General features: G+C 40.3%; 2 protein-coding genes and 1 pseudogene across 4 annotated transcripts; all 3 read right to left on the bottom strand.

Moving 5' to 3' along the window:
- Window positions 1–77911: 77911 nt before the first annotated feature.
- LOC149181004 (two pore calcium channel protein 1-like) lies at window positions 77912–612513 on the bottom strand. Of its 3 annotated transcripts, XM_089416401.1 has the most exons (19): window positions 611935–612511; window positions 593475–593618; window positions 592988–593095; window positions 568848–568943; window positions 550143–550273; window positions 520842–520902; window positions 520355–520521; window positions 465892–465997; window positions 465512–465589; window positions 445046–445107; window positions 406757–406829; window positions 313884–313949; window positions 313604–313747; window positions 280031–280088; window positions 200990–201097; window positions 145729–145792; window positions 106841–107009; window positions 78187–78251; window positions 77912–78039 (listed from the first exon to the last, which is right to left on the bottom strand). In XM_089416401.1, exons 1-19 carry the CDS (start codon window positions 612064–612066, stop codon window positions 77937–77939), a joined length of 1935 nt encoding a protein of 644 aa, XP_089272527.1. In that variant the 5' UTR covers window positions 612067–612511; the 3' UTR covers window positions 77912–77936. The 3 variants fall into 3 exon arrangements, with proteins under 3 accessions (XP_089272527.1, XP_089272528.1, XP_089272529.1); XM_089416402.1 differs by lacking the exon at window positions 313604–313747 and having other exon boundaries at window positions 611935–612510; XM_089416403.1 differs by lacking the exons at window positions 77912–78039; window positions 78187–78251; window positions 106841–107009; window positions 145729–145792; window positions 200990–201097 and adding an exon at window positions 279506–279893 and having other exon boundaries at window positions 611935–612513.
- Window positions 387473–395046, bottom strand: LOC149181006 (polyprenal reductase 2 pseudogene; annotated as a pseudogene).
- On the bottom strand, window positions 396380–402277 carry LOC149181005 (prolycopene isomerase, chloroplastic-like). Its single transcript, XM_089417964.1, has 2 exons — window positions 401773–402277; window positions 396380–397464 (listed from the first exon to the last, which is right to left on the bottom strand). The coding sequence occupies exons 1-2, from the start codon at window positions 402275–402277 to the stop codon at window positions 396380–396382; spliced, it is 1590 nt and encodes a 529-aa protein (XP_089274090.1).
- Window positions 612514–1034165: the final 421652 nt, after the last annotated feature.

Below are 1034165 nucleotides of genomic sequence, written 5' to 3'. Positions count from 1 at the left end.
TTCTGAGGATAGACTCTTCCAATCTCCGGGTTAGTTTCGACCAACTCTCCTTCTCCTAATTTAAGCTTTGATCTAGTTAGCATTCAACAACAAATCCAGCACAAGCTTGTCTAACCTTAAACAACCTAAAGCTCTGATACCACTTGATCTGAAATCACTCATGAATGATCTCAGTTAATTAATGAAGGTATTACAGACCCATGTGTTAGGGTGTGCCTATGTTATTTTAAGCAACGGATTGATAAGATTGCGAAATACATAGGCACTTGAAACAGTAAGAGAAACACAGTAAGCAAATACAAAACACAACAAATTTAATAAGGAGTTCACCCAATCCTCCTGGGCTACATCTTCGGGTCCAACCTTTAGTGGTGGCCTTTTCTATTATGTCTTAAAGCAGAGATTTTACAATAAGGAGCTCAATTTGAGTCTCACTTAACAGAGAATGATCAGTAGGATTGTACTTGGATCCCCAAGTCTCTAGAGTACACAGACTCCCCTTACTAAATCTCGACCTCGACTGGTCTTAGTGGTATGAGTCCAATTTGGTACTCAATACCTGACAAGTCTACACAGAGGAGTTGCTTGAACCTCTCAAGCCTTCTCTGGAGTTCACAGACTCTCGGACTCTCTGTTCTGTCTGCTCGATGCTGCCTTTGCTCTGCAGGTCAGCTCGGCTTCTCTGTTCTCTGCAATTCACTTCTTTCTCTCTACTTCTGTCCCCTCTGCTCTTTGTCTGTTCGTGGCTTAAAGCCAATCTGCTCCCTGACTATTCGTTTCCGCTTCCCAGCTCTCTGGATCGCCTGCCTCTGTCCGCTAGAATTCCCTGCTCTGCATCATCATCGTTGTGTAACGCTTCACAGAGAGGTGGCCACCTGTTTCCTCGCGAACTGAGTGTCAGTTCTCTTTGAACGGTCGTTATTTCCGTTGCTCCAAGATTGCCCGCGAAACTGTTCCTCTGCCAACTCATCGGTCATGTCGGACCTCAAATCTCATGTACCTCAGTCTATTTCCCTGTCAAATCCGGTCTTCCATCGGGTTGATTCTCTGCCGTTGATCTGGAGCCTCCAGATCCTACGGTCTCCGTCTATATCGCGCGGGTAAGTTGCTCGACCGTTACTCACGCGATGTAAGCAATTTTCTCTCACATTCGCTGGACGCGTGTCACCCGGTGTGTGGCATCGCACTGAACTCGGCCAAACTTGCTTACCACTCGAAGTGCACGCGATATCCTGCCAGTTTTGGGTGTGGTACCCGCCTTCTGACGGTTTCCACACGGTTTCCTCGTGACCGAGCGCCTGGGGCTTTCCTTCACTGAGAGTTTTGCCCTGCTATATGCGATTATTGCTCTCGAAGTGCACACAATATCCTACCGTTTTGGGCGCGGGACCCGCCTTCTGACGGTTTTCGCACGGTTTCCTGTTTTCCTCGTGACCAAGCGCTCGGGGCTTTCCTTCACTTAGAGTTTTGCCCTGTGATATGCGATTAGCGCTAATCGCGTATCAGAAACTGCCTTTGTTTTTGGATCTGGGCTTCCGATTGCCAATTTGCATCCATGCGCGGTCTCCATGGGCCAATGGTCAGTGCGCTTTGACCGAGGGTCCTCGTTGTTCCATGCTGGCCACAAATTGCCATTGTCCAGAGGTCATTTCTGATAAGCTTGTCATTCATAAGATTTTGAGGCCTGACATAATTTGAAACAGTGATGGCAATGTTTAAGGATCCAATTCGGATCAAGCTCGGATGCTGGTCACTGCTTCCATTTGAAATGCTATGGTGCCTCTGCCTACTAGAGTACACTTCGTTCTATTTCCCATAATAACCTGGAAGCCCATTTTCTCTTCTTGATAACTCGAGAAATATTATTGTACTCCAGTCATATGGGTTGAAGCCCCGCTATCAATATACCAAACATCTGCTGACGTCGAACTTGACAAGCATGCAAATTCTTGTTCCAATCTGGAAGATAATTCAGAGACATCTTGATTTTCCATCCTTTTTTCTATTATGCTTAACCAACAGAATAGAAGAGGAATTTTTGTGAGAAATTTTATAGATGATATTCTCACGCTTCTCAGCAAGAGTCTAACTCTGGAGAGGACCTGCTGCCCCATTGCGTCAGCTTCTACGTAGGGATTGCGTAGTCCTAGCATCAATCCCAACGTCACAACCTCAACGCTGTCCCTCCTTTGTTCTGTGTCTTCTTTCTGCTCCCGCACCGCTGACTGATGCTGATGCCCTCTCTTCTTCTCACCTGCAACTCTCCCTCTAATTCGATTTCCTCTTGCCAAACTTCGACCAGTGAGAAAATCGATCTTACTTGGGTAACTGAGTATCTGCCCAGTGGGTTTTCCAAATGCCCATCGAAGTCCTTCATATAATCCTCTAGTTGGGTAATTAACGACCCAAATTAGATTCTAATCAATGGCTCAGATCATATTGACTTGATCCTCATCTTCTTATACAAGTTTCACCCTCAGTTTAATTAATACCCTTTAATTATTTTAATTTCCTAAGTTTAGACTTAGACAACTATTAAAAATAATTAATTATTTTAATAAAACTGTCTCCGAGTGAAATTTCCCAAAACGATTTTTGGGTATTGTGGAATACATGTGTCCAAGCCTCCCTACAAATTTGTAGGCTTAGATCACATCTGATGCTACCAAAAATCAACATTATTTATATAATAAGCCCAAGGGGCCTAGTCAGAGTCATAGTTAGTTAGGTCAGTCAATAAAGCTTGTAAGCGGTTATCTGCATTAATAAGAATTGTAAGTGGTTGATCCGCATTACAGAAAAGGGACCACAATTAGTTATAAATGGGTCATAGTTAATAAATAAGGTGGTTAACCCATATTATGCAAGGGACCACTAGTAGTTAGGTTTTTGGAGGTCATAAAGCTATAAATAGCCTTAGATAGCAAGGGAAGAATCATCAAGTCTTATTGTAATTGAGCTCTGCTCTGTGGGAGGTTGCCCCCTCAAAGAGACAAGTGAACATTGCATTCTGCTTCTAAATAACAAAATATCTTTGTAGGTTGTCTCAATTCATGTGATATTTCTGTTTCTGGCATTCTGTGATTCTCGCAGGTCAAGTGCATAACAGAAGCCTTTAGGACAATAATAAAGGCTCTTCCAATACCTTGAGGAGACTACAAAGATGATCAATACTTCTAAAACAATCACTCAAGTCACCAAAGGCCAAAGAGGAAGGCACAAACAAATAGATAACAAGCTTCAGTGAAAAATCGACTTACAACAGACCTCAAGAGACCACATGGCCTTGATGATCCGACTGGTAGAAATCTCGTGTTCCACGACAAGTCCAAGCACATCAAGATTAGAGATCACTATATCTGGGATATGGTGCAGAGAGGAGCCGTGAGACTCCATCACATTTCGACTGTTGAGCAGATAGTTTATATTCTTACCAAGGCTTTGTCGGAAGGGAATTCCTTGGTCTTCAGAGAGAAGCTTGGACTGATGGATGTGTTGAGAAATCCAAAGTGTAGCAGTTAAATGATTTCTCTTATTATGACATTATCTTGTGATGGTTTTCATTATTAATATTAGTTCTTACGAATTATCTTTTCTTATCATCAAAACTAATGTCGGGCAACAAATAGAAGAAGACACAAGATGTAGGCACGCAGCCAGGGAAAAACCCCACTCTAGGGGAAAACCCAATCAAAATTCTTCCTTCAGTAGATTAAAAAATGAGACGACCATGACCCTTACAACTTAGACTCAAGACTACCACCATCCATCAAGTCAACCTCATCATTGTGCTTGCATTGAATCCTTATCACTGTGATTGCACCGAGACTTCATCACTGTGTTTGCACTAGCACCGAAATCATTCACTGTGGTAGCATCGAAATCATCTGTTGTGGTAGCACCGAAACATCTCCACTTCACTTCATTGTAATCCACATTTGTGTCTTAGAAAGGTATGCCAAAATCCACATACCTTCACTGTAATGTACGCTGCCTTTGGTCCTGTGGTGACTGCCCCAAACTCTGATCTCAGTCCTGTAATGTTCTGAGTTTCCTTACTTTATTCCACTGAAACTTTCTCTAAAATATCTACACTATCTCACTGTGATTACACCGAACTTCATCTCTGAAATACCGAACCTTTCTTTTGTGATTTCCTCACTTGTCTCACGAGTTCATCTCTACAACTAATTCGAGTTTCTATGGTGTAATGATGTGAAGACCTTATGCTTGTATATATAATGGTTTGTTCATAAAATAGGCCGGCATGAGTCCATGAACCGTTGTGTCTTCATTTAAGGTTAGGCCGACATGAGTTTACTTATGGAAGCCGACTTAATGATGAATCCTTCGACAACAAGGAGACTTTGATGGATGGAGGAGTCTTCAAACAAAATTAACTTTGACAATAACCTAAAGCCTACAATGGAGGCTCGACCTAAGAAAATTGACCCAAGCATGAAACCCATGCTTTAACAAGTCAATTTAATAATAATAAAATTCTTTTTTCCTTTTTTTGACAAATATATTACATTTTAACTTCAAGTACAATTATGAAGACCGAACCTAGTTACATTCTTCAACACTCCCTCTTAACTAGGGGGTATTCATATTTACATATAGCCATAGAGGTACATGGAAGATCTCAAAAACCATTGCCTACAAAGAAGTTTAGGCACCGTAATGCCATGGACTAGATTCCTCACTAGGGCAATCTATCCATTGGTCTCTCAACAATTTAGGCACCGCAATGCCACGGACTAGATTTCTGACCAGGGCAATCTATCCGATGGGACTAAGATGGATTCAAGCCTTTAGCCTCTCTAGGTACCATCATGCTTACTTGCTAACTATCAACCCAGGGATCTAGGTGTGTATTCGAGGTCAGAGCTCTATGACCAACACCACCCTCCCAACTTCGGGACCTAGACATCAACACAAAGTGCCAGCCAGATGTCCTCCCAGGCAATGCTTCACTCACAAAGCCTCAACACTCCTTGATCCAATAGATCAAGGACAACAAATCTCTCTCGATCAAACTGATCGGTAACCAACATGCTATCAAAACCTTCGAGAGATTTACTTGTACAAACACAACCCCAATCAATAATATACTTTCACATGTTCATAAACAAACACAAACCTCTAGGGTCTTTCAAACAACTTGATGTTGCTTCTCAACATAGTAGGACTATCAACCGAATATTTGACAGAATATTCCTCAATCATACACTTTCCTTTCCTACTCACATGCAGTAACATATTCTTCAAGCAGATCCTACTTTCCTTCTTTCAGCAGCACCTCAAAATGCATTCTCCAATTTCCTTCTCTCACTCATGGCCTTCACTAAAAATTACGGTTGTTAGTCCTGGTCTAGTGCATGACACATGAAGTAGAGAACCATATCTGTCACTCCCTCTTAATCAAAGAGGATCTGATCATTCCTATACAAGGAATATTCTCAACCATCCTCTTAACCTAGGGAGATTTCATCCAGGCTCCCTCTTAACTTAGGGAGTTCTACTTCTTCTTTACGACATCGGAGAATCTTTCGTGGCTTCCACGCTTATCACATCAACTTTTCTTTCGATCATCTTCACCATCTTGAAGATGATGTACTTGCACAACTTTAGATAGCACGTACAACCAGATCTATAGAAGCATGAAGTTAGCCATAACAAAATCTTATAATAACGGAAGCATTAGATGCTACAAACTTAATCAACAAGAGATTATACTTCAATACTTCAACTTCTTGCCCAGGTTTTGTTACAAACCCTAAATCACATCCACAACTCATCAAGATATCAAACTCATTATGTCTAGGGTTTCAATATTCTTTCAATGACAAGTTCTTTCATATAGCAAACCCTAGAAACAATTCAGATCAATGCATCTAACAACTTTCAAAATTCATATGTTAGACTACCTACTAGGGTTTTATACAAACCCTAGATTTTATACATGAGCTTCAATAACCGTTCATAGCTTATTAACATGACTAGCTTCTACTAGGGTTAAATGTAAACCCTAGATTTCTTATTTTCAAATTCTCAACAATTACTATATAGATTCATAGATTCTAGATTGTTATACCTACTAGAGAATTTAACCACTACTAGGGTTTAACTACAAAACCCTTGATTTCCCAAACAACATCATCCTAGAACTTCAAACTTTGACTAGGGCTTGTTTCCAAACCCTAGGACTTATGACCATTAATAATTAGGTCAACACATATATCTAGGAATTCATCATCAATCATAAGCATAACATATGTTAGACAATATTAACATATTAGACATATACCGACCTAGACCAAGCTAGGGTTTCAACCAAATGAACACATACCTAGGGTTTCATTCCTAGGACTTTAAAGACATAACAAGGGTTTTGCTTATAGACCCAACCAAACCCTAAGGATCTAGGGTTTCAATTCATAACATAGCAAACCCTACTTTACTAGAACTTCAAAGGTTCAGGATTTCAGACAACACCATTTTAATCGTAACAAGTTAGGTTTGTCATGATCATACCAAAACCCCAAACATGACATCATCAATATATCAAACATAATAGCAATTTCTTTAGACTCCATCAATAACCCTAAGTAGATTAGGGTTTCATTCATTTTCAACATACCCTTAGGTTAGGGTTTTCTAGAGAACCTGTCTAGGGTTCTATAAGAACAATCAAGGATGTAGGGAGGGTAGATTTATCAAAAGATGAATCACCCTAAACAAGAATCTTTATGATTCAAGACAGCTAGACATAACGATGTTAGTAATGTAACGCAAATTTCAAAATAAGATGAATGTACTTTTTATATTAAGAGAATTTTATAAGATGTATAGTCTAAGACATACCTGGAGATGTTCAAACCTTGTAAGGATTCCCTGAAGTGTTCTCCTTATATTCAGCCATGATCTTTTATACTTGTAATACATACTCTTAAGCAAAACATGTGATAGCAGGAACATGACTTAATTTCTCAAGTTAGATCTTCTACATAATCAAGGAGGATGGAATCTTATGATATTGAAAGTCAAGCTATCCTTTCTTCTAATCAATATTAGGACTTTTGCTTGACATTCTAGATTACTTGTAAACCCTAGAAGATATGGGTTAAGGTTCTAATATGAGGTTTTCGTATGTTATCTAGGATTACAATTTTAACTTAGACTAGCTATAATCAAGGATTGTATGAACCATTTAAGATTAGATACATTGAAAATCTAAAAATATGTACCTTGTGTTTACGTACCTTTGATTTGATAGCTTGTTGCAAGAGCATCTTATTAGGTGACAATACTTGATTTCTTTTTCCATAGGTCAGACTTCGGATAGTTTTCAAATGAATGTTTTTTGCTTTTATCAAATCCTCCTTTCGTTGCATATATCAATGACCATGGCAATGCTTCAGCCCTTATACAAATCAGTGCTTCAACCATATATCACTGAGCCCGAATGAATATGATTGTGACGTCACCCAATCTGAAGATGGTCCGAATTTATCTTCCTCTGAACTTTCTCTTCACTATTATATCGAATTAACTACTGAGATTTTTCAGCGAACTTGATCAGCCAATCTTTGAAATGAACCAAAATGTATCACTGTACTTCCTTATGAGATTATACAAATTAGTCTCTCTAAAATTTATCGAGCTTCTTGACTGTGATTTTACCAACCCTCACTCTTTGAATTAGGTCCGAATTTGTCACCTTGAGGTATACTGAAATCTTCATTCTTAAGCTGACTTGATCTTCAATACACACAGAACCTTTCACTGAGAATACTTCAAAGATTGTATAAGTGGTCTTCAAACTACCTTTGACCACGACCATAGCTTTGATACCATGTTGAGAAATCCAAAGTGTGGCAGTTAAACAATTTCTCTTATTATGACATTATCTTGTGATGTTTTTCATTATTAATATTAGTTCTCACGAATTATCTTTTCTTATCATCAAGACTAATGCCAAGCAACAAATAGAAGAATACACAAGATGTAGGCACACATCTAGGGAAAAACGCCTCTAGGGCAAAACCCAGCCAAAATTCTTCCTTCAGTAGATTAAAAAATGAGATGACCATGACCCTTACAACCTAGACTCAAGACTACCTCCATCCAACAAGTCAACCTCATCACTGTGCTTGCACCGAATCCTTATCACTGTGATTGCAGCTAGAATTACCAATGGCACTGATAGGCAGTAATGGAGACAAAGATTTGAATGAACTATGGGACAGAAGGATGGGACACTTACACCATGGGGCTCTGAGAACTCTCAGGAAAACAGTATCAGGAGTTCCAGAACTAAGTACCGAACGAGATGATGTATGTAGGGGGTGCGCTCTGGGCAAGTATGCCAAAGCAGCGTTTTCTAGAAGTAACAATAGGGCTAAGAGTGTGCTAGGATTGATAAACTTAGATATCTGCAGACCGATGTCCACAAAAGCTCTTAGTGGTGCCGAACACTTCGTCACCTTCATTGATGACCATTCCAGAAAGACTTGGATCTACTTTCTAAAAACCAAGGATGAGGTTTTTGGTCGACTCAAAGAGTTCAAGGCTCTAGTGGAGAATTTGATAGGAAAGAAGATAAAAGTGTTGTGCTCGGACAATGGTGGAGAGTATGTTGACAAGGACTTCACCGATTTTTGCGCTAAGGAAGGCATCAGAAGAGAGTGGACAACTCCCTACAATCCGGAGGAGAATGGAGTAGCAGAAAGGAAAAATAGGGCTATTGTGGAAGCAGCTAGGGCAATGCTGTATGATCAGGATATGCCTAAATTTCTATGGGCAGAAGCATGCAGCACGACAGTTTATGTCCAGAACAGGCCTCCACATATGGCATTGGGTAAAATCACTTCGGAGAAGGTCTTCACAGGGAAGACACCTGAAGTCAGTCATTTCAGGATATTTGGGAGTTTAGCGTATTGCCATATACCTGAAGAAAAGAGAAAGAAATTAGATCAAACTGTTGAGAAATGATATCTTGTGGGATATAGCGAGAATGCTAAGGGATATATAGTCTATCTTCCAAGGAGTAGGAAGGTAGTAGTTCGACGAGACGTAAAATTCATGGAGGACAAAGCTTTCAAGAAATCCCGAGAAATGCCTTCCGAGGAATAGTCAAAAGACAAGCCGTTGGTCAAACCACTTCAACCAGCGGAAACTAGTACCAGAAATTCTCCTAAAGACAAAGCTTTAGAACAGGAGAAATCTCAGGAAGAGGAGGAGATGATAGATGTGCCTACTACCAGTGGAAGAACGAGCCGAGAACTCCGACAGATTCTATGGGATGTAGAGGACTTCATTGGTGCACCCAGGAATAATAAAAGGGAGCGAAGACAACTAGACAGATATTAGGCCTTAGTAGCTCAGGTTGGGGAACCTTCTAGTTTTCAAGAGGTCGTTCAGCATCAAGCATGGGTAGATGCTATGGTGGAGGAATACAACTATATAATGGTCAATGATGTCTGGGAAGTGGTACCTAGGCCTTAGGATAGATCAGTGGTAGGTTCAAGATGGATCTACAAGGTCAAATATGCTGCAGACGGCAGTGTGGAGAAATACAAAGCCAAGTTTGTGGCTAAGGGGTATGCTCAGAAGGAAGGGATAGACTACGAAGAAACCTTCGCCCCAGTAGCCAGGTATACTTCTATTAGAACCGTGATATCTCTTGCAGCACAAATGGGGTGGGAGATTCATCAGATGGATGTCAAGACGACATTCTTGAATGGGGTAATAGAAGAGGAAGTATACATTGAACAACCAGAAGGTTTTGAGACACATGAGAAGAAATCTCATGTATGCAGATTAAAGAAAGCCTTGTATGGGCTTAAATAGGCACCTAGAGCATGGTACGGTCGAATTGATGGCTACTTGCAAAAGATGGGATTCGTCAAGAGTGACGCAAACCCTAATCTCTACTATCTGGTCGTAGATAATGAGCCTCTAATCCTAGTGTTATATGTGGATGATCTCTTCCTGGCAGGATCATCCAGGCTCATCAAAGACTGCAAGAAGAACCTAGCCACAGAATTCAACATGAAGGATTCGGAATAGATGCATTATTTCCTGGGGTTGGAAGTTTGGCAGTAGAAGGGTGAGATCTTCCTTAGACAAGGGAGATATGCTACAGAAACCTTGAAGAGATTCAGGATGCAGGACTGTAGACCTATGGCTACTCCAATGATCACCAACTGGAAGAAGATTGATGCATCAGAAGATAAAGACATTGATCCCACCTTGTATAGGCAGCTTATAGGGTCCTTGATGTATTTGGTCAATACCAGGCCAGACATTTGTTACGCTGTCAACACCCTCAGTCAGTTCATGGTGGAACCTAAGAGGGCGCACTGGGCAACAACCAAACATGTTCTCAGGTATATACAAGGAACAATTGAGCATGGACTATTGTGCACCAGAGGCAATGACATCAGGCTGAGTGCATTCACTTACGCAGATTGGGTTGGAAGCTCAGTAGATTGAAAAAGTACAACTAGGTACTGTTTCAACATTGGATCAGGAATGACCTCCTGGTGTAGTAGGAAACAAAAATTTGTGGCTTTGAGCTCAGTTGAAGCAAAATATATGGCAGCTAGCACAACTTCGTGCGAAGCCATATGGCTTAGGAAATTGCTTGTGAATCTATTCAGGAGAAGGATGGAAGCGACCAGGATCATGTGTGATAATTAGAGTTGCATCAAGCTCTCTGAGAATCTAGTATTTCATGATTGGTCGAAGCACATTGATATCAAGCGTCACTTTGTCAGAGATTGTGTCCATTGAGGAGCAGTACAGTTGAGGTATACTCCTATAGGAGAACAGGTGGTAGACATCCTCACCAAATCTCTAGGAAGAACAAAGTTTGTTTATTTCAGGGAGAAGATGGGGATGGTAAAGAATCCAGTTCAGTAGCAGAAATGGATAAGTATCAGGAGTTGTAGTGCAACAGTTAGCAGTGGTAGTGGCAGTGTTAATTTTAGGTATGTTCTATGCTAGAGCAATTTATTTAATTTCTTTTCCATATTAGCAATCACATCAGCATAAAGTAAACTGCAGATAGAACTTAAATATAAATCGCAGAAGACAAGCCAAGACAAGGACACAAGATGTGGTGCAAGCCAGGGACAAACCCCACAATGTGTGGGGAAACCCTTGACCAATTCTTCTTTTATGTTCTTCAAAGTTCGACAGAGAGAGAGAGAGAGAGAGAGAGAGAGAGAGAGAGATAGTACATTTACAACATAAGTCAACACTTTGACTTATCTAGATCTAGCATAGATCATTTCGTATAACGATGAGATCAGTTGAAGACATTCTGCTTCAATTGATTCTCCAAGGTGACTCCTTCACCTATCATCATTCTGCATCTCGTCCATTTGCTGCACTTTATCGTGTAGCACCATCATGCTACATCATGCATCATCATGCTGCTCATGATCTCATATGCTGCCCATACATCTCATGATGTTGTCCATGTTCATCATATTGCCCATTATCATGTTTCCCTTTAGCATGCTTCCCTTTATTAATGTGCATCATTCTTTAGTTCATATACATATCAGCCTTAGCTGCTTGCTATGGCTTACAGCCTAGCAAAGCAGCTAGGCTATAGTTCCATGTCACTACTGTACAAGATGTTTGTACTGCCACTGAGATTTTACTGAGATATCTCAGGACTGCTGTGTATAACACAGTACCTTCATCTTCTAATCACTGTTATATTATGCTGTCCAACATGCTTAAATTGCTATAGAAGAACCACCGAGATCAGGTGTCAAGACTGTTATAGACAGCCTTGGATTTACCACGCTGTCATCTACAGCTACGTGCCATTAATGTGGGACCTTGTACCTGAGTTTATAACTTTGACTGCGGCTACCACACCTATCCTTTTTCAGCGTGAACAATTCTTCTTTTGGCTGTAAGTTACATGTCTCTTAGACTGCGTAGAAGTTTCCCTGATCTGCGTGTAATCTCCATTCATGACTGCATTTTGAATTCCTTTCCTTACTGCGGCTATATGACAACGGATCTGCGTGGCTGCCATCTATGCCTGTGGCTGTATCATGTCAACGGATCTATTGCGTGGCTGCCATCTATGCTAAGGCTGTATCATGTTTATCATGACAGCGTATTCATGACAGCATATCTCTTCATTGTGCGTGTAGTGGCTGCGTAAGTGTGTAAGTCTCCAGCGTGTAAGTCTTCCTGATCTTGCGTATATGCATGACAGTGTATAGAGTATTTGTTGTGCGTATATATGACAGCGTATCTTTTCATTTTGCGTATACAACCATGACTGCATTGCGTATATACCTGACTGCCCAGCGTTGACTGCCCAACGTATGTTGACTGCCTAGCGTATGACTGCCTAGGGTATAATGCCTCTTCATCACTGCGGCTCAGCTTCATGCACTTGCTATGTGTATAGTTGTTGCGTATATTATTGCCTGCGTATTATATCATTGCCTGCGTCTTGGACAACGTTGAGACTTCCTCCATTAGCTGTGTTTTATGTGTCTCCATGAATAGGTTTTCATGACTGCGTAGGTAGGGCATCATCTTTGGGCCAACGTGTGTTTCTCTTGGTGTCTCACTCCTTCTCCAAAAACCCAAGACGTGGAGAGGAGGAGATCACTCAAGAATTGTGTCCAAATGACATCAAATCCTCTTATATTTATACTAGAATGTATATGATGAATAGACATGACATTTGGGCTTCTTGAACCTACATAAGTTGCTGGTCGGCTAGATAATAAATCCATAATTAAAATAAATTCATATCTTCATAAATACTTATTGGAATCGGATGATCTTTAGATCAATCCTACACCTCTTGACGAAAGGGATCCAATAAAAATATCCGCTGCCATAAATAAGCTGACCCACATGGAGTTTGGCCCTAGTTTCCAATTTAACAGGCAGTGTCATGGGCAGCGATATAGGAAGCAACAGTGCAGGGGATGTGAGGCAACAGGCCAACCATCAACATAGGTACCGATGTGGAAGATTAGTGTGATGTTTCTATAGTGAAGCAATTCTAGAGCACATTCCTCGCTAAAAGGGAGTGTTGTGCTCTAGCCTTGAAATTTGGAGGAGAGGCTAAGGCACATGAGATCTCCAAGACCCAGAAATTGTTTTGTGAAATTCCACTCGGATGAGGAGTTATTAAAATAATTAATATTTTTAATGGGTTCCTAAGTCTAAACATAGGAAAATAAAAATATTAATGGGTATTAATAAAGATAAGGATGAGAAGCTTCTAAGAGATGAGGATCAAGTCTGTTTTAATCTTAACCGTTGATTAGGGACTTAATCTCGGCCGTTGATTCGTCAACAGGAAAAGTATAAGAGAAGACTTGAGGATCATTTGGAGACACACCAACAGATACTCAATATCTCTAGGAAAATCGATTCTCAAGTAAAGGAGATTGATTTCAGAGAGAGAGTTGCAGGGTGGAGGAAGAGGAGGGCATCAGCAGCAGGAAGTGACTGAGGAGGAGGTGACACAGGGACAGTGTGAGATAGCGCAGAGAGAGATGCAGTCCAGAGGAGAGACGCAACCCTCACGCAGGCTAACGCAGAGGGACGCAGAGCCACTTAGGGCCACACTGAGCCACGCAGAGTGACGTAGGGGTAACGCAGGGTCTCCAAAGTATCAGAAAGTCTCAAAGGTCAAGTCTCAAGTGTTTTTTTTAGTTCTCTATAAAATCATTCCTTGTAAAAGCAATTGCTGTTGAAGATTAATAAAGCCCTCATCTGCTGCACCTATTTTCCCACATTGGGTTTTTCCGGGGACAATTGTCCAAAAACAACTGTGTTGATGTGATTGGTTCTTGTGCATGTATTTTTCTCTGAGTAATTGTGCGATAACTACAGTAGAATTTATTTTAATATTTGTTGAAGGGATTTCGTAAATAACTTATTGTGAATAATAAGTGGGTGAAATAAATCAATTGCTACAGTAGAATTTCAGTTTAGAAATTTTCACAGTTGGTAAGCTACTGCTCCTCTGTTGCTCAGCAAGTGGGAAATATTGATTTCCTGGGCAAGGAATCACTGAGGAAGTATTCCCTCACTATGCAATCTGCTTCTTCCTTCTAACCCCTTTTCTGCCCAGCACTCAGCTTGCAGAAACTGCGTCCCTCTAGCTTTGCGTAGCTCCCTTTGCCTTGGCAAGTTTTCAATTTCGCAGTCCTACTTCTTTGTCGGCTCACTCAAAGAGAGACGCCCATGAAAATATAGCTCTCATGGCTAGAACTGCGCAATCCCTTAGGGGATTCAACTTCTTGCTTGCTGCAGCAAGTTGGCCCTTGTTTCAGTGCTAGATCTTCTCTTCCCTGTTTCACATCAACAACTCCGATACCATGTGAAAATTCCTAGAATCTAACAGTCTCAGGAATCCTATTGCAACCAACTGAATCTACTTCTCCTAGATTGTAAATTACATTACAAGCTTATTTCAGATTTCTTCATGAAACATTGAAGTAAATTACTGAAGCAACTTACACCAATTAAATATGATTCTTAAACATAGAAACTGTGCAAGGAAATACAAAGATATAGGAAACATTATTTTTGGACAATAGTCCCCAGAAAAACCCAATGCGGGAAAACCGGTGCAGCAACTCCGAGGGTTTATATTATGAAGCAGTAGTTCTAAATATAATCTCTAGATTCCCTTACGACAATCAAGTTACAGAGAAAAATTCACTGGCAGAAAACTTAGTGAGATTACCTCACTTCACCCGTCAAATCCCTCTGATCCGGCAACTGAACTGACTATCCCCGACTACAACTATGTTGCCCCTTTGCAGTAATTACGTGGGCCTGCATGGAGCTCTCTAAGGCTCTGCATCAGCATTGAGTTGGGTTTCACTACATCCTGGATCTCTGATGTCAACCTTCTTGGCTAATCTGGCTTCTCCTCGACAAGTTTCGGATTTCTGCAGGAGGACAACTCTTCCTCTGCGCTGGCCCTTCTGGCATTGCGTCAAGCACTGCGTGGGCCCTCCTGGCCCAACGTCAGTCCTCCCTAGGTCTGCGCTACCTCCACTGGTGTATCTTTGCCTCTCTGTTGAGTATTCGGGGTTCCGGAGAAGATCCTCCAACCCAACTATCCTTGCCCCTCTGCTGCAAGAGATCTCCTCAATCGATTTTTCCTCCTGAGAACTTCTCACTTCAGAAAATCGATTTCTTGATCTCTCTCGGTGTATTTTCCAAATGACCCTCAAGCCCCTTCTTATATCTTTCCGTTGGACAACCAATGACCTAGATTACAACTTAATCAAAGGCTCAAATCGTTTTGGCTTAATGTGTGTCTTTTTCTAGAAGTTTCACCCCTGATTAGATTAATACCCATTAATATTTTATTTTTCCTAAGTTTAGACTTAGGAACCCCATTAAAAATATTCATTATTTTAATAAAATCACTTCTAGGTGGAATTTCCCAAAACGCTTTCTAAGTTCTTTGGAATAACGATGCCCAAGCCTCCCTACAAAATTTGAGGCTTAGAGCACGTCCAATGCTACCCCAAATCAACACCTTCCTCCTCAGCTCATTCCAACTGCATGATCCCCCAAACCTGAGTAGCTCCTCCCTCGTCAATTGTCTCTTGAACAACCCAATGTTCTACTCAACCAACCTTTTGTCTAGCTCATAAGCAGCAGGTGAGACCAACTGTTCTCTCCTCCAAATAGACAACAATCAAGACTGCAACTCCCGACAAATGGCATTACGACCTCTCATACATGATGACAAGATGGATTGCATGTGTTCTATGATTGTGTTAGGATGATATTTCCTAATATTGAAGAAGCATTGGACCATTTGTAGGATCAACCCATCACACTCTAGATCAAACATGATTTCATAAGTCCTAGTCATAGCCATAACTTCTAAAACCTCAAGCTTCTTCCCAAAGGTAGAGCCTGCACTGTGGTCCAAGTCCTGGAAAGTTTCTACTACCAGTCTGAAGACTCTCCTCATAACATCATCATTGTAAGGAGCTATAGGTGCGGTCAACCTCATAATGTTACTGAGACATGATGCAACTGGAAGTTTGATCCCTTCACAAGGTTCCTCCAAGAACTTGGGATGTATTAAAGCTAGCATGGCTGGTTTCAAAGCCACATCAACTTCTTCCTCTATAACTGACTGACTTTGGAAAGGAGGGCATCTAGTTCATCAAGTTTGAAGAGAACTTTCCATGTGACCCTCATGTGCTTCAAATTTGTCCCAAGTGCAAATATTTTGTGTCCAATCTCTAGCTCTTTCTGTAGATCCCTTGGTTGCTCTTGTTGAAGAATGGCATGAACTCCCTTTGAGAAGGGTTTGTTGTTTTGTTTCTGCTGGTCCATATTGCAGCCCACTAAAGTGTTGTTGTGTTGGTTTAGGAGGCTTTTTAAATACTCCATAATAATGCAAAGGCTAAAACAATGTGTAAAAAGCTACAACAATACAAGATACAACCAATATCCCCACATACATCAACAATACACTTCCCAACACAACTATAATAATAACAATGGTAGTAGTAGTGACCCTCACCCATACTGACCATCATTGTCAACTCTCAAGCACTACTGCAAATCCTTACAGACCTCAGTGATTACTTTTACAGGGCTTGGGTATCAATATATAAGGGTTACTACCATACAATTGTTATGGCAACATCAGCTGAAACTAGACAACAATACTTATGGACTCGGCATTCACTGCCCAACAACTCAGCCCTTGAACAACAACTTGGACTTGTCTTGATAGCCCTCAAATAGTGCTAGGACAGTCCGCAAATCAACCCAACAAACTGTCCTCTTCTTGATCCTCTCTTGCTGCGGCTAGGGCATCTTCATACCACCCTTAGGTAGGGCAGCATAGGGCTTCCTCTAGCTGCAGATTAGGGCCTTCCCTTTGCTGCAGATTAGGGCTCCCTTTAGCTACGGATTAGGGCCTCTTAGATCTGCGGCCAGATCTCCTACAAGTTTGCGGCTAGGGCTCTCCTAGATGACCCTTCTTTGGGCTGCGTAGAAGGCATCTCCTCTAGACCTCCTCTTCCACCAAAAACCCAAAACAAGTGGAGAGTGAGATCACAAGAGATGAGTGTTAAATGACTTGAAGTCCTCCTTTATTTATACTAAAATGTTGAACACAAGTGGGGTTTATTTGGCTGCTGGCCGACCTTGACGAATTGTCCCATAACACTAATAAATCCATATCTCCATGAATACTTATCGGAATTGGATGATCTTTAGATCAATCCTACACCTCTCGATGAAAAGGATCCAAGAAAAATATCAGCTGCCATAAATAAGATGACCCACATGGAGTTTGGCCCTAGTTGCCAATTTTAACACTCCCTCTCAACTAGGGAGAACTCCATCTGCTGATCCATATGTCCCACTGTACTATCTCTGCCATCAGTAACCTGCACTGCTCTGCTCTACTGAACCATGAAGAAGAAGAATTGATCGAGAATGTCTCATACCATTCTCTACTGACTCGAAGTTAGTTTCATCTTACTGACCTGAAGTTAGTTTTAATGATCCTAGATCAATATCACAAGAGTGTCTCAAACCACTCATATTGATCCCAGATCAGTTTCGTTGATCCTAGATCAATGGAGGTCATCCTAGCATAGGGAGTACGGTAGATACAACGATGCATCCATCGATAGTACTATTATGGTCCCTAACCCCATTTCCCTGCTCATTGATCAGATGAGAGGTACTTCCCATGAGTCCCAGACTGCATGGGTAGGATGCCTCGACAGGAGAACTAATCATCCTGTCCACAGGAGAACGAATCATCCTGTCCATTGGTCGCCACAGGAGAACTAATCATCCTAGCCCACAGGAGAACTAATCATCTTGGCTCACAGTTGCCACAGGAGAACTAATCATCCCGACCCACAGGAGAACTAATCATCCTCTTCCTTAGTTGCCACAGGGGAACTAATCATCCCGGCCCAAAGGAGAACTAATCATCTTGTTCCATAGTCGCCACGAGGTATCACAAGGAAAGGTTGAACCTGTGACCCTGTACATAGCGCACCACCAGGGGAGGGTGAGTCACCTTGTGGTCGTATGTTGCTCCAGTAAGTACCCCAAGCCCCCTAGAGCTCCTAGAGCTTAGTGCATGCAACATGTAGGACCCTTATACGAAGGTCTCTCAACGACTCCAAGTCGTTCGGGAAAATCACATATTTGACCTTTTCCCGGGGCTTTGACAAAGTGTCTGCGACCTGTACATCAGTCTCAATGCGATGGAGCCTCCTCGCTCATTGACTTACCATATCCCAAATAAGGTAGTATCTCATGTATATCTGCTGGAGCAATCATAGAATACGGGATTCCTCAATAATCGAATCCCCCCCAGTTGTCACAAAGAATCACAATGATATTCATCATGTGTACAAACAGCTCACTGATGAGCTTCCACAACCAGGCAGCTTCACACAAGATCATACTCGTAGCTATGCATTCGGTCGCGGCGATGCTTATAGCAACCGACTTCTGCTTCCTGCTCATCCATGACATCGAAGCAGAATCCAGAGAGAACCAACACTAAGAAGTGCTCTAGCGGTCCTCCACACTGCCTGCCCAGTGAGCATTCGAATAATCATGCAGCTTCATATTTCCGGCAGTGTATCTCAATCCATGAGAGATTGTGCCCTGAAGATATCTCAGAAGATTCTTGGCACCAATCTAGTGAGGCTCAACCAAATATGAGCTCACCATGCTAACTGCAAAGCATATATACGAACGGAAGTTCACCAAGAACATCAATGTACATGAGTTTATGAAACTCAGAGGCATTTCCCAAATCTGGTTCCCAAATCTGGTCCGGCATCATCACCATATAACTTCTGAAAGTTAAGATCCTCGAGGTAGTCACGGGCTAGCAGCTTACATTCCATATCTGGAATCCAACTCCCTCTTACTTCTGCAAGTGAGAGGGTCTGCACCTGTTAGAAATAGGTCGTTTCTCAGAAGGTGCTGGTATGAGAGGTCTATCATCCACAACCTTCAAACAATGGTTTGGATCGACTTCACTTTTAGTGAATCTCAGCTTCATCAGATAGCTATCAATCCTCTCATATTAGGCCCGGGGTGTTTTACTTCAAGCCATAGAGGGCTTTCTTCCACTTGTATACATGAGATTCCCAATCATGAATCTCAAACCCCTCAGGTTGTTCCAAACCTGTGGACCTGCTACATGAGGGGAATGGTCCCCTTGTAAGATTTTCCTTCGGTACATCTCAGACATGTACCTTCATGCTCTTCTTGAATTCAGGTATCCGAGTCACCATCTGACTCACATCGGTTAGGGCCTCATAAAGTAGATCTCAGGTGTTATAGATGAGATATGTCATGATCCCCAATGGACCATCCTGCAACTTGACACAAATTGCCAACCCTGAACCCATGAGTAAAAGCATCTTTGAAAATTTCATTTTCAAACACGTACCTTTCCATCGATGAATGCCACCCTGTAACCTTTGACTTCCATTGCCGAAATGGACACCAGGTTCTTCTTGTGATCAGGTACATAAAAGAGATTCTGTAAATGAATCGAGTTACCCTCATTCAATTGAGGGGTAACATTCCCTACACCCTTTCCGGGATAGGTGGCATTAGCTCCAAGTATAATCCCATGATTGTTTCCATCTCTACCAAATTAGAGAGAGCACCCTTCTATCTGATGAAGTGCCTTGAAGCACTATAATCGATAAGCCAAATTCCCAAAGAATTTGAAGGAGAGGGCCAATACAAGATAACGCTTCTTTATCTTATTAGAAACAACATTTGATTCTTCATACCTGGGGTTCCTTGCTTTCTCTGAAGAGTCAGCCATTTCCTTGATGACCTGCATTACTTGTCATTCCTCTGACCATTGAAGATGTCCTTGGATAGATTATTATCATCATCAAGTGATGTGTCCCTGCCATTCGGACACTCCTTCACATAATGCCTGAACTAGTTATCTGCCTTTCCTTCCACCTTGAGATCCGGTCTTCCCAATGAAGTGATCTTTAGGTAGGCCGTATTCCGCTGCGCCATTCTGATAATATTCTCTGCTTCAATTTCACCCTCCGTGAATTTGAAGAGGGATGAGGAACCCATTGATCCTTTTGTCCTTTCCTAACTGTCTTCGGTGATTGCTATTTCACTCTTGCTTGGGCATTGTCTTCATCTCAGCTCTGATACCATGTTAAGTTTAAGTATGTTCTATGCTTAGAGCAATTTATTTCAATTTTCATAGTTAGCTCAATATCTTTTCTAGATTAGCAATCACATCAGCATTAAAGTAAACTGTAGATAGAAGATAAACATAAATCGCAGAAGACAAGACAAGACAAGAGGACACAAGATGTGGCACTAGCCAGGGACAAACCCCAATGTGGGGAAACCCTTGATCAATTCTTCTTATATGTTCTTCAATAGTTCAACAGAGAGAGAGAGAGAGAGTACATTTACAACAGAGGTCAACACTTTGACTTGTCTAGATAAGAGCATAGATCATCTCTAAGAAGATGATACATGAGATCAGTTGAAGACAAGTTGCTTCAACTGATTCTCCATCGTGCTGCATCTCGCCATCATGCTGCACCCATTCACTGAGTTGCTCTTGTCACGGAAATGCAACCAATCATGGTTGTACCAATCACGGTGCACTATACTGCACCACTCACAATTGTACCCATACATGCTGCTGTACATACTGCCTCCAGTATGTGTAATATTCCTAATTAGCCATGGCTAATTGGAATATTCAATTTTGCTCAATTTTGCCTTCTATAGTTATTTATAAATAAAAAGGTGGGGAAAGGGGGACATAACTCACTTTTTGAATAAAGTCACTCCCTAGTAGCACAACGTTGTAACTTAAAAGGGGAGCCAAGGGGGCCAAGGGACCACGTAGAGAAGGGGGCCCACATAGACACTTGGAGGGACTGCGCAGATGGAGAAGGAACACGTGGCAAGAGAGAGACTACGTTGGAGGAGGTGGGCCTTAGGGTTTTGAGAGAGGCCAACGCTATAAAGGAGAGAGAAGCCTCGTCATTTTGGGCATTGGATTATGTTGCATTTGAGCTAGTCACTTCGACTTAGAGCACGTTGGCTGTTTAGCCTGTCTGCAGCACTGTTTAGTGCATCGAGTGTCTCCGTTCGGAGATCTCACCCTTAGCCCCGGGGGACTTCGAGTGCCTGCTTAGGCAAGGTAGTTTCATCAGTATTTTGCAGGAGGAGCGATCTCTAGAGTTGAGGAGGAACTGAGCATTTTGATGACTGCGCAGTCTTGAGAGGGGAGGACGCAGTCTCTTTTGGTAGGAGCTTCGGATTGGGTTTATGTGGAGGATTTGAGCTTGGAGATTGAGCAAGGGATCAGCCCTTGCATATTGGAGGATTTTGTCAGAGTCTCAGGTAGAGTTTTGGAGGATTCTCTTCAGGGGTAGTGCAGAGCCTTAAGTGATAGCATAGATCCTCAAGGGGGTGATTTTCGGGGGTCAGCGATTTTAGAAAAGCTTTCTGGGCCTTTCTGGGTTTATTGAGCAGAGGTTGATTCCAGGGTTTTAGCATTTTCTGAGGAGGGGAACAGCCCCAAATCCTCACTTGATTCCAACAGTAGCAACAACACAGCAGTTCTTCGACAGCTTGGACGCAGTTCAGAGAGAGGCCATTTCCTTACCATTCTGAGTGTATTTCTTCACTTGCCTTGTGCAAGTCGAGGTGCTATCTTTCTGATCACCTCTTGTACTCTTTCCATTACTCAATATAATAAAATGGCTTAGCATTTCTCTCTGCATTTCTCGAGTATCTGCTTATATTCCATGTATACATTATTGCATGTTGCACTACTGTTATTTTTATCTTTTTGAGCTTCCCGGCTACTATACCACTTGTGTGTTTTTCTCCTATACTCTTAGACAGAGTCTGGAAAGGGCCAGGTAGCCTCTAGATCTCGTCCTCTTTTCAGAGGCGACATATCTGGTAAACGCCCTCCCAGTCCATCTCTGGTTGGAGTTTGCTTGTGTTTGAGGGATACCCCTGATAAGGGATATTACAGTGGTATCAGAGCATAGATCTAGCTTAGCCTGTGGAGCTAGCAGACTATGACACTGAGGGAGAAGCCCTACCTCTGTTACAGAGGTAGGAAATACAGAGATATTGAGCATAGGTTAGAGAACACCAAAGGAGAGGGAGACTGTGTTCGGGTGGTGGACATTGAACAAGAGGAGCCTATGGTGAACACAGAACAGGAGGAGCCTGTGGTGGACGCAGAGTAGGAGGATCCGATGGCAGATGAGGACGGGAAGAGATTTGCGGACACGCTCCTTAAATCAGTGCAGGATCTGTCGAGGCAGATCGAGGTGATGGGGCAGAGATTCACGGCGGTGGAGGCTAGACAGTGCGAGAACCCATAGGTTTTCTAGGTTGGTGAGGGATCAGATACATCCCACCATTTGCCAGAGCAGGGTGCCACTCAGCGTGACACTACTCAGCAGATGGCCTCACATGCCCCTACACGCTCTACCATGCCCACTTTCCTAGGAGCAAACACGAGGGCCGGAGCCCAGCAGGAGGTAGAGCCCGGTCATATGGGTGATTATTTTGCAGAATACCAGGCATATGGGCAGGAGTTCAGGGATGCTCTCTCATTCAGAGACTTTTTTCAGCTCCAGTGGGATAGACCCTGCGACCATCACAGAGGGTACCGACATTACGAAGTGAGAGTCCACGAGCAGAAGATCAGGGCCATTAGAGATTGGCCGAAGCCGAGGAACATGACAGAACTTCGGGGATTCATTGGCATTTGTACTTACTACCAGAAGTTCGTCAAGAGTTTCTCACAGCTTGCTGCACCCTTGACAGATCTAACGAGGAAGGGGGCATTCAATTGGTCGGATACAGCGCAGTGAGCCTTTGACAGGCTTAAGGAGGTGATGAGTAGCTGCCCAGTGCTTGTATTGCCAGATTTTTCGTAGCCATTTGTTTTGGAGTGTGATGCGTCGGGAGAGGGGATCAGCACAGTGTTGATGCAGGGAGGTCACCCTATAGCCTTTGAGAGCCGGAAGCTCCTTTCGCATGAGAGGTTGTATTCTATATACGACAAGGAGATGCTGGCCATTATGCATGCATTGGCCAAATTCTGGTAGTATTTAGTGGGTAACAGGTTCAGGGTGAGGACTGATCACAACAGCCTCAGGTTCTTTTTGGAGCAGAAACAGCTACAGGAGAGGCAGCAGAAGTGGATCAGTAAGATCCAAGCGTATGACTTTGACATTGAGTATGTCAAGGGTAAGAACAACGTGGTAGCAGATGCCCTTTCACGTAGACCAGCCACATTGTCTCTTATGAGCTTGGACACAGACTGGAGGGCTCGACTCTTAGTAGAGTACTCCAAGGACAGATTTGCATGTGAGGTTCTGGATGGGCAGGTGGCGGATGACAGGTACAGGGTAGTCGATGAGATCATCTACTATAGGGACCGGATCTTCTTGACTAAGGGATCTCAGCTCAAGAAGAAGATACTTCAGGCATCACATGATTCACCATTGGCCGGCCATCAGGGGTTTACCAAAACCTACAGGGCCATTAGAGACAGGTTCTCATGGAAGGGCTTCAAGGAGGACGTAGTCCAATATATTCGGGAGTGCGATATTTTCCAGAGGAACAAGGGGGAGATGAGCCATCCCGCAGGATTATTGCAGCCTCTTCCCATTCCGGAGGGGAAATGGGAGTGTATTTCGATGGACTTCATCACAGGGTTGCCCATGGTGCAGGGCAAGGATTGTATCTTTGTCGTCGTTGATCAATTGACAAAGTACGCACACTTCTTCGCCATATCCGCACACTACACAGCGGCGCAGGTGGCCGAGCTGTTCTTCATAGAGGTCTTTAGGCTACATGGTTTTCCTAAGACCATCATCAATGACAGGGATAGTTGTTTCATGGGCGGGTTTTGGCAGGAGCTTTTCCAGTTGGTGCGGACGGAGTTGACACCGAGTACCAGTTATCACCCACAGACGGACGGACAGACAGAGATAGTTAACAAGTGGCTAGAGGGCTACTTGCGTAACTATGTCAGTGGGCAGCAGCGAGCATGGTTGAAGTGGCTGCATCTGGGGGAGTACTGGTACAACACTACACATCACATGTCCATTGGTATGTCACCATTCTATGCTTTGTATGGATATCATCCTTTATCTTTTGCTGACGTGATGTTTGGTGCTAGCAAGGCTCCGAGAGCCAAGATTTGGATCCAAGAGAGTTAGGATATTCTCCGAGCTCTCAAGGATAATATGGCTACAGCGCAGAACTAGCAGACGCTGTATGCTGACAGGGGTCGGGGGGAGAGACAGTTTGAGGTAGGGGGCTTGGTCTACCTATGATTACAGCCATACCGACAGTCGTCACTAAAGCAGAAGGGCGCTGAGAAGCTCAAGCTCCGCTTTTATGGGCCATACAGGGTGATACGCAGGATTGGACAGGTTGCGTATGAATTAGAGCTGCCCCAAGGCAGCAAGATTCATAACGTTTTTCATGTATCATGCCTGAAGAAGGCATTGGGGCAACAGGTGATAGTGACAGATGAGCTACCACCCACGGATGATGAGGGGCATTTGGTGTTGCAGCCAGAGGCTATTATTGATACCAAGGAGAGGCAGCTGCGGAGCAGGACGGTCCGGGAATTCTTGGTGAGGTGGAAGAATTTACCGGATGAAGATGCCACTTGGGAGAGTGAGAAAATTTTGCAGCATCCATCACTTCAGTTGCTTGAGGACAAGCAACATTTTGCCGGGGGAGACTGTAATATTCCTAATTAGCCATGGCTAATTGGAATATTCAATTTTGCTCAATTTTTCCTTCTATAGTTATTTATAAATAAAAAGGTGAGGAAAGGGGGACATAACTCACTTTTTGAATAAAGTCACTCCCTAGTAGCACAACATTGTAACTTAAAAGGGGAGCCAAGGGGGCCAAAGGACCACGTAGAGAAGGGGGCCCACGTAGACACTTGGAGGGACTACGCAGATGGAGAAGGAGCACGTGGCAAGAGAGAGGCTACGTTGGAGGAGGTGGGCCTTAGGGTTTTGAGAGAGGCCAATGCTATAAAGGAGAGAGGAGCCTCGTCATTTTGGGCATTGGATTATGTTGCATTTGAAACTCGTCACTTCGACTTAGAGCACGCTAGCTGTTTAGCCTGTCTGCAACACTGTTTATTGCATCGAGTGTCTCCGTTCGGAGATCTCACCCTTAGTCCTGGGGGACTTTGAGTGCCTGCTAGGGCAAGGTAGTTTCATCAGTATTTTGCAGGAGGAGCGATCTCTGGAGTTGAGGAGGAACTGAGCATTTTGATGACTGCGCAGTCTTGAGAGGGGAGGACGTAGTCTCTTTTGGTAGGAGCTCCGGATTGGGTTTATGTGGAGGATTTGAGCTTGGAGATTGAGCAAGGGATCAGCCCTTGCATATTGGAGGATTTTGTCAGAGTCTTGGGTAGAGTTTTGGAGGATTCTCTTCAGGGGCAGCGCAGAGCCTTAAGGGATAGCGTAGATCCACAAGGGGGTGATTTTCGGGGGTCAGCTATTTTAGAAATGCTTTCTGGGTTTTTCTGGGTTTATTGAGCAGAGGTTGATTCCAGGGTTTCAGCATTTTCTGAGGAGGGGAACAACCCCAAATCCTCACTTGATTCCAGTAGTAGCAGCAGCACAGCAATTCTCCAGCGGCTTGGACGCAGTTCAGAGAGAGGCCATTTCCTTACCATTCTGAGTGTATTTCTTCACTTGCCTTGTGCAAGTCGAGGTGCTATCTTTCTGATCACCTCTTGTACTCTTTCCATTACTCAGTATAATAAAATGGCTTAGCATTCCTCTCTGCATTTCTCGAGAATCTGTTTATATTCCATGTATACATTATTGCATGTTGCACTACTGTTATTTTTATCTCTTTGAGCTTCCCAACTACTATGCCACTTGTGTGTTTTTCTCCTATACTCTTAGACAGAGTCTGGAAAGGGCTAGGTAGCCTCCAGATCTCGTCCTCTTTTCAGAGGAGACATATCTGGTAAACGCCCTCCCAGTCCATCTCTGGTTGGAGTTTGCTTGTGTTTGAGGGATACCCCTGATAAGGGATATTACAGTATGTTGCAATCATTACAGTTGTACCTATACATGTTGCTATACATACTGCCTCCACTATGCAACAATTGTACCTATACATGCTGCTGTACATACTACTTCCACTGCAACAGTTGTACCTATACATGCTGCTGTACATACTGCTTCCACTGCAACAGTTGTACCTATACATGCTGCTGTACATACTGCTTCTGTCCCATAATATGTCCAGCATATCATACCCAAACATGGCCCTACTGTCACCTATAGCAACAACAGCTAGGTGACCTTTCAGGACAGCAACCAACTATAGTATTGATCCTAAACTAGGATCCAACACCCCTGCAAAACACTTTTGAACTGATGTTTTCTTCTGTGTTTGTGACAGCCCTGGTTAGGGCACGTGCTGCAGCCCTAAACCCTTATGACAATCCACAAACTAACCCTCAAAGGTTCGCAATTCCTAGTGAAGCCTCCTCTTTGTCCACGCTGCCTTCTGAGGGGCTAGTCCACCTTAACAGCCCTCTATGCAGCTCTTTTTGTGTGCTAAGGCCTGTGGCCTAGCACTATCATGAGACAGTCCCTACGCATGCCCAAACACACCTTCTTCTTCAGCGTTTTGTCCCTCTAGCTCTTCGGCCTTCACTACCTAGCAACTCGGCCCTTGAACAACAACTTGGACTTGTCTTGATAGCCCTCAAACAGTCCTAGGACAGTCCACAAATCAACCCAACAAACTGTCCTCTTCTTGATCCTCTCTTGCTGCGGCTAGGGCATCTTCATACCACCCTTAGGTAGGGCAGCGTAGGGCTTCCTCTAGCTGCGGATTAGGGCCTTCCCTTTGCTGTGGATTAGCGCTCCCTTTAGCTGTGGATTAGGGCTTAGATCTGCGGCCAGATCTCCTACAAGTCTGAGGCTAGGGCTCTCCTAGATGACCCTTCTTTGGGCTACGTAGAAGGCATCTCCTCTAGACTTCCTCTTCCACCAAAAACCCAAAACAAGTGGAGAGTGAGATCACAAGAGATGAGTGTTAAATGACTTTAAGTCCTTTATTTATACTAAAACGTTGAGCACAAGTGGGGTTTATTTGGTTGCTGGCCGACCTTGACGAATTGTCACATAACACTAATAAATTCATATCTCCATGAATACTTATCGGAATCAGATGATATTTAGATCAATCCTACATCTCTCGATGAGAGGGATCCAAGAAAAATATCAGCTGCCATAAATAAGATGACCCACATGGAGTTTGGCCTTAGTTGCCAATTTTAACATCCTCTTTTTATAGATCTGATGGATAGATCTCCAAGCCTCTAGAAGCATCTTATTTTATTATTTTATTATTATTCTAGAAGCTCCTCCATTGACTTTATCTTAAGTGACCCATTTTATTTTATTTTATTTTACTTAAGTCACTTTTGGCCCATTTCCTCTAATTAATTATTTTTCCTTAATTAAATGACTAATTAAAGTCATTTTTAACTAAGGAAAATGGTAAATCACCCACCATACTCTCTTTGGCCACTGGAAGTCACTTCTTAGCATCCCATCCTATAGATCTTCTCATTCTGGTTCTAACGAGCTATTACACTGAGGTGTTCCATCCATTAATCTCCCCGGAATGCCACCTCGAGCATAATTAATTAAGTTATGCCAATAATAACCCTGTTTTACGGGAATTATCAAAAAGTCATGGAACCAAAAACAAGATGTGCAAAACTTCTCATGATGATGAATATGCCAAGCGAATGCCATTGGACCCCATGAAAACTCCTCAAAACTCCATGGGAACCCTTGATGTCATAAACCAGCTCCACTAACCTGGCCATCCCCTGCCCTATGAATCCATAATGGTTGTACTATGGAGAAAAATAAAAATGGGGATATTACAGTCCTCCCGCCCCAAGATTGCTTGCCCTAAAGCAATCCAAATCTGTGGACCAATTTGGTGGCCCAACGCAACTGAGACCCAATGCCCAGATCCCATATGAACCACTGGGTGATGCTCTGCCCCTGTGTCAACCCACCATGAACGGACCCCTCAATGCCCGGATCCCAGACCAATCTCCAACAGAACATGTCATCAACAAATCCTCCTGGATCCCAATGCCACCAAGAAGGAGCATCAATACTCCATGGATCCCGCTGTGCTATAACTCTGACTATGAATGTTGCTCCATCCACCGCATACCAACTCATCACCTCTCTCCAATCCAACCCTTGGCATAGACCAAGGTCAATCCCATCATGTTGATGCCGTGCTGAAATACTGATGAGTGGCCAGCCCACATCCTGATGCCAACTAAAGCATGTGATATCCCTCACCTTTGAGGGCTCTTGCAATACAAAGCTCCTGACTAAAATTGATACTCCATCAATAGGATACCAACTCATGATCTCTCGCCAATCCATCCTGTGGGAAGGATCGGATGCACGTGCACCTATACAAGGTATGAGTCCACTGAGCTGCACCATGCTCAATTCATGCAGCTCTGCCCAACCAATCAATCGAATATGTCTAGGAATGCATGCCTCCCTCCCTATAAGTGGGTAACCCATGCTACACGCTCTGTAAATGTACTCCTGCAAAGGGTTGCTGCCTGGAAATACTATAGCTTTGCCAGCTACCACTGCATTGACCTGCACCTCGTCAGTGGGTAGACCCAAGGATGGATGCATGACTACCTCTAAAAGAGCCTCGCTCATCTGATCGGAAACTCCCTGCCCCACCAGTCCACTCGTCATCTGCAAAATTGTCCTGTCAAGTGCCAATGCCTCCTGATGAACAATATCTACAAATACTACCTCCCTGGTAGCTGCCTGCTCCTCTCCAATGGTTGGCCCCAAGGGTGTGTGCTCATCCTGCATCCTAGGCTCAACATGAACCACTAGCTGACTCTCCCAAAATGGCTCATCTCGCACACTGTGCATATCGTCCTGCTCATGTCCTTGCATCGCTGAGTGATCTTCATGCCGGGCCACCACCAATGGATCATTTCTCAAATCCTCCTAAGTGTCTTCTCCTGGGCTTTCTTTATGCATGGAATCAAATTGTTGCTCACCATCTGCAATCATCAAACATAGAGGCATAGGTAGGTTGCTATCACACAATTGTTCATGCTCCTCAAAGGTGTTTTCATGCAAGTTAAAGCATTCTACATGCAGCTCCTGCTCAAACATGGGCCCTTCATTTCTTTGTTGACTTGAGTTTTTTGTCATTCCTCACTCTTCTTTAGTTTTTGCTTCTTTGTCAGTTTTACATGTGTGATCTGGTGTCCATGCTCCTTGACATGTGAAGCAGATATGCTCTCTCCTCATTTGATTTCGGCTCTTCTTTGGGAGCTCTTGAGATTGCTTCTACTTTGGTTCCTCATCCTTCCCAAATCTAAACCCTCCCAAAAATATTCTCATAAAATTTCTCCTGGCGATAGGGTCAACACTAAGGGCTGCAAGCTACCTCAGTGACTCATCCATGAGCCAATAAATTTTAAAATTTCAAGCTCCCCTTATTGCTGTTGCAAAGGCCCAACAAAATAACCCAAATAATTAATTTGCACTGCCTAGAAATTATGTTGTTGCTACTGAAGATGAACTGGTGTTTTTGCCCTCAATACTACTCCAAAAATTCTGAAAATTTAACCTAAGGCTCCTCACACCAAACCCAGAAATGGTTTGGCTTAAATCCAAGCCAATATCAAGCTCACCAAGTGGTGTGAATTACCCAGTTCACTGATAAAATGAAATGATGAAGGAACACTGATTTACAACCCGCATACTACCTGAAAAATTATGAAATTTCAACCAAGGGCTCCTCTCACAAAACCAAGAAAAACCCAGAAAAATATTGGGCAAATTCTAGCTGATCTATAAAATCCCCAATTTAGTGTGAGTTTCTCAGTCTGCCCAGCTCTACACACTGCTCCAAATAAGATAAATTAATATCACAATGCTCCAACTCTTCAATCCTTCAAATTCACTGCAAAATCACTGGCAACAACAATCTTGGCACAAAAATAAAAATTCTGCAACAACGGATGACTTTGGCACTTCCAAAATAAACCCTCGAATACTTAAAACTGAAAACCCAAACCCGCAGGCTGAGCCAAGTTCGATGCTCTGATACCACTGTAATGTCCCAAATGAGAAAAATTTGGAACAAGCTCTTCACATAAAATTTATCATACATTTAACAGAAGATTTCCATGTAAAAATAAGCAAATAAAGCACTGCAATCTCAGAACATAATGAACAAGAAATTCTCAGCTTTATTATATTAGAAGAACTGGGGTTTACATGCAAATACAACCCATATAGCTGAGATAAATGGCCTCAGACAAATCTACAATAATGCCGCAATCGGCCTCCAAAACAAATTGAAAAACCAATACACTGCAACCTGTGAACCCTGAATGGATTCACCAAGGGAAGAGATGGGTGCTCGCCCACTCTCACTGAATCACCCGAGGGTTTCTGTCCTGGGGCTACTGTTAGAGTAGAGAACTAGGTTCTCAACCTCACATACAAGAAACAATATCAAAACCAAGATGTCCCAAATGATCTTCTCCTCCTCTTTTTATAGATGTGATGGATAGATCTCCAAGCCTCTAGAAGCATCTTATTTTATTATTTTATTATTATTCTAGAAGCTCCTCCATTGACTTTATCTTAAGTGACCGTTTTATTTTATTTTATTTTACTTAAGTCACTTTTGGCCCATTTCCTCTAATTAATTATTTTTCCTTGATTAAATGATTAATTAAAGTCATTTTTAACTAAGAAAAATGGTAAATTGCCACCATACTCTCTTCGGCCCAATGTTGCACGAAGCGGGAGCGAAGCGGAAGCGTTTTTTGGAAGCGGAAGCGTCATTTTCCAAAAATCTAGGAAGCGAAGCGTCCGCGGAAGTGTCTACTATATATATATATATATTTTTATATTTTTTTGCATTTATACTCAAAACAAACATCCCAAATAGCAAATTAATTGTAGAAGACATGAAAACATGCATACTTTTGCATAAATCAAGATAGATATGGCATCCATTGTACATTAATGATTAATTATTCGAGCATCAACCATTTAGAATCTAGATTCTTCTCCTCTTGTCTAGCCTTTGCCTCTACCTCGATTGTCTAGGGATATTAGTCAACATTGCCCAATTTTGATCAAACTACCTAACTCAAGACTTAAAATATGGTAGAAAAAGCTTAAGATGCTTGATCGATGATTTTGACTTGATTGAAAGGTAATTTTTTGCTAAGGGCGTGCCACGTGACAAAGGAGTTCAACAATTAACACCACCAACACTAGGTACATATAGGGCTTGGTGCTCTTGATTAAATGCTAATCGCATACCTTCATACTTGATATAATCTAATGAAATGCCACAATCCCATTGATCTTGAATTCCTAAAAACTATTAAGTCTGTTGAATTTTGAATAGGATATGAAATTCTATTTTCTCCATATGAAGTCCAATGAGGCTGGAACCACTCTCAAACATCCTGAGTCATTTCATGGTAATGTTAAAAATTTAAGTAAAAGGATGAAAATGAAAAATAAAGGAGAATGTCACTTTTACTTTAAGAATTTAACATTACCATGAGGGAGCATCTGCTATATTTATATTTTTTTTTGCCTTCATTCGTCACCCTAACCCAAGGTGGATCCACCCCCAACAAGCAAACTCACCAAAAATAAAAATAAAAATTGAAAAAAAAACGATTTTCTAAACGCTTTTCCGGAAGCTTTTCCAGAAGCGTACGGAAAGTGTACGGAAGCGTACGCTTCCCCCTCCGAAGCGCCACGCTTCCGACGCCCGAAGTGCCGTATGAAGCGCGCTTTGGAAGCGCCACGCTTCCGACGCCCGAAGTGCCGTATGAAGCGCGCTTTGGAAGCGCCACGCTTCCGAAAAGTCCAGGAAGCGGCAAAAAATGCCGAAGCGGCGCTTCCGAATTTCCGGCCAAGCTTCCTAGGCGCTTCCGTACGGGACGCGCTTCGGGGCTTGGAACCGTGGGGGGGGGGGGGCGCTTCGTGCAACACTGCTTCGGCCACTGGAAGTCACTTCTCAGCATCCCATCCTGTAGATCTTCTCGTTCCGGTTCCAACGAGCTATTACACTGAGGTGTTCCATCCATTAATCTCCCTAGAATGCCACCTCGAGCATAATTAATTAAGTTATGCCAATAATAACCCCATTTTACGAGAATTATCAGAAAGTCATGGAACCAAAAATAAGATGTGCGGAATTGCTCATGATGATGAATATGCCAAGTGAATGCCATCGGACCCCATGAAAACTCCTCAAAAGTCCATCAAAACCCCTGATGACATAAACCTGCTCCATTGACCTGGCCATCTCCTGCCCTGGAAATCCACGTAGGTTGTAGTATGGAGACAAATAAAAATGAGGACATTACATGCAACCTCCAGAAGATGCAAACTCGTGTCAGAACGACTGGACCACATGAGATACGACCCAATGATGCTCCAATTGATTATTTCGATCTCCTTCAGAGACAACGACTCCTTGCAGTAACCGATCCTTCAACAATTCATTGGTTTCGGTCTCTAACATGGCAACCACTAGCAACACGATTGATAGTCTCAGTCACATTCTTACAACAATTTACCTGCACCATAGGCTCTACAGGTCAATCAACCTTCTACTACTTCACTCCATGTGCACTGAAATATTTATCGAACTCTGTTTCACGAGCTTTTGCCAGATCGCACCATTCTTGGACATCGAATCCTTATCATGCACATTATGCAGGAGATGTACGCAAAAACATAGCGCTGTCAATGAACGATGCGACGTCACATATTCTCGGCCCTTTGGTTAGTCAGGAACCTACCAATTTGTATGAGCACCATTATGTTATTTCCTGCCCCTTCGCCTCATGTGTAAAGGTCACATTATCGCACTCAGGAGCAAACAGGAATATCGACGCCCAGGTCAGTTAATGCACAGGTGGATCCACACTTTTAGATTGACTCAATTCTCTGTCAAAAAGAAATCACGTTGCATGGATGCCACGACTTCTTCACTTAGCCAACAAGCTTGATAAAGCGGTTCCCCTGTGGCCCGCACACCCCGTCCTTGATTGCTACGTCCTTGTGGTTAGTTCGATGAACTCCCCAAGCGCGTACAACCATCCAAATGGCCAGATCGACCCGTAAGTTGTCTGCACGGTCACCTTATTCTGACAAGATCGATCACGATTTTTTTTTCGGGTTCACAACAATAAGTGTTGATGTTGTCCGCATGCAACACAACATGGTCACATGCAATGACTCAGCTTCCTTTTTACGCAGCAAATCAACAAATCCGCCTCATAACTCCTAGTGATCACGATCTGATTCAACTGATGATTAAAGACAGTCTTCCACTATGTAATGTCCTAGAAAGGAAATAACAGTGCTAAATAAGCAAAATACACATATGACACAGAAAAATTCAGACAACAATTAAACACCCATAAAATTGCACCAGAACTGTGCCAAACTGGGCCATTTTATTATCAAAGGAGAGTACAATGAATGGAATGCGTGCACCTGGCTTGCCAAAGCAAACTAGACAATCCCATGCAAGGGAAATGTTGCCCGGATGCAAAGGAAAGACTTTTCCTCAATGTTTTGTGTTGGTCCTAGAAATTTTCAATTGCTGGCTGAAAGAAACCCCTGTTTGAGCCTCCAAAAGTGTTTAGAAAATTATGCCAAGTAAATCTTGAGCTCTCCCACCAAAAACCCAAAAAAACTCAGAAAGGGTTTGGGCTATCTCCAAGCAAAAGTCGAACCCACAAAATGGTGCAAATTCCCCAACTGACTAACAATTCGCCCTGTTAAAAGAATTAGGCTTTCAGGACAGAATATTGCCCAGAAAATTCTAAAACTTTAGCCACGAACTCTTCTCACAAAAATCCAGAAATGGTTTGGCCTGATTTTGAACTCCCAAAATTGACCCCCAGAGGTACTGTGCAATCCTCAACAATTCTACATTGTTTTCTGCAAAGATATGGCTGAAAACCCCACCTTCGGTGCTCAGAAAACGCTGTAAATTTATATTCGGGGTCCTTGGCAAAAACCCAGAATAACCCAAAAATGGTTTGGTTTGGTTTTGACCTTCAAAAATCGACCCCTAAAAGGCCCTACGCCCTCCAAATCCGCTGAAGCACAATGCATGCCAATACACCAGAAAAAGCCTCCTCAAACACTCTAGAAAGGTAGCAATCAACTCCACCAAAACTTCCCTTATTTCTCTCGGCAAGAAATAGTCCTCCGGTAGAATGCGGCAATGATCACGCTACATACACTACTGTGTCCTCCAGAAATACGCACTGCTCGAGTGAACTGAATACAAATGCTGGAAATTTCTCTACAAATCTCCTCCAAATGGTAATGGATGAACCTCTCTAGGGTGGCAGTCGAAGTACCCCGAAGAAAGGGTGAGTTCTCTGCTTGGAAAACTCTTTCTAAACAGCAAGTGACCCGGCTAAACAACTCGAGCGACAAAATCAAATTCAATAAGCCAAGAATAATGAAATGTGGAGTGCTGCTTTCCTTTTATAGATTTTGTTGAGCCTTTTTCCCTCCTTCGTGGGTCCCTCACTAAGCCTTCAATTTCCCTCTCATGCAATTCGACCCATTGGCTTAGGGAGTGCGTATTTCCTAGTGTGGTGGCCCCCACACGCTACTAACAAACCAAAATAACTTACTTCTAACTCCTAAGTCTTCTAAATAAAATTGAATGGGCCCCATCTCCTCCAAAATTGGCCCCAAAATGTAGAAATTAATCCTGTTCCAAAATAATTTAGGAAGGGACATTACAGTCCTCTCCTCCCAAATGTTGCTTGTCCCCAAGAACCTTCAATGCTGGATGCTCATGTATGTGTTCACCCTCCAAGTGGCATCCTCATCCGACGAGTTCCTCCAATGCACCAAAAATCACTTGTCCTCAAGCAATTGCTTGAACAAGCGCCCTCTCTGATTGTGGACCCCCACTGTCACTGCAAACTTCACCAGGGTCCCAAATGTGCCATTGGATCGTCCTTGATCATTGTACTATCCTATAGTGAAGGATTCCCTCGATACCAGGATCCCTAGGCAACCTGATCAACGTGAAGTCCCCCTTGCTCAGCTTACTATCCTGCAAGATATGGGCGTTAGAACCCCTCTGTCTACCGCCAATAAGTAGAGCATCCTGACGATGTAAAACTCTGTCCAAATCCTCTTGAAGCTACTCTACTGAATAGTCCACCCCATGCACTCTGATTGTGGGCCCCTGAAGATACAACTCAATCCCTATGCGAATGAAGCCTCTCCTGAAATCCTCTTGCTAGCCATCCTACAATGTTGATGAACTCTCCCAAGCCCTTAGCGAATCACTGAAACCCAATGGAGAATCTGGATGACCCTCCCCTATAGAAACCAACTCACCCCTATGGGTATCTGAATTGCTAAGTACTACAATTGTAATGTCCCTTTCGAAATTAAATTGTTACCGGTTTATTTATTCTACAATTTTGAGAATTTTGGAGGCCATGCGACCCATGTGATTTTTGGAAAAGACTTGGGAGGGAAAAAGGGGCCCAAATGTTTTGTTGGCATAGTATGGGGGCCACCCACATGGGGAAATACACACCACCTTAGAGGGAAGTTTGAATGACTAAGGAGGGAAAGTCGAATTGCCAGTTGGAGGGGGCTCACATGGGAAAAGAGGCCCACAAAGTATAAATAGAGGAGGCTCAGCCTCATTTTGTATCTTTTTGACATATTGAACTCAACCTTAGTTGCTCGAGCTGCTTAGCCAGGTTACTGTGTTGTTTAGCACATGAGTGTCTCCGAGTGGAGATCTCAACCCTTGCTTCGGTGGACTTCGAGTGCCACCCTAGGAAGGCAATTCGTACTACCTTGGAGGAGAGCCGGTGGAGTTTCACAGTCACATCATTCAGCATTTGTCTCAGCCAGTGCGTGTTTCTGGAGGACGTAGAAGGGGAACACGCAAGTGTTGCTTGTGGGTTCATCTGGCAGCAATTGCCGGGGTAGTTTGGGCATTGGAGCTACAATGGAGGATCAACCTTTCGGGAGAGTTTTGGAGCAGGAGGTTGCTGCATTGGAGCAGTTCGATTTACAGTCACCTGGGCCTGCGCAAAGAGCCATCACTGGGCTCACATGGGAGTTGGAGGAAGGAATTGTAGAGCTGGAGCTAGCCGGGAGAAGTAAGAGATCATTTGGAGGGCCATTTGATGAGGATTGCTAGAATTGGGAGAGTAGAGATTGACAAGATCAATCACAGCAACAAATTCGAAATTGGAGGAGGGCCAAGCTGTGAAGGGTCAGTTTTTGAAGGTTGGAAAGAAGGGAAACCCTTTCTGGGTTTTGGGCAAGGATCACACTCCTAATTTTATAGAATTTTCTAGGCAGATCTACAAGGTTAAACAGGGGTCCCAACTTAGCTAGCAACTAGAGGAACTATGGGGAATTTGGGCCAAAATTCCGAGGTCAACATTTGGCAAATCCCTTCGTGGGTTATTCTGGGTATTTGGTGGAGAGGCTGGGGTTAATTTCCCGTAATTTTTTGAGCACTGAAGGTGGGGTTTCCAGTGTCATCTTTGCAGCAGACAACACAATTTCACAAGGGCAACGCAGGGCATCATTACAACAGTTATTTGTGCCATCTGGGCTAGACATATTACCACCTGGACTTGATCAAGCTTGCCATTGAGGCAAGCCAAGGTGCACCACTTCCATATTATTGTACTTTTCTCGTAGATTATAACAAAATGGCTCAGCTGTTGGTTATTCCTAGACTTTTTATGGGTGTGCACTAAATGTTTCAATTTTATGGTGTTGTTTTCATTGTTTGCTTTGCATATTTTTCCTAGTTTGGTACATTACAATGACGCTAGGGTCCCATGCCCAACACAACAAGCAACTGTCTTGTTGACCCCGCAACACCCTGGTCATCACTAACTGTCAAGCATGCTCGTACTAGAGCCTCCTCTTGCATAGGTCTCGGCCACAATCTATGTGATGATCGAGGTGAGGCCCAACCTGCCAAAGCGACCCAATAGTGCCAGTGCTTATCCCTCCATGGCTAGCCCTAATCCTGAGCAATAATCTACCTTGCCCTATGGTGAGGGCTTCGGTCAGTGTTGCGGGGGAGCGTCCCCCCTCAATCCCGCTCCTAATCCGCGCTGCGGGCGGGAGCGACTCGGGAGTGATTTCGGGAGCGCACTCCCTAAAAAAAATTTCGCTCCCTACCTTTTCGGGAGCATTTTGCCTTTTTTGCAATTTTTTTTCGTAGTAATGTTTGAAATGCAATTTTTTTTGAAAGAAACAAATAATTTTTGAGTGGGATGATCAAGTCTAGGTCCTAGTATTGATATGCTATTCATGGTAATGTTAAATTCTTAAATTCTTAAAGTAAAAGTGACATTCTCCTTAATCTTCATTTTCATCCTTTTACTTAAATTTTTAACATTACCATGAAATGACTTAAGATGTTTGAGAGTGGTTCCGGCCTCATTGGATTTCATATGGAGAAAGTAGAATTTTAGATTTAATTCAAAATCCAGCAGACTTATCAGTTTTTCAGGATTTCAGGATTGGGGGATTGCAATGTTTCCATTGAATTTTGTCATGTATTAGGGTATGGAACTCGTATTTAATCAAGAGCACCAATCCCTCTATGTACCTTGATGTTAGTGACATTGGTTGTCGAACTCCTCTATCATGACCCTCCTAAAAATGTATGCATCACTCAAACAAAATCTTGACTTGACATGCTATGCTTTTTCTATCTTATGTTAATGCTTAGAGGGTGATATTAATGACAAAGATCCCTCTACAGATACAGAGGTAATGACAAAGATACCTCTGGATATTAATGCTTCGAGGGTGATAATAATGACAAAGATCCTGATTTTCCAACAAGACTAAAAAATCAGACATTTCTCGTGGTGGCAAGAGGCCCAAGCATAAGAAATAGATAATAGATTTACTTCTCTTTTCTAGTTTCTAGTAGCTTTTATAACTATTGACTCTTTCATATTTATTATGATATTTTTTTAAACAATATATGACAATTTAAGTTTGAAGTTGGCAATTATAACTCATTAGTAATGAATTATGAATATGATGCTTCATGAAAGTTGAAAGTTGTTTCATTTCATTTCATTTTATAACATTTCATTTCATGTTAGATATTATTTGTTGTAATGGTTACACTTAGCTTACAAGTACAACTTTGGTGATCAATGATGATAAATGTTATATATTGAATTTTCAAAGCTTGAAACTTTAAGATTGATAAATCATGAGACTCAATATGTTGTATGTTACTATGTTACTAACTTGTGGACGTGGTTGATGAAGATTATAACTTCTAGATGATTGTTGTTGTATGGTTCAATCTATGTTTTTTTTTATGTTTTTTTATATCTAATTCATTATTCTACATGTTTTTGTTGACATATGTATCAAAATATAAAAAATATATATATTATATAAAAAACGCTCCGGGATTCGCTCCCAAACCGGGAGCTTCTGAAAATGTCGCTCCCGCTCCACGCTTTCGCTCCCGCTCCCAAGTAACACTGGCTTCGGTGATTCCCCATGTGTCCACTTGTGAATGAATCAATTCGCTTGTTATCATGCCCATGCTCACTCAGGAGTGGAGTATCCCACCAAATCACTAGATCCCTAGATCCCATAACGATACCAGAGGTCCGCCGTGATATATTGCTAGCTGTTGGGACTCCTTTGTGCCCCGTCTCTGACTGCTGTAGGTATCCAATAGGTAGGCACTGAGCATCAAGAACCCGTGTTGCGAATAACCAATTTCTCTGTGCCTGCCAAATCACACAACAAGATCTACTATCCCAACTCCTGATGATGTGCTCTGGTCCTACCGGAAGCCTATGCATCATCCTACCAACAAGGGCTACCATCCCCTGCACTTCATGCTCACTTAATGTCTCGAGTTGTCACATTGGAAAAGCACCATACAACTCCCTCTTGGTCACCTCCCCAAGTGTGAGCCTAGGGGTGGAACATATGCTACCTTGACAAATAACCATGCTATCCCTAAGCCTGTATCTGTCAAGTCGTGCACCTACCAAGTGTCTCAACTGGAGAGTCTCCTCCAAGCCCATGACACGCGGTGTCTCATGCAACTGCTTAGGGTGAGCCTCCCATGCCCTGCTGCCTGAATGGAGAGTGTCAAGGGGCAACAACTAAACACTTTGTGACTGTAAGCAACACCGAAGGAGGATGGGTGGGAATGTCTCAAAGGGTATGATCAAGAGTTTGCTAGAATGCTCAAGAGTAATCCTATGGACATCCCTCTCTTTGCCTCGGATCTATTGACAACCCCCTCGAGGCCCTATCTCCGCTAAACACGGTGTCACCAAATGCTCAACTATGTCCTCATCGATCCTAGGAGAGCTGCATCCAATGGTACACCTACTGCCCCTGTCCATAAGTCTCCTTGGAGGTAATCCTCCAAGCGCCCACTACACCACATCATCTACCACTGCATACCACCCAGTATCACCGCACTCATCGACATGCCACTGTATACTGCAACCTGTCCCTGTACACCACTGGATACTCCCGGCTACAACTATACCATCCTGTATCGTCCTGTGTCCCACCTGTGTCACTACACCTGTCACTCCCCGCATGTACTCAATGGGATATGAGGCACTCCCACTCCATAGCGCAGTCCAACATACTACGACACACCCCCATGTGTCTAAATGCCCATCTGCAGACCACTGCTCCATGCTAGATGCTCTGACCCATCCCTAGATGTGATGGCTTAAAGTTGTGTCCATATGCATCAGCCCGCATCAAACTGTGAAAATTTCTGAATCTATACATTAGAAACCCCTACTGCAATTACTGGTTTAACATCTCCTACTTGTTCTTTGCATTAACAAGTTATTTAATTTCATAAACATCGATGAAAAACACTATTGCAACCTACACATACATACAGATCATGAACTGAAATACACTGAGACAATCACACAGGAGACACCATTATTTTTGGACAATTGTCCCCGGAAAAACCCAATTCAGGAAAACCGATGCAGCATATAGAGGGTTTGTATTATTAAGTAGATTCTTGAATACAACTAGGGTGCCAGATATGGCTCACTCAACAGATAAAATACCTGGCAGAATTACCTCTATCCGGAGATAGATATTCTGACAAATTCAACAACTGGATGATTAAACAACACAGATGACTCGACTGTTCCCAGTGCTGGGCAGTGATCGCTGCTCCAAGCTTTGTGATGGAACTACATCACCTGCTCTAGGAGTTGCGTCATCCCCACAGTGAGCCTCCCTTGCTCGGAAAGTCGATTTGCTGAACTTCTCCCTCTCGGCCCCACAGAATCTCCCCAACGCTGTCTCTAAGGTCCTACATAAGCCCCTACGGCTTCTGCATCACCTATGTTAGCCTCTACGGCCTCTGCGTCACCCCCTCTAGGACTGCGCTGTCTCTCCCGGCGCTGCTCTACCTCTCTACTATGTATTCATCGACCTCGGACAAAAGTTACCTTGCCGAATTGGCCCTCACTGCAACTCAGACCATTAGCTCGATTTTATCACAAACCACGCCCTAAAAAAATCGAACTCTTTGATCTCCTCCACGTCTCTCCAACTGACCCTCAAGCCTCCTCTTATACTTTTCCTGTTGATGAATCAATGATAGTGATCAAATCTCTCATCAATGGCTAAGATTAGAACTGGCTTGATCCTTGTTACTTAGAACCTTCTCACACATATTTTTATTAATACACATAAATATTTTTATTTTCCAAAGTTTAGACTTAGGAACTCATTAAAAATATTAATTATTTTAATAAGTCCTCATCCGGGTGGAATTTCTCCAAACCATTTCTGGGTTTTGGAGATCTTATGTGTTCTAGCCCCTCCACAAAATGTCGAAGCTAGAGCACATCCAATGCTACCCAAAATCAACACTCCCTCTTAGTGAGGAATGTGCTCAGCAATACTTCTCATCAAAAGTACTACACTGATCCACTACATCGGTCCTCTGTGCTGCTGATGCTTGGCCTGTTGCCCTTCATCCACTGCTGTTTCCTGTACTGCTGCCCATGACTCTGCCACTGCTGCATTTGTACTACAAATCCCTCTCAAAAATGCTGCATCTTGCTGCCCATAGCACTGCCATTGCTAACTGCTGCACTGCAACTTAGTTGTTGAGAAGTAAGCAATTGAAAAATCACCCAAAAACACAGACATCCTAGATAGTATGGATGCCTCGTGATGCTGAAGCTACCTTTGCTGCTAATCTACACTGACCCTCTGCTGCCACTGCGCTGCTACAAAGTGCTCCGTGCCTCTCGCACTGCTACAACATCCACTGCGCTGCCTCAGACTTTGGCACTCTAGCTCTGCCACTATCGCTCCATCACACCTTGCTCCAACCGACACCCGTCATTTTGCCACTGTCGTTAAGGGCTCCTGTAGCTGTATGTGATCCAAGAGTTTGGGCACCTCAAGGATCTTTCCCCTATGTAGTCCTCTCAACTACACCTCGATGTCGCCCCACCACTTCTCCAGAGGTTCTTGAGCAATCATGGCACAATCGTCATCCTCGCCTTCCTTGTCCGCTTTCGCTGCAACAACCTTTGATTCAAAAGCTTCCCCCTTGCCCTTCTTCCGAGGACACTGAGTGACATAATGTCCCAGCTCCCCATAGTTGAAGCATTTGACCTTGGTGATGTCTTTCTTCTTCCTCTTCTGCTACCCTGCTGTCCTGCTGCTGCGAGAGTTGCATCCTCCTCCTCCTTCTTGACCCGGGTTCGCTTGCTGCTACTCCCTGCCTTGGTCAATCCTCTGAGCTCTTCTTGTCGAAGAGTCGCCCACATCTCCTCCCAACAGGGAGAGTCACTCTGCCCAAAATACTTTGGACAAATGTCTCCTAGTCCTTGGTGACTGCATTCAGGGCAGTCCTGACCATGAACTCAAGATCTGGTGTAGACCCCACGGAACTCAACTGGTCGCGAATCCCTTGCAACCTAAGAAGGAAGGGATCTATCTCCTCTCCTTTCTGCATCTGGTACTGTCTCAACTGATTTTCTAATAGAATCTTCTGTTGCACGGAAGAGCCCTGATACAAGGTGGTCAGGGTCTCCCACATCTCCCTTATTGTGTTCTTCTCAGCAATGTGTGGTACTACATGATCTTTGATCTCGTCTAGGATCATGCACTTGGCCTTAGCTTGGGCCTCCTCGTACTTCTTCAATGGATCAACATCAAACCGTTCAGCAACAACCTTCAAGGCATAGTCCTTGATGCGATGTTTGTCTAGGATTGCCAGGATCCTGGCCTTCCATATGACAAAATTAGATGCTCCATCCAATCTGTCCTGATCCCTCAACCCATTCATTGCCATCTCTGCTCAAAAATAAGATTGGTTCTCTTCTCACTCTCTTGCTGTCAATATAGCAAGACTTGGATCTGGATTTCTTTGGCGCAAGAAACCCTCTAAGGAACAAGCTCCTCTCTAGACTCCCTCTGAGTCCTGATTTCCCTCTTGGAAATCCTCTAGCCAACTGTCGAATTGCTCCTCTCCAATCCTCCTTTGCTGTTGCAACCTGGATTTAGATTTCTTGGCTAGAAATCTGTCAAGGCAGTGATTCCCTATACCTTGGTTCGGTCTCCTTAGACACTGTTCTACGCCAACAGAAATAGCGTCCCACCAGCTCCTCAAACCGAAAATCTGCTCATCTTCCTTAGCCCTGGAAACTTGAAGAATTTGAGCCCTTCAGGCTCTGGGCAACCACTGTGTGGGCTTCATCAGCTCCTCCTGGCCAACTGCGTCAATCCTTCCTAGCTCAAAAAGATGGCATTGCTCTGCGTGAGCCTGATCTACCCCCCTCCGCCTTTGCGTTGGCCTTCACGGCTGATGCAGCTACTGTGTCACCTCCCCCTGGCTCAGAGTGCTGACGCAGGCATTGTGTGAGCCTCTGCTTCACTTTCTCTGCACTGCGTCACTCCTTTTGCGTCTTTGGCTCTAGAACAACGCTGTCACTTGGGACAACTATTTTGCTACTGTAAATTCCCCAGATTTCTTCGCTGCTGTCTTCAGTCACCTATGATTTGCAAATGCTCTGATACCATGTGAAAATTTCTGAATCTATTCATCAGAAACCCCTACTGCAATTACTGGTTTAACTTTTCCTACTTGTTTTTTACATTAACAAGTTCTTTAATTTCATAAACATCGATGAAAAACACTATTGCATCCTACACATACATACAAATCATGAACTGAAATACACTGAGACAATCACACAAGGGACACCGTTATTTTTGGAGAATCGTCCCCGAAAAAACCCAATTCGGGAAAATCAGTGCAACATAGAAAGGGTTTGTATTATTAAGCAGATTCTTGAATACAACTAGGGTGCCAGATATGTCTCACCCAATAGAGGAAAATCCTGGCAGAAGTACCTCTATCCGGAGACAGATGTTACGACAAATTCAGCAACTGGATGATCAAATCCCACAGATGACCCGGTTGTTCCTAGTGTTGAGCAGTGATGGCTACTCCAAGCTCAGTGTTGGAACTGCATCACCTCGTCTAGGAGTTGCGTCACCCCCATAGTGAGCTACCCTTGATCAGAAAGTCAATTTGCTAAACTGCTCCCTCTCTGCCCCACAGAATCTCCCCAACGTTGTCTCTAAGGGCCTGTGTCAGCCCCTACAGCTTTTGCATCACCTGTGTCAGCCTCTACAGCCTCTATGTCACACCCTCTAGGACTGCGCTGTCTCTCTCGGCGCTGCTATGCCTCTCTACTATGTATTCTTCGGCCTCAGACAGAAGTTCCCTTGCTGAACTGCCCCACTGCAACTTACACCACTAGCTCGATTTTCTCAACAAACCACGCCCCAAAAAAAACCAACTCTTTGATCTCCTCCATGTCTCTCCAACTGACCCTCAAGCCTCCTCTTATACTTTTCTTGTTGATGAATCAACAACTGTGATCTAATCTCTCATCAACAGCTAAGATTGGAACTAGCTTGATTCTCGTCACTTAGAACCTTCTTACCCATATTTTTATTAATACACATTAATATTTTTATTTTCCTAAGTTTAGACTTAGGAACTCATTAAAAATATTAATTATTTTAACAACTCTTCATCAGGGTGGAATTTCACCAAACCATTTCTTGGTTTTGGAGATCTCATGTGTTCTAGCCCCTCCACAAAATTTCGGAGTTAGAGCACATCCGATGCTACCCAAAAACAAAACCGACCTGTATCATCACCTCCACCATCGCATCACCATGCTCTCCGATGAGGGGATCTCCCCTCCAAATCCTCCCTGAGGGGCCCAAGAAGTGAATCTCTCTAGGCACTAGTAGTGATGCCACTACTGCTCTGCTCCTCGATGTCCTTTGTGCCCCACGCAAATGTGAGGAATCCACAACTCCATACAAGGCACTGTCTGTTGGCCTACCAATGCCACCTCCTCTCACAAACTTTTGCCATAGTATGCTGATCATCCTGTGATCCCATGCGAAAACAACATGCAAAAACAACTCATGAACTATGTCTGCTCCCCTGTTAATCCATCACGTCACTAGTGGTATTAGGAACTCTAAAGGGGATATGAGAAGGTGTGTGCACCCAACCACCGAGTCCATCGTGAAACTACTACCATCACCTACTGACTCCACGATGTGATGGAGAATCCCACCTGGATCCCAACATAAGTTTGGCCCTCGAGCCCCTTTAGTAATCCATAGCCTTTGCTGATCTGTGGCCACAGATGCATCTAACCTCCTAGCCAGCTGCACCGGATACCAACTCAATATCTCTCGCCATCCAACCCTGAGAGAGGGATCGAATGCACAAACAACCATACACGAAACAAGTCCTCCATCCTGCAAATGTTGCACCCTCTGCAACTCGTGTCACCCCATCTTGCTAGTATGGCCAAACCATGTAATCTACCTAGGTAACGCGGACTCTCTCTCACCAACATAGGGAGGCGATCTAATAATGCCGCAAGCCCCATCGATGTATGCCTGAAGGGGACTACCCACTGAAAGCATGACAACTCTACAAGTTGTCGATGCACCTAACTTCTCCTCATCGATGGTTGACTCCAATGATGGCTGCTCATCCTCCTCCACCATGGGATCAACATGAACCAATAATCGCCCTTCCATAGATATCTCATCATGCATAACATCCTCAACAATTAGCGATAGGTAGCTACCATCTAGAAAATATGTCACAGATCTGGATGCCTCTGTACCTATTGGCTTGTCGTCAAAGGTGGATATGTCTCCAGACACCTCACTGATCTGATGTGAGCTGCCATCACTTGAAAATCTGACACGGTCCTGGACACCTCATCAATGGATACCTCAACAACAAATGGCACCTCATCAACGACAGACACCACATCATCAAATGGCTCTATGGGTGTATGCTCCAGTTTCTCCATCAAGGTGTCAACTAGTGCGATCAAAGAGGTCTCCAATAATGGTGACTCCTGTGCTACACTGGGTATATCGATGTGCTCCTCATGACCCTGCGTACCCTCGACCTCCTCCTTAGGCCCCTGATGTCTAAAACCAGGTCTCCACCAGCAAAATCGTCTCCTTGACTCACCCTCTAACTGTCCTTGGCCTGCTTGCTCCTTTTCAGGAGATCTGGTGCCCTGATTATGTCGGCTTTCTCCACATGGCATAGATGGTTGTTTTCCCACGACTTGTGCACCTCTAGTGTCTCTATTGTAAGGACAAGGATGGATCTGGTCTGACACCTTCCTCAATTGAGCCAACCTCTCATCGTTCCAACAGATTCCGCCCCAGAATTCCTGCATACTGAATCTCCCTTGAGCCATGGGTGGTGTATGGTGTAACCCGTCACTGTGCATACATGCCCAAATCTCCCATGATCTTACTAGTTACCCACAGCTGGGCCAAGATCATGCTTTGATACCACTGTAATGTTCCAAAAAGGAAATAACAGTGCTAAACAAGCAAAATACACATATGACACAAAAAAATTCAGACAACAATTAAACACCCATAAAATTGCACTAGAATTGTGCCAAACTGAGCCATTTTATTATCAAAGGAGAGTACAATGCATGGAATGTGTGCACTTGGCTTGCCAAAGCAAGCTAGACAATCCCAGGTGAGAAAATTGTTGCCCAAATGCAAAGAAAAGACTTCTCCTCAATGCTCTGCGCTAGCCCTAGAATTTCTGCAACTGTTGGCTGGAAGAAACCTAGTTTGAGCCTCCAAAAGTGTTCAGAAAATTTCGTTGAAGTAATCTTGAGCTATCCACCAGAAACCCAGAAAAACCCAAAAAGGGTTTGGTCTATATCCAAGCCAAAGTCGAATCCACAAAATGGTGCAAATTCCCCAGTTAACTAGCAATTCACCCTGTAATAAGAATTAGGATTTCAGGCCTGAATATCGCTCGGAAAATTCTGAAATTTTAGCCACGAACTCCTCTCACAAAACTCACAAAACCCAGAAATGGTTTGGCTTGATTTGGACCTCCCAAAATCGACCCCCAAAGACACTGTGCAATCCTCAACAATTCTACACTATTTGCTGCGAAGATATGGCTGAAAACCACACCTTTGGTGCTTAGGAAAATTCTGCAAATTTATATTTGGGGTCCTTGTCAAAAACTCAGAAAAACCTAGAAATGGTTTGGTTTGGTTTTGACCTTCCAAAATCGATCCCCAAAAGGCCCTACGTCCTCCAAATCCGCTGAAGCACAATGCCTGCCAATACACCAGCAAAATCCTCCTCAAACACTCTAGAAAGGTAGCAATCAACTCCACCAATACTTCCCTTATTTCTTCCGACAAGAAATAGTCCTCTGGTAGAACGCTGCAATCGTCAGACTAGATACACTACTGCGCCCTCCAGAAATACGCACTGCTGGGGCAAACTAATAGAAACGCTGCATTTCTCTACAAACTTCCTCCGGATGATAATGGATGAACCTTTCTAGGGTGGCACTCAAAGTCAAACAAAGAAAGGGTGAGTTCTCTGCTTGGAAAACTCTTGCTAAACAATAAGTGACCCGGCTAAACAGCTCGAGCAACATAATCAAATTCAATAAGCCAAGAATGATGAAATGAGGAGTGCTGCCTTCCTTTTATAGATTTTGTAGAGCCTTTTTCCCTCCTTCGTGGGTCCCTCATTAAGCCTTCGATTTCCCTCTCATGCAATTCGACCCATTGGCTTAGGGAGTGCATATTTCCTAGTGTGGTGGCCCCCACACGCTACTAACAAACCAAAGTAACTTACTTCTAACTCCTAAGTCTTCTTAATAAAATCGAATGGGCCCCATCTCCTCCAAAATTGGCCCCAAAATGTAGAAATTAATCATGTTCCAAAATAATTTAGGAAGGGATATTACACACTATACAATGATTTCATGGCTTTTAACGTGTTTATCAAAGCCATTGACCAAATGCGTTCCACTCCAACGCATTAGCTTCTTCTGCTTGGTCTATGCACATTATCCAACCGATATCTGCTCACACTACAGGAATGTATTTAGTTGCAAAAATCACCGTGTGCTTGCTTTGAACCCTTGGTCCTGGAAAAATAAAAGAAATTTGTACTGGGGTTTTTTGGCCTTTGAGGAATTCAGCTAGATCCTTCGAATTACTAAGCTAGATTTCTGATTTTGGATTCCACCAATGAAGAATGCTCTCGGCTCTCTTGAGTCTGATGTAGAAATTGATCTCTGGAATAAGAAATTTTGACATTTTGTCTCAAAATGGAGACATCCTTTGGCCAAATTACCTTCAACCCTTTCAAAATTAATCCCACAAACTTAGCTCAAAATCCATTCTACAAATAAACCTAAAACCCTTGAACCATAATAGTGTGAAAATTCCTTAAACTCGGGAATCCCTACTGCAGCAACTGATGATATTTCTCCTACTTGTTAGATTTGCATGAACAAGTTATTTGCAGTTTCCTACGACAAACATCGAAATACATACACTGCACCTACAACATTAAAATAATTGCCGAAACAAGAAACTGAACAATAGAGAAAGATACAACACAAATGACACAGTTGTTTCTGGACAAACGTCCTCGGAAAATCCCAATACCGGAAAACCGGTGCAGCAGAGCTGAGGGTTTTTATTATTAAGAAGAAGTTATTTCTGAATACATCCTCTAGATGCCTTGCTGGCAATCCAATACAGAGAATATCACTCGATAGAAGAAATTAGTGAGATTACCTCACTCTACACTGCAAGTCCCGGTTGATTCGACACCTGAACCAACGAGTTCCCTGGCTACTTGTGCGCTGCCCTTGCATGGGCATACGTCAGCCTCTAAGGCCCTGCGTCACCTCTGTTGGGAACCGATTTGCCCTCTGAAGTTGGTTCTAGCCCTCTCGACTCAGAATATCCAACTCTCCAGCAAATTTCAGACTTCTGCATAGGAGGCTCTGCACTGCTCTGCGTGGGCCCTTTCTGGCTCTGCGTCACCCTCTCTGGCCTCTGCGCTACCTCCTCTGTGTGTCTCTCTGCCTCTCTGCTGAGTATTCCTGGCTCCAGAGAAGATCCTCCATCCAAAACTCCCTTTGTTCCTCTCTGCGTGATCACTACAAATCACTGTGTTGCCTCTAGCTTCAACAATTTGATTTGACTGATCAACTCTCTGTGTGTCTTCCAAATGACCCTCAAGCTTCCTTAAATAATCTTCTCGTTGACATTCAACGACCCAGATTAGAATCTAATTAATGGCTAAGATCATTTCTGCTTGATCCTCATCTTCTTCTAGAAGTTACACCCACAGTTAGATCAATACCCATTAATTATTTTAATTTCCTAAGTTTAGATTTAGGGTCCCATTAAAAATAATTAATTATTTTAATAAAACTGTCTCTGGGTTGAATTTCCCAAAACGGTTTCTGGGTTCTTAGGAATACATGTGCCTAAGCCTCCCTGCAAAAATTGAGACTTAGAGCACATCCGTGCTACCAGAAATCAAAACTCCCTCTTAGCGAGGAATGTGATTTAGCAATGTCTCCCATTGAAGCATCACCCTGACTTCATAACATCGTCCTCTGTGCTGCTGATGTTTGACATGCTGTCCTCCAACCACTGCATTGCTGCTGCAACTGTACTACTGCTGACACTGCCACTGTCAACACTACATCCGACTACAGCTTCCTCTGAAATTCTGCATCCGTGCTTCTGCTGGCACTGCCCCTGCACTGTAACCTGCTTCTGCTACTGCATCAGCAATGGAAAAACATCCCAAATTACTGAACAAGTGTTTAGCATAGATGCATCTCGATGCTGAAGATCTGACTGTTGCTAGTCCCATGCAATCCATCTGAAGCCACTACGCTACTGCTGCTACTACACTGTGCCGCCTTGCACTGATGCAACTTTGCACTACGCTGCTCAAACTTGGCGTTCTAGCCACTGCATCTGTCGCTCCAACACTCTGCACTATCTGACACTGGTCCATCCCGCTACTACTGATCTGGGATCCCATAGCAAGGAATTGATCCGAGAGGTGGGCTCCTTAAGGATCCTGCCCATATGTAGCTCTTTCGAACTATAGCTCCAAATCAGCCCACCTCCTTTCTGGAGGTATCTCAGCTGTCATGGCGAACTCCTCCTTCTCGATCTTCACGGGTGCAGCCTTCAGATCGCGCTTCTCATCTTTGTCCTTCTTCCTAAGAGGACATTGTGTTGTGTAGTGACCCATTTCACCACACTTGAAACATTTGATCTTTGAGACGTCCTGCTTCTGCCTCCGTTGCTCCTGCTACCCCTTGGATACAAGGGTTGCATTCTCTTCCTCCTCCTTGGGCTTCGACCCACTGTTGTTGCTTCCATCAAGTTTATACTTGACGAAGTCCCTCCCCAGCTCCTCTTGTTTAAGAGCTGTCCACATTTCATCCCAGCTTGGCAAAGTCACCCTGCCCTGGATACTCATCTGAGACTGAATTGAGGGCCAATCTAACGAAATCGGACCCTTGAGGTGTAGACCCCACAGTTGCTAACTCGTCTCGGGTCTCCTGAAGCTTCGTGAGGAACGGATCTATGCGTTGCCCCTTCTGCATCTGTGCAGATCTCAGTTTCTACTCTAAGTACATCTTCTGCTACTCCGAAGATCCTTGCAACATTGCCAAGGCATCCTACATCTCCTTAACACGCCCTCTGCTAGCAATGTGACAGACTACATGATCCTTTACTCCATCAAGGATCATCCTCTTGGCCTTTGCCATTTCTTCTCAGTACTTCTTCAGCGGATCTTGATCTGTAGGCACAACCACCATCCTGTCGACATAGGTCTTGAGAGAGTGCTCATCTAGAAGGAATGACATCCTTTCCTTCCAGATGACGTAGTTGGATGCTCCATCCAACTTGTCCTGATCTCTCAGCCCACAAGTTGCCATTTATGCCTCGAAAATGTCGAACTGCACCTCTCTGCTTCTTACTGTTGCTTCTCAGCCAATAAGAAAACAAACTTCTTTGGAGGAAATCTATTGAGGAAAAATTCCCTCACGGTGCTTCTCTTCTCTCTTCTGACGTTTTTCTGCCCAACAAAACGACCTGTAGAAAAATTGCGTTCCACTAGCTCTTCCTCACGCTGAGGCACAACACTGCTCCCTCTGCCATGACAAGATTTCGATCTGGAAGCCCTTCCTCTCTGTCGACTCACTCAGAGAGAGACTTCCTCGAAAATTCAGCCCTCCGGCTTGGACAACGCAATCCCTCTGGGCATTCGAACTGCTGCATCCTGCAGCTATTTCGATCTCCTTTTTTGCTCAGTGTTGAGTTCTCTGGCGCTATTCTTCTTGCTTCACCTGCATTGCTATGATACCATGTGAAAATTCCTCAAACCCATGAATCCCTCCTACAACAACTGATGATATTTCTTCTACTTGTTAGATTTACATGAACAAGTTATTTGCAGTTTCCTACGACAAACATCGAAATACATACACTGCAACCTACACCATTAAAATAATTGCTGAAAAAAGTAACAAAACAATAGAGAAAGATACAACACAAATGACAGTTGTTTTTGGACAAACGTCCCCGGAAAAACCCAATGCGGGAAAACCGGTGCAGCAGATCTAAGGGTTTTTATTATTAAGAAGAAGTTATTTTTGAATACATCCTCTGGATGCCTTGTTGGCAAATCCAGTACAGAGAATATCATTTGGCAGAAGAAATTAGTGAGATTACCTCACTCTACACTGCAAGTCCCAGTTGATCCGACAACTGAACCAATGAGTTCCCCGACTACTTTTGTGCTGCCCTTGCGTGGGCCTCTAAGGCCTTGCATCCCCTTTGCTAGGAATTGATTTGCCCTCTAGAGCTGGTTCCAACCCTCTCGGCTCAGAATATCCAGCGCTCCAGCAAATTTCGGACTTTTGCGTAGGAGGCTCTGCGTTTCTCTGCATGGGCCCTGCGTGAGCCCTTTCTGGCTCTGTGTCACCCTCTTTGGCCTTTGCGTTGCCTCTTTTGTGTGTCTCTCTACCTCTCTGCTGGGTATTCTTGGCTCCAGAGAAGATCCTCCAGCCAAAACTCCCTCTGCCCCTCTCTGCGTGATCACTACAAATCACTGCACTGCCTCTAGCTTCAGCAATTCAATCTGATTGATCAACTCTCTGTGTGTCTTCCAAATGACCCTCAAGCCTCCTTAAATAATCTTCTTGTTGACATTCAACGGCCCATATTAGAAGTTAATCAATGGCTAAGATCATTTTGGCTTGATCCTCGTCTTCTTCTAGAAGTTACACCCATAGTTAGATTAGTACTTGTTAATTATTTTAATTTCCTAAGTTTAGACTTAGGGTCCCATTAAAAATAATTAATTATTTTAATAAAACTGTCTTTGGGTGGAATTTCCCAAAACGCTTTCTAGGTTCTTTGGAATTCGTGTGCCTAAGCCTCCCTGCAAAATTTGAGACTTGGAGCACATTCGATGCTACCCGAAATCAACAAATAACGACAACTAAAGACTGGAAACCCGTTGGTTGGCCAAGATCAAGGCTCTGATACCACTGTAATGTCCTGAATGAAGGAAATTTGGAACAAACCCTTCACATAAAATTATCATTCACTTAACAAAAGATTTCCATGTAAAACCCAAACACCAGAAATTTGATTGAAACAATAAACCCATAAATTGCACGAAAATCTCATTAAAATATCACAACATGAGGAACAATGAGAAATGCAGCAACAATAACAAAATCTAGCTTTATTATATAGAAATATATGCCAATACAATAGCTAGGAACAACCCTCCAAGATATGTGATAATGTTGATGCTGACCTCCAAACTGAAACAGGAAATCAATCACTACACCTGTGGATTCTGAATGAATCCACCAAGGGGAGATGGGTGCTCGCCCAATCTCTCTAAATCACCCAAGGGTTTTCGTCTTGGGGCTACCAATGGAGTAGAGAACTGGGTTCTCAACCTCTCATACAAGAAACAATATCAAATCCAAGATGTCTCCAAATGACCTCCTCCTCCTCTTTTATAGATCTGATGGATAGATCTCCAAGCCTCTAGAAGCATCTTATTTTATTATTTTATTATTATTCTAGAAGCTCCTCCATTGAATTTATCTTAAGTGACCTTTTAATTTTATTTTATTTCACTTAAGTCACTTTTGGCCCATTTCCTCCAATTAATTATTTTTCCTTAATTAAATGACTAATTAAAGTCATTTTTAATCAAGGAAAATGGTAAATCGCCCACCATACTCTCTTCGGCCACTGGAAGTCACTTCTCAGCATCCCATCCTGTAGATCTTCTCATTTCGGTTCCAACGAGCTATTACACTGAGGTGTTCCATCAATTAATCTCCCCGGAATGCCACCTCGAGCATAATTAATTAAGTTAGGCCCCATAATAATGCTAATTTTTGAAAGTTGTCAGAATGCGACGGAACGAAAGGAAAACTGTGCGGATGATGAAATATGCCAAGCGAATGCCATCAGATCCCATAAAAACTCCTCAAAACTCCATTGGAACCCCTGATGACATAAACTTGCTCCACTGACCTGGCCATCCCCTGTCTTGGAAACCCAACCTGACTGTACTATGGAGAAGAATAAAAATGGGGACATTACAGTTTTGACCAAGTTTGACAAAGCTGAGGAGGTCGAGTTCTTTGCTGCCTTGATCGAATTTTTCTAGGCACTTTGACCATTGACCATTGATTGGTTAGGACAACATTGACTGTTGTTGACTTTGACTAGAAATTGCAGATTTGACTTTTGGGCTCATCTTTGACTGGGTATTGGATGGTTGATTGGACTAGTCAAGGATTTGACCTTTACTCATTGTTAATGTACTTGGATTATGTATCTATTTCTTGAACATTTGATGATAAACTAATAGAAGAAGAATTTGGAAAGGGTTTTCCCCCTTGTGGTGTTTTTCCCCGGTCTTTGACCAAATTGTTGTGTCTCTATTGTTCTTGGTTGTCTTCTATTGTGCATTTAGATTACTGTTCTATCTATAATTGTTTATTGTTGCTGGAAGACTGAAATTATATTGGATAATTGTTTGCTAATTGAAGAAGAATTGCAATAAGTGATTGTGTCAAGCATAGAACACTGGAAAATTAACAAATTCATCCTCCACTTATGCGAGCTGTTTTCTCTCCTTCTTCTTAGTCTATTACTCCTTCGTTAGGTGCAGAAGATATATATGATGAAGATGAGCGAGTGTGCTTCAAAGTGATCAAACTGCCTTCGATATATATCTGTCCAGGAGGTCGAATGGGTGGTTTTTGGAAGACTGGGCTGACTTGTTCAACTTGTGAACTTACGACTCAATAAAAATTCAATTTTTTTTCTTACAAATGTCCAAATGGGACATGACTCAAATAATTTTCTTTTGACTCTTTTTGACTCTATAAGCATGAAGAACATGTAATGGCCCACCTACAATTACAAACAAAATACAAATATTAGCATACATTCAGGGCATCCATATGATAGCTACGTATGCATGGGCCTGTATGTATCGCACTATATATATACTTGCTAATACAATGAAATTTCTAAATAGGGTAATGAATTGATTATCGGAATAAATTCCTATCTCACTAGAATATAATGAGTATATCTAGTTAGGTATTTGATACATATACTACCCTTATATAGATATATATATGATAATCCTTAATTAAAAGAAATTTTTTATTTTAATTTACAAATTATATTTAATTAGAATAAATAAAATAATAACATAATTTAATTAAAATTATAAATAAAATAAATTAATTTAATTGATAAAATAAACCATAACTAAACTAATTAAAGTAATCCTACATAGCATACCTTTTAAAAGGTGAACCTACTCAAAAAAATCTCATGAAAATCAAATAAGATTCGAAGGCATGTGAAGTTCCATGTAATAGAGAAAGAGACACGGAGACAGGAAAGGGAAGGAAGGCGGTGGTTTAGAGAAATATAGGGAGAAGGGGATGCTACTAGAGGGCAGTATGTTATTGTTTTGAGATTGTTTGGTCACATTTTGTGGAGGCAGAAGCTACAGGAAGGCTGTTGTGCTAGGCTGCAGGCCATAGCACACAGTTAGGGACTGCGTGAGGGCTGTCAAGGATGGACAATGCCCTAAGAAGGCAGCGTGGCATGGGAGGAAGCCTTCCAAGATGGGCCGCAGTCCTTATGGGGTTGGTTTGTTGACTGTGGGGTATGTTTAGGGTTGCGTAAGTGCCCTAACCAGGTTTGCAGCAAACAACAATATGCAAATATAAATGACAACAATACTGCTAATCTAGCGTGGGCAGATTTGAGGGTTGTCTTGAGCCCTTACATTTAGCGTGGAGGAGGAGCATCTCTCCTTGCCTAGTCCGCAATTTTTGGAGGGTTGTTCGAGGACTGTTGAGAGGAGTTTAGGGTTGCAGCAGTATGCCCAAGTGCCCTAACCAAAACAGTCAGGAACAACAAAGTGTCAAGCAGATTTGGAGCAGTGTTAGAGGTGCTTTGATATTGACCAGATTTGGATAAGATTCAGAGTAGCCTGTGGGAGCCATGTGTTGGGTTAACATGGAGTGCTGAATATCTCAAAAGGGATACAACATGATATGGTATATTGCAGCAGCATGGTGCTGTAAGGTGCATGGAGTAACATGTTTTAGAAGCAGCAGTTGGATGCTACATGGTGTTAGAGACAGCTGTGAGTAGTGCAGCATAGCGCACAATGATGAGGTACAACTCCGTGATGGTGTAGCACAGTGATGATGTACATGGTATGATGTGTGCAACATAGTAATGAGGTCCAACATGATAATTGGGTGCAGCACATATAGGTACAACTAGGTGATGGAATCACTTGTGTCCAGATCAGCTATCTCATGTGACATCTTCTTAGAGAAGATCTCTACTCTTATTTAGATAAGTCAAAATGTTGACTTCTGATGTATATGTACTATCTCTCTCTACTGAACTATTGAAGAACACATAAGAAGAATTGATCAAGGGTTTCCCCACATTGGGGTTTGTCCCTGGCTGGCGCCACATCTTGTGTCCTCTTGTCTTGGCTTGTCTTCTACGATTTATGTTTATGTTCTATTTGCATTTTACTATCATGCTAAATGTGATTGCTAATCTGGAATTGATATTGAGCTATTGTGGAAAATTGAAGTAAATTTGCTATCAGCATAGAACATACCTAAAATTAACATGGTATCAGAGGTGAGGCGAAGACAAAGCCCAAGCAAGAGTGAAAAAGGAATCACCGAAGACAGTTGGACAAGGTCAAAGGCTCAATGGGTTCCTCATCCCTCTTCCTGACTGAAGACAAGCTCTGGTCTTGAATGGAAGATGTCTTTGAATATGACATTGGAAGAGCAGGAAGTGTTGGATTACGTGAAGGGTAAAATCCTGGAGCCTTCACAAAATGCACCATCTACAAAGAAAAAGTACACTAAGGGTGGAAGGAAAGGAAGATGCCTTGCTTACAATAAGTTTGGCCATTATGCGAAGGAGTGTCCGAATAGAAGGGACACATCAATTATTCCAGGGGCATCTTCAATGATCGAAGGAATGACAAGTACAATGGCAAAGGACAAAGGAATGATGGTCATCAGGGAAAATGGCCAACTCTTCAAAGATCTCCAGGTATGAAGAATCAAATGTTGTTTTGGATAAGCAAGAGGAGTTCATATCGGCCCCTCTTCACTACCTCTCATTCGGACACTTTGGAAAAGTGGTATATTGATAATGGTGCTTCAAGGCACTGTTGATTTGGGGTAGCATTGGATGTGCTCTAGCCACGAAAATTGGTGGAGAGGCTAAAGTACATGAGATCTCCAAGACCCAGAAATGGTTTGGTTAGAATCTAACCGGTTTGGGAGATATTAAAATGATTAATATTTTTAATGGAGTTCCTAAGTCTAAACTTAGGAAAAATAAAATATTAATGGGTATTAATATAAAACAGGGTTAGAATGGTCCAAAAGTCATGGATCAAGCCAAATCTAATCTTAGTTGTTGATTAGAGATTTAATCTCAGCCATTGATGGGGCAACGAGAAAAGTATAAGAGGCTTGAGGGTCAGTTGGAGAACACACCAAGAGAGATCAAGAACTCAATTTTTTGGGGCAAAGTTTGTTGAGAAAATTGAGTGAGTGATTTGAGATGCAGCTGAGGGGCAGTGAATACATAGCAGAGAGGCAAAGTTAGTACCAGGAGGATTAGCGCATAGCCAGGAGAGGGACGCAGAGCTAGCTAGAGGCCACGCAGAGGCAACCAGGAGTTGCGCAGAGCCAGAGAGGGCCAACGTGTGAGACGCAGAGGGTCTAGGGGTTGATGCAAAGGCTCCAGAAGCTGACGCAGAGCCCAGAGAGGCTGACGCTGGGCCGGAGAGGCTGACGTAGGGCCTAGAGGCAGCGCTGGGAGCATTTCGTGGGACAGAGTGAGAGCTGAAGAGCCGGATAGGGTGACGCAGTTCCTATCAGAGTGACGCAGGAGCAACAGAAGCTGCATTGTTGCTGTGGGATCGTTCATCCAATTATTTAGTCAGAATATCTGTCTCCGACTGAGAGGTACTACTGCCGAGGGCATTCTCTGTTGGGTGACCCATTTCTGGCGCCCACATTGTATTCTGAAACTGCATAATAATAAAACCTTTTGAATACCTGCACTAGTTTTTCCGCATTGGGTGTTTCTAGGTACATTAGTCCAAAAACAACGGTGTCACTTGTGTGCTTGTTTACTTTCAGTTGATGATCTATGTGTTGATACTGTACTTGTATTTATTTTCAGTATTTACATGGTAAATAACTTGTTAAGTAATTGAGCAAGTAGGAAGAAATAAATCAGATAATACAGGAAGAATTTTTAACGGGTTAAAATTAGAAATTCCAACATGGTATTAGAACGTGGTTGCAGATCACAGGATAACTGACAGCATCAACTGAGCAGAGCAGTAGCAGCAGAAAACAACTGCCCCGAGTGACAAAAGTTGTTCCTAGCAGAAAGCAACAAGGAAGGGGTGACGCAGAGTGCCTGCGTCATTAGTTCGAGCCAGGAGGAGGATCAGCGCAGTGGCAGAGAGGAGCAGACCTGACCTACGCAATGCCTGGTCATCTTTCTTACCGCAGTGGCAAAGAGGAGCAGACCTGACCTATGTAGTGCCTAGTCATATTTCTCAGCCAAGAAGGGTTGACGCTGTGGCCAAGAGGTGCATATTTCGCCGGTGCTGGGATTGCGCAAAGCGTAGAGGCTTAGTTCTTCAAGTTGCTTAGGTATAGGGGTTGCGGATAATTTGCAGAGCAAAACTGGTGGGGTACTGTGGTCAAAACAATACCTAACAAGGCAAGACCAAGGAGGAGGAATTTCCAGAAAGGAAATCGAGACTCAGAGGGAGTCGAACAGAGGACTTCCAAGAGGGAAGTAAAGAGACGCAGAGGAGCCAGAAGAAGAGCAACAAGATAGCAGTGAATGGGCTGAGAGATCAGGATAGATTGGACGAAGCTTCCAACTTCGTAGTCTGGAAGGCTAGGATCTTGTCCATTCTAGACAGGTATTACATCAATCACTTCGCCTTGAAAACGATAGCGATCCTAGTTGACCCAGCTGAAAATGAGAAGTATGAGGAGGCAATGGCCAGGGCAAAGTGCATCATCCTTGATGGGGTCAAGGATCATGTGGTGTTGCATATTGCCGAGAAGGACACGACAAATGAGATGTGGGAGGCCCTAAAGAAATTGTACCAGCATACTTTCATGCAGAGGAAGATGTTACTTGAAAATCAGTTGCAGTCATACCATATGCAGAAGGGAGAGCAGATAGATGTCTTCCTCGGCGGATTGAAGGAGATCCAAGACCAGCTAACTTCCATAGGGGCATGCCGGATCAGGAACTGATGGTGAGGACCGCATTGAACGCAGTGTCAGAGGATTGGGAGGTATTTGTTGAGAGCATACTGGGTAGGTCGAGCCTTCCAGATTGGGAGGTGATTTGGGGTAGCATCGGATGTGCTCTAGCCACGAAAATTGGTGGAGAGGCTAAGGCACATGAGATCTCCAATACCCAGAAAGGGTTTGGGCAGATTCTAAACAGTTTGGGAGATATTAAAATAATTAATATTTTTAATGGAGTCCAAGTCTAAACTTAGGCAAAATAAAATATTAATGTGAACTAATATAAAACTGTGTTAGAATGATCCAAAAGGCATGGAGCAAGCCAGATCTAATCTTAGCCATTGATTAGGGCTTTAATCTCGGTCATTGATATGTCAATGAGAAAAGTATAAGAGGAGGCTTGAGGGTCACTTGGAGAGAACACCAGAGTGATTAGTCATTCTATTCTCTAGAGCGAGGTTTGCTAAGAGAGATAGAATTAGCGATCGGGAGTTGTAGCTGAGGGGCATTGAGTACAAAGAGATAGAGAGGCAGAGATAGTGCTGGGAGAGCAGCATAGCAGCTGGGGAGAGTGATGCAGAGCCACGCAGAGGAAGTCCGGAGCTGCGCAGAGCCTCAGAGAGGCCAGCGTTTCTGACGCAGAGGGCCAGAAGTGTTAAATTGGCAACTAGGGCCAAACTCCATGTGGGTCGGCTTATTTATGGCAGCTGATATTTTTATTGGATCCCTCTCGTCGAGAGGTGTAGGATTGATCCAAAGATCATCCGATTCCGATAAGTATTTATGGAGATATGAATTTATTTTGTTTATGTAATTATAGTCAAGCCGACCAGCTCTTATGTAGGCTCTAGAAGCCCAACCGACGTGTCTATTCATCATCCACGTTTTAGTATAAATTGATGAGGACTTGAAGTCATTTTACACATGTATTCTTGAGGTGATCTCCTCTCCACGTCTTGGGTTTTTGGAGAAGGAGAGAACAAGAGAATACACTGGCCTATATACAAATGATGCCCTGATCTAAAACGCAGAAGCATCGGTCATGAAGAAGTCTATACGCAGCAAGAAGAATAAGGGAGATCTTACTATACTCTATACGCTGTGATGAACTACAGCCCTATGCAGCCCTAAACGCAGGTACTAATACGTTGTTCAAATCATACAGGATAGTCACAGCAATATAAAGGGAGCCGCAGTCATCAAGGGTAGCTACAGTCAAATCCGCAGTAGGGTATTCACTGCACCATAGTTTTAGGTGCAGTCATGGCTTCATGAAGGACGCAACAAATTGTTGATACTCTCAGCATCCTGTATTGTATATGGATCAGGCGGCATAGATCAGGGCATAGAAACTCCAGTCACGCAGTTTCATGAAGACTCATATATATACACACACGCAGGCATACAATGCAGCAATATATAACGCAGCAAGATATATATATTTGCAGGCAGTGGCAAAATATATATACGCAGGTCATGGCATATATATATCATCATATACGCTGGCAAATTAACGCAGCTAAATTTATATGCTGTCTAAAAGTCTTATACGCAGGCCCTAGTCATGCGCTGTAATGGGAGACACGTTGTAATCATGGAAACACTTTACGACTTATACGCAGGCCCTAGTCATGCGCTGTAATGGGAGACACACTGTAATCATGGAAACACTTCATACGCAGCCATATATTAGCATGGAGATACGCTGTCATCTAAACGCAGTCCTGAAACACTCAATACGCAGCCATATAGATACGCTGTCAGGAAGACACTTTCCACGCAGTCATCTAATCGCAGCAGTGACTTAGTGGAAGAAGCCTCAGTCATAACCCGAGCTAGTCTCATGGCAAGGAATTCTGTGCTAGTATCATTCTCAGCATACCTGTAAATTAAAGGTGCAGTCAAGATAGATCTTGGATGGATGGAGCAGAAAAGACTTCGGATGAGGACGCTGTATTAATATGCATTCTGGGCTAGATTCATTCTCAGCATAGTCACAATTCTTGTGATGTCAATCTCAGCATTTCTGTGAATGGAGTCTTACTGTCTTGGCACAGTTAGTCTCACAGTATATGGATTTGCCTCCTTGCAATCTTGATATGTATATCAGTGATATCACAACAGCTCTGCTAATAGTCTCAGTATATATATATTTATATGTATTTGTGCTCCTTCCTGGTTACAATATTGGTAAAAGTAAAGCCACAGTCCTAATCTCATTGACCATCACAATCTCGATGCAATGAGAGGGAGCAGTATCACAGTCTGCTCCATAAATCAGTATTTATACACAGTTAGGATGATTGCAAGTGTTGTTGCGTTGGTTGCTGCATTGGTGATGTTTTGAAGACATTCTCTTCCGTGTTGCAATGTGCTAGGCCATAGGCCATAGCACCATAGCAATGGTTACCTTGGGGATGCTGTCTTAGGACTGTTTGGAGATTGTTCAAATCAGCCATTCATCACAGTCAAGGGAGTTTGGGGCTGCAACCAGAATTGTTGGAGCAGCTAGCAATTTGAGGAATGCTGCATCAGGATATGCTTCAGCATGATTGAAGACTGTCATAATGAAGTGCCTTCCACTGCTGTCATAAAATCTCAGTTTTATGTATTTGTATTATCTCTCTCTTTCTCTGCTGAACATTGAAGATAAAATAAGATTTGATCAAAGGGTTTCCCCACACATTGTGGGGTTTGTCCCTGGCTCGCGTCATATCTTGTGTCCTCTTGCCTTGGCTTGTCTTCTGCGTTTTATATTTATGTTCTATCTGTAGTTTATCATAATGCTGATGTGATTGCTAACTGTGAAAATTTAAATAAATTTCTCTAGCATAGAACATACCTAATCTTAACATGGTATCAAAGCTGAGGTGAAGACAATGCCCAAGCAAGAGTGAAAGAGCAATCACCGAAGACAGTTGGGACAAGACAGAAGGATCAATGGGTTCCTCATAATTCACCTAGGGTGAAGTCAAAGCAGAGAATGTTATCAGAATGGCGCAGCGGAAGATTCTGATGGTCCATCTTAAGATCACTTCATTGGGAAGTTCGGATCTAAGGGTGGAAGGAAAGGCAGATGCCTTGTTGAAATAAGTTTGGCCGTTATGCGAAGGAGTGTCTGAATGGCATAGACACATCTCTTGATGAAGATAACAATCATTCCTAAGACATCTTCAATGATCAAAAGAATGACTGGTAATGCAGGTCATCAAGGAAATGGTCGACTCTTCCGCGAAAGCAAGGAACCCCAAAATCTCTTTTATATACCTGATCGAACCTGATGTCCATCTCGTAAATGGAAGTCAAAGGTTGCAGGGTGGCACTTATCGATGGAAAGGTATGTGTTTGAAAATAGATCTTTTAAAGATGTTTTTGAGTTCAGGGTTGTATCAAGTTGCAGGAAGTCCACTAGGGACCATGTCCATTGACTCAGCTCCGGAGGTCTGTGAGTCAGATGATGACTAGGATGCCTGAATTCAAAAGGAAGCATGAAGGTACATGTCTGAAATGTACCAAAGGAAAATATTATAAGGGGACCCTTCCCCTCATGCAGCAGGTTCACAGGTTTGGAACAACCCGAGGAGTTTGAGAATCATGATCAAGGAATCTCATGTATACAGGTGGAAGAAAGCCCTCTATGGCTTGAAGAAAAACACCTCGGGCATAATATGAAAGGATTGATAGCTGTCTAATGCAGCTGAGATTCACTAGGAGTGAAACCGATCCAAACCATTACTTGAAGGTTGTGAATGATAAACCTCTCGTACCGGCACCTATGTCTGACAGGTGCAGACCCTCTCATTTATAGGAGACAGAGGGAGTTGGATTCTGAATGTGGGAAGATAAGCTGCAAGCTTGTGACTGCCTCGAGGATCTTAACTTTCAGAAGTTATATGGTAATGATGTCAGACCAGATTTGGGAAATGCCTCTGAGTTTCATAAACTCATTCGCATTGATGTTCTTGGAGAACCTCCGTCCGGACATCTGTGTTGCAGTTAGCATGGTGAGCTCATATTTGGTTTAGCCTCACTAGATTGGTGCCAAGAATCTTCTAAGATATCTTCAGGGCACAATCTCTCATGAATTGAGATACACTGCCGGAAATATGAAACCACATGATTATTTGAATGATGAGTGGGCAGGCAGTATGGAGGATCACTAGAGCACTTCTCAGTGTTGTTTCTCTTTGGAATCTGCCTCGATATCCTGGATGAGCAGGAAGCAGAAGTCGGTGACCCTGAGCACCACCAAGGCAGAATACATTGTTGATAGTATGGCCTCCTGTGAGGCAGTCTGGTTGCTGAAGCTCTTCAGTGAGCTGTTTGTACACATGATGAAAACCACTGTGATTCTCTGTGACAACCAGAGATGGGATTTGATTATTGAGGAATCCCGTATTTGACAATTGCTCCAGCAGATAGACATCAAATATTGCCTTATTTGGGATATGGTAAGTCGATGATTAAGGAGGCTCCATCGCACTGAGATGATGTACAGGACAGAGCCCTGAGGAAAGATCAAATTTGTGATTTTCCCGAACGACTTGGAGTCATCGAGAGACCTTTGTAAAAGGGTCCTGCATGTTGCATACATTGAGCTCTGGGAGCTTTGGGGGGCTTGCAGTTATATTGGAGCAACATACGACCACAGGGTGACTCACCCTCCCCTGGTGGTGTGCGCTGAAACAAGATGATTCGCTCTCTTGTGGGACAAGATGATTCGCTCTCTTGTGGGACAAGATGATTCACTCTCTTGTGTAGTAGGATGATTGGTTCTCCTGTGAGGCCTGGATTGATGTGTTCTCCATGGCGATTGTAGCAGGATTGATGTGTTCTCCTGTGAGGCCTGGATTTATGTGTTCTCCTGTGAGGCCTGGATTTATGTGTTCTCCATGGCGATTGTAGCAGGATTGATGTGTTCTCCTGTGAGGACAGGATTGATTAAGTTCTCCTGTCGAGGCATCCTACCCATGCAGTCTGGGACTCATGGGAAGTACCTCTCATCTGATCAACGAGCAGGGAAATGAAGTTAGGGACCATAGTAGTACCGATGGACGCATCGTTGTATCTACCGTACTCCCTACGCTAGGATGTCCTCCATTGATCTGGGATCAATGATACTGGTCTGGGACCAGTAGTAGGAGTTGTACATGCTATGACGCTGACTTCGGGTCGGCTGAGACTGGTCTAGGACCAGTGGTACATACTCCGAGACTGACTTCGTGTCAGTGCAGTACTGGTCTGGGACCAGTGAGAGTGGTACATACTATGACGCTGACTTCGGGTCGGTTGAGACTGGTCTGGGACCAGTGGTACACTCTCTAAGACTGCGATACTGGTCTGGGACCAGTGGTAGGAGTGGTACTTACTATGAAGCTGACTTCAGGTCAGTTGAGACTGGTCTGGGACTAGTGGTATGCACTCTGAGACTGACTTCAGGTCAGTGGAGAATGATATGACTCATTCTCGATCAATTCTTCTTCTTCATAGTTGAGCAGAGATGAGCAGAGCAGAGCAGAGCCAACAGAGCCAGCAGCGCTGAGCAGAGCAGAGCTAGCAGAGACAACAGCGCTGAGCAGAGCAGAGCTAGTAGAGCCAGCAGCGCTGAGCAGAGCAGAGCCGAGCCAGCAGAGCTGAGCAGAGCAGAGCAAAGCCAACAGAGCTGAGTAGAGCCAGCAGCGCTGAGCAGAGCAGAGTAGTGCAAGGCACTAATGGCAGAGATAGTACAGTCGTACATATGGATCAGCGGATGGAGTTCTCCCTAGTTGAGAGGGAGTGTTAAATTGGCAACTAGGGCCAAACTCCATGTGGGTCGGCTTATTTATGGCAGCTGATACTTTTATTGGATCCCTCTCATCGAGAGGTGTAGGATTGATCCAAAGATCATCCGATTCCGATAAGTATTTATGGAGATATGAATTTATTTTGTTTATGTAATTATAGTCAAGCTGACCAGCTCTTATGTAGGTTCTATAAGCCCAACCGACGTGTCTATTCATCATCCACGTTTTAGTATAAATTGATGAGGACTTGAAGTCATTTTAGACATGTATTCTTGAGGTGATCTCCTCTCCACGTCTTGGGTTTTTGGAGAAGGAGAGAACAAGAGAATACACTGGCCTATATACAAATGATGCCCTGATCTAAAACGCAGAAGCATCGGTCATGAAGAAGTCTATACGCAACAAGAAGAATAAGGGAGATCTTACTATACTCTATACGCTGTGATGAACTACAGCCCTATGCAGCCCTAAACGCAGGTACTAATACGTTGTTCAAATCATAAAGGATAGTCGCAGCAATATAAAGGGAGCCGCAGTCATCAAGGGTAGCTACAGTCAAATCCGCAGTAGGGTATTCACTGCACCATAGTTTTAGGTGCAGTCATGGCTTCATGAAGGACGCAGCAAATTGTTGATACTCTCAGCATCCTGTATTGTATATGGATCAGGCGGCATAGATCAGGGCATAGAAACTCCAGTCACGCAGTTTCATGAAGACTCATTTATATACACACACGCAAGCATACAATGCAGCAATATATAACGCAGCAAGATATATATATTTGCAGGCAATGGCAAAATATATATACGCAGGTCATGGCATATATATATCATCATATACGCTGGCAAATTAACGCAGCTAAATTTATATGCTGTCTAAAAGTCTTATACGCAGGCCTTAGTCATGTGCTGTAATGGGAGACACGTTGTAATCATGGAAACACTTTACGACTTATACGCAGGCCCTAGTCATGCGCTGTAATGGGAGACACACTGTAATCATGGAAACACTTCATACACAGCCATATATTAGCATGGAGATACGCTGTCATCTAAACGCAGTCCTAAAACACTCAATATGCAGCCATATAGATACGCTGTCAGGAAGACACTTTCCACGCAGTCATCTAATCGCAGCAGCGACTTAGTGGAAGAAGCCTCAGTCATAACCCGAGCTAGTCTCATGGCAATACGTATGATCTCAGATCTAAGGAACGCATGACAAGAGGACACAAGGAATTCTGTGCTATTATCATTCTCAGCATACCTGTAAATTAAAGGTGCAGTCAAGATAGATCTTGGATGGATGGAGCAGAAAAGACTTCGGATGAGGACGCTGTATTAATATGCATTCTGGGCTAGATTCATTCTCGGCATAGTCACAATTCTTGTGATGTCAATCTCAGCATTTCTGTGAATGGAGTCTTACCGTCTTGGCACAGTTAGTCTCACAGTATATGGATCTGCCTCCTTGCAATCTTGATATGTATATCAGTGATATCACAACAGCTCTGCTAATAGTCTCAGTATATATATATTTATATGTATCTGTGCTCCTTCCTGGTTACAATATTGGTGAAAGTAAAGCCACAGTCCTAATCTCATTGACCATCACAATCTCGATGCAATGAGAGGGAGCAGTATCACAGTCTGCTCCATAAATCAGTATTTATACACAGTTAGGATGATTGCAAGTGTTGTTGCGTTGGTTGCTGCATTGGTGATGTTTTGAAGACATTCTCTTCCGTGTTGCAATGTGCTAGGCCACAGGCCATAGCACCATAGCAATGGTTACCTTGGGGATGCTGTCTTAGGACTGTTTGGAGATTGTTCAGATCAGCCATTCATCACAGTCAAGGGAGTTTGGGGCTGCAACCAGAATTGTTGGAGCAGCTAGCAATTTGAGGAATGCTGCATCAGGATATGCTTCAGCATGATTGAAGACTGTCATAATGAAGTGCCTTCCACTGCTGTCATAAAATCTCAGTTTTATGTATTTGTATTATCTCTCTCTTTCTCTGTTGAACATTGAAGATAAAAGAAGATTTGATCAAAGGGTTTCCCCACACATTGTGGGGTTTGTCCCTGGCTCACGCCATATCTTGTGTCCTCTTGCCTTGGCTTGTCTTCTGCGTTTTATATCTATGTTCTATCTGCAGTTTATCATAATGCTGATGTGATTGCTAACTGTGAAAATTTAAATAAATTGCTCTAGCATAGAACATACCTAATCTTAACAAGAAGGCTGACGCAGGGCCTCCTAAGGCTAACGCAGACCCATATGGGGTGACGCAGGGCCAGTGCTAGGCAGAGAGGGGCTGACGCAGTCCAGAAAAGGCTGACGCTGGGGTTTCTGGGGCAGATTGGTGCTGAGTAGCTGTCAGAAGGATTATTCGGGGTTTTAGCCAAGAGATTTGTCTCAAATTGAGAGGTATTATTGCCAAGGAAATTCTCTGTTGGGTAGGCCAGTTTCGGCACCCAGATTGTACTCTGATATTGCTTAATAAGAAAACCCTCAGATAACTGCACCGGTTTTCCCACATTGGGTTTTTCCAGGGACATTGGTCCAAAAATAATGGTGTCATATGGTGTGATTGTTTCTGTTTCCTTTAGTTGTTGATCTGTAATATGTTGAGCATGCACTAGTGTTTATTTTCAGTATTTACATTGTAAATAACTTGTTAAGTAACATAACAAGTAGGTAGGAATCAGTGTTTTACAACCAGGCCGAGTTGACTCGGAAACGGCCTGGTCAAACCGAGCCGATAAAAAAAATTACGACTAGGCCAAGTAACCGGCTAGGTTGGCCGAGTCAGCTATGACTCGGCCTAGTCATCCAATGACCAGGCCGAGTCATAGCTGACTCGGTCAACCAGGCCGAGTCCGTATTGACCAGGCCGGGTCAATAAAAAGCGGCTGGGCAGCGTAAATCATGTTTTTTTTTCACTTTTTTGGTGTTTTTTGGTAAAGTTAATAGGGTTTGTGGATTCCAAAGGGTAATGGTAAATTGTTAAATGCTTTTGGGGTCCATTTCCCCCTCCCAAACTCTATTTAAGACAGCCAAATGCTCTCATTTCACTCACAGCAATCTTATGCATTTGAGTGAGAGTCTTCTTTGAGAGTTAGTGAGCAGTTCTTGAGCTTGTTTTGGAGCAGCAGTGAGGAGTCTTGGAGGAGCATTCTAGCTGGAGTGAGGAGCTTCTTGGAAAGCCATTTGGAGCAGCATTGAGGAGCTGATTCTTGGAGCAAGCTTGAGGAGGCAGTTTGTGCCTGGAGGTATTTTTTTCCACCCTTACAAATCTGTTTTTGCTTAGTAAATTTTAGGTGCATATCAAGAAAGCTTAGAGAGTGTTTTTTGTCAAATAAATGAACATTGAATCAATTTTTTTTTTTTTTTTCATTTTCAGATTGTTTTCCTAGTCAAAAAATGGCACCTAGAGCAAAAGATCCTGCTTGGGCATATGTTGAAATGGTTGATAGTCAAATGCAATGCAAATTTTGCCATAAGAAAATTAAGGCAGGTCCTGGGGGGATTCATAGGCTGAAACAACACTTGGCAGGGATTAAAGGCCAAATTACCGCATGTCCCTCTGATCAAATTGGGGAGATTAGAAAGAATTTGGTGGAAAGCTTTGAAAAATTTAAAGAAGATAAGGCTAGGCAAAAAGAGATACATGATGAAATTGGGAGGAAGAGCGAGATACAAAGAATGATGGCTACCAACCCCCACTATGATTTTGAGGGTTCTTCCTCTATCCCTCAAACTGAGGCATCCAACCCTTTCCGTTATGTTCCTCCCTCTTTTGGTTCAGTTCAAGATAAGGGAAAGGGTAGAATGAAGGGTAATGTGACTATCAAAAGTTATTTCACTCCCTCCTCTCCATTAGATGCACATGGTCCTGAAGTTAGTAAAGGTCAAATTCAGCCCACTTTAGATGACCATTGGAAGAAAGAATTGAGGGAGACTGCTTGTGACTACATAGCTAGATGGTGGTATGATGCTGATATCCCCTTTAATGCTGCTCGTTCACCATATTATGAGCCTATGTTTGATGCCATACATGCTGCTGGAAAAGGCTTCAAAGGCCCTACTATGCAAGAGCTAAGGGGGGTTCGTTTGCAGAAAGAAATTCAATCCATTAATGAGTATTTGCAAGAGTTCAAAGACTCATGGGCAAGAACAGGGTGTACCATCATGTCAGATGGATGGACTGATCAAAGAAACCGTACCATCATAAACTTTCTTGTCTTCTGCCCACAGGGAACCATGTTTTTAAAATCAGTTGATGCATCTGATAAGGTAAAAGATGGCCACTTGTTGTTTCAGCTATTGGATGAGGTTATTGAGGATGTGGGGGTGGCTAATGTTGTTCAAATCATCACTGACAATGCCTCTAACTATGTTCTTGCTGGTAAACTGTTAGAGGAAAAACACAAGACCATCTTTTGGACCCCATGCGCTGCACATTGCATAGACCTCATGCTTGAGGATATTGGAAAATTAGATTGGGTCAGAAACACTGTAGATAATGCCAAAAGCATAACAAAATTTATCTACAATCATACACTGGTTTTGAGTCTCATGAGGAAACACACTGGAGGCAAGGATATTATTAGGCCTGCCATCACTAGATTTGCTACACATTTTTTGACATTGCAATCTATGCTTTCCCAACATAGAAACTTGCAAAAGATGTTTTCCAGTGATGAATGGAATCAAACCAATTGGTCTAACAAACCAGAAGGCAGAGAATTGAAAAGGAAAGTCCATGATGAAACTTTTTGGAGAAAGGCAGCAGAGATTGTGAAGCTTGCTGAGCCACTGGTTAAGGTGTTGCGGTTGGTGGATGGGGAAAGGTTGGCTATGGGCTTCATTTATGAGGCTATGGATCAAGCAAAGGAGCAAATAAAGACAGCATACAAGGATAGAGTGGCAAAGTATGGGCCCATTTGGGCAATCATTGATGAAAGATGGAACAATCAACTCCATCGCCCTATACATGCTGCTGGGTATTTTTTGAACCCACGGTATCATTATAGAGCTAAGGAGTCAGGAGCTTTGAGCGGGGAGGTCAGAGATGGACTGGTTGATTGCATTGAACGCATGATCCCATAGGAGTCTGATCAGCTGCAGATACATCAACAGGTCACATCCTTCAGCAATGCAACAGGTACCTTTGGGAAGAACCTAGCAAAGATTGCAAGAGAAGCAGATGAGCCAGGTAAACAAAAATTTCAATTTTCAATTTCTTAACAGTTTTACAGTCTTACTTTTTTTATTAAAGACTAAAGTTTGTTAAATCATTTATAATTTGAAAGTTAGATATAATTTGTAATTTTGTTGAGCTTCAGCCTTCATCTAACTCATAATTCATTACACTCCTATGTTTTTTGCAGCACAATGGTGGGAGGCCTTTGGTGGCCAGTGCCCTCAATTGCAAAAGTTTGCAATTCGTATTTTGAGTCAAACTTGCAGTGCATCTGGGTGTGAGCGCAATTGGTCTGTCTTTGAGAGGATTCACACAAAGAAGAGAAACCGTTTGGAGCAAAAACGGTTGAATGATCTAGTTTTTGTCCAATACAACCTTCGGCTCAGACGGAACCAATTGCTGAACAAAAGACCTGATTCAGATCCCATTGTGTTGGAAGACATTGATCCAACATCAGATTGGGTAGTGGAGAGTCGTGCACCAGAGTTTGATCCTGATGAGGATCTTGATGAACTTGACCTAGGTCTGGAACATCAACTTCAGCCTGTTCAGTTGAATGCAGATCCCGATCCACCAGCCTTAGTCTCACAGCCAGCAAGGACTCCGAGGAGTAGGACTCCAGTTGTAGGTGCTTCCTCTGCTCAGCCACGACAGAAGCGCAACGCATATCTACTCTATCTCAGCTTGCATCTGCTAGTGGTACTGGCACCACTTCTACAGTTGCAGTTGGAGACGATGATGATGAGGAGGCATGGGGCCCCTTGTCTGACTCTGATGATGATGATGAGTCTGATCCAGAGATTGGTCGATATGATCTTGGCTCCTCTGGCAGTAGCCAGTAGTACTAGTATTGGAGTCTGGTCAGCATCACAGTTTACTTTTGTTGTAGAGGCCATTTCTAGCCTCCTTGGTTATTTGTATTTTGTTTTGAGTCTTTCACTTTGATCATGTATGACAGTTGACTATGTAGCCATTGGGTACCATTTTGATATAATGGATTGGTTCATGAGCCTACTTTGATCATATGTTGTCTTCCATCTATATTATAATGCTATGTGTTTGGAAACATGAATGAAAATCTTTAAAATTATGTTTAAAATATTTAAAATTATGTTTTTTTATAAAAAAAATAAATATTTAATGTATTTTTTACAACGACCGAGTCATTGAAATCGACTAGGCCGAGTCATTACCGATTCAGAGTCGGAGTCGGAGTCGGAGTCGATCCTTGGCTGAGTCGGAGTCCTGGTCGGAGTCGTAAAACACTGGTAGGAATAAATCAGATAAAGTGCATGGAGGGTTTCTAACTAAAAAGACTTAGAAACTTCAATAGGAGGAACTGTGGGCGGCTCTTCGTCAAGAAGAGATCAGACGGGTGACCAAGGTGAGGAGTAGCGGAAAAGGGGCCAGAATCAAGGAGGAGGAAGAAGAAGATGCGGCTCTCGCATCTGCAGGAAAGCAGGAGAAGAGAAAGAAGAAGGACCTCTCTAAGGTCAAACGCTTCCATTGTGGGGAACTAGGTCACTATGTGAACTAGTGTCCGAGGAAGAAGAGTAAGGGAGAGGCTTCTGAAACTAAGGCAGTGCCAGCGAGGGCGGAGAAAGAAGTGGAGACAGATGACGACTGTGCCATGAGTGCTCATGTGGCACTCGAAAAGAAGTGGGGAGACATCAAGTTGTAGTCATGAGGACTATAGGCAATGAGGGGCAGGATCCTTGAGGTACCCAACCTCTTGGATTATACCTTGCTACAGGAGCCCGGAAGAGGAGTAGCAAGATTGGCAGATGTCGATAGAGACGGATGCAGATGAAGCCGCAGAGAGTGCTACAGTGTAGGAGTCCTGGGACAACGCAGAGGCTAGTAGGATGCAACAGTGCGAGAAGCACGGGAGTATTGCACCAATGTAGGATGGCACGAAGAGGTGTGCAACGGTGTGAGATGCATGGAGTTGTTGCAACAGCGTAGAGGTCAGTAGAAGGAGCACTTGTTAGCGGCAGAGGGAGCTTTAGCAATGGGAGAGTTTCTAGCTTGAGAGAGATGTCAGAGTTGGGAGGATCAGTTACCTACTTCTCAATAACTGAGTTGTAGTGCAGCGGTTAGCAGTGGCAGTGCTATGGACAACACGATGCAGCATGATGAGAGGGGATGCAGTGCAGATGCAACAGTGGCAGTGGCAGGGCCATGGGTAGCAGTACATGATGCAGCATTGTAGAGAATGTTTGGCAGGGAGGCCTAGCATCAGCACATGGACCGATGCTGGATGATCAAGGTGATACTCAGTGAGGAGTATTACTAGAGGACAGTTCTCGCTAAGAGGGAGTGTTGGTTTGGGGTTGCATTGGATATGCTCTAGCCACGAAAATTGGTGGAGAGGCTAAAGCACATGAGATCTCCAAGACCCAGAAATGGTTTGGACAGAATCTAACCGGTTTGGGAGATATTAAAATAATTAATATTTTTAATGGAGTTCCTAAGTCTAAACATAGGAAAAATAAAATATTAATGGGTATTAAGATAAAACTGGGTTAGAATGGTCCAAAAGACATGGATCAAGCAAAATCTAATATTAGCCGTTGATTAGAGATTTAATCTTGGTTGTTGATGGACCAACGAGAAAAGTATAAGAGGAGACTTGAGGGTCAGTTGGAGAACACACCAAGAGAGATGAAGAACTCGATTTTCTGGGGCAAGGTTTGCTAAGGAAATTGAGTGAGTGACTTGAGTTGTAGATGAGGGGCAGTGAATACATAGCAGAGAGATAGAGTTAGTACCAGGAGGATCAACGCAAAGTCGGGAGAGGGATGCAGAGCTAGCTAGAGGCCACGCAGAGGCAGCCAGGAGTTGCGCAGAGGCAGAGAGGGCCAGCGTGTGAGACGCAAAGGCTCCAAAAGCTGACGTAGAATCCAGAGAGGCTGACGTAGGGCCTAGAGGCAGTGCTGGGAGCATTTCGTGGGACAGACTGAGAGCTGAAGAGCCAGATAGGATGACACAGTCCCTATCAGAGTGACGCAAAGCAACAGAAGTTGCATTGTTGTTGTGGGATCGTTCATTTGGTGATTTAGCCAGAATATCTATCTCTGAATGAGAGGTACTACTGCCAAGGGCATTCTCTGTTGGGTGAGCCATTTCTGGCACCCAGGTTGTATTCTAAAACTGCATAATAATAAAACCCTCTGAATAGCTGTGAATAGTTGCACCGACTTTCCTGCATTAGGTTTTTTCAGGGACATTAGTCCAAAAACAACGGTGTCACTTGTGTGCTTGTTTACTTTCAGTTGATGATCTGTATGTGTTGATACTATACTTGTATTTATTTTCAATATTTACATGGTAAATAACATGTTAAGTAATTGAACAAGTAGGAAGAAATAAATCAGATAGTACAGGAAGAATTTCTAACGGGTTAAAATTAGAAAAGCCAATAAGCACTTCAACAGACACAAGGAAGTTCTCTCTAATCTGAGAGAGGAGGAAACAACTCGGAAATTATTCTTGGACACGATGCCACCTATCCCACAAGGGGTGTAGGGAATGTTACTCTTCAATTGGATCAAGGTATATGTACCTGATCTCGAGAAGAACCTGGTGTCCATTTTGGAAATGGAAGATATTCATTGATGGAAAGGTACATATTTGAAAAAGTAACTTTAAATATGCTTTTGAATTCAGGGTTGGCAATTTGTATCAAGTTGCAGGAAGTCCAATGGGGACCATGTCGTGTGACACATCTCTTCTATAGCACCGGAGGTCTGCTCACTCCTGATGTGAGACAGATGGTGACAGAGATGCCTGAATTCAAGAAGAGCATGAAGGTACATGTCCGAGATGTACCGAAGGAAAACTCACAAGGGGACCATTCCCCTCATGTAGCAAGTACACAAATTTGGAACAACCCGAGGGGTTTGAGATTCATGATTTGGAATCTCATGTATACAAGTTGATGAAAGCTCTCTATGATTTAGAGCTAACACCCTGAGCTTGATATGAGAGGATTGATAGCTGTTTGATGAAGCTGAGATTCACTAGGAGTGAAGATGGTCCAAACCATTGCTTAAAGGTTGTGGATGATAGACCTCTCATACTGGCACCTTATGAGGAAAACCTCTTTCTGACAGGTGTAGGCCCTCTCATTTGCAAAAGTAAGAAGGAGTTGGATTCCAGTTTTGGAATGGTGAACTGCAAGCCCGTGACTACCTCGATGAAGCCTAACTTTAAGAAGTTATGCGGTAGTGATGTCGGACCTGATTTGAGAAATGCCTCTGAGTTTCTTAAACTCTTTCTAGCATTGATGTTCTTGGTGAAATCCCGTCCAGATATAGGTTTTGCAGTTAGCATGTTGAGCTCATATATGGTTGAGCGTCACTGGATTGGCGCTAAGAATCTTTTGAGATATCTTCAGGGCACAATCTCTCATGGATTGAGATACACTGTCGGAAATGTGAAGCTGCATGATTATTTTGATGTTGACTAGGCAAGCAATGTGGGGGATCGCAAGAGCACTTATGAGTGTTGGTTGTCTTTGGGTTTTGTGTCGGTATCTTGGATGAGAAGGAAGCAGAAGTCGGTTGTTTTGAGCATCGCTGAGGCCAAATACGTAACTGAGAATGGCCTCCTATGAAGCTGTCTGGTTGTGGAAGCTCTTCAGTGAACTGTTTGGACACGTGATGGATACCATCATGATCTTCTGTGACAACCAACGGGGGATTCGATTGTTGAGGAATCCCATGTTCTATGATTGTTCCCTGCATATAGACATTAGGTAACATTTTATCTAGGATATGGTACAACAAGGAGCATGGAGGCTCCTTTGTATCGGAACTGATGTGCAGGTCACCGATATTCAGATGAAGCCCCTGGGAAAGGTCAAATTTGTGACTTTCCAAGAATGACTAGGAGTCGTGGAGAGACTCTCTCCTGAAGGTCCTGTATGAGATGGACATTGAGCTCTGGGGGGCTTGGGGATACATCGTGGAGCGATGACCAACCATAGGGTGAGTGGTTCAACCTTCCCCTAGTGGTCTGCTATGTAGGTAGGATGAGTGGTTCATCTTTCTCCTGCCGAGACACAAAATCATAGGGTGAGTGGTTCAGCCTTCCCCTAGTGATTTGCTGTGTATAAGGTGAGTGGTTCAGCCTTCCCCTGGGATACCCATGGCGACATGTAGGCAGGATGAATGGTTCATCCTTCTCCTGCTGCTGAGACCTACCCATGCAGTCTGGGACTCACGGGAAGTACCTCTCATCTGGCCAATGAGTAGGGAAATGAGGATAGGGACCATAGTAGTATCAATGGATGCGTCATGTATCTACCGTACTCCCGCTGCTAGGATGATATTGATCTAGGATCAATGAAACTGACTTCGGGTCAGTATGAGTGGTTTGAGACACTCTTTTGGAACTGAATTCTAATCAGTGAGAGTGATATAAATCACTCTCTTTTGGAACTGATTTCGGATCAGTAAGAGTGGTATGATACACTCTTTATTTGGAATTGATTTCGGATCAATAAGAGAGGTATGATACACTCTCTTTATTTGGAACTAATTTCGGATTAGTAAGTGGTATGGGACACTCTCTTCATATGGGACTGACTTCGGGTCAGTAGAGAATGGTATGAGACATTCTCGATCAATTCTTCTTCTTCATGGTTTAGCAGAGCAGAGCAGAGCAGTGCAGGGCACTGATGGCAGAGATAGCACAGTCTGGCAGATGGATCAGCGGATGGAGTTCTCCCTAGTTGAGAGGGAGTGTTAAAATTGGAAACTAGGGCCAAACTCCATGTGGGTCATCTTATTTATGGCAGTTGATATTTTTCTTGGATTCCTCTCATCGAGAGGTGTAGGATTGATCTAAAGATCATCCAATTCCGATAAGTATTCATGGAGATATGAATTTATTTGTGTTATGGGACAATTCGTCAAGGTCGGCCAGCAACCAAATTGCCCCCACTTATGCTCAACGTTTTAGTATAAATAGAGGTGCCTTGAAAGTCATTTGGACACACACTCTTCTTGTGATCTCTTCCTCTCCACTTGTCTTTGGGTTTTGGTGGGAGGAGAGATCCTAAGAGTATACGCTTCCCTAAGAAGATGATGCCCTAACTACAATGCTGTCATGAAAAGAGAACCCTCTTTGCTGTCAAGGAAGGAGCTATATATACATTGTCCTAAAGGGTCTACCCTAGCCCTAGACGTTGTTGATCCAAGTGTGCAACGTTCTCAAAGGAATAGCTCTGAAACTAAGACAACCTAGCCGCAGGAAGAGAGGGGTCTTGGACAGCATGGAAGCAAGGGTTTGAAGTCTGCTACAGGAGGCTGAAGCTGAGGCAAGTGCAGATTGTTTGAGGGCTGGAATCTTGCTGTTTCAAGGGCTGAGAGAGCAGGCTACTAGGCCGAGTCTTAGTAGGGCAGTACGCTATTGTTCTGAGATTGTTTGGTCACATTTTGTGGAGGCAGAAGCTACAGGAAGGTTGTTGTGCTAGGCCACAGGCCATAGCACATAGTTAGGGACTGCGTGAGGGCTGTCAAGGATGGACAGTGCCCTAAGAAGGCAGCGTGGCATGGGAGGAAGCTTTCCAAGATGGGCCGCAGTCCTTATGGGGTTGGTTTGTTGACTATGGGGTATGTCTAGGGCTGTTTAAGTGCCCTAACCAGGTCTGCAGCAAACAACAGTATGCAAATATAAATGACAGCAGTACTGCTAATCTAGCATGGACAAATTTGAGGGCTGTCTTGAGCCCTTACATTCAGCGTGGAGGAGGAGAATCTATCCTTGCCTAGTCTGCAGTTTTTGGAGGGCTGTTTGAGGACTGTTGAGAGGAGTTTAGGGCTGCAGCAGTATGCCCAAGTGCCCTAACCAGAACAGTTAGGAACAACAAAGTGTCAAGCAGATTTGGAGCAGTGTTAGAGGTGCTTTGATATTGACCAGATTTGGATCAGATTCGGAGCAGCCTGTGGGAGCCACGTGTTGGGTTAACATGGAGTGTTGAATACCTCAAAAGGGGTGCAACATGATATGGTATATTGCAGCAGCATGGTGCTGTAAGGTGCATGGAGTAACATGTTTTAGAAGCAGCAGTTGGATGATGCATGGTGTTAGAGACAGCTATGAGTGGTGCATCATAGTGCACAATGATGAGGTACAGCTCTGTGATGGTGCAGCACAGTGATGATGTACATGGTATGATGTGTGCAACATAGTAATGAGGTCCAGCATGATGATTGGGTGCAGCACAATGAGGTGCAACACAGATAGGTATGGCTAGGTGATGGAATCACCTGTGTCTAGATCAGCGATCTCATGTGACATCTTCTTAGAGAAGATCTCTACTCTTATTTAGATAAGTCAAAATGTTGACTTTTGATGTATGTACTATCTCTCTCTCTGCTCAACTATCGAAGAACACATAAGAATAATTGATCAAGGGTTTCCCCACATTGGGGTTTGTCCCTCGCTGGAGCCACATCTTGTGTCCTCTTGTCTTGGCTTGTCTTCTGTGATTTATGTTTATGTTTTATTTGCATTTTACTATCATGCTAAATGTGATTGCTAATCTGGAATTGATATTGAGATAATGTGGAAAATTGAAGTAAATTTGCTATCAGCATAGAACATACCTAAAATTAACAAAAACCCATCTCATCCCTTGGTGAATTCAATCAAAATTCACAAGTTGTACTTATAAGTTCCAATTTATTTGATTTGAGGAGCTACTGTCAGCCATTGCTATTGTTGTAACAAGCTATTATATTAATATAATAAGGTTGGATCTAGCCGAGTTTGCATTTATCTATCTTGTGTATTTTGTGATTGAAGTATTTCCAGGTTATTTTGTGCTATTCTTGTTGAGAAAAAAATTATGGATTTTTTTCCCTAAAAGTCATAATTAAAATAATCCAGGATATTCCAAATCTTGATGCTTATGGATAACTTGATTCTTGGAGCCCTTAAGTTTTGTCTTCACTCTTCAGTCAAGGGTGAGAGAAGTTAACTCAAGTTTCTTAGTGTCATATTTGAGAGGGGTGATTTGAGTTATTGACTTATTCCTAAGTGCTTGTTCACAGGTCTTTCATCAACACCTAGGTTTTTAGAATTCTTAACATCCCATGAGGGATCCTTTCCCCAAGATACCCCAAAATAGGCAGGTTCTTTTTCCTATATAATTAGGTATCAAGAATGTGAACAATAAGTTCACCTAAACAATAAAAGTGTTATATTGCTAAAAAATTATGAAGTTCTATTGAATTCCAATTTCCTATAATATAAAGTTATAAATCTTCACTTTTGGCATAGTAAATTCGATAAATTTCCCAAAATAATTATTACATGAAGAATGCACAAGACAAAAAGTTAAAGAGAAAAATGATAGTTGTTAAGAACATACCTCCATCCAAATTTGCCAGTTTCCCATGACCAACAAGTTAAAAAGAGTGACCATACCACTCGGATAGTCATTAAAGTTGAAGACTACGTAGCTTGTAGTTGTTAAGAATCCAAAGCCATTTTACAAAACCATATTATCAATATGACCTCACTTTATTAATGAATCATTTCTCAAGAATATGTTATTCCACACATGTATAAATAAACACACGACCAAAAAACTCTAAGAAAAAGGATACTCATCATTTTTGAAACTTGTCCCTTCCAGTTTAGGATTGTTTGCATAGACAAGGCCACCAAATAACTGCACACCAAAGATGCATTAGCCACATACCTATCAACGAAAAGAACAGATTCACTTAACACTATACATTATATGATGATTTTACATTGAATATGTACATCTTAATAGACTTATACCTATCTCGCCATTCAAATTTCATTTTATTGTTAAGCATTTAAGGATGATTAATTCAACAGTCTACTTATCAATTACATACTAAATTAGTTATAAATAAAAGACAATACTCTCAAGATTCTCATGCATATAGAACATCATAAGATGAAAACCAAAAATGTTGTATAGTTAAGCAAAATAAGTATTCTAACAAGCTATATGTTAGAGTGGGAACACTCAATATATTGTTATGAGTGACATGAAAGTGTGGAAAAAATTCCAAATGTTTAGAAGGTTATCATTGATGTTAATGACCCATATTAACTATAGGCTAGTTATAAAAGTGGTCAAATAGATTATTACATGGTACATAAAAGAAACCCCTATTAATGTATTCAAGGACTCCCCTTTAATAAAATACGCATTCATCTTATCTCCCTCTCTCATGTTATGATTTATATGATCTAAATACCAACAACAACTGGAAATTGCTTGTTTTGTATGGAACTCGCATTTTTGGTTTAAATCAGCCCGTTATATAAAGGGGTTTATAAAGGTGCTTGGGCCCATAAAAACAACTTTAAAATGAAATAAAATTAATAAAATCTAAAATCCTAAACAACAAACCTAATAACTTTGTGCTATTTTGATTATATGTGATTTTCAAACATTTTCATGCAGAAAACAGACCAAAAAGAGGGTCCATTTTTTGTTTTATTTATTTATTTTTGTTCCGAGGGGGCAGTGGGGTGCTCATTCGTCATGGTCCCCTTAGCTAGGGGGATGATCCCCCTCCCACCTTGTTGAATTTTGTAGCTATGGTTGGTTTTCATAATATTTTTATTTGCATTTGTAAAAGAAATTTATTTGAGGCATGTTCTTCATGCTTGGAAGAAAACAAAAATCAATTATTTTGTATTCAAAAAGAAAAATATTATGAGGCTCATCAAGAGAGGAAAAATGAAAATTTTGAATTTGTATTTTGCCACCACAAGTGACCAAGTTGGCCCTCCAAGTGTCAAGTCAACCTGCCCATGAGACACCCTTTCGCATGGACGAAACACTATAAATTAAGCCTATTCGCTCTCCTCCAAAGGAAGATTTGGATCACACATTATATCTCTGTTTTGGTGCGAAGAAGACAAGGATCATAAGGACAAAAATCAGAGGAAGATACTTGCTCGCTCTAGTAATCAAGGAGGCCGAGATCTAGATGTCTAACTGTGGCATAATCTTTCTATGGTGTAGTGCGAAGGTTTTGTGGTTTTATGCGCATATATGAGGCTACAATTCTATGGCATCATTCAAGGTCTAAGACTGAGATAGAGGACAAGTTTCGGTCCTCTTGAGAACTTGTTCTGCGGTATATCTCTGTGGTACAGTGTGAACTCTGAGGCAGATTTGCTAGACGGTTTTTGGCTCTCTTGGAGACCTTATTGCAGAGAAATTTGTGGGCAGAAGTGTGGAGGGTTGACTTGGTCATTGGTGGTTGGTCATCTTGCTCGTTAGTTGAGTTTGATGTATCTCTTGTTGCATTCATTCTCTAAAAGGAAAAGGTTGGCTGAGTTTTTCCCCCAAGTGGGTTTTCCCAAGGTAAAATATTGTGTTCTTTGTGTGGCTGTCTCTTTACCAAGGTTGCACGAAACGGGGAAACGGGTACGAGTTTCCGAAACGGGAAGCTATACGAAACGCGACCTCCCCAAATTTTGGAAACGGGGAAACGCGTATATATATATATATATATATATATATATATATATATATATATTAGGAATTTAAGAAATATGTGCAATCATAAAGCATATATGATACATTCTAATTTATTACATTATGATAAAATTGTCAATTGTCAATGCATAGACTATAAGTATCTAAATTTACATCACATTTACTCATGCATAATCACATAATGAAAATAGAAATATCCAAAATCAGCCACGAGAAATTTCTAATTTTTTGTCTCGTGGTTGATTGGGAGTCTCCTCCTACATAGTCGAATGACCTTAGTGCTCTTGATTAAATACAAGTTTCATACCCTAGTACCCTACATTCTCTTGATTATTGGGAGTGTCTCCCCTGCATAGAGGGCTTTGTTCTCTCGATTAAATACAACTTCCATACCCTAGTACATGATAAAATCCAATGGAAACATTGAAATCCCCCCAATCCTGAAATCCTGAAAAACAGATAAGTCTGCTGGATTTTGAGTAAGATCTAAAATTCTACTTTTTCCATATGAAATCCAATGACGGCGAAACCACTCTCAAACATCCTGAGTCATTTCATGGTAATGTTAAAAATTTAAGTAAAAGGATGAAAATGAAAAATAAAGGAGAATATCACTTTTACTTTAAGAATTTAACATTACCATGAACTGCATATCAACACTAGGGCAAACAAATGTAAGAGATCTACATTAGAAAAAAAAAAAAAAAAAAAAAAAAAGTTTTTTTGGGGAAACGTGGCCCGTACGGCTTGGAAACGCGTTTCCGGCCGTACGGCCACGTTTCCGTTTCGGGAAACATGGTCGTACGGCCGGAAACGCGTTTCCAGGCCGTACGGTACGGGGAAAAGCGTTTCTTTTCGTTTCCCCTGGCGAAACGCCCCCTAGGGCCACGTTTCCTGCAACTTAGCTCTTTACGTTCCTACTGTCTTAATTGTCGATGTCTTCTGTGCAATTATTGAATGGTGGAAAAATGAATAAGAATATGAAAAGATTAAAAATCATCAAAGATAAGTATCAGTATAGAAGACCCTTCAAAATCAACACCCCCCAAACCCTGTCCTCAAAGTTTATTTACAAAGAATACAACAGATATACAACATTATGCACACTTACCTGCTATATACATAAGAAAATTTTGGATATTTGCATGTAATGATTTGGATGTACATGAATATGATTTTTTATTAAAATTTGAATATTTTGTGTATTGTCTAGTTGATTGGTACTTTAATGTTTTGATCCAATTTCAATCTGGTTCATATTTTGGGGTCAATTAGTTCCATCATCAATTTAATTTTGATAACATTTGATCAAATCAAATGCCATTTTCTTTGTGATTGGAGTTGCCAAATTATTCTAGGAGAATATGCCTTTATCAAACTGGTCTTGTCAAGAGAAGAAAGAGAGCAGACACATATATTAGGCATACACAAGTTTTAAGCTTTCTTAATTTGATAAGTGTTTCAAGCATAGAATTCAAAACATATTTGATAAATTCTCTTAGGTTTTTGAAGCAAAAACCTATGAAAAATCAAAAGCAATAAAAAGGAAAAGATGTGAAGAGGAGAGATGAAACATTAAGAGAAACAGGAAAAACATGAACATGAGAAGCCCAATTTAAACACATCAATAAAGTTGATGACATGACACAAATAGGAGATAAGTGAATTGGTGTAGCAATGAACAAAGAAATGATAAAAGCAAGTACCCATGTCAAATTTAAATTCCTAGATACCACAAAATAGCCAATGCATGTAAAATTGTGCACAAAAAAGACCCAATGCAAACTACATAAGGCATACACAATGTAGAGAAGAGTTAACAACCAAACCTAAAAATATACCCATGCAAAATTTGTTAGTTTTTGGTAGCTCGAATAGGTGTTCCAGTCTCTATTGGTGTCTATGAGGCTAAGGAACACAAGAGGATAATTAACTCCAAGGCCCAGGAAAAGATTTTAAGGGAAATGTCTTCATTAGATTAATTAGTCAATTATGAATTATTTTCCAACATCTAACTTAGAAAAAGAGGTTAATTAAATCATATTGATTGAGACAAAATCGATTTGCTCTAGTGACTTCTAGAAAAGTCATGAGAATGGGTCAAGATGATCTTACCCATCGATTGGAGTTAGATCGTGGCCATTGATTCGTTAATCAAAGATTATAAAGAGAAAGTTGATGGGACTTTGGAGATCACTCAGAGACAACGAATTGCAGTGATAGCGAAGCCGCAGTGGAGAACACCAACAACGGGGTTTCAGTAGAGAGATTGAGAAGAGAATTTTCGGAGAAATTCTCCACAGCGATTCCAGAATTCCAAGAGATGGAAGGAGGCCGAATTATTCTGCAAGATGGGGGCCAATTCAACTAGTGTGTATAGCCATTTTATTTAGTGTGAGTTGTCGAAGACTCATTTCAGTTGCTAGTTGCTAGAACGACCACTCGGAAGTACTGTGAGTTGTTCAATCGAGTTCCTGGAGGCAGATTCACTCACAAGATTGATTTTCCGGAGGCAATGCGAGTTGTCAAAAAGGAGAATTCGAATTTCTAGTCAGCCAATGTGTATTGCAGGAGGAGGTGCAAATTTCCCAAGAGAGGCCAAATTGTTTTGTAGAAAGAACCAGTTCCATTTTGCTACCAGCAGTGGAAAAAAAATATTTGTCGGAGCTTTTCCAGTGAGAGGCAAGCAATTGTTGTAATTCTCAATTTGCTGAAGATTTATTAATAACATAAACCCTCATCTACAGAACTGGTTTTCCCCACGCTGGGGTTTTTCCTGTGAAATTTTAAATATTGTTACAATCACTGGTTATTATTCTCCTATCTTTTCAAATTATTTGTCAACAACAAAATACTTGTAACAAATATTAAATAAAACACTATTGCAACTTCACAGAAAAATAATTAACCATAGGAATTGAGAAAATTATGCGCACACACAAATAATTGACACCAATATTTTTAGACAAACGTCCCTAGAAAAACAATGAAGAAAAAACTATGAAAATTCCTAGATCTAACAATCTCTGGAATCCTACTGCAACCACGTGAATCTACTTCACCTAGATTGTAAATTACATTACAAACTTATTTCAGATTTCTTCTTAAAACATTGAAGTAAATTACTAAAGCATCCTACACCAATTAAATATGATTTTGAAACATAGAAATTGAGCAAGGAAAATAGAAACACATAGGACACAGTTATTTTTGAACAAAAGTGTTGGAAATAATACTAAGAGGGGGGGTGAATCAGTATTAGCAAGTCAATAATTTTTCATTTCCATAATCAGATTCATATACGCTACTTTTTATAAAACTTGCGTGTATACGCAACTGTGGTTAAGGCAACTAGCGTATATCCTGCAGACTTAAGATTTAGTTAATTCTTCATATGTTGATCTCATAGTTGCGGGGGAGCGCCCCCCCCCCCCTCCTCGAACCCGCTCCCGAATCGCGCTCCAGGCCGGAGCGGCTCAGGAGCGCGCTCCCTAAAAAAAATTTACGCTCCCTGCCCTGTTCGGGAGCGTTTCGGGGAGCAATCGCTCCATCGCTCTCGGAGCGATTTTTAACGCCCGGGAGCGATCGGGGAGCCGGAGCGGCTCGGGAGCGCGCTCCCAAAATCGCTCTCGGATGGGAGCGATTTTCGGGAGCGCGCTTCCTAAAAAAAATTTACGCTCCCTGCCCTGTTCGGGAGCGTTTCGGGGAGCGATCGCTCCGTCGCTCCCGGAGCGATTTTTAACGCCCGGGAGCGATCGGGGAGCGATCACTCCCGGGCGTAAAAAATCGCTCCGGGAGCATTTCGACTCAGGCCGGGAGCGATTCGGCGAAAAAAATTTCCGCGGACGCGAAAAAAAATCAAATTAATTTTTTTTTTTTGGTTTTAAAAGCCCAATGGGCCTAAAAAAATTTCATTGTGACTTCATTGAGCAAGAGTTTGGAGCAAGAGCAAGAGCAAAGGAGCGAGGAGCAAGTGCTGAGGAGCGAGGAGCAAGCCTGCAGAGGTAAGTAACTTAGTAATTTAGTTAGTTTAGTTAGTTAGGTAGTGATTTAGTTAATTTAATTTAGTTTATTGAGTTTAAAAATCATAAATTTAAATTAAATTAATTAATCCCAATAAATTAAATTAATTTGCAGATTCAGGAATCAAAACCCTACAAACATCAAACACCATGGACCTGGCTATATTTCTTGGCATTTTCCTCTTCCTGGTCCCTTTTATGGTTATTATGGTGCTGGAGAGTAGGAAACGGAGGGGCCAACCTGAAGAGGGGGATGAAGAAGCTGGAGAAAGTCAAATTGGTGAAAACCCCGGTGAGGAGGAGCTGGAGGAGGGTGAACATGACCCTCAAAAAACTAAACAAGACCAAACTCCATTGTGGAAATATGTTAACAGGGCTGAAACAGGGAGAGGGGGTGGAACCACTAAATTTCATTGCCCCCATTGCAACACTGATTACACAGGTTCATACACCCGTGCTAGAAGACACCTCTGCGGGAAAAGGCCATGGGATGGAGACAAACAAATAGGAATCAAAACTTGTACAGCAGTGTCAGCGGCGGATAGAACCAAATACATAAGAGAAGAGGAGGAAGCCCAACACAGATAAAAAAAATCAAGGGGTTTCTTTGAACCAAGCTCACAATCACAAAGAACTCCTTCAGCATCCTCCCAAGGCAGTGGATATGGAGGCACAGGGTCATCAGCTTTAACGCGTAGAACCATATCAGATTTCCTTGATGAGGGGTGTAGGAATGATGTGGATTCAAAGGTTTACAGGTTTCTCTATGCATGTGGGATACCATTCAATGTTCTTCGCTCACCTTATTGGCACGAAATGGTTTCTGCCATAAATGATGCCCCTAAAGGATACAAGAGCCCTGGGTATGACAAGGCAAGAACCGTTGGCCTTGATCATGAAAAAGCAAAAATATCACATTCTTTGAATAGAATGACAAGTTCTTGGACTGACCATGGGGTGTCCATTGTATCTGATGGATGGACAAATGTAAAAGGCAAGCCATTGATAAGTGTTCTTGCTGTGTCTGTTAGTGGTCCCATCTTTCTAGCTGCACATGATTACTCAGACAAGTTCAAGACCGCCATCAACATTGCAGAAGCATTACTTGAAACAATTGAGCGTATTGGCCCATACAATGTCATCCAAGTCATTACTGATAATGCTCCTAATTGTAAGGCAGCGGGAGCAATTATTGAGGATAAATACCCGAACATATTTTGGTCTGGATGTTTGGTTCACACATTGAACCTTCTGTTGCATGATATTGTCAAGAACAAAAATGAACAATACCAATGGATTGGTAATTTGTACAAGAAAGGCAAACAAATGATAAAATTTATTACAAATCATAGCAATACCCATGGCCTTTTCCGCAGTCACTCGAGATTGGAGTTGTTGAAGATTGCGAAGACCAGATTTGGTAGCTATTACCTCACCTTTAGGCGCCTTTTGAAGGTAAGAGAGGCATTAGCTAGCATGGTATCAAGTCCACATTGGCAGGTATTAAAAGAAAGGGCTACAAATGTAGCTGACATGGCAGGTTTTGAAATGGTGGAGGAGGCCGCTCTTGATGGGCAGTTTTGGACAACTGTGAGGCAGGTATTGGATTTCACCAAGCCAACTTATCACATGATTCGGTTTGCAGATACAGACAAACCAGTGATTGGCGAGGTGTATGAGCAAATGGATACCATGTTGGGGGAAATAAAAGACATTGTTCATAATAAAGATCCCAACTTGTACAAACTGATTCATGATTGTGTGTGTGAACGGTGGAATAGGCTTAATCTTCCACTACATTGCTTGGCGTATATCCTTACGCCAAAATACTACTCTACATCTTGGTTGGGCCAACCTGCAGCAGGTGGTGGGTTTAGGACCAAACCCCATTTAGATCCAGAGGTAACTAAAGGATATTTGGAAGCATTAGAAAAGTTGGTACCTGACAGGGAGGAATGTGCCGCTGTGCGCGTTGAAATAGGCAGATACTTCAATGGCACTGGTTTGTATGGTAACTTCCATGCAATGGACGACAGAGATAGATTTGATACTCTCACATGGTGGGAAACATATGGCGGGCATGGACTTTTGCCAAAATTGGCAAAAAAAGTTCTTTCACAGGTTGTAAATACTTCTTCTGCAGAGAGGTGTTGGAGCACCTACAGCTACATACATAATGTGAAAAGAAACAGACTCAATGAAAACCGAGCAGAAAGCTTGGTTTATGTGCACTACAACTTGAGGTTGTTGAGTCATTACTGTGATCGAGCTTATGAGGATCCCACATATAAAATTTGGGACAATCACCCAGAGGATGACAATTTGGAGGATGGCATTGTACATATTGAAGAACTGGAAGAGGAACTTGTAAGGGATGAAGATGAAGCAGCTGCAGCAGCCATGCCACCTCCACCTCCATCTCCACCATCTAGTAGCAGTGCTCAAGGTTCGAGTCTTGTTCCTTTGCTGTCGCCACCTCCATCTACACCCTCACGTGGAGGTTCTAGTTCTGGTCGTCGGTCTGTGCGGGAGACTCCTAGAAGACCACCACGACCTGCTTATACTCCTGGAGACTCTTGTGGCAAGGGCCACATGTAGATTCTGATTTACAATTTACTTGTCTTTTTTAGTTTCTATTAGACTTTAGTTTTCATAACTATTGAGTTTTGAGTCCTTGACTCTTGACTCTTGACTCTTTCATATCATAATGATATTTTTTGTAAACAATATATCACTGTGACAATGAAAATTTGAAGTTTGAAGTTGGGCCTTGGCAATTATAACTCATTGGTAATGATGTGAATTATGAATATGATGCTTCGTGAAAGACTAAAGTTGTTTCATTTCATTTCATTATTCATGTTTCATTTTATAAATTTATAACATTTCATATCATGTTAACAGTTAGAAGTTAGGATTTAGAAATATCTTAGAATCTTAGATATTACTTCTTGTAATGGTTAAACTTAGCTTACAAGTACAACTTTGGTGATCAATGATGATAAATGTTATTGAATTTTCAATTTCGAAAGCTTGAAGTTGAAACTTTAAGATTGAATTTGATGAATCATGATTCATGAGACTCAATATGTTGCAGTTGTAATATGTATTTTACTAACTTGTGGACATGGTTGATGACGATTATAATTTCTAGATGATTGATGTGATATGGTTCAATGATCAATCTATGTTTTTTTATGTTTTTTATGTCTAATTCATCATTCCACATGTTTTTGTTGACATATATGTATCAAAAATTAAAAAATATATATATTTTTAAAAAATCGCTCCCGGATTCGCTCCCAAACCGGGAGCTTTTGAAAATGGTCGCTCCCGCTCCCGCTCCCGCTCCCAAGCAACATTGGTTGATCTTTAATTAGTGCATCAAAACCATATAAACAGTAACTAGGTGCAGTAAAACCAGAACAAACAATCACACACAAAGAGACTTCTCTTCAAGCCTTAAGATCTTGACCCATTTTTAGATCTTATCCTTCATCAAGCGCTAAGGTTCATCCTTGATTCAGATCTAGCAGTGCACCATAACCCAATAACCTGTATTTTAGATCTTGCTCTTCATTAGATATTCAATGCATGGGTACCTTTGCCTAATGATCTTCTCCTCCTTTTATAGTCTTAGGCCTTACTCAATACCATGGACCAAAACCACTTAGAACCAATACCTTGGACCAAATACCTAGGGTCAACACTTCTGACAGGATACCTTGGAACAATACCATGGATCAAAATACCATGGACCAAATACCACGGACCAAAATTAAGTTTTCCAACCTGTACGCTCCTTTCCTTCCGTGAAAGTGTGTGTGTACGCTATACATGCCTTTTGGTCTACGAACCTGCGTGTACACGCGGCTTGGTCAATGGAGAACCTGCGTATACCTATCTTTCTTCATTTTGTGAGTCTGAATTGTGATCTGTCATCTGAGTGAGTTGCCATCAAGGACAACACCTGTGTCATAGTGCCAAATCTGAGTCATAATGCCAACAATCTCCCCCTTTGGACTTGATGGCAACCCCAAATCACTCTCCCCCTTTGTCATCAAAGGCAAAGGGTTAGGCTCCCCCTGAGTACATGCTGAATTCTCTGATATGCTGAAGTGTGCCGATTGAGCTCCATGCTCGAGTCCATGCTCCCCCTGAATATAAGAAAGATCTGCAAAAAGATGACTCTATACATACATCGTAAATGACCTTCCTATCACCAATGACTCATACATACATCCATCTCCCAACCAAGTGGGGATATACCAAGTGTTTATACATGTCAAAACAAGAGCATTACATCATCCATCCCATGCATAGTGGGGAAACAAAATAGGTCGTTTCATGACCTTGACATTAAAAGATATACATGACATAGAGACCAAATATCTGAAACAAGACTATGATAGTTATCAACAACTATCATCAGCAGCATCTGTCAATCACCATCCAGACCAGCAACCATGATCTCCCCCTAAACTTGTTCCACCTGAATAAAAAACAACTGTGAATTTGTACCAAGATCTTCTAAGATAATGTCAACAATGCATTATTAGAAGTATATGCTCCCCCTAAACCTGTGCCAGATGATCACTGTCAGACCCATATCAGACTCCTTTCATCCTGAGTCTGGCCCACTGTTTCTCTTCAAACCAACATATACGCGACTGTATCCACAAAAACCTACGTATGTACGCAGATACGCTTCATGAAACTCGCATATAACCACTTTTCTCTGAAACAGATAAGTTTCAACAACAAGATGATGCATCAACTACTCCCAGCTTCTGTCTAAGATATTCAAATGTCTCTCTAGGCAGTGGTTTGGTGAATATATCAGCAACCTGTTCTTTGGAGGGAACATACTCCAATTTGACCTTTTGTTCAAGCACTTGTTCACATAGAAAATGATATTTGATGGGTATGTGCTTGGTCTTGGAATGCATGACTGGATTCTTTGAAATACTGATTGCACTTGTATTATCACATAGAATGGAGATGGGTGGAGTACATGTGATCTGAATGTCTTGCAATGTTTGCATCATCCAAAGGAGTTGTGTGCAGCAAGATGCAACAACCACATATTCTGCTTCAGCTGTAGATAATGCAATTGAACTTTGTTTCTTGCTAAACCAAGACACTAATCTGGAACCCATATAGAATGCACCACCACTAGTGCTTTTTCTATCATCAACGCTTCCTGCCCAATCTGCATCTGTATATGCATGAAGTGTAAGATCTGTATCTCTAGGATACCATAAACCAAAATTCTGTGTTCCTTGAAGATATTTGAAAATCCTTTTGACTGCCTGAAGGTGTGATTCCTTTGGATTGGCTTGGAATCTTCCAACTATTCCATTGCATGCATGATGTCTGGTCGGGTACCTGTTAGATAAAGCAGACTGCTAATCATGGATCTGTAGGTTGGTTGATGTATTGCTGCTGATTCATCATTTGCGCTGAGACTGCATCTTGTTACCATATGGGTGCATACTGGTTTAGAATCTTCCATGCCGTATTTTTTCAAGATCTGCTTGAGATACTTGGTTTGTGACAGAAAAATACCATCTTTCTTTTGTTGAACTTGTAGACCAAGAAAATATGTGAGCTCAAAAAGCAGGGACATTTCAAATTCTTACTGCATTACCAAAGCAAAGTTTTGACTCATGGCTTCTTCATTGCTACGAAAAATTATATCATCAACATACACAACAAGTATTAGAAATTTATTATTGCCAATCTTTGTATATAAATAGCTATCAACTGACCCTTTTGAAAAACCTTCTTGATGGAGATATTTGTCAAGTCGGTAATACCAGGCCCTTGGAGCTTGTTTTAGACCATAGAGAGCTTTTCTAAGTCTGCATACAAGTTTTGCATCATTTCCAAGAATGAACCCATCTGGTTGCTCAATATAGACTTCTTCTTCTAAGTCTCCATTAAGAAAGGCAGATTTTACATCCATTTGGTATACTTTGAATTTTTGAAAGCTAGAAAGAGCAAGGAACATTCTTATAGCTTCAAGTCTAGCAACAGGTGCAAAAGTTTCTTCAAAATCTATACCTTCTTATTGAGCATATCCTTTACAAACAAGTCTGGCCTTGTTTCTAATAACTTCTCCATTTTCATTTAGCTTGTTTTTGAATATCCATTTAGTTCCTATGATATTCTTATCATGAGGTCTAGGAACTAATTCCCAAGTATTATTCTTTTCAATTTGCTCAAGTTCTTCATTCATGGCTTTGACCCAACATTCATCTTTACATGCTTCACTTACATTTTGAGGTTCGGTGGAGGATAGTAATGCTAGATAGCTTGAAGCTTCTGAAATAGTTCTTCTTGTCTGCACACCTGCCTCTTTTTGTCCCAAAATTTGAGTCTCTGGATGATTTTTCTGAACATACCTGGACGGAGTCTTTTCTTCTACCGTTATCTCTTCTTCTGGTGCTTCATTGGTTTCTTCTTCAGAATTAGTCTGATTTGATGTGGAAGGATAATCCTCATCTTCTTCATGCTCTTCAGTTTTTATTTGCCTTGGATTTTTGCATGTTTCATCAACCACAACATCAATACTTTCAATAATTTTCCCAAGTCTTTTATTATAACATTTATATCCTTTACTTCGGGAAGAGTAACCAAGGAGAATACCTTCATCTGCTCTGGGTTCAAACTTACCAAGTTTTTCATCAGTCCTTTTGATGTAACATTTGCTTCCAAAAACTTTGAAGTATTTTACAGTAGGAGTCTTACCATACCAAAGTTCATGAGGAGTTTGAGTGCTGTTTACTCGAACGTTTGTTTTGTTGAGAATAGTGACGGCAGCGAATGTAGCTTCACCCTAGAAGGTTGCAGGAGTTCCAAACTCATCTAGCATAGCACGAGCCATTTGTTGAACAGTTCTGTTCATCCTTTCTACCACTCCATTTTGCTAAGGAGTCCTTGCAGTGGAGAATTCCCTTTTTATTCCATGTTCTTCACAAAAGTCAAAGAATTCATCCAAGGTAAATTCCCCTCCTCGATCAGATCTGAGGCATTTGATTTTACGATCTGATTCATTCTCAACCAAAGCTTTGAAGGCTTTGAATTTTTCAAATGCTTCATCTTTATTCTTTAGAAGTCCTATCCAACACATTCTGGAAAAATCATCAATGAACAATATAAAGTATTCTTCTCCACGAGGTGACTTTTTCCTTGATGGACCACATAAATCAGTATGAACAAGTTCAAGAGGCTTACTAGCTGATCCTTCCTTTTCAAGGAAATGCGACCTGGTTTGCTTACCAAATTGACATGATTTGCATATTGTATTTTCTGGAATGCTGATATCAGGAAGATCACGAACAACCTAGAATTTGCATGCTTTCCTTATTTGAGAGAAGCTTAGATGCCCCAATCTTCTGTGCCATAGCCAGTGTTCATCATTTTTGCTTAGATAGCACTGTTGTTGTCCTCCCTTGAGTATGTATAAGTTATTTGGGGTTCTTATACCTTTGATCACGGTTTCACCTGTATCAAGCTCACGAACAACACATCCATTTGATCGAAATACTACTTCATTTCCTTGATCACACATTTGACTGACACTCAACAGGTTATGCTTTAGACCATCAACATACATAACATTTCCAGCTTTAACCTTTTCTTTTAAGAGAACAGAGCCTTTACCTTTTATGAAAGCAGGAGTGTCATTTCCAAATGAGACCTTCTTTTCCTTTTTTAAGGCATTATATGACTGAAATTTTTCTTTGTCACCTGTCATGTGTTTTGAGCATCCACTGTCGATATACCACTAATTTTCTTGTCCTTCTGCATACAAGGCTATACCACATCTTTCTGGTTGCGGCTCTTTCTTTTTCCATATTTTGGGACTTAATGAAGTTTGCTCCTTCTGAGATGTTTGCTGAAATTTACTCCTGCATTCAGATTCTTCATGACTGAAGTTGTTGCAAATAGAGCATTCTATTTCATTTTTAAGAAGAGAAAAGTTATTGTAAGTCCGTTTTATGATCCTTGTCACATTCCTTTGATTTCGTGCTTCTCTAGTCATGATGGTCTTGTAAGCAACACATTGAGCAGCTTTGTGTCCAAATTTATGACATGAAAAACATTGGCCATTGAAGAAGTTCCTGTGATTATCGAATCTACTAACTTGGTGATTGTAGTTTCTATTGATATTCATTCTTGAAGTAGATTGAGTATGATTTACTTGAGGTTTGTTGTAGTTTCTGTTCATCCTTGAAGTAAGTTGAGCCTGATTTACCTGGTGATCTTCTTTATGCCTTTGTTGACGATTGTCAAACTGTTCACTGCTCTTTGCTGCATCAAGATAGCTTTTAGTGGAGGTTGACAGCTTCTGTGATTGAGATGCTTCTTCAGTATATCCAAGACCTGTCTTTATCAGAGGAGAACACTGCACTTTGATAATTTCATTTAATGTTTCTGATCCTTTAGCAAATCTAAGATTGAGAGCTTTTGTTTTCTCAATATCCTTTCTTAGACCCACAATTTCACATTCCAGATTTTCATTGTGTTTTTCTCTTTCAGCAAGTTGGAATGTCAAAGTATCTATAATCATATTCTTTTCTTCTAAACAAATTTTGAGTTTAGAGATTTCTTCGTAAAGATCATCTTCATCTAAAGCATCCAAGAAATTATCATCTTCAAAAGCCATCAAAAGTCTATAGTCATTACTATTTTCATCTTCATCACTATTAGATAGACCATCGCTATCTTCATGCGTATAGTAGCTTTTCTTACTTACACTTTGTTTTCTATTCCATTTTGCTGATTCTTTACCTTTATCAAGCTTATCTTTATGAGGACATTTGGTAGCATAATGACCGACTCTTCCACAAGCAAAACATTTGAAAGGTAGTTTACCTCTGAATCTTCCGAAACCCCATTGAAGGTTTTTGACAAAGTTTGCTTCTTCCTCTCCTTCTGAAATATGTCCTGATTCATTGAGTTCTTCTCTTCCTGAAGCTTTAAATGCAGCTTCTCTCATATCTGATGGACCTCCTTTTCTCATTTCGAAAGCAGTTAAGATTCCGTGCAGCTGTGTCATAGTAATAGTCTGAAGATCCTGCTTTTCTTCTATGGCAGATACTTTTGATTCAAACTTAGTAGACAAGGATCTTAAAACCTTTTCAACTAAAGTGACTTCTTTTATCTCTTCACCCAAATTCTTCATGCAATTAACAATCTCATCTATACGTAAGAAGTAACTAGCTATACTTTCATCATTGTGCATTTTGAGAGTTTCATATTGAATTATGAGAGTTTGCAGTTTTGCACGTTTTACCTGAGTGTCTCCTTCATAGCTTAGAACGATCTTGTCCCATATTTCTTTGGTGGATTTGAGCTGCATAACTTTGACAAATTCTGATTGTGACAGACTCGCCAATAATGTATTGACAACCTTGGCATTGGTTTCATATTGCTTTTTACCTGCCGCATCTGTAGGAATTGCTGATGGAAATGTATATCCTCCTTCCACGATTTCCCAGACATCTGTTCCAAGAGATTGAAGATAGGTTGTGGTTCTTACCTTCCAATAAACGAAGTTGCTCCCATCAAAGATTGGTGGTCTGATGGATCCCTCTTTTTCGTGGTTACTCATGATGATGGATCTTCCTTCAAGCGAACAAGCTTCTTTTGAAGGACCTGCTCTGATACCAATTGTTGGAAATAATACTAAGAGGGGGGGTGAATCAGTGTTAGCAAGTCAATAACTTTTCATTACCATAATCAGATTCATATACGCTACTTCAATTAATTAAACTTGTGTGTATACGCAACTGTGGTTAAGGCAACTAGCGTATATCCTGCAGACTTAAGATTCAGTTAATTCTTCATATGTTGATCTTTAATCAGTGCATCAGAACCATATAAACAGTAACCAGGTGCAGTAAAACCATAACAGACAATCACACACAAAGATACTTCTCTTCAAGCCTTAAGATCTTGACCCATTATTAGATCTTATCCTTCATCAAGCGCTAAGGTTCATCTTTGATTCAGATCTAGTTGTGCACCATAACCCAATAACCTGTATTTTAGATCTTGCTCTTCATTAGATATTCAATTCATGAGTACCTTTGCCTAATGATCTTCTCCTCCTTTTATAGTCTTAGGCCTTACTCAATACCATGGACCAAAACCACTTAGAACCAATAACTTGGACCAGATACCTGGGGTCAACACTTCGGACAGGATACCTTGGACCAATACTATGGATCAAAATACCATGGATCGAATACCACAGACCAAAACTAAGTTTTCCAACATGTATGCGCCTTTCCTTCCGTGAAAGTGCATGTGTACGCTATACGCGCCTTTTGGTCTGCGAACCCGCATGTACACGCGGCTTGGTCAATGGAGAACCTGCGTATACCTCTCTTTCTTCATTCTGTGAGTTTGAACTATGATCTGTCATTTGAGTGAGTTGCCCTCAAGGACAACACCTGTGTCATAGTGCCAAATCTGAGTCATAATGCCAACAAAAAGTCCTTGGAAAAATCCAATGCGGGAAAACCGGTGCAACAACTCTGAGGGTTTATTATTATTAAGTAGTAGCAAAATCTGAATACATCACTGAATACCTCACTTGGTTATTCAGTTACAAAGAGAAATACTGGCAGAAGCTTTATGAGTTTTACCTCACATAATCACTGAGAAATCCTGACTGATCCAACCCCAAACTGACTGCCCCCCGTCTTTTTTGGCCGCCTCTGTGCTGCCTCTATGTAGTGTCTGCGTCAACCCAGTGTCAAGCTCTCTGGGTGCTACGTCACTTCTCTAGCGTATTGATCTGCTGCCTAGGAGATTCGATTTCTGCCTCTCGGTATCACACCTCGGCGCCCGACTTTTGAAAATCAAATTCCTCTACAGATTTCGGTTTCCTCTCTCTCCCTATGCGCTAGTTCTGCGTGGCCCTTATGGTCCAGTGTCAGCCTCTACATCAAGGCTTCTGGATCACTCACTGCCTCTCTTTGCTGATGTATCTCTGGCTGAGAATCTCTTTCTCCGGAAGTTGTTATCCTTGCCCCTCAACTGCAAGAGATCTTCTCAATCGATTTTTCCTCCTAAGAACTTCTCACTTCAGAAAATTGATTTTCTCTATCTCTCTGTGTGTTTTCCAAATGACCCTCAAGCCCCTTCTTATATCTTCCTGTTGGACAACCAACAACTTAGATTACATCTTAATCAAAGGTTCATATTATTTTGGCTTGATCTGTGGCTTTTTCTAGAAGTTTCACCCTTGACTAGATTAATACCCATTAATATTTTAATTTTCCTAAGTTTAGACTTAGGAACCCCATTAAAAATATTAATTATTTTAATAAAATCACTTGTGGGTGGAATTTTCAAAAATGCTTTCCGGGTTCTTTGGAATACCTGTGCCCAAGCCTCCTTGCAAAATTTAAGGCTTAGAGCACATTTGATGCTACCCCAAATCAACACTCCCTCTTAGCAAGGAATGTGCTCTAGCAATACACTGCTACTACATACTGCATTGACTCTGAAGCATCGTATTTACGTTGCTGATATCTGACCTGTTTTCCACCAACTATTGCATTGTTGCTCCTACTGTATTGTTGCCTTTGACATTGCCACTGCCAATGCTACATCTGTACTGCAGCTCCCTCTCAAACGCTGCATCTGCTATGCTGCGAGCACTACCACTGCGTCAGCCTCTTTGGTCACTGCGCTGACCCTCATGCACTATCTCTGCCTCTCTGCTATGTACTCACTGCCCCTCGCTGCAACAGATCACTTGTTCGACTTTCTCAGCAAACCCCACTCCAGAAAATTGAACTAACTGATCAATCTTAGTGTATCTCCAACTGACCCTCAAGCCTTCTCTTATACTTTTCTTGTTGAGTCTTCAACGGCCGAGATTAAGTCCCTAATCAACGACTAAGATTAGATTTGGCTTGATCCATTTCATTTAGAAATTTTCACCCAGTTTTATATTAATACTCATTAATATTCTGATTTTCCTAAGTTTAGACTAAGGAACCCCATTAAAAATATTAATTATTTTAATATCTCTCCAACTGGGTGGAATTTCTCCAAACGATTTCTGGGTTTTGGAGATCTCATGCGCCTTAGCCTTTCCACTAATTTTCATGGTTAGAGCACATCTGATGCTACCAAAAATCAACAACCATCTCTGCTCTTCTTTTCGACTCCCTCTGAGTCTCTACTTCCCTCTTAGAAGTTCTCTTCTAGACTCCTTCTGAGTATCAATTTCCCTCTTGGAAATCCTCTCCTAGACTCCCTCTGAGTCTCGATTCCCTCCTGGAAATCCTTCTGCCAACAGTCGAATCGCGCCTCTCCGATCTCCTTTGCTCCTGCAACATTGATCTGGATTTCTTGGCTAGAAATCTGCCTAGGCGGCGACTCCCTTCTATCTTGGTTCTGTCTCGTTAGGTACTATTCTGCTTCGACAACAACAACACCCCACGAGCTTCATAACCCACAATCTGCCCACAGCTTTCTAGGCCCCAACAGCTGAAGAAATTGAGCCTTTTGGCTCTGCACAATCCTAGCAGTGGCTAAATAGCTCCACTAGCCAACTGCGTCACTCCTACTTGGTTGAGTAGGATGACGTGGCTCTTTGTGAGCCTCTTTTGCCTCTCATTGCTTCTGCGCTAACGCCTTCTTTGGCTCGAATTAATGATGCAGGCCCTCTGCATCACCCCTTCTTTGTTGCCTTCTGCTTAGGAACAATTTCCGTCACTCGGGATAGTTGTTTCTGTTGCAAATTCTTTGATTCAGCTGGTGCCTTCAACTCTCCTGTGATCTGCAACGCTCTGATACCATGTTGAAATTTCTAAGTCTAACCTATTATAAATTTTCTTGCACTATCTGGTTTATTTCACCTACTTGTTTAATTACTAAACAAGTTATTTAACCATATAAATATTGAAATAAACACAATGCAGTCTCAACCATCTATAGATCATCAACTGAAAGTAATAGACAAACACACAAGGGACACCGTTATTTTTGGACAATTGTCCTCGGAAAAACCCAACTTGGGAAAACCGATGCAGCAATTCTGAGGGTTTTATTATTAAGACTTTTCTTGAGTAAAACTGGGTGCCAAACTAGCTCACCTGACAGAGAAATCTATCTGGCAATAATACCTCACTTCGAAAGTAGATATTCAGCAAGTCTGCTCCACGAAAACTCTCCAACGCCTCTCTGAGGCACTGCGTCAGCCCTCTAATGCTCTACGTAGGCTCTCTGGCTCTCTGCATCACTTTTGCAGCCTCTGTGTCACTCACGCAGGCCCTCTGGCCCTCTGCATAGCTTCTGCTGGTTCTACGTCTGCCTCTCTGCCTTTGCGTTGGTCTTTCGGCACTATCTCTGCCTCTCTGCTATGCACTCACTGCCCCTCGCTGCAACTCTGATCACTGGTTCGATTTCTCTTAGCAAACCCCGCTCTAGAAAATCGAATTGACTGATCAATTTGGTGTATCTCCAACTGACCCTCAAGCCTTCTCTTATACTTTTTCTGTTGAGTCTTCAACGGCCAAGACTACATCTCTAATCAATGGCTAAGATTAGATTTGGCTTGATCCATGTCATTTAGAACCTTCTCACATAGTTTTATATTAATACTCATTAATATTTTTATTTTCCTAAGTTTAGACTTAGGAACCCATTAAAAATATTAATTATTTTAATATCTTCTTAACCGGGTGGAATTTCCCCAAACCATTTCTCGGTCTTGGAGATCTCATGTTGTTAAAATTGGCAACTAGGTCCAAACTCCATGTGGGTCAGCTTATTTATGGCAGCTGATATTTTTATTGGATCCCTCTTGTCGAGAGGTGTAGGATTGATCTAAAGATCATCCGATTCCGATAAGTATTCATGGAGTTATGGATTTATTTGTATTATAAGACATATTGTCAAGTTGGCCAGCGTCCTGTGTAGGCTTAGAAGCCCAATATTCGTGTCTATTCATCATCTATGTTTTAGTATAAATAAGAGGAGACTTGAAGTCATTTTGTACAAGACATACTCTTTATGTGTGGTCTCCTCCTCTCCACGTTTTGGGTTTTGGTAAAGGAGAGACACAATGAAGATACGCTGGCCTAAAGGTTATGCCCTAGCCGCAGTAAGCCGCAGGCTTATGAGAATGTTCTACGTAGCAAACAAAGACTTATTCATACGTAGTCAAATGAAGACTCTTACGTAGTTATGGAAACCTTATACGCTGAGACCCTATACGTTGTTCATATGCTGTTCATGATGACCTCTTATACGCAGTTCTTGGAGACACTATACACAGTCTTACGACTCATCTATACGGAGCCATGGAAACATCGAAATGCAGTCATGAACCAATGCAGTCATGAAGACTGATCCAACAACGAAGACTCTACATGCTGTTATGAAGACTCATATACGCAAGTCATACGTAGCAATGGAGACCCTATATGCAGTCACTCTATACACAAGTCATACGCAGCAATGGGGACCCTATATGTAGTGACTCTATACGCAGTCATACGCAGTTCATGGAGACTCTTATGCACAGGTTGTAGAGACACTTATACGCTGGTAATAAAGACACTAATACGCAGTCATGAAGACTCATGACCTTGAAGACAGATACGCTGTCAAATGATGTAATCCTAACGCAATTATAGAGAAACTTATACGCTGGTATGAGGGACACTAATATGCCGTCTTGGGAGATATGTTCACACAATCATTGTCATGAGAAACATGTTCACGCAGTTCGAAGAGACATGTTCATCCTCTACTCATGGATTGACATATAGCCGCTGCCATAATAATAGTGATCACATATATCATCTGCTGCTCAATATTATGACCTGTTCAAGTACTATGACTTGATGGGCAGTAATGTTGATGCATATAGCAGTCAATGGTATAATCTAGAATGGAATTGTGTTAGCATATTCATTGACATGGCATGGTATAGCATGGTGTGGAAGGCACACTATGTATAATGGCAGAGGGCAGCATGATGTAGATCATGAGCAACATGATGTAGATCATGGGCAGCATAGTGAGTAGATCATGGGCAGCATGATGTATGGGCAGCGTAGTGATGAAAGCATGAGCAGCATGATGATGCATGATGCAACATGATGGTACCTCATGGTAAGGTGCAGCAAATGGATGAGATGCAACACTATGATAGGTGAAGGAGTCACCTTAGAGAATCAATTGAAGCAATATGTCTTCAACTGATCTCTGCAGATAACAAAAGTCAAAGTGTTGACTTCTATTGTAAATGCACTATCTCTCTCACTTTCTTTGCTGAACTTTGAAGAACATAAAAGAAGAATTGATCAAAGGTTTCCCCACATTGTGGGGTTTGTCCCTGGCTAGTGCCACATCTTGTGTCCTCTTTGTCTTGGCTTATCTTCTGCGATTTATATTTATGTTCTATCTGCAGTTTACTTTAATGCTGATGTGATTGCTAACTGTGAAAATTTAAATAAGTTGCTCTAGCATAGAACATACCTAAAATTAACATGGTATCAGAGCTGAGGTGAAGACAATGCCCAAGCAAGAGTGAAAGAGCAATCACCAAAGACAGTTGGGACAGAAGGATCAATGGGATCATTATCCCTCTTCTCATTCACTAAGGGTGGAACAATGTTACTTGGGAGCGGGAGCGGAAGCGGGAGCGGGAGCGACCATTTTCAGAAGCTCCCGGTTTGGGAGCGAATCCCGGAGCGATTTTTTAAAAATATATATATATTTTATATTTTTTAATTTTTGATACATATATGTCAACAAAAACATGTAGAATGATGAATTAGATATAAAAAACATAAAAAAGCATAGATTGAACCATATAACAACAATCATCTAGAAGTTATAATCTTCATCAACCACGTCCGCAAGTTAGTAACATAGTAACATACAACATATTGAGTCTCATGATTCATCAATCTTAAAGTTTCAAGCTTTCATAATTCAATATATAACATTTATCATCATTGATCACCAAAGTTGTACTTGTAAGCTAAGTGTAACCATTACAACAAATAATATCTAACATGAAATGAAATGTTATAAAATGAAACGAAATGAAACAACTTTCAACTTTCATGAAGCATCATATTCATAATTCATTACTAATGAGTTATAATTGCCAACTTCAAACTTAAATTGTCATATATTGTTTAAAAAAATATCATAATAAATATGAAAGAGTCAATAGTTATAAAAGCTACTAGAAACTAGAGAAGAGAAGTAAATCTATTATCTATTTCTTATGCTTGGGCCTCTTGCCACCACGAGAAATGTCTAATTTTTTAGTCTTGTTGCAAAATCAGGATCTTTGTCATTAATATCACCCTCCAAGCATTAATATCCAGAGGTATCTTTGTCATTACCTTTGTATCTGTATAGGGATCTTTGTCATTAATATCACCCTCTAAGCATTAACATAAGATAGAAAAAGCATAGCATGTCAAGTCAAGATTTTGTTTGAGTGATGCGTACATTTTTAGAAGGGTCATGATAGAGGAGTTCGACAACCAATGTCACTAACATCAAGGTACATAGAGGGATTGGTACTCTTGATTAAATATGAGTTCCATACCCTAATACATGACAAAATTCAATGGAAACATTGCAATCCCCCAATCCTGAAATCCTGAAAAACTGATAAGTCTGCTGGATTTTGAATGAAATCTAAAATTCTACTTTCTCCATATGAAATCCAATGAGGACGAAACCACTCTCAAACATCCTGAGTCATTTCATGGTCATGTTAAAAATTTAAGTAAAAGGATGAAAATGAAAATTAAAGAAAATGTCACTTTTACTTTAAGAATTTAACATTACCATGAATAGCATATCAATACTAGGGCCTAGACTTGATCATTAAGTTGCCCCACTCAAAAACTATTTGTTTCTTTCAAAAAAAATTGCATTTCGAACATTACTACAAAAAAAAAAATGCAAAAAAGGCAAAACGCTCCCGAAAACGCTCCCGAAAAGGCAGGGAGCGAAATTTTTTTTAGGGAGCGTGCTCCCGAAATCGGGAGCGATTTCAGGAGCGCGCTCCCGACCCGCTCCCGCCCGGAGCGCGGATCGGGAGCGGGAGCGAGGGGGGGGGCGCTCCCCCGCAACACTGGGGTGGAAGGAAAGGCAGATGCCTTGGTTGCAATAAGTTCGGCCATCATGCAAAGGAGTGTCTGAATGGCAAAGACACATCTCTTGATGAAGATAACAATCATTCCAGGGACATCTTCAATGATCAAAGGAATGACTGATAATGCAGGTCATCAAAGAAATGGTTGACTCTTCAAAGAAAGCAAGGAACCCCAGAATCTCTTTTATGTCCTTGATCGCAAGAAGAACCTGGTGTCCATCTTGAAAATGGAAGTCAAGATGGCACTCATCGATGGAAAGGTATGTGTTTGAAAATAGATTTTTCAAAGATGTTTTTGAGTTCAAGGGTGTATCAAGTTGCAAGAAAATCACTGGGGACCATGTCCATTGACACAGCACTAGAGGCCTGTGAGTCAGATGGTGACAGGGATGCCTGGATTCAAAAAGAGCATGAAGGTACATGTCTGAGATGTACCGAAGGAAAATCTTATAAGGGGACCATTCCCCTCATACAGCTGGTCCACAGGTTTGGAACAACCCGAGCAGTTTGAGATTGATAATCAGGAATCTCACGTATGCAGGTGGAAGAAAGCCCTCTATGGGTTGAAACAAAACACCCCAGGCGTAGTATGAGAGGATCAATCGCTGTCTGATGAAGCTAAGATTCACTAGGAGTGAAGCCAATCCAAACCATCTGAAGGTTGTGGATGATAGACCTCTCATACCAGCACCTTATGAGGACGACCTATTTCTGACAGGTGCAGATCCTCTCATTTGCAGAAGTAAGAGGGAGTTGGATTCCGGATGTGGAATAATAAACTGCAAGCCTGTGACTACCTCGGGAATCTTAACTTTCAGAAGTTATATGGTAGTGATGTCAGACCAGATTTGGGAAATGCCTCTGAGTTTCATAAACTCATTCGTGTTGATGTTCTTGGTGAACTTCCGTCCAAACATATGTATTGCAGCTAGCATGATGAGCTCATATTTGGTTGAGCCTCACTAGATTGGTGCCAAGAATCTTCTGAGATATCTTCGGGGCACAATCTCTCATGGATTGAGATACACTGCTGAAAATATGAAACCACATGATTATTCGAATGCTAAGTGGGCAGGCAGTGTGGAGGATCACTAGAGCACTTCTCAGTGCTGGTTCTCCTTGGGATCTGCTTCGATATCCTGGATGAGCAGGAAGCAGAAGTCGGTGGCTTTGAGCACTGCCGAGGCAGAGTATATTGCTGCTAGCATGGCTACCTGAGAGGCAGTCTGGTTACGAAAGCTCTTCAGTGAGTTGTTTGGATACCACTATGTAGCAGGATGATTAGTTCTCCTGTGAGGTCTGGATGATGTGTTCTCCATGACGATTATGTAGCAGGATGATTAGTTCTCTTGTGAGGTCTGGATGATGTGTTCTCCATGACGACTATGTAGTAGGATGATTAGTTCTCCTGTGAGGTTTGGATGATGTGTTCTCCATGACAATTATGTAGCAGGATGATTAGTTCTCCTGTGAGGTCTGGATGATGTGTTCTCCATGACGATTATGTAGCAGGATGATTAGCTCTCCTGTGAGGCTTGGATGATGTGTTCTCCATGGCGATTGTGTAGCAGGATGATAAGTTCTCCTGTGAGGATAGGATTGATTAGTTCTCCTGTCGAGGCATCCTACCCATGTAGTCTGGGACTCATGGGAAGTACCTCTCATTTGATCAATGAACAAGGAAATGAGGATAGGGACCATAGTAGTACCGATAGACGCATCGCTATATCTACCGTACTCCCTATGCTAGGATGACCTTCATTGATCTGGGATCAATGATACTGGTTTGGGACCAGTTGTAGGAGTTGTACCTACTATGACGTTGACTTCGGGTCGGTTGAGACTGGTATAGGACCAGTGGTACATACTCTGAGACTGACTTCGGGTCAATGTAGGACTGGTCTGGGACCAGTGAGAGTGGTACATACTATGACGTTGACTTCGGGTCGGTTGAGACTGGTCTGGGACCAGTGGTACACACTCTAAGACTGATGATACTGGTCTGGGACCAGTGGTAGGAGTGGTACCCCCTATGATGCTGACTTTGGGTTGGTTGAGATTGGTCTGGGACCAGTGGTACGCACTCTGAGACTGACTTCGGGTCAATGGAGAATGGTATGAGACATTCTCAATCAATTCTTCTTCTTCATGGTTCAGCAGAGCCAAGCTGAGCAGAGCAAAGCAGAGCCAACAGAGCTGAGCAGAGCCAGCAGAGCTAGCAGAGCTGAGTAGAGTAATGCAGGGCACTGATGGCAGAGACAGTACAGTCGGACATATGGATCAGCGGATGGAGTTCTCCCTAGTTGAGAGGGAGTGTTAAAATTGACAACTAGGGCCAAACTCCATGTGGGTCACCATATTTATGGCAGTTGATATTTTTATTGGATCCCTCTCGTCGAGAGGTGTAGGATTGATCTAAAGATCATCCGATTCCGATAAGTATTCATGGAGTTATGAATTTATTTGTATTATAAGACATATTGTCAAGTCGGCCAGCATCCTATGTAGGCTCAGAAGCCCAATAGTCGTGTCTATTCATCATCTACGTTTTAGTATAAATAAGAGGAGACTTGAAGTCATTTTGTACAAGACATACTCTTTATGTGTGGTCTCCTCCTCTCCACGTTTTGGGTTTTGGTAAAGGAGAGACACAATGAAGATACGCTGGCCTAAAGGTTATGCCCTAGCCGCAGTAAGCCGCAGGCTTATGAGAATGTTCTACGCAGCAAACAGAGACTTATTCATATGCAGTCAAATGAAGACTCTTACGCAGTTATGGAAACCTTATACGCTGAGACCCTATACGCTGTTCATGATGACCTCTTATACGTAGTTCTTGGAGACTCTATACATAGTCTTAAGACTCATCTATACGCAGCCATGGAAACATCGAAACGCAGTCATGAACCAACGCAGTCATGAAGACTAATCCAACAACAAAGACTCTACACACTGTTATGAAGACTCATATACACAAGTCATACGTAGCAATGGAGACCCTATACGCAGTCACTCTATACGCAAGTCATACGCAGCAATGGGGACCCTATACACAGTCATACGCAGTTCATGGAGACTCTTATGCACAGGTTGTAGAGACACTTATATGCTGGTAATAAAGACACTAATATGCAGTCATGAAGACTCATGACCTTGAAGACAGATACACTGTCAAATGATGTAATCCTAACGCAGTTATGGAGAAACTTATACACCGGTATGAGGGACACTAATACGCAGTCTTGGGAGATATGTTCACACAATCATTGTCATGAGAAACATGTTCACGCAGTTAGAAGAGACACGTTCATCCTTTGCTCATGGATTGACATATCGCCACTGCCATAATAACAGTGATCACATATATCATCTGCGGCTCAATATTATGACCTGTTCAGGTACTATGACTTGATGGGCAGTAATGTTGATGCATATAGCAGTCAATGGTATAATCTAGAATGGAATTGTGTCAGTATATTCATTGACATGGAATGGCATAGCATGGCGTGGAAGGCACACTATGTATAATGGCAGAGAGCAGCATGATGTATGGACAACATGATGTAGATCATGGGCAGCATAGTGAGTAAATCATGGGCAGCATAGTGATGAAAGCATGAGCAGCATGATGATGCATGATGCAACATGATGGTACCTCATGGTAAGGTGTAGCAAATGGACGAGATGCAGCACTATGATAGGTGAAGGAATCACCTTAGAGAATCAGTTGAAGCAATATGTCTTCAACTGATCTCTGCAGATATCAAAAGTCAAAGTGTTGACTTCTATTATAAGTGTATTATCTCTCTCACTTTCTCTGCTGAACTTTGAAGAACATAAAATAAGAATTGATCAAGGGTTTCCCCACATTGTGGGGTTTGTCCCTAGCTAGCGCCACATCTTGTGTCCTGTTTGTCTTGGCTTGTCTTCTGTGATTTATATTTATGTTCTATCTGCAGTTTACTTTAATGCTGATGTGATTGCTAACAATGAAAATTTAAATAAATTGCTCTAGCATAGAACATATCTAAAATTAACACATGTGCTTTAGCCTCTCCACCAATTTTCATGGCTAGAGCACATCCGATGCTACCCCAAATCAACATTTTGTTGTGTCATTATGAATACCTCCCTAGTTAAGACGGAGTGTTGAGAAATATAACTAGTGTTGATCTTCATAATGTAATAAAATGTAATTTTTATCATTAATATATTCATTATATTTATTTTATTTCTTGGTCAATGCATGTTTTTAATGCTTATAGAGTCAAAGAAGAATTTATTATAAGTCAAAAGAAATGTATTTGAGTCAAGTCCCATTTGGACTTTTGAAAGAAAAAGAAAAAGAAAAATATTTTTGAGTCAAAGTGTCAACACAAGACCAAACCAACCTAAGAGACAGCTATTCAACCCTCCTGGACATGTATATATAGTCAGCTTGAGCTCTTGGTGATAGATACATTCATCATTACATCACATCAATTTCTTTGCAAGAACAAGAAGAAAAATCAGTCAAAGTCAAAGGAGAGAGAAAAATCATGTTTTCTGCCCTAATTTTGTTCACACGTGTCAAATTTCTGCGGTTTTCTGAGGCTACTACAGGGATGAAATTTGACCTCCACAGCAGGTCCAAGATTTTCTGTGATATGACCAGATTCCAGAAGGGTTTGACTGGTGTTGACTTTGACTTGTTGGAGGAAATTTGGAAGAGGGCTGATTTGGGTTCTTTGTGGCAGTCTTGGTCTTGGGTCTTGGATATCTCATTTTGATCTAATTCTATAAGAGAAGGATTGTTTGGGTTTTCACCTTCTAGGGTTTTGCCCTGACTTGGAGCCTAACTTCTTGTGTTCTTTGTCTCTTTGTGATCTTCATGTTTTGTACTTTTGTATAGTGACTTGATGAAGAAGATCATACAAGTAATAAGAAGCCAACAAACATTCACAAGTAATTATCAAGTTAAGAGAAATCAATTATTTTATTCTAGCACTTGCTTTCTCAACACATTTAAACTTCCACGACTAGACTTCTAATAGTTTCTAACAAAACCATTATGTCTAAAATGTAGAGTGGATGACTTCAAAAATATAGTAGATCCCTTCATACTTTCATTGAAGTTTCATCTAATGATTTGAGGATATCCAAGATTCACCAAGCTTTCCAGAATTACAAATAATATTTTATTCTTTAAAAGAAACCCATGACTTTCCTCTTCTTTCAATGTTTGCAAACTCCACTTTGGTTGAAAATTACATCTAGATTGTCAAAACAATTTAATTTGCAACATGGAATGAAATTTCCATCATTGTTAACATTCATCACTTTGATTGTTCCCCTGAAAACAATTGGAAATAAACATTTCTAAATATGGCCATTTCCTATAATGCTTCATACCTGTAGAAAAAACTAAGGATGATAAACTTCCACACACAAGTATTTCCATATGAATAAAAAAGAAACTTGTCAAGTAAGATACAAATCGCTCTTCATACATTTAAAGTATCATATTTGTACAACGCTGCTTCAAAATAACATTGACTATATATGGGAAGAAATTAGTGGAGTCGCAGTCCAAAGAAGCATACCTGTAAACCGAGGGAGCAATAGAGACACATTACGCAAAAGATGATGGCAAGATATGGTGTTAAACTGGGAATAAGTGTGAAGAAAGTTGCTATAATTTTTCTATAACGTGGAATGCGCATCAAAATTCTTGTTAGTCGTAGAAGTCTAGCAATTATCAAGTAACGGATCCTGCACAAAAGCAAATCCAACAATTATTTTCCTTTATAGTGAATGTAAAATTTAATTCATGCTAGAGAACATATAAGATTGATCATGCAAGTTGCCCATACTAGAAAAATATCATTAACAAGATTCCAGTTGCATATTTGGAAAAAGAACAATAAACAGCAGGATGTAACTTGAGCAAAAATTGCGACCACAACTATGTAGCACTTCTAACAACTTATTGACAATTCTTAAAAGATATTAGGCTTTGACATTATCATCCCTGTAGTTCATGGTCACTGATCAGAACTATCAACATGTATGTGAACAACTTTGATATTATCACACAATACATGAAACTCTTGTTTATATTATTCATGCACTTTGAATTGTACATTTTTAATCATGTAGCCAATAGTATCATCATAATTTATATTTTTTTCTTGTTTTAAGATTTTGTGGCATGTATATTCAAGAAAACAGCCTTGTGAATAGTGGTCAAGGAAGAAGGGCAAAGTTAATCCAAAGGAAACTCAAGGTTAGGGTTTGTTGCCACTAAAAGGGTAAGTATTTCCAAAGCGACCCTCACATGGTGTGTGGTATTGGAGCTTGCATGAGATCTCTTGCTTATCTCATCCAAACTCAATACTCTTTCTTCAAGTTTTTACTTAGAAATATGACGATCTTACCTCACATCAGTTCTCCTCATTCTTTCAAATGTGTTAAACATAGTATATCAGCTCTTATTTCTTACAAATCACATAATAAATGCACATACAAATGGTACACTAGCTTCCACACATATATGGTGCTATGTTCTCTTGGTTTAGCTTGTTCATTTCAATTGTTGCACTATGGTTTCACAAGTGATTTCTTTCTTCGAAATGGTGTTATAGCCTCTTATCTAGTTGTGAGTGTCGTCATGCCTTGGGTCAAGTTGTACTAATAGAGATTTGGTTGTTGTAGTGTGTCTCATATCCCTAACCATATTTATCACTTTACAATTTTCCCATTTATTTCTATTATTTTCATAAGTAGACATCCCTGCCTATGTCTAACTTGTCATATGTCATTCAACAAGATCTAAAGCAAAGTAATGAACATGCATGTGTAAGAACCTTCAAAGTCAAATGAGTGAAAATGCTTAAGGTAGTTGCAACATGGAAAAGTTAAAAGTAAAAAATAAGTAATGCTAGAGCTACATAACATCATTAAAAGACCCTTACCCATAAGTCCTGTTGCCCCAAAATCTAGTAGGTCCTATGAGAGACCTTAGAAGGTAAGAACTAGACCAAGGAACAACGAGGTAGAGGCCCGTGTTGAATTTGGGTAGCATTGGATGTGCTTTAGCCATGAAATTTGGTGGAGAGGCTAAGGCACATGAGATATCCAAGACCCAAAAATTGTTTGGAGAAATTCCACTCGGATGGAGAGATATTAAAATAATTAATATTTTTTATGGGTCCTAAGTCTAAACTTAAGAAAATAAAAATATTAATGTGTATTAATATAAAATGGGTGAGAAAGTTTTAAGTGACGAGGATCAAGCCAGTTTTAATCTCAGTCGTTGATTAGGGACTTAATCTCGGCCATTGAATCGTCAACAGGAAAAGTATAAGAGGAGGCTTGAGGGTCAGTTGGAGATACACCAAGAGAGATCAAGAATTCGATTTTCTGGGGTTGGGTTTGCTGAGGGAATCGAGTTAGTGATCAGTTGCAGTGACAGGCAGATAGTTCAGCAAGGGATTTCCATCCCAAGGCTGAAGAATACATAGCAGAGAGGCAGTGAAGTGCCGGGAGAGACAGCGCAAGCCCTAGAAAGGCTAACGCTGAGGCCGAAGGAGCCAGCGTAGAGGATGCAGAGGACCATAGAGGCTGATGCAGAAGCTGTAGAGGTTGACGCAGAGGGCTTGAGAGGAAACACTGGGAGATTTTATGGGGCAGACTAGGAGCTGATCAACAGATCCTGAGCCGGGAGAAGGTGACGCAGTTCCAGAGCAATGCTTCGAGCAGATTTCGTTGTCCAGCACAAGGAACAGTTAGAGTCACTGTGGGGTTGATCATCTGGTTGCTGATTTGCCGAAATATCTGTCTCCGGATAGAGGTACTACTGCCGAGGACATTCTCTGTTGGGTGAGCCATTTCTGGCACCCTAGTTGTATTCAGAAATTTTCTTAATAATACAAACCCTCTATATGCTGCACTGGTTTTCCCGAATTGGGTTTTTCCAGGGACGATTGTCCAAAAATAACGGTGTCCCTTGTGTTATTGTTTTTGTTTACTTCAGTGCATGATCTGTATATCTGTGAAGGTTGCATTTGTGTTTACTTCGATGTTTATGCAATTAAATAACTTGTTAATGTAAAGAACAAGTAGGAGATAGTAAACCAGAAATTGCAGTAGGGGTTTCTGATGTGTTAGATTCAGGAATTTTCACATGGTATTAGAGCAATTGCAGATCATAGGTGACTAAAGGCATCAGCCGAGAAATCTGAGAGTTTGCAACAGAGAAGTAGTTGTCCCAAGAGACAGCGTTGTTCCAGAGCCAGAGACACAGAAGGAGGAGTGACACAGTGCAGAGAAGGTGACGCAGAGGCTCACACAGTGCCTGCGTCAACATTCTGAGCCAGGAGAGGAAGACACAGTAGCTGGGAGGAGCCCACGCAGTAGCTGCGTCAGCTGTCTAGGCCAGCGCAGAGGCAGAGGGAGGTAGATCAGGCCTACGCAATGCTAAGTCATCTTTCTCAGCGAAGAAGGACTGACGCAGTGGCCAGGAGGAGTTGATCCAGTTCTCATTGTGATTGCGCAGAGCCAGAAGGGCTAAGATTCTTCAGTTGCCAAGGCTAAGGGAGCTGTGCAAATTTTGATTTGATGAGTTGGTGGGACATTGTGTCTGTTAGTGCAGAACAATGTCTAAGGAGACTAAACCAAGGTAGAGGGAAGCACTACCTCGACAGATTTCTAACCAAGAAATCTAGATCCAGGTTGCAACGGCAAAGGAGGATTGGAGAGGAGTGATTCGACAGTTGGCTGAAGGATTTTTGAGAGGAAAATTAGGACTCAGAGGGAGTCTAGAGAAGAGGAGCAGAGATGGCAGTGAACGAATTGATGGATAAAGATAGATTGGATGGGGCTTCCTATTTTTTCATCTGGAAGGCCAGGATCCTGGCAATCCTAGATAAACATTGCATCAAGGACTATGCCTTGAGAACAATAGTTGTTCCAGTTGACCCTGCTGCAAAGGAGAAGTATGAGGAGGCCCAGACGAAGGCAAAATGCATGATCCTAGACGGGCTCAAGGATCATGTAATACCCCATATTGCTGAGAAGAACATAGCAAAGGAGATGTGGTAGACCTTGACCACCTTATACCAGGACTCTTATGTGTAGCGGAAGATGTTATTGGAAAATCAACTGAGGTCATATCAGATGCAAAAAGGAGAGGAGATAGATCCATTCCTTCTCAAGTTGCAAAGGATTCACGACCAGCTTACTTTCGTGGGGTCTACACTGGATCCAGAATTCATGGTCAGTACTTCCCTAAATGCAGTCTCCCAGGAGTGGGAGACATTTGTCCAAAGTATCTTGGCCAGAGCGACTCTCCCCAGTTGGGAGGAGATTTGGGCAGCTCTTCGACAGGAAGAGCTCAGGAGAATGACCAAGGTGGGTTGTAGCAGTAAGGGAGTTCGAATTAAGGAGGAGGAGGAGGATGTAGCTCTCGCATCAACGGGACAACAGGGGGTTCAGAAGAGGGAGAAGAAAGTGCTTCAACTGTGGGGAGCTAGACATTATGCATCTCAGTGCCCCAAGAAGAAAGGCAAGGGAGAAGCTTCCGACTCAAACGCTGCTCCGGCAAAGGCGGAGAAGGATGTCGAGACTCGAGACTGATGACGATTGTGCCATGAGTTCTCATGCGCCTCTAGAGAAGAGGTAAGGAGACATAGAGCTGTAGTCGAGAGGACTACAAAAAGACGGGCAAGATCCTTGAGGTGCCCAAACTCTTGGATCACATTTAGCTACGGGAGCCCTTAAAGACAGTAGCATCATGACAGGTGTCGGGCGGAGCAAAGTGTGGTGGAGTAGCATATTGATTTGGTGCAACATCAGATGTGCTCTAGCCACGAAAATTGGTGGAGAGGCTAAAGCACATGAAATCTCCAATACCCAAAAATGGTTTGGGTAGATTCTAAACAGTTTGGGAGATATTAAAATAATTAATATTTTTAATGGAGTCCCCAAGTCTAAAATTAGGGAAGATAAAATATTAATGTGAACTGATATAAAATTGTGTTAGAAGGGTCCAAAAGTCATGGATCAAACCAGACTTAATCTTAACTGTTGATTAGGGACTTAATCTCGGTCGTTGAATTGTCAACAAGAAAAGTATAAGAGGAGGCTTGAGGGTCACTTGGAGAACACATCAAGTTGATCAAGATTTCGATTTTCTGGGGTAGGGTTTGTAGAGGAAGTCGAAAGAGTGATCAGAGTTGTAGCTGAGGGGCAGTGAATACAAAAACAGAGAGGTAGAGATAGTACCAAGAGGATCAACGCAGAAGCCGGGAGAGAGGGACGCAGAGCCAGCCAGAGGTTCACGCAGTGCCTCAAAGAGCCAGCGTGGGTGACACAGAGGCTCTAAGGGCTGACACAGTGCCTTCAAGGCTGACGCAGGGCGAGCTAGGGTGACACTAGGTAGACGCTGGGCTAGAAAGGGCTGACACAGTCCCTAGAGGCTAATGCTGGGGTTTTCGTGGGGCAGATTGGAGCTGGGAGCATTCAGAGTGTTTATCCGGGGTTTCAGCCGGAACATCTGTCTCCGACTGAGAGGTACTATTGCCAAGATTATTCTTTGTTGGCTGAGCCGGTTTTGGCACCTAGATTGTATTCAGAAACTGCTTAATAATTAAAACCCTCAGATAGCTGCACTGGTTTTCTCGCATTGGGTTTTTTCAGGGACATTGGTCCAAAAACAATGGTGTCACTTGTGTGCTTGTTTTTGTTTCCTTTAGTTGATGAGATGTAATGTGTCTAGCATGTACTTGTATTTATTTTTAGTATTTACATGGTAAACGACTTGTTAATTAATCAGAACAAGTAGGCAGAAATAAATTAGAAAAGTACATGAAGGGTTTCTAATAGTTAGACTTAGAAATTCCAACATGGCAAGACAAGGCTAGAGTGCAGAATCCTGTAGCAACGCAGTAGAGGTTGCAATAGTGCGAGAGGCACAAAGGTGTTTGCAGCAGCGCAATGGTAGGAGAGGGAGCACAAGATAGCAACAGAGGTAGCTTCAGCATCACGAGGCTTCCAGATTGACCAGGATGTTAGTATTTGGGTGAAGTCAGTTACTTACTTCTCAGTAACTGAGTTGTAGTGTAGCACTTAGCAGTGGCAGTGCTATGGGCAGCATGAGGCAACATTTGAGAGGGAGTTGCAGTAGATATGGAGCAGTGGCAGCGGCAGTGTCATGGGCAACAGTAGAGGAAGCAACAGTGCAATGGATGTAGGGAAGTAGGCCTAGCATCAACACAGAGGACCGATGCAGATGATCAGTGTGATGCTTCCATGGTGAAGTGTTGTTAGAGAACATTCCTCGCTAAGAAGGAGTGTTGATTTTGGGTAGCATTGAATGTGCTCTCGCCATGAGCTTTGGTGGAGAGGCTAAGGCACATGAGATCTCCAAGACCCAGAAATCGTTTGGAGAAATTCCACCCAGATGGAGAGATATTAAAATAATTAATATTCTGAATGGGTCCCTAAGTCTAAACTTAGGAAAAAAAATATTGATGTGTATTAATGGGTGAGAAAGTTCTAAGTGACGAGGATCAAGCCAATTCTAATCTCAGTTGTTGATTAGGGACTTAATCTTGACCGTTGAATCGTCAACAGGAAAAGTATGAGAGGAGGCTTGAGGGTCAGTTAGAGATACACCAAGAGAGATCAAGAATTTGATTTTTTGGGGCTGGGTTTGCTGAGGAAATCAAGTTAGTGATCAGTTGCAGTGAGGGGCAGTTCAACAAGGGATTTCCATCCAAGGCTGAAGATTACGTAGCTGCGAGGTAGTGAAGTGCCAGCAGAGACAACGCAAGCCCTAGAAGGGTTGATGTAGAGGTCGAAGGAGCTAACGCAGAGGATGCAGAGGGTTGTAGAGGCTGACGCAGAGGACACAAAGGGCCTCAGAGGCTGACGCAAAGGACGTAGAGGGCCTCAAAGGCAGCGCTGGGAGATTTTGTGGGGCAGACTGGGCGCCGATCAGCAAATCCTGAGCCGGGAGAAGGTGACGCAGTTCCATAGCAGTGCTTGGAGCAACTTTCGTTGTCCAGCACAAGGAACAATTAGAGTCACTGTGGGGTTGGCCATCTGGTCGCTGATTCGCAGGAATATCGATCTACGGATAGAGGTACTACTGTTGAGGACATTCTCTGTTGCGTGAGCCATTTCTGGCACCCTAGTTGTATTCAAAAATTTGCTTGATAATACAAACCCTATTTATGCTACAACGGTTTTCCTTGGGTTTTTCCGGGGACGATTTTCCAAAAATAACGATGTCCCTTGTGTTATTGTTTCTGTTTACTTCAGTGCATGATCTGTATATCTGTGAAGGCTGCATTTGTGTTTACTTCAATGTTTATGCAATTAAATAACTTGTTAATGTAAAGAACAAGTAGGAGATAGTAAACTAGAAATTGCAGTAGGGGTTTCTGATGTGTTAGATTCAGGGATTTTCACAACCCAATGTCAGCACAACACACCATCTCTTGCTCTTTAGTGGATTTCCACCACAAGGGAGGCTTCCCCATATTAGTCGTTGTTACCACAAAATCTAGTAGACCTTGGAGAGGGAAACCCTACAAGACAAATAGTTAGATCAAGTGCTAACAATGGGGTAGAGGCCCAATGCTACCTCAGTTAAAACCCCCTACTTTTTACGAACTTTCACCAATGGGAGGAGTCCCGGTAGGAAGGAGACAACTTAAAATAGATATGCTAGGTATAAGGCACAGAGTGATCAAGTAAGAGCTCATTCAAGAGAGAAACTCAATAAGGCTTCAAAGCTTCAAGGATTCAAAACACTCTCTAAGAAAAGTCGTAGAAATCAAATTTCAAGAGGTAGGGTTTTGAGGTTTTTCGATGGTGATAGGTATTCACAAGGTCAAGAACAAAGAGAAAGGGTTTCTTGCAAAGATAATCAACTATTCCAAGGCTCATGAAACCTTCAAGAAAGTTCTCAAGTTGAGGGAGAAGAAACTAGGATTTCCCTCTTAAAGCAACACCTAGGGCAAGAGATTTTATGGATGAAATTTGAGTGGATGCCCACCAAAATGATAGGTCATGTAGCCAAGACCTACCTCTTGATGTTTAGGCTCTCAAACTATTGATTTTGGGTAGCATAGGATGTGCTCTAGCTTCAAAATTTAGTGGAGGGGCTAGAACACATGAGATTTCCAAAACCCATAAATCGTTTGGAGAAATTCCACCCAGAGGAGGAATTATTAAAATAATTAATATTTTTAATGAGTTCCTAGGTCTAAACTTAGGAAAATAAAAATATTAAAGTGATGAGGATCAAGCCTGTTTTAATCTTAGCCATTGATTAGAGATTAGATCACGACCGTTGATTCATCAACATGAAAAGTATGAGAGGACGCTCGAGGGTCAATTGGAGATACACCAAGAGATCAAAGAGTTCGATCCAACCTTCGACCTAGCAGCAACAACGCTTCGACCCTAGCAACTTCAACTTGGCAGCTTCTGGCATCAGTGGCAATTTCAACCTTAATTAGGAGACTTTGATATTCTAAACTAGCCCACACGAGAGAGAGAGAGACACCAAAACTTTGATTTTCTTCTTCCCTTCATCCTTGACCAAACTCGCACTCCTTTTAGCCCCTTCCTTCAACTTCACACTTCTTCCCAACTTCCAGCTTCTAGCTTCAGATATCGAACTATGCTTGAGAGAGTGAGATGCTCAAATGAAGTCAAACTGCCTTGTATATAGCCTTCCAATGAGGTCGAATTGCCTCTCTTGAGGCTGACTTGATCTTCTTGAGACCGACTTGGTGTGGAGGTCACATAATTCATTTTTGAATAAAAAATAATTCTTTTTGCATCATTTGAAAGCCCAAGAAGGGTCTCATAAAATATACAATGACTCTTTATTAATCTTAGGTCTACAATGGGGACTTTGACTAATAAAATGATGACCCAAGCATGAAACCATGCTTTAATAAGTCATTGTAACAATAATAATTTTTTTTTTGACAAATACATTTTATGCAGACCGAACCTAGTTACATTTTTCAACACTCCCTCTTAAATAGGGAGGTATTCAAATTTCGTTTTCAACTTAGGGACTTAGGAGGCAATTCGACTTTATTTGGTTTCTAGTGGAATGTGGGGGCCACCCACATGGGAGTTCGAATTGGCCCATTCGAATAGCTTGGAGGGAAAGTTGAATAGGTGGATGGAGGGGCCCACATGAGGCTAGGGAGGCCCAAGGAGTTATAAGGAGGGAGAAACTCTAATTTTGGATGCATTCTTACACCTTGCAATCAAAATTACATGATTGTTCCCTCAGCTGTTTAGCTGAGTCAACTAGCTGTTTAGCCACAAATATCTCAAGCGGGAGATTCAACCTCTACTTCGGGGGACCATCCGTGCCCGCCCTAGAGAGGCAGTTCCATAAGTATTTCAAGAGTTTCAGGAATGTGTACAACACTACCATTTAGCCACAACAGGGAGTGCATATTTTTGGCTAGCTGGAGAAACACAGGGGGAGTTTGGAGCTATCAGTGATCAAGCATTTGCTGGGAGAGTTAGAGGATTGGGAGAGCAACAAAGGGTCAACCTTTCTTGTGAGTTTTGGAGCCAACAGAGCTAGGATCCCAGCAATTCGATTTACAGTTACCCGAGGCTTGTGCACAGAGCAACCACTAGGTTCACGTGGGAGTTGGAGGAAGGAATTTTAGAGTTGGAGCAGGCTGGGAGAAGTAGGAGATCACTTGGAGGGCCATTTGAGGAGGATTGCTGGAGTTGGGAGAGCAGAGATTGACAGGATCAGTCACAGCAATAGAATTCGAAATTGGAGGAGGGCCAAGCTATGAAAGGTCAATTTTTGAAGGTTGGAACTAAGGGAAACCCTTTCTGGGTTTTTCTGGGTTTTGGGAAAGGATCCCACTCTTGATTTTATAGAATTTTTTGGGCAGATCTAAGGGGTCAAACAGGGGTCCCAACTCAGCTAGCAACTAGAGGAGCTAAGGGAAATTTGGGCCAAAATTCCGAGGTCAACATTTGGCCAATTCCTTCATGGGTTTTTCTGGGTTTAGGCCAAGGAGCAAGGAGCTGAAATCTTATAATTTTCCAAGCATGGGAAGCAGTGATTCCAGCCCTTCGAAGTTAGCAGACAAAGAAATTTTTTGGGGCAACACAACGCAGTTTGGTGCAGCAGTTGTAGCAGCCTTCAGTTCAGCATTTTCTCACCTGGGTTTTGTCAAGCTTGTCCATTAAGACAAGCCCAAGTGCACCATTCTATTTTACTATTGTATTTTTCTCCTGAAGAAGTAATAAAATGGCTCAACAATTCTCTATTTCCAATGTTTCCATGGGTGCTTAATGTATATTTCGTTTTTCTGATTGCTAGATTGTTTGCATGCTTTGTATATCACTTACATTCCTGTTTAGGAACACTACATTAGGCACCACAATGCCATGGACTAGATTCCTGACGAAGGCAATCTATCCAAGTGGGACTAAGATGGACTAAAGTTTTCAGCTTCTCTAGGTACCATCAGGCTTACTTGCTAACCATGAACCCAAAGCTTTAGGTGCGTATCCGAAGTTAGAGCTCCATGACCAATGCCACCCTCCCTACTTCAGGAACTAGAGATCAACACATAGTGCCGGCCAGATGTCCTCCCAGGAATGTGTTTCACACACAAGGCCTCAACAAATCTCTTCCAAACTTTTATCATCATTAACAAAATCAGTAATATCAACTAAACTAAGCATGCTTCTAAGATACTCAAACTTCTTATTAGGAAGAGACTTTGTTAGTATATCAGCTACCTGATCGTTTGTCGGGACATACTGTAGCTTCACGATCCCATCTTGCACCAAGTTCCTAATATAGTGGAACTTACTGTTGATATGCTTCGTCCTGGCATGAAACACGAGATCTCCAAACATCTTGATCCAACTTTGATTATCACAATTAATTATAGTAGGATCTAGAAGCTTCTCGAACAAATCTGTCAGAAGCTTCCTCAACCATACAGCCTCCTTTCCTACTTCACATGCAACCACGTACTCTGCTTCAGCACTACTCAAAGCAACAAGATCTTGCTTTCTACTTATCCATGAGATCATGGTGTGAAAATTCCTGAATCTAACACATCAGAAACCCCTAATGCAATTACTAGTTTAGAATCTCCTACTTGTTCTTTACATTAACAAGTTATTTAATCGCATAAACATCGAAGTAAACACTATTGCAACCTTCACAATATACAGATCATGCATTGAAATAAACTGAGACAATCACACAAGAGACACCGTTATTTTTGGACAATCGTCTCCGAAAAAACCCAATTCGGGAAAACCAGTGTAGCATATAGAGGGTTTGTATTATTAAGTAGGTTTCGTGAATACAATTAGGGTGCCAGAAATGGCTCACCCAACAGATAATTTCCTCGACACTAGTACCTCTATCTAGAGACAGATATTCTGGCAAATCAACAACCGAATGATCAAACCCCACAGCGACTCTCACTGTTCCCTATGCGGGATAGCGAAAGCTGCTCCAAGCACTGCTCTGGAACTGCGTCACCCTTTCTCGTCTCAAAATTTGTTGATCTTCTCCCAGTTTGCCCCACAGAATCTCCCTAGTGTCAACCTTTGCAGCTTTTGCGTCTCACTGCTTCAGCCCTTCTAGGGCCTGTAATGTCTCTCTTGGCACTATGTTGTCTCTCTACTGTGTATTCTTCAACCTCGGATGAAAATCCCTTGCTGAAATGCCCCTCGCTGCAACTCTAATTACTAACTCTATTTCCTCAGCAAACCTCGCCCTAGAAAATCGAATTCTTTGATCACTTGGAAGTTGGTGTATCTCCAACTGACCCTCAAACCTCCTCTTATACTTTTCCCGTTGACATATCAACAACCGAGATTAAGTCCCTAATCAATGGCTAAGATTAGAACTGGCTTGATCCTCATCTCTTAGAACTTTCTCACCCATGTTTTATTAATACACATTAATATTTTTATTTTCCTAAGTTTAGACTTAGGAACTCATTAAAAATAATAATTATTTTAATAACTCCTCATCCGAGTGGAATTTCTCCAAATGATTTCTGGGTTTTGGAGATCTCATGTGCTCTAGCCTCTCCACCACATTTCATGGCTAGAGCACATCTGATGCTACCCAAAAATCAACACATGGCAAATCCGAAACTAAAGCATCCTTTGGTAATGCTTCTTCTGTCGGTCTCACTACCACCCCGATCTGAATCTGTGAAGCCAATCAACTTGACTTCCTTGCTATTGTACTGTAGGGAGTGATGTATAATACCACGAAGATATCTTAGTATATGCTTGGCAACTATCTAGTGATCATGACGAGGCTCCAATTGAAACTAACTAAGGATTTTCACAACAAAACATATATCTGACCTAGTATTTACTAGATACATTAGAGAACCCACCACTTGACGATTGGAGGTAGGATCCACGAGATTTGAGTCAGAGCTCCTCAACATCTTGAGATTGGTGTTCAGAGGAGTTGTCATGGGCTTGGAATTCATCATCCCAAATTTCTGCAACAATTTGATGATGTACTTTCCTTGCCCCAAATATATCTCCCAGGATTTTTCCATCCTTCCAGACCTAGGTAATAGTGCATCAGTCCTAGATCCTTCATCTCAAATTCAGCTGCCAGCATCTTCTTGCATTCTTCTCTCCACACCTGTGATGAATAGATCATCCACATACAATAGAATAATGACTGGCTCATTATTCACAACCTTGATGTAGAGATTAGGATCAACGAAACTCTTCACGAACCCAATTCTTAGAAGGTATGCATCCATTCTTGCATACCATGCCCTAGGAGCTTGCTTCAAACCATACAGGGCCTTCTTGAGTCTACAAACATTAGTGTCCCTACCATTTACCTCAAAGCCTTCGGGTTGCTCAATGTATACTTCCTCATTGATGGTCCCATTCAGAAATGTTGTCTTCACGTCCATTTGATGGATGTTCGATGCCATTGTAGCAACCAACAAAACCAAAGATCTAATGGTAGTATACCTTGCAATGGGTGCAAAGGTTTTTTCATAATCTATGCCTTCCTTTTGAGAGAAACCCCTTGCAACAAATTTGGCCTTGTATTTATCTATGCTTCCATCAACAACGTGTTTGATCTTATAGATCCATTTTGAGGTGAATACCGATTTGTCACTAGGTCTAAGAACGATTTCCCAAACCCCATTCTTCATGATGGATTGATATTCTTCTTGCATATATTTCTTCCATACTTCTTGATGAGTAGCTTCTTCAAATGTAGATGGTTTTGCTTCAATTAGTCTTGTCATATATGCAGCATATCCAGAATATCTCTTCAGCCTTTTGCTTTCCCTAAAGGTTCCTTTCGCAGCTCCATGCCCTTTAGCATCTTCAAGAGTGGATTTTAACCAATTTGGCCTCTTCCTTGTGCTTGGTATGACCACAGGTTGAATAGGCCCACTTGGTCCTTCTTCTTCCTCTTGAATTATAGAAGGGTTGTTGGGTTGTACTTCTTCTTCTTCAAATATGGGTAGATCTTTGTCATCGGAATCAATAGGAATATCCTTTGATCTTTTGTAGGCTTGATTCTTGTCAAATATAACATCCTTGCTTACCTCAATGTGTCTCCCTTCCTTGATGTAGATTCTATATGCATTTGAGGAGAGACTATAGCCAACAAAGGTCCCTTTGATGCTTATAGAATCCAACTTCTTTTGTTTGTCTTTTGGAACATGGATATATACAGAACTCCCAAAGATTCAGAGGTGTTCCACACTTGGCTTCTTTCTTGTGAATGCTTCCTCAGGTGTCATGTTATTGAGAATTCTATGAGGACTTCTATTTTGAATATATACGGCTGTCATTGCTGCTTCTCCCCATAGAAACTTTGGCAAGTCTTGATCAAGTAGCATTGTTTGTACACCTTCTTCAATTGTCCTATTCTTTTTTTTGACCACTCCATTTTGCTCGAGATAATAGGGAACAATAAGCTCCCTCCTAATCCCTGCTTCTTTACAATATTCAATCAATTCTTTAGAAGTGTATTCCCACCATTGTCAGATCTCAATATCTTTCTTTCGGTTAGGGTTTCCTCTTCACATCTAAATTCCTTGAATTTCACAAATACTTCATCCTTTTTCTTGAGAAGATAGAGCCATGTCTTTCTAGAGTGATCATCAATAAATGTTACATAGTAAAGATGACCTCCAAGTGATTTGTCAGACATGGGCCCACACACATTAGAATGTATGAGGTCTAATATTTCTTTAGACCTTGTTTCACTATTTGAAAATGGTTTTATTGTATGTTTTCCCAAAGAGCATCCCTTGCAAACTCCTTCATGATCTTCTTTGATATCGGGGATGCCATGAACTAGATGTTTAAGAGTAGGACTGGCCTTGTAGTGAAGATGACCATATCTTCTATGCCATAGCTCAATAGGAGATATTTTGTTAGGACACTGACTCACAAAAATATAGAAAAGATAGATCAACGCCTTAGAATTCAGCCTCTTCGAGGGGGCAACCTCCTTTACATTACACAAATGAACAATTCTTGGATGATTCAAAAGACTAAACCTCCCTTCTATATATAGGAGTCTAAGGGGTCACAATATAATCAAGCTGACATAACAGTAATAACATAAGGGCACAAAAATAACAATAGTGGGTTTCTATGGGGCATACTAATAACAATATGGGAACAATAGGGGCACAATAATAACAATAAGGGATGCAATGACAATAGTAATGGGGGAATCACTAGTATTATAGGGCCTAACATGCCCCTCTCCTTCCGAAAAGCATTGTCCTCAACGCTTGAGTAGTTTTGGATGCTTCTATATAAAATTCCCATCCTCCCATGTGGAATCTTCAGCGGATAAGTTCTTCCATTTGATGAGATACTCCGAAATTGATCGATTTCGTCGCTGTCGAGTTCTTGTTTCTATGACTGCTTCCGGTTCCAATATGATTTTTCCTTCCTCGTCAAGTTTTGGCAATATTGTTTGAACTGGGAGCTTGTCACCTATAACCTTCTTTAAACATGAAACATGGAAAACTGGGTGCACTCGGGAAGCTGCAGGAAGCTCCAATTTGTATGCCATAGTACCAATCTTTTGCAACACCTTGTACGGACCATAATACTTTGGTGATAATTTATTATCCTTCTTAGCTTGCTTGAGGGACATTTGTTTATATGGTTGTAGCCGTAGGAATATCCAGTCACCTACATCAAAACTTCTTTTGCTGCGATGTTGATCTGCCTGTTGTTTCATTCTATTCTGCGCCAACGTGAGGTTATCCTTTAAGAGTTGGAGAACTTGTTGTTGATGCTCGATGTGATGTTCCACTGCTTGAACCTTAGAATTTTCTCTTAAATATGATGTGATGGATGGTGGATGATATCCATAAAGTTCCATAAATGGGGTCATTTCTGATGCAGTATGGAAGGAAGTGTTATACCACCATTTAGCGAGAGGCAACCATTTGACCCATTGTGTTTGTTTATCAGATACAAAGCAACGATGTTATCCTTCCGAACATTTGTTTACTATCTTAGTTTGCCCATCAAATTGAGGATGATAAGATGAACTATGAGCTAACTGAGTACCGAGACAAGAAAATAATTTTGTCCAAAAATTTCCAGTGAAAATGGGATCTCTGTCGTATACTATAATCTTTGGGTTTCCATGTAGCTTTTGAGTTGTTTCCATAAATGCAGTAGAAACTGTATTGGCTTTAAATGGATGTGATAATGCACAAAAGTGTGCATACTCGGTAAGTCTGTCAACTACCACCACGATGACACTCTTTCCTTCAGACTTGGGTAAACCTGTGATAAAATCCATTGAAACCTTCACTCAACGTTGGCTTGGAATGGATAAAGGTCGTAATAGACTTGGGGTCTTAACTGTTTCAACTTCATTTTGTTGGCGAACCAAACATTCCGCCACAAATTTTTGAATATCCGATTTAAGGCCATCCTAAAAAAATTCCTTCTTAACCCTGTGGTAAGTTATTAAAAATCCTGAGTGCCCTCCTAAGGGAGAAGTGTGCAATTCCATAAGAATCTTTTGTTTGAGTTGGGAATTCTTACATAGATATAAGCAATCTTTTGTAATATTCCTAACCCAGAATATTCCTCAAACCCCAACAAAAACTCCAACCAAATATGTGCAAATGATATAATAACCCAGAAGTGATAAAATAACAGTGGAACAACAAATAATAATGTAAACCGGAAATATAAGCAGATACACAAGATATGCAGCGAGAAATGCTAAGCCATTTTATTATACTGAGTAATAAAATGAGTACAAGAGGTGATTAGACAGATGGCACCTCGACTTGCACAAGGCAAGTGAAGAAATACTCTTAGAATGACAAGAATGGCCTCTCTGCGTGGATGCTGTTGCTATTGCTGCTAGGAAACAAATGATGATTTGGGGCTGCTCCCCTCCTTGAAAAACGCTGAAACTCTGGATTCAGGCTCTACTCAAGAAACCCAGAAAAACCTAGGAAGCTTTCTTGGAATGGCCGACCCCCGAAAAACACCCTCTTGGGGTTCTGGACAGTTCCTCAATGCCCTGCGCTGCCATTGAAGAAAACCCCTCTAAACTCTGCCTGGAACACTGCATGAAACCCTGCCAAAATCCTCCAATGAGACAAGAGCTGGACCCCTGCTCAATCTCCCAGCATAACTCCACCTGCAAAACCCCGATCTAGCACTACAACCAAAAAGAACTGTGTCCCTCTCCAAGTGCTGCATAGTCCTCCAAAATGTTGATGAAACTACTGCTGAAACACTGATAAAACTGCTGCTGAAATACTGATGGAAATACCTTGCCCGAGCAGGCACTCGAAGTCCCCCGGGGCTAAGGGTGAGATCTCCGAACGAAGACACTCAATGCACTAAACAGTGCTGCAGACCAGCTAAACAGCCAGTGTGCTCAGAAGTCGAAATGACTAGCTCAAAATGCACATAATTGAATGATCCAAAATGAGGGGGCTCCTCTCTATTTTATAGCCTCTGCCTCTCGCAATCCCTAGGCTCACCTCCTCCTGCGTGCTTCTCCTCTTGCCACGTGTTCTTCCCTCCTGCGCAGTCTCTCCATGTGTCTGCGTGGGCTCCATTTCTGCGTCCCCCTTTGGCCCCCTTGGCTCCCCTTTAAGTCACAACGTTGTGCTACCTAGGAAGTGACTTTTTATTCTAAAGTGAGTTATGTCCCCCTTCCTCACTTTTTTATTTACAAATAACTATAGAAAGCAAAAATTGAACAAAATCGAATATTCCAATTAGCCATAGCTAATTAGGAATATTACAGTCTCCCCCGACAAAATGTTGCTTGTCCTCAAGCAACTGAAGTGATGGATGCTGCAAGATCCTCTCACTCTCCCAAGTGGCATCCTCATCCGGCAAATTCTTCCACCTCACCAAGAATTCCCGGACCGTCCTGCTCCACAGCTGCCTCTCCCTGGTATCAATGATAGCCTCCGGCTGCAATACCAAATGCCCCTCGTCATCCATGGGTGGTAGCTCATCTGTCATTGTCACCTGCTGCCCCAATGCCTTTTTCAGGCATGATACATGGAAAACGTTATGAATCTTGCTGTCTTGGGGCAGCTCCAACTCATATGCAACCTGTCCAACCCTACGTATCACCCTGTATGGCCCATAAAAGCGGGGCTTAAGCTTCTCAGCCCCCTTCTGTTTTAGTGAAGATTGTCGGTATGGTTGTAACCGTAGGTAGACCATGTCCCCTACTTCGAACTATCTCTCCACCCGACCCCTGTTGGCATACATCTTCTGCTGGTTCTGTGCTGTAGCCATGTTATCCTTGAGAGCTCGGAGAATATCCTGACTCTCTTGGATCCATATCTTGGCTCTGGGAGCCTTGCTATCACCAAACATCACGTTAGCAAAAGATAAAGGATGATACCCATATAAAGCATAGAATGGTGACATACCAATGGACATGTGATGTGAAGTATTGTAGCAGTACTCCCCTAGATGCAGCCACCTCAACCATGCTCGTTGCTGCCCACTGACATAGTTACGCAAGTAGCCCTCTAGCCACTTGTTAACTATTTGTGTATGCCCATCCGTCTGTGGGTGATAACTGGTACTCGGTGTCAACTCCGTCCCCACCAACCGAAAAAGCTCCTGCCAAAGCCCGCCCATAAAACGGCTATCCCTATCACTAACGATGGTCTTAGAAAGACCATGTAGCCTAAAGATCTCCCTGAATAACAGCTTGGCCACCTGTGCTGCAGTGTAGTGTGCGGATATGGCAAAGAAATGCGCGTACTTTGTCAGTCGGTCAACGACGACAAAGATACAATCCTTGCCCTGTACCGTGGGCAATCTTGTGATAAAGTCCATCGAAATGCTCTCCCATTTCCCCTCCAGAATGGGTAGCGGCTGCAATAAACTCGCGGGATGGCTCATCTCTCCCTTGTTCCGCTAGCAAACATCGCACTCCCTGATATGCCAGAGTACGTCCTCCTTGAGGCCCTTCCAGGAGAACCTCTCTCTAATGGCCCTGTAGGTTTTGGTAGACCCCTGGTGCCCTGCCAATGGTGAATCATGTGATGCCTGGAGTATCTTCTTCTTGAGCTGAGAACCCTCAGGCAAGAAGATCCGATCCCTGTAATAGATGATCTCATCGATTACCCTAAGCCTGTCATCTGCCACCTGTCCATCCAGAACCTCACATGCAAACTTGTCTTTGGAGTACTCTACTAAGAGTCGAGCCCTCCAGTCTGTATCCAAGCTCATAAGAGACAACGTGGCTAGTCTACGTGAAAGGGCATCTGTTACCACGTTGTTCTTACCCTTGACATACTCAATGTCAAAGTCATATGCTTGGATCTTACTGATCGACTTCTGCTGCCTCTCCTGCAACTGCTTCTGCTCCAAAAAGAACTTGAGGCTGTTGTGATCAGTCCTCACCCTGAACCTGTTCCCCACCAAATATTTTCAGTACTTAGCCAATGCATGCATGATGGCCAGCATCTCCTTGTCGTATATAGAATACAACCTCTCATGCGGAAGGAGCTTCTAGCTCTCAAAGGCTATAGGGTGACCTCCCTGCATCAATACTGCGTCGATCCCCTCTCCCAACGCATCACACTCCAAAACAAATGGCTGCGTAAAATCTGGCAATGCAAGCACTGGGCAGCTGCTCATAACCTCCTTGAGCCTGTCAAAGGCTCACTGCACTGTATCCGACCAATTGAATGCCCCCTTCCTCGTCAAATCTGTCAGGGGTGCAGCAAGCTGTGAGAAACCTTTGACGAACTTCCAGTAGTAAGTACAAATTCCAATGAATCCTCGAAGTTCCGTCATGTTTCTCGGCTCCGGCCAATCTCTGATGGCCCTAATCTTCTCCTCGTGGACCCTCACTCCGTTCACTCCAATGATGTGTCCCAAGTATAACATCTTCGTCAACCCGAACTCACATTTAGAGAGCTTGGCATAGAACTGCTACTCCTCCAAGATGTGTAATACAATCTCAATATGCTGGAGATGCTCCTCCCACACCCCGCTGTAAATGAGTATATCATCAAAGAACACCAACACAAACTTCCTTAGGTGACTACGAAAGATGTGATTCATGCAAGATTGGAATGTAGCTGGGGCGTTGGTTAGCCCGAAGGGCATCACCAAAAACTCAAAGTGCCCATAATGACATCTGAAGGCGGTCTTGGGAATGTCCTGCTCCCTCACGCAAATCTGATGGTACCCTAATCTCAAATCAATCTTTGAGAAGAACCGTGCTCCTCTCAACTCATCCATCAACTCATCGATCTTGGGTATGGGGTACCTGTTCTTCAGTGTCCTCTTGTTTAGGGCCCTGTAGTCAATGCACATCCTCAATGTACCGTCCTTCTTCTTCACCAACACCACAGAAGAAGCAAAAGGACTCGTGCTCGGTCGGATGTGCCCAAGAGCCAGCAACTCCTGAATGGCCCACTCTATCTCATCCCGATAGGCCTTGGGATGCCTATAGGGGGTGGTGATCACTGCCTGGATGCCCTGCTCAAGCTCGATAGTGTGCTCAAACCCCCGATCCGGTGGCTGTCCTGGTGGAATCTCTCCAAACACTATGGCATACCGATCAAGGATGGACTAGATCTTTGGATGTACCGTCTGCCCTGTAGTCCCTGCCTCTGATGCACGCAGCTCCACTGCCCACTCTATGTCTCCCTTCCAGAAGACTGCCTCCATCCGATGAGCCGACACAGTCTGAGGCAGATATGTGTGTTGTCCCCGTATCTTCTCATGCCTCCCTGTCTTCTCATCATCCCACTCCATCTCTAGGGTCTTCCAATCCGTCGTGACCTTCCCTAGAGTAATAAGCCACTGAACACCCAGTATCATGTTGGTGTCCGGAATATCGACCACGAAAAAGTGGTCAGTCAATGTGTAGGTGCCCATCGTCACTGAAAGCTCTGGGACATAATGAGCACACGTCATGGTCTGATCTCCTGGGACCAATACTGAAAACCCATCGAAGCTCTCTGTCTGAATACCTCTCCGCTCAACCATTTGTGCATCGATGAAGTTGTGGGTCGCCCCACTATCAACCAAAACTGATACGCGCTGGCCACGTACTGTCCCTCGTACGCGTAGCGTCAGATACTTGGGAACTCCTCGCAATGCTACAAGGGCCCCTCCGGTGGGTGCAAAAGATGCACCACCTGTTGCTGGTGGTGGAGGTGGCAAAGGTCCCTGTATGGCATGGCTATCTCCTGCCTCCACATCCTCCTCGTCATCCTCTTCTCCACTGCTCTCGGAGAAGACCTCAATGAAATGTGCCTTGCCAGCAGCACATCTATGCCCTAGTGCCCATGGCTCCTGACATGTGAAGCACAACCGCTTCTTCTTCAGCTCCCTCTTGACATCATCGTCAATCTGCACTCGTCCTGGATTCCCCTTTGGAGGTGGAATCCTCACATCCTTCCCCTTAGACTGGAAAGTCTGTCTCTGGGGGTAAGGTGTCCGGGTCCTGGGTAAGACATCCTGTAGGTCCCGGATCCCACTGATAGCATCCTAAAGGGTGGTCGGTCTAGCGGATCTGACTAGACCCCGAAGTGGCTCTGCTAACCCCTCAACATACATATAGATGCTTCGTACGTGGATAGGTCTGGCACCATCACAGAGACCCTCAAGAAATCTGCAATGTAGGTCTCTGGGATCCCTGTTTGTTTGAGACTCGTCAGCTCAACGAAATGCTGCTCTGGATCCCTCTGATCAAATCGCTCCATCAGTCTCCTGGCAAACTCGGCATGCGTCGTCACTGTGGAGTGCCCCAGTGTAACCATCCCAAGAAACCACCAATCCTGGGCCTCGCCATCCAAATGCAATGTTGCCACCTTGATGGCCTCCGCCTCCGACATCTGGTTAAGCTGGAAATAAATGTCCAGCTTCTCCACCCAAGACCTTGCTGAACTGTTTGATGAGCCATCAAACGTAGGCAAGTGGAATCTACTAGCTGCACGGTGGGTGTCGCCATCATGGTAATGCCGGTACCCTCTGTGATGGTCGCGGGGTTTGCTATCCCGCTGGAGCTGAACAAAATCTCTGAATGAGAGGGCTTCCCTGAACTCCTGCCCATAGGCCTGGTACTCTGCAAAATAATCGCCCATATGTCCGGGCTCTGCCTCCTGCTGGGCTACGGCCCCCGTGTCTGCTCCTAAGAAAGTGGGCATGGTAGAGCATGTAGGGGCATGTGAGGCCACCTGTTGCGCAGTATCACGCTGCTCTGGCAAGTGATGGGATGCACCTGATCCCTCACCAATCTGAAAAACTCGTGGGCTCTCACGCTGTTTGGCCTCTACTGCCGTGAATCTCTGCCCCATCACCTCAATCTGCCTCGACAAATCCTGCACTGATTTGAGGAGCATATCCGCAAATCTCTTCCCGTCCTCGTCGGCCATCTGTTCTGCGTCCACTACTGGCTCTCTCTGTTCTGCGTCTACCACAGGCTCCACCTGTTCTGCGTCCACCATAGGAACACAGTCTCCCTCCCTGTAGGTATTCTCCAACCTACGTCCAGTGTCTCTGTACCTCCTACCTCTGTAACAAATGTAGGGTTTTTCCCCTGGTGTCATAGATTGCTAGCTCCACAGGCTGAGCCAAATCTATGCTCTGATACCACTGTAATATTCCTAACCCAGAATATTCCTCAAACCTCAAAAAACTCCAACCAAATATGTGAAAATGATATAATAACCCAGAAGTGATAAAATAGCAGTGGAACAGCAAATAATAATGTAAACCGGAAATATAAGCAGATACACAAGATATGCAGCAAGAAATGCTAAGCCATTTTATTATACTGAGCAATAAAATGAGTACAAGAGATGATTAGACAGATGGCACCTCGACTTGCACAAGGCAAGTGAAGAAATACTCTCAGAATGACAAGAATGGCCTCTCTGCATGGATGTTGCTGCTGCTAGGAAACAAATGATGATTTGGGGCTGCTCCCCTCCTCGGAAAAAGCTGAAACTCTGGATTCGGGCTCTACTCAAGAAACCCAGAAAAACCCAGGAAGCTTTCTTGGAATGGCCGACCCCCGAAAAACACCCTCTTGGGGTTTTGCACAGTTCCTCAATGCCCTGCGTTGCCACTGAAGAAAACCCCTCTAAACTCTACCTGAAACCCTGCCAAAATCCTCCAATGAGACAAGAGCTGGACCCCTGCTCAATCTCCCAGCATAACTCCACCTGCAAAACCCTGATCCAACACTACAACCAAAAAAAACTGCGTCCCTCTCCAAGTGCTGCGCAATCCTCCAAAATGCTGATGAAACTGCTGCTGAAATGCTGATAGAACTACTGCTGAAATACCGATGGAAATGCCTTGCTCGAGTAGGCACTCGAAGTCCCCCGGGGCTAAGGGTGAGATCTCCGACACGGAGACACTCAATGCACTAAACAGCGCTGCAAACTAGCTAAACAGCCAACGTGCTCAGAAGTCGAAATGACTAGCTCAAAATGCACATAACTGAATGATCCAAAATGAGGGGGCTCCTCTCTATTTTATAGCCTCTGCCTCTCGCAATCCCTAGGCTCACCTCCTCCTGCGTGCTTCTCCTCTTGCCACATGTTCTTCCCTCCTGCGCAGTCTCTCCATGTGTCTGCATGGGCTCCATTTCTGCATCCCGCTTTGGCCCCCTTGGCTCCCCTTTAAGTCACAACGTTGTGCTACCTAGGAAGTGACTTTTTATTCTAAAGTTAGTTATGTCCCCCTTCCTCACTTTTTTATTAACAAATAACTATAGAAGGCAAAAATTGAACAAAATCGAATATTCCAATTAGCCATAGCTAATTAGGAATATTGCATCTTTGTACCATAACAAATCATTTTTCTCGCTAAGTGTATCAAATGTATTGGGATCTTGTTGTATCTTTCGAATGAGTGCCCACACTTCTTCGTCATTCTTCCATTCCTCCCTTGCTCCATTTATCCAATCTGGTTGGATAATAGAAATGGCGCACAACAATGCTTCCACATCCTCATCCTTTCTTGAGAGTGCATCTGCCACAACATTTTGCTTCCCTTTTTTGTAGATGATTTCAAAGTCATAACCCAACATCTTTGTATTTTTGTTGCACTTCAGAGGATAATCTTTGTTCTAAAAAGTATTTAAGACTATCATGATCCGTTTTCTTGAAGTTTCTTCCCATTAGGTAGGGTCGCCATTTCTTAAGTGCATGTAGTATTGCCAACATTTCCTTCTCATAAATAGCTTTGTGTAAATACTTTCCCTTGATTGAACAACTTTCGAAAGCAATGGATCTTTCATCTTGCATTAAAACAACACCAATTCCATTTCTTGAAGCATCACATTCCACAATAAAGGTTTTTGTGAAGTCCGACGTAGCTAAGACTGGTGCTTGGCACATTGTCTCTTTAAGATGTTCGAAGGCCTTTGTTGCTTCTGGAGTCCATGAAAATGCATCTTTCTTCCATAAGGTTGTTAGAGGTGCTACTATTCTCCCATAATTCTTAACAAACTTGTGATAATACCTTGTCAACCCGAGAAATCCTCGCAAATGCTTTATGGATGTGGGGATTTTCCATTCCTTAATGGCTTTAATTTTGCTAGGGTCTACCTTAACACCTTCATGAGATACAATATGACCCAGATATTCCACCTCTTGTACTCCAAAGAAACATTTGGAGCTTTTGGCATATAATTGTTTCTCCTCCAATAGTTTGAGCACCCTGTTAACATGTTCAACATGATCCTTCCAAGACTTGCTCTAGATTAGTATATCATCAAAAAATACTAACACAAATTTTCTAAGGAAGGGTTTGAAAATGGAATTCATCAAACCTTGAAATGCAGAAGGTGCATTGGTAAGGCCAAAAGGCATGACCAAAAATTCATAATGACCCTCATGAGTTCTAAATGCTGTTTTCGGAATGTCTTCAGTCTTCATTCTGATTTGATGATATTCTGAACGAAGATCCAACTTGGTGAAGTAGATTGATCCATGCAATTCATCCAATAATTCATCAATGACAGGAATGGGAAATTTATCTTTAATAGTGAGCTTGTTGAGTTCTCTATAATCCGGACACATGCGCTATGATCCATCCTTCTTGTGCACCAATAATACTGGAGCAGAGAAAGATGTTTGACTAGGTTGAATTATACCAGCCTCTAGCATTTCTGCAACCATACATTCATTTCACTCTTTTGGGCATAGGGATATCTGTGCGACCTGATGTTTAGAGGAACACTTCCTGGAATCAAATGAGTAGCATGATCATGATCACGAATAGGTGGGAGACCTTTGGGAGTCTCAAATACCTTGCAATGATTGTCCAATACTTTTTGGAGATCTAGAGAAATAGACAATTTCGATGTGGGAACCTCTAGCGAACATAATTGTGCAATTACACCTCGTTGTTCCTTCTTTAGAAGCTTTGTCATACCGTTAGAGTTGATTATCTTTCCCGGTTTCCCTGCAATACCCCTTAATTCAACTTCCTTTCCTTCCGCACAAAATTTCATGAAAAGTTCTTGAAAATTAAAAGCTATTGTACCCAAGGATTGTAGCCATTGGACTCCTAGTACAACATCAGCACCACCCATTGGAATCAATGTGGAAAAAGTCGAAGTCGGGATTAATTCAGCAAGGGTCCAAAGGTTGAAAAACTCCGCAAAGTCGGGAGTTTTTTGAAAAAGTCGGCAAAATTAAAAAAACACGAAATTATTCATTTTTTTTTTTTTTTTTTTAACATTTAGAGTATCCACGACATCAAATAAATGCATTTCCACATAAACATGTAAAGAAAGCTAATATATAATATGTATATAAAGTCTAGTGCTACATCACATATCAAAATAGTGAATCAACTCCTGAATTTTGAGTCTTGTCTGAGTCTCAACCCTCAAGAGTCAAAAGATCAACAAAAAATATAGTAAATGTATATCATGAGTCATCTAAAAGTCATCAGGTAATCAGTCATTGAGATCCTCTTCCCCTTTTATGGGAATAGGGAACGACTTTGCCTTTTCCTCTAGAGGAAGAAGGCCCTGCCCCTAGGGATACAAATGGACTCAATCATCCTCTAGAAGCCGATGAAAGAGGTGGCCTCTGTCCTACGCTGTTGCTGCCCATCCTAGATGGTGTCAACTCCTCCTCATCATCCTCATCCAGCTCTGCCAGTGCCTCCTGACCCTGATGTTGCTCCTCCTCCTCTACCTCTAGCTCTCCCTCCCCTACAACTACTACATCCTCTAGATCCACACCTAACCAATCCGGGATTGGGTCCATGATCGGCCTCTCAGTCTCGTCTCTCCATGAAGAGGTGGTATCAATATTGTCCAATGAGATGGCTTCCACATCAGTAGGTTTCTAAAGCTGTCTCACCCACAATTGAAAATTGTAGTAGACGTAGACCATGTCATTGAGGCGTTGGGACTCCAATCTGTATTAGGGTCATAGATTGTAAATTAGTACTTAGAAAATTTAAATATTAAAAATAATCAAATGAATTCAAAAAATTTAATTTGAAATTTTTTTACCTGTTGCGCTTTTTGCTGTGTATTTTGTCAAATACACTCCAGTTGCGCTCACACCTAGAGGAACTGCATGTTTGGCTGAGCACTCGAATGGTAAACTTTTGGAGATGGGGTACTCTGGCACCATAGCTTGTCCACCAAGCATCTACAAGTTAAAAGAAAAATGAGAAGCATAAAAAAAACATTGAAATTCTAAACTTGAAAGTTTGAAACAAACTGAAGCTTACCTGGCATTTTGGTTGTCCTATTCTTAATAGCCATGTTAAAACCAAATGTGCCACCTCCCATCCTATAGATTTCCATTTCTTTAGAAATATCTTCACGTTCTTGCTCAGATGACACCATCCTCTTGACACAAGTGAAGAATCCATCCATCACCTTGGCATCAAATCTGAAACCACAGGTGTAAGAAAATGCAGGGTTGAGGTAGATACCTGCAGCATGAATGGGGTGATGGAGGGTATTGTTCCATCGCTGATCAATCACTCTCCATATGACCTATTGTTTCTCTAACCCCTCGTCTCCCTTATCTTCATAATAAGCATGAATGGCTTCTTTGGCCCTATCCATGGCCTCATACAAGTAGCCCATTGCGGGTTTGTCTCCATCAACCAACCGAAGAACCCTTACCAAAGGTTCTGAAATGGCACACACCTCCTCTACTTCTGCCCAAAAGCTCTGATCATATGAAACTAGTCTGCATATGCCCTCTCCCTCTGGTTTGCGGCTAATAGATAAAGAACGCCAATCCGCTGAAAGAAACATGCTCTTCACATCCCACATAGAATTCAACATTAACTGAAGAGATATGTAAGTAGTGGCAAATCATGTAATGGAAGGACGCACCAACTCTTTGTTTTTGGTGTATTTTCTCATCAAGCTAAGCACAGATGCACGGTTATATATAAATTTTGTTATGCTCTTGGATGATTCAACAATATCCCTCACAATAGGAATCTTACCTATATCCTCCAACATCAAGTCAATGCAATGAGCAACACAAGGTGTCCAAAACAAGTTAGGATACCTCTCCATAAGCAACTTGCCAGCTGCAACATAATTTGCAGCGTTTTCTATTATGACTTGGACAACATTGCTTTGGCCTAACTCCTGAATGAAGATGTCCAACAACTCACATAATGTACGTGCATCTTTAATGTGTGCAGATGCATCAACAGATTTCACAAACACTGTCCCCTTGGGACAACTAACCAAGAAGTTAAAAAGGGTCCTACTCTTCTGGTCAGTCCAACCATCTGACATGACTGTGCATCTAGTTTGTTCCCATGATGCCTTAAACTCTGCCAATCTAGCAGTGCAATCAGTCTTTTCATCTTGAAGAAGAGGCCCTCTCAATTCTGCAAAGGTGGGGGCTTTGTACCCCGGGTCAATGACAACAACAGCATCAAACATAGGCTGGTAGAATGGGTTTGTCTTGGCAATGTTGAAAGGAACATCACTCCAAAGAAGACACTTACTGACCAACCTGTCAGCTTCTGCCTTTTCCTTTTTTTTCATCGCTAATTTGATCCCAGGCTCTGCACCCGCTGTGGTTCTAGGCACAAAAAAAAGATGAGATAGATGAGGGGTTGGGACCTATGGGTGAGGAAGGTGATGCTGAAGAAGCACTGCCACTCTCAATCCCCCCCCACTCTTAAGGCCCCTACAAGTTGGATTTTTAGTGCTGCCCTGGTGTCTTTTCCGTCCTCTTTATCCATCAATGATTGAATGGCCTGTTGGATGATTTCTAGAGTTGTATTTGGGCAAAGGTCAACATTTTGCCCCAAAATTTGCCCCAAATGGAATTTTAATCTGTTGATACCTCCTGACATATGCTTGCCACACAACTTGCAAGTCAAATACATTCTATTGATCCCCCCAATTTCGTGTGTAGTATCAGGTTCACCAAATTCCCACATAGCGTCCAAAATCCTTGGCATTTTGTTTTAAACTTTGAACTTGAATTTAAACCTGGGCACAAAAAAAAATTGAAACAAATTAAATTGCTTCAGCCTTCAACTCAGCAAAATATAATTTGTATTGCACTCAGAAACAAATTACAATACATAGTAGCTATTTTGAAGTTTATTGAATATTCAAGTAGAATTGGACATTCATAAGGATGAACTTGCAGTTGAAAATGACGAGCAGTCTGAAGTTGAGAAAGAAAGTGTGCACATTAATGTAATTCTATTATTCTAGTGCCAACAGGCATTGGAGTTGAAAAGATTGCCAACTCAAATTCCAGCATATTTCATATTGAGCAGCCTGAGGAAGCAAAAAAGGATATGCATGGCTACAACAAGTGAAGTGGATGGAACTCAAATAGTGCTTGGACCTGGTTTAAAGTTCCTCTTAATGAGTAAACTCAGCAACAGATTTTACAAGTGCAGCACCCTTATACACCTACTATTCACAGTCGCCAGGCAGAAAATTGTATTTACTATTTAGTTAGCAGTAGTAGATCTCATCTCATACCTCCATTCCCCATTGTTGACATGCTTAGTTGGACTGCTGTTGGCAATGACTGGGCCCTCACTTTTACTTTCAAATCCTGTGGACCTAGAGGGATATGTAAAGGATATTGTAGTGATGGGACCATCAGTTCTTGGGCAGACAAAGTAATTATAGGCACAACATTCCATGAGTTCTAAATTCTAATTCATTCACGATGATGCTCCTAAATTTGTATAATATTACGGTTTACCACTTAGCCTCTATGAGTCTATCCACAAAAAGTCATCATGTTAAAGCTTTGATAAGAAAAATATACTCGCAGATTTACCATGACAGCACTAAATAATAACAAGTATCTCGCATTATAGTAACATACCTTAATAGAGCGGGCTCCAGCAATAAAAAGAGAAATCTACAGCAGATTGTTGATCAATGTATATGGCAGCTGGCTGTAGGTGGTTGTTAGTTGTTACAATCCAAATCTCCACCTCAAAACTCAAATATTCTCCTCTAACGCAATGGCAAACCCTATGTATCTCCACAACACCGAATGGGAGAGAAAACAACGAAAATAATGACCATTTTCACCTTTGCGGGCTTTTTATTCGTGGCTTGGGAAGGGAGGCCGACTTTTTGGGTCGACTCTCGATTAAATCGGGAGTATAACGAAAAAATCGCGATTTTTTCGTTTGCCAAAAAGTCGCCAAAAAATCGTGCGATTTAATCGTTTTGGTCAAAAAATCGGGTTTTTAGGATTAAATCGTGACTTTTTCACAACTTTTTCCACACTGATTGGAATGGAAAGCATTGGGCTATTCAATACATATTCTCCCATGGATAGCTTGATATTATGGCACTTTCCAGACCAATTTATGGTTCCTCCACTTGCAACCATCACTTGACACTCTGGTGCTGGATATAGGAAGCAATTCAATTCCTTTGCTATCTTACAATGAATAAAATTATGGGTACTTCCTGAATCAATCAACACTATTACCTTTTTCTTCTTGATATGTCCTTCTATCTTAATAGTTTGAGGAGTGGTAATTCCAGCCAATGCATTACAAGATATGGTCAGATTCATTTCTTCTTTATCTAGGGTTTGTTCCTGGAGTATATCCTTTTCTTTTGACATTTCTTGTTCCTTTTCTTCCTCCTCTTCACAATCTATGTAGAATAATTTCTTCTCAGCACACTTATGACCTTTAGTGTATTTGCTATCACAACTGTAACAAAGCCCTTTTGCTCTTTTTTCTTCCAATTTTTGTGGTGTCAACCTTGTAGGTTGTGGAAGGCTAGGGGCAACAACACTTCCATCTTTATAGTTGTGAGTGGCAGACTTCCTGGTTGCCATAATTTTTCTTTCCATTTTTTTTGCTAACCTGAATGCCTTCTCCAATGAATTAGGTTTCCAAAGGCGAACCTCATGTTGGATATTATCCTTTAAGGTCCCTATGAACACATCAATCCTATGCTCCTCTGGAATATATTTTACCCTTATGTTCAATTTTTGGAAGTCCTCAATGTGCTCCATCATTGAACCCTTTTGTTTGAGATTTATCAATTGGCTAAAAAAGGTGTTTCTTTTTGTATCTTCATAATATGCTATTATTTCTTTCGTAAAAATTGCCCGAGTGACAATTTGTTTACGAGAGCAAAGCCATCGATACCATACAAATTGATTTGGTTCGAAATATAAAGTTGCAATACGTACCTTTTGTGTGTTTTGCACATTATGGAAATCAAAAAAATGCTCCATCTGTAGTATCCATGTTCTGGGATCCTTGCCATCAAACTCTGTCATATCGATTTTTGGAACATGGTGGGTCTTCAATCCAACATTAGAGTCTATGAAATCACGATTAACATTTCTTTTATTCTCATCATGAGTTTCCTTTACTACTCTTTCACCATTAGTGACCATTTCTTGTAGCAACTTATTCAAATTTATCTTCAATTCTTCCATCTTATCGTCCATGCCATCCATCTTAGCTTCCACGCCATCCATCTTAGCTTCCACGCCATCCATCTTAACTTGCATGCCATTCATATTAGCTTCCACGCCATTCATCTTGGCTTCATTTACCTTTAGTGAGAGTGAAATTTGTTGTACTTGGTCTTGTAATTTTGATATATCATGTTGCATTTCTTCCTCTTCTTCACGAGTCATCGTAGAGCTTTCAGGTTGCTTACTAGGTGTTTCCATTTTCTTTCTTCGGGGCATTAATTAATGCTAATAATTCTTCACTATTCCCTTTGAATTCCTTCAAACTAATTTTTCAAACCAATCTTATGCAAAATTTAAAAAAAACTACACACCTTTTTTTCACTTTGTAAGAGCTCGATATTGAATCTGTTGTATCTCTGTAACTGTGGATCTCGAATATCTAAAATCTCGTCCTGCGGTAGCCCTTTGAGTCCTCTTTCTAACCCCGCAAGTCTGATCAAGATTGGATTCTCCAAGGAAGAGTTATGCCAAATCTCCCATGGTGACCTGATTATAGACTAGTTCAGTAGAGCGAACTTGTATGACGTGCCACGTGTCACTGTTTCGACCTTAGTACCTAAAACTGATACACAGAAAACTACAGGCCGTCCTCTTTCTGAAACTTCTTACGAAATTTCAATCTGATGCTCAAAACAAAAGTTATGACAATTTTCCCCAGGTCACCTGTTTGGAATGTAATTCAGGAGTCTGCAAAAACCCTAACTTCCTCAGATCATATCTCCGCAAATATAGCGAGACAAGCTCTGAAATTCGGACCCGAAGTTTAGAACGATTTCAGCTCAAATGGGTTTTTTTTTGTAGCTTTTGAAACGTCGCAGAAAAAACATTATAGCGAAAATGCCACGATGACCTATTTGGAGCAGTGAAACCCTAGAATCCAAAGCTCTGATACCAAATGTTAGGAAAACAACTCACAAAAAGATAGAAAATATAGATCAACGCCTTAGAATTCAGCCTTTTCGAGGGGGCAACCTCATTTACATTACACAAATGAATAATTCTTGGATGATACAAATGACTAAACCTCCCTTCTATATATAAGAGTCTAAGGGGTCACAATATAATCAAGCAGACATATCAGTAATAACATAAGGGCACAAAAATAACAATAGTGGGTTTCTATGGGGCATACTAATAACAATATGGGGACAATAGGGGCACAATAATAACAATAAGGGATACAATGACAATAGTAATGGGGGAATCACTAGTATTATAGGGGCCTAACATATTTCCATATGAACTAGGGCTTGAGGAGGTGGTGTAATGACTCTATACAAACTTCCTTCATGAACTCCAATAACCTTAGCTTTATCAATACTTGAATCCTTCCCCAAACCAAGACCTTTCCATCAACAAAAGCAACTCTATCCCCTTTATCTTCTAAGTATGAAATTGAAAGCAAATTCTTTTTCAAACCTGGAACACATAGTATGTTGTTGAGATGTAGTTTTGCTCCATTCTCCAGCTTCAAAGATGTTGATCCCAGACCTCTAACAACATAGCTTTTGTTGTCTCCCAATTCCACTGCATGGGAAGATGGTTCCTTTGATAGAGTTTGTAGTTGTTTACTTTCCCATGTCATATGCCTTGATGCTCCACTATCAATGATCCATGCATTATCATCATTAAGTGATCTTGTAAGTGCAGCTAAGAACCCTTGACTCTTGATCTTGTTGAATAAGTAGTAGACAATCTTCAAGATCCATCTTCATGTAGAAGTGAATATCATTCTTATCATAGAGGGAGCAATCATTTCCTTCAACCCAATGAGGTGATATTCAATCTTCGTCGACCTTAGCTCTGATTCCCAGACAACAACTGCCCAGATGGATTAAGGATAAGCTGGTTTGAGCTGAGTGCAGAAGTGAATGCGCTAGGGTGACGTAGTATCTACGCAGAGCCAGTTTGGACAGCTCAATTTGAGCCGAGGTCAGAGCCCGAATTTGCTTGTGGAGTGAGGAAATTTCCTCACTAGATTTTCTTGCCAGTATTTCTCTATACAATTGTGTTGGAATTTCTAAGTCTCACACGTTAGAAACCGTTCATGCGTTTTACTGATTTATTCCTACCTACTTGTTCTGTTAATTAACAAGTTATTTACCATGTAAATACTGGAAATAAACACAAATGCATGCTCAACACATTACAGATCATCAACTGAAGGAAATAGAAACAAGCACACAAGTGACACCGTTGTTTTTGGACTAATGTCCCCAGAGAGCCAATGTGGCAAAACCGGTGCAGCTATCTGAGGGTTTGATTTATTAAGCAGTTTCAGAATACAATCTAGGTGCCAAATCCAGCTCACCCAACAGAGAAAAATCTCGGCAGTAGTACCTCTCTACTTGGAAGCAGATATTCAAGTTGAAACCCTGGATAAACACTCCGGCAGCTCCATAGCTCCAATCTGCTCCACGAAAACCCCAACATCAGCCTCTAGGGACTGTCAGCCTCTCTCTGGACTAGTGTTAGCCCAATGTCACTACGGCTTGGCCTAAGTCAGCCTCTGGAGGCACTCTGTCAACCCTCTAGCCCTCTGCGTCACCCACGCTGGCCCTCTGAGGCATTGTGCAACTCCTGGTTGGCTCTACGTGAACCCTTGGCTGCTTTTGCGTCTCTCTCTCCGGCTACTGCACTGATCCTCAAGCCTCCTCTTACACTTTTCTCGTTGACAATTCAACGACCGAGATTAAGTCCCTAATCAACGGCTAAGATTAGATCTAGTTTGATCCATGACTTTTGGACCATTCTAATTAATTCACATTAATATTTTAATTTCCCTAAGTTTAGACTTAGGGACTCCATTAAAAATATTAATTATTTTAATATCTCCCAAACTGTTTAGAATCTGCCCAAACCCGTTCTGGGTATTGGAGATCTCATGTGCCTTAGCCTCTCCACCAATTTTCGCGGCTAGAGCACATCCAATGCTCCCTGAAATCAACACTCCCTCTTAGTTAGGACTATGCTCTAGTAATAAAACTCACTAAGTATCACTCTGATCATCTGGCATCAGTCTGTGCTAATGCTAGGCATGTTGCCCAACATCCTCTGCACTGCTGCATCTTGTATTGCTACCCATGTCCTTGCCATTGCCACTGTTGCATCCGTATTGCAACTCCCTCTGCATCCGTGCTGCTGCCACTACCACTGTTGCCGATGGCCCTGCCACCGCCATTGCTGCATTTTCATTGCAACCCCTCTCATCATGCTGCATCGTGATGCCCATAGCACTACCACTGCTAACTGTTGCACTGCAACTTAGTTACTGAGAAGTAAGTAACTGATCTCCCAACTCTGACATCTTTGTCAGGCTAGAAACACTCCTGATGATGAAGCTCCCTTTGTCACTGACAAGTGCTCCCTCTCTGACCTCTGCGCTGCTGCAACAAATCTTTGCATCTCACACCATTGCACACCTATGTGTGCCATCCTGCACTGGTGCAACACTCCCGTGCCTCTCGCACTATTGCAACCTACTAGCCTTGCGTTGTCCTGGGAATCCTACACTGTAGCTCCCTCTGTCGCTCCATTCGCATCCGTCTCTACTGACATCGCCAGTACTACTACTCCTCTTTGGGGCTCCTATAGCAAGGTCTAATCCAAGAGGCTGGGTACCTCGAGGATCCTACCCCTCATCGCTTATAGTCCTCCTGACTACAGCTCGATGTCTCCCCACTTCTTCTGAAGTGGCACATGAGCACTCATGACACAATCATTGTCTGTCTCCACTTCCTTCTCTACCCTTGCTGACGTTGTCTTGGTCTCGGAGGCCTCTCTCTTACTCTTCTTCCTTGGACACTGGGTCGCATAATGACCCAACTCCCCACAGTGGAAGCATTTGACCTTGGAGAGGTCCTTCTTCTTCTATTTCTCCTGCTTTCGCTCAGATGCTAGGGCAACATCTTCCTCCTCCTTGATTTTGATCCCTTTGTCGTTGCTTCTTGCCTTGCTCTGCCTTTTGATCTCTTCTTGGCGAAGAGCAGCCCACATTTCCTCCCAATCTGGAAGGGTCGCCCTACCTATTATGCTTTGGACAAACACCTCCCAGTCTTCTGACACTGCGTTTAGGGCTGTTCTCACCATCAATTCTGGATCTGGCATTGCCCCTATGGAAGTTAGCTGATCCCGGATCTCCTTCAATCGACCGAGGAATGGGTTGATCTGTTCTCCCTTCTTCATCTGGTATGATCGTAGCCGATTTTCTAGTAGCATCTTCCTCTGCACGGAAGTATGCCGATACAACTTAGTCAGGGCCTCCCACATCTCTTGTGCCATGTTCTTCTCGGCAATATGTTGTACTATATGATCCTTGACCTCGTCAAGGATGATACTCTTAGCCCTCGCCATTGCATCCTCGTACTTGTCGTTATCAGCTGGGTCAACTGGGATATCTATCGTCCTCAAGGCGAAGTGCTTGACATGATTCCTATCTAGTACGAATAAGATTCTGGCCTTCCAGACTATGAAGTTTGAGGCTCCGTCTAGTCTGTCCTGGTCTCTTACTCCGTGTAGTGCCATTTCGCTGCTCCTCTACTTCCCTCCTGGAAGTTCTCGGTATGACGCCTCTAAGCCTCGATTCCCCTCCTAGAAACCCTTCTGCCAATGTCGAGATGCCCCTCTCCAGTCATCTGTGCAACTGCAACACTGATCTGGATTCCTTGGCTAGAAATCCACCTCAGCAGCAACTCCCTCTACCTTGGTCTTGCCCTGTTAGGTACTGTTCTAACTACAGTACCCCACCAGCTCCACTTTGCAACTTACCCACAGCCTCCTAAACCCCAACAACCTGAAGGTTAGCGCTGCTAGGCTCTACGCAATCCCGACACCGGCAAATTAGCCTCCTCAGCCAACTGCGTCAGCCCTCTTGGCCTCTGCGTGAGCCTGCCTTTGCCTCCCTCAGCCTCCGCGTTGCCTCTTCCCGGCTCAATCTTGATGACGCAGGCACTGCGTCACCCCTTCCTTGCTGCTACTCTGCTAGGAACAACTTCCGTCACTCAGGACCACTATTTTTTGTTGCTACTGCTCTGTTCAGCTGATGCCCTCAGTTCTCTTGTGATCTGCAACCATGCTCTGATACCATGTTGGAATTTCTAAGTCTGACACGTTAGAAACCCTTCATGCGTTTTACTTATTTATTCCTACCTACTTGTTCTGTTAATTAACAGGTTATTTACCATGTAAATACTGGAAATAAATACAAATGCATGCTCAACACAGTACAGATCATCAACTGAAGGAAATAGAAACAAGCACACAAGTGACATCGTTGTTTTTGGACTAATGTCCCCAGAAAAACCCAATGCGGGAAAACCAGTGGAGCTATCTTGAGGGTTTGATTTATTAAGCAGTTTCAGAATACAATCTGGGTGCCAAATCCGGCTCACCCAACAGAGAAAAATCTCGGCAGTAGTACCTCTCTACTCGGAAGCAGATATTCTAGCTGAAACCCCGAATAAGCACTTCGGCAGCTCCACAGCTCCAATCTGCCTCACGAAAACCCCAATGTCAGCCTCTAGGGACTGCGTCAGCCTCTCTTTGGCCCAGCGTTAGCCCCGTGTCAGCCTCTGGAGGCACTGCATCAACCCTCTGGCCCTTTGCATCACCCATGTTGGCCCTCTGAGGCACTGCGCAACTCCTAATTGGCTCTGCGTGAGCCCTGGCTAGCTCTGCGTGAACCCTTGGCTGCTTCTGCATCCCTCTCTCCGGCTACTGCGCTGATCCTCCCAGTGTTATCTCTGCCTCTCTGCTTCTGTATTCACTACCCCTCAGCTGCAACTCTGATCACTCTCTCAACTTTCTCAGCAAACCCAACCCCAGAAAGTCGAAATCTTGATCTCTTGGTGTGTTCTCCAAGTGACCCTCAAGCCTCCTCTTATACTTTTCTCGTTGACAATTCAACGACCGAGATTAAGTCCCTAATCAACGGCTAATATTAGATCTGGCTTGATCCATGACTTTTGGACCATTCTAACACAGTTTTATATTAATTCACATTAATATTTTAATTTCCCTAAGTTTAGACTTAGGGACTCCATTAAAAATATTAATTATTTTAATATCTCCCAAACTGTTTAGAATCTGCCCAAACCCTTTCTGGGTATTGGAGATCTCATGTGCCTTAGCCTCTCCACCAATTTTCGTGGCTAGAGCACATCTGATGCTACCCCAAATGAACAAATTGCCAGTCTCGACATCTAGTTGTACTCATATTATTTCACTGCTGCATAATAATAAAACCCTCAGTTGTTGCACCGATTTTCCCAAGTAGGGTTTTTTCGGGGACTTTGGTCCAAAAATAATTGAGTTATTTTTATGTGTGTGTGCTAAAATTTCTTCCAACATTTATTCTTCCGCAATTTTATTTGTGTAGATTGCAGTGTGAGTTATTCAATATTTGCAGTAGGAAACAATAAATAAATTGTTAAATTTAATTAACAATTAGGAGAATAATTTCCAGTTGCCGCAATAGGATTCTGATTGTGGCATTTTCACAACGAGTTGTTTTGAAGTCCTAAGGGGGTATTGTTAATGAGGCCTTAGCCTCCTCACTTAGCCTTCATGCAACAACCTCACTCCTTACCAAGTTGAAGGAGTTGAGGGGAAGTCAAACCTTAGATTAGGCATTAATTAAAATTAACCAAGACCACTTTGCCTCACACACTTCACATACACTTGTTTGCATCTTTCACACAATTAGTTATTATATAAGTTAAGTTGTGAACATTTCATCCAATTTGCAAGTGTTTCATTTATATCTATGCTGCGCGAAACTTCTAGGAACTCGGCATTTCGGGCCGTACCCGTACTTGAAACTACGAAACTTGGCCGAAACTCGACCGAAACTTGACCATCATGTAATCATCTAAGAGAATTAATATAGACTTGTTTTTCCTTCTAAATTGTCATCTATGGGTCTACTTCCCTTTTTTCTTGCAAGATAATTTGTTATTCACTTATATGTATATATATATATATCTATATATATATATATATATATATATATATATATATATGACTTTTCGGCCGACGTTTCTATTTTTGGGAGGTGACGTTTCTAAACATACCCATTTCGGAAACTCCGAAAGGTTTTGGCGTTTCATGCAACTTAGATTTATATTCTTGTACTTGTTCATTTACATGCTCTTGCCAATTGTCCTTTAATGTTATTTCATCATATTGAGCATATATCTCTTTAAAGTACAAGCTCTATTTCCTTGCAAGTTCTAAATCCATTTATTGCTCATATCTCAAAGTTATATATAATCTCTTGTGTGGTTCACTAACCTCTTGCCTTGCAGCTTCTCTAATTGTGCAACTTGTTGATCTTCTTGATATATCATATTTGCAAGTATTGTGGATTTATTTGTGAGCATATATTTCTTGCAAGTATATTTGGCACTATATTGGTCTAATTATATTTGTCTTGCATGATATCATGTTAAATATAACTGATTGATTGTTATATGCTCTTAATTATTCATACTTGCTAATTAATCTCATATAATTCGAGTTGTTAAATTGGTGAAGCCTTAACTAATCATATTAACATCATAATCTCCTAGAGCTTGTTATCCTTATCAAGTTTTCCTTTAGAGTTTTCTTTAGGGACCTCCCCACTTGACTTAGCTAGGAGAGAGTCTAAACGGAGCAAGTTAGGATCAGGTGACAACCTCTTCTTTGAGCGTTTCGCCTTAAGGCCACACCTAGAGGGATTAGGGACTTTTCCCACATTCATCTAGGTGTGCATCCTAGGTGACAACAGGCCTAACAGCCCAAACATCAACCCTAAGTTTTACATAACAAATAGTGTATTATGAAGGGTTTGCAAGGCCCAATATCTTGTCAATTACTTGAATAAGTACTAGTATGTGTAACTATATCATTACTTCCAGCCTCATCAATCCCAACTTTACTCAAAATACCAAAAAATACATGCATACATGTATGTATATCTGTATATGCGTATTTGTGCATGTATGTGTGTGTACGTACCTTGATGTATATATCAATATAAACATTTTAATTAATAAAAAACATTTGTAGAAATACATATTTTTTATGTGTATATTTCAATAAATGAAAGTTCGCTTTTTTGTTCTCTCGTGGCTTGACTGTGAACACTCCTGCAATAAATGGCAATGACAAGAAAAACTTCTAATTCTTGGAAATATTGGGAAGTGGTGAAAAATTATTGGCATAAGATTTTGGATCCTAAAAATATTCAAAAAGTTTCTTAGGGCTTCCTAGAAATTTGTATATAATTCAATTTTACAAAACAACTCTACAACAGGAAATAGAGGGAGTCATGTTCCAGTAGCATAGCTATGGTCAGATGTATACTCCTTTCACATGAATTTTAACGATGTCTAACAAGCAAAGCTAGCCCAACAGGTCTTGAAGCAGATGCATTTGAAGGATATGATATATAAATTAGTTGAACCTACATCCTCCATAGATCAGAAATGTTTGAGATTCTTCCTTTTATGGCCTTCATTGGGCTGTATCGTGTGTTGCTAGTACCTCTTAAAATTGTGTGACAGTTCAAGATTTGTTCTAGGAACATTTTCAGCTAGTACAATATAGCTCACAAGTTTTGCAGAAGTGCTTCAAGATTGATTTGACAATGGCCAAGGTGATCAGGGCCTAATTGTCTGTCTATAAAATTCCATTTACTATACACTTGATTTGGATAATTATGTTTCATCTCGCCAATAAATGCAACTATGTTCCTTCATATATGTTCCTAGTTGGATAAAAGGGAAACAATTGACACTAAAATAGTCCCTTGAGTTATAACAGTCTAAGAATCTACATATTTCATCATTGGATCTTTCATTTTGACAATTTATAATCAAATTTCAAAAGAAAACTCTTGCCGACTAGAGAATAAATAATCAATATGAAATAATAAGCGTCAACTTGTAGCTACTAAAAATAAAACCACTCACCACTCTGCATTGGAGAGGATCGGTAGACCATGTGGAAAAGCAAAAGTCAATGTTTCGCCAATGACTGAAAGCAAAATGAGAAGAAAAAGAGCCTTAGATGATTGAATAGAAAGAAAAGATACAACCGTCTAGACATCTAAGATTATAGTTTGTTCCTGCTTGTCATGTATGTCCATCTACATAATATATGAAACGCATGGTTATGTCAACAACAAATTTCAAAAGGATACTATACAGACATATAATCTCAAGCAAGGAATGGTAGATGCTTTTAGGTCATAAATGTTCCCAAACAATGGATGAAAAAGAAAAGGAGATAAGGACCTTCTTTAAAACACCATCCTCCCTTTCTCTGAGGGAAATTATTGAAAAGGCAAAAGAAGCCATTTGTAACCATGTGTACAACTTTTTTAAATGAGAGGATAGGTGAAACATGATCCATAACCATGTATGCACCTAAGTTGCACTGAAACAGATACACGAACGGATACAGATACGGGGTTTGAAACGAATACGACAAATTTTCAAAAAATCTGGATACGATATGGCAGGAAACGGCACACACACACACACATATATATATAGATAGATATAAACAAAATAAGAATTTCATATTACCATTCATATTTTAGAATCTAGATTATATCTAAAGAATAAAAATAGGCAGTGCAGTCTTATCGTTAGCAACTGATATAACATGCTCTAGAAGAATGGATTTTCAAATCTTCTCCTAAGCAAGCAAAGAAGATTCAGTTTAAAATGTCATTTTGAAGAGGACCCACCATTGCTTTGCCGAGGTTAAAATGTTGTGTTTATGCAGGATATACAATGAGTTATTTGGCAGGAAATGTGACTCTTTAGGTAGCCACTGCAGTCCCTTTTTTATTACAGAATTCCCATATTATTGGCAAATGATTTAACATGTTCCAAAAAGTGTGTGTTTTCATATTTTCCCCTAGGCCAAGAAGGCAAGGTTCAGGTTAAAATACAATCATGTAGAAGTCACACCATTGCTTGAAAGTTGAATCTCAACACTTCCATTTTGGTGACTCCAATGAGGGAATAATTATGTATTCTATGCAATTAGCCAACAAGACTGTTGAGAGCTCTCTCCTTCAGCTGAACCCTTACTCTACAATTTACTTAACAGTAAATGTCATATGGTCAAAATCAACATATTTGTAGGACGTGGATTGTAGGATAAATTTTCAGAAAATGGAAAGTCCCTTGTTCCAAGTCGATGTGGAGAATTTTATCTCAGGTTAGGGAAGGAATGCTTTAGTGGACCGAATCATTGATATAACTGATCAAGGGTTTGTTGTACGATTGTCAACTACAAATCTTTAGAGATTGGATGGCACATTGTTTTTGCTGAAAATGATTTCTAATGAAATATGTTATTATCTACATATAATGAACTTCAGTTTACCATAATGGTTGTCCAATAGAGGCCCGAGGGTTTAGAAATTAGCATTCAAAATGGACTTCCGATATTGCCATGCCAAAAATTAAAATGAGCCTTGAACAGTGAACACTTACACTATTCCGCTCGACTCTCAAGATCGGCTCAGGCTCCCACAATGACTGAGTGACACATTCGATTGAGGGCTCTAGAGTCCACACTACTTGCTCGCGGGTTGAGGGCTCGATGGCTCTCTCACAATGTCAAGACTCACAGTCGCTCACAGGCTGAGGGCTTGTTGGCTCGCTCACAGTGTCAAGACTGAAAATCGCTCGCGGGTTGGGTCCCTCCACAGTCAGTCCAAAATGATAAACGCAGATGAAAATGACGGCTCCAGGAAAATGACAAATGCCGACTAGGTAAAGGTTATAAAATGGGAAAACAACCTCATAAAAAGCACAACGAAAATCAAATATAAAATGTGAAAACCGTTCTCAGCGGCCATTGAAAAATCCCAATACATTCTTGTTTTGGTCGGATTAGTTTCGGTAAAATCTGAAACGTATTAAAAATTATCAGAAATAGATGCTTTTTACGAAAAATGCCCTAAAAATGTTTTCGGATTCCAACAAATTCTGAAACGCTAACAATATGTTTTTGTGCCGTTTTTTATGCGTTTCGTACCGGTTTCCGAATCTGAAACGCCGAACGACATTTTAGGGAGGTTAGCCCAACGTCTCTGGTAACTTAGGTATGCACCCTTTTGACAAGTAAAAGAAGAGGTGGCCAGAGTGGACAAAGGAAGCAAAGTCAAAGAAAAACAAATTATTATTTTATTGTTCATGAAGGCTCCAAAACTCAGGTCGGCCCACTAGTTGAAAGGGTTTGACCCTTGGTTAAAACCCACATGATTGGACACATATATATTAGCATTTTGTCATTTTGACCTCCTTACTTGGCATCAATTTGGATCTCACACAAGAGCAATTAGTCATCTGTTCACACGTGCGAAGGAGCAAAAGAAGTCTAAGGTTGACAACCGAATTCTGGACTAAAGTTTGACTCATTGACCAGCGTTGACTTTGGCATTTTCTGGGCTGCTTTGACTCGATATTGGACCAAATATTCTAGGCATATTTGATTGGACGTTGACACAATCTCTGGGAAAAAAATCTGGACATTGACCGAATTTGTTTGACCAGCGTTGACTGCGGGTCAACAATGACAGTTTGAACAAATTTTCTAAGTTGCAGGGTCGAAATTCGACCTCTTTGACCATAGTTGACCAGGAGTAGCAGAGGTCGAAATGCGGCCTGTTGACCAGATTTGACTAGCTGAATAGAAGTCTGACTTTTCTCTCTCCTTTGACCAAGTTTGACTTGGAAAGTGGTGTGGTCAATTTGACTATGTTTTGACTGGAAAATTCAGATGTACATTTGATTGAATTGGATAATTTCTCCTAAGAAAAGATTGTTGGGTTTTTCCCTGGTTTGGGTTTTCTCAAGATAATTTTTTGAGTCTCTTTGTCAATCTTTATTTTTACTGTGTCTCTACTGCCCTACTGCATTTATGGTTGAAATTTCCTGAAATTTAATTGTTTAATGATCTGGAATGTGCTAAAGAGATAAATTGTATTATTGGAAGTAATTGTTTGGCAGAAAATTGTGCTTGTCTTGATTGCACCTTAAAAATCAACATGGTTTCAGAGTTGTGGTGAAGGAAAAAGGGCATTGGGATCACTCTCGAAGATACCTACTTCTACAATCTGATTGTTTGACTAGATCTATAACCATGGGTTCCTATACTAAGATAGAAAAAAAGTTGGAAGGTGCTACAAACTTCAGGTATATAAGATCAATAACCCTATTAGGGAGTGTTGTTGAAAATATGGTAGCCATTGTCAGTATTTTCATTATGACAAAATTGAAAATTTAATATATATTTATGCCTCCTAAAAAGATGATAAGTCGGCTCCAATAAAATTCAGGTCGGCTAGAACTGTTAGAGGCACCCATTCGAACCCCACTTGAAGGCTATATAAAGGAGATCATTTCTTCTCATTTGGACGCAATTTTTTTTGTCTCATTCATCTCTAATCCAGTGAAATTACAGTGCGCTGAAATTATAGGAGGCCCCAATTTCAGGAGTTTGACTTTTGACATGGCACTTGATCATGATCTTGGTTACTAGTTTGGTTATTATTTTGCTATGATTATTTCTGATGTATTAATGAATCTGAAACTCTCTCTCTCGCATAAGGAAAGATTTATGGGTTTTCCCCTTGTGGGTTTTTCCCTAGTCTCAGGCCTAAATTTTTTGTGTCTCTTGTCTCATGATTATATTTACTGCTCTTTTCATGTTTTGATGGTAGAATGTATAGACTGCCTAAATAATATTGTTAAATGTTATATGAACACTAATAATGATCTGTTGAAGTTGTGATTGTGTTGTTCTATGATGCCCTAGCAAAAATTCAACATGGTATCAGAGTTGGGGGAACAATTTTTGGAAAATGTAAAGTGGCAGCTTATTGAATCTTATTTTCCTTAACTTTAATATTTGCTTGTGAATTTAGTTATCCTTCTTGTGTTCTTTAGTTAGATCTTTTCATCAAACAAATATCAAGAATGAAACAACAACAATAGAGGACACAAAATTTTGGCTCTTAGCCAGGGAAAAACCCTTTCAAGGGGAAAACCCAGTACACTCTTCTGTTCTTATAGAATTTGCTTCAAAATGAAAGACAAAGACCCAAACCCTCGACCAAGTCCTTCTCCAAGTACCAAGTCAGTCGTTCCACAAGTATTTCCTTGATTTTGCACCAACCAGCTTCAAACTGCAACTTCAACTTGTCAGCTTCAATACTACATCTCGTCTTGCAACTTTGACCTTGCAATTTTGGCCTTGCAGCTTTTCTGGAAACCCTAATTCTACCTCCCGCTGAGACCTTTCTAGAGAAAAACAACTCTTCCCAAGCTCAACGAGGTTAAGGTAGGGTTTTATCCTTCCAGCTACAAGATTCTGCACTTCATCCTACTGCAACTCGGACCTGCAACTTCGGCCTCCTTCTACAACACCAAAAACCCTAGAACTTCACACATGTGAGAGATAGAGCCCAAAAACAAGATATTTCGTCCTTCTTCCTTCTCCTAGACCTTTGCTCTTCTGTCTTGCTTCTCCCAGCTTCAGATCGAACTTCTTTCTTAATAAATCGAACTTGTGGATTACAAAAATTCCTTGAAATGCAGCAACTGGAAATAATTCTTCTACTTGATATACTAATTATGCAATTTATGTTGTTTATGACAAAATAACAAATTATTCACACTACAATTTCTTCACCATAAAAAATATTGCAGAAGCAAAAATAGGAACTAAGAAATTGATAACACAGACACATAAAAATGACACAATTATTTTTGGACAGTTGTCCCCAGAAAAACCCAATGTGGGAAAACCAGACTCCAGTGCAGCAATTGAAGATTTTATTGTTATTTAGCAGCAAAAATTGAGTACAATAAAATGACACCAAACTGGCATTTCTATCTGAGAGAAATACTGGCAAAACTATCTAAGCGAATTTACCCTCCTCGTCAAGCAATCCCGGCAACTGACTCCCTCTCAAAGGTTAGTTGTCCAACCTTTGCGTAGACCCTTATATGCTTCTCCCATGTAGGCCTCCACACATGTGGCTGAAATACCCTATCACAGTAAGTTGTCCTGCCTGTCTCTACTACTAGAAGTGACTCTCCAACACTCTGGAGGACTTTCCTAGCCTCTAGATGATGAATTGATCTTCCCCACAGCTAAATCAAACTACCTTCTTGAGGCATTGAGTAGCCCATGCGCAGCCTCCTGAAGAATAATTTCAGCCTCCTCTTTTGACTCTTTTGGAACTAGAAACTCCTCCAGAAAATCTCTGTGTTGCCCCTTTGCCGCTTGCTAGTCGATCACTAGCTCGATTTCATCTCTGAATCACCTACCACTGGGAAATCGAACTGTCTTGATCACTAAGTATCTGCAACTGGTGTGTTCTCCAACTACCCATCGACCTCCTCTTATAATCTCCAGTGGGGACTCCAATGACCAAGATTTAAACTTAATCAATGGCTGAGATCATCTGCAAGTCGATTTGTGTGAGTTTCTAGAGAATTCTCACCTTTCTCTATTAATTAACCAATTTTCCTAAGCTAGACTTAGAAAAAATTTAAATGATGGTCAATTAATTTAATTAAGTGGAATTTCCATAAACGATTTCTGGGTTTTAGAGAACTCTTGTGTTTTAGCCTCTCCACAAAGTTTCGAGACAAGAACACCATCTGATGCTACAAAAACTAACATGGATGAATGTGTCCAAATGAGGTCGAACTGCTTCTTTATATAGCCTTCTCAAAGCGTCGAATTCCATCCTTTAGGTCGACTTGTAACTGTTAGGGCCGACTTGTACTTGTGGCATTTCCTGGACTTTCTAGGCTCAAAATAATTCTTTTTACAATTACATTTTTCTCGAAAGGGTGTTATGTTGATAAGTGGTTGTCACTAATGTCAACCCAAGCAGCACCAGGAGGCACCAGGACCTACCCCAATCTTCGAAGGTTAACTTTGACATGGAAATTCGTGGTTTCTCATTTCCAAACCACCTTTGTTGGATTCTTCTCGAAAAACTCTTTCCGGTGGTATGTGGCACGCCACACAGTTCCTTACGGTTCAAGAGGTATTCACGCTTGAAAATGGGAAACCCAATTTGTGGGATAAAACCCCATAAAGGGGTGTCATTAACATCTTATTAAGTGACATTAACATTTTATTATAATTATTTATTATATTAAGATTTATTAAGGGTATGTCACTAAAGTTTTTTTTTAAGTCAATGAATATTAATAGGAATAATTTAAGTCAATGAATATTAATACAAATATTAGGAGGAATATTAAAGTGACCCACTTACCTAAGAATAAAAGGTACATATTTTCAAATATTTAATATTCTAAATTAGTCTCAAATGTATCGAAGATGAAAAGCCCTCTCTCTCTACATTTAACCTTAATGTTTGTGAAATTTTTATCTATTGTAGCAACTGGAAATTATTCTTCTAACTGAAAATTTAATTATGCAGTTTATTTGCTACGGCAAACAACGAATAAAAGAACAACTGCACTTTTCACCATAAAAACACTGTGGAAAATAAAATACTAGAAACTGAGAAATTCTATAGCACACACAAGAATTTCGACACAATTATTTTTGGACAATTTTCCCTGGAAAAACCCAATGAAGGAAAACCGGTATAGCAGATGAGGGTTTTATTATTATTGTTTAGTAGCAATTCTGAGTACAATAATTTAGATGCCCAACTGGCGATTTAATCTAAAGAAAATACTGGCAAAATCTAGTGAGGAATTTTCTCTCACCCTACAACTATTTTCTGCCTCCGAAATTACCTTCCCAGCCTCTGTGTTGAGCCTCTTGCGTCACCCTCTACGCAAAGCTTACACTGGCCCTATGAGGATTTCGGCCTTCCTTCCTTTGCCTCTTCCAAGGATTGGAAAATTTCCTCCCGAAATGTTGCTGCCCTCCTCTTCCACCTTCTACTCACCCTTTGGCTCTATCTTCTCTGTTGAGCTACTGTTACTGAGAAAATCGAACTGCCTGGGCAACTGCACTGGTGTATTCTCCATCACCACAACGACCTCGTCTTATAATCCTTTGTTGGAGCACCAACGACCAAGATTAAAACATAATCGATGGCTAGGATCATCTCTAGATCGATCATGTGAGTTTGTAGATGATTCTCGCCTTGATTTAATTAATACTGCGTAATTAACCATATTCCCTAAGTTTAGACTTAGGAAATATTTAAAAATTGGTTACTAATCTAATTAAGTCATTTCTAGGCGGAATTTTCAGAAACAATTTCCGGGTTTTGGAGATCTCATGTATTCGAGCCTCACCACAAAGTTTTAATACTAGAACACATTTGATGCTACAAAAGCTAACACTCCCTCTTAGCGAGGAATGTGTTCTAATCTTGCACACCCTACCACAACACCCTGTCTCTACACCATCTCCTGTCACGCTGCTGATGTCTAGCCATACTGCCCACCAACCACTGCGCAACTCTGATATACGCAACATCTATGTTGCTACTGACATTGCCATATTGCTGCCAACACTGCATCTGCACTGCAACTCCCTCTCATCTACTGTTGTTGCAACTGAGAATCATCCTTTTCTATTGAAACAACTTCTTTACCATACCCATCTGTCCTCTGAAGTAGACAAACTTAGCTCTTCCTAGAACATTCGTGAGTATGTCTGCAGCCTGCACTTTTGTGGGAACATATTGTAGCAGGACTACACATTGTACACAATCTCTAATGAAATGACATCGAATATCAATGTGCTTCGACCTGTCATGAAACACTGGATTCTCAAAGAGCTTTATGCAACTCAGATTATCACAGTAGGCACTAGTCGCCTCCATGCTTTGCCTAAACAAGCTTACTAGCAGCTTCCGAAGCCATATAGCTTTGCACGTAGTTGTGCTTGCTACTGTTGATTTGGAGTAGCATCGGATGTGCTCTAGCCACGAAATTTGGTGAAGAGGTTGGGGCACATGAGATCTCTAATACCTAGAAAGGGTTTGGGCAGATTCTAAATAGATCAGGAGATATTAAAATAATTAATATTTTTAATGGAGTCCCTAAGTCTAAACTTAGGGAAAATAAAATATTAATGCGTATTAATATGAATTTGTGTTAGAATGGTCCAAAAGACATGGATCAAGCCAGATCTAATCTTAGCTGTTGATTAGGGACTTAATCTCGGTCATTGAGATGTCAACAGAAAAAGTATAAGAGGAGGCTTGAGGGGCACTTGGAGAACACACTGAGGGAGACCAGTTAGTTCAATTTCTGGAGCAGGGTTTGCTGAGAAATTGAACCAGTGGTCTGGAGAGCAGTCAGGAGGTAGCAAGTACGGAATAGAGAGACGGGAGATCAGCGCAAAAGAGGCAGACACAGAGCTAGAGGAAGCCACGCAGAGGCAGCAGAGACTGCGCAGAGCCAGAAGGGCCTGCGTCATCCACGCAGAGGTTGCAGGAGTGACATAGAAGCCTAGAGAGGCTGTGCAGAGCCTCGGTAGGCTGACGCAGAGGGTTTCAGGCTGTAGCAGAGGTCAGTAGGGCCTATGCTGGGTTTAGGAAAGTGCTGGAAGTTTGTCTATCTATGGGTAAGCCAGTTTGGCACCTTGTTGTACAAGAAAATTGCTGAATAATAAAATCCTCCCTTGCTGCACCGATTTTCCCACATTGGGTTTTTCCGAGGACATTAGTCCAAAATAACTGTGTCAATGTGTGCATATTTTTGTTTCGGTATTATGATGTGATATTTGCAACAATATTTATTTTAATGTTTGTTGAAGTAATTTCATGAATAACTTATGATGAAATAAGTAGGAAAAGTAAATCAGTTGCTGCAGTGGTAGAATTTTCACATGGTATTAGAGCGAGTAATCAGAGACAGAAAGGGAAAATCAATTATGGGTCGAGACCACGATGCAGAGGCATCCACCTCAGGGGACTCACGCAGATTTTCAGAAGATTGCACAAGAGAGAGAGATTTCGATTTCTCTATGTTGGCTTCCAGGTTGGAAGAAGAAGTGGCGTGCATGACTAGTGCTGCATCATTAGAAGTATGGTATATAGACAGTGGAGCCTCGTGGCATATGACGAGAATCAGGGAGTGTTTCTCAGAATATCGAGAAGAGAAGATGAACTTTCAGATCACCATGGGGAACAAGGCAAAGTGTACTCCAGTAGGAAAGGGTACCATAGTTTTTCAAATAGAATCGGGAGAGCGAATCCGTGCCACAAATTTGCTGCATGTGCCAGGATTGGGGATGAACTTACTTTTCGTGTCACAACTACAAGGCAAGGGCTATGACGTCTACTTCATCAAGGAAAAGGTATACGTCAAACACCCGAGCTAGAAAAAGAAAGTGCAGATCGGGATCAAAAGTAATCGGTTGTATAGATTACAACTAGAATCTCCAATGGCACTAATAGGCAGTCATGGGGACAAAGACTTGAACGAACTATGGCACAGAAGGATGGGTCACTTGCACCATGGAGCTCTGAGAATTCTCAGGAGCACTGTAACAGGAGTTTCGGATCTGAGTACGGAATGAGATGATGTATGCAAGGGATGCACTCTAGGAAAGTATGCCAAGGCGGAATTTCCTAGGAGCAACCACATGGCCAAGAGTGTACTAGGATTGATACACTCAGATATCTGCAGACCTATGTCTGTCAAAGCTCTCGGCGGTGCCGAGTATTTCCTTACTTTCATTGATAACCACTCGAGGAAAACCTGGATCTATTTTTTGAAAACCAAGGATGAGGTTTTCTGTCAATTCGAGTTCAAGGCTCTAGTGGAGAATCTGACAGGTAAGAAAATAAAAGTCTTGCGCTCAGATAATGGTGGAGAATATGTCGATAAGGACTTCACTGATTTTTGCGCTAAGGAGGGCATTAGAAGAGAGTGGACAGATCCCTACAATCCAGAGCAGAATGGGGTGGCAGAAAGGAAAAACAAGACTATTGTAGAAGCAGCTAGGGCCATGTTGTATGATCAGGATATGCCAAAATTCCTGTGATCAGAAGCATGCAACACAACTGTCTACGTTTAGAACAGGACTCCTCATCAGGCATTGGGCAAGATTACTCTAGAGAAAGTCTTCACTGGGAAGACACCTGAAGTCAGTCATTTCAAGATATTTGGGAGTTTGGCATATTGTTGCATACCCAAAGAAAAGAGGAAGAAGCTGGATCAGACTGTAGAAAAGGGGTATCTAGCAAGATATAGCGAGAATGCTAAGGCATACATGATCTATCTTCTAGGGAGCAGGAAGGTAGTAGTATGACGAGATGTAAAGTTCATGGAGGACAGAGATTTCAGAAGATCTCGCGAAATGCCTTCCAAGGAGTAGTCAAAAGAGGATCCGTTGGTCATGCCTCTTCAACCAATGGAAGTGAAGAATCCTTCCTCAGATCAGGAAGATTTTTAGGATGAGGAAGAGGTGCAAACAAAAGCACCTGTTGGTAGAGGAAGAACCAGCAGGGAACTTCGTCAGATTCTGCGTGATGCAGAGAACTTCATCGGAGAGCCAAGGAATAATAAAAGGGAACGAAAATAGCCAGACAGGTATCAAGCGTTAGTAGCTCAGGATGGAGAGCCTGCCAGCTTCAAGGAGGCAGCTCAACATCAGGTCTGGATAGATGCGATGGTGGAGGAGTATAACTCCATAATGGTAAACGATGTCTGGGAGGTGGTGTCAAGGCCTCAAGACAGATCTATGGTAGGTTCAAGATGGATCTACAAGATCAAATATGCTATGGACGACAATATTGAAAAATACAAGGCCAGGTTTGTGGCTAAGGGGTATGCTCAAAAGGAAGGGATTGACTATGAGGAAACCATCGCCTCGGTAACCAGGTATACATCTATTAGGACAGTGATATCTCTTGCAGCCCAGATGGGATGGGAGATCCATCAGATGGATATCAAGATGACATTTCTAAACGGGGTAATAGAAGAAGAAGTATACATTGAACAACCAGAGGGCTTTGAAATTCATGAGAAGAAGTCTCATGTATGCAGACTGAAGAAAGCCTTGTATGGGCTGAAGCAGACACCAAGAGCGTGGTATGGTCAAATAGATGGCTACTTGCAGAAGATGGGGTTTGTCAAGAGTGATGCGGATCTGAATCTCTACTATCTGGTCGTAGAGAGCGAGCCACTTATCTTAGTATTATATGTGGATGATCTCTTCCTGACAGGATCATCCAGACTCATTGAAGACTGCAAGAAGAATCTAGCCACAGAGTTCGATATGAAGGATCTAAGATGAATGCACTATTTCCTAGGGTTGGAAGTTTGGCAGCAGAAAGGAGAAATCTTCCTTGGGCAAGGAAGGTATGCTACAGAAATTCTGAAAAGGTTTGGGATGGGAGACTGTAGACCTATGGCTACACCAATGATCACCAACTGGAAGAAGATTGATGCATCAGAAGACAAGGATGTCGATCCCACCCTATACCAACAGCTCATAGGGTCCTTGATGTATCTAGTCAATACCAAGCCAGATATTTGCTACGCTGTCAACACCCTCAGTCAGTTCATGGTGGAACCAAAGAGGGCTCACTGGGCAGCAACCAAGCACGTTCTCAGGTATTTACAGGGAACAGTTGATTATGGGCTCTTGTACAACAAGGGGAAGGATGTCAGGTTGAGTGGATTTACTAATGCAGATTGGGCAGGAAGTTCAGTGGATCGGAAAAGTACCTCTGGGAAATGTTTCAACATTGGATCAGGCATAACCCCCTGGTGCAGTAGGAAACAAAAGTCCGTGGCTCTGAGCTTGTAATATCCCTTATCAGAGATATCCCTCAAACACAAGCAAACTCTAACCAGAGAAATAATAGTAGTGCAACATACAATAATGTATACATGGAATATAAGCAGATACTCAAGAAATGCAGAGAGAAATGCTAAGCCATTTTATTATACTGAGTAATGGAAAGAGTACAAGAGGTGATAAAAAAGATAACACCTCGACTTGCACAAGACAAGTGAAGAAATACACTCAGAATGGTAAGGAAATGGCCTCTCTCTAAACTGCATCCAAACTGTCAAAGATCTGCTATGCTGTTGCTACTGCTGGAATCAAATGAGGATTTAGGGTTGTTCCCCTCCTCAGAAAATGTTGAAACTCTGGAATCAGCCTCTGCTCAATAAACCCAGAAAAGCCCAGAAAGCTTTTCTAAAATAGCTGACCCCCGAAAATCACCCCCTTGAGGATCTACACTATCCCTCAAGGCTCTGCGCTGCTCCTGAAGAGAATCCTCCAAAACTCTACCCGAAACTCTGCCAAAATCCTCCAATATGCAAGGGCTGATCCCTTGCTCAATCTCCAAGCTCAAATCCTCCACAAAAACCCAATCCGGAGCTCCTACCCAAAGAACTGCATCCTCCCCTCTCAAGACTACGCAGTCATCATAATACTCAGCTCCTCCTCAACTCCAGAAATCGCTCCTCTGGCAAAATACTGATGAAACTACCTTGCCTGAGCAGGCACTCGAAGTCCCCCGGGGCTAAGGGTGAGATCTCCGAATGGAGACACTCGATGCACTAAATAGTGCTGCAGACAGGCTAAACAGTCTGCGTGCTCTAAGTCGAAGCGACTAGCTCAAATGCCACATAATCGAATGATCAAAATGAGGAGGCTCCTCTCTCCTTTATAGCGTTGGCCTCTCTCAAAACCCTTAGGCCCACCTCCTCCAACGTAGCCTTTCTCTTGCCACGTGTTCCTTCTCCATCTGCGCAGTCCCTTGAAGTGTCTACGTGGGCCCCTTCTCTACGTGGTCCTTGGGCCCCCTTGGCTCCCCTTTTAAGTTACAACGTTGTGCTACTAGGGAGTGACTTTATTCATAAAGTGAGTTATGTCCCCCCTTTCCTCCCTTTTTATTTATAAATAACTATAGAAGGCAAAATTGAGCAAAATCGAATATTCCAATTAGCCATGGCTAATTAGGAATATTACAGAGCTCGTCTAAGGCAGAATATATGGCAGCAAGCACAACTTCGTGTGAGGCCATATCGCTTAGAAAACTACTGGTAAACCTATTCATAAGAAACATGGAGGCGACTAGGATCATGTGTGATAATCAGAGTCGCATCAAACTCTCTGAGAATCCAGTCTTTCATGATAGGTCAAAGCATATTGATATCCGGTGTCACTTTCTCAGAAATTGTGTCCAACGTGGATCTGTACAGTTGAGCTACACTCCTAAAGGGGAACAAGTGGTAGATATCCTCACCAAGACCCTTGGAAAGTCAAAATTTTACTACTTCAAAGAAAAGATGGGGATGGTAAAGAACCCCTTTCAGAAGTAGTGTGTTAGCAGCACGAATGAAGAGGAAGTTGCAGTGCAGATGCAGTGTTGGGAGAAAGGACCAACAATAGCACAGATGCAGAGGGAGTTGTAGTGCATATGCAGTGTTGGGAGAAAGGACCAACAACAGCACAGATGCAGAGGAAGGTGCAGTGCGGATGCAGTGTTGGGAGAAAGGACCAGCAATAACATGGAGACAAAGGGAGTTGTCGTACAGATACAACAATGGCAGTGGCAGAACCATGGGCAGCAGTACAGGATGCAACAGTGCAGAGGATGTTGGGCAGGGAGGCCTAGCATCAGCACAGGTACCAATGCCGGATGATCAGAGTAATACTCAGTGAGGAGTATTGCTAGAGCACAATCCTCGCTAAGAGGGAGTGTTGATTTGGGGTAGCATCGGATGTGCTAGCCATGAAATTTGGTGGAGAGGTTGGGACACATGAGATCTCCAATACCCAGAAAGGGTTTGGGCAGATTCTAAACAGATCAAGGGATATTAAAATAGTTAATATTTTTAATGGAGTCCCTAAGTCTAAACGTAAGGAAAATAAAATATTAATGTGTATTAATATGAATCTATGTTAAAATGGTCCAAAATACATGGATCAAGCCAAATCTAATCTTAGCCGTTGATTAGGGACTTAATCTCGGCCGTTGAGATGTCAATAGAAAAAGTATAAGAGGAGGCTTGAGGGGCACTTGGAGAACACACTGAGGGAGACCAGTCAATTCAATTTCTGGAGCGGGGTTTGCTGAGAAATTGAACCAGTGGTCTGGAGAGCAGTCAGGAGGCAGCAAGTACAGAACAAAGAGACGGGAGATCAGCGTAGAAGAGGCAGACGCAGAGCCAGAGGAAGCCACGCAGAGGCAGCAAAGACTGTGCAGAGCCAGAAGGGCCTGCGTCATCCATGCAGAGGCTGCAGGAGTGACGTATAAGCCCAAAGAGGATGTGCAAAGCCTCAGTAGGCTAATGCAGAGGGTTTTGGGTTGTAGCAAAGGTCAGTAGGGCCTACGCTGGGTTTAGGCAAGTGTTGGAAGTTTGTCTATCTGTGGGTAAGCCAGTTTGGCACTCTGTTGTACAAGAAAATTGCTGAATAATAAAATCCTCCCTTGCTGCAACAATTTTCCCACATTGGGTTTTTCCGAGGACATTAGACCAAAATAACTGTGTCAATGTGTGCATATTTTTGTTTCGGTATTACGATGTGATATCTGAAATAGTATTTATTTTAATGTTTGTTGAAGTAATTTCATGAATAACTTATGATGAAATAAGTAGGAAAAGTAAATCAGTTGCTGTAGTAGTAGAATTTTCATAGCTACAATATACTTTACTTCTGCAGAGCTTAGTGCTACAAACTTTTGCTTCCTACTACACCAAGAAACCATCCCTGATCCAACACTGAAGCAGTACCTAGAGGTACTTTTCCTTTCCACTGAACTGCCTGCCCAATTTGCATCTGTGAATCCACATAATCTAACATCTTCTCCTCAGGTATAGCTCAATCCATATTCAACTGTGCCACACACATACCTCAGAATGTGCCTCGCTATTGCCCAATGTACCCTCTTCGACTCTACCATGAACTTGCTAAGGGTGTTGACTTTGAAGCAAATATCTGGCCTCGTAATGACTAGATACATGAGAGATCCAATAAGTTGTCTATACAAGGTGGGCTAGACATCCTTGTCATCCGATGTATCTATCTTCTTCCAGTTGGTGATCATGGGCGTAGACATGGGTTTGCAATCCTACATTTTGAACCTCTTCAGAATATCTGTAGCTTATCTCCCTTGTCTGAGGAGGATCTCCCCATCCTTCTGCCAAACTTCCAATCCTAGGAAATAGTGCATCAACCCCAAATCCTTCATGTCGAACTTTGTTGTCAGGTTCCTCTTGCAGTCCTCTATAAGCGCTGATGATCCTGTCAAAAAGAGATCATCCACATACAAAACTAGAATGAGTGGCTCACCTTCTACCATCAAATTGTAAAGGTTGGGATTTGTGTCACTCTTGACGAATCCCATTTGTTGAAAGTAGTTGTCAATCCTACCATACCATGCTCTAGGAGCCTACTTGAGTCCATATAAAGCCTTCTTCAGTCTGCACACGAGTGCACCTCTCATGACTCTTGAAGCCCTCTGGTTGTTCTATGTAAATTTCTTCCCCTATTACCCCGTTCAAGAAGGTTGTCTTGATGTTCATCTGGTGAATCTGCCATCCCATGTGAGCTGTTAGGGATATAACTGCCCAGATAGAAGTGTATTTAGAAACTGGGGTGAAGGTATCCTCATAATCTATCCTTTCTTTCTGTGCATACCCCTTTGCCACGAACCTAGCCTTGTATTTCTCCACACTGCCATCTGTAGCATATTTGATCTTGTAGATCTATCTAGAACCTACAATTGATCTGTCTTTCGGCCTTGGTACTACTTCCCAAACATCATTCGTCATGATAGAGCTATAATCTTCTACCATGGCATCTACCCATACCTGATGTTGTGTGACCTCCTAAAAGCTTGAAGGTTCTGCAACCTGAGCTACCAATGCTTGATATCTGTCAGGCTGTTGTTTGTTCGTCCTAGTTGTTCCAATAAACTCCTTTGCATCTCTCAATGTCTGATGAACCTCTCTGTTGGCTCGACCACTAGTCGTGGGAGGTTTAGCCATCTCCTCATCCTGCCTCTGCTGCTCCACTTGCTGAGAACTCCCCGAATTTCCTACACCTCAGGAAATACTAGTACTGGTCACAGTACTTGATCCTTGTGACTATCCTCCTGCCTGTCCCACTAGCTAGCCCTGTGGCTACCCCTGCTGCTGGACCAAAGGAGCTTCTGCTGATTGATTCTAATCACCTATAGGCATCTCACGAGATCTCCTAAAAGCTCGGTCCTCCATGAACTTCAATCTCACCTTACTATGTAATGTTCCAAACTGAAATTGGCTTTGTTCACACAAGGAAAATAAGCACTTCCTAAGCCAATAGTTTGAATTGCATGAGAGGGAAAATCGATGGCTTAGTGACAGACCCATGAAGGAGGGAAAATGGAGGGAAAAAGACTCCATGAAATCTATAAAAGGAAGGCAACACTCCTCATCTCATCATTCTAACTTATTGAATTTGATTCTGTTGCTCGAGTTGTTTAGATGGGTCACTTGCTATTTAGCAAGAGTTTTCCAAGCGGAGAACTCACCCTTTCTTCGGGGGACTTCGAGTGCCACCCTAGAGAGGTTCATCCATTATCATCCGAAGGAGATTTGTAGAGAAATTTCCAGCATTTGTATACAGTTCGCCCCAACAATGCGTATTTCTGGAGGACGTAGAAATGTATCTAGTCTGACCATTGCAGCATTCTACCGGAGGACTATTTCTTGCCATGAGAAATAAGGGAAGTATTGGTGGAGTTGATTGCTACATTTATGGACTGTTTGAGGAGGACTTTTCTGGTGTATTGGCAGGCATTGTGCTTCAACGGATTTGGAGGGCATAGGGCCTTTTGGGGGTCGAATTTGGAAGGTCAAAACCAGGCCAAACCATTTCTGAGTTTTTCTGGGTTTTTGACAAGGACCCCAGATATAAATTTGCAGAATTTTTTGAGCACTAGAGGTGGGGTTTTCAGCCATATCTTTGCAGCAGACAGTGCAGAATTGCTGGGGATTGCACAATGCCTTTGGAGGCCGAATTTGGAAGGTCAAAATCCAGCCAAACCATTTCTGGGTTTTTCTAGGTTTTGGACAAGGATCCCAGATATAAAGTTTCAAAATTTTCTGAGCACCAAAAGTGGGGTTTCCAACCATATCTTTGCAGTAGACAGTGCATAATTGTTGGGGATTGCACAGTGCCTTTGGGGGTCGATTTTGGGAGGTCAAAATCAAGCCAAACCATTTCTGGGTTTTTGTGGGTTTTGGTCAAGGAGCTTGGGGCTGAATTTGTAGCATTTTCCAAGTAGCGGAAGTGGGGTTTCTTGTAGTTCCTTTCCAGCCAACAATGTAATTTTTTGGGCAGTGCAAAGCATTAGAGGAGCAGACATTTTCCAGTACTTGATATCATTGTCTCATCACCTGGATTCTGTCATGCTTGCCATTGAGGCAAGACCAGGTGCATTCATCATACGATTGTACTGCTCCATTAATTAATAAAATGGCTCAGCTAGTTCTTACCTCTAGAGTTTTAATAAGCATTTGCTTATTTTTTTTATTTCCTGTGTCACAAATCGATTTTTTTTTGCATATCACTATTTATTTAAGTTTGGAACATTACAGTGGTATCAGAGAATGATCTTGGCCCAGCTGTGGGTAACTAGTAATATCATGGGAGATTTGGGCATGTATGCACAGTGATGGGTTACACCATACACCACCCATGGCTCAAGGGAGATTCAATATGCAGGAATTTTGGGGTGGAATCCGCTGGAATGATGAGAGGTTGGCTCAGTTGAGGAAGGTGTCAGACCAGATCCATCCTTGTCCTTACAACAGAGACACTAGAGGTGCACAAGCCGTGGGAGTACAACCATCTACACTATGTGGGGAAAGCCGACAGAATCAGGGCACCAGATCTCCTGTAAAGGAGCAGGTAGGCCAGAGATAGTTAGAGGATGAGTCAAGGAGACAATTTTGCTGGTGGAGACCTAGTTTTAGACATCAGGGGCTTGAGGAGGAGATTGAGCATGAGGCAGAGGACACGCGGGAGTGTGAGGAGCACATTGGTATACCCAGTGTGGCACAGGAGTCACCATTGTTGGAGACCTCTTTGATAGCACCAGTTGACACCTTGGGGGAGAGAGAAGAGCATACACCCATAGGGTCATCCATTGATGAGGTGCCAGGAGACACAAACATGTCCACCATTGAGAAGGTGACATCCCTTGTTGAGGTATCCGGGGTCGTGACTGAGTTTTCAGGTGATAGCAGCGCATGACGGGATGATGAGGTGACAAGAGACATCACCACCCTTGATGAAGATCCGATAGGTACAAAGGCACCCAGATCTACAATAGAGTTGCGGGATGACAACCACCTACAACAACATGGAGAGAACATAGAGGGGCGTGAGCTAGTCATGGAGAGGCAGTTCGTGACTCATGTTGAGCCCATGGTGGAGGAGGACGAGCAGTCTTCTTTGGGGCCAACCACTGACTTAGAGTTGATAGATGCACAGACCGTCAACAGAGTTGCAGTACTTCCAGATAATAGCTCTCTCTGGGATTATATAGATGGGGCTTGCAACATTGCTAGACTACCTTTGCACCATGAAGAGAGAGATGTAGAGACTCCCCGACAAATTTTATGTGTTGACCAAGATGGTGAGTTGAGGCGACATGAGTTGCGCAGGGTGCAACACTAGCAGGATGGAGGGCTTATTCTATGTACTAGATTTTGTGCATTCGATCCCTCTCTTGGAGTTGGATGGCGAGAGATTCTAATTTGGTACCCGGTGGAGTGGGTTAGACTCATGGAGATGGTCATACTCCTGAGTAAAGCTCAGTGGGAGCTCTCAGACATCGAGGGTGCTAGAGGCACAAGTTGGCATTGGGATCCAGGCGGGGCTTCCTATCCGATATCAAATATGAGGGATGGCTATGGCATTGATGAGGTAGTCAACCTCGTGCCTGAGTGCATGCATTCCTTAAGGGAGTTCCAGTTGACGCTAGTGGCCAGGTGGTTTATGAGCAAACTCCATTGGTTGTTTTGGAATGTTGGTTACGCATGGGGCCGCAGAATGATTAGCACTCTCTGGTAGGAGTTGGTTGGAGGAGGTGGCATGGGTAGACCATCAGACCGGATATTGTATGGAGACAATGTTCTCCCACTGAAGTTTAAGACTCAAGGGTCACAGAGGATCGGCACAACGGAGATATCCCCTCTAGCAAGAGTGGAGTTAGGGTGCTCAGGTCTACCAGGATGGACGAGGGGATATGATGCATGTCATAGTGGGGTCACTATCGGGTGGCAAACACTTTGGCACATGTGGGATACCATATGTTACAGGTGGTATGATGTTAGGCAGTGGTACACAAGATTTCACAGAGTCAGGTCGTAGTGTTGAGTGCTATATAGAGGGATGTGGCCCGATGCATACAGACCCAATTCTAGGCCATAACACTTAGTGGTGTGTAGGGCTATGCAGCGAGGGGCAGTGGCTTGTAGAGGAGCATGGAGATATATGGTGGTATACCACATCATGCCGGTTTACACTGTGGCGTAGGAGGAGTGACTCACATTGCATTGAGGACATGCGAGGAGTGACAGGTGCAGTGACATAGGCATGACACAAGATGGTACAAGATGGTAGAGACATAGCTGGGGGTATCCAATGGTGTACAGGGATAGGTTGCAGCATACAGTGGCATGTCGAGGAGTGCGGTGGTATCCCTTGCTGAACTGCCCCTCATTGCAACTCTGATCACTAACTCGATTTCGTCATCAAACCTCGCCCCAGAAAATCGAATTCTTTCATCACTTGGTGTATGTCCAACTGACCCTCAAGCCTCCTCTTATACTTTTCTTGTTGACGAATCAAAGACTAAGATTAGAACTGACTTGATCCTCGTCACTTAGAACTTTCTCACCCATATTTTATTAATACACATTAATATTTTTATTTTCCTAGGTTTAGACTTAGGAACTCATTAAAAATATTAATTCTTTTAATAACTCCTCATCCGGGTCGAATTTCTCCACCACCAATTTTCAAGGCTAGAGCACATCCGATGCTACCCAAAATCAACAGAGGTATGCCTTAGCCAACATCAAATACGTAGTGAAGAATGGGATGATTCTTAGGGAGATCATGATCATCAAAAGAATGAAGAATCTATGAGTGATTTTTGGGCTGTTGATTGGGGACTTGGGTATAATTATAAAAATGAAGGCCCCATAGTATCTCAAATCCATAAGAATAAGCCCAAGGAAGAAGAAAATGCTCCATCCCTTCTGAATGACAATGTTGGCCCTTATGAAGCCCCTCCTAATGATAAGAAGGGTCTCTTCTTTATGTTCCAATATGATTCGATCAAAGAAAAGTCTTCCGAAATTGTGGGTGATTCTAGTGACTCTAATATAAAGGAGATTAAGGAAGATGCTTCGCTTAGCCATGCCACTAATAAAGGGTTTTTCTTCATGTTTGAGCAGTCCTCCCTTAGTTGTGTTCCTAGCCCAGATATAAATCTTTTGTGATGAGGTTCATTCCCCAAGTTTTGATGAAGATCTTACTTCCCCTATGAAAAGAAAAGAACCATGGTTTTTCCCAAGACACAATGATGGTTCCACTTCTTGTTTTCCCACTAGCCAAAACAATATTATCCTAAATGTGTCTGAGTCATTCACTCCTTACCCTGAGGATTGTAGGCCAGAGATAGTTCTTCATCAAAGGTTCATGTACTTGATCATTAACATTTCCATCTTCTAGTTAGAGGAACAAATTCAGTCTTCTCGATTGATGTCTTTCCCTTCTTCTAGGGTTCCTTTCTATGGTATATCGGTCTCTTATTTTAGCACCTCCTGCCCTTGAAAACCCTCATATTATTCCTCCCATTTCTGTTTTTGGATCTGTTGCATAAATAATCATAGAAGCACGTATTTTTTTACTAATAAATTGACCTGCTGGTTGCTTTGGATCTATGATTATACTTAGCACTTGCATAATGTTATATGCATGTTAGGGTAGGATGCATTATATATTGATTTTTCGCATTAGAATTAACATCATATGATATTCTCATGCTAGATAGTTGCATTTACGTTAGCCTTGCATTTATATTTAACATTTTATTTCTTGTTGATTTTATGGCCTAATATTAAGCATGGGTGATCATAAGACACCACAAAAACATGTTTCCCCGTGTGCTTGGTTTGTGATAATGTGCAAGTGGTTGGTCTCTGGTCCCAAGAGATTGTTGGTTTTCTCATGACCTCCCCGTTCGAGTACGTTCGTGCATGAGAGATCATGTCCCAATTGGAGCCAGATGTTACCCACCACTTTGTGGGTGATGTCCATAGGAGAAACAAATTATCCTAGATGCTCCTCAGCCAGCAACCAACAACCCCTTTGCAACCACCAGATAGCTCAATGTGCCATTGTCTCCGCCACCTGAGCCAATGATGTGATCCCTCACCCATCTGTTATGATCTTACATTTGAAGGTAGGCCTTCCGACCTCGAAGGTATGGTTTTTCATTATTTAGTTGGGTATTTTTGTTTACTTATCATGGACACTTTTGGGCATGGATTGGTCCGGGGATTCGGTGGAAAGAGTGGGCTAGGTTTGTAATCTTGTCTCCTCTGCCCAGTTTGATGGTTAACCTTGTATCTTATTCATGTGGGATCTCCTTTACTAACTACTACCTTTAGGGATGACACTACATGGGAAAACCCAATTTTGGTTCTGTGGTCCCGCTTCTCGACACCATATACATCACCCCCCGTTTGCTTATTATAACCCCATTCATCACTTTTCCTATCTGGGTCCACATTTGTCCATTGGGTCCACAAGGAGCTAGCTTCCCCCTCCCCTTGTCTACACCTTGGGTGGAGCCTGGAACAATGCCCCAAAGGTTGATGCAGAGAAAAAAAAAAAAGAAGCATATTTTGGCCACTCTCAACATGAAATGTACCATAAAATGCAAAAGATGGTCGGGACATACATATTTAGCATGTGGGCAAAAACCAAACATGAGCTCTATCCTTATCATTATGTCCATCACCCTGGTTCCTAGGGTCCCTCATATTGACCCCTATCATTATTAAGGAACCCATGATTGTCCCAACCCCTAGTAGGCGATGAACCGCCCCACCCCAACGGGGTAATCACTGTTATATACTACACATCATGCTCTCATCCACTGGAGCCTCAAGTAGTTAAGAAGAAAAATAAAATCAAAGGCAAAAGGCATATGAAGGGTGGAAAACCAAAGGTTGAGGTAACTCATGTACCTCGATTACTCCATCCTACACTCATATACCCAAGTGTGGGCTTCCCCTATTATAGCTACCCTTGTACTATGGCATGTGGCTTGGAGCTTTCCCTTTGATCCCCAATCCATTCCATCATTGTATCACATGCCACCTACCACTTGATGGATGCACCATGGAAATGTCACCCCCTGTAAAGGTTGAAACCACCTAATAGAGTCCTTGGTTACTGCTTTTATTGAGCTTGGAAACACCTGTACATACTAAATCCCACTATGGAAGGGCATGCCATTATGAAGTGTCCACTTGTCTTCCATGATTTGTAAGATCTTTTAGTCAATTACTCTAATGACTTATTGTATTAGAAGGCAAGGAGACACATTAGATCTTATACAGGACTGCAAGTGGGTCTCCATTTCGGGTTTGGTCTTCCTATACGGTGTCCAAGCCCTCTAGAGGGTATTTTTGGCACTTGTAGGGTGAGTATTGAGATCCATGGGCCTCCACCATAGCAGAGAGAAGATTGCTACTTCATTGATCCCTCAACGCCATTCATTGATTGCTCGTGTTCCACCTTTTTGGATGAGGATGATGCAGCTGAACCACCATGCCTAGTCGGCTTCACATTTGCACCACACACATGGCATTCATTCCAAGGCCCAGATGAGGATGTGTCTCACCATGGGAGACAATGGGAAGGCTTATATCATCATTTTATCCCTTACAGATGGTATACAAGCATTATTGATTCACTTGGAGACCCATGAGGATGACATTGTGCTCCCATGACCATTTGGGGACACCACATTGGATTTGCTTAGATATCAAGGGGTCACCCCCTTGATCACTATGTTTGGAGCCTATTCTCTCACATTGGCACACTTTAGACTTCACTAGGCCTCCTCAATGGCCCAACAACTCTTTGAGAAGCTTCATCTTTGTATTATTGAGCTCTCTTTGTGGGCTTGTCACCAATTCATGTTACTATTGAACATTATTTTATTATTTGGGGCTTAATTAGGCCATTTACACTATTCGAACCTGCTTAAGGATTGTATATATAGATGAGAGCATTCCTCTCATCATCACTTGGATTGGATGTTCTTCTCTTCTTAAGAATTTCACATTTCCTTTTGGAGGCCAAGTTTGGTTTCATGTACAAATTTTGATGTTTGGTTACTATCTCTTGGTCTTGGAGCTTCGAATTATGTCTTGAATTGATGATTGGATATATTCACCGTACATGTAAGTGCTCTTTTTCATGCTTACCTTTACATTTATCTTGTTGCATGAATAATGTATGGAATTTTCACTCTCTAGATCTAACATTGCCCTAAATTAATTCAAAATTGTGAAATTTTGGACTTTTGAGGTGTTGCGTATATTACATGTGTCTTGTCTGGTGAATAAATGTTGAGGTGAAAAAATGTTTGATCTTTCCTTGATAAGTCATCAAATCTTGCACATTGAAGTATAAATACTTTTTTCAACCAAGTTTAAGCCCTAGATGCCATGCGAAGTTGTTTAAGGTCTCCTTGATTAGGTAAAAGGTTCTCCAAACTTCAAAATTTCCTTGACTACATCTCTCCCTAAAGGCAAGGCACTGGTCTAGTCCTTGATGGTCACTTAAACGAATATCTTATTCACCTTTTTCTCCTCTTTTCTAAGCCCTAGGGCATCACCAAAAATCATTTCTGTCCAATGAAAATCCTTGAAAATTGGTGAACTTTTGCGTTGGGGTTTTCTTGAGGGGTCCTCCAATTTTTGAACTCAATCCGATGGTCGAATCCCAAGATATTGCAAGCCCTAGCTTGAAGACCATTCTTTTCCCTAGGTTCCCTTGGGTTGGAGTCTTCATTTGGATCAATGCACTTAAATTTCAACAGAAAATCTTTCCTTTCATCATATTCTTCTCCCTAACCTGGTTAAGTCCATCTATTGTTGATCAACTCCACACGCTTGACCTAGTTTGGGTCCACTTGGGTTCTTTGTGGTGCCACAACCTTGTGACTCAAATTTCACAAGGATTACATAGAATCCATTTCTCCTTTAAGATCCTTAAGTCTAGGATATCTCTTGTTAAGGGATACTCTCCAAAACTAGGTCTAAGTGTCTTTATAGCCCTTCTAAGAGAGCCATCTATCTTGCTTCAATAGCAATCAAGCCCATTATCTAAGCCTCTCTTGTGAATAGGCTTCAGGAATCACTCCGCATCCTATCATTGATCCATCCATTCTACTGATTCCTCTCATACCAGGACTCCTCCCATGGATGAAAGTCTGTAAAGAGCAGGGAACATTAGCTGAGGTGATAATGGGCTATCGTTCTATTGTTGCCACTTGACCTAGTAGTTTCTCTATAGGATCCCCACCTAGGCTCCCTGCTAGTTTGAGTTGTAATAGGACACACAACATTTTTTGTCGCATGCATCTCTGATGCAACAAAATTACAGGAGGAGGCCGAAATTTCAAGGAGTGCCAAAATTTTGGGAGTCTGATTTTTGACATGGCACTTGATCATGATCTTGGTCACTGGTTTGGTTATTATTTGGTTATGATTATTTCTGATGTACTAATGAATTTGGAACTCCCTCTCTCTTGCATAAGGAAAGATTTATGGGTTTTGCCCTGGCCTCAGGCCTAAATTTTCTGTGTCTCTTGTCTTAATGTCTCATGATTATATTTACTGCTCTTTTCATGTTTAGATGGTAGAATGTCTAAACTGCCTAAATGATATTGTTAAATGCTATATGAACACTAATAATGATCTGTTGAAGTTGTGATTGTGTTGTTCTGTTATGCCCTAGCAAAAATTCAACAAGTGTGCCTACTTATGCAAGCCCATAACTAGTCCAAGAAGGATGCCCTACTTGAGTTTTGTATAAATACAAAACCTAATCCTCATTTGTAAATCATATTTTTATCACTAAGGCAAGGCTCTCTAATAGAAGTGTTTTAGACCTATAGGTGCTACATATTTGGCATTCTCTTGTGGTTGGCATATTTTCTCTTTTAAGTGCATTTCTACATCTCATGTATAGCACACTCATGCTTGGGCATCTATCTCTCTCTAGAGCTCTATTGTTTCAATGCTACCACACTTCTTAGGTGTTATGTTTCTCCTTTTTTTGCAAGTGTAGGGGTCGGCATTTTGGATCCATTCAATATTCTCTTTATGTTTGTGATATCAACAATAAAAAGGCTTAGAGTTTCAATTGATTAGATAAGCACAACCAGTGTTGCGGGGGAGTGCTCCCCCCCCCCCCGATCCCGCTCCCAATCTGCGCTCCAGGTGGGAGCAACTCAGGAGGGGGTCGGGAGCACACTCCCTAAAAAAATTTCGCTCCCTGCCTTTTCGGGACCGTTTTCGGGAGTGTTTAGCCTTTTTTGCAAAAAAATTTTGCAATAATGTTCGAAATGCAATTTTTTTCAAAGAAACAAATAAGTTTTGAGTGGGGCAGTTTAATGATCAAACCTATGGCCCTAGTATTGATATGTTATTCATGGTAATGTTAAATTCTTAAAGTAAAAGGATGAAAATGAAGATTAAGGAGAATGTTCATCCTTTTACTTAAATTTTTAACATTACAATGAAATGACTCAGGATGTTTGAGAGTGGTTCCGACCTCATTGGATTTCATATGGAGAAAGTAGAATTTTAAATTTGACTCAAAATCCAGCAGACTTATCAGTTTTTCAGGATTTCAGGATTGCAATGTTTCCATTGAATTTTGTCATGTATTAGGGTATGGAACTCGTATTTAATCAAAAGCACCAATCCCTCTATGTACCTTGATGTTAGTGACATTTGTTGTCGAACTCCTCTATCATGACCCTCCTAAAAATGTACGCATCACTCAAACAAAATCTTGACTTGACATGCTATGCTTTTTCTATATTATGTTAATGTTTAGAGGGTGATATTAATGACAAAGATCCCTATACAGATACAGAGGTAATGACAAAGATACCTCTGGATATCAATGCTTAGAGGGTGATATTAATGACAAAGATCCTGATTTTCCAACAAGACTAAAAAATTAGACATTTCTCGTGGTGGCAAGAGGCCCAAGCATAAGAAATAGATAATAGATTTACTTGTCTTTTCTAGTTCCTAGTAGTTTTTATAACTATTTACTCTTTCTTATTTATTATGATATTTTTTTAAACAATATATGACAATTTAAGTTTGAAGTTGGCAATTATAACTCATTAGTAATGAATTATGAATATGATGCTTCATGAAAGTTGAAAGTTGTTTTATTTCATTTCATTTTATAACATTTCATTTCATGTTAGATATTATTTGTTGTAATGGTTACACTTAGCTTACAAGTACAACTTTGGTGATCAATGATGATAAATGTTATATATTGAATTTTGAAAGCTTGAAACTTTAAGATTGATGAATCATGAGACTCAATATGTTGTATGTTACTATGTTACTAACTTGTGGACGTGGTTGATGAAGATTATAACTTCTAGATGATTGTTGATATATGGTTCAATCTATGTTTTTTATATCTAATTCATCATTCTACATGTTTTTGTTGACATATATGTATCAAAATATAAAAAATATATATATTATATAAAAAATGCAACGGGATTTGCTCCTAAACCGGGAGCTTCTGAACATGTTGCTCCCGCACTGGTTTTTGCTCCCGCTCCCCACTTTTGCTCCCATTCCCAAATAACACTGAGCACAACATTTACCAAGATTAACAAGTTTTATTACTAGTCAATCAATAGTTACTAAAACGTACTAGCAATCAATGCATGTACAACATGCAACACATGTTGGGGTGTTATTAAGGACAATAACTATATAAATAAAGTGAAATGTATAATTTTGTATACTCATGCATGTATTTTATGTTGCTGGGGTCTATGTCTCGATATCTTTGTACCGTCATCAAATAAGAAAGGATTGAAAGGATAAGAGAAACCGACATTCCCATAGGGATCTAAACTCTTAGAGAATATCATTCCCTAGTATGCAATCTTGTCTTAAAGGAAACAACCTGAAATTGAAGGTTAGTTAGAAGGAGACAAGTCATGTTATTCATAGTGAGACTCTTTTTGATCGCACACATACTAACTATTATAACAATATTGCCCACTATTACATGTGGATCAATAATTAGTATAAGAATGTTTGTCATGTGAAAATTCTATTTGCAGTTAATCTGGTTATTATTCTCCTATCCTTAAACAGATTATTTTTCCCAACAAATTATTTACTGCAAATAATGAACAAAACATAACGGCAAATTTCACCAATTAAATAAACTATGGAAATTTTAATAAAAAACCAAATCACAAAATCGACACAATTATTTTGGACAAAATGTCCTTGGAGAAACGCAGAAGGGAAAACCAGTTCTTCAGATCTGAGGGTTTTATTATTATCTTCAGCAAATTTTGCAATTGATAAATATTACAACTGCTTGCCAAACCATGACAAAGCTTTGACAAAAATATTACTTTACATCCACAGGTCGATCTGACCACTGGAAGGCTTGCGACCTCCCTCTGCAACCTGACACAACCTTTCCTGCAATTCGCACTGTTATTCCTACAATCAGCCATTTGTTGCAATCACACTGATTTCTTGCAATTCGCACTGCTATTTCTGCAATCTGTAGCAAATTCCTGCGATCAGCTTTTTGTTGCAATCGCACTCGTTTCCTGCAAATTCGCACTGCAATTCCTGCAATCTATAGCAAATTCCCGCAATCAATCTTTTGTTGCAATCGCACTAATTTCCTGCAATTCGCTCCAACTAGAAATCTCAATTTGCTAAATTGGTAACTCGTATGACCTCTCCTATCAATCTCAACCACTTTGTTTGTAGAATAACTATGGGAGAATTCCTCCTCTAAATCTCGAAAACTAGAAGAATACTGATGAAAGAAAACTCCAAAAATATTTACTGCTTCAACTACTGTTGAAACCCCACTAGTGTCAACCCCACGCTATCACTGCGCTCTCTTCATTGCAATGAATTGATCTTCAAGACTGCCCATCGATTTCCTTTATAATATTTCACTGAGAAATCAATGGCTAAGATCTAGATCTGAGATGATCTAATCGATGGCTAAGATCACATAGAAACCTTAATAGAAGTCTCTTGAGTAAAATCAACCATGTCTCAATTATTACTAATTAATTAATCTATTTCCCTAAGTTAAAAATTAGGAAAATAATTAAAATGTAATGTCACCATCATTTTGAGAAGCAATGTATTCTATCCATTTTTGGCAATTTTGATCAATTTTGGCAAAAAGGTGGCAAAAACGTAATTCTGGTATTTTGAATTTTGGTAAAGAGGTGGCAAACAAGTCAACTCAATATTAAATTAAAAGAAACTCTCAATGGGAAATTATAAAAGGGGAAAGGAGCTCATTGTAATGTCCCAAATCAGAATTTTTTGGAACATCAACTTCATATAAAACTATCATGCATTTACTAGAAGATTACCATGTAAAACCCAAACCATAAATTTATAAATTGCATAAAAGCTCATTAAAAATCACAACACGAGGAACAATGAGAAATGCAGCAACCAAAATCCATCTTTATTATACATAGATAGATGCCAATACAATAGCTAGGAATGACCCTTTGGTCTCCAAACTTAAACAAAAAAAAATCACTACACCTATGGATTCTGAATGAATCCACCAAGGGGAGATGGGTGCTCGCCCAATCTCTCTAAATCACCCGAGGGTTTTCGTCCTGGGGCTACCAATGGAGTAGAGAACCAGGTCCTCAACCTCTCATACAAGAAACAATATCAAAACCAAGATGTCCTCCACTAGCCTCCTCCTCCTCTTTTATATATCTGATGGACCCCTCTAGAATCTTCTATTTTATTATTATTTTAATCATGGAGCACTTTTCCCTCTTTTATTTTAATTAAAATATTCTTTTTAATGCGGGAAAAGGGTAAATTGGCCACCATGTATCCTTAGGTCACTAAAACCCCCATCTAAAAGTCCCATCATGTAGATCTTCTTGTTCTGGTTCCAACGAGATATTACACTGAGGTGTTCCATGAATTAATCTCCTCGGAATGCCACCTCGAGCATAATTAATTAAGTTATGCCCAATAATAATGCTGATTTTTGAAAGTTGTCGGAATGCAACAGAACGAAAGACAAACTGTGTTGATGATGGAATATGCCAAGCGAATGCCATCAAATCCCATAAAAACTCCTCAAAACTCCATTGGGACCCCTGATGACATAAACCTGCTCCACTGACCTAGCCATCCCCTGTCCTGGAAATCCACCCTGGTTGTACTATGAAGAAGAATAAAAATGGGGACATGACAGTCCTTCAGCCCCAAGATTTCTTTCCCTCAAGCAATTCAAATCTATGGACCAATCTTGTGGTCCAATGCCACTGAAACCCAATGCCAAGATCCCATACGAACCACTGGTCCACGTCACGTCTCCAAGCTATCGAAACATGACTGGATCCTCCAATACCTGGATCCCATGTCCATCTCTGACTCAACCTGTTGCTAGTAGATCCACCTGGATCCCAATGCCACCAAGAAGGAGTGTTAATGCTACATGGCTCTTGCTGTGTTGTAGCTCTGGCTGTGAATGCTGCCCTACCAACTGTGTACCAACTCATCACCTCTCTCCAATCCAATCCCTGGCATACCCTAAGGTTAGTCTCAACATACTGATGTTGCGTTGAGATACTGATGAGTGGCCAACCCACATTCTGCTGCCAACTGGAGCATGTAATATCCCCCACCTCTAAGGGCTCCTACAGTACATTGCTCCTGACTAAGAATGATACTCCATCAATAGGATACCAACTCATGATCTCCCGCCAATCTAAGTCATGGACTCCTGTGTAAGGAACAAATCTACTATGTTGATGTTGGTCCATGCTCAACTCATGCTGCCCTATCTGGTTGGTCAACACTATCCATCGAAAAATCCCTGCCTCTCTCCCCGTAATGGGTACAAGTAGCCAAAATGTGTTGCAAGCCCTGTTTATGTACTCCTGGAGAGGGTTGTTGCCTGAAAACATTGCAGCTTGGCTAGCTTCCACTACACCTATTTGCACCTCATCTATGGGTAGAGTCGTAGACCCAAAGATGGGTGCACTACCATCTCCCTCGCCTGATATGAAACTCCACGCTCTTCCAATCCACCAATCTCCTGCCAAACTATCTTGTCAGACTCCAGCATCTCTTGAGGACAAGTGTTGGTGAACATCGTCACCTTGCCAGCCATCTATACATCTATCTGCTCCTCATCAACCACTGACCCCAAGGGTGGTTGCTCATCCTCCATCATCACCGGTTCAATATGAATCTCCTACTGGCTCTCCCAAAAAGGCTCGTCATGCATATTGTGCACCTCATCCTCCTCAGCTGATTCATCTCCATCATATGCTCCTCATGCTGACTCATCACTGGTGACCCATTATCCTGAATGTCTCTCCTAAGACCTACAGACTACTCATCATATGAATCTAGTCTGATGTCAATGACTCATGTTCCTCTATGTGCTCTCTATGTTGAATCATCAACCGCTCATCTGCTCCTTGATCTCTTTCCCACATGGGAACAATCAGCTGCTCCTCGTACTCCTCTACCACACATGGATGCATATCTGGGCTACTGTCATCAACTCCATATGACTGCTCGTGCTCCTCTAAGGTATCATCGTATGAACCCATGGACTCGTCCAACGAAGAGTCCTCATCCTAACAGACATAAAGAATATCTCCTTGCTCTACCATTGTCATCTCCTTAGTGTCACTCAAGCATGAGTGGTCAAGTCCCCAAGGTCCTTTGCAGATGAAGCAAAGTCCCTTCCTCCTCATCTCATTCTTGTTGCATGAGCCCCCAAACCTGAGCTGCTCCTCCCTAGTCAACTGTCTCTTGAACAACCCAATGTTCTGCTCAACCAACCTCTCAGCTAGACCATAAGCAACAGGTGAGACCAATTGCTCTCTCCTCCAAACAGACAACAATCGAGACTGCAACTCCTGACAGATGGCATCACGACCTCTCATACATGAGGATAAGATGGACTACATGTGTGCTATGACTCTGTTAGGATGATGTTTCCTAATGCTGAAGAGAGATTGGAACATCTGCAAGATCAAACCATCACACTCTAGATCAAACATGACTTCATAAGTCCTAGTTACAACCATAATTTCTAAAATCTCAAGCTTCTTCCCAAATGTAGGACCTGCACTGTCGTCCAAGTCCTGGAAAGTATCTATTATCAACTTGAAAACTCTTCTCATAACATCGTCATTGTAAGGACCTATAGGTGCGGTCAGTCTCATGATGTTACTGAGACAAGAAGCAACTGGAAGTCTAACCCCTTCACAAGGTTCCTCCAAGAACTCGCGTCGTATGAGAGCAAACATAGCTGGTTTTAGAGCCCAAATTAGTTTCTTCCCTTCTAACTAGCTCACTTTGGGAAAGAGGGCATCTAGTTCATCAAGTTTGGAAAGAACTTTCCATGTGATTCTCATGTGTTTTAAATCTGTCCCAAGAGCAAAAATCTTGTGTCCTATTTCAGATTTCTGCAAATCCTTTGATTGTTCTTGTTGAAGGATGGCATGGACCCTTCTTGAGAAAGGTCTGCTAGTTATATTGCAGCTCATGGAGGTATTGCTTTGCTGGTTCATGAGGCGTTTTAAAAACTCCATTTTTATTGTAGCAATACAAAGTTGTGATGAGCAATGCAAGGCACAATCAACCACTGTATGTACATCAGCAATACAGCGTCCAACAACCTATGGAAATAATAATAATGCTAGCAGCACATTAATGACAATTCTCACTCCACAAGACTCAATCACCTTGGCAATAATGACTCCCTCAATATCCCTTGACAGAAAGCTCTATATTATCAACAGTGCTACATATTACACCCAACTCAACCATTAGTTTGACCTCTCCCCTCAAAGATTGGCATTATGATTCAGACAACTTGAGACAACTATGACAATACTCGCTTACAGTCAGTAGTATAACCACTCACATCCGGTTTACAAGACTCGACTTGCAAATCACCACTGTACCTATCAATAATTTTATGGGTTTATATTTAAAATTTCAGAGATGCCTTCTGTCAAATGGTTTAGTTACAAACTGATGTATGTAAGTTTCCTCGGCTTACGTTCAACAAACAGGCTCATTGAACAATATTCACCTACTATTTAAAGAGCTCAGAAAATAATCAAGCTGGAAACAATCCCAAGACAACTCACTGTATATTCACTGTGCAAATCTTAACAAGAGATTCGTGGCCATTAGAGTAAGTGGACAAGCACTGAATCTATATGAAAGAACCTGATTTGGAAGTGCTGAATGTAGGAGAATGTAACATGGACCCTGAAATGATACTCCCGCATGTGAAGCAGGTGAGTACGCTGCCCATAAATATGTTCTGCGTTCAGATTCCTCCCTCTCCTACAGATTACTAGCTTGTCCAGTGATTAAATACCCACAAGATTGCTGCTCCAAACCCCTTTTAAAGCGCTGCCTTTGACTGATAATAATTGTTCCATGTGCTTATTCTATAGAGGTGTGGTATCTGATACTTGTCCAGCCCAGAATTCAGATAAATGCAAAGTCTGCTTCAATTGATAATGCCAATGCTCAGAAAGCCACCTAATTACTTAATAAACATGCCCACAGAGATTATATAAATTTATGCTTGACCTCAAAGTGTGGAGATAAACAAGAAATACCACCCACAAATCAACAGTCATACGTTCAGTAAGGATAAGGAGACTCGTGCCATATACATATACACAATGGACTCAATTACAAGGAGCTATACTGGAGCACACAACAGCACGCACAAGTATGTAGACGTGTTGCCCAGCAATTTTTACATCTTCTAAGCTTCCAATGGCGCTTCGATCAATCGATTCAACCTCTGTGATATGGCAAATTCACCTTACCGGAATTGTCTCCTTTCAAAATTAATTTGCAGCTTAGAATGAATTCGATTCCTAGGTAAAATGTTGCAGGAGCATGAGGCTTGAAGACAAAAGGCTTTGAATTTATTCCAAAAATACAAAAAAAGTTTACAAGCAAAGGAGTGGGATCCTTTAGCTGTCAATTTACAAAGTTCTCTAGATAGGATTTGAGCTAGGAGTTAGGGATTGAGTGATTTTATAATTAATTCAAGTTGTCTAGATTCAGTTGAGATTCTCGAGGAGAATATCAACCATATTAGATATTGTCTAAGATTAGGTAGATTCAATCCATGGATTAAGAATCTGATTGTTAGAATGAAATAGTATTTATGTAAGTTCTGAATGATTGAAAAGGGATTTTGACTGATTTGGCTTGATTAGGCCATATAAGATTAAGTTACGAAAACTGTATCTCAGTGTATTTGTGTATAATTGGTCAATCTCGGAGGCATTTTATTGCTTCGAAATATTTCTGAGTTCTGTTGATTTCCAGTTAGACTTTTGAATTTGAGTATGTAAAATCTGTATTGTATCGCCCAATTTTGCATTTTCCATGTTTTGAAATAATTTGGTTATGTTCTAAAACCATCAGAAAATATGGTTTGAGACAAGTTAAATGTAGCGGAGGTGTTAAGTTTGGCAGAACAAAGAAAATAAAACCTGACAAAATCGTGTTAACCAAAGGAGTCTAGAACCGTCCAATCTACAGATCCAATAGATCTAACGGTCACCTCGCGTCAATAAGCCCGTGCGTTAGTCAAGTAAGAAAAGCGGTTTTATCAGTGAAGCTATTTATCGAGTAAGGAAAAGTGGTAAGCTGTCTTTTGGAAATTCTAAGCGATTCCATTAATCGACCGACACGTAGCACTCAGGTGGAGAGAGAAAACCACTTCTTCGTCCGATATTGCTGTTAACTGTTGGATCAAGGGTGCTTTGATTAACGGTGGAGGATCACTAATTAGTTTTGTTGACCGGGTGAACCAACAACTGTCGGATTGAAAGGTAAGATCAACGGCGGAGAGTTAGCGCGATAATGTTCGTGGGAAAAGCGGACGCGATAAGGAATTAACCAAAAGTTTGAATTCCTTTTGATTCCATGGCAATTGAAAGGTTGTCATATTGTGGCTAAAATTAAGCAGTTCTGCTAATTTTAGCAGAATAGCCAAGTTTGGAGGTAGATGATTGATACTCCAAAGGAAATCCAAGAAGAAGTTCCACCTGAACTTGCAGAAATCGTTTCTGGATTTGAACGATTATCTATTACACTTGCACCCAGACCACCATTAGTGGTATCAGAGCAGCCTACTGACACTGAACAGGATCTCAAGGATTAGAAAAAGAAATCCAACATGGCTTTCAGAGTTGGAGGAAGAGGTGGTGGTCGAAGAAGAGGAAGACCCGTTGCAAATGCTGAAGTGTTGGAAGCTATGCAACAGATGCAAGCTAGATTGGAAGCAATGGAAATGGGAAGAGATGCAGATGCTGGAGATGTCAGTGAACCTGAAGCTGAAGCTGCAGAAGAAGAAGAACCTGCAGATGTAACTCTTGAAATGAGATTCTTTAAGTCAGTATTGAGATCCACATCCAAGCCTAGACTTGAAGTTTCAATCTACACAGGAATCTTAAGCCCTAAGGAATTGATAGACTGGATAAATGATATGGAAAAATTCTTTGATTATGAGGAGACAGAAGAAGGAAAGAAGGTGAAGTTTGCTGTCACAAAACTGAAAGGACATGCAACACTTTGGTGGGATGGAGTGCAGGCAGAAAGAAGAAGACAGGGCAAACAACCAATAAAGAATTGGAACAGGATGGTAGCAAAACCAAAATGTAAGTTTTTGCCAAGTGATTATCAGCAAACATTATTTAGACAGATGCAGAATCTTAGATAGAGGTCTATGACAGTAAAGGAATACACAGAGGAATTCTACAAAGTGAGTATAAGAGCAAGACAAATCCAAGATACAGATGAGAAGGTTGCAAGATATGTGAATGGTCTCAAAATGGAGATCCAAGATGAGATAAGTGTATTGTCTCCTAAAATAGTAGAAGAGGCTTATCAGATGGTATTGAAGGCTGAAGAAAAACTCATGAGGAAGCAGTCTGCCAGAAATAGGGGTACTTTCCAAGGAAGGGGAAGTCAAGGTGGTAGAGGAAGATCTACAACACCTAGAGATGGAGCTAGCAGTAGCTCAAGTCAGCATGCACCCACAGGAGGTGATGCAAGTGGCAGAGGGAGTTTTTCCAGAGGAAGAGGAGGCAGAGGTAGAGGAAGAGAAATCAGATGTTATAGATGTAACAAGTTGGGACACAGAGCTTATGAGTGCCCAAAAAATATAGGAATGAATCAGAGGAATGCAATTGTTGCAAAAACTAAAGAGGAAGCAACAAAGGTAATAGAAGAAGAAAATGTACCAGAGAAAGGGGAATCTTTGGTAGTCAGCAAAATTTTGTTAAATCCAGCTAAGGAAATTGTTGAACCAACACAGAGAAAAACCTTGTTCAAGACTGTGTAAGGTTTAAGGGAAGTGTTGTCAGATGATAATAGACAGTGGTAGTACAGATAATTTGGTCTCCACAGAAGTGGTGGAGAAGTTGAAGTTGAAAACAAAGAAACATCCAACACCTTACAAGGTGTCATGGCTTCAAAAGGGATATCAGTTGGTAGTGAATGAGCAATGTGAAGTGGAGTTGCAGTTGGGTAAATACAGAGACAAAATTCTGTGCGATGTGATGCCTATGGATGTGTGTCATATATTGTTGGGTAGACCTTGGCAGTATGACAGAGGAGCTATGCATGATGGAAAGAAGAACACATACAAATTTAGCAAAGATGGTGTCAATCATACATTGTTGCCAATGGAAGAAGAGGATACATCAAAGAAACCTGATCCAAAGACCCTTTTGCTGAGTGGAAAGGAGTACTTGTAGCAGATGGAAGAAGATGAGGTAAGTTTTGCATTGGTTTGCAAACCCAAGGTAATAATTACTTCCACAAAAGTTTCTGATTTACCAATTGAAATTCAAGAGATGTTGGACAGTTATTGTGATATCATTGTAGATGATTTGCTTGATGAGTTACCACCCATTAGAAAAATCAATCATCACATAGATTTGATTCTAGGAGCAAATCTACCTAATAAAGCAGCTTACAGGATGACTCCCACAGAGAATGAAGAGATCAGGAAACAGGTTCAGGAACTGTTAGACAAGGGACTGATTAGAGAGAGTTTGAGTCCTTGTGCAGTGCCAACAATGTTGAGCCCAAAGAAAGATGGAGGCTGGAGAATGTGCACTGATTCAAGAGCAATCAATAAGATAACAATCGGGTACAGATTTCCTTTACCTAGAATTGAAGATTTGATGGATTGTTTGAGTGGAGCTAGATATTTTACAAAGTTAGATTTAAAAAGTGGTTATCATCAAATCAGAATTAGAGAGGGAGATGAGTGGAAAACTGCTTTTAAGACCAATGAAGGATTGTATGAATGGATGGTAATGCCTTTTGGATTGTCGAATGCCCCTAATACATTTATGAGGCTCATGAATGAAGTTTTGAGAGAATTTATTGGTAAATTTGTAATAGTATATCTTGATGATGTATTAGTTTACAACAGATCTACGGAGGAGCATATGAGACATCTGAATTATGTCTTATAGAGACTACAACAAGAAAAGTTACTGATAAATTTAAAGAAATGTTCATTCATGAAGGAAGAATTCGTATATTCGTTTCTGCTGATGGGTTAAAGATGGATCTAGAGAAGATCAAGGCTATCATGGAGTGGCCTTCACCAAGAAATGTCTTTGAGGTAAGAAGTTTTCACGGTCTTGCTAGTTTTTACAGGAAATTCATAAAGAAATTTAGTAAGATTAATGCTTCAATTATTGACACAATAAAGAAGGACAGACAACCATTTAAATGGACTGCTGAAGCAGAAAAGAACTTCCAGCTGTTGAAGAGAAAGATTACTAAAAAACCTATTTTGATTTTCCCTGATTTTAACAAACCTTTCCAAGTGAAATGTGATGCCAGTGGAGAAGCCATTGGAGCTATTTTAAGTCAGGAGGACAGACCGGTAGCTTATTTTAGTGAAAAGCTGAATGAGTCAAAGAAGAAATATTCTTCTTATGACAAGGAGTTTTATGCAGTGGTGCAGTCTTTGAAGAAGTGGAGACATTACTTGATGTCCAAGGAGTTCATACTGTATTCAGATAACCATGCATTATAGTACATTATGCAACAGCCAAAGCTTAACCAGAAGCATGCAAAATGGGTAGAATACCTTCAAAGTTTTAATTTTGTGTTAAAACATATAACTGGTCAATCAAACAAAGTAGCAGATGCATTAAGTAGAAAAAGCATTTTAGTTCAAGAAAGTCAAATTCAAGTATTGGGTTTTGATTTTCTTAAAGAGTTATATGAGAAAGATCTAGATTTTAAAGAGGCATTTGAAGCTTGTAGAAATCCTGTTTTGTTAGACAAAAGCAAGTGGCTAGATTATTTCCTGCAAGAGGGACTATAAAAGAAATCAGCTGTGCATACCAAATTGTTCTATGAGAGCAAATTTGATTAAGGAGAAACATAGTGGTGGACTGGGAGGACATTTTGGTGCAAACAAGACTTATGAGCAGTTGAACCGGTTTTATTTTTGGCCAAAGATGAGAGCTGAAGTGGAAAAGTATGTGAAAAATTGTAAAGTCTGTCAGTATGCAAAGGGAAGGAGCCAAAACACAGGTTTGTATGTTCCATTACCTATTCCAGATAGGCTTTTGGATATGGTAAGTATGGACTTTGTTTTGGGTTTACCGAAAACTCAAAGGGGACATGATTCAATTTATGTAGTAGTTGACAGATTTTCAAAAATGGCACATTTTATTCCATGTTATAAAACCAGTGATGCTACTCACATTGCTAATCTGTTTTTTAAGGAGATTGTAAGATTACATGGGTTACCTAAGAGCATTGTTTCAGACAGAGACACCAGATTTGTTGGACATTTCTGGAGGACATTGTGGAAGAAGCTTAGAACTAAATTGAGTTTCAGTTCTGCTTATCATCCTCAAACTGATGGACAGACTGAAGTTGTAAACAAAAGCTTGGGTAATCTTCTGAGAAGTCTTGCAGGTGAACATCCAAAATAGTGGGATCAAGTATTGGCACAGGCAGAATCATAGTTTTAAAAACCGGCGGAAAAAACCGGTAACCGGCCTAACCGGCCGGTTGGAGGCCTGGCCGGTCCGAACCGGCCCTTCTAACCCGGTTTCCTCCCTCACTCGCCCAAAATACAGCCCTAACCGGTAAAAACCGGCCGGTTTAGGGCGGAACCGGCCGGTTTATAGCTAACCGGCCGGTTCCGTCCTAAACCGGCCGGTTTATGGACAGGCCGCCGGTAAAAGGAAAAAGCGCTGCGGTTTTGGCTGTTAGTGGTGGTTTAGGGGTTTTGGGGGGCAGGGAAAGGTGTTTTCCCTCCAAAAACACCCTCACACTTGCTATAAGACACCCCTCTCACTCTCATTTGTCTCACACAACTGATTTGGAGTGTTTGTGAGTGTTTGTGAGTTTGTTTGTGAGCTTGGAGAGTGTGGAGTTTTTGCTGAAGTAGTCATCTTGGAGTTGGAGTTGGAGCTATTTTGGAGATAGTGTGTAGCTGTCAGTGGAGTTGCCATCTTCAAGAGGAGGCTAAGGGAGCTAGTTTGCATTTCCAGGTAAGGATTTGCACTTGATAATTCCTCATTTGAGTCTGCTGTCCATGAATTTTTTTTTGTGTTATAAACTTCTCACTTCTATGATCTACCATCCAGGGAGTCATCATGCCTCCAAAAGCCGAAGATACTGCATGGGCTCATTGTGATATGATTGATGGAAAAATGATCTGCAAATATTGCCAAAAATCCATTCAAGGAGGGGGTATTAACAGGTTCAAGCAACACTTGGCTGGGATAGGAGGCCATGTAAAGCCATGTGGAGCACCAAATGAAATAATAGGGCATATTAGGGCAGAATACCTTCAGAAGTTTGAGACTCAAGTCACTGAACCAATAGAGAAGTTTGTGGCTACACAGTTTGGGAGTCGAGACTCAACCAACTGAGTTTGATCATGATGACTGAGACTCATGAGAAGTTTCAACTTCAAGTGATAATGTTGATCACTATTATAGTATTGCTATTATCATATATGTAGAGTCTAGAGTCTAGACTGAAGTCTTGTAGTAGGCCACTGGCCCCATAGTTTGTAGGCTTTATTTTTGCACTCTAGTGGCCATTTAGAGCCTCATTGCTTATGTATTTTGTTGATGATATGTATTGCACTCGGTGCCATTTTGATATATTCACCTTTAAGGCTTTACATGGTATATCAATGAGCAATCTTTCCATATTTTGTCTCTATTGGCTTGGAATCATGGTTTTAAATCTTAAAAATAGTTTTTTTCATTAAAAAATAATTATTTAATGTATTTTTCTAAAACCGGTTCGTTTAGACCAAACCAGTCCCGGTTAGACCGGTTCCGGTCGGTAAACCGGTTCATTAGGTGGACCGGTCCGGTCACCGGTTCCGGTTTTAAAAATACTGGGCAAAATATGCTTATAATGATTCTCCTAATAGGGGTACAGGGAAAAGTCCATTCCGTATAGTTTACGGAATGCACCCAAGGGGAGTGTCTGAATTAAGAGACTTGGGAAAAGCTGAAATGAGAAGTGCTAAAGGAGAAGATTTTGCTACAGAAGCTCAAGCAATACATGAACAGGTAAAACAACAATTACAGGACAGCAACATAAAATACAAGAGCAGAGCAAATTTGAAGAAGAGAGAAGTTAATTTTGAAGTTGGAGATTTGGTTTTAGCACACCTGAGGAAGGAAATATTTCCAAAAAGGGAGTATAACAAGCTAAAGTTTAAGAAAATTGGACCATGTAGTGTTGAGGAAATTTTCTGCAAATGCATATGAAATTGAATTACCCCCTGATACTGGAATATTTCCAATTTTCAATGTTGTTGATTTGTATAGGTATGAAAGTGGAAATGCATATGACACAACAAAGGATCAAGAAGAACAAGAGATTGATTGGGTAAAACAGTTACCTATAGCAAAGGAATTGAAGCTAGAGAGGATTTTGGACAAGAAATTGTTGAAGAAGACAAGAGGACAGGAGTATTTTCAGTATTTGGTCAAATGGAAGGATCAACCAATTGCTGAAGCTACTTGGATGACAGATGCCATGCTACAGAAGTTGGGCAGTTCTGTAGAAGAGCTCATGGATAGGAGCCCATGAAGAGTTTTGTCCTTAGGAGTCTGATGCAAGAGCATGAGGCTTGAAGACAAAAGGCTTCGAATTTATTCCAAAATACAAAAAATGTTTACAAGCAAGGGAGAGGGATCCTTTAGCTGTTAATTTACAAAGTTCTCTAGATAGGATTTGAGCTAGGATTTAGGGATTGAATGATTTTATAATTAATTCAAGCTGTTTAGATTCAGTTGAGATTCTTGAGGAGAATATCAACCAGATTAGATATTGTCTAAGATTAGGCATATTCGATCCATGGATTAAGAATCTGATTGTTAGAATGAAATAGTATTTATGTAATTCTAAATGATTGAAAAGGGATTTTGACTGATTTGGCTTTATTAGGCCATATAAGATTAAGTTACAAAAACTGTATCTCGGTGTATTTGTGTATAATTGGTCAATCCCGGAGGCATTTTATTCCTTCGAAATATCTCTGAGTTCTGTTGATTTCCAGTTTGACTTTTGAATTTGAGTATGTAAAATCTGTATTGTATCGCCCAATCTTGCGTTTTCCATGTTTTGAAATAATTTGGTTATGTTCTAAAAACATCAGAGAATATGGTTTGAGACAAGTTAAATGTAGCGGAGGTGTTAAGTTTGGCAGAACAGAGAAAAGAAAACCTGACAAAATCGTGTTAACCAAAGGAGTCTAGAACCATCCGATCTACAGATCCAATAGATCTAACGGTCATTGCGCGTCAATAAGCTTGTGCGTTAGTCAAGTAAGAAAAGCGGTTTTATCAGTGAAGCTATTTATTGGGTAAGGAAAAGTGGTAAACTGTCTTTTGGAAATTCTAAGCGATTCCATTAATCGACCAACACGTAGCACTCGAGTGGAGAGAGAAAACCACTTTATCGGATGGGTAAACATTGTGCAAGATCTCCGTCCGATATTGTTGTTAACCATTGGATCAAGGGTGCTTTGATTAACGGTGGAGGATCGCCGATTAGTTTTGTTGATCGAGTGAACCAACAACTGTCGGATTGAAAGGTAAGATCAACGGCGGAGAGTTAGCGCGATAATGTTCATGGGAAAAGCGGACGCGATAAGGAATTAACCAAAAGTTTGAATTCCTTTTGATTCTGTGGCAATTGAAAGGTTGTCATATTGCGGCTAAAATTAAGCAGTTCTGTTAATTTTAGCAGAATAGCCAAGTTCGGAGGTAGATGACTGATACTCTAAAGGAAATCCAAGAAGAAGTTCCACCTGAACTTGCAAAAATCGTTTCTGGATTTGAACGATCATCTATTACACTTGCACCCAAACCACCACAAAACCACGACGACTGCATACAGTTAGTACCAGTGCCTTATGGAGTTAATGATTAAATAATTGTTTATCAACTGTTGCAAAAAATATAAATTTGTAATTCCAAGATTAACAATCATTTACCATCAAATTACCCAAGCAATGCAAGATATTCAATAAATGCACAATGCTTTAACAATGTTCCAGCAATTAAACTTCAAAAAAATCAAATGCTTTAAATGATCATAAAATTTAAATGCTGACTAGTTCACAAAATGATTCACCTCTTTTCAATAGTTAATCTTTAAATAAACATTTCCACTATAGAGAAGTGGAACATAAATACCACAAAAAACACACAAATGAATTTTCAATTTTTCAAATTTTTTTAATTTTTTATAAAAATTCTAAGTTTAAAATAAAACAAAACTAAAGTCTAAAAATCTAAACTATAAAACAAAATTCTAAATAAAAGCCTAAGGACTTAACTTTTTATGTTTTTGGGATTTTTTTTTATTTTTTATAATTTTTTATCAAAATTTAAACAAAATTAAACTAAAAATAAATCTAAAAAAAATGAAACCAAAACATTAAAACTTAAACCTTTTTATGATTTTTTAATTTTTTTTATTGATTTTTGAAGGAAAATGAAAATTGAATATATCTAATTTAAAACTAAACCTAAGTTAAAAAAAAAAAATCAAAATCTAATCAAAATCTAATCTAAATCAAATCTAAAACTTTTTTTTTTCAACCCCAAAGTCTTTCTTTATTGCACATGAAAAATGACTACAAGAGAGCTTTCTTTAGCACAAGACTCACAGATCAAATGATCTCAAATGACCCCTGACACCTTATTTAAAGGAAAATTTCCCAACGGCTAATTCGAGTAATCCATGTCAAAGTGATCTCAACCGTCGATGAGAATCAAAATCTCCTTTAATCTCATCCGTCAAAATGCATTTTAATATATTAAAAAATTAAAATTTTGCATTTATTTCCTCAAAACTTTGAATTATTATTATTTTATTTTATTTTTATTTTTTGATTTGTATTTTTTATTATTTTTTGTTATTTATTATTTATTATTATTATTATTTTTTAATTAATCAATTTTTTAATTTAATTTTTTTAATTTTTTATTATTATTTATTATTTATTTTTATTTTTTATTTTTGGACCCTCGAACTTAGCCTTTGGAAAAAGCACCTAGGACCTAGGACTTACGAGGGGATAAAACATTTTCTAACCCTCAAGACACTTTACATCATGACTTTTACAATTTTACATCTCAAGGGGGAAAACCCATTTGACAAAGACCCTCATGGACTACCCAGTTCTGCGACACAAACATAATCTAGCAGATCAAGCAATTTGTAATAACCTAACCAAATAGTTAGAATTATTTCCAAATTACTTTTACATAGACTCGACCTAGCACACTAGGATTCCCCTAAGATTCTAGTGACAAAATCCATTCCGACTTTGGGGTTAGGTTGAAGGAAAACTCTGCCGACCATGGGTCAGTGAGACAAAAAACCTTCCGGAACATAGATCATCACTAGAAGATTAGGTTTACCTAGGCAAATACATACATGACACAGATCTGCTAAGATTATTTACAATTTATACATATGCAGACTGGGTTTACAACATAACATGATGGGGCTAATGATGATAGTCGAATGGCATGGACACGTCGATCAAGCGCTACCCCTTTTGCGAAAAAAGGGGGTGTACTGCTATGGGTAGTTGACACGTAGTGGTCAACATCTGGCTCTACTTGGGGACACGTTGCTGCATTGTAGGAATGTGAGAATCCAGAATCTGCATCCATGCAACACACAACAAAATATAAGTAGCGTCCATCCAAAAAATCATCATATAACATTAAGCACATGAAAGATATAAGCTCTTCATTTATTATCTATCTAGTAACATGAAAAGTAAATCTAATCCTAAAACATAAATAAAATGCTGAAATCACAAGCAGTAAGGTTAGAAATACAATACAAAGGATGCCCCATGGCATCAAATGTCATCTTTGAAGAACAGCTTGAGCATTTGGCCATTTGCAGGTAAATCAAGTGGTTCGCCATCCAATATGCTCAAGTGGAATGAGTTTGGTCCAGCTATATCTCGAATGATGTATGGTCCCAGCCACAAACTGTCAAACTTCTTATGTTTTCCTGGTTTTTCATTCTTGCGATCCCAAAAAAGTACCATATCTCCAACCTGCAAAGATCTAGATCGAGATGATTTATCAAAGCTTTTCTTACTATTAGATTGATTTTTACATATATTATCAAAATCGGTCCTACGAGCTTCATCTAACTCCACAATCTGATCTATTCTATTTTGAACAACATCTTTGTTAGTAGAAAAATGCTTAAGGATCTGATAGGCTGGCAATTTCAGGTGCACAGGTAAGGTTACATCCAAGCTATAAACCAATTCAAAGGGAGATTTACCAGTAGCTTTATTTTTAGTGATCCTATCTGCCCATAAAGCATACTTGATTTTGCTATCCCGTGATCTCTTATTATCTCCTACTATCTTCTTGATAATGGTTATGAGATTCTTGTTACTCGATTCAGCGAGACCATTACCCTGAAGATAGTAATTTGATGAATGAGATAAGACAATTCCATACTTGAAACAGAAAGACGAAAACTCCGAGGAACTAAAAGCCTTGGCATTATCAGTAGTGATCTTAGCAGGGACACCAAATCTAGTAATGATATTATTTTCAATGAAATCCATAATAACCTTTTCAGTGGCATTCTTAGCAGGAATGGCTTCAACCCATTTAGTGAAATAATCAGTAGCAGTCAAAATCCATGAGTAGCCATTGCTAGAATTTTCATGGAACTTCCCGAAGTCCAGACCCCAATGCTGAAAAGGTGTCTCCACAATGACAAGTTGTAGGGGTAGGGCAGCAAGCTTCTGTTTCCCAGTGAACAGTTGACAAGCTTGACAACTTCTAACAAACTTATGCACATCAGAAAAAATAGAAGGCCAATAATAACCAGCTCTCAGAATTTTGTGGGCAGTAGTTCTAGTAGCATAATGACCACCACAAAATCCTGAATGGAACTCAGAAACTAACCTTTTGGACTCAATTTCATCAACACACCTAAGTACTATGCCCTCAGGATTTCTCCATCCAAGGCCATCCTTCATGAGGCAATACTTAGTGGCTTTTAATCTAAGAGCCCTTCTCTTATGAGCGACTAAATGGTTAGGACATGTAAGATTTAACAAGTAATAAATAATGTCCTTGTACCACTCATGCTCTCCCAATCTTTGCAACTCAGGCGAAGATAGATCGTTAAGACAAAACAAACCAAGAACCTTTTCATTACCTTCAGTCAACATTTGAGCCAAGCCTTGGCCTTTGACTAGCTTGGTGGGTCTAATTTCTAAATCATATTCTTGTATTTTAGTAACCCACCTAGCGCGAGTCCCTAAGCAATCGGTTTGAGTTAATATATCTTTAACAGCAGAATGTGGGACAAAAGCAATGATTTTAGAATAACCCACATAAGTTTTGAAATGCTTAAGGGATTTGACTAAGGCATAGGCTTGCTTTTCCATGGTATTGTACTTTAATTTGGAATTTTGAAGCGCCCTACTCATGAAAGCAATAGGCTGCTTGTGACCATCTTTATTTTTCTGTAACAGGACAGCAACAATGGTGTCTTCAGAAGCGAAAGATAAAATCATGAAATCCTTGGAGTAATCAGGACTAACTAAGACAGGAGCTCTTGCAATAGCGCATTTGATTTCCTGAAAAGCCTTTTTACCATCTTCTTGCCAAATAAATTTTACATCTTTCTTCAGAAGACTCTGAATAGGCTTAGCTACCTCTGCGTAATTTGGAATAAACCTTCTAAGAAAATTTGTTTTTCCAAGGAAAGACCGAAGGGATTTAAGATTGTGGGGAAGAGGAATCTTTTGGATTGCTTCAATTCTTTCAGGATCAATATTGATTCCATCTTTAGAAATGATGTGACCAAGTAATTTCCCTTCGATTACTCCAAAAACGGACTTAGTCGGATTCAAAGAAATCCCATACTCTCTACACCTATCGAAAACCTGCCTAAGATGATTTATATGACTGATACCATCTTTAGAAAATACAGTAAGATCATCTTGGTAAATTTTGATAAATTTCCCAATTAAACCTTTGAAGGCATAATCCATAGCCCTTTGAAATGTAGCCCCAGTGTTGGTTAACCCAAACGGTATTCTAATGTATTCGAAAGTACCCCATGGTGTGGTGAATGTGGTTTTGTGACGATCTTCTTTTTTCACTCATACCTGATTATACCCAGAAAAGCCATCTAGTAATGACATTATTCCAGAACTAGTTACTCTTTGCAACAGAGTTTCCATGTTTGGCAAAGGGTAATTATCTTTCTTACACGCTAGATTAAGATTTTGAAAATCAACACAAAGCCTTATTGTACCGTTCTTTTTTCTAACAATCACCAGGTTGGAACACCATGTTGAATGCCTTGTTTGAGTGATAATTCCTATTGCAAGCATCTTTGAAAGCTCTTTTTGAACCAAAGGGGCTAACTTAGGATTAATCTGCCTAAGCTTTTGGCGAAAGGGTTTAGCATTTTCATCTTTTAAGGGGATAGTATGTTCCATGACATCTTCCCTATAGCCTTTTAATTCATCACAAGAAAATGCTAAAACATCTCGATATTCGTGAAGTAAATTGGTTAACTTCTTTCTTTCCTCAACACTAGTACCTTTACCAATTTTAACAATCTTTGGGTTCGCAGGAGTACCAATGTTTATCTCGAGGTATTCGCCTGGGTCCATTTTATTTTCCTCTCTCAACTTCGTGGCATCATGACGATCAAAGTGCTGCTCTAATGCAACCACATTCCTAGGAGTGGGATTTATGATATGCTCATGATTACCAGATCCATCCTCCTTAGAATCTATCTGAAAATCTTCAAACTCATCCAGACTATCAAGAAAATGGATCACTTGCTTTTCATCATTAAAGACTTGCCAATGCTCTGAGTTATCTGGAACAGACGGTCTAAATATAACTTCCATTTTGATCTTATCCTTAATTAGCTCATCAGATAACTGGAAGGTAGTAGCAGCTACGGCAAGTTCATCTGCCAAACTATTATGCTCTCTTGGGATAGCTTCAAGGTCAAGGGCATCAAAGTGTTCCATAGTATCCCACACAGCATTTCGATAATTCCTTAATCTTTGATTTTTACATGTAAATTTATTTTTAAGCTGCATGATAATTAAATCAGAATCCCCCTTAATGCTAAGCAACTTAATCCTCAAAGATTTAGCCAATTCAAGACCCAACAGTAAAGCCTCATATTCAGCGACATTGTTGGTTGCTTCAAACTCCAATCGATAGGCAAACTTGAAAATATGACCAAGGGGAGATTTTAATACTATTCCTGCACCTTTACCATGCCTAGACGATGCACCATCAAAATACATGTACCAAACTTTATCATTGAGATCCTTAATCTTATCATCAGGAGGAATTATGAAATTAGACATGATAGCGTAATTCCCAATGTCAGATTGTTCTTTAATTATCTCATTGTGAGGTCTCTTAGGATCTTCAACATGGAATTTTCTTTCGGGCTCTCTATTAAGTCTCACAAAACCATCACCTCTAGGAGAAGGAATCATAGCATATGACCAATTCATTTGAATACTTCCTCCTAGATTAAAGGCCCATTTTCTAGATAAAAGCACACCCCAAGTATTAGGCACATCAACAACAACAATGTCCATAACAATCATGATGTCCGGGTAAACTGATAAATGAACTTGTAAATCTTTGATCAAACCATGAACTTCAATCTTCTTAGAATCCATGGCACATATATTGTAGTAGGGTCTAGAAACTCTTAAATTAAGTTGTTCCATGACCCTCTTTGTCATGACACAAGCTGATGCACCAGAATCCAACATGCAATTATTCAATTTATATCCATTAACCAACAAGGTGATAAAGAAAGGCTGGTGATCTTTGTTATCCGAATCTAAACTTTGCAAATATATGGGAGCATCGTGATAATCAACTTCCGAGGTTTTCTGTTGAGAAATATTTACTTGAGGACCTTGAATAGCTTTTAGTAACTTATCTCTTTGGGAAGGGATTTTAGCAATCTCGGAGACAAGAACCCAGATTTTCGCATTGTTAAACCAACTTCCCAAATCGACATCTAATCCAGAGTTTAAACCAGGGTTAAAAGTTCGAGGGGGAATTTGATTCCCGCTCTGATCTTTATCCCTTCTCTGATAGGTTAAACCTTTATCTCTAGCAATTTCCATGATTTGCTCTAGAGAGGGTTTTTCGCCATATAACTTAGCCAAAATGTCATCTTCATTTTCAAATTTATTTATACTAAAAGCTAATGAAGGATTCATAATGTCACAACTATTTTCCTTAACCTCCATCCAATCGTCCATAGACAAAGGAAACTCATTACCCACTACATTTATTTGATCACCCGCCCCAAACATTCCATTATCTAAAATTCTTCTAACGATGGGACAAGTAGCCTCTTCATGAAGAGCATCACAAACCCGACAGTAAGGTGGAGCATTATCGACCAAATTAGTAAGCGGATTAGGAGGTCTCTGCTCACTAGATTGACCCTTCTTTTGCCAATTGTTATTTCTATTATTATTATTTCTAGGTTGGAAATTTTGCGTTTGCGCTCTTTCCATTTGGACCAACCTATTCTGCAAAGTAGCTATCTCCTTAGTATGATTAATTTCCATGCTTTCGATCTTTTGGAGCAATTTCTGAACAAGCTCGCTATTAGGGTTTTGAACTGCTTTTCCTTTAGGTTCTTTTAGTTTTGTAGCAGCCCTATCAAAACCTGGGATTTCAGATTTCCCAAATGTTGCCTTATCCTTTTCAAGCTCTATGGCTAAGGCTTGGCAATCCCTATAATCAAGAAGTTTAGCACATCTCAACTCATAAGAGGGCTCAGGGCCAAAGGCATCAATATAAAAATCTTGAAGAGATTTGTCGGTAGGCTTATAATCTTGAGGTAATTCTTTAACAATATCATTAAACCTTTTGTTAAATTCTTCAACGGTTTCATTCTCTCTCTTTTTGATTATGCTAATAGCTTTCATGAGGTGTCTTCCTTCTCTCTTATCTCCATACGTTTCCTTAAAGGCATTAATGATCGATTGTAAGGAATCAAATGAATTGCGAGGCTAATCTGAAAACCAGTCGTGAGCATCGCCCTCCAAGGTTAGAATAAAAAAAGTCATTCTAACATCTTCATGATTAAAATCAGCAGACCTTGCGTACTTAGCCATCCATAAACTAAAAGCTTTCAAATGTGAATTAGCACTAATTGCATTATTTCCCTGAAAGCTAGGCAATTTATCTATCCCATGTGTTGGAAGATCATTGGGATAACCTTGAATGTTAGAAAAATCGCAAGGGGCATATATATCCATGATGTCGTGCTCAACCGGGCTAGTAAAAAGCAAGCGGATATCAGAGAGGGCTTCTTGTCCGAGGTTAACAAGAAGTGTACGAGAAGAGAGTTTGTGTAATCGTACCCTGAGAGCCCTTTCAGGATCAGGAGCAGGATTGCACAAACTGCTTGGATGTCTTCTAGTATACACTCTTGCAGATGATATATGAAGTGGAGTCGCCACCCGAATAGGAAGTGAAACACGGAAAAGCTCGAAAGGAAGGAGCTAAGGACAAGAGGAAAGAAACAAGACAAATGTCGAAGGAACCAAGGACAGAAAAAACTCTATCCCCGGCAACGGCGCCAAAAAATGTTGTCGCATAGAATTTCTAAGCACCGCGACGACGCTCAGACTGGGGGCTGTCGCTCTGATCCCCGATCTCTCCGTTTAAGCCGTCTCCCTAGGCTAAGGGGGGTAGACCCTTTGGGATAAAAGAAGACCAACTGGCAGTCAGTTGGCTTGGGAGACACAGTGAGGGAAACAAGCACTTGATTGATTAAAACTTGATTAGATCTTTTTATGCTTAGTACCAGTGCCTTATGGAGTTAATGATTAAATAATTGTTTATTGACTGCTGCAAAAAATATGAAATTTGTAATTCCAATATTAACAATCATTTACCATCAAATAACCCAAGCAATGCAAGATATTCAATAAATGCACAATGCTTTAACAATATTCCAGCAATTAAACTTCAAAAAAATCAAATGCTTTAGATGACTATAAAATTTAAATGCTGACCAGTTCACAAAATGATTAACCTCTTTTCAATAGTTAATCTTTAAATAAACATTTAAGCGTATTCTACTATAGAGGAGTGGAACATAAATACCACAAAAGACACAGAAATGAATTTTCAATTTTTCAAATTTTTTTATTTCTTATAAAAATTCTAAGTTTAAAATAAAACAAAACTAAAGTCTAAAAATCTAAACTATAAAACAAAATTCTAAATAAAAGCCTAAGGACTAACTTTTTATGTTTTTGGGATTATTTTAATTTTTTATCAAAATTTAAACAAAATTAAACTAAAAATAAATCTAAAAAAAAATGAAACCAAAACATTAAAACTTAAACCTTTTTATGATTTTTTTATTTTTTTTATTGATTTTTGAAGGAAAATGAAAATTGAATATATCTAATTTAAAACTAAACCTAAGTTAAAAAAAAAAATCAAAATCTAATCTAAATCAAATCTAAAACTCTTTTTTTCTTTTTCAACCCCAGAGTCTTTCTTTATTGCACATGAAAAATGACTACAAGAGAGCTTTCTTTAGCACAAGACTCACAAATCGAATGATCTCAAATGACCCCTTATACCCTATTTAAAGAAAAATTTCCCAACGGCTAGTTCGAGTGATCCATGTCAAAGTGATCTCGACCATCGATGAGAATCAAAATCTCTTTTAATCTCATCCGTCGAAATGCATTTTAATATATTAAAAAATTAAAATTTTGCATTTATTTCCTCAAAACTTTGACTTATTATTATTTTATTTTATTTTTATTTTTTGATTTTTATTTTTTATTATTTATTATTTATTATTATTATTATTATTATTTTAATTAATCAATTTTTTAATTTTTTATTATTATTTATTATTTATTATTATATTTATTTTTGGACCCTCGAACTTAACCTTTGGAAAAAGCACCTAGGACTTAGGACTTATGAGGGGATAAAACATTTTCTAACCCTCAAGACACTTTACATCATGACTTTTACAATTTTACATCTCAAGGGGGAAAACCCATTTGATAAAGACCCTCATGGACTACCCAATTCTGCGACACAAACATAATCTAGCAGATCAAGCAATTTGTAATAACCTAACCAAATAGTTAGAATTATCTCCGAAGTACTTTTACATAGACTTGACCTAGCACACTAGGATTCCCCTAAGATTCTAGTGACAAAATCCATTCCAGCTTTGGGGTTAGGCTGAAGGAAAACTCTGCGACCATGGGTCGGTGAGACAAAAAACCTTCCAGAACATATATCATCACTAGAAGATTAGGTTTACCTAGGCAAATACATACATGACACAGATCTGCTAAGATTATTTACAATTTATACATATGCAGATTGGGTTTACAACATAACATGACAGCACTGATGATGATAGTCGAATGGCACGGACACGTCGATCAAGCGCTACCCCTTTTGCGAAAAAAGGGGGTGCACTGCTATGGGTAGTTGACACGTAGTGGTCAACACCTCCTATTTTATTATTATTTTAATCATGGAGCACTTTTCCCTCTTTTATTTCAATTAAAATATTCTTTTTAATGCTGGAAAAGGGTAAATTGACCACCATGTCTCCTTAGTTCACTGAAACTCACCTCTAACCATCCCATCATGTAGATCTTCTCGTTCCAGTTCCAACGAGCTATTACACTAAGGTGTTCTATCAAGTATTCCTCCTAGAATGCCATCGTAAGCGTAATTAATTGAGTCAGGCCCAATAATAACTTTGTTTTTTGAAAGTCACAGGAATGCACCGGAACAATAGGCAAATTGTGTGGATGATGGAAGATACCAATCGAATGCCATTAGACCTCATAGAAACTCCTCAAAACCCCTCCAAAAACCCTGGGCCTGCTAATGACACCAACTTGCAACTGTGACCTGTCTGCCCCCAACTCTAAAAGTCCATCCTAACCATGTGATAAGGAACACCAAAAAAAGGAACATTACACAAAATATGTAATCTAAACGATACCCTATACATAAACTCCAACCGTGGAATTATTGCACCGAAAGGAACTTTCTACAACCTAGTATGAGGGAGATGTGTATTTCCTTCAGTCAACATGAAGTGTTCACATGTAACATTTTTTTAAAATTTAATTAATTTTTTTTATAATAACCATATATATAAACTATAAAGCTGTGTTGCACGGGTACCCGCACCCGGAGGTGGGGTTCTCGAACCCGTCCCGGGTTCCCGCACCCAAGTATCGGATTCGGGTACGGGTTCTTCCCAGACGAACCCAGAAGAACCGGGTTCTTCAAAAAAAAAAATTGGGTTCTTTTCCTTCAACGGGTTCTTGGGTTTTTCGGGTGCTTGGGTTCTTGGGTTCTTCGGGTTCTTCGGGTTGGGTTCTTTAGGTTCTTCGGGTTCTTCATAAAAAAACTATATTAAAAATTTAATTTTCAAATAATTTTTTTTTTATTGAAATTTAATAAATAACTTATAACAAAGGTAAACTTAAGAAACCCTAAATCTTTAAGACTTTAACTCTTGAGTCTTTACACAAGCAAATACATTGATACCGTGATACGTGATTATTCTTGGAACAAACACCGTGATCACTGATTTGAGGCTTGAGCCGTCCCCGTTTGCCATTTCTGGCGGCAGTGGACAACTTCAGCGGCAGTGGGCAGTAGGCAGCTTCAGCGGCAGTGGACAGAGCAGCTTCAACGGCAGTGGACCGTGGTATTTACAAGTTTTCCTTTGCAATTTTATTATTTCAATTTTCCTTAAAAGTTTAAAACCAAAAACCCAGGCCTGTAGACCCGTGTTCTCATTTCCAAAGATTACAGTTTCCAAAGACTGTCTTTGTTCACATGCCTTAGCATTGCTCTGTGGGCATGACGTGCTGCTCAAGGGTAATGAATCATTGTAAAAATTTATCAACAGTGATAAGTTTTTCAAAACTTATGAGCGACACAATATTCTGAAATCATATATGATTATGATATCTCAATATTATAAAAGGAACATTATGGGTGTACAATCCCACAAGCAGAATATCATATCATATTGCCTATAGCTTTGTGGAAATATTTAATAAGGTGATGACCATAGTTGGAAAAAAAAGGGTAGCTGTTTGCACATTCATGAGTCCCTTCCTACCGCAGGAGACTCTTATGATCAGTCTCTCCATTAGTCTTATGCTATAAAAACAATTTCAAAACTTATGCCCAAGGTTTGTTAGAGTCTCAATGTAAATTATGAATCTCCTGTATTTGTGGATCTTCAATGCCTTTAATATTATATGGCATCGAAACCAGAACTGGAAAAGAGACCTCTTACTCTGTAATTTGAGCCTGTAGATTCTTGTAAATCAATTTGGAATGAATTTAATAATTTATGAAACATTCATTCCCGAGCCAAATAAGTTAATAAGTTAATAACCATCAAATTATAAATTGTAAATGCACACATACAGGTTCAGACATTTTCGGTCAAATAGAAAGTAGGATTGAGACCAGCCATAAGCTGTAATCAGCTGATGTTGTTAAATGGCGAAGGGCTATTTTGGAAAATGGCTAAATTAAGTATCAAAATCTGCCAATTTCTCACAGCATTCTGAAAACATCATGTTAAGATTAAAACTAGGAAAATATGCCTAAATGAATAAGCGTGTTTTGTGGAAGGGTAAGGCTGCCACTGTTTTAACTTTTAACTTTTTGGGATTGCTTTACCACAGAGCACACCATGCATGGGGCAGGTGGATGATTAGACATCAAGAAAATTCTAGACCACTATCAGGTTGAGAAGAATCTCCTATGAAAAAATTGTGTTTTTATATGGGAGAGACTAAACATTCAAAGCAAAGTTACAAGCTCAAGCTCCAGCCAGAATGAGCAATTTCAATAAGGAGAGAAGCTGTCTTGAAATTAGAGCAGGAGGCAGAAATGCTAACAGCCTAACACTCCTTAGCTATGTAGGAGGAAGGGTCTGTACGACCACAGCCTGATTCATTGATAGGCATCCTTGCAAATGAACCTAAGCTGCATAGTTATTTTTAATTTTAAAGCCTGTGTGTGACAAAATCTGTCCCAAGTTTCAACTTTCACCCAAATAGCTGAGTCTAGCATTTATCCTAGTATGTATTTTGAATTTTCAGTTTTAGTAGTAGCCTTGAGCTCTCTCATATAGCTGTCACAGTGTCATGGTTACACGGAAAAGATTCAAAAGAATGTCATGCTGTCATAAAATATAGCTTAGTCTCTCATTAATATTTATTATTAACATCTATTAAGTTTTAACATAACTTTTACTTTGAATTTTGTTAAATATAATTATTAAAATTTAATATTATTATATTACCCGACGAACCCACGCACCCTGTTTCCAAAAATGCCGTCCCCGTCCCCGTCCCCGTCCCCGCACCCACGTTTCCTGGCAACATAGCTATAAAGCAATTGAAACTAAAAAAAAAAATTATAGTTAATACATTTTCATGGTGTGTGTATTGAAGGGAAGATTTATAATTCTATCCATGCTCAATAGGGAATTGACACATGGCATGTTCAAGCATGCACATGCACAAATATATAAAAAAGAACTAGCTTACATCCATCTTAATCTGCATCTATCATGCACTAAGAGGCATAAAATCCTTTAAGGTGCAAACCATTTTTAAAATACGAAACTTGAGAAACAGGTTAAGCACTAAATTTTGCACATCAAAAAGGATTTCAACCATGAAGGATTTGATCCCTCTCAGCACATGCTAGATCCAGAGTGAAGATGGATCTAAGCTGGTATAAATTTACAAAGAAGGAAGTGCTATAAAAATTGTAACAATAATGACAGAATGCTACTTCTAAAATAACCCATATCCTTGAAATGTTGAATAAGACAAATTTTGGTTAAAGAAAGAGTACATTGATCTCAAGAATCCAATTATGCAATTAATCTATGCATAGAAAAAAGAAATTTACAAAAATGTTATTCACTATATGTAGTATTGAACCTCTTGACCAGAAATTTAAATTAATGTAGCGAAGGAGCATAATTAATCTTGTGAACTTGTATTAACCTTGAAACATGGAATACAACAAATTTAGCGTTAAAGAAAGAGTACATTGACTGCTGAAAAGTCCAAATAAGTAAATAATCTTTGCATTGAAAATAGAAATTTAGGGAAACGTTATTCTCCAAAATATATCACATGTAGTTTGAACTTGACCAGAAACGAAATCAATGTAGTGAAGGAGCATAGCATTACCAATTATCCATGTAATTGCAAAATCCAAACGGTTTTGTCCTTCACGCCAATAAGCATCAAAACCATGTGAAAATATCTTAAGTGCCATCTCCACCACATAAAGCCAACCTGAAAATTGTAGTCCTTGTTAGAGTATAACAAAAAAAAAATATGTGGGTCTAATACGGTCACATTATTATTGAGATGTGACCAATGTAGTATTATAATGTTGAGGGCCAAATCCTACAGACAGTGAGGAAGAATGCTGTGACAACGGCCTAACTCTAGTTGAATCGGCGAGGCAGGAAATGCCTGCCATCAAGGCTATAATCAAAAGCTCACAAATTACAACATGATGGATTTTGAGAACAATGAGAAATTTCAAAACCTCGTTAATATGAAATTTATCAAAATACAAGTATGGTCACTCTACATTTGGTCTCATTAGCAATATAAATCATTTTTCTTTAAAAAATATTATAATGTTCAGGTTAGGGGTTAGGTGGTTAAACCACCATGTCTAACTTAGGGTGCTATATAACGATGTATCGACAGAATATTAAATGAGAAAGTGGTGAATGTAATCGTGGGTAGCCTACCTTTCTCCCATGGATAGCTATGGTGACACTTGTAACCCTCTAGTGGTCATTTAGTGGTCCCATTGAGATACGATGGTGCCGCCATGGTGTCAGAGTCAGGATTTTAAATATGTGGTTAACATTTATAACAGACTAACATATTTCCATCAACCACTATAGACACCTATATATATGAGGTGCCTCAATTGATCATGTAAAAGTCATATACTTTTATTCATTGGATATTTGGGTCCAAGGTACCCATTCATATGACTCTTGGGTTCTCTCTTTGATCTGTAATTGCTCAGCCTATGAGCCACTTGATTCAGTTGCATGAACATTAATTAATTTTGAAGAATTAAATCGGTTATCTTTGCTCATTATTTCACTATGATTTGATTTTGATTGTGTAATTCACTGGCAGAATGCAGAAAACAGTGTTGAAAAAATTGTTCACATACACACCAATAACATGCATAATTTTTACCCTAGAAACCCATTTGGGAAAACCAGCAAATAATGGCTGCTTCAGCAATTCATTAATAAAGGAATTTAATACAAGGAGGGCACACTCTAGGTGTTCCTACTCTCCTGTATTCTTGGAGACAGTCTGCTAGCACTCTGGGACAGTCTTCGTTCCACCTAAGACAAGCTTATATTTGGCCTTTTGTCCTCTTTACCTTTAGAACAATCGTCTACTACTGCAATGTCATCCTGTTCAGAATCAAAAACAATTATTTTTATGCTCTAGGTAACAATCTTGGTCTGGGATGGTTGCATGCTTATTTAGAGATCACAGATACTCTTTCTCCAAACATGGACAAACTCAGCATTTAAGTCCTTTTCTCACCATATCTGAAACAGTCTTAAATCTTTTACCCATGCAAATGGGTCTTGTTATCCACAATTTTGTCAACAGCCCGAGGAAGCAATGTTTCCAAAAAATTTCAAGAATTAAAGTCATCAACCAGCATGATTATATCATTGTAAACCCAATTTCTGCAAATTTTATTGTAAATGATGCTAGTATGACCATTTAATTATGTAACAACACCTAGGTAAGCCTTTGATTTTGGCAAAAGATTTCATTCTAGAAAGTTTTTTAACCTCCCTAAATTATGTGTATTTGTAAGCACGCCTAATCGGCAGAGTTTTTCTTCTAGCTATAACCTGAAAGCTAGGGTGGAATTCGTTGACAAGATCTTAGGTGAGTCCTAGTATTCTATCCAGTCTATTGTAAAAGTGTGTTTGGGAATAATTCTAGTGCATGGCCTCTCATAGTCGGACACCACGGCTAAATTGTTTTATTACAAGCACACTTGATTTCATCTTAGATCATATTGTGTCACAAAATTGCGTAAATTATTGAGGGTCTATGTGCAAAGGTGCTTTCCCCTTTCAAGGGTTGAATTTGTAATTATTTGATGTAAAAAATATTTTAGTGCATGGTCCTTCATAGTTAGTCACCATGGATGAAATATTTGAAGGTGGAAAAATCATTAAATCCCCTCTAGTGTCAATTACTTAATTTTTCTGGCTAAATTAAATTAAACTCCTAAGCCAACAAATTAATTAATTTTGAGTCAAAAATAATTATAGAGAAATTAATGTCTCTCCAAGTGGAAAATAATAAAAATTCGTGGGTCAAAGAAAACTCAAATTTTGGAGGTCCACCAAGGGAAAAATTGATATTTTAAGAAAATTTGAGCCCTTGGACCTCGGTAGATAACTCAAAGTCAAAATTTTGAGGAAATTAATCCAAAATATTAATTTCTGAATTAATAAAAGTGGTTTTATGAAAAATTCGAATTTTTCATCAAAAATTAAAATTCAATGGTGGAGATTAAAAGATGATCAAGTTATTCTCGACGGTCGAGATTCTTTTGACAAGGATCAAACCATGTTAAAATTGGCAACTAGGGCCAAACTCCATGTGGGTCATCTTATTTATGGAAGCTCATATTTTTCTTGGGTTCCTCTCATCGAGAGGTGTAGGATTGATCTAAAAATCATCTGATTCCAACATGTATTAATGGAGATATGAATTTATTTGTGTTATGGGACAATTCATCAAGGTCGGCCAGCAACCAAATTGCCCCCACCTGTGCTCAATGTTTTAGCATAAAAAGAGGTGGCTTGCTAGTCATTTGCACACACTCTTCTTGTGATCTCTTCCTCTCCACTTGTCTTTGCATTTTGGTGGGAGGAGAGATCCTAAAGAGACAACGCTGCCCTAATGGAGAAGGCTCTACGCTATCATGGAGAAGGCTAAACGCTGGTATGAAGCAAGCCCTAACTGCTGGCCTAATGATGCCCTAAACACAGTCATGAAGGAAGAATGCCCTAGCCGCAGGTCTAAAGGGAGTTTATGCTGCTAAGGAGATGCCCTAGACCTAGTTGTTGTCATGGGTAAGAAGGAGCTACGCTGCCTAATGAAGATGCCACCTAAATGCAATCATGATGAAGAACGCAGGCCCTAAATGCAGCAATGGTTAAGCCCTAAACGCAACAATGGTTAAGCCCTAAAACGCAGCAATGGTTAAGGCCTAAACGCAGTCAAAAGGAAGACGGTTCACGCTGCCCTAACCACAGTCTTATGAGTCACAAAATGGTGCCCTAGACGCTGTCAATACACAGGTTAAGGAGGACAATTAGAAGGAATGTTAGAGGATTGTTAGAGACAGTTAAGTAGACCTTAATGTTGTCTCTATATACCCTAACGCTACCCTAAATGCAGTCATGGTAAAGACCTTAATGCTCTCCATAAGGAGATCCCTAACTCGCTGTAACAAGGGGTTCATCTACAGTAAAAGGAAGACAACGCTGTCATGATGTTGTAGATGATAAGCATGTTAAGGATTGATTGATGAATACAATGATTGTTGTGGGCAGCAAGGTGCAGTATGGTGCAACACAATGAATGCAACATGGTGCAACACTATGGTACAGCATGATGATGGGCATGGATGTATAGCAGCGGCTCGATATTGCAGCAGCTTGTTGGTGATGGGTACAGCAGTGATGGAATGGTGCAGCATAGTGCACAGTGATGGGTACAGTCGTGATTGGGTGGAGCTCAGTGATAAGATCAACTCAGTGAATGGGTGCAACATAGTGATGGGTGCAGCATGATGATGAGGTGCAGCACAGTGAGGTGTAGCATGGTGATGGAGTCACCTTGGAGGATCAGCATGCTTCACCTGAGTCCAGATCAGCTACCTCATGTGACATCTTCTTTGAGAAGATCTCTGCTCTTATTTTGATAAGTCAAAATGTTGACTTCTGATGTATATGTACTATCTCTCTCTCTATTGAACTATTGAAGAACATATAAGAAGAATTGATCAAGGGTTTCCCCACATTGGGTTTTGTCCCTGGCTGGCACCACATCTTGTGTCCTCTTGTCTTGGCTTGTCTTCTGCGATTTATGTTTATGTTCTATCTGCATTTTACTATCATGCTAAATGTGATTGCTAATCTGGAATTGATATTGAGCTAATATAGAAAATTGAAGTAAATTTATCAGCATAGAACATACCTAAAATTAACATGGTATCAACGCTAAGGTGAAGACAAAGCCCAAGAAAGAGTGAGAGCAATCACTGAAGACAGTTGGAAAGAACAAAAAGGCTAAATGGGTTCTTCATCCTCTTCAAATTCACCAAGGGTGAAGTCGAAGCAGAGAATATTATCCGAGTGGCGTAGCGGAAGCATCTGATGGCCTACCTAAAGATCACTTCAATGGGAAGTCTGGATCTAAGGGTGGAAGGAAAGACAGATGCCTTGCTTGCAATAAGTTCAGCCATTATGGCCTACCTAAAGATCACTTCAATGGGAAGTCCGGATCTAAGGGTGGAAGGATAGGCAGATGCCTTGCTTGCAATAAGTTCGACCGTTATGCGAAGGAGTGTCCGAATGGTAGGGACGAACATCTTCAATGATCGGGAGAATGACAGGTAATGCACATCAAGGAAATGGCCGACTCTTCAAAGAAAGCAAGGAACTCCAGGTATGAAGAATCAAATGTTGTTTCTGATAAGCTAAAGAAGTATTATCTTATATTGGCCCTCTCCACTACTTCTCCTCCAGACTCTTTGGGAATCTGGCTTATTGATAGTAGTGCTTCAAGGCACTTCATCAGATAGAAGGAAGCTCTCTCTAATTTGATAGAGAAGGAAACAATCATGGAGATTATACTTGGAGTCAATGCCACCTATCTCGGAAAGGGTGTAGGGAATGCTACCCTTCAATTGAATAAGGGTAGGATGATTCATTAACAAGAAGTTCTTTATGTACTGATCTCAAGAAGAACCTGGTGTCCATTTCGGCAATGGAAGTCAAAGGTTTCAAGGTGGCATTCGTTGATGGAAAGGTATGTGTTTGAAAATAGAATTTTCAAAGATGCTTTTATCCTTGGTTTCAAGGTTGGCAATTTGTATCAAGCCGCAGCAAGTCCATTGGGGACCATGTCAGTTGACACATCTCTTCTATAGCACCGAAGGTCTGCTTATTATGGGGCCCTACCCGATGTGAGTGAGATGGTGACAAGGATGCTTGAATTCAAGAAGAGGATGAAGGTACATGTCCGAGATGTACTGAAGGAAAATATTACAAGGGGACCATTCCCCTCATGTAGCAAGTCCACAGGTTTGGAACAACCCGAGGGGTTTGAGATTCATGATCAAGAATCTCATGTATGCAGGATGAAGAAAGCTCTCTATGATTTAGAGCTAATACCTCGGGCTTGATATGAGAGGATTGATAGATGTCAGAGGAAGCTGAGATTCACTAGGAGTGAAGCTGATCCAAACCATTGCTTAAAGTTTGTGGATGATAGACGTCTCATACTGGCACCTTCTAAGGATGACCTCTTTCTGATAGGTGCAGACCCTCTCATTTGCAAAAGTAAGAGGGAGTTGGATTCCAGATTTGGAATGGTAAACTGCAAGCCCGTGACTACCTCGATGGAGCTTATCTTGCAGAGGTTATGTGGTAGTGATGCCAAACCTGATTTGGGAAATGCCTTTGAGTTTCATAAACTCATTCTAGCATTGATGTTCTTGGTGAACTACCGTCTGGATATATGTTTTGCAGTTAGCATGTCGAGCTCATATATGGTTGAGCCTCACTAGATTGGTGCCAAAAATCTTTTGAGATATCTTCGGGGCACAATCTCTCATGGATTGAGATACAATGCCGGAAATGTGAAGCTGCATGATTATTCGAATGCTGACTGGGCAGGAAGTGTGGAGGATCGCAAGAGCACTTCTAGGTGCTAGTTCTCTTTGGGTTTTGCTACGATATCCTGGATGAGCAGGAAGAAGAATTCAGTTGCTTTAAGCACCATTAAGACTGAATATATAGCCACGAGTATGACCTCGTGTGAAGCTGCCTGGTTGAGGAAGCTCTTCAGTGAGCTGTTTGGACACATGTTGGATACCACCGTGATCTTCTGTGACAACCAAAGGGGGATTCGATTGTTGAGGAATCCCGTATTCTATGATCGCTCCAAGCATATAGACATCAGGTACCACTTTATCTGGGATATGGTACATCGAGGAGCAAGAAGGCTCCATCGCATTGGGACTGATGTGCAGGTCGTCGACATTCTGTTGAAGCCCCTGGGAAAGGTCAAATTTGTGACTTTCCGAGAACGACTAGGAGTTGTGGAGAGACTCTCTCCTAAGGGTCCTGTATGATATGGACATTGAGCTCTGGGAGCTCCAGGGGCTTGGGGGTACATCGTGGAGTGATGAGCAACCATAGGGTGAGTGGTTCAGCCTTCCCCTGGGATACCCCTGGCGACATGTAGGCAGGGTGAGTGGTTCATCCTTCTCCTACCAAGACATCCTACCCATGTAGTCTGGAACTCATGGGAAGTACCTCTCATTTGGCCAGTGAGCAGGGAAATGAGGATAGGGACCATAGTAGTACTGATGGACGCATCGTGTATCTACCGTACTACCTATGCTAGGATGATATTGATCCGGGATCAATTCAAACTGACTTCGGGTCAGTAAGAGTGATATAACTCACTCTCTTTTGGAATTGATTTCGGATCAGTAAGAGTGGTATGATACACTCTTTATTTGGAACTGATTTCGGATCAGTAAGAGTGGTATGAGACACTCTCTTTTATATGGGACTGACTTCGGGTCAGTAGAGGATGGTATGATACATTCTCAATCAATTCTTCTTCTTCATAGCTCAGCAGAGCAAAACAGAGCAGTGCAAGGCACTGATGGCAGAGATGGTATAGTCTAGCAGATGGATCAGCAGATGGAGTTCTCCCTAGTTGAGAGGGAGTGTTAAAACTGGCAACTAGGGCCAAACTCCATGCGGGTCATCTTATTTATGGCAGTTGATATTTTTCTTGGATTCCTCTCGTCAAGAGGTGTAGGATTGATCTAAAGATCATCCGATTTCGACATGTATTCATGGAGATATGAATTTATTTGTGTTATGGGACAATTCGTCAAGGTCGGCCAGCAACCAAATTGCCCCCACTTGTGCTCAATGTTTTAGTATAAAAAGAGGTGGCTTGCTAGTCATTTACACACACTCTTCTTGTGATCTCTTCCTCTCCACTTGTCTTTGGGTTTTGGTGGGAGGAGAGATCCTAAGAGACAATGTTGCCCTAATGGAGAAGGCTCTACGCTATCATGGAGAAGGCTAAACGCTGGTATGAAGCAAGCCCTAACCGTTGGCCTAATGATGCCCTAAACACAGTCATGAAGGAAGAATGCCCTAGCCGCAGGTCTAAAGGGAGTTTATGCTGCTAAGGAGATGCCCTAGACCTAGTTGTTGTCATGGGTAAGAAGGAGCTACGCTGCCTAATGAAGATGCCACCTAAACACAGTCATGATGAAGAACGCAGACCCTAAAACGCAGCAATGGTTAAGCCCTGTTGACCTCTACTGGTCAACCACCCATGCAGTGCACCCCGTTTTTCTTGACAGAAAGAAGCAGCACCTGATCAACATGTCCGTGCCATCCTGCCATCATCAGCAGCTTGATCTTTTTGATTGTAAACCCAGTCTGCATGTATTAATTGTAAATAATCTTAGCAGACATGAGTCATGTATGTATTTTGCCTAGGTGGACCTAACTTTCTGATGATAATCTTCGTCCCGGAAGGTTTTTCGTCTCACCGATCCACGGATCGGCAGAGTTTTCCTTCAAACCTGACCCCAAAGCCGGGATTGATTTTGTCATCAGAACTTTAGGAGAATCCTAGTGTGTTGATCTGCTAGATTATCGTGGTGTCGCAGAGCTGGGTGATTTATGAGGGTCTGTATTAAGTGGGCTTGTCCCCTTGAGATGTAAATTGTACAAGTCATGATGTAATGTGTCCTGAGGGTCGAGAAATGTTTTAAATCCCCTCATGAGTCCTAAGTCCTAGGTCCTAGGTGATGTTTCCGAAAGCTTAGTTCAGTGATCCATGTTAAATGAATTAAAAAATTAAAAAATGAATAAAAATAATAAAATAATAAAAAATTAAAAAATGAAGCAAAAACCCTAACTAATAAAATAATAATATTTTAAGTTAATAAATCGACGGATGAGATCAAGAGATGTCTTGATCCTCATCAACGGTCGAGATCATTTCTACATGGATCACTCGAACTAGCCGTTAGGATCATTTCCTTTATATAGGGTCTTAGGGGGTCATTTCAATCATCTGATCTGTGAGTCTGTACTGAAAGCTCTCTTGTAATCTGATTTCTGATTAATAAAGAAGACTTTGGGGTTCAAACTGGCTGGTGTTACTCTCTGGAATTGCTGTGAGATGTTTGCTTTTCTGCATATTTCAGTTTTCAGCAGTTAAAATAGCTGGTTTTTTTTTTTTCAGAGCATTGTGAGTACAGGTATCTTGCTCACGTGTTAGGGTTTGAATGTTGTAGGGTTTCTGGAATAATGGCAGGTATCTCCATTATTTCTTGAAATCTAGCAGCATTTCTTGCCCTCTTTGCTGATGTTTGCTTGAGGTGTGCAGGAAACCTTTAGGTGAAGGGTATTTGTGGGCGTTTGGGGAAGTTCTGGGCTGAACCAGCCGACTCCCACAGGCTTTTCTGTGCAGAGCCTAGCTGATTTTGGCCCTGGGTTAATTATTAAGAGTTTATTTCCTGTTTTACATGAGAGATTTTTCTTTATTTTCACAGTAAAGTTCAAATTTCTGATATATTGAAAATGTTACTGCAATCATGGTTAAATCTGGCTGTTCTAGAGCTGTAAAATTTTGATTTTAGGTAATTTTGAAGGGTTTTACTCCAAAATTTTGTATATCTGCCAAATTTCCTTTTTCTGCAGGATATCTGTCATCAGGGTTACAGACTTTTCCTGATTTTGGCATTCTACAAATTATAAATCTGTGAACTGGCTTACGTTTCCATCCACCGCTGCCGTCTTTCACTGTGCCTGCGTTACCAGTCATCAAGGTGATTTCAAGCTGCAACAAGAGCGTATCCAGCATTGATATATACAGCCTGGACAAATTCGATCGTCAAACTTGCAAGCATTGAAAATCAAAAGGCATTGTCTAGAAAAATCGATTTCAAAGCCTATCCTGTCCACCCGCAGCAAAAAACACTCTCCTTTCATCACGCAGACATTCCAAATCGACGCATGGTAAGTCGGAATTCTGAAGCAACGCTCAGGTAATTTCCAGAACAATTCGCATTTCAGCTAATCATTGATAAGGTACTGTTTCAGATTTGCAAATTTTTTTTTTCTTTATGCACACACAGTCGCATCTCACGCTGTAGAATTAGGGTGCTTCTAATATCGATTCACCATTATCGTGTATGCACTCACGAAACCATTGATAAGGAAAATCTGTATGAAGTGGCGTTGAACCGATTTATTGTTGTCGCCGTCTGAAAAAACCGGAAGCCGCAAGGAAAAAATCGTTTCATCAATCCGCAGTGACAGCGTGGGCATCGTTCCAGCAAACGACACGATTTTCATTTGTCCGCAGTCAAAGTTTCTGCAAGCGTCGTGAGGAAAGTAGCACGAGGTCATCCGCCGGGCCAGGTATTTCGATTTTCTTTTGTTTACGCAGTCTCAGGTTACGTATGCTGGTTTACGCCTTCAACCCTCAAGCAAAGCCCTCTTTCCCTCTGCGTATCTCTGCCAGCGTGCTCTATAGGCTCCGACATTTCTCGTTTGGGTTAGTATCAGCGTCCTTTTCTTTGGCTGTCTCTACATATTACTGCGCAAATGGTAGTCGGCATCAGGTTTTGACTTAATCGTATTTCAGCCAGCATTGCTTAACGCTTTCACGTTTACCCTTTGGAAATGTCGTAGGGTCTCATTTTGATGAGCGTATGTAATTTTTTTTTATTTATTAGAATTTCTCTCATAAGTTTTGGTCCATTAAATTTAGATGTAGGTTTACTTTTTTATTACGTAGTTAAATTTTCATGTTTTCTTGTTTAGGATTTGCATAAATACAAGAAAAGAAATATAAAAAGATTTTATTTCAGTTTAATTTTTAGGTCTTTGTTTTATTTTAGCATTTAAATAGTTTTAATAAAGTTTCATTTTATTTTCTTTTAATTTTTTTTAGAATTTAGATTTAGCTTTGTAAAATTTAAATTTTTCTCTTTTTAGGGTTTGTTTAAAAAAAAAAAAAAAAAATTTGAAAAATAAAATAAAAATTTTTGTGGAAAATTATTTTTTGCAAGTCTCAGGAGCTTTCGCGTTATATGTTTTATGCTGAGATGCTAAATTTTCAAGTTTGAGATACGAAATATGATATCTGGTTAATAATTTACAATTCTCGTGGCGGTTTTAAGCATTTATCTTTTCGAAGTTTTCAATTGCTGGATATCATTTTGGTCATGTGATTTAGCTGATGATAGATGGTTACTGTTCATGGTCCATGTTTCTATATCATTTAAAAGGTAATCATTTAAACATTAACTCCACAAGGCACTGGTCTATTAAATCTCTAAATCCATCTATTGCTTATCATATCGTGTCTCCCACCCAACTGTTTGGCAGTTGGCCTTCATCTTTCCTCAGGGTCTACCCCCCTTAGCCGTGGGAGACAGGCTTAAACGGAGGGATCGGGGATCAGAGTGACAGCCCCCGGTCTGAGCGTTGTCGTGTCAATCTGCGCGACAACATTTTTGGCGCCGTTGCCGGGGACAGAGTTTTTCTGTTCTTGGGGTTTCATCGACATTCAGCTTCTCATCTTCTCATCTCTCATTTGAGCTGGCAAATTCAAATATTTTGGCATCTTTTCATCACATATCAGCAGCATCCCTTCGGTTTTGTTTCTTGTTTGGGTGGCGACTCCATTTTTCTCATTTTTCCCAGACAAGAAGCTTTCCTCATATCTGCTTGTGTTTACTTTTTGGATCCTAGAATCAGATTCGTTGTTCAAGTGGCGACTCCACTTCTCTCATCTCTTAATTTTCTTGAGCAGAAATCTCTTTCTATCATCCATTTCATCCCCTGTTGTTCATCATGGATTATTCATGTAAACCATGTCATTTTACTAATAATCTCCATGATCTTCCGAAAGAGGCCATTTCTAAATTATTTAAGTTCTCGGGTGATGATCCGGTCGCTGTTAAACATCATTTAAACATGTTTACTTGTGTAAAGATCTTATATTGTAGATTTCCTCAATATAATCATGAAGATTTCAAGATGCGTCTATTTGTCCATTCTTTAGAGGGTGATGCCTTGAATTGGTTTAATAATTTTCCTAATGATTTTTTCACTTCTTTACAAGACATTCTCGATGCTTTTAAAGATAGATATAATAGTCCAAACAGCTTGCCTTCTACCTCTAAAATTGTGCAAAAAGAAGAAAGTAATCATATTAAAGGTCAAGCTGTTGAAGAAAGAGTTCAAGATCAGAATATGTCATCAGCCGGAACTATTGCAGATCAAGTTCATGATAGTGAAAAATCGGGGATAAATGACAATGAAAAGGAGGAGCAAAAGCAAATTATACAAGATCTAATGATGCTGGTAAGAAACATGGAAAGCAATCAAACTAGTCTTATCAATGATGTTAAAACTTTAGGCACCCACCTGGAAAAACGTAATAGGGAGTTGGAGGTCACTCAAAATCAGCATGCTAAGGAAATTGAGGCCATGAAAATTAAATATGAAACAGAAATTAGAAGCATGCAAAGCAAGATGTCAGTCTTAGAGGAAAATATGGTGACCATGAAAGCTGATCATGATAGGGAAATTGACTCTATGACATTCAATCATAACAATCAGTTGGCTGACATGCAAGCGAATCATAAAGAAGAGATAAATTTCATGCAACATTGCTTGATGGACATAGAGGAAAAGAATGATAAGGTAATAAAACACATGCAAGAAAACCATGCCATGCAAATCAGCGCTATAAGGGATGAATGCTCTAGTCAGATGGATGCCATTAGAATACAAGTTCAAAAAATTCAACAATGGTCAGATGATAAGAGAAACCAGGAGCCTTCTCATTTGCCGCAACAAGTTCCATCTTACTATGAGGAGGTCATTAAGTGGATAATTGAAGGTGATCCAGATAAGCTTAAAAACGATAAAAATCAGATGCAAGACACAAAAAGACTTAGCATGCATAACTTACACACTTCATCTGATAGTTTCGAAACAGAAAGTTCCAGATCATCAGTAATTCATCCTGCCAGAAAGAAGAAGCGCAAGAGGAAGAAGATTAAACGAAGATTTGATGCATCAGACGGCCGTGAGCAGCTTGATTTTCGGATAGGAAAGAGTCCTACCATATGCAAAATTGGACATGGCACATCCGACAAGCAGCCGACAGATTTGCCTGAAAGCTATCAACATAGAACATACCTAGAATTAACAAGCCAACTAACCGTTATTTCTGGGCATTGGAGAATACAATACATATATTCTAGCCTCTCCACCAAATCTCGTGGCTAGAACACATCCGATGCTACAAAAACTAACACTCCCTCTTTACGAGGAAAGTGTTCTAGTGTTGCAACTGTTGCCACAACACATTGTCCCTGCACCATCTCCTGTCTCGCTGCTGATGTCTGGCTACTGCTGCCCATCAACTATTGCGCGACTCTGATCTGTGTTGCATCTATGTTGTTGTTGACCATGCTGTACTGTTGCCAACTACTACAACTCCCTCCCATCTGTTGCCGCTGCAATTGAGAATCCAAATGTTTCTTGTACTAAAACAGGTTCTCTACCATACCCATTTGTTACTTGAACTAGATGAACTTAGCTCTCCCTAGAGCTTTCGTGAGTATGTTTGCTACCTGATCTCCTGTGGGAACATACTGCAGCTGGACTGCCCCACGCTGAACGCAGTCTCTGATGAAATGACATATGATATCAATGTTCTTCGACCTATCATGAAATACTAGATTCTCAGAGAGTTTTATGCAACTTTGATTATCACAGTAAACACTGGTCGCTCCCATCTTCTTCCTGAACAAACTCACGAGCAACTTCCTAAGCCATATAGCTTCGCACGTAGTTGTGCTGGCTACCATATATTCAACTTCTGCCGAGGTCAGTGCTACTGAATTCTACTTCCTACTACACCAAGAGACCATCCCTGATCCAACACTGAAACAATACCCAAAGGTACTTTTCCTATCGAATGAACTACATGCCTAATCTGCATCTGTGAATTCGCATAATTTGATGTCATCTCCCCGAGTATATTTCAACCCATATCCGACTGTCCCATGCACATATCTAGGAATGTGCCTAGCTACTACCCAATGTACCCTTTTCGGTTCTACAATGAACTGACTAGGGTTATTGACAACGAAACAAATGTCTAACCTAGTGTTAATCAGATACATGAGGGACCCAATGAGCTGTCTGTACAAGGTGGGGTCGAATTCCTTGTCCTCTGATACATCTATATTCTTCCAATTGGTGATCATGGGCATCGTCATGGGTCAGCAATCCTGCATTTTGAATCTCTTCGAAATATCTGTAGCATATCTCCCTTGCCCAAATAAGATATCCCCATTCTTCTGCCATACTTCCAATCCTAGAAAATAGTGCATCAACTGTTGATTTGGGGTAGCATCGGATGTGCTCTAGCCATGAAAATTGGCGGAGAGCTAAAGCATAGGAGATCTCCAAGACCCAGAAATGGTTTGGGGAAATTCTACCCAGTGAAGGAGATATTATAATAATTAATATTTTTAATGGGTTCCTAAGTCTAAACTTAGGAAAATAAAGATATTAATGGGTATTAATATAAAACTGGGTTAGAAGGTTCTAAATGACATGGATCAAGCCAAATCTAATCTTAGCCATTGATTAGAGATATAATCTCGATCGTTGAAGACTCAACATAAAAAGTATGAGAGGAGGCCTGAGGGTCAGTTGGAGGAACACCAAGATTGATCAGTCAATTCGATTTTCTGGAGCGGGCTTTGCTGAGAGAAATTGAACAAGTGATCTGAGTTGCAGCGAGGGGCAGTGAGTGCATAGCAAAGAGGCAGAGATAGTGTCGAAGGACTAACGCAGAGGCAAAAGAGGCTACACAGAGCTAGCGGGAGCCACACAGAGGGCCAGAGTGACCGCGCAGAGGCTAGCAGGGCCTGCGTGGGTGACACAGAAGGCCAGAGATCCATCGCAGAGCAGCAGAAGGCTGACGCAAGGGGCTTCTAAGTGACGCAGAGGCCAGGCGGGCTAACACAAAGCTTCAGAGAAGTGTCAGAGAGATTTTCGGGGAGCAGACTTGCCGAATATCTGCTTCCAAAGAGAGGTACTACTGCTAGATAGATTTCTCTGTAGGGTGAGCTAGTTTGGCACCCAATTGTACTCAAGAAAATTTGCTTAATAATAAAACCCTCAGAACTGCTACACCGGTTTTCCCAAGTTGGGTTTTTCTGAGGATGAATTTCCAAAAATAACAATGTCCCTTGTGTGTTTGTTTGTTTCTTTCAGCGATTGATCTGTAGATGGTTGAGACTGCATTGTGTTTATTTCAGTGTTTATATGGTTAAATAACTTGTTCAGTAATTAAACAAGTAGGCGAAATAAACCAGTGAGTGCAAGAAAATTTCTAACGGGTTAGACTTAGAAATTCCAACATCGACCCCATATCCTTCATGTCGAATTCTGCTTCAAGGTTCCTTTTGCAGTCCTTTATGAGCCCTGATGATCCTGTCAAAAATAGGTCATCTACATACAAAACTAGAACGAGAAGCTCATTCTCCACCATCAAATAGTAGAGATTGGGATCTACATCACTCTTGATGAATCACAACTGCTACAAATAACTGTCAATCTAACGATACCACGCCCTGGGTGCCTGTTTGAGCTCGTATAGGGCTTTCCTCAACCTACATACATGAGTGTACTTCTCATGACTTTCGAAGCCTTCAGGATGCTCTATATACACCTCTTCTTCTATCACCCCGTTCAAGAATGTTGTCTTGGCATCCATTTGGTGAATCTCCCATCCCATCTACGCTGCTAGGGATATAAGGGATCTGATAGAGGTATATCTAGCAACTAGGGGAAAGGTCTCCTCATAATCTATCCCTTCATTCTATGCATATCCCTTCGCCAAGAATCTAGACTAGTACTTCTCTACACTGCCATCTGCAACCTACAACTGATCTGCCTTCTGGTCTAAGCACTACCTCCCACACATTATTTGTTAGTATAGAATTGTATTCTTCTACCATGGAATCCACCCACACCTAATGTTGTGCGGCTTCATGAACGCTGGAGGGTTCTGTAACTTGCGCTAGAAAAGCTTGATATTTGTCAGGTTGCTTGCGTTGTCTCTTGTCTGCCATAGGAGCTCCAACAAACTCTTTTGCATCCCTCAAGGTCTAATGCACTTCACTACTAGCTCTACCACTGGTGGTGGGAGGTTCAATCAGTTCCTCCTCTTGTTCCTGTTGCTCCATTTGCTAAGAACTGCCTAGATCTCATACCCTTGAGGAGATACTGGTACTGGTCACCATACTCAATCCCTGTGGATGTCCTCCTGCTTGTCCAATTTTCTATTCCTATTGTTGGACTAACTGAACTTCTGCTAATTGATCACCTGTAGACATTTCTTGAGATCTTCTAAAAGCTTTGTCCTCCATGAAATTTACATCTTGCTTCACTACAATCCTCCTGTTGCTAGGAATGTAGATCCTGTATGCCTTTGAGGTCTCGTTATACCCTACGAGGAACCCCTTCTCAGCAGTTTGATCCAATTTACTGCATTTTTCATCTGGTATGTGGCAGTAAGCCACACTCTCGAATATCCTCAAATGACTTACTTCAAGCTTATTTCTTGTGAAGACCCCCTTTGGCGTTTTCTTCCCCAATGCTTTATGAGGTGTATGGTTTTGAATGTACACCGCTGTGTTGCATGCCTCTACCCATAAAAATCTAGGCAAATCTTGGTCATATAGCATAGCCTTTGCAACCACAACTATTGTTCTGTTCTTTTGCTCCGCTACTCCATTCTGCTGAGGATTATATGGACTTGTCCATTCTCTTTTGATGCCTTCCTTCACCAAGAAGTCTGTGTAGTCTTTACCTGTGTATCCTCCACCATTATCTGAACGTAGCACCTTGATCTTTTTCCCTGTCGCGTTCTCTACGAGAGCCTTGAACTCTCTGAACACAATACATATATTCTAGCCTCTCCACCAAATCTCGTGGCTAGAACACATTTGATGCTACAAAAACTAACATTATCCCAATACTACGTTGAATATTTTTAAATTGGTATTTCATTTGTGGGCGATAAGAGCATTCTATTGATATGAGCTATCTTAGGTGATTTGATTCACCATATGATCTAACAATTTTATCTTGATAAAATTAAAGAGATTTATAGGCACGCTAACCCTTGGCCTGTGTTGACCACTCTGCGTCAACTATCCTGTAGCAGTGTACATTTTCGCAAGAAGATTCCACCATGCTCGGGCAATGAAGCTTATTCAGATTTCATCATCATCTTCAGTCATCATTTTGTTAAAGTTGTATACCCATTTTGCATGTTTATAATGTAAATGATTCTAGTAAGACCATCTATGTATATAACCAGTGTTGATAATATCGCCGAGATATCGGTGATATTCGGAAATATCGCCGACCAAATATCGCGATATTTTAAGGTTTTGAAAATATCGCGAGATTTCCGATATAACGCCGATATCTCGAAAAATATCGCGCGACGACGGAAAATATCGCCGGTGACACTGAAATCATTCCGCGCGGCCTATAAAATCCGATTTTTGGTTTTTTTCATGTCATTTTGTTTTTCTGAGCGCTGGAGAAGAAATGTGGTTGCTGCCAAGGAGGGTTTGAACGTTCCATAGCCATTATTGCCAATTTGCCACCAACAACGAAGATTTCTCTAAGCTGCAAGTGCCAAGAACAGTAAGACAATCTCATTCTTCCGGTTCCCTACAATCATTTTGCTTGGTTTTTGTTTTCCATTTCAAAATGCAAGGGTTTGCAAAACATAGTGATTCTCAGAACAAACATATATTCCAAGAATCCAAACATTAATTGCTACATCTGTTTCAAAAGATTGCACAAGTCATCAAGGTTTGTGACTTGTCACTATGTTTTCATTGCTGCCATCATAGATCACTGTTAGTGTCAAATTAATAAATTATTACCACTGCTAAGAAACTCTCCATGCCACTATTATGGCCATACATCATCATCGAGTTACTTAGAGGATCATTGTTGTCAGGACTCAGGAGAGTCAAGCTCACTGTGATGTGTCACATCTATATCAGCGTTCAGGCCTGTATCATTGTCAAGTCATCATCAGGTTCATAATAAGTTAATAACTAACCATCTAAATGGGGGCCGTTTGGAATTATCCAAAACATCAAACAGGTCTTCTTGAAACAAATGTGGCACGTTATAATCTTTCAATAAATCTGGTGCAACTTCACCGAACTCAGAACTGCACAAGAGAAATGGTGTATTAGCATTGAGCAATACCACACATATTTATAGAAAATAACTTCATATTGATATCACTGTCAAGGTAATACAAATACAAAAGTGGTCATTGCTAGGAGGTCACTGCTAGGAGGTTGAATACCGAGGTCTAATAATGCATTATGCACCTACAGCAGTGGTATAACAGTTATATATTTTTCCCATGCTTGGCATAATTCTGAAAGAAATTGTTCTCATTCCGTGCCAATTTGCTATGTGTTTCATTTGCCATTTGGATACCTCACGTTACAACATGTTCATACTCTTTTGTTCAAGAGTATTCAACTTGTATTACACTTCTATGACTAGGCCTGGTTATACTATAACTATAATTATTAATTAATAATTAATTATTATTAATTACGTAACAGTGATATACAGTCACCTCATTTCCTTGGCATATCATTTGCATTGTTAGAACTTAGGCTCTTTCATTGCTTGGAAGTTGGCATCTTTGGTTAAAGTGGCAATTATTGCATGATACAAGCTCACTGCCCTCTTAACTTTTAAGTCTGCTCTTTTTTCATGCCCATTGCAAAATTGCGAATTTGCAAATAATGTAGAAAAAAAAGTTAAAACTATTTTGCAAAATGATGTGGTTATTTGTAATTTCGTATTACTTATTAAGTTACTAATTCCAAATTTTTTTTGGTGCTCTAGGTTTCCTTTTGAGTTAGCCCACTACAAAATACAAATATGCCAAAAGCCTTGGACCCATTTTGGCAGTATGGGAGCCCTGATGGTGGGACAAATCGTGCATATCTTACATGCAAATTGTGTGGGACCAAGATGACAGGTGGGATTACACGACTGAAATACCATCTTGCTAGACTCAGTGGACATGATGTTGGCATTTGTACAGTTTCTAGTCCAGAGCTTATACAAAAAGCTCTTGAGGCAATTAAAGAAAAGGACAAAAAGAAGGAAGAGGCGGAAAGAAACAAAGCTGAACGTGCAGGTAGATCTTTCGGGATATCTTCTCCTGATTTTGGTGTTGAGGGTAGTGGGCCTAGTGGCCCTAGTGTGAGGGGCTCCACAACTGGCACACCATCACATGCTACTGCTAGTGTGAGTGCGAGGTCATCATTTTTTGTTCCATGAACAGGAGCTGGAGCACAACCTGGCATAAAATCGCTTGTTAAAAAGAAGGAGAAGCAAGAAGTAGATAGAGTCATGGGGAGGTGTATTTTTTGGAGTGACTTACCTCTCAACATCACAAAAACCAATCCATTTTGGCAGCCAATGTGTGATGCTATTGCTGTTGTGGGCCCAGGGTACAAAAGTGCCACATATGAAGAGTTGTGGGGGCCAATTCTTCAAGCAGAAAAATAGGACATCAACTCTAGATTGGCGGAGTTGAAAAAGACATGGGAAGTCATTGGATGCACAGTGATGTCTGATGGTTGGACAGATAGGAAGGGTAGGACCCTTCTAAATTTCTTGGTACATTGTCCTAAAGGTACCATGTTTATTAAATCGTTGGATGCATCAGAACATATCAAAGATGCAGCAACGATATGTGAGTTGTTAGATGGGTTCATTCGGGAGATTGGTGTGAAGAATGTGGTACAAGTCATAACAGACAATGCAGCTAATTATGTGTCTGCCGGCAGAATGCTTATGGAGAGGCATCCCACATTGTTTTGGACTCCATGTGCAGCGCATTGTCTCGATTCGTTGCTTGAGGATATGGGGAAACTCTCCTTCATCAAGGAGGCAGTCGATATGGCTAGGAGCATCCCCAAGTTTATTTATAACCATGCTTTTGTTCTTAGCCTTATGAGGAGGTTCACTAGAAACAAGGAGTTGCGGCGTCCTGCCATCACACGTTTTGCCACAACCTTTATTACTCTTCAGTCTTTGCTTCGATGTCAGTTCGAGTTGAAGCAAATGTTTGTGTCTGATGATTGGCGTAATTGTAGATACACAGGAGACCTGATGGGAAAGCCATTGCAAAAATGGTGTACTCTGAGACATTTTGGCATGGAGTAGAAGAAGCATGTGCAATTAGCGAACCTATAGTAAAGGTTTTTAGATTGGTGGATGGAGAGAAGCCTGCAATGCCTTATTTGTATGAGGGCATGGATAGGGCCAAGGAGGCCATTCGTTCCTATTATGCAAACAAGGGTTCTGCTGGCCTTGATAGGCAGATGATGTTATGGGATGTGATCGATAGTCGGTGGACAGGGATGCTTCATCGACCCATTCATGTAGCAGCACTCTTCCTCAACCCCGCATTTTCATACAAATGCAACTTTGATTTTGATGGCAAGGTGATGGAAGGGCTCCATTCCTGTATTCAAAGGATGGTACCTGATCCTGAGCTTCGTAGCAAAATCAATCGCGAGATATAGTCTTATCGGGATTGTGTTGGCCTATTTGGCTTTGATGATGCTATTAGGGAAAGGACCCTCTTCATGCCACGTAAGTGACAAGTCATCACTCATTAGAAATTAGAAATTTGAATTTAATTATGTTTTAACTTTTAAGTTTTTGAATTTTTTATTTCATTATTTTGTTGTAGATATTTGGTGGCGAAGCTATGGTGCAAGGTCACCAAATTTGCAAAAATTGGCTATACGAATCTTGAGTCAAACATGTAGCTCTTCAGGGTGTGAGCGCAATTGGAGTGTATTTGAGAAAATACACGCCAAAAAGCGCAACAGGTATAACTTTGAACTCAAGCCTTCAGTTGAGCAATTACACTTATTGTAATTTTTAATTTTTAATTTATGACCTTCAAGTGTCAAGAGTCAAGAGTCAAGACTCATTACTTTTTTTGACACTCTTATAGGTTGGAGTTCACACGCCTCAACGATTTGGTGTATGTGCATTACAACATCCGACTTCGAGTGAGGCAAATAGAATCACCAATGGATCCAGATGCCATTTCCTTAGACAATATTGATGTATTGTCTCCGTGGAGGGTGGAGTCTGAGGAGCCCATATTGGAGGAGTCACCTTCATGGTTAGAGCCAGTGGCAGATGATCCATTAGAGCAGGGGCAGCAAGAGGAGGACTCGGAGTCAGAGGAGCAGCAACACTTAGAGGAGGAGCAGGAGGAACAGGAGGAGGAGGACACTGCGGGAGCATCAGCATCAACACCATCTGCTATAGATATAGGAGAGCATAGCTCCATGCCTAGCGCTCATTATTTGACATTAGGTGTAGAGGCAGGGTCAGGGCATTCTACTACTAGGGGCAGGCCTGGCAAACAGCCCATCATGTTTTCCCGTAAAAGGGGGAGAGGGCAGTAGATAGAATCTAGATAGCTGCTAGTTTTATTTGTTATGCTACATATAACTCATGATAATGAGATACTTTTATACATGTGATGTTATTTTGTATTGGTTCTCCACATTTGAGTCCTTGAATGGACAATTATTAGGGATCAGCAGGATTTGGTATCGCCTTTGATATATCATTTCTATTTGACATCATATATATCAATGTTTTCTTCATAATTATGTGCCAATGTGTTTATTTCATGTTGTTATTGCTTTATATGTTAAAAAATCTGAAAAAAATGAATATATTATGCATTTTTTATGCTTGCCGATATTTACCGATATTTTCGCTGATATTGCCGATAAGATATTTTCTGGACCCTTGCCGATATTTTTCCGATACCGATATTATCAACACTGTATATAACAACCTAGGTAATCCTACTTTTTTGGTGACAATTTCTATCCTAGGACGTTTTCATCTCACTGATTCATACGTGTTTTTAAACACAGATGATCGACAAAGTTTTTCCCTCCAACCTCACCCCGAAGCTAAGGTGGATTTTTTCGTCAAGATCTTAAGTAAGTCCTAGTGTTCTAGTCGAGTCTCTATAAAAGTAATTTGGGAGTAATTTAAGCTAATTGGCTAAATTGCTTTATTACAAAATACTTGGTCTACTAGATCATATTTGAGTCATGGAATTGAGTAAATAATTGAGGGTCTATAATGAATGGGTATCCTCCTTTCACATATTAAATTGTAATATCTTGATGTAAAAAATATTTTAATGCATGGTCCTATTGACCACTGGAGTGGCACCTGATGATTATATGAAGACTCCATGCCAAGGATGATCCAGAGGACATTTGTACCATTAGATATCATTAGTCAACAGAGTTTTTTAACTCTATTTCTATCTTTTCATCATCTTTCTTGTACTTAGATTCCACACCCTATGGAGAATTGTAATAAGTGATACTAGTAATGATGATTTTTGAGTCTATAACAGGCCTAGGATGTTGGGACTCGATCAACAAACGAGTACACCTTGGAGTGTTTTTTTTAATCTGGTTAATTATCCCTTCTTTTTGAGAGGCGGATAATTTTCTGGGTTTTTTCACTCACATTTTACCCCAAAGCCGGGGTGATGGTTTGAAGGTTGATCGCCTGACACATCTTAGTGTCTAGAGTCGATGTATATTACCATACTATATCACACAAAATTTCGTGGAATTTGGTTAAGTCTAGCTAGTCATTTTTTAATTTTTTAGATTTCCCACAGGTCAAAAATTGCAAATAAAATTGTATTTAAATTGTAATAAGTGTAGTCTAGAAAAGTTGTATGGGGTATGAGTAATCAAAATTACACTTCTCACCCTCAACTTTCTACTATGACACACTTTGAGGGGTTAATAATGTGTTTTGGACCTTCAAAATCCACTTTTCTTAAGTTTAGTGGAAAATCTAGCAATTAATTAAGCCATAAATTAAATAGATAGAGAAAAATAAATATCCACACATGCTAAATGTTGTGGAAATGGGGTGGAAAATTATGGGGGAGTTAAAGTGAAGTCTCAAGGTGATGTGGACTGCTAAAATCAAGGAAAGGACATGTGCTCAAATAAAATCGAATTTCTGGCATTAAATGAAAAAGCTGCTTGGAAATTCGAATTTGTGAAGTTAATGGACATTTGAGAGGATTTGGTAGGATATTTGGTGGAGATTTTTGTGGGAAATTGTCCCCACATGGGTTACCACCCATACACACTTGTCATTACACCATAAAATTCGAATTTGGCACATAAGGGAAGAAGAAAATGATGTCCACTTGCCAGAATTCGATTTTTACACTTGGCATTGGAGCTCCATTCAACAAATTCGAATTTCTCTTTGGGATTGTCACCTCATGCCATTTGTCATTGTCATTCTTCATTGGGATTTGCTCCCAACTCTCTATATAATAGAGCCATGGGCTCTCACATTGTAATAAGATTGTTACTAGCTATTGTGCTTGCGGAAGCGCTGCTGCCTTGTACACTTTCAGAAATATCAATAAAGACTTTGGGGTTTCATTCATGAGGTGTTCCTCCTTTTCGAGTGTGATGAATTGTTGAGCATTGATATAATTCCTTTTACTTATGCTTTGATCTAATTTGCTTCCATATGCTCTTGTAGATTTGTCAATGTAGAGCTATCTTGCATTGACGTTTGATTTAGAAGTATGCTCTAGGTATAGAATGCTCTAGTTGGTTTTAAATAAATCTCTAGAGTTTTTGATCATTGTTTATTGCTAAATCTATATGGAACTAATTCTTTATTGAAGTTTTGTAGAGGGAACATCTTGTTGGGATTATAGAATCAAGCGTAAGGTGAAGTCTTCGGAGAGACCAACCCACTTTTGATACATTCTTAAAGGAGCTCTCATTTGTTCTTTGAACCTTCATAGTCTTATCTTACAAAGTGGTTTTGCAGGGATTTCGGCACATAGCTTGTACACAAGCCGAGAACTTCTAAATTTAAATCTCTTTTAAAAAAAACATTGTACTTCATTTCTTTTATTTGCTATCTAAGAGCTTGAAAATGGCTAAGCAAAAACAAGAGTTTACTCTCACTCTTTAGCTTAGCCTTTTGTAAATTATAATTGTACATATACATTTTATTTCGCTGATTTTTCCATTAATACTCAACTTATTTTGCAGCCATTGTTTGGATTGTTTGCTAACTCTTATGTGGCAGATTTTGAAGAGCAACTTCCCGCAACATCTAACAAGTGTTTGCAGGACCTTTGGCAAGTGTTGGGGGTTCGATTTCCAAGGATGTCGTGAGCCCTTTTGACGTTTATTTTGGCCAAGTCGAGTTCACTAGAGGGTTGCCCATTTTCCTCTTTTAGCCGTGGGCATTTGGAGGAAACTCACACCTTGTTTCCCTTGCATAAGTTTTGTGAGTCTTGTCACTACTTTCTCAAGAAAGGAGGTCTAGTGTCCAAGTTTAAAGAAATTATTGTGAGGACTCTCCTTGAAGTATAGTTGAGGACTTTAAAGGACCCTCTTCTCTCTGTAGTATTAATAAAAGATCTAATTTTCTTGTGGGAGCTTGGGATTTCTCCCATGGTATCCTATCTCCCCATTTAGAGGGAGACTTCTCTTGGGTGGATTGACATTTGCATGGTTTAAGCTTTCATACTTCATTCACTTACATGCATGCTTTAATTGGGAATTAACACGACCTCACTATCACATTTCATTAAGTTAAAGTTTGTTACAATTTCATTTGAGCTTTGCATTTTCTTTCTCATTGTTGCTTGGAGCTACAAGCTTACACTTTACTTTAGGCAATTCATCCTTTACATGCAAGCATTTTATATTCGTAACAAACTTTGATTCATTTCCATTTACCTTGGTAAATTGTTTCATGAGCATTTGAATACATGCTTCAATTTTATGCTATATTGTTATCTTGAATATTGGAGCAATTTATTGTCATTGTCTATTTGAAACAAATTTTACTTTCAATCAAATTACTTGTATCATTTTAATTCATTGATGAAACACATACAACACTTGTAAGCTAATTTTATTCCTCCAATTGAAGTTATAATTGCAACTTATGTTGAACACTATTTCATTTTCAAGCATTGCAAATCAATATCTTTGAAGCATTTGCATGTACCATTATTTTAATTTGGGGAATTAACACAATTTGCATTTGATCCAGGCATTTTAGTGTAGGAAGGCTCCAAGCCTCATTAAAATTTTACCTCCAACATAAGTTGGTTGAAGTAGACATCTTAGGGATCTTCTACACCTCTATTGATTCCTCATTGTGAGATCCATATCATTGGGCAAGGGTGGGGTCTGAGGATTGAAGAGTTAAATTGTAATCTTGTTGTAGAGCTAATTAATAAAATTAATCAAGAGAACTTTCCATTACATTTACTTTACTTGTGTCTTGATGGTTTGAGTTTTAATATGCAAAGTCCATTCCAAAAGCAAGTATTGTAATAATTTCAAACAAGTGTTTTCTTTTCATGTTTCAAGTCTAATTGCATATTCATGTTTTGGTTTGACACTTCCTTTCTGTTACATTTCCAAGTTAATTACTAATTTTTTGGTTTTGGCAAGATATGTTTCACATGTTTTGATTTATAAAGTTGATTATCTCAAAAAAAATTTGTATCTTACATATCTTGTGCTAACAATTCTTATTTACATTTCAAGGTTACTTTGTTTTTTCTTTTGAGAGCGTTGCATTTTACTTTGAGCAAATATATCTTTAAATTGTTGAGCAAATTCCTTATAAGGCACTGGTTTTATTGTTTTTAATCATATTAATGATTGGCATTGTTATTTCAAGTTGCTCACTTCATATTTGCTCATAAATCCTTAAAAGTAATGCATTTTCACTATAACACTCTCGTAGAAACTCACATATTTTAACTTAACTTTTCATTAGGGACCACCCCCCTTAGCTAACCTAGGAGATAGCTCAAACAGAGAAAGTCGGGATTGGTGTGACAGCCCCTTCTCTGAGTTCCCTGCCACCAACCACACCTTGTGGGGTTGAAGGCTTTTCTCACTAACTTGTAGGTAGGTGTAGGCGGCAGGGTCAACAGTTCCCTCACATTTAGACACCATGGCTAAATTATTTGAGGGTTGGAAAAATTATTAATCCCCTCATGAGTCAATTAATTAAATTTTCTCGCAAAAATAAATTAAAATCCTAAGCCATAAATTTAATTAATTTTAAGTTCTAGGAAAAATTAATTCTCCAAATTAAAAATTTGTGGGTTCTAGAAGAATTAATTTTTTAGGGTCCCCGACCAAGGAAGTATTGAAAATTTCAAGAGATTTTGGACCCTTGGACCTTGGTAGTTAAGTCAAAGTCATTTTTTTGAGGAAATCAACTCAAAATAATTAATTTTGAATTGATTAAAATTCAATTAAATGAAAAATTCAAATTTCCTCAAAAATAAAATAATTTCAACGGAGAAGATTAAAATATAGTTATATCTTTTTCAACGGTTGAGATTATTTTGACGGGGATCAAGCCCACTAGCCGTTGCAAAATTAATCTATAAATTAGAGGTCATTTGCCATTCGAAAGGATTCAATCATTGATTCATGTACTAGCTCTCTTGTAATATTTTTCTGGAATAATACAACACAACGTCTTTGGTGTTTTATTTGATGGCAGTGTTCCTCTCCGGTGTTTTATGGTAATATTGTTCTTAATATTCTGCTGATCTTATTTGATAAGTTGGTTAATAGCTTTCATAGAGTAATCTATTGCACAGGTATCTTGCTTAGATTATTGGGTTTAAGGTAGCATTATAATTTGATTTGATTAGCAGGTATCTCTAATCTTTGAAAATTTAATCGCTATTTTATATCTCTATTGATTTAACAACTTAAATTCTAAGTGTGCAGAAATCATTCGTATTCAGAAATTGAGCATTTGGGGAAGTCCTCAGTTGGACTAGCAGACTCCCAAGACATAAGATTTGGAGAACCTTCCTGATTAAAATCCTAGGATTATCTGATGAATTTCTTCTTGCAGGGATTTTTTTCGGCTAGTACCTAAACTAAAAATTGATTTATCTTTAATAATTTGTGCTAAATAGTTAGATCTAGCTAAAAAGAGCATAAATCTTCAGATATGGGAGTGGAGTTGGACTCATACTCCTCAGATCCGATAGATCTGTAAATTTAATTGTTTTGAGCAGGTTCATATCTGAAAATTGTCAAAGAAAATTTGGGGTTTTGAGACAGATCTACGTCGTGGAGGGCAAGCTCTAGCCTCAAACTTTTGTGTGCAGGGATTGAGTGACGAAAACATTCATTTGAAGGTTCAGATCTGAGGTTTTCATAGCAAATTTTGAGAACAATTCAAAGCAAAAATACATCAGTTTGAGATATAAATTTCTGGGCAATTTTTTTAGGGCCCTTGAGCTACCACTTTTTTCTCCTATCCTGTTCCTTGAGGCTCATCATTGCTACGTGATCCTCCTTCCCTACTAAGATCCCTAAACCGCAACTCCATTTCTCTGCTCCCTTACATTTTGAAACCCTCCTTTCCTCTTTTCGTGAGCCCCTCATATCCCTATCTTCCCTCTTCAGCTTCCATTCCTCTGCGTTTTTCTCTCATCACACAGCCCTTTCTCTTCTCTGCCTGCGTTAACATCCCTACTCTTGTTTCTCTACTCATTCCCATAGCCTAAACGTTGCTCCCTCTCCTAGCCCACGTCCTCTCCCTTTCGCGGCCCTAACTCTTCTTCATCCTTTCTCTTCCTCTACACACTGCTTCCTCGCCTCCCTCTCAGCTCGTGGCTCCCTCCTCGCTGCTCGCAGCTCCCTCAACTTGCATCCATCATTTCCCGAAGTCAGCTCCTTCCCTGCTCGAATTTACCTCTTTGGCTCGAGCTCCTCGTCGTTTTTTTCCTCATGGTGGCATAAAGTTGACATCCCAACATTACATATTTCAATTTTATTTTATTTTAAATGACCCTTGCTCCTTTAAAAACTTAAATTTATTTTTTTTCATAAACATTTACTACATTAAAATCTTTTTGATTTATTGGCCCTTTGAGAAAATTAAATTTTTATAACCATTATCACACTAAAATTTAAAAAAAAATTAAGTGGCAAGTTTTAAACTAAAGTTCTTTTTAAGTGTTTATGATAAGGGTTTTTTTGGGGGCCTTTAATCCTTTGAAATATTTTTGTGGGGAAAAAATTTAAAATTTTCATATAATCAAGGCACATATACTTTTTTTTTTAATTTCTCTAAACTCCGACTATAGGAGAAAAAAAATTTCTGGATTTGAGACATTCAAAAAATTAATCATTTTCCATAATTATTTGAAGAGGTGTTTACTAAACTGGCATTAATTAGCATCTAAATTTCATTGTTATCTTAAATATTAAATCATTGAAATTTAAGTGGTTAGGCTTTCATTATCTGCATCCGTCAGCGAAGTTTTGAGATCCATTTCTTGATATTTATTGAGATCGCTCATCTAAAAGGGAAATTAATTCTAAGTTTGGATTTATTTACTTGAATTGTTGGATACTTCTTGAATTAGTTTTGAGAATTTTTCAAGTAATTGTGATCAGAATTTTTTATTGAATACTTTATCGTGGACTTGTGGAAAATTGTATATCTTTTGGTTCTTGAAATTGAGTATCTTGAGCATCTGCATAATTGAGATTTTTCATTAAATTTTTGCTTAAATACTTACCATTTAACTCAAAATAAATCATAATCTAAGTGCTTTGAGTATTTAGCATCTCATTTCACTAAAACATCTTCTAAATCCTCCTTGCATTCTACATTCTAAGTTAATTTTGCATTTAATAATTGACCTCCAAGCATAAGCTTGGTTGAAAGAAAGATAGGAACACCTTTGTGTCTTCTCTTGAGAAGTCTAGTCTTTTTAGTGTCTAAAACGGTGACCTTGCAGTCGTCAGAGCCACAACCTTTGCAGCGCCGGAGGCACCAAGTACATTAGATTTCAAGGAGAGGGATCATTAATCACACCCTCGTGTGCTTCACCTTGTCTTCTCTCTGCCATTCGCTATCAAGTTTAGGCTCAATACAGACAAAGATCAAAGGACATACTTAGAATAGGCATATAATTAAAATTAACCAAGATCCTGCATTTCACATTAGTTTTAGGAACTGCATGTCATATAGGTTAGTTATTCATCCAAGCAGTAGTTATCCATCCAGTACTTGTCCTAAATTTACTTAGCAAGATAGTTGACTCCATAAGGCACTGGTATCAATCATCTAAATCTAATCTAATCTTTTAAAATCTTGCTTAATCTAAAACGAGTATTTGGTCACTTAACTGTGTCTCCCAAATTGGTTGGTTCCCGAATCCCAACTAATCCTTCCTCCATCCATTTCTATAGGGTCTACCCCCCTTAGTCTGTTGTTGGGAGACAACTTAAACGGAGAGATTGGGGATGAGGGTGACAGCCCCCAATCTGAGTTGTTGTCGCAGTGCCTAGACATTTTATGTGACAACATTTTTTGGCCCCGTTGCTGGGGACCAATTTTTTGGACCTTGGCTTTGCGACATTCATCTTAATCATTTTCATCTCCTCTTTTCTCATCCTTTCATCTCTCACCAGGATAAGTTCCTTGTCCTTGGTTCCTTCACTAACTTTCTTCCTTGCATCTTGGTTATCTGAAGTTAGATTTTTGTCCCAGTGGCAACTCCACTTTCTTCATCTTCTACAAGGGTGTGTACTAGATGGAATCCAAGTAGCTTGGTTAATCCTACTCTGGATCCTGAAAAGGTTGTCAGAGTACAATTACACAAGCTATCTTACCGTACACTTCCTGTTAATCTTAGGAAGGAAGCTCTCTCTGATATCTATTCACTTTTTCTTGATCCTATTGAGCAAGACTTCATGGATGATTTATATCTTCCTTGTGATTTTGCTAATATTCAAGGTTATCCTCATGATCTTCCCGATAAAGGTTTGGATAAATTGTCTTATTTCTAAGGCAATAATGTGATCACTTTTAAAGCTCATCTTCATAATTTTAGGAATTTCATTAATAAATGGGGTTGTGCAGCTGTGCTAACACTGTTCATGAGGATGTAAAGATGAATATTTTTGTGCTATCCTTGGAAGAAGATGCTTTGGAGTGGTTTACTGAGAAAGATGATCATTCTTTTGACTCATTACAGTCAATCATTAATGCCTTTAAGCAAAAGCTTGGAAATAAGAAAGAACACAGGCATCTGGTTAAGGCTATCAGTGTCATAAAGAAGAAGGAAAATGAAACCGTAGAAGAATTTAATAAGAGATTTAATGGTATTATTAAGGAATTACCTCAAGATTATAAGCCTCCTAATAAATCTATTTTGTATTTATACATTGATGCTTTTAATCCTGATACTTCTTATGACTTAAGACGGGCTAAGAATCGTGATTATAAAGTTGCTTAGACTTTAGCTGGAGAGCTTGAAAAGGATAAGAAGGCATCTGCAAAGTCTAAAATCCCAAGTTTTGATAGGGCTTCAACCAAATTGAAAGAACCTAAAGGAAAAGAGGTCAAAGAATTTGATGATGATCCTATGCAAAAATTGTGAAAATTTGGAAACCCAAATTCTATTGCCACAACTGGAAATAATTCTCCTAATTGTTAAATTAATTCTTAACAATTTATTTACTATTTGCTACAGCAGATACTGAATCAATCAGACTGCAACCTACACAAATAAACTGCGGAAGAGATAAACATTGGAAGAAAATACTAGCACACACAGCAGCACCCAGATTTGCCAGGGCAGTGCAGAAGCTAAATTGGGGGTCGAGTTCTTAGTGGTTGGGCAGCAAGTTTGAGACCTGGGAATGGCCTAGCTTGCTGTAGCAAGCCCAGGTTCCACTTTCCCACCTATTGTACTCTCTTTTCATATAATATAAATGAAAATTGTTTTTCCTGGTAATTTTCTGGTAATTTGGCATTAAGATGTAAATGTGCAACAAATTTTTGTGTTTTTCCATTTGTGTTTTTCCATTGTGCATGTTGTTACTACTCTGTAAATTTTCTATATAGAATATTACATTCTTGTGCATGAGTTTGTGATTGAGCAAATAAATAATCACACTTATGATCAATATGATGATATTACATGCAATTCTGCATGCATCATAGTACTCAGTAGTTTTCTTCCAAGATATTGCACAATATTTCTGTTTAGTAATGTGACATATGTTGCATTTACCAAAAAAGAAGAATAAATGCTATATCATACAAGTAATGTTTACCTTCACTTTTCTTTAAACATTGTGTACAACTTTTTTTAACTAGAATATGTACTAGAGTCCTTTTGGGCTATATACTTATCATGTATTGTTAACTAAATTGGAACTTTTTCGGGTCGTATTATTGGTATTTTTGGTGGCAGACTTAATTGTTGATGCCCTCTAAGTTACTTCTGGGCCTATTCATGATTTGCCTTTCAGAATTGACCCATACATTCGAGTGATGATTCTAATTGTGAACATTAGGTATGCTGGTGTTTTTACTTGCTTTTACTATATTCTGTTGGATTGGGATGCAACACTTTGCTTCAATCAATAGAACATTAGATATGCTGGGGTTTTTGCTTGCTTTTACATTTTTATTTTGGATTGGGATGCCACACTTTGCTTCAATCAACTGTCATGGGAGGTGGAATTAAAAAGTTCCTAAAATTAAAAGCATGTAGTAAATGATTCATTTTTATTAAGCATGTAATAAATGATTCATTTTTATTAAGCATGTAGTAAATGACTCATTTAATTAATAAAATCACAAATATCATACAAGGATTTAGTTACCAAAAGCAGTGTTGCTGGATTCTTCTCAGTCCTAGTCGAGTCCATTCTTTGAGGAAATGAAGGCAAGTCAACTCCATTCCAAGTTTGACTTGGCCCTAACTCAGGCTTGCAAATTTGACATTTTTTTTGAAATGCTGCATAAGTTACTTTGCAGGTCAAATAAATACATCATGGAATAAAGAGAATTACATCACTTGAACAGGGGTACTGAGGAAATCCCATCCTAAGACAGCCAAGAAGTTCATGCACCAAGAGGAGGGGACTCAATGTATTAATGGAAAACACTGAGTTTGACTTTGAAAAGCAAAGCCAACTCCTTCTTAAGGTTCCTCAATCCGGATCACTTTTGCTAGCAAACCTAGATGAAACACTGATCCGAAATGGATTCGAACCAATGGATGGGTAATACTCAACACTTGCAAGCCAATTCAACAATCAATGAAGGTTAAACAAGCTATGTAAAGTAATGCAATTTTAAAGTTGAATAAGACAAAAATGAGAATGTGAGAGGAAAATAGAGAATAATTTTGTTTGTTTGTTAGTTTGCCTACAAACTAGTAGGACTAACCTGTAGCTTGAGAAATTGTGACTTAGGGGCATCTAAGCTGTCAAAATCACCTACGGATTGGACCCGGCCCAGGCCGCACCAACCCATACTCATGGCTTGATTTGTGCCCATGCGGTTTCGAATCAGTGACTCTTTCACCTTCGAGTTCCCTAATAGAACTCCTTGTTGGCCTTCCCCCCTACCTCCCAACTGTCCCTATTTTCTCCTTCACTCTCATTCTCAAGGGGTGGGAAAAGGAAAGAAGAATGAATGGCATTGTAACTAGAGATAGTTCAACATAGTATTGATCCCCATTCGAAGTTGGTTTTTCCATTTGGATTTCTAGGGTAAATATTTGTGTTATGGTGTGTTCAAATGGCTATATGAGTTCTTGGATATTCCTCTATGTTTGCAAAGAACACTGTGTGTATGAATTCACTATGTTGTGCATAATTTTGTTGCTTGTTTCACTTTTGAGATATCATGTGGATTCCCATGTGTTTTAATCTAGCTTGTAGTCAAATTCCTAATTGAAATGATGCTTTATCTATTGTACTTCTGTTAGCAACATTCAAGAATTCCCCTCCCATTTTTTTTTTGTGGAAGCCAAGAACTCTTTGACAATGTTCATCCAGTTAATACAGCCCTTGCAATTGATGGATATTAAAATAGAGTTCTTGCTAATTTAGGATTTTGGTTGTTGGACATTTTTCTCTCCTATAGGTTGTAACTTTTCTTTTGAGTCAATTCACATTACTTGAGCCATTCCACCTTGCTTGAGGCCAAACAAGGAGAAGTGGGGCTGAATTTGTGGAGGTGAGACCAAAATCATCATTGTATAGGCCATACACATCTATACGGGCCATACATGCTTGTAAAGCACTACTCCTTGTTCCCTAGACAGTCAATTGCCTATCCATTTAAGTTATTTGTTGGGTCAAATTTTCAGTTGCTGAGTCGAATTTCATGTTGGGCGAATTATTATTGAAGGGAAAAAAGTGCAGAGCTGATAGGAGTTCATACATGACCATACAGTGGTTGTACGTGACATTTTTATTCTTCTTCATAGTACAACCAAGGTGGATTTCCAGGGTAGGAGATGGCCAGGTCAGTGGAGCAGGTTTATGTCATCATGGGTCCCGATAGAGTTTTGAGGAGTTTTTATGGGATTTGATGGCATTCGCTTGGCATATTCCATCATCCGCACAGTTTGTCTTTTGTTCCATCGCATTCTGACAACTTTCAAAAATCAATGTCATTATTGGGCATAACTTAATTAATTATGCTCGAGGTGGCATTCCGAGGAGATTAATTGATGGAACAGCTCAGCATAATAGCTCGTTGGAACCAGAATGATAAGATCTACAAGATGGGATGCTGAGAAGAGACTTCCAGTGGTCGAAGAGAGTATGGTGAGCGATTTTCCATTTTCCTTAGTTAAAAAATGACTTTAATTAGTCATTTAATTAAGGAAAAATAATTAATTGGAGAAAAATGGCCAAAAGTGACTTAAGTGAAATAAAATTAAATTAAAGGTCACTTAAGATAAAGTCAATGGAGGAGCTTCTAGAATAATAATAAAATAATAAAATAAGATGCTTCTAGAGGCTTGGAGATCTATCCATCAGATCTATAAAAGGGGAGGAGGAGATCATTTGGAGACATCTTGGATTTGAGATTTCTTCTTGTGGAGAGGTTTGAGAACGTGGTTCTCTACTTCAGCAGTAGCTCCAGGATGGAAACCCTCGGGTGATTCAATGAGAGTGGGCGAGCACCCATACTTCCCTTGGTGGATCCATTATGGGTTCACAGGTTGCAGTGTATTGTTTTTCAGTTTGTTTTGGAGCCCGATTTGCGGTAGTATTGTAGATCTATTTGAGGCCAGCTTTTCATCTCAGCTATATGGGTTGTATGTGCATGTAAAACCCCAACTTATCTAATATAATAAAGGTGAGAATTTTCTTGTTCAGTGTGTTATGGATTGCTGCGCTCTGTTTGTCTTTAATTTTACATGGCAATCTTCTGTTAAATGCATGATAAGTTTTATATGAAGAGCTTGTTCCAAATTTACTTCATTTGGGAGATTACAGTGGTATCATAGCATTGGTCGCGGCTCAGCCTACGGGTTTTCAATTTTTAGTTGCAACTATTATTGTTAGAGGATTTGTCAGAGATGTCAAAAACCCAGTTTCCTGTAGCAAAATGAGAAATTGTTAAAAGGAGTTTGAAATTTTTTCTCATTAAAAATGCTACAAATTCTTAGTGAAATTGTTGTTTGAATATTAGTTCTTGGACAAATTTTATTATATGATGGCTAGAAATTATGTTTTTTTCCAAAAGACCTATTGGTGGGTGCAGTCAAATATTTTGAAGAGGGCCATATTGAAATTTTCAAATGTCGTATTTGATCAAATATTAAAGGGGCCAACTCTTTAGTTTCGAAGGCCGAAATTAATCGAGCATAGCATAGGGGATACGTAGTCAACCCAACTGTCCAAAGGTCAGAGCCAAATTGTATGCGAAGAAGCCACGCATATGAATTTCGAAGGGTCAAATAGTTTTGGGCAGAAGAAATTGTAATCCAATATTTATTTGTGAAGATCGTTAGTGTTGGATGTTGGAAAATTAACCCTTCCCAGATTGAAATTGTCCATCGGCGGTAGACTATTTTGAAGTGAGGCCGTAAAGTATTAAAGGGCCGACTTTCAATTTTATTTTTGAGAAGTCTAAGGTATTGATAGAGCTGAGAAAGATCTTTTAGTTGGTGGGAGCCACATCATTTATTTTTTCTTCTACACCGTGGAGTTGAATTATTCCAACCTTCGATTTATTTGAAGGTTGCACAAAGGGATCAATTGTTGAGCGCTAAACTCCTGGCCAATTTCCATTGTGTATCTAGCCTCAATTCCTTGGGCGAGTTCATGGAGAATTTCCCGGTTTTGGCATGCCAAATTCCTTGTCCGCGCCGCAACGTTTTCTCTAGGCCGAGAGCCTTTCTGTGTTTGTTGAGCGTATATTGCTGCTCGAGGTTGCTAATTGTCATCATAGGTCATGGCCATCCTGTGCTGGACGTCAGATGGGGTTAGATAAATTATTTGCCACAAAAATTAGAGGTCGAGTTCCTGTTGATGGTGCTTGACCCACCAACATTCAGGGGATCTCCCCAGTGTGAGGTCCTAACTAGACCTTACACTGTTTGCTGTAGGAGTCCCATCCGGTATGATGGCACGGTTGCCATTATCTTAAAGATTTGTCTTAGCTCTTGCTTTTCAGCATGTGAGAGTGGTCTGCTTTGTCTTTGAACAACAAGGTTCGCGTGCCTGGTGAGTGCTTAATGCTGCTTGTGTCAAAGTTCTTTCACTGCAGAGGGAGAGGGTGGAAGTGAATCTTAGGTTGAAAGGGAATAGTCCCAACTTTGCTAGAGACACAAATCACAACAGGACATCCGCAGCTTCAGGCGGAGTAGTCCACACAAATGCGGCAGTCACAAATACAAGGTGAACAGATAGCAAGTACAACACCCAACGGAATAGTCCACACGAGTGCGACGGGCATTATAACAAGTATACAAGAATGAATCTGTTGAGTGTCCGACGGGATAGCCTACATGGGGGAGACAACGTTAGCAACTGATACAACATATTTCCCATAGCATATGTACTAAAACAACCAAAATAGTTCCACTGTTTTAATACAGGTTAAAGCAACATGCATTACAAGCGTCCAAAGAATAGTCTTACAAACGAATACAATACATGTGTGGAAACATGCTGGCCTATTAAAAGGCTTTTGAATTAAGCGAAAGTTCCAAGACACATCTGTACACCATTACATCACTAACCCCGATAGCGGTGCGTTGGAGCCACTACTCACTCCTCAAAGAAAAGATTACAGACTCTCAAGGCTATGTGGGAGGAGCCAAGGTGAAAAGTCCTTTGCATGTACAAATGAGGGATATTTATAGCCAAGGGTAAATTCAGCCCTTGTGACTATTCGACTTCCCTCGTGACTGTTTGACTTACATGACTCTTCAACTTTACATGACTCTTCAGATTTACATGTGGGTCTCTTGGACTTCCACGTTACATTACATTGATTACAACAGTGTGGCCCATAGTAGTGATGTGGCCAAGATGACTCATGACATGACTCGACACGACAGCGCTGGTATGTTCAAGCTACTGGTAGTGTGCATGTCAAGTTGCAGTGCTGTTGAGTGATGGATGTGCTTTGGGTGTATCATAGATTCGTCTCTGCGTGACTAGGTGTGCGGAGTCTTCGATGGTCTTGGTGTTCGCTTGATGTTGCATGTGCACGTCGCTCCTTCGCTTGTACTTTGGCATGCTTCGTGTGTTCGTCCGTTCACGAACAACTCTCCTTGCATGCATTCCTTATTCATCCATTCGCGAAACAATCTCCTCACATGCGCTCCTTGTTCATCTGTTCGCGAAACAATCTCCTCGCATGCGCTCCTTGTTCATCCCGTTCGTCGTCGCGTCATGTCTCATCCATGTACTTGTATCTGCAATTACTCATGACGAGACGACATCAAATCCAGAAATCTCCTAGTCTACCATGATGCATTGTCGTTTGCTTTCGGATGCTGGTGACCACGAGAGAGGACAAGGCTCTGCAATTGTGCTAGGTAGATTTCAAGCCGGGATGCGAGCTCCGGGCATTGTTCGTGAAAATTGCACAGAGGTCACTGGGTGACTGAGATGGGCAATCCGGATTGGCAGTGACTGTCCGCTGGATCTGATTTCGCTGGAGGGCAGATTTGCGCAATTTTTTTAGGGAGACAGTGCAGGTAGCAAGGGGAGACTGGCAGCAAAAATTGCGCAATTTCTCCGGGGAGCTGGCAATAGGCTACGGGAGGCTGCTCACAAAAATTGCTCAATTTTTCTAGGGAGATGGTAGCGGGCTGCTGGAGGCTGTTGGGAAAAACTGCGCATAGCTAGGAGGCTGGCCTGCTTGACATCCCTGCGCAGTTTCTGAGCTGAGAGGGATGTTGGGCAGCTGGGAGGTTGCTGATGAAAACTGCGTAGTTTTTGGGGTGAGTAACAGGGCGGCTGATTGGCTGGAAAAACTATGCAATTTTTGAGCGCAGTGCAGTGACAAACATAGGGTGTCTGTTTGACATGTCTGCGCAGTTTCTTCAGTTAGCGGAAGTGGGCATGCTTGGCAGCTTCTGCGCATTTTTTTGGAGTGAGGCTCGGGGTCACTGCTCGGTCAAACTCTCTGGTTGACTAGCTGGAGGCTCGGTTGATGTGCTTGCGGGCAACGCAGATTGAGATGGCTTGCTGAGAAATTTCTGCGCTATTTTGGGTGACAGTGAGTTGGGTCGACTCCAGGATTGCGCAATGCAGACTGCCTGGGAAACAGCCTGAAGCTATGCGCAATTCTGGGCAACAGTAGATGTTCACTAAGAGCTGAGACTGCTCAATGTAGCTTAGCGAAGGTCTGACTGTTGGAGGAAGGTCCAGTCGACAAAGTTTCAACAAAATGACTAACTGTGTGAGTGAGTGAACTTGTGCATGCATGACCTCGCGAACACACACTCAAGATTATTCGACGACAAGACACTGCGAACCATCAAGACAACATACATACTATGACTGACCAATGGGTGTGAGCGACAAGCGCGACACTTGAGATAGACATTCGGACGACCGTGATGACACTTGCACGACAGTGCTTATAACATCATGTGTGAGTGCGATAGATGTTTATATAGTGAACACAACTCAAACACAACCTTCAACATTACCAGAACAAGGTCATGAGCATGACGTAGCAATCAACATGCCGAAGACGACAGTTGGTCGAACCACTGAAAAGGAAGCAAGACATGTAGAAGAAACACATACAATGACCTTTCGTGTTTGCGCACATGCATGTTATTGAGGACAAGATGATATGACAATGACAAACAGTCCTGCAAACTCAACTAAGAGATGTACTTCGAAAGGTGTTCTTTACTTACCATACTTACCCTCAAGATGATCATGCATCCGACGGGGTTTGCATGCAGTCCTAATCTTTTCCATTACTTGGTCCCTTGGTCCTTCTCCTCAACTCCTTGGAAGTAATTTCAGCATGTCACCTTTTCCTGTAGTCAGTGAGAGGTAGATATGCGTGATTTCAGCGGACAACGACTGCTGTTGGAATGAGGCCCTGGTAGGCTCGTCTGCGCAGTTTCTGCATGCAAGACAGCCAGGGTAGCTTGGACAACACTGCAAAGTTTTGAGGCACATGACACTAGTGCGGGACGGGGGTCCTGGGAGGACGCCTCTGTGCAATTTCTGAGTGCAGTGCAGCTGGATTGCTTTGCGCATTTCTAGAGAGCAGTGTTGGCTGGGGTCTCTGCGGGCTGCAGGGTTTCAACAGACAAGGGAGGTTGGTGTCTCTGCGCACTGTGGGGTTTCAGCAGGCAAGGGAGGAAGCTTGATGGTTGCAGAAGCAAATCGCACAGTTCCGGGAAGTTGGATGAGGCTAGGTTGCTCGGGAAAATGGCTAAGTGTGAGATCAGTGAAACATATGTAAACATTGCTGGGACTTGATTGTGATCACACATGGACACTTAGTGACACAATGTAGACCATCCAGAATGCATAAGACATACTTTGCTTGATGCAACAACCTTCGTGACAAGAGCGCGTGAAGTGAGTATGAAACATGTCTATGTGATGACAACCACTCATGCACACATGCTTTCCCTTGAAGCAAAACAACATTCCCTTTGCATGACAAACAACAACCCCTATGACCGAAAGTGACACATGCCGCATAAAGATGAGAATGTGGACAACTCTTAGGATCAAGGAGGGGAGCTTGAAATCATCATCTTACCAATAAGCGACCAAGGATAATTGATCATAGGATCCAAAATTTGCATGCGAGCCAAAATTTTGGAGGGTGGTTGTAGCCGCTACAACACTTGGCGACACACTGGTAGAACTCCAGCTCTCTAAATGGATCTTGTTTCGTGAAAAGCGAGCCTAACCCTTCTGGAAGTATTGTTTGATTCATTGATCGTGATAGCTTTCGCACTAGCTTGTGTGACAGATGTAGTCCCTACCATTCTCTTGATTGGTGAGCACACATTCCAAGCCAAGTCAACTTAGTTGTTTTGATTGGAGATGAGGGGTATATTGGTGCACAAGTAATATGACTATCAAAGTTCAAGTTTCATCTCTGGTGTTGCTTCGCTGCCAATAGGCCTGGACAGTACCCCCACAGAGTCACATAGGAACACAAGCATCGCTCCGTAGCCAGTGAGCCTGGTCAATACCCTGGCGGAGTTACTTGTATCACCTCTCTACGCAGGAAGCCTTTCTCTTCTTTCGCCTTATTCATTTTTTTATTTTTTATTTTTTATTTTTTTCAAAGAATTGTGCATAGGCACTTATGTATTTCGGAGGCGGAAGAGGGATTCCGACTTATTGAGAGCAGAAGAGGTTGTTCCTTTAGAGAAGTATGTTATGTATACCTTTGACATACTTGTTAAGGTTTTCCCCCTCACCTTACTTTACTTGATTGAGCTGACAAGGGTTAACCCAAAACAATCGACTAAAATAGGTGGTACTTGTTAGAGCGCAAGCGTTGTGTTTTCACCAAGACTCACTCTAAACAGAACATATTTTCCATTAAGGCATCATCAACTGAAGACAACAAGTTCTTCATAAAGAGAGAGGACAACGTTTAAACAAATGTTGATAGTTGTACAAGTCCTCTTAGATTTGCCCAGCTTGTCTCTAGAGGCAGACACGGTTTCACGAGAGGCTAACCTACGGGTACAAGCAAGCAAAGAAAGCAAAAATGCAAAAAGCAGAACTAAAGCGAAAACAAAACAAGTAATCAATGCGAGCAAGCAAGCAAACCAAACCAAGTAAGCAAGCAAACAAACATGCAAACCAGAAAGCAAAGCAAAGCAAGAAGCAAATACTATTCCTACTCCTATGCTAAACAATGCATGGGCCTACTCACACGAAGTGATATTTCCAATGCAGCCACCGGTGCATTGGTTGGTCCATGTTGGTGAAGGCATGGTTCGTGAAAATCACAGTCGAGCGAACCAGCAAACATTAAAGATATAACAATGAAGACCAACATACTTAGAGTTTAAACACGTCCACAGAAAAGAAAAGAGTGAAAGCACAAGACAAACACTCTGTGGACTTACCATGGTGTTGTGACATGCTGCGTATAGATGATAAGCATATGCACTCTCTTGACTGTGACAGACAAACAAACATGAGAAAAAGAGACAACTTACGCCTTGCAAGTGTGCTTGCTGTGAATGATTCCTCCAGTGCATAAGCGATGGGATCATGTGATTTGAGTGTAGGAAGCGAAATCTGTGTGTTTAGTTGATCTTCAATGCAAAGCAGAGAGTGATGAGGAGACTTGGGTGTTTCAAAAATTTTATGATCAGAGGACAGCGAGGGCCTAACATAACCATCAACCCAGGCTGAAGTGCCTGGACAGCCTGCGGGGTTTCCACTTCATCAATAGGTAGATCATCAGAGACTAGTGTCTTAGACAAATTAACAGTGAGCGAATCAACATCGTGATCAAATGAAGAAGTACAGATATCATGACAACCATGATCAGAAAATTCGGGATGTTTGTCGGCATCCTCATGATCTGATTAATCATGCAGAGGGGTAGATGAAAAACAAGGATGTTCACCCTCTGTGTTTTCAGAAATGGCAGATGACAGATGGGACGGATTTTCAGAGGAAGATGTGTCCTTTCCGCAATGTAATGATAGGCTAACATCCTGTGTGTCTTGTGAATGATCGGAAGTAGAAGCATCTGGAAATGAGTTTTCACAGGGAGAATCAAAAGTGGCAGAATCACAAGGGATGTCAGGATAGAGCAGATGAGGCGCAGATGGAAGGGAGTCATCCTTCATTGCGGGTTCTTCTTTAGATTCTCACACACACTCATCATGAATGATAGCGCAGGTTGGCTACACAACACCAACTACGTCAACAACTTGATCCTTGTTCACAAAAAGTGTTGAGTCCGGAACGAAAGAACATAAGCCAGTACAATCCAGAGGATTAGCAGAACGCGAGGACAGAGGTTGAGGTAACAAGTCCACCTGACAACTAGCAGGCTTGCAAGCCAAATCTGCGCAGATATCAAGAACAAGTGGGGTAGGACGATGTGACAGTTCAACAAATGTGCATGCACCTTCTCCCACCTCGCACTGTGGAGCTAGAGCCTTTTGATGAGAAGAGGACAGACAGTCACTTGTGACAGCGACCTTGTCCGTCTTAGATTTAGTAGCTCTAACACCGAGTTATGTTGGGAGGGGTTCGAATGATTCTAAGAATTGCGGATTTTCATAAATGTAAAGAAGATACTCAAATCTTCCATCGAGAAATTCCCAATCAATTTCATCTTCACGAAATCAACCTGCAAGATTACAAAAGCGTTTGTAAAATTTCTCAACGGATTCATCAGGTGCTTTCCATAATTTCAGAATTTCTTTATTGAGTGCTTTACAGTCAAAATGATTGAAAGCACGGTCTATCTCTGCGACCAGATGAGGGAGAGAGTGAATAGATTTTTCGGGCAATGTGGCACACCAATGCAGTGGATTCCCTCGAAACGTGTATGCGAACAACACGTAGGTCATGTAATCTTCATAGATTTTTTGTCTTTCATAGGAGCCTACAACGCCAATTGCATGTCTAACCAAGGCTACTTGGCCTCCAACATCGTATGTTTTACGTGACAAGTTATTCTAGAGCTCTTCCGGGATTTCAAAGTCGTTTCCATAAAACATACACTGCGGAAGAGAAATTTTGTGTTTAGTCATGATAAGTATGCGGAGCTTCAAAACAGATTGTGACGACTCAGCTTGTTATCTGGCCCTCTTTCTAGCGCTAGAAATGTTGACGGTGCTGGACCTGCCAACATTCAGGGGATCTCCCCTGTATGAAGTCCCAACTAGACCTCACACCGATTGGTGTAGGAGTCCCATCCGGTATGATGGCCCGATTGCCATTATCTTAAAGATTTGCCTTAGCTCTTGCTTGTCAGCACGTGAGAGTGGTCTGCTTTGTCTTCAAACAACGAGGTTCGCGTGCCTAGTGAGTGCTTAGTGCCGCTTGTGTCAAAGTTCTTTCACTGCAGAGGGAGAGGGTGGAAGTGAGTCTCAGGTTGAAAGGGAATAGTCCCAACTCTGCTAGAGACACACAACACAACAGGACATGTGCAACTTCCGGCGGAGTAGTCCACACGGATGCGGCAGTCACAAACACAAGGTGAATAGATAGCACGTACAACACCCAACAGAATAGTCCATGTGAGTGCGATGGGCGTTATAACAAGTTTACAAGAATGAATCTGTCGAGTGTTCGACGGGATAGCCCACACGGGCAAGACAACATTAGCAACTGATACAACACATTTCCAATATCATATGTACTAAAACAACCAAAATAGTTCAACTGTCTTAATACAGGTTAAAGCAACATGCATTACAAGCGTCCAAAGCAAAGAAAGCAAAAAGCAGAAGTAAAGCGAAAGAAAAACAAGTAAGCAAAGTGAGCAAACAAGCAAACCAAACCAAGTAAGCAAGCAAACAAACATGCAAACTAGAAAGCAAAGCAAAGCAAGAAGCAAAGACTACTACTACACTAAACAGTGCATGGGCCTACTCACGTGAAGTGATATTTCCAATGCAGCCACTGGTGCTTTGGCTGGCCCATGTTGGTGAAGGCATGGTTCGCGAAAAGCACAGTCGAGGGAACGAGAAAACATGAAAGATATAACAATGAAGACCAACATACTTCGAGTTTAAACGCGTCCACAAAAAGAAAAGAGTGAAAGCAAAAGACAAGCACTCTGTGGATTTACCATGGTTTTGTGACACACTACGTACAGATGATAAGCATATGCACTCTCTTGACTGTGACAGACAAGCAAACATGAGAAAAAGAGACAACTTATGCCTTGCAAGTGTGCTTGTTGTGAATGATTCCTCCAGTGCATAAGCGATGGGATCATGTGATTCGAGTGGAGGAAGCGAAATCTGTGTGTTTGGTCGATCTTTAATGCAAAGCAAAGAGTGATGAGGAGCCTTGGGTGTTTCGAAATTTTTTTGATCGGAAGTGGAACCAACCTAAGGACAGTGAGGGCCTGACATAACCATCAGCCCAGGTGGAAGTGCCTGGACAACTTGCGGGGTTTCCACTTCGTCAATAGGTAGATCATCGTAGACCTGTGGCTTAGACAAATTAACACCGAGCGAATCAACATTGTGATCAAATGAAGAAGTATAGAGATCACAACAACCCTGATCATAAAATTCGGGATGTTTGTCGGCATCCTCATGATTTGATGAATCGTGCAGAGGGGTAGATGAGAAACAAGGATGTTCACCCTCTGTGTTTTCAGAAATGGCAGATGACAGATGGGACCGATTTTTAGAGGAAGATGTGTCCTCTCTGTGATGTAATGACAAGTTGACATCTTGTGTGTCCTGTGAATGATCAGAAGTAGAAGCATCCGGAAATGAGTTTTCACAAGGAGAATCAAAAGTGGTAGAATCACAAGGGATGTCAGGATAGAGCGGATGAGGCACGGATGGAAGGGAGTCATCCTTCACTGCGGGTTCTTTAGATTCCCGCACACACTCATCATGAATGATAGCGCAGGTTGGTTGCACAACACCAACTCTATCAACAACTTGATCCTCATTCACAACAAGTGTGGAGTCTGGAACGGAAGAACATAAGACAGTACAATCTGGAGGATCAGCAGAACGCGGGGACAGAGGTTGAGGTAACAAGTCCACATGACAACCAGCAGGCTTGCAAGCCAAATCTGCGCAGATATCAAGAGCAGGTGGGCTAGGAGAATGTGACAGTTCAACAGATGTGCGCGCACCTTCTCCCGCCTCGCACTGCAGAGCTAGAGCTTTTTGATGTGAAGAGGATAAACATTCACTTGTGATAGGAGACATATTGTTGGGCTAGATGCAAGGAAGATGCAGCGTGTCTCTGCATTTGATATCAGTCCATTGCCTTCAAATTTCTTGAGCAGCGTGGAGATTAAAAGGGGTGGTATTCTGTTGCTATAGAAGACAGAATGTTGAAGCCTTCATCACTAGAAGAACTCAGTGGTTTGAACTTGTCTAGGGAACTGTCCAGTGCTTCCATTCATTCTAGATTACAATTATTCTCTTGTTGGAGTTAGCTACACCAAGTTCCTTCTTTTCTTTCCTATTTGTCCCTATGTAGATAAAAGTCTGTCCAATGGGTGTCGCTAATAATTATCAATCGTGTGTAAAATTTTTGGTTTTAGCATTATGTCATGTCCCTTCTCCCAAACATTAGTCACAGGGTGCAGCTACACATTTTTGGCACAATTTTGACTTAGGAGGAGGACCCCACACTTAGACTTAGGAACTTTGGGGCAAATTCGACTTTATTTAGCAGCTAGTGGGATGTGGGGGTCACCCACATGGGGAATTCGACCTTGGCCATTCGATATGCTTGGAGGGAAATCGAATGGGTGGATGGAGGGGCCCACATGAGGCTAAGGAGGCCCAAGGGAATATAAGGAGGGATCAACTCTCATTTTGGAATATCTTCTACATTTGTAAACAAACACTCAGTTGTACGCTTTGCTGCTTAGCATGTCTACCGACTGTTTAGCCACGAATCTCTCAAGCGGGAGATTCAACCTCTACTTCAGGGGACCATCCATGCCTGCCTTAGGGAGGCTGTTCTATAGGAGTTTCAGGGAGTTAGGGAAACAATACACTTCAGTCATCAACGCAGAGAAGGAATTGCGTATTCTTGGGTAGCCAGAAAAAACGCAGGGGTTGGAGGCCAACAAGTGGATTCATTACTTGTTGGGAGATTCAGGAACTGAGGAGGCAACATAGTGTAGGCATTTTCGCTGGAGTTTGCAGCTAGCTGGACCAACACATCAGTCAGTCGCATTTCTGAGCAGAGGGATAGCGCAGAGGCCATCCAACAGCAATTCGTGGGGACTTGGGGAGTAGCTGATCTTGGCCAAGAGCCATCCAAGTAGTTAGGAGTTGGATATCATAGGTAAATCCAACATTTTGGAGGAGTTTGCAGAGGGATTTGCAGGCAGTTTCTTGCAGGTCGAATTTGGCAGCCATAGCTGGGGAGAGGCTCCAAGGGGGTCGAAAATCAGAAGTCAAAACTAGCTAAATTCCCTTCTGGGTTTTTTGGGTTTTGTCCAAGGAGTTCGAGGTTAAAGGAACACAATTTTCTGGGCAGTTTTGAGCACTTTCCAGCTAGTCAAAGTGCAACAGTTTTCTGGGGCAACACAGTGCAGAGTGGTGCAGCAGTTGGGCAGCCTTCAACTCAACCATTTTCCCACCTGGGGTTGGTCTTGCTTGTTCATTGGGACAAGCCCAGATGCACCATTCCAATATATATTGTATTTTGCTTGCAGATTTCTTATAATATGGCTCAACAGTTCCTTATTTGCAGCGTTTCCATGGATGTTTGATGTGTATTTCATTTTTATATTCTGCCGCATAGTTTATTTGCTTAATATCACTTGTATTCCTATTTAGGAACATTACAGTGGTATCAGAGCCTAGTTCTTGGCTCAGTTGTGGGGATTGTCTCCTATGAGAGAAGGGGACCAGCAGAACATCACCTATCGTAGGCAGAGGTACAGGAGCAGAGAAAGGGAGTTAGAGATTACTCCAGACATGAGGACAGGGGGAAAGCAGTGGCTGGAGAGGAGGAAATGACAGAGCCTAAGAACAGGAGGAGATGGCTTTCGACAGCCTCCTAAGGGCCTTGAGTGACTTGGCCAAGGGGTAGAAAGACATGCTAGAGGAGATCAAGTCACAGAAGAGAGAAAGGATCACGCCCAGAGGGTCTCTATGCGGGGAAGCTTCCGGGGCCTCTCAGCCATTCGATCACCCCTCACTAGCAGCGTAGCGCCCTTTAGTCAGTGTGCCGACTTGAGCTACACTACCTTCTTTCGTGCCAATGGCACAAATCGAGCTTGCATGGGAGGAAGACCCTCCTCAGATGGGGGATTACTTCAGAGAGTGGCAGTCTATGGATGAAGACTTCAAAGAAGCCCTCTCCTTCAGAGATTATTGCAAGCTCAAGCAGAGTGAGAAGAACAAGGGGTACAGAGGACAAGGGACCCAAAACTATGAGCTGCAGAGAACCATAGGGAGGATGTATTTCCCTACTTTTGATGGCACTGCCAAGTGCACGACCAGGGCTTGGGTTGAAAAGATGGACACATACTTTCAACTCAACCGGATGATAGAGCAGGAAGCCATTAAGATGGCCATGCTGCACATGGAGGGGGAAGCCCATGATTGGTGGTTCCATGGCTTGACCACCTTAGGGCATGCCCAAATAGTTTTTTATGAGGACTTCACCCGGAGGGTCGTGGGGCGATTTGATCAGAGGGATACGGAGGCTTATTTCAGAGAGCTGATACAATTGCGCCAAACAGGCAACCCAAAGCAGTGCTTTTCAGATTTTCTGAGTGTGTCAGTGATGGTCCCGAATCTATCTGAGGCAAGGAGGGTGTATACCTTCATTGAGGGCTTGCTTGAGCCCCTGCGTGGACTGTTGAAGTCACGCAGACCCTCCACACTGCAGGAAGCAGTCTTGTGTGCGAGAGATCTACAAGGGGACATCCCCAAGACTAGATCACCATTTCCTGCACGGATCGCCGAGGACCACATAAGGGAGGGGGCAATTAGATGATGAGACACAGAAGGACCTCTGGAGGAGGACGTTGTGCTTCACATGCAGAGAGCCCTGGGCACCTGGCCATAGGTGCATTGCAGGTAGAGCACACTACAATGAGGTCTTTTCCGACAGTGATCAGGAGGATGAGGTGGAGCAGGATTGCGATGGGACAGATGGAGAGAGTCTGGCAGACAGAGGGCCACCACCACCACCTCCACAGGGAGGGGCATCTCTTGCCCCAGCAGGAGGAGTCCTTGCTTCTTTATGCGGGATTCCGAAGTTTTTGACACTGAGGATCAAAGGCACTCTATAGGGACAGAGGGTGTCAGTGTTGGTGGATAGTGGGGCTACCCACAATTTCATAGATGCCCAGCTGGTCCAGAGGAGGGACCTCACCACAACAGAGTTTGAGGGTTTCTCAGTCCTAGTGCTAGGTGACTGTACCATCCAGTGCACTAGATATGTGCCCTCCTTGATAGTAGTTATGGGGAACTACTCGATGACAAACCACTTCTTTGTGGTCGATGTGCCAGACACCAACGTGGTGATGGGTGTCCAGTGGCTGTATTCCCTTGGGCGAGTCACGACGGACTGGAGGAAACCAAAGATGGAGTTCATTGGGCCAGATGGAAAACTGGTAGTCTTGAGAGGCATGCAGTCTTACCCACCTCAGACAGTTTCAGCCCATAGGATGGAGGCAGATCTACGACATGGGGACATTGCATGGGCAGTTGAGCTGAGGATCTCAGAGGTTGGGGGACAGGTGCAGTCACCACCAGCAGACATACAGGCTTTGTTGGACAAGTATGCAGTAGTGTTTAGGGACATTCCACTACGACAACCACCAGATAGAGGATTTGAGCACACCATTGAGCTGGAGCCGGGAGTACAAGAAGTGATCACTACTCCTTACAGGCATCCCAAAGCCTATAAGGACGAGATAGAGAAGGCCATCCAGGAGCTGCTTGCATTGGGCCATATCAGGCCAAGTTCCAGTCCTTTCGCTTCTTCAGTGGTGCTGGTGAAGAAGAAGGATGGAACCCTTCGGATGTGCATTGACTACCGGGCCCTCAACCGGAAGACTCTAAAGAACCGGTACCCTATTCCCCACATTGACGAGCTGATGGATGAGCTTAGAGGAGCCAAGTACTTCTCTAAGATTGATCTGCGTTCAGGGTACCACCAGATCAGGGTGAGGGATCAGGATATCCCTAAGACAGCTTTTCGGTGCCACTATGGGCACTTTGAGTTTCTGGTCATGCCATTTGGGTTGACCAATGCTCCGGCCACATTCTAGTCATGCATGAACCATGTCTTCCGGGGACAGTTGAGGAGGTTCGTGCTAGTGTTCTTCGATGACATTCTGATCTACAGCCGAACATGGGAGGAGAACCTCCAACACTTGGAGGAGGTATTGCGCATTCTAGAAGAGCAACAGTTTATGCCAAGCTCTCCAAATGCGAGTTTGGGTTGACATAGATGATCTACCTAGGGCATATCATTGGAGCAAAAAGGGTGAAATTTCACGAGGAGTAGATTCGGGCCATCCGGGATTGGCCAGTACCCCGAGACGTGACTATGCTGAGGGGCTTCTTGGGCATTTGCACCTACTACAGTAAGTTTGTCAAAGGGTTCTTGCAGCTGGCAACACCTTTGAATGACTTGACCAAGAAGGGGGCCTTTGCATGGATTGATGGAGCACAAGTCGCCTTTGATCACCTCAAGGAGGTGATGAGCAGTTGCCCTGTTTTGGCACTTCCAGACTTTTCCCAGCCATTCACGGTGGAGTGTGATGCATCTTGGGTAGGAGTTGGAGGAGTATTGTCACAGGAGGGGCATCCCATAGCTTTCGAGAGTCGGAATCTCCTACTGCATGAGCTATCATATTCCATATATGACAAGGAGATGCTGGCTATTATGCATGCATTGGCCAAGTTTTGCCGATACTTGGTGGGCAATCGGTTTCGAGTGAAGACTGATCACAACAGTCTTCAACATTTCATGGGGTAGCAGGGCCTCAATGATAGGCAACAGAGATGGGTCAGCAAGGTGTAGGCCTATGATTTCGACATAGAGTATGTGCGGGGGAAGCACAATGTGGTGGTCGATGCTCTATCTCGGAGACCAGCTGGGTTATCTCTCATGAGCATCTGCTAGGATTGGAAGGCTTAGTTGTTGGTGGAGTACTCCAAGGACAGGAGGGCATGCGAGGTATTGGAGGGGACACATGCAGATGAGTGTTATCGTGTGATTGATGAGGTCATCTATTACAAGGGGCGCATTTACTTAGTGCCCAACTCGCAGTTGAGGGAGAGGATACTCCAGGCAGCTCATGATTCATCACTATCCAGACACCAGGGGTTCCGGAAAACTTATATGGCTGTTCGGGAGAGATTCATGTGGAAGGGCCTCAAGGAGGACGTGCAGCAGCACGTACAGGAGTATGAGGCCTGTCAGTGGAACAAGGGGGAGCTGACCCACCCTACAGGATTACTACAACTACTTCCCATCTCAGACGGGAAATGGGAAAGTATTTATATGGATTTCATCACTGGGCTCCCCACAGTAGAGGGGAAGGATTGCATATACGTAGTGGTCGACAGGTCGACCAAATTTGCCCACTTCTTCATGATCTCCACTAGGTACACGGATGCACAGGTTGCCGAGCTGTCCTTCCGGGAGGTTTTTAGACTGCATGGGCTCCCCAAGAACATAGCGAGCTACAGAGACCAGTGTTGTGAAAAGCGTGATTAAATCGTGATTTAATGAAAAAATCGCGCATTTTTCCCTGCGCCGATTTAATCGCGATTTTTATACGAAAAAATCGCCTAAATTTTTTTTTGCCGATTTTTTCCGAAAAATCGCGTTTTTTTTCAAAAAATCGCGCTTTTTTCGATAAAAATCGCGGGGTTGCCGGGCAGCGCGATTTATAATGCGTTTTTGGGTTTTTTGTTTGTCATTTGGACAGTGGGCGCGCGCGGAAGGAGGAGGAGGTGTTGGAGAGCAGCTGAAGAGGGTTTGTGACCAAATCTAAGTGCTTAGAGGACAAATTCAAGAGGAGACCACCAATTTCTCCATAGAAACGGTATGTGGATTAATATTTTTTTGTTTTCCTTGTTTAAAAACATTGTTTTCCTATGTTTTTCATTGTTTTTGGTTGGGAAACTTCATATGGGCACCATTTTTCTTTTGTTTTCATTGTTTTTAAAGAATTTTTAGTATTTTTTCATTGATTTGGGATGGGTAACTTGGTATGACTATGGGAACCAGTTTTTTTTTTTTTTCATTTTTTTTAAACATTGTTTATGTTTTTTCATTGTTTTTGGCATTTGCCATTTGGTTGGGTAACTTGGGTTTGGAACTTTGGATTCTGGAAATTTGTAACTTGTAATTTTGTAAATGATAATTGTAATCCTAAATTCCTATTTCCTAATCCTTATTTTCCCATAGGTTTGCAAATTCAAAGTTCAAAAACAAACATGCCAAGGAAATTGGATCCTTTCTGAGAATATGGTGAACCTAAAGCTTCGAATGATAGACAAAACTTGAATTGCAAGTTGTGTGGAAAGGACATATACGGGGGGGTGTACAGGTTGAAGTTTCACCTTGCACAAATCCCTGGACATGATGTGGGGCCCTGTACAAATACAAATCCTGAACTTATCCAAAGAGCCATGAGAGCATTGGAAGAATTAGAGCACACTAGAGAGGCCAAAGAAGAACTCAAAAGGCAACTAAAAAGGTCAGCTGAAGGAAGTGGGCCAAGTGGCACTGGTTCTACTGCAGCATCAGTCAATCCGGTAGTTGCATCATCATTTTTTGTTCCTCGAACCACACCTGGTTCACAACCATCTATTAGTTCAATGCTAAAAAGAACTGATAAAGAACAAGCTGACAGGTTGATGGCAAAATTTCTCCTCTGGAGTGATATTCCTTTCAGCATTGTAAGGAATAATCCATTTTTCCAACCTACTGTTGATGCTATTGCCAGTGTTGGCCCGGGCTACAAAATCCCTTCTTATCATGATTTCAGAGGCCGGATTCTTCAAAATGAAAAGCGTGACTGCACCCAAAGATTGGAGGATTTTAGGGCATCATGGGCACAAACAGGATGCACTGTTATGTCAGATGGTTGCACTGACCAAAAGGGGAGAACCCTTATAAACTTCTTGGTTAGTTGTCCCAAGGGGACTATGTTTATCAAATCTGTTGATGCATCTCATCAAATCAAAGATGCAAGAACTTTATGTGATTTGCTGGATGTGTTTATTTTGGAGGTGGGTGAACAACATGTTGTCCAAGTCATAACGGACAATGCTGCAAATTATGTTGTTGTTGGTAGAATGCTTATGGACAGGCATCCTACTTTATTTTGGACACCTTGTGCTGCCCATTGTATTGATTTGATGTTAGAGGACATAGCGAAAATTCCCTTTGTCAAAGATATTGTTGACTCATCAAAAAGCATCACAAAATTTATATATAATCATACATCTGTGCTTAGCTTGATGAGAAGATTCACCAACAACAAAGAGTTGGTGCGCCTCGCCATTACACGGTTTGCCACGAGTTTCATATCTCTTCAATCCCTCTTGAATTCTATGTGGGATGTGAAGAGAATGTTTCTTTCAGAGGAGTGGCGTGCTTTGTCAATGAGCCGCAAACCAGAAGGAGAGGCCGTATACAGACTAGTTTCATACCAGAAAGACTTCTGGGCAGGAGTGCAGGAGGTGTGCGCCGTTACTGAACCTTTGGTAAAGGTTCTTCGGTTGGTTGATGGTGAGAAGCCCGCAATGGGCTATTTGTATGAAGCCATGGACAGGGCCAAAGAAGCCATTCGGGCCTACTATGATGATAAGGGAGATGATGGGTTTCAGAAACAACTCCTTCTATGGGGAGTGATTGATGAGCGATGGAACAACACACTCCATCGTCCCATTCATGCTGCTGGGCTTTTCCTGAACCCTGCATTTTCTTATGCATGTGGGTTTGATTTTGATGTTGAGATCATGGATGGATTCTTATCCTGTGTCCAGAAGATGGCGCGATCTCCAGAACAACGTATAGAGATCTCTAAACAAATTGAGACATATAAGATAGCAGGTGGCACATTTGGCTTTGAGATGGCTATCACTGATAGGACGATTAAAATGCCAGGTATTTTTTAGTTTGTAACTTTGTTTCAAATTTCATTGTCTCTTCAAAGTTCAAATTCCATTTTTTTCTTATGTTTATTTAAAATTTTATTTGTAATTTTGTTGTAGATGCATGGTGGAAAATGTATGGTGGCAGGGTACCCATTTTGCAAAAGCTTGCAGGTGGCACGGTATCCTCCATGCAACAGGTTAACACTTAAACATTTAAAATATTGCAAATTTCCAAATAAATTTTTGAATTCATTAAACAATATTTTTTTTATAATATTAATTATTAATTATTATTTCATGATCTTTGTATAGGTTGGAGGCCCAGCGACTTAATGACATGGTCTACGTCTACTACAATCTTCGATTGTGGGTGAGGCAACTTGAGAGGACACCTGATGTGGATGCCATCTCATTGGATGGGATTGACACCACTGTTGCATGGAGGGTTGAGGCCGAGAGGCCTCTCATGGATTCTACTGATGATTGGTTAGCGCAGGATGTAGTGGAGGGGGAGGAGGAGCAGGAGCAGGAGGAGGAGGAGGAGGAGCAGGAGGAGGAATAGGAGGAGGAGGTGACACCGCCTACCCTGGCTACCATTGCCACCAGTAGAGGATGTGGTCTACCTCCTGTAGCTCCTACTTCTAGTTCTTCAACTTCTAGAGCACATCAGACTCCACAGCCATTTCCACCAGCACGGGCACCAGCATCTACATCTAGAGGGAAAGGGAAAGCTGTGGCATTTTCTCGCAAGAGGGGCAGAGGAAATCAATAGGATTAGACTTTCATTTTATTGTATATGACATTATGACATGATTAGATACATTATCATATTTTTTGTTGATATTTTGAGGCTGAGTTGGGACTCAGGAGTCAGGACTTACTATTCAGGACATGATTCAATGTTATGTGTGATTTTAGCACTAGAGCCTAGAAATGATATTAAACATCTTACATATTAGTTTTTTTATCATATTTATGTATCAATGTATTTATTTTATGTTGTAGATGGTTTAGATATTAAAAAAAATTGAAAAAAATGGAAAAAAATGAATATTTTTGTACCAAACGATTTTTTCCCGCTTTTTTCCCGATTTTTCTGATTTTTTCCGATTCGTTCCCCGCGCCGATTTAATCCGCTCGCGCTTTTCACAACATTGGTTGTGCTAACACTGCTCATGAGGATGTAAACATGAAGATTTTTGTGCTATCCTTGGAAGAAGATGCTTTGGAGTGGTTTACTGAGAAAGATGATCATTCTTTTGACTCATTACAGTCAATCATTAATGCCTTTAAGCAAAAGCTTGGAAATAAGAAAGAACACAAGCATCTGGTTAAGGCTATCAGTGTCATAAAGAAGAAGGAAAATGAAACCGTAGAAGAATTTAATAAGAGATTTAATGGTATTATTAAGGAATTACCTCAAGATTATAAGCCTCCTAATAAATCTATTTCGTATTTATACATTGATGCTTTTAATCCTGATACTTCTTATGACTTAAGACGGGCTAAGAATCGTGATTATAAAGTTGCTTAGACTTTAGCTGGAGAGCTTGAAAAGGATAAGAAGGCATCTGCAAAGTCTAAAATCCCAAGTTTTGATAGGGCTTCAACCAAATTGAAAGAACCTAAAGGAAAAGAGGTTAAAGAATTTGATGATGACCCTATGCAAAAATTGTGAAAATTTGGAAACCCGAATTCTATTGCCACAACTGGAAATAATTCTCCTAATTGTTAAATTAATTCTTAACAATTTATTTACTATTTGCTACAGCAGATACTGAATCAATCAAACTGCAACCTACACAAATAAACTGCGGAAGAGATAAACATTGGAGGAAAATACTAGCACACACACATAAATAACAAAAGTTATTTTTGGACCAATGTCCCCGGAAAAACCAAACTTGAGAAAACCGGTGCAACAACTGAGGGTTTTATTATTATGCAGCAGTGAAATAAACTAAGTACAACTAGATTCCGAAACTGGAAATCCTACAGAGAAATACTGGCAAGAAAATCTAGGGAGGAGAAATTCCTCACTCCACAGGCAAAACCCGGCACTAACCTCAGCTAAAATTGAGTTGTCCAAACTACCTTTGCGTAGTCACCGCGTCACCCTTATGCAATTGTTGTTGCTTTCAACCTAGAACAACTTCTCCTCAAGCCGTCTAACCAGCGACTGTCTGAAGAAACGTCTCCCCTAGCCTCTGGAACTTCTGCCCAACTTTTGGCACTAAAATTTTGCTTCTCCTCATCAATTCGACTTTGCCTCTAGAGGCTACTATGTTGTTCTGCGTCATCCTCACAATGGCTTCTTTGCCTCTCTGCAAATGCACTCACCGGAACTGGAATCGTTCCTTCAGCTTCACTGTCCTTGCCCCTCTCTCACTACTTCGATTTCTCTGGCGCTCTCTCCCGACCACTGAATGCTGCTACTCAGGAAATCAATTTTCTCATGAAATCGAACTGCACAAGGGATTTCTCCAAGCCCCATCGACTTCTTATAATCCTTTGTTGACATTTCAACGGCCAAGATTAGATCTTAATCGATGGCTAGGATTAACTTGAAGCCAATCCGTGTGAGTTTCTAGAACCACAACTTAATTAATTTTGATTAATTAGTCATATTCTTTGAGTTTAGACTTAGGAAATATTTAAAATTGACTAATAATCTAATTAAGTCATTTCTAGGCGGAAATTCTAGAAATGATTTATGGGTTTCGGAGATCTTGTATATTCTAGCCTTTCCACAAAATTTCAAGGCTAGAACACATCTGATGCTACAAAATAACACCCCCTCTTAGCGAGGAATGTGTTTTAGTGTTGTTGCCTCCTATAGCAACACCCTATCTCTGCATCATATCATGTTATGCTGTTGATGTCTGGCTGCTGCTGCCCACCAACCACTGCGCAACTCTGATATGTTCTGCATCTGTGTTGTTGCTGACTCTATTGAACCACTGCCAACATTGCATCTACACTACAACTCCTTCTCCATCTGTTGTTGCTACAACTGCAACATCTGCAACTGAAAAGCATCCTAAAAACTGAATCAACTGTGATCAATATGATACATTTGTCATCCTCGTCTCTGACTGCTGCAAGTATTTGCGTTGTCACTGAGGCATCTGCACTGCTACTGACTTTGCACTGCTTCCAACTCTGCACTACGCTCCCCACAATCTGACTACAACTAGACTCTTTTGATTTTGGGTAGCATCGGATGCGCTCTAGCCTTGAAATTTGGTGGAAAGGCTAAGGCACATGAGATCTCCAAGACCCAGAAATCGTTTGGAGAAATTCCACCCGAATGGGGAGTTATTAAAATAATTAATATTTTTAATGGGTTCCTAAGTCTAAACATAGAAAAATATAAATATTAATGGGTATTAATAAAAATAAGGGTGACAAGCTTCTAAGAGACGAGGATCAAGTCTGTTTTAATCTTAGTCGTTGATTAGGGAATTAATCTCGGCTGTTGATTCGTCAACAGGAAAAGTATAAGAGAAGACTTGAGGATCATTTGGAGACACACCAGCAGATACTCAATATCTCAAGGAAAATCGATTCTCAAAGAGAAGGAGATCGATTTCAAAGGGAGAGATGCAGGGTGGAGGAAGAGGAGGGCATCAGTAGCAGTCAGTGACTGAGGAGTAGGTGACACAGGGACATTAAGAGATAGCACAGAGGGAGACGCAGTCCTCACAAAGGCTGATGCAGAGGGACAGAGAGCCACGCAAAGTGATGCAGAAGTGACACAGAAGTGGAAGAAGGGTCTCCAAGGTGTTAGAAAGTTTCCAGGGGAAAGTCTCAGGTGTTTTCTCTCAATTTCTCTGTAGAATCATTCCTCGTAAAAGCGATTGTTGCTGAAGATTAATAAAACCCTCATCTGCTGCACCAGTTTTCCCACATTGGGTTTTTCCGGGGACAATTTTCCAAAAAGTCTTAATGTGATTAGTTCTTGTGTATGTATTTTCTCTGTGTAATTATGTGATAACTGCAGTAGAATTTATTTTAATATTTGCTAAAAGGATTTCGTAAATAACTTATTGTGAAGAATAAGTAGGTGAAATAAATCAGTTGCTGCAGTAGAATTTCAGGTTAGGAATTTCACATGGTATTAGAGTAGAGATCCAACAACAAGAGAGAAGAGTCAGCTATGGGTCACTCAAACGGACTCACGCAGATTTCCAGAAGAAAGCACAAGGGACATGGATCACGATTATTCTATGTTAGCTTCCAGACTGGAAGAAGAAGTCGCTTGCCTAGCAAGCTCTCCCTCCTCTAAGGTTTGGTATATAGATAGTGAAGCTTCCTGGCATATGACAGGAATTTGAGAATGCTTTTCAGATTATCAGGAAGAAAGGATGAATTTTCAGATCACCATGAGAAATAAGGCAAAGTGTACCCCCGTAGGAAAAGGTATTGTAGTCTTTCAAACCGAAGCAAGAGAGTGGCTTCAAGCAACCAATGTGCTGCATTAGCAAGGATTGGGGATGAGCTTACTCTCCATATCTCAACTTCAGAACAAGGGCTATGACATTTTCTTCATTAAGGAGAAAGTATATGTCAAACACCTGAGTTGGAAAAAGAAGGCGTAGATTGGAATCAAAAGTAACAGGTTGTACAGATTACAGCGAGAATCTCCAATGGCACTAATAGGCAGCAATGGAGATAAAGATTTGAATGAACTATGGCACAGGAGGATGGGGCACTTACACCATGGGGCTCTGCGAATTCTCAAGAAAACAGTATCAAGAGTTCCAAAACTAAGTACCAAACGAGATGATGTATGCAGAGGGTGCGCTCTAGGCAAGTATGCCAAAGCAATGTTTTCCAGAAGTAACAATAGAGCTAATAGTGTTCTAGGATTGATACACTCAGACATCTGCAGACCGATGTCCACAAAAGCTCTTAGTGGTGCTGAATACTTTGTCACCTTCATCGATGACCATTCCAGGAAGACTTGGATCTATTTTCTGAAAACCAAGGATGAGGTTTTTGGTCGAGTCAAAGAGTTCAAGGCTCTAGTGGAGAATTTGACAAGAAAAAAGATAAAAGTGTTGCACTCAGACAATGGTGGAGAGTATGTTGACAAGGACTTCATCGATTTTTGCACTAGGGAAGGCATCATAAGGGAGTGGACAACTCCCTACAATCCGAAGCAGAATGGAATAGCAGAAAGGAAAGACAGGACTATTGTGGAAGCAGCTAGGGCAATGTTGTATGATCAGGATATGCCCAAATCCCTGTGGGCAAAAGCATGCAACACGACAATTTATGTCCAGAACATGACTCCACACATGGCATTGGGAAAAATCACTCAAAAAGGGTCTTCACCGGGAAGACACCTGAGGTCAGTCATTTCAGGATATTTGGGAGTTTAGTGTATTGTCATATACCCGAAAAAAAGAGAAAGAAATCAAAACAAATTGCTGAGAAAGGATATCTTGTGGGATATAGCGAGAATGCTAAGGCATATAGAGCCTATCTTCCAGGGAGTAGGAAAGTAGTAGTTCGGCGGGATGTAAAGTTCATGGAAGAAAAAGCTTTTAGGAAATCTCGAGAAATGCCTTTCAAGGAGCAGTCAAAAGATGATCCGTTGGTCCAACCACTTCGACCAACGAAAACTAGTACCAACAATTCTCCTAAAGGCAAAGCTTCAGAATAGGATGAATCTGAGGAAGAGGAAGAGATAATAGATGTACCCACTACCAGTGGAAGAACGAGCCGGGAACTCCGACAGATTCTACGAGATGCAAAGGACTTCATTGGTGCACCCAGGAATGATAAAAGGGAGCGAAGACAGATAGACAGATACCAGGCCCTAGTAGCTAAGGTTGGGGAACCTTCTAGTTTTCAGGAGGTCATTCAGCATCAAGTATGGGTAGATGCTATGGTGGAGGAATACAATTCTATAATGGTCAATGATGTCTAAGAAGTGGTACCCTAAGGACAATGTATATATTAGGGCATAATAGGACTATGTTAGGGTCTGCTGTTAGGCCTCCTTCACCATGCTAGATCTCCCTTCCTTCCTGCGTCTAGGGCTTCTTCATTAGGGCAGCGTAGATCTCCATTAGGGTAGCGTTATCCCTTAGGATCTCTCCTCCTACTAAAACCCAAAGACAAGTAGAGAGGAAGAGATCCCAAGTGAGTGTGTCCAAATGACTTTCAAGGCACCTCTATTTATACTAAAAGGTTGAGCACATGTGGGGTTTATTTGGTTGCTCGCCAACCTTGACGATTTGTCCCATAACACAAATAAATTCATATCTCCATGAATACTTATCGGAATCGGATGATCTTTAGATCAATCCTACACCTCTCGATGAGAGGGATCCAAGAAAAATATTAGTTGCCATTAATAAGATGACCCACATGGAGTTTGGCCCTAGTGGCCAATTTTAACAGACGCAGAGGGAGCAGGACTGTGCAGTCACTGGAGGGCCTACGTGAGTGACACAAAGAGGCCCAGTGCTGACGCAGAGAGGTGGGAGCTGATGCAGAGGGTCTGGGAGATGCGCAAAGGACAACAAATTTGACACTGAGTCTGGGTGAGGGTGCTCGAGAATTTATCTCTATTGGCTAAGCTAGTTTGGCACCCAGTTGTACTCAAGAATAGCTAAATAATAAAATCCTCCTCTGCTACACCGGTTTTCCCGCATTAGGTTTTTTCGGGGACAACTGTCCGAAAATATCCATGTTGATGTGTTTGATTCTTGTGCATATATTTGTTTCTGTATTATGGTGTGATGTCTGCAACAAAATTTATTTTAATGTTTACCGAAGGGTTTTTCGTAGCAAGCTCTCCTCTTTGACTAGCCATGACTTAGCTCTTTGTAATAGCCAAATATTGATAAATGAAGTACAATACGTAAAAAATAAATTTTCCCAAGTTTGATATTTTGAAGCAAGAAATAAAAGCTTTAAGAAACTTGAAAGAATCTCTGCACGACACAAATAAGATATAGATGAGACTTTGGAATTCAAAACATGCGAGTTCTCCTTGAATATTTTTCAAGAATAGGTTGATTCCTCCGAGAGTTTCCCCTCACGCTTGAAAAGCTTGACTAAATAATTATTCATCTACAAAACTTCACCACAAATCATTAAATCGACATGAAATTAAATAAGTGTAATGGAAAGAATTCCTAGAGATATATCTATTATCCACTAGAAGATTTCTTTTCCTAAAGCAAATAATTAATTCTTATGCTAATATGAGATAGTTGCATACTAACATAACTTGAAACAAACATGAAAAAAATAATGACACGAGAAAATAAATTGAAGCATAAAAACAAGTCAAGAATTTACCACACATGCAAGGAGAAGAACACTATCACGCTTTACCCCAAAGACTATTGTATTATATTGCAAGTAGTGAATACAATCCCGCAGAGTCTCCTCAAGCACAATAGCTCGTCATGATACAATATGAGAGCATATAGCCCCTTATATAGAGAGTTGGGAGGAAATCCCAAAGAAGAATGCATGTGAGAATTGAACTTGGAGCAAATCCCAAAGAAAGATAAGTCAAGTTCGATGTGGAGAAAATAGAGACATCAGAGAAAAATCGAATTCCATATGTGTACATCAAGGGAAATCAAATTCCATATATGGCATAGTAAACTCATCCATGAGTGAATCCAAATACCATGATAACTCCAGTCAACAAATGCAAACTCGAACTAAGTGATGCCACATATGTAGATGATCCCCAGATAGCTCTGCATGATTCCTCCATGAACTACGTGATTCCTCCATGTGCAACTCGTAGTCCTCAAGAGTGGAGTGCTAAGAGTAGAAGAACCTGAGATAACTGTGAGATGAGGCCCCACCTAATATTCAATCCAAATATACCATGGAATATTCCTTCAGTGCATGAGCTCCTCTAATAAATTTGATTTTCCACATGTGCAACTACTGTTTTATCTCTAGGAAATTCGATTTTATGAAATAATAGTGTATTTATGATGCAGTGTGCTCAGTCATCTTCCACATGTCCATTGACTCAAGTTTTTGACTTAAGATAATTTCCAAATCATTTCCATGTCATTCTGTCACATGGAATAATTTATTTCTCTCTATTTTATTTAATTCTAGCCTAATTAAATGCCACAGTTTCCACTAAACTTAGGAAATGTGGGTTTTGAGGGTCCAAAACACATTATTAACCCCTGAAAGTGTGTCATAGAAGAAAGTTGAGAGTGAGAGGTGTAATTTTGATTACTCATACCCCATACAACTTCTCTACACTACACTTATTACAATTTAAATACAATTTTATTTGCAATTTTTTACCTGTGGGAAATCTAAAAAATTAAAAAATGACTACCTAGACCTAACCAAATTCCACGATATTTTTTGTGTGATCTAGTATGGTAATATACATCGACTCTAGACACTAATATGTGTTAGGGGCTCAACCTTCAAACCGTCACCCCAGCTTTGGGGTAGAACGTGAGTGAAAACGACCAGAAAATTATCTGCCTCTAAAAAGGAAGGGATAATTAACTAGATTAAAAAAAACAATCCAAGATGTACTCGTTTGTTGATCGAGTCCCAACATCCTAGGCCTGTTACAGAATCAAAACTCATCATTACTAGTATCACTTATTACAATTCCTCGTAGGGTGTGGAATCTGGGTACAAAAAAGATGATGAAAAGATAGAAGTAGAGTTAAAAAACTTTGATGACTGATGATATATGGTGATACAACTGTCCTCTCGATCATCCTGGGGATGGAGTCTTCATATAATCATCAGGTGCCACTCCAGTGGTCAACAAGCCCAACTGGGAAACATCTACCCTCTAGAGCAATTTCCAGCCCTCTCGGCTCAGAAACCTCAGCTCCCTGCAGATTTCGGATTTCTGCACTGGAAGACTACACTGCTTCTGCGTGAGGCCTTCTGGCTTTGCGTGGGCCCTTCTGGCCCAACATCAACCCCTTCTGGGTATGTGCTGCCTCCTCCTAGTGTCTCTCTGCCTCTCTGCTATTGATCCTAGGTCCTGGATAAGATACTCCAACCCAACTATCCCTGCCCCTCACTGCAAAAACTGACCATCGAAAATCTCTCAGCAGCTGCTCTACATCAGAAAATTGATTCTCTGAACTCCCTTTGTGTGTGTTTCCAAGTGACCCTCAAGCCTCCTTAAATAATCTCCTTGTTGATATTCAACGGCCCAGATTAGAAGCTAATCAATGGCTAAGATCATTTCTGCTTGATCCTCGTCTTCTTCTAGAAGTTACACCCACAGTTAGATTAATACCCATCAATTATTTTATTTTCCTAAGTTTAGACTTAAGGTCCCATTAAAAATAAAGAATTATTTTAATAAAACCATCTTTGGGTGGAATTTCCCAAAACGCTTTCTGGGTTCTTTGGAATACATGTGCCTAAGCCTCCCTGCAAAATTTGAGACTTAGAGCACATCCGTTGCTCCTTGAAATCAACACCAAGTTGATCAAAGGTCAAGGATTTGCTGAAATGTTGACTGAGGGTAATGAAAAAGCTCTTGGTTTGATTTTTCTTAACTATTCATCTTCACTTGAGCTGCAAAGGTTGGGAGAGCATGATTGGTACAAGGACACCATTCATTATTTGTTAAATCTTACATGTCCTGACCATTTAGTTGCTCATAAAAGAAGGGCTCTTAGATTAAAAGCAACTAAGTATTGTCTTATGAAGGATAGCTTCGAATGGAGAAATCCTGAGGGTATTATACTTAGATGTGTTGATGAAATTGAGTCCAAGAAGTTGATTTCTGAGTTTCACTCAGGATTTTGTGGGGGTCATTATGCTACTAGAACTAGAGCTAGTTATTATTGTTCTTCGATTTTTTCCGATGTGTGTAAGTTTGTTAGAAGTTGTCAAGCTTGTCAACTATTCATTGGGAAACAGACACTTGTTGTCCTTGCCTTACAACCTGTGGTTGTAGAGGCACCTTTTCAGCATTGGGGTCTAGACTTCATTGGGAAGTTTCATGAAAATTGTAGCAATGGTTACTCATGGACTTTGACTGCTACTGATTATTTCACTAAATGAGTAGAAGTCATTCTAGCTAAGAATGCCACTAAAAAGATTATTATGGATTTTATTGAAAATCACTTCATTAATAGATTTGGTGTCCCAACTAAAATCACCACTAATAATGCCAAGGCTTTTAGTTCTTCAGACTTTTCATCATTTTGCTTCAAGTATGGCATTGTTTTATTTCATTCGTCTAATTACTATCCTCGGGGTAATGTCCTTGCTTAATCAAGTAATAAAAATCTTATAACCATTATCAAGAAGATAGTAGGAGATAATAAGCGGTCCTAGGATAGCAAAATCAAGTATGCATTATGGGAAGATAGAATTACTAAGAAAAAAGCTACTGGTAAAAGTCCCTTTGAATTAGTTTATGGCTCAGATGTAACTCTACCTGTGCACCTTAAATTGCCAGCTTATCAACTCCTTCAACATTTCTCTACTGATAAAGATGTTGTCCAAAACAGAGTTGATCAAATTGTGGAGTTGGATGAAGCTCGTAGGAAAGCTTTTAATAATATGTGTAAAAGTCAATCTAACATTAAGAAAAGCTTTGAAAAATCTTCTCGATCTAGATCTTGTAGGTTGGATATATTGTACTTCTTTGGGATCGTAACAATGAAAAACCAAGAAAACATAAGAAGTTTGACAGTTTGTGGCTAGGACCGTACATTATCTGAGACATCATTGGGCCGAATTAATTCCACTTGAGCAGACTAGATGGTGAACCACTTGACTTACCTGCAAATGGCCGAATGCTCAAGTTGTTCTTCAAAGATAACATATGATGCCATAGGGCATCCTTTGTATTGTATTTCTAACCCTACACCTTGTCATTTCAGCATTTCATTCATGTTTTTAGATTATATTTACTTTTCATGTTAGTAGAATTGTTTTTTTTTTCTCGGCAAAGACTAAAATCTATTAACTGAAAAGTAAAATAATATTACAAGGAGTTGAGGCCTCAGATAACAGTACCCGAGAGCACTCAACGCAGCAAAACTGCCCTAGTATAGAAGGAACCTGGGAAGACCAGTTACAAAAAGCTAGAAGACATATATAGAACCCAGAGATAGACCAGTAGAACATAAGAAGAAACATGAAAGCAAGATAGCCAATTTCCTTGGCAAACCAGACGGTAATTAAACTGCCACTGCCCTGGAGGGAAACAAAATCATCAGGTTGAAGATGCTGAACCATGACTGTAAACAGAATGGCCTGGAAGTAGTCATCTGAGCGTCAGCAAAACCAAAAAGAGAGAAAAAACAGACCCAGGTGGCCTTAAACTTCCACGTCCTCACCAGGAGTCTTCTCCGCTACCGGACACGCGCTGCCAATCCACAAATCTTCACTGCCAGCCTTCTCGCCTACTGGGTTCGCCAAGGGATGATTAGTGGCTCCAAAAATCCCTTCCCCGGCCACTGGGATATTGTCTTCAAGAGGCGGAATAACTCTGGGAACTTCATCCTAGCCAAGCTTATCACCCATACGTTTCTCCTGGCTTCCCCCATCCGTTAATTGCTCACTGCTTTGAGAAGGCTCAGGAGCCATGCACGACAAAGGATAAAGTTGGTTTTCTTCTTCCGAGAGGATAATAGTGATATGAGCAGTGATCAAAGGCCTGTTAAGATTGCTTTGGAACTTGAAATGAGTGGTTTGGAACGCACTATTCGGAGTTGGCTTGCGAACAGGGCTCGGAGGTGGCACATTCACCTGAGAGGAGGGGAGATTGACAGGAGACTGTTCAGGGTCCACAGAACAGCTAGCCATCGAACGTTTGCCGCTACCACGTCGCCCCCCGGAACGATTCCTCCCACTCTGGCGAACCATATTGAGGAGCGTAGGGGAAGGCACTGAATAACCAGAAACAACGACAGGAGGGCAAAAGGACTGAACCAGAGACCGATACAAGCACACAGAGTAGGCCTGAGAAGGAGATGAGAATCGCCCAATTCTAAATTCTAGAGCATTAGAAAGCTTACCCCTTAATGCAGCGTTTATCCTGCCGTAGGGACCCTTAGCATAGTAATACCACCTCCAGGATAACAGAGAACAGGCACGGAGCTTGCCTCTGTTAGCAGAGACCTGCTCGCCACCAAAAACCGCAACAAACCAAGGCCCGGAGCAAGAGGACTGAACGTTAATTGTGAAGGGAATAAACAAGATCACCATGATTATAACTACCACAGCTTTGCTTCGAACAAAGCAAACCATAAATGCTAAAATCCTACCATATCCACCCTTATTAAGACTATCCTTCTTGCGCGAGGTGAGATCCTGGGAAGCCACGCTGCCCTGCAGCTGGCAGTACCTGCTCTTACGATCTGTCATGAATAACATTAAATTCATTTGTGTCACCCGCATCCGGGGGCATGTTAGTAGAATTGTTAATAGTTACAAGAGATTCTATTTTATGTACTTAATGTTATATGATGCTCTTTGGATTATATTTGGATGGATGCTACTTATGTAATTTTGTGTGTTGCTTGGGTGCAGATTCTGGATTCTCACATTCTTTCAATGAAGCAAAGTGTCCCCAAGTAAAGGCAGATGTTGACCACTCCGCGTCAACTACCATATAGCAGTGTACATTTTCGCAAGAAGATTCCGAAGTGCTCGAGCAGTGAAGCTTATTCAAATTTCATCATCATCTTCAGTCATCATTTTGTTAAAGTTTTATACCCATTGTGCATGTTTAGAATGTAAATGATCCTAGTAAGACCATCTATGTATATAACAACCTAGGTAATCCTACTTTTTTGGAGATGATTTCTATCATAGGAAGTTTTTCGTCTCACCTATTCATGCATGTTTCTAAACACAGATGATCGGCAGAGTTTTTCTCTCCAACGTCACCCCGTAGCTAGGGTCGATTTTGTCGTCAAGATCTTAGGTGAGTCCTAGTGTTCTAGTCAAGTCTTTGTAAAAGTAATTTGGAGTAATTTAAGCTAATTGGCTAAATTGTTTTATTACAAATTACTTGGTCTACTAGATCATATTTGAGTCGCAGAATTGAGTAAATAATTGAGGGTCTATAACGAACGGGTGTTCCCCCTTCATGTATTAAATTGTAATATCTTGATGTAAAAAATATTTTAATACATGGTTCCTCATATTTAGACATCATGGCTAAATTATTTGAAGGTTGGAAAATTTATTAATCCCCTCATGAGGGAATTAATTAAATTTTATGGCAAAAATAAATTAAAATCCAAGGCCAAAAATTTAATTAATTTTAAGTCCTAGGAAAAATTAATTCTCCCAATTAAAAATTCGTGTGTTCTAGAAGAATTAATTTTTGAAGGTCCCCGACGAAGGAAATATTGAAAATTTCAAGAGATTTTGAACCCTTAGACCTTGGTAATTAAGTCAAAGTCAATTTTTTGAGGAAATCAACTCAAAATAGTTAATTTTGAATTGATTAAAATTCAATTAAATAAAAAATTCGAATTTCCTTACAAGTAAAATAATTTCAATAGAGGAGATTAAAAAATAATTAAATCTTTTTCAACGATCAAGATTATTTTGACAGAGATCAAGCCAACTAGTCGTTGGAGAATTAATCTATAAATTAGAGGTCATTTGTCATTCGAAAGGATCTAATCATTGACCCGTGTACTAGCTTTTGAAGCTCTCTTGTAAACGTTTTTCTAGAATAATACAACGCAAAGTCTTTGGAGTTTTATTTTATGGCAGTGTTCCTCTTTTGTGCTTTATTGTAATATTGTTCTTAATATTCTGTTGATCTTATTTGATAAGTTGTTGGTTAATAGCTTTCATAGAGTAATCCATTGCACAAATATCTTGCATAGATTATTGGGTTTAAGCTAGCATTATAATTTGATTTGATTAGCAAGTGTCTCTAATCTTTGAAAATTTAATCGCTATTTTATATCTCTATTGATTTAACAACTTAAATTCCAAGTGTGCAAAAATCATTTGTATTCAGAAATTGGGCGTTTGGGGAAGTCTTCGGTTGGACAAGCTGATGTCCGAAACATAAGATCTAGAGAGCCTTCTTGATTAAAATCCTAGGATTATCTGACGAAAGAGAATAAATCTCCAGATCTGGGAGCAGAGTCAGACTCATACTCCTCAGATCTAATAGATCCATAAATTTAATTGTATAAATCTTTAGAAATTTTAAATTTTATTTTCTAACTTGGGACTTGGGTTTAAATTTCGAGTTTTTGTATATGTGGGATCTGGGGTTTTATTTTTGTTTTGTGCAGATTCAGATCTGAAAATTGTCAAACAAAATTTGGGGTTTTGAGGCAGATCTAGGCCCTAGAGGGCAAGATCTAGCCTCAAACTTTTGTGTGTAAGGATTAAATGATGAAATCATTCATTTGAAGGTTCAGATCTAAGGTTTTCATACAAAATCTGAGAACAATTCGAAGCAGAAATACATCAGTTTGAGATATAAATTTATGGGCAATTTTTTTAGGGCCCTTGAGCTACCATTTTTTTCTCCTATCTACTACCTTGAGGCTCCTCATTGTTGCATGATCATCCTTCCCTGCTCAGCTCCCTAAATCGCAACTCCATTTCTTTGCTCCCTTACATTTCGAAACCATCCTTTCCTCTCCGCACGAGCCCCTGATATCCCTATCTTCCCTTCTCAGCTCCCATTCCTCTGCATTTTTCTCTCCTCACACAACCCTTCCTCTTCTTTGCCTACGTTAACATCCTTGCTCTCATTTCCCTACTTGGGTAGTCCTTTTGAAAGTTCACCCTACAGTGTCGATTTGTGGTAGCATCAGATGTGCTCTAGCCATGAAAATTGGTGGAGAGGCTAAAGCACATAAGATCTCCAAGACCCAGAAATGGCTTGGAGAAATTCCACCCGGTTGGAGAGATTTTAAAATAATTAATATTTTTAGTGGGGTTCCTAAGTCTAAACTTAGGAAAATTAAAATATTAATGGGTATTAATATAAAACTGAGTGAGAACGTTCTAAATGACATGGATCAAACCAAATCTAATCATAGCAGTTGATTAGAGACTTAATCTCGGCTGTTGAAGACTCAACAGGAAAAGTATAAGAGGAGGCTTGAGGGTCAGTTGGAGATACACCAAGATTGATCAATCAGTTCGATTTTCTAGAGTGGGGCTTGCTGAGAAAATTCGAACAAGTGATCTATTGCAGTGAGGGGCAGTGAGTGCATAGCAAAGAGGCAGGGATAGTGCTAGAGGGTCATCCAGTGACCGAAGAGGCTGACGCAGAGGCAGCTAGAGCTACACAGAGGCAGCAGGAGCTACGCAGAGGCAGCTGGGGACTGCGCAGAGGCTGAGGGGCCTGCGTGGGTGATGCAGAGGGCCAGAGAGCTGACGCAGAGGGTCTGAAGGTTGACGCAGAGGCTTCAGGAGCTGAGCTGAAGCTAGCAGGGCTGACACAGGGCCAAGAGGAAGCACTGGAAGGATTTTCGTGGGGCAGACTAGAGCTGAGAGGCTGAATATCTATCTCCGAAAAGAGGTATTACTGTCGTGTAACAATCTCTGTTGGGTGAGCCATTTCTAGCACCCTAGTTGTACTCAAGAATTTGCATAATAATAAAACCCTCAGAACTGCTACACTGGTTTTCCCGCATTGGGTTTTTCCAGGGACGATTATCCAAAAATAATGGTGTCCCTTGTGTGTTTGTCTCAGTATTTCAGTTGCTGATTTGTATATGAGTTAAGGCTGCATTTGTGTCTATTTCAGTATTTATATTTATAAACAACTTGTTAGTGGAATAAAAAAGTAGGAGAAATTAAACCAAATAATGTAGTAGGGATTTCTAACGTGTTAGACTTAGAAATTTCAACATGGTATCAGAGGATTGTAGATCACAGGAGGATTGAAGGCATCAACGATATCAAAAATTTGCAATAGTAGCAGCTGTCCCGAGAGATAGAGTTGCTCCTAAGCAGAAGGCAACAGAGAAGAAGTGACGCAAAGGGCCTGCATCATCATTTCGAGCCAAGGAGAGGGCCAACACAGAGGCAAAGAGAGCCAGAAAAGGCTCACGAAGTGCCACATCATCCTACTCAGCCAAGTAGGATTGACGCAGTTGGCCAAAGCAGCAATTTAGCCTTTACCGCGATTGCGCAGATCTGGAAGACTCAGTATCTTCAGTTGTCAGGGCCTAGGGCGCTGTAGGCATATTGTGGTTGGGAAGCTGGTGGGGTGTTGTTTCTATCGAAGCAAAACAATACCTAATGGGACAAAACCAAGGTAGAGGGAGTTGCTACCTTGACGAATTTCTAGCCAAGAAATCTAGATCCGAGTTGTAGTTGCAAGAAGGATTGGAGAGGAGTGGTTCGACATTTGGTGGGAAGATTTCTAGCAAGGAAATCAGGACTTAGGGGGAGATTTCCAGGAGGGAAGTCGAACTCAGAGGGAGTCCATAAGAGGAGTGGAAATGGAAGTGAACGGACTGAGGGATCAAGACAGGTTGGACGGGGCTTCCAACTTTGTCATCTGGAAGTCCAAGATTCTGGCAGTCTTGGATCGACATCGCATCAAGGGCTTTGCCTTGAGAACCGTGGCTATCCTAGTCAACCAAGCTAATAATAAGAAGTATGAGATGCAATGGCAAGGGAAAAGTGCATAATCCTTGACGGGGTCAAGGATCATGTCATACCACATATTGCTGAAAAGAACACAGCAAAGGAGATGTGGGATACTTTGACGACCTTGTATCAGGGCACTTCTGTGTAGCGGAAGATGCTATTGGAGAATCAACGACGGTCGTATCAGATGCAGAAGGGGGAACAGATAGATCTATTCCTCCTCAGATTGCAGGAGATTCGTGACCAACTTACTTCCATAGGGTCTACACCGGATCCATAGTTCATGGTGAGGATCGCCCTAAATGCAGTCTTCGAGGAGTGGGAGACATTTGTCCAAGGCATTTTGGGCAGAGCTATTCTTCCAGGATGGGAAGAGATGTGGGAAGCTCTTCGCCAAGAAGAGATCAGACAGTTGACCAAGGCGAGGAGTAGTCGCAAAGGAGGTCGAATCAAGAAAGAGGAGGAGGAGAATGCGGCTCTGATATCTGCGGGACAACAAGGGAAGAGGAAGAAGAAGGATATCTCCAAGGTGAAGTGCTTCCATTGTGGGGAGCTGGGACATTATGCATCCCAATGTCCCAGGAAGAAGAAGAAGGGAGAGGCTTCCGACTCCAAGGCAGCTCCAGCTAAGGTGGAGAAAGAAGTCGAGACTGATGACGACTGTGCCATGAGTGCTCATGCACCTCTAGAGAAGAGGTGGGGAGACATCGAGTTGTAGTCAAGAGGACTACATACTAGGGGCAGGATCCTTGAGGTGCCCAAACTCTTGGATCATATACGACTATAGGAGCCCTTAACAATAGTAGCAGGATGATAGAGGTCGGGTGGAGTAAAGTGTAGTGGAGCAGCAAGGCAGTGCTTGGGTGCAGGAATCTAAGGCAGCGTAGTGGAGGTTGCAGCAGTGCGAGAGGCACAAAGGTGTATGCAGCAGTGCAGTGGCAGCAAAGGGAGCACAGGATAGTAGCAAAGGCAGCTTCATTTTCATGAGGCTTCCAGACTGACCGAGATGTCAGTAATTGGGTAGATTAATTACTTACTTCTCGGTAACAGAGTTGCAGTGCAAGAGTTAGCAGTGGCAGTGCTAGGGCCAGCATTGGCAACATATTGAGAGGGAGTTGCAGTATAGATGTAGCAGTGGCAGTGGCAATGTCATGGGCAGCAGTACAGGAAGTACCAGTGCAGATGATGTAAGGCAGCAAGCCAAGCATCAACACAAGTACCGGTGTGGAAGGATCAGTGTGATGTTCAGTGGTGGAGCATTACTAGAGCACATTCCTCGCTAAGAGTGTTGATTTGTGGTAGCATCGCATGTGCTCTAGCCATGAAAAATGGTGGAGAGGCTAAGGCACAGAAGACCTCTAAGGCTCAGAAATGGTTTGGGAAAATTCCACCCGGTTGGAGAGATATTAAAATAATTAATATTTTTTATGGGGTTCCTAAGTCTAAACTTAGGAAAATTAAAATATTAATGGGTATTAATATAAAACTGGGTGAGAATGTTCTAAATGACATGGATCAAGCCAAATCTAATTTTAGCCGTTGACTAGAGACATAATCTCGGTCGTTGAAGACTCAACAGGAAAGGTATAAGAGGAGGCTTGAGGGTCAGTTAGAGATACACCAAGATTGATCAGTCAGTTCGATTTTTTGGAAGGGGGCTTGCTAAGAAAATTCAAACAAGTGATCTGTTGTAGCGAGGGGCAAGAGTGCATAGCTGAGAGGCAGGGATAGTGCTAGAGGGATAGTGCCAGAGGGTCAGCGCATTGACTAAACAGGTTGATGCAGAGGCAGCTAGAGCTACGCAGAGGCAACAAGAGCTACGTAGAGGCAGTTGGGAACTGCGCAGAGGCTGAAGGGCCTGCGTGGGTGATGCGGAGGGCCAAAGAGCTGACACAGAGGGTCTGAAGGCTGATGTAGAGGCTTCAGGAGCTAAGCTGAAAGCAGGAATGACACAGGGCCAAGAGGAAGCGCCAAAAGGATTTTCGTGGGGCAGACTAGCACTGAGAGGCTGAATATCTGTCTCCGAGAAGAGGTATTACTTTCGTGTAACAATCTCTATTGGGTGAGCCATTTCTAGTACCCTAGTTGTACTCAAGAATCTGCATAATAATAAAACCCTCTGAACTGCTGCACCGGTTTTCCCGCATTGGGTTTTTTCGAGGACGATTGTCCAAAAATAACGGTGTCCCTTGTGTGTTTGTCTCAGTATTTCAATTGCTAATCTGTATATGAGTTAAGGCTGAATTTGTGTTTATTTCAGTATTTATATTTATAAACAACTTTTTAATGGAATGAACAAGTAGGAGAAATTAAACCAGATAATGCAGTAGGGCTTTCTTACATGTCAGACTTAGAAATTTCAACATGCAGCTCACTCACGGTCACTTCCCTAAGCGTGAACTCATGGGTGGAACATATCCTACCTCTGTAGCAAACCATGCACTCCCCAAGGTTGTACCTATCAGTTCGTGCCCTAACCAAATGCCCCTGCTGAGAATTCCCTCTCTGGATACTCTATGTCATATTTAGTCGTCTTGAGCGAGCCTCCTACGTCCTGTTGCTTGCGATGAAGGCATCAAGGGGCAACACCCAACTCCTCTGATCCTACAAGTAATGTGGAGGAGAGACAAGCATGTGAATCTCTATGGATATCATCAAATGATGCTCATCTACATCCTCATTGATCCTGGATGAGCTACATCCCTCGTATGTCCATCGTCCCTATCAGGCGATCTCCCTGGAGGTGACCCTCTAAAATCCCACGGGCCAGTGCCACACACCACTGCATATGACCAAGTATCCTTGCGCTCCTCGGCATACAAACATGCACCTTCGTGCCCCTTGGCACACGACTACACCCATTGGACACCTTTGTGCACTGATGGTCACCACTACTTGTTGCCATATCATCTTGAATCACCTAGCATCCCTCCTATGATGAAGTAGTTGTCACTCCACACAGAAACTCGAGGTGGTATGAATCGCTCCCCCTACTCCACAACACAAGCCCGCACATCATGACACTCCACCATACACCTCTGTGCTCCTCTGTCGGCCACTGCTCATTATCGCATACTCCTACACACCACTAGATCCCCTACTCTAAGGCTGAGGCAGTATGCATCAACCCACACCCTGTTGGTATCACCACCTCCATTGTCGCATCACCATACCCTCTGATGCATGGGCCTCGCCTCGAAATCCTTCCTAAGAGACACGAGAGGTGAACCCCCTTATGTACCAGTGGTGATGCCACCACTATGTTGCTCCTCCATGACCACTGTGCCCCACATAACTAGGGAGAACCCTCGGCCCCATATAAGCCATTGTCTAGTGGCCTACCAATGCCACCTCCTCTGACAAACTCTTGCCAAATTATGTTGATCATCCTGAGGTCCCATGTATAACTATCATACCAAGACAACTTGGAGAGTTTATTTGCTCCCTTGCCAATTCAACTCGTCACTAATGTTGCTGGAGATCTGAAAGTGTGTAGACTCTTGGTCAAGGGATCCATCACATTGTTAATACCCTCACTAAGCAAGCCAATGTTGTGGCGAGGAATCCCACCTGGGTCCCAACAATAGTTTGGTCCCCAGACTCCTCTGGTAACCCACAACTCCTGCTGGACTATGCACTTGGCCATGGGTATACCCAAGCACCTAGTTGACTCCACTGGATACCAACTCAATATCTCCCGCCATCCAATCCCCCAAAGAGGGATCGAATGCATGAATTCTCGTACATGGAACAAGCCCTCCATCCTACAGAGGTTGCACCCTGCGTAGTTCATGTTGTCTCATCTCCTGGTCTAGCTAACACCTATAATCTGTCTAGGTGACATGGCCTATCTGTCACCAATGTGCGGAGGCAACCCCACCATACTGCAAGCCCCATCAATGGATTCCTGAAGAGGGTTGCTATTGCACTCCAACGTACACTACTCTAGCTGCATCGTTAGGGACATCAACTGTTCCCCAACGCATGTCAGCTTTGCCACTGAGTTGTCACAAACTGCTCTCATATCCTCCAACTCCCCATTCCGTTGTAGAATGGTCTCCCTGACTGTCCTGGCCTTCTTTCCCAACGATAGAAGGTTGGCCTTAAGCTGCTAAATCTATTGTGCACGTCTATCATCTGGGAAATTAGTCACAACTTTGGGTACCTTTGTGCCTATCGACACCTCATCAATGGATCTGCCTCTTGGCACCTCACCAATCAGCTCTGGTCTGCTATCACTTGACAACTCAGACACGGCCCTGGATACCTCATCAAGGGATACCACATCAATGGATGGCCCTACTGGTGTATGCTCTACGCTCTTCTCCAAGGTGTCAATCGGAGCTATCGAAGGAATCTCCAACAATGGTGATTCCTGCGTCACACTAGGTGGATCTACATGCTCCTCATAATCCTGTGTGCCCTCTTCTTCATGCTCAACCTCATTTTCTTCACCTGGAGGTCTGCAACTGCTTTTTCTTTTTGCTGCCCTTGTTGATGCCCATTCTTCGAACAACTCCACTAGTCTTATGAAATTCCTAGTATAATTTTCAAATTTCTCAAGGAATTTCTCCTGCTAAGACATTTTTGAGCACAAGTTCAATTGGAAGAATAACGCTGGACTAGAGTTTCAGCCTTTGGAATTTTAGCCCAACAATAGCAACTTTGGCATTACCATGACTTAGACCCATAGCTTGCCAAAATCACACTCTGATACCACTGTAATGTTCCACCTTGGAAAATCCCAAAATTATCACTGAATTCTTCAGAGCTTGTATGGTTTTCCAATGAAGTCTTTGGTCATAAAATGTGGAGAAGGTATTGTTGTAGATGTAATTCCTTTTTGGTGTAATAATGTAGGTGTAATTTTGTCAAACAGTTTGTGGGTAACTGTTGTAGGTACGTTTTCTTGTTTAATCATCAAAAAGTAATTGCACAAGTTTCAATGAATGCTCATATAAACAATCCAGCACATAGGACGATAACCATATGACATCCACACATTATCCCTCACCCAAAGTGAATGCTACAGCAATTTAAATATTAATTTCTCCTTTAGAATAACACAAAATTATGTAGACCACCAAAAATGCAAGTTAACAGTCATCTATTCAAAGGTACAGTGCAGAGAAATCATAGGAACCTGGTCATAAGTAGTGGCAGTATACTTCAGCATCACAACATTAGAATTTCCCACTCAGCCAGCAATAGAAACACACTGAAAGTGATGTAAAAGAGGGCTGATATACCCAGCAAACAAACATGTGACCCAAACCTCATCTCTGTGGGTAATGCATCCATTAAAGGATCCCAAACTTGGCCTCACTAATGATGAAACTCTGATATAATATGCCCAACAAGCAGAGGTAACATCCCTGATTTAATATGCTCAACAAGGTGTCCCTGATTTATCCTTTGAACAACACAGCCCTCCTGAAGATCAGAAATTCGGCTTTCTATTTGGATTGAAAAGAACCATTGGAAATCCTTATAAATCAGTCACTAAAGTCTGAGTGTAAATGCATATCAATTCATCCTCTTGAAAACAATTAATACGTCATGTTGACCACTATGTGTCAACGACCCATAGCAGTACACCGCATTTTTTCGCAAAAGGGATAGCACCTGATCGACGTGTCTATGCCGTTCAACTATCGTCATCAGCTTGATCATCATGTTACATTGTAAACCCTTTCTGCATGTGTAAATTGTAAATAATCTCAGTAGATCCGTGTCATGTATGTAATTGCCTAGCTAAGCCTATTTTTCTGGTGACAATCTACATTCCAGGAGGTTTTTTGTCTCACCGATCCATTTTCAGATGGTCGGCAGAGTTTTCCTTCAGCCTTACCCCAAAGCTGGAATGGATTTTGTCATTGGGATCTTAGGGGAGTCCTAGTGTTCTAGATTGAATCTATGTAAGAGTGATTTGGGAATAACCCTACCTATTTGGTTAGGTTATTTTATTACAAATTATTTGATCTGTTAGATTATATTTGTGTCAAGGAACTGGTTAGTCTGTGAGGGTCCTTTTCAGATGGGTTTCCCTCTTGTGATGTAAAAAATGTGAAAATCATGATGTAAAGTGTCTTGAGAGTTGGAAAAATAATTTATCCCCTCATAGGTTAATTAATTAAATTTTTTGGCCAAAATTAATTAAAATCCTAAGCCAGAAATTTAATTAATTCTAAGTCCTAAATAAATTTAAATTCTCCGAAGGCAAAATTCGTTGGTCCTTAAAAAATTAAATTTTAAGAGGTCAGGGACTACGGTAAATTAATTATTTTGCTAAATTTTAAGCCCTTGGTCCCTGGGATTAAGTCAAAGTCAAAATTTTGAGGAAATTAATTCAAAAATTTAATTTTTGGATTAATTAAAATACATTTAATTGAAAATTTCGAACTTCTTCAATAATTTAAAATTTCAATAGATGAGATTAAAAGAAATTTTGATCCTCATCAACAGTCGAGATTGCTTTGATGTAGATCACTCAAACTAGTTGTTGGAGGATTTATCTTTAAATAGGAGGTCATTTTGTCAGTCTAGATGATCCGATCTTTTGATCGTGTACTAAGCTCTCAAGCTCTCTTGTAGACTTTTTTGAATTAATGCAAAAGTCTTTGGGGTTTCAATGTGCTGTGGTGTTCCTCTTCATGAATTTATGGTAACATTGTTTTAATTTCTGCTTAATATTATGTGAAAACTATCAATCAATAGCTCTCTTAGAATAATCTAAATACATGTATCTTATTCAGTTTGTTGGATCTAAGGTAACATTTTTAATTTTGATTGAAGTAGCAGGTATCTCTATTTCTTCAAAATTTTATTGTTGTTCTATTTCCCTACTTTATTTGATAGTTGATCTAGTGTTTGTAGAAGATCTCTCAGGTTCTCATTGAGCGTTTGGGGATAGTACTCGGTTGGATCAGCCAACTCTCAACACATATTTTCTAAAGAGCCTACTTCATATAAGCTTCAAGATTTATCTAACAATAATCTTTTTTTTGCAGAGTGTTTTTGGGCTAGTACCTCTCTAAAATTTCAAAATATTTTAAATATTTTGTGGAAATTTTGATAGATCTGGCTATTAAGAGCCTTAGATTATCAGATCTAGGAGCGGAGTTGGACTCATACTCCTCAGATCTGATAGATCTGTAAATTATTTGTATAGATCTGTTGTTTACTTATGTAGATCTGAAATTTTGTAACATAATTTTGAATTTTAACACTTGGGTTTTTTGGATTTTCTCTATTTTTGTACATATTGGGTATTGGGTTTTTCTCTTTTCACTTGTGCAGAAATAGATCTGAGAAATTAGCCAAGAAAATCTTCAAATCTAAGCTAGATCTAAATCTTGAAGGGCAAAATCTGGGCTCAAAGATTGTTTGCAGGAATAGATTTGAGAAATTAGCCAAGTAAATCTTCATATCTGAGTTAGGTCTAGACCCTGGAGGGCAAGATCTTGGCTCAAAGATTGTTTGCAGGAATAGATTTGAGAAATCAGCCAAGTAAATCTTCAGATCTGAAATAGATCTAGACCCTAGAGGGCAAGATCTAGGCTCAAAGATTGTTTGTAGGAATGATCTGAGAAATTAGCCAAGTAAATCTTTAGATCTGATATTTTTCAAGCAGATTTGGGGGTTTTGAGACAGACCTAGGCCCTAGAGGGAAATATCTTATCCCAAATCTTTTTACAAGGCCAGCTATTAAAGATTTTGCCATAAATCTAAAGATCTGAAGCAAAATAATATTTTTCAGAACAAGGGTTTCAAGTTTTGGGGCTCCCAAGCCCAGATCTGCCTTCTCTTAGCCCAATGCTAGTTCTACTGGGCCTAGTGCTAGCTCTCATTGGCCCTAGATTCCCTTGCTCCATTTCTGATTTGAATATTTGATTTTCTGAAGCTAATCATTGGTGGGTTTTTGCAGAAAATTTGATAAAAATTTGTGTTTCAGATATTGAAATTTTTTTAGCAACTTGGACAAGTGATCTTCAAGGCCTAGGGCCTAAGGGTTTGATTTCTAAACCGTCTTTTTCCTCACTGTTTGCTACAATAGTCATATACATTTTTAATAGTGGTGAAAAACACATCTATATGGTTTGAAATTAACTAAAAAATTGCTAAATACATTAATAAGTCATTTATGTTTGATGTGTATCAAGAATTTGGCCTAGATCTACATTTTGGGTCACTGTTATCTCTGAATAATTCTGTTTCTGATGTCTGAAATATAACAGTGGAAAAATTTCATGTGGGTTAGCCTAAAATCAGTTCCTAAATTGTCTAATACATTAAGGAATTAATTTCTTGAGTTGGGCATTCATCATTAGACTTATTTCATGTTTTAATTGTTCGCTGTAATAAGTATATCAGATCTGACATAATTCCGGAAATCGTATCACAACAGGCTGAAAACTTTTGATAATTCATGTGGGCAAGTTTGGAAAAATTTCGGTAAATTTTTGGCATAAATATATCATTGATAGCTCACTGTTTTCATTGTCATATTGTTGCTATCATAAAGTTTTTCTTACTGCTGTCCTAAAAAATTAATTTCTAAAAATTAAGTACTTTGTCATGGAATTGTAATAAAATGCATATCCTTTGTTTCATAAACTAACTATTTTTTTTGAGCATCTGTTGACATTGATATCGAATTGCAAAGTTGTTTTTGTTCTCTTTGAGCTAAATTGTATCAAGAAGATTTGAAATAAGCTAGTGTTTTAACTATAGTATCTTCAAGAGTTTATTTTCTAAGTTTTCATCTAAAAAAAAGCGAGCATTTCATTTGGGTAATTGAGAGCTTTTGCAGCATAAGTATTTTCCCATTCTCGAGTCTAACTTCATCTCATCTTCCGGTGCATTTGCATATAAGTTAACTTTGCATAGATAAAATTTACTTCCAAGCATAAGCTTGGTTGATAGATAGATAGATCTCCATCCGTCTTTCCTTGAGAAGCCTATTTTAATAGTACTTAAAACGGTGACCTAGCAATCGTCAGAGCCACAGTTCTCTGCAGCGCTGGAGGCACCGGGTATGTTAGAATTTCAGGAGAGGTATCATTAATCACACCTTAGTGTGCTTCTCATGATCTTCTCTCTGCCAATTACTACGAAATTAGGCTCAACACAAAAATGATTGAAGGGTTCACATTTAAATAGACATTTAACTAAAATTAACCTAGATTCTTGCATCTCACATTAGTTTTAGGATCTGCATTTCATATAAAATAGTCATTCATCTAAGCAGCAGTTGCTAATCGATTACTTGGTCTTAATTTCCCTAGCAAGATCGTTGACTCCATAAGGCACTGGTATCAATTGTTTAAAATCTAATTAAATCCTATAAGTCTTGCTAAATCTTAATCAAGTACTTGATCACTTCACTGTGTCTCCCGAATTGGTTGGTTCCCAACTAGTTCTTCTTCATTCCACTTTTCCATAGGGTCTACCCCCGTTAGCATGCTGTAGGGAGAGAGCTTAAACAAAGAGATTGGGGATCAGGGTGACATCCCCTGATCTGAGTCGTTGTCACGGTACCTAGACATTCTATGCGACAACACGTCCTTCTTCTAGCAGAGATTTGACACACCCACAATTCGATTCTGCCCTCCAGAGACTGATTGGTAACTTTGGTTACAGGCTGCTACAATACCCTAAATTCAGATCACTGATAACCCAATAGGATGGCAGATAGAAAGAAAATGCCGCCTCTCCTTTTTTATGAGAAATTTGACCCCTTGGATCTACTATTTTGCTTATACTAATCAGGTTCTAGAATAATTATTGATAAATTTAAATCAATGTACATTCTAAAATGATGAATGATGAATTTAAATCAATGCATACAATGTTTTACTATTTCTATTTCATTGAATCATTTATGATGTATGAATCAACGTATTTCAACATATTAAATTTGGGGGTGCTCTCACATAGCCCCCAGGTGTGTCTCCCCATTCCAGCATCCCCTCATCTTGGAAACTTGGTGCAACATTGCTATAAAGGCCACAACATAAGCATAAATTGTGTTTGCAAAAACATGAAACAATGCAACCTTGTAGTGATTGCCATATCAATTCCAGGAAGGCATTCAACATGCTTTCACCACCTGCAATGTGAATTTTATCTTGTTCAAGAACTGTGGCCCTTCCTCAATTCTTTAACATATTCAAGCACTATTTCCCTGCATAACTAGTCCATAAATTTATATTGCTTCCTTAAACAATAATGTGAGAAAAGTTAGGATATAAACAAATATAGTTTGTTCTTGTTAATCTTATTTGAGAATGAGTGTACAATAAGTCACCCTAAACAAAAACATGGCACTTTCTCTGATTTTACACACCCATTCTATATGAGCTGGATGAATAATCCCCTTCTTTTTCTCCTTCTATTGTGTCTCTTAGGATTACAAAACCATTTCATCGTCATTTAACCACCCAAACTACTTTACAACGATTTTCTTATCATTTTAATTTTCCATTTCTCATCCAAAACATGTACTCTATATTTTTCCCCGTCCACAAACCAGATTCTTTTCCTTTCATAAAGTTTTTGTTACACATGGAAATGGGTAACAATATGTTCCACTAAACTATAAAAGGTGATTGTATGTTTTTTCTTGGTATTGGAGCACTCACACACTCATAATGAATAATAAAATTAATTTGTCTTCTTGGGGTTAATATAGCAAAAGCAGAAGCTGCATTCTATAGCAGGAGAGAGATCAGTTATTCTCTTAATGTGGTTCAAGTATGGAGACGTATCTTTGAAAACTCCAAATAGACCCCCAATAAATATCATCACCAATCTGCAACTAACACAAATAATCCAACTAACTAGTTATCATTGAGATTACTGTGACTGGCATGTTAAAAAGAGTGTCTCAAGCATCTGATGAAATTGATATGTGGAAGGAACAAAAAAAACAATCACAAAAGAGCTTACCAAACCAGAACTCAAATTGTTGCCAAATGTACTGGTCAGAATTGTTTTCAACATCTAACTGCATTAAGATAACGAGTCAAAAATTAATAATTTTACAATCAGCATACAAATAATGTCACAAAAACTCTAGACTAGTGTAACAAACCAAGGATACAACATAGTGAAGAGAAATACTTGTGTAATACCTACGAACAAATAATCACCAAAGTCTACAAAGAATTTTATTATAAAATAGATCTCCCCTTTATTGATATCTCTTGATATATTTATAATCTTATATAATAGGTGTCCTCCTTATAACTAATGCCACATTCTCAATCTTGATTTAAGTCATTGAAAAGATTAAGTAATGCTTATGATAACAGCGGCTATGGATTATTTGAATAGAACATATGGGCCTCCTTATTGTCAGTGACATAATGTATACCACAAGTTTATGCTACTTAATGCCATTGGTGTTTATTAGAACATAGCATTGCATGGTGTATTTCATTTCCGAAAAAATAAAATAGAATTAGAAGAGAACAAGCAACATACCAACCAATGGAAAAGATAAGCAGCCACATATTTTCACTTTTGAGTGTCCTGACTCCTGAGTACTACTAAAACTTCAGAAAGCTCAAGCAACAGGAAGGAGTGGAAGAGAAAATGCATATGTGATTTTCATCACATGATTCATGGTGGCATGATGATTTTAGCCTTCTAGAGGCTAGATAGAAGCTGCTTCGGTTATGCATCATGAGATTCTTGCTACCTCACATGAGCAGGTTTCAACATGTCGTTTCACCATTTTGTAGTGCCCACTCTCGTTGACTTACCCTGATATGACATTATCCTTGATACACTATTCTTTGACCTATTACCCACCAAAAATGGGTGACCCCATAGGAGAAATTTTTCCCCTAGTTATCTCATCAGCCGACAGCTAGCAACCCCAAACAGCCACCAATGTAGCCGATATATTGTGCCATTTGACCTCTGCTCCCTACATCAGTCATATGTCCCATTTCCCATCTATCAGGAGCATATGTTAGAAGTTGGGCAATCCAACCCAAAGGGTATGTTTTTCATTGTGCAATCAGGTGTTTATGCTTGTTTTTCTTGGGCATTTTGGGCATGGATTATTGGATGACTTGGAAGAAGGAAGGGATTTGACCGTGGATTTGTTCCTTCACCTTAAATGGGGGGTTAATCCTCGATCCTAGTCCCGTGGGATATCCCCTATGGACCTATGGTTTCAAGAAAGGCACTACTTGGCAAACAATGATTTTGGTAGTGTGGTCCCATTTTACCGTTCCACATTTTTTCACTCCCCTTTGAACATTACAAGCCCCTTTTAATCATTTTCCTTCTCTAGGTCCTGTTACCCACCACTTTGTGGGTGATATCCCCAGGATAAAAAAAATCTCCAAGATGGTCCTCAACTTGCAGCCAGCAGCCCCTTACAACCACCAAATAGCTCGATATGCCATTTTCTCCGCCACCCAAGCCATCCTCGTGGTCCCTCGCCCATCTGTCATGATCACATGTTTGAAGGTGGGCCTCCTAACCCCAAAAGTATGACGTTTCATTGGTTTAGTTGAGTAATTTTGTTTACTTATCATGGACACTTTTGGGCATGGATTGGTGGGGAGATTCGGTGAAAAGAGTGGGCTACATTTGTACTCTTGTCTCCTCTGCCCAATTCGGTAGTTAGCCTTGTATCTTAGACCCATGGGATCTCTTTTACTAGCCATTAGCTTAGGGCTAGCACTACATGGAAAATTTCGATTTTGGTTGTGTCGTCCCGCTTCTCGACACCATATACATCACTCCCCTCCACTCATTTTAACCCCATTCATCACTTTTCCCATCTAGGTCCACATAGGGTTAGCCTCCCCCTTCCCTTGTCCACACTTTGGGTCGAGCCTGGAACGATGCCCAGAGATTGATGCAACTAAAAAGAAAAGAAAAAGCATAACTTGGCCACTTACAACAAGAAATATACCACAAAATGTAAAAGATTATCGAGACATACAAATTTAGCACATGGGCAAAAGCCAAACATGAGCTCCACTCCTCATTCATGACCATTACCCTGGTTCCTATGGGCTCTAGATTATGCCCCTCTAAGTCAAGAAACCCATGGTTGTACCAACTCCTGGTGGGCAATGAGTCGCCTCACCTAAAAAGGGGTATCTACTGCTATATTCTACACATCTTGCTCTCATCCCCTGGAGCCCCTAGAGAAAAATCAATCAAAGGCAAAAGGAATATGAAGAAAGGTGGGAAAACAAAGGTCGGTGTAACTCATATACCACGATTTGCTCCCTCCTACACTCATGTACCCAAGTGTGGGCTTCCCTCATCATAGCTACCCTTGTACCATGACATGTGGCTTGGTGCCTTCCCCTGATCCCCACTCCGTCTCATCACTATATCACATGCCACCTACCCATTGATGGATGTACCATGGACATGTCACCCCTTTTAAAGGTTGAAACCACTTAATAGGGTCCTTGGTTAACCCCCTTATTGAGCTTGGAGACACTTGTACATGCCAAAGCCTACTATGGAAGGGCATGCCACCATGAATTGCCCACTTGATTCCATGATTTTTAAACTCTTTTACTTGATTACTCTAATGATTTTTTGTATTGGAAGGCAAGGGGATGCATTGGATCTTATGCAGGATTGCAGGAGGGTCTCCATTTTGGCGTTTGGTCTCCTTATACGAGGTCCAAACCCTCCAAAGGGCCACATTGGCACTTGTAGGGTAAGCGTTGAAAGCCAGGGACCTCCACCATACCAGAGAGTACTTCATGGATCCCCAACACCATTCAGGGATTGCTCGTGTTCCACCTTTTGGATGAGGATGATGCACTTGGATCACCATGCCCAGTCGACTCCACACATGTACCACACACTTGGTAGATGTTCCAAGGTCCAAATGAGGATGTGTCTCACTACAGGAGACAAAGGGAGGGCTTATGTCATCATCCTAGCCCTTACAAATGGTTTACAGGCATTATCAATCCACTTGGAGACCCATGAGGATGTCATTGTGCCCCCACACACACTTGGAAGCACCACATGTGACTTGCTTGGAAAACAAGGGGCCAACCCCTTGTCCACTATGTTTGGAAACTTTTCACTCAACTTGGCACATTTGGACTCCAATAGGCATCCTCAATGACCCAACGACTCATAATATTCATTAGTTTCCCTCTTGAGAGGTTATTCTTTATATTATTGAGATATCTTGGTGGGCTTATCACCAAGTCATGTCATTATTGAGCATTATTTTATTATTTGGGGCTAAATAAGACAAATTAGGCTATTCAAATCCCCTATTGGATTGTAAAAATAGATGAGAGGATGATTCATTTCTCTGATCATCACTTGGATTGGATTGATATCTCTTGAGAGATTTCCACACTTTTTGCTGGGATAAACGTTTTGGAGTTTCCTGATGCAGTATGATGTTTGGATTTTTGCTATTGTCTTTGGAGCTTCTTTCTAATGCAAAGTGGATGAATGGATATACTCTTTCTCTCATGTAAGTCGAATTTTTGATGCTATTCTTGTTACCTTACTTGCCAAATACATGCATATTGTTATCATTATTCTTGTATGGACTAATGTAATGCAAAATTCTTGTGGAATCTTAAATAAGTTTAATGCATGCGTTGCTCTTTGAGGGATTGGGTGAATGTTCCTAGAGGCACATCTTAGGTTGAAAGACCTTGAAACATCATCTCTTTGGCAAATTTGAAGTATAAATCCCTATTGACCTTGTTGTTGCTCTTACAGAGGCTAGCAAAGATCAATTAGGGCTCCTTAGCTCACAAAAACTCTCGATCTATGTGTATCTTGACTCCCTTAAGCCCAAGCAAGAAGGCAGTGATTCTCATATCCCTTTGGTGGTCAAATTTACCTCTCTTTTCTTCACTTTTGCAAATTCTACACCTAACCCTAGAGGGTCACCTAGGGCATCAAGCGAAATCTTGTGTACCTATCCAAACACCTTGAAAATTGGTCCACAACTGCGTTGGGCTCTTCTCAAGGGGTCCTCCAAACTTGAGTGCAATCCGATGGTGGAATCCCAAGATCTAGCAAGCCCTAGCTTGAGGGTCATTTCTCTCCCTATGCTGATTTGGGTTTGTGTCCTCATTTGGATCATTGCATTCAAATTTCAAAAGAAAATTAGTCCATTGATCCTATTCTCTTTCCTAATTAGGTCAAGCCCCTCTTTCGTCGATCACCTCCATACCCTTGACCTAATTTGGGTCCACTTGGGTTCTTTGTGGTCCCACAACTTTATAACTAAAATTCCACAAGGATTACATAGAATCCATTTCTCCATAAGTATCCTTAAGTCTAGGAAGCGCCTTGTTAAGACATATCCTCTAAACCTAGGCTCAAGTGTCCTCTCAACCCTTCCTAGAGAGCCTATCTCCTTGCTTTTCAAGCAAGTAAGCTATTTAATATAGTATTTCTTGTGAATAGGCTTTAGGAATCACTCCTTATCTAATTATTGATCTATTCATCATTGTGAATCCTCTTCTACCAAGTCTCCTTCCATTGATGAAAGTCTGTAAAGAGCAGGGAGCCTTAGTTGAGGTGACAGTGAGCTATCGCTCCATTGTTGTCGCTTGACCTAGTAGTTGCCCTATAGGATCCCCTGCTAGTTTGAGCAGTGACAAGTCCACAAGGCACTAGCACAAACCCCCTCCCCTTGTCCACATATCTGGGTTGGGCCTGCAAATGTTACCCCAAAAGTTGATGCAACTAAAAGAAAGTTAAAAGCATATTGTGGCCACAAGTAAGAAACAAAAGAAGAGAATATTATAAAATGCCAAAGATGGTCAGGACATTAATTAGCATGTGGGAAAAATCCAAACATAAGCTCTACCCCTTATCTTGGCCATCACCCTGGTTCCTGAGTGCCCCCACATCATTAAGGAACCCATGCATGTCCCAACCCCTAGTGGGCGATGAACAACCCCACATTAAGAGGGTAACAACTACTTTATATCATTCACAACATGCTCTAATTTCCTGGAGCCCCGAGCAGTAACACAAAGAAAAAAAATCAAGAAAAGGAAAAAGGAAAATAAGGAGTGCTGGAAAAACAAAGGTTGGGGTAACTCATGAATCCATGATGGCTCCCTCCTACCTTTATATACCCAATATGTGGACATCCCTCATTATTGTTATCCTTGTACCCATGGCATTTGGCCTTGATACCCCTGTGATCTCATTCGTTTCATCATCATTCATATGCCACCTATCAATTGAAGGATGTACCAAGGACCTGTATTTCCCCTTAGGGACTAAGAACACCTAATAGGGTTGTTTATTAACCATTCCTGCCTAGGGAGGTAACACTACTTCAAGATCAGAGCCCCATATTTGGAAGGGTAGCCCCATATGAAGTCTTAATTTACCCTTGATTGACAAGCTTGGTTCACTTAGATGCATTAATGAATTATTGTACCTGATGGTGAGGATGCAGCAATGGACATTATATGTGATTGGCAGGTGGTTTCATTATGGACTGGATAACTTAATTTGGGCCCAAGTCCACCAGACAATCATATTGACACCCCCAAGTGAAGTGTTGAGAGCCATGGGACTCCCAACATATGCAGAGCATCATTTCACGCCATGGGCACCTTCAGCATCCTCAACAGTCTGCTCATTGCCCCACATTATTCATGAAATGATGCAATTGGACCAGTGTGCCCTAGTCGGCTTAGCATTTACCACATGGCGAGGCACCTGATCCAAGGCCCGGAGGAGGTTTGGCTCACCCCTTGAGACATGGGAGGGCAAGCACCATCGTCAAAGCCCTCAACATTGAAGCATTACAAGCTATTCTTCCATCTGGAGACCCATTAGACCAGTTTTTCTAGCCCAAATACAAAATTCGAGCCCACATGATGACTTACATGGAGAGTTAGGGGGCATCCCCTAGTTCGAGATTTATGGAGCCCTATCACACATTTTGGCACAAAGATGACTGACAGTTTCCTTCCAACAACCCTACATCAGCATGACGTCATCATTTCGGCTAGTATTTGGATGGCTAATTCATATTTTGTAAAGCTACATGGACAGCTTGTGACCAAGGGATGTATTTTGCCCGTTTTTATAATGTTAAGGGGCTTTAGGCTAAAATTAGACTTGATTAGACATGTATAAATATGAGAGACCTCATTTAATCTCTCATCATCATCACACTTGAGATTAGCTTGAAATTGTCTAATGTGTGGAATTGTTGCTTCTAGGTTATGTTATTTTGTGCCCTAATTGTTGAAAATTAATTTTGAAGTGCTATTCAGTTGAGTATTGCATATGTTACTCATTATACAACATGTAATGAATGTTCCTAGTGGAGGAAATCTCAAATCTCTCTATCAAACTCCATTTTTTTTTGAAGTGGGCAAATGTTAAAAGTTAATACCTAGGGCATCAATTTTCAGCCTCCTTAGAAAGGATCTAGATTTATCTATTTCATCCTTGACACCATATGCCTAAAGGACAAGGCATTAGTCCAAGTCATTGGTGATCAATCCTAAAATTTTTCCATAATTTTCTCCCCTAAAATCGGTCCTTTTAAGGCTAGGGCGAAAATCTAGGGCTTGGAGCGAAATTTTAGAGAGAAGGTCTTTTGGTGATTTGAAAAACTAAACATTAAGCTTAGGGTCTAGGTTACCTACTCTCCAAGTTTGGTGGGAATCCACTCAAGTTTCATCCATAAAATCTCTTTCCCTAGGTGTTGCTCTAAGAGGGAAAGTTGGAAACCCTAGTTCTTTTCTCCTCAACTTAAGGGCTTCCTTGAAGGTTGTATGAGCATAATACTTGTTGAAGTATATCATAAGAAGCCTTTTCTCCCGGGCCTTGACCTTGTGAATACCTATCACCACTGAAAAATCTCAAAACCCTAGGTCTTGAGCCTCATTTTCTAGGGCTTTTCTTTGAGAGCATTTCACTTCTTTGAAGCCTTGAACCATTTTTGAGTCTCTCCCTGGAATGAGTTCTAGCTTGATCACTATTACCTACCACTTTGTGGGTGATATCCATAAGGGAAAAAATTTCTCCTAGATGGTCCTCAGCCGACAACAAGCAGCCCCTTGCAACCACCAGATAGCTCGATGTGCCATATTCTTTGCCACCCAATCTAGCCATGTGGTCCCTCGCCCATCTGTTATGATCATATGTTTGAAGCTGGGACTTCCAACCCCAAACATATGGTTTTTCCATTGTGTAGTTGGGTATTTTGTTTACTTATCATGGACACTTTTGGGCATGGATTAGTAGGGGGATTCAACAAAAACAATGGACTAGGTCTGTACTCTTCTCTCCTTTGCCCAATTTGATGAGTAACCTTGTATCCTAGTCCCGTGGGATCTCCTTTACTGGCTACTAGCTTTAGGGATGGCACTACATGGGAAACCTCGATTTTGGTTGTGTGGTCCCATATACATCACCTCCCCTCCGCTTATTATAACCCTGTTCATCACTTTTCCAATCAAGGTCCACATTTGTCCATTGGGTCCACAAGGAGTTAGCTTCCCCCTCCCCTTGTCCACACCTTGGGTCGGGCTAGCTTGGAAAGATGCCCCGGAGGTTGATGCAGCTAAAAGAAAAGAAAAAGCATATCATCCTAGCCCTTACAGATGGTTTACAAGCGTTATCGATTCACTTGGAGACCCATGAGGATGTCCTTCTGCCCCCACACCCACTTGGGAGTTGTATTGTCCCTTCCTAAATTAATTTGTCCCAAGTTTATTTTTCCAAAATTTTGTCATTTTTGGTAACAATGGCACCCACGAAATTTTGGGAGGAAGACTTAGGAGAAAAAGCAAGGCCAAAATACTTGGTTAGTGGAGTGTGGGGGCCACACACACAAGGAAAAACGCACTTGCCTAAGGAGAAATTAGATAGCCAAGCAAGGGAGGTTAAAAATCGAGATGGAGGGTCCCATGTGGGAAAAGGAAACTCACTCATTATAAATAGGAGAAGCTCAGCGTCATTTGGGGTCTTTTGTCAATTGAACTCACTCTTGTTGCTCGAGCTGCTTAGCCAGGTCACTTATTGTTTAGCACCGAGTTTTCCAAGCAGAGAACTCACCCTTTCTTCGGGGGACTTCAAGTACCACCCTAGGAAGGTCAAAGCATACCACTTTGGAGAAGAGCTCGAGGGATTTCAGCACCTATCCTTCAATCATTCGCTCAGCTAGTGCGTGTCCCAGGAGGACACAGGAAGGGAATACATAAGTGTCATTTTAGGGGTCTTCCGGGTACCAACTGCCAGGAGAATTTTGGTATTAAAGCATAAGTGAGATATCAGCATTTTGGAGGAGTTTCAGAGCAAGAGATTTCTGCTTGAAGGTAGCACAAATTGCAGCTTCTAGGGCCAGTGCAGAAGCCTCTCACTGGGCACACGTGGGAACTTGAGGAATGAGTTGGGAAGCTGCAAATTACCAGAGGAAATAAGGAGAACCTTGGGGAAGTGTAACTCAGGTTTTTGGTTTGATTTGGAGGGCTTTCTCTGTGAGTTACAGACAGGCCGTATTTTCCAATAGCTGGAGCCTGGAGGAGGACGTGGTATTTGGGGGCTGAATTTCAGGGGTCAAAACCAGACCAAATCCTTTCTAGGTTTTTGGTGAGGAGCTTGAGGTTAATTTTGCAGAATTTTTTGAGCACGGGAGGTGGGGTTTTCAGCATTTTCTTTCCAGCAGACAATGTAGATTTCTGGGGCAACACAAGGCATCATTGGAGCAACTAATTCTATCATCTGGGCTTGTTGTTTTATCACTTGGGTTTTGTCACGCTTGCCATTGAGGCAAGCCCAAGTGCACTCCTTCCACACTATTGTACTATTGCCCCAATTGCTTAATAAAATGGCTCAGCTGGTTCTTATTTCTAGAGTTTACATGGGTGTTTACTAAGTGTTTGAAATTTCTGGTGTTGTATTTGTTATTTGCTTTGCATATCACTGTTTTTCCTAATTAGGAACATTACAGTGGTATCAAAGCTCAGATCTTGGCTCAGCCGTGGGGGAAATTTCCTATGAACGAGGAGGATAGGCAGAACGTGACTTACCAGAGACAGAGGTACAGGAGCAGGGAAAGGGAGTTGGAGATTACACTTGATACAAAGACGCATGGGAAGGCAGTAGTTGTAGCAGAGATGGGAGAGCCAAAGAGTAAGGAAGAAGCAGCATTCGATAGCCTCTTGAAGGCCCTCAATGATTTGGCTAAGGGACAGAAGGAGATGTTGGAGGAGATCAAACAACAAAATAGGGACAAGAGCCTTCATCGTGAGTTCCTATTTGGAGAGACTTCAGGGGCCTCACAATAGTATGACCACCCTTCACCTGCCACTCACCCACCAGCTTTCAGTGGGCCATCCAGAACCACGCTACCTACTTTTCTACCATCAACACCTAGTGAGCATGGAGGACTGGATGACCAGATGCCCATGGGAGATTTCTTCAGGGAGTGGCAATCCATGGGGGAAGATTTCAAAGCAGCCCTGTCATTCAGAGACTATTGCCAACTCAAACAGAATGAGAAGGGCAGGTACAGTGGGGGACCGAGTACACAGAACTCAGAGTTGCAGCGTACCATTGGGAGGATGTATTTCCCCACATATGATGGCTTTGCCAAGTGTATAGCTCAAGCTTGGGTGGAGAAGTTGGATACTTATTTCCAGCTTAATCGGATGATGGAGGTGGAGGCCATCAAAATGGCTACCTTACACTTGGAGGGGGAAGCACATGAGTGGTGGTTTCACAACTTGTCTACATTAGGGCATGCCAGCGTGACCTCTTATGAGGATTTCACACGGAGAGTGGTGGAGCGTTTTGATAGGAGGGACCCGGAGGCTCACTTCAGGGAGTTGACCCAACTTAGACAGACTGGTCACCCTGAGCACTATATATCAGAGTTTTTTAGAGTTTCAGTTATGGTGCTAGACCTATCTGATGCTAGGAGGGTGTACACATTTATAGAGGGGTTACTTGAGCCATTGCGTGGACTGGTGAAGTCATGCAGACCCTCTACCTTGCAGGAGGTGGTGACTTGTGCTAGAGATTTGTAGGGGGCAATCCCCAAGACCAGAGCACCCATTCCATCACGAACTCCCTACCCACAGAAGGGAGGTGACACTAGACCCCCACCACAGCAAGCAACCTAAGGGCATGGGAAGTTAGATGAGGAGACTAGGAGAGACCTCTGGAGGAGGAAACTATGTTTTACTTGTCGGGAGCCATGGGCACCAGGCCACCGGTGCACAGCAGGCAAGGCCCACTACATTGAGGTCTTCTCGGATAGTGACCAGGAGGATGATGTGGAGTTGGAGTTTGGCGGGGGAGATAGCGAGGGTGTTAAATTTAGGTAACAATGGTATTTTCTATGCCTAAGAGAAATTTACTTCAATTTCTTCATTAGCCCAATATCAATATCCAGTTTAGTAATCACATCACCATGATAGTAAAATGCAGATAGAACATAAACATAAACAGTAGAAGACAAGCCAACACAAGAGGACATAAGATGTGGCACCAGCCAGGGACAAACCCTAATGTGGGGCAACCCTTGATCAATTCTTCTTATATTCTTCAATAGTTTAGTAGAGAGAGAGATAGTACAAATTACAAATCTGATAATTTATGACAGCAGCAGAAAAGCCCTAACCAGAAAAGTCAACGCTGTCAAACGGGGCAGAATTCTTCCTCTAAGCAGCTTGGTCAAACCCAGTCAACTTCAGCCTCCAACAGCAAGCCCAATCAACCCAAAACACTGCTCATAATTTTGTTTGCATTTCGCTGTTGGTTGTTGTTCTGGTTAGGGCACTTGCTGCAGCCCTAAACTCCCTTGACAGTCTCCAAACAGTCCCTTAGAGAGTTGCGACACACCCTTGAGAAGCTCCTCCCTTGCTACGATGTTGCCTTAGGGCATATGCCAGCCCTTGACTGCCCTATGTAGCCCTTGTTGTGGTGCTATGGCCTACGGCCTAGCACACAACAACCCTTGTAGCAAACAATCCCCAAAACAGAGCCCAAACACCATCAAATCAGCAGCATTTTAGCCTTCAAGAACTCGACCTAGCTGTATGCACCTTTAAGCACCCAACTACATATACATCAAGCCCTACATTGATCTGTCCATAGCCTAAAACGGATCTGAGAGTTACGCTGTACCTACAGCACACTCCACGCTGTTTAGGAAAAACCTCTTCAATGCATAACTTCTCCTTATAGCCGTGACTTCCCTGCCTTGCAAACACACCTAAAACAACCCTTAACTCATGCCCTAAAACATCCTCGTGCACCACGTTATCACCTACAGCAAACAAAAACTCCCACGTTGTTCTTCCAGGCTCCTTTGTTGTGGCTAGGGCTTGAGATCCTCCTTTTCACCAAGTCCTTCTCTAGAGGAGACAATGCCCTCATGGATTTGCATACCCAATCACAAGAGGAGAGAGAGAGAGATGATGAGATGAGATGATCATGAAATGACTTGAGGTCTCCTCCTTTTATATGCAACGTTGAGGATGAGCTAGGGGTTTGAATGCCTGTTTTTCTTGCTAGCCGACCTTGACAATTTGTCCATAATACAAATAAATTCATATCTTTATTTTTACATGTCAGAATCGGATGATCTTTAGATCAATCCTACACCTCTCGGAGAGAGGAATCCAAGAAAAATATCAGTTGTCATAAATAAGATGACCCATGTGTTGTTTGGCCCTAGTTGCCAATTTTAACACACCCTCTCAACTAGGGAGAACTCCATCTGCTAATCCATTTGCCAGTCTGTACTATCTTTGCCATCAATGCACTGCTTTGCACTTCTCTGCTCTGCTCTGCTGAACTATGAAGAAGAAGAAGTGATCGAGAATGTATCATACCATTCTCTACAGACCTGAAGTCAGTCTTAGATAAAAAGAGAGTGTCTCATACCACTCTCACTGATCCAAAGTAAGTCTTAGATAAAAGAGAGTGTCTCATACCACTCTTACTGACTCGAAGTCAATTCCAATTGATCCCAGATCAATATCGGTCATCCTAGCATAGGGAGTATGGTAGTACATGATGCGCCCATCGGTAATACTATGGTTCCTATCCTCATTTCCCTACTCATTGGCCAGATGAGAGGTACTTTGCATGAGTCGCAGACTGCATGGGTAGGATGTCTCAACAGGAGAAGGAGAAGATATCTCAGAAGATTCTTGGCACCAATCCAATGTATATGGTGAAGCTCAACCATATATTGGCTCAACGTATTAACTGCAAAACATATGTCCAGACAAGAGTTCACCAAGAACATTAGCACTCCTAGGAGTTGATGATACTCAGAATCATTTCCCAATTCAGCTCTGACATCACTACCACATAACTTCTTGAAGTTAAGTTCCATCGGGGTAGTCACAGGCTTGCAATCCACCATCCCAAATCTTTCCAATATCTTCACAACATATTTTCCTTGAGATACGAAAATTTCTCCTAGATTTTGCCAGACCTCCAACCCTAAGAAGTAGTGCATTAGTCCTAGGTCCTTCATCTCAAATTCAAAAGCCAACTCCCTCTTACATTTGTGAATGAGAGGGTTTGCACCTGTCAGAAAGAGGTCATCCACATAAAGTACTAGTATGAGAGGTTTATCATTTTCAACCTTAAAGTAAAGATTCAGATTGGCTTCACTTCTAGTAAGTATCAGCTTCATCATATAGCTATCAATCCTCTCATACCAAGCCCGGGGTGCTTGCTTCAAGCCATAGAGAGCTTTCTTCAACCTGCATACATGAGATTCCCGGTCATGAACCTGAAACCCCTCAGGTTGTTCCGCATAGACTTCCTCTTTGATCAAACCATCCAAGAAAGCAGTCTTGACATCCATCTGATATAGATTCCATCCTTATGAGACAGCAAGGGCTATGATCGAGCGAATGGTGGTGTATCGGGAAACATGTGCAAATATCTCATCGTAATTGACACCTTCCCTTTGAGAGAAGCCTCGAGCAACAAAGCGAGCCTTGAACTTTTTTGCACTTCTTTTCTTCTCGGATTGGTTTTCGATCATGGTTTTGAAGTGACGGAACTAGGTGAACACTTTATCCTTCTTTTTCAAGAACTTCTTTTTTAAGAAGTAGATCCAGGTCTTGCGAGAATAGTCATCCGTAAAGGTGAGATAATATAAGTATCCTCCCAAAGAGTTTACGGGCATCATACTAGATATGTTAGAGTGGATCAACTGCAATATATTTGTGGTCTTGCTATTACTAGAGGGGAATGGTCCCCTTGTAATTTTTCCTTCGGCACATCTCGGACATACACCTTCATGCTCTACTTTGAACTTGGGCATACCTGTCACCATCTGACTCACAACGGGAAGAGCCTTATAATGAAGATGGGAAAACCTTTGGTGCCATAGTTCAGATTCTAGAGATGTATCGCAAGACATGGCTCCCAATGGACTTCCTCCAACTTGATACAAAGTGTCAACCCTGAACCCAAGAGTAAAAGCATCTTTAAATTCCTTCCCCAAACACGTACCTTTCTGTCAATGAATGCCACCTTGTATCCTTTGTCTTCCATTGCCGAAATGGACACCAGGTTCTTCTTGAGATCAGGTACATATAGAACTTCTTGTAAATGAATCATGTTACCTTGATTCAATTGAAGGGTAACATTCCCTACTCCCTTCACGAGATAGGTGGCATCATCTCCAAGAATAATCTCCAAGTTTGTCTCCTTCTCTATCAGATTAGAGAGAGCTTCCTTGTATCCGATGAAGTGCCTTGAGGCACCACTATCAATTAGCCAATTCCCCAAAGTGTCCGGTGGAGAGGTAGTGGAGAGGGCCGATATAAGATAGTATTCCTTTTGCTTATTGTTAACAACATTTGATTCTTCATACCTGGAGTTCCTTGCTTTCTTGGAGGGTTGACCATTTCCTTGATGTTCTACATTCCTTTTTCCTTTCCCATTGTACCTGCCATTCCTTTAATTGTTGTTGTTGAAGTTACCCCTGAAATGATTGTGATCATCACCATGTAGTGTGTCCCTTCTATTTGGACACTCCCTTACATAGTGGCCAAACTTATTGCAAACAAAGCACCTACCCTTCCTTCCACACTTAGATTCAGGCTTTCCATTGAAATGACCTTTAGACCTTGCATTATTTCTCCTTTTGGCATGAGCGGAGAAAGCAATGGGGTTGCTTCTATTAAAAGGCATTTCTTGCTCCACCATCCTTGTTTCTTCTTGAATGCATCTTGACATCAATTCTTCAAACCCTGGAATTCGATCATTATTGAGAATAGTGGTTCTAAATATATACCACTCGAGTGGGAGTCCTCCAAGGGTAGTGATAGTAAGTTCCCTGTCAGGAATGACCTCTCCAATCGAAAGTAGATCATTCTTGATCTCAGTGATCCTTAAGAAGTAAGATTTGAATATACTTGTCCTTCCCCTTCTTAATATCCTTCAACTTATTTTTGAGAAATAAAATTTGATTTGCATCACTAACCTTGAACATGCTGACCAACCTATCATAGATCTCCTTGGAGGTGTTCAAATCAGAGATGTAGGCCACCAAATGCTTGTCAATGGAATCTCTGATAATCTTCTTCGCTTTGACTTCAGCATTATTGTACTTGTTCTTCGTAGTAGGCGGTGCATTTGAAGGAGGCTCAGGGATTTTACCCCTCACATAATCCAACACTTCTTGTTCTTCCAAGGTTAGATCAAGAGACATCTTCCATCCATCATAGTCAGACTTTTCATGGAGCTTGTCTACAGCCGGGAAGTGGGATGAGGAACCCATTGAGCCTTTTGTCCTTGTCCAACTGTCTTTGATGATTGCTCTTTCACTCTTGCTTGGACTTTGTCTTCACCTCACCTCTGATACCATGTTAAATTTAGTTAACAATGGTATGTTCTATGCTTAAGAGCAATTTACTTCAATTTCTTTATTAGCCCAATATCAATATCTAGTTTAGCAATCACATCAGCATGATAGTAAAATGCAGATAAAACATAAACATATACAGTAGAAGACAAGCCAAGGCAAGAGGACACAAGATGTTGCACCAACCAGGGACAAACCCCAATGTGGGGAAACCCTTGATCAATTCTTCTTATATTCTTCAATAGTTCAACAGAGAGAGATATAGTACAAATTACAAATCTGATAATTTATGACAGCAGTAGAAAAGTCCTGACCAAAACAATCAACGCTGGTCAAACAAGGCAGAATTATTCCTCTAAGCAGCTCGGTCAAACCCAGTCAACTTCGGCCTCCAACAGCAAGCTCAATCAACCCAAAACACTGCTCATAATTCTGTTTGCATTTCGTTGTTGGTTGTTGTTCTAGTTAGGGCACTTGTTGCAGCCCTAAACTCCCTTGACAGTCTCCAAACAGTGCCTTAGAGAGCTGCAACACACCCTTGAGAAGCTCCTCCCTTGCTACGATGTTGCCTTAGGGCATATGCCAGCCCTTGACTGCCCTACGCAGCCCTTGTTGTGGTGCTATGGCCTGCGGCCTAGCACATAGCAATCCCTGTAGCAAATGGTCCCCAAAACAGTGCCCAAACACCACCAAATCAGCAACATTTTAGGCTTCAAGAACTCGACCTAGCTGTCTACACCTTTAAGCAACCAACCACATACACATCAAGCCCTACGTTGATCTGTCCTTAGCCTAAAATGGATCTAAGAGTTACGTTGTACCTACAACACACTCCACGTTGTTTAGGGCAAACCTATTCAACGCATAACTTCTTAGAGTTGCGGCTTCCCTACCTTGCAAACACACCTAACATAGCCCTTAACTCATGCCCTAAAATAGCCTCATTCACCACACTGTCACCTACAGCAAATAGAAACTCCCAAGCTGTTCTTCCAGGCTCCTTCACGTTGTCTTTAGGCTCCTTTGTTGCAGCTAGGGATTGAGATCCTCCTTTCCACCAAGTCCTTCTCTAGAGGAGACAATGCACTCATGGATTTGCATACCGAATCACAAGAGGAAAGAGAGAGATGATGAGATGAGATGATGATGAAATGACTTGAGGTCTCCTCCTTTTATATGCAACGTTGAGGATGAGCTGGGGGTTTGAATGCATGTTTTGCTTGCTGGCCAACCTTGACAATTTGTCCATAATACAAATAAATTCATATCTTTATTTTTACCTGTTGGAATCAGATGATCTTTAGATCAATCCTACACCTCTTAGAGAGAGGAATCTAAGAAAAATATCAGTTGTCATAAATAAGATGACCCATGTGGAGTTTGGCCCTAGTTTCCAATTTTAACAGAGGGTCAGGCAAAGAGGGGACCACCACCACCACCACCACCTGGGGGAGCATCTTTCGCACCATCTGGGGGAGTCCTCGCTTCTTTGCGTGGAATTCCCAAATTCTTGACTTTGAGGATCCGAGGCACAGTGCAGGGACAACATGTCTCAGTTTTGGTAGACAGTGGGGCCACCCACAATTTCATTGATGCCCAAATGGTTTAGAGGCAGGGCATCACTATAGAGGAGTTCAAGGGGTTCTCAGTTCTAGTGCCAGGGGACAGGACTATGCAGTGCACCCGATATGTTCCCGCTTTGACAATGACCATGGGGAACTACTCAGTGACAGATCATTTCTTTGTTGTGGATGTGTCGAACACCAACGTGGTGATGGGTGTCTAGTGGCTCTACTCCCTTGGCCGGGTCACCACTGATTGGAGGAAACTGGAGATGGAGTTCACAGGGCTGGATGGCAAGTTGGTAGTTCTTCGGGGCATGCATTCATATCCTCCACAGATAGTTTCAACACACAAGATGGAGGCTGACTTGAGGCATGGGGACATAGCATGGGCAGTGGAGCTGAGGATTTCAGAGGTTGGGGGACAGCCCAAGCCACCTCACCCAGACATACAGGCCATCTTGGACAGATACCCAGTAGTGTTTGGGGATATACCACCAGGGCAGCCACCTGATAGGGGATTTGAGCACACCATTGAGTTGGAGCCTAGGGTGCAGGAAGTTATCACCACTTATTATAGGCATCCAAAGGTGTACAAGGACCTAGGTTGCACGAAACGAGGAAACGGGTACGAGTTTCTGAAACGGGAAGCGATATGAAACGCGACCTCCCCAAATTTTGGAAATGGGGAAACGCGAATATATATATATATATATATATATATATATATTGAAAATATTTATATATATATATATATATATGTGCAATCATAAAGCATAAATGATACATTATAATTTATTACACTTAAACATTAAGATTTAATTTACATCACATTTACTCATGAATGATCACATAATGAAAATAAAAATATCGGAATATCCAAAAGCAACCTTTATTATATATCCAAATCTCAAAATCAGCCTTTATTTATATTAATATATGAGGCTGCAAGTACAATAAAGACTATAAGGCTGCAAGAGAGAGATCCAAATTAGGATTTTCTGCATCCACATCCCATTCTTTAGAAGGACCACTGTTGTATTGGGAGTCTCCTCCTACATAGTCGAACGACCTTAGTGCTCTTGATTAAATACAAGTTTCATACCCTAGTACCCTACATGATCTTGATTATTGGGAGTTTCCCCTGCATAGAGGGCTTGGTTCTCTTGATTAAATACAAGTTCCATACCCTAGTACATGATAAAATCCAATGGAAACATTGCAATCCCCCTAATCTTGAAATCCTGAAAAACAGATAAGTCTGCTGGATTTTGAGTGAGATCTAAAATTCTACTTTCTCCATATGAAATCCAATGAGGGCGAAACCACTCTCAAACATCCTAAGTCATTTCATGGTAATGTTAAAAATTTAAGTAAAAGGATGAAAATGAAAAATAAAGGAGAATATCACTTTTACTTTAAGAATTTAACATTACCATGAACTGCATATGCCTCAAACTTCCTGATGAACTGCATATCAACACTAGGGCAAAAATTCACTTTTATAACTTTAGACACGCATCTAGAAGCAACTAGAAGTCACTAACATACCCTAAAAATAAATTAAAAAACAAATTAAAAAAAACACAAGTTAATGAGGAAACATGGGTCGTACGGCCGTGAAACGCGTTTCCGGCCGTACTGGCCACGTTTCCGTTTCGGGAAACGTGGCAGTATGGCCGGAAACGTGTTTCACGGCCGTACCAAACGCGTTTCCGCGTTTCGTACCAGTTTCCGTATGGAAACGGACCTCTGTACCACGTTTCCTACAACATAGACAAGGACGAGATTAAGTGTGCCATCAAGGATTTGTTGGCATTGGTACACATTAAGCTAAGTTCTAGCCCCTTCGCTTCATCAGTTGTTCTGGAAAAGAAGGATGGGACTTTGTGCATGTGCATTGATTACAGGGCGCTCAACAAGAAGACCTTGAAGAATCGTTACCCCATTCTGCGCATTAATGAGTTGATGGATGAGCTTAGAGGAGCCAAGTACTTCTCTAAGATAGGTTTGCGCTCGACGTACCATCAGATCAAAATGAGGGATCAGGACATCCCCAAGATGGATTTCAGGTGCCACTATGGGAATTTTGAGTTCTTGGTCATGCCCTTTGGGTTGACCAATGCACCTACCACCTTTCAGTCATGCATGAATCATGTATTTTGTGGGTAGTTGCGGAAGTTTGTGTTGGTATTCTTCGATGATATCTTGATTTACAATCGGACGTGGGAGGAGCATTTGTAGCACGTGGAGATGGTGTTGCGTATCTTAGAGGAGCAACAATTCTACGCCAAGTTGTCCAAGTGTGAGTTTGGGCTAACAGAGATGCTCTACTTGGGACATATCATTGGCACAGATGGAGTGAGGGTGCATGAGGAGAAGATCAGAGCCATCCGAGATTGGCCTAAGCCCTGGAATGTGACCGAGTTGAGGGGATTCATAGGCATATGCACCTACTACAAGAAGTTCATAAAGGGCTTCTCATAGCTAGCGGCTCCCCTCACAGATCTGACAAAGAAGGGGGCTTTTACATGGATAGACAAGGCATAATCGACATTCGATCGCCTCAAGGAGGTGATGAGTAGTTGCCTAGTTTTGGCACTCTCGGACTTCACACAGCCATTCACATTAGAGTGCGATGCATCAGAAGAGGGGGTTGGCGCAGTATTGTCTCAGGATGGACACCCCATTGATTTTGAAAGTCGGAAACTCCTTTCCCCATGAGAGGTTGTATTCTATTTATGACAAGGAGATGTTGCCCATCATGCATGCATTGGCCAAATTTTGATAGTACCTAGTGGGCAACAGATTTCGGGTGAAGACTGACCACAATAGTCTTCGCCACTTTATGGGGCAGCAATGCCTCAACGACAAGCAACAGAGGTGCGTCAACAAAGTGCAGTGCTATGACTTCGATATTGAGTATGTTAAGGGCAAGCACAATATAGTAACAGATGCATTATCCAGGAGACCCACGACACTTTCACTCATGAGCATTTGCCATGATTGGAAGGCACAGTTGTTGGTAGAGTACTCCAAGAACTAGTGGGCATCTGAGATTTTGGAGGGTATTCACGTTGATGAACGCTACAGAGTGATGGCCGAGGTCATTTACTCCTCAACGACAAGCAACAGAGGTGCGTCAACAAAGTGCAGTGCTATGACTTCGATATTGAGTATGTTAAGGGCAAGCACAATATAGTAACAGATGCATTATCCAGGAGACCCACGACACTTTCACTCATGAGCATTTGCCATGATTGGAAGGCACAGTTGTTGGTAGAGTACTCCAAGAACTAGTGGGCATCTGAGATTTTGGAGGGTATTCACGTTGATGAACGCTACAGAGTGATGGCCGAGGTCATTTACTATAAGGGGAACATATTCTTGGTGTCATATTCACAATTGAAGGACACAGGGTTGAAAGGCACTTTGAGGTGGGAGACTTGGTGATCTTGCGCCTCCAGCCATACAGATAGTCCACGCTAAAGCAAAAGGAGGCCGAGAAGTTGTAGCCATGTTTTTATGGGCCCTACAGGGTGGTCAGGCGGATTGGAGAGGTGGCATATGAGCTTGAGCTTCCACTTGGGAGCAAGGTTCATAATGCTTTTCATGTCTCATGCCTCAAGAAGGTATTTGGACAACATTTGACAACAGCCACTAAACTACCCTTATTGGATGATGAGGGGCATTTATTACTTGAAGCCGGAGGCCATTTTGGAAACGAGGGAGAGAAGGATAAGGAGAAGGATTATCAAAGAGTATTTGGTTTCGTGGAAGAATTTGCCAGAGGAGGATTCCACATGGGAGCGTGAGCACATCTTACAGCATCCGACATTGCAGTTGCTTGGGGACAAGCAACATTTGGGAGGGGAGGACTATGATATTCCCACTTATTGCTAGGTGAGAATACAATTTTGTTCAATTTTGATAATTTTGGATTTCCAACTTAGGAGAAGTGGGTTGGAGGACCCCACTTTCAATTTTTGGCTAAGGAAGGCACTCACATAAGGAGAAAGAGGCAAATCGAATACTTAGTGGGTTGTGGGGGCCACCCAAGAGGGAAATACACACCCCTTGGGCAATTTGTGCTTTTGGATGGAGGAGTTCGATGTATGGGTCCCACATGAGGAGGAGGCAACCCAAGGATAAATAGAGGAAGCACACATCATTTTGGGACCTTTTGACACTTAGACAAACTCACTCACCTAGCACACTTGAGCTGTTGAGCCAAGTCTGCAAGTGTTGTTCAGCACAAGAGGTTTCTAGGGAGAAATCTCAACTCTTCTTCGGTGGACTCTGAGTGCCATCCTAGGAGAGCCATTGTTGTGTGGTGGAGTTGTTCCAGAGGTGATTTTCCAGGCATATTCATGGCTATCTAGAGCAGTGAGGGCGTAGAAAAGGGAACTACGCTTTCCTGGGGAAAGCAAGGGACATTGCAACTACCTTTCCGGGCTTTGAGGGGTCATTATTAAGGTGAATTAGCAACAATTTTGCAGGGTTTTGTTGGGTCTTTGGAGGGGCCACACTTCACGCCAAATTTCTTTCTTCTGCGCAGCACAAAGGTGTTTTGTCTAGGGCTTGCGCAGTCCTTGGTGGAGGCTACTCATTGTGGAGGTTGGGCTGGTGATTTGGGTGTTGAATTGGTTGGGGAATTTGAGGAGAAATTTAAGGGGAAATATTCAACATTTTTGGGACACAGAATTAGCAGCGTTTCTAGGTGGGTCAAATTACCTAGCAGTTGGAGGAGGACGCTGAAATTGGGGGTAATTTCGAGGGTCTGAACTAGACCAAACCCTTTCTAGGTTTTGGTGGGTTATTTGAGAGGAGTCTGGGGTTAATTTCCTGGAATTTTTTGAGCACCAGAAGGGGGTCAAACAACAGTTCTACTTCAGCCAACAGTGTAGTTTTACTAGGGCCAGCGCAGAACTCAGAGGGGATTGAAGCTACAGCATCCAGGCACTCATCTTTTCCACTTGGGACTTGTTTAGCTTGCCTTGGGCAAGCCCAAGTGCACTCATTTCATGCTTATATGTACCCCTATTGATTTATAATAAAATGGCTCAATTGGTGCAATTTTCTGGTGCATTTCTGGACATTTAATTTTGTGTGGGTTTGTGTATTGCATGTACCATTGTATGCTTTGTTTATCACTATTGATTTTCCGTTAGGAATATTACACTAAGTTATTTCAAGTCTGATATGCATCATTTTGGGGTTTGATCTATAGCTTTTAAGTAATCTCATAATCATTGGTAAATCATTGGATATCATTTGGAAGTTGAATGCATTGATTTTCTAGCTTATTTTGGATATATAGCTTTTTGACTGTTGATATAAATTGCAAACCTCTGAAAGCAAGGTTCCAGCATGATAAAACACATATAAGTCTCTATAATTGGCTAAGGGAATTCTACAATTCATCATTATTGATGGTTGATGTGATTTAAGCTTAATTTTTGTCATTGGCATCTAGTTTCACTCTTACATTTTAACACACAAGTGCTCTAATCAAGTTAATAAGTGTTTAATTGGCTAATTGCTCTAAGTGACATTGTGGATTAATGCTCTCGTTATCATTATTGTCAAAGGATAATTGGATTCACTGCTCATTGGTGAATTGGATATCTCTTGTGGATCTCATAATCAAGTGTACTCATAATTGTCACAAGAGATCTAAATTTTCTTGTGTATCTAATTGGCATAAGTGGTGATTTATTGATTATTATCTTGCTATTTGTCTTGAGAAGAATTGATCACTTAAGCGATTTTCTATTGGTTGTATTGGCCACATTTTCTGGCACCATTGAGTTTAAGAAATTTTCTCTTGTGGTTGAGGTTGTTATTCATCTAATTGTCTAAGTATTTCATTCGTTAGTAATTGAGTACTTATGTAAACAAATAAATCTCACTTTAAGAGCACTAATCTCTTGCACTTGTATTCTAGGATTAGCTTCTTGCATTAATAAAATTCACTTCCAAGCATAACCTTGGTTGATAGAAATATAGGTCCACCTTTCTCACTTTAGCTTGAGGAGCCTAGCATCTCTTTAGCGGTTAACACAGAGACCTTGTAGTCGACAGAGCCATAATCTCTGCAGCGCCGGGAGCATTGGTTGGTTAGAACCTCAAGGGAGGTATCATAAACCAAGGCTCAACTTGGTTCCCCCAAATTTCTCTCTCACAACCTTCTCTAGAGACTAGCTTCAAATCAATTAAGAGAGAGGACACACTAAGAATAGGCATACAAATCTAAAATTTACCAAGATTCTACATCTCCACTAGTTTGTAGGATTTACATTTCATATAGGATAGTGGAGCATCCTCAAGCAACCACTGTTCATCCAGTAACATGGTAAACAATCTAAAGCAAGTAATTGAATCCATTTAAGGCACTGGTCTTTCAAGATAAATCTAATCTTTAAAAAACTTGCTAATTCAACCAAGTGGTTAGAACATTCAATTGTGTCTCCCGGACTTGTTGGTTTCAAACAGATCTCTCATCTTCACATTTGATAAAGACTACCCCCCATAGCTTACTGTAGGGAGACAGCTAGAACGAAGAGTGCACAAATCAGAGTGACAACCCCCACCATGAGCTTTGTTGCAACTTGACCTATAAAGTTTGGAAGAAAACAAGTGTTGGAATTTCTAAGTGTATCCGTTAGAAATCCTTCATGTACTTTCCGATTTATTTCTTCCTACTTGTTCTGTTAATTAACAAGTTATTTACCATGTAAATACTAAAAATAAATACAAGTACATGCTCAACACATACAAATCATCAACTAAAGGAAAAACAAGCACACAAGTGACACCGTTCTTTTTAAACTAATGTCCCCGGAAAAATCCAATGTGGGAAAACCGGTGCAGTTATCTGAGGGTTTTATTATTAAGCGGTTTCAGAGTACAATCTGGGTGCCAGAAATGGCTCACCCAACAGAGAATGCCCTCAGCAATAGTACCTCTCAGTCGGAGACAGATATCAGCCCCAATCTGCCCCATGAAATCTCCCAGCGTCACCCCAACTCGCCCTACGTCAGCCTCTGGAGGCACTGCATCAGCCTCTAGAGCCTCCGCGTCACCCACGTTGGCTCTCTCTGGCATTCCACAGCTCCTGGCTGCCTCTGCGTGGGCCCTGACTGGCTCTGCATGGCCTCTAGCTGGCTCTGCATCCCTCTCTCCCGGCTTCTCTGTTGATGCACCAGGTACCCTCTCTGCCTCTCTGATTCTGTATTCAATACCCCTCAGCTGCAACTCTGATCACTCCTTCGATTTCCTCAACAAACCCTGCCCCAGAAAATCGAATTCTTGATCAACTCGATGTGTTCTCCAAGTGACTCTCAAGCCTCCTCTTATACCTTTCTCGTTGACAATTCAACGACCGAGATTAAGTCCCTAATCAATGGCTAAGATTAGATTTGGCTTGATCCATGACTTTTGGACCATTCTAACTCAGTTTTATATTAATTCACATTAATATTTTATTTTCCCTAAGTTTAGACTTAGGGATTCCATTAAAAATATTAATTATTTTAATATCTCCCAAACTAGTTAGATTCTGCCCAAACCATTTCTGGGTATTGGAGATCTCATGTGCTTTAGCGTCTCCACCAATTTTCGTGGCTAGACCACATCCGATGCTACCCCAAATCAACACTCCCTCTTAAGGAGGACTGCGCTCTAGTAATACTCCTCACTGAGCATCACCCTGATCATCCGGCATCAGTCCCTGTGCTGATGCTAGGCCGGCTGTCCAACATCCTCTGCACTGCTGCATCATGTACTGCTACCCATGGCCCTGCCAGTGTCACTGCTGCATCTATTCGACAGCTCCTTCTGCATCCGTGTTACTGCCCATGGCCCTGCCACCACCATTGCAGCCCCTCTCATCATGTTGCATCGTGTTGCCCATAGCATTGCCACTGCTAACAGCTGCACTGCAACTCAGTTGCTGAGAAGTATGTAACTGATCTCCCAACTCTGACATCTCTGTAAGGCTAGAAACACTCCAATGTTGAAGCTCCCTCTGTCACTAACAAGTGCTCCCTCTCTGACCTTTGCGCTACTGCAACAACTCTATGCATCTCGCATTGCTGCCTCACGTTGTCTTGGGACTCCTGCACTGTAGCTCCCTCTGTTGCTCCATTCACATCCATCTCTACTGACATCCACCAGTCCTGCTACTCCTCTTCAAGGCTCCCGTAGCAAGGTATAATACAAGAGGTTGGGTACCTTGAGGATCTTGCCCCCCTCATCGCATGTAATCCGTCTGACTATAGCACCATGTCTCCCCACTTCCTCTTAAGTGGCGTATGAGCACTCATTGCATAGTCATCATCTGTCTCCACTTCTTTCTCCGCCCTTGCTAGCGCAACCTTGGTCTCAGAAGCCTATCCCTTGCTCTTCTTCCTCGGACACTGGCTCGCATAGTGACCCAGTTCACCACAGTGGAAGCATTTGACTTGGAGAGGTCCTTCTTCTTCCGTTTCTCTTGCTTTCCCTCAGATGCTAGGGCAGCATCCTCCTCTTCCTCCATCTTGATTCTAACCCCGTTGTCGTTGCTTCCCGCCTTGGTTAGCCTTTTGATCTCTTCTTGACGAAGAGCCACCCACAGTTCCTCCCAATCTGGAAGGGTCGACCTGCCCAATATGCTCTGAACAAATACCTCCCAATCCTCTGAGACTGCGTTCAATGCAGTCCTCACCATCATCTCCTCATTCGGCGTGGCCCCTATGGAAGTCAGCTGATCCCGAATCTCCTGATCTCGAATCTCCTTCAATCGACCGAGGAAGGTGTCTATCTATTCTCCCTTCTGCATCTGGTATGACCGCAGCTGATTTTCCAGTAGCATCTTCCTCTGCACAGAAGTATGCTGATACAATTTCGTCAGGGCCTCCCACATCGCATTTGCCGTGTCCTTTTCGGAAATATGTGGTACTACATGGTCCTTGACCCTATCAAGGATGATGCTCTTGGCCCTTGCCATTGCCTCCTCGTACTTTTTGTTCTCATCCGGGTCAACTGGGATCACTATCGTGTTCAAGGCAAAGTGCTTGAGACAATTCCTGTCTAGAATGGACAAGATCTTGGCCTTCCAGACTACGAAGTTTGAGGCTCCATCTAGTCTGTCCTGATCTCTTACCCCGTTCACTGCCATTTTGTTGCTCCTCTTTCGACTCTTCCGAGTCTCTCTACTTCCCTCTTGGAAGTTCTCAGTGTGACTCCCTCTGAGCCTCGATTTCCCTCCTGGAAACCCCTCTGCCAATGTCGAGATGCCCCCACTTCGATCGTTAGTGCAGCTGCACCACTAATCTGGATTTCTTGGCTAGAAATCCTTGGCAGCAACTCCCTCCTCCTTGGTCTTGCCCTGTTAGGTACTGTTCTGACCACAGTACCCCACCAGCTTCACTCCGCAACTTACCCACAACCTCCTATGCCCCAGCAAACTGAAGGTTAGAGCCTCTAAGCTCTGCGCAATCCCAACACCAGCAAAATCCATACCTCCTAGCCACGAGTGTCAATCCTTCCTCACTGAGAAAGATGACCGGGCACTACGTAGGTCAACTCTGCTCCTCTCTGCCACTGTGTTGATCCTCTTCCCGGCTCAAACTGATGACAACGAAGCTATCTTGGAGATTCTTATACATCATTTGGTTAAAGCATTTGTTACAAGTGGCACCTTTGCAAAAATTGTTTGGAACCCCTCCTTCTGCGAACCTGTGAAAATATTCAAAGCATCAAGTCATTTGCTTATCTTTTGATCTGGTTGAGTTTCCTTTTGCAAAAGGCTGAAAGCAAAACCCAAAAGTTCCAGGCATCAGTGACATAAAATAATTAATCAATGTTATGGTGTTTAGTTTGCATGAGTTTCCACTAAGGCAAGGGCTATATATGTGGTAATTAAAATGCTATAAGTTAGATCTCTTGAGGTAGGATGTTATAGATGGGCTCCATTTATAATCATAGGAGTCACACTTGAATGAGAGATTGTATAGGACTAACTTCACAAATGTTTCATGTCAGCATTGTCGTGGGGTGCAAATCATTCAACATAGTTTCTGGACATGCAAATGCCCAGGGATGTTGGGATTTTCTCTGGGACTTGGCATCACATTTTGCAGAGTGGAATCTCTTGGAAAGCTTCCTTTCCAGCAAATGTTAACTCCATTGGTTCTTTGCATTTCAAAGGATCATGGTATAATATTAGAGTTACTTCCTTGTATCTTATTTGGAATCTTAGATGTACAACTACCTTTCTTAGCTCCTTATTCTCTATTTCTTCTTTTAGAGAAGGTCTCCTTGTCAATCTAGCCATTCAATTTTATGATAAAGGCACTCTAACCTGGAGAGATGCAAGAGATTGTGAAATTTGGGTGTAGCAAAATTTAAACACCTCTCCTATGTCCTTTAGATAGACTGGATGCCATTTGTATATTATTCTTTTATCTCGTTTCTTTGTAATATTAGAACTAGAGAAATACAGTGAAATATCAAAACATGAACTAGTTACAGTAAACAAATAAACATGCAATCTGAAAACTCTAGAAGAACAAAAAATTTAGAACATTATTGAGCAGAAATAATAGAGTTGAGCCATTTTATTAAATATCCAATGAGAATCTAAGTACAAAATATAGTGGAATGTGTGCACCTGGGCTTGCTAAAAAAAGCACGCAAAACCCAGGTGAGAATGAAGAAAACTCCATGTTGAAATGGCTAACTGGTTGTACACCCTATCCAGAAATTTACTGCTACTATTGGAGGTAAACTGATATTTGAGGCCTCAAATTTCCTCCAAAAATTCTAAAAAAATAGAAGAGGCTCCTCACACCCCAACCAACAAAACCTAGAAATCTTTTGAGTTAATTTCAGCTGACCCAAAAAGACCAAAATAGTGCAAAAATCTCAGTTAAACCATCAATTTCCCTACTATAAGAATGAGGATTTCAGGCCCAAATATTGCCCGAAAAATTCTAAAAAATTAGGACAATGCTCCCCAACCTCGGACCAACAAAACCCAGAAAGATTTTGGGCTAATTCCAACCTCCCAGAATTACCCAAAATTATGTGAATTTACCCATTGTCCAGCTCTGCGTCCCACCAGAAAAACTACAGTTGCTCCACCCAAAATCCTCCACCAAATAACTAAGAAATCACTGAGAAAATATCTTGTGAAATAGTAGAGTGAGGTTCTAGCTATTTCCAGCACAAAATTGCTTGACAGCTTCTCAACAAAATGGTTTAGAAAAACCCTAGCGCGGGCCCTAAGAAGAATTCGGCCCACACAAATGCAACAATCTCAAGCTCTGAAACTCCACAAGGAATTTTGTCTTCCTCCAAGCGAAATTCATGGAAATTCTTTAGGCAAATTTCCTCGACAATTTCCTCCTCCAAGCAACTCTATTTCTGCTACTATGTCCTCCTGAAAAATTCATCCCACCTGTTGCAAAGATAAAATGACTTACAAAATTTAGAAAAAGAAATATGATATATCCAATTAGCTCCAAATTTCCCTCCTAGGGTGACACTCTCTGTTCACCGAAAGAGAGTTGGGATTTTCTGCTTGGAAATCCTTGTGCTAAACGGAAATGGTTGACATGACTCAACAACTCAAGCAAACACTCCAAATTAAAAATGAAATGTCAAAATAGAATGACCAAAATGAGGCTTTGGTCTTCCTTTTATGGTTACTTTCTCTTCCTCATACCATGGTTCTATTTCTCTCACACTATGCTTTGATACCATGGTTTCATTCTTCCCATGGTTCAATTTCCATTTAGCTAATCTCCACAACTTATCTTCACTTTAATTTTTCTTCTTTTCCCAAGTCCCAACCATTTCCTTTTCTCCAGAATTTATTTAATATCTCCTAATTTTATTTATCTAAATATATATTAATCACCAAAATTGCAAAATTGGGAATTTCCTTGTCAAAATTTTTAATTGGCAACATGACAGTCCTCCCCACCAAAAATTGTTTGTCCTCAAGCAATGTCCGAACAAGTACACACTTAGACTGGTGATCACCATTGTAATCCACCAATAATACAAGGGTCCCAAATGTACCACTTAGTCATCCCCAATCTCAACACTATCCCGACCAGTGTTGCACGAAGCGCCCCCCCCCAGTTCCAAGCCCCGAAGCATGTCCCATACGGAAGCGCCTAGGAAGCTTGGCCGGAAGCGGCGCTTCCGAATTCGGAAGCGCCGCTTCAGCTTTTTTAGCCGCTTCCTGGAAATTTGGAAGCGCTGTACGGAAGCACCGAAGCGCGCTTCGTACGACGCTTCGGGCATCGGAAGCGTGGCGCTTCGAAGGAGGAAGCGTACGCTTCCGTACGCTTCCAGAAAAGCTTCCGGAAAAGCGTTTAGAAAATCGTTTTTTTTCAAAAAAAAAAATAATTTTAGATGAGTTTGCTTGTTGGGGGTGGGTCCACCTTAGGTTAGGGTGACGAATGAAGGCACAAAAAAATATAAATATAGCAGATGCTCCCTCATGGTAATGTTAAATTCTTAAAGTAAAAGTGACATTCTCCTTTATTTTTCATTTTCATCCTTTTACTTAAATTTTTAACATTACCATGAAATGACTCAGGATGTTTGAGAGTGGTTCCAGCCTCAGTGGACTTCATATGGAGAAAATAGAATTTCATATCCTATTCAAAATTGAGCAGACTTAACAGTTTTCAGGAATTCAGGATCAATGGGATTGTGGCATTTCATTAGATTATATCAAGTATGAAGGTATGCGATTAGCATTTAATCAAGAGCACCAAGCCCTATATGTACCCTAGTGTTGGTGGTGTTAATTATTGAACTCCTTTGTCACGCGGCACGCCCTTAGCAAAAAATTACCTTTCAATCAAGTCAAAATCATCGATCAAACATGTTAAGCTTTTTCTACCATATTTTAAGTCTTGAATTAGGTAGTTTGATCAAAATTGGGCAATGTTGACTAATATCCCTAGACAATCGAGGTAGAGGCAAAGGCTAGACAAGAGGAGAAGAATCTAGATTCTAGATCATTAATGTACAATGGATGTTATATCTATCTTGATTTATGCAAAAATATGCATGTTTTCATGTCTTCTACAATTAATTTGGTATTTGGGATGTTTGTTTTGAGTATAAATGCAAAAAAATATAAAATATATATATATATAGCAGACGCTTCCGCGGACGCTTCGCTTCCTAGATTTTTGGAAAATGACGCTTCGGCATCCCGCTTTCGCTTCGCTTCCGCTTCGTGCAACATTGATCCCGACATGAAGGAATCCCTCGATATTAGGATCCCAAGCCATCCTAATCAATGTGAAGCACAATGTGCTCCACTCAATGTCCAGCCAAATACAGGTACTAGAAGCCCACTGCATACTATCAATAAGTAGAGCATCACAATAATAAATAATCCTAAGCAACTCATCGCGAAGCTGCCCTGTTGGGTAGACAATCTCATGTACATCAGGAGTAGGCACCTAAAGATACAATTCAACCCCTGTGGAGATGAATTCTCGTCTGCATGAGCTCCCCCTGATCTCCTCCTATTGATCATCCTGCCATGCTAGTGAAGTCCCCCATGCCAACAACAAACCACTAAAACCCAATGGAAGATCTGAATGATCTCCCCCTGAGGGTAGCTGAACCACAAAATCTTGTGATGCCTGAATCCCACGCCAGTCTCCAAAGGGTGCCACCATGCTAACGCTGCGCCAATCTAACTATGACAAACTTCCATCGTGCATAGATTGTATCCTCCTCGCTTGGAATCTGATGGCGAAAAATTTGTGAAGGCCAAGCTCATCTTGCCCTAGCATCTCCATGATATCAATGTCTACCCATCTACTGCCAATCTCGGTCCAGAGCAGTAACAAGGAAAATTGCCTTGCCATGTGACTAAGGCCTTGGCACTCCCCCATATGTCAAACCAAGAGTGAGTTGGGTCACTCTACCTTGATCTTGCTCGTCACAAAATAGAGTAACCAATCATCCAACAAAATCCCTGGATCGCATAGCCATAATGGTTGTGGCATAGTCCCGACAATTGTTGGCACCAACTCGTGCCACGTCTCGGGACCCTGCATGCAATCAGTATATGTACTCGATACTTCTTGAATCATTCTACTGCGTGTAAGACTGCCATGCCATGCTGTGAGATTTGTTATCCTGCCTCCCGTAGGTGCTGCCCAAAACTTCCTAGAATCTAAACATCTGCCTACAAGATGGGTCCACCAACCGCTATATATGCTCCTGAGACATCTCAAAATGTCTTGCCTAACAGGTGTCATGCATCTCCCTAAATGTGGGCTCAAGGGTGGAGCACATGCTACCCCTGCAGCAGATCGAACATCCCTAAGCCTGCACCTGCCAACTCGCACCCTGACCATATGCCACAGCTGGAAAGCCTCTCTCCTGATGCACCATGTCCTGTCCAACTGTCTTAGATGAACTTCCTGGTTCTCATTGCTCGTGATGAGAGCATCAAGAGACAATAGCCAAGTCCCTTGTGTCAGTGTGCAATGTTGGAGAGTGATAAATGGAAGCTCATGATCAACCCTGTGATCAACTCGCTCTCCAAATCTGGGTGTGCCAAACCCAATGGTGTGCCTGACGTCCCCGTTAGGAGATCTCTCTGGTGGCAACACTCCAATAACCTGTTGTGCATCATCATGCTTTGTTGTACATAAATACACACCCCTACACTCCTTTGCATAACATTGAACTCCGAGGCACAACTCCATGCACCACTGGATACCAACACTCACTATCATACCACCCTATACCATATGGCATCCCATATGTGTCAATGCATCTGTCACTCCACTAGCAAACTCGATGTGGTGTAAGTCACTCCTCCCACTCCATGGTGCAAATCCACGCACCACAACACACCGCCATGCATCTACGTGCTCACCTGCAAACCACTTCTCGACATTGCATGCTCCTACATGCCACTGGATGCCATGATCTAAAGCTGAGATAGTACGCGTCGGCCCGCACCTTACCAGTATCACCACCTCCACTGTCGCATCACCATACCCTCTGATGTATGGACCTTGCCTCCAAAACCTCCCTAAGAGACACGAGAGGTGAATCCCCCTATGTACCAGTGGCGATGCCACCACTGTGTTGCTCCTCCGTGACCATTGTGCCCCACATAACTGGGGAGAACCCTCGACCCTATACAAGGCACTATCTGGTGGCCTACCAATGCCACCTCCTCCTACAAACTCCTGCTAGAGTATGTTGATCATCCTGTGACTCCATGCACAACCAACATGCTCAAAAAACTCGCGGAGTCTACCTGCTCCCCTGTCAACCCAACCTGTCACTAATGCTGATGGAGATCCAAAAGTGTGGATGCTTAGTCACTGGATCTGTCACACTGCCAATGCCCTCACCATCTACATCCATGATGTGGTGGGGAATCAGAGGATACCACTGTAATATTCTAGCTAGAGAAATACAGTGAAATATCAAAACATGAACTAGCTACAACAAACAAATAAACATGCAATCTAAAAACTCCAAAAGACAAATTTAGAACATTGTTGAGCAGAAATAATAGAGTTGAGCCATTTTATTAAATATCCAATGAGAAGCCGAGTACAAAATATAGTGGAATGTGTGCACCTGGGCTTGCTAAAGAAAGCATGCAAAACCCAGGTGAGAATGAAGAAAACTCCACGCTGAAATGGCTCACTAGTTATACGCTCTGCCCATAAATTTATTGTTGCTGCTACTGGAGGCAAACTGATATTTGAGGCCTCAAATCTGCTCCAAAAATTCTAAAAAATTAGAGAGAGGTTCCTCACACCCCAACCAATAAAACCCAAAAATATTTTGATCTAATTCCAGCTAACTCGGAATGTCCAAAATAGTGCAAAAATCCCAGCTAAACAAGCAATTAGCGCCGGTATAAGAATGAGGATTTCAAGCCCGAATATTGCTTGGAAAATTCTAAAAAATTAGGACAATGCTCCCCAACCTTGGACCAACAAAACCCAGAAATATTTTGGGCTAATTCCAACCTCCCAAAATTACCCAATGTCTAGCTCTGCGTCTCACCAGAAAAACTACAACTGCTCCACCCAAAATCCTCCACCAAATAACTGAGAAATCACTGAGAAAATAGCTTGTGAAATAGTAGAGTGAGGTTCTAGCTATTTCTGGCACAAAGCTGCTTGACAACTTCTCAAAAAATGGTCTAGAAAAACCCTAGCACAGGCCCTAAGAAGAATTCGGCCCACACAAATGCAACAGTCTCAGGCTCTGAAACTCCACAAGGAAATTCGTCCTCCTCCAAGCGAAATTCCTGCAAATTCTTTAGGCAAATTTCCCCGACAATTTCCTCCTCCAAGCAACTCTATTTCTGCTACTACGTCCTCTTGAAAAATTCATCCCACCTATTGTAGAGATGAAATGACTCACAAAATTTAGGAAAATAAATATCCAATCAGCTCCAAATTTCTCTCCTAGGGTGACACTCTAGGTTCATCGAAAGAGAGTTGGGATTTTCCACTTGGAAATCCCTGTGCTAAACAACATTGGTTGACTTGGCTCAACAGCTCAAGCAAACACTCCAAATTAGAAATGAAATGCCAAAATAGAATGATCAAAATGAGGCTCTAGTCTTCCTTTTATGGTTGCTTTCCCTTCCTCATACCATGGTTCGATTTCTCTCACACTATGCTTTGATACCATGGTTTGATTTTTCCCATGGTTTGATTTCCATTTTGGTAATCTCCACAACTTATCTTCACTTTAATTTTCTTCTTTTCCTAAGTCCCAACCATTTCCTTTTCTCCAAAATTTATTTAATATCTCCACAACTTATTTCTCCTAATTTTATTTATCTAAATATATATTAATCGCCAAAATTGCAAAATTGGGAATTTCCTTGTCAAAATTTTTAATTGGGGACATGACATTCTTTCCTGCTAATATAAGCTGAATTTTTCATATATATATATATATATATATACACATAGAGAGAGAGAGAGAGAGAGAGAGAGATTATGCTTAAATTTGGTCATTAATACAATCAAGGGATGAACAATAATGAAAATGAATAATAAATTAGAAGAGTTAGAAGAATTAGAGACATACCGTTGATTCAATGATAACTGTTATCAAATTTAGCAAAAGCATGAAAATAACAATGTAATCAAAAGCCTTGCTCTTCACAAAGTTCTTAATGCAAGTACACGGTGCTGAATGGTAAAAGTTTGGACATCTCTCAAGCCACGAAGGCTGCAAAAGAATATCATTTTGAGCTGTCATGAGTAATGCAGATCAATGCTATAAGAAAGAAATGTTCAGTGAGCAGATCTAAACCACAACAAAACATTTCCATAATCAGCCATCATGAGGGAAAAGAGAATATTACCTCAACCTCTTTCTCAAACCTGAAGGAGATGGCATCACAAAGATCTGTAAATTCTACCTTATTTATCTGCATTCAGAAAACAAAGAAGAAGAAACTTCAGGATTAGAGTACTCCTAAAATGAACATAAGGGTTTCTATTACTTCACTGAACACTATTTCTGTTTCAAATTTTGGGGAAGCTATAACATGACAGACTAAAATGTCCAAACTGCATGACATACTCAAAAGAGTCTATGTTGAAAACACTTGGCAATCAGATTTTCAACTTGAAAATAATAAAAACCACATTATTATACAATATGCAACAGGCTTATGAGAACCTTTAACCATAAAATTGCCTCTGATTAAAGAAGTTACACACACTTCACAACTCAGACAACTAAGCGATGCAAAAAGAGACACTAAACACCTTAGAATGACAGATATACTGAGTAAGACATTCAGTAAAAGTTGAACATTAAGTCCACATAATAGAAAACCTCAAAGCTTGCAAATTTATTTGAAAGAAATAGTAATAATTGTTTCAATGTTGAGCACAAAATGTTGTAATTGTGGAAAAGGTTGATATAAATCAACAAAAAGATTGTGTCACTGAAATAATTAACCATAATGGAGTTTAAATGAAATTGTCATAGACAGCCGTAACGTGGTGTAATGGGAAAGTCTACGGCTGGCCATAATAGAGTACAATGGAAATTGCCTATTTACATATGAGAATAAAGCCAAGCCAAGGAAAAAATAGGTTAATTAAAAATAGTTTAAATCAAAATACTAACAGCTAAATTTTATATCATAACTAGTATAATAAGAAATCATGCATTATTCCCTATTACATATCGATGGAAATTAAAATATAACATAATTACTTTTTGATTTCATACAAAACATATGTAAATGGCCTTATCAATAACATTATATGGTTTTTGGTCCTTGTTACCACTCAATTTGTCACTCTGGATGTGCAAGGTCTTCACTGACAACAAATTGGTGAAACCAGAAAGATCCACCACTGTCACATAGGTTTTCACTTTCCACACTTCATGGTGAAAACAGATCACCTCTAGGGGAGCCACCCTATGAAAGAAATCCTTAACTAAAGCTTACGGATAGCCAACTTCAAGAAGGATTGCCACTTATATGTTTGTATTGAATTAAAAGAAAGGGTGCTCTGTTTTAATGAAGCTGGAAATTGCTCACAAAGTGTAGTCACTAGCCACTAAAGGTTGTCTTTGCTTTAACACTTAACTGTTTGAGGGTGTAATATCCCCAATTAATTGATTTTTGTTGAGGAGCATTTCAATTTTGCAGTTTGACAATTGGGGGATATCTTGGCCAGTGTTGTAGGAAACGCCCCCCTCCCCCCCAAGATCAAAACCCCGATCCGCGATCCGTACAGATGCGTGGGGGAAGCGCCGTCTGAAACGCGTTTCGGGCTGATAAACACGCTTCTTGGAAATTTCAAGAAGCGTGTGCCCGAAATGCGTTTCGGACGGCACTTCGGCCATACGAAGCGTCAAGCTTCCGCAAAAAAAATATAAAAAAAATGCAAAAAAAAAAAATATATATATATATATATATATAAAATATAAATATAGCAGACGGAAGTTTTGAATATAAATGCAAAAAAAAATTAATATCTATATATATATATATAACAGATGCTTCGCTTCCTAGATTTTTGGAAAATGACGTGGAATCGCTTCCAAAAAACGTCCCTGTTTTGTCCCCACTTCGTGCAACATTGATCTTGGCGTTTAAACTTAGGAAAGAAGGGTTAGGAGAACTCCACTTAACCTTTTCAAGGAAAGATGGCTCCCAAACATTAGAAGAGGAAATAAACCAAAATGCAAGTGGAAAGTGGGGCCAACCCAAAAGGGAATTCGTACCCCTTGCCAGAGTTGAATTGGTGGGAAGAGAGAGTGGAATGGACTGACTTGTGGGGACCCACATGGAGGAAGAAAAGGGGCAGCAAGATAAATAGAGGTAAAGGGCCTCATTTTGGGGACTTTTGCTCATTTGACAACCAAACCATTGTTTGCTCAAGCTTCTTAGCTGATTCAACAGAGTATTGTTCAGCAATGAGAATTCCAAGCAGAGATCTCACCCTACCTTTGGTGGACTTCAAGTGCCATTCCTAGGAGGTGTTCCAGTTCACATTGCGGAGCTGTTCCAGAGGTTATACAGGCAAATTTGTGGGTCTTTCTTAGCAGACTTGGCGCAGAAAGGGAGTACACACTTCCTGAGTGAGACATTAGTGGGGCAGTGCTTTTGTTGGGCTTTGGAGAGAGGGTTGGACACTAAATTTGCGGGAGTTTTGAGGGCTGATTGGGCATATTTCTGGAAGGGTTTTGCTGTAACCTCATCACCATTTTCCAGTGACTTTGTGGGCCTGCGTAGAGCCTTTCACTGAGCCACACATGGGAGCTGAGGGGTCGAGTATTTGGGGCTGATTGGAGCTGCATTTGGTGGAGACTTCCAGGGGTAAATTTGGCTAGCATTTGGCACCATTTTTGGGAGGGCAGAGCAGTGATTTCTTCAGGTGGGCCGAAATTCCCAGTGATTGGTGGAGCAGGAGAAATTGGGGTCAATTTTGGGGGTCAGAACTAGGCCAAACCCTTTCTGGGTTTTGGTGGGTTATTTGAGAGGAGTTCAGGGTTAATTTCCCGAAATTTTCTGAGCACTGGAAGTGGGTCAAACAGCAAGCCTTTTGCAGCAGACAGTGCAGTTCCTCCAGGGCAGCGCAGGGCACAGCTGAAGCTACACATTCCAGCATTTGGGCATTGCACTTTTCCACCTGGGGCTTGTCTAGCTTGCCTTTTTGGCAAGCCTAGGTGCACTCATACCAAACCCCCATTGTATTACAGTTGTATTTAATAAAATGGCTCAGTTGAGTGTTATTTCTGGTGGTATTCCAGATGTTCGCTTATATATTTGAATTTCTGTGTGTGTATGTTCTTATTCTCTTTGCTTATCACTGCATTTTCCTAGTAGGAATATTACAGAGGGCACTCTCATAAGTGCATTACTTTCAAGTTTAAATGGCAAACTCCAGTGGTATTTCCAGTTAAAGCTTTTATATGAAGAAACAAGGCTGGTTTGGGTGAATAACAAGTATGAATTTCCAAGAATGATAAGCAGAGCTTTTGACATGCAATTATGACTTTACAATCAGCATACAAACTAAGTGAAAGAAGGCTTCCATAAAGATATGAAATTATGCACCAGTATATCTTTAGTGAACTATTATAGTACAGACCTGTGTACATCTGATTATGACTCAGAAATTTATGATTCCCTTTATTGTTACAGCCTTATTGCTGATGTCTGATATAGTGAATTTAAAAATATTTCCAGCAATGACAAATAAAGTAGAGACAGTACTCTGTTTCCTATAAATTTGAGCATCAAAAATTCATTCTAACAGAATCTTGACAATAATTATAAGCCCATAGTTACAACTATTGCTTCTCTTTCAGCATACGAAGAGTTTTTCAGCGCAACTATGGGATTGTGAAATAGGACCTTTTCAAATGCTATTAAGTCACCCTTTTGTGAGTTCTGGTTAGGCTACAGACTCCAGAGTCAATATCACAATTCTAAGCATAGCCACACTCTCATACTATTAGTATTATTTTTATATCAGGTGTAAGTGTGCAAGAATTTCCAGCAATGAAGTATACTGGTAAGAGAAAAGTCTGCTATATGTGTGTTATATTTCACTCACCTGTTCAACACTCTTGAGGTCTATACCCTTTCCATTTTAGTTTTTAAAATTTCCATAATGAGGATGAAGGGTAGACTTAATATTTGTCAAGTCTGGTTGAGCTGAGGATGACATATAAATCTCATTAATAAGGGCAGTCCCAACAACCAGCACTACTTTGGGTATTAAAGCTGATAAACTAAGTAATCGGATTCGCCCCACCCCCCCCCCCCCCCCCCAACATGTTATGAATCGAGTGAATCGGACACGATTCTCAAGGGTCACGCCCGATTCGAGGCTACTGCATCTCCAGAAATTGGGATTTGTGTCTAACGAGAATCCGATTTGCTACCACAGAAAATCCCAAATTTCGGACACATGTTCTGCAAAAAGGGACCTGCATGCTTGACAACAGCCCAATTTCGGCCATTTTTCCTCACTTGCATTTGTGGTTTTGGAGCTGTGTGACTGTGGGAGAAACCAGCAAAGGAGATAGGTGTATTTTGGAGGTGATTCAAGCAACAGGTATGTGGATTTCTCTTCCATTTTTTCCTAGTTTTGCTACAGAAATGTGTCATTTTTCTCAATGTTGTGAAAAGCGCGAGCGGGATTAAATCGGCGTGGGGAACAAATCGGAAAAAATCGGAAAAATCGGGAAAAAAACGGAAAAAAAATCGTTTGGTACAAAAATATTCATTTTTTTCCATTTTTTTTCAATTTTTTTAATATCTAAACCATCTACAACATAAAATAAATACATTGACACATAAATATGATAAAAAAACTAATATATAAGATGTTTAATATCATTTCTAGGCTCTAGCGCTAAAATCACACATAACATTGAATCATGTCCTGAATAGTAAGTCCTGACTCCTGAGTCCCAACTCAGCCTCAAAATATCAACAAAAAATATGATAATGTATCTCATCATGTCATAATGTCATATACAATAAAATGAAAGTCTAATCCTATTGATTTCCTCTGCCCCTCTTGCGATAAAATGCCACAGCTTTCCCTTTCCCTCTAGATGTAGATGCTGGTGCCCGTGCTGGTGGAAATGGCAGTGGAGTCTGATGTGCTCTAGAAGCTGAAGAACTAGAAGTAGGAGCTACAGGAGGTAGACCACGTCCTCTACTAGTGGCAGTGGTAGCCCGGGTAGGCGGTGTCACCTCCTCCTCTTGTTCTTCCTCCTGCTCCTCCTCCTCCTCCTCCTCCACCTACTCCTCCTCCTGCTCCTCCTCCTCCTCCCCCTCCACTACATCCTGCACTAACCAATCATCAGTAGAATCCATGAGAGGCCTCTCGGCCTCAACCCTCCATGCAGCAGTGGTGTCAATCCCATCCAATGAGATGGCATCCACATCAGGTGTCCTCTCAAGTTGCCTCACCCACAATCGAAGATTGTAGTAGACGTAGACCATGTCATTAAGTCGCTGGGACTCCAACATGTACAAAGATCATGAAATAATAATTAATAATTAATATTATAAAAAAAATATTGTTTAATGAATTCAAAATTTTATTTGGAAATTTGCAATATTTTAAATGTTTAAGTGTTAACTTGTTGCGCTTCTTGTTGTGTATTTTTTCAAATACACTCCAGTTGCGCTCACATCCTGAGGAGCTGCATGTTTGGCTGAGGATGCGAATGGTAGGCTTTTGCAAAATGGGTACCCTGCCACCATACATTTTCCACCATGCATCTACAACAAAATTACAAATAAAATTTTAAATAAATATAAGAAAAAATGGAATTTGAACTTTGAAAAGACAATGAAATTTGAAACAAAGTTACAAACTAAAAAATACCTGGCATTTTAATCGTCCTATCAGTGATAGCCATCTCAAAGCCAAATGTGCCACCTGCCATCTTATATGTCTCAATTTGTTTAGAGATCTCTATACGTTGTTCTGGAGATCGCACCATCTTCTGGACACAGGATAAGAATCCATCCATGATCTCAGCATCAAAATCAAACCCACATGCATAGGAAAATGCAGGGTTCAGGAAAAACCCAGCAGCATGAATGGGACGATGGAGTGTGTTGTTCCATCGCTCATCAATCACTCCCCATAGAAGGAGTTGTTTCTGAAACCCATCATCTCCCTTATCATCATAGTAGGCCCGAATGGCTTCTTTGGCCCTGTCCATGGCTTCATACAAATAGCCCATTGTGGGCTTCTCACCATCAACCAACCGAAGAACCTTTACCAAAGGTTCAGTAACAGCGCACACCTCCTGCACTCCTGCCCAGAAGTCTTCCTGGTATGAAACTAGTCTGCATACGGCCTCTCCTTTTGGTTTGCAGCTCATTGACAAAGCACGCCACTCCTTTGAAAGAAACATTCTCTTCACATCCCACATCGAATTCAAGAGGGATTGAAGAGATATGAAACTCGTGGCAAACCATGTAATGGCGGGGCGCACCAACTCTTTGTTGTTGGTGAATCTTCTCATCAAGCTAAGCACAGATGTATGATTATATATAAATTTTGTGATGCTTTTTGATGAGTCAACAATATCTTTGACAAAGGGAATTTTCCCTATGTCCTCTAACATCAAATCAATACAATGGGCAGCACAAGGTGTCCAAAATAAAGTAGGATGCCTGTCCATAAGCATTCTACCAGCAGCAACATAATTTGCAGCATTGTCCGTTATGACTTGGACAACATGTTGTTCACCCACCTCCAAAATAAACACATCCAGCAAATCACATAAAGTTCTTGCATCTTTGATTTGATGAGATGCATCAACAAATTTGATAAGCATAGTCCCCTTGGGACAACTAACCAAGAAGTTTATAAGGGTTCTCCCCTTTTGGTCAGTCCAACCATCTGACATAACACTGCATCTTGTTTGTGCCCATGATGCCCTAAAATCCTCCAATCTTTGGGTGCAGTCACGCTTTTCATTTTGAAGAATCCAACCTCTGAAATCATGATAAGAAGGGATTTTGTACCTCAGGCCAACACTGGCAATAGCATCAACAGTAGGTTGGAAAAATGGATTATTCCTTACAATGCTGAAAGGAATATCACTCCAGAGGAGAAATTTTGCCATCAACCTGTCAGCTTGTTCTTTATCAGTGCTTTTTAGCATTGAACCGATAGATGGTTGTGAACCAGGTGTGGTTCGAGGAACAAAAAATGATGATGCTGCAGTAGAACCAGTGCCACTTGGCCCACTTCCTTCAGCTGACCTTTTTAGTTGCCTTTTGAGTTCTTCTTTGGCCTCTCTAGTGTGCTCTAATTCTTCCAATGCTCTCATGGCTCTTTGGATAAGTTCAAGATTTGTATTTGTACAGGGCCACACATCATGTCCAGGGATTTGTGCAAGGTGAACTTCAACCTGTACACCCCCCCGTATATGTCCTTTCCACACAACTTGCAATTCAAGTTTTGTCTATCATTCGGAGCTTTAGGTTCACCGTATTCCCAGAAAGGATCCAATTTCCTTGGCATGTTTGTTTTTGAACTTTGAATTTGCAAACCTATGGGAAAATAAGGATTAGGAAATAGGAATTTAGGATTACAATTATCATTTACAAAATTACAAGTTACAAATTTCCAGAATCCAAAGTTCCAAACCCAAGTTACCCAACCAAATGGCAAATGCCAAAAACAATGAAAAAACATAAACAATGTTTAAACAAAATGAAAAAAAAAAAAAAATTGGTTCCCATAGTCATACCAAGTTACCCATCCCAAATCAATGAAAAAATACAAAAAATTCTTTAAAACCAATGAAAACAAAAGAAAAATGGTGCCCATATGAAGTTTCCCAACCAAAAACAATGAAAAACATAGAAAAACAATGTTTTTAAACAAGGAAAACAAAAAAAAATTAATCCACATACCGTTTCTATGGAGAAATCGGTGGTCTCCTCTTGAATTTGTCCTCTAAGCACTTAGATTTGGTCACAAACCCTCTTCAGGGGCTCTCCAACACCTCCTCCTCCTTCCGCGCGCGCCCACTGTCCAAATGACAAACAAAAAACCCAAAAACACATTATAAATCGCGCTACCCGGCAACCCCGCGATTTTTATCGAAAAAAGCGCGATTTTTTGAAAAAAAACGCGATTTTTTCAGAAAAAATCGGCAAAAAAAAATTTAGGTGATTTTTTCGTATAAAAATCGCGATTAAATCGGCGCAGGGAAAAAAGCGCGATTTTTTCATTAAATCGTGATTTAATCGTGCTTTTCACAACACTGATTTTTCTTACATTTTTTACTTATTATTACAATAGTCATTGCTCAATAAACGGCAGCAGGGAAGGGGCAAAAAAAGGGGAGGAATGTCCCCATTAGTAAAGCCCCCCTCTTTCAATTTCATCAGAGTCTGCTAGTGTTCCATCTATTGATAGTGGGGCTGAAACAACAACTTCAAATGTTGAGAGAAACATCCATTTAGCAAGACAACAAACTCAAGAAACTAAATATCCCTTGTGGAAGTACGTTACAAGAGATCAAGGGCGTATTTTGAAGTTGATGACTTTGACCTATAGGCAGCACTGCAGCAGTCAGCAGCCTATGAGATTCTTCCATCCTATTCTACGACTCCAGGTTCTAGTGTCTATTGTTAAAATTTCTGAATCTATACATCAGAAACCCCTACTGCAATTACTGGTTTAACATCTCCTACTTGTTCTTTGCATTAACAAGTTATTTAATTTCATAAACATCGATGAAAAACACTATCGCAGCCTACACATACATACAGATTAAAAACTGAAATAAAATGAGACAATCACACAAGGGGCACCGTTATTTTTGGACAATCGTCCCCGGAAAAACCCAATTTGGGAAAACCGATGTAGCATATAGAGGGTTTGTATTATTAAGAAGATTCTTGAATACAACTAGGGTGCTAGATATGGCTCACCCAACAGAGAAAAATCATGGCAGAAGTACCTCTATCCGAAGACAGATATTCCAGCAAATCCAGCCACTGGATGATCAAACTCCACAGATGACCCGATTGTTCCTAGTGCTAGGCAGCAATGGCTGCTCCAAGATCTACGCTGGAACTGCTCCACCTCCTCTAGGAGTTGCGTCACACCCACAATGAGCCTCCCTTGCTCAAAAACTTGATTTGTTGAACTGCTCCCTCTCTGCCCCACAAAATCTCCCCAGTGCTACCTCTAAGGCCCTGCGTCAACCCCTACGGCTTCTGCGTCAGCCTCTACGGCCTCTGCGTCACCCCCTCTAGGACTGCGTTGTCTCTCTCGGCGCTGCTCTGCCTCTCTACTATGTATTCTTCGGCCTCGGACAGAAGTTCCCTTGTTGAACTGCCCCTCACTACAACTCAGACCACTAGCTTGATTTTCTCAGCAAGCCACGCCCCAGAAAAATCAAACTCTTTGATCTCCTCCGTGTCTCTCCAACTGACCCTCAAGCCTCCTCTTATACTTTTCCTGTTGGTGAATCAACAGTCGTGATCTTATCTCTCATCAACGGCTAACATTAGAACTGGCTTGATCCTCATCACTTAAAACCTTCTCACCCATATTTTTATTAATACACATTAAGATTTTTATTTTCCTAAGTTTAGACTTAGGAACTCATTAAAAATATTAATTATTTTAATAACTCCTCATCCGGGTGGAATTTCTCCAAACGATTTCTGGGTTCTGCAGATCTCATGTGTTCTAGCCCCTCCACAAAATTTTGGAGCTAGAGCACATCTGATGCTACCTAAAATCAACACTCATGCCTTCGAGCATGTCATTGATGAAAGAGATTCTTTCCTACTTGATCATGTTATAGAACTATTCCCATGACTCAATAATATAAAAATGATAGCATGACTAAACTTTGATGCATGCATACCTCATCTTGATTCTCCTTTGATCATTTTAGCTTCATTTGGTTGTCCTTGGTGTGGCCCTTCTTGCTTCATCTTAGTTGGCCTGCATATCATCCTTTTCTTGAATCCCATGAATGGGATTCCCAATGAGACATTTGCTTGTTTATGAATCTTCTTTTTAAGATTCTATCATAGGATCTTGAAGACCCTTACCCTGCAAATGTTTCTTTCCTTTTGATGATGGAGGTCTTCTAAGATTCTTAATCATGATCAATTTTCTTTCATTGTGGATGAGGTCCTATTCTAGGTATGCTCCTTCTACATGAATATCTTGAGCTATATCTACCATGCTCCTATATTCTAGAAGATATTTCTAACCATGCATTTTGTTCTCATTTATAAATGCTCTTTCTACATGAGTATCTAGAACTCTATGTACTTCATGTTTCTAGATTCTAGAAGATGTTTCTAGCCATGCAATTTTATTCTATTCCTACATGCTCCTATCCTACTCAAAACTTTGAAAGAAGACTTTAAGTAAAGAGTTTGACTTAGTCATAGTAGAGATCTGGAGGATCTTCTTTCTTTTGCTTCTTTTCTTCTTCTTTCACCTCTTGAGTCATGTGAGCTTCTTCCCTCTTTCTTTTGTTGTTGTTGTCCTTCTTTAGTTTAGGACAATTCCTTTTGTAGTGTCCATATTCTTGGCATCCATAGCATTGGATTTTGGACATATCTTTGTTATTTGTTCTTCGTGGACCAAATTTGCCAAATTTTCCCTTTCTCTTGGCTATGTTAGCAAATGCTTGCTCCTTTGATCCCACATCTTCCTTTGCTTTAAGTCTTGTTTCCTCTATCTTGCACAAAGACCACATTTCACTTAGTGGGGTGGCTTCCTTCTTGGAATATATGCTTGATGTGAAGTTGCCCCAATCCTCAGGTAGAGCATTGAGTACTATGGTTGTCATTTCTCTATCAGACATGACTTCCCCTAGCTCTTGAAGTTGATCCCTCATCTCAGAGATCTTCATGAAGTAGGGAGCTATTCCTTCCTTTGATATCTTCATCTTGTACAACTCATTTCGAAGAGATATCACTTCTCCAACTGTGCTTACTGAGAATAGCTCTACTACTTTATCATAGATTTCTTTTGATGTTTCAAGTTTGGAGACATAAGGAATGAGAGTGTCCTTGATGGATTCTATTAGAATCCTTTGAACTCTTGTCTTATCCTTATTGTATTTGGCTAACGCTTAAGTTTGTTCCTTAGCAGGGATAGTGATATTCCCTTTGATGTGTTCTAGAAGTTTATTCTCCTTGAGAAGTAAATCAATCCTCTTCTTCCATGTAAGAAAGTTAATGGTACCTACCAATTTATTGCTTTCCTTGCAAAAAGACATTGATGTATATTCAGAAAGGGGACATATACTTACTTGATAGATTTTGAGATGTAGTAGGCTTGCTTTCTCCTTGAAGACTTGATGGCTTGCCTTCCTTAGATCTTGATGTTCTCCAAGTGGACTTGCTTGATGATGAGAGTTGCTTGATGACTTGTAGCTTGATGTAGGTCCTGCTTTGATTTGCTCTTCTTGTAGGTGCCTTTATGTAAGGCTCTTCTTCTTGCTTTGTAGTCTTCCTTGATGAATGATAGATGGTAGACCTTCTTGTCCTTGAAGTGATTGAGACTTCTTGGTTAGATGCTTCAACTTTTGTAGATGTCCTTCCTTGATTAGTGTTCTTGAGATGCCCTTTCCTTGATGTGTCACCTTAGCTCTAATACCATGTTGAAGAATCAAGGGCAATGATGTATATTAGGATTCTTCTCTGCTTGATAACAATTTGTGATGCACTTATACAATTATCTTAGCTTGATCTTCTTCTTATTATTATAGTGTGTGTTTCATCAAATTGCTATCAAAATCAAAAAGACAAGAACACAAATGTTGGCTCTCTGCCAAGGCCAAAACCTCTCTATTAGAGAGGAAAACCCTTCGGTAAGTTTCTCTTATTGAAGCTTCTTATTGATCAATTACAAACCCTAAACGCTTGACTAGGATGTCCTCCAAGTACAAGTCAAGTCCTTCCTCTTTTCTGCACTATGTTCCCTAGCACATGGACTTCCTCCTTCCAGCACTTTGCTCCCCAACACTTCGTCCTTTTCTTCACTGCTTTGTCTAGAGATAGACCTTGGCTATGTTAGCTTCTTGATGAGATATTCTTCTTCCTTTCTTCAAGATGTTCTTCACTTAAGGAGACACCCTTCTCTTGATCCAACAAGATTCTTCTTGAGGTAGGTTTGCAAACTTTATGTGACTGAATAACAGCCCTAGTTTTGCCACGTATGGTAGGAACCCTAGAGAATTAGGGTCCTTTTCCTTTGCTAGAGAGATAGGCTTCTTCACTTGACTTGGGAGGCCTTGTAGGCCTAGTTTCAAGCCCAAACAACACTAGTTCATGGACTGTTTTTTCCTTGCTGTCATACCTGCAGACTTGACCTCCTTTTCTTCGCACGTGTGACTGTTTCTAGCCCTAGAAACAGTCCTCTTCACTTCGGTTTTCCTCCTTCCTTCGCTGCACTAGGAGACCCTTTAGACAAGGTTTTCCCTTCTCTTTTTCAGCTACTTCACTTCGCTGAATTCAGAGATGTTTTTCGTTATCTTTTGTGGGAGTGGACAGCCTCTATTTATAGAGGATTGTCCCTCCTTTAGGCCGACTTTCTCATTGTAGGCTGACATACATTTTCTTCATCAATTTTCATCGTTTAGCCTCTTTGAAGGACGTATCTACATGGAGAGACTTGTACTTGGCTTGGAGGTATTTGAAATTTCTTTGACCTTATACAATATTCTACATAGTGTAACATGCCCTCTAAGGGTCTTACATAAATACATTGACACTTTGACTTCCTAGAAGCACTTAAACATGTGCTTGACCTACTTCAATGAGCAAGAAACTCATAAAAATAATTTCTCTTTCTTGAAAAAATACAAATGTCAAATTTACATTTATGAAGACCAAACCTAGTTACACTTTCTTCAACACATACTAGCTGCAATATATTCGGCCTCAGCAGTGCTTAGAGCAACCGATTTCTACTTCCTAATATCCAAGAAATTGAACCAAAACCCAAAGAGAAGCAACATCCTGACATACCCTTTCTATCCACTACACTGCTAGCCCAGTCAGCATCAGAATATCTATGTAGCCTCAAATTCCCGTAGTGTATCTCAGACCATAGTTGATAGTGCCATGAAGATATCTTAAGAGATTCTTAGCAGCAACCCAATGTATGTGATGAGGCTCAGCCATAAATTGACTCAAAGTATTTACAGCAAAGAATATGTCCAGTCAAAAGTTTACCAAGAATGTCAAGCCCCCCACATGTTGTCTATATTCAGAAGGATTTACCAATTCTGGACCGGCAACACTTTCACATAGCTTCTTGAAGTTTAGTTCCATCGGATAGACATAGACTTGCATTCCACCATCCCACATCTTTCTAGCAGCTTCACAATGCATTTCCCATAAGAAAGGAAAATCTTGCTTGGCTTTTGCCAGACATCCAGGCCTAGGAAGTAATGCATAAGTCCTAGGTCATTCATCTCGAATTCGAAAGTCAACTCCCTCTTGCATTGATAAATGAGAGGGTCTACACCAATCAGAAATAGATCATCGACATATAAAACCAAAATAAGTGGCATATCTTTTTCAACCTTGAAGTATAGGTTTGGATCAGCATAGCTCCTTGTAAATCCCAGCTTCATAAGATAGTTATCAATCATCTCATACCAAGCCCTAGGGGCTTGCTTCAACCCATAGAGGGTTTTCTTCAACCTGCATACATGTGTCCTTTGATCTTGTACTTGAAACCCCTGAGGTTGTTCCAAGTAGACTTCCTCCTTAAATGAGCCATGCAAGAAAGCAATCTTGACGTCCATTTGATGTAGGCTCCATCCTTGATTGGTAGCAAAAGCAATTATGGATAAGATAGTGGTATATCGAGAGACTAGTGCAAATATTTCATCATAGTCCACTCCTTCCTTTTGAGAGAAACCACGAGCCACAAACCTTGCCTTATATTTTTCAGCACTTCCATCAGCTCCATGTTTAATTTTGTAAATCCATTTTAAAGTGACCATGAACATGTCCTTGGGTCTAGGCACCACTTCCTAGACATCATTCTTCATGATCAACCCATATTCCTTAGACATAGCATCTTTCCATACTTGGTGCTTCAAAACCTCTTTAAAGGTGCAAGGTTTAGTGTCAAAAATAGTACTCATGGTAGCCACATACCCTTGATACATGTTGGGCTTCTTACTTTCATGATATGTTCCTCTTCGAGCGGCATGCTTTTCAGCATCTTCAAGTATATCCTTGAGCCATAGTGGTCTTTTCCTTGAGGTTGAGGGATCACAAGTAGGTGGATCAAAAGGATCTATTTGGCCATCAACATCGGGCACAGGCTCATCCATCAGAGGTTCTTCTTTTCTTTAGTAGCATCATCATCCTTTCTTGCAATGCAAAGATCTTTGCTTTCTTGAGCGCAGTGTGTTCATCAAAGGTAACATCTCTACTTACTTCTACTTCTTTTTTACCAAGTACATAGATTCTAAATGCCTTTGAATTTTCACTGTATCCAACGAATACACCTTTCTTTCTAGAAGCTTCCAACTTGTTCCTTTTCTATTTAGGCACATGAAAATACATAGGATAGCCAAATATTCTAAAATGAGAAACATCAGGTTTCTTACCAATGAAAACGTCTTCGGCTATCTCGAAATCCAAAGCTTGATGAGGGCTTCTATTTTGAACATATACAACCATGTTAGCAGCATTTCCCCACAAGAATTTCAATAGAACTTGATCATATATCATGGCACGGTGGCTTCCCTAATAGATTGATTCTTTCTTTCAGAAAAACCATTTTGCTCTGCAGTGTATGGAACAGTGGTCTCCCTCTTAATCCCTACCTATCTACAAAAGTCATTAAATTCATTGGATTCATATTTGGTTCCATTGTCAGTCCTCATCGTCTTGATCTTCTTTCTTGTTTGATTCTCCACCAACGCTTTGAAAGAACGAAACCACTTGAACACTTCATCCTTCCACTTCAAGAAATAAATGTGAAAATTCGAGAATCCCACCAGAATCTACTACTGCAACAACTGATTAAACTTCTCCTATTTGTTAATTACTGAAACAAATTATCCACTGCTTCCTATAGCAAATATTGAAGCTAATACAACTGTAGCCTTCACTTAATTAATTAATTTTCCCAAAACAAGAACAAAACAATAGAGAAAGATACACAAGTGACACAATATTTTTTGGACAAATGTCCTCGAAAAAACCCAATGCGGGAAAACTAGTGCAACAGATCTAAGGGTTTTTATTATTATGCAGAAGTATTGTGAATACAACTTTGGATGCCCTTCTGGCAATCCAACTACAGAGAAATAAACTGGAAAAAAAACTTAGTGAGTTTACCTCACTCTACCCAGCAACTCCCGGATAATCCAACAGTTGAACCAACTGTCCTCGGCCATCTCTGTGTTGGCCCTGTGTAGGCCCTACGTCGGCCTCAAAGGCTTTGCATCAACTCTGCGCTAGGTCTACTTGCCTCCTGGAGCTCTGACGTCAACCCTCTCGGCTCAAGCGTCAATTCCCCGGCGAATCTCGGACTTCAACTGAAAGACTACGCTGCTTCTGCATGAGCCCTTCTCGCTCTACGTCAAGCACTGCATGGGCCCTTCTGGCCTAGTGTCAACCCCTCTTGGGTTTGCGCTACCTCCTCCTAGTGTCTCTTTGCCTCTCTGTTGCATATCCTGGGCTCTGGAGAAGATACTCCAACCCAACTATCCCTGCCCCTCACTGCAAAAGCTCACTATCGAAATTCTCCCAGCAGCTCCTCTGCTCTACTTCAGAAAATTGAACTTCTGAACTCTCTGTGTGTGCTTCCAAGTGACCCTCAAGCCTCCTTAAATAATCTCCGCGTTGACATTTAATGGCCCATATTAGAAGTTAATCAATGGCTAAGATCATTTTTGCTTGTAGGGTCCCTTTAAAAATAATTAATTATTTTAATAAAACTGTTTTTAGTTGGAATTTCCCAAAGCGCTTTCTGGGTTCTTTGGAATACATGTGCCTAAGCCTCCTCGGAAAATTTGAGACTTAGAGCACATCCGATGCTACCAGAAATCAACACTCCCTCTTAGCGAGGAATGTGCTCTAACAATGCACCCCGCTGGAGCATCACTCTGTTCTATAACATCTCCTTCTGTGTTGTTGATGTTTGACATACTGTACACTAACCACTACACAAATGTTGCATTTGTACTGCTGCTGACCCTACCACTGTCAACACTGCAACCCCCTCTACAATTTTGCATTTGTGCTACTGCTGGCACTACCACTGCACTGCACACTGTTTTTGCAACTCTATCAGAAATGGAAAAACATCCCAAATTACTGAACTAACTGTGTTCAGTATAATACCATGTGAATGTTGGAACCTGACAGCTGCTAGTCTCTGCGTTGACCCTTTGAATCTACTGCGCTACTGCTAACCTCTGCTTTGTGCCATCTGCACTGCTACCAACTCTATTGTGTGTTGTTTGGTCTCTGGCGCTCCTAGCCACTACAACTGTCTCTTTGAAACTCCTCGACACCATCCGACACTAGTCCATCCTTCTACTTTTGATCTGGGCTCCCATAGCAAGGAATTGATCCAAGAGGTGGGCTCCTCAAGGATCCTGCCCATTTGTATCTCTTTCAAACTACAGCTCCAAATCAGCCCACCTCCCTCATGGAGGTATCTTGGTTGTCATGGCGAACTCCTCTTCCTCGATCTTCATGGGCACAGCCTTCGGATCGTGCTTCTCATCTTTGTCCTTCTTCTTGAGAGGACACTATGTAGCTTAGTGACCCATCTCACCACACCTAAAGCATTGTATCTTCGAGATGTCCTTACATCTTTGTTGCTCCTGTTGCCCCTTAGATGCGAGGGTTGCATTATCCTCCTCCTCCTTGGGCTTCGACCCGCTGTTGCTGCTTCTGTCAAGCTTACACTTGACCACATCTCTCCTCAGCTCCTCTTGCTTGAGAGTTGCCCACATCTCATCCCAATTCAGCAAAGTTGCCCTACCCAAGATACTCTGGACAAAGACTTGTCACTCATCTGAGATAGAATTGAGGACCAGTCTCACCAACTCTGAGTCTTGAGGTGTAGACCCTGTTAGCTCTCCTATATAACGTGGATTTTCAAGGGTCAAAGGTGAGCTTGATTTGCTTGGTTATACTCAAAAGGAAGCTCATAATGGTCATCTTCCCTTTCTCCTTCTACTCCGTTTTCTCTCCGCCACCTCTATTTTTTTATTTTCCCTTCTAAACCCGAAATAGCCCCTTTACCTTTAAGCCCCAGGCGCAAAGCCCAAACCCTCATAAAACCATCCCATACACCCTCACACGCTCACTAAAGGCCTTTCATCGTTTCCCCGCCGTCGATTTCCTCCCACCGATCCAACGGCTCCCATCGCACCCGATAAAGCAACTTGCGTGATCGTCCCTCCACCGTCCGATCATCTCCGCCGAGATCGGACGGCCTATGCACTTATCACGCCCAGAAAGTAACGGAATGTTAGTGCGCGATGAGAGCAGTTTTTCTCTCTCATCCGCCGTTACATGTCACGCGCCGAGTGGAATCACGCGGTCCCGTCCTTTTACCGCCTAGGGCCCGAAAGCGGTGCAATCAATACCGTTACCACCCAACTAAACCACTCCCGCTCGGTAACGACCGCGTATCTTCGCCTCCCAATCACCGTTCGATCTGCCCGCCTAAGATCTAATGACCCAAATTCATCCTGCTCCCACCTCGGCCGATATTCTTCGTCGAGCCATCTCCGCCATCCATTTCTTCGATCCGACGGCCAACCTTCCCCCTCATCCAACTCGTCCACTCGCCCATGCAGTCCACGTCCTCTGACCACTCTGTTTGCCCGAAAGAGGAAGGTGACCAGCTTACCAGTACCAGTCGCAGTTGCTCCCCAACAACCATATTTAACAACAGCATGGCCAAGGGTGAAAAGGACAGAGCACAACCCTGTAGCTTCATTTATCAGCTATGGAATTTCACTAGTACGAGCACTCCAACTGCCTAAGAGGATAGCACAGCACTTGAAAAAATCAGATTTATCCATTGAAGCAAGCAAACACACTCAGAGACTCCATCAGGCAGTTAAATGCAGTTGGTGGTCAATTATGACCTCTCCATACCTAAATGGCCTAAGGGCCCTGAAATGTAAAATCTATAAATACCCAGAACCAAGATGTAATCAAGGTTGATGGTTGATATTTTGATGTAAGGTTCAACTTCTGGAGACTGTAGATATTTTGTCACTTGCAGTGTCTCGTCTTCATTTTCAGCTAATACAAGCTTCTTTTGCTGTTAACTGCTCACTTTCCATTTTTCTTTGTTCTAAGTTGTGCCTGATATGTTGTGTTCTTGATCTTTAAAGTTTAGCACTAGAAAGCTGTCATCCTATCTATGTGTTAGATTGTTGAATGTATCATTGAATAGGTTATTCAGGTTTCTTTCTACCTAGTGCCAGAAAGTTGTCATCCTGTCTGTGCATTAGTAGAATAGATTTACAGACTTCTTTACTGGTTGCAGCCGACCATCACATGGTCTTGTGCATCTGCTGGTGTGGTCAGTATTCTCCATATTCACCCAGTACCTAAACTGTGAGTAGTTGGTGGTCTAAAGCCTTGTAGTCTGGGGGTGTTCACGCATGTTTGGAGTGAAATAAAGTAGAAGTGGTTATCTGGCTTGGACAAACATCATTCCTTCCATTCATCCATTGCAACAACAGTTGAATTTATATGTTACCAAGCATCTTCGAGCTACAACCTAGGAGAGTTTCTTGGAATCCTAATAGACCCCACAAAAGATAACTCATCACGGGTCTCCTGAAGCTTCGTGAGGAATGGATCCACACGCTCCCTCTTCTGCATCTGAGCAGATCTCAGCTTCTGCTCCAAGTACATCTCCCACTGCTCGAAAGATCCCTGATATAGCATAGACAACGCATCCCACATCTCCTTAGTAATCCCTCTGCTAGCGATGTGACAGACAACATGATCCTTCACTGCGTCAAGGATCATTCTTTTTGCCTTTTCCATTTCAGCTCGGTACTTCTGCAACAGCTCTGCATCCGCAAGCACAGCCACCACACAATCGACATATGTCTTGAGGGCATGCTCATTTAGAAGGAATGGCATCCTTGCCTTCCAGATGACATAGTTGGATGCTCCATCCAACCTATCTTGATCCCTTAATCCGCTAGTTGCCATCTTTGCCACAAATGTCGAAAATCTCCTCTTTGGTTCTTACTACTGCTGCTCAGCCAATAAGAAAACAAACTTCTCGATAGGAAGTCTACGAAGGAAAAGTTACCTCATTGTGCTTCTCTTCTCTTCTGATGTCTCTCTTCCAACCAAAACAGCCTGTACAAAGGACTGTGTCCCACCAGCTTCTCCTCATGCTAAGGCTTAAATGCTGCTCCCTCTACCACATCAAACTTTCGAACTGGGAGTCCTTCCAATTTGTCGACTCACTCAAAGAGAGATGGCCTTGAAAATCAGCCCTCCTGCCAAGACTATGCAAACCCTCTAGGGTTTCGAACTGCTGCATCCTGCAGCTTTTTTGATCTCCCTCTTCTTCTCAGCGTTGGGTTCTCTGGCACTGTTCTTCTTGCTTTACCTGCACTTGCTCTGATACCATGTGAAAATTCGAGAATCCCACCCGAATCTACTACTGCAACAACTGATTAAACTTCTCCTATTTTTTAATTACTGAAACAAATTATCTACTGCTTCCTATAGCAAATATCGAAGCTAATACAACTGCAGCCTTCACTTAATTAATTTTCCCAAAACAAGAACAGAACAATAGAGAAAGATACATAAGTGACACAATATTTTTTGGACAAATGTCCCCGGAAAAACCCAATGCGGGAAAACCGGTGCAGCAGATCTGAGGGTTTTTATTATTATGCAGAAGTATTCTGAATACAACTCTGGATGCCCTTCTGGCAATCCAGTTACAAAGAAATAAACTAGCAGAAAAACTTAGTGAGATTACCTCACTCTACTCGGCAAGTCCCGGCTGATCCGGCAGCTGAACCAACTGTCCCCGGCTATCTCTGCGCTGGCCCTGCGTAGGCCCTACGTCAGCCTCAAAGGCTCTGTGTCAGCTTTGTGCTAGGTCTACTTGCCTCCTGGAGCTCTGACGTCAACCCTCCCGGCTCAGACGTCAATTCCCCAACAAATCTCGAACTTCTGCTGGAAGACTGCACTGCTTCTGCGTGAGCCCTTCTGGCTCTACGTCAAGCACTGCATGGGCCCTTCTGGCCCAACATCAACCCCTCCTGGGTCTACGCTACCTCCTCCTGGTGTCTCTCTACCTCTCTGTTGCGTATCCTGGGCTCTAGAGAAGATACTCCAACCCAACTATCCCTGCCCCTCACTACAAAAGCTCACTATCGAAATTCTCCTGGCAACTCCTCTACTCTGCTTCAGAAAATCAAACTTCTGAACTCTCTATGTGTGCTTCCAAGTGACCCTCAAGCCTCCTTAAATAATCTCCTCGTTGACATTCAACGACCCAGATTAGAAGCTAATCAATGGCTAAGATCATCCTTCTTGATCCTCATGTTCTTCTAGAAGTTACAACCACGGTTTATATTAATACCCTTTAATTATTTTATTTTCCTAAGTTTAGACTTAGGGTCCCTTTAAAAATAATTAATTATTTTAATAAAATTGTTTCTAGGTGGAATTTCCCAAAACGCTTTCTGGGTTCTTTGGAATACATGTTCCTAAGCCTCCCTACAAAATTGAGACTTAGAGCACATCCGATGCTACCAGAAATCAACAATAAATCCATGGTTTTTGTGAGAAGTCATCCACAAAAATTGCATAGTATATGTATCCTCCTAACAAAGTTACGGGCAAGGCACCAAACAAATCAAAATGGATCAATTGAAGAATATCAGTTGTCTTGCTTTTACTAGAAGGGAATGGTCCCTTTGTATGTTTCCTAGCTACACAACCTGGACAGACTCGTTCATAGTTCATATGAAACTCGAGAATCCCTGTGACCATCTTCCTTACCCGAGTTAGGGATTTGTAATGTAAGTGAGCGAATCTCCAGTGCCATAGCTCACATTGAATAGAGGTATAACTTGCCAATGCTCCCAAAGGACTACCACAAACTTGATAAACATCATCAACCCTAAATCCAAGAATAAAAGCATCTTTGAAGTTTCTATTCCATGCACATAAATTTCCATCAATGAATGCTACTTTCAAGCCTTTGTCTTTAATCGTAGAAATAGACACCAAATTCTTCTTCAAATCGGGCACATACAAGACTTCCTGAAGAAGTATGGTCTGACCATAGTTCAAGTGAAGAGTGATAGTTCCTATCCCTTTTACGGGGTAGGTGGCATTATCTCCAAGTATATTCTTTAGATTACATTTCTTCTCAACTAAATTTGAGAGGGCCTCCTTATATACAATGAAATGCCTTGAGGCTTCACTATCAATTAACCAATGATCCAAAGTATCCAAAGGAGAGGCAGTAGATAGAGCAAAAATAAGATAGAATGTATAAAGAATTTTTCGAAAGAAATCACATTGAAGATTTTGGTCTACGTGTTTCGAACCAACGAGTGTGGTTCATCTTCAGGTCACGATGAAGAAACAAATCTAGGAAGAGGGTTAAATAGGGAGACAGGTCAACCTAACAGCTAGAAGATAACATCTATATTTGACTGGGGGAGGGAAAGAGGGGGAATGTAAATTTATTTATTTATTTATGTATTTTTTTAATAAAAATATATTTTTATTTTTATTAATTTAATAATTGTTTATTTTAATAAAAAATATATATATAAATATATTTATTCTTATTATCTTACTAATGGCTATATTTGATGATAATTGACACATTTATATTATAACTGAATATAATAATCAAAGATTAAAAATAATAACTAATCCTTTTTTATTATGTTATATTCAATTAAATTATAATATATTAATAAATAATATTTATATTATATATATTTAAATATATAAATATTATATAGTAACTAATATCGATATATATATATGAATGGTTATTTATATTGATATAAGTAATATTTAATAATAGGTTAATATAAAGAATCAAAATTAATTATTTATAACGATCTAAATATACAATGAAACTAAAGATTAGGGTTTTAGAACTATTTGATTCATTTTATTTTATTTATATATATAACGGTATAATCAAAGATTAAACTACCAATAAAGATTAAATGTATAATATATCTATATTATATTAAAGATTAAAAATTAATAAAAAGTGATTAATATCTATATTATATTATTAAACAATAGTATAAATAATAATAATAATAATAATGCCCACGGGGCTTTGGATTGACGGTGAATGGGTGCGCTGTTAAGACACTCCTTGCGATAGGTCACTGGTTCAATTCCCCGTGGGTACTTAGTTTAGTCTTAGCCTAGAAAAAAAAATAATAATAATAATAATAATGCTCATCAAAATATTGTTCATAATAATAATAATCCAAAAGAAAACAAAATAAACAAACAAACAAACAACTAAGGGGCCTAGACAAAGACAGAGAAAACTAAGAAGAGAGGGCGGGAATCCAACAGCGACTAATTTTCCAGCCATCGTCCCTATTAATATTACTAGAAGACCTCTCAATTTCAATGGCTTCCCTAAACTTGCGATGGTGGAAATGAGGAATCTTAGTGATAACCCTAGCCTCTTCAATGCATATATGATGCTTGGTCTTCTCCGCATGTTCGGCTAAAGTTGAAGATTTGGTCCTCCCATGCTTGATATCAGCAGCGTGTTCCTTAATCCTCTGGTTAATAGAACGACCAGTTTCACCGATATATGAGGTTCCACAGGAACAAGGGATGATATAAATGCCTTTCATATCCATAGGGTTTACGCGGTCTTTAACAGACTTAAGGGAACTTCTAATGGTGCTGAGGGGTCTAAAGGTCGAAGGAATATTATGCTTCTTCAGGATTCTAGCAATCTTGTCTGTCGTCCCTTGGATGAAGGGGAGGTGGACTCCTGAACTGCGATCAATGGGTTCTTTCTTGACCTTGGGACCCTTGCTCGCTTTGAGGAAAGCTTTGACACCCTACTACCTACTATAGCCATTTTGGACAAAAACATTAAGGAGATGGGATTTTTCCTTAGAAAAGTGGTCTTCATTAGAAATTCTAAGAGCTCGAGTGGCTAACGTGCTGAGAACACCTATCTTCTGAGCAGGAAAATGGTGAGAATTAGCATGAAGATACTGCTCAGTATGAGTCTTTTTTCGATATACCTCATGGGAAAAAGATCCATCAACTTTCCTAGAAATGAGGACATCAAGAAAAGGAAGGCAACCATTGACCTCATGCTCCATCATAAACTAGATGGAGTTAGACTGATTATTGAGATGTTGGAAAAAGAGGTCTAATTTCTCAGGTCCGTGCTGCCATATGGTACAGGTGTCATCAACAAATATTTTCCAAAGTTTGACTTTAAATAACGTTGAGGATAAAGCCTTGGATTCAAAATCTTCCATGAACAGATTAGCAACAATAGGGACAGGGGGGAACCCATGGCAACCCCATAGGTTTGTTCATAGAACTCACCTTCAAAACAAAAAAAAGTAGAAGTGAGGCATATCTCAACTAATTTGGCCATGTCGGGATCAGTGAGGCGAAAGATGACATCAAGGGGGATGCTAGTGTACAGGGAAACTACATCAAAACTAATGAGATTGTCACCTAGTTCAAATCTCACATCTTTTAATTCTTTAACAAAAGAAGAAGAGTCTTTGACAAGGGACTTCGTCCGCCCTACCAGGGGTTTCAACTTCAAGGCTAGATATTTAGCTAACAGGTAGGTTGGCCCACCAATGGTGTTGGGGGGACTCCCTCTTTATGGATTTTGGGAAGCCCATAAATCCTAGGAGTGATAAGGCTACTTTCAATTAGCTTATCAATGAAGGAGCCAACCGAGCTGCTGGATTTAATAGCAAGAGCGACAGTCTTAGAAATATTTTTCAAGGGATTCTTGCCAAGCTTTCTGTAGCTTCCACTGTTGATAAGATAATCCAGCATCTTTTTTCAATAATCTTCCTTATCAAGGATAACAGCAGCCCCCCCTTTGTCAGCTTTTAAGACCACGATGTCAAGGTTCCTGTTCAAGGATTTTAGGGCTTCGAACTCACCTTTGCTGATTGTTAATTTTAGGTATGTTCTATGCTTAGAGCAATTTATTTCAATTTTCACAGTTAGCTCAATGTCTTTTCCAGATTAGCAATTACATAAGCATTAAAGTAAACTGCAGATAGAACATAAACATAAATCGCAGAAGACAAACCAAGACAAGAGGACACAAGATGTGGCCCTAGCCAGGGACAAAGCCCAATGTGGGGAAACCCTTGATCAATTCTTCTTATATGTTCTTCAAAAGTTCAGAAGAGAGAGAGAGAGAGAGATAGTACATTTACAACAGAAGTCAACACTTCGACTTTCTAGATAAGAGAATCGATCATCTCTACATGAGATCAGTTGAAGACACACTGCTTCAACTAATTCTCCAAGGTGACTCCTTCACGTATCATTGTGCTGCATCGCGTCCATACGCTGCACCTCACCGTGCTGCACCATGCTGCACTCATCATCACAGTGCTAGACCTAGTAACCATGCTATGCACTTCATGTTGTTGTTCCTGTCACTATGCTACTCTCATCATGAATCTGCACCTCATCATCAGTTGCACCTGTCACTGTGTTTCACCCAATCATACAATCAAGGCATACTCAATACATCATCATCATCATGCTGCAATACCTTGTTGCTACATCATGCTGCTGCAATACTTTTGTTGCTCTTATCAAACAATGTCCACTTTGCTGCAAATGTATATCAGCCTTAGCTGCTTGCTATGGCTTGCAACCTAGCAGAGCAGCTAGGCTATAGTTATAGATTTCTTCAAGCAGACCCAAACTAGACCCTAGATAGCAGCTTAGCCCTCTGACTTCTAATCTAATGACAGCTGCTCCCAAACGTACCTCATTCATGCTTTTGACCAGCAGTGAGATAGTTGTAGTTATGGCAAGATGTGACAGCGGATGAGGACATCTTCACGTCTGAGATTAGGGCCTCTTTAGGCCTCCTTACTGTGGCTTGAGGAACTCTTCACCATGTCATTCAAGTTACTTCTAGACCTTCCTTTGACGTTGTCCCTGTGCATCATAAGGCTATGGTATGACTGCAGCTAGGGCACTCTTTAATACACTTCCTTTTGACTGTGTCTAGAGCTATTTAAGACCTCCTCTTTCCAGCGTGTATGAGTCCTTCTCTTGCTGCATAGAACCCTTAATGACTGTGGATTATATCTCCTAGGAGGACTGCAGTTAGGGCAGCATAGAGCCCTTCTTTTGCTACAGAATAAGGCCAGCATTTAGAGTGCATCCGAATTGTGACTAGGGCTACACAGAACTGCAGCTAGGTCTCTTTTAGACTAGCGTGTAGACCTCTCCTCAGGACAGCAGATAGGGGACTGCTTCTAGGGCCAGGACAACGGTCAGATTGTGGCTAAGACACTTCCTTAAGTGGTGCGACTAGGAGACTGCGTTAAGGTCATCTCCATAGGGTCATCCATGACAACGTTAGGCTGTAGCCAATATTTCTCTAGGACAGGGTGTAGGTCTCTATGTGTTTAAGGCATAACAACGTTAGAACCCTTGTTCCATGACTGTGATAGGAGGCTTCTTTATTAAGCAGCGTTAGGGCTTTGTTTCCATGCCAGCGTAGGTGTTTCTTCATGATAACAGTAGGGCTTCTTCCATGGCTGCATTAGGCTTCTCCATTAGAGCAACGTAGAGCCTATTCTCCCATGACTGCATTTAGATCTAGGGCATGTTATCTTAGGACAGTGTATATCCTAGGGTACTCCCTCTAGATCTCATCTTCATCAAACCCAAAACAGGATGAAAAGAGATCACAAGAGTGAGTGAGTGTCAAATGACTTAAAGTCCTCTTCTATTTATACTAAAACGTAGAGCACAAGAGGGGGTTATTTGGTTGCTGGCCGACCTTGACGAATTGTCCCATAACACAAATAAATTCATATCTCCATGAATACTTATTGGAATCGGATGATCTTTAGATCAATCCTACACCTCTCGATGAGAGGGATACAAGAAAAATATCAGCTTCTATTAATAAGATGACCCACATGGAGTTCGGCCCTAGTTGCCAATTTTAACACTGATGTTATTCTTAGGGGGTTTAGTTTTCCTAAGAATAACAGCGCAGTCTTGTCAAATAATATCTTTAATATTATCCGGTAAGCCCTTTATCCCAAATTCGACGTCACACATAATATCAGCTACCATAATCTTTTTGGCAGTGAGGGAAAAATTCAATCCCCTCTCTAAAAGATTGAAGACCAGAGGAAAAGAAAAACTGGATAAATTAATAACTTTATTATTAGTATGGTTAGTAATATAATTGGAACCAGTATCTTTATTATAATTGATATTATTATTGTCATTATTACTAATAAACTTATTAATATCATTATCGGCATCTATATTATCATTAATATATTTAAGTGTTCTTTCATTATTATACTTATCACTGAATCTAGTAATTTTATTTTTATTATTTAAGTTGTTAGATTCAAAATAATTTTTATCACTTCCTTTATTATTATTATTATTATATATGTTGAAATTAGAGATACTAATATTATTGTTATAACCTATACCAGAATTATCACTTCCTTCTTTATTTTTATTATTATTATTATTATTATTAAATAAGTTAATATTATTGTTATAACATATACCAGAATTAAAACTATCATGAAAAACAAAATGAGAAGGGAGGGATGAACCACACTCATTGGTTCGAAACGCGTAGACCAAAATCTTCAATGTGATTTCTTTCGAAAAATTCTTTATACATTATGATATGGATCACAGAAGCTTGAATTCGAATAAGATAGAACTCATCTTGTTTTTCTACAACATTATTTTCATCATACCTAGCATTTCTTTTCCTCTTGGGAGGTCGATTATTTCCTTCTCGTGCAACAGGAGCATTCCTTTTTCCTTTATTGTTCTACCTGTTGTTTCTTTGATTGTTGTTTCCTTTGTAATTGTTGTTGTTGTTATTGTCATCCCATGGAGGACTTTTCTTGTGAGGACACTCTCTAGCATAGTGGCCAAACCTGTTTCAATTGTAGCATCTTCCTTTGCCTCTTCCTTTGAATCCCTTCTTAGATCCTTGACACGGACTCTTTGTATCATTCCTCCTTTTAGCATGTGCAGAGAAAGCAATAGGTTCATTTCCATTGGAAGACTTATCTCTCTCCATCATCCTTGTTTCCTATAGAGTGCATCTAGCCAATAGCTCATCAAAACCAAGTTTCTTGTCATTATTGAGAATGGTGGTGACAAATGTATCCCATGATCTTGAAAGACCTCTAAGTGCAATGAGAGTGAATTCTCTATTTAATTTGTTGCTATGATTTGGTTCTTCATCTTGTCGTGACAATGAACCACACCTGTTGGTTCGAAACGCGTCGACAAATGACTTTGGATGTGATTATCCCCGAAAGCTTTTCTATAAACTTGTTATGGATCACAGAAGTCTCAATTCAATAAGTAAATTCCTTATCAGCAGTGATTTCTCCAATAGATAGCATGTCATTCTTGATTTCAGTTATTCTCATAAAATAGGATAGGATAGACTCTCCTTTGTCCATCTTGATATCATTTAGCTTGTTCTTAAGAAAAAAGATTTGATTTTCATTGTTCACTTTGAACATCCCAACCAACTTATCATACAATTCGTTAGAAGTTCCCAAATCATAAATATAGGCAACCAAATGCTTTTAAATGGAGTCAATCAAAATTTTCTCAGCTTTGACCTCACCTTTTCTATACTTGGTCCTAGCAATGGCAGATGCATTTGAAGGAGGCTACACTACTTTCCCTTGCACATAGTCCAATACTTCATGCTCCTCCAAGGTCAGGTCCAAAGTCATCTTCCATGCATGATAGTCAGACTTGTCATTGAGCTTATCCTCAGTGTTGAAATATGAAGTAGAAGCCATGGAGACTAGTCCTTGTCAACAAATATCTCAGTAATTGCTTGATCTCCTGCTTGGGCTTGTCCTCGCTCGAGCTCTAGTACCATGTTAATTTTAGATAACAATGGTATGTTATATACTTGCAACATAGAAGAAGAAGTCTTCCCAAAGGGTGCAAATGACTCTCTAGCTGGCTATACACCCTAGTGGTTTTCTGCCCTGTATATTGCTCGAAAAATTCTGAAAATTTAACCCTTGGCTCTACACGCCAATCCCAACAAAACCCAGAAAGGGTTTGGCCCAATTCTGGCTGACCCGAATGACCCCAAAAAGTGGGAATGGCTCTACCAAGTAGACTCTACACACTGTTCAAAATGCTCTGCTCAAATCTACTCCAATGTAATGTCCCTTTTCGGGGATTTTGAGATATTTTCTGATAATTTTCTTTATAAAATTTCATGCCGACATTTATGCCAAAAACCCATGAGATTACACCAAAATGCACCGGTAAATAACAACCCAGAAATTATACAAGCAGAGTACACCGATAAACTCAAATAACATCAAAAAATGCAGCACAAGGAATGACTCAGTTTCATTTATTATAATATATCATGTAGAGTACAACTAATAATATCTGACACAAAATAGGAAAGATGATAGTTGAATGGAGCTCCAAATATTTCGCTACTATGCTGATCTTGATCCCTCAAAACTCCACAATGGTTGCACTCTTCCTCCAACAACAACTGCCACTTAATCAACTGAAAGAGGATGAAGCACCAATTAAGGACCTAAATGATCCTCACTCCAATATCCCTGAAGCTCTATGAAACTCCTGGATGAAATCTCCTCAAAGAGTTGGGTTTTCATCCAACACTCAACAACATACCCAAGGGCTTCCGTCCTGGGGCTAGAGAAGTTAGGAACTAGGTTCTCCAAACCTCACCAATAGAAAATATCAATAATCCAAGATGTCCTCCAATGGTCTCCTTCTCTTTATAGATTTGATGGACTACTCTAGAACCTTCTATTTTATTATTATTTTAATCATGGAGCACTTTTCCCTCCTTTATTTCAATTAAAATATTATTTTTAATGCGAGAAAGCGGTATATTGGCCACCACGTCTCCTCAGGTCATTGAACCTCATATCTAACCATCCCAACATGTAGATCTTCTTGTTCTGGTTCCAACGAGCTATTACACTGAGGTGTTCCATCAATTAATCTCCCCGGAATGCTACCTCGAGCATAATTAATTAAGTTATGCCCAATAATAACGCTAATTTTTTAAAGTTGTCGGAATGCGATGGAACAAAAGGCAAACTGTGTGTGATGGAATATGCCAAGCAAATTCCATGGAATCCCATAAAAAATCCATCGGGACCCTTGATGACATAAACCTACTCCACTGACCTGGCCATCCCCTGCCCTGGAAATCCATCCTGCCTGTACTATGAAGAAGAATAAAAATGGGAACATGACAGTCCTCCCGCCCCAAGATTGCTTGCCCTCAATCAATCCAAATCTTTGAACCAATCTAGTGGCTCAACGCAACTGAGACCCAATGCTCAGATCCCATACAAACCACTGGTCCACGTCATGCCTCCAAGCTATCGAAACATGACCGCATCCTCCAAGACTTGGATCCCAATGCCAACAAAAAGGAGCATCAATGCTCCATCGCTCATGCTGAACTATAGCTCCGGCTGTGAATGTTGCCCTACCAACTGTGTACCAACTCATCACCTCTCTCCAGTCCAACCCTTGGCTTGGGCCAAGGTCAGTTCCATTATGTATATGCATGCCTGAAACACTGAAAAGTTGTTGGCCTACCTCCCACCACCAACTGGAACATGTAGTACTCCTCATGTCTAAGGGTCCTTGCTGCATTATGCCCCTGACTGAGAATATCATGCCACCAATAGGATACCAACTCATGATCTCCCGCCAATCCATCCCGTGGGAAGGATCGGATGTATGTGCACCTGTATATGGCATGAGTCCACTGTGTTGCACCATGCTCAACTCATGTAGCTCTGCCCAACCAATCAACCAAATATGCCTAGGAATCCCTACCTCTCTCCCTATAGTTGGGCAACTCGTGCTGCACGCCCTGTCTATGTACTCCTAGAGAGGGTTGCTGCCTGGAAATACTGCATCTACTTGTACCTCATCAAAGGGTAGACCCAAAGATGGATGCACCACTATCTCCAAAAGAGCCTCCCTCCTTTGACTGGAAACTCCATGTTGCATCACTCCACTCGTCGCCTATAAAACAGTACTGTCAAGTCCCAACGCCTCCTGATGAACCATGTCTGCAAGTACTACCTCCCTAGTCGATGTCTGTACATCTACTTGCCCCTCATCAATGGTTGGCCCCAAGGATGTCTGCTCATCCTCCATCATGGGCTCAACATGAGCCACTAGCTGACTCTCCAAAGATGGCCCATCATGTGTATTGTGCTCCACTATGTGTTGCTCATGCTGAATGATCACGAGTGACCCATCTCCCTGAATGTCTCCCATGGGGTCTACTGACTGCTCACAAGAATATGTATCTAGGTTGTTGTCAACGACTCCATACAACTGCTCATGCTCCTCAGAGGTATCCTCGTAAGAACCCATGGACTCAACTAAAGAAGAATCCTCATCTGGAAAGTCAGAGGGATCCCCCTCCTGATCTACCTCAGTCATCTCTGTTGTATCACCCAAGCATGAGTGATCAAGTCCCCAAGGCTTCTTGCAGGTGAAGCAAAGACCTTTTCTCCACAGCTCATTCCTGCTACATGGCTGGTCACCACAAATCCTCTGCAACTCCTCTTGGTTCAACCATCTCCTAAACAACCCAATATTTTGCGTAACCAAGCTTTCGGCTAGTTCTTGAGAAGAAGGTGGGACCAATTGTTCTCGCCTCCAAATGGCCAACAATCTACATTGCAACTATTTGTAAATGATGTTGTTGAATTTTCTAAGTCTATTCGTTAGAAAATTAATCTGTATTCTGCTGGTTTATTTCTTCTACTTATAAATTTTGAACAAGTTATTTAAAACATTTAAATACTGAAATAAACACAATATAGTCACAACATCTACAAATCAACAACTGAAAGAAAACAAGCACACAAGTGACAACGTTATTTTTGGACAAATGTCCCCGGAAAAACCCAATGCGGGAAAACTGATACAGCTATTATGAGGGTTATATTATCATGCAGTCTTTCTGAGTACAACTGGGTGCCTAACCGGTTCACCCAACAAAGAAAAATACACGACATCAATACCTCTATATTCGGAAACATGTATTCAGAAAGCCTATCCCACGAAACCCTCTCCGGCACAACTGAAGCTAAGCGATGGCCCTTCTAGCCTCTATGTCATCCTCTTGCTGACCTGTGTCAGCCCCAGGACCCTCTGCGTCAGCCCTCTAAGGCACTACGCAGCCTCTGGGACCCTCTGCATCACTCCAACAGCCTCTGCGTGGATGACGCAGTCCCTCTGGCCCTCTGCATTAACTCTACTGGGCTTTGTGTAGCCTAGACTGGCTACTGCTCTCGCTCTCTCTGCTTCTGCGGTAGTCTCCCAGTATTGTCTCTGCCCCTCTGCCTCGTACTCACTGCCCCTCGCTGCTGATCACTGATTCAACTTTTCTTAGCAACCCCGCTCTAGCAAAATGAATGACGGATCACTCTGGTGTGTTCTCCAACTGACCCTCAAGCCTCCTCTTATACTTTTCTCGTTGATCCTTCAACGACCGAGATTAAATCTCTAATCAACAACTAAAATTAGATTTGGCTTTATCCATGACTTTCGGAACCTTCTAACCTAGTTTTATATTAATACCCATTAATATTTTATTTTTCCTAAGTTTAGACTTGGGAACTCCATTAAAAATATTAATTATTTTAATATCTCCCAAAGCGGGTACAATCTGTCCAAACCATTTCTAGGCCTTGGAGATCTCATGTGCTTTAGCCTCTCCACCAATTTTCATGGCTAGAGCACATCCGATGCTACCCCAAATCAACACTCCTTCTTAGCGAGGACTGTGGCCTAGTAATACTCCTCACTGAGAATTACACTAATCATCCAGCACTGGTACCTGTGCTGAATCTAGGCCTCCCCGCCCAACATCCTCTGCACTATTGCATCATGTACTGTTGCCCACGGCCCTGCCACTTCCACTGCTGCATCCGTACAACAACTCTCTCTGCATCTGTGATGCTGTTGGTCCATCCTCCCAACACTACATTTGCACTGCATCTTCCCTCATCATGCTACATCATGCTACCTCATACTGCTACTACACTACAACTCACTACAACTCAGTTACTGAGAAGTAAGTAATTGATCCACCCAACTTCTGACATCCCTGTCAGGCTAGACACACTCCCGATGTTGAAGCTCCCTCTGCCACTAACAAGTGCTCCCACTACTGACCTCTGCGCTGCTGCAACAACTCCTTGCATCTCGCACCGTTGCAACCCTCTCTGTGCCATCCTGCACCGTTGCAACATTCTTGTGCCTCTCGCATTGTTGCAGCCTGCTAGCCTCGCGGTGCCTGTAGACCCCTGCACTGTAGCACTCTCTGTTGCTTCATCCGGATCCGTCTCTACTGACACCCACCAGTACTGCTACTCCTCTTCAGGGCTCCCATAGCGAGGTATAATCCAAGAGGTTGGGTACCTCAAGGATCCTTCCCCTCATCGCCTGTAGTCCTCCTAACTACAGCTCGATGTCTCCCCACTTCTTCTCAAGTGGCACATGAGCACGCATGGCACAATCATCATCCTCCTTGCCTTCTTTCTCTGCCCTCGCTGGTGCTGCCTTCGAGTCAGAAGCCTCTCCCTTACTCTTCTTCCTTGGACACTGGTTCACATAGTGACCCAGTTCCCCACAATGGAAGCACTTGACCTCAGAGAGGTCCTCCTTCCTCCCCTTCTCCCGCTTTCCCGCAGATGCCAGAGCCACATCCTCTTCCTCTTCCTTCTTGATCTGTACTCCTCTGCTGTGACTTCCCTTCTTGCTAAGCCTTATGATCTCTTCTTGGCGAAGAGTCGCCCACAATTCTTCCCAATCTGGAAGATCCGCCCTGCCCAGTATGCTCTGGACAAATGTCTCCCACTCCTCGGAGACTGCGTTAGGTGTGGTCCTAACCCTCAACTCTTCATCCGTCATAGCTCCTATAGAAGTCAGTTGGTCCCTAATCTCCTTCAATCGACCGAGGAAGTGATCTATCTGCTACCCCTTCTGCATCTGGTATGACCTTCGCTGATTCTCGAGGAGCATCTTCCTCTGCACGGAAGTATGCTGGTACAATGTCTTCAAAGTGTCCCACATCTCCTTTGTCGTTTCCTTCTTGGCAATATGTTGGACCACATGATCCATGACCCCGTCAAGGATGATGCACTTTGCCTTAGCCATTGCCTCCTCATACCTATCATTTGCTACCAGGTCAACTAGGATAGCCATAGTTCTCAAGGTGAAGCCCTTGATGCGATGTCTGTCTAGAATGGACAAGACCCTAGCCTTCTAGACCACAAAGTTGGACGCTCCGTCCAGCCTATCCTAATCTCTCAGCCCATTCACGGCCATCTCTATGCTCTTCTCTGTCGACTCCTCTGAGTCTCTCTACTTCCCGCTTGGAAGTTCTCGTATCGACTCCTGCTAAGTCTCTCTACTTCCCATCTAGAAGTTCTCGATTCGACTCCGAGTCTCTCTACTTCCCGTCTGGAAATTCTCTTCTAGACTCCCTCTGAATCCCGCTTTCCCTCCTAGAAATCCTTCTGCCAACATAAGTTGCCCCACTTCGATCGTCTGTGCAACTGCAACACTGATCCAAATTCCTTGGCTAGAAATCTGCCTCCGCAGCAACTCCCTCCACCTTGGTCCTGCCCTATTAGGTATTGTTCTGACCACGGTACCCCACCAACTTTGCTCCACAAACTACCCACAGCCTTCTATGCCCTAGCAACTGAAGGATTGAGCCTCTGCGCAACCCCGACACCAGTAAATTAGCTCCCTCAGCCAATTGCGCTAACCCTCCTGGCCTCTGCATGGCTCTGTGTGAGCCTGATTCTATCTTCCTCAGCCTCTGCGCTGGCCTCTCTGTGGCCTAAACTGATGACGCAGTCTCTCTGTCTCACTCCTTCCTTTGTCAATGACGCAGTCTCTCTGTGTCACTCCTTCCTTTGTCGCTTTTTGCAAGGATCAGCTCTATCACTCGGGACATCCGAATCTGCTGCAAATGCTCTGCTTAGCCGATGCCTTCAGTTTTCCTGTGATCTGCAACCACGCTTTGATACCATGTTGAATTTTCTAAGTCTATTCGTTAGAAAATTAATCTGTATTCTGCTGGTTTATTTCTTCTACTTGTAAATTCTGAACAAGTTATTTAAAATATTTAAATACCGAAATAAACACAATACAGTCACAACATCTACAAATCAACCACTGAAAGAAAACAAGCACACAAGTGACACTGTTATTTTTGGACAAATGTCCCCGGAAAAACCCAATGCGAGAAAACCGGTGCAACTATTCTGAGGGTTATATTATTATGCAGCCTTTCTGAATACAACTGGGTGCCTAACTGGCCACCCGATAGTGAAAAATACACGGCAGCAATACCTGTATATTTAGAAACAGGTATTCAGAAAACCTATCCCACGAAACCCTCTCTAGCACAACTGAAGCTCAGCGCTGGCCCTTTTGGCCTCTACGTCAGCCTCTTGCTGACCTGCGTCAGCCCCAAGACCCTCTGCGTCAGCCCTCTGAGGCACTACGCAGCCTCTGGGACCCTCTGCATCACTCCAGCAGCCTCTGCATGGATGACGCAGTCCCTCTGGCCCTCTGCGCTGTCTCTATTGGGCTCTACGTAGCCTAGACTGGCTACTGCTCTCGCTCTCTTTGCTTCTGCATTGGTCTCCCAGTATTGTCTCTGCCTCTCTGCCTCGTACTCACTGCCCCTCGTTGTTGATCACTGATTCAACTTTGCTTAGCAACCCCGCTCTAGCAAAATGAATGACTGATCACTCTGGTGTGTTCTCCAACTGACCCTCAAGCCTCCTCTTATACTTTTCTCGTTGGTCCTTCAACAGCCGAGATTAAATCTCTAATCAACAGCTAAGATTAAATTTGGCTTGATCCATGACTTTTGGAACCTTCTAACCCAGTTTTATATTAATACCCATTAATATTTTATTTTTCCTAAGTTTAGACTTAGGAACTCCATTAAAAATATTAATTATTTTAATATCTCCCAAACTGGGTACAATCTGTCCAAACCATTTCTGGGTCTTGGAGATCTCATGTGCTTTAGCCTCTCCACCAATTTTCATGGCTAGAGCACATCCGATGCTACCCCAAATCAGCAGATGTCATCTTGAACTAGTAATGAAGATAAGATATCTTCCATGTTGGCTTTTACTTCCTTAGGGTGATGCTCTCTGATGTTGGTGAAGAAAAATTAGCACATCTAAAGGATCAAGTCATCCTACTCTAGATCAAGCATGACTACGTAGGATTTGATTTTGGCCATAGTGTCTAGGATCACACACCTTCTATGAAAGTCTGAGCTTTGAGTGTCATGCAGCCCTGAATAAGATTCTACAATCAATTGAAAGACCCTCTTCATGATGTCATCATTATAGGGAGTGTTGTCGCACAGATTGTCACGACAACGCTCAGACCGGGGGCTGTCTCCCTGATCCCCGATCTCTCTGTTTAAGCCTGCCTCCCGCGGCTAAGGGGGGTAGACCCTATGGGAAAATGGATGACCAACTGAGGACCAGTTGGGTTGGGAGACACGAGGGGAAACGAGCACTTAATTGATTTAGAAGTTAATGGACCAGTGCCTTATGGAGTTAACGATTAAATGTTGCAGAAATATGAACCATGTAAAACAAACATTTATCATCTAATAACCCAAGCAATGCAAGATATCCAGTAAATTCCCAATGCTTTAACGATGATCCAGCAATTAAACTTCAAGAAAAATTAAATGCTTTAAACGATCATTAAAATTTAGATGCTGACCAGCGACCACTTTCATATAGCCAACTTATAAATAAACATTTTAAGTGTGTTTAACTATAGGAAAATACCACAAAAGATGAATTTTCAATTTTCTTTTTTTTTTTTAATCAAGCTTTTTCAAAATATTTTTTAATTTTTATATTTTTAAATATTTTTGTTTTATATTTTTTTATTTTTTTAAGAATAAAACAAACTAAAATCTTAATAAAAATAAAACTCAAAACTATTCTAAACTAAACTAAATAAAACTTAAAATAGAACAAAGCTAGAAACTTAAGTATCTAAAATTAAAGAAACTGATCTAAACTAAGAACTCAAATTAACTTTTTTATTTTTATGAATTTTTTATAACTAAAACATAAAACAAAACAAAACTGAATAAAAAATAAATAAATAAAGATTAAACTACAATAAACGTAAACCAAAAATATATCAAAAACCAAGTAAAAAGGGAAAATCTTTTTTTTTTTTTTAAACAAAATTAAATCTAACTTATAGTCAAAATCTAAAACTGAAGCAGAAACCGTTTTTTATGATTTTATTTTTTTATTTATTTAATTTTTATGGTTTTAAAATTTTAAATGAAAGAGCTGAAGTCTAAGACTGTGCTAAATTAAAAAATAAATCTTAAAAAAAAAAACTAAAACTGAAGCAGAAACCCTTTTTTATGATTTTATTTTTTTATTTATTTAATTTTTATGGTTTTAAAATTTTAAATGAAAGAGCTGAATTCTAAGACTGTGCTAAATTAAAAAATAAATCTTAAAAAAAAACTAATCTAAACTAAACTGACATCAAACAAAAAAAAAAATGCTAATTTATATTAAAACTAAATAGAACGATCAAAAAGAAAGTTTATATTATTATTGTTTTTTTTTTGTTTTTTTTTTTGTTTTTTTTTTTTTTTTTTTAAATTTTATACAAAGATCAAAAAAATAAAAATTAAACTAAAATCCAAACCTAATAGTAATATAGTTCTGAAAAATAAAATTTAAGCAAAAGAACTTACCAACGCATACACAGGAAAAAACTTACGCATATCAAAAATTTTGTTTTGTTTGCGTTGTTTGCATGTGCAGGACAGCGGAGAAGGGAATCGCGTGGAAGAGGACAGCAGCAAGGGAAAGCACGCAAGTTATGGAGCTGGCTGCAATGATGTCTGCACAGGTTTGAGGCAGCGTAGAGTTGCCAGAGAGCTGCCAGAGGAGCTTGCAGGTTGGACGGCGGCAGCGTGAGGAGCAGCGGTGGGAAGCTGTGTTTGAAGGCAGTGTAGGGAGATAAATGCGTGGAGCAGAGGAAAAGACTGCGTGGTGGGCAAGAGGGAAAACGCAGGAAAAGGCCACGATTTTTTTTATGAATGGATTCGTTTGCAGGTACGCGTGAGGGATGCCTGGACGTGGCAGAAGGGTGGGTCGGATAAAGGAGTAGCAATGGCAGCGTGGAGAAGAATGAAATGCGTGGGGCAATGTACAGGCAGAATGTTGATGGCGGAGCTTAAGGAGAATACTGCGGATGGGAGATTTGAGAGCACCACGTGAGGAAGGGAAGGGAGTACGCAGGTGGAAGTGGTAGCATAAAGGGAGAAGGAGCTTGCGTATGGAGTGAGAAAAAATGTGTGGTAAAAACAACACGCTGGCAGAGGAGGATGAGAGGAGCTGATGAGGGCTGCACAGTTTGCCCTTTTAAAAAAAAATTCAAAATCCTCCTGTAATACAATAAATCCTTGAGCAACACTAGATACCTGATCAAACCCTCGGAACTTTTCAGAAAAAAACCTGCAAATTTCCAGCAAACTTTAAATTGCCCTATATTCAGATTTGTATTTTGAAAACCCCGAAAAAAAATTTTTAAGATCTGCACCTGCAACCTGCAATGGCAAAAACAGAACACCGGGAAGTGAAATGTGCAAGAAAGAAAACTGAAAACCCTAAAACCCAGCTAAAAAATTTACAGTATTTACAGATTTTCGACTCTTTATCAACTAGATTTGTCAATAATCCACAGTAATATTTTTAGAATATAATTTTAAAGTGAGATGCTTCAGAAAACCCTGCATGCATTCATAAAAAAATTCAGATGATAAGCCCGGAATTAAAACTAGCGGGCTCTTTCAGGAACAATCCGGGAGTTGGCTGGTTCAGCCGAGAACTTCCCCTAACGCCCGATAAACTCCAAACTAAGATTTCCTGCACAGCTTAGAATCAACCATTAACATAGAGGGAAAAAATGATTGTGAAATCCAGATCAAATGGAGATACCTGCCATTATATTTCAGGATCTAAACTATCATTCAAACCCTAGAGATCAGACAAGATACCTGTGCCTGAATCAATCTTCATCAAGCTAAAATCAATAGCTGAAAATAAAATTATGCAGAAACATAAAACATCTTACAGCATTTCGAGAAGAGTAACACCAGCCAGATTTCAACCCCAAAGTCTTTCTTTATTTCCATAAAAAATTACTACAAGAGAGCTTTCTTTAGCACCAGACTCTCAGATCTAATCTAATCTCAAATGACCCCTAGCACCCTATTTAAAGGAAAAATTCCCAACAGCTAGTTCGAGTGATCCATGTCAAAATGATCTCGACCGTCGATGAGGATCAAGATATCTCTTAATCTCATCCATCGAATTTTTAATGCATTAAAAAATTGAAATTCTGCATTTATTTACTCAAAAATATTATTATTTTATTATTTTTAAGTTTTTTTTTATCGTTATTTTTTTTATTTTTTTTATCTTTTCAATTTTTTTAATTTTTTAATTTTTAATTTATTTTTAAATGGATCCTCGAACTTAGCATTTGGAAAAAATTCCCTAGGACCTAGGACTTAGGACTTATGAGGGGATTAAAACATTTCCTAACCCTCAAGACACTTTACATCATGACTTTTACAATTTTACATCTCAAGGGGGAAAACCCATTTGACATAGACCACCCAGTTCTGCGACCAAATATAATCTAGCAGATCAACACGCTAGGATTCCTCTAAGATACTAATGACAAAATTCATTCCGGCTTTGGGGTTAAGCTAAAGGAAAACTCTGCCGATCATGGATCGGTGAGACAAAAAACCTTCCGAAACGTAAATTATCACTAGAAAATTAGGTCCACCTAGGCAATTTACATACATGACTCAACTCTGCTAAGATTATTTACAATTCACACATGCAGACTGAGTTTACAGCATAAATTGATCAAGTCGACGATGACTATCGAATGGCACAGACACGTCGATTAAGCGCTACCTCTTTTGCGAAAAAAGGGGGTGTACTGCTATGGGTAGTTGACACATAGTGGTCAACATCTGGCTCTACTTGGGGACACATTGCTGCACTGTAGGAACGTGAGAATCCAGAATCTGCATCCACGCAACACACAACAAAACATAAGTAGCATCCATCCAAAAATCATCATATAACGTTAAGCACAGGAAAGATATAAGCTCTTCATTTATTAACTATCTAGTAACATGAAAAGTAAATCTAATCCTAAAACAGAAATGAAAACGCTGAAAAAACAAGGAGTAAGGTTAGAAATACAGGGGATGCCCCATGGCATCAGATGTGTTCAATATAGTGTATACTGAGCATTTGCCTGCTTTCAGGCAAATCTGTCGGCTGCTTGTCGGATGTGCCATGTCCAATTCTACATATGGTAGGACTTTTTCCTATCCGAAAATCAAGTTGCTCGCGGCCGTCTGATGCATCAAATCTTCTTCTCATTTTCTTCCTCTTGCGCTTTTTCTTCCTGGTAGGCTGTATTATTGATGACGTGGAACTTTTTGCTTCAAAGCTATCAGATGAAGTATGTAAGATATGCGTGACATGTCTTTCTTCATCCTGCATCTAATCTTTATCGTTTTTAATTTTATCTGGATCATCTTCAATTAACCACCTTTCAATTGAACCAATGACCTCCTCATAATAAGATGGAGCTTGTTGCAGCAAATGAGAAGGCTCCGGATCTATTGATGTTTCCTGGTTTCTTTCATCCGTAATCCGCTGTTGAAATTTATGTACCTGTATTGTAATGGCATTTATCTAGCTAGAATGTTCAACTTTCATAGCACTGATTTCCCTAGCATGATCTTCTTCCATGGTCAATAACTTTTTCTGAAGACATATCTGATTAGCTTCCATATCTTTTATTACTTTATCGTCTTTTTCCTTTATGGTCATCAAGCAATGCTGCATAGAGTTTATCTCTTCGTTATGATTTGCTTGCATGGTAGCTAACTGATTATTATGATCGAATGTTATGATAGTCATTTCTTCATCCATAGTTAATAACTTGTTTTGCATAGAATTAATTTCTCTATCATGATCAGCGTTCATGGTCATCATATTTTCCTCTAAGCCTGATAACTTGCTTTGCATAAAATTAACTTCCGTGTCATGATTAGTTTTCATGGCCTCAATTTCCTTAGCACGCTGATTTTGCATGATCTCCATCTCCCTATTACGTTTTTCCAGGTGGGTGCATAAAGTTCTCACATCATTGGCATAATTAGTTTGATTTATCTCCATATTTTTTACCAACAGCATTAGTTCTTGTATAATTTGCTTTTGATCTTCCTTTTCGTTGTCATTTGTCCCTGCTTTTCCACTATCATGGATTTGATCTGCAATAGTACAGGTGGATGGCACATTCTGATATGAAGAATTGTCTTGAAATCTTTCACCGACAGCTGAACCTTTCATAAGATTGCTTTCATTCTGTTGCACAATTTTAGGGGCACAAGACGAGCTATCTAGATCACCATATCGATCTTTAAAAGCATTGACAATGTTTGTAAAGAAGTGAAAGAATCTTCAAGACAATTATTAAACCAATTCAAAGCATCACCCTCTAAAGAAAAGACAAAAAGACGCATTTTGACATCTTCATGATTATACTGAGGGGGTCTACAATATATGATCATTATACGAGGAAACAACCCTAGATGCCTTTTAACAGCAACTGAATCACCACTTGAGAACAAAGGTAATTTAGAAATGGCCACTTCCGGAATATCATGGAAATCATCAATAAAATGACATGGTTTAAACGAATAATCCATGATAAATAACGAAGGACCGAATGGATGATAGAAAGAGATCTCTGCTCAAAAAAATCAATAGATGAAAGAAGTGGAGCCGCCACTTGAACAAAGAATCTAATTCTAGGATCCAAAAATCAACCAACAAGCAGATATGAGGAAGGCTTTTTGTCTGGGAAAAAATAAAAGAAATGGAATGGAGTCGCCACCCAAACAAGAAATGAATCGAAGAGTAGTTGCTGATATGATGAAAGATAAGGCGATAAAAGATCCAAATGATAACCAAAAATGTTGAATCTGCCAGCTCAAATGAGAAATGAGAAAGATGAAAGAATGATGAGAGATGAGAAGATGAATGTCGTTGAAACGCCAGGGACAGAAAAACTGTCCCCGGGAACGGTGCCAAAAAATGTTGTCGCACAGATTGTCACGACAACGCTTAGACCGGGGGCTGTCACCCTGATCCCCAATCTCTCCGTTTAAGCCTGCCTCCCGCCGCTAAGGGGGGTAGACCCTATGGGAAAATGGATGACCAACTAAGGACCAGTTGGGTTGGGAGACACGAGGGGAAACAAGCACTTAATTGATTTAGAAGTTAATGGACCAGTGCCTTATGGAGTTAACAATTAAATGATTAAATGTTGCAGAAATATGAACCATGTAAAACAAACATTTATCATCTAATAACCCAAGCAATGCAAGATATCCAGTAAATTCCCAATGCTTTAACGATGATCCAGCAATTAAACTTCAAGAAAAATTAAATGCTTTAAATGATCATTAAAATTTAGATGTTGACCAGCGACCACTTTCATATAGCCAACTTATAAATAAACATTTTAAGTGTGTTTAGCTATAGGAAAATACCACAAAAGATGAATTTTTTATTTTTTATTTTTTTTATCAAGCTTTTTCAAAATATTTTTTAATATATATATATATATATATTAAGAATAAAACAAACTAAAATCTTAATAAAAAGAAAACTCAAAACTATTCTAACTAAACTAAATAAAACTTAAAATAGAACAAAGCTAGAAACTTAAGTATCTAAAATTAAAGAAACTGATCTAAACTAAGAACTAAAATTAACTTTTTTATTTTTATGAATTTTTTATAACTAAAACATAAAGCGAAACTAAACTGAATAAATAAATAAATAAATAAAGATTAAACTACAATAAACGTAAACCAAAAATATATCAGAAACTAAGTAAAAAGGGAAAATCAAATTTATTTTTTTTCTTTTTTTAAACAAAATTAAATCTAACTTAGTCAAAATCTAAAACTGAAGCAGAAACACTTTTTTATGATTTTTTTATTTTATTTAATTTTTATGGTTTTAAAATTTTAAATGAAAGAGCTAAAGTCTAAGACTATGTGCTAAATTAAAAAATAAATCTTAAACAAAAAACTAATCTAAACTAAACTGACATCTAACAAAAAAAATTAAAAAAATGCTAATTTAAATTAAAACTAAATAGAACGATCAAAAAGAAAGTTAATATTATTATTGTTTTTTTTTTTTTTTTTTTATTTTATAAAAGATCAAAAAAATAAAAAATAAACTAAAATCCAAACCTAATAGTAATATAGTTCTGAAAAATAAAATTTAAGCAAAAGAACTTACCAACGCATACACAGGAAAAAACTTACGCATATCAAAATTTTTGTTTTGTTTGCGCTGTTTGCGTGTGCAGGGCAGCAGAGAAGGGAATCGCGTGGAAGAGGACGGCAACAAGGGAAAGCACGCAGGTTATGGAGCTGGCTGCAATGATGTCTGCACAGGTTTGAGGCAGCGTAGAGCTGCTAGAGGAGCTTGCAGGTTGGACGGCGGCAGCGTGAGGAGCAGCGGTGGGAAGCTGCGTTTGAAGGCAGTGTAGGGAGATAAATGCGTGGAGCAGAGGAAAAGACTGCGTGGTGGGCAAGAGGGAAAACGCAGGAAAAGGCCACGATTTTTTTTTATGAATGGATTCGTTTGCAAGTATGCGTGAGGGATGCCTGGACGACAGCAGAAGGGTGGGTCGGATAAAGGAGTAGCAATAGCAGCATGGAGAATAATGAAATGCGTGGGGCAATGTACAGGCAGAATGCTGATGGCGGAGCTTAAGGAGAATACTGTGGATGGGAGATTTGAGAGCACCACGTGAGGAAGGGAAGGGAGTACGTAGGTGGAAGTGGTAGCATAAAGGGAGAAGGAGCTTGCGTATGGAGTGAGAAAAAATGTGTGGAAAAAACAACACGCTGGCAGAGGAGGATGTGAGGAGCTGATGAGGGCTGCACAGTTTGCCCTTTTAAAAAAAAATTCAAAATCCTCCTGTAATACAATAAATCCCTGAGCAACACTAGATAGCTGATCAAACCCTCGAAACTTTTCAGAAAAAAACCTGCAAATTTCCAGCAAACTTTAAATTGCCCTATATTCAGATTTGTCTTTTGAAAACCCCGAAAAAAAATTTTAAGATCTGCACCTGCAACCTGCAATGGCAAAAACAGAACACCGGGAAGTGAAATGTGCAAGAAAGAAAACTGAAAACCCTAAAACCCAGCTAAAAAATTTACAGTATTTACAGATTTTCGACTCTTTATCAGCCAGATTTGTCAATAATCCACAGTAATATTTTCAGAATATAAGTTTAATGTGAGATACTTCAGAAAACCCTGCATGCATTCATAAAAAATTTCAGATGATAAGCCCAGAATTAAAACTAGCTGGGCTCTTTCAGGAAATGCAATCCGGGAGTTGGCTGGTTCAGCCGAGAACTTCCCCTAACGCCCGGTAAACTCAAAACTAAGATTTCTTGCACAGCTTAGAATCAACCATTAACATAGAGGGAAAAAACGATTGTGAAATCCAGATCAAATGGAGATACCTGCCATTATATTTCAGGATCTAAACTATCATTCAAACCCTAGAGATCAGACAAGATACCTGTGCCTGAATCAATCTTCATCAAGCTAAAATCAATAGCTGAAAATAAAATTATGCAGAAACATAAAACATCTTACAGCATTTCGAGAAGAGTAACACCAGCAAGATTTCAACCCCAAAGTCTTTCTTTATTGCACAAAAAATGACTACAAGAGAGCTTTCTTTAGCACCAGACTCTCAGATCTAATCTAATCTCAAATGACCCCTAGCACCCTATTTAAAGGAAAAATTCCCAACAGCTAGTTCGAGCGATCCATGTCAAAATGATCTCGACCGTCGATGAGGATCAAGATATCTCTTAATCTCATCCGTCGAATTTTTAATGCATTAAAAAATTGAAATTCTGCATTTATTTACTCAAAAATATTATTATTTTATTATTTTTAAGTTTTTTTTTATTGTTATTTATTTTTATTTTTATTTTTATTTTTTATTTTATTTTATTTTTTTTTATCTTTTCAATTTTTTTAATTTTTTAATTTTTAATTTATTTTTAAATGGATCCTCGAACTTAGCCTTTGGAAAAAATTCCCTAGGACCTAGGACTTAGGACTTATGAGGGGATTAAAACATTTCCTAACCCTCAAGACACTTTACATCATGACTTTTACAATTTTACATCTCAAGGGGGAAAGCCCATTTGACATAGACCCTCATAGACCACCCAGTTCTGCGACCAAATATAATCTAGCAGATCAACACACTAGGATTCCTCTAAGATTCTAATGACAAAATTCATTCCGGCTTTGGGGTTAGGCTGAAGGAAAACTCTGCCGATCATGGATCGGTGAAACAAAAAACCTTCCAGAACGTAGATTATCACTAGAAAATTAAGTCCACCTAGGCAATTTACATACATGACTCAACTCTGCTAAGATTATTTACAATTCACACATGCAGACTGAGTTTACAGCATAAATTGATCAAGTCGACGATCACTGTCGAATGGCACGGACACGTCGATTAAGCACTACCTCTTTTGCGAAAAAAGGGGGTGTACAGCTATGGGTAGTTGACACATAGTGGTCAACAGGGAGGAAAGGGTGCTACTATTCTCAAAATATCGTTGAAACAGAATGTAATGATAAGCTTGGCTTTTTCTCCCAGATGCTCCAAGACTCTGGCTTGTATCAATGCAAGCACCGCTAGTTCCAAAGCCCAATTTAAACTCCAACCAGATTGGCCCACCTTGGAAAGCCAAGATTCCAACGCTTCAAATGTGAGGTCATCCCCTAATCTTCCAGCCCTTAAATCTGACCCAAGTACAAAAAGCCAATTCCCTACTTCTTTTTCTTTTTGTATGTCTCTCAGATGCCTTTGCTGGAGCATATTATGGACCTTCCTGGAGAAAGGTATGTTTAACTGTTTGGGTGTTGTTGACCACTAGAGTGGCACCTGATGATTATATGAAGACTCCATGCCCAAGGTTGATCCAGAAGACACTTGTACCATCAGATATCGTCAGTAAATAGAGTTTTTTTATCTCTACTTCTATCTTCTCATCATCTTTCTTGTACCCAGATTCCACACCCTATGGGAAATTGTGTAATAAGTTATACTAGTAATGATGAGATTTGAGTCTGTAACAGGCCTAAGATGTTGGGACTTGATCAGCAAACGAGTATAGCTTGGAGTGTTTTTTTTATCCGGTTAATTATCCGTTCTTTTTCAGAGGCGGATAATTTTCTGGGTTTTTTCACTCATTTTTTACCCCAAAGCCAAGGTGACGGTTTGAAGGTTGAGCCACTAATACATATCAGTGTCTAGAGTCGATGTATATTACCATACTAGATCACACAAAAAATTTCGTGGAATTTGGTTAGGTCTAATTAGTCATTTTTTTACTTTTTAGATTTCCCACAGGTCGAAAATTGCAAATAAAACTGTATTTAAATTGTAATAAGTGTAGTCTAGAGAAGTTGTATGAGGTATTGTAGGAATTTACAGGGTAAGTTCCTCAGAAAGAACACCAAAAGGACACCGCTCACAACCAGATCACAGATCAATACACCAGTATTTTTGACGTGGTTAAAACCCTCAAAGAGGGAAACAGTCCACGGCCTGAGCCAACGCGGCCACTTCAGGCAATTTATTAATCAAAGAATGAAAATTTACATAAGCTTCTCTCATGCACGGATTACCCTACAAATGACCCTCCATGCGCTTTAAATAGAATTCATGGACCAATCGGGTGTCAAGCCACGGATCAAGTGTCGGTAATACCGAGGAGAGAATGAACCGTCGGATCACTACATATCGTGACCGTCGGATTGTAAGTTACAAAATGTACAACGGTAAAGAAACACACTTTACCTAACTCTATACCTAACTATACACTAAACCAAGTTGTACTTAACTATTTCCTATGTGTCGGAATATCCTAACATCCCCCCCTTAAGAACAACTTGGGATAGGATTGAAGGATTTACAAATATGACACAATAGGAGAAGGAAGGAGGCACTAGAGCCTATCCCCCCTTAGTAACAACTTCCTGAACTCCAACCATAAATCGAAGTTTAGTGAACTTCGCCTCTGTGAGAGCCTTTGTGAAGATGTCTGCAACTTGATCATCTGTTGAACAATATTGCACTTCAAGAACATGGTCGTGAATGAGCTTTCTGATGAAGTGCATGTGCAGTTCAATGTGTTTGCTGCGCTGATGTTGGACTGGATCTTTGCATAGCTGAATGGCACTTTGATTATCACACCAAAGTGTAGTCGGATGCTGCTGCTGAAAGCCAAACTCTGACAGGATCTGACGAAGCCGCAAGGCTTCCTTACTAGCTTCTACGGCACCACGATACTCTGCTTCTGCTGATGAAAGAGGAATGGCAGTTTGTTTCTTACAAGCCCATGTAATAGGTCCTGAACCAAGAGTGAACACATAACCGGCAGTAGACTTCCGATCATCAAGGTCACCAGCCCAATCGGAATCAGTGAAACCAACCAATAGAGGAGATGCTTTGGCACTGTAATGAAGCCCAAACTGAACTATACCTCGAACATAACGAAGTATTCTTTTAGCTGCTTTCCAATGACTTTCACGGGGGTTTTGCATGAACCGAGCAACAAGGCCAACGGCAAAGGAAAGGTCAGGACGAGTATGGGTTAGATACAAAAGTTTTCCTACAAGTTGACGGTATAAGGTAGCATCAACTTCAGGAGAAGTACAAGTGACTGAGAGTTTGACTCCAGACTGAAAGGGAGAAGGGGCTGGCTTACAGTCTTCCATGTGAAAATGACGTAGAATATCACAAGCATACTTGGACTGGGAAAGGGAAATACCCTCCTTGGATTGCAAGACTTGAAGACCGAGAAAATAGTGTAAGTGTCCTAAGTCTGTCATTTCAAATTTCCTTTTGAGGCTAGACTTCACATGGTTTATAAGGTTGGGATCACTACCAGTAAGGATAAGATCATCAACATAAAGAACAAGGATGATAAGAGAGTTTCCCACTTTCTTGGTGTAGACAGTATTGTCAGAATGACACCTAGAAAAGCCAGATTCTAAAAGAAAGCTATCCATTTTGGCATACCAAGCCCGAGGAGCTTGCTTGAGACCATAAAGGGATTTCTTAAGTCGACAAACAAGGCTGGAGTCTGTTTGTATGAAGCCAATGGTTTGTTCCATATAGATTTCTTCATGCAAGTCCCCATGCAAGAAGGCAGATTTAACATCCATCTGATGGACTTCCCATTTGAAAGAGGCAGCAAGGGAAAGAACAAGGCGGATAGAGTTCATTTTGGCAACAGGGGAGAAGGTTTCAGTGTAGTCAATGCCTTCAACCTGTGAAAAACCCTTAGCAACAAGACGAGCTTTATGTTTATCAACTTTCCCATCTGGTCCATACTTGGTTCTGTAAACCCATTTGCATCTAACAAGTTTTCGTCCCTTTGGTAAAGGAACAAGATCCCATGTATCATTTGCCAATAATGAATGATATTCTTCATTCATAGCTGCTTCCCAATCTGGATGGCCTGAAGCTTCTGCAAAGGTGTCAGGATCATAATTTACTGGAGCTTGAGCCAGTAAAGAAGAGGCTCTCTCGAACTGAGAACGTGTGCGTCGCTGATCTGTAGGATCACCGGCAAGATCACCTGCTGCATCTCGAGTAGCACGAACCCATTTTGGAAGCTCAGGAGCTGAAGAAGGATCCTGAGATGGTGGGGGAGGATTGTCATCCTCACTTTCATCATCTGAAGAAGAAATGTTTTCAAAGGTAGAAGAGATAGGGAGAGGTGGCACATCCGCCGGACTAGGCTCGCAGGCCGATATATTTTCATCAAATTTTACATCTCTTCTAATGATAACATTTTTGGACTTAAATGGAATAAGTCTATAGCCTTTGACATCTTCAGAATATCCAACAAAAGTACATTTTTCACTCTTAGGTTCTAAAGCTTTATGCTTTTCATCTGGAATATGGGCCCACGCTTCACTTCCAAAAACACGAAAGTGACTTACATCTGGTTTGATTGAGCTCCATGCTTCTTCTGGAGTGATATTCTTTAAAGCCTTAGTAGGAGTGCGATTTATTATGTAATTTGCACAGTTAATTGCTTCTGCCCAAAAACTAAGACCAAGTCCTTTAGATTGTAGCATACAGTTAGCCATTTCCTTTAAGGTGCGATTCTTCCTTTCAGCTACACCATTTTGTTGTGGAGTATATGGAACAGTATGTTGCATTTGAATTCCATTCTCAGTGCAATAGTTGATGAATGTGTTTTTAACATATTCTCCGCCATTATCAAATCTTAACTTAAGAATTTAATGTCCAGATTGTTTTTCAACAAAGGCCTTGAAGGCCAAAAAAGTGTTAAATACTTCACTCTTGAGTTTTAAGAAGTATACCCAAGTGCGTCTGGAGAAATCATCAATGAAAGTTAAGAAATACTTGCAACCAGAGAATGACACAACTAGAAGTGGACCACATAAATCACTATGCACAAGCTGTAAAGGGGCGGAGGCGTGCCAAGAGGCACGTTTTTCAAAACTGTCCCGATGATGTTTTCCGAGTACACATTCGGAACAAACACCATCTCTGCAAGATACCATAGGAAGACCTGTCACCATATTTTCTTTACATAGATGCTGAAGGGAGCGATAGTTTAAGTGACCAAATCACTGATGCCAAAGTTTGCTCACTTCATCGTTATGAGCAACAAATACTGAGGGAAGATTTGATGACCCAAAGTTGTGAAACTTATACAACCTTGTAGAATCATCAGCAATGCCAGTAGCCAAAATCTGTTTAGGATCTTTTAAGTCCTTGATTACAACATCATGAGGTGAAAACTCAACGATTTTACCTTCACCTGAATGAGTTATCTGATATACAGATAGAAGGTTGCAGGATAAGGTTGGAACACATAATACATCATTAAACTAACCATTGTCTAGATGAACAGTTCCAGTCCCTACAACATTAAGAGATCTATCATCACCAACATATATATTTTTTGGTGTTACAATCATTTAAAGAAGAGAACATGGCTTTGTTTTTGGCCATGTGATAAGAAGCTCCAGAATCAATGAGCCACTCATGAGAATGAGAAGAAGAAGATACATTTAACGCATAGCCAGACCGAGATGCTTGACAACCACATGCAGGAAGTGCCATTCCTGAAGATGAAGGTGAAGTTGAAGATTGCCCCAAATGGATGTTATGCTTCTTCATTGCTGCTTCCAAGGCTTCCATCTTTTTAAAGCATTTTGATTCAAAGTGGCCATCTCGATTACAAAAGTTGCAATGTCTGTCAGTCTTCTTCCATTTGTTTTTATTGGTGTTATCATTTTGCTGAAATGATCTTTCATTTTGAGGTTGAGTTTGCTTAGGACCCTTGTTTGGTTTAGGACCATTCTTTTTAGGATATGACTTCTTAGGATTCTTGGGATTTGGTTGCTGCTGGGCGGCTAACGCTTTCTTGGAAGAGTTTCCAAGATTAAGAAGACCAAGGTGTAAGAATTTTTCTTGTTCTCTTATTAAAGAATCACAAAAAGAGTCAAAGGAAGGGGGCTTGTAGTCTTTTCCTTGAGAAATGAAGGCTTCTCTTGTAGAATGGAAGGTGGAAACAAATACAGAGTAAGCTGGTCCCAACTTAGTAAGGATTGAATAAATAAGGTTACTATCTTTTTTCTTAACCTTAACACCTTCCAAAAGATATCTAAGGGTCTTGAACTTAGACAAGAAATCTTCAATGCAAGAAAAATTATTAGGGTCCAATGTAAGCAATTCATTTTCAAGTTGATGGGCTCTAATTTCATTTTTAATCCCAAAAACTTTATTGATTTGTTCCATTGCTTCATGAGGAGTTTCAAGTTCTGCAATATGGAATCTAAGATCTGGAGAAATAGACATCCCTATCAAACCACGTGCTTGATCTTGTCTATTTTCCCATTTAGCAGCCTTGTCTTCATCTTTCGGTTTCTTTTCTTGGCCTGTGGCTATTCGGTAGAGACCTTTACTTCTAAGTAAATCCTCCATGTAGGACAACCATTGGAAGTAGTTGGTGCTGTCAAGGGTAACTTGGTATTGACTTTCCATTTCAACAGAAACTGAAGCTGAAGATGCTAAAGGTAAGTGTTCCAATTGATAGATCTCGAAAAATTAGGCTGGTTTAAAAAAACGGCGCTGAAAAAGGCTTCCGGATGAAGAAGTTATGGCTTTTTGAAAAAAAGTTGTTGAAGTTGTCGACGAAGTGCGGGAATGTGCAGAAATGAAAAAGTCCGCCCCCACAAAATGGAGACTTGAACCCAAGACCTCTACTCTCTTAAAATAGCTTTGAACCAATTGATCTATACAAAAAATTTGAGAGAGAGAGAGAGAGGGGGGGGTGCTTTGGGTTGCGTGCTTGCTTTGAGAAAGCTCTTTTTCCCTACAAAACAAAAAACACAAAACCCAACACGGACATGCAAAGAAAACGAACCTTACGGCTCGAAGTTAGCTTTACCCAAAAAACTAAATATTTTCAAAAATGAACCTTGCGGCTCAAAGTTAGCTTTAGCCGAAAAACTAAATATTTTTCTCAATGTTTCTGATTTTCCGAGATCACACTAAGGTGCAGGGAAAAGAGCATACGCATGAGAAAAATCTTTCCTTTCTGTTTCTGATTTGCCCAGATCGCACAGAGTCGCAGGGCAAAGAGCATATGCAGAAATGAAAGGTATAGATCCGGTTAAAAAAAAGCTAAATAAACCGAAACTGAAATAAGCAGAGAGAAAATAACAGTAAACTGCAAATAAACACTGTATACCTCCAGATCTTAAAAATGACGCAGCTAGGGCTACCGGAAACCTTTTTGTGTGAAACGAAAGGGGTTCTTCACTGGAACAGATACTCCGAACACAACAGAGCAGTCCTCTCGGCCCGAAAGCAGTCAGAAACAGCAGATCTAGGAAACAGCAGTCGGATGCAGTTCTACCGGCTTCAGATTTGGATCGCCAACGGATGCGGCCCTCAAATAGCTCTGATACCATGTAGGAATTTACAGGGTAAGTTCCTCAGAAAGAACACCAAAAGGACACCGCTCACAACCAGATCACAGATCAATACATCAGTATTTTTGACGTGGTTAAAACCCTCAAAGAGGGAAACAGTCCACGGCCTGAGCCAACGCCGCCACTTCAGGCAATTTATTAATCAAAGAATGAAAATTTACATAAGCTTCTCTCATGCACGGATTACCCTACAAATGACCCTCCATGCGCTTTAAATAGAATTCGTGGACCAATCGGGTGTCAAGCCACGGATCAAGTGTCGGTAATACCGAGGAGAGAATGAACCGTCGGATCACTACATATCGTGACCGTCGGATTGTAAGTTACAAAATGTACAACGGTAAAGAAACACACTTTACCTAACTATACACTAGACCAAGTTGTACTTAACTATTTCCTATGTGTCGGAATATCCTAACAGGTATGAGTAATCAAAATTACACCTCACCTTCAACTTTCTACTATGACACACTTTGAGGGGTTAATAATGTGTTTTGGACCCTCAAAACCCACTTTTTCTAAGTTTAATGGGAAATTTGGAAATTAAATAAATGGAGAAAAATAAATATCCACACATGCTAAATGTTGTGGAAATGAAATGGAAAATTATGGGGGAGTTAAAGTGAAGTCCCAAGGTGATGTGGACTCCTAAAATCAAGGAAATGACATGTGCTCAAATAAAGCCGAATTTCTGGCATTAAAAGAGAACACTGCTTACCTGGAAATTCGAATTTGTGAAGTTAATGCACATTTGGGAGGATTTGGGAGAATATTTGGTGGAGATCTTTGTGGGAAATTGTCCCCACATGGGTTATCACCTATATACACTAGTCATTCTATCATAAAATTCGAATTTGGCACATAAAAGAAGAAGAAAATAATGTCCACTTGCCAAAATTTGATTTTTACACTTGTCATTGGAGCTCCATTCAACAAATTCGAATTTCTCTTTGGGATTGTCACCTCATGCCACTTGCTTAATCACTTCTACATTGGGATTGGCTCCCATAGTTCTATATAATAGAGCCTTGATCTCTGAATTGTATAATATTGTTACTAGCTATTGTGCTTGCAGAAGCGCTACTGCCTTGTACACTTTCAGAAATACCAATAAAGACATTAGGGTTTCATTCATGAGGTGTTTCTCCTTTTTGAGTGTGATGAATTGTTGAGCATTGGTATAATACCTTTTACTCATGCTTTGATCTAATTTGCTTCCATATGCTCTTGTAGATTTGTTAATGTAGAGCTATCTTGTATTGACATTTGATTTAGAAGTGTGCTCTAGGTATAGAATGCTCTAGTTGGTTTTAAATGAATCTCTAGAGTTTCTTATCATTGTTTATTGCTAAATCTATATGGAACTAATTCTTGATTGAAGTTTTGTAGAGGGAACATCTTGTTGGGATTACAAAATGAAGCGCGAGGGGAAGTCTTTGGAGAGACCAATCCACTCTTGATACATTCTTAAAGGAGCTTTCATTTGTTCTTTGAACCTTCATAGTCTTATCTTACAAAGTGGTTTTGTAGGGATTTCGGCACATAGTTGGTACACAAGCTGAGAACTTCTAAATTTAAATCTCTTTTAAAAAACATTGTTCTTCATTTCTTTCATTTGCTATCTAAGAGCTTGAAGATGGTTAAGCAAAGACGAGAGTTTACTCTCACTCTTTAGCTTAGCCTTTTGTAAATTATAATTGTACATATACATTTTATCTTGCTGAATTTTCCATTAATACTTAACTTATTTTGCAGCCATTGTTTGGATTGTTTGCTAACTCTTGTGTGGCAGGTTTTGAAAAGCAACTTCCCGCAACATCTAACAAGTGTTTGCAAGACCTTTGGCAAATGTTGGGGGTTCAATTTCCAAGCATGTCACGAGCCCTTTTGAGGCTTATTTTGGCCAAGTCGAGTTCACTAGAGGGCTGCCCATTTTCCTCTCTAAGCCATGGGCATTTGGAGGAAACTCACACCTTGTATCCCTTGCATAAGTTTTGTGAGATCTTGTCACTACTTTCTCAATAAAAGAGGTCTAGTGTCCAAGTTTCAAGCAATTATTGTGAAGACTCTCCTAGAAGTATAGTTAAGAACTTTGAAGGGCCCTCTTCTCATTGTAATATTAATAAAAGATCTAACTTGCTTGTGGGAGCTTGGGATCTCTCCCATGGTATCCTATCCCCCCATTTAGAGGGAGGTTTCTCTTGGGTGGATTGACATTTGCATGGTTTAAGCTTTCATACTTCATTCACTTACATGCATGCTTTAATTGGGAATTAACACAACCTCACTATCACATTTCATTAAGTTAAAGCTTGTTACAATTTCATTTGAGCTTTGCATTTTATTTCTCATTGTTGCTTGGAGATACAAGCTTACACTTTACTTTGGGCAATTCATCCTTTACATGCAAGCATTTTATATTCTTAACAAACTTTGATTCGTTTCCATTTACCTTGGTAAATTGTTTCATGAACACTTGAATACATGCTTCAATTTTACGCTACATTGTTATCTTGAATATTGGAGCAATTTATTGTCATTGTCTATTTGAAACAAATTTTACTTTCAAGCAAATTACTTGTATCATTTTAATTCATTGAAGAAACACATGCAACACTTGTAAGCTAATTTTATTCCTCCAATTGAAGTTATAATTGCAACTTATGTTGAACACTATTTCGTTTTCAAGCATTGCAAATCAATCTCTTTGAAGCATTTGCATGTATCATTATTTTAATTTGGGGAATTAACACAATTTGCATTTCATCTAGGCATTTTAGTGTAGGAAGACCCCAAGCCTCATTAAAATTTGACCTCCAACATAAGTTGGTTGAAGTAGACATCTTAGGGATCCTTTACTCCTCTATTGACTCCTCACTGTGAGATCCATATCATTAGGTAAGGGTGAGGTCTGAGGATTGAAGAGTTAAATTGCAATCTTGTTGTAGAGATAATTAATAAAATTAACTGAGAGCACTTACCATTACATTTACTTTACTTGTCTCTTGATGGTTTGAGTTTTCATACGCGAAGTCTATTCCAAAGCAAGTATTGTAATCCTTTCAAACAAGTGCTTTCTTTTCATGTTTCAGGTCTAATTGCATATTGATGTCTTGGTTTGACACTTCCTTTCTTTTACATTTCCAAGTTAATTACTAATTTTTGGGTTTTGGCAAGATATGTTTCACATGTTTTGATTTATAAAGTTGATTATCTCAAAAGCATTTTATATCTTACATATCTTGTGCTAACAATTCTTATTTACATTTCAGGGTTACTTTGTTTTCTCTTTTGAGAGCATTGCATTTTACTATGAGCAAATATATCTTTAAATTTTTGAGCAAATTCCTTATAAGGAATTGGTTTAATGGTTTTTTTAATCATATTAATGATTGGCACTGTAATTTCAAGTTGCTCACTTCATATTTGTCCATAAATCCTTAAAAGTTATTCATTTTCACTATAACACTCTCCTAGAAACCCACATCTTTTAACTTAACTTTTCATTAGGGACCACCCCCCTTAGCTAACCTAGGAGATAGCTCAAACAGAGAGAGTCGAGATTAGTGTGACAGCCCCTTCTCTGAGTTCCCTGCCACCAACCACACCTTGTGGGGTTGAAGGCTTTTCTCACTGACTTGTAGGTAGGTGAAGGCAACGGGGTCAACAGGTGCATGGTGTTTCACAGAACTAACTTCTGCATTGTTCAATATTTTTAATTTTTTTAGGAGTTCCTCCATGGTTTAGCAGAAGAATGACTGATACATCAAGTTGTCTTAGCCAAAATACAACTATAAGAGTCTACCTTGTCAAACTTTTGATTTTTCTTTAAAATTTCCAAGTTTTTAGTTTTAGTTTCAAACTTGACTGGGGGAGGGTTTCTTCAAGAAGTTGGTCTACACTCCATTGTAGGTGTTCACTGTAAATTAATAATTTCTGGGTAATACTAACATGAACCAATAGACTCCTCGAAACACACATATCCCATTTATGACAACTCAAATTATTACACTATTGATACAACCCACAAATAGTCCCCCTCACATTAAAATCTGAACATACAGTAAACAAAACAGAAGTGATGAACCTGGTATTTATCGGCAGCCACTAGTAACAGATGCATATGGAAATATCCATTTCTCTGTAGCACGCCCAGTATTTGATGAAGTCTTTCATTGCCCAGTGGTGAAGTGATGGCTCAGATTTCGAAGTATGATCATCCATCAGTTGTATTTTCCTTCAACACGTACTAATCACTCGTACTAATCACTCGGAAAATAACGCCAGCAGCTCCTATGCTCAGCCAACTGGAGAATGGTATTTGTATTAATGCGTTCCAACACTAAAACTTCAATCTTTGACAATGTGATTGCCCAAGAGATAGACACATGCCTTCTTTGATTGTACGTTGCCCCTGTTGGAAATACTGAGAGGGGGGGTGAATCAATATTTCTTTTACATTGTTAATTTTACCAGTTAGATCATTTATATTTAGAACACAAAATGAACAATAAGAATAAATGCTTTTACTAATTTCTTTTTCACAATAAATCAAGTACAATGTATATAGGGCTCCAACCCTAGATGAAGACACCAATCTTCAATCTCCCAGGCTCACACCTGTTTTTAAGCACCAACTTAGACTTTTGTGAGGCTCCGACCTCTAGGGCACTAACCCTATCTTCTCAAGGCACCAACCTTGCGTTTAGAGGCTCCAACCCCTAGGGCACCAACCCTTCTCTGGTACAGGCTCCGACCTGGTTTCTTGAGGACTTCGATCCTCTAGGGCTCCAACCCTATCCTCCAAGGCACCAACCTTGTCTTTTCGAGGCTCCAACCCTTTACTTCGTCAAGATATATTTGGTTATACTTCACGACTCCCAATGTCTTCTTCAACGAGCCCTGTCAATCTTCTGCAATGCCTCCTCCAAATCACTTCATCAATGACAACCTTGTCAATTAGAAGGTATCACCACTACACTTCATCGTACCCAAGAAATTTCTTCAAGTCACCTCATGATGTCTCATGCATCATGGTCTTCAATGAGGTCTTCAATCAAATCTTCGAAAGGTTGCTTCAACAAAGAGGCTTATACTTCAATAATGCTCTTATCAAACTGCCTTCAAACCAGTGCTGCTCCAAGAAATGGCTCCCCTATGTTACTCAGAAATGAGCTCCAAATCCTTCATTGTATCCTGAAAGTTACCTTGAATGTATGCTTGCCAATGGAGCTTGACACACATATACCTTACCGCAGCAATCTCAACCTATTGTCCAAAAAGGAGATGGCAACTTGTCACACAGTCCGAAATATTTTGTATGCATGCCTTCAGGGATTATGCCAACAAGAGATAGAAGTGTCACTACTCCATAGTCTAAGTGTTCCTCTACTGTTCAGCTAGTCCAGAATTCCTCAATTTCTTAATGCCAATTCTAAGCCTCTGATCACAGATCCAAGGTCTGAAACGTTTAACCCATAAATTCAAGTCTTTACAGTTTCAAGATGTAGTGATAATTGTCCTTGAAGGATATTGCACCACAGAGCTTATAATATATTTAAATCACTGTTCAGCAAAGGTATTGTTCCATTGTTTGCTGCTCACTTTCCAGGCAAAGGGATTAGCTCACTGTTCACAATGTTTACACAGTGAACAACAAGTTAGATAACCACTGCACTAGATGTCACTGCACTGTTTGAGAGGCACTGGAGTCAAGGTATAAGGTCTGCTTCAGAGAGGCCAAATAGAAGCCTCAGGACCAGGTCTGTTCCAGCAATTAAATGTTTCAGGTCTGCAGTCAATACAGTCATATTTTCACACTTGACTACTCATGAAATTCACTTAGATGGGCTTTAGATAGAGTGCGAATTGTCTTTAGATGGAGGCCACAAGAAGGCCGAATTAGGCCTCTGTCAGATTTGGATAGGGCCTCAAAACAGACCCTTGTTTCTCCACAAATTTGACTCTAGATATCACAAAAAATATGCCCAGAAGACTTCCTTAATCAGAGATCTCGTTCTGCTTACAAACATTAGAAAAATACTCCTCCTTTTACCCTTGATCTCTCCCTTTTATTCTCCTTTGTCCTCTTTACAACTTCTATACCTTTTCTGTCCTCCTCGGCTTTTTATCTCCTTCTGTGGTTCTTCTCTGAATTGATCACCGAAATCTGATGGTTAAAATGAGGAGTACGGACTTCTATTTATAGTGATTTTGTCTTCCAAATGAAGGGACACGTCTTCTGGGAGCAGGCCGACTTGAGAGGCCTAGCACAGGTCAGCTCAAGGACCAGATTAATATTCCTAACTTAAAAAATTAATATCTCCCAAACTATTTGGAGTTTCGGGCCAAGTAAGAGCTCATTGGAAAGCTAAAAATATGCTCTAAAGGATGGTGAAGGTCTCATAGAGAAATTATGCAGAAATATATTTTAATGTGACTGGTCATTTATTGAGTGCAGAAATGGAGGCAGGGCAGAATGCCTTTGTTAATAATCATGTCCTTGTCTTCATAGGGTCATCATTATTATGTCCTTGCCTTCTTCGATGTAGAGTCATCATCATGCTTGCCTTCTTCGATGTAGAGTCATCATCATGTCCTTGATCGCCTTCTTCATCACCTTGCCTCCTTCAACATTATTGGAGGTTTGTCATCATGTGGTGTCATCATGAAGATCATTGGAGGTAGGGCATGTCATCATGTTTATGTCATATAGGCAGTCTTCCAAGTGCAATCCACCAGAGTCATCATCATGGTCCACATAAGTCATCATGTAGTCTTTTATCATAGACATGTCATCAAGAAGCATGATTGACACTTCATCAACTTTAACGAGAGTTGCAGTCATCTTCTGGCATCTTCAAGAATATTTTCCATCCAGTCACTGCTATATCAACGATCAACTATTGACATCAATGACAACCTAGATTAACAATCTCCCCCTTTGTCATTGATGGCAATATTCTTGCCCTTTCTAATATTCTCTCCCCCTTTGACATCAATTACAAAAGGGATGCCCAAATACTCCCCCTGCCAAGCTACTTCTTTTCTTCACGAATAGTAGTTCTTCATAGGTATGTTACTCCCCTGGTCACGGTGCTCTTCTTTCTGGCAATGTGGTTCATGATAGATGTGCTTACATTCCTTTATGTGATGAACCAACTCCCCCTGTCTGAACAACCTCCTCTAGCTCATGAAAGATTACCTACTTAGTGATCAAGTGGAAGAGATCTTCAATAGTAGTTCATGGATGTATAAGGGATCATGTTCTTCAATGGAAATGCTCCCAAGAGACGATCTATCAAAGGATGATTGTCCATGTGACTCATCAAGGATTTCATACGGCCCATTCACGGATAGCTTTTGTAAGAATGCTTAATCATCATAAGCTCCCCCTAACTATATCCATGGTCTTTCTTTTGGTAGAGTCTCCCCATCAAATACTTGGAATATCAAGCATAACTTCGTCAGATCAACAACATGTGTTGTTGGCTAGAGTGTTCAAGGGACTTCCGAATTCAATTTGCTTCCTCCTCCATACTTGTATAACTTTCTTCTCTGGCATGGTTCTTCCTTGTGTAAGGGCCCAATCCAAGTTACAATCACGTGACATATGTCCAATGTTATGACACTTGAAGCACTCTATGTTGTCCATGAATAAGAATTCATGACTTCTTCTTGCAAAATTGCTTCTCGAAGATTGACGAGGACCATTATATTTATCTTTGTGATATGCCCTACAATCTTTTGTCATGTGCACAACGTTTTTGCAAGAATAGCAATAACCAAGAAATATACTTTGGTACCTGGGAGAAGAAGGTCTCCTTGATGTACTTCTGAAGTCTTTTTGCCTTGGGATCCTTTGATGATAACCATTTCTTCTTGCATCCTTGACACCATCTACATTTCTTCTTGGAGGAGGGTTTCTTCCATAGTTGTCTTGACTCTTCTCCTTGCCTTTGCTGGAACTAGGAGCATCAACATTTCTTCCAGGCTTCCTCACATCCTTGTTGTTTGAAACATTAGGGTTTTCATCATTATTGCTTGAGGATTCACCTACATAGCCAAGACCTGATTTATCGAGGGGAGACCTTTGATGACTTAGGATGTCATCTAGGGTTTGAGAACTTTTCAAGTTCTTATTCAACAAGTCAACTTCCTTTTTAAGAAAGACAATTTCTTCCTTCATTTTCTTGCATTTTTCATCCTTCTTTGATAGAATGATCTCCATTTCTTCCTTCATCTTGGTTGCTTCACACGATTGGGCCTTAAGAGAAGTGATTTCTGATTTTAACTTGGTGACGTCATCATCCTTTTCTTCCAGTTGGGATATCATGGTGTTTCTCTCCTTTTTTGCTTCATCAACTTGTCCTTCTATGAATGTCAAAGCTTCCATCACCTTCTCAGCTCCTTGTGCTTGTTTGCTTGCTTCTTCTAGTTGAGATCTAAGGGAGGAGACCTCTTCCTTGTATTGACCAATCTCTACTTCAAATTTGTTCAAGCTCTTGTGCCTTTGTTCAAGGTGGCTTGACAAGGTATCTTCCCATTTCTTTGCCTTATCCAATTGATTTTTCATGGATATGACTTCTTCGTCTTGGCGAGCTCCTCCTCTCTTTCTTGTACTTGAAGCTTGACAAGGTCAACTTCCTTCCTTGTCTTGTCCTGGTCACCAACTTGCGCTTTCTTCTTAAGTTCCTCATTTTCCTTTTTCAAATTGTTAATCTCTTCCATGGCAGTGATAAGTTTAGTGAGGAGATCTTCTTCATTCTCTTCATCTTCTAGGTCTTCTTTAGCCTTGATGTTATCACTCTTATCTTCAACGTCCTTGATGGGCTCTGGATTTCCTTCTTGTTTTCCATCATTTTCTTGACTAAAGATCATAGTCAATGCTCCTTTTGAGTGAAGATCATGAAGTCTATCCCATATGCCTTTTGTTGATGAACATTTTTCAAAATTGGCCTTCATAGAATCACGTAGCCCATTAAAGATTGTTGTCATTGCTCTTGTATTATGTTCCTTGGATTCTCCATCCATCATGCTATCAGTGATCATCGATTTCCAGACTTCAATGACTTGAGTCTTTAATAAATTCCTCATTCTTGCCTCCCATATATCAAAGTTCTCGTTGTACAATGAAGCCTTCACAAATTGATTGACTTCAATTTTGGTGGTTGAAAGAGACACATCTTTAGGAGGATTGGAGACTTTCTTCCTTGGCTTCGCCATTTTTGTTCTAATGATCAACCTTCAAGCTGTTAGGCTATGAGTGAAGGTATTGGCTCTGATACCAATTGTTGGAAACACTGGGGGGGGTGAATCAATATTTCTTTTCAATTGTTACTTTTACCAATTACATCAATTATATTTAGAACACAAAATAAACAATAAGAATAAATGCTTTTATTAATTTCTTTTTCACAATGAATCAAGTACAATGTATATAGGGCTTCAACCCTAGATGAAGACACCAATCTTCAATCTCCCAAGCTCCCAACTATTTTCAAGAACCAACTTGGACTTTGTGAGGCTCCGACCTCTAGGGCACCGACCCTATCTTCTCAAGGCACCAACATTGCATTTAGAGGCTCCAACCCCCAGGGCACCAACCCTTCTCTGGTACAGTATCTAACCTGGTTTCTTGAGGACTTCAATCCTCTAGGGATCCAACCCTATCCTCCAAGGCACCAACCTTGTCTTTTCGAGCTCCAAACCTTAACTTCGTCAAGATATATTTGGTTATACTTCACGACTCCCAATGCCTTCTTCAACAAGCCTTGTCAATCTTCTACAATGCCTCCTCCAAATCACTTCATCAATGACAACCTTGTCAATTAGAAGGTATTGCCACTGCACTTCATCGTACCCAAACAATTTCTTCAAGTCACCTCATGATGTCTCATGCATCATGGTCTTCAATGAGGCCTTCAATCAAATCTTCGAAAGATTGCTTCAACAAGGAGGCTTATACTAGCTCAACAAGAACTGCTCTTATCAAACTGTCTTCAAACCAGTGCTGCTCCAAGAAATGGCTCCAATATGTTACTCAGAAATGAGCTCCAAATCCTTCACTGTGTCCTGAAAGTTACCTTGAATGTATGGTTGCCAATGAAGCTTGACACACCCTGAAGCATATACCTTACTGCAACAATCTCAACCTATTGTCCAAAAAGGAGATGGCAACTTGTCACACAGTCCAGAATCTTTTGTATGCATGCCTTCAGGGATTATGCCATCAAGAGATAGAAGTGTCACTGCTCCATAGTCTAAGTGTTCCTCTACTGTTCAGCTAGTCCACAATTCCTCAATTTCTTAATGCCAATTCTAAGCCTCCTATCACAGATCCAAGGTCTGAAACGTTTAACCCACAAATTCAAGTCTTTACAGTTTCAAGATGTAGTGATAACTGTCCTTGAAGGATATTGCAGCACCGAGCTTATAAGATATTTAAATCACTGTTCAGCAAAGGTATTGTTCCATTGTTTTCTGTTCACTTTCCAGGCAAAGGGATTAGCTCACTGTTCACAATGTTTACACAGTGAACAGCATGTTAGATAACCACTGCACTAGATGTCACTGCACTGATTGAGAGGCACCGGAGTCAAGGTATAAGGTCTGCTTCAGAGAGGCCAAATAGAAGCCTCAATACCAGGTTTGTTCCAGCAATTAAATGTTTCAGGTCTGCAGTCAATACAGTCATATTTTCACACTTGACTACTCATGAAATTCATTTAGATGGGCTTCAGATAGATTGCGAATTGTCTTTAGATGGAGGCCACAAGAAGGCCGAATTAGGTTTCTGTCAGATTTGGATAGGGCCTCAAAACAGACCCTTGTTTCTCCACAAATTTGACTATAGATATCACAAAAAAATATGCCCAGAAGACTTCCTTAATCAGAGATCTCATTCTGCTTACAAACATTAGAAAAATACTACTTTTACCCTTGATCTCTCCCTTTTATTCTCCTTTGTCCTCTTTAGTATTTACAACTTCTATTCCTTTTCTGTCCTCCTCGGCTTTTTATCTCCTTCTGTGGTTCTTCTCTGAATTGATCACCAAAATCTGATGGTGAAAATGATGAGTACGGACTTCTATTTATAGTGATTTTGTCTTCCAAATGAAGGGACTCTGGGAGCAGGCCGACTTGAGAGGCCTAGCTCAGGTCGGCTCAAGGACCAGATTAATATTCCTAACTTGAAAAATTAATATCTCCCAAACTATTTGGAGTTTCGGGACAAGAGCTCATTGGAAAGCTAAAAATATGCTCTAAAGGATGGTGAAGATCTCATAGAGAAATTCTGCCTCTAAGGTAGTAAAATATATTTTTTAATGTGACTGGTCATTTCTTGAGTGCAGAAATGGAAGCAGGGAAGAATGCCTTTGTTAATAATCGTGTCCTTGTCTTCATAGGGTCATCATTATTATGTCCTTACCTTCTTCAATGTAGAGTCATCATCATGCTTGCCTTCTTCAATGTAGGGACACCATCATGTCCTTGATTGCCTTCTTCATCACCTTGTCTCCTTCAACATTATTGGAGGTTTGTCATCATGTGGTGTCATCATGAAGATCATTGGAGGTAGGGCATGTCATCATGTTTATGTCATATAGGCAGTCTTCCAAGTGTAGTCAACCTAAGTCATCATCATGGTCCACATAAGTCATCATGTAGTCTTTTATCATAGACATGTCATCAAGAAGCATGATTGACACTTCATCAACTTAAACAAGAGTTGTAGTCATCTTCTGGCATCTTCAAGAATATTTGCCATCCAGTCACTGCTATATCAACGATCAACTATTGACATCAATGACAACCTAGATTAACAGCCCCAAGTCCTCAAACAATGAGCACTGTAATATTGGCGTTGGGATTGTATTTCAAGAGCTGCTTCTTGATATCAGTCAAAAGACGGAATGAGTCCAGCTCCACAAATCGAGCCTCCTTCCAGCTATGAATTGGCGTTCGTACCTTCTATTGATTTCGGGTAGCATCAGATGTGCTTTAGCCACGAAAATTGGTGGAGAGGCTAAGGCACATGAGATCTCCAATACCCAGAAAGGGTTTGGGCAGATTCTAAACAGTTTGGGAGATATTAAAATAATTAATATTTTTAATGGAGTCCCTATGTCTAAACTTAGGGAAAATAAAATATTAATGTAAATTAATATAAAACTGTGTTAGAATGGTCCAAAAGGCATGGATCAAGCCAGATCTTATCTTAGTCGTTGATTAGGGACTTAATCTCGATCGTTGATTTGTCAACGAGAAAAGTATAAGTGGAGGTTTGAGGGTCACTTGGAGAACACACCAAGAGATCAAGATTTCGACTTTCTGGGGCTGGGTTTGCTGAGAAAGTGATCAGGAGTTGCAGCTGAGAGGCAGTGAATACAGAAGCAGAGAGGCAGAGATAGTGCCGGGAGGATCAGTGCAGCAGCCGAGAAAGTTGACACAGAGGGTAGAAGCCGGAACTGTCAGGAACAACTGGAACTACCGGAAAAGCTGACGCAAAGGGAAGAAGTCGGAACTGTCGGGAACAGCCGGAACTGCCGGGAACTGTCAAAACAACCAGGAAAGCTGAGGCAGAGGGCAGAAGCCAGAACTGCCAAGAACAGTCGGAACTGGCGGGAAATGCCAAATAGCCGAGAAAGCTGACGCAGAGGGCAGAAGCCGGAACTACCAAGATTTTTCTCTGTTGGGTGAGCTGGATTTGGCACCCAGATTGTATTCTGAAACTGCTTAATAAATCAAACCCTCAGATAGTTGCACCAGTGTTCCCGCATTGGGTTTTTCCGGAGACATTAGTCCAAAAATAACGGTGTCATTTGTGTGCTTGTTTATGTTTCCTTCAATTGATGATCTGTAATGTGTTCAACATGTACTTGTGTTTATTTTCAATATTGACATGGTAAATAACTTGTTAATTAATCAGAAAAAGTAGGAATGAATAAATCAGAAAGTACATGGAGGGTTTCTAACTATTAGACTTAGAAACTTCAACATGGTATCAAAGCGTGGTTGCAGATCATAGAAGAACTGAGGACATCAGCAGAGCAGATCAGCAACAACAGCAAACAGTTGTCCCGAGTGACAAAAGTTGTTCCTAACAGCAAAGCAGCAACTAAGGGGTGATGCAGTCCCTGCGTCATCAAGTTCGAGCCAAGAAGAGGTTACACAGAGGCTGAGGGAGGCAAAGGCAGGCTCATGCAGAGTCACGTAGAGGCCAGGAGAGCTGACGCAGTTGGCTGAGGAGGTTGATTTGCCGGTGTCGGGATTGTGCAAAGCCTAGGAGCTCTAAGCTTCAGTTTGCGGGGTTAGGACGCTGTGGGTAAGTTGCAGAGTGGAGCTGGTGGGGTACTATAGTCAGAACAGTACGTAATAGGGCAAGACCAAGGTAGAGGGAGTTGTTGCCGAGGTAGATTCCTAGCCAAGGAATCCAGATCAGTGTTGCAGTTGCATAGACGATTGGAGAGGGGCATCTCGACATTGGCAGAAGGGTTTCCAAGAGGGAAATCAAGGCTTAGAGGAGTCATACCAAGAACTTCCAAGAGGGAAGTAGAGGAGCAGCGAAATGGCACTACACGGAGTAAGAGACCAGGATAGACTGGACGGAGCCTCAAACTTCATAGTCTAGAAGGCCAAAATCTTATCCGTGCTAGATAGGAATTGTGTCAAACACTTCACCTTGAGGACGATAGCTATCCCAGTTGACACGACTGATAACGACAGGTACGAGGATGCAATGGTGAGGGCTAAGAGTATCATCCTTGACGGGGTCAAGGATCATATAGTACCACATACTGCCAAGAAGAAAATGGTGCAGGAGATGTGGGAGGCCCTAACCAAGTTGTATCAGCATACTTCCGTGCAGAGGAAGATGTTACTAGAAAATCAGTTGCAATCATACCAGATGAAGAAGGGATAATAAATCGACCCACTCCTTGGTCAATTGAAGGAGATCTGAGATCAATTGACTTTCATAGGAGCAACATCGGATCCAGAATTGATGGTGAGAACAACCCTAAACGCAGTCTCAGAAGATTGGGAGGTGTTTGTCCAAAGCATACTAGGCAGGGCAACCCTTCCAGATTGGGAGGAAATGTGCTCTGCTCCTCGCCAAGAAGAGATTAGAAGACTGAGCAAGGCAGGAAGCAACGACAAGGGGATCAGAATCAAGAAGGAGGAGGAGGAAGATGTTGACTTAGTATCTGAGGGAAAGCAGGAGAAACTGAAGAAGAAGGACCTCTCCAAGCTCAAATGCTTCCACTATGGGGAGCTGGGTCATTATGCGACCCAGTGTCCAAGGAAGAAGAGTAAAGGAGAGGCCTCTGAGACCAAGGCAGTGCCAACAAGGGCAGAGAAGGAAGTGGAGACAGACGATGATTGTGCCATGAGTGCTCATGTGCCACTTTAGAAGAAGTGGGGAGACATCGAGTTGTAGTTAGGCGGACTACAGGCGATGAGGGGCAGGATCCTCGAGGTACCTAGCCTCTTGGATTAGACCTCGCTACGGCAGCCACGAAGAGTAGTAGCAGGACTGGCGGATGTCAATAGAGATGGATGCGGTTGGAGCGACAGAGGGAGCTACAGTGCATGATTCCCAAGACAGTGCGAGGCTAGTAGGTTGCAACAGTGCGAGAGGCACGGGAGTGTTGCACCAGTGCAGGATGGCATAGAGAGGTGTGCAACGGTGCGAGATGCATGGAGCTGTTGCAACAGCGCAAAGGTTAGAGAGGGAGCACTTGTAAGTGACAGAGGGAGCTTCAACATCAGGAGTGTTTCTAGCCTTACGGAGATGTCAGAGTTGGGAGATCAGTTACTTACTTCTCAGTAACTGAGTTGCAGTGCAGCAGTTAGCAGTGGTAGTGTTATGAGCAGCATGATGAAATCGGTTGCAGTGCAGATGCAGCAGTGGCAGTGGCAGGGCCATGAGCAACAACACAGATGCAGAGGGAGTTGCAATACAGATGCAGCAGTGGCATTGGCAGGGCCATGGGTACTAGTACAGGATGTAGCAATGCAGAGGATGTTGGTCAGCAGGCCTAGCATCAGCACAGGGACCGATGTCGGATGATCAGGGTGATACTCAGTGAGGAGTATTACTAGAGCACAGTCTTCACTAAGAGGGAGTGTTGATTTGGGGTAGCATCAGATGTGCTCTAGCCACGAAAATTGGTGGAGAGGCTAAGGCACATGAGATCTCCAATACCCAGAAAGGGTTTGGGTAGATTCTAAACAATTTGGGAGATATTAAAATAATTGATATTTTTAATGGAGTCCCTAAAATATTAATGTGAATTAATATAAAACTGTGTTAGAATGGTCCAAAAGGCATGGATCAAGCCAAATCTAATCTTAGCCATTGATTAGGGACTTAATCTCGGCCGTTGATTTGTCAACGAGAAAAGTATAAGAGGAGGCTTGAGGGTCACTTGGAGAACACACCAAGAGATCAAGATTTCGACCTTCTGGGGCTGGCTTTGTTGAGAAAGTTGAGAGAGTGATCAGGAGTTGCAACTGAAGGGCAGTGAATACAGAAGTAGAGAGGCAGAGATAGTGTTGGGAGGATCAGCGCAGCAACCAGGAAAGCTGAAGTAGAGGGCAGAAGACGGAACAGCCGAAAACGCTGACGCAGAGGGTAGAAGCCGGAACTACCGGGAATAGTCGAAACTGCTGGAACAGTCGGGAAAGCTGATGTAGAGGGCAGAAACCAGAACTACCGGGAACAGTCGGAACTGTCGGGAATTGCCAGAACAGCGGGGAAAGTTAAGGCGGAGGGCAAAAGCCATAACTGCCAGGAATTATCAGAACAGCGGGGAAAGCTGACGCAGAGGGCAGAAGTCAGAACTGCCGAGATTTTTCTCTGTTAGCTGAGCCGGATTTGCCACCTAGATTGTATTCTGAAACTGCTTAATAAATCAAATCCTCAGATAGTTGCACCAGTTTTCCCGCATTGGGTTTTTCCGGGGACATTAGTCCAAAAATAACGGTGTCATTTGGGTGCTTGTTTCTGTTTCCTTCAGTTGATGATCTGTAATGTGTTGAGCATGTACTTGTGTTTATTTTCAGTATTTACATGGTAAATAACTTGTTAATTAATCAAAACAAGTAGGAATGAATAAATCAGAAAGTACATGGAGGGTTTCTAACTGTTAGACTTAGAAACTTCAACACCTTCAAGTGATACTACTTAGTTTTCAAGAATGGTCCTTTGTCCACGTTTTTTTTTGCCCACACCAGCGATGTATAGGAGGAATGGGACTTTCCTGAAGTAATAGGTCAGCCCTTTTATTAGTCTAGACTCGGCCCAAAAGGAAGAAAGGGTCTTAACCCTCTGATGGAACGAGACTCGTCGTTGCTCTGTTCTGGCAGGAACCACCACTTTAGTTTGCTTAGATAATTATTTCCTTCAACAATGGCTAGTGCTATGGACCAATGTTGCAAAAATCGCAATAACATCAAAAAATCGCGATTTGTCATTTTCTCAATAATATCGCGCGATTAATTCAATGATTTTTTCGAAAAATTGCGATGTTTTGGGATTTTTTCTTTTTTCCGAATTTTTGCCTATTTTTACTGATTTTTACGATTTTTTCCCCTCGTCGATTTACTCCCAATAACGATTTTGGCAACATTGCTATGGACAGCATACGCAGACGTAGACCCAAGCAATTTGCTTCCCAATCTGTCACTTTTTCATATCTGCACTGGCAATAATCTAACCCTGAAAATGCAATTAATTTGCCTTAGATTAATCCAGGATTTCATTGATTTTCGGCTGCCATTAGAGGAGATGTCACACACAGGATCAAGGGCAATTTCAAATTTCACAAAGCGCACTAATTCCATAGATGCCTCCATCTCGAAAAGAACACAAACCTTCTAGCTACTCTTTCAATTCTGCTAGCAATTCCCTGCTACTACAATTTAGCCACATTTTTCTTTCATATGCACAACAACTGTACTAATGTGCATAGAAATTCCAATCAAATCGACCATCAGAAATTTACTTCCATGGCTTCAAAAATAAATACGAAATCAATCTCTTTAGATCATTCCGCCATTCACACACGAAATCGGTTTGCCATTTGTTTGCAATTTAATGAGGCTCGGTTGGGCGAGATGAATAGTCAGTCATTCAATTGATTTATCAACTGGACCCCTGTCAATAATTTTTTGATGATCTCAAATAGTTCTTATTTTTGGGTTTCGAACCCAAATAAAATTAATCAATGCAACTCAAGCCCCACTTTAAAATAATAAACATTGGAAAGAAATGAATCATATGCCCGTAGGAAATTTCTTACGTTCGGCTTCCTGCAATTAATCATCGACGCTTCTTCATTTCTTTTTCGGCCTGTGTCCACACAACTAAGGATATCAAAATCCCATGCCGTCAGAAGAATCTGCGTTCAAAACTTCAATAGTACTCTAACTTAGATTTGGCAATTGAAGCTTTGAAAATTTTAAGGTGGCCCAACAATTTCGACTCTGTCAAAATAATGGCCACATATGGAAAACTCAACACGGCTTTTCCAAAAACTACAATCCTCCAACTTCAGCCACGTAATAAACTATGGCTCAAATCATTTTTTTTACCAAACATCCTTATCACTGTGGGCTCAGCTGCTTTCAAAATGAATAGTTTGGCCAACAATTATAATTGCCCTTAATAAAAATTCATTTGGTATATGCGGCTTTTAATAATTTGATGATGGACGCCTCCTTTAAAAGTAATGGCCGAATTTGTCTATTGTTTGGAAATAAAAAAAATTGTAGAATGGACAAGACAATTTTCTCCCAAAACTGTCAAAATGAGTAAGCAACTTGCATTTCTTCAAAATAAAACCCTTGAAGTTCCTTTCAAGCTGATCCACAATAAAACCCTCACGCTGGCAACAACACCAGCTCTGATACCACTGTAATGTCCCTTTTCGGGAATTTTGAGATATTTTTTGATAACTTTCTTTATAAAATTTTATGCCAACATTTGTGCCAAAAACCCACGAGATTACACCAAAATGCACAAGTAAATAACAACCCAGAAATTACACAAGCACAGTGCACCCATAAACTCAAATAACATCAAAAATTGCAGCACAAGGAATGACTGAGCTTCATTTATTATAATATATCATGTAAAGTACAACTGAAAATATCTGAGACAAAATAGGAAAGATGATAGCTGAGTGGACCTCCAAATATTTTGTTGCTATGTTGATCCTGATCCCTCAAAACTCCACAATGGCTGCACTCTCCCTCCAACAACAGTTGCCACTGAATCAACTGAAAGACGATGAAGCACCAATTGAGGACCTGAATGATCCTCACTCCAATATCCCTGAAGCTCTATGAAACTCCTAGATGAAGTCTCCTCAAAGAGAGTTGGGTTTTCATCCAACACTCAACAACATACCCAAGGGTTTCCGTCCTGGGGCTAGAGAAGTTGGGAACTAGGTTCTCCAAACCTCACCAATAGAAAATATCAATAATCCAAGATGTCCTCTAATGGTCTCCTCCTCTTTTATAGATTTGAAGGAATCCTCTAGAACCTTCTATTTTATTATTATTTTAATCATGGAGCACTTTTCCCTCTTTTATTTCAATTTAAATATTCTTTTTAATGCGAGAAAGAGGTAAATTGGCCACCGCGTCTCCTCAGGTCACTAAAACTCATATCTAACTATCCCAACATGTAGATCTTCTCGTTCCGGTTCCAACGAGATGAAAAGCTAAGGTGTTCCATCAATTCATCCCCCTGGAATGCCACCTCGAGCATAATTAATTAAGTTATGCCCAATAATACGGCTGATTTTTTAAAGTTGTCGGAATGCGATAGAACGAAAGGCAAACTGTGCGGATGATGGAATATGCCAAGCAAATGCCATTGAATCCCATAAAAACTCCTCAAAACTCCATTGGGACCCTTGATGACATAAACCTACTCCACTGACCTGGCCATCCCCTGCCTTGGAAATCCATCATGGCTGTACTATGAAGAAGAATAAAAATGGGGACATGTAATGTTCCTATGTAGGAATATGAGTGATAATTTAAACAAAAAAAAAGTGCAGCAGCATAAAATTAAAAACATGCATTATACATCCATAAAACACTGTAAATCTGGAACTGCTGAGCCATATATTATAAAATCTGAGAGCATAGATACAATATAAATGAGATGGTGCACCTAGGCTGTTGATTTGGGGTAGCATCGGATGTGCTCTAGCCACGAAATTTGGTGGAGAGGTTGGGGCACATGAAATCTCCAATACCTAGAAAGGGTTTGGGTAGATTCTAAACAGTTCAAGAGATATTAAAATAATTAATATTTCTAATGGAGTCCCTAAGTCTAAACTTGGGGAAAACAAAATATTAATGTGTATTAATATGAAACTGTGTTAGAATGGTCCAAAATACATGGATCAAGCCATATCTAATATTAGCCGTTGATTAGGGACTTAATCTTGGTCGTTGATATGTCAACAGGAAAAGTATAAGAGGAGGCTTGAGGGTCACTTGGAGAACATGCCAGAGTGATCAATCATTCTATTCTCTAGAGTGGGGTTTGCTAAAAGAGATAGAATTAGTGATCAGGAGATGCAGCTGAGGGGTATTTGAGTACAGAGAGACAGAGAGGCAGAGATAGTGCCGGGAGAGCAGCACAGTAGCCAAGGAGAGTGATGCAGAGCCAGCCAGGGCTTATGCAGGGCCACGCAGAGGTAGTCGGGAGCTACGCAAAGCCTCAAAGAGGCCAGTGTTGCTGACGCAGAGGGTCAAAGGGCTGACGCAAGGTATCCCAGGGCTGATGCAGACCCATCCGAGATGACGGAGGGCCAGTGTGAGACAGAGAGGGGCTGACACAGTCCAGAGAGAGGCTAACGCTAGGGTTTCTGGGGCAGATTTGTGCAGAGTAACTGCCGGAAGGATTATCTAGGGTTTCAGCCATAAGATTTGTCAGAAACTGAGAGGTATTACTACCAAGGAAATTCACTATTGGGTAGGTCAGTTTTAGGCCTCGGCACCCAGATTGTACTCTGATATTGTTTAATAAGAAAACCCTCAGATAGTTGCACCAGTTTTCCCACATTGGGTTTTTCCGGGGACATTAGTCCAAAAATAATGGTGTCATATGGTGTGTTTGTTTCTATTTCTTTTAGTTGTTGATCTGTAATATGTTGAGCATGCACTAGTGTTTATTTTCAGTATTTACATTGGAAATAACTTGTTAAGAAAAATAACAAGTAGGTAGGAATAAATCAGATAAAGTGCATGAAGGGTTTCTAACTAAGTAAACTTAAAAACTTCAACATGGTATCAAAGCGTGATTGCAGATCACAGGAAGACTAAGGACATCAGCCAAGCGGAGCAATAGCAACAGAAAACAGTTACCCTAGGTGACAGAAGTTGTTTCTAGTAGAGCAGCAACAAGGGAAGGGTGACGCAGTGCCTGCGTCATCAAGGGTGAGACGAGAAGAGGCAGCACAAAAGCTAAAGAGGCAAAGGGAGCCTCACCCAGAGCCACACAATAGCTGAGAAGGCTAACGCAGTTGGCTGAGCAGGACGGATTGCTGGTGTCGGGATTGCGCAGAGCCTAGGAGCTCTCACCTTCAGGTTGCTGGGGTTTAGAAGGTTGTGGGAATATTGCAGAGTGGAGCTAGTGAGGTATTGTAGTCAAAACAGTACCTGACAGAGCAAGGCCAGAGGAGTTGTTACCGAGGGTTTCTAGCCAAGGAACCCGAATCAGTGGTGCGGTTGCATAAGACAATCAGAGTAGGGAGCATCTCGACAGTGGCAGAAGGATTTCCAGGAGGGAAATCTGTTGGGCACCTAATCCTCAATGGGTTAGTGTGGAAGCCGAATAGACAAAAGGAGTCCAAGAGACCTTGGGATGTGAAACCCAACGGTCAAACCATGTACTATAAATGTATATCTCTTGTTAATAAAAATGTATTCTCATGTTTTATCTTTCATATTCCTTTGTTGCCCATGTGTGTTTAACATGGTATCAGAGTAGACGTATTCCTGCCCTGCATAATTAATTTGAGCCATTTGCTTTATGTCCTTTATGTGCAGATCATTTCTGCCATCAATTCTGCATTTCATGAATATCTTCTTAGCGAAATTTTAGCTGCAACTTGTCATTTCTCCAGCACCATTTTTATTCACCTGCATATAAATGCACTGCTCCTCCTTTGCTCTGACATATAATACACTGCTGGTACGCTACCCATAACGCTGTTGGTATCTGCTCTTCTCTAACCGTTTTTTATAATCACCTGCATGTAACGCTGCGCTGCCCTGACACTGTTTCATATAATCCGCTGTTCATTACTATTCTTGTATTGTCCTCTGCGTTGCTCACCTCTGCCATATGACTGTGTTTAATACGTTTTTATACTGGTTTCAAAGCATTTGTCAGAATAGAGGTAACGTCTCTGTGGGAAGTTTTAATCTTCAAGGTATCCATACAGAGAAATCCCACACAACTCAGGTTTGGTAATATGAAGCGTTTCTTTGAGCAGAACATTACGTTTTCTCTGGTTCCTACGTTGTCCATGACCTCACTGTAGCAAAGCAGAATCAACAAGTTGTCTCTACACCCTCCTATGGTTGCTCCTTCCTTTGTGTTCCTTATGGCTTCTAGTTGCATCTCCTGAAGAATAGCTCCTCTTCTCATCTGTTCTTTCTTGATCTGCTCCTCGCAAAATTGTTGTTTCGACCCCACCTTTCAAGGACAAATAAAATATCCGTGGGTGCCTCGTAAATGTTTTTGGAAATGCATTTGGGAATCTGAAGTCTTCAAAGAATTTCCCCAAGATTGGAACTGCCATCCTCTTAAGCACACAAAGTAAAAGGATTTCATGTATAACCGCCACAGTACGCTTCTCCATTTCCGCCGAAGCTGGATCTAGATGTCTGGCATCTAAATAAGGTGATATGTGTTTGATTTGTATTACCGCCGAAAGGAAATATCCAAGGAGCTGTATGAATTCTGTCTAGACCAAGGCTATGCAGATCGCAATCTAATTGCAAAATGGAGAAAGTCGGGTTTGTGGTTTGAACCCGCGACCTCCCAAGTTGTAAATTTAATTCTTTAAATCGTTTGTGGCTATGATGAGCGTGGAGTAAAAGAGAATTGAACTAGCCGGCATTACATTCGAATGAAGGCACTACAAGCTACCAGAGATCGAATTTCGTGGTGGAGGTTAATCTGAGAAATGGAGGGTTGGCTCCCAGTGCTGTTCAGAGTAATTAATATAGTACATTGCAGGGTCGCAATGGACAAAGCTTTACTTCCTTCTTTATGAAATACAGTCATAATTGATTTATCGTCTATTTTAATTGTATTTCCAGGAATGATGGCTTAATTCTCTTTGCATGGAGGACGAGGGTAGGTATCAAATTTATGAAGACACCGAGAACGAGGGTAGCTATCAAATTTATGAAGATACCATTTGTGCATCTCAGAAGTGAGGTTGGCAACCACATATCCAAAAAGAAGCCACACTGTGAGATCAGAAGCTCCAGTAGCAATTAAAATCCCTGTGTAGATGACAATCTCAGCCAAATAGTGGGGGCAAGATACAATCTTGAACCAATCGCCATATGGAATAGCATATTCATTTGTCTCTTCTTGATTTCCAGTTCGTAAAGATCCCAGTATCTTATGGCACCAGAGTTGATGAATCCATCCCCACATGAAGACAAATGCACCAGTCCATTGCCACCATCCCAGTTTCAAAAGAGAATTTCCATACTCTAAAAATTTCAACTCTATGTCAGCTATACGAGCTCTTTGTCTTAATACAGAAAGAACTACTTGGGTGATAATATAAGAGGACACCTCTGGGACACGCAAACTGCACATTGATAAGGGTGCTGCTAGGTAGAAAAAGAATCCACAGAGATACCCTAAAACGTGCATCTGGGCAGAAGAACTATAATTGAACACATACACGGTCTCATACAGGCATCTCAGAACTTGTGCCTCCATCAACAACAGCACGAACACGGTCTTCCATGCTTGCTGACTGTGCTTTACCAGAGTGTAAAAGGGTTTTGCAAACGATAGTGAGTCTGAAGTTCCTGCCAACTGACTGGTATCAGAAGTTTGTGGTTGCTACACTTGTTATTAGTATTATTTATGCTTGCTTGGTCTAAGTTGATATTAAATTAATATTTTGAACTTCTTCCACAAGTATTTGTCCCAGCATATTATGTATTTACATGAGCCAACAACAAGGAATGCACCTACAGCATTTGATACACAAACTGTTTGTTAAAATACTACAGTGGACCAAACCATACAAACTCAGGACTCTTTGTGGTTTTCTCTTAGTTATTCCGGTTGGGTTTCTTACAATGGACTATTGTTTTCTTTGAAGAAAGTGGCAAGATCAGAGAATATTGATTTGTACCCTAGTCAAAGTATTTATATATGAGCATTCAAGCACTGTCCATGACATGGTGCTATAGTTGTTGAAGTTTTGATAGCCATCATTTCTGCTTTGAAAGTGAAGGAGTATTTGAAGGATCCAAGCAAGTTTGCAGTTGTTGCTGCTCCAGTTGTGGCATTGTATTTAAAACTCATTATAGTTTCTGTCTACATATATATGCATTGATTCCTTCAGATTCTCTTGATTCGACTGTTGCATAAGAGTTTGGGCTGTATAAAGGCTGTGATTGTTTCGACAAATAAAAGTAATCTTTTGTAGAGAAAAGTTTAGCTGCTAGTCATGAGTAAACTCTTATTCTTATATGGATTGTAATTGGTGCTTGTTCGTTGCACACTGATCATTTGCTGCACATTTATAAAGGATATTGCTATGTACTATGAGTGGGTATTACTTTTCTGCATTGAGTAGTAGTTGTGATCAATTTTAAGGTGTAATTCTGACATTGAAAAAAAAATGGCCAGAACCAATGAAGTATTAGAGTTCCTAAAAACTCTCATATTGTCTACTACTCATGATACATTAAAGTTAGCAAAGTTTCTCTCACAGACATTTAGGTCTGTCTACAAAATGCACAATAGAAAATTGATTTTTTGCAGCTCAAAACTCAGCTACAGCAAGAAGAATTAAAACAGAGGAGTCATTTTGAACCTGTTTCTGTTCAGAAGATTGAAATAGACTCCCATAAAGCAGCGGTTGTACATGCAGATGCAAAAACTCAGTCTGCACTTCCCAAGCCCATCATCAGACCTTGGGAACAACTTGTCCACAACAAGCACAGAACTGGTCTTGGATATGACAAGGACTTGTCCTTTCATATTCCAGACTACTCAAAGCCTATTCAGTTTCAGAGTGTTGGATTCCTTCATGACAGTTCACCTCCAGTTGTTCCAGATTCTGCCCCTCTTCCACAACAACAACAACAACAACAACAGATTGTGAAATGCCAACACTGTGACCGAGTTGGCCATCTGAAAGATCATTGTTTTGATCTTCATCCATGTAAGCACTGTCATAAAACCAATCATTCTTCAAACAGATGCTTCAGAAACAAGTCTCTTGCAAGAACAAAGATTCATCTAGGATGGATCGCTTCTTGGCAATGGGCATCAACAGCCAAGAAGATATTTCAGTCACATGTCAGAACTTGTTCAAGAGTATTGAACAATCTTGCAGTTGAGTTTTCTCCATCATCTCACCTTGTATCTGACAGGGGGGGAAATGATGGTCATCTACAAGCTTCAAAGCCACATCAAGCAAGCCTGAGCCACAACCTGTCACACTAGTTTCAGAGTTGTAGCTAGAGACAAAGATGCCCCTGAGCATGCCTTCACTTGGTAATCTAGGACACTTCCTCTAGTAGAAGACTTCAGCTTCTTGCCAGTTTCGGAAGAATTCCAGGAATAGAGTTGGGGACACTTCCTCTAGCAGAAGACTTCATCTTCTTGCCAGATTTGGAAGAGTTCCAAGAATTGCATTAAGCATTCCAGAGTTGTTGGTCATCCTTAAACCATCACAGGTTGAGACTTCCCTTTTCAGGTTGAAGTTCTCCCTTTTATGTGGGGTGAGACCTCCCTTTATTGGTTGAAGGTTTCCCTCTTCAAAACATCAGGAGCACTTCCTCTAGCAGAAGACCTGAGCTTCATGCCAGACTTGGAAGAGTTATGGGAACTGCACTAAGCGTTCCAGTGTTGGTGGTCATCCTTAAACCACCGCCCTTTATACCAACATTTCAGAGAGCACATTCAACCTAGTGCTGCCATGCATTTTTGCACATTTTGTATTACAGCTCTCTTCTTGGACTCATACATAACCCTTCGGATTAAGGGGGGAATGTTGGACACCTAATCCTCAATGGGTTAGTGTGGAAGATGAATAGACAAAAGGAGTCCAAGAGACCTTAGGATGTGAAACCAACGATCAAACCATGTACTATAAATGTATATCTCTTGTTAATAAAAATGTATTCTCATGTTTTATCTTTCATATTCCTTTGTTGCCCATGTGTGTTTAACAAAATCAGGACTCAGAGAGAGTCCAGAAGAGAACTTCCAGACGGGAAGTAGAGACTCAGAAGAGTCGAATAGAGAACTTCCAGGAGGGAAGTAGAGGAGCATCATGGCACTACACGAAGTAAGAGACAAAGATAGACTAGATGGAGTATCGAACTTCGCAGTCTGGAAGACCAGGATCTTGTCCGTACTTGACAGGAATCGTGTCAAGAACTTGGCCTTGAAGGTAATAGCTATCCCAGTCGAAACCAATGATAATGACAAGTATGAGCATTATCCTTGACGGGGTCAAGGATCATGTAGTACCACACATAGCCGAGAAGGAAACAACATTTGAGATGTGGGAGACTCTCAAGAAGCTGTACCATCATACTTCTGTGCAGAGAAGAATGCTGCTTGAGAATCAATTGAGGTCATGTCAGATGAAGAAGGGAGAATCGATTGACACCTTCCTCGGAGGACTGAATGAGATCCAAGATCAGTGGACTGCTATAGAGGCGACATCGGATTAGGAGCTGATGGTGAGGACAACCCTGAATGTTGTTTCAGAAGACTGGGAGGTATTTGTCCAAAGTGTACTAGGCAGAGGGACTCTCCCACCTTGGGACGAGATGTGGGCAGCTCTTCGCCAAGAAGAGATCAGACGGAAGTCGAAGACGGGTAGCAGCAACAAGGGGATCAAAGTCAAGAAGGAGGAGGAAGATGTGGCCCTAGCATCTAAGGGAAAGCAGGAGAAGCAGAAGAAGAAAGATCTCTCCAAGATCAAGTGCTTCCACTATGGGGAGCTGGGTCATTATGCGACCCAGTTTCCGAGGAAGAAGAGCACGGGAGAGTCTTTTGAGACTAAGGCAATGCCAGCACGAGCAAAGAAGGAAGTTTTGACAGACGATGACTGTGCCATGAGTGCACACGGACCACTTCAGAAGAAGAGGGGAGACATCGAGCTGTAGTCAGGTGGACTACAGGCAATGAGGGGCAGGATCCTCGAGGTACCCAGCCTCTTGGATTAGACCTTGCTACGGGAGCCCCAAAGAGGAGTAGCAGGACTGGCTGAGTCGGGTAGAGATGGATGCAGATGAAGCGGCAGAGAGAGCTACAGTGCAGGAGTCCCGAGACAACGCGAGGCTAGCAGGCTACAGCAATGCAAGAGACACAAGAGTGTTGCACCAGTGCAGGATGGCACAGAGAGGTGTGCAATGGCGTGAGATGCAGGGAGTTGTTGCAGCAGCGCAGAGGTCAGAGAGGGAGCACTTGTCAGCGGCAGAGGGAGCTTCAACATCAGTGGGAGTCTCTAGCCCAACAAAGAGGTCAAAGTTGGGAGATCAGTTACTTCTCAGTAATTGAGTTGCAGTGCAGCAGTGGGCAACACGATGTAACATGATGAGAGGAGGTGCAGTGCGGATGTAGTGCTGGGAGAAAGGACCAGCAGCAGCACAGATGCAGAGGGAGCTGTCGTACAGATGCAGCAGTGGCAGTGGCAGAACCATGGGTAGTAGTACAGGATACAGCAGTGTAGAGGATGGTGGGCAGCAGGCCTAGCATCAACACAGGGACTGATGTCGGATGATCAGAGTAATACTCAATGAGGAGTATTGCTAGAGCACAGTCCTTGCTAAGAGGGAGTGTTGATTTGGGGTAGCATCGAATGTGCTCTAGCCATGAAATTTGGTGGAGAGGTTGGGGCACATGAGATCTCCAATACCCAGAAAGGGTTTGGGCAGATTCTAAACAGTTCAGGAGATATTAAAATAATTAATATTTTTAATGGAGTCCCTAAGTCTAAACTTAAGGAAAATAAAAAATTAATGTGTATTAATATGAAACTGTGTTAGAATGGTCCAAAATACATGGATCAAGCCAGATCTAATATTAGTTGTTGATTAGGGACTTAATCTCGGTCGTTGATATGTCAACGGGAAAAGTATAAGAGGAGGCTTGAGGGTCACTTGGAGAACACACCAGAGTGATCAGTCATTCTATTCTCTAGAGTGGGGTTTGCTAAGAGAGATAGAATTAGTGATCAGGAAATGCAACTGAGGGGCATTTGAGTACAGAGAGACAGAGAGGCAGAGATAGTGCCGGGAGAGCAGCGCAGTAGCCAAGGAGAGTGATGTAAAGCCAGCCAGGGCTCACGCAATGATACGCAGAGGCAGCCAGGAGCTACGCAGAGCCTCAGAGAGGCCAGTGTTGTTGACACAGAGGGCCAGAGGGCTGACGCAGGGCATCCCAGGGCTGACACAAACCCATCCGAGGTGACGCAGGGCCAACATGAGACAGAGAGGGGCTAACACAGTCCAGAGAGAGGCTAACGCTAGGATTTCTAGGGCAGATTTGTGCTGAGTAACTGCCCGAAGGATTATCTGGGGTTTCAGCCAGAAGATTTGTCAAAAACTGAGAGGTATTACTACCAAGGAAATTCTCTATTGGGTAGGTCAGTTTCGGCACCCAGATTGTACTTTGATATTGCTTAATAAGAAAACCCTCAGATAGCTGCACCGGTTTTCCCACATTGGGTTTTTCCGAGGACATTGGTCCAAAGATAATGGTGTCATATGGTGTGTTTGTTTCTGTTTCTTTTAGTTGCTGATCTGTAATATATTGAGCATGCACTAGTGTTTATTTTCAGTATTTACATTGTAAACTTGTTAAGAAAAATAACAAGTAGGTAGGAATAAATCAGATAAAGTGCATGAAGGGTTTCTAACTAAGTAAACTTAGAAACTTCAACATGGGCTTGTCCCAAGGACAAGCTAGACCAAACCCAGGTGATGGAATAGCTAAGTTGAAGGCTGCCTAGTTGTTGCACCACTCTGCACTGCGTTGTCCCAGTAAAACTGTTGTCCTGCTGAACTTCGATCTGCTGGAACGTGCCCAAAAGCCGCCCAAAAAATTATATCCTTTCAGCATCGAACTCCTTGGATAAAACCCAGAAAAACCCAGAAGGGAATTTCTCTAATTTTGAATTTGGATTTTCGGCCTCCTTGGAGCCTCTCCCCAACTGCTACCGCCAAATTCAACTTGCAGGAAACCGCATGTAAATCCCTCTGAAAACACCCCTAGAACGTTGGGTCCACCTGTGATAACTAACTCCTTGCTCCCCGGATACTGCTCTCCCAAGCACCATGAGTTTGCTGCCAGAGGCCTCTGCGCAATCCCTAGAAGATCGTACTGTTGTAACCCCTAACTGGCTGGCTACAAAACTCAGCTAAATTGTCCTCAACCAACAACATTTCCAGCTCCCGGAACTCCCAACAAGCTATGGACCTCTTGGCTGGCTCAATCTCCTTCTGCATGTTTCTGGCTACCCAGAAAGTACGCAGTCTCCTCCTCTGCGTGGCTGGATGAAGTGTATGGCTATTCTGGAAACCTTTGAAATCTCTGTGGAACATCCTCCCTAGGGCGGGCACAGATAGTCCGCCGAAGTAGAGGTTGAATCTCCCTTGTGGAAGATCCATGGCTAAACAACCGGTAGACTCACTAAGCAGCAGAGCATACAAAGATGAGTTTGTTTGTAAAATGATCAAGATGACAACAAAATGAGAGCTGATCCCTCTTTATAACTCCTTGGGCCCCCTTAGCCTCATGTGGGCCCCTCCATCCACCCATTTGATTTTTCCTCCAAGCATATCGAATGGCTAATTTGGACTCCTATGTGGGTGGCCCGCACATTCCGCTAGCGGCTAAATAAAGTCGATTTGGCCCCTAAGTCCCTAAGTCGAAAGTGTGGGGCCCTCTTCCTTAGTAAAAAATGTGCAAAATTGTGTAGCAACACCCTGTTACTAATGTGTTCGAGAAGGGACATGACAGTCATCCCCTCCCAAATGTTGCTTGCCCTCATGCAACCTCAACATTGGGTGCTCCAAAATATGCTCACCCTCCCAGGTGGCATCCTCATCTGGTAAGTTCTTCCAATGCACCAAACATCGCTTGCCCTCAAGCAATGCCTAAACAAAAACCCTCTCTGACTGTGGACCCCCACTATCAATGCAAACTTCACCAAGGTCCCAAATTTGCTTGCAGAATGTTTTCAAACATAAGTAGTGTATTGCCCTGGTCCCATTAAATTATGCCCAATTGTAGCTCCCTGCTATGCTACAAAACAATTCACCATAATTGAGACCTTTCACACAGGTTCCTGAATCCCAAGGCCATATTTGGAAACTGGCCATCCCATATGCATTGCTCATTGGATCTTCAAGGCAGGCCCCCAATATAGCAATGCAATTTTGTGTTTTTATATCTATACCCTCAAATGTTACAGGCTGACCTGAGATTCCAATTGCCTTCTCTTGTATTGGTGGAATGTCAGTGACCCCACTGTTGTAATGTACCCTTGTCGGAAGATAGACAATAGTAATTGGCTCGGGGGGCTTGGCTTTTGCATCAAACTCATTGATCTCTGATTTCCAAGTGTTCTCATCATACAACAAACATATTAGATAACCATCATCCTCTTCATCGTGATATTTCATTACTTGAATTGGTGGTGGTAGTCGCCATACCAAGTATGTATATGTTCAACAAAAACCTGAGAATAGACTGCCAAGGATACACTCATGGTAACCCCATCAACATGTAAATTAGAGTTGTTTTCCCCAACAGCTGTAATGCCTCTAGTTATCATTCCAGAGTAACTGCTATCTTCAATCTCAAGACAGTACATGTCCTTCCCATGTGTGACAACAATTCCAACTGGTATGGAGTCCTTGTTAATTCTTCCATTTTCCTGTTTATGGTTAATTTGGAAAGTTGGAGCAGCATAACATAGTGAAGCCAATCTCCCTTTGGAGAGACCTTTGTCTTCTAGTTGTTCACACACACGAATACACACAGCATTCAAAGCTGCACCAAATCTAGCATCCTTAAACTCACAATTTGCTAACTTTTCATTGTAGTTAGGAAATAGATTGCTTGTGAGGTGCCCAATGAAATTTGTTTCAACTTGGCCATTTAAAAAGGTACATTGACCAGCAAGGCCTTGGAGGGATTTAACATTAGCTGGTACACCAACAATCTGAAACTTTGACAGGCGGTCCTCCAATTTAACCCATGCTGCTGCTCGGTTTCCTTCCCAGGCTGATAGTTTAGTTATCATTGGATCATAAGGTACACTGACTGTATCCCTTTCTTTAATTCCTGTCTCAATTCTAACCTTGGTCGATAAGGGTGAAGGGCAGTATTGATTTAGAGATCTAGCTTCTAGTAGGAAGCTTTTAGGAACATTCTCATCATAAATGCATGCCACCAAGGTATGGCCTGATTAAGGAATTGGAGACTGATTCAATGGCAAGGTTTCTTCATTTGCAACTTGGATTTTCCGGCCTACAAGATATGCATTATAATGGCCTACCGCCATAGGCTCAAGATCACAACATGGCCTAAGTAACTGAGTATGCTTGACAACTTCTTTCAAGAAACTAGACTTGGTAATGCTTTCTTCCTTCAAGTAATCATGCAGAAATGTATTTGATAGTAGCCTAGCTGTAACATTCTTGATAGATTTATCAGGCTCTTCATTGCTATGTTTTATATGGATTCTAATGGCACCTTCACCCAAGCACCATATATCAGAAATAGTTTTTAATAGGGATGTTTCTCCATTTCCACTTAGACCTATCATCAACAAACGATCTCCTCTAGGGACCACCAATGACAGGCCTTCAAATAGAGTCATAGTGGACCGTAGTGTTTGCATTGTCACTTGTTTAATTCTCAATTTTGTTTGATAAACAGTATCAACCCCATTGCATTTTGAAGCAGCCCCGTAACATTGTTTAATCTTTAAAAAAATGATCTTTGGCCATTTTAGAGGCTGAAATTCAGTTGCACATGTCCAACCTCCTGACTGAGCCTTTCCATCATCGTCATTGCTTTTATCTTCGATTGCAGTCTCATTATCCCCAAGTTAGAAACTCCCATGCTAGGAATTACTTCTCCTGTGCGAATTGTAGGCCTATATGTACCTCCATTCTGCTGAAGGAACTGTTGGTGTGTCAATGGTGTACCCACCAACTTCACCTCACATTCTTCTTGAGAAAAACCAGCTCTGAGTACACTTTCAACAGCTCTCCTCATGACCTCAAAGCGCTTAGCCTTGAGCTTCTTGTATTCTGCACTTCTACAATCCAATCCATACCACACATCATATGGCTCTGTTCTAGAGGTGTATGTATGAAGTACATGCTTTCCCTTAGGTGCTAAATTTGGACTTACCATACTCGCTATTGAAATGAGCACAACGTTTGGCTGAGCATCCACCCCTGGTTTCCAGTGGTTTATAATAATGTGATATAGTTCTAGGTCCTTTAGGATATCCATTGCGTCAAAACCAAGATGGAGATGCTTGAAAGAGTCACATTGGGGTGATTTTTGCACTTTTTCCCAATGGGTATCTGGCAATGTAGCTGTAGATAGCAATGCCTTACTGAAGTCAGCCTCCTTTGCATTTATGGAAATCCTACTTGTCAGCTTGACACCAACATCTCGACCACCTGTTTTATACCATTCTGCAAACATATATACAATTTCTTCTGCTAGTGTACCATCGACTTTTAATCCTGAAGGCAGAAAACAAAGTAGATCCAAACAGCTACGTATAAATGGATCTTTCAAATCCAAGGAGTCATAAGAAACACATGGAAAAGACTCGCCCAAAGTATCCAAAACCTGAGAAAGAAGATTGGCGTGAGGTCCAGTAGATGGGAAGCCAGAAAACAGAGATGGCCCTGAGTCGAATTTATAGCCATTGATTGCACGTGAATTTACTACTCCTCTAGATAAGTCATGACTTTCTGAAACCCAAACATCCTTCCCATATCTAGCATTGAGGCTCACAGCACAAGGTCCTCCAATTCCTCTTCCAAGTACCACAAACTCTGCCTTGGTATTCCCTTCGTCAAACAAGCAATTCTAGCACTTTAGGTTCATTTTCCCAGGCAGGGATATTCTCAGGTAGGTATGCATTGAGTCAATAAGCATATCTGATACAATTGCTCTTTTCCCTGGTGATTCCATGACAGACTTTGCAGCAAAGGTTGCCAATGACCTTTTGTCTAGCACTGGCCTCACTCCTTTCATAAATGGATATGAGAAGGAATATTCCTTAGAATTGGCAGGGACTGAACAGGATCATAATGATTGCATCTTGTCATCATTACAAACTTTTGGTGGCCTTATGCAGGATCCAGTGAACTAAACAATATTTTTATGTCTAAATTTATTTATATTGAACACTTCTTGAGTGAAGTCTCGTCCCCTGCAAATAGGAATTGTTGGAATTTCTAAGTCTAACTGTTAGAAACTCTTCATGTACTTTACCAATTTATTCCTGCCTACTTGTTCTGTTAATTAACAAGTTATTTACCATGTAAATATTGAAAATAAATACAAGTACATGCTCAACACATTACAAATCATCAACTGAAGGAAACAAAACAAGAACACAAGTGACACCGTTGTTTTTGGACCAATGTCCCTGGAAAAACCCAATGTGGGAAAACCGGTGTAGCTATCTGAGGGTTTTATTATTATGCAGTTTCTGAATACAATCTGGGTGCCAAAACCGACTCACCCAACAAAGAAAAATCTCGGCAATAGTAACTCTCCTTCGGAGACAGATATTTCGGCTGAAACCCAGGATAAACACTCCGACAGCTACTCAGCTCCAATCTGCCCCACGAAAAACCCAACGTCGGCCTCTAGGGACTGCGTCAGCCCTTTCTGGCCCAGCGTCTGCTTTCTTGGCTGTTCCGGCTTCTACCCTCTGCGTCAGCTTTCCCGGCAGTTCCAGCAGTTCCCAACAATTCTGACTGTTCTCGGCAGTTCTGACTTTTGCCCTCCAGGTCAGCTTTCCTGGCTGTTCCCTGTAGTTCCGGTTGCTCCCGGCAATTCTGACTTCTACCCTCTACATCAACGTTCCCGGCGGTTCCGGCAATTCCCGACAATTCCAGCGGTTCCGGCAGTTCCCGACAGTTCCGGTTGTTCACAGTAGTTCTGGCTTCTGCCCTCTGTGTCATCTTTCCCGACTGTTCCAGTAGTTCTCGGCAGTTCTGGTTGTTCCTCCTGGTACTATCTCTGCCTCTCTACTTCTGTATTCACTACCCCTCAGCTGCAACTCTGATCACTCTCTTGGCTTCCTCAACAAACCCTGCCCTAGAAAGTCGAAATCTTGATCAACTCGGTGTGTTCTCCAAGTGACCCTCAAGCCTCCTCTTATACTTTTCTCGTTGACAAATCAACGACCGAGATTAAGTCCCTAATCAACGGCTAAGATTAGATCTAGCTTGATACATGACTTTTGGACCATTCTAACACAGTTTTATATTAATTCACATTAACATTTTATTTTCCCTAAGTTTAGACTTAAGGACTCCATTAAAAATATTAATTATTTTAATATTTCCCAAATAGTTTAGAATCTGCCCAAACCCTTTCTGGGTATTGGAGATCTCATGCGCCTTAGCCTCTCCACCAATTTTCGTGGCTAGAGCACATCCGATGCTACCCCAAATCAACACTCCCTCTTAGCAAGGACTGTGCTCTAGCAATACTCATTGAGTATCATCCTGATCATCTGGCATCAGTCCCTGTGTTGATGCTAGGCCTGATGCCCATCATCTACACTACTGCATCTCGTACTGCTACCCATGGCCCTGCCACTGCCACTGTTGCATCCGTACGGCAGATCCCTCTCATCCTATTGCATCGTGTTGCCCATAGCACTGCCACCTGCTAACTGCTGCACTGCAACTCAGTGATTGAGAAGTAAGTAACTGACCTCCCAACTCCGACATCTCTGTCAGGCTAGAGACGCCCACGATGCTGAAACTCCCTCTGTCACTGACAAGTGCTCCTTCTCTGACCTCTGTGCCACTCCAACTACTCCATGCATCTCACACCGTTACACACCTCTCTATGCCATCCTACACTAGTGCAGCACTCTCGTGCTTCTCGCACTGCTGCCTCACACTGTCCTGGGAATCCCGCACTGTGGCACTCTCTGTTGCTTCATCTGCATCTGTCTCTACCTACATCCGCCAATCCTGCTACTCCTCTTCGGGGCTCCCATAGCAAAGTATAATCCAAGAGGCTGGGTACCTCAAGGATCCTACCCTCATCGCCTATAGTCCTCCTGACTATAACTCGATGTCTCCCTACTTCTTCGAAGTGGCACATGAGCACTCATGGCACACAGAACAGACAGGATCCTGGCCTTCCAGATGACAAAGTTGGATGCTCCATCCAACCTGTCTTGATCCCTCAGTCCATTCATGGCCATCTCGCTACTCTTCTATGTCGAATCCTCTGAGTCTCTCTACTTCCCGTCTGGAAGTTCTTGATTCGACTCCTGTTGAGTCTCTCTACTTCCCATCTAGAAGTTCTTGGTTCGACTCCTCCGAGTCTCTCTACTTCCCGTCTGGAAGTTCCTAGTTCGACTCCTATTGAGTCCCTCTACTTCTCTCTGTAAGTTCACTTCTGGACTCCCTCTGAGTCCCGATTTCCCTCCTGGAAATCCTTCTGCCAACCGTCAAGTTGCCCCTCTCCGATCGTATGTGCAACTGCAACACTAATCCGGATTCCTTTGCTAGAAATCCGCCTTGGCAACAGCTCCCTCTACCTTAGCCTTGCCCTGTTAGGTACTGTTCTGACTATAGTACCCCACCAGCCTCACTCTGCAACTTACCCACAGCCTCCTATACCCCAGCAACTGAAGGATTGAGCCACTTGGCTCTGCGCAATCCCGGCACCAACAAATCAGCTCCCCCAGCCAACTGCGTCGGCCCTCCTGGCCTCTATGTGAGCCTGATTATGCCTCCCTTAGCCTCTGCGTTGTCTTTCTCTGGCCCAGAATGATGACGCAGTCCCTCTACTTCACTCCTTCCTCTATCGCCTTCTGCAAGGATCAGCTCTGTCACTTGGGACAGCTGATTTCTGCTGCTGCTGCTCTGCTCGGCTAATGTCCTCAGTTCTCTTGTGATCTGCAACCACCCTCTGATACCATGTTGGAATTTCTAAGTCTAACTGTTAGAAACCCTTCATGTGCTTTACTAATTTATTCCTGCCTACTTGTTTTGTTAATTAACAAGTTATTTACCATGTAAATACTGAAAATAAATACAAGTACATGCTCAACACATTACAGATCATCAACTGAAGGAAACAAAACAAGCACACTAGTGACACCATTGTTTTTGGACCAATGTCCCCGAAAAAACCCAATGTGGGAAAACCGGTGCAGCTATCTGAGTGTTTTATTATTATGTATTTTCTGAATACAATCTGGGTGCCAAAACCAGCTCACCCAACGGAGAAAAATATCAGCAGTAGTACCTCTCCTTCAGAGATAGATATTCCGACTGAAACCTCGGATAAACACTCCGACAGCTCCTCAGCTCCAATCTGCCCCACGAAAATCCCAACGTCAGCCTCTAGGGACTGCGTCAGCCCTTTCTGGCCCAGCGTCTACTTTCCCGGCAGTTCCGGCTATTCCCAACAATTCCGGCTTCTGCCCTCTGCGTCAACGTTCTCGACAGTTCTGGTAGTTCCGGCTTCTGCCCTCTGCGTTAGCTTTCCCGGCTGTTCCGGCAGTTCCCGGTAGTTCTGACTGGTCCTGGCAATTCTAGCTTCTGCCCTCTGCATCAGCTTTCTCGGTTGTTCCGGCAGTTCCCAACAGTTCTGATTGTTCCCAGCAGTTTCGGCTTCTACCCTCTGCGTCAGCTTTCCCGGCTGTTCCTCCTGGTACTATCTTTGCCTCTCTGCTTCTGTATTCACTGGCTCTCAGCTGCAACTCTAATCACTCTCTCAACTTCCTCAGCAAACCCTGCCCCAGAAAGTCGAAATCTTGATCAACTCGGTGTGTTCTCCAAGTGACCCTCAAGCCTCCTCTTATACTTTTCTCGTTGACAAATCAACGACCGAGATTAAGTCCCTAATCAACTGCTAAGATTAGATCTGGCTTGATCCATGACTTTTGGATCATTCCAACATAGTTTTATATTAATTCACATTAATAATTTATTTTCCTTAAGTTTAGACTTAGGGACTCCATTAAAAATATTAATTATTTTAATATTTCCCAAACTGTTTAGAATCTGCCCAAACCCTTTCTGGGTATTGGAGATTTCATGCGCCTTAGCCTCTCCACCAATTTTTGTGGCTAGAGCACATCCGATGCTACCCCAAATCAACAGGAATGATACCATCAAGACGCTTCTGGCCATCTTCACAAGTTTTGTGTCCATATTTTGCTGAACCTTGGACATCGAAAGCACCTCCTATCATGACATCGCTAGACTTAGTGGCCAGCTGACCCTTTGTATGAGGCAAACTTCTCACAACCTTGCCAACTAGGACTTCATTTGAGAAAGGTCCATATGTTTCTCCTAAGCCCGGTTTCGAAAACTCTGCACTTGCAACATAAATTGATACCTTTTTCCTACCACCATCTGAATTATCACTTACCCTTTGGCTCCCTTCAGATGTATTTCTCAAAGAATCCATTGTATCTGGTTCCTCTACTAATGTTGTTTCAATTGCTTCCAAGTCTTCAGATTTGTAATTGTTTTCCTTTTTCTTTGCCATCTTCAATGATACCCACATTTCCAATTGTTTTAACATGTTTGCGAAATATTCATTGTAATCTTCAAATTTCTGACTTGAAAGCATTTTACCTTCAGCCTTCAGTTCTGGCCCCCGAATTTTCATCTTTGATACCACCCACAGCTGAGCCAAGATGTGGGCTCTGATACCACTGTAATGTTCCTATGTAGGAATATGAGTGATATTTTAAACAAATAAATAGTGCGACAGCATAAAATTAAAATCATGCATTATACATCCATAAAACACTACAAGTCTGGAATTGTTGAGCCATATATTATAAAATCTGAGAACATAGGTACAATATAAATGAGATGGTGCACCTGGGCTTGTCCCAAGTACAAATTGGACCAAACCCATGTGATGGAATAGCTGAGCTAAAGGCTGCCTAGCTGTTGCACCACTCTGCACTGCACTGTCTCAGTAACGTTGTTGTCCTACTAAACTTCGACCTACTGAATGCCCCCAAAAACTGCCCAGAAAATTATATCCTTTCAGCCTCGGACTCCTAGGAAAAAACCCAGAAAAACCCATAAGGGAATTTATTTGGTTTTGACTTTGGATTTTTGGCCTCCTTAGCCTCTCCCCGGCTGTTACTGCCAAATTCGACTTGCAGGAAACCGCCTGTAAGTCCCTCTAAAAACACCCCTAAAACGTTGGGTCCACCTATGCTAACTGACTCCTTGCTCCCCGGATGATCCTTGGCCCGGATCTGCTCTCCCAAGCACCATGAGTTTGCTACCAGAGGCCTCTGCGCAATCTATCTGCCCATAAATTCGTAACATTGTAACCCTTGACTGGCTTGCTGCAAAACTCAGCGAATTGTCCTCAACTAACAACCTTTCCAGCTCCCGGAACTCCCAACAAGCTATGGACCTCCTGGCTAGCTCAATCTCCTTTTGCGTGTTTCTAGCTGCCCAGAAAATATGCAGTCTCCTCCTCTGTGTGGCTAGATGAAGTGTATGGCTATGCTGAAAACCTTTGAAATCTCTGTGGAACAGCCTCCCTAGGGCGGGCACGGATAGTGTCCCAAAGTAGAGGTTGAATCTCCCTTGTGGAAGATCCGTGGCTAAACAGCCGATAGACTCGCTAAGCAGCAGAGCGTACAAAGATGAGTTTGTTTGTAAAATGATCAAGATGAAAACAAAATGAGAGCTGATCTCTCTTTATAACTCCTTGGGCCCCCTTAGCCTCATGTGGGCCCCTCCATCCACCCATTCGATTTTCCCTCCAAGCATATCAAATGGTTAATTCGAACTCCTATATAGGTGGCCCCCACATTCCACTAGCAGCTAAATAAAGTCGATTTGGCCCCTAAGTCCCTAAGTCGAAAGTGTGGGGCCCTCTTCCTTAGTAAAAAATGTGCAAAATTGTGTAGTAGCACCCTGTTACTAATGTGTTTGAGAAGGGACATGACAGGACATGACATCTAAACAGCAGTTGAATAGCCACCCAAACTCCACACAAATTCTCCTCTAAAAATAGGCTTTTTCTCCTACCGCAATCTCTTCAAAATCTGTTGTTCCTCTCTCTTGCACAAGCTTTAGCCAATGAGTTCTGCGCACAACAAAAATAGATAAACTCGGCCCAAATATCTCCTCAAACTCTGCCATGCAAAAATGCCACCAAACTTCAGCTCCAATGAGGGAAAATCTCTCTGCAAAAACCTGAATCCTCTAACCCATTGTTGTTGCTACAAATAATGCTCCACAAAATCCTTTTGCGCCCAGGAAATGTGCATAGCTGGCCAAACTCCTGCAATAAAGCTCAAGGGAAGCCCTGAATTGGACTCCCAAATTACCTCACTAGGGAGACACTCGAAGTTCTCCGAAATGAGGGTGGAATTCCTCTTGGAATTCCTAGTGCTAAACATCAGCCCTTGTGCTAAACAACTCCAAGAGAAGATGAAATAAGAAGTGTAATAGCCAAAAGATGATTAGCAAATGAGTCCATCCTCTTTTTATAATTTCTCCCCATGCTTCTAGACCCCCTTTTTAATTATTATTTTATTGGTGGGGGCCATTTTCCACTAAGTGACTTTTGCCTCCATTTTAATAAAATAATAATTTGCTGCCAATCTCCAATAAAATAATACTTGCCATCTTTCTCCAAAATACTATTGCCCCTTTCACTTAATATTACCAAAATTGGGCGAAATTCCTTTGCTCATAAAATTGGGGATATTACACCCTAGGATAGCAAAACAAAATTTTTAATATGTGTATTTTAATCATTTACATTTGTGGTGCTGTAAAAACCACTTCATCCACTAACCCATTGGAAAGGAGATCTACAAGAGAGGGATGCATTTGGAGGAGGAAGCAAATGAAGGACAAATAGCTTATCGACTAGTAATCAAATACTTCAAGGTAAGCCATCAAAGTCATGAGTTAAATCTTTCCTTGTCGAAATTTGTGTAATGAAGTAACAACGTAAAATATTTGCTATAAATTCATCAAACTACCACAATTTTTCTAAAGATTATATTTAAGATCTATAAAATGGGTATTAGAAATTTTTGGGGGTATGGACTTATTTCCCACCAGCATGTGGGTTACCCCCAGGGAAAAAAAAAAATCTCATTTGATCCATCCAGCAGCCCCAAATTGATCCACATACAACCACTCTCAATTGCTTCTGAGCCACTCTCCGATCAATATTTTTTTTCATCTAGCTAGGCCATTGAATTAAGGTGGGCCTTCAAATACGAGGTATACTAACCATTCCATCATGGGTTTTCATATCATGACTTAAGGCATTCTATTATGGATCAATAGCTGAATTGGATAATTTATGCCTTTTGGTTGTATCCTTGTTCCTACTTTACCTTGGTGGTTATCTCCTGCCCCTAACCTTGTGTAACCATCCTTGAGGCCTTTCCTTCCACTGTTTAGGAGAAGCACGAATAGGAGGCCTTGTTTGATGTTGCATGTCCATGATAACCCATAATTACCATTTTCCACGCCTTCCTTGATTTCCCCTAAGTTCCATGTCTTTGAGTACGGGCTTGGGAACATGGTCCTAAGAGGTTGATGCAGCTGAAAGAATGATAAAATCCTATGTAGCCACACCAAAAGAAAAATGTTAAAAGGAAAAGATGGTTGGGACAAAATAAAAGTGCATTGACAAAAGCCTAAACTAAGCTCTATCCCCCTCATTAGCCATCACCCAATTCCTAGCATATCATGATCTATCTAAATAAAAGAAACTTTTGAATATCCCAACCCTGATGAGCAATGAACCACTACATCTTAAGGGGGTATTTCATGCATCTATTGAAGCTTGTAACCCAAGATATCCATGCAAAGAAAAGAATATTATTGAAGAAAAAGGTGCACTCGAGGGGTGGTAAAAATAGGCAGAGGGCTCAGGTCCCCCAATTGCTCCCTCTTCACATCATATTACTCAAGGACATTGGTTGCATAGATGGTACACCAAATAAAGTCCAATTCAACTATCAAAGTGGGCTTGCCAAGTCAGTGAAAGAGGGGCACTGTTAATGCCCCTACATGGTTCAAGTCTCTACAGCAACATGTTTTCCCCTTGCAGACTGCTTCTGCCTGTGCTAGTGCTAGTGCTTGTTCTTTTGTTTGCTGATGAAACCAGATGCAAGTCCTGGGGCACTCTGGCAGAATAGATAGTTGCCAGTCATAGCTACTTAGCTGAAGGGATGCTCTTGTAGCTCAGAGACACTACTAACACATTGTAATATCTCATGTTGAGTAGTTGATGCTTGCCTGTGTTCATCGGAACTTAGAAGCATATCAACCAAAAAAATAAATAAATAAAAATCCAAATGTACAATTTCTGCCTTACCATGCAAAATTTTTCACCTCAAACACCCCTAGATTTTGCGAATGTTTTCACTAAAATCAGAAAATAAGGGAAATGTCTTTGATCTAGTAAGAAAAGTAGGTCATTTATTTCCTGATAGGCCAGGAAACTTGAATTGCATCATGATATCCTTTGGCACAGTGAAGGGTAAGAATGGTGGAATCAATACAATAAAAAGGTAAACAGCAAAATAGCCCTCAAGGATACCTGAAATAGTATTACTCAGAAAATTGGAATCCTGTACTGACAAAATGAAAAAGAATTGGAAATACATGCAACCAACTACAGTGGGTTGACCAATCCTGTTGAAGAATGTTTGAGTTGAACCTCAAATATCGGATTTTAATAAAGTAGTGCCCTGATGTACAGCCTTCAAATGACTTGGATTCCTATAACTCTTTTTATGTCCATTGTCAAGAGTGGAGTACCTAAGACAACTTTCAATTTTAGTCTTTTCATAACATCTTATTCTTAAACAAAGTTCAAACAAGATATCTTCAAATTAAAAAGATTTTCTGCCAGAATTATACCTTTTATTCTATTCCATTGATTATTCCCCTTTATTACCGATCATAAAAAAGGACGATGATGAAATTGGAAAAAAGGAAGCATGTGATTCACAATCTCTTCCAACTGTCAACTCATGGTATGCACTTTTTAATTTTATCCCATATTTCATTTATATTGGACTTGAAAAAATTAAGAGATCAAGGAAATAGCAGGATACAAATTGAGTATATGGAAAAAAACCTTGAAATCATGACTATCATCAAGCTCATAAAATATGCAGTCGTAGTCTTCTTTTGAGATCTTTGGTAGGGACCTGCATGGGGAAAAAGTAACGCAAATCAATACTGAATACTCGAAGGAAGCTAAAAGTGACTTTTTATAAATTTCTTGTTAAAGATATATGGTTGTTTGGAGTATCATGACAATGTTTGCACATAATAAGATTAAATGCAATAAAGATTCAACACTAGGAGGACAAAAGGACTAACTGTGCTAAGTATTAACAAAGTAGTATGTGTGTTACCCCATTTATTGTATAATGTCACATCCCACGATTCTTATTACAATCAGTTGCACAAAATATGCTTTGATGATATTGATTGATCAAATACAGCAGATATTTTATGGATGGCACAAATTTTCCCTGGAATTACCCTTATGGTTCTATTAACTAGCTACCTCAACAATTAGATGTGTAATGTCTAGACGAAAGTGGATAGTGGAAAGTGATTTATTTATGCCCCTAGAGCTTTTCCCTGGGAGTTTGATGCAGTTAAAAGAACAAGAAAAAGCACACCTTTTGAAAATTTGACATTTACTTGCACCAAGCACGCTTGAGCTGTTTAGCCGAGTTTGCACCCAAGATTCTCAAGTGAGTTTCTCACTCCTTGCTTCAATGGATTTTGAGTGCCAGCACAAGGAAGTCAGTCAATTTCCTTGTGAGCTTCTTCAGCAGCAACTTCAAGCAATTCGTGGGGGTTTCATTCCAATTTCCAGAGTGTAGTAGAGGAGTACGATTTGCTTGGAGGGGCCAGCATAGAGTAGAAGTATTGCTGAGGTTTCCGGGGGAGTTTTGCATCACCATTTGCTGGATTTTTTGAGGGAGAGATCAGCCAAATCTGGGAGGAGTTTTACTGTAGCAAAGAAACCATCTGGGTGACTGCATGGGCCTGTGCAAGAGGCTTTTCTAGGCACACGTGGGAGCTAGGGAGGTGACCATTGGGGGCAGATTTGAGCTGGGGATTTGGGGAGATTTCCGGAGGGGTAAATCCTTAGCATTTTGCAGCATTTTGGAGGGCTGAAGCAGTGATTCATCAGGTGGGCCGAAATTCCCAGCCAATTGAGGAGCACACTGAGATTGGGGTCAATTTCAAGGGTCAAACGTAGGCCAAATGCTAAATTTTAGGTATGTTCTATGCTTAGAGCAATTTATTTCAATTTTCACAGTTAGCTCAATATCTTTTCCAGATTAGCAATCACATCAGCGTTAAAGTAAACTGCAGATAGAACATAAACATAAATCGCAAAAGACAAGCCAAGACAAGAGGACACAAGATGTGGCGCTAGCCAGCAACAAACCCCAATGTGGGGAAACCCTTGATCAATTCTTCTTATATGTTCTTCAATAGTTCAACAGAGAGAGAGAGAGATAGTACATTTACAACAGAAGTCAACACTTTGACTTATCTTGATAAGAGCATAGATCATCTCTAAGAAGATGATACATGAGATCAGTTGAAGACATGCTGCTTCAACTAATTCTCCAAGGTGACTCCTTCACCTATCGTTGTGCTGCATTTCGTCATCATGCTGCACCTCACCGTGATGCACTATGCTGCACCCATCATCACCATGCTGCATCTCATCATGCTTCATTAATCATGACTGTACCCATCACTGTACTGCATTACGTGCCATTGCTGCACCATGTTGCCATATTGACCTATGTGCTGGCTGCATTTTGCTTGCTTGTTGTCCCTAGCATGCTTGTTGTCCTTGCATGCTTGCTGTTGCACGCTAGCTGTCCCTTGCATGCTAGCTGTAACATTGCATGCTTGGTGTATTTGCCGCTAAGTACCATACAACTGTCCCAATGTTAGTTAGTTGTCCCTTGCACGTTGCTCTCCTTTGGAGACAAATGCTCTGTCTGTTCCGGTAGTTCCCGGCAGTTCTGGCAGTTCCGGCTGTTCTCGGCAGTTCCGGCAGTTCGGCTGTTCCTGGCAGTTCCGACTTCTGCCCTCTGCATCAGCTTTCCTGCCTATTTCGGCAATTCCCGACAGTTCCGGCAATTTCGGCAATTCTGGCAATTCCCGGCAGTTTCGGCAATTCTGGCTATTCTCGGCAGTTCCGACAATTCCAGCTTCTGCCCTCTACATCAGCTTTCCCAGTTGTTCCGGTAGTTCCGGCTTCTACCCTCTGCGTCAGCTTTCCCGGCTATTCTAGCTGTTCCTGGCAGTTCCGGCTATTCCCGACAGTTCCGGCAATTCTAGTTATTCCCCGCAGTTTCGGCAGTTCCAGCAATTCCGGCTATTCCCGGCAGTTCCGGCTTTTCCCGGCATTTCCGGCTTCTGCCCTCTGGATTAGAGCAACGTTATCCCTTATGATCTCTCCTCCTACTAAAACCCAAAGACAAGTAGAGAGGAAGAGATCCCAAGTTTGTTGAAATGACTTGAAAACCACCTCTATTTATACTAAAATGTTGAGCACAAGTGGGGTTTATTTGGTTGCTGGCTGACCTTGACGAATTGTCCCATAACACAAATAAATTCATATCTCCATGAATACTTATCGGAATTGGATGATCTTTAGATCAATCCTACACCTCTCGATGAGAGGGATCCAAGAAAAATATCAGCTTCCATTAATAAGATGACCCACATGGAGTTTGGCCCTAATTGCCAATTTTAACACTCCCTCTCAACTAGGGAGAACTCCATCTGTTGATCAATATGTCCGACTGTACTATCTTTGCCACTAGTGCCCTACACTTCTCTGCTTTGCTTTGCTCTGCTCTACTGAACCATGAAGAAGAAGAATTGATCGAGAATGTCTCATAGCATTCTCTACTGACCCGAAGTCAGTTTCATCTGAAGAGAGTGTGTCACATCACTCTTACTGGTGCGAAGTCAGTTTTATTGATCCCATATCAATATCACAAGAGAGTGTCTCAAACCACTCATACTGATCCCAGATCAGTTTCATTGATCCCAGATCAATGGAGGTCATCCTAGCATAGGGAGTACGGTAGATACATCGATGCGTCCATCGATAGTACTACTATGGTCCCTAACCCCATTTCCCTGCTCATTCATCAGATGAGAGGTACTTCCCATGAGTCCCAGACTGCATGGGTAAGATGTCTCGACAGGAGAACTAATCATCCTGTCCACAGGAGAACGAATCATCCTGCCCCACAGTCGCCACGAGAGAACTAATCATCCTGGCGCACAGGAAAACTAATCACCCTGTTTCACAATTGCCACGGGAAAACTAATCATCCCGACCCACAGGAGAACTAATCATCCTGTTCCACAGTTTCCACGAGAGAACTAATCATCCCGACCCACAGGAGAACTAATCATCATGTTCCATAGTTTCCACGGGAGAACTAATCATCCCGGCCCACAAGAGAACTAATCATCCTGTTCCACAGTTGCCACGGGGCATCACAGATTCACAAGGGAAGGTTGAACATGTCATCTTGTACATAGCACACCACCAGTGGAGGTTGAGTCGCCCTGTGGTCGTATGTTGCTCCAATAAGTACCCCAAGCCCCCTAGAGCTCCCAAAACTCAATGCATGCAACATGCAGGACCCTTATGAGAAGGTCTCTCAACGACTCCAAATCGTTCGGGAAAGTCACAGATTTGACCTTTCCCTGGGGCTTTGACAAAATGTCTACAACCTATACATCAGTCTCAATGTGATGGAGCCTCCTCACTCATCGACTTACCATATCCCAAATAAGGCAGTATATGATGTCTATTTGTTGGAGCAATCATCGAATATGGGATTCCTCAATAATCGAATCCCCCCTCTGGTTGTCACTGAGAATCACAGTGGTATTCATGATGTGTACAAATAGCTCACTTAAGAGCTTCTGCAACCATGCAGCTTCACACGAGATCATACTCATAGCTATGTATTCGGTCTCGGCGGTGCTTATAGCAACCGACTTCTGCTTCCTTCTCATCCATGATATCGAAGCAGAATCCAAAGAGAACTAGCACTGAGAAGTGCTCTAGTGATCCTCCACACTGCCTGCCCAATCAGCGTTCGAATAATCATGCAGTTTCATATTTCCGGCAGTGTATCTCAATCCATGAGAGATTGTGCCCTGAAGATATCTCAAAAGATTCTTGGCACCAATCCAGTGAGGCTAAACCAAATATGAGCTCACCATGCTAACTGCAAAACATATATCTGGACAGAAGTTCACCAAGAACATCAATGCGAATGGGTTTATGAAACTAAGAGGCATTTCCCAAATCTGGTCCAACATTACTACCATATAACTTCTAAAAGTTAAGATCCTCAAGGTAGTCACAGGCTTGCAGTTTATCATTCCACATCCGGAATCCAACTCCCTCTTACTTCTGCAAATGAGAGGGTCTGCACCTGTCAGAAATAGGTCGTCCTCATAAGGTGCTAGTATGAGAGGTCTATCATCCACAACCTTCAAACAATGGTTTGGATCGGCTTCACTCTTAGTGAATCTCAGCTTCATCTGACAACTATCAATCCTCTCATACTATGCCCGGGGAGTTTTGCTTCAAGCCATAGAGGGCTTTCTTCCACCTGCATACGTGAGATTCTTGATCATCAATCTCAAACCCCTCAGGTTGTTCCAAACCTGTGGACCTGCTACATGAGGGGAATGGTCCCCTTGTAAGATTTTCCTTCGATACATCTCAGACATGTACTTTCATGCTCTTTTTGAATTCAGGCATCCCTGTCACCATCTGACTCACAGACCTCCGGTGCTATGTGTCAATGGACATGGTCCCCAGTGGACTTCCTGCAACTTGATACAACCCTAAACTCAAAAACATCTTTGAAAATTCTATTTTCAAACATGTACCTTTCCATCGATGAGTGCCACCCTGTAACCTTTGACTTCCATTGCTGAAATGGACACCAGGTTCTTCTTGCGATCAAGTACATAAAAGAGATTCTGTAAATGAATCGAGTTACCCTCATTCAATTGAGGGGTAACATTCCCTACACCCTTTCCGGGATAGGTGGCATCGGCTCCAAGTATAATCCCACGATTGTTTCCATCTCTACCAAATTAGAGAGTGCACCCTTCTATCCGATGAAGTGCCTTGAAGCACTACAATCAATAAGCCAGATTCCCAAATAATCTAAAGGAGAGGGCCAATACAAGATAACGCTTCTTTATCTTATCAAAAACAACATTTGATTCTTCATTCCTGGGGTTCCTTGCTTTCTTTGAAGAGTCGGCCATTTCCTTGATGACCTGCATTACCTGTCATTCCTTTGATCATTGAAGATGTCCCTGGAATGATTGTTATCTTCATCAAGAGATGTGTCTCTGCCATTCGGACACTCCTTCGCATGATGGCCGAACTTATTGCAACCAAGGCATCTGCCTTTCCTTCCACCCTTAGATCCGAACTTCCCAATGAAGTGATCTTTAGGTATGCCATCAAAAACTTCCACTGCGCTATTCTGATAATATTCTCTGCTTCGACTTCACTCTTAGTGAATTAGAAGAGGGATGAGGAATCCATTGATCCTTTTGTCCTTTCCCAACTGTATTCAGTGATTGCTCTTTCACTCTTGCTTGGGAATTTCCTTCACCTTAGCTTTGATACCATGTTAAATTTTAGGTATGTTCGATACTTAGAGCAATTTATTTCAATTTTCACAGTTAGCTCAATATTTTTTCCAGATTAGCAATCACATCAGCATTAAAGTAAACTGTAGATAGCACATAAACATAAATCGCAGAAGACAAGCCAAGACAAGAGGACACAAGATGTGGCGCTAGCCAGCGACAAACCCCAATGTGGGGAAACCCTTGATCAATTCTTCAATAGTTCAGCAAAGAGAGAGAGAGATAATACATTTACAATAGAAGTCAACACTTTGACTTATCTAGATAAGAGCATAGATCATCTCTAAGAAGATGATACATGAGATCAGTTGAAGACATGCTGCTTCAACTGATTCTCCAAGGCGACTCCTTCACCTATCGTTTTGCCGCATTTCGTCATCATGCTACACCATGTTGCACCCATCATCACTATGCTGCATCTCATCATGCTTCATTAATCATGATTGTACCCATCATTGTACTGCATTATGTGCCATTGCTGCACCATGTTGCCATACTGACCTATGTGTTGGCTGCATCTTGCTTGCTTGTTGTCCCTAGCATGCTTGTTGTCCTTTGCATGCTAGCTGTCCCTTGCATGCTAGCTGTAACATTGCATGCTTGGTGTATTTGCTGCTAAGTACCATACAACTGTCCCAACATTAGTTAGTTGTCCCTCGCATGCTACTCTCCTTCGGAGATAGATGCTCTGGTTGTTCCGGTAGTTCCGGCTGTTCTTGGTAGTTCCGGAAGTTCCAGCAATTCCGGCAGTTCTGACAGTTCCGGCAATTCCGGCTGTTCCCGACAGTTCCGGCAATTCCAGCTGTTCTCGGCAGTTCCGATTTCTGCCCTCTTCGTCATCTTTCCCGCTTGTTTCGGCAGTTCTAGCAGTTTCGGCAATTCCGGCTGTTCCCGACAGTTATGGCAGTTCCAGCTATTTCCGGCAGTTCTGGCTTTTCCCGGCAGTTCTCGGCAGTTCCGGCAGTTGCAATAACTGGAAGATCAAACCCCACAGATGACCCGGCTGTTCCCAGTGCTGGGTAGCGATGGCTGCTCCAAGCAATACATTGAAACTGCGTCACCTCCTCTAGGAGTTGCATCACCCCCACAGTGAGCCTCCCTTGCTCAGAAAGTCGATTTGCTGAACTACTCCCTCTCTGCCCCACAGAATCTCCCCAGCGCTGCCTCTAAGGGCCTGCGTCAACCCCTACGGCTTCTGCATCACCTGCATCAGCCCCTATGGCCTCTGCGTCACCCTCTCTGGGACTGCGCTGTCTCTCCCGGTGCTGCTCTGCCTCTCTACTATGTATTCTTCGGCCTCGGACTGAAGTTCCCTTGCCGAACTGCCCCTCACTGCAACTCAGATCACTAGCTCGATTTTCTCAGCAAACCTCGCCCTAGAAAAATCGAACTCTTTGATCAATTCGGTGTGTCTCCAACTGACCCTCAAGCCTCCTCTTATACTTTTCCTATTGATGAATCAACGGCCGAGATTAAGTCCCTAATCAACGGCTAAGATTAAAATAGGCTTGATCAGTGTTGCAGGAAGCGCCCCCCCCCCGGATCCTAGGCCGGAATCGCGTCCCGTACGGAAGCGTTCCGGAAGCGCGATTCCATTTTTTCCGAAGCGCGATTCCAAAATTTTAATGCGCTTCCTGGTTTTTGAGAATGCGGATTGCAATGGAGACAGTTCTGTTATGTATTACAGTGACTCAATGTTATTCCTATCACAGTTTCGATGCTACCTTGTTATTCCTATCACAGTTTCGATGCTATTACAGTGATCACACTTCGGTGATATTACAGTGATCACACTTCAGTGCAGTGATGCAGTCACAGAAACTCGAATTATCTCTGAAATAAAATTTGGGTACCACAGTAAGGTAATGCAGATTAAAGGTTTTGTGCTACCACAGTCTTGGTGCCTCAAGAGTCAACAGTAAGAACAGTCATCAATAGATTTTGGTATAACTACAGTGATACAAATTTGGTATCACAACAGTGAGAAAGTTTTCATCACAATAAGAAGATCTTGGTACCTAACACAGTCTCAATGATAAGGGTTCGGTGAGAAGGTTTCACTGTCAAAGTCTTGACGCATAACAATGATATTACAAGGATAAGGACTTTGCATCACATACATAGAAATTCGATCAAGGCACTTCAGAGTTTCGATGATATTATGTAATGCTTAAATCAAAATTTTCCCATTTAATTTTACAATTGAATTGCTAAATTCATGTAATGCCCAAAACAGAATATAATATCCAAATTAAATTTCGAATTTGTTCTAAAATTTACTAACTACAATTTAAGCAAGAAATTTATCAATTTTAATGCACAGACGCCTACAGTTGCTCACTTGCTAGATAAATCATAATATGCTCTATGTTTTATGTTTTATAATATGCTTAAATGTTTTATGTTTTATAATATGCTTAAAAATTTGATGTATGTTTGTAATAGCTAGAATATAGATGATTGTTGTACATACTAGTAACTACAATGGAATCATGGATGCCATATCTATCTTGATTTATGCAAAAATATGCATGTTTTCATGTCTTCTACAATTAATTTGGTATTTGGGATGTTTGTTTTGAGTATAAATGCAAAAAAATATAAAAAAATATATATATATATAGCAGACGCTTCCGCGGACGCTTCGCTTCCTAGATTTTTGGAAAATGACGCTTCCGCGCTCCGCGCTTCCGCTTCGCTCCCGCTTCGTGCAACATTGGGCTTGATCCTTGTCACTTAGAACCTTCTCACCCATATTCTTATTAATACACATTAATATTTGTATTTTCCTAAGTTTAGACTTAGGAACTCATTAAAAATATTAATTATTTTAATAACTCATCTGGGTGGAATTTATCCAAACGATTTCTGGGTTCTCGAGATCTCATGTGTTCTAGCCCCTCCACCAAATTTCGGAGCTATAGCACATCCGATGCTACCCAAAATCAACACTCCCTCTTAGCGAGGAATGTGCTCTAGTAACACTTCTCAAAGAAGTATTACATTGACCCACTGCATCGGTCCTCTGTGTTGTTGATGCTTGGCCTGCTGCCCTTCATCCACTGCACCGCTCCTTCCTGTACTGCCGTTCATGACTCTGCCGCTGCCGCTGCCACATCTGTACTACAACTCCCTCTCAAAATGCCGCATCATGTTGCCCATAACACTTCCACTGCTAACTATTGAAATGCAACTCAGTTACTGAGACGTAAGTAACTGAAACTTCACCCAAAAACTGACACCCTAGTTAGTATGGATGCCTTGTGACCCTGAAGCTACCTCTACTGCTAATCTTTGCTGACCCTCTCCTGCTACTGCGTTGTTGCATACTGCTTTATGCCTCTCGCACTGCTACAACATGCACTGTGCTGCCTCAGACTTTGGCACTCTAGCTCTGCCACTGTTGCTCCATCACACCTCGCTCCTACTGACACTTGCCATTTTGCTACTGTCGTTAAGGGCTCAGTCGATTTTGCTGTCAACTTTATGCACTCTAGGCATGAGCAGCGGGGGACGAGGAGCTCACTCGAGATATATGGGTGACACTCGGCGCACTAGGGGAGAAACTTTTCAATAGTGGCATTGGATTGGTGCGTCAGCTGACAGCGACAGTTTAGGGAATGAGGTGATCATCTACAGGGGTGGCATATCATTCATCACCAAGCCTATGTCTAGGGAGCTAGTCCCGAGGGAGACGTGTCACTCTTTTCTCAGGACATGTCGAGATCAAGCATGAGCAGAGGACAGCATGTACGACTAAGGTAGTTTCCCAATATGTGTTTGGGCTCCAGAGCTTATATTGGCACATTATCGAGAGGGCGAATGGAAAACCCAGGGGAGATGGTTGGTAGGGATAGGAGGGATCCACATACCCTGAGTCGATTACGAGTATCGGATACCCATATTTGGTTGCATTCAGGAGGTAGCTGTTTGGCACATATGGCTTCCAGCGATCATCGGTTGGCAGGCACAGGGAAGATTAGCATGCATCAGATTAGCCCACAATATATGGAGCCTATATAGTGATCACATGCAGGGACTAGAGATGAGGGCTAGAGGGATTCCATCGGTTGACAAGGCTATGCCGTAGCAGGTCTGGCTATGGGATGCAGGGATTCAGTTGATCGATAAATCACTCGTGATGAGCAGAGTCGTGGTAGAGAGTGATATAGTTCGCCCTTGGGATGACACATGGGGGTTCACAGAGGGTTTCATCATATGGGAAGGCAAACATTCTCTGTTGCTACACAGGTTTGGAGTTAGATTTGGATGGGTAGGCCTTGGTGCCATGGAGATGCCCTGCCAGGATGTGTTTCGCCTCTTTCAGTATTCCACCATCGAGTTCCAGGAGAGGGGAATACTGACTGCACACGATGGGGAGTATGACATAGTCAGAGTAACGCAGCGTCAGCACGGTGGCACCACTTGTTGATTTGTGGTAGCAACGGATGTGCTCTAGCCATGAAAATTGGTGGAGAGGCTAAAGCACATGAGATCTCCAAGACCCAGAGATGGTTTGGGTAAATTCCACCTGGTTAGAGAGATATTAAAATAATTAATATTTTTAATGGGGTTCCTAAGTCTAAACTTAAGAAAATAAAAATATTAATGGGTATTAATATAAGAAGCGGTGAGAATGTTCTAAATGACATGGATCAAGCCAAATCTAATCTTAGCCATTGATTAGAGACTTAATCTCGATCGTTGAAGACTCAACAGAAAAAGTATAAGAGGAGGCTTGAGAATTAGTTGGAGATACACCAAGATTGATCAGTCATTTCGATTTTCTGGAGCAGGGTTTGCTGAGAAAATTCGAACAAGTGATCTGAGTTACAGTGAGGGGCAGTGAGTGCATAGCAGAGAGGCAGAGATAGTGCCGGAGGGCCAGCGCAGTGATTGAGGAGGCAATGCAGAGCCAGCAGAAGCCACGTAGAGGGCCAGAGAGACTGTGCAGAGGCTAGCAAGCCTGCATGGGTGACACAGAAGGCCAAAGAGCTAGCGCAAAGCAACAGAGGGCTGACGCAGAGGGTTCCAAAGCTACGCAAAGGCCAGGAGGGCTAACGCAGAGCCTCAAAGAAGCGTTGGAAGGATTTTCATGGAGCAAACTTGCTGAATATCTACTTCCGAAGAGGTGTTACTGCCAGATAGATATCTCTGTTGGGTGAGACAGTTTGGCACCCTAGTTGTACTCAAGAAAGTTGCTTAATAATACAACCCTCAGAACTATTGCAACGGTTTTCCCAAGTTGGGTTTTTCCGGAGACAATTGTCCAAAAACAACGGTGTCCCTTATGTGTTTGTCTGTTATTTCAGTTGATGATTTGTACATGAGTTGAGACTGCATTTGTGCTTATTTTCAGTATTTATATGGTTAAATAACTTGTTAAGGAATAAACAAGTAGGTGAAATAAACCAGGTAATGCAGGGATAATTTCGTGTTAGACTTAGAAATCTCAACATGGTATCAGAGCCTTGCAGATCACAGGAGAGTTGAAGGCACCAGCTAAATTAGAAAATTTGCAGCAGAAACAGCTATCTTGAGAGACAAAATTGTTCCTAAGCAGAAAGCAACAATGAAGGAGTGACGCAGAGGGCCTGCGTCATCATTTTGAGCTAGAGAGAGGGTCAGCGCAGAGGCAGAGAGAGGCAGAAGAGGCTCACGAAGAGCCACGTCATCCTACTCAGTCAGGTAGGCTTGATGCAGTTGGCCAGAGGAGCGATTCAACCTTGCTGGGATTGCGCAGAGCTAAGAGGCTTAGTTTCTTTAGTTGCTGGGGCCTAAGGAGCTGTGAGCAGATTGTGGATTGGGAAGGTGGTGGGGTGTTGTTGTTGTCGAAGCAGAACAGTACCTAATGGGATAGAACCAAGGTAGAGGGAGTCGCTGCCTTGAGGGATTTCTAGCCAAGAAATCCAGATCCATGTTGCAGGTGCATAGAGGATCGGAGAGGAGCAGTTCGACAGTTGGCAGGAGGATTTCCAGGAGGGAAATCAAGGCTCAGAGGGAGTATAAGAGAGAACTTCTAGGAGGGAAGTCGAGACTCAGAGGGAGTTGAGAAGAAGAGTGGAGATGGCAATGAACAGACCGAGGGATCAAGACAGGTTCGACGAGGCCTCCAACTTTGTCATCTAGAAGGCCAAGATCCTATCTGTTCTAGATAGACATCGCATCAAGGGCTTCGCCTTGAGAAGTGTGGCTATCCCAGTCAACCCAGCTGATAATGAAAGTTATGAGGGTGTAATGGCTAAGGCAAAGTGCATAATCCTTGATGGGGTCAAAGATCATGTAGTACAACATATTGCCGAGAAGAACACAACAAAGGAGATGTGAGATACCTTCACGACATTGTATCAGGGCACTTCCATGCAGAGGAAGATGCTACTGGAGAATCAGTTGTGGTTGTATCAGATGCAGAAGAGGGAGCAGATAGATCTATACCTCAGCAGGTTGCAGGAGATTTGGGACCGACTTACTTCCATGGGGGCCACGCCGAATCAGGAGTTCATGGTGAGGACCGCCTTGAATATAGTCACCGAGGATTGGAAGACATTTGTCCAAAGCAGTTTGGGTAAAGCGACTCTTCCAAGATGGGAAGAGATGTGGGCAGCTCTTCACCAACAAGAGATCAAATGGTTGACCAAGGCAGGGAGTAGTAGTAAAGGAGGTCGAATCAAGAAAGAGGAGGAGGAGGATGCAGCTCTGGCATCTGCGAGATAGCAGGGGAAGAGAAAGAAGAAGGACATCTCCAAGATAAAGTGCTTCCATTGTGGGGAACTGGATCATTATGCAACCCAGTGTCCCAGGAAGAAGAATAAAGGAGAGGATTTTGACTCCAAGGCAGCTCCGGCTAAGGCGAAGAAAGAAGTTGAGACGGATGACAACTGTGCCATGAGTGCTCATGCAACTCTAGAGAAGAGGTGGGGTGACATCAAGCTGTAGTTAGGAGGACTACAGAAGATGAAGGGCAAGATCCTTGAGGTACCCAAACTCTTGGATCATATCCGGCTACGGGAGCCCCGAGAGACAGTAGCAAGATGACGGATGTCGGTAGAAGCAAGATGCGGATGGAGCGACAAGGCAGTGCTACAGTGCAGTGGTCTCTGGCAGCGCAGTGAGGGTTGCAGCAGTGTGAGAAGCACAGAGGTGGTTGCAGCAGTGCAGAAAGGCACAGAGGTGGTTGCATCACGATGCATCATGATGAGAGAGGGCTGTAGTACAAATGCAGTGTTGGGAGGAAGGACCACCAGCAGCACGGAGGCAGAGAGAGCTGCAGTACAAATGTAGCAGTGGCAGTGGCAGAGCCATGGGCAGAAGTACAAGAGGCAACAGTGCAGTGGATGTTGGGCAACATGCAAACATCAACACGGGTACCGGTGCTGGAGGATCAATGTAATGTTCAGAGTTGGAGCATTACTAGAGCACATTTCTCGCTAAGAGGGAGTGTTGATTTGTGGTAGCATCGGATGTGCTCTAGCCATGAAAACTGGTGGAGAGGCTAAAGCACATGAGATCTCCAAGACCCAGAAATGGTTTGGGGAAATTCCACCCGGTTAGAGAGATATTAAAATAATTAATATTTTTAATGGGGTTTGTTGACCACTGGAGTGACACCTGATGATTATATGAAGACTCCATGCCCAAGGATGATCCAAAGGACACTTGTACCATCAAATATTGTCAGTCAACAGAGTTTTTTAACTCTACTTCTATCTTTTCATCATCTTTCTTGTACCCAGATTCCACACCCTACGGGGAATTGTAATAAGTTGTAATATTCCTAATTAGCCATGGCTAATTGGAATATTCGGTTTTTGTTCAATTTTTGCCTTCTATAGTTATTTGTAAATAAAAAAGTGAGGAAGGGGGACATAACTCACTTTTAGAATAAAAGTCACCTCCTAGTAGCACAACATTGTGACTTAAAGGGGAGCCAAGGGGGCCAAAGGGGGACGCAGAAATGGAGCCCACGCAGACACATGGAGGGACTGTGCAGGAGGGAAGAAACACGTGGCAAGAGGGAAATCACGCAGGAGGAGGTGAGCCTTGGCAATGAGAGAGGCAAAGGATATAAAAGAAAGGGGAGGTCGCTCATTTTGATCATTCCTGTTATGAGCATTTGTGATAGTCATTTCGACTTAGAGCACGCTGGCTGTTTAGCTAGTCTGCAACACTATTTAGTGCATTGAGTGTCTCCGTTTGGAGATCTCACCCTTAGCCCCGGGGGACTTCGAGTGCCTGCTCGGGCAAGGTATTTCCATTGGAATTCCAGTAGTAGTTTCATCAGCATTTCAGCAGCAGTTTCATCAGCGTTTTGGAGGACTGCGCAACACTGAGAGGAGGACGCAGTTCTTTCTGACAAGAGTCTGGGTTGAGGGTTTGCAGGAGGATTTGTGCTGAGAGGTAGAGCAGGGGATCAGCTCTTGCATACTGGAGAGTTTTGGCATGGGTTTCAGGCAATTTTCTGGAGGGTTTCATTCAGTGGTAGTGCAGGCCATTGAGGGACTACGCAGAACCCCAAGGAGGTGATTTTCGGGGGTCGGCCATTTCAAAAAAGCTTTCTGGGCTTTTCTGGGTTTCTTGAGTAGAGTCTGATTCCAGAGTTTCAGCCTTTTCTAAGGAGGGGAGCAGCCCCAAATCCTCATTTGATTTCTAGCAGTAGCAGTAGCACGGCAGTTCTCCAGCAGCTTGGACACAGTTCAGAGAGGGGCCATTCCTTTGCTATTCTGAGTGTATTTCTTCACTTGCCTGGTGCAAGTCGAGGTGCCATCTTCCTGATCACCTCCTGTACTCATTCTATTACTCAGTATAATAAAATGGCTCAGCATTCTCTCTGCATTTCTTGAGTATCTGCTTATGGTTATATTGTTATATGTTGCATCATTGTTATTTGTATCTCTTTGAGCATTCTCGGCTATTATACCACTTGTGTGTTTCTCATATACTCTTAGACAGAGTCTGGAAAGGGCCAGGTAGCCTCCAGATCTCGTCCTCTTTTCAGAGGCGACATATCTGGTAAATGCCCTCCCAGTCCATCTCTGGTTGGAGTTTTGCTTGTGTTTGAGGAATATTCCTGGTAAGGGATATTACAGTGGTATCAGAGCATAGATCTGGCTCAGCCTGTGGAGCTAGCAATCTATGACACCAGGGGAAAAACCCTATATCTGTTACAGAGGTCGGAGGTACAAAGACACTGGGCGTAGGTTGGAGAACACTTACGGAGAGGGAGACTGTGTTCCGGTGGTGGACGCAGAACAGGAGGAGCCTGTGGTAGACGCAGAACAGAGGGAGCCTGTGGTGGACGCAAAGCGGGAGGCTCCAATGGCAGATGATGACGGGAAGAGATTTGCGGATATGCTCCTCAAATCAGTACAGAATCTGTCGAGGCAGATTGAGGTGATGGGGCAGAGATTCACGGCAGCAGAGGCCAGACAGCGTGAGAACCCATGGGTTTTCCAGGTTGGTGAGGGATCAAGTGCATCCCACCATTTGCTAGAGCAGCGTGATACTGCGCAACAAGTGGCCTCACATGCCCCTACACACTCTTACCATGCCCACTTTTTTAGGAGCAGACATGGGGGCCGTAGCCCAGCAGGAGGTAGAGCCAGGACATATGGGCGATTATTTTGCAGAGTACCAGACCTATGGACAGGAGTTCAGGGAAGCCCTCTCATTTAGAGATTTTGTTCAGCTCCAGCGGGATAGTAGACCCCGCGACCATCATAGAGGGTATCGGCATTACCATGATGGTGACACCCACCGTGCAGCTAGTAGATTCCACTTGCCTACGTTTGATGATTCATCAAACACTTCAGCAAAGCCTTGGGTGGAGAAGCTGGACATTTATTTTCAGCTTAACCAGATGTCGGAGACAGAGGCCATCAAGGTGGCAACATTGCACTTGGATGGTGAGGCCCAGAATTGGTGGTTTCATGGGATGGTTACACTCGGGCACTCCATAGTGACAACATATGTTGAGTTTACCAGGAGATTGATGGAACGATTTGATCAGAGGGATCCAGAGCAGCATTTTGTTGAGTTGACGAGGCTCAAATAGACAGGGAGCAGACTTCTTGAGGGTCTTCGTGATGGTGCCAGACCTATCCACGGCATGGAGGGTCTATATGTATGTTGAGGAGTTAGCAGAGCCACTTCGAGGCCTAGTTCGATCCACTAGACCAGCCACACTTTAGGACGCTAGCAGCAGGACCCAGGACTTACAGGATGTCTTACCCAGGACCCAGACACCTTACCTCCAGAGACAGACTTTTCAGTCTAAGGGGAAGGATGTGAGGATTCCACCTCCAAAGGGGAATCCAAGACGAGTACAGATTGATGACGATGTCAGGAGGGAGTTGAAGAAGAAGCAGTTGTGCTTCACATGTCAGGAGCCGTGGGCACCGGGACATAGATGTGCTGCTGGCAAGGCACATTTTATTGAGATCTTCTCCGAGAGCAGTGCAGAAGAGGATGACGAGGATGATGTGGAGGCAGGAGATAGCCATGTCGTACAGGGACTTTTGCCACCTCCACCGCCAACAGCAGGTGGTGCATCTTTTCCACCAACCGGAGGGGCCCTTGCAGCATTGCGAGGAGTTCCCAAGTATCTGACTCTACGCGTACGAGGGACAGTACGTGGTTAGTGAGTATCAGTTTTGGTTGACAGTGGGGCTACCCTCAACTTCATCGATGCACAAATGGTTGAGCAGAGAGGTATACATACAGAGAGCTTCGATGGGTTTTCAGTCTTGGTCCCAGGAGATCAGACCATGACGTGTGCTCATTATGTTCCAGAGCTTTCAGTGACGATGGGCACCTACACATTGACTGACCACTTTTTCGTGGTCGATATTCCGGACACCAACATGATACTGGGTGTTCAGTGGCTTATCACTCTAGGGAAGGTCACGACGGATTGGAAGACCCTAGAGATGGAGTGGGATGATGAGAAGATACGGGTACAGCACACATATGTGCCTCAGACTGTTTCAGCTCATCGGATGGAGGCAGTCTTCTGGAAGGGAGACAAAGAGTGGGCAGTGGAGCTGCGTGCATCAGAGGCAGGGACTACAGGGCAGACAGTACATCCAGAGATACAATCTATCCTTGATCGGTATGCCATAGTATTTGGGGAGATTCCACCAGGACAGCCACCGAATCGGGGGTTTGAGCACACCATCGAGCTTGAACAGGGCATAGAGGCCGTGATTACCACCCCCTATGGGCACCCCAAGGCCTATCGGGATGAGATTGAGTGGGCTATCCAGGAGTTGCTGGCTCTTGGGCACATCCGACCAAGCACGAGTCCTTTTGCTTCTTCTGTGGTGTTGGTGAAGAAGAAGAACGGTACATTGAGGATGTGCATTGACTACAGGGCCCTAAACAAGAAAACCCTGAAGAACAGGTACCCCATACCCAAAATCAATGAGTTGATGGACGAGTTGAGAGGGGCACGTTTCTTCTCAAAGATTGATTTGAGATCTGGGTACCATCAGATTCGCATGAGGGAGCAGGACATTCCCAAGACCGCCTTCAGGTGTCACTATGGGCACTTTGAGTTCTTGGTGATGCCTTTTGGGCTAACCAACGCCCCAGCTACATTTTAGTCCTGCATGAACCACATCTTCTGTAGTCACTTGAGGAAGTTTGTGTTGGTATTCTTCGATGATATTCTCATTTACAGCAGGACTTGGGAGGAGCATCTCCAGCACATTGAGACAATATTGCGTATCTTACAGGAGCAGCAGTTCTATGCCAAACTCTCCAAGTGTGAGTTTGGGTTGACGGAGATGTTGTATCTGGGACACATCATAGGGGTGGACGGAGTGAGAGTCCACAAGGAAAAGATCAGGGCCATTCGAGAATGGCCGGAGCCAAGAAACGTGACGGAACTTTGAAGATTCATTGGCATTTGTACTTACTACGGGAAGTTCGTCAAAGGTTTCTCACAGCTTGTTGCACCCCTGACAGATTTAACGAGGAAGGGGGCATTTAGTTGGTCGGATACAGCGCAGCGAACCTTTGACAGGCTCAAGGAGGTCATGCGCAGCTGCCCAGTGCTTGCGTTGCTAGATTTTACGCAGCCATTTGTTTTGGAGTGTGATGCGTCGGGAGAGGGGATCGACACAGTATTGATGCAGGGAGGTCACCCTATAGCCTTTGAGAGCCGGAAGCTCCTTCCACATGAGAGGTTGTATTCTATATACGACAAGGAGATGTTGGCCATCATGCATGCATTGGCTAAGTACCAACAGTATTTGGTGGGTAACAGATTCACAGTGAGGACTGATCACAATAGCCTTAAGTTCTTTTTGGAGGAAAAGCAACTACAGGAGAGGCAGCAGAAGTGGATTAGTAAGATCCAAGCATATGACTTTAACATTGAGTATGTCAAAGGTAAGAACAACGTGGTAGCAGATGCCCTTTCATGTAGACCAGCCATGTTGTCTCTTATGAGCTTGGATACAAACTAGAGGGCTTGACTCTTAGTAGAGTACTCCAAGGACAGGTTTGCATGTGAGGTTCTGGATGGGCAGGTGGCAGATGACAGGTACAGGGTGGTCGATGAGATCATCTATTACAGGGACCGGATCTTCTTGACTGAGGGGTCTCAACTCAAGAAGAAGATACTCCAGGCATCACATGATTCACCTTTGGCAGGACATCAGGGGTTTACCAAAACCTACAGGGCCATTAGAGAGAGGTTCTCATGGAAGGGCCTCAAGGAGGACATACTCCAGCACATCCGGGAGTGCGATGTTTGCCAGAGGAACAAGGGAGAGATGAGCCATCCCGCGGGTTTATTGCAGCCTCTTCCCATTCCGGAGGGGAAATGGAAGAGTATTTTGATGGACTTCATCACAGGGTTCCCCATGGTACAGGGCAAGGATTGTATCTTTGTCGTCGTTGATCGACTGATGAAGTATGCACATTTTTTTGCCATATCCGCACACTATACAGCAACACAGGTGGCCGAGCTGTTCTTCAGGGAGATCTTCAGGCTACATGGTCTTCCTAAGACCATCGTCAGTGATAGGGACAGCCGTTTCATGGGTGGGTTTTGGCAGGAGCTTTTCCGGTTGGTGGGGACGGAGTTGACACCGAGTACCAGTTATCACCCACAGACAGATGGGCAGACAGAGATAGTTAACAAGTGGCTGGAGGGCTACTTGCGTAACTATGTCAGTGGGCAACAACAAGCATGGCTGAAGTGGCTGCATCTGGGGGAGTACTGCTACAATACTTCACATCACATGTCCATTAGTATGTCACCATTCTATGCCTTATATGGGTATCATCCTTTATCTTTTGTTGATGTGATGTTTGGTGATAGCAGGGCTCCTAGAGCCAAGATTTGGATCCAAGAGAGTCAGGATATCCTCCGAGCTCTCAAGGATAACATGGCTACAGCGCAGAACCAGCAGACGCTGTATGCCAACAGGGATTGAGTGGAGAGGCAATTCGAGGTAGGGGACATGGTCTACCTACGATTACAACCATACCAACAGTCGTCACTAAAGCAGAAGGGTGTTGAGAAGCTCAAGCCCCGTTTTATGGGCCATACAAGGTAATATGCAGGATTGGACAGGTTGCATATGAGTTGGAGTTGCCCCAAGGCAGCAAGATTCATAACATTTTTCATGTATCATGCCTGAAGAAGGCATTGGGGCAGCAGGTGACAGTGACAGTGAGCTACCACCCATGGATGATGAGGGGCATTTGGTATTGCAACCGGAGGCTATCATTGATACCAGGTAGAGGCAGTTGCGGAGCAGGACGGACCGAGAAATCTTGGTGAGGTGGAAGAATTTGTCGGATGAGGATGCCACTTGGGAGAGTGAGAAGATCTTACAGCATCCATCACTTCAGTTGCTTGAGGACAAGCAACATTTTGCCAGAAGAGACTGTAATATTCCTAATTAGCCATGGCTAATTGGAATATTCGATTTTTGTTCAATTTTTGCCTTCTATAGTTATTTGTAAATAAAAAAGTGAGGAAGGGACTCACTTTTAGAATAGAAGTCACCTCCTAGTAGCACAACATTGTGACTTAAAGGGGAGCCAAGGGGGCCAAAGGGGGACGCAGAAATGGAGCCCACGCAGACACATGAAGGGAATGCACAGGAGGGAAGAAACACGTGGCAAGAGGGGAATCACGCAGGAGGAGGTGAGCCTTGGGATTGAGAGAGACAAAGGCTATAAAAGAAAGGGGAGCCCCCTCATTTTGATCATTCCTGTTATGAGCATTTGTGATAGTCATTTCGACTAAGAGCACGCTGGCTATTTAGCTAGTCTGCAGCACTGTTTAGTGCATTGAGTGTCTCCGTTTGGAGATCTCACCCTTAGCCCCGGGGGACTTCGAGTGCCTGCTCGGGCAAGGTATTTCCATTGGCATTCCAGCAGTAGTTTCATCAGCATTTCAGCAGTAGTTTCATCAGCGTTTTGGAGGACTGCGCAACACTGAGAGGAGGACGCAGTTCTTTCTGGCAGGAGTCTGGGTTGAGGGTTTGCAGGAGGATTTGTGCTGAGAGGTAGAGCAGGGGATCAGCTCTTGCATATTGGAGAGTTTTGGCAGGGGTTTCAGGCAGATTTCTAGAGGGTTTCATTCAGTGGCAGCGCAGAGCATTGAGGGATTGCGCAGAACCCCAAGGGGGTGATTTTCGGGGGTCAGCCATTTCAGAAAAGCTTTCTGGGCTTTTTTGGGTTTCTTGAGTAGAGTCTGATTCCAAAGTTTCAACCTTTTCTGAGGAGGGGAGCAGCCCCAAATCCTCATTTGATTTCTAGCAGTAGCAGCAGCACGACAATTCTCCAGCAGCTTGGACGCAGTTCAGAGAGGGGCCATTCCTTTGCTATTCTGAGTGTATTTCTTCACTTGCCTGGTGCAAGTCGAGGTGCCATCTTCCTGATCACCTCTTGTACTCACTCTATTACTCAATATAATAAAATGGTTTAGCATTCTCTCTACATTTCTTGAGTATCTGCTTATGGTTATATTGTTATATGTTGCATCATTGTTATTTGTATCTCTTTGAGCATTCTCAGCTATTATACCACTTGAGTGTTTCTCGTATACTCTTAGACAGAGTGTGGAAAGGGTCAGGTAGCCTCCGGATCCCGTCCTCTTTTCAGAGGCGACATATCTGGTAAATGCCCTCCCAGTCCATCTCTGGTAGGAGTTTTGCTTGTGTTTGAGGAATATTCCTGATAAGGGATATTACATAAGTGATACTAGTAATGATGAGTTTTGAGTCTGTAACAGAGCTAGGATGTTGGGACTCGATCAGCAAATGAGTACACCTTGGAGTGTTTTTTTATCTAGTTAATTATCCCTTCTCTTTTAGAGGCGGATAATTTTTTAGGTTTTTTCACTCACGTTTTACCCCAAAGCCAGAGTGACGGTTTGAAGGTTGAGCCCCTCACACATCTTAGTGTCTAGAGTCGATGTATATTACCATACTATATCACACAAAAAATTTCTTGGAATTTGGTTAGGTCTAGGTAGTCAATTTTTAAGTTTTTAGATTTCCCACAGGTCAAAATTTGCAAATAAAATTGTATTTAAATTGTAATAAGTGTAGTCTAGAAAAGTTGTATGGGGTATGAGAAATCAAAATTACACCTCTCACCCTCAACTTTCTACTATAACACACTTTGAGGGGTTAATAATGTGTTTTGTACCCTCAAAACTCACTTTTCTTAAGTTTAGTGGGAAATCTGGCAATTAATTAAGCTAGAAATTAAATAAATAGAGAAAAATAAATATCCACACATGCCAAATGAGGTGGAAAATTATGGGGGAGTTAAAGTGAAGTCCCAAGGTGATGTAGACTCCTAAAATCAAGGAAATAATATGTGCTCAAATAAAATCGAATTTCTGGCATTAAATGAAAAAGCTGCTTGGAAATTCGAATTTGTGAAGTTAATGCACATTTGGGAGGATTTGGGAGAATATTTGGTGGAGATTTTTGTGAGAAATTGTCCCCACATGGGTTACCACCCATATACACTTGTCATTCCACCATAAAATTCGAATTTGGCACATAAGGGAAGAAGAAAATGATGTCCACTTGCCAGAATTCGATTTTTACACTTGGCATTGGAGCTCCATTCAACAAATTCGAATTTCTCTTTGGGATTGTCACCTCATGCCACTTGTTTAATCACTTCTACATTGGGATTGGCTCCAATGCCATTTGTCATTGTCATTCTTCATTGGGATTTGCTCCCAACTCTCTATATAATAGAGCCATGGGCTCTCACATTGATAATATTGTTACTAGCTATTGTGCTTGCGGAAGCGCTGCTGCCTTGTACACTTTTAGAAATATCAATAAAGACTTTGGGGTTTCATTTATGAGGTGTTGCTCCTTTTCGAGTGTGATGAATTGTTGAGCATTGGTATAATTCCTTTTACTCATGCTTTGATCTAATTTGCTTCCATATGCTCTTATAGATTTGTTAATGTAGAGCTATCTTGCATTGACATTTGATTTAGAAGTATGCTCTAGGTATAGAATGCTCTAGTTGGTTTTAAATAAATCTCTAGAGTTTCTTATCATTGTTTATTGCTAAATCTATATGCAACTAATTCTTGATTGAAGTTTTGTAGAAAGAATATCTTGTTGGGATTACAAAATCAAGCGTAAGGGGAGTTTTTAGAGAAACCAACCCACTCTTGATACATTCTTAAAGGAGCTCTCATTTGTTCTTTGAACCTTCATAATCTTACCTTACAAAGCGGTTTTGCAGGGATTTCGGCACATAGCTTGTACACAAGCCGAAAACTTCTAAATTTAAATCTCTTTTAAAAAAACATTGTACTTCATTTCTTTCATTTGCTATCTAAGAGCTTGAAGATGGCTAAGCAAAGACGAGAGTTTACTCTCACTCTTTAGCTTAGCCTTTTGTAAATTATAATTGTACATATACATTTTATCTTGTTGATTTTTCCATTAATACTTAACTTATTTTGCAGCCATTGTTTGGATTGTTTGCTAACTCTTGTGTGGCAGATTTTGAAGAGCAACTTCCCGCAACATCTAACAAGTGTTTGCAGGACCTTTGGCAAGTGTTGGGGGTTCGATTTCCAAGGATGTCATGAGCCCTTTTGAGGCTTATTTTGGCCAAGTCGAGTTCACTAGAGGGCTGCCCATTTTCCTCTTTAAGCCGTGGGCATTTGGAGGAAACTCACACCTTGTTTCCCTTGCATAAGTTTTGTGAGATCTTGTCACTACTTTCTCAAAAAAAGAGGTCTAGTGTCCAAGTTTCAAGCAATTATTGTAAGGACTCTCCTTGAAGTATAGTTGAGAACTTTGAAGGGCCCTCTTCTCATTTTAATATTAATAAAAAATCTAACTTGCTTGTGGGAGCTTGGGATTTCTCCCATGGTATCCTATCCCCCCATTTAGAGGGAGACTTCTCTTGGGTGGATTAACATTTGCATGGTTTAAGCTTTCATACTTCATTCATTTACATGCATGCTTTAATTGGGAATTAACACAACTTCACTATCACATTTCATTAAGTTAAAGTTTGTTACAATTTCATTTGAGCTTTGCATTTTATTTCTCATTGTTGCTTGGAGCTACAAGCTTACACTTTACTTTCGGCAATTCATCATTTACATGCAAGCATTTTATATTCTTAACAAACTTTGATTCATTTCCATTTACCTTGGTAAATTGTTTCATGAGCACTTGAATACATGCTTCAATTTTACACTACATTGTTATCTTTAATATTGGAGCAATTTATTGTCATTGTTTATTTGAAACAAATTTTACTTTCAAGCAAATTACTTGTATCATTTTAATTCATTGATGAAACACATGCAACACTTGTAAGCTAATTTTATTCCTCCAATTGAAGTTATAATTGCAACTTATGTTGAACACTATTTCATTTTCAAGCATTGCAAATCAATCTCTTTGAAGCATTTGCATGTATCATTATTTTAATTTGGGGAATTAACACAATTTGCATTTCATCTAGGCATTTTAGTGTAGGAAGGCCCCAAGCCTCATTAAAATTTTACCTCCAACATAAGTTGGTTGAAGTAGACATCTTAGGGATCCTCTACTCCTCTATTGACTCCTCACTGTGAGATCCATATCATTGGGCAAGGGTGAGGTCTGAGGATTGAAGAGTTAAATTGTAATCTTGTTGTAGAGCTAATTAATAAAATTAACCAAGAGCACTTTCCATTACATTTACTTTACTTGTCTCTTGATGGTTTGAGTTTTCATATGCAAAGTCTATTCCAAAAGCAAGTATTGTAATCATTTCAAACAAGTGTTTTCTTTTCATGTTTAAAGTCTAATGGCATATTGATGTCTTGGTTTAGCACTTCTTTTCTTTTACATTTCCAAGTTAATTACTAATTTTTGGGTTTTGGCAAGATATGTTTCACATGTTTTGATTTATAAAGTTGATTATCTCAAAAGCATTTTGTATCTTACATATCTTGTGCTAACAATTCTTATTTACATTTCAGAGTTACTTTGTTTTCTCTTTTGAGAGCATTGCATTTTACTTTAAGCAAATATATTTTTAAATTGTAGAACAAATTCCTTATAAGGCACTGGTTTTATGGTTTTTAATCATATTAGATTGGCATTGTTATTTCAGGTTGCTCACTTCATATTTGCCCATAAATCCTTAAAAGTAATCAATTTTCACTATAACACTCTCCTAGAAACTCACATCTTTTAATTTAACTTTTCATTAGGGACCACCCCCCTTAGCTAACCTAGGAGATAGCACAAACGGAGAGAGTCGAGATTAGTGTGACAGCCCCTTCTCTGAGTTCCCTGCCACCAACCACACCTTGTGGGGTTGAAGGCTTTTCTCACTGACTTGTAAGTAGGTGTAGGCGACAGGGTTCAACAGGGTTCCTAAGTCTAAACTTAGGAAAATTAAAATATTAATGGGTATTAATATAAAACTAGGTGAAAATGTTCTAAATGAGATGGATCAAGCCAAACCTAATCTTAGTCGTTGATTAGAGACTTAATCTCTATCATTGAAGACTCAACAGGAAAAGTATAAGAGGAGGTTGGGTCAGTTGGAGATACACCAAGATGGATCCGTGAATTTGATTTTTTGGAGCAGGGTTTGCTGAGAAAATTCGAACAAGTGATCTAAGTTGCAGCAAGGGGCAGTGAGTGCATAACAGAGAGGCAGAGATAGTGCCGGAGGGCCAACATAGTGATTAAGGAGGCAATGCAAAGCCAGCAGGAGCCACGCAGAGGGCCAGAGACACTGCACAGAGGCTAGCAGGGCCTGCATGGGTGACGCAGAAGGCTAGAGAGCCAGCGCAGAACAGTAGAGCGCTAACACAGGGGGTTCCAGAGCTATGCAGAGGCCAGGAGGGCTGACGCAGAGCCTTAGAGAAGCATTGGAAGGATTTTCGTGGAGCAGACTTGTTGAATATCTGCTTCCGAAGAGAGGTATTACTGCCAGATAGATATCTCTGTTGGGTGAGTCAGTTTGGCAACCTAGTTGTACTCAAGAACACTGGTTAATAATAAAACCCTCAGAACTGTTGCATCGGTTTTCCCAAGTTGGGTTTTTCCAGGGACGATTGTCCAAAAATAACGATGTCCCTTATGTGTTTGTCTATTATTTCAGTTGATCATCTATAGATGAGTTGAGACTGCATTTGTGTTTATTTTCAGTATTTATATGGTTAAATAACTTAAGGAATGAACAGGTGGGTGAAATAAACCAGATAATGCAGGAATAATTTCTAACGTGTTAGACTTAGAAATTTCAACACCACTCTGGGACTAGCAGGGCACTGGGGCATCACAACTCTTCACAGCTCAATAACCTTTAGGGATGCGCCGACTACTGCAGGGGGAGATCATACAGATCTTCCATTGGCCTTTAGCGAGTCACTGATGGAGCAAGGGACTTCTAGTACTTTCATCGGGCAAGATAGTGAGTGGAGCGAGGGGAGCTTCATGTTGGACAAGGTTGCCTGGGATCCTAGTATTGAAGAATTCTTTCATATCAGGACAGTGTAGAGGTTAGCCACGATCCAGAGGCACATCTAGGACCCTGGCACATTTTGCAGTGACAGTGGGGAGCAACAGTTAAAGAGGATGCTTGCTCCGGCATTGCTTGAGGGCAAGAGATTTTTGGTGCATTGGAGGAGCTTGCCGGATCAAGATGCTACTTGGGAGGGCGAGCGCATACTTGAGCATCCAGCATTGAACTTGCTTGGGACAAGCAACATTTGGGAGGGGAAGGACTGTAATGTCCCTTCCTAAATTATTTTGGAACAAGATTAATTTCTACATTTTAGGGCCGATATTGGAGGTGATGGGGCCCATTTGATTTTATTAGGAGGCTAGACTTAGTAGAAGTTATTTCGACATGGTTAATTTGTATGTGGGGGCCAATCACACTAGGAGAATACGCATTCCCTAGTTCGATTTGCATGGAGGGGAAATCAATGGTTAAGTGAGGGACCCACGATAGAGGGAAAATGGAGGGAAAAGTGCTCCACGAAATCTATATAAGGAAGGCAACTCTCCTCATTTCAGCGTGTTATCTTTTGACATATTGAGCTCAACCTTAATTGCTCGAGTTGCTTAGCCGGGTTACTCTGTTGTTTAGCACACGAGTGTCTCTGAGCGGAGCCTCAACCGTTGCTTTGGTGGACTTAGAGTGCCACCCTAGGAAGGCAATTCATACTACCTTGGAGGAGAGTCAATGGAGTTTCATAGTCATATCATTCAGCATTTGTCTCAGCCAATGTGTGTTTCTAGAGGACGCAAAAGGGGAACACGCAGGTGTTGCTTGTAGATTCATCCGGGCAGCCACTACCGGGGGACATTGAGCATTGAAGCTACAGTGGAGGATCAACCTTCCAGGGGAGTTTTGGAGCAGGAGGTTGCTGCATTGGAGCAGTTCGATTTACAGTCACCTGGGCCTGCACAAAAAGCCATCATTGGGCTCACGTGGGAGTCGGAGGAATGAATTGTAGAGTTGGAGCTGGCCGGGAGAAGTAGGAGATCACTTGGAGGGCCATTTGAGGAGGATTATTGGAGTTGGGAGAGCAGCGATTGACAAGATCAGCCACAGCAACATAATTCGAAATTGGAGGAGGGCCAAGCTGTGAAGGGTCAATTTTAGAAGGTTGGAACCAATGGAAACCCTTTCTAGGTTTTTCTGGGTTTTGGGCAAGGATCACACTCCTAATTTGATAGAATTTTCTGGGCAGATCTAAAGGGACAAACAGAGGTCCCAACTCAACCAACAGCTAAAGGAGCTAAGGGGAATTTTGGCCAAAATTTTGAGTTCAACATTTGGCCAATTCCTTCGTGGGTTATTCTAGGTATTTTGTGGAGAGGTTAGGGTTAATTTTTCGTAATTTTCTGAGCGCCAAAGGTGGGGTTTCCATCAGCGTCCTTGCAGCAAACAACAGAGTTTCACAGGGGCAGCACAAGGCATCATTGCAGCAGTTATTGTGCCATCTGGGCTTGACATATTACCACCTGGGTTTGATCACGCTTGCCATTGAGGCAAGCCCAAGTGCACCACTTCCACATTATTGTACTTTTCTCCTAGATTATAATAAAATGGCTCAGTTGTTGGATATTCCTGGACTTTTTATGGGTGTGCGTTGAATGTTTCAATTTTATGGTGTTGTTTTTATTATTTGCTTTGCATAGCACTATTTTCCTTAGTTTGGAACATTACATACCAGGTGACCATACCATGAATTGCACTCGATATGTGCCCACTTTGACAGTAGTTATGGGGAACTACTCTATGACGGACCATTTCTTTGTGGTCGATGTGCCAGACACCAATGTGGTGATGGGTGTCCAGTGGCTATACTCCCTTGGGCGAGTCACTACTGATTGGAAGAAACTAGAGATGGAGTTCATCGGGCCGGATGGCAAATCGGTGGTCCTTAGAGGCATGCATTCATATCCACCCCAGACAGTCTCAGCGCATAGGATGGAGGCAGATCTGCGACATGGGGACATAGCATGGGCAGTGGAGCTGAGGGTTTCAGAGGTTGGAGGACAAGCCCAACCACCACCTCCAGACATACAAGCCTTGTTGGACAGGTACAGTGGTGTTTGGGGATATTCCACCAGGGCAGCCACCAGATAGGGGATTCGAGCACACCATTGAGCTGGAGCCGAGTGTGCAGGCGGTGATCACTACCCCTTATAGGCATCCTAAGGCCTATAAGGATGAGATTGAGAGGGCCATCAAAGAGTTGTTGGCATTGGGCCATATCAGGCCAAGTTCCAGTCCTTTTGCTTCTTTAGTAGTGTTGGTGAAGAAGAAGGATGGAACCTTGCGCATGTGCATTGACTATCGGGCCCTCAACAGGAAGACACTGAAGAACCGGTACCCCATCCCCTACATCGATGAGTTGATGGATGAGCTTAGAGGAGCCAAGTACTTCTCTAAGATAGATCTATGTTCGAGGTACCACCAGATCAGGGTGAGGGATCAAGACATCCCCAAGACAGCTTTTCGGTGCCATTATGGAGTTCTTGGTCATGCCATTTGGGTTGACCAACGCTGCAGCTACTTTTCAGTCATGTATGAACCATGTGTTCCGGAGGCAGTTGAGGAGATTTGTGTTGGTTTTCTTCGACAATATCTTGATTTACAGCAGGACTTGGGAGGAGCATCTCTAGCACTTGGAGGAGGTACTGCATATTTTGGAGGAGGTGCTATGTATTTTGGAGGAGGTGTTGCGTATTTTGGAGGAGCAGCAGTTCTATGCCAAGTTGTCCAAGTGTGAGTTTGGCCTGACAGAGATGCTCTACTTGGGGCATATCATTGGTGCAAATGGGGTGAAGGTCCATGAGGAGAAGATGCAAGCTATCTGTGATTGGCCAGTAGCCAAAGATGTGACAGCGTTTAGGGCTTCTTGGGTATCTACACATATTACCGGAAATTCATCAAGGGATTTTCGTAGTTGGGAGCTCCCCTGACAGATTTGACCAAGAGAGGGGCTTTCGCATGGACAGATGGGGCATCGGAAGCTTTTCATCGCCTCAAGGAGATGATGAGTAGTTGTCCAGTTTTAACACTTCCGGACTTCTCCCAACCCTTCACCGTGGAGTGTGATGCATCCGGGGAGGGAGTCGGAGCAATACTATCTCAGGATGGGCACCCCATTGCTTTCGAGAGTCGGAAGCTCTTACCCCATGAGCAGTCATATTCTATATATGACAAGGAGATGTTGGCCATCATGCATGCATTGGCCAAGTTCCGACAGTATTTGGTGGGTAACAAGTTTCGGGTGAAGACTGATCACAACAGTCTTCATCACTTCATGGGGCAGCAAGGCCTCAACGACAGATAGCAGAGATGGGTCAGCAAGGTGCAGGCCTATGACTTTGACATAGAGTATGTGCGGGGAAAGCACAATGTGGTGGCTAATGCTCTATCCCGGAGACCCGCAGGCCTATCACTCATGAACATCTGCCATGATTGGAAGGCCTAGTTATTGTTGGCGTATTCCAAGGACAAGAGGGCATGCGAGATTCTGGAGGGTATGCACGCAGATGAGCGCTACCAGGTGATGGGTGAGGTCATCTACTACAAGAGGCGCATATTTATGGTGCCCAACTCGTAGTTGAGGGAGAGAGTGCTCCACGCAGCACATGACTCGCCATTGTCAGGGCACCAAGGGTTCAAGAAAGCATACATGGCAGTCAGGGAGCACTTCACATGGAAAGGCCTCAAGGGGGACGTACTGAAGCACATATAGGACTGTAAGGCATGTTAGAGGAACAAAGGGGAGCTGATTCATCCTGTAGGATTATTATAGCCGCTTCCCATCCCCGAGGGGAAATGGGAAAGTATCTCCATGGATTTCATCATGGGGCTCCCCATAGTACAGGGCAAGGACTGCATTTATGTAGTGGTCGACCGGTTGACCAAGTATGCCCACTTTTTCGCCATCCCTACCAGATATTCGGCTTCACAAGTTGCAGAGTTGTTCTTTAGGGAGATCTTCCGGTTACACGGGCTTCCTAAGAACATCATGAGTGACAAGGATAGCAGGTTCATGGGAGGCTTCTAGTAGGAGCTTTTCAGGTTGGTTGGTACCGAGCTCACCCCTAGCACGAGTTACCACCCCCAGACAGATGGCCAAACCGAGCGAGTTAATCAGTGGCTGGAGGGGTACCTGAGGAACTACGTGACTGGGTAGCAGAGGGCTTGGATCCGGTGGCTACATTTGGGCGAGTATTGCTACAACACCACCCACCACATGTCCATCGGTATGACTCCTTTCCGTGCCTTGTATTGTTATGAAGCATTATCTTTCGCTAATGTTGTTTTTGGAGACAGTCGGGCCCCAAAGGCCAAAGCTTAGATCCAAGAGAGCCAAGACATCCTCAAGGCTCTCAAGGATAACTTAATGACCGTGCAGGACCAGCAGAAGGTGTACGCAGATCGACATCGGACCGAGACACATTTCGAGGAGGAGATTTGGTGTACCTTCGGATACAGTTGTACAGGCAATCCACGTTGAAGCAAAAGGTGGTCGAGAAGCTACAACCCCGTTTTATGGGCCATACAAGGTGGGTAGGTGAGTTGGGGAGGTGGCCTACGAGCTAGAGCTGCCTCCGGGGAGCAGGATTCACAATATATTCCATGTCTCATGCCTTAAAAAGGTGTTGGGACAACAGGTGACAGCAGCAGTAGAGTTACCCCCATTGGATGATGAGGGCCACTTGGTTTTGGAGCCTGAGGCCATTTTGGAGAGGAGGGAGAGGAAGTTGAGGAGCAGGACCATCAGGGAGTTCTTGGTACACTGGAAGAACTTGTCGGATGAGGATGCCACCTGGGAGGGTGAGCACATTTTGGAGCACCCAGCTCTAAAGTTGCTTGAGGGCAAGCAACATTTGGGAGGGGAGGATTGTCATGTCCCTTCCCAAAATCATTTGTAACAGGCTTTGTTTCTACACAATTTTGCACAATTTTTCCACAGAAAAGGACCCTAGCAATTTCAACTTAGGGACTTAGGAGAAAATACGGCCAAGATTAGTTTGCTAGTGGAAGGTGGGGGCCACCCATGTGGGAATGCATACTAGGCAATTCGAATTGCTGGGAGAGAATTCGTATAGTTGTTGGAGGGGATCACATGAGGGAAAGGAAGGCCCATGAAGTCATAAGGAGGAGGAGCCTCTTAGTTGGTCATTCATTCACTCTTGCATATCGAAATTTACTTGATTGTTTGCTCGAGCTGCTTAGCTGAGTCAACTAGTTGTTTAGCCACGAATCTCTCAAGCGGGAGATTCAACCTTACCTTCGGGGGACTATAAGAGCCACCCTAGGAAGGCAGTTCCATAGCATCTTGAGGAGCTTCGGGAAGGATTCACAACACATCCATTTAGCCATCACCAGGAAGTGTGTATTTCTGGCCAGCAGGTAGAGAACACGCAATAGAGGGAGGAGCTTCATTGGGCCAACCATTAGCCGGGGAAACCAAGGAATTTGAAGGACATCATTGGGTATGTTGACCACTACATGTCAACAACCCATAACAGTACACCCCCTTTTTTTCGCAAAAGGGATAGTGCCTGATCGATGTGTTCATGCCATCCAACTATCATCATCAGCTTGATCGTCATCTTATAATGTAAACCCAATCTGCATGTGTATAACGTAAATAATCTCAGCAGATCCATGTTGTGTATGTAATCACTTAGGTAAATCTACTTTTCTGGTGACGATCTACATTCCGAGAGGTTTTTTGTCTCACCGATCCATTCTCGGATGGTCGGCAGAGTTTTCCTTCAGCCTTACCCCAAAGTCGGAATGGATTTTATCACTAGATCTTAGGGGAGTCCTAGTGTTCTAGATCAAGTCCATGTAAGAGTGATTTGGGAATAATCCTAACTATTTGGTTAGATTATTTTATTACAAATTGTTTGATCTACTAGATTATATTTTGTGTCGCAGAACTGGGTACTCTGTGAGGGTCTATCACAAATGGGTTTTCCCCCTTGAAATGTAAAAAATGTAAAAATCATGATGTAAAGTGTCTTGAGGGTTAGAAAAATAATTTATCCCCTCATAGGTTAAATAATTAAATTTTCTGGCCAAAAGTAATTACAATCCTAAGCCAGAAATTTGATTAATTCTAGGTCCTAGGTATATTTAAATTCTCCAAAAGCAGTCTACATGGGGTAGCTCAAGCGGAAGTGGCTGTGGAAATGAAGTCTCACAGAACCGGAAGTCTTGGGTTCAAATCTTGGGCTACCCTTCCCCCGTAGTGGGGTATGTAATGGACATGAAAATCAGAGAGTCCTACCAAAGCTTACAAAAAGAAAAAAATTCTCCAAAAGAAAAATTCGTTGGTCCTTAAAAATTAAAGTTTAAGAGGTCCAGGGACTAAGGTAAATTAATTATTTTGCTAAATTTTAAGCCTTTGGTCCCTGGGGTTAAGTCAAAGTCAAAATTTTGAGGAAATTAATTCAAAATTTTAATTTTTGAATTAATTAAAATGCATTTAATTGAAAATTTCGAATTTCCTCAATAATTTAAAATTTCGACGAATGAGATTAAAAGAAATTTTAATCCTCATCAACGGTCGAGATTGCTTTGACGAGGATCACTCGAACTAGCCATTGGAGGATTTATCTTTAAATAGGAGGTCATTTGTCAATCAGTTGATCCGATCTCTGGATCGTGTACTAAGCGAAAAGCTCTCTTGTAATCTTTTTATGAGCAATAAAGAAAGACTTTGGGGTTAATTTCTGCTGGTGTTACTCTTTGTGGAAATACTGTAAGATGTGTCATTTTCATGCATAGATTTCTTTTTAGCCATTGATGATAGCTTTTTGAAGAGTGATTTGAGTACAGGTATCTTGCTCAGTCGTTGGGGTTTGAATGATAATTTAAGTTTTGAATATAATAGCAGGTATCTCTATTTATCTGAATTTTATTATCATTTTCTCGCTCTATGTTGATGGTTGAATTGAGTTTTGCAGGAAAGTCTTGATTTTTTTAGATCATCGAGCGTTCAGGGAAGTTCTCGGTTGAACCAGCCAACTCCCAATCCGTGTTTTCTGAAGAGCCCAACTTAATTTGATCCCAGGCTTATCATAAGATATTTTTTATGGGTGATGCATGAAGGGTTTTGAGCTCAGTAACTCCTCTAAAATTCAAAAAAATTAATTTTTCTGTGTTAAATCGATAGATCTAGCTGTTGAGAGCCTCAAATTATCAAATCTGGGAGCGGAGTTCGACTCACACTCCTTAGATCTGATAGATCTGCCATTTATGTACATAGATCTATAATTATTTTCAGTTTTCTAACTTGGGTTTTCTAGGTTTTAGTTTTTTGGGTCATTGTATATATTGTTTGGGTGTTTCTTGTTGTCCTGCAGCTGCAGATCTGAAGCAAAAAACTGTGCAGAGTCCAGATCTAGGCCCTAGAGGGTAAGATCTGGATCTCTGGGTTTCATCAACAATCATTTTCCAGAGATATTATTCAGACATTTTGCAGTCCAGGGTTCAAAATAAATATTCAGATCTGAAAATTTTTAAGGGTTTTACCGGTAAATCTTAAGCAGATGTATAGAATCTTAATCTGGTAAATTTATCTTCAGTTCTTGGGCTACAGTTTCTCTGCTGCCTGGGGTGTCCTGAGCAGAAAATTTCGAATTCGTTTTTACTATCATTTTCTAGAAAATTTCGAAATTATTTTTCTTGTCTGTGTTTGGGTTTTAAAAAAAAAATTATCTGAAAAATTTATAAGGGTTTCTGGCCATCTATTTGTTGTTTGGGGTTTCTGGGTTTGCTGTAAATTTTTTATTTTTTTTTATAGAAAACCCTCTCTTTTCAACTGCTCTCAAATCCCCTCCACGTCTTCTTCCCTTACTGCTCCTTCCCTATTTCACGTTGCCATACCCCTCATTCTGTCAGCTTTTCCCTCCACGCATTTTTACAGTTTTCCTTTCGCAGCTCACTCCTTCAAAACCTGCGTATTGCTCCCATAAACCCTCGCTGCTACATCGAACTATTCCTCCTCCCGTGCAGTCTGCCAACTTGACTTCTCCATGTTGCCAGAGGGTCAAAGTCTCCTCCATAATCCGCGTCCTTCTCATTGCATTTCCCCGCTGCCATCCCTGCGGCTCTCCCATAGAACCCTCATCCGCTGCCTTCTTCGAGCTCCGCGAACAGTCCACCTCGTTCAGATCCCTTTCCCTCAACGCCATCAAGCTGCCATCGAACCTGTCTGTGTCCCTAGCTCCATCCTCCATGCACATTCACGTTGCTCCCTAACCTGCATCTGCATTCCATCCTCGCATTTTTTCCTCCCCTCCGTCGAGTTGCTCTTCCCTCCCGCCATCAAACCTGCACATACAAAGCAGAAAAAGTTTTCGATCCTTTTTTATTTCGATTTGTTTATATTTCACTTTGTATATTAGATTAGGGTTAGTTTTATTTTTCGACCTTCTTTTTTAATGTATGCTTAGTCTAGAGTTTGTATAATATTTTTAGTTTCGACTTTGTTTTGGTTTTCATTTTAAATTTGATTTCATTTGACACTTTTTCATTTTTGATTTTGGGGTTTAAAAAATCATAGAAATCTAAAAATTTAAAGACTTTTAAAATCCTAAACATTTAAAAATCTTTAAAAAATTTAAAATTTTCAAAATATAAAAATTCTAAAAACATTAAAAAAGTCCTAAAAATCTAAAAAACTTTTCAAATTTAAAATTCTTAATATCTTAAAAAAATCTAATATATTTAAAAGTCTAAAAATAAAAAATTCAAAAAATCTAAAACATTTACAAAGTTTCAAAAAACCTAAAAATCCTAGACATTAAAAAATTCCAAAAATTTTAAATTTGTGACTTGAGAATTAAAAATGAAATAAATTAAGGGGTTTTCGCTTAAACATTAAAAATTTTAATGTGGCCTGTGGCCCATTAAAAATTTCAATTTTTTTAACCTGTTGATTTTGTTTTACTTCTTTAGTTATCGCCTAAGCAATAATTAAGATTTGAATTTGAAGTTCCTTAGTGTTATTAAAAGCATATTTCTCTATGGTCAAGATGCGATAAATGTTTTAAATATATTCGCTGTTCGAAAAGGTTAATTGAATCTAGATCTGGGCAGTTAATGAAAATCATTTTTAATCTGGAATATCTTGCATGTTATAGTTTTGGGCGTTTACATTAATTGTTCATGATTGTCGCTTTGCCACATAAATAAGTCTTCTCTGGATAACTTGTTTCATTTGGTCTATGGTTAATTCGAATATAAAAGGCACTGGTCTATAGTTATTTATATCTTGTAATCGTGTCTTATCTTGTCCATCTATCGTAATTCACCGAGGCTTGTTTTAAATTCATCAAGTTATTCATCATTAAAATCTCCTAGAGCCAGTGTTTCACAAGCTTTCTCATCCATTTACGTCAGGGACTACCCCGCTTGACTTGCCTAGGAGAGAGTCTAAACGGAATCAGTAAGGATCAAGAGGGACAACCCTTACTCTGAGCGTTGTCGCGGTGCCTAGACACTCTGTGCGACAACAGGGTCAACATTTAGGAGGATTTTTGGAGCAAGGTAGTGCAAACATTTTTTCATTTTTGATTTTGGGGTTTAAAAAATCATAAAAATCTAAAAATTTAAAGACTTTTAAAATCCTAAACATTTAAAAATCTTTTAAAAATTTAAAATTTTCAAAATATAAAAATTGTAAAAACATTAAAAAAGTCCTAAAAATCTAAAAAACTTTTCAAATTTAAAATTCTTAATATCTTAAAAAAATCTAATATATTTAAAAGTCTAAAAATAAAAAATTCAAAAAATCTAAAACATTTACAAAGTTTCAAAAAACCTAAAAATCCTAAACATTAAAAAATTCCAAAAATTTTAAATTTGTGACTTGAGAATTAAAAATGAAATAAATTAAGGGGTTTTCGCTTAAACATTAAAAATTTTAATGTGGCCTGTGGCCCATTAAAAATTTCGATTTTTTTAACCTGTTGATTTTGTTTTACTTCTTTAGTTATCGCCTAAGCAATAATTAAGATTTGAATTTGAAGTTCCTTAGTGTTATTAAAAGCATATTTCTCTATGGTCAAGATGCGATAAATGTTTTAAATATATTCGTTGTTCGAAAAGGTTAATTGAATCTAGATCTGGGCAGTTAATGAAAATCATTTTTAATCTGGAATATCTTGCATGTTATAGTTTTGGGCGTTTACATTAATTGTTCATGATTGTCGCTTTGCCACATAAATAAGTCTTCTCTGGATAACTTGTTTCATTTGGTCTATGGTTAATTCGAATATAAAAGGCACTGGTCTGTAGTTATTTATATCTTGTAATCGTGTCTTATCTTGTCCATCTATCGTAATTCACCGAGGCTTGTTTTAAATTCATCAAGTTATTCATCATTAAAATCTCCTAGAGCCAGTGTTTCACAGGCTTTCTCATCCATTTACGTCAGGGACTACCCACCTTGACTTGCAAGGTAGTGCAGCAAACAGGGAGTTCAAATTCCAACCTTGGAGGACAACGCAGAGGGCCAATCCAGGCAACACATGGGTCTTGATGGAAAGAGCTACAGCCCGAAATCACAGTTGGGAAGGAAGAAGATTCATAGGAGAGTTCAGCTCAGTGATTTGGTGCAGTTTTTGGGAGGTTTTCCAGCTTCATTCCAGTAGGCCGAGTTTTGCAGTTGCAACTGAGGTTGGGCTCCTTGGGGGTTGAATTTCAGAAGTCTGAACCAGGCCAAACCCTTCCTAGGTTTTGGTGGGTTTTGGCTAAGGAGCAAGGAGCTGAAATCTTATAATTTTCTGAGCACGGGAAGCAGTGATTCCAACCCTTCGATTCCAACAGACAGTGCAGTTTCTAGGCAGCGCAGATCAGTTTTGGTGCAACAGTTGGGTAGCCTTCAGATCAGCATTTGCTCACCTGGGTTTTGTCACGCTTGTCCTTAGAGACAAGCCCAAGTGCACCATTCTATTTTATCATTGTATTTTCCCTTGAAGAATTAATAAAATGGCTTAGCAGTTCTCTATTTCCAGCGTTTTCATGGGTGCTTGATGTGTATTTCGTTTCTCTGATTGTTGGACTGTTTGTTTGCTTTGTTTATCACTTAATTTCCTATTTAGGAACATTACAAAGAGCAGGGAGCTTTAGTTGAGGTGACAGTGGGATTTTGCTCCATTGTTGCCACTTGACCTAGTAGTCGCTTTATAGGATCCCCTCCTAGGACCCCTACTAGTTTGTGTGGTAACAAGCATCCAGTTTGATCTCGTCCATAAATTCCTTTGCCCTAGTTGTTTGTCCTAGGGTAAACCCTAGTCTAGTTTTACTTCAACTTAGGGGCTTGTTTGAGGCTTTCATGTGCCTTGATCTTGTTCACATACATTATTGGAAACCCCTTCTCCTTGCCTTGACCTTTGGCCATCCCAACACTCAACTTACCAATCAAGCCCTAGGTCTTGTGCCTCATTTTCTAGGTCTCTATAAAGAAAGTGAATTGCCTCCTATTGGATCCTTGAACCTAAATTGTGATTTTCTTATAGAAGCCCTCATTGTGTCACCTTGTACTCTAACTTTAGAATACCCATTAGGTGACCTTCTCGCATACTGGGACTCCTTCCATCGATGAAAATACATAAAGAGCAAGGGGTTTTGGCTGTGGCGATAGTGGATTATTACCCCATTGTTATCACTTGGTCTAGCATTAACCTTGTAGGGTGCCCCTCTCCAAGACCTGCTAAATTTTGCGGCAACAAGCACAAAATGATGATCACTAAATACATTTTTGTCTAATTTAGTAGTAATTTTAGGGTTTAGCAGTAAGTGATTTTTAGTGCTCCTCGAGGGAGAAAAAGAAAATTAACATAGAATTGGTTGACTATGAAACTCTCTTTGAGCACTTTTGCCATCTTTAGTAGAAATTGTGGGAAATATTCTCTAAATAAGCACAAAATGATGATCACTAAATACATTTTTGTCTAATTTGGCTATATTTTTCACATTTTTAGTGCTCCTCGAAGGAGAAAAACTACTCGCATTTTTAGTGTTCCTTGAGGGAGAAAAACTATGTATGACAATATATTTTATTTTGTGTAGTTTAATAAGGTAGAGAATCCCTTTTGTCTTTAGTCTTCAACTTTGTCATAATTTTGTACAATAAATATGCAGTTTTTGAGTAATAAAATATTACAAAGACAATGGATTCGAGAAGGTCACCTCATCAAATTCTTTGCTTCTGCAATGTACATGTATCATATACCTATGAAGTACAATAATTATCCTTGTAATACTTTCAGATTTTTATATTCCAAAACATAATTGTTTCTACATTTCTAGCTCTGAATTACAAAATAATAAACATCACATTTATTTATTAATGATGATTCTTGATATTATTTTATAGCTATGCTCAAACTCTTAACCTCAGTTTCAAAAATAAATCATGAGGTAAAACAAAAGGAAAGATAAACATCTCGTACAAATTAAGTTGATGAGAGACTTTCTTAGATTATTGTTAAATGCTCTAAACATATTTCAGAGTCATCATTAATTTATTTCTTGCAAGATGTCCTTTATCTTCAGATAAATAATAATGTAAACAGACATTTACACAAAACAAGCGCATTGTAAAATGAGATGAGAATAAGATGGAACCAAATTTTGGTTACATTACCGATATTTATTCAACTCTTCAAAGAGTTGAGCACATTGATCTTTGTCTAGAAAGCCACAACCCTAACAACAAAACAACAGATACAAGTAAGAATTACTGATATAATATATTTTATTTTTTCCATCCAACCTTTACTTAGAAAGATCATTTTGGCTAGATGTGGAACACAAAATCCAATACTACAATTTCTTTCTTTTTGCTTATGTTCTTCTTTGGTTGTTTCTCAACTACTTCAAGAAATCATTCTGTATGGAGTGAAAAATGAGGTTATTTATATAGGTAAGTATAAACCTTAAACATGAGATGTATGACACTTTTACTATATGGAATAATGGTACACAAAATTATTATCATCATCATTGCCATCATTATTACTGCTGGGGTTTTCCCTGTGTTGAGGGGGAGGGACTAAATTTTATATCACTACAAAATTATATTAAGGTATAGAATTAGATGTGGGGAAAAGATTTACTTTCCCTATATAATTAACATAGAAAATGAGAGTAATAGATGCAAAATATAATTTGTTGTTCATGCATATTAATATATATCAGGTACCAACTCCATTCAACATAGTGGGTTGTTGGATAGTGTTATGAATATAATTCATAACAAATAAAATAAATATAAATAATGTAAATAATAATAAATAAAAATAATGATTATGTTAAATAGTCATTCAAAGACATGTTTGGTCATGAAATGACACCTGCCTAGGTATATAAGCAGGGCCTCATTGTAACATTCAACATCCTTGTACATTTTATATATATTAATAAATTATTATTACAAATACCTTTTGTGCATTTTATATTTTAAGTCAACAAGCTACAGTTTGTTGCTTCAGTGGTATCAAAGCCATGCGAGTCTTTGAACGTTATCCGCCGCACAATATGCCGTTAAGTTTTCGCCACGAATTTATTGAGCAGTTAAGTAAAATTCAAGAAAAGCTTCAGCAATTAGAAAAATCATGTGCAGAAGTTACAGCACGTCTAAAGGAAATCGATAATAAGGAAAATGATAGCGATGGTGAAACGAAACAAGGTGAAGCAGTAGATGATTATAATGATGAACATGAAGATGTGATAGACACTGATGAATATGAAAATAATATCGATCAAGATGACGATCCAGATGAAGCTGATCTTAATGAGGATGAAGTTGTTGGTGTAGTGGACAGTCTTGACCATAATGAAATTGACAATGGTTTCAATTTGTTGCAAGGATGGTTCCTCAGAGAACGGTCTGGCAAGCATTCAGGAGGTTGTTGGTTCTTATAAGCAAGGGGAGAGGGTAGGATATGCAGAACCTGCTCCGGGAGTTGAGCTGTATCTATGCCCCACTGATGTTATTACAATGAAAGTTCTCAATAAATATGTTACACACGAAGATTTTGAGAATATAAATGAGCAGAATGGTTTGATTGGATGTGTTGTGTGGCGAAGAAATAATGTAACCTCTAATATTATGCATAAGATGTCAGAACAACAATATATAAATGCAAAAAAGCTTGCACTATCTGGTCATTTGCTGGATTCTCCAACGCGCCCTGGTGTCTTAGATTCGGTTCCATATGGAACTGACAACCCAAATTATGTGATTAATTCTAGCCTTGAAAACCATTTTGTTCAAAGTAGATCACCGACTATGAAATCTGCACTAACTACTACATTACTTGAAAATATTACATCTGAAGATAAAGATGCTTCAGAAACTGATATTCCACCTGGATTTGGTTCCTGGCCACCTTGTGATCAACAAATAAATGTACCCAAGATTATTGAATCGTCTGATTTTAATGATGATGATTTGATTGATGATGTGCCCCCAGGATTTGGGCCCACAATAGCAGTTAGTATAAATGGTGGCTATACTAAAAATTTGGATGACGACGATCTTCCGAAATTTGATGATGGAGTGTTTGTACCTTATCAACGCCAAATACCCCCATCAAATCAGTTGCCTCCAGAAAATTGTAGCCTGCAGTCCAGTTCAGGTTCTTATCCACCTATTTCTTCGGTTAAGCCAGTCTCAATATTTTCTACTTGAAGAGGCCCATTAAGTCGAATAATGACAGGGGGGCAACCATTGCCACTACAACCGGTAAATTATCAGAGTATCCATAGCAGCAATGCGGGATCTGTTATTAGCCTCAAAGGTGATATACGAAAGGGGAAGTAGGGAATGAGCCACTCAGAGGCATCTCATATGTTGTGCATGCTTCAGAACAGGCTGTTACAGTGGCGCTTTGTTAATACAAAAGTTGAAGCTGCTAGGAATGCACAAACTGCTACAGCTGAGAAATTGCTCTACAATGCGTGGGCTAAAATTTCAGAACTACAACATTCTATTAGCATGAAGCAAGTCTAATCGCAGCTGAGCGTGCCAGCGGAACGTAGAGTTATCCCAGACCGGAATGCGTTGACAGATGCGAGTATTGGACGTGGAGACAGATGCGTGGATATTGGTCGAGTTCCGGTCCGACCTCGATTAAAACCCATTTGTCGTCCTTTTCCAAGCCATGTTCAAACGACGATAACTTTTCCGTCAGCTCGCTTCCTATATACATAACGCACAAATATTTCATGTTAATTGTATAGTCATATCACTATATAGTTACATAATAAATAATTTAATTATTTAAAAATAAATAAAAATAAAAATAAATAACAATAATAATATTATTATTATTATTATTTAATTTTAAAAAAATCATTATTATATATAAGAAAAAAGGGCGAGAGCAAAATGGATTAAGCTCAACAATATCGCTTACACATGTTGGAAGGAGTAGGCAACGTGAAAGAAATTATCATCAATTAAGCTTTGAGGACAAAGCTAAGTTGCACGAAACGGGGAAACGCGGAAGCGAAACGAAACGGGGAAGCGAAACGAAACGCGACCTCCCCAAATTTTGGAAACGGGGAAACGCGAATATATATAATAATATATATATATATTAAAAATATTTAAAAATTATTATTATATATATGTGCAATCATAAAGCATGAATGATACATTTACTTACATAAACATTTAAACATTAAGATTAAATTTACATCACATTTACTACCTGGAAACCCTACCTGGAAACCCTAAAAAAAATAAAAAACAAATTTAAAAAAATAAAAATAAAAAACAAGTGTTTTTTTTGGGGAAACGTGGCACGTACGGCCTGGAAACGCGTTTCCGACCGTACGGCCAAGTTTCCGTTTCGGGAAACGTGGACGTACGGCCGGAAACGCGTTTCCAGGCCGTACGGTACGGGGAAACGAGTTTCGTTTCGTTTCCCCTGGGGAAACGGACCCCCTGCCCACGTTTCCTGCAACTTAGGGACAAAGCTTTTCGAAGAAAGAGACAGTGTTAATAAAATAAATATAAATAATCTAAATAATAAAAAATCAAAATAATGATTATGTTAAATAGTCATTAAGTTAAATGAAAAGGTATGTCTAAAAGACATGTTCGGTCGTGAAAGGACACCTGCCTGTTGATTTGGGGTAGCATCGGATGTGCACTAGCCATGAAAATTGGTGGAGAGACTAAAGCACATGAGATCCCCAAGACCCAGAAATAGTTTGGATAGATTGTACCCGGTTTGAGAGATATTAAAATAATTAATATTTTTAATGGACTTCCTAAGTTTAAACTTAGGAAAAATAAAATATTAATGGGTATTAATATAAAACTGGGTTAGAAGGTTCCAAAAGTCATGGATCAAGCCAATTCTAATCTTAGCCATTGATTAGAGATTTAATCTCAGTTGTTCAAGGACCAATGAGAAAAGTATAAGAGGAGGCTTGAGGGTCAGTTGGAGAATACACCAGAGTGATCAGTGATTCATTTTGCTAGAGCGGGGTTGCTAAGCAAAGTTGAACCAGTGATCAGCAACAAGGGACAGAGAGACAATATTGAGAGAACAGCGCAGAAGCAGAGAGAGCGAGAGCAGCAGCCAGTCCAGGCTACGCAGAGCCCAACAGAGACAGCACAGAGGCTAGAGGGACTGTGTCATCCACGCAGAGGCTGCTTGAGAGACACAAAGGGTCCCAGAGGCTGCGCAGTGCCTCAAAGGGTTGATGCACAGGGTCCTGGGGTTGACGCAAGTCAGCAGGAGGCTAACGCAGAGGCCAGAAGGGCCAACGCTGAGCTTCAGTTGTGCCAGAGAGGCTTTCATGGGACAGGTTTTCTGGATACCTGTTTCCGAATATAGAGGTATTGTTGCCGTCTAGGTTGCACAAAACGGAGAAACGGGTACGAGTTTCCGAAACGGGAACCGATACGAAACGCGACCTCCCAAAATTTTGGAAACGGGGAAACGCGAATATATATATATATATATATATATATATATATTAGGACATTTAAGAAATATGTGCAATCATAAAGCATATATGATACATTCTAATTTATTACATTATGATAAAATTGTCAATTGTCAATGCATAAACTATAGGTCTCTAAATTTACATCACATTTACTTATGAATGATCACATAATGAAAATAGAAATATCCAAAATCAGCCATGAGAAATTTCTAATTTCTTGTCTCGTGCTTGATTGGGAGTCTCCTCCTACATAGTCAAACGACCTTAGTGCCCTTGATTAAATACAAGTTTCATACCCTAGTACCCTACATGCTCTTCATTATTGGGAGTCTCCCCTACATAGAGGGCTTGGTTCTCTTGATTAAATACAAGTTCCATACCCTAGAACATGATAAAATCCAATGGAAACATTGCAATCCCCCAATCCTGAAATCTTGAAAAACAGATAAGTCTGCTGGATTTTGAGTGAGATCTAAAATTCTACTTTCTCCATATGAAATCCAATGAGGGCAAAACCACTCTCAAACATCCTGAGTCATTTCATGGTAATGTTAAAAATTTAAGTAAAAGGATGAAAATGAAAAATAAAGGAGAATATCACTTTTACTTTAAGAATTTAATATTACCATGAATTGCATATCAACACTAGGGCAAAAGTTCACTTTTATAACTTTAGAAAAGCATCTAGAAGCAACTAGCAGTCACTAGGATAACCTAAAAATAATTTAGAAAACAAATTTCAATAATAAAAAAAAATAAAAATAAAAAAGATGAGTAAAAAGCTAAAACGTGAGTCATACGGCCCTAAAACGCATTTCAGGCCGTACTGCCACGTTTCACGAGTGAAACGTGGCAGTACGGCCTGAAACGTGTTTCAGGTCCGTACCATACATGTTTCAGCGTTTCGTACCCATTTCCGTATGGAAACGCCCCCTTGCCCTATGTTTCCTGCAACATAGGCTGCCGTGTCTTTTTCTCTGTCGGGTGAGCCGGTTAGGCACCCAGTTGTACTCAAGGAAATACTGCATAAGAATAAACCCTCAGAATAGTTGCACTGGTTTTCCCGCAATGGGTTTTTCCGGGGACATTTGTCCAAAAATAACGGTGTCACTTGTGTGCTTGTTTTCTTTCAGTTGATGATCTGTAGATGTTGTCACTGTATTGTGATTATTTCGGTATTTAAATGTATTAAATAACTTATTCGAATTTAAACAAGTATAAGAAATAAACCAGCAAAATACAGATTAATTTTCTAATAGATAGACTTAAATAATTCAACATGGTATCAAAGTGTGGTTGTAGATCACAGGAAAACTGAAGGCATCAACTAAGCAGAGCATTTGCAGCAGATTCAGTTGTCCCGAGTGATAGAGCTGATCCTTGCAGAAAGCGACAGACGAAGGAGTGATGCAGAGAGACTGCGTTATCAGTCTAGGCCAGAGAGAGGCCAGCGTAGAGGCTGAGGAAGGCAGAATCAGGCTCACATAGAGCCACGCAGAGGCCAGGAGAGCTGAGGGAGTTGATTTACCGGTGCCGGGATTGCGCAGAGCCAAGAGGCTCAATCCTTCAGTTGTTGGGGCATAGGATGCTTTAGGTAGTTTACGAAGCGAAGCTGGTGGGGTATTGTGGTCAGAACAACACCTAACAGGGCAATACCAAATTGGAGGGAGTTGCTGCCGAGGTAGATTTCTAGCCAAGGAATCCAGATCAGTGTTGCAGTTGCACAGACAATCAAACTGGGGCAACTTGACGTTGGCAGAAGGATTTCCAGGAGAGAAATCAGGACTCAGAGGGAGTCCAGAAGAGAACTTCCAGACGGGAAGTAGAGAGACCCAGAGGAGTCGAACCAAGAACTTCTAGGCGGGAAGTAGAGAGACTCAACAGGAGTCGAACTGAGAACTTCTAGGCGGGAAGTAGAGAGACTCGGAGGAGTCGACAGAGAAGAGCAGAGAGATGGTCGTGAATGGGCTAAGAGATCAGGATAGGCTGGACGGAGCGTCCAACTTTGTGGTCTAGAAGGCCAGGATCTTGTCCATTCTAGACAGACATCGCATCAAGGGCTTCGCCTTGAGAACTATGGCTATCCTAGTTGACCCGGTAGCAAATGATAGGTACGAGGAGGCAATGGCTAAGGCAAAGTGCATCATCCTTGATGGGGTCAAGGATCATGTGGTCCAACATATTGCCGAGAAGGAAACGACAAAGGAGATGTGGGACACTTTGAAGACATTGTACCAACATACTTTTGTGCAGAGGAAGATGCTCCTCGAGAATTAGCTAAAGTCATACCAGATGCAGAAAGGGGAGCAGATAGATCACTTCCTTGGTCGATTGAAGGAGATCAGGGACCAGCTGACTTCCATAGGAGCTATGCCGGATGAAGAGTTGATGGTTAGGACCGCATTTAACGTGGTCTCTGCAGAGTGGGAGACATTTGTCCAGAGCACACTGGGCAGGGCGGATCTTCCAGATTGGGAAGAATTGTGGGCAACTCTTCACCAAGAAGAGATCAAAAGGCTTAGCAAGAAGGGAAGTAGCAGCAGAGGAGTCCAGATCAAGAAGGAAGAGGAAGAGGATGTGGCTCTAGCATCTGCGGGAAAGCAGGAGAAGAGAAAGAAGAAGGACCTCTCCAAGGTCAAGTGCTTACATTATGGGGAATTGGGTCACTATGCGAACCAGTCTCCGAAGAACAATGGAGAGGCTTCTAAGTCTAGGGCAGTGCCAGCGAAGGTGGAGAAGGAGATCGAGGAGGATTACGATTGTGCCATGAGTGCTCATGTGCCTCTAGAGAAGAGGTGGGGAGACATCGAGCTGTAGTCAGGAACACTATAGACGATGAGGGCAGGATCCTTGAGGTACCCAACCTCTTGGATTATACCTTGCTATGGGAGCCCCAGTAGAGACGGATGCGGATGAAGCAACAAAGAGTGCTACAATGCAGGAGTCCCCGAGCAGCGCGAGGCTAGCAGGCTGCAACAGTGCGAGAGGCACGGGAGTGTTGCAATGGTGTAGGATGGCACAGACAGGATTGCAACGGTGCGAGATGCAGGGAGTTGTTGCAACAGGGTAGAGGTCAGTAGAGGGAGCATTTGTTAGCGGCAGAGGGAGCTTCAAAATCGGGAGTGTTTCTAGCCTGGCAGGGATGTCAGAAGTTGGGTGGATCAATTACTTACTTCTCAGTAACTGAGTTGCAGTGCAGTAGCACGATGCAGCATGATGAGAGGGGGATGCAATGCAGATGCAGTGTTGGGAGGACGGACCAGTAGCAGCACAGAAGCAGAGGGAGCTGCCGTACAAATGCAGCAGTGGAAGTGGCAGGGCCATGAGCAGCAGTGCAGAGGATGTTGGGTGGGGAGGCCTAACATCAGCATAGGTATCGGTGTCGAATAATTAGTGTAATGCTCAGTGAGGAGTATTACTAGAGCACAATCCTCACTAAGAGGGAGTGTTGATTTGGGGTAGCATCGGATGTGATCTAGCCATGAAAATTGGTGGAGAGGCTAAAGCACATGATATCTCCAAGACCCAGAAATGGTTTGGACAGATTGTACCTGGTTTGGGAGATATTAAAATAATTAATATTTTTAATGGAGTTCATAAGTCTAAACTTAGGAAAAATAAAATATTAACAGGTATTAATATAAAATTGGGTTAGAAGGTTCCAAAAGTCATGGATTAAGCCAAATCTAATCTTAGGTGTTGATTAGAGATTTAATCTCGGTCGTTGAAGGACCAACGAGAAAAGTATAAGAGGAGGATTGAGAATTAGTTGGAGAATACACCAGTGTGATCAATCATTCATTTTGCTAGAGCGGGGTTGCTAAGAAAAGTTGAATCAGTGATCAATAGCGAGGGGCAATGAGTACGAGGCAAAGAGGCAGAAACAATACTGAGAGACCAGCACAGAAGCAGAGAGAGCGAGAGCAGTAGCCAATCCAGGCTACGCAGAGCCTAGCAGAGACAACGCAAAGGCCAGAGGGACTGCGTCATCCACGCAAAGGCTGTTGGAGTGACACAGAGGGTCCCAGAGGCTGCGCAGTGCCTCAGAGGGCTGACGCAGAGGGTCCTAGGTTGACATAGGTCAGTAGGAGGTTGACGCAAAGGCCAGAAGGGCCAGCATTGAGCTTCAGTTGTGCCGGAGAGGGTTTCGTGGGACAAGTTTTCTGAATACCTGTTTCCGAATATAGAGGTATTGCTGTCGTGTATTTTTCTTTGTCAGGTGAGCTAGTTAGGCACCCAGTTGTACTCAAGGAAATACTGCATAATAATAAACCCTCAAAATAGCTGCACCGGTTTTCCCACATTGGGTTTTTCCAGGGACATTTGTCCAAAAATTATGGTGTCACTTGTGTGCTTGTTCTCTTTCAGTTGATGATCTGTAAATGTTGTGACTGTATTGTGTTTATTTTGGTATTTAAATTTATTAAATATGATCCGGATTTAAACAGAAATGCAACAAATTACAGATATAACCATAAATAAAAAGATGCAGTAGAAATAACACGTCATTTCATTAATATCAAACACTGAAATATGCTTACAGACAAAATGGAAATAAGACTAGCTCGGGCGATGGTAGCTTATCTCTGAGAAGAGATGTGGCGGCTACATGCCTCTGAACTGCGTTACAATGGGGCTCAAGGGCCTTTTTTTATTGTTGAACAATAAGAGCAAACCCTAAACAACCAAAACCCTAACCCGAGGAGATGTAACACCAAGAGTTTATGGGCCCCGTTGGGGTGAGTTGGACAACCAACTTCCTGGGGTCGCGACTTGGTCATATTATCTCCGTTTGACATGCATGATAACCCGTTGGAAAGATCTCTCCAGGACTACGACGGAAAAGATGATTTTAGATAGAAAATCGTTGGTGGTAGATTGCCAAAAAACGTCATTTAGGGCCTCAAAATGGCTCCGGAAGTTTAGGACCCGAAAAATTGCTAAAAATAGTAAATTGTGCTACAATTAAGGAAATTGAAAAACTGAAAGAAACAATGGTGGGGGTCCAAGTGGAATTCACGGGTGGCCACCAATATCCACCTAGATCATTCCTCCCCCCTTAGGAAGCAATGGTCCCCATTGCGTTGAGTTTTTCCATAAGATGAGGAAACTTCTACTGAACTCGGTCCCTGGTGAGCCACTTGCCCTGGTGAAGGAGTTGCCTAGCTTTGACAACTCGATACAGTTGGATCTTCTGCTGGTGAGTGTTCTTGATCTGCGTGTCCATGATCCGATCAGTTGTGGCTTGCTCCATGCAATCTGGATTTAACTTTGTAGGTGTGAGTTGTTCTACAATGTCTGATGTGTCCAACAATGGTGGGAAATATGGTCAAAGGCAGTCCACATTGAACACTGGGTGCAGGCCAAGGAATGGGGGAATGTTGAGCTCAAATGCATTGTCGCCCACAGCCTTGGTAATGGTGTAAGAACCATATCGGAGTGGTCTAAGTTTACGATAGGCTTTGGTAAGGCGTTCCTTTTGCAAATGCAACCAGACTTTGTTGCCCACCGGAAACTCGTGTGGCACCCGATGTTGATCATGTCGCTGCTTGTACTTGGCATTTGATTTCTCCAGAAGGTCATGGACCTGCTAGCGGATATGTTGGATGTGCTCAATGAAGTTGTTTGCCTAAACGGCTTCTGATTGGACATGAGCCGAATCTGCTTGAGTAGCTGCAAATGGTATGGCCACATCAATGGGACATAGTGAATGGAATCCCAAGCCCACCCGAAAAGGGTTGTGGCCAGTGGAGCTGTGGAGAGCCCGGTTCTCGCTGTGCTGGACATAGGGAAGGCTCTCATCCCATGTGCGTGGATGCTTTGAGTTGTACGTGCGCAGAATGTGTACGATCATCCTGTTGACGATCTTTGTCTGGCCATTAGTTTGGGGATGGAAAGTTGTGGACTTAGTGAGCTTGGTGTCTAGCATCGACCAGAGACTGGACCAAAATGTACTGAGGAACCTGCTGTCCCGATCTGACATGATAAACTGTCGGATCCCAAAGTGTACCCAGACTCGTTCAAAGAAGAGTTTTGCAATGGCTTCTTGTTGTGATATTCTTCTTGCAGGCTGCCAGAATGGCCATCTTCGAGAATCTGTCGATGACCACAAAAACACAGTCATTGCCATGCTTAGTAGAATGAAGGCCTGACATGTAATCCATGGAGATGGATTCCCAAGGTCGACTAGGGGTAGGCAGCAAAGTATAGAGGCCTTGCTTCTTGATGGTCGGTTTGGCAATGGCGCAGGCAGTGCAAGGATCTGATGTACTTCCCGACATCCTGTCGAAGATTCGGCCAGTAGAAATACTTTTGCAATACTACCACTGTTTTCTCGACCCCGAAATGCCCAGCGGCCCGACTGTAGTGCGCTTCCCAAATCATCTTGGCTCGCTCGCTTGAAGGAACACAAAGGTGTCCCAGGTGGCATAGCAAGGCATCCTGGAGGTGAAAATCTGGAACTTGCTGACCCTCCAAGAGCATCTGGTATGTGTGGCCGAACTCTGGGTCGCTTTTGTAGAGAAGTGGCCAATCAGAAGTCTCGTGCCCACAAGAGTTGAGCATGGTGGTTAACACCATGATCGATGGTCGACTGAGGCAGTCTGCAACATTATTGGTGCTACCCTTCTTATACTTGATATTCAAATGGAACTGCTATAGGTATGTGGACCACTTTTGATGGCGATCATTCTGCAACTTCCCTTGCATCTGTATGAACTGTAGGGGTCGGTGGTTTGTGTGGATGATCGTTTCCTTCCCTAAAATGTAATGCTTCCATTGTCGGCAAGCCTGCACAATGGAATACATCTCTTTGTCATAAGTGGATACTTCCGGACTGTGTCTGAAAGTGTCTCACTGTGATATGCCACTAGATGCCCCTGTTGAGTAAGGACTGCCCCAATAGCATAGTGAGAGGCATTTGTCTCAATCTCAAATGATTATTGCAAGTCTGGTAAAGTGAGCACTAGTGCAGAGCAGAGGTGATGTTTCAACTCTGCGAATGCCTTCTGTTGAGATTCAGACCAAAAGAATTTTTCTTTCGCTCCTCCCTTGGTGACTTGACTCAAGGGCCAAGTGATATGAGAGAATCCCAACACGAACCTGCAGTAGAAATTAGCAAGACCCAGAAAGCTACAGAGCTCTATTAGAGTGGTTGGGGCTAGCCAATCCCGAATGACTTGGATCTTGGCTGGATCCACATGCACCCCTCGTTCATCAATAATGTATCCCAGATACTGAACCTGGGTCATGCCAAAAGTGCATTTCTCCAAATTGGCACACAGCTTGTGTTGTCGCAGTGTTTGGAGAACCTGTCGGATGTGGTGGAGGTGCTCTTCCCAACTCTGGCTGAAGATCAAGATGTCATCCAAGTATACCACTACAAATGAGTTGGTGAATGGCCGTAAGATGTCATCCATCAACCTCATGAAGGTTGCAGGAGCATTCGTCAACCCAAAAGGTATAACCAACCATTCAAAAAGGCCCTCCTTGGATTTAAAGGCATTCTTTCACACATCGGAGGGTTCGATTGGTACCTGGTGATAGTCGGACTTCAATTCAATCTTGCTGAAATATTTTGCCCCCTTCAGTTGTTCCAGAAGGTCATCAATTCGTGGGATCGAGTACCTATTCTGGACAGTGATCTTGTTCAGCACCTAATAGTCAATACATGTCTCCAAGTCCCATCCTTATTCTATACCAACATGATCAAGCTCCCACAGGGCAATGAACTCGGACGGATGTGACCTTTCTATAGCAGCTCTTGAATCTGCCTCTTGATTTCATCGTTCTCCAGAACGGAGCGCCGATAGATTGGTCCATTGGGCAGCAGCGCACCTGGGGTCAGATCGATGGAGTGCTTGACCTGACAGTGCAGAGGCACCCCTGTGGGGGAGGTGAAGATATCCTCGTACTCCTCCATGACCTTGTCCATCTGTTGTTGCTGTGCGGAGGGGCCCTGTCTGGAGGTCGTGGCCACCGTCTTTTTCTTTCCCTAAGGGTGTATCATCAGGAAAACAAATTTCCTGGTTTTGGAAATGAACTTACTACATTGTTTTGCAGTAACCAAAGAGATGGCGATAGGCGGTGCTACCTCCAGTATCCTGTACAACTTATTTCCCAAAGTAACAATAACAGCACGAGGCCTTGACTCATACACAGCATGTCACTTCCATAAGTATGGTTGGCCTAATAATACATCACAAACATCAAGGGGAGCAACGTCACATAATACCTCATCCGTGAAGGGCTTGATGTTGTATGGAAGACGGCACTGCTGGCTCACGCGAAGATCCTTTCCTTGGTAAAGCCACCCGATGGTGTACAGTTGTGGATGTATTGTGGTCAGTAAGCCAAGCCGCTTCACGACCTCTGCCGAAATGAGGTTCTTTTGGCTCCCGCTGTCGACAATGAACTGTAGCGAGGAACCATTTACCCACATCTCGGAGTGGACGAGGCACTCCTCCTCCTCTAGATCTTCAAGTTCCTCCTTCTGGATCTTCGTGGTGGCAACGTTGGCGTTGGGCTCCGCATCGATAATCTGCTTCCCTTTGTCATTCCCCTTGTCGGGTTCTGACTCAGAGTCGTAACATGCATCTAATTCTGAAGCCTTTAGCTCGGCTTGCAGTGACCGCTTGGCCCGACACTCACTTGTGTTGTGAGTGGAGCTCGTATGGAACTCACACCACTTTCTTGTGTCTTTCGCTTCACGACGTTGTTCTTTGCTTGCGGCTTTGGCGGGTTGTCTTGGGCCGCCACACCTTGGCTTTGTCCTTTGTTCTGCGGTTTGGGGGCACCTTTCCCTTGCTTCGAATTCGCAGATCCAAAGTCTCGTTTCTTCTATTTAAACTTTTGCTCGATCTTGACCGCATATCGGTATGTCGTGCCGAGTGAGGAGATGTCCAGGAATTCCATCTCGTCCTAGATGTACCTGTGCAGGCAGCCGAGGTACTTGAGAACCAAATGCTTCTCAGAATCCTTGATACCCAACTTCGTGCGAAGGGTATGAAAAACATTAGTAAAATCCGGCACATCTTGGTCCCTTCCCTGTCGTAGCGTTGTCCACTTTATGTATTTATCCTCATAGCTCCTGACAAGGTAGTACTGCTCCTTGATGGCATCCCGGAACGAGTTCCAAGTGGGTGCGGTTGAAAACAGTGAGTTCGTACTTTCATCCTTCTACTCACAGTAGGTTTCCCACCAGTCCTTGACGTGGGGGTCTGCTTTGAGAAGTGCAAAGATGATGTTTCCCGGCTGGAAAAATCATGAACAGAAAAATATCCTTCTAGCAGATTTAACCATTTATCTACAGCGTCTACATCTATCTGACCCTCAAATATGGGAATGTCAAAGCTAACTTGTACCTGCCGGAAGTAGATGCGTCGCCCTTGGGTAGCCGCCGAAGGATCTAGGCAAAGTTGTCCATCATTGCGTTCCTTTGTCGCTCAAGGAATAGGATCTCCTACCCCCTCGTCTTTCTTTTCATCCGCCATGGGAGGCCGTCGGGATTTGCGAGGCTGGTCTTGCAAAGGTTTGACCAGTTCAAGCCCTAACTCCTTATATCCCGACCTCATTGGGGACATGCAAAGAAAAACAGAGAAAGAGCAGACCCCTCTGATACCACTGATCCGGATTTAAACAGGAACGCAACAAATTACAGATATAACCATAAATACAAAGATGCAGTAGAAATAACACTTCATTTCATTAATATCAAATACTGAAATATGCTTACAAACAGAATGGAAATAAGACTAGCTCAGGCGATGGTAGCTTATCTCTGAGAAGAGATGTGGTGGCTACATGCCTCTGAAATGCGTTACAATGAGGCTCAAGGGCCTTTTTTATTATTGAACAATAAGAGCAAACCCTAAACAACCAAAAGCCTAACCCGAGGAGATGTAACACCAAGAGTTTATGGGCCCCGTTGGAGTGAGTTGGACAGCCAACTTCCTGGGGTCACGACTTGTTCATATTATCTCCGTTTGACGCACATGATAACCCGATGGAAAGATCTCTCCGAGAACTATGACGGAAAGGACAATTTTAGACGGAAAAGACGATTTTAGGTAGAAAATCGTTGGCGGTAGATTGCCAAAAAAAAGTCATATAGGGCCTCAAAACGGCTCCGAAAGTTTAGGACCCAAAAAACTGCTAAAAATAGTAAACTGTGCTACAATTAAGGAAACTGAAAAACTGAAAGAAACAATGGTGGGGGTCCAAGTGGAATTGGCGGGTGGCCACCAATATCCACCTCGATCAAAATAACTTGTTCGAATTTAAACAAGTAGAAGAAATAAACCAACAGAATATAGATTAATTTTCTAACGGTTAGACTTAGAAAATTCAACACTGCATAGGTATATAAGCAGGGCTTCATTGTAACATTCGGAATCTTCGTACATTTTATATATATTAATAAATTGTTATTACAAATACCTTTTGTGTATTTTACATTTTAAGTCAACCAGTTACAATTTTGTTGCTTCAGATAGATTCTGTGATAAGACCAAGTAAGGTTCCTAGGACTACTAATCTTTAGAGTCCTCATAGGCTCTAAATCCAAATTATAATTACAGAATTATAGAAGGTATAGAATTAGATGTGGGGAAGAGATTTACTTTCCGTATAAAAATAATGTTGTAAACAAGATTAATAGATGCAAAATATAATTTGTTGTTCATGCATGTTAATATGTATTATATGCCGACTCCTTTCAACATAGTGGGTTGTTGGTTGGACTCTATAATAAGACCAAAGGCTCATAGTACTACTAATATTTACCGTCCTCATAAGTCGTACATGTCACATCTAAAATGGGAAGGACCTTCGCAGAACTGTAGGGTAGATCAGTGACTTTACTGGAGCTGCCCCTCTTATTCTAACAACTGAATGAAAATTGTTAAATGCAGCAAGCCCATTTTAAATGTCCTTATTTTTTAATTATACATTGCACATGGTTGATAGACAATGGAGACACGGGACACATGACAGGAGCATGGGAACAGTTTGACAGCTTAACCAAGTGGGATGCAAAACTGCACATAGAGTTTGGTGATGATGTCAAACATGCAATAAAAGGGGTTGGGACAATGATATTCCAACTTGATTCAGTAGGCAAGATGGAAGTGAAAAACATGCAATGGGTGCCAGAACTCAAGTGGAGTCTGCTCTCAATCTCTATGATGGAGAGAAAGGGGTTATGTGTAGCATTCCAGGATGGGAAAGTACTAATCCGACCCAGGGGATCTCGCTCTGATGAAGGACGTCATTAGAGTTAGAGAGAGAAACCTATATAGGCTAAAGGGTCAGGCCATCCTATTAGAGCGATGGCACGAAGCAAAGCAGAGCCAGAGGACAAGGAGTGAGAAGCTTTGAAGGTTGAACATCTCAGAGGGAGTCAACCTTTAGGTTCAAGAGGGGAGGCGCAGTCGACAAATTCTTCCAAATTTATCAAGAAGGTCTCCTTGTATGAGATAACCTTATAGGATGTTCAGTAGAAGAAAGCTTTTAGGAACCAGGCCAAGAAGAGCAAGACTTCGAGGATGTTTCCAAACTAGGTGGCAGGAAGGATTCTGTTCAAAGGCAATAGCCATGGCAACGGATACAGTTCTAGGATCGAAGTTAGTTCCAGGGCATAAAAGCACTTCCTTCGCTATGAGGGAATCTTGATGTTTGTAACTCGTGTAGGTACTTTTTCAGAGGCCTAGGTGTCTAGGAGTGCAAAAGTCACCCAAGATCTCCTTAGACACTTTCTCTGGTGTGAGCAATTTGCATTCGTAACCTAGCTTAAGTTTTATCTTAGGAAAAGCACATAATTGCTATGTCGGCTTATTGAGCTAAAGAAACATTAGAAAAGGTATTTAATTTACTCATTATGTTTTAATCTTAGCCCTTGACCTCAAGTGAGGCGAGATTTAATCTCGACCATCAATCACTTTGGAGATTAGGGTCAAGGATTTAGCTCAACAAAATGTTGTAAACGCAAGGCTAAGGAGAGAGAGAAGGCACGCCATACAACAACACCAAATTGAGAGAGGCATCTCAATGAAGAGTGTAGTACTCTAGTGTGTTGGGTCTGACGAAGGGGGAAGCAAGGAGATCCGGATCAGATCCAGTGTTGTACATGTATTTCCTCAGTTGGGCCATTATCCTAGGACGGAAGCCCAAGTAGGTTTTGAATCAATTTAATGATGAACTGATTTGATTAGGCAGAATTTTTTGTGACATTTTATGAGATTGGTTATGTTTTTTCTTCTACTCATTTAAGTTAAGAATCTAGTTGTGCATCCATTCAGTAGTTTGGTAATCTGCTATGTTAATGGTTTGACGTGTGCTAGGTTCGCAAGAAAACTAACACATCATTGCCAAGGATAGTCCAATTCCCAAGATTCATCATATTGACTACAGTGATTGGATGAACATATTTCTTTGAAGATCTTATTCTCATCTAGCAACTTCATAAAGGAATGAAGAAAAAACATTGCAAAATAGTGTGAAGTATTGTCGTGAAACACTATCTATCTCGTGTTGTGTTTAATTAAACATCCCCAAGTCCTTCCTATAATGGTAATTCAAAGCTCGTTATCGCTCAAACTAGCAGGGGACCTAAGGGGAATCCCTAAAGGGAAAATGCTAGGCCAAGGGCAACAAATGGACTCTTAGCTCATAGTCACCTCAGCGAAGGCTCCCTTCTATTTACGAACTTTCACTGATGGGAGGAGACCAAGTATGTGTGGGGTCACTAATGAAGGATAAGTCAATGGATATGAGTGACCTCCCTTTCCCAAAATTTGAAGGATAAAGATTGCTTGCTTTGTAAGCAAGGTACTAGGTAATCAAAGGAAAGGAAGCAAGGATTTGAGGGTTAGATTTATGGGAAAAGACTTGTGAAGGAGTTTCCCAATCCCTAAAATCCTTGTTAGAATTGGTATCCCAAATGGTTCTTGAAGAATGGTCTTTCAAAGGAGTGGGACCACACGAGGCCAAGTGGACCCAGTCTAGGGTATGAGGAAGGAATGTAGCAACCAATGATATTCTTACCCTAGACAAGGTCAAGAGAGGATCAAAGAAAATATAATTTCTCAAAGATGTTGATTTGACCTTGGGAAGTGCTAGCCTTGGGGATGGCAGGCCAAGTTTTGGTCCCAGAGCTAGGGTTTGGCTTTTCTCCAAACTACCGTCGAAATGTCTTCAAACTTGGAGGAGGGCTAGAGGAAAGGCCAGTGCAGCAGACCCTAGGAGATTGAAATTTTTTAGTGGCTAACTTGTCGGTAAATTGATGCCCTAGGCACCCCAATGTCGCTAGACTTAGGAGAAGGTGAAAGAATAAGAGTTTGGTGACCACCCTTGGTAGATCAGTTCCTTAATCATTGGGAGAATGGAGTCTATGTTGATTATATGTAAGATTTATTGGTTCCCAATCAAGGAGGCCTCAAAATTACTTCACAAACCCTCTAGGTCAAGTGAAAGCAATCTTGCATCTTTTATACTTCAAATGCACAAGAGGAATGGCTTATCAAGGTCAAATTTTACCTCTAGTAGATTTTGCTCACACTACATGGCCCATACATGGAGAGGACATTATAATAGAGACAATTCCACAATATTAAGCAATAATTGCATGCAACAATTAGCCCTAAAACAACAAAAATCCCAATCCAACATATATGACAAAAAGTAACAAGAATAACATCAAAATTTTGTACTTATATGCAGTAGGGTATATCCAACCATTCACAAATGACAATAAAGAAGCTCCAAGAGAAGATAGACCAACAACCATACATCAAAATTCATCCATAAAAGCTCTAAATCATCCTCCAGAAAAAAAGTGCGAAATTCTCTAAGGAAGAGAGAGATCTAATCCAAAGTGATGATGAGAAATGAACTCATATGACTCCTATTTATACACAACTTAGGAGTTCGAATTAGCGTCCTTGGCCTACATAAGCCCCGAAAATAAAATAATGTGCTAATAATACAACTTTTGGCGACAAGCCCACCAAACTAGCTCATCAATGAAAATGTAAGTCTCTCAAGAGGTCAAATAATAATCTATGCATGTTGTAGGGCCCTCTAAGAGGCCTATTGAGATTCATGGGTGCCACAATGAAGAATTTGACCCTCAAAAGTAGTGGAAAAGGGGTTGGCCCTTTGTAATAACCTATGGTGCTCCAAATGACATGTGGGGGCACACAAGTGTCCTCATGGGTCTCCAAACAAATCGAAGATGCCTGTGGGTCACCTGCAAGGGCTAGGATGATAGTGTAGGTGATGCCACATCATCGTACAAGTCTTAGATCATCTGCCAAGTGTATGGTGTAGATCTGGGGCCAACTGGGCATGATAGATTAAGTGCATCCTCCTCATCCAATAAGTGAACCACAAGCAATCTCTAAATCGCTTTGGGGATCCATGGAGTGCAATCTGCGGCTGTGGAGGCTCATTGCTCTCAACACTCACCCTACATGTGCCAATGTAGCCCTTTAGAGGATTAGGACCCCGTATAGGGAGACCAAACCCAAATGGAAACCATCTGCAATCCTGCATAAGATCCAATGCATCCCCTAGCCTTCCAGTACAACAAGTCATTAGAGAAATCGAGTAAATGAGCTTACCTAATCATGGACCACAGGTGAGGATTTCATAATGGCCTACGCTTCCATAATAGGTTTCGAGGTGTGCCAATGTCTCCTAAACTCCAAATGGGGTTAACCAAGTGCCCTATTAGGTGGTTTCTATCTCTAAAGGGGATAATATAGTCAAGGTACATCCGTCAAAAGGTGGTGGCATGTGACAGATAGGTGAATGAAGTAGGGGATGAGAAGGGGCAACCCTGGGTCACATGCTGGGGTACAAGGGTAGCTAATAAGAGGAAAGCCCACACTTGGGTTTATAATGACTAGGAGGGAGCAATCGTGGTACATGAGGTGCCTCAGCCTTGGTTTTTCCACCATTCTTTATATGTCTTTTGCCTTTTTATGATTTTCTTTGATTAACTGCTTGGGGCTCAAGGGGTTAGAGCATGATGTATAAGATATAGTAGTGAATTCCCCCTTTTAAGGTGGGGTAGTTCATTGCCCACCAGGGGTTGGGACAATCATGGGTTCCTATATGATGAAGAAAGCTCATAGAACCTGTAGGAACCAGGGTGATGGCCACGATGATAGGGTAGAGCTCATGTATTGGCTTTTGCCCACGTGCTAAATGTTTTTGTCCCGACCATCTTTTGCATTTTGTGGTACTTTTCCTATTGAATGTGGCCATATATGCTTTTAACTTTCTTTTTAGCTGCATCAACCTCTGGGCTTCATTCCAGACCATGACCCAAGGTGTGGGCAAGGGGAAGGGGCGAGCTAACCCTATGTGGACCTAATGGAGGGATGTGGACCCAGGTGGGAGAAATGATGGATGGGGTAATAATGAATGGAAAGAGGGCAATATAAGCGGATAAGGGAGTGGGACCACGCAACCAAAATTGGGGTTTCCCGTGAAATACCATCCCTGGAACCAAATGGTCAGTAAAAGAGATCCCACGGGACTAGAATCCAAGACGAATTCCTAAAAGTAGTCTAGGGGACAAAAGCACAGACCTAGCCCATCCTTTCTACCGAAGCCCCCATTAATCCATGCCCAAAAGTGTCCATAATAAGCACACTACAATACTCAATTTCAAAATGACAAGGCATACTTTTAGATTCGAGAGGCCCAACTTCAAACATATGAACATGATAGATGGGCGAGGGACCACATGGTTGGCTCAGGGGGCGGAGAAATGGCACAATGAGCTAGCTGATGGCTGCAAGGGGCTTTTGGCTTCCGGCTGAGGACCATCTCGGAGAAAACTTTTCTCCTACGGATATTACCCACAAAATGGTGGGTAACAAAGCTCACTAGAAGAAGCCTACAATGTCCATTACTTGCATGGGCCTTTCAAGACAAGGCCAAAGGACTGCCTTATGGGCATGCAGGAATGTACCTATTTGAAAAATAATAGATCTAGAAAAGGTTTTAAAAGAAGATGAGCAGAAGAAAACAACAAAGTTACAAACTGACATTGAGTGGAAATGCATAAAACCAATGGTGAAATATATTATGTTTGAACAGTTTGTGACATGCAAAATTTACTAGAACAACTCACATGTACATCCAGTAGATCAAAAGCTAATTGCAGTGTATCTTCTCGCAAAGTGTCCATCTCAGCCACTTGTTTTGCAAGCTGTTACAAAACACAAATTGTAATCCCTTTATCATTAGGACTCTAAGCACAATCGTAAAATTAGCCTAGAGCATCCATTTGAAGGGACTATGGATCTACCGATAAGAAATATAATACCAATTACTCTTTTTTCCCTGTTTTAATTTTGTCTCTAAATGTAGTAGTAGTGTTAACTGTTTCTTACCTATTAATGCACAAAGAAAAGCAACTTTAAAACAGAAACCTATGCTATACTAATATCAACATTAACGCATTTAATTGTAAAGGAAATATTCTGCATCAGATTCTCTACAGTTTAATACCTGAGATTTAAAACTGTCATAAACAACAGCAAGAATAAGATTTGTCACAAAATATACGCCAAATAGTATGTATATTATGAAAAAGAGGCAAGACATACGCGATGACCTGCATCACACAGACACAAAGGCATGAACATTGAGACAACAAAAAAGTCACTTTATTGGACAAGACACAATACTCAATAAACAATTAAAGTTCATAATTGATATTTTATATCATCCCACGCTGACAGGGAACATCAAAATTATATCTTTATAAGAAGCTATGGGCCTAGTCCTAACTGGAATCAACGATATAAATAGGAAAGCACATAAGCTCTTATATGAAAATTGCTAAAAGTGCAGGGTATTGGTCAGGAATCAGTCCTATTAGTGGACAAACACCCGGATAATCAAGAGTTACACTACAATAATAAACAAATCTAATCGATCAGTAGTAATTAGAAAAGGTAAGTCAATGAAATCACCAATCTTGGAGCTAGAAAGATGCAAAAAAATATGAACGTTTACAGGTATCAAACTCCCTTCTTGAAGCCTTCTACCAGCAAAATATTTAAAATGTCTCTTCATAATCTAAGCTTCATAGTGAATGGCAAACTCTTTTGTCAATAGACACAATTTTTGTTCTAATCAATCTATGCTAGTTCATTCTTGTTCAAATTGATTTTAGCTCCTAGTTTTCCCTGCTAGAAGAGACAGTTCTTACATATTTGGTCATGATTGGTGTAGAGAAGCGTAAATTATTTTACTCTGATAAAACGCCACTTCAGATGATGATTTTCTCTTCTTTTATCAGTTTTACTGTTGATTTCAGATCCTTTTCAGATCTGTTCTTTTTGCTTTAGCCATTAACATGTAGATGATGTTGATTTGGGGTAGCATCGGATGTGCTCTAGCCATAAAAATTGGTGGAGAGCCTAAAGCACAAGAGATCTCCAAGACCCAGAAATGGTTTAAGAAAATTCTACCCGGTGAAGGAGATATTAAAATAGTTAATATTTTTAATGGGTTCCTAAGTCTAAACTTAGGCTAATAAAAATATTAATGAGTATTAATATAAAATTGGGTTAGAAGGTTCTAAATGATATGAATCAAGCCAAATATAATCTTAGCCATTGATTAGAGATGTAATCTCGGCCGTTGAAGACTCAACAGAAAAAGTGTAAGAGGAGGCTTGAGGGTCAGTTGGAGATACACCAAAGTGATCAATCAGTTTGATTTTCTAGAGCGGGGTTTGCTAAGAGAAATCGAACCAGTGATTAGAGTTGCAGCGAGGGGCGGTGAGTGCATAGCAAAGAGGTAGAGATAGTGTCGAAAGACCAGTGCAGAGGCAGAGAGGCAGACACAGAACCAGAAGGAGCCACGCAGAGGCCAGCAATCACTGCGCAAAGGGCCAGAGGGCCTGCGTGAGTGACGCAAAGGGCCAGACAAGCTGCGTAGAGCCTCAGAGGGCTTACGCAGAGGGTTTCAGGCTTACGCAGAGGCCATGAGGGTTGACACTGAGCCTCGGAGAGGTGCTGGAGAGAGTTTCGTGGAGTAGACTTTCAGAATATCTGCTTCCGAAGAGAGGTATTACTGCCAAATTGATTTCTATGTCGGGTGAGCCAGTTTCACATCTAGTTGTACTCAAGAAAATCTGCTTAACAATAAAACCCTCAGAACTGCTGCACCAGTTTTCCCAAGTAGGGTTTTTCCGGGGACGATTGTCCAAAAATAACATTGTCTCTTGTGTGTTTATCTATTTCTTTCAGTTGATGATTGTAGATGGTTGAGACTGCATTGTGTTTATTTCAGTATTTATATGGTTGAATAACTTGTTCAGTAATTAAACAAGTAGGAGAAATAAACCAGATAGTGCAGGGAAATTTCTAACGAGTTAGACTTAGAAATTTCAACATGGTATCAGAGCATTGCAAATCACAGGAGAGCTGAAGGCACCAACGGAATCAAAGAATTTGCAGCAGAAACAACTATCCCAAGTGACAGAAGTTGTTCCTAAGCAGAAAGCAGCAGAGAAGGGTTGACGCAGAGGGCCTGCATCATCAGTTCGAGCCAGAGAAGGGGCCAGCGCAGAAGCAGTGAGAGGCAGAAGAGGCTCACAAAGAGCCACGTCATCCTGCTCAGCCAAGTAGGAGTGACACAGTTGGCTAGTGGACCGATTCAGCCAATACTTGGATTGCACAGAGCCTAGAGGCTGAGTTCTTCAGTTGTTGGGGCATAGGAAGCTGTGGGCAGATTGTGGAGTGTGAAGCTAGTGGGGTGGTGTTGTTGTTGTGACAAAAAAGTACCTAACGGGACAGAACCTGTTATGAAACCAGCTCAAGAAAAGATAGAAAAGATAGATCAACGCCTTAGAATTCAGCCTCTTCGAGGGGGCAACCTCCTTTACATTACATAAATGAACAATTCTTGGATGATTCAAATGACAAAACCTCCTTTCTATATATAGGAGTCTAAGGAGTCACAATATAATCCAGCCGACCTAACAATAATAATATAAAGCCACAAAAATAACAATAGAGGGATTCTATGGGGCACAAAAATAACAATATGGGGGTAATAGGGGCACAACAATATAAATAAGGGGTATAACTACAATAGTAATGGGGTAATCACTAGTATTATAGGGACCCAACATGCCCCTCTCCTTCAAAAAAGTGTTGTCCTCAACGCTTGAGTAGTTCTGGATACTTCTGCATAAAATTCTCATCCTCCCATGTGGAATCTTCAGCGGATAAGTTCTTCCACTTGATAAGATACTCTGAAATTGATCGATTTCGTAGCTGTCGAGTTCTTGTTTCTGTGACTGCTTCCGGTTCCAATATAATTTTTCCTTCCTCGTCAAGTTCTGGCAATATTGTTTGAATTGGGAGCTTGTCGCCTATAACCTTCTTTAAACATGAAACATGGAAAACTGGGTGCAATCGAGAAGCTGCAGGAAGCTCCAATTTGTATGCCATAGTACCAATCTTTTGCAACACCTTGTACGGACCATAATACTTTGGTGATAATTTATTATCCTTCTTAGCTTGCTTTAGGGACATTTGCTTATATGGTTGTAGCCGTAGGAATACCCAATCACCTACATCAAAACTTCTTTCACTGCGATGTTGATCTGCCTGTTGTTTCATTCTATTTTGTGCCAACACGAGGTTATCCTTTAAGAGTTGGAGGACTTGTTGTTGATGTTCGATGTGATGTTCCACTGCCTGAACCTTAGAATTTTCTCTTAAATATGATGTGATGGATGGTGGTTGATACCCATAAAGTGCCATAAATGGGGTCATTTTTGTTGCTGTATGGAAGGAAGTGTTATACCACCATTCAGCCAGAGGCAACCATTTGACCCATTGTGTCTGTTTATCAGATACAAAGCAACGAAGATATCCTTCCAAACATTTGTTTACTATCTCAGTTTGCCCATCAGATTGAGGATGATAAGATGAGCTATGAGCTAACTGAGTACCAAGACAAGAAAATAATTCTGTCCAAAAATTTCCAGTGAAAATGGGATCTCTGTCACTTACAATAATCTTTGGGTTTCCATGTAGCTTTTGAACTGTTTCCATAAATGCAGTAGAAACTGTACTGGCTTTAAATGGATGTGATAATGCACAAAAGTGTGCATACTTGGTAAGTCTGTCAACTACCACCATGATGACACTCTTTCCCTCAGACTTGGGTAAACCTGTGATAAAATCCATTGAAACCTCCTCCCAACGTTGGCTTGGAATGGATAAAGGTTGTAATAGACCCGGTGTCTTAATTGTTTCAACTTTATTTTGTTGGCAAACCAAACATTCCGCCACAAACTTTTGAATATCTGATTTAAGGCCATCCCAAAAAAATTCCTTCTTAACCCTGTGGTAAGTTTTTAAAAATCCTGAGTGCCCTCCTAAGGGAGAAGTGTGCAATTCCATAAGAATCTTTTGTTTTAGCTGGGAATTCTTACAGAGGTATAAGCGATCTTTGTACCATAACGAATCATTTTGCCAGCTAAATGTATCAGAAGTACTGGAATCTTGTTGTAGCTTTCGAATAAGTGCCCACACTTCTTCGTCATTCTTCCATTCCTCCCTTGCTTCGTTTATCCAATCTGGTTGGATAATAGAAATGGCACACAACAATGCTTCCACATCCTCATCCTTTCTTGAGAGTGCATCTGCCACCACATTTTGCTTCCCTTTTTTGTAGATGATTTCAAAGTCATAACCCAACATCTTTGTGACCCACTTTTGTTGCTCTTCAGAGGATAATCTTTGTTCTAAAAAGTATTTAAGGCTATCATGATCCGTTTTTACCTTGAAGTGTCTTCCCATTAGGTAGGGTCGCCATTTCTTAAGTGCATGGAGTATTGCCAACATTTCCTTCTCATAAATAGCTTTGCTTAAAAACTTTCCCTTGATTGGACGACTTTCAAAAGCAATGGGTCTTTCATCTTGCATTAGAACAGCACCAATTCCATTTCCTGAAGCATCACATTCCACAATAAAGGTTTTTGTGAAGTCCGGTGTAGCTAAGACCGGTGCTTGGCACATTGCCTCTTTAAGATGTTCAAAGGCCTTTGTTGCTTCCGGAGTCCATGAAAATGAATCTTTCTTCAATAATGTTGTTAGAGGTGCTGCTATTCTCCCATAATTCTTAACAAACTTGCGATAATACCCTGTCAACCCAAGAAATCCTCGCAGATGCTTTATGGATGTGGGGATTTTCCATTCCTTAATGGCTTTAATTTTGCTAGGGTCTACCTTAACTCCTTCATGAGATACAATATGACCCAAATATTCCACCTCCTGGACTCCAAAGAAACATTTGGATCTTTTTGCATATAATTGTTTCTCCTCCAATAGTTGTAGCACCCTGTCAACATGTTCAACATGATCCTTCCAAGACTTGCTGTAGATTAGTATATCATCAAAAAATACTAACACAAATTTTCTAAGGAATGGTTTGAAAATTGAATTCATCAAACCTTGAAATGTTGAAGGTGCATTGGTAAGGCCAAAAGGCATGACCAAAAATTCATAATGACCCTCATGAGTTCTAAATGCCGTTTTCGGAATGTCTTCAATCTTCATTCTGATTTGATGATATCCCGAACGAAGATCCAACTTGGTGAAGTAAATTGATCCATGCAATTCATCCAGTAATTCATCAATGACAGGAATGGGGAACTTATCTTTAATAGTGAGCTTGTTGAGCTCCCTATAATCCGGACACATGCGCCATGATCCATCCTTCTTGTGCACCAATACTACTGGAGCTGAGAAAGAACTTTGACTCGGTTGAATTATACCAGCCTCTAGCATTTCTGCAACCATACGTTCAATTTCACTTTTTTGGACATAGGGATATCTGTACGGCCTGATGTTTGGAGGAACACTTCCTGGAATCAGATGAATAGCATGATCATGATCACGCATAGGTGGGAGACCTTTGGGAGTCTCAAATACCTTGGAATGATTGTCCAGGACTTTTTGGAGATCTGGAGAAATAGATGATTCCAATGTGGAAACATCTAGCGAACATAATTGTGCAATTACACCTCTTTGCTCCTTTTTTAGAAGCTTTGTCATGCCATTAGAGCTGATTATCTTTCCTGGTTTCCCTGCAATACCCCTTAATTCAACTTCCTTTCCTTCCGTAGAAAATTTGATGAAAAGTTCTTGAAAATTAAAAGCTATTGTACCCAAGGATTGTAGCCATTGGACTCCTAGTACAACATCAGCACCTCCCATTGGAATGGAAAGCATTGGGCTAGTCAATACATATTCTCCCATGGATAGCTTGATATTATGGCACTTTCCAGAGCAATTTATTGTTCCTCCATTTGCAATCATCACTTGACACTCTGGTGCTGGATATAGGAAGCAATTCAATTCTTTTGCTACCCTACAATGAATAAAATTGTGGGTGCTTCCTGAATCAATCAACACTATTACCTTTTTCTTCTTGATTTGTCCTTCTATCTTGATGGTTTGAGGAGTGGTAATTCCCGCCAATGCATTACAAGATATGGTCGGATTTATTTGTTCTTCATCTAGGCTTTGTTCCTGGAGTATATCCTCTTCTTTTGACCTTTCTTGCTCCTTTTCTTCTTCCTCTTCACAATCTATGTAGAATAATTTCTTCTCAGCACACTTATGACCTTTAGTGTATTTGCTATCACAACTGTAACAAAGCCCTTTTGCTCTTTTTTCTTCCAATTGTTGTGGTGTCAACCTTGTAGGTTGTGGAAGACTAGGGGCAACAACACTTCCGTCTTTATAGTTGTGAGTGGTATGCTTCCTAGTTGCCATAATTTTGCTTTCCATTTTTCTTGCTAACCTGAATGCCTTCTCTAATGAATCAGGTTCCCAAAGGCGAACATCATGTTGGATATTATCCTTTAAAGACCCTATGAACACATCAATCCTATGCTCCTCTGGAATATCTTTTACCCTTATGTTCAATTTTTGGAACTCCTCAATGTGCTCCATTATTGAACCCTTTTGTTTGAGACTTATCAATTGGCTAAAAAAAGTGTTGCTTTTTGTATCCTCATAATGTGCTATCAATTCTTCCGTAAAAATTGCCCAAGTGATAAATTGTTTACGAGAACAAAGCCATTGATACCATACAAACTGATTTGGTTCCAAATATACAGTTGCCATACGTACCTTTTGTGTGTTTTGCACATTATTGAGATCGAAGAATTGCTCCATCTGTAATATCCATGTGGCGGGATCCTTGCCATCAAACTTCCTCATATCGATTTTTGGAATATGGTGATTCTTCGATCCAACATTAGCGTCTATGGAATCATGATTAACATTTCTTTTGTTCTCATCATGAGTTTCCTTTACTACCTTTTCACCATTAGTAAGTATTTCTTGTAGAAAATTTGTCAAATCTGTCTTCAAATCTGCCATGCCTGTCTTCAAATTTGTGTTCAAATCTATCTTCAAATTGTCCATCTTAGCTTCCATGCCATTCATCTTAGCTTCCACGCCATTTATCTTAGCTTCTGTTAACTTTTGTGAGCGTGACATTTGTTGCACTTGTTCTTGTAATTTTGATATATCATGTAGCATTTCTTCCTCTTCTTCATGAGTCATGCTAGAGCTTTCAGGTTCCTTACTAGGTGTTTGCATTTTCTTTCCTCGGGGCATCAGTTACCGATAATAATGCTATACTATGCCCTTTGAATTCCTTCAAAATAAATTTTCAAACCAAGCTTAAGCAAAAATTTTAAAAAATCTACACACCTTTTTTCACTTTGTAGGAGCTCGATATTGCCTCTGATGTATCTCTGTACTTTCCAATCATCTAATTCTGAATTTGTGACTTGTAGTAGCTCTCTGTGTCCTCTTTCCAATGCCACCAGTCTGATCCAAATTGGATTCTCCAAGAAAGAGTTATGCACAATCTCCCAAGATGACCTGATTATAGACCTTTCCAGAAGAGCGAAGTTGTATGAAGTGCCACGTGTACAATTTTCGATATTTGATTCTGAAAAAGATACACAAGAAACTACAGTCCGTCCTCTTTCTGTACCTTCTTACGAAATTTCAATCTGATTCCCAGAGAGAAAGTTATGACAATTTTCCCCAGGTCACCTGTTTTGAATGTAATTCAGGAGTCTGCAAAAAGACCAACTTCCTCAGATCATATCTCTGCAAATATCACGCGAAAAGCTCTGAAATTCGGACCCAAGGTTCAACGCGATTTCTTCTCAAATGGATTTTTTTTGCGACTTCTGAAACGTCACAGAAAAAAAGTTATAGCGAAAATGCCACGATGACCTGTTTGGAGCAGCAAAACCCTAGAATCCAAAGCTCTGATACCAAATGTTATGAAACCAGCTCAAGAAAAGATAGAAAAGATAGAACAACGCCTTAGAATTCAGCCTCTTCGAGGGGGCAACCTCCTTTACATTACATAAATGAACAATTCTTGGATGATTCAAATGACAAAACCTCCTTTCTATATATAGGAGTCTAAGGAGTCACAATATAATCCAACCGACCTAACAATAATAATATAAAGTCACAAAAATAACAATAGAGGGATTCTATGGGGCACAGAAATAACAATATGGGGGTAATAGGGGCACAACAATATAAATAAGGGGTATAACTACAATAGTAATGGGGTAATCACTAGTATTATAGGGACCCAACAGAACCAAGGTAGTAGGGAGTCGCTACTTAGGCGGATTTCTAGCCAAGAAATCCAGATCAGTGCTGCAGAAGCAAAGGAGATCAAAGAGATGCGATTCGACTGTTGGTAGAAAGATTTCCAGAAGGGAAATTGAGACTCAGAGGGATTGTAGGAGAGGACTTCTAGGAGGGAAGTAGATGCTCAAAGGAGTCGAAAAGAAGAGCAGAGAGATGGCCACGAATGGACTGAGGGATCAGGACAGGCTGGACGAGGCGTCCAACTTTGTCATCTGGAAGGCCAGGATCCTATCCGTTCTGGATAGACATAGCATTAAAAAGGCCTTCGCCTTGAGAACCGTGGCTATCCCAATTGACCCAGCTGATAACGAAAGGTATGAGGATGTGATGGCCAAGGCTAAGTGCATAATCCTTGATGGGGTCAAGGAATCATGTAGTCCAGCATATTGGCGAGAAGAATACGACAAAGGAGATGTGGGACACCTTGATGACATTGTATCAGGGCACTTCTGTGCAGAGGAAGATGCTACTAGAGAATCAACCACTGTTGGAATTTCTAAGTTTAACCTATTAGAAATTCTTCCTGTACTATCTGGTTTATTTCCTCCTACTTGTTTAATTTCTTAACAAGTTATTTACCATGTAAATATTGAAAATAAACACAAGTACAATATCAACATCTATAGATCATTAACTGAAAGAAAACAAGCACACAAGTGACACCATTATTTTTGGACCAATGTCCCCGGAAAAACCCAATGCGGTAAAACCGGTGCAGCTATTTGAGGGTTATATTATTATGCAGTTTACAGAATACAACTAGGGTGCCAGAAATGGCTCACCCAACTGAGAATGCCCTCGGCAGTAGTACCTCTCCTCGGAGACAGATATTCCGGCTAATTAATCACCAGATGAACAATCCCACAGCAACAATTGCAGCTCCCACTGCTCTGTGTCACTCTGATAGGGACTGCGTCACCCTACCCGGCTCACCAGCACCTAGTCTATCCCACGAAATCCTTCCAGCACTGCATTAGCTTCTAGAGCTTCTGTGTCAGCCCCTAGACCCTCTATGTCTCACACGTTAGCCTCTCCTGGCTGCCTCTGTGTAGCACCCAGCTGCCTCTACGTCAACCTCTTTGGGCTCTGCGTTATCTCTTTGGTACCAACTCTGCCTCTCTACTATGTATTCACTACCCCTCGCTGTTAATCATTGATTCTATCTCTCTTAGCAAACCCCGCTCTAGAGAATAGAATGACTGATCACTTTGGTGTGTTCTCCAACTGATCCTCAGGCTTCAAGAGAATAGAATGACCGATCACTTTGGTGTGTTCTCCAACTGGCCCTCAGGTCTTATCTTATACTTTTCTCATTGGCCCATCAATGGCCGAAATTAAATCTCTAATCAAGGGCTAAGATTAGATTTGGCTTGATCCATGACTTTTGGAACCTTCTAACCCAGTTTTATATTAATACCCATTGATATTTTATTTTTCCTAAGTTTAGACTTAGGAACTCCATTAAAAATATTAATTATTTTAATCAATGTGGAAAAAGTAGAAGTCGGGATTAAATCAGCAAGGGTCCAAAAGTTGAAAAACTCATTAAAGTCGGGAGTTTTTTGAAAAAGTCGGCAAAATTAAAAAACACAAAAATATTCATTTATTTTTATTTTTTTTAGCATCTAGAGTATCCACAACATCAAATAAATGCATTTCCACATAAACATGTAAAGAAAGCTAATATATAATATGTATATGAAGTCTAGTGCTACATCACATATCAAAATAGTGAATCAACTCCTGAATCTTGAGTCTTGTCTGAGTCTCAACTCTCAAGAGTCAAAATATCAACAAAAAATATAATAAATGTATATCATGAGTCATCTACATGTCATAAAGTAATCAATCACTGAGATCCTCTGCCTCTTTTACGGGAATAGGGAATGGCTTTGTCTTTTCCTCTAGAGAAAGAAGGCCCAGCCCCTGGAAATACAAATGGAGTCAATCGTCCTCTAAAAGCCGATAAAAGAGGTGGCCTTTGTCCTATGCTGCTGTGGCCCATCATAGATGGTGTCACCTCCTCCTCATCATCCTCATCCAGCTCTGCCTCCTGACCCTAATGTTGCTCCTCCTCCTCTACCTCTAGCTCTCCCTCCCCTGAAAAAACAACCTCCTCTGGATCCACATCTAACCAATCTAGGATCGAGTCCATGATCGACCACTCAGTCTCGACCCTCCATGCAGCAGTGGTATCAATGTTGTCCAATGAGAAGGCTTCCACATCAAGAGGTTTTTGAAGTTGTCTCACCCACAATTAAAGATTGTAGAGTAGACCATGTCATTGAGGCGTTGGGACTCCAATCTATATTAGGGTCATAGATTTTAAACTAGTACTTAGAAAATTTAAACACTGAAAATAATCAAATGAATTCAACAAATTTAATTCGAAATTTTTTTCCCTGTTGCGCTTTTTGTTGTGTATTTTGTCACATACACTCCAGTTGCGCTCACACCCAGAGGAACCGCATGTTTGGTTGAGCACTCGAATGGCAAGCTTTTGGAGATGGGGTACTCTACCACCATAACTTGTCCACCAAGCATCTACAAGTTAAAATAAAAATGAGAAACATAAAAAAAAAACATTGAAATTTTAAACTTGAAAGTTTGAAACAAACTGAAGCTTACTTGGCATTTTGGTTGTCCTATTCTTAATAGCCATGGTAAAACCAAATGTGCCACCTCCCATCCTATATACCTCCATTTCTTTAGAAATATCTTCACGTTCTTGCTCAGATGCCACCATCCTCTCAACACAAGTGAAGAATCCATCCATCACCTCGGCATCAAATCTAAAACCACAGGCGTAAGAAAATGCGGGGTTGAGGTAGATACTTGCAACATGAATGGGGTGATGGAGGGTATTGTTCCATCGCTCATCAATCACTCTCCATATGACCTATTGTTTCTCTAACCCCTCGTCTCCCTTATCTTCATAATAAGCACGAATGGCTTCTTTGGCCCTATCCATGGCCTCATACAAGTAGCCCATTGCGGGCTTGTCTCCATCAACCAACCGAAGAACCCTTACCAAAGGTTCTGAAATGGTACATGCCTACTCTATTCCTGCCCAAAAGCTCTGATCATATGAAACTAGTCTACATATGCCCTCTCCCTTTGGTTTGCGGCTAATAGATAAAGCACGCCAATCCGGTGAAAGAAACATGCTCTTCACATCCCACATATAATTCAACAAAAACTGAAGAGATATGAAAGTAGTGACAAATCATGTAATGGCAGGATGCACCAACTCTTTGTTTTTGGTGATTTTTCTCATCAAGCTAAGCACAGATGCATGATTATATATAAATTTTGTTATGCTCCTAAATGATTCAACAATATCCCTCACAATAGGAATCTTACCTATATCCTCCAACATCAAGTCAATGCAATGAGCAGCACAAGGTGTCCAAAACAAGTTAGGATACCTCTCCATAAGCAACTTGCCAGCTGCAACATAATTTGCAGCGTTGTCCGTTATGACTTGGACAACATTGCTTGGGCCTACTTCCTGAATGAAAAGGTCCAACAACTCACATAATAAACGTGCGTCTTTAATGTGTGCAGATGCATCAACTCATAAACATTGTCCCCTTGGGACAACCAACCAAGAAGTTAAGAAGGGTCCTACCCTTCTAGTCAGTCCAACCATCTGACATGACTGTGCATCCAGTGTGTTCCCATGATGCCCTAAACTCCTCCAATCTAGAAGTGCAATTAGTCTTTTCATCTTGAAGAAGAGGCCCTCTCAATTCTGTAAAGGTGGGGACTTTGTACCCTGGGCCAACGACAGCAATAGCATCAAACATAGGTTGGTAGAATGGGTTTGTCTTGGCAATGTTGAAAGGAACATCACTCCATAGAAGACACTTACTGCCAAACCTGTCAGCTTCTGCCTTTTCCTTTTTCTTAAGTGTCGATTTGATGCCAGGTTGTGCACTAAGTGTGGTCCTAGGAACAAAAAAGGATGCGAAAGTGGAGGGGTTGGGGCAAATGGGTGTGGAAGGTGATGTTGAAGAAGCACTCTCACTTCCCCCCACTCTTAAGGCCCCTAAAAGTTGGATTTTTAATGTTTCCATGGTGTCTTTTCTCTCCTCTTTATCCATCAACGATTGAATGACCCATCGGATGATTTCTGGACATGTATTTGGGCAAAGGTCAACATTTTGCCCTGGAATTTGCCCCAAATGGAATTTTAATCTGTTGATACCTTCTGACATATGCTTGCCACACAACTTGCAAGTCAAATACATTCTATTGATCCCCCCAGATTCGAGTCTAGTGACAGGTTCACCATATTCCCACATAGTGTCCAAATGTCTTGGCATTTTGTATTAAACTTTGAACTTGAATATGAACCTGGGCACAAAAAAAAATTGAAACAAATAAAAATTTCCCATCACATAAGAAGCAAACACAAATACAATTGTTGATTTTAGATTTTAAATGCCTCTTCTCAGTCACTTGAAAACACTCAGATTCAGTAAACAAGGGTTTGAATTTTTGTCTTTATTTTGAAAGTTGAAGTTTTGCTTCAATTTAGATTCTAAACAATGTTTTGATTCAAAATTCTAGGCAAAAATAAGATATAAACAAACTAATAGAATTATAGAAAGATTTAAGAAGCCATTTGTGTAAAAAAGACTACGAGAGAAATTAAAATGCATACCTAAGAGCAGCAATTCAGCACTTTGAGTCTCTCACGTTGAGCAGTAGACAAATCTCCAAATCCTCACCACAAAACTAGCAAATCTCCTCCTCTTGGGCAATGGCAAATTACTACTCTCTCCATAGGGACGAATGGGAGCAAAAACAACAAGCAAATATGTTTTTTTCGCCCTTTTCGGCCTCTTATCCGCGGCCTGGGAGAGATGGCCGACTTTTTCGGTCGACTCCCATAAAATCGGGATTATTTCGATTAAATCGCGATTTTTTCGGCAGTGAAAAAGTCTGCAAAAAGTCGGCTGATTTAATCGTTTTGCTGAAAAAATCAGGTTTTTGGGATTTAATCCTGACTTTTTGCTGACTTTTTCCACACTGATTTTAATATCTCCCAAACTGGGTACAATCTGTCCAAACCATTTCTAGGTCTTGGAGATCTCATGTGCTTTAGCCTCTCCACCAATTTTCATGGCTAGAGCACATCCGATGCTACCCCATATCAACACTCCCTCTTAGCGAGGACTGTCTCTAGTAATACTCCACATTGAATATCACACTGATTATCCGGCGCTGGTCCCTATGCTGATGCTAGGCCTCCCCGCCCAACATCCTCTGCACTATTGCATCTTGTACTGCTGCCCATGGCCCTGCCACTGCAACTGCTACATCCGTACAGCAGCTCCCTCTGCATTTGTGCTGCTACTGGTCCTTCTTCCTAACACTCATCTGCACTACATCCTCTCTCATGCTACTGCATACTGCTACTGCACTGTTGCTCAGTTACTGAGAAGTAAGTAATTGATCCACTCAACTTCTGACATCCCTATCAAGCTAGAGACACTCCCGATGCTGAAGCTCCCTCTGCCGCTAACAAGTGCTCCCTTTATTGACCTTTGCGTTGCTGCAACAACTCCCAGTATCTCGCACCATTGCACACCTCTTTGTGCCATCCTGCACTGGTGCAACACTCCCGTGCCTCTCGCATTGTTGCAGCCTGCTAGCCTCGCGCTGTCCTGGGACTCCTACACTGTAGTACTCTCTGTCGATCAATCCGCATCCGTCTCTACCTACATCTGCCAGTCCTGCTACTCCTCTTCGAGGCTCCCATAGCAAGGTATAATCCAAAAGATTGGGTACCTCAAGGATCCTACCCCTCATCCCCTGTAGTCCTCCTAACTAAAGCTCAATGTCTCCCCACTTCTTCTCAAGTGGCACATGAGCACTCATGGCACAATCGTAATCTTCCTCGACTTCTTTCTCTGCCCTTGCTGGCGCTGCCTTGGTCTCAGAAGCCTCTCCATTACTCTTCTTCCTAGGACACTGGTTCGCAAAATGACCTAGTTCCCCACAATGGAAGCACATGACCTTGGAGAGGTCCTTCTTTCTCTTCTCCTGCTTCCCTGCAGATGCTAGAGTCGCATTCTCTTCTTCCTCCTTCTTGATCCTGACCCCTTTGCCACTATTCCCTGCCTTGGTCACCCGTCTGATCTCTTCTTGACAAAGAGCGGCCCACAGTTCCTCCCAATCTGGAAAGCTCGTCCTACCCAGTATGCTCTAGACGAATACCTATCAATTCTCTGAGACTGCATTCAATGCGGTCCTCACCATCAATTCCTAATCCGACGTGGGCCCTATGGAAGTTAGCTGGTCATGGATCTCCTTCAATTGACTGAGGAAGACATCTATCTGCTCTCCCTTCTGCATCTAGTATGTCCGCAACTGATTTTCAACTAACATTTTCCTTTGCACAGAAGTATGCTGGTACAATTTCTTCAGGACATCCCACATCTCATTTGCCATATCCTTTTCAGCACTATGCGGCACCACATGATCCTTCACCCCATCAAGGATGATGCACTTCGCCCTGGCCATTGCCTCCTCGTACTTCACATTTTCAACAAGTTCAACTGGGATCGCTATTGTTTTCAAGGCGAAGTCCTTGACGCGATATCTGTCTAAAATGGACAAGATCCTGGCCTTCCAAACCACGAAGTTGGATGCTCTGTCCAACCTATCCTGATCTCTCAGTCCATTCATGGCCATTATGCTACTCTTCTTTCAACTCCTCCAAGTCTCTCTACTTCCCTCCTGGAAGTCCTCTATTCGACTCCCTCTGAGTCTCGATTTCCCTTCGGAAATCCCTCCTCCTTGGTCTTGTCCTGTTAGGTATTGTTCTGACCACAGTACCCTACCAGCTTCACTCTGCAAATTACCCGCAGTCTCCTATACCCCAGCAAACTAAAAGATTGAGCCACTTGGCTCTGCGCAATCCCAGCCATAGCAAATCAGCTCCCCTAGCCAACTGCGTCATCCCTCCTGGCCTCTGCGTGAGCCTGATTCTGCCTCTCTTAAGCCTCTGTACTGCCTTTCTCTGGCCCAGAATGATGATGCAGTCTCTCTCGGTCACTCCTTCCTCTGTCGCCTTCTGCACAGATCAGCTCTGTCACTCGAGACCACTGAATCTGCTACTACTGCTTTGCTAGCTGATGCCTTCAGTTATCCTGTGATTTGTAACCACGCTTTGATACCATGTTGAAATTTCTAAGTTTAACCCGTTAGAAATTCTTCCTGTACTATCTCGTTTATTTCTTCCTACTTGTTTAATTTCTTAACAAGTTATTTACCATGTAAATACTGAAAATAAACACAAGTACAGTATCACCATCTACAGATTATCAACTAAAAGAAAACAAGCACACAAGTGACACCATTATTTTTGGACCAATGCCCCGAGAAAAACCCAATGCGGGAAAACCTATGCAGCTATTCAAAGGGTTATATTATTATGCAGTTTACATAATACAACTAGGGTGCAAGAAATGGCTCACCCAACTGAGAATGCCCTCGACAGTAGTACCTCTCCTCGGAGACAGATATTCCGGCTAATTAATCATCGTATGAACAATCCAAAGCAACAATTGCAGCTCCCACTGCTCTGCGTCACTCTAATAGGGATTGCATCACCCTACTCGGCTCACTAGCACCCAGTCTGTCCCACGGAATCCTTCTAGCGTTGCCTCTTGGCCCTACGTCAACTCTGCTAGCCTCTGGGTCAGCTTTTGGAGCTTCTGTGTCAGCCCCTAAACCCTCTGCGTCTCACACGCTGGCCTCTCCTAGCTCTGCGCAGCTCCTCGCTGCCTCTGCGTAGCACCTAGCTGCCTCTGCATCAACCTCTCCGTGTTATGTGTTGTCTCTTTGGTACCAACTCTGCCTCTCTGCTATGTATTCACTGCCCCTCGCCACTAATCACTGATTCTATCTCTCTTAGCAAACCCCGCTCTAGAGAATAGAATGACTAATCACTCTAGTGTGTTCTCCAATTGACCCTCAAGCCTCCTCTTATACTTTTCTCATTTCAAACACCGAGATTAAATCTCTAATCAACAACAAAGATTAGATTTGGCTTGATTCATGACTTTAGGAACCTTATAACCCAGTTTTGTATTAATACCCATTAATATTTTATTTTTCTAAGTTTAGACTTAAGAACTCCATTAAAAATATTAATTATTTTAATATCTCCCAAACCAAGTACAATCTGTCCAAACCATTTCTGGGTCTTGGATATCTCATGTGCTTTAGCCTCTCCGCTAATTTTCATGGCTAGATCACATCCGATGCTACCCGAAATCAACAACTGCGGTCGTATCAAATGCAGAAGGGTGAGCAAATAAATCACTTCCTCAGTGTAACAGCCCCGAAATAAAGACATGTAATTAATTAGATTAATCATGTGATTTATAATCAACACACAATTTATCAACTAATTAACATTAAATTTCATTATACTTACCTGTGAAATGCTAGTTGAATTCTGCTAACTGCAACAAAGTCTTGGAGACGACTCTCCACCCAACCGTAGGCTCAGTTGCACAAAAACTTGCTACAACTGCCCACCCCCGAGCCCTCAATCAACATACTACTACCAGGGAATCCTTTGTCTCACAACACTATTCTCCCAAGAGAATGGATGGTGGAATCATGGAATGACGAAATGCCTCTCATCCTCCTCACCATCTATTAAATAGAGCAAACATTGGAAGGGGAACCACATGCACACACTCCATGTGTCAACATGCAACTTTACTACTTTCTTGTTTTATTCTTTTGTTTTTACTTTTTGATAGCTTTACTAATTTTTACTGCTTTCTTGTTTTATTTCTTATTTATATTTATTTATAGCATGTAATTAAATTATTTTATTATTATTTATTATTTATTTACTATTACTATTTTTTTATTTATTGTTTATTATTTATTTAATATTATATTATATTATTTATTATTATTTATTATTAAGGGACATTACATACTCCCCCGCTTTAAAGAACTTTGTCCCGAAGTTAAGTTGAATTATTTATTATTTTTATTATTTATTATTTTTATTATTTATTATTTATTATTAAGAGACATTACATTTATTTTGTTATTTATTACTTCATGTTCGCCGACACCTTCTGCTGAACTAGTATAACTAGCAGGCATCGAAAGTTTCACAACACCCGGGAAATCCCAAAGAATCTCTATCCTTTTTCCCACTTTCGGAACCAGGCATAAGCCTCCTCGGTCTGTATCCTAGTCCAAGGCTGGCTCCAAGGCTCGCCCCTGACTCAAACCTCATCTGCCACAAGGCAGGCATCCGGTACAGTGCTCAATGTCACCGAGCATCTCACAAGGTTGGCCCACTCCCTCCACAACTCACTAAGGCGCACAACCCCAGGCATTGAAGTCCTTACACCCCCACCAGACTTCGGCGTCCCAATACAATACTAGGCACCTAGCCTTCAATATCGGGCACTTGTCCTCCTCAAGATGGTCCCATAGCCCTCACAAGCTATCCATCAAGAGCTACACAAGACAAAGGAACCATTGGCATATGTAGTGTTGACTGAGTTTGTCCCCAGCCCATATGGTGTTACATATTCTCCCTTGCAGGTATGGGCTCGCACGAGATCATCAAATAAACCGGCCTTCTCGGCCCATTTGTGGAGTCCTGTCAATCACCACATCTCAATATGCAACCAATGCATTAGCTATACCATCATAGTATCATAAAAAATAATCCACATGCCAAGTCTTGCATGAGCATGTAGTTTGTTATTATTCATAATGTTGCAATTAACAATGATGAATGTCTGGTACAATTTCTCCAGGGCCTCCCACATCTCATTTGTCGTATCCTTCTTGGCAATATGCGGCACCACATGATCCTTGACCCCATCAGGGATGATGCACTTCGCCCCTAACCATTGTCTCCTCGTACTTCTCATTTACAACTGGGTCAAATGGGATCACTATTGTTTTCAAGGCGAAGTCCTTGATGCGATATCTATTTACAATGGACAAGATCCTGGCCTTCCAGACCACAAAGTTGAACGCTCCGTCCAGCCTATCCTGATCTCTCAGCCCATTCACGACCATTTCGCTGCTCTTCTTTCAACTCTTCCAAGTCTCTTTATTTCCCTCCTGGAAGTCCTCTATTCGACTCCTGCTGAGTCTCTCAACTTCCCGTCTGGAAGTTCACGGTTCGACTCCCTCTGAGTCTCGATTTCCCTTCTGGAAATCCTTTTGCCAACGTCAAGTTGCCCCACTATGATCGTCTAACACTGATCCAGATTCCTTGGCTAGAAATCTGCCTCGGCAACAACTCCCTCTACCTTGGTCTTGCCCTGTTAGGTATTGTTCTGACCACAGTACCCCACCAGCTTCGCTCCGCAAATTACCCATAGCCTCCTATACCCCAGCAACTGAAGGATTGAGCCACTTGGCTCTGCGCAATCCCGGCACCGGAAAATCAGCTCCCCTAGCCAACTGTGTCAGCCCTCCTGGCCTCTGCGTGGCTCTGCGTGAGCCTGATTCTGCCTCCCTTAGCCTCTACGTTGCCTTTCTCTAGCCCAGAATGATGACACAGTCCCTCTGCGTCACTCCTTCCTCTATCGCCTTCTGCAAGGATCAGCTCTGTCACTTGGGACAGTTGAATCTGCTGCAAATTCTCTGCTCGGCTGATGTATTTAGTTTTCCTATGATCTGCAACCACACTCTGATACCATATGTAACAACCCCGAAATAAAAATATGTAATTAATTAGATTAATCATGCGATTTATAATCAACACACAATTTATCAACTAATTAACATTAAATTTCATTATACTTACCTGTGGAACGCTAGTTGAACGCTAGTTGAATTCTGCTAACTGCAACAAAGTCTTGGGGACGACTCTCCACCCAACCGTAGGCTCAGTTGCACAAAAACTTGCTACAACTGGCCACCCCCGAGCCCTCAATCAACGTACTACTACCAGGGAATCCTTTGTCTCACAACACTATTCTCCCAAGAGAATGGATGGTGGAATCATGGAATGATGGAATGCCTCTCATCTTCCTCACCATTTATTAAATAGAGCAAACATTGGAAGGGGAACCACATGCACACACTCCATGTGTCAACATGCAACTTTACTGCTTTCATGTTTTCTTCTTTTGTTTTTACTTTTTGATAGCTTTACTGATTTTCACTGCTTTCTTGTTTTATTTCTTATTTATATTTATTTAGAGCATGTAATTAAATTATTTTATTATTATTTATTATTTATTTACTATTACTATTTTTTATTTATTGTTTATTATTTATTTAATATTATATTATATTATTTATTATTATTTATTATTTATTATTAAGGGACATTACACTCAGCAGGTTGCAGGAGATTCGAGACCAACTGACTTCCATAGGGGCCACGCCGAATCAAGAGTTAATGGTAAGGACCGCCCTGAATGCAGTCTCCGAGGAGTGGAAGACATTCATCCAAAGCATTTTGGGCAAAGCGAATCTTCCAAATTGGGAAGAACTGTGGGCATCTCTTCGCCAAGAAGAGATCAGACAGTTGACCAAGACGGGAAGTAGTGGCAAAGGAGCCCGGGTCAAGAAAGACGAGGAAGAGAATGCGACTCTAGCATCTACGGGGGCAGCAAGGGAAGAGGAAGAAAAAGGACCTCTCTAAGATTAAGTGCTTCAACTGTGGGGACATGGGCCATTATTCAACCTGGTGTCCTAGGAAGAAGAATAAGGGAGAGGCGTCTAACTCCAAGGCAGAAAAGGAGGTAGATGATGATGATAATTGTGCCATGAGTGCTCATGTACCTCTAGACAAGAGGTGGGGTGACATCGAGCTGCAGCCAGGAGGACTACAGGAGATGTGGGGCAGGATCCTTGAGGTACCCAAACTCTTGGATCATATCCGGCTACAGGAGCCCCGAAGTGACAGTAGCAGGATGGCAGATGTCAGTAGAAGCGGATGCGGATGGAGCGACAAAAGAGTGCTAGAGTGCAGTAGTCCTTGGCAGTGCAGAGAGGGTTGCAACAGTGCAAGAGGCACAGAGGAGGTTGCAGTAGTGCAGGAAGGCACAAAGGTGTTTGCAGCAGTGCGAGAGGCACAGAGTTGTTGCAGCAGCGCAGAGGTAGCAGAGGGAGCACAGGATAGCAGTAGAGAGAGCTTCAACATCAGGAGGGTTTCTAGCCTAACAAGGATGTCAATCGTTGGGTAGATCAATTACCATCGTCTTAGTAACTGAGTTGCAGTGCAACAGTAGCAGTGGTAGTGCTATGGGCAACACGATGCAGCATGATGAGAGAGGGTTGCAGTGCAGATGCAGTGTTGGGAGGAAGGACCAACAGTAGCACAAATGCAGAGGAGCTGTCATACAGATGTAGCAGTGGCAGTGGTAGAGCCATGGGAAACAGTACAGGATGCAACAGTGCAGAGGATGTTGGGCAGCAAGGCCAAACATCAACACAAGTACCGATGCCAAATGATCAAGGTGATGCTCAGTGGTGGAGCATTACTAGAGCACATTCCTCGCTAATAGGGAGTGTTGATTTGGAGAAGCATCTGATGTGCTCTAGCCATGAAAATTGGTGGAGAGGCTAAAGCACATGAGATCTCCAAGACCCAGAAATGGTTTGAGGAAATTCTACCCAGTGAAGGAAATATTAAAATAATATTTTTAATGAGTTCCTAAGTCTAAACTTAGGAAAATAAAAATATTAATGAGTATTAATATAAAACTAGGTTAGAAGGTTCTAAATGACATGGATCAAGCCAACACTGATCTTAGTCGTTGATTAGAGATGTGTTCTCGGCCATTGAAGACTCAACAGAAAAAGTATAAGAGGCTTGAGGGTCAGTTGGAGATACACTAGAGTGATCAGTGAGTTCGATTTTCTAGAGCGGGGTTTGCTAAGAGAAATTGAACCAGTAATTAGAGTTGCAGCAAGGGGCAGTGAGTGCATAGCAGAGAGGCAGAGATAGTGCCGAAAGACCAGCGCAAAGGAAGAGAAGCAGACGCAGAACCAGAAGGAGCCACAGAGAGGCCAACAATCACTGCACAGAGGGCCAGAGGGCCTATGTGAGTGATGCAAAAGCTGCAGAAGTGACGTAGAGGGTCAGACATGATGTGCAGAGCCTCAGAGCGCTGACATAGAGCCTCAAAGGGCTGACACAGAGGCCATGAGGGTTGACGCTGAGCCTCAGAGAGGTGCTGGAGAGAGTTTCGTGGAGCATACTTTCAGAATATCTGCTTCCGAAGAGACGTATTACTGCCAAATTGATTGTATTTTTAAGGTGAAAACCCATATGTGCACAAAAGTACAGGTTGGCTTTAAAGAGAAATTGGGAAACCCATGGAAGCATATAAATACAAGACAAGTCATCCTCATTTGGACATCACTCACACATTCATTCTTCTTCTTTTGGAGGTTCAATCTCTCTCTTCTTCAGATTGGTTCGTACAGGTCTGAAATTACAGGGTCCAAGCTCACACGTGAGAGGAAAAGAAATTATGCTGGAGCCGCAGGGTTGGATCAAGGAAAATTCAACTACAGCCGCTAGGTTGATAGTGTGCTCCCTGTAGTTGGAGGGCTACGGCTGCACCGATTGACACTAGGTCCCTGCGGCTATGACCTAGAATAACGTTGATCGTTGACCACAGACCTGGATCAGTTTTGAAGATTTTGTCTTTGATCAGATTTGTCTATTAGGCTCGTCTCTTGGATATTGTCTGGTTGGTTTTGTTGGATAGTCAATGGATTTACCTTGACTCTTGATTGGTGAATTAGATCACTATACTCTCTTTCCTAAACATTTTATGACAAGCTAATAAGAAGAAGAATTTGAAAGGGTTTTCCCCTTTGTGGGGTTTTCCCCTTTGTGTGTAGAATTTTGTAAGCAAATGTAATAGTAATTGTATTATTGAATAGAATTTGAATGGCAGTTTACATCCCCTTAGATGGTGTGCCTAAATAGGCATTGACTGGTCACAAGGGTTGATTGGTCATGCCTTTTGACCTTTCATTTACATAATTATTTTTTATTAATGTTAATTAACTAATTAATTATTATATTATTATTATATTATTTTTTTATGAATTATTTATTCATAACATTGCCACCCCCTTTAGAGATGCTTTGTCCTCAAAGCATAACCAGAAGGGGTTCCTCTAGTTGAACATGTTGCTATGGAGTGGCATCTTTGCGTTGATTGGCGAAGTCTTCATGAGTATTTGTACTTTTTCTAAAGTTGGGAGTATTAACACCATATAATTTATAATATCGTCCTTGCCAGTTAAACTCCATGAATTGTTCTTCAAGGTTTGTAGCATAGCTTCCTCGTTGTATTAACCATTATGCGCCTAAAACTACATCCATTTCTTTGAGTGGTAGGGCAAATAGATCTGTTTGTAGCTCTAGTTCTTGTATCTGGATTGAAACCTTATGGCATTCTTCTATTTCTTTGAACTTTTCCCAGTAGAGACAGTAATGATGAGGTCCTTGATTGGGCATATACAAAGATCAAGTTGTTCAGCAAGATCAAAGTTTATACTAATGTGAGTATGTCATGTCCCTTCATAAATTAATTTGGAACAAGACTAATTATTGCATTTTGGGGCCAATTTTGGAGATAGTGGGGCCTATTTGATTTTTATTAGGAGATTAGACTTAGGAGAAGTTATTTTGTTGTGGTTAAATTACACATGGGGGCCACCCACACTAGGGAAATATGCACTCCCTAGTTCGGTTTGCATGAAGGTGGTTAAGTTTTGCATGTAGGTGGTTAAGTGAGGGCCCACGATGGAGGTAAAATTGGAGGGAAAAGTGCTCCACGAAATCTATATAAGGAAGGTAGCTCTCCTCATTTCATTCATCTTATTGGAGTATATTGATTTCTCTTTGGTTGCTTGAGCTGCTTAACCGAGTCACTGGCTGTTTAGCACGAGTTCTTCAGGCGAAGAGCTCATCCTTTCTTCAGGGGACTTCAAGTGCCACCCTAGGAAGGTTTTCTTCATTTCTTCAGGAGGAGGATCACATTGTGATTCCCAGCAGTAGCATTCCCTTCCAGGTTGTGCATATTACTGGGGGACACAGTGGAGAGGAGGCCGAGTTCATTGGTGGTGCTTAGCAATGGAGATTTGATGTGAGATTTTCCAAAGAGGAGGCTAGGGAGGATTGTCAGCATTTAGGAGAGTTTGGGAGCTGATTGAGCTTCTGGCTTGGCAGTGTGACTTTCGCACTACTTGGGCCAATGCAGAGGCAGTGTATGGGAGCTCATTTGGTGGGAAGAGTACCAATGCTTGAGTTTGAGATTTGTCGTGGAGGTTAGAGGATATATTTGGAATGGTGTTTGCTTCCATTTCAGAGCTTGGAGGAGGACTTTGTGGTCATTCCTTGCAGGCTGTATTTCTGGAGTTGTTTGGAGGGCGTGGGCCATAGAAGAGGTCGAATTTGGGAGGTCAAAATCCAGCCAAACCATTTATGGGTTTTTATGGGTTTTTGACAAGGATCCCAAATATAAAGTTTCAGAATTTTCTTAGCACCGGAGGTGGGGTTTTCAGCCGTATCTTTGCAGTAGACAGTGTAGAATTGCTGGGGATTGCATAATGCCTTTGGGAGTCGACTTTGGCAAGTCCAAATCGGGCCAAACCATTTCTGTGTTTTTGTGCATTTTGGCCAAGGAGTTTGTGGCTAAATTTTCATCACTTTCTGAGCACCGGAGGCAGGGTTTCTTGTAGCTCCTTTCTAGCCAGCAGTTGTAGTTATTGGGAGACAGCGCAGAGCATTAGAGCAGTGATTTCCAGCATTGAAATTATTGTTTGACACCTGGGTTCTGTCAAGCTTTCCCTTGAGGCAAGCCCAAGTACATTTTCCGCACTATTGTACTTGCTCCACTCCATTAATAAAATGGCTCAGTCGGTTCTCATTTTTGTTGTGTATTGAGCATTTGTTGTTCGTTTAATTTTTCTGTGAATGAATCACATTTGCTTTTGTATATCACTATTTGTTTAAGTTTGGAACATTACAGTGGTATCAGAGCATGATCTTGGCCTAGCTGTGGGAAACTAGCCAGAAGATCATTGAAGCTTTGGGTATGAGTGCACAGTGACGGGTGAAACCGGAGACAAACCCATGGCTCAAGGGAAATCCAGTATGCAAAAATTTTGGGGTAGAATTCATTGGAACGATGAGCGGCTGGCCCAGTTGAGGAGGGTGACAGACCAAACCCATCCTCACCCTTACAACAGAGACGTTAGAGGTGAGCAGGCCATGGGGGTGTAGCCATCTACATCATGTGGGGAAAGTCGACCAAATCAAGGCACCAAATCTTTTGAAAAGGAGCAGGCAAGACAAAGACAGTTAGAGGGTGAGACCAGGGGGTGCTTTTACTGGTGGAGACCTGGCTTTAGATATCAAGAGCCTAAGGAGGAGGTTGAGCATGATGCTGAGAGCCTACAGGATGGTAAGGAGAGCATCGATATACCCAGTGTGGCACAGGAGTCACCTTTATTAGTGACCTCTTTGATAGCCTTAGTTGACACCTTGGTGGGGAAGACAGCGCCTACACACATAGAGCCATTTGTTGAGGAGGATCCACCCATGGACGAGAGGCCAACAGTTGTTGAGGTACCTAGAGCTGTGACCAAGTTTACAGGCGATAGATGCCCATGACAGTTCCACCAGTTCCAGGACGACCTTATAGCATTAAAATGGAAGGTCACATTAGTGCGTGAGGCTATTTTGCAGCCGAACAAGGCGTTGGAGGGCATGAGAGTAGTTTGTGCTGAGCCCACGGCCAAATTGACTCACGTTGGGGAGTGGTTGGATTCCCTACTGGTGCAGTTAGAGTGCACGTTGGGGCGTGAGAGCAACCCTCTTCGAGCATACATAGACAAGGTTGGCAGCACTGTTAGGTTACCTTGGCCCATTGGACAGAGAGAGACAGAGCTACCTAGTCAGATTTCATGTATTGACCAGGATAGCGAGATGAGACAACCTGAGTTGCACAGGGTGCAGCACCCGCATGCTAGGGTTGTTCTATGTGTAGGAGTTCGTGCATTCGATCCCTCTCTTGGGGTTGGATGGTGAGAGATTCTGAGTTGGTACCCTGTGGAGTGGGCTATGGAGATGGTGGTGGACCTGGGTGTAGCTCAATAGGAGCTTCCAGGCACTGGGGATACCGGTAGCGCAAACTGGCATTGGGTTCCCAATGGGACTACCTATCATTTTTCAGGTATGCCAGTTGACCACAACCTGGATGATACAGCTAACCTAGCAATTGAGCGTGCACATTCGCTATGGGAGTCTCAATTGGCACTAGAGGCCAACCAGTTTATGGGCAGACTCTTTTGGCTTTCTTGATACGACATTTGTACACGGGATCACTGTGTGATTACGTTAAAATTGTCAACTAGGGCCAAACTCCATGTGGGTCACCTCATTTATGGCAGCTGATATTTTTCTTGGATTCCTCTCATCGAGAGGTGTAGGATTGATCTAACAATCATTCGATTCCGACATGTATTCATGGAGATATGAATTTATTTGTATTTCTTGACAATTTGTCAAGGTCGACCAGCAAGCAAAACAGTGATTTTCGCCCCCAACTTATCCTCCACGATTCATATAAAAGGAAGAGACCTTGTGGCATTATTCCACTCATCTCACCACACATCTTCTCTCTCTCCTACGCATTAGAAGAGCATCTCTCTCTGACACGTGTGGCTGAAAGGAGGATGAAGATTTCTGGTTAGGGCAACGTTGACTTGGGTTGACCTAGCTACAGGTGAGCAAATTGGACAACGTTGACTAGCATGGAAGCTTTCTTGACTACGGTTTGGGTTGGGCAGCCTCTCCTAGGCTAGCCACATTTTTGTTCGGCCTTTTTGACCAGGTTTGACCACTCTTTGACCTGCGTTGACTATCAAAGAGCTGCCGCAGGTTTAACCAGATGTTGACTGCAGTTTAACTGGGTATTGTGGACTGTTTTGTGCTGCTGCCTATGCCTGCTGTTGGAGACCGAGTTCTCCTAGGTTGACTTGAGGACATTTGGGAGTTGTTTGACCAGCCTTGTCACTGTTGGTTAGGGTGTTATTGCTACTGTTGTAAAATCACAGATTTGTGATATTGTACTATCTCTCTCTCTTTGCTGAATTATTGAAGAATATAGAAGAATTGATCAAAGGGTTTCCCCGCATTGGGGTTTGTCCCTGGCTGGTGCCACATCTTGTGTCTCTTGTCTTGGCTTGTCTTTTGTTGTTTACATTTATGTTCTATCTACATTTTACTATCATGTTGATGTGATTGCAATACTGGAAATTAATATTGGGCTAATAAGAAGATTTGAAGTAAATTGCTCTTAAGCATAGAACATACCATAATTTAACATGGTATCAGAGTTGAGGTGAAGACAAAGCCCAAGCAAGAGTGGAAGAGCAATCACCGAAGACAGTTGACAAGGTCAAAAAGGCTTCATGGGTTCCTCATCACACTTCCCGGCTGAAGACAAGCTCCGTGAGAAGTCCGACTATCACGGATGGAAGATGTCTCTTGATCTGACATTGGAAGAGCAAGAAGTGTTGGACTATGTGAAGGGCAGAATTACAGAGCCTCCATCAAATGTACGGCTGCTACAAAGAACAAGTACACTAAGGGTGAAGTCAAAGCAAAGAAGATCATCCAGGACTCAATTGACAAGCGTCTGGTGGCCTACGTTTCCGAGTTGAACACCTCCAAGGAAATCTACGATAAACTGGTAAGCTTGTTTAAAGTTAATGATGCAAATCAAGTTTTGTTCTTCAAAAAGAAGTTGAAGGATATTAAGAATGGCAAGGACGAAGATATTCAATCCTACTTCTTAAGGATCATTGAGATCAAAAATGATATCCTATCGATTGGAGAAGTCATTCCTGACAGGAAATAACTATCACTACCCTTGGAGGACTCCCATCCGAATGGTATATATTTAAAACCACTCTTCTCAACAATGATCGAATTCTGGGATTTGAAGAATTGATGGCGAGATGCATTCAAGAAGAGACAAGGATGGTGGAGCAAGAAATGCCTTCAAGCAAAGGCAACCCCACTGCTTTCTCCTCTCATGCCAAAAGGAGAAATATTTCTAGGTCTAAAGGCTATTTCTAAGGAAAGCCCGGATCGAAGGGTAGAAGGAAGGGAAGATGCTTCGCTTGCAATAAATTTGGCCACTATGCGAGGGAGTGTCCAAATAGAAAGGACACATCACATGATGATGATCAAAATCACTCCAGGGGCAACTCCAACCACAATCAAAGGAATGGCAGGTTCAATGGCAAAGGAAAGAGGAATGCAGGAAATCAAGGAAGTGGTCAACCCTCCAAGAAAGCAAGGAACTCCAGGTATGAATCAAATGTTGTTGACAATAAGCAAGATAAATATTATATGATATCAGCCCTCTCCACTACCTCTCCTCCGGACTCGTTGGACTGGTTACAAGGAAGCTCTCTCTAATCTGATAGAGAAGGAGACAAACTTGGAGATTATTTTTGGAGACAATTCCACCTATCCCGTAAAGGGTGTAGGGAATGTTACTCTTCAATTAAATCAGGGTAACACAATTCATTTGCAAGAAGTCTTATATGTACCTGATCTCAAGAAGAACCTGGTGTCCATTTCGGCAATGGAAGACAAAGGCTACAAGGTGGCCTTCATCAATGGCAAGGTACGTGTATGGAAAAAGAATTTTAAAGATGCTTTTACTCTTGGGTTTCGGGTTGACTCTTTATATCAAGTTGGAGGAAGTCCGTTGGGAGTCATGTCTTGCAACACATCTCTTCAGTCTGAACTATGGCACCGGAGGTTTGCCCACCTTCATTATAAGGCTCTACTCGATGTAAGACAGATGGTGACAGGGATGCCCGAGTTCAAAGTAGAGCATGAAGGTGTATGTCTGGGATGTGCCGAAGGAAAGCTCAAAATGGAACCATTCCCCTCAAGCCATAGCAAGACCTCTGACATTTTGCAATTGGTTCACTTCGACATATCTGATATGATGCCCCTGAACTCGTTGGGAGGATATCTATATTATCTCACTTTTACAGATGATTATTCTCGCAAGACTTGGATATACTTCTTGAAAAAGAAGGATGAAGTGTTCTCCTAGTTCCGTCACTTCAAAGCCTTGATCAAGAATCAAACTGAGAAGAGAATCAAGATTTTAAGGACTGATAATGGGACCGAGTATGAATCCAATGAGTTTCTTGACTTTTACAAAGAAGTTGGCATTAAGAGGGAGACCACAACACCATACACTCCTGAGCAGAATGGTGTGGCTGAGAGGAAGAACCGTACGATTATGGAAGTTGTTTGTTCCATGCTCCATGATCAAAGGCTTCCGAAGTTTCTATGGGCCGAAGCTGCGAATACCGCCGTATATGTTCAAAACCGATGCCCTCATCAAGCATTGGATTCCAAGACTCCTGAAGAAATGTTCACTGGTAAGAAACCTGATGTCTCTCATTTTAGAATTTTTGGAAGTCCCGTATATTTTCATGTGCCGAAAGAGAAAAGAAGCAAATTGGGTGCATCTGGAAAGAAGGGAATCTTTGTGGGCTATAGCGAAAATTCTAAGGGCTATAGAATCTATGTGGCTAGTCAAAGGGAAGTCGAGATAAGTCATGATGTCACCTTTGACGAAGATATGGCTCTTAGCAAGGTTGACAATCTTCCTATTCTTAGGAAAGATAAAGAAGCTGACACCAGGAAGCCGGATGAGAAGGAAGATGAGACGATGCCCGATGTGGAAGAACCTATGGATCCTATTGATCCCCCTCCGCAAGAGCCTTCCTCTTCTAGGAAGAGGCCCTCATGGCTTAGGGGGACTCTTGAAGATGCCAAGAGACATATTGCACCCAGAGGGACTTTCCGTGAAAGTAAGAAGCTGACCAGGTATCAGGGATACTTGACCATTATGAGCACCATCATTCAAAACGACCCTACATCGTTCGAAGAAGCCGTAAAGCATCAAGTATGGAAGGATGCTATGAATGAAGAATATGAGTCCATCATGAAGAATGATGTATGGGATGTGGTCCCTAGACCCCAAGACAAATCATTTGTCACCTCGAAGTGGATTTACAAAATAAAGCATGGAGTTGATGTGAGTGCTGAAAAGTATAAGGCTCTCTTTGCTGCTCGAGGCTTCTCTCAAAAGGAAGGTTTGGACTATGATGAGATATTTGCACCTGTTGCCCGATACACCACCATCCGCTTGATCATAGCCCTTGCTGCTTTGCAAGGATGGAACCTACATCAGATGGATGTCAAGACCACGTTCTTGCATGGTTCGATTAAAGAGGAAGTCTATGTGGAACAACCCGAGGGGTTTGAGATTCATAATCAGGAATCTCACGTATGCAGGTTGAAGAAAGCTCTCTATGGGCTGAAGCAAGCACCCCAAGCTTGGTATGAGAGGATCGATAGCTATTTGATGAAGTTGGGATTCACTAGGAGTGAAGCCAATCCGAACCTTTACTTTAAGGTTGAAGATGATAAGCCTCTCATACTGGTGTTGTACGTTGACGACCTCTTTCTGGCAGGTGCAGAACCTCTCATTCACAAATGTAATAGGGAGTTGGCTTCCGAATTTGAGGTGAAGGACCTAGGACTGATGCACTATTTCCTAGGGCTGGAGGTCTGGCAAAATCCAGGAGAAATTTTCCTATCTCTTGGAAAATACGTGGTGAATATATTGGAGAGATTTGGTATGGTGGACTACAAGCCTGTGACTACCCCGATGGAGCTTAACTTCAAGAAGTTATGCAGTAGTGCTGCTAGACCTGTATTGGGTAATGCTTTTGAGTATCGTCAACTTATAGGAGCACTGATGTTTTTGGTGAACTCACGTCCGGATATATGTTTTGCAATCAACACGTTGAGCCAATATATGGTTGAAACTCATCACTCACATTGGATTAGTGCCAAGAATCTTCTGAGATATCTTCAGGGCACAATCACTCATTGGTTGAGATACACTGCCGGAGATGTGAGGCTACATGGATATTCCGATGCTGATTGGGCAGGCAGTGTGGTGGACTGAAAGAGCACTTCCGGGTGCTGTTTCTCTTTGGGTTCTGCTTCGATATCCTAGATGAGCAAGAAGCAGAAGTCAGTGGCTTTAAGCATCGCTGAGACAGAGTACATTGCTGCGAGTATGGCTTCCTGTGAGACTGTCTGGTTGAGGAAGCTCTTCAGTGAGATGTTTGGACATACGCTGGATACTACCGTGATCCTCTGCGACAACCAGACTGGGATTCGTTTATCAGAGAATCGCTCCAAGCACATCAATATCAGGTACCTCTTTATCTGGGATATGGTACAGCGAGGAGCAATAAGGCTCCATCATATTGGGACTAATGAGCAGGTCGTCGACATTCTGACGAAGCCCTTGGGTGTTGGAATTTCTAAGTCTAACTGTTAGAAACCCTTCATGTACTTTTCTTATTTATTTCTGCCAAAAATTGTTCTAATTAATTAACATGTTATTTACCATGTAAATACTGAAAATAAATACAAGTAAATGCTCAACACATTACAGATCATCAACTGAAGGAAACAAAACAAGCACACAAGTGACACCATTGTTTTTGGACCAATGTCCCCAGAAAAACCCAATGCGTGAAAACCAGTGCAGCTATCTGAGGGTTTTATTATTATGCAGTTTATGAATACAATCTGGGTGCCAAAACCGGCTCACTCAACAGAGAATAATCTCGACAGTAGTACCTCTCTACTCGGAAGCAGATATTCCGGCTGAAACCCTAGATAAACACTCCAACAACTCCCAGCTCCAATCTTCCCCACGAAAACCCCAGTGTCAACCTCTAGGGATTGCGTCAGCCCTTTCTGGCCTAGCGTCTGCCTAGCGTCACCCTAGCTCGCCCCGCGTCAGCCTATAGAGGTACTACGTCAGCCCTTAGAGCCTCTGCATCACCCATGTTGGCTCTCTGAGGCACTGCGCAGCTCCTGGCGGCCTCTACGTGAGCCCTAGTTGGGTCTGTGTGAACCTCTGGCTGGCTCTGCATCCCTCTCTCCCGGCTTCAGCGCTGATCCTCCCAATACTATCTCTGCCTCTCTGCTTCTGTATTCACTGCCCCTCGGCTGCAACTCTGATCACTCCTTCGATTTCCTCAGCAAGCCCAGCCCCAAAAAATCGAAATCTTGATCAACTCAGTGTGTTCTCCAAGTGACCCTCAAGCCTCCTCTTATACTTTTCTCATTGACAAATCAAGGGCCGAGATTACGTCCCTAATCAACGGCTAAGATTAACTTTGGCTTGATCCATAACTTTTCGACCCTTCTAACACAATTTTATATTAATTCACATTAATATTTTATTTTCCCTAAGTTTAGACTGAGGGACTCCATTAAAAATATTAATTATTTTAATATCTCCAAAACTGTTTAGAATCTGCCCAAACCATTTCTGGGTATTGGAGATCTCATGTGCTTTAGCCTCTCCACTAATTTTTGTGGCTAGAGCACATCCGATGCTACCCCAAATCAACACTGGGAAAGGTCATATTCCTGACTTTTCGAGAACGACTAGGAGTCGTTAAGAGGCCCCCTTATGAGGGTCATGTATGATGCATACATTGAGCTCTAGGAGCTCCAGGGGGCTTGGGGTACTTCTTGGAGCGACGAGCGACCATAGGGTGACTCGCCCTCCCCTAGTGGTGCGCTATGTACAGGGTGAATGGTTCAACCTTCCTCTGTGATACCCCGTGGCAACATGTAGGCAGGATGAGTGGTTCATCCTTCTCCTACCGAGACATCCTACCCATGCAGTCTAGGACTCATGGGAAAAACCTCTCATCTGGCCAATGAGTAGGGAAATGAGTATAGGGACCATAGTAGTACCAATGGATGCATCGTGTATCTACCGTACTCCCTATGCTAGGATGACATTGATCTGGGATCAATTGGAACTGACTTCGAGTCAGTAAGAGTGATATAACTCACTCTCTTTTATCTGGGATGACTTCGGGTCAATAGAGGATGGCATGATATATTCTCGATCATTTCTTCTTCTTCATAGTTCAACGGAGTAGAGTCCAGCAATGTAGGGCAGTGCATTTGATATCAGAGATAGTACCAATAGACAGATGGACTAGCAAATGGAGTTCTTCCTATGTTAGGTCCCATCCTAGTTGAGAGGGAGTGTTAAAATTGGCAACTAGGGCCAAACTCCATGTGGGTCACCTCATTTATGGCAGCTGATATTTTTTTTGGATTCCTCTCATCGAGAGATGTAGGATTGATCTAACGATCATTCGATTCCGACATGTATTCACGGAAATATGAATTTATTTGTATTTCTTGACAATTTGTCAAGGTCGGCCAGCAAGTAAAACAGTGATTTTCGCCCCCAACTTATCCTCCACAATTCATATAAAAGGAAGAGACCTTGTGGCATTATTCCACTCATCTCACCACATGTATTCTCTCTCTCCTATGCATTAGAAGAGCATCTCTCTCTCACACGTGTGGCTGAAAGGAGGACGCAGATTTCTGGTTAGGGAAGCGTTGACTTGGGTTGACCTAGCTGCAGGTGGGTAGATTGGACAGCGTTGACCAGCGTGGAGGCTTTCTTGACTGCGGTTTGGGTTGGGCAGCCTCTCCTAGGCTAGCTACATTTCTGTTCAGCGTTTTTGACCAGGTTTGACCACTCTTTGACCTGCGTTGACTATCAAAGAACTGCCGCAGGTTTGACCAGATGTTGACTATAGTTTGACTAAGTATTGTGGACTGTTTTGGGCTGCCTATGCTTATTGTTGGAGACCGAGTTCTCCTAGGTTGACTTGAACACATTTGGGAGTTGTTTGACCAACCTTGTCATTGTTAGTTAAGGTGTTATTGTTGCTGTTGTAAAATCACAAATTTGTGATATTGTACTATCTCTCTCTCTCTGCTGAATTATTGAAGAATATAGAAGAATTGATCAAAGGGTTTCCCCGCATTGGGGTTTGTCCCTGGCTGGTGCCACATCTTGTGTCTCTTGTCTTGGCTTGTCTTCTGTTGTTTACATTTATGTTCTATCTGCATTTTATTATCATATTGATGTGATTGCAATTCTGGAATTTAATATTGGGCTAATAAGAAGATTTGAAGTAAATTGCTCTTAAGCATAGAACATACCATAATTTAAGATATTAGCATACTTTGGCAGGGGTTTGTCGAGGGAGGTGGCATTGGCAGGCCACTAGATGGTGCCTTGTATGGAGTCGGGGACTCTTCACTTTTGTGTGGGGCCCAAAAGACGCAGAGGAGCAGAGTAGTGGTGGCATCACTGCTGACATATAGGGAGAATCATTTCTCGAATCCCTCAAGGAGGATTTGGAGGGAAGATCCATTCATCGGCGAGGATAGTGATGCGATGGTGGAGGTGATGATACTGATCGGGTGTGGCCTGACACCTAGAGACATAACTCTAGGCCATCACATCCAGGGATGTGTGGGAGCATCTAGAGTTGAGCAGTGGTCTACAGGTGGGCATGGAGATGCATGGTGGTGTGTTGTAGTGTGTTGGACTGTGTTGTGGAGTGGGAGTGCCTCACATCGCATTGAGTACATGCAGGGAGTGACAGGTGCAGTGACACAAGCAGGAAGCAGGACGGTAAGGGATGGCATAGTTGTAGCCGAGGGTATCCAGCAGTGTACAGGGGTAGGTCGCGGTGTACAGTGGCATGTCCAGGAGTACTGGGATGATCAGTAGTATGCAGTGGCGTATGGTGTTGCACATAAAGGTCTTGGAGTGTTTCCTCCAGCAACACCCATGGACGAATATACTGGGCATACCTTTGGGTGTAGTTCACCCATGATCAAGGGGGGCACAGATGAGCGATACTTGATGGTATCCGCGGGGACTCACATGCCTGACCCTCTTCTACATCACTTACAAGAATGGGCGATCTAGTTTTTGTCCTTTGACACTCTGGGCACGAAGTTCGAACAGCAGGGGACAGAGAGCTCACCCAAGATATTTGGATGACACTTGGTGCAATAGAGGGGGGACTTCTCAGTGGGGGCGTCGATTCGGTGCGCAAGTTGACAGCCATAGGTCGAGGGATGAGGTGATCACTGATAGGGATGGCATATCATTCATCATTGATCCTATGCTTGAGGAGCTGGTCATAGGGGAGGCATGTGTCACTCTCTCCACAGGGCATGTTTGGACCATGCATAAGCAGAGGATACCGTGTACGGCTAAGACAGTTGTCCAGTATATATCCGAGTTCCCGACATTGTATCAGCACATTCTCCACGGGGTAGGTAGTCGAACCAGTGGCGATGGTTGGCAGGAGCACGATGGATCCACATACACTGAGTCGATTGCACGTATCAGATACCCATCTATTGGTCACATTCAGGGGGTAGCTATTTGGCACACGTGGTTTCCAATGGTTGTCAGTACTACACAGTGGCAGGCACAGGACAGTTTAGCATGTCTTAGATTAGTTCATGACGTATGAAGCCTATATATGGGTGGCATGCAGGGACTAGAGATAAGGGCCAGAGGGATTCCATCGATTGTCAGGGCTATGCCACAGCAAGTATGGCTATGGGATGAAGGGATTCAGTTGATCGATAGATCACTCGTGATGAGCGGAGTCGTGGCAGAGAGTGATATAGTTCACTATTGGGATGACGCATGGGGGTTCACAAAGGGTTTCATCATATGGGGAAGCAGACATTCTTTGTTGCTGCACAAATTCAGAGTTAGATTTGGATGGGTAGGCCTTGGCGCCATGGAGATGCCCAGGCAGGATGTGTCTTGCCTCTTTCAGTGTTCCACCATCGAGTTCCAAGAGAGGAGGATACTATCTGTCCACGATGGGGAGTATGACATAGTCAGAGTAGCGCAATGTCAGCATGGTGGCACCACTCTGGGACTAGCAGGGAATCGAGGCCTCACAGATCTTCACAGCTCAAAAATCTTTAGGGATGCACCAGCTACTGCAGGGGGAGATCATACAAATCTTCCATTGGGCTTTAGCGAGTCACTGATGGAGCAAGGGACTTCTGATACTACCACCGGGCATGATAGGGAGTGGAGCGAGGGGAGCTTCATGTTGGACAGGATAGCCTGGGATCCTGGTATTGAAGGATTCTTTCATATCATCATAGTGCTGAGGTCAGGGGCGATTCGGTGGCACATCTAGGACCCTGGCACATGTAGTGACAGTGGGGAGCACCAGTTAGAGAGAATGCTCGTTCAGGCATTGCTTGAGGACAAGCGATTTTTGGTGCATTGGAGTAGCTTGCCGAATGAGGATGCTACTTGGGAGGGCAGCACATACTTGAGCTTCCAGCACTAAAGTTTCTTGGGGACAGGGAACATTTGGGAGGGGAGGATTGTCATGTCCCTTCCTAAATTAATTTGGAACAAGACTAATTATTGCATTTTGGGGCCAATTTTGGAGATAGTGGGGCCTATTCGATTTTTATTAGGAGATTAGACTTGGGAAAAGTTATTTCGTTGTGGTTAAATTACACATGGGGGCCACCCACACTAGGGAAATATGCACTATGTAGTTCAGGTTGCATGAAGGTGGTTAAGTTTTGCATGTAGGTGGTTAAGTGAGGGCCCACGATGGAGGTAAAATTGGAGGGAAAAGTGCTCCACGAAATCTATATAAGGAAGGTAGCTCTCCTCATTTCATTCATCTTATTGGAGTATATCAATTTCTCTTTGGTTGCTCGAGTTGCTTAGCCGAGTCACTAGCTATTTAGCACGAGTTCTTCAGGCGAAGAGCTCACCCTTTCTTCGGGGGACTTCAAGTGCCACCCTAGGAAGGTTTTCTTCATTTCTTCAGGAGGAGGATCACATTGTGATTCCCAGCAATAGCATTCCCTTCCAGGTTGTGCATATTACTGGGGGGACACAGTGGAGAGGAGGTTGAGTTCATTGGTGGTGCTTAGCAGTGGAGATTTGATGTGAGATTTTCCGAAGAGGAGGCTAGGGAGTATTGTCAACATCTAGGAGAGTTTGGGAGCTAATTGAGCTTTTGGCTTGGCAATGTGACTTTCGCACTACCTGGGCCAACGCAGAGGCAGTGTGTGGGAGTTCATTTGGTGGGAAGAGTATTAGTGCTTGAGGCTGAGATTTGCTGTGGAGGTTAGAGGATATATTTGGATTGGTGTTTGCTTCCATTTCAGAGCTTGGAGGAGGACTATGTGGTCATTCCTTGGAAGCCATATTTCTGGAGTTGTTTGGAGGGCGTGGGCCACAGAAGAGGTCGAATTTTGGAAGTCAAAATCCAGCCAAACCATTTCCGGGTTTTGCTAGGTTTTTGACAAAGATCCCAAATATAAAGTTTCAAAATTTTTTGAGCACCAGAGGTGGGGTTTTCAACCGTATATTTGCAGTAGACAGTGTAGAATTGTTGGGGATTACACAGTGCCTTTGGGGGTCGATTTTGGCAAGTCCAAAGCAGGCCAAATTGTTTCTGGGTTTTTGTGGGTTTTGGCCAAGGAGTTTGTGGCTGAATTTTCATCACTTTCTGAGCACCGGAGGCAGGGTTTCTTGCAGCTCCTTTCCAGCCAGCAGTTGTAGTTACTAGGAGACAGCGCAGAGCATTAGAGGAGCAATTATTTCCAGCATTGAGATTATTGTTTGACACCTGGGTTCTATCAAGCTTGCCCTTGAGGCAAGCCCAGGTGCATTTTCCGCACTATTGTAATTGCTCCACTCCATTAATAAAATGGCTCAGCTGATTTTCATTTTTGTTGTGTATTGAGCATTTGTTGTTCGTTTAATTTTTTTGTGTATGAATCACATTTTGTTTTGTATATCACTATTTGTTTAAGTTTGGAACATTACAGAGTACTGCCAAAATCTACAAGTATATTGACATTTTTGCCTCTTATGAGTCCTTTGAGATTTAGGGTTTTAGGGCATAATCTCCTCATCATGTTTGTTGGTGGTGTAATAAGATTAATGCTCCTTCTTGGAGACTGGTTTCTCTTCTTTCGAAGATGTGGTGGAACATATTTTGCAGTTGCTTGTTGTTCTTGATCTTTTGGACAGTTGTTATTTTCATCATGGTTTTTCTAGTCACATGAAATTGCGGCTAATGACAGTTCCTCAAAATCTGAATCTTCACTATGTGACAATGATTTCTTCATCACGTTCTTGTACTTCAACTTGCTTCGTAGTGTAGGGATGTGTCTTCACATTTATATCCTAGAGTAATGTTCCTAAGTAGGAATATGAATGATATTTAAACAAATAAATAGTTTAACAGCATAAAATTAAAAACAGGCATTACACATCCATGGAAACACTGTAAATCTGGAACTGCTGAGCCATATATTATAAAATCTGAGAGAAATGGGTACAATATAGATGTAGTGGTGCACTTGGGCTTGTCTCAGGGACAAGCTGGACTAAACCTAGGTAATGGAATAGCTGAGATGATGGTCATTCAGTTGTTGTACCACTTGCAATGTGTTGTCCCTGCAACACTGTTGATATGCTAACTTCAACCTGCTAGAATGTGCCCAAAAACCGCCCAGAAAATTATATCCTTTCATCCTTAGACTCCTTGGGCAAAACCTAGAAAAACCCAGAAGGAAATTTCTCTAATTTTGTCTTTTGATTTTCAGCCTCCTTGGAGCCTCTCTCTAGCTGCTTTAGCGAAATTCGACTTGCCGAAAACATCTTGCAAATCCCTCTGAAAATACCCCTAGAACGTTGGGTTCACCTGTACTGACTAACTCCTTGCTCCCCGAATGACCCTTGGTCCGGATGACTGCTCTCCCAGCACCACGAGTTTGCTGCTATAGTGGCCTCTGTGCAACACCTCTGTCCAGAATTTCGACTGACTGTTGCGTTGGTCTAGCTAGCTGCTACTCCAACAGAGTTGCCTTTTCTATGCTGCCTCCTCAACTCTCGGCTCTCCCAGCAAGTTGTGAATCCCTTTGCTGGTCTATTCTCGGCTCTCCCAACAAGCTGTGAATCCCCCTTGCTGATTTCCAACTCCTACATGTTCTCTGGCTGCCCAGGAATACACAGTTTCCTCCCTGCGCTGATGGCTGAAGTGTGTGACTGTACCGGACTCCCTTAAAACCCCTATGTAACAGCCTCCCTAGGGCGGGCACGGATGGTCCCCCGAAGTAGAGGTTGAATCTTCCCTGCAAAAGACTCATGGCTAAACAGCTGGTAGACTCGCTAAGCAGCAAAGCGTACAAAGGTAAGTTTGTTTGTCAAAATGATCAGAATGCCCTCCAAAATGAGAGTTGATCTCTCTTTATAACTCCTTGGGCCCCCTTAGCCTCATGTGGGCCCCTCCATCCACTAGCTCGAATTCCCTCCAACGTAATCCTTGGCCAAGTTTGAATTATGCATGTGGTGGCCCCCACATTCCACTAGTTGCCAAAAATAAATCGAATTGCCTTAGTGTAATATTCCTAACCCGGAATATTCCTCAAACCCCAACAAAAACTCCAACCAAATATGTGCAAATGATATAATAATCCAGAAGTGATAAAATAACAGTAGAACAGCATATAATAATGTAAACCGGAAATATAAGCAGATACACAAGAAATGCAGTGAGAAATGCTAAGCCATTTTATTATACTGAGCAATAAATGAGTACAAGAGGTGATTAGACAGATGGCACCTCGACTTGCACAAGGCAAGTGAAGAAATACTCTCAGAATGACAAGAATGGCCTCTCTGTGTGGATGTTGCTGCTAGAAAACAAATGATGATTTGGGGCTGCTCCCCTCCTCGGAAAAAGCTGAAACTCTGGATTCGGGCTCTACTCAAGAAACCCAGAAAAACCCAGAAAGCTTTCCTGGAATGGCCTCACACTGATCTGCGTCCCAGCTGCTGGAAAACTGTCATGCTGCTGCTGCTACTGGAAATCGAATGAGGATTTGGGGCTGCTCCCCTCCTCAGAAAAGGTTGAAACTCTGGAATCGGACTCTACTCAAAAAAACCCAGAAAAACCCAGAAAGCTTTTCTGAAATGGCCGACCCCTGAAAATCACCCCCTTGGGGTTCTGCGCAGTTCCTCAAAGACGCTGATGAAACTGCTGCTGAAATGCTAATGAATCTACTGCTGGAATGCCAATGGAAATACCTTGCCCAAGCAGGCACTCGAAGTCCCTCGGGGCTAAGGGTGAGATCTCCGAACGGAGACACTCAATGCACTAAACAGTGCTGCAGACTAGCTAAACAGCCAGCGTGCTCTAAGTCGAAATAACTATCACAAATGCTCATAACCAGAATGATCCCTAATGAGGGGGTTTCTCTCTATTTTATAGCCTCTGTCTCTCACAATCCCTAGGCTCACTTTCTCCTGCGTGATCCCCTTCTTGCCATGTGTCCTTCCCTCCTGCGCAGTCCCTCCATGGGTTTGCGTGGGCCCCATTTCTGCATCCCCCTTTGGCCCCCTTGGTTCCCCCTTCCTCACTTTTTATTTACAAATAACTATAGAAGGCAAAAATCTAACAAAATCGAATATTTCAATTAACCATAGCTAATTAGGAATATTACAGTCTCCCCCGGCAAAATGTTGCTTGTCCTCAAGCAACTGAAGTGATGGATGTTGTAAGATCTCCTCACTCTCCCAAGTGGCATCCTCATCCGGCAAATTCTTCCACCTCACCAAGAATTCTCGGACCGTCCTGCTCCGCAACCGTCTCTCCCTAGAGTCAATGATAGCCTCCGACTACAATACCAAATGCCCCTCATCATCCATGGGTGGTAGCTCATCCGTCACGGTCACCTGCTGCCCCAATGCCTTCTTCAGGCATGATACATGAAAAATGTTATGAATCTTGCTGCCTTGGGGCAGCTCCAACTCATATGCAACCTGTCCAATCCTGCGTATCACCCTGTATGGCCCATAAAAGCGGGGCTTGAGCTTCTCAGCCCCCTTCTGCTTCAGCGATGACTGTCGGTATGGCTGTAATCGTAGGTAGACCATGTCCCCTACCTCGAACTGCCTCTCCACCCGACCCCTGTCGGCATACAGCTTCTGCTGGTTCTGCGCTGTAGCCATGTTATCCTTGAGAGCTCGGAGGATATCCTGACTCTCTTGGATCCAAATCTTGGCTCTAGGAGCCCTGCTATCACCAAACATCACGTCGACAAAAGATAAAGGATGATACCCATATAAGGCATAGAATGGTGACATACCAATGGACATGTGATGCGAAGTATTGTAGCAGTACTCCCCCAGATGCAGCCACTTCAGCCATGCTCGCTGCTGCCCACTGACATAGTTACGCAAGTAGCCCTCTAGCCACTTGTTAACTATCTTCGTCTGTCCGTTTGTCTGTGGGTGATAGCTGGTACTCAGTGACAACTCCGTCCCCACCAATCGAAAAAGCTCCTACCAAAACCCGCCCTTGAAACGGCTGTCCCTGTCACTAGCGATGGTCTTAGGAAGACCATATACCCTGAAGATCTCCCTAAAGAACAGCTCGGCCACTTGTGTTGCTGTATAATGTGCGGATATGGCAAAGAAATGTGCATACTTTGTCAGTCGATCAACGACGACAAAGATACAATCCTTGCCCTGTACCATGGGCAACCCTGTGATGAAATCCATCGAAATACTCTCCCATTTCCCCTCTGGAATGGGAAGAGGCTGCAATAATCCTGCGGGATGGCTCATCTCTCCCTTGTTCCTCTGGGAAACATCGCACTCCCGGATGTGTTGGAGTACGTCCTCCTTGAGGCCCTTCCATGAGAACCTCTCCCTAATGGCCATGTAGGTTTTGGTAAAACCCTGATGTCCTGCCAATGGAGAATCATGTGATGCCTGAAGTATCTTCTTCTTGAGCTGAGACCCCTCAATCAAGAAGATCCGGTCCCTGTAGTAGATGATCTCATCGACCACCCTATACCTGTCATCTGCCACCTGCCCATCTAGAACCTCACATGCAAATCTGTCCTTGGAGTACTCTACTAAGAGTCGAGCCCTCCAATCTGTATCCAAGCTCATAAGAGACAACGTGGTTGGTCTACGTGAAAGGGCATCTGCTACCACGTTGTTCTTACCTTTGACATACTCAATGTCAAAGTCATATGCTTGGATCTTACTGATCCACTTCTGCTACCTCTCTTGTAGCTGCTTCTGCTCCAAAAAGAACTTAAGGCTGTTGTGATCAGTCCTCACCCTGAACCTATTGCCTACCAAATACTGTCGGTACTTAGCCAATGCATGCATGATGACTAGCATCTCCTTGTCGTATATGGAATACAACCTCTCGTGCGGAAGGAGCTTCCGGCTCTCAAATGCTATAGGGTGACCTCCCTGCATCAATACTGCGCCGATCCCCTCTCCCGACGCATCACACTCCAAAACAAATGGCTGCGTGAAATCTGGCAATGCAAGCAACTCCTGGATAGCCCGCTCTATGTCTCCCTTTCGGAAGACTGCCTCCATCCGATGAGCCAAGACAGTCTGAGGCGGATATGTGTGCTGTCCCCATATCTTCTCATGCCTCCCTGTCTTCTCATCATCCCACTCCATCTCCAGGGTCTTCCAATCTGTCGTGGCCTTCCCTAGAGTGATAAGCCACTGAACACCCAGTATCATGTTGGTGTCCAAAATATCGACCACGAAAAAGTGGTTAGTTAATGTGTAGGTGCCCATTGTCACTGAAAGCTCTGGAACATAACGAGCACACGTCATGGTCTGATCTCCTGGGACCAAGACTGAAAACCCATCGAAGCTCTCTGTCTATATACCTCTCTGCTCAACCATCTGGGCATCGATGAAGTTGTGGGTTGCCCCACTATCAACCAAAACTGATACGCGTTGGCCACGTACTGTCCCTCGTACGCGTAGCGTCAGATACTTGGGAACTCCCCGCAATGCTGCAAGGGCCCCTCCGGTGGGTGCAAAAGATGCACCACCTACTGCTGGTGGTGGAGGTGGCAAAGGTCCCTGTATGGCATGGCTATCTCCTGCCTCCACATCCTCCTCGTCATCCTCTTCTCCACTGCTCTCAGAGAAGACCTCAATAAAATGTGCTTTACCAGCAGCACATCTATGTCCTAGTGCCCATGGCTCCTGACAAGTGAAGCACAACCGCTTCTTCTTTAGCTCCCTCCTGGCATCATCGTCAAGTTGTACTCGTCTTGGATTCCCCTTTGGAGGTGGAATCCTCACATCCTTCCCCTTAGACTAGAAAGTTTGTCTCTGGGGGTAAAGTGTCCGGGTCCTGGGTAAGACATCCTGTAAGTCCCAGGTCCTGCTGATAGCGTCTTGGAGCGTAGCTAGTCTAGTGGATCAGACAAGACCCCAAAGTGGCTCTGCTAACCCGTCAACATACATATAGACCCTCCATGCCATGGAGAGGTCTTGCACCATCACGGAGACCCTCAAGAAATCTGCAATGTAGGTCTCTGGGCTCCCTGTCTGTTTGAGCCTCGTCAGCTCAACAAAATGCTGCTCTAGATCCCTCCAATCAAATCGCTCCATCAGTCTCCTGGTAAACTCGGCATATGACGTCACTGTGGAGTGCCCCAATGTAACCATCCCATGAAACTACCAATCCTGGGCCTCGCCATCCAAATGCAACATTGCCACCTTGATGGCCTCTACCTCTGACATCTGGTTAAGCTAGAAATAAATGTCCAGCTTCTCCACCCAAGACTTTTCCGAACTATTTGATGAGCCATCAAACGTAGGCAAGTGGAATCTGCTCGTTGCACGGTGGGTGTCGCCATCATGGTAATGCCGGTACCCTCTGTGATGATCGCGGGGTCTGCTATCCCGCTGGAGCTGAACAAAATCTCTGAATGAGAGGGCTTCCCTGAACTCCTGCCCATAGGCCTGGTACTCTGCAAAATAATCGCCCATATGTCCGGGCTCTACCTCCTGCTAGGCTGCGGCCCCCGTGTCTACTCCTAAGAAGGTGGGCATGGTAGAGCGTGTAGGGGCATGTGAGGCCCCCTGCTGCGTAGTATCACGTTGCTCTGGCAAGTGATGGGATGCACCTGATCCCTCACCGATCTGAAAAACTCGTGGGCTCTCCCGCTGTCTAGCCTCTACTGCCGTGAATCTCTGCCCCATCACCTCAATTTTCCTTGACAGATCCTGCACTGATTTGAGCATATCCGCAAATCTCTTCCCGACCTCATCTGCCATCTGCTCTGCGTCCACTACTGGCCCTCTCTGTTCTGCGTCTACCACAGGAACACAATCTCCCTCTCCGTAGGTATTTTCCAACCTACGCCTAGTGTCTCTGTATCTCTGACCTCAGTAACAGATATAGGGTTTTTCCCCCGGTGTCATAGATTGCTAGCTCCACAGGCTAAGCCAGATCTATGCTCTGATACCACTGTAATATTCCTAACCCGGAATATTCCTCAAACCCCAGCAAAAACTCCAACCAAATATGTGCAAATGATATAATAACCCAGAAGTGATAAAATAACAGTAGAACAGCATATAATAATGTAAACCGGAAATATAAGCAGATACACAAGAAATGCAACGAGAAATGCTAAGCCATTTTATTATACTGAGCAATAAATGAGTACAAGAGGTGATTAGACAGATGGCACCTCGACTTGCACAAGGCAAGTGAAGAAATACTCTCAGAATGACAAGAATGGCCTCTCTGCGTGGATGCTGCTGCTAGAAAACAAATGATGATTTGGGGCTGCTCCCCTCCTCGGAAAAAGCTGAAACTCTGGATTCAGGCTCTACTCAAGAAACCCAGAAAGCTTTCCTGGAATGGCCTCACACTGATCTGCGTCCCAGCTGCTGGAAAACTGTCGTGCTGCTGCTACTACTGGAAATCGAATGAGGATTTGGGGCTGCTCCCCTCCTCAAAAAAGGCTGAAACTTTGGAATCGGACTCTACTCAAAAAACCCAGAAAAACCCAGAAAGCTTTTCTGAAATGGCCGACCCCTGAAAATCACCCCCTTGAGGTTCTGCGCAGTTCCTCAAAGACACTGATGAAACTGCTGCTGAAACGCTGATGAATCTACTGCTGGAATTCCAATGGAGATACATTGCCCGAGCAGGCACTCAAAGTCCCCCGGGGCTAAGGGTGAGATCTCCGAACGGAGACACTCAATGCACTAAACAGTGTTGCAGACTAGCTAAACAGCCAGCGTGCTCTAAGTCGAAATGACTATCACAAATGCTCATAACCAGAATGATCCCAAATGAGGGGGTTCCTCTCTATTTTATAGCCTCTGCCTCTCACAATCCCTAGGCTCACTTTCTCCTGCGTGATCCCCTTCTTGCCATGTGTTCCTTCCCTCCTGCGCAGTCCCTCCATGTGTCTGCGTGGGCCCCATTTCTGCGTCCCCCTTTGGCCCCCTTGGTTCCCCCTTAAGTCACAACGTTGTGCTACCTAGGAAGTGACTTTTTATTCTAAAGTGAGTTATGTTTCCCCTTCCTCACTTTTTATTTACAAATAACTATAGAAGGCAAAAATCGAACAAAATCGAATATTCCAATTAGCCATAGCTAATTAGGAATATTACATATAGTTCCTAAGTTTTTGCGTGTGGGGTCCTGCTCCTAAACCGAAAATGCTGCCAAAATTGTGTTGCTGCATCCTGTGACTAATTCATTTGAGAAGGGACATGACACTTGGCGTCCATTTTTCTCCACATTTGCGACAATTATTTTTCTTTTTTATTATTCATTACTTGAGGTGTTTGATTCCTTCTCGACTTCATAAGTATATAACTTCTTGTTAAGGTATTTGTGTCCTAAAGTCCAATTGTCCCCACAATACCTACATTTGTTTGTTTCCTTTTTTCCCGAGTATTGTTGTTGGTCTTCATTTTCCTTGAATGATGACATTCTGAACTTATGTTTTTGCTCAGTAATTTTTGCAGCATGTCTAGCTTCTTCGATAGTTTTAGGTTTGTATAATTTTAATTCTACACGGATATATTCCTTAAATCCACATCTATACATTTTTAGCAATTCTTCATCAGAAAATCCTCTATCTTACAGCTAATACTTCCCATTTATGGGTGTATTCCCTTACAAACTTTTTTTGCTTGAGATGAATGAATTTTTTGTAAATATCATCTTCTTCTTTGTCATGAAACCTTTTTAGCAGGGCATCCACAAAAAATTTCCAAAGGAATGAGCGAGCTTCACATTTGTTGGACCACTATAGAAACCAATCATATGCTTCAACTTCCAAGTTGTTGGATGCCCTCAGAAATGGCCTCCATTTTATTAACCCACAGAATATCGCCTCTATTATCTTTACCATCGTACTTAGGTAATTCTCTTTACATTCGTTGGCAGTCTTTTTTGGAAATTTTGTATAGTACTAACTTCCTTGGAAGTGTATTTGTGGCATTTGCGAAATTTCATGATTTGAAAAATCTTCTCCTTCTGGAGTCTGGGAACTTTGTGTTGGTTCTTGAGCAATTAAGCAGTTAAACACTGAGTTAAATCCTCCCATTAATTGGATCTGTATGCCTAGCAACATTCTCTCAATGTTATTTGCTTTTTTAATATCACTTGTCATTCCTTCTTGAGTCGCAATTAGCCTATTTTGGCCCTCTCCAAATTCTTCCTACTTCTTTTCAACATTGTCAAGGCGACGTCATACTTTATCAAGTTCCTTCTGAAATTTTTTTGAATTGGCATTGTCATTATTACTCCTCATTTTGTTCCTTTTTCTTGGTGAAACCATTTTTTTTAAATAGTAGTATTTTTTCTTTGAATTATATATATATATATATATAGTAATAGGATTATTAACCTTGTATATACAATTATATAGTCAAATATATAATTAAATTATATAGTGATTATATAAATATTAATTAATTATATAATTACAAAATTATATAAGAAATTAATAAAATTATATAATGACTATATAACAATATAACATTGTAACTATATATATATATATATATATATATATATATATATATATATATATTATGATTAATTTATCAATGTTTAATTTTCCAAACAGCGGCTTCTCCCGATGGCGACTCCAGTTCAAACGCGGTGACAGTTCGAGGCATTTAATGGTGGCAGGGTTGTCGGAGTGGGAAGTAAGAGACAACGGAATGTGGTCAGAACGGGGCGATAGAGATATAGGGATAAGGACGCAAGCGTGTAATGTCCCTTCCTAAATATTTTCTAAGGCAAAGAAACCAATTTTGTAAATTTTGTCAATTTTGGTCTAAAGGCAAATTTTGGAGGCAAAACTTAGGAAAAGTGAGTCGAAGAGCTTTCAGTGGAATGTGGGGGCCACCCACCCACAAATGATACACAACACTTAGTAGGTAATTTGAATTTCCTAAGGGAGGTCGAAAATCAAAGGAGGGACCCACATGAGACCAAGGGCCAGCAAGTATAAATACATGGAGAGAAGCATCATTTGGGGCTTTTGACATTTTGATATCTGATTGTCACTCTAGTTGTTTAGCTGAGTTACAAGTGTTGCTTAGCACAAGAGCTTCCCAAGGAGTAAAGCTCAACCTTTCTTCAGTGGACCTTGAGTGCCACCCTAGGAAGGATTTACCTTGCTTTGGAGGCTAGGAGAGAGACATCAAGCAGGTACACGCTGTTCTAGTTCAGCTGGGACACAGAAGGAGAAGCCACGCAGTCAGTGGGGAGGATTGGTGTGGGAATTGGGGTCTCTATTGCTGCAGGGGTGTTTCTTGGTTAGATTCTAGCCAAAGCTAGAAGATTTCAAGAGGAAAAGGGAGACCCTCACTACTGTACGAATTGCTGGAATGTGGTACTGCGTCATCCTCTACAGGTCTGCGCAGTCCTTCTTGGGTGTTGGTTGTCTGGAGTGTCGGTTGGAGGATTTAGGAGTTGAGTTGCTGGGATTTCATTTGGAGGATGATTGTGGGGAGATTGCTAGCATTTTGGGGCAACAAACATCAGTTTCTGCTATAGGTGGAGTTTTCTGGTTTTGGAGGGGGACTAAGCTATTTGGGGCCAAATTTGGAGGGTCAGAACTAGAGCAAACCTTTTTTAGGTTTTTTGGGTTTTTGGCAAGGATCACAACCCCAAATTTACAGAATTTTTTGGGCAGTTTTAAGGGCCAAGTCAACCAGCAGTGTAGAAAAACTAGGTCAATGCAGCTTTCTGGAGGGACAAACTATTGCAGCAGTTGGGCATTGAGACATTGATCACCTAGGACTTTTAGCTTTCCTTGAGCAAGCCCAGGTGCACTCCTTCCAATTTTTATTGTACTCCAGCATTTTACATTAATAAAATTGGCCATTTTGGTGTTCTAGAGCATTTTTTGTTTATGGGTCTTTGCTGAAATTTGTTTGTGTTGTTATTTTTGTGCATGTCTTTGATTATCATTGTAAAATTTCTATTTGGAACATTACAAAGCGGCGGCAATGAGAGCTGACAGTGATGAGTCAATGTGGTGGTGGTTGTTAGAGATGCTATGACACAAATAGGGAGCAATGAAGTTGTGTGGTTGCAGGTGCAGACAATTGACTAACAGATAGAACGATAGGAACAGGGTAGCGGAGAGAATCACAGACAGGTGAGGGTCTTCGACAGGCAGTAGGCGGTAGGGAAAAAAGGCAGCAAGGGAGACAGCGGTTGTAATATCCCCAATTTTGTGAGCATGGGAATTTTGCCCAATTTTGGTAATATTAATTAAAAGGGGCAACTAGTATTTTGGAGAAAGGTGGCAAGTATTATTTTATTGCAGATTGGCGAAAAATTATTATTTTATTAAAATGGTGGAAAAAGTAACTAAGTGGAAAATGGCCCCCACCAATAAAATAATATTAAAAGGAGTCTAGAAGGTTGGAGAGAAAATATAGGAGGAGGGACTCATTTTGTGGATCATCCTTTGACTATTACACTTAACACTTCATCTTCTCTTGGAGTTGTTTAGCGCAAGGGTAGTGTTGTTTAGCACAAAAATTCTAGGCAGGATTCCACCCCATCTTCGGAGGACTTCGAGTGCCTCCCTAGTTGGGAATTCGGGGAGTCCATTGTTGGGCATTCATAGAGCTTCATTGACAGCAATATTTCCAGCTCTGTGTATTTTCCGAGCATGGAGGCAATTTTCATTATTCATTGTGGTCCAACAAACAACGAGTTGGAATCTAGGTTATTTGCAGGAGGATTTTCCTAGTTGGAGTTGGAATTTTGTGGTGATTTTGCAAAAACAAAGAGCAACAAATCTGTAGGACGAAATTATCTTCACTTGGGGTTTCTGACTTAGCCTGCGCAAGGGAAGAAGGGAGAAGAATTGTGGAGAGATAAGTGTCAGAGATTGGAGGTAAACCTCAAGAGAGAATTTAGCCAGTAGTATATTTGGGCATAATTCCATAATATCAAACTGTGGGGCGTTTTCTAGCCAGATGTGGCGATTTGCACTTGTTGGGGGCTCATCGAGGGTCGGTGGATTCATCCCAAACTCTTTTTGGGTTTTTGTAGGTTTGATGAGAGGAGTTTGGGGTTAATTTCATAGAATTTTTTGGGTAGTATTTCTGGCAGAAATCAGTGTTCTAGTTAGCAACCAGCCACAGGAATTATTAGAGAAGGGCGTCTGGGACCATTTCCACCACTTGGGTCCGTGAGATTTTTCTGGGTTATTCTGGGTTCCTTGTGAGGAGGCTCTAGTTAATTTCCTAGAATTTTCTAAGTAGTTTAGAGGGTCGAAACACCAATTCCATTTCAGCCAACGGCAGCAGAATTTACTGGGCCAACACAGAGACTTGGGGAGAGCAGTTTCCAGCACTTGGGCAACTCCATTTTCACTTGGGACTTGACTAGCTTGTTGTAGCAAGCCTAGGTTCCTCTTCTTCATTTATATGGACCTTCTTTTCTCAGTTAATAAAATGGCTCAGCTCTTGGTACAATTTCTAGTGTAATTTGTCATTTTGTTGTGTGTTAGTTTTATGATTACATGTTTATGTTTTATTTGTTGTTATCACTTAATATTTCTCACTTGGAATATTACACCGGTGTTCACAGCGGAAGGAAACAGTGGGAACAATTATGAAAACTGAGACATAATAACAAGCATAGGCGGGAGGATCGGTGCTCTAATACCACTGTAAGAGACAAAACACCAATATGTGAAGTAATTGTGTGTAGAATTTTGTAAGTGTTACAATTATTGAATAGAATTTGAATGGTAGTTTACATCCCCTCGGATGGTGTGCCTAAATAGGCATTGATTGGTCACGAGGGTTGATTGGTCATGCCTTTTCACCTTTCATTGACATAATTAATTTTTATTAATGTTAATTAATTAATTATATTATTATTTTTTTATGAATTATTTATTCATAACAAGAGACACACAGAATGACTTTATCAGAGGTTGTTCCAGGCTTGATGTCAAAGGATCTGCGTAAGCACTGCACAGAGGGTCCAAGATGACAAGTTTTCTGAGGCAGAGTTGTGTCGAGGTTTGTTGTTGAGGAAGGGAAATTCCCTTAGATAATTTTGGCCAGATTTTCTTACTGTTTGGATTGCCAGTTGGGCATCCATAGATTATTATAAAAACCCTCAATCGCTGCACCTATTTTCCAAAGTTGGATTTTTCCAAGGAAAATTGTGCAAAAAATAACTATGTTAATTATTGCATGTGTCCTAATATTTTCTCAGTTTCCAGTGCTATTTTTCTTCTGCGGTTTATTTGTGAAGAAAACAGTGTGAATTATTTGATATTTGTCGTAGCAAATAAATTGTTAAATAATTTCTAGTTGTTGTGATAGATGAAATTTTCACATGGTATCAGAGCATGAGTGATAAATCGGGAAGCTCAGAAGCAGAGAAGGGAATTCCATTGTTCAGAGGAGTAGCAGGCCAAAATTCTCACAGGTTGCGCAGTACCTTGACTGTTAGTTTTTGTAGCATCGAATGTGTTATAGCCACGAAATTTGGGGAGGCTAGAATACATGAGATCTCCAAAACCCAAAAAGTGTTCGTGGAAATTTCGCCCAAAAGTGTAGATTATTAACCATTTTTTAAATATTTAGTCTAAACTTAGGGAATCTGGTTAATTAATTAGTATTAATTGAGATAAGGTGAGAATCATCTAGAAACTCACAGATTGATCCAGAGATGATCTTAGCCATTGATTAATTTTAATCTTGGTCGTTGGTGCTCCAACAGTGGATTATAAGAGGAGATCGATGTGGTGATGGAGAACACACCAGTGCAGATACTCAGTTGCCCAGGAAGTTCGATTTTCTCAGTAGCAGTAGCTCAGCAGAGAAGATAGGGTCAGAGGGTGAGTAGCAGGTGGAAGAGGAGGGTAGCAACATTCTGGAAGGAAGGTTTCCAATTCCCAGAAGAGGCAAAGGAAGGAAAGTCGAAATTCTCATAGGGTCAACGTAAGCTCTACACGGAGGGTGATGTAGGAGGCTCAGCGCAGAGGCTAGAGAGGTCATTTCAGAGGAAGAAATTAGCTATGGGGTGAGAAAATTCTCACGATAATTTTGCCAGTATTGTTCTTAGATTAGATTGTCAGTTGGGCATCTAAATTATTGTACTCATAATTGTTGTTGAAGAATAATAATAAAACCCTCATCTGCTGCACCGGTTTTCCCACATTGGGTTTTTCCGGGGACAATTTTCCAAAAATAATTGTCAAAATTCTTGTGTGTGTGCTAGAATTTCTCAGTTTTCAGTATTTTATTTTCCGCAGTACTTTTATGGTGAAAATTACAGTTGTGATTTTATTCGTTGTTTGCCGTAGCAAATAAACTACATAATTAAATTTTCAGTTAGAAGAATAATTTCAGTTGTAGCAATAGATAAAAATTTCACATGGTATCAGAGCGCAGTGGATCAGCGAGAGAGCTCAGAAGCGAAGAGAAGGAATTTTCGTTGCTCAGTAAGGGCAGTAGGCCAAAATTCCCAAAGGCAGCACAATTTTTTTGCCAGAAGGTCAAATTGCTTGAGGAAATTCGATTTTTCTGAGAAGGGCAGAAAAATTCGATCCTTCCAGATCGAGTAATTCCAAAGGCAGAGGGAGCAACTCATATTTTCATTGGGCAGATCTCTAGTTGGGCACAAAGGGGTTTTGCAGCAGCTCACTAGTGCAAAATCAATGTCGTGTGAAAGAGCAATAGCACACATATAAATTCTTCAACGTAACCATGGATAGAAGTAACTTTCAGGGGATTTCAGATTTGTCTTCCAGATTGGAGGACGAATTTTCTCATTTATCAGGATCAGCTTCATAGGGTGTCTGGTATATAGATAGTGGAGCATCAACTCACATGACAAGGGTTAGAGAATATTTTTCTAGCAGAGGGTCAGAAGGTTGAGTTTCTAAAGGCAAGTTGTGTCAAGGTTTGCCTGTGGGGTGTGGAAAATTCCTCACTAGATTTTTGCCAATATTTTTCTCTATAGGATTGCCAAATTTCGGCATCTAGTTGTACTCAGAATTTCTCACCACTGCTTAATAATAAAACCCTCAGCTACTGCACTGGTTTTCCCAAGTTGGGTTTTTCCAAGGGCTTTTGTCCAAAAATAATTGTTTTATTTTTATGTATGTCTGCTAGCATTCCTCAACTTCCAGCGATTTATTTTCTTCCACGGTATTTTTATTTTTGAAGGTTGTAGTGTGATTTATTCAATATTTTCCGTAGCAAACAACAAATAAATTATTAAATAAAATTAACAATTAGGAGAATAATTTCCAATTGCTGCAATAGGGTTCCAGTTTGGAATTTTCACACTTTGGTGGTTAACATGGTGACCTTGCAATCGTCAAAGCCACAGTGTCTGCAGTGCCGGAGGCATCAGGTGGTTGGAACACGGGGGGGTATCGTTAATCAAGCCTTTGCTTGCTTCCCATTGGCTTCCATCCCACAACCTACTCTAGAGACTAAGTTCTAAAATAGTTAATAGGGAGGTTACACTTAGAATAGGCATTTAACTTAAAATCAACCAAGATTATGCATTTCACCTAGCTTGTAGGACCTGCACTTCACATAGGATAGTCATTCATCCAAGCAGCGATTATCCATTTCGTTACTTGGCATTTAATTGGTAATAAGCATGAAGTTGACTCCATAAAACACTGGTCTCACAATTCAATCTAATATAATCTTTAAGTCTTGATAAAATTAACCAAGTAGCTAGGCCACTCAGTCATGTCTCCCAGACTCGTTGGTTGCCAACTTGTCCTTCGTCTTCACATTTCCATTGGGACTATCCCCCATAACTTGTTGTTGGGAGACAGCTAGAACGGAGAGGTCAGGGATCAGAGTGACAACCCCCGGCCTGAGTCATTGTCGTAGTGCCTGTACAATGCGAGCGACATGTCTAAAAGCTACCTATGGGTACCCTGCATCATCTCCATGGGTACCATCCAGACAATGTAGTGTACTCCCTCTCCAGCATTGGGACTCCATCAGGTGCTACAAGCCCTCTCTAATCATCCTGAGGATGATCACCCTCATATGGTGTGATGTTCCTTTTTCTGGTATTCCTTATGGCATAGTTAGGATGGACTTTCAGGGATGGAGGCAAACAGGTCACAGGGGCAAGTTTACGTCATCAGTGGGCCTAGGGGCTTTTGGAGACGTTTTATGAGGTCTAGAGGAATTCACTTGCCATATTCCATCATTAGGATTGATTCCGCACAGCTTGCTTCTAGTTCCATTGCATTCTGATAATTCTCGTAAAACGGGGTTATTATTGTACCTAATTCAATTAATTACACCTAAGGTGGCATTCTGAGAGGAATACTTCACTGAACACATTAGTGTAATATTTCATTGGAACCGAAACGAGAATATCTATAGGATGGGATGGTCAGAAGTGATTTTCAATGGCTTGAGGAGGCATGGTGGCCAATTTACCATTTTCCCACATTAAAAATATATTTTAATTGAAATAAAAAGACGGAAATGTGCTCATTGATTAAAATAATAAAATAGGAGGTTCTAGAGGGGCCCGTCAGATCTATAAAAAGAGGAGGAGGCCATTACAGGACATCTTGAATTTGTGCATGTTGTCTTGATAAAAGTTGGAGAACCTAGTTCCCAGCTACTACAGCCCTAGGACAGAAACCCTCGGGTACGTTGTTGAGTGTTGGACGAAAACCTAACGCTTCTTGAGGAGACTTCATCCAAGAGTTTCATAGAGCTTCAGTGATATTGGAGTGAGGACCATTTCAGGTCCTCAATTGTTGCTTCATCATTTTCCAGTTCATTCAGTGCCAGTTGTTGTTAGAGGGAGATTGGAGCCGTTGTGGAGATTTGAGAGATTGGGATCGGCATAGCAGCAGAATATTTGTAGGTCCCCTCAACTATCATCTCTTCTATTTTTTCTCATATATTTCCAGTTTTGCTCTGCATGCTATATTATAATAAATGAAGGTGAGTCATTCCTTGTGCTGCATTCTGATGTTATTTGAGTTTCTGGGTTTACTTCTACAAATTATCAATCTATTTTCCATATTTTATTGATGTTGCCCCTTTGAAGAGGCAAGTAAACATAGTGCCCTATTTTTTATTATCAAAGAGATTTTTTTAGGGTTTCTCTCTCTTTTCTTTTATGTTCCTAGTTTTTGCACTATATTTTATGTGATCACTCTGAAATTTTGGGGTTAAGTATATTACAATATGTGTTGGGAGGAGAGGTATGAATAGTCATTGCATAGATCACTGATTTGTATTCCTTATTATGTATCATTTGATGTATCCTTATGTGAGATAATGTAATATAAATGCCAGTTTTCAAAACAAACAAAAATAACTAAATGAAAACCTTAAGATATGGGAGATAAAGTGGTAAAATATATAACAGTGTTGGAAGAAATCCACAGCTAAGGAATCTGGAAGATCTAAAGCCCAAATGTGAAGTATCTCTGCACTCTGAATTGTTTATAAAGTGTTTGCATCAGTGTTGAAAATATGGTTTCAGGGAATATATCGACAAGGTTCCAGAGAGAAACTCAAACGGAAATATCAGGGAAAATACTGGAAAATATCAGAAAGCATAAAATTGCACCTAAAAAGCTCAGAAACATCAGCAACCTAAAAAACTGGGGAAAATCAGAAATAGCAGGAGAAATCAGAGATATTTGCAACACTGGATTGTATTACATTCTAAGAGAAGTATAAACTTTTAAACTTTATCATGTCAGTGATAGAAACACAAGTCACAGCAACATCAATTATCTGATTAGCTTGAGCACTTACCATAATAGCTTCAGCAAATTTACATGATTTGATAAATACATAATAACAACATAGTTTGCAAATTCAAATAGATTAAGAAAAGAATTATACTTATATGCAGGTATCCAGACATCTGGATTATTTGATGTTGTAAAAAGCACAAACATCTGATACAATGTCTGTCCATAAGATGTGAAGATTTCTTTGCCTTGATTGGTGTCTTCAAACATTATATATGCAACCCAGCTTGAAAATAAAAGAAATAAGAGCAACAGGGCCTGCATGAGAAGGAAATATTGAGTCATATCAAAGCAAACTAGTGGTGCAAAATGGTGCCACAATGTAGTACTTAATTGTTCTCTGTATTTTTTCTAATATGAGTTGCAACATATCTCCCCTCACAGATATAATCTCGGGCAAGTCAAGTAAAGCATTTCCAACTAACAAAATGAGGAAAATATGAGCACAATCATGCCAATAATGAAGCCATCATCTTCACACTATAAATTTACATCTTAAAACACATCAAAATACCAAAAAGAGGGGATTGAATTAGGCAAATAAGAATTTAATGACTTCCTTGAGTAAATAAACTCACCAAAACATCAAGGTAGACTTTCACCATACCAAGTAGTGTCCGAATGCAGTCCCGTAATTCTCTACATTCAACATGTTCATATTCATCAATTGCTATTTGAATATTGCAGGGCATTGTAAAATAAATTTTTAAAAATAATAATGAAAAAAATAATCAGAAGCAACACTTTCATCTCATTAGGAATTATCCAAATAAACAAAATCCTCAATCTGTGTCACGCATCATTTTTAGCAGATTCGAAAGTTAAAATAGATTCTAAAGATATATCACTAAGATCACATACCATATAATAATGACATTTTTGCAAGAAAGAACAGGACCAACATAAGGGAAAAGCCACCCAAACTACAATGTAATACGTTTTTTAAATCTAAGAAGCCTCAATATACATGTATGCTAAGAAAAACATACATTCCTTATACTTTGGAGAATTGCTTTCATTGAATATTCCAGGCTTTAATAACCCCCAGATTGCATTGGGCAATTGAAGGCTTATATTCCAGTTTGATTTCATCAGACTGGTGATTTGATGATTATATTCAGGGTTTTCCATGGTTCAGCAGCTGTACTTTTACACTCTGGTTTATTATCACAAACAGAATTGTATTATCGACTTGTGATGTCTTTTGGAATGGTGTCCAAATCATAAAATTGATGCTCTTGATTTATGGTGAATGAATGATCCTTGAATTTCGTTTGAAATATAACTTTAGGTCATCTTCCAAGCGTTCTTTTTATTTTTTTTGCCACTGGATATATAGGTTTGAGCGGGGTTGCAGGGGAGAGCCACCCCCCCTTGAATCCGCTCCCGAATCGCACTCCGCTCGGGAGCAGATGGGGAGCGACCTCAGGAGCACACTCCCGAATTCACTCCCTGCGGAAGGGAATTTCGGGAGCAGTTGCTCCATGACCACTCCCTTTCACTCCGAGAGCGAAAAATTAAAGGAGGGAGCAGACGGGGAGTGATAGCTCCCGACCGCTCCCTCTAATTTTTCGTTCCCGCCGGCAAAAGGCCGCGAGGCGGACGGGGAGGGAAGGGGAGGGGGAAAAAAGTTAAAAGGCCCTCCTCTCCTCCCATTATTCATCATTTGCCTTTGTGAGAGAGCAAGAGAGAGCTTGGAGCTTGAGGAGCTTGCAAGGGAGATTGGAGATTGGGATTGAAGACCAAAGAGGTAGGATCTACACTATAATCTAGCATTTGTGTTTTTTATATGTTCATTAATAAATGAAAATGTTCTCCTCTCTTTCCCATTCCCATTCCTCCATTTTATTGCAGGCATAAAAATTCAAACATCATGGCTATATGGCTTGGCATTCTCTTGTTGTTGGTTCCTTTTTTGGTTATTATGGTGTTGGAGATTAGGAGGGTTGATCATGATGAAGAGGATGAAGAAGTGGGTTTTAGTGGATTTGATGAAAACCCTGGAGAGGAGAAGTACCTTGGTGAGGAGGAAGAGGAGAGTGGAGATGAGGGCACAAAAACCAAACCAGACCAAACCCCATTGTGGAAATATATTTCTAGGCGTGAAGGAGGGAAAGGGGGTGGAAACACTAAATTTACATGCCTCCATTGCAAAAATACCTACACAAGTTCATACACCTGTGCCAGAAGGCACGTCTGTGGGAAAAGGCTATGGGATGGAGATAAACAAATAGGAATCTGAGCTTCTGTAAGTGTGTCAGCAACACAAAAAGCCAAATACATAAGGGAAGAGGAGGAAGCCCAATACAGATTTAAAAGATCAAAGGGTGTCTTTGAACATAGCCCACAATCACATGCACAAAAAACTCCATCAGCATCCTCCCATGGCAGTGAATATGGAGGCACAGGAACAAACATCTCTTTAATGCGTAGAACCATATCAGATTTCCTTGACGAAGGGTGTAGGAATGATGTGGATTCAAAAATTTACCAATTTCGCTATGCATGTGGGATACCATTCAATGTTCTTCGCTCACCTTATTGGCATGAAATGGTTTCTGCCATTAATGATGCCCCCAAAGGATACAAGATCCCTAGGTACGACAAGGCTAGAACCGTGGGACTTGATCATGAAAAAGAAAAAATAACACATTCTTTGAGTAAAATGACAAATTCTTGGAATGAGCATGGGGTGTCTATTGTATTTGATGGATGGACAAATGTAAAAGGCAAACCATTGATAAGTGTTATTGTTGTGTCTGTTAATGGTGCAATCTTCCTTTCAACATATGATTACTCAAAAAAGTTCAAGACTGCCATCAACATTCTCGAACCATTACCTGAAACAATTGAACATATTGGGCCATACAATGTCATCCAAGTCATCACTGATAATGTTGTTAATTGTAAGGCAACGGGAGCAATTATTGAGGATAGAAACCCCAACATATTTTGGTCTCGGTCTTTAGTTCACACAATGAACCTTTTGATGCATGATATTACTAAGAACAAAAACCATCGATACAAATGGATTGGTGATTTGTACAAGAGAAGCAAAAAAATGATAAAATTTATTACAAATCATAGCAATACACATGGGCTTTTCTGCAGTCACTCAAGATTCGAGTTGTTGAAGATTGCGAAGACTAGATTTGCTAGCTATTACCTCACCTTTAGGCACCTTTTGAAGGTAAGAAATTCATTGGCTAGCATGGTATCAAGTCAACACTGGCAGGTATTAAAGGATAGGGCTCCAACCGCAGTTGACAAGAAAGGTTTTGAATAGGTGGAGGAGACAGCTCTTGATGGTCTGCTTTGGCCACGTGTGAGGGAAGTTTTACAATTCACCAAACCCATTTATAGCATGATTCGTTTTGCAGATATAGATAAACCAGTGATTGGGGAGGTGTCTGAACAAATGGATAGCATGTTGGGGCAAATAAAAGATATTTTTCAGGAAAATGATCCCAACTTGTATACAATGATTCACAATTGTGTGTGCATAGTGGAATAAACTTAATGTTCCACTACATGCCTTGGCGTATATCCTTATGCCAAAATACTACTCTCCATCTTGGTTGGGCCAACCTGCACCTAGGGGTGGGGTTAGGATCAAACCCCATACCGACCCAGAGGTATCTAAAGGATATACTAAAGCATTAGACAAGTTGGTCCCTAACAAGGAGGAGTGTGTTAATCTGCATCTTGAATTAGCCAAATACTTCAGTTGCACTGGTTCCTTTGGTTCTTTGCATGCAATGGAAGATGGCAATAGATTTGATGCTCTCACATGGTGGAAAGCATATGGTGACATGGGACTTTTTCCAAAATTAGCAAAAATAATTCTCTCACAGGTTGTAAATACTTCTTCTGCAGAGAGGTGTTGGAGCACCTACAGCTTCATCCATAATGTGAGAAGAAATAGACTCAATGAAAACTGGGTAGAAAGCTTGGTTTATGTGCACTATAACTTGAGGTTGTTGAGTCATTATTGTGATCAGGCTTATGAGGATACATCATATAAAATTTGGGACAACAACCTAGAGGACGATAATTTGGAGGATGGCACTATACGTCTAGAAGAATTGGAAGAAGAACTTTTGAAAGATGATGATGAAGCAACAACAACCATGCCACCCCCACCATCCAGTAGTAATGCTTGAGTTCCAACAATTGTTCCTTTGTTGTCGCCGCCTCCATCTACATCCTCACGTGGAGGGCATGTGCCTTCCGTTTTTGGTCGTGCGACTATGCGGGAGGAGACTCTTAGAAGACCACCACGACCTACTCAGAAATTAGACATTTCTCGTGCCAAGGGCCACAGGAAATAATAGATAATAAATTTAATTGTCTTTTCTAGTTTCTAGTAGTTTTTAACTTTTTATAACTCTTGACTCTTTCATATTTATTACGATATTTTTTGTAAACAATATATGACAATTTAAGTTTGAAGTTTGAAGTTGGCAATCATAATTCATTGGTAATGAATTATGAATATGATGCTTTATGAAAGTTGAAAGTTGTTTCATTTCATTTCATTTTATAACCTTTCATTTCATGTTAGAATTTTTATATAATTTTGGTGATCAATGATGATAAATGTTATGTATTGAATTTTGAAAGCTTGAAACTTTAAGATTGATGAATCATGAGACTCAATATGTTGTATGTTACTAACTTGTGGACGCAGTTGATGAAGATTATAACTTCTAGATGATTGATGTTATATGGTTCAGTCTATGTTTTTATGCTTTTTATATCTAATTCATCATTCTACATGCTTTTGTTAACATATATGCATCAAAATATATATTATATAAAATTCGCTCCCGAACCGGGAGATTTTGAAAATGTCGCTCCCCGCTCCCTCTCCCAAGTAACCTTGGGTTTGAGGTTTCAAGGAGCAAATTAAAACTGTAAGATTTATCTTGTGAATGGCTCAATGATTTTCTTCAAATTTCCAAGCATGTATGAATAAGCATTGTTGGTCTCAATTAAGCTCTTTCCCTGCTTATTCTCATTAGAAAATTTGATTAGCATTTTACTTTACGAGTGTGTTATCAAGTTGCGTTAGTCAAAACCTAGATAGAAGAGCCTCCCCTCTTACTACATGACCAAGCTTAGTTTGACCCTTAGGAAAACTTTCCTTAGCTTAGGAAGCCCCTTCCTTAGCCTTAAAGTGAAAGGAAAGGCCACCAAGGTGACAGTGGGTGGCTTGCCTAATAGTTGCTACTTGGCCCTCCTATTGGGGTTTTGGACTTTTCCCCTTATGAGAGTTTGAGTTGCAAGATAACATATGTTGGGCTTTGTAGAACAACACTCACCTTACTCCATATTGACTTGTATCATGGAAACAACACATTTTTCTCCTTTATAGATCGCAATGAAGCAAACAAGGGGAATTAGTAAAGAAACTTTGTTGACAGTGGAAATACTTCCAAATGCCAATTTCATAGTTTTCTTAATTTGATTCATTTTTACTAAAACAAAAATGTTATTATAGGTAAAGCACAATTCTTGGTCAAAGTTACCAGACTTGACTTGATGAATGGTTTGAACTAGGAAAAAATTCATGCATCGGCTCAAGTAATAAAAATAAATAAATACACCAAGATATAGCAAAAAAGATATTTTATGTCGTTACTAAACATTAGAATGTCCATGTAATGAAATTTCTCAATAATAACTCATTGCAAAGTACATAGATGATAGTAGATACCATAAAACTCCATCGCTTCTAGATAGTTGACAAGTCCAATAGTTGTCTGATGTGAAATTTGTGTTAGCAAGGAAACCAAAAATAATACTTTTCTCTTTTTGAGAGACACAATGAAGTCAATGTAATTCACACTTAACTTAAGAGGATGTCTAAGATTTGGGATCACAAGCAATCTTCACATTCCCATCCCCCAATGGTCAAGTGGGGCTTTAATTCATAATCAAGGGACTTATTGAACATTCACTTCACCAACATGGATTCTTTGTAGAAGTCTCTTCTAATATCCATTTGTAGGCTTGGACAAAGTGATGTATCTATGGAAAGGCCACTAGGCCTCTATTTTCTCTTACCTATACAAGGGTCTCAATCTTCTGTGAAAATTCCTAATCCTCAAGAAACCCCTACTGCAACAAATCTAAATTTACTTCACCTACTTGATTTTTAAATTACATTCGTCAATTTATTCTTCTGAATACTGAAGCAAATTACTTTTGATGCCTACACTAATTAAATATTTGATCTCATGAAGCAAAAAACAAAGCAAAGAACAAGATACATAGGACACACTTACTTTTGGACACAATAGTCCGCGGAAAAACCCAATGCGGGGAAACCAGTGCAGCAGTTCTGAGGGTTTATTATTATACAGGAGAAATATCTGAATAAAAATCTAGGATGCTCATCTAGCAATCCTTTATAGAGAAAATATTGGCGGAAAATCTGAGTTTTACCTCACTTCACCCGACAGAATTCCTGCTGATCCGGCACAGGTCTGGTTAAGCCCCGGCTATTTCTGCACTGGCCCTGCGTCAACCTTTCATGCTCTACGTCAGCCCTGCGTCAACTTCTCTGCACTCTACGTCAGCTCTCCCGGCTATTCCAGCAGTTCTGGATTCTGCGTGACAGACAGCTTTCTGGCTCTATGTTAGGACTGCGTGGGCCCAAACTGGCCCAGCGTCAGCCTTTCCAGACTACTGCGCTGCTTCTCTGCAAGCTCTCTCCGCCTCTCTGTCAGTATTCTCCGGAAAATCCTTTTCCCATATTCTCTCTACCCTTCTGCTACTGAATGATTACTTAGTTCGAATTTCTCAGCTTCCTAGCCCTAGAAATCGAACTCCAGATCAATTCTCTCTCTCTCTCTCTCTCTCTCTGTGTTTCCAAATGAACCCCAAGCCTCCATTTTATAGTTTTCCTATTGAGTCTTCAATGGCCAAGATTAAGTCTCTAATCAACGGCTAAGATTAAAACATGGCTTGATCCGCCTTCTAGATCATTCTCACCCATATTTTGATTAATACCCATTAATATTTTGATTTCCCTAAGTTTAGACTTTGGAACCCCATTTAAAATATTAATTATTTTAATAAAATACAATCCGGGTGGAATTTCACCAAACGGTTTCTAGATTCTTTAGAACTCATGTGCCTTACCCTCTCCACCAATTTTCAAGGCTAGAGCACTTCCGATGCTACCAAAAAATAACACGCCCTCTTAGCAAGGAAAGGGCTCTAGCAACAATGTCCACCTGCACGCTGCTCTGTTTCTGAAGCACCTCCTTTCTGCACTGCTACTGCCACCAACACTGTGTTGTTGCCTCTATTGTACTGCTACCCATGACACTGTCACTGCCACTACTACATCTGCACTACAGCTCCCTCTCAAACGTTGCATCTGCTATGCTGCTAGCACTGCCACTGGTAACACTGCATCCATACTGCAACTCAGTTTCTAAGAGAAGCCACTGCAAAACATCCAAAATTAGTTGAACTTAACTGTGTTCAACATAATACAATGAATGTTGGAATCTGACTGCTGTTGATTCTAATCCTCTGAATCTTCTACGCTGTTGCTGACTCCTGCACTGTGCCAACTGCACTGTTGCCAACCTTGCTCTGCGCTTAACAGTTTCGGGTCCCAAGCCACTACATCTGTCCTCCAAACACTCCACTGCATCATCTGACACTAAGTCCATCTCGCTACTGCTGAATTTTGGGCTCCCATAGCAAGGAATTGATCCAAGGGGTGGACTCCTCAAGGAACATGCCCACATGTAGTCCTCCCGACTATAGCTCAATATCGCCCCATCTCCCTCTTGGAGATGCGTGGGCACTCATGGCAAACTCATCCTCGTCAATCTTTGTTGAAGTATCCTTAGGATCATGTTTCTCATCCTTGTCCTTTTTCTTCAAAGGACACTAGGATGCATAGTGGCCCAACTCGCCACAACTGATGTGAAAATTCCTTAATCTAACACATCAAAAACCCCTACTACAATTACTGGTTTACAATCTCCTACTTGTTCTTTGCATTAACAAGTTATTTAATTGCATAAACATCGAAGTAAACACTACTGCAGCCTTCACAAATATACAGATCATGCACTGAAATAAACTGAGACAATAACACAAGGGACACCGTTATTTTTGGACAATCGTCCTCGGAAAAACCCGATGTGGGAAAACCGGTGCAGCAGGTATGAGGGTTTTATTATTAAGCAGATTTCGTGAATACAACTATGGTGCTAGAAATGGATCACCCAATCCTTGGCAGTAGTACCTCTATCCGGAGACAAATATTCCACCAAATCAGCAACCGAATGATCAAACCCCATAGTGACTCCGGTTGTTCCCTATGCTGGACAGCGAAAGCTACTCCAAGCATTGCTCAGGAACTACGTCACTCTTCCACGCACTGCGTCACCCTCTCCCACCTCAGAATCTGTTGATTTGCTCCCAGTCTGCCCCACAGAATCTCCCCAGCGCTGCCTCTGAGGTCCAGCATCAGCCTCTACGACCTCTGTGTCACCTACGTCAGCCTTCTACGTCCTCTGCATCAGCTTTAAGGCCTTTGTGTCAGCCCTATGAGATCTGCGTCAGCCCTTCTAGGGCTTGCGTTGTCTCTCCGGGCACTGCGCTGCCTCTCTGATATGTATTCTTCAACCTCAGATGAAAATCCCTTGCTGAACTGCCCTTCGCTACAACTCTGATCACTAACTCGATTTCCTCAGCAAACCCTGCCCCAGAAAATCGAATTCTTGATCTCTCTTGGTGTATCTCTAACTGACCCTCAAGCCTCCTCTTATACTTTTCCTATTGACAATTCAATGGCCGAGGTTAAGTCCCTAGTCAACGGCTAAGATTAGAACCAGCTTGATCCTCGTCACTTAGAACTTTCTTACCCATTTTATATTAATACACATTAATATTTTGATTTTCCTAATTTTAGACTTAGGAACTCATTAAAAATATTGATTATTTTAATATCTCTTCATCTGGGTGGAATTTATCCAAACAATTTCTAGATCTTGGAGATCTCATGTGCCTTAGCCTCTCCACCAAATTTCATGGCTAGAGCACATCCGATGCTACCCAAAATCGACAACTGAAACATTTCACCTTCGAAATGTCCTTCTTTTGTTCCGACTTTTGTTGTCCCTTCGATGCCAGAGCCATGTTTTCCTCCTCCTTCGTCTTTGAGCCACTCCACAGTTGCCACTGAGGTTGACCTTCACTAGGTCCCTCCTTAACTCCTCCTATTGAAGAGTCGCCCACATCTTCTCCAATGAAGATAGTTTTTCTCTGCCCAATATGCTTCGGACGAAAATTTGCCATTCATCCGAGACTCCATTCAGGGTTATCCTCACCATCGCGGTTGGCTGAGGAGTGGACCCCATTGCAGCAAGCTAGTCTCTAGTGTCTTGAAGATGCTGAAGATAGAGGTTCACCCCTTCACCTTTATGCATCAAAGTCCGCTGCAACTTCTGCTCCAGATACATCTTCCGCTGTTCAGAAGAGCCTTCATATAGAGAAGACAAGGCTTCCCACATCTCTCGAGCTATATCCTTGCCCTGCAAGTGTGAGACCACATGATCTCGAACTCCATCGAGAATGAGCCTCTTTTCCTTCCCCTGCTCGGCCTTGTATTTCTTCTTTTGATCGTTGTTAGCAGGAACAACTACAACACTATTGATGTAGGTCTCGAGATCATGTTCCTCCAAAACAGCTATGATTATGGTCTTCCATATGACATAGTTGGAAGCTCCTTCCAACCTGTCCTGATCTCTGAGCCCATGTGATGCCATCTCACCCAATTGTCGAACTGACTCCTCTAGTCACTGCTTAGCACTGCTTAGCTACTCAGCAAGTGAGAAATTCGAACTTTCTAGCAGAAAGTTCTCTGAGGAGAAAATTTCCCTACTATGTGTCTTCGTTCTTTTCTAGCGGATTTCTGCCATGGTCGAAACTACATCCTTAAAGCACTGCGCTGAGGCTCTGCGTCACTCCCTCTGCCTCTGCAAACTCCTGAACTGGAAATCGTACCTCTCTGTCGTCTCACTCAGAGAGAGATTTCCTCGGGTCTGTTTTCCTGCAAGGACTGCGCAATCCCTTCAAGGGGATTCGAATTGTTGCCAAGTGCAGCTTTCGGCCTCACTGCTCAGCACTGGATCTGCTCTTCTTGTTCCAAAATCAATGCTCTGATACCATGTGAAAATTCCTAATCCTCAAGGAACCCCTATTGCAGCAAATATGAATTTACTTCACCTACTTGATTTTTAAATTAAATTCATCAAGTTATTCTTCTGAATACTGAAGCAAATTACTTTTGTAGCCTACATTAATTAAATATTTGATCTCATGAAATAGAAAACAGCGCAAAGAACAAGATACATAGGACACACTTATTTTTGGACACAATAGTCCCCAGAAAAACCCAATGTGGGAAAACCAGTGCAACAGTTCTGAGGGTTTATTATTATACAAGAGAAATATTTGAATACAATCTAAGATGCTCATCTAGCAATCCTTTACAAAGAAAATAATGGCGGAAAATCTAAGTGAGTTTTACCTCACTTCACTCGGCAGAATTCCGGTTGATCCAACACAAGACTGGTTAAGCCTCAGCTATTTCTGCGCTGGACCTACGTCAGCCCTGCGTCAACTTCTCTACCCTCTGCGTCAACTCTCTCGGCTGTTCCGGCAATTCCGGATTTTGCTTGACAGGCAGTTTTCTAGCTCTGTGCTGGCCCTTCTGGCTCTGCATCAAGACTGCGCCTAGACTGGCCCAGCGTCAATCTTTCCTGGCTACTGCGCTGCCTCTCTGCTAGCTCTCTCCGCCTCTGTCAGTATTCTCCAGAAAGTCCTTCTCCCGGATTCTCTCTGCCCCTCTGCTGCTCATTGATCACTTAGTTCGAATTTCTCAACTTCCTAGCCCCAGAAATCTAACTCCAGATCAATTCTCTCTCTCTGTTTCCAAATGAACCCGAGCCTCCATTTTATACTTTTCCTGTTGAGTCTTCAACGGCCGAGATTAAGTCTCTAATCAACGGCTACGATTAAAATATGACTTGCATCGCCTTCTAGATCATTCTCACCCATATTTTGATTAATACCCATTAATATTTTAATTTCCCTAAGTTTAGACTTAGGAACCCCATTAAAAATATTAATTATTTTAATAAAATACAATCCGGGTGGAATTTCACCAAACGGTTTCTGGGTTCTTTAGAACTCATGTGCCTTAGCCTCACCACCAATTTTCAAGGCTAGAGCACTTTTGATGCTACCAAAAACTAACATCTTCTTTGTTCTTCTTTCCTTCCAAACTTGCTTTGAATAACTTGTTGTCCTATATGCCACTCTATTGAAATTTCTAAGTCTACACGTTAGAAATTTAATTTGTATTCTTCTAGTTTATTTCATCTACTTGTTTAAATTCGAACAAGTTATTTAAAACATATAAATAATGAAATAAACACAATACAGTCTCAACATCTACAGATCATCAGCTGAAAGAAAACAAACACACAAGTGACACCATTATTTTTGGACAAATGTCCCCAGAAAAACCCAATGCGGGAAAACTGGTGCAGCTATTCTGAGGGTTTATTATGCAGTATTTCCTTGAGTACAACTGGGTGCCAAACTGGCTCACCCGACAGAGAAAAATAACTGGCAGCAATACCTCTCTATTTGGAAACGGGTATTCAGAAAACTTGTCCCACGAAACCCTCTCTGGCGACTCTGAAGCTCTGCGTTGGCCCTTCTGGCCTCTGCGTCAACCCCAAACCCCTCTGCATCAACTCTTTGAGGCACTGCGCAACCTCTGGGACCCTCTGTGTCACTCCAGCTGCTCTCTGTGTGGATGACGCAGTCCCTCTAGCCTCGGCGATGTCTCTGCTGGGCTCTGCGTGGCCTGCTCTGGCTGTTGTTTCTCGCTCTCTACATCTGCGCTAGTCTCTTGGCACTGTCTCTACCTCTCTCTCCAGTACTCACTGCCCCTCGCTATTGATCACTGATTCGACTTTGCTAGCAACCCCGCTCTAACAAATCGAATGACTGATCACTCTAGTGTGTCCTCCAACTGACCCTCAAGCCTCCTCTTATACTTTTCTTGTTGGTCCTTCAACGGCCGTGATTAAATCTCTAATCAACGACTAAGATTAGATTTGGCTTGATCCATAACTATTGGAACCTTCTAACCCAGTTTTATATTAATACCCATTAATATTTTATTTTTCCTAAGTTTAGACTTAGGAACTCCATTAAAAATATTAATTATTTTAATATCTCCCAAGTCGGGTACAATCTGTCCAAACCATTTTTGGGTCTTAGAGATCTCATGTGCTTTAGCCTCTCCACCAATTTTCATGGCTAGAGCAAATCCGATGTTACCCCAAATCAACACACTCAACTCTCTGTGTTGAAGTTATGAGTTGCATTTTGTCTTCTTTAAATCTTAGTTCTAAGTCTTCAATCCTGAAATGGCTACAAGGTTTGTTGTCTAGATGTAGTTTTGAGTGCAAGCTGAACTCTATCTCAGCTACATAAAGTGCAACTTCGTTGCACATTATTTTGTAGTAAGCATGGAAGGGTGCTCCCTATCTTCTACTCTCTGAATCAACAATACAAGACTCTAAGAATCAAACCCTCAAAATCCCCATTTTGGGCTCTCTAAAGAAAGAATTAATGACCTCTTCTTTGCAGAAATCCAACTCTTGTAGAAATCTTTGTCAATGGATACAATCAATTTAATAGTAAGATAAACCTCCATAGTGTGAATTTTATTTTGGCTTCAATTTTCTACCAAAGCAATTTACTTATGTTCATGGCAACCCCATTCCATTTTTTTTAAGGAATGCCCATTCTTCCTATTCCTATTCATTGCCATTAAAGAATGTGACTAAACAAGGCACTCTCAAGGACCAATTCAGTCCTCATTTCTCCAAGGATGATTGGCCTCCTTTTCTTCCACCATCGACCTTCTACAGTTTGGACAACACATCTTGGTCTCCTAGCCAAAGATGCTTACTCTAACAATGAGAAGTCAATGTGGCTTATGTGGAAGTTGATTTAGCCTAAGAAGTCAACCAGACAATGAGTAAGTCAACATGAGGGAAGAAAAGAAATAGACTCAAGTATGAGAATCGAGCATCTTGACAAAGTAATCAACCACACTCAGTGAAACTTGACCAACAAGGAATATGTTAATCAATGAGTTGACTAGCTAGTGAATCAACCAAGTAATCAATCAACCAAGAAGAACTTCAATCATTCCATAAGACTCGTACTATAATGTCCCAAATGAAATAAATTTGGAACAAGCTCTTCACATAAAATTTATCATGCATTTAACAGAAGATTGCCATGTAAAATTAAAGAAAAAAAGAGCACTGCAATCCATAACACACTGAAAAAGAAAATTCTCACCTTTATTATATTAGATAAGTTGGGGTTTTACATACACATACAACCCATATAGTTGAGATAAAAAGTTGGCCTCAAATAGATCTACAATAATGCCGCAAATCGGCCTCCAAAACAAACTGAAAAAAATAAATAAAAAATAAAAATACACTGCAACCTGTGAACCCTTAATGGATCCACCAAGGAAAGAGATGGGTGCTCTCCCACTCTCGGTAAATCACCCGAGGGTTTCCGTCCTGAGACTACTGCTTTAGTAGAGAACCACGTTCTCAAACCTCACCACAAGAACAAATCTCAAATCCAAGATGTCTCCAAAATTCAAATGTTCTCCTCCCCTTTTATAGATCTGATGGATAGATCTCCAAGCCGCTAAAAGCATCTTATTTTATTATTTTATTATTATTCTAGAAGCTCCTCCATTGACTTTATCCTAAGTGACCTTTAATTTAATTTATTTCATTTAAGTCACTTTTGGCCCTTTTTCTCCAATTAATTATTTTTCCTTAATTAAATGACTAATTAAAGTCATTTTTTAACTAAAGAAAATGGAAAATCGCCCACCGTACTCTCTTCGGCCACTGGAAGTCTCTTCTTAGCATCCCATCCTGTAGATATTCTTGTTCTGGTTCCAACGAGCTATTACACTAAGGTGTTCCATCAATTAATCTCCACGGAATGCCACTTCGAGCATAATTAATTAAGTTATGTGTAATATTCCTAATTAGCCCCAGCGAATTGAATATTCGATTTTGCCAAATTTTGCCTTCTATAGTTATTTTGTAAATAAAAAAGTGAGAAAGGGAGACATAACTCACTTTTAAAATAAAATTCACTTCCTAGTAGCACAACGTTATGACTTAAAGGGAGAGCCAAGGGGGCCAAAATGGGGACGCAGAAACGGAGCCCATGCAGACACATGGAGGGACTGCGCAGGAGGGGAGGAACACGTGGCAAAAGGGGAATCACGCAGGAGAAGGTGAGCATTGGGATTGAGAGAGGCAAAAGCTATAAAAGAGAGAGGAGCCCCCTCATTTTGATCATTCAATTATGAGCATTTGTGATAGTCATTTCGACTTAGAGCACGCTGGCTGTTTAGCTAGTCTGCAGCACTGTTTAGTGCATTGAGTGTCTCTGTTCGGAGATCTCACCCTTAGCCCCGGGGGACTTCAAGTGCCTGCTCGGGCAAGGTATTTCCATTGGCATTTCAGCAGTAGATACATCAGCATTTCAACAACAGTTTTATCAGCATTTTGGAGGACTGCACAGCACTGGGAGAGGGACGCAGTTCTGGAGGACTGCGCAGTACTGTGAGAGGGACGCAGTTCTGGCTTGAGGATTTGCAAGAGGTTTTGTGTTGAGTGGTAGAGCAGGGGATCAGCTCCTGCATCTGGAGCATTTTTGGTAGGGGTTTCAGGCAGGATTCTGGAGTATCTCATTCAGTGGCAGTGCAGAGTAGTGAGGAACTGCGTAGAACCCCAAGGGGGCGATTTCCAGGGGTCGGTCATTCCACGAGAGTTTTTTGGGTTTCTCTGGGTTTCTCGAATAGAGTCCAATTCCAGAATTTCAGCTTTTTCTGAGGAGGGGAGCAACCCCAAATCCTCGTTTGATTCCTAGCAGCAGCAGCAGCACAGCGGTTTCCTAGCAGCTTGGACGCAAATCAGAGAAGAGCCATTCCTTTGCTATTCTGAGTGTATTACTTCACTTGCCTTGTGCAAATAGAGGTGCCATCTTCCTAATCACCTCCTATACTCATTTTATTACTCAGTATAATAAAATGGCTTAGCATTCTCTCTGCATTTCTTGTGTATCTGCTTATGGTTTATTTGATATATATCGTATCACTGTTATTTGTATCTCTTTGAGCATTCTCGGCTATAATACCACTTGTGTGTTTTTATTATACTCTTAGACAGAGCCTGGAAAGGGCCAGGTAGCCTCTGGATCTCATCCTCTTTTTAGAGGCGACATATCTGGTAAATGCCCTCCCAGTCCATCTCTGGTTGGAGTTTGCTTATGTTTGGGGTATATTCCTGATAAGGGATATTACAGTGGTATCAGAGCATAGATTTGGCTCAGCCTGTGGAGCTAGCAATCTATGACACCGGGGGAGAAACCCTATATCTGTTACAAAGGTCGGAGATACAGAGACGTTGGGCGTAGGTTGGAGAATACCTACGAAGAGGGAGACTGTGTTCCGGTGGTGGACGCAGAACAGGAGGAGCCGGTGGTGGACGCAGAGCAGGAGGCTCCAATGGCAGATGATGACGGGAAGAGATTTGCGGATATGCTCCTCAAATCAGTGCAGGATCTGTCGAGGCAGATTGAGGTGATGGGGTAGAGATTCACGGCAATAGAGGCCAGAGAGCGTGAGAGCCCACGGGTTTTCCACGTTGGTGAGGGATCGGGTGCATCCCACCATTTGCCAGAGCAGCGTGATACTGCGCAACAGGTGGCCTCACATGCCCCTACACGCTCTACCATGCCCACTTTCTTAGGAGAAGACACGGGGGTCGTAGCCCAACAGGAGGCAGAGCCTGGACACATGGGTGATTATTTTGCAGAGTACCAGGCCTATGGGCAGGAGTTCATGGAAGCCCTCTCATTCCGTGATTTTGTTCAGCTCCAGCGGGATAGTAGACCCCACGACCATCACAGAGGGTACCGACATTATCATGATGGTGACACCCACCGTGCAGCGAGTAGATTCCACTTGCCTACGTTTGATGGCTCATCAAACAGTTCGGCAAGGTCTTGGGTGGAGAAGCTGGACATTTATTTCCAGCTTAACCAGATGTCGGAGACAGAGGCCATCAAGATGGCGACATTACATTTGGATGGTGAGGCCCAGGATTGGTGGTTTCATGGGATGGTTACACTAGGACACTCCATGGTGATGACATATGCCGTTCACTAGGAGATTGATGGAGCGATTTGATCGGAGGGATCCAAAGCAACATTTTGTTGAGCTAGCAAGGCTCAAACAGACAAGGAGCCCAGAGACCTACATTGCAAATTTCTTGAGGGTCTTAGTGATGGTGCCAGATCTATCCACGGCATGGAGGATCTATATGTATGTTGAGGGGTTAGCAAAGCCACTTCGGGGTCTAGTCAGATCCGCTAGACCGACCACCCTTCAGGATGCTATTAGTAGGACCCGAGACCTACAAGATGTCTTACCCAGGACCCGGAGACCTTACCTCCAGAGACAGACTTTACAATCTAAGGGGAAGGATGTGAGGATTCCACCTCCAAAGGGGAATCCAGAACGAGTGTAGATTGACGATGATGTCAAGAGGGAGCTGAAGAAGAAGCGGTTGTGCTTCACATGTCAGGAGCCATGGGCACCAGGACATAGATGTGCTGCTGGCAAGGCACATTTCATTGAGGTTTTCTCCGAGAGCAGTGGAGAAGAGGATGACGAGGATGGTGTGGAGGCAGGAGATAGCCATGATGGACAGGGACCTTTGCCACCTCCATCGCCATCAGCAGGTGGTGCATCTTTTGCACCCACCGGAGGGGCCCTTACCGCATTGCGAGGAGTTCCCAAGTATCTGATGCTACGCATACGAGGGACGGTACATGGCCAGCGAGTGTCAGTTTTGGTTGACAGTGGGGTGACCCACAACTTCATCGATGCACAGATGGTTGAGCGGAGAGGCATACAAACAGAGAGCTTCGATGGGTTTTCAGTCTTGGTCCCAGGAGATCAGACCATGATGTGTGCTCAATATGTTCCAGAGCTTTTAGTGACGATGGGCACCTACACATTGACTGACCACTTTTCCGTGGTCGATATTCCGGACACCAACATGATACTGGGTGTTCAATGGCTCATCACTCTAGGGAAGGTCACGACGGATTGGAAGACCCTAGAGATGGAGTGGGATGATGAGAAGACAGGGAGGCATGAGAAGATACGGGGACAGCATACGTATCCGCCTCAGACTATTTCGACTCATTGGATGGAGGCAGTCTTCCGAAAGGGAGGCATAGAGTGGGCAGTAGAGCTGCGTGCATCGGAGGCAGGGACTACAGGGCAGACAATGCACCAGGAGATATAGTCCATCCTTGACCGGTATGCCATAGTATTTGGGGAGATTCCACCGGGTCAAACACCGAACCGGGGGTTTGAGCACACTATTGAGCTTGAGCAGGGTATACAGGCAGTGATTACTACCCCCTATAGGCATCCCAAGGCCTATCAGGACGAGATAGAGCGGGCCATTCAGGAGTTGTTGGCTCTTGGGCACATCCGACCGAGCACGAGTCCTTTTGCTTCTTCTGTGGTGTTGGTGAAGAAGAAGGACGGTACATTGAGGATGTGCATTGACTACAGGGCCCTGAACAAGAGGACACTGAAGAACAGGTACCCCATACCCAGGATCGATAAGTTGATGGATGAGTTGAGAGGAGCACGGTTCTTCTCAAAGATTGATTTGAGATCAGGGTACCATCAAATTCGCGTGAGGGAGCAGGACATTCCCAAGACCGCCTTCAGATGTCACTATGGGCACTTTGAGTTTTTGGTGATGCCCTTCGGGCTAACCAACACCCCAGCTACATTCTAGTCTTGCATGAATCACATCTTCCGTAGTCACTTGAGGAAGTTTGTGTTGGTGTTCTTTGATGATATACTCATTTACAGCAGGACGTGGGAGGAGCATCTCCAGCATATTGAGACAGTATTACGCATCTTGGAGGAGCAGCAGTTCTATGCCAAGCTCTCCAAATGTGAGTTCGGGTTGACGGAGATGTTATACTTGGGACACATCATTGGAGTGGACGGAGTGAGGGTCCACGAGGAGAAGATTAGGGCCATCAGAGATTGGTCGGAGCCAAGAAACGTGACGGAACTTCGAGGATTCATTGGCATTTGTACTTACTACAGGAAGTTTGTCAAAGGTTTCTCACAGCTTGTTGCACCCCTGACAGATTTGACGAGGAAGGGGGCATTCAGTTGGTCGGATACAGTGCAGCGAGCCTTTGACAGGCTCAAGGAGGTTATGAGCAGCTGCCCAATGCTTGCATTGCCAGATTTTACGCAGCCATTTGTTTTGGAGTGTGATGCGTCGGGAGAGGGGATCGGCGCAGTATTGATGCAAGGAGGTCACCCTATAGCCTTTGAGAGCCAGAAGCTCCTTCCGCACGAGAGGTTGTATTCTATATACGACAAGGAGATGCTGGCCATCATGCATGCATTGGCTAAGTACCAGCAGTATTTGGTGGGGAACAGGTTCAAGGTGAGGACTGATCACAACAACCTCAAGTTCTTTTTGGAGCAGAAGCAGTTGCAGGAGAGGCAACAAAAGTGGATCAGTAAGATCCAAGCATATGACTTTGACATTGAGTATGTCAAGGGTAAGAACAACGTGGTAGCAGATGCCCTTTCACGTAGACCAGCCATGTTGTCTCTTATGAGCTTGGATACAGACTGGAGGGCTTGACTCTTAGTAGAGTACTCCAAGGACAGGTTTGCATGTGAGATTCTGGACGGGCAGGTGGCAGATGACAGGTTCAGGGTGATCGATGAGATCATCTATTACAGGGATCGGATCTTCTTGACTGAGGGGTCTCAACTCAAGAAGAAGATACTCCAAGCATCACATGATTCACCATTGGCAGGCCATCAGGGGTTTACCAAAACCTACAGGGCCATTAGAGAGAGGTTCTCCTGGAAGGGCCTCAAGGAGGACGTACTCCAGCATATCAGGGAGTGCGATGTTTGCCAGCGGAACAAGGGAGAGATGAGCCATCCCGCGGGTTTATTGCAGCCGCTACCCATTCCGGAGGGGAAATGGGAGAGCATTTCGATGGACTTCATCACAGGATTGCCCACGGTACAGGGCAAGGATTGTATCTTTGTCGTCGTTGACCGACTGACAAAGTACGCGCATTTCTTTGTCATATCCGCACACTACACAGCAGCACAGGTGGCCAAGCTGTTCTTTAGGGAGATCTTCAGGCTACATGGTCTTCCTAAGACCATCGTCAGTGACAGGGACAGTCGTTTCATGGGCGGGTTTTGGGGTCAGAGTTGACTCCCAGTACCATTTATCACCACAGACGGATGGGCAGACAGAGATAGTTAACAAGTGGCTGGAGGGCTACTTGCGTAACTATGTCAGTGGGCAGCAACGAGCATGGTTGAAGTGGCTGCATCTGGGGGAGTATTGCTACAATATTGCACATCACATATCCATTGGTATGTCACCATTGTATGCCTTATATGGGTATCATCCTTTATCTTTTGTTGACGTGATGTTTGGTGACAACAGGGCTCCTAGAGCCAAGATTTGGATCCAAGAGAGTCAGGATATCCTCCGAGCTCTCAAGGATAACATGGCTACAGCGCAGAACTAGCAGAAGTTGTATGCCGACAAGGGTCGGGTAGAGAGGCAGTTCGAGGTGGGGGACATGGTCTACCTACGATTACAGCCATACCGACAGTCGTCACTGAAGTAGAAGGGGGCTGAAAAGCTCAAGCCCCACTTTTATGGGCCATACAGGGTGATACGCAGGATTGGACAGGTTGCATATGAGTTGGAGCTGCCCCAAGGCAACAAGATTCATAACATTTTTCATGTATCATGCCTGAAAAAGGCATTGGGGCAGCAGGTAACAGTGACAGATGAGCTACCACCTATGGATGATGAGGGGCATTTGGTATTGCAGCCAGAGGCTATCATTGATACTAGGGAGAGGCAGTTGCGGAGCAAAACGGTCCGGGAATTCTTGGTGAGGTGGAAGAATTTGCCGGATGAGGATGCCACTTGGGAGAATGAGAAGATCTTACAGCATCCATCACTTCAGTTGCTTGAGGACAAGCAACATTTCGCCGGGGTAGACTGTAATATTCCTAATTAGCCCCGACTAATTGGAATATTCGATTTTGCCAAATTTTGCCTTCTATAGTTATTTTGTAAATAAAAAAGTGAGAAAGGGGGACATAACTCACTTTTAAAATAAAAGTCACTTCCTAGTCGCACAACGTTGTTACTTAAAGGGAGAGCCAAGGGAGCCAAAAGGGGGACGCAGAAATGGAGCCCACACAGACACATGGAGGGACTGCGCAGGAGGGGAGGAACACGTGGCAAAAGGGGAATCACGCAGGAGAAGGTGAACATTGGGATTGAGAGAGGCAGAAGCTATAAAAGAGAGAGGAGCCCCCTCATTTTGATCATTCAGTTATGAGCATTTGTGATAGTCATTTCGACTTAGAGCACGCTGGCTATTTAGCTAGTCTGCAGCACTGTTTAGTGCATTGAGTGTCTCCGTTCAGAGATCTCACCCTTAGCCCCGAGGGACTTCGAGTGTCTGCTCGGGCAAGGTATTTCCATTGGCATTTCAGCAGTAGATACATCAGCATTTCAGCAGTAGTTTTATCAGCATTTTGGAGGATTGCGCAGCACTGGGAGAGGAACGCAGTTCTGGAGGACTGTGCAGTACTGTGAGAGGGACGCAGTTCTGGTTTGAGGATTTGCAGGAGGTTTTGTGCTGAGTGGTAGAGCAGGGGATCAGCGCCTGCATCTGGAGCATTTTTGGCAGGGGTTTCAGGCAGGATTCTGGAGTATCTCATTCAGTGGCAGCGCAGAGCAGTGAGGAACTACGCAGAACCCCAAGGGGGCGATTTTCGGGGGTCGGTCATTCCACGAGAGTTTTCTGGGTTTTTTTGGATTTCTCGAGTAGAGTCCAATTCCAGAATTTCAACTTTTTCTGAGGAGGGGAGCAGCCCCAAATCCTCGTTTGATTCCTAGCAGCAACAGCAGCACAGCAGTTTCCCAGCAGCTTGGACGCAGATCAGAGAAGGGCCATTCCTTTGCTATTCTGAGTGTATTTCTTCACTTGCCTTGTGCAAGTAGAGGTGCCATCTTCCTGATCACCTCCTGTACTCATTTTATTACTCAGTATAATAAAATGGCTTAGCATTCTCTCTGCATTTCTTGTGTATCTGCTTATGGTTTATTTGATATATATCGTATCACTGTTATTTGTATCTCTTTGAGCATTCTCGGCTATTATACCACTTGTGTGTTTTTATTATATTCTTAGACAGAGCCTGGAAAGGACCAGGTAACCTCCGGATCTCATCCTCTTTTTAGAGGCGACATATCTAGTAAATGCCCTCCCAGTCCATCTCTGGTTGGAGTTTGCTTGTGTTTGGGGTATATTCCTGATAAGGGTTATTACATTATGCCCAATAATAACGTTGATTTTTGAAAGTTGTTGGAATGCGACAGAACGAAAGGCAAACTGTGCGAATGATGGAATATGCCAAGCGAATGCCATCAAATCCCATAAAAACTCCTCAAAACTCCATCGGGACCCTTGATGACATAAACCTGCTCCATTGACCTGGCCATCTCCTGCCCTGGAAATCCACCATGGTTGTACTATGAAGAAGAATAAAAATGGGGACATGACAGTCCTCTCGCCCCAAGATTGCTTGCCTCAAGCAATTCAAATCTATGGACCAATCTGGTGGCCCGATGCAACTGAGACCCAATGCCCGGATCCCATACGAACCATTGGGTGATGCTCTGCTCCTGTGTCATCCCACCATGAACGGACCCCCCAATGCTCGGATCCCAGAGCAATCTCTAATGACCCTGCCATCCACAAATCCTCCTAGATCCCAATGCCACCAAGAACAAGTATCAAGGCTCCAAGGCTCCTGTTGTGCTAAAACTCCAACCATGATTGCTATTCCATCCATTGCGTACCAACTCATCACCTCTCTCCAATCCAACCCTTGGCATAAACCAAGGTCAATCTCATCATACTGATGTTGCGCTAAAATATTGATGAGTGACCAGCCTACATCCTGCTGCCAACTGAAGCATGTAATATCCCTCACCTCTAAGGGCTCCTGCAATACACTGCTCCTAACTAAAAATGATGCTCCATAAAAGGGTACCAGCTCATGATCTCTTGCCAATCCAATGCATAGACACATGTGCAAGGAACAAGTCTACTGGGTTGATATGGGTCCCTTCTCAACTAATGATGCTCTGTCCATAATATCCATTGAGAAGGCTCTGCCTCTCTCCTTGTAATGGGTACAAGTGGCCAAACTGTGGTGCAAGCCCCATCTATGTACTCCTAGAGAGGGCTGCTACCTATGCATCTACCCACTCCTCATCAATGGATCGGCCCAAAGATGGATGTACTGTTGATTTGGGGTAGCATCGGATCTGCTCTAGCCAGCGTGTTTGACGCAGAGGCCCTAAAAGCAAACGCAAGGCCCCTTGGGGCTGACGCAGGCCAAGGAAGGCTGACAAAAGGCCAGCGTGAGACAGAGAGGGGCTGACGCAGTCCAGATTGGGCAGACGCTAGGGTTGCAAAGTAGTGTTGTGCTGAAGAGCTGCCGGAAGGATTTTCTTCGGTTTCAGCCAGGAGAATTCTCTCAAACTCTGAGGTATAGCTACTAAGGAAATTCTCTGTTAGGTAAGCCAGTTTCAGCACCTAGATTGTACTCTGATATTGCTTAATAAGAAAACCCTCAGATAACTGCACCGGTTTTCCCGCATTGGGTTTTTCCGGGGACATTGGTCCAAAAATAATGGTGTCATGTGGTGTGTTTGTTCTTGTTTCTTTTAGTTGTTGATCTGTAATATGTTGAGCATGCACTGGTGTTTATTTTCAGTATTTACTTTGTAAATAACTTGTTAAAGAAAAATAACAAGTAGGTAGGAATAAATCAGAAAAAGTGCATGAAGGGTTTCTAAACTAAGTAAACTTAGAAACTTCAACATGGTATCGGAGCGTGATTGCAGATCACAGGAGGACTAAAAGACATCAGCCAAGCAGAGCAATAGCAGCAGAAAACAGCTATCCCGAGGTGACAGAAGTTGTTTCTAGCAGCGCAGAAGCCAAGAAGTGTGACGCGGGCCCAGCCAGAGCCATGCAAAAGAAGTCGGGAACTGCGCAGAGGGTCAGAGGGCTGACGCAGACCCATTTGGGGTGACACAGAGCCAGCGTGAAGAAGAGGGGCTGATGCAGTTCACAGAGAGGCAGTTGCTAGAGTCTAGAAGGCTGTAGAAATATTGCAGAGTGGAGCTTGTGAGGTACTATAGTCAGAACTGTACCTGACAGAGCAGGGCCAGAGGAGTTGTTACCAAGAGTTTCTAGCCGAGGAACCTGGATCAACAGTGCAGTTGCACAAGACGATCAGAGTAGGGGGAATCTCAACAAGCGGAAGAAGGATTTCCAGGAGGGAAATCAGGACTCAGAAGGAGTCCAGAAGAAAACTTCCAGACGGGAAGTAGAGACTCAGAGGAGTCGAACAGAGAACTTCCAGGAGGGAATTAGAGGAGCGTTATGGCACTACACGGGGTAAGAGACCAGGATAGACTAGATGGAGCATTGAACTTCGCAGTCTGGAAGGCCAAAATCTTATCAGTGCTTGACAAGAACTTCGCGTTGAAGGTTATAGCTGTCCCAATCAACCCCAATGAAAATGAAAGGTACGAAGAGGCAATGGCGAGGGCCAAGTGCATTATCCTTGACGGGGTCAAGAATCATGTGGTACCACATATAGCCGAGAAGGAAACGACAATTGAGACGTGGGAGGCTCTCAAGAACCTGTACCAGCATACTTTTGTGCAGAGAAGAATGTTGCTCGAGAACCAGATGAGGTCATATCAGATGAAGAAGGGTCAATCGATTGACAACTTCCTCGGAGGACTGAATGTGATCCGAGACCAGTTGACTGCTATAGGAGCGACATCGCATCAGGAGCTTATGGTGAGGACAACCCTGAATGTTGTCTCAAAAGATTGGGAAGTGTTTGTCTAGAGTATCCTGGGCAGAGGGACTCTCCTACCTTGGGACGAGATGTGGGCAGCTCTTCGCCAGGAAGAGATCAGACGACAGTCAAAGACAGGTAGCAGCAGCAAAGGGATCAAGGTCAAGCAGGAGGAGGAGGATGTGGCCCTAGCATCTGAAGGAAAGCAAGAGAAGCAGGAGAAGAAAGATCTCTCCAAGATCAAGTGCTTCCACAGTGGGGAGGTGGGTCATTATGCAACCCAGTGCCCAAGGAAGAAGAGTAAGGGAGAGTCTTCCGAGACTAAGGCAATGCCAGCACGGGCAGAGAAGGAAGTTTTGACAGACGATGACTGTGCCATGAGTGCACACACACCACTTGAGTGGAAGTGGGGAGACATCGAGCTGTAGTCAGGCGAACTACAGGCGATGAGGGGCAGGATCCTTGAGGCACCCAGCCTCTTGGATTAGACCTTGCTACGAGAGCCCCAACAAGGAGTAGCAAGACTGGCTGAGTGGGTAGAGACGGATGCGGATGGAGTGGCAGAGAGAGCTACAGTGAAGGAGTCCCGAGACAGCGCAGAGCTAGTAGGGTTCAACAGTGTGAGAGGCACAAGAGTGTTGCACCAGTGTAGGAAGGCACAAAGAGGTGTGCAACGGTGCGAGATGCAGGGAGTTGTTGCAGCAGGGCAGAGGTCAGAGAGGGAGCACTTGTCAGCGACAAAGGGAGCTTCAAAATCAATGGGTGTCTCTAGCCCAACAGGGAGATCACTTGGGAGATCAGTTACTTCTCAGTAAATGAGTTGCAGTGCAGCAGTGGGTAGCACGATGCAACATGATGAGAGGAGGTGCAATGCGGATGCAGTGCTGGGAGAAAGGACCAGCAGCAACATGGATGCGGAGGGAGCTGTCGTACAGATGCAACAGTGGTAGTGGCAAAACCATGGGCAGCAGTACAGGAGGCAGCAGTGCAGAGGATGGTGGGCAGGAAGGCCTAGCATCAGCACAGGTACCAATGCCGGATGATCAGAGTAATACTCAGTGAGGGGTATTGCTAGAGCACAATCCTCGCTAAGAGGGAGTGTTGATTTGGGGTAGCATCGGATGTGCTCTAGGCCAGGAAAATTGGTGGAGAGGCTAAAGCACATGAGATCTCCAATACCCAGAAAGAGTTTGGGCAGATTCTAAACAGATCAAGAGATATTAAAATAATTAATATTTTTAATGGAGTCCCTAAATCTAAACTTAGGGAAAATAAAATATTAATGTGTATTAATATGAATCTGTGTTAGAATGGTCCAAAAGACATGGATCAAGCCAGATCTAATCTTAGCCATTGATTAGGGACTTAATCTTGGCTGTTGAGATGTCAATAGGAAAAGTATAAGAGGAGGCTTGAGGGTCACTTGGAGAATACACCAGAGTGATCAGTCATTCTATTCTCTAGAGCGAAGTTTGTTAAGAGAGATAGAATCAGTGATCGGGGGAGCAGCTAAGGGGCATTGAGTACAGAGAAATAGAGAAGGCAGAGATTGTGCCGGGAGAGCAGTGTAGCAGCCAAGGAGGGTGACACAGAGCCAGCAAGTGCTCATGCAGGGCCACGCAGAGGCAGCCAAGTGTTGCGCAGAGCACTAGAGGGGCCAGCACAGCTAACGTAGAGGCTCCAAGAGCTGACGCAGGGCCAAGGAAGGTTGACACAGGGCCAGCCCTCTGCACAGTCACTCTGGCCCTCTACGTGGCTCCTGTTGGCTCTGCGTAGCCTTCTCTGCCTCTCTGCTGGTCTTCTGGCACTATCTCTGCCTTTCTGCTGTGCACTCACTGCCCCTCGCTGCAACCCTGATCACTGGTTTGATTTCTCTCAACAAACACCGCTCCAGAAAATCGAACTGATTGATCAACTCGGTGTATCTCCAACTGACCCTCAAGCCCCCTCTTATAATTTTCCTATTGAGTCTTCAACAACCGAGATTAAATCTCTAATCAACGGCTAAGATTAGATTGGGCTTGATCCATGTCATTTAGAACCTTCTAACCCAAGGTTATATTAATACCCATTAATATTTTTATTTTCCTAAGTTTAGACTTAGGAACCCATTAAAAATATTAATTATTTTAATATCTCTCTCACCGGGTAGAATTTCCTCAAACCATTTCTGGGTCTTGGAGATCTCATGTGCTTTAGCCTCTCCTTGTACGAACCCATGAACTCGTCCAAAGAAAAATCCTCACCCTGATGGTCGGAAGAAATCTCAATCTGCTCTACCTCTGTCACCTCCTCAGTGTCACTCGAGCATGAGTGGTCATGTCCCCAAGGTTCCTTGCAGATGAAGCAAAGTCCCTTCCTCCTCAACTCATTCCTACTGCATGATTCCCCAAACCTGAGTAGCTCCTCCTTGGTCAACTCTCCTGAATAGCCCAATGTTCTGCTCAACCAATCTTTCGGCTAGCTCATAAGCAGCAAGTGAGACCAGCTGCTCTCTCCTCCAGACAGACAACAATCGAGATTGCGACTCCTGACAAATGGCATCACAACCTCTCATGCATGATGATAAGATGGACTGCATGAGTGCTATGACTGTGTCAAGATGATGTTTCCTAATGTTGAAAAAGCATTGGAACATCTGCAAGATCAAACCATCACACTCTAGATCAAACATGATTTCACAAGTCCTAGTCATAACCATAACTCCTAAAATATCTAGCTTCTTCCCAAAGGTAGAGCTTGCAATGTTGTCCAAGTCTTGAAAAGTTTATATCATCAATCTGAAAACTCTCCTCATAACATCATCATTGTAAGGAGCTATAGGGGCTGTTAGTTTCATGATGTGACTAAGACAAGATACGACTAGAAGTCTAACCCCTTCAAAAGGTTCCTCCAAGAACTTTTGTTGTATGAGAGCAAGCATAGCTGGTTTTAGAGCCCAGGTCAACTTCTTCCCATCTAACTAATTCACTTTGGAAAGGAGGGTATCTAGTTCATCAAATTTGAAGAGAACTTTCCATGTGACCCTCATGTGCTTCAAATCTGTCCCAAGAGCAAAAACCTTGTATCCTATTTCCTATCCTTTCTGCACATCCTTTGGTTGTTCTCTCTGAATAATGGCATAAATCCCCATTGAGAAGGGTTTGTTGTTTGTTGTTGTTGGTTTATTAAGGGAGTTTATAAAGGTTTGATCCATGTTTTGGGCTCAATAAGAATATCAAGTTGTTTTATACATGTCTAGGACTGTCAGTATAATAGAAGTTCAATGCATAGAACTCTCAACAGTGTGCCCAAAAGAAAAATGACTCAACATATGGACAATCAAGCTGCCAAGCCCTATAATCTGATTCTTAAATCAAACCACTAACAATACAGACAAATCGTAGTTTTAGCAATAGCTTAACGACTTATACAGGGCAATGATTGGCTCATTGTAGTATACAATCAACAAAAACATATACTAACATCTTATACCCATCCAAGACTTATGACAATGTAAGGTTGTAAGGCTTATGGCAGAGGACAATACAGGGCTCATAACAACAATGTTCTCAGCGACAATATTGCTCTACAATGCTTTCAATATCATTGATAGCAACATACTTTGTCCACGGCTTCTGCAATAAAGACACCTTCTGGATTTATATTTTAAAATTGCCACTGGTGCCTTTTGTCAAACACCTTGATTGTATACTCTTGTAGGTGTTTTTCCGATAATTTTAACTTCACAGTGAGCAATATGTATCCAAAATAAACCTTCAAAGGGTCCAAACTGATATGTTGTTTAATGCTTCAACAGGTGCCCACATATCTGTATGGTCATGTATGAGCTCCTATCAGCTCTGCACTTTTTTCCCTGCAAATAATAATTCGCCCAACATGAAATTCGACTCAGCAACTGAAAATTTGACCCAACAAATAACTTAAATGGATAGGCAATTAAGTGACTGTCTAGGGAACAAGGAGTAGTGCTTTACAAGCATGTATGGCCCGTATAGATGTGTATGGCCTATACAATGATGATTGTGGTCTCACCTCCACAAATTCAGCCCCACTTCTCCTTGTTTGGCCTCAAGCAAGGTGGAATGGCTCAAGTAATGTGAATTGACTCAAAAGAAAAGTTACAACCTATAGGAGAGAAAAATGTCCAACAACCAAAATCCTAAATTAGCAAGAACTCTATTTTAATATCCATCAATTGCAAGGGCTGTATTAACTGGATGAACATTGTCAAAGAGTTCTTGGCTTCCACAAAAAAAAAATGGGAGGGGAATTCTTGAATGTTGCTAACAGAAGTACAATAGATAAAGCATCATTTCAATTAGGAATTTGACTACAAGCTAGATTAAAACACATGGGAATCCACATGATATCTCAAAAGTGAAACAAGCAACAAAATTATGCACAACATAGTGAATTCATACACACAGTGTTCTTTGCAAACATAGAGGAATATCCAAGAACTCATATAGCCATTTGAACACACCATAACACAAATATTTACCCTAGAAATCCAAATGGAAAAACCAACTTCGAATGGGGATCAATACTATGTTGAACTATCTCTAGTTACAACGCTATTCATTCTTCTTTCCTTTTCCCACCCCTTGAGAATGAGAGTGAAGGAGAAAATAGGGACAGTTGGGAGGTAGGGGGGAAGGCCAACAAGGAGTTCTATTAAGGAACTCGAAGGTGAAAGAGTCACTGATTCGAAACCACATGGGCACAAATCAAGCCATGAGTATGGGTTGGTGCGGCCTGGGCCGGGTCCAATCCGTAGGTGATTTTGACAGCTTAGATGCCCCTAAGTCACAATTTCTCAAGCTACAGGTTAGTCCTACTAGTTTGTAGGCAAACTAACAAACAAACAAAAATATTCTCTATTTTCCTCTCACATTCTCATTTTTGTCTTATTCAACTTTAAAATTGCATTACTTTACATAGCTTGTTTAACCTTCATTGATTGTTGAATTGGCTTGCAAGTGTTGAGTATTACCCATCCATTGGTTCGAATCCATTTCAGATCAGTGTTTCATCTAGGTTTGCTAGCAAAAGTGATCCGGATTGAGGAACCTTAAGAAGGAGTTGGCTTTGCTTTTCAAAGTCAAACTCAGTGTTTTCCATTAATACATTGAGTCCCCTCCTCTTGGTGCACGAACTTCTTGGCTGTCTTAGGATGGGATTTCCTCAGTACCCCTGTTGTTCAAGTGATGTAATTCTCTTTATTCCATGATGTATTTATTTGACCTGCAAAGTAACTTATGCAGCATTTCAAAAGAAATGTCAAATTTGCAAGCCTGAGTTAGGGCCAAGTCAAACTTGGAATGGAGTTGACTTGCCTTCATTTCCTCAAAGAATGGACTCGACTAGGACTGAGAAGAATCCAGCAACACTGCTTTTGGTAACTAAATCCTTGTATGATATTTGTGATTTTATTAATTAAATGAATCATTTACTACATGCTTAATAAAAATGAATCATTTATTACATGCTTAATAAAAATGAATCATTTACTACATGCTTTTAATTTTAGGAACTTTTTAATTCCACCTCCCATGACAGTTGATTGAAGCAAAGTGTGGCATCCCAATCCAAAATAAAAATGTAAAAGCAAGCAAAAACCCCAGCATATCTAATGTTCTATTGATTGAAGCAAAGTGTTGCATCCCAATCCAACAGAATATAGTAAAAGCAAGTAAAAACACCAGCATACCTAATGTTCACGATTAGAATCATCACTCGAATGTATGGGTCAATTCTGAAAGGCAAATCATGAATAGGCCCAGAAGTAACATAGAGGGCATCAACAATTAAGTCTGCCACCAAAAATACCAATAATACGACCTGAAAAAGTTCCAATTTAGTTAACAATACATGATAAGTATATAGCCCAAAAGGACTCTAGTACATATTCTAGTTAAAAAAAGTTGTACACAATGTTTAAGGAAAAGTGAAGGTAAACATTACTTGTATGATATAGCATTTATTCTTCTTTTTTGGTAAATGCAACATATGTCACATTACTAAACAGAAATATTGTGCAATATCTTGGAAGAAAACTACTGAGTACTATGATGCATGCAGAATTGCATGTAATATCATCATATTGATCATAAGTGTGATTATTTATTTGCTCAATCACAAACTCATGCACAAGAATGTAATATTCTATATAGAAAATTTACAGAGTAGTAACAACATGCACAATGGAAAAACACAAATGGAAAAACACAAAAATTTGTTGCACATTTACATCTTAATGCCAAAATACCAGAAAATTACCAGGAAAAACAATTTTCATTTATATTATATGAAAAGAGAGTACAATAGGTGGGAAAGTGGAACCTGGGCTTGCTACAGCAAGCTAGGCCATTCCCAGGTCTCAAACTTGCTGCCCAACCACTAAGAACTTGACCCCCAATTTAGCTTCTGCGCTGCCCTGGCAAATCTGGGTGCTGCTGCTGGGAAGAATTTGTTCTACAGGCCTCAATACTGCTCCAAAGGGGATGAAACTTTAGCTGGTGCCTTTTCTCATGCTGCTCCACCAAACTCAGAAAGGATTTGACCACCCAACTAGCCACCAGAAAACCCGCTAAGAAGTGCTAGTTGCCTAGGGACACCAATTGTGCGCACTGTTGCATAATAGCTGTATATGGCCCTTAATCCAAAGGAAAATTCCAGCAAAAACTCCCTCTGATTTACCCTGGAAATTCCAGCCCTTTTCCAGCTCAAATCCACTAGCCCCAAACTCCCACGAATTTGCCCAAATTGCCCCTGCACAGGCCCTAGGTAGCAAGTGGTGTCTCTGTTGATTACCCACAAACTATGCCCTGCTATCACTCCAATCTACCTTCAAAATGTGAGGAGCATCTTCCTTCAAAAGCCCGGCAAGAGATCTGACTTATGACAGCTGCTCCAAGAAGTGCGAGTTCTGCTACTGCGCCCAGTCTGCTCCAGAATTTCATTAGAAACACTAGCAATGTCTCCCGGAACAGCCCTCCAAAGTTGCAAGAAAATCCTCCTAGGGGTGGCACTCATGGTCCACCAAAGGTAGGTTGAGATTTCCACTTGGAGATCTTATGTGTTGAACAGCACTCTGTTGACCCAGCTAAACAGCGTGAGCAAACAATGGTTTAGATGTCAAATGAGCAAAACTCCCAAAATGAGTGCTCTTCCTCCTATTTATAATTTCAGCCCCTTTTTCCTTCCTTGTGGGCTTTGTTACCACTCAAACCAGCAGGGGGCCTAAATGGGTTCCTAAGAGGGAAACTGCTAGGTTAAGGGCAACGGTGGAGGCTTAGCCCACTGTCACCATAGCTAAGTCTCCCTGCTCTTTATGGACTTTCACCAATGGGAGAAGTCCCTGTAGTGTAGGGATTCACTTGTAAAGTATATGTCAATGGATAGGTGAGAAGTGACCCTGAAAACCATTTCCCAAGGATGGACTAAAGAATGGAACTTGCTTGCTCTTTAAGCAAGGGACTTGGTCCACTAAGGGTAAGGGGTGAGGATTGGAGGGTTGAGGGCAATGTTGCACGAAGCGGGGACGCGGAAGCATCATTTTCCAAAAATCTAGGAAGCGAAGCGTCTGCGGAAGCGTCTGCTATATATATATATATATATATATATATATATATATATATATATTATATTTTTTTGCATTTATACTCAAAACAAACATCCCAAACAGGCGGAAGCGTCCAAAACAGGCGGAAGCGTCCCAAACAGGCGGAAGCGCGCTTCCGAATTTTGGAAGCGCCCTTCCGAGGACGCTTCCTGGACGCATCCACACAGGACGCGCTTCGGGCCTTGGAATCAGGGGGGGACGCTTCCTGCAACATTGGTTGAGGGAGAAAGGATAGGCTTATAAACAAGGTTCTCAATCCCTATAATCCTTGGGAAACTTGGATTCCCAAATGGTCTTTGACAAATAATCTTTATTGAGAAGCAAGACCACACGGGGCCAAGTGGACCCAGCCCAAGTTCGGGGATGGACTGCAGTAACCAATGATGTTCCTATCTTGGATGAGGTGAGGGGAAAGGACCAGACAAGAATATTTACTTCAAAAGGTTGAGTTGATCTTACTGAGGTCTAACCTTGGGGATGCCTAAGCAAAATTCAATCCTAGAGCTAGGGCTTAGGATTCCCAGAGATTCCACTGTTAGAATTGCCTCAAATTTGGAGGAGAGGGAGGGGACCCACCAGCGCAGTAGCCTATAGGAGATCAAACTTTTTCCTTGGGTCAATTCCCGAGAATTGATGCCCTAGGTGACCTAATGGGGCTAGACTTGGTGAAAAGGGAAAAAAGAGGGTTAAAATGATCACCCTTTTTGAGGGATCAATGTCTATTTCACTTGGGGATATGGAGTCGAGGATAATGATGAGTAAGAACTTGGTTCTTGATCAAGGAGGCCGGGAAAGTCAACTTCACCCAATGTTGAGAAAGAAAAGAAAAGTGACCTTAAAGCATTTATTCTTCAAAGAAAATGATGCAAGCTGCTGAAATTTCTAAGTCTATCCGTTAGAAATTTAATCTGTATTCTTCTGGTTTATTTCTTCTACTTGTTAAATTCAAACAAATTATTTAAAACATATAAATAATGAAATAGACACAATACAGTCTCAACATCTACAGATCATCAGCTGAAAGAAAACAAACACACAAGTGACACCATTATTTTTGGACAAATGTCCCTGGAAAACCGGTGTAGCTATTATGACGGTTTATTATTATGTAGTACTTCCTTGAGTGCAACTGGGTGCCAAACTGGCTCACCCGACAGAGAAAAATAACTGGCAGCAATACCTCTCTATTCGGAAATAGGTATTCAGAAAACCTGTCCCATGAAACCCTCTCCAGCGACTCTAAAGCACTACGCTGGCCCTTCTGGCCTCTGCGTCAGCCCTCTGAGGCACTACGTAGCCTCTAGGACCCTTTGCGTCACTCCAGCTGCTCTTTGTGTGGATGACGCAGTCCCTCTAGCCTCTGTGTTGTCTCCGTTGGGCTCTACGTGGCTTGCTTTGGCTGTTGCTTCTCGCTCTCTGCCTCTGCACTGGTCTCTTGGCACTGTCTCTGCCTCTCTGTCCAGTACTCACTGCCCCTCACTGCTGATCACTTATTTGACTTTGCTTAGCAACCTTGCTCTAGCAAATCGAATGACTGATCACTCTGGTGTGTTCTCCAACTAACCCTCAAGCCTCTTCTTATACTTTTTCCTGTTGGTCCTTCAACAATCGAGATTAAATCTCTAATCAACGACTAAAAGATTAGATTTGGCTTGATCCATAACTTTTGGAACCTTCTAACCCAGTTTTATATTAATACCCATTAACATTTTATTTTTCCTAAATTTAGACTTAGGAACTCCATTAAAAATATTAATTATTTTAATATCTCCCAAACCGGTTAAAATCTGCCCAAACCATTTCTGGGTCTTGGAGATCTCATGTGCTTTAGCCTTTCCACCAATTTTCATGGCTAGAGCATATCCGATGCTACCCCAAATCAACACTCCCTCTTAGCAAGGATTGTGCTCTAATAATACTCCTCACTAAGCATTACTCTTATTATATGGCACCGGTACCTGTGCTAATGCTAGGCCTCCCTGCCCAACATCCTCTGCACTGTTGCATCTTGTACTATTGCCCATGGCTCTGCCACTGCCACTGCTACATCCGTACAGCAGCTCCCTCTGCATCCGTGTTGTTGCTGGTCCTTTCTCCCAACACTGCATCTGCACTGCAACCCCCTCTCATCATGTTGCATCATGCTACTGCTAACCACTACTGCACTGCAACTCAGTTACTGAGAAGTAAGTAACTGATCCACCCAACTTCTGACATCCCTGTCAGGCTAGAAACGCTCCCGATGCTGAAGCTCCCTCTGCCGCTAACAAGTGCTCCCTCTACTAACCTCTGCGTTGCTACAACAACTCCTTGCATCTCGCACGCTGCAAACCTCTCTGTGCCATCCTGCACTGTTGCAACACTCTCCGTGCCTCTCGCACTGTTGCAGCCTGCTAGCCTCGCGCTACCCGGGGACTCCTGCACTGTAGCACTCTTTGTCGCTTCATCCGCATCCGTCTCTACCTACATCTGCCAATCCTGCTACTCTCTCTTCGAGGCTCCCATAGCAAGGTATAATCCAAGAGTTTGGGTACCTCAAGGATTCTTCCCCTCATCGCCTGTAATCCTCCTGACTACAGCTCGATGTCTCCCCACCTCTTCTCTAGAGGTACATGAGCACTCATGGCACAATCGTCATCCTCCTCGACCTCCTTCTCCGCCTTCGCTGTCACTGCCTTATAGTCAGATGCCTCTCCCTTGTTCTTCTTCCTCGGACACTAATTCACATAATGACCCAGTTCCCCACAGTGGAAACACTTGACCTTGGAGAGGTCCTTCTTCTTCCTCTTCTCCTGCTTTCCCGCAGATGTCAGAGCTGCATCCTCTTCCTCTTCCCTCTTGATCTGGACTCCTTTGCTACTACTTCTCGTCTTGCTCTGCCTTCTGATTTCCTCTTGGCGAAGAGCCACCCACAATTCTTCCCAATCTGGAAGATCTACCCTGCTTGTTGATTTGGGGTAGCATCGGATGTGCTCTAACCATGAAAATTGGTGGAGAGGCTAAAGCGCATGAGATCTCCAAGAACCAGAAATGGTTTGGACAGATTGTACCCAGTTTGGGAGATATTAAAATAATTAATATTTTTAATGGAGTTCCTAAGTCTAAACTTAAGAAAAATAAAATATTAAAGGGTATTAATATAAAATTGGATTAGAAGGTTCCAAAAGTCATGGATCAAGCCAAATCTAATCTTAGTTGTTGATTAGAGATTTAATCTCGGTCGTTGAAGGACCAACAAGAAAAGTATAAGAGGAGGCTTGAGGGTCCATTGGAGAATACACCAGAGTGATCAGTCATTCATTTTGCTAGAGCGGGGTTGCTAAGCAAAGTTGAATCAGTGATCAGCAATGAGGGACAGTGAGTACGAGGCAAAGAGGCAGAGACAGTACTGATAGACTAGCACAGAAGCAGAGAGAGCGACAGCAGCAGCTAGTCCAAGCTACGCAAAGCCCAACAGAGACAACACAGAGGCCAGAGGGACTGCATCATTCACGCAGAGGCTGTTGGAGTGACGCAGAGGGTCCCAAAGGCTGCGCAGTGCCTTAGAGGGCTGACGTAGGTCAGCAAGAGGCTGATGCAGAGGCCAGAAGGGCCAGTGCTGAGCTTCAGTTGTGCCGGAGAGGGTTTCGTGGGACAGGTTTTCTAAATACCTGTTTCCGAATATAGAGGTATTGTTGTCGTGTATTTTTCTCTATCGGGTGAGCCGGTTAGGCACCCTATTGTACTCGGAAAGACTGCATAATAATATAACCCTCAGAATAGATGCACCAGTTTTCCCGCATTGGGTTTTTCCATGGACATTTGTCCAAAAATAACGATGTCACTTGTGTATTTGTTTTCTTTCAACTACTAATCTGTAGATGTTGAGACTGTATTGTGTTTATTTCGTTATTTATATATTTTAAATAACTTGTTCGAATTTAACAAGTAGAAGAAATAAACCAAAAGAATACAAATTAAATTTCTAACGGATAGACTTAGAAATTTCAACATGGTATCAAAGCATGGTTGCAAATCACAGGGGAGCTGAAGGCATCAGCTGAGCAGAGCATTTTCAGTAGAATCAACTCTCCCGAGTGACAGTAGCTAATCCTTGCAGAAGCAACAGAGGAAGGGTTGACGCAGAGGGACTGCGTCATCAGCCTAGGCCAGAGAGAGGCTCACGCAGAGGCCAGGAGGGCTAATGCAATTGGCTGAGGGAGTTGTTTTTTCTGGTGCCGGAATTGCGCAGAGCCAAGAGGCTCAATCCTTCAGTTGATGGGGCAAAGGAAGCTATGGGAAGTTTGTGGGAGCGAAGATGGTGGGGTACTGTGGTTAGAACAGTACCTAATAGGGCAAGACCAAGGTAGAGGAAGTTGTTGCTGAGGCGTATTTCTAGCCAAAGAATCCGGATCAATGTTGCAGTTGCACAGACGATTGGAGAGGGGCAACTTAACAGTTGGCAGAAGGATTTCCAAGAGGGAAATCGGGACTCAGAGGGAATCCAGAAGAGAACTTCCAGACAGGAAGTTGAGAGACTCGGAGGAGTCGAACCGAGAACTTCCATAAGGGAAGTAGAGAGACTCGGAGGAGTCAACAGAGAAAGAGCAGCGAGATGGCCGTGAATGGGCTGAGAGATCAGGAGAGGCTGGACGAAGCATCCAGCTTTGTGGTCTGGAAGGCCAGGATCTTGTCCATTCTAGACAGACATCGTATCAAGGGCTTCGCCTTGAGAGTGATGGCTATCCCAGTTGACCCGGTAACTAATGAAAGGTACGAGAAGGTAATGGCTAAGGCAAAGTGTATCATCCTTGATGGGGTCAAGGATCATGTGGTCCCACACATTGTCGAGAAGGAAACGGCAAAGGAGATGTGGTACACTTTGAAGACATTGTACCAGCGCACTTTCGTTCGAAAGGACTACAGGGGGGAGGATCCTTGAGGTGCCCAAACTCTTGGATCACATACGGCTACAGAAGCCCTTAATGACAGTAGCAGAATGACGGGAATCAGTTGGTGTGAGGGATGATGGAGCAACAATGGCAGAGCTAGAGTGCCAAAGTCTGAAGCAGCGCAGTGGAGTGTTGCAGCAGTGCGGAAGGCACAAAGCAGATACAACAGTAGCACAGTAGCATTAGAGGATCAGCACAGATTAGCAGCAGAGGTAGCTTCAGTGTCAAGGGACATCTAGATTGACCAGCATGTCAACTTTTGGGTGGATCTTTGTGAAAAATTCTGAATCTACACATTAGAAACCCCTACTGCAATTACTAGTTTAACATCTCCTACTTGCTCTTTGCATTAAAAAGTTATTTAATTACATAAATATCGATGTAAAACACTATTGCAGCCTACACATACATACAGATCATGAACTAAAATACACTGAGACAATCACACAAGGGACATCGTTATTTTTGGGCAATCGTCCCCAGAAAAACCCAATTTGGGAAAACCGGTGCAGCACAGAGGGTTTGTATTATTAAGCAGATTCTTGAATACAACTAGGGTGCCAGATATGGCTCACCCAATAGAGAAAAATCTTGGCAGAAGTACCTCTATCCGGAGACAGATATTCCGGCAAATTCAACAACTGGATGATCAAACCCCATAGATGACCCAGTTGTTCCCAGTGCTGGGCAGCGATGGCTGCTCCAAGCTCTGCGTTGGAACTGTGTCACCTCCTCTAGGAGCTATGTCACCCCCACAGTGAGCCTCCCTTGCTCAGAAAGTCGATTTGTTGAATTGCTCCCTCTCTACCCCACAAAATCTCCCCAGCGCTACCTCTAAGGGCCTGCGTCAGCCCCTACGGCTTCTGCATCACCTGTTAGCCCCTATGGCCTCTGCGTCACCCTCTCTAGGACTGCGTTGTCTCTCCCGGTGCTACTCTGCCTCTCTGCGATGTATTCTTCGGCCTTGAACTGAAGTTCCCTTGCTGAACTGCCCCTCACTGCAACTTAGATCACTAACTCAATTTTCTAAGCAAACCTCACCCCAGAAAAATCGAACTCTTTGATGAATTCAGTGTCTCCAACTGAACCTCAAGCCTCCTTTCATACTTTTCCTGTTGATGAATCAATGACCGAGATTAAGTCCCTAATCAACGGCTAAGATTAAAACAGGCTTGATCCTCGTCACTTAGAACCTTCTCACCCATATTCTCTTTAATACACATTAATATTTTTATTTTCCTAAGTTTAGACTTAGGAACTCATTAAAAATATTAATTATTTTTAATACTCCTCATCCGGTGGAATTTCTCCAAATGATTTCTGGGTTCTCGAGATCGCATGTGTTCTAGCCCCTCCACCAAATTTCGGAGCTAGAGCACATTCGATGCTACCCAAAATCAACACTCCCTCTTAGCAAGGAATGTGCTCTAATAACACTTCTCAACAAAAGTATTACACTGATCCACTGCATCAGTCCTCCGTGTTGTTGATGCTTGGCCTGTTGCCCTTCATCCACTGCACTATTGCTTCTTGTACTACTGCCCATGACTCTGCCTCTGCCATTGCCACATCTGTACTACAGCTCCCTCTCAAAATGTTGCATCATGCTACCCATAGCACTGCCACTGCTAACTGCTGCACTGCAACTCAGTTACAAAGTAAGTAACTGAAACTTCACCCAAAAACGGACACCCTGGTCAGTATGGATGCCTTGTGATCCTGAAGCTACCTCTACTGCTAATATGTGCTGACTCTCTATTGTTACTGCGCTGCTGCAAACTGCTTTGTGCCTCTCGCACTGCTACAACATCCACTGCGTTGCCTCAAACTTTGGCACTCTAGCTCAACCACTGTTGCTCCATCACACCTCGCTCCAACCAACACCTTTCATTTTGCTACTGTCGTTAAGGGATCCCGTAGCTGTATGTGATCCAAGAATTTGGGCACCTCAAGGATCTTGCCCTGGCATGTAGTCCTCTCGACTATAACTCCATGTCACCCCACCTCTTCTCTAGAGGCACATGAGCACTCATGGCACAATTGTCATCCTCGCCTTCCTAGTCCACTTTCGCTGCAGCGGCCTTCTATTTAGAAGCTTCCCCCTTGCCCTTCTTCTAGGGACACTGAGTGGCATAATGTCCCAGGTCCCCACAGTTGAAGCATCTAACCTTGCAGATGTCCTTCTTCTTTCTCTTCTGTTGCCCCTGCTGTCCCGCTAATGCGAGAGTTGCATCCTCCTCCTTCTCCTTCTTGACCCGGGTTCCCTTGTCGCTACTCCCTGCCTTGGCCAATCTCCTGAGGTCTTCTTGTCGAAGAGCTTCCCACATCTCCTCCCAACTGGGGAGAGTCGCTCTACCCAAAATACTTTGGACAAATGTTTCCCAGTCCTCGGTGACTGCATTTAGGGCAATCCTGAACATGAACTCAGGATTTTATGTAGACCCCACAGAAGTCAACTGGTCGCAAATCCCTTGCAACCTGAGAAGGAAGGGATCTATCTCCTCTCCTTTTTGCATCTAGTAATGTCTCAGCCATCATTGGGGCGAACCATTGATGAGGAGCAGGCAGATGTACAGACATCCACCAGGGAGGTAGTAATTGCAAACATGGTTCATCAGGAGGCGTTGGGACTTGACAGTACAGTTTTGCAGGTGATGAGTAGACCAGAGGAGTATGGAGCTTCCGGACAGATGAGAGAGGATCTTCTAGAGATGGTGGTGGACCCATCTTTGGGCCTACCCACTGATGAGGTGCCGATAGGTGTAGTGGCAGCCAACAGAGCTACAGTGTTTCCACACATAGCCCTCTCCAAGAGTACATAGACAGGGCGTGCAACACAGTTTGGCCACTCGTACCCATTATAGGGAGAGAGGTAAGGTTCTCTCAATGGATATTGTCGATGGACCATGTAGAGCAGCATGAGTTGAGCGTGGACCAACATCAACATAGTAGACTTGTTCCTTACACTGGAGTCCATACCTTAGATTGGCAGGAGATCATGAGTTGGTATCCTTTTGAGGGAGTATCAACCTTAGTCCGGGGCACAGTACAACAGGGACGCTTAGATGAGGAGGTCACTACATGTTTCAATGGGTAGTGGGATGTGGACCGACAATTCATCAGTATTTCAGTAGCACTAACCCAACATCAACAAAGTAAACTTGACCTCGGCCTATGCCAGAGGAGGGACTGGGGAGAGTTGATGCGTCTATATTCGCTTTATGGAGCAGCAGCTATAGCCGGAGAAAGAGCACAGTCTGAACCATGGGACTTGGGCGATGATTGGCCATGGTAGCATTGGGATCCAGGAGGATTGGTTCATGACAGGCACATTCAAAGATCAGTTTGGGACCCGGGCATTGAGGGGTCCATTCATGATGGGTTGACACAAACGCAGAGCATCACCCAGTGGTTTGTATGGGATCCGGGCATTGGGTCTCAGTTATGTTGGGGCACTAGAATGGTCCACATGATGGATTGCTTGAGGGCAAGCAAACTTGGGGCGGGAGTATTTGTAATGTTCCTTTTTCTGGCGTTGCTTATGACATGGTTAGAATGGACTTTCAGATTTGGGGGCAAATAGGTCACAGGCGCAGGTTGGTGTCATCAGCGGGTCCAGGGGCTTCTGGAGGGGTTTTGAGGAGTTTCTATGAGGTCCGATGGCATTCGCTTGGTACATTCCATCATCCGCATAGTTTTCCTTTCATTTCGGCACATTCCGACAACTTTCAGAAAACAGAGTTATTATTGGGCCCGACTCAATTAATTACACTTAAGGTGGCATTCCAAGAGAAATACTTGATAGAACACCTTAGTGTAATAGCTCATTGGAACCAGAACAAGAAGATCTACATGATGGGATGGTTAGATATGAGTTTCAGTGACCTGAGGAGACATGGTGGCCAATTTACCCTTTTCCCGCATTAAAAAGAATATTTTAATTAAAATAAAAGAGGGAAAAGTGCTCCATGATTAAAATAATAATAAATAAGGAGGTTCTAGAAGGGCCCATCAAATCTATAAAAGAGGAGGAGGAGGCCTTTGGAGGACATCTTGGATTATTGCTATTTTCTATTGATGAGGTTTGGAGAACCTAGTTCCCAACTTCTAAGCCGTAGGACGGAAACCCCGGGTGTGCTAGTGGGTGTTGGATGAAAACCCAATACTCTTGAGGAGATTTCACTCAGAAATCTCACAGTGCTTCAGTCGAGTTTGGAGAGAGCAATTTTGTCATAGCCGGTTTGCAGCAGTCTTCTCACCGAGCCATCTACATCATTTCCAGAACCATTCATCAGTTGGGTCAAAGATATTTTTCTGGGTTTTGCTCTGCTTGCTTAGCAAGCCCAGGTTCCACTATTCCTTCATGTTGATGTACTATTTTCAGTGGATTAATAAAATGGCTCAGTGATTTTATTGACATCCATTTGTGTATTATTTACTGGTTGTGTGTCTATTTATGTTTATTTTGCTGTTCAAGTTTATTTCTGGTATCTATTGTTCAAATCCTCATTTAGGACATTACAAATCCCTCCCAGATTATTATAATATTCAATGGTGGTTTCCAGTACATGCTTCAAATGACTCACTGAAGAGCCTTCTCATGCTTGCTGCTTTATACATTCAGCCTCAATGGAGCAACAAACTTCAATCTTTGATTTGTTCACGAAATAAAGGTGGTCCCAAGAAATACAACACTGGGATGTGCTTTTTGATTCATCAACAGCCCAGCTAATATTAACGATCCATGGAATCTTAAATCAGATCGTAAATAAATAAGAAACTATTCAATATGAGAGGCTTAACCATACATTGTCCCAGTGATATTGTAGCAAGGTGTATATTTGATCAGGTGTTTATCAAGAACACCAGGATCTCCACAAGTTATCTATATCTGGTTCAGCAGCTTCTCCATTTCATCAGACCTGTCTTTCATGTTGACTTTAAAAGTCAACTCCCTCTTGAGAGGATCATCTCCTGTATCTTAGATTATGGCTCCCTCTAAATATCGGGGAAAATGATCTGGCTTAAAGCATAGTCATCGAGTTTGTCTGCAATTCTGCTACTTTTCCTATATATTGGACCATGTTCCAAAGTCATATATTCTGCCAGGGATTCTATAGCTCCCTCTGAAGTCTTACCTCAGTTGATCATTAATATGTTGTATTGATAGAGATATTAATATGTTGTATTGATAGAACCTCAATATTATAGGTACTCCTGACTGCATGGAGATTCCAGGAGACTTGCTCTAAGTTTTGCCTTGGAATGATCTGCTCCAAATCTGATTAAGTCAAGGTGACTAGCCCTTATTAGTACTGTTTCAAACATCTCCTGTCATATTCTAGATGGACCAAAGAGGACCCAACCAATGCATATCATAGATTGAATCAAGTTATGTTAAGTTACAGATTCCTTCAAAGATTCAGTGTTGTAGCAGAAGATTGTGGCAAGTAAACAATGTTAATAAAAAGTTGACTTCTGTCCTCAAGGGGTTGGTACTGTCATTGGAAAAGACCCTTACAACTATGCTTATTACCAGACTGAATCAAGTCGTCCTTCCACTAGACTTGCAACAATGGAGCAACTCTGAAAATGATGGGACTACTGCTAGATAAAGCCCAGACTTGATGAAGATCTTCTTACTGTTGTACAAAAATATTGTAACCCTTCAAAACCTTTACTTGCTGAAAGTTTGCTTCAATAAAAACCCTCATTGTAGAAGATTTGTTTGATTTTGTCAAAATGCCAATAGTATTGCCTGAGGATATCAGCTGAAGTGCTGACTGCCAGACCAATCTTGCTGACTGCCCATATATCTGCTACACCTCTTGTTCGACCAAACCCGCCATTGTTTATCTGAGATACAATGTACAATGAGATACACCAACAGACCTTCTTGGGTAAACACAAGTCAGTTCACAATTACATTTGTGAACCGAAACAAATACAAGAGAGTTGGTATCTTTATATCACACCTACCATCAACGCTGTCAACACTATTATCATGGTTCTTGTCATGCATAAGACGCCTTACAGCCATGAGATTTCAACATGTATCTCAAAAATGCTATAGGATAGTGTGGATATCATTGACGTTGCAATATATATATTCATGAAGCCATATGATCATGTCCAAAATACCATAGTAGGTACAGCAAGCATATGCAGTGCCATGCCTATTACTATTTTGCAATTCATTAACACTATGCCAATACATATTCTGCAATACATAAACAATGTCATGCCAATACAACTATCTACATAGTTGAATGTTGTTGTGCCAACGTGAAGCTGTCATATTGCTATACCAATCTTGCGATACCATCCATACTTACGTTGCATATCATACAAACGGAGTCTAACAAGCATACTGTGTATTGAGGACATACCAGAGACTGTCATACAAATGTCTGAACCGTGTTATACAGAAAATTGCCTCCAATTCGGATCAATCTTCAAGATATACAGTCAGCTACAATGAATCACCTTTGAAGAACTTTTCAATGACAGTAGCAAGTTGTAGATATTGTCTATAATGATACGTCTTCACAGTAGCCTTAATGCAAGACTTGGATCTACTGCAAAAATTTGAGGCTAGAACAATAGCCTATCAGATTTCGCTGCTTTGAAGGAAGAACAAAACAATTTCGCTTGTCTCGAAGATAATAAGATAAGGGCCGAACCTCAGAGATATCAGCAACCCAAGATTCAAAAGAAGTTAGTCAAGACCCACCTGCCCAACGGATCTCCAAACAAAATACAACAAAACTCTGAACACTGATCCTTCTCAAACCCTCACAATTGACCTTTGCCACATTTTACTGACTTCACCTTTTGTAGCCTTTCATACTGTTCTGTGAGACAGACAATGCCCTAATACAAGGCCGACTAATGTTATAGAGATGAGCTTAAGGATTAGATTCACTGTCACAGATGCTAGGAACTTCATGTCACATACATAGCTTCAGATGTGTCTTCACATAAACCTGCAACAAGGAAGGAATTCTGGGCAAGACACCATCTCCCAAAACAAATTCAATTCAAGGATGTTGATCCTAAAGCAAGCGAAGTAAAGAACCAAAACTTCCTGGCTGCAGTCATGCACATAAAGCCTTAGATACAGTTCATTTGACCAGCAATTTGACAGGGAGCTTTGTCCTAGAGCTGCTTGATTGATGAAGCCTTGATCTCATTTTCTTGCTGGGATCTGCAACCTAGAATTTTGCAATAGGAGTTTGCAAGCGAGCCTTCTTGGTTCAATGCTTCAAGATGACTGATCTTTGGAGAGGAAGGAGGTCATAAAGAATTGTCAATGAACTTCTTTGTGATTGCTTTCTCCCTTGGTTGGGCTTGTCCTCACCTTAGCTCTGATACCATGTTAATTTTAATTAACATGTTCTTTGCTTGGGACAGTTACTTCAGTGATCTATATTAGCCCATTTATCTTTCCATTTCATTTCTATTAGCAATCACATAACTCAATATCACATAGGCAGTAAATGAAGAAAGAACATAAACGATAGATGCAGAAGACAAACCAAGACAAGAGTACACAAGGATATGGCTCAAGCCAGGGAAAAACCCCAAGATAAAGAAAACCCTTGATCAAATCTTCTTATTATTAATATCAAATGTTCAGCAGGGAGAGAGTACAAGAGATCAAAGTCAAAATTGACTTGCCAATTTGGAGATCCAAAATCACTGCCCTTAGACAAATAGATGGTCCAAAATTGCAATTCAGGGGCAGACAAATTGTGCCCTCTTAAACTGATGACATACTGCTGTAGAAGCTTGATCTGGTTAGATTTACATTCCCTCCATCATTGTCTCACCTAACAGTTCCAAAACACCTCCATTCAACTGTGGCTCTTATAGGCAAACAAGATGCTGCCCTTCGCTGGCCCTTAGGGCTTGTCTGTACCCAAATCAAGTCTCTCGTCCCCCTCATTTAGGCCTGTACAGACCTGAGGCTTATCCTGAAGTGAGGCCTCTCAAGGAAAGACTTTCAGCCCAAACACAAACTCAGTCTGCCTTCCAGCTCGCAAGAACGAATTTACTTATTCAAACTGTACAAAATTTACCTTAATTCATGTGGTTATCTTTCTGAAGAATCTTGGCCACCTGATCAGCAAGATTAGGCCTGCCGCCTGCTTAAGAAGAACACCTTGAAGTTGCGGCCCAACTAGGAGAGAGTCCCCATATCATAAAGATTTGATGAGAAGCAATATTAAGTGCCATAAGTGCGAGTTCTGGACCAACAAAGATTGCAGAGACACAGTGTCATCGAACCACAAAGAAACAAGAGCCATCCTGAGGAAACCATAGAGAAAACCATCGAAATTCCTGAGGTAGCCGTCTGAAATTGCAGAACCAACTTTGCACTTCTTGAGGAGCACCTCAATGGGGTATATATAGTGCTTTGACATAGTTGAAAGGTCGCATCTCTTGGGTGAGCCGACCTTGAAGACGACCATTAAATTTGAATAAAAGATTTCCCTCCAATTACATATTGAAGCCAACTTTGAATGTCTTAGGCCGGAAGCATTAATAATCCAAATAGACACTTTCTTAATTATTTTCAAAGTACAATTTTTGCCAATCAATTTGAACTTTCACTTTGGAAATTCTTCCCCAAAGCTGCCTCATAAATTTAACAACCTTGCATGAGTGAAAAGGTTGAAAAAGATAGAAATGTGGCATTACATTCATCTAGAAGCTTTTATTTAGCATTTTGTATGGGCATCTTAGTCCTAATTTGTCCATTTGGGCTTTTATTGTAGTATTTTTAGTATTTTCTAGTAATTTTCCTTGGAAATAAAATAAGAAAAATATTATTTTATTATAGAAGAGAGTTAAGCTCAAAACTATATAAGGGTTTGCTCTCTCTTTCATTCTATACATTGGATTTGGGAGAAATCCCTTGGAGCTTAATGCAATATCTTTTGGATGTGCTTGGAGGATCTACAAAACTAGCTTGTGGGTGAGGATATCTTTCATATGTTTAATGTTATTTTCCTTATTGTTGAAGTATCTAGACATATGTTTTAGGAGTAAGAAATCGGTATACATCTTCCATTTTCCTTTTACGTTAAAATTGGAGTTTTTTTCATGATTGTATTTCCTTCTCTACTTATGGATAGATACCATTAGCATAATCCTGATAACTATAATATCCTTCAACATTGGACGTTATCTACATATATAATTACTTTAAAGCATATTTCTGTAATCTGGAACAGCAAGGAGAGGATGCACTTAGCTTGTACTTTTCATCTATATTATCTCATTTCCATCACTAGGATAGCCTTGCTTTGACCCCATTCACCCAATGGATGAGACACTAATTTTCATTCCACCATCCACTTTATTTTCTTAACTTTTTCTAAATCTATTTTACTTGAATTTATTCTTCATTTCACCTTTGCAGTCATTGCCTAAAATTCCAGCAATCCTATCCTAGTGAAGCCCCCCTTGAGCCAAAGGAATGTTGATTTTTCTAGTGCAATTAGGGTTAGCACAATATTTCTGAAATTCTGATAATTACTTTTGATGTAGATCTTCTTTTAACTTATTCCAATATATCATTTAGAGATTATACTTCAGGAATTCAATGATAAAGAACAATCAAACAGTAGAGATCACAATGCACAAAAGAAAGGCAAGATTTAACTTGGGAAAACCCACTACAGAGAAAAACTGAGCAACCTTTTCTGTAGAAATTGCTTGTAAATTCAAACTGCTAATTGTAATTTACTAAAACAATAGACTTGAATCTACTCTACTCATCAACAGAAACAATTAAACGATCGCGAAATCACGAAGCATACAAGAGAAAGAATTCAATCAACACATTACACAATGATTTCCTAGGGAAAGCCACAGCTAAAAACCCATGCTATCTGTATATTGCATTAGTCAGAAAATATGAGAAGATTACAATGCTTTGCTCAAGCCCGAGCAACCTCTGCATTATCTCTATCTATCTCACAGCTTCCTAGACAAGCCTAGGCCAATACTTAACCAATTTCTCGCTTGCCCAAGTCCCTATTTCCTTGCGTTGTTTCCTTGGGAATTAGCCCCTATTAATTAGGGAAATTCCTCAATTGGAATTGCGCAATCCTCATAGGCCTTCCTCTGACTGCATGCACCACCTGTACAATTCGGATGATTATACAACTAATAGTACATTGTCCCTGAACTCCAATCTCAACTGGGTAACTCTCAGATCTGACATGCATGAGTTATTTATGAGTGAATCATCAGTTATCTGGTTGATCACTACAAGCAGCACCACACTACTAGACCTCCCACTAGTTCCTCCAACAGTTTGAACTAGTTTAACTGACTTTAACTCAGTTTGAACTAGTTTAACTGACTTTAACTCAGTTAAACTGAATTAATTAATTACAACTCAATATAAACTCAACTGGAGCTCCTATAATGTAGGAGACACTCTACATGGCTCAAGTTAGACCCTCAACTCGAATTAACTGAGCCAACTAAGTCAATTTAACGTAGTTAACTAATACAAGTTGTCATGAGATGTGGAATTACAATTTTATTCCTAATTTAATTCAAGAACAAAATTAAATTAGGATTTTCTTGTTGCATTTTCAATAGAGAAATTCTTCATGTTCAATAGAGACATACACCTAGACCTATGGTCAAACCTGGTATTCTCCTCCAAGTCAAATCACCCAAAATCCGATCCTGCACTTCGCTCTTGAACCTGCACTTCCAAAATTTTGGCCCTTCTACAATACCAGTTGCCCCAGAATTTCGACCCTGCATCAGTTGCCCCAATAACCAAGAAAATTGCGCCCCCCTACAACAGTTACCCCAGAAACTGTGAATCACACAAAGAGAGACTAGACCACACGTGTGAGATGCTAGAGAGAGAGAGAGAGAGAGAAGATTTTGTCCTCTTTTTTCGTCCTTCTTTGTCCTTGTCCTTCACTGCCTTTCCCCAGAAATTGTCTTGAGTGAGAGATGTGAATTGCCCAAATGAGGAACTCGAACTGCCTTTATATAGTAGTCTTTCTAGGGTGAATGGACGTGTCTCTTGTCCAGGGCCGACTTGACTTGGAGGTAAACCGACTTGTCACTTCTGGAGCCAAAAAATCCATTTTAAAAATTCGAATTTACATCTTTTAAAAGTCGCAATGGACTTTGACTCAAAATAAATTTTCCTTTGGTTCAAGCATTTATAAATATGCTTTACAATGATAAATATCATTACATCAAGTGACCACAAGTACATTATGAAGACTGAACATAGTTACAAATTCAACAAGGAAGCTCAGCCTAAATTACAAAATAAGGTTGGTGAGGTGATAGTGGCCTTTCTTCTTAGTTCCTCCAAAGACTGACTTGAGCTTTAGGACTTTATCTCTATAAGTGATGGATTATGGGGTAATAATTCCTATACAAATTGCGTTTGTTCCTATACAGAATATATTATGTACTCTGCCTACCCACTTGTGAATGCCCACCTTTTATAACCCCGTCACGAGTTTCTCCGATTGCATGTACCTTCAAGAATGCAGACTGGAACAATCTCGTTATGCACAGTGATATTTTATCAATGAACTTTACATCATATTTTACTATAGAGTTATCACCATTTATTATTATTCTATTTACATTATATTGTACTTTATTTTATAACTTCTATTCGTTACACACTTATATTTCACTTTAGATTAAACACAAGCTTTTATTAGGCACTTGCAACATGCTTGGTGACTTGAGTTCATCTCATAAGCCAGAACAGAATCTAGAGCTAACATTCCAAGTAAATTGGGCATATAATTTTTAACCATATTTAAAAGAGAAAAACAGTTCTAACAGAAATAATTACTTTAAAGATATTGAGCGAATTCTTCCAAAAGAGTCGATATCCTGTGTAGCTGATAGGAAAAAAGGTCTGTACAGCCAGTATACATAAAGTTATTACCTGCAATGACAATTTCAAAATATCAAAGGGGAGCTATTAACCATGAAAATAATACATTTTCGTGAAGTAATTGATAAAATGAACAGATCTGTATGCAACTATTTAGCTCCAATCAACTAGACAAAGTTGGATATAATACTCAAATAAATGAATATCTCAATTCCTGCCCACTGAATGAGCCTTGTAATAACTAAGAAAAGGTGCAAAGAGTAAAGTGCTTGAGAAATTACGACAAACAAAATAGCAAAGATCAGAATTTTAACTTGAGAAATAATAAAGAGAGCAGCTAGATGAGAATAAAGTTATAAACGAAGGAAAAACATAGGAAGTCAAAGCATCAAACTACCATATTGCTTAAGAAAAATATTACAGTCAATAATTAAAGAGAGCTTTCTTGAACTATGCTAAGGACTGCAAGGAAAGCAAGCTATCATCTGCCAAGCATAAAATGCTTTTCTAGAAAGTAAACCTTGAGAGAAAGGTCTCCAAAATTAAAGAAACCAAGGGCCATTGAAATGCAAGGATTAACGACTATCAATCCTGTTACCCACCATTTTGTGGGTGATATCCCCAAGAGAAAAATATTCTCCAAGATGGTCCTCAGCCGACAGCCAGCAGCCCCTTGGAGCCACCAACTAGCTCGTTGTGCCATTTCTCTGCCACCTGAGCCAGCCATATGGTCCCTCACCCATCTGTCATGACCATATGTTTGAAAGTGGGCCTCCCAAAGCTAAAGGTATGCCTTGTCAATTGGTAATTGAGTATTGAAGTTTGTTTATCATGGACTTTTGGGCATGGATTAATGGGGGGATTCGGCGAAAAGAGTGGGCTAGGTTTGTGCTCTTGTCCCCTAGACCTCTTTTGGATGTTAACCTTGGACCCTAGTCCCGTGGAATCTCTTTTATTGACCTTTGGGCTTTAGGGATGGTACTACATGGGAAACCTTGATTTTGGTTGCGTGGTCCCGCTCCCTCATCCACATATATTACTCCCCTTCCACTCATTATAATTCCATTCATCATTTCTCCCACCTGGGTCCACATTCCTCCACTGGGTCCACATAAGGTTAGCCTTCCCCTTCCCCTTCCCCTTACCCACACCTTGGGTTAGGCTTGGAATGATGCCCCGGAGGTTGATGCAGCTAAAAATAAAGATAAAAGCATAATTGGCCACATTCAACAGGAAGATGTACCACAAAATGCAAAAGATGGCCGGGACAAACACATTTAGCACGTGGGCAAAAGCCAATACATAAGCTCTACCCCATCATCATGGCCATCACCCTGGTTCCTACAGGCCCTAGATGAACCTCCTTTATCATTCAGGAACCCATGATTGTCCCAATCCCTGGTGGGCAATGAACCGCCCTACCTTAAAGGGGGTATCAAGTGATATATCACACACATCACACTCTTATCCCTTGAGCCCCAAGCAATCAATTAAAGAAAAATCATAAAAGGCATATAAAGAAGGGTGGAAAAATCAATGTCGGGGCACCTCATGTACCACGATTGCTCCCTCTTATACTTTATATACCCAAGTGTGGGCTTCCCTTTTATTAGCTACCCTTGTACCCCAGCATGTGGCCCAGGGCTACCCCTTTTCATCCCCTACTCCATTCATCTCTTTATCACATGCCACCACCCTTTAAAGGATGTACCTTGGACATACTATCCCCTTTAGAAGTAGAAACCACCTAATAGGATACTTGGTTAACCCCATTTGGAGTTTGGAAAAATTAGCACATGCCAAAGCCCACTATGGAAGGGCATGCCATTATGAAGTCCCCACCTGTTTTCCATGGTTTGTAAGCTCTTTTACTCGATTTCCTTGATGACTTGTTGTACTGGAAGGCTAGGGGACGCATTGGATCTTATGCAGGATTGCAGGTGGTCTCCATTTTGGGTTTGGTCTCCCTATACGGGGTCCTAACCCTCCAAAGGGCTACATTGGCACATGTAGGGTGTGTGTTGAGAGCCATGGGCCTCCACAGCAGTAGAAATCACTCCATGGATCCATAGAGATGCTCAAAGATTGCTCGAGATTCACCTTTTGGGCAAGGAAAATGCACCTAGTTCACCTCTGCCCAGCTAGCCCCAAAGTTGTACCATGCACTTAGCAGATGACCCAAGACTTGTACGCTGATGTGGCAACACTTACACCGTCATTTGATCTCTTATAGATGATCTATAGGCACCTTCGACTTACTTGGAGACCCATGAGGTCACTTGTGTGCCCTCACACCCATTGGGAGCACCACAGGTTTATTATGTGGAGAACAAGGGGCCAACCCCTTGTCCATTACTTTTGGAAGTCATATTCATCATTATGGCACTTATGGACTTCATCAGGCTTCTTAGAGAGCCCAACAATATGTATTATTGATCATTCGACCTCTTGAGAGGCTTGTTATTTTGTTTATGAGCTAGTTTGGTGGGCTTGTCACCAAAAGTTAGTTATTTGCACATTATTTTTATTTTAGGGGCTAATGTAGGCTCAAATAGCTAAATCGAATTCATTAGGAGTGTATAAATACAAATTATGAGAGTTCATTTCTCATCATCACTTGGTTTGGACTTGTATCTCTCTTGAGATTTTCGCAATTCCTTCTTGGTGGACGAAATTTTGGACCATGGATGAATTTTGATGTATGGATTGTCTTTTCTTATCTTAGAGCTTCATGATTGGCAAGTTTATTGGTGGTTGGATATATTCTCTTACATGTAAGTACAAATTTAATGCTATTTATCCTTTTACTTTGTCACATGCATCGATGATGAGATTTTCACTATAATAGGGCTAGTTGGTGCATGCATTTACTGCGAAACTGTGGAATTATGTTTCTATATAGCATATCTCTATGTATGGGTCATGTATATTGAACGAATTCTCCTAGGTATAATTCTATGGTTGAATTTATCTTGACAAGCCATCTTACCTTGCAAAACGAAGTGTAAAAGCTTTAAGGTCACTCTCCTTTACCCTAATGACAAGCAAAGTTGTCCTTGAAGCCTCCTTGACCTAGAAACGAAGTCCATCCTCATATTCTTCTTGACTCCAATCTCCCCAAAGGATTAGGCACTGGTCTACCATAAGGTGATCACTTAAAGAAACATTTTTCTTCACCTCTCCTTCTTTATTCTAGGTCTAGCCACATTAGGGCTCCCAGGGCATCATTTTCCCGACAATCCACCCATAGAAAAGCTTCTATATCTTAGCCTCTATTGCGTTGGAGTATCTCCTAGGCCACCTCCAAATTTGAGGGAATTCCAACAGTGGGGTTGTGAGATATCCTAAGCCCTATCCTCGAGATTGGTTTTTTCCCTAAGTTTCCCTAGGCTAGTTCCTCATAGGGATCATTTTGCACCTTCAAGTGAAAATCAATTCTTTGATCCCCTTCTCCTCCTTGTTTAGGTCAAGTCTATCATTGGTTGCTAAACTCCTTCCTCTTGACCTAACTTGGGTCCACTTGGTCCCGTGTGGTCCCATATATTGTCAAAGTCAATTCTTCAAAAACCACTTGGGAAACCAAGTTCCATAACGATTTTAGAGATTGGGAAGCTCCTTTACAATTCATACTCCTTGAACCTAGCCCTTAAATCCTCATCCTCTTTTCCTAGAAAGCTTTGTACCTTGCTTAAAAAGCAAGGAGGTCCCATTCTTGAGTCTCCCTTAGGAAAGGGTCCCCGAGATCACTTCACATCTATCTTAGTTGATCTATCCTTCATAAGTGATTCTCTACATATTGGGTCTCCTCCCATCGGTGAAAATCCGTAAAGAGTAGGAAGCTTTAGCTGTGGTGACAGTGGGCTTTAGCTTCATTGTTTCTCTTGACCTAGCAAGTGCCCTCTAGGACCCCCTACTAGTTTGAGCGGTAACATTTTGGCGTTGTTGTCGGGGACACAAGACGTGTGTTTTGTTCCCCATACGACATATTGACATATCATTATTGGCAACTCCATTGGAAGAACGAAGCCCTAGTTCTTCATTGAACTTTAAGGTCAATGCTTGTAGGGTGAAGCAAGCATTTTTTTAGGCATCTTTACAAAATCAAGACTCTTCTAGAAAATGCAACGATGCATGCTTACTCCTTTTAATCATCAATGAACTTGTTAGCATCAATTCCTTCAGGGTTCTTACAGTTCCCTCTTTCCATCATGCTCATCATTTTTAAGAAGTCATTAACAAGCGTAAGAATTGCTTTGCATTGCCATCCTTCTTGTCTTGCTTCCTTTATTACGCACCTGCAATGTTCACTAACAAGTACAACCAAGCACAACATACAAATACAAGAGCATGATGTCACTTTTTTCAATCTAGGGTTTCCATGGTGTCTTAGAGGGTGAATTCCAAGGGTTCGTAAGTACAAACCCTAAATTCCTTGACCTTACCCTTGATAAGGTTTTTACTTTTGGCGGAAACATCAACCCTAGGGTTTTTGACCTAGCTTTCTTTTCACTATAACCCTTGAGAGGGTTTTACCACAAACCCTAGATTTTTCTTGCAAGCCCTAGATATCAAGAGTTGGGGTTTTTAAAGAGGGAACAATTATATAGGGTTAGGGTTTTTTCATCTTTCTAGGGTTTGCTAATTTAATTCCATCTAGGTTTTATGAACCCTAGATACCAAAATCCTTCAAGAATGTAAGATTTATAAACCCTAGATTTTATCATACAAAGTATGCTTGCAAAAACCCTAAAGAATATTCAGACCCTTTATTGTAATCTTAACTTTCAACATAAAATAAAATGTACATACCTCATGCCTTCTTCTTTGCAGAGATCCGGTCCCTTTTTACGTGACAACACTTCTACAACAAGTTTTAATCTTCAGTATAGGTGCCACATTATTTGTCAAGTCAAAACTACTTCTCATTTCCATGGCACGGGGATTAGCTTTACTAGTCTACATAGCTTACATAGTCTCGATTCTTTCATTGTAAGCTATGACGGATTAATATTCTAGGCTTTAGGTCAGCTTATTCCATCACATCTCAATTTTTTCCATGATCAATATTTGTTGATTTGGGGTAGCATCGGATGTGCTCTAGCCATGAAAATTGGTGGAGAGGCTAACGCACATGAGATCTCCAAGGCCCAGAAATGGTTTGGGCAGATTCTACCCAGTTTAGGAGACATTAAAATAATTAATATTTTTAATGGAGTTCCTAAGTCTAAACTTAGGAAAAATAAAATATTGATGGGTATTAATATAAAACTGGGTTAGAAGGTTCCAAAAGACATGGATCAAGCCAAATCTAATCTTAGTCATTGATTAGAGATGTAATCTCGGCTGTTGAAGGACCAACAAGAAAAGTATAAGAAGAGGCTTGAAGGTCAGTTGGAGAACACACCAGAGTGATCAGTCATTCATTTTGCTAGAGTGGGGTTGCTACGCAAAGGTGAATCAGTGATCAACAGTGAGAGGCAGCAAGTCCTGGACAGAGCGGCAGAGACAGTACTGAGAGACCAACGTAGAAGCAGGGAGAGCGAGAGCAGCAACCAGTTCAGGCCACACAGAGCCCAGCAGAGACAGTGCAAAGGCCAAAGGGACTGCATCATCCACACAGAGGTTGTTGGAGTGACGCAGAGGGTCCCAGAGGTTGCACAGTGCCTCAGAGGGCTAACGTAGAGGGTCCCAAAGGCTGCGCAGTGCCTCAAAGGGCTGACGCAGAGGGTCCTAGAGCTGACGCAGGTCAGCAGGAGGCTGACGCAAAGGCCAGAAGGGCTAGCGGCCTAGCGCTGAGCTTCAATTATGTCGGAGAGGGTTTCGTGGGACAGGTTTTCTGAATACCTGTTTCCGAATATAGAGGTATTGTTGCCGTGTATTTTTTCTCTGTCGGGTGAGCCAGTTAGGCACCCAGTTGTACTCAAGGAAATGTTGCATAATAATAAACCCTCAGAATAACTGCACCGGTTTTCCCACATTGGGTTTTTCCAGGGACATTTTTCCAAAAATAAAGGTGTCACTTGTGTGCTTGTTTTCTTTCAGTTGATGATCTGTAGATGTTGTGACTGTATTGTGTTTATTTCGGTATTTAAATATTTTAAATAACTTGTTCAGAATTTACAAGTAGAAGAAATAAACCAGCAGAATACAGATTAATTTTCTAACGGATAGACTTAGAAAATTCAACATGGTATCAGAGCGTGGTTGCAGATCACAGGAGAGTTGAAGGCATCAGCTAAGCAAAGCATTTGCAGCAGAATCAGTTGTCCCGAGTGTCAGCAGTTGATCCTTGTAGAAGCAATAGAGGAAGGGTTGACGCAGAGGGATTGCGTCATCAGTCTGGGCCAGAGAGAGGCCAACGCAGAGGCTGAGGAGGGCAAAGAGAGGCTCACGCAAAGCCACGCAGAGACCAAGAGGGTTGATGCAGTGGCTGAGGGAGCTATTTTTGCTCTAGTCGGGATTGCACAGAGCCTAGAGGCTCAGTCCTTCAGTGGTTGGGGCGAAGGAAGCTGTGGGCAATTGCGGGAGCGAAGCTGGTGGGGTACTGTGGTTAGAACAATACCTAACAGGGCAAGACCAAGGTAGAGGAAGTTTCTACCGAGGCGGATTTCTAGCCAAGGAATCCGGATCAATGTTGCAGTTGCACATACGATTGGAGAGGGGAAACTTGACGGTTGGCAGAAGGATTTCTAGGAGGGAAATCGGGACTCAAAGGGAGTACAGAAGAGAACTTCCAGATGGAAAGTAGAAAAACTCGGAGGAGTCAAACCGAGAACTTCCAGACGGGAAGTAGAGAGACTCAGCAGGAGTCGAACCGAGAACTTCTAGGCAGGAAGTAGAGAGACTCAGAGGAGTCGACAGAGAAGAGCATAGAGATGGTTGTGAATGGGCTGAGGGATCAGGATACGCTGGACGAAGCATCCAATTTTGTGGTCTAGAAGGCCAAGATCATGTCCATTCTAGACAGACATCGTATCAAGGGCTTCGCCTTGAGAGTAATGGCTATCCCAGTTGACCCGGTAGCTAATGAAAGGTACGAGGAGGCAATGGCTAAGGCAAAGTGCATCATCCTTGATGGGGTCAAAGATCATGTGGTCCCACATATTGCTGAGAAAGAAACGGCAAAGGAGTTGTGGGACACTTTGAAGACATTGTACCAGCATACTTCCATGCAGAGGAAGATGCGCCTGGAGAATCAGCTAAGGTCATACCAGATGCAGAAGGGACAGCAGATAGATGTCTTCCTTGGTCAGTTGAAGGAGATTCGTGACCAACTCACTTCCATAGGGGCCACGCTGGATCAGGAGTTGATGGTGAGGATTGCACTTAACACATTCTCCAAGGAGTGGGAGACATTTGTCCAAAGCATACTGGGCAGGGCAGTCTTCCAGATTGGGAAGAACTGTGGGCGGCTCTTTGTCAAGAAGAGATCAAACGGCTGACCAAGACGGGGAATAGCAGCAAAGGGTCAGGATGAAGAAGGAAGAGGAAGAGGATGTGCTCTAGCATCTGTGAGAGAGCAGGAGAAGAGGAATAAGAAGGACTTCTCCAAGGTCAAGTGCTTCCATTGTGGGGAACCGGGTCACTATGCGCACCAGTGTCCGAGGAAGAAGAGTAAGGGAGAGGCTTCTAACTCGAAGGCAGCGCCAACGAAGGTGGAGAAAGAAGTTGAAGATGACGATTGTGCAATGAGTGCTCAGTGCCACTTGAGAAGAAGTGGGGAGACATCGAGTTGTAGTCAGGAGGACTACAGGCGATAAGGGACAGGATCCTTAAGGTACCCAACCTCTTGGATTTTACCTTGCTACGAGAGCCCCGAAGAGCAGTAGCAGGACTAGTGGATTTCGATAGAGACGGATGCGGATGAAGCGGCAGAGAGTGATATAGAGCATGAGTCCCCGAGCAGCGTGAGGGTAGCAGGCTACAACAATGCAAGAGGCACGGGAGTGTTGCAATAGTGCAGGATGGCACAGAGAGGTGTGCAACGGTGTGAGATGCATGGAGGTGTTGCAGTAGCGCAGAGGTCAGTAGAAGGAGCACTTGTTAGCGGCAGAGGGAGCTTTAGCACCGGGAGTGTTTCTAGCCTGACAGGGATGTCAGAAGTTGGGTGGATCAATTACTTACTTCTCAGTGACTGAGTTGCAGTGAAGTAGCAGTTTGCAATAGCACGATGCAGCATGATGAGAGGGGGACGCAATGCAGATGCAGTGTTGGGAGAAAGGACCAACAGCAGCACGGATGCAGAGGGAGCTGTCGTATAGATGTAGCAGTGGCAGTGGCAGAGCCATGGGTAGCAGTACAGGATGCAGAAGTGCAGAGGATGTTGGGTGGGGAGGCCTAGCATCAGCACAAGTACCAGTGTCATATAATCAGAGTGATACTCAGTGTGGAGTATTACTAGAGCACAGTCCTCGCTAAGAGGGAGTGTTGATTTGGGGTAGCATCGGATGTGCTCTAGCCATGAAAATTGGTTGAAAGGCTAAAGCACATGAGATCTCCAAGACCCAGAAATGGTTTGGGTAGATTCTACCCGGTTTAGGAGATATTAAAATAATTAATATTTTTAATGGAGTTCCTAAGTCTAAACTTAGGAAAAATAAAATATTAATGGGTATTAATATAAAACTGGGTTAGAAGGTTCCAAAAGACATGGATCAAGCGAAATCTAATCTTAGTCATTGATTAGAGATGTAATCTCGAACGTTGAAGGACCAACGAGAAAAGTATAAGAAGAGGCTTGAGGGTTAGTTGGAGAACACACCAGAGTGGTCAGTCATTCATTTTGCTAGAGCGGGATTGCTAAGAAAAAGTGAATCAGTGATCAGCAGCGAGGGGCAGTGCGTACTGGACAGAGAGGCAGAGACAGTACTGAAAGACCAGCGCAGAAGCAGGGAGAGTGAGAGCAGCAACCAGTGCAGGCCACACAGAGCCCAGCAGAGACAGTGCAGAGGTTAGAGGGATTGCGTCATCACGCAAAGGCTGCTGGAGTGATGCAGAGGATCCCAAAGGCTGCGCAATGCCTCAAAGGGCTAACGCAGAGGGTCTTGGGGCTAATGCAGGTCAACAGGAGGCTGATGCAAAGGCCAGAAGGGCCAGCGCTGAGCTTCAGTTGTGTCGGAGAGAGTTTCGTGGGACAGGTTTTCTGAATACCTGTTTCCGAATATAGAGGTATTGTTGTCGTGTATTTTTTCTTTGTTGAGTGAGTCGGTTAGGCACTCAGTTGTACTCAAGGAAATGCTGCATAATAATAAACCCTCATAATAGCTGCACCGTTTTCCCACATTGGATTTTTCTAGGGACATTTGTCCAAAAATAACAGTGTCACTTGTGTGCTTGTTTTCTTTTAGTTGATGATTTGTAGATGTTGTGACTGTATTGTGTTTATTTCGGTATTTAAATGTTTTAAATAACTTGTTTAGAATTTACAAGTAGAAGAAATAAACCAGCAGAATACAGATTAATTTTCTAACGGATAGACTTAGAAAATTCAACAATATTCGCTATGATAGAACCTATGTCTATATTCATAGAGTATGTGAGTCATTATCAAGCCAGTGTCTGACCACAAGTCCTCTTCATCATTTTAATCAAGGTTGACCTCAACATTGTTGCCCAATATTTTCTCATCACGTAGTTAGAGTCACCGTCTCAATTACAGTGTCACTATCTCACTGTAGCGAGCTTCATAAGGGTATGCGCTACAAGTATGATGACTCTAGCTAAATATGCAAGGTCCAAAGATCCAAAATTTTGATTCATATTGTGAATGAGATCACTTATGGTGATTGAGTTACTGAGACATTGTGAACCAAATTTCGGGCCAGTATATAAATAGAGACACTGTGTGTTATCTAGAGTCGAGACGCCATTGTGACTATTCATCGTAAGAATATCATATATAGCTAATCTCATTGTTATTTACTATGCGATGCAAGCGACTTGAGTATATTATCGAGCCATAAACCATGTGTCATGATCCGACTGCAATCCATAAGAATATTGAGCCCTAGATCAGATTCGAGCGATGGGTATATTAATCTTATGGATCATGCGAACCTATAATTAGACCAAGCCTCAGATTTATCCCAGATATAGATGCGAGTGACATATCATAGAATTACAAGTACGTTGTTATGGTCCATATGCGAGCCACAGGAAAGAGCTAATATAAGCCACCGTCATAGAGATTACACAACCTTTACCGTAGAGATTTGTCAAATAGAAGCAATTTTCATTCTGAGCCACAGAGATATCGCAGAGTATGTAATCTTCTTACTTGAGACATAAAACTATCTTGTTACCATGGTACAAAGCTAAAATATACGTTACTGTAGCAATTGTGATGTCTCTGGAATATATCTTGAGTCATAAAAAAAGAGCGATATCATTGAATCGCAGCCTTTTGTGATGCCCTTACTGAGATTTGCAAGTCATCAAAACTGAGCCATTAAATCACAACCATCAAAATATATGCTACCAAAAGATTTAGTCCAAAAAGTGCGAGCTTCTAAAGCCATTGAGAGATCCGAGACAAGCCAATTGAGTGATCTTCAAAACCTCATACTTCAATCCTTAGCTCTGATACCATGTTGGAAATCGGGAGGTTTTCAACTTTATTATCAAATTTCCATAACATGATAATTACTTGTGAGATTATTAGCATTTCATTATTATGTTTTCTTACTTCATCAAGCAATTATCATAAAAACATGAAGATCACAGAAGACGATAAAACAATAGATATAGGCTCCAAGTCAGGGCAAAACCCCTCCAAGGGGAAAACCCAAAAAATTTCTTCTTATAGAATCAGATCAAATGAGATATCCAAGACCGAAAACCACAAAAATTTCCACCTCTAGATGCCAAGTCAAATCATTCTTCCTTCCAGTAGATTCACCAGCAAGGAACCAGCAAGAAAAGATGTACCAACGTAGATCTTCTTCCAGACTTTAGCCTCCCTCATCCTCTCTATCTTTTCTGTGATATTTCAGACCAAAACCATCCAAGTGTGTGTACCAAAATGAGCTCCATCTATCCTCTATTTATATAGTTTAAAGGGGGTGTGAACAGACATGTCCACCGGGGCAAGGTCGACTTGGCATCTAGAGGGGTTTCTATCCCAAATTTTACATTTAAAAATTCTTTTCCATTTTCTTTTACAATAGGTCCAAAATAGGACTTTGACTCTTTGAATCAAAAACCTAGAAGCACAAAGAACATGCTTATCTAGAAAATAATAATAATTTTATTTTTCTTTTCTTTCAATTTAATATTTTATACATTAAATACATAATGGTACAAATTATGAAGACCGAAACTAGTTACATTCTCCAACAGCTCCTAGTTTCAATCAAGGAATCTTGGTATAGCTTCCTTGATTTTTATTCTCCAATTAATTGAAAGTCACTAGGGTTTTGATGAAGAGAAACCTCTTTGTAACATTTCCTCTCTCACAACTCATTCCAATCAACCTTGTTCCATAGACCTAGCCGTTTGACTCCATTAGCCATGGATTGGCAGAAGACACTAGTCCATTAGTGTGTCAATCCTATAAAATTTAAAACCCTAAATTTTTTACTTTTTTTAATGTTTTCTAAGGTAAATTAGGGATAGGTTACAACAAAATTTGCATTTAATAGCATAAAATAACCTGGACCTCATAGTCCTTGGATTAGGCTTTGCATATACTAAATTGGAAAAAACAAAAATATAATTTTTATGCATTTTTTAGCCACTTTTTTAGGGTTGACGTGTAGGGTTTCATAGTTGTTTTATGCATTTTTAGCCATTGAAAATTTGGTGCAATCTATTTCCTTGTTTGCTCATTTAATAGCTTTTGTTTATTTATCGTTTATCATCATTTATAAGCTATTTTGTTATGGTTGTCATAAATTTTGCATGTTATAAATTGTGCTTCTTAAAAACCCTAATTTATAACAGCAATTGGTATTTTGAAGGTAGCTTGTGTTTGAGATCTATTGAGCCTTTTTAGGAGATTCAAGCCCTCTAGATTTAGCCATAAGTATTTTGAACTTGTTACCTTGAACTATCGCTCATCTCATCTAGAGCCCTGTTTTATTGAACATTATCCTTGGGTGTTTTATTTAGTAGAATCCTTGGAGGATATCTAGCCTAGGAGTTCTTAGGTTATCTAATCTCCAAGATCTGTTGAGGAAGCCTCCCTTGTGGGGATAATATCCGTCCATAGAATAGCAGGGGAACAATTTCTAAGGTAATAGTGGTGGCTAATCCCATTGTTTCCCTTAATCTAGAATGCTTGTTGAGGCTTTGCACTAAGGTGTTAAATTTTGCAATAACAATTCCCACCTAAATATGTATAATTTAATTGTAAGCCTAGTAGACTTGGCCGAATATGATCCCCCTCCACCTATTTTGTGCTTATATATTTATAGATATATAACTAAATAAAATGAATACTAAGCAATGTCCTTTCCAATTGCAAGCTCTCTCTCTCTCTCTCTCTCGGGTTCTCTAATCGTGTATGTGAGTATTTTCATTGTTATTTTGTGCTCATATCAATCTCCTACAAGAATGAACTTTTAGTTATTGATTATATTAGTTACATAAAAACATATGTATATGGATTTATTTAAGGAATCTAAGATTATCAAGAAGCTTCTAAGAGGAGATATTGGTGACCAAATACTCTCATGACTTGTACTCAAAATATGTTGAAAACAATAGAAGGTAAGGTCTTCTTTGACTTGTGCCTTAGTCAAAGAGACCACAAGCGGTCTTTCTTTAGCATGCACAAGTTCCTATAAGTTAGGACGAATTCCTAAAAGTTAGGACGAGTTCATGAAGCAGTTTAACTCATGCGTATAGTTGGAGGCGAAGTTGTTTGTCTCCTAGTAGAGTTAGAGTTGGAAAGGGGCAAGTGACAAAGTCTCAAAGGTTATTTGTGGCTAGGACGAGTTGCAAGAGTCAATCAGACTCAATTAACTAGTCAATCAAAAGTTTGAGTTCTAAACATAAATTTGCCAGGTATAGATGGGTCGAATTGCTTATAAGGAAGACGGAGGCACATCTTTGATCATTATCATTTGCACAAGGTTGTGTGAGCAGGGACTTCTAGCAAGGAGAGTGTGTGAGGAGAAGCCCATACGCAGGATTGAAGGGAGGAATTCTTGCCAGATTTGCGCTAGGAAATAGGGAGAATTCCATATAAGATAGGAGCCACTATTGCGTTAGGAAATAGGGCTCAAGTTGCGCAAGGATTCAGGGAGCAGATCAAGGCTACAAGAAGGGTGTTTCAAGCTTAGGTAAAGCAGGGAGAACAAGTGTGTTGACTATTGAAACAAGATTGTTTTGTAAGAGATCTATTGCTTAGACTCCTTTAATAAAATTCTCAAGAAAAGAAGTGGGTTTTCCCAATTGGGTTCCTAGGAAAAATTGTATTGTGTTCTTGTGTGATTGTGTTCTTTATCTCTGCATATTCTTTTATTTCCGCTGCTTATCTATGGTAGAGAAATTTTGTGTCTTGATGAAAAGAAACTAGTGCTCAAATTGTTCATTATAGAAAAGCAAAATTTCAAGGATTTTCTACACGGTATCAAAGCAAGGAACATAATAAAGACCAACACAAGTTGATTGGTACGTCGAAGTGCAACATCATAAGGAGAATATCTTTGAAATAGCCACAGCCTAAAGGAGCCTAGCGAAGTGGAGAAGAGGATTGGTTTTGGTTCATTTTTCTTGTGACTAATTAGGCCGAATTAGGCAGGGGCAGGCAGCATGGAAGAGGAGCATTCTGGGTAGTGTTCTTGTGCACTATTTGTGGTGCAAACACCTTGCAAATCAGGTCGAGTTTTTCCTGTTTTGTTACAAGAGGAACCGAGCCCTAGTTTAGGGTTGGTTTGTGGTCTTAAGGAGTTGGAAGAATAGTATATAAGAGGACAAGTGATATCACAAAAAGGAGGAATTTGTGGAGAAGGGTTTGCGAAGTTTTGAGGCAACAGATTGTGTGTTGATGTGGGTGCAAGATGCCCTAATATGAGGGCCAGAAGAAGAACCAAAAAATAAAAAATCAGATAATTGCACAAGGTCGTGACCTAGAGAAGCAGAAGAAGTCTGTTGGTTAAGGTATGTTGAATGTTATTCTCAAGTTGATGTTTTGCTAAGTGGATGAGGTCCTATTGGATAGTTTGTGTGGTCAACTTAAGTACAGGTTGGAGGGTTGTTAGAGGTTGCCCTATTGTGCCCTAAGTACAGCCTCTTGTGAAGGAGAACTTTTCCCTGGCAAGCAAGAGTAGTAAGGCCAAGGGCAAGGAGGGCCAAGGAGTGGTCGATTCCAGTCAGAAGGGCAAGAAGAAGGATCTAATAAAGATCAAGTGCTTCCATTGCCATGAGTTTGGACACTATGCCACTAAGTGTCCCAAGTGGAAGAAGGAGTCCAATAAGGATCATGTAGTTGCATCAGCGAAGGTAGATGCATTTTCTGCCCAGTTCGAGAAATATTTCTCATTGATTGCTTGCATGGCAAGCTCAATAGACAACAATGTATGGTATATTGATTCAAGAGCATCCTTCCACATGACCGGGAACAAGAAGAATTTCAACCACCTAAAGGGGAAGGACATGCAGTTTCAGATTGAGCTGAGAGATGATGGTATGTATGCAGCTAGAGGAGTTGGCTTTGTCAGTTTTCAAAGGGAGTTAGGTAATCCTCTTCATCTCAAAGATGTCCTCTATGTTCTAGGATTAAAGCAAAATCTTGTTTCGCCAGCTACCCTTGAGGACAAGGGTTATGATGTCATCTTCAGTAGAGGTAAGGCTTACCTCCAGCACTTAGCTTCTAGATGTAAGAAGCAGATAGGTGTGAGGATGAAGAATCTATACAATTTCCAGGTAGAGACAAGTGCATCCTTTAGCAGCAAGGCAAGGAGAGCAAAGAGTAGAGTTGTGATGGTGTCATGTCCCTTCTCAAACACATTAGTAATAGGGAGCTGCTACACAATTTTGCACATTTTTGACTAAGGAAGAGGGCCCCACACTTTCGACTTAGGGACTTAGGGGCCAAATCGACGTTAATTTGTTGCTAGTGGAATGTGGGGGCCACCCACATAGGAGTCTGAATTAGCCATTTGATATCCTTGGAGGGAAAATCGAATGGGTGGATGGAGGGGCCCACATGAGGCTAAGGGGGCCCAAGGAGTTATAAAGAGAGATCAACTCTCATTTTGTTGTCATCTTGATCATTTTACAAACAAACTCATCTTTGTACGCTTTGCTCCTTAGCGAGTCTACCAGTTGTTTAGCCACGGATCTTCCACAGGGGAGATTCAACCTCTCTACTTCAGGGGACTATCCGTGCCCACCCTAGGGAGGCTGTTCCACAGAGATTTTAGAGGGTTCCAGCATAGCCATACACTTCATCCAACCACGCAGAGGAAGAGACTACGTATTTTTTGGGCAGCCAGAAACACGCAAAAGGAGATTGAGCCAACCAAGAGATCCATAGCTCACTGGGAGTTCCGAGAGCTAGAAAGGTTGTTGGTTGAGGACAATTTCGCTGAGTTTTGCAGCCAGCTAGTCAAGGGTTACAGCAGTACGAATTTCTGGGCAGAGGGATTGCACAGAGGCCTCTGGCAGCAAACTCGTGGTGCTTGGGAGAGTAGTCATCCGGGCCAAGGATCATCCGAGGAGCAAGGAGTTAGTTAGCACAGGTGGACCCAGCGTTCTAGGGGTGTTTTCAGAGGGATTTACAGGCAGTTTCCTGCAAGTCGACTTTGGCAACAGCCGCTGGGGAGAGGCTCCAAGGAGGCCGAAAATCCAAAGTCAAATCCAGAGAAATTCCCTTGGGTTTTTCTGGGTTTTGTCCAAGGAGTCCGACACTGAAAGGATATAATTTTCTAGGCAGTTTTTGGGCGCATTCCAGCAGATCGAAGTTCAAAAGGACAACAGTTTACTGTTTTGCTGGGACAGCGCAGTCCAGAGTGGTGCAGCAACTAGGCAGCCTTCAGCTCAGCTATTCCATCACTTGGGTTTGGTCCAGATTGTCCTTGGGGCAAACCCAAGTGCACCATCTCATTTATATTGTACTTATGCTCTCAGATTTTATAATATATGGCTCAGTAGTTCCAGATTTATAGTGTTTTACGGATGTATAATGCATGTTTTTTATTTTATGTCGCTGCATTGTTTATTTGTTTAAAATATCACTCATATTCCTACATTGGAACATTACAGTGGTATCAGAGCCCACATCTTGGCTCAGCTGTGGGCAGTATCAAAGATGGAAATTCGGGGGCCAGAACTGAAGACTAAAGGTAAAATGCTTTCAAGTCAGAAATTTGAAGATTACAACGACTATTTCGCAAACATGTTAAAACAATTGGAAATGTGGGTATCATTGAAGATGGCAAAGAAAAAGGAAAACAGTTACAAATCTGAAGACTTGGAAGCAGCTGAAACAACACTAGTAGAGGAACCAGATACAGTGGATTCTTTGAGAAATACATCTGAAGGGAGCCAAAGGGTAAGTGATAATTCAGATGGTGGTAGGAAAAAGGTATCAATTTATGTTGCAAGTGCAGAGGTTTCCAAACTGGGCTTAGGAGAAACGTATGGACCTTTTTCAAATGAAGTCCTAGTTGGCAAGGCCGTGAGAAGTTTGCCTCACAAAAAGGGTCAGCTGGCCACTAAGTCTGGCGATGTCATGATAGGAGGTGCTTTCCATGTCAAAGGTTCAGCAAAATATGGACACAAAACTTGTGAAGATGGCCAGAAGCGCCTTGATGGTATCATTCCTATTTGCAGGGGACGAGACTCCACTCAAGAAGTGTTCAATATAAGTAAATTTCGACATAAAAATATGGTTCAGTTCACTGGATCCTGCATAAGGCCACCAGAAGTTTGTAATGATGACGAGATGCAATCATTATGCTCATATTCAATACCTACCAATTCTATGGAATATTCCTTCTCATATCCATTTCTGAAAGGAGTGAGGCCAGTGCTAGACAAAAGGTCATTGGCAACCTTTGCTGCAAAGTCTGTCACGGAATCACCAGGGAAAAGAGCAACTGTATCAAATATGCTTATTGACTCAATGCATACCTACCTGAGAATATCCCTGCCTGGGCAAATGAACCTAAGGTGCCAGAATTGCATGTTTGATGAAGGGAAGACCAAGGCAGATTCTGTGGTACTTGGAAGAGGAATTGGAGGACCTTGTGCTGCGAGCCTCAAGGCTAGATATGGGCAAGATGTTTGGGTTTCAGAAAGTCATGACTTATCTGGAGGAGCAGTACATTCATGTGTAATCAATGGCTATAAATTCGACTCAGGGCCATCTCTGTCCTTTAGCTTCCCATCTACTGGACCTCATGCCAATTTTCTTTCTCAGGTTTTGGATACTTTGGGCGAGTCTTTTCCATGTGTTTCTTATGACTCCTTGGATTTGAAAGATCCATTTATACGTAGCTGTTTGGATCTACTTTGTTTTCTGCTTTCAGGATTAAAAGCCAATGGTACACTAGCAAAAGAAATTGTATATATGTTTGCAGAATGGTATAAAACAGGTGGTCGAGCTGTTGGTGTCAAGCTGACACGTAGGATTTCCATAAATGCAAAGGGAGCTGACTTCAGTAAGGCATCGCTATCTACAGCTGCATTGCCAGATACCCATTGGGAAAAAGTGCAAAAATTGCCCCAATGTGACTCTTTTAAGCATCTCCATCTTGGTTTTGACACAATGGATATCCTAAAGGACCTAGAACTATATCACATTATTATAAACCACTGGAAGCCAGGGGTGGATGCTCAGCCAAACGTTGTGCTCATTTCAATAACGAGTATGGTAAGTCCAAATTTAGCACCTAAGGGAAAGGTTGTACTTCATACATACACCTCTAGAACAGAGCCATATGATGTGTTGTATGGATTGGATTGTAGAAGTGCGGAATACAAGAAGCTCAAGGCTAAACGCTTTGAGGTCATGAGGAGAGCTGTTGAAAGTGTACTCAGAGCTGGTTTTTCTCAAGAAGAATGTAAGGTGAAGTTGGTGGGTACACCACTGGCACACCAACAGTTCCTTCAGCAGAATGGAGGTACATATAGGCCTACAATTCGCACAAGAGAAGTAATTCCTAGCATGGGAGTTTCTGACTTGGGGAATAATGAGACTGCAATCGAAGATAAAAGCAATGATGGTGATGACAAGGCTCAGTTAGAAGGTTGGACATGTGCAACCGAATTTCAGCCTCTAAAATGGCCAAAGATCATTTTCTTAAAGATTAAACAGTATTACGGGGCTGTTTCAGAATGCAATGGGGCTGATACTGTTTATCAAACAAAATTGAGAATTAAACAAGTGACAATGCAAACACTACAGTCCACTATGACTCTATTTGAAGGCCTGTCATTGGTGGTCCCTAGAGGAGATCGTTTGTTGATGATAGGTCTAAGTGGAAATGGAGAAACATCCCTATTAAAAACTATTTCTGATATATGGTGCTTGTGTGAAGGTGCCATTAGAATCCATACAAAACATACAAATGAAGAGCCTGATAAATCTATCAAGAATGTTACAGCTAGGCTACTATCAAATACATTTTTGCATGATTACTTGAAAGAAGAAAGCATTACCAAGTCTAGTTTCTTGCAAGAAGTTGTCAAGCATACTCAGTTACTTAGGCCATGTTGTGATCTTGAGCCTATGGCGGTAGGCCATTATAATGCAGATCTTGTAGGGCGGCAAATCCAAGTTGCAAATGAAGAAACCTTGCCATTGAATCAGTCTCCAATTCCTCAATCAGGCCATACCTTTGTGGCACGCATTTATGATGAGAATGTTCCTAAAAGCTTCCTACCAGCAGCTAGATCTCTAAATCAATACTGCCCCTCACCCTTATTGACCAAGGTTAGAATTGAGACAGGAATTAAAGAAAGGGATACAGTCAATGTACCTTATGATCCAATGATAGCTAAACTATCCGCCTGGGAAGGAAACCGAGCAGGAGCATGGGTTAAATTGGAGGATCACCTGTCAAGGTTTCAGACTGCTGGTGTACCAGCTAATGTTAAATCCCTCCAAGGCCTTGCTGGTCAATGTACCTTTTTAAATGGCCAAGTTGAAACAAATTTCATTGGGCACCTCACGAGCAATCTATTTCCTAACTACAACGAAAAGTTAGCAAATTGTGAGTTTAAGGATGTTAGATTTGGTGCAGCTTTGAATGTTGTGTGTATTCGTGAGTGTGAACAACTAGAAGACAAAGGTCTCTCCAAAGGGAGATTGGCTTCACTATGTTATGCTGCTCCAAATTTCCAAATTAACCCGAAACGGGAAAATGGAAGAATTAACAAGGATTCCATACTAGTTGGAATTGTTGACACACATGGGAAGGACATGTACTGTCTTGAGAGTGAAGATAGCAGTTACTCTGGAATGATAACTAGAGGAATTACAGCTGTTGGGGAAAACAACTCTAATTTACATGTTGATGGGGTTACCATGAGTGTATCCTTGGCAGTCTATTCTCAGGTTTTTATTGAACATATACATACTTGGTATGGCGACTACCACCACCAATTCAAGCAGAATACAATGAAATATCACGTTGAAGAGAATGATGGTTGTCTAATATGTTTGTTGTATGATGAGAACACTTGGAAATCAGAGATCAATGAGTTTGATGCAAAAACCAAGCCCCCTGAGCCAGTTACTATTGTCTATCTTCCGACAAGGGTACATTACAGCAGTGGGGTCACTGACATTCCACCAATACAAGAGAAGGCAATTGGAATCTCAGGTCAGCCTGTAACATTTGAGGGTATAGATATAAAAACACAAAATTGCATTGCTATATTGGGGGGTTGCCTTGAAGATCCAGTGAGCAATGCATATGGGATGGCCAGTTTCCAGATATGGCCTTGGGATTCAAGAACCTGTGTGAAAGAAGGTCTCCACTATGGTGAATTGTTTTGTAGCATAGCAGGGAGCTACAACTGGGCAGAATTTAATGGGACCGGGGCAATACACTACTTATATTTGAAAACATTCTGCAGGCACATTTGGGACCCTGGTGAAGTTTGCAGTGATAGTGGGGGTCCACAGTCAAAGAGGGTGTTTGTTCAAGCATTGCTTGAGGACAAGCGATGTTTGGTGCATTGGAAGAACTTTCCAGATGAGGATGCCACCTAGGAGGGTGAGCATATTTTGGAGCACCCAACTTTGAGGTTGCTTGAGGGCAAGCAACATTTGGGAGGGGAGAACTGTCATGTCACTTCTCAAACACATTAGTAACAGGGTGCCGCTACACAATTTTGCACATTTTTGACTAAGGAAGACAGCCCCACACTTTCGACTTAGGGACTTAGGGGCCAAATCGACTTTATCTAGCTACTAGTGGAGTGTGGGGACCACCCACATAGGTGTCCAAATTAGCCATTCGATATGCTTGGAGGGAAAATCGAATCGGTGGATGGAGGGACCCACATGGGGCTAAAGGGGCCCAAGGAGTTATAAAGAGAGATCAGCTCTCATTTTGTTTTCATCTTGATCATTTTATAAACAAACTCATCTTTGTACGCTTTGTTGCTTAGCGAGTCTACCAGTTGTTTAGCCACGAATCTTCCACAGGGGAGATTCAACCTCTACTTTGGGGGACTATCCGTGCCCGCCCTAGGGACGCTGTTCCACAAAGATTTCAGAGGTTTCCAACATAGCCATACACTTCATCCAGCGACGCAGAGGAGGAGACTACGTATTTTCTGGGCAACCAGAAACACGCAGAAGAAGATTAAGCCAGCGAGAAGGTCCATAGCTTGTTGGGAGTTCGGGAGTTGGAAAGGTTGTTGGTTGAGGACAATTTCGCTGAGTTTTGCAGCCAGCCAGTCAGGGGTTACAGCAATACGAATTTCTGGGCAGAGGGATTGCGTAGAGGCCTCTGGCAGCAAACTCGTGGTGCTTGGGAGAGCAGTCATCCGGGCCAAGGATCATTGGGGAGCAAGAAGTCCATTAGCACAGGTGGACCTAGCATTCTAGGGGTGTTTTCATAGGGATTTGCAGGCTGTTTCCTGCAAGTCGAATTTGGCAGCAGCAGCTGGGGAGAGGCTCCAAGGAGGCCGAAAATCCAAAGTCAAAACCAAAGAAATTCCCTTCTGAGTTTTTCTGGGTTTTGTCCAAGGAGTCCGAGGTTGAAAGGATATAATTTTCTGGGCAGTTTTTGGGCACATTCTAGCAAGTCGAAGTTCAGCAAGACAACAGTTTTACTGGGACAGCGCAGTGCAGAGTGGTGCAGCAACTGGGCAGCCTTCAGCTTAGTTATTCCATCACCTAGGTTTGGTCCAGCCTGTCCTTGGGACAAGCCCAGGTGCACCATCTCATTTATATTGTACCTATGCTCTCATATTTATAACATATGGCTCAGCAGTTCCAGATTTACAGTGTTCTATGGATGTATAATGCATGTTTTTAATTTTATGTTGTTGCACAGTTTATTTGTTTAAAATATCACTCATATTCCTACATAGGAACATTACAGATGGTTGAGGAGAGTAGAACTCAGAGGGAGTCCTTAGAGCAAAAGAAAATTAGACTACTTGAGAAGCATCTACTCAAGATGGAGCCTTAGATGGTATCTCAGTTTTGGTCTAAGCTAATTGGCAGTTGGGTCGACCATCAAGATGATAAGGAGCATAGCCCAAGGTGAGTGGAGGTAGCCACTCAATCAATGACTCCAGTATAGGGAGAGTTCAAGCCAAGTGGGCAAAGGATTTGTTTAAGGAAGACCAAGAGAGAGTTGGATCTTCCAGTATCACATTTAGCCAGAGGAAGCAATCACAGAGGTACACGACTACGTGGCAATGTTGACTAAAGTGATGGACTCGCAGAGCATGGTTGGAAAGAACAAGTCTTCAGATCAAGTTCCGCAAAAGAAAGAAAGCAAGTCTTCTAGTTGAGAGGGAGCAGTTGCAGTAGTGGAGAACGTGGTAGTGTTGGAGATAGATCCAAGTGGACGAGGTTCTTCCAGAAGCACCTTCCTCGCTAAGAGGGAGTGTTGAAAATAGTAGCGAGTAAGGTCTTCTTTGACTTGTGCCTTAGTCAAAGAGACCACAAGCAGTCTTTCTTTAGCATGCACAAGTTCCTATAAGTTAGGATGAGTTCCTAAAAGTTAGGACGAGTTCATGAAGCAGTTTAACTCATGCATATAGTTGGAGGCTCAGTTGTTTGTCTCCTAGTGCGAGTTAGAGTTGGAAAAGGACAAGTGACAAAGTCTCAAAGGTTATTTGTGGCTAGGACGAGTTGCAAGAGTCAGTTAGACTCAATTAACTAGTCAATCACAAGTCTGAGTTCTAAAGATAAATTTGCCAAATATAGATGGGTCGAATTGCTTATAAGGAGGACGAAGGCACATCTTTGATCATTATTGTTTGCACAAGGTTGTGTGAGCAGAGACTTCTAGCAAGGAGAGTGTGTGAGGAGAAGCCCATACACAGGATTGAAGGGAGGAATTCTTGCTAGATTTGCACTAGGAAATAGGGAGAATTCCCTATAAGATAGGAGCCACTATTGCACTAGGAAATAGGGATTCCTGTGCTAGGAAATAGGGCTCAAGCTGCGCAAGGATTCAGGGAGCAGATCAAGGCTACAAGCAGGGCGTTTCAAGCTTAGGTAAAGCAGGGAGAACAAGTGTGTTGTCTATTGAAACAAGATTGTTTTGTAAGAGATCTATTGCTCAAACTCCTTCAATAAAATTCTCAAGAAAAGAAGTGGGTTTTCCCAGTTGGGTTCCCAGGAAAAATTGTATTGTGTTCTTGTGTGATTGTGTTCTTTATCTCTGCATTTTATTTTATTTCCGCTGCTTATCTATGGTAGAGAAATTTTGTGTCTTAATGAAAAGAAACTAGGGTTCAGAACTTCAGATTGCTCATTATAGCAGAGCAGAATTTCAAGGATTTTCTACAAAATATAAGCATATCCATAGCATCTCATGGGAATATAGCACTTCAGTTTTTCTGTGTATCCATTATAGTAATTGTAGAGGATAAGCTATACTCCACGGACCACAACCCTCTATTAGTGCAGAGGTATTTTTCATCTTCAAGAAAAAAAGAGTGGAGAAGAGGTCCATTGGTGAACCCCTAACAAAGAAGTGTATTTTTTAGGCAACCTCTCTAATAATATTGCTAATTAATAACCTTGGATTTACAAACGTTTAACGGAAAAAAAAATCTACTAACTATTTATGTAATTCAGAAAACATTTCAATGGTTTTACATTTGCTTTTATATGAAGGTATATTTCTCTGCCTTGTAATACGTCTCATAAATGGATATAGCACCTGTGGAACTTTAAAGGAATGATGAGCATATAAACAATTGAATAATCGAATGAAAAGGAAGAGTAAAAGAAACTAATATTCCTTCCACTAATGGCCCAATTATAGTCACCTTCAACCATAGATATTCTTGGCTTGGAATGGCAGCCATGAAAAATTCTAGTTACAACATATTTTTTCCAGAAAGGCAAGAAGGGAGAAAAACATGTTCTCGCTCCCAAACCGAAACTCTATTATTTTGAGAGCAGAAACTTTATTCTCCTGAGACCAAGTTTCCTTTAAAGAATTATGGAAATAGTATCAAAATTTCAAAGGCATGTTGAAGCATCTGGGAACATTTTAAGATCAAGAGGGAACATTCTTAGTAAAAGAACAACTAGGAACACACAGAGCGAGAATTTGGCACGCTGGAAACTATGATTTCAATGGGCATCAAACACCAAAAGGTAGAAATAAGTATGAAAACCACAGAAGAGATCTACCCTTTTAGTTGTTTACCTTTAACTTCATCTTTTTCCATAAATGGACACTAGATTACAAATGTCATATAAATACTAGCATCAATGCCCTCAACACAAAATTTATTGATTTGCAATGTAAGTAATGAACTTTGAATTGTAGCTTTGGACATTCCCTCAAGGCTGTTTTATCGAACACTTCAAATGCTTTATTCTCAATAAAGAATCTCTACTTAAAATCTAGAAATAGGCAATCAAAACAGAGGCATTAGTCTCGACCCCACATTCATCTTCTCAATCAACCATCAAACAAAGAGTTAAGTGAACTAACTTCATATATTAGAGACTGCTCACTGTTCAGGTATGGCAAATCGCCGAGATAATAATATTTTCTGTCACTGCAAGGATTTGAAGATGTTCCACTGCACCATAAAGGCACCTAAAAGCAACAACAGAAAAGACAAATAACATCATATATAGAATTTATACCTTTTCGAATATTACATACTTCGTGTACAAGGGAAGAAAATTACCATGTAGAAAAGAAAAACACGGCTAATTCCACCCAAGAAGCATGAACAAAAAATTTGATTAATTCCCTTCCCATAAAAATAATTTTGTTTTTTTCAGTTTTTGAAAACATCGCAGAAGCATAATTTCACATTTTGTTTTTCTCATGGATGAATCTCATTTCTATGTTTAAACCCTATATTACTTTCTTCAAAAAGGAAGGAGCTTGTACACCGACAAAGTTTATCCTCACCTTTCACTGAATACAAAAAGCTAATTACTAAAATTGCAAGTTCATATTTGCTAACCTCAAAAAAGTTTAATAGAACCAATGCTACAATATTAAGGGACCAAAGCATATCAAATTGTATAAAGATGAAATAGAACTTGGCTGCTTGTTTAAATCTTGGCGCATCAAGGACTTCTTTAGGCAATCCTACACCATCTTCAGCCTGCAGCCAAAAACAGGCAACTATTTCAATGCAGTAACATGGCAATTCCCTTTAAACCAACTTAAAAAGGAAATAGCATACTTGAAAATTTTCCATGAAACAAAGAAACCCTTACATCAAAGACCTACACACACTAAACAGTACTATCACTGTTGTCGGGAACCTAGGAATGTACCTATTTTTCAGCTTCAGACAAATTTTAGAAACAAGTTCCTACAACATAAAAGTAGTGCCAATGGAAAAGCTTTTTAAACTTACCAAAAACAAAAATTCATTTCCTTTCATTTAGGAAAAACGGCTACATCTATATCATTAAGTGACATTAAACATGACAATTAATATCATGAATAGAAGATGATGTTGAATAAAAGCATCTATAGAAACATGCCTCAAGTAAAATGATGGGAACATCTAAGAAGTATGCTCCAAATAAAGAGAAACAATTTTGAATGGCATAAAACAATTAGATATATGTTTCTATTACCACTAAAACCCTCACTTATTGAGATAAAGTTCTAAATTTCAAGGAAGAGTAGAGGGAGGCCACTGTCACCACACCAACCTTCTTTACACTTTAGGCTGGCTCTCTTCCAGCCAAAGGGTGGCTTCCTTAGAATAGGATTTCTAGAACTTATGCAAGAAGATCCAAGGTGAAACTAGGAGATGATCCTAGCAAAACAGTTTTAAGTATTAACTTTTAAGTAAATAAAGTTGATGGATAGATTGGAGACTAGTATCTTTCCATTGGAGATATGGGATCAAATCAAGGTTCATGGGAGTTTATCTTATTGAGGAAAAAATGGAAATTGGGGCTGAAACATACAAGCTACAAAGGCCCTTTCCTTGCTGTCCCAAATTGCAGAAATGTAACTAGAGAGATTATGTCATGTCCCTTCTCAAACACATTTGTAACAGGGTGCTACTACACAATTTTGCACAATTTTGGCTAAGGAAGAGAACCCATAATTTTTGACTTAGGGACTTAAAGGCAATTCGACTTTATTTGGTTGTTAGTGGAATGTGGGGGCCACCCACATGGGAGTTCGAATTGGCCAATTCAAATAGCTTGGAGGGAAAGTCAAACAAGTGGATGGAGGGGCCCACATGAGGCTAGGGAGGCCCAAGGAGTTATAAGGAGGGAGAAACTCTCATTTTGGGGGCATTCTTACACCTTGCAATCAAAACTACTTGATTGTTCGCTCTGCTGTTTAGCTGAGTCAACCGGCGGTTTAGCCACGAATCTCTCAAACGGGAGATTCAACCTCTACTTCGAGGGACCATCCGTGCCCGCCCTAGAGACGCAGTTCCATAAGTATTCAAGAGTTCCGGGAGTGTGTTACAGCACTACCATTCAACCACAACAGGGAGTGCGTATTTCTAGCTAGCTGGAGAATACGCAAGCGGAGTTTGGAGCTATCAGTGATAAAGCATTTGCCGAGAGAGTTAGAGGATTGGGAGAGCAACCTTTTTTGCGAGTTTGGAGCCAGCAGAGCCAACATCCCAGCAGTCCGATTTACAGTTACCTGGGCTTGCGCAAAGAGCCATCACTAGGCTCATGTGGGAGTTGGAGGAAGGAATTGTAGAGCTGGAGTTGGCCGAGAGAAGTAGGAGATCACTTGGAGGGCCATTTGAGGAGGATTGCTAGAGTTGGGAGAACAGAGATTGACAGGATCAGTCACAGCAACAGAATTCGAATTTGGAGGACAATTTTTGAAGGTTGGAACCAACGAAAACCCTTTTTGGGTTATTCTGGGTTTTGGCAAGGATCACACTCCTAAATTTATAGAATTTTCTGGGCAGATCTAAGGGGTCAAACAGGGGTCCCAACTCAGCCAACAGCTAGAGGAGCTAAGGGGAATTTGGGCCAAAATTCCGAGGTCAACATTTGGCCAATTCCTTTGTGGGTTTTTCTAGGTTTAGGCCAAGGAGCAAGGAGCTGAAATCTCATAATTTTCTAAGCACGGGAAGCAGTGATTCCAACCCTTCGAAGTCAGTAGACATAACAGTTTTCTGGGGCAGCGCAGTTCAGTTTGGTGCAGCAATTGTAGCAGCGTTCAGTTCAACATTTTCTGATCCAGGTGGATATTGGTGGCCACCTGCCAAGTCCACCTGGACCGCCACCATTGTTTCTCTTAGCATTTTCAGTTTCCTTAATTGTAGCACAACTTACTATTTCTAGCAGTGTTTCGGGTCCTGAACTTTCGGAGCCGTTTTGAGGCCGTAAACGACGTTTTTTGGGAAATCTGGGGTAGTGCTCGGATAGATCTTTCTAACGAGCTATTGTACGTGTCAAACGGAAATCGTATGCCAAAGTTATGACCCCAGGAAGTTGATGTACCAATTTACCCAAACAGGGCCCACAGTTTGGCGTTTCATCTTCTAGGGTTAGGTTTTGGAATGTTAAGGGTTTTCCATTGTTTCTCAACAACAAATAGGCCTTCGAGCCTCATTGTCACACAGTTCAGAGGCATGTAGCCACCACATCTCTTCTCATAGATAAGCTACCATCGCCCTAGCTGGTTTATTTTCATTACTGTTTGTAAGCATATTTCAGTATTTTACATTAATGAAATGAAGTATTATTTCCGCTGCATATCTGTGTTTATGGTTATCTCTGTAATTTGTTGCATTCCTGTTTAAGTCCGGATCAGTGGTATCAGAGCGGTCTGCTTTTTCTCTTTTTTTTCTTTGCATGTCCCCAATGAGGTCGGGATATAAGGAGTTAGGGCTTGAACTGGTCGAACCTTTGCAAAACCAGCCTCACAAATCCCGACGGCCTCCCATGGCAGATGAGAAGAAAGACGAGGGGGCAGGAGATCCTATCAAAATCTTGCTCGAAGAATCCCTCGAGCGACAACAGAACGTGATGATGGACAGCTTTGCCCAGATCCTTCAGCGGCTACCCAGAAGCGACGCATCGGCTTCCAGCAGCTACTCTGGAAACGCCACGCCCTTCAAGGTACAAGTTAATTTTGAAATCCCCATATTCGAGGGTCAGATAGACGCAGATGCCGTAGATAAATGGTTAAATCTGCTAGAGGGTTATTTTTCTGTTCATGAATTTTCGAGTCGGGAAAATATTGTTTTCGCTCTTCTCAAAGCACCCCCCCACGTCAAGGACTGGTGGGAAACCTACTGCGAGCAAAAGGATGAAAATACCGGCTCACTATTTTCAACGACACCCACCTGGAATTCATTCCGGAATGCCATCAAGGAGCAGTACTACCCTGTCGGAAGCTATGAGGATGAATACATAAAGTGGACCACCCTGCGGCAGGGAAGGGACCAAGACGTGCCGAAGTTCACCAATCTTTTCCATACCCTTCGCACAAAGTTGGGTATCAAGGATTCGGAGCAGCATTTGATACTCGAATACCGTGGCTGCGTACAGAAGTACATCCAGGAAGAAATAGAATTCCTGAACATCTCCTCGCTCGGCACAGCATATCGATATGTCGTCAAGGTCAAGCAGAAGTTTAAACAAAAGAAGCGAGACTTTGGATCTGCGAATCTGAAGCAAGGGAAAGGTGCCCCTAAACCACAGAACAAAGGACAAAGCCAAGGCGGGGCAGCCCAAGACAACCCGCCAAAGCTGCAAGCAAAGAACAGCGCCGCGAAGCCGAAAAAGGACACGAGAAAATGGTGTGAGTTTCATAAGAGCTCCACTCACAACACAAGTGAGTGTTGGGCCAAGCAGTCACTGGTGGCTGAGCTAAAGGTTTCAGAATCAGATGCATGTTCCGACTCTGAGTCAGAACCCGACAAGGGGAATGACAAAGGGAAGCAGATCATTGATGCGGATCCCAATGCCACTGTTGCTACCGCCAAGATCCAGAAAAATGAACCCGAAGATCCAGAGGAGGAGGAGCGTCTCTTCCACTCCCAGATGTGGGTAAAGGGCTCCCCGCTACAGTTCATTGTCGATAGCGGGAGCCAAAAGAACCTCATTTCGGCAGAGGTCGTGAAGCGGTTGGGCTTACCGACCACAGCGCATCCACAACCGTACACCATCGGGTGGCTTCACCAAGGACGGGATCTTCGTGTGAGCCAGCAGTGTCGCCTTTCATACAACATCAAACCCTTCATGGATGAGGTATTGTGTGACATTGCTCCCCTTGAAGTTTGTGATGTATTATTAGGACAACCATACTTGTGGAAGCGACATGTTGTGTATGAATCAAGGCCCCATGCTGTTATTATTACATTGGGATAAGTTGTACAGGATACCAAAGGTAGCACCGCCTACCGCCATCTCTTTGATCATTGCAAAACAATGCAGTAAGCTCATTTCCAAAACCGGGAAATTTGTTTTCCTGATGATACGCCCTCAAGGAAAGAAGAAGACGGTAGCCACGGCCTCTAGACAGGGCCCCTCCGCACGACAACTACAGATGAACAAGGTCGTGAAGGAGTACGAGGACATCTTCACCTCCCCCACAGGGGTTCCTCTGCACTGTCAGGTCAAGCACTCCATCGATCTGACCCCAGGTGCACCGCTACCCAATGGACCAATTTATCGGCACTCCGTTCTGGAGAATGATGAAATCAAGAGGCAGATTCAGGTGCTGCTGCAGAAAGGTCACATCCGTCCGAGTTCATCGCCTTGTGGGAGCCCGATCGTGTTGGTACAGAAGAAGGATGGGACTTGGAGACTCTGTATTGCCTATCGGGCGCTGAATAAGATCACTGTCTGTAATAGGCACCCGATCCCGCGAATTGATGACCTCCTGGACCAACTAAAGGGGGCAAAATATTTCAGCAAGATCGATCTGAAGTCAGGATATCACCAGGTACCAATCGAACCCTCTAATGTGTGGAAGACTGCCTTCAAAGCCAAGGAGGGCCTTTTCGAATGGTTGGTTATGCCTTTCGGGTTGACGAATGCTCCTGCAACCTTCATGAGGCTAATGGATGACATCTTGCGGCCATTCGCCAACTCATTTGTAGCGGTATACTTGGATGATATTCTGATCTTCAACCAGAGTTGGGAAGAGCACCTCCACCACATCCGACAGGTTCTCCAAACACTGTGGCAACACAAGCTATGTGCCAATTTGGAGAAATGCACTTTTGACATGACCCAGGTTCAGTATCTGGGATACATTATTGATGAACAAGGGGTGCATGTGGATCCAGCCAAGATCCAAGTCATTCGGGATTGGCCATCTCTAACCACTCTGACAGAGCTCCGCAGCTTTCTAGGTCTTGCCAGCTTCTACCGCAGGTTCGTGTTGGGGTTTTCTCATATCACTTGGCCCTTGAGTCAAGTCACCAAGGGAGGAGCGAAAGCAAAATTCTTTTGGTCTGAATCTCAACAGAAGGCATTCATAGAGTTGAAAGATCGCCTCTGCACAGCACCAGTGCTCGCATTACCAGATTTACAACAACCATTTGAGGTCGAGACAAATGCCTCTGACTATGCTATTGGGGCAGTCCTGACTCCTTACTCAACGCGGGCATCCAGTGGCATATCACAGTGAAACACTTTCAGACACAGTCCGGAAGTATCCCACTTATGATAAAGAGATGTATTCCATTGTGCAGGCCTGTCGACAATGGAAGCATTACATTTTGGGGAAGGAAACGGTCATCCACACAGACCACCAACCCCTGCAGTTCAAACTTCATACAGACCCAAGGGAAATTGCAGAATGATCGCCATCAGAAGTGGTCTACATACCTGCAACAGTTCCATTTGAATATCAAGTATAAGAAGGGCAGCACCAATAATGTTGCAGATTGCCTCAGTCGACCACTGATCATGGCGTTAACCACCATGCTCAACTCTTGTGGGCACGAGACTTCTGATTGGCCACTTCTCTACAAAAGCGACCCAGAATTCGGCCACACATACCAGACACTCTTGGAGGGTTGGCATGTTCCAGATTTTCACCTTTAGGATGCCTTGTTATGCCACCTGGGTCACCTTTGTGTTCCTTCAAGCGAGCGTACCAAGATGATTTAAGAAGCACACTACAGTCGGGCTGCTAGGCATTTCGGGGTCGAGAAAACGGTGGCAGTACTGCAAAAGTATTTCTATTGGCCGAATCTTCGACAGGATGTCAGGAAGTACATCAGATCATGTACTGCCTGTGCCATTGCCAAACCGACCATCAAGAAGCAAGGCCTCTATACCCCGCTGCCTACCCCTAGTCGACCTTGGGAATCCATCTCCATGGATTACATGTCAGGCCTTCCTTCCACTAAGCATGGGAATCACTGTGTTTTTGTGGTCGTCGACAAGTTCTCGAAGATGGCCATTATAGCGGCCTACAAGAAGAATATCACAGCAAAAGCCACTGCTAAACTGTTCTTTGAACAAGTGTGGGTGCACTTTGGGATCCCACAGTCTATCATCTCAGATCGGGACAATCGGTTCCTCAGTACATTTTGGTCCAGTCTCTGGTCAATGCTGGACACCAAACTCACTAAGTCCACAGCCTTCCATCCTCAAACTGATGGCCAGACAGAGGTTGTCAATAGGATGATTGTACACATTTTGCGCATGTACAACTCAAAGCATCCATGCACATGGGACGAGAGCCTCCCCTATGTTTAGCACAGCTACAACCGAGCTCTTCACAACTCGACTGGCCACAGCCCTTTTCAGGTGGGCTTGGGATTCTAGCCACTATGCCCCATTGATGTGGCCATGCCACTTCTAGCTACTCACACAAATTCGGCTCATGTCCAATCCGAAACAAACAAGGCAACCAGCTTCATTGAGCACATCCAACATATTCACCAGCAGGTCCATGACATTCTGGAGAAATCAAATGCCAAGTACAAGCAGCGACATGATCAACATCGGGTGCCACACAAGTTTCAGGTGGGCGACAAAGTCTGGTTGCATTTGCAAAAGGAACGCCTTACGGGAGCCTATCGGAAACTGAGACCACTCCGATATGGTCCTTACACCATTACTAAGGCGGTAGGAGACAATGCATTTGAGCTCAGCATTCCCCCATTCCTTGGCCTACACCCAGTGTTCAATGTGGACCGCCTTCGGCCATACTTTCCTAGACACATCCGACATTGCAGAACAGCTCACACCCACAGAATTAAATCCAAATTGCATGGAACAAGCTGCTACTGATCGGATCATGGACACACAGATCAAAAACACTCGCCAACAGAATATCCAACTGTATCGAGTTGTCAAAGCAGGCCAACTCCTTCACCAGGGCAAGTGGCTCACCAAGGACCAAGTTCAGCAAAAGTTTCCTCATCTCATGGAGGAACTCAACGCAATGGGACCATTGCCTCCTAAGGAGGGAGGAATGATCCAGGTGGATATTGGTGGCCACCTGCCAAGTCCACCTAAACCCCCACAATTGTTTCTCTTAGCATTTTTAGTTTCCTTAATTGTAGCACAACTTACTATTTTTAGCAATTTTTCGGGTCCTGAAATTCCGGAGCCGTTTTGAGGCCCTAAACAACGTTTTTTGGGAAATCTGGGGGCAACATCGGTCTAGGGTCCATGGATCGATGTTGCCCTTCCCAAAGTGGTAGTGCTCGGATAGATCTTTCTAACAAGCTATTGTACGCGTCAAATGGAGATCGTATGCCAAAGTTACGACCCCGGAAGTTGATGTACCAATTTACCCAAACGGGGCCCACAATTTGGCGTTTCATCTTCTAGGGTTAGGTTTTGGAATGTTAAGGGTCTTCCATTGTTTCTCAACAATAAATAGGCCTTCGAGCCTCATTGTAACACAGTTCAGAGGCATGTAGCCACCACATCTCTTCTCAGAGATAAGCTACCATCGCCCTAGCTGGTTTATTTCCATTACTGTTTGTAAGCATATTTCAGTATTTTACATTAATGAAATGAAGTATTATTTCTGCTACATATATGTGTTTATGGTTATCTCTGTAATTTGTTGCATTCCTGTTTAAATCCGGATCATTTTCTCACCTGGGTTTTGTCATGCTTGTCCATTGAGACAAGCCCAGGTGCACCATTCTATTTTACTATTGTATTTGCTCCTGAAGAAGTAATAAAATGGCTCAGCAGTTCTCTATTTCCAGTGTTTCCATGGGTGCTTAATGTATATTTCGTTTTTCTGATTGCTGGATTGTTTGCATGCTTTGTATATCACTTACATTCTTGTTTAGGAACATTACAATGGTATCAGAGCCATAATCTTGGCTCAGCCTGTGGGAAAGATTAGAATCAAACAACATGGCGGTCACCTGGAATGAGGTGGTGAGGATACAACAAATGATGATTGATGTGGGGAAGAAGTTGATTCATTCCTCAATTGGGAATCCGGACATGATTGCAACTGATGTGGAGTTATTGGGGGAAAACTGGAGGGCATACCAATCATTGGGTCATGGCATTCAAACGTCCCTCTCTTTTTGGGAATTCTGTGAACTAAGGGGTATGCACAAACCAATTGAGATTCCGTGGGATTTTGTAGGGATGGTGAGAAATATTAAGAAAAAATATGAAAGAGTAGTTGAAGGGGCCATGGTTGGCAAAGAGATAGTTGAGCATACACCCACTGATGAGGCGTCATCCATTGATGGGGTAATCGGGGTTGTGACCAAGTTCTCAAGTGACAACAATGCACCACAGGTTGATGAGGTGTTGGAAGACAGCTCCACTGTTGTTGAGGAGTCGATAAGTACAGAGGCGTCTAGATCTATGATGGAGTTGCCAGACGACGATCACCTACAGCTGACTGGTGAGCATATCGTGCATATTGGGTTGTCTATGGAGGAGTTGTCGAAGGCTCATGTCGAGCCCGTGATGGAGGAGGATGTGCAGCCATCCCTTGGGCTAACCATTGATGAGGGGCAGCATAGAGGTCACGCATTGGGTTTTCAGTACAGTTCACGTCAGAGGCCCACTGGTGAGGTCTATAGCGTTATCAACCCACCCTTATGCGTTGGATTGAGAGAGGCCGATTTGTTTAGACATACCCGAGGGGGTGGACAGGTTAGCAAGATTGAGCTGAGCATGATACCACATCAACTTGGATACATCCATGGCCACATGTCAGCAGAGGCCATGGATTACCAGAGGGACTCGAGGGCAGGACTATTTTTGGGATCCAGGTGGGATTTTCCATCACATCATAGAGTTGGTAGGTGATGGTAGTAGCTACGAGATGGGTTTGACGCTTGAGCGCACCCACATTTTCAGATCTCCATCAGAGCCCCAGTCAACACTAGTGACAGGATGGTTTGACAGGCGAGCAAACAGATTTCATGAGTTGTCTTGGCATATTGACGGTGCGTGGAGTCACAGAGTGACTAGCTTACTCTGGCAGGAGCTGGTAGGAGGAGGTGGCATTGACAGGCTATCAGACAGGGCATTGTATGGAGAGAGTGCTCTCTTACTAGCAAATGGGATGCAGGGACTATTGAGGATAGGCGCAGTAGTGTCATTTCCGTTAGCATGTGGGGAGTCGGGCTGCTCAGGTCTTTTAGAGAAGATGGGGGGATGTAGCCCACATCATGGAGGGCGTACTAGCAGAGAGGTTGATATTTTGGCCCATGCAGGATATTGTATGTTACAGGGTGGTACGACAGTGGGCAGTGGTACACAGGACTACACAGAGTTATGTCATAGCGTCCAGTGTTATGTAGAGGGATGCAATCTGATGCATACAGACCCAACGTTAGGCCATAGCATCTAGTGGTGTGCGGGGCTATGGAGCGAGGAGCAAGGGCCTGCAGAGGAGCATGGAGATGCAGGGTGGTGTGTCATAGTATGTTGGACTACATTGTGGAGTGGGAGTGCCTCACATCGCATTGAGTACATGCAGGGAGTGACAGGTACAGTGACACATGCAGGACCCAGGCCAGTACAGGATGGCATAGTCGTAGCCGAGGGTATCCAACGATGTACAAGGGTAGGCCATGGTGTACAGTGGCATGTCCATGAGCACTGGGATGATCGGTGGCATGCAAGGGTGTATAGTGTGGTCATGGAGTGTTGCCTCCAAGGAGACCCTTGGATGGAAACACCGGGCATACCTTTGGGCGTAGTTCACCGAGGATCAACGAGGACACAGATGAGCGATACTTGATGGTATCCGCGGGGACTCACACGCCTGACCCTCTTCTACATCCCTCATGGGCACAGTCAATTTTGTTGTCGACTTTCTGCACTTTGGGCATGAGCCACAGGGGACGAGGAGCTCACCCAAGATATTTGGGTGAGACTCAACGCACTAGGGGGGAGACTTTTCAACAGTGGCGTTGGGTTGGTGCGTCAGTTGACAACCACAGGTTGGGGATGAGGTGATCATCTGCAGGGGTGGTATATCGTTCATCGTCGAGCCTACGTCTAGGGATCTAGTCCCGAGGGAGACATGTGTCACTCTTTTCTTAGGGCATGTCGAGACCGAGCATGAGTAGAGGATAGCGGTTACGACTAAGGTAGTTTCCCAATATGCGTCCGAGCTCCAGACCTTATATTGGCACATTATCGAGAGGGCGGATGGCAAACCCAGGGGAGATGGTTGGCAGGGACAGGACAGATCCACATACCCTGAGTCGATTACGAGTATCGAATACCCATCTTTTCGTTGCATTCAGGGGGTAGCTCTTTGGCACACGTGGCTTCCAGCGATCATCGGTACTACATAGTGGCAGGCACAGGGAAGATTAGCATGCATCAAATTAGCCCACGATATATGGAGCCTATATAGTGATCACATGCAGGGACTAGAGACGAGGGCCAGAGGGATTCCATCGGTTGACAAGGCTATGCCGCAGCAGGTCTGGCTATGGGATGCAGGGATTCAGTTGATCGATAGATCACTCGTGATGAGTGGAGTCGTGGCAGAGAGTGATATAGTTTGCTCTTTGGATAACACATGGGGGTTCATAGAGGGTTTCATCATATGGGGAGGCAGACATTCTCTATTGCTGCACAGGTTCGGAGTTAGATTTGGATGGTTAGGCCTGGGTGCCATGGAGATGCCCAGGCAGGATGTGTCTCGCCTCTTTCAATATTCCACCATCGAATTCCAGGAGAGGAGGAAACTGACTGCGCATGATGGGGAGTATGACATAGTCAAAGTAGCGCAACATCAGCATGGTAGCACCACTATGGGACTAGCAGGGAACTGCGGCATCATAGCTCTTCACAGCTCAATAACCTTTAGGGATGCGTCGACTATTGCAGGGGGAGATCATACAAATCTTCCATTGGGCTTTAGCGAGTCACTGATGGAGCAGTGGGCTACTAGTACTTTCACTGGGTAGGATAGTGACTGGAGCGAGGGGAGCTTCATGTTGGACAGGATTGCCTGGGATCCTAGTATTGAAGGATTCTTCCATATCAAGACAGTGCAGAGGTCAGGCACGATCCAGTGGCACATCTGGGACCCTAGCACATTTTGCAGTGACAGTGGGGAGCAACAGTTAGAGAGGTTGCTTGCTCAGGCATTGCTTGAGGACAAGCGATTTTTGGTGCATTGGAAGAGCTTGCCGAATGAGGATGCCACCTGGGAGGGTGAGCACATTTTGGAGCACCCAGCTGTGAGGTTGCTTGAGGGCAAGCAACATTTGGGAGGGGAGGACTGTCATGTCCCTTCTCAAACACATTTGTAACAGAGTGCTACTACACAATTTTGCACAATTTTGGCTAAGGAAGAGAACCCATAATTTTCGACTTAGGGACTTAAGACGCAATTCGACTTTATTTGGTTGCTAGTGGAATGTGGGGGCCACCCACATGGGAGTTCGAATTGGTCCATTCGAATAGCTTGGAGGGAAAGTCGAATAGGTGGATGGAGGGGCCCACATGAGGCTAGGGAGGCCCAAGGAGTTATAAGGAGGGAGCAACTCTCATTTTGGGGGCATTCTTACACCTTGCAATCAAAATTACTTGATTGTTCGCTCTGCTGTTTAGCTGAGTCAACCGGCTGTTTAGCCACGAATCTCTCAAGTGGGAGATTCAACCTCTACTTCGGGGGACCATCCGTGCCTGCCCTAGAGAGGCAGTTCCATAAGTATTTCAGGAGTTCCGGGAGTGTGTTACAGCACTACCATTCAACCACAACAGGGAGTGCGTATTTCTGGCTAGCTGGAGAATACGCAAGGGGAGTTTGGAGCTATTAGTGATCAAGCATTTGCCGGGAGAGTTAGAGGATTGGGAGAGCAGCAAAGGGCCAGCCTTTCTTGCGAGTTTGGAGCCAGCAGAGCCAACATCCCAGCAGTCTGATTTACAGTTACCTGGGCCTGCGCAGAGAGCCATCACTAGGCTCACGTGGGAGTTGGAGGAAGGAATTGTAGAGCTGGAGCTAGTCGGGAGAAGTAGATCACTTGGAGGGCCATTTGAGGAGGATTGATAGAGTTGGGAGAGCAAATATTGACAGGATCAGTCACAACAATAGAATTCGAAATTGGAGGAGGGGCCAAGCTGTGAAGGGTCAATTTTTGAAGGTTGGAACCAAAGGAAACCCTTTCTGGGTTATTCTGGGTTTTGGGCAAGGATCACATTCTTAAATTTATAGAATTTTCTAGGTAGATCTAAAGGGTCAAACGGGGGTCCCAACTCAGCCAACAGCTAGAAGAGATAGGGGGAATTTGGGCCAAAATTCCAAGGTCAACATTTGGCCAATTCCTTTGTGGGTTTTTATGGGTTTAGACCAAGGAGCAAGGAGGTGAAATCTCATAATTTTCCAAGCACAGGAAGCAGTGATTCCAACCCTTCGAAGTCAGCAAATAGAGCAGTTTTTTGGGGCAACGCAGTTCAGTTTGGTGCAGCAGTTCAGCATTTTCTCACATGGGTTTTGTCATCCTTGTCCATTGAGACGAGCCCAGGTACACCATTCTATTTTACTATTGTATTTGCTCATGAAGAAGTAATAAAATGGCTCAGCAATTCTCTATTTCCAGTGTTTTCATGGGTGCTTAATGTATATTTCGTTTTTCTGATTGTTGCATTGTTTGCATGCCTTGTATATCACTTACATTCTTGTTTAGGAACATTACAGATTACAAAAGTAGATGAACTTCAACACTTAATGAAGATTATGACTACCGGGATGAAATGTATGCATATTTAACCAAGCTTAGAGGAATAATGCATACATAAACAACATCCTAAGGATAACATAAAGGAAATTGGAAAGAGTATACCAAGTTCTTACTCCATGAGCAGATGTCAAGATGATTCCAACAATAAGAGACAACATTAAGATCTACAAAACATCCTCATCCACAAAGCATTTCATTAAGCATCCAATAAATATTCAACTAAGATCCAAAGGATTTCTACACAATTCCAACCATAAATGAAGGAGAGAGAAAACCCTTGTATAGGTTTGAACTCAACTCCTCTTATGATAAAAAAGCATTTGTTTTCCTACCTCCATTAGTCATCCAAGGAATAACAATAAAATAGCCTTCTCAACAACTTCTCTACTAAAAGTAGCAATGAGTTATTGAGATCCACATTCTTCTCTAAGAAGAAACAATAATATATCCAAGGAAAACCATACAATAAAGCTCTCATGTAACCAACTCCATGAGACAAGTCAACAATAAATAATTAATGGAGTGGTTAGTTATGCAACTCCTCCAAGGTAGTAGACAATGTCAAAAGAATACAGCATATCACTAGAAGCTTCCATCAAGGTGTCATTCCATTAAAAATCCTCATTAGATGTGTAACAACTACCTCAAAATAGAATATGTGAGCCTTCCAAGGTGCACACATCCTCAAAATAGGTAGAAGACCAAGTAGAAGTTTTGACGTCTCCCTCAAAACCTCCAATACAAGTTATTCCCCTAGAAAAGCATCAAAATACGCGCAAGATCCAACTCAACATGGCAGATGTGGACCAAGTAGGTGGCATATCCCTCTAAAAATAGCATGCAATAGTTATAAGTGCAGTCACTAGTGTAACAACCATCGAATCTTGTGCTAATGGTTAGATCCCTTAATGTGAAGGGTCAAACCACCAACTCCTCAATCCATGTGCAAGATGCTAACAAACACCTTGGAAAAGAGAACAGCATGTGTGCCAAGGTATGTGGGCCGTTGATCATCGAACTCCTCAAATACACATTGAAACCCCAAAGTGATGTGCAACTTCTCAAAGCACTGAGGGAGCTCACTTAGCAAGCTTATGCAAATGTAAAGTAAATATGAGTTCAAGGTCTCATGTTCAAATCCCTTGAATGTATAACACGTGGCCTCATGTTGGGGTAGTGAGGACCCACCTAGGGGTTATAGTAGTAGTGGTCAAAATCAACGTCATGTCACGCAAGTATGAAACCAGCCCAATTATTCATTCCCCTAGAACAAAAAAAAACTCCTCAAAAGCTGCATCCATAGCATAAAAAGGTCTACAAGATAACCTCCAAAATAGGACATCTCCTCAAAGGAAGACACGGAATCATGTACACCTCCTCAAACTAGCAAGCCCAGCATTTCCAAATGGAACATCTCAACTAAGAGCATAAAAATGTGTGTAATGTGGCCTCCAAAGATAGCAGATGCGGCTCCAAACAAGGCATCTCATCCATCAAATCATAAAGAGAAAGACAGTTCTCAACTAAAAAGATAGGGATTGACCATGTAAAGATGCTCCAAGGTCCATATAACATCCCTCCAAAGGGTGTGCTCTTCCATAAGTAGGAAAAAAATAGTGTAAAGTGAAACCGCATGCTAAGAACCAGCCAAGGAACAAGCCGAGCTCCTCGAACAACTCCCTAAGTTCAATCTCCAGGAATAACCACCATCAAAATGTGTGTCAAGCAAGGGATAAGTGGAGCGCTCCTCAAAGATCATGAATAAATTATACATAAGTGCTTGAACCATGCCAAACCAACCTTAAAACCCTAGGGAACTACATCACAAGCTCAAGAAGTGCACATGAAATACATGTAACAAGAAAGTGAGCACTCCACGTGAAACCCTAATCCACATCATTGTAAACCACTCTAAGAGACAAACCAAACCACATACGAAAGGGAACTCATATCATAAGCCTCCAATTGGGTCAAAACGGGTCAACTAACTGTTGTGGGTTTAAGATTACATAGAAATATGTGAAATTGACCTCTTTCTTAAAGTGCAAGTTCTAATACAATATTAATTTTACTAACCCCAGCTACTGGTTTATTACCTAGAAAATCACTTGTTGTAAATTTATTAACTACAAATTTACTAAATAAAAGCATTGTTGAAACCTTCAACAAGTGAATAAAAGATAAAAATGCAGTATTCCACGGGGTTGCGTCCCCCCACCAAGGGGTCGAGTTTCCTAGCTCCCTCATGCTCCGGGGACTAGGGGACGAGAGGAGGTTGTTTCCCCACGCTCCCAAAAAACAGGGTACGCAAGGAAGCTTGAAAGGGGTCGTTTCCTCCATTTTTGGGGTCGTTTCCTAGGCGAATGGGGTCTTAAGGGGTCTTGAGGGGTCATTTCCCTAGAAAAGATTCGCAAATTTATTTTATGAAGCAAAAAAATCGTAATTTTTAATATTTGTTGACCGACCGGGAAGGGTTTACATTATGTTCATTTCACGGTTCATTTTTTGTTTGTTCCTTCGTTGAATTGAACATTGCTGCCATCGCCAAGCAACCTTCTGTCTACTCCTTCGTTGAATAGAACGTTGCCGTTGATGTATCAAACTTGAATTTTATATTATTCAATATTCAATGTTCATAGTTGGAAGTGGAACATCAATATGGTTTAAAGTTTAAACTTTAAAAATTTATAATTTTATAATTTATTTTCATTGTGCATTGTTAGTAAGTTAGTAGACTAGTAGTTACACTGTACAATGACAAAATTACATGTATGATGTATGATTATAATTTATATGATAATGATATCAATGATCATGTTTTTTGTTTTAAATTTGTTTCAGTTATATGACTCCTTGATTTATATTTTATATTTATAAGTTTTTAAGACCTTGACATCCCCCACATTTCCTAAAAATTGGTGGGGAGCTTTTGCATAGGCCCTTCCTGTGTATCCTCGCTCCCTCACCTCCTCGTCCCTGAAACTTGGTGGAACATTGTAAAAATGGCGGAAGCAAAGTAACACCAATCTCATACACATGCACACATGAAACTATACCCTTCAAATCTGCTGTCCATTAACATTAGTTTTACAGCATAAAAGGGCTTCCCTTCCTAGGAAATTAAATGCCCACTAAGGAAAATTGCAAACAGCAAAACCTGGAATTTTTCCAATTGATAAAACCCTCAAAACTTGCCCTTCGATTTTGTCATCTATTTGATCCTTCTCCCTTGTTGCCCCTTGTTCTCTTTCTCTAGAATCTACACACTTCAATGAATATCCTTCTTCGCCCAACCACTGAGATCTCACTATCTCACTATGTGTGCTCACTTGATGTGTCTTCTCCCTTAGCCTAGCTTTCCTTTTATAAGTTTGAGTTATTGACTGAATCCACAACCCTAATCTCCAAAGTGATTGATAGTTGAGATTAGATCTCAACTTCACTTGAGATCAACGGTTGAGATTTATCTAATTCACTAATGCAAATAACCTTTGCATTTCATTAGATTAACTCATTTTTCTTATAAAAAGAAATTAATTAAATAATTTATTTAATTAATTAAAGTAATTTGCTAAAGTTAAAGGTATGTTGGACAACTTCCACGTGCCTAGACACTTAGCCCTATTTGGAAGTATCTATTTGATGCTACTATCATCAACAACACGCTACCTGCCTCATAGTCTTTTTGCTCCAACAATGCAAGGGGAGATGAGGCAAGCGAACCCAAATAGGGATGGTTGAAGGAACATTGTGCTTTGGGTTGAAGTCCAAAGTCCCCTTGTTGAGATACAGTGCTCCGGTGCCCAAAAAATATGGACCACTCCTAAAGATCAAATCTTTGTCTTCTTTGTTTTTAAAGAGAAAGGCGTAAAACCTTCATCCACAAAAGAAATGGGTCAAATCCCCTTTGATTAAGACATTCCAATTTCTTTGAACCCAAGTCACCACAGGCCCTAAAGAAGGCTGGATCCCAATGAATTGGCCTATCAAACCTCAGTCGGCTAGAACCAAAGCCATATGTCATGAAGATGAAATGGGGGAGAGGAGCACCAGGAATTGACTCTAGCTTCTTAAGAAAATAAGAGAGTTGGGGCTTAACAAATCTACCAAGAGTGGCCACCAAACTGCAAAAAACAGCCACTTCAAGATCTGGGAAGGGGTCAACCCCCCTCCAAAGGCAGGATCCATGCTAGCAATCAGAAACTAGGATCAAACACATGCCCAGGAGAAGCGAGAACCCTAGTTCAGAGGCCAAAATATAGGTGTCAATATATAACACACTTTCCTATTTATGCAAACTTCATCGTGAAAAGCATTACTCTGTTTAATTTACACATGCACAAAAATGCGAAAGTGAACGGTCAACCAAATAAAATCTTTTCTAACTAGTTAAACTACCATTTTTACCTTAAAAAACACCAACGAAGTAAGTACTTGCCCCGAGGAGGTAAGGAAGTACTTGCCCCCGAGGAGGTATGGGTCGAGTTAAAAGGAATCCCTTATACTCTTAAGCTTAACACAACTGCCCACAAGTCACACTAAACAGGTTTAACCAAGTTTCGAACCTGGCTGTGACTGCAATATTAATTAACAAATGATTTCCAGTGCAACTATTCAACCTAACCCAATGGGCCAAATAAATTAGTTATTTATATGTAAAACACCAGTGTCACAGAAGACACTCTGACCAACCAATGTTCACATATGGATTATCTTTCTGGTAAGTCCCTAAATAGGACACTCTGGCCAACCAATGTTCACGTGTAGATTATCTTTCTGGTAAGTCCCTAATAGTATTGGTTCCGGACACTATTTTACGGCATTGGTGATTCAGAAAATTACCCATGCCATGAACAAGAAATGCCGAACAAAAGTTCTCGGGCATTCGTTGGTGAAGGGAATGTCAATTGCAAAACAAAACAAAGAAAACAGACAACACTATATCCGCTGAAAATGCATGCACCGGAGTTACAATAAAACAAAGGCCACTTTAGGACCATTGCTTAAAAATTTCTGAGAATGGTCGAAAATTGATTTACTATGCGAAGTGACGAACATTTTGTGAACGAAGATACTCGAGGAATTCAGTGAAATCAAATAGAAATAGGTTGTTGCCGTAACGGTACAGAAATAAGATATCATGAGGAAATTTCAATTGGCAATTCCGTGTCAGGGGACATTTTAATTGACTATTTCCGGTTATAAAGTATTATCGTGAAATTTAATGTTAAAATATAGGTCAAGCCAACCAGAAAAATTGGTGTGAAAACTAAATGCAATGGAGATGAAATAAGTAAATGTGAAGATTAACCAAGTCAACAAGGGCTGCAGCCTTCTGATATCGATCTCCATGGGCAAAGGCGTCGGCTCTCCCGCGAATCACTTTGCGGCCGTCAATTCCGCTGCTACTACCCCCCATCTGAATTATCAGCGGATCTTCCATTGTCGTTCTTCGTATTGGTTGTGCTGAACTGAAGGACGTAAATTCAAGATTTCAGCTACTGACATTCACAGCTAATTTAGCAGACCTTTCTCGGCTAGTTGACAAGGCTTCGAGCCCATGCAATGTGAACTGAAGCTGTTACTAGATATTTCTGTTATGCTTCAGTACAGATTCAGCCACTTGTCGTATAGCGCTTGGAGACATGCTCAGGCCAGTGAATTACAGACAGAACAGCATAAAGAGCCGTCTGAAGTCCGTGCAAGCTCTACGAATCTAAATGAAAAACTGGAGACCGACAGTTGTAATGTTGCCGACTAAGTTGTTCGGGTTTGCGTCATGTTCACAATTGGTCATCGATCCAAGGCGGTGGGTAATTATTTCAGATCACCCGGGCACATTGAATGGGTTTGAAACTCTACTGAGGATAGCTGTAGCCTTCAGTTAACAATCCGAAACTCTCGTCACTCAGGATAGCTATCCGTCATTTGACCTTTTGTAAAGCACACTGTAAATACAATATTCGTAGATGGCTACGTATTGTAAGTACACTGTGAATACAATTGCAGATGGTCGTAAAGACAATATTCGTAGATGGCTACGCACTGTAAACCCATCGTGAATACATTGGTTGTACACTGTGAATACAACCTCAAGGTCGTGTAAATTGGGTTAGATGGGTGACAGGGTTAAAGGGTTGTTTTTTTTTATCCAATTTCAAATTTTTATTAGTGATATGGTGAGTTATATTAATGTAATGTGAAATATTGTTCCGATGATTTTGGGTTTATGAATATTATAATATTGTTGTGATGATTTTGGGTTTATGAATATTATAATATTGTTGTAATGATTTAGTGTTTATTAATATTGTTCTATTAGTTACTAGTGACATAATGAGATATAATAATGCTATGATAAATTGTTGTGATAGCTTTGGCTTATGAATATTGTTGTATTGGTTTATAGTGTTGTCACTTTAAAAAAAGAGTGTTTTAACTAGGTCACAATTTCCGAATAAAATAATGGAAATTCCAATAAGATTTTGACAAAATTTTGTTTCTGATTATAACTGTCAAACTTCAGGATTTTAAGTGTTTTCTTGATAGTGCTGAATGTATTTCCACCATAAAAAAATCATATGAAACACTTCAACAATACTTTGATAATAAAATTTTTATTTTAATTTTCTTACTATATTTGACAAAAAAATTACCATTTAAATAAATTACAAATTATAGCTTCTATATAATAAAATAAAAATAAAAATAAATAAATACACTAGTCAACTAACCTGTACCACAACTTTACTGACCTAATACAGCAACCTTACTCTAGAGGTCGAGTTTGAAAACCAGCTAATTTCTTTCAAAAAAAAATTCTCACAAATGATCTTCACATGATATTGCTGTCTCTCTTGTAGACATCAAGATCCCTCAAATCCGCTCAAATCTACCATTTATCCCTTTAATCCTATCAAATTTATTTAATATATTATTTATGTCAAATCGAACTTTTTGCAACGCAATAAAACGAATGCAATGTTGAAAATCAATTATTCGTAATGTAAAATGCAGATATTTCGTGGTTTTTCAATGCAATATGTACAATTAACGAGGCAATCTGTATAATTTATGTCAAATCGAACCTTCTCAACCCAATAAGAATAGTACAAAGTTGAAATCAAGTATTCATAATGCAGTATGTACATATTTAATTATCTTCAACAGATAATATCATAACTTTACTTTCGAGTTTTAAGCGCGGATCTATGGTTTTAGTTTTTCTGCTTTTTAAAAAAGGTTTGTCTTATGGTGGAGGATGTCCCTCGGCATGTATTGCGTATGATAGCGACTAGTTGAAGTTATGATTGTATTTAATAAATTAATTATTATGAATGGAGTTGTTTTTAGTGTGATTTTTTGGATTTTTGAGTATCGGAATTTGGTATAAAAAATTGAAGTAAAATTCTGATTTGTGTTATTTAAATTTGTTTTTTTATTGAATATATGGATTCAACACCCTAAAAAACTCCTAGGGCACTTGGATTGTGCAGGGGTTATCCTTCAAACTTGTGATGTCAATAAATTCTTGCCAAATTTTAGAGAATTTAGCCTTGAAAAACCCATTGGAAAGCTTCCAAAAAGTGGCACTATCCATCAAACTTGTGATTTCAATAAATTCTTGCTAGATTGTAGAGAAATTAGACCCGAAAAACCCATTGGAAAGCTTCCAAAAAGTCGCACTAAAGACAACTCGATTATGAACTAACTCTTATATTTGAATAAGGACTATAAAATAAGGGCTATAGAGTAGCTACTCTAGTTTAGTTTAAATATAGTTAAATTTAAGTCAAAAACAATAAAGACATACAACGTTATATTAATAAAAAATACAATTAAAATAGTAAACATATTTGTGATTACATTATCAATGGCTAGGCAAAAATAATAACTCAATATGTGGATGGTTTTTTTTATAAACTTTAATATCATATTTATTCATTTTATATTGTGATGAAAGTTTCCTACTAAATTATTGTAGGGGAGAATTGAAGGGCGAGCTAAGGAGGTTGAGGCACGACAAGATGATGCAGAGGCGGAGTTATAGCGGTACCGTGACTCCTGGAGACAAGCAAAGACCTTGATCGAAGGTGTGCCCTTTGAGGGATGGGCTCACCTTCCAGAGGTTGTGGTTGAGACAATGATGTCCCAGGAGCAGGAGCATCGGACGACTTTGTGCCGTATTGCTATGGCGGCGGCTACTGCAGGTCCCATCTTGGCTCCTAATGCGCAAATGGTGCCACCAGGGCCCTAGGGAGATTGGTTATGTATTTTTATTTTTATTTTGTTGAGATGATGTATGCACCAGGGCAAGCACCCATTTATGAGGATGCTCCCCTGTATTTTTGGTGACTTATCCTTCCTGGTCGTGGACCAATGATTTTTGTACTCATATATATTTTTTGATGTATATACGAGGCTATTTTTGGCGGCTCTCATGATGTGATATATGTGTCCATACTTCTTGGTGTATTTTTGTGTTTGTGTTTCTAGATGTATCTTGTGTTGATGTTTTTATATATCATGATGGTTATATATATGTGATGCATGTCAGTCTAAGATTTGATTAGCGATGAGATCAACTATATGATTTTGATCTCTGGGTATATGTGTAAATGTGTTTTGATCAAAACGTCTAGCTAACCTTTGTGCATGCAGATATTTGCAAAAAAGGCATAGATCATGGACTTGAAAAGTCCTATTTAACTGGGATACTACGAGTTGGGAATCAAGGAATACATGCAAGTGACGGATACCTAGGTGGTGGGCATCGACCAAGAGGCCTATGACGACATCATATTTTTCTTGATTGTTGGTGGCTAACCGAATACAAAGTCCATTGAAGAGACAAGGTGTTCTATCAAGAGAGTATATGGCCCACGCTGCAACAGCGCAATTTTGCAACCATCGAGATGCGCCGTCAGCGAACCTGTGGTGATAAGTTGGCAAAAGATCCATCTTTTGACATGAGATAAGAGAGTGATTTTTAGAATACATCTATAATGAGGTGATCATCATAAAAAATAAGTCATTGTACATACATGCTCACTGTAACATTTTAAGGATGAAATTTTTTGAAGTAGAGACCATTGATGAGATTTTTTAAGCAAGTCCCGTCGGGCTCTGATAGTATGTATTCCCCCTTGTGGGATGATGTATGGGCCCTTCCAAAGGGTTTCAAACTTTAGTTGTGCTATGGGCAAGGTTTATTTGTGGTCGCCATTCCTGTTGTAGTGTTTTTGGAGCACAAGTGTACCAAAAAACACCCCCTTAGCAGTGGATTGTTACCTGCAAAGAATCACAATCAAATTTGGTGTGGATAGTGGACAAATTTAAATAAACACAACATTGTAAATAGTGTAAATAATGCATACATAAACATAAACTTAATCAAAGTGGTGCATGAACAAAACAATGCTTAAATGGTGCAAACACATCAATAATATATGGGAAAATCTCCCTTTATTGATTGTGTGTGGTAGAGGTTGAATACAATTAGAATCCCAGACACTTGAAGAGAATTATTTGAGCTAGGGAGCTCAAAAATCCTTAGCAAGGGGGTTTCCTTTCCTCAATATCTTTGCAAGTTTCTCCTCTCTCACAAAGAAGTGTGAAGACTGTCCAAAGGTTGGATTCCTCTTCACTCACTAAGATGTTAGGTTACTTAGAAGCAATTTGGCCTACATGCTAGTGCTCTTCACTTCCTTGGTTTCAACATTGTAATGGTGGTTTGCTCAAACAACAATTTGGCCAACATAACAATGTCTCTTCTTTTTTTCTCTCACATGGCTTGTTTATATAGAGTTTTTGAATCCCTCTTCCAGCTCTTGGTACATGTGTGATAAAGACACTTGAGTAAGACCCGAGGATTCCATTGAGGGTTGCACTTCTCCAAGGCGACTCGAATTTGGTTGTACTAGGCCGATCTCGTATCAAGAAATCGGCTCCAAGTGTGTAGAGTGGTCCCAAACTGCTGAGTCATCTTTTCTGCAACCATGCGGCTTTTTGAGGATATGTCGTGCACACGTTTATCAAAGAAATCTACGCGTGGCCTTAATTGATTTCCTTTATAAAATTTGGACCTTAGGAGAAATTTTGATTTTTGAATCTTCATAATGTATTCGACTGGAAAAATGTCCACCTGTGCATTATGCTGGACACTTTTAATGTCTTCTGGATTGTACTAGCAGGTGTACGATTTTTTGGTGTTAACAAAGCCCTTACATGATAAAGTAATGAGATGAAGAATAAGTTTACTCAATTCCTTTACTGACTCCAAATGGCGATGGAAGCACCTTCAACATGTGGTCACTTCAAAGGAATGATTGCCCTCAAGGTACAAGTTAACTTTGACATTCCTTTGTTTGAAGGTAAGATAAAAGTAGATACCTTGGAGAAATGGTTTAATTCTACCAAAGGGTTATTACTCAATTGAAACTTTTTCCAACATTGAGAAGATTGACTTCACTCTTATTAAGTCCCTTCCTCGTGTCAGGTGTCAGTGGCACACTTTATATGTGCAGCATGAAGAAGATGAATTTGAAGCATTTGGGATAAAACCCACTTGGGTGACTTTCAATGATGCTCTTAGGAAGGAATTTTACCTTGTTCAGAACTATGATGATCAATGCATGAGATGGACATCTTTGCATCAAGGGAAAGACTTAGTTATGCCACAATACATCAATACCTTGTCTACCTCACATTCAAAGTCAAGTATTAGGGACTCTAAGAAGCACTTGGTTCTAATATACAACAATGACCTACATATGTACATCTAAACAATAATGGATTTTTCAAACATCCCATGACTAGAAGATACTTACCTATATGTTATCAAGATCAAGCCAAAGTTTAAACATAAGAGTCAGAGAGATTTTGGCTCTACAAATAATCCAAAACAAAAGAATGGTAAAAGTGGCTCTATTCAACCAAATAAAGGATATAACAAGGATAATTGACCTCAAGACAACAAATCCAAACTACATGTAATGAAGAGTAGTGGGAAGTTGAAGAAAAACACTAGAAAGTGGTGTGAGATTCAGAAAATCCCTTTTCATAACTCTAATAAATATCATGCTGAACATCCATAGTTTCCTAGAATTAAAGCCTTACAATATTTTTATGGATTTATCTTTGATTATGAGCCATATAAGGGAAAATTGATGACCATGTAGAAATTATGGTGTAGAATTGTAATTGCTCATGAAATTTTAATCAAAATCACAAGACACAAACCTACTCTACTACTCTACAGAATTCAATTCACAATTTAGAACATCAATAAAAAACATGCAATGAAAAATAACACACATGCACACAATATTTTTCCAAGGGAAAGCAATTTTCTAAAAACCCATTTGCCTGCTTGCATTAATCTGATGAATAGAGATGTATTACAATTGCTAGCTCAATTTGAGCTCAACCTACAAGTGAATAACTTATCTCTCTGCCCACTGAGAAGCACTGACCTGGACTTAGTCAATTTCTCTCTCTTCTTGAGCTCCTATTTCCTTACGCAATTCCTGAGGAAATTAGGCCCCTAATATTTAGGAATGTCCTCTAAAATGCTTGCACAATTCCCAAGGTTGATCATCTGACTGCATGCAACACTTGTACACTCAAGACTATTCTACAACTGATGTTGAACTAGCTTGGAATCTCCACCACAGTTGAGGAACTTGAATTCTCTGCATGCACTAGCCATTTTGGCCTAATTGATTATTTAACTGGATGATCACTGAGTTAGACTAAAGTCTCACTGCACAACTAAACTTCCACTAGTTCCTCCAACAGTTATAACTAGTTTAACTGAAAACAACTTGAAATATTTGACCTTGATTGCTACAAATTAGAAATAACACATGCGTAACTAAACTCCAACTTCTCTAACTTTAATTTACTGAGCTAACTGAGTGACAAGGGCCATGTCACACAAGTTAATTGCATCCAAGTTGTCTATTGATGTGGAAATTCGAATTTTCTCAATTTGACCAAGGAAAAATCAAATTGAGACTTTCTTGCCGCATTTTTCAACACTCCCTTTCAGCAAGAAAGGGATTATCAACCACTCCTATCCTGCACCTGTGGAACTCGAACTTCCCTCTTGACAAAGCCTTTTTCAAAATGTCAGCATCTTGTTCCTCTGTCAGAATGTATTGTAGAAACATTATTCGCCTTTGCACACAGTCCCGTAAATGGTGATACCAAATATCTATATGCTTGGATCGATTGTGAAATACATGATTCTCAGAGAGCTTGATGCAACTCTGATTATCACAATAGATGATAATTGGATCCATCATCTAACTAAACAGTCCCACAAGTATTTTTTTCATCCAGATTGCCTCACATGTTGCTTGACTTGCAACCATGTATTCTGCTTCTGCGAGCTTAGCACCACAAATATTTGCTTCCTATTGTACCAGGAAAATGTTGGGCATACAACACTGAAAATTCCACCTGATGTACTCTTTCAATCTAATGGAATCTCTGCCCAATCTGCATTTGTGAAGCCACATAACTTCACTCCCTCTATCCGTCTGTACCATAGTCCAAACTGGGTAGCGCCTCTGAGGTACTGTAAAACATGCTTAGCTGCCTTCCAATACAATTTGAGTGCCCTAACGATAGCTTGGCTTAGTTTGTTAACCGCATAGAACATATTTAGTCATGTGTTCACAAGATACATCAGTGAACCCACTAGCTACCGATAAATGGTAGCATCCACTTCCTCACCTAAAGTGGCATTCTCCTTCCTCCAGTTGGTCACTAGAGGTGTCTCCGTGGATTTACAACTCTCCATGCGGAATCTCTATAGTATCTCGTTGTCATACTTGCCTTGAGACACAAACAATTACCCATCGCCTTGCCATATGTCTAGCTCGAGAAAGTAGTGCATGAGACCCATGTCCTTCATTTCAAATTCCCTTGCAAGGTCCTCCTTGCAAGATCTGGTCAATTTCTCATTAGCAGTTAAAATTAAACCATCAACATATAAGATAATAATAATAAATTTAGCTTCTATCAAGATGTGATAGAGGTTTGCATCCGCTTCACTTTTGGTGAAGCCCAAATCAGTGAGATAGTTGTCGATCCTGGTGTACCAAGAACGAGGTGCTTGTTTGAGACTGTACCATTTGTACACATGAGACTCTCGATAAAATGTCTCAAATCCTTTTGGTTTCTCGATGTATGCCTCCTCCTCAATAACCCATTGAGAAATGTTGTTTTTACATCTGTCTGGTGAATCTTCCACCCCATATGTGTAACCAGAGAAAGAATTGATCTAATGGATGAATACCTTGCTACAGGAGAAAAGATATCCTCATATCCAATTACCTCAACTTGAGAGTATCCCTTGGCCACAAATATGGCCTTATACTTCTTTATGCTTCCATCTGCTGCATGCTTTACCTTGAAGATCCATCTCAAACCCACAATTGATTTATCTGTTGTTCTTGGGACCACTTCCCAAACACTGTTCTTTACAATGGATTCATACTCTTCCATCATTACATCAACCCATATAGGTAGCTCTACTATTTCCTCAAAATAGGATGGCCCAGTCCCTACAAGCTCAATCATTAGAGCCATGTAGCCAACGTACCGCTTAGGTGACCTCCTCTGCATGTGCACGTTTGAAGGAGCTCCCACATTCTCCCTCGCATCATGCACAAGTATATCAACTTCCCTAGTTCTTTTCATGCCTTCTCTTGATGGTTTTTCTTGAGTGGCTATCTCCACTCTCTGCTCCTCAATTGTGACTGCTCCACAACTTCCTGAGGCTCCTCCTTTGGAGATAAAATCCCTGGTGGGATCTGAAGCTCCCTCTCAAGAGAGCACCACATCACTTTCTCCTCATCAAACTTTACATCCCTTCACACAATCTTCATTCTGAGGGAAGGTAAGTATACACGGTAGTTGTGAGGAGCTTTTGTGTAACCCATAAATACCTCCAACTCTGTATTTGGCTCAAGATTTTTAACAAAGGCTCCAAAATTCCTGAAGTGCGACACATCCAACATTCTCCCTGAGAAAGCCTCCTCCCGTGTAATCATACCAAGGATCTGATGACTCTGATTCTTCAAATAGACTGTTATGTTGCATGCCTCTTCCCACAAATGAAATGGTAGGCCTTGGTCATGCAGCATAGCCCTCGTAGCTCCCACAATGCTATGGTTCTTTCTCTCAGCTACCCTATTCTACTATGGGTAGTGGGGTGTTGTTAGTTCTCTTTGAATGCTTCTTTCACACAAAAAGTCTTGAATTCATTCGAAATGTACTCACCTCCATTATCACTTATGAGAGCCTTCACCTTCTTGTCAGTTTCTTTCTCAACTAGTGCCTTGAAATCTACGAACTTTGAGAATGTCTCATCCTTCTTCCGCATGAAGAAGATCCAACATTCCTTGAGAATTCATCAATAAAAATAACAAAATATCTGTGTCTAGCAGTGGAGGTTGTCGCTAAAGGTCCACAAACATTAGAGTTGATCCTTTCCAAGACTACATGTGCTTTGTTGTCCCGATCATGGAATATTGATTTTACATACTTCCCCGAAGTACAACCTTTGCAAACATCATGTTGCTCAAGTGCTCCTTTAGGGAGGACAGTGGTTATTTGCTGCATAATCTTTAAGGTGCCATGATTTAAATGGGCAAGTCTTTTGTGCCAAATTTCACCGACATCATGGCTCTGCACTTTCTCGGCCTTACTACTTAATGCAACACAATCTTCCACTTCTAGCTTATACAGGTTCTTCACATGAACCCTGATCTGCTTCACTTATCCCGTGGCTATGTGTCTCAGGAATTCTTTCACTTTACTAAAGATCACATCATAACCACAGTGTTCCAAAACTACAGCAAAGATGATATTTTTCTTTAGGCCTGGAACAAACATGAAATCCTTGAGTTTGAGAGGGGATCATGACTTCCTTTGAAAGGTGACTGTACCAACTTCGGTTGCACTGTACCTTCCATCGTCCCCCAGCTCGATGTGCATCTGGAGGTATTTCTCCTCCAGGTCACTGAAAAACTCTCTACACCCTGTCATGTGGAACGATGCACCTGAGTCCAAGTACCACATGCTCCCCATCACTATGTTGGCCATGCATGCAATAAGAGTGAAGTCAAGCTTGAACTGTGAAGCCAAAGATTCACCTGCTACTCCTCCTGAGGTCTTCTTCTTGACTTTTTGTGTGGAAACTTCGTGGCAGAGTGCCCAAATTCATGACAATTGAAGCATTTAATTTTGGACAAGTTTTTCTTGTTGCCCCCTTGGCTGGATTCTAGTTTGGTTTAAGAATTCTTCCCTTTTCCATTCCTTCCCTTTCCAACCAATGAAAATTTTTCTTCATCCTCGCCCTTGGATAAAGTCCCATGTCTGGTATTCCGCCTTATTTCCTCTTATACCAAATCATACCATAGGCATTCCCATTCGGTAATTTCTCCCTCTTGTTCACTGAGTCTTAGTAGTTATGCCAGCTTTTGGGAAGGCCTAGAAGATCTAGGCTTATCGAGTCATCTTCTGTAACAACCCCACCAAGTTCATCACGAACTTGTGTAAATATGCTCAGGTACTGTGAGATAGTGTCATTCTTCTACATCTTAATATTTCAAAGTTTATCCTTGAACATCGATTTCCTGTGTTCACTGTTATTCTCTAATTATTCTTCCAGTGCTTTCCATATTGTGAAAGGATTTTCTTTCCCATGGATATTTGAGACAATGTGGTCTTTCACTCTTTCCAAGACTATTCTCCTTTCCTTGGCTACATCTTTCATCCATCGGGCTAGGTTATGTGCATCAGACGCCTGTGGTTTTTCAATGTTTGTCTTGATATATTCTAGTAATCCATTGTCATCAAGCACTGCCTCCATGTGATCCTTCCATGCAATGAAATTTGAGTTGCCTTCTAAGGCATACTCTAGTCTCAGCCCATTTACGGTCATCTTCCCAACTCTGTAGAGATCCTGTTACACTAAACTGCAAATTTGAACCTCCTGAAAAACAACTCTGAAATTCCTATTCTGATGTGAATCCTTCTCTAATACCATGTAGAAATTATGGTGTAGAACTATAACTTCTCATAAAATTTTAATCAAAATCACAATAAAAACCTACTCTACGACTCTGCGGAATTCAATTCACAATTTAGAACATCAATCACAAACATGCAATGAGAAATAACACACATGCACACAATATTTTTCTAGGGGAAAGCAATTTGCTAAAAACCCCTTTTCCTGCTTGCATTAATTTGATGAATATAGATGTATTACAATTTCTAGCTCAATCTGAGCTCAACTTGCAAGTGAATAACCTATCTCTCTTCTCATTGAGAAGCTCTGACCCAGACTTAGTGAATGTCTTCCTCTTCTTGAGCCCTATTTCCTTACACAGTTCTTAAGGAAATTAGACCCCTATTATTTAGGAATTTCCTCCAAAACGCTTGCGAAATTCCCAAGGTTGATCATCTGATTGCATGTAGCACCTATACACTCAAGACTATTCTACAACTAATGTTACACTACCTTGGAATCTCCACCACAACTGGGGAACTCGAATTCTCTGCATGCACTAGATATTTTAGGCTGATTGGTTAGTTAACTTGATGATCACTAAGTTAGATTGAAGTCTCACTGCACAATTGACCTTCCACTAGTTCCTCCAACAATTAGAACTATTTTAACTGAAAACAACTTGAAATAACTGACCTTGATTGCTAGAAATTAGCAATCACACATGCTTAACTGAACTCTAACTCTTCTAACTCGAATTTAGTGAGCTAACTGAGTGACAAGAGCCATGTCACACAAGTTAACTGCATCCAAGTTGTCTGCTGTTGTGGAAATTCAAATTTTCTCAATTTGACTAAGGTAAAATCAAATGGAGACTTTCTTGCTGCATTTTTCAACAGACTAATGAAAACCCCAAAGTTACCATCACTACCACAAAGGTCTAGCTAGATGAATTAGATGAGCCTATGGATGGTAAGCACTTACTCCACTCATGGGAGTGGGTGAAGGGGACTTTGCTACATTTCATTATTGATACTAGAAGCTATAATAACTTGATTTGTTAGCTTAGTTGAATTTATTGACAATGTCACACCCCTAGCCATACACCATTAACTGGCTAATCCAAGGACGTGACATCCATGTCAATGAACAATGTCACATATGCTACAATATCAAGCCCTTCAAAGATGAGGCATTGCATGATGTTCCCCTATTTGAAGTTATCAATGTTCTTTTAGGACAACCATACATATGGAATCATCATGTTTTCACAATTCTAGGCCACATAGTATCATTATTACTTTGGGAGATTAATTCTACATGGTACTAGAGGTAGCCCCAATTGACATGATCTCTTTAATAATGGCTAGGTAGTGCAAGAAGGTAATTTCCAAAATTGGGATATTTTTCCCTTCGTGGTTTATTTGGAAAGTGAATGAAATATCACCACAACCATCAAGGCCTTTGCAAGGGTTCTTTCTACACAATCGAAGTAAATGAACAAGTTGGTGGATGAATACAAATATATGATGCCCCTATAGGGATGTCTTTGCAATTTCAGGTAAAGCATGCAATTGATTTGACACTTGTCACTCCTCTACGTAACAACTTGGTATACATACACTCTTTTAGAGAATAAGAAGGCCAAATGCTAGATTTAAGAGCTCATACAAAAGGGCCATATTCAACCAAACTCCTTACATTACAAGAGCCTAATTGTGATGATTCAAAAGAAGGATAAGACATGAAAATTATATATTGATTAAAGAACCTTGCACAAAATCACAATCATGAATTAATATCCAACCTATTGAATTGATGATCTTCTTCATCAACTCAAGGCTGCCATGTTTTTCAATAATACCGATCCAAATATAATCTTGTGACCATTCACTAATTCCTTTGTGGCCATATATTTGGGTGATAGCTCATGTTTAGTATAACCTAGGAAGAAAATATGAAGCATATTCTATAAGTGTTAAGCATCCCATGTTACACAAATTATATTCCAATATGGAGAAGTACCCATTTGACATATAGAGAATTGAATATATGGGATATATCATGGATGGGCATGGTTTTAATGTGGATCCAACCAATATCCAACTCATTTGCAATTTCCAACCTAGAAGACCCTAACATAGCTCCATAACTTCTTGGTCATCACCAACTTCCACGACGGGTTCATGTTAGTGTTCTCTCATAATACTTGGACCTTGGAACAAATGATCAAAGGTGGATTCAAATTGAATTTTGTTTGGGCCACATCAAAAATCTTTCAATTATATATGAAACTTTTCATTATGCCAAGCCTACAATATCCTTTCAAGAATGAGAAAGATGCTTCATATTATTCTATCAATACAATCCTCACTCATTATGGACATCTAGTGTCCTATCACATTAAGGCACTCGTTGATAGGGTTCACGCATACCCCACCTATGACAAGGAGATATACCCCATTATGCAAGTATGTTAGATTAATGCAAACCCCAAAGTTACCATCACTGCCACAAAGGTCTAGATAGATGAACTAGATGAGCCTAAGGAAGGTGAGCACTTCTTTCACTCATAGGTGTGGGTGTAGGGGACTTTACTACATTTCATTATTAATAGTGGGAGCTATAATAACTTGTTTTTTTAATAAGTTGAAGCTATTGAAAATGTATCACCCATAGCCATATACCATTGGTTGGCTAAGCCATGGATGCAACATCCATGTTAATCAACAATGTCACATATGCTACAACATCAAGCCCTTTAAAGACGAGGCGTTGCATGATGTTCCCCTATTTAAATTTATTGATGTTCTTTTAGGACAACCACACATGTGGAAGCATCATGTTGTTTACAAGTCTAGGCCACATAACGTAATTATTACTTTGGGAGATTAATTCTACAGGGTACTAGAGGTAGCCCCAATTGACATGAATTCTTTAATCATGGTTAGGTAGTGCAAGAAGGTATTCTCCCAAATTGGGAGGTTTTTTCCCTTCGTGGTTTATTTGGAAACTGAATGAAAAATAACCACAACCATCAAGGCCTTTGCAAGGGATCTCTCTACACAATCGAAGTATGTGAACAAGTTGGTGGAAGAATATAAATATATGATGCCCCTATAGGGATGCCTTTGCATTTTCAGGTAAAACATGAAATTTATTTGACACTTGGCATTTCTCTACCGAGCAACTTGGTATACATACACCCTTTTAGAGAACAAGAAGGTCAAATTCTAGATTGAAGAGCTCATACAAGAGGGCCATATTCAACCAAGCTCCTTACCTTACAAGAGCCTAATTATGATGGTTCAAAACAAGGATAGGACATGACGATTCTATGTTGATTTAAGAGCTCTTGCACAAAATCACAATTAGGAATTAATATAAAATCTTTTGAATTGATGATCTTCTTAATCAACTCAAGGGTGTCATGTTTTTCAATAATATTTATTTGAATTTAGGCTACCACTAGGTGCCAATTAAGCAAAATTATGTGTGGAAGATAATATTTAATTCTAAATAAGGTCTCTTTGAGTGATTGGTCATGCCTTTTATCTTAACTGATGCCCTAACAATTTTCACAAGGATGGTAGGTAGTATCTCGCGACCATTCACCCATTCCCTTGTGGTCATATATTTGAATGATACCTCATGTTCAGTAGAACCTATGAGGAGCATATGAAGCAGATTCAACAAGTGTTGAGCATCCCATGCTACAAAGGTTATGTACTAATATGGAGAAGTGCCCATTTTACATATAAAGAATTCAATATATGGGACGCATCATGAATGGTCATGGTGTATATGCAAATCCAACCAAGATCAAAGTCATTCACAATTTCCAACCTAGAATACACTAACATAGCTCCATAACTTCTTAGTCATCACCAAATTCTACCACAGGTTCATGTTATGGTTCTCTCATAACACTTGGGCCTTGGAACAAGTGATCATGGGTGGAGCCAAATTAAAGTTTGTTTGTGTCGCATTAGAAAGCATTCAATGATGCAAGAATTTGTTTATTATGCCAAGCCTACAATGACGTTTCAAGACTAAGACAAATGCTTCATATTATGTTATAAATACAATCCTCACTAATCATGGAAATCTGGTGGCCTATCACAATTAGACACTAATTCACACAAACCCCACCGATGACAAGGAGATATACCCTATTATGCAAACATTTTAGGAGTGGAAATATTATATTATAAAGAAATAATCATCTACATCGATAACGAGCCCTTATGATTCATGTAAACATTAAGAAAGATACAAAATAATTTCCATCAGAAATAGTACATGTAACTCCAATTATTCCAATTGAACATCAAGTACAAGAAAGATAGCACAAACTAACTTATATACTACCTTAACTGACCTCTAGTTGTGGAAAAAACCTTAGTGCTTCATTATCATGGACATGAGATTTTTGAGTGGCCCCAATTGTATGTTAGGAAACTTTTGGCTTTGTTACTACATATAAAACTTTGGACACACATAAATAAGCTTCAAACTTTAACATCTAAGATAAAATTCTATTCCATCTAAGCCATCTCTATGTTCCTTCAAGTGAGCATAACAAGTTGATTTGGGAGGCACATTATAGTTGGATGGTAAACCACTTTAGTGTGAAAAAGTAATGGAATACTATACAAATACTTCTATTGGCCAAATATCTAACAAGATATTAGTAGAGTATATCATCTCATATATTACCTATGCCATCATAAACCTACCATCAAGAAGTAGGGGTTGTAGATGTACACTTTTCTACTTACTCCAATAACAAATTAGGAATTAGTCTCCATGGATTATATGGCATGCCCACCCTAAAAAAAGCATGACAATGATTGTGTGTTTTTGGTTGGGTTGATAGGAAAAAATGAACCGACAACAATCACAAGGGTTATCTCTAGTGTGATGTCCCAATTAGACCTCACATCGTTTGGGGTAAGAGACCCATTCAAATTTTGGCCTAGTAACCATGCTTGGATTCTTGAATGTTGTGAGATATTGAAAAATCACCACAACAACGAGTTGTAAACCCTAAGCTAACAAATATATATTTGTTAAAAATGAAACTAATCTAAATTAACTAAAAACTTAAATATAGACAAGAACAAAAAGTAATGAGCGAATAAACACCACAAATGCAAATTCCAGGAAATAGTTGGATAGGATCCTAGACAACACCATATGCTTAATTATTAGGACAAAATATAGAAAAGTCAGTTTATAATATAATAAGTTATCAACAAGAAAACTATAGTATGAAAACAATAACCATGCAATAAAACACTATCTATCCCACATATTAGTCTATGATATAGCAATAACACATTTCACAAAATACATATATAAATGAACATGCCAAAGAATAGTCTGAAACAAACACACAATGCATGTCAAACTATGGCTTCAACTGTGACCTTCAAGGCTTCTCAATATTATATATATCATAGAATATAAGATACACTAGCTTCCTAGTTATGGTCTACAAGGATTTCCAAAAAAATCAAAGTTGTTCTCTCTTAGATTTTTACAATATTTATAGGTAGGATTAGTAACTACCTCTTGGGATTGTTGGGATTCTTTGAAGCAGTTACAACTCTTTAAATTCTCATGATTTTCAAATACAAAAAAGGAGAATAATTTGTAAAACTCTTGGAAAACTAGTTGACGACTGCTAAAATGGGATTAGATCCCCAACTGAGACCCCAAGGACTTATTGAAGATATATTAGGTAGATTTCATAGTATGATGAAATCATTTTAATTTTGTTAGGTAATAAACTCTCCATGATGACATGGTACTCTAAAGTGTTATGCGAGAGATTCAATACTTCTTTCTTCAAGGATACTAAAAAATAATTTGGTATTGTATACTACTTGGTGGGTTCCACTAGGGTTTTCTTGAGGTTATCTTTAATATGTTTGTCAGTCAATGAACTAAAGGATAATTCATTGGCATTTATAAACTCATCCATTTCTCTATTTACTTCTTCTTTTGGCCGAGCCTCTCCTTGGGTACCAATGGATGGTAGCTTAACTTTTATCTTGATTATTATTTTAGTGAAGGAGTAATGTTGTTGGTACTATGATATAGATTTGGAGATGTCTTTCTCAAGTTTCGCATATATCTTCAAAGCCCAGTTGATAATGATGGAATTATATGTAAGTTCTTGTACACTAATTCCAAGGATTTCTGTTGGGGCCTAAGGGTATTCCTTGGGAATTTTCTCTAGCTAGTTTACAACATTCAATAACCCTTGAAGATGAGTACCTCATTCCTTGGGTAGTTCCCAAAGTGGTAAAAAATCAACAACATTATTATGCAATATCTGGAGGCATGGGTACACTTATTTAACCAAAGACTTGTAAGATTTGTGTAGGTTGAAAGCACACGCTTGAGAATCTTCCATCCTAGTGTTTGCCAAATTAATGGTGTTTGTCTCATCCTTTCAACAACTTAACCTGCTACTCTAGCTCAACTATATTACGCACATCTTACCTTTTTATATGCTCTAGGAGGTCCCACACATTTCTCTCAATGGCTCTAGAGTTGTTCCCACTAAGACTATAGCAAGCATGTCTTTTCTGGTATTGGGGAAAATGGGTCTCTTAGTAATGATATTTTCTCATGGTAGATGTGGAGTGGTGTGTGTCTTATGTGTATGATCCACAATCCTATTTAGGTTGTAATCAAATCTAAATCTACCTAGATCTACCACTTCCTTCCCTTTTTCGAATGTGATGCCAATTTATGTCTTTGGAAAGTGACCTCTGTTTATCATGGGATCTACTAGTTGAATTGAGCCAACATCCATGGCATATGAACCTAGCTATTCAGTTGGTTCTTGTTCCTCTTGCTGAACCTAGAGAGCCTCTCCTTTGGCTTTAGCCTCTATTTCATCCTATCATTTCTTCTCTTCTTCTTCTTGTTCTATTCTTTCTTATTTAGCTCTTCTATTCCATTCCCTTTCTCTCCTTGTCATTTCCTCCTCTTTTTCATTGAATTTAATTTCTTGGGCTATCCTAGCATCCTCCAGGGATATCTTGACAACTTCTTGGTCTTACCTCGACTTTTCTTCTTGTTCTATTAGAGTTTCTTCTTGTTGGAATGCTAGCTTCTAGGTCAATTCTTCTATTTTTTCTTGAGCTTTTTCCTTTTTAATTTGGATAGGAATGTAACCTACTTTTGAAATAATGCATGAGAAATCTAAGGGATTTCTTAATTTCTCCTTTTCTTCCCAAGTTTAACTAGTAATCCCAAATGTATTTGCATGAATTGAAATGATTTGTGACTGTAGATCTTGGATCACACCTGTGGAATGTTAAATCCCTAAAATGGAAAATCATTAAGGCATCGAAATATTCTTTGGATTTCTTGATATCCTTTAACTGATATTTCCCTAGGTGTAAAGGCATGTGTGGCCAGGGAGCCTTCTTAATCCATGAAAGTGATCCACTACGTCAATTAAAAATTTAGGTAGTAGGTGGGGAGGTTTATTTGCTCCAAATATTCTAGATATGTGTCATCTAGTACAAACTAGTGACAAACCAAGGACACTACCTGTATGGCTTTATTAGACATACATAGGGAAATCTCATTGAATAAGACTTCATATAGTGGAACCATAAAGTCCTGAAAATTTTGATCCTAATCTTGGGGGCTGAGATCTGAGAGACTCAAATGCTGAGATGCCTTCCATGAGACTAAGCATGAGAACAATGATAAAAGATTATGTGAATTGAATACATCCCCAATAAAACATTGAAGAACATTGAAAAGAATGAGAGTGAACAAGACAATATGGAAAAAACTCAATCCTTTATTAACTAAGAAGAAGAACCTTTTACTACTACATCGTGAAGAAGAATATGTCCTTTTGAAAGGTGAGGTCCATTATTCATAGTATTTTCGATGCCTCCTTGAGTTACATAATTCAATACCATTGGTTGATATCACTTTCTATTCAAATCAATCCTCTCCCCTTAGGAAGCAATGGTTCCCATTGCATCAAGTTCCCTCCTTAGAAGCTTCTATTGAATATGAAATAACAAAGAGAAATTTTTTGTCTGGGTAACCCATAACCATGCATTTGTGGATGACCCAAAACCAAGTGTTATTGAAGACAAGGGTTTTGTGTGTTTAACCCATAAATGTGGGTTTGTGGATGAGCCATAACCAAATGTGCCAAGAGTTAAATAAGACAAGGGTTTTGTGTGGTTAAACCATAATCGTGGGTTTGTAGATGACCCAATACTAAGTTGGTGATGGAAAGGGTTTTGTGTGGTTGACCCATAACTGTGGGTTTGCGAGTGACCCATAACCATGATGAACGAAGGTCTAAAATAGAATTACCCTATAATTCTTGTGGGCCAAATGTGATACTTAAAGTGTATGGCCTAGAAAATGGACTTCGAGATAGTTTGCTTACCGGTATGCTAAGGTATGGTAGAAATTTGGTGGCTTATATTTATAAATTTTCCTTATCCAATTAGATGTTGTAAAGGCTTCCTCCAAATACTAAAGTTTTACACTTTTTTGTCTTATTTCAATTCCTTTGGCTCAATCCCACCCAATAGGCCAAATACACTTAATACCAGGCTCCCCAACTCTATAGTAGCATAATTTATACATAATACAATTAAATATTTTAGGAGCTACCCCTTTGTCAACACAGTACTCTCCATTAACAAGATAATCAGACTGCTTGATAACAAGAAACACTCCACCTCCAATGCAAAAATCCATATAAAATTGTTAATATCATCAATACAAAAATCAATAACACTTCTGTTGATGCCAACCTTTGCCATCAATTTCTGAATTTTGTATTAAGCTACAATTACTCTCCCTCGTTGCTTGTCAAACCTACAAAGTTGACCCCCCCCCAAAAAATGACTTATCCTAAGACCAAAAGGAAGGGAGGACTGTTACAGGTCTATTTGGGCACATCACTCCCAACATTCAGATCAATATAATTAGGGCTCAAACCCTAATTCAGTTGCTACATGCCCTAGACAAGTCATCACATTGAATGCCATCATTCCTGAGAGTTTCCTGGCCTGAAGACATCCTGAAATGACTCCTTGAGGGACCAGCGCAACCTTGGTCAGGGGTAAATGCACTACAGAACACTTAGGCCCATTCAAGCCTGCTCTGCAGAGCACCTAGGCCCACTTTGACCTGCGCTGGGCAAGATTGAGTGAAATATTCATAGGGTTCTGGGAATATTCCTACATTCTAGACCATTCTAGAAGATTCCCACCTCTTATCCTCTCCTATGAGATCGAAATTGGATAGGGAATGAATCAAATAACCTCCTATCCTCTCATCCCTTCCTCCATGGAAACTAACTCCCAAATTGGAAAGCCATTCAATGCCCAATTTATGACAAAACCACCTCCATTTCCCTATAAATTGAGCACTCATCATAGTGATTAGGGGCTGGAATTTGAAGAATTGTAAGGAGATACTGTTAGTTTGAGGTTTGAGATCATAAGCAAGTATTGTTATGTTGCTGGAGTGTTGTGCTTTTGATGTGATGAAGGATGGAACTCAAGCTGGATGAGTGACATGAGATCAGACTTCTTTGGTTTTAACTTTTCCTTCTACTTAATAAAGTTGTTTACACCTTTTGCCCATATTCTTATCTTTATGTATGATGATTATATGTGTAAATTCTTTCGATTCCTTTTGCTTATAGTAGATAGATCTCTTGATTTGATTGGTTTTTGTCCTCTGCTTATGATTACAGGTATTGATCGAGCGGATTCAGTTCGAGAAGGAGCGACCGGAGCTATTCAAAGGAGACAAAGGGATGCAAAAGATAACAAGTAGGTACCTTGTCTTATTTATCTTCTATAGGAAAAGGTTAAATTCTTTAATTTTGTTGTTCTAATTATAGCTACCCACTTAGGGAAGTTGTTTTTATCCATAGATGCAAAATTCCACATAAAAAATTGGCGACTCCGTTGGGGAACGATCATCGTTCCAGGTAGTTTATCTTCATCCTAGTACACCCGAGTAGACTTTACTTGCCTCCATTGATCTTATTTCAACCTTTTTGAAGTGTTTTTTGGTAAAAAATGTGCTTGAATGTCCCTTGAATGGCCTCTCTAACACCAGCGCAAGCTTGGTCTGGACACAGTGCGCTGCAGAGAACCCTTGGCTTGACGACAGTTCTCTGAAGTGCATTGTCTCTGATTCAGGGATGTGCTAATCCTCCTTAGGTCAAAAATCCTACCTTTGGTTTGGTTTTTTCCAAATTTCCTTCTGTTTTTTCTTGCTGAAAGATCAATGATTGTTGTGTCTCTGAAATCAATTTGTATTTCTCTTCCTAGCCCTACTTTGGCCTTGATTGTTTAGTGTTTCTTAAATGATTTCTTTATCATTATCAATTCATTGTCAAAGTTAGCTTATAGTTGATTAATCTTTGTTGAAAATAAAGTGTCGTAAAAGTCTTCATTTCTTTCGAAAAGGAACTATCGTAAAGTCTTCGTTCTTGCAAAAAGATTGATTGATTGTATGTGCATTAGTTTCCTTTTGTTCATCTCAACATTAAGGGAATTGAAAAGAAAAACTTGCATCATGCATTGAAAAGTTTTTGTGTGCTTGTAGGAATAGTTTAGGGAAATTGCATTAGATGTGCTCTATGCTCTTTAATTAAAAGAATATGATTGCTCTATCCCTATTAGCTAAGGTTTTCATTATTCAAATTGAATGAAAAGAACGTTTATCGTATTAGTTGCATTCTAGGAATTTCAGGAAACATCACGTGGTGAACTTGAAAGGCAAATTCTTAAGCAAGATCAACTTAAAATTAATCTCAATTAACCTAATGGAGCATTGTCACCTAATGCAAAACATTTAGAGGTTATAGGCTAGAGATGTGTTCCGGCGTTGTAAAACATAGCAGCTGTTGCTAACTTGTCTGCGATACATTTCGAGTGTGATACCTCATTCCACGTACATGAGTATATCGTAGCTCATCCACGTACCTTTGGGTATATAGGGCGGTGTTACAGTACATAAAGTATAAAGGAATTCTCTCACTATGCGGTTTCGCATTAGACAGTGCTAACACGGATTGGGCCTCCACATAATTTCGGGTATATATGGGAGTACTACATTAGGTTGTTATCCATCCTTAGGTAATCGAGTCGGACGCCTTGTACACTGTGATCCATCGAACATAGCATTTAGGGAGATTGCCTGCACGTATGTTAAGTCCTTGGTTTACTAAGGTAGTATATTGCAGTTCACAGTTGCTTGGTAATCCTTTTGCCTAGATTATCCCTCTTTTGTTTTGTTATGTTATTTTGATTAAAATAAAATTAATTGACCGCGGATAACATCCTCCACACTCACTCCTTAGTTGATCTTAGGTTGAGACATATGGCAACAACTTCAGAGTCCACCGATCAAGGAATTCCTTTTGATGGGAATCCTAGTCCTTTTCCTCCTTTCGGAAATATTGGTGCTCCTTATATGGCTACATTTTCCCTTTCGAGACTTACCATCGACTTTCCAGTATGGTTGTTCTCGACCTCCTTGGCCCTACAACCGAATATTCCTACAACTGGAAAAAATCAACCTCCAGTTGATAAAGTTGACCCTTTGCCTTCTTCGTCGGTTGTTTCTTCCTCCCCTTCTTCCTCTTCACCTAGTGAACATATTGACACTAGTAACCAAGTGACTAAGAAGAAGAAGAAAGGGAAGAAGAAGAAGAAGAAGCAAATTTAGTAGGGGGGAAACCAAGCAACCATTGCTTTGAATGCAACTTCTGATGAGAAACCGTCCGATTAGCCTCACAAAGTTCGATATCCTTGTGAACTTTGTACATGAGACCATGTTCTTCGAAATTGTCCTGATATTCCTTAGATCTTAGAAGAATGGTCTTCTCGTTCACATCGTTCTGTGTCATCAACTTCTGGAGATCATGCTAGTGACACACCATCAACTAGTGGTAGTAAAGTTCATGGAAAGAAGGGTAAAGTTAAGTTTCCCTATAGGTTATGTGAAGGGAATCACCCCATTCACCTTTGTCCCTATCTGGATGAAGCTAAAAAAGTGTTGGATAACCGTCCCGCTTCACCGCAGCGACTTCCATCTGGTTACAGGAGACTCTCCCTTAATCCTTCACTAGTTGATAAAGTGACTGAACTAAATCAACCGTTGGTCAAACCCACTCTCTCTGAATGTGAATCCCATGAGTCTATACCTAACCAATCACAAGTCGAGGAAACAGTTGACCCGATTTCACCTTCAGTTAATCGTACCTTTCTCGAAGAGAGTGAATATGATACCACTCAGGTTCTTTTCATTTCTTCAGATTCCAATGAGCTTGGAGGCAACTTTCCTGTTCCATCAAGACAAGAGGAAAATCCTCTCATTCTTGTAATTGAAGGGGGTAATTCTCCCGTTCTTACGATACCCCCTCCAAGTAGTCTGGTCACTTCCTTTGATTGGAATCGACTAGAAAGATGTCGTCTTCCTTCTTATGTGCCTTTCCAGATCATAGTACAGGTTTGTAATATGGTTGTACCTGGCACTATTATAGATGAAGGTGCATCAATGAGTATCCTTTCCTCCACTTCTTGGCAAGCGCTCGGTTCGCCGCCACTTGTGCCTGTTACCTAGAATCTATTGGCTTTTAATAGAGGAACCAGTCAACCATTAGGGATCCTTCCTCAGTTGCCTATTACTTTGGAAGGGAAAATTGTTTATCTCAATGTGATGGTAGTCCCAGGCCCTTTAGATTACAATTTACTTCTTGGGTGCAACTATGTTTATGACATGGGAGCTATTGTTTCAACACCCTTTCAAGTGATATGTTTCCCGCATTAAGGCAGAATTATCACCGTTGACCAGCTTTCATTTCCCAGTCCAAATATGGCTTCTAGTCAACCATCTTCCCTAAATGGTCCTTTTGTCCCAATGGTATCTTCCCCACCACGAGTCAATTATGTGGCAACCCGTTCCATGCCTACATCAACTGATGATCAATTCTGTGATGTTGTGCATTATGTATTGGGGGAATTGGAACCAAATCTCTCTAATGGATTCCTTGCTACGTATCCCTTCCAGAGCATTATTCTCCCATCTGATGAGAACCTCTTAGAAGTCATGACCTCTTATGGGTCGTGATCAAGGAATATGAGGATATTTCCTTGTCTTGTGTCAACCTCGTTAAAAAATGAAACAAGGAATATGAGGATAGTTCCTGGTCTTGTGTCAACCTCGTTAAAAAATGAAACAAAGGGTATGAGCATAGTTCCTTGTATTGTGTCAAGCACGTTAAAAAATGAAACAAAGAATATGAGGATGCTTCCTTGTCTTGTGTCAACCTCGTTAAAAATGAAACAAAGGGTATGAGGACAGTTCCTTGTCTTGTGTCAACCTCGTTAAAAAATGAAACAAGGAATATGAGCATAGTTCCTTGTCTTGTGTCAAGCTCGTTAAAAAATGAAACAAGGAATATGAGGATAGTTCTTTTACTGTGTCAATCTCATTAAAAAATGAAACAGGTCCTAGAGCATAGTTCCTTGTCTTGTGTCAAGCTTGTTAAAAAAATGAAACAAGGAATCTGAGCAAAGTTCCTTGTCTTGTGTCAATCTCATTAAAAAATGAAACAAGGTCCCCTGGAGCAACGTTCCAATTCGAGTCTTTGATTAGATCTCGTAAAATCCCAGTCGAGTCTTTCATTTGATCTCGTAGATGAACCTTCATTCCATCCACCTGATAGCCATGAGTAGTATACTTAGGTGAATGCAATGAAGCTTAGAGGGCATGCACCTAGAATCGAGTCATCATGCTGGGGGCATGTAAACCAATTTCAAGCATAGTTTTTCATTTCAAGCTTGTGTAAACATGAAATTGAATCCAAGCATAGTTTTTCATTTTCAAGCTTGTGTAAACGTGAAACTGAATCCAACCATAGTTCCCTATGGTTCAAACTTGTGTAAAAATGAGCCCATCTCCATTTTAACCTTCGTGAATTCCATTCGATCAGCCTCTTCCGTCAGATGAGCCTTGGTTTTTCTCCTTCCATCGTCACTATCTGCTTGGCCGATCATACACTTTCACTTGGTTATTTTACCCTTTTTGAGGAACAGTTGTAATGAGTGGTCTTATTAGCCAGCCTCTTCACATAAATCAACATGTTTTGAGAAGTTCCAACATCATCGGAACCAGTTGCTATCCTAGACACCACTCATTCCTCTAAGTGGAGTCCTCTTTAAGCTCTTTTCAGACTCTCAAAATATGAAAAGATTGTCGGGTGCTTGTCCTTTTCAGCTCATAAATGGATTGGAAACGACATCTACTCAGTATAAGTTTAACCCTTTTCCAGACTGAGATAGATTATTTATGAAAAAGGAATACGTTGATCGAACATGGTCAATAGGTTCTCTCTTGTATTATTTTACGCTTTTTCGGACTTGAGAGACAAATCTACAAAAAAGAACTTGTGGAGTTTTCTTTTTGTCCCTTTTCAAACTATTTAAACATGAAAAGGACCGAGTTATCATTGTTGTTAAACTCGTTAAAACATCAAATAGCGACAAACTTGTCCATCATGACAAGATTGGGTTTCACCTTCGCTAGACTCGTTAAAACATCACATAGCGATGGATTCACCCGAAGGGTGGAATTATACAACAAGCATATGTTATCCTCCTTAAGCTTGATAAAAAATAAAGAGGTATTGGTCAGCAATGATCGGGGAAAATGGGAAAAGGGGTAAACCACTTTATGGTAGCAGGTCACTCTTGAACATGACACTTTCACTTCATCTCTGTGACTACTTGGGTTGGGTTATCTGCTTGATGGTTATCATACCTATGGTCTATCATACCATCCATTACTTTGGTTTGGGTCAATGTTTCCAATTCATTCAGTGTCGCCAACATGTTCAAGAGAAGTCACTCAGTAAAACTCATCCTTTGCAATACTCATAAACCTTCATTTTCATGACTGCCATTCCTGAACCTTGTGTCGTCAGTCACATTCTGTCTCCAAAAATCATTACACTCGTTTCGTGTCGTTGATGTGGGATACATCAAGGCCCTCCTGCGACGAGTCGCTTCTTGTCGACATCAGCACATTATCCAAGAAGTTGACTTAGAAACACCCTTCCAGTACCTTGAGGCTTGCATACATCAATGGCAAGTTTCTCACTTTCGGCGATAGGTTGACATCACTGGCCTTCGACCGAAAGACTTTGTATGGTGTTCGACATCAAAACATCTATTCACACCATGAAAAATGTATTGCAGTACCTTGAGAATCATTATCATTATCAGTGATCTCTCTCCCATTTGTTAATGTCTTACATCATTGGATGGTAATCAGATAGTGTCTTCTCATGTTCGACTCTAGATCATATATTCACATGGTTAGACTCATACTCGAGTGAACGATTGAACGACATAGAAGACCCCGGATCTAGTTTCATCAATCCGGGCCGTGATTGCAGGAGAGTACTAAATCATCTGTATGATGGCTTTACACAGATGGTCATCCTATCATGGGTCTATATCTGTAGACGAATATCTATGTACATGTAATGAAAAGTTTATATGTTGAGTATGGGTATGCCTTCCCTCAGCAATTCATGAAAAATCCAAAATATCATGATATTATGTATTGTAATTGATGTAGGTCACCATCTGCTTTAGAACCTCCTCATCACATCGTAAATCATATCACTCGACGTTATCATTTTTGACTTCATGCTTTAGGGGTAGCTGTTACAGGTCTGTTTGGGCACATCACTCCCAACATTTAGATCAGTACAATTAGGGGTCATCAAACCCTAATTCAGTTGCTACATGCCCTAGACAAGTCATCACATTGAATGCCATCATTCCTGAGAGTTTCCTGGCCTGAAGACATCCTAAAATGACTCCTTGAGGGACCAATGTAGCCTTGGTCAGGGGTAAATGTGCTGCAGAGCACTTAGGCCCATTCAAGCCTACTCTGCAGAGCACCTAGGCCCACTTTGACCTGCGTTGGGCGAGATTGAGCAAAATCTTCATAGGGTTTTGGGAATATTCCTACATTCTAGACCATTCTAGAAGATTCCCACCTCTTATCCTCTCCTATGAGCTTGAAATTGGATAGGGAATGAATCAAATAACCTCCTATCCTCTCATCCCTTCCTCCATGGAAACTAACTCCCAAATTGGAAAGTAATTCAATGCCCAATTTATGACAAAACCACCTCCATTTCCCTATAAATTGAGCACTCGTCATAGTGATCAGGGGCTAGATTTTGAGGAATTGTAAGGAGATACTGTTGGTTTAAGGTTTGAGATCATAAGCAAGTATTGTTATGCTGCCAAAGTGTTGTGCTTTTAATGTGATGAAGGATGGAACTCAAGCTAGATGAGTGACATGGGATCGAACTTCTTTGGTTGTAACTCTTCCTTCTACTTAATAAAGTTGTTTACACCTTTTCCCATATTCTTGTCTTTATGTATGATGATTATATGTGTAAATGCTTTCGATTCCATTTGCTTATAGTAGATAGATCTCTTGCTTTGATTGGTTTTTGTCCTTTGTTTATGATTGCAGGTACTGATTGAGCAGATTCAGTTCGAGAAGGAGCGACAAGAGCTATTCAAAGGAGACAAAGGGAAGCGAAAGATAACAAGTAGGTCCCTTGTCTTATTTATCTTCTATAGGAAAAGGTTAAACTCTTTAATTCTGTTGTTCTAAGTGTAGCTACCCACTTAGGGAAGTTGTGTTTATCCGTAGACGTAAAATTCCACATAACTAGGACACCACATGAGAATTAACGAGGATATGGTTTTATGGTCGAATTCATGTTTCAATTAAACAGTGAAACATATGGAAACTAGGTGCCATGCATGTTTGTTTTGTTTCAAAATGTATTCTATGCACAGGTGCAATGCAAATGGTTTACAAAGGAAAGTACATGTGCCAATAAAACATATGTGTGTGAGAAAATGGAAATATAAAAAGTAATATATTAAATCATGAATCTTATGGCACATATTCAAACGATTTTGTTTATTAATTGATAAAATTTGTCATAACACCAAAGCATACAAAGTTTATATCATATGAACTCTTGGTTATGGCTATATGTGTTGTGGCATAATGAAACATATGGAAACATTTCTATTAAAAGGTGAACCATGATATGAGTTACTATTTTTATATTTCTTGGATGAAATATGTTATATGTATATGGTTTTATTTGACAATATAATGCATATGTGGTATATGGTGGAAAGGGTGCAATGTGGTAGGTTATGTATTGGTCTTATCATGATTATAGCGGACCCGTTGTGAAAAATATGCTTGGAATATATGATAACTTGTCATATACATTAAAATGGAAATTTAAGGTCATAGTGGAAGTTGCATTGGAAACAGAATTATGAAGAAATTAAATGTGAAGTATGGATAATTGAATTCAGGCAACAACTACTCCTCAGATTAACAATGTCTATCCTTAGGGGTTTTGTGACCAATGATCCCAATTATACTTACCATATGACAAGGTTTATAGGGAAACATAATGCATGCACTATTGGGAGTCCCCACACTTGGTGAGTTTTTGTTGCATGTCGAGAACATTCCTCCCCAAAAAAACTAGAGTCCTTATTTCTGCATGCTCTTGGCTTTTTAAGAAACTTGCGCACCCATGAATTTCACCCTTATTCTTTTTAAACAAATGATGAAAAAGGGGAAATTTTTAGTCTCTCTTGCTATACTCGTCTTTCTTGGTTGGCTAACACCTGAACTTTTGAAGGTTTGCATGGCGCACAAAATAGGTAATTCAAATATTCATCATGGTTAATTATGCAACGTGGTTATGTTTGAATATATATTAATGGACTTTGTTTCCCCCTCACTTAACCCTCATAACTCACATTTCCATTTTGTCATTGTTACTTAGCTTAATGTTGACAATAGGGATTTTCTTAACACTATAATTCTTTTATGCTCCAATTTCAATGCTAGCCCCATTTTTGTTGAAGATTTCTACTCAACATTTTCGTTGAGAAAGTCTATCTATGTCTGTGAAGCATTTGCAGTTTAAAATAAAGGGCCAACTTCAAGATTTTGTATAATAAGAACCTTGGCATATGATAGGGTGTCTTTTTCATAGTCTTTTAAATTTGACATTTAAAACCTTTTGTCCTGACCCAAATTTGTAGAGAATTCATCTGAGTGAAGACTTATTCATTTGTTTGAGCATATGAATAATGCTACCAGCATTAAGCGATTCACTTCCTCGCTTCACATTTTACTATTTCCTAACCTTTATAAACACTTCCTCCGTCGCTCTATTTCACAAACCCAAAACCTCAAATTTTTTTCTTTATCTTTGATATGAGTCGTCATTAACCTCAAACTGACTCTGCTTCTTGATTGTAAAAAAATGTATTATTCAACATGAATGGGTTACAGGGAACATAAAAGGAATTGTCAAAATGGTTATTTTGGGCATGAATTTAAAGAGGATGTTTGAAAACCATGGTTTTTTAATGGCCTATCATACCTTATGTGACAGGGAATGAAACTTTGTTTTCATTAATAAAAAAAAACCCTCATCGGGAATGTTTAAAGCCCATTGTTCATCCATTATATTATTTTTTCATAGTTATTCCATTTCGTGTTTTGAAAAAAATCCAAGCCCTCCATACTCCATATAATGATTTCCCCCTTTGTCATTGATTTTCAAAAACATAATGGTCACCACTAGCACAACTTTCGTCTTCTAGTCATGGGAGTTTCCACATTGGAAGTCAAAATGATTTTGTCTTCTAAAGCTGAATCTCAGTTCCCTTGTTCATAGATTCATGGGTCGTTCCACCTCTACATATTTTGTCGCAAAATTCCATCTCCCTCAAATTGATATATTCATGCAAACATCTAAATGACTTGATATTGAGAAAATCAAATGGAAATTATTATCCTCTTTTTCTACTATAGTGAATAATGGACCTCTGAAAAATATAATGAGCATTAAAAAAATACTCAAAAGTTGTTTTTAAAAGGATGATGAAGGCTTCAATGTAAACATGCTGAAAATGTTTTATATCTGACAGAGTAAGTAGAGAGATTGTATAATTCTATTTTGTGTCCTATTTCATACCCCTCTCCATACACCCTCTCCATAACCATTGTTTGTTTATTTGCTATACATAGTTCATTTGATTTATGTTTTAAATGCAATATATTGTAATGATTGAAAAGGGAAAAGAGGTTATACATACAGTGTTCATTCTGCACTCATATTGGCATAAAATTTCTTTTCTCGTGGATCAGTCAAAAGGAGTCGTGCCAAAGGTAATAGGCCTCATGTTATATGGAAACATGGAAGAAAAGGAAAGGAAAATGAAGTTGTTTCAAATGAAAAACATTTAGAGATTTATGCAGGTCGTCTAATGCTTATATATGAATACCTTTTTCCTAACATAACTTCTCATTCTGTTTAGTTTGCACATTTATTTTTTAAAATAACAGGGCAGTTGTTAAAATTTTGGAACTTCATTTTAGTTTATGCTACAGTAGATGTTTTTGATACTATAATGAAAATGTATAAATGGTTATTTTGGGTAGTAGAAAAAACATATGTGAACAAGTATTTTTGCATACACACACACGCGCACGCATATTATGTTCTCATTTTTAAATGATGATCAATCATTTAAATAAATGATGATGCTGCAATGCATGATTTGGAAGCCACAAGGATTTTATCATGCATAATGATTGGTTTTGAAAATTGTTATGACATGTTGATGTGGAAAGTGGGTACTCCTCCCTTTAGAGTCATGTTGCCACCTATTCTAGTCCACCCTTTTATTTCATTATTTTCCTTCCTTTATTTGAAAGCTAAGTGGATAGCTATGAATAGAAAAAACTAGTTCCCATCTATAACTTTAGACAATAGCTAAAAGGATGTAATGATTTTGTAAACATTCCAAGAGAAGCTATCCAACTATATAATGCAACTTTCAGAAGGAGAATGGAGCTTGAAATTTTCACACAAGAGTATGGTTTTCTTTTAAAAAATAGCAACAAATGGAGGTTTGAAAGTCTAGTCTTGCTGGGAAGTAGTTATACCAATGTCCAAGAAGTTGAATTTGAGCCAGTTGTAGAGGGTCTTGGGCTATATTTTGTTTCTATCTATTTTCATTTGACTCACACAGTCATAAACATTGTCATTTGTAAAGAATTACTTGATTACATATTGTTATAATATGTTAAGTTTAGACTCATTATATCTGAACAATTTCTTCAAATATATTCAATGAAGGATATTTATCTTATTTTGCCATCTTGTGTATTATTTCTTATATTTGTTTTCTTCACTTTTCTGATTTTAGTTTCTTTTATTTTGTATATTATCGCTCTACTGGTATTTAATTCCTAATATAGATATAGGTTGTAATTGTATTGTATATTGTGATATTATAGCTCTCTGAATGTTATATTGTGAATATGTATAACCTTCATGATGCTAGTAACGATGTTTATTATTACTACTTCTTTTATGTTTTACTTTTTGATAATCATTACTTCTTAGATGTCTTTTAGTTTTGTTTAATTAAGAAGGCTATAATCCCAATCTATGTTCACATCTTTCTTGGTATAGCCCACCAAGGATAAGAAAGATGTTGAAGGAATAACTTGTTTTATTTCTAAACATCAACAACTTCCAAATACAACCAACACATAATCCACATCGACTGATTTCATGATCTCGTAGGTTTCATGCTCATATGATGACATCACCTGCACAACAATGGCAATGTGTAAATTTTTCCATATATTGTTTTCAAAAATAATAATTATGTTTCCAATTGTTGTGATTTGATGGTCCCACCATGAAATTATCTTGGCTCCAGGAGGGGTATTTTGTTGCAACTAGAAGTATGCTTCATGATAGTCATCAAAGGTAACCCTGTCACTATGGGCACCTCTAGTAACAAGAATGATAGAGGGAGATAAATATGCCTCTGATGTCACCTAAGTGTCATGGGTGACATATCTTGTAAGTATATAAAGTACACCTCAGAGTATGATGCCTGCAAAGAATAGGAAAATCTCATACTTGAATGTACATACATGATATAGGAAAGCTTGTGTAATTGCAAATGTGAAAAGAAGGTTCACAAAGAAATTGATGGCCTGTCCAACAAAGCGGGTTTCCAATTGGAAAATTTCACTCAGCACAATCCATCCGAGACGACCCCATGACCACCAAAATGCAACTACAAATAAATGGATGGATGTTGCCAATAACGTCGAGAAGCCTTTGGACAATTATTTGTCTCCCCCAAATTCAGACCCAAGACTATGCCAACAACAACTTGACATACTACTGTCTTAATTCCACCACCAAGTATTAACGGTTTGTGCCCCCACTTGTTGATAATTGTAATTGATACGAGGATGGAGAGTACAAGAACAACTCTTTGTAATGATCCTTAATAGGAATACAAGTGATAACAAGCAAATAATACATGCAACAAATTACAAAAACGAAATATTCAACAAACACCCATATAAAAGCTGCAAATGGAGAACTTCTGAGCCATTTTATTATATTTATGCAAGTCAAATACAATAGATGATGGAATGGTGCACCTGGGCTTGTCTGAAAGGACAAGCAGGACCAAACCCAGGTAGGAAAATGGCTAAGCTGAAGGTTGCCCAGCTGCTGCACCAATTTGCACTGCGCTGCCTAGAAACTACTGCTTTGCTGAAGTTCGAATGGCTAGAAGGTGCACTGAAACTACCTAGAAATTTATATGCTTTTAACCTCGGACTCCTTGGCCAAAACCCACAAAAATCCATAAATGGTTTGGCATGATTTGGACTTCCCAAAATCGACCCCCAAAGGCACTATTCAATCCCCAACAATTCTACAATGTCTGCTGCAAATATATGGCTTAAAACCCCACCTTCGGTGCTCATAAAATTATGAAACTTTATATTTTGGATCCTTGTCAAAAACCCAGAAAAAACTAGAAAGGAATTTTTTTGGTTTAGACTTTTGATTTTCGACCCCCTTGGAGCCTTACCTCAGCTCTAGCTACCAATTTCGACTTGCTGGAAACTGCTTATAAATCCACCTGAAAAATTCTCCAAAATGCTGAGTTCACCCATGCTATCTAATCCCTGACTCCCTAGATGATCTCTTGGTGCAACTTAGCTGCTCCCAAGTAACAAGAAAATCTGTTGTGTGTCCTCTGCATTGTCCCCCAGCGCAGCAGTTTGAATTGATGGAATGATGGCTCAACTGGCTGTAAAACCCAGCAAGAACATTGATCTAATGCTGCTACCTCAGCTCCCCAAATCCCAGACAATCAATCATATCTATGCTTGCCTCAATCTCCCTCTGCGTGTTTCCTGGCTACACAGAAATATGCACTCCTTGCTCTACGCTAGTTAGTGGTGCTATGTCACTGCCTCGAAACGCCTGAAATCCTTGTAGAACTGCCTCTCTGGGGCGGGCATGGATGGTCCCCCAAAGTAGAGGTTGAATCTCTAGCTTAAGAGATTCGTGTCTAAACAGCCAGTTGACTCAGATAAATGACAGAGTGAACAGTCAAGTGATTTTGTTTGCAAGATGTATGAATGAATCCCAAAATGAGAGTTGTTCCCTCCTTATAACTCCTTGGGCCTCCCTTGCCTCATGTGAGCCCCTCCATCCACCTATTTGACTTTCCCTCCAAGCTATTCGAATGGGCCAATTTGAATTCCCATGTGGGTGGCCCCCACATTCCACAAGCAACCAAATTAAGTCGAATTGCCTCCTGGGTCCCTAAGTTGAAAATGATGGGTTCTCTTCCTTAGCCAAAATTGTGCAAAATTGTGTAGCAGTGCCTTGTTACAAATGTGGTTGAGAAAGGATATGATAGTCCTCCCCTCCAAAATGTTCTTTGCCCTCAAGCAACCTCAAAGATGGGTGCTCCAATCTGTGCTCACCCTCCTAGGTGGCATCCTCATCCGACAAGTTCTTCTAAGGCTCCAGAAATTGCTTGTCCTCAAGCAATCCCTGAATGAGCATCCTCTCTAACCGTTGCTCCCCACTGTCACTGTAACATGTTCCAAGGTCCCAGATGTGCCACTGAATCGTCCCTGACCTCAGAACTATCCTGATATGAAAGAATCCTTCAATACCAGGATCCTAGGCCATCCTGTCCAACATGAATCTCCCCTCTCTCCACTCACTACCGTGCCCAGTGCAAGTACCAGAAGTCCCTTGCTCCATCAGTGACTCGCTAAATTCCAAGATATGTATGATCTCCCCTTGCAGTAGTCAGTGCATCCCTAAAGGTTATTGAGTTGTGAAGAGTTGTGACACCCCAGTTCCCTGCTAGTCCAAGAGTGGTGCCACCATGCTGATGTTGTGCTACTCTGACTATGTCATACTCCCCATCATGCGCAAACAGTATCCTGCTCTCCTGGAACTCGATGGTGGAATACTGAAAGAGGCGAGACACATCCTGCCTGGGCATCTCCATGGCACCAAGGCCTACCCATCCAAATCTAACTTTGAACCTGTGCAACAATAGAGAATGTCTACCTCCCCATATGATGAAACCCTCTGTGAACCCCCATGTGTCATCCCAAGAGCGAACTATGTCACTCTCTGCCACGACTTCACTCATCACGAGTGATTTATCGATCAACTAAATCCCTGCATTCCATAGGCTAACTTGATGTGGCATATCCCTAACAATCGATGAAATCCTTTTGGCCCTCATCTCTAGTCCCTGCATGCCACCCATATATAGGCTCCATACATCATGAACTAATCTGAGGCATGCTAAACTGTTCGGTGCCTACCACTTCGTAGTACTAATGACCATTGGAAAGCACGTGTGCCAAATAGCTACCCCATGAATGCAAACAATAGATGGGTATCTGATACGCGTAATCGACTTAGTGTATGTGGATCCATCCTACTCCTGCCAACCATCGCCATTGGTTCGGCTACCCGCCCCCTCGAGAATGTGTCGATACAATGTGAGGAACCCAGATACATACTAGACAACTATCTCAGCTGCACACGGTATCCTCTGCTCATGCATGGTCAAGACATGCCCTGTGGCAAGAGTGAAACACGTCACCCTTGTGATCAACTCCCTAGGCATAGGATCAGTGATGAATGATATGCCATCCCTGTCGGTGATCACCTCATCCCTTCCTGTGGCTGTCAACTCGCGCAGCGACTCGATGCCCCCACTAAGAAGTCTCCCCTCTGTTGCACCAAGTGTCATCCAAATATCTTGGGTGAGCTTCCCATCCCTTGCTGCTCGTGCCCAGAGTGTCAAAGGAAAACAACCAGATCGATCGTTCTTGTAGGTGATGTAGAAGAGGGTCAGGAGTGTGAGTCCTCATGGATACCATCAAGTATCGCTCATTTGTGTCCCCATCAATCCTTAGTGAACTACACGCAAAGGTATGCCTGGTATCTCCGTCCATGGGTGTCCCTAGAGGCAACATTCCAAGACCTCGTTGTGAAACACCATACGCCTCTACATACCACCAATCATCCCAGTACTCCTAGACATGCCACTGTACACCGCAGCCTGCCCTTGTAAACTGTTGGATACCCTCAGCTACAACTATGCCATCCTATACCCTCCTGCTTCCTACCTGTGTCATTGCACCTGTCACCCCCCACATGTACTCACTGCGATGTGAGGCACTCCCACTCCGAAACGTAGTGCAACACACTACATCACACCACCATGCATCTCCATGCCCACCTGTAGACCACTACTCAATGTTATATGCTCCCACACATCCCTGGACATGATGGCCTAGAGCTATGTATGTACGTGTCAGGCCACACCCGATCAATATGATCACCTCCACCATCGCATCATTATCCCCGCCGATGAATGGATCTTCCCTCCAACTCCCCCCCTAAGGGATTCGAGAAGTGACTCTCCCTATGTGTCAGCAGTGATGCCACCACTGCTTCGCTCCTTTGCGTCCTTTGTGCCCCGTACAAAAGTGAAGATCCCCCAGCTCCATGCAAGGCACCTTATGTTGGCCTGCCAATGCCACCTCCTCCGACAAACTCCTTCCACAGTATGTTGATCACCTAGTGATCTCGTGTACAAATGCCATACCAAGAAAACCAAAAGAGTATGTCCTTAAGCTGGTCGACCATTGGTGATGACTGAGACTTCCTTAGCGAATGTGCATGCTCAACTGCACCATCCCGTTTGTAGTCAACTGACATACATGGGAAATGATAGGTAGTCCCTCCTAGATGCCAATGCAAGTCGGGGATTCCAGCATCCCTAGTGCCTGGAAACTCTTGTTGAGCTCCACCTGGGTCCACTACCATCTCCATAGGCCACTACACCGGGTACCAACTCAGAATCTTTCACCACCCAACCCTAAGAGAGGGATCGAATGCACGAACTCTCACACATAAAACAACCCCACCATGTAGGTGTTGCACCCTATGCAACTCAGGTCGTCTCATCTCAGTATCCTAGTCAATATATACAATCTAACTAGGTAGCTCTGTCTCCCTCTGTCCAATGGGCCATGGTAACCTAACAGTGCTGCTAGCCCCGTCTATGTATGTCTGAAGAGGGATTCTCTCACGCTCCAATGTGCACTTTAGCTGCACCAGTAGGGAATCTAACTGCTCCCCAATGTGAGTCAATTTGGTCGTGGACTCGACACAAACTACTCTCATGCCCTCCAACTCCTTGTTCTGCTGCAAAATCACTTCTCGCACTAACACGACCTTCCTTTTTAATGCTATAAGGTCGGCCTAAAACTGATGGAACTGTCGTGGGCATCTATCACCTGTAAGCTCGGTCACGACTCTAGATACCTCAGCAACTTTTGGAATCTCATCGAGGGATGGCACCCCCTCAACAAATGGCTCTATGTGAGTAGGCTCTATCCTCTCCACCAGGGTGTCAACTGGGGCTATCAAACAAGTCTCTAATAAAGGTGACTCTTGCGCCACACCAAGTATATCGATGTGCACCCCACCATCTTGTGGGCTCTCAGCATCATGCTTAACCTCCCCCTCAGGCTCCTGATATCTAAAGCCAAGTCTCCACCAGCAAAAGCACCCCTTGGTCTCACCCTCTAACCATCTTTGTCCTGTCTACTCCTTTTCAGGAGATCTGGTCCCCTGATCTGGTCGGCTTTACCCACACGATGTAGATGGTTGTAGCCCCATGGCATGCTCACCTCTAACATCTTTGTTGTAAGGGTGAGGATGGATTTGGTATGTCACCCTCCTCAAGTGGGCCAACCTCTCATCGTCCCAATGAATTCTACCCCAGAATTTCTGCATACTGGATTTCCCTTGAGCCATGGGTTTGTCTTTGGTTTCACCCATCACTATGCACTCATACCCAAAGCTTCCATGATCTTCTGGCTAATTTCCCACAGCTAGGCAAAGATCATGCTCTGATACCACTATAATGATCCTTAATAGGAATACAAGTGATAACAAGAAAATAATACATGTAGCGAATTACAAAAATGAAATATTCAGCAAACACCCATATAAAAGTTGCAAATGGAGAACTTCTGAGCCATTTTATTATATTTATGCAAGTAAAAAACAATATATGATGGAACGGTGCACCTGGGCTTGTCTAAAAGGACAAGTAGGACCAAACCTAGGTAGGAGAATTGTTGAGCTGAAGGCTGCCCAACTGCTGCACCAATCTGCACTGCGCTGCCTAGAAACCACTGTTTTACTGAAGTTCGAATGGCTGGAAGGTGCACTGAAACTACCCAGAAATTTATATGCTTTTAACCCCATACTCCTTGGCCAAAACACACAAAAACCCAAAAAATGGTTTGGCCTGATTTGGACTTCCCAAAATCGACCCCCAAAGGCATTATTCAATCCCCAATAATTCTACAATGTCTGATGCAAATATATGGCTTAAAGCGCCACCTCTAGTGCTCATAAAATTATAAAACTTTATATTTGGGATCTTTGTCAAAAACCCAAGAGAACCCAGAAAGGATTTTGTCTGGTTTAGACTTCTGATTTTCGACCCCTTGGAGCCTTACCTCAGCTCTAGCTGCCAATTTCAACTTGCTGGAAACTGCCTGTAAATCCACCTGAAAACTTCTCCAAAATGATGAGTTCACCCATGCTATCCAATCCCTAACTCGCCGGATGATCTCTTGGCCCACTCAGTGACTCCCAAGTACCACGAAAATCTGTTGTGTGGCCTCTACGCTGTCCCCTAACCCAGCAGTTTGAATTGCTGGAACGTTGGCTCAACTGGCTGTAAAACCTAGCAAGAACGTTGGTGTAATGTTGCTACCTTAGATTCCGAACTCCCAGACAAGCAATCATATATCTTCTTGCCTCAATCTCCCTCTGCATGTTTCTTGGCTGCCCAGAAATATGCACTCCTTGCTCTGTGCTGGTTGGTGGTGCTATGTCACTGCCCCGGAACTCCTGAAATCCTTGTAGAACTACCTCTCTAGGGCGGGCACGGATGGTCCCCCGAAGTAGAGGTTGAATCTCCCGCTTGAGAGATTCGTGGCTAAACAACCAGTTGACTCAGCTAAACAACAGAGTGAACAGTCAAGTGATTTTGTTTGCAAGATGTATGAATGAATCCCAAAATGAGAGTTGCTCCCTCCTTATAACTCCTTGGGCCTCCCTTGCCTCATGTGGGCCCCTCCATCCACCTATTCGACTTTCCCTCCAAGCTATTCAAATGGGCCAATTCGAATTCCCATGTGGGTGGCCCCCACATTCCACTAGCAACCAAATTAAGTCGAATTGCCTCCTAAGTCCCTAAGTCGAAAATGATGGGTTCTCTTCCTTAGCCAAAATTGTGAAAAATTGTGTAGCAGCACCTTGTTACAAATGTGTTTGAGAAGGGACATGACACTCTTGTCAAAACGAATGAATATAGGGAAACATTTGCACCAAAGCCCAAAATACATAAAGGAATAGGGCACAAAACAATATGGAAATGTGTTGAAAATAGCAACAAGAAATGTTAAAAATAGAATCCAGAAATTCTAGTTTAATTTATCCTTGAATTAAACTAAGAATTAAAATCAAATTCTATTCTCATAGCAATTTGTAAGTAGTTAATTAAGTTTAATTAACTTAATTAGCTTAGGAATTTCAAGTTGGAAGTCTTCTGAAGTCATGTATACGTTCTCCCTATATTTTAGGGGTCCAGTATGAGTTAATTGTGAGTTGTAATTAGATAACTCAGTTTACTAATTTATGTTGAATTAAATTAGTTCCAAATTGTTTGTGGAACTAATAGAGAGTTAACAGTCAGTTGGTGTACTAATGCACTCACTAGTGCTACTCTAGTTAACTGAAGATTCCCTCATCAGAAACTCATGCATGTCAGTTCAGAGAAAGACCCAGTTGAGACTAGAGTGCAGGGATAATGTACTATTAGCTGTATGATTTACTGAGTTTTAAATGTCATGCATGCAATTAGAGAAGGACCTAATTTTGGATTGCGCAATTATGGATGCAGAATTTCCCTTTAAATACAGGCTATTTCTCTTAGGAATTGTGCAAAGAATTAGAAGCTTGGAGGCTTGGAAATTTGTCTAAGTATTGGCCAAAGGAAGTCATCAAGCGAAGGATAGGAAATACTTGTGCAGATTAAGCTCAAGGTTGAGCAGAGTATATTGTATTCATCCAAATTATTTGACCAAGGGCACATGGTATCAGAGCTAGATTTGTAGAAATTTTCTACATGGTATCGGAGTAAGGATTTTTTTTTTGGGCCGCAAGTTTCTAGAGAAGATATAAAAAAATTTGTGCAAAATTTTCAGAAACAAATAGCATATCTAGATTCTTTGCAAAACAATATCCAAATTCAAAAAAAAATTAAGTCGAATCAAAGTTTGGATGAAGGATATATCGCTGATTTAAAATCAACTCTTTTTCCAGAAAATTTCGTGATGGCGGGACAGATGAAACGGATTGGTGTGCTAGCCAAGAACCTGTATGCACTTGAGGTACAAGATGCATGCAAAACCTTGAGGAGAAAGGCAAAGGTTAGAGACTTGGTGGTTGAGAGGGAGAGTAAATTACCTCTCAACATGCAGCCCCAGAAGAAGCATTCTTAGAAGTAGTCTCAAACAATTGTGAAGCAGCCACAATTGGAGAAGCTAAAATGAGACAAAGTGGAGAGATCCACTCAAGCAGAGAAGAAGCAATCTGAGATAATTGTGGAGTAGTCACAATTGGAGAAGCTGAGAGGAGACCGAGTGGAGAAATCCACTCATGCAAAGACCTCTAGTAGGGGGGAATTTCGAGCCAAGTGGGCAGAGGGATCACATGCAGCCATACCTCCAGGTGTGAGGTGGAGTGATGTGAAGTGATAGTCCCAAGAGGGCTGAAATTGGGCAGGGTCTATTGAGAGGTTTTATCTCATGGATTGTACCTTTCTACGGGAGCCCAAAGTACATGGTAGCGAGAGGAATCAGTGGGATTGATGCAGTTAGAGATCAAAGTGACAGAGGCTAGAGCAGTCAGACACTGAAGAGTGCAGAGAAGGGTTGACAATAGTTCAGAAAGGTAGAGTCAGTAGAGGTGCAAAGTTTTCAGTCGACAGAGGCAATATCAGTCAGAGACTTTGATGACAGATGCATCATACTGATTCAGGTTGGATGTTTTTTTTGTTTCTGGAGTTGCTGGAGCAACATCACTAGAGAGAAGTGTTGCATGCAGAACATTCCAAAGGTTCGGGATTGGGATCGAGTTGTATTCCTTTCTTGTTGAGAGGGAGTGTTGAAAATAGCAACAATAAATGTTAAAAGTATAATCCAGAAATTCCAGTTTAATTTGTCCTTGAATTAAACTGAAAATTAAAATTGAATTTTATTCTCATAGCAACTTGTAAATAGTTAATTAAGTTTAATTAGCTTAATTAGCTTAGGAATTTAAAGTTGGAAGTCTTTCTGAAGTCATGTATATGTTCTCCCTATATTTTAGGGGTCCAGTATGAGTTAATTGTGAGTTGTAATTAGATAACTCAATTTACTGAGTTATGTTCAGTTAAATTAGTTCCAAACTATTTGTGGAACTAATAGAGAGTTAACAGTCAGTTGGTGCACTAATGCATTCACTAGTGCTACTCTAGTTAACTGAAGATTCCCTCATCAGAAACTCATGCATGTCAGTTCAGAGAAAGACCCAGTTGAGACTAGAGTGCAGGGACAATTTACTAATAGTTGTATGATTCACTCAGTTGTAAATATCATGCATGGAATTAGAGAAGGACCTAATTTTGGATTGCGGAATTATGGATGAGGAATTTCCCTTTAAATACGAGCTAATTCTCTTAGGAATTGTGTAAATAATTAGAATCTTGGAGGCTTGGAGATTTGTCGAAGTATTATCCAAAGGAAGTCATCAAGCGGAGGATAGGAAATACTTGTGCAGATTAAGCGCAAGGTTGAGCAGAGAATATTGTATTCATCCAAATTCTTTGACCAAGGGTGCAAGGAAATAGGCGCGTGGAGAGCAACAGAAGAGGCTAAGGTTTGGCTTGAGCTTGATTGTGAGTTGGGGGATTGATTATACTGAGTGTTGGGATTGTTCTTGTGTGAACAAGAATTGTATTATCATCTTGGATTTCTTATTTAATGCAATACATATAGTGGGGTTTTGAGCTGTGGCTTTCCTTGGATAGTTATTGTGTTACGTGCCATTGATTTGTCTTCCTCTTTCTAGGATTAAGGATCTCCTAAAAGAATGACCTCATGAACAGTCAATGGGAAATCCCACCATGGAATCAAGGGGCATCTGTGACCATCCATAACATATCAAGGACGAAAGGAGATCTCTACGTGGTGGTGAAGTCCATCTACCCATTTCAAGTGAGGCTATTAAGGGATCTAGGGTGAGTCTTGATTCCATACAAGGGGCTTTCGCTTAATGTGATTTAGGGTTGAAAAGGCTGGACGCTAAGGCTTGACATGAGTATTCAGTGTAGTCATTCTTGGATTTTCTTCTCGAGCAAGTCAATAATCTTCTTTGGTCCATCCTCTCCCTTAGCACTAATCTCTATTTTCTCTGAAACCAAAATATTGGAAATCGAAAGAAAGTAGCCTGTGAATAGTCTTCTTTGATGCCAGATCAACCATACTAAACATTACCTCACCGTCCCTTTGCCCTGTACTCTATTTTTCATTTATTATTTTTCATATCCATTCACATCTCATCTTACCTGGCCCTAATTGAGCATTGATTTGTTTCCATGCATGAAATTCAAGTGAGCTCTTCCCATAGTCATGGACTTATGGTCCCTGTTAGCCAAACAATTAAGCCTACTTTGCTTGACCTTCCTAATAAATCAATCTAATGGGTTCAATTTACACTCCTTACCTTTTAGTTTTCCATCCTGCCTCCCTTGTGATCAGTCAGAACACGCTTCCATAGAAGCTGTTAATTCATAGATCTACTATGGAACCAGGTGTTACCATTGGAACCAAGAGTCAGTCTTTCCAATCCTTACCGCCCAATGGATAGAAGCATTACCACAGGAACCAGACACTAGAATTCCTTCCTTTAATTCTAGACATCACCCAGTAGAAGATGTAGAGTTGGAACCAAGCTACTATAGTGGAAAGTGTTAGCGTCACTAGATTTATTCTAGTGGTGTGAGAGAGTAAGGTGATTCCTCTCCCATACGTCGAGCCAACTTACGCTTCCAAAGCTGGATAAGTGTGCGACAACTCCAATGGGGAGACTCTGACAAATAGGAGGGAAAGTGAATCTTAAGTACGAAATCTAAGTGTGTTGAATTCCGAGAGGAGAGTGGAAATGAACTTCGAGAGTGAAGTGGGTATGGGATATGCCTTTACTACTATATGATACCATTAACAACTAGTACCTTACTTATAGGTCAAAATTGTTTGGTCACATGCTATTCCGGTGAATAAAACATACTAGCTATGGAGCTAGAGAATATGAAATTGGGTGATCAACTGTGGGTGCTTGCTTTTCCACTGACGTTGATGGACCAATAACTAGTTTGGAGCCACTACGTAAACCACTACCTCTTCCTATTGGTCAACTAAAACCACTGCTTAGTCAATGATGTCAAATGAGTAAATTGGATCCACTACTATAATTAATACTTTTAAATCTAACTGTTGCTTATCTCACCTTAGTTGCTCGCTCTATTTCTAGTGGTGGTGAAGCTTAGTCAACCCCACCTAAAATTGGCTCTCGATCTGGGATTAGTGTAGGTTATGGCATTGACAAGGATGTTGGGTGATCAATTGGTTTTGACATAGGTGCATCGTCTAACAAGAGCAAGTGTGTCTTTCTTTGCTTTATGTTTGATGGTAGCAACAAAAACTACATTGATGTAGTTCGGGTAATACACAAAGCTCATAGCGATTATCCTTCTCATTTCTAATTTGATATTGAAGCTCAATTATACCATTCAATCATAGGCCGTGTTGTAATTTTCTGATTCTTGGTCAAATTCTTAGATTATCCAAAATGTCCCAACAACATTGTATCTATAGAAAGTGTACTGAAAGGCCGATTATTTTGGACAGAGATACTCACAACATTAACAACTCCTAGTATGTTAGGTATGCGAAGTAATAAAAAAAGGTTTTTGTTGTTGTTAGGGAGTGCATGAAATGGGTTAAAAGGGACAAGTGGAGCTAATAAAGATATATGTATAGATTGAAAATATCCCTCAAAGGGAAGTGGGCACTATCAACTTGTTTCCTCGAGTTTAGGTATTATTTATGTCATTCTCATTCATTGATGAATGCTTATAATATTCATATTTCATAGCTTAGGAGAGCGATAAGGGTAAAATTTGTTAAAGTAGCTCCCAAAGCTGAGAAAAATGCTAGGGGTTCTAGAGAAAATTTGATATCCTCCTCCATAAGGTAAAGGCAAAAAGTTCTGATGTTTCTAAAAGTTGCACTTTTCGTGAAGGGCGGAGTTCAATTTTGTAGCACAATGGAGTTATGTGTCAAAGTAAAGTAAATGCTTATCAAGATGTATGGGGGTACTAAGGATTGGTTTAATGAGGTGTTCGTTTTTTGTAAAGAGGAATCACCAAATGAATGCATATATGGAGTTCAGGCCCTGGATGTTTTGTTTCCTGCCAGGAAAACCTTTCCTCTCCTGATGGTCAGGCAATAAATTCCTCTCCTTTTAGCCAAGCCATGCTTATGCATCCTCTCTCTGGTGGTCGAGTTATGCTTACACATCCTTTCTTTTAGTTTCATGCTTATTAAACTATGTTTCTGTTGCCTTCTTGGATAACCAAGAGTCAAGTGGATTTCTAGAGGGGTGATTTTTAAGTGTAAAATGGATAATTTCCCTTAGTAAATGCAAGCACGTAAAGGTAGTGAATGACTACATGTAAAGGTAGTAAATGCAACGAGGGTAAAGGGTTGTTGTTGGTGCATATCATTTCTAACAACAAAGGATTAGGATCCAAAATGAATGAAGGGTTCGGGTACATTATCTTCAGTCATCATGTTCTGTCAATACCATATCTAAAAAGAGATGGGCATTTTACTTGTTATTAATTGTGTTATTTGATGATTCAATACTGTATAAATGAATGGGGTTAAGCGAGTAAGGAGTAACAACAACATCATAGGTTTTGGTGGTGCCTATGTACATGTATCCTTTTCTTCATCAATGGGTACAACTTTACTTCGATTAGGGAAATGCTTAGGTAAATAAGAATGTGTTCCCATGTGGCCACTAAATAGAAATTATATCTATTTTTTTTAGAGGAATAGATGAGACTCCAAAGTTTGGTTTACTTAGGGCTAATGGTCAAGATGATTATACATGGTTTGAATGACAGTTCAATGATATAAGTGCATATGTGGGATTAATGGAGATTATAAAGCGCCACTTAGACTTGTTGTCCCTAAAGTGTAGGTTGTACCCAAATCATACCATAATAGTAAGTGCTTATATTTGCACATGCATAGTAGGGGGATAAAATCTACATTTTCTTGGTGAGATCGTGAAATGTATTATAGGGTGTCAATGGAAAATGTTGTTGATTTTTCTGTCCATGAGATGTTGTATGTATGATGAACTAAATTAATCACATGTTGTTATGTGCCTTGGTAGCAAGTATGATAGAGAAGGGGTTACACCAAGAGATATGAATAATGATTCATCAAGGTACAATGTTCGGGACAAGATTGTATAGGACTTATGGTAACCATAGTTTCTTAGTTGTAGTGTTCCTACTGGGAATTACTATTATTGACCGATGCTAATCTATATTGTATTTTGGTCCTAAAGCTAAGGGGTATTTTAATAGCCTAGAGAAGACTAATATTCTCTACATGGAGGAAATGAGCTTCATGATTAAGCAAACATTGTTTAGATGGATGTATCTCAAAAAAGTAGGGTAAAGCATCAAATTCAAAGGCACTAATGGTTGTTTCATCATTGGACCAATAATCAATTATAGTTGAGTAAGAAGCTATTTCACATAGATAAGTTCCAATACCTTTCATGTAGTTATAGTTTGACAAGGCAATTCGATAGTGGACTTTTTTGGGGGTAAACATAGTTGTTTCTTCTCGTGAATTTTCACATATAAAAAATAACCTTTCAGAATGGGCAACCTTTTCGACCCATCATTTCTTAGACAACTCTTTCCTCTATTTTTCATGATCTGTTTCACGCTTTATTTAACAATAATATTTGAGGATAACCTCGTGCTTATTTGCTCACTCATTGGATTACTCTGGCTTGCCAACAAAGAATGGGATTATATGCAGCTTTCAAACAACACCTAGTTGTGTTACCTTCATTAGTGCCAACACTTGTTTCCTACTTATGATTGGGGAATTGAACCCTCACCTCCATATGCTATACAATGCTTAGTTTCCAACCTTGTCGACTCAGTTATCATTGGGTATTGAGAAAAACCTTACCTAGCTATGTCACTTTCATTAGTGCCTAACCTTATATGAGTATTAATATCAACTAAGTCAAGGATATATAGTAGTAGTTATTGGGATAATAGTTCTTTTGTGATTATTAGTTCTTCTAAGGCAGATATCCCCATTGACCTTGGATGAGTCTGAGCACCTAAGGCTACTCTATGAAACTTGATCTTGTATGATAAATAGATAGGTGCTAACTCCTTTAGAAAGAGCTCATAATTGCGATATTGGGTCCAGTTCAAGTAGATCTTGTACTTTTTTTGCATCTTTGAGTTACATGTACTACAATAATTAGGTTTACTTACACTTGCTTTGTGAAACAATCATGGATAGTGGTTGATGAATGAAGAAGTAAGAGAAACCTTGATTAATAGTCCTTGGGTTGATGTCAACCAGAACTCATCCTACTATTAGGCTTGATCCTGCTAGTCAGTTCTTGCGCTTGAATCTGTGAACCATACTTTGGGCTACTCTCTAAACCGATAAGCATCCTACCCTCATGCTTCAAGTGTGTTGTGGTTATCCCCCCTATGCTTGGTGTCCTTGGCCTTAGAAGTTGTGAACTGTACCTTGTCCTGCTATTGGGATTGGGTCTCATTCTAGAGTAACTAGCTTGGGGGAATGGTCTTTGGAAGGAGAGTGTTAATGTTAAGAATAAGGTTAGTGACTAATAATGAGATCCCAACTATTACAGTTAGCTACATAGTAAGGAAAACCCTAACCTTCAAGAAAGAAAGAGTAAGGATAACCATAACTGTTAGGAAAGAAGTCTCTATCTATTCATGAGGAAGAAAGATCAAAGAATCTATCCATTAATAAGTGATTTTCTCCCTTTTGTTGCTTAACATAGTCATTCCCATAAGATGTTCTTACTCAATTATTTCCTCTCCTATCCTTTGCCCGATTGTTTTTTTAGGTCACTAGGAATAAGTGGACGGTCCGTTGTTATTTTGAATGATACAACCCAGCAGCAGTAGCAGCTACAGTATCTCTCGTTGACCTATCTGACCCATATGACCCCCACTTAAGTACCTCCGTATTCACCAAAGGTAAAGTCTATTGCGAAAGGATGAGATCCTATTGAGAAAGGGTTTGCAACGACTTCTACGGAGAAAGATGTAGATGTAGTAGCTGATCCATGTTTTTTAGAACATAAATATTACCCATTATATACATATCGATCATTGCGGCTTAAGGAGGTGAATGAGATAATAGCGACTAAGATATCCTACAATTCAGGGTAAGGTTTTGGTAAGCATTGAGATTCATATGATGTAGAACGATATGTGATCTGAATATGAAACTACTTGAAATTTGTTTGCAAGGTATTCAATTCAGAATTAAACATGTTTAAAAGATTTCCATGTCTTGTAGAAAGAAAACACATGAAAATTTCAGCTGTTCATGACCCATTTAAGCATAGCAGAGTTATTTCCTTTTACTGTTTAACACATTAAAACGAATTTGATCTGCAAAATAAATCAACCACAAATGCAAAAGAAGTTGATAAAGCAGTTCACCCCCTCTAGGGCTACGTCTGCTGGGTCCAAAGCTCCCAACCGAGCTTGTCCTTGTTTTTATTAAATGCTCAAATTGAAAATACAGCTGAATAGGAGAATCTATAGGAGAAATAGATGGTAAAAATGGATTCATAACACTTGAATCCTTCAGGATTGACTATTGGATCACCTCCAATGGATACCTGCAACCCTATACAGTCTTCACAAAACTGGGCCCTGGTGGCTCCTAGAACTTTCACGGCTCCAAAACCTCTACAAATTACCTCTGATGGCTGTAATACCTACACCAATGGCTTCAGAAGGTCGAAAATACCCAAAATCAAAAAAAAATTCGTCCAAAACCGACTTTCCTAGCCAAAGTTATGGCCATTTAAAGTTTCTCCAGTTTTTCCCTAGAAAAACTCCAGCTAACTTTAGTTAACTCCAGTTAGCTCCGCCAATTATGGCGGGTCTGCCAAATTTGGCGCTCCTACCAAAATTCCGCCAACTTAACTGCAGTTACATTTAACGTTTGGTGGTTGCCTCGGATTTCGTGCCAGGCGGAATATTCATTTTTTATTTTTTTTTTGAAAAATTAAAATTTCTAATGTTATGGACAAATTCTTCTTTTTGTCATAACTTCCTCATACGGCGACCGTTTTTCGAACCGTTTGCGGCGCCGGAATCGGGAAGACGAGCACTTTCCAGTCATTCAACTTTGAACCAGTTCTAAGCACTTTAAATTTTGAGCATTTTATGACACTTAGGACATGAGCACCTGATCACGCCTCCCCATTGGGAAGCTTTTGGACCCCAAAAGCCTTCAACTACCTGTTAAAGAGGTGAGGGTACAGCTCCCTCACTCTTTCCACCTCCATCCACTTTGCCTTGTTCGGTTTGCTGCCTTTGAAACCAACCCGAACATAATCTACACTGCCCCTTCTTGAAGTGCGTGTCCTTCTGTCAAGGATTGTATCTTCTTTCAGCTCATCTAAGAATTCTGGCGAGAAATCTTCTATAGATGGCAGCTGAACAACACTTTCATGATTAGCAATCAAAGGAGGTTCATACAAACGTAAGTTCTCCACATTGACAACAGAATACATTTTCATGTAGGAAGGCAAATCTAATTGAAAATCATTATTTCCAACCTTCTTGAGGATTTTGAATGGACCATAACGAATAGGCTTCAACTTTTTACCTTCTCCTTGCATCCTTTCCTTACTAATGTACAGCCATACCTCATCTCCTTCTTGAAACTTGTGATCGACTCTATGCTTGTCGTGTCTTTCCTTGTACTTGCCTTGACTCTTCTCAAGCTGTTCTTGAATTTGCTGATGTATTTGCTGAATTCTTTCAATGAATGAACGAGCTTTGTCAATGTCACTATGTCCCTCAATGGCAACATCTTTCTCAAGAATGAAATCAAGAGGTGATTTTGACAAGTAACCAAAACAAGCTTCAAACGGTGAGGTGTTTGTGGAAGAGTGCTTGGCACGATTGTAAGCATGTTGTATGTAGTGCAAATGTTCATCCCAAAGCTTGGGATGGTTGCTGCAATAACCTCTCAAGAGGTGCACAATGGTTCTGTTCACAACTTCGGTTTGTCCATCTGTTTGCGGATGGAAAGCAATACTTTTCTTCAACTTTGTGTCCATCATCTCCCATAGGTTGGACTAAAAATTCCCCACAAATCTGGAATCCCTGTCACTAATAATGGAAGTAGGCAAACCAAAGTGAATCCATACATGATGAAAAAATAATTCAGCAGTTTGTTTAGCAGTTATAGTTTTCTTACAAGGTATAAGTATACACATTTTGCTGAAACGATCAACTACTACATATAAATAATCATGCTGCTTTCGAGATTTTGGCAAACCTCCTACAAAATCCATAGAGATGCTCTCCCATGGTCTAGAAGGTACCGGCAAAGGAGTATACAAACCAAGCTTCCTATTGCTAGGCTTGCTTGTAGCACATAATGAACAACCTCTTATGAACCTTGAAACAGAATCTACCATGCGAGGCCAATAGCAATACCTCTGTAGATGTGCAACTATTTTGCTCACACCAAAATGGCCAGCAATAAGAGAAGAATGAGCTTCTCTTATGACATTTATCCTCTCCCCCTGTGGTATACACAACTTGCCCAAATGAAACAGCAAATTGTTATGCATGTGATAGTCATTTTCCTCTACATGATTTCCTTTACTCAAGTTAGCATACACATCTTTAAAGTCATCATCAGATGCATATTGTTCTATGTAACTATCATGTATAATGGAATCATTCTTAAGTAAAGTAACAGCACCAATAATAGGCCTTGAAAGCATATTAGCAACCTTATTCAAAGTACCTTTCTTATACCTTATTACCAAATGGAACTGTTGCAAGAAGCCCATCCATCTGAAGTGTCGTGACTGTTGTAACTTGCTTTGTGATTGCAAGTACTGTAAGGGCTGATGGTCGGTATGTATAACAGTTTCTTTGCCCATCAAGTAGTGTTTCCACTTTTTGACGCTTTGTACCAATGCATACAACTCCTTATCATATGTAGGATAATTTACAACAACACCATTAAAAGTTTCAGAATGAAAAGCAATAGGCTTACCATGCTGTAGAAGAACTGCACCCATAGCATAATCACTAGCATCAGTTTGTATCTCAAATGGCTGTCTCAATCCGGTAATGCAAGGACTGGAGCTGAACTAATCTTCTCTTTCAAAGATTCGAAAGCTTTTTGTTGCTTCCCTCCCCATTGGAAAGCATGCTTCACACTTGTCACTGCATGCATAGGAGCTGCTATAGAAGAGACATTAGAGATAAACTTCCTCCAATATTGAGCTGCTCCCAAAAAACTTCTTACCTCTGTTATGGATTTAGGAGTAGGCCACTTCACAATAGCCTCAATCTTAGCAGGATCAATTCTCAAAGCACCTCCTCCTACTATGTGTCCCAAATAAACCAAAGAAGTCTTTCCAAATTCACACTTTGACATTTTAAGAAATAACTGATTCTTCTTCAAAACATCAAGTATTTTTCTAACATGCATGACATGATCTTCTCTAGACTTGCTGAAAATTGAGATGTCATCTAAGTAGACAATAACGAAATCATCAAGAAAAGGACGCAAGACATCATCCATTACCCGCATGAAAGTTGCAGGTGCATTGCACAACCCAAACGGCATCACAAGCCACTCAAAGAGTCCTTGTTTGGTTTTAAAGGCTGTCTTCCAAATCTCACTTTCTTCAATTCTTACTTGATGATATCCACTGCGCAAGTCTAGCTTAGTGAAATATCGAGCATCTTTCAGCTGGTCTAGCAAATCATCTATCCTTGGGAGTGGGTAACGATTCTTTACCGTTATCTTGTTCAAGGCCCTGAAATCAACACACATACGCCAAGTGTCATCTTTCTTTGGAATCAATACAATCGGTGACCCACATGGCGAAGTACTTGGCCTTATGAAACCCTTGTCCAACAAGTCCTTGATTTGCTTCTTTATTTCAACATTCTCCATAATAGACATGCGGTACATGCCTATGTTTGGAAGAGGACAATCTTGATGCAAATGGATTTCATGCTGAATCTCCCTCTTAGGAGGCAAACCTGTTGGCTCCTGAAACATCTCATGATATGCGTCAACTACATCATACAGATCTGATTTAAGTTCTGGATCACAATTGTCAAATGACTCATGATTCACATCAACCTTGGGCTTAATCATAAGAAGAACAAAATTCTTACTTGAATTGACCAGCCTTTTTACCTGTCCTGCATTCACCATCGCTATATTTGTCTTCTTGCGATGAGCTCTAACAATGAACTCCTTGACATCTTTGAACAGATGATATTTGTTTTCATGGCGATGAAAGATAGCTTTCCTGTCAAACAAGTAAGGACTTCCCAAAACAATTCCTGCTATATCAAAAGGTACCACATCAAGTTCAACTGTGTCAATAAAATGTGCAGTAATTGCAAAGCGCAATGTGCACTTTCTTGAAACTTGTAAATTTGCATCCTTGCAAATCCATCCAAGTGGATATGGCTTCGGATGTGGAACGGTCTCAAGTTTAAGCTGCTTGACCAAGTCCTCTGATATAAGGTTTGCTTGTGACCCACTATCAAAAAGTGTGTCAATTTTAGTATGTTTTGAAACCACCCTCACATGAAACAGTTCAATTCTTTCTTCCTCGTTAGGAGCTTGTACATGGCAGTTTGAGGTACTAGTGCTGGCTTGAGTTTCAATTTCTTTTCCCTTCAAGTTTTTCAAACCCATGGCTGCAATTTTGGTTTCAACACTTGAATCTTCCCCTAAATCTTGTGGTGTAGATGTAGTAGCAGCAGTTTTCTGTTTCCCTTTGGATTTGTTAAATTGAGGTCTTTTTTCAGGATATAATTTCCAACAGTTTTTCTCCTCATGGCCTGGTTTAGAACAGTGTTTACAGATCACTTTCTCACTCTCCTGTTTGACAGATGCATTCTTTTTTCTCTTTCCCTTGGAGGTTTTCTCTTTGTTTTTCCCCTTGGGGGGCTTGTTTCTACCCTCTTCAAATGTGTTTTTTCCCCTTGCCTCTAAATGGGTAGCTTGGACACAAACCTCGTCCAGGCTAGTAGGGTTAAACATCAAGATGGTGTGTCTAAGGTAGCTATGCAAGCCACCTGTTAGTGTTAGTCTTTCCAGCCTTCCTCCAGTGATCAAACGTGCTCTTACAAAGTGATTTTGAAGTGTCAAGGTCAAATTTTGTCATTTCAGTGAGTTTTCAAGCAAAATTTGGTCACTAGGCATTAGGTCTAGGGTTTGCTTTCACTCCTTCTAAAGTTGTCCAAATTTCGGTCCATGTCATCATTCAGCTGAGTTTATCATCATTCAAAGGGTTTTCATTATCATGTCAGTGTCTAATGAGTCATTTTACACCTTGTTCATGCTTCAGTTGCACCTAGGCAAGGTCATTTCCCTCTCCTAGGGTTTTGAAAGCTAATTTCTCTTGGGTGGTCAAATCATCGGCAAAACTTGTATCCAGATGTTCATACACCTTCCCCTATCCTTAAAGTACCTTATTAAATGCTTCCCATCCCTTAGATCCGTCAAATTCCTCATTTTTGCACAAACCCTAGTTTCTTGCTACAACTTGGCAATTTTCTAGGTTGGGCCTGTGTTTTGCCCTTTTGGACCCCTTCCCCTCACTCAATCTCCACGATTCCACTTTCCCTTGCTTCCTAACATCCCTACCTACTTCCAAAAATTTCCCCAAGAATTTAGAAGCCTCTTATCCCCTTCATTTCGCTTCATTTCGACAAAATCCCTTGTTCCACACATCGGGATAAGTTTCACTCAAAAGATGCTTTAGAGAAATCAAAGATGAATTTTGCAAAACGGAGAGAGGTTTTTGTCCAAAACATGCCAAAGAAGAAAAGCCTCCTTCAATTTTTGTACAGGTGTCATGGTTTGAGAGAAATGTCAAGAATACCGTTGCCCCAGGAGAATCAAAGGCACCTCTGAAGTGACCTTGGGAAAATCAAGTTTTCTCCTAGCTTGGTTGGCCAAATGATTTGCTTGATGGGTAAAATGACAACTAGACACAAAGATATTTCTAATGAGCTATCATGAGCTCAATTTGGGGTTGAGGAAGGCATTCAAAAATTGACTGCAACAACACTCTTCCTTGAGGCAGCCTCATTTGGCACTTTTTGACCAGTCTTGGGAGATTTGATTTTTGACAGGGAAAATGAACTCCAAATTGAAAAATTCCAGTTGGGTTGGAAAGTAGACTCAAATACCTTTCCAACGAGCTATCCTGCACCCGATTCCAACACTGGGAAGGCCTCCAAAAGCCTCCTGCAAAAGCGCGCGACCTGTTGGGTGCGCGCGACCTGTCAGGGGGGTCTTACCAGTTGAGAAAATACACTGGCGCGACCTGTTGGGCGCGCGCGACCTGTTGGGAATTCATCCACAAAAAATTGCCTGTAAACTGAAAATTGACCCCAAATCTCTTCAAGGTTGCTGGTAGGCCTCTAATCATCAAGGTTTATTGCTTGCTAAAGCTTGCATGAGCATGAAAATGTGTTTTAATGCCATCAATTTGAAAGGAGAAGTTCATGTGTATTTTGTTTAAAAATGTCAAAGTGCAAGTAAAGCTAGGGTTTTGTTTTGCTGCTCTCAAGGCCATCCCTTTCACTCCCATTTTTTCCCCCACATCCCAACCATCTCCCTTATCATTTTTAGCTATTCTTCTTACCAAAAATATCAAAGTCCCTAAACCCTACCTCCTATGAAACCCCTACAAAATATGATTATGTGATGGTATATGTTTCATAATTGCTTCCCTAAATTCCCCTTTCATATGTATTTTCCCTAAATCCCTTCAAAAGTCCCCCTCCCTAACATCTCCCTTGTGTTTTTCTCCCCTTGGAGCAGCATTTAAACAGTCAAAATAGCAGGGTATCCCATGGGAGGATTTTATCTCTCGAGAGGCTATGCTTCTCCAGGTCAATGCTCATTTGGAGAGGTTGCTGGCCAAAGCACTAAAACGAAGGAAAAGGCCCGATCCCCTCCACATCTTGGCTGAGGCTTCCTTGAAGGAGCATGATACTAAATGACTTATCTCCAGCACAAATTTCAAAGAATTTTGAGCATTTTTGGTCACTTGTGAATTTTTGGGCAAAAAACAGGTTTTCTCCACCAACAGGTCGCGTGCCGCGCGCGACCTATTCGATGGGCAACTCCATTTCGGGAAAACTCAGCATTTTTGGATTTGTCATGCAAAGATACACCTGCTCAGCAATTACCAAGAGATTTCATCAATTTTTGAGCCTCAAGAAGGTCAAAAAAACATGCAAAAAATGACTTTCTGCCACCTTTTTGACACACAGGAAGCAGTTTTGGGAGATTGCAATTTTGGAGGGGCAAATGGCCACCAAATTCAGAAATTCCACTTGGGTTGGAAAGTAGACATCCAGACCTTTCCAACAAGCCCACTTTTGCCTCATTTGGACACCTGGAAGTGCCTCAAAAGCAGCTCCAAAGAAGCGCAACCTATCAGGATTAGGGCGCGACCTGTTGGGCAATTTTCACAATTTTTCACCTACAGCTCAGGAATTCGCCCAGCTTTGACCAGTTTTGACTTGTGATGGGATTTTTCACCCTCTTTGATGTAATTAATGTATTTTCATGTTAACATGACACTCATTTATCTTTTCTAGAAGATTCATTCATGAAATGGCAAACATTTAATGAATGAATTGGTTTCCTAGCTTATAGAGGCAAGTTGTTTTGACTGCCTAGATTGTAGTGCTCAGTTTGGAATTGGTTGAAACAGCTCCTAGGATAGTGAGCTCGACCCCTAGAGGCAAGGAAAGATGTTAGATTGCCTATATTATGTACTTTCTTGGTCATTTTCATGGTTGGACTCTTGAGGGAGAAGCTCTTATTGTATTACTCATTGTATCTCTGCAATTTTGGCAAAGGAAGAAAGACCAGGGTTTTGCAGTCCTTTTTGGGATTCCTGTGGTTACATGTATTGATGGTGTGTTTCTCTTTGTACTTGTAAGTTTGTTATGTGAATCATCTCTTTACTTTTCCTTCTGCAAATTAGGCAAATGAAGTGTTAAAGTAGAATTCATGATTGCCATGCTCTGCTTTTAAGTTTGCTTAATATTTATGTTTTCATCTGTCTAAAGAGAACTCTTGAAGGTTTCTTGCTCTCTTTAGCCCCTCACCGGTCATTCCTATCCATTCAATTAATTCAAAGGCATCAATACCGTCTCCTACCTTGCCCCAAAGAACCCCCTGCAAAAACTGTGTCCAATCCCCGCACCCAAAATTGCATTTCCCCGATTTTCCACCAAAATTCTAAAAATTCCCAAATCAAAACCTGTTATCAGTTTACTAGCCTAAAATCAGTGTTTCCGTATTGGTTATCTCACCCGTTGAAGATCTTTATCGAGATAGACCGGAGAGAGCCCTCTCCTGCCCCGTAGGGCTAGCTACGAGGCTAAGTGGTTTGATGTTGCCTTGGAGTTTACCTTTTTCAGCCTGAGGTGAAATTTCAAGCGCTAACATATTGGCGACCATACTGGGGAAGAACAAATGGTTTGCTTGTTAGTGTCATTTGTTTTGTAAGCTACAGACGGAGCCTGAAGTTATGCCAGGTAGCCTTCGAAACACTTTTGCTTTGCATAAGCGTAAGTAGATAAACGCTGCTTTAGTCAATCTCCGGTCTAGCTTGTAACCGTGACATTTAACTTGTTAATTACCCCAGTACATGTATCAAGTTCAGATCTGATTGTTGATGGTGGACAACGATCAGACACTTGAAAGGCTGAAATCATTCACTGGGCGACTCTAAATCAGTTTCGAGATCAGATCCAAAGGCTCCACTGGAGGATGATCCCGACCAGCAAAAACATGAAAGGACAACATGGACAAATCAGGTATTCAAGTTGGAATTTCATCCAGGACATTTTGTTCTTTGTCATAAATTATTTCTTCTCTTTTCCCAAGAATGTCAAGAAGGCTTTGCAAAGTATACTATGCTTGAGAAAATATCCTCGGCCTGCAGTTGATTCTTTCCCTCTGAAGATTGTGAATACCAAAGATTTGCATGCCTTTGAGCTTGATCAAGATCCTTTTTCCGAATTTTGTGATGGCTATCTTCAAATTGATGAATTTCAAAAGACCAAGACCGATTCTATACCTGCTGTACATACCCATACACCTTGTAAAATTCCAGATCGGTATAAACCTCTTGTTTTACCTTCTGTTCTTCATGCCTTCCCCATAAATTATGATCTATACTTGCCGAGGTTTGATGGTGAAAGTAGGAATGTCAACGCTGAGCAACATGTGCAGAATTTTGAGTCCTTTCTTGACCTTTTTGAAGTTGATGAAGAAGATGTCAGTATTAGGCTTTTTGCTCTTTCTTTGCAAGCTAAAGTGAAGAGTTGGTTCAAAGCCCTGCCTGATGCAAGCATTTCAGATTTCCAGCAGTTTGTCAAAGTTTTTCTCGACAGGTGGATGATCGGGCAGAACCTTTTCTTGATTGTAGAAGAGTATAACCAGCTGAAAAGATTGCCAGGGGAGACAGTACAACAATTTTCAGCCAGATTTAACCAAGTTTATTATTCAATCCCAATTGATATAAGGCCTACTCCTAGATCTGCTCTCTTGCACTACCTGGGTGCCTTTGATCCGGAGATGGAGTTTCAGCTGAGAGAAAGGGATATTGCAACACTTCACAAGATGCAAAACTGTGCAGTAAATGTAGAGGCTCATCTGTTGATCCGACGGGCAAGGTTGAAAGAAGAAGAGATGAAAAACATAGATCCGGAAAAATCGACATCTCTAGAGGTAAAGCTTGAAATTTTGGCAAGTGCAGTGGAAAAGATGATGGAGAAGGTCACCGCAAGAAATTCTTATGATGTTCAAGCTCATGGCTCGCTGATTGAAGAAGAACAAGTTGCTGATCCAAAACATTTTGTTTCTTATCCTAGTTGTCATAGATCTGATAATGATTGTTTTGTAGATCACCTTGGCGAAGAGAGATCTGTTGATATGACATGTATGCTTGATGATGTCTTTTATACTGATGATTTACCTCAGTTTGATCAGTATGATGATGATTATGTTCTCCAAACAGAAGCTAATCTTGCAATCAAACAAGTAGCTAGTTTGTGGGAGGAAGAAGTTCATTTTCAGCAGCTTGAATACAATGTTCAGCCATCACATATCAGCTATGACATTGATGAGGAAAGTGCAGCAAAGTTTGAAGTAAGTGGAGGATCTTTGCCTTTTTGTTTTGATTCGTTTCAGTTCATCAGAGATAACTACCATGCAATCAGAAATCAAATGTCAACAAGTCTTGATCTAGACCATCTTGAAGGCAATAAAAACCTTGTTCCAGACTTCTCATATTCAAATTTGCAACCCCCAAAAGCCATTGATTGTCAAGTGGCAGCTGAAAACTTGGAAGTGGACACACATGATTTAATGATTCAATGTGACTCCGTACCATTCTGTTTCGAATCATTTCAGTTTTTGAAGGGTAGATTGCATAGTAAATCTTCAAATGAACAACCTATAACAAATCAGCAATCTGTCAGTGTTAATGTTGAGGATGAGACAGATAACAAAATTCTTGAGCAGCCTGTAGCATCAGATTTGCAGCCCCCAAATGCCATTGGTTGTCAAGTTGCAGATGAAGGCATGGAAGTTGACATATTTGATCAAATGATACAAGAAGGTTCCCTACCTTTCTGTTTTGAATCATTTCAGTTTTTGAAGGGAAATTTGCATAGTCCATCTTCAGTGAAGAATGAGCAGATGTAGGCAATCATGTAATCACAATGGAACCAATAGAAATGGGATTGCAGCAGTCTTTTCAAGTTTTTCATGATCCAATAGCTGATGTTTTGCAAGAGGATTGCAGTCAAAGTTTTTCTCCATTGACTACATGTGAGCTTGCAACATGTGCTGATATGAATTTGATCCGGCAGCCAGTTTCTTTGTCATTTTCAGTAGAGGTCTCGTCACAAGGCTCAGATCAAAATTTGCATTCATGGTATGAGGAGAAGAGAAGTAATCCATTGGATGAGCTAAGCCCCAGTGTGCATGAACTTCAAGATCCTTATGCAATGTTTTTAGAAGCGGATAAAGAATTCATATCATTCAACGGATCTGTTTCTAAGTTATCATGGGAGTTGCCGTTCATTAGTTCTCTCTTGTTGTTCATAAGTGAGAACTTGTGGAGAATTCGAACAGCAAACAGGATACTTACTTGGTTGCATTGATTGTTTCCTTTCACTTGATCAGGTGATGAATGAAACTGTTAGAGTAGGTTGTGATGAATAAGCTCCCCTTTGAGCATCATTTCCAGTTGTCAGTTGTGTTTAAGTATCGAGTCAGTTTTTAGTTGAGTCATGAGTCCTTTGTGAGTCAATTTTCAGTCTTGTTGTTAAGTTAGTTTGTGTCTGTTTTCAGTCATGCATTTTGGTTTGAGTTTTTGACTCCATTGCCCAATGGTTGAAAGCATTGGTCTGCTCTCCCAGAGGTCTACGGTTCTTGGCACCTCCAAGGAGCTACCATCCCCATTGGAGCCAATGTTAGTGTCAGTCTTTCCAGCCTTCCTCCAGTGATCAAACGTGCTCTTACAAAGTGATTTTGAAGTGTCAAGGTCAAATTTTGTCATTTCAGTGAGTTTTCAAGCAAAATTTGGTCACTAGGCATTAGGTCTAGGGTTTGCTTTCACTCCTTCTAAAGTTGTCCAAATGTCGGTCCATGTCATCATTCAGCTGAGTTTATCATAATTCATAGGGTTGTCATTATCATGTCAGTGTCTAATGAGTCATTTTACACCTTGTTCATGCTTCAGTTGCACCTAGGCAAGGTCATTTCCCTCTCCTAGGGTTTTGAAAGCTAATTTCTCTTGGGTGGTCAAATCATCGGAAAAACTTGTATCCAGATGTTCATACACCTTCCCCTATCCTTAAAGTACCTTATTAAATGCTTCCCATCTCTTAGATCCGTCAAATTCCTCATTTTTGCACAAACCCTAGTTTCTTGCTACAACCTGGCAATTTTCTAGGTTGGGCCTGTGTTTTGCCCTTTTGGACCCCTTCCCCTCACTCAATCTCCACGATTACACTTTCCCTTGCTTCCTAACATCCCTACCTACTTCCAAAAATTTCCCCAAGAATTTAGAAGCCTCTTATCCCCTTCATTTCGCTTCATTTCGACAAAATCCCTTGTTCCACACATCGGGATAAGTTTCACTCAAAAGATTCTTTAGAGAAATCAAAGATGAATTTTGCAAAACTGAGAGAGGTTTTTGTCCAAAACATGCCAAAGAAGAAAAGCCTCCTTCACTTTTTGCACAAGTGTCATGGTTTGAGAGAAATGTCAAGAATATCGTTGCCTCAGGAGAATCAAAGGCCCCTCTGTAGTGACCTTGGGAAAATCAAGTTTTCTCATAGCTTGGTTGGCCAAATGATTTTCTTGATGGGTAAAATGACAACTAGACACAAATATATTTCTAATGAGCTATCATGAGCTCAATTTGGGGTTGAGGAAGGCATTCAAAAATTGACTGCAACAACACTCTTCCTTGAGGCAGCCTCATTTGACACTTTTTGACCAGTCTTGGGAGATTTGATTTTTGATAGGGAAAATAAACTCCAAATTGAAAAATTCCAGTTGGGTTGGAAAGTAGACTCAAAGACCTTTCCAACGAGCTATCCTGCACCCGATTCCAACACTGGGAAGGCCTCCAAAAGCCTCCTGCAAAAGCGCGCGACCTGTCAGGGGGGTCTTACCAGTTGAGAAAATACACTGGCGCGACCTGTTGGGCGCGCGCGACCTGTTGGGAATTCATCCACAAAAAATTGCCTGTAAACTGCAAATTGACCCCAAATCTCTTCAAGGTTGCTGGTAGGCCTCTAATCATCAAGGTTTATTGCTTGCTAAAGCTTGCATGAGCATGAAAATGTGTTTTAATGCCATCAATTTGAAAGGAGAAGTTCATGTGTATTTTGTTTAAAAATGTCAAAGTGCAAGTAAAGCTAGGGTTTTGTTTTGCTGCTCTCAAGGTCATCCCTTTCACTCCCATTTTTTCCCCCACATCCCAACCATCTCCCTTATCATTTTTACCTATTCTTCTTACCAAAAATATCAAAGTCCCTAAACCCTACCTCCTATGAAACCCCTACAAAATATGATTATGTGATGGTATATGTTTCATAATTGCTTCCCTAAATTCCCCTTTCATATGTATTTTCCCTAAATCCCTTCAAAAGTCCCCCTCCCTAACATCTCCCTTGTGTTTTTGTCCCCTTGGAGCAGCATTTAAACAGTCAAAACAGCAGGGTATCCCATGGGAGGATTTTATCTCTCGAGAGGCTATGCTTCTCCAGGTCAATGCTCATTTGGAGAGGTTGCTGGCCAAAGCACTAAAACGAAGGAAAAGGCCCGATCCCCTCCACATCTTGGCTGAGGCTTCCTTGAAGGAGCATGATACTAAATGACTTATCTCCAGCACAAATTTCAAAAAATTTTGAGCATTTTTGGTCACTTGTGAATTTTTGGGCAAAAAACAGGTTTTCTCCACCAACAGGTCGCGTGCCGCGCGCGACCTATTCGATGGGCAACTCCATTTCGGGAAAACTCAGCATTTTTGGATTTGTCATGCAAAGATACACCTGCTCAGCAATTACCAAGAGATTTCATCAATTTTTGAGCCTCAAGAAGGTCAAAAAAACATGCAAAAAATGACTTTCTGCCACCTTTTTGACACACAGGAAGCAGTCTTGGGAGATTGCAATTTTGGAGGGGCAAATGGCCACCAAATTCAGAAATTCCACTTGGGTTGGAAAGTAGACATCCAGACCTTTCCAACAAGCCCACTTTTGCCTCATTTGGACACCTGGAAGTGCCTCAAAAGCAGCTCCAAAGAAGCGCGACCTATCAGGATTAGGGCGCGACCTGTTGGGCAATTTTCACAATTTTTCATCTACAGCTCAGGAATTCGCCCAGCTTTGACCAGTTTTGACTTGTGATGGGATTTTTCACCCTCTTTGATGTAATTAATGTATTTTCATGTTAACATGACACTCATTTATCTTTTCTAGAAGATTCATTCATGAAATGGCAAACATTTAATGAATGAATTGGTTTCCTAGCTTATAGAGGCAAGTTGTTTTGACTGCCTAGATTGTAGTGCTCAGTTTGGAATTGGTTGAAACAGCTCCTAGGATAGTGAGCTCGACCCCTAGAGGCAAGGAAAGATGTTAGATTGCCTATATTATGTACTTTCTTGGTCATTTTCATGGTTGGACTCTTGAGGGAGAAGCTCTTATTGTATTACTCATTGTATCTCTGCAATTTTGGCAAAGGAAGAAAGACCAGGGTTTTGCAGTCCTTTTTGGGATTCCTGTGGTTACATGTATTGATGGTGTGTTTCTCTTTGTACTTGTAAGTGTGTTATGTGAATCATCTCTTTACTTTTCCTTCTGCAAATTAGGCAAATGAAGTGTTAAAGTAGAATTCATGATTGCCATGCTCTGCTTTTAAGTTTGCTTAATATTTATGTTTTCATCTGTCTAAAGAGAACTCTTGAAGGTTTCTTGCTCTCTTTAGCCCCTCACCGGTCATTCCTATCCATTCACTTAATTCAAAGGCATCAATACAGTCTCCTACCTTGCCCCAAAGAACCCCCTGCAAAAACTGTGTCCAATCCCCGCACCCAAAATTGCCTTTCCCCAATTTTCCACCAAAATTCTAAAAATTCCCAAATCAAAACCTGTTATCAGTTTACTAGCCTAAAATCAGTGTTTCCGTATTGGTTATCTCACCCGTTGAAGATCTTTATCGAGATAGACCAAAGAGATCCCTCTCCTGCCCCGTAGGGCTAGCTACGAGGCTAAGTGGTTTGATGTTGCCTTGGAGTTTACCTTTTTCAGCCTGAGGTGAAATTTCAAGCGCTAACACCACCAATGTATTTCAGCAAGGTTTCCTGGGTCTGCAAATCTACCCCTAACAAGAGAGCTCTTCTCCTGAATTCTTGGGTGTAGTCTTGGACACTCTGACCCTTAAGTTGTCTAAAATTTTGCCAATTCATAATGGCCTTCTGCATGTGAGCAAGAGGATAACACTGTTTTTTAATGGCTAACAGAAATTCAGGCCATGTTAAGGTAACCTTACCAAATTTCTTGATCTCCTCTTTAGTCTTGGCCTCCCACCAGACCAATGCTGCTCCATCCATTCTCAAAGAAGCCAACTAAATCTTTGGGGCATCATCATGCATATTCTGGATCCTCAAGTAAACTTCCAACTGCCTAATCCAGTTGTCAAGCTTTTCTGCATTCACTTCACCATTCAACATAGGTAATTCGAATTTTACATCAAGCTTCAAAAAATGACTTTTTCCAGGGGATCTATGCTTATGAACAGAAGAAGACGAGGATGAAGAGGAAGAAGGTGAAGATGGGGGTGGTGGATCACCATTTCCTCCATGTCCTTTCTTGGAATGATCATCATCCTTCTTACCTCTTGAAGAGCCCTCTCCTTCATGTGGATGTTTGGACACTTCTCCAGCCAATTTCTCATTTCTTTCTTGGTACAATATCCTCACCATTTCAGTGAGGTCCAAGAAAGCCTTTCTGAAGACTCCTTCTTCTTCTCTTGGATCTGTCTCTATAGGAATTTCTCCTTCATGTTCAGACATCCTTGAAGCTTCTGCTGAGACTCTTGAGGGTGAAATTGAAGGTGGAGGTGATGGCTCTCTGGCCTTCCTTGACTGAGGATTCTCTCGTTCTCTAGTCAACTATCCTTCCCCTCTTTTAAGTTTCAATCTGGTAAGCATCAATACTTTGCAAGACAGTTAGAAGATCTTTGCACAAAACCCTGAGCTCTGATACCAACTTGATTTGAATTTGAAACTACTTGAAATTTGTTTGCAAGGTATTCAATTCAGAATTAAACATGTTTAAAAGATTTCCATGTCTTGCAGAAAGAAAACACATGAAATTTTCAGCTGTTCATGACCCATTTAAGCATAGCAGAGTTATTTCCTTTTACTGTTTAACACATTAAAACGAATTTGATCTGCAAAATAAATCAACCACAAATGCAAAAGAAGTTGATAAAGCAGTTCACCCCCTCTAGGGCTACGTCTGCTGGGTCCAAAGCTCCCAATCGGGCTTGTCCTTGTTTTTATTAAATGCTAAAATTGAAAATACAACTGAATAGAAGCATCTACAGGAGAAATAGATGGTAAAAATGGATTCAGAACACTTGAATCCTTCAGGATTGACTATTGGATCACCTCCAATGGATACCTGCAACCTTATACAGTCTTCACAAAACTGGGCCCTGGTGGCTCCTAGAACTTTCACGGCTCCAAAACCTATGCAAATGACCTCAGATGGCTATAATACCTGCACCAATGGCTTCAGAAGGTCGAAAATACCCAAAATAGAAAAAAAATTCGTCCAAAACCGACTTTCCTAGCCAAATTTATGGCCATTTAAAGTTTCTCTAGTTTTTCCCTAGAAAAACTCCAGCTAACTTTAGTTAACTCCAGTTAGCTCCGCCAATTATGGCGGGTCCGCCAAATTTGGCGCTCCTGCCAAAATTCCGCCAACTTAACTGCAGTTACATTTAATGCTTGGTGGTTTCCTCGGATTTCATGCCAGGCGGAATATTCCTTTTTTTATTTTTTTTTGAAAAATTAAAATTTCTAATGTTATGGACAAATTCTTCTTTTTGCCATAACTTCCTCATACGGCAACCGTTTTTCGAACCATTTGCGGCGCCGGAATCGGGAGGACGAGCACTTTCCAGTCATTCAACTTTGAACTAGTTCTAAGCACTTTAAATTTTGAGCATTTTATGACACTTAGGACATGAGCACCTGATCAATATGGTTCAGTCAGGTGGTTCATCTGGGTCGGTGGCATAATCAAGAGCATTTCCCGTTTAAGATCTCTCCATGGCGGATGATGCTTCACCACAAAGCCTAGCTTCAACAAACCGATTTATTTCCCCACAATTTCTTCTTAGTGGTTAGATGGAAGGAATCTCTTTTTGGTTGTTAGGGAAGTAGTACATATTCTTAGTTATCCAAAAGTTAATTGAAAATCCTTCCTGATGGAATGCATGATTAAATTTTGTACCGCCATTATATATATATATATGTATGTATGTATGTATATACATATATACATACCTATATATATATATAGATATATATATATATATATATACCTATATAGATATATAGATATATATATGTATATATGTATATATATGTATGTATATGTATGTATATATGTATATATATATATATATATATATATATATATACATATACATACATATATACATACATATATATATACATACATATATACATACATACATCTATATATATATATATATATATATATATATATATATATATCTATATATATATATATATATATATGTGTGTGTGTATATATCTATATGTATATATATATATATAATGGGAAATCTAGGTGGATTACCATATGAAGGGGTTTTTTCAATCCTTACTTCCTTCGACCATAATGGGAGGGGGTAGCGTTAGCCGACCCCACCATCTACTATGTCCAATCCCTAAAGAAACAAATTGATTGACTTGCATTCATTAGCACTATGAAATGAGATACTTGATGAACCTGGTGATTGTGGCACATTACTAGCTACTCGATACATCGGACCAAGATGAGATATGGAACTTTAATTACTAGCTATTTGATCCATTTGACCATAATGAGGTATTATCCAATGGCCAAGCGATCTAACTTTGGATATCATTTATTTATTAATCAGATAGGCCAAGCTCATAACTACCAATATGAATTATTGAACCCCCTACAAGCTTAAACTACCAACTAAAAAGACTTTATTCACTACTAATACTGATGCCGAACCACCACCTGGAATGTAAGGTCAGATTGAATCGCCCCATGTTGATACTTCACCAACTTGCAGTTTCTTTTTATTTGATATAATTGAATTGATTATTACTACTTCATCCATCGTATATGAAGGAATCAATGACATAATCCTTTGATTAGCTGATTTTGGTGCTGGTTGTGCGTGCAAAAGAACCAAACATGATATTGTTTACTTTTGAGGCAGAAGGTAAAAACCAAAAAAATTATGCACAGTAACAACACACACAGTAACAATAGAGTAAAATAGAGTAACATCATGTTGTAAGACAAAGTACAACAGTGGATGCAAAATAAAACTAGAAGTATAACTCTCTGAGCATGCAACCAAAATACTTTGTATTAAAATTCTATGGGAGACAAAAACAATTACAAAGATAAAACCTGAGACTTCAGCTCATTCACTGTAGTGAAAAACACAAATTTTACACACTTTAACAATTCTCTGGTTATGTGTTGTAACACACTGTAACAACCAGTAAAAATGCTCTCTATTGTAACACATTGTATCAACCAGCCAAAATTGCTTTGTAATTTTATACTCTTGTTTGCAGACCTTCGACCCCTCTCTTAGCTACAAAGAAACTCAAAAGACTCATGTCATTATATTAATTCAAAACTCTAGAAACTCCATATGACTTGTGCGGCCAACTCATCTTTTCATGACAAGACAAAAAATAAAATTTTGTTATGGGTGGACAATCACATAAACTAATTCTTTGTTATTTCATGTACTATGTAGTAACAACCTGGGCTTAATAATCACCAAATCTACGTCCTTGGGCTTGTAAAACATTAACTTGACATTCCTTCAGTTGAAAAACAAAATTTTCTCCCTACTACAAAGGACCACTTGCTTGACTTGTTTGTGTACTTTCTGAAAATGGTGTTGTCAGTTGTTTAATGTGGTGGTTGGGAGTAATTTTCCAACACTCCCCCTTTAATCACAACCATCGATATTCACCATGCCCAGACTGTTGAAATATGTAACTAGGTTCAATCTTCATAATGAGATATGTAATCATGATTTATGTATTTAATGAAAAATGAAAAATAAATTTATTATTTTTTTCTTGAGGCATGTGTTTCATGCTAAAGGAAAATTTATTTTTAGGTCAACCACCAATTGAGTGCTTCTAGGTCAATTGAGTCATTGTCATGTATTGAATTCCCTTGTGGGCATGTTACATATTGTAAAGAAAATTTATTTGAGTCAAATCTAGAGTCAAAGGACCCTCCAAGGCCTTGCCATGATGCAAATATCAAGTCAGCCTTAACAAGTGGACAAGTTAGTCTAAAAGAAGCAAATCAACCTAGTAGGAGACCTATATATAAAGGATACTTCTACCTCACTTGGGGGACTCACACTCACACACACAAGTTCGATTCAGGAAGAAAAAAAGGTGTGAAGAAAATAAGGACAAGAAGAATAAAAGAAGAGCAAGATTTTGGATTTTTTCGGGCTAAATTCCTCCATGTGTGTGAAGGTTAGGGCATCATCTTGCAGCAAAAAATATCGAATTCAGTCACTCCAAGAGAAATGAGTTTTGGGTTAAAGTAAGTCTCTTTTATGTTGATTTGATAAAAAGGACTCATATCAATCGAAGGAGAAATAAGGACTGAAACATCATTTCTTCTACACGTGCAAGGGCTAGGGAGGATGAAGTTGTAGAAGAAACTGTTGGAGGACGAATTTACAGAAGAATTTGTTGGGAGGTCAAAGTTGCAGAATAATTTGTTGCTATCAAAATTGCGAAAGTTGTTGAGGTCAAAGTTGCTATAAGGAAAGTTTTTGAAGGAGGATTTGACTTGGTCTTGGAGGGGTCTTAGGTCTTGGAATTTGTCATTTGATTATTCTATAAGAAGAGAAGAATTATTGTGGGTTTTCCTCTCAATAGGGGAGGTTTTGGCCCTGGCTGATCGCCTACATCTTGTGTCCCCTTGTCTCATTATTCTTTATGATTTGGTAGTTGTTTTATGATAATAACACTAAATATAACCAAAATAAAGAAGAATATAATTAAGATAATAAAAAATAAATCAAAATCAATTATCAAAGTAAGAGAAATCACCTAATCTTGTTGTCCTATATTTCTCAACATGGCATCAGAGCTAAGGTGACTACATCAAGGAAAGGAAGCTTGAAGAAGGATACTCAAGGTCCAAAGCACAAGGAGATCATCTAGAAAACATCAAGAGCATAAATCATCAAGAAGGACTAACCCTCTCATCACCTTGAAGAAAGTAATTAAGAAGCATCAAGGAAGATCTCAAAACCCTAGCTCAATCAAAGAAGGGTTCTTCTTTTGAAGCATTCTTGGGAAGCTTACACATTGAACCATCTTCAACACAAAGAAAAGAATACCTCAAAGACTTGACATCCTTTGAATCAAAGAAATACTCTACATTTGAAGCACCTTGGTAAATCCACCATATTCTACATTATCATCCAAGGAAGCAAGAAGAGGTGTTGTCATCATCATTAAGTAATCAAGGTGATCTCTCTCTCTCTTTGAGTCAAGGATCACTTTGGAAGGAATACATATTCATCAAGAAGACATATTTTACATCATCAAGAAAGGAATCAAGTTGACGATTTCACCATCTAGGAGTATCTTCACTTGACAAGTAAGTATCTTTATATCTATGTCTGAATCTATCAAAATGACTTCATTTTGCAAGGAGAGAAACAATTTGGTTTGGTCATCAAACATTATTGCATGGAAAAAGAGGACAAATTTGATCCTCATAGAAAATGAATTCGTTGGACATGTTAAGGGTTCAATCACTAAACCTCGAAAGGAAGAAGCTCAAGCTCTAGCTAAGTATATGAAAGGGGAAATAAGGGTTAAAACGATCCTTATAGAATCCATCAAGGATTCCCTCATACCTTATGTATCAAAGGTTGAGACATCAAATGAAATATATGAGAAGTTGGTATAATTGTTTTCTATAGGCACCATTGAAGAAGTCATATATTTGAGAACCGAGCTATATAAGATGAAGGTATCAAAGGAAGAAGGAATAGCCCCGTATCTTATGAGGGCATCAGAAATAAGAGACCAACTGCAAGAATCAGGGGAAATCATTTGCGATAAAGAAATTACCACCGCGATACTCAATGCACTACCTGATGAATGGGGCAACTTCGTATAAAGCATCTATGGAAAGAAAGAATCCACTCCATTCAGTGAACTTTGGTCATTATGTAAGATTGAATAAACCATGTTGAAGGAAAAAAATGATGTGGGATAAAATGAACAAGTTCAATCATTTGTTGCCATGGCTAAGAGAAAAGGAAAGTTTGGGAAAAAGAAGAAGGTTGATATGGCAAATATCGAATGCTATGGCTGTCAGGAATATGGGAACTATAAGAAAAATTGTCCTAAACTCAAGAAGGAAAACAAGAAAATAAAATAAAGGAATGAATCCCATATCACCAAAGAAATGGAAGAACATGAAAGAGGAAATCAAAGAAGGAGGAAGTGAAAGATCTCTACTATGATTGAGATAATCTCCTTCACTTAGTTCTTTTCTAGTTTTGTAAATAATAGCTATCATAAGTATGATAAGATGCATCATATTGGAAACATACAGATGAAGCAAGACCTCATGACAAAAGTATACTCTACATGAATGTAGAAGTCATCAAAGAAATGAAGTAGCTCTTGGTAACAGTACTAAAAGCATGAGTAGAATACATGGTTGGGAGAAAGTCATCTAGCATGGTAAAAATAAATCATCATACATCATCATCATTAGGAAGGAGAATTTGAAAAATGAGGATAATTAAGATCCTCTATTACAATATTCATTAGAAGGTTGTCCTCTTTTAGAAGCAAGTTTCTCACTAATCATTCCACCTTGTGTGGGATCCATTGTTTAGAAGGATGATGGTGTGGTGAAAAAGGAGTGAAGCATTTCAAAATGGTTGAATTACTTTCAATCAAAGAAAGGAAGTTGTCAATGGAAGTCTAGATGACCTAAAAGAGAAAAGAGGTATGTGTGTATTTGAGAAGATTAAGTCATGTCATCATATAGTTGCAGACAACATGGAAAATGCTCTACCTCATAGGCATGATTGAAGAAATGCAATCTCTTCCTTTGGAAATATGCATGAAGGCATGGTTCACATATTGGCAAGATGAAATAAAAATAATATGTCCTCATATGGAATATGAGGTAGTTGAAAAACATGAAGGAACCATGGATGAATCTTGGAGAGAAATATGTGAAGAAAGAGAGAAGATATTATGAAAGATGCAACTATGGTCACCAACATCCAATGACTAGAAGAATTGGCCATGACATATCCATAGAGAAGGTATGAAGACACTGATAAAGTCTGAAAAGAAAGGATACCATTGACATATAAAGTATTGGAGATGTGTTTATAAATGTGCAGGATGTTGATGCTGCAAGAAAATGTCATGATGAAAGGCCATCACAAAAAGTAACTTTGATTTGATGATTCATTTTTTTAGTTTTGAACAACATCTGAATGGGTTGATACAGGGCTACCAAAAGAGAGTTGTAGATGTCACTTACAACTATCACTCATGTGATTGGATGGAAGATACTAAAGGAAATGTGACTTAGAATAGGTAGCGATATGAAGAAAAGTCTGATGTGGACTAGAATATCACTTTCCGATGAAGAAAAAGATGACACGACTCATATGGTTCATGAAGGAAAGTGATGGATGGTCGATGCCCTACGAAAGATGAAGGCTCCATAATGAAGAGGATGTAATTAATGACATCAAAAGGAGGAGATATATAAGTAGTTGATAATACCATGATCTTCACCAAAGAGTTGGGAGATACTGTTGGTAACAAGTCCTTAGTTAAGAGGGAGCTTGGATAAGTCCCTGTACAAGAGGGAGTTTGGGTACATTCCTTTTATAGGAATGGGTATATCATCCCTAGTAAAGAGGGAGAAATAGGCACATCATTCTTGTCTTCATATTGTGAAGAAAGAATAGAGGATTGGGTAAGCATCTGAGACTGATTCCGCTACTCTTTGAGGATGAGGTAGGGCATCCAAGACAAGAGTAGTTGAAGAGGAAATTCCTTGAGGATGTGTTATTCTAAGATAGGAATTGTCCTAAAAGTACATACCCTATGAACACCGAGGTGGGGTATGTGCCTTTAGAGACAATGATGATGATGTCTATCAGTCATTGGTCTCGCCAACATTGTGCTATGATCTTTTGGAGAGATAGAGTCCTTAGTCAAGGCCTTTCTATGTAAAAATTCTGATTGATATGATGACATGCTCTAAGATGGCTTACCAATCCAACTGTTCTCATGAAAATTCTTCAGATTGAGAATGTCCAAGTACCTTGTATGGAGTATGAATACCTCCCTAGTTAAGAGGGAGTGTTGAAATATGTAACTAGGTTTGGTATTCATATTGACATATGTAATCATGATTTTATGTATTTATTTAAAAAAGAAAAATACATTTATTATTTTTTTCTTGATGCATGGGTTTCATGCTCAAGGAAAGTTTATTGTTAGGTCAAACACCCATTGAGTGTTTCTAGGTCAATTGATTCATTGTAATATATTGAAGACCCATTTGGGCATGCTACATATTGTAAAGAAATATATTTGAGTCAAATATAGAGTCAGAAGATCCTCCAAGACCTCGCCATGATGCAAAGATCAAGTTGACCTTCACAAGTGGACAAGTTAGCCTAAAAGAAGCAATTTGACCTAGTAGGAGACCTATATATAAAGGAGACTTTGACCTCACTTGGGGGACTCACACTGACACACAAAAGTTCGATTAAGGAAGAACAAAAGGTGCGAATAAAAGAAGGACAAGAAGAAGAAAATAAGAGCAATATTTTGAATTTTTTTTGGTTATATTGCTCACAAGTGTGAAGGTTAGGGCATCATCTTGTAGCAGTAGATACCCAATTGAAGTCACTCTAAGAGAGCCAAGTTTTGGGTCAAAGGAAGTCTCTCTCGCTTGCCAAGTTGATAAAAAGAAGGACTCATCTCAAGCGAAGGAGAAAGAAGGACTGAAACATCATTCCTTCCACACACTCAAAGGCCAGGGTTTCTGTAGAAGAAACTGCTAGAGGAAGAAGTAGCAGAAGAATCTACTGGTGTCAAAATTACAGAAGTTGTTGAGGTCAAAGTTGCTAGAAGGAAATATTGTAGTGTGGGATTTGACTTGGATTTGGAGGGGTCTTAGTCAAGGGTCTTATGTCTTAGAATTTGTCATTTGAAGATTCTATAAGAAGAGAAGAATTCTTGTGGGTTTTCCTCGCTAGAGGAGAGGTTTTGGCCTTGGATGATCACCTACATCTTGTGTCCTCTTTTATCATTTTTCTTTATGATTTGGTAGTTGTTTGATGATAAGAACACTAAATATAATAAAAAGAAATAAGAATACCATTAAGTTAAGAAAAAATACATCATAAGCAGTTATCAAATTAAGGGAAAGCACCTAATCTTGCTGCCCTAGATTTCCCAAAACAAACAATCTCTTAGATGGACAAAATTATCTCTTGCCAATGGCTTTGTGAAGATGTTTGTGAACTACTCTTATGACCTACAATGCTACAAAACAATTTCTCCTTTATTAATCAAATCTCTAATGAAATGATACTTAGTATATATTTGTTTTCTCCTTTCGTGAAAAACATAATTCTTGGATGACACAATTGAAAAATTGTTGTCATAGGAAATTGTTGTCGTTCCTTCTATAAGTACTTCAACATTCTTCTCATCCAAACTGATTGACATGCTGCTGCTATTGCAGTGACATATTCAAATTTTGCTTTTGATAGTGACACTAATGGTTGCTTCTTGGAAGCCCATGAAATGGATCCCAAACCCATTTGAAATATAGAGTCGGATGTGCTTTTTCTATCATCAACAATTCCTACCCAATCATTATTAGTGTAACCAACCAACTTGAAATCACTTGCAGTGTACAAAATACCATATTCCTTTGTCCCTTTGACATAACTTATTATTATCTTGGCTGCTTTCCAATGTCTCTCCTTTGGTGTCTCCATAAATCTTGACACCAAGCTCACTGCATACATTATATCAGACCTAGTTGCTATTAAATACATCAAGTTGCCAACCATACTTTTGTATAATGTTGGATTGACATTGTTGTTACATTCTACTTTGCTGTTATAGTCATTTTTTCTTAATTTCAACCCCATGACAGTTGGAGTTGGCACAAGCTTGCTATCCTACATATTTAACCTCTTAAAAATAACTGTGGCATACATTTCTTGACAAATGAAGATGTCATTTTCTATTTGCTTCACTTCTATGCCCAAAAAGTACCTTAACAACCCCAAATCTGTCATTTTAAACTCACTTTCATGACTTCTTTAAAGTTGGCAATGAGGAGGTCATTAATCCCAGTGAAAATCAAATCATCTACATACAAAACAACAACAAGAAGCTTACTTCCACTCTCTTTGATGTAAAGAGTAGGCTCACCATCACATTTATCAAATCCATTGTCCAACAAGTATGCATCTATCCTAATGTAGCATGCGTGTGGTGATTGCTTCAACCCATAAAGAGAATTTTTTTCCAGTTTATACACTTTGTCTTCTTGGCCTTGAACCTCATAACCCGGTGGATGCTCCACTTATACTTCCTCTTTCAACATTCCATTCAATAATGTCGACGTTGTATCCATTTGGTACACCTTCCATCTGTGCTATGCAACTATTGACAACAATGTGCACATTGTCTCGATTCTTGAGATTGGTGCATATGTCTTTGCATAATCTCTTCTGTGTTGTTACTTGTATCCTTTAACAACTAGCCTTGATTTATGTCGTTTTATCTTTCCTTCAACATTGTTTTTGGTCTTATAGACCCACTTGACACCTATGACTTCTTTTCCTTCCGGAAGGTCCACTAACTCCCATGTGTCATTCCTTTCTATTGCTTCCATTTCTTCATTCATTGCTGCAACCCATTTTTCTTCTGTAACAACATCTTCAAAATAAATTGGATCATCTACATGAAAAAATAGTGCAAATAAAGAATTCAGACCTTCACTACTGTCAGCTTCATTTTGCTCATAAATTTCTGAATTTTTGTCGTCTCATGATTGCAGAAGATGGACTTGACATGTCACTTGATGTTGTGCTTGGATAAGATAATGTCCCGTGTCTTTGCAGTTCACTTTTAGTAGTATTTGTGTAACTGTGTGACACTATCCTATTGCTTGCTGACGATGTCACTTCACGACTTCTTTGTTGAGATTGAATAGGTGTAGGAGGAGGCACCGATGAGGAATTTATTGTTGTTGTTAATTCCCCTTTATCTTGTTGTAGTATGCTTGTTGTTACATTGATTGTCTTCTCCAATCTTCCATCCCATGCTTCCTCTTCTATGAACTACACATCTCCACTAATTTTAACCTTCTTCATTAATGGATTGTAGATCTTGTAAGCCTTGGATTCATATTTATATCCAAAAAATATGCATTTTACCCCCTTGCTGTCCAAATTCTTCCTTAATTCATCTAGGACATGTGCATATGCCACCCATCGAAAAACTATCATGTGAGTGACACTATGCTTCCTTCCCCTCCACGCTTCTTTAGGAATCATATTCTTGACACTTTTGATTGAACACCTATTTATAATGTATGTTGCACAAGTGACAATTTCATCCCAATAGTAACTGGAAAATGATTTTCCTTCAACATACTCCTTTCCATTTCCATAATGGTCCTATTTTTGCTCTTTGCAACACCATTTTGCTGAGGTGTATACCTTGTTGTAATTTTTTTTTGAATACCATGCTCCCTGTAGAACCAAAGGAAGTCATTTGAGATGTATTCTCCACCTATGTTAGTCCTTAAAAGTTTGATGTAGTGTCCTCTTTGCTTCTCAACAAGTGCTTTATAATGATGGAAGTACTCAAATACTTCACTTTTCTATTTTAAGAAGTAGACCCATGTCTTCCTTGTGTAGTCATCTATGAATGTCAAGAAATAAAATATACTACCAATTGATGGTGTCTGCATTGGTCCACATAAATATGAATGGAAAATCTCCAAGGGTGCCTTTTCCCTTATTGAATTTCCTACTGGAAATGATTCTCTATGTTGTTTTCCCAAGATGCATCCTTCACATAAGCTTTCTGGTTTTTCTATGAGTGGCAATCCCTTCACCATGTGTTACACATCATTTTGTCACTGTCCCTGTACTCCCCGTTCCTTGATCCTAAAGGACCTCTACAGTGAACCCTACATGCTTTCCATTCATGAAGAAACTCCCATTGTGTCCCTCTTCATGAGAAAAACAATTCCTTTTGCACCATTTCCCCAAAATATTCTGTTTTTCCCAGTTTACAAGACCGGCGTTAATGGCCTTTGTCCTCCTCGCGCCGATATGCAAGGATTAACATTGTCCCTAACGCCGACCGGAGCGACTAAGCTTTGTTCCAATTGCGCCAGTCCTCTTATGGAAAGTTTTTAAATAAGGAGCCAAAGCTTCCAGCTCTAGAAGCTTCATAATGCAAGTCTGGTAAATGGTTTGGCTGGATGGGGTCGAGGATGTCAGTTTCGGCTCCTTTCCCCTATAAGGATGGAACTACCTCAAGAGATAAGACCTTCTCCCATGAGAAGAGGATCCATCTCCCATCCATTCATGCTATATAAACCTCCCTTTTTCCCAAGCACAAGTTAGTGTTAATGTTGGTGTGCTAGTGCTAATTAAGTTTGGAGTAAACAACAAGCTATTCATAGTTGTAGCTCTCTAGTTGTGTGAGGGAGAAGTGTGAATTTGGTTTAGTGTGAAGCCTAAAGGGAAGAGACTTAAAACTATCATTGTTGAGGCCATCATGGAATGCTAGCAGAAGTGTGTGGGAACCTGGTTTTGTCGGAGGAGAACGACAACGTCAAGACAATGGTTGTAATCTCTTCTTGATTCAATATATATGCAACTATCGATTGATTTCCTACACGATGTGTTATCTTACATGTTCATGGCTTAATGTTGACTTGTTAAGTAGGTTGAATTACAATTTGTCTATTATCATGGTTGTTGTTTGCTATTGTTTACTTGTTTCAGGTGTTTGAAGAAGGAAACGAGAGATAGTTGGAGCAAGCAAGCAAGGACATCATCAAATGAGATAAGCGTACTAAGAGGTAGGCCCTCTTAATTGGTTATAACCTAAGGAAATATTCCATAGATTGTATGGGTTGTGGCTAGACCCGTTTGAGGGCTACAAGAATTGTTTGTGTCTGCACTCATAATTTTACTTCACCACAAAGTGGCGACCATACTGGGGAGCCAATCCTTCTGTTTGTCTTGTTTGAGATTTCATGGTTTTGTGTGAACTTTTTTAGTTCCACTTTTTCCCTTTGGTTCTGTTTGTTTTCCTTTGCTTACTAGTCTGAGTTTAAAATTCATAGTAACAAATATGGTCCCAGTTTTTTTTTTTTTGTTTTTATATATATATATATATATATATATATATTTCTTGGCTCCCTTGCTCAGCGCGCTTAATTCACTAACAGTCATACTGATCAGCGCGATATGTTGAGAAACAGTCACGCCGACCTCCCTCTGGCACTTGTTGTCAGTTAGGCAGTTGCGCCGATGCCTATAAGTGAAGATTAGGGTTTGTCCCTAATCTTGGCTAGTGTGTTTTTCTCTCATGATTTCAACCCCGTAAGCCTTTTAGACCATTTTCTCCCTGACTAGAAAGCTTCTTTTCATTTGGTTTTGTTTGCTTGTTGGTTTGTCATCTTTCCGCTTGATTTCTTGGGTCATTGGGTGGTTAGTGGCACTAGGTCATCTAGATTGTCATCCATTCAGCTGATTGTGAACTCAGTGAGTCGAGTTGTTGGTGCATTTACTCGCATTTCATTTGCGGTCCTGTTATGGCTTTGACCTCCATTACACAAGTTTGAAAAGTTTTTGTTTGCTTGTCTAAACGTTTCTTTTCTAGCATGGATCACATTTCTTGTCTTGTTTTTGGTAAAGTCGGTGTTTCATTAGTTTGAACGAGTCTCTCTTTTCGTGTTTTCATTTGCTTGAAGAGCTAATTGTCTTGAAAAAAATTTCATTGAAGTGTTGTATGCGAAAAATTCATTTTGTCGTTTCATGAAAAAGTATGAAATTCTAGTATGCTACAGTAGTAAGCATCGTTAAAGACTAGGATTGCATTGGCATTTGAAACAAAAAAGAATTTTTTTTTCTTTTAGAAGAACTGTTAGAAATGTACTTGTCAGGAAATTAGGAATTGGAATGCATTTTTCATTAGTTTATTTTCTCAAAAAGTGAAGTAGTGAAAAATCATTTTGCTTTCAGTTGCTTGGTTGTTTGCATTTGATTGTGTGTTTCCTACCCTCTCTAGTGTAGACAATTCATCGAATTGAAAGGGTCTTGTCTCATTTAGTTGCATTTAGGGTTTTTCGAGTCACATCGCTAAGGCCTGAAAATTGAGACATAACTCAAGATAAAATTTAAAATGAACTCAATTAACCTAAGGCGCATTTGAAATCTAATGATCATATCTAGAAGGTCTAGGCTAGAGACGTGTTCCGACGTCTTTAAACCTAGCAGCTGTTGTTAGCTTCAACATTAGACAACGCTAGTACGAATTTGTGCTCCTCGTACCGTCGAGTATATAACGGGAGACCCCTCTAGGCTGCAATCCTTTATCCATAGGAAGCCGAGTCGGCTACCTTGCAAACGTGATACACCAAAGACAACATTCTGGGAGATTTCCATCCCATACTTCTCGGTTCGCTAGGAGGTATTCTGTAGTTCACGGTTGCCTAGTAATCCTTTTTACCTAGATCATCCAGAGAAGTCATTTGATCGTTTTGACTCATTAAACTTAAAAGATCATTCGAGCACTTGTCCTTTCGAGCTCGTTTCCAATCGAAAGCGATAGAGTCATCTTTGTTTCTTTCTCGACTCTTAAAAAATGAAAGAGCACCAGTCTATTTATGCGTCTTAATAAATTGATTGCTCACGATCTTATAACAGCCTGTTAGTTTTTTCTAGACCAAATCGTGAGTTTCCCTTAAAAATAACTTTTAAAGCCTTGAAGTTTATTTCTCTCTTTTCTTGTTAACTAAGACAAGGTCATCGTGGCTGAACCATCTGGTTCACCTAGTTCCTCTTCCTCTCCTCCGTCTAAAAGATTGCCTGAGGAGCTGTTTCCTAAATTACCAGAGTCACTCGAGGACCAAGGTGTTGAACTTGGAATTGTTCTAAGCATTCAACCTTTGTCATCACGTCCTCTGCCTACTTCAGATACTGGGTCACCTACTGATTTTGGCCCGGAATCTCTGGACAATCCTGTTCAAACTCCTGAGAGTTCACCGACCACTGACGATCAGCTTGGACTGGTTATCTATCCTCTGAATCCTTTGTTTGACCCTATTGTGATATCATGCAGTGTCCGTATAGTTCGTACGATTAGCCGGGTGTTCCTTTGGAATTATCCCCTCGTACTTCTTCAGTCGTTCGTCGTCGTTTGTTCCTAGATATGGAACCCGAAGGTGATGCTCCAGTCACCTCTTCGGATGAGTCAGAAGTTTCTACTCCACACACTGTCGAGGAGGAAGAACATCCTTTTCCTCCTGAAGGTTTCCCCTATATAGGGAGCATTCCCATCAGTGTGTATCAGGAATTGTCACCTAATTATGTATCCTTGGCACAGTTGGTTTCAGGTACACCTAGTGCCTCATCACTTTACCATAACCCTGTTTGGGCATCCGGTGTCATGCCTACTACAGGTCACTCATTGCGAACTCGACCTCCCAATAGGCCGTCACCTTATTCATGGTGCAACCCATCGTTCTGAACCCTCTTGTATCGTCTGTCCCAGTCACCTGTCCGGTTCAATCGATGGTCTCGAGGAATGTCTTTGTCAGTTCCTCCATCCCTCCGGTTAGTGGCCAAGTTGTGCCACCGCATGGGGGGAAGAATCTGAATGTTTCTATGGTGTCAGGTGCCACCAATGTGAGTGGCTCATAGGCTCACATGCTTGGTATGAACCAACCTTCTTCTGGTGTTATTCAAAACCCTGCTGATCCTACTGGATCGAGCAATGTCCAGTACCAACAGGTTCAAAATCCTGTTGGTCCGTCTGGGTCAAGCAATGTCCAGTATCAACAGCCTTATGAGGCTCAGGTCCAATACCAAACTCCTTACATTCCATATGGTTCTCAAGGAATGGTTAATCAACCTTACACCCTTCAGTCTGGGCAGTACGTTCAGCCTAGCTCATCCACTTTCCAGGGTGGCTATGGCCAAATTCAGTTCGGGAATTTTTCGGGCACTCTTCAAGTACCCTTGCAACAACAACGACAACCTCTAAAACAACAAGGGCAACCTTTGTTCCAACAAGGGATATCCGTGCAACAGCAAGGGAAAATGATTCTGTAGCAAGGTCAACTGCAACAACCGCAAGGGCAACCCTTGCAACCATTGCAGCAAACCGTGCAGCAACAGATGCACTATGCTCCACAAACCTCCCAACCCATGTCCTTGCAGGGCCAACCTCTGTAGCCTTAGGGACAAATTTTGCAGTTGCAAGGCCAACCCTTGTCGCAACAAAACCAACCCAGGCAACAACAACCCTTGTACACATATCAGTAGGGTCAACCCTTGCAAGGGCAAGGCCAGGGTCAAGTCGAGCAGCAGGACCAAAATCCTAATGTCCTAGGTCAATAGGTCCAGAATCCTTTTGGCCAAGGGCAGTGGGTACAAAATCCTAATGTCCTAGGTCAACAGGTACATAATCCTTTTGGTCAAGGGTAGCAGGTACATAGTCCCTATGTCCAAGGGCAACAAGTGTATAATTCCTATACCCAAGGGCACCGTGTCAAAAATCCTCTTGTTCAAGGGCAACATGTTCACCACCCGTATGTTCAGGGACAAGAAATACAATACCCATATGTTCAAGGTCAACAGGCTCAATAGCCTCTTAACCCGTACGTTGCTTATCAGCAGCCTATGACTGGATAGTTCCAAGGTATTCAAGGTCAAAATCCTCCCTATGACATAGGTAACCTACAATGGGGGCAACATCAAATGCCATATGTCCAAAATCCCCCACTGTGGGGCCAAAATCCTTACCAACAGGGATGGGCTCCTTCGCTTGGACCCACTTACCGACCTTCAATGCCTTTCAATACCATTCTTGGCCAAACTAGAGTTGCCAGATGTGTCTCGCCTTACGAATAATCCAATTCTTCATTCGCCATACTGGCCTTCGGTTCTGTCCCAGATCCCGAGAAATTGTCCAAAACTTGATCGGAAAGCAAAAGAAGATCCTCAAGACCACATGATGACATATCACCTCTGGCGCTCTTCGAATTCTTACGTTGATGATTCCATTCGTCTCCATCTTTTCTAGTGAACCCTCACAGGTGTTGCAGCCAAGTGGTACATTGAGCTTCCTCGAAGTACTTACCATGAATTTAACTCTTTAGCCATGGCTTTCCTCACACATTTCCAACTGTCGGTTCACTATGAAATTGGCACCTACTTTCTCACATTGCTTAAGCAAGATACTGCGACACACATCTCCTATCACAATCATGAATGAAGACATAGACGTCGCCTGATCAAATTTGAGATTGCTGATCAGTTGCTCACATAATGGTTCACTAAGTCATTCGTGGCCCCAATTGCTCGCGATATAGCTATGGGTGGGTGTGTTACTGAAGAACAAGCCATTTCTCATGCCCAGTACTTAGATCTAGTTTACTCTTAGTCTGGCACTTTGTATGAGTTATTACCCGATGCTCTGCAGCCATCATCTGATCCCATGGCATCAAAGTCACAGGCTACACCCCTTGTGGATGGAGTTATTGGTTCAGTGTCCCAAACCCCTGCTAAATCTTCTTCCAAACAAAATTCGGTCTCAAACACTGTTTCCAATAGTTCTTTGCAGAATCCACATGGCCCTGGTAAAACCTCAGAGGTTCATGCTCTCCAGTCTACCGCAGTGAACAAATCCTCGAAAGGTAAGAAGAAAGGCAAAGGAAAGGGTAAAGCTGATGCCCCAAAACAGGTTCCTCCTAAATCGTCTGCTGGTGACTCTTCATAACGGAAACCTAAGTATCCATGCCTCATTTACGAGGAGAATCACTATACCAAGGATTGTCCCTGACTATCCGAAGTTAGTCGTTTGCTCAAAGGGACCCCAGTTGTCCTAAAAGAGCCATTTCCATCTCAGCAGACCCAAATGGTAGACCAACCTCAATCATTTGCTTCCTCAGGATCTCAAGTGTTCATGATGAGTACGCCTATTAATGTGGCTACTAGATCAAAAGATTACCAAACTCCTACTCTGACAGCTGGGAAAGAGAAAGAAGCCACCCCTTCTTCTTCTGCCCTGAGTTCTGGCCCTCTTCATATCGAGTGCCCTAACCCTGATTCTGCTATATGGCCACCCTCTTGAGGTGTGCTAAGGAAATCCTCGTACAATCCCAACACCCGAGCCACTCAGCACTACAATATTGTTGAGGACTTGGCTCAGGCGCCATCAGCTATGTCGTCTCTCAAGGTGCTCCAAAGCTGCCCATCACAGCAGAAATATTTGTTGTCGGCTATCAGGGGTATTGATCCCACTGATTCCAATTTGATATGTTTTGATCTAGAGAACCATGTTCCACGTCTCCCTCACCAGATTGCCTTTCTCATTCAGGTAATCATCAATGAGAAGATCATCCACATGACTGTCATCGATGAAGGTGCTTCCACCTACATCATGTCAATCACATGCTGGAAGGCCATTGGTTCTCTTGCTTTGAACCAATCCCTGAACACTTTGGAAGCTTTCGATGGGCACAATTTGCGACCCTTCGGTGTCTTACCTAACCTTTCCATTACTCTAGAAGGAAAGATAGTACAAGTCGAGGTAGAGATTGTTGACGCTAATCTCAATTACAATCTTCTACTCGGCCAGAGCTGGACCCATGCTATGCATGTTGTAGCCTCCTCCCTATTCCACATGATTCGTTTTCCCCATCAAGGAAAGATTGTCACTGTCAACTAGCTGTCCTTCTTTGCCTCTTCCTCCTTGAATGGCAATGTTCCGTACGTCAAGTACACTGGTGCTCCCTATGAGAGTGTGGGGGCAAGTCTTTTTAAAGATTATGCCTTAATGGGAATTTTTCCACTCCCACATCCTCATGTTGCCTCTGTCAACATGATCTCAGTCAAATCTGCACCTGATCTTGTTGATACATGGGGCAAGGTTATGCCACTTAGTCCTGTCGAAATCAATTACGTGGAAATTGTTTCAGCCTCAAGTTCCGCATCCTCTGATTCTTCTGTTTCGAATACCTCTCTCGATACGTATTCTCAATCCCCGTGGCTTGGCGCTTTGGAATCTCTTGATCCCTTAGCCGAGAATTTCCCTGCTGACAAAGGTATCATGGAAGTAATGTCTCTCGAGGAACCACCTTGGACCAATACTCATCATCGTTCCTTGTTCTTGCCTCGCCCGATAGTCACGTCTACCAATTTCGAAGAGTTCTCTTCTCCATTTCCTTCCCTCCTGCTTCCACCACCGATCATGACTCATGAAGTATGGTCGGAAGGAAATTTGGGTAATATTACCCAAATGATGTTGATTGATATTTCTATCAAGCTTGGTATCATTGAACATGTCCATATCGGGGTAACTTGTTCTCCGAATGAGATCAATACCTATACTCGTCTGTTTCAAGAATTCTATGATGTGTTTGCATGGTCTTATGAAGAAATGCTTGGCATTGATCCTAGCATTGTTGTGCACGAAATACCAACTTATCCTCATGCGAAGCCCGTTCGACAACGGCTCCGCCCAGTGCACCCTAGGAAGGCCACCGCTATCAAGGGTGAAGTTGAAAAACTTCTCAAAGTTGGATTCATCTATCCCATCCCTCTTACAGATTGGGTGTCAAATATTGTCTCGGTGACGAAAAAACAAGGCATGATCCACATTTGCATTGATTATCATGATCTCAATCGTGCCTGTCCTAAGGATAACTACCCTACTCCCTTCATTGATCAGATCATTGATGAATGTGCTGGGAGTGAAATTTTTTCCTTTATGGACGGTTTTTCTGGTTACAACCAGATTAACATTGCACCGGCTGATCAAGAAAATACAGCTTTTATCTATCCATGGGGTACGTTCACATACAAAAAGCTCCCTTTCGGCCTCAAAAATGCTGGGGATACATTTCAACGGGAAATGTCCTATGCGTTTCACGATATTCACAACATCGTCCAGCCTTACTTGGATGACCTTCCCGCTCATTCTCGTAAGCGCCAAGATCACCCTGACCATCTTCAGCAGATTTTTCTGCGTTGTAGACACTACAACATTCGGTTAAACCCGCATAAATGTGTTTTCTGCGTAGAATCCAGACGACTCCTTGGCTTTATCATTTCCAAGGATGGTATTCACCTTGATCTACTTAAAGTTGAGGCTATTGTAAATTTACCCCTCCATCTTCATTGCACTAACTCCAGAGCCTGCAAGGAAAGGCAAATTTTCTCTATCGTTTATACCTAATTATGCTGGGCTAGCTGCAGGATTTACCCAGTGCTCAAACAAGGAATACCCTTTGCATGGGATGAGGTTGCCCAGAAATATTTTGATGATCTCAAGGCTGTCCTCGTAAATTCTCCTTTGTTGCATCCCCCAAATTATTATCGAGATTACTTCCTTTACCTAGCTGCAGCCCCTAGCACCATTGCTATGGTATTGGTCCAAGACGATGACGAAGGCAACGAACATGTTATCTACTACCTTAGTCGTAATCTCCTCGACACTGAAACGCGTTATGCCCATGTCGAGAAGTTGGCTTTGGCTGCCGTCCAGGCTGTTCAATGCTTTCGGCACTACATCCTCTTACGCACGACTACTGTGATTTTTGAATGCAACCCCATGACCTACATATTGACTCGTCAGTTGCTGGGGGAAGTATTCTAAATGGATTGTCATCATGCTAGAATTTGATTTGGTATTTACTACTGCCAAATCTAAGAAGTCACTATTTTGGCCGAGTTGATTTGTTCCCTTCCTCATAAGTCTCTCACTATTGGTGTAGATGAACAGCTCCCGGACGAGACTCTCTTCCTGATCAGCACCCTCGATCCATGGTATGGTGATATCATCGTGTATCTCCAGACGTCCACGTTTTGGTCCATGTTGACTAAGGATGATTGCCGACGGATTCAGCATCACTCCCAACCCTACCATATTATTGGTGATACTTTATACCGTGTCGGTGTCGATTTAGTTCTTCGCTAATGCCTTACTCTCGAGGAGGCTAAAAGAGTTCTCAATGACTGCCACTCTGAGGCATGTGGTGGTCATATGTTTGGCTATGCTACCACTCAAAAAATCCTTCGCACTGGTTATTTCTAGCCATCCATTTTTAAGGACTGCATCCTTGCTATTCGCAAGTGCCATGAATGCCAAATTTACCAACGCAAGATGCGCGCCCCACCCGCTCACCTACACCCCGTCATTACCATTGGTCCTTTTTCCAAATGGGGCATTGATTATATGACATGTAACCCTCGTTCGACTGGGGGCATGGCTATATTATCGTTGCTGTGGATTATTTCACCAAATGGGCCGAAGCGATGCCTACATACTCTGTAGACGGTAAAACAACGACTCAATTCCTTTTCAATCATGTTATTTCTAGGTTCGGCGTACCTCAAGCCATTGTCATAGACCATGGCTCCCATTTCAGAGATTACATGATGGCTGAGCTGACATCCGCGTTGGGTTTGCACCACGATGGTTCAACCCCGTATTACCCTCAGGCCAATGGCCAAGTTGAAGCTGTGAACAAGGTTTTGGTTACAATGCTTCAACATACTATTGGGATGCACAAGTCAAATTGGCATCTCATGCTCTTTTCAGCTCTGTGGGCTTACCAAACCTCGACCAAAGACGCAACTGGTTTCACACCATTCCAGCTAGTCTATGGTTTGGAAGCAACATTGCCAATTGAATGTGAGATTCCTTCACTCAAGCTAGTTGTCGAACTTCTCCCCAAAACATCACCTCAAGAAGAATGCCTCTTATATTTAGAACGATTGGATGAGACACGCCGTCTCACTGCTTTGGTTATCAAGGAACAAAAGAAACGAGTCAAGTCCCATTTTGATCAGTCGATTTCCCCTCGTGCATTGTCTGAGGGTGATTTGGTTTTACTATATGACCAAGCTAATGATAAGCTGGGGGCAGGCAAGTTCGAACCCATGTGGCATGGGCCCTACATTGTGAAACATGTTTTGCAAAAAGGGGCCTATGAGCTTATTGATTATGAAGGCAATCCTCTGGACAAGCCTCGAAACAGGCTTTACCTTAAGAAGTACTATGCTTAGGTCATCTTGCATGGTTACTTGTGTACATTAGTGTATCATTCATTTTTGTGCAGTGTGGCTTGGTGTGTTAGTTTTCAAACAACTTTCCCGTTTACTATGTTTTCCTTTCTTTACAGATGTCTGTGACTCCCCACATCGTTTTTGCTGATGGTTCTTGTTGTAGTACCCAAGACCTATCATCCACGGCACCCGTTCGAAGAAAAAGGCTTCAAGGTATCTGTTTAGGTCGCACAACTAACAACATTGCTGAATACAGTGTGGTCATCGAACTGTTGTCAGAAGCCATTTCTCTTGACATTCGAGAGTTGGTTGTCAACCTGGATTCACAGCTTGTCGTCCTTCAACTTAACGGGCAATATTCCATCAGAAACCCTCAAATATTGAGAATGTATCTCCATATTCATCTACTGGAAAGGAATTTTGATTATATTACATATCATCATATTCCTAGACACATGAATACATTGACAGATGCATTAGCTAATTATGTGTTGGATAGACATTTACGAAACATGTGAAAAGATAAAACAAATCATTTGTACCATAGTAAGCAGGAAATACATCATATATATATATATGGTGATAATGTTTGATACATCAAAACCCCAAAAAATAATATGTGTCTCCAAAATAACATTGGTGGCTCGCAGGGTTAAAAAATGTAAACGCTGGACCTAGGATCTGATTAGCATGGTGATCGTGGTAGCATGACATGGCTCGTGCAACACGAGTCAGTAATCGGTGGATCCAATATGATTCTCCCACCATGTGTCTCTCGTATTGGCGAGGAATATCTCCCACCCGAGCATACTCTGAGATACCACGATTCAACCCCTTGAGGTTCCTCGTGATCTCCTCCTCATTGTCACTCCGCTCCTGATAAAGAGCGACAACATCAACCGGGCGGGCAACGCGCCTGGCTATTGGGGACATCCCAGCAGGATGCTCTAGTCCAACATCTGCATTAACAAAGCGAAATGTTATAAACACATATATATAAAAAACAATTAAAAAATCATAACCTCTCCATCTGGTAATAGCATGTCCAGATCTCCATGGAAGTTGGTGCCACTGTATGGCCAGTCCTCCACGATGATCTTCTGTCATCGTAGCCATGAAAAGAAGGCAGGCCTGTACGACATGTGCTGGCCCCCAGTGATCCTGGGCATCAAACGACTCTAGTGGGCCATCCGCGGGTCGCGTGGCATGGGAGGATCTACCTCAATCAACTAGTACTGGAACAACGACACCCGTTCCAAGAAAAAGGTCACTAGTACGGATCCGAAGCAAAATTGCTTCAAATTCCCCGCCTTAGCTTTGGTCAGCTGGCATTTTATGTTGATCTTCATGGCCTCCACCCAATTGAAGATCGTCGGTGCTGTGCAATCGATGGAATACAGGAATTTCGACTTATTAGTCTCATGCACTACCTGGGACCCCACCACTCTATTGATAGTCAATAGTAACACTCTCAGTGTCAGATCTTGAACGGTGGAAATCTCAATCTTGCCACTCTTGGATTTGAGGGCTTCAGGGAAATGTTCAGCGAGCAACATGGATATGCTTGCCCCAATCGGTCGTGACCCATATAAGTTGACTGGTTCCCCTCTTCGGGATAGTCCTGTGATGAAATATATGTCTGAAGTTTCTAACTCCAACTCCTGGTCACCAATGACGAATATTTCTCGATTTATGTCCTAGAGACTAATCAGGTACCAAAGAAACTCAGGTTAGCCCGCATCCCTGGTGTGGGAAAGAATTTGAGGAGCCCACAGGCCCTCAAAGCTTCTAGGAAATTTGGATCATTTAGTGCTTGGGTGTCCACATCCTCGTGTTCTCATTCTTTCCAGTCTACCATTTTCGACGATTCTTTCCTGCAAAAACCATAGATTTAAGTCAATAATCATTTTTGACCCATAAATTTCAAATTTCAACAGTGGTTTTAAGGGGAAATAGGGTTTTTCCCTATTCACAGTGCCGACGCGCCTATTTTAAAAACTGTTGCGCCTATGGCATGATAGTCCGTGTTAATTACCCTCGGCCAGCGTGATTTCGTGCCCGAAAGTTGCGCTGATCGAGGGCGAAAAACTTTTAATAAATCCTCCCTCAAAAATCATTAAAAACATGAATAAATGGAACGAAAGTGGAGCTTAGGGCTTTGGCTCTTACCTGTAAATAGCGGCTCGACAAATGACCTCTCGGATCTCTTGCAATCTGCTTCGGAACAATTAGGGAAAAAGTGAGTAAAAAGTCTTTCACAACAAGGTAAAATAGTAAATGGTAAAAAATATTTACTTTTCCTCCTTTTTATTCAGTTTTTCATGAAATATTAGGTTTTTGTAAATATTTTGACCTATTTTTCCTCAAGAATTGGATAATACTCTTTACCTTTTTGCGCAGCAATATGTGATGGATGTTTGACGATGATGCCAAGTCACGTTTCATCTCTTTTTTTGACTCGTAAAACTTATATGGAAAGATTGCCGAGTATTTTTCCCTTTTGACTCGTAGAAGAGAATAAAATGGGGAGTCTGCTTTCAAGCTCTTTTCCGACCCCTTAAAAACGAAAAGATAGCCAAGCCCTTGTTGTTTCGAACTCGTAAGCGGATGTGAAACATTGTGCGCCCAGTGTAAGTTTACCCCTTTTTCGAGCTGGGATGCACTATTTACGAAAAAGGTACTCCTTGACTAAAATGGTCAAGCGATTCTCTCAAGTATTGTTTTCTACCTTATTGGGTTCGAGAGACACAAATTTACAAAAAGGGACCATGCGGAGTTTTCTTTTCCCTGTCTTTTTCAAACTCTCTAAACATGAAAAAGATACCAAGTTACACCATCGTCAGGCATGTTAAAATATTAAATGACATCAGATTCATCACCATGACGAACATGAGCTTCTCCTTCCTAGGGCTCGTTAAAATTACTATGTTGGATTTGTTCAAAGGATGAACTTACAGTGCAAGAATATGTTATCCCCTTCAAGCTTGTGATTAAAAATAATTGGGGTACCTGCCAGAAACGGCGGGGGGAAATTTTGGAAATCTGATCAGTTGTGTCGGCAGCTCACTCTTGAACATGACACTTTCTGCTTTGTGTCGGGTTGGGATATCCTCCTTTGTATCGTTGACCTTCTTGGGTTGGGCTGTTCATTTTTTCCTTCCATTTGATCTTTGCCACATCATCATGACCACCGATCCTATGGATCCAAAAGATTCCAAAATTCCAGTCCTGTCGTTGATATGTTCAAGAGTTGTCCTTCTGCACTTACACTTACCTCTAATTCTCTATATCATCCAAAATCATTTTCCATCCCTTTGTCTCGTGTCGATGATGAGGGATACATTATGGCCCTCCTTCGACATGGTCGCTTCCTGTCGAATTCAACTCATTATCCAAGAAGTTGACCGAGAGACTCCCTTCCAGTACCTTAGAGATTGCATGCCCTAATGGCAAGTTCTTTGCACTCGATGGCAAGTTCTCTTCATTGGCTTTCGATCGAGTGATTTCACGGGTGGTCAGCTTCAGTTCCTCTATTCACATGTCGTGGATTGTGCTGATAGTACCTTGAGGACCATTGTCATTATTGGTGGTTTCTATTGTGCTTGTTAACAATTTACATCATTGACTGGTAATCAAGTGACTTTCTAGCATGTTCGATGTCAACACATCTATTCAAATGTTAGAATTTGTACTTTAATCGGGTCGTGTTGGACCACAAGACCTTGGACTCAGATCACAAAAGTCCAGGTTGTGAAGTGATGTGCCATGGTTATGTTGATATACATGTCTCTTTCAGATGGATGGCTGCGACCATACTATGAGTTATCATATGTGATCCTTCTGATTATTGGATGGTTGCGACCATACCTTAGTTTCATTATGATACTCTTTAACGGATGGTTGCGCCCATGCCTTGATCCATTTACATGATCATTCTCTGGGTGGCTGTGTCCATACCACGATTCATATATCATTTTGATAGAGTTTTTCAGCTATGTATATGTATTTTTACTTGCTTGCATGTTTTCCAAAGACAGACTTCGGTTCCTCGCACTGATTCATAAAACGTTTCATCGCATCTGTTACACAAAAATTTTTCACTATCAATGTACTCCCCGTTCCTTGATCCTGGAGGACCTCTATAGTGAACCCTACATGCTTTCCCTTCACGAAGAAACTCCCATTGTGTCCCTATTCATGAGCAGAACAATTCCCTTTTGTACAATTTCCCCAAAATCTTTTGTTTTTCCTAGTTTGCAAGACTGGCGCTAATGGCCTTTGTCCTCCTCGTGCCAATATGCAGGGTTAACACTATCCCTAGCACCGACCGGAGCGACTGAGATTTTTTCCAGTTGTGCCGGATGGGATCGACGATGTCAATTTTGGTTCCTTTCCCCTATAAGCATGGAAATACCTCAAGAGATAAGACCTTCTCCCATGAAAATAGGATCCATCTCCCATCCATTCATGCTATATAAACCTCCCTTTTTCCCAAGCACAAGCTAGTGTTAATGTTGGTGTGCTAGTGCTAATTAAGTTTGGAGTAAACAACAAGCTATTCATAGTTGTAGCTCTCTAGTTGTGTGAGGGAGAAGTGTGAATTTGGTTTAGTGTGAAGCTTAAAGGGAAGAGCCTTAAAAATATCATTGTTGAGGCCATCATGGAATGCTAGCAGAAGTGTGTGGGAACCTGGTTTTATCATAGGAGAACAGAAACGTCAAGACAATGGTTGTAATCTCTTCTTGATTCAATATATATGCAACTATCGATTGATTTCCTACATGATGTGTCATCTTACATGTTCATGGCTTAATGTTTCTTGACTTGTTAAGTAGGTTGAATTACAATTTGTCTATTATCACGGTTGTTGTTTGCTGTTGTTTACTTGTTTTAGGTGTTTGAAGAAGGAAACGAGAGATAGATGGAGCGAGCAAGCAAGGACATCATCAAACAAGATAAGTGTACTAAGAGGTAGGCCCTCTTAATTGGTTCTAACCTAAGGAAATCTTCCATAGAATGTATCGGTTGTGGCTAGACCCATTATCGGGCTAGAGGAATTGTTTGTGTCCGCACTCATAATTTTACTTCACCACACCATGCCTTTCTTATGCAGTAAATTTAAACCTCCAAGTTTGAGATGCCCAAATCTTAGATGCCATAATTAGTTTCCATCATTAACCTCTACTTGAAAATTTGTTTGTGTAACAACAATTACCTTTCTTTCATCTTCTTGTGAATTCATTGACAGTTGTGCTTGCACACCTTCTTCCTTCAAATTTGGTTTTATCTTGAGGGGAAACATCTTGTTGCTTGTCATTTGCACTTTTGAAATCAACTAATTGCTTGGAAATTTATCCAATATTGTGCATTCACCATTTTTGAAAAATACATTGTAGCCCTTTTGCATGAGTTGTCCAATGCTTATCAAATTGTGCTTCAAACCAACAACAAAATATATATCTGAAATATATTTCTTCTCCCCCTTATTTGTTAGAATGGAAACTCTTCTTTTGCCCAATAATGACACTTTATTATTAGTCCCTAATGTCACTTCAAATTTCACACTTTCATCTAGATTGGAAAACATTTCTATGTTCCCTGTCATGTGGTTGTTGCACCCTGAATCTAAAAACCATACATATTTTTGCTTCTCTTGTGCTACATTACATGCTAAAAACATGTTGTCTTGGTTTTGATTTTCTTTTGTGAAATTTTCATTTGGTTTGTTACTAAGATCATGTTGTTTCTTCTTACATTCATTTGCATAATGGCCATACTTCTTATAATAATGACATTGAACTTGAGATTTATCATACCTCTAACCTTGTGCTTGATTTTGGCTTGGACCTTGACTTGGATTTTGATTTTTGCCTCTTCCACTTGAGCTTGAAGGGCTGCCTCTTCCACCTCTGTGTGGACTTCTTCCTCTTCCTCTAACATTTGATCTTCCTCTGCCTCTACCTTGACCAATGGAAACTTGTGTCTTGAAGGCATGCTCCAATGAAGTATTTGATGTTTTATTCAACCTATGTTCATGAGAAATCAGTGATGCATGAAGCTCATCCATTGAAAATTGTGAAAGATCCTTTGTCTCTTCTATGGTCACAACAATAGGGTCAAATCTTGATGGCAAAATTCTTAAAATTTTCTCAACTATCCTCCTTTCTTCAAGTGTCTCACCATGAGATCTAATTTGAGTAACCAATCCAATTACTTGTGTGAAAAATGAGTCTATATTCTCAGACTCTTTCATACAAATTGTCTCAAAGTCTCTCCTTAGCATTTTGTAGCTTGGTTGTCTTCACTTTTTCCATGCCTTGATAGGCTTTTTGGAGAATATCCCATGCTTGTTTGGACTTTGTTGCTGCTACAATCCTTGGAAATATGCTCTCATGCACAAATTGAAATATGTGTAAGAGGGATTTTGAATCCTTCTTCCTATTTTTTCTTAGCAAATCCTTTTATGCTTGTGTCAAAGCATTGTATGTTGCTGCATTTGCTGGTTCTGGGAACCCATTCTCCACCAAATCCAAAATGTCTTGAGAAGAAAAAAGGCCTTCATTGTAATATCCCAATAATCATAATCTTTGTCCTTGAATTGAGGTATTTGTGGGTTGGTCAAGCTTGTGCTTGATGTTGTTGCCATATTTGACTATAAAGAACCTACTTTGGTACCACTATTTGTTTTGTGGTAGAAGGTAAAAACCATAAAATTTATGCATAATAACAACACAAAGTAACAATGCACACAATAAAAACAAAGTAAAATAGAGTAACAACACATTGTAAATAGTGTAGAACAGGGGATGCAATGTAAAACTAGAAATAGAACTCTCTAAGCATGCAATCAAAATTCTTTGTATTAAAATTGTATGGGAGACAAAAACAATTACAAAGATAAAAAATGAGATTTCATCTCATTCACTGCAGTGAATAAAAAAAAAATCACACACTTTAATATCACTTTGGTTATGTGTTGTAACACACTATAACAACTAGTAAAACCACTCTCTGTTATAACAGACTATATCAACCAGCCAAAACTACTCTGTAATTTTCTCCTCTTGCCTGCAGATCTTCGATGCATGTCTTAGCTACAAAGAAACTCAAAAGAATCATGTCATTATATTAATTCAAAACTTTAGAAACTTCTTATGACTTGTGCGGTCAAGTCATCTTTATGTGACAAGACAAAAAATAAAAGCGAGCTATGGGCGGACAATCACATAAATCAATTTTCTGTAATTTCATGTATTGTGCAATAACAACCTGGGATTAATAATCACCAACTCTACATCTTTGGGCCTGAAAAATATTAACTTGACATTCCTTTAGCTGAAAAACAAAATCTTCTCCCTTTTGCAAAGGACGACTTGCTTGATCTACTTGCGTACGTTTTGAAAATGGTTGTTGTGAGTTGTTTAATGTAGTGGTTAGTATTTTCCACATAGATATAGTGCCACTTGGGTCTTGTACCACTTGATCTTGAAGATTGGGAATAACTCCTTAGCATATGATGATATGGAATAAATATCCGTTAGAAGTTGTTCCATGCACATCTTATTGGATGGTTTCTTTTGTTATTTTATACCGCTCGATTTCTTGTGTCAACCAATCAAATAAGCTTGCTAACTAGCCTCATTAGTGAATTAACAAATCTACGGTATGTTGGTTGTTGCTTTTGATCAACATTTAGACCAAGGATTCTTTCAACCTTCCCAGGCCACCCCCGACCCACTGTTTTTTTGTCAATTCGATCAAAGGATCCATTGAGTGACATTAAGCCAAATTAGGGATCAATCCATGAGAACTATTCTATTATTATCTTCATTGATTTCCTATATTATATTATATATGGGAAATCAAGAAATCCATCCGCAAAAGTTTCCTGCCATATCCAAAATGAATGAGGACAGATCCCATGCTTGGTAAACTAGTTCCCCACGTCCATGTAAAATTGAATTGGTCACCCGTTGCAATGCGGGAAATCCCATATCTGTTAGTGAGTGGTTGTAGGTGGTGGAGGCCAACAAAATTAATATGCCTTTCATGAACTCAGTAACCTCCCCCATAAAAGGTGAGACCTACCCATATATATGTATGTTAATGTTAGTTGAATCATCGTCGAATTTCTCCTTATGCACGTTTCGCAATAAAGGAATAAGGATTTGTCATGTCTAAACATGCACGTCTGGACACTCACTCGACAGGATATAACACACACACACATGCATGAAAAATACCATACCAAACATGAACCCCCTCTACATTAGCAGTTTCTCCCATAAGAATGAAGTTGGGGAAACTCCAAATCAACGGGTGAAAAAATAAATACTGATATAATCTAGACATGGTTGGACAATATTTATTTTTAGAATGGCATGCAACACACCGCTACGTACTACTACAAGCTCAAAGGACATGAAGTATCAGTTGGGTGTTCAACATCATGCCTAACGATCACCCATTACTCCCCCCACAACGATGAGGGAGCATGAGGGAGAAATTGAACATTCATAATACAATTTCAATACATTAGTTTGGTAATAATACAATTGGTAGAATCAACAAATAAAAAAATGTGATGGGGGGGGTGCACCTTTGATTAAAAACATTGGGCGGCATACCTATTCTTGATTCATACTCAACGAAGATTGAAATTATAGTGAAAGGAGTATGTTTCAGTCACCACTCCACCTTACAATAGAGCCAACTAAGCCAATCATTATGCTTGGCCCAACATACTTAATATGGGTGGGTTTGGTTTTCAAGGCATAAACAGATCAAAAGTAGTGGTGAAAAGGATGGGGTGGGCCAAACAACATATCTATGGTCCTAGGCCTATATTTATCTTGCTTTTGCTTAGATTTGAATCAAATAGCGGGATATTGATAGAGAGCTCAAGCGATTTAGTTTGGAAAGCACATAGGCTTTAGGCTAGTGGAAGGTTGGGTAGGAGAATCAATCTCTAGTCTGCTCTAGGCCTGAGGGAGAAAGATTGCGAAGGCCAGGAGAGTCAAGGGCATATGTAGGAACATAATAAACATCCCTCCCAGTTCAAAATTCATCACCTCATGCAGATAGAGTTCTCTTTCTTGATCCGCAAGAATAAAAAGCCAGGAACAATAGCAAAGCAAACAACTCAGGTGGTAACAATGTCTGAGCGCACATTCCTGCCATGTATAGTAGTTTTTTAACCAAATTGATACCTAGTAGGAGATGTGGTTTACTAAAGTTTCCTCAACATTCGAAAAATAAAATCACGTGATTTGTCATCATTCACCTATCATTTTGCCCCAGTCATCAATGTAATTGTCTGAATCAAGAGTGGCCCTCAAATAAAATTTATGCCAACTACACTACCCACCCATCCAAAGGAAATCTATGCCTCAAGACACTTCATTGTTCTAATTTTCAAATTGAAATCTGATAGTAGAAGAAACATCTGTTTATACTTACCTGCTTTTGGGGGATGGATCACCTTGGGCCTAATCAACATAAACATCTACTGCTCCTGCTTCATATACTGATACTGGTGGTGTTGGATATGGGTATGGATTTGTTATTATGTTTATATTACACCTCATATTTTATGTGGTTTTACATTGTGGTTTTCATCACATTTTATGGTGCTTGCAACTAGTACTCTTGGAGAATTTGAATGGACTTAGGGGGTTACAACTTCATGGAACATCTTCTCTTCTTTCCACTGGATTATTTGGTCGAGGAGATTCACTTCTCAGCTATGGATGGTCATGTTTGATAACAATATAGTGGCTTGATGCTACTTTCATGCCTTTTCTTGCCATTTTTTTCATGGATCACTCTTTTGACATATGGATTCTTGCTACTTCACGGGTTTCAATTTTCTTTGTGCGTTCTAGTAATCTTGCATGGTGATGTTACATTATTCATGTCACTAGAAGGAGGGGAATCTAAAAGGTACTTTTTTCCTATGTGTTGTAAGGAGATACTGGTGTTATCACTTTTCATATGTATCTTTCCATTGGTGTTGGATGTGTTGTGGTGATGCATTTTTTCCTTGGCGGAGTTGTCTTAAGTGATATATTGTAATATAGATATCAACTAGGGGGCATGGGTATTTGATAATGTTCATACCCTTTTTTTATGTGTTACTTCCTAAGTTTAAGTTAGAGTGAGGTACTACATATGTTTCCTTCATTTCCTAGCCTTTTTTCTAAGGTTTAATGATGTAATTTTGTTGGAAATACTGAGAGTGGGGGGGGGGGGGGGTGGATAAATATTTATTTCAATTGCTATATTATGCCAGTTAAGATTTTTCACAATAGGAAGAAAAATATATAGCAGAACACAAGAAACAACATAAAAATAGTTTTTATTAAAATATTTCAAATGATGAGGATACTAATCCTCAAATTTTGGCTCCAACCATTACAAAAACTTCTATTCTCTAAAAAATTGAACCTTTACAAATTCTTTAATTCTTTAAGGTTCGAACCTTGAATGAGGGCACCAATCCTCTTAATCAAATCCAGGAACCAACCTGGTCTATATTAGGAAACCAATCCTCTTAGTCTCCAACAAATACAAACACTTCAAATATACTTCAAGAAATTTACCAAAACACTACTTCAGGATGTCATCCAAGTTGCTTCAATCCTACTTCAAAAGATTCTTCAAAATATTCTCCAAAGATGCTTCAAAAGTGCTTCAAGGATTTTTCAAAGTTAGATCCCAAAAAGTCTACTTCAAAACTCTACAAGTCTACTCAAAATAAGTTTTACAAATTTGCTTCAAGTCTACTACAAAGATGGCCCCAAGAAGGCTTCAACAAGTGCTTTAAAAGGATTCTTTAAGTTTGCTCCAAAGTCTCCTTTGAATCTACTGCTAGGTCTCTTTTGAGTTTTCTCCAAATCCCACCTTAAGGTCTACTCAAAAGTATACCTCAAGGTTTGCTCATAATGACTTCATAGGCTACTCAGAGGTAGTTCCAAAATATCCCATGATAAGCTCCAAACTGATCTAGTACAAGGAAAAAGAACCACAAGTCCAAACTAAGGTTGTAGGACACTTTTCAAAGGGTTGAACTATCACAGTAGGGGGGAAATTTTGTAGACCATAGAGGGACGAATCCTAATAGGTACAAAATCTATTCTTAGGCCTAATCACCGACTCAAAATATCATGGTTGAGGTCTGCTATAGGCCAAAACTTTTGTTCCTCCGATAGGCCAAGATCCGTGCAAGAAATAGTGCTACAAGGTGACCAAGTTCTGGTCTAATGATTATCCAAAAGCTAATAACAAAGTTACCAATAACCCAAGAACCAAAGAAACTAGAAAACCAAGAATTCTTTCCTTCAATTTTCCATGAGGTTCATCATGTATGAAGTACTAATATTATTCTATAAACTCATACTTGTCTCTATTCCTTGGATGAGTTGGAAGTTAAATGGATGGGAGAGGTCGCTTATTTATACATGTTTAGTCACACGAACTTGACCGCAAGAGGGTTGACCTAACCAAAAGGGGGCCTACTTGATAGGGGGTATAATATATGGTTTTCTCACTTAGAAAATTGAATTCTCCTCAATGGAGAGGAGTTAGGAGGCATGTTATAACTCATTGGAAAGGGATTAAAATTCTCTTTAAACCTATGGAATTCTTATCTTCAACAAGACATCCTTTGACATGAATACATTTTTTTCTCAACAATAGCCCCCTTTGTTATTGATGGCAACACTCCTCATATGCTACTTTTCTTGACATCATGCTACTCCTACTGTCATCATGTTACTCCCCTTGTCTTCATGTTATCCCCCTTTGACATCAATAGCAAATGGATTATTTACTAGGATGTAAGAGAGATGAACCCCATCTTTTTAAGAAGATACTAAAATGGTTCTTGAGGTGGGGTTTTTGTGAATATATCTACAATATATTCTTTAGTGTTGACATGCTCCATTTTGATATCCTGCTCTACAACCTATTCTCATAGAAAGTCATATTTGATTGGAAAATATTTTTTCTTTGAATGCATGTCTAGATTTTCCAGGGACTGATTTCACTAGTATTGTCATAGTAGATGGTGATAGGCTGATTTGTTTCTATTTTGACATCCTTCAATGCTTCCTTCATCGATAGGATTTGTTTACAACAATATGTTGCGGCTATATACTTGTCTTCAATTGTGGAGAGAGATATAGATGATTGTTTTTTGCTTAGCCAAGACATAAGGCAATTTCCTAAGAATAATGCATTCCCATTAGTTCTCTTTCGATCATCAATGTTTCTTGGTCATTCTGCATCAGTGTATGTTGTCAATGTAATATTTGTGCTCTTAGGGTACCATAGTCCAAAATTAAGGGCCCCCTTTAGATATTCGACTATCCCTTTTTACTACTTTCATGGGATATGCCTTAGGGGTTTACTGGAATCTTGCCACCATACCTATTGCCTACATGATGTCTCGTTGTGAAGCTATCCAATATAAAATACCTCCAATCTTTGATCCGTAAAGAGTTGCATCCACAATAGGAGATTCATCATTCCTTCTCAACTTACAACATATAGTCATAAGTGTGCTTACCACAACACATTCTTCATTTTAAGCATTTTCTTGAGGTATTTTTCTTGTGATATGAACATTCTAACATTGGTTTGAGTTACTTGGATTCTAGGAAAGAAAGATAACTCTCCAATCATTAAAATTTCAAATTATTTTGACATCTCTTGAACAAATTTGTTACTCATGTCATCATTGTTGCTGTAAGAAAAAAAGTCATCCACATATACTAGTGTGATTAGTAGATTGTCTTTGTCCATATTCATGTAAAGGATACTTTAGACAACTCCTTTTTTGAACCCTTATTATTGAAGATACTGATTAAGTCTATCATACCAAGTGGTGAGCCCTAGTATTGCACCAAGAGTGCTACAACTCCGAAGGGCTCCTAAACTCTTTTTATCAACCTAGGGTTCATACAAACTTCGGGGTGACAATGCTATACACAGAGTAGATGGGATTATACTCATGCCACCCTCAACTAGGAAATTTGATCAATAGTGCTCCAATACCATTCTTCCTACTAAATTAGAAGGAAAAATAACTAATGAAGGTGCAATTTAGAAGCTACCTCTAATGATAAAAAGGAAAATTCTTTTTGAACTTCAACTTGTAAATTCTATTGAATCAATTCATGAAAAGATAAGAGCTACACTACTTGCAGAAAGGGAACTACATTATCTTGCAATCAACCAGACAAAAAACTAACCTACCAAGTCATAACTCAAGATTCCATGCATCAACTATCTAGCTCACACTTGCATATAAACCAATGTTCTATTTTTTTCCAAATCCGTGATAAAGAAACTAAGGCTATTCTATTTCGTAGTGAAGGAAAAGGATGGTTGGAGTGGCCTAGGTGCTTACCTTGATAATGGAGTCACAGATGGGGGTCCACCTACTTCTAAACTAAGTCCAATTTGGATCAAATATCAAAACAGGTGGAGAAAAAAGCTGTTATAGGTATGCTACAGGAGGCTGCTATAGGTGCGTTGTATTGTTATAGGAAGGCCTGTAATGCTACAGGAAGGTTTCCGAGAAGGTTTAGGAGGTAGGAATGAAGGGTTTAAGGGATGACAAGGTGGATGGAGGTTGAGTTAAGTGGATGAAAGGTGGAAAACACCCCTAGCCAAGCTCAGAGCCTTTGGAAGGCTTGTTTTTCACTAGGAGAGCTACTCACAGTGATCTAAGAGGATGATCTCAAGAACAAAACTTTGAAGACAGAATTTGGGATTCATAAAAGAGGGTGAGGAAGTCCAAGATGGAGGTGGTGAAAGGCCCCTTTCTTGTAGATCCAAACAACCCTACAACATCACATGCATATACCCTTTTATCATTGACAAAATGAAACAACTAATAGTGGAAAAGATGAGTTGAATTTAAATGCCATCTAATCTATGCCAAAAACTCTGATCTAGTCAATGAATCAACTCCTAAGCTACATTAAGCACATGAAAAACAATATGACTAACATAGACCTTCTTCCAAGAAATCATAAACATAGTATTTTTGGACTGTGATTGTAGATCCTTCCATTCATGCTCCCATGGGAGAGATGAGATAGAGGTTGCAATCACAAGATTTTTGAAGGGTTATTTTCTAATGAAATGCAAAAAACTAATAAGAACTCTAAACTTAAGAATTACCAATACATAAGAGGGACCTAAGCCACTGGGGTTGGGCCCAAACCCAAGAGCCTCAACCCTCTGGATCTAAGTCAATGATTAACCAATAAGCAACTTCTCATTATCATTGCATCAATGCGAAATACATCACATAACCAATAAAAAAAAACAATGCCAAGTGCTTGAGCTCGATAGCTACCTAGCTAAAAACAAAGTTTAAATCCGAATGATCTCTTTTACATGTTTATTTATACAAGAGGGTAGATACTAGCAGCTCCCTATAAAATAGGAACGTTTGTCTCCCATAACTCGAGATTGGTGGATCTTGATCTTCATTAACTGCACTTTCTTGGATGCCAATGACCTCATCTTTGCTTGGCTTCCAATTACCTCGCGCCGATGAGAGAGAGAGTGTGGTGATCTTGGTCTGACTGAAGGAGTTAAGGAGGTGGACAACCTTCTAGAATCTATCCCTGCTATCTACTCTGAGCCCCTACATGTAAATTACCTCAAAAATGCTCAATTTCCTGCAATTAAACGATATTAGGCCACATCACATAGAAAAACATCTTTCACCTGTATCACTAAGCATAATATAAAAAAAATTGTAAATAAATGTGAGAAAGTGATAGTTCTAAAGTTGAAGGATGGCATTATGACCCTTATGATGTACCTATTGATGAGCCTCATCATCACCCCCCTACTGAAATTTTTTCTCATCCTCTGAGCAACTCAGTCATCTATGTCCATTTATTTCATGGCCCTAGTGGCCTCCCTGACATCCTAAGGTTCCTCAGATGGTGTGCCTTCTTGGGGATAGAAACCTGCATTATTTTCTATCTCTGTCCACTCCTTTTGCTCTTCTGCTTCATTTCTTCCTTCCTGTAGGCCTAGCAACAAGGGTGGATTGAGCTTGAGTCCTATCCACTTAACTTTTAATCTTTGCATGATCCTCTTGTACAGGGGTGTCCTCTCCAATGCATTCCTCAACCTTTTAGAGGAGTGATATTCTTTGATTTGGAGGTTGTGGGGTAAGGAATTCCATCTCCTCTGGTAGGCTTGTTGGCTTTTTGTTCCCAACAACCTGAGTGTGTCTTCAAAATGTGAGATGGATTGTTCCTAGGTGGAAAGGTATTTGGGTTCTAGGTCAACATCATTGGAGATGATGTTATGATTGCTAATGAAAACCATTGGGCTCATTAGCACTACCCTGATATATAATGGCTCCTTTTCTTCCTTTTCCATGACTCTCTTAAGTTCCTCAGCTCTTGCCTCCTCATGCGTTATGCAGGACGCTGAGGCCATCAACTATGTATCCCCCAATCTTGCATTGGGATCCCAAATATTCATATCAGTCAAAGTGAGGTTATGAATGTAAAACTCAACCAATTTCACTCTGTCCTCCATGCTAGCTTGGTTGCAAAATTCAATGAACTGTTTGTAATATTGAAATGGCATAGACCCATGTTGTGCTAAGGTTTTGATTTGGAATTGTAGCCACTACTCTTTGAGAAAGAGTGCATAAGACTTGGATGGTTGTCTGCACTGTAATGCCTCCATGGAGAGGCTTGCCATTGTGGAAAGTTGGGTTTCCTTCTCCTGCAACTTCTCCCTCAACCACATATTTTCTGCCTGTAGCTGCTCCTTCATTGTGGACTCCCTCATTCTCAACTCACTTAATTATTTTCCCATTTCAAGGACTTTTTCTTCCATGAGGCCCACATCCTCCACCTTCTTAGACTTAGCAATTTGCATCCACCTATGGGTTCTTCCTCTTTCTGCTTCTAGCTCATAGAAAAGTGGGACTGCAAATTTTTGGGGAATAATTCTCCCTCCTTCAATGAATTTATAATAAGATCTTACGCTGGGTTGTGGATTAGGCTCCTAGAGATTTGGGAATTCCTTCTCAAATGTTTTTGGGGAGGCTACTACCTCCTGTAGCTGTTGTGTCACATTCTGCCCCTCCTGTTGCTCATTCTTCTCCTCTTGTAGCATCCTCTGCCCCTCCTGTAGCACACTCTGTTTTTCCTATAGCATACTTTGCCCCTCCTGTAGCTTCCCATTTTCTTCTTGTTGGAGGGTGGTTGGTGTCTTGGGTTGTTTGAAGGAGGTTGATCTGGTGGTGGGCCTCCTTACATATGTTATAGGAGTCTTTGTTATGGGTTTTGGAGAGGTGAACTCTTCGATTTTTCTTTCAGTGGGTCCCACCTCCTCTTTCTTGCTTGGGGACTCTTCAATTGTGATAGGGGCCTTTATGGGAGTTTTTGGCCTCCCTTTCTTGATCTTGGTGCTTTTCTTGGTCTTAAAATATAGGGGGGCTTGCCTTTGTATCTTCCTTTTAGGTTTGATTGGGGTGCTCAAGGTAGATAAATTTGCAACTACCTCTTGTTTAGTGGGTCCTGGAGACAAAATTGCTTGCTTTGGGGGTACCCCTATTTCTCTGGGCTCAATATTCTTCTTAGGAATTGATTTTTCTTGTTTCTCCCCCTCTTCCTCTTAATCTTGTTATTTTCCCACCTCTGCCTCTGGTTCGTCCATTATCCTTTCTTCTTCTATTTCTCTTTCCTCTTCTTATAACCCTACTGCTTCTTCCTCTTCTGTCCCTGGTCCTTCTTCTCCTTTCTCTATTTTTCCCTATCTTCCTCCAACACTAGAGGCTAGGGTCTCACCTGGTGTGAGGGTCTATGTGTCAATGAGGGATTCTCTATCCATGTCTATGAATTTGGAATAAAGGACATGGATTCTCAAATTGCTTAAGGCACCCACCACTATTAGTTTAATGAGGCCATGGTGGCCTAGGTGTTGGTGTTTTCCCTCTATCACTTTTTGACTCATGTCCCAGATGGACTGTAGGATTAAGTATGGCACACTAAGCCTTTGAAAAGGAGGAAATAATACCTAGAACTTGAGTTCATGAAGCAACCTAAAGTGGTAGGCATAGACCACACTCAATCTTCCCTCACAAGAGATGTATTTCAGAATATGGTAGGCCACATCATCCCAAGGATAAGGTAGGATTTCCATCCTAAATCCATTCTTTTCCTCGATAGGCTTTTCATTGGCAGTGCAGAATTTTGTTTTAGCAGTGGCACAGGTGGATTTGTCTTCTCTGCTCCATTTGATCCCTAGAGGTAGGGTTGTCACTCTGCTAATTATTTCAGTTCTGAGTGAGATAGCTAAGCCCCTCACCACAATGGTGACACTGTCCTCTATTTGTGAGTTTAGGACCATGGAAATTTCAAAGGCAATATCATCATCATACCCTTTCAACAGCTCGAAGAATCCTAGCCACCGATGTCTTCTAAAAATGTCTACCATAGGAGGGTGTAGGTGGATTCTTTTGGTATCTGAGGATTCCCTTCTGTTAAATCCTCCCCCCATCTCTTCTCTATGTTTTTATCTAAGTGAGGGAGAGATAATTCTTTAATATCTTTAGTGTATAATTCAATGGTAGAAGTGAGTTAAAATTCCTTATTGATGACAATTGCCTACATTACCCTTACTCTACTGCCCGAAAAGACCTTTCAATTTCATAATTAGACTGTTACTGCCTGTAGAATTTGAAGTGAAATTTGCATACAATCTTATGGATGGATGAAGGAGATGGTGGCACTTAATTTTTATCAAGTCGTATGGAACAAAGGTGATAATTTGGAGATGAATTCGAATCTTTGTGGCTTTCATCCACCCTTTTAGTCTTCATGTAGTAGTTTCTAGGCCCTCCTGTAGTAGTTGCAGGCTTGCTATATCTCCTTCCTGTAGCAATTGTAGAGTAGGGTTCAAAACTCCTCGATGGAACTCCAAGCTCATGCTATCGTTCTATTTTTGAAATGAGTTATTATGCCAAAGAATTAGAGCCTCAATACATAATATGCCATTTTTGTCTTAGGCTTGGAGTGCTGTGGTGACCTGGCTGTCACACGGGGTTTCCTCTTTTGGATCGTTGTCCCCACTTGGAGTGATTATTTCCTCTTTCCTCGTAATCACCGCCCACTATCTGTGATCCCAACTCGAATTATTTGACATCTCCACATTGTATGAGTGTTGACCATCACTTTTAGTTTACTAACTGAGTGTGGCCAAGTTAACTGGGCACCTCCAACTTATTAAAATACATCCTCTCGACATTTACACATTTTCTTTATTCGCACATAGGGAGGAGGTGAGATTTTTCCATAACTGTTCCTACCTCATGATCAAACTAATGTAGGGATTTGCATGATGGAGATGGACCACATTATTGGCATCAAGGGATATGATTTTCTGGCTTCTTTCCTGTGTATTTCTTCATTGCTCCTCATGATATTTTATTGATGTGTTTGTTGTGTGTGTAGGTACCTTGTTGATGTCCAAGCTGTTAATGTTGGTGGAGAGTCCTTATGGGAGTGATATGACTACTTTAGAGTGGCCTCATAAGTTTCCATCACCCCCCCTACTGATGAGGAAAAACAAGATTATTTATTTTTGTGATGTGTGCATAGGCTGCTACAGGAGGAGGTTTTCTTCTTGTAGAAATCCTCTCCTTTTCCTCTGGGGTCTTCAAGCTGCATGGGGGTGATGAGAGAAGTTGTAATAGGTCTTGAGGACAATGCTAGGATCTTGAGGGAGTAGTGTAGACTTGTAGAAATGAATATGATGGCCTCTATGTGTTTTTCCAAATTTTTAACAGGGGTAAGATAGAGTGGAGGAATTTTAGTGGATATATATATATATATATATATAGTAAATGGGATGGATGATTGATAAATGGATGGTGGACCATGGTGGGGGAACCTTATTCATCATTTTCAAGGTCATGTTGGGATTTCCTTTCCCTCGAATCTCCCTCCTTTGGCTTTTTAGAACCTTCCTGTAGCATTTACAGGTCCTTCCTGTAGCAGTCCAGAGAGGGGGTGAAACTTGAATTTTGGGCTAATGGGATAGTGGAGAGGGGTGATCATTTTGGGTTATGTATAAGAAGTGGATGGATGGATGAGTGAAGGGAATCTTGAGAATTTTGGCTCTGTAGCCATGGAATCTACCACAGTCTTTAATCCTGCAAAATAACAAAAAAATTAACAGACATGGTGTAGATCCATTTCTTGTGTGTTTTTTTTTCTCTGTTGTTGAGACACACAGGCTTCCTCAGAGGAGGTTTTCACCTAGGGATATTTATTATTTTTCTCTCTCTTTTTTGGTCCTGGGATGCCTTAGAGAGGTTTTCAACCCAGGAGTTAACCTCAGATGCCTCATAAAGGTTTTCATCGGGCCTGTTTTTTTAACAAAAATATCTAGAAATGTTGTAGAATAGAAGCTATGACACTTCCAATCACATTGAATTATCTACTGATTTCACTTATGAATTATTCCTTAAACATATGTTTTTTGTAGCCATTGACAAGCAAGGGAATCCCTTCCTCATTAATGGTCCTGATTTGAACAACTCCATTGTCATGACATTTTTCTATAAGGTATGGGCCTAACCATCTTGTCATCAGTTTTCTTTTGAAATATTTGAACTAGAATCATATAATAATGCCCAATCCCCTTCTTGAAAAACCTTTTCCTTGATATGCCTATCATGCTAGACCTTCCTTTGTAATTGTATAACTTCAGTGTGTAGGAGGGTCTGCATTCTGAACTCATCCAAGCCATTCAATTGGAGCAACCTATATTGTTGTTCTCTAAGTCCAATTGGGTTGCCATTCTCAAAGTATTATACTCAAACTTAATAGAAAGCAGAGATTTATTTCCATAAACTAGGCCACTTGGAGTGAATCCTGTAGTTGTCTTCCAAGTGGTGTTATAGGCCCAAGTGGCCTCCACTAATCTGTCTACCCAATATCTCCTGCTACTGCTCACAAACTTGGGGAGGATGCTCTCCATTGCCCTATTTGTAACCTCTATTTGCCCATTTTCCTGAGGGTGATAGGAAATATATGCTCTATGTTTGATATTATGTTGCCTTAGGAGATTCTAAACCAAATGTGATGTGAATTGAGCCCCCTGATCAGTGACTATCTCCCCGGGGTACCCAAATTTGCATAAGATAGTTTCCCTTAATAACTTAGCCACTTTCTCCTCTGTTGTTGCTTTCACAAGCTTTGTCTTGGCCCACTTTGTCAAGTAATTAGCGCACAAAATGATGTAATTTTTTTTCCCGGATGGTGGGTCAATTGGCCCAATGAAATCCATGCCCCACTTTTCAAATGGCTCTAAGCCCACCTCAGGTTGTAGAGGAATTTCATCCCTAGGTATGGGTTTTACCATCCTCTGGCATTGATCACATCTACTAGTTGTAACACCCTTCAGGGTAAATGTGCATATAAATAACATAATAGGAGCATAAATACAATAAACATATCAGCCATCAAAATCATATATATATATATATATATATATATATATATATATATATATCAGTACATTTGCACATGAAAATCAAGGGAATGAATTTTTCATTAATAAATGAAATGAACCAATCAGTGACGGGACTACCACGTTCTGCCCGACCATAGATTGGCTTAGCCAAGTCTCTCTTCAACCAATCACCCTTGTGCCATATTCCAAGCATGAATGTGGGATCTCATAGAACACATCAATCAAAACTCATCTAGGGCTTCCAGAGGCCACCCACCTCAACACATCAAACAATGATTCCACCTCACGGTCGGACATCACCAAAAACCATCATCAGATTGGTCTCCATCCAAGCCTTCCAGGGCTTGCAGAGCATTTGTCTAACCAAGTCTTCTAGAACTAGTAACTCAACCTACAACTTATACAGGGCTTCCAGAGCGTTTGTCCAACCAAGGCTTCCAGGAATAGTAACTCAACCCGTCAAGGGCTTCCAAAGAATTTGTCCAACCAAGGCTTCCAGGACTAGTAACTCAACCCAAGTTGTTACAGGGCTTCCAAAGCATTTGTTCAACCAGGGCTTCCAAGACAAGTAACTCAACCCAAGCTATGGAAAAATGAGAACCAACCAAAACAAAGCAATGAAAGTAAACCCAAAATCACCATGGCTATCCAGGAAATGGAAAGCCTAGGCAATTTACTGTCAATCCTGACCATCCTCCATGCCAATGATAGATCATAACCAAGAAACCACATGCATGTGCTATGCATGCCAAAACTAGTGAAGAAATCATACATGCAACTCGGTACCTGCAAGAAAATCTGATGTAACTGCTGATGTCGATGCCTTCTTGCGATTTCTTGCTCTTCCTTTGCCTTCTTACTCCAAGAATACAAGTATGCCACACCCTCCAAGAGTGTTCCAAGAAAACTCTAAGTCTCTAAGAGTATGAGAGAGAGAGAGAGAATAATGAGAGAGCTCTAAAGCTAAACTGACCAAGTCATGCCCACTGATCCTCAGAAGCCTTTTTATTAATGAGGCCTCTATTTTCTTCATTTTCCATTATTTTCCTTCAATTTCATCCTCCCATAAAACTAATGACCTTTCACCTACTAATTCTCCTAATTTCCATTATTTTCCTTCATTTTCCTCCTCACATGCAACTTGTGACCTTTCAACTACTTTTTCTCCTAATTTCCATTATTTTCATAAATAAATGTGCCAAAATACCTTTTTGCCTCTTTAATGCCTTAGCCATTGCCTTTGCCAATTTCCTTAGCCATAAACAACCAAATGAACACCCCCTAGGATGTCCTGCCCACCATTCAGCTTGGAATACGTGTCCCATCATCTGTGGTATTTATATATTTTTACATGGAATTTTCACTAGGGCTGTTACAGAACCCTCCCCCTTGGGGGAACACTGTCATCGGTGTTCAATGACACCTATAATGAACATGAATAATTGAAACAAAACATACTTCCTATGGAGCTTTATAACACAGCTCGTTGTAGTATTTACAATGAATGACCCGCTCAAAAGAAAAACATCCCGATAACATGATCAGATAAAAACCATACCGCATATTGGAGTTTTATAGCATAGCTCATTATGGTATTTACAATGATATACACATATACACATTTGCTTAACCATAAAATAAAGGATATGATACCTGTATCAATCAACAAGGGAATCTAGAGGCTCACACCTCCACCCTCAAAGTAATACCAGGATTCACCTCCTTTCTAGGAAGTCCAGAATTCACTGCAAAGTCAAATATGCATCCAATGTCTAGCAAAAAGTTACTGGCTCATTGTTCCAAGGGGCACTCCCCATGTGCATCTGATTCCATCTAGCAATGCTAATGACCAAAACAAATCCATTTGTGACCTTCCCTTCTGTTCTACATAGTTCCTCGGGAATCCAGTCACCCCTTCCATGCAGTCACCCACCTTCCAAGTTCTGCTAGCACCCTCATCCCAAGCAGTCCATCCCTTGGCAAGGCTTCCTCGCATCGGAAGATACAACAACCAAGGCATATACTTGCCTCAAAACCATCATACCGGTCATAGCATGCTCATGGAAATCAATGGACACTATTGGGTACCAGTGTCCCACAATGGCCTTGCTCCTGAATACTTTACCAGCATGTTGATGCATGTTCCAATTCCTTTACTGCTGCTGTTAATTCTTGTAGTTGATTTCGACCACTCAACTGGGCATGTTCATGCATTCCTATACCAAGCACATAACTTCCATTAGATTTAAAATAAATTGAAATAAATTCACATGATACCTCATTGGTAGATCATCAATAAGGTACATTTGCAATCATGTTCACTCCCGGTCACAACAAGTCAAACTAGCATACTTTACCAAATCAAGATATATAAGATATCACATCAGGTTAGCTCAAACACAACCATCATAGACCAAAATCATGTGTAACCATCATAACCAAAATCATAGATCGCATGTAATCATCATATACTAGAATCATAAATCACATGCATAATAAAAATGAAATACAATATCGATACTTGTCCTTCATTGATCCTTACTTCTGCCTTTTTCTTTATCCCATACACACTCTGGATCAGTTGCCACACCTGACAATCTCCCAGTGCCTTCTCCTCAACCATGTGCATAGACACATAGTGTGCATCAAACACATACAACCACACGACATACCACACCATGAAATACATGCATCTACACTTGACATATAGCACATACACCTACACCCAGTCTATAAAATACAATGCATCCTTTTATACCCGATGTGAAATATCACCCAATACATGTACCTACACAGAGTACCACACAACAAGTACACATGCTGCAATACCATGACTACATGATGTACATACATAATACCACATGCCCTTAACACAACATGTATGACATGCACACAATACCACATGTGCACCAGTACCATATGTACAACATGTACATAGTACCACCTATACACTGCACCACCCGCACAACGTGTGCACAAAATCACATGTACATGACGCCACCTGCATAACACGTACACAATGCCACATGTACACTACACCACTGTAGAATGTCTACAGGATACCACATGTACACAGTACCACACACACGATGTGTACGCGACACCATATGTACATAGCGTCACATGCACGACATGTACACAACACCGCATGCTCATAGCACCCTATGTACAACATGTACACGACACCACGTGCTCACAACACCACGTGCTCACAACACCACTTGTACAATCATGCACACAACACCATATGTACATAGCACCATATGTACAACACACACACAACACCAAGTGTACATAACACCATATGTACAACATGCACGCAACACCAAGTGTACATAGCACTGCATATCCAACATGTACATAGCATCATCCATACACAAAACTGCATATCCAACATGCACAGAGCACCATATGCACACACGTTGCATATACATCATGAAGACAATACAATATGTATACAACACCCCATATGCAATATTCTCACAACCCTATTTTTACCATCTTGTACATAACATTGCATAAATAACATGTACACATGCTATCTATACAAAACACCACGGGTGCTCACATCATAGATGCAACATGTACAACATATACAACGTATGCACAACAATAGTACCACACATACAAAACCACATTGTCCTTCCAAGAAACCTTGCTTCCGGTATCTCATCCATGCTTATCCTAGCATGCCATGGACAACACTGCTTTCACTTTGTTGATGTATCCTTCAACATTACCTATTATAACGTAGACATAGGCATAATACAAGTATGCAATATCAAATCATATCCACATGATACTGACCTCGTATATTTGTCGTGACTATTCTTCCCAATTGATTCCTCGTAAGACCAGGAACCTCTTCATGTCATTCTCCTGCATAAGTAATCATTCCTCCACAAGAATGATCCCTGGCAACCCTGTTAGAGAGTAACATAGATACATGGATACATAAATACATATAAAAACGTTAGCATAAAACAATCATGATCCTGTTAGACAACAACATACATACATACATGTATACATATATAAACTTCAACGTAATCATGATCATAAATAATTACCAGATAACATAAGGTCTAGGTTAAGAGAACTTACTTATTTATGCACAAGCATTGAGGGCAATAGTTCCCAACATATCCAAAGCATATGACACTGTTGATCCATTTACTTTACCTTTTAGTTACATTTCTTGTGTCTGCGCTGCTACTGTCCATTTAGCACAATGGACCCAACCAGTCCAACCAATTGTCATAGTCTTACCTTCCGCTGTGCTTACTCATGCATAGAGCTTCACCTGGGTCTTATATGATCGGTTGGGTACCAAAAATCTCTCCCGATTTCCATCAACTTTCCTCTTTCCCAACCAATTCCCGAGACTCAAAACATAAAAAAGGCAAGACAAGAAACAAACAAGAAGAAGACCATAAAAACTAGTAACAACATGACTCCGCAAACAAAGTGGTATGGCCATACACTAGACATAAAAAAAGCCACAAATCAAGCTCAATGATTCATAAAAGACCAAAAGCACAAGACTAAAAACAAACACCATGACTCAATCTCCATGGTCCCCAAGGAAAGCTCAACCCAAGCCTTCTTCAAGATTTCACAACAACCTCTCTTGCCATGAAACTCCCTACATCATGCTCACACATGTCAACCAAATGTTCCAAATATCAAGACAATCATATCTATCAATTTGAAATCAACCTTTACCAAGACTAAAAATCATGTCATAATCCATAGTAAACTCACGGTCATTAGGAATAATACTAAAACAATAACTTACTACACTCAAGTACCTATCAACTGTCTTAACACATATGTATTAGTACCACCATCTTAAAACAAGATCATTGGATCACATACTCATATTATGCAATTCATCCAATATTCAACCAAATCGCAAACATAACATGTTAAATAAATCAATTAGACGACATAATAGGCACCGAACACTCAAATACCAAATAGACGACATAATCAACTATGAAACACCAAGTATAATACATAAGCAAACTCATACCTTAGTGTACCTTAGGGGAGGCTATCTTTTCTGCATTATCAATCTAGTTAGCAAGATATAATTTTACAACATGTCAACTCAAGCACTCATAAGATCATGATATCCATAACAATATCTAACTAACATGTTCACATCGTAAACTCATACACAATTATCATTCACACATATGAAAATTAAATATAGATTAGTATGACACCATCTCACAAATATGTCAGTTCATACCTGAATATCACAACCATAACCATCTGCATAGGTCAAACCAGGTTAACACAATACATATAACATCAATATCTTTAAGGCAATGAACATAACCATCACTCATATGACCAATCCAAGTTATAACATCAATATCTCAATGAAATAACCCTAATCATCAAGTTAATAGCATATAACAACAATAAGCTATATATCATGCTCATCAACAACATAAAACCGAATCATCAAGCTAACTGTCATATAACAATCAACAAGTTAACCTATAACATACTCATCAACAACATATAACATAATCATCATGTTATCTAATATAAAACAACAATAGCAATGCATACAACTACAAGTTACTATCATTCTTGACTATCTGACACGTGCATATAACTACACTAATCAACCAACATCTATCATGAATGTAACCATAACATCAAAAGACATGTACATAAACCTAATGCATATAAAAATCCTTAACTTACATACGTGCATGTCAAACATACAATACATGTATGACGATCTGATCTTACCCCAAAGTCCAATGTTGCAACCTCATTATGATAATTTGTATCTCCTGCTCTATCTCAGCCAACAAATTAGCATCATAGCAACCAATAGCATCATGATGACCTAAATTGCATACCACAACTTCACAAGGCGTGTTTGACCTACTATTCATGCATACTATAGACCATACAGGCATAACAACTGTATATAGACATATAACAAATGAGTACCAAACCATACACACATCATTCTAGCTAGAGTCCAGTCATCAATGCATGACCATATCAACACCACAAACCATGACCTTATGCATGACAACAACCATTACTTCATTGTACACATTTCCACATGCAACCAACAGTATGCATAAGCAATGTCAAATCAACTAGACCTACGCATAAACACATATAGTCGAACATAAGCAATCAAATCTTGTAATCAACCTACAAGACTGATATATCTAATCCAAAATATTCAAAAACGTAACCTAACATAAAGGATGTAAGTAGGTATCATGAAATTAACATGTAAGCGACATATAATCCATACACAGTCAGTCAAATCTTCCAAAAATCAAGACATCGTGTCTATTAGTTTGAAATCAATGTTCAACAATACTAACAACCATGTCATAGTCAGCAATCAACTCACAATCATAGTCATAATACTAAAACTAGCACCCACTTGCACGCAAGTGCATATCAGTTGCCTCAACGCATATCACACATTTAATCAAGCATTCAAACAACCTATAAGCATACCCCCTTACTATCCATGGTCCACACTAAGGTAGAAGGAGGAAGCTACTATAATGGTCCGATCTCCAATGTCCAATTATGGAAATGGGATCTCCAAAGCTCTACTAAATTTAACCACACTTGAAAAGAAATTGATTTTTATTTCTCATACATTTGTATGAGACTAAGTCAAAAACATTGCACTTATTCCACTTGTAACATAATAACTAAAAACATGCCACTTTTCCATTTCCTTACATGCAACTTTTCAAATTCCTTGCATGCAACCTTTCAAATTCCCTACATGCAACTCTTCAAATTATTTGCATGCAAATAGGCATAGATCAGCTACATCCATATTATCATACTACAATACTATCCCATCCAAGAAAAAATAACATTTTCTTCAAACAATTACCATACTTTTACATTTTCCACAAACAACTACTATACTATTACATTTGCATGTAAGCATTTATTCAAACACTTTACATGCAAACTAATATAGAAAACTATTTGCATACAAGTAAGAATATATCAACTATAGAAATACTATTACACATCAATACTATCCCCAACCACAAACAACATACTCATTGGGGCATTTTATCAAACAATTTGTATGCAAATAGTCATTGAACCATTTAAGCATTTCATCAAACACTTTGCATGCAAACTAATATAGTGAATGATTAAATGCATATATCCTAAACTGTAGTAGTAAAAGTTATGGAAATTGAACCATATGATCAGTGGTATTTTCCTTCACTATGGTTCAAGTTTCAAATTCTGAGATTTCATAGGTGAAAAGTTATAACAAAAATAACAACACGATCATATTTGGTGCACAATTCTAGAAGTATCCAGAAAACTCGATTTACACTGGTCATATCTCTTAAAATATAGCGAATAAATGTCTGAAATTTTTATCACAATATAAGTGGGATTTCCTTTCATTTTGTAAACAATTCCAGCTCATGAGATTGCCCAGAATAAAAGTTATAACAAAAATGTCAGCATGACCTGTTTGAGTCCTGATTTTAGGAGCATTCAAAAGGCTCGACTCCCTTTGCTTATATCTCCTAAAATATTGCGACCCAATATCTATGATAGAGCCCATCCAGTCCAAGTATTTAAACCATGCTCTGATACCACTCTGTAACAACCTCAGGGGTAAATGTGCATATGAAAAAAACATAATAGGAACATAAATACAATAAACATATCAGCCATCAAAATCCATATATACATTAGTACATTTACACATGAAAATCAAGGGAATGAATTTTTGATTAATAAATGCAATGAACCAACCAGTGATGGGACTACCACATTCCACCCGACCATAGATTGGCTGAGCCAAGTCTCTCTTCAGCCAATCACCCCTGTGCCATATTCCAAGCATGAATGTGGGATCTCATATACCACATCAATCAAAACTCATCTAGGGATTCCAGAGGCCACCCACCTCAACCCATCAAACAGTGATTCCACCTCATGGTCAGACATCACCAAAAACCATCATCAAATTGGTCTTCATCCAAACCTTCTAGAGCGTTTATCCAACCAAGGCTTGTAGAACTAGTAACTCAACCCACAACTTATATAGGTCTTCCAGAGCGTTTGTCCAACCAAGGCTTCCAGGACCAGTAACTCAACCTGCCAAGGGATTCTAGAGCGTTTGTCCAACCAGGGCTTCCAGGACTAGTAACTCAACCCAAGTTGTTACAGGGCTTCCAGAGCGTTTGTTCAACCAAGGCTTCCAGGACTAGTAACTCAACCCAAGCTATGGAAAAATGAGAACCAACCAAAACAAAGCAATGAAAGTAAACCCACAATCACCATGGCTATCCAGGAAATGGCAAGGCTAGGCAATCCACTGTCAATCTCGGCCATCCTCCATGCCAATGATAGATCATAACCAAGAAACCACATGCATGTGCCATGCATGCCAAAACTAGTGAAGAAATCATACATGCAACTCGGTACCTGCAAGAAAATCTGATGTAGCTGCTGATGCTGATGCCTTCTTGCGCTTTCCTGCTCTTCCTTTGCCTTCTTGCTCCAAGAATCCAAGTATGCCACACCCTCCAAGAGTGTTCCAAGAAAACTATAAGTCTCTAAGAGTATGAGAGAAAGTTAATAATGAGAGAGCTCCAAAGCTAAACTGACCAAGTCTTGCCCACTAATCCTTAGAAGCCTTTTTATTAATGAGGCCTATGTTTTCTTCATTTTCCATTATTTTTCTTCAATTTCCTCCTCACATGCAACCTATGACCTTTCACCTATTAATTCTCCTAATTTCCGTTATTTTCCTTCATTTTCCTCCTCACATGAAACCTGTGACCTTTCACCTACTTTTTCTCCTAATTTCCATTATTTTCATAAATAAATGTGCCAAAATACCTTTTTGCCTCTTTAATGCCTTAGCCATTGCCTTTGCCAATTTCCTCGGCCATAAACAACCAAATGAGCACCCCCTAGGATGTCCTACTCACCATTCAGCTTGGAATACGTGTCCCATCATCCATGGTATTTATATATTTTTACATGGAATTTTCACTAGGGCTGTTACACTAGTATACCTTCTTGCATCTTGGTGGAGAGGGCCAATAATAGTCTTGTTGTAGAGATTTGAAAGATGTTCTCTTTGTAGCAAAGTGACCTCCATAGGGCCCATCATGGTAGGCCTATAGGATGTCAAAGAATTCCTCTTCCCTAACACATATCCTTAAGATCTGATCTGGTCCCAGGTTGAAGAGATTGCCCCCAATCCAAGTGAAAGGGGAACTTTTCCTTAAAATTATGCTCTTCTCCCTAGATGATAGATTTGGGGGAAATCTTGCAGCAACTAGGTAGTTGGCTATGTAAGAAAACCATGGGGAGAGCATTGATATAAAAAATAGGTGCTCATTTGGAAGCTGATCATTGACCATCCCTTCATCACCTGTATGCAAAGCAAGTCTAGACAAAAAATCTGCAACTACATTTTCTTTTCTTGGCTTGTCAATGATAGTTAAATCAAACTGTTGTAACAATAACAACCATCTAATGGTTCTAGCATTCACATCAAGATTATTCATCAAATATCTAATAGCTGCATGGTCAGTATGCACAAAATTTTTGTATCCAGTGATGTAGTTTATAAATTTGTTTAAGGAGTGTACAACAACTAATAGTTCTTTGTCAGTTACAGTGTAGTTCAATTCAGCCTTAGACAGATTTTTAATAATGAAATAAATGGAATAGGGTAACTTATCATCTATTTGTCCCAAGGCTACCCCCACAACTTTTTCAGATGCATCAACATGGATATGGAAAGGAAGAGCCCAATTGGGACCCCTAAGTATGGGTGTAGTGGTTAATTTTTCTTTCAAATCTCAAGGGTCTCTTAGGAGCTATTTGTCCAACAAAATTCTGAGTCCTTGGCTAGCAATCCAAACAATTGTGAAGCCAATTTACTGAAGTCCTTGATAAAACTCCTATAATATCCAACTAAGCCCAATAAACTCCTAACATCCCTTTTATTCTGAGGATTAGGGACCATTTTGATGATGGCAATCTTGTTTAGGTCCACTTGTAATCCCTCCTGAGATATTGAATGTCCAAGGACAATCCCTGCGTTCATTAAGAATTCACATTTCTCAGGATTAAGTTAGAGGTTCATTTCAATGCATTTCCTCATGACTTTTCCCAGATTAGAGAGAGTCTCTAGGAAGTTACACCCATAAGGAGTGAAATCATCCATGTAGATCTCCACAGAGTCATGGACAATCTCAACAAATATGCTCAGAACTTCCCTTTGAAAAGTGGCAAGGGCATTGCATAGACCAAAAGGGAGGACCCTATAAGCAAAGGTACCCCAAGGACATGTGAATGTATTTTTTTCTTAATCCCCAGGGATGATCTGGATCTTATTGTAACCACTGAATCCATCCAGGAAAGAGAAGAACTTCTTCCCTGCAAGACCATCTAAAACTTTATCAATGAAAGGTAAAGGGAAATGGTATTTCTTGGTGGCTTTGTTCAATTCTTTGTAATCCACATAGATCCTCCACTTCCCATTCTTATTTGGGACCAAGACTAGAGGCGACACCCACTCAATATCTGAGATGGTGTATATGAACCCTGCATCCAACAACTTTTTCTATTCTTCCTTTACTATGTCCTTGAGGGCTTTGTTCATCATCCTCTAAGGTTGGCACATAGGTTTTCATCCGTCCATGATGTAGATGTCACAAGTATAAAATGGGGGATGCACCCCCTTCATTTCTTTATAGTTCCAACCTAAAGCATCTAAGTGTTCTCTCAACATCTTGCACTATTTATCTTCTTTTTTGGCTGAGAGAGAGGGGTTAATATTCAAGGTTCTAGATCAAATTATACAACTTTGACATGAGCAGGACTTGGGTCAACTAAGCATAATTTAGTCCAAGGACTACTCTTAGACTCTTTCACAAACTCATCAAGAGGCATGGTATTGGGGGATTGGTTCTGGAGGATCTGGTCAATAAGGTCATCTTCATTAGGTTTCCCCCCTCTTATAACAACATCTAGGGTACATATTGGATGGGATGTTGTATGATACACTTCATCTTCCTCCTCCTCTTCTAGTCACAAGGGTAAGTCATGCTCAATGGATGGATGAGCAGGATGATACAATACCAATTATTTGGACAAATTCCCATTTTTAATGGTCATGTTCCCAACCTTGGAACTAATGTAAGCATCAACAGTGGCTAACTTTTTCCTTTCCAAGATGAGAGGATAATCATTGAATTTGGTTTTGGGCTAGAGAACCAAGAAGTCAGTAGGATACTCCTAGGAGTCAATAGAGACCATTACATCCTGAAAAACTCCCTCAGGAGCTATTGTGGATCTATCTCCAGGTTGCAACATTGTAGTGGCATTTCTCAAGGCTCCTTGGAGGTTTTGTTTTAGCATGGTTTCTTTAGTCATCAAATTAATGACAGCCCCAAGATCAATCAAGGTATGAGGGACAATGATGCCATCAATGTGCACATCTACTACTGGACTTCTAGGGTCTAAATATTTTGGAAAAATCACTCTCCCCAACATCAAATCAGATAATTGACCAATAACATTGATGGTGGGGGTGTCTCTTTTTATCCTCCCAGGGTGTTTGAAACATTTCTCTTTGATAAGCTTATTATATATGGGAACATCCTTAATATATTGGAGGAGGGGTATTTTAACACACAAATTCTTCAATTCTCCTAGAAGTTCAATCTCTTCTGGGGTGTGTTGGCTAGGATGGATCAATCTCTCAGGAAAAGGAGGTGGATTTACTTTAGGGGTACTCTCTTCCTTTTCCTCTTCAAGTTCTTTAGGTGGAGATGGAGGTTGGTTATCTGGAAGCACTCTTCCATACCTAAGGTTGATTTCTTGGATCTCCATAGCATAGGAAGGGTAAGATGTCTCTCCAATGTAGACTTGTTGTGCTTGCTCATTATTCGGGTTCAGATTAGGTTGAGCATGCATCTGAGGTTGCTTGGTTGGAGCGGGATGAGTGATTTGTGGTTGAGGTGGAGGTGAAGCAGTAAAGTAGGAGGTTGGTTAAGTTGAGGCCTCCACCCATGTGATGGGTTATTCCATTTAGGAGGTTGGGAAACATATGGCTGAAATGGTTAATTGACATGTTGGGGAGGATATTGAGGGGCATCAAGCCAAGGAGGAGGTGTGGACCATGATGGATGAGTGGAAGAGTACTAGGGTGGCAAGGGTGCATTCTGGTTGGGATGGTAATAAGAGTAAGATGCACCTTGCATGCCCTGCTAGTATGGTCGAGGTCCTTGAGGCCTCCTTTGATTTATAAAGCAGAGTTGCTCAGCCCCACCTTCTACCCCTTGTTGTATAAAATTTAAACCAGGTAAATAAGGGAATTTATCTGTGGCATGGTTTTCCTCACAAACTGAGTAGACCTCTACGACATTTAATGGGCATTCATTTCTGGGGTGCCTTCTAGTGCATTTAGGGAATAAAATAGCTAGGGCTCTCTCTGCTTCCTCTTGTTTCCTCTTGATCTACATGGTATCCATTCGAGAAGAAAAGGTTGCAACATTTCAATTTTAACAAACATATTCCCAATATCATTCTTGATGGATGCTGTGGAAGGAGAGGAACTGACCAAGCCTTGACTAGTCCTACCCTTCTTTCTAACAACGCTAAAGTGATTTTTGAACACTATTTTAATGTCATCATAGGATAACTAATAGATATCTCCCCCAGACAGCATGTTGAGGGTTTCCAGCATGTCCTCCCTGATCCCTCAAAGAAGAACTAGCTTGAGTGATTCAAGATCAAGGGTGCATCTGGCCCTCCTATAACTAAGTTGAAATCTCTTCTCATAGTCCTCTAGGGATTCATTAGGTCCAAGAGTCATTCTAAATATTTATTCCTTGGTTTCTTTGGACCTACAGTAGTCCCTATACTTGTTATTAAAGGCTTGTTGCATTTCAACCCAGGTAGTGATGCTATCCCTAGGAAAACCCATAAACTAGCGCCAAGCCACATCCTTAAGGGTATATGGGAATAACTTCAACTTTTGGTCATCATAGGCATAGTCATAGGTCCTACAGATAACAACAAATTCAAACATAAAGGTATCAGGATCCTCAGAGGTTAATCCATGGAAGTGTGGAAGGGAATTAGGGCTGATATTCTTCATTCTAGCCTCTCCATTAGTCTCTATGATAGGGAAAACCTCATTGTTCCTGTTTTCAGCCATGGTTTGGGTAGGTGAAGTGGGTTCTTCTTCTTCCCCAATAGGTTCTTCAAATATCTCAGGTTTCTCACCTAGAGGGTCTTCTAACACCCCTAGAGTCAGAGAGGGAAGCTCGCAGTCACCGGAGAAGAGTGAAGGTTGACTACTTGAGGGGGTGGGGGTGTTCGGTAAGAATTTTCCTTGGGTATCTCTATTCCTACGAGGTATGAAAGGAATTTTTCTCTTTTGTTTTTATGTTGCTTTTTCAAAACTGTATGTAAAACATAAAACAATGTTGAAGCATATATAACATCTACCTAGACACCTCCCCGACAATGACGCAAGAAAGTGGTGAGACCTGGTATTGCACCAAGAGTTCTGCAACTCCCAAGGGCTCCTCAACTCTATTTATCAACCGAAGGTTCGTACACACTTCGAGGTGAGAATGCTATATACACAGTAGATGGGATTCTACTCATGCCACCCTCAATTAGGAAATTTGATCAATAGTTCTCCAAGACCATTCTTCCTACTGAATTAGAAGGAAAAATAACTAATGAAGGTGCAACTTAGAACCTACCTTTAATGATCAAAAGGAAAATTCTTTTTGAACTTCAACTTGTAAATGTTATTGAATCAATTCATGAAAATATAAGAGCTACACTACTTGTAGATAAGGAACTACATTATCTTGCAATCAACCATCTAGCTACCAAATACACTTGCAGACAAGAAGCTAACCCACCAAATTATAACTCAAGATTCCATTTATCATCTATATAGCTCACACTTGCATATATACCAATGTTTTATTTGTGCCAAATCTGTAATAAAGAAAGTCATGCTATCTTATTTTGCAGTAAAGGAAAATGATGGTTGGAGTGGCTTAGGTGCTTCCCTTGATCATTGAGTCACAGCTGGGGGTCAACCTACTTCTAAACTAAGTCCAAATTGCATAAAAGGTCAAAATAAGTGGAGAAAGAGGACGCTACATGTATGCTATAGAAGGCTGCGACAGGTACCCTATATTGCTACTTGAAGGCCTGTAATTCTATAGGAAGGTTGCCGAGAAGATTTAGGAGGTAGGAATGATGGGTTCAAGGGATGGAAAGGTGGATGGAGGTTGAGGTAAATGGATGAAAGGTGTCCAACACCCCTAGCCAAGCTCAGAGCCTTTGGAAGGCCTGTTTTGCACTAGGAGAGCTGCTCACGGTGATCTAAGAGGATGATCTCAAGAAAAAAACTTTGAAGACAAGATTTGGGATTCATAAAAGAGGGTGAAGAAGTCCAAGATGGAGGTGGTGAAAGGGCCCTTGCCTGCAGATCCAAACAACCTTGCAACATCACATGCATATACCCTTTTATCATTGACAAAATGAAACAACTAATAATGGAAAAGGTGAGTTGAATTTAAATGCCATCTAATCTATGCCAAAATCTTTGATCTAGTTAATAAATCAACTCCTAAGCTACAATAAGCACATGCAAAACAAGATGACTAACATAGAATTTCTTCCAAGAAATCATAAACATAGTATTTTTGAACTGTGATTGTAGATCCTTCCGTTCATGCTCCCATGGAAGAGATGAGATAGAGGTTGCAATCACAAGATTTTGAGGGGTTATTTTCTAATGAAATGCAGAAAACTAATAAGCACTATGAACTAAAAATAAATACTAATACATAAGAGGGACCTCAGTCACTGGGGTTGGGCCCAAACCCAAGAGCCTCAGCCCTCTGGAACTAACTCAACGATTAACCAATAAGCAACTTCTCATTATCATTGGATCAATGTCAAATACATCACATAAACAATAAAAAATAACAGTGCCAAGTGCTTGAGCTCGATAGCTACCTAGCCTAAAACAAAGTTCGAATCCTAATGAGATATTTTACATGTTCATTTATACAAGAGGGTAGTTACTAGCAACTCCCTAGAAAATAGGAATGTTTGTCTCCCATATCTCGAGATTGGTGGATCTTGATCTTCATTAACTGCACCTGCTTGGCTGCCGATGACCTCGTCTTTGCTTGGCTGCCAATTACCTCGCGCTGATGAGAGAGAGTGAGGCAATATTGGGTCGATTGAAGGAGTTAAGGAGGTGGAAAACCTCCTAGAATCTCTCCTTACTGTCTACTCTGAGCCCCTACATGTAAATTACCTAAAACATGCACCATTTCCTGTAATTAAACCATGTTAGGCCACATGACATAACAAAACATCTTTTACCCCTCTCACTAAGCATAATATAACAAAAATTGTAAATAAATGTGAGAAAGAGATAGATCTAAAGTTGGAGGATGGAATTATGACCCTTATGATGTACCTGTTGATGAGCCTCATTACCAAGCTCTTGGAGCTTGTTTTAATCCATACAAGGATTTCTTTAATTTGCATACAATGTCTTTATTTTTAATAGTTTAAACCCTTCTGGTTGTTCCACGTATACCTCTTCTTTCATATCTCCATTTATAAAGGCTAATTACACATCCATCTGATAGACTTTGAAGCCTTTTAAATAAGAAAATGCTAAGAACATCCTTATGGCCTCTAGTCTGGAAATTGGAGAGAAGATATCATCAAAGTTATTTCCTTCAATTTGACTGTATCCCTTACACACCAATATTGCTTTTTTTTTTCTAATGAATTTTCCATCTTCATTCATTTTCTTCTTGAAAACCCACTTCATTTATACGACGTTTTATCCTTTGGAAGAGGTACAATTTATGACATTTCATTCTTTTATGTTTGGTACATCTCCTCTTCCATTTATTTTATCCAATGTGGATCCTCACTTTATTGAGTAAATATATTTGGTTCTATTTGAGACTACAAAGAAATTTCATTCTTATTTGGTGTGTTTGTCATCTTCTTTAAGTTCATGTATTCCTCCATACACATCTTCGATAATATAGTATTTTCCATGATGTTTTTGTACAAACTTTAAGGATGTTTTTGATGGTGTTTGAGATGGTTCCTCTGTTTTATTCTCCAACTCCTACTCTTATTTTGCAGCACCTTCCTTTGGATTTACAAATATAGGGTCTTCTTCAGTTTTTTGAAAAACTTATTTCTCAGGAAGAGCCTCATCTATCTTTACAATAGAAACAATTCCAAGAAAAATAGTTTGATACCTATTAGTATAAGTTTTCCCTGATGAGATATTCCTTTTGGGTAGGACCAATTCTCATTCCTTGGTTGAACATTGTTTCCTGCAACCTTATTATGATGAGACCCTTTAAGGACATCAATAAAACTTCTAGGTTTTTCTTCATGGTGAGCACTGCTATATTCCTTTGAATTTGAAAATTCACCTATATAGCGAAGTCTAGATTTGTCATGTGGAAGTCTTTGGGAATTGAGAATAATATCCAAGGTTTGAGAAATCCTCAAATATTTGTTTTCTTTTTCCAACTCCCTTTTTAAAGATACTACTTTAACTTCCAAATTTTTAGAATTTTCTTCAAGTTTATTGTTCAAGTATTCTTCTATTCTCTTATCTTCTTATTTCTCAATTTTGAGAGAGATGATTTCCTGAGATAACCTTCCATTCTTTTCCCTAAGTCTCTCATTTTATTCTATGGAACTCACCAATATTTCATCCATATTTCATTCTGCTTCTTCTGTACTTTCATCATCTTCTTTTGGATTATCTGTTTCATTTGTGAAGAATATGAACAATGTTGCTCTAGTTCTGAGATATTCTTCTTCTTATTAAATGTAATCACTATCTTGCTTGGAGAGGAAATTATTTTTGCTTGAGGCTCTCCTCTTTAAAGTTCTTTTCCCGGGTTCATCTTCATTATCACTATCATATTTGAAGGGACAGTTGGCTACATAATATCCAATTTTACCACATCTAAAACAAATGAGAGGTAACTTACCTTTGAGTTTGATTCTTTCTTCAACTTCCTGGCAAATTGTGCCATTTCAGTATCATAACCATGATTGCTACAATCACAGTTCTTCCCCTTTCTTAATGACTTTGATGCCTTGAATGCACCCTCCTTGTGAGTTGAATTTCCTGACCTCTTCTCATATGCTGTGAGGATTCCATGAAGTTCATCCATTAATAAGTTATCCAATTTTTTTAGTTCTTCAATGGCACAAATTTTAGCATCAAAACAATTTGGAAGAGATCTTAAAACATTTTGGACAATTATCTTTTCCTTAAAATATTCACCTAACCCTCTAAGATATTTAACCACTTCATCTAATTTAAGAAAGTAAGCAACCTTATCTTCTTCATTATTCATCTTGCGAATTTTAAATTGAATTCTAAAGGTTTGGGGTTTTGCCTTTTTGACCTTATCAACTCCTTCATAAATGTAGATAAGTTTGTCCCACATTTCTTTATCTGATTCACAATTCATAACCTTGGTGAACGCTGAATCTAACAAACCACTTTTTATAGAGTTAAAGGCCTTAGAATTTGCAGCATATGATTTCTTTCCATCTGTGTCTATTGGTAAAGGAGATGAGATTTTATATCCATTTGTAATTTATTTCCATACTGTCGCTCATTACGAATAAAAAATCCTTCTTCCAACTATTAAGTTGATCTTAAAAAAGATGGCTCTGATACGAGTTGTTGGAATTACTTGGGGGGTTGAATCAATGTTTCTTTAAATTGTTATGATATGCTAGTTGAGATTTTTCAAAATAGGAAGCACAATATATACTAGAACACAAGAACCAAAATAAAAATAATTTATATTAAAATAATTTAAATGACGAGGACACCAATCCTCAAATTATGGCTCCAACCATTAAAAAAATGTGACGTCCCCCGGTTAATATTCCCTCATTGCAAACAATTGTAATTATTTAAAAGGTTGATATAAAGGGACACATTCCAATTGCTTGGGGAAGGATATTGCTTGAGGAAATGGTTAATTTAATCACATTAGCCATGGTTGGATGAGAAGTTAAAGGTATGACTAGGTTATAAATTTAACTTGAAAGAAGAAGGACATGCCCATGTGTTGGTGACTCTAACAACAAGCAAATAGGACAAAAAATTAAAGAGCAGGAATGGGATACACTGTCAAAGGAGGTTGATTGCATGGAGTCTTGGGAAAAGACAGGAATTTGGTCTGTTAGGCAGCATGAAACCAAGTCAATGGGGGAGAACACACTCTAATTCTCTCACACATGGGAAATAGAGAAAAATGGATATGAATGCATACAAAGTGAGAGAAAAAAATGAGAAGAGAACTAGAAGAAAAACTCCTACAAGGGAAAAGGTGAAAAAATAGAGAGAGAAATGCTTAGAGCTATAGTAATCAAGATATAGAGAAATTAAAATAGTTGAAGGACCCTCACAAAGGTTTGCTAGGTTAAAAAATTATAAAGAGCAGTGGCTTGCCTGTAAGGCTGAATAACCCACTTGAAGCTTGTGGATTGATGAACCTACTAGTTTGGGAAGAGACACTCAGGTTCTTGTTAGGGCTGATTAACCACCAGGAGATGGCTTAGGGTTGAGGCTTTAGTGCTTCAATCACTAATTAAATACTTGGATAGGTGATATATTTACACATCAGTAGGTTATCCATTGATGAACCTTCCCTTAATGTGGACTCTCTTCTCCTAAAAGTGAGTTGAGACTCTCCGTACTGTGGTATCCTGGCATGGATGTTAAACATGTTTGTAAGGATTAAGTAGAAGCTTTTGTGGTTGGTGGACAAACAAAGAGTGGCCTTATGACGTCCTGTTTCAACTATCCATATTGGTTAAGTTTCCTCTCAAAATCACTCCACTTCAAGCATTGGAATCTGGCTCGAGGGTGACAACTACAAGTAACTGTGGTTGTAGCTTGTCTATGGTCGTGTGGAGAGTTAGATTCCAAGTCTTAGTTGTCGAATCTATTATAAGATAAGTATTCTCATAAGATTTTTGCTTGTGCTTATTATGTTTCTATTTATTGTGCTGAATTACTGCCATGATAATGTTAAGGAGTGATGTTTCCCGCATGAACGAGGAATGCCAATACCTTGAGCAAACATTTTAAGCAATGATTCTATTTGTGTGGATATTTCTAACCCTGAAATTCTTCTAGAATTGCCTGAACATGAAGAGATGGGAATCTTGGTTAATGATTGGTTAATGGCATTATCATGTTTGGATATCTTGCTATTGTGTTGATGAGTTGTTCATGTTTACAATTAAGAATGTGATTTCCTCTATAAAAGTGTTCCTTGATTATTTTAATAGGTATTGTTTAATTCCTGCATATATCCGATCCTACAAATTAGTCTAATTGGTATGTGTATGAAGAGATAGATCAATATCTACTAGTCAAATATGTCATGGGTACTGGGGCAATTTTACCCATAAATTTAGGAGGGATAGTGTTGGTTTATATATATGTGCGTGTGTCTATGTGTGTTGGTTTATATATATATAGATATTTCGAGGGAAACCCTAAGGGAAAATGTAGTATTTTATTCTCAGGGTGACTCAACATTGTGGGGCCGATTGGACACTGCAACCCAAGGTGACGAATGGGAAACCTAAATTATCATGTAGCGTGACATATGTGTTTAACTGTGTTATAGAGGTTCTGGTGAGACCCATGGATAGCCTGGAAGGTATTATGGATAGAAGTGACATGGCTATTTTTATTAAGACAATGAAGGTTAATATTGGTGCAAGGTGGGGACTAGGGTAGGACACATCACCCCAACATTTTTTTCTTAATAGTATTTTGCCTTGCTAGGTACCAAAGTCCCTAGATTTTATTTCCATGTAGATGTGGCATACTAGTCCATCGTACTTACCATCAGGTGGAAGGCTAGAGTCATGCGAAGGTACGAGGACATGTTCATAGCAGGGTCCAGAAGCATCCACGCAATCCTCGACCTTTCATCTTTAAATAATTTCCAGGGAACTACGTAAGGGGTTCTTACAGTTTAATCCCTGGGATGAGGTGGAAAGGAGAGGGCCTTCACTGCATATTGTGCATATAGTATATGATTATTATACCATGGGACTTGATATAGGGTTGTAACCTAGTATGAGAATGTTGATAGCAACTACATGGCATGACTTTGCATATGACTTATGCAACTACATGGGCGCCATGTGGGCACCACATGGGTGTCACATGGTAGATTAAATGATGTGGCACTATCTGATAGGTTAATTTCAAATGGTCATATCTCTTGATCTAGGATTTAGATGGAGACAAATTTTATATCTTTGGAAATGTATTGATTAGACAAACACATTGATGTCATCCATTCCTTGTTTCGAGGAAGTAAAAAAAGGTTGAAAAATTTAGACCTCATTTCCATCACATGACAATGGGAGTCAAGTCATCATAGTAACTTCTTCCTTCTACCCTGAGCTGGGGACTAGGGATAGTAGGGCATGTGTTATAGAGTGGTATCATAGCTTCCAGGTTCAACACTGGATATTTGAGGATCCAGTGAGGCCTTAACGCCTCGTGATAAGCATTAGAAACCTAACCGTTGTATGTCTTGATCATGTGTATTGTTTGGTGTGTCCTCATTATGATGAACATATGAATGTAGCATGGTGCTAATTATTTATATGATTTTATTGATACTAATGTACAAATTGAGGTGTAATGTTTAAGCTAGCTTTACACCAACAAATTTCCAATAACAAGCCAAGGTGATAATGCTTATTATGCATTGAGATTTGTTGAAATCTAATAGTTATGCGTGTGTATGATAGCACATAAGAAGACACTAGGGTCCGGAATAGATGAGGATAGGGATGGTGCAATGTAGCTATAACAAGTCACAACATGGATATGAAAGAAGGATATATGAAGAGGAAATATCAATTGGTCAGCGAGGAGGGGTAAATTCTCCTGATTGGATGGACACATGGAGAAGCTTGAGAGTAGAAGTAAGGAGATATAAGGATGATAGTGAGAGGCTTTTTAGAGTGCATGAGAAACAAGTAGAAGTCAATTCAGTCATATTGTAAATCCTATTAGACCTGCAAAGGTAGAGACAACATAGTTGAGGATCAACCATAGTGACATGCATAACCCTTTGGGATAAGAAGGAAAAACCAATGGGGCAAATGAGAGTATATCTAGAAAGAGGCATAGGTTGTCCAATGAAGACAATGTGAAAGGAGGGACTTTGCTAAGTACTCCTAAAAAGTGTTTAAGAACCCATGAATAGTGGTATGAGAATTCTCATAGAATGCCACATCGTTATCACTATCAATATCATCATGGGAAGAGGAGGAAAAGAGAGCATATACCAGACGAGTTTAAGGAGCCCAAGCCTCCTACATTTGATGGTGAAATGAATAAATTAGAGGATGCAGAAGCTTGGCTACTAGGAATGAAGAAGTTCTCTAAAATTCATGATTATTCAGAGAACATTAAAGTGAAGGTAGCTACTTTCATCATGAAAGGAAAGGTTGATATATGTTGGGAAGATCTAAAAAATGTAAATGGCATAATGAAAGAAGAGTTGTCATGGAATGAATTTGAGGAATATTTCAAGAACAAGTATCTATTTGAGAGACTTTGACAACAAGGATAAGGATTTCTATGAGATCATACAGGGAAAAATAACAGATGGGGAGTATACCACCAAATTCTTAGAGATGATAAGGTATGTTCCCTACCTTAAGGAATAAAAGGGAAATATTCATAGATATGTCAATGGACTGTCACAATCCTTCAAGTATATAATTGAGTTCAATGAGTCCAATACATTAGAGAATCCATTTTGAAAACTGAAGCACTATTATGAGTAGTCTAGGTATAGACTTGAGTATAAGTTAAATTGGAAATTCAAAGGAAATGAGAAGTTTAAAGGAAAAAGGCAAAAGAAACCAAGGGAATGAGTATGACCCATATTAAACAAGGAAATCAATAAAGGTCCAACACTTCAAGTAGAGGCCATTCTACTCAAGAAGAAGACAAGAGTCATGAGAAGGGTCCATATAAGTGATGGACGTTTGGTGGGAATTACTTAAGGAAATATTTCTAACAACAAAAGCACGCTAGCTTGAGAGTGTACAAATGATGGGAAGTAGAGAATCAATTATGTGACATACAATATATCCAAAATTTATGTAACCATGGATGATCATTAAGCTGGTCACCAAGAAGCAATTATAGGAATGAAAGGTATGCTTTGTGACTAGAACATTTTAGTTTTCATTGACCCTGGTTCAAATTTCAGTTACATCAGACAGTCCCTCCACTATTAAAAAATGTGCTCTAAAGAAGGACGCACACAATGAGTCTTGGCTAGTTCAATTGGCCATAGGGATGAAAAGAAGAATTGGGAATTGGGGGGGGGGGGGGGGGGGGCGTTGTTCCCAATCGAATTGAATGGAATACAAACTGTTACAGGTCATTTTTTTGCATAAAAAAAATGGCCCTGAACCCAGATCTATCATCATCCATTTACACTTTACAATCATCCCCTACAAAGCCAAAAGCATTCCCTTTCTAGAAGTTACAAGAATCCTGGATTACATTGGCTAAAAAAAATAATTTTGTGGATCAATGCACTTGTAAACAAGACAACCTACGATGGCGCAGTTTTCACAAATGCAACCTACGCTGGTTAGCACAAGTTTCTTTCCCAAAAATCATGATGAACACCAAGAAATGAGGAAAAATAAAATTAAGTTTGAAGTTTCTCTCTCTAGAAGCTTCAAAGGTGGTTTTAACTATTTACTATTGGATCATATCTCAAACACCTAATGTTTGTTAGCACCTAAATCTGCCTTAGGCTGAAGGAAGGCAAAATTCAGGGTAACCACAAACCACGCTCAGTCTGGTAGCTAGCCCTACCAGAACAGGAGAGGGCTCTCTATGAGTCACGCTCAGCGAATAAGTAAATAGAATGGTCTGAGATGACTAACAGCGAAATATTGATCTTAGGCTAGTAAGTAAATATGGGTACAAGAAGCAATTTTTTATGAATGACTAAGTTTCTAGGATGGTATGGGACCAACGGACAGCAATGAGCAGAGAATTTAATACAAAGGCACAGATTACTTCGTGAGGCAAGACAGGCAGAAAGTCTAGCAATTTAGTTTTAAATAACGCAGAATGGAGGAATAGCTTAGGAGGGTGAAAATGGCATAAGTACATGAATCCTTTTCAACAGAAGAAGAACACTGAACATGAAATTTTCCCACAGGCAGAGCAATAAAAATGAATTCTACCTTATCTAACTTAGAAAATTTCACTGGAAATGAATATGAAATGAACTGTGAAACATTACGAAATACATATGAAACATAAGAGACACATTTTCTACGCTCACAACCACATGAATCTCATGAAACAGAGCCGACCTTTCATTAATCCTCTGTCAAAATATACAATGAAGAACTGAGTTTCTCTCCCACAGTCTCCCAAAAATTACAAGCCAACCTTTTGCAAATGGTTTGCATAAAATAAATAGACTATGCCATGAGAAAATAGAACGACCAAGATTTGGGGAGTTTTTCGAATCATTACAAAGTGGAAGTGGAAAGCCAACCATTAGTTACAGGTGCATCGTTACAAAAATGACAAATGGCTTAGGTGATTGCTCGCCTTGCTTTGCCACTTGGATAGGAGCCCACATTTAGTGAAAATTATTCTTAAACATTACCTTAGTTGTCGAGAAAAATATAGTGTAAATGAGCGGGCCCACTAAGTCACGAATCGAAATTTCGCGAAGCGGGCGCGACTTTGGCCTTTTTCTCTATATGCGCCGTGCCCAATTCTATATGCGCCATGCCACTTTCGAGGTTGTTTTGAGGCACTTGCAAGAGTCCAAAATGTGCCCAAGTGTGCTTGTTGGAAAGCCTGGCCTGTCTACTTTCCAACCCAAGTGGAATTTCTGAATTTGGTGCTCATTTTCCCCTCCAAATCTTCATTCTCCCAAGACTGCTTCCTGTGTGTCAAAATAGGGGCAGAGAGGTCATTTTTTGAGTGTTTTTGACCTCCTAGAGACTCAAATCATGCCCAAATTTCTTGTCCAAGCACCAGTAGTCGTGATTTTGCATGCTGAATCCGAAAATGCAAGCCATTTGTGATTTGGAGATCCCAATCCTAAGCGCCGCGCCACATGGAGAAAAAACTTGTGTTGTGACCAAAAATTTTCCATGTGACCAAAATTGCCCCAAATTTCTTGAAATTTGGGCTGGAGCTTCCTTATCAAGTGTTATGCTAGGCCAAAGAGGCTTCGGCCAATATCTGAAGTCGATCGAGCTCCCTTTGCCTCTTTTGCTTCTTGATTGCCTTCCTCAATTTCGCCTTCAAATTCCTGATTTGGGCCTTGCATACTTTGTTTCGCGCCATGTAGTGGAAAGCCATGTGTCTCAATAGAGCATGGTCCTTGTCGGCCTTGTCCAGCAGCCTCTCCAAGTGCATGTTAACTCTCTCGAAGTTGGCCTCCCGATCCTCATTAATCTCTTGCTCCAGTGACGTGAGCTCAACTCTTCTCTTTTGTGCAGCTTGGCGATGCTCATGAATGTTTTGTAGCTCCATGATCGCTTGCTGATACTCAAGCTATTTGTTCCTCTGCTCCAGATATTTCATGTTCCACTTAGCCCTCTCCAAGTCAAGGGATAAGGCTTCGATCTCTGATTGCTGCTCTTGGATGATCTCTTAGACCTGTGCACTTGTCGGTTCTGTATCTGTATCATCATCATGAAGGAGAACGAATTCAGTCTCTCGTTCACCTGATGGCTCACCTGAAGGCCCCTCATCATGAATTGGCTCCTTGCCTCTGCCCTGTACCTGTAGTGCTGATGTCGGAAGCGAGGCCCCTTCCACCCCGGGTGGAGATAACACTCGCTTTGTTGCTGCAAACAAATGTCTAGCACCCCTATGATATGTGATGAAAACTGGCACACTAGCAGTCTCATGGCGCTCATACCGACGGGAAGGTTCACCCTCATGCTTAACCTTTGATAATACCTGTGAATTTCTAAAGAGGTAACGAGAGATGAAATCATCCCAAGTCATGCCCTACAATCCCAGCTGATGCACCACCAAAATCTTAATAAGAGCAAAGTGATAAACACTATTAAGTTGCTGCTGAGGGGTCTTGTGCTACATGAAGGTGTTCATCCTCTCTATGTTCCTGCAAATGAAAAATGGGATGTTCATCATCCATACCCTGGTAAAGTGCATGAGCAACCTGATGTGATAGGCATATAGACGAGAGAACCTCCCCTCACAGCTGAAGTACTTCATGATCAACTTCATGAGTGGAGCATATTCATCTTTCAAATATCTGAATGGAAAGACTCTTGTGAGCTGCCTCAAGCAACTGGCCTTAATGTAAGGCTCATAATGCTGCCGATCAACTTTCTATTTCTTGTGCCATGGTTCTCCAACATTTGGTATACCGGTTGCTAATGAGACAGTTTCGGGTGTCAGTGTGAAGGTGACCCCAGCCAAGATAGAGTGATCTCCATGTAGGTGAAGCACAAAAAGACGGGCCAACTCATGATGAACTCGAACATTAGCCACTCTTTGACAAAATTCAAAACATGATAGATGCTGGAAGCATGACATGGCAAGAGGGCAGGCCTGTAATTCAGTGAGGGTGGTTGGCTCATCCCTAAAATGTTTGCCACTCTTGTGATGTCTCCTGGGAGCCTGTTCTTTCGAGGATGAATCACTTTGTGTCTCCATCTCATACTCTGATGAATGCTCAGATGCCATGACTGCTATGTGTACTGTACTTGGGCTGCCCTTTGATGATGGTGTTAAACTAGGTGTTGTTGTGATATCTGCCACCAAGGGGAACAACGAAAAAAGGGAGTATTAGGAGGGGAATAATATGATGGGAATAGGGGTTATGGGGAGAAGTTTTGTTTAGGGATATGTAGGGGGGTTTGGGGATTTGATAAGGTAGGGTTTTGGGGTTTTGATAAGGTAGGGTTTTATGTTGACAAATAAGAGGAGGGGATAGGGAATGGAGTTTGGTAATATTTTAGGGTAGGGGTAATAGGGAAAAATGAGATAGGGGGGAAGGGAAAAATGGAGAGGAGGGAAAAGATGAGAGGTGAAAGAGGAGCCTTGGCATCAACACCACAATTTTGCAACCCTAGCAACAATGGCTTTGGTGTTTTCTAGTGGTTGGTTTTATGAATTTTAGTTGCCACTATAACTAGCCATGAACCACCATAACCTTCACAAAAATACATGAGCCATCGAGATTTAGAGCCTACCTGTCGATTTGAGGGGTTTCAAAGGCAACTTGAGGCAATTTGGCATGATTTCGGGCCTTTGTGGGTGTGCGCCGCGCGACAAACCCAGTGCGTCGCGCTCTTTATATGCGCCGCGCCCTTGTAAACTTTGCACTGTGGGGTGGCTCTGTGTGCGCCACACCCCTCTGTGTGTGCGCCGCGCTCCTGAAAACGACTCCAACTCCCTCCAAACGCGTGCTTTGCACTCTCAAACACTTTGCTATGTTTCTCAATAACCTTGATTTGCACAATGACCTTGTTTCCTTGTGGAAATTCTTATATAAAGACTTTGAAGTCATGGGTTAAATTTTTGCTTCTTCAAAAACCCACTTTGCTAATGTTTCCTTTTGACACTTTTCACTGACTTAAAGCAACATTGAATTTCTTTCTTCCCTTTGAATTTTTAGATATAATGATGAAATTTTCGGCACTTTTTGCAGGGGTTGCATGACAAGGCATTTGGCCACGGAAACCATGACTGCATCTGAAGAAATCAATTGGCGACCTTTTTTGAAAATTTTATCACAAATGACACTGTTTGACTTTTCTTCAAAACAGAGTTTTGAAGAACAGTCGAAATTTGTCCACATGACGATGAAACTCTCTGAATCATAACTTTGTAAGGGCCTCAATCTAGCCTGCATGGATTTATTAGACATGGTTGAAGACCAAATTGATTAATCCCTAGACCTAATTATCGAAAATGACTTTTGTCCATTAAAGGACCAGACCTTGACTGTCATGGACTTTAGTGATCATTGACAAAAGACCTAAGCCAGCAGGAGCCAGACATGAGGGGAAATGACTAGCATGACCTTTTTCGTCAGATTATGGCATGCTCCTAGTGAAATGCAGCTGGGTAAATGGAGCGGGACTCCTAAAAATGAAATGCATAAAGAGTTTTGATCTCTGACGGAGGACTGACCAGACCGACTCTAACATTGGCTCCAATGGGGGATGGTAGCTCCTTGGAGGTGCCAAGAACAGCAGATCTCTGGAAGAGCTAGACAGTGCCTTCGTCCATTGGGCTATGGAGTCATTTTTTCGACAAACAACACAAGAATCTGACTCATTTATGAAACTAAAATGACCAAAAAATTGACTCAAACTTGACATTGAAATGACTTGAAGACTAACTTGACAAAATCAAACCAAACTGAAATAAAAATGGTATTTACAATGACAGTGGAAGCAGTGTTAATAACTCAGAAATGGTATCGCTTGAGCAACCGACCATTGATCGGCCCTCCTGGACAATCTTCCCTGTTCATTTCCTTAAGAAGAAAGGCATTCTGACCCCAATATGCTGCAATCTTGAAAGGACCTTTCCAAAGATTCTCGAACTTACCGTGCTTACCTTTTTCCTCATTCCTTGCATCCCACTTCAGCACCACATCATCCAATTGAAATTTATCCGCCTTTGCTTTTCTGTCATAAATTTTCTTGATTTTCTCCTGCAATTTGGATGTGTTCTTGAAAACCTCTTCTCTGGTCTGCTGCAAGTGGACCATTTGATTCAACCTTCTCTACATGGGATCTTCTTCACTGCCGGCCTCCTGAAGAAGTTTGACTACCGGGGCAGCGAGAGAGGTAGGAAATACTGTATCAACTCCATAAACAAGCTCAAACAGTGACGTACCAATGGATTTCTTCTGGCTGACCCGATCTGCCCAAAGTGCATTGACCAACCTCTTATGCCAGCTCTTCTTATTTATTTCCAGCAGCTTCTTGATGATGTTGACCAATGATTTGTTTGAAGACTCCGCCAATCCATTGCCTTGCGGATGATAGGTAGTTGAGTGACCCAAAATGATGTGATATTTATGACAAAACTCTACCATCCTTTTTGATTTGAAAGCTGTTGCATTATCAGTGATTAACTTATTCGGGCAACCAAAGCGAGACAAGATGTTATTTTCAAGGAATGAAATGATTACCGCATCAGTAGCTTGTCTGGTGGGAATTTCCTCGATCCATTTCGTGAAATAATCTGTCACTGTGAGGATCCATCTATGCTGACCGGAAGAAGCGGGATGAATTTCACCAATGAAATCCAATCCCCATTGCTGGAAAGGAGCACTCACCTCAATAGGCTTAAGTGGCAAAGGCTGTAACTTCTGCTTTCCTTCGAAAATCTGACACTTATGACAGCGCTTGACCATCTTATATACATCAGCGAACAATGTCGGCCAATAGTACCCTGCTCTCAGAATTTTATTTGCTGTTGACTTCCAAAAAAGGTGACCCCCACAATCTCCTTGGTGGCAGTCCTCCATGACCTTCTTTGCTTCTTCTTCCACCAAACAATTCAAAAGAACGCCACCGGGATCTTTCCAATAAAGTGCAGAGTTTAGAATGCAAAACTTGGCAGCCTTTAATTTGAGAGTTCTAGCTTTGTTTCTAGTCATGCCGGGCGGTGGTGACAAATTTTTAAGCACATATATGATATCTGAGTACCATGGAGAAAGAGCAAACATTTCAGATACCTGAATTGATGATGCTTCCTCATTCTCATCGGACATAGCAGCGATCAGATTTATGTCCAAGGCGTGCAAGTTTGATTCGGCCATTAACTTTGCCAATCCTTGTCCTTTAACTAGCTTTGTGGGCTTTATTTCCACATCATATTCCAGCAAGGCTGCAATCCATTTGCCTCGTCTTCCTTCCGGATCGGTTTGCACTAAAACATCTTTGACAGCAGCGTTAGGAACATAGGCCAAAATATGAGAATGTAGAATATATACCCGGAAATCTTTCAATGCCTTCACAAGTGCAAGGGCTTGCTTCTCAATGATGTTGTATTTTAAGGCTACATCTCTTATAGCTCTGCTGAAGAATGCAATGGGTCTTTCATGATCATCTCTTTTCTGCAATAACACAGCTGCCATAGTGTGCTCCAAAGCAAATGAAAACAATATGAAATCCTGAGTGTAGTCCGGGCTAACTAGAACGAGAGCTGAAGAAAGAGCCAATTTGACTAAATTGAAAGATTTTACAGCCTCCTTCGTCCACTTCACTTGGCTGTCCTTCTTAAGCATGTTTGTCATCTCTCTTAGGTGCTCAACAAGATTAGGTACAAAGCGGCGTAGAAAATTCATTTTACCATTGAAAGATTGTATCTCTTTCTTATTCCGGGGCAGATCGATTTGCTGAATTTCTTGCACACGTGCTGGGTCAATACGAATGCCATCTTTTGAGATAATGTGCCCGAGTAGTTTTCCTTCCTCCATGGCAAACAAGCTCTTTTTCGGATTCAGCAACAAGCCATATTTTTTGCACTTTTGAAAGACAGTTTTTAGATGGTACATGTGCTCTTCATCAGATTTGGAAAACACTATCAAATCGTCCAAGTACACAACCAAAAAGACATCCTTCTCATTTGCAAAAGCCAAGTCCATTGCACGCTGAAAAGTGGCACCCACATTCTTTAAACCGAAAGGAATTTTAGCGTAATGAAAGGTTCCCCATGGAGTGGTGAACGCTGTCTTGTCTCGGTCATCTTCATGGACAGAAACTTGGTTATATCTGGAATAACCATCTTTTTGGGCAGTGGATAATTATCTTTCAACGAAACTTTATTGAGATTTCTAAAATAAATGCATAAGAGAATCTCACCTGTCTTCTTTCGTACGGGCACCAAATTAGAGATCCAATCTGAAAATCTGATGGGAACAATGATCCCTGATTTGTACAACCTGTTTATCTCCTTTTCAATAGATGGAAGCAACTTTGGATTTAGCCTTCTCAACTTCTGTCTGAATGGTTTTTGATTGGGCTTGATGGGTATAGTGTGCTGAATTATATTGGTATCATATGTCTTTAAGTCAGAATAGTCCCAAGCAAACACATCTGCAAATGAAGACAACAAACTGATATATTTGTCCTTGATCTTTGGTGGCAATGCTTTAGACAGTTTTACCAATTTAGGATTAGCAGCTGTTCCGACATTGACCTCTTCCACACCCTTCTCTGTTGGCTGCAATGTTGGTTTGCGGGCTACATCATCTTGATCGAAGAGTTCTTCTAAAGGTATCAAGCCTTTAGGAATAACGTTATTCTTTAGCTGCAATACATCCATTTGATTGATCTGCACCTCATCTTTGCCACCATCATTTTCTTCATCAATTGAGGTTTCTTTGAACTTACCTTTGTTTTGCAGAAAATCATCAATCTCCTCATCATCTTGGAAGACTTGCCAATACCTCTGATTGTCAGGAACAGTTGGACGATGCTTGACATGGATTTCAAATTTATTACTGGAGTTCATTGGAATCTTCAAACTACTGGCTGCCTTGGCAAGAGCATCAACAATACTATTTTGTATACGAGGCACACATGTCAAGGTGTATTCTGAAAATAATTTTAGGATGTCTAGGACTGCATTACGGTAAGCCCGCATCTGAGGATGCTTTGCTTGATATTCGCCTCTGACCTGCTTAATCACCAACTCGGAGTTGCCATAGATTGCAATCCTCTTAGCATTCAGCTTTCTTCGAATCTTTAGGCTAGCAATCAGAGCTTCATACTCAGCTTCATTGTTTGAACAATCAAAAGCCAACTTGTAAGAGCATACCCGTACGTTACTAGGCACTTTGTTCGGGGCAGAGAAAGGACTGCGTACCCAAATTCCAATTCCAGCGCCATCATTTCCCACTGCTCCATCGAAATCCATGGTCCACAAACCTTCTTCCTCCTCTTGCAAGTGTTGAAAATCTATTTGCTGTGCTTGGTCTACTTGCTGTCCATTACTTTTAGCTGAACACTCAACGGTGCTCTGCTATTCTTATCCTTCTTTCTTTAAAACTTCTCCGAAATTTTCTACTATTTCTGGAATGCTTTCTGCTTCAACTAACTGAAAATTTACATCATTAAAACTATTTGAATACAAAACAAAAGACTCAAGATCTGTATGTACATAATTAATTGGATGATTTATTGGTTTCTCCTTGCTTGTGATCATGTATTTCATTTTTTGTTCCCGATACAATTTCCTCATTTGGCCAAACACCGGAATTGTTGCATAGGATAAATCGAGCTATAGTGTCCCTTTCAATTTCGCTACCCAAGACCTGGAAAGAAGCATGCCAAACTTGGGAGGAATATCTGCTACAACAACATCCATCAAAACATTCTTCATGGGGAGCGGATCCAGACTCACAACCAAGTCTTTGATGAGTCCTATACACCTTACTCTGCTGGAATCAAACGAATAGAGATCATGGTATTTCCGGGTGATGTCCAGACCAAGCTTATCCATGATAGCTTTGGGCATGAGATTGTGAGAAGCTCCGGAATCGAACATGGCATTATGTAACACAAAATCATGCAACCTTAAACTGATATAAAAGGGTGGCACATCACTATCAGGAGACTCACCATTCGATGCTGGCCCAAAAATCATTTCAGGTTGATCGTCTTCGACATTCACCATGTCGGACATTGGGTCCAAATTCAACATTTTAGATACTTGCCCTCTATAACTGTTGTTCCTCATTATTTCAGTCAAGGGGATGGATACCTTTAATTTAGAAATCTCATTCTCTAAATTAAAAGTGGGAATCTTTTCTACCTCTTTGACTGGGATTTCTTTCTTTTCCTTTTCTTTCGATGCAACTTGCTGATGTGATTGTTCTGCTGATGGTGATTTGCTGCTCTCCGGACCAACCGCCTCCTTTCCTTTCCTTTGTGTAACTGATGAATCATTCTTTGATGCCTCAACATCCTTCCTTTTCTGAATTGGTTTGACCGGCACATCTCTGTTTCTAAGTGAATATCGCTGCTGCTGGGCGGACAAAGCATTCATATAGCCTCTTTGGTACTCATCTGATTCTTCCTCCAAGACGGTGTCATTTGCTAGAATGAAATCTACATCTTTGTGTACAGCCGAACTTTCTGCATACTCCTCATCCTCAGTGAGATAAATAGGCAAATCATCAGGAGTAAAGAGGTGGTTTTCTTCACCTATTATATTCTCGTCCTCATCTGACTCCGGTCCATGCACAAAATTTTGCTGCAAAGGTGTTTGTACTGGCTGTTGTGCTGTCTGCTCTTGGGCTCGCTGATCTCTCTGTCTTATTCTATATTGTGGTTGTTGCTGACCACGAAAGTTAGGATTTCTAACTTGTGGCTCCAGTTTGTCAAGTTTCACCCTTTCAAGCATCTGCTCTACCTTCCGGAGTAATTGATCTACCGAGGAAGACTCTTCTTTTATGGTGACCTTATTCTCTGCTTTTTCTCTAGCTCTCTTGGTCAGTAGATTCGCTTCAATGCTGACCGCTATCTTCTGCATGTCTTCCATTGTGGCCGGTTCTCTCTCTCTTAATTGATAAGCCATGTCAACATCAAAACCATCCAGGAACTTCACCATGGCTAGTCCCACAGGTGGCCTTAGATGATCTGGAATTTCGTTATAAACTGAATTGAATCTAACGCAATAGTCTTGGATCGACTCACCAGCGTTTCGTTTGATTTGCTCATATTCAGCCAGAATTTGAAGAGGATTCTTTTTCACTTCCCATCGGTTTAAAAATTGTCTTTGTAGGTCGGCCAAGGTAGCGATACGTGCCACTGGCAAACCTCTGAACCATTTCCTCACTTCACCTGCAAATGTCTGTACAAAGAGTCTCATTGCCACATTCTCCGCATCGATCTCATGAAGTTCATAGAAATCTGCCATTCTGTCCACATGTTGCTGAGCAGTGATGTCGTTAGGAGTGCCATAAAAAAACAAGATTTTTCTTTGATAGTCTGCGGGCATATCATCTAGAACTTGAGGCAGAACCAGGGGTGCAAAACAGGCAGCCATCACTCTTGGTGGATTTGGCCTTGAAGGTGTTGGAGGAGTGTGCACAGTTTGTAAGGGGCTAGCAATTGGAGTTTGAAGCTGAGCTATAATGTAATTATAAATTGACCGGTTAGCCCTTTTTGTCTCCAAGTCTACAAGAAATTGTGGATTGGGAACAGTATAGTCAACAGCCCTTTCGGATTTGGTCTCGAACAATGATATTTCAAACCGCTCATCAAACTCAAGCTCCTCAAGATACTCAAAAATGTCAGGACATGAATGGGATTTGAACACAGGAGTTATAGCGCTCTCTTGACGAAGGAGTCTTGGAATCAAATTGGGGTTTTCGTAAATATGAGGAGGATCCAGATCTGGATTGGCTCTGGTATATCGTCTCGAAGACAGCATGCTATTTTCGAAAAAATCAGAAGGACATGAACAACTTACTCAGCCTATCAAATCCTAAACTTATCATCCAGAAGCTTAGAATTATCAAGAAGTAAGGGGATTAATTTCTCCCCAGCAGATTCACCACTATGTTAGCACCTAAATCTGCCTTAGGCTGAAGGAAGGCAAAATTCAGGGTAACCACAAACCACGCTCAGTTTGGTAGCTAGCCCTACCAGAACAGGAGAGGGCTATCTCCGAGTCACGCTCATCAAATAAGTAAACGGAATGGTCTGAGATGACTAATAGTGAAATATTGATCTTAGGCTAGTAAGTAAATATGGATACAAGAAGCAATTTTTTATGAATGACTGAGTTTCTGGGATGGTATGGGACCAACGGACAGCAATGAGCAGAGAATTTAATACAAAGGCACAGATTACTTTGTGAGGCAAGACAGGCGGAAAGTCTAGCAATTTAGTTTGAAATAACGCGGAATGGAGGAATTGCTTAGGAGGGTGAAAATGGCATAAGTACATGAATCCTTTTCAACAGAAGAAGAACACTGAACATGAAATTTTCCCACAGGCAGAGCAATAAAAATGAATTCTACCTTATCTAACTTAGAAAATTTCACTGGAAATGAATATGAAATGAACTGTGAAACATTACGAAATACATATGAAACATAAGAGACACATTTTCTACACTCACAACCACATGAATCTCATGAAACAAAGCTGCTGCCTTTCATTAATCCTCTGTCAAAATATACAATGAAGAACTGAGTTTCTCTCCCACAGTCTCCTAGAAATTACAAGCCAACCTTTTGAAAATGGTTTGCATACAATAAATAGACTATTCCATGAGAAAATAGAACGACCAAGAGTTGGGGAGTTTTTCGAATCATTACAAAGTGGAAGTGGAAAGCCAACCATTAGTTACAGGTGCAGCATTACAAAAATGACAAATGGCTTGGGTGACTGCTCGCCTTCCTTTGCCACTTGGATAGGAGCCCACATTTAGTGAAAATGCTTCTTAAACATTGCCTTAGTTTCCGAGAAAAATATAGTGTAAATGAGCGGGCCCACTCGGAGAAAGTCGAGAATCGAAATTTCGCGAAGTGGGCGCGATTTTGGCCTTTTTCTCTATATGCGTCTCACCCAATTCTATATGCACCGCGCCACTTTGGAGGCTGTTTTGAGGCACCTGTAGGAGTCCAAAATGTGCCCAAGTGTGCTTGTTGGAAAGCCTGGCCTGTCTACTTTCCAACCCAAGTGGAATTTCTGAATTTGGTGCTCATTTTCCCCTCCAAATATTCATTCTCCCAAGACTGCTTCCTGTGTGTCAAAATAGGGGCAGAGAGGTCATTTTTTGAGTGTTTTTGACCTCCTAGAGACTCAAATCATGCCCAAATTTCTTGTCCAAGCACCAGTAGTCATGATTTTTCATGCTGAATCCAAAAATGCAAGCCATTTGTGATTTGGAGCTCCCAATCCTAAGCGCCGCACCACAGGGAGAAAAAACCTGTGTTGTGACCAAAAATTTGCCATGTGACCAAAATTGCCCCAAATTTCTTGAAATTTGGGCTAGAGCTTCCTTATCAAGTGTTATGCTGGGCCAAAGAGGCTTTGGCCAATATCTGAAGTCGATCGAGCTCCCTTTGCCTCTTTTTCTTCTTGATTGCCTTCCTCAGTTTCGCCTTCAAATTCGGGCCTTGCATACTTTGTTTCGCACCATGTAGTGGAAAGACATGTGTCTCAGCAGAGCATGGTCCTTGTTGGCCTTGTCCAGCAGCCTCTCCAAGTTCATGTTAACTATCTTGAGGTTGGCCTCCCGATCCTCATTAATCTCTTTCTCCAATGACGTGAGCTCAACTCTTCTCTTTTGTGTAGCTTGGCGATGCTCACGAATGTTTTGTAGCTCCATGATCGCTTGCTGATCCTCAAGCTGTTTGTTCCTCTTCTCCAGATATTTCATGTTCCACTTAGCCCTCTCCATGTCAAGGGATAAGGCTTCGATCTCTGATTGTTGCTCCTGGATGATCTCTTTGAGCTGTGCACTTGTCGGTTCTGTATTTGTATCATCATCATGAAGGAGAACAAATTCGGTCTCTCGTTCACCTAATGGCTCACCTGAAGGCCCCTCATCATGCATTGGCTCCTTGACTCTGCCCTGTACCTGTAGTGCTGATGTTGGAAGCGAGGCCCCTTCCACCCCGGGTGGAGATAACACTCGCTTTGCTGCTGCAAACAAATGTCTAGCACCCCTCTGATATGTGATGAAAACCGGCACACTAGCAGTCTCATGGCACTCATACCGACGAGAAGGTTCACCTTCCTGCTTAACCTCTGATAATACCTATGAAATGCTGAAGAGGTCACGGGATATGAAATCATCCCAAGTAATGCCCTACAATCCCAGCTGATGAACCACCAAAATCTTAATAAGAGAAAAGTGATAAACACTGTTAAGTTGCTGCTGAGGGGTCTTGTGCTGCATGAAGGTGTTCATCCTCTCTATGTTCCTGCAAATGAAAAATGGGATGTTCATCATCCGTACCCTGGTAAAGTGCATGAGCAACCTGATGTGATAGGCATATAGACGAGAGAACCTCCCCTCACAGCTGAAGTACTTCATGATCAACTTCATGAGTGGAGCATATTCATCTTTCAAATATCTGAATGGAAAGACTCTTGTGAGCTGCCTCAAGCAATTGGCCTTAATGTAAGGCTCATAATGCTGCCGATCAACTTTCTGTTTCTTGTGCCATGGTTCTCCAACATTCGGTATACCGGTTGCTAATGAGACAGTTTCGGGTGTCAGTGTGAAGGTGACCCCGACCAAGATAGAGTGATCTCCATGTAGGTGAAGCACAAAAAGACGGGCCAACTCATGATGAACTCGAACATTAGCCACTCTTTGACAAAATTCAAAACATGATAGATGCTGGAAGCATGACATGGCAAGAGGGCAGGCCTGCAATTCAGTGAGGGTGGTTGGCTCATCCCTAACATGTTTGCCACTCTTGTGATGTCTCTTGGGAGCCTGTTCTTCCGAGGATGAATCACTTTGTGTCTCCATCTCATACTCTGATGAATGCTCAGATGCCATGACTGCTGTGTGTACTGTACTTGGGCTGCCCTTTGATGATGGTGTGAAACTAGGTGTTGTTGTGATATCTGCCACCAAGGGGAACAATGAAAAAAGGGAGTATTAGGAGGGGAATAATATGATGGGAATAGGGGTTATGGGGAGAAGTTTTGTTTAGGGATATGTAGGGGGGTTTGGGGATTTGATAAGGTAGGGTTTTGGGGTTTTGATAAGGTAGGGTTTTGGGGTTTTGATAAGGTAGGTTTTGGGGTTTTATGTTGACAAATAAGAGGATGGGATAGGGAATGGAGTTTGGTAATATTTTAGGGTAGGGGTAATAGGGAAAAATGAGATAGGGGGGGAGGGAAAAATGGGGAGGAGGGAAAGGATGAGAGGTGAAAGAGGAGCCTTGGCATCAACACCACAATTTTGCAACCCTAGCAACAATGGCTTTGGTGTTTCCTAGTGGTTGGTTTTATGAATTTTAGTTGCCACTATAACTAGCCATGAACCACCATAACCTTCACAAATATACATGAGCCATCGAGATTTAGAGCCTACCTGTCGATTTGATGGGTTTCAAAGGCAACTTGAGGCAATTTGGAACAATTTCAGGCCTTTGTGGGTGTGTGCCGTGCTCTTTATATGCGTCGCGCCCTTGTAAACTTTGCACTGTGGGGTGGCTCTGTGTGCGCCGCACTCTGTATGTGCGCCGCGCCCCTCTGTGTGTGCGCCGTGCTCCTGAAAACGACTCCAACTCCCTCCAAACGCGTGCTTTGCACTCTCAAACACTTTGCTATGTTTCTCAATAACCTTGATTTGCACAATGACCTTGTTTCCTTGTGGAAATTCTTATATAAAGACTTTGAAGTCATGGGTTAAATTTTTGCTTCTTCAAAAACCCACTTTGCTAATGTTTCCTTTTGACACTTTTCACTGACTTAAAGCAACACTGAATTTCTTTCTTCCCTTTGAATTTTTAGCTAGAATGATGAAATTTTCGGCACTTTTTGCAGGGGTTGCATGACAAGGCATTTGGCCACGGAAACCATGACTGCATCTGAAGAAATGAATTGGAAACCTTTTTTGAAAATTTTATCACAAATGACACTGTTTGATTTTTCTTCAAAAAAGAGTTTTGAAGAACAGTCGAAATTTGTCCACATGACGATGAAACTCTTTGAATCATAACTTTGTAAGGGCCTCACTCTGGCCTGCATGGCTTTATTGGACATGGTTGAAGACCAAATTGATTAATCCCTAGACCTAATTATCGAAAATGACTTTTGTCCATTAAAGGACCAGACCTTGACTGTCATGGACTTTAGTGATCATTGACAAAAGACCTAAGCCAGCAGGAGCCAGACATGAGGGGAAATGACTAGCATGACTTTTTTCATCAGATTATGGCATGCTCCTAGCGGAATGCAGCTGGGTAAATGGAGCGGGACTCCTAAAAATGAAATGCATAAAGAGTTTTGATCTCTGATGGAGGACTGACCAGACCGACTCTAACATAGGTCTTATATCTTATCTCCTAGAACTTAACTCCCTCTAATGTGGATCTAATCCCAAGAATGGTAAATCCAAAACCACGTCAATTACCCTATAAATTCAACATCTACCATAGAGTCTAGGTTGGATTTTGGAGATTGTAAATTATGCCCTTATGTTGTTCATTTGTGTATAGAGGTCCATAATCCATCCATGTTCTTGAGGTGCGATTGAAGGCGTACCATTGTGGAAAAGGAAAGACAAGATAGCTACGAGATATTCACAAGGTCAAGGCCTACAAGGGTTGTAATCTTTTCCTACTTTTATTAGTACAAAAATGAATTGTTACTCCGATACTTATATCTTATTTATGCATATGTAGACACATGAATCCTTGAATTATTGTTTAGAGTTGTTTGTATATGCTATTTGGTATGTTTTGGTTCTATTGCTTGTTTTGGAGGATTTGTAGGTTCCAGTTATAGAAATTGGAGTTGGAGTTGGAGCTAACAAGTAAGGATAAGGAGGGGGCTTGCATTGGATTCCAAATAGGTTTTCTTCCAATATTTCTGTTAGCGCTTGAAATTTCACCTCAGGCTGAGAAAGGTAAACCTCAAGGCAACATCAAACCACTTAGCCTCGTAGCTAGCCCTACGGGGCAGGAGAGGGCTCTCTCCGGTCTATCTCGGTAAAGATCTTCAATTGGTGAGATGACCAATAGGGTAACACTGATTTTAGGCTAGTAAACTGATCAAAAGGGTTGATTTGGGATTTTTAGGGTTTTTGGTGGCAAATTGAGGAGATGGCAATTTTGGGTGCGGGGATTGGACACAGTTTCTGCAGGGGGTTCTTTGGGGCGAGATAGGACACAGTATTGATGCCTTAGATTTGAGGTGAATGGATGAGAAAGACAGGTGAGGAGCTAAGGAGAGCAAACAATAACTTTGAATTCTCCTTAAACAGTAGAAAACATTGAAATTAAACAAACTTAAAAGCAGAGCATGACAGTCATGAATTCTTACTTTAACACTTCGTTTGCTTAATGTGCAGAAGGAAAAGAAAGGAAATGATTCACATAACACACTTACAAGTACATAGAGAAACACACCATCAATACATGTAACCACAAGAATCCCAAAAAGGACTGCAAAACCCTGGTCTTCCTTAGCCAAAAATTGGAGAGATACAGTGAATAATACAATGATAGCTTCTCCCTCAAGAGTCCAACCATGAAAATGAGCAAGAAAGTACATAATATAGATCGTATAACCTCTTTCCCTGCCTCCATGGGTCGAGCTCACTATCCTAGGAGCTGTTTCAACCACTTCTAAACTAAGCACTACAAACTAGGTAGTCAAAACAACTTGCCTCTATAAACTAGGAAACCAATTCATTCATTTAATTTTCACCTTTTACATGAATGAATCTTCTAGAAGAGGTACATAAGAGTAAAAGTGTCATAAAATTACATTAATTACATCAAAGAGAATAATAATCCACCCCAAAAAGTCAAACAGGGTCAAACTGCGTTTTTCTGAGCTGTACACTGAAATTTGGAGAAGTTTGCCTGACGGGTCGCGCGCCTTTGGGACCACATTTGGGGCACTTCCAGGTGGAAAAATTGAGAAAGAGTAGGCTTTTTGGAAAGTTATGTGAGTCTACTTTCCAACCCAACTGGAATTTCTGAATTTAGTGGTCATTTGCCCCTCCAAAATTGCAATCTCCCAAGACTGCTTTCTGCAACTCAAAAATGTGGCAGAAAGTCAATTTTTGCTTGTTTTTTGACTTTCTGGAGGCCCAAAACTTCATAAAATCTCAAGTCCATTGATGAGCATATGTAATTTCTTATGAAAAATCTGGAAATGCTGAGCTTTTTCAAAATGGAGTTGCCAAGGTGAAGGGTCGCGCGGGGGGTGAGACCCGTTAATGGAGAAAACCTGTGTTTGGCATAAAAAATTCACAAATGACAAAATTTTCTCCAAATTTCTTGAAATTTGGGCTGGGAGTCCCCAATCAAGTACCATGCTCAGTCAAAGAAGCTTTGGCCAAAATTTGGAGTGGATCGGGCGTTTTCCTTCGTTTTTGTGCTTTGGCCAACCGTCCTTGGAGCACCTTCGTTCTCGCCAGTATTTTTGACATCTCTTTAAAACCATGACACCTGTGCAAAAAGTGAAGGAGGTTTTTCTTCCTTGGCATGTTGTGGACAAAAACCTCTCTCATTTTTCTAAAATTCATCTTTTATTTCTCTGGAACATCATTTGAGTGCAACTTGTCCCGATGTGTGAAACAAGGAATTTTGTCGAAATGGAGCGAAATGAAGGGAATAGGGGGCTTCTAAATTCTTGGGGAAATTTTTGGAAGTAGGGAGGGATGTTAGGAAGTAGGGGAAAGTGGAATCTCAGAGATTGAGTGAGGGGAAGGGGTCCAAAAGGGCAAAACACAGGCCCAACCTAGAAAATTGCCAGGTTGTAGCTAGAAACTGGGGTTTGTGCAAAAATGAGGAATTTGGCGGATCTAAGGGATGGGAAGTGTTTGATAAGGTACTTTAAGAATAGGGGAAGGTGTATGAACATCAGGAAACAAGTTTTGCCGGTGATTTGACCATCCAAGAAAAATTGCCTTCAAAACCCTAGGAGAGGGAAATGACCTTGCCTAAGCACAACTGAAGCATGAACAAGGTGTAACATGACCCAATGGAACCTAATATGATGATGACAACCCTCTGAATGATGATACACTCAGCTGAATGATGACATGGTTTCAGGGGCAAAGTGACTGAAATGTACTGCTGCTTTTGCTTTGAAATCTGTTGTTTTAACTGTTTTGAAACGCTGTTTCAAGGGGACAAGTAGTACAAGGGAAATGTTAGGGAAGGGAGACTTGGAAGGGAAATTGGGAAAAATATATGAAACAGGGGTTAAAGAGAGGAATCATGACATCAACATCATCATACAATTTCATTTGCAAGGATGTTATGGAAGGTAGGGTTTAGGGTTTGATTTTTGATTTCTTAATATTTTTGGTAGGGAAATTAAATAACAGTGATAAGGGAGTAAGAAATGGGAGGTGGGAAAATGTAGGAACAATAGGAATGAAAAGGAATACCTTAAAACAACAAAACAAACCCTAGCAACTTTGATATTTTCAAGCAAAAGCACATGGATTCTTTACATGCAAATGAAGGCTCTTAAAATATTATCATGATCTTCTCAAGCTTTAACAAACCATAATTTATATGATTGAAGGCCTACTGGACAAGCTTGAACAATTTGTGGTCGCTTGGTAGCTTGCTGGTAATTTTCTGTGGAGGAAACCCTGATGGGTCGCGCGCACTGCTCAACGGGTCGCGCCTGTGTAATTTTTACACTGCTGGAGGTGCCCTGACGGGTCGCGCGCCTGGTTCAACGGGTCGCGCACCACCCAAACTCACCGAATTCACTCAAACTCTCTTGCAACTGATTTCTCTATCACTTGGATGCACAATAGAGCTTGATGGAGGGAAATAGAGCCTTTATAGCCTGGCTTTGAATAAATTTCATGTCACAACCCACTTTCTAATGTTTTTCCATGACACTTTTTAAACTTTGAATGTTGTTGTCTTTTTGGTTTCCTGTTGTCCTGAAATTGATTGATTTGATGTTTTCCTTGATAATTTTTGCAGGGATAGCTTCTGAGGGGTCTTGGCAAGGGAGCCAGGGTTGCGTGTTGCCTTTCAAAGAATTTTTTGAAGTTTTACAATTTTTACAAAATTTTGAGAAATGAGCTTGGCTTTAAAAACAGGGTTTTTAAATCCAAGGTGAAAATTAACTGTACAAGATAGAATCTTTCGAAGAAACACTTTGAAAATCATCCCTCTGGCTTGCTGGGCACCTATTGACCTTCAGAAACATGACCTTGAAGACAAACTTGACCAAAACCCTAGACCTAGAATTTTGCTCTCAAGACAAGACAAGTAACTTTGAAAAAGTTTAATGACTGAAACAACTTGATCCAGCAGTGCCAAGAGGGGAATAAAGACACAAGCTCCTCCATCAGGGTTATGGCATGCCTAATGGAATGCAATAAGATGACACTGATGAGACACCTACTTATGCAAATGCAAAGAGCTTTGATCGCTGATGGAGGGCTACTAGACCGACTCTAACATTGGCTCCAATGGGGATGGTAGCTCCTTGGAGGTGCCAAGAACCGCAGACCTCTAGGAGAGCAGACCAGTGCCTTATCCATTGGGCAATGGAGTCAAAAACTCAAACTGAAAGGCATGACTGAAAACTGATGACTTGACAACACAAATTGACTCTCACTCAACTAAAAACTGACTCAATACTTAGACAAAACCGAAAAACTGGAAAAGATGCTCAAAGGGGAGCTTATTCATCACAACCTACTCTAACAGTTTCATTCATCACCTGATCAAGTGAAATGAAACAACCAATGCAACCAAGTAAGTATTTCGTCTGCTGTTTGAAATCGCCGCAAGTGCTCACTTATGAACAACAAGAGAGAACTACTGAACGACAACTCCCATGATAACTTAGAAATAGATCCGTTGAATGATATGAATTCTCTATCCGCCTCCAAAAACACTGCATAAGGATCTTGAAGTTCATGCACACTGGGACTTAGTTCATCCAATGGATTACTTCTCTTCTCCTCATACCATGAATGCAAACTTTGATCTGAGCCTTGTGACGAGACCTCTGCTGAAAATGACAAAGAAACCGGCTGCCGGATCAAATTCATGTCAGCACATGTTTCAAGCTCACATGTAGTCAATGGAGAAAGACTTTGACTGCAAACCTCATCCAAAACATCAGCTATTGGATCATAAAAAACTTGAAAAGACTGCTGTAACGTATCCATTGAAAATGCATGACATCCTTCTAGCTGTTCATCTTTTTCTTGAGAGATTTTATGAAGATTCTGCCTTATAAACTGAAATGCTTCGAAACAAAAGGGTATAGAATCTTCCTGCATCATCGAATCATGTATTTCATCTTCCACAGCTTCATCTATAATCTGCCCTTCAATTTCATTTAGTGGCTGCAAATTTGATGCTACAGGCTGCTCAAGAATTCTGTTATCTGTCTCATCCTCAACATTAACACTGAAAGATTGCTGATTTGTTATAGGCTTTTCATTTGAAGATTTACTATGCAATCTACCCTTCAAAAACTGAAATGATTCAAAACAGAATGGTACGGAGTCACCTTGAATCATTAAATCATGTGTGTCCACTTCCAAGTCTTCAGCTGCAACTTGACAATCAATGGCTTCCAGGGGTTGCAAATCTGAATATGTAAAGTCTTGAACAAAATTTTCATTGCTCTCAAGATGATTCAAATCAAGACTTGTTGACTTTTGATTTCTGATTGCATGGTAGTTCTCTCTGATGAACTGAAACGAATCAAAACAAAAAGGCAAAGATCCTTCACTTACTTCAAACTTTGATGCACTTTCCTCGTCAATATTATAGCTGATATGTGATGGCTGAACATTGTATTCAAGCTGCTGAAAATGAACTTTTTCCTCCTCCCACAAACTAGCTATTGATTTGTCTGCAAGATTAGCTTCTCTTTGGAGAACATAATCATCGTCATACTGATCAAACCGAGGCAAATCATCGGTATAAAACATATCATCAAGCATGCAGGTCATATCAACAGTGCTTTCTTCGCCAAGGTGATCTACAAAACAATCATTATCAGATCTATGACAACTAGGATAAGAAACAAAATGTTTTGGATCAGCAACTTGTTCTTCTTCAATCAGCGAGCCTTGAACATCATAATCATTCCTTGTGTTGATCTTGTCCATCATCTTTTCCACTGCACTTACCAAAATGTCAAGCTTCACCTCTAGAGATGTTGATTCGGCCGGATCTATGTTTTTCATCTCTTCTTCTTTCAACCTTGCCCTTCGGATCAACAGATGAGCCTCTACATTTACTGCATTGTTTTGCATCTCGTGAAGTGTTGCAATATCCCTTTCTCTCAGCTGAAACTCCATCTCCGGATCAAAGGCACCCGGATAGTGCAAGAGAGCCGATCTAGGAGTAGGCCTTATATCAACTGGCATCGAATAATAAACTTGATTAAATCTGGCCGAAAACTGTTGTACTGTCTCCCCTGGTAGTCTTTTCAGCTGGTTATACTCTTCTATAATCAAGAAAAGGTTCTGTCCGATCATCCAGCTATTGAGAAAAACTTTGACAAACTGCTGGAAATCTGAAATGCTTGCATCAGGCAGGGCTTTGAACCAATTCTTCACTTTAGATTGCAAAGAAAGAGCAAAAAGCCTAATACTAACATCTTCTTCATCAACTTCAAAAAGATCTAGAAAATTCTCAAAATTCTGCACATGTTGCTCAGCGTTGACATTCTTGCTTTCATTATCGAACATCAGCAAGTATAGATCATAGTTTTTGGGGAAATCATGGAGAACAGAAGGTAAAACAAGAGGTTTATACCGATCTGGAATTTTACAAGGTGTAGGGGTATGTACAACAGGTATAGAATCAATCTTGGTCTCTTGAGATTCATCAATTTGAAGATGGTCATCACAAGATTTAGAAGAAAGGTCTTGATCAAGCTCAAAGGTATGCAAATCTTTGGTTTTCACACTTTTCAAAGGGAAAGAATCAACTGCAGGCTGAGGATCTCTTCTCAAATACAATATACTTTGCAAAGCCTTTTTAACATTCTTGGGAAAAGAGAAGAAATAATTTATGACAAAGAACAAAATGTCTTGGATGAAATTCCAACTTGAATACCTGATCTGTCCATGTTGTCCTTTCATGGTTTTGCTGGTCGGGATCATCCTCCAGTGGAGTCTTTGGATCTGATCTCAAAACTGATTTAGAGTCGCCGGGTGAATGATTTCAGCCTTTCAAGTGTCTGATCGTTGTCCACCGTCAACAATCAGATCTGAACTTGATACATGTATTGGGGTAAAACAAATGGAGTGCTATATTCACAAGCTCACGGAGATTGACTGAAGCAACGTTTATCTACTTCCGCTAATGCAAAGCAAAAGCGTTTCGAAGGCTACCTGGCATAACTTCAGGCTTCGTCTAAGACTTGTGAAACAAACACATCAATCCACAAACAAGTTTGTTCTCCCCAGTATGGTCGCCAGTATGTTAGCGCTTGAAATTTCACCTCAGGCTGAGAAAGGTAAACCTCAAGGCAACATCAAACCACTTAGCCTCGTAGCTAGCCCTACGGGGCAGGAGAGGGCTCTCTCCGGTCTATCTCGGTAAAGATCTTCAATTGGTGAGATGACCAATAGGGTAACACTGATTTTAGGCTAGTAAACTGATCAAAAGGGTTGATTTGGGATTTTTAGGGTTTTTGGTGGCAAATTGAGGAGATGGCAATTTTGGGTGCGGGGATTGGACACAGTTTCTGCAGGGGGTTCTTTGGGGCGAGATAGGACACAGTATTGATGCCTTAGATTTGAGGTGAATGGATGAGAAAGACAGGTGAGGAGCTAAGGAGAGCAAACAATAACTTTGAATTCTCCTTAAACAGTAGAAAACATTGAAATTAAACAAACTTAAAAGCAGAGCATGACAGTCATGAATTCTTACTTTAACACTTCGTTTGCTTAATGTGCAGAAGGAAAAGAAAGGAAATGATTCACATAACACACTTACAAGTACATAGAGAAACACACCATCAATACATGTAACCACAAGAATCCCAAAAAGGACTGCAAAACCCTGGTCTTCCTTAGCCAAAAATTGCAGAGATACAGTGAATAATACAATGATAGCTTCTCCCTCAAGAGTCCAACCATGAAAATGAACAAGAAAGTACATAATATAGATCATCTAACCTCTTTCCCTGCCTCCATGGGTCGAGCTCACTATCCTAGGAGCTGTTTCAACCACTTCTAAACTAAGCACTACAAACTAGGCAGTCAAAACAACTTGCCTCTATAAACTAGGAACCCAATTCATTCATTTAATTTTCACCTTTTACATGAATGAATCTTCTAGAAGAGGTACATAAGAGTAAAAGTGTCATAAAAGTACATTAATTACATCAAATAGAATAATAATCCACCCCAAAAAGTCAAACAGGGTGAAACTGCGTTTTTCTAAGCTGTACACTGAAATTTGGAGAAGTTTGCCTGACGGGTCGCGCGCCTCTGCCTGACGGGTCGCGCGCCTTTGGGACCACATTTGGGGCACTTCCAGGTGGAAAAATTGAGCAAGAGTAGGCTTTTTGGAAAGGTCTATGAGTCTACATTCCAACTCAACTGGAATTTCTGAATTTGGTGGTCATTTTCCCCTCCAAAATTGCAATCTCCCAAGACTGCTTTCTGCAACTCAAAAATGTGGCAGAAAGTCAATTTTTGCTTGTTTTTTGACTTTCTGGAGGCCCAAAACTTCATAAAATCTCAAGTCCATTGATGAGAATATGTAATTTCTTATGAAAAATCTGGAAATGCTGAGTTTTTGCAAAATGGAGTTGCCAAGATGAAGGGTCGCGCGGGGGGTGAAACCCGTTAATGGAGAAAACCTGTGTTTGGCATAAAAAATTCACAAATGACAAACTTTTCTCCAAATTTATTGAAATTTGGGCCGGGAGTCCCCAATCAAGTACCATGCTCAGTCAAAGAGGCTTTGGCCAAAATTTGGAGTGGATCGGGCGTTTTCCTTCGTTTTTGTGCTTTGGCCAACCGTCCTTGGAGCACCTTCGTTCTCGCCAGTATTTTTGACATTTATTTAAAACCATGACACCTGTGCAAAAAGTGAAGGAGGTTTTTCTTCCTTGGCATGTTGTGGACAAAAACCTCTCTCAGTTTTCCAAAATTCATCTTTTATTGCTCTCGAACATCATTTGAGTGCGACTTGTCCCGATGTGTGAAACAAGGAATTTTGTCGAAATGGAGCGAAATGAAGGGAATAGGGGGCTTCTAAATTCTTGGGGAAATTTTTTGAAGTAGGGAGGGATGTTAGGAAGTAGGGGAAAGTGGAATCTCAGAGATTGAGTGAGGGGAAGGGGTCCAAAAGGGAAAAACACAGGCCCAACCTAGAAAATTGCCAGGTTGTAGCTAGAAACTAGGGTTTGTGCAAAAATGAGGAATTTGGCGGATCTAAGGGATGGGAAGTGTTTGATAAGGTACTTTAAGGATAGGGGAAGGTGTATGAACATCAGGAAACAAGTTTTGCCGGTGATTTTACCATCCAAGAGAAATTGCCTTCAAAACCCTAGGAGAGGGAAATGACCTTGCCTAGGCACAACTGAAGCATGAACAAGGTGTAACATGACCCAATGGAACCTAATATGATGATGACAACCCTCTGAATGATGATACACTCAGATGAATGATGACATGGTTTCAGGGGCAAAGTGACTGAAATGTACTGCTGCTTCTGCTTTGAAATCTGCTGTTTTAACTGTTTTGAAATGCTGTTTCAAGGGGACAAGTAGTACAAGGGAAATGTTAGGGAAGGGAGACTTGGAAGGGAAATTGGGAAAAATATATGAAACAGGGGTTAAAGAGAGGAATCATGACATCAACATCATCATACAATTTCATTTGCAGGGATGTTATGGAAGGTAGGGTTTAGGGTTTGATTTTTGATTTCTTAATATTTTTGGTAGGGAAATTAAATAACAGTGATAAGGGAGTAAGAAATGGGAGGTGGGAAAATGTAGGAACAATAGGAATGAAAAGGAATACCTTAAAACAACAAAACAAACCCTAGCAACTTTGATATTTTCAAGCAAAAGCACATGGATTCTTTACTTGCAAATGAAGGCTCTTAAAATATTATCATGATCTTCTCAAGCTTTAACAAACCATAATTTATATGATTGAAGGCCTACCGGACAAGCTTGAACAATTTGTGGTCGCTTGGCAGCTTGCTGGTAATTTTCTATGGAGGAAACCCTGATGGGTCGCGCGCACTGCTCAACGGGTCGCGCGCCCTCAACGGGTCGCGCCTGTGTAATTTTTACACTGCTGGAGGTGCCCTGACGAGTCACGCGCCTTCAACGGGTTGCCCGCCTGGTTCAACGGGTCGTGCACCACCCAAACTCACCGAATTCACTCAAACGCTCTTGCAACTGATTTCTCTATCACTTGGATGCACAATAGAGCTTGATGGAGGGAAATAGAGCCTTTATAGCCTGGCTTTGAATAAATTTCATGTCACAACCCACTTTCTAATGTTTTTCCATGACACTTTTTAAACTTTGAATGCTGTTGTCTTTTTGGTTTCCTGTTGTCCTGAAATTGATTGATTTGATGTTTTCCTTGATAATTTTTGCAGGGATAGCTTCTGAGGGGTCTTGGCAAGGGAGCCAGGGTTGCGTGTTGCCTTTCAAAGAATTTTTTGAAGTTTTACAATTTTTACAAAATTTTGAGAAATGAGCTTGGCTTTAAAAACAGGGTTTTTAAATCCAAGGTGAAAATTAACTGTACAAGATAGAATCTTTCGAAGAAACACTTTGAAAATCATCCCTCTGGCTTGCTGGGCACCTATTGACCTTCAGAAACATGACCTTGAAGACAAACTTGACCAAAACCCTAGACCTAGAATTTTGCTCTCAAGACAAGACAAGTAACTTTGAAAAAGTTTAATGACTGAAACAACTTGATCCAGCAGTGCCAAGAGGGGAATAAAGACACCAGCTCCTCCATCAGGGTTATGGCATGCCTAATGGAATGCAATAAGATGACACTGATGAGACACCTACTTATGCAAATGCAAAGAGCTTTGATCGCTGATGGAGGGCTACTAGACCGACTCTAACAATTTCAAACATCTCTAAGGAAATAAATACAATTTTTGTTTTGGTTGTTTCTAGACCAATCCACTAGGTCTAGGGAGATTGCTTTTGTCCGCAGAAGGAATTTGTCCACAAAACACCTAGCAATGAAAATTTCAATGTGCTACCATTGGGAGCATATAGCATAGTATTGGAAATGGATAGGTTGTACCTACGTCACACTAAGGTTGATTATTTTTAGAATACCATTGAGTTTCTTGATGAAGTTAGAGAGCATAAAATATTGTGGGGGAAACTGAAACCTCCTTCCCTAAGATTAATTTCAGTTATGCAAGCCAAAATAAGCTACAAAAAGAGATGTATTGTATTTGTTTTGCAAATATCTATTAGTGTTGAAGCTAACTATAGTTTTTGGAATGACGATAGTGATGTTTTAAGGAAATACCCATTTTTAAAACAATTTTCAGAAGTTTTTCCTCAAGAAATTCCTGGGTTTCCTCCTTATAGAGATGTGGGTTTCTTTATTGAATTAATTCTCGAGTTTCCTCCTCAAAGGGTCATTTGATTGACTCATGTAACATCTTTCTTCTTGAATTTCACTGCGAATGTATACATTATCTCCTATTCTTACTCTTTTTCCTACCAATTTTCCTGTAGATGACCTCATTATCTCGCAATGTTTGGCACAAAAAATGAGATCATGTCTTTGATCACATATTTTGTTGACACTCAGAAGATTATGCTTGAGCCCTTCAACATATAGTGCATTTTGTGCTTTTCCCTTGCCATTAATGAGACTCACTATGCCTTTTCCAACAATTTTAGCAGATCCATTATCTCCAAAGTTCATCTTTCCATCCTTTTATGTGCTAAATGAGATGAAAGGCATTCATTTACCTTGCAAATTGAAATTACTTGACTGTTTTCTCTGCTGCTTAGCCGAGTCAACTGGATATTTAGCGACAAATCTATCAAGTGGGAGATTCAACCTTACCTTTCGGGGACCTTGAGTGCCCGCCCTAGGAAGGCATTTCCATAAGCATTTCAGGAGATCTGGGAGTTTGTTACAGCACTACCATTAAGTCACACACAGGGAATGCGTATTTCTACGCCACCAAAAGAATAGCAAGAAGAGTTTGAGCCACAACAGATCAGAAATTTACCGGGAGAGCTAGGGGATTTGGAGGAAAAATTAGGCAAAAATTTCTTAAGAGTTTTGGAGCCAGCAACCCAGCAGTTCAAATTTCAGGCTTTGAGACAGTGTAGAGGGCTAGTCTAACATTTTTGTGGGGCTTGGAAGCAAGTGCTACAACCCAGAAGCCCATCCGGGAAGTCAGGGAATTTGTAGTAGGGATCAACCCAACACTTTTGGACATTTTCCAGGAGGATTTACAGGTAGAATCTAGTAGGACAAGTTTTGCAGTTGCAGCTGAAGTTGGGCTCCTTGGGGGTCGAATTTTAGAAGTCTGAACCAACTAAATTCCTTCGTGGGTTTTTTTGGGTTTAGGCCAAGGAGTGAAGATCCATGAGGAGAAGATACGGGCCATCCGGGACTGGTCGGTACCACGAGATGTGACAACGTTGAGGGGTTTCTTAGGCATTTGCACCTACTATAGGAAGTTTGTTAAGGGGTTTTCACAACTGGCAACACCCTTGACCGATTTGACCAAGAGAGGGGCTTTCACATGGACTGATGGAGCATAATTTTCCTTTGATCACCTAAAGGAGGTGATGAGTAGTTACTCGATCTTGGCACTTCCAGATTTTTCCCACCCCTTCACCATGGAGTGTGATGCATCCAGGGAGGGAGTTGGAGCAGTTTTGTTACATGATGGGCATCCCATTGCTTTCGAGAGTCGAAAGCTCCTACCACACGAGTGGTCATATTCCATATATGACAAAGAGATGTTGGCCATCATGCATGCATTGGCCAAATTTTGATAGTACTTGGTAGGAAACAGATTTTAGGTGAAGACTGATCACAACAGTCTTCATCACTTCATGGGATAGTAGGGCCTCAATGATAGGCAACAAAGATGGGTCAACAAGGTGCAAGCCTATGAATTCAATATAGAGTATGTGCGGGGAAAGAAAAATGTGGTGGCCGATGCTCTATCTCGGAGACCAGCTGGTCTATTACTCATGAGAATCTGCCATGATTGGAAGGCTCAGCTATTGGTGGAGTACTCCAAGGATAGAAGGGCATATGAGATCTTGGAGGGTACCCACATAGATTTGTGCTACCGAGTGATGGATGTGGTCATCTATTATAAGGGGCACGTTTTCTTGGTGCCCAACTCGCAATTGAGGGAGAGAATTCTCCAGGTAGCACACGACTCGCCATTATCCAGGCACCAGGGGTTTCAGAAGACATATATGGAAGTCAGTTAGAGATTCACGTGGAAGGGCCTCAGGGGGACATGGTGAAGCACATATAGGAGTGTGAGGCATGTCATCAGAACAAGGGGAAGCTGATTCACTCTAAAGGATTGCTACAACCACTTCCCATTCCTGAGGGGAAATGGGAAAGTATATATATGGATTTCATCACAGGGCTCCCCACAGTGTACGCCAAGGACTGCATTTATTTAGTGGTCGACAGGCTGACCAAATATGCCCACTTTTTCTCTATCCCAACCAGGTACACGACTGCACATGTTGCAAAATTGTTCTTTCAGGAGATCTTCTAGTTGCACGGGCTCGCTAAGAACATTGTGAGTGATAGGGACAATAGGTTCATGGGAGGTTTTTGGCAAGCACTTTTTAGATTGGTCGGGACCGAGCTCACTCCTAGCACGAGCTACCACCCCTAGACAGATGGCCTAACATAGAGAGTTAATCAATGGCTGGAGGGGTATTTGAGGAACTACATGACAAGACAATAGAGGGCTTGGATCCGGTGGTTGCGTCTGGGTGAGTACTGCTACAATACCACCCACCACATGTCCATTGGTATGACTCCTTTCCGCGCTTTGTATGGATATGATACATTATCTTTTGCTGATGTTGTTTTTGGAGACACCTACGCCCCAAATGCCAATGATTGGATCCAAGAGAGCCAAGACATCCTCAAGGCTCTTAAGGATAACTTGTTGACAACACAAATCCAGCAGAAGGTGTACGCAGACCGGCACCAGACAGAGAGGCATTTCGAGGAGGGGGACTTGGTGTACCTCTGGATATAGCCTTATAGGTAGTCCACATTGAAGAAAAAGGGGGCCGAGAAGCTACAACCTCACTTCTATGGGCCATACCGGGTGATCAGATGAGTGGGGGAGGTGGCCTATGAGCTGGAGCTGGCTCCGGGGAGCAGGAGCCATAATTTATTTCATGTTTCGTGCCTTAAAAAGGTGTCGGGGCAATAGGTGACAACAACAGTAGAGTTACCCCCACTAGATGATGAGGGCCACTTGGTTTTGGAGCCTAAGGCCATCTTGGAGAGGAGGGAGAGGAAACTAAGGATCAGGACCATCAGGGAGTTCTTGGTACGCTAGAAGAACTTGTCGGATGAGGATGCCACCTGGGATGGTGAGCACATTTTGGAGCACCCAACTTTGAGGTTGATTGAGGGTAAGCAACATTTGGGAGGGGAGAACTGTCATGTCCCTTCTCAAACACATTTGTAATAGGGTGTTTCTACACATTTTTGCACAATTTTGGCTAAGGAAAAGAACCCAACATTGTTGACTTAGGGACTTAGGAGGAAATTAGACTTAATTTAATTGCTAGTGGAAGGTGGGGGCCACCCACATGGGAATTTGAACTAGGCAATTCGAATGGCTTGGAGGGAATTCAAAGTGCTGGATGGAGGGGCCCACATGAGGTAAGGAAGGGCCACGAAGATAAAGGAGGAGGAAGCTCTCATATGGATTCATTCATTCACCTTGCAAATCAATTACTTGTTTTTTCACTCTGCTACTTAGCCAAGTCAACTGGCTGTTTAGACACGAATCTCTCAAGCGGGAGATTCAACCTTACCTTCAGTGGACCTTGAGTGCCTGCCCTAGGAAGGCAATTCCATCAGCATTTCAGGAGATCCGAGAGTTTGTTACAACACTACCATTCAGTCACACATAGGGAATACGTATTTTTGGGCAACCAGAAGAATTAACAGGAGGACTTTTGAGCCACAAGAGATCAATCATTTACTGAGAGAGCTAGGGGATTTGGAGGACAACAGTAGGCCAACATTTCTTGGGATTTTTGGAGCCAGTAGAGCCAGCAATCCAATAGTTCAAATTCTAGGCTTGGGGACAACGCAGAGGCCTAGTCCAATGTTTTCATGGGGCTTGGGAGAAAGTGCTATAGCCTGGAAGCTCATCTGGGAAGTTAGGGAATTTGTAGTAGGGACCAACCCAACACATTTGGAAATTTTCTAGGAGGATTTACAGGCAAAATCCAATAGGCCAAGTTTTGCAATTGCAGCTGAAGTTGGGCTCCTTGGGGGTCGAATTTTAGAAGTCTGAACCAGCTAAATAACTTCATGGATTTTTATGGGTTTAGGCCAAGGAGTCGAGAGCTCGAATCTCATAATTTTCTAAGCACAAGAAGTGGTACTTCCAGCCAGTCAAAGTTAGTAGAAAGGGCAGTTTTCTGGGCAGTGCAGTGCAGATTGGTGGAACAGTTGTGGCAGCCATCAGTTCAGCTATTTATCACCTAGGTTTGGTCATGCTTGTCCATTGAGACAAGCCCAGGTGCACCACTCTATTATCTATTGTTTTTTTCCCCTCAAAGAAGTAATAAAATGACTCAACAATTCATTATTTCCAACATTTCCATGGGTGCTTAATATATATTTCGATTTTATATTTGCTCAACATATTGTATGCTTGTATATCACTTTTATTCCTACTTAGGAACATTACATTAAATTTACTACTTTAGCTTCCAAATTTTCACAAATTTCTTCCTTTTCCTTTCGTTTATTGTTTAAGTATTCTTCTACTCTCTTATCTTCTTATTTCTTGATTTTGAAAGAGATGATTTCTTGATGTTGAGTTGTGTTATATTCTTTCTGTTAGCGCTTGAAATTTCACCTCAGGCTGAGAAAGGTAAACCTCAAGGCTACATCAAACCATTCAGCCTCGTAGCTAGCCCTACGGGGCAGGAGAAGGCTCTCTCCGGTCAATCTCGGTAGATCTTCAATTGATGAGATGACCAAACGGGTATCACTAATATTAGGCTAGTAAACTGATTCAAAAGGTTGTTTTGGGGTTTTTAATTAAATAACGGGGTTTTTCTGGGCTGCATGGGCAAAATCACAGCTTCAAACAGAGAAATATAATGAACAACACAGGTTGACGACTGAGGCAAGGTAGGCAAGGAATTTAGCATCAAATCTAGATTTTAAATGGGATGGCAAGACTGGTGAGGAGCTAAGGAGGGCAAACAATAACTTTGAATCCTCCCTAAACAGAAGAAAACATTGAATTGAACAAACTTAAAAGCGGAGCATGGCAGGCATGAATTCTCACTTTAACACTTCATTTGTTCATTTAGATATGATCATGTAGTGAAATGGAACACAACAGATTACATATGAAACACAAGAAACACTTATGCTAAATTAACATACCACAGGAATCTCAGAAGCGCTGTGAAATTTCATTAAAAATCTCTGTCATAGACTGTACAATGAAGATCAGTTTCTCCTCCAGCTCTCAGCACTCAGAAATTCTTCCCTCTCTGCTGACTAACTCTCACACTAAAAATTTACAATTAAAATAATCCTATCTGTAGGAAAAACAGATCGACCCAAAACAGGGCGCTGTTTAAACTGACATTACCAAAAATTAGAAAAGAGAACAACCTTCTATTCTAAAATAATACAATGTCCCTCTAAATCTGCTGATGATTTGGCTAATTACGAGGCAAAACTGGTGCTCATATCTCATGAAATCATGACTGAGGATCGAAATGGGCAAATCCGTTCCTATATCTTTGCTTATGGTTGGTATTCTGCGTTTATTGCTATTATTATTATACTGCCCTCCCAAAATGTCACAACAGGTGTCTTTAGATTAATCGAATATACGTTTTCATGCTGCCACATATGTTCTTTAGATTAATCAAATGCCCAAATAATGCAATGACTGCCACCATGTCGCTAATACGCCAGTTTGTCAACCGCAGCAAAGCATTTGCGCAACTAGAAGAATCCTTAGCTGTTTGTTGTGGTTTATGGAAGCTTGATTCTTGCCGATGCCAACTTGAATTTCTTTTGCAATATTATAAGTAAATCCAGACTCTTTGCAAAAGCGCACCCAATTCACTTCAAATCCCACCCTTGCAATTTCAAGAATATAGGCCAACACTGTGGATTCTTTGATTGGAATAGGTCTTTTATTCTAGACGAGAGTTTTCAACACTAGGAAGAAATTATCGACCATCATGTAAACTCTTTGATACGCAGTTGTCTGTCACAAGCATTGGATATTTCAACAATTACAGTGTCATCATTTTTGGAAGAGGCTGTTTCCAAGGCTCTTCATCCATCCTCATATATACGTGGTCTGTGGCACCCTAATGAAATTCAAATCGAACACTGGTTGGGAGTCGTTATCCTCTGTCTCATTCATGTCTACAAACAGCTGGCTCATAACCCTGTCTCCTACAGATATTGCACCACTGCTATGTTCCCGTGCAACAACCAGACCATCTATCTCATCAAAAAACAAATAACTGAGGGAGCTGCGGCTCTTGCTTTTGCAAATAAAGACCGAATGTATTCTTCAGATTCTCCAACCCATTTGCTGTAGTTAGAGCCCCTGCGCACAGGCTTTTATGGTTTATTTCTTCCATACGATGCCCGGCCTTTAATACGCTGTTGTAATCAAGACCCCAAGGAAATTGACCTCTTATCGCTGTGTCTTTCTACCTTTGTTACAGTTACATCAAAGTCACATGGATCCACTCGATTGAGAATACACATGTACAACCAACCAAATGAATGTGTCCTCTGAAATTTGAAACTTTGCTACAAGGAAAGCTCACACGGTCATCAAGGAAGAAGAGCGCTCAGTTTAACCTTGTTTACAGTAAGATGCATCTGCCTTGCTTTAGGAGTAGCGTCCACTCTCAAAACTTTTTGAAGTTCTAGAAGGGAATTTCTGTGCTCTTTAGATATAAAAACATCACTGGCTTCTAGAGTAGATATTTGTGCTGGTGAAACTTTTACTCTGTTCTGAGATTGGACTGGAAGATAATTCAGAAGGCTTAAATTGTGCTTCATCGAGACCAGCTGGTCCTCCTCCAGTTTAGCATCATCAAACCTTGGGGTTTGACACTTTTAAATTTCGACTTTTACCAGAACCTTTTGCACGTCCTAGATTAGAACCTAAGACATATTCTGCATACTTGACATTTCCATATCACTGCTAACTGGATTATCAACAATATCTTTTCAGGCACATCATCTCTTCTTGAATTCTTAATTCCATTTGAAATTTTACATGAAAGTTTATTGGAATCTTGACTTTTTGAAGTTTTATCTGATTGAATACCAGCTGCCCTGAGCAACATGTTTGATGCTTCCTTACTGCAACTTTTTAGTAGACCTGATGCTTCTCTAGGTGTTCGGACAATTCCTTGCAATCTGCCACACTGCATCATCTTTCGCAGAGGCACTTCCAGATCATCCTCATCGCGTTCTTTAGCCACATTTTCATAAAAAATTATCTTTTTCTTCTGGTTTTGAGTTAGCGGAACTGTTTGGCCCATATTTGATGTTTTATAATGCGCAAAAACATGAGTACCAGCAAGGCCTGCACTCAAATATCTTACATCTGCCTTAATGTCAATTTCTTTGCTCTCCTCAAGTGGTTTGTATAAAACAGTCGGAGGTGAGATAGGCAATATGTATGATATGCTCCATCACAGGCATCACATATTAGAAGGCAATCGGCGCACTCATCAATACCACAGCAAAGACTATCATCTGTACCTGATGAAGGAGGGTCACACTGCTTATTTTGTAGGCAGGGGCTTACAATATGTCTGAATTATTCTTTTCAAGGTTCCTCTTTATTGTCTCCATAAACTATCCAAGCAAGATTACGAAGACCATAACGCATCATTGTCTCTATTTGCAAGTGTTGCATCTTTATAACCATCCGTGTACCATCTTTAGAAATACCACCATGAACTTGTGCAATTGATACTGCTGCAATTGGTATTTTCTCCACATAACTTTTTGCCTCTGATTGCTAATGATATTCTGAATTGTGCTTGTGCAGATAGGAGCTTTGAAGTCGCTGCTGCCTTTTGAAGAGCTGGAGCATAAATTACATAATTTAAATCAATACATTAAATGATTTCTTCTTCAAAACATGGTTTTGAAGAAGAATCAATCTCTGACATGAGACAGAGTCTAACATCGGCTCCACTTGGGATGGCAGCTGCCGCTCCGTGGAGGTGCCAAGAACCGCAGAACTTTGGGAGAGCAGACAGTGCCTCCACCCATTGGGCAATGGAGTCATCATCAACACAACTCTTGACTTAATTTTCACACTGAAACTGAACTGAAACAATCTTCAAGCAAACTAAAACCAGATGCTGCCCTTATGGCTGCTTATTTATTTACACAACCTACTCTAATCTGCTGTACAAACAATAGATCAGGTAATGCTGAAATGCCATATTAACCATTCAAGTAAACCTGAAAATGAAGCCGCTTGAGAATGCTGCCACGAAGTCACAGATGCAGTTGCTGGCAGCCCTTCATGCACGTACTGACCCTGGTCATGGAAAAGACAGCCTGATCTGTCAATCAAACTGAAAAACACGTCCATATATACCGCAATAAGATCATGGAAGCCAGACTCTATTGGCTGCCCCAACTCTGTGATGCATACTTCCAGCTGCACACTGTCAATGTATACATCTATAGGCAAGTCTGTTATTGCTTGTTGCGAATGAGGAAGGATTTCCAAGAACTTTTTAGGGTCTTGGAAATCATATGACTGAATCTGCTCATCTAACCATTGAATCTCATCTTCAACTCTTTCAACAACTAACTCACAAAATCTAGTTTTGCTTTCAAGATGAAGTTTCAGAGATTTCAAACATTGAAGGAAAATACTGAAAAATTCTTCATTAATTTCAATATCTACTAACCACTCTCTAACTCCGTTTAGAGCTTCACGAAGTGCAGGGTCTGCCACATACCCTACCATTGCATGAACAGATCAGCATGCGTTGGAATGTCTGGATCGAGTTGGAGTCGCCAGGTGAATGGTTCAGCCTGCAAATGTGTCTGATTGCTGTCCACCATCAGCATCAGATCTGCACCTTGATTGCATGTACTGGGACAAGACAATCAACAAATTGAATGTTCTCCCCAGTATGGTCGCCAGTATGTTAGCGCTTGAAATTTCACCTCAGGCTGAGAAAGGTAAACCTCAAGGCTACATCAAACCATTCAGCCTCGTAGCTAGCCCTATGGGGCAGGAGAAGGCTCTCTCCGGTCAATCTCGGTAGATCTTCAATTGATGAGATGACCAAACGGGTATCACTAATATTAGGCTAGTAAACTGATTCAAAAGGTTGTTTTGGGGTTTTTAATTAAATAACGGGGTTTTTCTGGGTTGCATGGGCAAAATCACAGCTTCAAACAGAGAAATATAATGATCAACACAGGTTGACGACTGAGGCAAGGTAGGCAAGGAATTTAGCATCAAATCTAGATTTTAAATGGGATGGCAAGACTGGTGAGGAGCTAAGGAGGGCAAACAATAACTTTGAATCCTCCCTAAACAGAAGAAAACATTGAATTGAACAAACTTAAAAGCGGAGCATGGCAGGCATGAATTCTCACTTTAACACTTCATTTGTTCATTTAGATATGATCATGTAGTGAAATGGAACACAACAGATTACATATGAAACACAAGAAACACTTATGCTAAATTAACATACCACAGGAATCTCAGAAGAGCTGTGAAATTTCATTAAAAATCTCTGTCATAGACTGTACAATGAAGCTCAGTTTCTCCTCCAGCTCTCAGCACTCAGAAATTTTCCCCTCTCTGCTGACTAACTCTCACACTAAAAATTTACAATTAAAATAATCCTATCTGTAGGAAAAACAGATCGACCCAAAACAGGGCGCTGTTTAAACTGACATTACCAAAAATTAGAAAAGAGAACAACCTTCTATTCTAAAATAATACAATGTCCCTCTAAATCTGCTGATGATTTGGCTAATTACGAGGCAAAACTGGTGCTCATATCTCATGAAATCATGACTGAGGATCGAAATGGGCAAATCCGTTCCTATATCTTTGCTTATGGTTGGTATTCTGCGTTTATTGCTATTATTATTATACTGCCCTCCCAAAATGTCACAACAGGTGTCTTTAGATTAATCGAATATACGTTTTCATGCTGCCACATATGTTCTTTAGATTAATCAAATGCCCAAATAATGCAATGACTGCCACCATGTCGCTAATACGCCAGTTTGTCAACCGCAGCAAAGCATTTACGCAACTAGAAGAATCCTTAGCTGTTTGTTGCGGTTTATGGAAGCTTGATTCTTGCTGATGCCAACTTGAATTTCTTTTGCAATATTATAAGTAAATCCAGACTCTTTGCAAAAGCGCACCCAATTCACTTCAAATCCCACCCTTGCAATTTCAAGAATATAGGCCAACACTGTGGATTCTTTGATTGGAGCAGGTCTTTTATTCTAGACGAGAGTTTTCAACACTAGGAAGAAATTATCGACCATCATGTAAACTCTTTGATACGCAGTTGTCTGTCACAAGCATTGGATATTTCAACAATTACAGTGTCATCATTTTTGGAAGAGGTTGTTTCCAAGGCTCTTCATCCATCCTCATATATACGTGGTCTGTGGCACCCTAATGAAATTCAAATCGAACACTGGTTGGGGGTCGTTATCCTCTGTCTCATTCATGTCTACAAACAACTGGCTCATAACCCTGTCTCCTATAGATATTGCACCACTGCTATGTTCCCGTGCAACAGCCAGACCATCTATCTCATCAAAAAACAAATAACTGAGGGAGCTGCGGCTCTTGCTTTTGCAAATAAAGACCGAATGTATTCTTCAGATTCTCCAACCCATTTGCTGTAGTTAGAGCCCCTGCGCACATGCTTTTATGGTTTATTTCTTCCATACGATGCCCGGCCTTTAATACGCTGTTGTAATCAAGACCCCAAGGAAATCGACCTCTTATCGCTGTGTCTTTCTACCTTTGTTACAGTTACATCAAAGTCACATGGATCCACTCGATTGAGAATACACATGTACAACCAACCAAATGAATGTGTCCTCTGAAATTTGAAACTTTGCTACAAGGAAAGCTCACACGGTCATCAAGGAAGAAGAGCGCTCAGTTTAACCTTGTTTACAGTAAGATGCATCTGCCTTGCTTTAGGAGTAGCGTCCACTCTCAAAACTTTTTGAAGTTCTAGAAGGGAATTTCTGTGCTCTTTAGATATAAAAACATCACTGGCTTCTAGAGTAGATATTTGTGTTGGTGAAACTTTTACTCTGTTCTGAGATTGGACTGGAAGATAATTCAGAAGGCTTAAATTGTGCTTCATCGAGACCAGCTGGTCCTCCTCTAGTTTAGCATCATCAAACCTTGGGGTTTGACACTTTTAAATTTCGACTTTTACCAGAACCTTTTGCACGTCCTAGATTAGAACCTTAGACATATTCTGCATACTTGACATTTCCATATCACTGCTAACTGGATTATCAACAATATCTTTTCAGGCACATCATCTCTTCTTGAATTCTTAATTCCATTTGAAATTTTACATGAAAGTTTATTGGAATCTTGACTTTTTGAAGTTTTATCTGATTGAATACCAGCTGCCCTGAGCAACATGTTTGATGCTTCCTTACTGCAACTTTTTAGTAGACCTGATGCTTCTCTAGGTGTTCGGACAATTCCTTGCAATCTGCCACACTGCATCATCTTTCGCAGAGGCACTTCCAGATCATCCTCATCGCGTTCTTTAGCCACATTTTCATCAAAAATTATCTTTGTCTTTTGGTTTTGAGTTAGCGGAACTGTTTGGCCCATATTTGATGTTTTATAATGCGCAAAAACATGAGTACCAGCAAGGCCTGCACTCAAATATCTTACATCTGCCTTAATGTCAATTTCTTTGCTCTCCTCAAGTGGTTTGTATAAAACAGTCGGAGGTGAGATAGGCAATATGTATGATATGCTCCATCACAGGCATCACATATTAGAAGGCAATCGGCGCACTCATCAATACCACAGCAAAGACTATCATCTGTACCTGATGAAGGAGGGTCACACTGCTTATTTTGTAGGCAGGGGCTTACAATATGTCTGAATTATTCTTTTCAAGGTTCCTCTTTATTGTCTCCATAAACTATCCAAGCAAGATTACGAAGACCATAATGCATCATTGTCTCTATTTGCAAGTGTTGCATCTTTATAACCATCCGTGTACCATCTTTAGAAATACCACCATGAACTTGTGCAATTGATACTGCTGCAATTGGTATTTTCTCCACATAACTTTTTGCCTCTGATTGCTAATGATATTCCGAATTGTGCTTGTGCAGATAGGAGCTTTGAAGTCGCTGCTGCCTTTTGAAGAGCTGGAGCATAAATTACATAATTTAAATCAATACATTAAATGATTTCTTCTTCAAAACAGGGTTTTGAAGAAGAATCAATCTCTGACATGAGACGGAGTCTAACACTTTCCACGTAGTTAACAGGGGGTTTGAGGGGCACCCGTAACCCCACTTTATGGGGTCCAGAGCAGCGCCCCAGAAAATTTTGGTTTTTGACTCTATGTTAGGTTGGGTGGACCCACCTATGGTATTGTGCATGATTTTCGCACGTTTTTTGGACGCGATGGTTTTCGGTCCATGGTATTGGATGCTTCGGCATGTATAAATATGTATTGTAACATTGAAAGGAACATAATGAAAAATTAAGCTGGTAATCCCAGTTTTGGGATCCAGGGGAAAATATCTATGTATATGTGTTTTATGTGTTCCGCTCTCGCATTATTTATTTTCTGTGTTTTAGAATTTGTATGCATGTAATTTCTGTATGGGGTTAAAACCTACACTTGGTATCAGAGCAGATTTGGCTTCAAGGGGATGCCTTTGTTTCTAAGGGGTTTTTCTCGGGCTTGTGGTAGACCCTGTTTAGTGGGATATCTGCGAGATCGATTTTGGTGGTGAAAGAAGATGGCAAGAAGTGGAAAGATAGAGATCGAGAAATTTAATGGTTAGAGTTTTGAATTGTGGAAACTCAAGATGGAGGAACTGTTGCTGGATAAATATCAGTGGATCGCGGTAGATCCAGGTACTAAACCAACGGGAGTGTCCGATGAAGAATGGAAGAAGTTGGATCAGAAGGCAAAGAGCACAATACGATTGTGTGTCTCAGATTCAGTATTGCTGAATGTATCAGGGGAAGCTACAACAAAGGCTTTGTGGGACAAGTTAGGGACTTTGTACCAATATAAGTCTATGGTGAATAAACTGTTCCTACGGAAAAAGCTGTATAACTTGAGGATGAAATATTGAGACTTAGTGACAAAGCATCTGAACGCATTTAATACTGTGGTAAGTCAGTTAGCATTTGTTGATATTAAAATTTCAGATGAATATAAGTGCATCAATTTGTTGTGTTCTCTACCAGATTCGTGGGATAGTCTCGTTATTGCAATAGGTAGCAATGCAACTGCCTTGCAGTTTGATGAAATAGTCTCAGCCTTGCTGACGAAGGAGATGAGATGGAAAAATATGGAGAGACAAAATGGTGATGCCTTGTCTGTACGAGGACGGTCCTAGAATAGAAACAAAAATAAGTCATCGAGTGGGAGATCTAAATCTCCAGGAAAACTTGTAAAGGTGGTGTGCTGGAAATGTGGAAAGGAAGGGCACTACAATAGGGACTGTAAATCTAAAGCTCCTAATAAAGGAAAGGGATCTGATGAGGCTCCTCAAGCAGAGGCAAAAACCACCTCAGATGAAGGTGGGGATGTGTACTTGGCTTCTTCAAGTACACATGTAGATCATGAGGCATGGTTGATTGACTCAGGTGCATCCTTTCACTTTCCTCCCCATAGAGAGTGGTTCTGTGAGTATGAGAAATATGATGGTGGTGATGTCTTCTTGGGGGATGACAGGAAGGCTTGAATCATTGGTCATGGAAAAGTAAAGTTGAAGCTACAAGGTGGAAGGGTTAGAAGACATCCGGGTGTTCTACATATTCCTGCATTAGCCAGAAATTTGATTTTTGTTAGTACGATGGATGATGCAGGTGTAAAAACGGTGTTTGAGAAGGATACCTGCAAGATGGTTCGGGGAGCACTGGTATTGATGTGGGGAGTTCAAATTGGAACTCTGTACAGGTTGCAAGGTATCACTGTTATTGATGGGTGCAATAGTTTTGTGGTTCTTGAAAGTGGAGCAGAAAATCTAGTGGTCTCTGGAGAGAGACCATGATGTGGCATCAAAGGCTAGGACATATTGGAGAAAAGGGCCTTTGGATACTTCATGGTAAAGGTATGGTAGAAGGTATGAGTAATAGCTCTCTGGATTTTGATTTATGTGAAAATTGTGTATATGGGAAGCAGAATCGGGTGAGTATCCCCTCTGGTAGTAAGAGGGCGAAACAAATATTATAACTTGTGCACAGTGATTTGTTTGGACCTATGAAAGTTCCATCACTAGGTAAGTCTGTGTACTATGTATAATTTATATATGAATTCTCAAGGAATACATGGATATATTTCCTTAAGAAGAAATCTGAAGTCTTTGACAGGTTTAAAGAATTTAAGGCTCTGGTGGAAAACCAGACAGAGAAGAAGATAAAGGTGCTGAGGACAGATAACGGTGGAGAGTTTTGCTGTAAGGAATTTGAAGAATTTTGTAAGAAGTGTGGTATAGCACGGCAGACGACTACTCCATATACACCTCAGCAAAATGGAGTTGCAGAAAGAATGAACAAGACGTTGATGGAAAGGGCAAGAAGCATGCTCAGTGGTGCCGGGTTAGGATAGGAATTCTCGGTAGAAGCGGTGGATACTGCATGTTACCTGGTCAACATGTCACCTTCATCAGCGTTGGAAGATAAGACTCCATAAGAGGTATGGACTGGTAAGAAACCCTCTCTTTCACATTTGAGGATATTTGGATGTGATGCATATGTACATGTTCCAAAGGAGAAAAGAACAAAGTTGGATAGTAAATCTGAAAAGTGCATCTTTACTGGGTATAAGGATGGTTTAAAGGGTTATAAGCTTTGGAACACAGTCACATAGAAGGTTGTGTACAGCTGAGATGCGGTGTTCAGAGAGGTGAAAGATGTTTTTAAACATGAAGTCCAACCAAAGGAACCTGAGAAGATAGAGTTTGAGATAAAGGAGGAAGAATCAGACTCTACAACAGAGGAGGAATCAGAAGATGAAGAGCCACAAACTTCGGCTGTGAGAAGATCAGTTCGAGAAAGAAGGCAGCCTGAAAGGTATAGTCCATCTGCTTTCTGTTCAAATTTTTCTTTTTCTATTACTGATGATGATCCCAGAACTGTGAAGGAAGCAGTGGATTTAGAGGATGGAAAACTCTGGAAAGAGGCCATGGTTGATGAAATGGCATCTTTTCACAAAAATGAGGCTTGGGATTTGGTGGAGTTGTTGGCTGGTAGGAAACCCATTGGCAATAAATGGGTGTTAAAAAAGAAGACAAATGCAGAAGGAAAAGTGGAGAAATATAAAGCTCAGTTGGTAGCAAAAGGTTATTCCCAGGTGTCGAGAATTGATTTTGGTGATATTTTTTCTCCTGTTTCCAAGGTAACTTCTATTAGATTACTTTTATTTTTTACTGCTACTTTTGATTTTGAGGTAGAACAGATGGATGTGAAGACAACATTTCTTCATGGGGATCTGGAAGAGGAGATCTACATGAAGCAACTTGAAGGCTTTGCGGTGAAGGGTAAGAAAGAACTGGTATGTAAGTTAAAGAAGTCTCTATATGGGTTAAAATAGTCACCAAGGATGTGGTATCATAAATTTGATACATTTATACGGGGACTTGGCTTCGCCAGAAGAAAAACAGATCACTGTGTGTATTTTAAATTAATTGGTGACCATGTTATTTATCTGGTCTTGTATGTGGATGATATGTTGTTGGTTGGAAATGACAAAGAAATTATCCAGGATTTGAAGACCCAATTGTCCTCCAAATTCGACATGAAAGATCTTGGTGCTGCAAACTATATTTTGGGCATGGAAATTAAAAGAGATCGGACAAAGAGGAAGCTTTGGTTAAACCAGAGGAAGTATGTCGAGACAATATTGCAGAGGTTTAATATGCAGGATAGTAAACTGGTGAAGGTTCCTATTCCTATAGGTGTGAGGTTATGTGCTGAACAGTGTCCCAAGACACAAGAAGAGGAAGAGGACATGTCCCGTGTTCCATATGCAAGTGCAGTCGGTAGCCTGATGTGTGCAATGGTCTATACTAGACCAGACATTGCACATGCAGTGGGAGTATTCAGCAGGTTTATGTCAAAACCAGGAAAGGAGCATTGGATAATAGTGAAGTAGGTTTTCAGGTATTTGCGTGGCACTAGTGATTATGGTCTGTGCTACCAAGGAAGACCAGGATTAGATAGAGTGTTAGATATTTGTGGCTTTGTTGATGCAGACTGGGTTGGAGATCTGGATCAGAGAAGATCTATAAGTGGGTATGTGTTTAACCTATTTGGAGGAGCAGTCAGTTGGATGAGTAAGAAACAATTTGTAGTGGCACTATAAACTACAAAGGCAGAATACATGGCAGCCACTCATGCAAGCAAGAAAGCAGTTTGGTTGTAGAGATTGTGTTCAAGTATGGGGTTAGTACAGGAAGCTATAAGGATAGACTATGACAGCCAAAGTGCAATTTTCTTGGAAAAGAACCCCGCATATCATTCAAAGACAAAGCACATTGATGTTCAGTATCACTTTGTGAGGGATATGGTAGAAGACAAAAAGGTGTTGCTGGTAAAGGTGGACACTTTGAAGAATACTGCAGATGCATTGACAAAATCTGTGAGCTTTGAGAAGTTCTCTTGGTGTAGAAAGACAATGGGCATTTCAGGGCTGGGAAAATGACTAAGCTCTCTTGTGGCCCCCCGTGGAAAGAAAACAACAAGTGGGAGAATGTTGGGCTGTGTTATATTCTTTCCACGTAGTTAACAGGGGGTTTGAGGGGCACCCGTAACCCCACTTTATGGGGTCCGGGGTAGCCCCCCGAGAAAATTTGGTTTTGGACTCTATGTTAGGTTGGGTGGACCCACCTATGGTTTTGTGCATGATTTTCACAAGTTTTTGGATGCGATGGTTTTCGATCCATGGTATTGGACGCGATGGTTTTCGGTCCATGGGTATTAGATGCTTCGGCATGTATAAATATGTATTGTAACATTGAAAGGAACATAATGAAAAATCAAGCTAGTAATCCCGGTTTTGGGATCCAGGGGAAAATCTCTATGTATATGTGTTTTATGTGTTCTGCTCTCGCATTATTTATTTTCTGTGTTTTAGAATTCGTATGCAGGTAATTTATGTACGGGGTTAAAACCTACACTTGAGATAAACTTCCATGTTTTTTCCTAAGTCTTTTCATTTTATTCTATGGAACTGACCAATAGTTCATACGTATTTCATTCTACTTCTTGTATACTTTCATTATCTTCTTTACGATTATTTGTTTCATTTGTGAAGGCCATGAAAAATACTTCACTGCTTCCTAAATATTATTCTTCTTATTAAAAGTCATCCTTATCTTTCTTGGAGAGGAAATTATTTTTGTTTGAGCCTCTCCTATTAAAGTTCTTTTCTTGGGTTCATCTTCATTATCACTATCATCTTTGAAGGGACACTTGGATGCATAATATCCTATTTTACCACATCTAAATCAAATGAGAGGTAATTTACCTTTGAGTTTGGATCCTTTCTTCAACTTCCTAACAAATTGTACCGTTTTAGTATCATAACCATCACTGCTACAATCAAAATTCTTCCCCTTTCTTGATGACTTTGATGCCTGTTGGGATAGGGTCCCTAGGGTCAGTTTTGGGGTTAGTTAACCCAAATTTTGTATAAGTTTTTGTAAAATATATAAAGTCTTCACGAAATGTGGGTGTGGAGCACACAGATAGATAGAAGTAAAAAGGGCCTTATCTCCTTGTTTGGATAGATATCTAAGTCAGTTTTGAGACTCACCTATGGTTCGCAGACCATGGTATTGTATTGAGAAGGCTATAAATAGTTGAGTCATGGCAAGTCTTAGAAAAAACTTAGAATGAAGAATTGTGGACTGTGAATGGTTTTTGTTGTTTTGGGCAAGTGCTGAGGCAAGAAGGATCTGCTTCCTGTACTTAGGTGAGAAGGGGAAGGCTCCTACTGTTGAGTGCGTAGGAGGCTTTGGTAAGTCCATAGCTGAGTTCGCAGACCCCTGCAGCTGAGTGCACAGGGTAGAAGAGTCTGTAATCTGAACATTGAAGAGCAATAAAGATTGATTTTGAAGAATTACTGTGCATTTCTATCGAATCTGTTTATGTTATATTCTATCGCTTAATGATATGGTTTTATGAAATAATGAATGAATGCTACGCGAAATCACTGAATCTATATTAATGATGCATGATATGAGTATTTATCTACTTTCGTGAGGTTAAAAGATATTTCTGTTATGTTTTCTGATGAATTGGATAGACCCGCAAACCTAGATCTAGGTTTGTTTACTAATGCACAAAAATAGATAAATTATTCATTTAAGGTCCGCAAAGACTGATCTTAGACCTTCGCGAAGGTCTGGAATCCATTCCCTAGAAGTATACTAGTCTACAAAAAGGCATATTTGAACTGTTAGAGCCTAAGAACCGCTTATCACATGTCCCTGGATGTGGAAACCTGGTTCTACCATCCCCCAATACTGATTCGGGCGAGATTGCAGCCTGCATTATGCGTGTTGTTTCCGAAAGGGTGAGCAGTTAGGGTTTTGTTGGCTGGAGCGAACAACTCTTAACAAGGTTTTGGTGTGCTAAGATTTTGATAGTGATAGGGGTACGCATTTCCTAAATGAAATGATCAATGCGATGTTGGAATAATTTCAGGTATATCATCATAAGAACACACCTTATCACCCACATGCGAATGGAACAATGGAAGCTTTTAATAAAAACTTGGATCATGCATTGACAATGGTATGAAACATGTAAAGGAATGACTGGGACATGCACGTACCTGCTATGTTATGGGCTTATAGGACAACCTGTAAGAAGTTGACAAGAAAAACACCATTGAGGTTGGGCTATGGAATTGAAGCAGTCATGCCGATGGAGTATATTATGCCTAGCTTACAGATTGCAACATTGACCGAGATGGCGGACGGCGAGACCTTGGAGGAATGGCTCACACAGATCATGGAGTTAGAGGAAGATCGCTTCCTTGTAGGATTTCACCAGCAAGTACAAAAGGAACACGAGAAAGCATGACATGATCGGCATATTAAGCTACACACATTCAAGGTAGATGATTTGGTGTTGTTATATGATACAAAGTTCATGAAGTTTCTAGGAAAATTTCAAATGCACTATTTGTAGTTGTATGTTATTAAGGAGATCACGGATAGTGGCGCAGTTCAGCTCGCGAAGCTGAATGGAGAACCATTCCTTGGAAAAGTAAACAATAGTAGATTGAAGTTGTACACATGGGATCCTACCCCTTTGTGATGACTATATGGAAGTAGGACAGTCTTAGTAATCTAGGCAGCTGCAAAGGATTGTGAGACTATAAACTATGTTGCTCGGCTAAGGGAAAAACATGGAAGAGTGGATGTGCGATGGATGACAGGGGCACAATAGGTGAAGCTACGCTCCATGAGTTGTGCCATGGAGGAAGGTGCCTTGCAGGGGTCCAAATGTAGCCTTTGAGATTACTATTCATGATTTGATGGCCAAAAATCAGTTAAGAGGAGTAGGTAGGTGCTATTTATGGTGAAAATATTTGAAGATCTGCCACCAAAGAGGCATTTATTATCAGAATTTGGGGGGAACGGTCGGATTTGAATTCAAAAATACCTATAAATCTCGCATGTTGGGCCACCGAAGAACACTTTGCATTCTGAGACTTGTCTGGGTGATTTGCTGTCTAAATTTTATGAGTCGTCAATTCTGGGAGGATTTCGTGGCAAGCCCAACATTTGTTGCCTTACCTATGTGGAACCAGAAGGTCATTCTTCAGCAAATGACTGCCACCAACCCTGCCAAATCTGTGAGTTCTGAAGTTGCTGTTTCCGATGCGACGGGCCCTGAGATATCAAGTATGGAAGCTACAACCCCTGTGCCTATCCTGCCGAGGTTGTCGAGGCCACAGCAATCCGCTGCAAAAGAGAAGCAACCAAACGTAAAAGAAAAGAAACCAGCCACAAAATAAAAGCAACCAGCCACAAAGGAGAAGTAGAAGAAGCCGATGTCGGTGAGAATGTCACCGAGCAAGAACTCGAAGGTGTGGAAGAATGAGAAAAAAGACAAACAACTGGAGAAAGTGGAGGATTTAGAAGAGGAGGAATACAATGGTGCCGAAGAAGTAGATGGCGAAGAGATCGAGCCTATCCCAAGGCTTCCAGAGTATAACCCTCCATGGAAGGGAAGAACCAAAGTAACCAAGGATCATGATTCCAGGAAATTCATAGTTTCGACACCCCTGCTTCATGAGCAGGTCGAATTTGAAGGTCCTAGGTTAGTACACATTCCAGTACTGAAAATGGAGGACTGGGACCTTGCGGACCATGAGAGTTCCCACATTTAGCAACCAATAAATATATGAAAAAGATATATTATGACAAAATGGGAGCTATGCAGTTGGAGCCCATGATGTAGGTCCGCGGTGTTGAGCAGGTGCTGCTGCACATGCTCTGCGTGCCACATTATCATCGCTCAACTATCAACATAGTGTGTGTGCACCAGCTCCTCATGTTGGTGCATGATGGGTGTCTATGGCTTGGGGAGCCCATCCTGATTATAGACATGTTGATCCATAGGATAAAAAAGTTTCCTTACAAAGGAGCGAACCCTTCTAAGGAGTTTGGAGGGAAAATTGGGGAAAGAGACTTGGTGAATAAAATGAATAAAGATTATGGCATTGTTAAAATGTCACGCGGATACTCTATCCTCTCAATTCAAGACCAGGCATTATAGTTTGCTTCCCAGACTCTTGCAGGCAAAATCACGAGGCAGTGCCACGCGGATGAAGTCAGTGCCACGCGGATGAAGTTCTAGTGCCGATAGTGTCACTTGCAGCACAATGCATGAAGGGTGTCCAATACAATTGGGCAAAGTATCTATGCCAGGAGTTCCGCACGAACTACCGAGAAGCCCAAGAAGAAAGAAATTCATTTCATTATGCTTGGCTTTTATTGTCTATTGTGTTAGTAGCTTGGAGATTGTCGGAGGAAAGTTAGTTTCCCTCACACAAGGAAGATTTACCCGAGGCAGCGCGGTTCGCCTCACTGTGGTCTACAAAGGATCCGGAACGAGTCAAGGAGTCGAATATTTTCTGGATCCTGATGGAGATGGACCTTCGAATGGTGATTAATTAGAGGCCAAGGTTGTCCCCAACCTTGTTCAAACAATTAACAGCCTATGCAGAGTTCAAGGCCGATTTCCATAGTGTGTCAATCAGAGCGCGGAAGGACCCAAAGCACACATGGCATCAGTTGCCTTATTTGGTATCCGAGACGGATGTGCAAGAAATTGTGGGGTATTGGCCAGTAGAGTGGTGCGAACCCACGACGCTTGATGTGGGAACAAGCAAAGGCGTAGAGAGCTCTACTGCACAGAAGCGAAAGGATGCAACTCAGAAGGCCGCGTGCACCTTGGCTGAGCAAAAGAAGAAGGAAGCTGCTAAGGCAGTTGTGGAGAAGGAACGAATGGAGAAAGAGCACGTTGCCAAAGAGCAGGCTGAAAAAGATCACCAGGTAACATACGAAGGTGAAAAGTCTACCTCCAAGCACACAGACGAACATGAGTTGTCCACACAGGAAGGAGGGGGTGAGGGGAAAAGCACTCCTTTCATCTTGAGGAGACGCGGTCAGGAGTAGAGTGTTGGACAATGAAAAAAGCACAAGTCTGATAGGCAAACGTATCTTGACCTAATGGTGTTGACGGAAGGCGATCTCAATGAGATCAGGGATAACGTGGGAGACACAACGATTAAGGTGTTGCAACATTTTGAGAAACAATATATGTAGATGCTAGGGAATGTCTAAAAGGATCTGCGCGACCTACAGATCTAGGCTAACAGGATTCAAGTAGGCGTTGGGAAAGTGAACAGGGTTCAGGCGAGCCTGACACAGGGAATTGGAACAATGGTGGAGCTGGAATAGACTCTGGACCTCAGAATCATCCCATTGCCAGAGGGGTTCGTTTGCACAGAATCATATAAGGATCACGTTGTGATTAATACAGTGAAGGACATGGGGCTAAACCTGGCTATGCTGCTGCTCGAGACCCTCCATGCACTACATCAGGGGGTGTCATATGACTTGAGGATCAGAGTACAGCACGCTCTCACCGTCGTTAGAAAGTTTAAGGTCAACAATGAATAACTGTTCGCAGAGAAAATCAGGTGCTGAAGGAAAAGGAGGAGTTTCAGACATGACGACAGAGCTTGGAGACAATGATCGAGTAGGCTTGCAAGTCAGTCCCTGAATTGAGCATACCAGAAGATGCAGAAGCCACAACAAAATTACGGAAATTGGTTGTCGTAGTGTGCGCATCGAAGGATGAAGTTGAAAGGGTTAATTTCGACTTCCAAATGAAGATAACATACTACAGTTGAAGTTGTAGCCAACGACTTTGCCAGAGGTTCGAGACTAGCGTGGAGCAATAATCAAGGATGGAATGAACACATTGGATATCGCAGTCATTGACTTCTCCTTGATGTTTGATGCAGGAATGGAAATCTGGACAAATATGCAGGAGGACCCGAACCTACAGAAGTTGACCACCAATGTCCAAGAAACATAGAGGTAGTATGATGAGGTCTAAGCGACTGCGTGCACTTTGGTGCCAGTGCGACGACTTGCAAAGCTATAGGAGGGAAAGAAACTGCAAGAATAGGTGGAATAATTACAAAGGAAAGAGGCCCTGCTAAAAGCCTGATTACAACCATGGCTAGAGGAAGCTTGTCTACTTACTTTATCACTTCAGAAAAAGCTCAAGGGGATACAACAGAAACAGAAGATAATGTGCCTAGCAGTGGAGGGGTAGAAAACAGAGAAATTAGTTGAAGAAGTACAACAGGCAGACGCAGAGTGCTGCTGAAGTTGCAGTGATGCAGGTTGAGTTGGGCAGTGTTCGCAGCAAGATCGAGGCACCAGCTGAGTGACTCGAGGGCGAGTCATGATCTTTGTGTTGGGGGCCTATTGGGATAGGGTCCCTAGGGTCATTTTTGGGGTTAGTTAACCTAAATTTTGTATAAGTTTTCGTAAAAGATATAAAGTCTCTGTGAAATGTGGGTGTGGAGTGCACACATAGATAGAAGTAAAAAATGCCTTAGCCCCTTGTTTGGATAGATAGTTAAGCTAGTTTTGAGACTCATCCATGGACTCCAGACCATGGTATTATATTGAGATGGCTATAAATAGTTGAGGCACAACGAGTCTTAGAAAAAACTTAGAATGAAGAATTGTGAACTGTGAATGGTTTTTGTTGTTTTGGGCAAGTGTTGAGGTAGGAAGGCTCTACTTCCTATACTATGCAAGAAGTGAAGGCTCCTGCAGCTGAGTGCGTAGGAGGCCTTGGTAAGTCTGCAGTTGAGTGCGTGGACCCCTGCAACTGAGTGTGCAGGGTAGAAGAGTCTGTAATCTGAACATTGAAGATCAATAAAGACTAATTTTGAAGAATTATTGTGCATTTCTGTCGAATCTATTTATGTTATATTCTGTCGCTTAATGATATGGTTTTATGAAATAATGAATGAATGTTGCACGAAATCATTGAATCTATCTTAATGATGCATGATATGAGTAGTTATCTACTTTCGTGAAGTTAAAAGCTATTTCTATTATGTTTTCTGATGAATTGGATAGATTTGCACGAACTCAGATCTAAGGTTGTTTATTGATGTGCAAAAATAGATAAATCGTCTATTTAAGGTCCGCAAAGACTGATCGTAGACCTTCGCGAAGGTCTGAAATCCATTTTAACTTAATTATAGTGACGATCCCTAGAAGGATACCGATCTGCATGAAGGAAGATTTGAACTGTCAGAGCCTAAGAACCATTTATCACATGTCCCTGGATGCCGAAACCTGTTTCTAGCATCCCCCAATACTACTTCAGGTGAGACTGCAGGCTCCGCTATGATGGTTGTTGCCGAAAGGGCCAGTAGTTAGGGGTTTTTTGGTTGGCACGAACAACTTTGATTCTAGGTCAGGCGCCCTTAATCCAACAATGCCTCAAATGCACCTTCTTTATGAGTTAAATTTCCGAACCTCTTCTCATATGCTGCGAGGATATCATGAAGTTCATCCATTAATAAGTTATCCAAATCTTTTAGTTCTTCTATGAGAAAAACTTTAGCATCAAAACGGTTTGGAAGAGATCTTAAAACTTTTTGGACAATTATCTTTTCCTTGACATCTTCACCTAACCCTCTAAGAGAGTTAACCACTTCATCTAATTGAAGAAAGTAAGCAACGTTATCTTCTTCATAATTCATCTTGCAACCTTTAAATTGAATTCTAAAGATTTGGGACTTTGCCTGTTTGACCTTCTCATCTCCCCCATAAATGCAGATAAGTTTCTCCTGCATTTCTTTAGCTGATTCACAATTCATAACCTTGGTGAACTCTGAATCTGACAAACCACTTGTTATAGAGTTCAAGGCCTTAGCATTTGCCACATATGCTTTCTTTCCATCTATGTCTGTTGGTAGAGGAGATGAAATTTTATATCCATTTATAACTGATTTCCATACTTCCACTCCATGAGACATCAAATAAAAATTCATCCTAATTTTCCAAAAAGTAAAATTTGTTCGATCAAGGTGGGGATCCTTAGTTACTTCCTTACTGGTCATTATGAATAAAAAATGATTCTTCTAATTATTAAGCTGAGCTTGAAAAAGCTGGCTTTGATAATAGTTGTTGGAAATACTTGGGGCGGGTGAACCAATGTTTCTTTAGATTGTTATAATATGTCAGTTGAGTTTTTTCACAATAGGAAGCACAAGATATACAAGAACACAAGAAACAAAATAAAAACAATTTATATTAAAATAATTTAAATGATGAGGACACCAATCCTCAAATTCTGGCTCCAACCATTACAAAATGTGACATCCCCTAGTTAATATTCCCTCAATGTAAACAATTGTGATTATTTAAAAGGCTGAGATAAAGGGACACATTGCAGTTGCTTGGGTAGGGAGATTGCATGAGGAAATGGTTAATTTAATGGCATTAGCGATGGTTGGATGAGAAGTTAAAGGTATGACCAGTTTATAAATTAGACTTGAAAGAAGAAGGATAAACCCATGTGTTGGTGACTCTAACAACAAGAAAATAGGGCAAAACATTAAAGAGCAGGAATGGGTTACACTACCAAAGGAGGTTAACTGTGTGGAGCCTTGGGAAAAGATAGACAATTGGTATGTTAGGAAAGCATGAAACCAAGTCAAGGGGGGAGAACACACTCTCATTCTCTCACACGGGAAATAGAGAAAAATGGATTTGAATGCATGCACAATGAGAAAAAAAATGTGAAGAGCACTAGAAGAAAAACTCCTCCAAGGGAAAAGGTGAAAAAAATAGAGAGATCAATGATTAAGCTGCAATAATCAAGATCTAGAGAAATTAAAATAGTTGAAGAAACCTCACAAAGGTTTGATAGGTGAAAAAATTATAGAGAGTAGTGGCTTGCCTGTAAGGCTAGAGAACCCACTGGAAGCTTGTGGATTGATGAACCTACTAGTTTAGGAAGAGACACTCAAGTACTTGTCAGGGATGATGAACCACCAGGAGTTGCCTTAGGTTTGAATCTTTAGCACTTCAATCACTGATGAACTACCTGGAGAGGTGATCTATTTACACATTAGTTGCTTATCCACTGGTGAACCTTCCCTTAATGTGGACTCTCGTCTCCTGAAAGTGAGCTGAGACTCTCTGTATTCTGGTATCCTAGCATGGATGTTAAACATGTTTGTAAGGACTAAGTAGAAGATTGTGTGGTTGGTGGATGAAGGAATATTGGCCTTGTCATGACATCCTATTTTAGCTATCCATATTGGTTAATTTTCCTCTCAAAATAACTCCACTCAAGCATTGGAATCTGACTTGAGGGTGAAAACTACAAGTAACTGTGGTTGTAGCTTGTCTATGGTTTTGCAGAGAGTTAGATTCCTAGTCTTAGTTGTGAGATCTCTTATAACATAAGTATTCTCTTAAGCTTTGTGCTTGTGATTATTTTGTTTCTATTTATTGTGCTGAATTATTGCCATGATAATGTTAAGGAGTGATGTTTCCCGCATGAACAAGGGATGTGAACACCTTGAGTAAACATTTTAAGCAATGATTCAATTTGTGTGGATATTTCTGACTCTGCAATTTATCTAGAATTGCCTGAAAATGAGGAGATGGTAATCTTGGTTAATGATTAGTTACTGGCATTATCATGTTTGGATATCTTGCCATTGTGTTGATGAGTTGTTCATGTTTACAATAAGGAATGCGATTTCCTTTGTCTAAGTGTTCCTTGATATTTTATTAGGAATTGTTTAATTCATGCATCTATCCGATCCTGCAAATTATTCTAACTGGTATGTGTATGAAGGGATAGGTAAATATCTGTTAGTCAAATTTGTCATGGATATTGAGACAATTTTACCCATAAACTCAGGAGGGATAGTGTTTGTTTATATATATGTGTGTGTGGGTGTGTGTGTATATATATATATATATATATATATATTTTGTAGGATGAAGTTCAAGGGGGCCTTATAAAACTATACGAACGCTAGGCCAAAACAAGAATAGACCCACCACAACCAAGACTTGGATTGATTCCCAACCTTTATATGTCTATACATATATATAATAGGCAAGTTGAGAGTCCCTTGAAAAACACCAGATCGATATACACACATGTAATGAGTGGGGGATTGAGCCTCAATAATATAAGGGCCTAGGCTTTAAGTCTGAATTGGCCCATGTGCAATAGAACCACCATGACCGAGTTCTGAGGGTGGAAAAGACCAAATACTCACATATGTCACATACGATAGGACTGGTAGATTTAGGTTTAGAGGAGCCAGGAGGCTCAAGCTTGATAAGACAATGACCACATGTAATGACCAAAGGTGGAACGGGAAGAAATATGGACTATCAAGAGATGAACTCTCATAGCTTCCCACGTGTCCTGAGGTTTTATTCCCATATATTTCAACAATAGACCCAAGGGAAAATCCAGGATTTTACTCTCAGGGTGACTCAGCATTGTGGGGCCAGTTGGGTACCACAACACAAGGTGATGAATGGGGAACCTAAATTATCATGTAGCGTGACATATGTGTTTAACTGTGCTACAGATGGTTTGGCGAGACCCATGGAAAACATGGAAGGCACTGTGGACAGAAGTGACATGGCTATTTTTGTTAAGACAATGAAGGTTAGCATTGGTGCAATGTGGGTACTAGGGTAGGGCACATCACCCCGACATTTTTTTCTAAATAGTGTTCTGCGGTGCTGGGTACCAAAGTCCCGATATTTTATTTCCATGCAAACATGGCATAATGGTCCATTGTACATACCATTAGGTGGAAGGCTAGAGTCATGCGAAGGTATGAGGACATGTTCATAGTGGGGTCCACAAGGATCCATAGAATCCTGGAAATTTCATCTTGAAAGAATTGGCAGGGAACTCTGTTAGGGATTCTTAGGATTTAATCTCTGGGATGAGGTGGCAAGGAGAGGGCCCGCACTGCATATTGTGCATATCGTATATGATTATTATATCGTGGAACTTGATATAGGGTTGTAACATGGCGTGAGCAGGTTGACAACGACCACATGACATGACTTGGCATATGAATTGTGCAACTACATGGGCACCATGTGGGGACCACATGGGTGCCACATGGTAGATTAAATGATGTGGCACTATCTAATAGGTTAATTTTAAAAGGTCATATCTATTGCTCTAGGAGTTGGATGGAGACAAATCTTATATCTTTGGAAAGGTATTGATTAGACAAACACAATGATGTTATCCATTCCTTGTTTCGAGGAGGTAAAAAAAGGTTGAAAACTTTAGACTCCATTTCCATCACATGAAAATGGGAGTCAGGTCATCATAGTAACTTCCTCCTTCTACCCTTAGTTGGGGACTAGGGTTAGTAGGGGGTATGTGATAGAGTGGTATCATAGCTTCAAGGTTCAACATTGGACATTTGAAGATCCAGTGAGGCATTAACACCTCGTGATAGGCATTAGAAACCTAACTATTGTATGTCTTGATTGTCTGTATTTTTTGGTGTGTCCTCATTATGATGACCATATGCATGTAGCATGGTGCTAATGATTTATATGATTTTATTGATACTAATGTAACAATTGAGGTGTAATGTTTAAGCTAGATTTACACCAACAAATTTCTAATAACAGTCCAAGGTGATAATGTTTATTATGCATTGAGGTTTATTAAAATATAATAGTTATGCATGTGTATGATAACACATAAGAAGAAACTAGGGTCCAAAATAGATGAGGATAGGGGTGGTGCAATGTAGATATAATCAGTCACAACATGGATATGGAGGAAGGATAGATGAAGAGGACATATTAGTTGGTCAACAAAACAAGGAGGGGTAAATTCTCCTGATTGCATGGAGACATTGAGAAGTTGTAGAGTAGAAGTCAGGAGCTGTAAGGATGATAGTGAGAGGCTTGTTACAGTGCATGAGAAATAAGTAGAAGTCAATTAAGTCATATTGCAAATCCTATTAGACCTGCAAAGGGAGAGACAACATAGTTGAGGATCAACCATAGTGACATGTAGAGACCTTTGGGATAAGAAGAAAAAACAAATGGCCCAAATGAGAGTAGATATAGAAAGAGGCATAGGTTGTCCAGTGAAGACAATGTGAAAGGAGGCACTCTGCCAAGTACTCTTGAAAAGGGTTTAAGCACCCATGAATAGTAGTATGAGCATGCTCATAGAAGGCCACATCGTCATCACTATCATTATCATCATGAGAAGAGGAATAAAATTGAGTATACACCAAGCGAGTTTAAGGAGGCCAAGCCTCCTACATTTGATGGTGAAATGAAGAAATCAGAGGATGTTGAAGCTTGGCTACTAGGAATGAAGAAGTTCTTTAAAATTCATGACTATTCAGAGAACATGAAAGTGAAGGTAGCTACTTTCATCCTGAAAGGAAAGGTTGATATATGTTGGGAAGATATAAAAAATGTAAATGGCATAATGGAAGAAGAGTTGTCATGGAAGGAGTTTGAGGAATATTTCAATAATAAGTTTCTATTTGTGATACTCTAAAAACAAGGATAAAGTGTTCTATGGGCCCAGACTGGGAAAATTGACAGATGGGGAGTATACCACCAAATTCTTAGAGCTGATAAGGTATGTTCCCTACCTTAAGGAATAAAAAGAAAAGATTCATAGGTATGTCAACGGATTGCCACAATCCTTCAAGGATACAATTGAGTTCAATGAGCTAAGGACATTGGAGAATGCAATTTGGAAATTGAAGAAATACTATGAGCAGTCTAGGTATAGACTTAAGTACAAATTAGATTGGAAATTCAAAGGCAATGCCAAGTTTAAAGGAAAAAGGCAAAAACAACCAAGGGAATGAGTGTCACACCTATTAAGCAAGAAAAACAATAAAGGTTCAAGACTTCAAGTAGAGGCCATTCTACTCAAGAAGAAGCCAAGAGTCATGAGAAGGGTCCCTATAAGTGATGGAATTTTGGACGAAATCACTTAAGGATATATATCCCACAATAGAAGCACTCTAGATAGAGAATGTACGACTGATGGGAAGTAGAGACAATCAATTATGTGACATACAATATACTCAAAATTTATGTAACAGTGGATGATCATTAAGATGATCACCAGGAAGAAATTATAGAAATAAAAGGTATGCTCTGTGACTAAAACATTTTAGTTTTGATTAACCGTGGTTCAAATTTCAGTTACATTAGATAGTCCCTCCACTATTGAAAAATGTTCACTAAAGAAGGAGCACATAATGAGACTTTGCTAGTTCAATAGACATAGGGATGAAAATAAGAATTGGGAATTAGGGGAGGGCTTTCCCAATCGAATTGAATGGAATACCAAGTGTTACAAGCCATTTTTTCACATCCAAAAAATGGCCCTGAACCCAGATCTATCATTATCCATTTACACTTTGCAATCATCCCCTACAAAGACAAAAGCATTCCCTTTCCATAAGTTGCAAGAATCTTGGATTACATTGGCTAAAAACCTTAATTTTGTGATCAATGCACTTGTATTCAAGACAACTTGTGATGGCACAGTTTGCACACATGCAACCTATGCTGGTTAGCGCAAGTTTCTTTCCCAAAAATCATGATGAACACCTAGAAATGAAGAAAAATAAAAATTAATTTTGAAGTTTCTCTCTCTAGAAGATTCAAAAGTGTTTTTAAATATTTACCGTTGGATCATATCTCGAACACCTAATGTTTAGGTCTTATCTCTTATCTCCTAGCACTTACCTCCCTCTAATGTAAATCTAAGCCCTAGAATGGTAATTCCAAAACCACCTCATTTACCCTATAAATTCAACATCTGCCATATAGTCTGGGTTGGATTTTGGAGACTCTAAATTATGCCCTTATGCTGCTTATTTATGTATAGAGGTCCATAATCCATCCATGTTCTTGAGGTGTGAGATTACCATTGTAGGGAAGGAAGGAAAAGATAGCGGAGAGATATTCACAAGGTCAAGGCCTACACGGGCTGTAATCTTTTCCTAATTTTATTAATACAAAATGCATTGTTTCTCCTATACTTATGTCTTATTTGTGCATATGTAGAACATGAATCCTTGAATTCTTGTTTAGAGTTGTTTATATATGCTATTTGGTATGTTTTGGTTCGCTTTCTTGTTTTGGATGATTTGCAGGTTCCACTTATAGAATTTGGAGTTGGAGTTGGAGCTAACAAGTAAGGAGAAGGAGGGGGCATGCATTGGATTCCAAGTAGCTTTTCTTCCCATATTTCAAACATCTCTAAGGAAAGAATTGTAGTTTTGTTTTGGTTGTTTCTAGACAAATCCACTAGGTCTAGGGAGATTGCTTTTGTCCGCGGAAGGAATTTGTCCACAAAACACCAAGTATTGCAAATTTCAATGTGCTACCATTGGGAGCATATAACGCACTGTTGGAAATGGACAGTTTGTACCTGCATCACACTAAGGTTGATTATTTTTAGAAGACCACTGAATGCCTTGATGAAGTCAGAGAGTATAAAATATTGTGGGGAAAAGTGAAACCTCCTTCCACAAGATTAATTTCAGCTATGCAAGCCAAAAGAAGCAACAAAAAGAGATGTCTTTTATTTGTTTTGCAAATATATAGTAGTGTTGAAGCTAAATATAGTTTTTGGAATGATGATAGTGATTTTTTGAGGAAATACCCTATGTTAAAAGAGTTTTCAAATGTTTTTCATGAATAAATTCATGGGTTTCCTCCTCATAGAGAGGTGGGTTTCTCTATTGAATTAATTCCTGGAGTGGCTCCAACATCCAAGGCTATGTATAAAATGATTACTTTGGAATTAGTTGAGTTGAAGCTACAACACAAGGAGAAGCTAGATAAGGGATAAATAAGGCCAAGTGTGTTTCCATGTGGAGAACGGTTCTATTCATGATGAAAAGAGAAGGCACACTCAAGTTATGCATTGATTACAAGCAATTGAATAAGGTGACCATTAAGAATAGGTATCCCTTGCCACGTATCGGTGATATATTTGATAAGTTCATAGGAGTAAATTTTTTCTCAAATATTTATCTAAGATTAGGTTATCATTATGTGTGTATTAAGGATGAGTATATCCATAAAAAAACCTTCAAAATGAGGTATGGGCATTATGAGTTTGTGGTAGTGACCTTTGGGCATACTATTGTCCCTACAACTTTCATGTGTTTGATGAATAGTGTACTACGACCCTACCCAAACATATTTGTTGTAGTTTTTGTTGATGCCATTTTGGTCTATTCAAAGACCAAGGGGGAACATGATGAACATCTCATTGTAGTACTACAATTTCTAAGAGAGCATAAGCTTTATGCAAATCTTAGTAAGTGTGAATTCTTCCAATCATAAATCCATTATTTGGAACACATTATCTCAAAAGAGGGAGTGGAAATGGATCGAGAGAAGGTTAAGGCCATCATAGAATGGAAAACACCTAAGAATGTGGTTGAAGTTACGTCGTTCATGGGACAACATAAAAATAGTTTATATTAAAATATTTCAAATGATGAGGACACCAATCCTCAAATTCTGGCCCCAACCATCACAAAACCTTCTATTCTTACAAGGATCCAACCTTTACAAATGCTTTGATTCTTTAAGGTTCTAATCTTGAATGAGGGCATCAATCCTCTTAATCAAATCCATGAACCAACCTCGTCTATATGCGGAAACCAATCCTCTTAGTCTCCAACCAATACAAACACTTCAAATATACTTCAATAACTTTACCAAAACACTACTTCAGGATGTCATCCAAGTTGCTTCAATCCTACTTCCAAATATTATTCAAAATATGCTCCAAAGATGCTTCAAAAGTGATTTAAGGATTCTTCAAAGTTAGATCCAAAAAATTTACTTCAAAACTCTACAAGTCTTATCAAAATAAGGTTTCCAAATTTGCTTCAAGTCTAGTACAAATATGGCCTCAAGAATGCTTCAACAAGTTCTTTAAAAGGATGCTTTAAGTCTGCTCGAAAGTCTCCTTTGAATCTGCTCCAAGGTATATTTTAAGTTTTCTCCAAATCCCACCTTAAGGTCTACTCAAAAGTATACCTTAAGGTCCGATCATAATGACTTCATAGGCTACTTAGAAGCAGTTCTAGAATATCCCTTGATAAGTTACAAACTGATCTAGTACAAGGAAAAAGAACCACAGATCCAAACTGAGGCTGTAGGAAAATTTTTAGAGGTTTGAACTATCATAGTAGGGGAAAAATTTGTATACCACATAGGGACAAATCCTAATAGGTACAAAAGCTCTTCCTAGGTTGGATCACAGACTCAAAATATTAGGGTTGAGTTCTGCTATAGTACAAAATGTTTGTTCCTACCATAGGCCAAGATCCGTACAAGAAATAGTGCTACAAGGTGACCAAGTTATGCTCTAATGATTCTCCAAAAGTTAATCACAAATTCACCAATAACCCAAGAACTAAAGAAAATAGAAAACCAAGAATTCCTTCCTTCAATCTGCCTTGAGGTTCATCAGGTTTGAACTACTAATCTTCTTCTATAGACTCATACTTGTCTCTATTCCTTCGATAAGTTAGAAGTTAAATGGATGGGAGAGGTCACTTATTTATACATGCTTAGTCACACAAACTTGACCACAAGAGGGATGACTTGACCAAAAGGGGGCCTACTTGACAACGGTTACAATATATGGTTTTCTCGCATAGAAAATTGAAATATCCTCAATGGAGAGGAGTTAGGAGGCATGCTATATCTCATTGGAAAGGGATTAAAGTGCTCTTTAAATATATGAAATTTTTATCTTCAAAAAGACATAATTTTAGATGAATAAAAAAAAATTCAACAAAGATTGCTTTGTTATTGATGAAAACACTCCTCATATGCTACTTTTCTTGACATCATTCTACTCCTTGTGTCATCATTCTACTCCCCTTGTCTTCATGTTCTCCCCCTTTGACATCAATAACAAAGGGATTCTTTACTATGATGTAAGAGAGATGAACCCCATCTTTTGACGAATATATTAAAATGGTTCTTGAGGTCAGGGTTTTGTGAAGATATCTACAATCTATTCCTTAGTGTTGACATGCTCCATTTTGATATCCTACTCTACAACCTATTCTCGTAGAAAATGATATTTGATTGGAATATGTTTTTTCTTTGAATGCATGTATGGATTTTTGAAGGACCAGTTGCACTAGTATTGTCATAGTAGATGGTGATACGCTGATTTGTTTCTATTTTGACATCCTTCAATGGTTCCTCTTTTTTTTTTTTTTTGGAAGAGCCTCATTTATCTTTACATAAATACACGATCTTCCACAAACAATTGTTGTAGAATTTGTAGGCCTTGATTTTTAATGAGTATCCAAGGAAAATTCCTTCGTAAACTCATGAACCAAATTTTCATAGTGAATCATCATCAATATTCATAAAGCATTTTCTTCTAAATATTATGAAGTGTTTCACAGAGGCAAGCCTTCCTTTCCATATTTTGTATGGATTCTTATCACTGTTTACTTGGAGTTGAGATCTGTTCATGATGTAGATTGATTCCCCAACTGCCTCCCTCAAAAATTTATCCTGTAATTCAACTTCCAACAACATTGTTCTTGCAGTCACTTGTGTTAGTGCCTAAATCTACCTCAGGCTGAGAAAGGTAGGATCTAGGGTAACATCAAACCAAGCTTAACCTGGTAGCTAGCCCTACCAGGTCGGGAGAGGGCTCTCTCTTGTCAATCTCAGCAAAAATGATCAATGAGGCTTGAGATGACTTGAATGAATACTGATTTTAGGCTAGGTATTTGTGCAAAAGGGTTTGATTGAATTTGATGATGTTTTGTTGGCTCAAATGGAAAGGAAAATTTTGGGTCTTGGGAATGAGGCTCAGTTTTGCAGAGGTCTCAATGGGGCAAGGTAGGCAAGTGATTTGATACTTCAAATTGAATGAAATGGAGAGATTTAGACAGGTGAGGAGTTGAAGAGGGCAAGAAAACCTCAAGGATCCTCTTCAAACAGCTGAAAACATCAATAACTAAGCAAACCCTAGGTAGAGCACTGCAATTTCAATGGATTCTACCTTTATCCTTGTTTGTTTAGTTAAGAAGAAGCAAGAGAGATAATGGCATACATAAAACACATATAAACTTATATTTATAGAAGGAAACACAATATCAAAGCAACATGCCACATGAATCCCATAGAGTGCTGCAAACCCTGGTCTATTCCTTAGCCAAAACTGCTGAGAAATGTATACAATGAAGCTCCAAGCTTTCTCAAAAGTCCAACCATGCTAATGACTGAAAAAACATAAGATATAGGCAAACAAAAACTCATCCTAGTCTCTAGGGGTTGATCTTATGAGTTTAGGAGCTGTTCCAACTAATTCTAAACTGAGAACTACAAATTAGGCTGTGGAACAGCTTGCCTCTAGAAACTAGGGAATTGATTCATTCAGTTGCAAACTACCTTTTCATGGATGAATCTACCTCAATGGGTGAAAATTTGACATAATTACATCAAGATCCATCAATTTACATTAAATTACATCATAAGTTTGGCACTAAGAAAGAGAAAAGTCAAACTTTCAGGGAACTAGGTGAAAAACAGAGTATACTTGGTCAAACTGAGCAAAATTTTCCCTATGCGCCGCGCTGATTTCTCTATGCGTAGTTCTTGTTTGCAGCCACCTTTGGAGGCCTTCCCGGTGTTCAAATTTGCTCCAAGTGTTCTTGTTGGAAAGGTCTGCCTATCTACTTTCCAGAACAAGTGGAATTTTTTAATTTGGCCTCCATTTGCCCCTCCAAAACTTAGTTCTCCCAACACTGCTTCTTGTGTGTCAAAATAGGGGCAATGAGGTCATTTTTTGGGTGTTTTTGACCTTTTTGGGGGCTCAAAACCTGTCAAAATTTCTTGGCCATTGGTAGGCATGCATATTTTTCCAAGAAAAATCCAAATATGCTGAGTTTTTGTCATTTGGAGGCCTCCATCAAAAGCGAGCGCCAGGTGGCGCGGCACATTGCGCAGAAAATTATGTGTTTTAGCCCAAAAATTTCAAAAATGCAAAAAGTGTCCCAAATTTTTTGAAATTTGGGCTATGTGTTCTCCATCAACTGTTGTGCTAGGCCAAGGAAGCCTCGGCCAAGATTTGAAGTTTATCTTGCGCTTTTTGCCTCCTTGATGTCTTCTTCAACTTGGCCTTCAAGTTCCTGATTCTTGCTTGGCACACCATATTTCTTGACAAATAGTGATATGCCATGTTTCTCAACATATTTTTCTCATTGATGGCCTTCTCCAGCATCCTCTCCAAGTGGATATTCACCCTCTCCAACCAAGACTCACGATCAGCATTGATTTCTTGCTCAAGTGTTGTGAACTTGACTCTCCTCCTTTTGGCAGCTTGCCGGTTTTCTCGTATGTTTCGTAGCTCCATTATGGTTTGTTGATCTTCTAGTTGTTTGTTCCTCTACTCCAAATAGTTAATTATCCACTTGGCTCTTTCCAGATTGAGAGACAAATTATGAATGTCATCTTGCTGCTCCCGAATGACTTCTTTGAGCTTTGAGCTTTGTGAGCCCAAATCTGTGTCATCATCCTGAATGAGGATGAAATCTGCCTCTTGACCTCCTGACGGTCCCTCATCATGCAAGGGCTTCTTACCCTTGTCCTGTACCTGCTCTACTGATGGCAAAAACGAGACCCCTTCCACCCCGGGTGGAGATAGTACTCGTTTTGCTGCTGCTGCAACTCGACAAGTGAAGTGGGCTCCTCTCGTATATGTTTACCACCCTTGTGAGGTCTCCTTGGTGCATGAATTTCTCTAGGAGAATCACTAAGTGTTTCCTCATCTTGGTCATAGGAAGGATCAGACTCCACGTTTGCCAATGTTTGAGTTTTCTTGATGAGTATGAAGAGATTTATGGTGTCTTTAGATTTTTGCTGCCAAGGATGAGAATGTATGAGGGACTATGAAGGGGAAAGTGTATGAGGGGTTTTGGGAATGTTGTTGTCAAGTTTTTTGGGAAATAGGGGGTTTAGGGAATAGTACTTAGGTTCTTGGGACAACAATTAGGGTTTGGGGATCTTTAACTAGGGTATGGGATGTTGAAAAGTGTGCAACATGAAATTCTTGTTGAGAATGCAACAAGATGATGGAGCTTAGTGAAAAGAGTCGCCTTCACTAAGTGGGCCCGCAGGCAAATTATGGCGCAAGTTCTATTTTTGGATCCCAGCAGGGATGATCACAGTAGGAGTGACCACAACAGGGATGATCACAGCAGGAGTGACCACAACAGGGATGATCATAGCAGGAGTGACCACAGCAGGAGTGATCACAGCAGGAGTGATCACAGCAGGAGTGATCACAGCAGGAGTGATCAAAGTCTATTTTTAGACTGGCTGTCAAAAATAGAAAAGTCAAATATTATTGTCTCATAATAATATTTGGACTATAAACTTGATCTTATTCTCTTGGAGCACTTCAGTTTGAGCTACAGATGTGGCACATGCAGCTGTCAGAAGGAAGTACGCTTTCTTTGTGGGTCAGTTGAGTTGTTGCATGCATGACTTCAGTTAGAACTCAATCAGTTGAGTTTGGTGGAGTTGATTGTAGAGTTGATGGAGTTGTGTTCAGTTTGACTTGGTTAAACTAGTTGTAATTAGTCTAACTGCAAATAGACTAATGATGAGTTGTTAAACTACTTATTAACTCATAATGCAACTACATAATATATCAGTTAACTCAGTTGCATGTCAGTGCATGTTCAGTTCAACAGGGACAGGTGTTAGAGGATCAGATTGCTATCAGTTGTGACTATAGTTATGCATGAGGATTTGCACAATCAAAGGGATTGAGTATGCCAATGAATTGGCCAATACCAAGTATTATAGCCTCTGCTCACGTCTTTCCCAGTGTGAGTGATTCTTTGGAGGTTAAGTACGAGTTTGGTAAACCATTCTCATTCATTCTTGAGCAGGTATTGAGCTGTGGAGGCAGGCAAGCAGTGGAATAGATTTGGAGATCAGATCTTAGTTGTATTGTGTGTAACAGGTGGAGCTGGTACTGGATTGCTTGTGATAAGCATTGTACTTTGTAATGTTACATGTTCTCAATCATTAATATACAGATAGTGTGGGGTTTTTAGCGAGATGCTTTCCTCGGGTTACATACTGTGTTAATGTGTGAAAGCTCTTGATGTTTTATTGTTATTGATGCTGCTATATTGATGATCAACGTAGAGGAGCTTATGTATTGTGTATGTATTCCGCAATAGTACATGATCAGGATAATCTCCATTGAATATGTGTTAAATTATTCAAAATTTCTACATGGTATCAGAGCTGCTTGATTCGCAGAAGAGATTTTTACAGGATATCAAGCGAGGATTGATCATCTGATCTACTATTCAGGAAGTGTTTACATTCTATTTCTTCAGGCAGAGTCTGTAATCGGGCCAGGTAGCCTCTGGATTCATCCTTCTTTTGGAAGGTGAGATATCCGGTGAATTCCCATATAGTCGATCTCTGTACGAGAAATATTGTGTTCTCACGAATCTTAGATCCAAGGCAGTTGAGTTGGAGCTAGTGTAATTTGAATTTGCAGCAGTGTTTTCTTGGTGGCAACGCAGCAATGTCTTTCAATGGATTGCGATTGGAGTATGCTCTTGAGGGTAGCTCAAACTATATTGCATGGAAGGACAAGATGGAGGCAGTATTGGATGATAACGGGCTGAAGGAGTTCATAGAAATGGATGTCCCAAAGCCTACTGATGCTACTCAAGCTGATGCTTGGCAAAAGAAGACCGCAAAATGTCGAAGGATTCTGTTGGAGGGCGTGAAGGATCACATTGTGTCCAGCCTGCATGGAAAGACTTCTCCATATCTGATGTGGAAGGCTTTAACAGATCTATTCCAGAGCAAGAGCGATCAGAGGAAGTTGGTGCTCAAAGATAAACTCAGAAACATCAAATGCGAGAATGGTGACAGTATGCCCAAGTATCTTACGAAGTTCACTCAGTGTCGAGATGAGTTGGGAAGTGTGGGGGTTACTATCGATGATGAGGACTTGGTGAGATTGGCTCTCCTTGGTCTTCCGAAGAGTTGGCATTCCTATCAGGACTCTATCAATGGTCGGGAGAAATTGCCAGGATGGGAGAGACTTTGGTCAGATCTTGTGCAAGAGGAGATCAGACGGAGCACCAGAGACGGTTCTTCATCCATGCAGGATGAGGAGAACTGTGCCTTAGCAAGTAAGGTGAAGAAGGGGAAGGGGGAGGTTTCTCTTTCTGAATCCAGTTCTTCCAATGATGGGAAGAAGGTTGACAAGTCGAAGGTGAGATGCTTTCGTTGTCATGGTTTGGGCCATTATGCTACTAATTTCCCAAAGAAGAAGTCCAAGAGGGGATCCGGGGAAGGATCTGAAGGTGAGACAACCTCACTTGCTTCATAGTTTGAGTTGGAATTCACACTCTTCGCATGCATGGTTTCATCCATGGTGGGAAGTGGTTGGTTTCTTGACAGCGGAGCTTCTTTCCACATGACCGGTGACAAAAGTTTGTTCAATACTTTGGAGGAGAAAGATCTCCAGATACTCATAGGGATGGGTAATGATGAGAAGTATAGTGTCTCAGGTGTAGGCATAGTTATTTTTCAGAGGGAGCATGGAGCTCGCCTTACCTTGACCAATGTCAAGTATGTACTAGGACTGAAGAGAAACTTGGTGTCGATCGCGATGCTGGAAGACAGAGGCTATGATGTGGTCTTCAGTAAGGGAAAGGTTTTCCTTAGACACATCATCACTAGACAGGTGAAGCAGATTGGTTCACGGGTCAAGAACATGTATGCTCTTGAGGTTCAAGATGCATGCAAAGCCTTGAGCAGCGAGGCAACTGATGGAGACTTGGTGGTTGAGAGGGAGCGTATATTACCTCCCAACATGCAGAGCCAGAAGAAGTCTCAGACGATTGTGGAGGAGCCACGATTGGTGCAGCAGCTTCAGGAGGTTGTGGAGTAGCCACAACAAGGGAAGCTGAGAGGAGATCAAGTAGAGACATCTACTCATGCAGATACCTCTAGTAGGGGGAAACTTCGAGCCAGGTGGGCTGAGGGATCGCATGCAGCCATACCTCCAGGTAGGAGGTGGGGTGATGTGGATTGGTCATCCCAAGGAGGAGGGGCAAGATCCTTGAGGTACCCAACCTCTTGGATGAGACCTTGCTACGGGAGCCCCAATGTGTAGTAGTAGGAACTGACTGATTGGGTAGAGACAGATGCAGATGGAGCGGCAGAGAGAGCGACAGTGCAGGGAATCCCAAGACAATGCATAGCTAGCAGGCTGCAACAATGCAAGAGGCACAAGTGTTTTGCACAGTGCTAGGTGGCACAGAGAGGTGTGCAATGGTGCGAGATGCATGGAGATGTTGCAGTAGCGCAGATGTCAGAGAGGGAGCACTTGTCAGCAGTAGGTAGAGCTTCAGCATCAGAGGGTGTCTCTAGCCCAACAGGGAGGTCAGTTGGGAGGTGCAGTGCGGATGCAATGTTGGGAGATAGAACCAGCAGCAGCACGGATGCAGTCAGAGATCAAAGTGACAGAGGCTAGAGCAGTCAGATACTGAAGAGCACAGAGATGTAGAGTCTTCAGTCGACAAAGGCAATAGCAGTCAGAGACTTTGATGACAGAGCAAGTGGACCGACCAGATGTGTTGCATGGAGAACATTCCAGAGTTACAGGATCGGGTTTGAGAGGAAGCCTTTCTTGTTGAGAGGGAGTGTTGAAAAGTGTGCAACATGAAATGCTTGTTGAGAATGCAACAAGATGATGGAGCTTAGTGAAAAGAGTCGCCTTCACTAAGTGGGCCCGCAGGCAAATTATGGCGCAAGTTCTATTTTTGGATCCCAGCAGGGATGATCACAACAGGAGTGACCACAGCAGGGATGATCACAGCAGGAGTGACCACAGCAGGGATGATCATAGCAGGAGTGACCACAGAAGGAATGATCACAGCAGGAGTGATCATAGTAGGAGTGATCAAAGTCTATTTTTAGACTGGCTGTCAAAAATAGAAAAGTCAAATATTATTGTCTCATAATAATATTTGGACTATAAAATTGATATTATTCTCTTGGAGCACTTCAGTTTGAGCTACAGATGTGGAACATGCAGCTGTCAGGAGGAAGTAAGCTTTCTTTGTGGGTCAGTTGAGTTGTTGCATGCATGACTTCAGTTAGAACTCAATCAGTTGAGTTTGGTGGAGTTGATTGTAGAGTTGATGGAGTTGTGTTCAGTTTGACTTGGTTAAACTAGTTGTAATTAGTCTAACTGCAAATAGACTAATGATGAGTTGTTAAACTACTTATTAACTCATAATGCAACTATATAATACATCAGTTAACTCAGTTGCATGTCAGTGCATGTTCAGTTCAACAGGGACAGGTGTTAGAGGATCAGATTGCTATCAGTTGTGACTATAGTTGTGCATGGGGATTTGCACAATCAAAGGGATTGAGTATGCCAATGGCCAATACCAAGTATTATAGCCTCTTCTCACGTCTTTCCCAGTGTGAGTGATTCTTTGGAGGTTAAATACGAGTTTGGTAAACCATTCTTATTCATTCTTGAGCAAGTATTGAGCTGTGGAGGTAGACAAGCAGTGGAATAGATTTGGAGATCAGATCTTAGCTGTATTGTGTGTAACAGGTGGAGCTGGTACTGGATTGCTTGTGATAATCATTGTAATTTGTAATGTTACATGTTCTCAATCATTAATATACAGATAGTGTGGGTTTTTTAGCGAGATGCTTTCCCCGGGTTACATACTGTGTTAATGTGTGAATGCTCTTGATGTTTTATTGTTATTGATGCTGCTATATTGATGATCAACGTAGAGGAGCTTATGTATTGTGTATGTATTCTGCAATAGTACATGATCAGGATAATCCCCATTGAATATGTGTTAAATTATTCAAAATTTATACATGGGATAGCAATTAGGGTTTTAGAATTAGTAGACTTAGGGATATGGGGATTGGGGGAATGGTTTGATAAAATGTAATGAGAGAATGAAAGAGTGAGGGAGTGAGAAATTTTGTGGAGTTGGCAGCAAAAAACACAAGTGCAAAACCTAGACCATTGTTTTTGAGTAAAAATTGCAAGGAGGTAGGGTTTGAGTTTTGTCTCAGTAAACCACCATAAATTTTAAGAAAAACTCATTCACTAGCAAGGGAAGAAAGCTTGACTTACTTGCACACCATAGGATTGAGAAAATTTGGAAATTTGAGAGATTTTATGGATGAAATCAGGCTTATAGCTCTATGCGCCGTGCCACAATCCCAACGCGCTGCGCCTGCTCTATGCGTCGCACCCGTTCAAAATTTACAGTGCAGAGCACTGCCCAATGCGCCGCGCTTCAAACCTGATGCATCGTGATTTTTGCAGGAGACTTTTGGAGGCCTTCCCGATGTCCAAATTGGGCGTGGGATAGCTCTTTGGAAATATTATTGAGTCTAATTTCCAACCCAACTTGAATTTTTCAATTTGGAGTTCATTTTCCCTGTAAAAAATCAAATCTCCCAAGACTGGTCAAAATGTGCAAAATGAGGCTGCCTAAAGGCAGAGTGCTGTTGCAGTCAACGTTTGAAGGTCTTCCTCAACTCCAAATTGAGCTCATGATAGATCATTGGAAAGATAATTGTGTCTAGTTATCATTGGACTCATCAAGAAAATAATTTAGCCAACCAAGCTATGAGAAATATTGATTTTCCCAAGGTCACTTCAGAGGTGCATCAATTCTCCTGAGGCAACTGTATTTTTGACATTTCTCTAAAACCATGACACCTGTGTAAAAAGTGAAGGAGGTTTTTCTTCCTTGGCCTATTTTGGAAAAAATGTCTCTCAGTTTTCCCAAATTCATCTTTTCTTGCTTAGAAACATCATTGAAGTAAAACCTATCCCGATGTGTGGAACAAAGGATTTGTCGAAATGAAGCGAAATGAAGGGGATAAGGGACTTCTAAATTCTTGAGAAAATTTTTGGAAGTAGGGAGGGATGTTAGGAAGCAGGGGAAAGTGGAATTTCAGAGATTGAGTGAGGGGAAGAGGTCCAAAAGGGAAAAACACAGGCCTAGCCTAGAAAATTGTCAAGTTGTAGCAAGAAACTAGGGTTTGTGCGAAAATGAGGAATTTGAGGGATATCAGTGATGGGAAGTTACATTAAGGATAGGGGAAGGTGTATGAACATCAGGATACAAGTTTTGCTGATGATTTGACCATCCAAGAGAAATTACCTTCAAAACCCTAGGAGAGAGAAATGAACCTTACCTAGGTGCAACTGAAGCATGAATAAGGTGTAAAATGACCCATTGGATCCTGACATGATGATGACAACCCTCTAAATGATGGTACACTCAGATGAATGGTGACATGGACCGACATTTGGACAAATTTTGAAAGGAGTAAAAGCAAACCCTCGACCTAATACCTAGTGACCAAATTTTGCTTGAAGACTCACTGAAATGACAAAATTTGACCTTGACACCTTAAAATCACTTTGTAAGAGCATGTTTGATCACTGGAGGAAGGCTGAAAAGACTGACACTAACAACTTGTACATATATGTTCTCTCTTTCAATTACTCTATTATGTTGTGGATTCCTAACAACATAAATTTGCCTCTTGATTCCACGTTTTTCACAGAATTCTTCGAATTCTCCTGAGGTAAATTGTCAAACTCTATCTATTATTAAGCATTTGATCTTCAACTCACTTTCATTTTCAACTGTTGCTTTGAAAGTTTTAAAACAATTTAGTGTTTCTTACTTATACCTTATGAAAATTCCCACATAATTCTAGTATAATCTTCAATAAATAATATAAAGTACCTTTCTCCTTATAGAGATGGAGTTCTAGTTGGACCGTAATAGTCTGCATGAATTATTTATAGAGGCATTGATGTTGAGAACTCCTTTGGTTTGAATTTGGTCCTGGTTTTCTTTTCATGTTGACATGGTACATAAATAACATTTACTCGCTTTCATATTCTGGGGATATCTCTTACTACTTGATTTTTGCTAATATTCACAAGTTATCAAAGCTTAGGTGTCCCAAATTCTTGTGTCACAACCAACTTTCATTTTATTGACTCACGTAAGATCTTTCTTCTTGAATTTCACTAAGAATATATACATTATTGCCTATTCTTACTCTTTTCCTACCAATTTTCTTATAGATAACCTCATTATCTAAGAATGTTTGGCACAAAAAATTAGATCATGTCTTTGATTACATATTTGGTTGACACTCAAAAGATTATGCTTGAGCCCTTCAGCATATAATGCATTTTGTGCTTTTCCCTTACCATTAATGAGACTCATTGTGCCTTTTCCAACAATTTTAGCTGACCCATTATCTCCAAAGGTCACATTTTCATCCTTTTATGTGCTCAATGAGATGAAAATTTTCTTGTCCCCTGTCATGTGACTGGAACATCCAATATCTACAAACCATATACTTTCCTTTTTCTAGGCATACGTAACTATATCGCATGTCTTAGGCACATGTTCTTTAGTCTTCTTTCTCTGAACTCTTTCTCTTGGCTTCAATGGATAGTTTTGTGCTTTGTGACATAGGTTATTACATCTATAACATTCTAGGCTATAATTTGAAATAAGAGAAAAGTAATTATAAGTTTTGACTTGATCTTGCCTCTTTATGATAACTATATTGTCTTGGTGAATTTCCCTATATACCTTGTAAATTTTTTCTTGATGACCTAAATTTTTACAATAGAAACAATTTCCAAGAAAAATATTTTGATACCTATTACTATAATTTTTCCTTGATGAGATATTCCTTTCGGGGAGGGAACGCTTCTAATTCCTTGGTTGAACCTTATTTCCTGCAACATTTTTATGATGAGACCCTTTCAGGACATCAATAAAATTTCTAGGTTTTTCTTCATGTTGAGAACTGCTATATTCCTTTGAATTTGAAAATTCCCCTATATAGCGAAGTCTAAACCTGTCATGTGGCAGTGTTTGGGAATTGAGAATAATATCCAAGGTTTGAGAACTCCTAAATTTTTGTTTTCTTTTTCCAACTCCCTTTTTAAAGATACTACTTTAGCTTCCAAATTTTCACAAATTTCTTCCTTTTCCTTTAGTTTATTGTTAAAGTATTCTTCTATTCTATCATCTTATTTCTCGATTTTGAGAGAGATGATTTCTTGGGATAACCTTCCATTCTTTTTCCTAAGTCTCTTATTTTCTTCTGTGGAACTGAACAATAGTTCATCCATATTTCATTCTTCTTCTTCTGTGATTTCATCATCTTCTTTTGGATTATCTGTTTCATTTGTGAAGGCCATGAACAATACTTCCCTACATCACACATATTGTTCTTCTTATTGAAAGTAATCACTATCTTGCTTGGACAGGAAATTATTTTTGCTTGAGCCTCTCCTCTTTAAAGTTCTTTTCTTGGGTTCATATTCATTACCACAATCATCTTTGAAGGGACACTTGGCTGCATAATATCCTATTTTACGACATCTAAAACAAATGAGAGGTAAATTACCTTTGAGTTTGGATCCTTTCTTCAACTTCCTGACAAATTGTGCCATTTCAGTATCAAAATCATCACTGCTGCAATCACAATTCTTCCCCTTTCTTGATGACTTTGATGCCTTGAATGCAACTTCCTTGTGAGTTGAATTTCCTGACCTCATCTCATATGTTGTGAGGATTCCATGAATTTCATCCATTGATAAGTTATCCAAATCTTTTAGTTCTTCTATGGCACAAACTTTAGCATCAAAATGGTTTGGAAGAGATCTTAAAACTTTTTGGACAATTATCTTTTCCTTGACATCTTCACCTAACCCTCTAAGAGAGTTAACCACTTCATCTACTTGGAGAAAGTAAGCAACAATATATTCTTCATCATTCATCTTGTGACTTTTAAATTGAATTATAAAGTTTTGGGGTTTTTCCTCTTTGACCTTGTCATCTGCTTCATAAATGCATATAAGTTTGTCCCGCATTTCTTTAGTTGATTCACAATTCATAACCTTGGTGAATTATGAATCTGACATACCACTTGTTATAAAGTTCAAGGCCTTAGAATTTTCCACATATTCTTTCTTTCCATCTGTGTTTGTTGGTAAAGGAGATGAGATTTTATATCCATTTGTAACTGATTTCCATACTTCAACTCCAAGAGACATCAAATAAAACTTCATTATTATTTTCCAAAAAGTAAAATTTGTTCCATCGAAGAGGGGATCCTTAGTTGCTTCCTTACTCGTCATTATGAATAAAAAAATCCTTCTTTCAACTATTAAGCTGATGTTGAAAAATCTAGCTCTGATACGAGTTGTTGGAAATACTTGGGGGTGACTGAATGTTTCTTTAAATTGTTATAACACATCAATTGAGATTTTGCACTATAGGAAGCACAAGATGCAATAGAACATAAGAACCAAAACAAAAATAGTTTATATTAAAATAATTTAAATGATGAGGACACCAATCCTCAAAACCATTACAAAAATGTGACATCCCCTAGTTAATATTCCCTCATTGTAAACAATTGTAATTATTTAAAAGCCTGAGATAAAGGGGCACATTATGATTGATTGGGGAGGGATATTGTTTGAGGAAATGGTTAATTTAATGGAATTAGCCATGGTTGGATGAGAATTCAAAGGTCTGAAGTTATAAACTTAACTTTAAAGAAGAAGGACAGGTCCATGTGTTGGTGACTCTAATAACAAGAAAATAGGACAAAACATTAAAGAGCAGGAATGGGCTACACTTTCAAAGGAGGTTGACTGCGTGGAGCCCTGGGAAAAGACAAAATTTTGGTCTATTAGGAAAGCATGAAATCAAGTCAAGGGGGGAGAACAAAATATCATTCTCTCACACATGGGAAATAGAGAAAAATGGATTTGAATGCATATGCAATGAGAGAAAAAATGTGAAGAGCACTAGAAGAAAAACTTCTCCAAGGGAAAAGGTGAAAAAAATAGAGAGAACAATGATTAGAGCTATAGTAATCAAGATATGGAGAAATTAAAATGCTTGAATAACCCTCACAAAGGTTTGTTAGGTGAAAAAATTATAGAGAGAAGTGGCTTTCCTGCAAGGATGAAGAACCCACTGGAAGCTTGCAGATTGATGAACCTACTAGTTTTGGAAGAGACACTCAGGTACTTGTCAGGGTTGATGAACCACCAAGAGTTTGCTTAGGGTTGAAGCTTTAGTGATTCAATCATTGATGAACTACTTGGTGAGGTAATATCTTTACACATTAGTAGCTTATCCACTGATGAATGTTCCCTTAATGTGGACTCTCTTCTCCTGCAAGTGAGATCAGACTCTCTGCACTGTGGTATCTTGGTATGGTTGTTAAACATATTTGTAAGGAATAATTAGAAGCTTGTGTGGTTGTTGTATGAAGGAAGAGTGGCCTCGTGACGTCTTGTTTCAGCTATCCATATTGGTTAATTTTCCTCTCAAAAGCACTCCACTTCAAGCATTGAATTTGGCTCAAGGATGACAACTACAAGTAATTGTGGTTGTAGCTTGTCTATGGTTGTGTGGAGAGTTAGATTCCCAGTCTTAGTTGTCAGATCTCTTACAAGATAAGTATTCTCTTAAGATTTGTGCTTGTGATTATTTTGTTTCTATTTATTGTGCTGAATGTTAAGGAGTGATGTTTCCCGCATAAACGAGGAATGTCAATATCTTGAGTAAATATTTTAAGAAATGATTCGATTTGTGTGGATATTTAAAACCTTGAAATTTATCTAGAATTGCCTGAACATGAAGAGATGGGAATATTGGTTAATGATTGGTCATTGGAATTATCATGTTTGTATATATTTCCATTGTGTTGATGAGTTGTTCATGTTTACAATAAGGAATGTGATTTCCTTTGTAGAAGTGTTCCTTAATTATTTTATTAGGAATTGTTTAATTCCTACATCTATCCGATATTGCAAATTAGTCTAATTAGTATGTTTATGAAGAAAAAGATCAATATCTGCTAGTCAAATATGTCATGGCTATTGGGACAATTTATATGTCTCTCTCTCTCTCTCTCTCTCTCTCTCTCTCTCTCTCTCTCTATATATATATATATATATATTGCAGGATGAAGGTCAAGGGGGCCTTATAAAACTATACATATGCCCACCACAACCAAGGCTTAGATTGATTCCCAAACTGTATATGTATATACATATATATAACAGGCAAGTTGAGAGTCCCTTGAAAACCACTGTATTCATAAAAGCACATGTAATTTGTGGGGGATTCTCTCTCTCTCTCTCTCTCTCTCTCTCTCTCTCTATATATATATATATATATATATATATATATATATAAATACATATATATTGCAGGATGAAGGTTGAGGGGGCCTTATAAAACCATACATATGCCCACCACAACCAAGACTTAGATTGATTCCCAAACTGTATATGTATATACATATATATAACAGGCAAGTTGAGAGTCCCTTGAAAACCACCGTATTCATAAACGCACATGTAATTTGTGGGGGATTGAGCCTCGATAACTTAGGCTCAAGCCTAATAAGCCAATGACCACATGCAATGACCAAAGGTGGAACTTGAAGAAATATGGACTCTCAAGAGTTGAACTCTCATAGTTGCCCATGTGTCTCGAAGCTTTATCCCCAAATATTTCGAGGGTAGCCCCAAGGGAAAATCCAGGATTTTATTCTCAGGGTGACTCAACACTGTGGGGCTAATTGGCACCGCAACACAAGGTGATGAATGTGAAACCTAAGTTATCCTGTAGCATGACATATGTGTTTAACTGTGCTATAGAGGGTTTGGCGAGGCCCATGGACAAACTGGAAGGCATCGTGGATAGAAGTGACATGGTTATTTTTGTTAAGCCAATGAAGGTTATCATTGGTGCAAGGTGGGGACTAGGGTAGGACACATCACCTCAAAAGTTTTTTCTCGATAGTATTTTATAATGCTAGGTACCAAAGTCCGGAGATGTTATTTCCATGCAGACGTGGCATAGTGGTCCATCATACATACCTTAAGGTGGAAGGCTAGATTCATGCGAAGGTATGAGGACATTGTTGAATTGAGGCTTTTGTGATCCATAATATTTATAAGCAGGACTTCGGCGTAAATCACATAAAGAGAGACATTTGTCGATGCGTTTCGAACCAACTAGTGTGGTTCATCATCAGGACAAGTTGAAGAAATAGATCCAGTTTAGCAAGTTAAATAGTTTGAGCAGAGCCTCCAACGGCTAACTTGACCAACGGCTAGTTTGACTCTAGGACCGGGGTCAAAATTATTTTATTAATTTAATTAGTAATATTTAGGACCAATCCCTTATATATATATATATAAATATATAAAATATTTTTAATGGGTATTTAGTTCAAAAATAATAATAATAATAATAATATTAAAAATTATAAGTTAAATAGTATTTAAAAGGAAATTTAGTTAAATAGAGGACCTTATAATACATGAATTAAGTGCCTAAATACAAATATATAAAGTAAAAAAGTATTATAAGTTAATTAATAATTAAATGGAAAATTAGTTACATAAAGGACTTATAATATTTGAATAAAATAAAGTAAAGTCAAAAGGATGCTAGGTTAGTTAGAAAATTAGTTAAAAAGTATAAGTTGATTAGAATTTAAATGGAAAATTAGTTATATAAAGGACGTTCTAATATAAGAATGCATAGAAGTAATATAAAATATATAAAAAAAATTGAAATGGGTGCTTGTTTAGGAGTATTATTAAAATTTCAAGCTAATTAGAATTCACATGGAAAATTAGTCACAAAGGACCTTATAATAAGAAATGAAAAAATTAACTCTCTAAAAATAACTAAATAATTAAATGAAAGGAGAAAATAATGATGAGAAAACATAAAAGTCTTTAAAAAAAAATAAAAAAAATTAAATAAATAAATAAATAAATAAATAAAAACAAATAAATAAATAAATAAATAATAATAATAATAATATATATATATATATATATATATATATATAATAAAAAAAATAAAAATAAAACTAAAAAAATAAATTAAAAATTAAAAAATAAAAATAAATAATAATAATAATAATATATAAAATAATAATAATAATAATATATATATATATATATATATATAAAATTAAAATTAATAATAATAATAATATTTACGATCATATTTATATAATAGTTGCGATCATAATAATAATAAAAAAAACTATCAGGAAGAAGTAAATAGAAAGAGCGTCAGAAAAGAAGGAGAAGAGCCTGAAAAAGCCTGAAAACAAGAAGGATAAGCACCAACGACAGCAAAGAAGAAGAAAAAAGAGAGGGGGGAGGGAGGAAGAGAAAGACTAGGATGAAAGGGCAGGGATCTTCCTCCCTCACCCCTCTCTTTTTTCTTCTTCTTTGCTGTCGTTGGTGCTTATCCTTCTTGTTTTCAGGCTTTTTCAGGCTCTTCTCCTTCTTTTCTGACGCTCTTTCTATTTACTTCTTCCTGATAGTTTTTTTTATTATTATTATGATCGCAACTATTATATAAATATGATCGTAAATATTATTATTATTATTAATTTTAATTTTTTTTTTAATTTTTATTTTATATATTTTTATTATTATTATTATTTTATATATTATTATTATTTATTTTTATTATTTATTTTTTAATTTATTTATTTATTTTATATATATATATATATATATATATATATATATATATATATATTATTATTTATTTATTTGTTTTTATTTATTTATTTATTTAAAGACTTTTATGTTTTCTCATCATTATTTTCTCCTTTCATTTAATTATTTAGTTATTTTTAGAGAGTTAATTTTTTCATTTCTTATTATAAGGTCCTTTGTGACTAATTTTCCATGTGAATTCTAATTAGCTTGTAATTTTAATAATACTCCTAAACAAGCACCCATTTCAATTTTTTATATATATTTTATATTACTTCTATGCATTCTTATATTAGAAGGTCCTTTATATAACTAATTTTCCATTTAAATTCTAATCAACTTATACTTTTTAACTAATTTTCTAACTAACCTAGCATCCTTTTGACTTTACTTTATTTTATTCAGATATTATAAGTCCTTTATGTAACTAATTTTCCATTTAATTATTAATTAACTTATAATACTTTTTTACTTTATATATTTGTATTTAGGCACTTAATTCATATATTATAAGGTCCTTTATTTAACTAAATTTCCTTTTAAATACTATTTAACTTATAATTTTTAATATTATTATTATTATTTTATTTTTTTTGAACTAAATACCCATTAAAAATATTTTATATATTTATATATATATTTTTAAGGGATTGGTCCTAAATATTACTAATTAAATTAATAAAATAATTTTGACCCCGGTCCTAGAGTCAAACTAGCCGTTGGTCAAGTTAGCCGTTGGAGGCTCTGCTCAAACTATTTAACTTGCTAAGCTGGATCTGTTTCTTCAACTTGTCCTGACGATGAACCACACTAGTTGGTTCGAAACGCGTCGACAAATGTCTCTCTTTATGTGATTTACGCCGAAGTCCTACTTATAGGTATGAGGACATGTTCACAACGGGGTCCACAAGGATCCACAGAATCCTGGAACTTTCATATTGAAGAATTGGAAGTGAACTACGTAAGGGATTCTTAGGATTTAATCCCTGGGATGAGGTGGCAAGGAGAGGGCCCTCACTGCATATAGTGCATATAGTATATGATTATGATACCATGGGACTTGATATGGGGTTGTAACCTGGTATGAGCAGGTTGACAATGACCACATGGCATGACTTGGCATATGACTTGTGCAACTACATGGGCACCATGTGGGGCCCACATGGCTGCCACATGGTAGATTAAATGAGTGGCACTATCTGATAGGTTAATTTTAATTGGTCATATCTCTTGATTTAGGAGTTATATGGAGACAAATTTTATATCTTTGGAAAGGTATTGATTAGACAAACACAATGATGTCCTCCAGTCCTTGTTTCGAGGAAGTAAAAAAAGGTTGAAAAATTTAGACCTCATTTCCATCACATGATAATGGGAGTCGGGTAATCATAGTAACTTCCTTCTTCTACCCTTAGTTGGGGGCTAGGGATAGTAGGGGGTATGTTATAGATTGGGGGCTAGGGATAGTAGGGAGTATGTTATAGAGTGGTATCATAGCTTCCAGGTTCAACATTGGACATTTGAAGATCCAGTGAGGCCTTAACGCCTCATGATAAATATTAGAAACCTAATTGTTGTATGTCTTGATTGTGTGTATTGTTTGGTGTGTCCTCATTATGATGAACATATGCATGTAACATGGTGCTAATAATTTATATGATTTTATTGATACTAATGTACAAATTGATGTGTAATGTTTATGCTATTTTTACACCAACAAATTTCCAATAACAAGCCAAGGTGATAATGTTTATTATGCATTAAGATTTGTTAAAATCTAACAGTTATGTGTGTGTATGATAGCACATAAGAGGACACCAGGGTCCAAAATAGATGAGGACAGGGATGGTGTAATGTAGCTCTAGTCAGTCACAACATTGATATGGTGGAAGGATAGATGAAGAGGAAAGATCAACACCTCAACAAGGAGGCGTAATCTCCTGATTGGATGGACACATTGAGAAGCTTGAGAGTAGAAGTACGGAGCTGTAAAGATGAAAGTGAGAGGTGTTGGAAAATTAGAAAGGCAGTAAATATTTTCTCGATCTTGATAATTTCTTGTGATGTTTCTTATTCTTGCAATTCTTTATATCTTATTTCTTTAGTTCATCAAGCAATTACCAAAAGAAGCAGCACATAAAACAATGAACACAAGATGTAGGCACATGCTAGGGAAACCCCCCTCGAGGAGAAAACCTAGTCAAATTAATCCTTCCTTCCAATAGTATTATTTGAGACTATTCACCCTAGACCTTGATCAGACCTTCCCTCCACACCAAGTCAACCTCCAGAAGATTGACCTCTTTCTAGAAACTTTGACTATGCAACAACTTGCAACAACCAACAACTTTCGACAGCAGTCCAACTTGGAAGAATTCGTTCTCCCAATATAGAGCACGAAATAGAGTGATACCACCGCCAAAATTTTTATTTTCTCTTCTCTTTAGACTCCCCCAAACTCGCATTCTCTTCGCTTCCCAGCAACAGACTTTCCCAACTATCCACTTCGTACTTTTGTCCAACAACATGATTTTCGCACTTCTGCCCATTAGATGAGAAGATGAGAAGTGATACTTCAAATGAATTCATATTCCTTCCTTTTATAGGCTTCTTGTGGGGTAGAATGGGCCCTTAGGCCAACTTGATCTTCTCTTAGGCCGACATGGTGTGGAGGTTACATAATTCATGTTTGGCTCAATTTACATTATTCAAAAGCCCAGGAAGGGTCTCTTCAAATGTACAATAATTCTATAGACCTAAAATAAATCCTAGAAGTCCTCAATGGGGACTTTGACCTAAAACATGGTGACCCAAGCATGAAACCCATGCTTTAATAAGTCACAATAATAATAGTAAAAAAAATTTCTTTATTGTTTTGACAAGTACATTACATAATGACTTAAGTACATTATTGAAGATCGAACATAGTTACTTTTTCCAACACTCCCTCTTAACCAGGGAGGTATTCATAATGTACATATAAACTATATGAACCGTGAAGAACTTTAGGCACCACAATGCCATGGAATAGATTCTTGACAAGGGAAATCTATCCAACCAGTCATTCAACAATTTAGGCACCGCAATGCCATGGAATAGATTCTTGACCAGGGAAATCTATCTAGGTGGGGCTAAGGTGGACTCAAGCTTCCATCCCCTCTAGGTACCACCAGGCTTACTTGCTAACCACCAACCCAAAAATCTAGGTATGTGTCAGAGCTCAATGACCAACGCCACCTTTCCAACTTCGAGGACTCAAACATCAACACAAAGTGTCAGCGAGATGTCTCCCCATGCAATTCTTCACTCGTAAAGCCTCAACACCCTTGATCCAGAAGATCAAGAATAACCAATCTCTCTGAATCAAACTGATTGGTAACCAACATGCCTTCCTTTGAGAGATTCACATGTACAAGCACAACCCTAATCAATAATATACTTTAACATGTACATAATCAAATACAAATCTCCAGGGTCTTCCAGGAAACAAATGTTGCTTCCCAAATTTCCATAGTAGGAATCAACTGAATATTTGACAGAATAATCCTTAATCATATTTCCCACTTTACATACAACAACATTTCCTCCAAAATTAATTATTCAATTGGTACCAAGGTATGCTCTCCCTCTCAATCAGGAAGCACCTCTTTATCCAGACTCCCTCTTAATCCTAGGGATATATCTTCTATTCATGCTTCCTCCAGGAGATCAACTTCTTCTTTTTGACATCAGAGGATCTTTCGTGGCTTCCAACCATTTTATCAGAGTTACCATCATCCCCATCATGCTCATCACATCTTCACCAAGTTGAATATTGTGTACCTACACAACTTGCTTGTCACATCAAGCATCTTCAACGAGTTGAGGATTGTGTACCTATACATCTTAAATAGAAAATACAACCAAATATATAGAAGCATGATGTTATCCATATAAAAATTACGGAAGCATTTCAAATTTATTTGTATCAGATACCCAAAATTTTAAACAAGAGACATATACTCTTCAACATTTTCCTAGGGACTTTGTTATGCACCCTAGACTATTTCATAACAACATTCATTCCATCTAGGGTTTCAGTATGTTTTTCAAAGGCATGACATACCTTACTACAAAATACAAAAAACCCTAAAAACCATTAACATAAATATGGATCTACAAATCATCTAACAACCTTCCAAAATACATGTGTTAGACTTGTCACTAGGGATTTATACAAATCCTAGATTTCATACAAACAAATCAATCAAAGTCAATCACATCTTCATCATTAACCTGACCAAATTCCACTAGGGTTAGTTCCAAACCCTTAAATTTTCAATCAACCATTAATCAGTCACTAACATGACCAACTACTACTAATGTTAGTTGCAAACCTTAGATTTCTAAGAAATCGTCATACCCAACCAAAAATTCAAATTTCAACAATTTCTTCACAAATCTCAAATCATCATATTCCAGAGATTTTACTTTGACTAAGGTTTAATTCCAAAACCTTAGATTTCCAATCTCAACAATGATTTCATGCATAAATCTAAGATTGTTATATTTCACACATACTAAGCAAATTTTAACTTCACTAGGGTTTAGCTTTAACACCCTAGATTTTCAAATACCATCATCCTATAATTTCAGACAAGGACTTCCATAAAATCCTAAAACTCATGACCATCAATAACTAGGTCAACACACATACCTAGTAATTCATAACCATACATAAGAATATCATATGTTTATAAATTCAATTGATCTAGACCAACCTAGCACTTCAACCAAAAGGACATATCTATATATGCCTAGATTTTATCATCATGCAAATATATCATATCATGTGTTAGTCAAACCCAATTTCACAACAATATCAAATAAGAGTTAGACACACAATCATTTGATTACACTAGGGTTTGATTAGACAAACACACACATACCAAGTAAATCAATTCTAAGACAATGTAAGGGCCTTGCTCACACATTCCACCAAACCCTAATAAGCTAGAGTTCCAATGTAGAATTGCACATTCCACCAAACCCCAATGAGCTAGGGTTCCATTGTAGAAACATAACAAAATCAACATTACCAAGACTTCAAAGGTTCAGGATTTTAGACCTCATCATTCAACCCTAACAAGCTAGGATTTCCAGATCACAACAAAATCCCAAAAAAGACATCATCAATAAAAGTTCAACTAAAATTTCACAATATCCCTAAGCAACTTAGGATTTTAGACATTCACATTAGCATACCCTTTAATTAGGGTTTTACAGAACCAGTCTAGGGTTCTACATAGTCAATCAAGAATATGCATGGGGTGGATATATTTATCAAGAGATGAATCACCCAAACAAGAATCACTAGGATTCAATACAGCTACTCATGACAAAGTTAGTAATAGATCATCAAATTAATAATCCAATCAATGTATTCAAAACATAACTTTGTTTCTTGACTAACCTTGTCTTGAGAGATCATCCTTTTTGCAGATGTTTTTCCTGACCAAGACAACATAGGGAGAAAAGTGATTAGTATTTTAATATAATCAAAACCAAATGGGCACATGATCCCAAAAATGAAAAGACATGAGATACTTATCTTTGAGAGTTTTTGGAGCTCCCTCCAATTCTTGAGGGAAACCTACAAACTTAAAGCAATACAAAAATGTATTTTCCAAAGATATGTTAAAAACCTATAAATTATAAAACATATAAAAAAAGTTATGTAAAGCAAATGACTTAATAGTGTAAGTCCCTAATGTCAGATTCTTCAGGCTTGAATTTATTTGAGTCTCCTTCTTCAGCAAAGTTGGCTTGATCTCTCCCTGTCTTCTTATTCCTTGGATTCTCAGGGCAGTCACTCTTGTAGTGACCTTTCTTATGACATTGATAGCACTCTATTCGAGTTATGTCAACTTTCTTCCTTCATCCCTTCGATCTCTTTTATTTATGATGAGAAAAATAAGCATTTGATACTTCTTCAGGATTGGAAACCATTGAGATACTTAATTCTTCTTGACTACATGCGGTCCATAATTCTTCAAAGGTGGGAGCTACCTTCCAACTGTTGAGACCTGAAGCAAAAGCACTCCAAGAGGGTGGAAATCCTAATATAGCAGTGATCACCAATTATTTGTCTGGAATAATCTCATCGATGGCTAAAATATCATCCCTGAGTCTAGCTATATTTACAAAGAAGGTTGCAACAATATCTTCTTTAGTCATATTTGTATTCCTCAACTCATTCTTTAAACTTGCTACTTGACCAATGTTCTTAATAGTGAACAACTTTGAAAAGGCTTCATACATCTCCTGAGAATGATCAATGTTAGCTATGAATGGGAAATATTGTCTTTTATCCCTTCTACCATTAGTGTCATAGCCACCAATTCTAGATCCATGAATTTTGCTTTGTCATCATCACTGGCTTCTTCGGTAGGCTTCTTTATATTTCCTTTTACCACATCTAATACCTTGTTCTTCTTAAGGATTAGGTCAATCCTCTTCTTCTAGGATCTAAAGTTAGATGCTCCTTCAAGATTTTTCTCACCCTTGATAGAGTTAGACACCTTCCTTGAATATGATAGATTCCTTCCATGAGATAGTGCCTCTGAATGGATCTACCTTTTTCTTCTTTCTTCACCAATGCTTTGACACCATGTTGGAAAATAAAAAAGACAGTAAAGATTTTCTCAATCTTGATAATTACTTATGATGTTTATTATTATTTCAATTCTTTATATATTCTTTCTTTAGTTCATCAAGCAAATACCAAAAGTAGAAGCAAATAAAACAATGAACACAAGATGTAGGGACATGCCATGGCAAAACGCCCCTTGAGGGGAAAACCCAGTCAAAGTAATTCTTCCTTTCAATAGTATTATTTGAGAATCTTCACCCTAGAACTTGACCAGACCTTCCCTCCACACCAAGTCAGCCTCTAGAAGATTGACCTCTTTCCACCAACTTCGACTATGCAACAACTTGCAGAAACGAACAACTTTCGACAATAGTCCAATTTGGAAGACTTCGTTCTCCCAATCCAGAGCACGAAACAGAGTGAGACCACTAATAGAATTTCTATTTTTATCTTCTCCTTAGACTCCCCCAAACTCACATTCAATTTGGCTTCTCGAAAACAAACTTTCCATCTATCCACTTCACACTTCTTCCCAACAACAAGATTTTCACACTTCTGCCTAGTAGATGAGAAGATGAGAAGTGATAGTCCAGATGAATTCATAGTCCTTATTGTTTTAGGCTTCTTGTGGGTAGAACGCATCCTTAGGCCAACTTGATCTTCTCTTAGTCCGACATGGTGTGGAGGTTACATAATTCATATTTGACTCAATACTTAATCAATTTACATGATTAAAAAGCCCAAGAAGGGTCTCTTTAAATGTAAAATAATTCTATAGACCCAAAATAAATCCTAGAAGTCCTCAATGGAGATTTTTACCTAAAACATGGTGACCCAAGCATGAAACACATGCTTTAATAAGTCACAATAATAATAATAATTTTCTTTATTCTTTTGACAAGTATATTACATAATGACTCAAGTGCATTATTGAAGATCGAACATAGTTACTTTTTCCAATAAGAAGCTTGTTAGAGTGCATGAGAAACGAGTAGAAGTCAATTCTTTCATACTGCAAATCCTATTAGACCTACAAAGGTAGAGACAACATAGCTTAGGATCAACCATAGTGACATGCAGAGCCCTTTGGGATAAGAAGAAAAAACCAATGGGCCAAATGAGAGTAGATCTAGAAAGAGGCATAAGTTGTCTAGTGAAGACAATGTGAAAGGAGGCACCCTGCTAAGTACTATTGAAAAGGGTTTAAGCACCCATGAATAGTAGCATGAGAATTCTCATATAAGGCCACATCGTCACCACTATCATTATCATCATGGGAAGAGAAGGAAAAGAGAGCATATACCAGACGAGTTTAAGGAGGCCAAGCCTCGTATGTTTGATGGTGAAATGAATAAATCAGAGGATGCAAAATCTTGGCTACTAGGAATGAAGAAGCTCTTTAAAATTCATGACTATTCAGAGAACATGAAAGTGAAGGTAACTACTTTCATCTTGAAAGGAAATATTGATATCTATTGGGAAGATCTAAAAAATGTAAATGGCATAATCAAAGAAGAGTTGTCTTGGAAGGAATTTGAGGAATATTTCAAGAACAAGTATCTATTTGAGAGACTCTGACAACAAGGATAAGGAGTTTTATGAGCTCAGACTGGGAAAAATAAAAGTTTGGAGTATGCCACCAAATTATTAGAGCTGATAAGGTATGTTCCCTACCTTAAGGAATAAAAAGAAAAGATGCATAGGTATGTCAATGGACTTCCAAAATCCTTCAAGGATATAATTAAGTTTAATGAGCCTAATACATTGGAGAATGAAATTTTAAAACTAAAGCACTACCATGAGAAGTATAGGTATAGACTTGAGAAATTAGATTGGAAATTCAAAGGCAATTCCAAGTTTAAAGGAAAAAGGAAAAAACAACTAAAGGAATGTGTAAGACCCCTATTAACCAAGAAAATCAATAAAGGTTCAAAACTTCAAGTAGAGGCCACTCTACTCAACAAGAAGCCGAGGGTCATGAGAAGGGTCCATATAAGTGATGGAATTTTGGAGGGAATCACTTACGGAAATATTTCCCACAACAGAAGCACACTAGCACAAGAGTGTACAACTGATAGGAAGTAGCGACAATCAATTACGTGACATACAATATGTTAGAGTCGGTCTTGTCGCCCTCCATCAACGATCAAAGCTCTTTGCATTTGCATAAATAGGTGTCTCATCAGTGTCAATTTTTGCATCCCATTAGGCATGCCATAACCCTGATGGAGGAGCTGGTGTCTTTGTTCCCCTCTTGGCATTGCTGGATCAGGTCATTTCAGTCCTTAGTCACTTCCAAGCTTATCTTGTCTTGTCTTGAGGTCAAATTCCTAGGTCTAGGGTTTTGGTCAAAATGGTTTACAAGGTCATGTCTCTGAAGGTCAGTAAGTGCTCAGCAAGCCAAAGGGATGGTTTTAATGGTGTTTCTTCGCAAATTTCTCTTTTGTACAGTTAATCTTCACCTTGGATTTAAAAACTCTGTTTTTAAAGCCAAGGTTATTTTTAAATGATTTTGCAAAAAATGTAAAAATTCAAAAGTTTTCAAAGGACAGCATGTAACCCTGGCTCCCTTTCCAAGATCCCTCAGATGATATCCCTGCAAAAAGAATCGAGCAAAAGCAGTAAATGAGTCAATTTCAGGACAAAGGAAACCAAAAAGGTCAATTTTATAAAGTGTCAAAGCAAAACATTATAAAGTGGGTTTGGGCATGAAATTTATTCAAATGAAAGCTATAAAGGCCCAATCTCCCTCCATTTACCCTCATTATGCATTCAAGTCACTTGCAAGAGAGTTTGGGCGAGTGATTGAGTGAAAGTTGAGCGAATTCGGGAGTTTGACAGGCGCGCGACCCGTCAGAGAAGCACGACCCGTCCAACGCGTTCCCACAGTTCATTTTTTCAACGGGCGCGACCTGTCAGAGGCACGCGACCCGTTGGGTGAGGCGCGCGACCCGTCAGCGCCTTCCCTTTGAAATCACCTGCAAATTCACCCAAGGAGCTATCAAATCGCCGATTTGCTTAAGGTAGGCCCTCCAAACTCAAAATTGGTTGCTTGTTATGTTTGAAGGACATCATGAATGTGTTTTTAAAGATCAAATTGTGCAAGAGAAAAAGCTCCATATGGCTGTATATTAAATTTGTAAAAATTTGCTAGGGTTTTATGCTGTTTCAATGGTTTTTTCCTTGTAATAATTTTTCCTCATTCCCATTTCATTTTCCTTGTATTTCCATGTAAATTTCCCTTTTAAATTTGTAAAGAAAATAAACCCTACCCCTTTTCCCTAAAAAATAAAAATCAAGCCCTAACCCTACCCCTCATAATACCCATGTAAACACATGTATTTAATGATGCATAAGCAGTGATGTTTGAAGTGTTTTTCCCTAAATTCCCTGTTGTATACATGTATTCCCATTTTCCTTTTAAAAAATTGTCCCTCCCCTAACATTCCCTTCATGCTCCTTGTCCCCCTTGAAACAGCATACAAATCAGCATTTTACAAAGCAGAAACAACAGTACATTTTGGCCACTCTGCTCCTTAAACAATGTCGGAAACCGAAACCTATGAGCAGAGTGATGACCAGGCATCAGCTTCAGAGATTGAGATACAGAGGAGGCCTCATAAGGGTGGTAAGGGTGGACATCATAGGCGAGAGGAGCCCACCTCTTTGACAGAGTTACAAGCTTGTCCTATGGCAGTCTCATGTTTCCAGTACATGTCTTGCTATGAGTTTTGTGAGAGGATCTCTCGGATTCAGCACCACAGAGAGTTGGCTCGCCTGTTTGTTTTACACTTGCATGATGGACATGTCAACCTTGCCGGGGTGGACTTCACATTGACACCTGAGGTGATTGCACAGGCTACAGGGATACCTAATGTTGGAGAGGTACGAAATAAGCGCAAGGTGCTGGACAGTGTTCATTTTGAGCCTTTTGTTAGACCAGCACTCATGAGACACTTGACAAGAGTGTTTCCCTTCAGATTTCTCAGGAGCGAGTATGCTCCCATGATGAGGCTCATCATGCACTATTTTACCTGTGAGGGCAGATTTTCACAGGTATATTCATACCATATTCGCCTCTTGATGCACTTCACTCGAGTGAGGATGATGAACATCCCTGTTTTCTTCTATCAGAACATAGAGAAGATGCTGTCCATGATGCAGAGGAAGAGCCCGGCACAACAGTACAAGAGCCTTTATCATTATGGTTTGATTCAGCTAGTGGTATTACATCAGTTGGCTCAGCAGGGCATCTCATGGGAGGATTTCATCTCTCGTGAGCTTTTCACAGCACCATCACCGCCACATCCTGAGGTTATTCATGAGGAGGGAGGACCATCACAGCAGCATGACATCCCTGTCACTAGACATGTCAGCTCCTCACCTTTGGTTACTTATCAGAGAGGCCAAAGGGCCTTATTTGCAGCAGCCAGGTGAGTATTATCTCCACACCAGGTGGAAGGGGTCTCGCCTTCTTCATTGGCTCAGCGAGTGTTATCTCCACATCAGGTGGAAGGGGCCTCACTTTCTTCACCAGCACAGGTATCAGGGAGGGGGAAACAACCCAAGATTGATGAGGGACCGTCAGGTGTTCCGGATATAGAGCTTATTGATCTTGATGTCAGTTCTCCTACCCGAGAGGCAAAGGAGATCATTCAGCATCTCAGAGTTGAAAATGATGCCTTGCAGAGGATATTAGAGGGGGCACAATGGACCATCACATACCTCGAGCAGCGCGAGAAATAGTTGGAAGATGAGCAAGCACTTGATGAGCTGTGGAGGATTCGTAGTGACCGCATTTTGAACCGGAGAAGACCCGGTGATCCATTGCCCGCTAACCGAGAGTCCATGCTCATCCGGGTAAATGCACACTTGGAGAGGCTGTTGGCTAAGGCCAACCAAGAGAAGAAATTGCTGAGGAACATGAAGAACCATTACTGGGCAAGAATGCATGTGTGCAAGGCAAAGATGAAAATGTTCCAAAGGCGGTTGGCCAAGGCACAAAAAGGGAGAAAGAGGCCCGATCCCCTCCATATCTTGGCTGAGGCCTCACTGAAGGACCAAGGCACTAAATAGCCCAGCCACAGCACAAATCCCAAGAAATTTTGAAAATTTTGGGTCAATTTTGATTTTTCAGGCAATTTACAGGTTTTTGCTCATTAACGGGTCTCACCCCCCGCGCGACCCTACATCATGGCAACTCCATTTTGCAAAAACTCAGCATTTCTAGATTTTTCATGAGAAGTTACATATGCTCATCAATGGAATTGAGATTTTATGAAGTTTTGGGCCTCCAGAAAGTCAAAAAACAAGCAAAAAATGACTTTCTGCCACATTTTTGAGTTGCAGAAAGCAGTCTTGGGAGATTGCAATTTTGGAGGGGCAAATGACCACCAAATTCAAAAATTCTAGTTGGGTTGGAAAGTAGACTCACATACCTTTCCAACAATCCTACTCTTGCTCAATTTTGACACTGGGAAGTGCCCCAAATATGGTCCCAAAGGCGTGCGACCCGTCAGGCAAACTTCTCCAATTTTCAGTGTACAACTGAGAAAAACACAGTTTGACCCTGTTTGACTTTTTGGGGTGGATTATTAGGCTCTTTGATGTAATTATTGTACTTTTATGATACTTTTACTCTTATGTACCTCTTCTAGAAGGTTCATTCATGAAAAGGGTGAAAATTAAATGAATGAATTGGTTTCCAAGTTTATAGAGGCAAGTTGTTTTGACTGCCTAGTTTGTAGTGCTTAGTTTAGAAGTGGTTGAAACAGCTCCTAGGATAGTGATCTCGACCCATGGAGGCAGGGAAAGAGGTTAGATGATCTATATTATGTACTTTCTTGCTCATTTTCATGGTTGGACTCTTGAGGGAGAAGCTATCATTGTATTATTCACTGTATCTCTGCAATTTTTGGCTAAGGAAGACCAGGGTTTTGCAGTCCTTTTTGGGATTCTTGTGGTTACATGTATTGATGGTGTGTTTCTCTATGTACCTGTAAGTGTGTTATGTGAATCATTTCCTTTCTTTCCCTTCTGCACATTAAGCAAACGAAGTGTTAAAGTAAGAATTCATGACTGTCATGCTCTGCTTTTAAGTTTGTTTAATTTCGATGTTTTCTACTGTTTAAGGAGAATTCAAAGTTATTGTTTGCTCTCCTTAGCTCCTCACCTGTCATTCCTGACCATCCACCCCAATCAAAGGCATCAATACTGTCTCCTACCTCGCCCCAAAGAACCCCCTGCAGAAACTGTGTCCAATCCCCGCACCCAAAATTGCCACCCCCTCAATTTGCCACCAAAAACCCTAAAAAACCCAAATCAACCCTTTTGATCAGTTTACTAGCCTAAAATCAGTGTTACCCTATTGGTTATCTCATTCCATTGAAGATCTCACCGAGATTGACCGGAGAGAGCCCTCTCCTACCCCGTAGGGCTAGCTACGAGGCGAAGTGGTTTGATGTTGCCTTGAGGTTTACCTTTCTCAGCCTGAGGTGAAATTGCAAGCGCTAACACAATATATCCAAAATTTATGTAACAATGGATAATAATTAGGCTGATCACTAGGAAGAAATTATAGAAATGAAAGGTATGCTCTATGAATAATTGTTTTTAGTTTTGATTGACCCTGGTTCAAATTTTAGTTACATTAGATAGTCCCTCCACTATTGAAAAATGTGTACTAAATAAGGAAGCACACAATGAGTCTTGGCTAGTTCAACTGGCCACAAGGATGAAAAGTAGAATTGGGCATTATGAGAGGGATTTCTCAATCGAATTGAATGGGATACCAAGTGTTACAGGTCATTTTTTCACATCCAAAAAAATGGCCTTGAACCCAAATCTATCATCATCCATTTACACTTTGCAATCATCCCCTACAAAGCCAAAAGCATTCCCTTTCCAGAAGTTACAAGAATCTTGGATTACATTGGCTAAAAACCCTAATTTTATGGATCAATGCACTTGTATTCAAGACAACTTGTGATGGCGCAGTTTGCACACATGAAACCTACGTTGGTCAGCACAAGTTTCTTTCCCAAAAATCATGATGAACAACTAGAAATGAGGAAAAAAAATTAATTTTGAAGTTTCTCTCTCTAGAAGCTTCAAAAGTGGTTTTAACTATTTACTGTTGGATCATATCTCAAACTCCTAATATTGAGGTCTTATCTCTTATCTCCTAGAACTTACCTCCCTCTAATGTGGATCTAAGCCCTATAATGGTAAATCCAAAACCACCTCATTTACCCTATAAATTTAGCATCTACCATAAAGTCTGGGTTGGATTTTGGAGACTCTAAATTATGCCCTTTTGCTGTTCATTTGTGTATATAGGTCCATAATCCATCCATGTGCTTGAGGTGTGATTGAAGGCTTACCATTGTGGCAAAGGAAGGACAAGATAGTTGGGAGAGATTCACAAGGTCAAGGCCTACAAGGGTTGTAATCTTTTCCTACTTTTATTAATACAAAAATGCATTGTTTCTCCTATAATTATGTCTTATTTATGCATATGTAGAACATGACCCCTTGAATTCATGTTTAGGGTTGTTTTTATATGCTATTTGGTATGTTTTGGTTCTCTTTCTTGTTTTGGATGATTTGCAGGTTCCACTTATATAAATTAGAGTTGGAGTTGGAGCTAACAAGTAAGGAGAAGGAGGCGGATTGAATTGGATTCCAAGTAATTTTTCTTCTCAATTTTCAAACATCTCTAAGGAAAGCATTGCAGTTATTTTTTGGTTGTTTCTAGACTAAGCCAATAAGTCTAGGGAGATTGCTTCTTTCTACAGAAGGAATTTTTCCACAAAACATTAAGCATTGCAAATTTCAATGTGCTACCATTGGGAGCATATAGCGTATTGTTAGAAATGATAGGTTGTACTTGCATAACACTAAGGTTGATTATTTTTAGAAGACCACTGAATGCCTTGATGAAGTCAGAGAGCATAAAATATTGTGGGGAAAACTGAAACCTCCTTCCATGAGATTAATTTCAGCTATGCAAGCCAAAATAAGCTACAAAAAGAGATGCATTTTATTTGTTTTGCAAATATCTAGTAGTGTTGAAGCTAACTATAGTTTTGGGAATGACGATATTGATGTTTTGAGGAAATCCCTATTTTAAAACAATTTTCAGATGTTTTTCCTGAAGAAATTCATGGGTTTCTTGCTCATAGAGAGGTGGGTTTCTCTATTGAATTAATTCCAGGAGTAGCTCTAACATCCAAGGCTCTGTATAGAATGAGTACTTTGGAAAATAATTGAGTTGAAGCTACAACTCAAGGATAAGCTAGACAAGGGCTATATAAGGCCAAGTGTATCTCCATGTGGAGAACCCGTTCTATTCATGAAGAAAAAAGATGGCACACTCAAGTTATGCATATATTACATGCAATTGAATAAGGTGACCATAAAAAATAAGTATCCCTTGCCACATATAGATGATATATTGGATAAGTTAAGAGGAGTAATAATTTTCTCAAATATTGATCTAAGATTAGGTTATCATTATGTGTGTATTAAGGATGAGTATATCAATAAAAAAAACCTTCAGAATGAGGTATGGGAATTATGATTTTGTGGTAGTGCCCTTTGGGCATACTAATGCCCCTACAACTTTCATGTGCTTGATGAATAGTGTACTACGACCCTACCTGGACATATTTGTTGTAGTTTTTGTTGATGACATTTTGGTCTATTCAAAGACCAAGGAGGAACATGAGGAACATCTGGCCGTAGTACTACAATTTCTAAGAGAGCATAAGCTTTATGCAAATATTAGTAAGTGTAAATTATTCCAATCGTAGATCCATTATTTGGGACACACTATCTCAAAAGAGGGGGTAGAAGTGGATCCAGAGAAGGTTAATGCCATCATAGAATGGACAACACCTAAGAATGTGGTTGAAGTTATGTTGTTTATGGGACAACACAAAAATATTTTATATTAAAATATTTCAAATGATGGGGACACCAATCCTCAAATTCTGGCTCCAACCATTACAAAAAATTCTATTCTTACAAGGATCCAACGTTTACAAATGCTTTAATTCTTTAACGTTCTAACCTTGAATGAGGGCACCAATCCTCTTAATCAAATCTAGGAATCAACTTGGTCTGTATGAGGAAACCAATCCTCTTAGTCTCCAACCAATACAAACACTTCAAATATACTTCAAGAACTTTACTAAAACACTACTTCAAGATGTCATCCAAGTTGCTTCAATCCTACTTCAAAAGATTCTTCCAAATATGATCCAAAGATGCTTCAAAAGTTTTTCAAGGATTCTTCAAACTTATATCCAAAAAAGTATACTTCAAAACTCTACAAGTATGCTCAAAATAAGGTTTCGAAATTTGATTCAAGTCTACTACAAATATGGCCTCAAGAATGCTTCAACAAGTGATTTAAAAGGATGCTTTAAGTACACTCCAAAGTCTCATTTGAATCTGCTCCAAGTTCTCTTTTGAGTTTTCTCCAAATCCCACCTTAAGGTCTACTCAAAAGTATACCTTACGGTCCACTCATAATGAATTCATAGGCTACTCAGAAGTAGTTCCAAAATAGCCCTTCATAAGCTCCAAACTGATCTAGTACAAGGAAAAAGAACCATAGGTCCAAACTGAGGTTGTAGGACAAATTTCATAGGGTTGAACTATTACAATAGGGGAAATTTTTTGTAGACAGACAAATCCTAATAGGTACAAAATCTCTTCCTAGGTTGAATCACAAACTCAAAATCTCAGGGCTAAGGTCTGCTATAGGCCAAAATTTTTGTTCCTCCCATAGGCCAAGATATGTGCAAGAAATAATGCTACAAGGTGACCAAATTATTCTCTAATGATTCTCCAAAAGCTAATCACAAAGTCATCAATAACCCAAGAACCAAATAAACTAGAAAACCAAGAATTCCTTCCTTCAATTTGCCTTGAGGTTCATCAGGTTTGAACTACTAATCTTCTTCAATAGACTCATACTTTTCTCTATTCCTTGGATGAGTTGGAAGTTAAATGGATGGGAGAGGTCACTTACTTGTACATGTTTAGTGACACGAACTTGACCACAAGAGGGATGACTTGACCAAAAGGGGGCCTACTTGATAGGGGGTATAATATATGGGTTTCTCGCTTAGAAAACTGAATTCTCCTCAATTGAGAGGAGTTAGGAGGCATGCTATAGATCATTGGAAAGGGATTAAAGTGCTATTTAAAACTATGAAATTATTATCTTCAACAAGACATCATTTGACATGAATACATGTTTTTTTTCTCAACAATATCCCCCTTTGTTATTGATTGCAACACTCCTCATATGCTACTTTTCTTGACATCATGCTACTCCTCCTATCATCATGTTACTCACCCTATCTTCATGTTCTCCCCCTTTGACATCAATAAAAAAGGGACGATTTACTAGGATGTAAGAGAGATGAACCCCATCTTTTGATGAATATATTAAAATGGTTCTTGAGGTAGGGGTTTTGTGAAGATATCTACAATCTATTCCTTAGTGTTTACATGCTCCATTTTGATATCCTGCTCTACAACCTATTCTCGTAGAAAGTGATATTTTATTCGAATATGTTTTTTCTTTGAATCTAAGTCTGGATTTTTGAGAGACTAATTGCACTAGTATTGTCATAGTAGATGGTGATAAGATGATTTGTTTCTATTTTAAAATCCTTCAATTATTCCTTCATCCATAAGATTTTTGTACAATAATATGTTGCTACTATATACTCGGCTTTAGTTGTGGAGAGAGATATAGATGATTAATTTTTGCTTAGCTAAGACACAAAGTCATATCCTAAGAATAATGCATTCCCATTAGTGATATTTCAATCATCAATGTTTCCTGGCCATTCTGCATCGGTGTATACTGTCAATGTAAGGATTGTGATCTTTGGGTACCATAGTTCAAAATTAAGGGCCCCTTTAGATATTTGAATATACTTTTTTACTACTCGCATGTGATATGCATTAGGGGTTGACTGGAATCTTGCCACCATACCTATTGGCTACATGATGTTTGGTTGTGAAGCTATCCAATATAAAAGACCTCCAATCATTGATATGTAAAGAGTTGCATCCACCATAGGAGATTCATCATTCTTGCTCAAATTACAACCTATAGTCATAGGTGTGCTTACCACAACACATTCTTCCATTCAAAACCACTTAAGCATTTCCTTGAGGTACTTGATTGTTATATGAACATTCCAACATTGGTTTGAGTTACTTGAAGTCCAAGAAAGAAAGACAACTCTCCAATCATTGACATTTCAAATTATTTTGACATCTCTTGAGAAAATTTGTGACTCATTTCATCATTGTTTCTGCAAAAAATAAGATCATCCACATATACTAGTGTGATTAGTAGATTGTCTTTGTCCATATTCATGTAAAGGATGCTTCCTGCAACTCCTTTCTTGAACCCTTTTTGTTGAATATACTGATCAAGTCTATCATAACAAGCTCTTGGAGCTTGTTTTAATTCATACAAGGATTTCTTCAATTTTCATACGAAGTCTTTATTTTTTAACAATTCAAACCCTTTTGGTTGTTCCATGTATACTTCTTCTTTCATATCTCCATTTAGAAAGGCTAACTTCACATCCATATGATAAGCTTTGAATCCTTTTGAACAAGAAAATGCTAAAAACATCCTTATGGCATCTAGTATGGAAATTGGAGAGAAGATCTCATCAAAGTTAATTCCTTCAATTTAAGTGTATCCCTTACACACCAATATTTATTTTTTTCTAATGAATTTTCCATCTTCATTCATAATGTTCTTGAAAACCTACTTCATTCATAGGAAATTTTATCAATTGGAAGAGGTATAATTTCCCATGTTTCATTCTTTTATGTTTGGTACATATCCACTTCCATTTATTTGATCCAAAGTGCATCCTCACTTTCTTGAGTAAATTTCTTTGGTTCTATTTGAGACAACAAAGAAATTTCATTCTTGTTTAGTGTGTTTGTCATCATCTTCAAGTTTGTATTCCTCCATACACATCTTTGATAATATATTATTTTCCATGATGTTTTTGTACAAACTTTAAGGTTATCTTTGATGCTATTTGAGGTGGTTCATCCTTTTGATCCTTTGGCTCCTACTCTTTTTTGCAGCACCTTCCTTTGGATCTACAAATATAGGGTAGTCTTCTTTTTTTGAAAAAAATCTTTTTTTCATGAATATCCTCATCTATCTTTACATAAATACTTTCAACTATCTTCCATAAACAATTGTTTTAGAATTTGTAGGCCTTGCTTCTTAATGAGTATGCAAGGAAAATTCCTTCATCAACATGTGAATCAAATTTGCATAGTCAATCATCATTAATATTCATAAAACATTTGCTTCTAAATATTTTGAACTTTTTCACAGAGGCAAGCCTTCCTTTACATATTTCGTATGGGTTTTTATCGCTGTTTACTTGTAGTTGAGTTGTGTTCATGATGTAGATTGATTCCCTAACTGCCTCCCTCCAAAATTTATCCTATAAGTCAGCTTCCAACAACATTATTCTTGCAGTCACTTGTATAGATTTGTTCTTTCTTTCGATTACTCTATTTCGTTGTGGATTCCTAGCAAAATAAAGTTTCCTCTTGATTCCATGTTTTTCACATAACTCATTGAATTCTCCTGAGGTAAATTTTCCAACTCTATCTATTCTTAAGCATTTGATCTTCAACTCACTTTCATTTTCAGCTGCTACTTTGAAAGTTTTAGAACAAGTTAGTGTTTCTTACTTATATCATATGAAAATACCCACATAATTCTATTATAATCATCAATAAATAATATAAGTACATTTCTCCTTATAGAGATGGAGTTCTAGTTGGACCGTAAAAGTCTGCATGAATGATTTATAGAGGCATTGATGTTGAGCATTCCTTTGGTTTGAAGTTGGTCCTGTTTTTCTTTCCATGTTGACATGGTACATAAATAACATTTACTGGATTTCATATTTTTGGGATATCTCTTACTACTTGATTTTTGATAATATTCACAAGTTATCAAAGCTTAGGTGTCCCAAATGCTTGTGCCACAATCAAATTTCATTTGATTGATTCATGTAACATCTTTCTTCTTGAATTTCACTAAGAATATATACATTATCTCCTATTCTTACTCTTTTTCCTACCAGTTTTCCTGTAGATGACCTCATTATCTCACAATGTTTGGCACAAAAAATGGGATCATGTATTTGATCACATATTTGGCTGACACGCAGAAGATTATGCTTGAGACCTTCAACATATAATGCATTTTGTGCTTTTCCCTTGCCATTGATGAGACTCACTATGCCTTTTCCAACAATTTTAGCATATCCATTATCTCCAAAGGTCACATTTCCATGCTTTTATGTGCTCAATAAGATGAAATTTTTCTTGTCCCCTGTCATGTGACTGGAACATGTTGGGAATCACGATTTCTATTATACCAAAACTCATAGGTTTTAGTCAAAGATCGCATCACCAGAGATAAGGATCCACGAGAGGTGGTTATTCCATGTCACAAAACACACAAGGAGCATTGGTTTATCCAATGTCCAACAATCTCCTCCCCAACATGAGTTGAGTGTGTATTGAACTCATGACCTATGCTCTGATACCACTTGTTGGGAATCACGATTGCCATTAGACCAAAACCCACATGTGTTAGTCAATGATCGCATCGCCAGAGATAATGATCCATGAGAGGTGGTTAGTCGATGTCACGAAACATATGGGGAGCGTTGGTTTATCCAATGTCCAACAAAACATCCAATATCTATAAACCATTTACTTTCCTTCTTCTAGGCATACATAACTAGACCGCATGTCTCAGGTGCAGATTCTTTAGTCTTCTTTCTACGAACTCTTTCTCTTGGCTTCAATGGATAATTTTTTGCTTCATGACCTAGGTTATTGCATCTATAACATTCTAGGTTATAATTTGAAATAGGAGAAAAATAATTATAAGTTTTGACTTGATCTTGCCTCTTTATGATAGCAATCTTGTCTTGGTTATTTTCTTGATATGCCTTGCAAAATTTTTCTTAATGACCTAACTGTTTACAATAGAAACAATTTCCAAGAAAAATAGTTTGATACCTATTATTATAATTTTGCCTTGATGATATATTCGTTTCTGGGAGGAGCCACTTCTCATTCCTTGGATGAAACTTGTTTCCTGCAACATTATTAGGATGAGACCCTTTAAGGACATCAAGAAAACTTATAGGTTTTTCTTCATGGTGAGAACTTCTATATTCCTTTGAATTTGAAAATTCACCTATATAGTGAAGTCTAGATTTTCCATGTGGCAGCCTTTGGGAACTAAGAATAATATTGAAGGTTTGAGAACTCCTCAAAATTTTGTTTGCTTTTTCCAGCTCCCTCTTTAAAGATACTACTTTAGCTTCCCAAATTTCACAAATTTCTTCCTTTTTCTTTTCCTTTTATCTTATCTTCTTATTTCTAAGTTTTGAGAGAGATGATTTCTTGAGATAACCTTCCATTACTTTTCTTAAGTCTCTCATTTCATCATTGTTGCTGTAAAAAATAAGATGATCCACATATACTAGTGTGATTAGTAGATTGTCTTTGTCCATATTCATGTAAAGGATACTTCTTGCAACTCCTTTTTTGAACCCTTATTGTTGAAGATATTGATCAAGTCTATGATACCAAGCTCTTGGAGCTTGTTTTAATTCATATAATGATTTCTTCAATTTGCATACGAAGTCTTTATGTTTTAACAATTCAAACCCTTCTGGTTGTTCCATGTATACTTATTCTTTCATATCTCTATTTAGAAAGGCTAATTTCACACCCATCTGATAGGATTTGATGCATTTTGAACAAGAAAATGCTAAAAACATCCTTATGGCCTCTAGTATGGAAATTTAAGAGAAGATATCATCAATGTTAATTCCTTCAATTTAAGTGTATCCCTTGCACACCAATCTTTCTTCTTTTCTAATGAATTTTCCATCTTCATTCATTTTATTACTGAAAACCTACCTCATTTATATGACATTTTATCCTTTGGAAGAGGTACAATTTCCCATGTTTCATTCTTTTCTGTTTGGTACATCTCCAATTCCATTTATTTTATCCAATGTGCATCCCCACTTTCTTGTGTAAATTTCTTTGGTTCTATTTGAGACAACAAATCATTTTCATTCTTATTTGGTGTGTTTGTTATCTTCTTCAAGTTTCTATTCCTCCATACATATCTTCGATAATATAATATTTTCCATGATGTTTTTGTACAAACTTTAAGGTTGTCTTTGATGGTGTTTGAGATGGCTCCTCCTTTTGATTCTTTGGCTCCTAATATTATTTTGCAGCACCTTCCTTTGGATCTGCAAATATAGGGTTGTCTTCATTTGTTTGAAAAAAATCTTTTTCAGGAAGATCCTCATCTATCTTTAAATAAATACTTTCAACTATCTTCCATAAACAATTGTTGTAGCATTTGTAGGCCTTTCTTCTTAATGAGTATCCAAGGAAAATTTCTTCATCAACACAAGAATCAAATTTGTATAGTCAATCATCATTAATATTCATAAAACATTTGCTTCTAAATATTCTGAAGTTTGTCACAGAGGCAAGCCTTCCTTTACATATTTCGTATGGATTTTTATCACTGTTTACTTGTAGTTGAGTTGTGTTCATGATGTATATTGATTCCCTAGCTGCCTCCCTCCAAAATTTATCCTTTAAGTCAGCTTCCAATAACATTGTTCTTGTAGTCACTTGTACAGATTTGTTCTTTCTTTCGATTACTCTATTTCATTGTGGATTCCTAGCAACATAAAGTTTCCTCTTGATTCCATGTTTTTCACAGAATTCATTGAATTCTCCTGAGATAAATTTTCCAACTCTATCTATTCTTAAGCATTTGATCTTCAACTCACTTCCATTTTCAACTACTTCTTTGAAAGATTTAGACAATTTTATGCTTCCTACTTATATCTTATGAAAATACCCACATAATTCTAGTATAATCATAAATAAATAATATAGAGTACCTTTCTCCTTATAGAGATGGAGTTCTAGTTGGACCATAAACATATGCATGAATGATTTATAGAGGCATTGATGTTGAGAATTCCTTTGGTTTGAAGTTGGTCCTGGTTTTCTTTCCATGTTGACATAGTACATAAATAAGATTTAATGGCTTTCATATTTTGGGGATATCTCTTACTAGATTTTTGCTAATATCCACAAGTTATCAAATATTAGGTGTCCCAAATGCTTGTGCCACAAGCAAATTTCATTTGATTGACTCATGAAACATATTTATTCTTGAATTTCACTGAGAATGTATACATTATCTCTTATTCTTACTCTTTTTCCTACCAATTTTTCCTGTAGATGGTCTCAATATTTCACAATGTTTGGCACAAAAATGAGATCATGTCCTTGATCACATATTTGGTTGACACTCAGAAGATTATGCTTGAGCCCTTCAACATATAGTGCATTTTGTGCTTTTCCCTTGCCATTAATGAGACTCACTATGCCTTTTCCAACAATTTTAGCAGATCCATTATCTCCAAAGGTCACATTTCCATCCTTTTATGTGCTCAATGAGATGAAATTTTTCTTGTCACCTGTCATGTGCCTGGAACATCCAATATCTACAAACCATTGACTTTCCTTGTTCTAGGCATACATAACTAGACCGCATGTCTCAAGCGCAGATTCTTTAGTCTTCTTTCTCCGAAGTCTTTCTTTTGGCTTCAATGGATAATGTTGTGCTTCATGACCTAGGTTATTACATCTACAACATTCTAGGCTATACTTTGAAAGAGGAGAAAAATAATTATAAGTTTTGACTTGATCTTGCCTCTTTATGATAACAATCTTGTCTTGGTGATTTTCCCTATATGCCTTGCAAAGTTTTTCTTAATGACCTAAATTTTTACAATAGAAACAATTTCCAAGAAAAATTGTTTGACACCTATTAGTATAAGTTTTCATTGATGAGATATTCATTTCAGGGAGGAACCGCTTCTCATTCCTTGGTTGAACCTTTTTTCCTGCAACATTATTATGACGAGACCTTTTAAGGACATCAATAAATCTTCTAGGTTTTTCTTCATGGTGAACAATGCTATATTCCTTTGAATTTTAAAATTCACCTATATAGCAAAGTCGAGATTTTTCATGTGGCAGTCTTTGGGAACTAAGAATAATATATAAGGTTTGAGAACTCATCAAATTTTTGTTTTCTTTTTCCAACTCCCTTTTTAAATATACTACTTTATCTTCCATATTTTCACAAATTTCTTCCTTTTGCTTTTCCTTTTCTCTTATCTTCTTATTTCTCGGTTTTGAGAGAGATGATTTCCTGAGATAACCTTCCATTCTTTTTCCTAAGTCTCTCATTTCATCATTGTTGTTGTAAAAGATTAGATCATCCACATGTACTAGTGCGATTAGTAGATTGTCTTTTCCCATAATAATGTAAAGGATACTTCCTGCCTCCTTTTTTGAACCCTTATTGTTGAAGATACTGATAAAGTCTATCATACTAAGCTATTGGAGCTTGTTTTAATTCATACAAGGATTTCTTCAATTTGCATACAAAGTCTTTATTTTTTAGCAATTCAAAACCTTCTAGTTGTTCCACGTATACTTCTTCTTTCATATCTCCATTTATAAAGGCTAATTTCACATCCATTTGATAGGCTTTGAAGCCTTTTGAACAAGCAAATGCTAAAAACATCCTTATGGCCTCTAGTATGGAAATTGGAGAGAAGATCTCATCAAAGTTAATTCCTTCAATTTAAGTGTATCCCTTACACACCAATCTTGATTTTTTTCTAATGAATTTTCCATCTTCCTTCATTTTGTTCTTGAAAACCTAATTCATTCATATGAGATTTTATCCTTTGGAAGAGGTACAATTTCCCATGTTTCATTATTTTCTATTTGGTACATCTCTGCTTCCATTTATTTTATCCAATGTCGATCCTCACTTTCTTGAGTAAATTTCTTTGGTTCTATTTGAGAAAACAAAGCAATTTCATTCTTATTTTGCGTGTTTATCATCTTCTTCAAGTTTGTATTCCTCCATACACAACTTCGATAATATATTATTTTCCATGATGTTTTTTTACAAACTTTAAGGTTGTCTTTGATGGTGTTTGAGATGGTTCCTCCTTTAGATTCTCTGGCTCCTACTCTTATTTTGCAACACCTTTGGATCTGTAAATATAGGGTCATCTTCATTTTTTTTTTTTTCATTTCAGGGAGATCCTCATCTATATTTACATAAATACTTCCAACTATATTCTATAAACAATTGTTGTGGCATTTGTAGGCCTTGATTCTTAATGAGTATCCAAGGAGAATTCCTTCGTCAACACATGAATAAAATTTCATAGTGAATCATCATTAATTTTCATAAAGCATTTGCTTCTAAATATTATGAAGTTTTTCACAGAGGCAAGCCTTCCTTTCCATATTTCGTATGGAGTTTTATCATTGTTTACTTGTAGTTGAGCTCTATTCATGATGTAGATTGATTCCCTAGCTACCTCCCTCCAAAATTTATCCTGTAAGTCAGCGTCCAACAACATTGTTCTTGCAATCACTTGTATATATCTTTTCTTTCTTTCGATTACTCTGTTTTGTTGTGGATTCCTAGCAACATTAAGTTGCCTCTTGATTCCATGTTTTTCACAGAATTCATTGAATTCTCTTGAGGTAAATTTTCCAACTCTATCTATTCTTAAGCATTTGATCTTCAACTCACTTTCATTTTCAACTGTTGCTTTGAAAGTTTTAGAACAATTTAGTGCTTATTCCTCATATCTTATGAAAATACCCACATAATTCTAGTTTAATCATCAATAAATAATATAAAGTACCTTTCTCCTTATAGAGATGGATTTCTAGTTGGACCATAAAAATCTACATGAATGATTTATAGAAGCATTGATGTTAAGCATTCCTTTGGTTTGAAGTTGGTCTAGGTTTTCTTTCCATGTTGAAATGGTACATAAATAACATTTACTGGCTTTCATATTCTGGGGATATCTCTTACTTCTCGATTTTGCTATTATTCACAAGTTATCAAAGCTTAAGTGTCCCAAATTATTGTGCCACAATAAACTTTCATTTGATTGACTCATGTAACATCTTTCTTCTTGGATTTTAGTGTGAATGTATACATTATCTCCTATTATTACTCCTTTTCCTACCAATTTTCCTGTGGATGACCTCATTATCTCACAATGTTTGGCACAAAAAATGAGATCATGTCTTTGATCACATATTTGGTTGACACTCAGAAGATTATTCTTGAGCCTTTCAACAAATAGTGCATTTTGTGATTTTCCCTTTCCATTAATGAGACTCACTATGCCTTTTCCAACAATTTTAGTAGATCCATTATCTCCAAAGGTCACATTTCCATCCTTTTATGTGATAAATGAGATGAAATATTTCTGGTCTCCTATCATGTGACTAGAACATCCAATATCTACAAATCATTTACTTTCCTTTTTCTAGGCATACATAACTAGATTGCATGTCTCAGGCACAAATTATTTAGTCTTCTTTCTCCGAACTCTTTCTCTTGGCTTCAGCGGATAATTTTGTGTTTCATGACCTAGGTTATTGCATCTATAACATTCTAGGTTATACTTTGAAGGAGGAGAAAAATAATTATAAGTTTTGACTTGATCTTGCCTCTTTATGATAGCAATCTTGTCTTGGTGTTTTTCCCTATATGCCTTGCAAAGTTTTTCTTAATGACCTAAATTTTTACAATAGAAACAAATTTCAAGAAAATTAGTTTTATATCTATCAGTAAAATTTTTCCTTGATGAGATATTCGTTTCAGGGAGGAATCGCTTCTCATTCCTTGCTTGAACCTTGTTTCCTGCAACATTATTATGATGAGACCCTTTAAGGACATCAATAAAACTTCTAGGTTTTTCTTCATGGTGAGAACTTCTATATTCCTTTGAATTTGAAAATTCACCTATATAGCGAAGTCTAGATTTATCATGTGGCAGTCTTTGGGAAATAAGAATAATGTCCAAGGATTGATAACTCCTCAAATTTTATTGGCTTTTTACAACTCCCTTTTTAAAGATACTACTTTAGCTCCCAAATTTTCACAAATTTCTTCCTTCTCCTTTTCCTTTTCTCTTATCTTCTTATTTCTCGATTTTGAGAGAGATGATTTCCTGAGATAACCTTCCATTCTTTTTCTTAAGTCTCTCATTTTATTCTATGGAACTAACCAATAGGTCATCCATATTTCATTCTACTTCTTCTAAACTTTCATTATCTTCTTTTGTATTATCTATTTCATTTGTGAAGGCCATGAACAATACTTCTCTGCTTCCTACATATTCTTCTTCTTATTAAAAGTCATCACTATCTTGCTTGGAGAAGAAATTATTTTTGCTTGAGCCTCTCTTCTTTAAAGTTCTTTTCTTGGGTTCATCTTCATTATCAATATCATCTTTGAAGGGACACTTGGTTGCATAATATCCTATTTTACCACATCTAAAACAAATGAGAGGTAACTTACCTTTGAGTTTGGATTCTTTCTTCAACTTCTTGACAAATTGTGCCATTTCAGTACCATAACCATCACTGCTACAATCACAATTCTTCCTCTTTCTTGATGACTTTGATGCCTTGAATGCACCTTCCTTGTGAGCTGAATTTCCTGACCTCTTCTCATATGCTTTGAGGATTCCATGAAGTTCATCCATTAATAAGTTATGCAAATCTTTTAGTTTGGAAGAGATCTTAAAACTTTTTGGACAATTATCTTTTCCTTGACATATTCACCTAACCCTCTAAGAGAGTTAAAAACTCCATCTAATTGAAGAAAATAAGCAACATTATCTTCTTCATCATCCATCTTGCGACTTTTAAATTGAATTATAAAGGTTTGGGGATTTTCCTTTTTGACCTTGTCATCTCCTTCATAAATGCAAATATGTTTGTCCCACATTTCTTTAGATGATTCACAATTCATAACCTTGGTCAAATCTGTATCTAACAAACCACTTTTTATAGAGTTCAAGGCCTTAGAATTTTCCACATATGATTTCTTTCCATCCGTGTCTTTTGGTAAAGGAGATGAGATTTTATATCCATTTGTAATTGATTTCCATACTTCCACTCCAAGAGACATCAAATAAAACTTCATCCTAATTTTCCAAAAAGTAAAATTTGTTCCATCAAAGAGGGGATCCTTAGTTGCTTCCTTACTGACCATTATGAATAAAAAATCCTTCTTTGAACTATTAAGATGATCATTAAAAAGCTGGCTATGATACCATTTATTGTAAATACTTGTGGGGTGTGGTGGGGGGGGGAAGGGGGGTGAATCAATGTTTCTTTCAATTGTTATATTATGCCAGTTGAGTTTTTTCACAATAGGAAGCACAAGATATACTAGAACACAAGAAACAAAATAAAAATAGTTTATATTAAAATAATTCAAATGATGAGGACACCAATCCTCAAATTTTGGCTCCAACCATTACAAAAATGTGACATCCCCTGGTTAATATTCCCTCATTGTAAACAATTGTAATTATTTAAAAGGATTAAATAAAGGGACACATTCCAATTGCTTGGGGAGGGAGATTTCTTGAGGAATTGGTTAATTTAATTCCATCAAGGTTATGTGTTCCCAGTTGTTCTTCATCTTTGCTATTATCTCATCCCATATCAATTTCTTAGCTTTTAAGAAGGACATATTTCCCTTCATTTGACCTTTAAGCTCAGAGATATCCTGATTAGCTGTCTGCAAGTTTTTGTTGATTAGTTATGCATTGGTCTTAGAAATTTCGAGCTATTTTTCCTTTTGTGTCAGGGCTTGCTAGGTAGTATCTAAGTCCTTATGCACCTTCTTTAGTTCCCCTTCCAAGAGTTGGAGCTTGGTAAGGGTATTTGTGAGCTGTTCTGTGGGATTCTAAGGGTTCTCAAGCATGAGCACTGCACAAATGTGATTATCTATTTTCTGCTAAAGTTCTTCTACATACTACTTGAGAGCCACCACCTCATTGTTCCTGTCTATCAGTGATTTTGCTAGGATTTCTTTATCTTCCTCCACCTGTGCGAATTCTTTAGACTGCATATGTTTGCTGGATGAAATCCTTAGCTTGTGTCTTAACTCCTGGACTTCTGCTTGTGAGCTTTGGAGAAGGGCCTCAAATGCAGCTTTATCCTATGGATTCACTCCCAACTTCAAAATAAACTCCTTGAAGCTCTCATTCTACGTATGTAGAGATCTTAAGTTAGATCTTTCCTATTTCAGTCTGGTTGCAACCTTCTCCAACAAACTTTCAACTTTTCTTATAGTAGTAGCTTTTCGATTCAACTCACTATATAAAGTTTCTCCCACTTGCCTATGGAATTTGATCTTATTAGGTAGAGGGACGCTTGTCAAATCCAAAGACACATCCAAAGCTTTGAACTGGGAGCCTGATGGTAATGACTATGCTAATGGGTGATGCAGTGATAATTTCATTTGATTTCTCTCCAGGTCCATAGCAGCCAGAAGTTTGGTCTGGTATGGGACTAAATGTGATGCCATTTTCTGCTGCATCTCTTCCCTAATCTTCTTGTTCCTTTCTTCAATTGATTTTCTAGCAGGCCAACTAGGCTCAGTCGTAGTTGCACTTCCTGCTAAACTCAGAATGGCTACCTTTTAAGATGATGAGGCAAAAATTTGCAGTAGGTCTTCCAGAGTCACCTGGAAGCATGGTTGGTCTGGTTTTGTCTCTACCAACCTAGTCTTTATTTCTTCTTCTTCTATCTCTAGGGTCTTGGCCTTTTTACTGGTGTGTAAATCTTCCATTTCCACATCCCCTGTTTCATTAACGGTTCTTTTCTACGCCTTTTCCTTTGTTGCCGGAGTCTCGATCTCCATCTCTATGTTAACGATGATGAATCAAGGTTAGCCTTCCATTCAATATCAAGCCTATATTCATGATCATAAGTTGAAGCCTTTATTCTTTCCCTTTTTTTTTGCAATGATACCATGAGGATCATAATGCCAAATATACTCCATCTAAAAATTCATTTGTTTAAGTAATTCCTCAACTGCCAGGAAGGCCTGTTTGGAGTTAAAAATGAAAGGGCCTATAGGCTTACCCAACTTGAACATGTAGCCCTTTTTAGCAGGGACAAAGTGGACTTGGTCCACATTAAGACTCTCTCTAATGAATTCCAGGGAAAATTTCCTGATTGGCATGAACATAGACAAACGGTAAGGAGGAAGCTCACACCCATAAAACCTAATATCAATGTAATCCTCAAACAAATACCAGTCTCCCACCCTGGTGTCCTTGCTGAGTTCCATGATTGATTTTTGCTAAGGGAGGATCCTTAGAGGGGAAACATTGTGAATAATTTTATAGGTAATGGCCATGTAGGAAGATATGAATTGGGAATAGCCATCATTAAATGGTCTTCTCCTAACAACATCATCCCAGTCAAAAACATACTTCCTCTGCTTGTTTGGAGCCATCAGACTGAGGCCCAAGCACTCAAACTCATCTACATGGGTGTACACAAACAAATAAAATAGTAGAGAATAGTATCTAAAGTAGGAGGTAGTAGAAAAATGGTGCAATTGGAATTTTATGGACTCAGCCAAGTAAGAAGGTATGTCAAATAGGTGGTCTGGCTGCATCATCATCCTCATAAATCCTAGGGAGGATTTATTGGCCATATTGGCATTATCATCCCCAAAAAGATGAGAAATTATAGACAAAATAGGCTGCACAGACTCTATAAAAATAGTTATTGGGAAACTATTAGTAATGGGCAAGGACTACAAGTGAGGGACCAGGACCATTGGTAGAAAGGAATGTTGCTCAGCAACTGGTAGGGCGATATAACTATAGAACATAGTGGTTTCTACGAATTTTTTGGGTTCAGGGGATCTTGGGTAAATGATAGATTTTTGGATCATGTTGGGGTCACGTCTAGGATTTTGACATTAGTGAAAGAGACAAAATAATTCTTTTCTTCAATGTATGCAACAGTTAACCAAGAGATAAAATCAGGGAAATAAAACAAAGAGGGCATGCTTTGTTAGTATAAAATTGAGTCAAATACTCATAACTCATCTTCTCCTTCGAAATGGTGGACATACAAGTTGAACTGGAGGTCCAAAAGATGGTAAGAACAAGGCGGGTTCATAATTTGTGCCTTTAGCGGTTCGACATTGGAGGAGGGTTTGACTTCCCAAGATTTAGGGGTCCTGGGGGCTGCTTTCTTTATTTTAAACAAGTACTAAAACAAGTTGTAGGTGGGGGAGACCAAAAAGTTACCTGATTGACCAGGCGATAGATGAAAATGACGTTGGAGGGGAGTTATAGACCAACTTGGTGAATGAATGATGTTGCAGAGCAATTGAATAGTGAGAGGAGTTGTACAGGAAAGAAAAAATAAGTTCAATTTTTTTTTGAAGTAAGAAATGTTTTTATAGGAGGAGGGGGGCAATGGTCGTTTGACATCACAGGGGGGGGGGGGGACACGTGGTGGGAGATGATTGGGAGGTGGCTGGTGGCAGGTGGACGGGAGTTGGGAGGAAATGATTTTGACCTTTTACCTTCATCGCTTGCTTGTTGACGACATTGGTGGATTTATGATGTGGTGGGTGGTCCCCACCTTCCTCTGACAGGTGAAAGAGTGGGGGGTAGAATCTTGTCATGACCCCCAAAAATGAATCTAGGTTGTTGTTTTGGTGGATCTGCCCATTTGACTATTCAACTCTGAGGGGTAGCATCGATCTATTTACCGTGCAAGTAACCCCCCTGAAGTGTGTCTAGGGGATGACTGTGCGGAGATGGATGATGATCTGCCTTGAAACCTGCTCGACCTTTAAATAAAACGTTACTCCCTTGTGAATTTATTCTTTTACCCCATTGCGTTAGATTGATATAACATTTCATTGATTCAACCTCTGTTATTAAAGGCTCCTGTTGTACCACGGGGTCTTGAACTTGCCCACTTCTTCAATTTGATTATTTTCAAAACTAGATGTGGTGAAAACTATTTTCTTGGGATCCTTATAAGAATATGATAGACACCAACAACAACTTCCTAGGGGGGGAGGTTGATTTAGGTAGATATTAGTGTCTAGATTCCTATTCCACTTGGATCCCCAACACCATTTCCTTTTAGCTTCCTTAATTTTGGCATGAATTTCTATTTTTGGGTCCTAAACTTCTGGAGTTTTTTTGAGGCCCTAAACAACATTTTTTGGGAAAATGTGCCAAGCCTACAACCAGTGGTAGGGGCTTGATAGGAAAATTTGTTGTCCTTGGCTTGATAGGAAAATTTTGTTGTCCTTGGCCAAATGGAGATCGTAAGACCAATTTACAACCTCAAGAAGTTGGCGTTCCAACTAATTCCAGTGGGGCCCACAAACTTTTGGTTCTTCATCTCCTAGGGTTAGGTTTTTGGATGTTTAGGGTTTTCCATTATTTCTCAATAATAAAAAGGCCTTTGAGCCTCCTTGTAACATAGTTAAGAAGGAATGTAGCTGTCACATCTCTTTTAAGATATAAGTTACGATCGTCTGAGCTAGTTTGTTTCCATTCTGAATGTAAGCAAATTTTAGTATTTGTTATTAATTAAATGAAGTTTAGTTTTTGTTCTAGCTCTATGTTTCTATTTAAATATGTATTTGGTTTAGTTCCTACATAAATATGGATCTGTGGTATCAGAGTGGTCTACTCTTTCTCTATTTTTCTGTGCATGTCCCCAATGTGGTCGAAATATAAGGAGTTGGGACTTGAATCAGTTGAGCCCTTGCAAGACCAGCCTCGTAGACCCCGACAACCTCCCATGGTGGAAGAAAAGAAAGACAAGGGAGCAAAAGGTCCTTTCAAATTGTGCTCGAATAAGCCCTCGAGTAGAAAAGGAACGAGATGATGGATACTTTTTCCCAGATCCTTCGATGGTTACTAGTGGGCAAAAAATCTTCATCAAGTGGTTAATTCAAAGGTGCCACTCCCTTTGAGGTACAATTCAATTTTGACATTCCTATATTTGAAGGCCAAATAGACACAAATGTCATAGATAAATGGTTAAATATGCTAGAAGGATATTTTTCAGTCCATAACTTTCCCAATAGGGAAAATATTACTTTTTCACTCCTTAAAGCCACTCCCACATCAAGGACTAGTGGGAAACCAACTATGAATCGAGGGACAAGAAGGAACCTTCACTATTTTAAGCCGCACCCACTTGGAATTCTTTTTGAGATGCCATCAAGGAACATTATTACACTTTCATAAGCTAAGAAGATAAGTACATAAAAATAAAATGGACCACACTACGAAAATAAAGGGACTAAGATGTGTCTGAGTTCACAAGTATTTTTCATACCCTCTACATGAAGTTGGGTATGAAGGACTCTAAGCGACATCCGATACTCAAGTACTGTGGCTGTCCACATAGATACATCTAGACATAAATAGATTTCCTGAACATCTACTCGTTTGGTGTGACGTACTGATATGCTGTCAAGACTGAGAAGAAATTTAAACAAAATAAGCTGGACTTTAGATCTGCGAATCTGAAGCAGGGAAAAAAGACCTCCAAGCTTAAGAAAAAAGGACTGAGCCAAGAAGGAACGACCCAAGAAAACCCATCGAAGCCACAATCAAATAACAACAACAAGATAAAGAAAGACACAAGTAACTGGTGTGACTTCCATAAGAGCCCCACTCATAACACAAATGAGTTTCCAAGTGAAAAGGTTCCAAATCAGATTCATGTTCTGACTTAGAGCCAAAACCTAACAAGGGAAAATAAATCATTGATGCAGAACCTAGCACCATAATTTCCACTACCATGGTCAAGAATATTGAGCTTGAATATATATAGGAGGGTAAGCATCTCATCCAGTCATAGATGTGGGTGAAGGGTTCCCCGTTGTAGTTCATTGTCAACAACAAAATTCAAAAGAACCTAATCTCAGCTGAGGTTGTGAAGTGGTTGGGCCTACTGAAAAAAACACACCTATAGTCATACACCATTGGAAGACCATCTTCAAATAAAGGAGGGCCTTTTTGAGTGATTGGTCATGCCCTTTGGATTAACAAATGCCATTGCAACTTTTATGAGGGTGATGGATGGCATCTTGCATCCCTTCACCAACTCATTCGTGGTTGTATATATGGACGACATCCTCATATTCAACAAGAGTTTGGAAGAGCACTTACAACATATTCAACATGTCCTTCAAACTCTGTGGCAATGCAAACTATGTGCCAAGTTGGAGAAATTCACCTTTGGCACGAACTAGGTCCAATATATAGATTACATCATTGATGAGAAAGGTGTGCATGTGGATCTCGCTAAGATCCAAGGCATTTGATATTGCCCAGCCCAAACCACTTTAACAGAGCTTCACATATTTTTTGGCTTTTCTAATTTCTATCAAAGGTTTTGTTGGGATTCTCTCATATCACTTGGACTTTGATGCAATTTTCTAAGGGTGGAGCGAAATAATTTTTTTTCGGTTTGAGTTGCAACACAAGGCATTCGTCGAGTTGAAGCACTTCCTTTGCTTTGCACCCATACTCATATTGCTAGACCTGCAATAACCATTTGAAATTGAGACATATGCCTTCAACTGTGTTATTGGTGCAGTTCCTACCTAGCAAGGGAATCTGATAGCATATCACAATGAGATATTCTCCGATACAATTAATAAATACCCCACTTATGATAAAGAGATGTATTCCATCATGCATGTTTTTTGACAGTGGAAACATTACATTATTGGGAAGGAGACAATCATCCCCACAAATCATCAACCTCTTTAGTTTATATAGACACAAAGGAGGTTGTAGAATGGCTGCCATCATAAATGGTCCGCATATTTGCAACAATATCATTTGAACATTAAGTACAAGAAGGGTAGCACCAATAATGCTGCAGATTCCCTTAGTCGGCCACCATTTGTGGCGTTGACCACTATTCTTGACTCTTGTGGGCATGATACTTCTGGATGGTCACATATTTAGAAAAATGATCTAGAATTTTCCACCACATACCAGATGTTGATGTATGGAAAGCGAGTTATATATTTCCACCTCTAGGACACACTGTTATGCCACCTAGGACACCTTTTTGTTCCTTCAAGTGATTGTTCCAAGATGATTTTGGAGGCGCACTATAGTCGAGTCGCATGACACTTTGGTGTAGAGAAGACAGTGGAAGTACTACATAAGTAATTTTATTGGTTGAATTGTTGAGAAGATGTTGGAAAATATATTAGCTCTTGCATTACTTGTGTCATTGTCAAGCCAACCATTAAGAAGAAGGGCTTGTATACTCCTCTTCCTAATCCTAGCTTGCCCTGGATACATTTCAAGAACCCACATACCATTATATCAGATCATGATAGCAGGTTCTTGAGAACATTTTGGTCGAGCCTCAGGTCATTGTTGGACACCAAGCTCACCAATTCAACTGCATTCCTCCCGAGACTGATGGCTAGACAAATGTCATCAACAAGATGATAGTGCACATACTACCCATGTCACAACTCCAAGAATCCATGAAAATGGGATGATAATCTTCCCTATGTGAAACATATATAACAAAGCTCGCCATAGCTTGCTTGACCACAATCACTTTCAAGTGGGTCTGGGATTTCAACCATTATGTCCCATTGATGTTACCCCGCCTCTTGCAAATACACATGAAGAATATACACATGTTCAGTCAAATGATGATAAAGGCAACAAGTTCATTGAATGGATTTAGCACATCCACTGATATGTTCATGACATCTTGGATAAATCCAATGGTAAGTACAAACAATGACATGATCAACATCAGGTTCCACATAAGTTTAAGGTGGGCGTCAAAGTTTGGTAACATTTCCAGAAATAATGCCTTGTTGGAGCCCTTCGGATACGGGCCTTACACCATCACCAAGGCCATGGGAGACAACGATTTTGAGTTGTTGGGACGGGGTCCCTTGGGGTAAAATTTTCTAAAGTTTTGTTAATATTGTAAAGTCTCCACATTTTGAGGAGCAGAGCGCGCATAATGTAGGTCGATATGAGTCAAAGGGTATTTAGTAAGGTCAAAGCCCTTTGGTTTTTTAAGAGTCAAGTTGTTTTGTGACCCGCCTATGGTTCGTGGACCATGGTATTTTAATGAAGAATCATATAAAAAGGAGTCATAAGAGAGTCATAAGAGATAGAAAGAAGAGCATAGAAGGGAAAGTTTTGGGTCTATTTTGTCTATTCTGTACTTGGGCGAAGGGGAAGGCTCCTGTAACTGTGTGCGCAAAGACCTTGGTAAGTCTACAGCTGAGTGCGTGGGCCCCTGCAGCTGTGTGCACAAGGTTGGAAGAGTCTGTAATTGAAGATCTAAGCATAATAAAGGTTGGTTTTGAAGCATTATCTATGTATCTATGTGTTATTATTTATCTCTGAATTTACTGTATTATTGATCTGTTGAATGCAATTAATCTGGAAAATACTTAATAGATGCGCGAAGAAGTAGATCTGCTTATTTATATGATGTTATGAATGTTTAGCACAATCGATGAAGGGTTTAGATCTGCTAACTATTAGTTGTTGTAATTTCCAGGTTTTAAGGGTTAGGGTTCATGAAGGTCGGGATAAAGCCCTAAGTTTAACAGAAACACATCACATAGTCCTTTGGATGCAGAAACTTGGTTCTAGCATCCCCCAATACTGCCTCGGGTGAGACTGCAGCCTGTGCTACATGGGTTGTTGCCGAAAGGGCCAGTAATGTAGGGTTTTGTTGGTTAGCGCAACTAACTGTGAACCTAGGTCCATGTTACATGTCAATTTGTTGCCATGACACTTGATCCATTTATGGGTCTTTTTACCATCCGTGAACATGTTTGAACCAACTCCCTCAGAAGTCAAAGAACCCAAAATCTTTTGAGGTAGATGAGAAATTTTGGGAAAATAACTGTCATACCTTGTTAAGTTCCACCTGTGCTGATTTCTCTAGTGTTTCCCGCACATGTGCTAGAATTAACTCTATTAACAATGCAGAGGTGCGCTTTGTCTTCCACTATAAACCTTCGTAGGTGAATTCTAGAAAGTAAAAATAAAAAGTACATTCTAGAAACATAGTTGGTTGAATATTTCCCAACTGAAAGCTTCCAAGTGATGACTATTTGAACTATAACCCTCCAATGATGCATCTCCATCCATTTTCTCATGGTAAGCTAATTCCTCAATTAAGGAGTCTCATCCTCCTCTTTTGGATCTGAAACTTCCTCCTCTTGGCCTATAAAATGACTAGAGGGTAGAGGGATTAAGAGGTCAGAACTCAGAGAAGACAAACTTATGCTGTTGGTTGGTTTGAGATTGGAAAGCTTGTCATCTAAGGAGGAGATTGAAGGCATTTGGGAGGGACCTCGCGGCATCAAGGCAAAGGTTGTAAGGCTCCTCTTAATCTTTGATTAATACAAATTAACACTTTCTCCCATTTATTTGTCTTATTGGAATGATGAATGGTTTACAATTGTTTATAATGTTTATTAAGGCAAATTCAATTCCTAATTTCCTTGATCATTAGGCTAAGTTGTTTGGATTATTATAGCACATGTGCTTCTGATCCTTTATGGTCGATATTTTCTTATCAAGCATTGAAGAGCTGCATCAAATGACAACAAGGGATCTTCATTGAGCATTTCATGAGAGCGGTAAGAGCCTCATCCATTAGCTTTAATTTTTATAATTCAAACAAGTTTAACTTAGGGAAAGAGTTAGTTCAATTTTCTTACTTATTTCTAGTTTTCGTCAAGGATCTAGGGAGATCGCTCTTATCCACAAGAGGGATTGTTCAGTGTAAGAAATTGGCGATCATACTGGGGAACGTCTTTGTTCTCGTATTTTTCCTTAGTTTTGCTTTTTGATTTTTCTGATTTATACAGACCTAAGTCCTAATAAATTAATGGCCTTCTAGATCTGAGTGGTTGATTTTTCAATTTTTTTTTTAATTTTTTTAAATTTTTCTTAAGTTTTTTCCCCTACTCGTTTCTGTTTGCTAACAGAGCCTATTTCTGCGCCCTTTTTGCTGTAGCAATAGAACGCATGCGCTCTATTTTCTACTATAAACCCGCGCAGGCCTTGAGAAGTTTTGAAAATATATATTTTGCTTCAACCCATACTTGAGTTTGTTTGTATGGAAGTGTCATTATATTTGTTTGGACTGTGTTGTGTCTCTTCTGAACTCAATTGATTCCTTTGTTAATGATTTTTGAGAATTAGGTCTTTTTGAAAGAATTACTTAGTGTTTTGCCTGGTTGATTTGTTGATTGATCAAAACAAGATAGATTGTCCTTTTGTTTATGATATTCTTATTTTTTTCTGTCAATTACACTAGTTAAACCTTAGTTGTTTCTTATTTGTAGTCAAATTCATGTTGAATTTCAAATTAGGGTTTCTTAATACCTAGTGATTTTGTGGAGAAATTGTAGTCATTTTTCCTTGATAAAGGAAATTGTTGCTTTCATCTTGAAATTTTTTCGCAATTGCACTGTTATTATCATTAAATCAAAGCATTCATAAGCAAAAATGTGTTTTTTCCAACTCTCTTGATTGATTTCTGTGTGCTTGAAAGTTTTAAGTGATTAGAGATAAAGAGTATTTTGGCTTATTTGATGTTTAGGGAAATCTGGAATTTGGTTTGTTGACTACATTTTCATTACATTATAGTGAAATTGGTTTCTTTAGAAAATTGGAAAAGTTGTGAGTTTTTGCATTTCATTTCTCAAAAAATCAAAGAAACTCTTTCTTTTCTCTAAATAGGATTTCATCAAATTTGAAAGTTGCTATTGCATTTTAGAGTGCATTAAGATTTTGAGTCATGTCATAACATCATAAGTTTCACCTTCATTACCCATTGAGTAAAGAACAACTTAATAATACAATGTTAATTAAAATTCATCTAGAATTTTACATTTTTTAGAGCTCTTGTCACCTACAGTAGCTTAAGTGCAGGGTTTTGGAATAGGGAAGGAAGTACACTTTCCAAAGCCACAAACGAACAATAGAATCTTGAGTTACAGAGAGAAAATCCAATGATTTCCGTTTTACTCTAGGAAGCTCTTCTTGTTCATGAGTTAAGCACGAGATCGTGTCAAATTTGGTGAAGTGATTGTACCCACTTCATCGGCCTAGATATAGTGATTTTCATGTATTACAATGGTATCGAAAGGTACTTGGGGTCACTTGAAAGTAAACCTCCAATTGATCATGTGGAGGAGTCTTCAAGGGGATTGAGCTTGTTACTCTTCCTTGCGTGTACATCCGATCTGCGACTGTCCCCCCAGGTAAAATTGGGTAAACTTAGTGACTATAATCCTAGGGTTCTACCTAAGGTGACGGAAGAGGGAAGGTCCTGTTGTACCTATAACATACGTTGACTAGACTCACTTGGATTTTTTGGAGGGCAATCTTTGCAAAGATGGTTTAAAGCAGATTTACTTGCACTAGACTATTTCATTAAGCAGGTTGTCAGGGTAATTGGTTCCAAACACTCATTTCTATAAAGATTTTCACCATGATCATTGCGATGTTGGATTTCATCACCAACTATTAATTTACGATCTCTGTGAAGATTCAATTTTCATGGTTTGAATTCCTAGATTTTTAGCGCGTGTTACCTTCTGTGTTGTTTTTTACTTTTTAGAGAGTTTAGGTGTAATTTACATATTGTGTAATTAATCAATTGAAAATTTTTCATTATAGATGAATTACCAAGACAATCACGTAGGATACTCAGGGATCCCCTTGAGTATACACTGAGTCGATTAGAAAAGATTAAAGCTGAAAAATCTAAATCATTAGGATCTGGAACTGCAACAGAAACTGAAACTTCTACTATTATAGACTCTGATGCAAGAGGAATTGAAGTTAGTCAATCGATAACATCTACTATTTTAGGCCTTGAAGTAACAAAAAATGAATTTGATCAAACTTAGAGATTAACATCACACTCAGAAGGGACTGATTTACAAATTACTGAACTCATTCAAACTACATCAAATATTGGAGGCTTTTCAGATACAAATCCCATTTCTGAACCAAATATTGACGAAACTAAGTCTGATATTTTTGAGCCTGAGACTTATACATCTGCTACAACACATTTTCCAGATCCTCCACATTCACCATGTGTGAAACTCATTATTACTGATAGTCTCCCTCCTAGTCTCATTGCCATTGAAGAACTTGTTTTGGATAAAGAGGAAGAGCCCATAGTTTCTACGAGTGAACCTACAAATATCTCAAAGCTTTTGTTTAGATCTCTTCACCCCGATCCTTGGTATTTTACTCCCTTGAAATTTTTAGGACAAGGAATTCCATGATGCACGACTCCTTATTCTACCGTACTAGGTTTTGACTGGTCTATGATGGCTTCTAGAAGTACCTCATCAGATACATCTATGTTTTCTACTTCTCTAGAGTCAACATTGTATGGTGGTTTTCTACCACCCAGATATCACTCTCTTGTAGGAGCTTATTCAGGAGATTCTTCCTCGAACTCATATTCAAACATGTCAATTGGTGTAATTAAACCTAGCAATGAAGGTTTGACATATGAACAATTTATTAATATGATTTTCAGTAATGTTGGTAATCCACAAACCAACCCAACAGGTGGTTATTACCCGCCTGGGGGGCAACCGTCATATCCTCCACCTGGAGGACAACCTTTTGGTGGAACTTACCCCACAGCTGGGGGGCAACCCCTTGCCAGGAATTACCTTAGTTATGCTCAAATGCCTCAAACCAGTTTTGGTCAGCCTGTTATGCCTCAACTTGCCATTGGAATGCCTTACCCTGGAATGAATACAATATTGAACCCTTCATTAAATCAACAATCAATTCCAATTGTTTCTCAAGTGCCTTTGTATCAACGTATTCAACCCCTTGGACAACCTATACAACAAATACCTTTTCAAGGTATGCCTTTTGAAGTCCAACCAACTATCCAGGTTAATCCATCGACACCTACTCAACATCCACTTCAACATCCTATCCCAAGTACTCCTCAAACATTGGTACATTCTACTATACCAACAATTGTTTAGAATCCAAGTTCAGGTTCGCCTCAAACTCCCATTCCAGGAGTATCACAGGTAACTGTCCCACTTATATCACAAGTTATTGTGCAACCCCTTATTCAGTATTTACCTCAGGTATCTGGTGTTCAATCCATTCCTACGATTCCATCAATACCCCAAATACCTGTTGTACAATGTAATGTCCCATATATTCAAGTATTGTTTCAAGGGCTACCTTTCCAAGGTTTCCCCAGAGTAAGTTTGTTCAAGTTCCACCTTTTCAAACTCAATTTCTCCAAGGTCAACCTTTGCAAAATCAACCCTTTCAAGGACTGTTCATTCAAGGTCAAATGGGTCAGAGTCTCGCTTTTTAGAATCAACCATACCCAAGTCATACGTTTCAAAAACCTATACAACCACAATATGGTATGGCTCATCCTGGATATCCAGGAGGTATGCAGATTCCAATTGCTCAGACTATCCCAGGATAACCTGGGTATCCTCCTCTCGGTATAGGATACGTCCCTTAGGGTTATCAATATCAATCTCAGGATCCTAATTGCCAGTTGCTCTTCATTGCAACTTTGGATTTTCCTGACCTCTCTCGGTTAACTAATGATCCACTTTTTTATTTACCATTTTGGCTAACCATTCCTACTAAGTTGCCTAGTGATATTCCTAAGTTTGAAGATAAGTCGGGCGAAGATCCATCCAACCATGTTATGACCTATCATCTTTGGTGCGCGTCCAACTCATTAATCGACGATTCTATTAGATTACGACTTTTTCAATGAACCTTAACTGCTTCGGAAGCCAAATGGTATATAGAATTGCTGTGCACTTCCTTTGGTACATTTAACGCCCTTGCTACAACTTTTTTGAACCACTTTTAGTTGCCCATTCGATATGATAATGGAATCGAAATTTTAACTTCTTTGAATTAGTCAACATCAACCCATATCTCAGATCACATTCATGAATGGAGACAAAGATGTCACCTAGTCAAAGTTTACATTCCAGATCAAATTTTGGCCGAATGGTTCATAAAATCTCTTTTACCAGTAATAACTTAAGATATGGCCAAAGGGGGTGTTGTAATTGAAGATCAAGTAATTTCTCGTGCTCAATACCTTGATCTTGTTTATACTCAGTCTGGTACTTTGTATAAAAAGATCCTAGATTTACCCCAACCTAGTCAAACTAATCCAGCTCTTACAGGATCACATGTCGTAGATGGCATGATTGGTTTTGTAAAACAGAAATCTAAGAACAAAAAGAAAAATTCTAAGAAAACTCAGATTTCAGCTCTACCTGATTCACCTAAAGAAGATCCTTCTCTCGAAATTACTTCGAAAATTAACGCCATAGAGTCATCTACCAGCAAGGGTAAGTAATCCAGAGATAAGAAAAAGGGAAAAGGAAAAGCTAAAAAAGACACTCATTCTAAGGAAAAATTAAACAAGAATGAACCGTTTAATGAAAAGAAGAAACCTCGGTATCCTTGCCTAATTTGTGAGGAAGATCATTACACCAAGGAGTGCCCACATCATGCCGAAGTTTCCAAATTTGTCAAAAGTTCACCCACACCCGCTATTTTGAAGGATCCTTTTCCTCCCCAAGACAGTAAAATGGTTTCTCATGACCAATCCTCCTCATCCACATCGGCAGATATCATGATGATTCCTTCAAAAGTTATGTAGAGATGGGATCTAAAGATTACACGTCAAAGAGTCATGTTGAAGATGGAGATGACTCTAGTTCGGCTAGTCAAACTTCCACATCTACTCCTCCTTCTGAACTGTTGCATATTGAAAAACCAAACCATTATATGATAATTTTTCCATCTCCTAAGGGTATGCTTTGAAAGTCAGCCTTTAATACTCATGCTAGGGCTGCTTAGAACTATAACATAGTCAAATATTTGGCTATGTCACCTTCATAAATTTCTGTCCTTGAAGTGCTGAAAACTTGTCCAACACAAAGGAAAATATTATTATCATCCATAGGAGCAGTAGATCCTCATGAATCCAATTTTATTGTTTTCGATCTCGAAAATCATGTCCAGCTTCTCCCACACCAACTGGATTTTGAGATACAAGAACATGTCAAAACTCGATGACTTTTTCGAACAATGATTGACGAAGGAGAATTGACATGTATTATTCCCATTGCCTATTGGAGAGCCTTGGGTTCTCCAATAATAAATCAATCTCCCACAACTTTAAAAGCCTTTGATGGAAGAGGTTTTCATTCGTATGGACTTTTAAATGATTTTCCAATTGAATTAGATGACAAAACGGTTGTAATAGACATTGAGGTTGCTAATGCTCAACTTGAATGTAACCAATTTCACAATTTACCTCCACCTAATTTCCTTCATAATTATGCCCAGATTAACATGATTACATCAAGTACTTTCGAATCAGGAGATTCGTGGAAAGTACCTTCAGAATAATAAATGATCTTATATGGCGATGAAATGCCTCGTAGTCCTTTTGAGTTAGCCTATGAGGCAATTTAGTCTTTTTCCAACTCATCACCGTCTGAAGATAATCGAATGAATACAATTATTGATGAATATTCTCATTTGTCACACTTGGAACCAATCTATATGCTTGATCCTTTTAACACAGATTTTTTAACTGATGAAGGGATTATGGAAGTTATGACCTTGGACGAAATTCCATGGAATGATACTCATCATCGTTCAAATTTCTTGCCATCCTTTGACAAAATTGAGAATAATTTCTTGTCTATGTTTTCATGTGAGACCCTTAGTGATCCTCAATGTCCAATATCTAGCCTTTCTTCCAATTCTGAATAGAATTTAGGGAACATATTAACAATGCTACCTATAGACATCTCAGTGAAATCCATGATAATTGAAAATATTCATATAGGAGCTTCTTGTTCTTTAGAATAGATTCAAACTTACAAAGCCCTATTTTAGGAATTTTGTGACATCTTTGCCTGGTCATACAAAGAAATGTCAGGAATCGACCCTAGCATAGTTGTACATGAAATAAAAACTTATCTGGATGCTAAGTCAGTTAGACAACGATTACGTCCTATACAACCACGAAAAGCTGCCGCTATAGAGACTGAGGTTGAAAAATTGTTGAAAGCAGGATTCATTTACCCCATTCCTTTGACTGATTAGGTATCAAATATTGTGCCCATTAATAAAAAACAAGGAACTATTCGAGTATGTGTTGATTACTGAGATATTAATAAATCTTGTCCCAAGTTCAATTATCCAATTTTGTATATCGACCAAATTGTTAATGACTGTGCCGAGAATGAAATTTTTTTCCTTCATGGATGGATTTTCTAGCTACAATCAGTTAAACATACTCCCTGCTGATCAACATAAAACCACATTTATATGCCCATGGGGAACTTTTTCTTATCGCAAACTCTCATTTGGCCTAAAAAATGTTGGCGCGACTTTTCAATGAGCAATGTCTTATGCATTCCACGATATCAAGCATATTTTTTAGCCTTATTTAGATGACCTACTGACTCATTCAATTTAAAGGCATGATCACCCATTGCACTTAAAAGAAATTTTCATTAGGTGCAGGCACTATAATATTTGCTTGAATTTGCACAAATGTGTTTTTTGTGTGCAATCAGGTCAAATTCTAGGTTTCATCATTTTGATGAAGGCATTCGTGTCGAGCCCCTCAAGGTAGAGGAAATTTTGAATTTTCCTACTCCTTCTAGCCTTAATCAACTCCAAAGTTTGCAAGGGAAAGCAAGCTTTTTGCGTAGATTCATCCACAATTACGCTGAACTAACCCAGGGTTTTACTCGACTATTGAAAAAGGGAATTCCATTTTTCTGGGATGAGCTCGATAATAAAGCTTTTAATGCATTAAAACATGCACTGACTAATGCACCATTACTGCATCCACCTGATTATCATCGAGATTAATTTCTATACTTAGTTGCATCCGATGCCACCATTGGCATGTTGTTAGTCCAAGAGGATGGTTATAGCAGTGAACATGTGCTTTACTATTTGAGTAGAAGTCTCACTAAAACCAATATTAAATACGCACATGTGGAGAAGCTAGCCTTGGTCGCTATACAAGCTGTTCAACAATTCCATCACTATATACTTCTCTGAAAAACAACTATAATTTCTGATTGCAACCCTATGATGTACATTCTCACTAAACAATTTCTAAGGTGAAAATAATCCAAGTGGATAGTTATCCTATAAGCGTTTGATTTGGAATTTGAAAAATCCAAATCAAAGAAATCTTTGATTTTCGTTGAACGATTGTGTGGCTTTCCTCATACTGATATAGGAACTGTAGCAGAAGATTCTTTTACTGATGAATCTCTCTTTCTTATTAGTATGTCAGATATGTGGTATGGAGATATCATTATATATCTCCAAACACAAAATTTTAGGCCCGATTTATCCAAAACTGATCGTCGTCGAATCCGATACCAATCCCAGCAATACAATATTATTGGTGACACTCTTTACCATCATGGTATTGATTCTATATTCTGACGTTGTTTGACTCTTCAAGAGGCCAAAAAAACATTAAATGACTGCCACTCTAGAGTGTGTGGTGGTCACATGTCTGGGTATGCTACTACCCAAAAGATATTACGTGTTGGATATTTTTGGCCGTCAATGTTTAAAGGTTGCATTACTACAATCCGTAAATGCCATAATTGCCACATCTATGATCATAAATTGTGAGCACCTCTAGCTCCTCTTCACCCTATCATAGCTACCGATCCTTTGGCCAAATGGGGCATTGACTTCGTCACCTGTAACCCTCACTCGACCGGGGGGCATGGATATATTATCCTTACAATTGATTACTTTACAAAATGGGCCAAGGCGATGCCTACATATAGAGACGATGACAAAACTGCAACAATTTTCACTTTCAATCATGTGATTTCTTGGTTTGGTGTCCCACAAGCTATTTTTATAGACCATGGTAGTCATTTTCACAACTTTCTGATGGTCGAACTATCCACACAACTCAGCCTACGCCATGATAGATCTGCTCTGTATTATCCACAAGCTGATGGTCAGGTTGAAGTTGTCAATAAGGTTTTAACCAATATGATTAAATAGATAGTTGGTATTCATAAAGGAAACTGACATTATACGCTCTTTTCAACACTATGGGCTTATTGTACTACTGCAAAAACATCGACCAATTTTACTCCTTTCCAGTGTGTTTATGGTTTGGAAGCAGTGTTACCCATTGAATGTGAAATCCCATCCCTAAAACTAGCTATCGAATTATTACCTGCTACTTCTGCAGATGAAGAATGCTTTATACATTTAGCACATTTAGATGAAAATCGCCATGATGTCGCACTGGCTAGCAAGGCTCACAAAAAAGGTGTCAAAGCTCAGTTTGATGAAAACATTAATCCTCATGCATATTCAGAAGGCGACCTAGTCTTTGTTTATGGTCAAGCTCATGACAAGTTAGGTATAGGAAAGTTTGAACCCATGTGGCATGGCCCTTACATCATAAAATGCGTATTATCTAAAGGCGCCTATGAGTTGGTTGATTATGGTATTCCTTTAGGAAAGCCCAGAAATGGTCTTTACCTAAAGAAATATTATGCATAGAAATTTTTGGTGAAGATCTGTACATTATTTATCATTTTTCTAGGTATGTGTGATAGTTAATTTTTTTTTTTTTACATTTTTTACTACTTCTCCTGCTTATCTCATTTTTACACTTGATTTTTAGATGTCAATTTCCTCTTAGATTTACATTGGCTTTGCTGATGGTGCTAGTCGTAGTACTCAGAATTGATCCTCCGCAACCTGGGTTATCTGTTCACCTAGTGATGAGCTAGTCTCTATTCATGGAATATGTCTCGGTCAAACAACAAACAACATAGAGGAATATAGTGCAGTCATTGAGCTATTAATTGATGCCATCAAATTTTGTATCTGGTGTTTGATCGTTAGGTTAGATTCACAGCTCGTGATATTACATTTAAACGATGTCTATACAGTAAGGAGTCTAACCATGTTAAGAGTATTTTTACGAGTCCATATTTTGGAAAGAAAATTTCATTATATCGAATATAATCACATTCCGATATATTTAAACACATTGACAGATGCATTGGTGAATCATGTGTTAAATATTCAAAATTTGTAAATTAAAAACAATATTCATTCATACATTGATCAAGATAAACAATTAGAAAAAGTAGTAGATTTTTCATTAAAATAGAGTTTGTATAAAAGTGCGTGTCTACAAAATATGTCATCCGAGGACATAAGGCCCCGTGGCCTTTTATTTTCCAAATATGCTGACACCAAAAGTCAAAATGTGGTCCTAGAAACTAGAACAACTAAGCATGATGATGCTCATGGTAACAAACAATAGCACAAGCAACTCGACGCAACAAACGTCTGAGGGGCCCTGGAACGCCAACTACATGTCTCTGATAGGTGTGAGGAATGTCATTAGTCCTAATATTTGGGATGTTTGAAGTCAACCTTTCAAGGTTGTGTTCCAGATCTATCAAGATACCCTCTGCCTCTGGGTTCGTTTCCGCAGTTGCTTTAGGCTGCCTGCCTCATCTATCAAATCGTCTCAGCCCAGCTAGTCGGGTTGGACCTACATTTGCATATTCATTTCAGATAATTATCCTTTGAAGTCAAAAAACACATAAAAAATTAAAATTTTTGAAATATGTCAAAATGATAAATTCTCACCTAGATCACCTCACCGAGTTCTGACTAGATGTGGGATATCAGGATCACCTTGGTAATCCATCTTGACATACATAAAGTCCTCAATAGGAACATCTGCTGGCCTAACCAGTGAAAGAACTCTGTAGTATACCTCACTAACGGTCCATCACCTCCATGGTGTGCCATCAGTGCAACCCAACTCATCATGCGTGGATTGCTGGAACCCCCTCTTCTTCCAGAATCTGCTGTGCCCAGAGGATAGGAATCCTCTCTAAGGAAAAAAGCAACAAGAATGGCACCATAACCAAAATTCTTCAGTTTTCCATTCTTGCACCTAGTCAAATGGCCCTTCATGTTCACCACCATTACCTCACACCAGTTGTACATTGTGGATTCCCAACATTCCATGACCGTCTGCATCTGTTCCCATGTGGCTAAATGAAGGGCACCACTGCCACATAGTTTGCAAACAGTAAAATTAATGGTCCTTAGGGGTAAGAGTTCGATGGTCTGAATATCAATTCTCCTATCCTTGGGTCATGCACCCTTGAAAAAGTGCTGTAGATACCCATCAGTAGTATCTCCTCTCATCCTCAATCCGAATAGTGAAAGATCGACTCCCCGACGAGACAACTGAGTCAAGAAGTATATGTCATCGATGTCAATGGTAATGCGATAATTGGCAATCACAAAACATTGTTCCTCGACATTACCAGCCATGTCATTAGATCTACCTGAGCTTTCATCCCAGGAATAAGCCAGTACTTTAGGAGGCCACAAGTCCCGAGAGCTTGCATGGTGGCTGGATTTGCCAAAGCTTCCAAATCATTGGCTTCATGCTCTCTTTCCCTCCACTCCATTCTAAGCAATCAAATGACATGAAATGACCATTTTAAAGGAATTAGAATAATTTTAGAAACTCATCTCATGTTTTTTTTGGGCCAAAACTTGTTTAAAAATAAACCCTCGACGCCTACGCAGCCGCCCTTTTATGGATAGGGCACAACTGCGTAGATTTTTCTAGTAAAATTCTGTATAGGCTGTGACTTTCCGTGTGGAAAATTTTATCGACCTGCGCAGGCCTGATTGAAAAAAAACCCGCGCAGGGTCGAGGGCACATTTTTTAACAAAGTTTTGCTCCAAAAAAATAAATGAAAGCTCAAAATGAAATTCTAAATGGATAAAAAGCTAAGTTAAGGAGAGATCTTCTACCTAGAAGAAATAGTGTGCAATTTCGTCCACCGGTTGGCTTGGAATCAGTACTGGAAGTCTGGTGGTAAAAATTCCTCTCTCTGCTCTCAAATGGTAAAAATGAAAATGGTGAAAATAATTTACTTTTTCCCACTTTTATAAGTTTTTTGGAGCTAAAAAATATTATTTTTATGTTTAAAACCTTTTTGGAGGGAAAATGACATTTTTAGAGCAGTTATGATGAGTTATTGAGTTTAAATGTGCAGGATCGATTACAGAGCGAAGAGGTATCATTTTGACATTTTAGAAGACTTTTATCTCTTTTCATGGTCTTAAAAATCACAAAAATTGAAAATCATGGAGTCTTCTTTTAAGCCCTTTTCAAACTCTTTCAAAACAAAAATATTGCCGAGTACTTGCTTGTTCGAACTCGTAAAAGTAAATGAACAACCACCCGCTCAGTATAAGTTTACCCCTTTTACAGATTGAGTTAGGACTATTTACGAAAAAGGTATACGTTCACTGAACATGGTCAATAGAGTTCTCTCTTGTATTATTTTATCATTTTTCAGACCTGAGAGACTAAAACTGATGAAAAAGAACCTGATGGAGTCTACTTATGTTTTTCTTCTGACTCTCTAAAATTGAAAAACGTTGAGCTTTACTTTCTCTGGGCTCGTTAAAATTTTACGGTAAAAGAATTGAATGAGTTTCCTTTTTGTGTCTTTTTCAAACTCTTAAAAGAAAATGACATCGAGTTACTCCTTTACTGGACTCGTAAAAAAATAAACAATATAGGACCCATTAAGCATAACAGGACCGGACCATTCCTTCTTAGGGTTCGTTAAAAATACTTTGATGAACTCATCCGAAGGATGAGCTTACAGTCCAAGCATATGTTATCCTCCTCAAGATTGTAAAAAATAAAGAGGTACTTTCCAGTAATGGTGGGGGAAAATTGGGAAAAGGTGTCCATTTTACATTATCATTTTTAAAAGGTAGCATGTCGCTCTTGAACACGACACTCCATCACACTCATGTCCGGGTTGGGAAATCCATTTGCCTTATAGTTAATCAAATCCATTTGCCTTATAGTTAATCAAACCTCATTTAAAGTCTTCATGGTTTTGGGTATTATCATTAAGTCAAATGTTGCCAAGTCATTGTCGTGCTGTTATGTGTTCAAGAGAAGTTCAACCTCAGTTCAAAACCCCTTTGCAAATTCTATGCCTTCAATCGTGTCGGCCATCCTTGAGTCAGTCCTTGCAAACTATTTTCAAAACTTGACATTATGTTTCGTGTCGTAGGCTTTCCTATAACAGATCGCTTCCTATCGACTTCAACTCATTATCTAGGAAGTTGATTTAGAAACCTTCAGTACCTTGAAGCCTACATGCCTTAATGGCAGGTTTCTCGCTTTCGATGACGGGTTCTCATCATTGGCCTTCGATCGAATGATTCTATGAGTGTTCGACTTCAGATCACCTATTCACACTTCATAGATTGTACTGGAAGTACCTTGAGAACCATTGTCATTATTGGTGGTTTCTCTTGTGCTTGTTAACGGTTCACATCATTGATCGATAATCAAGTGGTTTCTGCCATGTTTGACTTTGAAAAATTCATTCACATGGTTAGATTCGTACTGTGGATCAAGAGATGGACATCAATACCCTGGATCTAGTTTCATTAATATAGGTTGCGAGGATATTTTATATTCATGATTATGTAGACAGATGGCTGCGACCATGCTATGTCTACCATCTATATGATTTTAGTTTTTCCATGTTTGTTCATTGAGTTTGCTTTACTTTGAGTATAGGAATTCCTACCTCAAAGATTATTTTTGATATATATTTGCATTATAATCCTTGAATGTTCCCTGCAGGTTTTCGACCATTTCCTCTGATCCAATCCTTGGAAGGATAAAGCGATTCAATATTTTAAAATTGTTCTACAGACTTCACACTTTAGGGGGAAATCTGTTACATGTCAATTTGTCACCATGAAACTTGATTAGTTTATGGGTCCTTTTACCATATGTGAACATGTTTGAACCAGCTCCCTCAGAAGTCAAACAACCCAAAATATTTTGAAGTAGATGAGAAATTTGGGGAAATAGCTGTCACACCTTGTTAAGTTCCACTTGTGCTAATTTATCTAGAGTTTCCCGCACATTCACCTGAATTAACTCTGAGAAAAATGCAGAGATGCGCTCTGTCTATGACTATAAACCCTCACAGGTGAATTCTAGAAAGTAAAAATAAAAAGTACATTCTAGAAACGTAGTTGGTCGAATATTTACCAACTGAAAGTTTCCAGGTGATGACTATTCAAACTATAACCATCAGATGATGCATCTCCATCCCTTTTCTCATGGTAACCTAATCCCTCAATGAAGGAGTCTCATGCTCCTCTTTTGGATATGAAAATTCCTCCTCTTGGCTTATAAAATTACTAGAGGATAGAGGGAATACGATGTTAGAACTTAGAGAAGACAAACTTATGTTGTTGGTTTGAGATTGGAAAGCTTGTCATCTAAGGAGGAGATTGAAGGCATTTGGGAGGGACCTCACAACATCAAGGTGAAGGTTGTAAGGCTCCTCTTAATATTTGATTAATACAAATGAACACTTTCTCCCATTGATTTGTCTTATTGGAATGATGAATGGTTTACAATTTTTTATAATGTTTATTAAGGAAAATTAAATTCCTAATTTCCTTGATCATTAGGCTAAGTTGTTTGGATTATTATATCACATGTGCTTTTGATCCTTTTATGGTCGATGTTTGCAAGTCTTATCAAGCATTGAAGAGATGCATCGAATCACAACAAGGGATCATCATTGATCATTTCGTGAAAGAGGTAAGGTGCTCATCCGTTAGCTTTAATTATTATAATTCAAACAAGTTTGACTTAGGGAAAGACTCAATTGAATTGTCTTACTTATTTCTAGTTTCTGTCAAGGATCTAGGGAGATCACTCTTATTCGGAAGAGGGATTTTCCGGTGTAACAGTCCAAGCCCCCTCAAGCCAAAAAATGGTTCCATTGCCAGGACCAGGATCTATCTGAGGAATGTGTGATGTGGCATAAGTGGATACTGACTAAGAAAGAAATTGAAAAGTGGATAGATCAGAAGTTGCACGATTTTTCAGCTCAATAAAATAGGAATCCATGCCTGTTGAAAGAAGAGTGGTTGAATAGATACCTGTATATAGAATAACATGAAATTTTCTTCTTCTCTTTTCTGTCCAAATTATATGAATGGTTGGCTAAATTGGCAAATGTTCAAGGTACTTGTAAGTTGGATAACCCTATTGTGTGGACTCTAGAGTTAGTAAGGTGCTTGGAAGGATCAGAAAACAAGATCACGAAGGTTGTTGATTATTGGATTGATAGTATTTTGGGTGGATTTATTACTGAGTTTGCAATTGATACATATGTCAGTTATAGCGAAGCTGAATGCCAGTTTTTCAAAGGACTAAGAGGTAAGTATCTGAAGTCTCTGAAAACTTGGATTAAGATGCTATTGTGTGAGAAATGGGTTATGTCATTAAATTGATGTTTAGATGAGACTTGATGGGAGCTACGCGAAGTGGGAGACCATTCAGAAGAGATCTAGATTCAAGTGTAGAGTACAATCCTTTGTTGGGAGCATTTGATAGCGATGAAGAAAGTAATAGTCTGAAGACGCCTCAAGGTGCGTCGTAGATGGTAAATCAGGGTATTGCAGGAATACCACATCCATCCACTCCACCTCAACCACCACCTCCACCTTACACACCTACACCTTCACCTCCACCTCCACCTATGCTATTCAGCATGGTGAATGCGATGAAGATGCCTATATTCAAGGGTTTGGGGATTGAAGATTTTGAAAAATTCTTGTTTGTAGTAGATGCTATGTGGAGGTCACAACAGATAATGAATGATGACTTGAAGAAAGCGTAGCTTGTCACAACAGATAATGGATGATGACCTGAAGAAAGCGTAGCTCATCACAACATTGCAAGATAGGGTGCTGAGCTGGTATATTAAGTATATTACGACTCATCTAGATGCGATGTTAAGAGACACAAAATATGTGCCGAATAATGAATTAAAGAAGCTTAAGTCACAAGCACAATTTGTAACTGAGGTCAAAGAAATTAAGCAGAAGGTGAATGAATCTGCATGGGATTTTGATAAGAGGTTGAAATGTCTGCGACAACAGGATAATATGCAGATCTCAGATGAACAACATAAGCATTAGCATATTGCTTCGCTGTTACCTCACTTGAGATTACCATTGTCATAGCAGAAACTGGGAATGCAGGCAGAAGCACTATTGATTTCTATGAAATTGGAGGCGTTGCCTATTCAAGATACAAATTTGGGAGTGCAACAAATTCAATCGCAGTTGGATAGCTTGCATATGGAGTTGCAGGATCTCAAAAAGGGGAAAGAGGTCCAAAATGAGACCCACGAGGAAGTATGGTGCTTAAAGTGAAAAGGGCATGGTCACGATAAGGATCCATTCCTGGTGCATCAAAACTATCTAATTGGGGGAAGTCTTATCCCCTTGAAGCCAAAAACTACCACTAGATTGAGTACCGGTGTGTGTTGGGCAGCGGATCCCCCCATATCATGTTTTTGGGGCTTGAAGCTCGAGGTTTTTGTCAATGTAATGTAAAGACCCCGCAAAATGCGAGTGCAGAGCACGAGAGTCTAGGGTTGCCTGCCCTAAAATAATGTAATTTAATATAGAATTTGTCGGCCTACCCATGGTCCGTGGACCATGGAATTGTATAAATAGAGCGAGGTTCTAAGTGTAAAAGGTAGTCTTGGTCTTAAGTCATATATTCTTTTGGATGAGGAATTTGCTCTGAGTTTGTAAGTCCGAGTCTTGGGTTGTAGTAGTAGGGAGAGGCTCTGCAGCTGTGTGCGTAGAGGCCTGGTAGAGTCCGCAGCTGTGTGCACAGACCCCTGCAGTTGAGTGCGCAGGGCGGAGTTGGGATTGTACTTGGACAAAGAATTAATAAAAGATAAGTTGATTCTAAAATACTGTGTGTTTATACTCCTGTTATGTTTATGCATCTCTTTACGGTTTTATGATTGCACGCACTTGCTATGAAAATTGAATGATTAATAAGAATATTGGGTATATGCAATTAAGTTAAGATCTATAATAATAACACAGTAAGGATAAAGGATCTAGACAACACCTCTTCGCACTCTTTATAGAGTTGCGTGAAAGTAGTCGCACAAGCTGCGAAGGACAGGCGGCTACGCAGAGTGGCGCAAGTGCGTAGGATCGGTTCGCGAACTTCCCAGACTTCATCAAGACATCCCTAGGGTGCGGAAACCTGGTTCCAACACCCTCCCATACTACCTCGGGTGAGACCTCAGTTCGCACACCGCAGACTGTTGCCGAAAGGGCCGGTAGTATCGAGATTTGCTTGGCTCACTACTGAAACTGGGTTAGGCCCCACGTAGCCAACAGATGGTTCCGTTACTAGGATCGGGATCTGCCTAAGGGATGTCTAATGTTGTGCCACTGGAACCCAACAAAGAAGGAAATTGAAGAGTGGTTGGACAAGAAGCTTCATAAGTTCATGACATAGGAAAACATAACTCTGCAGATATTCGAGAAAAGGTGGCTGGATCGCTACGTGTATATGAAAATCCATGAGATCTTCTTCACATATTTTCCTTTCGAACTATACGAGAGGATCAAAAGGTTAGCGGATAGCCAAGGAAGGTGTAAGCTCGACCAACCGATAGTGTGGACTCCAGAGTTAGTGTGCAGACTAGAGGCATCAGAAGATAAGATCGCATGAGCTGTGGACCATTGGCTCGACTGGATAATAGGGGGATTTATCACTGAGTTCGCGGTAGACACGACCGTGAGCTATAGCGAAGCAGAACGACGTTTTCTCAAGGGACCGCGAGGTAAGTACATTAAATCATTGAATACTTGGATTAAGATGTTGTTATGTGAAAAGCGGGTTATGCGAATACATTAATGTTTGGAACGATGTGGAGCAGAAAGATCTACAAGGATACCGAGGGATTAGGAAACAGCCCCTTAATTTCACCTTCGTGAGAGTGCGAGGAAGAGCTCGCTTGGGTTTCTCTGAGAAGTGCGATCAGTTTGATAAGGCAGCGCATTAAGCAGTTATCACCTCCACATACGCCATCACCCACTTCACCTACTTGACCTCCATCTTCACCCACCCCACCTCCACCAAACCTGTAGTTCAACATGGCGAGCGCGATCAAGCTACCCGTATTCAGAGGAGTAGGGAATGAGGATCCGGACCAGTTCTAGTTTGTGGTAAGAGCAGTGTGGGAAGCACAAGGGGTCACGGATGACAACATTAAGAAGGCCACATTGGTGAGCGCGCTGCAGGATCGCGCACTGACATGGTATATCAAGCACTCTAATGATCACCCAAATGCAGGAATAGTGGAGATCCAGAATGCGCTGAACAGAGAATTTAGCTGGCCGAAATTATAGACACAGTCAATCATCAGATTTAAAGAAATCGCAATGCTTCCAGGCGAGAACCCTTGGGATCTGGATTAGAGGCCGAAGAGTACGATTCGCAAGGCTAATATGACACTAACGGATGTGCAACACTGTGCATGGTTTGTGGAATCTTTAACACCACACCTGAGGATGGCGCTGTCACAGCAGAAGCTTTCAACCCAGGTCGAAGCGTTGGAAATGGCAATGAGGTTGCATGAAACACTGATACAGGATCCAGGATTTGGAGTCCAACAAATCCACGTGCAACTACAAAATCTATGCTTGGAGATGTAGAGTTTGAAGCAGGATAGGGCACCACGGCCAGAGGTGTGCGAAGAAGTGTGGTGCATAAAATGCAAAGGCCAGGGCCGTCAAAAATACCACTGTCCAGTATTCGCGAACTACTTGGTAGGAGGGGAACCAATTCCATTGAGACTAGAGGCACATGCAGGGCCAAGTGCGGTACCCACGCTATGGTGCGCAATCTGTTAGATAGGAGGAAAGTACATGACGGATAACTGTCATTTGTTGCAGAAGTATACACAGACTCCCCAACAACTGTTTTGTAATTTTTGTAGATCGATGGGCCACGACGAGCGTACTTGTCGCAGCTATGAGTTAATGATGGAGAAGACCCTAGCATATAGCATGCAAATAGAAACATGAAGCCTCGACCTAGCCGCGATGATGGCGCGCGCTAGATTTCAGGGCCGAGGTCGAGGACGAGGAGGAATGGGACCAGGAAGGGGCCACAGACAGTTAATTTGTTACAATTGCGGAGGACCAGGGCACTACGCCCGTGATTGTACCAACCTGATGAGAGTATCTTATTCATACTATGCTCAGTTCGATCATGAAGCAGTAGATTGTCCTACGTTGATCACATAGATGCGCGAGAAAGGAGTACTTCAACCTACTCCGACTCAAAATATTCAAATGATGAGGTCTAAACCACGCAAAGAAGACCCAAATGTGAATATGGTGCTCAAAAGTAGCACGACCACAGGGGAGGATTTGGGTCTTCTTTGCGTGGTTTAGACCTCATCATAGACGCAGAGCCGAAGTACGCGACGCTTGGGGACTATTGGGATGATGCTACGGTAGATAAGGTCGTCGAGTTACTCCACGAATATCAAGATTTATTCCCGACCAAAATCACAGACTTAAAGGGGATCATTGGTGACTTAGGGATGATGAAGATCACTCTGAAACCGGACGTGAAGCCCGTTAAGCAGCGACCTTACCATTTGAATCCGAAGTATAAAGAAAAAGTCTGCGAAGAATTAGACAAAATGCTTGCAGCCAGAATTATTGAACTAGTGGAAGAATCTGACTAGGTGAGTCTTATGGTAGTACAGGAGAAAAAATAGAAGGGCGAAATTAGAATCTGCGTGGACCTCAGGAAGCTTAACGATGCCTGTGTTCATGATCCATTCCCAACACTGTTTACAGATGAAGTATTGGAGAATGTTGGCGGACAAGAAGCTTACTCATTCACGGATGGCTTCTTAGGGTACCATCAGATCAAGATCACACCGGAAGATAGGAGCAAGACAACCTTTGCAACTGAATGGGGCTGTTTTCAATACACCATTATGCCCTTTGGACTCAAGAACGCGCCAGCGATATTTTTGCGTGTAGTGGTGGCCGCGTTCAAGGAATACATCCACAAGTTCTTGGAGGTCTATCTGGACGATTGGACTGTATTTGGGTTAGTTAAACACCATATAGCAAGCTTACGTTTGATGCTGGATACTTGCTGACGACACCAGATTGTGCTGAATCTTAAAAAGTGCACCTTCCTCATCCCCTTTGGAAATCTGCTCGGCCATGTGGTCTGCAAACAAGGCCTGATGGTGGACCCTGCGAAGATTTCCGTTATTCTCAATCTGGAAGCGCCGCGAAGTGTCAAACAACTATGCGCCACTTTGGGGCACACTGGTTACTATAGAAAGTTTATTAAGAGCTATGCACAAATAACAGCGCCAATGGAACAATTATTGAAAAAGGATGCTACATATTGTTGGAATGATGATTGTAAGAAAAGTTTGGATGTTCTCAAGGAAAAAATGGCATCCGCTCCCATCTTGGTCTTCCCAAAATGGGATGTACATGTTGATGCATCGTGTATTGCGTTGGGCGTTGTACTGACGCAGGAAGCGTGGAAGGCATGGATCACCCGATCGCGTTCGCGAGTCGGCGGCTGTCCAAAGCTGAAAAGAACTATTCTACTACTGAGTGCGAAGGATTGGCAATGGTATACGCGCTCCAGAAATACCACCACTATTTACTTGGTGGGCACTTCAAGATGTATACCGATCATTCCGTGTTGAAATACCTGGTGAACAAGCCTGTGTTGGGGGGTGCATATGCAAATGGCTGTTACTATTTCAAGAATATGACTTTGAGGTCATCGTAAAGCCGAGACGCCTAAATACAGGACTAGATCACCTATCACGAATTGAGACCGGTGAGGAGCCAACAAATTTGGAGGAAGGACTACCAGATGCATAGCTCTTTGCAATGTGTGTCACGGACGACCACTTCGAAGATATAATCCATTTCTTAACCACAAGGATTGTGCCGCAGGAATATTCAGTCCAGCAGAAGAAGGAATTGGTGGTACGCGTGGCGGACTTTTTTGTCATCGCGAAGATATGTACTAGAATTTGAACGACGAGAGATCCTCGCGGAAGCACATGGGGGGGCTATAGGAGGACACTATGCAGGACGGGCGACGACAAAAAAGATTCTTCATGCTGGTCTATGGTGGCCAACCCTACATCAAGATTCGAAAGCATATTGTCGGGCTTGCGACATATGTCAAAGGACTAGGAAACCATCACGAAGGGATGAGATGCCACTCAATCCACAGATGATGCTGTAGCCATTCGAAAAATGGGCAATAGGCTTTGTGGGGCCAATAAAACCTCAGGGGAAGATGGGTGCACTCTACATCATCACCGCGACAGAGTACTTGACTTGATGGGCGGAAGCACAACTGGTTAAGGACTGCGCGATCACCACAACTGCAAAATTTTTGTTCGAAAACGTGTTGACACGGTTTGGATGCTCGAAAATTTTAATGAGTGACTGCGGAACACACCTCCTAAATGAAACTATCAATGCACTCACCGAGGAGCTCCAGGTGTATCACCAAGAAAGTATGCCATACCATCCACAAGCTAATGGGATAGTAGAAGCATTCAACAAGATTATGGAGACTGCGCTAACCAAAGTATGTAACGCGTAGCGAAATGACTGGGACCTGTGCATACCTGTCGTATTATGGGCATACAGAACCACATGCAAGATATTGACGGGTTAGACACCTTTCAAGTTAGACTATGGCACAGAAGCAGTTATGCCAATGGAATACATCGTACCCAGTTTGCGGATAGCAGCAATGACAGGCATGTCAGACTACGAAGCCTTGGAAGAGAGGCTTGTGCAATTGGAAGAATTCGAGGAAGAACAGTTTCTGGCGGGATTCAATCAGCAGGTATAGAAACAACGCAAGAAAGCTTGGCACGATTGCCATATCAAGTTGTGCACATTCAAGGTAAACAATTTAGTGTTGCTATATGACAGCAAGTTTGAACAATTTCCTGGAAAATTCAGAATGCATTGGTTGGGACCATATCTGGTAAAGGAGGTCACAAATGGAGGCGTGGTCTAGCTAGTCAAACTTAATGGAGAGCCCTTCCCAGGAAGAGTAAATTGCAGTCGCCTAAAGCCATATGTTGGGCCTCAAAATGGTCCCTATTTTCACTCCATTATTCACCAATATCTTCACATTTTACCTTCATGTCACCTCCATTCCACCTCCATATCATTACATTTACCTCATTATTGGGTTATAACAATGCTTTTCCAAAGTTTATTAATTCTTAACATTTTTAAGTGAATTTATGGCTAAACTTTAGAAAATAAGATGCTTATACTTATACCTAACAATTAAAATGAGTTTGTTGACATGTGTAGGCACAAAGGAAGCTTCCAGGGCATCTTTATGTGGCCTTGAATGATCAAATTCGAATTTGATAAGATAAGCCTCATGGAAAAGATCATGGAGAAAATCATGGACCTCATGGAGGAGATCATGGAGGATAGGGTTATGTGTCTAGATGGTTGAGAAATGTATGGAACTAAAGAGAGATTAGTGGATCATCATTATGAGTTTGTTATCTCATCTCATTGTATAAATAGGAGTACCTCCTCCATTCCAAAGAGAGGACTCTTGGAGCATTGTATCCAACTTATGATGGAATAGAATAAAGCTTCATTTTGCATATATTTCTATTATGTAGTTATAGATATAAGTTGTACATATATTTCCATTATGTAGTTTTAGATATAAGTTGTCTTAATGTAGTATATGGAATAGCTTGTCACTTTGTTCTTAGGAGAATTGAGCTCACTCTAGAAGGATCAAAGGAACATGTTATTTCATATTAGATCTTATTTCATTTAATTGCTTAGATGTTTGATGTTTGAGGATTTGTTTGAGATTGATGAATGAGTTTTAAATTAGAATCTTATCAGCATATGAGAGAACAACCAAGGGTCTAAGTTAGGCTCTCTCTCCATTTGATTTGCATGATAATTAAAATTCATTCTTTTGCTTTTATGTTTCAAGTATCATATGAGGAGATACCAAGAGTCTAAGTTAGGCTCTCTCTCCATTGATTTATATGGTAATTGAAATTCATTCTTTTGTGTTTATGTTTCAAGTTATTTCATTTCTTATGCTTATGAATGACGCTTAGTTTAGTTTGGATTAGTACACGAGAGGAAAATCAAGAGACTAAGTTAGTCTCTCTCTCTACTTGAATCTGAACAATAATTAAGTTCATTCTCTTGTCTTCATTTCAAGTTTTTAGTTTCATGTAATCAATGATTTCTCTATGATACTGTAGGGAAGGACAACCAGGACCTCCTTAGTTAGGAGCCTCTTCCCTTGCATATTATATTGAATCGTAAATAATTTAGCTAGACATAGAATTAGTTGCCTACTCCTGCATATATTTTGCTGGCATCATCACAAGCTTACGAGTTTCCCTGGTTGATAATTTAATGTAGCAATTTAAGCCCAATAAATTGCCCAACATTTTGGCGCCGTTGCCGGGGATGGTGCTAAGGGATTAGGCATTAGGAATTTAATTCAGTACTAGCATTTTTCTTTAGACAAAATAATTTGTGAAACCTAGTGACAGTAGGATCTTCACAAAGGAGTTTAAGTTTGAGTTTTCTTATGTTTTAGTGTTTAGCTAGTTTTAAATTTCGTCTTTTCAAAAACACCCACCTGCATAAATAAAAACGAATCAAACGATTAGTATGCTCTCTTCGTGCGCTTCATGCGATCAGGAAGATTAGAAAGTCTATTGATTTTGTTCAAATAAACATACTCTTGCTGGAGAACTAATTTGCAAAAAGACAATAAAGAATTTTGTGAATGAAAAAAAAACATCTTTAAATTTTTTAGATGAAATTTAGTTTTTTTAGTTTTAGATTTAAAAAAATAAAAATAAAAAAATAAAAAATAAAAAATAAAATAAATAAATAAAATAAAATAAAATAAAAAAATTTGTTTTTAATTTTAGATTAAAAAAAAAAAGTAAAAAAATCCACAAAATAATAATAATATATGTATCAGATATGCACATATTATTATTAAAAAAATAAATAAAAAAACTAACCATTTTTTTATTTTGTTTTTGTTTTCTAGATATTTAAAAACACACTAACCATTTTTTGTTGTTGTTTTTTAGATATTTAACAAAAAAAAAACAAAACATTAAATAAAAACCACCTTAAAACAAAATAATTAAACCACACAAAAAAAAAGAAAGAAAGAAAAAGATGAGGAGTTCGATCAAATGGACCGAGAATGGGACTGAGACAATTTTCTCTTGTTGCAGGCGTTCATGGCTATTGCGGCGCATCATTTCTTACCATTCCTCCGTGACATGCCTGCGTGGAACGCAGGAGGGCTGATTTTCCTTGCGATTTTGCACATGGGGCCAGCCGAGGCCTTGTATTATTGGGTACATCGTGCGTTTCACATTCTGGATATCCATCTGAATCTGAGACCCATTTTCCAATCTGACCAAGAAGGCACCCAATCCATCCAGTGCGACCATAAAAAAAAAACAAATTTCAAGGCTAGTTTCTGAGAGATACTTTTCGAGGGAATGAGAATTCGGTCCTGTTTCGAATTATTAACCTCTGGAGAAATAGCCGACCGGCCATCGTAAAGCATTCGAGGATGAGGTGACATTGATGTGCTTGTGCACGAAGAACTTGAGAGGAATGACATGGTGGAGTACTTTGGAGAACAGCTTCAGGGCTTTGCATTTACAGTCAATGGTTGGGTACAATCTTATCAATCCCGTTGTGTGAAGCCACCAGTTATCTATGGTGATGTCAGTCGCCCAAAGGCTATGACTGTATGTCAGAGCATGACTGCTCGACTCATGAAGGGAATGCTCACCGGCCCAGTGACAATTTTGAACTGGTCCTTTTTGATCAACCAAGATCTGGAAAGGCAAGCCACAACTTCCCTTCCTTTCTTTCTCTCGGCACCGACTACTTGGCACCGACCAGAGCTTCATGATTGATCAGATCTTTATGCACTGACTGTATCCAGCCCATGAAAATGTAAAGGTTCGGCACTTTGTTTCAACAGAACTTTCTAGGTCAAACTAACATCGGGTAGAAGCGAATCCTACCTACTGAAACGCCTTCGGTGATAAGGTTTATTCGAAGAGATATAGGAACAGACCAAGTACCTCGGCGAACGTCATGTAATCGAGTGATTGAACCTGGATCGCCTCTTGGATCGAGTAGCGGGATCGGCTGCATCGACTACTCGAGTGCATCGACTGCATCAACTAGCGGGAATCGGCACTGACTAGGTATCTTCTATTGTCTGACTGGCACTGACCGGTGGATTAGGTCCTTTCGAGTAGGCCTTTGGAGTAACCTCTTTGTATTAGGCCCCTTGGATTAGCTCTATGTGTCGCTGTAGGATCTCCTGTTCCGTATCGTTCGTAACTGAATCGGTAAGGTCATTGGATGTAGAACCTCCTGTTCCGTATCTATCGGTAAGGTGTTATAGTCCACTAAGGTTAAAGCAGTCATTCGTCCGTGTACCTCACACTGGAACTACATAATCTGTTCCCTAAGGCTGCTCCTTTCCGGCCAGCAGCATCATAAGAAGATTCAGTTCTCTATCCGTTTCTTCTTTGGTGAACTTATCTGACGATAACATGGCTCAAATTATATGCTCATAAGTCAACGACATGGCTCCATGCCTTCTGGTGGGGAACTTGAAATGGGTTAAGGAGTTAGGTGAAGGGGCACCACCTGCCGAACCAGCGTAAACGGCTCAACTAGCTCCCTTCTCCCTGGCCCTAATGTCTTAACCAAGCCTCCCTCCCTTAATACGGCTCACTAACCAAACACCCAACCGCCGCCCAAAGTACTTCTACGCGAGGTAGGTCCGTGTTACTACTTGGCTACGGAGCTTTCAACCTAAGACCTTGAGTGACTTATCGACCTTGATCGAATCGATCATTCATCCAGCGAGAGCGTAATTACATATATAATGAATGACTGGAAGAAATGGATGAGCCTCTGGAAAGGCATCATGACTCATCAGTTATAAAAGCGGAAAAGTCGACCTCTGTATCTGCTTCTCCAATGAATCAGGATACAAATTTATCTGAATATGGAAAGAATGATCTAGCTGCAAAACTAAAGGCAAAATCTCAGCAGAAGATAATGGCATGCCCGAAATCTCAGCAGAAGATACTGGAGTAAGTATAATCCGTTGAATATGCTTAAGAACAGATATTCAGTTGAAGCGCCGGGTTTTAAGGGGAAGATCAGATTTGAATAAGGTTTGTTGGTTTTTATTTAATTAGTTTTTTTTACAACTAAAAAAAATCTAAAAAAAATCAACATTGTTTTGTTTTTAATTTGTTATTTCCATAAAAATAACAAATAATGAGTGTGTTGATAAAATAAAAAATAACGATTTGTAATTAGTTTTTTTTTACAACTAAAAAAATATAAAAAAATCCACATAAATAATAAATTAAAAACAATGGTTTTTAATTTGTTATTTAAATAAAAATAAAAAAAATATTGTGTGTTGTTTTTAATTTGTTATTTGAATAAAAATAAAAAAAAATTTGTAGTGTTGTTTTATTTATTTATTTATTTAAATAAAAATAAAAAATATTTTGTGTAATATTTTGGATAATAAAAAAATCAAAACAACACAAAATAATTTTTATTTTTATTTAAAAAAAAAAAAAAAAAAAAAAAAAAAAAAACAACTAACTTCATTTTAGTTATAGTATATTTTTAGACTTTTTCTTTATTAGGTTTTAATAAAATTTTGTTGATTTAAAAAAAAATTTCAACTTAAATAATAAATTAAAAATTTATGTTTTTAATTTATTGTTTAAAGAAAAATCTAAATAAAATCAACATAACAAATAAAAAATTTACTTATTACTTTTAATATTTTATTTTTAAAATTTGTTGTTTAAAAAAAAACAAAATTAAAAAATAATAAAAAATAAAAAATAAAAAAAATTCACAAAATTCACGCAGATTTGAAAATAAAAAAAAGGATACTTGGAAACACATTTCGAAAATCGATTGGAGGATTCTCAAGACGATAATTATTTCTGATAGCTTTAAGTTGGCATCACATCTTTCTGTTGTATGCTTTATGATGCACTAATATGCAGAACACAACAGATAATTCAAATGTCCATCTTTTTGCCAAGCACATTTCATGCGTTATCTGACACAAACAGGGAGTATTATTTTTCACGGTTGTTTTTAAGATTGGATTGAAATTGATATCATGAATTGAGTTACTTTCAACACTTTGATTTTTCCTAAATCTGTTTTATTTGGTATGAAATTTTTGCGTAAGAATCATGAAGAAAATGCGCAATTCTTCTTGAACAAACTTATGTTTTCTTTCTACCAAGGTTTTTACAGGTTACAGGATAACAAAGTGATCATTAAGGAGATTGCATTGTGACGACAATTAGTCTTCCAAAGACTAAATTCATGAAAAATTTTGAAGACAAATCCATCTCTACAACCACTACCTTGCACTTCCCTTTCTTCAAAAAGATTTTGAATTCCACCAATTGTACATCCATAAAGCGTGACATTTCCATATCCATTTTTCACAGCAAGAGTTCTTATTCATACACCATGCATTTCCTTACATCCATCCATTTTCCTTGTCATTACCATTCCCCTTCATTTCCGCCAATAAAACCCTGCTTGAGTCAAAGTCCTAGAGTCTAAGTATCATTAAAAAAACACCTAGAGGCTTGCATGCCTTAATGGCAAGTACTCCTGCCAATGAACAATGGGAGTACATTAATATCCCTTGTTCGTTGGATCTTGTAGGTGACTCGACCACGACAAATTTATTCGTACCTACAAAGATGTGTTAGGCATCCTGACTCTCATTGGAATCAATGGTGGGAGCTCTTGTGTTGGCTAGGGGCATTCATTAATGGCCACTAAGTCAACAACTTCTTGCTATGTTCGACATCGACACATTTAATCACATAGTAAGATTTGTGCCATCGAGCGTTGAAGACTTGAAGACCCATATTCTGTAGCAGATGAAGCCAATTTCTTTTCATTATTTTTCAGTTTGTCATCACTTGAGGACAAGTCAATCAATAAGGCTGGGAGGGAAATGTAACTTATATATTTTGTATACCTTCCAAGCCTTATAGATTTTCAGCCATATTTAGCAGACTCATTGGATTCATCATCCAGCAGCAGATACGACTTTCAGCCATGTTCAGCAGACTCCTCAGATTCATCATCTAGTAGCAGAGGATCCAGCAGCCGATACGACAATACAAATCCATCTTTCATCCACAACTTGAAGAAGAAGCTTCAAAGCCGAATTGTGGCAGCTGAACATGCATGATTCATCCAAGTAAAGAAGACTATGAACAATAGTCTTTGCCGCCACACGTGCACAACTCTCATCCATTTTTGGAAGGGTAAGTTAAGGTATGATATTTTCTAACTTTTAACCATTAAATTCCTTGAAAAGTTAGAATAATAATTTTTGGAAAAACTTCACTTCCTTTCCCCTTCTTTTCCCCATTTCACATAACTGCCCAAACCATCCGTTTAAGGGGAAGGATACATTTACATACATACTTTGTCACATTCATATAACATCCACGTTCATATATCACATTCTAAACCCCACTTACCTTCAAAATATATTCACTATTACATGAGCATACAAATGGCTTTGTCATAAGTATTTAAAAGTTAATTGGATGCCAACACAATCATGGTTGTTACACAAGAACCAACCATGGCGCATTCCAACAAAAATACTCTGCCACTATTACATGAGCATACAAATGGCTTTGACAAAAGCATTTAAAAGATAATTGGATGCCAATACAATCATGGTTGTTACACAAGAACCAACCATGATGCATTCCAACAAAAATACTCTGCAATAAAAAGTAATATGCAAAGATCATACATTGAATGCAACAAACAAAATATGGTTGAAACACAAGAACCAACCAAGTTGTAGTTCATCAAAATAATGCTTTGCAAAAGTTAAGTAAATGATATCATGCAGAGTTTAAGCCAAAGCTCAAGTACCAAAAAGTAATAGATTGCATGAGGACATGCAATACCTTAAGTTTGGGGGAGATGTTGGGCCTCAAAATGGTCCCTATTTTCACTCCATTATTCACCAATATCTTCACATTTTACCTTCATGTCACCTCCATTCCACCTCCATATCATTACATTTACCTCATTATTGGGTTATAACAATGCTTTTCCAAAGTTTATTAATTCTTAACATTTTTAAGTGAATTTATGGCTAAACTTTAGAAAATAAGATGCTTATACTTATACCTAACAATTAAAATGAGTTTGTTGACATGTGTAGGCACAAAGGAAGCTTCCAGGGCATCTTTATGTGGCCTTGAATGATCAAATTCGAATTTGATAAGATAAGCCTCATGGAAAAGATCATGGAGAAAATCATGGACCTCATGGAGGAGATCATGGAGGATAGGGTTATGTGTCTAGATGGTTGAGAAATGTATGGAACTAAAGAGAGATTAGTGGATCATCATTATGAGTTTGTTATCTCATCTCATTGTATAAATAGGAGTACCTCCTCCATTCCAAAGAGAGGACTCTTGGAGCATTGTATCCAACTTATGATGGAATAGAATAAAGCTTCATTTTGCATATATTTCTATTATGTAGTTCTAGATATAAGTTGTACATATATTTCCATTATGTAGTTTTAGATATAAGTTGCCTTAATGTAGTATATGGAATAGCTTGTCACTTTGTTCTTAGGAGAATTGAGCTCACTCTAGAAGGATCAAAGGAACATGTTATTTCATATTAGATCTTATTTCATTTAATTGCTTAGATGTTTGATGTTTGAGGATTTGTTTGAGATTGATGAATGGGTTTTAAATTAAAATCTTATCAGCATATGAGAGAACAACCAAGGGTCTAAGTTAGGCTCTCTCTCCATTTGATTTGCATGATAATTAAAATTCATTCTTTTGTTTTTATGTTTCAAGTATCATATGAGGAGATACCAAGAGTCTAAGTTAGGCTCTCTCTCCATTGATTTATATGGTAATTGAAATTCATTCTTTTGTGTTTATGTTTCAAGTTATTTCATTTCTTATGCTTATGAATGACTCTTAGTTTAGTTTGGATTAGTACACGAGAGGACAATCAAGAGACTAAGTTAGTCTCTCTCTCTACTTGAATCTGAACAATAATTAAGTTCATTCTCTTGTCTTCATTTCAATTTTTTAGTTTCATGTAATCAATGATTTCTCTATGATACTGTAGGGAAGGACAACCAGGACCTCCTTAGTTAGGAGCCTCTTCCCTTGCATATTATATTGAATCGTAAATAATTTAGCTAGACATAGAATTAGTTGCCTACTCCTGCATATATTTTGCTGGCATCATCACAAGCTTACGAGTTTCCCTAGTTGATAATTTAATGTAGCAATTTAAGCCCAATAAATTGCCCAACACCATACACAGGTGGGTTGGCTGTTTGACTAACCTATTGAAAAGTGTGCAACAAGAAATGCTTGTTGAGAGTGCAACAAGATGATGGAGCTTAATGAAAAGAGTCGCCTTCACTAAGTGGGCCCGCAGGCTATTTTTGGCGCAAGTCTATTTTTAGACTATGTCTATTTTTAGACATATGGATCATGTCTATGGATTGCAGGTTGCTGTTTATGGATGATTGGTCAAGTTGGGAAAAATAGATGGACTTCTATTTTTGATCAAAGTGTGAGTGATCACAGTGTGAGTGATCAAAGTCTATTTTTAGACTGGTTGTCAAAAATAGAAAAGTCAAATATTATTGTCTCATAATAATATTTGGACTATAAACTTGATCTTATTCTCTTGGAGCACTTCAGTTTGAGCTACAGAGGTGGCACATGCAGCTGTGAGAAGGAAATACGCTTTTCTTATGAGTCAGTTGAGTTTTTGCATGCATGACTTCAGTTAGAACTCAAGTGAGTTGAGTTTAGTGGACTGGAGGTACAGTTGATGGAGTTGTGTTCAGTTTAGCTTTGTTAAACTAGTTGTATTTAGTCTAACTGATCAATATACTAGAGATGAGTTGGGTGAATTAGTTATTAATTAATTCACAAGTTATTAACTCATGATGCAACTAATGAATACATCAGTTAACTCAGTTGCATGTCAGTGCATGTTCAGTTCAACAGGGACAAGTGGTAGAGAATCAGATTGCTATCAGTTGTGACTATAGTTGTGCACCAGATCTTGCACAATCAAGGGATTGAGTATGCCAATGAGTTTTCTCACGTATTTGCCCAGTATTGTAGCCTTTGCTCACGTCCAACAAAGTGTGAGTGATTATTTTGAGGTGAAATACGAGTTTGGTGAGCCATTCTCATAAGTTCTTGAGCAGGTATTGAGCTGGAGAGGCAGGCAAGCAGTGGAATAGATTTGGAGATCAGATCTGAGCTGTATTGTGTGTAATAGGTGGAGCTGGTACTGGAATGCTTGTGATAAGCATTGTACTTTGTAATGTTACATGATTCAATCAATATAATATACAGATAGTGTGGGGTTTTTAGCGAGATGCTTTCCCCGGGATACATACTGTGTTAATGAGTTTGATTGATGCTTCTATGTGTGCCTGTGAATGTTTCTGCTTCTGTAAATTGATGATCAACGTAGAGGAGATTATGTATTATACATGTTCCACTTATAATTGTATGATCAGGATAATCTCTGTGAATATGTGTTAAATTATTCAAAATTTCTACATGGTATCGGAGCTGCTTGATTTGTAGAAGAGATTTTTACAGGATATCAAGCGAGGATTGATCATCAGATCTATTAATCAGAAGTGTTTACATTTTATTTCTTTAGGCAGAGTCTGTGATCGGGCCAGGTAGCCTCTGGATTCATCCTTCTTTTGGAAGGTGAGGTATCTGGTGAATGCCCATACAGTCGATCTCTGTACAAGAAATACTTTGTTCTCACGAATTCTAGATCAGAAGCAGTTGAGTTTTGAGCTGGTGGAATTCGAATTTAATTCCAAAGCAAGAGATAAAACTCATAAACATTCAGTGTGAGAATGGAGACAATATGCCCCAGTATCTCATGAAGTTCACCCAATGCCGGGATGAGTTGGGAAGTGTGGGGGTGACTGTCAGGATGAGGATGGTGAGTCTAGCACTCCTTGACCTTCCTAAGAGTTGGCATAGCTACCATGACTCGGTGAATGGAAGGGAGAAACTACCAGGATGGGAGATACTTTTGTCGGATCTTCTGCAGGAGGAGATTAGACGGAGCACCAAAGACGGTTCTTCATCCATGCAGGATGAGGAGAACTGTACCTTAGCGAGTAAGGTGAAGAAGGGGAAGGAGAAGGGTTCTCTTTCTGAATCTTGTTCTTCCAATGATGGGAAGAAGGTTGACAAATCGAAAGTGTGATGCTTTCGTTGTCATGGGATTGGTTCATGGGTCAGGAACCTGTATGCTCTTGAGGTTCAAGATGCATGCAAAGCCTTGAGTAGCGAGGCAACTGATGGAGACTTGGTGGTTGAGAGGGAGCGTATATTACCTCTCAACATGCAGAGCCAGAAGAAGTCTCAAACGATTGTGGAGGAGCCACAATTGGTGCAGCAGCTTCAGGAGGTTGTGGAGGAGCCACAACAGGGGAAGCTGAGAGGAGATCGAGTAGAGACATCTACTCATCCAGAGACCTCCAATAGGGGGAAACTTCGAGCCAGGTGGGCTGAGGGATCGCATGCAGCCATACCTCCAGGTAGGAGGTGGGGTGATGTGGATTGATTGTCCCAAGGAGGATGGGCAGGATCCTTGAGGTACCCAACCTCTTGGATGAGACCTTGCTACGGGAGCCCCAAATGTGTAGTAGCAGGAACTGACTGATTGGGTAGAGACAGATACGGATGGAGCGGCAGAGAAAGCGACAGTGCAGGGAATCCCAGGACAGCGCATAGCTAGCAGGCTGTAGCAATGCGAGAGGCACAAGTGTTTTGCACAGTGCTAGGTGGCACAGAGAGGTGTGCAATGGTGTGAGATGCATGGAGATGTTGCAGTAGCGCAGATGTCAGAGAGGGAGCACTTGTCAACAGCAGGTAGAGCTTCAGCATCAGAGGGTGTTTCTATCCCAAAAGGGAGGTCAGTTGGGAGGTGCAGTGCGGATGCAATGCTGGGAGATAGAACCCGCAGCAGCACGGATGCAGTTAGAGATCAAAGTGACAGAGGCTAAAGCAGTCAGATACTGAAGAGAACAGAGATGCAGAGTTTCAGTCGACAGAGGCAATAGCAGCCAGAGACTTTGATGACAGAGCAAGTGGACTGGCCAGATGTGTTGCATGGAGAACATTCCAGAGTTACAGGATCGGGTTTGAGAGGAAGCCTTTCTTGTTGAGAGGGAGTGTTGAAAAGTGTGCAACAAGAAATGCTTGTTGAGAGTGCAACAAGATGATGGAGCTTAGTGAAAAGAGTCGCCTTCACTAAGTGGGCCCGCAGGCTATTTTTGGCGCAAGTCTATTTTTAGACTCTGTCTATTTTTAGACATATGGATCATGTCTATGGATTGTAGGTTGCTGTTTATGGATGATTGGTCAAGTTGGGAAAAATAGATGGACTTCTATTTTTGATCAAAGTGTGAGTGATCAAAGTCTATTTTTAGACTGGTTTTCAAAAATAGAAAAGTCAAATATTATTGTCTCATAATAATATTTGGACTATAAACTTGATCTTATTCTCTTGGAGCACTTCAATTTGAGCTACAGAGGTGGCACATGTAGCTGTCAGAAGGAAATACCCTTTTCTTATGAGTCAGTTGAGTTGTTGCATGCATGACTTCAGTTAGAACTCAAGTGAGTTGAGTTTAGTGGACTGGAGGTACAGTTGATGGAGTTGTGTTCAGTTTAGCTTTGTTAAACTAGTTGTATTTAGTCTAACTGATCAATAAACTAGAGATGAGTTGGGTGAATTAGTTATTAATTAATTCACAAGTTATTAACTCATGATGCAACTAATGAATACATCATTTAACTCAGTTGCATGTCAGTGCATGTTCAGTTCAACAGGGACAGGTGGTAGAGAATCAGATTGCTATCAGTTGTGACTATAGTTGTGCACCAGATCTTGCACAATCAAGGGATTGAGTATTCCAATGAGTTTTCTCACGTATTTTCCTAGTATTGTAGCCTTTTCTCATGTCCAACAAAGTGTGAGTGATTATTTTGAGGTGAAATACGAGTTTGGTGAGCCATTCTCATAAGTTCTTGAGCAGGTATTGAGCTGGAGAGGCAGGCAAGTAGTGGAATAGATTTGGAGATCAGATCTGAGCTGTATTGTGTGTAACAGGTGGAGCTGGTACTGGATTACTTGTGATAAGAATTGTACTTTGTAATGTTACATGATTCAATCAATATAATATACAGATAGTGTGGGGTTTTTAGCGAGATGCTTTCCCCGGGATACATACTGTGTTAATGAGTTTGATTGATGCTTCTATGTGTGCCTGTGAATGTTTCTGCTTCTGTAAATTGATGATCAATGTAGAGGAGATTATGTATTATACATGTTCCGCTTATAATTGTATGATCAGGATAATCTCTGTGAATATGTGTTAAATTATTCAAATTTTCTCCATAACCAACCAAAGCACAGTCTTCACGACTTGACATGCTGGACAGAGGTGTGGGACTATAAACACAGATACTCGAAGCCGGTATCAAAGTAGAGAATCAAGTCAAACGCCGATGATTCCGAAGCAGAAATGGAACAGATCTAGACAATGGCAACATGGTGAGTTGTAGACCTTCATGCTACACAGGATGGACTTTGCACAAGGATCTCCACACCAGCAGAGTGACTCGGGACGAGTCACGATGATTGTGTTGGGGGCCTGTTGGGCAGCGGATCCCCCCATAGCATGTTTTTGGGGCTTGAAGCCCGAGGTTTTGGTCAATGTAATGTAAAAACCCTGCAAAATGCAGGCGCGGAGCGCGAGAGTCTAGGGTTGTCCACCCTAAAATAATGTAATTTAATATAGAATGTGTTGGCCTACCCATGGTCCACGGACCATGGGATTGTATAAATAGAGCGAGGCTCTAAGTGTAAAAGGTAGTCTTGGTCTTAAGTCATATATTCTTTTGGATGAGGAATTCACTCTGAGTCTGTAAGTCCGAGTCTTGGGTTGTAGTAGTAGGGAGAGGCTCTGCAACTGTGTGCGCAGAGGCCTAGTAGAGTTCGTAGTTGTGTGCGCGGACCCTTGTAGCTAAGTGCACAGGGCAGAGTTGGGATTGTACTTGGACAGAGAATTAATAAAAGATAAGTTGATTTTGAAATACTATGTGTTTATACCCCTGTTATGTTTATGCATCTCTTTACGGTTTTATGATTGCGCATACTTGCTATGAAAATTGAATGATTAATAAGAATATTGGGTATATGAAATTAAGTTAAGATCTATAATAATAACACACTAAGGATAAAGGATCTAGACAACACCTCTTCGTGCTCTTTATAGAGCTACGCGAAAGCAGTCGCACAAGTTGCAAAGGACAGATGACAGTGTGGAGCAGCGCAAGTGTGCAGGATCAGTTCGTGAACTTCCTAGACTTCATCAAGACATCCCTAGGGTGCGGAAACCTGGTTCCAGCACCCTCCCATACTACCTCGGGTGAGACCTCAGTCCGTGCATCGCAGACTGTTGTCGAAAGGGCTGGTACTACCAGGATTTGCTTGGCTCACTGCTGAACCTGGGTCAGGCCCCACATAGCCAACAATGTGGTACCCTCATGCGCTATCTGCCAGATTACAGGAAACATTCAACAAATAATTTCCATCTGTTACCAAAGTTTGTGCAGACTCCCCAACAACTATTTTGCAATTTTTGTAAGTATGTATGCCATGATGAGCAGAATTTCCGAAGCTACGAGTTAATTATGGACATAAATCCGACATATAGAGTAAAGGTTAAGACACATCCTCAGCAGGATCAAGGCGCACCTGCAACACATGGAGGATTCCAGGGACGGGGAAGTGGAAGAGGGGGAGGAGCGTTACATAATATTTTGTCACACCTCCTGCACTTCCCTGTGTCCAACCGCAGAGTGCCCTAAAACTTGGCAATTATGCAGTTTACGCATCCTGATATGAAGTCCATATCCTCCCTGAAGAACTAATGAAAACATTCCTTGAGCCTTCCATGCCTTGAGCAGTCCATATGCGATTGTGACATTGCTAACTCGTGTTGATGGCAGGTTGCACCATACTAGCCTCGTGCTGCCAGAGCAGTTTTTACTTGGATACTCACATTGATCCCTAAAAGGCAAGTTTTTCTAAATAGGACAAGAAGCTTCGTGATCTAGAGGCTTCCAGAATGATGAGCTGGAGGTTGTTCATTGTGGATGTGGTCGAATTCTCCCAATATTTCCCTTTGATCTTATCCCTATGATCTTCCTCCTTGAGATGAGGGCCTTCCCCTATCTTTAGTGAGATCCTAAATCCCTCTCCCTACCTATATATTCATCCTCTTCTATTCCCAAATGGTTGGTCTTTGATTATTTTCACCCTTATGCTGAGATAGTGCCTACATGTTATTCACTTTGGCTTAGAGAAGGAGTGCTTGGAGAGCTTGAGCTTGGACTTGGACATTCATTCAAGGAGGGCTTACTAACATCAAGGCCTAGGTTGTAAGCTTCCTCTTTTATTTCCTAATATATACAACTTCTGATTCACTTTCCATAAATTCTTGTGTCAATACATCATTTATATTAATTCTCCTTGATATGTTAAGTGGATTACATTCAATTATGATTGTTTCACTTGTATGCTTTGTTGTGTCTTTTGTCTCTTGTGCAGATATTCAAATGTTATGAACAATAAGGAGTGAGCTTAAGGAGAAAGCAATCAAGATATTCGACAAAGGAGTGCATTATAGCATTAGAACGAGGTAGGTCTCTTTCATCTTCTCTCATTTTGATTGTAATTTAGGAAAGTGTCGCTTAGATTGTCACCTTGGTTGCTAGTCCCACTCATTGGGTTAGAGGGATCGTCTCTGCCTGCAGAGAGGATTTACCTAGATAATAAAATGGTGACTCCACTGGGGAAGCTATGACATTTCCATCCATTCCTTCGATTTGATTCTCTAATGAGTTTGAACAACCATCTATTCTTAGCTTGTGTGCATCACTGTAGGTTTATACAGTCACCAGTTTTTGCTTGAGAGTGTTGAGCCTGGTCTGATTTTGAATATTTTTTTTATTTTTTATTTTTTCCTTATTTTCCTTACCCAATGCATTTTCTTTTCTGATAGAAGCGTTGCCAGAACTGATTTTGAAATTACAGTCGTGTTGCGCTACCTTTCATTGCTCCATTGCCTTTAACAGGCATGCTAATCCCAGAGGATAGAAGAAAATTAGGGTTTCTTATTGTTTTAGAAACCCTTATTGATTGCTTTATATAATTACAATGAAGACACTATAGTAACAAAATGATGATATAAGCGAAACTGCTTACTGTTGAATATGTGGAATCCCTAACCATAAACTTCTTAAATAATATAGTGCCTCAATAGTAGAAATCCTAATTTTTAATGGTTAATCCTTAATTTAGAACATCTACATACATGAAGATAAGATTCAGAATTGTTTGTTCATACCTCTGTTCTTACTAGAAGAAGATTCATATTTAGAAGCATTCAAGAAATGTATCTGGTGGCTACAATTCTTCATTAATTGCAGGAGTGTGACATACCTATGTCTATCATAAAGTTGCCTCAGATGTTGCATGGAATTATTTCTCATTAATGTAATGAACATGCTTCAAACTTGCTACAGTTAGCTTCACTTCATTTTGGCAGGAACATGAGCAAGTAAATGTATTCAGGGCACATCACTATATATGATGACCTATGCTAAATACTTTTACAAAATCATCCATCATTTGATCATTGGAGTAAACACGTCAAAACTTTTACAACTATATTCACAAGTCTGCAAGATGATAATTCAAGCCTTTATGCTCATAATGATTAAGAAGAATGGCAGCAATTAACTTAACATATTCCATAATGCCTCATGAATTTGACTTTCAGATTGTCTCCATAGTTAATTTTATCAAGTTCACAAGTGATTTTATGCTTTAAAATATTGTCTTGTTTCAACAAACTTTACAGACCCAGACCACAGAATTCCAAAGTAAAATACCCAAGTATAGGTCATTCAGAGATTTGCATTCTAGACTTTGTAGCACATAATTAACATTATCTAACCAACAATTGTGTCCCAAAGGGTTTAGATGCAATTTTTATAGTAGATTGCAACAAAAATTATGTTTAGAAAGCATACTCAAGTGAGGATCGCCACAGAAACAATGAACGTGCACGATATGAATTTTTATACATCCACTTTGGGTGTCATTTCTCAAATGAAAACAAGGTTACAGGTCCTAAAATGGAGATCGAACTATTGATATATCCCAACAAAATTTATGAAGAGAATAAGATGCCAAATATGATCTTGATCCAACTTGGTTTTTCAACATGGCACAACAATTAGTTAGGCTCCTTCACTGGCCTGAAACATAGAACCACGAAGGAGAAATATCCCAATGAAACCCTGAAGATATAACTATAAGCCAAATCCCTTTCCAAAATTTTCTCTCATTAAATATTGATATCCTCCACAGGGCCAAAAAAAATCAAAGAAAAACACTTGATTAGATGTGAATTGAATGTTATCCCAAGGGAGGGCTAATGTGTTCCCTTATATAGATTTAGAGGGGCTCATATGAGGGCATCCAACCTAATGAATTTGGAGGGAATATAATTTTGAATTAAGATTTTTATGGGATAAAAAATGCAACTTTACTTTTGGAGGGAAAAGCCCCTTTTTGAAATTCAAATCCCTTTGATTCCAAAATCCTCTATTTGATTTGGAGTTTGAAATAGATTTGAGAAACCATGAGAGGGATTATTTTAATGCCACATCATTATTCTTGTGGGTTTTTTCCCAACATTGGAGATTTATCTTCAAACAAGGATACCTCCCAAACAGTGAGGCCTCTCATGGTGTGCGGAATTCCACTTGAATCAACATGTCTAGAATAATTCAATGAAGGTGACATTAGTAACAAAGACCTTAACTTTCCTTGTCATTTACGTCCTTAGGGCTCTACTAGTTATTTCTTGGGTTGACCTCAATGACAACCATAGTTCATCAGTCTCCCCTTTTGTCATTGATGGTAACACATGTACTCCCCCTAACTCCATGCCTCTGATCTTCCTAGCCTTCTTTTTCTCCCCCCTTAACATCAATGGCAAAGGGTGACTCCCCATGAAAATTTGTCTCATCTTCCCCTCTCTATCAAATTGAAAGAGATCAATGTGAACTTGGTAAAATCACAAGCTTCTACCAAAGATACTCAAAAGTTTCACATGGTAGAGGTTTGGTGAAGATATTAGCTATTTTCTCCTTTTTCCCTATGTTTTCTACCTTTATGTTTTCTCCTGCAGCCTACTCGCGGACAAAATGGTATTTGATAGGAATGTGTTTTGTTTTTGAATGCATGACTAGATTCTTGGAGATAATTATGGCACTTGTGTTGTCACAGAACGTAATGGTCTCATCAACCTTCACCTATAGATCCTGCAACAATTTTTTCCTTTAGAGGACCTAAATACAACATGATGTTGTTGTTATATATTCGACTTATGATGTAGATAAGGAGATTAAAGACTGATTTTTACTCAACCATGATACAAGACATATACCCAAGTAAAAGATTGCTCCACTAGTGCTCTTATGATCATCAAGTCAACCTTCCCAATATACATCAGTATAAGTTGTAATAACCAATTCATTCCATTTAGGATACCATAAACCAAAATCAATTTTCCTTTTGAGATATCTAAAGATCCTTTTTATAGTAAGGACATGAGACTCTTTTGGTGTTTCTTGGAATCGTGAAACTTGTCCAACTTCCTACATCACATATGGTCTGGAGGTTGTTACATACAATAGGTTACCAATCATGGATCTATATAATTTATATTCAACTTCCTTAGATTCATCATCCCTTATTAACTTGCATCCTATCACCATGGGAGTTCTAACTGGTTTGCAATCCTCCATTCGAAATTTCTTTGACATGTTGTTGATAAATATTCCATATTATTCCTGATAAATTTGAAGTCCCAAGAATAATTTAATTCTCCAAGGGCATCTTAAACTCCTTCTTCATGTCACCAAAAAACTTCTTACTCAACCAATCATCATCGCTGCCAAAGATGATATGGTCCACATATAATTCTATGAGTGTTAGGTTGTCTTGTTCAATTTTAAAATATAAGTTGTTGTTGACACTTCCTTTATTGAAACCCTGCTTCTACAAATATTTTTTGAAGCAGGCATACCATTCTCTTGGGGCTTGCTTGAGACCGTATAATGCTTTATTTAACCTGTAGAAATAAAATTTCTTATCAGTTAGTATAAATCCTTCAGGGTACTCTATGTAAACTTTTTCTTCCAAATCACCATTAAGGAAAGTTGATTTTTCATCCACCTGATATAGTTTGATCTTTCTAGAACAAGCATATGCCAATAACATCTGGATGGCTTCCATTCTAGCTACAAGAGATAAGGTCTCTTCAAAATCAATTCCTTATGCTGGTCCATATCCCTTACAGACCAATCTAGCCTTATTTCTGGTAACCTGACCATGCTCATTCATCTTATTCCATAAGACCCATTTTGTGCCTGTTACGTTCTTGTCCTTCGATCTTGGCACCAGTTCCCATGTGTCAATATTTTCAATTTGATCAAGTTCTTCATTCATGGCCTTGACCCAGTGTTCATCATGGAAAGCCTCATCAAAGTTTCTAGGCCCAAAGGTTGATAGCAAGGCATAATGTTTTTATTTTGCCACATGTGGTTGCTACCTTCTTCTAGTTCCAATTCCTGCATTTATGTCTCCAATTATCTGTTTTGATGCTTAATTTTTCTAGTATCATAGCTTAGGTTCTTTAGAGGATGCATGGGATGCTTTTTGATCAATATTTCCTTGCTTATATGTTGGTTCCTTTAGATCTTCTTCTAATGGATCTTCCTTCGCCTTTGCTTCCTTCCTTGGTTTTTATATCTCTGGTTCTGCTAAATCCTATCTGGTTTATGTCTTACGACCTTCATCAAATGAATGTTACATTAATAATTTCCACTATTTTTTTTAGTCTTGGATTGTAACAATTGTATGCCTTTCTTTTGGTGGAGTACCCAACAAATATGCCTTCATATACTTGAGAATATAACTTGCCAATCTTTGGCTAATCCCTATTTATGTAGCATTTACTCCTGAAGACCTTGAAGTTCTTGAAATTGGTTGGTATTCCTTTCCATAATTCATGAGTTTTATCATTGTTACTCCTAAGAATTCCTTTGTTCAAAATATGAAATACGGCTTCAACTACTTGGACCCAAACTATATTTCTTAATTTTGAGTCACTGAACATGGGCCTTGTCATTTCAACTACATTTTTGTTCTTTCTTTCTATGACTCTGATCTATTTAGGTGTCCTAGTTGTTCAAAACTTCCTTTTTATGCCATGGTCTTCATAATAATGCTGAAATTCTTCGGATGTAAACTCACCTTTGTTGTCTAATCTTAGGCACATTATCTTTATATCAATTTCATTTTCAACCATTTCTTTGTATATCTTGAAATGCTTAAAAGATTTTGATTTCTTCTTAATGAAAATGATAGTTATCATTCTAGTGTAATAATAAATGGACAATATGAAGTATAACTCACCTTTTAGCCCTTTGGTTCTCATGGGTCCACAAAAAGTTGGTGTGCACTGGCTCTAATGGCTTTGAGGTAGAATGTTCAAGTTAGTCTTAAATTCAACCCAGATATCTTTTTTTTGGGAAAAATAATGGGGGTGTGGGGGGGTGAATCAATATTTTAAACTCACTTCAAATTTTCACTTTCTTATTCTAAATTGTGTACGCTACAGTCATTCAGGAAACCCGTGTATGTACGCAACTGTGGTAAATGAAAACTGCATATATCCATAGTGTAGGAATTTATAGGGTAAGTTCCTCAGACAGAACACCAAAGGACACCGCTCACAAACAGATCACAGATCAATACACCAGTATTTTGACGTGGTTAAAACCCTTAAAGAGGGAAACAGTCCACGGCCTGAGCCAACGCGGCCACTTCAGGAAATTTATTAATAAAAGAATGAAAATTTACATATGCTTCTCTCATAGACGGATTACCCTACAAATGACCCTCCATGCGCTTTAAATAGAAATCATGGACCAATCAGGTGTTAAGCCACAGATCAAGTGTCGGTAATACCGAGGAGAGAATGAACCGTCGGATCACTACATATCGTGACCGTCGGATTGTAAGTTACAAAATGTACAAGGTAAAGAAACACACTTTACCTAACTCTATACTAGACCAAGTTGTACTTAACTATTTCCTATGTGTCGGAATATCCTAACATCCCCCCTTAAGAACAACTTGGGATAGGATTGAAGGATTTACAAATATGACACAATAGGAGAATGAAGGAGGCACTAGAGCCTATCCCCCCTTAGTGACAACTTCCTGAAATCCAACCATAAATCGAAGTTTAGTGAACTTTGCCTCTGTGAGAGCCTTTGTAAAGATGTCTGCAACTTGATCATCTGTTGAACAATATTGCACTTCAAGAACATGGTCGTGAATGAGCTTTCTGATGAAGTGCATGTGCAATTCAATGTGTTTGCTGCGCTGATGTTGGACTGGATCTTTGCATAGCTGAATGGCACTTTGATTATCACACCAAAGTGTAGTCGGATGCTGCTGCTGAAAGCCAAACTCTGACAGGATCTGACGAAGCCATAAGGCTTCCTTACTAGCTTCTACGACACCACGATATTCTGCTTCTGCTGAAGAAAGAGAAATGGCACCTTTGTTTCTTGCAAGCCCATGTAATAGGTCCTGAACCAAGAGTGAACACATAACCTGCAGTAGACTTCCGATCATCAGGGTCACCAGCCCAATCAGAATCAGTGAAACCAACCAATAGAGGAGATGCTTCGGCACTGTAATGAATCCCAAACTGAATTGTACCTCGAACATAACGAAGTATTCTTTTAGCTTCTTTCCAATGACTTTCACGTGGGTTTTGCATAAACCGAGCAACAAGGTCAACAACAAAGGAAAGGTCAGGACGAGTATGGGTTAGATACAAAATTTTTCCTACAAGTTGACGGTATAAGGTAGCATCAACTTCAGGAGAAGTACAAGTGACTGAAAGTTTGACTCCAGACTGAAAGGGAGAAGGGGCTGGCTTACAATCTTCCATGTGAAAATGGCGTAGAATATCACAGGCATACTTGGACTGAGAAAGGGAAATACCTTCCTTGGATTGCAAGACTTGAAGACCGAGAAAATAATGTAAGTGTCCTAACTCCGATACCATGTAGGAATTTACAGGGTAAGTTCCTCAGACAGAACACCGAAGGACACCGCTCACAAACAGATCACAAATCAATACACCAGTATTTTGACATGGTTAAAACCCTCAAAGAGGGAAACAGTCCATGGCCTGAGCCAACGCGGCCACTTCAGACAATTTATTAATAAAAGAATGAAAATTTACATATGCTTCTCTCATAGACGGATTGCCCTACAAATGACCCTCCATGCGCTTTAAATAGAAATCATGGACCAATCGGGTGTTAAGCCACGGATCAAGTGTCGGTAATACCGAGGAGAGAATGAACAGTCGGATCACTACATATCGTGACCGTCGGATTGTAAGTTACAAAATGTACAAGGTAAAGAAACACACTTTACCTAACTCTATACTAGACCAAGTTGTACTTAACTATTTCCTATGTGTCGGAATATCCTAACACATAGAACTAATTTATCATTTATTTCATTAATTGTTCATCCTTAACCAATGCATCATTACTTCATTATTCATTCATTAAGCAGAACACATGAGTGGTAAAGAGCATATAAATCATAAAAACATAAGAAACATATCAACACACATGAACACCAGGATTTTAGGTGGAAACCCGATGTGAGAAAAAACCATCTATGTCGCCGTCTCCATCTTCTTCTTTTATTATAAAGTAAAACATTTTACAATCTTGTATTGGTGCAAACTATTACCAGCACGCTGCTACCCACCTACAGAAGGATACAACCTTATCTAGTTCTCCAACACCCACTAGATGGGAGCTCCAACCCCTTGATCTCATTTACTGGCTTCTACTGGAAGGGAGCACCTACCCCATGCACAAATTTACCAGCTACCACTGGAAGGAAGCTTCGACTCCCTCACTGAAGAATCCAACCCTTAGCTCCTCTTGGGGACCACATTTCATAATATTTCATATTGGATCCACTTCCATCATTAATCCCAAACCAAGTAATAATACTAAAACCAAACACTGAGTCAAATCATCCAATTACTGAACCAACTGAATCACTATAGCATCAACAAACCAATCACTGAAACTCAACTATTGCAAACAAATCAAACCAATCATAACCAGACGATACCAATGCACAACCATTCATAAATATACCAAGCCATGCTCTATTCATCAAAAAAACCAAATGTTGTCCTTGCAAACCCTGATCATACATGCATCAAAATGTATACGCTATTCTGAAGAACACTCGTGTATGTATGTGTTTCCTCTATACAAAACCTATGTACATATCTCATAATACTGAACATTGAATCATCAATCACTGAACCATACTTAGATCATTCCATTAGTCACAGATCACTTGAACCAAGCATAGATTACTGAAGCAAACATAGATCACCATACTGTAGCATCATTATCAATCAATATACCATTTCACATTTAACCCAATCAACATTGTCAGAAACATATCATCGTAATAGAGACATCATCGACAAATAGCAACAATTAGAACAGAACTGATTAAATGTCATCAACAAGCCATACTCTAAAACCCTAGCATATGTACACAACCTCCATAAAATATATCAGCGTATGTATGCACTTATCATTCACAATACACGCGTACAAATTGTTAGAGTCTAAATCTACCTCAAGCTGAGAAAGGCAGGTCTAGGGTAACATCAAACCACACTTAACCTGGTAGCTAGCCCTACCAGGTCGGGAGAGGGCTCTCTCCTTGTCGATGTCAAAGAAAATATGGCAAGTAAGGCTTGAGATGACTGATATGAAAAATAATTTTAGGCTAGGTATATGCTCAGAGGAATTTTTATTGATTTTAATGGTTGGTTACTGGATCAGATGAGGAAGACAGCTTTGGGTCCGGGAAATCAACTCAGATTTGCAGAGGTTTCTATGGGGCGAGGTAGGCAAGTATTTTAGCACTTTGAAATGAAGGTGATGGTGAGTATAAAGACTAGTGAGGAGTTGGAGAGGGCATGCAAGGTTCATGAGTTCTCTTCAAACAACAGAAAACATTTAGAACTAAATAAATCCCAAGGCAGAGCATTGAAACACCAATGTATTCCACCCTTTAATCTTGATTCATTTAGTTATGCAGAAAAAGAGAGATGATGGCACATATACACAGAAGATAAACTGAAAAACATAGGAGAAAACAATGTTAATTCACATTACCGCAAGAATCCTACAAAATGCTGCAAAACCCTAGTTCATTTCCTTGCCAAACTACAGAAGTGATGTACAAAGGAGCTCAGTGCATCCATAAGAGTCCAACCTTGACAAATGACTAAGAAAGTACAAGATATAGGCATCAAACCACCTATGCTAGCCATCAGGGGTCGAATACATGAGTGAAGGAGTTGTTTCAACAAGATCTAAACTAGGAACTGAAAAATAGGCAATGGAACTGTTTGCTTCTAAAACTATGGAAACTAATTCATTCATCCTCAAACCAACTCTAACTAATGTATCTACCTCCTCAAGTCACTTTTCATCATATTTTACATCATAATACATCAAGTTACATCATATTACATCATTAATTGACCAAGAGAGAAGAAAAAGTCAGAATGAAAACAAACTGGGCGAAATTCTGAACAAATAGGCAAAACAGGCAAATTTTCCTCCTATGCGCAGCGCCACTGATCCTATGCGTAACGCTTTTTCCAGGCCAGTTTTGGAAGGCTTCCTGAAGTCCAAATCAGGTGAAGAATAGCTCATTGGAAAGCTTAGTGAGTCTAATTTCTGGAACAACTTGAATTTTTTGATTTGGAGTCCATTTGATTCTCCAAAAATGAAATCTCCCAAGACTTCTTCCTGTGTGGCAAAAAAGTGGTAGAGAGGGAACTTTTTGGGTGTTTTTGGCCCTTCTGGAGGTCCAGAACTTGTCAAATTTTCTCAGCCATTTCTGAGCATGCATAACTTTTCATGCTGATTCCAAAAATGTAAGATTTTTTCAAATGGAGGCCCCCATCAAAAGCATAGCACTGGTGGCACTACGCCCCTGTTGGAAAAGCCTGTGTTGAAAATTTCTATGCACAACGCTACTGATTCTATGCGTAGTGCCGCTTTTAGATCAAGTTTTGGAGACCTTCCCGGTGTTCAAATTGGGTACAGGATAGCTTGTTGGAAACCTTATCGAGTCTAATTTCCAAAAAATCTTGAATTTTCCAATTTGGAGGTCATTTTCCCTATCAAAAGTCAAATATCCCAAGACTAGTCAAAATGTGCAAAATGTGCAAAATGAGACTTCGTAAATGCAGAGTGTTGTTGCAATTTGAAGGTCTTCCTCAACTCAACATTGAGCTCATGATAGCTCATTGGAAAGCTCTTTGTGTCTAGTTATCATTTCACTCATCAAAAAAGTCATTTGGCCAACCAAGCTAGGAGAAATCCTGATTTTCCTAAGGTCACTCTAGAGGTGCAGCAACTCTCCTGAGGCAACTATATTTTTGACATTTCTCTAAAACCATGATACCTGTATAAAAAGTGAAGAAGATTTTTCTTCCTTGGCCTAGTATGGACAAAAAAATCTCTCACTTTTTCCAAATTCATTTTTTCTTGCTCATAAACATCATTTGAGTAAAACCTATCCCGATGTGTGGAACAGGGGATTTGTCGAAATGAAGTGAAATGAAGGGGATAAGGGGCTTATAAATTCTTGAGAAAGTTTTGGGAAGTAGGGAGGGATTTTAGGAAGTAGGGGAAAGTGGAATTTCAAAGATTGAGTGAGGGGAAGGGGTCCAAAAGGGAAAAACACAGGCCTAGTGATCTGAATTTGAAACTACTTGAAATTTGTTTGCAAGGTATTCAATTCAGAATTAAACATGTTTAAAAGATTTCCATGTCTTGCAGAAAGAAAACACATGAAATTTTCAGCTGTTCATGACCCATTTAAGCATAGCAGAGTTATTTCCTTTTACTATTTAACACATTAAAACGAATTTGTTCTGCAAAATAAATCAACCACAAATACAAAAGAAGTTGATAAAGCAGTTCACCCCCTCCAGGGCTACGTCTGCTGGGTCCAAAGCTCCCAACCGAGCTTGTCCTTGTTTTTATTAAGTGCTCAAATTGAAAATACAGCTTAATAGAAGCATCTACAGGAGAAATAGATGGTAAAAATGGATTTAGAACACTTGAATCCTTCAGGATTGACTATTGGATCACCTCCAATGGATACCTGCAACCCTATACAGTCTTCACAAAACTGGGCCCTGGTGGCTCCTAGAACTTTCACGGCTCCAAAACCTCTGCAAATGACCTCAGATGGCTGTAAGACCTACACCAATGGCTTCAGAAGGTCGAAAATACCCAAAATCAAAAAAAAATTCGTCCAAAACCGACTTTCCTAGCCAAAGTTATGGCCATTTAAAGTTTCTCCAGTTTGCCCCTAGAAAAACTCCAGCTAACTTTAGTTAACTCCAGTTAGCTCCGCCAATTATGGCGGGTCCGCCAAATTTGGCGCTCCTGCCAAAATTCCGCCAACTTAACTGCAGTTACATTTAATGTTTGGTGGTTGCCTCGGATTTCGTGCCCGACGGAATATTCCTTTTTTATTTTTTTTTGAAAAATTAAAATTTCTAATGTTATGGACAAATTCTTCTTTTTGCCATAACTTCCTCATACGGCGACCATTTTTCGAACCGTTTGCGGCGCCGGAATTGGGAAGACGAGCACTTTCCATTCATTCAACTTTGAACCAGTTCTAAGCACTTTAAATTTTGAGCATTTTACGACACTTAGGACATGAGCACCTGATCACGCCTCCCCATTGGGAAGCTTTTGGACCCCAAAAGCCTTCAACTACCTATTAAAGAGGTGAGGGTACAGCTCCCTCACTCTGTCCACCTCCATCCACTTTGCCTTGTTCGGTTTGCTACCTTTGAAACCAATCCGAACATAATCTACATTGCCCCTCCTTGAAGTGTGTGTCCTTCTGTCAAGGATTGTGTCTTCTTTCAGCTCATCTAAGAATTCTGGCGAGAAATCTTCTATAGATGGCAGCTGAATAGCATTTTCATGATCAGCAATCAAAGGAGGTTCATACAAACGTAAGTTCTCCACATTGACAACAGAATACATTTGCATGTAGGAAGGCAAATCTAATTGAAAAGCATTATTTCCAACCTTCTTGAGGATTTTGAATGGACCATAACGAATAGGCTTCAGCTTTTTACCTTCTCCTTGCATCCTTTCCTTACTAATGTACAGCCATACCTCATCTCCTTCTTGAAACTTGTGATCGACTCTATGCTTGTCATGTCTTTCCTTGTACTTGCCTTGACTCTTCTCAAGCTGTTCTTGAATTTGCTGATTTAGTTGTTGAATTCTTTCAATCAATGAATGAGCTTTGTCAATGTCACTATGTCCCTCAATGGCGACATCTTTCTCAAGAATGAAATCAAGAGGTGATTTTGGCAAGTAACCAAAACAAGCTTCAAACGGTGAGGTGTTTGTGGAAGAGTGCTTGGCACGATTGTAAGCATGATGTATGTAGTGTAAATGTTCATCCCAAAGCTTGGGATGCTTGCTACAATAACCTCTCAAGAGGTGCACAATGGTTCTGTTCACAACTTTGGTTTGTCCATCTGTTTGCGGATGGAAAGCAGTACTTTTCTTCAACTTTGTGTCCATCATCTCCCATAGGTTGGACCAAAAATTCCCCACAAATCTGGAATCCCTGTCACTAATAATGGAAGTAGGCAAACCAAAGTGAATCCATACATGATGAAAAAATAATTCAGCAGTTTGTTCAGCAGTTATAGTTTTCTTACAAGGCATAAGTATACACATTTTTCTGAAACGATCAACTACTACATATAAATAATCATGATGCTTTCTAGATTTTGGCAAACCTCCTACAAAATCCATAGAGATGCTCTCCCATGGTCTAGAAGGTACCGGCAAAGGAGTATACAAACCAAGCTTCCTATTGCTAGGCTTGCTTGAAGCACATAATGAACAACCCCTTATGAACCTTGAAACAGAATCTACCATGCGAGGCCAATAGCAATACCTCTGTAGATGTGCAACTGTTTTGCTCACACCAAAATGGCCAACAATAAGAGAAGAATGAGCTTCTCTTATGACATTTATCCTCTCCCCCTGTGGTATACACAACTTGCCCAAATGAAACAGCAAATTGTTATGCATGTGATAGTCATTTTCCTCTACATGATTTCCTTTACTCAAGTTAGCATACACATCTTTAAAGTCATCATCAGATGCATATTGTTCTATGTAACTATCATGTACAATGGAATCATTCTTAAGTAAAGTAACAGCTCCAATAATAGGCCTTGAAAGCATATTAGCAACCTTATTCAAAGTACCTTTCTTATACCTTATTACCAAATGGAACTGTTGCAAGAAGCCCATCCATCTGAAGTGTCGTGACTGTTGTAACTTGCTTTGTGATTGCAAGTACTGTAAGGGCTGATGGTCGGTATGTATAACAGTTTCTTTGCCCATCAAGTAGTGTTTCCACTTTTTGACGCTTTGTACCAACGCATACAACTCCTTATCATATGTAGGATAATTTACAATAGCACCATTAAAAGTTTCAGAATGAAAAGCAATAGGCTTACCATGTTGTAGAAGAACTGCACCCATAACATAATCACTAGCATCAGTTTGTATCTCAAATGGCTGTCTCAAATCCGATAATGCAAGGACTGGAGCTGAACTAATCTTCTCTTTCAAATATTCGAAAGCTTTTTGCTGCTTGCCTCCCCATTGGAAATCATGCTTCACACTTGTCACTGCATGCATAGGAGCTACTATAGAAGAGAAGTTAGAGATAAACTTCCTCCAATATTGAGTTGCACCCAAAAAACTTCTTACCTCTGTTATGGATTTGGGAGTAGGCCACTTCACAATAGCCTCAATCTTAGCAGGATCAATTCTCAAAGCACCTCCTCCTACTATGTGTCCCAAATAAACCAAAGAAGTCTTTCCAAATTCACACTTTGACATTTTAAGAAATAACTGATTCTTCTTCAAAACATCAAGTACTTTTCTAACATGCATGACATGATCTTCTCTAGACTTGCTGAAAATTAAGATGTCATCTAAGTAGACAATAATGAAATCATCAAGAAAAGGACGCAAGACATCATCCATTACCCGCATGAAAGTTGCAGGTGCATTGCACAAACCAAACGGCATCACAAGCCACTCAAAGAGTCTTTGTTTGGTTTTAAAGGCTGTCTTCCAAATGTCACTTTCTTCAATTCTTACTTGATGATATCCACTGCGCAAGTCTAGCTTAGTGAAATATCGAGCATCTTTCAGCTGGTCTAGCAAATCATCTATCCTTGGGAGTGGGTAATGATTCTTTACCGTTATCTTGTTCAAGGCCCTGAAATCAACACACATACGCCAAGTGCCATCTTTCTTTGGAATCAATACAATCGGTGACCCACATGGCGAAGTACTTGGCCTTATGAAACCCTTGTCCAACAAGTCCTTGATTTGCTTCTTTATTTCAGCATTCTCCATAATAGACATGCGGTACATGCCTATGTTTGGAAGAGGACAATCTGGATGCAAATGGAATTCATGCTGAATCTCCCTCTTAGGAGGCAAACCTGTTGGCTCCTGAAACATCTCATGATATGCATCAACTACATCATATAGATCTGATTTAAGTTTTGGGTCACAATTGTCAAATGACTCATGATTCACATCAACCTTGGGCTTAATCATAAGAAGAACAAAATTCTTACTTGAATTGACCAGCCTTTTTACCTGTCCTGCATTCACCATCGCTATATTTGTCTTCTTGCGATAAGCTCTAACAATGAACTCCTTGCCATCTTTGAACAGATGATATTTGTTTTCATGGCGATGAAAGATAGCTTTCCTGTCAAACAAGTAAGGACTTCCCAAAACAATTCCTGCTATATCAAAAGGTACCACATCAAGTTCAACTGTGTCAATAAAATGTGCAGTAATTGCAAAGCGCAATGTGCACTTTCTTGAAACTTGTAAATTTGCATCCTTGCAAATCCATCCAAGTGGATATGGCTTCGGATGTGGAACGGTCTCAATTTTAAGCTGCTTGACCAAGTCCTCTGATATAAGGTTTGCTTGTGACCCACTATCAAAAAGTGTGTCAATTTTAGTATGTTTTGAAATCACCCTCACATGAAATAGTTCAATTCTTTCTTCCTCATTAGGAGCTTGTACATGGCAGTTTGAGGTACTAGTGCTGGCTTGAGTTTCAATTTCTTTTCCCTTCAAGTTTTTCAAACCCATGGCTGCAATTTTGGTTTCATCACCTGAATCTTCCCCTAAATCTTGTGGTGTAGATGTAGTAGCAGCAATTTTTTATTTCCCTTTGGATTTGTTAAATTGAGGTCTTTTTTAAGGATATAATTTCCAACAGTTTTTCTCCTCATGGCCTGGTTTAGAACAGTGTTTACAGATCACTTTCTCACTCTCCTGTTTGACAGATGCATTCTTTTTTCCCTTTCCCTTGGAGGTTTTCTCTTTGTTTTTCCCCTTGGGGGGCTTGTTTCTACCCTCTTCAAATGTGTTTTTTCCCCTTGCCTCTAAATGGGTAGCTTGGACACAAACCTCGTCCAGGCTAGTAGGGTTAAACATCAAGATGGTGTGTCTAAGGTAGCTATGCAAGCCACCGATGTATTTCAGCAAGGTTTCTTGGGTCTGTAAATCTACCCCTAACAAGAGAGCTCTTCTCCTGAATTCTTGGGTGTAGTCTTGGACACTCTGACCCTTAAGTTGTCTGAAATTTTGCCAATTCATAATGGCCTTCTGCATGTGAGCAAGAGGATAAAACTATTTTTTAATGGCTAACAGAAATTCAGGCCATGTTAAGGTAACCTTACCAAATTTTTTGATCTCCTCTTTAGTCTTGGCCTCCCACCAGGCCAGTGCTGCTCCATCCATTCTCAAAGAAGCCAACTGAATCTTTGTGGCATCATCATGCATATTTTGGATCCTCAAGTAAACTTCCAACTGCCTAATCCAGTTGTCAAGCTTTTCTGCATTCACTTCACCATTAAACATAGGTAATTCGAATTTTACATCAAGCTTCAAAAAAGGACTTTTTCCAGAGGATCTATGCTTATGAACAGAAGAAGACGAAGATGAAGAGGAAGAAGGTGAAGATGAGGGTGGTGGATCACCATTTCCTCCATGTCCTTTCTTGGAATGATCATCATCCTTCTTACCTCCTGAAGAGCCCTCTCCTTCATGTGGATGTTTGGACCCTTCTCCAGCCAATTTCTCATTTCTTTCTTGGTACAATATCCTCACCATTTCAGTGAGGTCCAAGAAAGCCTTTCTGAAGACTCTTTCTTCTTCTATTGGATCTGTCTCTGTAGGAATTTCTCCTTCATGTTCAGACATCCTTGAAGCTTCTGCTGAGACTCTTGAGGGTGAAATTGAAGGTGGAGTGTTATAGACATTTTTGTGCCTCGCAGCATGGAGCATGAAATGTCGATAATTACAGGGATCCAAAGTCCCTAAACATGTTGTTCTTACCCCTAGAGGAACAAGGTCAGCAAACCACAGCACTTCTTATCAGTTCTCCACCTGAAAACACTCAAAAACAGGCTATTTTTGGATCATGTCAGCTGCTCCACTGAGCATCTGCGCTGAATGTCAACTGCTCCTCCTTGTACCTGCGCTGAAAGTCAAAACCAATGAAGGCTACCTGCGCTGGGCGAGATTGGCCAAGTGGCACAGTCATTCTGCAAGGTGTCAATTGCCCAGGAAGCTTCCAAACTGACACTTGGTTCAAGGGATTCGCCCTGTGATGAGTAAGAGGTACTTGATCTCCATGTGTAAGCAAGGATCTCCAAGTGGACTTAAGAACTGAAGATTAACTGAAGAGGGAAAGGACACAAGGCAGCTTTATGTCAGTCTCAAGCTGACTCATCCTTTCTTCTTCTATCCTATATATAGAGCTCTTCTATGAGGTCTAAGGAGGCTGGAATTTTGTGCAAAGTAAGGAAGTGCTGTTGGTTTACAGTTAGAGCTATTGGGTGATTGCTTTTATAGAGGGGAAGAGGAGATTTCTTGCTGCTGGGGAGGTGCTGCTGGATTGGAGCCATTGATGGTTGTAACCTTCTCAGAACCTTTTACTTCTATCAATAAAGCTTTGAACGTTCTCCTATATACTTGTATTGCATTGATGTATTGTATTTACTTGTATATCTGATTCACTCTAATCCATGCATCAGTTATGAGTACATGTTTCTTGTAGTTTCCCTCTCTTGTTTGTGCAGGATCTTTGTGTAGCTGGGCCGGCAAGAGAACAAGGAGCTGGAAGCAAGGGACGAAGAGAGAAGACAAGATCGACAAAAGCGAAGGATATCGGTTGGTCAATCTTTTCTTCCTTCTCTGTACTTTCATAAAGGAAAATATCAAAGCTTTACTTTCAGTTGTTGCTAAGGAACTATCACCCTTAGAGTAGGGATAGGGTCATTCCGAGTCAGATACTTTTCCCCACAACATGGAGGTGATGGCTCTATGGCCTTCCTTGACTGAGGATTCTCTCGTTCTCTAGTCAACTGTCCTTCCCCTCTTTTGAGTTTCAACCTGGTAAGCATCAATAATTTGCAAGACAGTTAGAAGATCTTTGCACAAAAACCCTGAGCTCTGATACCAACTTGATCTGAATTTGAAACTACTTGAAATTTGTTTGCAAGGTATTCAATTCAGAATTAAACATGTTTAAAAGATTTCCATGTCTTGCAGAAAGAAAACACATGAAATTTTCAGCTGTTCATGACCCATTTAAGCATAGCAGAGTTATTTCCTTTTACTATTTAATACATTAAAACGAATTTTTTCTACAAAATAAATCAACCACAAATGCAAAAGAAGTTGATAAAGCAGTTCACCCCCTCCAGGGCTACGTCTGCTGGGTTCAAAGCTCCCAACCAGGCTTGTCCTTGTTTTTATTAAATGCTCAAATTGAAAATACAGCTGAATAGAAGAATCTACAGGAGAAATAGATGATAAAAATGGATTCAGAACACTTGAATCCTTCAGGATTGACTATTGGATCACCTCCAATGGATACCTGCAACCCTATACAGTCTTCACAAAACTGGGCCCTCGTGGCTCCTAGAACTTTCACGGCTCCAAAACCTCTGCAAATGACCTCAGATGGCTGTAAGACCTGCACCAATGGATTCAGAAGGTCTAAAATACCCAAAATCAAAAAAAAATTCATCCAAAACCAACTTTCCTAGCCAAAGTTATGGCCATTTAAAGTTTCTCCAGTTTGCCCCTAGAAAAACTCTAGCTAACTTTAGTTAACTCCAGTTAGCTCTGCCAATTATGGCGGGTCCGCCAAATTTGGCGCTCCTGCCAAAATTCCGCCAACTTAACTGCAGTTACATTTAATGTTTGGTGGTTGCCTCAGATTTCGTGCTTGGCGGAATATTCCTTTTTTAATTTTTTTTTGAAAAATTAAAATTTCTAATGTTATGGACAAATTCTTCTTTTTGCCATAATTTCCTCATACGGCGACCGTTTTTCGAACCGTTTGCGGCGCCAGAATCGGGAAGACGAGAACTTTCCAGTAATTCAACTTTGAACTAGTTATAAACACTTTAAATTTTGAGCATTTTACGACACTTAGGACATGAGCACCTGATCACCTAGCCTAGAAAATTGTCAAATTGTAGCAAGAAACTAGGATTTGTGGGAAAATGAGGAATTTGAGGGATCTCGGTGATGGGAAGTGTTTAATAAGGTACAAGGATAGGGAAAGGTGTATGAGCATCAGGATGAAATATTTGTTTATTATTTGACCATCCAAGAGAAATTACCTTCAAAACCCTAGGAGAGGGAAATGAGCCTTACCCAAATACAACTGAAGCATGAACAAGGTGTAAAATGACCCATTGGAACCTGAAATGATGATGACAACTCTTTGAATGATGGTACACTCAGCTAAATGGTGACATGGACCGACATTTGGAAAATTTTGGAGGGAGTGAAAACAAACCCTAGACCTAATACCTAGTGACCAAATTTTACTTGAAAACTCACTGAAATGACAAAATTTGACTTTGACACTCTCAGACCACTTTGTAAGAGCATATTTGATCACTAGAAGAAGGCTGCAAAGACTGACACTAACACAAATCTAAACATATTAAAAACACTTCACAGAATATATATGTTACTACCTAGAAGCATATTTGTGTATGTACGTGACTAACCTAAGACAAACATGTGTATATATCTGAAAATTTTCATTGTAAACATAATATTCACACTTTGCAACCTTTACTATCATAATTACATACTTTAGAACAATTCATTCAGATCACAACATCATTACAACCACAAATTAGAAATTTTCAATAAGTAAATAAAATAAGCAAATATGTCACCATATTTCATATCTTTCAAATCTGAGTCTTCTCCTTGCTCCCTGGTGCACACCTATTTCAGATCATATCACACATGTATAACTCATTACTTGCACACTTAACACCTTTATCTCTATCTCCTTATATAGCTTTAGCCTTAGCCAATACCTTAAGTCAATCCATTAGTAATGTTGTTGGTATTCTTTGACAGGATCAAATAACCATTTTCACATCCATTACTATGGGCCAATACCATGGTAAATACCCTTTTTATTCAAATTACCATGGTGCAGATTCTATACATGACTTTTCTTCACGATACCTGCGTATGTACGCAACCATTCTGCATAAGATCTTTGTATACTTTTCAAAACTTCATATCTAACATTATTTTGTCTCTAAACCATTTGTCCATATCACCTGTAGCATCAATATCACTCGACATGACCATCCTATTATTATAGTGTTGACATCTTTATCAAGTAGGTTTCCATCAAGGACAACACATTAGCCATAATGCAAACAATCTCCCCCTTCGAACTTGATGGAAACCACTTTAGTGTTTGGTCACCACCTAGAAACACACCTGCAAATACCAAGGCTTCTCACCAAGCCTTTCCAAGGATTCTTCTCCAAACACCAAGATTCTCTCCCCCTTTGACATCAAGGGAAAAAGGCTAACTAATGCTAAACGAAGGCTTCTCTCCCCCTTTGATGAGGAGACCACTGTAGGTCTGGCTGTTGAATATGAAAATTCCGTATTGACCATAATCCCCTTTGAACATATGTTGGAACCTCTAAATATATACAATAAAGGCACAAGACTTTATGACTCAACCAAATAAGACCTTTCATATCACCAATGACTCATTATTACATCAATCACGGAACACAGTGGGGTTACATATTTGACCCAACTCTACATCAATATCCCAACATAATGGGATTACATATATGAATGGCTTGACCCCAATATCCCATGATAGAATTTTATAATGATTTACAACATGGGTCTTTACATGACCTTTACATCAAGAGACAGATATGAAATTTATAACCAAAACTAGGACCTCAACAATGAGGTTGTAACAGTAGAAGTGTTCAGAAATTAGTAAAGATATGCAACAAGACATGCTTATGAAACCATAATGCCAACAAGGGACTTTAGGGTTGTAATAGTTTCTCCCACTAAACCAATAGACTGCAAAAGACAATATCAAAAATAGAAGACCAAACATGAAATGGTGAATTCATATAGGAGGCTCCCCTTGAGATCATACATCAGTGATCATGTGGACCTAATAATCATCGCCTACTCTTTGTGAGGTCATGAACCTCATATAACTTCTGCAGTCATTGTTATAAGTATGATTTAAACAAAATAGACTATAGTGGGAACTATCTTCTTTTATTATGAATATGAAGAAGAAGAGGAGCTATACCTCTTATTTCTACCTGAATTCTTCTCTGTTCGCACGTATAGTTTATCTAGATTTATGTATCCTCTTGCTATAACCATTCTAGTTTCTTCATCTATAACTTTTCATTTAGTTGATGTAAACACAATTATACGTCCTTTATCAACCATTTTACCTACACTTAGAGTATTGTGCTTTATCCATTGAACTAATAATGCATCAACTTCTTTTTCATACTTGTCAAGTTTGATTCTTCCTTTTCCCATAACTTTTGTTGGAGCACTATTTCCAAGAATCACCTTACCATGTTTGTTTTTTTTGAGAGACTCAAACTTGTCCTTATCTCCAATCATGTGATGAGAGAATTCGTTATCTATGTATCATTCATATTCATATTCAAATGAGAAAACAACAAGGCCACACCTTATCTATTCTTATTCCTTTTGCTTAATATGAGAAATGTTGGTGGATCCATATTTCTCAGGTCTTTTGGTCACAATGTTCTTAACTGGTTGCTTGCCATGTTGTCTGTGAAGAGCCATTGATTTATTCCTACATTCTTTTGCTACATGCCCAAACTTGTTACAATCATAACATATTATATGGCTAGAAAACAGAGCAGAGGAGTTATAATATTTCTGTTTCATATTCCTCCTATAGCAATCAATAGCTTTGTGAACAAATGTTTTGCAAGCAAAGAAATATCCCTTAAAGAAACCTAAGTACTTAGGAGGTGATGAACTTCTTGTGAAGTGATTATTTTCTTGAGATCTAAACAATCTACTTCAATTGGCTGCAACATGTCCATAATTATGACATATAAAGTATTCAACATTATTTTTCAAAGGAGAGAATCAATTAACGTTTCTAGTATTGGGAGAAAATGATTTCTTTTGAAAATTCATCTTCCTTGGATGTTGGTATGGTTTCTTCTTATCTCTTTAACAAAAATTATATTGTTATCCTTCAAGATCCTTGCACAAGCCTATGAAGATTCTCCTTTTATAGTTTCATGAAAACCAAGACCATATTTAATGGAAGGAGACCTTTGACTACTAAGAATGTTATCCAACATCTTAGTACTATCTTGAAATATCAAGGGTTTATCCTTTTCTTCTATATTACCTTCTAGAATACTTACCTCAACCTTTCTTTCACCTAAAGTCTTTTCCAATTGAGTTCTCAACTCAATGATTTCCTTCTTAAGCATGTTTTCTTGTTCTTCAAATAGTTGAAGGATCTCCTCATATCATTTGTTTGACTTTTCAAGATTGGATTTGAGAGAGATTATTTATGCTTCGAGTGCCTCATAGTAATTGGTTATTTCTTTAAGCTCCTCGATAATTGTATCCTCTTTATTCACTTTATTTCTTAATGATGCTACTTCATCCTGTAGCATTTGACATTGATCTTCATTTTCCTTATATTGCTTCCTCATTCCTTCTTCAATTTTGTTTCCTTCTTCTAGCTAATTATTTCACCTGATAATATCTTCTTTCTAGGTACAACCCTTTTCATGAAATAGTTGAAATAACTTTTAATGATCTTTATTCTCATCTTCCAGCCTTTTAATTTTTGCTCTAGGACCATCATTCTGGAATCTGATTTTTATTCATAGTGATTATATTCACTTTTACCCAAGAGGAAAATATCAATTGATTCATTATCATCATCACTACATAAGATGGAAAATTTCCATTCATTTGTACAATGGTCATCATGTCTACAATTAAGACAGAAATCAATCCCTGGTGATTCTTCATCACTATATTCTCTAGCTTCTTCATTCTTGATCATCAGAATTCGGGGTGTTCCTATAGATGAATATTTGTTGACATCAATAATTGTCACTTCATCTGATGTATTGCTTTCACAATTTTCTTGGACTGAATTCTTCCTTTGATTTTCCTTCTTCTTTTTCTTCTTTCCCATTGTCCCCGATCCACACTCAAGTGGTTAAGCTTCTATTGGAGTGACCTGCTCTAATACCAATTGTTGGGAAAAATACTGAGAGGGGGAGGGGGCGGTGAACCAATATTTTAACTCACTTCAAACTTTCACTTTCTTATTCTGAATTATGTACGCTATTATCATTCAGGAAACCCGCATATGTACACGACTGTGGTAAATGTAAATTGTGTATATCTAGAGAACTAATTTATCATTTATTTCATTAATTGTTCATCCTTAACCAGTGGATCATTAGTTCATTATTCATTCATTAAGCAGAAACCATAAGCATTAAAGAGCAGATAGACCATCAACACACAAGAAACATATCAACACACATGAACACTAGGATTTTAGGTGGAAACCCAATGTGGAGAAAACCACCGATGTCGTTCTCTTTGTCTTATTCTTTTATTATAAAGGAAAACATCTTACAATATTGTACTGGTGAAAACTATTACAAGCATGCATGCACCCATCTATAGAAGGCTAGAACCTTCTCTCATTCTCCCGCACCCATTGGAAGGGAGCTCCAACCCCCTGATCTCGTTTACTGGCTCCTACCAGAAGGAAGCATCTACACCCTGCACAAATTTAAAAGCTACCACTGGATGGAAGCTTTGACTCACTCACTGAAGGCTCCAACCCTCATCTTCTCTTGTGGACCATGTTTCATAATATTTCATACCGGATCGGCTTCCATCATTAAGCCCATACCAATTAATAATATTGAAACCAAATACCAAGTCAAATCATCCAATTACTGAACCAATTGAATCACTATAGCATTAACAAACCAATCACTAAATCTCAACTATTGCAACCAAATCAAACCAACCATATCCAGATCATACCAATGCACAACTGTTGGCAGGATAAATCGTTCTCGCGGACAAGACCGATCTCCCTAGTATCACAAGATAATCTAGTAACAAACAGACAAATAAATCTATCTTTCTCTAGACATATGCAATTTACAAATAAAAACTATAGAGGTGTTACAATCCTACCTTAGATCCAACGCTTGTTTGTTGTAGTCATCCCTCGATCATCTGAAAGAGTTATCTTCAAAGACCTGCAATCACAAACAAGCAAACATCAAATAACACCTACATAGAAAATATAGTAAATCATGTCTATTATGGTGATCAAGGAATCCATAAAACAAACCATTAATGAACAACTTATTGAGAAAAACAAACTTATTTGTATTAACTTTGAAGTAGAAGAACCTTACAACCTTTTCAGCCTTGATGTTGAACAAGCTCTTCCTGGGGTCCGAAACAGGAATTTCCTTTACTTTGACAAGCCTTGCACTCTTTCAAATGAGATCTTAGAGGTATGTAATCTCTCCTCATAAAAGCTCAACTAAGAAGACTAAGTTCCAACAGTATTTCACCTCACAAATATTCAACTTTCAACCTCCCCACTAACTAGCCCAATGCTTCATTTTATAGTGCAGAGGGAGGAGGTTACAGGTCCACCTATGAAGGGATAGAGTCCTCCTTCAAAAGGATAAGCTCCTCACATCAAGGGGTTAGCTCCTTAAGGTATGGGATACATGAACCTTAAGAGAGTGAACTTGCCACCTCAAGATTCCTTCCAGAAGCTTCTAGAAATGACTGAAAGTGAGTTTTTTAGAATATACTCGCGCCTTTTAACTTTTACGGGGGTCCGCACTCATAACACAGAGACAGAGTGGTCAGGTGCGTAAGGGACATGACCATTAGATGCGGGACCATAGGTAAGACTAAGAGAAAGTGCGAAAGCAGAGTTTTAAAGATTTTTATGGCTTTTCTCTTACTTTCAAGGCTTGATATGAAGAACTGAGGCTTTAGACTTACAAAGGAGGAAAGTATGAGTGGTAATGGACTCATATAGATTGCAGGATGTCAAGGTGACAATTTTTAGTGCAACAGATTTCCCCCTAAAGTGCGAACTTTGTAATAGATGAAGATGAAGTCTTTCATGTATGAAGAGTGAAGTACTTTATCATTTCAAGGATCATCGCTGAGGTAGGCATTCCCATACCCAGATCAAAACTGACTAAACTGTTCTGATACAAGAATGATTTTGTAATACATCAAGAGTATAGACACGTGTAGACATAGTATGGACGCAACCATTTGTTTATGAATAGTCCACTGTATAATGAATAACAAAATTCCTCGCAGCCTGGATGGTAGAAACTAGATCCAAGGTCTTGATTTCTGCTTCCCGAATTAGTACGATTCTATCCATGTGAATGAATGTGTCAAAGTCGAACATGGTAGAAACCACATGATTACCAGTCAATGATGTGAACTGTTAACAGGTGTGAGAGAAACCACCAGTAATGTCAATGGCTTTAAAAGTACCTAGTACAATCCATGAAATGTGAATAAATGATTCGAAGTCAAACATGTCACGGAATCATTTGATCGAAGGTAAATGATGCAACCTATCGTCGAAGGCGAGAAAACTACCATTAGGGCATGCAGCTTTCAAGGTACTGACGATTTCTAGATCAACTTTCTAGATAATGAGCTGAAGTCGATAGAAAGTGATTCATTGTAGGCAAGCCCACAACACGAAATCATAGATCAAGTGTTGAAGAAATATAGTAGCAAGGACTGACTCAGGGATGCTCAAAATGGATGACAGATATTTTGCAGATGAATGGTTTGTTTGAACTAATCTCTTGAACACATAACGACATTGCAGATGGCTTGGTGACAATTGACCTAAAGCTAATACCCAGAAACCGGCTGAAGACTTTCAATATGGTTTGATTAACTGTTAGGCAAAGGATTTTCCCAACCCGGGTGAACAAAAGTGTCGTGTTCAAGAGTGGTTAATGGCTTTTCTAAAACACAAAGTGTAACAAACAGGTTCATTTTTCTCTCTTTTCCCCCACCATTTCTGGCAAGTACCTCTTTATTTTTGACAAGCTTGAGGAGGATAACATTTTCTTATTTATAAGCTCATCCTTTGGATGAGTCCAACTTAGTTTAAAATTCGAACCCTAAGAAGGAGTGGTTCATTCATGTTTAAAATTGAACAAGTCCTTTACTGTTAAATTTTAACGAGTCCAGTATAGGAAAAATCGGTGTTTTTCAATTTTAGGGAGTCAGAAGAAAAACTTAAGAAAACTCCATGCGGGTACTTTTTCGTAAAATAATCCCTCAAGTTCGAAAAAGGATAAAATAATACAGGAGGGATGACATTTCCAATAGTTTAACAAGCTGGAAAGGATAAGGGCTCGACAATCTTTTCATATTTAACGAGTCTGAAAAGGGTTTAAAGAGGACTCTAGTCTTGTCATGGTGACAAGTCCAATGTTGTCAGGGTTTAACGAGTCCGACATAGGTAAAACTCGGAGTCTTTTTCTTGTTTAGAGAGTTTGAAAAAGACACGGAAAAGAAAACTCTAGAGGGGTCCTTTTTCATAAATTTGCGTCCCTCAAGCCCGAAAAGGTATAAAATAATACTCGAGAGAATCGATTGACCATTACGATCAAGGAGTACTTTTCATAATTAGTGGCCTCGATTCGAAAAAGTAGAAAAGTGATCGAAGACACGTCGTTTTGTAACTAGTATCGAACCTGAAACAAAAAAAGTCCGGTGTTCTTTCCATGTTTATACGGTCAGAAAAGAGTTGAAAGTGGACCGCCTTTTATTCTGTTTAACGAGTTAAAAAAGAAAAACTTGGCAATCTTTTCATATTTCACGAGTCAGAAAAGAGCTTAAAGAAGACTCGTCCTAGAGGAACGAGTGGTATAAAGGGTAGCAACTGGTTCCGGCAATGGTGGAATTGCTCAAAACATGTAATGGTTAAGAGGCTAGCTAATAAAACCACTCATCGCTGCGGTCCCTCAGGAAAGGAAAAACAACCAAGTGAAAGCATATGATCAGCCAAAGAGATGGTGGCGATGGAATGAAACAACCAAGGCTCATCTAACAGAATTTAGCAGATAAAAACGACAATCACGAGATGTAAATCGGGTATGGGTTCATTTTTACACAAGCTTGAACCATAGAGAACTCTACTTGGATTTAGTTTCATGTTTACACAAGCTTGAAACAAAAAACTATGCTTGTTATAAGTTCCCATGCCCCCAGCATAATGACGCAAATCGAGGTACATGCCCCCCAAGCTTCATTGCATTCAACGAGGTAGATGGAATGAAGGTTCACTTTCGAGGGAGTTGTTTCATTTTTTAATGAGGTTGACACAGTAAAATAACTATCCTCATAACCTTTGTTTCATTTTTTAAACGAGCTTGACACAAGACAAGGAACTATGCTCCCAACTCTTTGTTTCATTTTTTAATGAGCTTGACACAAGACAAGGAACTATGCTCCACACATCCGGTTTCATTTTTTAACGAGGTTGACATAGGAACAAAACTATCCTCGAAACTCCTTGTTTCATTTTTTAACGAGCTTGACACAAGACAAGGAACTATGCTCAGGACACCCTGTTTCATTTTTTAACGAGGTTGACACAAGAAAAAAACTATCCTCGAGATTGGTTAGGAATCAGAAAACGATTGTAAAGCCTGATATGCAATTTCAAAGGGACTCATAGGCATCGCACCATGAAATGAATCCACCTCAGAATTGGAAGGTATGATCTGAGGATCATCACAAGTAATAGTATTCGATGAAATCATATGAATAGTTGCAATTGAAGGTGATACGTTAGGAGGAGGGAAGGAAAAAGTTCCCAGTAAACTAGAATCTTTAATCAAACCTACGCCAATATCCTTATAAGGGATAGTCGTTTTACCGATGTGCTGAACACTATCTGTAGAGGCTGGGTTGGATGAGATATAGGTCAGCTAGTCTATCGTAACGATCTTTTCGTTATGAGGAAACTTGATAAGCCGAAAGACCGATGAAACAATAGAAGTCATAGCATAAGACCAACTGCGACCCAATAGAAGGTTGTAATCTAAAGGGGTATCAACCACTTCCACATCTAGATTTACGGTTTTGCCTTCGACCCCTATAGGTAAATCCTGCAAAATACCAAAAGGATGGAACCCTCGGCCATCAAAAGCCTTTAGAATTGTCAGAGACTGATTGAGTGTGGGAGAACCAAGTGATCTCCAACACTGGATCGACATAATACACATAGAAGCCCCTTCATCAATCATAGTCTGAAAGCAAGGCCTGTTTTTTACTAACACTGGAATTTAGAAAGCCATTTGATGAGGAAGGCGAGGTGTATTATTCTCTAAATCGAAGATTATTAGGTTCGAATCTTGTATATCGACAGCTCCTATGGCAGACAATAGTAATTTACGCTGTGCTGGACATGATTGCAGCACTTCCAAAGCCGACATTGCTGAAGGGGCAATGGCTAAGTCTTCAACAATGTTATAATTCTGAGCAGCTCCCGCATGTGGATTGAAAGCTAATTTCCGAAGTATACCTTTAGCAGGCGGTTTGATTACTAAGTCAGAGTTGGGTTCCTCAATCTGTAATGGATCGGAACCAGGAGGAGGTGTCATTGATGTATTTGAATAAGAAGATTTTGCTTCTTTACCATCAACATTATTTTTACTACCATAATCTTGCGATCGCGTCACAATCCTGACATGAGACATCGTCATAATGGGTTCTTCTGAGGTATTCGAGGAAGAAGCAACCATTTTACTATCTTGAGTAGGAAAAGGATCTTTCAAGACAGCAGGCGTTTGAGAGCCTTTAACGAATTTCAAAAACTCTGCTCGATATGGGCATTCTTTAGTAAAATGATTCTCTTCGCAAATGAAACAAGGATAGCGAGGTTTCCATTTTTCATCAGAAGATTCATTTTTATCTGTTTTATCTTTTGAATTTTGATTATTTTTGTTCTTCCCCTTCTCTTTACTACCGAATTTGGTTGTATATGAATCTACGACATGGACGTCGGTAGAAACTTCAGCGGAAGAATATCCTTTCGGGGAATTAGGTAAAGTTATTGTAGGAGAAGAATTCTTAGAAGATTTCTTCTTGCTTTTAATACTAATTGAACCAATCATACCATCAGCGGCATGAAGGAGCTACAGTTTTTAGAAGATCAGGGATTTTTTCGTGTAAAGTACCTGACTGCGTATAAACGAAGTCAAGGTACTGAGCCTGAGCAATGAATTGCTCTTCAGTGATAACTCCTACCTTAGCTACATCTTTAGTGATTTTAGGTAACAATGATTTAATGAACCATTTCGCTAAAATTTGATTCGGAATGAAAACTTTCTCTAAACGCCTTCTACGTCGTCATTCATGAATATGATCAGAAATATATGTGGATTTGGATTATTTTAGTGAAGTTAACAATTCTGTGCCATTGTCGTATTTGACAGGCAACTGAAAATGAGTTAAGAAAGAAGTGGCTAGATGACTGAAATTATAAAAAGAGGCTCGTGGTAACTCAATGTACCATTTGGGGCAAGACCAATGAGAGTTCGTTGAAAAAGATGCAAACGAATTGAATCATCAATGATAGAATTAGATGCACACTAGAGGTGATAAGTCATGACGTGATTTGACAGATCCTCTCCTAACTTACCCTCGAATTTCGGGATATCACTGGGCAACTTATTAGGCATTGGTAGCCAATACGGAAGATAGTAAATTGGATCGTTCGTAAGGCGCGACAAATCAGGTAAATCCAAAGTTGCAATAAATGGTAATTGACGGTTAGGGTCGCGAAAACCTTGAGTAATGAGACCAGTTCTAGGAGGAGGATATCCAGGATAACCTGGAATCAGATTTTCATTAGGAATTTTATAACCTCCTGGAAAACCAGGATTAACCACACCAAACTAAGGTTGTTGAGGCTATTGATAAGTATAGCCAAGATACGGTTGATTCTGATAAACTGGGTTTTGTACAGTAGGACCGAATTGATACTGTCCCTGGTACAGTTGATAAGTGAATTGTGGTTGACTTGTAGCAATCGTACTTGGACCAGCTTGTCCTGCAGGCATCTGGACCGAAGTCTGAACTGAAGGTCCTGATTAGGGCACAGAGACTTGAGGAATTTGCACTGATGCAGGGATAGTAGAAACCGGAGCTACAGATACTCCAGAAAGAGGTGTGGTAGGTTGAATAGAAGTTGCAGTAGTTGTAGCAGCAGTTTGAGGTGGAGTCTGAGGTGAGCTAGGCCCAGGCTGCTAAACTAAACCAGGTGTAGAAGTTTGAACAGTAGGTTGGACAGATTGCTGAGTTGGATCAGAAACCAAAGGTTGTCTAGGTTGATTAGATAATTGCACATTAGGTTGCATAGTCTGTTGAGTTTGAGATGGATCCCACACCATGTTCGTTCCGGGGTATGGACTCATAAAAGGTTGTGCATATGGAGGACCATAACCTAGTTGAACATAGGGCTGATAATTAGGAGGTACATTTCCAGTTCCTTGTAAAAATGATTGACCAGAAGGCGGTTGGAAACCTTGAGTTGGGTATTAACCTTGAGGTTGATAACCCTGAGGCACGTACTGAATTTGGGGTTGATAAGCATCCTGAGGAGTATATTGAGTTTGGGGTTGACCTTGGGGTATGTATTGTCCTGAAGGTTGAAAACCTTGAGGTAGCCCTCTAGACAGAAACTGACTACCTTGGGGTTGCAGCACAGGCGGTAACTGACTACCTTGCCCCCCAGGCGGTAACTGACTACCTTGAGGTTGAGGATTTGGAATACTACCTGACATCATAAAAATCTGCTCTGCATTCAACGTTTTAGTTCCATTATTACCAGGTGATAATTGATATTCAGTCGGTCGAGGAGTTGCTCCTTAAAAAATACCAGAGAGTGATTGGTACCTGAAAGGAACAATAGGACCACCATATAAAAAATTTTCCGGTGATTGGGAAAACATAGATGACTGTCTTGACATGATTGATCAAGGATAACAATCTCTGGGTGTAGGATGAAAATAATCACACATAAACAAAGAAAATTTCAATAAAAGCACCTAAAGTCTCTAAAGAAACAAACAACTGAATCACACACCTAAAAAATCTAAGAGTTCAAACCACACACAAACAATAACTTCCCGTACTAAAAACACTAGTTGGTGATGAAATCCAACATCGTAGAAATTTAATACAAAAAGGGCGGTTGGAACAGTTACCCCGACAACCTGCTTAATGAAACAGACTGGCACAAGTTTCTTCACAAAACCATCTCGATTGAAGAGAACCCCCTAGAGAGTCCAAGTGAGTCTAGTCGACGTCTACTTCAAGTACAGTGAGACCCGTCCATCACCATCACCTTAGGAAATAATCTTAAGTTTATGGACACTAAGGTTACCAACAACAACAAATACAACTAGGGGAACAGTCTACAATCCGATCTATGCGCAAGGGCAGAGCAACAAAGCTCAATCCCATTGAAGGCTCCTCGACATGATCAATCCGAAGTTTACCAACAAGTGAACCCAGGCTCCTCGACAATGGTTAATCTGAGGTTTACCATTTATAATACGTGCAAATCTTCTATCTTTCCCAATGAAACAGACTTGATTGTCTCAAAGGTTCAGACATGATCTCATGATTGACTCCTTTAAGAGAAGCTTCCCAGAATGTATCAATTACAATTGGATTTATTTCTTACCGCAAGATATAGCTACTTGTTTGTTTTAACTATCTTGGAGAGTTAATTACTCCCTACTCCAAGATACTAGCCTAAGCTATATTGGTGATAAGAGCCCTAGAAATAAAAAAGATTGCTAGATCAATTTTAATTAAGCATTTATTTTATGGGTTGTTCTTTAAGTCAATACGTATGGAAATGAAACTTTGATGGTGTGAAGACTTGACTCCAAAAACACTAAAAAATGCACCTAAAATGATAAGCAATTCATTTTTCTTTCAATGAAATTCTAGCTAAAAGAAAGAGTTCGAGAATGCAATTCTTTAAGAAACAATTCTTTCTTTCAACATGAAAATAAAAAGAAAATCTTTTTGTCTTTTTCAATAAGAACTCAAAACGAGACTAATAGTTAATGCTCACAATAAATCCCTTTCCTTTTCCAAAACTCGAAACTACAAAAAACAATGTTCTTTTCAAAAGAAATCTACAAGTTCTAGAAAACACTCAAAACTACAAAAACTAATCTTGAGATCTAAAAACTTTTAAAAATCTAATTGAATAAAATCTTCAATTATTTTTGAGGACATTTTGCTTAGTTGTTCAGTAAAATAAGGATTCATTTGTTCAGAATAACAAATCAACCAAAAAACATCCAAATATGTTTTCTTTTGTAAAAATGAAATTCAAAACTTATAACAAAGTTTGTTCAAAGATTTGCAACGAGAAAACTAAATTCGTTTCTCACAAAGGATAGATTTCACAACCAAGTCAGACTCATCAAGAAGACAAAAAGACACCAAGGTGATCTAAGGTTTCTCAAGCTTCTGATCTTTGAGTCACTACAGAGACAAAGTGAAAACCACTCCAAGCATGCAAAACTTCTAGAAAAGCATCCAAAACAAAAATACTATCGGAACTCACTCACAAGAGATTTTTGACAAGACAAATGCAGATTTGGGTAGACACTGAAGACCATAAATGAAACCTAAACTTAACTAGAAGAAAACATTTTTAGGTTTTTCAAAAACAAAAATTTTACGGGGTCCACAGGCTTCCAATAGAACCAGGTGCGGTACCGCTCTGTGTACGAAAGGAAATGTGCGGAGATGCTTGCATTGTCTGTAAAGATAAAGTGCGGTCCCCTGAAAACTTTGAAAAAAACAAAAAATAATCCAGATTATAAAAAATACCCAAACCAACATACATCAATCAAAAACCAAAAATGAAAACAAGTTTCTCAAGTCAAAGACAAAGGAAAACCAATAAACAAATTCAGTGCCCAGTATGGTCGCCAATTTATTGGCCGGATAAATTGTTCTTGCAGACAAGACCGATCTCCCTAGTATCACAAGATAATCTAGCAACAAAAAGACAAATACATCTATATTTCTCTAGATATATGCACTTTACAAATAAAAACTATAGAGGTGTTACGATCCTACCTTAGATCCAACGCTTGTTTGTTGTAGTCATCCCTCGATCGTCTGAAAGAGTTATCTTCAAAGTCTTGCAATCACAAACAAGCAAACATCAAATAACACCTGCATAGCAAATATAGTAAATCATGTCTATTATGGTGATCAAGGAATCCATAAAACAAACCATTAATGAATAGCTTATTGAGAAAAACAAACTTATTTGTATTAACTTTGAAGTAGAAGAACCTTACAACCTTTTCAGCCTTGATGTTGAACAAGCTCTTCCTGGGGTCCGAAACAGGAATTTCCTTTACTTTGACAAGCCTTGCACTCTTCCAAATGAGATCTTAGAGGTATGTAATCTCTCCTCATAAAAGCTCAACTAAGAAGACTAAGTTCCAGCAGCATTTCACCTCAAAAATATTTAGCTTTCAACCTCCCCAATAACCAGCCCAATGCTTCATTTTATAGTGCAGAGGGAGGAGGTTACAGGTCCACCTATGAAGGGATAGAGTCCTCCTTCAAAGGGATAAGCTCCTCACATCAAGGGGTTAGCTCCTTAAGGTATGGGATGCATGAACCTTAAGAGAGCGAACTTGCCACCTCAAGATTCCTTCCAGAAGCTTCTAGAAATGACTGAAAGTGAGTTTTTTAGAATATACTCACACCCTTTTACAAGGGTCCGCACCCATAACACAGAGACAGAGCAGTCAGGTGCGCAGGGGAGACCATTAGTACGGGACTGCAGGTAAGACTAAGAGAAAGTGCGGAACTAGAGTTTTAAACACTTTTAGGGCTTTTCTCTTACTTTCAAGGCTTGATATGAAGAACTGAGGCTTTAGACTTGCAAAGGAGGAAAGTATGAGTGGTAATGGACTCACATAGATTGCAGGATGTCAAGGTGTCAATTTTTAGTGCAACAACAACCATTCATAAATATACCAAGTCATACTTTGTTCATGAGAGAAACCAATTGCTATCACTGCAAACCCTGATCAAACATGCATCAGAATGTATACTTCTAGTATTCTAAAGAAGACCCGTGTATGTACGTGTTTCCTCTATACAAAACCTACGTACAAATCTCAGAATACTGAACATTGAATCATCAATCACTAAACCATACTTATATCATTCCCTCAAACAAAAATCACTTGAACCAAGCACAAATTACTAAACCAAACATAGATCACCATATTGTAGCATCATTATCAATCAATATGCCACTTCACATTTAACCTAATCAACACTATCATATACATATCATCGTAATAGAGACATCATCAACATATAGAAGCAATCAGAACATAACTGAGAAAATGTCATCAACAAGCCATATTGCAAAACCCTAACATATGTACACAACCTCCACAAAACATATCAGCGTATAAATGCGCTTACCATTCACAATACCCACATATAAATCTGAACATATTGAAACACTTCACAAAATATATATGTGACTACCTAGAAGAAGATCTGCATATGTACGTGAGTAACCTTAGACAAACCTACCTACAAATATAAAAAAATTCACTGTAAACATAATCTTCACACTTCGCAACCCTCACTATCATAATTACATACTTTAGAATACTGCATTCATATCACGACATCATTATAACCATAAATTAAACATTTTCATTAAATAAATAGAACAAGAAAATATGTCACCATATTTCAGATATTTCATATCTGAGCCTTCTCCTTGCTCCCTAGAGCACACCTATTTTAGATCATATCACACATATATAAATCATTACTTGCACACTCAACACCTTGACCTTCATCTCCTTATATAGATTTAGCCTTAGTCAACACCTTGGACCAATCCCTTAGTAATGTCGCTAGTATTCTTTGATGGGATCAAATAACCGTTGTCGCATCCATTACTATGGGCTAATATCATGGCAAAGACCCCTGGTATTCAAATTACCATGGTGAGTATTATATACACTAATTTTCTTCATAATACTTGTGTATTTACATGGCCCTTCTACATAGGATCTTCTTATACTTTTCAAAACTTCATATTTAACATTCATCTATCTTTGAAATGTCATTCCTTTTTCCATATCACTTGTAGCATCGATATCACTCTACATGACCATCACGTTATCATAGTGTTCACATATTTATCAAGTAGGTTTCCATCAAGGACAACACATTAGCCACAATTCCAACAGTTTTCCATGCCAATAATGTTTGCATATGGAATTTGTTGGCTTTGTGATTTTTGGAATTTCTTTGACTCCTCCCTTCTTGCTGACTTTCACAAGATTGTCAAAATGAATGTGACCCATCCTTTTATGCCATAGCCAACTTTAATCTTCGTTTCCTACATAACATGTTTCCTTTCCAATTTCATCTAGATAATATAAGTTATTATGTCCCAGAGATGTTACAACCATTATTTTACATATATTTTTCTTTCTTATCTCACACCTTTTGGAGTAAAAAAAAAATTGTGTGTCCCTGGTCACACATCTGACTCACACTTAACAAATTGTGATTCAAGTTGTCTATGAGAAAGGCATTTTCTGCCCTGTCACCTGATCCGAATTGGATCCTAGAACACTCTCTAAGTTTTCATGAACTCTTTCAATTATGCCAAAAATATTCAAGTCTTAAAAGGATCAAGCTATCAGAAGGAATCCTCGTGACAGTTGCAGATTGTGACCAACACGGAGCAACGAGGACCCTCAGTTAAGCGTGCAAACCGAGGGCCCATGGTAACACGTGTTGGGGGAAACTGGTAAAACTGGGCGCTGGATCAGAGAACAGCGGAAGATTCTGATACCCCCCTCAGTGAAGGAAAGCCCCAAAGCACCTGGACCCAAAAAGGTTATAAAACGCGGAAAAGTACCAGTTTCGGTTCTGGCAGAGCAGGATTCCACAAAAACCAGGCAGGATATCGGAAGGGCCTCGAGGTGGAAGCAGTTTAGACTGAGTCCCGCCCGATGCCACATAGCGAGTGACATGTGTCCAACGGAGGAGAGAGAAAACCGCGCATATTAGACGGGTAACCATCAAGCTAATTTTCCACCCGATATGCACAATGACTGTAGGATCTAGGGGTCCAGATCAATGGTGGAGGCGCATCTCGATGAATGACTAGATTTGACAGATGATAAAGAAATATTATATGGGATTTGAAGTCCAGTATGGACGATTCATTGGCAGGGATTCATATTTCGTGGGCAATCTTGGAGAAAATGGAAATAACAACCATTCAAACCTTTCCAAGAGTTCGTTATGAAACAGGTGGCCACCTCCCTTTGAAGCATTACACAGTGATGATGGCACAAAACATAGGCATTCAAATGGACAAAGAGGTAGGAGAACTAGAGCGTCGGGAAGCAGAAATGAACAATTAAAAAGCATATTGGCTTTAAAGCCATGAACTAACAAAAACAAAGCAGGCAGTGAGTTAGTCAAGGCGGAAAGCCAAGAGCAGAGAACAGAGAGAAGAAGCCGAGCTGACTTGAAGGTAGCATCGAGCCAGACAGAGCTAGAGAGAGTCAAAGAGAGTCTATGTACTCCAGAGAGGGCTTGAGAGGTTCAAGCAAACTCCTCTGTACTTACCTGTCATGTATAAGTCTTGGATTGGGCTCATACTACAGTGACCAATAGAGGTCAAGTTTCAGTGAGGAGAGTTTGTGTACTCCAGAGACTTGGGGGATCCAAGTCCATTCCTACTGATTTATATCTGTTGAGTGAGACTCAAATTGAGCTCACTATTGTAAAAACTCTGCTTTGAAAACATAATAGAGAGGCCACCACTGAAGGCTAGACCAGGAGACGTATCCCAGGAGCATTGGGTGAACTCCTTATTAAACTTGTTGTGTTTACATGTTTTACTGTTGTGTTTTCTCTAATTGCTCTGGTGTCTGTGTATTTCACAATTTTATCAATCCGTTGCATAAAGTAACATAGGCACATCCATGCACATGAGTCTGTAATACCTTTAATTCTTTGTCCTGGATAAATTCCAAATCAAGTGGTATTAGAGCTCTAGGTTACTAAGGTTAGACAAGCTTGTGCTAAATTTTGTTATTGAATGCTAACTAGATCAAAGCTTAAATTAGGAGAATGAGAGTTGGTTGAAACTAACCCTGAAATTGGAAGCATCTATCCTAAGAGGATAATGTCAAAAGAAAGTCCCTTGGAATCAGATCCTCAGTTCATGGATAGTTTCATGACCATGAGATCCATGGTAGAGGAAATGTATAGAGAATTTAAGAAAGGTAGAGAGGAAGATGAATCAAACTCCAAACGAGATAAAGGAGCAGAAGAATTTCTCCTCCATGACCATTATAAAGGCAAGGGGAAAGAAGAAAAATTTCCCACACCTCCTAGTAGCCCTGAAAACAAAAAGAAGACATCTTTGATTAAATTAGATGTTAAATTTGATTTACCAATATATGATGGAGATTTGAATGCAGATAAGCTGGATAATTGGATTAGATAGATTGATGTTTATTGCAGAGTGCAAAGCATTGATTCAAACAGTAGTAAGATTTAGCTGGCCAGCCTACACCTTGGAGGCACTGCCTTGGTATGGTGGGAAGGCAGGACACAAGCTGATATGAAGAAGCATGGTAAGATTCTTTCTGTCTGGAGTGAGTTTGTTTCTGCAATTAAAAAACAGTTCTATCCACTAGCCTATATGCAGCAAGCCATGATGAGTTGGCAAACTCTACGACAATTAAAAGGGAAAAGTGTACAAAGTTACACTCAAGAATTTAGGAAAAGAGCTTTGATTCTAGGAATTTCTTTAGACTCACCTGAAACTCTGTTGAGGTATATAGGTGGTCTACATAGCTACTCCAGACACACAATTCTCATATTTAATCCCACTAGCATAAATGAGGTATCTGTTCAAGCTACACATCTAGAGGCTAGAGGCAAGAATGTGAACCTAGAAGTTGGGGGATCATCAAAAACCACTACAAGCAAGAATAAGGAGAAAAGAAAACAGAAATGGAAAGAGAGGAAGACAAATACTGTACAAAAGACCAAATATTCATGCACTCATTGTAAAAAGGATGGGCATGATGGTGAACACTGCTAGATTCTGCATCCAGAGCTGAAACCCAAGAAGTACGAGGGAAAGAAGAAGAAGACTGCTGCAACTATTCAAAAGGATTTGGTGTCAAATTCAGGAGATGAAACAAAAATTGTAACCACAGGTATAAAAGGTAAAAATTCTGAAGCATCTACTAGTAATTCTGCACAATCTACTGATAATGAAGAAAATGAGAGGAAAAGACATGAGCTTTTACATATTAGAGTTGTTTCCAAGCATCAAAAGATTGATACTTTATTTGATAGTGGCTCACAAGTAAATTTAATTTCTGAAGCAATTGTAAAGAAGTTGGGATTACTAACCACACCTCACAAAAAGCCATATCCATTAGGTTGGTTATGTGATAAAGCATAGCTACAAGTGACTAGGCAATGTAAACTTAGGTTTTCTTGTGGGTCAGCATTTGTAGATGAGGTTGAGTTAGATGTTGTTCCCTTGGATATATGTTATGAAACCAGCTCACAAAAAGATAGAAGAGAGAGATAAATGCCTTAGAATTCAGCCTCTTCGAGGGGGAAACCTCCTTTACATTACGTAAATGAACAATTCTTGAATGATTCAAATGACAAAACCTCCTTTCTACATATAGGAGTCTAAGGGGTCACAATATAACCAAGCCGACCTAAGAATAATAATATAAAGGCACAAAAATAACAATAGAGGGACTATATGGGGCACAGTAATAACAATATGGGGACAATAGGGGCACAACAATATTAATAAGGGATACAACTACAATAGTAATGGGGGAATCACTAGTATTATAGGGACCTAACATGCCGATCTCCTTCAAAAAAGTGTTGTCCTCAATGCTTGAGTAGTTTTGGATGCTTCTGTATAAAATTCTCATCCTCCCATGTGGAATCTTCAGCGGATAAGTTCTTCCACATGATGAGATACTCCGAAATGGATCAATTTCGTAGCTGTGGAGTTCTTGTTTTTGTGACTGTTTCTGGTTCCAATATAATTTTTCCTTCCTTGTCAAGTTCTGGCAATATTGTTTGAACTGGGAGCTTGTAAGTTGTCTCCTATAACCTTCTTTAAACATGAAACATGGAAAACTGGGTGTTTCTGTGATGAACATGGGATAAGGAGAGAATTCTCTACAGCTAGAACTCCTCAGCAAAATGAAGTTGTTGAAAGAATGAACAGAACAATCCAACAAATGGCTCGTGCTATGCTTGATGAATCAGGAACTCCCGCAACTTTCTGGGGTGAAGATGCACACGTTGCGGTTGTTATTCTCAACAAAACAAATGTCCGGGTGAACAGCACTCAAAATCCTCATGAGCTTTGGAGTGGCAGGACTCCTTCGGTAAAGCACTTCAAAATCTTTGGGATGGAGCACATTGAGGACTTCCAAAAATTGAACATAAGGGTGAAAGATATTCCAGAGGATCATAGGATTGATGTGTTCATATGGACTTTAAAGGATAATATCCAACATGAGGTTCGCCTTTGGGAACCTGATTCATTGGAGAAGGCATTTAGGTTAGCAAGAAAAATAGAAAGCAAAATTATGGCAACCAAGAATCCTACCACTCACAACTATAAATATGGAAGTGTTGTTGTCCCTAGCCTTCCAAAACCTATAAGGTTGACACCACAACAATTGGAAGAAAAAAGAGCAAAAGGGCTTTGTTACAGTTGTGATAGAAAATACACTAAAGGTCATAAGTGTGCTGAAAAGAAATTATTCTACATAGATTGTAAAGAGGAGGAAGAAAAGGAACAAGAAAGGTTAAAAGAAGAGGATATACTCTAGGAACAAACCATAGATAAATAAGAAATGAATCCAACCATATCTTGTAATGCATTGGCTGGAATTACCACTCCTCAAACCATTAATATAGAAGGACATATCAAGAAGAAAAAGGTAATAGTGTTGATTGATTTAGGAAGTACCCACAATTTTATTCATTGTAAGATAGAAAAAGAATTGAATTGCTTCCTATATCCAGCACCAGAGTGTCAAGTGATGGTTGCAAGTGGAGGAACCATAAATTTCTCTGGAAACTGCCATAATATCAAGCTATCCATGGGAGAATATGTATTGAATAGCCCAATGCTTTCCATTCCAATGGGATGTGCTGATGTTGTACTAGGAGTCCAATGGCTACAATCCTTGGGTACAATAGCTTTTAACTTTCAAGAAATTTTCATGAAATTTTCTACGGAAGGAAAGGAAGTTGAATTAAGGGGTATTGTAGGGAAACCGGGAAAGATAATCAGCTCTAACAGTATGACAAAGCTTCTAAAAAAGGAACAACGAGGTGTAATTGCACAATTATGTTCACTAGATGTTTCCACATCAAAATCATCTATTTCTCCAGATCTCCAAAAAGTCTTGGACAATCATTCCAAGGTATTTGAGACTCCCAAAGGTCTCCCACCTATTCTTGATCATGATCATGCTATTCATTTGACTCCAGGAAGTGTTCCTCCAAACATTAGGCTGTACAGATATCCCTATGCCCAAAAGAGTGAAATTGAACATATGGTTGCAGAAATGCTAGAGGCTGGTATAATTCAACCTAGCCAAAGTTATTTCTCTGCTCCAATAGTACTGGTGCACAAGAAGGATGGATCATGGCGCATGTGTCCGGATTATAGGGAGCTCAACAAGCTCTCTATTAAAGATAAGTTTCCCATTCCTGTCATTGATGAATTATTGGATGAATTGCATGGATCAATTTACTTCACCAAGTTGGATCTTCGTTCAGGATATCATCAAATCATAATGAAGACTGAAGACATTCTGAAAACAGCATTTAGAACTCATGAGGGTCACTGTGAATTTTTGGTCATGCCTTTTGGCCTTACTAATGCACCTTCTACATTTCAAGGTTTGATGAATTCCATTTTCAAACCCTTCCTTAGAAAATTTGTGTTAGTATTTTTTGATGATATACTAATCTATAGCAAGTCTTGGAAGGATCATGTTGAACATGTTGACAGGGTGCTACAACTATTGGAGGAGAAACAATTATATGCAAAAAGATCCAAACTGCGACTTGTAGTATCCCTCTATGTCCTCTTTCTAATGCCACTAGTCTGATCGAATTTAGATTCTCCAAGAAAGAGTTATGCACAATCTCCCAAGATGACATGATTATAGACCTTTTCAGAATAACGAACTTGTATGAAGTGCCACATGTCACTGTTTTGACCTTCGGATCTAAAAAATATATACAGGAAACTACAATCCATTCTCTTTCTATAACTTCTTATGAAATTTCAATCCAATTCTCAAAACAAAAGTTATGATGATTTTCCCCAGGTCACCTGTTTGGAATGAAATTTGAGAGTCTGCAAAAAGGCCAACTTCCTCAGATTATATCTTCGTCAATATAGTGCAAAAAGCTGTGAAATTCGGACCCGAGGTTCTTAATAGTTTCGACCCAAATGGGTTTTTTTTTTAGCATCTAAAACGTCACAGAAAAAAGTTATAGCGCAAATGCCACGATGACCTATTTGGAGCAGTGAAACCCTAGAATCCAAAGCTCTGATACCAAATGTTATGAAACCAGCTCACAAAAAGATAGAAAAGAGAGATAAACGCCCTAAAATTCAGCCTCTTCGAGGGGACAACCTGCTTTACATTACATAAATGAAAAATTCTTGAATGATTCAAATGACAAAACCTCATTTGTATATATAGGAGTCTAAGGGGTCACAATATAGCCAAGCCGACCTAACAATAATAATATAAAGGCACAAAATAACAATAGAGGGATTCTATGGGCACAGTAATAAAAATATGGGGAAAATAGGGGCACAACAATATTAATAAGGGATACAACTACAATAGTAATGGGAATCACTAGTATTATAGGGACCTAACAATATATGTGGAAAAGTTTTAGGAAGTCCTTACTTGTATGATAGAAAAGTTATTTTCTATAGAGCTGAAAACAAGTATCAACTCGTTAAAGATGGAATCAAATATATTGTAAGAGCTCACAAACTCAAGAATAATCATACTCTCATAAACTCAGGGTAGATGAAAAGAATTGTAGATTCGTGCAAACAATTTTTACTGATGGTTGTAAAGGAAAAGAAACCTGATAAAACCAATGTATTTGAGGGATGTAATGCTAAACAACAAGCTGATTTAGAAGAAGTTGTTTCAGAATATGATATACTATTTCAAGAACCTAAAGGTCTGCCACCCAAAAAGGAAATAGTACATGATATAAATTTGCAGCAAGATGCTCCATTTCCTAACATTGGAATGTACAGGTTGTCCGCTTTAGAGAATGCGGAAATCAAGAAGCAGGTACAGGAGTTGCTTGCAAAAGGGTTCATAAGACCTAGCACATCACCTTGTGGGTCTCCAATTGTCTTGGTGAGAAAGAAAGATGGCTCATGGAGAATGTGCATTGATTACCAAGCACTGAATAAAATAACGATCAAAAATCATTATCCCCTTCCTCGCATAGATGATCTATTAGATCAGTTAAAAGAAGTTGTTTATTTTTCCAAGTTGGACTTGCATAGTGGCTACCATCAAGTCAGAGTTGCAGAGTAAGATGCATGGAAGACTACTTTCAAAACAAAGTAGGGATTGTATGAGTGGTTGGTTATGCCTTTTGGCTTAACTAATGCTCCTGCTACTTTCATGAGAATAATGAATGATGTACTCAGACCTTTTATTGATGATTTTGTCATTGTATATTTGGATGACATTCTTATATTTAGTAAAACATGGGAAGAACATTTAAAGCATGTCAAGCAGACTCTAGATGTTTTGAAAAAAGAGAAAATTTATGTTAAGCTCTCAAAATGTGAATTTGGAAAAACATCTTTGAATTATTTGGGTCATATTGTAGGGGGTGGTGAATTGAAGATAGATCCCTCTAAAGTTGTAGTCATTGTAAACTGGCCTAAACCCAAAATTGCTACAAAAGTTAGAAGCTTCTTAGGAGTAGCACAGTATTGGAGAAAGTTTATTTCTAACTTTTCCTTGATTGCAGCCCCCTTACATGCTTTAACAGGATTGAAGAAGGTGTTTCAGTGGGGAGGAAAACAGCAGAAAGCCTTCGACACCTTAAAAGAAAAGATTAGTATAGCACCAGTACTAGCACTGCCTGATCTTCAAAGACCATTTGAGATTGAAACAGATGCCAGTGACTATGACATGGGAGCAATGTTGATGCAGCATGGTAAACCCATATGTTATCATTCTGAGACATTTAATTCTGTAGTAGTTAATTATCCCACATATGATAAAGAATTGTATGCATTAGTACAGAGTGTGAAAAAGTGGAAACATTATTTAATGGGCAAAGAGACAGTTATACACACTGATCATCAACCACTTAAATATTTGCACTCACAAACTAAGTTGCAGCAATCAAGACACTATAGGTGGATGGATTTTCTACAACTGTTTCATCTTGTCATCAGATATAAAAAGGGTATACACAATAAAGTTGCAAATATGTTTTCCAGACCAATCATAAATGCATCCACTATACTTAAGAATAATTCATTATTACATGAAAGCTACATTGAACAGTATGCTCAAGATATAGATTTTAAAGATGTATATGCAACTTTAAGTCATGGAAAACAAGTAGAAGAATTGGATTATCATGTTAAGAACCAACTCTTGTATCATTTGGGAAAGTTATGCATTCCTCAAATAGAAAGAGTAAAGATAATTCGAGAAGCACACACTTCTCTAATATCAGGTCACTTTGGTGTAAGTAAAACAGTTGCATAGCTGCAAAGATTTTGTTATGGGCCAAAAATTAATGAGACAGTTTCTAGATATGTAAGAGGGTGTACCATGTGTGCTAAAATCAAGCCCAACAACAGAAAACTAGGCTTGTACACTCCACTACCAATTCCTTCTCATCCTTGGGAAAGTGTTTCTATGGACTTCATTGGGGGATTGCCTAAATCTAGAAAAGGTCATGACTATTTATATGTTGTTGTGGATAGGTTCAGTAAAATGTGTATTTTAATACCTTGTAACAAACAGATTATAGCTGAACAAACTGCAAAGTTGTTCTTTCAGCATGTATGGATTCATTTTGGATTACCTACTTCCATTATATCTGATCGAGATACCTGATTTGTTGGGAAATTTTGGTCAAGTCTGTGGGAATTGATGGACACCAAACTGAAGAAGAGTACAACTTTTTATCTGCAAATAGATGGCCAAACAGAAGTGGTCAACAGGACAATGATCCAGTTGCTCAGAGGCTATTGTAGCAAGCATCCCAAGCTTTGGGATGAACATTTATGTTATGTGCAACGTGCTTACAACTGAACTAAACATTCTTCTACATAGAGATCTCCTTTTGAGACTTGTTTTGGTTTCACACCAAGGTCTCCCTTGGATTTCGTCTTTGGTAAAGACATAGTGGTTAATGGACACAATGATGTGGACAAGGCAACCAAGTTCATCGAACAAATCCAAGAGATTCACCAGGCAGTACAGGAACAGCTGGAAAAGAACCAAGCCAAGTACAAGGCAAGGCATGATAAGCATCGGACTAAGCATAGTTTCCAAGTTGGTGATCAAGTCTGGATGTATATCAACAAAGACAAAATGCAAGGTAAAGGTAAGAAGCTGAAGCCAATAAGGTATGGACCTTTCAAGATACTTGAGAAAATTGGTGAGAATGCTTTTTGCCTTGATTTATCAGCTTACATGCACATCTACTCAGTTGTTAATGCAGACAGCTTGAGACTATTTGAACCTTCATTGATTGAAGATCCCGAAGAGCAGAGTCAGTTGCCTTCTATTGTTGATCTGTTACCTGAATATCTCAATGAGTTGCAGGAAGATACAATGATGGACAAGAAGGTGAGAACTACGCACAGGGGGAATGTTGAGTACCTTAGGGTTGGAATCAAAGGTTCAAAACCAAGTAATGCAACATGGATAGAAATTGAGCAGGTGAGGAAACTGTATCCTTGTTTGATTGGTGCTTAAAAACCAACTTTTGGCAGTCCAAAAGCTTTTTCAGTGGGAAGGCCGTGATCCAAATTGGATCCTAGAACACTCTCTAAGTTTTCATGAACTCTTTCAATTATGCCAAAAAGATTCAAGTCTTAAAAGGATGGAGCTATTAGAAGGAATCCTCATGACAGTTGCAGATTGTGACTAGCACGGAGCAACAAGGACCCTCGGTCAAGCGTGCAGACCGAGTGCCCATGGTAATGCGCGCTGGGGGAAAACTGGCAAAAATGGGTGTTAGATTAGAGAATAGGGGTAGATTCTGATACGCGATTAGTGCTAAGTGCTAATCACGTATCGCAAGGTGTCCCCCTTAGTGAAGGAAAGCCCCGAGGCGCCCAGACCCGAAAAGGTTATAAAACACAGAAAAGTACCGGTTTCAGTTCCGGCGGAGCAGGATTCCACAAAAACCAGGCAAGATATAGGAGTGGCCTCGAGGCGGTAAGTGGTTTAGACTGAGTCCTACCCAATGCCATAGAGCGAGTGACACGTGTCCAGTGGAGGAGAGAGAAAACTGCGCATATCGGACGGGTAACCGTCGAGCTAATTATCTGCCCGATATGCACGATGACCATAGGATCTGGGGGGTCCAGATCAACAGTGGAGGTGCGTCCCGATGAATGACTAGATTTGACAGATGATAAAGCAAGATTATATGGGATTTGAAGTCCGGTATGGACGATTCGTTGGCAGGGATTCGTATTTCACAGGCAATCTTGGAGAAAACGGAAATAACGATCATTCAAACATTTCCAAGAGAACTAACACTTAGTTCGTTATGAAACAGGTGGCCATCTCCCTTTGAAGCATTACACAGTGATGATGATGCAAAACAGAGGAATTCAAACGGATAAAGAGGCAGGAGAACCAGAGCGTCAGGAAGCGGAAACGAACGGTCAGAAAGCAGATTTGCTTTAAAGAAACGAACTGATAGAAACAAAGTAGGCAGTGAGTTGGTCAAGGAAGAAAGCCAAGAGCAGAGAATAGAGAGAAGAAGTCGAGCTGACCTGAAGGCAACATCGAGCCAGACAGAGCCAGAGAGAGTCAGAGAGAGTCTGTGTACTCCAAAGAGGGCTTGGGAGGTTCAAGCAAACCCCTCTGTACTTACCTGTCATGTATGAGTCTCAGATTGGGCTCATACCACTGTGAAAAATAGAGGTCAAGTTTCAGTAAGGAGAGTCTGTGTACTCCAGAGACCTGGGGGATCCAAGTCCAGTGCTACTAATTTATATCTGTTGATTGAGACTCAAATTGAGCTCACTGTTGTAAAAACTCTACTTTGAAAACATAATAGAGAGGCCACCACTGAAGGCTAGACCAGGAGACGTAGCCCAGGAGCATTGGGTTAACTGCTTATTAAACTTTTTGTTTTTACATGTTTTACTGTTGTGTTTTCTCTAACTGCTCCGGTGTTTGTGTATTTCACAATTTTGTCGATCCATTGCATAAAGTAACATAGGCACATCCATGCACATGAGTCTGTAATACCTTTAATTATTTGTCCTGGATAAATTCTAGATCATCACCTTTACCTTCAAGCTTCATTGTGTATTTTCCAAAAGCTTTGGATGATCCATCATTTCCAAATGATATTGTTCCATCTTTGTCCTTCTGCAAGTCTATAAACTTATCATTGTCTCCTATTGTATGTTTTGAACAATCATTGTAAACTAATCATTCATGTTTATTGCATTCTGCAATAAATGAAACACTTCATATCTCATGTTTCCTCTTCCATAATGTTAACATCAGGTTTTCACCTTTCCCTAAAGGTCCAAAGGAAATATTTATCAGTTAATTTTGTAAAGTCGTGGTTATGTAAAGGGCCTTATAAAAAAATTTATGTAATTTTATACCTAAGCCTAGGGACATGTCTAATCAAGTCATTTTTCCCAAACCTTATCTTATCCTAATTTTTTCGCAGTGAAATTAACCTATCACAAGCCTACAATTGGTGCTATGAAATATTTTTCGTAACGCTCACCGAAAATTTTAAAATTTAGGTTGTTGAGATGCCAAATCAGTTATTTCAAGCACCCAATATTTTTTCACAAATACCTATCCCTTCTCATTCCTAATGTGACAACTAGAAAAATTTTGAATCCTAAGAGAGACGTTTAAAATCAAACCCTAATTTTTCTTGTTTACCCTAAAACAGTAAATTCTAGCAAACCCAGAATTTTGTTTACAACATGTAGGAAGGTTCTCGAGTGGTTTGTAACATCCGGCCAGGGTAATTCAAGGTTGATAATGGTTTTATCAGCATCAGATTCTTTGCAATATGGGTCAATCAGGTCATGTAAGTGATTTGAGCCTGATGGGATGTATTTTGAAGTGTATCCAGAGATTTTGACTATGTTCAGAAATGCAAGATGGGAACCAGTGTTTCAATGCTTCAATGGACACAACCTGAGTTGGTGCCATGATTTCATCTACTCATTTGATGGAAACATATCAAGAATTAGAACCCTGCACTTCCCAGTTTGAAGAATCCATTGCAAAGGCCACTAATTTCCAAACTAAGGGTGAGAGGTGGTTTAAGAAACAGAGATTGTAGAATGTGGACTTGAATTTTTTCTTGAACAAGGAATGTCAAAACCAAGATTGGAATGTTGGTGTCCTCCAAATATGTTGAAGCTCGAATGGTACAATTCCCTCAGGACGATGCAACTTTTCTTCACTTGTGAAGGTAGGTATTCTAAAGCCTATTTGTATCATATGATTTTTTTATGTCATTTAGCAGGGTTTAGTAAGATGAATTTTCCATATTTTCTTCACCAAAGTTTTCTAAAGATGTGCACCAAAGCAAGAACCAGACCTGAGCTACAACCTCATGACATTTTTCATCATGACCTAATTAAAATATTATATACTCATGAGCTAAACAAGCAGGTGGAGCAGTTGAGACAAAGAAACCTAAGACAACCTGCACCTAGAAGACCAAGGAGAGGCCAAACTAAAGTTTCTACCCAAACCCTAGCTTAGGAAACAAAGGGAGATTCTAGCCACATCCTTGTTGAAAAACATGATGAAAACCCTATGAAAGAACCAGAGGTTAGGGTTTATGAAAGGAGAACAAGAAGACAACATAAATTGATGCTAGAAAAATAAGAGGCAAAATAGAGAGAAAGACAAAGTAAAAAGGGAAAACAAAAGATATAAACAGGGGATGAAGACGCTGAAACTGAACCTACAGTTTACTCCAGAAAGCCCCACACTCACCCTACAAACAAACCAAGATTGGGTCTAAAATAAAAAACAAAACCTAAGCTGAAGGAGACAATGATTATTGATGAATATGAAGAGACTGTGCAAACTTCAAAGATCAGAAAGAAGGTCAAAACACAAAGGAAAACAAAGCATGTAGACAGAGGGGAAAAAGAAACCCTAAAGTCTGAGAAAAGCATATAGAAAGCTACTAGAAGGATGAAAAGAAGCCATGATAACTTATACCTCCTTGCTTAGGTTGCAAAACCCATGGAGAAATAATTAATTTACTTCGTGGGACAGGGAAGTATTCAAAAACCTAATTTTGTTGAACAAACCCTAATTCTACCTCAACATTTTGACCTAATTAGTTTATCTTTTTTGATAATAATTTATTTTCGATATGTTATGGTAAATGTCAAAGGATCTTTGTGGCTGAGGGACTGCAAATATTACGAGTCAACATAAGGGGAAAAATCCTTGAAAGGAGAAAGCAGTCACAAGGGAAATTGCATAGTTTCAAGCTAGTTTACAGGGTCATGCACCAATTTTGCTACCAAGAGGGAAGATGAGCTGCAATTCTAGATATCAAGCTTACAAGTGAGTGAGAAGTTCTTGATCCTATAATACAACTATGACTCATCCCTGTTCCAAAATAATAGCAGGATATATTACGCACAACAGTTATACAATGTACTTTGACCATTTTTATGTACTAGATAGAGATTCAGGTAACTTAGATGATAAGATTCTGACTATTTTGTTACTTAAACTTTTAGGTATTGTAAATATTATGCAATTATTACTACCAAACTTTGTGGATCTTATTTTTATTGTATTTTTCCTATATATAACATGAGAAATGAGGAAAAAAGGTTGGTTTTTTATGAAAGAATAGCCATTGTTTGTGTGTTGAAAGCTTTATCAATCTACAATTTGCCAAGATCAATAGATTTTGATTAGTGATATAAAGATTCATGTGATGGTATGTCTTAGTATGTGTTTTCTACAGTTTCAGTGTTTCCTTCTTTGTAATATCATTTGAATGTATGGTCTTCTGAATATTTGAATAAGAGTAAATGTTATAGAATTCATCCTTGCTTTGATGCTCTGTTTCATAGATTTCAAATAGTTTCACTCCTATCTTCTAAAGCTACTTTAGGATTCATTTCATATGCCCTACTGTAGTGGATTTTTCTCCTATTTTCTCCCTTCAACTATAATGATTAACAATGTCCAAGATGTGTTATCTACCTTTCCTTTATCAATCTAGATTGAATAACCAATATCTTGGTAAGTTGACATAAACCTTAGCTTGTTAACTCCATTGCCCAATGGACTATCTACCTCATGCCCAACAAAACCCTACAACAACAAAACACAACTAAAGATATAGCCACTGTGTAAAAGCACAGTCAATTAATAAATCTAGTGATTACGCTGTCAGAGAGAGCCCTCTCTAGATTGAAGGGGATAGCCTTTAATTTATAAGTTAGACTGCAAATCTTAGCTTAGAAAATTCTCTCATACAACCACGAGAATAGTTCTAAGTGATAACACATACTTTCAAATGAGCATTGAATTATGGTTTTGTCTCTTTCAAAAGAGAGCTCATCCAAAAGTCTTGTGTTGTATGTCCAAAATTATTACACTTATGGCATTCAACTTCATTTTTCAGTAATGAAAAACTATTGTAGTTTTGATTGTGATCTTCATGAGGTATCCTGACATAGTTATCATAGGTTATTCTATTTCTAGCATTGTAATTCACAACTTTGTGCCCAAAATTGTTGCAAGAATAACAAACACCAAGGAAAATAGTTTGATACCTAGAGGAAGAGTGTTAGGTCCCTATAATACTAGTGATTACCCCATTACTATTGTAGTTGTATCCCTTATTAATATTGCCGTGCCCCTATTGTCCCCATATTGTTATTACTGTGCCCCATAGAATCCCTCTATTGTTATTTTTGTGCCTTATATTATTATTGTTAGGTCGGCTAGGTTATATTGTGACTCCTTAGACTCCTATATATAGAAAGGAGGTTTTGTCATTTGAATCATCAAGGAATCATTCATTTGTGTAATGTAAAGGAGGTTGCCCCTCGAAGAGGCTGAATTCTAAGGCTTTGATCTATATTTTCTATCTTTTTGTGAGCTGGTTTCATAACATTTGGTATCAGAGCTTTTGGATTCCAGGGTTTTGCTGCTCCAAATAGGTCATCGTGGTATTTTCGCTATAACTTTATTTCTTGCAAAATTTCAAAAGCGAAAAAAAAAACCCATTTGAGACGAAATCGCACTGAACCTCGGGTCTGAATTTCAAAGATTTTTGCGCTATATTTGCAGAGATATGATCTGAGGAAGTTGGTCTTTTTGCAGACTCCTGAATTACATTCCAAACATGTGACCTGGGTAAAATCGTCATAACTTTATCTCTGAGCATCATATTGAAATTTCATAAGAAGGTATAGGAAGAGGACGGACTGTAGCTTCTTGTGTATATTTTTCAGAGCCAAAGGTTGAAACAGGGACACGTGGCACATCATACAAGTTCGCTCTACTGAACTAGTCTATAATCAGGTCACTGTGGGAGATTTGGCATAACTCTTCCTTGGAGAATCCAATTTGGATGAGACTGGTGGCATTGGAAAGAGGACATAAGGGCTACTGTAGGTCACAATTTCAAAACTAGATGATCCGAAATTACAGAAATACATCAGAGGCAATATCAAGCTCCTACAAAGTGAAAAAAGGTGTGTAGATTTTTTTAAAATTCTTGCTTAAGCTTGGTTTGAAAAATTATTTTGAAGGAATTCAAAGGGCATAGTAGAGCATTATTATCGGTAACTGATGCCCCGAGGAAAGAAAATGAAAACACTTAGTAAGCAACCTAAAAGCTCTAGCATGACTCATGAAGAAGAGGAAGAAATGCTACATGATATATCAAAATTACAAGACCAAGTGCAACAAATGTCACTCTCACAAAAGCTAACAGAAGCTAAGATAAATGGCGTGGAAGCTACGATGAATGGCATGGAAGCTAAGATGGACAATTTGAAGATAGATTTGAACACAAATTTGAAGACAGGCATGGCAGATTTGAAGACAGCTTTGACACATTTTCTACAATAAATACTTACTAATGGTGAAGGAGTAGTAAAGGAAACTCATGATGCGAACAAAAGAAATGTTAATCATGATTTCATAGACTCTAATTTTGGATTGAAGACCCACCATATTCCAAAAATCGATATGAGGAAGTTTGATGGAAAGGATCCCACAACATGGATATTACAGATGGAGCAATTTTTTGATCTCAATAATGTGCAAAACACACAAAAGGTACGTATTGCAACTTTATATTTGGAACCAAATCAGTTTGTATGGTGTCAATGGCTTTTCTCTTGTAAAAAAATTATCACTTGGGCAATTTTTACGGAAGAATTGACAGCACATTATGAGGATACAAAAAGAAACACTTTGTTTAGCCAATTGATAAGTCTCAAACAAAAGGGTTCAATAATGGAGCACATTGAGGAGTTCCAAAAATTGAACATAAGGGTAAAAAATATTCCAGAGGAGCATAGGATTGATGTGCTCATAGGGACTTTAAAGGATAATATCCAACATGATGTTCGCCTTTGGGAACCTGATTCATTAGAGAAGGAATTTAGGTTAGCAAGAAAAGTGGAAAGCAAAATTATGGAAACCAGGAAGCATACCACTCACAACTATAAAGATGGAAGTGTTGTTGCCCCTAGTCTTCCACAACCTATAAGGTTGACACCACAACAATTGGAAGAAAAAAGAGCAAAAGGGCTTTGTTACAGTTGTGATAGCAAATATGCTAAAGGTCATAAGTGTGCTGAGAAGAAATTATTCTACATAGATTGTGAAGAGGAAGAAGAAAAGGAGCAAGAAAGGTCAAAAGAAGAGGATATACTCCAAGAACAAAGCCTAGATAAAGAAGAAATGAATCCGACCATATCTTGTAATGCATTAGCTGGAATTAGCACTCCTCAAACCATCAAGATAGAAGGACAAATCAAGAAGAAAAAGGTAATAGTGTTGATTGATTCATGAAGTACACACAATTTTATTCATTGTAAGGTAGCAAAAGAATTGAATTGTTTCCTATATCCAGCACCAGAGTGTCAAGTGATGGTTGCAAATGGAGGAACAATAAATTTCTCTGGAAAGTGCCATAATATCAAGCTATCCATGGGAGAATATGTATTGACTAGGCCAATGCTTTCCATTCCAATGGGAGGTGATGATGTTGTACTAGGAGTCCAATGGCTACAATCCTTGGGTACAATAGCTTTTAATTTTCAAGAAATTTTCATGAAATTTTCTGTGAAAGGAAAGGAAGTTGAATTAAGGGGTATTGCAGGGAAACTGAGAAAGATAATCAGCTCTAACGGTATGACAAAGCTTCTAAAAAAGGAACAAAGAGGTGTAATTGCACAATTATGTTCGCTAGATGTTTCCGCATCAAAATCATCTATCTCTCCAGATCTCCAAAACGTCTTGGACAATCATTCCAAGGTATTTGAGACTCCCAAAGGTCTCCCACCTATTCATGATCATGATCATGGTATTCATCTGATTCCAGGAAGTGTTCCTCCAAACATCAGGCCGTACAGATATCCCTATGCCCAAAGAGTAAAATTGAACGTATGGTTGCAGAAATGCTAGAGGCTAGTATAATTCAACCTAGTCAAAGTTCTTTCTTTGCTCTAGAAGTATTGGTGCACAAGAAGGATGGATCATGGTGTATGTGTCTGGATTATAGGGAGCTCAACAAGCTCACTATTAAAGATAAGTTTCCCATTCCTATCATTGATGAATTACTGGATGAATTGCATGGATCAATTTACTTCACCAAGTTCGATCTTCGTTCAGGATATCATCAAATCATAATGAAGACTGAAGACATTCCGAAAACAACGTTTAGAACTCATAAGGGTCATTATTTTGGTCATGCCTTTTGGCCTTACCAATGCACCTTCTACATTTCAAGGTTTGATGAATTCCATTTTCAAACCCTTCCTTAGAAAATTTGTGTTAGTATTTTTTGATTATATACTAATCTACAGTAAGTCTTGGAAGGATCATGTTGAACATGTTGACAGGGTGCTACAACTATTTGAGGAGAAACAATTATATGCAAAAAGATCCAAATGTTTCTTTGGAGTACAATAGGTGGAATATCTGGGTCATATTGTATCTCATGAAGGAGTTAAGGTAGACCCTAGCAAAATTAAAGCCATTAAGGAATGGAAAATCCCCACATCCATAAAGCATCTACGAGGATTTCTTGGGTTGACAGGGTATTATCGCAAGTTTGTTAAGAATTATGGGAGAATAACAGCACCTCTAACAACATTATTGAAGAAAGATGCATTTTCATGGACTCTAGAAGCAACAAAGGCCTTCGAACATCTTAAAGAGGCAATGTGCCAAGCACCGGTCTTAGCTACATCGGACTTCACAAAAACCTTTATTGTGGAATGTGATGCTTCAGGAAATGGAATTGGTGTTGTTTTAATGCAAGATGAAAGACCCATTGCTTTTGAAAGTCGTCCAATCAAGGGAAAGTTTTTACACAAAGCTATTTATGAGAAGGAAATGTTGGCAATACTACATGCACTTATGAAATGGCAACCCTACCTAATGGGAATACACTTCAAGTTTTAGAACAAAGATTATCCTCTGAAGAGCAACAAAAGTGGGTCACGAAGATGTTGGGTTATGACTTTGAAATCATCTACAAAAAAGGGAAGCAAAATATGTAGAAATTTTGAATAATTTAACACATATTCAATGGAGATTATCCTGATCATGTACTATTGCGGAAAACATACACAATACATAAGCTCCTCTATGTTGATCATCAATATAGCAGCATCAATAACAATAAAACATCAAGAGCATTCACACATTAACACAGTATGTATCCCGGGAAAGCATCTCGCTAAAAACCCCAACGATCTGTATATTAATGATTGAGTCATGTAACATTACACAACATAATACTTCTCACAAGTATCTCCACCTCTATTACACACAATACAGCTCAGATCTGATCTCCAAATCTCTTCCACTGCTTGCCTGCCTCCACTGCTCAATACCTGCTCAAGAAGTGATGAGAATGGCTCACCAAACTCGTTTTTCACCTGCAAAATAGTCACTCACACTTTGTTGGACGTGAGCACAAGCTATAATGTGGGCAAATACATGAGCAAACTCTTTGGCATACTCAATCCCTTGATTGTGCAAGATCTGGTGCACAACTATAGTCACAACTGATAGCAATCTGATTCTCTACCACCTGTCCCTGTTGAACTGAACATGCACTGACATGCAACTGAGTTAACTGATGTATTCATTAGTTGTATTATGAGTTAATAACTTGTGAATTAATTAATAACTAATTCACCCAACTCATCTCTAGTCTATTTGCCAGTTAGACTAAATACAACCAGTTTAACAAAGCTAAACTGAACACAACTCCATCAACTCCACAATCAACTCCATCAAACTCAACTGATTGAGTTCTAACTGAAGTCATGCATGCAACAACTCAACTGACTCATAAGAAAAGCGTATTTCCTTCTGACAACTGCATGTGCCACCTCTGTAGCTCAAACTGAAGTGCTCCAAGAGAATAAGATTAAGTTTATAGTCCAAATATTATTGTGAGATAATAATATTTGACTTTTCTATTTTTGACAGCCAGTCTAAAAATAGACTTTGATCACTCACACTGTGATCACTCACACTTTCATCAAAAATAGAAGTCCATCTATTTTTTTCCAACTTGATCAATCATCCATAAACAACAACCTGCAATCCATAGACATGATCCATATGTCTAAAAATAGACTTGCGCCAAAAATAGCCTGCGGGCCCACTTAGTGAAGGCGACTCTTTTCACTAAGCTCCATCATCTTGTTGCAATCTCAACACTCCCTCTCGACAAGATATGGATTATCAGCAACCCCTATCCTGCCTCGGTGGTACTCGAATTTGCTCCTGGTGAGAGCCTTCGTCAAAATATCAGCATCCTGATCCTCCGTTGGAATGTACGAAAGTAACATGATCCTCCGCTGCACACAATCTCTGATATGATGGTACCTGATGTCAATATGTTTAGATCTATCATGAAATACAGGATTAGCCGAGAGTTTAATGCAACTCTGGTTATCACAGTAAATCACAGTAGGATCCAAATGAGAACCGAACAAACCAACTAGGATCTTCCTCATCCATATGGCCTCACATGCAGCCAAACTTGTTGCCATATACTCGGCCTCCGCTGAACTGAGTGCCACGGATCTCTGTTTCCTGCTGTACCAAGAAACTGCTATCGATCCAATACTGAAGACCCCTCCTAATGTGCTCTTTCTATCTGTTGGGCTCCCTACCCAATCTGCATCCGTGAAGCCACATAGCTTCACCTCATCCTCCTGTCTATACCACAAACCATATCCCGATGTGCCTCTCAAGTAGTGCAATACATGCTTGCCCGCCTTCCAGAAGAGCTTGGTAGGCTTAACCATAGCTTGTGAAAGCTGGTTAACTGCATAGCATATATCAGGTCGTGTATTGACCAAATACATCAGCGACCCCACCAACTGTTGATAAACAGTGGCATCCACTTCTTCTCCCGAAGTGGCATCCTCCTTCCTCCAACCTCCAGGAAGAGGAGTATCAACAGGCTTGCAGCCATGCATGTTGAACTTCTCCAGTATCTCCTGAGCATACTTGCCCTGAGAAACAAACAGTCCACCACTGCGCTGCCATATTTCCAATCCCAGGAAATAGTGAAGGAGGCCCAAATCCTTCATCTCAAACTCTGTAGCAAGATCCTTCTTGCATGACAGTATCAACAGCTCATCACCCGTTAGAATCAAATCATCAACATACAGTACAATGATAAGCAACTTACCCTCCACCACAATTTGGTATAGGTTCGGATCCGCCTCGCTCTTAGAGAATCCAAGTCCTGTGAAATAGCTGTCTATCTGTGTGTACCAAGCACGTGGTGCTTGCTTCAACCCATACAACGCTCTCTTGAGCCTGCACACATGCAACTCGCTGCTGAAGACTTCAAAGCCTTCGGGTTGCTCAATGTACACCTCCTCCTCAATGACTCCGTTGAGGAATGCAGTCTTCACATCCATCTGATGAATGTGCCATCCCATCTGCGCTGAGAGAGCAAGAATCGTCCGTATGGAAGAATACCTTGCGACAGGTGCAAAGGTATCCTCATAATTGATCCCCTCAATCTGTGAAAAGCCTCGGGCAACAAATCTTGCCTTGTACTTCTCCACACTCCCGTCAGCTGCCTGCTTAACTTTGTAGATCCATCTCGAACCCACCACTGATTTCCCTTCCGGTCTAGTAACAATCTCCCATGCACTGTTTCTGACAATAGAATCATACTCTTCCACCATGGTGTCTACCCATGCGGGATCCTCCACAGCGTCCTCGAAAGAGGATGGCTCAGTCACAACACACTTGCTCATCAGAGCCATGTATCCAGTGTACCGATCAGGTGACTGTCTCTGCCTACGTTGGGCTGTAGGTGGTCCTACAACTTTCTCTGCATCTTGAGCCAGTCGCTCAGCTTATGTCAAGCGCTTTCGCCCTCTAATGGTTGGCGCTGCATGAGTGGTCTCTTCCACTCCATGAACCTCGTCCTGTGGCTGATCCACGTCCTGAAGCTCATCCTTAGGAACTAATAGCTCCTCATCTCCATGCAAGTGTAGCTCCCTCTCAAGCGAACACTTCATGGCTTTCTCCTCCTGAAATTTTATATCCCGTCGCACAACAGTTTTACCACTGTCTGGCAAATACACACGATAGTTGTGGGGTGTATCAGTGTACCCCACAAATATCCCAACCTCTGCGGTCGGCTCCAACTTCTTCCTGGCATCCTTCGTCACATGCATGTAAACGTTAGCACCAAAAATCCTCAAATGAGAAAGATCAGGCTTCTTACCAGAATAAGTCTCCTCAGGTGTACTCATGCCAAGTATCCTATGAGGACAACGGTTCTGCACATAAACTGTTGTATTGCATGCTTCCGCCCACAAGTGAAGGGGTAGGCCCTGATCATGCAACATTGCCCGTGCAGCACCCACAATCGTTCTGTTCTTCCAATCAGCTACCCCGTTCTGCTGTGGGTTATGGGGAGCTATGAGCTCTCTACGAATCCCTTCTGCCTTGCAGAAATCCTTGAACTCGTCCGAGATGTATTCACCACCATTATCGCTCCTAAGAGCCTTCACCTTCTTCCCCGACTCCTTCTTGACCAGTGCTTTGAATTCACAAAACTTTGAATATGTCTCGCTCTTCTTCTGCATGAAGAAGATCCAGCACTTACGAGAGAAATCATCAACAAAAATCACATAATACCTCTGTTTTGCTGTCGAAGCAACTGAGAAAGGTCCACACACGTCTGTGTGAATTCTCTCAAGGATCGTCGTGGCACGACTATCCTTCTCGTGAAAGGTGGCTTTCACAAACTTCCCCAAAGTACACCCCTTGCACTGATCTGACTGCGCAAGTGTGCCTTTAGGAAGCCCTGTAGTGATCTGCTGCAGTATCTTCAAGGCTCCATGGTGAAGGTGACCCAATCTCCTGTGCCACAACTCGCCATCATCCCGGCTCACCAATCCTTCTGCCTTGCCTACCATTGCTGTGCATCCATCTACATGCAACTGATAAAGGTTCCTCACTCGAACCCCTATCTTCCGGGTCTCACCAGTTGTCTTGCTGCGCAGGAAGGCCTTTCCCTCGCTGAAAACAACATCATACCCCTTGTCTTCTAACATCGCCACTAAGATGAGATTCTTCTTCAATCCTGGAACATGCATGACTTCCTTCAATACAAAGGGTTTACCAGACTCCCTCTCAAAGGAAATGGTACCGATACCGGTCGCACTGTATCTACCATCATTGCCCATCTCGATGTGCACTCCAAGATCTTTGTCCTCCAGATCAGAGAACAAATCTCTATCTCCCGTCATGTGAAAAGACGCACCACTGTCCAAGAACCACAATGATCCCATCACACTTGAAACCAAGCATGCGATCAATGAAAAATCAAGCTCAAACTGAGAAGCTAAGGCCTCTCCCCCTGCAGATCCAATAGCTTGCTTGTTCTTATTCTTCTGCGGACAATTTGTGGCATAGTGTCCGTGCTGGTGACAGTGAAAACACTTCACCTTGGACATTTCCTGCTTCTTGCCTTTCGCACCAGACTGAGAAGCTTTCTTGCTCTTCCCTTTCTTTGCTTTGGCAGCTAAAGCACAATTCTCTTCATCAGCTCCCTTTGACGAAGATCTGTCCCTGGTACTCCGCCTGATCTCCTCCTGCACAAGATCTGACCATAGTCTTTCCCATCCTGACAACTTCTCCCGACCATTGACAGAGTCCTGATAGGAATGCCAACTCTTCGGAAGACCAAGGAGAGCCAAGCTCACCAAGTCCTCATCATCGACAGTAACCCCCACACTTCCCAGCTCATCTCGACACTGAGTGAACTTCGTGAGATACTTGGGAATACTGTCACCCTTCTCGCATTTGATGTTTCTGAGTTTATCTTTGAGCGCCAGCTTCCTCTGATCGCTCTTGCTTTGGAATAATTCTGTTAATTATTTCCACATCAAATATGGAGTAGCCTTTCCATGGAGGCTGGACACAATGTGATCCTTCACGCCCTCCAACAGAATCCTTTGACATTTTGCGGTCTTCTTTTGCCAAGCTTCCGTCTTAGTAGCATCAGTAGGCTTTGGGATATCCGTATCTATGAACTCCTTCAGCCCGTTATCATCCAATACTACCTCCATCCTGTCCTTCCATGCAATATAGTTTGAGCTTCCCTCAAGAGCATACTCCAATCGCAATCCGTTGAAAGACATTGCTGCGTTGTCACCAAGAAAACACTGTTGCAAATTCGAATTCAACCAGCAACCAACTCAACTGCTTCCGATCTAGAATTCGTGAGAACAAAATATTTCTCGTAAAGAGATTGACTGTATGGGCATTCACCGAATATCTCACCTTCCAAAGGAAGGATGAATCCAGAGGCTACCTGGCCCGATTACAAACTCTGCCTGAAGAAATAGAATGTAAACACTTCCTGAATAGTAGATCTGATGATCAACAGCTCCGATACCATGTAGAAATTTTGAATAATTTAACACATATTCAATGGAGATTATCTTGATCATGTACTATTGTGGAAAACATACACAATACATAAGCTCCTCTACGTTGATCATCAATATAGCAGCATCAATAACAATAAAACATCAAGAGCATTCACACATTAACACAGTATGTATCCTGGGGAAAGCATCTCGCTAAAAACCCCAACTATCTGTATATTAATGATTGAGTCATGTAACATTACACAGCATAATACTTCTCACAAGTATCTCCACCTCTGTTACACACAATACAGCTCAGATCTGATCTCCAAATCTCTTCCACTGCTTGCCTGCCTCCACTGCTCAATACCTGCTCAAGAAGTGATGAGAATGGCTCACCAAACTCGTTTTTCACCTGCAAAATAGTCACTCACACTTTGTTGGACATGAGCACAAGCTATAATGTGGGAAAATACGTGAGAAAACTCATTGGCATACTCAATCCCTTGATTGTGCAAGATCTGGTGCACAACTATAGTCACAACTGATAGCAATCTGATTCTCTACCACCTGTCCCTGTTGAACTGAACATGCACTGACATGCAACTGAGTTAACTGATGTATTCATTAGTTGTATTATGAGTTAATAACTTGTGAATTAATTAATAACTAATTCACCCAACTCATCTCTAGTCTATTTGCCAGTTAGACTAAATACAACCAGTTTAACAAAGCTAAACTGAACACAACTCCATCAACTCCACAATCAACTCCACCAAACTCAACTGATTGAGTTCTAACTGAAGTCATGCATGCAACAACTCAACTGACTCATAAGAAAAGCGTATTTCCTTCTGACAGCTTCATGTGCCACCTCTGTAGCTCAAACTGAAGTGCTCCAAGAGAATAAGATTAAGTTTATAGTCCAAATATTATTGTGAGATAATAATATTTGACTTTTCTATTTTTGACAGCCAGTCTAAAAATAGACTTTGATCACTCACACTATGATCACTCACACTTTCATCAAAAATAGAAGTCCATCTATTTTTTTCCAACTTGATCAATCATCCATAAATAACAACCTGCAATCCATAGACATGATCCATATGTCTAAAAATAGACATAGTCTAAAAATAGACTTGCGCCAAAAATAGCCTGCGGACCCACTTAGTGAAGGCGACTCTTTTCACTAAGCTCCATCATCTTGTTGCAATCTCAACAAAATATGGTGGCAGATGCACTCTCAAGAAAGGATGAGGATGTGGAAGCATTGTTGTGAGCCATTTCTATTATCCAACCAGATTGGATAAATGAAGCAAGGGAGGAATGGAAGAACGATGAAGAAGTGTGAGAACTTATTCGAAAGTTACAACAAGATTCCAGTACATTTGATACATTTAGCTGGCAAAATGATTCGTTACGGTACAAAGATTGCTTATACCTCTGTAAGACTTCCCAACTCAAGCAAAATATTCTTATGGAATTGCACACTTCTCCCTTAGGAGGGCACTCGGGATTTTTAAAAACTTACCACAGGGTTAAGAAGGAATTTTTTTGGGATGGCCTTAAATCAGATATTCAAAAGTTTGTGGTGGAATGTTTGGTTTGCCAACAAAATAAAGTTGAAACAAATAAGACCCCGGGTCTATTACAACCTTTATCCATTCCAAGCTAACATTGGGAGGAGTTTTCAATGGATTTTATCACAGGTTTACCCAAGTCTGAAGGAAAGAGTGTCATCATGGTGGTAGTTGACAAACTTACCAAGTATGCACACTTTTGTGCATTATCACATCCATTTAAAGCCGGTACAGTTTCTACTGCATTTATGGAAACAGTTCAAAAGCTACATGGAAACCTAAAGATTATTGTAAGTGACAGAGATCCCATTTTCACTAGAAATTTATAGACAAAATTATTTTCTTGTCTCGATACTCAGTTAGCTCATAGCTCATCTTATCATCCTCAATCTGATGGGCAAACTGAGATAGTAAACAAATGTTTGGAAGGATATCTTCGTTGCTTTGTATCTGATAAACAGACACAATGGGTCAAATGGTTGCCTATGGCTGAATGGTGGTGTAACACGTCCTTCCATACAGCAATAAAAATGACCCCATTTATGGCACTTTATGGATATCAGCCACCATCAATCACATCATATTTAAAAGAAAATTGTAAGGTTCAAGCAGTGGAACATCACATCGAGCATCAACAACAAGTCCTCCAACTCTTAAAGGATAACCTTGTGTTGGCACAAAATAGAATGAAACAACAGGGAGATCAACATCGCAACGAAAGAAGTTTTGATGTAGGTGATTGGGTATCCCTATGGCTACAACCATATAAACAAATGTCCCTCAAGCAAGTTAAGAAGGATAATAAATTATCACCAAAGTATTATGGTCCATACAAGGTGTTGCAAAAGATTGGTACTATGGCATACAAATTGGAGCTTCCTACAGCTTCTCAAGTGCACCCAGTTTTCCATGTTTCATGTTTAAAGAAGTTTATAGGCGACAAGCTCCCAGTTCAAACAATATTTCCAGAACTTGACGAGGAAGGAAAAATTATATTGGAGCCGGAAGCAGTCATAGAAATAAGAACTTGACAGCTATGAAATCGATCAATTTCGGAGTATCTCATCAAGTGGAAGAACTTATCCGCTGAAGATTCCACATGGGAGGATGAGAATTTTATACAGAAGCATCCAGAAATACTCAAGCGTTGAGGACAACACTTTTTTGAAGGAGAAGGCCATGTTAGGTCCCTATAATACTAGTGATTACCCCATTACTATTGTAGTTGTATCCCTTATTAATATTGTTGTGCCCCTATTGTCCCCATATTGTTATTACTATGCCCCATAGAATCCCTCTATTGTTATTTTTGTGCCTTTATATTATTATTGTTAGGTCGGCTAGGTTATATTGTGACTCCTTAGACTCCTATATATAGAAAGGAGGTTTTGTCATTTGAATAATCAAGGAATCATTCATTTGTGTATTGTAAAGGAGGTTGCCCCCTCGAAGAGGCTGAATTCTAAGGTGTTGATCTATCTTTTCTATCTTTTTGTGAGCTGGTTTCATAACAAAGAGAATATTTTTGGTGTTGCACTTCTCCATGAACCTTCCTGTGAGTTTCCAGCTGGTCATTGCTTGGGCATTATTCTAGTTGGTTGATCTTTAGTTGAAGATGGATGCTACTTCCTAATGGATTATTTGAAAACTTCAGCATAACCTTTTTTTTATCTTCCTTCCCCGCCATAGAGCTTAATCCCCTAACGAAATTTGTATTATATCCCAACCCAGTTTTGTCATCACATGACCTTTGATTACCAATTATCTCTTCCAGTATTTTTGAGTTGTTCATGAAATTTTGTTGCACATTTTTCTTCTAGGCTTCCTTTTAGAGGGAGACTATTTTTTCTTCCAATTTTTCTCTTATCTTGGAGCTTTCTTCCAATTCTTTGTTGAGTGATTCTTCAAAATTATTTGATTCTTCTAATTTTGTTTTTAAATTGATTATGATATTTTCAAAGTCCTTAGATTGTTCTTTTAATTTATTTAGTTCCTTTTTCAATTTATTGACATTTTTCCTTTCTGCCTTCAAATCATCAAGAGCACTTATCAATTCGCCTTTCAGATCAACTTCTCCTTCCAAATTTTCTTCATCCTCGGGGAAATTTTCATTTTCAAAATCCATAGACAATATCTATTATGAATCATTGTTACTCTCACTATCACTATCAAATGAAAAATTGTCTTCCTTAGAATAGAAGCTTCTCTTAGGAAATATTTTTTTTTTCATGTTCCCCTTTTGATTTTTATTTTTCTTAGGAGCTTCATCTTCTTCATCACTGTCAAATTGTTTTGCATAGGGGCATTTTGAAGCAAAATGACCAATTCTTCCACAACTAAAACATTTTAGAGGGAGCTTACCTTTGTACTTGTTGGTTCGTCTCTTGAGTTTCCTTACGAGGTTATATACTTCTTCGTCTGAGTCCTCGCTATTACTTTGGCTAGACTTTTGTTTTGGTTCCTACTTGTTCTTTCTTGTCTTATTTGAGGCCTTGAATGTTTCTTTACTTGTAGATGACTCTTCTTGTTCAATTCTCATTTCATAATCTGTAAGAATCCCCTGTAGCTCATCCATGCTAAGTTTTTCCAGCTCTGATATGTTTTCTAGGATAGAAACTTTAGGATTAAATCTCATTGGAAGAGATATTAGAACCTTTCGCACAATAGTATTTTATTTTTTGGTTCTCCTAGTCCTTCCATGGAATTTGTTACTTCGTCTACATGATGAAAATAAGTTGCAATATTTTGATCTTCTCTCATCTTAATTTGCTCAAATTATGTTCTACAAATTTGAAGTTTTTCTTCTTTGACCTTTGAATCTCCATCATATATATTTTGAAGCTTACACCAAAGCTACTCAACTATTTTACATCCCAAAACCTTAACATATACAAATTTAGAGATTCCCCTTATAAGGGCATTCTTGGTTTTGGCATCATTCTCAACAAATTTCTTATCTTTTTCATATATTGGAGGAGATGATGGTATAGTGTAACCATTTTCAACAGTGTCCCAAATATCATATCCTTGTGCAAGTATGTATAATTGCATCCTTCCACTCCATAGTGCATAGTTTTTCCTATTGAACAGAGGAACTTCATTCTTGGTGTGCTCCATGATCTCCCTTTAGTAGTTAGACTGATTGTACAAGCACTGACGCTGATACCAATTGTTGGAAATACTAAGAGAGGGATGAACCAGTATTTGACTTAAAATTTGTTATTTTTTCTTTTCAGAGCATTAATTATTTTCATCATCATATTAAAACCATAAATCAATAGTGCACAAAATAAAAGATAGTAGACATTGAACTTTTAGGTGGAAACACTTCCAAGAGAAAAACCACCAAATGCTTCTCTAATAATTTTATGCTTACATAACGCTTTAGCTCCAACTGAAAGGTAAGCCCCAACTCCCTAGTACTCTAGATAAAGTGTTCTAGTTTTATTAGGTAGCTCCAACTCTTGAAAGGATGCTTCTACACCCTATTTTACCAGCACCCACTGGAAGGATGCTCCAATCACCTGCAATCTCCAACTTTCCGTTGCACCACCTTGCCACCCTAAAGTATTTTTAGGCTACAACCTGAAGGTGAATTAAATCACCTACCTAGCACCACCCAACCACCCTGAAAAAAAAAATGATTTGACAACAATTATGGTGTTACAGGGAAAAGTGTCTACACAGAACTGCTTATCCCACTAAGGTGTGATAGCTACCTTAGAAACAAACAAAGTAAAGCTACTTTAGTTTTTCCTTTATGAAATATAGATGAGAGAAGAACAAAGAAGACCAACCTCTGTCTTGCGCTAATCTCCTAGTTTGATTCCTCTCTCTCTTGATAGTCTTTCGCTACTTGCTCCCTTGTACGCTCAGCTTCACAGAGTACCTGTAAGATCACAGTAGCATAGCAATATACAAGAACATGGATCTATAATCATAAACAATCTAGGATCATATGTAAATTGACCATACAAATGCATAAAATATAAATGACACAAGAGTATGGAGGAAAACTTGAATAGCTTTTATTGATAAACAAGAAAGAGCCAAGGGAGTTACAACCAGTTGTTCTGACCCAGCATCATCCTCTCAACAAGGAAGCCCCTCTTCACCTCATACAAAGCTTAGATCACCCAACACTCTGATGTTGTCTCAAGAAACCAACAGTAATTCCTTACAATATGCAAAATTCCCGCCTCTGGATCTCTGGGATGAGGGATCCATATATAGATATCTGTAAGGGAGATGAGTCAGCTTGTGTTTTGATTAGTGTCTTCCCTCTGATAGTTCTTGATTCCACTTGGAGATTGATGATCTCTTACTCATCCTTGGTCGAATTCAGAGAGGCAAGTGTCACAGGAGAAGTTTCTGGAAGATTCCATGCCTCTCCACCTCGCGGAATGACACTGCCATTTGTCACTTCTCATCCATCGCACCCCATAGAAGGGATTTTTGAAATGCAATGCACCCACACAGTGTATTTAGGTGAGATGCAACGCACTTTGCCCATGGAGTAGCTGAAATGATCCTGTTTTGACCAGTTTTGAGCAGTTTTTCATGGAGAACTTCTGGGAGAAGTTGTAATCAGTTGACCTTGTTCCTTTAGGGGTTAGAACAACACTTTTAGGGACTTAGGAGCCCTTGGTTTATGGACATTTCATGCTTGGGGTTGTAGTGCCCAAAAATGTCTATAACAGTTGCCCCCTAAAGCATGAGGTCGTTAATCTTTTGATGTCGGGTGAAATGCTTTATTATGAGGATCCGAAGTTCTTTCAAGCTGGGAGGAGACCTGTAATAAGATACAATACAATACATTATCTTCATAAAATTTTCATGATCTAGCTGAGGCGGGCATTCCCATGCTCAGCTTTATAAATTCATTTTCATGTACATAGGACAGACAATCGTCTGAGTGTAGACTGATGATTCTGGTAGAGCCATCATCCCTTTGATTGGATGATTATCTGTACAGCAATGATGTACATTTGATGTCTTTATTTCCCTAAATATATATCGCAGCCCGGATGGATGAAACTAGATCCGGGATCTTCAATCTCGTTCGATCTTCACTCGAAGTACAAGTCTATCCATGTGAGAGATGTTCTGGAGTCGAACATGGAAAGACATCGCCTGATTACCAGCCAATGATGTAAGCTATTAACAGGCACGAGAGGAATCATCGATAATGATAATGACCCTCAAGGTACTGCAGTACAATTCACGTGATGTGAATAAAGGACTTGGCGTCGAACACCACGCAAAATCTTTCGGTCGAAGGCCATTGATGTAAACATGTCGCCGGAAGTGAGAAACTTGCCATTGAGGCATGCAAGCTTCAAAGTACTGAACGGGGTGTTCCTAGATCGACTTCTTGGATAATGAGCTGATGTCGACAAGAAGCGATCCATCACAGGAGGGCCTTGATGAATCCCACATCAATGACATGGAACGGAGCAAATGATTTTAATGGAGGTGAAAACAATCTGATGACATAAGGTTTAGGGTGGCGGTCATGAAAGAATGGAGTGTAAATGTATTGTAGCGGGTGAGACACAGGTGAATTCTCTGAATGACTTCTCTTAAACATATCGGCGACACTGACGTGATGGACTAGTAGCATTAACCCCAAATGTGGATGGTGTGATGGGACCATGGTGATGTGACCAGTGAATGAAACAACCCAACCTGACTTGGATGCGGAGTGAAAGTGTCATGTTCAAGAGCGACTTGCTACCGACAAAGTTTCTTCAAGTTTTCTTCCCAATTTTTCCCCAATCATTGCAGACCAGTACCTCTTTATCTTTGTCAAGCTTGAGGAGGATAACATATGCTTGTTCTATAATTTTCCCTTCGGGAAAACCCATCGCTATGTTTTAACGAGCCTAGTGATAGTGAAACCCGTTCTTGTCTGCTATGGACAAGTTTGTCGCTATTAAGTTTTAACGAGTTTAACGACAAAGATAACTCGGTCCTTTTCAATTTTAGAGAGTCTGAAAAGGTACGTAAAGGAAACTCCAAAATTCCTTTTTCGTCATCTAATCCCTTAAGTCCGAAAAAGTATAAAACAATACAGAAGGGATGAATTTTTGATACTTTTAACGAGCCGAACAAAACAAGTGCTTGATATTTTTGTGTAATAATCCCTCAGGTCCAAAAAGATTAAAATCTAAAGGAGGGATAACACTTCTGGTCCCTTTAACGAGCTGGAGAGGCCAATGGCTCGGTGATCTTTTCATATTTTACGAGTCAGTTGAAAAGAGCTTAAAGGAGACTCCTCTCTTGAGGAACGAGTGATAAAATTGGGTAGCAGCTGATTCCAGGTAAGGTTTGGAATTTTCCAATCATGGCAGTGTTACAAGGATGGCTAGTGAGATCACTCTTCACAGTTGTTCCTCAAAAGGGGTAAACAATCAAATGGAGGTGAATGATCGGCCAATACAGAGTGGAGGTGATGATGAGAACACAACCAAGGCTTTTAAAGGCTGAAGTACTACATTCACGATGGTTATTTACCGGGAAATAGTTCATTTTTTAATGAGCTTAAACGCGGGGAGAAACATTTGCTCATGGCTTATGTTTATTTTTTAACGAGCTTGAACTATGCGCTAAAACTGCTCGATTAATCCAGTCGTATAATAAGAATGTCCCATTTTAAAACGACAATTTTTAGAGTTTTGCCCCACATCCTTTCTTTATGCAAGTTAGGAAACGACCAATCCTACGAGTTTAAAGGGTTAGAGGACCTACAAATTTAAAAAATAAATAGTCGCTCTTCGCTTGCACACCAAAAGGTTTGCATGCCCCCAGGTATAAAACAGAGTTTCAAGGTCACCTTTCAAATCTCCAACAAAACATTTGTTTTATCAGGAAAGGTCTACCTCTTTCAGGTTACCAAAGATTGTTCTATTCACAGCGCAAACAAAACACTTCTCCGGCGATGTCTACCGAAATAGACAAAGGTGAGACAATCCACTCACATAACTTTGACAAGAGAATCTTATTCCAGTCTAACCCCCTCTTCCAATCACGTACGGGAGTACAGTCCAGTCATATATCTCTCGCAGAAACCTACCCTATACCTGAAGTTTTCCTGCCGAAGCAAACCAGAGTGCATGCCCCCTGGGTTTTAGTCATGTTCCCTGAATCACTCGCGCTCATCGGGTGGACGGACTGGAGATTGATGAGACATTCCTTGTGTGAAAAGACCATTCAGGGATGGCATATGACTATTTGCTCTGTGTGATCTGGGAAATGAAAGCTGGTCTACGAGCTTGACCACTCTTCCTTCGTGCGGAAAACACATCACTCTAAAGAGTGATGAGACAATAGCTCCCATGCAATAAATATAGTCTCGTCCAAGGAGTAGATTATAATCCAGGGGTCCTTGAACTACCATTACGTTCATGTGAACAGTTTTCCCTCTCAATGTTATGGGCACATTGGGAAGGATCCCTAACGGTCGACTGGTTCCTTTGTCAAAGCCTGTTAGATTTCTCATCTCAGGCAAAAGCGATGGCGAACCAAGCGCTTTCCAAGCAGTCGAGGAAAGGATACTCACAGAAGCCCCTTCATCTATGATGGTACCGGCCATAACCATTCTATATATTTGAGAAATAATTCGGAATGGTACACTAGCCGGTAAACGGGGTCTTCCTAGTTGATTCCAGTCTAAGGAAACAACTAGGTTGCTTGGAGGTGGGACCGAATAGACGGTCGGGTATGACTCTGACGAACTTCCTTCCTGCGGTAAAGGAACGGGTAAATTGCCCCCATGTTCATCGGAGTCTGTGCTTACAAAAAGAATTTGGATGGTGTCATCCTTATTCTCTTCTGTGATTGTATCATCTGAAGATGGAACCTCTGAAGGCAAGACTGGGTCAACTACCGCCTTGACCTTTTGACTTTCATCTGGTATGGGTTCAGATGGTTTGTCTTCAATGATAGATGCTTTGGCCGACCACCTGGGCGGGTCAGCCGGCTTTTCAACTAGTGACGGACTCGACAAGAGTTTTTTATATCCAGGAGGAAGTCGTAACGGTGAAACCGGACGATCATCCAAAACTCTTTTAGCCTCGTCTAAGAAGGGAAAACGGTGGACGGCATGGTCACCTTTGCACAGTTTACAAGGAAATCTATATTTTCCTTTTTGTCCTGGGTCTTCACTTTCACTAGTCGACGGTGTGTTTTCAACATGATCATCAGAGGTTGACGACACCGGGTTGTGCAAACGAGGAGACCAGTCCCTTAAGATCCGAGGGATGCAAGGACAATCTCTATGATAGTGGTCTCCTTTGCAAATGACACATGGTGATTTAGGCCTGGTCGGTGCAGTGTGTGGATTTTCGCTAGACGACGCTTGGTTTCCCCCTTTCGCTTTTGGCTCCTTCTTCTTCTTCTCTTTCTTCTTCTTTTCCTTCTTCTTCTCAGGTACTTGATTTTTGGCTTTACCAACCCCATCAAGTGAAGAAGAAGGAGGAGAGGAAGAATTGGAGGAAGTAGAAGGTTGGTGGGTAACTCTGGATTCGTCTAGTTGCTGACTCGATTGTTCAGGAATTGCGGTGTTCTGAACGACAGAGGTTGAGAAGAGCCATACGGGCAAGCTGATTGTCAATCCTGGAAGCGAAAATGTGGCCATATGGGGTGCACCAACATCTCCCCAAGAGGAGAAGGGACTAGGATTTCCTCCAAGGGGAATTCCTTGGTTGGTGGGTTCCATTTTCTCAACCTAAGATCAACGTAGGAAAGGGTGATGATTATTCCGTTTAAAATAAATTTTAGACGCTTTGACACAACTTGTTTTTTCAATTTTTAAGAGTCGAGAAAAAACAAAAGATGACTCTAGTCGCCTTCGATTTTTAATGAGCCCGAAGTGACAAGTGCTTAGATGGACCTTTTCCGTTAAGGAGTCTGAAAAGGAACGAAAGGGACTGCTCTGGAAATCTAGGTAGAGGGATTACCAAACCAATCGCAAAACTGCAGAATACTTTTTACGGTACGGAAGTCAATCTTCTCGAATGTTGTGTTCGGTGCATTGCGATCGATAGGGCGGCAGACACGGCTTCCTATGGATAAAGGATTAAGCCTATTGTGGTCTCCCAAAATATACTCGACGGTACGTGGGAGCACAAGTTCGTACTGGCACTTATCGTCTCAAAGTGGAGGAATCACCCAACCATCAGTGAGAACAACAGTTACTAGGCTTTACGACACCGGAATACGTCTCTAGCCTAGACTTCTAAATGTTGTGCGTTAGGTTCCAAAGCGTTGTTAGATTCATTGAATTTATTTTATAGTTGATCTTGTTTAAGAAATTTTCCTTTCAGGTTCACCGCGAGATGTAGATGTATAATTCCTAAAATGAAATCTAAGATGATAAACAGTCTTTTATCTTCTTTGTGCAATGAAAATCCTAACTACTAAGGAAAGAGAGATAGTATTCTTTCACAAAGAGCAAAGAGCACACTCTAAATGCACTGTCCTAAATCAAACCAATCAAACAGTATAAATGCAAATGCACATGCATGTATTTGTTTTCGGCTTTCTTTGTATGCGAATGGTAAAAGAAAGCTAATGCACAAATCTGAATTACTTTTCAAGCGACAATTACTAACAAGTTTCTTTTCGAAATCAGAAATGGAGACAATCACAACACTTTATGATTCGGAAATGAATACTTGCTTTCGACACTAGAAAAAACACAAATTCAGACCAAATACAATAGTAACAGGATAATCGACTATCAATAGCAACCAAACTCTTTCCTATGACTGAAAAGGACACTTGCGACACTTTCAAATCAAAGGACGATAGTACGATTACGTTACTTTTTGCAAAGGAGAACTGAAAATGACTCAACAAATACACAAAAACATTTACAGTTCTTTTGTACAACGGAGGCGAAATAACAGCAAGGAAAAGGGGTTTCAAACAGAGATATACTGATTACAGGCAGCAAAATTCATGAATAGAAGTGGAAAGAATGAATCACAGAAACCAAAACTGAACAATGCCTAGTTTGATCAGCGCACCTGTAACATAGGGAATTTGAAATGCAGCGCACCTACTACACTTGGGAAGTGCGTTGAATTTCAGATTCACAGAACAGTACCTGCGCTTGACCAGAGACGAGACTTTGCTTGGTTTCTGGGTCACAGTTTGCAGTTCAGTTCATGGGTTTCGGCCGAGCAAATGGTAATAAGTGATGCAACAATCAGGGGTAGATCTAAGGAGGTTCTAAGAGCTACCACAAGGGGCAATCAGAGAGTTTTTGAATCAGTTGTTTAAGTCATAAACAAATCCCGGAGATTGACTGAAGTGGCATTTATCTACTTTGCATTTGCATGGAAAATGCAGTTCGAAAGCTACCTGGCTCGACTTCAGGCTCCGTCAGTAAGTTTATGAAATATACAACAAGGAAGATAAACAAACAAACTAATTCGTCCCCAGTGGAGTCGCCATTTTGTTACAGGGAAAAGTGTCTACACAGAACTGCTTATCCCACTAAGGTGTGATAGCTACCTTAGAAACAAACAAAGTAAAGCTACTTTAGTTTTTCCTTTATGAAATATAGATGAGAGAAGAACGAAGAAGACCAACCTCTGTCTTGCGCTAATATCCTAGTTCGATTCCTCTCTCTCTTGATAGTCTTTCGCTACTTGCTCCCTTGTACGCTCAGCTTCACAGAGTACCTGTAAGATCACAGTAGCATAGCACTATACAAGAACATGGATCTATAATCATAAACAATCTAGGATCAGATGTAAATTGACCATACAAATGCATAAAATATAAATGACACAAGAGTATGGAGGAAAACTTGAATAGCTTTTATTGATAAACAAGAAAGAGCCAAGGGAGTTACAACCAGTTGTTCTGACCCAGCATCATCCTCTCAGCAAGGAAGCCCCTCTTCACCTCATACAAAGCTTAGATCACCCAACACTCTGATGTTGTCTCAAGAAACCAACAACAATTCCTTACAATATGCAAAATTCCAGCCTCTGGATCTCTGGGATGAGGGATCCATATATAGATATCTGTAAGGGAGATGAGTCAGCTTGTGTTTTGATTAGTGTCTTCCCTTTGATAGTTCTTGCTTCCACTTGGAGATTGATGATCTCTTACTCATCCTTGGTCGAATTCAGAGAGGCAAGTGTCACAGGAGAAGTTTTTGGAAGATTCCATGCCTCTCCACCTCGCGGAATGACATTGCCATTTGTCACTTCTCGTCCATCGCACCCCATAGAAGGGATTTTTGAAATGCAACGCACCCACACAATGTATTTAGGTGAGATGCAACGCACTTTGCCCATGGAGCAGCTGAAATGATCCTGTTTTGACCAGTTCTGAGCAGTTTTTCATGGAGAACTTCTGGGAGAAGCTGTAATCAGTTGACCTTGTTCCTTTAGGGGTTAGAACAACACTTTTAGGGACTTAGGATCCCTTGGTTTATGTACATTTCATGCTTGGGGTTGTAGTGCCCAAAAATGTCTATAACATATGGGCTCTAGTACTAGTGACAATGACCCACTTACATTGAGTAATTTCTAGCAAGATGTTGTGGGCACCAGTACCAGGTAAAATGGCCCACTTGCAATAAATATAGATACAATAGTCAACCAAACCCTTACTCCAAAATTGTACTACAATAATAAGAGAAACCCTCAATGATAAGACAATGCAACCCTTGATGTTATACCTTTGTTAGTTGATATATGGAAGAAGCTCTTGCTATTGTATAATGATAAGAAACCCTTATTGTCTGCTTTAGATAATGACAATGAAGGCACTAAAGTAAAACAATGATGATATAGCCAAAATTGCTTATTGTTGAAGATTTGAAAGCCCTAACCATAAAATTCTTCAATAATATAATGCCTCAATAGTAGAAATCCTAATTGTCAATGGTTAATCCTTAATTCAGGACTTTAACATATTGGAAGTTAAGATTCAGAATTGCTTGTTAATACCTCTATTCTTTCGAAAAGAACATTAATATTTAGAAGCTTTCAAGCAATGTATCTGGTGGCTACAATTCTTCATCAATTGAAGAAGTGTGACATACATTTGTTTTCTCATAAAGTTACCTTAGATGTTTCATGGAATTATTTGTCATAAATGTAATGAACAAGCTTTGGACATTCTATTGTTAGCTTCACTTAGCTTTGGTAGGAAGAAGAGTAAGTATATGTATTCATGGCATGTCACTATAGATGAGGACCTATGTTGAATACTTTTACGAAATCACCCATTGTTTGGTCACTGGAATAAACTTGTCAAAATTTTTACAATTGTAGTCATAATCATTACAAGTCCACAAGGTGACAATTCAAGACTTTATGCTCATAACGATTAAGAAGAAGAACAACAATTAACTTCACATATTCTAGAATGCCTCATGAATTTGACTTTCAGATTGTCTCCATAGTTAACTGTACCAAGTTCTCACATGATTTTAGGCTTTAAAATATTGTCTTGTTTCAATAAACTTCAAATACCTAGGCCACAAGATGCGAAATTCAAAAATGCGGGTATAGGTCAATCAAAAATCCACATTCTAGACATTTTGTCATGAAATTAACATGCTCCAACCAGAAAGTGTATGCCAAAGGGTTCATATACAAGTTTGATAGTATATCACATCACAAATTATGTTCACAAAGCATACAAAAGTGAAGATCGCCACACAAATAGTGAATACGTGAGCTCTAAATTTTTATACTTTGACTTTGGGTTCCATTTAAAAATGAAAACAAGGTTGTAGGTCCTAAAATTGAGATCAAATTTTTTTAGATATCCCCATGGGGGCTTCACTCAATGAACCTCTGACATAGCATGTGCATTAATGGCATACTAAACAATACCCTCAATTTGACTACATATTGCAAAATACCTCTAAAAATCACTTTATATAACCCCCTACCAATATGAACCCAATGCACCTTCCCAATTTAAAAAACCCCTATTTTTCCTAGATATTGTAAGTATCCATTATTCCTTAATACTTTTTATATCTGTTTATATTTTTTCATTAGCTTTGAGCTCCATTTTTTATACACAACATATATGTTCAATATATTATGTCATTTTTTCCTTAATATATATCACCCGATATGAACACACATGGTATGGTATTTCTAGTATGAAATTTCTTGGAAGGTGTACCAAAAACATTTCACTTAAGTCACTGGTGACACGTGACCCTAACAACAATTTATGGTTGATTACGCTTCAGATCTGCAATAATAAGAATAGAAAAACATGCAACAAAATGACAAATACGATCCAAAACAATAAACAACAATATATATCCAATGGAATAAACCAAATGGAAAGACTTTTAAAATGAATAATAAATCTTTATTGATAACACCTAATGAAGGAGATCTACAAAAGGGTCTACAAATCCCCCTCCGTGGGATGGGTCCTTTGATGTCCTTGATGCTTCAGTAATCGATTCTCTCTTACAATGTGTGAAAAACCAAAAACAATGTGTAGAACTCAAGTGGGAGATCAAGTGAAAAAAGATGATAATGGTGGCGATGATAATGATCATGGTGAAAAATGAATGGAAAACCCTCCTATTTATAACAAAGTATTGAGTTAATCTCAAAAATGGATAATAATAAAATAATATTTACCAAATCAAGATCTAACCATTAGGAATACTTTATTATATTTTTTGGAGAGGGAAAATATATTCAAAATGGTCAAATATCTTTATTTGGAAATAATTAACAAATAAAATTATTTATTAATTATTTCACTAGGATTAAGAATGGTGTGAAATTGAAATAATTATTAAATAGTGATTTAACAATTATTTCAATAATAGAATTAAGGAATAATAAATAAATAGTGATTCATTTAATTATTCCTAGGGGATTTAGTCAAATGTGACAATGAATAATTATCAAACAATGATTTAATAATTATTCCTAGAGAAAATTAAATAAATAATGATTTATTCAATTATTCTCATGAGTTTTTTAATTTTAACCAGAAATAATTTAATAAAAATGGTTTACTAAATTATTTCCATCGTGAAAGTGATTTTACCATGGTAAAATTAATCCTACATAGTGTATTTCAATCCACCTAGTTAGAAATAGCTAGGTGATCATTTTTTGATGATAATAGATTGCCCCCCAACTACGAGAGTTAGGAGAAAATCGTATGATCAAAATACGTTGTAGGTTACACTTCCACGAGACACCAAAGGGGAGTTAGAGAGGGAGAGAGAAAGAGACAACTGAAGAAATGCAAGGAAGGACAAAAATGGAGGGGGAGAGACCTACAAAACTGATAGAAGTCTCCTTTTATGTTGGAGTACATGATCTCAAATGAGGCAAGGGAGGCATACCCATACCCGCCAAGATAATTGAGTAAAAAGAATAATGGTGAGCCTAGCAATGTGGGACTAAGCTACAAAGTACATGATATGCTAACATTAATGGGCCAAAAAGTAATACAATGAATCCCATATACATAATGTGCCTAGAAAGACATAGGTCAGGACTTAATACAATAACATTTGAGTACATGAGACATAATGCCCCTCAAGCTAACATGGTGAGGGGGGATCATAACCAAAGAATCTTTGCTAAATAGGAAAGGGCTCTGAAGATTTTAATAGATCATATGAAGGAGACATGCATGTTGTGGGCACTACAAGTAGTTGAAACTGAACCCATCATATATGGGGAACTACATCTAAGGCTAGATCAACATCTGCAGTCATCCAGGCATGTGGGGGGCTACCTAAAGGGCCACCCTCTCATGAGCACTGGAACATCTCACACACACCCAAGAATCATTGGGATAATCTTCTAGATCACCAAACCATCAAGTGTATGATTCTCAATCGTGCGATAATGAGATCACATCAAGCACGTGAGAAACAAAAAAAGTCAAAGGGAAATGGTGATTCCTTTTTCTTGATTCGAGGCACCAAAAACAATGAAGGTTGGAACCAAGGTACACCACCCTCTAAACCACACTTATGGAATAACTGGGTTGAAGTTGACGGAAGGGGGCCCGCCAGAGTTAAGGCAATAAGGAATCCTTAACAAAGGCATGAGGTATCATAGTAGAGTGACTGATGGACTAACACCAATGATGATGATGGAAGGAAACAAGATGAGTGGTGTACTGATGACTTCCCTTGTCAGAGCATAATATGTATAGTTGACCTGGCAACAACTGACTCGATTCTTGTGGGGATGGTCACTTACTCAGATGGGGATTTTCAAAGACGAATCATTATAGCTGGAGGAAAAATATGAACATTATGGGATGGATGCGACACAAATATGTATGGAACACTGTAACTGGACTTAAGGGGACTCAAAACAGACTCCACAGATGTAAGGGTGACTCATCTTGGATGCTTTGAACAAGGGTGACTCTTTTGATACTGCCACATGGGGGAGGCCCAGAGGGGACCATTAAAACATGAGTAAATGATGGTTACTCATGATGAAAATGTACACGTGAGTCAACCAATGTGCAGGTAAAGTGGTACTAGAGTATAGATTTCTCAAATGAAGAAATTCAATTTTCATAGGCGGCAAAGTGAGACCTCATGAAAAAAATGGGTTTTTGGTGAAGTTTAAAATTACCAAAAACAAAGGGAGCCTCATTATAGAACTTGGTGAGAGCTTTCCAATAGTGCTGATTTCTCATCAAATATAGCTACGATTTGATCACAAAACTAGGGGTTTTCCTATAAAAGGGCTTATTGCACCCAAATCCAATTCATTTGCATACTGAGTTTTTGGAGATGAGGAGATGAGGAGAAGGCCCTAAATCTTGTGGGGATCATAGCAGGCAAACCAACCATTGGAATTTGGATCTACGACATTAAATTAGGTGGTCGTACTTGTCTAAAAATGGCCTTAATGCTTCTTGGAAAGATGGTTCTTGGTGAAGAATTAAGGGAAGAAAGGAATACAGGAATGAACTACTAGAAAAGGTCTAGGATCATCCCCACCCACCAAATAAAATATGGGGACTAAGAGGTAATTATGGCATCACATAGAGGAGAATGGTTGAATTTATGGTATCAAGCATCTACAATATGTCATGTGTATATGGCTCGTCGGAGAGGCTGGTAGGACAAACTATCCAAGTAATGAAAGGATAATTGACCATACCTAGATCATTTGGGTCTAGGTCGAGACTTATGTTAATCAAGTGGGAAGGTGGCCAGGGGTTCCATCATGCCCCCAAGTATGAGATACTGCCCCCAAGCATATGTGATGGAGGGGATTGACCTGGTATGGAAAGGTGGGAATGATGCCCCTAGCTAGATGAGTTTGTGGAGTGCCATTGTGTTCCAAGTGCTCAAATAAGGGATTCAAGTAGTCGGCCTGAATGACACGAGATCCTATAAAGGATGATGAGGATGTATAGGGGCATAGGTGCCCCCAAAATTTTATATGGATAGATGTAGTATGATATGGGCATACCAGATGTATTTAGAGTAGTGGAATCCAAACATATTTTGATGATATGTTTCACCATTTGTTTATAATATGGATGTCTTCTTGTGGGAAGAATAGATAGATACATTTGGAGAAAGGAAATGATGTATTATGAATCTCACTTGGCACTACACATATGAATCAAATGGACTGAATTTCTGGGTTCACATGCATGGTGTCACTATACCAAATAACGGCTTCATATATAATGAACTGGTTCTCTCCTAGAAAACATGGTGGTTGAATAACAACAATATCTAAGGTACTTTGTTGTTGAGGTAAGATGGAGGGATGAGTAAGTGGATCATCCCAAGAGTGATCTAAAGTGATATGAGACTCTACAAGTTCTTCTAAATGGGGAAGAATAATGGTACTAGAGTTGACACTACCAGATGCACTAGGAGGGTTGGGGAGGATTGTTGCTTCTCTTGGACTCTCAAAAGTGGATGACCCCTTACCCAAACATTATGTGGAAATGTAATGGCCACAAGGAGTATGTGGTTCGAATTCATGGGTTTGAAGTAAGGGTTTATTGAACTAATCGACCTCACCATGGATGAAGCCTTTGGACTCCACATCATATTGGTCATGGGTTTGTTGCGGAAGGAAGTATGCACAATGGTGTATATTGGCCCAAGGATAATTAGGGGTGGTCATGGCTTCCATGGTGCCTTCATCAGAATAGAAGATGGGGGGACTAGAGGAAGAGAGACCACATGATGAAGAGGAGATACTTTAGGCATATTCATGAGAGACAAGGTTTACATACGCACCATCAAGGCTGGGAGAGAGGTGACTAGTAGATAAGAGATCTATCGATGTTGATACCAAAGTGCTCATTGAAGAAGGTTAAACAACATCACAATAGGAGACATCTAGGGAGTCCCAATATATCAATCCCATGGATGACGACAGGTAGAAAATAGGAGTGGTACTATTCGTCATCTCGACATCAGGGGGAGGGATCATGATGGGTGGTTGAGAGACCTCCTACTCTGGCATAGGAGTGGGACCAAAACCCATAGGTAGAGGAGAGGTGGAATCACTATGAGCAGCCTCTAATTCATGAAGCACATGAAGTGTATCACAAATTTCTTAGAGATGAGGGCATCAATGAGAATAATGGCCATAATTATCATACAAAGCACAAGGGTGATTCATGTGTAATGATCTATTCTTCTTAACTGACTCAGGTAAGGTGACATGGACCTCAGGAATGTTAGAATCAAGGAAGGTATCAGAGACCACATTCTTGATAGGAGGGAGTTTGGGACAATTATTGGTGGCATGAATAAGAATATCACACAAAGAACATGGAGGAATAGGCTTTGGCGGCTTAGGAGGGGCTGGACTTGTTTTAGGTGCCTTGCCTTTGGTTCCCTTTTTCTAGGCTTCAACCCTCACCATATGCTTTCACCACAGGAGTAGGTTCCTATTGAGTTTCCTTTGGAACTAAAGAAAAGGAAGGGGTAGGAACAATAGGTTGAACAGGGCTCAAAGCAGTGTAAGGTTTGAGTTGATTTGGGGGAGTGTTTGCAAGAGGATCAATGTACCAAACTAGGATCCCCAAGGTAATGTTAGGTAAACTCAAAGTAGCCATAAAAGGTGTAGAATAAACTTCCGAGGGTGGAAATAAGAATGGTTTATGACCAGATGGGTAATGACTTGGGGAAACTACTCCAATATGGTTAAGGCTTGGGGGAACAGTTCCGGGCTGAAAAGGACTAGGAGAGATACCAGCAGAAGAAAGATGACCTTGAGGAGTAGTACCAGAAGGTTGGGTTGAGTTTGGAAAAATAGGTTGCAGAGGTGTTGGTTGTTGGGAAGGCATACTAGACCACTTGTGAGCAGCCCGTGAAGCTTGAAGCATGAAAACACTAGATGAGATAGGCTCAGAAGGAGTAGGTGGTGGACCATAATAAGCACCGAGAAAGGTGGAATCATTGTAAACTCTAGGAGAGACATTGGTGGGGGACAAGACAGTCTTATTTCCAGTCATCGATGAAATAGTTGACTGAGGTGAAGTCTGATACTTAGGATCATAGTATGTTAGTTAATCGATAGTGACAATCTTTCCATTATGAGGGAAGCACATCTTATGGAAAACTACAGATGCGGTAGCTGATATAGCATAGGTATAACTACAACCCAAAAGGATGTTGTAATCTAATGGGAAATCAATGACTTTGATGTCAATAGAGATGGTATTACAAGCAACAATGATAGGACTGTTGCGATATAAGCCAAGGGGCTGTGAGGGATGACTGTAGCAAGCACAAAGAGCGATGGTGGATGGGGACAGGTCTAGTGAACCAAGTTTCTTCCAAATGCTAGTATCCATCTCACAGGTGGAGGTTCCTTCATCTATGATACACCATTGAATAGTGGTGTTTTTTATGGAGACTGGTATTTGAAATGCAATGGATGAAGGTAGGGGAAGATGTTCCGACTTTTCAATGTCAAAGAAAATCATATGCTCATCTTGGGGATCCACAACACCCAAAGCAGAGAATAGATCTTTCTTTTGTGATGGGCATGTCTGGACGAATTCCATCTTTGACATGGAAATAGGAGATTGCGCCAAGTCATCTACTATGCTATAGGTATGGGCCGCTTTAATAAAAGCAACATTTCAACGTAATGGACCTTTAGGGATCTTGGGGATAACCTCTACCTTAGGCAAAGGTATTTGTAAGGTACCATTTGATTATGATAGAGGCTTGGTGGAAACTTGGGGTTGGGGCTCAGTCGCTAACTTAGCAGGTAACTTGTCATATTGGTGCGATCGAGTATGAAGGTTCACTTGTTTGGTATTGACCTCATAATAATTCATCATAAGAATCTGATAATTATTGTGACTAGATGGTGGAGGTGGGGGAGGTGCGAGATATCCTTGGTGATGAAAAGGATTAGTAAGCACAGTCAATTGAGATGAAGCAATAGGAAGAGGAGGAGCTATGGGTTGTGGTCCTCTAGAATGGGTTTCTTGAGCTTCCCATGCTTGATGCATCTAAGGTAAAAGGGGACATTCATGAGTATAATGGCCATATACATCACAACAAGCACAAGGTTTATTCATACGAAGACCCGTGTTTTTCTTGGGTTGGTTTCCCTATTGCTGGGTTGCGGGATTAGGCTGGTTTCCCTAAGGTTCATTAGGTGGTGGACCTAGCTACCTTGATTACCTTGGTATTGTCAGTTTTGGTTACCTTTCCCCTTGTTTCTTTTCTTGTGGTTGGGGGGATTGGTTGTGCTCTATTAAGCATACAATTGACCTTGTGGAGGAGGTCGTTGTTGTGGCAGAGGTGGAGGAGGCATGGGGGTTGGGGCATTGGTGTCGGTGGGGATGGAGTGCTAGGCAATGCATACAGATAATAAAGAGATGGGGTAACATCAGGATAAACAGGTGAAGCAACAACTATCCCTGGCAGCTATTGATGTGGATGGGGATATGCATATGACATGTTGGGACCTGGATAAGAGTTTCCATGTGGAATATTAGGGGAGGGATAGGTGTAAGAGGAATTAGCCCCTCCCTGGAGTTGAAAATAACTCATCGGAGATGGAGCATATGGTTGAATTTGAGGGTGTGAAATGGTTTCAATGATACCTTCAACAAAATGAGACACCCCTGGTGTATTGGTAGTGTCAAGCCGAGGCAGATCAGGAATGACAATATAAACATAACCAGACTAGTCATAGGTCAGGTCAAATTTCAAGGCTACTTGGAGTGCATCTTCCTCAGATTGATGGAAGTGAGAAGCGACATTTTTAGCAATGGGGAGAAAAACTGATCTAAGGAACCAATATGTATAGATGTGTTCTTTGAATTCAAGAGCTTTACATATGCTCCTCCTTCTACGCCATTCCTGAAAATGGTCGGATAGGCGAGTGGCAGAAGTTTGATAGAAAGAATTCAATAGTTTGTTACCTGTTTCATATCAGAGAGGTAACTAAAAATAGGTAAGAAAAATATTTGGCAAGAGTCATGAAAGTGGAATGAGTGTCTCTTGGCTGATCAACATACCACTTTCTAGCAACTCCAGTAAGAGTGCGTTGGAACAAATGAAGACAAATGGAGCCTTCAGTGATAGAATTGGATGAACACCACATATGGAATGATTGAACATGATTTGTGGGATCTTCTCCAAGATTACCTTCAAATTTTGGGATGTTAGAAGGAAGTTTAGTAGGCATAGCTGGCCAATTTGGATCATGGAGAAGAGGATTGTCGATGAGTTGTCTAAAATCAAGGAGACACAAACCAGCCATAAAAGGAAGAAATGGAGTAGGACTAAACATACCAGTGGAGGTTACAATTGTGGGGTTACCCTGGTTAGTACCTGGGTTACCACCTTGGTTTCTCGCACCCACATTGGTTCCTGACATGGTGACGGTATGGGGTTGAGAAGACACAGAATCAAAGGAAGAACTGGAAGAATCAATAGAACCAGAGTCAGAATGATGACTCGATGGAGGACTGGGAGGATGTACTCTAACTCGATGGGGAGGAGTAATATGTCCTAATGGAAACTGAGGATGAAGGCCTCGAATTCTCCACAAAAAAGGCCTATGGGCTGCAACAATGTCAAGACAATGATGACTCTAAGGACTAAAGGGTGATGATATGAGTAAAAGAGCAACAAACAACAAACAAACACCTAGTGTAGTGGTGCCAAGTGTAAACTAACTATATTAATGATGCTACTCTAATACAAGAAAACACGTCCTATCAAATAAAAATACCTTTAGCCTATAGGTGGTCTAAATCCTCAAATAATCCTAAATCTATTATTTCATATGGCCTTACAAAGAACTTATTACTTGATGGAATCTCATCCTCGCAAGCAGAGTTGTCCAGAGAAAGGTAGGGTAGAGAACCAACTGCTTCCCACAGCCATTCCTATAGGGTGTTTTCCTAAGATTGGTCACTATGGTTACCTTCGTCCCATGGGGTGGTCAAGTCTTGAGCTTCTTGGTGATCAGCAACCGCACGAAATTCCCTACCACGAGTTGGGTAGCCCCCAAGATAACCACTCACATGATGACCTAGCCTAACCCCCTTTGAATTAGGTTTCTGACACACTCCGTCTTTGGACCATGGGATGGTGAAGGATTTGAAGCTCCCTAATATGTAAACTTCTATGTCTTAATGTAAGAAATTGATGGGTGTTATTAGAATCCTATCCCATCGATCCTACACCTAAACTACAAATATTGTTTGTCCCTAGTGCCCAAGTGGGATTAATCTATCTATGTTGAATTATTAAGTTGTAGTGTTTCAAGTCTTGGCTTGGCAGTGTTAACCAGGCTCATGTTCGCTTAGGGTTTGAGTGTGTCAAGTGGATGAGTTAATTGAGCATGTTTTATGATGCCATGTGTTGTTGAAAGTAAAGTGTTGAAATACTATAAATAATGTTGAAAATGACAGAAAAATAAACAGTGAATCAAGCACACAAAACCCCACCCAAAAAGACTATCAAACATATAAGAAAGAGAAGGAAAACAAGCTACTTAAAGACACATAAAATGCCTAAAATACCTAATGTCAAAGGGATTGAGGTCTAGAGGCACTAATCTATCCTAAATGGTGCAAACACATAGCAAAAATTAGAGGTGACAAATGTTTCAAAGGATAGGTAGGAAGCTCCAAAACCTAGGATGCTCAATGGGATCCTAAGGGGGAAAGACAAAACCCAAACTCTAAAGGGAGAAAAAGTGGAATAAAAATACCCAAAAGTGTTGTAAAGTAATGGATCAGACTCCCAAAATCAGTGGTTGAAAATGTTGAAACCATAGACTCCTCACCCAGCCAATCTCTTCCCAAAAATGTGTAGGTGTAGTCTAAACCCTAGGGGGCTTTTTCCTTTCTCAAAGAGAAAAAAAGAGAATCTAGGTCTAGGGGAGACTGAAATAGAGATAAGAAACCCTTACCACTCTACACATAACACTCTCGACAAGTCTGAAAAATTCTAAAAATTTCATGGAAATTTTGTGTTCCAGAATGCACTTTTTGGCCCAAAAATTGCACTCTGGAACACAAATATGTGGTTGAAAAGTGTTCTTTTCTCCTGGGACTCTCATTCAGTAGATATCACATAGAATTTTCTATCTCTTACTCAGCTGGTACCTTTCACCTGTGGAAAGAACCAGAAAACCACTAGAATCCAGAAATTTGACAAAAAAGGAAAGAAAACTATAAATAGAAATTGAGAGGCTATAAATGGTTGTAGAAAACACTGGAATTTAATGAAAATTTAGTCACCTAAGAACTGAATTACTACACCAGTGGAGCCACCATTTTTTGACGACAAATGTAGAAGACCCAATGGAGTCGCCATTTGTTAGTAAGAAATTTATTGGAAGGTGTACCAAAAACATTCCACTTAAGTCACTGGTGACATGTGACCCTAAAAACAATTTATGGATGCCTACAATTCAGATATGCAATAATAAGACTAGAAAAACATGCAATATTATGATAGATGTGATCCAAAACAACAAACAACAATATCTATCCAATGTAATAACCCAAATGGAAAGACTTTTAAAATGAAATGTAAATATTTATTGATAACACCTGGTGAAGGAGATCTAAAAAAGGGTTTGAAAATCCCCCTCCATGGGATGGATCATTCGATATTCTTGATGCTTCAGTAATTAATTCTCTCTCTTAATGTGTGAAAAACCCAAAACAATGTGTAGAACTCAAGTTGGAGCTTAAATACAAAAAGACGATAATGGTGACGATGATAATGATCTTGGTGAAGAATGAATGGAAAACCCTCATATTTATAACAAAGTATTGAGTTAATCTCGAAAATGGAGAATTATAAAATAATATTGACCAAATCAAGATATAATCGTTAGGAATACTTTATTATATTTTTTTGGAGAGAGAAAAGATATTCAAAATGGTCAAATATCTTTATTTAGAATTAATTAACAAATAAAATGATTTATTAATTATTTCACAAGGATTAAGAATGGTGTGAAATTGAAATAAATATTAAATAGTAATTTAACAATTATTCCAATAATAGAATCAAGGAATAATAAATAAATAATGATTTATTTAATTATTCCTAGGGGATTTAGTCAAATGTGACAAGGAATAATTATCTAACAATGATTTAATAATTATTCCTAGAGAAAATTAAATAAATAATGATCTATTCAATTATTCTCATGGGATTTTTTTATTTTAACTAGAAATAATTTAATAAAAGTGGTTTACTAAATTATTTCCATGGTGAAAGTGATTTTACTATGGTAAAATTAATCCTACCTCGTGTATTTCGATCCACCTAGTTAGAAATGGCTAGGTGATCATTTTTTGGTGATAACAAGTATTGCTCCCCTAGTGAAGCCCCAGTGGATATCCCAACAAACTTTATGAAGAAAATAAGGTGCTAAATAGGATGTTGATCCAACTTATTTTATCAATGTGGCACAACATTTAGTTAGGCTCCTTTGCTAGCATGAAAAATAGAACCATAGAGAAGAAAAAACCAAATGATGCCCTCAAGACAGAACCATAATCCAAAACCATTTCCAAAATTGCCTCTCATTAGATACTGCAATCCTCTGCATGGCCGAAAAACTTAAGAGAAAAACACTTGATTATATGTGCATCAAATGCTATCCAAGGGATGGATAACACATGCCTTTATATATATTTAGAAGGGCTCATATGAGGGAAGCCAACCTAATGAATTTGGAGGGAATATAATTTTGAATTTTGAATTTTGTGGGATCAAAAATTCAACTTGCCTTTTCGAGGGAAAAGCCCCATTTTGAAATTCAAATCCCTTTAATTCCAAAATCCTCTATTTTATTTGGAATTTAAAATATAATTTAGAAACCATGAAAGGTATTATTTTAATGCCACACCATTATTCTTTTGGGTTTTTTCCCACAATTTGGGGCTTTATCTTCAAACAAGGATATCCCCCAAACCATGATGCCTCTCATGGCATGTCACATACCATTGGAATCAACATGGCAAGGATAATTCAGTGAACGTGACAATGATAAGAAATACCTTAAATTTCTATAGAAATTATGATGTATATTTGCAACTACTCATGATGTTTTAATCAAAATCACTAGACACAAACCTACTCTATTTCTCTATAGACATTAATTCACAATTTAGAACAAAACTTTTAGACATGCGATTAGAAATAACATACATGCAACAAGTATTTTTCCCAAGGAAAGTAGACTGCTAAAAAAAACCAATGTCTACTTGCATAAAATCAGAGGAATAGAGATGTATTACAATTTCTTTTCTCAACTGAGCACACCATGAAACTGCATAACCTATCTCTCTGCTCACTGAAAATATCTAACCCAAACTTAGTCAAATTTTTCCTTTTCTTGAGCTCCTATTTCCTTTCATTTTTCCTTGATAAATTAGGCCCCTATTATTTATGAAATTCCTCAAATTGATTGCATAATAGGTTGATCATCTAACTGCATACAACACTTGTACACTCAAGACTAGTCTACAACTGATGTTACACTTCCTTGGAATATCCACCAAGCCTAGGGAAATTTAATTCTCTACATGCACTAGCTAGTTTGGGTTGATTGACCATTTAACTGGATGATCATTGTGTTTGACTAAAGTCCCACTACTTAACTGACCTTCCACTAGTTCCTCCAAAAGTTGGAACTACTTTAACTGAAAACAACCTGAGATAATTGAACTTGATTGATACAAATTAGAAGTCACACATGCTAAACTAACTCTAAATCCTCCAACTCAAATTTACTGAGTAAACTAGGTGACACAAGGCATGTCACACAAGTTAAAATCATCCAAGTTGTCTGTTGATGTTGAAATTCAAATTTTCTCAATTTAATCAAAGGAAAAATCAAATTGAGAATTTCTTGCTGCATTTTTTAAAACTCCCTCTCAGCAAGAAAGGGATTATCAACCACCCCTATCCTGCACCTTTGGAACTCAAACTTCCATCTTGACAAGGCCTTTGTCAAAATGTTAGCATCTTGTTCCTCTATTAGAAAGTATTGCAATAACATTATCCGCCTCTATACAACCCCGTAAATGGTGATACCAAAAATCTATATGCTTGGATTGATCATGAAAAACAAGATTCTCAGAGAGCTTGATACAACTCTGATTATCACAGTAGATCACATTTGGATTCATCATATGACCAAACAATCCAACAAGTATCTTTATCATCCAGATCACCTCACATGATGCTTGACTTGCATCCATGTATTCTGCTTCTGCCAAGTTGAGCACCATAGATCTTTGCTTCCTTTTGTACCAAGAAACCTTTATGGACCTGTTGTGGCCAGCAATAACCCCCCTTCTTATTCAGTGTTATTCCTAATACTAAATAAGTGGGGACCCTTAATTAAAAATTTAAAAAATCAAAATAGTGCTTAAATTTCCTTTTTAAATAAAATTACCATCATAGGCTTAGGAAACCCCCTTGCAAAATCTAAAAAATACAAGTTTTATGATAAGGTAAGATAAAATCTTTCCTTAGGAAAATCGCATCACAAAAAGATGACAACATACCACCCTATAAGCCGAATTCCGATATTGCGAGATCGCGATATGCAATAATAAACAAATATCGCATCGCATTCAACATAACTTACATGGAAAAATTTTAATTTTCCGATATGTGATAACGCTGATCGCAAATCGCATTTCGCAGAAAACAGGATAACAAAGATTGTCATATGTAACTTTTCTGTGATCTGCGATATTGAAATATTTCGATTTCGCGATACAATGACAATGCGATAATGCAATGTTACGGTTCTACGACGTTGTAATTCCGTGATATCGTGATCTGCGATATTGCGAAGCAAATTGCAAAATCGCTTCATCGTAGATTTTTCGGGCTCGTTATTCAAGAAAAGTATTTTCCATAAGATAACACCTGGTTATGCACTTTAATGCTAATAAATGAGTTAGTTGCCAGTTATTAATGGAATATGTGTTCGCGCTTATCGAAAAATCATCTCACGTAAGGTGGTATACTTTATGCATCTTCAGCATTTAAAACTTTCCCATCACCCTTCCTTGTCATTCATTTTCACTTCACTTGTGAATTGCAGGAACGGAGAACATAGGACAATACAAAGCAATACGCAGGATAAAATGGGAAAGAAAAGCAAAGCTCCGAGCTCAGAAGAAAAAGAAATGGTGCCCTTGTATACAGATACGACCTGTAACAGAGACACAGGAATTGCTATGTGGGAAGGCATGTATAGTCTGCTCGAAGAGGAGAATCCCAGAGTAATGGAAGTTGCTGCTACCGTGGGCTCAAATAGTTCTTCAAAGGCATCCATCACAGAGCTAGCTTGCTCATTCTTACACCGGATAGCAGCAAGACCCAAAATTCTCCCATACACGGACATGGTCAAATGGGTACTGGACAACGTGGATATTAGAATAGACAGTTTAAGGCTCAGGGTCAAGAGCTTACAGAATTATTATTTTTACAAATGTTGAACTTTATATCTGCTGGAAGGAAAAAGTGCAAAAGGCGAAAAACGCATCAAGGAAACCCGGATCAGGAAACAGAGGCAGTTTCCGATGAGCGATTAGCACCTAGCGCTAATCACGCATCGCTGAGGAAAATTTCTTGAAAAGGAAAGCTGCTAATTGCCCAGTCACCTACAAGCCCCGAAAATTGCAAGAAAGTAACGATAGAGACAGATTGGAAACAGAAGGCAAAAGAAAAGGTAGAAGCAATCCAAGGGTTAACCAAGTTGAACTGGGATTATTACTAGGCATACTTGGTAAAGCCACATAGCCAATGGATGACTCTTAAGTGTATCATCAATTCGGCCGAAAAGATGGCGCCAGCTCTTGTCGATTCTGTTTTCTTAGCTCAGCTAAAATCGGAAGTCGGCCAGCCGACTCTTCTCAAACAGATGCTGCATGCGTGCGATTTCAAGGACCAAATACAGAAGTAGTTTTAATTTTAGATTCAATTTTAGTTTTAATTTTGTTTTATTTTCCTGAAATGAGGACGGTCATTTAAACCGCATCCTACATTTTTGTAATAATTTATTTTTAGATTTATTTAGTAGTATTTAAACCCTTCTCATGCATTTAGAGAAGGGTCCTGAAATTTATCAAAAACTTATCCCCAGAACATGCACTTCTATACCCTCTGAGGAGGTTTTGATGAATGAATGGAACAAGATTTATTGATGTTTGCATTTGATATCTGCTACTGATGTTGCACTTTTGTACTCTTAGTGGATGTTATATCAAGAAGAGATAAATCATTATCGCTTGAAGCTCATGAGTAGGACTAGTTATAAATGGTATTTTTATCTCTTAACTATTTCTGCCTTGTGTTAGAGTGATTTTCATGTTCAGTTATTTATATATTGATGTATGAATGCCTGAGTTATCATTTGGCACTTTTGTACGGTGATAGCTGTTTATTTATGCTTAATGTGTGAGTAACTTGCTATGCGATATGTTTTTCACAACTATTTCGTCTAACTTTTTATACGAAGTGGTTCATCTTTATTGAATTCTTTTCTCATAACAGCTGAATGATCTTTATTACCAGTTGTTGTTTGAAATCATTTTAGATCGCATAAAAGAAAGATTACACCCGGGTTAGTGTAGATTTACATATTTCTGTTGATTAGAATATAATTTCCTTATTGTTAGATTAGAATTAGAGTAGAAGTATTCCATTTAGAAACTGTTAGATCAGAAATATCAATCTTTCTCGCACACACACTTAAATTGGGAAATTGGTCCCATATCCCCAGTCGGACCCGTTATACCAAACGGAAAAGGAGCTGCCAACCAAGGTCCGAACCAGGCGGGTATCCCCCTTGCTGTAGACCCGATTTTCGAGGCTTCAACAGGACCCAACACTGAAAATTCCACCTAATGTACTCTTTTGTTCTAATGGAATCCCCACCCAATTTGCATCTATGAAGCCACACAACTTCACTCCCTTTGTTCGTCTATATCATAGTCCAAACTGGGTAGTGCCTCCGAGGTGTCATAGAACATGCTTAACTTCCCTCCAAAATAATTGGGTTGGCCTAACCATAGCTTGGCTTAGCTGGTTGACTGCATAACACATATTTGGTCATTTTTTCACAAGATACATTAGTTAACCCACCAACTTCTGGTAAGTAGTAGCATCAACTTCCTCACCTGAAGTGGCATTCTCTTTCCTCCAGTTGGTCGCTAGAGGTGTCTCCATGGGTTTGAAACTCTCCATGCAGAACCTCTATAGTATCTCATTTGCATACTTTCCTTGAGAGACAAATAATTCCCCATCACCTTGTTGTACTTCCAACCCGAGGAAGTAGTGCATGAGACCCATGTCCTTCATTTCAAACTCCCTTGCAAGGTCCTCCTTGCAAGATATGATCAGCTACTCATCACCAGTTAAAGTTAAATCATCAACATATAAGACAATAATGACCAATTTACCTTCTACCAAGATATGATAGAGGTTTTCATCTGCCTCACTTTTGGTGAAGCCCAACTTGGTGAGATAGCTAATGATCCTAGTGTACCAAGAACGAGGTGCTTACTTGAGACCGTACATTGCTCTCTTGAGTTTGCACACTTGAGACTCCCAATCAAAAGTATCAAATCCTTCTAGTTGCTCGATGCACACCTCCTCCTTAATAACTCCATTGAGGAATGTTTTTTTTACATCCATCTAGTGATTCTTCCACCCCATCTACGCATCCAGAGAAAGAATTGATCTAATGGATGATTACCTTGATATAGGAGCATAGGTATCCTCATAGTCAATCCCTTCAAATTAAGAGTACCCCTTGCCCACAAATATAACCTTGTACTTCTCTATGCTTATGTATGATGTCTATTTTACCTTGAAGATACATCTCGAACCCACAACTGATTTATCTGCTATTCTTTGGAACACATTCTAAACATTGTCCTTTACAATGGATTCATATTCATCCACCATTACATCGACCCATACATATTTATCTACTGCTTACTCGAAAGAGGATGGCTCAGTCTCTATAAGATCAGTCATTAGAGACATGTAGCCAGTGTACCAATCAGATGACCTTCTATGCATGTGTTGGTTTGAAGGAGCACCCACATTCTCCCTCACATCTTGAACAATTCTCTCAACTTCCTTGGTTATTTCTTTTCCTATGAAAGGTGACTGTACCAATCCTTGTTGCATTATACCTTCCGTTGCCCCCAACCTCGATGTTCATCTGCAAATATTTTTCTTCCAAGTCACTAAAAAAATATCTACACCCTATCATGTGGAAAAATTCACCTGAGTCCAAGTACCACACGCTCACCATCACTGTGTTGGCCATGCATGCAATGAGGTTAAAGTCAAGCTCAAACTATGAGGCCAAGGCTTCATCTGTTACTCCTCCTGAGGTCTTCTTTCTTGCCTTCTTATGTGGACACTTCGTGGCATAGTGCCCAAATTCATGATAATGGAAGTGTTTAATTTTGGACAAACCTTTCTTCTTTCCTTCTTGACTGGATTCTAGTTTTGATTGAGATTTATTCCCTTTTCCCTTCTTTTCCTTTCTAGCCAAAGAAAAAATTTCTTGTCCTCACCCTTGGGTGAATTCCCATCTTTGATATTCTGCCTTATTTCCTCCTATACCAAATCGGACAATAAGTGTTCCCAATTTGGTAGTTTCTACCTCCCATTCACTGAATCTTGATAGCTATGCTAGCTCTTGGGAAGGCCCAGAAGAGCTAGGCTTACCAAGTCTTCTTCATGGAAAATAACAATGATCTCGCCAAATTCATCATGAAATTGTGTAAACTTGCTCAGGTACTATGGAATAGTTTCATTCTTCTTCATCTTGATACTTCAAAGTTTATCCTTGAGTGCCAGTTTCCTATGGTCGCTATTATTCTTGAACAATTCTATCAATGTTATCCACATTGTGAACGAAGTTTCTTTTCCATGGATATTTGAGACAATTTGATCCTGACTCCCTCCAATATTATTCTCCTCACTTTGGCTACATATTTCTTCCATCGAGCAAGGTCTTGGGCATCAGATGCTTGTGGTTTTGCAACACATCACTTGATGTATTCTTGCAATCCATTGTTATATAATACTGCCTCCATGCAATCCTTCCATGCAACAAAATTAGAGGTGCCTTCCAAGGCATACTCTAGCCTTAGTACATTGAAGGCCATTTCTCAGATCTGAATAAATCTTGCTGCACAGAGCTCCAAAATCAAACCTCCTGATAAACAACTTCAAATTCCTTCTCTAGTGTCAATCCAACTCTTATACCATGTAGAAATTACGATGTATATTTTCAACCTCTCATGAAGTTTTAATCAAAATCACAAGACACAAACCTACTCTACTACTCTGTCGACATCAATTCATAATTTAAAACAAAAAATTTAGACATGCAATAAGAAATAACACACATGCAACAAGAATTTCTCCAAGGGAAAGAAAACTGCTAAAAATTTAAAAAACTCCAATTCCTACTTGCATTAAATTAGAAGAATAGAGATGTATTACAATTCCTTTGCTCAAGTGTGAACACTCTACAAGTTCATAACCAATATCTTTGCTCACTAAAAGGCTCTGACCTAGAATTAGTCAAATTTTACCTCTTCTTTAGCTCTTATTTCCTTGCGTTTTTCCTTGAGAAATTAGGCCCCTATTATTTCGGAAATTCCTTAAATTGATTGTGCAAGTCCTTTAGGATGATCATCTCACTACATGCAACACCTATACACTCAAGACTAGTCTATAATTGATGTTACACTGCCTTGGAATCTCCACCAAGCCTAGGGAACTTGAATTCTCTACATGCACTAGCTATTTTGGGTTGATTGATCATTTAATTAGATGATCACTGAGTTTGACTAAAGTCCCACTACTTAACTGACCTTCCACTAGTTCCTCCAAAAGTTGGAACTAGTTTAACTGAAAACAACCTTAGAGAACTGACCTTGATGCTAAAAATTAGCAATCACGAATGCTAAACTGAAATATAACTCCTCCAACTCAAATTTACTGAGTAAATTGGGTGAAACAAGCCATGCCAAACAAGTTAACATCATCCAAGTTGTCTGCTGATGTGAAAATTCGGATTTTCTCAATTTAATCAAGGCAAAATCAAATTGAGAATTTCTTGAAGCATTTTTCAACAATTTCCTTGTCATTTTTGTCCTTAAAGGCAAGTCTCCACTAGCTTCTTCTTGGGTTGACATCAATGAAAGCCATAGTTCATTATCCTTGAACTATCTTATATGGGTTTGAAGTTTTTGCCTCTTCACCTTGTCATCTCCTTCATAGTTATTTTGAAGTTTGTCCCAAATGTCCTTTACAAATTCATAATGCATTACATTGGAAAACTTTGACTCTGATATGCCACACAAGATGGAATTCATGTCTTTTACACTATTTACACAAGCCTTCTTACCATCTTGATCAAATTGAGGAATTGTTGGAGATTTATAACTATCCATTACAAATTTCCAAATGTTAATTCTTAGAGATATTAGATAAGTCCTCATCCTTACGATCCATAAGGAATAATTTGTTCCATAGATAAATGGAGCTTCTCTTGTGAAAGAACCTTCATGACTAGCCATGGTCCCTCTGATATATTCCTTCCAATGGTTGGACTGCTTTCGAAGGAATTGTATCTGATACTAATTGTTGAATCCACACTTATACTGAGCGGGGGGGCTGAATCAGTATAAAATAATTTCTTACTTATTTAAACATTTATAAATCATAACCAAACAATCTCACATATGGAACACAATATAATTGAAAACTTGTTTATAACATATCTTTATAGGAACCAACTATTTATAGAAACTTTGTACACGCCAACCTATTATTACAAACTTTGTAGGCATAAACCTACAAGAGACACCAATTCACCCTATTGCAATATTTGTAGGAGCAAACCTACAAGATACATCAAACCCCTGCTGCAATATTTTTAGGAATCAACCTACAAGAGACATTAATCCCCTATTGCTACGACATTTGTATGCATCAAACTACATGAGACACCAATTCCCTCTTCAATAAGATTTGTAGGGACCAACCTATAGGAGACACCAATCCTTTCTACTGCAAGACTTGTAGGCACCAATCTCTAAGAGACACCAATCCCATCTACTACAGTATTTGTAGGAACCAACTTACAAAAAATGCTAATCCCATCTACTACAAATATTTGTAGGTACCAAGCTACTTTACTAGTTCTTCTTGTTACTTTTGGCTTCAATAGGTCTATTCACTACTTTTTCCTTCATTAGTTATGTTGTTTCTTCTACCTTCACCAAGTCTCCTTGTTTCTTCTACCTTCACTAGCTGTTCTTACTTTTTCTACCTTCACCATATCTGCCTCTCCCACAACTTGTTGTTTTTACCTTTTCCTAAGAGAAAACTTGTACAACATGCCTTTTAATCATTTTTTTAATATTATTCTAAGATTTTTACTTGATGTGTTTATGTATGTCTCCTCAGATCACTAAACTTTTCATAGCTTGAAAAATCCAAAAAATTAAGTCATACAAAAAATGCCAAACTAGCATGTTTGAAGTTAATTTCAGGACTATTCAGTAACCCTAACTTCCATATATCATATGTCCAAAATTATAGTGAACCAAGATCTTAACTTTCAACAACAAGTACAAGAATATCTCCCCTCTATCTTCTCTAAGTTTTACTATATGAAATATCCTAGAAGAAAAGTTATATAAAAAATATCAAGCTGACCTATTTGAAGCATATTTCATAAACATTCATGAACCCTAAATTCCTTAGATAATATCTCCAAAATTATAGAAAATCAAACTCTGAAATTTCTACCACAAGTACAAAATATCTCCCCTCTATCTCTGTCAATTTTCATTATTTGAAACATCACTGACGAAACGTTATAGCAAAAATTCCAATCTAACCTATTTGAAGGAAATTTCAGGAGCATTTAGGAACCCAAACTTCCTCATATAATATCTATAAAATTAAATCAAAAAAAAGTTTGAAATTCCTATCACAAGTTTTGAAATATTTCCCCTCTATTTTCTCCAATTTTTTGGCCTAAAACATCCAATAAGGAAAGTTATAGATAAAATGATAAGATGACATGCTCACTCCAAAAATCACATTTTTTCTTTCACCTTTAATGTCCCAATAGTATTCCCCAACCTATTTTGTGCACCTCATATCACTTCTTTCTTGGATGGTCTTCAAATGCACTCATGATTCCTTTATTTATAGCATTTATGTATTCACTTATGGGTATTGACTATAAAATCGGTTTAGTCGACCTGTACTTCCTAGATGGATCGACCTGATAGAATATTCCATATCTCCTCATTCGAGTAACATATACCACTAGAAAGGTACCAAAATAAATATTCAACCATATATCTTATGTTTCCATTTTTGCTAGGTATTAATATTAATAATACATTTAAAGATAAGGTGTCCAAAGTGGGCATCAAAAACCTACAATTAATATTTCAAACAATCTCCATATTACAATCTTTGTCTTGGATATATGTATTCTCCCCTTGCATTTGACATCAATGACAACAATGTTTCTAATAGGTAGGAGCCTTGGAGGGAGAGGTGTGGATATAGGTTCCCTTATGTGATGCGTAGAGGGTATCTAGAGACTCCTCAAGGAAGCTATAATTCCTAAAGCCATAGGGCTCTATGACTTCCTATCCAGTTAGTGCCAGACCCCTAGAATGGTATTGGCATAGCATGATGAACTACAAAGGCAAATAAGGGGGTACACTACCTTTGTTCGTGTAGGATTATGTGTGATGAGAGACTATATATTGAAGTGTTGTTGGAGTTTGGTACCATGGCCTAGACTTGTTTTTTGTTGAATCAATGACCATAGTTGGGCTCTAGGTGAGCCTTTTCCCTAAGAAGTTCATAACCCTAGCTTGGGGTGACCCTCTACTAAGAGTTTGAGCAATGAGGTCTATGGATTGGTGGAAGGTTAAGGTATATAGTCAATTGGTGTTTTAAAAAAAGATAAATATTATTTCTCTATTTTTATATGCTTGTTGTTGTGTTTATACTTGTATCTACATGTTTTTATGTGTTTCCCTACTATGTATATTTAATTGGTTGTTACTATCATGATATTTGTTGCATGTCATATTTCTTTGCATTAGACATTCATGACAGGGTTGAGGTAAGGTATCAAGGATACTTGAATGTAAAATTATACCTAGTTGGGTGACCAAGTTGAGTAACATAACCAATATTAGAGGAATTATGTGTTATGTTATGTTATTAGAGCCTTGTTGGGCATAACTGATTGTGGTATTAGATAATTAATGAACAATTATAAAAGAACTTTAAAGAGCCCAACTTATTGAGGTGTAATTTCAATAACATATGCCCATAGGTGAGTCTAGTGTGTGCTACATTATGGTACCAAAGATAAGTTCCGTCATTGGGCATTCATGGGCCAAGCCAACATGTTAAAAGAGATGAAACATTTCTATAGGGGATTCCTATAATGTATTTGATAAAAATTTCCAAACAAAATTGGGGGAAATTTCAAGAGAATTTGAGAAAAATGCAGTTAAAGGAGGTCAAAATCCCTTATTCTAATTTTAATTTTGAGCTAGTTCAAGTCTCTAATGGCTGAATTTTGACTTTTAAAACATGTCCATGGAAACTTAATTGAAAGCCCCAAATTTTTTTGAGTAATTTATTCAAATTCATGCACAAGGAGAATCAAAGGGTCAAATTTTGGGCACATATGAAAAAATCGTTGTTTATGGTGCTAAATTGGGTCAAGGGAATCTCAATGACACACTTCCATGGTTCCATGTATTAAATTTTCAAAAATATCATCTTTGTGTAAAAATTGGGCAAAATTAAAATTTTGAAATTTTTGTACTTGGTGATGTCAAGGCCATGTGGATGTTGAGGCCATATATTGTTCATTTGATGTTGATGTCTCTAATTACACTAGTTGTTTCAACTCCATTTGAACCTCGAATCGACAATTGTTTCAACATTGTTCATGACAGTTGAGGCCATGTGGATGTCGAGGCCATGGATTGAAATGTGGAAATCAAGCCATAATGGTATTGTAATGGTGGAAAGTGATATTAGTATTTTTTAAAATGGTATTGGATGTATTTGAAAAAACTCCCACAACAATGAAATGTTATTGACAAGATTTTCAATTACTTTTAATTATCTTAGTGAGGAATTGGTTAACTATACTTTTAAATTGTCAATCTGAGATTCGTTTAGAACTTGTGAATTGTCGTGAACAATATATGCTATTGCAATCTATTATACATCCTGAAGTTGTAGTAATATTATGGTTTTCATAGTACAAGATAAAGGTTCTTTCATAGGTCAATAATCTTACTAAACACACCACACTTTGTAGGAAATAAAGTAGTCTTGTAGGAAAGTAAATTGTAGGGAATGTAAATCACAATTCATGAAAGTAAACACACTTGCAGAAAAGTAAATACAGGAATCGCTAGAAGTGACCTATTCAAGTATAATGATATTCTTGGTTTGTTGCAACAAAGATGCAATGGAATATGCCTATGATGCAATAAATGACAAGAAAACAACTCAGAAAGAATATGTGAACATCACACAACCCTGAATCATAAATTGTTACTGAAAATAGAGTAAAAGTAAGTTATAGGCTAGTTGCAACAACAATCAAAATTTATAGAAACATGCACATCTGTTAGCTAATTATTAACCTTGAATTAATTCTTTGATTATGTAACCTGGACTTGTAGAAACAACTAAGTATCGTGACTACAACATAGTAAATTATCATAATTGTAACAAAAGGAAATTACCAAAGTTGCAACAAAAGAAAATTAATGGAATTCTAGCAATAGGAACTAATTGTAAATTAATGTAAATATAAATACTAATTACTTGTCAATTATAGCTAGTAGTATCAACCTAAGGAGGGGTCTCTACCCCCTTAGATGAGGTACTATGAAATATTCAGTCACATGATCATGAAATTGACATTGAGGATTGGAAGAAAGAAGTTTTTCTATTACAATGAAGAGAGAAATTATATAATAGATAATAATAAATTCTTCCTTTCTTTCTTCTCCCCCTGGGATTCAAAGTGATGGGCCTCTCAATTAGGAAAATCATAAGGCCCATCTAACCTTTCTTGGGCACACAAGTATTGTATTATACCTCTCCTTCTACACTTTATAATGTTTTCTTAACTTAAATAAGTTCTTAGGAAGGTTAGAGATGTTTATCATACTTTATGTGCCTAATGTGCTTATGATGTAGGAGATTGAGAAGATTTGGCTCCAATCATAAGGATATATAGCCATAGAAATTTATGGGACTCGTCCCATGCTGCAAGAAGATCAAACTTAGCTAGCTTGAAGCACTAATTACTCCTCCCTATAGTTGTGAGGTAACTTAGGGAGCATGATCCTGCTTCTTAGGAGTTTTGGAGGCAAATAATTCCTCTTTTCAAGGAGGCTACCCTCACTCATCCTATATAAATATAAGGCTTTAATAGCCCGTTAGAAACAAAGAAATCATAATATGCTATCAATATTCAAGTTATTAGAGGTGTTAGCCTAGAAGTTCTAGTTTTTCAACATTTCATGTAAGAGCACATTTTTTTATTAATGAAAGGCATCTTTGATTCTTATGCTATTGTTTCTTTAGGGATCTAGGCCTCCTTCGGTTAGGGCCCACCCTGACCTTGTTGTCCTATTATATTTCATGCACTTTTCATTTATTTATCTCTATAAATTCATTTCTTAATATTGTTTTATGCAAGGTTAATTAGTTATTTTGTTTACAATATTTCTTGCATAGTACTTTGAAGCACTAGATGGTAGTGATTTTTTTTTCAATAAACACCTATTTTCATGCATTAAAATTCACTTTGTTTTTTATCTTTAGATGTTGTTCATCATTTTTGTGTGTTGTAGCTACACAGTCTCCAATTTTGTAGAGCTACAAGGGACTCTATATTCACCCATTCATTGAATAGACCTATGTATCATTGACATAAGGACATGGAAACAATTTTTTTATCATCCTTTAGCATTCCCCTAGCTCATTTTAAATTCAAATGGAATCCTTTGTGCATTTTTTTGTTCATTGGACTATCTCTTATGGTAAAACAGGGCCTCTTGTGGCAATTTGCATTGTGCATCAAAAATTCATTTAAACTTGCTTCCAATGCATAGTTAATCTTTTTTGATGTGTTACAATGTCCCTGAGACACTGAAGATGAATTTTAGGAGCCAATATACCAAGTATATTATTTTATCTAATTGTTGTAGAAATTGTCTTTTTCCTGCAAGATTAGCATTTGAAGGTGTTGGGTCCCTAAAATGTCATCCATTTCACTCTATTTTCTTCCATTTTTCATCAGTATTTACCACATTCCACAACTCCATGACCATGCCCTAAGATCATATTCATGATTAAATATGTGTTTAGACATATTATTTTTCAATACATTTATTTTGGTTTTTTGAGTGAATTTTGTGTTAAATATTAGAAAAATAACATGTATTCACTTATATGTGATATTTGGATGAGTTTTTTGATGTGTGTAGGCATATTTGAAGATTATAGCATAGTCGTATTTGGCCTCTAAGTCTCAAATTCGAATTTCCTCTTCAAACTCTTGAAGATTTGAGGAAGATTTGGGATCATTGATCAATCACATTTGATGGAGAAGAATCATGGAAGTTTTCATGAGTGTCTCCTATCAAAGATATGAGATATTAGTGAGAGGATAGGTAGAGGTATTACTTGCTATATGTTAACATGTGGTTTTAACCACATGATATATTTGTGGATCTAGGAGATTTCTATGGATCTACATTTATGAGCTAGCTATATTAGTTTTTGTATAAATAAGGAGATTCTTCTCCTCTCAAAGGTGTGCTGAGTTTGGGAATGTTAAAGCTATGCTTATGATTGATGTTATGAAGACTATTAATGCAAATAAAATACTTTGATATGGTTATGCCTTTGTGATGAGATATGGTGTTTTGCTTCCTGACTTTCTACCTCTCATGCACTCCAAAATGGCCACCTTATGAATATGAGTGTATTTTAATGTTTCATTTTTGCAAGATAGATTAGTTTCTATTTTCTGCAATGTTTATTTCAAGCATTTTGATTAGATTCTTTGTTTCTCATTCCATTTATATCCTTTTGTAGGTTAAGCATTATTTCTCTCATTTCATAGATTTGTTTTTTTCCGATTCATGTTAAAGGTTCATTTCTTTTCAATTTGTTTTCTTTTAGATTCATGGATAATCATGAATTATTCTAATTTGACAATGCACACATCATTCATTTCAATTGATCTCTCACTGCTTTCAGAATAGGTTTCCTTCAAATTTCATATTTTAAGAATTCAATGCCTTCTTAGTCTAAGGTTTGTTGATTTCTAGATTAAATTTACTTTCAAGTCATTAGAATAGATTTACTTTCTCATTGATAAGACAAATTTACTTTCATGTCACCGTAATACATTTATTTTCATGTCAATAGAATAATTTTACTTTCATGTCTATTGTCATTCCAATTTATTAGATTAAAAGATTCCTTTCCAAGTTCTAAATTTGATACTTTTGAAAAAGAAACTTTGTACATACTCATCTTAGACATTTTTCATGAATAGGTTTTATTTCAGTCTCGTAATTTCTTTCAATACATTAGAATTTCCTTTTGAACTTGAAAGTTGATTCCTAACATATATTTTGCAAGTGTACTTCACAAGTATACGGACCTAGATTGACATTTAATGCAAGTAATCTAACTCACAATTACATTACCCAACATTTTGCCGTTGTTGCTGAGGAAGTATGGATAGGCATTATCTTTCAATTTAGAATGTTGTTTTAGCTTCCAATCTCATTTTTAGTTGCATACTTAAAGCATGATAACTAGGATGCATGAATGTAAGTAAATTATTTTACTTTAAGAGTTTTGATACTAATCCATTTGTGGATAGGAGACCTAAAATGATGTTCAAGAATTTGGAGGAGAGCCAAGAGCCATGGAATATAGTTCATGAGGAGCAACCATTTGAGCCAGAAATTGAAGAATTTTTGGCATGTTTATCTCCAGATACTTGGTACCCTTTAGAGAAAGAAGAGCTTCCAAAAGAAATTTGAGGCATGGAAACTAAATAAGAGAACGAGGAGAGTGAGGACTATAACATTGAAGATTGGTTTCAAAAAGTGACTACGCCATGAAATTCGTCCATTATTCAACAAATATTTGTATCAAATCCAAATGTAAAATTGCTTTCTCATATCCAGGTGAACATTGTGGTATATTTTTCAAACATGGTTGTGATCATACTAGAGATCTTGATCCGTAAGTGGCTCCATTGGAAATACTACTACACTTGACAAAAAGCTTTTCTTTCTCAAAATATAATAGGATAGAATAAATGAAGAAAACCAAGCTTAGTAATGCTTTTTTGAGTTTTTGAAGTTTTTTTTCATTTATTTCTTGGAAATTATCATTTGATTGTGTAGTAAGAACCACCTCGCACACTAACCATTGGCAAGAAGATCTATAAGAAAATGGATGTTTGTGAAGAAGGAGAATGAGTAAAGTTTCGAGAACTAAAAATTGAGGGCTAAGATCAATTCTTCTTACTTTGTTTTTCAAATCCCAAATTTCAATTGTATAAAGAATTGAAAAAATTCATGAGTATGCTCTCTTCTTTCACCTTGTTGTGACCTGGAAGATCACAAAGGAAAATTGGATAAGTTAGCTTTGAAATTTCACAATAAAATTCATAGATCTGAAAATAAATAACTATCAAATATAAATTTTTATTATTCATTCTAAAAGAAAACAAATGTCTTAAATTTCAATCTCTAGTTCACATTGAGATTTGTCTCAAAATTTCTAAAGAAAGTTTTCTTTTAATAATTAAAAAAAAAAAAAAAAAATCCTTAGGTCTCCAATTTACTATTTAGTTTCTTTTAACTACTTTAGTTAAAAAAAAACACACACACACAGATGGAAATAAAACAATAAAGAAAAAAAAATAAAACCATTAAAAAAAATAACTTAATTAAATTAAAATAACACAAAAATAAAACATTAAAAACAAACAAAAACATATACTAAAAAAACCAAAATCATTTAAAAAAAATTCAAAACAATGAAAGTGATAAAAAAAAAAAAAAATATATATATATATATATATATATATATATATATATATATATATTAAACATTAAAAAAAACAAAACACAATAGAATAAAACTCATAATAAAAAAAAAAAAAAAAAATACAATACAAAACAAATAATAATAAAACAAAACAAATAAATGCATATTATATATATATATATATATAAAACAAAAGAAATCATAACAAATAAAACAAACAGTCAAACTAGTGAGTCACAAGCAATAAAATCAAATAACAAACGATTAAAACCTACGACCATAGGTTAAAAGCTCATACAAAACATTAAATAAACGAGAGCGCCATATTAAACGAGGGTTATGAACGAGTTGCCACGTAAACAAATAAGGGCCACTCACTGGTAAAATTGCACAATGGTGATGGCTTTTGGAGGCAAAACATTTCGTTTCTATACCTGAAACAAAAAATTTTGATGGCATTACTCATTCAATTTTGGTGCGCTAGTTAAATCAACAGATGAAGGGAAAGAGCCTGAGTTAAAATTGAAATAAAATTATGTAGTGGCATATTCATAGTTGACGCATCCTGGAAGGGTTGAATAGTTGGATTGTGGAGAGAAACAGCCAGATTGTTAAGATTCATCCGCGAAAATTTTGTGATTGTTTGATTTTTTTCATTTTGTCGCATTATCACATTTTCTAGCATTATTAGAGTTTTAAATTTTAACTAAACTTTCTAGCAACTCATTTAACAAATCACGCATGTGGTCTATTAGTAAGTCATTAACCTTGTGTATGAGAGGTTAAGTGTTCAAAATCCGTCAAAGCTGATTTCTTAATTATTTGATATTTTTGACCGTCCATTAACCTTGCAATAATTTCGTTGCACGTGGCGACCGAGGATTGGTCCATGTGGTAGCTTATTGTTGGCCCACCTATTAGCCCACTCAACTGCCATGTTAGCAAGTGCCACATCATCCACCTACCTAGTCATCAATTCGCCACATCAACCTGCCATGTCACCAATCTACGTCCACTACCACACAAACATCATATTGCCACATGGCACTTTCTTATGCTGCCACATGGCACCCTTGAACAACATGTTTTTTACTGTTTTGCAAAAACATTAGATGAGCATAACTTTCTCATACGACATTTATTTGAGGAAATTCAAGTTTCATTGGAAACATCTCGATAAGATCTTCATTATGAAGTTATTTCATCAACATTTGAGACAATAAAAAATATTCATTTTCTTATAGATTTTGCAGCAATTGGACTTGGAAAAATCATCAAATCATTAAAACACATGTTTTTAATGTGAATTTTATTTAATCTGGTTTTTGAACCACTTAAAACATATATCAAATGGTGAAACTATTAACAAAACACTAACGGGTAGTCCAAGGTGCACCACTTCTCAACGAGTAAAAGTGCATATCAATTTTATTTTACCTTCCTTAAATTTGTATTATTAGCACTATTTATGAATTTGTTGCATATATATCATATGTAGAGAGACTAATCACCTCTCTCCTTTGAGAATCTTGTGTTCTATTGAAAATTAGTGCTAAGCTTTTGAAAGTTCCAAAATGATAAAAAAATATTAATCTATGTATAAGTGGTTTCCTAAAACAAAGTCAAGTCCATGTTAGAAGAACATTCATCATGCCATTGTTAATCATTCCATTTCCTCTTATATAAGCTTACAATCCATCCATGAATTTCCATCTTCCTATTACTAGATCATGACTACAAAATTGTTTTCCCTTTCCAAGTTCCATACTTTCCCGCCTCACCTACATTTCACCCCTAAACCATGAATAAAGTCATGCAACTCACTTACATGTTGAGTTACCCTATTGTTTGTTTCCTTTTCCCAAAAAAATCTTGCTTGATAAGAGAAAATATTTCATCTATGGTCTTTTATATTATTATTTTATGCTCGCATTAGATGATGGGGGTTTCATTAAGGCCCTCCTTCTAACAAGTGTTGACCCATTGACTTTAGCAAATTATCTGGGTTCAAGACCAGAGATCATTTTAGTACCTTGAGGCTTGCATGCCTTAATGGCAAGTTCTCTTGCCAATGAATAGTGGGAATACATCAATGTCCCCTATTTGTTGGATTGTCTAGGTGACTTGACCTCAACTCATTTATTCCTACCTAGTAAGATATACTTGGGAATTTTGTCTCTCATTGACATTAATGGTGAGTAGTCTCGTGTTGTTTAAAGAGATTCAGTAATGGATAGTAATCCGACAATTTCTTTCTATATTTGACATAAATAAAATTTATTCACATGGGAAATAATTATGCCACGATACAGATATAAATGAAGACTATATGATTTCAGCAGCCTGTAGCAGTGTTCTAATAAATGAGGATTCAATTTCAGAATTCAATAGAAGTAGCTTAGTTTCAACAATAAGAAGACACAAGAGTTTCAATTTCAGATTTCATCCTCCTTTGCTACAACCAAGAGATGAAGACGCAGATAAGATTCTTTCACTTCACATTCCATGATCCAACAGTAATAGCCAAGATCTCACACATGCATAGCTTATTAACTTTTCAGGTAGGTGAAAATATGTTGTTTTCTAATCTTTAGTCATTAACTCCTTGAATGCTAAAAGAAATCTATTTGGAAAATTTCCCATGTGACATTGTTTTCCCAATTTTCAAAAGACATAAACACATTCAGTTGGGGGGATGTTCATTACAATTTTTCAATTTCACATTCCATCACTTGTTGACCAACATGCTTTTCCCAACTGAATGATATTGCTCTTTGGTTCAAAGATTAATATGTTTTGAAAATATTTAAATTATGAGCAAGGATCAGTTGATATATATGAATGGATCATCATTTTAAATCCATTTCAAAGTATTATTTGTTGCAACAACAATAAGAATAAAATGAAAGTGTTGCCACACAAGAACCAACACCTAAAACTTATGGTTTCTACACAAGAACCAACCACAAAGGATGGAACTTAAATATCTTTTAGAAAAGGCTCATGAGAAAAATAAATAATTAAAGAAAAATTGAAAGTCTTATAGAGTATCTCAAATTTACAAATATTTCACTCCTCAAGGTTACAAAAGGTTACAGAAAATGACTTCATTCCATGAGAATCAATTCAAAGTTGCATGAGGACATGCAACAACTTCAATTGGGGGGAATGTTGGGTATCCAAAATGTCATCCATTTCACCCCCTTTTCTTCCATTTTTCTTCAGTATTTACCACATTCTGCTTCATAACCATGCACTAAGACCATCTTCATGATTAAATATGGGTTTAGACATACTATTTTCCAACACATTTATTTTGGTAGTTTGAGTGAATTTTTGGTTAAATATTAAAAAATAACATGTATTCACTTATATATAAAAGTTGGATGAGTTTTGTGATGTGTATAGACATATTTGAAGCTTCCAGCATAGTCATATTTGGCCTCTAAGTCTCAAATTCGAATTTCCTCTTCAAACTCTTGAATATTTGAGGAATATTTGGGATCATTGATTAAGCATATTTTATGGAGAAGAATCATGGAAGTTTTCATGAGTGTCTCCTATCAAAGCTATGAGATATTTGTGAGAGGAGATGTAGAGATGTTACTTCGTTCACTAACCATTATCATTTGGTGGTCCAGTAAGAGCCACTTCGTTCACTAACCATTGGCACGAAGATATACAATAAAAGGGACATTTGTGAAGAAGGAAAATGAGTAAAGTTTCAAGAGCTAAAAATTGAGATCTCAGTTCAATTATTCTTACTTTGTTTTTTTAATTCCAAATTTCAAATGTATAAAGAATTGAAAAATTTCCTAAGTATGCTCTCTTCTTGCACCTTGTTGTGACTTGGAAGATCAGAAAGGAAAATTAGATAAGTTAGCATTGAAATATCACGATAAAATTCATATATCTGAAAAGAAATATCTAGGAGATATAAATTTGTTATTCATTGAAAAAATTAAAAAAATCTTAAATTTTGATCTCTAAATAAAAAACACACACATAGTTCTATCATAGGTTGAAAATAAAACAATAAGGAAAAAAATTAAAACCATTAAAAAAATTTAACTCATTTAAATAAAACAAAAAACAAAAAAAACAAAAAAATTAAAACATTAAAAAAAACAAAAACATTTACGAAAAGCTAAATTTAAAAAATAAAATTATTTAAAATAATGCAAAACAATGAAATTAATAAAAAAACAAAATATTAAAAAAATATTCAACCATGAAAAAAACAAAACACAATAGAATAAAACACAAAACAAAAACAAATAAACCAAAAACAAACCAAATGATTGCATTATATATATATAACAAGCAATAAAACAAGTAAAAGCAGCGAGCAATAAAACAAAATCATTTAAAAAATAAAAAAATAAATAAATAAAAATTAAATTAATAAAAAGACAAAATATTAAAAAAATATTAAACAATAAAAAACCGAACACAATGAATAAAACACAAAACAAAACAACTAATAAAACAAAAACAAACACACACATATATATAAAACAATAAAACGTGTGATGCACAGAAATAAAACCAAAAATAAAAATAAAACAAAATCATTTAAAAAATACAAAACAATGAAATTAATAAAAAACAAAATATTAAAAAAACATTAAACAATAAATAAATAAAACACAATAGAATAAAACACAAAACAAAACAGATAATAAAAAAACAAAAACAAACCAAATGATTGCATTAATATATATATATATAACAAACAATAAAATGCTTCAGTCACACGCAATAAAACCAAATAACAAACAACCAAAACCTATGACCATAGTGTAAAAGCCCATACAACATATATTAAATAAACGAGAGCGCCATATTAAACAAGGGTTATAAATGAGTTGTTGCATAAACAAATGAAGGTCGGACTGACTAGTAAAATTGCACAATGGCAATGGCATTTGGAGGGTAAATGTTTCATTTCGATACCTGCAATAAAAAAAATTGACAACATTACTCACTCAATTTTGGTGCAATAGTTAAATCAATAGATGAAGGGAAACAAAACGAATTAAAATTGAAAATAAAATTTTGTAGTGGCATATTCACAGTTGATGCGTCTTGGAAGGGTTGAATAGTTGGATTGGGGAGTGCAACAGCCGAATTGTTAAGATTCATCAGTAGAAATTTTGCAACTGTTTGATTTTTTTCATAGTCACATTATCAAATTTTGTTGCATTATTAGAGTTTTAAAATTTAAATAAACTTTCTACCAACCCATTTAACAAGTCACTCATGTGGTATATTGGTAATTCATTAGTGGTCAAGCGTTCAAACCTCGTTTGAGGTTATTTGTTAATTATTTGAAATTTTTGATAGTCTATTAACCTTGTGATAATTTTTCCTGTCATGTGGTGACCTAGGATTCGTTCACGTGGCAGCGTGATATTGGCCCACCTATCAGCCCACTTAACTGCCACATCAACAAGTGCCACATCATCATTGCCACATCATCCACCTTCCCAATCAGTAATTTGCCACATCAGCCTACCATGTCACTAATATACATCAGTTGCCACACTAGCATCATATTGCCACACGACACTTCCTAATGCTACCACGTGGTACCCAGGCACAACATTTTTTTTACTATTTTACAAAAACTTCAAACGAGCATAACTTTCTCATACGACATCCACTAGAGGAGATTCAAACATTGCTGGAAATATCTCGACGAGATCTACATTGTGAAGTTATTATTAACAACATTTGAGACAATAAAAAATGGCCATTGTTTATGGATTTTGCAGTAATTGGACATGGACAAATCATCAAATCCTTAAAACATGTTTTTAATATGAATTTTACGTAATTTGATTTTTGAATCATTTAAAAAAAAATATCAAATGGAGAAATGATCAACAAAACACTTACGAGTAGTCCAAGGTGCACTACTTCCCGATAGGTAAAAGTGCATATCATTTTTACTTTATCCTCCTTGAACTTGTATTATTAACATTATTTATGAATTTGTTGCGTATATATCATATGTAGAGAGACTGATCACCTCTCTCCTTCAAGAATATTACGTTCTATTGCATATTAGTGCTAAGATTTTGCAGGTTCTGGGATGATAAAAAATGAGCAATCTATGTACAAGTGGTTTCCAAAAACCAATTTATTTCTTAGGAGAACATGAGGAAGTTAATTCCATGTTAGAAGAACATTCATCATGCCATTGCTACTCATTCATTTTCCTCTTTTCTAAGCTTATAGTCCGTCCATGAATTTCCATCTTTCTAGTACTAGATCATGATTTCAAAACTATTTTCCCTTTGCAAATTACATACTTTCCTACCTTATCTACATTTTGTTGAAGAAAGTGTAACTAGGTTCAGTCTTCATAATGACATGATATTTGTAAATGATGTAATAAAAGGAAATAAATTATTTTTGTAATCTTGCTACATGGGTTTCATGAGCAAGAAAGTGTCACTAGGTGAAAGACTTCTTCTTGATGTCTTTAGGATTTATTTATATATATCAAAGAGTCATATCATGTGTATAGAAACTCTTCATGAGTTTATGTAAATGTGTACAAGTCTTCAAAGTTGTGTAACAACCCTCCAAGACCAAGATCAACACTTCAAAAGAAAAGTCTGCAAGTTATGCAACGAAGAAATTCTCATGTCGGCTCCAAAAATGAATCAAAAGGAAATTATTGAATAAATGGAAGTCATGTCGGCTTGGTTAAAACGACATGTCGGTTCATGGTTCATGGTTCACGTCAGATCAAATAAATGACACTAACCACTATAAATACCCATGAAGGGTCAGCGCAAAATACACAAGGAAAAATCTCGCATGTTTCTCTCTGAATTTTTTGATTGATTAAGGAGTAGAAGATCCACATTTTTGGTGGGATAGATCTAGGGTTCAACTGCCTCCTCGGATGGGTATAAGGAGTAGCAGAACCTATATTAATCTGATCTTGGCATACCTATGAGGATCTCAGATGAATGAAGTAGTGAAGATCTCAGTCGAAGGTGCAGTGTGGATGAATCTCGCATAACAGTCATGGCATATAGATTTCAAATACATGGAAAAGAAAATAGGACCTTGGCTAGATGGTGATCATCGGCATAAGAATTTCTCCATAGTCCTGGTAAGCCGCAGTATTAACATGATCAGTCTCGGATTCATAACCATCTCGGCATTCTCATGATGAAGATAATCCAAGTGATGTCTCTGTTATAGTCTCAGCATAATGCGAAGCAGTGACAAGGGTTACAAGCTATGATAAGGGTTTCAATGGTCTAAGATCCTACAGGTCATGGTGACATCACAACAACATATAGTTGTTATCCTACTAGGAATTCTCATGATCACAGGTGTAACACTTCTTGTTAACATTCCAAATAAGCGAAGTATTTGTTGACATATATCTCAGTAGTATACTTGTGTGAAGGTCTTGCAGTGTTGCAGCAATAGTGACCTTAACTGATGGTACATCAATGATGATCTTAGTAAAGGAGCAAGGATGATCTCAGTGAAGTTGCATCAGAATTAAGTACAACAGCAGTAATAAGGATGACCTCAGCAGTGAACAAAGGAATGGATTGGTGATCTTGGTCTTGGAGAGGTAGAGTGTGTCAAGGGTCATGGTCTTGGTATTCGTCAATGGAATCTCTATAAGAATAATTTTGCATGGGTTTTCCTCTCCAAGAGGGAGAGGTTTTGGCCCTGGCAATAAGCCAAATATTTTTGTTCTTGTCTCTTTTGTTTTGATATAAATTTGATGAAGCTAACATATACACACTAATAATGACAAGAAGATCAAGTTAAGATAGACTATAAAAACACTTCACAAACTTTTATCATGCTAAGAAGAATCTTTGTAATTCTAAACGCCCTAGATTCTTCAACACATTTCACCCCTAACCCATGAATAAAGTCATTCAACTCACTTACATGTTCAGTTACCCCGTTTTCTTTTTCCTTTTCACAAATAAATCCTTCTTGATAAGAGAAAATATTTCATATATGGTCTTTTATATTATTACTTTGTGTTCACGTTAGATGATGGGGGATTCATTAATGTCATCCTTATAACAAGTTTTGACCGATCAACTTAAGAAAATTATCAGGGTTCAAGACTAGAGATATTTTTAGTACCTTGAGGCTTGCATGCCTTAATGGCAAGTTCTCTCACCAATGAATAGTGGGAATACATCAATGTCCCTTGTTTTTTGGATCTTCTAGGTGACTCAACTTCAACTCATTTATTTGTACCTACTAATATGTACATGGGTATATTGACTTTCATTGACATTAATGGTGAGTATTCTCGTGTTGGTTAATGACATGCATTAATGGTCAGTAATCCAATGATTTATTTCTATGTTCAACATCAAAAAAAATTATTCACGTAGGAAATAATTATGCCACGATGTGGATATGAATGAAGACTATATGATTTCAGCAGCTTGCAGTAGTGTTCCAATAAATAAAGATTCAACTTCATACATCAACAACAGTAGCTTAGTTTTAACAATAAGAACACACAAAGGTTTCAATTTCAAATTTCATCCTACTTTGCTACAACAAAGAGATGAAGAAGAAAATTAGATTATTTCACTTCACATTCCATGATCCAGCAGTAACAAACAAGATCTCACACATGCGTAGCTTATGAACTTTTCAGGTAGGTGAAGGTATGTTTTTTTTCTAATCTTTAGTCATTAATTCCTTGAATGCTAAAATACATGTATTTGGGAAATTTCCCATGTGACATTTTTTCCCCATTTTCAAAATACATAAAAACTTTAAGTTGGGTAGGGATATTCATTACCATTTTTCAATTTTACATTCCATAACTTGTTACCAACATGATTTTCCCAACTAAATGATGTTTCTCTTTGGTTCAAAGATTGATGTGTTTTGAAAATATTCAAATTATGAGAAAGGGTCAATTGATATATATGAATGGATCATCCTTCTAAATGCATTTAAAATTATTATTGGTTGCAACAAAAAGAAGAATAAAATGAGAGTGTTGCCACATAAGAACCAACACTTGATACTTATTGTTGCTACACAAGAACCAACCAAAAGAGTTGACACTTAAATATCTTTTATAGAAAAGCTCATGAGAAAAAGAAATAATTGAAGAAAATTTGAAATTCTTATAGAGTATCTCAAAGTTACAAATATTTCACTCCTCAAGGTTACAAAAGGCTACAGAAAATGACTGCATTCCATGGGAATCAATGCGAAGTTGCATGAGGACATGCAACATCTTTAGTTGGTGGGAATGTTGGGTCTCCAAAATGTTAGTATTTACCACATTCCGCTCCATACCATGCACTAATACCATCTTCATGATTAAATATGGGTTTAAACATATTATTTTCCAATACATTTATTTTGGCCTCTAAGTATCAAATTCAAATTTCCTCTTCAAACTCTTGAATATTTGAGGAAGATTGGGATCATTGATCAAGCACACTTCATGGAGAAGAATCATGAAAGTTTTCATGAGTGTCTCCTATCAAAGTTATGAGATATTTGTGAGAGGATAAGTAGAGATTTTACTTTTTAGATGTTAACGTGGTTGTAACCACATGAGGTATTTTTGGATCTAGGATATTTTTGTGGATCTACATTTACGAGTTAGTTATCTTAGATTTTGTATAAATAAGGAGTTTCTTCTCCTCTCAAAGGTGTGTTGAGTTTGGGAATGTTAAAGCTATTTTTATGCTTGATGTTATGAATACTATTGATGTTAATACAATCCTTTGATATGGTTATGCCTTTATGATGAGATATGGTGTTTTGCTTCCTGAACTTTCCGCCTCTCGTGCACTTCAAAGTGGCCAACTGATGAGTATGATTTTATTTTAGTGTTTCTTTTTTGTAAGATAGATTAGTTTATTTTTCTGCAATGTATGTTTCAAGTCTTTTGATTATATGCTTTGTTTCTCATTCCATTTATATTCTTTTTCAAGTTAAGCATTATTGCTTTGATCTCATATATTCATTGCTACTTTCCAATTAATGTTAAAGATTCAGTGTTTTTCAATTTATTTTCTTTTAGACTCAGATAATCATGAATTATTATAATTTGACAATGCACACATCAGTCATTTTGGTTGGTATCTCACTACTTTCATAATAGGTTGCCTTCAAATTTCATAGTTTAACAATTCAATGCATTCTTTGGATAACATTTGTTGCTTTCTAGATTAAATTTACTTTCAAGTCATTATAATAGATTTAATTTCATGTCAGTGGAATAGATTTATTTTCATGTCAATAAAATAAGTTTACTTTCATGTCAATTGTCATTTCAATTTCATAGATTAAAAGATTGTTTTCCAAGTTTCAAATTTGATACTTTTGAAAAAACAAGTGTGTGCATACTCATCTTAGACATTTTTCATGAATAGGTTTTATTTCAGTCTTGCAATATCTTTTAATATATTAGAATTTCATTTTGAAATTGAAAGTTCATTCCCAGGATATATTGTGCAAGTGTACTTCACAAGTATACGAACCTGGATTGCCATCTTATGCAAGTAATTTAACTCACAACTAAATTACCCAACAAAAGGTTACATGCTTTCTTTCAATTATGAGATTACTTTATTTGCATAGTATAATAGACATGCTTTTATTTCATCATAGTTAAAGCTTTTTGCTTCCTTTTCCTACAAATAATATATATTTTGAATTTTACATATAGCATAAACAGTAGAATGGTCTCTAACTAATTGAACATAATCTCAATGTTTTCATGAAATCAACAAGAGGAGAAGATAATACATGTTGCACACACAGTGATAACCCCTATTAAGTTTATATGAACCTCGGGTTGAAAATTAATATTGAGACCCTTGAGAGTTGCAATATTCTTGTTTCAATACTGAAGGCCATCACTTTTTGGCACCGTTGTTAAGGTGTGAAAGTAGGTGTTTTCTTCTTCCTAGTTAATTTACTCTTTATCTCATACAAAAACAAAAAATATACATTAGGCATTCTTTATTTTCAAAAATAGAAAATTGTATTGTATTAGCATTTTCATTTAAGAAAGAAATTTTAAAAAAGAAAAACAATATTTCTTTATTTATTGCTTGAAGAATCAAGGATAAAATAGGAATTTTTTTTATCAAAAACCCCCACTTCCACAAGTATTCATCCTTCTTTTGCTAACTGCAAGCCTCCTACCCTCTCCAAGAGGGATATTCAGGCCTTCTTAGGTGAGCGAGTGAGGATCTCTGAGGAGCTTGCAGAAGGAGAAATACCTTCACAACCCACTGATACCATGGATGGAAATAGGAAACCTGAAGTGTTTCCTTTCAAAGAGACAAATGGAGAATCCAAAATGAAAAACACCAGTCCATCTACCCTCCCACACTTCTATGGTTTGGCTACTAAACACCCTAACATGTTTATGTTTGAGTTTGTTGTAGTTTCTAGGACACATGATTACAAAACATATGAGAAGAAGCTCAAACTATTCCCTTCCACTCTTAAGGATGCAACTCTTCATTGATTCATGAGCCTAGCAAGGGGTAGCATCACTTCATAGGAACACATGCAACAAACCTTCAACAATAAGTAATAGAACTATTGTAGAGAAAGAGACACTAGAGATGAGATATTCAAAATGTCTCAAAGAGTAGTTGAATCTTTGAAAGCTTAGTTAAAGAGGAACACAGAACTGCACCCTAGATCTATATTCCTTGAAATTACTCTTGATGTTGTTAGGTCCACAACAACCCCTTTTTTGTTAAATCTTAAAAAATAGGGACCCTTTAATTTTTTTTTAATTTATTGTTTTATTTAAAAAAAAAAATCCTCTAAAGAACCTATTTATCATTTTTATTTTTATTTTTATGTTTATTTTTAAATAAACATATTTATTAATAGATAGTTTAGGCCACAAGTCAGAAGTAGGAGGTTGTAAGAATTGAAATCTTTTGATATTTACTCTGACCCTCGATTCCCAACCTCCTGACTATCTCGACTAGAAAATCTCATGAGTCATGTATCGATTTACAATAGGTCCTGACTCCTAATTGTTTCATTAGCCCCGACTCCCAACCTACCGACTAGCTTATTCATTTCGTTTGATTTCATGTGATTCTTCGTTATTCGTATTTTCATTTCATTTTAAATAAATAACACTAGAGTCCAAGTAGTTGACAAAATAGTGTTCAATAAATTTTTAAAACACAAATAAAACTTTGACCTCACAAGCACTCGAATAGAACATCAGTTTACAAGCGGTTTAACAATTGGCTTTCAATGCAGGCTTAATGGACATTAATGAACGAATATGTATTTTATAGGTTTTATTTATTCCGCGTTTTCATTAATTCACTATCGTTTCTCTTGAAAAACTATGAAATGCCCAAATTTTGAGTTTTTGTATTAAATTTTATTAAGCCCTTTATGAACAAAACTCTTGATTTTCTACAAAAACATTAGTGAAACTCTATAAAGTTTGCTTTCTATTGATTGGTATCAAGTTTATGTTAAACTTTAATTTTAAATTGCCTAGTTGTTTTGTTAATTTTTGAGCAGGTTATTACCATCCAACTCTTTTCAGAGATTCTTATGCATATGCAAGAAGATCTAAAACATGTCAAATAGCTTCTAGAAAAGGAAAAAGACCAACTCTTCCTCTTCAACCTATGGAAGTTGAAGGACCTTTTGAACAATGGGGTCTTGACATTATCGGTGAGATTAATCCAAATTCTTCAAAATTACATAAATATATTCTAATTTCCATTGATTATTTCACTAGGTGGACTGAAGCAATCCCATTGAAGAAGGTTAATGATGAACAGGTGATATCTTTTCTCGAAAGCCATATAATTTCTAGGTTTGGTGTTCCTTCATTTTTTGTATTCGACAATGCCTCCTATTTTTCCTCTCTACATATGACTGAATTTTGTTTGGATAAAGGTTTTAAAACTAAGTTTAATTCCAAATATTTCCCTCAACGTAATAGATTAGCATAATTAACTAGTAAAAAATTAATCCAAATATTAAAGAAAACAGTTTAAAACCATCAAAGAAACTAGCATAATCAACTATCCAATTATTTTGTGTGATGACATAGTTACTCCAAAATGAGCATTGGCAAATTCCCCTTACTTCCTTGTATATGGAAAGGAATCTATTCTACCTCCAAATATTTTTCTTCCATCTATGCAATTAGCTCAATCAATAAATCAAAATTCAATTAAAGATATGGATGTGAGAATATATACATTGTTAAAATTGGAGGAAAGACAAAAGACCAAATCTAAGTTTCATGAACATCAAAAAATTATCAAAAAATGGTTTGATAAACATTTAACATCTAACCAAAATTCCTCCATTGGATATCTAGTGCTTAAGTGGAATAAATCCACGAGGAGAATTGAAGACACTAAAAATTTCAACATATTTGGATGGTTCCTTTCCAAATTTCTTCAAAACTTGGACCTTACATTTGTCAAGAAATGTACATTTATCGGTTAAATATTTGTTATTCAACTGAATTCAAAGGTTAAGGACAAAGAAATATGAAATTATGAGAATTCTATTATGCTTGTTATTACTTTATTTCTAATAAAATATTTCATTTGTGGGAAAGTGTTTGATTGTTTACTTTTTGAAACAAGAGCTCCATCACTTTCACATTTAAGAATAAGGTTGATTTTTATCAGTGATGGAGTTAAGATTATTAATACATAGCATACAAACTTCAACCACATAATTCTATTACCAAATCAATAGTTCGGCTCGAATATTTGTGTGATTTTCAAAATAAGTTCAAAGGAAGTACTAATTGTAAAACTAGCAGTTCCTCTATGAATAATGAAGTTCTAAATTTAGGAATCCATAGAGACCCACAAAATGTTAATTTAGAAACAAATTGTACTTCTATTGAATGAACAAAATTTATCAAGTTGTTTAAAGAATACAAAGATGTTTTCGCATGGACATATGATGACTTGAAGGTATATGACACCAAGATTATTCAACATGTTATTCCAATAAAACCAAACACTAAACCATTTCAACAAAAACTTAGAAAAATGCATCCTAGATTAGAAGGTCAAATTAAAGATGAATTGAATAAAATTATGAAGGATACAATCATTTTTCTAGTTAGACACTCTCAATAGGTTTCAAATTTAGTTCCAGTTCGAAAGAAGAATGGTGAAATAAGGATTTGTATTGATTTTCAAAATCTTAACAAATCATCAGAAAAAGATAACTACCCTATTCTTCCTATGGAACAAATCTTAAAATCTATTGCTGGTTCAGAAATGTTTTCCTTGCTAGATGGACTTTTTGGTTATAACCAAGTCCTAGTAGCACCAAAATATCAAATAAAAACAACTTTTAACACCAAATGGGACACTTATGCTTATTAAAAGTTGTCTTTTGTTCTAATAAACACAGGAGAAACTTTTCAATGAGCAATGGATATTGCTTTTAGTGGACTCATTAACAATTTTATGGTAGTGTACTTGGATGATATCATTGTTTATTCAAAGAATAGAGAACAACATGTTGACCATCTGAGAACAATATTGTATAAATGTCACAAATATGATATATTTTTAACTCCAAAGAAAAACATTTTTTCTATTACCAAATGTAAACTACTTGGATTTATAGTTGCTAAAACAAGAATTGTAATTGATACTTATAGAATTAAAGCAATTTTGCATATTTCTCTTCCCCACAACACAAAAACTATGTAATCTTTTCTTGGGAAGATTAATTTTGTTACGAGATTCATCCCTATATTTGTAGCAAGATATGATTAAAAATGATCACATTTTTAAATGGGGTACAATAGAGAAAGTTTCTTTTAAAATTATTAAAGAGGCTATTGTTGTTGCTCTAGCACTAATTAACCTTAATTTTGGTAATCTGTATATATATATATATATATAATTTTTCATATGATGTCTCTTATGCAACATTCCTTACTAAAAATAATGCTAATGATGTTGAAATACCTATACCATTATCGAGTTCTAGATTCCAAGGGGTTGAATTAAATTATCCTTATATAGATAAGCAAGCACGTGCAATTTATAATCAAAACATTCTTGTGGCTAATTTTGCACAGAAAGGTGATAACTTGGGAGAATCTCACAAAGAGAGGAATGATATGTCCATAATGGTGTTGCATGTGTGAGCAAGAAGAAGAAAATCTTAACCACTTATTGAACACTTGTAGATATTCGAAATCCCTATGGGACTGGTTGGTTATTATATACAGGAAAATTGATAGAAACAAAGAAAAGATTCAAGACACAATTAAAAATGGCATGTGCAATATACCAAGAATGAAGTGGTTATCTCAACCTAGAACTTGATCTCGAGGTTCATCCTTTGATCACTATGGAAGGAGCGTAACCGCAGAATATGCAAAGATAAAAAGTTTACTCTAACAAAACTGATGGAAGAAATTCAACGTCAAATGAAGGAAACCATTAGTAGTAAACAATTTCAAATGGTGGAAGAACAACCATCCATTCAGGAAGAAATAATATTAAAGTTTTTTTACCTAAATTATCTGGCTAACAAGATCCTCGGACCAAAAGAAAATTGTACCAGGAAAGGAACTACAGTGTGGCAAGCACCTTCCAAAGGTTTCTGGAAATTGAACTTCAACACGGCGGCTAAAGGCAACCCAAGAAAGGTTGGTGCGGGAGGAATCATCAGAGACTAGACTGGTAAAATATAAAGGTTATACTTCATTAACATGGGACAAGCCACAAACAATGCAGTGGAGTTCCAGGCTCTAGAACAAGGATTGGAAATGTTACGACAGCAAAGGAAGATAAATGTAATAGTAGAAGGTGACTCAGCTCTATCCATTCAAGCAACATGAAGACTTCAATGTGGCACCCCGATGAAAAAAATCATGAGGAATTGGTGGCTTAGCCAAATTATTCATAGGATTAAGGATCTGGAAGAGCTAAAAATGGTAGAATTAACTCTAGTCAGACACTCAACAAATGCGTTGGCAGACAGAGTGGCCAACAAAAGGGTCGAGATAACCATAGTTATAACTTAAATGACCTAGGAATAAATGGTGGAAGGATAGCTCAACACGGATTATCGGGAGCTGGAGGTAAGAGATCTACCAATGTTAGAGGAGCAGCATGAAGGACACTAGGTGGGCCAAAATAACAAAAGAAACTTGCGAAAAGAATGTTTTATGATAAAAATGAGTGGACAAGTAGTGGGTAGTGGGGAATATGATCTAGGAGGTATGTGTCAACAAGGGGTGAAGCACATGACAGTAGCTTATGGGAATAAGTGGAAGCCGGGATCGCATAATCGTCTGTTGGGAGTTGGAATTTATGAGAATGGATAGTTGCGGAAGTGGGGAAGGAAAGGACTTAGTGTGAAGCAGTACTGGTATAGTTCCATGGTTATAATGGCATGTACAGGCCATATGCATAGGCTAATAAGAGGGAAGATTGTCCCATCCTCGTACTGCAATGACATTGGTAAACAAAAATTGCCTAAAATGAACAATGAAGGTGCCCAAAGTTTGGGGAGGATTGTGGTGCTATGGCTTTGTCCTTTATATGATAAGGAGGGGTGTTGCATGGGAGGCATAGTGATGAGTTTGGAAGAAACAAAGGGTAGAAGTAAGAAAGAAGGTATGGTTATCAGAGATATGCGACACCCAAAAGATTTATGCAAGAAATGGGCGTGGAAGGCCAAGGGGAAGGCCGAGAGTGGAAGCTCAAGGCTCCTCATTAGTAATAGAATAAGGTTGAGGCAGCAAAGGAAGTAGCCTTCAAATACCATGAGACTATCCCTAACCAATACAAGGAAATTATCGAGGTCTGGGAAAATGAAGTAAGGCGACTGAGGAGGAACACCCCAGATTACAAGATTGAAGAAGAGGTTGACTAGATAATCGATATGGGGAAGTCTCGCATGAGACAATGTTGTACCAGAGAACACTAGAGAGAACTTGGCATGTAAAAGCATTAGTATAAAAGTTGCAGGCAGAGGCAACAGAAGAAATAATTAAGTGGCAGATGGAATACCATCTACAAATGAAAGAAATTGAACAGAGGCTGAAGGGAGTCGAGGAGGCACTCCAAAGGGAGGTCAACAACGAACGCATACAGTATGATTGCATTAGTGACATGAATAAGATTTTTTCAATTTACTTGAAGTATATCAATAACTTGGATACTACACTAAGACAGGGACTTGGGGATCCTTCTAAGTTAACGAAATATAAGGTCAAAATGGTAGCAAGAGCCAGCGGAAAGCAACCAGCAGCACCGAGAGAAGGAGCAGCAGTGGTAGCCACAGCGCTAGTAACCCCAACAGAGAAATCTACACCTACATCTAGTTCAAGTGTGGAGGAGACTCCCCCATTGCCCCTGGATAAATTATTTTGTCTCTTTGTTTAATTTTGTTGTATTTGTTTGATTGGTTAGCGAGGCCAAAGCATAGTTATAGAATAATTAGAAGGTATGTAGATCTAGATCTGAAAGATAAATTTACGCTCGGACTTCCAGTATGGTGTAAATGTTTAAGTGTTAGTAGACAAGTTAAATTTGTTAATATGCCTAGGAGATATCATAGGCAAAATATCCTTTGGGCTAGCTTAGTTAAATTTTGGAACAAGGATTTATTCTACTGCAGCTGGTTTGGTTTCCAGTCTCGCAGACTAGTAGACTATGATGTAAATTTTTGTGTTATCGTAATATAAGATGCTTCACTGACTTACAAAAAAAAATATTACCATTCAAAATATATCTCTAATGAATCAAATCTATTGAACAACAATTTCAAAGGACAAAGATGTGGCTTCATACTTTGTGAAAAATTAAAAAATAAAGGATCAACTTCAAGTACTTGGAGAAATCATATTTAAATTAACCACTTTCGTATTCTATGCTCTACCTCCATCTTGGAATGGCTTTGCAAGTGGAATCTATACAAAAATATACTCCATATTTTGAGGAAGTTTGGAATCTATGTGTTCTAGAAGAAACGAGGTTAAAGCCTAAAGTTGATATTGAACCCAATAATGAAAATTCTTATGCATTTTCTGCTAAGTCAAAAGAGAATTTTGAAAGTTCAAAATATTTGGATCTCATCACGAGTGCAACATAACAAGCCTCATGGTAAGTGGGATATGTCTAAAGTTCAATGCTTTGGTTGTAATAAATATGGACATTATAAGAGGGATTGTCCCAAGGACCCTAAGAATAACAATAATGACAAAATGAAGGAAAGAAATGAAGCACATATAGCAGAAGATGAAGGAGCTAAAAGAAAACCCAAGGTTGAAGACAAAAAGGACCTATACTATTGAAGAATATAGCAAGCACCAGGTTTTGCAAGAATTTTTTTTTATTTTTTTATTAGAAGATGCCGGTTAGAGTAGTAGTTACAGTTACATTTGTAGGATAATAGATTTTTGGGATTCGCAAATTGTGAAGTCATGAAGATCTAGTTTAAGAGGAAGCATATAGTTTTGAAGAGATAGTTTCATTGAAGTTTTCTACATAGTATTATACAGTCATAGTCACAGTTAAGATGTTCATGAAATATTTAGAAATAGTCATCCTCCTTTTTGGCAACAAAGACTACAAATTAACAATAGAAGTAGAACAATAGTAGAGTCAAGGTAAATGTGAAACATTATTGAAATTTCTCCAACATGTTATTTGTTTTCAAGCACCAATAAATATAAGTTGACTTCATACAATAACTTAAGTAATATTACCAATATGAGGCATTTTAGAACCAGATAAGATAAATGAAAAAAAACTAAAAGGACAAAGCAAAGGTATTCTACAAGAAGCAGGAAATTTATACATTTAAGAAAATCAATTCTATGGTAGTATGAAATCAATTCGTATATGTCAACCTATGGAAGAAATTCACTTACTTCAAAAGCTTGCTCTTATTATAAAGAAAAAGTCCCATGTTCATAGAAGACCTTGCAATCATATATCTAAAAAGGTCTCATGGATTAAAGACATTATCTTCAAAGGGAATTGAAGGTATAATAAAATACATGTTGATCAAATATATAGCTGGGTAGAAAGTCAAAATATGCTTATTACCAAGATTATCCTTGTAGATTGGTTAACAATTTACAATTATATGGCTATATCATTAGTAAGCCTTGATCTAGCAGCTGATTGGTTAGAACCTTGAACACATTATTGGCAGAACTAATGTTGACAATATTGTCAGTCGTTATTCAATATAATTTCTTAAAAGAATGTGAAGCTAGATAATGTGAAGGAAGTAATATTGACTTTAGAGGGAGCTAGTAGCATAAATAGACATGAAAAATCTTACAACATGGAATTTGTAGTGACATCGATTGATTTGAAAATGGTAATAAGAAGAGATATTATTGATGATTGAGATATGGTATGGGTTCCTAGAATAATACGTAGTAGATTTCTTAGCCCTATAGAGGCATAAGATGTGGTTATTAGTACAATCAGTTGTAAAGTAGTTTAACTCCATTGAATGTTTAATGAACTACTTGATGACATGTTGAATTCAATTATGATATTGATCAAGGATGCATGAATATTTTCAGAGAACCAGGAAGGTCGAATTACTTTATGATTCATGACATGATTCAAGATGAAGTCATGAAGTAGAAATATGTCTCCATTGATGAAGCAGGTAGTCGATGTATTAATGGTATTCCTTTCTATGAAAAAGGATGGGTATTTTTTAGATAAGATTAGGATTGTGGTTGTCTCCTCCCTAGTTGAAAGTGAGTGAATATCTCCTCCCTCATTAAGATGGAGTAAGGATGGAAACCATGTTCTCCATGTGTCACGTACTATGGCCAGGACTAATAGTCGTAAGCCTAGTGCATGAACATTGGTAGGGAGAATGGTGGTTTGGATAAGCATCTAGGACTGATATTCTTTGATGATTTGTACTTTGACCAGGACTAACAATCGTAAGTCAAGTACGTTAATCCAAGATAAGAATAGTCCAGAGGACCAACATTTCCTTGTGTTAAGTATTGTGACAATGGATCAAGAAATGGTCTGTGAGGACATACCTGGTGAACACCCGGGTGGGGTATGTGCCTTAATAGGCAATGGTGTCCAAATCTATGCCTCCCAGCATTATGCTTTGATCTAGTGAAGAGATAGAGTGTGTTATTCAAGGCCATTCTATTTTGACAATGGAAGTTATGATGATGTAAATCATCTTTGGATCTTATCAATAAGAACCTTTCTTTTATGAATATTTCAACTTGAGAATATATTGTTGTGTCTTATGAATACCTCCCTAGTTAAGAGGGAGTGTTGAAAAATGTAATTACTGTGAGTCTTCATAATGTAATAAAATGTAATTATTTATCATTGTCATATTTATTATATTCATTATTATTATTTTAGTTTTGGTCAAAGCATGTTTTTCATGCTTATAGAGTCAAAAATAGTCATAAATAAATTATTTTAAGTCAAAAAAATGTCTTTGAGTCAAGTCCCATTTGGACTTTTGTAAGAAAAATAATTTTATTTTGAGTCAAATAGTTAGCGCAAGACCAAGTCTGCCCTCCTTGGATAAGTCAGCCTATGTGGCAACTATTTGATCCACCTGGACAACTATACCTCTTGGAAGATCATTCATTCATCAACTCATCACATTGATTTTTGTGCCTAATTAGGAAGAGAAAGAGCCGAAGTCAAAGGAGAGATAAAATAGAATATGTTGCCTTGTTTATGCTCACACATGCAAAGGTTCTATGGAATCTCTATGAAACTTATAGGTCTAAAATTTGTCCATCACTACAGGGCTTAAAATTGTGTGGTTTGACCATGTTTTAGAAGTTTTAACTAGTGTTGACTTTCATTGACGTTAACTTGATGGGAGGAGACTTGGAGGAGGGTTGACTTGGGTCTTTATGGAAATATATAGTCTTGGTATTGAGTCATGGTTTTATGTAACCAACTCACAAAATAGAAGAAAAGATAGATCAACGACTTCAAAATCAGCCTCTTCGAGGGGGAAACCTCCTTTACATTATGCAAATGAACAATTCTTGGATGATACAAATGACAAAACCTCCTTTCTATATATAAGAGTCTAAGGGGTCACAATATAATCAAATCCAACATAATAATAATAATATAAGGGCACAACAATAACAATAGTGGGCTTCTATGGGGCACAATAGTAACAATATGGGGACAATAGGGGCACAATAATAACAATACAGCCTACAATGACAATAGTAATGGGGGAATCACTAGTATTATAGGGACCTAACATGCCCCTATCCTTCAAAAAAGTGTTGTCCTCAACGCTTGAGTAGTTCTGGATGATTTTGCATAAAATTATCATCCTCCCATGTGGAATCTTCAGCGGGTAAGTTCTTCCACTTGATGTGATACTCTGAAATTGATCGATTTCGTAGTTGTCGAGTTCTTGTTTCTGTGACTACTTCAGGTTCCAATATGATTTTTCCTTCCTTGTCAAGTTCTGGAAATATTGTTTGAACTAGGAGCTTGTCACCTATAACCTTCTTTAAGCATGAAACATGGAAAACTGGCTACACTCAGGAAGCTGCATGAAGCTCCAATTTGTATGTCATAGTACCAATATTTTGCAACACCTTGTATGGACCATAATATTTTGGTGATAAGTTATTATCCTTCTTAGCTTACTTGAGGGACATTTGTTTATATGGTTGTAGCAGTAGGAATACATAGCCACATACATCAAAACTTCTTTCGATGCGATGTTGATATGCCTGTTGTTTCATTATATTCTGCACCAAAGTGAGGTTATCCTTCAAGAGTTGGAGAACTTGTTGTTGATGCTCGATGTGATCTTCCACTACTTGAACCTTAGAGTTTTCTCTTAAATATGATGTGATGGACGGTGGATGATATCCATAAAGTGACATAAATGGGGTCATTTTTGCTATAGTATGGAAGGAAGTGTTATAACACCATTCAGCCAGAGGCAACCATTTGACCCATTGTGTCTGTTTATCAAATACAAAGCAATGAAGATATCCTTCCAAACATTTGTTTACTATCTCAGTTTGCTCGTCAGATTGAGGATGATAAGATGATCTATGAGCTAGTTGAGTACCAAGATAAGAAAATAATTCTATCCAAAAATTTCCATTGAAAATGGGATCTCTGTCGCTTACAATAATCTTTGGGTTTCCATGTAGCTTTTGAATTGTTTCCATAAATGTAGTAGAAACTATACTAGCTTTAAGTGGATGAGATAATGCACAAAAGTGTAAGAGGGTTTCTTTGCGCCATTTCTATTGGTAAGTCTGTCAACTACCACCATGATGACACTCTTTCCTTCAGACTTGGGTAAACCTGTGATAAAATCCATTGAAACCTCCTCCCAGCGTTGGCTTGGAATGGATAAAGGTTGTAATAGACCTGGGGTCTTAATTGTTTCAACTTTTTTTGTTGGCAAACCAAACATTCCGCCATAAATTTTTGAATATTTGATTTAAGGCCATCCCAAAAAAAGTCCTTCTTAACCCTATGGTAAGTTTTTAAAAATCCTGATTCCCTCCTAAGGGAGAGGTGTGCAATTCCATAAGAATCTTTTGCTTGAGTTGGGAATTCTTACATAGGTATAAGCGATCTTTGTACAATAACGAATCATTTTTCTAGCTAAATGTATCAGATGTACTGGGATATTGTTGTATCTTTTGAATGAGTTCCCACACTTCTTTGTCATTCTTCCATTCATCCCTTACTTCATTTATCCAATCTGGTTGGATAATAGAAATGGCGCAAAGAAATGCTTCCACATCCTCATCATTTCTTGAGAGTGCATCTGCCACAACATTTTGCTTCCCTTTTTGTAGATGATTTCAAATTCATAACCCAACATATTTGTGACCCATTTTTGTTGCTCTTCTGAAGATAATCTTTTTTCTAAACAGTATTTAAGACTATCATGATTCGTTTTTACCTTGAAGTGCCTTTCCATTAGGTAGGGTCGCCATTTCTTGAGTGCATGTATTATTACCAACATTTCCTTCTCATAAATATCTTTATGTAAATACTTTCCTTTGATTGGACGACTTTCGAAAGCAATGGGTCTTTCTTCCTGCATTAAAACAACACCAATTAAATTTCCTGAGGCATCACATTCCAAAATAAAGGTTTTTGTGTAGTCCGACGTAGCTAAGACTGGTGCTTGGCACATTGCCTCTTTAAGATGTTCAAAGGCCTTCATTGCTTCTGGAGTCCATGAAAATGCATCTTTCTTCAATAATGTTGTTAGAGGTGCTACTATTCTCCCATAATTCTTAACAAACATGCGATAATACCATGTCAACCCGAGAAATCCTCACAGATGCTTTATGGTTGTGGGGATTTTTTATTCCTTAATGGCTTTAATTTTGCTATGGTCTACCTTAACACCTTCATGAGATACAATATGACCCAAATATTCCACCTCTTGTACTCCAAAGAAACATTTGGAGCTTTTTGCATATAATTGTCTCTCCTCGAATAGTTTGAGCACCCTGTCAACATGTTGAACATGATCCTTCCAAGACTTGATGTAGATTAGTATATCATCAAAAAATACTAACACAGATTTTCTAAGGAAGGGTTTGAAAATGGAATTCATAAAACCTTGAAATGCAGAAGGTGCATTGGTAAGGCCAAAAGGACCAAAAATTCATAATGACCCTCATGAGTTCTAAATGTTGTTTTCGGAATGTCTTTAGTCTTCATTTTGATTTGATGATATCATGAATGAAGATCCAACTTGGTCAAGTAAATTGATCCATGCAATTCATCCAATAATTCATCATTGACAGGAATGGGAAATTTATCTTTAATAGTGAGCTTGCTGACCTCCCTATAATCCGAACACATGTTCCATGATCCATCCTTCTTGTGTACCAATACTACTGGAGCAGAGAAAGGAATTTAACTAGGTTGAATTATACCAGACTCTAGAATTTTTGTAACCATACATTCAATTTCACTCTTTTGGGCATATGGATATATGTAAGGCCTGATGTTTGGAGGAACACTTCCTGGAATCAAATGAATAGCATGATCATGATCACGAATAGGTGGGAGGCCTTTGGGAGTCTCAAATAACTTGGAATGGCTGTCCAAGACTTTTTCGAGATCTAGAGAAATACATGATTTCGATGTGGGAACCTCTAGCGAACATAATTGTGCAATTACGCCTTGTTGTTCTTTCTTTATAAGCTTTGTCATTCCATTAGAGCTGATTATCTTTCCCAATTTCCCTGCGATACCCCTTAATTCAACTTCCCTTCCTTCCAAAAAAAAATCATGAAAAATTCTTGAAAATTAAAAGCTATTGTACCCAAGGATTGTATCCATTGGATTCCTAGTACAACATTAGCACCACCCATTGGAATGGAAATAATTGGGCTATTCAATACATATTCTCCCATGGATAGCTTGATATTATGGCACTTTCTAGAGCAATTTATGGTTCCTCCACTTGCAACCATCACTTGACACTCTGGTGTTGGATATAGGAAGCAATTCAATTCCTTGGCTATCTTGCAATGAATAAAATTATGGGTACTACCCGAATCAATCAACGGTATTACCTTTTTCTTCTTGATATGTCCTTCTATTTTGATAGTTTGAGGAGTGGTAATTCCAGCCAATGCATTACAAGATATGGTTGGATTCATTTCTTCTTTCTCTAGGGTTTTTTCCTGGTCTATACCCTCTTATTTTGATGTTTCTTGTTCCTTTTCTTCCTCCTCTTCACAATCTATGTAAAATAAATTATTCTCAGCACACTTATGACCTTTAGTGTATTTGCTATCGCAACTATAACAAAGCTCTTTTTCTCTTTTTTCTTCCAATTGTTGTGGTGTCAACCTTGTAGGTTGTGGAAGGCTAGGGGCAACAACACTTCCTTCTTTATATTTGTGAGTGGTAGGCTTCCTTGTTGCCATAATTTTGCTTTCCAGTTTTCTTGCCAACATGAATGCCTTCTCTAATGAATCAGGTTCCCAAAGGTGAACCTCATGTTGGATATTATCCTTTAAAGTCCCTATGAACACATCAATCCTATGCTCCTCTGGAATATCTTTTAACATTATATTCAATTTTTGGAGTTCCTCAATGTGCTCCATCATTGAACCCTTTTGTTTGAGATTTATCAATTGGCTAAAAAAGGTGTTGTTTTTTGTATCCTCATAATGTGATATAATTTCTTCCGTAAAAATTGCCCAAGTGAAAATTTTTTTATGAGAGAAAATCCATCGATACCATACAAACAATTTGGTTCCAAACATAAAGTTGCAATGCATACCTTTTGTGTGTTTTTCACATTATGGAGATCGAAATATTGCTCCATCTGTAGTATCCATGTTATAGGATCCTTCCCATCAAACTTCCTCATATCGCTCTTTGAAACATGGTGTGTCTTCAATCCAACATTAGAGTCTATGAAATCATGATTAACATTTTTTTTGTTCTCATCATGAGTTTCCTTTACTACCCTTTCGCCATTAGTAAGCATTTCTTGTAGCAACTTTGTCAAATCTGTCTTCAAATCTTCCATGTTTCCTTTAAGTTTTTCTTCTATACCATCCATCTTAGCTTCCACATCATTCATCTTAGCTTCCACACCTTTCTTTAAACCATCCATCTTAGCTTCCACTCCTTTATTTAAACCATCCATATTAGCTTCCATGTCATCCATCTCAGCTTCCACGCCTTTCTTTAAACCATCCATCTTAGCTTCTGTTACTTTTAGTGAGAGTGAATTTTGTTGCACTTGGTCTCGTAATTTTGATATTTTTTGTTGCATTTCTTCCTCTTCTTCATGATTCATGATAGAGCTTTTAGGTTTCTTAGTAGGTGTTTCCATTTTCTTTCTTCGAGGCATCAATTGATGATAATTATGCTTCACTATGCCTTTTGAATTCCTTCAAACTAATTTTTTAAACCAAACTTATGAAAATTTAAAAAAAAAAGCTACACACATTTTTTTCACTTTGTAGGAGATCGATATTGAATCTATTGTATCTCTATAATTTCGAATCTCCAGAGCCAACAGGAGTAAGGACCCAGTCCCATACGCCAAGTTTGAACTAGTGAATTCACCAGTCGTTTGCCCAAGATCTGAAATTGCATCTTGCGGTAGCCCTCTGAGTCCTCTTTCCAAACCCACAATTATGATCAATATTGGATTCTCCAAGGAAGAGTTATTCCAAATCTCCCACGATGACCTGATTATAGATTGGTTCATTAGAGAAAACTTGTACGAAGTGTCACGTGTCACTATTTCGATCTTAGGACCTGAAACATATACACAAAAAACTACAAGCCGTCCCCTTTCTGTAAATTTTTAGAAATTTCAATCTGATGCTCAAAGAGAAAGTTATGATGATTTTACCCAAGTCACCTATTTGAGATATAATTCAGGAGCCTACAAAAAACCTAACTTCCTTGGATCCTATATCTGAAAATATAGCGAGAAAATATCTGAAATTCAGACCCGAGGTTCATCGGAATTTCGGCTCAAATGTGTTTTAATTTCACTTTTGAAACATTGTAGAAAAAATTTATAGAGAAAATTCCACGATGACCTATTTGGAGCAGCGAAACCCTAGAATACAAAGCTATGATAACAAATGTTATGTAACCAACTCACAAAATAAAATAAAAGATAGTTCAACAACTTCAAAATCAGACTCTTTGAGAGGGAAACCTCCTTTACATTACACAAATTAACAATTCCTAGATGATACAAATGACAAAACCTCCTTTCCATATATAGGAGTCTAAGGGGTCACAATATAATCAAAGTCGACATAACAATAGTAATTTAAGGGAACAACAATAACAATAGTGGGCTTCTATGGGGCACAATAGTAACAATATGGGGACAATAGGGGCACAATAATAACAATAAGGGCTACAATGACAATAGTAATGGGGGCATCACTAGTATTATAGGGACCTAACACTTGGATATCTTATTTTTATCTGATTCTATAAGAAGGGTTGTTGGGTTTTCCCCCTTGTGGGGTTTTGCTCTGGATTGGAGCCTAATTTCTGGTGTTCTTTGTCTCTTTGTGATCTTCATATTTTGAAATTTTATATAATTACTTGATGAAGAATATAACATAAGTAACAATAAGCCAAAAAACATTCACAATTAATTATCAAGTTAAGAGAAATCAATCATTATCTTCTAGCACTTGGTTTCTATTAACACGGGCATTGTGTGCCTTAGTCAACAAGGGCAGAATAGCCCAGACCAAAGCTCTTCAATAGCCCAAGTTGTTTGGTGTAGCTACCTCGACAATTTTATAGGATTTTTCTCCTTGGATCCTTTCCTCTTACGAAGAAGTGAATCCGGGGAAAAGTAATCATAATCTAAACTATGATTATCCTATACTAATATAAAACTAATCTATACTAACTTATGGTTAAAATAAAACTACAACTTAACGATCATTTTATCTATGAAATAAAATGGTGAAAATCTAACTGCCTAAACTTGATATGACTATTAAAAACAAAGGATCGTATGTTTCACCTTAAAGAAACTACGATATGCTAATTAGTTCTAATTTGTATATTTCATTTAGAATTTAAAAAATATAATACAATAATTCTACTATGGAATCAAGCTATAATACATAATGTACAAATTTATATTACAACAAATAAAAGAGGCTAGAACATAACATAATTGGCTCAAAATAAAGACGTATTATTGATAACTTTTGCAAAATATATTTAGAAGATGAAATCAAATTCTATTTAAATTAAAACTAATTCTTAATGTAAGTAATGAAAGAACAGGTAACTATAAAATACAGATTCCTTATTCTCGTATAAAAACACAAATCAACTATGTTTACTTTAATATTTTACATCAAGAATAAATGCAAGTCTATCTAATACATAATAGTTGCTATTTATTGGCCAAGACAAAATAGAAAGAGGTAACTTTAAATGATCTCTATAAACTTTATACACTTTAATCATTGGCTTATGAAAACAATCAATAAACCATTAGCTAAAGTAATGACATAAATGAGAAAATCATTACAGTTACAACATTAACTCAATTTGTAAATAGAAGGTGACATTTCATGTCAATTTGAACATTTGGAATACACTCACAGAAGTTCAGATCAAACAGATGTATAGATCAATACCACTCTCAGAACACAAGCCACTGGAGAATCATATTGATCACATCAAATAATTACAAATCAAAGTAATACCTACCAACAAAGAAATACAATATAGGCGGTCATTTGTTTAAGTAATCAAATCATCAAACAAGTGACATTTATCCTCTAAATCTCAAGAAATAAATACCAAAAGATAGAGAAGATATTAGATAGAACCATGGAAAATAAAAATTAGAGAACCATACTGGATACAACCAAGTCGATAAAATTATATTGGCAATATTCCACAATCACAATCTAACCATCATTTCTTTACCCTATATTTCCCCCTCATGTTGCAACTCTCGCCCATTAATAACAGTGTTATTCCTCCTCTTATACAACAATTGGTACCATCCTCCCTTGTCTTCATTAATTACCAACTTTTATAATTACAATTCTCATGAAGATTTACCTAAATCCCCTTCAGATCTACGCTCTAAAACTAAAAATTAATAATAATTTTTTTATGATCTCATGTAACAAATTTTTATCCCAAAATTGAATTATTGGCATCAAATAGAATAGTGGCATCGCTCTATTTGTTAATTTTCAAATTTGGGCGTCACTTGGCGCAAGTCAAAAATTCCTTCAAAAGAACCACAATTTTCTCCCAGATTGTGCATCAAATTGCAAAAATATTCATGATTCAGCTAATTTGAATCATTTTAAGTAATCCCATGTTCCTGATTTCTCATATCCATCTTTGTTTGACCAGAAACCAAGCTCTAAATTCATCACTCAATTTTGGTTTCGTCCAAATTCGTCCTTCTATTGCATCCTAAGAATACAATCCAAGATAACATATTGTAACAAAAATACAAAAGTTTACTATTAAAACATAAGTAATTAAAAACTAAATATATTGAAATATAATAAGAAAGCAGATGGAAAGTTGAATCAAAACAAAAAATAGCATAGATCATCTGTAGAGTTGAGGCTTCTGTGATTCATATCAAGTTTATGAGAGATTTTTTGGCGAAAATCACATGAAATACCGTTCTGACGATGAACCACACTGGTTGGTTCGAAATGCGTCGACAAATGGTATTTCATGTGATTTTGCCGAAAAATCTCTCATAAAGCATAGATCATCCTTTTGGCACTTGTAGATTCAGCATAAACATTTGGAAACTTTGTGTTTCCAGATAAAACAATGAAGATTCAGCACTCTGAGCATGAAATTTGATCTTGAAAGCAGTTGCAATCCCCTGTATATAAATTTAATTACAAATATTTGACTAAGATGTGTGAAAATGATGGATCGTGTTGAAATAAATCCCAAAGAAAATAATGTTTGTGATGTTTTTGTTTTTTTTTGTTGATTAAAATTGTCCCATATCCACATGGTCGATTCGGAAATGGTATTTATGTTATGTAGTTCCTTTATTATATACATAACATATGTATTATTGTTTAATTTTGTGTTTATGTAACGCAGATTATATAATATTTGCAATACATTTACTACAAAATACATGATAAAGTGAGTTTTCTTTTTTAATAATATGCATAATAATAATACATATATATAATAACACATGATTCAAAATATATATATGTATAGAATTTTTTCATACTGGATCCACCTGCTACACAACATCACAACTTGTAGGCCACATTTCATCAAAATTTTAGACTGGACCCACTACCAACATTTAAGCTCAAAAACCAATAATCAAAACTGAAACTTATCATTGTAACTCAATCATCAATCTTTGACCCAACTAAATCAACCAATCACTGAAACCCAATAAACCAAAACTCACCAATTAACTAGAATAGTCAGATCATTGTAACTAGAATACCAAACAACATACTACACATCACATAATCTAGATTTTGTTACTGCAAACCCTGATCAACCATTTTTCAATATATGTACGCTACTTTACAGTATAAAAATCATGTGTGTACATGCCTTTCATGAAGCATACCCACATACAGATCTTAAACCACTGACACCTGAAAACTAGACCACCTTCACTCTGAAACAAACATTGAATCATACACAGATTTACAACATCATTCTGAAACAATCACAGAACTTTCTCTAATCTTCAATCACAATCATCAAGTAACCTCAAAATTCTTCAATCAATCAATCCATCATCAAAACATCGTTGTTTAAGCCCAGATCATCAAGAAGACTTCATTGATAGATAGCAGAAACACATCAAAACTAGTTAAACTGATGAGATGCCCTTTTTCATTAAAACCTACTTTATATACGTGCTTTCTTCAAACCATATCTACATGTGTACACACTTTTCAAGAAAAAAATCACGTGTATACGTGCTTTCATCAAACCATATCTACATGTGTACACACATTTCAAGAAACAAACTCATGTGTATGCGACTTACCAAAAACACACTCATGCATGTACATGCCTTTCAGGGTATAAAATTTGCGTACATATCTGCAAATTCAGAATCAAAACTTCATTGCAACATAGAACTTCAAATTGTTGGGCATGGAATCCCCCCACAGCATGGTTTGGGCTCAAAGCCCAAGTTTTGAGTTGTTATTGTTGTAAAGACTCCGCGAATTGTGGGCGCGAAGCGCGAATTGTAGAGTCATAGAGTTGTCTGCCCTAAGTTTTGAATGTAGTGTCAGCCTACCCATGGTCCGTGGACCATCGGATTGTATAAATAGAGCGAGGCTCTAAGTTGTAAAGCAATTAGGTAACCAACGGATGCAATTTGACGGATAGAATAAGGTAGCGAGCATAGAGCAAGAGTCTAAGTATCTTGGGTCGTAGTAGTAGGAAAAGGCTCTGCAGCTGAGTGCACTGGTAGAGTCCGCAGCTGAGTGTGCAAGGCGGAGTAGAGTCTATAACCAAGGAAGAAGAATAATAAAGAGAAGTTTTATTTGAATTTCGTGTATCTGTTCTTGTGTTATTTCTTGTTTGATATCATTTGCAATTATACTTTTTATTTACTGCGCATACTTGTATGAATGGTGAATATTGTTAAGTATACCTGAAAGCATACAAATAAACTAAGTTAATCAACTAATATCGGGTTACTAGTAAGGATTTGGGTAATAACACTATTCGGGCCCCAAGTAGGGCTGCACGAAGGTAGCATCGTAGGCTGCGAGGTACTGATAAGTGCGCGTAGCGACTTGCACGCAGGGTCAAACTGCGGACCACTTGAAACCCATAAAACATCCCTAGGGTGCGGAAACTTGGTTCTAGCACCCTCCCATACTACTTCGGGTGAGACCTCAGTGCGCGCTCCGCAGACTGTTGCCAAAAGGGCCAGCAGTACAAGGATTTGTTTGGCTAAATAATCTCCGAACCTGGGTCAGGCCCCAACAAGCCAAAAAATGGTTCTATTGCTGGGAGCAAAATTTTCATAAGGGATGTCTGATGTCATGTCACTGGAATCCAACGAAGAAAGAAATTGAAGGGTGGTTAGACAAAAAGATTCACGAGTTCGCGGCGCAGGAAAATAGGAATACACGAGTATCAAAGGAACAGTGGTTGGAGCGGTACTTATATACGGAAATCCATGAAATTTTCTTTGCATCCTTTCCCTCTGAGTTGTATGAGTGGATTATGAAGCTAGCAGAAAGTTAGGGAAGGTGTAGGCTCGACAAACCAATTGTTGGACTCCAAAATTAGTGCGCAGACTAGAGGCATCAGAAGATAAGATCGCGTGCGTTGTTGACCATTGGCTCGATTTAATTATAGGGGGTTTATCACCGAGTTCACGATAGACACAACAATCAGCTACAGTGAGGTGGAACAACACTTCCTCAAAGGACTGCGAGGTAAGTACATTGAAATCTTTGAACACTTGGATTAAGATGCTATTGTGTAAAAAGTGGGTTATGTGAATCAATTGATGTTTGGGGCTACACGAAGTGGGAGGATCTATAGAAACGAAGGTAGTGCAGCGATAGAAAATAGCCCCTTGATTTCACCTTGGCGGGAAAGCGAGGAAGAGCTCACGAAAGTTTCCGAGAAGTGCAATCAGTCTGATAAAGCAGCGAATCCTGTGCCTACCACCTCCACCTATGCCACCACCAGTCTCACCTTCTTCACCTCCATCTCCGCCCACACCACCTCCGCCACCACCACAGTTCAATATGGCGAGCGTGATAAAATTGTCGGTATTCAGAGGAGTAGGGAACGAAGATCCAGACCAATTTTGGTTCGTGGTAAGGGTCATATGGGAAGCACAAGGAGTCGTGGATGACAATATAAAGAAGGCAATGTTGGTGAGCGCATTGCAGGATCGTGCACTGACGTGGTACATTAAGCATTCTAATGACCATCCAAACGTGGGGATCGCAGATATCCAGGCCGGGCTAAACAGGGAATTTAGCAGGCCAAAGTCAGAGACACAATTGATTATCGAGTTTAAGGAGATCGTGATGCTTCCAGGCGAGACCACATGGGATCTGGATCAGAGACTGAAGAGTATGATTCACGAAGCCAACATGACCTTGACAGATGGGCAGCATTGCGCATGGTTTGTAGTGTCACTAACACCGCATTTAAGGACAACGTTGTCGCAGCAGAAGTTATCCACCAAGGCCGAAGCTTTGGAGATATCAATGAGACTGCACGACACACCATACAAGATCCTAATATAGGAGTCTAACAAATCCATGCACAACTGTAAAATTTGTGTCTCGAAATGTAGAGCTTAAAACAAGACAAGACAACTCGGTCAGAGGCACGTGAGGAAGTATGGTGCATAAAATGCAAAGGCCAAGGGCATGACAAGGACCATTGTCTAGTCTTCATGAATTACTTGGCGGGAGGAGGGTTGATGCCATTAAGACCAGACAGGACCGAGCGCGGCACCTGCATTATGGTGCAAGATTTTTCAAATAGGAGGAAAACACGCTATGGATAATTGTCATCTATTACAGAAGTATACACAGACGTCCCAGCAATTATTTTGTAATTTCTGCAGGTCGGTAGGCCATGATGAGCACACCTATAGAAGTTACGAGCTGATGACGGATAGGACTCCTGCCTATAGAGTACAGACTGAAATTCGAGCCATTGATCCAAATGCAGGGATAGTGCACACTGGATTTCAGGGGCGCGGATGACGTCGAGGTGGAATGGGACCAAGAAGGGGTCGCAGAGAAACTAATTTGTTACAATTGCAGAGGGCCAGGGCACTATGCCCACGATTGTACGAATCCGACGAGAACATCATGTTTATACTATACTCAGTTTGACCATGAGGCAGAGGAATGCCCTACACTAATAGGAAGGCTGCGCAATAAAGGGGTACTCTAGCCTCCCCCGACTCAGAATTCGCAAATGATGAGGTCTAAGCCGCAAGAAGAGTACCTGAATGTAAACATAGTGCTCAGAAGTGGTATCATGACAGGAGATGACAAAGGTAAGCAGCCTGAAGAGAGTGAGTGGGTTCACAAGGCTCCTACAAAGGAACCTGAATTTGATTTGGAGCACGTGAAGGAGACATTCATGGAAGCTAAGAAGAGATTCACGGAGGCCTCCACTTCAAGTAGTAAGGATCAACTAGAACCAGGGATGGATCCTTCAATCCTTACTACCTTTCTGGAGACATGCATGAAACTGTCGCGCGACAGTAAGGCTATAAAAGGACTGCAGGAACTTATCACTAGGTGCGTGGGGTCAAGAGAACTGCACGTAGTCCGAAAACTTGGAAAGCATGCATTGTGAATAGGAAGGGAAATGAGATTGATTGCGCAAATCAGAGAGTACGAAATGGATCAAGTAATTCTGGATCTCGGATCAGACACAAATGTACTTCCAAAACAAACATGGGAACACATGGGCAGGCCCGCATTACAATGGTCCCGTATTCAATTACGGATGGCGAACCAGCAGAAGATCCCACCCATGGGAAGATTGCAAGGAGTAACAGTGGATATTGAAGGTGCGAGTGCATTGGCGGATTTCGAAGTGATAGAGATTGTCCATGATAGCAATCCCTATCCCATGCTACTGGACATAGACTAGGCCATTGATATGAATGGAGTGATAAATCTAAAGAAACGCAAAATGATTTTTGAGAAAAGTCACTATGCATAGTGGTGCCTTTAGACCCTGCGGAAGGAACACGCTACACTGAGTCGGTGTGCGATGACAAGAGTGACGACGACCTAGACTGTATCGACAAGACAACCGCATGGGAATAGGATTGGGTGAATCCTACAATGGATGGCCAGATTTCATGGGAGCGTGAAAGCTCCTGCACATCAGATTTGGATGAGGAAACAAAACAATGGCAGAACTGGTTACACGAGGTAACCATTCTCAATTGCAACATGATGGTTAGATCACTGTGCTACTTGACAACAGAGGTAAGGGATCTGCTTATGTATGATGGGTTGACAGCGGTGGATGAATTCCTGAACAAATTTGAAAGTACAGTGCCAGAACAACAGCAGTTCGATGCTCTGAAATGGGCATTGCGTGCGACGCCCGCAAGGTGGTGGGGTACGCATTAGAGAAGTATTGAGAGCTGGCGTGAATGCAAAAGGGGGTTGCTTATACAATTTGGAAATCCTCAGCTACGAAGGAGATCCAGTTATGAAAGGTGAAACAGCTTGCGCGCCCACCTTTCTAGATGGCTACAGGCATATGGTACGCAGCCCACATGAACGCACATCGCTATCACAATAGGAAACAGGAACAACAAGCAGAAGCAGGCAAGACAAGTGTGCGAACGACGAAGCATGATAAAACCTAGCGCGCCAAAAATCATACACGGGGAAGCCTTTGACAAGGTGTGCAAAGTGTTGAACAGGGTCCACCATGTGAGACACACCGACTGGGACCTGCGCGTACCAGTGGTTCTATGGGCTTATAGGACCATGTGCAAACTCTGACCACGCAAGCGCTTTCAAAGCTGAAGTATGAAGCAGGGGCTGTAGTCCTTGTGGAACATACAAGACGAGTCTGTGCATAACATCACCCATATATACGATGGTTTGCGCAGACCGGAATGAAGAAATCACGCAATTGCACGAAACAAAACATATAAGACTTGAGGAAGAAATCCGATGGGGAAACTTTAAACTTCACGAACTTGAAAAAGATCGGGTACGACTAAGGGATAAAAGTGCTTTAATGGACGCAGACGTCAAGAAGCTAGAGAACGAAATAAAGGAAGCATTTCTCGTCAAAAAAATAAGGATGGAAAGGCAAGGTGCATACAGTCATACTGACAAACTGGAAAGCTATCATCATGAATTAGTTAGTCTGCTACCGTGGTTAAGACCGCATCTCGCCAAACATAATGACCAGGGCAACGCAGTGCAAATAGTAGAGAGTGCGATGCCGATCACTACAATGGGAGATGGGGATTCTTCGCGAACCATGGAGTAGGACGAGATGAAGCCCCGCACAGGTGGTGCGACCACCTGACTAGCCATAGGAAGAACAGTCTTAGCGCTCCATGCAGTTAAAAGATAACACGACACTATAAACTATTCTACCCGGGAGCTATGTGCTCTAAGATACGAGCAAGAGCAGAATGTCACAGGGTTCGCGACGGTGCATGGAGGGTTGCACTGCCACGTGGGTTGGTTGGGAAGTGACCATTGGTGTCACTATCCATGATGGGATGTCCGATTTCAGGCCAAATGGAGCGGGCAGCAGGCATTTAAGACGCAAGTTATGGGCCAAATTTGGGAAAATCTGCCGCCAATAAAGCATTAATGGCCCGAAATTTGGGGAACGGTCGAATTTGAATTAAAAATGTGAAATAAAACTCAAAGGGCTAGCCAATGAACAACACTTAGTCATTTGAGAATTGAGCCCTTGAGCAAAGCACAGAGTGTTGAGAGTCAAGCGATAAGTAAGCCCCTAAGTACGCGAGAGACAAAACACTGTGTAGAAATGATGATGGCCACTAAGGATGGGTTGGGAATTGAATAAGGAACCACCGGCGAGGCCGCGCAAACCCCCATGGTACAGGATGTTCTCGAAGGTGCTGGGGTTGTGACAGAAATCCCCAAATCACTGCAGATGCCGAGGCCGAAGAAGGATAAGCAGGAAATGGGACTATTGTGCATGTCCCTGAGGAATCTGTGGCACAACAAGTTATTAATGGAATAAAAAGGGAAGGCAGTCACGATTGAAACAAAGGAAGAGGAAGAAGATTTGCAAGCCCTGATTTCCACCGCAGAAGAAGAAGAAGACGCGAAGGAGGACATCCAACCATTGCGCTCTGCAGCAAAACTACCCGCGTATGTCCCTCCACGGAAAGGGAAAGCCAAAGTATTGAAGGATCTAGATGCAACAAAGAGTTCACTCTAGACCCGCTCCTCCCCGATGGCATTGTATTTGAGGGATCGCACCTAGGCCGCGTGCCCACCATGAAATTTGAAGACTGGGACCTCATGGACAGCGAGAAGTTCCCACACCTAGAAATGGAAAATTTGATGAAGCAGAATACTGAGGGGTCGATGATAGCATTAGAGCCGTGAAAATGGCTGTGCAGTGTGGAAAAGGCTGGGTTGCTACATTTGTTATGGATACCACATTTCCACCGCGCACCCATCACCATTTTCATCATCAGGCAGTTGCTCTGCCTGGTGCATGATGGGTACTTATGGCTGGAGGAGCCTATTCCCATCACAGCAGACCTCATCCACTGAATTTCTCGGCTTTCCTTAAGGGAAAGCACCCCACGATGATATCCAAGAAAAGTAGCAATTTAGCTCTCGCAGAGGCCATGAAGGAAAAGTATAAGCTGGAGAAAAAGAAGAGGGGCTACACCATCTCTAGCATCAAGGATAAGGGGGTGCGCGTAGCCACCCAACTCCTGGCCAGTAAAGTGATGAGAAAATGTCACTCTGATGAGGTACTAGCGTTGGTGGTCGCGTTGGCTAAACAATGCACGAAGGGGGTCCAGTTCAACTGGGCCGAGTTCCTCTACGAGGAGTTTTTGTTAAACTATCGCGAAGCCCAAGAGTAGCGTAAGACCTTCCACTACACGTGGTTGCTCTTTCCCATATTGCTGGTAGCAGGAGAACTTCTAGAGGATATTCAGTTCCTGAACATTGACTGAGACTTACTAGAGGCCACAAAGTACACTTCGCTCTGGGCCACAAAGGATGCAAAACGGATTTGCGATATAAAAAATTTTGGGTGCTCATGGAGGCGAGCATCCGCATGTGGATCAACAAGAGGTCGCGCCTGTCACCTACGGTGCACAATAGTCTGCAGAGTTTTGCAAACTTCAAGGTGGATATGCACAACATATACATCAAGGCGCTGAAGGATCCAGTGAAGCAGTGGACGAAGCTACTATTTGTAGCCACTGATGACGTGATCTTTACGGTATTGGAGACATGGCTTCCCGAGTGGTGCACCCCAGATTTGGCAGAACTAGAGAAAGTGGCAGCATAGAAAAAGAAGGATGATGCCAAGCTGCTCATCATCCAACTGGTCGCAAGAAGGCAGAATGAAAAAGTGGCAGTTGAGGTAAGAGCAGTCTGCGAAGTGGCACAGGAAGCCACAGAGCAGAAGAAGGCCGCAGAAGCAGCAACAACAGTGCAGATAGCAGAGGCCACAATGGTACAGGCAGAGGAGGACCAAGGAACGTCCTCAGGGCAGGAGGCAGAGGACACGGAAATAGAAAAAGGGAGTGTGGACCCAGGGACCGCGTCCACACAGCTCAAATGGTCACGCATCGTAGAGAGATCGGGTCCAAGGAATAAGGTCAAGGCCTCGAAGCTAGCCATTGACCCGATCACCTTAATTGAAGGTGATCTCCATGACATCAACGAGATGGTCCGTGATGTCACCAACGAAGTGCTCCAAGAGTTTATGACAGAGCACCAGAGTGTGTTGGGGGCCCTCAGGGCGCAGCTGCAGGAGTTACAGGTGCAGGCCCCTCAAGAAGGTACCATGTCTACCCACATCATAGCAGGCACTTCAGCAACAGAGCAGATGCTACGCGCGAGGATGGCCAACACAATAGTGTTGCGAGACGGAGTGTTTGCTTGGTGGGGCCTGACCCAAGTTTAGAAGTGATTTAGCCAAACAAATCCCGAAACTACTGGCCCTTTCGGCAACAGTCCGTGGTGCACGGACTAAGGTCTCACCCGAGGTAGTATGGGATGGTGCTAGAACCAGGTTTTCGCACCCTAGGGATGTCTTAATGAAGTCTGGGATGTTCACGAACCAAACCTGCGTGCTTGCGCTGCTCCGCGTCTCTGTCTATCCTTCGCAACTTGTGCAACTGCTTCCGCGTAGCTCTGTAAAGAGCGTGAAGAGGTGTTGTCTAGATCCTTATTCCTTACTATGCTTTTATTATAGATCTTAACTTAATTATGTGGGCCCAATATTCTCATTAATCATTCAACATTCATAACAAGTGCGCGCAATCATAAACTATAAAGAGATGCATAAATATAACAGAAGCATAGACACAGAATATTCCAAAATCAACTTATCTTTTATTAATTCTCTGTCCCAGTGCAATTCCAACTCCGTCTTACCCACTCAGCTGCAGGGGTCTGCGCACACAGCTGCAGACTCTACTAGGCCTCTGCACACTCAGTTGCAGAGCCTCTTCCTACTACTACAACCCAAGACTCAGACTTATAGACTTAGAGCTAATTCATCATCCAAAAACCCATATGACTTCTCAAAGCTAAGACTACCTTTACACTTAGAGCCTCACTCTATTTATATAATCCCATGGTCTGCGGACCATGGGTAGGCCGACACATTCTATATTAAATTACATTATTTTAGGGTGGACAACCCTAGACTCTCACGCTCCGCACCCGCATTTTGCGGGGTCTTTACGTTACATTAACCAAAACTCGAGCTTTAAGCCCCAAAACCTGCTATGATCTGCTACCCAACAGGCCCCCAACACAATCATCGTGACTCGTCCTGAGTCACTCTACTGGTGCGGTGATCTTCGCACGAAGTCCATTGAGCAACTTTTGCGCTTTGCTTGCGTCTGCAACACATTCTTCCATTGTCCGCTATATCAGTTGTGCGTGAATCTCCAATGCATTGTTGTTAGGGGAACCTTCTTGCCTTAGCGCATATGTACCCTGCATTTGGGCCAAATTTCCCTCGATCGTGGTAGTAATCGTGAATGCTTCCTCGAGCCAAGGTTGGATGCATGCTTTAAGCACTGTTTCTTTCTGGCATGCGGCATCCACATCTTCCTTTCGAGCCTAGGCCTCCTTCATCTTGGCAAGTCGCTGAGTAAGGGCGACCATTTGTGTGGTCCCCCTGATATTGTCATATGCCTGTTGTAACTGCCATGCTTCTGTCTCCAGATGTTGTATGGTTGGATCTTCCTACAGTGAGGTGAGTGTGACGAGGGACTGATCCAACAATCCCGTGCAGTCGTGTACGACGTGCTCTATTGCTTCCAACCCCAATTGAATGGCGTGGTTGCACTTCTCTTTGACTTCTGGGGGTGTAGAGGGTTGCACCTTCAGCTGTAGCTCAGCGATCTGCAGGTTCAGCTCCAACTGAACCTTCGCGGCCTCCTCCTGGGCCTTGCAAACTTCAGCGACTAGTTGGTGAAACTTTTCTACTGTTGGGAATACCACCGACATGGCCAACTCTGGTATGTTGCTACAGGCCTCCTCCATGGCTTGTTCCAATCCCTGGGTTTGTGTGACCAGGTTATCGCGCTGCAGGCTGAGCTGTTCTAAATTTAACTTCTGCTCGCTCAAGACTTGGAGGGCGCGGCCCTCCTTGGCGTGAAGCTCAGCAGTTACCCCATTCTGTAGTTGGTATAGGATTTCTCTGGGAAGGGCAGCCAAATTCAACCCCCAGCCCTTCATTTGACTCATCGTGGCCCCGTCGCCCTTGGCGAATTCTAAGATTGCACCTTCCGGTAATACAAAAGTGTTCATGGTGCGAGCGCGCAACATTGGCTCGGCTTTGGATGTACCTACCGCAACGTGTGGTGCCATTATTCCTGGGGGTTGCACCTGTAATGCCTGCAACTGCGCTCTGAGCGCCCCCAACACAGTTGTCTGCTCCATCATTAATTCTTCAAAAGCATCCTTAGTGACATCGCGAACTGTTTCGCCAATGTCAAGAAGGTCTCCCTTGATGAGCTGGATTGGGTTGGCGGAGGTCTTTGTTGCCTTCGTCTTTTTCCGCGAGGCTGGCTTCTCATGGACGTGCGGCCTCTTGAGTCAAGTCACTTTTGGTGCAGGGTCTATGCATTCCTCTATCTCAGCCTCCCCCTATATGTCCTGCTCCATGGACATTTCTTGGCCTTCCTCGGTCTCTTTGGTGGGCGCGGTTGTGGTCTCTGTCATCTGCGCTGCTACTACTGCCTCAACTGCCTTCTGCTACATGGCCACTTCTTGTTCCTAGCGCTTTCTCTCTGCTAGTTGTGCGATGCGCAGCTTGGTTTCCTTCTTTCATTGTTGTGCTGCGATCTTTTCCGTTTCTGCCAAGTACGGGGTGCGTCACTCCAGAGGCCAGGACACCATTACCGCAATGATCGTATCATCCGTTGCGATGAACGGGAGCTTCGCCCATGTTTGTGCAAGACCTTTGCATTCCCAAATATACAAGTTATGCATATCCACCTTGAACTCTGCCATGCTCTGTAACCTATTTTGGACTACAGTGGACAAGTGCGGCCTGCAGTTGATCCATGTTCGTATGCTCGCCTCTACGAACACCCAAAACACCTTTATCTCGCAAATCCTCATCGCATATTTCGTTGCCCAGAGCAAGGTGTACCTCGCGGCTTCGGGTAGGTCACCTTCAACCGTGGGAAACTGGCTATCTTCCGGCAGTTCTCCTGCAACCAACAGGATGGATAAGAGCAACCACGCATAGTGGAAGGTCTTACCCTGCTCTTAGGCCTCTCTACAATTTGTCAAAAATTTGTCACAGAGGAACTACGCCCAGTTGAACTGGACCCCCTCTGTGCACTGCTCTGCCAACGCAATTACAGATGCTGGCACTTCGTTGGCCCGACATTTCCTCATTAGCTTGTCGGCCAGTAGCTGGGTGGCTATGCGCACCCCTTGGTCCTTGATGCTTGCGATTACGTACCCTTGCTTCCTCTTCTCCAGCTTATATTTGGCCTTCATAGCTTCTGCGAGGGCCAAGTCGCTGCTCTTTCTTGCTATGGCTGCGGGGTCGTTTCCTTTGATGGGCAGCCAAGAAATTCGGTGAATTAAATCGGCCGTGATGGGAATTGGCTCCTCCAGCCAGAGATACCCATCATGTACTAGGCACAGCAGCTACCGGATGACAAAAATTGTGATGGTTGTGTGGTGGTAGTGGGGTATCCATCACGGATGGAGTAACCCAACCCTCTCCACACTGCATAACCATTTCTGCTGCAGTAATTTCTCCGCGGACAACTGTGGGAACTTCTCACTGTCCGCGAGGTCCTAGTCTTCGAACTTCATATTAGGTACCCATCCCCTCAGCGGACATTCAAACCTTATTTCATCCGAAAGGAGCGGGGTTTGGAGCGCACTCTTCGTGGCCTCCAGGTCCTTCGGTATCTTGGCTTTCCCCTTCCACGGGGGATGTAGAGGGGTAACTTTATCGCCGAAGGCACTTGAGAGACAGTCTCCACCTCATCATCCTACACTTCAATTTTGGCGATTAGAGCTTGCAAATCTTCCTCCTCCTCCTCAGTTTCAAGGGTGATGGCTTTGCCCTTCTCTGTCATTGATAATTTACTAAACCAGGGGTTCTATGGTGATACCCGGACTGGCCCCATTGTTTGCTTATCTTTTTGTGGTCGCAGCGTGCAAGGTGACTTAGGAACTTCTGGTGTAGCTGTCGCCACTTCAGGCTCTTCCTAGACTATACGGGGCTCCGGGGTAACTTCCACGAATCACACTCTTGTTCTTGCAGCCATCATCGTGTCTGCAGTTGAGGGTGGTAAGAGTACGCGGCGCTCAGTGCTCTGTACTTGCTCAATTCTCAAACAACCAAGTGTTGCCCTGTGGCTAGCCCTGGTGGTTTTATAGCATCTTTTGAATTTGAATTCGACCCTTCCCCCCACTTCTAAGTCATTAATGTATTTTTGGCGGCATATCGTCCCAAATCTAGCTCTTAATTTGTGTCTTAATTGCCCTCCGCCCGCTCCTTTTTGCCCTAAATTGGACCTCTTGTCATGAACAGTGATACCAATGGTCACCTTCCAGCCTACTCAAATAGCAGCATAGCTCCCTATGCGTGGTCGTGACCCCTATGAAATACCAATCCTATGCACAACCTCCTTGTCACACAGCTCCCATACAGAATCTTTTATAGTCCTGCGCTCTCTTTAAACTGCTTGCAGTGCTGAGACTGTGCTTCCTACAGATAGTCTGGTGCTCACACCTGTGGTGTGAGGATTCAAGTCACCTTTCAACCCAATCTGCCAGACTTCCTTAGCTATCCTTTCGCCAGCCAGCACCTCGTGTTCTTCCTTAAACGGTGTGCTCCCCTAGTTACTTTTTCTGATAAGGTGCAGTCGCAGCCATGGTAGCAGAGCCAGAAATTCTCGATGACAATCTTCTAATGCAGTGGTATGGCTGCCTGTATCTTGTCCTGTCCTTCCATCGTCATGACATGTTTGCACAATTTCAGTTTCCAGTTTTCTAATTTCCACGTCTATTAACATGCTTTTCTGCTTCAGTCGTACCCAAGCTTCTTCGAGTTCGTGAAGGTTCAAGTTCCCTCATCGAATGACTTCCTGTAACTACATAATTCCTTTACCTGGGTCCTCGTGTATTGTCCTAACTGCAGGGGCTGTGGTATGAGAATTCTTCTCTGCTTTATGGTTTCATCTCCTCTTGTCAGTGTTGGGATCGCTTCTGCGCTCCGGTTTTTTCTCATGGTCCTATAGGCCCATTGAACCGCTAGTACGCGCATGTCCCAATCAGTTCGTCTCACCTGGTGAACTTTGTTCATGATTCTGCATAGCTTTTTCAATGCTCCGACGTGAAATTATTGTCACTTTTCCTGTTGCCGCGTTTAGTTCTTATTTTTGATCCTTAGTCTGGGACGTGCTTGCACAGGACACGTCTGCATCTGTCGACACAAGTGGGCACGCAAACTGCGTCATCCTAGCTGCCCGACACTCGTTCGACGCTGGGGACTTCCAAAACCGTAAGCGCATCATCTTCTACATTCATGCCAGTTTCCAAAAGTCTTTATAGTGTGTACTCCACCATCGTGTGGGTGTCGTGTGCAACGC

The sequence above is a fragment of the Pinus tabuliformis genome, chromosome 3_2 (genome assembly GCF_031772625.1).
Source record: "Pinus tabuliformis cultivar Carrire ecotype Pingquan chromosome 3_2, CPIR1, whole genome shotgun sequence".
Classification (NCBI taxonomy): Eukaryota; Viridiplantae; Streptophyta; class Pinopsida; order Pinales; family Pinaceae; genus Pinus; species Pinus tabuliformis.
Note: the sequence above shows the minus strand (reverse complement) of the source record. Positions and strands in the feature narration are given on the sequence as shown.

Coding starts and splice junctions, on each gene's coding strand:
- LOC149181004 (XM_089416401.1), bottom strand. CDS start 612,066: ATGGAAGATCCGCTGATAATTCAGATGGGGGGTAGTAGCAGCGGAATT. Junction 520,903..550,142: donor ATTCTAATCGTGAACATTAG/GTATGCTGGTGT, acceptor TGTTGAATGTAG/AGAATTACGGGACTGCATTC. Junction 465,590..465,891: donor ATGACAGTTTTAAATCTCAG/GTATTAAACTGT, acceptor GTTTTGTAACAG/CTTGCAAAACAAGTGGCTGA.
- LOC149181005 (XM_089417964.1), bottom strand. CDS start 402,277: ATGAAAATTCGGGGGCCAGAACTGAAGGCTGAAGGTAAAATGCTTTCA. Junction 397,465..401,772: donor TGGCCAGAAGCGTCTTGATG/GTATCATTCCTG, acceptor TGTTTGACGAAG/GGAATACCAAGGCAGAGTTT.